The 1,015,067-nt window shown below is 40.0% G+C and overlaps 8 protein-coding genes and 2 long non-coding RNA genes across 34 annotated transcripts; 6 read left to right on the forward strand and 4 right to left on the reverse strand.

Annotated features, from left to right (window-relative positions):
* Positions 1 to 58,145: 58,145 nt before the first annotated feature.
* Positions 58,146 to 61,454, reverse strand: LOC308188015. Its single transcript, XR_013945066.1, has 2 exons — positions 60,869 to 61,454; positions 58,146 to 60,757 (listed from the first exon to the last, which is right to left on the reverse strand). It is a non-coding gene; the product is annotated as an uncharacterized lncRNA (long non-coding RNA).
* Positions 61,455 to 103,243: 41,789 nt separating this feature from the next.
* CELF2 (CUGBP Elav-like family member 2) lies at positions 103,244 to 670,928 on the forward strand. 17 transcript variants are annotated; one of them, XM_080580950.1, is made up of 16 exons: positions 103,244 to 103,524; positions 212,046 to 212,088; positions 212,808 to 212,843; positions 359,890 to 359,925; positions 535,025 to 535,221; positions 567,309 to 567,391; positions 590,091 to 590,139; positions 598,888 to 599,022; positions 609,563 to 609,642; positions 614,508 to 614,666; positions 616,080 to 616,143; positions 627,522 to 627,656; positions 647,480 to 647,599; positions 653,240 to 653,419; positions 656,170 to 656,313; positions 661,646 to 670,928. In XM_080580950.1, the coding sequence occupies exons 5-16, from the start codon at positions 535,044 to 535,046 to the stop codon at positions 661,771 to 661,773; spliced, it is 1,455 nt and encodes a 484-aa protein (XP_080437076.1). In that variant the 5' UTR covers positions 103,244 to 103,524; positions 212,046 to 212,088; positions 212,808 to 212,843; positions 359,890 to 359,925; positions 535,025 to 535,043; the 3' UTR covers positions 661,774 to 670,928. The 17 variants fall into 17 exon arrangements, with proteins under 17 accessions (XP_080437076.1, XP_080437084.1, XP_080437082.1 ...); XM_080580958.1 differs by lacking the exons at positions 103,244 to 103,524; positions 212,046 to 212,088; positions 212,808 to 212,843 and adding an exon at positions 295,326 to 295,641 and having other exon boundaries at positions 647,480 to 647,611; positions 661,646 to 661,817; positions 663,104 to 670,928; XM_080580956.1 differs by lacking the exons at positions 103,244 to 103,524; positions 212,046 to 212,088; positions 212,808 to 212,843 and adding an exon at positions 295,326 to 295,641 and having other exon boundaries at positions 653,222 to 653,419; positions 661,646 to 661,817; positions 663,104 to 670,928.
* On the forward strand, positions 359,932 to 388,223 carry LOC308190172. Its single transcript, XR_013946969.1, has 2 exons — positions 359,932 to 368,904; positions 368,943 to 388,223. It is a non-coding gene; the product is annotated as an uncharacterized lncRNA (long non-coding RNA).
* A 55,117-nt stretch (positions 670,929 to 726,045) lies between the features above and the next one.
* Positions 726,046 to 844,201, reverse strand: USP6NL (USP6 N-terminal like). 6 transcript variants are annotated; one of them, XM_080580894.1, is made up of 16 exons: positions 844,041 to 844,201; positions 838,797 to 838,886; positions 793,069 to 802,105; positions 786,073 to 786,146; positions 784,958 to 785,040; positions 767,579 to 767,618; positions 762,611 to 762,691; positions 753,877 to 753,984; positions 751,169 to 751,278; positions 748,457 to 748,505; positions 746,495 to 746,615; positions 743,247 to 743,341; positions 742,092 to 742,157; positions 741,900 to 741,999; positions 739,579 to 739,731; positions 726,046 to 729,682 (listed from the first exon to the last, which is right to left on the reverse strand). In XM_080580894.1, exons 3-16 carry the CDS (start codon positions 793,124 to 793,126, stop codon positions 728,241 to 728,243), a joined length of 2,580 nt encoding a protein of 859 aa, XP_080437020.1. In that variant the 5' UTR covers positions 793,127 to 802,105; positions 838,797 to 838,886; positions 844,041 to 844,201; the 3' UTR covers positions 726,046 to 728,240. The 6 variants fall into 6 exon arrangements, with proteins under 6 accessions (XP_080437020.1, XP_080437019.1, XP_080437021.1 ...); XM_080580893.1 differs by lacking the exon at positions 793,069 to 802,105 and adding an exon at positions 818,541 to 818,777; XM_080580895.1 differs by lacking the exon at positions 793,069 to 802,105.
* Positions 844,202 to 866,054: 21,853 nt separating this feature from the next.
* On the forward strand, positions 866,055 to 874,101 carry ECHDC3 (enoyl-CoA hydratase domain containing 3). Its single transcript, XM_080581115.1, has 5 exons — positions 866,055 to 866,495; positions 866,741 to 866,862; positions 869,072 to 869,169; positions 871,837 to 872,037; positions 873,601 to 874,101. Exons 1-5 carry the CDS (start codon positions 866,368 to 866,370, stop codon positions 873,928 to 873,930), a joined length of 879 nt encoding a protein of 292 aa, XP_080437241.1. The 5' UTR covers positions 866,055 to 866,367; the 3' UTR covers positions 873,931 to 874,101.
* A 138-nt stretch (positions 874,102 to 874,239) lies between these two features.
* LOC308190142 (uncharacterized protein) lies at positions 874,240 to 901,489 on the reverse strand. The gene is made up of 8 exons (XM_080581134.1): positions 893,746 to 901,489; positions 890,841 to 891,219; positions 886,131 to 888,503; positions 885,669 to 885,772; positions 884,023 to 884,259; positions 883,881 to 883,944; positions 880,454 to 880,515; positions 874,240 to 874,788 (listed from the first exon to the last, which is right to left on the reverse strand). The coding sequence occupies exons 3-7, from the start codon at positions 886,189 to 886,191 to the stop codon at positions 880,487 to 880,489; spliced, it is 495 nt and encodes a 164-aa protein (XP_080437260.1). The 5' UTR covers positions 886,192 to 888,503; positions 890,841 to 891,219; positions 893,746 to 901,489; the 3' UTR covers positions 874,240 to 874,788; positions 880,454 to 880,486.
* Positions 893,300 to 901,668, forward strand: LOC308187857 (uncharacterized protein; the record flags this gene model as incomplete). The annotated part of the gene is made up of 2 exons (XM_080576218.1): positions 893,300 to 893,666; positions 901,496 to 901,668. Exons 1-2 carry the CDS (start codon positions 893,345 to 893,347, stop codon positions 901,666 to 901,668), a joined length of 495 nt encoding a protein of 164 aa, XP_080432344.1. The 5' UTR covers positions 893,300 to 893,344.
* Positions 901,669 to 903,578: 1,910 nt separating this feature from the next.
* PROSER2 (proline and serine rich 2) lies at positions 903,579 to 919,350 on the forward strand (the record flags this gene model as incomplete). Its single annotated transcript, XM_080581094.1, is given in 4 exon segments — positions 903,579 to 903,611; positions 903,613 to 903,759; positions 914,539 to 914,791; positions 915,620 to 919,350. Coding segments are annotated over 4 exon segments (1,413 nt in total). The 3' UTR covers positions 916,600 to 919,350.
* Positions 919,351 to 926,058: 6,708 nt separating this feature from the next.
* On the reverse strand, positions 926,059 to 989,094 carry UPF2 (UPF2 regulator of nonsense mediated mRNA decay; the record flags this gene model as incomplete). 4 transcript variants are annotated; one of them, XM_080580856.1, is made up of 23 exons in its annotated part: positions 988,771 to 989,094; positions 983,214 to 983,593; positions 981,408 to 982,187; positions 976,550 to 976,710; positions 975,378 to 975,575; positions 973,399 to 973,548; positions 971,282 to 971,344; positions 968,658 to 968,761; positions 968,035 to 968,120; positions 962,329 to 962,437; positions 960,969 to 961,082; positions 959,684 to 959,800; positions 954,309 to 954,494; positions 953,573 to 953,776; positions 952,760 to 953,035; positions 951,449 to 951,632; positions 947,551 to 947,690; positions 946,084 to 946,188; positions 944,640 to 944,738; positions 943,742 to 943,909; positions 938,946 to 939,087; positions 935,045 to 935,165; positions 926,059 to 927,369 (listed from the first exon to the last, which is right to left on the reverse strand). In XM_080580856.1, exons 2-23 carry the CDS (start codon positions 983,573 to 983,575, stop codon positions 927,360 to 927,362), a joined length of 3,879 nt encoding a protein of 1,292 aa, XP_080436982.1. In that variant the 5' UTR covers positions 983,576 to 983,593; positions 988,771 to 989,094. The 4 variants fall into 4 exon arrangements, with proteins under 4 accessions (XP_080436982.1, XP_080436981.1, XP_080436983.1 ...); XM_080580855.1 differs by having other exon boundaries at positions 988,774 to 989,093; XM_080580857.1 differs by lacking the exon at positions 971,282 to 971,344 and having other exon boundaries at positions 988,774 to 989,093.
* Positions 989,095 to 993,783: 4,689 nt separating this feature from the next.
* Positions 993,784 to 1,011,682, forward strand: DHTKD1 (dehydrogenase E1 and transketolase domain containing 1). The gene is made up of 17 exons (XM_080575267.1): positions 993,784 to 993,985; positions 995,876 to 996,031; positions 996,784 to 996,995; positions 998,797 to 998,991; positions 999,313 to 999,582; positions 1,000,469 to 1,000,640; positions 1,002,199 to 1,002,397; positions 1,003,267 to 1,003,579; positions 1,004,596 to 1,004,680; positions 1,005,321 to 1,005,460; positions 1,005,921 to 1,006,071; positions 1,007,295 to 1,007,401; positions 1,008,466 to 1,008,630; positions 1,008,986 to 1,009,068; positions 1,009,870 to 1,010,039; positions 1,010,557 to 1,010,642; positions 1,011,138 to 1,011,682. The coding sequence occupies exons 1-17, from the start codon at positions 993,820 to 993,822 to the stop codon at positions 1,011,237 to 1,011,239; spliced, it is 2,772 nt and encodes a 923-aa protein (XP_080431393.1). The 5' UTR covers positions 993,784 to 993,819; the 3' UTR covers positions 1,011,240 to 1,011,682.
* Positions 1,011,683 to 1,015,067: the final 3,385 nt, after the last annotated feature.

The following is a 1,015,067-nucleotide window of genomic DNA, read 5'->3' on the forward strand; positions in this document are numbered from 1 at the left end:
GTCCCCCCTTTTCTCTGAAAATGGCCTGGGATGAAAACAGGAACTGGATGATACAGGTTTAGTTACTTAAACCTACTACACGTAGATAAACATCAGGACATACAGCAGGAAAACTTCTCAGGATTGTATTTAACTCCAGCAGAGTTCCAGCTGCTGGGATCCTGTGATCTGGCAGCTCTCCAGAGGTGGGGAAGGTGGAAAATCCACAGTGGAAGTCATGGATGAATGAAGTGTGCCGCTTCCTCACTCAGCTTGTTCACCCATTGTGGCCTTCTGAGATATTTTAAATGAGTGAAAAGGTAGTGAAAATAAGCATGTGTCTGGGTACTTCAGGACTGTCTTAAACAGGGATGTAACCCAGATACAAAGGTTTAAGGAACTGAAGTAGGAATCTGCCTGTGCAAACAGTCCTTATTGCTTAATATGCATCCATACTTGCTCTCAGTCTCTAGATACGTGCTCTGGCTGCTTCCAGGTCCTCACTGGTATGCAGGTTTCATTATTTCTCCCCTTAGCTTTGGGTTGTCTTAGTGTAAAGGATTCATGAAAACCTTTGCCTTTGTGCTGTTAGGAATTAACACGTTGGGAAATGAATTATACCACCCGCCAGCTAAATAAAAACACAGACTGATCTAAGAAAGCCATTTATTGATCGTTCTTTTGTTAAAGTAGATTTCAGGGTGCAAAATACTAACTCAGTTAAATCAATATCCCTTTCGCTACCAAGTTTGTCTTTAAGATTATGGGCTGTTCTAAAGAGTGGAGTTTAATTTCAAGACATGTCCCTCACAGACATTGCCTCAGTTAAGGCTACGGGACATGTATTGGGCAAACGTGGATAGGGGATTCTAACTAACAGTGATGTGTGGATCTTCCACAACCGATTCATTAAGATCTCAATGACCTCTGAAGGCAGAGATATTGCTGAAAGCTGAAAGTGTTTCTAAGTACAAAGCAATTTTGAAATCCTTATTAAAGAGTGTAGTTACAAATTCCAGTTCATAATTTTTCCTGATCTAGATACTTAACTGGTATATAGCAACATAGCTTCACTGAATTTAGTTGGGTGTCATTAGAAATCTGTCCCTCTTTTTATACAGCAAGGAAATATTTCTAAACATATCTGTGTATAAACTGACAGCTAGATGTTAATTTATACAAGGTTTGCATTTTTAAATACTATTTTATAGGAATCTAAAAAAAAAAAACTTAGAGAATCATATATATGTAAACATTATTTTAGCTATGTTAAGGAACTGCTAGATATCAGCTGTGACTCATAACTTACAGTAATGGGCAAGACTGTAAAGCATAAAGTAATAATGCAGTATATAGCTGGAAAACAGCCCAACTAAAGAGAGGGGAATCAGGAGGTAATGTGTGGGGTTTTTGGCTTTTTTTTTTTCCCAGAAATTATCCTACTTTACCTAGCAGGATTAAGAGCAATCTAATAAACCTTTCTATTCTTTCCTACTCCACAATTTTAAAATTCTCTGCTTTTTCTGCTTTTTTATTTTTTTCTCTTCTTCCCTGCAAGGAAAGTTTAATGAGGCATATTTGCTTGTTTCCATGGTATTTCAAAGAAAGATTACTAGCTGAAGGCAAAGAAATATATAGAATAAAGCAGGGAACAAACGTCTGTTCTTTAGTAACAGATATAAACCTTACTTTCAGAATTCATTATATGGAAATATTTTTCTATACTTGTAATAAGTGAAACCATCTCGGTCATTTTTTACTTTGATGTAAGGTCTGATGTTTAACAGAAAAAAATATATATATATATATATTTGTTACACAGTATTTCTAAGTTCTTAAGTCAGGAAAACATACACAGCACTAAATAGCCATTAAAAACATCCTTTGCTGTTGAAATACTTCATAGCTAAGTGACAAACAGGATTCAGTTTGCACTGTTCATATAGTACAACACTGTTGATGGAATTTGAATTTATGTCTGTGAATAACACCCAAGAAAGGCAAGAGCATTGTTGCACCTCCCAAGTGTAATTCATTGTGTGCTCACTAATTTTCTGTGCCCAGTACAACAAAGTTTGCACAAATGCAGACAGGAAAATGCTATTACCATCAAACTCAAGCTTCATTAAAATCAGAGACAAAAGTTCATGAAGCTCAGGGGATCGTGAATATTGCTCTCATTCATGGTCAGAAAATAATTATCCTTCATTACTTTTATAGTATTGAATTCCTTATTAAAGAGCATTGTTACAAATTCCAGTCCATAATTTTTCCAGATCTAGGTCCTTAACTGGTATATAACAACTAACTATAGCAACTGGTATATATCAATTATGTGACTTATTTTTAAGCACACAGAATTTAAGATGAGGAGTAGGATGCACCTGCTGAACTTGAAGTCAGTGCTAGAATACCTATTATTTATTTTTTATTTATTTTATTTTTATTATATATTTATTATATATTATACTATATATATATTTAAATATATTTATTATTTATTTATTTATTTATTTATTTTTATACTTTATTTATTTTAATACCTATTTATTTCATTTCTCCAGGTTCAAACACAAGTTGACTATTGAAATTAAATAAAAACAACACCAAAAGAGCTCTAAGCAAGCATTACATTTAATGCAACATCTAAGGAAAAATATAGATAGGTAATGCATGAATAAAAGATAGAGGTTCATCAAGAACCTATGACCTGTATAACCGTGAGCAAACCACTAAAGATTGGATCTGTCATTTAAAGTGACGTACCTGAGGTAGGAACCCTGGCTTTCACTCTGGTCAACAGAAAAATATCAGCTGCTTCAGAGGACAATTTAATTCACCTAAGACATGAACCTGCCTCAAGACCAGGAGTTTAATTTAAGTGCCTAGAGCTAGGTGGGTGAACCAGGAAGAGCAAATAGACAAAATAAATAGTAGTAGCAGTTGGGACAAAACTGCTGAGGGCTTTGCAAATCCTCTTCAAATCTAATGTGTCATATGTCTTACCTTCCAATCTAGTTGCAGTTACTTCAGCTTCTCTGGGGATTTGTTAATGTGACAAGTTTTGTTCACATAAAGCAAAGACGTCCTCTATTCAATGAAGGTTTTTTTAAATTTTTATTTTATTTTATTTTAATATTTTATTTTATTTTATTTATTTTATTTTATTTCCCATACAGTCTAAAGAATAGTATTATCCAAAGCTCTGGTTTTTTTTTGTGGTTTTGTTAAACCTCACAAAAGTCTCTTTGAGCTACATGAACTCATACTTACTGGTACCTGCTTTGTTTGATTTTCGGTGGGAGATCTGGCTGTCTTTGTGCAGATACCAGCTCCAGTCAGTAATTACCCAGCAACAATAGAAACTGTTAATTCTACTCAATCTCTGTTGATCAACTAGATCTAATCTTCAGTCATTTTAATAGAATAATTCTGAATCAGCCAAGAAGACCTGCCTGGAACTTCAGCATGAGAGTCTTTCTACACTAATAAAGACCTGTAGGGCATAATTTTATCAACCTAAGCATCCCATTTTGTGAAGAATTGTTATTTCAATATACACAAATTAAAAATAAGGGCTATCTATCTGGCAGGGTGATGAATATATACACTTTTCTTGTTAACTATGTTTAAGAAACAGTTCTTGCACCTGCCATTTTTTTTAATCTCCTTCCACAAACTTATGATAAAAACACTACTTTTTTTTTTTTTTTTTTTTTTATCCCTAGCACTTCTACCTAGCAGACAAGAAGGATTTTTTATCTTTAGTTTGTACATGGGTAATTATTGTCCAGAAAAAATAATATTTTTTTTTCTCAAGTGTAGAGAGTTGAGTTCTCTGAATTCCTCCCTACTGCTCCACAGCTCAGTTATGAATATTCTCTCTTGCGCCTTGCAAATATCTGCATTTTGCAGATCTGTATGTCAGTGTGTTTGACAATGGACAATGCGAACATGAGAGTGTCACTAGGGCAATACTCACCCCTATGTGGAGGCTGCTCATACAGACAACCACATATTAGAAAACGTTTTATTTTTCAGCAGACTAAATAAATCCCTATCACTAGTTTCAGCCTCCTGGAGAATAACAGAAAATTCAGTTCTTAAGTCTCCAATGATGAGGTTTAAATCAACTTCGATAATTAATCTAGAATTTAGGAACTTGTGCATAAACAAACACAGTAAAATAACAAGAGCAGAGATCATATGCCATTCTTTGATTCACCACGTTTTCTGAATAGGATTCCCTTAATTTTTCTTTAAGAAAAAAATAAAAAGTCTCTTTTCAACTAAAGTGTTAAAATATTATCCTATATATACTTCCAGCAAGCAACTTCTCGGCATGGGTTAGACTCTACTTCGAAAACTATTGTCATCCAGGAGACAACCTGTAGTTTTAAATGACTAGCCTGTCAGTTTTTTAGCTCTATGCACTTGCTTTTTCTGCTTTAGTGAATAGTAACAATTACACGACAAACAGCATGTTATTTCCAACTGTGTTTTTTTGACAGAAATCTTTGTGATACAAATATTGCAAACTTACATTCATTTGCACGATTAATTTTTATGCAGATTTTTAAAGCCTGAAGAAGCTTTTTATAAAACCCTGCAGTCTTTAGACTTGGGAAGACAACTAAGCAGTCTTTTGAAAAAGATTTTTATTAAAATGAACTGCTTTTCATAGTGCAGATTTCTGATTTTTTTTTAACCAATTTTGCTAGATTTGTGATGAGATTTGCAAACAGTGTATTTCATATTGTGAAAAGAGAGTCAACAATAAAAATGAATTATAAAGTAATTCTACCCCTGAAAATGATTACAAATTATGTGGGTTTTTTTGTTTGTTTGTTTTGTTTTTTTCTCTATATGCCAATGAGCATGTAATGTTACACCTAGTAAATAAGCATGGAAATATTACAATTGAGTAAAGCTCACATATCATTCACGAAGACTGCTATCAGCTACAGACCCTGCTCTGGTTTGGCAGAAACTGTTCTTAAAATTTACCTTAAGCATTTAATTTTTGATGGGCAAGTAGGGATTCAAATCACTCATCAGTGTCAGATTTAAATGATGTGTACTTGTATTCCTTTTCTCCCTGTTATGCTTTTTCTCCCAACTGGAGCATAAGATGTATTTCAGGTACCATTTTCTCCCAGTCCATTGACAAAGCTGTAACCCCCATGTAACCAAGTAGGAGCTTCCATCAGCTAAGGTGCTGCTACCAGAACAATGATCCAAAGATCTCCTCATCCCCAAAGGTTTGTGACATTCTAATTTTCTTATTATTTCAATAGTTTAAACAACTAAGGACTTAGGGTAACATGAGGATTTCTGTGGGGCTGTGAATTTTGATAAAGATGAGATTGTGACCTTAGCATGGGGATGTATCACTCACCCATAAATTCAAACCTCAGAATAATTTTGTAATCTTGCTCAATTTTTATTGTATCTGTCCATCTTTCTCTCACTATGCTTATACTCTAGCATACGTGAGAATTCAACCTAATCCATTATTATTATTATTTTTTCAATATCAATATTCTCTTTCCGAAGTCCAAAGTTTTCCAAATAGGAAGTTTGGGTCTTTATATGTGTGTCAAAATCTGCAAGTGCACTTTTTATGAAATGAATTATTTTATCTTGTGTTTTTATACCTTTAGTGAAAAGATCTTATGACAACATAATTAATGTATGTCATAGCCAGCAGAATGAACTTTGCATACAGTGTTAGGTTCCTTATTAATAATTGTGTGCTTTTACAGATATATTTTAAGCAATAAAGAGAATTCCTTGTGCCTGCTGAGGTTGTTTGATTTCCACTGAAAATTTAACCTGATCCCGCTTTTTCAGGCATATACTTTTACATCAACAGACACCTGATATCTTTATATATTACCTGTTAAACATGCACACTAATTAACATTTTTATTTAAAATAAAACTTCTTTTTGTCCTGCCAGTTTTAGTGATGGTCTCCTAGCAACTAAACCTTCTCAAATGATGGCCCTTATAAGATGCCCTTTATTATTGAAGATACCAATTTTATGTATGTTTTCTAAAATTTATTAAATTCCTTTATTTGTATGACTATACTTCTGTAAGGGGTTTTATTAATTTTGTGAAAACCTTTGCAATAGTAAAATGAGAAATTCAGAAAAGTATCCTAAAAATAAACATAAACTCAGCTACAAAAATAAAAAGAAGATATCGCACTCTGATAAATAAGTCAACAGTTGGAGGTAGTATCGTCTTTTTTAATTCCATATTGTATGAAAAAAAAATAAATCTATCATTGTATTTAATGTAAAATGATTTTTTTTAGTCTAAAATATCACTTGAGATTAATGTTCACATCACAAAATGTACTTTGAGTTATTCAGGGTTTTAACTGAAAAATTAAAAACTATAGCTTTCTCTTAAAAAAAATCAAAAAGTTTCAAATGTCATTGAGCTTCAATTTCAGCTTAAGCATGGCAATATTTTAACTACCTGGAATTTTCAGGTTATGGATGTTATTTTCTCCATTTCCTTCTGTTGTTACCTCTTTCTTTACCAAAAACAAAAGCAAAAGCAAAAAAACACTTGGGAAAAGATAAAGAATGTACATCTGTAAAGAAAATTTTTTTTCCTTTTTTTTTTTTTTTGTACAAGAGGTCAGTTTTTTCGCTGTTAGAGGAAATCGCTGAGCAAAAGAGGGAAAGAGATAGAGAAAAAAGAAAAGAAATAAAAAAGAGAGAAGGAATGGAATATATATATAATCCTAAACTGTATTCAAAAATTTGAAATGGCTTCTAGTTTTGATTAAGTAATTTAATGATAAAGCCAGCAGTTGTATTCTGCACTTTAAAAATTTACTATCCTTAACTGCTAGATACAATATCCATCCCCTTGGCTGGGACAGAGGGTTTAAGTGATACCATTTTACTTGAATTGGGCTAGGAGCATGCTCAGTTCCATGTGAGGTGAGTCCACTGAGACACCTGCCTTGCAACCCCCTAGCATGTTGTCTGTTACTGCATTAGTACTGTGGGGATAACTTATTAACACATTAACACAATTGTGAAGCAGTCATCGAGCCATATCTTCAGTCACAAGCTTTATTTCAAAATGTCATTTGAGCTGTAACAAGTGAAACGGGGAAAGGGATCATTTCAGAGGAAATCAGAAAATTTAACAGTCACAGTCACTGTAAAAAAAAAAAATTGTCTGGTGAATTTGTCAAGGGAAAAAAATCAGACAGCTGTAGTCTGATGTTAGCAGGATGACTGTTTCTCAAACACTACTATTCCTTCTTCTATGCAGCATTGCAAATACCTTCTTTTATTTGTATGAATTCAGCTAAAAACATAGCAAAAAACCCTTCTTCAAACAGCTTCCAGTAGACAAAGTGGAAATAGGAGTATTTAGGACTGATTAAAGAAAAAAAATTCATTGCATTCATAGAGATAACAGCTCCTGCACAAAGATTTTATATTTCTGCACAGGCAGAGCAAGACATAGTACAAATCTCCTATTTGTGAGGTCAGAAATAGATTGGAGGCACTGTGCAACAAGAACCCATAGGATCCCAAGGAAAACTGTGGGTAAGGGCAGGAGGGCTTCATCTTCTGCCCACAGCTCGGAGGGGACTAACACGGGATAATGCCTTACAGAGAATACTAAAGCTTGAAAAACTGCTTGCACCAATAAAAACTCTTAAAGGCACTGATTGCCAAGACTTGTGGCAGATGTCAGTGGGAAGATATATTTCATTGTCTCCACTCACAGCCCCCAAGTGCACTGTAGCGTCTGTTCATTCTTTTTCTCCCCCATTTGAAACTCCATTCTGTAAACAGGGAAGTAAGCAAAGAACTGAAGTCTCTTCTTCAGGTTTATACTGCAGAGACATGGTCCAGACTGTTCACTAGACCACAGCCTGGCTTCTCAGATCTGAAGGTTTCAACTAATGAGCTCTAGCTAGTTGGGAGAATTTGGGTGCCTTATTTTAACACTGAATATTTGTGTCACTGTCTAAACCCTTCTGTATTGTACCAGTCTGTTATTCTTTTGCATTTTTATCTTTAGCAAAAGGACACATAGAGCATTAGATATTTCAGATCTTAATTAATGAAAATGCCCTTATTTTGCATAATCAAGCTGCTAAGTTAAATCAAATAAATGGACCCTATTTGAAGGCAGAGCAGAGATCAAGAGATCAAGAAACCAGATTAGAGCAGAAAAAAAATGATTCATCAATTATCAGTTACTAAAACTAACTTTGTCAAATGTCAATATGAAGCTTTTCCCCCCTTGAAAACTGGTGCTATTGAAACAGACTTATACAATTAATCATCTTTGAATACTTTTTTGTTGTTACTGCTGTATAAATTACTAGTTCATTCTTCTATACATTAGAGGAAGTTTAACTCCAGCAGATTGTTCAGTAAAACAGATGCTATTTATCACTTTTGCTTCTTTTTCCAAGCTGCTGTTGGTTTCACAGTCAATGAGGAACATTACTTTAAAAAGCTTAAAACCTTCATCAAATAATTGTGGTTAAGAGGACACCAGAACTTTGCAGGAGTATATCAAAGTGCATTCATTCATTGGCTCATACTCTTGACTCTTACTGTAGAGATCTATATTTATGCATGTTCCCTGTTTGCTTACTTAGAAATCTATAAATTATATCCATATCTGTCAGTCTGACAAATGCTTTCGCCAATATACCAAAGGAAAATTTGACCAGTAGGAGTTTAATGGTGAGTAGGTATTGAAATACACAGCAAGAAATGCATTAACCATTTCTTTTTAATATTGACAACTATTCTAAACAACATACAGTACTACAAGTGAAAGGACACAGTTAGTATCTTCCTTTATAATTACATGCTATTCACAAAGAAATATAGAATTAGGAAACTGAAGACACCAATGGTTGCTTCTACAATTAACTATGTCATTTTGAGGACTTTCACATTCAGAGTCCCTAAATCGAGTATTAACATCCACAATAACATGTACAGAGAGTAATATTTTATCTCCTAAAATGGCTGTAATTCTGTGTGTCTGAACATAGAATCATTGCACTTGAGTGTTCAGTGCCAATTGTAGTGAATGAGCATCAAAAAAAAAAAAAGAAAAGAAAAAAATTTCTTGTGGCATAGACAGATTATGCCAGAACAAGAAAAAGAAAATTCCATGTACAAATTATCTTCTCAGGGGTATGGTTGCCTGGCTGGAGTCACACATGGATGTTATAGGCATTTTTTCAGCTTGGAGGAATAGGTAGGACCTTAAAATATAATAGCTAAAATACACAAACAATGAATACAAGAAAAATCAGTAATAAACATCTACCAATGGTAGATCACAATCAGATCTAAAAGCTAAAAGATATGTCTATACACAATAAAATGAAGGAGCAACTGTAGTACAGAGAGCCAGCCACTGTTGGTTAATCAGATAATTAACCATTTGTTTAATTGTTAGCTAACTGGATAAATGCAGCAGAGAAAATGCAGCTGCCTGGGTTTCAGAGTAGGCATGGATCACAACACGAGTCTCTGGGCTGTTAGTCTACTAAGAAAGAGGATAATGCGACGTTAAATTATATATTTTTCACAAGGTAATCTAGAGTAAAGCTAGAAAAGATATGCCTGTATGTGGTGCAATCAAGCTCTTTTGCCATCTACACCTTAAGTGATGGTTAACCAATTAACATACCAGCTACCACAGTTTAAAGCAAAGGAAAATCCTAAATGAATTTTAAGATCTGGAACATGGTAATTTATAAAATTCTGTTCAATATCATGAATGTATCTCACCCTTTCTAAAATGCAGCACAGCAAAATTCTCCAGGATGTAATGCCAAATGTAAGAATGGTTATGGATTTGCAGATGATTGCCTCTGACAGCAAGTTGGCTCTATCAAAGCCACCCACTCTCCCGCCAACACTATTGTTCAATTCATCCACTAAAGTTTGCTGAGCATTTTGCAGAACAAATAAATAGTTTTTGGCCTGAGGATCTTGTCAAATAATTTTATCAGTGATGTAATGAGTGACAGCAAGGTGCAGTAGAAGAGAAAGAAAGGACTGAGCTCAGGTCTTAAAAGTATACCTGTGATTATCTAGTCTGAGCTGTACTTACAAACTGAGTGATGTGCAATATGTTTAATTTTTTTTTCCTTTTTACAAGAGAAGGCAGAACTCTGAACAGTAGTTTTTCTAAGCTTTTGCTACTGAGATTTTCATAGCTCTCTCAATAAAAATCAGCTAGTTAGCATATACAACATAAAGAAATACCATATGAGTGCCAGATTTTCAAAGTATATTCAAGAAAACTACCAAAAAGGAAACCATAGAAACATCTGAGTGTTTAACATTCAAATGAATGACCATAAATAACTGCTAAGAAGAAAAAAAATAATATTTTTTTTAGAAAGACTTAAATATTGAGTAATCTATTTTTCCAAATTAACAGCTGTATGCACTCTTTTAGGCTACTTTCCTTCACATGTTGTCTTGTTAATGCAATGACTTTCTGTTTGAGATAATATTCAGTATCCACATAGTATTGAAACATGCAGAGCGCAGGGGGGAGCCTATGTAGAGAAATAAATGCTCACTGAGGATATGAAGTTGTATCAAAGTAGTCACTCTGCACCAATTCTTAATGCAGACAGTGGCCTTTGCTAAATCTCTATGTACCTGAGGGAATTAAATTAGAAACAGGATTGTCTTAATTTACCCGTGTGGCAAATGGGTAGAAAGAAGTGTGTCCAGAAGGAGAGCCAGATGTTAAATGGACTGTAGTGTGCTGTTAAGATGGTTTTATCTCTCCACTGCTTTTACAGGGAGAAACTAAACTGAACCTATTTCAAATAAACATGCTATCATTATAAAGGGGATAAATGACTCTTTTTTTTTTTTTTTTTCCCCAAGTAAATTCTGCCAAAAGGGTGAGATGAATCTCACCTGCCTATAGGTAATTGGAAGTTGGGTTTGATACAGACTTCATGACACCAAAGACAGTACATTTTCAATCAGACTTTGTCCTGTTATTATTTAATTCCAATGGTACCGGGGTCTGATGTCACAGCGTACATTCTCCACACATAATTACTAAAGAACTTGCCTTTGAATTTTGAATTTTCTGTTGGCCTCAGCCATACATGAGCACGCAGGTCCCTTGTATGATAGCTTTACTGTATCTGTTTCCTAATGTTGCTTTGCACACTTCTATTACATCCTTACAGGTTGCCTCAACTTAGAATGGGCTTTATCTCATTTAATCTAATCATCTAAAATTTAGACATGCAGTCAAGAGGTAGCCTCTGTATCTGATAAAGGCAGGCAGAATGAATCCTGATATCACACAATATTTTAGGCAGAGGTGAGCTCTACAGTTCATCTAGTCCACCCACCACCACCTGTGCACAACAGAGAGTTAATTTCAACATTAGATAAGGTTGCTTAGAGTGTTTTTCATAAAAGTTATGAAAATTTCCAAGGATGGAGATTCCATAAACACATCTAACTTGTTCCAATTAATAGTTATTCTTACAATGGTTTTTTTTCTCCATATGTCCAAACACTTCACTTATTTTTTTTATATCATTTGCCCCTGTCTTTTAGCATGGAGAGTTGCTTTTGTTCCAAGGGACTCTGTGAAAGATCAGCACTCACATCTTGCTTTAGCAGAGTCAAGGTGATTTGCCAGTGAGCTGTGAAGATTTTCTTTTTCTCTCCTTCACTTGGGCTAACATGACTATTGTGGTTTGTCATGAGTGTCTAGATTGTGGTTAGATGTGGAAATACAGTAATAGATGCTTTCACGCAAAGATGGAAGGTTGTGACACTAGTGTCAAACCAACTATTTCAGCATTCCCCAGTGATGCATCAAAATGTCAAAACAGTGACAGAAGTTGAAAAGCATCTCTAACAGGGGAGGACCCCGAACACACCTTCCAAAGAAAGAAAAAGCCAAGGCAGTTTCAGTTGTATTCTGAAACAGAGAGTGTCCCCTTAATGATATGGCACTGGTTCTGGTAATGTCTAGTTTAGAAGGGCAATCAACTGGGCATGCAGCCATGCGTAAACTGCACATTTCTTTGTGGACAAATAATCAGCAGATGCAAAATGTTTGTGATAATTAACAATTATATAATTTAAGCAAAATGGAAGAGGGTTGGTTATGGAAGTACCAAATATTCTGGCAGAACAAAATAGAATTAAGTATCTGGCAGAAAGAAGTAGAATTAAGAATCAAGAGTACTTGCTAATTTTTATTCTTCTTTGGGGGACCTAAAGTACCTGTAATTTTACTTTTCTTTGTTTATACTGTGGTAGCACAGTTATGGCCCAATGTGCCAGATGAAAAGCACATAATAATAATTAATCCCTGCACCACAGAATTTGCAATACAATTAGCTGTGATGAATGAATAATGGAAGTCTTGCTTTGGGGATATGTAATCTTACTTGGGACTAAAACAAGACTTAGTCCCGGTTACATTTACAGTCATTAAGACACAGAGGATCAAACAACCTGCTCAGTTTTGCAGAACAACAAATGCAGCAATTCCAGGAACTGAGCATATATTTCTCAGTGCTATAATGGGCTTCAAACTGACTGTCATTTCCTATTTCTTCTTTTAATGACTGCATTCTTAGTGCAGGGCAAGAAGATGGATTTTCTTTCTGTTAAATATTCAGATGGAAAGAAGAAACTTGAAGTCTTGAGATTCCTGCTCCCTGAGGAGATGTTTCCTACCCAGACTGATACCACAATGCATGTCTGGAGAAAAGAGGATGACAAGAAATGCATTCACTTTTTAGGTGATAACCCATCACCAAAATCATTTCAAGTATGTTCCAGGGATCTAAATCCCAAGGTTAATCCAAATTTAAGCCCATATTATATATCAGTTTAGATGAGGGTCTGAATAGTACCTCTTAGCTTTATTATGTTTGCTTCAGATGAATCATGCCAAAATCAGTATAGAAATCAGACTCATTTAAGCAGAAATAAAGTCGATTTCTTCATTGCTGAAATCCAAATAGTTTTTTATCTTGTTTAGCTTAATTTTTTTTGGCAGAAACAGCAACCTGGGAAAAGCTGCAAAGGTGATAACTCTATTAATAGTGCCATTTTTAATTTATTTAACATGCTGTTTTAAAAGAATTTCTTAATACTATTTTCCAATATATTAAGATGTCAATTATGTTAGTTACAGCAATTAGTTCCATCAAACTTACATCATCACTTACTTATATTGAACACTGGAAGAGTTATATTATTATAATAATACTACAGTTCACAGCTGACCAAAGGCAACTCTATCAAACAATTAAAAACTATTTCAATAGAATTATCACATCTTCATTTTCCATTTTAACTGATAAAAAAGCTTCATAACTGCTGTGCTGTTAGCAGGATGATTACTAGCCCAAGTCATCACTGTAATTCACTTATGTCAAGCAAGTTTCTTAGACCTATACTTTTCCTATGCATATTTTTGCAAAACTGAAATACTTCAGTAAGATGTACTGACTTTCTCAAAATAGTCTTGTCAATTTAATTGCAAAAATCCCATTATGTTCAGTGAAGGAAAGATGTTTTGGAAGGTACCAAAACTAATCTGATATCTCAAACATCAGGAAGGTACCCATACGTACCTGTTTCCTACAAGAACAAAGCTAAACATGGAACAGAGTTTTCATTGCTGGAGTATTTGAAATTCAGTAACCTTTATTTTTTGAGATGTAAGGCTGCCCAGTTCTGTATTGACATATTCCATATCTAAAATGTAAGTGTTTCTGGATGTTGTTATTTGTATTACACTGGATATTTGACTTATCCAGCCACACAGGAGAGGAATCAAACACTTTCTTTTCATCATATGAGCAAAACTCTGTTGGATACATCAGAGGATGATTCACTGTGCAACCGTCTTCCACTACTGAAAATATCAAAGGTCTATTTTAGAATAGGCCAAAGTGCTTTGTCTATTTCACAGCCAAAAAATACTGTGAGACTAATTTTCTTCCATAAAGGTATAAAGTTCAAGTTGCTAAAATTAGCAATTGTTTCACCTGAGGCTCTTCTCTATAGTCCTATTCAAAGCAGTATTGTTTAGTGTTTCAGTGCCTGCTGCTTAAACTGTAATGTTCCCCCTTTAATGTGTCAAAAAGCTATAGCTAATTATTCTCATAGCAAGGATAATCGTACCAATTATGATTCTTTAAAAAGAATGGTGGAAACAAAGAAGTAAAGATAAGGTTTAACAATGACAAGACAAATGGGGGAGGCAGGGAAATCTCAAAATTTGAAAACCTACAGTGCCTTCTTTTAAAAGAGAAGAAAGAAATACAGCTTTATGAAAAATGCATGTTAACACTGTTCAATCTGCGGAATTATGGAATATTGTGATAAATTCATGTTGGTTTGGAATGGAGTTCATAGCTGTCCCTCGGGCCTCAAAATCTTATGCTGTAGAATATGACATTAAGCAAGATCTAATGTTTGGACCATACCTACCTTAGTCTGTTAGGTGACTGAATTTCAGCTACATAGTCCTGAAGGCACCAGTTCACCCTTCCCAAAAGAAACAACTAATTTCTCAGGATGGTTTACGCAGAGAGGTGGACAGCCATAGGATTATCTGGTCTTCTTGAGTCTGTTGATTACCCCAGGAACACAAACATTTCTAAATGACAATTCCAAACATCTAGGTTAGATCTCTATTCCTTTTTATTAGTGTACAGGGTGTACAGGCTTTTCCATCAAGCTGAGACAGACGCTGCATACTCGTCTTTTAAGACAAAATACCAAAAAGAGTAGATCTGAAGCTTGCTGAGAAGAAAAACAGCAGCAACAATGAGACTTACATGCCAGCAAAGGTAAATAACCAAAAAGTGGGAGATCTAAGTTATCAGCCTAAAGGGTGAAGAGCTCTTCTCTCTCACATCAAAAAGTCCACAATAGGATATAGGACACTGCCAAAGAGAAACACTCAGTGATCCTGCTGAAAATGACTCTTTATAGTCGTAGAAAACCAAAGATCAAGGGGAATCAAGTCAGGAATTTTGTCCCTTCTGCCTCTCTGCCAGACCGAATCGAAAATCTACTGGCTTTTCAACACGGTCAGTGGTCCGCTCCTGCAGCTATTACCCAAGGAGTAGATAGCAGGCCTGAAAGTAATGACTTTTATCACTTACTTGTGGGTGTTGTTAATCACTTTAAATGGTTTTCGTGCACATTTGTATTTCTATGAAAGTAGTCATAACTTTGGACAGAAAATCACAAAGCCTTTGGTTCTGATCCAGATCACACAGACAGTTTGAACATACCTACTGTCATTTATAAAATGAAAAATAGCATTGCACAATTGTCCTCTTATACCTAACAAATTCAAAGCCACAGATTGAGTTCAAACAACTGTTGCCTGTTCTGCAAGCGCTGATAATAAAAAGACCATGAAAGTCCTTGGCACAAAGGAAAACAAGTCAATATACACATCAGGATATGACAACAGATACTATTTAGCTTTATTATAGGCAGATATTCGAGTACCCTTAGTGAAATTGAATCTGACTGCTACCATCTCTATCATGCTTGCTATAAGCTGTTCTCTCATTCAGCTCTCTGACTGATTATCAAACAGAAAACATTGTCTGGGTGTTAAGAAGACATTTTGCCATCAGGCTGTAGTGTGGCCCTCTGTGAGAGGTGTTACAGTGAAATCAGCTCTCTTCCTCCCTTTTTCAAAATCTGAAATGTATTCTCTGCTGCTACCAGGCAACTTTTATATTAAGAAGTGAAAATTATATGAGAAGTAGAGAAAGGAGTGGATGGAATGAAAAGAAAATGTAAACATAAAGGTTGCTGTGACATTTAGAAAAACCTTGGAGAGACCACTAACTAGAAAGCTGGATTTATGCTTAGCAAGATTTAAATGAAACTTAGTTGTGTGCGACCACTTTGGCTTTAGAAAGACTGTGATTTTTCCCATAGCACAGTGGGATGAAAACCTACTTAGCAAACTGCCCTGGGCTGTTAATTGCTGTGGGGATTATTCCACATTCCCACTTCCAATCAGTGGTATTATTTCATTCCTGAAAGATCATGAAATTCAAGTAGACTGTCAATAGTGTTTGAACTCCATAACCAAAATATAGGTGTCTGCTTCCTGAGCTAGACCTACAGACTGTGGAGCAACAACAAGACTAGGTCATGATGAAAAATGTGTAGCTGAGAGTTGTCTTTTATATTGAGAGAATCAATGAATGGCTTAGCATTGAGTTCTGGATATTTAAAGATATTCAAAAATATCTTAGATTCCAGGATTCTTTCCTGTATAACCTCACAAATATACAACTTTTTTTTTTTCCATTATAAAATCAATGTGTTTTTCAAACATTATATAAATGTAAAATGCATTTATAGTGTGAAATATCTGTTTGCCTGGAATTTCCTTAAGATAGCTCTGTAAATCAGAAAGGAACTTTCATGGCCTTGATGTAAGTTCTGAGGACTTATGAGTGAGTTTCTTCTCATTTTATATAACCTATGTAGAAGCTATGTGTCTTGTCTGTGCCAATTGTCTGTGGTCTGTCTTTAGGAAATGGAACAGGGTAAGTACTTCCAGAGGGCAAATGCTGTTGCTCATCCTGAACACTTATTTCAGACTAATACATGTACTCTCTCTCTCTCTCCATGAATTACAAAAGGGAGCTTGGACCAAATGTTTCCCTACTGGATGACTAAATTCAAGCTCCTGATGCAGCTAAATTTAATAAGAACATTGTGAGACTAAACCTAAGAGCATTTTTTTGTACTACAGCTGTTAAACAGGCTACCTGACAGCAAGGTTACATACAGGTTAAAGACACTTCCTTTTAACTTTTTTTTTTTTTAAAGCATCGTTTTCTGTATCCCCTATAGTACAGCTCAAACTATCACAAGACATCATGTACACAACAGACCAGAAAGCTGGGTAGTTTTGAATGGTTCAGTCCCTGTTAGCTCTATGAATCTTACTAAAAGGTCTTTTCAGGATCCAGGAATATCACTTTAGCCAGTTCTGCCAACAATAAGTCTCATGTTCTGCCAGTAATATGCTTATTATGACTATGTTAATAGCTTTGATGAATTACCTTAGGCTTGCTTTTGCATATTATCCTTTTGGGGTCTGATCTAACATCCAAGGGGAAATTAGGTAACTGGTGAGTGAAGTATTCAGTGATGTCATGGTGGGGACATGGTTCTGCAGGGACAACAGCCCTAATGGCCTTGTGAGAGTGTTCAGAGATTCTCCTTGAGATCTTCAGAGTTTAAATCAGAGTGGAGGCAAAGCCTTGACATTTAGTACAGCAGAACTTAATGAGGCTCAACAAGTCTAACTGCAAGGTGCTGCACTTGAGTTGGGGCAATCCCAGACGTGAGGATAGACTGGGAGAAGAACTCAGGGAAAGCAGCCTTGCTGAGAAGGATCTGGGGGTTCTGGTGGGTGAAAAGCTTGACATGAGCTGGTAATGGGTGCTTGCAGCCCAAAAGGTGAACTGCATCCTGGGCTGCATCAACAGAGGAGGGGCCAGCAGGGTGAGGGAGGGGATTGTGCCCCTCTTCTCTGTCCTTATGAGGTCCCACTTGGAGTACTGCATCCAGGTTTGGGGCCCCCAGCACAAGAAGGATGTGGGTCTGTTAGAACGGGTCCAGAGGAGGGCCACAAATATGATCAGAGGGCTGGCGCACCTCTCCTACAAAGAAAGGCTGAGAGAGCTGGGGCTGTTCAGCCTGAAGAAGAGAAGGCTTTGGGAAGACATCAATGCAACATTCCAGTACTTAAAGAGGGCTTATAAATAAGACGGAACACAACTTTTTACATGGGCAGATAACATGAAAAGGGGGGGAAGGGGTGGTGGTGTGTGTGTGTGTGTGGGGGGGGGGTTAAAGTAAAAGAATGACAATTTAGATTGTATGTTAGGAGGAAATTATTTACTATGAGGGTGGTGAGGCCCTGGCACAGGCTGCCCAGAGAAGCTGTGGATGCCCCATCTTTCCAGGTGTTCGAGGTCAGGTTGGATGAAACTCTGGAAAATCTGATCTAGTGGGTGGCACCTAGGGGGGATGGAACTGGATGGGCTTTAATTTCCCTTCCAACCCAAGCGTTCTATGATTCTATGATATGATGAAAATAATTTGTTTTCCCTTCCATTCCCTAAATGAAAAGCAGCTGTCCATTCCCAATGCTCCCTTACAAATGGCAAAGTATGAAGAACTGCTGAGGTGTGAGACGGAAGTTTCAGGTCATTATTAATCTGGTTGACATGCAAAGTGCTGAGGTAGACATTGAAAACCCCATTGCACATCCCAACCCCCTGAGACATTCAGTCTCCCAGGAATCATTATTTCCTCTGTACAAACTATAGTTTCATAAAGAATATCATGTTTCAGCAGAAAAGTCAAACGTGTCCTCTCATAACTCCATGTGGCTGTTAGCTTACTGCTGAGTTAATACTTTGCCACATAAATAAAACTGTATGAAAAAGAGAGAGCAGACTTGCAAAGAAACATGGGGAAAAATATAATTCATTGGCGCTCAGGGCTGAAAAGCTGGTGAGTTTCTTTCCTTTCCTTTTTTCTTCCCTTTACCCTTACAAGTTGATGTGTATCCAAACAGCTTGAAAAGTACTTTGAAATACAACTTTAGTCAGCTATGATGAAGACATAAGACGAGCTGATTTTTCCTTTGTGATGCTTTGTTTTTGTCTCTCTTTTATTCAGTGTTCACTACAGCAATGGCTGCAGGAGAGAAGCCAAGTATTTTTTCCTGGAACTTTTTTTTTTTTTTGGTGCAGTTAAAGATGTATTTCTTGAGTGACACTAAGCAATAGTCACTACCTATTGCTATTAACCCAAGCTCAGAGACTGAGCTAATGCAGGGCTTTATCTAAACTGCAAGATTTCTCAAAGCAGGGATACCATAGTATTTTGCCTAAAACCTCTGTACTCAGGTTAAAATATGCTCTTCTTTTCTAGAAAGAGGTCAAATTATTTTGATTACATGGAGTAATAAGTAATAGTATATTTATTTATTTTTCTTTTAGATGAAAACTGTGCTGAAAAAAAATCAATTTGACAACTTTTCTTAGGTACCATGTATGAGCTTTTTCATCAAATTGAGAATGAGTCATTATTCCCAATGAGAGCAGGGCTTCCACTCAGAGGGATCTAGGCAGTTTGGAGGACAAGGCCACCAGGATATTCATTAAATTCACCAGGGGAAAAATTGCAAAATTCTGCACTCTAGAAGGACTACCTCTGCATAGATAGGGAGCAGCTCTGCTGAAAATGCTTTAGAGATTCTGGTGAGCAGCAACCTGAGTATGAGCCAGCAGCATGACCTGGCAGCAAAAAGCAGCAGTATTCCAGGTTGCTAATGCAGGAACAGAGTCAGGAGATGGAGGGAAAATATTATTTCCCTCAAATCAGCAGTAATTAGACCACAACTGGAATATTGCATCCAGTTTTCAGCCACACAAAACAGAAAGAAATTGAGAAATTGACATGAGCTCAGTGATAGGCCACCAATGAGGGGGGATGGAGCACTTGCTCTTTGACAGGGTAATGAGGGACCTGGCCTTGTTTGAACTGGAGAAAAAATGTCTTCAGGAGGGTGTGACAGCATCCTGCCAATACGTACAAGGAGGGCATCAGGAAGACAGCCAGATTCATAAAAGTGGAGCATGGTGGGATGACAAGAGACCACAGGTGTAAGACAAAGAGAGTCAGAACAAATATACAGAAAAATGACAACAGCCAGACACTGAGAAGGGTTCTTCTTGGAGCTTTTCAAGACCATCTGAGCCATCTTGATCAGATCTCATAGCTATGAAGGAACAGGGTTAATACCAGAAACCTTTTGACATTCCTCCCAACCTGTATCATTCTAAAATCATACAAACTTTCTGCTTTCTATTCCCACATCCTTTGTCAGCAGATTTGAAAATGTCATCCATTAGCTTGCTATTCTGCTAGTGATAAGGTATTTTTTGGAAAAAATAAATAAATAAATAAATAATCAGAAGAGCACAGAAAATACTAGTGCTTTTTAACACAGCTTTAGTAGACATTGAGTTTCCTCATAATTAAAGTTAAAATTAAAGTCCTAATTCAGCAAAAAGAACTTAAATTCACATTTAAATTTAAGCATATCCTTATTTCCTATTTGTTATAGTGTTACTAATAAATTTAGATATATAATTTAGATATATATGTCTTATTTATTCTCATGTCTTTAATGGACTCACATACTTGTATCTTTTAAATAGATTGCAAACACCTACTTAAAGATGGACAAATACTTAACATCCTTCCTGTGCTGAGATGTTTTGCAATATTAAAATGTGATTATCATTCATCCAATTTGTGGGTTAGGTGTTATTTCATTTAATTTTTATGGTTATATGCAGTATTAGCCACCATTATTTTGTAAGTAAGATATGATTACATTATACAGCCATAGCATAAAATGCAATGGCACCAAAATTATGAGTTTTAAATCCGAAAAATTTTTTTTAAAGTAAAGGATCCAGCATTATGACGTTCCTTTGGCAGGGTGAATGTTTTGATATGGGGTACAGTGGGTGCAATCCACAGTGCTGTGCATTGCACACACTCTGGCCATGAGAACTCCCTTCTGACTGAGACACAGACATGCACCATTTTTGTACCTTATCATTTAGGTTACAGCTGACTCCATGTGAGTATATACTAGCACATGTTACAGTTTCCTTCCTGCCCCTTCAGTCTGGTGGGTGCTGGTGGAAACCTATGCATGCAGCTTCTCTGGAGGAAACCCCACAGTCTGACATGGCTTTCTGTCCAGGATGGTGTCAAACCACAGGAAGGAAAAACAGCTGAAAACAATTTGAATTATCCTCAGCCTGTATAACAAAGGAAAGGGTAATGAGGACAGAAGACATTCCAAAGCCTTGGTTGAAGCTGTTATCTCATGCACAGCTGAGAATAAATAATTGTCAAGCTAAAACAGAGGTAGAAGGTCCTCCTGGCCTTAGCCTAGGTGTCCAACAACTAGCAGACTTTTGTTTTTAAAGCATGAGTAGCCAGGAGTGACTCATTCTTTAATGATTCAGGGTGCTGTATTCTTAGGAAGAATTTCTTCATAGAGAGGGTGGTCAGGCTTTGGAATGGGCTGCCAAGGGAAGTTTCCAAGGTAAAGCCTGTGTCTTTGGGGGTATCTAACAGATGTGTGAACATGGCTTTAAGGAACAAGATTTAGTGATGGGGCTCAGTAGCCCAGACTGATAGTTGGACTTGATGATCTGAAGGTCTTTCCCAACCTAAGTGATTCCGTGATTTTATGATTCTATGTTCTGACCAGATTGTTATAACACTTCATTTGAAGACCAAACAACAGCACAGTAAGCCATAGTATAGGTCAATTATAAAAAAAAAAAAAAAAAAAAAAAAAACAAGTAGAAGATCCCTGTGCCAGTGCATGATTCCCTCATCATGGTAAAATAACCCCACAGGACAAAACAGTCCTTTGGAACACAAAGAATAACATTGAAAACGTTATTTTCACAAGAATGTATTCTGTACTTGCAAAGAAAAAAGATTAGATAAAGCTTAGTTTCACACTCTGGAGGGAATAGATGCAGTCCAGAGGGACCTTGACAGGCTTGAGAGGTGAGCCCACATGAACAACATGTGGCTCATCAAGGCCAAGTGCAAGGTCCTACATCAGGGTCAGGAAAATCCTAAAAATCCTAAACATGAATATAGATTGGGCAACAAGTGAATAGAGAGAAGTGCTGTGGAGAAGGACTTGAGCATACTGGTGGATGAAAAGCTGAACATGAGCCAAAAATGTACACCTGCAGCCCAGAAAGCCAACCATATTCCAGTACAGCATCAAAAGAAGTGTAGCTAGCAGGTCAACAGACGTGATTGCCCCCTCTACTTTGCTCTCATGAGACCCCACCTGGAGCATTGCATTCAGCTCTGGGGCCTGCATTATAAGACATAAACTTGATAGAGTGAGTTCAGAGGAGGGCCATGAAGATGATCAGAGTGCTGGAGCACCTGTTCTATGAAGATAGGCTGAGAGAGTTGGAGTTCAGCCTAGGGAAGAGAGTACTCCAGGGAGACCTTATAGAAACCTTCCGGTACCTAAAGGGGACCTACAGGAAAGCTGGCGAGTAACTCTGTCAGGGAGTGTAGAGATAGGACAAGGGGGTATGTTTTTAAACTAAAGGAGGGTAGATTAAGAGTAGACATTAGGAAGCAATTTTTTACACTGAGGGTGGTGAGGCCCTGGCACAGGTTGCCCAGAGAAGTTGTGGATGCCCATCCCTGGAAGTGTTCAAGGCCAGGCTGGATGGGACTGTGGGCAGCCTGGGCTGGTGGGAGGTGTCTCTGCCCATGGCAGGGGGGTTGGAATTAGATGATCTCTTAGGTTCCTTCTAATCCAACCTATTCTATGATTCTATGATTATAAAATAAATAAGATAAATAAATATAAATATCTAGCCAGATTCTCAGTAGTGACAGTTCTGAAATGACAAAGGAAACCAGTAACACTATATAACTTTACAATATCTGAGAATCTTAAACTGTTTTCTTAGGATAATCCAAAACCAAACAAACAAAAAACCTCTTAATTTTAAGGAAAACAGAATGGTGTATATTAGTCCTGGAGTACCTAAAAAATTATATCCAGCATTAATACACATTCATATGACAAGAAAATGTGTTTTTGTTGTTGGTGGTATTGGTTGGTTGGTTGGTTTCGAATATTAGTTCAGTGCTCAACACTGAACAGTGTGTGTTAATATTAACTGCTATTTTCACTATTACTCTTTTGATGTTCTAGGAAAGATCAAGTGAAAGACTACCAAAATTTTTTACCTTGCACTGATAAGTAAATTGATTTTCTATATAACATCATGCATTTGAATGTGGTAAACATCCTTTATGCTTCTTCCATCAAAGAAAGAAACAATACAGAGACTTTGAGCTACCCATTCCAAATCTGTGACCCATTTCAAGCTTTCTGAATGAAGTATACACAGTGAAACTCTTAACTGCATATTGTATAAAGAGTGATACTGGGGTTTGTTGCTGTTTTCTATCTTATTTTTAGTTTCTTTGTTTGTTTGTAGTTTTTCCTTAAAAAAAAAAAAAAAAAAAAAGAGTTCCTAATAATACCATTTACTTTTTGACCATCACTAACAACTGAGCCAACACTTTCATAAATTGTAACTGTAATTTCAGGATCACATTCCTCAATGACAACAACTACTTCCAACATTGTATATGGAAGAGTTAGGACTATTTTTTCATTAAATCAGTTAACATATACTCTTATTAAGTTTCATTTCTCTATTCATTACCTGATGATTATCATACATTGTCCATTGCATGTATCATATTGCTGAAATGTACTGAGGTGTAGAGCTGGAGGTTGAGGCTTTCATTTTCAAAAGCAAGGCTTTCATTTAGTTGTTAGGCTGTTTCTCAGCATTCAGACCTTAGACTTCCCATAGATCTTCTCTGTGAACCATTTTCCTGTGTGATTTTCCTTAACAAAAACTAGAGTATCAGAACTTCAGTACCTCTGGAACTGAACGCTTAATTCTTTATGTCTGTGTTCTCCATGTATGAAAACAAATATTCTACACACTTTTCTCTTGGAGACCAGAGTCTGTAAGGAAAAAAATATTTAAGTTTTTAGGCAACTCAGGTAGGATTCAACTCACCCAATTTTAAATGTCTACAAAGCAATTCATAGAATCATAGAACCATTAAGGTTGGAAGAGACCTTCAAGATCATCTGATCCAACTACCCTTCTACCAATATCATCCACTGAACTAGGGTAGGTTTATTTTGTCTCTTCAACACCAGGGAGAAACAGGCAATTACAGAATCATAGAATCATAGAATATCCTGAGTTGGAAGGGACCCGTAAGGATTATCAAGTCCAACTACTGGCACCGCACAGGTCTGCCCAAAAGTTTAGACTATGTGAGTAAGTGCACAGTCCAATCGCTTCTTAAATTCAGACAGGCTTGGTGCAGGCTTGGTGCAGCCTGTTCCAGTGTGCAACCACCCTCTCGGTGAAGAACCTCTTCCTGATGTCTAGCCTAAACCTCCCCTACCTCAGCTTAACACCGTTCCCGTGGGTCCTATCACTGGTGATTACAGAGAACAGGTCAGAGCCTGCGCCTCTACTCCCCCTCGCAAGGAAGTTGTAGACTGTGATGAGGTCTCCCCTCAGCCTCCTCTTCTCCAGGCCAGAATCTCTCAGAATCTGAGATTAATCTCATCCTGAGGAAATCCAGAAGAGGTCAGATAAAACATCCAACTTAAGCACCTATTCTCTCTATGACTATAAAAGTTCAGATGCATACAAGACAGTACAGCTCACATGTAGACATCTACACTGCTGAATAATAGTTACACATACTGAGATGAGATTGACATCCTGAGTGCACAGTGATGATTCTTGTTTCAGCTCCTACATAGATATCTATTGAAAAGTTTATGCAACATGTATGTCTTTGGGCTACAATCTAATAAATATTTTAATAACTACACATTTCACAGTTAGAAAGTGAAAACTCCTTGTTTCATACCCAAGGTAATGGATAGGAAAATACAGTTTCAGTGTTTTTGAGTATTAAACTTTTCAGGTAGAGCAAATGGCAATAAAAGAATAATCTTAATAAGAAGATATTTTATGTTTACAAAAAGAAAGGGTGATAGAATCCTGTCTGGCCTTTATGAAGGACAGTACCATACCTTTGCCACTGTTTTTGGTACAGCTAACTGAACAGTGAAGTCATCTGCCTTTACTTCTGATACACGTGACCACACTTTAGAAGTCAATCTTTCATGGCAAAAGTCTGCTAAACTCTGTTGAGCATCAAAAAGTTATCTTCAAGAAGGGTTCAAGGAATCTTCTAACTGTTGTAAAAGGTAGTATCATAATAGTTCAGTAAATAATTTTCCCTTGGTCTGGAGGTTGAAATGACACAACTTGTGTTCAATCTCTATACTAGCAGGGTGAGAAAAATAGCTCTCATGTATCCTGCCTGTTCTTAGGATGAAATTTAGTTCTGGTAATAGCAAAAGGCAGTATTCTTGGAAAATGAGAAATGATCATTTCATTCAAAATAAAAACATTAAAAAAAAAAAAACTAAATCATGGGGGGATGATTTCATAAATGCATCAATCTTTAGCAGATAAAAAAATGTAGGGCTCAGGTTCAATGCATAAAGAGAACTGTAGGTGAGAAAAACACAGAATCCTCTTTAACAATGGGTGATGATGAATTGAACAGAAAACAACAATGAATCATATCCTAGCGGATACCTTCATACTACCTAAAAATGTTAGAAGCATTAATGTCTAAAAGAAAGTTTTTGCATTTTTACTTACTTAGTATCAAACATTGTCATCTCCCTGTGCCTGAAGGGCTATCCACGACAATGTCTCATTACTCTTCAGGCCATGGGACAGTTTTCTGAGACTCCCCCACTGCATATGCATTCAGCCAGTTAGAATGTATAATTTAAGCCCTCGTGGAAAAGACAACAGTCTTAAAGACATGCAGTTGCTAAATGGAAACTAGGAAGAAAGAGAAATTGATTAATAACTGTGATTATGCTTCACCATTTCCCCTTTTGAAAACACGGTCCAGCAGTTTAGGAAAGCAAGGCTGATGCCTTTACAACTATTTATATTTAAAAGTATTAACCTACACACGGGTACAAAACTTTTCTATAGGAATTTAATGTTTATGGACAAATTCAAGTTAGTGCCCCTGAAGCTGAAGCATTCTGTAAAAACCCACAAGGCATGGATAACAAAAGTTTCAGTGTAAACTTAGCTGAAGTAAACATTGGCAGAGCACAACTGCCTTGCAGTGCCTTGCTTCCCACTTGCAAAGGCAACTTTGAGAGATGAGGCTGCCTGTTTCCCATGACTGTACAGTCTCAGTCTTTCTCTGATTAGCCTTCCACTTCTTGCTCATTTGGGGTAGTAAAATGCCTGACTATGGATGGATTTAAACCCATTTCATGTACACCATTGGAAAGCCATCAGAAAGGAAGATTTGATGTCACAACCACCTTGGATGTGTCATCCTCTCTGACTCTCTTAGCCATGCAGCTACTCCAGAGTTCTTGCTGCCTCTTGAAGGATGTTTCTTTGGAGTGGAAGGAATCAAGTATGTTATATTATTTCCAGCTAAAAGGAATCATCTGTGATGGTAAGATTTTTATCTTTTGGGATATGGGTCTTGGCAACCAAATTGCTTGAGGATATCAGAGGGAAAAAAAAAAAAAAAGGGGGGGGGGGGGGAGGGGAAGAATAGACCAAGGAGGAAGGGGAGGAAGCAGGTATGACTACCGTGAGTGTCCTGACTTTAATTATGTCTCAGTCGTATTGGTGTAGCTCATGGGGAAGAATATGTGTGAACCTGTGGGAGCCAAATAATGCTGAATGGCATGTTATATAACTGGGTCAGTTGCAAAGGGAAAAAAAGTTTCAGTTTTTTGCTTTCCATTTTATTCCTTGATGTTGCCTTCAGCGATTTTTTGAATCTCAATACTCTTCAGTTAATGACTTCTAAATATATATATATATATAATTTTTGATAATAGGAGTGATTATTGTTTAGTAGTTGTCTACAATTTAAGAAGAAGGCAACAAGTTATTTTTAAATATCTTTTGACCGACTTTTAATTTATACTCACTCCTGGTATGGTGTTCTTGTAATGTCCTTACAAGTAGTATTAACAATTGCCTTCAAAGTGTTGGCTTCTTTAAAGATAAAATGAAAGACTTCCAACTTATATTAGTTGTCACATACTATGGGCTGATAATATTTTAGATTGGCTGAGCCTCTAATATTAACATTTTCTATAGACACTACAAATTTTTCATGACTTGATTTTTACTTATATGGAGAAACCTTAAGGGGCCTAAAGTAAGGGGACTAGGGGCCGCTTTTAGCAGCCTGATTTAACAATGGAAAGCAGAAAGTCTTCCACATTCTGGAAACTACATAGATTTAAAATGTTTTTGTTTTGTTTTGTTTTGTTTTGTTTTAATTTGAACATGCATAACATACAGGCATGCACTTTTTTTGTTTTTAACAAGGTTAAAAAAATCTTTGTATCAACAAGGATTTTTAAAGACTGCAGTTAAAAATCATTTCTAAAATAAACTTGTTTTCACTTTTTTGTTGTTATTGTACCTACTAAGAGAGTTTGAGATATTAGATTAGAACTTACTGTTTTTATATTATTATATTTTTCTTTATTTCTTAAGTGAAAGGAATATCAAAAGGGAGAGCAGAAGGGAGCAGAAATATAAGATCAGGTCTCCACCTAGCAAATATCATCTCTACTCATATTCATACAAGACAACGAGATGACCCCTGTGTCACTTTCCTTCGAAGTTGAAAGGGGGGGATACATTTTTGCACACTTAAAATAAATGTCTGCTTTCTGTAAAGAAAAAAAAAAAAAAAAAGGTGTTGCTCAAGGGAAACTATCGGTACTTGAGAGAACCATAATCCCCACCATCTGCTACCACAGAGACAGAACAACTATTCACAGCTTTTGTTGCAGTCCTCAGGCTGCAATTGTACTGCAACTGAGGGTGGTCACAGTAGACCTGAGCAATTTCATGTCTTTACTGCTTATTCCCCTGCCTACTGCCACCTCTCTTCCTCCCTGCTCTGCCCTTTTTTTTTACTGTAATAGGCAAAATGAGGGCAGGAAAGGGACTGTATCTTTCTGATCTTTAGACCACCTGCTGCCACCAACAGAAACATGAAATATGTATTGTATTTTGGGCCTGTAGGAGATGCCCCCCAGGCTGAGATTCATTTCATTTAATTATAGTCATCTAAAAAGTACCCAGTCTAAGCTAACTATCAAGGCTCCTCGTATAGACAATAAAGAAGAAGCAGTTCTAAAGGGTGATTCATCCTATCCAACAGTTGGTATTAATCCTAAAACAAGTGCTGTGAAAAACGAATCATCCTATCAGCTACAAAAGAAACTTATTCTCCAATTTAAAGCAGATACCTGGGATGGACTTTGGCTGAGCAAATGAAGATACCTCCAATGAAGATGTCTGTATCTGATCTGATCATTTAGACTTCTTTTATAGCCAATGGGAAAAAACCAGGAACTTCTGATTCCTCTCTCCTAATGCAGGTACATAAGGACTGAAATATCTATCATAAACATTCCTCTCCACCAATGCCAATGGTCAGTTTTGATGTAAACATTCTTGTACAGATTTATAACGTTAGAAGAAGTGACTTGAATTCCTGTTTTCCAGATGACTAAAATTACCTGAGATGAGTCTGGGCTTTACTGACTGACCCATACAATGAGAAATCATGCTTTGCAAGCAATGCCACTGCCTTCAAAATATTAGACCTCTTGGACAGACAGCCACAGACCCATACAATCACTTTCCGTTTCTGGACTATGCAGCTTTTCATGTACTCTCCAGAATGAGCCAAAGCAATAAGCCGAAGACTGATGATCACTCCTTCTTCTATCACATCAATAGAAAGACTCAACAATTCCTCCAAAGTCTCTGAGTTATGGAAAGAGAAGTGAGTAGAATTTAATGATAGAGGTAAAATGTGTGTAAGTTACCTGAACGGTTACCTGCAAGTGTTCGTAGATTGTCCATGGAAATAATTTTCACAGATTCATTGGCTTATGGTAAATATATTATATGAGCTATACATTTATAAGAATGCTTATTCACCACAGTGTGTGTTTAAACAAGTACCAGTTCATGATAACCTTTAAAACACAAGCATCTTTACTTCATTGGCATTTAAGTGTTGGATTGAATTTTATCTCAATGAGCTCATTAGAGGGAGTTGAATGTATGGGAGGATAGTTCTTCAGCCTTATTTCATTACAAGTTTTATAGTTAATTACTGGGACAAAACACTAAATAACAACAAAAACAGTATTACAAGTTAAAATGGAAGGTTCAGTGGCAGATACAGCTTTATAAAAAAGCATAAGTTAAATACTAAGAACTCATTGATAATAAAAAGCAATTTCCCATGTATTATGTGCTATCTCCATCATGGTGAAACATCATAAATTAGCAGTGCACATTCCTATTCCAATGTCTTGTGTTCTTCAGTATTCTTAAAAATCAGTGGAATCAAAAGTCCGCTAGCGCTTCAATGGAAGTAATAGAAGACAATTTAATTGACAGAAATGTGTTTTAGATAATACTCCTTATCTTCAGGCAACACATTTTATTACCTAAAACTTCATTACTGTGCAGAAAAAAGGAGAAAGAGAAACATATGTTTACTTGTTGTGAATCATACATTTAAAATGATAACAGAATTGATTTCTTCCTGCATTTGTATCCTTCCTGTACACATCAAGACCTATATATTGAAATAAGAAAACCTAGAAATTTCTGGTACACTTCTACATTTTTCTAGCAAAAGAATAAAAATGTTCTCACAAGAGTGATGCTTTTGCACAGTTATAATGTGTATTGTTTTCCTAAGATCAAGTCTAAAAGGAAAGAGGCTCCCATATCATCTACTGCAGTGCTTCTCTCAGTCTGTTAGTTATATGTGCTAAACAAAGATAGTTCAGAGTTTCGGTGGGATTCCCTGTCCCCGTCCCCACTCCCCCACCACCACCACCCCCCCCCAAAAAAAAAAAAAAGTAAGAAAGTAACAATGTTGTTTTCTATATGCAAGTCTTGTGTGTGAAGTCTACTTTAAAGAATAACAGAGTGACAGCAGCCTATATGATCGGAGTGGAACAAAATAAAATATCTGAAGCCTGTATGATCACTGTGGAACAAAATAAAATATCTGAGCCCACTGCCAATGAGCATCTGCAGACTTTTGTCTTCTGCTTTCAGAATCAACAAAATGATATCCAGTTTCTTTTACTCCCAGTTATAAAACAGCCTTTTAGTGCTCCATAGCACTATAGTTTAATAGGGATTAAATGACATGCTAATGATCAAAAAGACTGGAAGAAAAGCAAACAAACAAACAAACAAACAATATCTCCACAATCTAAAATCAACTCTTTTCAGGTTGCTGCTTACAGTCCAGTAGTTCTGGAAAAATGCTTATCATTTTTTCAGAGTATTTCAGCTGGGTAAATCATGATCTCCACAAGACATCAGAAAATGTTGAGTACAAAATCAGTAGTCCACTTACTAAAACTATGAGGCAATTAAAATCTATTTGGTGTCTATGACCTGAAGCTTTAGTATACTGGTTGAAATCTCCAATTCATAGATGGAATCAGGAGTCTTTATCCCCCTGGAATCAATATAAGTTATATTCTTCTTATCAGACCCTCTGTGGATCTAGATCTAAGTTTTTACAATCAACGTACAAGAGGATCACTCACAGTCATAAAGGTGTTAAGTAACTTTGACTGAGAATTATGAACAATTGTATTACCATGATGAATACAACATATGTGAATTGTAAATAAAATGTAATCAAATTACGAACTACTTAGTATGGAAAAAGAAAGAAACCATCACAGATAAAGTTTACTGATGCACAGAAGACAGAGAAGTGACCTAGATTGCTTGGAGAGCTAGGCAGAAGCAAACAAAATGGATAACAGCATGAACACTTATCTATGACAAAGTATAAAGCTTCTACATAACTATTGAATCCTGTAGTGGGAAGCAATGACACTGGGAACACAGCAGATCATCATCTGTGAGGAAGCCTTGGCTGTGTTATTGTAGTTAAAAGATCAGTACAGTCCACAAACTGATAGAAAGAAATGCAGAATAAAAATAGAGGGATAATATTTCTTCTATTCAGGACGGTTGCAAACTCCACTGGAGTGAGCAATTCTAGAAACCATACAGAGAAAAAAAAAAATGAAAATTTATAAAAGATTTAGAGAAGAAAAAATGACAATGAAAAGACTGAAAAATAATGAAAATTTAAATTTCTATATTTATGCTGTATTTATTTATGTACAATTTTTGAGCTAGCTGATTCCAGAAGCAATCTGAAGACCAGTATGCTCCTGAGACACAATTATATGCATTATTAAACATGTTGGCAATTTAAGTTGGATTCAGGTTGCTTACAAGCACTGTCTGTTTCTGTGTGATTGCAGGGCAATCTATCTGGCTGACATCAACCATGGGACATTGCCACAACTGTTCAGGCACAACACTGAGAAGCACATGAAAGCCGGAAGAGTACTCAACATTTTCCGTTTGAGTTTCCCTCCAGGTTCTATCTCTGTGTGGCTCAAATGCACTCTTATGAATAAGCACTGAGAACTATTTAGCCATTTGATCTTGAGCTTCATCTTAAGGACCTCTCCAAACACATATCTCTAAGGGAAACGGGTTTAATGGGCCCACAGAGTGCCTGCTTCCATTGGCCTAGAGGACTAATGTAGGCTGGAGAGTGAACCTGCAGACAACACAGTTAGGAGAAAAGAACCCTACTTAGAGTGACTAGTTCCATTTAATTTATTTATTTTTTCAGGTTAATATTCTTATTTTACAATCTTTAATTTCTACAATTAATTCTTCCTTAGCTTTTTTATTTGTTTTTTTGTTTGTTTGTTTGTTTGTTTGTGTTTTACATTAAGGGTGTTTAAGCTAAGGGAAAATAAAATAATCTGTAAGACTTTTGTTTTAAGATCTGAAATACATTTTATAATCTGTTTTTCCTTTCTCCTAATGCATTTATGCAAATGCTTGGAAACTGTCTTCCTATCCCTAAGATGCATTACTAGTCCATTCTTACTCCCTCTGTCTTGATTTCATCCTCTTCAAAGAAATGTACTATTTGTACAGTATTATTACAAGGATGAAAGAATAACATAGGTTGATAGATAAACAAATAAGTAACAGTAAAATGCTAGCCTTGCAAAGCACTGTACAAACATCAATTAATTCTCTTTGCAGCAGTCTTAGGCAGCTGTTAAATTCCCATTCTGCAGATGGGTGTGCTAAGGCAAAAAGTGGCAAAGTAATTTATACTGTGCTGGGACATTGATTCAGCCAGAGTTCTGAGGCAGCTCTGCTTGACTCTTCCCTTAGAGCGCTTTTCCAAAAGCACCAGAAGTTTCTGTATGCTCTGGAAAGACTTTTATATTATGACAGAAACTAAATGCAGGACTTTCTTTCTTTCTTTCTTTCTTTCTTTCTTTCTTTCTTTCTTTCTTTCTTTCTTTCTTTCTTTCTTTCTTTCTTTCTTTCTTTCTTTCTTTCTTTCTTTCTTTCTTTCTTTCTTTCTTTCATTTTCTCCCTCATAAAGAAAATTCAGATTGAGAAAGAATAGAAATACATGAGTTTACAAATAAATCTTTCCCTGTCATTTCTGTCCATACGGAAGAAGTTCTTTGTTTCAGAGTCTTTAGCATCTGAGATGAAACAGATGCTACCCTGTCCCTTTTAGATCCCCAAGAATTCTTCTCTCCAGTATGTTCACCTTCACTACAAAGGTTTCCTTGGTGGTGTGCACCTTCTTTCTCCCAGTAGTTAACACTCAAACAAACCCTGCATCTTCCCATGACCTAATAAGCATTTCTCCCCATCCCATGAAACTTCCTTTCCTTGAAGTGCCCAATTTTCCCCTTGAGGCTCCTGTCTACAGCCAGGATGAAGCCAAGAGGCAGCTTTCCTTCTTGCTGCTTTGCTGCAACCTTTTAAAAGAACATAATGTCCAATGTACAAGCGGCTGCAAGCAGACAAATAACCCAGACACCATCCATCATGCACGACCACAGAGTTACTCTCTTAATTCTGCTAGTCAAGCTCACCTTGGGAGACAGAAATAAGGGAGATTGTTCCTCAGAAAGCCTGTAAGCTTTTATTTGATGTAAGCTGGGAATGTTTTACTGTTGCTCATAAATGTAGCCTTACATAGGCATCTACACTGAATTTGTTTTCTATATGTGCAGCTTATTACTGATGGAATCATTCACAGTGACTTGTTTAATTTAGTGAATTAAAACAAATCATGCCTTTCTTTCCAGAAATAAATATCTAGTCTTGTCAAAGCACAGATGCCTTTTAATTGGTCTCATGTATCTGGTGGTGTTAAAACTTACTGCGTGGTTGCTTCCCCTTCCTTCTCTTCTGTATTTTTCCCATTAAAACACAAACTGGATTTCCTTCTCAGTGGAATCACAGCTCCCTGAGGACAGGGGTAGAAGCAACACTAGCCCAGGGTGTAACAGCAGCCATGCTGAACACAGAAGGGACAAGCAAGTCCTGGGCTCCCAAAACATGACCCTCAAACTGAAAATCTCCCTGGAAACACCCAGACTTAATCTACGTGTGTTAAAACACTTAAAGGAGTCAAGGAGAATTTAAGAACACTGGCATAATATGTAAACCAATATTTATTTTTATAAAAAGAAAACATTCAAAACCTTTTTCTTCTTTTCTTTTTTCTTTTCTTTTTCTTTTCTTTTTCTTTTTCTTTTTCTTTTTCTTTTTCTTTTTCTTTTTCTTTTTCTTTTTCTTTTTCTTTTTCTTTTTCTTTTTCTTTTTCTTTTTCTTTTTCTTTTTCTTTTTCTTTTTCTTTTTCTTTTTCTTTTTCTTTTTCTTTTTCTTTTTCTTTTTCTTTTTCTTTTTCTTTTTCTTTTTCTTTTTCTTTTTCTTTCTTTTTCTTTCTTTTTCTTTTTCTTTTTCTTTTTCTTTTTCTTTTTTTTTCTTTTTCTTTTTCTTTTTCTTTTTCTTTTTCTTTTTCTTTTTCTTTTTCTTTTTCTTTTTCTTTTTCTTTTTCTTTTTCTTTTTCTTTTTCTTTTTCTTTTTCTTTTTCTTTTTCTTTTTCCTTTTCTTTTTCTTTTTCTTTTTCTTTTTCTTTTTCTTTTTCCTTTTCTTTTTCTTTTTCTTTTTCTTTTTCTCTTTTTCCTTTTCCTTTTCCTTTTCCTTTTCCTTTTCCTTTTCCTTTTCCTTTTCCTTTTCCTTTTCCTTTTCCTTTTCCTTTTCCTTTTCCTTTTCCTTTTCCTTTTCCTTTTCCTTTTCCTTTTCCTTTTCCTTTTCCTTTTCCTTTTCCTTTTCCTTTTCCTTTCTCTTTTCCTTTTCCTTTCTCTTTTCCTTTCTTTTTCTCCTTTTCCTTTTTTCTTTTTTTTCTTTTTTTTTTCTTTTTCTGCTTTCAAGTCTAAGTATGAAGATTCCCTGCTTGTACCTTTACACTATGCTGTCAAAATGAGTCAGTCAAATACCTAATTTTCTTACAGATCACTGTTCAAGCACTCTTTGTTCGACTTGAGATACATCCTGTGCCATCCTGTGCAGCAAGTGCTCCACTTCTAGTTTTAGGGAGCTGGGAAGCAGCTCAGCACAGAGAAGGATTGAAGCCCAGTCTTTCTGAAACAACCTCCTTCCTGTTTCACACTTGATACATGACTGACTTAAACTGACATTCAGCTACAACTAAAACGAAAAGTGAAGAGACACTTTTAGAAAGAAGAAGTTTCAAAATGAAGCTGAAATTCTGCTTAGAGAAAAACTTTGGTTTCTTCAGTCTTTGCATATACCCAGTATTTGTATGTATTTTCAAAATATTTGATTTTAAGATGTATCCATTTATATGAGTATTTTTAAGAGGGTTAAGAGGATTTCTGTGATTATGCTATGCTCATTTTACATATCTATCTGTATCTCTATAACTAATTATTTAGAAATTCGCCACATAAAATCTACAGCCCAGGCAGATCCATCACACTGGCAGCCAATCAGAGGGCTTGGTAATGCATACTTAATTATTTCCCAAAGTTAATGTTTCTGTCGATTTTATATATTATATTATTTATTTATTTATTTATTTTTATATTTAGATACCAAAACTACCCATTTATACAAGCACAAAGACTTATACAGGCACATATAATTGTTAAATGGTCAATTGTACTAAAAAAAAAAATTAATAGAAAACAAACAATCAAACAGACAAAGACTTTAGTGAAACAAATCAGCTTAGAAAACAGAAATTTTCCAAGAAGCAACTTGGCTGACATGGGCTAAGCACAAAATGTTGAGCTTTGGGGGTCCACCAGGCTCTTCTTCATATAATTATCAGAGAACCTGGGGACTGAACTAAGCTGTAGGTTTAGTAGGTCCGTCTCCTTTGGAAAGTAGTCTTGTTTGAACATTGTAACCCAATGTACAATCACCTCTAACTCCCAATATGTACTTCACCATCTGCTTTAAATGTCAATCAAGATTCACGGGGGTCCTCAGAAAAATAACTCTCCTATGAACTTTGCAACAGGTCTTTGTTCCCTAGTTCATCTGATGTTAACTTTAAGCATTAAATGGATGTACCCATATGCCGGGAATTTCATTACTAGATTTTCCTTTTCTTTTCAGACTGAGGATATATTCTTCATTAGGGAGTGATTCAGATTTCATGGGGCTCGGATCAGACCTTGGAAAAGCCATTCCCTACATGAACCTTACAGGAGGCCTAAGTCTGCTAAACTCTTAAATCAGGTCCCTCAGTTGTAGTCCTTTGTAGTCCTTAAATTAAATGGAATAAATCAGACAGATTTATTTTTTTAAAAAACTAGTCTCCTCCATAATAAATAGTTCAAGCTTTTTGTTTATTTATTTATTTATTTTTAAAAGCCCATAAACTATCCATCGTTACAAGCTGGATTCTGCAACTTTTACCCTAATGAGAAAATATTATTTAAAGTAATATATTACACACAAAGGAGGATTGGGACCTACATACAAAGGCGTAAATTTGCAGGAGGATGAATTCATTCAAGAACAGCTACTCCCCATGTGCTTGTTGCATTTGAGATCTCAAGGACAGTACCTAATATTTTCCCTTCAGATTTGTCATAAAGAAATGAACTGGGGAGAAACTAGATAACTGGTTCACGCAATTGTTGAAACACTGTAACTGATGAAAAATATGTAGCAATAGAATTCTGACAAATATCTTCAGCTTACAGCTGGCAATGTCACTAAGCCTGAACTGAGTGGCAAAATTATAAGTATTTATTTCTCGTTAAGTTAATATGACCTAAATTTTTGAAGAAAAACACCCGCCTCTTGAGTCAGAATGTCAAGACATCACAGAACACAAAGGCATGCTTTTGAGGTTGGATTGAAGTGGTTTAAGACAACATTGACCCTATTAGAGAGGTACAGCTCAAATGTCCTGTTTAAAACAGGGTGTTATTTGGAAACAAAGCAGCACAGCCTGAATTGTCTGAATTGCTGCTGCATCCAAGTCCCTGTGATCTTAAACAGATCATGTCCTCTACATCTATTAATTACATTGCAAATTCCCCTGATTGTGTGACTCTTTAACATATTCAGTGTCGTGGCTTTAAATTCTGTTAATTAAAATTGAACCAGATGAGTGACAGAAAAGGGAACAAACTCCAAATTTTTGTAAAAATTTAGAAGAAAAGAAATGCCATCCTGTTTTTCACGTAGCAAATGCTGAGCCAGATCCTGGTTTATGTAAACTGACCAGCTCTTTTGCTGGTTTTTGACTGATTAATACCAGCTGAAGATATGACCTAGTGTTAAATGAACAGACGATTCATACAGTTTTTGTATTAAACATAAGAAATGATGTTCTCTAACATAGTTTAATAGGTACTTATTGAGTGCCAAGTTTCCATTGCTGCTTTATAAGTACTCTGACTAATAATAACTAACTGATCTTCTTGGAAAGCAGTAATTTTCATATTTTCCCCCCACAATATTTTTAACTCTTAACGTAAGGGAAGTTATAACTGTTGCTGTAGATGGATCTGAAGTCCTTAGTTTTTGTCTGCCCCCCAACACCTCCCCATCCCAGTATGGCAAAGAAATGATCATAAGAGCTTCTAGTTTCCATCACAGGGGATGAAAAGCCCCTTGGGGAATTTCCCAGGACTGACTGCAGGAGTGACTTCCTCAGGTAAAGCAACCCATGGCTGTTGCTAAAGCAAGCTGAAAAATGTGTTGGCAATTCAGACCATGGTATTTCTTGACTTTTTTTTTTTCTGTTTACTCATTTTGTCTTCTGCAATCACGGAAATCAATGTGATTTCCCTTCAAAAGTAATGCACTGTTTCAGAGTGTGTACGGCCCCAGAAGCACAGAGGGTTTTTCTCACCATGTTGAGATCCCTAGGCTGGCACTCATTGATTCTGTGCAGCCTGGCAAAGAGATGGTATATAAACCTGCAAATAATAACCATAGATAGTTATTTGCATTGTACTGAACATGGGAGTAAATCCCTCTGGACCACAGCAGGAACCTCTTATAAATGGGTTGCGTACTTGGGCATCACCCTTGCTAGTCCTGCAGTATCCAAGCACACACAGGAATTTTTCTCACCTTGAGTAATTCCTGACAGTGCAAGTATAAAGGGAAGTAGATCCTATTTATTTATTTCTTTATTTGTTTGTTTGTTTGTTTGTAAAGGAAAGAAGGCAGTAAAAAATCAGTCCAGGGTCTCAATGATACTGACTCATACAGAGAGAACTCTACAAGCTCTGCTGATACTGATATTTCACTTTCCCTCAATAATTCTGAAAGGAAAAATCCCAAAATAATACCTTTTTTTTTTTTTTGTGGTTTTGTGGTTTTGGTTTTGTTTTGTATGTGTATGTGTGTATTTTTTCTTTGCTTATTTGTTGATTTCTGTTTGGTTGGTTTTGGGTTTTATGCCTGCTAGTGGGAAGTCCTGATTGTCCAGCCTTTCCTGTGAACAATACAAATGAATGCCTTAGAACCATACAGTTATTGGTGCCTTTATCCTTTGTGGGCTGCAAATGCAGCAGAATTGTGCATATTTAGTGTCTGTGAGGTGCCTTAGATAATGATCTTTCTCTGATGCAGTATTATTGCTGTTTCTGGCAGACCGTAGAAGTGCAGGCTAATTGCACGGTGTCAGATGGTAGGTATGTTATTGGTTAAAACTGTAATAGGCACATCAGCAGAGCTTTTTACAATATAATAGGCACTGATTAGCCAGCCATGTAATATGGCAGGAAAAGTTTCGCCGCTCAGTGTTTGCGTTAAGTTCAGAAGAAGTCTGAATGAAAACCACGAATAAAATGGAGATTTTTATTATGGGAGTGAGGGATTAAGAAATTACACTACTTGAACGGTCTGCCTTCCTCAATTCATTCACCTCTGTGCCACATTTACCCATTTCAACACTCATTCCTTAGAAAATACAGCTTATTTTTTAGCTTTTCACAAGCTGGTGATACGTAGGAATCTTTACAATCCCATCAGAACCATCTGCAATGTAAAATATTCTTGATAAAATTAGGGATTGATCTTGCAAGATATAATATATTCACTTATGTAGACTGTGGAAGGATGTGGCTCCTGTTTTTTAAAAGTCCTATTGCAAAACTATGTCAATGATGCTTGCAGAGGTAGCATTCAGATGACAAGAAAAAATCTTAGATCCCAACTTACTCGCTTGAATTGAGTCTAGAGCTCTCTCTGTCCAGAAGCCAAGAGATTGATGCTCCAAAAATCCCCAAAAGGCATTTCACTGTTAATGCTGAATACATGAGGGAGGTGCTCAGATACTAGATGGCAGTATAAAACCTTAATAAAATTCTTTTTAATAATGAAATCCCAAATAATCATGCAGAACATTATTGATATACTCACAAGGTTAGTGGAGAAATGAATTTCATTTCACTGTCATTCAGTATATTGCAGACACTGAAGGTTTCTTTTACAACAGCAATACTAATTTTTCAGTAATATTCAGATATTAATGAAACCTCCAGACAGACTCCACCTTCTCCCTAAATTTAGTCATTTCTGTCAACGGAGCAAAGATAAAGAAAAATAGAGTAGTACTTTGTATATATATGTAACAACAATTTTCCCTACAGTCAGGAAAATGTTGTTACTGGTAAAACCAAACTCTAAATACAAAACATTTGAATGATTGCCTTCTCAAAAGTGCTTTCTACTACAAACTTAAAGTCATTTCTATTTTTACCTATTTCAACCTGCATTGCCATTGTGAATAAAATTGTCATAGAGAATAATTTGCCCCAGAAAATCTGATACTAAAATACGGTTTATTGGCAATTATTAATCTTATATGTTGTTTCTCATTTTTGCCAATCAATTTTTATTTCTCCAATTTGGGAAATACATCACAAATCCAAGACCATTGTGTAGAAATTCAAAACAGAGAGATGTATAGAATTCAACATTTATTTTTTTTTAAGTTAGATGATAGATCAAAGTGTCCTGTTAAAGAGATTCATGGTCTGCTTTTTACTTTTCATTCTAGGGGGATGTTGGTATTCTCCATTTAAGTTCATAAGCCTTTTTCGTGACAATATCCATAGTGCATAGATTAATTCTGAAAGCATTGTTACGTTTATCTAATCCCACCTCCTACATAACACAGGTCAGAGCATTTCATTAAGTGTTTCTCACACCTAGAAAGATACTTTTATAGCAGCTATCAGAGCAACTGTAAACTGCCAACACCTTTCTATCAATTTATGCTCTGTTACAGTGAACTCTCATTGCCCCAGCCCAAAGTGCTACACACTGCCATTTACTCTCAACAGTTTGTGGTTGCACTTTCACTTTCCCAGGCTGCTGGTTCTTTAGATTTATCAGCTAAAACCGTGTAAAAGGGCAGAAATAAAATGTGCATGATGCTAAGTTCAGATGAACATAGAGAAAGCAGGAGTAAAAAATGGTATATTGAGTAAGAAATATAGGACCTGCAAGCAGCAGTTGAAGGGCTCTTGAGCATTTTGCTAGGAAAGGTCCTTTAATCTTTGTGCATTGTGTATTATGCATTTCAATTGGATGTCAAAGCCATCTGGACACATAGCTCAGCTGAGCACAAAATAGAACCTACTTCAAAATTACGTGAAAATAAGTACTACTTATTAGTAGCATTGTGGTTTTTGTCTTTTTTTTTTCCAGTGCAACAAAACTCTTCCTATCATTTTTATTCCACAAATAACAGCAAGTTCATTTTTACTTGACAATGTGGTTTCAGACATGTAATGCAAGGAAATGAGTCAAGGCATATATCTCCCTCCCTCTCTTCCTCTCCTCTTTCTTTCCTGTCTATAGGAAAATGAGCTGTGAAATTACCATTTTGTTGTTGGTGTTGGTGGTTGGGTTGGAGGTTTGGGGGTGTGGTTTTTATTTATTTATTTATATTTTATCACACAGCTCTTTATTCACCTACAAGTACTTGCAATTTTTTTATCTTAACTTGGAAATTTAGCATTAATACATGTCAATATGTCAATACATTTTCTTACATAAATGGAGCAAACTCATCCCAGAATTATGAAGGTTGCAGTCTCTACTTTCTTCTTCTAAGGTTTTGCTTTCCAAGCTAGCCTGAGCAAAACTGATATCTGTTGTAAAGTTTTGCTGACATGGTAGGGCCACGCAGTTTTGCAGAAAGATCTGTTAGATCTGTTGCTCCATGGTAACCAGACTGAAGGGAGAAAAGTCTCGCCTAAAAGCTGCTTTTACACCTTGATTTTGGTTTTGGTTTTGTTTCTGTTTTTGTTTTTGCTTTTTTTTTTTTTAATGACATTGTTAGCATGCCAGATCTGTGAAAGCAATGGAGCCTACCATATTAGCGTAGCAGGATCTTCAAACTGAGAACTGCAAACATTGTAGCCCCACAATATATGCCTGTTTGCAGAAGCCAGTACAAACCCGCACACTTTTAAGCACAGTAAACATGGCCTATACAGACTACTGACAGCCATCGTGCTGCTGTGTCTGCTGTAGCCAGCCTACAAAAAGGATCACAGAGTCATGGCAGGGACTGAGGGTAACATGTGCCCCAGATGGGCTCCAAGATCCCTTTCGGCAGCTTTGATCATGGTCTCTACTTGCCTTATTAAACATTATGATTTTGCTGTTCTTTTTTATTTTTCGATGTTTTCCAAATCCACCAGTTGTCTTTCATCTTTAAACCAGGGAACAAACTTTTTTAAGGGAGGCACAGTTTTGCCATTACTCTGCTTGAAGCTTCCACACAGTGGATCTCTTATCATAATATCTAGATGTTATTGCGGTGCAAATAATAAATGACAAAATTTATTTCACAAAGATTATTGTAGTGGATGACTCCAGATTCTGTCTCTCTTCCCAGAGCTGGCCACTGTAATATCTGAGCTTCTCAAAAGCATCCATCTGATATCAGCATGAAGAAGAAATGTATTTTATTTTTCTGCAAATGATCAAAGGTGTCAAAAAGTAGTAGATTTCTCTCTGAAGTCTCTTAAAGATATTAAATTAATGCTGATGTCTCCTTCAACTCCTTTCACTTGTACATAAATCTAGAATGACCCAACACATTTTTCACTGTGCTCAGTTAAGTTTATCCTCTTATTTTAGACTCATTGTGAGGAGGTGGAAAGAAATAATTGCCTTTACTTTTTCAGTTACATGCCATTGAACTTACCACGTCAATGCATTCTCTTTTAGTTTGTTCAGGAAAAGGTAATTAACATAAAGCCCAAATGTTAAATGTGCAATCGAGGCATATTTTTAATTGCTTTTAGTTAAAAAAAAAAAAGGGAACCCGGCATTTTCCTCCAGTTCCTTGTCTAATCAGATTTCAGATTCCCAACACAAATTATAGTCTGTTTGTAAGCAATTTTGGCTTTCCTTTCTAAGCCAGCTGGGCCTGACACTGTTGTCTGTGGGTGGCTGAGTAGGCCACCCTTCATGCTGTATCTGATTTTCAGCCCCAAGTGAGGAACAGAAAAGGACCAAACACCCTGTTTTCCAGTACTTCTCACCAACAGGTAGCCTTTGGTCACAATGGCAAAAGTGATATCCTAAGCCCGTGCACAAAAATTGTCTGTTCATAGACCAGGCAAAGAAAATTGTGCTTCCAAAAATCAGTGCTATAGGGACAGCCTTGACTATATGAATTTCTATAGATACAAATTAAACCTAATACTTGAGGCACAGCAAAATCCCAGGGCTAGAGGTAGAAGCAAGACAAAGGTAACAGAGAAAGGGCAGGATTTTAACAATAAAGCTTATTAACCATCAAAATGGCTACATATGAAAAGTGCTGGCTTTCCCTCCATTTGAAGAATTTAAGATCAAACATTGCTATCTTTCTGAAGAATCTTCTCTAGCTCAGCCAGAAGTCATTGTTTAGGTTTAACACAGGAATTACTGTGTATAATTTTGTGTTATGCAGACAATCAGAGGAACCAAGAGGATTTTTAGACCATAAGATGTAATTTGAGAATGGTGGTGCCAAAGTTTGATATAATACATTTAACCAGATATCTTAGAGCAGTGGATGTGATATGGGAGTGAAATCTAATCTTTGCATAAAATGATTTAACATTGCACTGGCCTTAAAACATGAGAAACCTAAGCCATGGGCTCTGGAGATTGGCTGTGCTCCCAACAGCCTATGTTAGTGTGGAGACTTTGAGCCCTAAACCTTACCACTTTTTCACCCAGGGCTGACCAGAATGATGTCTCTTCTGTACCTTCAGCATGGTTTCTCTGATGCTTGTCTGTTAAATTGTGCAATTAGGTGCTACAAAGAGAGCCTCATACAGCATACAGTCGCAAGCTGCTAATAGCTGCTGTTATTTCCTTCTGCAGAAATATAAATTAAAGAGGAAAAGATATCAGGCTCCTGCTGAGATTTAGAAGTCCTCTGTGTGGGTGCACGAAGAGGGAAAGGGAAGGAAGAATAAGAGGGGTGATAAAGAACTCTTCAAAATTAGGGTTATCCAAACGAAAAAGGTTTCCTGGATCAGTCTTGGGAAAGCAAACTGTCCATCTGACACTCTGTCCTGCTTTTTGCCACTGAAAATAATTCCCCTGATGGCAGATACCATATGATATTATCTGTTTGATTCTAAATCTCATCCCTAGCTTACTGGAAATCTATATTTGTTGCAAATTGTCTGCTTTGTGCTCTTTTATAAAGAGCAGTTTTTTCAAAAGGCTCAACTCCCCCTGATGTCCATGGGACATTTAGCATTTGACTATAATGCGAGCAAAATTGGACCAATGCTGAGAAGAATCTTTCTCCCATATGCCATAATGAAAGCCCCCCTTGTGTTTATGTGCTTTTTAAAGCATGTTAAGTGATTATGATGGGGCAGACACTTTTAATATATAAATCTGTAGAAAATGGCAGAACATTTCAGAAACCTCCCGAGTGGGTAGGAATCCTGAACCAACTGTTATTTCATATTTTATCCCATTCCCTTTCTCCCCAGAAGTAGACAATCCTGATTAGGCTCTGCTTTTTAATAAAATAACAAATGCAAATAACAAATGCACATACAGTAGTGTGCTCCATATAAAATTTTCATTAGAGCTTTTCTGAGAAAAGCTTTAATACTGTGTTTGAAGTCATTTTATTTTTACAGAGTGCTGCTTGTTAAAAGTTGTAAACCCATTTCTGTGTTGCCAAGGCTGTGTCTAGCTCTCAGTTAAATGGAAATGTATAATCCAGCTCACTCATTTGATTGGCTTCTGGTGCTCTCTCTGGGATCGGTCCTGGAAAGTGCTGGGTCCTCCCCCATTACCTGAACCACAACAAGTCCTTCCTCCTTATCTAGGTTATATTTCACTTTCCTGAATGAAAGCCATCCTTTTTCTCCACCTTATCACATCATGCCTTTTTGTAAAAACGGGGCAGACCTATGTTTCCAGTCCTCCTGCTGAGCAGCAGTGATGAAGCAGTGGGAGAAGTTGTGTGGTGCAAATGGCACATCTCCTCTAGGTTCCAAGAGGACCCCAAGGCAAACTAGGGCTTGGAGGACCACAATCTCCTTCACAGCCTCTTCTCTCCCAGAGACTGGGCCAAGGGATGTGCCTAAAATGAGCCTCAAGTCTATGTTTCAAAGATATTTTAGTAGCTTGTTATCGCTGTGGGAATTTGGTGCATAGCTACTTCAAATCCCCAGACCAGGGCCTGAAAATTAGCAGCAACTAGAACCTCCCGTTATTTGTCCCTGTAAATTTCTACTGCAAAAAATAGAGGAATAATTAAAAACAGAATAAAAGCACAAGAGGAAGGTGACTCATTCCTTACTTGTCAAGTCACTGGAGATGCTGAAGGTCTCCTATAGTCAGAAATTTCAGCCTCCTGGAGGTCTTGCCTGTCTTGAACATTGCCAGGCTAGTGCTGAGGCTTTGGAAATGAGAACAAACTGACCCAAAATCCACAGCTGGAGCCACAGCCCTTAAAGGGATCTTCTTTGTGCTTCTGAAAGGATCAGCTTCTCTTCCAGCTGTATTTTGTCTGAACTGCAGACAGAGTAAGATGGCTTTTATCCTGAGAGTTCTAGGGTAATGTGACAGATGCCAGAAGTCTGATTAGACTCTTGTCTGAATTTCCAAAAAAAAAAATAATCAAAACTCCTTTAAAACATGCCCTCCTTGCTCAATAGAACCAAACATCTTTGTTTTCCTCCTTCAGGTCTTTTTTTTTTTAATGTAAATTAATTCAAGGTTATCATATCCCTTCAGCATCCCCCACTTCACCGGAATTACTCTTAATTTACTTTGATGAAACATACAGTATTATTCTTAATTAGAAGCCTTAAGGACAGACGAGTGCAGGCTCATGACACAGACACCTTGCAGTTTTGTTGGAGCCTCTCTTGTTTGCAATTTGGTATCCAGGATTTTGTCTCTCAGCAAATGATAACTCTGATATTTTCCAGCTTTACCGATCAGTTAAGTAGTCAATGACTTCACAGAGATTTCTGGATAGACTGACTTACACTTAAAAGCATTTGTTTTGGAGGAAATGAAGCCCATACAACCATCTTATACATGCATTGCATATCTACAAGTAAAACAAATAGTTAACTAAAAACTGAACAGAACTAGTCACTGAGTGACATGAAGAATAAAGCTGACCCTGAAATCATCTTTTTTCTCTCTCTTTAGGGTATATTGCATGAGAAAAAGAGAAGACGGGTCTGCTTGACAGGCTGCCTTTGCTGCTGTTGAGCACAAGCATGTGACTTCCTACTTGGCAACAGTTACAAATCTGTTGGTTTCCTTCCAAAAACTAGAGTAGAAAACTGTTTTGCATTCAATTTGATGCAGTGAAATTTCACAGTATTCCATTATCTTTGGAGAACACAAGAGTATACATATATATAGTTTTGCTTTATTTTATATATTTTTTTTTTCCTGTATGTGTATGTATCAATTTCAAAAGATATGGAAAGAGGCAATGGTCACATACGAATGGCACAAATGTTACTTGTAAGACCAGGTTATCCTCTTTTTTGAGAAAATTAAAACGCTGCAGTTGTTCATCTCACCGTTGCTTTTCAGTGAGGTAAAAAATATAATAAGCTGCTCTCTCCTTCTACAGTAAGCTAAAGAATGTTTAAATTGATCCTTCTACACCTCTCCCCCTATAGCTAACACTCACATAGCCATGAATATCAAGCTCCAGATGTTTGAGATCTTGGCAGCCGTGCCCTACTCCTGAACCTTTGCCACCAGCTGTAGCAAATGGCTGTTACCAGAGCAGTTGTTGACCTAAACGCTTTCTGACAGCAGCTCCAGCCTGCTCCCATGATTGACATTTCCCAGAAAGCTGATGTGTCTGATGGGCTGTATCAGCTTCAGTACTTCATGTTTCAGATTCAGTAGCTGGTAAAATGAGTTCAGTCCTCACTGTGCATTATTCACTAAATTCTGCATCAACTTTAGCATGTTCTGCATTTAATTTATTAGCAGAAGAGTTATATTTTGTACACACAGATTGATTGTTATTTTACTAGGTGATGTGTTTCAATCAGCAGGTGATGTATGTCATTTACTATATTAGACTCTTTCAGTCATTGATGATATATGGTTTAAAGAGAGATACTTGATTTAGCAACATTTTCTAATGCATTTTGATGTGTTTTTCATTCAGTAGCATATACAGTTTTTATTACCAATTGAGTATGTTTGTAAGATTTCTTTTTTTTTTCTTTAAATGTGTGATTTATGGATTTTTCTCTTCAATTAGAGTATATTTAACTTTTGTACCCTACTCTCATTCTGTCTTGTTTATTTATATGACAGAAATGTTTATGCATTAAAGCTTTTATACAGGCAAGCCTCTATGTACAGAATAAAATTAAGAAATTCATAGAGACGTGGACTATAAAATGGTTATAATGGGTGGGACCTTAGGACACTGGTCAAACACCACTGAATTCATAATTACTTGTACGTGTTCACAACTTTTCTCATTGTGAGTTGTGACTTGCAATTTTTCTTTATGTGAGTATAAGTAGAAAAACTGTGCTATGTTTTGCAGACCCAAGTAACTCCATGTATTCTTGCAAAGAGCTCACAGTCTTGACATGCACATTTAGGAAATGACTTGATTTCTGTTTGTGCTGGAGCAAGTTTTTCTAAATCTTGAAGGTGACAACGGTTCTACTGGTTACAAACAAATAGTGTTGGAGAGGACAAGAGCTTTTTTTTTTTTTTTTTGTAAAAAAATGGCCCTTATTTTTCAATATGTATTGATATGCATATGGTGGTAGGCAATGGATGAATATTTTCTTTGAAGAACAATGAAGCACCAGATTAAGCTGCAGCTTCACATAACATATTGCAGCTAGAGGTTCAAATGAGATTCAGACAACTTCAGTTCTGCCTTTTGTCATTCTGGAGTGATACTATGAGACAGAGACATGTCACTTGAATCATGAAGTTCATCAACCTATATTCCAGCACATTAGCTTCACAAAACACCTCACAGACAATAGCAAGTCCTTAAAACAACTTCCTTAACAAGCAAGAATGTTAGTATTCCACGCAGTTGTTAAAGACCCCTTGACATTCTCAATCATTTAGTCCAGAAATAAGAACAAAGTTTTGTCTCACCTTTGTATTCTTCAAGCCTTGCACTCCGATCATTCAAATAACAGCTGCAATTCAGAATATTCTTTAATGGTTTTGCTCTGAATGATTTTGCTATCATAGGGCACTTAAACTACATTTCTCCTCTGAACTGCTCTCTGGAGAAGGATTTCTCACACCTATAATCACAAAGGGAGCCAAAGTATACAAATCTCCTAACTTAGGTACCTACTTTCTAAATACCCTCTGAGGGACTGTTGCTACAGAATGTAGCATTAAGACGTGTTGCAATACCTAGAAGAATTACTTACATGTTGTCACAGGCAGGCAGCCACGTATCATTTTCCTGTCACTGAACACCTTTAGAGCATTAAAAATATTCTAAGTGCTCAAGCTATGTGTGAAGTAAATCCATTTAAAACCAAGCCAGGTAACATATAAACACTAAAATGTTTGGCTTGTGGATTGTTTCTTTTTTTTTTTTTTTCTTATTTTCCCCACACCAGAAAATAAGCATTTGCAAAACTATAAAATGTTGGAACAATAAAAGCAATTTTACAAAATGTTTTAACAGTTTGAAAAATGTTCTGTTCAGAGGATGAGGAGTATACATATATATATATATGTGCAGTTTTTTGTTTTTCTTTTTCTTTTTCACACTGATTTTCTGACTCACAAAATGCTTGAGTTCATTGAATTTGTTACAGGAAAATTGTGTGTCGATGTTTGTGATGCCGTGATTGCCTGAATTTATCTCTTGAGAACTGTGGGGCAGAAGAAATCTGTATGCTTTATTTTTGCAATGTCATCTCAGGAGGCAGATCCAGAATATAGACTTCAAGGGACCCACCTAAATTTTATTGAAATCAATAGAAAGACTGACCACAGTGATGATATATGTTACTAGCCACAGTTTGGGAAAATTCTTAAGCAACAGCTTTATACTGCAATGAGATTTGATTAAGCACTTTGATGCGTTGAGATTACATCCTGGAACTTGGGTTTATATACCTGCATTTATCAAACACGGTGGGTATATGTGCTTGCAGGTGCACATGCATTTGCCCAAACGAGCAATACATTTAGAGCTAGTATGCCTCTCGTACGCAGACAAGCTATCTGGAAATGTATCAGTCAGATAGGGAAATAGAGACTTGCAAAAGCTCACTGGTTCTTTCAGCTGCATCCTTCCGGCTGTCTCAGGGAGCTTGCTGTGTTGTCACATTTGCCAAGCTGTTACTGGCTATTTCTCCCATACAGGGAGATCCTGACACCAGTAATCAATTTATCACATCTAACCTGTGTTGTGCTGAACACTCACATATGATTTTTGAAGCTATGTAGTTCTATGATCTGCATAAGACCCATTAGATGAGAGCAGGGTCTGTAAGTAAATTTATGTCATGCAGTGAACGGAATTACAGAAACCAGATTATTTTTATGTCAAAATGGATAACTTTAAAGTTTGCTTGTGTTTGCTTTAGACCCCTAAGTTTCAGGGAGACTTGAACTGATGTCCATGAAGTAAGGACATAAATAAAACAAAACAAAACAAAACAAAACAAAATAAAATAAAATAAATAAAAAGGAAAAATCATCTCACCAGGTTTTGGCAATGGAGGAGTTCTGGTAAATGTATAACAAAAGGCTATCAGTGCCTATAAATGTGAGAGATGCCAAAGCATGTCAGTCTTAAGCAAAAGAAGAAGAGAAAGCGTGAGAAGCTAGGTCCAAGATCTTTTTCATGTGAATTTGTTATGTTGTTTTGGAACTGCAAAAGCTCTTGACAGTGATAATGGGGATAAAAATGTTATTTTACTCTGGAGAGTGTTTTGAGGTAGTGTTACTTTGGAGTTTATTTTGTGCTTTAGTTGTCCACTGTATTAGTAGTGGTGTGGGGTTTTGTTTTGGTGTTTGCTTTTGTTTGTTTGTTTGTTGTTGTTTTTTGTTGTTGTTGTTGTTGTTTTTGTTAGCTTTTGTGGCTGTTCTGTGCTAAATTACTGTAGTACAAAAATTTTCTATCTCAATTCTCCCAGATTCCTTTCCATCTTTCAAAAAATGTTACTTCAATAACCAGCTGAAGATAACTTCTTCTATTTCTGAATCATTTTGCACTAAACAGTTTTCGGTTAAAAGCAGGTTTATGGTAAAAAAATAAGCAAATCCTAATTTGGTGACGTATAAATGTTTCCAGTGGCTGTGGCACCATATTAATCTTAAATAATTTTTCTGAGATATTAACTGTTCAAGAAACTACACTTAAATAAAACAGTATTTGCCTGGAAATCATGTGAAACTCTAAGAGGATAGGAGTGTATTTTACAGATTAATAGGAATGATAGACAAACCCCAATGTTTATCTACGCATGTCCAGATGGTAGAGTTTCATGATCTGGCTTAGAATGTATGAGGAAAACTGGTGATTTCTAATCTTGGGTCTAACACTACTTCCTTCTGTGGCCTAAGGCAAACCACTTAACTTCTCCATGCCTCAGTTCACCACTTGCCTCTAACTTTGAGTCTATAATAGCAGCTGTTTTCACTTTCTTTGGTAATTAGGCAAGCAGTCTCTTGCTTGAGGCCTGGCATTAAAAGCTACCCCCCTGCATAAAGAATAGAGGAGATTTTTGACATTGGTCACACTCTCTTTTTCTGGTTTCCAATACTTTTTAAAGGTTTCTTTTGACATATCTTGCATACAGCAATGCAACTGAGATATTTAGGTTCCTGTAGATGTTATAGCTGAGCAGCACATACTCACTGGTGCATTACATCTGCCACTCTTCCAGCCCTATGCAAAGTGAGGAAATGCAGGAGAGGATCTGAGGTACATCATCATGACTTTGCTGTCTGTGATGACAACCACTGGAATTTGTGGTACTGTCTACATAACTGAAAAAAAACAGGAAAGGGACCATTCCCTGCTATCAAGACCAAGCATGCTCATACAGATGGACAATTTTCTCCCCACAGTGGTTACATCCAAACAGTTTATGGGGATTGGTCCCTTTCATATACTGTCCTTTCGACAACTGGGAAAACAGTAGTTGGCACAGGTCAAAACCAGGTGAGGGACAAACCTGAGGGCTGCGTAATAGCTGCAGGCCATTCTCAAGCCACAAACCTGATTCGTTTGCCTGGATGGACATGGACATATCCCAGGGTAGTATCCTGACTGCTAGACAAGAAGTAAGTTTAAGAAATAAAGCCTTTAAAATGTTATAGTGAATTCTCTGGAGATAACTGAGATACTCGCAGTTCTAGTAAAAGTAATAATACCTAAGAGGCTACCTTTCAGCAGTGAATTTCCAAAATTTGTTTAGGTAATAATATATCATTATCTCCACTTCGCAAATGGGAAATCACGATCAAAAGGGAATAACTTATCCATAGTCATCCAGTAAGCCTATAAGAGAGACAAGACAGATTCAAGGCTCCTGAGACCTGTTGGGTGTTCTGTACTGTAGTAAACAGGGCTTCCCAAAATCAAAACATGGTTAGTTTTTTTATATATGTTTATATTGCATAGTAAATTCTGCAACAGTTTTACAAGAGAAATAACTATTACTATTATTACAACAGTTATTAAAAAAAAAAAAATGGTTTAGAATGAGCTAGGAAGTCCCAGGATAATTAGGGACTCGACTCAATTACTCAAGAAATTTTTCCCAGACCTGAATTTCCTCAGATTTCTACACTGCTCCTGTAATTGTGAAGTATATGTGAACTATATTTCTTCTTTCTGAGATATGAGAAGGCTGCTGAAGTCTCAGCAGTGCCTTGTTCAGTAGCATCTCTAACAAATGTTCAAGTAGCTTTCTGTTTGTTTTTTTTTTTTTTTGGCCACATCAACTCACAACCTTGTCATCAACTAGTATATCCAACAAAATACTTCTCCTCCTTGGTCATTTCTAACTGAGCACTGTATTTATGGAAGAATTTTTGTTATTGGTCCCCAGATGCATGCACTTGCCCTCTGCACTATTGAATTTCATCCAATTTCTATCAGACCAGTTTTCAGACTCATCCAGTTGCTGTTAGCAGATGCTCTGAACCTCTCTGTATCACCAGCAAGCTTTATTAATGTACTCTCACTTTCCATGCCAGGATTGTTAGTGAAAGTATTAAGTAGAATAGCTCCCAAGGCTCCTCTATCAGCCTTCCTCCAGGCTGATAGCTTCCAGTCTCAGCAGTACCTGTTGCAGTCCCATTGGCTGATTGATCTGTGGGCAACCCCACAGTTCTCTGTCCTCATCCCACTTTAACATTCCTGTTTTATACTTCACTGTTCTGCTGAATTTCACGTTCCTTTGCTGGAAAACATATTTTTTTGTTGTTTTGTTTTGTTTTAGCAATGAAAACCAATCAAATTACTCCAGTAATATCTATTTTTGGTCTCCCAAATAATGTTTTACCTGTATCTTTTTTTTTTTTTTTGAATATTTTTAATTTTTCTTTTCCTTTGAGAATTGTTTTAAAGCTTTGATACTGTTCGGGTAGGACTAACATGTCTATAGTAAGTTAGATCATTTTCCTCTCCACTTTCTGAAAATAATCCCTACAGCTTTAGCTAGCTGTGCCTTAGAGATTTAGTGCTCTGCAGCTTCTTGTTCTTTTGTAATTCAGGCATATGAGGTCACCCTGACTTCTCTTAAACCCTCTGAGTTTTTCTTCTTAATAATTTCTATTTCCATATATTGGAGTATATTAGTCATTCTGCATTTTCTGCTGTGTTCTGCATTGCTGTTTGTATTGACTTCAGTACCAGTATATAAAACAGGACTTTGGAAGAAGCTCCAAAATAACCGTCTATACCATCTTGTATGGGGATACTCTTCAGTCCACTTTTGACCCATGCACACTAACACTGACAGAGAATGCCCATGCCCAGCTCAGGGACAGATCCCAGTAAGCAATCTGGATGGGAACACTTTGCTTTGGAAAGTGTAAAGAGTTTAATCATATTGATACTAGCACATTCTCCACTCACATTGAAGATTTTAGGTCCATTTTATTGATAAGCTACTCAGTAGCATATCTGTATCCATTGAAAATAAGGTACAGCATTCATTTAGATGAGTTTTTTATCTTTCTTTTCTCCACCACTACACTCTACTTTGCACCAAATATATATATATATATATTTTAAATGAAGACAGAGGTACTCAGTAACCCAGTAAATCCTTTACAGTCCCCAAAACAGGGTAAAATCAAACAGGGCTAAAAATGCATAGGATAGATTTCTATATGCCTTTATAGATCACTTTGTTTGCCAAAGCTCTGGCTGTTAAGCACCTCCCTGCTTGAGGCTTTTTTATTCTCTCTCTGTTTTGATTTTATCTATTTTCTTTTCTCTTTCAGACAATAGGTTATTTAACTTCTCCCCACCCTTTCTCCTCCCCATTCTGTTGGCTCTGTTGTCTTTTTATAGCTTTGTTTTGCTGATTTGGGTTTGCACAATTTCTCACTCTAATAACCTCTTCCTGCAAGGGTGACAGGGAAGGTGCCATGGAGGGTGGAAAACTCCTTCTTCTTTGTTGTTGTCTCCTGTGTGATCTGACAGGCTGTGAGAGGAACACAAAAGTGGGAGGGATGGAAATGGGAGGCACCGCAGCTGCCAGAATCCCCCCTTTTAGTGTTTCTGCCAGGTTTTCTGGAAATGACAGGTTCTTCCACCCTTTTGTTCAAGACTTTCAAGAGGAGAGGGTGGGACTGAGAGGCAATAGCATGAAAGGGTGGTTGGAGAAATAAAATAGCTGTAGACTCAATGGGTTTGCAAAGGCTTCACCTCAGGTGAGTTTCTTTTCACGCGCTCCAAATTAGCTGTGGTTCAAATATAGGCACCATTTAATTCAGAATTACTTATTCTAGGGAAATGGGGTGAGAGGAGGGCTCATATGGCTTTTCTGGTTTATGGTCTATTTGCTCTCAGCAAGGAGGGAAAGACTCCAAGAAAGGACAAAAAGGAATGAAATAAGACTAATGTTCGGTCTTCTGCATCTAAGAAGATTCTGAGCTATTACATCAATTAACACAGCCAAACCCTGTCAGTTTTCTCTCTTTATTTCATGCCAAGCACAGAGCAGCTAGAGACCAATGGCCAGTTCAACTACTTTATAGCAGCTTTGTTTCACCTCCACACTGAAAAAGAAAGCAGAACCTTCATTTTCTTAATTTTTATCACATATTTTTACTCATTTCCCACCTCAGATCTCCTACCCCTCCATCCACTTGCTTTAATATTGCAGTTTCTTACCCCATGATAAAAAACTTTTTCCACCACCTTCACGGTGCTGCTTTTCAGATACATTTGCCATAGTTTTTCATCACATTTTTTCCTTAGAAGATAGCAAAAAAATATTGGGGATCAGCAGAGCACTTGCCAGACTGGCTACCTTGTCTCATTTTTCATGGGACTGAGTTTATATTTCTCTGAGTAAGAAGGTCTGTTTTCAAAATTACTTTAAAACTCAGCATTCTTAGTAAGAATAAACCTAGATCACATTTAGGATTAAAAGAGAGAAAGAGAGAAAGAGAGAAAGAGAGAAAGAGAGAGAGAAAGAGAGAGAGAGAGAAAGAAAGAAAGAAAGAAAGAAAGAAAGAAAGAGAAAGAAAGAAAGAAAGAAAGACAACAACAAAAAAAGCCAACACTGTGTGGCATCAGAGTTGCTTAAAATGAAGACTTTATTCTGAATTTATATGTTATGATGTATATGTGATATATATGATATGAATTTTATATCACCAAAAAGATTTTTTTCTGTTACCATCCCAAATCTGTTCCCACAGCTCTGTTCTTAGGAACAATGCCATCCTCACTCCATTCCCCTCTTTTATTTATTATTTTATTTATTGATTGTTTGTTGGTTGTTGTTGTTGTTGTTGTTTTCATAGCAGTTAATTATTCAGAATTCAGTTTATCACAACTCAGACCAAGCATTGTTTTAGCAGTGGTCAGTAAGTCTGTCAGGAGTGGTTCTGGTCTGGCTACTGAGAATCACTTCTCTCTCTCCATCATTGCTGCTCTCTCGAACTCTAGTGACTCTTCGCAATCCTGTTTCTATTTCATTTTCAGGGTCTTTCTCTGCACTTATTCCTTCATTCCTTCATTACTTGGACTTGGACCATTTCCTGGCACAGTGCTTCAGGGGCTGAACTGGGGATGCTGGTGGCTCAAGTAGCTCATGGGAGAAAGGAAAAATTGCCCTCCTGAAACTGCAAGGTACCACTCTGCATGCCGACTGCACCTCAAAGGCATCAAAGCTGGCTATAAAACGGTTTCAGTGTGCATCTTTATCAGTTCTTTTGCAATCTAAAAGCTCGTTCTTCCTTCAACCACAAGTGGAAAGAAACCGGGAAAAAATATACTTTTTTGAAAAACAACTTTTTTACTTCAAACTTTAAATGCTGATTTTGTAAGAACAAACTACGGATCTCTTCAGGATCCCAAAGACTTAATCAGAAACATTCTAAATTTCATTATATATTTTTTTTTGCCAGACATTTTAATAAGTGTATTTGGAATGTCTCATTCCACTTTTGAATCCATAATTCCCTAATGCTTTGAAGTCCTTTCTATCAAGCTGCAGACCATTATCAATTATAGCAATTTCTAGAATACTCTGCTTATTACATACAGCTTTAATTCTGTCTGTGACTTGATTTGATGACAGTTTCTTCAATAATACAACCTCACGTTAGTGGGAATAGTAACTCAGTATTAAAGGATAGTTTGCCAGTCCATACTAAGTCTGGCAAAACCCCTACAGGCTCTTCCCCTGCATTGAAGCTGCCTACCCCAAGACAGTAAGCCATCATTCTGCAGGACGATCCAGAAGGTGCTCCTGTTGATTTGTGATGGGTGTCACCTCCAGACTATGTGCTTGATGTTTTCTGGGGACAGCCCTGGGAGCAGAGGTAAGTGGACCTTTCTCTGAATAACTTACTGGGGTTCTCTGCCAGCCCTGGTGCCTCAAGGCTCCTTAGTGCTTGTAGGGATGAACCTTCAATCCCATAACCTAGCAATACATAGCTTATCATATCACTTTGTCTTTTACATTTTTCTGTTAACATAAATCATTTAAAGGTGTCGTATTTTGGAGCAAGTGGTCCAGTACCTCTAAGTGCTACATCATCAGTTACAGAAAACTCTCATGTGAATAAGTAAGATTCTGTGGATATATTTCATAATTCCCATGCGATCTTACACCAAGTCTTACAAATTTTCTACAGTGTCTCATCCATTGCTGCAGTCCCTGCAAATTTAATCCACATTGTTTCTGAGACCGGATAATTGTTTCTTATATTTACATTACATTTTCTAGGTTTCTTCGATCTTTACACTCTCTGAATTCAACCTGGACTAAACATGTTTTTAAACCCAATATTGCCTTTTTATTCCTGTAACTCCTAGAAACTCAATCAGTTCCAGTTCAACTTCAGATCAGAATACTTTATTCAGAACTAGTTTCATGCAAAGTGTTCTCAAATTACGCTTCTTTCCTCTATGTATTTGCATTTTTCATTCACTTCTTTTTATCAGAGATCTATGTTTAGTTTATAATTTATAAGTATTTCATTTTTTTTTTTATTTTTAAAAAAATCATTCTTTGTTTCAGCATCATTCAGGCAATCCCCATGAAGAACTCCTCCATGTTGCTGTCTGCTGTATCCCCTAGAAGAAGACCTGGTGTGCATGACAGCTTGACTATTTTTCTGACTGTCTAAGCCAGCCCTTTGAAAAGTCTACTACCTGTCCCTGCAAACCCTGTCACTCTGCTCTCCTGATCAACGAGTCGTGAGATGTTCTTTTTTGCTCCTGTTACTCTGGGCTGAAAACTCTTGCAAAACGGTTGTGTTTATTTCTAAATGCTGGATGTTTTCTGGGTCTGTGCATGTTCCCACTTCTCAATCACTTTTTTTCTTTGACATTTTCTTCCTGTTTATTCTACAGCATCTCTTCCAAATCTCTCACTTTGCTGTGACCTCCTGCTTCCCAGTTTCCTCTCCTGCTGGTCAGTCTGTCAAGAGTAGCTGCAACTTGATTTCGTTTTAACTTTTTCATTCTGCCTTGAGTATTTCTGCAGCTTGGCACATCCTGATAGCATTTTCCCTAAGTCTAAATCTGTATCTTCCGGCAGTCCTTTCTCACAGCTTTGGAACTTTGATACCGGTCACTATCTGATCTCTTTTCATGCAGCCTGACAAAGTACTATATTTACACATCTTACTCATGAGCTTAAGATCAGTCAAAAAATAAATAAATAACTTTTTTTCACTTACCAATCAATTCTCTCTTTTACAAAGTATCATTTTTCTTGGGAGAGCAGTAATCATCAAATTTATGAAGCTTACTCATTTTTTTCCAGCTTCACTACACATTACTCGAACCAAAATATTTTTCAGGTCCCACTGTATCTCACAATTCCTTTTCTCCCACTCTTTGTCAATATTTCTTTGAACAGTTACTCTCTTCCATGGTCCATTCTTGGTACCCTGCAGTGGTCAGACTCCTTGAGTAAGATTTACAGTAGAAAGTTTTATTGTGAATACGGTATTAAACAGAAATATTTGTACTCCCATACAGACTTCTTCATCTGCCCCTTCTCTTTGACTCATAAAAAATCTTCATATTCGGGTTTCTAAAGGTGGTGCTGTGTTCCATATTGGGCCATCATATGGTAGGTATAAATGCTCTGGATTCAATTCATTATGAACTAAATATAATTGACAGCAAAGTCTTAGTAGCTGACACAAAAAAAAAGAAGAAGAAAAAAAGTAAAAGAGTAAAAGAGTACTGCTGTAATCTTTTTCACAGCTCGTTTGAAAATAACCAAATATTATGGTACTTGGGGAAAACAGATCTATCTGTTTTCCTGTTTTTGAAAATTGTGACAGATAAAATGGTTATATTTGACCAGGTTCTTATCTGAAGATTTCTCTTTTTAGGGTAAATCCTTTGAAACCTGTGTTGCAAACCAGGCAGCTGGAACAACAACAAAAAATAAACAAACAAACAAAAAAGGCAAAAAAATGAAATAAATGAAATTAAATATAAAACAGAACAAAACAATCAAACAATCAAACAACCAAAAATAGTAATTAAAAAAAAAGGTTAATCTCCCAAACAGTAGGTTAAAAAGACATTAAAAACAAACAAACAAACAAACACAGAGACTGCTGTTCTTATACAGTCTTTTGACTCCAACTTAGTTTAAGGTCAGCAGTGGGACCCATGCTTTGCTTAAATGTGATGCCAATTAACCATGGGAAATACTTATTAGTTAAATACCTGTGATAAATCATTTCTATGTTTGAATATTTATTCAGTGAAAGATTCCCAGTATATAAGGTCTCCATCTTTGAAGGTAATGTTGCGTGAAGTAATCAAACACGAAGTGCAGAAAGCCTGCTTCAGCCATGTTATGTTATGAACTGTGCTGGGGATCAGTTAGGACTCTGCAAAATTGTGACAATAATTTAGTCTGACTGAACTTCTTGTATCAAAACTGATAATTCTTAAGTCCTCAGACTAGATCTGGACTGTCCTTAAAGAGCTAAAAATGCTGCAAAAAATTGCTTTCCATGCTATTTCCATGCTTTCATTTTCTAATTCCAAACAAGATTGTGTTGTGAAGTGAAAATACAGAGACATAGCACAGATGAGCAATTCTTGGAAGGATTCAGGTTTGTTTAGTAATTTTCATAATTTTTTTTTCTTTTTCACAATGTTATCTAAGCAGAGGAATAATTCTTTGAAATACAAACCATCATTAAAAGAGGTATAAAAAGTATTTAAGACATCATTTTAAATACAGAGTATGTTGCTAACAAAATTAAGCATTCTTTATCAATTAAAAATCTGTGCTTTAATTTATTTATTATTTGCGTTTAGATTAAATTTAAAGGCAGGTTTTTAAAACAGTCACACTTTAAAAAAAAAAGATTGCATTCTTTAATTAATATTGAGACACCTTTCTAGGGGGAAAAACACATTTAAAATTTAATTTGTGTGTGATTACTTCAAACATATCCTTATTAGTAGCTATCTAGATGCTTGTGGTCCTTCATGCATTCATGTTTATTTCCCAATTATTCACAGTTTGTTAATTGGTGTGATAAGGGATGAATATTGATCATGCAGTCTGTGAATGATTTCCATACCAAAGGAGCTGCATAGTTACTGTCCATACTACACAACAATATATATATATATAAATGTTAAAGTGTTCCCAACAGATCAAGCTTTGAAATTCATCAAACACCCTCCCTTTTATTTTGTTCGTTATGTTTTCCCTGTGTTCTGTACATTGGCTCATTGCACAGCTAGTCTTGCAACATGCATGATAAAATAAAATTAAATAATAATAAAACAAAATGACTAAGTTCAATTGTCTAATTTGTATAAATTTACTGAAAATATCTGGACCCACTAGGTGATTATTGTAGGTGTAGCAGTGATATGACTTGGTGTTTCTAAACAGAGGAGGGCCGATGTGTGGAGTTAGCCATCAGATTTACCTCTAGACAAAGATTACTGCTTTCTGTGTAGAAAAAAAAGTCTTATGAATTCTGAGTTGTGTCAGATTTTTCCCAAAGTCAAGTGTTAATATTCTATTTTGAGCTCACTTGTGCACCTGTACAAAACGTGGCATGGTCATGAGCCAAAGTGATTCAGAAGGGAGGTGAAACACCCCAGAGAAATGGTGGGGAGGAAAAAAAAAAAAAAAAGACTTTCACCTTCACTAGTTTCAAAGCTTTATTTTGTTTTATTTTATTTTCCATGGGGTAGAGCATATTTGAACAAAGGGATGTGTAACAAAGTAATGGATCAAGATGGAGATTCTGAAAGAGATGAGAATATTAACTGTGAGAAATTCTCTCTGAGGAGCCAGGAGAGAAACTCAAACATCTTAAAGGAAATCTGAGATACTCTCTCAATGTCATTAACTTGACTGTATGTTCTAAAGTGGTGCTTAACATATGGATACAACCAGAAAAATGCCCTTATGATGGAACTAAATGCAAGAGGTGAACAGGATGGAGGATCTCAACAAGAGATAATAGATTTAAAGGAGAGCAAGACTTAGCATGACACAAAGCCCCATATCAGATCTGCAAAGTTTTTCATAACTAGAGAGAAAATGGAGTTTCCAAAAGAAAAAGAATATAACCTTCTGCAGAGAACAGTGATCATGGGATGGCTTGGGTTGGAAGGGACCTTAAAGATCATCAAGTTCCAACCCCCTGACATGGGCAGGGACACCTCCCACTAGATCAGGTTGGCCATGGCCCCATCCAACCTGGCCTTGAACACCTCCAGTTATGGGGCATCCACAACCTCTCTGGGCAACCTGTCCCAGTGCCTCACTACCCTCTGAGTGAAGAATTTCCTCCTAACATCAAATCTAAATCTTCCATTTTTTAGTTAAAACCATTCCTCCTTGTTCTATCATTATCTGAATGAGCAAAATATTAGTTCATTAACGTGTTCCACCCTAACGTGTTCTTCACCCTGCCCACGGTGTGCTGAATGCAATATAAACCAAAATATACAAACACACAGTATTTAATGGATTTTATTGTTTTTTGAAATTGTTAAACTTGTCTTAGAAATGTAAAATATATATATATATATATCAACTCTGTAACTCTTCAGAAAACCAAGTCAGGAAAAGTAAAAAAAAAAATAAAATAAGAAATAATAAAAAAATAATGTTTATCTTGCATTTGAAATTATCTTCAATTTTTAAAGGATATAATAAAATTAAAAACAAATAAAAATAGTGAATTTATGACATTCTGAATTATCTTTTTTTTTCATAAGACAGAGAACACTTTTGCACAGTATACTTTTCACTAAAAATTGCAGTTTTAGGACAGTACAGATAGTCCAAAAATTCAGTTTAGTTTGGCTGACTTCTTTTCATTCCAAATAAATTTGAAAAAAAAAAAAAGAAATACATAAAATAATAAATTATTTGACTTGTTCAAGATGTGTTTTTTTTTTTCCTTTCTTTTAAAGAAAATATGTTAATTAAAACACTTATTTTTTCCTCAGACAAAGTTTTTTTTAGGTTAGAGAAAATACTCTGTTCTTAATGAAGTGGTTTTTTTTCAGCTTTTAATTTTTTTTTCTCACCAGTCAGAGAAAATGGCTGATGACTCAGGGAAAAGGACAGTAAAATTTCAAGTTCTTCATACTGCTACCAGAAGTACAAAGCAATAAACTATTTATTCAAGGTATTTCTGTACTGCAGAAAGAGAGGTGTGCTGGCTGTATCTATATAGCCAGTGAACTGAACAGGGGAGGGCACAAGACACAAGTACTTGTATTTCAGTCATGCTCACCATCAAGCTGCCAGCAAAGTCACCGGCATAATTTTGACCTGATCCAAATCATATTCTGCACATTGATTCTCAGGCTTGGAATGGGGTCTAGCTTAGGCAGGAATAATTTTCATCAGGCAGTTTTCACACATACATCCAGTTGCAACTAGTAAAAGTTCAGCTAAATACATAGAAAACATTCCCTAGGCCATTTAATTTTCTATTAAAGGCATAGCCTCCAAGGCTACATTTGAGATCAGCTGCAGTCTCCATATAGGCACCAGGCACACAAGCCTGGCCCCAGGCACAGCTGAAGGCTGCCTTCCACAGCAGACAGGATCCCACCGGCAAATTTAAAGTGTTTAATGAAGAGGAATGTGTTCAAAATGTAGGTGGTTAGTGATGTAGTCATATGGAGCCTACACCTGTTCTTGCACGCAGACATCAAGTGGAAGCATCCCATCTCAAAAGAGCTTCATTTAAAGTCTTTCCAAAACATTCCACATTGAAAGAAGGCCAAGTAAACCCATCTTCAGGATGTTTTTATCTGAGGCAGATTAGTAATGTTAAAGGGGGAGAAAATATAAACAACCAGGCATGAAGGAGACAACAAAACTAGGACAAGAACATGGCTTAAAAGCAAGAAACAAATCCATACCTTGCTGTAGCAGCTTGAATGATGTTAAGGGAGGACTTATTCCACTAGAAAATCTAGGGTTAAATTCTGCACTCACCATAGTCAATTGAAAACATCCACTGACTTCAAGAGCAGCTTTTATTCACCCTTCATTTCTTTCTGCATTTTGCTTTCTCAGGCATTCCTTCTCACCTTTCCCTTTTGCACCTGCCTCCACTTAATATGTGTTCAGGTATCAGGGTCAGGCTGCTAACCCTTCACATCTCCCTACCATGTTTCCCATGTTGCATCTACCAATAGAAGGAGACAGAGAGTGGGAAATACTTATTCCTGAAACACAGAGAGCTTGTTACAAAGTCCACAGAGCTTCCCATATAACAGCAGATTTCTTATGGGTTTTAGTGCAGAAATGAATTTCTTTTCAGTCCTAACAATCTCTAAGAAGACAAATAGACTTGCCAAGTATATGTGCACAAACGTACTTAGGCTTGCAAGTCTCAAAACTATCAAGCACGTCACATTTTATTTGTTTCACCTGTTTATGGTGTGTAGACACCTGTGACTTATTGGCAGTACATCCTGGTAGCAATGGAGAATTTCAGGTATAAGAATTAGCTTTGTACTCCTTCAGCTTCATGCATCTATTTTGGATTTCCTCTTGAACATCTGGCAGTTGTTTGAAGTAATTCTGTATGTTTAAAATAATAAAACTTAAAGACATATACATCTTTTTTTAGAATCTAAATAAACCTACATACAGGAAAGCAAATGAAACCCCAAAATAGGTCTTAAAAATAAATAAATAAATAAATAATAGTTTCACTTGTGACAAGTGGAATCAGGAATCATCAGTGTGCAAACTGAACAACAGTTGTTATTAGGCAGTAAGAGTTACTAAGCAAAAGAGCTCCAGTAGCAGTTGCTAGGTAGTGCAGTAACAAATTCTGGTAGCAGATGTTACTAGGTATTTGAGGCATTTATGCTCCTCTGATTATCTGTTGCTCAGGCTCCACTCTTTCCCATGGCTCAGAGCTGAAAACATTTGGAGTTTTGTGCTTTGCTGATGGTTTTAGGTGAAGTCCAAGGGTTTCAGAAAGGCAGTCATCAGTACCAAAGCCACCTTACCTGAGGACCATGCAGGAGCAGTTTTCATGAACAGATTTTGAAAGTAAATTTTGGAAGGTTTGTTAATAAAATGTGTATCAGTGTTGCAAGCATAGACTTTTATTTTTTCTATGAACAAATATAAAACTTATCCAGAGATTTGAATGTCTACTTAAAATAAATAAATAAATAATAATGTTGCAGAGGTGTTTTTTTTTTTTTAATTGAGGCCCTTTTTTTTGTGTGTGTCATATTTTCTGTTCCCAGCACATTTTAGCATTTAATTTTACAAAATGCAACAAATTAGATTGACAAAACTGGCAACTGGTGTATGATAATGCAAAGGCAGAGCGGCCAAAGCATTTGGTAGCTGTAGGAGGTATCACCTCCCATCTCTTCTTGTGGATTTTATAGGGTTTCACACCTGTATCTCCAACATCTCCAGCACAGTAGTGCTGGGAGGTACTTTGAGGTACTGGGAACATACTTACTGAAAATTTCATTTCCTGGGTATGTACTTACTGAAAATTTCATTTAATTTAAGTATTTAAACCTTTAATGGATTAAAAACTGGAATCCAACTTGTGGTTCAATGTTCTAATCATTAAGCTACAATCTTATTTTTTATTGTTTAAAGAACTACTAAAAAAACTACTAAAAGTGTTTTATACAGTGCAAAAGGGCTCCAATGAGGACAGAAAAGATAGCATCATCACCAAAAAAAAAAAAAAAATCCAAATCTGATATTTCAGACAATATTCTGAGTTGCAAGAAATGACAGTATGATAAATTTTAATCTGAATATTGTTTTCCCTCCTTCTGGACATTTATTCCAGCCACAGACAGATCTATAGACAAAAGGAGACTGACCACCCTTTCCCAGGACTGACCTCTGAACTTAGGTCAAATTGATATGTCCCACCCAAACAGACAGGGCAAGTTCAGCCTGAATTTGGAAAAAGGGTTTGTGAAAAGCAGCTGCGTTCATCAGCTCTTCTTCCAGGATGATGGCACAAATATCCTAAGACATAGTATCTTTCTGCAGCAACACAAAGGACAGTTTTGAGACATGATTGGATTTTTGGCTCAGATCCATACATTGGTGATCATTAGCAAAACAGGTTAGAAGGCATGTAATTGCTTAAATAAGTGACAGAAGGCTAGGAATCTTGGCCTGTAAATGTAATTACAGAGCCTGTCAATAACCATTGATTTCTTTAGATGGATCACTTGAAAGTATTCAGAAATCTGGGAATAAAATGGAGGAATGCTAGAGAGCCTGTAGCAACCAAAAGGAGTGAATAGCTTTTTTCCATCTCTTCCTGCTTTCCTGTACTTACATGGTGGAAGTGTGATAGCTCCTTCAGAAGCATCTTTTGCATCTTTGGGAGAAGACAGCATTCCTCCTATTCTGTGTGTGTGATGATTTTTGTGCATTCCACTGAACTTTGGCTTTAAAAAAACTGACTAAATTCTCTAACATTAAATGATTACTAATCTCTAACTTTTCTGTTCTCATCAGTCCATCTGCCCCCTCTTGACTGACTGTTTTCTCATTATTATCTAATCTTTCTTCATATTATCATCTTTTAAATTATCTTGTTATGAACTAAAAATTTACTCATGCAAAATTGCTGTGCCTTCTCAAACCTTGTGTCTGAACTTTTTGATAGGAGGGTATTTAAATACCAAATCCAGAAGCTTTTCTCTGGATTCTTGGATTTTGCCGCAAGGTCTATTAAGTGGCACTGGAAATATCAAACAAAGCTGAACCGTAGTTGAGGAGAAGAGAAAGAAATATAAATTCATTGTGAAAGTCACCTGTCACGTAGATTCAAAGAGTAGCCTGGAGAAAAAAAAATATATAAAAAAATTAGTGACAGTAAATAACAACCTCTTTTCTGTGCAAGAATTGATAGAGATCCAGACAAACAGCTGGAAATCAAAACTGGGTGTCATAGACAATTGCTACTCTGTAGATCACACTGCTCTTCCATCATCTTATTTCTAAACATTTTCTTCATTCCTTTAACAAATGCCACCTTCCCCATGTCATTATTTCTAGGCAAGGGTATAACTTGTATTCCATCTACTTGGTGCTACTGAAATATGACAACATGGCTGAATTTCAGACAGAACTAACCAGGAGGAAATTATTTTCCTGTAGAAGCTTTTTTCTGTTGACACAGGGCTGCTGTGAGCTGCTCTGCTCTCCTGCAGTACAAGGAGTTTGGAGGGCAGGATGAAAGGGCAGATGGTACAACAGATTCTGCCAGCACTATATGGCTTCTCTTCTCAGTGGATGAATTAAAGTAGACCTAGGACTGTAGTAATTTTTGCTAGATGAAGTTTTAGGGAGAGTTAATAATGCAGTCATACAGCTCAGAAATTGTAGCTTGACCCAGTCCCATCCCTTCCTGAGGACTAACTAACTATCAGTGTAAGTAAAGTTGTGCTTCTACAGTCAAGAACCCAGAAACTGCCTCATCCTGAGAAATCAATGGAATCCCTCTCTCAGATAGTTCAATGATGTGTTCTGAGCTGGGCTTAGAGACCTTCCAAGATTCTGGTCTCCTGTGTTTATCATGTGTTCCATGTTCCTCTGCTTTGAAGAAGTTTCTGCTAGCAAGTCAGGGCTAGAGGAAGAAAAGCAGAGCAAATGCTGAAATTTCAGCCCCTGCTATCAAGCAGAATCCAGCACAGAAATTTTATTCTTCAGATTTACAGAAAAAAAACATGAAGTTGTCTGGTCTTCCTTACTTATCTGGGGCAAAATGGAAATTACCACTATATATTGACTGTAGAACCACAATTGCTTTAAAAAAAAAAAAATCTGGAAAAGATCTTGGCAGCACAATTGCTAGAGGTGGAGATAAGACAAGAAACTAGATGTGATCAAAAGGTGAGTATGGACATTCCTTTATTTCAATAACTTCAGTGAGACAAACATCTAGGGTAAACAAGAGGATAAACAAGATGGAAATAGCCAAGAAAATATCAAGACCCTCCCACTGCTTGCAGAGATGAGAAGGAGTTATTCCAGGGTGTCAGGAGCTCTGAAAGTCTGGCCCTTTGTGGGCAAGTTCTTTGGAGCAGAAAAGTTGTCATCTTTAGGATTTGTGAAGTCCTCTGCCATAACAGGCATGCAGAAAGCAGTAGAAAACAACAATCTGCTGAACGTGGCACCCATATCTGAGAACATGACAACCAGAGAAAATTAAAAGTATGCGTACAAATAAAAAGCAATGCAAATAAAGTGAATTCACTTTAAATCCTTTAAAAACTCTCTTGCAAATCCCTGTAGTCATGGATCCTACATGGTCATGGATTTTTCTGTAGAATTCTGCAGACTTTGCAACCACTTTAGGATGATGCAAGGAGCAGGTGTTTTCTAGCTGTCATCAGTGCAGTGTAGTTAACCAGTGGTGTGTTTTTTTCTCAGTATCTTTAATATTTTTCATTCACTTTATCATTTTCCCTTAACTTTTATTAAGCTCATCATGGGCTTGCAGTTACCAGCCTGATGGACTTGGAGAAGTGGATGTTAAGTAAAGCAAGCTTATCCCTTGAGAGATTCTCTCACAGTCAGATAACAATTCCAATAATAATAACAGTGATATGGGGAGGGGAGGAAAACAATAATTTGGGCAATAGAATATCATGTTCATTATGTTAATTCATTCCAAAGAATTTACACAGTGTTACTTGGCACTAGAAAATGAAATTCAACCAGTCCCATTCATGTAAGGAATATGCTAACATCATGTGAACCGTTCAGGGTTTCATTTAGGGCACGCAGGAAAACAGTGGAGTGGTTTAATCCCTTAACACATAATACCTACATTCAAAACCTTGCATGTTGCAAGTGAAAATGAGGATATTTTTTTTCCATCAAGCAGCCCCATTTGGTTATTCACTTACTGTACAAACTGCTGGCAATTATTACTTGATGTGGTTAGCTACTTTCAGTAAAGAGAGGTCCGGGGCTAGAAATGAAGATAAGGATGAAGATAAAGCATGTTAAAACTGAAGTGATTTGACAGAGATGTGTGAAAACACTTTGGTGGTTGTGATTTGCCCTTTGACTCTTGGATGTTTTGTGTATCGCTTATCTGACCTTCCCTGGTGGAGATTCTGCTCTGTCAGTAATCACCAGCATCCAAGACCACTGGACAATTTCTGGATAACTCTCTCTTTTTTTTTTTTCTTTTTTTTTTTTTTTTTATGGGACTATCTCAGAAGACATCAGGAGGTGAGAGTTCATTTCTTTTTTAACTTCTTGGAAACATCCAGATTTATCCTCTGTATAGGTACTGTTATACAGTGTAAAGGCTCAACAGTACAAGGGTGTAAGCCATCCATTGGAATAAAGAGATTCTCCTCAAAGTGGTGGGTTTGTAAAGAAGGGTTGCAACAGATATGCAGGTTAAATGCCGGAGTTACTTGAGGGTCTCCAGGTATGAAGAAATTCCATTAAAAGTTGAGTATTCTCAGTCAGCGAGAGGGAACAGTTTACTCCAGGGCTGGCCTCACCTCCTTCTCTTATGATTTTACAGCATTTTGGGCCTTGAAGTGAAGTTCTGGTTGTACAGAGTGCCAGGGTATGGTGGAGGTAGTGAACAACTAAATCTCACTCTTACATGGTGCCGGATCCCATTCCACAATGCTACACTAGTGTTTTCTTTGTGGGGGCTTGGGAGAGAATGCATGACTACTAGCCCTGCCCCATGGTCCTTTTCAGGCAGATGCACCTTACTGAAGAAATAAGTTCTGGATATTTCATCCAAATTCTAGGCAGGCAAAAGAAAAGGAAGGAAGGAAGGAAGGAAGGAAGGAAGGAAGGAAGGAAGGAAGGAAGGAAGGAAGGAAGGAAGGAAGGAAGGAAGGAAGGAAGGAAGGAAGGAAGGAAGGAAGGAAGGAAGGAAGGAAGGAAGGAAGGGAAAATAGGTGTCTTCTCTCCATCTCCTTGCTTCCCTCTATCTGTTTCCAAGCAGGAACTGAACAGAATCCTAATTCCATTGAAATCAGCCTAAATCAGTTGTGCTACCATTGACTGCAATAAGAAAAACTCAGATAATACATATATATATAATGTGTAATACAGATAATCTTTTTTTTTTTTCCTATTCTCAGAATTTGGAGAGGAGGAATAAAAATAATCTAAATGTGACATAATGTAAGGACAAAGAGGAAACTGTCTACTTAACTAAAAGAAAAAATATATTTTGCTTCCTAAAAAAAAAAAAGCAAGCAAACAAACAAACAAACAAAAAAACACTTTCTGGATATATACCTGCTCATTAGACATTAGAAAGAAGTTCTTCGCTCAGAGGTGAGTTCTTTACTCATTTACCTTAATGGTGAGGCACTGGAACAGTTTGCCCATAGAAGTTGTGGATGCCCTATCCCTGGAAGTGTTCAAGGACAGGCTGGATGGGGTTTTGAGCAACCTGGTCTAATGGGAGGTGTCCCTGTCTTTGGCAGTGGGGTTGTAATTATATGATCTTTAAGGTCCTTTCCAACCCAAAATACTCTGTGTGATTTTGTGATTCATTCTCTATAGCACTTACTTTAAAATGCCTTACTCAGAGGTTAGACCTCAGGAGCTTGCAATTCAGGCTATAAAGTATTGACTTGATCATGGAGTTGAGTAGCTGCATGGACTTTTGGTTTGCTCTGAGCTGTGTAATGCCACAGCTCCACTGCACCTGAGCTGGCTAATTGAAAGCAAAGCCAAGCTTGTCTGTGAGTGTTACAATTGTTTCTGTTCCTTGCACCACATCTGCTCACAGGGGAAAACCACATAGCCGAGCACAGGGAGCCGCACACTGAGGGAAGACAAATTCTTGATGAAGATCTCTATGGTGGTACTTGTTGGGTTGCATGGTCAGAGGTGCCATGCACACTGCCAGGTACAGCCTCTGCCCCAAAGTAGCTGCTAGCTGTTAGTAAAGGTCAGCCACCGCTGGATAGGAAAATGGCAATGCAGGATGCAAAGGCACAAAAACTGCAAAATGTGAAAAAGAGATTTCTGAAATTAATTTCTCTGCTGAAATTTTGGTGAAATTTTTAAAATCTTGAAGTGTAATTGTGAGCAAAACTAAATTCTTATTTTCTTTATATATTATACTATATTGAACATATGCTATGGGTGTGACAACATGTGTGTGCAACTGTGTGGACTCATATATATTTAATATTCATATACTTAAGCAATGATTTCCTGCACAATTTCAGTTATATTTCCCCACTGACAGTCTTCCATTACAAAAAAAAAATAAAATAAAATAAAATAAAATAATAATAATCTCTTCTAGAACCCTAAGAAATGAATGTTAGGGTATCTGATCTGTTTAATGCCTTTTCAATCCTTGAACATTTTTTTTTTCTAAGTAGAACATTGCCACTGAAGTTATTTTCAGAACATCATATGGATTTTTCTTTGAAACATCTGTGTTAACTTTTATCATCCTTGCTCTGCTTTGTAATTTTGGAAACAGATATAAAGAATGAGCAACCCAGAGCACAGTAATATAGTGGGAAGCATCCTTCATAAGTCAATTGAGGAATTTAATAATCTCTTTAGAAATAAGCTCTGCAGCTATGAGAAAAATGTGTGGGTTAAAGGCCTTCCAATTAAGAAAGGTTTCTCTGTGGATTTATAGGCTGGTGGTTAGCTCTTCCTGTTCGTGTTTCCATGGCAACTGTCAGGTAGATTTTCTGCTACTTGCTAGGAAGTTGGAAATGTTGAGTCTGGTTGAGCCTTTCAATTCACTGAAGCTTAAATGAAATTCTTTGCAAGGAACTGGCATTTAGCCTGGGTCATTTATTCATATCTAGAAGAGAAATCAATTATAGTAATCAAATGTGCAATTTTTTATTTTTTTTTTGAATTATTTTGGGTACACAATTTTTTATTATTATTGTGCCACAGTCTATTTTTAATGCCAGGGTAGGAAAGGTTTGAAATGCTGCAGCTGGCCTCTTTGCTACTGATGGCTTATGGCTTTAATTACAGCCCAAGACACACACAGGCACGTCTCTTTCTGGTCTGCTTTTACAAGCTATAATCACTCCCGGTGATATTCATGATACCAGCTCGAATCCTGTAGACTCATTAGTGTTGAGACACCTGTACTGCAGGAAACATAGCTTACCACCTTTTCTCCTTTCAATTTTCTTGTCTTGTTGATTTGTTTGAATTAGGCTCTAGGAAAGTAAATAATTTTTATGCTGTTATTCAGACTTTCTGAGTACATCGTGTTTTAATTCCACATCAGAATCTCTGTGTGTTTGCACATTTCTTTGTGCTCCTTATACTTCCCATCCCACACTGACTACTGTTTGACAGCTCCATGCAAGCTTCATTCTTTTAATTCTCTAACATCAGATACGTAGGCGTATATGGTGTGTACCTATACTTTCAGCCTTTCTGTAAATGCGTAATCTGTACCGCCCAACAAACTGTGTCCTGCAGGCTTCATGTGAATAATACCATGTAGACTTCATTGACTTTTCTTGCAAGAATAAGGCAGCATAGCTTGGCCCAAAGATCACGGATTATCTAAACAGAGGCGGTATGGTCTTCTGGATAGAGCAGTATTTAAGAGCTTGGAAAACCTGGGGACTGACTTCCCTGCTCTGTCCTCAGCTTCCAGGGAAAAGGAAGATTTATTCAGTGGCAGATCCTAAACTGCCACAGCTCTACTGAAGTCCTCTCATACCGGAGTTAATGGAGCTGTGACAATTTATGCCAGCTAAGAATCTGCTCCATTACCCGAGCCTCACTCCAGCTGTATAATAGAAATAATAGCACTGCCCTGCCTCGGAGAGGTGTCGTGAGGATAAACAGTTAGACGGGAAAGTGTTATGATACTATGATAATGAGGACTAGAAAAATACCTGCGATAGACAGAAATCAGCATAACTGATCTGACATTTACTTTTATTCTTTCAGTCCTTATGCCACATAGAGACAGTAATAGCTTGACAAGGGAAAAGAAATGCCCAGCCTCCATCTCTCCCCTTGCTTTGCTTTGCTTGCTTGCTTTCATTCTTTCTTTCTTAGGATTTTCACTAACTTTCCTTAAAAGCTTTTAAAAATGAATTGACAAGTATTTTATTTCATTTTCACCCTCACCTTTCCACAGTATATTTAATTTTTCCCTCCTGAGCTATTCTGCTTATCTTCATTTTTGTGGATTAAGTCCAAGTCCAAAAGCTGCACAAACAGAAATCCAGACAGATTTAGTTAACTCTAAACACAAAATTAGTTCATTTGGCATTGATAAAACAGCCAGAATCCTGGTGCTGTAACCAGCAGTCACTTCCAGAGAAAGTAGTTTTCTCAGAGAAAGAGAACTGATGTGGGCCCATGGAAGCATAGCGCTTGTACTAGGATACCCTATGTAAGATATTAAAGTTATAGTTGGACTGTAGATTTTGCATGTGACTAAGCTGGTGACTAGGAGTGGTGTAGGAAGGGCAACATGGGTGTCTGTTTTTCATGACTGATCATTTTTCCCAAGCAGATTTGGCCCTCCAGACTAATCTCCTAGGTTTTATATTGCTATATGATGTAAAGTGCTTTAAAGAGTAACTCTTTCTAAAATTTCAGTGTGTCTCTCTCCTTTTTCTTTGGGTCTGCCAAAGAGCTGTCATGAGCCTTTTTATGTGTTCTCAGAGAAGTTTACGTCACCCTGAACACCAGTGTGAGTTTATGGGTTGGTATGATCAGAAACACACCAGGGAGGTGAGTGACTAGATGAACTAGTGAATACATGGGTGGAAGGAACAGCTTCTATCACACACACTGCAGAGACTGCTGAATGAATGGCTGGTTCTTACAGTCAGCAGGACATTTGGGTAAACCACTTTGACCTTCTGCACTGGTTATGGATGTATACTTCACCAGGACATGGAGCTGAGCCTAATGCCTAAAGCAGATTATAAACCACATCAATCCTAAAGAGACTAAATTGTTTTGCACCACAGGAATATAAGAGGAAACCAAAGTACTGCCAGTGTCACCAGGACATACTGACAGTTCTGCTGTGAAGTCTGTATTGACTGTCCTTGTTTTCTGGTTTTTGATATTAGTTTTAAACAGATAAGGGAGGAACAGCTGTGCCTGTTTAGGGGCTGGGCCTCCAAGGTTCTGACCTTACTACTCTCCTGCAACAAACACACCTGGAATTGGCAGAATTGTTTTTCATGGTCTCTGTAGAAGACAGCTTATGTGACCGTAATTTTGGAAAGATTTGAAAATTCCCCCTTGTTGTCACTTGACAATTAACAATGCTAAGCAGACAAAAGACAGGGTCTCCCCATTACAGTTTGGCAAATTTCAATACACTGCAGATTACAATCCCAAGAATTAGGTTGCAACTTGGATTTCCTCTGCATTATTATTTTTTTCCCTGTGGCTATTCAAGCACTGGGTTAAGGCACACAATAAAAGAAGCCAAGTGCCTACTTAACCTCAGTCTAGCACAGCACATGGGCAAGAAGAGGCTGGGGAATAGCTCTACTTCACTGCTCACTAAGTAGTGCAGCTGACCCAAGAAGTGATGAGTTGGCAAGTTAAGGGTAGTATTGCTGTGCTGGAAACTTCATTTCACCTTGCTGTGGTGCAAATCAGCAAGGAAACAGGGAGAACAGAGATTGCAAAGTATAATGTGTCTGGGGTGGTTATATTTATGCACCAGCCTTTGCTAACTATGTATAAAGTATTTTTTAAGTAACCTCTATAAAAACATGCAGAATATCTGACTCTAAAACAATGCTGTGTATAAACTGCAAGTGTCAAAGCGGTAAAGGGCTGGACGGCACCGATGCTTGTTACATAAAAGCAGTACATTTCTTCACTGCTCTATATAGCCACAACTGTTTTAAATGTAAAGGTTGCTGTTGCAGGTGACCTTATATACTTTCAACCATTAGAGTATGTTAGCAAGTGTGTTTTAGAAAGGTTAAAAAAGATGTCTTTTTTTTTCTTTTCTTTTTTTTTTTTCCCAGAAGATATTAGTTGGATACAAGAAGAATATTTCAGACACATGGTGTTATTACAGGAAATCATGGGGATCACTTCAGATTCAGTAAATAACTTGTTCTTGCTAGCACTAAATAACTGTGACAACTAATTAAAGACTATACTTCTCCATCATAACCCCAAGACAGAATTGTACTTCCACTTATACTTGTGCTCAAAGGATTATCCATATAGAGTTACTCTCTGGTTGTTCTCAACAGTTCTGTTACAGGGTAAGAAACAGTTTTACCGAGTCACTCTCTTTCCCAGCAAACAAAACAACAGAATGAAAAATAAAAATGAGCTTTCATTTAGTTGCATTGCTTGAACTTCTTTGAGGAATGAGGGCTGCCAGCAAAAGACAGGATCTATTTGACTAAGGGAGGTGAGAACAACCCAGCCAAATATCTTGCCAAACTCCTGGGGAGGGTTTTAAGCTGGGTATGGAAGCAGACAATAATAGCAACTTTAATTTGAGCTAACAGGGACATGGGGGAGGATTCCTTCTAAAATAATTACATTTACAAAAATTACCTTTCAATTCTCCTATTTAGACTAGTGTAAGGCTAGAATAACCTCATGGAGACCAATGCAGTGATCCAAGTTAGATTGCTTTTATTGTTGTGTGGTTCGAGAGCTTTATTGAATGAAGACTTAGAAAGATGGTTGTGCAACAGATGAATCTAGATACACTGTATATTTTCTATATAGGTATAGCCACCTTTCCAACCCAGAGAACATCTTTTGATTTATTTTTTTTTACCTCATTTAAAAGCTGTATTGGCACTGAAGGGCTACGTTTTCTTACTTCTGTATATGGGATCTACATACTCCCTTTCCAACTCTCCTGCTTCACATCAGCAGAAATGGGCCCATGTCATGTAATCCCCCGTCTGACAGAGAACAAAAAGGTACAGCTCAGCCAAGTCACACAGATGACTGTTGCTTATCTTATACCGTTACAAATATTAGCAAGCACGCATCATCAAGAAGATCTTTACACTGCATAATCTAAATCTGTGAGAGATTTTATTTATTTATTTTATTAATGTTTCAGCCACTACTGATTGTTCTTATTATTAAAAAAAAAAAAAAAAGAGACAGAGCTAGTCTTAATTGTTGCTATGGTAACTAACACATCTGCCAGGATATGTTGCAGTGGGAAAAGAGTGTGAATTCTGTGAACATTTCCTGTTGTCATTCCATGGAAAGACTTAGAGCAGGGCTCCTCAGTGGCAACTTTACAAACTCAGCTAGAAGGCACTGTGAAATTGAAAGACAAGCAGTGTGAAATGAACGGAAAGGAGCACTCTTGTTTAAGTAAACAAGAAAAAAAGAGTATGATTGGCCAGTAGAACTCATTGCATTGTTGGGAAAAAAAAAAAAAAAAAAAAGGATTTATAGAGTTTTAAATCCTGTCAGGCATTTTATATAGATGGTAACATCCGGACTTGGGAAGAATTCAAATACCTTTGTTTTCAACAGACTCCACAGAATTACCCTTTTTTGTTCAAGCCAACTCATTATTATGGAAGGAAGGAAGGAAGGAAGGGAGAGAAGGAAGAAGTTCCAATTCTTTTGAGTTCCCATCATCCAAACGTGGCCTTACACGGAACGAGTGAGGAATGCTTGTTTGGATGTATGCATATTCCATGTTCTACAGAATAAAAATAAACAGAATATTTCTCAAGCTTTTATCTCTCATTGTCAGCAAGGTGACCTGAACCTTCTCTTTCTCACCCTGCCCGCTTACCCACATTTTTGTGCTTCATTCTGAAAGAATTTGATGCACCGCTCATCTATTTATATCTCAAACAATTCAGCTTCAAGGCAGGTGGTTTCATTGAAAGATAAACAAACTTCTAATAAAACCCTACTGATTCGTAAGTGACCAACTCTGCTGACACTGCAGGCTGCAGGGGACTTAAACTACCCTGGGAAGTTAGCCATTTACTGTACTACAGAGGAAGAGCCCCTGTTGTTTCTTTGGCCAGGGAACAGCTGCTGATTTTTTTTTTTTTCTGACAAATAAAAAATCAATTTCTGTATTGTTTTGTAAAATGATTGAAGTTTAAGATTTTATTGCTTTTTTAATGTAATATATAAAACACCATAACTTCCACTGAATCCTTTGTCTGACATACTTATCGATTTCAAATTGTTTTTTGGGGGGAGATTTTTAGCATTTTTTTTTCCTTTTAAAATATATTTCTGAATCTAATGGTTTATTCCCTCATGTTCAGGACTTTTGACCTTTAGCGCTGGGATTCCTTGTCTTCATCTTGTTCTTGTTGAAGCCTCTTTCTCCTTGGATTAAATCGTTTCTATCCCATTGGCATTTTTTTCTATACCAAAGAGTTGGTAAGACATACATTTTGTGTATCTATCTGCTTTTAAACTCAGTGGGTTTCTGGTTGACAAATAAACCTGTCTGTGTAATATTTCAAAGGTAAAATAAGCATTTTTCAAACACTACAGTTGCATTTTTTTTCAGTCTTCTTTTATGGAAATGACCTAATATTGATTAGGTAGTGTAAGTGTAGCCCCTTAGAGAAACCAAAGAGAGGAAATGACTGCACACATATTCAAACTTTCTAAGCATCAGGGCTACTTTCAGTGCAGATGTGGGCAATATCTTGACTTTTCCTCACTCCCGGAGTGTATTCATTTCCTTTATTAAATTCACACAAATTGATCACAACTGGAGATATGATTGATTCTTCCAGCAAAGACATTTGTAGCAGATCTCTGCATCTGAGTCTCCTTCATTGTAGGGATGACTCAAGTCTAGTATTATCAAGAGAAAGGCATCTTTTCTGCAGTCTTTAAAGGAGAAAAGTAAATAAATAAATAAATAAATAAATAAATAAATAAATAAATAAAGGCCCAGAAAAGCAAAGATCAGCAATTTTCAGGGCAGATAGTTACAGAAATATTCTCTAGTTGTCAGTGAGCTCAACAAGATTAGCTACACAAACATCTCCTCCTCCCACACTACATCCACATGGAAAGTCATTTGGTCCTGGGAGAAACACCTGACCTTTGTCTAAGTATCACACAGACACATGGACCAAGATTTCAAGCCTTTCCACCTCCAGAACCTTCTCAGTCTGCATGTCTTCTGGGGAAATAGTAGAAGATTCGTGGCCTTAAGAATTTTTATTGATTTGTTTGTGAGACGTTATGTTTTCTCAGTTCTGAATGCCTGAAATAATGAAACAACCGTGTCATGGTGTATCAGAGAGGTGTTTCTGTAAATGACCCAAGAAGTATGTGTTGCATTGACTTGAATGTGGCATGACAGCAGTAAGAGAAGTACAAATCTGATAAAGTAGTAGGCTCCCCAGAGAGGGGAGACAAATAAGGTGTGATTTCATCTATGTTTCCTATAGGGGACAGTCTTTGGAGACACCTGATACTATATATCCAGGTGTAAGCCATGAGACATGTGGCTAGTTCCCTCCAAAGGAGAAACCCACAATGTATGGATGTAGAATGACTTGGGGACCAAGACCAGAACGCAATGTAGGTACGACTTTGCTCTACCAACTTTTGTATCCTTTTTTCTAATTTGATGTCCTCTCAAAGGACTTTGCAGGAAAAACTATTTGGGAAACCAAAGATGAAGAGGAAGGCTGGCCCAAACATAATATTTTTGGTGGATTTTTGGTGTACTGCTTGTTAATGAAGACACATTTAAGGAAAAAGTGTGATTTTTACAACTTCTTTGACTGTGTGGGAGAACTGCTGAAATCCATCTCTGGACCAGAGCATATTATACTTGATTCCATATAACAGAACTCATTAAAAAAGAAAAGGAACTGGTAAAAGTACTTTTACTCTTTTTTTCTTTTCCATTTTTTGAAAAAGTCTGAGGTGTCTGTGTTTTGTTAAAAGTAGTTAAGACATCAGATTTTTAAATGAGAAATTGCAATTTAATTCAAAAGAAATTCTTTCATTTTAACTTATTTTCCTTGATAAGGAAATAAAAATAAAAATAAATTTTAAACAGATAAAAAAGTCAACATTTAAAGATCTGTTGGATAATACTGGTTTTTACACCTACTTAAACTTTTGGCCACATCTTTTCCAAAAGGTGATTCCAAATTATGTCAGCTTTTTTATCTTCAATGCCTTTTAAACTATATGATTATTTTAAAAATGAGAAAAACAAGTAAACAAACAAAAACCCAACCAACCAACCAAACAAAAAACAGAGAAACAGAACAGATTGAAAAGAGGAAATTGTCTTTAAATTTCTGGGTGTCATATTTAACATCCCACTCTATGCATGGCAGTACCACAGAAGCTAGCAAAGGCAAAGAAATTAGATCATCCAGTCTTTCTTTCTTAAAATGCAGGATTCCATTTGCTTTGATATCAAATTAAAAGGAAAATGAAATGGAGCTATATGTAAAAAATAAGCTAAATGATTTTGGCTTTAGAATACAAGTTGCTTTACTATTTTATATTTCATACCTCTAAGAGAAAATTTTCTGAAAATACAAATGGGAGTTGGGTGCCTGAGTCAATGGAGATCAGACACCTGATTCCTATTTGTGTCTTTGAAAAATTTCCTTTTATAAATCATTGTGGAATTCCTACACTGTGATAGAAAGTAAAAAGGGAGAGAGGACTTGGAAGTAATGCTTGAACTTCTCCAAGGACTACAAGGATAGCCTTTCTATTTCCTTGTCTTTGAAAGTAATATTTTTGGTTAAGTCACTATTTAAATACAGCTGTTCTTTTGCAGAGAATTACAGTTTGCAAATTATGATAACCAGCTTTCCTGCTGCTGGCCATTCAAAATACTGCTGTATGATCTTTCCAAAAAAAAATGTACTATTGTTTGCACCCATCTTTTACTAATAGTCTGAACTACTGAATCTCTGAGAAGCACAGGGAGATGAAAGCGTTCTGTAGCTCATTGGGCAACAGATTACTATAATTATTACAACACTTCTAAGTTACTTTTGTTGCTTTCGTTTTTTTTTTTTTTTCTATTTTGAGTCTTTCTGACCAGCTATTACACTACTCTAACAAGAAAGTACAGAAAATCAATGAACTGAAAAGTTCAACATACTGTAATATGACTTAACTTGGAAATATTGTACAATGTGGTATTACTAACACTCTAATCCTGCCCAAGTTTTTTCTTTGTTGCAACAATCCTTCTTAATGCTTCATAGACCTGATAAAGTGTAACTGTTCCTTCAAAGTAAAATAATTTCTATAGGGTATAGGGTAACTAACATGGAGATATATTCTTATTTCCCATCAATATTTTTTTCCATCTCACTGAAACCCAAGAGAAACTCCATTCTGTCTCATTTGTAAGAAGGTTTTGAAGGTTTGTTTGTATTCTCCCCAAGATAAAATTTTCAAGGTCTTAAAACCAGACTGGAATTCATTCAGAAACAGCCAATTGTTTAGGGGAATGAAAGATATTATGACGGAATATGAAATTCAGTTTGAGGAATATTAAACATTTCTGAATTCATTAAGAATTGACGAGTACATAAAATAATACCTAATGGATATACTACTTTTTATACCAACTGGCTTGGACAACTGGCATGTTATTGTTTTTTAAAAGATACTCAATGAAATATGAATTGCTAAGACATTCTTTATAGATCCTGAAATAAAAGAAAAACCTCTGACATCTGAAAAAAAATACTAATGTGAATATATTCAGAAAGGACATGCAGAATCATGTGGTAAGCTTCAGGGTTGTCAAAGTGACATGAAGATATGGAAAATATGTAAAAAAGAAAGAGGAATTAACTTGATGGAAATTCAAAGAATTAAATATCAGCCAGTACTAATTTATGCAAAAAAATATCTTTTACAAATTTTAATGTCATCTTTGATGAGATTATGCATTTGGTAAGGATAATTGAGATGAAACATATTACTTTGAGCATGCAAATTAGGTATTACAATGCCTAAAATGACCTCACATGGTGATTTACAACACCTGCCTAATATAACACTTCAGATGGGTTTAGGTGGTGTGTAAATACTTGGTCCAAGAGAGCTGTATAAGAGCTGTATAAGCTGCTACCAAAGGGTACAGGCAGACGGGATCTCTAAATCAGTCTGACAGGTTTTTTTTTGTTTTTGAAAGAGGCAGTACGGACCTGCGTTTCCCTCTCTTTTCTTTCCCACCTTTTTCTGTTTCAAGCCATTCCCTTCTGCTGTTTGTGGTTCTTATCTGACCCCTGGTGATCTAACTCAGCTTGCAAACTCTATTTGAATTTATTCATTATTTTACTGGGCTAATTTTCTTCTCCTTTAATGAGTGGAATTGGCTCATCAAGAACTCAGACAAATGTCAGAACCTGCATATGGAACACAGTTGGAGCATGTGGACAGGAGCCAGCTAGGAGAGATAGAAAGACAGGAAAGTCAGAATGCCTTCTTTTGGCAAGAGGGAGCTGCTGAGTCAGCCCTGGCCAAACCATCTAGCCATACTCTGCATCTGCTTCTCCCCAACACCCTCAATGATATGATGCCTCCATTTGGAGCACAAAGTTCACTTGATGCATGATCTGGAGCATCTCCAAAGAAGCCCCATCATCTGAAATGTCCAGATCAGTTCTGAGCTTCTACCTACGCTCTATCATGACTGAGAGAAGGAGAAGGAAGTCTAAAATCTACCCTGGAAATCTACCTTCATGCTTAGAGATCAGTCTCAGATGATGAAAACATTATTTAGTCACTAGGATCATACCTAGAAAACAGGAGGCAGGAAGATCTTCTTGATCACATTTATTATTTTAGAAAATAACAGGATGAAGCATTGCTCTGTATTAAAAATAAATAAATGAATTAATAACTGTATCCTAGGAGAAAGAAATGGAAGTGTTAGTTTGTGATCCATTGGTCTTGAATAGCAGGCTGAGTGGCTGTCTTGCTCTCACGTGCCTGAACTCTGACCAAGTCCATACTGGGTATTCAAAAGGGCATATAAATGAAAATTATCTTTTGCTGCAATCAAAGAATAGCTTCCAAGAAAATCACTAAAACACTGAAGATTTAACTGGACATCAGAAAAAAATACTTACTGGCAATGTTTTGCTCTATGAAAGTATTTCTAGTAGGATTCTGCTGGAATCTATATTAGGGCTGAGACAATTCAGTGTTTCCATAGTGATGTAGAAGTAAACACGATATGGCTGCCAAAAAATGTGTAATTATTGGCAGAATGATAGATAATGAAAGTGACAAGGAAATCCTGAAGAACAATCTGACAAGCAGGGTCCATTCAAAGAAAAACGCCTACAGATATTTGCGTCTATCTATCTAGCTGTACACATAAAAGTAAGGAACATTACAGAATTAGGGATTGCATCCTGGTAAACCACTAACCTTAAAATTATATAGTGTTGCACTGTAATAAGAACCAAATATAAAGTCCTAGCAGGTTTTTGGTGAAGAAGGACACTTGTAACTTGGAGGAGCAACAAAAAATTGATGCTAAACACTTACACGACATTAGGGAGCCACATTATTTTGCTTGGCCTTGTTTTTATTTTTTTATTTAAAAAGAAAACGGACACAATAGAGGCAAAATTACAATGATTATTTAAACGCTATAAAAACAGATTTATTTTCCAATTTAAAGATCTTTAAGTGTGTCTTTTCTCTAAGTCCACACACACACTCATCCAGCAGAAGTTTGCTTGCCATGAGAAAAAGGTTGTGACTGCAGGACACAACTCCTTGAACAGTGGGAAATCTATTCTTACCAAGAAAATATTATGTTGTTTTCAACTGAAGGTACTTTCCTCCAGAGGTGAGATAGTTTTTTTCCTAGGACATCTTCCCAGGTTAATTTGTGCATGGCTGTCCTATCTCAATTAACTCCGTGCTCTTCCTTGGAGCAACTCCACATGCACAGCCACAGCCCGAAGGCAGGTTGAGAGGTGACTTGATAAGTACCTTCAGGAGCAGAAAATCAGAGGTTGTAAATGACTCTTTAATCTAGCAGAGAAAGCTGCAATAGTGAAACCAAACTAAGCCAAATGTAAACTGTAAAGTAGGTATCTGCTACATGCCTCTTGATGTCTTCATGTCAAGTACAGATGCCTTTGTGGTATTCAAACAACAGAAATTTCTTTCAATTCAGGCAAAGTTAAATGGCTTCTAATATACAGGTCAGAGTAACTGAGCTGAGGGTTTTATCTGCCTTCATCTTCAAGACTGTCTGAGTAAAAGAACAACATTAAGGGATTACTACATGGCTAATATATAAATATTTTAAATATATTTGTAATTTATTTACATTATGCATTTGCAATGTATATATTTATATATATATATATGATGCAATGATATAATATATATATTAGTGTAAATTATTGCAGAGCTGATTAAATATTACTGTTAAGTCCAGTTGTTTCTGGTTTTCGTTTTTGCTTTACTTTATGGTCCAATTTGTGGGATTTCAGGTTTCCCCAGAGAAGCTAATGAAGATATGGGGATCACAGCATTTTGCAGGACTAAATATGTTTTCCTTCTCTTTGTAATGCATGTGGTACATGTGTAAATGTCAACTTCAGTCATTTTTCCGATAAAAACAAAGTATTAACACCTGTTCTCATAAAAGCAGCAACAAAACTAATATTTGCATCCTCTGAGATTATAATCCAATTTAAGAACAGAGAGAATATTTTAAAAAGAATCCAGATGTGCAGCTAGTCACTTAATTCATATGAGAATTCCCCGATTTTTTTTTTTTTTTGCAGAAAAGGGTGAATGAAGAGTCAATAATAAATTAGAGAACAGCAAATATATACTCATTCAAACATTTATGCTTGACACTTTCAGGATTCATAAGCATTTTGATAAAACATCTGGCTCACTAAATATTCAAATAACATGACCCCTCTAGAAGCAGTGGGTTGATTAACAGTGTTTGTTTATGAAAATGTTCTTGACTAAGGTTGTTGGTTTTTTTTTTGTGTTTTTTTTTTCCTAAACTCAAGCATCTCTAATAACAAGAGTGTCAAGCAAGATCTTAATTAAAACATGATGGTAAGATCAAATGGTTTTAATTAGAGTAGGGTAATATGCCATGTGTAATGGAAGTGATTTACAATGTGGTTAGTTTGGTCTAGACATCTTTCAAATTGAATCTTCTATCTTTTTCTCTAAAATTTACCCAAATCCTGATGAATTTTAAAGCAGTTGAGAGTCTTGAGATCTTCTGAAAATCTGTGCATGTCACTGAATGTGTGTGCTTAACAAAGTGCTTAAATGTGATTTTGAGAAGAAATTTCTTTAGGGTTAGTCAATTAAATATGCCTTTCTCAGATGTCCAGTGAAATAGCAGGTTTGTGAAAACAGCTATTTACTGCTTGAATTAAACTGTGATTTGATATTCAAAAGCACAGGTAATCATCAGGAAATCATTACCTATAGAGACACCTCCAAGAAGTCATGGAGTGACTTGGGTGGGTTTTGTTGGTTTGTTTTGTTTGTTTTTTTTAGTTGGCTGGTTTTGTTGTTGTTTTTTCTTTTGTACTTGTCTGAGTCATTTTAAAAAGATTAATAATTTGATCCTTTTTGATTACAACGTGTAATTGAAACACTTACATGTCAATTAAAGCAGAGCGGCATAAAACCATAGGGTGTTAGAAGCTTACACACGGGGCATCATTTACTGCCATTTTGATGATCTGTAAGACTTTGCCTTATATCAATTATAAATAACTCATTTGAAAGTAGATATAAGTGAAATTTACTAAATTGATACCATTTTCTTTTTGTGATCTGAAAATATATGCATAAATGGCAAGAAAATGTAATTGACCTTAACCTTTTCTGTGATAAGTCTCTTCAGTAATGTAGTAATACTTTGCACGTATATAGTATAGTACCTCTTATCTAAACATCTCAAAGAGCTTTAGAAAAATTAATTAAATTTCACAGCACTTCTTCGAAGTAGGCATATGAAGTATTAAATAGGTGATTAAACTGTGAAAATAAGAGGCAAAAGCCAACATTTTCAAAACAGGACACCTAATGTTAAGAATGAGACCATAAAGCTGTTTATTTTGGTGCATTATTTTCATTAAAACCACAAGTTCCACTGACCTTAGGCCTCTAATGACACATAAGCACAGAGCTTTTGACCCACAAGGTCTTTGATGTAGGAACTTGATTACATTGTCCTTTATAATGCAGAGCAAATCACAGGTCAGGTAGCACACTGGCTGCTGATTGGGGGGGGGGGGGGGGTGGGGAAGGGGGGGGGGGAAGAGAGAGAGAGAGATCCCTCCATCATTAACACCATCTGATTCTGCTAGTTCACTACGCAAGAAAATTTATCTTAGATACATGTCATGGCTTTAAACACTACCACCTTTCAAGATACTGGGATGTGTTGCCTCCTGGAGGTGCCTCTCCCTCTCTCCAACAACAGTAGAAATAAACCAGTAACTAGCTAACAGAGACGTTAATTTTTTAGACAGATAATATAATATAAGATTAATTTCACCCTAGTTAGGGAAAATTATACTTGTGTGGACCTGATTAACAGAGCAATGTTATAATTCAGTTTCTAAGAAAGAACTTTGAATAGGTAATGCTAACAGACATCTTTTAAATAGAACACTTTGAATCATGTATTTCTTTTCTGCTTTGAGACTAAAGACGTAAAGGCAGAATAAACTTTATCATTATTACTCTATATTCTTGTTAACATATGTTGCAGTCTGGATAATGATAAAAACTTCCTGCCTAAACAAGGTTTACACTCACAAAGCTTGGGAATGCAAGGTGTTTTCAAGCAAGGTGTAACTACATATTTTAAAAGATTAACATGATGGTGCATGCATATATGGCACCTTATTTCTAAGATTTCTTGCCTGAGGAAGCACACAATCAATTCAAAGAGAGGTACCTGTAAAGGATGGGCTGTCTCTCTTGCATTTAACTCATTCATGATGAATTTGAGGAGGAAGTCTTCTTGTCAACAGCCAAGCACACCCCCTTGGAATTAATCAGGATTATAAACAGGGGTGAATATTTCGTATAATCATAGAATCACAGATTTGTTTGGGTTGAAAGGGACCTTAAATCCTATCTAATTCCAACCCCCTTGCCATGGGCAGGACACCTCCAACCAGACCAGAATGCTCAAAACCTCATCCAAGCTGGCCGTAAACACTTCCAGGGATGGAGCATCCACAACTTATCTGGACAACCTGTTCCAGGGCCTCACCACCTTCAGAGTAAATAATTTTTTTATAATATCTAATCTAAATCTAAAAAATAAAAATAAAAAAATAGAGGCTGGACACACATAGGTACTCCCACAACCAAGAGAAGACAGGCAGTAATTTATCTTCTGTATCTCAGTCCTCAAGTTCCCAGCAGTCTTCTCAGATGAGGTAAGAATATACTTGAATTCTAGGTGACAAGATCCCTATACCACGTACGTCCAAAATTAAGAACACTGATTCATAAGAAACAAACAAACAAACAACAACAACACCCCACACCCCCCCAGAAAAAAAAAAAAAAAAAAAAAAGGGACATAAGTTTTTAGAGACACATAGATACTCTATTTTCACGAGTCACTGTATATAGATTCATGCCATTACAGTCCTTGGAAGATTTCTAGCTTATTTACTTTTATCTCCTATATCTCCACCACCTGCCAGTCTTGTTGGTTTTGTTTTTCCTTTACTGTAATCTTGAATATAAGTCACCCAGACTAAAGCAAAAGCATGCAATTCATATCTGGACACCACTAACCAAAATATAATCATTTGACATTCAGTCTCAAAAGTACTTTGCAGGAGTTGGCTGCCTTTATTTGTGTCACATAGTGCATCAATGAGAAACTGCAAGAGATAAGAACAAGACCCAGCTTCACTTGCAAGCAATGGAGCTATCTCAGCTTATTTTGTTTCGTGGGGCTCTAGAACTACTGTGTGACCTTGTTGTATCCAATAAAAAATGAAACTATCAAATTTTAAAAAGTTTCATGTGTTTGTGGGTGAAGGTCACTGTAGTGAAACTCTCTTCAAAGAATCAAATGTATTTCCAAATAATTTATTAAAATAACAGAAGACAAGCTCAGAAAACACATTTGTGTTCCTGTCACTGTGAAATCCTTGAACTGGAGTATTTCTGGCAGAACAGAACCAGCTGGAGCTATTGAGCATAATTCTGGTAGTAGCTTACATTTTTCTAGCTCTGGGGGCCAGTAGTGTACAAGGCAAATTTGGCACCACAAAAGACAATATTAAGTTTTGATGCCAATCTTTGTTTAAAAAAAAAAAAATGTATTTCTGTTCAGTACATAGAAAGCAGATGCTTTTTCTAGGTGTCTCCAGGTACACAAGCGTGATGAATACATTCCACATTTTTCAATTACACAACTGACATATTTACAAAAATGGCGCATTGAGAATTTCCATATAAGCTTGGAGCTTGTCCCTGAAATAGCTTAAAGAAAAGAAAAAAACAGAGAGTGAGAAAAGATACAGAGCCAAACCACCTATAGTCTTCTGTCCGCAGACTACTTTGCCTTTTCTTGTTCTAGCAGTAAGGATAGAGTTGGGCTGTGTCAGCAAGTTGTGGAATTAAGCTTTTGCATTACCTATCAGTTTTTCTTGAAGGGTGCCTTTAAAGTTAGACAGCTCTTCAAATGGATCAAAGCAAAGTTTATGTACCACACAAGAACATCCTAAGTGCAGCCAAAAGATTATTTTCAATTGAACTTCGCATTCCCTTTGAAAAAGGATCTTATGCAATGCCATCCGCTGTCCAGATGCCAATTAATAGTTGAGAAGAAAAACAGCTGCTAGTTTGGTTATTTAGAAAAGTTTATTTACAAGTATGACCACTGAGAAAGTTGAAATCCTAGGTGTAGTTTATGTTTTCAGCGATGTTTTGCGTTGTCCATCCTGTTATCTTACAAATAATTCACTATCACTATCTGTGCTGAAACAATGTAAGATACACATCTGAGCACTTAAAAATCAGAAAATGCTGCATATTGAAGTGGAACTTCTCCCGACTCTCTTCTGGCGGCTGTCGGCAAACTACGCAGAGTCCCGTTGGTCAGCACCTATCTGCAGCAGCAACCTTTTCTGCACTGCAAGTGGTTCTATTTCTGGTTGGCTCCGAATACCTGCACAACTCATCTATTTGTCCTGCTTGTGTGGGCCTGATTGGCATAGTAGCAGAGTGGCTTGCAAACCACATCTGTTACCTAATGAAACTGCCTGCTGACACATTCATATATCTTTTAGGGAGTTTTTTCTACCTCTGCTCACAGCTGCTTCTAGTTCCTTTCTGGTCCTATTCACCTTGAATTTTGCATAGCAGGGTGAGTCTCTCCACAGTTTGGATCCTAATTCTTATTTCTCTGTCTTTCTGTGTGAATTGTACTTGCTTCAGATTCAATTTGCTTGAGCTGGTGCTTCAAGATTTAAATGATAAGGAGCTAATTGTAAGGGATTTTTAGCACAACACAAAGCAACTTTTTTTCTGCCTCCTGCCCAGCCAAACAATTTTCAGCTCATATGGGGCCAGTCCTCAGCTGACATAAACAACCCTACAGACATCAGCACAGCTTGGCAGACTTACATCAGCTAAGGAGCTGGCTTTCCAAGGTATGCCAAAGGCCCCTCTTCTCACACAGGCTTTTGCTTTTCAGATTGTCAGAAAGACACTGGACTTAACCTTCACTGTTGACTTGACCTTTAAAGCCTAGTCCCAAGTGCCGCTTCTCCCCTCCTGAAATGAAGAGTCTGCTCAAGCTCCCTCATTCTGAGAAGGGCTGGCAGGACATCTCCCTTGGTGCCTGAGCTTTGGCATACACCCTGGGTCAGGGATAACTGAGGCAGCTGCAGATCTCTTCTGTGTCCAAAGGCATCCAGGGAGGGTGTCTTGACTTGAAATGCGGTTTATGTAGCTGGAATTCTTTTTTCTCATTGTTGCAACACGAGAGCTTGCTGCTGCTAGTTTTAGGTGTAGGTATGGAGGTATACTTAAGCAACTGTAAGGGCACCTGAAGCTCAGGGAAAGACTACAAATATGAACGGTTTTGATTGCTCTGAGCTTAATTGTCCGGTCTTGGAGCAATTTTGTGATCACCCATGGTCTCACTTAGCAAATAAAGCTGAACACACAAAACTGAGATACACCCCACAGTAACTAAAAACACTGATCATTTTCTCTAATATTTTGTCTGGTGCTGTTTTTTAAACTACTTTGTGTATCATAATTGATGACCTGTGTTTTAACTTGTTTAATGTGACCATTCTGAGTGTTCTAGTGCTTAGACACTGAGCAATGCATCACAGAAACCTGGAACCAAATGAAGAGGAACATTATTCTGTGTACTGCTTGCTAGGCTGTACTTGCAGTAACAGTAAACTGAATCACTGAAAATGGTCCCATACGGTTTTAGGCAACCTTGCCAAATAATCCCATTCATAAATCCCATTCTTATTCCACTTCCTGTATTTCATATACTGTGCCAGATTTCTCTGATCATAATAACCTTGTATATCTTCTTCGTCTAAATTTATTCATGATTCCTACATTATATTCACACATAGTTTGCAATGTCCAATATTGCAAAGTAGTAGCAACAAGCATCTTTTGACCTGCTTCACAAAGTTCATAATTAAATCTAAGAGACACAAATCACATTCTGCAGCAAGGTGGGCTTTCTATGTGCCTTTAGAGCATGTAAGGAAATATCTGTTTATGCAGCACAGTGGATAAAGAGAATCTAAATTCATACCAATTGCAGAGAGAAACTTGTTAAAGTATATGGCACTAAGCACAATCACAGAATGCAAGAATATTTTGCATAATTTCTGTTTCTAAATAGCATGTTCTGAATATTTCCCATGTTGCCAACTCAAGCTTCAGTAGAGATCTATGAACAGGTTCCTAAATTCCAGCAAAGACTTACAACTAAAGCCCTTGGCTGGGCTTTCTGAAGCATGTTTACAGCCATAGTCAGGTAAAATTTCCTAGTGATCTATGAAAAGCTAAAGTTTAAACAGTATCATTTAGCTGCAACCACCTGTTTCAATTAATTCTCTTACATGTTTCATGCCCTGAAAGCTTTCTTCTTTCTCTTTAAGTCACTCTGTCAAAGACCACAGATGTCTTATTTTTGTTATAGCCCTATTATGCTTTCAGTAATTACAAGAGGTGAATTAAATAAATCTGCAAAATACAGCATACATAGGCATCAATCATCACCTGCAAAATAATGTAGGCATAGTTGTCAGGTAAGAGAAACAATCCTAAAAGACTTAGAAAGACAACAACCAACCTTGTGCTTTATTTGCTGAATATCACTTTTAGTTATAAGCTTAGGGAAGGAAATGCAGTCTCATAAATGGGCCACTAGACAGGGAACTGAACTGCTGGTTATAATCCTCGTTCTCCTGCTGGCCTGGCAGGCAGTATTTTACCTTCCACTCCATCTTGTGAATTTATGCTGAGATCTCTCTTTTCTTAATGTGTGGGGCATCACCTTCTGCAAGAGTCTTTCAGTATAATACTGATATGGACAGTAATCTTTATAACACCAAAAAATCATACATGTTTTTTCACATTCTTAACAAAAACAGAGGTACAATAGCAAGCAGTGTGTAGCTAGCAATACTCAGCATAAAACTAAGCGGATACCTAGCTGAAACGCAAAGAAGGATGGTCTCAAATATTTTCAAAATACTCAGCTTTTTTTCTTACCTATCACTTTCATATAATATGTAGACATCCTTCACCTGACACCATCCTTCCAGTGTAGGTTCTGAGGTTCTGCCACAGGTAATCAGTGCTTCTCTAAGACCTGCAGTTCCTTGAATGTGTATCAAAAGTATATTCTTTGATTGCAAAATATTTGATAAAACTGCATTCTAATAGCTATGAAGAGAGAGAGAGAGGGGGGAAAGAAAGAAGAAAAGGAAGGAAGGAAGGAAGGAAGGAAGGAAGGAAGGAAGGAAGGAAGGAAGGAAGGAAGGAAGGAAGGAAGGAAGGGAGGGAGGGAGGGAGGGAGGGAGGGAGGGAGGGAGGAGGGAAGGAAGGAAGGAAGAGATGTGACATGTCACATATCGGACACTATGCAAACATATGACTTCAATATGGGGCATTGGAGAGAAAGATCTTAGAATAGTGTTCTATTCTGTGGGCAGAGTTGGAGGCATAAGTGAAAGCACTGCAAAAATAAAATAATTATTTCCAAATACGGACAGGATAACATTTTAAACAGGTAAAATGTTATTTTGAAACAATGATAGGGAAGAATCAAGCAGGGTAAACCCTGAGAAACTGATATTCTCCAACCAAATTTTCAGATTTAAGAGCTCTGTGTGTGGAAAACATTTCCTGGAATTGCCTGTCTATTGACAGACCAAGGTTTTCATTATTCTTCTTGTCATCCTGTATCAAGGTGCTGCGATTATACTGTAGGTATCTCTAGATTTTTAATTCAGCATGAGATTTTTTCAGAAGTCTTTGCCAAACTCAGCTCAAGATCACATATAAGGAAGCTTTAGTGTTGATTATACTAGAAACAGATAGACCAATGCTTCTCAACATCTTGTTCCAAATGGGCAATGACAGGATAAATCACTGGGTCTGAAAGTCTCTTGGCTGTAGCATGAAACTGGATTGAAGATGAACATTAGATCTACATGAGCATTATTAACCTTTCCCTCTGCTGCTAAAATTCTGGTGCTTTGGGAGAAGGTTTCAGCGTTTAAAATTGCGAAGCTCTGAGCAAGTACTTTGCAAATGCCATAAATTACTTCATTTAAAATATGCTGAGATCCTAGCAAAGTAACAAGATTTGCCTAGAAAACATTAATGGTGCATCCAAAGCTTTAGATCAAGGCTTAGATCCTTTTATTTAAAGTAGGTTGAAGATGTTGGTTTAAAGTCTCCTAATATGACTGCAGAAGTTACCAAGGAGAGAAAGAAGATTGAGGGGAAAAAAAATCCTTTTTTCTTTCTTTTTCTTTTTTTTCTTTTTTCTTTTTTCTTTTTTTTCTTTTTTCCTTTTTTCTTTTTTTTCTCTCCTTCATTTTAGGGAAATAGGCAAAGCATCTTGAAAAAGAAGTGTCACAAAGCTACAGGGACCACTACTGATATCACAAGAGCAATTAGTACTACTTTCCTTTGAACAAAATTATACACAGCTGCAGATTTCCAGGCATACAACACAACGGAAGGATTACTTATTGGAAAGCTTAGATGTAGACTTCAGTTACTCATTTTAAGTCCAGGTCCCCATTTATTACTTTTACACTTTTTTTTCCACATAATTCTCTTCGGCTCCAGCCAACCATAACAGCAGCTGTCCTTGTAGAAATAGATATATGGAACATGGCACATGGAGAAACCAACAGGCATCCAAGGAAATAATTCTAAGTGTCTTCTGATGTATGTGTTTCTATCTACATCACAATCCAGAGGTGGGTGGCTATCCCGTGTAGATATATCCAAATTAACATCAGTCTAGCTGTGTCTCCATGGTAGCAAGGACTTCCTTTGAGATGTACAATCCAGCAAGATATAAGATGTGTATGCAGGAAGAGCTGTACCTCCTGTGTTTCACAGCTGTCACATTAAAGCTCACTTGGAAATGTCTATGCAAGATGCCATCATACATCAGGACCATGAGAGTTTGGGGTGTATTTGTTTGTTGTTGAACACTATCGAAAGAGGGCTAGGTCACTTCTGAGTTGTTGATTCAAACCTTTACAGCTTCAAGAGGGAATGAAATCTGGAGTGCTTAACCATTTGGGGCAAAAACAGAAGAGCTTTTACCACTTCTGACTTTCAAACAAGGTCTCTGTCGAGACACAGACACCTGTAACCCTGTTTAAGGTCCCTAATTTCTAAAGAGTTCATTCTAAAGCCCAATGTTTTCTTGTAGATTGGTCTGCTCAATGTACAGGGGTTTTAAGCTTTGTTCTTCTAAGTCATTTATGTCTTCAAATTCATTGCATGGCAAATCTACATATCTAACTCCTAATTTGGGGTTTTACTTCATAAATGCATTACATCCAAACATAGATATTGCAACACTTAGAAATGCAGGCACTGAAATTTTATTCTACCAAGTCCTCAGACCCTTAAGTTTTCCCATGCAGCTCATCCTCAAACACAGATAGATCTATTTCATTGTATTCATGCGATTTCTCTCCTCTATTCTGAACTCAGTCTGAATTAACTCATATCCAGGCCTCTAACTATCTGCAAAGACTAGAAAGAGTGAGATTAGCTCTTGGAAAAGTTTCCAGATTGAGGATAATATAGATATTTCATGTGTCACTCTCTTATCCTTATCACAGACATCTATATAAATGAGTTTCTGACATTACCCTACTTATCTGTTACACAGCATTACAGATTTGTAAGGTTATGCTTTCTCTGGGCTCTGAGATTCCCTCTTGAATCCAGACGTTCAGCATTGTTTTCATCACACTTGGACTTTGTTCCACTTTTAGTAGCAGCATGATGTCAGTCACATTTAAATCAGATGAAAACCTGAATTTTTCATATTAATTAAAGTTCAATGGATTCCTTATAAAAAATAGATGAAAGGAGCAGCAGTGACAGGGGAGTCATGTAGGCCGGATTTTCTGCAGATTAGCTAAAGCTGGTATGAACTTCCTCCCTAGCTTTCTGGAATGTTTCCTGATTTTTTGAAGAGATTGACAAATAAGGTTTTGCATAATAGCACAGGAGCAATTTCCTCATCATTTCCACAATATAAAGAGGAGACAGAAAGAGAAAAAAAAGCATGCTTTCTCTCCAAAGCATTGTTTCTTGAATTGCTGTTAAACACACAGGGGCTAAACTCACCTCAATTACTATTCTCCTGGGTTACATCTCTGATGAATTTGGCTTTGATGTGTTTAGGTGTGGTGCCCTGGAAAAAGCACAAGTAGAGGCTCTTAGAATTGTCAGTTTTTGGAGACTGCTCATAATTGTTATTTACAAAGGAAACCCTCGACATTACTTTGTTCCACATCCTCACTCCACAGCTAGCCCCTCAAAGGACAGCATCTCATAGCACTGATGGCATTTGATCATCTAGAAACCTCCCAATATTCCTTTAGCAGTAAGGACAGTTCCCTCACCTCCCCAGGATGACTCTGAAGCTGGGAAACCCAATTCTGGGCTACCAGGGCCCTGAGCTACTTCAGGTAGCTCCATGGGCTGCTGCCTAACATATCCGTTGGGTCAAGCCAGGAAGCACTGGTGTACCTGGGTGGGACAGGAGAAGAAACCCCACCCACCACAGCCTCTACAGAAGGCCCCAGAACGACTTTTTCAGTACTGTAGAAATACTGGATCCAATCAAAGAAGGCCACCTAAACACATTGCTCCATCTAAGCAAATACAAACCAAAAATTAGATCAAATACTGCACATTCAGGCAAGTTACTTGAAGGAATAATGTCAGGCAACCATCCCTCTCCCTTTTAAAGAAGTGGTGTGGTTTAAGCTGGCAGGCAGCTAAGTACTACATAGCCTCTCACTCACTCTCCCCAGATGGAACTGGGGAGAGAATTGGAAAGGTAAAAGTGCAAGAACTTATGGCTTAAGATCAAGATAGATTACTAGGTAAAGCAAAAGCCACTTATGCAAGCAAAGAAAAACAAGGAATTCATCTGTTTCTTCCTATCAGCAGGCAGGTGTCAGCCTCTTCCAGGAAAGCAGGGCTTATCATGTGTAAGAGTTTTTTGGGAAGACAAACACTATTACTCTGAGTGTCCTCCCATTCTTCTTTCTTTATCCCAGTTTTTAATGTTGAACATGACACCACGTGGTACGGAATATCCCTTTGGTAAGCCTGGGCCAGCTGTCCTGCCTGTGTCCCCTCCCAGCTCCTTGTTCACCCCCAGCCTCCTCCCTGGCAGGGCAGCACAAGAAGCAGAAGAGTCCTTGGCTCTGTGCAAGCACTGCTCTGCAGCAACTAATTTAAGTCACTTAGAGACTCTACCCTACTACTTCAGTCTGTACAGCTACCTGGTATATATTCCAGCGTGACAACTTTTAATATATTAAAAAGGAACCCAGACTGTTAGCCAAGCAATGAGCAAAGCAGTGATGTTTCTAAGTAGATTAACTTCTTTCTCCATCTCTGCCAAAGCCACATGCACTTTGCCTTTTTACAAATAGCAATGCTAGACTGAACATACAGATACGGTGATTCTTAACTAGTATTTCTGCAAAGGAACTGGAGAGATAACATCCACTAGAACATGGTTTTAACATTTACTACTACCTTTTCATTAAAGCTTTCCATGAGAGAGTCAGCAGCAAGGTCTAAATGCTTTAGTATTATGGGGAGCATGAAGAGAAATTCTCAGCAGGAGGCTAATGTCATGCTCCATTGACCCTCCCTTGTTCCCATCTAGATTCCCCCAAATTGCCTTTTAGATCAAGGGTCTGTTTTAAGGAAGTAACTTGTCATTTCATAAAGACTTATAGACTGTGACTAGCTTAGGATTCTGATCTAGCTCTGTAAGTAAGCCATCTTGCCTTGCATTCCCCTCTGACATCAGGGAAAAGTACCTGCAACCTAGGTCATGGTTTTCAGGTAAGTCCATGTTTCCCAGAATGGAAGAGTTGGCTTGCTTTTGGGGATATGCAGTTCCACAAGGGCACAGAACTGATGTACAAAGTTGGAGAAAATGTTGGAAAACCATGTCAGACCCAAACAGTAGCTCTCTCAGGCATGTGATCTTCAAAATCGACTGTAAGGACATATTACAGAGCACTATGAGAGTCAGGTGCTCCCTACACGCCTACCTCATTCTTCTGATGAGATAATCATGACATTGCCACATGCACTCCAATGGCAATATAACATGAACCATTGGGAGTTTACTTATTCTGTCTCTTGGAGGAAGGCCCAGAACCTCAAGAAACATTCAAGCAACTTCCTTCTAATTTGAGATACAGGTCCAGGGGCTCCCATAACTCTTTCTACAACACAAAAATTGAAATGATCCTTCAGCTACATGGTAAACACCAACTTTCTGCATTGTTATCTACTAAAATTTTATTCACAGATGCTGTAATGAAGCAGCAGTATAACATATTTCAGAACAATTTGATAAAAACTTGGATTATGTTCATTTTCTAGCCAGAAAGAGGATTACTACTTAGACGTTTGTTTTTTTAACAATCAAAGCAATATATATACCAGTGAGCTATGCAGAGAGAAAGTCTACTGACTATTTTATTAGGGTTTGATGAGTTTTAGTTTTACTTACCATTATTTATAGTAGATATTCTAAGTATGGAGAAACATCTTTATATTGTCACTCACATTGAAAACTTCTAGAGTGTTCTAAATGATGGGTAATGAAAAACGAAGTTGAAAGTTGTTGGAAAGTGTCTAGCAGGTACTCTTGGAGTCAGGTCAAGCCTTAATGTCTTCATTTTGGTCCAAGGGAAAAGAGTAAATAGAATACTAGTGAAAGTTGCAGATGGCACTAAAATCGGTAAAGGTTATCAACCCCAGTGAAATAATGCAAGAGGACCTGAATAGGTTAGAAATATGGGCTTAAAGCAAAATTATGTTTAGCGTGGAAAATTGCAAGCTAATCCCAATAGAGAAAAGTAATTAATGCTGAGTAGCAAAGGAACAAAGGTAAAAAGAACCTGAAAAGCAGGTTTATTGAAAGAAATACGGGGTAAAAGAAAACTTAGAGATAAATTTGCAACGTGAAGCAGGAAAAAAAATACTTTTGATATAAAGGCTTAGGAAAAAATCACATGCCATAAAACGTGATGAAACATTGTAGCTGTGTGCATGGCAATATCTGACAGACCATCTGCAAATTAAAGCATCTCTGTACCAGAGAGCAACATGTAGGATGAGAAGACTTTTTTTTTCTTTCTTTCTAGGAATAATTGATTTATAAGAATACAAAGCAGAAGTTCGTGAAGAAGTAATGTGAAAGTGGGCACACCCACCCAAAAATAAATATTTTCCTCTTCTACCGATATTTTCATTATAGTTGGCCAATGAGCATGAGATGAAATTAAAGAGATCAAAATCAAGATCAGTAGCAACAGCCACATATAGAGAAGACATAAGTTTTAGCACTCCAGGCATTTGAAGTAAAGATCAGGAAACTTTAGAGTTGTGCAATAATGAACTTTGGTAAAATTGGAAATTAAACTGCTAAACACAGCAGATCTTTCACACTTGTAACCTGTGCTACTTCCTGTCCCACCTGATAAAATGTGATTTATAGCAAAGCATGTCTCAAATTCATTAGGTCTCCTGAAGGGACTCGCTTCAGCGTTTTCTTGTGGGGTAGAATATTTTGTTTCTTTCTCTCAGGAAAATATTCTTCATTAAGAAGGTGTTTGGGCACTGGCACAGGCTCCCCAGGGCAGTGGTCATGGCACTGAACCTGCTGGAGTTCAAGAAGTGCTTGGACAACACTCCCAACGTAAGGTTTGCTTTTGGGGTGGTTCTGTGTGGACCCAGGAGTCAGACTCCATGATCCTTGTGGGTCCCTTCCAGTTCAGGATATTTTGTTATACTGTGATTGTTTGTTTGGTTTGTTCAGTATTGTTTTGCTGTTGTTGTTGTTTCGCTTTGTTGGTTTTTTTTTTTGTTTTTTTTTTTGCCAGGTCTGACAAGTCTAATTAATAGGACAAATATTGCAGATCAGCCCTAGTACCTAGTTAATTACTATTTCATCTAAACCACTTTGGAAATGAAACAGTAGCAGTATGTTCCAAGTGATTGCACTCTGTGTTCAGAGATTGGCCTTTCTTCCTGTCCTCGACTTTCTCTGTATCTGTGGGGATGTTCTATCTTTTAAACTTATCTTATATATTGACTGCATGGAGATAGTAGTGCACATTTTCATAAATTGCTCTCAGTATATGGAATTTCCTCTATCAGTGCGGTTTTATGTCATGAAATATTTTCTATGTATATACTGATATTGTTTTATAAATTAACTCTATTGTTTTTCTCAATTAAACTACTGAAATTTGTTTCCAAAAGCTCTTAATTTTGAATATTTTTTTTATTAAATCCTTTATAGTCCAGAAGACTTTCCTCAGTAAACAGTAATTTTCAGATTGATCTAATTTATATGACTTTTTTATTTCTTCTGATATATCCTGTTTCTGTGATTGCAGTGAGAGATTCCTATTTTATGTACAATACTTAAGAATGATTAATGAGTTTCATTGTTAGGAACAAAACTTTAATAAAATCTATCTTAATTTCTGCTGTAAATAATAACTGCTTCCATTGAATTACCCGAAGTCAATTGAATTGAAACAAATATAGTTTACATGGAAAAAAAAAAAAAAAAAACATTTGCTGCTGCATTGTTTATGCAAGGTGCAACATTCAAATTCCTAATTTTGCACTGGCAACCTAAACAATTTACCATAGAACAATAACGCAATTATACCTAGGAATATCTGTGCTTAAGGTCATTGTTTTTTCTACTTCATGTCAAATGATCATTTAATGTCCTATTAAAGGAACAGAGATTTCTGACAATATAGGCATGAAGCAGACAGATTGCTCTTTTGCACACTTGTCCTTGGGAAAATCCAATCCTGCTCCTGCCTCATTAGACAACAAAGGAATCCAGAAGGGGAGTTCAGCTGCAATCTTGGGATGAATATAGAGAAAGTTTTTCAGACAGACAGTAGGGGTTTGACACATATTTTGACCCCTAGGCCTCTCTCCAGGTCTGTACAGGAGACCATCACAGCACTGTTGGAGTACAATTCTTCGAGCAAGCCACACACATGAGCTCTGGCTTTGGGAACGTGCCTGAAGCGTAGGATCCAGCAGCAAGGCAGAGATGTACTGCAGCCTGTAAAGTGACAGCTAGGGTGCACTGATACATAAGTGCCTGGAAACTGCTCTGATTTATTGCAGTGGCTGTTATGGCTCTCTGTGAAGCCTAAAATAATCTATGAATGTTTCACATTTTAATAGTATTCATGTTGAGGGCCTCTGTGTGACTGCAGCTATATGATAACATATGCCCCAATTGGATCCACCCTTTGTGTGCATGACACAATTTGTACATAGTTAGCCATGAGGGAGACAGAGATTACCTGTTTCCAGTGCTGGGAGACCCATTGCTGGGTCTCCCAGCCACTCATATATACCAGAAAGAGGGAAGTATTCTTCTTAAGAGCATTTACACCCTCAGAGCTCAACAGATGGGATGTTCTTGCCCTTCAAGGCAAAGCTCTGCTGTCAGAACAGACAAATGAAGGAAAAAAATAAGTAACAAGCAAAGAAACTAGTTAAGATTTTAATGAGATTTGACTGGTTATTACATTGCCATTAATTATTATTAACTTAAATGTTCAATAACACCATGGACCTCAAGCAAGGGTAAGAGTACATTAAGAGTACAAACTGTTCCTAGCAAAGCAAGAAGCTGTTCCAGAACGTCACTGTTAATAGAAGTTGAGCACTTAAAAAGTTAGGAAAGCTATGGTTAAGACCACTCACAATATTCATCCCTTCCCCTGAAGCCCATGTTATATGATCGGAGTAGCTGAGGGACCTGGGGTTGTTTAGTCTGGAGAAGAGGAGGCTCAGGGGAGACCTTATTGCTCTCTACAACTACCTGAAAGGAAGGTTTGGGGAGCTGGAGGTCAGCCTCTTCTCATAGGTAACTAGTGATAGGACTAGAGGGAATGGCCTCAAGTTGCACTGGGGAGGTTTAGGTTGCAAATGAGGAGAGATTTCTTCTCAGAAAGAGCAGTCAGGCATTGGAATGGGTTGCCCAGGGAGGTGGTAGAGTCGCCATTTCTGGGGGTGTTTAAGGAAAGGTTGGACATGGTGCTTAGGGACATGGTTTAGTGGGTGACATTGGTGGCAGGGGGATGGTTGGACCAGATGATCTGGAGGTCTTTTCCAACCGTAATGATTCTATGATTCTGTGATGCTAAGCAATTTTCATTATACATCTCTTTACCCATCCAGCCTATTTCCAACAGCACTTCTTCAGTCTCCATCTCTGAAACAATTCCACTGGCTGCATGCTCCCTCCTTACTTCCAGGCAAGAAGTCCTGCACAGACAACCCATACTGCTCTCCAGCAGCACCTCAGTTTTAGTCCTCTTTTTTTCCAGGCATATTCTGACCTTTCTTTCTCTGACATATTCCTTCCTATCCAGCTCTTGCTTTGCTCATCTTCAGATTCAAAGTATTCCTACCAACAGTTCAAGTGCTCAGCACTTACAGTAATGGCCATATCTACACTATTAAGTGAAGTAGGCTACAGCCTTGAGAGCAAAAGGCACTGCACTGCTAAAATCCATATGCCCAAGCCTTCCATTCTGAACGTTCTCCTCGAAAATCAGGATGGTGTGATCTTGTCATCCCAGTCATGCTGCGCCATCTCCTAAGCCATGCAGGATATAGCTTGGGCATCCTGTGTTTCTCTCCAGCTTCTCCAGAAGTGCATTTATTTGTATAACTTTCTTTATGGATTTTTTGTTTGTTTATTTGCTTGACATAAATGCCACCCTTCTGGACAAATTTGAAGTCTCTGCAGGAAATCTGGCAGAAACACAATAGCTGCAGATCTGAAAGAAAAGCCTACTGACATCTTAAGATGCTTTTCCCACAGCCTGGCTCTCAGCAAAGACTGGGTTGATTTGGCTGAAATTTTCCAACAGTCAAAGGCAGACCCCTAGCAGAGAAAATTTAATCCCAAAATGTTGTGTGGTAAAAAGCCATAAGCAACTGAAAATAGGCTTATATAAAGAAAAACATTGGGAAACTTTGAAAAGTGCTTCTCCTAGTCCTATTAATAATACCTTTTTGACTGGTCTGATGTTCCTTGATCCTCCTATAACGATTGCAAAAGATAAAGAAGATTTTACAGACAGGCTCAATAAATGCCAATTCATGGCTTTGACTGTATATTTGCATACTTCTCACCTGTTAAGTTTTAAGCTGGAAGGCAATAAAGATATTGTTGGTTCAGGAGCCACCAACCTGCACTTTCTGAATTCATGTTGGATACCTCCTAGATTTACACATTTAAGAGTGAACTCAAAATTCAAATATCAGGGTCATTGCTACATACATGGATGCCTTTTTACTCAGGAGCCCACAGAGCACGCTTTTATGGTATGTGTCAGGATTTACTGAGCACACTCAGGGAAGCTGCCAAAGTGTTTGGAGTGCTTTGGCAGCAGAAGAAACAGCTGGTCCCATCAAAGTGATCACATTCTTGGGCATTAATTTAGAGTCCAAGAGGATGGAGTGATGTTTGCCAGGGAATAAGCTTCATAATCGTAAAGGGTTCGTGACTCAGAAATCACAGACTAATAAAGGTATGGTTAAAGCAGTTGCTTTGTTAACTAGTCATTTGAACCTTGAAGAAAAGGGTATTTAGGCAGCATGTAGTCTCTGATCTGACCAGTTCTTTCAATGGCAGAAGCTATAGATGGATTAATGTTGTAAGAGCAATTGACTCTGAGTACTGGAAGCTGTTCTATGCAGTCTCAGTATATCAGCAAATAATAAGTCAGTGCTAGTGGAAGAATGAATTATTCATAACTATGTATTGTGAAAATACATTTGAATGTGCCTGGAAGGTTTGCTTCTGAGGAACACATGCTGGAGTTATGCAGAGATGTGTATCAGAAAAAAAAATGTTAAATAAATAACATCTGTATTTAGATTAGATATAAGAAATTCTTCACTGTGAAGGTGGTGAGGCACTGGAACAGGCTGCCCAGAGAGGTTGTGGATGCCCCATCCCTGTAGGTGTTCAAGGCCAGGTTGGATGGGACTTTGAGCAACCTAGTCTAGTGGAAGGTGTCCCTGCCCATAGCAGAGGGGTTGGAATTAGATGATCCTTAGGATCCCTTCCAACCCAAACCATTTTATGATTCTTGTTATGGACACTTAAACTTGATATATGTCTGATTGTTTTCTTTCCTTCTGCTACTTACACCAGCACAGAAAACATCCTCTTCCAGCTTGGAGCCAAGGCTACCATTGCACCATTACAAAATTGTTGCCTAATTTTCTTTCTCTTTTTAACTATTCCAGCAGCTGGAGTTTTCCACCAAATGATCGGTTAACAACACATTGAATGCAAACAATCATCAAAACAAACCCCAAACTCTTAATGAATAGCGGTGGCATGCTTATCTTTCACATTATACTTCTTGTGAAAAAAGAGGGAACATACACAGCCTCTATATCTCTCTCTCACGTCTTAGGGTTTTATTTCCATGCTGCAAGCTATCTTAAGACATGAACATTGGGAAGGATAACACTCAAAAAATGACTTGATTTATAAAAACACCAAATTCTGTAGAGGTTTTTTGTTGTTGTTGTGTTTATCCCCCTTTGAGGAGACAACAGAATGTACCGAGCATACAGCAACATAGGTATGAGCAATGAATTCAACCACGGGTGAGGCAACTGGAAAGGTCTAGGATGTGTAACAGTCATTTATTAAACCACATAAACTACAGAATTTTTTTTTTCTCCATAAGAGATTTTGGTAAACACATTACAAGATGTGTTTTAATGGAAACTAACAAACACGTAAATTTTTTCTTCTGGGAAAAAAGAAAAAAAAAAAGTGTTTATTAACCACACAGCAATCAGAAGTTTACAACCTTACTTTTCACTTTATCAAACCCTTTTTATGGGGTGCACTTTGCTGAGGGAAGGTGAGAGCTTCTGTTGTTACCCCATGTCATCGTCGTCCCCTCCCCCCCCCCCCCCGGCCACACGCAGCACAGAGTAATTAAACTTATATAGGTCAGCATATCAGATATAGAGATCCTCTAAGAAGACACCACTTCTGAAATAATGCACTGGATTCAAAAACTATAAAGAACTGTAGAGAAAGTGCACTGCTAACAGCAGGTGCTGTACAAAAATATATATATATATATTTAAAAGAGCTTTTAATTACTGTATATCTTTGTTTAGAAGCCACCTTCAACCACCTTTTCCTTGTGAGCTGCAGGGGAAAGCAATTAAATGTATGATAAAGCCACCCTTAATTTAAAGCTGCAGGAGGAAGCAATTAGTGTAACAGAAGTGTTAGCTTGTACACAAAGAAATACGGTACATGGAATCACTGGAGGTTGGCTATCACTTCAACATAATTAATACAGATGGTAATTCTTAAAATGTGTGAGACCACTGAAAGGTGAAAGTCATAGCTGGTCCATGTTTATTTCCAAGTCTCCTTATGACAAAGGACTTCACTCTTTACACAAAAACACATTGATACCTATTGGACATATAATTCACACCTTCTCTATATTCCCTTTACATATGTAAACCAACTCCAAATATTTTATGATTCTATGATTCTGTGAGCTCATTTATTTCTAAGGGGCAGAAAGGCACAATGGAATGGAATGGAATGGAATGGAATGGAATGGAATGGAATGGAATGGAATGGAATGGAATGGAATGGAAATTCCCAAAATGGTTTCAGTGTTTTTAGGACCCAATCCTTGGTCAACAATGACATGTAAACTGAAAAAATCCCTGTCAATATTAACTCCACTGAATTTAAAGGCAAAAATATTACTCAAACAAGATCAGAAAATGTTTCACTCAATGGTGTTTTGTAAAGGATACACAGGTTAATTTGACACTTTCTGTTGCATTAGATGGTATGAAACTTCAATTAATTACTATTTCTTTAATTTAACTGGTTCATTAAGAACTGATTGTAGAACCACAAAGCAAGTATTACTTCTTTCTTAGTACCTGACTTGGCTTACTTCTACAGTCCAAAGTATATGATCCTTAATCAAAATTAGATTTTAACAAAGACATTAAATGGTTAATAGTAACACACAGCACCACTAAAACTCTGAAGTAAATGAAGCTTTCACAGCTTTCAATCATACTGTTCTCTAAATACCTCAGTGTTAGTCCTTGTGTTTTCTGGTGTCCTTTATTATTAGCAGCTTACTTTACTACTAGTTTTATTTGAAGTTAACAGCACAAGTAAGATGTTTCTATAAATGTTTGATTTTATGAGCTCTTGTGCATTTTTCTCAACCAATTAGTCAAATTGCCTTCTTGACTGTATCTCCTTGCTAAATCTAGCTTTTTTAGTTTTTGTTATTTAGTGCACTACCTTATTCCATTAAAGACAAAGTTCAATTATTTGTCTTTTGAAGCTCTGAGTGCCTTGTTTAAAATGCCAAGTGCATTAAAAACAGGCCACCCTTGACTTTTGCAAGGAGATATAGAAGGGTAATAACTTAGTTTAATTTAATGGAATTTTGAAATTGAGCAAGTGTATGTATGTGTGCATGCGTATATGCATGAAAATATCAAAATAGAGATGAAATGTTGTCAAGTCATCAAGAACACTTTTTTTTTGTCTTTTTGCCAATTTTTTAATCTTAAAAAGTAGCAAGAAAGAAGGAAATTCTTGTGGCTAAAACAAAGGACAGAGAGGCAAGGGACATTGGACTTGGAGAAAAATGTATACTAGAACATCTTGCTAGCATTAAAATAGAGCTTCATTGCCACAGAAGTGTAAACGAGCACAACATTCTAGCAGAGAAGAGCTGCGTTTTTGCTGACTACTTGGGGAATCTGCCATTGTACCTCTTCCAAATCCTGTTCACTGTCCTTATCTATTTACATTTCCATTTTGAAGACAACTCTCTATGCTGTCTTTTGCCTCCACACTGACACTGAGCCCAAAAATGATAGCAAAACATACTTGTGTATAGCCTGAGACTGTGAAGAAAGCTTGGTAAACTTTGCAGAGAAATGGATCTTGGCTACACCAATTTAAGACCTAGGGTGAGAGATCTCTACCATTTGTAGAAAAAGCTTGAGATGGTAATGTGTTAAAGGGGTCTGGAGGTTTTAAAAGTGGAGAAAGCAACTTAAAAGGTGAATGTGGCACCAACATAATATAGCAGTCACTTAATGAACAGGAGCCTCATGTGAGCTGTAGGGCAGACCCTACACATTGAGCCCTGTTGTGCAGCTTTTGGTGGCAGGAGTCATCCAGTTGGAGCTACTTTGATGAATAAAGGCAGCAGAAGGGGTGCAGCTACAGTAGCAATTAGTTTCTGCAGAGTTTTTACAAATCTGTTTAGAAGCCAATTGTCTATGGCAGGCATGTTCAGCGTACATGTATCTCTTCCTGTGTAAATGGCAAACTTCGAGTAAAACAGAGATTAATTTAATTAAGTTTAAACATTTCAGCTTTTTTATTTTATGGTTACACACATAAGTAGAGCAATCACTGAATACAAATGTTGCATATTTACCGTGGCATGATCCAGGCAATTACTACTAAAGTATTAAGGAAAAGCATCATTTCACTCTTTTAATTTTATTTTATAATTAGGTGGGAACCATATTTTGGTGAATACATTTATAGTTAGAAGTTATAGATTATGTCTCTCTTTGTTTTGGAAGGATGATTTTAGCCCTGTTGCTAAAAGCCTGTTAGCAACAATAAAAATAGCTATAAAAAGGCATTTATAGCTCTTGTACTTGATTTTCTTGTTGGTTTTCATCAAATATTTCACACTCATATGATGTATGCAATCTACTAATAGTAACACAGACCTTCAAGAGTGATTTTAAACATCTGGTTTAAAACAGCTTTTTATGTACTCAGATTTTTTGTTCGTTCATTTACATGAGTGTTTTGCCAGTTGTTCATTATGCCTCTGACTTCTGTCAGTTTTTGTTCTTAAAAAATTATTTGAAAAAGTTTAGAAGGAAAAACTAAAAGCATAGCAAAGAAAAAACTACTGGCATCTCTTTTGTGTGCCGGAGTTTTAACCACTTTGTATTGAAAGACTTTCCTGACTTCCCTTTCAAGCAAACATTTTTGTACATAGTATTACAGAAAGGGCTGAATGCAGTCTACTAAACACAACAAGGTAAATGTCTGCATGTATTCTACATATACCATACTATTAAAATCAATCTGTTCGGGTTAGTTTCCATTTTGAGGAGAGCTGAGAAACACAACCACCAGTTTCTGTCACGTGCTGCATCATATCAATTAAAATTAAATTAAATTTCATGCAAAGAACACAACTTAGAAAATTCCAGCAAACAAAAACAGAACCTTTCCACTAATGATTTTCAGTCATCAGAAGTGGAGAGAGACTCAGACAGCAGACAGCATGGTCCCAGCATGCTTTTTGCCTTTTTTTTTGTTTGCACAGTAGCTGTCAGTTGCAGCCCTGCAGGTAGTAGAACCCAGTGGGAAGAGGGGCGGGACAGAGCGATGCTGCCTGAACTGACAGCAAATTTAAATTACTGAGCTTTCTTTTTCTTTTTTTTTTTTTCTTTCTTTGCTTTTTTTTTTCTGTATTTTTCTACTCTGTGACAAACTGCAAAGATTCTAGTACACGCTAATTTAACTACCCTGCTTCGTCTTCTTTTTTTTTTCTTTTTTTTCCCCTTTCTGCTTCCAGGATAATTAAAAGAGAAACCTGTAAAGGCAACATTCCTTTAAGCAAGTTGGTGCTGCAACGTGCTGGTAAGGCGAATTTAATTTTTTTGTTCTCTTCCCCATCTTTTCTTTTCCTTTTTTGGAGCTGAAAGCTTTTGTATATCTAACGCAGTCATAAGTGTTGTTCCCCTGCTGTGGAGGGTTAGGTTGTAATGAAAAGGTGTAACTGCTTGATATGTGACCTTCTCCTATTACTTAAAATGGATAATAACAGCTTTCGTGTCTGTCCTCATGATGCTTTTCTCCCTGTGAATTGACTATTTGCTCAACAGAAGCAGTGCTGTGATTGTCGCACTATGACAATGAGGACTTGATTGTTTTTTGGGTGCTGTTCCATGCTCCTATCAGAAAAGATACTTGAGTTGGGGGGTTTGTGTGTGTGATTTTTTTTCAAACGCTGCCTGAAGCACTGATACGACGGGGGTGGAGATGGGGGTGGAGGAGATGGTCTTGGGTATCATTCTGCCTGTTCAGCTGTTTACTAGGTAGAGAAGTGCAACACTGAAACTTTTTAAAAAATAAATAAATATTTTTCAGCTTGCATTGAGTGAGATCACCGTCTCCGGGATTTATTGTATATTGGGTAAAGTTCTTGCTCTCCCTTGCATTGTTCTTCTGGAGAAAGGGGGGAGGGATATTCTACTTCATACCTTGTCATAGCTCTTTAGCAGCTAATTGCAAGGAAGTGACAAACTTTGAGATGAAATACCTGCCATTGTTTTTGCAAAGAATGGGTTTGATGCTCTGGATAGCTTCCTATGAATGCAAGCCTGCCAGATATAATCAGACCTGTATTATAAATGTTGCAATTCCTGCCTTACAAATCCCTTGATTTTTTGAGATCTGCTTTCTAGTCTTTTCCTGACAATAATACATTTTTTTCAGGAAATTAGAGATGTACTGGCTTTTCTTTGTTTCAACCCTTATGAAACTTGTAAGGCGACTTGTTTTTGTTTTGTTTTGTTTTTATTCTCAGACTTTCTACATATGATTCTGACAGGTATTAAATGCTACAACACCTACTAAAATCAAGAGAAAGGCTGAGCTTGTCCTGTATTTAAGAGGAAATTGATGAGTACTCCCAGGACTGAATCTTACGATTGCTGAAATCTCTTCCTTTTTATAACTGCAATTAATTGCCATTATACTTAAGAAGTGATCCTGCAGGTTTTTACTGAAATATTTAGAGTAAACTACGTAAATAAATACTACTCTTACAGTTAAATACTCACAGGTTTGTGGCTGTACTGAGGAAAACTTTTTGAACGTAGGATACGATTTTTCAGAGAAAGATAGTGGTGCTGGAAATCCAGTGTGATTCAGTCCTCTAACTTCTTGAAAGCTATTTTCCTTAATATTTAAAATGACGTGTCTCAAAAGCAATCATCCACAGAGTGATACTTTGAGGTTTCCAAATGTAAAGGTCTATTTTGCTAAATGCATACCATGATTATAGGGGTGAAGTTGTGCAGGGAGAAGGGAGATGAGTATCAGGGACTGAACACAGGCTTCCTTTCATGTCCCTGGAGAGAAGAGAAGGACGTGTCAATGCCATATGGAAAGTCACATTCTTTCACAGGAACTTGTTAGGGCACAGGGTTAAAGGGTGCTGCACTTGCAGAGGTTTGTCTCTCCCTATTTCAGCCTTGATTTCAAGCACTGTGATACTTTTTCTGAAGATTTACTTTGCTTGTTCATAAAATGCTGGTATCTTGGGAAATGAGGTCATTGTAGATCTCACACCTTACTTTTGCCCTGATAACTTGCAACCCCTCCTTCCCAACACCAAGGCCCAGAAAATTAGGCTTTGTCCCTTGTAATCCTAAACTCTCATCCATTTATAACAGCAGAAGAAAAGGATTGAATTCAGTGTTCTTGTTATGGAAATAAGTTTTTATTCACTCTGTATCAACTGACAGTTAGAAGCGTATCTGATGTAATATGAATAAACTGTAGGCAGTTGACAGTAAATTATGCAGCTATAGTCTCACATTCTCTTAGAAACAGTGCTTTTACAATGTTCAAGTGGCTTAATGGATTGAAACAACTGCCAATAGGCTCATTTGAGTTTGGTGATCACCCAAAGCCATGAGAAGTCCACAGTGGTTGATACCCACTGCCCATGGCTGGCACCACAGTAGTGGAAAAGGCTGCAAGAAGTAGGGCTTGGGCATAGCCAGGTGTACTCTGTCATAGAGGCGATGCCAAAGTTACTGTTATGAGGCAACGGGACAGCAAAGTACAGCCAAGTTTAGATGTTGAACTTGGTGAAAAGACTTTGTTCCTAAAGCATTAAAGGAAAAAAAAAAAAAAGTCAGCTGTATCTTTAAGAAATAATAAACTACGAGTCTACTTGCTATTTGAATTCAGTCTTTATTTTTTAACTAATCTTATTTTTTTTAACTATCCTGTGCACTTGAAATTCTTGTTGGCTTCTAGCAATACTCTCCTCTGTCCAGCATCTGGAAATTTCTTGCTGAATGGAATTGCTTTCAATACAACAAAAAAAAAAAAAAGCAAGGCAGAAACCTTGCTGTAATTTCCTGTCAGTATCACAGAAATAAGAAAACACTAGGCTAATAAAAATGATAATCTGAGTTTACAACTGTTAACAAGATTCCTGAATAGAAATGGTGCTATTATGTGCAAAGAACTTTTATCATCAGCAGAGGAATGTAGTATAAAATTATGAGTTTTATTATTAGGGCCCTGTCACCCAATCAGAAGTCAACCCATAATCTTAATTTGTGAAATGCCATAAGTTTTGGCATCTTCCCTCCCCTCCTATTAATAAAATATTAAAGATATTTTATAATTAGAAATTTTGATAACATAGCTATGAATTTTCTTTACAGGAAAAAAGCTGGCATAATTCAGTATTTCTTCCATATCTCCAGCTCTCCATACAAAATCACTGCAAGTCTGAGTTACATGCAGCAGATGGAACTGGGGTAAATCCCAAAGTTGCTATGGGCAGTAATGATGGGATTTCATGGACTTCCTTCTGAGAGAGACCAGATTCTCAGGCTTTCTCAGGATGCTGCAGAAGAATTTATGAATATGTAATGGCACCTCTTTCATAGAACAATTTGGGTTGGAAGAGATCTTAGCGAGCACCTAATTCCAACCCTCCTGGGGCTGGAACACCTCCCACAAGACAAGGTTGCCCAAAGCCCCATCCAACCAGGTCTTGAACAATTCCAGAGACGGGGCATCCACAGCTTCTCTGGGCAGCCTGTACCACTGCCTCATCACCCTCAGAGTGAAGAATTCCTCCTTTTCTAAATCTAATTTCCTCCTTAACCTAAATCCACCCTCTTTCAGTTTAAAGCCATTACAATTTGTCCTACAACTACGCTCCCTGCCAGAGAGTCCCTCACCAGCTTTTCTGTAGCCCCCTTTAGGTACTGGAAGGCCTCTGTGAGGTCTCCCTGGAGCCTTCTCTTCTCTAGACTGAACAACACCAACTCCCTCAGCCTGTGTTTCCATTTGCTTTAATGAATTAGCCATGGTCTTCTTTCAGTAAGAACCACTGTGGTAGCTCTACATCACCAAGAGAAGCAAGACAGCTGTAGCTTTGCTCAGTGGCTCCAGTCTCTGGTCCTCCCCCATTATCTGATTGATAACAGATTGGGCCAACACTTGCCAAGATACACTCCTTCCACAGGCCTGGCAGCCAGTCATACATCCTTCATCTCCTGGTGCTGTGTGCATGGTTCACTGTAGACTCCTTGGAACTCCTGAACCTGTGCAGGGTATATGAAACACTAAAAATAATCTAATATTTCCTAATTACTTTCATCATCCCCTAGGCAATACAGCAGTAGTTATCAGGTCACTAGATATGAATTAAGAATATAAATAAATATTTTATTCTATTAAGGTAAAAAGTAAAATGTTAGCGAGAATGAAACAAAGCTAAAAGAGAAGCAGAGCTCCAGAAAGTGCAGTTCTAGACTATAATTATCACACAAAGTCTCCCTTGGCTGCTATGTGTCTCCGACGGCCTGCAAGGTTTATAACTTAGCTCCCATCCTAAGGGTGATGTGCTCCAAGAACTCTTAGAGCTAAGTCTTTCCTACGCCTGTTGTTAAAGACACTGTCACTTCCATGCGGAAGGTAACAAAGGGGCAGCAAGCCAGAAGTGCTGCATACACTTTTTTTTTTCTGTTTTTCTTCCCAAACAGAAATTGTCAGCCACCTGCATATCTCTCATCTAAATGTCTGCTCTCTGCTCATGGTGGTTAGACACCAGAGGTAGGATTCATCTCACCCAAATTTATATATTTATGCTGTATACACCTACATCTGAGCTAACCACCTCAGGGTCCTGTTACAGTCAAATAAAACAAACAGGCACTTTCAGGGAGTGATTTATCTGACCTATTTTAAATGACTTTTTTCTTTGAATCCCACTGTAGGACATCACATCCAAGACTCAGATCATTTAACCTCCTCTCCTCCTCAAATTTTCTTAATTAACTGTATTGTTGCATTGCTTAATTTAGACGTCTTCTCATCATCTGCTTAGAGTCTCTTGTAACTACTTCATGAACACACAGTGCTTAAAACTCTGTAAATTATATACCTTGAAAAACAGTCATAGTACTATTGACTTACCAAGCCTCATATACCTGGCAGTGGACTTAAAACAAGGCTAATCATAGTGAAATTAGGACTGGATTGCATAGCAGGGTAATGTTGTTCATGTATATCATTAGTCCTCAAGCGCTGCTGGGGGGATGCTGTCACAAGTGCATTCCAGGCAGCATGTTTAATGTACAATTAATCTTGTTCCTCATGGTTACTTTTATTAGGCTGAACTGATCTAGTGAAAGGAGCTGTTGTGATCGTTTTATTTGTTCTACTTTGCAGACCAGTGGCATTTAAAAGCTACGCTGCAATGCTTTAACATATGTGAGAGTCAGGAGACACCATGAGTACACTGAAGTCCACCTGATTTAGGCACCTGCATTTTAATGAGCTGATGTTCCTGGTATAAGTTCCCTTACCCAAAGGAAGCTCAGTGCATTTGAAGGCTTCCAAACAGAGATCGTGCCTTCCTAAGTTTGTACAGTTAAGGCTCCATTTACACCACTAAAAATATCTGCTACCCTGGCTCCCTGGTATCACAGCATAGCTCACCATGTCTCATGCAACCATCTGTGGAGGGGCTTCTTGTGTCATCTGGGTCCTGTGTGGGCCCCAGGTGTTTGCTTTTGTGCCCCAGTACATGGCATGAATATTTGTGGGTGATGTTGGCAGGCTCACAGACCACTTGAACAGAGGGATATAAAGGAAAAAGGACTGGAGCAACCTTGTTCATAAAGCCTAGAGAGTGTGAACCCTACAGATGACCATAGCCAGCATCACAATCAGGTTTTTCTACAATGAGAATTTTATTAATTCCAAAATTACATGTGTCAGTACAGAAATACATATTCATATGTATATAAATATACAATATAGCTGTCAGAGACATGAGAACACGCTAGATAAGTCATTCCACAGTACAGACACACTATACGTCAGACAAATATGGTGTTCCTTAGGATTCATTTCTCTTTTCACTTAAGTAATCTTCAGTGTCCTAAAGATTGGTTTAAGTTAGAAAAAAAAAAAAATGAATTCTACCATTCATTTGAAAAAAAAAAATAATAATAATAAAAAAAAAGGTTGATCATCAGGCATGAATGAGGTAAGTCTATGCTGAACCGGAGTTGGGGTCTGCAGTGTTTTTCAGAAACAGTCTTCAGTAAGGCAAGAACAGTGGCCTGTTTTTGAAACATGAAGAAAATGTGACAATAATCAATAGAACTGCTTGCAAAAATAAGAGCTCGCAACACAAGATTTTATGTATTATACTTTTGCTATTTTCAGTGATTAATTTATAGGTACTGTGCAAACCACTGACACAGTAAGTAATCCAGAAAGCCTGTTGTCTGTGTTTTGGACAACAAGAGGCAGAAGTATAGATTAATAGTGGCTCTTAATCTATCTGATGCAGTCAATGTTTTCCATAGGCACTCCATTAATAAGCTGCTCAGCTAAAGCCTTTCTTTTGCCTTATGTTAAGTCACCGACAATTATGAAGGACATATGCATACTAAATGAAGCTTTCGCGCTTGAGTGAAGAACAATAGCAGCATATCCAGTGTCACACAGCAAGAGAGACCACATTCACAGGACATTAAAAGCTGGGTACTCTTGCTGAACAGGTTTACACATTTAAGCCTTGATCCTGCCAGGACTTACACACATGCTTAACCTTACACACTGCGAATGAAATCCTGGGCCTCTCAAAATCAATGACAAAACTCCACTAACTTCAAAGGGCCACTCTGTGAATAGCCTTTTTGGCTTCAGTGCAGCCACACAGAGTGTAGAAGCGTGTGAGCTGATCTCCCCAACCTTGTTGCTTGCATGAAGCCTTAAGAGATTGAGGGAGCTGCTAAGTGTAACTTCCAAAACACCTCTTCTGTCTCACAACAAGCCACAAGCTTTCAAAGATGTTTTCTTGTTTGATCTGTGTTCTTTAGGGGTTTTGCCCGAACCCCATAGTAAAACCTGCAGGAGCGGTTTCTGCAGGAGAAATCTGTGATCAATCCTTTCCCTGGCTAACATTGCACTCTGAGAGGGTTGTTTTCTTTACTTTCCAGAAGATCCAGTCTCTGGAGTGAAGTAGTTATGATTAAATTACATCTTTATTTAATTTATATATGTATGTATATCTATATATTATGTATCATGTGATTTAACAGGAAATCTGGGAAATTTCTACTGAAATAACTTACAGGTCAGAAAAAAAATAATAGATTAATTTTTGCAGGATTAAAATGCAGCTTTTTGTCTGCTTGCTGTTGGCAATTGAGAAGAACTAACGGTTTGGTGACAAGCTGGGGAAGAGGGACAGTGGTGTTGGTCCCATCTTCAGCATGGATTTTTGTGCACAGCCAGCCGGGTCAATTCTCTGACTCCCTACATAGTCCCGATGGGTCTACGTGTGATGTAACGCTCACCCAGCCCTCACATCGGCTGAGCCACTGATGTTAAGGAGTCTTTGGCAGCCCCGAATAACACTAAGGTGTCTCCTAGCTCCAACAGCAAAGTTTGTGGTTGTAAATCCAGATCTCCCAGGCTTCAACAAAATGTTTAAACTCTGGTGTGGGGATTGCAAATTGTGCTAGGAAATAGGAGAGTCTTGGCCACCATCTCCCTAAAACGGACAAAAAGATTAGAGAGGATGGTTATCCCAGAATAAGCATAGTGTAATAGGGAGGAAGCATTCTTTGGAAAAGAGATTTATAAAGTTTTGCATCCCAGTTATGCTTTAGGATAAGACCATCTTATTATTTGTGTAAACCAAATGATCACTTCTCCACTAAATCAGTGGCATTCACTTGAAAAGAAGACTACTGTGGGTAATCCCAGCAAAGATTTTTGTTTCCATTTCAGCATTTTTCTCTGACACATTTCATTGCTCAAGCAATGAAAAATTCCACAGACTTTACTCTTTTTGGCTTTTACTGTAAAGGTATTTTAATTTTATCTTCATCATGCTTCTGTACAAATGGGCTTTACATATTCCCAGCAAACTCCTGTATGAAATTCTTAACCATAGAGATTACAGAAATTTACTGCTTCATTGGCATGGTCAAGTTGCCACAAAATTGCATTTGTTAATGTAGCTGTGAAAACACATGACACCTGCCATCTCTTAGTATAAGGACTTTAAATACGGCTGGGAAGAATTTAAGAATGCCTATAAAATGGGGTTTGCCCATGTCAGTTCAGCTTTAGAAAGGAGACTGTGCTATAAAATCTTCACCCATAATTGGACACAAGTGACAGCTTTACTTAACTAGTGTTCACAAATGAACGAGCAGTGAAAATGCTCTGCCTTTCTCACCCCCGAAGAATGACCATGGCAGATGTTAACACCATTGAGAACAGCTTTATTGTAACTACAGGTGAGACAAATGGGAGATTTATTAGTCTGGGCATGGAGGGACGGGGAGGGAGAGTAAAAGTTGTATCCAGTGCTGTTCCAAAGAAATGTAATGCACATTACCAAACACATTGCATGCCACACACAGTGCTCTAAAACAGGGACTATTCTGTGCCTATGAATTCATGAGCATGACGGCATTCTTGTTTGCTTTTCAAATACCCAGAATCACAAATACACATGATTCTGCTTTCTCTTTTTTCATGCACTATCCTGTACCCGTTTAAATTTGATGGAAAATCTCTAACTTCATTGATGATACAATACAATCAATGACTCCAAGGCTGGGAACTCAGTGACTTGCAAAACAGTAAACAACAGACAATGAGGCTTCTCTGATGGAAGTCCTGAGATGAGACCGGATCCAACGTAAGCAGGATCCTTCCTATTCATTTTAATGAGCTAACAATTGGTCCCTAACGTAATATGCATTCAACAGAAATCTGCAGTGGTTGTTCAGGCAGTGATCCAGTAAAGCCCTTAATTATGTGCTTAAGAATATGGTATGGGAATAGTCCCAAAAGAAGCCACTGCAACCACAAAAATGTTTTAAGTTCACCAAGTAAGTAAATGTTTAGTTGCTGCAGTATGATGCTTGTTTTTTTTTCTTTTTTTTTCTTTTTTTTTAAGTCAATGCCCCCTGCCAAGCAAACTAACAGGTTTTCTTCAAATCCAACACATTGAGATGCCATAAATGTGTTGATACTCAGATTTGTACCCAAATTTTGTTGTTGCTTTATACTCCTTTCTGCCCAGAGATAGCAAAACACTTTGCTGCAATTGTGATATGGATATAAATAGGAATATTTACAACTTGAAATTCAAAGCTCCCTTCCTTTTTAGATTCAGGGTACACTTGCATGTGGTGCTGCTGTCTGCTCATCAGTAGAATAACTAGAATAAAATAGAATATCAGTAGAATCAGTAGAATAAGTAGGATAAAATTGTATTTAAAAAATGTTTGCAGTATAGGCAGGAAAATATTATATTCTATAGTTCAAGTAAATTCTGTTTGCCCCAAACTCTTGAAGCAGATGCTCACTTAGAAGAGCTGCTTAAAGGCAGTTTGAACTTTTGTGCCATGTGGAGCACATACAGCTTAACTGCTTCACTTCAGCTCATCTCATTTAACTAGGGGGTACTATATCTCTGTATTATTTTGCTTTCATGAAACCTGTGATATTCACCAGGTTTTTCAGGTAATACTGTTTACAGCAAACACTGCCTATGGTGTTTCCAAAAGTTTCCTGCTGTCAGAAGCGTGAGGGCCAAATTGAAAATATTGGTTTGGGAGAATGTAATCTTTTCAGTACAGACTTTGGTATTCAGTGTAAGTGCCCAGTAGTAATGATGTCCAGGCATAGGGCCAAATGTTAAAACTGCCCCCAGAGTGGATATACTCATACTCTGCAAGAGAAGCAGTAAAGTGTGCTTGTATTCTGGCCAGCAGCATCCAAAAGCACAGCTCCCCATGAGCATAATTCTTGCCAGGAGTATGAATAAGCTGCATCGAGGCTATGCATTATGGCAAGTGCTGCATCAGGGATTGCTAAGTAACTCATAAATAAGCAGCCTCTGCTGCCCCCAATTCCTGTATCAAGCTTCAGAAGGCACTTATATAGCTCCAAGTATGAAAGGCTTGTATAGTGGTCTCAGTGGGCTTCAAGAAGCGCCAAAACCAAGGTGGCTACTTTCCATCTCCTGCCCCTTCGACTGGCCATAATTTTTCTGGCAAGCACATACATGCAGCGCCTAGAAGAATTTGGCTTCTATTCTTCAGCTCATATTCATCATTTGGGTTGCTTCAGTGAAGTTATGAATCCAGGATCTCCTGTTATGGTAGGATAAAGACTCCACCATAGATGAAATCTTTATTAATAAAAAAATTATGAATAAAATAATAAGAAAAAAAAAAGTCACACTTTAGTAAGCCCACCAACAATTTTGCTTTGGGCATACAAGTGTATTTATGCCCACATCAGAACTACTTTTTTTATATAAGTGCTCATTTCACAGAATCACAGAATCACAGAATTTTAGGGGTTGGAAGGGACCTCCAGAGATCATCGGGTCCAATCCTGCTGCCAAAGCAGGTTCCTTAAAGTAGGCTGCCCAGCTAGGCGTCCAGACAGGCCTTGAATATCTCCAGAGAAGGAGACTCCACAGCCTCCCTGGGCAGCCTGTCCCAGGGCTCCGTCACCCTCACCTTGAAGAAGTTCTTTCACATGTTGGTGCAGAACTTCCTGTGCTCTATCTTGTGGCCATTGCCCCTTGTCCTGTCCCCACAAACCACTGAAAAGAGGTTGGCCAAATCCCTCTGTCTCCCACACCTCAGGTATTTATACACATTGATAAGATCCCCTCTCAGTCTTCTTTTCTCCAGGCTGAACAGACCCAGGTCTCCCAGCCTTTCTTCATAGGGAAGATGCTCCAGGCCCCGTATCATCTTTATGGCCCTCCACTGGACTCTTTCCAGGAGATCCCTGTCTTTTTTGTACCGGGGAGCCCAGAACTGGACACAGTACTCCAGGTGAGGCCTGACCAGGGCAGAGTAGAGGGGGAGGATCGCCTCCCTTGACATGCTGGCCACACTCTTTTTAATGCACGCCAGGATCCCATTGGCCCTCTTGGCCACCAGGGCACACTGCTGGCTCATGGTTAACCTGTCGTCCACCAAGACCCCCAGGTCCTTCTCCTCAGAGCTCCTCTCCAGCAGGTCGTCCCCCACCCTGTACTGATACGTGCGGTTGTTAAACTTGAGACTATGATACTTTCAGCTCATAAAAATCAGAGTAACCTCTTGAAGTTTGTTGAGCCTCTGCCCCAGAACTGCATATGATATTTCTAGAGCCTGACTAGTCTTTAAGGATGGTAGAAGTTACTGATCCAGCATGCACAACATTTGCATAACACAGACAAAACACTTTTAGCCAGGAATTTCTATATTAGGGCTAACCATATTCTATAAGATTGTAGTAAAAGTAAACTGTATTATTACAGCAAAGTATCCTTTCTTGTTTTAGAGGTTTCAAACTTCCTTATTTGGAAGCAGTAGTTCAGAGGAGAATATGAGTTCAGAAAAGAATATGAGCATCAGACCTCTATACTCTTCTAGAGTATCCCTATAGTAGAAGTTCTCCCAGTTCCAACTGCTAACCAGCAAAGATCCAGATGTTGCTTCTTTGCAGCAGAATCACAAATTATATGTTCAAATGAGCCAATAAAATGATTTCCTAGAAACACATATTCCATTTCTCCACTCCATCTATCCACATATTCCATTTCTTTAGATATATTTTTCTTGCCTTTCAGGACATTTTATAATCTACTGCACAGATGCCACCTTTTGGAAAATCATGGAAATATTGTCAGCTGATGCATTTATCTAAATAAAGAGCTGTATAATTCAGAGCAAGGATAATCAACCATTTCTGTATGTAAAAACAAGCTGACCACCATAAAACCAACCAATATTGTCATAGTTTAATTTTTTTGTCCTTTTCTTTCAATGGTAAATATATATATATACACTTTCGTGCTGCAACTACTTATCTTTCTTTGAATCTAAGAATATACAGAATATATACAGAAGCAGTTCTTTTTCTTGCTATTTCCAATCAACTTCATACTTCAAACTACTAAAAACCTCAGGCAAGTCTTTCTCATGAGGTCTGATTCAAATATTCCTATGAGTTAGTCTTCAAAGCTTTTACAAGAACAAATATGGTAATCCATGAATCCTACTAGTGGTTTATCTTATCTAAACTTGTATCTCTGCACAAGTTTCAGAAAATATGTTAGGAAAAATTAAATGACATTGAAGCAGGACACAAAACACTTCAAATGGAACTAATTTTCACACATTGCAAAACTAGTCTGAGGAACTCCCTATTTCAAAACATTCTCCATGCCTCAAAGTTTCTTTACACAGTTTCATTTGTTGTCTTAAAATTAATTTTCCTGGAAGGGAAAACTTGATCTCAGGACTGATAAGTGAAACAGAAGGTAATAAAACTGTTTCTGAATGTTCTGGTGATAGTGGTTTATGCCACAACATTGTCCATGCCTTACGTGTCGGTGTGCATCTACGATTATGTCAGTAGTATGGAATAAAACAGTCAAGGACAACCCTATAGTCCCAAGGCCCATTGGCACACCATAGCTCATATCCACCTGCATACACTCCCTGCAACCCCAGACAGACTGGTAACATCACAGAATCATAGAATGGCTCGGGTTGGAAGAGACCTTCTAGTTCCAACCCCCCTGCAAAAGGCAGGGATGTCACCTACTTGATCAGGTTGCCCATGGCCTCATCTAACCTGGTCTTGAACACCACCAGAGATGGGGCATCCACAGCCTCACTGGGCAACCTGTTCCAGTGCTTCACCACCCGCATGGTGAAGAATTTTCTCCTGTTCCATCCAGACTCACTGTTGGGAACAGCCCCAATACCTGCTGTCCCTCAAGCCAGGTTTGGGCATTTTGAAGGAGTTAGTTGGTGCAACCCAAAGCTCTGCAGGGGAGCACATCATCAATTAAACATTTACAAATGATCCGGCAATAGTACTTGAGCCACAACCCTGGCCTGTTTTTTTATATTAGTACATAGTTAGTACAAACACAGAACAAAGGGACTCTCCTCTCCAAAGAACTCATCTTCTCTGATTTAACTTCAGGTGGGTGCATTTTCACTTCTTGTTAACCACGTTATTAGGGAATTTGAAAAGAGGAGAAGGAAGTAATTAGTAGTGGGTAACTGTACAGAGTAAGTAGGGCATTTTCAAATATAAAAGTACATCCCTAACTTGTGTAACAAAAAATAGAGCATCCTCAGGACATCCTTGAACCACAAAGTTTTGGAAGATAGGAAAATGTTGCTTTGCTCTTGCATCCTGCTTTAGACATACACTTTTGGCCTCTGATGGAGACAGGACAGTGGGTTGGATAGACATCTGGTATACCCTGCAGCAACCGTGGTGCAGAATCCTTTTGTTACATGAAGGGGTGTGGGCAGAGGCAAGGAAACTTTTCTCCTTCTTTGAGCTGTCTATTGGTACTAAGCCACTGAGACCTGATGAGGACTGCTGGAGCCAAACTGGCTTTCAGACCAAACAAAATTGCACATCTGTATCTATCTAAATAAACACACCAGGTACTCATCAATACACCCTTGTCTAGGAGCAAATTGGATTCTGAACAAGCATCCAAAGATATAAAAGTGCAAATACACTAATGCTGTCCCTTTGGAAAAGTCATCTGCATACATTTAACAGAGCAGGGGGAAAGGGGGTATAATTCAACTCACTTGAAATGTCACTTTAGATAATTTTTCTAATTGAGTCTTAATATTTCACTGCTTCCCATATCTCTCAAAATGATTATTAACAAATAAACAGATCTTTCTCAGTTGTCTCTGAAATAATAATGGCAAAGGTTTCATTGCATATGCAGGAGCTTCAATTTACATGAAAATTATTTCTGGCAATACAGCATGCAGCATCATGCAGACATATCTACTAACAATGCCACTTCTTTCAGTATGTATTATGCAAGCATCTATGGCAGGGCATGTTACAGGCCTGATTCTATCAAATCAACAACACACACTGCCAGTGAGTGCCATGTCAGTGGAAAATAAAATCATACACTATGTATGCAATATGATGATGTAAAAATGCATGTAGAGACCACATCCATTGTGTTTCCCTTCTGCAGGGTTTTGGCAGGCTTACTCTGTAGCTGGCCAGTTTAGAATTAACAGGGTCAGAAGAGATGTCCCAGAATTTAATATAATTTGGATTTATCAATGCCAGACTCCTCTGGGGAAAAATAAGTCATTTTTCCACAGCATAGATAAGTCTTCCCAGAATATTTCCCCAGACAGATTCTCTCTTCTGCATCCCTTTGCCAACTGGAACCTTTTGATCTCAACATCCTTAGTGCCAAATTCTTTAATGGTGTAAATGAGTGAAACTCCACCTAAGGCAGTGGAGCAGATCCCATTTACACCTGCAGAGAACTTGGCTTTGATTCTGTAGCCAAGGAGAGATTAAAACCATTGGTTCTAGCAGATTTGTAAGCCTGTAAAAAATGCTCTTCATCTCCTGTTGCAGATACTTCTCATATCCAGCCCAAATTTGACAGGGAAAAGCAACAGAAAATGCTCTTGAGGGGCTGAATCTTGGTCTGAGAGGGTGAAACATTGGAGAATTTAACTGAATTTTTGTGATCTTTATCATATAATCGAGTATACATTGTTATCATTTTGATTCCGATCTCTTCACTTGTTCTCTGTGCCACTTTTTTCCAGATCTAATATGAATCACTTATTCCAGATTGCTCTTTGAAGAAGGCCTCCACTGATATATCTGAGATTAAATGAGTCACTCATGATGGATTGTGCTTCATGGCTTTATATACCACAGAAAATTATGCATTTTGCACTACCTTGTAAAATAACCATTTATCTAAGTAAACATATTGACTCCTTTTGGGTTCATATGTAAACTATCCTGGGTTGTGAATCTTAATTTAGCAAGCTCTTGACAGGCAGGAAAAAAGACAGCTAACAAAGATGGAGAAGAATCAGTTACTTGAATGTCAATAGAGGGAGTTTAAAAAATGAGCTCAAAGTAACAGATCAATTTGTTCTCAAGTGTCCAGTCAGAGACAGAGGCTAGACAACTTCCATCACCTTTATATGCTGATATGCTGATATGGAGTCAATTCAAATACAACAACAGAATGTGTTAGAGAAAGAAATGAGGCTAAATGTTTAGAACAAAAAGGAACTGTTGGATATCGTTTTCCAGGGATCCAATCTCTTTTCTTTCCACACTTGCTGTAGGTAACAAAGCAAGATAGCTCATTTCCTAAACACATCAGTTGGCATATCTGTAATATGGAAATTATACTTCTGTGACAGATTCGTTTTAGGGTTGTTCCATGTAGATAATGTTGTTCCATGTGCCATAATGATTAGACATCAGAATCTTTGGTAAAATTGGATTAGCATAAATGCCTCCCAGTTCCTTTTCTGACTTGACGCTGTCAGAAGGCAAAAGTATTGTGCAAGCATGAAGGTTCAAGAATGGGGTATAATAGCCTTGTTCCACAGTCTTGTTCCAGACCCTTTGGAAAGCCCTGTATTTGTCTGCCTAGGGAGCAAGAGTACAAGTTAGCACTAAAGAAGTCTCACTCAGCTTTCAAAAAATAACAGGTTGGATTTGTTTATACCTGACCATTTCTATTTGCAAACCCACATAGCACTTAATTGGTGCACCTTCCTGATTTCTGTCGTCTTCACATCCTTCTCCTGCAAAGTATTTGCACCCTTCTCACTCATGATAGGGTCTAAGATGCTGAATGCAGCATTGACTTCAGCAAGTTCTGGATCAGACCTGTAATCACTTAAAACCTCTGACTAGCTGGCTCTAAGTATTTAGGATAAATTATCTCAGAGACAAAGAAGAATATCAGAGCAAAGTGTTATCTTATATATTGCTGCTTCCCCAACGGTTTACTCTTCAAAAACTCCATTGTCCTATATGTAGTGTAAAATAATTCACCATGGAGCAAAACATTGTATCATGATACAGATCTGGGCAGTGATTGAAATAATAACAGACTGTTTAATTGCTAAATTACAGTGGTGATATTATGAAATAACATATTATATCCGCATTTATAATAAATTAATCCATCATGATTAAAGGTCTCTCAATGAATACCAAATGAATTAATACATGATTGGCCTTTATAAGTATAAGCCTTTAAAATTATGCAGTATTCTGCAAGCAGCTAACAGCCCACAGAATAAAGTTGCAATGAGAAAATGTGTCACAGAAAACTTTCCTACATTTCATGTGAAACACCTTTCCTTTCAGAACATTTTTGCATTGAATTTGTTAGCAATTATGACAGATAGCTTTTTAACAGGAGAAAAAATATCCATAATCACAAAATGTTTGGGGGAGAAGGGAAAATTGCCACAATATGACTAATTTTATGAAAGACATCTGTCATTTTCTACTGTTGCAATACAAGCTGTTTAGCAAGTAAATTTAATTAAACAGATTTCTCCTTTTAAAAAGGAAAGAAAGAAAAAAAAAAAAAAAGAAAAAGAAAAAGCTTTTACAGCATTCCAGGAGCATATCCCTTGAATATAGTTTGTTTAATGTGTCCAATTAGACTGAATCATCAAATTTTCTGAACCTTAAATATCTCAAATTAATTTGTTTCCACATTGTTTTGCTATATACCATTTTGCAGCCATTTGTACAGTGAAGTAGATATTGTTTATTGTTGATACTATCATTTTGGAGCCTCTGCTTAGAACTGACACTTTTGTGGGTGCAGCATTGTACATAAAGAAAAAAATCTCTACAAAAAGTTCCCCATTGAAAAAAAGACATACAAAAAAGTGAAAAGGGTTCTTCCAGAGAAGAAAGGCAGAGAGCAGGTGTGTCTGTCCTAGGTCATAAATAATTCAGTGCAACATCTGAGTCCTGGTCTAGTGTTCTATCAACTACTAGACCATACCATCTTCTTGGCTTATAAAAAGATACACTTGTGAATTAACAGTAAATTCCCACCTAGAAATGTGAAATTCCCTTTGTAACTCAAAATAGTTGCAGGTTTGGTAAGGGTAAGCTGGTCTTTTTTTTATTATTATTATTATTATTTTTAATGAGGATAATATGGTGCATGTTACACAAAATGTGTTTTGTCCCTACTTTGTGGAGCTGAGACCATAAATAAGGATGGTCTGTAAAGGGGCTTTTATTGGTAATATAAATATTGGTATTTATGTTGCATTTTTCCAACGACAAGAAACAAAATAAACACAAGCAAACATACAAAATATTCTGACGTTACTGGTGTCAGTGTACAGCCTGGGATAGTTCCACCAAATGTAATTTAAAGTAACTAAGATCAAAATCCAACCAGAAAGCTTCATAAGCTTCATCCTTAATTAAAACATAAATAATATTAAAATACTTGCTCGTAACATAATATCATTTGCTTAAACTGTTCTCAGGAATGCTTAAGCTGGTAGAAGCTACTCACTTCCAAAACAAATTCTCTTGGTGCATTTCTGATGTTAGTGCGCCTTCTGAATTCTGCTCCTAAAAATATGAACAATCTGAAAATTAATATTTGCTGCTCTTGTACACAGGGGAAACAGGGGAAGACTTCCTCCCTATAAAGAAAAAAACAATCCTTGCAAAAAATGTCCATGTCCATCGCTGACCTGTACAGAATTTCACTGAAGAATTATGTCTCTCTTTTTTTTTTTTTCTTTTTCATTTCATTTAGAAACATTTACATAGGTTATGAATGGAAAGCACAACATTAATCTGGCAATTTTTTATTACCCTAACCTCACAGTAGATTTAGGAAGTTAATGGTACATAATATGTTTCTGGCATTTAGAAAGCATCACTCAATTATTAGTGTGAATACAGTTACTGAATTTGGGGAATAAGTCAGTCTAGAAGATAATAGATTGCTTACTGGGGTGGAATAACCGTGCAGAAAAGTGGATTGGGAAAACTGAAGGACTTTGGTTGTTCTCATCTATACCCACATGTTGTAAATCTGCTAGATATGGAACCTTAAACTCAGCATCTAGTTCTTTAGACTGGGGGTTTCTTACACATTGGATTGCAGAAGAGTAGACTGATCATTCCAGCAAATGCCCCCTGTGTGCTACATGGGGCTTTTAGGTGAGCTGCCATGGGGAAGGGTCAGAAAGTCAGCAGAACAGTACCAGGCTAAGAGCTGATATGCGAATTTAAGTATTTTTCTTTTTGGCTGTGGTGTTTTTACCCTGCTGGGCAGCTAAATTCCACCACCCTCTCACTCCCCCTTCTCAAAGAGAGAGGGGAAGAAAATACGATGGAAAGGGCTCAAGGGTTGAGATAAGAACAGGGAGATCACTCACCAATTACTGTGATGGGCAAAACAGACTCAGCATAGGGAGATTAATATAATTTATTGCCTATTACTAAAAGACTACAGCAGTGAGAAACTAAAATCAAATGAAAAACACCTTCCCCCCATCCACCTTCTTCTATATCCTCCCCCCGAGCTATGCAGGGGGAGAGAATGGGGAGAATGGGGGCTGCGGTCAGTCCCTGAAGCTTGGTCTCTGCCACTCCTTCATGGTCCCTCTCTGCCCCTGCTCCACGTGGGGTCCCTCCCACGGGATGCGTCCTTCCCAAACTGAGCCTGTGGGGGCTGCCCACAGGCAGCAGCTCTTCAAGAACTGCTCCCACACACGGGGTCCATCCCCCAGGAGCAAACTGCTCCAGCACGGGTCCCCCACGGGCGGCAGCTCCCCCCAGCCCCCCTGCTCCTGCGTGGGCTCCTCTCCACGGGCTGCAGCTCCGGCCCGGGGCCTGCTCCTGCGGGGGCTCTCCATGGGCCGCAGCCTCCTCCAGGCCACCTCCACCTGCTCCACCGGGGGCTCCTCCACGGGCTGCAGCGTGGAGATCTGCTCCGTGTGGGACCCATGGGCTGCAGGGGGACAGCCTGCTCCGCCAGGGGCCTCTCCACAGGCCGCAGGGGAACTTCGGCTGCGTGCCTGGAGCACCTCCTGCCCTCCCTCTGCACTGACCTTGGGGGCTGCAGGGCTATTTTGCACTCCTCTCTCTCCTAGCTGATGTTTCACAGCAGGTTTTGTTATTGTTGTTGTTGTTTGTTTTTTCACCCATTCTTAAATCTGCCCAACCAGCGTCACGCACTGGCTCAGCTCTGGCCAGTGGCAGGTCCCTTTTGGAGCCAGCTGGAGCTGGCTAGCTGGCTCTTATCTAACATGGGGCAGCTTCCGGACTGTTCTCGCAGAGGCCACCCCTGCAGCCCCCCCTGATACCAAACCCTTGCCACATAAACCCGATACATTGGCAGAGACTCACTGTGTCACTGTTATCAAGACACTCAGGACTACAGTCAGGCTAGCATGAAGAACCCATATCTGTTCAGGGGAGAGAGCTGGATGCTTATGAATAACTATGGTGATGCCTTCATAAGGCAGCATCCAAAGCCGTGGTTACAATCCAGGCCAATTGAATATGACCCTTACATTCCCTTTGCTTTAATTCCTCATCTATGAAAGAGCGCTTTCTAAATGTTCTGGACACATAAACACAATGGAGGTTAGTATGAGAGGACATACGAATGCCTGTGCTATGCAGATAGAAGAAATAAGTGCATTCAGACATGAAACAAATCCATCCCTGAAAGGTCAGCAGCAGAAGAGGAGTTAGAAGCTCAGGAGAATTTTATCTCAACAAAAGCAATAGGATCTGAACAGCTTTTAAGTGAGCATAGACAATCCTGCAATTAATGGAGACATATCTACTCAGTATTACAGTACAGCCGACCTGCATCCTTGGCTTATTAATTTCTCCCTCTAGTACAAGTAGGTTGACGTCTTCTAAATTAAAAACAGTTCCGCCTTAGGAAGAATTGCCAAAGAATTTGTACGTTGAAAGTCTCAGGAGATGCAACACTTGCATGCTGCCTTCGCTGGGAAAGAGTACATGCTTATCCTTCAGGAAGTGTCATCTGCCAATTATGACAGCTACACATTTGTATTCAGTTATGAATTCAAAATTTACAACTGTGGCTATTTAACACAACAATTCCCTGGAAAATCTTTGGACTCTGTGCTTGCATAATAAGAAAAAAACGTTCAAGAACAGCTCTTCTCCTTCCTCCTTTCTTGTTATTATTGTTTTGTACCCAAATAATTCTACACAAGAATAATTTAGGACAGCGCTTGGCAGGGTTGTTCTGGCCTCTGTGCACATAGGAAACTTGTGAATCTCTTGCCATAGAGGACAACATTTCTAAATGGCTGCATTCTGGAGAGTTGATTTTATTACTCCGTAGAGTGAAAGAGTAGTCTGTCACCTGGGCAAGTATGACAGCTAACTGGAGCGGAACTCCAGATACTGAACCTCTCTGTTCCTCACTCAACTGCAGATGTCCTGAGTGACCCTAAATAAATAACTTAATCTAGCTGGTCCTTCAGATTTGTATAATGGCAAAATAGGACTAATATTTTTTCTTCTCCCATGCACACTGTGACCCAAGCTGTCCGTAACTGAGGTGTTTAGATACCTCAGTGTCAACTCCGTCATGTATTTGGTCTGTAAATATGTATTGCTTCCTGAAGGTGAGCCACAGCATATGGGAGTCCACTGAGGCTCTTGGCTCTGCTGCTTCCAGGTGCATTCCCTTGTGACAGCTGAGGTGATGGTGGCCACCATCAATGTTACCTCATTGAGTTTTTAGGTCAAGAGACTGAGAAGGAAACAAGAGGCTGTAAAACTCTCTCAAGACAAAATAAAATATTATATACGAAAAATACCTGTGATGGAGACGCAAAAATCAGCTTCTAATTTTTCTAATTTTGGACTATTTCAGTTGATTTCAACAACTGTATTTAAATATCTATATACTCAGATCAGAAGTTGATCCAAAGAAGATATTTGTGTAAGTCAGATTTATTTTTCTTTCTTGGCTTCTCTGTTCATTGGTGATGGGTGTTGAGGGAGAGGAAGAGAGTTTTGATTTGGATGGGAGTAGGGATTATTTTAATAGAATATTTGCCTTCGAGAAGTACAGTAAAACAAATGAAAGAGATCTGTCGATAGACTTGTACCTCGGAGAAGGTGAAGCAACATGGTGCTTACTGCATGTGTAATAATGGGAGATTTATGAGGTTATAAGAATAGAACACATTAATCTTCTGCTTCTCATTAATCTCCCAGTAATAAAATGCAATGGTCAAATAAAAAATAAAAAATAAAAAAAAATCCTCTAGGCTGGTTTCACCATAATTTGACAAAGTTCTTAAAGAGTTTCCCAGAAAAGAGACTTTTTGCTTCTTTTTCTCTGAAGTTCCTGTGCTATCCTATATGGGATGCAGAATACATCTAGCCAAGCTATAGGTTCACAGTAGCATTCCTCATCATCATAACTTTGTTTCACTTCTAGTTAGAAGTCAGCGTCCATTCCTAGTGAGCTGGCTCCCACCTTCCTTTCTTCTCTCCCCTCTCCATAGCTAATGAGATATGAGTAACAGAACTGTATTTTTTGATTGTTATCTGCTGATTAGCCTGAACACCATGGGTAAGTGAATTTGCATTTATAACATTGAAATGAAGCCAGTTGCAGGAATAAGTGTGAACATCAAAAATAAAAATAAAAATAAAAATAATAATTAAAAAAAAAATGGTGAGATAAGCCTCCTTTAACAATATACATGAAATAAAATTCAGCAAAAATCTGAACTCTCTTTGTAACATGTAAAGATTGCAGAGGTGCTGTGTGATGCTGAAACCATCCGCATAGCTTGGCAGTATCTTAGTAGAATAGATTGGGCTTACCATTAGCCACTGAATTTTGTTTTTTGCCTGAATTTCTCCACTTTCGTATACTGCTATTCGGTAAATCTGCTATTTTATGATTTTCAGTTACCTTTTAAAATATCTTTACAGTACTGGAGACTCTGACCAGAAAGAGATCACAGACTCCGTGGAGTGATTTTTCTTCACAGAGTAGTAGAAGTAGCACTGTCACAACAGCAAAATTGTATTCTATCCAGGGAGTAAATATATTGATCACTTACTTAGCAGAACTAGCATACAGTGCACATTACACCTATTTTCAGCACCTTGCACTGACTTCCAATTTGCTTTCGGATGTTGGGTGTGATGTATAAAGCCATGTTTTCTGTGCCTGTGATTGTTTTTCTTCTTATTCTCTCCTTCCTGTGTCCTGCCACTAGAGATCAGTTGGGATCCATCTGCTAACAGACCCCATTAACTCAGAGGAACCCAAGCTTCTGCTATACAAAGTACTATATCCTGCTGCCCCAGTACCTGATATAAAGAGTATTTGCTCAGATGTTTGCCTGGTAAATGAATGAATACTGAGTTGGGAATCACAGACTGGTTGAGGTTGGAAGGGACTTTGGGAGGTCATCTGGTCCAACCCCACTGCTCAAGCAGGGCAGGTTGCCCAGGACCATGTCCAGGTGGCTTTTGAAGCTTGGTCAACCACAAAGTAAAGTGTTTCTTGATGTTTAAATGAAATCTCCTGTATTCCAGTTTGTACCCATTGCTTCTTGTCCTGGCACTGGGCACCACTGAAAAGAGCCTGGCTTCACCTTCATTGCATCCCCTCTTCAGGTACTTACAGACTTTGATGATATCCACCGGAGCCTTCTCTTCTCTAAGCCCAAAAGTCACTCTCAGCCTTTACTCATTGGAGAGTTGCTCCAGCCCCTTAATCATATTTAGATATATATAGGAATTCTCTATTTGACATCATTCAGTCTGTTTTGCAATCATCTTTCTTGTTGGTCATCTGTCTGTGACCAGACATTTGTATCATTGTAGATTTTTATTTCCCAAAATGAATCAAATATGATGGGGTTTTAAGTTATCAGATCAACTTGAATTTATGTTAGCAGTGACCACATGCTGTCCAGATATATGGTTCCTCAGTTGCTGCAGTGAAAAGATTGAAGTTCTCAACCTAAAACCAGCATCAGTGAAGACTTCTCTGGCTGGTGGTATGAGTAAAGCATTCCCAGATCTGAATTCAAGAGAAATCCTTCATTTAAACAGTCTTTGCACCAAGGCATTGGACAGTCGCTTTGGGGAGCCTTGCAGCTCTTCTGCAAAAATTGCTTGTGCTCTTGAGGGAAATGTAGAGCCTCAAATACTCTGTGCTATCAGCTGAGCTTCTCACCAGCACACACGTTTTTAAATGCAGCTGAGTGGATCAGCAAATGAATGTTTGACTAAGCAACTTACACTTGAAGTTTCATTAGTTTTGCTTTGCCTTTGAGAGTTTTGTTCACTCTAGCCATGGTTTCCCTCATGAACCAAGATGCCTATGATATGGGATTGCTAATCAGTATCTCCGTGGAATTTAACACACACGGATAAAGAAATCCTGCCTGGATACAAGGTTTGGTACTGTATTTCTGGTAATACACTGATTGTGCTAGTTAGCAAATGGTGGGTAGCACCATGTAGCACCCACCCAGCTCTGCTCATTTGACTAATTCTGACGAGTTGACATCCACACTGCACTGAAGCACCACTTCAGCCTGTTAGCTTCAAAGTAGCTTTTGAAGTCAACATTTTAGAGGCTTTATTTTCTTAATATTTAATTGGTTCCTAGATGGACACAGCTTGTGTTTCCGTGGCTTCCCTGTAGGTTACAGTAAAGCCAAAATGTGTGCACCCCCTCACTGCAGCCACTGTGTGAACCCACCTTCAGCCCATGAGATAGCTGGAAAAATTTCAACTGTGACAGTTTGCAATAGGAGATACTGCATTGAAAAAATGATCTCTTTTTAAGGCAGTATAGTGATTTTGACAGAAATTTTACTCAAAATATCTCATGTGAGTAAAAATTGGTCACCTAGAAATAAAAAATAAAAATAAACAAATAAGTGGCTGGTTACTGTGATACTCATCTAGGTTGTTGGAAACAAGAGAGTTTCAGAGTAGAAAGTAAGCTCAGGTCTCCCTCAGCAGGAAAAGCTCTGTCTGGTTACATTTTCACCCTAAAGAAAGCAATAATAATCCCACATATTTTCTGAAATTCTGAAATGAGCAAGCGGTTCCCTATCTAGCTATTCCACAGATTACGAATGTTTGTGTAAAGTCAAAAAAATAAAAATAAAAAATAAAAATAAAAAACTTTACTGTTGCGCCCATTCCCTCCAGAAAAAGATTGTATTTTTGTCTTGCAGACAGAGATAACCTTTATCTTGGTCTTCTTAGAAAACAGGGCTTATGTGATAACAGTGCTTGTCCTCCAGGCCACCCTTACTAATAACTTCTGAGCCCACGAGCAGACTTCAGCCAAGTTTTCCAGCCACTCTATATTTTACACTATCAATTGGTTCTGCACACATGAAAGCCAGGACTGGTCGCAGATTATGATGTCTCTTGCCTTCTGAGATTTCATGGGGAAGACTAGTTTGGACAAACCCCAGGGACAACAGGGATGCAAACCAGCAGGATGTTGGGCTTCATTAATTCTGTATTTTGCACAACAGTTTGGGGGTGAGGATGTGAATTGGCAAGAAGGGATTAGATTTCTTGCATTTGGAGGACCCCTTGAAATGGCATACAAAGCAAATCCTCCTCTGCTCTGCAGAGTTTATTGGGAAATGACTGCCTCAGTCTTCATCACAGCTTATCTCCTGTGCGGTGTCCTTTTAGAGCTTGCACACCCAGTCCAATCAGACCACCGAGCTGCTGCGTTATCGCGACCAAAAGCCCTCTCCTCCTCACTCTGCAAGAACAGATAAATGGGAATCAGGTGTGTTGTATCCTGCATGTTAACTGAGTAAGTGCTCCCCAAATCTGCTTCTTCAGCTCTTGCTTTTATCTTGTCTTTAACACCAAGCAGCCACCGCTGATAACAAGCAGATTAAAAACACTATCAGATTAACATTTTTATATAATAAATGGTCAAGAACCTCACATTAAAAGAGTATCTTTCCTGGCATTAAGCATCCTTCACTCACCCAGGAAGCCTTTATCAGCTTGAACCTGCTCTGCTCGTTGCATAATAAATCTCTGAACCCTGATTTCATCATAAGGAAATTCTTCACGAGGACAGCAGGGAGCTAAATGGATGACTGTGTTTGAAAGGAAAATCAAGCTAAAAGATTAAAGAGCTGGTCTTCTTTAGTTTAAAACTAACTCTCTGTACTAAATCTTTTAGCTGGGGGATTGCTTAGTTTGGATATTTCATAGCGTGACACAATTTTTTGCTTTTTTTCAGGGCAGTTCGATTTTGATCAGGTCAGATTTACTCCAGATAGCCTTTTTTTAATTAAAATCCTCCAACCCACCCCCCTTTTTTTTTAACTTCAGAAAAAAAGCTTACTTCCACTCTCCCTCTCCAAAATGCCAGTACTACTATTAACACTTACGCGTTTTTCTCACATTTTACTCATTTTATATTTGAAAGAGTTTTCTGGCTTCCTTTGTTTAATAACAAAGTACATCTCAGGCCAAAAACTGGACTTCTAAAAAAGTAGAAAATCTCAAAAACTACCTTGATAAACATGGCCATGGTAAATGTTCCACAGAAAATCCTGTGGAAAATGAGCAAAGACCATTTCGAACCCTGTCAAATGGAAACACGCTTGCAACTTAGCTTGGGCAGCGGTAGTCATAGAAGTAAATGTACTGAGAACATTAATCCTTTTTTTTCCAGGTTAAGCCCTGAAAAAAAACCATCACAGCTGTTGCCACTAACTTGCATTATTCTGGTTGCAAGGGGAGCAAGACTGGGGGTGAAGAGATCTATTTGAAAAAGACTATAAGCACAGCGCCAAGGAGTGAGGGCAAGGAGTGATGTGAAGGACTAATGTGAAACTGCTGCACTTTTTGCGGGCAAACAAAGCTTCTGAAATTCTGCTACCTTTAGACAAGAACCAAAGCCACTCAATGAAAAATAAAAAAGAAAAATCATTCTGGTCAACTGAATAAATACAAAATTGTCTTGCACAGGCACATTGCTTTTTGCATAGCATATCCATGTTAAAATATGATTACTTAATGAGGTTTTCAAGAGCTGCTGTCCCAGAAACAGTTTTATATTCATTCAGTGTTCTGTTGCTCTTCAATATCTTCCTTGAAGATAATCTTCAGTCTACTTTAGCTGTACTTTAAAATAAACTAGCTGGCAGAGTCCCAAGTTGCTTGACTAGTGTTGCCTGATAGATTTGATTTTCAATCCTGAGATTATTTTTGAAAAACATATAGTGCCTGAAGGAATGTGAACTGAGCTTTCTCTTCAGGATACTGGACAGCTTCTATCTTTTATTACAGAGCTGTACAATACTCAGACTTGATCATTAATAACTTTCCTATACACTGCTCTTAAAACTGCATGTAGACTCCAGTACATTGCCATTTAATAAAAACTATTTTTTTTTTTCCAACTCAAATGTTCAAAGCCACCTTTGGGAGAAGAATAAATCCTCATCTGTGAAGATATCTCTTTTTCCATTTGGTTGAAAACTTATCCAAGAATCCCTGGAGGAAGCGCTGTTTTCAGTCATATCCCAGATGCAATCAGGGCAGGTGCCCTAACCTTTACAGTAAAAAAAAAAAAAAAAAGAAAAAAAAAAAAGGTTTGTTTGTTTGTTTTTGTGTTTGTTTTTTACTAAGGTTACCTTTCAGATTTTTTATCCAAACTAGCAAATCTCCCACAAGCACATAGATATAAAATGGGTAGGGATGGGTAGGGAACCCAACAAAAAGTTGTTCTGACATTTTAATAAAAGATAGTCTGCCTTCAGTTATTGACAAGTAAATCCTACAGCAATGCTTCTAGGGCTAGATTTTGTAGCCTATATTCACACCATTTAAAATGTGTCTTAAGCTAAAATCTACATCTGTCATATCAATGGAAACTTTGCCTTTGATTTCAGTGGAAGCAAGAGGGCTGCAAATATTTCCCGATGAGTGAGCATCATTTTAGAGGAGGAAGAAATTATTAAGTAATGATTGCTAATACCTGTTAGAAGTTCATTTTTAGCAAAGAAATAACATCTGATGCACTTGACAGTACTTTAACCCCCTAGCATTTCAGAATAAAATGGTAAGGAGCTAAGCTTTTGTTTGCAGAGCACCTTTCATATAACCAGATTCTGAAGTATTGTGCAAACGTAACTGATTGCATGAACAATGCCATGATTCACTGCAGCCAAGAGTAAAGTTCAGCAACAGCTGAGGCTGAACAAAGCAGCCGCATAGAAAAAAAAATCCAAACAAAAGGGCATGAGGCAATAATGTTTCTACAGAGTAGATTCTTTTATTTTTAGTGTGAAAGGATATTGGGGATGGAATAGAAAGGTTAGCCATGGAGATTCCAGCAAGTAGGAACATAAGAGGCTACACGACCAGGCAGAAAGCAATGATTGGGCAGGAAGACCAAACAATAGAAGTGCTCTCAGCACCAGATGCCAATTTCCAATAAATTCAAGCATCACATAGGGTTTTAGCCACATGACTCCTATTGACTTTAATAGGAGTCATGCAGCTAAAAACCCTCATTGCTTGGAAAGTTGCTTATTAAAAAGTGAATACGAAAAATTAATTCAAGACAAATGGGCTATTCTGAAAGACCTGGCTTGGAAATACTATGAGTTATGCCAGCAGAGAATTTGGCCTGATAGTTGCATTATTACCCCGGACACCTTTTTCCACTTCATATTGTACTTGTGCCTTCTCCAGCATTAGTTACTGGATAAAGAGGAATGTGAGCTCTGTTGATGCTTTGGTCGACTGCCAAATAGAACTTAATAGAGTTAATAGACACTAATCCTGATTTACAATTTTTTAGGATTTGTTCCATAAATTACTGTGGCCACTGTATGCTTAAATACCAGTTTTCAAGAGGAAGATATAAAAGTGTGGTACAGACAGCTGAGTGCACCCAAGGTTACACTGTTCCCTGTAACTTGTATGTCTGAAATCTATTTAGAAGATGTTCTGTATTTTTGTGCTGTTTTACCAGTAGCTGTCATCCACCAAGTGTTGTCCCATAGAAAAGATACCCTGAACACAAATTTGCAGATATTTTAATCTCTGTTTGCACTCCCACCTTGTTTATCAAGACACACAGGAAAAATGGAGTGGTTTGAGCTCAAGATCAGTTAAACACTTTCATCTGAAAGGTTAGATGATAAAAAGCCCACAAAACAATTAAAGGGACAGCAATTCTTCAAAGGTGCAATAAAGAATCTATAGTTTTCCATCAAGCCATCCTTAAAGTACCTGGTTTGGAAGATCCTCATGATGAAAATTAGTTGAGGTCATTCTTGAAGTTATGATTATCATATGTGAAACTACCTTTTCCAAAGCTTGTTCTTGATAAGCTGAGAAGAGGAATATATCTGGACTCAGATATCTTTTGTCTCCAAAATTCCCAAGTGCATGAGCCCATTTTTCCTGCAAGCAACTTTCCACAGATATAGTAGTCCAATGCAACCTCAGCTGTTTAACATGCAGGTCTCTTATCTGAACTGCTGCCTAATCATTTTCTTGAGGAGAGTATTATACATCAGGTGCAAAACTATGATTGCAAAAAGCAGTTGAATTTTCCCATATTAATCCATCCATGCCATGTCAGACAGAGCAGTCTTTTTAAGGGATCAACCTTATGCTAAATGTTACCTTTTATAAATACAAATCAGGAATGATAGAGGAAAGCTGAATTCTAACATCTGTGCCTCAGTAGAGCTAACAAGTCCTCCCCCTATTCAAATTATATCCATTCCAAAATATAACAGGTTTCTGTATTGAAACAAAAAGTTCTTAATTTTTCTCTCTTTAAACGTATTCACCTGCTCACCTCCTTCTCTATAGCAGGGAAAGGTCAATGCAAATTTTTCATCTTAGAATATTCAACATTTAAGACAACTTTCAACTACAACGGATTAGGAAGACTACAGTAATTCAAGAAGGAGGACTTCATACTTTCTCCATCAAGTTTCAATTTCTTGAATATTTTTATGAAGCATCTAGGACCATATTGGTTAAGGATATAACCTGAGAGTGAAAAAAGTAGGACAATTGCCATGATTCCTTTCCTTAGACATACCATAACCCCAAGGAAGTCAGCTGAGTGACAAAAGAATTAAAGGACATATACGTGTGTGAGAGAGCATGAAACGTAGTCTCAGATGATGCCAATATTAAAAATCTGAGACAAGGAGCTTCAAAAGGAATATAGAAATGAGTCTGACTGGTATTACCATGTCCAACAAATGGATGATGCACTTATCTGCCAGGACATACTGACATTTCTAGCAGCATAAACAGTCTTTCAGTATGGGATGTAGGAAGTCTGTGAGGTAACAGCAGACTGAGAGGAAAAAACTACACCACCTGTTTATATTCCTGAGACACCACATATGAAGAAGATTTTAAGAACACGCCTGTGCATCTACATTTGTTCTGCTGGTCATGCTTTACAGCAACATTGTTGACCTGAGCTGTCCCATTTCAAAGCCACCTGGGGTTCAAAAACAGGTATATCCATGCCTGAGTCCAAGGCACAGTGAGCAGACTACAAGGTGAGACCACACCTGACTAATTTAACCATCATTGAATTCAGCAATAGTGGAATGGACATTTTTCTCCGTGCATTGCCTAGACATTAAAACACTTTCCCTAAAATCTGAGCAGAAAATGTCCAGCTGTTGGCTGTCAGGTTGTTTTGGTTCACAGTTCCTACTCTTTGTCCCCTCCATTGAAAGTGAGCCAGTATCTATGAAAAGGAAAAAATTAAGGGTCCAAAAAAAAAAAAAAAGGATGAGAAGTAGCCTCATTGTGCAGTACAGAAATCAGAACAACCATGAGAGGCAAGTTCTGAATTTCCTTGAACTATTTTTGCTCTCATACAAAACTAACTATGTATTACATACTATTTTGCATGGAATGGGCTTACTATTTCTTCTTCTTACTGTTTCTACCTCATTTCAAGCATCACCATGAGCCTCATCGCTGTGCAAACAGCCTCACATCCATATTTTAGCCCAATCTGAGGAAAGAAATAATGACCTGTAGCAATTCTGTCCAGACCTCAGCTATTCTCTCCACTCTTCCCACTGTTGTGAATATAAGAAATAGGAAGGCACTACAGAAGAAGGCTTTAAGCTGCTTTTCCCTGCTTCCTAGCCTTGCAAGTCAAGGCAGAAGCCCCACTACAATACCATTGCACTCTCTATCTTTTGTAATGATAACAGAGGTAACCAAAGAACAAAGAGGTCACAGAAGGCAGGAGGCAAGAGGAAGGAGGTGAGGTCAGAGGATTTCATTAAACTTTGCTGTATTGGATTCTGTTGGGATGGTTTCAGTAGTTCAGCTCCATGCAAAGCACCTTGTCACTTATGGTACACACACAAAAACTTGCTATATTTTGTCACTAAATGCAGGCTGCAGAAAGTCCCTCAGGTAGATGAGCGAAGATGGTGTGTAAGTGCTTATTTTTCAATTCGCAGTTGTGATGAGAAGCCTGAAATGTTTTGATTCTTCATTTAAGATGCTCTCCCGAAGAGATTTCAAGGTCCTCAACATAAAGATAAATGTGTTCTTTAAAAATATAGGAAAAGAAGAAAATATCCTAATATGCCATCCCTTGGCAGTCGAATGCAGCAGAATACTTTGCTGTCCTAAGACATCTTTCTTTGTGTCAGTAAAAATGTAACCCTTAAAAAAATAAAAATAAAAAAATAAAACACAAAAAAAAAGGAGGAAAGAAATCAAACCAGATAAACAAAATACTGATTCTCCAGGGTCAATAGACAGAAAGATATCTGATGTCCAGGAATATGTTAATTGCAAATCAAAGAAGAAACATAATGCAATGAAGCACTGATCCTCTGCAGATTTCAGCTGACACCTGCATTTAGTTTTCTTGTGTTTTTTTCCACCTTAATGAACATATGGAGACTGCTCTATAAAGGGAGCAACATGTCTTTGTAAGTAGTTTTGCACAGTTGCTGAAATGAAACAGAATAAGCGGCTGTGTAAACACCTTTCATTAATCACCCAAATTCTGCTATGACACTTAAGTTAGCAGTTTGATTATTAAAAGCCCATGTTACTGATTTTCATGTTCATGCAAATGTTATGCTATTCTAATAAAATATTAGGAAAATAATGTGTCAAAAGGAAATTAATCAGTCACCAGTGGCTGGCTTGTTTTTCTATTATTTTTTCCCTTTATTTATTTATTTTTTTTTAATGGAGAAATATTTTTAAAAGCTCAAGCCATCATATCCAAATATGTGCCTAAAATCAAATAAAGGAATAGAAATATGGATGTCCGTGTTTACTATGCACAACAGTATGGAGATTCTGAGGGATTTTGTGAAGATGAGGTGCCCCAGAATTGTGGACCTTGAAGCTCACCTTGGTATTTCTAGGATTCCAGCTCTATTAAAGACCCATAAAATTTGAAAACTACCACTTGGTGTGATAATGAGGCTAAAAGATAAGATGATAAAAGAGCAGGTTGTGATAAAAGAGCAGGAAAGCTTCTGGAACTCAGGAGTTTTGTATTGTCCAGCTTACATAAACCCTCTGAACCTCCGTTATTCTTGACTACCTTCATCATATCCCAGAAACAACTCTCAAGGTCTTAAGCTGTTTGCAGGGGGATTTCTCAATTGCCAGAATTCTGGAATTTCCTGGGAAGTTCAGAAACTTTTAAAACCCTGAGTTTCTCTAGATTCCTTGTTCCTACTGAAGCCCACATGTCTGGACTCTACCGAAGCTGAACAGAAAGCCCTTTCAACAACACCTTTGCTTTGAAGCCCCCCAACAGCTTTGCTTTGAAGGCATTTAATGCACAGAGGCTTCCCAGACCCTCTGAAGATCCAGACTTCTATCAGATAAGCTGACAGAAGGCCAAGATCATTTCTGATAGAAACCTGCTTTAGTATAATTTTGAGAATTTAAAAAGAGGGAGATTTTCTCAGAGCACCTTATTTAAGAATTGGCATTTTTCCACAGAACTCTGCCTTGCCAGAAAATTCACAGCTGCAACAAACTATTTGAAAAAGTGGATGAGACCAAAATGTCAGAACACAATTAACAGTCTAGCAGTCAAAAAAGAAATTTCCATTTAATGGGATGGAAAAGAAAAAGAAGAAAAGAAAGAAAGAAAGAAAGAAAGAAAGAAAGAAAGAAAGAAAGAAAGAAAGAAAGAAAGAAAGAAAGAAAGAAAGAAAGAAAGAAAGAAAAAGAGAAGGAAGGAAGGAAGGAAGGAAGGAAGGAAGGAAGGAAGGAAGGAAGGAAGGAAGGAAGGAAGGAAGGAAGGAAGGAAGGAAGGAAGGAAGGAAGGAAGGAAGGAAGGAAGGAAGGAAAGAGAAAAAGAAAAGAAAGAAAGAGAAAGAAAGACGAAACTCACAGTTACTTTGCTTATATTAAATTATTAGTAATTCTACTGAAAATGACAGATCTAATAAATGGATTACATAATATCACTGAAAAAAAAAATAAAAAAGAAACTCCTTATTACAGTTGCATATATTTGTGTTCTTCAGAAAAGGTCCATATTAGATAAGTCCAGAGTACTTAATGTTACCTTGGTCATCTCTAAAACGTTCTTGTTTTTTCTGCACCTATGACTTTTGCTCCCTTTCCACATACCTAAAACATCAACAATATCCCAATCTGCTGTGTTATCTAGACAGTTAAGAGAACTGACAGCAATAGTTCAAAACTAGATTACTGCCTCTTGAGTTTTTTCCAAAGAAAATGAAGACTACGTTGTGGTTATGATAGGGAAATATCTGATTCCAGCAAAGATGCGTAGTTAGCAAAGAATTACACCTCTTCTTGTTGAACAAATGTCACAAGACAGAAAACCTGTTCTAGATTAATGTCTTGGAGCAGTTTTAATGTACACATTCCCGTGACAGGTAATTGTGTGCAGCAATATGAGGTTTGTCTTAGAAGTCAAGGTGGGTTGAGTCTGACTGCTGATAGGCAAATCTGTACCTGCTGTATGTAAGCAGTTGGGGAATATTCCCTGTAGTCTACTAGGTAAACTGACCGTTTTACTACTTGACAAAGGATCTGCTCACCTATGCTTGGAGTATATCTCTGACTATTTGCTTATGCAAGACTAATTTATGCAGAGTTGTACAGATAATCTCTCTCGTTCCTCAAGCTCAAAGCAGTTTTCTGGTTTTATTAATTTTATTTAATTTTTATTATCCAATATATAACTCTTTCATACCATATCTCAGTGGCCCCACTATTAGAGAGAGAATGCACCTTCACAATATGACTCCTGGATTACCACATGCACTGTGGACTTCCTTGCTTACTTTCACACTGACAAACCTGTCCTGGGGCAATCTGGAGATGACATTCTGGCAAACCTTGTGAATGATAGTTTTTATGTATCACTGCTCAAATATGTTGAGTCTATGGCAAATATTTTGAAGGCAGACTACAATGAGTATGTATCTCTACTCTTCCTCAGTGCCAATGAGATCCACAGAAGATAAGAGTTTGTCCTTTTCCCATTTATAGTTTTTGCTTTTTAGTTCAAGCTGTAATTTGTATTTTAGGGTTTAACTTTGCTGGTTTAAGCATTTCTAGGCAGTTAAGCTAGCACCTCTGAAGGCCTTTTTGTTACCTGTGTTTTGTGAACCCCAGAGCAGACAGGTGACTTTGACTTTCAGAAATTACTTTCACTCTAACTCCAGGTCAAATACATGTAGATTTAAGTTGTTAGGACATTAACCAATCAGACCTTAGCTGTTTCAATACTGCACCTCATGGATTTTTTTGAGGCTGCTCACCTACATATACAGAAGATCACACATAGAGACATAGGAAGAGCCAGGCACACCAGATTCAAAGCTACAACTGACGATATAAGATTATCACTCCTTACCTTAGAGACTCAAAATCAATTTAATTGTAGTCTATATAATTCAATCTACAAGTTCATACTTCTAAAATGACTTACATGATTTACTTTCCTGTGACATACCAATGGTCCATATTTCCATTAACAAGACCTATATACATACATTGGAGGTAATATATATCTAAACTCAGTGTTTTAAAGCATTGCCTCCTATCCATCCATGTGATTTGTCTTTAATTCATATGGAAAAAGAAATACTATGAGACAGTTGAAAGTCATTTTATAAATTCAAACAGAGTCATTACTGATTTATGTCATCTAGACTGCTTACAATAAAATAGGAAAAAATGGCTATGACATTCAGCAGACACTGCTTGGCTTTCTATCTTTCCTTGTTAATACAATTAACTCCCACACAATCCCTGGTAACACTCCCATTAACCCTGTCCAAACAAGAAGAATAATATAAGCTTAACCTTCCCATCCTCTCTTTCTAGCAAAACCCTGAGATATACTGGCACCCATTTAAAATCAACCCTAAAGCCATTCGTTTCTAATGATTCAAAACTGACAGATTTATTCATATACTTCACCATACATGCTTAGCCCTGGAGGGCCATGGAGCATTTTCTTCCTAGATCCTCAGGGAATTTATGTAAATTGGAAGTTCTCTACTTAAGAGAGTTTCAGGAGTGGAATAACAAGGATAGTGTAGCTCAGGACTGAGGAACTGCAATGCAGGGGAAGATTGCATAACACCTGCCAGTATTAAAACTGGATCTCGCCATTATAATGAGCACCCACCTTTATGACAGTAAATTTGCACTAGAGAGCTTTTAGGGTTAGGTTATGTCAGTCCTCTTCAGACTCGCTGCTGAAGGCAGAATAACTGTCCTTCTTGTCAACACCAGGGCTGGGCATATCATACTCAGAGAAATAGTTTACTCTATGCAATACAGCATTTTACCCTGATTTTTGTTAAAAAGACTACATATTTCATGGTGGTGTTTTTTTTCAGGTATTCACTCCCAAGCTTAATTGATTAAAATCAGAATTTTGTAAAAAATTAAAGGGAACAAAAACGGGTCTACTAATGTGGGTGGTAAGTTTGTATTCCAGTTCGGTACAATCAGATGTTTCTTTTTATCTTCCTCAGAGCACTTTCCTTCTTTGTGAACTGGATATTCTTTTAAAGGCAATGCTTTGAGAAGTTGTTCCCAAGGAAAACTTGGTTGGAAATTGTGAGTAAGAATATGCCAGACATCCAGAATGATGGAGAACTGAGACGGAGAAGGATGAAAAATTTCTAACACACTTGGTGATTTAATTCTGGAAAGAGGTTCTCTAAAATGCTCCCTGGATATCAAGCAAGACAGAATAAGGTCAACCAATTGGAAGTATCGGTTGTGATCTGGAGAAAAATAGGGAAAAAACTTGCAATTGGAAATAGATCTGAAAAAATGTGATAGTCCAGAATTAGTGAGGAAGAAAGATCTCACATAGATAATGGAAGATATAGAAGTCATGGTAGAGAAGATAATTTAGAAGAACCCTGAAAGATTTAGAGGAGGAAGAAATCATAAAATATTTGAAGTCAGTCCTCACATTATTTCTATAGTTAGAACAAATACATCAGTGATCACAGATAAAGCATAATCTGAGACAGGCAGAAAATCTGACTTCTCTTAGGGAGGACAGAAGATGCAAGTATTTCAGGACATACCACAGAAAGCTTTAAAGAAAAAGCAGGTATTAAAACCTTTCCTAAAACAGGAAATATACAATACAGGTGGGTTTTCCCTTTTACATTTATTTTTTAGATCATGAATGATGGAATATCATAAATTCAAACAAAGATTGAATTTAAATCCACCATTGTCTGAACTTATTAGAAAACACAGGCACCCACAGTAAGGTTTATCTCACCCAGATTTAGAGTACTACAATGTAGATGTCTCCATTCAAGCTATTCACACCAGGTTCCTCTTTATACTCAGTAGAGAAAATCAAACATTTTTAGGTCATAATCTATTTTAATATCTACTGCAAGATGAGATTAATTGGTCCCCAGAAGCACCTTCTTGTGACTAAACTGAGAGTCTAGACTGCTGGTTCAGGTTAGATGTCTGTGCTATAGATATCTACATTCATTTGAATGAATCTCATGCAAAGAGTCAGCATTTTACTCCAGAATACAGTTCTGTTCAAGACAAACAGCGTTTTTGCTTTCAAATTGTTGAGTCTAGTGATTAATGACCTATGTCTTTCCTGCTTCTTCAAGGCTGTTTATATAGGACCAGTAGTTTCACTTCCTTTGACTGTCTTGAGGAGGGAAAGAGGTAATTGCTATAAAAATGCCTATCTTTAGGCTACTTTTGCGGAGCTTTGCCAGACAGAAATCTATTTCAATCCACTGGAGAGAGAGACCAAATTTCTACACACTTAGGAAAGCTAGGGGGGGTCCAATTGTAAAAGTCTCTTGAGGATTCACAAGTTTGGGAAAGTGGTCTGTGGAAATCATAAGGCAAAGCTCAAGAACAAACATCCAAACTAGACAGGCTGGTTTAAACTTCATTTTATATCTAGAATGTACAAATTGATACAGGGCAACCAACAGAAGCAATCTAGGTGTAGAAAGTATCTTAGAAAATAACCTAGCTTTCTTTTTTTTTTTTCTCTCTTTTATCATGATATACTTTCTATAGGAAATTTTAATCAATGTATTTGGTATTCCCAGTGAATATACTCAACAATATAGTGAGTATTGAATTTGGCAGGAAAGGAAATATATTCTAAATCAAAACAAAACAAATAAAGGATGTAAGTATACAGACTAGAGCTCAAGGTATCTTATTCTCTCTTGAAATTAAATCAAACCAAACAAAAACTTTCGTTGAAGACATCATGACAATACATAAGCACTGCAGTCAACATCTGAAGTTTAGAATTTAATCTGGACACTTACATTTGTGCTCTGTACAGTTATCCTTAAGCTTTTTCAATAGGAGACCTTCTTCAGACAGGTTATGATGGGGAGATCAAGGTCTGACCACAGCAGTAGGGCAAGTGCTCTGGGTTCATGTTGCATTGCTGTCACCATACATGAGCAGAGTCCTCAGATCAAAAGGAACAAAGGATGAACAAGGGGGAGAACACAATGCTGTTCTTCATATACATGATGTATAGCTTCTCAAACAAGACCCACTTTAGGCCTCTGAAAAAAAGTCAAATGGAAAAGGTAGAGTGGGTTTCATTGCCGTATATAAAATTAGTTAAGGTAAATCCAAGTGTTACCTGGTTTACAACTGATTTCCTAATACTGTAGAATTCTTCCTAACTGTAACTGGTTAAATTGTTCAATAGTATATTTGTGTTAACCTTACATAAAACCAAGAAAAGCTTTTAAAAGTTAATTATATATCACTCTGGACTAAAATAACATACCTTTTAGAATGGGAAGAAATGGGAAGCTCTCAGAAAAGCAAAATGGCTATTATTAAAATGAATAAATTCCGAAGATATGCCATCTACATATATAAATGAGACAATATTTTATGGATTTGACTAATTGTTTTAATGAAGATAAGTGCTATATGAGTTTTCTAAGAGGGGATATCTCAAAGCTGCCAACATATTGATATGCTGTCAGCTCATTCAAGTGTTATTAACTGGCAAGAATGAAGACATTCATAAGATATTGATTCATGTAGAACTAGAATGGTGGAAGAAATGTATTTCTCAGGTAGATCACTTTCTTCAAGGTACCTTGAAATCCCCAGTTCCATATGAAAAGACTTATCCTCTTGCGTCTCCCACATGAAGTTTAACAAAAACAAGTGCCAGATTCTACACCTGGGTCAGGATAATCCTGACTATACGTACAGACTGGGGGAGCGGAGGGGCAAGCGCTGAGCTCTGCTCTCTGGGGACAGAGACAAGACACGAGGGAATGGCATGGAGCTGGGACAGGGGAGGGTCAGGCTGGGTGTTAGGAAAACATTCTTCACCGACAGGGTGCTCAAGCACTGGGACAAGATCCCCAGAGCCATGGTCAGAGCACTGAGCCTGCTAGAGTTCAAGAAGTGTTTGGACAACTCTCTCATATATACGGTCTGATTTTTGGGTGGTCCTGTGCAGAGCCAGGAGCTGGAGTCAATGATCCTTATGGGACTCTTCCAACTTATGATATTCTATCATACTATGATTCATTCTACCAACTCACTTTGTTAAAATAAGAAAATCATGACTTCTGTCTATGAAACATATAGCTCAATTTCTGTCAGTATATATTCATGTTGCCAATTAACACATCTCTTTTCAGAGGAGGAACTGAAATCTTGACAACAAATTTGAAGTTGCCAAAATGTGATTAAACTCACTCTTTCCTAATATTCACAAAACAAAAATTTTATAATAAATATTAATCAGAAAAATTCTTATTAGTATTTTTATCCCTCCTAACTATATGGTATACAGAAGATAAGAAAGCAAATTTCTAAAATATATATGATTTAAATTAAAAAGGAGATGTAAGACAAGCAAATGAAAGGTTGAGAAAGGCTGAAGAACGCAGTATGATCTGGAGCAATGGAATAACAGAGATAAAGTGACTGTCAATCTATATATTTTTTGTGGATTGTTTTAAATAAATGCCCCACAAATGGCATCTGACTTCAGCTAACATCCATCTTAGGAGTGATGCATTATGGCAGAAATGTTGTAAAAGTCAGAGTACCCAATAACCTTTCGGATTCACCTAATGTTTTAATATTTTGTCCATTAAATGGTCTTTATAGAGAGGTTCACCTTGTGTAGATTCAGTGAGATTTGTTTTTATTGTTCTAAGTCAAAATCCAATCAAACCTACCATGTTTTCTCCTTATTAAGAATGGAGATCAAAGGTAGTAGGGTAAAGTGACCCGTCCTCAGATCCACTCTGCTATGAGTATTTTCACTTCCACAACAATCTCACATCTCTGGCAGATGATGAAGTGAGCCCTGCCATAGCCAGTCACCTAATCAGACTTGTGTGCTTAAACATATTTGTGCCCCTGCATTTCTTTACCCATCCTTCCCTCAGTTGGTCTAGGAGTCAACAGCACTAAGAAAATTAGCAAAAATCAAGTTCCAACAGCCAAATTAAATTTGTCACCCTTTCTCTTCGGGACTTTGATATTAAAGATATATGAAAAAAATCTCAAAATATGCGAAATAATAATAATAATAATAATAAAATTACTAAATGAGATTTTTAAACAGGTTCACTTGTTTGATTTGATTTGTTTCCTTTGACACCTTCATCCCCCTCTTCCCCTCTCCCAGCCCCTTCACTCACACAAATCAAATATAAAAGTTTGCCATTAAAAAGAAAAACACAAATCAAAACCAGGACTTGTTCCCAGTTAACTTTCCTGTTAGTCCAAAATCTCCCTCCCATGCTGCCTCTACTCAAAATAACTCAACTCCTGTCTTTGAAGCATAAAAATTTGTTATTAAATAAAAAGCATCTGTGATTTTAAGCTCTAACTCATGTCAAAACTTAAAACATGCTAATATTTAACTCCGAGTTCAGCAAATTTTATTTTATGGTTGCTAATCAATGCAAAATACTTTTATTCATCGCTACCTGTTTCTACAAAGATTTACATTTATGCTTCATTGTAACCACAAGAATTATCCCACTGAATCAATGCAATTGGTCTTATGCTTAACTTTATATGAATATTTGTGAGGTTTGCATCTTAAAGAAGGGTTATAGCAACAGCACCAGACATTTATTACCATGTCTGTATGAGAAGAAGTTGAATTGAGGACTAAAGGTTGTTTTTTTGTTTGTTTGCTTGTTTTTGTTTTTGACATTGTAGGATTTTTTTCCTTTAGCAGTGTTTGCCCTTAGAACTTAGCTCAGCTTTTTTTCCTGTTGCACTCATTCAGGGCAGCTATTATATCATAGCCAGGAAAGATAATTGAATGAAGAATTGATTTTTATTGCCTGTAATAAAAAGCAGTTCTTATTACTTTTACAAATTACTCATAATTACAATTGTCTAGAGAATGTCTTATCACCCTGAGCGGAGCTGAAATAAGCTGGATGCACAATAGTACTTCTGTGTCGGTGATTTAAAACTTGTGTTCTCATTAATGGCAATGTAAATTAGCACTATGGCAAATTTACTTCATATCATTTTACTGGACAGATTCTAATACTGTTGGGGAAGAATCTTAAGCAGACATGCAATTTATTTCTGAGTTGCATCATTTCTGTTGGAGCATGTGCACTGAGTCTGAGAAGTTTCTTTAATTATTAAGGAAGCAGAATTGTGCAAGTTACACTTCAGGAAACATTTTGATTATGTCTTTTAGAGCCCAGGTGCTGGAAACTCTGAAGTGTTATAACCAGGTATCAGACTTGTTACATTGCAGACATGCAAAGCTATTTCAGCATTAAGATTGCACTGATTAGGTTCAGCAGATATATATTGAATGGCCTTTCTTAAAGTCTTGTCTTTAAATTTCACACAAAAGTAAGAGTAAGATTGCATCTGTCACATCTGAATGCTTTTTTTCTTGTTCATCATGCGGTAAGGCTAATGTATCTGGCTTTTCTTCTTTCTTCTTCCTCTTCTTTTTTTTTTTTTTTTTTTTTTTTTTTTTTAAGTAAAACAGGTAATTCTGGGTCACTTTCATATACCTGTTCTGTTACAGGACAGAGAAGGAAAAGCTAGAATTAATCACAACCTCTCTCACCTCCCTAAAGAAAAATGAATTGTTAAAAATCCCCTGGGCAATCAGTCTTCATTAACTTCTATTACAGAGTTTTGTGCCTTGTTTAAATGTGTCATTCTGATAAATCAAGGTATTGATCTCACTTGATTATATAGAAAGTGTCTTCTAAGAAGAATGAGAACCAGTTTTGGGAGGAGAAGTTGATTTTTCTTCTGTGACAACCTGTTGTATGGCTGAGATAACATATGGTCTTCTTATATACAGCATGTGCATAGATGAGGGTTAATTTTCTAAGAAATGTTTTAATGCTAAATTAAATTTGTTAATTTTGTTCATGTTATACTTGATATTTCATGTGCATTAACTCACTCATTTAAAACTTACTACCTGTAAGGCAAATATTTACGCTTACACAAACTGTGCAAACTAGGATTCATGATTATTTTTACTACTTAACAAGTACTATTAATTCACTAAAACCTGCCTAAGGATGTAATCAGCAATTTAAAGAACAGTTCATACATTAAGCTTGCATACCAGATATCTAGACATAACCTAACCACACCATGCTACACAAGCCAGCAGTTTATGTAGGCACGTGCTGGGCTTCTGCAGTTATTCAACAGCACAATTAAATTATCAAGCTGTTTATTAATGTATATGGTATTTCTAATGCTCTTTGCCTGAAGCTTTTGTATGAATAAGAACCTTTCATTTCCTGCATTTCCCAGGAAAAAACAGCCCCAGTTTAAAGCATCAAAATTATTCACATCTGTATATATACACATAAAAAAATAAAATAAAATAAAATAAAATAAAATAAAATAAAATAAAATAAAATAAAATAAAATAAAATAAAATAAAATAAAATAAAATAAAATAAAATAAAATAAAATAAAATAAAATAAAATAAATAAAAAACATTTCTAAGGCTACTTTCAGGCCATCCTACCTAAAATTTCAGTGAAGAAATATATATTTAGACTTACTTAATAAAATCTTGAAATGTCATTCTACACTCAACAGGAGAATTTTTGGCTGCTAATGTTAAGAAAAACAAAACGAACTATAATCTCGGAAAGGAGAGCTCTTCCAGTCCACTTAGTCCTGGGAACCTTGGAGAAGATAAACTGCTCCTTTGCTGGATTCAGCAGACTGCTATGGACTCTGCAGCTTCTTCTGAGGTTTCCCATGGCTTCCTCCCGCTCTTCATCCCTGCCACATAGAATATCTGAGCAGACAACCCTTTCTTGTTTCTCATGGACATGTGCCAGCAGGCTCTCAAGTAAAATAAATCATTTATACGCCATCATATATATTTAGATTTCAATCTACACTACAGTCCAGACTCCCCAGTTGCTTGCCCTCCAGCTTGAGCCCAAAGTGGTCTAGGTAGGCAAGCTGGTAAGTTCTTCATGGTGTGGTCTGTGTGCTCAAGATCTGTCTTTACTCGTCCTGTAGATGTAGGTAACTTCTCTTGTCCTGTCAGTTGTCCCATCCCAAGACTACCTACTTTCAGCAGACCTCTACAAAAGAACCATAATTATGAATGTTGTTCTGTCCCCTCCCAACTTCTTGTGCACCCCAGCCTCATCTCTGGCAGGGCAGTATGAGAAGCTGAACAGTCCTTGACTTAGTGTGAGCACAGCTCTGCAACAACTAAACCATCAGCATGTTATCAGCATTATTCTCATCCTAAATCCAAAACACAGCACCATACCAGATACTAGGAGGAAAATTAACTCTATCCCAGCTGAAACAAGGACAGTGAAGTAACTCTTCACTCACTGTTACTACTACCACAGCTCACAAGGAAGGACTGACGCTGGCCCTTAGATGAAACCGTGGGGTATAGGTTAATGTCTGAGAAGACCTATGGAAAAACTCGCTCGGAACTAAAAACCCCTTTGAGAAGCCAAGGTGAGTCTGAGGCTTGTGTCAACAGAGCAGCACTAAGTTTGGAAACAAAAGATGAAGAGAAAGTCATTACCTATGAGAAATGACTGAGCTTATTAGGGTTGTGAGATGCACTTTTCCTTTTTAAGATGATTTTCACAAGAAAATTGGATGGCTGGTCACCAGGGAGTGACTCTTGTCATCAGGGCAAGGCTGAGTGTGTAATGGAAGTTCCAGCACCATCTCTGCAAGGGCTTCTCACCACCCCTCAGATGCAGCCCACTTCCAAACTCAGACCTGGCGGTATCCTCCAGTATATGATCTTTCCAGACCTCTTCCACAGTCAAAGAGCTGGCCTCTGGTGAGTAAATTTCTGGTGGAGGGGACATGGTGTGGGAGCATGCATCTGGGAGGCACATGGTTCCTGCTAAGGGACCAGACTATGCATGTGGCACTCTAGGCATCACAACTGCAGGAATGTCATGTCAGGTTTTTTTTTGTTTGTTTGGTTTTCTTTAACTCCCCTCCATCAATTCAGTAACTGATGCCCTCTCCAAATTGGTCTGGACCTCTAGGCACATAAATAAAGAAACTGACTGTAATAAGACAGCAGAGTAGCTAGCTGGAAATTCTCCAAACAAGCAGTTGTGTCATGACAAGAAATATTATTGCCTGACTTTGCCAGCCCCATGCACTTAAGAGTTTGCACCTCTAAAAAGTCTGGCCATCTCTGGCCTGAATAGATGACTCCAGCCTCCAGTGTCTTCCTGTTTCTCCCCCTCTCAACAGCAAAAGTTTGTCTGAGATGACCCACCTGGTTCTGCCTGTCAGAGCTCTTAAGAGACAGAAACCTATGATCCAAAAGACCACAAAATCAATTAGTCATAGAATTACATCGTTATCCAGTGATACCTAGCAGCATCAGCTTTTTTTCACCCCATTTTCTCACTTGCCTGTCTAGACTCCAGTCATGTACCACAGAGTCACCCAGCCCATCAAATTCCATTTTCTGCTGATGTTCCCAGGCCTGATAGTAAACAAAGTCCATTAGGAGCTCATCCTGTGTCAGATCACAATCCTGCGTATTGTCTCCTTGGCAGGATCTTGATTATTTCTGAAATCTGGGGCTACTTCTACATATCCCCTACACTGGGCAGTGGTTTTACTAAGCAACTGAACAGTGGCACGGTAACAGCATAGTATGTCAAGAATGGGACATCACTCTCTTTCACCCACCTCTTTCATGGATTCTTCCTGAAACAGTATATTCCTACAGCAAAAGCAGGTCAGCTCCATCATTCTCTGCTCCATCCCCAAGAGCATAAATAACAGATTACAAAAATGCTAAAGGTACTCAACCACTTCTACTAGACTCCCAGACATTTGCTCACAGTTTTCTGACATCCTGCTCTTTGTATGATCTCCAAGGTAACACAATCAGGTTTGCGCTCCAGATGCAAAGCTACAAAATCTGACCTGCAGGTAGTTGTCTGAGTTGTCCATGTCTAGTTATTTATGCAGTGTATTATCTTCTGTCATCCTGATCATGAAAGAGAAAGACATGGCTGGTTTTTTTTGTTTGTTTTGTTTCGGTTTTGTATTTTTTGTATTTTTTTTTCCTTCTCACAGACATATCTAAAGAAAAGATATTGATCCTGGAGATCTTCACCATGGAAATTCCAAAGAAATTTTGTCTGTTCAAATGAACAAAGAACTAATGTCATGGCATAGAAGCTGCAAGAAAATTAGAAGACTTAAATGAGAGGCTGGGCCCAGAAGGTCTGTGAAGATTCAGCTAAAGTCAGCTGACAGCAAGCTGGCCTATGAATCGAAGGGAGGAAGGAAGGAAGGAAGGAAAGAAGGAAGGAAGGAAGGAAGGAAGAGAGGGAGGGAGGGAGGGAGTGTCAGAGTTACTTTACTTTAAGTGCCAGACAGTGGCAGAGCTACTACCAGCACACTGTGTTAAGGGAATCAGTCCAATGCGTGGCCCTGTATGATTTTTCTCCACTGAATTTTTTTGCACTGCATGTTTTGGGCTACACTTTCAGTCACTAGAAAACTGGGGGTAGTCTGACTTCTCCTTCAATGACTGTGGTAGGTAGGGACCACATGCACATTCTCTGAAACATGCCATGTGACTTGTTATTTTTCCCTCAATGATGTAATAATACCTCTGTGAGCATAATCATTCCTTGTTTTTAATGTTCTCATAACTGAGCAACATCTACTGTTTATGAAAAAATAAATGTGTTTCAGCTGTTTAAGTTGTCTGCAGAGTCTTCAATTTCTGTTTTTTACTGTGACCTACTGAATTTTCATTCCCTTTGGGCCTGCTTGCTAATAAGCATCTGTCCTACTTCAGTGGACAAGAGGAAATGCAGTTTTCACAATCTATTCAAGACATAACATTATAGAATCCTAGAATATTCTGCGTTGGAAAGGACCCACAAGGATCATGAAGTCCAGCTGCTGGGTCCACACAGAACCACTCAAAATCACACCCCATGTTTGACAGCGTTGTCCAAACACTTCTTGAACTCCAGCAGGCTCAGTGCCATGACCACTGCCCTGGGGAGCCTATACCAGTGCCCAACCACCTCTCAGTGAAGAACATATTCACAGAATCAGAGAATTGTGGGGGTTGGAAGGGACCTCAAGAGATCATTGGGTCCACCCCCACCACCACCACCCCCTGCCAAAACAGGTTCCCTAGAGCAGGCTGCCCAGGTAGGCGTCCAGACGGGCCTTGAATATCTCCAGAGAAGGAGACTCCACAACCTCCCTGGGCAGCCTGTTCCAGTGCTCCGTCACCCTCGCTGTGAAGTTCTTTCGTATGTTGGGGCAGAACTTCCTGTGCTCCATTTTGTGGCCATTGCCCCTTGTCCTGTCCCCACAAACCACTGAAAAGAGGTTGGCCATATCCCTTTGAAAATATTTTCCTGATAAGCAACCTGAACCTCCCCTGTCACAGCCTTATGCCATTATATACATACTTTATATATCTTTACATACTTTTGCATCCTATATAAATTTTATATTTTTGCATTTTGAGGAAAGCACATAATCATTGTGAAATCTCAGTAATGAAACTAGAAACGGTTTTCAGATTTTCAGTCTCTTTTCCTCAATAAAGGATATTCAGTCTTCCACAGATTAAGTTTCATCTTCTTTCTCTTTTCCTCTACTCCAGACCTTCATTTTTTTTCTCCCTAACAAAACTGAGTTCTTGGTGACACTTGGTGACACTTCTTTGACACTTATTACTGCCCACTCAATGGACTGCTCCCTCCTCAGTGTGAACTCTGACTGTGCTAATTCATCCATACTCCTATTCACTCATAGTTAACCTGTACTGTGGCAAATACAGCTGGTTGAGAACTAAAGTCTACACTTTTTCAGCCTTTATGCAAAGTAGGGTAGGTAGTACCTCACAGTTTCCCACTTCCACCGGTGACAACACTGTCTTGCATAAAATGGGACTGCACAGAATTCAAGGGAACGAGAAATCCCCATTCTTTTTTATTTTTTATAAATGTCTTTAAAAAACGGAAATATTAAATTAGGCTGGTACCTTATTCCTTAATATCATGAAAAGTTAATCTTGTAAAAATTGCCATCTGCTTTCTCTATTCACAAAATTTCTTCTCTACCCCTAACCAGCAAGGTAAGAGTGATACTATACCTCATTTTGTGTAAATTATTTATTCTTGCACGATAAAGAGGTAGGATGTTGCAAGTAGATATCATTTTTTAAAATAGGCTGAACCAGCTGTAAACAGAAATAAAAATTAAAATTTAAGAATTATTGTGTCAAAATATTTATATTGTTTATTCTTTTCTTCATCCTCACTGACCCCTTGAAGGAAAAGTTCATAAAAAACTCACCTAATGCATATCCAGTTATTTCTCAAATACTGTTCTGGAATGTATTTCATGTTCAGTTGTGGTTAGTGTTTTAATTAAACTTTTGCAGTGTATCTGCATGAAAATTTAGCCAGTGAGACAGGCATACTTGTTCTATGCGAGCTGATTGACAGAAAGAAACAGATTGACTTGGCATGTTAGTAAGACTCATTAATCTTCTTCAAGTACATACTGGGAAAATATGGAGTTCTCTCAACAAGCTGTTACCAAAACAGAATTTCTGTTTGAACAGTTGGAAAACTAACAGTACAAGTGGAAGTTATAGGCAAAGTGTAAGATGCTTTTGTGTGATAAAGCACTGCAGGTTGGAGGGTCTGCCACTGTGTGTAATGTACTTTAATATTTAGCACAGGGTGATGCTTGTTAGAAAATAATCCGTTATCACTTAGGTCTGAAGTGTTATACTCTGAGTACAAAGCTAGAACCTAGCCATTAAAATCATGCTATGAGAATTGATCTATAGGTTATTATATTTGTTTCATATCGGACATATTAAGTTCTTAAAGGTATAGATAATGTGTTAATGTGATAAAAATATGGAAATGTAGATGCCTTAGATGTAGTGTAATAGAATCTGCAGGTATCTGAATGTATTTCTGGAGAATTAAATTAATTAGGAGTGCAAGAAATAATATTTTCATTTTGTACTTTCTGATCAGCTTCTCATGTAGACAGACTTTTAACACCCCTCATATGCTACTTGTATTGAGACAACTTTTTGTGTTCTGTAGACTGAAAAATTATCAGGAAAGGCTGAACTTTCAGACTTCTTAAATTAGTGAATAGATATTTTAGCTATAGACTGCAACAGACAATTCCCTGCAATCTATTCTTATCATTTTATTAGATCTACTAACAACAAATATGTCATCTGAAAAGGAAAAAAAAAAAAAAAAGGCTTTTTTTCTGTTTTTTGTTTGTTTGTTTGTTTGTTTTAACACAGATTGCAGAAAGTTATTCCAGCCAGGGTATATTGAGTGGAGCAGTGTATTGAGGTATTCTGGGGCAGATACATACACAGGTACACGTATATTTATGATGTGCCCCTGAAATTCATCTCTGATCCAGATGCAATCAGTGTAAAGATCCTAATCTTTCTTACTCCCTCTAAACTCAACAGGATGTTTGGTACATGACAGAATTCCCTCAAGACAGAATAATACTCAAGAGCCCAGACAGGAGTGGCTATAAAGAGGAAATGAGGTTAAAGTTCTTTCCAAAGGTCTCCTTCACACTTTATAAATTTAATTTATGTACATCACAAGTTGAAAAGCTAAGATGATCTGAAAAGGTGATTACAAGTGGTCTGTGGACTTGCTTTTTTTTTGCTTTTTTTTCTCTTTTTTTTTTCCCCCATTGCATTTCTCTGGAAATATGAAGGGGACTGAACTTACAGAATTCCTTGCTATTTCAAATATATTACTTAGTTCTTTGATTTATTTTTCCATTTGTAAAATGAAGGACACTTTTTACTGATGCTGTAAATAGTACAGGCAAATTAGATGCTGTCAAAATCCCCATGAAACATTCAGGGCAGCATCAGCATCTACTTTGCATACAATATACTGTAAAAAAGAAGTTTCCACTGCTTTCTCACAGGAGAGATTTTTATGTACATCCTTTGTATTTGCAGAGCTTTCTTTTCCAATGCAATGTCAATTGAATGGTTATACACTATAAATCTTAGCAGGCATACAAACATACAGAGAAATAATACAGACTCCAGTACACTTAAGCATGGGATACATATACTGGAGCAAAATTGGACATCCTTAATAGAAGTTTCCTGGTAACAGAACTGCTGTAATATGAATTTTTAGTCACATTGGTTTAGCAGGCATGCTCAGGGTGTCATGCTCAGTTCTGAAATGTAAAGCTGACAGCAAGATACAATGCACAATAACACTGCGTATTTCCAAGGGAGAACTCTGCCGCATCCTCCTTGGTCCTCTATTAGCATAGCTGTCTGCAGTTCTTTACACTTTCAAATTTAAGCTCATGAACATACCTTCCACCCAAGATGGGTAAATGTCATTCATATGAAATTTATAAATCAGAAGAAAGACACAGCTATTTTTAGTGATGTGCATCAACACTGGCTACATCTTTTTGGGACATTCAGTTGGGTTATTATATCTTGAACTTTCAAAGACCATCAAGGGTCTTCAGCCACCTGGAATCAGCAGGACCATGAAGGTCATTACTTTGGGAAATCAAGTCCATGGCTTCAGCTGAGCATAAACTCATATATATTTGACAGGTGCAATTCAGGCTTGCTTGCCAATGAGAAATGGGTGATATCAAAGGAGTCCCTTTACAGATTTGATTAGAACTTTTTGGACAATATTTGGAAAAATGCTCAATTTAATTGATCCTAAATCTTTCCAGAAATGCATCTGTTAAGTTTTTGTTAGACAGGTTTTATAAATTTGCAATACTTAAGAGGAAAAAAGAGAAACTAAATTAAAGTAAAAAAAGGCTTTTATTTCACAGACAATGGGAGAGCAAAATGTAGTTCATAGTTGCTCAGAAATGTCTATGAGGATACTCGTTTTATGGCACCTTACTAGACAGATAGTAATTGATGCATATTTTGTTGATATCACAGCTTGGATGAAGTTTTGGAAAGAAAATTAGTCAGTTTTCAGTACCAGTTCTGCCTGATTTGGAAGGTGGTTTTTTTTATATTTTTATTTATTTGTTTATTTATTTATTTATTTATTTCACATCTCATGCCAATGCCTAATCCTCTACATGACACACAAATACCAAAATCAGAGTTGTTAAGAAACTGGTCATTGTCATTCAGGAAGGTTTGCCACAACTGGTCAACTAAACAGTGTTGAATGTATCTTCTCTGGCCCATGCCAGCATCCAGTCTTAAGCCCAGTGTTTTTGTCTGGGTTTTGCCTTGGCCCCTGTCATTCATTTATTGTGATGCATGTTGGATCATTCTCTTCCTACCTTCCCCTTTTTCCCACATGCCCTTTTCCTCCTTTGATAATTCAATGTTAGTGTCTAGACCTCTCCACCACGAAGCAAAGTTTTAAATTTATTGTGTGACAACCATTCAATCCTTTCAATGACAAATCATACAGCAAAAGAGTCCTACTGAAACACAAGATTAAGAGATAAGGATTGGTGCCTTTCTACAGATCTGAGGTATAGAAATTTGGAAACTCTCCCTGAGGCCCTTTCATATGCACCCAAATAACAGAGGAATTCTGTGTTGTTAAAACAAACAGTTTCAGCTAAGTACAGTGCAGCCCGAGCTGGAGTACAAAAGGAGAGTTGGAAAAAAAATTAAAAAAAAAAAAATCTGAAAATGGCTGTATTCGTAACCCAGGGACGTTTCAGGGGTCAGTAAAGATATGTCTTTATAGAATTAGAGGCTTCATTTAAACATATTTAAGAGGTAATTTGGCTGGGACCTTAGTTCAGTTTTTGCCACTTGTCATTTCTTGTGCAATTTCTATCCAAGGTTTCAGACCAGTGTTCTGTCCTTATCCCTTGTTCACCTCCCTGATCTTCCATATATCCTGGGAAGCATAGACAGGAGCACAGGAAATGGAACAAATGTTTATGTTAACCCATTAATCCACATTCAAACTAAAAAAGGGTGGAAGAAAAGAACAAAAAATACTTCTAATTTGGTAGCGTGATGAAAGCCATATAAGCTCAAAGGTTAAGACCACCAGAGAAAGAAACCCTTGAGTATTTCATACTAAGACTATTTCATTACTTAAGAATCTAAGGTAAAAGGGTATAAGACAGCAGAAGAGGTGCATTATTTTCCCAACATTTCAAGGAAGTTAAATGTGAAGCTTTAGGCACAAGTACTGTAAATCAAACCCTTCGGGAAAGAGGTTGACACTAATACCAATCAGAGAAAAAAAAAGATATTTAAAACAATAATAATAATAAAAAATAATAAAAACTTTAAAATAATATCCATATCTAGGGTACTTAGTATTGTTAACATAGCCAAAATATTTTCAGAAGCATCAAAGCTCCATACGCAATAACAGTTACCTGAGAAACCGCTGTTGAGTTCCTATAACATTTTCATAGATTGACGGTAGAGGCTGTTATGTTAATTCAGAGAGTGCACAGTAATGGTTTAGTTATTACGAAATAATTCCTGTATTGCTAATTACATGAAGCATTTTGGATAAATTATTCATACACAATTTAACGTTTCTAAAACAAATGTTTTTAATCTGTTTTTTATCTGTTGTATGCAGCCTCCATTTTGTTCAAGTGCATGATCCCAGAGTAAATAATACTGATGCTAGTAACTAACATGGGGTATTTTGGGAGAAGGATATTTCAGCTATCCATGTTTTCCCTATTTAGGGGCATCTGGTCTGCTAAATTGTAGCACAGACTATGCAGTAAGTAGATTCAGCAATAAAACCAAGAGTAAATTAACCAAATGTTGTCTTTGTCACCGTGATGGATCATGTACAGTCAAAGATCTGACACATATTACAAGTTAGAATGAACTATTCCTCCACCCTACTTTCTCTATTTCTCTGTTTTTCAAAGCTCATATGCCAATTGGTCTAGAAAATCTCTAAACTGTTAGCTAGTAGACTTTGTAAGTCTGTTTTCACTTGACATTTGAATTGTAGTTGAGGTATTATGAAAAGCTGCCTAACTGTCTAGGTGCTGAGCACTTTTGCAGCACAGTATAAATTATCTTTTGGATTACCAATGATTTATATGTGCTTTTCCTAGTCTTTGGAGTTTTGCTGCAATTAGAATTTCAGTTATTATTTATTTCCACATCTCTGCAAAGATAAAAAGTGCATTATTTATTTCTGTGTCATAGACTCATATGGTTAGGAGGGATCTCAGAGGCCTTTTCATCTATCCCCCTGCCCTAAGTGGCATCAGCAGAAGATACATTAGTCCTGACAGATGCTTGTTTAAGGTCTTTCTCATAGATTTCCGGTGATGGAGTCATCACAACTTCCCAGAAAGCCTGTTCAATGTTTCACTGTCCTCACTCTTCAAAAGGTGTTGTTTTTTTTTTTCCTAATGTCTATACATGAATTCTCCTTGCTTTAGTCTAAATCCATTTTTTCTAATCCTTTCCAGAACTGGCCTGAAGAATAAATTTCTTTTATGCCCCTTTCTGACTGTAGCAGTCATTTCTGTAGCTGATGACTGCTAGCATTCTAATACTACGTTATTGCTTCATTTCATTCACTCTTTTCTCATAGACCATATTTTCTCTATTTCTCTAGACCTTGCTCCAGTGTCTGATGGCACAAAACACTTCTACAAGTCACATGCAAAAAGGTGGAGGGTTACAGAAAGCCTATGGAGATCAGGACACCCAAGCTCATTCACTGTTTCAGGTCTTGGACAAATCTCTTTATCTGTTTATCTGTGTTTCTTTTTCTATCTCCATCCTATAAGATCTCTGGGACAGAGATTGTCTCTATGTCTACATTTCAGTCTCTGCTGGGACTTCTAAGTGGTATTTGAAACAAATTAATAATTAATAGCTTAATATTATTAATAATAATATTAATAATAGCTTATATTTATAATAAAGCTGACATTTACAGAGATAAGTTATTCCTATTTTGTTGTGGAAGCATGCTAGATATAAGGCCAACTATATCCTACACCAGGATTACTTTTAACCAGAGGGAGAATTTCTGGCCTATTAAAGAAAATGTGTTTTTGGGTTTTTCTACCAAGATTTTAACTGAAATCTACTATTACACTCAAAAAGAGCAAACTGTGATGGCAAGGTGCAAAATAACATGTTTTTTATAATACAGCTGCAGACTTAGATACAGAGGGGACCTTTGTTAGGTTTTAGAGGATTTTTTAATGGATTGTTCCTCTGACTGAGTTGGCAGTATAGTATCTGATTCTTATAAGTTTAGAGTTCATCATATATCATTACTTATGTCTGCCTATGCTAGACCTAACTGCCAGGAAACATTCTCTGATATTCAGTTTGCATGTGGTTTGTTTTTTGTTGTTGTTGTTGTTTTCCTTTATTCATAGAAATGCTCCATTAGAGCTTCATTTTAAAGGATTCCCTATTGCATAGAAACTAATGCACTTTTCTTTTTCTCGCATTTGGTATTAAATGCAGATAGCAATCTTTGCATTTTTGGGAGAAAAGGTTATTATTTCTCTTTCTATCACATGTATATTTGTAAGTAACATAAAAATTATCTCTTCTCTTGTAAGATTGTAGACACATAGTGCTTTGCTGCAAAGCTCTGTAATTTTCATGTGTTTTTTGTTGTTGTTGTTTGTTTGGTTGGTGTGTTTCTTTTTAATACCCTGCATTTAAAGTTTCACATCTGCAGATCTGAAAAGGAGGATGTAAAATAAAAAGCACACAATGTTCTCAGGAAAACAAAAGAGGAGTGGGTGGCTTTAGATAAAACGATTGCCTTGTACCTCTGACACTTATTATTTTGTTTGGTGGTGCTTAAGGCTCTAAAGGAGAGAGTCCATTCGGGAGAGACATCCACACACTGAAATTGCCCTGTACAATGGGCTACAGGTTAGTCTTTGGCTGAAGAAAGAATTAAGATAAATTCAGATAGAAATGAATGTTCAGTGTTAAGCAATGAATACTGCATTCCTGAAAGGATATTAAACAATGTGTCATGCAGCTCTAAAGCATACCCTTTAAAATGAAAAGATAGTATTGCCTCCATGTCCTGCTCGCTTATTCTCACTGAAGCATCAGTGACAAAATATGGATTTTTTCTCTGATTCTTTCCAAAACAAGGCTTTGATTATCCTGAGCTGCCAGGCAAACTAAACCCCAGGTATTATCACAAGGCAGACATATTTTCAACAAGAGACAACATTTACACTGAATGCATGGTCAAAACATGTATAGTTGACCTGGGCATAGGCAGAATCAAAACCCAGGCATCCAGGATATTTTTCAAAAATATTCAATTTTCAATTCACATTTTCAATTTATTTATTTTTTGCATATTTCAATATAGACCTCAAAAGGCACATTTTCTACAAAACTTACAAGGATTTCTCAAGGAAGAGCTGGTCATTTGTGTGTGGAAATGAGGAATTATAATATTTCACTATCGTAAACATAAAAGGGATTGCATTTTTTCTTACAGGTCAGTGAAAACAAGGTTAGTAGAACTTCTTGTTGAATAATGGAAAAATAATATACATCCACATAAATCTTGACTGATTCAATATTTGCTTTAATTAGGCTTGTTGCAGTGCTTACAAGGGCTAGTGATCCCTTCAGAGATTAGGATTCCACTGAAAGACTTTCTGTACTTGTCAATTAAAAGAAAAAAAAATCCCCCACCTTCTTCTCCCTTTTCTCTTTCTTGCACAGAAAACAAAACAAAACAAAAAAGCACATTTTAAGTATTAAAATAATATTTTCTCATTGAGTACTACTGAAAAATAATTCAAAGTATTGTATTCTGCATTTTTTCACAAGGCTAATCTAATGGACAGAGAGGTTAAATGATTTAATCCAGATAATGTGGCATATTAAAGGGAGGATCAGGACTGCAATGTAAAAAAAAATTGCTTTTTTAGATCCTGGGAATATAGATAATTACCTTATATTTAAGAATAGCATGAGAACTATCTGCTGCTGCAGGTTTTTTTGTTGTTGTTGTTTTGTTTTGTTTTCTTTTTCTTATAGTTGGAAATGGGTGGTGTTAAGGATAATTTAGATGAAAAGCAATGCTACCAATCCATGGGGGAAACAAAATTTTTTTTTTTTTTTTTTCATGAAAGACTGAATTGGTCTGAAAATGTTTTATGCCAAAATTTTCTACAGAGTAGACACTCTCAAGAGGGATTGAAATTGGCAGTCTGGCTACATGCATTTCTACTGTGATATCATGTTTACAGAGCTGCAGGATGGATTTCATAAGCTGTCTGGTTTTAGGGCAAATCACTCAGGAAGACTGTCCCAGAAGTGAGGACCTCATATCTCCAAGGTGTCAGGTTTTAAGTACTATTCTGGCTCACAGCTAAACCAGAGTTGGAGGTGTCCCACAGAGGGCTGAGGCATCTGATTTCTTTTTGTTAACTTTGCCTAAAAATTTCAAATCATTGTTAGCATTAAGGATAGTAGAAACCTTCTGTTTTCCTCTTCTTCGGTTTAGGATGATTACTGAATAAGCATTGAAAATATCCATTAAGCTGCCTTACAAAGATTCATTACCCTATGAAATAGCCTTCAGATGTCACAGCTTTAAATAACACAATAAAAACTTCACCATGATGATTTTTTTTTCATACCATTGCTGGGATAAGGACTTTTAACATTCATAATTTCAATATCAGGCAACACAATAAAATCGATAGATGCTTTTTTTTCTAATGTTTCCAGAGCATTCCCCAGGAAATATATATACTGCTACATAATTATCTATGCTTCTTTTGGGTGAGTAAAGATTCTGCTTTGGAATTAAAATCCTTGCCCCTCTAGATATGTAGATATTTACAGGTCTGACATTGAAAAGTATCCTTCTGGTACATTGCTCTTTGCATTCCACTTTCGAAACACACTGTGTCAGAAATACCAAGGGATTGGGATTTCTTCTAGTGGTCTTAAGCAAAGAAAATATCGTAGACATTGTTTGTCCATTCCTTGTCACTCTAGATGTATAGCAGAATTCGGGCAAAACAATGGAGATAGAAACAAAATTGGAAAGATAAGAAAAGGAGAAAGGAAAAAAGAGTCTGAATGAAAGCCAAAGATGTAGAAAAACACAACAACAAGGAAAAAAATACATAAATAAAAAGGAAATACACTAATAGAAACAGAGATAACAGCTCAAAATGAGAAGAGAAAGAAGAATGCTGCTTATTTTCAATGTGTTAAAGGAATGGTAAACTTAAAGTGTAAAAGTTCAGAAAAATACTTGAAAGAAGAAAAAAGAAGCCATAAAATGATGGGAAAAAATAAAACCAAGAATTGCTGTAATAATTCCAAGCATCGTATTTACAGGAAAGTGTTTGTAAATATGCCTTCCATATGCTTATAAATATTAATGTTACATATCAAACATATAATAAAAAGGCAAGCAAGGAAAATGATCTAGCTTTAATGTGATTGTGGTTTTCTAAGCTGTGACACTTTTAACATTGACATAATACACCAGGAACCTAACTGAGCATGAAACTTAAGCATATGATGAAATTTAAACATTTCAAGAATCCCATTCACTGCAGTAGGTGATTAAACCATGTATATGCTTAAATACATTGCTGGATTAAGGTTTCTGGGGACTGGTTAACTTGCAGCGCCTACAAAAGAAGATAATGTTTTAAACAGCATCAAGTTCTCTCATTCAAAGTCTTTCTATGACAGCATAGGTCTCTATGTAGATATTTGGGATTGCTTTTCAATAGTTTCTCTTCCCATATTGGTTCATTTAACTGAAAATGAAAACCAGCTTTTCAGGATAGACTTTTTTAAACTGTGATGCATCTTATGGTCCCACTGTCATTCTGTTCACAAAATTTTTAATTAAGAAAAAAAAGATTTACAAGAGAAAACTGCTTTAGACAAGGAACATTTTCAGCACTACACACTGAAAATTAATGAGAATGCAATGCTGAATTGAAGGGATGGGGCTTGGAAAATGTAGAGCAAAATTGTACATACATAGGATTATTACTTCAGTACATCCACTAATTAATCATAAAAACAAGGTGATAGCAAATACCAGATTTCCTTGTATATGTTCTTGTTTGCTGGCAGATAACTCCTTAAATTTTGCTTATATTATGACTTCTTTGACACAGCATTCAAATGGGGATATATCAGCTGCATCAGTGCCAAATTACACAATTAATCTAAGGTGACCTGAGTAATTCAGCTAAATGAGGCATGATCTGAATATGACAAGGTAGAAGACATGCAGGAAAAAAAGAGAGCAGAGCACGATAGGAGAGGGTCTTAACTCAAAACAAGATGCAAAGATTCCAATTCACTATTTCCCTGCACTTTTTGTATTTATTTGCATCTCTGTGCAAAGTGGATGTTACATGATACAAAAGAACAAGTAAATGAAAATGCCTCTCAGTGGTACTGTTCAATGGTAAAGTAGGACAGGGCTGTAATTTCACACACAGGGACAAGGCTATGTTAAAAAGCAGCCAAAAAACTGCACTTTTAGCAGCTCTATCTCTGCTCTCTCAGACCTCTTCACTGTAACTTCAAGCCTCACTCTCACAGATTTGTATAAAGATGACAGTCAATTGAATTTCCCTTTCAACAGCCCTAATAGCTCGTCATTTTTTTTCTGTCTGATTCATTTGTGTCGTTCCATGGTACATTTTCTCCTGCTGAAAAACCTGCATAAGACTTTCTTACCCCATCATGCCCCGGGCACCTCCAGCCCATGTCTCACCAGAATAATTCAATACCTCTGTTCTAGCAATGCAGCTTTTTCAGAGCTGCACTATAACTCAGATTTTTGAAATGAGCTGAGTTAAAAAAATAAAAATAGTTTAAAAAAAAGTCCAATTGCGTAGAAAGAAATGTGACATGTGGGAAGGAATAAGGAATAAGGAATTTGAGGAAAACTAGGAGAAAGCTAAAAATCTTCAAACTTTTGTGAAACCACAACCTGAGAGGATGACATAAAGGCCAAATAGCAAAAGACAAAACAGTGCTGAATGACAAGCAACTACTCAAGGTAGAGAGTTTAGTAAGCTGTCTAAAAATAGTAAAGAAATAGAAAAGTCCTATTTTGTGAATCACAGTGCCCTAATCAAAAATCATTATTCTTCCTTCTACTGATGTGGTGTTCACAGGAATGGATAATTCCTCAGGTTTTCTGCAATAGGAGCAGGCATGCCCTAAAGCGACAATATTAAATACCTTTGATGATGCTGGGACATCTTTCAGTTGTCTGTCTCTATTCATACTGTTGTTATTAGGATAACAGTTTAATTAAGAGCAATTTTAAAGTTATCTCCTTACATCTCTTCAATAAATCTTATCTCCTTTTTTGGGGGAGAGCAGGGGGGTGGAGATGTTTGTTTTATGATCCAAGGTAAAATTTACAGGTTACAGTCCATCCACTGCTGGAAACATGCCTTTTTTCACATTCATTTCAGTAAAACCTTTTTTTTTTCAATTTTTTATTTTATGATGAGAGCTCTTGCAGTCCATTATAAGCTGCTACCAGAATCCATTAAACATGGCACAGTAAAACTGCAGAACAAAGGGCAGAATCTTTGCAAGATACAGTATGTTCAATTAATTATTCCAATGTGAATTAGAGGCAATTAAGATTGAAATCTTTTTCATTGATTTGTGCTAGTTTATCTGTGATTGAGCCAGTAGATGAATTGCATAAAAAGGCATGGGGAAGAAGTGAAACTACTTTTAAGAAACATTTAGCTTATTTTAATTCTCTTAAGGTCAGAAACTGTACAAAACTTTTCTCGTACTTGAGAACTGGAGAAGAGTTTGGGAATGACTGAGGTGAAGAAGACTAGCTCTTAAATATAGAAATTCATTGTATGTGACATGAATGGGCTTTGGCCAAATATGAAGTGGTTTTGGTGGAGCTTTGCACTGTTCTGGAGACCATGAGGGTCATAAATATTGCCTGTAAACAATCCATATGTAGAGAACATCTAGGCTTTTAAAATTCATATTCCTATGCAGTATTAAATGCCTTCAAGAAGGTTATGATAGAAGCAGCTCGTCTGCAAGTCAACTAGGAATTTTTGTTTTCAAAGTGAAAATCAGGTGCCTAAATCACTGAGCTGTGAGGAAAGATACCATAAGACCTACATTAGAAAAGGTTAATAATAGGCTGGGAGTGGAGCTAACACACACTAACTTGTTTTTTCTGCCAGTAACACACTGTTTCTCAGCTACTTATCTGACCTCTTCACAAATCTGCCAGCTATACATTTCCTGAAGGGACAATTTTTCCGTCATATACTTTCCTTTTGGTGGACTGTAATTTATTCAACTATCCCGACCCAGCTCCTGAGCTGCAACTAGAAAGCAAGATCATGATGCTGCACTTGACAAAAACACGTGCACAAAGGTAGTCCTCAAGAGATTTTACGTACAATGGGTAAAGTACCCATAATAAAATGCCATTATCAGGCTTTTTGTGGACTGTGAAATGTTTTGAATGCAAAGGGAATTACAATATTTCCAAACACTGGAATGACCTCAGTTTTTCACTCTCTGAGAAGTCACTAATGCCAAACAAGCAAATATTTAAAAAATATTAGTTACTTACAAGATGCCATATTTATGAATGCAGGAGGAAACAGGCTACTCAAAAAAATTGATACTTGGCCCTCAACAGCTATGAATCAGTCAGAAGTTGTAACTATCCAGTGGATGTTTAAGAAAGTAAGTGAAATAGTCCACATCCCTTTAGGCAGTAAAATAACGTGTTAATAACCATGCTGTAGCCTCTGCTGTTATTTCTGCTGCCATTCTCAACACTCAAGAATGGAAATGGCCTTAATTTTCTCACATTGAGGCCAAGTCTTCAGATCAAGGGTGAGCTGCCTTGACATGTCAATGTGGAGAACTGTGCACTTGCCATGATATACATGGCTTTCAGAGCAAAGCAAAGATTTCAGACTCCAGAAGTTAGCAGCATATGATGTTCTACCATCACTAACAGTGCATACAATAGAATCTCATCTTTATGGATGTAAAGTGCATTTATATATAGCTATCTGTTCAAGATAGAGATTTCGCATGGAAGGATCTTAAATAATCTCTGCAACTGTTTCTTCACTTGCTTATTTTTCTTCCTCTCCACCTCCTAATGTGTTAGCTGCACTTCTCTGAAAGTAATGGGCGTGGGTATAACATAGGTGCCAGGGTAGGAAAGCACAGATGGATCCATTAGAGCTTGAGTGCACAAACCTACCCAGAGCTGCTGAGTTATGTAACTACTTCTCTGCACACACACATTTTCGGACCACATCTGTAGTAAAAGCATTGTTCCTTTATTAACATTTTAAGTGCAAAAGGCAGTGCTGTCTTGCTGAAGGACCAAAGTGGGAGCATAATGAATAGCACTAAGCTGATATATTACTGTTCCTTTATGCTTTGGTAGAGATGATTTTCTTTTATGGTAGCTTTTCACAACTCATAACAATACTTACAAATAGTTATACCTACTATACATGCACCTATCTCTTTTTAAATACATAGTCATATATCTGCATATTCAAATATAAATATGATTATTATATATGGTATGCCTACATAGTACATAGATCAAGATATAAGAAATAAGTGGTATGGTGCCCTAGATGAAAATAAATTGTTGTACATTCACTAATTTTCTTTTATGTATTTAATTTTATATATTTGTTAGCAAATAACATTGCAATTGCAGAATATATTTTAGGATAAGTAATGTATCATTTCATAGACACACTATAATAATCAAACTAAGAGTAAAGGGTAGGATTTAGGACATTTTCATCATTAGCCTTTTAATATACATTGGTGTGGCTACAACTTCTACAATGTAAATAGAACATAATATAGTAAAGCAGAGTAGAATAGAATAGTTCATTTGGAAGGAACCTACAAAGAGTCCAAAAAAGAGTCCAACATCCTCATGACTTCAGGGCTAACAGAGTTAAAGAATATTATTAAGTGCATTATCTAAATACCTCTTGAATGCTGACAGGTATGGGGCATCAACCACCTTGTTAGGAAGACTCTTCCAGTGTTTGACCACCCTCACGGCAAATAAATTTTTACTAATGTCCAGTCTGAACCTCCCTGGCACAGCTTTGTGCCTTTCCCTCATCTTCTATATGTCGTTTCCAGGGAGAAGAGATCAGTGTCCCCCTCTCCATTTCCCCTCCTCTGGAAGCTGTAGAGAGCAATGAGGTCACCTCTTGGCCTCCTTTTCTCCAAACTAGACAAAGCAAGCCTCTCCTCATAGTGCATGCCTCACAGCCCTTTTATGCCAAGCTCTCACCAGAGCTGCCAGAGACAAAAAGAGGTGTCTAAGCTCTTCTGTTGGTTTAGGCCCTGGAGGAAAGAATGGCCCAAGAAGTCTGGTTAATATTCAGGATCACCTCCTCCAAGCTCAAGAAAGGTTCATCCCAACAAAGAGGAAGAAGAAAAATGCCAGCAGGCCCACATGGATGAATGAGTAGTTCCTGGCCTAAGTCAAATGCAAAAAGGAGGCATACAGAGGGTGGAAATAAGGAGAGGTAACCTGAGAGGAGCACAGAGACATTGTTCACGCATCCAAGATGCAGTTCAGACTGGGCTAAAGCCCAGTCTGGCCAGGCACGTCAAAGACAACGAGAAGGGCTTCTATAGGTATATCAGTAGCAAATGAAAGATTAGGAAAAATGTGGGCACACTGATAAATAAAATAGGGAACTTTGTTACACAGGCCGCGAAAAAGCACCTAATGTCTTTTTGTCTGTCTTTACCAGCAAGACTGGCCTTCAGGAATCTCAAGTCCCAGAGGCCAGGGGAAAGTTTGGATCAAGCAGATGTACCCTAGATGGAAGAGAATCGGGTCAAGGATAAAATTATAAAAAGGTTGTCAAAGAAATTAAACAAGTGAAAAAATGCATTTAGAAATTCAACAAGTGAAAAATACATTTACATATAGTTTTTTGGTTTGATTGGTTGGTTGGTTGGTTGGTTTTTTATTTTTGTTTTGTTTTGTTTTGTTTTGTTTTGTTTTGTGGGGAGTCCAGTCCTGGCAATGTCAGTTAAAAACACTCTCCATGAACCTACCAGCCTGGACAACTGGAGGAGCTGAAGCACTGACCAATTACCTTACATGGAATTTAGACAATGAATTGCTATTAAGACCACAGCAAATAACAGTACATGGTGTTTCTGGATTAATTTATAGGGAGAATTAAGAAATCCCCTCAGCAAAATAACTTTCTGCAGATAGTGGGTTTAGGCACCTTTAGAAGTAGACAGCCACTGAACTATGAAATACTAGAACCTAAATTTTACCCACTCCTCAGGTTAGTTGCCAAATGCCTTCTCTGAATCTTAACCCGCATGCCCACATAAATGTCTTGTTTGGGGTGTGAGAATTGAATATTGGAAGATGTGCATCAACTCTACATATTTTCTATTATCTGACTGTGTAAGTTAAACAAAATACATACTGTGTGTAAAAGTATATTACATATTGTTTTGCATCATTTTGTATTGTTTTTGTGTCATTTCACAAAATAAAAAATAATGGAAATCAATTATTTCTCTAAACTTTGCTTTTAAAATTATGTGGAAAATGGTTCCAGAAAAATAATGTCTGTTTTAAATCAGTTCCCCTGCAAGGGCTATAGATCTCTGGCATCTCAATGACAGTCTTGTGCCTTCAGTTAATCCTTTGCTTAAATGCAGCGTGTTTGGGTCTTCTTTCATTTCACTGGAGGGAGCTAATCATTCTGCAGCAGGAAATGCAGCCTACCATTTTCAAGTGTTCTCACTATAAATCTCAGAAATCTTGTTTTGAAGCATCTTATGGTCATTTTAATCGTGGTCACTCATTCCATAGCACAATGGCCCCACAGAGTGTATGTGTTTTATTAGATCATTCCTTCAAGCTCTGACTGGAGCTCCCAAAAAGTGCTTGTAGTCTGAAAAGTGACAGTAAAAATGACATTGTAGGTTCCTATATGTCTTCTCCCTATGTATTCCAGATCCAATTTTCTCACTTTATGAGTGAAAAGATGCTTATTTTCTTTTCTTCTACTTGCAAACACAGCCTGTGATCTGAAAACCAAGCAGGGTTCTTTTTGCCTCTTGCCTCATTATCAGTAATAAAGATTCTGCAAGCAGAGTTCTACCTTTGTAATGATGAGAATACATTCTAATTTGGTCTTCATTCCTGTCTTTTTTCTTCTAATTTTACCGAGTCTTTTCCCTGTCAACAGGATAAACATAGTAAAGGACAATGTGTGAATAAGAAGAGGTCATTTTTACAAAGTTATATGTCACAGTACAACAGCATTTCATAGAGATTTTTTAAAGTGTCAAGATAAAATTGATATTTGGACGGCTTCGAAGTTTGTTTTTGAATTTCTTGGCTTTAAAGATCAATTTGAAATAGCATGAGAGCAAGACTCTAATGCCAGGAGGAGACCCACTAGTTATATGATTATAAGGAAACAAAGATCTAGAAGAAAAGATAATATTTTATTTCACTTTTTTTTTTTTTTTTTTTAAGAACGGGATAGTACTATGTTTGGCTTTAAAATGTTGATGGTTTTGATGGCATCATTTTTATTGAATCACTCATCATTTATCCCCCTATTTTTGATGAACTAGTGTGGAGAGCAAGTGCTTCCCTTAGGGCAGTGCAGGGTAGCCAACCAGGATCACTCTAATGGGATTACAAGTGACATTTCACTGGCCCTCATTCCAGGTGGATGTTTCTGCATCAGCAGGCTCTTTTCAGTCCCTCTCTCGTCTCTCAGAAAGCTGAGAAGCTGTTTCCAACAATTACCTTGACCACATCTGAGGAGGCCAAACTGTAGTCAGTTCATATTACCTTGTCATCTTGCCACTAGAGTTGGGTGAAAACCGGATTTGAGAGCAATAGAGGAGAGAATGCAAAAATTAATATATCACATTATTATTAACAATAAAACATCACACAAATATAGTGATCATAAAATAGTCACAAACTAATAACAAGGGGGTGTAATACGAATCCTCTAATCTTCTTGCTTCACATCACACTTGTATTTTATGGTAGATTGCACAACATGCTCTTTGTGCTCCTGCAGTTGCAAGATTTTTTATTTTTAATGTGTATATTGCTGTTAACCTTAATGTCTCTACAAAGTCTCATAGTTCTTTGCAAAATGCAGTGTAATGCACTTCACCATTCAGATTAGATATGGGTGATTATAACACAATAATCGTGTGCATGTGCTATACATCTATACGATCGAGTCATTCTTTTTTAAATATTAAATGGCCTCTTGGGGCAAAAAGTAGGTTAATCAAAATAATACTGTCAAGTAGAGAGTACAGACCTTTTTATAAAAGAAAATTAAGTAGAACTGGTAATTATAACTAGTGTACAACCTTTCAATGTAGTCAATAAGAAAGTCAATTTGCTTAAAATAATGAGGTATTCTGGCATGAACAATCTGTTCATACTTTGTTCCCAAGAGCCTCCAGAGGGAATCAGAGCCCTAGCTGACATTTGATACTTTCTGTCAATTCATCAGCTCTGTGTCAGTCTGAGTTTGTAAGATGGTGGTAGGAGGATGCTTGGGGACTGATACAAAACTAGGAAAGCACAGTTGGTTTCTAGCGCCTGATCTTGTCCTTATTAAAAATAAATAAACCCCTCATATTTCCATCCACCCTCTTTCCAAAATTGACTTAGGATATTTAGTTATGGTATTAAACTAACAAGAATAACTGGGGTAATAATAATAAAATATGCTTGCTATATTTGGAAGAGACAATGAGATCTTAAACTTCAGGCTTCACTAATGGAGTTTTGTTTGCAAACTAATAAGTATGGCAGAAAGCAAACTACCTCTCATTCACCAGTTAGCAGGTCATTCCTATGCTACCAGGAAAGGTGTCAAGTGCAAGTCTTAGCAAGTCAAGGTACTGGATGGTCAATTTGCTGGCCAGTTCAGAACAGCATTTTCTATATTCAGCAGTTTCTATGGATTTAAGCCCAAACCACGGAGGCTGCAGTTCCTTTCTGATGCCTTCCCTCCTTCGATATTCACTTTAGGAAGCTCTTCTTGGAGGATGGAAACAAACAGCTAAGTAATATGGGGAAGGCTCAGGGTCATAAAAGGTCACAGTTATGACAATTTTTTCTTCTGTTTTTGACACACTGCTGACACACAATGCGTGGAAATTCAGACACCCCCCACAAATCAATGGTGCTCCATCACAAAACAGTATTATTAAGAGAGTAGTCTGGAAAACAGATATCTGTACATATGTCACATAAGGGTCACAGCGAATTAATGGCTTGTAGTTAATGAGAATTCATAATGATTCATGAAAATACTTACTGGTTCATTAAGATGTTGGGTTGGCTGTTCAGAGTTTACAGAATCATCATCTAACTATAGCCAGTCTTCAGATCACCAAAATCAACTTCTCAGATGATGAGTGGCAATTCTCTGTTTTTTGCCGAGACTGCTAAAGCAGCCCACCAGAATAATTGTCATTACTACTGAGCAAGACAAATAGCTAAAGGAAGGGCAGTAGGTGGTCCACAATCTTACGTCCTGCTCAGTTAGGGCCACGTGAGAATGTCCAATTATCCTGTGCTGAGAAAGCTCACAGTAGAGACAAGAAAAGTCATTGCCACCACCAATTTTTAAAAATGACCTCTGATGCCATGCCTATAAGACCAAACAGGTAATGCTGCATTTCTTCAGTAATGTCAATATTTAAAAAAAAAAAAAACAAACAAACAACAACAACAACAAAAACTTCAGTATTGGTGGTCATACTGCCTTTTTCTTGAAGTATCAAAAAGCAGACAGACCTCACCTATGGAAAAAAAAAAGAAAAAAAAAAAAAAAGCTGAAAGGACAGTAAGGTCATTACTCATTTCAAAGGCTGTCTAGTTAGTTGAGCAATTCAAGTGTCTTTTACAGAAGGGCTTGTGCACATTTGTAAACAGTTCAGGGAGAAGTCACAGATAGCAGGTACTCAGGAGTAAGCTAATTAGATTTTGGGCTTCTTGCACACAGCCTTGCCCAGATATCCCAGCTGTCACCAGCTTGCATGGAGCCCAGTTCAGGACAAAGGACCTGGGGAACAAGCAAAATCCTTGTTTTCACTAGTTCTCTGTCAAAACTGTAAAAAAAGCTGCCCGATTTCCCTTGGCCTCTGATAAGCTGCAAATAGATTTGCTTATCCTGGCAGGGCAGAAAGTAAAAGAATTTATTTGTTTTCCCAGGGTTCCCCACAGGCAAAGTGGGAAGGCTCAGTACATGCCAACATTCCCAGGAATATGTAGAGCCATGCAAAATTGTGCTGCATCTTACCTTTTCTGCATGGATGAATATACTCTCTGTAAGATATCCCTTCATGAAATCACAGCCTTCCTCAGAGACATTTCTATGTATGTCCTGGGCACAAATATGGATGCAATGTGTTCATTGAAATGGAAGTGCTCTGCACAGTCACTGCACCCAGAAATGTCCCTCAAGGAAGCTTTAAATACACCTGATCCCTGGCATCATCTAGCTTACTTTGAAGGGAAATGTTTGCTTTAGAGAAGGGTTTTTAATGTCTCTCAGGGGTGACTGTCAATCCAATCAAGGCCTCTAGCACTGCCTTTGGTTTGGTTAGCTCTTTCCAAGTTCTTTGCAACTTTATTTTGCAAGTTCTCTCCAAGAACACTCTTCAAGAACATCGCAGCTGGTGTAGTAAGTAGCAATAGCTATGGGACAAAGAGCTTCCTTTAAATAAAGGAGCCAAAAAGTTCAAGAATGGTTAGAGCGTAGAAACTTTTATTACTATCTACTGTAAACAAGAAACAAGGAGAATCATAGAATCATTAAGGTTGGAAAAGACCTCCAAGATCTGGTCCAGCCATCCCCATACCACCAATGTCACCCACTAAAGCATGTCCCTAAGCGCCAGGTCCAACCTTTCCTTAAACATCCCCACAGACAGTGACTCTACCACCTCCCTGAGCTACCCATTCCAATGCCTAACTACTCTTTCTGAGAAGAAATTTCTCCTAATTTCCAACCTGAACCTTCCCTGGAGAACTTCCCTACCACAAGGTTTTACAAAAACACACCTGACTCCTTTTCAAATAAAGAAATGTTTGTAGGCTGTGTACTTTCCTATAGTAAAGTAAAAGAAATAAAAACTTTAAAGTGTTATGTTTTTTTCTGTTAGCATTCTAACATTTCTTTCTGGAGTGACCCAACGCAGAAGGGATCAGTTAGCAACTTCTTACATAACTGCAAATATGAAAATGTAAAAATACCTGATTTGTCAGACGATCCTTTTAAAGCTTTCCACATGAGAGAACGAGGTAATATTAAAACATAAAATGACTTAAGGTGGCTAACAGAAATTTCTGATGCTGCCAACAGCGTACATTGCTTCCACTGGAGCACAGAGAGCCAGTTATTTGTCTGTGTCACATTGTCCCAACAACGACAGCAGTCTGACCATCTCCTATGAAAACATGCTATCAACCTACAGCAAGTCACGCACCCTCTCCTAATTAATTCCAAGGAGAGGCTGAAGTTTGACAGGAATTGATGCGATAGTGGGAAATATTTCCTATGTTCACTACCATGGGAGGATTAAAAGGGAAAAGGTTAAACCTTCTCACTATTCTCACATGTCAAACACAAACCTCGAGTCCTTAAAAATGCAGAGTAAGTGATGGAATTATTTTCTACAAACACTTGTTCAGTTATTTTTAAGATTAACCCCATCTCTTGCTATGAAATTTCAAAGAGAAAGAAATGTTTTGGTTACATGAAATTGAAGTTACAGGGGAACTCTTCATGCAGTATACAACTGGTAGTGGATTCAGATTCCAGCAACTAATTTCGTGGTATATTTATACTTGTAAGAGAGTTTATGTGCAAACCTAGAAGGGATTTGAAGACTTCTGGATAGCTTTTACCTCTATTTGCACATACATATATAGCTGCTGATTGGGGGTTCTTTGATTCTGGAAAACTTGCTGAAAATGCCTTTAATGTGTTTGGTTCTTAACAGGCTATGGGTCTCCACTCATTGACACTTGGGCCCCATTTAAGTTTCTCAGCTTGAGTACTGTAAATACTAATTGAAAAGTACAAGCTGCTCTTGAAAATGTTTACAGTGTAATCTATAAGAAAGAAAAGCAAAGAGTTTTTGTCTTTCATTATGTCAGCACAGCACAGAGTGGATTTTCTCTGACCACACAAGTGTTTCTGGATGTGCACAGACACAGGTAAAATATTGGTTTTAGCACGACCAAGTAAACTCCTTTTGTAGAGAGACAGTCAATATTTCCAAGAGTCTTAGCTTATTTTAGACAACTACATTTCATGAGATAAGTCTCCATCTCATCTCCACTGACTCTCATGAAGCCTGGATTCTCATAGCTCTAACACCTCAGCTCAGACATACATATTCACCTTTAGTTAGAGGAACACCAATTCATGTTTCTGACCTGATATTTTTCTAAGCTGTAAGATTAAAAAAAAATCTATTTTTTTCCTCTTGCTAAAATTAGAATTTATTCTGTTCCCTTTGGGTGAGGGTTCTCTAGTCCTAAGGAAAAACACAGTTCAACCTGTTCACCTTACAAGGGAATTCTTCATGCTGCTAGGTGTAACTGATTATGGACACACCAATCCTAGTGTGTTTTCAGGTCTTATCCACACAGCAAAATTGCCCCTTTGTAGCAAGCAGGCTGATTTCAGCCTTCTACTACTTCCCTACTCTTTCCTCTCCCTCCTTTTTCCATTCCCAATATGTAACATTCTATGCAATTACCTGTATGGAATTGTGACACTAGCTTACAAACTTCAATGTCTGTTCATCCAGCTTTGTTGTTAATAACAGGTTAAGTGATTTCACTTGTTCACTTTGTGAGTCAGTACCAGAAAGCCCACATACTTCCATTCTCCATCTTATGCTTCTGACAGCCAGTGAACTCTGCCTCTTTGTGGCATGATGAACACATGCATTCAGTACTAAAAATCATTAACTACATCCACAATCCTCTCAATGAATGTCTTTCACTCTGCTAGATTTCATTGCTCAATTATAGTCCAGTCACTTATATTTTGCTGTACATCATCAGAGGCTTCTTATCATATGTGGCATTTGCTTATTAAGGTTGAGATGTTATTCCCAGGATTCAGGCAAGGGTTAACATCAGTAGGAGTTGCATCCTCATCCTGAAGAAATTTCTTTCTGAAGCATGACTAAAATGATTATCTCCTGTTAGAAACTTGCTTCTTGAAGAAATTAAAGTAATTGTCAAATAAAAATGAAAACTTCCTAAATTTCCAGTTAAACTAACATACCAGGCATGCATTAAACCAGGTAGCTGTAAAGCTAACTAAATCAAACTGTTTCACTTTTCTTTTTTATAAAGAACACAAAGACTCCCCTTTGCATTTTCTATGTAGCCTGAATATTTAGTGTAGTCAAAATGCTGAAATACCCAGTGACTGATTTGTGAAACTGAAGATAGTATGTAAAAAAAGTTTGAGCACGTTTATTGCATGTTGTCTTGAAATATCTCTTATAGATTTGTCAGTCATCATTGCTTCAAAGACACATTCACATTTACTACATTTCTTGTGGGACTTAACACCGTGCTGTGTGGAGGAACTTTGACTTGTGTTGGACCACTGTAAAAATCAATATCAAAGCGCTGAACGTACTGCAATGGGAAATGCTTATTAATGTGCAGTTGAGGGGAGAAGTGAAAATGACCCATCTTAATGCTGTTGACAGCACATTTGTCTTGGTGTCTTATTGGTTTTAATTTGTCATCTGATAAATGTCCATTTATGTAATGGAGAGTTAAGTGCTCATTAGTTTACATTTAGCTTTGTGTCTAGAGTCAGGTCAGGCTGCTGAAACTGATGTTACATGAAAGCTATTAATAGTCACAAAAGGTTATTTCAATAAAAATAACTGAAAGAAAATATTGTATTTGTAACTGTTTAAATAAATTCGTCATTTGGATGCTTGATTGACTTTAATGTCAACACTATATTTTTTCTTATTGTTTTTTTGGAAGAAGTCAGATTTCACCCTTTAATTTCCAAGATTTTTTACATAAAATGTTGATCAAATCAATTTTTAGAAATATGAAGGGAAATCTATAACCTTTATTACAGGCGAGCATAGTGGGTGCTGAAAAACATATATGTAAAATTATCAATTTATTGTGGTGTTGTATGGTCTCTAGTGCAAAGCCACCTATCTTCTGCCTCTTGTCATCTCAATTATTATTTGTGTTTGCTCAGTATTTCAGTGGAGTTATCATTGCTATTTACCATGAATAAGTTACAATAGAAGTTATTATTCTTAGGGCTTTTATCTGAGACCTGTCATATCTGATGAATAGCAATAGATGCATAGACATCTGGGATAATCTAAATTCATTCTTTGAGGTTCAGTAGATCTAGGGAGAATTTCCCTTCTGAAATGTTTGTAACTGTGAGTACTTTGCTTTCTTTCCCTAAATATCTTAATGAAATACACTCAGCTATTCTCACATGTTTTAGCATTGGTTAAGAAAGGGCATAAGATTAAATTATATATACAACCGTAGCCTGGGCAGACATAGAGATGTTTCTAAACCAGCCCTGCCAAGCACATCAGTTCTATACTCACCTATTAAAGCCACCAAATCTGTTAAGATCCAGTAAAATACTTTTGCCAGCATCTCCTTGTAAATTTTGGCTTCTTCCACCTTGCAACAAGTTATTACTTTGCCGTACATGTGAACTCTGACTTCTGCAGCTGAAGTTAAAATAACTTTAGTCGCAAAGCCTTTTAAACACAGGAAGATATGGGAGAGCTTAGTGTGTGATGCACAATGTTACTGACACCTTAAAACAATACGTGTTATGCTTTAAAAGCAATCTTAGGCCAAGCTACACACTGACTTCGAAACCATTCTGCAGCTGTGTTAATCATATAGAAAAAGCCAAGATGCTTTTGTACAGCTTTGAAAGGTGAAAAATGAACAACAGGGACAATGAACTGCAGGGAGAATTATTTTCCATGTATTTTTGAAAATCTAAGAAAGAGGTTTCATCCAAATGACCACTCCAGTTAGTACCATACTGCTGAAGTCCTAACCTCAGTTTTCCCTTTTATTGAACACGGTTGACATCTTTCATAAAGTACCTTGGTTTTCACTGATGAAAAACAGTGTAATAGCTACATGGCGGTATTTTATATCCCACAGGTCAGTGAGTGCAATTTGTGTCTTATGCTACTATGCCACGCCTAATGAGTATCTGTATTAGCTTTCAGATCCGGCCCTTTGACTTAATTTCTCTAGTAGGGAGGTCTCATTTTAGTTCCATGAGAAGCCAAAACTTCAAAAACATGGAGGGAAGTCACAGGATGGTTATTAAGGACAGGGGGAAATATGAGAAATCAATAATCAATTCTTATGTTCCAGCTCTGTGCATTACTTGATCTTGATTGTTAGGCTGAAATAAGAGGGCTTGTTGTTTCTGTTTCTGTTTCTGTTTCTGTGGGTTTTTTGTCTTTTGTTTTCTTTCAAAAGGTGGTATCTATTATGTTTTTTCTTCATCTCTTCCTTCCTATTGGCCCTATAATAAGACCTTAATGGTCTTATCACATTTCATTCCTTCATTTTACTCAAAATTGTTCATATCAGTTTTCAAATATTTCAATACATTTTAATCACTTCCTAAAACTGAAAAGGGTGTGATAGGAAACAGCTTTAATTTCAGTTACAGCCTTAAACACATCAATTTCTAGCTGGCATCTGCAGCCTATTCATATATGCTTGCAGAAAGGAATGTTTTTATTACTACCTTTGAGAAAGCAATGGAAAAACTGGAGCTCACAAATTTTCATAAGTCCAAAGAGTTGAGATTTGAAGACAAGACTTCTGTCTGTTTTCTAGAGCAAGACTCCTCAGGCTCTCACCTGCTGAGCTGAACCTCTAAGTGCACAATATTCCTCAGAGAAACAACCCATGTCACCTCACCTGTTATCAAGTTTTAATCTTTCAGTAATACTCACAATTTCATGGGAAGTCAGGACTTCTTCAGAGAAAGTGGGGGGATCAGGTGAGGTTATTTTGTTTGCTGAAACCAAAATGCAAAGCCACATTTTTCAATGAATGAAATCCTTGTCCATTTCTTTATAGCCAAAGTACTTAACATCAATTCTTTGTTATGGATTTACCTCTGATAGTTATATGATATCATAAATGTAAGATATAATATGAGATTTTTATAATTTTAAGACTGTATTGTTTACCTTGCAGTACTGTTATGTTTCTTTCTTAGTGTCATTTAAGTGCATGTCATTTAAGGTATCCACACCACCACCAAAGATTGTAAAAATGTCATCTGGATAATCTGCACATAATTAAATGGAATCGACCTGCACATAGTTATATGTAAAACTAGTAAACAACAAGTACACTGTAGTATTTGCAAACATCTTAAGGTTTATTTATTTTCAGAGACCTATAAACAAACCTCACCCAGTCCATTAATTATATGTTGGGAAAATAAATTTGCTTCTGCATCTCAAGTTCTTCTGACAAATATCAAAGAGTAACTAAACACTTGAGATACAACCTCCAACATCAAATAATGACTGTCTATAGCAGAGTTTTCTGTATTATATAATATATGAACTGGGCAGTTAGCTGGAAGTAAATAGTCATTCTCATTTTCCATGAACATGCAAACAGGGTGGTATCTCTTAAAACAAAAACTATTATTCCCAGCTGCAAAACATAAAATATTTTTAAGGAGCAGTTGAAAATGAAAGAAGTGTCTCCAATAGTGAAGATGATCTTCTTAGAACACAAGTGCTTTCAGACTGAAAATTCTCCACATTATGGGTAGCAATAAAATACAGATCATATATAAATTTCAGATATTTGAATTAATATAAAAATAAGTAAAGCATCTGATAGAAGAGGATACTCAGAAGGAGCAGAAAGTGATAACAAACAGTGAGGACTCTTACAGTAATAACACATTGACTGCTGCAACATGGAAAATAGTCTCATGTAAAAACTAGAGATTGTAGCACAAAGGCAAGGCTAGACAAAGAAAGCAATTATGTTCTTATCTGCTGACAATTGCAAAAGGAGAAGTCAAGTGTAATATCATGAATTAGAAGGCAAAGTACCAAACATGAGGCCACAGCCATAATTTTTATTTCAGATGTGTAATTACATGAAGTTGTAAGACAACACACAAAAAAAAGTCCTTCCCACCACCCCACCCACTTCCCCTGTCCTTTTTTTTTTTTTTTTTTCCAGCTTTGTGATTAGTTATTGTTAAATCACTGTGTTTCTTTGGGTTCAATTCTGGATGGAAATAAGTTTAATCAACATATATGTTTCTTAGCTTTGCTCTGTAGAGGTCTGGTGGATTGATTAGCTTTCCCCTTATCCATGCAACAAATCAAAGAAAAGCAGAGAGCGATTCAAGTAAGAAAGATTCAGTCACTTTGAGTGGGATATAAGTTACTTCTTTTAGAATGAGAATTCCAGTGATCTTTATTGGTAAAACAGGTTGCATAAATAGCTAATATGAGTTTAGTAAAAGCTTGTTATAGATTTTATTGTTCGTTATTCTATTCTCTTTTCTGAATAAGAAAGCTCCAGCCATAAAATAATCCATTTATCTTAAACTGAACTGATATCATGATGAATTAGCACCTTAATGGCTGGCAACAATTAATATTTTGCCAATTACAATTGCTACCTTCAACTGTGATTGTTGAAGGACAATTCACATCCCAAAAAGAAAGCTAAGTTAATCTTCAGAAAGCAATCCTAATAAAAAATATTGTACAATGTGATCTTTTTTTTCATACTTCCTGCCTGGAAATGAAGTACTTACTTCCTCCTCCAAGCTTCCTGTTGCTTGCTAATCTGAGAGTTCCCATACAAATAACAGGTTTTCATTTAATATAGCAGTTTACATAGGTATCAAAAATTTCCTTGACCAATTCTCAAGGTATCTCTGACAGCTTCTTAAAGACTGATAAACAATCTGACATATGTAGTCTTCTAAAATTATGTAGAAGAACAAAATAATTATAAGTTATTAGAAAATATTAAGTTTTTAGTAAAGTTTTTTAGCAAAGTATTCGTAATAGTGGATCAGGATAAACATTTTAATTACTTCAGCATGGATTGAATTCAAAGACAGGATTTTAGAGGAAACTTGCATAAGGTGGTGACTGTAAACATGTAAAATAACCAAGAAATAACAGGAAAATTACATCCATTCAGATAAAGTTGGGATTCAGGCCCCCATCTGTGGGTACAAACAACACCAGTGAAAAGGACGGTTTCTTAATCACACAAGGTACCTGAATCAACACTGAACATATTGAGACCATACAATGCCACTGCACAAAATACAGTAACACCAAGGCCTTCCATTCTATAAAATAGCAAGGAAGTCTTTTGTGTGTGTGTTACTGTATTAATCCAGAGGCCAGTGACAAGGACAAGACCCCAAAACACTAGTCTCAATACAAACATAGAAGATAGAGACTTCCTGGGTCAGGAGTTTACAATCTAAATATAGCTCTTGATTCCTGGAGGGCAGGGTAAAATTGTCTGCAGCTCAGTCTGGCCAGCAGCGGTTTAGCATGTGCATCACATTCTTTTTTTTTCCATTCTGCTTTCCTAGACCAATCAGAAAGGATCAACTAAGAAGCACAGTTCAGGCAGAATAGACTATTTTCATTTTCTTCTACATAAATAATGCAATGTTATTATGGAAAGAAATAGAAAAAGATTATCCTCTTTTTAGTTCCAGTCCCTGGATAAAGGCTGAAAAATATATTATTGTATTTTGCAATGTTACACTTGCAGAGAGAATTTGAATATCAATAAGCAGCGAGATTTTTAAATGGATATTTACATATAATATCACTGTATGTTTACATTTAATATCACATTGGATTTAATTTTATTATGTTCAAGAAAGCAGTTGGGTGAAGAATAAACACTATGGGATGGTATCTCATTGAAATGCAGAATCAATATGATAATCAAGTTGCTGATATAAACTCATAAGAAAAAGCTTCTGACATTTCATCTAGGAACCCTAATTTTATATTTACAATGTGGTGTGAAACTATATACTGCAGTCTTATTGTTTAATTATGAAGATTACTCTTGTAGTTTTTTTTTTTTTTTTCTAATTACTTTTACTCTCCTTTCAAATGATGGAAGACTAATACTGGCTTCTACCAAAAAGTCATGAAGCCTTTTTTTTTTAAAAAAAAAAGAAGAAGTTTGAATTAATAACTATAATGTGAATATGTAAAATAAAAGATCATCCAAAACCTATGCCATAATCCTTGTATGAAGCATGTTTGTCTTTATGAGTTACAGCAGTTAGCATGTATTTCCAATGTCCTAAACAAGTGTAAACTAGTGAAAGAAATCAGATTCAGTATACTTCATTTTCTTAGCAAAAATATATTCAGGCATAGTGACTAGTAAGTATAAGTTCAATGCTGTATTTTAGAAAAGTCATTCCTCTTTCCTATTTTCGCTATCATTTGACTCATTTATTTAACAAGTATGATAAGTCTTTTCCATGTCTATGGCCAAATAAGCCTCCAACATTTTAGGGGGTGGCATGGTATAACATGTTTACATTATCCTCTATCAACCATAATGAACGTGGAAATCTTTCACCTTTATGCTGCTTAAGATGAAGCCATAGACCATATTTACCTAACTGATCATGTTTTGCCATTTTGTAAGATGTCCAGTATATAGGGTGCTATTTCCGTTACATTGCTCATTACCACTGCAGTAATAAATCTGACATATTAGGTCTGGCTGATGGTTAACATATGTAGTCATATCACAAATTCCTTCCCATGACTGGGACAAGCTTCTTCACAATACCACTGAGTGTTTCCATGCAATCTAGTACTTCAATTGAGTTTTGAAACCTCACTTCACTAACAGAATGACCACAGCACATAGATAACTGTTCCTCAGAAACTGTTCCTCAGAAACTCCACAAAATGGATTTCCCTAAAGTTCACAACCAGCACCCATGGGTAGATTTATTGCATGACCTTTATAAGAGTGTAAGCATCATCCTTCAACATGCAGAGCCAACCAGTGGTGCTTGTGTGGGCAAAGTACCAGAGCTGGGAACCTGCTGAGGCTTTGGGGCAGGGGGATTGCACACAGTGAGCCTGGTAAATAGTCTGCTGTGGCAGGAGATGCTTTGTGCCCTTAAAGGTCTGAGCACTGGCAGGACTATGAACCAAATGCTCTTATGTACTTACAGAATCACACTGGCTGAGGCTGGAAGGGACCTCTGGAGCCCATCTGGTCCAACCCTTGCTCAAGCAGGGCCACCCAGAGCAGGGTGCCAAGCATCATGTCCAGGTGGCTCGTGTAGATCTCCAGAGAGGAGATTCCACCACCTCTCTGGGCAACCTGTACCACTGCTCCATTACCCACACAGCACAGAAGTGCTTTCTGATGTTCAGACGGAACCTCTTGTGTTCCAGTTTGTGTCCATTACCTCTTGTCCTGGAACTGGGCACCACTGAAAAGAGCCTGGCTCCATCTTCTTTGCAGCCTCCCTTCAGGTGCTTATAGACACAGATGAGATCCCCCTGAACCTCTAGTTCTCCAGGCTAAACAGTTCCAGCTCCCTCAGCCTCTCCTCATAAAAAAGATGCTCCAGTCCTTTGACCATCTTGGTGGCCCTCCACTGGAGTACTTGCAGTACGTCCAGCTGTCTCTTGTATTGGGGAGCCCAGAACTGGATACAATACTCTAGGTGTGGCCTCACCAATGCTGAGAACCAACTTTGACCTGCCTGTGAATGTTCTAAGCAAATAGTTCACTCTCCTTCTGAATAATCCCATGGGGCATTATTACACACAGGGCAGAAGTTTAACCCTGCTACAGACCAAGGAAAGATGACAGTGACAAACTGCCTTTCACATGTCCTCAGAGATGTGAGGACACCTCACGAAATATATTTCCCTGTCTGAATTAAACAAGCTTATCCTTTTGCAAACTGTTCTATAAAAAGTTATGAGTCGAATGTCTCTAAAACTGATATATCATTAAAGCCTCTACAACATTCCTGGCATTGCCACTAGTAATTTTGTGAGTTAGGATTGATTGGGTCTCTAGTCAAGAATAAAAAACGAGTGGTGTGCCAAGAATGTTGACAAGGAGCGATATGAATCCAGTCTTTTCTCGGTGTTACTGCTCTTGCCAGTCACTACCTTACTATTAAGATAAAGCAAGTTACCCTGGTGTGTAAGCTACTGATTGAAGGCTGGATAATGATTTCTGGATTTCTCACTGCAGCTGCAATATTGGAGAGAGTCTGGAAGAAGATGGATTGGCAAATTGGAAATTCACATTTTAGGATGTGCACATAAAAAGCAATTTAATGAATTTATATACCTGTTCATATATGTTCGTCTCCCTGTCTTTCATTGGCACAAATAAATGGCATATACTCTTCATAAATAGATGTTCATAAACATGCCATCTCTGCTTGTTTGTATGGCATTTGAGGCATGCAGAAATATTTAAACATAAAAAAGACATTACTTCTATTCTGAATTGTTCTGTTAGAGTGATATATATATCAATATTTGGGAAACATTGGTGTAGCTTACATATTGTATATCTCTAAACACTGTCTGCATATATGTGAAATTTATATGTGGACGATCCAATCCTTTAAAATATTTTGTTCTTGTAAGCGACATTTGGATCAGTCCTGGTGTATATTTCTTCTCTAGATATAACAGAATTTATTACATTTTTTCTTCCCTTGTTGGCTGTCTGATGAGTTCTGGTTACTAGAAGCAGGAGCTGTGCAGGGGGAAAAGAGGTTATGAGATTCCAGAAATTTATGTGTTCCAAGTGAGGATGAAACTAACACTGTAAAGATTTTCTGAGAGAGAGAGAGACAGACAGACAGTCTTCATAGGAGAATAACAGGGAATTCTAGTAGGGTGCTAAAATCTGATTCCTTTTATACTTAATTCAGACCAGGAGTCTGAAGCTCAGTTTCCACATTTCAGGTTCACTCCCTAAGCACCAAGCTATTGACAGTTTTGGAGTGACATTTGCTTTTACTTCTGTGAAAGCTTCTTTCCTATCAAAACTGCTATGTGCTTCAACAACTCAACATTTTTTTTCAGGAAAACTCCACAAGACTGCTTTTTCTTCAGTTGGATGTCTCCCAGGTTACTTCAGCTTCATCCTACAAGCTACCTGGTGGAACAAGGATGTTTTCGGTGTCCCATGTGCCTTTACAAAAACTATCAAACACAACAGAGCATGGACTGAGTTAATATTTCTTGTCTCAACATAATACTTTAAAACATGCAGACCTTGTCACTGTTGCTGTCCCTTTGTATTTAATGGTCAGCAATAAGCACTTTAATGGACTAATTCATATAAACTCTTTTGCTTGGATAGAATTAATCCTCTCCACAGAATCACAGAATGGTTCTTCTACAGAGAATTCTGGGGGAAACATAGGACCATAGGAACAGTATTCCCTAAAACCCTCCCACAATTCTTGCAGGATTCTTAACCCTTTGCAGCTATTTTTCCTGTTTTTCTTCTTATTGTCCTACACATGTATATGTTGGGATATTTTCTCAGACTTTATAGACAATAAAAATTATAACATATTCACTCAGAGAAAAAGCCTACATATAAATGTTTTCAATGTTAAGCATATACTGAGTTAAAAAAAAAATGTGCACACAGTTTGTATCTACATTAGATAATTGCATCACACTATTCTGTAGAACTTCTTAAAAAAAATAATAAAAAATAACACAAAGCATAGAAACACAGCTGTTTATCCTCCTACTTTATTATTTCAGGTAGAAACTGTTGCTCTTATTTTAAATTAAAGAGACTATTGCTTTTATTTTTTTTCATTTTGTTATTTCATGAGCTTATACCCTGAATTCCATAAAAATGGAGTGTGGATTTTGTTGTTGCTGTTATTGTTTTTCAATATTATCACACAACAATGAAATTAACACTGATTTTCTTATTAGTCTTGCACTAGGTAGGTGACAGAATAGTTCCTTCAGCTTTGTTCAACCTATCTGCAATAGGCTTTAGTGTCAGAGTCCACTTCTTAAAGCAGAGATAAAAAAGTGAATATACAATATCAAATGAAAACAGAAATAACTAATACATTGTTGTCAACTTTGATCATTATGACAGCTTTTGGATTTATTTTATTAATTGATTGAATTAAAAGACTCTCCACTCTAAATTTTTCCCAGTTTTTAATTACTGTTTAATAGACTTCAGTCAAAACAATATTTTAAATTGTACTGCCAGAAATTTATAGTTTGATGTGAAATTCAGAATGGTAAATTAATACACTGTTTCCCTGTCATGTTTGGGTCTGCATTTCATAAAGTCTTATGTAGGCTCTGTTTACATTATATATAGCGTACTTATATAAACCGGCATCCTCTACAGACCTCAAAATCCCTTGTAGACTATATACAAGTAGTATTATCTCCGTTTTTTACACTTGGAAATTTAGGCATAGAGGCTAATCTGAAGTTCTATTTAGCATAAAAGCTTTTCATCCAGGGTTTTGTATTAGCCACATGTCTCTAGTGTGTTAGTATATCTAAAGAATAATACATACATTACACACAGAACAGAAGAATTTTTTTTCCTTTGTCGTATACATAAAGACTGAGGAATAAGGAAGAAAAGTGAGTTTGTTAAAGCTGGGCAGATGACGTGTGGCAGAATGTACACACAGCATCTTAAATGGCTGCTTCTCATCTAGTATGGAATCCTGGATTTATTCTTACCCTCTTGCTTAAACCAAGTGCGTCCCATTTACTTGTTAAATGCTGACAGATATCTTCAGATCTAAAAATCATTTTTGTTGTGAGGAGCTTATTGTCTGAATAGACAGTGTGAAATGGAATGCCCAAATCCCCATTCCACCTAAATTGGGACTAAGGCTTCAAAACCTTAAATCCCACTCAATGATCCAGTCTGCCTCATTTCCAGGAGAGGATAGCAGTAAAGATATACACATTCATTAGACTTCTCCTTACTTAGTACCTAACTTCAGTTACCCAAATTTTCTCAGAAATACTTGCTGTGTGGATTTGGAAAACACCTCTCACTGTAGTTTTCATCTTATTCCTGTTTAGTCAATCACGTAGGCTGTGCTAACACACCCAGAGAAACCTCAAGGCTGGAAATGGACCAGTCCACGATAGTGTGAGAGCTACACAGCTTTGCATAATATTTGGATATGAAGCATTGTGGATGAGAATACCTTCTATTCCTCCAGTTACATTCTCACTCAGAATACTCCAAAATCTCCAAACTGACCATTCAAGGCTGGACCGAACTCTGCATTTTATGAAGAAACCATCTCTCCCCACACATTGGGTAGTAACTTAACTGAATTCATTTTCTCCTCTTCTCCACTTCCTTTTCTCCCCAGGTTGAGATTCTCAAATTTCAGTAAGACAATGTTAATATTTTACAGTGAAATCCTACTTTCAAATACCCATCATGAGACTCATGTTCCATCATCCGCGATTTTCTATTTTTTTCTCCACTGACATTTCCTAATTTAATGATTTTGGAATAGCTGTTTTTAAAGATTTCTACCCAAGAGCCTTGAGTAAAATTTTGAAGGTGAGAGTGTGGTTAAGCATTCTCATCCTGAGGGATTTTGAACCTATACCACAGAATACCCTAATTAGTCAGTTTTGGATTATTCTAAGGAATGAAATATCAAAATGGGAAATGATGAGAAAGCAAATCTCTTAGGCAGAGCTAGGAAATGCTAATAAGAAAGGACAAGAGGGACACAAACAGCTCAGAATTTGAAGGGGAAGAGCCCAAACTTGAAGCCAAGAGAGACACTGAAAGGAGGAGGATCCCTGTTATCCAGTTCAGATTCCATTGATGTCTTCTGCTTATTTTGCTCCTTCTGACTTCAGAAGGAATATAATATACAAATATTTTACAACACTGTTAATTTTCTGCTCAAACTACAACCTTCTCTTTTCAAATGTGCCATATCAACTTATAAACTAGTGATCATGAAATTGTGGCAAATAAAATGTTAATGCAAAGTTTTATCTGCTTTTACACCGATTTTTATTAATCTAATATACTCATGTGCTGATGCCAAATAATAAAATATGTCAGTTTTTTATTGATTTACAGTGTGAATTACAAAATGTCACAACTTAAGTTTCTTCAGGGTGTGCAATAGTGTTTGAACTCAGTTTCATCATTCAGGATTAGTCATTAAGTTACTGAGATAATGTTAAAATTCCAGTCCCCCATATGTGCTGAACAACTTGTATAGAGTAATGTGTGGTGTAAATGAGGTAAAATCAGACCAAAGGCTGTAAATCTTCAGGAGTTTAGTATGCAGTTAGCAGCACGTAGGTCCATGAATGTGATTAACAGTCTCATGCAAGAAAGGCAGCTCCTCTAGCTGTCAAGACTTTCACAAAGCAAAACCCAATTACACATAAACAGATCTTGAATTCTCCCTCTGGGCTTGTGTTTCTCTTAGCTATAGATTTTCATTCTTTCTTTTTTTTTTTCTTTTTTTTTTCTTTTTTTTTTTTCAGATGTAATATTTAATACACCTAAAGGTTGCTATTTTATTGAGGAATTCAAACAGTGTAATCCCCTGGGTGGATTTCTTTGATCATATGTGGTACATTTTAAATTGAATATATTGACAGCCTATTATAACATGCTTTCTCTTGTAAATTAATTTTCAGTTACTTTTTAATGTATGTCAAATACAGATTGTAATCACTTCTTGTGTTTGTGCTTTAATATCATGACTGCATGAAAGGACAAAAACCTTCTATAAACAGCTTAGGGCTACCTTCAAGTAAAGCATGTCATTTTATCTCAAAGGGCATGAGTGTTAGGTCACTTGGGACAGAAATCATGTGTCTTAACTTGGCCATCTAAAAATTGCTTCTCTAAATCTGAACTAGACTTGTTCCCTGCGTAGGCTACAGGAAGAAATGATTACCTCTAAAGAGCTATTAATTTTCTGCAAAATAGTTAATTTTGCTAGGAAAGATGAATAATAATTATATAATATATATATATATAATAATCATAATTTTGCTAGGAGAGATGTCCAGTGACAGGACCTGCAGGAATGCTGTCAAGCTGAGGCAGGGGAGGTTTAGGCTAGAAATCAGGAAGAGGTTCTTCACTGAGAGGGTTGTCGCACACTGGAACAGGCTCCCCAGGGAAGTAGTCACTGCACCAAGCCTGTTGGAGTTTAAGAAGCATTTGGACTGTCCACTTAGTCACATGGTCTGAATTTTTGGGTAGACCTGTGTGGGGCCAGGAGTTGGACTCGATGATCCTTATGGGTCCCAACTCGAGATATTCTATGATTCTATGATTCTATGAATTATCATCTGAAGGCGCCTATTTTTCTCTAGGAACTCCGGAGAAAGCCTGTAGTCTAGTTCAGACGTGAACAACTCACATTTTATACATGTAGGATAGAATTCAGTTGCTTAAAATAGACTTACAGAGTCATTTGAGAAGCCCTCTAGTATCCAAGGCATGCACACGGGGTAGCAGATATTACACGGGGTTTACAATAGGCCCAAGACCTTACACAGTAGCAGCTAGAGACCAAGCAAGATAATCCACAAAATGTAATTATTGCTACACATCTACAGGAGGAGCTGAATCTTATCCTTAATTTTAGGTGACATGTATTCCACCTCAAGAGACTCTAGCAAATGGATGATGGAGTAAAGGATAACATTCACTCTCCACTGCTAATTTAAGGTTAAAATGCTCTCTTTCAGTAGGACTGAGATTAAGATGTTGAAATTTAAATTTGACATATAGTTGTGTATCTGTGAGTTGGGTGGCTAAACAAGCCCTCAAGACCACCAGTTGTAAACCAGTTGTTCACACTTACACACCTTTTGCAGATGGCGATGTTCAAGTGTACCTTAGCCATTCACACATACTGGTGGCTACAACACAGGACCTGTGACAGCTATGAGAGACTTGTGCCCACCTGTGCTGGTAGCTGAAGAGCAGACAACACACTTGTGATATCTCCAGTAACCCTGATGCCAACACAAACACACAGGAATCAAGGCCCTCTTGATACTGCTGGTGGAGTCTAGATCATCATAGGGTAAATCCCACAAGAAACAGCTGCATGTTGGCAGGTGAATCACACCTTAGATAACTGATTTTATTAACTAGATCTCAATTGACTGTCTTGAAGGGTCTGGTCTGGTAACTAACACACATTTAGTTGCCTCACTCCAGAACTGAATCACACCCAATATCAAAACCTGATTGAACTTTGCTTTGTGTGATACAGGCTACTTCTCATCTGATACTCTCTAGACAAGTATCCACATTTCTAAATGTGTTTTGTTTTTATCCACTGTCAATAATAGAAAAAAGGAGAAGAAAGATGAAGGATTTCTGTTTTGGTTGATAGTCATTGTGATACCTCTGCTGAAAGCTGTAGGTCTAATCTCACTGTCTTCAAAAAGTTTACTAAATGAGGCAGCGTTCTGTCCCTAAAATAGCTTTTTGGCTGCAGAATGACTCAGAAAAAACCACTTATCTCCATAGCACCTAAGAAACTAGTTCAATTCTGGCAACAACTTTAAAGGAATTCTCTATTTAGCTGCTCAAGTGAACAGATTTAAAAGTAACTTAAATCACAGCCTCTATTTACACAAGTACTTACACTGAGTCTGGAGGGGCCTTTAAACTAGCAGACAGAGGCAGGATAAGGTCTAATAATTGCAGGCTGAAATAAAAAAAAAGTTCAAACTAGAAATAGAAGGAAACTCATTTATTTCTTAATTGTATAATGAGCTAACTTACTGGGACAAATTATTAAGTGTCACTGTAGTTCTTAAATCAAGATCAGATGTCCTTGTAAAACATACATCTTAGTTTAACAACATATAGCTGAGCTTGAGGCAGAAATCCCTGGATGAAGTATGGCCTGTGCAAAGAAGGAATTTAGACAGAGGTTGAACTAATTAATCATAATGGTCTTCTCTGGCTTTAATATCTATGAGCATATTAATTTCAAGAAATAGGCAAAATGTTCACATGAACCTTAATTTCCTTACGGTCTTTAACCTCAGCTTTTCTTTGTACACTAATTTCTACCCCTATTTTCTTTGTAAGAGACTATAGAATTTTAACAAATAAAGCCAGAGTTTAACTTATCTCTTACTTGAAGTACTAGCATTTATATTCATTTGAAATAGTAACCAAGCAGAAGAGCAGTCACTTTCACATTTGCTTTCCTTAATATTTCATGGCAGAAAACTGAACTGCTGTGTTCAATGAGACAAGTTCTGTTTAGGTCTAGCTAATACCGAAGTAGCATTGTAGAAAGGAACTTTGTTTCACACCATCAATAGGGTCCTGCTTCTCAAGGTTTAGGTGACAAAATAATATCTAGACAGCCCTGGAGACTTGTAACTATCCCACCCTCACCATACAGAGAAGTATTATATTTGTAGGACAAAAAGTCTGCCAAAGGCTCAACTAACCATAAAAATATTACACATAAAATGAGAGTACCCTTTAAAATGGAAGTGGTTAGGCATTTTAGCAGTTCTGGCCTCACTAGCTATGTTATTGTCTGAAAGAGTGAATTTGTCTTTAATCAGCAGTATCTTAGTGCCAGTGATCTAATGGCCATAAGGAAAATAATATTAAAATGCATATATAATGGACATTACTATTCTGTGGATTCTAAAGATGTCTGTCAACAAACTTCAACATTGACTTATAACAGAACAGTGAGTGGTGATGTATACAGAGGACAAAAATCACATGACAAGAACTGGAAACCTGAAGAATAATCTATAGGTCTCTTTTTATGTGAGTTCTACATTGGAAAAGAGAAAATTATGCAAAAAAACCATAGACACTGCCATTAGCAATGTAAAAAGCTCTTACCAATGTATCAGTTTGGATAAGTTGTGATCAGAAAGAAGAAAATTATCTTTTTTTTTTCTTCTTCTTCTTTCAGGCACCCCACAATCTGGTCCATTTCTGTATGTATTTTCTGTCAGCATCAGTAGACAGCATTTTGAAGTGTGGATGCATCGTCAAATCACTATGCATTATATTCATGGTTTTGGATACAGTACTTTTGAATTTGTGACTCTTGTGCTGCAGAATACTCAAGAATGACACTTTTCTATAATGGAAATGGGAATCTAAAAAGAGGTCTTTTTCAATACATGTCTTTGATCTTAAAAATACGTATATGAAGGAGTGGGAGAGTGCATTTGTCACTATAACTGCTTTTTATTTTCTGGTGAAAACATGGATGTGAAGACAGTGCTTCATTTCCTGTTAATGTCAGTGGTCATTCTAACTATGTAAAAACAGGAACACACCAATTTTCATTGTGAACAGGACTAGAGTGGGAAGAGAGCAATTATAATAACCTAAATTCTAATATTCAATTTCTTACAAAAATAAAACCCAAATTCTTTACTTTCTTTTCCTGTAATTGTTGCCAGAAATATGTATCTTTGTGTCTCCCTCGATTTGACCCACTGATATTGTACCCCATTCAGAGTAATTGGTAGCAGGCTTGTACCAGTAGAAATATGCAACATCTAGGATTTTGGGGGGCAGTAATAAGCTGAACCATTCTTTACACATTTTAGCTTCCTTCTGTTAAGTCTTAAGTTCTTTTGGGGAGAGAATTTTTATTCTTTTTGTTCATTACAGACACTATGCAATCACCAATTTGCCACTCTGCTGATTTCCCATATGCAGTTCTGGTCACCCAGATGTCTTCATGGTGGATGATCATGCAGAAATTAATGTTATCATGTGCAGTAGGCCTAAAATGAGATAAGTCAGATTTATCTGCTTCAGACTTTCCTTTGCTGACAAATATCTTTATATTCAGTTGTTCTGTGGATTATTTCACATTATAAGGGCCCATCATTTAGAAACTACAAGGAGATCATGGAGAAGTAGCATCAGCATATAATAACTTTGCCTTAGTTTCCTTATGGTCTCTGAAATACACCTATACAAATATTATTGACCAGATAGGTGCATTTAACCATTCATTTTGCAATTATGCCTGTGTATAACTTAGTAGTTTATGGAAAGGATCTCGGGGGATAGACGGTAATTTCGTGCTAAACCTCCCCTTGCGGGTTAAGGTGAATTAGACTCCAAAATTGTCCCGGCACAGATGAACATTTTAGTCCTAACCAACGCATTTGTAATCTGATGTCTAGCAAAGCTTTCAAGCCCGAATTCATACAAGTGTTTGGAGTCATAAGTCCCATGGAAATCAATGGGAACTAGTCTAAATGCCTTATGGTTTTAGGTTTTATGAGCATACAGCTTTCAGCTTGTTTAGTTATCATTAACCCCCCTAGACTTTATTTTTGTGCTTATAGCTGGGCAAATGGTAACATTCTTTGCCTTAAACCAATATTTTTTTCTGCCCATTGCTTTTAATTTCTTTTTAATTGTTCCCTGTCAGTTATCACTACCCTTAAATTAAATATGGGTGGAAAAATATTTATAAAGAACACCATCCATCATCAGAAAGACAGTTTTTAAAGGTAAGTCCACATGGTTTGCTGTGATACAGACCTAATAACTGGCTTTTTCAACCTGCAATAAATATTCTTTTGCCTGTCCTCTTCAGATTGCTCCATAATTAACACTTGGGAGTCACAGATTTAACTATCTGACAGATATTTATTTAAAATACCTTCTGCTGCATTTATTAACATTTCTTTATCTACTTTTTTAAAGCAGCTTTGAGTTTTGCAATAAAATCAGATCCAGAGTTTGGTTATGTTAATAGCCTTGCATGGCGGTGGTATAGATCAATTTGGAAAAAGAGATGAATCAGTCATCTGCAATATAATTGTATGTGTTTACACTGTAGGAAAGTTTTTAGCATAAAAACACAATAGAAACATATGACTCACATTAATATCACTTAAGCTGGATAAATTGTGTAAGGAAGTTTGGTGGAAATGAGGATTTAATGCTCTCCACATACAAGTACTGATAGCATATATTTATGAATTAGCTATGTCTTTCTCCTTAACCTCTATAAAAAGGTAGAACTGAAAATAATTACTACATATTCAACTCCCTGGTCAATGAGTGCAACTCAGCCACTCAAAAAGAAGACCTAAGTGACCACTTATGAGGTCAGTTTTATCACTTGCTCTGGCTATCTGAAGCATCTCTCTACTAAAAGTCCAAAAACAGTTGATAGAGTAGAATTTTCAGTCTCCCTTCCCTTCCCTTCCCTTCCCTTCCCTTCCCTTCCCTTCCCTTCCCTTCCCTTCCCTTCCCTTCCCTTCCCTTCCCTTCCCTTCCCTTCCCTTCCCTTCCCTTCCCTTCCCTTCCCTTCCCTTCCCTTCCCTTCCCTTCCCTTCCCTTCCCTTCCCTTCCCACTTTATGTCAGGATTCTCCTTTCATGGCTAACCCTACTGCTGTTTTGCTCTCTATTTATTGCCTTGCAAATACCAAATAGCTAGTCGTGACCACAAATAGATGTACAGACATGTGAAAACAGCTTTATTTAGCTATTGAAAGGTCCATGTAGACTTATCTTTATGCACAACTGACACTAAAGCTGTGTGATTGACAGTGCACCTTACAACTGTAACTTTGGGGATACCTGGCAAAGGCACAGTTTGAAAATAAAGCATGAAATTCACCAATGATATTTTGGAAGGCAGCTAGTGGATGCCACCACAACACTACTATTAATGTCAATAAAGTTTTTGCAGTAACATTGCCCAAGCAGCTCTGAGCACTTCAAGCCGTGGCTGGCTGAGCAATCTGGGGTACAGGTACCCCACTGGGATGGCTACTGAGGTCAGCACATGGGTGCCTGCTAGATGCACCCAATGCATCACAGGGCTCAGGAAATAAAGGAATAAAGGAAATGGGCTCAGGAAATAAAGGAAATGTGTAAATATTTGTACTGTTCATGCTTGCTAAGGGGTGTGATGCTGAGAGGCTGTAAACCCAGCCTAGATGTGCCTACATAACTACAGGTTAATGCTACACAAAAACTTTTGTTATTGGGCAGCAAAGGTATCAGGACAGTGACACCATTCTTTCTTTCATATCTGTCATATAGTGAATCTGTTAGTGGGGCTGTAGGAGCCAAAATCACAACAGAACATAGATGAACCAGATAGAGAAAATACAAGTTACTGATCTGTCAAGGTGCACAAAACCTAATCTTGCTGATTCTGGTAATTTTGCCACTATCTGTAGTGTAGTTAACTGGAAACTTAGCAATGGGTTTTATCTGTCCTTCATGAAAAAAATCTTCCTGAACATGAGTTAGAAAGATGTCAAAGATTAAACACTTTTTTTGCCAGAAAATTCTTTGTGTATATTCTTTGTGAGCATACAAGCGTAGGTGCATCTAGAATGGAAGCATCTCTTACACAGATATTCTAATGCTATTTTCATCACAACAGTATCTGGGGACTTTCAAATCAGGCCTTAAGATCTGTGATGGAGATCTGCAATTCATAGCTCAACTTTTCCCAGGGAAGAACAGAGTGTGAACTAGAGTGCATTGTTTTGAGAGGGTTTTATTTTGTTTGGGGTTTATTTTCAACATATAGGCTGAGGTCTGACAAGATGAACACTGTTTTCAAAAATAGCAAAGTTGCACATGGAGGAAATGATTTGTTTATGGTATTCTCTATCAGAGAAGTGTCACAGATAGATGGGTTTTAGTCAAATATTAGAGCTTGCAACCAGTTCTCTGATTTAGCTGGGTAATAAGTGTATTCAGGCAACAAGACAGCTTGCTGTTTGCTGCATATATCATGCTCAAAAGTACAGAGGAATCTCAACAAAGCCACTTGTAATTTACACTCTCTAAATTGGATACAGATCCACCTTTTTTTCCAGCAGTATCCTAGAAATAACAAAGGTTTTGGGACAAATGCCTGGTTTTGGTTGAACATTTCTTGTTGTTGGCTATCTGCCACCACAAACACAGAGGGGATATAATAACAGTCATTTGGAGCTCTGTAAACCTTGTCATCTGAGGACCTCAGGATGCATTACAAGTGTTAATTAAAGCCTCACAACATCCATGTACCCATGCATAGCAGATTTCAGCTTGCTAGACTCTCCCTGTGACCACACCGGCTCACTAACTCTATTGGTCTTGGGAGACTTCAGACCCTTTCACACCAGAGACACAAGATGCATCACAGCTGCTGCACTGCCTACCCAAACACTAACACTGTGGTTTCCACCCTAACTCTTTCAAAGCAAAATTAGGCAACATTTTCAGAGAAACAGAACCCCAAGACTGTAATTACAGCAGAGCTTTAAAACATGTTAACCTGTGTTTTTGGGATAATGTTTTATTAGCAGCTTCAGAAACAGCAGCTTATAAAATCACTAAGGTCAGTACAGAAAGAAACAGTTCCTAAGTTCTGAAAAAGCATACAATACCTCTCCATGCTGCTGACTCCAAACAATAAAAAATCATGACTTCACTCCAAGAAGTTCTTTTAATAGTCTTTTGGTCTGTGAGCTTTCTGCTTCCTGCCCAGTTCCTGAGACATTAGAGTTCTAAAGTTCTTTGGGGTGGGAAAAGGTTTTTCCCACAGCCATAAAGAAAGGAAAACAGATATTCTTTTCAAGTCACACAAGTCATTAAGCTAGGGAAAAAATAAATAAACAAATAAATAAATAAATAAATATTGCAAGACTTGGTAAAATCCTTGAGAATTAGCAGTGTTGCTTGTTTATGTCTTTAGTATTATATTATTTTCTTTTAACAGTTTGGAAAATGCAATCAATGCCAAACTCTGTGTAGAAAGAGCTTTTTGTCTTATTGCATTCTTATAGGCATCTTGCAATATGTCTCAATATACCTCACATGATGATCTCAAACTAAATTCCATCTGAATGCAGTTTTCATTTTTTCCCTCTTGTGCGTATTTGTTTAATCAACTGAGTGCATGTAAATAAGTCCTACACTAAACTCTAGAGAGCTGTAAGAGTGAGGATGTGGCACAGTAGACAGGGAGCTTTGCCTTGTTACCTCCTGTTGGCGCAGTTCTCGGTTCTGATCATCAGTACAAATCCCAGTGAATCACCCATTGGTACAAGTATCACATGCCGACAACAGTAAATATTCTCCAGATAGCCTTCTAGAAGTGTTTCTTCACCTTGAAATATCAATGAAATATCAATGTACAGTGCTTTATGTCACCAACAGTACACCCTGAAAGACTGTTAACTCCCATCTACCTTGTGATTGCAACAGAAATCACACAGTGCTCTTAGTGCAGACCGCCATTTAGCACAGATACATAAGAGGTAGCTTTACAATGATTATTTGGATGCCATAACAACCCCACCATGGTAGCCTGGAGCTTGTCTGCCCTGCTAAGAGATCTCTTCAAGCCATATTGCACATGTAAATCATAGCAATATTTCTTCTGTGCTCAGAAGTCTGTGCAACCTAAGGGTGGTCTGAAATGGTTAGCTAGCATGCTTTATAATTCAAGACATACAAATAACAAACAGGATTTTCAGAAATTGGTTCCTCTGACATTGTTATGATGAATATATTTCAATAGTGCTACAAAAGAAAACTTTTTATTTTATAATTAGCCATAAACCACTAAAAATTGTATTGTCTAGGAGCAAATATTGCTTTTTTGTGTTATCTCTTGGTGATTGGCATGAAAGTTATGAAAGTCTCACTGGGTAACAAAACATAATACCTAAATATCTTGATTTGTTTTTAATGGCTAATATAATTTTCAACTCATGACATTTTGTATTTTTAATTATGACAGGGAGGAGGCCTTCCAAACAGTCTTTGTCAAGGTTGCAAAAAAACTTTAGTTGACAATTTTTTTCCCTGGGAAGATTTATTTGGAAATGAGATTTAAACCACTCTTCTATTCCATATGTCTGTTACATCACACCTAACATAATATTTGAAAGTCTCCCAGCCACATATCCAATAATATTATTAACTTTTGTTACGTATTTTGCGTTCAACACTCCCCTGAATTAAAGGTATATGCAGTAGAATGTTCGCTTTGCACCATAAGCATTCAGATATTTTATATGATACATTTGTTAAAGGAAGCAAATTCAAAGAGACATGTTCTGCACATGGAATTGTTCTTGCTCCTGTGGAATTGTGATTCACAAGTTTTAGACAGTACCTGGAACTCCACATACTTCACGTAGTCACCAACCATAGCTTTTCAGACTTACTTCAGTACTGGTAATCACAGTCTTTCTTTTAGCATATTCTTTGTTGCTCACTACCTTTCATATAATGTTTTTCAGGAAAACTAAGCAACTTCTAATTTCTTCTCCTAAATTGGCTCCAGTTGTGCTTTTCATCATCATTTTCCCTACCCACTTTATCACAGGTCAATGGTAAATCCTCTTGCTGCTCTCACTCTGATCTCACCCTTCCTTATTTCTTTTTCTCCTCCTGAACACTTTGAAGGAGCTACAAGACTCAGCTGTTGAAGACAACACCTACAATATTTCAGACATTGCTATATTTTAGGAAATATTTAATGTAAACACACCTATCTAGGTAGTTTAAAATGTCAAACTAATTTTACCAAACACAATTTGTGTGAAAAAATATATACATACTGCCCTATAAAATATATTTATACTGGAGTGGGAAGGTCTGGGGACAGAAGGAAAGCATCTGAAAACTGTCCATTTGACTTTTTAGTACAAATGAATTTTTTTGCAGTTTTTGACATTGTCTTTCATGATGTTCTCACAAGGAAAATCGGAAGAGAGAAAGTGCAAAACTGTCTGAGTAACTCATCAACAGTGGTTTGTTATCAAATAAGGAGGAGGTAGCAAGCAGAGTTTCCAGGAAGTTCAGCTCTTACAGATTGTGAGAGTCTCCACTGAAACCTCAACAAGGTACTAAAGATTACATTCACTGAAACTGCAGACATCTCAAATCCCAGAGGGACAGAAAGCACACCAAAAGACAGTATAATACCTCAAAAAGTCACGGTTCTTTGGCGAGTTTTAGATCTGGAAAGATCCCAAAGAATGGTAATGATAATGTCTAAAAAGTTTGACCTGTGAGGACAGTTTATGAGGTGTGGGTTTATTTAGCCTAAATGTTTGAAGCAGAAGAGGAGTAACATTTTTCCTGCTAATGCAAAGGACACAACGAGGTATCACAGGCTTACACTAGATTACAACAAGAATCTTACAACAAGATTCATATTAGACATTGGAAGCAGCAAAACATTGGAACAGGTTAGCAAGGAAGGGGGTAGACCCTCCACCAGATTAGACAAGTATCTACCATGAAACATGTAAAGTGAAGGTGGTCCCAACTCAGAGAAATGTCCCACTCACTTCTATGTTTCATTGTCTCCAGTTCTTTAGAGTTTGAGTTTCTATGAAGCCTATACTGCATTTATTCTCATAGAAAGCCCATTAGGTAGGGAAATAAATGTTATTACTTCATTTTTTGAAATGAAATAAATGAAATTAAATGTATCTTTAACAGAGGCACAAAGAAGCTACGGAGGCCCAGACCTAAAAGGTACTTCTGAATCTCACTCTTGTTGACTTGCTTATGACCTCCTGTAAGTCAAGATCAGAAGCAAGAATTTGCAAATGGACTGAATCATTGTCCTGTGTTACATTTCATGTCCCAAGAGGAAAAATAAGCCAATTCCTCTCCTCTTGACCTAACACACTAGCTCACAGGTTAGAAACACCATATATGAAACAATAGATTTATTAAGTACAGTCTGTAAACCAATATATAGGTCTCTTGGTAACTTTACAGTGCATTTTAGCTTTGATCATAATTTAAAAGATGTCACCTCTATCATGACTGCTCTCCTTTCAAAGTCTTGTTTCTCCAGAAAAATGGGATAAAATGTCTTTGAAGCTAACAGCCATCAGGATACTACATTGATGCCATATTGACTCAGCCCTTCATCATTCCAAGGCATATAAATTGAGTTCCATGAAGGCAGGTATGTTTTCAGACCTTTCAAGGGAGATATCTGTGTGCTCATTATCATCACTATTACTCCATGTTTCCCAGAAAGGCATCATTGTGGGACAAAGCACAGAAATATGAGACTTGGAAAATCAGACTGATGTTCCTGTCATGACCTTGGGCATGTAATTTTCCCTACCTGTGCCTCAATTTCTGCTTTTAGAAAATCAGAATAATGATACTTTGCACAGTATATTAAGATCTGCAGATGAAAAACACTGCCTGAGGGACAGCTATTACTGTTGTTATTATCTATGTTTTACTTAGGCAAAATATTTTCCACCTTTAAATACCAAGAGCTTACATCTTAAAACAGGTAACATAGTAGAAGTGGGAAACAGAAATCTTTAATTCCCATTCTAGGGAAATAGAGACACACAAATCAACCACGATAGCTAGATCAGGGATCCAATTTGCAAGTCAGTGACTTGAGCACAGGCTTTTCCAGGTGTTCTCCCTGGACATTAAAAATTCAGTGGCAGTTTTTATGAGAGAGATGATCTATGCCAATATCCATGGCTAGAATTTTTCCCTTCCTCTCAAATTATGTGGAAAATAGTTTGCTGATAGTTGGCTGGCCTGCCTGACACCCCAAAGAAGACCATATAGCAGTAAAGTTGCACAGATTGTACATACCCTTTCATCCTATGAAATAGCAACTTTTTTTTCCTTCAGTTTTTCCAGGCATTTAGTTGCAGCAGAAGGATAGACAGTACTAGCTGCAAGGTGTCAGGGGTTTGGAAAAGTCCCAGAGGCAAAGTACGCCGATTCTGAAGAGAAGAATTAATCGAATGTTGAAACTGGTTCAACATACTGGGACATAAATACTCCCTGTTCTGCACTGCACTTCCCTTCCATTATCACTCTCTACACAGAGACCAAGGGGCAAATCTGGCATAATGTAGTAATTGACAGTTTAACTGCCGTTACTACATTACACACTAGACAAATCTTTTTTGTTTGGTTCCTCTTACTTCTCATCAACCCTTTCTTTCTACATTCCTTGCTTCTGAATTTCTTTTTCTCAAAATTTCATTCACTGGGACTACTCTTCCTTTGACACACAGTGAGTTTCAGTACTATTACGAAGCCCCATTCTATCCACCAAAATGACCAGTGATAAAATATTATCATTGACATTGATGTATCAAGATACATTTTTCACTTCAAGAGATTAATTAAAGATTGTGACATTCAGTTTTCCAGTTCACTGTTTCAGGCTGTTCATATTTCTTAACGTATAACAGTTTAAATATTCTATACTTGCCTTGTGTAGAAGGCTACACTTTTCTTTGAATGCTTAGATCTTAGAGGACATATAAACATAATATAACATTGGATCTTGTCCAGGAAATTCAGATGGTTCTATCTATGCTCGTAAAATATTTTATGAATGTTCTTACTAGACGAAGGTGTGAATTAGACTATATTTTCAATAGCATTTCCTGTGCACATGATCCATCAAAGGTTTTCAGTTTCAACTGCCGTAGTAGTCAAAGACTCCTTAGCATAATCCCCTTCTACTATCCAAGAGTCAATGTCAAGTAGCAACTCCAATGTCAAGAAACAACTCCAATGGTTTCCTGCATTAGCCCAGCTCTGCCCTCCCCAGTACAAGGCAGACATGGGCATACTGGTGTGAACCCAACAATAGGTCATGAAGATGATTAAGTGACTGGATAATCTCTCATATGAGGAGAAAGCTGGGACTGTTCAGCCTGGAGAGAAGGTTCAGAAGAATCTCATCAATGTTTATAAATACCTGATGGAAAGCAGTAAAGAGGGAGCTATGCGCTTCTCTGTTCTACCCAGTGACAAGAGAAGAGTCAATGGGCACAATCTGAAATATAGGAAATTCAGTTTAAGGATAAGAATTTTATTTTTTTTTTTTACAGTGAATGTCACAAAACACTGGAACAGGCTGCCCAGAGAGTTGTGGTATCTCCATCCTTACAGATAGTCAGACCCCAAATGGATATGGTCCTGAACAACTGCTGTAGGTGACCATGCTTTGAACAGGAAGGTTAGATGAGATAATCTTCAGCAGTCCCTTCCAGCCTCAACCATCCTATGATTCAGTGACTCTGTGAAATAAGATGTTTTAGTGTGGGGAAAAATAAGATTTACTTTAACTATCTCCCCTGGGAACCACTGTACATTACCATATCATACAGAAGTAGTGGAGAAACAGAGACTTACAGGCTCTGAACACCATAGGAAACTAGTACCATGAGACCAGTGTCTGAAAGATACATCCTGAGAAGTAGAGTTCAGCCCCTCATTATTTCAGGTCATTGTGATAGATAATGCCTTTTCTAAGTGTCTTTGTTGCAAACTAGATTCAAGCCTACCTATGAAGTCCAGATACTTCCAAGCTGAAAATGGGAACCCACTGGGGACACTTAGAGTTATAGGCCAGATTCCCCATCTTCACAAAAATGTCTCTGAAGCAGGATGGCTTCCCATGTACATTCTGGTTGGGAGTGTACAGTGTGAGGAAGATTTCTTTACAGAATACCAGGTCAAACTGAAAAGAACAGCCTCTTTCTTGTGATAGATGGAACAAGTATTCAGGCCACAGGACAGAAACTGGCATTTCACTGTAAAATGTTGTATGGACATCCAATGTAATTTCTTTCAGGTCCACTAAATAAATAAATAAAATTTGAAGTTAGAAAAAGAACAGGAAGGGGTAAAGAGATTTAAAGGTCGTTAATAACACAATGCTGCAATTTAGACTTCCTTTACAAAATTGTGCCCAGTATCTACTGTCTCATGATAAATAGAAGCGGTATCGTGTGACACTTGTGAACAATGGGTGAAATGGATATTAGAAAAATCTCATTTATCTTCTGCTTTATTTCTTGATAGAGGTCCTTGTCACCATGGCTATTATGTGACTAGCCCTAGAAAGGCCACCTCATTAGTTTTCTTTATCAAGATAACAAGGTCTCCTTTAAAGGGGAAGCACTTATATTTTTGATTCAAATAGAAAATAGACTATTGTGTGAATGTGTTTCTACCTCTGTTTTCAATGTTTAAATATGTAGGTTATTTCTATAGCTATAATTCAGATAAAATTAACACCCCTGTGGTGAAGAAGGTATCCCTGGAACTGAAATATAAAAGTGAAATTTTATGTGTGTATGCATGCATATGCCTCTTCCATTTATTTCATGCATGTGACATTTCTAAAATAAATCTATACTAAGAAAAAAAATAAAAATAAAAATAAAAATAAAAATAAAAATAAAAATAAAAATAAAAATAAAAATAATAAAGCAACTTTCTGTAAATTCTGTAAATGTGTTTTCCCCTTTGTCTCTTCCACTCACAAATACATCTTCCTCTTGTCTGACAACCACTTTGAAAATTTTCCTCTGTTGCCACCAAAGCAACCATGTGAGTGTCAACAAACCAGTAATGATTTAGAATACGTCAAAAGAAATTCAACTTTTTTGTCTCATTTCAAAAATCTTAATGACAGGTAGATAAAGTTGGACAACACCATCTCTACTGGCTTTCTCTGAGTTTTGATGTGTATTTTTCACAGAATAAAAGAGCTTGCTTCCCTTCTGCAGCAGGCAAGGCAGGGGAAGAGTAGCATTATTGCTGCAAGACCTGATAGTGCCAAATAGTTGCATTAGCCATGTCTAGCTCTATGCATAATTAAGAATATTTGGGATTTGGGGGGTATAAAAGATCAATGATTACAAAATGTTATTTTTTAATCTGGTCTGAATTATGATATAATAGTAATTAACTCTCAGAATACACTGCTAGCTTTAAATAGGTGATTAAACGTACTCTCATTTGATAATTTACTAAAGAGCCTTAGAGGTAAGAGGACACCGAATGGATCTGACAATACTATTAGCTTACTGTATAAATCACAGTGACTCATTTCACTGCATTTTAAATGAAGATAAAATATTAAAGTGCAAAGAAAAAAAAAAGCAATTACAACATTAAATTTAGGAATTTTAAGGCATAAGATCAGAAAATAGAAAGCTAAGGCTCTTTTAGTAGTAATGTATATCAGATGTATGTTTTCAGTGACCCACCTGAGTGATAGATGTTGTATGTGAACCCATTAAAAATATCCTAAAATTATGGGCCAACTACATTTGCTAGACACATGGAGTCAGAAATTTCTGTTTGTATTACATTTAAAGTTTTGAATAAGACCGAATAGTAATGAGAGTTTTGGGTTTTCCTTGAGATTGTTGCATTACTGACTGCAAGTTTTCTGTGAGTAGTTTCTCCATGTGTTATGTCCACTAAAGAAATGGAGCAGTTGTGTTCCAGAAGCTCTCTGTGAAAGCACTAACAAGAAAGTATAGATTCCACTTCAAACAATTTGCTAGTACATTGTTTGAGTTAAGAGATGCAGAAAGAGTTCAGCAAAAGATAAAATATACCATTATGTTGGATGAATGGTCATTGATATTATGCATCTCTCCTGCTTGAAGAGAACAACCCCTAAAGAAAGATAGATTTAAACTGATTGAATAAACCACCAATGCAGCATTCCTTGATGAGTTACTTTCATCTGGATTGAACTTGTGTTCCTTTAATGTTGGTGTTTTCACTCCTCTGTTATCAGTGATTTTCTTCTTGGAATTTCTCAGTGCTTAGGAAATAAAGGTGACTGAGTAATGGAAAATGAACACTCTCTATCACTTATTTTCTCAGTCTGTTCCTACCATTCTAATTGTTCACATTTCTTCTTTAGGAGCTCCTTTTATTTTAGGGTCCTTGAAAATTACATTCCTATTCCATTGGAGCACAATCTTCCCACTCCTGAATAAGCTTTGTGTCATAAAGAACTCTATTACATCACTAATATGTGTAACATTGGTTATTATATTGTGTAGGTCAGCATGTCATTAATAAAGGATGCATTTGAGCTAAAAAAAATCAAAGAAGCACCTGAACTTACAATATTTTTTCTTTCCTAAACGAAATAGCCTACTGGGACTCTGAACTCTAGTGTTCAGGCCAAAGTCACAACAGCAGAGAAAGATGAGAGATAGTGCACGTCTGCTGAAGCTTTGTCTAAATGGACAAAGCAAAGTGGGGGAAAAAAGCTGGGAAAATGCAATACAGATGTGGGAAAATAGCCTAAATGTGCATAGAGTACAGCTACACGGTGACAAAGCTAGGAATAGCTCAGCTCCACAGAGTCCCAGTTCTGGGCATAATCTAGCAAGTTTGGTGGGTGCTCATACTGGGAACCAATCCAATTTGTTGATCTTTCATAAACCAGTCAAGAATTAAATATAAATAAATACAATTCTGGGTTTAAAAGACAGTTGTTTGAAATAATAATGTGCTTGGAGAGGAGGAAGATATTTTAAATGTTGTTACCTAGTGTTGCATATATTGATCACCCCCATTGGTCTGGGCAATGATCACACAGAGATAAACCTGGGAGATAAACCATAGCCACTCATTACATAACAAATCTTTATCTGTTTACCTCTCAGAACATTAGATCGATCTGCTCTGAACTTTGGTCTTTTCACAATCATAAGTATGATTGTTTCCCATTCATAGCAACTGCAGAAATAGCAGGGATACTGCTGATGGAAAGACCATGACCTTACTTATTACACCACCTGTGTACTCTTGAGAACCCTATAATTGAAACATTATATGTTGACTCACCTTTTTCTTATGATGTATTGTAACTTCTCAAGGCTAGAGTTTTCAATCGTGGATTTTCAGAGTTGTATCAGTGAAACAGATTTTAAATCTATTCTACTCTGAGAGAAGCTGATCCTCCTCAAGAAACTCTCCATCTTTACCAGATATTTTAGTCTATTAAAACCAGAGTTCTAAATAATTCCTTTCTGTCTTATAGTCCAGCTTATTCTCGAATCACATTTTACTACAAGGCTTTCAATTAGCCATTAGGGAAGGATTCAAAAGTGTAGGTGGGCCATTCTAGAATATCAACACTGCAATCTTTGTTCAAAGGGATTCAAAACTCCCTCAAAGGCCACTCTACCTTTCTCACAGCACAGATAGATATAAACATATCCTCCCACTACTATTGCATCTTGCAAATGTTATCCCCTCTGTTTCACTTCTCCCGTGCAAAACATCTCATGTAGCAGCTACCTTCATCTCTTCTATGCAACTCTCTCCCCAAAACAGGGAATTAAGAAAGGGTCTAAAATTGCTCATCTGCCAGTGGACATACACTTGTAGAGATAATCTGTGCCACTTATGTCCCCAGGAGATACCTCCTGACAGGAGGCAGTCATCATATGTAGATTGTCCAGAACATTCACCCATTGATTTAATGTGAATGACAGAGCTGGAACTGTGGCCTAATAAAACCTATTAATCCTGTGGTGTGAAATCAGTATGGAGAGCAAATTTGTTTCCAGCTTGACTAACATGCTTGCCTAAATATATTTTTGAGTTTTGGCCCTTGTTCTACCAGATGTTTGAAGGAGGCCAATGAAGACATTTCTCCCAGTGAACTCCACAAATGTTTCCAATTTATTGGGGCTTGCTGTAGTCTCATATATGCAGCTGGGAAGTAAAGGAGTATTGAGTATGGCTCATCTATCTCCAACAGCTTCCCACTCTCAGGGGAAATGAGCTCTCTTTGCTAGCAGAAAACTCAGTGATTAATGCATTTTCATCCTTAGCCCTTTCAACTGTAGCCAAAAGGTGGAAGGTGTTTTAAAGGACAGTTGTTTCTCTAGCTGTAGAAAACATATTCCCTCTAAACTGATACATAAAATAGTCCCAGTGATAACCAAGTGATGTTTTAGAGCTTCTGATCACCCTGGACTTTTTTTTTTTTTTCTCATCACTTTATGCTAGTTAATTACTTGCAAACTCTGCTAAAAAGCACACCACCTCCTGTAGGAATAGCTGAGGAAAATATGTTATAGGAAATTATGGAGAAAGCTACTTACAGGTTAGAAAACACAGCTGAAATATTCCCAGATTTTGGAAAGCTTGTTCACCTGCTAACTGGAGGTTTAGAAAAATGAATCATTGAAAACTGAGCATCTGGAAGCACTAGTGTTTCTAGGCTGATGTGATTTTTGTCCTGTCCTCCCTTACACAAAATCTCCCCATTGCAAATATAGCACCTTCTGGATTTTTTGTGGTCGGTACTGTTGAAGGTTTCTAGAGGCTTTCCAAAGACTTTTCAATGAGAGACTAATCAATGTAAAATGCTGTGGAAGAACTGAACCCAATTCTTGGCTCTAACAACTCCCGAACAGGTAAATGGGCACAAGTTCTACTTCCTCAAATATACTTAGGTACCTAGCATCTACTAGTTCCACAACTAGTTATTCAAGAATCTAACTTCAAGGACTGCACTCTAGATCTCTTTATGACAAATGCTATGCTGTTATAGATCTTAAACTCTACTACTACTAAGGTAGTAGTAAGGATTTATTATTGACAATGGTTCTGAGTGACAATGGTTCAATTTCAATAATTCTTTGAAGAACTCATTTATTTTTAAGAGGCAACATCTCCTCCCTTACCTAAAATTCCTGGCATTGTTTCCAGCTTCTTTTCTCTTCATAGAAAGCTGTTCCAGAACACTGCCTCCATATTGTAGGTATTTTAAATAATGTCTTCTGAAAGAATGAATGAAAATTATGTTTTGCTTTGGTTACTAGAGAAGTTAAGCTACTTAGATTACTATTATAAAAATGTTATTCAAATGTTTTTATTTATGTAAGTCTATACTGAGAGCTTGATCATGAATGGCTTTTGTTCTTCAAGTTCTTCTTGACCTCATAATCCTTTGGTTTAAATTCTTAAGGGGAAATAAAAGCGCATTAAATAAATCACACTCTGTATACAAATAATTTTTCATTTTTTGCATAATGAAAGACTAGGCTTCCTGTTATGCACTGCTTGCTTCTTTCACCGAAACATTTCTTCACATCCAAAAAAATATAAAGCCTTGAATCTGGAAGGTCTAAAGTCTGACAATGTGTTAAAATACTTCCACTGGACTAACTTAAAATAGGATGTACGAATTACTACTTATTCTTTCAACCAGATTGTAAAAGAATTGCAAAGGGTAAAACCCACCCTGCATCTTTTGCTGGTCTATGTGTAATTGCCTATTTGGTTTCTACTTTAAATAAATAAATAAATAAATAGATACTAAGAATAAGAGAAGTCCCAGAAAGTACCAGAGAAATCCACTCTCTACTGAAAAGACAGCAAAGAATTTCAAATTTTGAACAATACTCTGCCACCACAGTAGCAAAACCTGACTCAGGAAAAGGAATCTAGCATAGTACCATGGAATTGCAAATGTAGCTCACCCTACCACAGTGTGGCTCATTTTGTCCTCTAGAGTTTAACCAAGTTACCAAGTAAAGTAAACAAGTTGCTGTTATTGGTGAAGTTAATAGTGCTGGTGTTACTAGTTAATCAGTAGAGAACCCTGTTTTCAGCTAACCTAGTGTTCATTCTCACAGATGATTATACTCAGGAGTATTATGGTCTGCAGTCATCAACTGGTGGTAATTATGGAAGAAATATTTTAGATGAAAGAGAGATGGAGATTAAACGGATTGAGTAAGGTCACTGAAGTGATTTGGGAATTACATTACCCAATTCCCATCTCATCTCCAAAACATACTCATCTGCATAGTGTATTCTTCCTTTGAAGACACAAGCCACAAATATTACTGTGAAACTTTTCTTTTACTATGGGAGTGTGGTGGTGTACTGCTACCCTCTGCTGGAACAGACGTGGACCAAGCAATTTCTCCACTTCCCCCATGTTTGTTTCAAAAGAACACTATGAATTGCATCATATTTTTTTTGTCAGGTATATGAAAAAATAAGGCATGTGAATGTTAATTTAATATCATACTTTTTTAAAAAAAATAAAATGGAAGTTTTCTTGTCTGTCATAAATTTTATTATAAAACTAATAGAATTGTCAAAGGAGAATTTTCCTGGAGTGAGATTAGAGAGTTTTGGTGTTATTGGTTGCAGAGTGGTGGACATCTGGGAATTCCTTGGTTGCTTCAAATTTTTCAAGTATTGTGAGGGCACTTCATCAAGCTTCAAATTATGACTTTTTTCAACACATCTAAACCCCACCAAAGAGCAGCTAACAGCAGAAAGAGACACTAGGCCAGCAACTGTTCTTTCTTTACATTAGCCAAGTTCTACTTGGTATTACCCACACAATACAACAGAATTTTCTGCTTTGTTACAGTTGAATCAAAGTATTTTGAATTATAAAAGCAAACAAACGATATGGAAAAAAAATTGGACAGTGATAAATCATTTAAAAAAGATCAAGAGATCAAGAATATTGCCTATATGCTTGTTCTAAACAGGAACAATAAGTTCAATGCTTACAAATGTAAATAATCAAACTGGGTGCCTCTATTTCTGCTTTCCCTGTTTGATGGTTTAAATGGGACTGCTTTCAGGGAAATTATGCTCGTTCCTTTCTGACTACCAGGCTCCTCCAAAATTTTTAAACCTAATACCAATGGACTGAAAATATCCAGTCCCCTCTGAAAACTTGGGTTTATTTTTCCATCATCACTAACGCACAGAATGAGTTCATATTCTATGAGGAGAAAAAAAATAAATAAGGAGCTATTAAGATGGAATTCTGACCATATGGGAGTTACAAGAAGGTCTCAGAGCAGGAATATTCTATCATGTTAATTGATTACTGCAATATGTTGCACATGAAGAGAAGGAAGGAAAAAGAATGTTATGAAGATGTTCCAGCAGGTCTCGTCTTTGAGTAATGCAGATCACTGAGGATTTATTGCCCAAGAATTTACTGCTTTTATTCACATTTGGCTCTGATTTAAGGATCTGATCCAGACTCTCCAAGCAAATGGTAGACAAAACCTTGACTGTACTTGAGAGAGTTTCTTTACAAAATGAAGTTAACTATTACAAACAATACTTGGTTTATCCAGGAAAATCAGGTCTTTGCATCTAGCAGTCTGCAGCTGTTGCATAGCACTGATATAAATGATAGCCTGATATGCACTGTGACAGTTTCATGATCATAGCCCAAATAAGACCACCAAAGTTTTCTTAATGACAATATCTGATAACTTGGATTTGTATTAGATAAGCAAAAATAGAGGACGTTAGCATGGGTGATCACCTACTCATAATGTATCATTCACATTTATTCCTAATCCAGACAGTGTCCATCGTTATTTCTGTTCAAAAAATCAAAATAAATAAAAACCTTCATTCTCTGTATTTGATCTTTAGCTGTACACATCCAAAAATATCAAAATGAAAATAACTATAGTGTAAGCAAAGGCAGAGCATAATAGTTTGGGCAAGAAGTTGTAGCACAAGGTGAAAGATGGGTTAAAGTTGAGGCTTGGTATTTCATCATCTTCTCTAATAATTTGGAATTTAAAGTCAGTTCAAATTACTATCATGAGACAGTTTTCAATAAAATCAGGGTGACTGGACTTATGAGCCATCTGTGCCATATAATGAAGCTTAACTGAATTGCTGTGGTCAAAGTACTGAATTAAAGGGAGTCAGGAGGGGGACAAGCAAGGAGAGAAGTATAGCCTCTAAAACCTCTATAAATCTAGCCTCCCTCCTTCCTGCTGCCATCATTAGATTCCTACTCTGCCACTGAATAATCTCAGGTAGGGCTTTAGCATTTGACAAATGAAGGCAATTTGAGGATTTTATACTTGTGGATACATTGTAGGACTTACTGTGTGACTTAAAAGCATTTTTCTTGTAAATCAAATATTACCTTGGAAAATAACAATACTGGGAAATGAAACCAGTGAGGTGCCACTCAAGACTACAGTTCTGCTTTAATCATGTTGCTCTCTGAGAATTTAAAGCTTTTAATCATGCTAGGCTGCCACGTTTTGGGTTAAAATTCATGGGAATTTACAGATATTATTTTGGCCACTGGAGAGATCACTTACTAATACAACAGGGACCCTATTGAAGTCATGGAAATTTTTTGCATTATTATTTTTTGAATGGAATACAATGACTGCCATGTTCAGAACTACCTGAATCTATGCACGACAATGTTAATGAAAAATAGGTTTAATTTACAATGATTTTGACTCTTTTGTTCTTCTGAATTTTGTTTGTGTGCTATGCATTCACAACTGACTCAGAATAAAAACAGCATACTTTGAATGCTGGGTATCTTCATAGTAACAGCCTGTGTCAATTTTTGAATTCATATTCTAACTTTGAATTAATAACTATATAAATGAATTCTTACATCTATGTTTCTTTCAGTATCTGATCAAGACCAGTGTGGTCTTATGATAGGACACAGAACAACGTTTAACTACTTAGAGTTTCATTCTATTCTTTTTCTTTCAGATGAATTATCAGATAAACACCTATGAGATAGCAGTCCAAAATATAAATCATGAGAAACTAGTCTTTTTTTGTTTTTCTCCTAGGTTTAAGGAAAAACCTAAGGCTGGCAACACACATCAAGGATAATTTCTGTCTCCCTTCCCTTCTATGCATGTATGCAGTTACATAGTATTCAGAAGGTTCAGAAACCTATAAGGGCAGATAATATATATAGCAAAACATTATAGGTACGAAACCAAACAAGCTTCAAAAATTGTATCTACTAGTTGCTAGTTCAAATAAACACTGAGAAGATGTGCTTTAATTTTATGATCATGTAAGTCTGATTTTATGGAATACATTGCATGAAATTCTAAGCTTTTGCATATTCTTTCAGCAGTAATATTCCTCCTGTTGACAAATCTTTTAAACACCTTATGCAAACATCACTTTATGCAAATTAGATTTTCAGAGGTGCCATGTGAGAACACATGCACTAGATCCAAATCCACAAGAATGCCAGGGATAAATGCACGTTGCCAAGTCATGGGCAGATCAGAACAGTTTTTTAAAAATCAATCTTTCTAGAATGTAGATTCATTTCTTTATAACATCACTTTCCAGACAGATTTATTTCATGAGTATCATGTTTTGAGTTCATCCTAGTTTGTATTTCTGAATCCAACACTGTCAGATAGGTATTTGAAAAGCCATCTTATTTCCCAGACACTTAAACTAACCTATTCATGGATATGCACGGCTTGTAAAGCTACTTCCATATACCAGTCTTAATGAGATTTTGCTCTCCAGCCTTCTAGTTATGGGCAAAACAATCCGATTTTGTGAATCCAGTGTGTATGCTTTTAATCTGAGATATACTTGAGCATTTCTGTCTCTCACTTTTGCATCTGAGAAATAATTTGTATTTTTTACAGAAAAACAAAAACTTAATAATAAAAATACTTTAACATTACTTAATTTTCTGAACCTCGTGTGTTTTCACTTGAGTGAGCATAAACATCTTACTAAACTTCCAGTCAAGCAAACAGAGCTTTCCAGAAAAAAAAAAAAATACTTAAACGTTAACAGCAGATGCATCCAAAACATACCCCAATTAATATGAAGCAGAGGATATATAAGCTGTTTCTGGTGCCAGCACAATGCCAAACAACACAGCACATTTTATTTTTCTCTCAAGGTGTTGAAATTGTTAAATTAACCAAATTCAATTAGTTAAGTAAAGTATAAAGTACTATATCACCATAGTTGTAGTTGCTTAACCTTTAACTGCTATCAATTTTTAGCACTATAATGTTGCTTATATATAGCCTAAGAGCTCATCTTCAGACTCCCTAGGTGTGTGTTATAGATGTGCTTACACAACTGCAAGTGCTTCAGCAACTACAGTCAGCTGACACACATCTTGTCAGCTGACACATATTATAAGACCTTCGGCAAGCTTCACTCTTATTCCATTTGTAAACCAGAGCAAATAGTCTTGAATCAACACTGGGATCATTTAACACATTTTACTTTGTGTTTACAAGAGGTGAGGAATGTGCTTAGTGTTGCAGTCAGTGGAAGTTTATCAAAGAACTGTCATTTACAGTGAACAACAACATATGAGCACCAGACTAGATGACTTCCAGAGGTTCCTCCCATCCTATTTTTTTTTTCTGGGATTCTGTGAATTATGTGATTTAATGACTGAAATGCATTAAAGATTTGCAAATAGTGAACTCTAACATCTAAAGAAAGTAACCAGAAAAGCTCAGGTGGAATAACCACTGTGTTGATGTAATGATGCCTCTCACATGTAGGAACTCTTATTTGAAAGGAAAGGGATTTCATTTACTAATGAATATTAGTATACATAATATTGAATTACTAATTAATAAGGTGCCCACACCAAAGCATTATAAGAAAATATCTGTAGCCCAGGCTCGCTAACCAGTTATGTCTTTGAACTGCACGTAGCTTTTAGTGCTGCTAAAGAAAGACTTACTTAAAATTTACCTGAAGCAAAAATAGATTGTTGAAGAAGGTGTGGGAATGGAAATATTACAAAATTCACTGGTATGGTAGAGGCTATAGGGAGGTACATTATAGCCCCAAGCTTTATAGCTTTAAAGCTCCTGATTTGTTATTGGAAAATTTATATTTTATAATAACATGCTTTTTCCACCCAAACTGTTGGCCTCATCCAGTTCTGAGCAAAAGCTTGACCTTTCCTGAACTATGACAGGCTAACCAAAAGTTGGATTTTCTAGTTATAGAAATAGTAGTAAGCCACAAAAAGACAAACCAGGAAACCAAATGATTCAGAGGATTTAGTCTCAGACCTGTAATACTTGCTTGTCTCACATTTATTCAGAATTACAAATACACACATTTTACAAAGTTAAGCCAAAATAAAATGGTTTAAATTTTGATTTAAAAGAGTCTAAAACTTCAGATTCACATGGAGAAAACTCACAGTGTGAGTTACAAATTTAATTCATTTTTTTTCAAAGAAAACTCTCTATCCAGGAAAAGGAAATCAATTTTTGTTGAGTGTGTAGTAAGCAGGCAGGTCAATTTACAGTAGAGGTGTTGTTCTAAAGAATTTAAGAGCCCTGTATTGTCCAGGGTTGTTTGTTTGTTTGTGCATATATATATATATGAATATATATATATACGTATGTGTGTATATATATAATATAGTAGCTATATAATATATACAACAAATATATATTTAGTTTATAAAATGATGCAAGTTTTTAAATAATGTAAATGATGTTTTCATCTAATTTCTGATGTGAGTCTGTCAAAAACATGTACTATGCCAAAAAAGAAGCTTTTTTTTCTTTTTTCTTTTTTCTTACGTGTGTTTTGTTTTTATTTTATTTTATTTTATTTTATTTTATTTTATTTTATTTTATTTTATTTTATTTAGCTCAGTTTAACTTCCATTAAGGTGGTACTGAAGTGCCCATTTGATGATCTGGTTCTCTATAGGCAGGTAATGAAGGGGATGGATCTTAGGTGACAGGACATACCAGACAGAGATCATAGAATCATAGAATCATTAAGGCTGGAACAGATCTCCAAGGTCATCTGGTCCAAACATCCCCCTACCACCAGTATCACCTACTAAACCATGTCCCTAAGCACCACGCCCAACCTTTCCTAAAACACCACCAAGAACAGTGACTCTACCACCTGTGTAGGCAAGCTGTTCCAATGCAAAACCACTCTTTCTGAGAAGAAATTTTTCCTAATTTATGATGAGGCAAATGGGAATGTTCAGAATTGAATATACACAAAGTGAACAGCCTCTGGGAATAGAAAAATGGTTTTTTTGATCCATGGTTTGCCTAATTAATAAAGGAAGAAACAACTCACTGGCATCACACCAAAAGTGACTTACCTTCTCACTTCTTTGTAGCCTTGTGTGAGATGAGTAAGAATTGCCTTTATTCCCAACATATCTTTATATTTTACCTAAATACATACTGTGATGGGTGGGTGGGTTTTACATAAGTGTTCCCCTGACCAAATGCAAATGGAACTTGAGCAGTAATGACAGAAGATGGAACCAGGAGAGTTAACAGCATTAAATTTGTTACAAGGTCACGATCCCAGATACAAATCAAACTACTAATGTCAAAGGGAATAAGAAGCTTGAGAACTTTAATGTCAACATATCTAATTTCATTTTATGAACCTTTCAAGACACAACAGTGCATATCCAGAAAAAAAGCAGTAATTTTAAGCCAGTCTAAGAAATATTATAGGCCAATAATTTTGAGGTTAATATTACCTATTCTGTATTTTTCATCCAAGTATTGGGTTTCAAATAAGCTAAACTTCTTTTAGTGCTTATATGGTCTTTTCCTTCCAGATTCAGTCTGCAAAAAGTGGAAACAACTGGTTTAGGCCAATCTCATGCTGTATGTATTCTAAGAAGAACCAGAGTACTAGAAATCTCCCAAGAAAATCCTTAGTACTTCTACTTTAGTTTTTTACTGTTTTCAGGCTGGATCATTTTATCTCAAATAACTAAACTCCAGACATTTGTGCAACTGTTCAAAGTTTACTTTGTCCACATCTTGGGGCTTCTTATCACTATCACTTAGCTGAATGTATATTCAGGTAGGATTATGCTCTTGTCCTGAATCAGAAACCCATAGCTTATGACTGGGACAGCCTGAGAAACCGCACATCACTATCAAACTCCTTTCTCCTCCGATATGAATCTAGAGAGCAGGTGCAGTGTTACTTTGCATTTAAGTTAAAAAAGAAAATAATCCATTTTAAATACTGTGTATTCACTGGACAACAGTGATTTTCAGTGTCATTCCTATCCAAATGCTATTCGTTCTCCACATTATGGAGGAAATACTCTTCGAATGTATATATATATATATGTATCCATTGTCTCGGGTTTAATCAGGACTCCGACTCTCAGGCTCATTTTCTGCGATGAGGCATCAACCAAGTCACCACAGAGATAGCAACAGTACAAATCACTGAGTATATCAATACTTTTTATTCCATGCAGCTTGCACAGGCAAGGCCTGCTTAGTACCTGAATTACAGCTATGGTCCTCGGTAGCAACATATACATCAGTGAATGAAAGAAATAAAACCCAAGTCCTGTCATTTTACATTGCCTTTTTGAATCTTGCAATATTGGCGGCATGTTAAAATTTTGCTTCCTAAATTTGGAGTAGAAACATTGAGTGAGTACTAAATTGCATTTTGAAACTGCTGATTTCATATTGCTGACTTATAAGCCTGGTTTGGAGCATGCATATAGATCCTTTGAAAATGTTGAGAAAAAATATGTGTTACACTGTACATATGCTTTAACACTGTGCTTTATGGAAGTGCTAAGAATTTTTTTCTTGACCATTTTTTAATGACTATTCCACCATTTCCTATGCACACACTTCCTTTTACTGACACACCTATGTGGATAATTTGGCATTTCACTCCCATCTTTGATGAGTTGGGTGTGTATTGCTTTAATCTCTCATATTCCAAGCCAATTTAGTCTTTGGTGATTACCTTCATCATTCTCCCTCTACTATAGTTCAGTATACAAACCGATTAAAGTGTACAATAAACTAGATAAGAACTGCATCCTTTTAATCTCAAATTGTTATCACTTCAGACCACAAACATGTAATTGAAGGATCAAAGGCTGACTTTTTATCATAAATACAACTCAAAAACAAAGAAAACTTGAATGATTTTCAGATAAATAAAATCAGGCTAAATCAGTGTAAATCTATAACCATTTCTCTCACATAATACAGAGTATTACAATTTATTTTGTACTTTTCTTTGTCAGGTCTACAAATAGAAAGATCTCAAGGCGTTAACCAGCTGAACAGGTAAGAGTCAAATTTTACCTTTTTTCAAATTATTTTATTTTTCTACTTTTTAAAATATACGATTATAATAAAATTATAAGATTATAATTTAATTATTAGATCTTGTTTCCAATTTCTATAATCTTCTTTACTCTGATATTGCTCATTCTTTGCTATGTGTTTTTTCTTCTTTCAGAAAATTATTGAATTACTAATTCCTTTTAGTTATTTCTAATGTGTTTAATACTTGTTGTTTTTCATGCTTTAGCTAAAAAGCAAATTTATCAATAATATATTAGTTAACCAAAAGAAAAATAATAGGAAAAAAATCCTAGATTTATGTGAAGTTAAATATTGGGAAACAATAAAATTCATGGGATAGATCAACAGTATAAATATACAAAATGTGTTTTCCAGAGTTTTAAAAAATACTTTCTGCATTCTCTCTCCTTCACCTAAACATGCACAAATGCATGCAATGAGGTAATGCACACAACTTTAGTATAGACTTCCTGTGATCACAAGAATTTTGTCAACACAATTTAATCAATAACTGAAATGGAATAGTGGACACCCAAACTGGAGTTAAATTATACCTTTTCTTTCTATTAAAAATATATTTATGTATATGTTTAATTACTGTTTACAAGGGCTGAAAAGCTAAAAGATAAATGACAGCTAGTTAAATATTTATTTGACTATCACTTAGTAAATACATAAATCTTTTCTTCTTTTCTTAGATATTCAGCTCTTTTTAACTGAAAAACAAGGAGTAGGTAAGTTACAATGATAAATGATTCTTTCCAGTTGCATATTCTATTTATAATCTTTTCATTCATTAGAGTTTTTAATTTGTTTTGGGTTTGTTGGTTTTCATGCTCACATGTATTTTTAAATAAATAATTTATTACAGTTCATATTTCTTTCTTTTCAAAATTATAATCCAATTACTTTCTCAGTAAACAAGAATACCTCCTTTTTATGTGAAATGAACTACCAGCAAATGTGGTTTCTGATTAGACAAGCTAATTTTGAAGGGACAGATGGAATCAAGCAATGAACTGGATAAAAATAATAATGGAGCATACCTTGTTAGATAACAAATGGAACAGACTTTAGAGACGATTAATGCAGGAGATACTTAATGCTGAGATATATTGAAGAAGCTTTGTTTTGTTTATTTGTTGCTATAAATCACAGTTAATTTCCTTAGATAGCTTAATGCCACCTAGCTAAAAATATGACATTTCTGTAAATGCCTGCCATTGTAAGTCTTTTTGTTTTCTCCTGCTTTGTCTGCAAATCCCGGCACCCATTCTAAGAGTTTGTTAGGGAACTGATAACACTTTGTGGCCCAAATTCAGTCACTTAACTTTCATATGAGTCCCAAATGTGGCAGTATTATTACCCCAGACTCCCAATGAGTAATAACACTGAGGAGGGACCCCCAGAAGCCACTGTGGTTGCACTGAGAAGCTCCACAACTGCTTCCATCAAACACTTAATATAAGAAAAACTCTCACTTCCATAGTCTGAAAGAAAATAAAATGAAGTGTTGCACAAAAGTCCGAAAAACAATACCATGTTAGTCGTTACAGAATCACAGATTGGTTGAGGTGGGAAGGGACCTCTGGAGGTCACCCGGTCCAAGGCTCTTGCTCCAGCAGGGCCACCTAGAGTAGGTTGCCCAAGACCATGTCCAGATATCTTTTGAATGAATAAGTCCATTCCTTTCCACTTGTATTTTTGTTCCATGTATACAAAATCCTCCATGGATGGAGGTCAGCATCAATATTTTCTCTCAGACTACATGTATTTATGTACGTGCTTGAGCATATGCTTCTTTTCAGAGTTGCATGAGATAATAGTGTAACATGTCAATCTCAACTACAGTCAAACAGGGGTGCAGAAATTTGTCTGCAGCCCTGTGATTTCAACATACATTAGCACAGCAGTCTGTGTCAAAGCACCTGATTTGAGGATTATGACTTCAGTTATTAACTGTTGCTAACAGCAGCACAGGACAAAATAAACTCTGGGAAAGTTTTGCCACTTCTATTGCTTAGGAATTGTACCCTGAATGTATATTAGATATGTTTTTGACTATCAAACTATCAAATTCTGCATATTTTTCCTATCTTTTTATATTTGTTTTACCAATTATATCTTCATAGCCTATATGCCAAGTGTGCAGCTGTGCATAACTTTACTTCCACTGCTCTGGGAAATCCACATCTAGCTATATTGCTAGGTGAGGGGTCTGGAGAACAACTCTTACGAGGCGCGGCTGAGGGAGCTGGGGTTGTTTAGCCTCGAGAAGAGGAGGCTCAGGGGAGACCTCATCGCTCTCTACAGGTACTTTAAAGGAGGCTGTAGAGAGGTGGGGGTTGGTCTGTTCTCCCACGTGCCTGGTGACAGGATGAGGGGGAATGGGCTAAAGTTGTGCTAGGGGAGGTTTAGGTTGGATGTTAGGAAGAACTTCTTTACTGAAAGGGTTGTTAGGCATTGGAATGGGCTGCCCAGGGAAGTGGTTGAGTCACCATCCCTGGAGGTCTTTAAAAGATGTTTAGATGTAGCCCTTAGTGATATGGTTTAGTGGAGGACTTCTTAGTGTTAGGACAGAGGTTGGACTAGATGATCTTGGAGGTCTCTTCCAACCTAGACGATTCTGTGATTCTGTGATTCTGTGATTCTATGATTCTATTGCTAGAAACTAGTAAAGACAGAATAACTCTGTAGAATGGTTTCAAAATCAAGGTAATTCTGATTTGTGGTTCTTTTTTTTTTTTTTCTCTTCATAACGTGATAAGGTCAGGTTTCTACATGTGTAACTGAGATTAGGAGAGAATAAAACACCAATTCAGAAGCTATAAGGCAAGGAAATTTTCATATACTTATATAAATATCCTTATATATATATATCATATATATCATATAGTTATATATCATATATACATATATTACATATATATCATATACTTATATAAATATATATAAATATAAAAAAAGTATGGGAAACTGGTCTAAAAACATTCAGGACAGATATTGCAGGAAAGTGTTTGGTAATTTCATCCTATATATAAGCATCATTTCCTAGCATGATTTTTTTTGCACCGGCTTTCTGAAAAAGTGAATTATGCACAGGTTACTAAGCCTCAATTTGCTAGGCTTGACTTGGTTTCAATTCTTAACACCAAAGCAACACTTTTTGGGGGGGCTGTTGGAAAAATTGTATCAGAGCTAAATCAGGTGGTGTCTGGGATGTTTTTCTGTTGCTGGATATTGTCTGTTTGCTGGAAATAGTGAAGTTCTGTTTTTAAGATGTATAAGCAATGTCATTTTTTAATAAAAACTTTCTGAAGTAGCAGACGTCTGAGGGGAAAAATGCTTATTACTCTTATCCTTTTATGTTCTTGAAATGAGCATCTCTGTACATACTTCTAAAGAAGAAAGTTTGTAGTAAAAGTGTCCTTGGCCCATATTAATGGCTTTCCCCCAGAAAAAACAATCTTGTAAAGTCAAATTTTGCTTAACTCCATAAGTCAAGGGTCAAAAATATCGGTTGTCATAAATTTAAAAGGTGTGCAATATAATCAAAATGACATTTAAAAATCTTTTGTACAGATATCCATACTGTATATGTTCAGCTTTTTATTCAGAAGTGATGCAATTGGCAATTTAGTTAGGAAGGAAAGTTTGTAGTTACATATCCCTGTACAGTGTGTCTCATGTTATTTTTTGTTTTATCTGAAGCAAGAGAAATTGTATGTAAGACCTATTTGTCTTACCTTCAAGAAATAGAAATGCATTTTTTTTTATCTTTGCTTAGTAGTAGCTTATACTTCCTGGGCATTTTTCAAGACTGTTTTCAAAAAATAGAAAAATATTATGTGCAACTATTAAGAAATCAGTTTGACATAATTCTTTTTCAGTATATTGTATAATTTCATTTGGTATCAAACAGCAAAGCTTACTGCTGTGAAATATTCAGTTATAACACTATTTCTTCATCAGTTGCCAATGTACTGGAAGGTCACCAAAGCTACAAGATGATACACAGTAGTGTAGGAACTGTATTGTCACTATGCATTTGATTCCTGTTGACTGGGAGCCGAGACGTATTTTGTTTAAACTCATGGCTATGAACTGTGTAGGAAAGGCTTCCTTTTCTCTGGAAATGTAAGGGCCTAAGTGGAGAATTTTATATGTTTTGGGGAACAAATGGCACAAAGGAGTCAACACAGGATTTCAGGAGATGACCTAGGCACAATGGATGTTTAAGGATACGGTCCTCAGTGGTATCTATGGTCCCAATCCAATGTTTATTGTAATTTACTCCATCATCCTCTTTCTGTGTCTTTGTTGGAATCGTGCAAGAACTGTGACTCTTCCACTTTGTCTTGTGATCTGTGAATGTCTCAGCATCACATGGGAAAACAACACTATAAAAAACTTTCAGCATTTCCACAGGGAGGATTATGTCCTCTTGGCACCATTTCAGGTTCTTTTTCTCTTCCGTGGAACCAGGAAAAATGGAAATAAAGTTGCCCACATAGCCACCTTATTTTTTGGTAGCCATGTCCTTCTTTACAATGAGTGACCTCTTTACAATGAGGAGAGTTGTTTTGGAGAGAGATAATGCCGTCTCAGTGTCCTCCTTTTAAATCCGTCCTATCGTCCTGAGTCTGAGCAGCAGCTCTCCACAACTCAATTGCAATAGCATGATGGTGTGATCACTTATAAATATGAGTAAGAATGTTCCCCCACTAGAATATTATCCAATCCTAATTTAAGAGTCATCAGAAAAACAACTTTAAAGGCCAGCTGATTTTTAAAGACATAAATAGAAACATAGCAAACAGCACCAGCCAACCATTCGACTTGAAGAAGGGAAGGGAATGAAGGGTCCTTATCTCTTTCTAATAAATATTGTAAATACAATTGCTTTGTACACAAAACAGGGATCTCACAGGACTGTAATCCCTGTGGAGGGCCCACATGCTATTACAGTATGTGGAATATCAGAATCACAGAATGGTTGAGGTTGGAAGGGATCTTCAGAGATCATCTAGTCCAACCTCCCTGCCCAAGCAGGGTCACCTAGATCATATTACACAGGATCACATCCAGATGGGTTTTAAATATCTCCAAAGAAGGAGACTCCACAACCTCTCTGGACAGCCTGTTCCAGTGCTCTGTCACCCGAACCGTAAATGTTCTTCCTCATATGGCTATGCAACTTCCTGTGGTTCAGTTTATAACCATTACCCCTTGTCCTGTCACTGGCCACCACTGAGAATAGTTTGGCCCCATCCACTTTACATTTATTTATAAATAAAGTATTTATAGAGGTATTTATAAAGGTTGATAAGATCCCCTCTCAGTCTCCTCTTCTCTAGGTTAAACAGGCCCAACTCGCTTAGTCTTTCCTCATAGGACAGATGCTCCCATCCCTTAATCATCTTCGTGACTCTATGCTGGACCCTCTCTAGAACTTCTATGTCCCTCTTGTACTAGGGAGCCCAGAACTGAACACAATATTCCAGGTGTGGTCTCACCAGTGCTGAGTAGAGGGGGAGGATCACCTCTCTCAACCTGCTGTCCACACTCAATGCAGGCTAGGAACATAATTCTCCCGTGCTCTCAAAATTTGTATGAACCCAGCCCTTCCACATCTATTTGTGCTGTAAACTTCAGCTTTACACAATGTTTCAATATGGAAAAACATCATTGCTATTTCACATTGTGAAATTTCTGATTGTTTTTATTACAAAAATACTGCCTTTATTTTTAGCACATCAGTCATGTGGATGTTATTTTTTCTTGGTAACTGGTAACTTATTTCTAAGGACTACATACACTAAAACTTTGTTATTGACTTCCAGACACTTCCTCTTATTCACTTCCCTTCAAAGATTATACTGTCAAATCCCTCTTATCTCTCATGTCTGTATCTGAAAATCATCTCTAACTGCTTTCTCTCGCTTACTAAGGCAAATTGCACCTTAGTACTGATCCAGTCAAACTTCAGAGTTTCAACATCTGAAATCTCCATCTGTGCCTTTTTGTATCTTCCAGTCATCAAATCCACTGTTTCCAGGTTGCTGTTTCTAAAGTTAAAGTTCAGGTTGGATGGGGCTTTGAGCAACTTGGCCTAGTGGGAGGTGTCCCTGCTCATGGCAGGGGGATTGGAACTAGATGATCTGTAAGGTCCTTTCCAATCCAAAGGATTCTATGATTCTATGATTTTATACTAATGTTAATTATGGCCATTCTCATTTTTCTAGTTTCCTCCTCTAGTACATCAGTTTCCCTTTTGTCATGGCTTCTGAATTAAAGTTGCTAGAGGAGTACAAAATATACAGGATGATGCTGGGAGGTAAAGCCTAACCTGAAATATGAATCTTATATTACTTCAACACGTCATGAGATAGAGTTTGTAATATGTGTGATGTCAAGATTTTTGGGTAGTGCTGAATAGCACCAACATTCTTTGCTTATGAACTGTTACCTAATTTTGTGCTATTTCTCATCACCTCTACTCTCAGTTTTCCAGTAAGGACCTCCCTTTGAGCTCTCGAGATCTCCTTACTTACAAGAAAGATGCCTCCAAAGTTGTTTCCTTTCTGGCCTCCTTACTTAATAGCGGACCTTTTATATATATATATTAGAGTCCTTCTGCATTTCAGATCTCCTTAAAACATCAGAGAACCACAGTACAAATGCAGCTACTATTGAGTGCTGCATACGTAGTAAATATTGTCTGAATCTCGTCTGTCTGTTCCTGTTCGCTCTTATTTTATATATATATGAATATAATATTATATTCATATATAATATATATTCATTATATTATTATATATTATAATATATAACTATGTATATATATGAATATATATATATTCAGTAAAGAACAAAAGTGAAAGGCTGAATAGTAACCTAGGCTTGGGGTAAGACAGGTTTCAGTCAAGATAGTTGTTGCATAATTCTTCATGTTTTATTTGTAAAACATATTTCCATTTCTCACAGGAGTTGTTGCCTTGAAAAAGATTTTTGCCCTGTCATTTCTGAGAATCAGATTCTTAAAGCAGCTAGTACATGGGTCATATGTGATACAATTTAGTAGTTGCGGTAATATTGCCTTTGATTTGAACGCTGCTTTTGGCATAAGGTTATGAGTAGGCCAGAGATTCATGCTACCATAGAGAAAAAGATTTAGCGCATAGGTTTTTTAAGTTTCAGCTGTCTGAGGACAATAGAAACAAAGTATATAGGAATATTGAGAGGCAAGATTTGGAGCAGAGTGCTTGGACAGATTGGATATTCTCATGGAAACAGGAAGAGTGATGTTTTGTGGTTTTAGCCTGAATGAGTAGGAGAGAAAAGGGTGGAAAGACATCTGAGTACATGACACACAGTGATGGGAGAGTAAATACCATCCTGAGAAGGGAAAAGAGTGCCAGAGGGAGGCTGTAGCAGGAACCAGCTGTTATTTCAATCACTCATTGAATCAAACGTCCACCAGCATAGGCCTGTGATGGTGCTCAGGGACAAGGGAGGTCTCTGAGGAATGGCAGTGAATGATCAAGCCAGGCGACAGTGAAGATTTTAAGGCTCATCTGTATTTCATTAGCAAGTTGAGCAAAATCAACACATTTCCTGGAAAATAGTTCTGTATTGATGAATCAGCATTTTCCACAAGAAGACAAATATTCTGTTTACTGTTTTGACCAGCTTTATTTTCAGCATCAAGGGATCTTGTGCTTCTCCTCTCTGTCATATCTACTCTGGTCCTTGATGCGGGAATTGTCATCTTTAGTTATATTTGCACATTGCCTGAAACAATAGCTGGAGGCCGTAAACTACAGCACAAATTGGCATAGAAATCAAAAGATGCCTGATGTGTTTTCATTTCTATGCCTATCTAATTGATTGCCTAATCTAATTGATAGGCTGGACCAATGGGCTGAGGTCAACTGTGTGAAGTTCAACAAGGCCAAGTGCCAGGTCCTGCATGTGGGGCATAACAACCCCAAGCAGCGCTACAGGCTGGGAGATGAGTGGTTGGAAAGCTGCCTGGCAGAGAAGGACCTGGGAGTACTGGTTGATAGTTGGCTGAATATGAGCCAGCAGTGTGCTCAGGTGGCCAAGAAGGCCAACAGCATCCTGGCTTGTATAAGAAGCGGTGTGGCCAGCAGGTCTAAGGAAGTGATTGTCCCCCTGTACTCGGCTCTGGTGAGGCCGCACCTCGAGTACTGTGTTCAGTTTTGGGCCCCTTGCTACAAGAAGGACATGGAGGTGCTCAAGAGAGTCCAGAGAAGGGCGACGAGGCTGGTGTGGGGTCTGGAGAACAACTCTTACGAGGAGCGGCTGAGGGAGTTGGGATTGTTTAGCCTCGAGAAGAGGAGGCTCAGGGGAGACCTTATTGCTCTCTACAGGTACCTTAAAGGAGGCTGTAGTGAGGTAGGGGTTGGTCTATTCTCCCCCGTGCCTGGTGACAGGGCAAGGGGGAATGGGCTAAAGTTGTGCCAGGGGAGGTTTAGGTTGGATATTAGGAAGAACTTCTTTACTGAAAGGGTTGTTAGGCATTGGAATGGGCTGCCCAGGGAAGTGGTTGAGTCACTATCCCTGGAGGTCTTTAAGAGACGTTTAGATGTTGAGCTTAGTGATATGGTTTAGTGGAGGACTTGTTAGTGTTAGGACAGAGGTTGGACTGGGTGATCTTGGAGGTCTCTTCCAACCTAGATGTTTCTGTGATTCTGTGATTCTGTGATTCTGCCTCTCTAACTTATGCTGCCATAGATTGATACTGTCACATCACAGATCAGCCCCAAATGAGTGAACCATATGCAACATTTCAGATTATTTTTGGCATTGCTGGCACGGAAATATACTGTAGCAAACCTCAGGTTACCATATGCAGATAGTTTGTACCCAAGCAAAGTGTAATCACAAGCAGTGACACTGCTTTCCTCTCTTTTATGGTGAAGCTGATTTAAATTTAAGTTTAGTTCACTTTAATTTATTTCTCATTTTAATTTCCTCTTTTCATATAGGGGAAATTATGATCCTATGAAGCTGACATTAAATGATCAAACAATATTGAACAACCTAATGAAAATCTTAAGCAAAAGTCGTTGTGAATTAGGTATTTGCTAAACTGACAACACAAGCCTTTGTAAACTTGATATTGTTCTTATGTAAACTCATGAATGGAGACTTTCTCAAATAAATTACTTAATAACTTCAGAGAGTCATTGGCTGTGTAAATATATCCCAGGGGCGCATACTAAGATTCCTGAATTTAAATGTTCAATAGAACTTCATATTTGTAACCTTTACTAACGAATTTTTCCTTATGAAATCATTATTACCATGAAAAAGTGAAATTTTGTATCTAATTTCTTGAATTAATGTGGTTTGAAGACCCTAAGGGTTTGAAAGTTCTGTCACTGGAATGCATCATTTACATAATTTTCATAGCCCCAACCCTTTGCTCTCAACTATGCATGCACATTGTGATTTTTTTACACTTTAAGGCAGCAACTTCTATTTTTCTCTGCACAAAACAATTAACAGAAGAATAACAGGTAATAAACATTTTTAATCCTTAATATTACATCAGCAGCAAAGGGCCATATTTCATGCCTTCACAACAATGCTGCCGGTTGAATGATGCCTTTCTCGTTCCTCACTATGAGCATATTTGATTAGAAAAGGAAAAACAATAGAGTTATTTGAGGTCAGTGGAGCTTTCCATCATTTCTTGCTTGATATACTTGCAAGCACACAGCAGCATGGACGGATTTTTAAGCAGACTAGACAGTATTTTCTGAACTCTGTATTATCATAGTTCAGCTATGATCCATGAATGGGTTGTTTTATTGATATATTTATTTTTGTTGTTAACGTAGCTTATTAAATAGGAATTTTATTCTTCTCATAAGCCCAGACTTTGGATACCAATGCAACACAAATTTCAACCAAAATATCTCTTGGTGTTAACTTTTACTCTGCCTACTTTTACTAATAATCATTTTTTTTACTGTAGGTCTTTGCAAACTCAGGGTCATAGATATATTGTAGGCATAAAACAAAGATGTACAACAGACCCAAACATGAAAACCATTATCAAAATAGTGACAAAGATAGGCCTAACATATGAGTGCCTTGGAGTTAGCATAACAATCACAGTGGAAACATAACTGTTCAGATAGTGTTTTGAACAGAAAACTGAACTTAGTTCCATGCAAAGGCAAAGTGTGTTTGACAACAACTGCTTCCACCAGTGGTTTGCTACAGACCACAAATCAATTTCACATTGTAGACACATCTACTGTTCCCCAGATTAACAATGTGCAATATATTTTTATTATTATTATTATTGTTCCTATCTGTGCACAGTGAAAAGACTAAAACGATGTAATCCGTTTTGTGGCAAGGTTTTGATTATGATTCAATGTGAGATTAAGATTCCATTTTTAATTATATAATTTGCATCCAGTTACTAGTAACTAAAAGCTGTTGCACCCGGGTAAGAGTCAGTAATTCTACTGATTGCCTCTTCCTTGGCTGCAGTGAGAACCTACACACCTAATGCACCAATTACTTCTGTATTTTCAACATTTAAGGTGTAAGCAGCTCAGTATAACCTTTTGAGGCTGATTTATTTGCCCATATGTTCATGACTAGTGTTACCTGAGAAGCCATAAGTTGACCAAAGCATTCTCATGGGATCAGCATAGATGCTGCAGGACATAGGGGAGTCCCATGGCTTTTAGAGTGGCCACCAAATGCAGGGCCCTATTGGAGCTTACATGGTGCTATGCAAGTAATTAAAGTAACTTAATTAAGCCCTTGTGTCTCAAGTGTTATGTTCTTATATAATAAAGAATTAACACCACCCTTTTACACCAGCCACTGAAAGCAGTTTATTCTACCACAATTCAAAACGGAGGCACAACCTCATAAACTTTTAACCAAGCACAATTTATCTTGAACTGCTAAATACAGTAAGGTGAATGCTGATCTTTTCTTAAGCCAGCTTATTGTGTCTCTGATTTTTCCAATCTTTTTCAAATCTTCTGTAAACACACACTCTTGTTTTTTTCTGTAGATGGAAAATCACATCTCTGTTTTTTTCTTTCTAGTCATAAAATGTCTAGAAAGACCTCATAACTGCATTATCTAGATTTCTGGTATTTTTCCAACAGAAGTTTCAGGTGTCATGTTATGTGTTAATGCTCTTCCTACCCAGGACCCAAAGAGTCTCAAGGAAGGAAACAAAGATGAACAATTTTGAAAATATTGTTGATTTTTGAAAATATTGTAATTGAAAATTAAATCCAAAAGTTACAATTTTTAGTGATTGGTGCTTAATGTTAAAAAGGGCTTAACTCAAATACAGAAACAGAATGAACCATTTCAGTATATCTTCTAACCAGCAGCAGTTTTCTTGCAAACTTAGTCCCACATTTTCTCCCTACACAAATCACTCTGCTTGACATAATAGAGAAAGCCCACTGTGTGTGATCAACAGAGTACAGTTTTAAATTTCCTACAGATCATGTTAGCTGCTAGATGTTATGTGCAACTGTAGGAATTAGCCATACTAAAGTTATTCATTTTGCACTCCAAACAACCTCAGAACAGCTTGCTGGAAGGTCTGGCACTTACAAACAAATTTCCTGATGACTTCCAATGTAGATGTCGAAACAAGGTCAGCCATTTGAGGTTGTTCACTACCAGCCTTGCCTTTCCACTAGCCAAATCACTACCCAGATGCTCGTAGAGGCTTGTTATTACCATAATGCCAACATGTTATCCAGGTTAAAATGTGTTTTGCTATTGATCCAAACATACACTAACCCAATGGAAAACTTTATTAAGGAGTGTTATGTTGTTCGTGAATGCCAAAATTTGACTGGCTCAGGAATGTAATGGATTTTGAGACATTTGCTGCATGCTAAATCACTATGCTATAAATTCTGGTTTATAAGAGATTAAACGAATCCAGATGTTTTATTTTTCCCCTTGCTTTTGCATGGCCATTTCCAATAGCCAAAACCCCAAACCAACACTTACCAAAGACTCCTGCTGATTTCTGTGGGTTCTGGATGCAGCCATTGGAAAACCTTCACATGACATCCATCACCATGCTGAGATGTGAGTTGATGTTCTCACCCAGCTCTGATGTGCTCTTCAGACATAACAGTTTGTCTCTGATTTGCAGTATCTCTTAGTAACCTAGGCACTCTTCTTCCTGAGTCATTTCTGTGACAGTGGAGACAAATTGAAAAGAAAAACTCATACAACTCAAATTAAAACATGTAACTCAAATCTTTATGCCATATCAAGGTTTGACTGGTTATAAATTAACTATCTGGACTGATTTTAGGACTTTATGAAAATACATTGTTGCCCTGTAAACTAAAGCTCTGAAAAATATGACTAATAGTACCAGGACAACAGGAACTACATATTCTATCTGTTTATCTGTTCTTGCCTGCATAACACTGGGATATGTATTATTTCATGACTGTTAGGGCACTAATTTTATGTTTCTGGACCTAAGCATCATCTATCTATGCATCAAAAGATCTTGAAGGTATGCCAAACTTTTGTTATGCTGAATCTTGCTTCTATTCTCAGTTGGTTTTTGTTTCTTTGTTTCTTTTTTTTTAATTTTTATTTATTTATTTATTTATCTTTATGTTAGATGTAAAACTGGAAACAATACATTAGCATTTCTCTTACTATTGTGATTTTATTTTTTTCAACTCCAGTGTCTCTTGCTTCTGATAAATATGCAATCCGTAGGTATATCCTTTGCCTAGAATTGTGTCCTAACTTGGAAAAGAACATTTATGAACAGAAAACCATTTTGTTTTTTCTGTGTTGTCTGCCTGTAACTTTGAGTTTCTTTTTCTTAGATTGTGTACATAGTAAACTTTTCCATGTCATTTCTTGTCACTATTGTGATTTCTGTTGTATGACATATATTTTCTATTTCTGTTATTCAGGAAAAAAAAAAATAATAAGGTGGACTGTCAGGAAGGATTCCTTTTGTTCTTACACTGCTGCATTTTGATAGCGTGGAAGTTGATCTTGGAGGTTTGGTGTTTTTTTGTTTTTTGTTTTGTTGTTCTTGTTTTGGAAATTTGAATCAATGTAACAGGTGCTTAGTGCATAGAATGAGCTTGTACATTAATTAAAGTGGGAGAATCTCAAGGTATTTAACCCATTAAAGAGAAGTTAAGAACTGACTTGATCAGTCTAATACTTGCAGAAAGAAGATTTTCTCATAATCATTGACTAATTTAGCAGAAGACATAAAATCTAGACAATGGAAGATGAAGGCTGACAAATTCAGAGGTAAAAATGAGATACTCAAAGTGTAATTAACCATCACAACTCACCTACAGATGTGTTAGATTCTTTACTACTTGTGGTTTTGATGTCTTAAAAGTCTTCTTACAAATTCACTATATTCAAGCATAATGCACTGCCTTGTTGCAATGCTAGGCTGAGTTCCTGATGTGTATTATGTAAAAGAACAAGTAGCTTTACAACAATCCTTGCTGGATATCACCTATGTGTATAGCAGAATGCTGTCACGCCCTCGGTTGTCTCCATCACATCTTCCATGTGGTAGAGCTTCAGTCTTCTGCTTTGTATGCAAGACCTCCATCAAAGTTCCAGTTTGTATCACTAAAGGAGGCAAATGATACAGAATCAATAATAATATCTAGTAGGTTAAATAGCCTGTAAAGTACAGGTAACTGATGCTGTGAGGTGATTTTATCACTGTCAAAACGTAACCTCTGTTCCAAGGGGTTGATTAAAATTACACCATGAATGTGTATTTGACTCCTAAATGGAAGGGCCTTAGTAATAACAACTTCTACTCTTGACAAAAGCAGTGGGGTGTTTGCAACATGCGCTTTAAGAGTGGGATTCAGACCAGTGGATTAGATATCTAATTTATGCCTGTTTCAGACACCTTTGGAAACAATGCTCTACTTATGCGAAAATATTCTTCACACTGTCTAACAGAGAAGGGCTTACAGACAGAGATACTGTTTATTTAAGCTTAGGTTTTATACTGAAGTCCTGGTCCCAAAACAGCTCCTGAAACAACCTTTTTCTCTTCTTAAACTCTGCAATGATTCAAAGAGATTAACTCCCTAATTTATGTAACTAATTAGGTTTCAGGAAGACACTTTATAGTAGACTTCAGATGGCTCATTACTCCCTAATGACTTGTGGGTGCTGTCCAGCCCCAACACCTGATAGACCTTCTTTTTCCCTCTCTAAGCTCAGATCCCTCTTAGGCAAGGTGGTTGTTTCAAAAAAAATCTTGGAGGGATTCGTGAGGCTAATTGTAGGCCTTTTGAAACTACCATCCTCAATTCTCTTTAGGAGAATAATAGTTTATAAGGCATTATTCATCTCCTGTAATGCTCCACTATGAATTATATATTGGAATTGTATTCTAATGATACTTATTTTCCCTATTGCCACAAAGTCAGCCTAAGGAAATTAGGGTTTTAGATACTGTCAGTATCTGAAGTTAGGTCAGATAAACTTTCCACATCTTTATCTTAAGATCAACATGCCAAGCTTCTTCATCTGGTCAAATTAATGAGGGATGAACAGAACCAGATGTAACCCAGTAATATTTCAGAAGACATCCCAGAAGAGTAGTAAATGAATTGTGTACTGTATTGCTTGCATTTTCATTTATCACCTTAATACAGGACAGAAAGCTTGTGTTGCACAGTAGCAAAACAAAAATAAATAAATAAATAAATAAATAAACAAACGTGCAGGTAGATAAATAAATAAATAAAGGAACTAACATTTGAAAACACTGTACAAAATATTTCTCCTGAATAAACCTTCAATATGAAAATAACGTTGTATATGAAGTGCCATCAGTATTTTTGGTGCTCAGAACAAGAATATGTCGTTAATGCTTTGGAGTGCACACATGGCATTTGGGTACCTAGCTGACATTTTAAGTGATTGAATGTTAGGAACCTGCATCCCACCCCTGTTGCTGAAAATGTGCTCCCTGGGTTCACACCCTGGAAAAGCCCTAGCTCATAGGTAGAACAGCAAATAGATGAGGAAAAAGGGCAAAGATGTTATCCATAAGGTCATACAGCTTCTTTTCATTATGAGAGAATAGTTTTTTTAAAGTCAGCAAAGGATTTGGAAGAGAATGTCAAACTTTTCAAGGCACAGATTTCTCTCTCAATAGGGAGCCAGAGTAGGGAAAAGTGGAGGTATCAAACAGTGTTAGGTTTAGAGCCACAGGCATTGAAACTATAGTTGATACTGTGATACAACCAAGAGAAAGAGAAGGATGCTGGATGATGAAGAGGAAACAGTAGTAGGAGAAACATTATTATTCATTGTCTTGCATCACAAAAGAGGTTAGAGCAAATTATAACAGTCCCAAATGCCTCCAGATTCTCACCAAAAGAAAAACAGAATTGCATAGTCATTCTTGATCTAAATACAGTTTTGTTCTTTTTCCAGAACATCATATGCTGCCCTATATGGTCTACTTTGTTCCAAAAGTCAGTGGGCTTAAAGGGGTACGGGTGAGAGTGGTGTCAGATGTATGAGGAGTAGTGAGGTCAATACCTCAATAGCAACTGTAGCAAGCTCTTTCCCATTGTGAAACTGTAATGCAAGTAGATACAATTCCTTCAAAGTATGACTGACTCATTATATTGAAACTTTAAGATCTTTCCCTACTTACGTCTTGAAAGCAAATGAATTTCATTCAACTCAGCAATTCTGATTGGGTTATCAGGAGTTAGAAGCTTTGAATTTTAATCTCTATACAGTTGCACAGGAAAAACTTCCTAGGGGTTGCTTCTACTAAGTAAACACAACATGAAATCCAGCTGTGAGTTTCTCTGTAGGTTTGGCTGTTTTTCGAAAATATCTTTTGAAGTTCTCAGATACATACCCCATCACACTAAAAAGTAACACTAGGTAGCATCTCCTGGCAATGTTCGTGTACTTGCTAATAAGAACTCCAGTGCACTTGCTAATAAGGACTCCTGGAAACTGTAAAGTTGCTAGATAAAATTCTCAAATTGTGGAACTCTAAGGTAACTATTTGCATTTTATTTCTACTACTGATTCACACTGTTAATATAAGATTACATTTATATCTAAGATGGTTGAATTTTTGTCCAAAACAGAAATAGAAAATAAAACATTTCTTACCATGAATCCTGTCATGACAATTTGCAATTGGCCCATTTCTAGGTTTTATTTTGCATTTCTTAGAATGCATCAGAGCTACCAGACTGGGACATATGAAAATGTAATTGAGCTTGAAATGTCATCTTGATAGCAAGTGATACAGTTAATTTTGTTGGTAAACGTTGTGCAGTGCTAATTGCTAAGTCTAAATTTAACAATTAGTTTAGAAAATCTGCAGTGTAATTTATAATGGGTTATAAGCTGCAGGTTTCAGCTTGTGCTGACTTTTTTATTATTATTACTTGCATCAGTTTACAAAGATACAGCTAAAGAATTTTAACCAAGAATCAAGACTCATGCCTAATTTAACTTCAACTAAATTTGACTATATACCTACTAAATTTCCTATCACTGCAAAATATATTCTAACAAATTAAACTTGTCTTTTGTTTTCTTTATTTTGTAAACAAAACAAAAACAAACAAAAAAAGTAAACTGATATTGTCATCTTAGCCTTCATTAAATTCTTCAAAAGTTTCATCAATGTTGTTTATCAAAGAAGTCATTTGGTACTGGCCTGTGTGTTTCCTATACTTTTAAAAAGGAATACTGCTATATTTCACCATATGGGATTTTTAAATTAGTCACGCAGATTTTACTTTGGACATTCTGCAATACAAAAATTTTTAAGGTAACAAAACATTAGCAAAAAGGAATAAACCGGAGATAAAAGATACTGTTAAATCTAATTTAAATTTAAATAATTAAATTCCTCACACTAAAATATTTTGTATTGCAGAATCACAGGGTAGTTGAAGTTGGAAGGTACCTCTGTATCTCAATGAGTTCAAACCCCTTGCTTGAAGTAGAGTCAATTACAACAGCTTCTCCAAGAATATATGCAGTCTGATTTTGACTTCCTCAGAGGATGGAGACTCCACAGCTTTCCAGCACAGCCTGTTCCAGTGTTTGGTCACCCATACAATGAAAGGCTTAAAATGGAACATCCTGTATTTCAGTGTGAGTCCATGGCTACTTGTTCTGTCACTGAACACCACTAAGAAGAGCCTGGCTCCTCCCCATCAAGTTTTATGCACACTGATGACACACATCCTGAATCTTCTCTTCCAGCCTAAACAACCCCAGGTCTCTCAGGCTCTTCTTGTGTGACATACACTGACCTCTTAGTCGTCTTCACAGACCTTTGCTGGACTTGCTTTAGTATGTCCATGCCTGGGGAACCCAGCACTGGGCACAGTACTCTAGATGTGTACAGCCAGTTGTGAGCAAAGGGGAAGATTCACCTCCCTGGACCTGCTGGACAAACTCTGCCTAATGTAGGATGGCCTTGTTTGCCACAAGGTTGCATCACTGGTTCACAGTCAATTTAGTGTCACCCAGGGGTCCCCCTAGGTCCCTCTTTTCCAAGCTGCTTTCCAACCAGTGGAGCTCAGCATGTACTGTTTTATGGAATTGTTCCTCTCCATGTGCAAGATTTTGCATTTCCCTTTGTTACCTTCATGAGGTTCTTGCTGGCTCCTTCCTCCAGCTTACTGAGGTTCCTCTGAACGGCAGCACAACCATCTGGTGTATCTGTCATTCCTCCCATTTCTATAGTATTTGCAAACTTATTGAGAATGCACTCTGCCCCATCATCCAGGTCATTAATTAAACTGTTACACAGCACTGAGGTACACCCCTGGGGTGCTCCGCAAGTGACTAGCCTCCAGCTGAACTTTGTGCTTCTGGTCATAACCCTTTCACCCTTTAAGACAGTTCATCAAGTTTTCAGTCCACTCACTGTCCATTTAACTAGACATAGTTAAGTAACTAGTCAGGTAAAGTTAAGTTAACTAGTCAGGTAAACAGGAGCTACCATGACAGCCAGGAACTTTGGCTTCCAAAAATGTTTTAGTTATCAGTTTAAAAGAAAACTTAATGAAACATACTGTGTTACACTTAAACTTCAGTTGTACCTGCGTTCTTCTATATTCATGTTGATGTGTGTGTTTTAGTAAACTCAGTGTTTTCCAAAAATCTTTGCTCTATTGTCTGTTTCAAAACCAGCACTGAAAGTAATGTGTTGGTTTTGTATCTTTAGAACTCATTAAGTCTACAAACTTTATGTATACTGATGCAGGGAAAAAGGCTTTAAAGTAATTGAAGTTATAGTCAAGATTCAGCTATGTCTCTGGAGCACTGCTAACTTAAGAAAATAATAAAAATTATGAAAGTTTTTGCTCCTTCAGTAGAACAATATGCAAGATGTACTTAAGTTTTCATTCCAGACTTGGTTTTGTTTTGCTTTGTTCCACTTATGCTTTATCTCTTCTGATTTCTATCTCCTTCGTGTACGTTAGTCCATGGTTAGTCACCGTTTTCTGTTCTGTTTTGTTCAGATCCTTAGATATGGTATTTGTAGAAATACTTCAGTATAAACTGCCTTGTTTCACTGAAGTGTGTCATGCCAGATTTGCATCGGCTGAATATTTGGCTCCAAAAACTCCTTTTGAAGTGGGTGAACTTCTTATTGTCATCCCTGTGGAATGTGGAATATTACACCAGTGCCTCAATCTTTTACGTAGAGCTGAGATGAGAATTTTCCTCACCAAGGTATTACAGAACAGAGAGAACTTGTTAACTGCTTTTTAAGCTATATAATATTGTTACACAAAATTCACTGCATCTCCCTAACATGAAGGAAAATAATGATGGAAAGAATGATCATAAAGTAAATAAATTTCAGCCCACTGAAAGATCATTCTTGTTCTCACAACAGTCCAAATGTAAAACAAAAGCTTGAGACTTATAATGATAGCTTGATTTCTTCTGCGTTGCCCCAGCATAGGAAGTGCAATTTTCCCATCATATAAAGATATCTGAATGACAACAAAGAAATACTGTAGTTTAGCACCCTGCTTAGGATTGACCTTAGGTACAAATTGCCCATTCAGTACTGTGAGGAGCCAGTTATATGAATTCTCTCCTACTTAACCTTTCTTTCCCTGAAACAATTCTGATTCCCTGTGCTTTCCACCAGTCCTGAGCACAGTATGCAGAGCATCACAAAAACTCAAGTGACATTAATGACTACTGCCCTAGGTTATCAGGGGGTGGGAAGGGGTTGCAATGAACTGAAGTGTGGATCATACAGTCACAATGGCAATGGCAGAAATAGGAGAGGGTTTTCTCCTTTTTAGTTACAGGAAGTGATTAATGAGTTGAACATTTTTTAAACCAATACATATAGCAACTTGTCTAGGCCTGTATAGTTTTTTCTTTCAATAGTAGGTTTGCAATCTGACATTTCTTTTTATAAAAGAAAAATAATAGGTTAAATAGGTCAAAATATTACTCTGCCAAAGATGAAGAGACTTGCATTTGTTATAACGCCTCTTTCACAGCAGTCTTGTGCAAGATTGCTGTAGCATTAACAGTATCAAACTGCAAATAATACTTATCTCTTATGCTTTTGTTGTAGAAATAGTGACACCTTGCCAAACCTTTGTATCATACGCCAGGCAAATGAAATAAGCCTAAAAGCAATAAACTATATATTTTACCCTCTAATCATTTAAATGAACAAGATTATATTTCCAGTTATTTTCAGAGATTAAGGTTAGCTCCAAGCATTAAGTATGACTTTTAGTGTTCTCTACATACTGTACCAAAGGCACAATAAATTAGCTAAGTTACTACGGTCCATAAAATCATTGTAAATGTAATACATCTCAGTGGAAATAGATGAACTCAGTTAAGATTTTATATAACAAAGATGAGGCTTTAAATGATGAGTAATGTTTCTGCCATTTATGAGTTGAACTAAAGAAGGTTTTAGCTTGCATTTGTGAAGACAGAGTTGAGACCCAGCTTTCAGGGAACTCATCAAATGGATTTAGAAGCTTTTGCATCAAAAAGACGAGGGAGGCAAATAGTCATCAGAGTTCATCAGACAAATTTTGTAAAGGTTACAGAGAACATTTGTGTCCATAAAGCTTTAGCATTGGACATTAGAAATAGAAAATTTTATATAAGAAGTCCTCAACAATAGTTTTAATTTTTGGCGTATAGAAGAAGGGACATAAAAATGTTGAAGATATAGCTACAAAACAGGTAGGTGGCAAGGAGTGAAGGTAGACACAACTGCCAGCTTCTGAGCAGTTTACATGTATAAGAAAATACTAAAACCATTTTTCACATTTTATCCTTCAAACCCAATGCAATATTAAAAGAATGTGTTCAATAAAACCAGAGAGAAATCACAACGAATAATGTACAGTTTGTCCAGGCCCTGGTATGAATCCTGTCACTTCTAGTTGCAAAGCTCTTGTGCTTCTATGTATTCTTATTGCTTTTTAAAGCAATCTGGACTTGAAAGCAATCCAAAGCTACATTCTTACATTGTAAATTGATGTACATCAGTGTTAAACCGGTCATTACTGTGAAGGGAACCAGGAGAAGACAGGGAAGATATAAATTATTCAGTATACAGGGAAACCATTTTTCCATATGCTTCTATTTTTTAATCTAAAAGATAAACTTGTGCACACATACACATATACACATATATAGATACTTTCTTTGAACCCTTCAAGCCTGAGTATCTTTAACAGAAGTATCATATAAATATAATCCAAATGCTTAGCCCAATTTTCTGCACAATGGCATTATAGTAAATAGTAAATCTTTTGTCCTGAGTGTCTGGAGGAACAGAAAAATATGCTAAGTCTGGCTGTGACTAAAAGGTACCTATGGTGACATTTTCAAAATCTCTCACATTTTGATCTGTTGATTTTATTAAGAACAAAATTTGTCTAAAATGAATTATTGTTCACAATTTTAGCCATCATACATGAGCAACATGTATGTAAGAGCATACATATGCATAAGAGCAACAATATGTAAGAGCAACAGACCCCATCTGTGTCCATACCTTTTATGTTTTCTAATAGTTTTCTTAGATATTAAACAAATACTTGGCAATCTAACAGAGAAATTAGTTCTGGAGCTGGTAACTAGTCTTAATATAACCTGGCATAGAACAGGAAAATACCAAAACTATATCTTTTAAAATGGATGTCTGATAATCTTATGTTGTAGCAAAGAAAAGAAAAGAAAAAAAAAAAAAAAGAAAAAAGAAAAAAAAAAGTCTCTTCCATGTTAAAGGAATAGAAATCATAATTCTTTTAAATCTAGTTTTCTTTTACTATTTTACCTGCATTTAATGTACAAGAAGCATTGAGTTAAAACCTAAGTCAAACTAGGCAGTGCTGTTTCTTGATTTTTAGTCAATAGTAGAAAATTTTTGCATGTATTTTTGGTGATAGAATGGAACATTTATGAAACTCTGCCTGTACACTTCTATTTGCATGAAATATATGTCGTCCTACTATGAGTCACAAACCTCAGAACTTAAATTTGCAACAAATGCTTCTTAATAGCCTCCCTTTAATAATGTATCTGAGTTCCTAATCAATGTGAGTGAAACGTTTTCATAATTTAATAATAATAGTGGGTACATTCAGAATTTTGAACAGGTGAGGATAAATCATGTTTGCCTGTGAATAACAGCTTTTATCATTTACTCAGTGGGATCATAATGTATTCTTTCAATCTCCACCAAAGGTAGTAGCAGGAAGCTATTTTATAGATTTCTTGGTAATCTGAGCTGATGTTATACCTGTTACAGGACACTTCCAATAAAATAGAAACACAGCAGGATAAAAAAAGATACAAATGGTGTTTTTATACTAGTCAATAAAAGCATGACTCTGTAGTAATAGAAAATTTGTTCATGAATTGTGAAGTAACAGTGGCTCAGTTGGTAAGGTATTAAAATAATCCATGTCCTGCCATTGTAACTTTTTCTTACTATTGCACCTTTAATTTGCTGTCTCATTTTCATTGTCAGTGAGAAAAAGTAAGTCAAGTATTTTTATGGACCATAATATTATAAAGCAGTTTATTGGGATGAGTTTTTATATCATAGATAATGCCCTGTAAGAAGAAGGAAGTCTAGTACATATATGAACTTATTTCTAATGACTCCAGTTCATCTTTTATAAGCCGTACTTTAATGAGGCAAAAATTGTTTCCATTGAGATTCCAGGTCTACTTAACCAGCGCCACAGAACCATTTCCAAAAACTTGAAAAGTCTAGGATGCAATCTGCACTTTAATGCATGTCAACATCTACTTTTCTCCTTTTCGCCTAAATTCTGCAGATTTCAGGGGTACTCCCAGTAGACATAAGTGTTGCCAGTTGGGCTCAATTTGCAGAACAGAGACAGTAATACAGAAAAGAGAGATACAGTTATTGAAGTTAATTGGGGGCACCAGATTCTGATCTCAGTCACACTGCTTAAACTGGGAGTCATCCCAGAATGAGTAGAAATTACTCCAGTTTATGGTTATTGTCCATAATCTGTGATTCTCATTGGTGTGGGTCTTGCATTTCTTTACAGTCAGGAAATAAAAATTGAAGACATTGAAGAGAAATAAGAGTAACCATATGCATCTGAAATATGGGCATGGGGAATTGTGATTCTTATAAACAAGTACTGTTAAAACACATGATGCTAAGCACACTCAGTGTATAGGAGAATGTTCTTTCTACCTTCTATGGGGAAAAAAATATGAGTGATATAAATTTTGCATCTTAGATCTCATTTCCTCTTTAGAATATAAATCTTGTGCAAAGGAAATATAATCTCTATTATCTCTTAAAGATGAAACAGCTTCTAATATGGATAGTCTGCATTCCCTCTATCGTGTTCCTGGGGGATAGGTTAATAAATAATGAACTAAATGTCATATTTTGAAGTCTCTTAGTTCATGGTGATGCAGTTTTCTTACATGTTTATTAAATTTCAATCTTCATTAGACAGGGTTAGTGGAGAAATTAGGTCCCTCTTGTATTAGTTTAGTAATGCAGAGTTAAAAAAGAAATAAAAAGCAGATAGCTTTTCACATTTTTATCATTTGTTGGTCTTTCCTTGATCCTGACTGTACTAGGTAAGGTGTCTATGGCTGAATCAGCTGAAGCATTTGTCAAAATTATTCCAACACAGTCCATTTCACAGATTAAAAAGTAAATAAATAAATAAAGATTGAGATTACATGCAGTATTAGAACAACACTGACCAGCCTAAGAAGTTGCCAGACAAATCTGGTAAACCTATTTATAAAAGCTGAATTTTGCACAAATTACCCAGGACCTTCAGATCTGTTTGAGTCCCATACACAGAAAAGTCTGCAAATGCTGTCCCTGTCACCATCTCTCTTCACCTCTAAACTCGGCTGAATTGTTGTGGTCATCTTTTTTTTTTTAATTTCTCTGTCCAGGGTCTAAATAAAATTCAACTGGAAGAACTCATGTTAATTTGATGTTTGCTTCCCACCTTTCCCAGAAGTAGTTTAACAACACCTTTCCCAGAAGTAGTTTAACAATCTAACATAACTGTATGCGAAGTTTTTTGGGAGTGCGGAACTGATTTAGTAAATGACTAATCTCATGTGTTGTTTGTCCTGCAAGTTGATAGGTTTGAGTTGAAAGGCTGAGCAGAGCTTGGATTTCTGGGCACTATCTCCAAAAGTAATAGCAAAACCTTTACTGTGAGTTGAGATCTTGCAATCCAACTCTGTGGGCACTAAGACAACTGTTTATGATGGTCTTCACATATTTTGTACTCTCCAGGAGTTTAAGCAAAACCTTTCCTTCTGCTCCTATTTGTTGGAAGTTCCCATTTGTAGTTCATCTCCCCAGAGAAACAAAAGTGCTTGATAGTTAGCACACACCCCCCCCCCCAAAAAAAAAAAAAAAAGTATACTTTGCCTTGAAAACATCCTAGAATAATTCAGGTGGGAAAGGACCTTGGGGGTCTCCAGCCCAACCTCCTACTCAATGTAGTATTAGCCAATTAGCCATGAGATTGCTTAGAGCTGTGTCAGGTATTGAAGTTGAATACAGGGGCGAATAAAACCTGGCTGATGGAAATAATGACCTAAAACTTGATATTGTCACATATATAAAAGTTAAGAAACAAATCCCTGACTGGGAGGGGCCATTTGGTTATAATTACTAACACAGAACTCTAATAGTACCAACAAGTACAATCACACATGAGAAACTTGCAAAGCCAGGTGAGTACCATATAGTTAGACACCAGATATAATTAACCCAATAATTAAGAAATGGATCTTGGAAAATTCTAAATTTGAGATGATTTAATACTTCAGAGCCTATTTTGTAGAAAATAATAACCACCTCTGAGATATACACCTCTGAAAATACTATATAAATATGGCATTCTCCATGGTAAGATAATTCATTGTCTAGTTAAGAGAAATTTGGAATTTACTAAACTATTTTTTCTTGTAATGTATGGAAAAATATTTCTCTTGGGGAAAAAAAAAAAAGGTGGGAATTAATACAGAAATTGTAAGGAAGGTCAGCTAGAATGGGACAAAGTGCCATTCAGAGAACAAACAAGGGGAATGGAAAGATGTCACAAGTGGATCACAGGATTATTGGAGTGGTTGGATGCAACCATGAAAAAGGATGTGAGGAGTATTTCTGTTATTTGTACCATTTGGTAAAGATACTGCTAAGACCTAATAGGGTGTAGTGCTGATCACTTCTACATCAGGAACGTGCTTTCAGACATGAGCAGACACAAGCAGAGGCTGCTAGGATGAGCACAGAAACAGTGTTTCGCTTGCAGAAGGACACAAAGAGAGTTTGGCTTGTTTAGCCTTGCAAAACACAGAAAAAGACAGAATGTGATTGTTCTCTATAAACTTGTAAAGTGGGTAAACACCAGGGAGAAGAACTGCTTAAACTAAAGAACAATGCTGGTTCAAGAACAAATTGCCCATGAATAAATTTAAGCTGGAAATTAGATAAAGTTTTCTAATCATCTGGGGAGTAAGGTTCTGAAACAGTCTTCCAGTAAGAATAATAAAGGAAATGTGGAAACAAGTTGGTTTTTAGAAGGGCTTTAAATAGTTTTTGAAAGGGATTATATGGTGTGGGTGTCTGTGATGAGCAGATTGGATTCGGAGGCCCAGTGGGCTGTTTCCCTTTTTATAACTAGATATTCTGGTCAAACTGATTCTACTGCATTATATCTAACTCTTTGCTCATGGGTATAATGTTTGAGTGGATAGTCACACAACTGTTGGAGTCCTCCCTCATGGCCCTAAAACAGAATTAATAATTTATCTTTCTGACATATATTATGTGAACTTGAAGGTAAAAGGCAGCAGAAAATTAAAACAAATAGGACATTCAAAACAGGCCACTTGCTGTACAAAGCAAAACACAAAGAGAACAAAAAAGACATTTGATGCCCCCAAGAAAATGTGCAATTTAAAATAAGAAAATAGTCAACAGATAGTGGAATATGAGGAAACAAAAAAGCAGTATTGGTCAGCGTGATGGATAGCAGTGTTAGCACGTGCCAAGTTGTAAATATGTTAAAGGAGAGTTTTGAGAAGGAAAATGAGGTAACTGAGTATTTATGTGAGCCTGATTTAAAGCTTGTATGGCAGTGCAAGTGGAAGGGCAGAAGAGGGTGCTTATATGTCAGTGACGGAGTTCAAAGACAAAAGTCAACTTTGCAACAGAGATATGATATATAGCAAGACTGTGAGTGGTTGAGTTGAAGTATCATGAAAGTAAAGGGAGTGGTTCCTATCTGATACAAGTTAGAAGATAAAGCCAAGGAAGGGAACAAGTATGGAGAATAAGTTAGTGAGCAAAATAACAAAATTAGAAAGTGGTGTCTGCAGTAGCATTCCAAGTGGCTATAGCAAGTTAAAATTGTGTGTGTTAAAAAACCTGGTATCACAGAAACAGAGATGCAAATGAAAGATACAGCTTTACTGGTGGGAAATAAAACCAGCATGTTAGAATTGTGCAAAATCAACCTATAAATTCTGAATGAAAGTGAAACTTATGCCCAAAAATGAGACTTTAGCATAAAGATAATGCATATATAGGAAATTCAGGAATTCAGATGGGACATATAAACTGTCTAAAGATGGGCATCACAGAAAATTACAGCCTCTTTTATTCCCAGTGAGACTCCAGCTCTCTGAGAACTCATGTTGGTGTTTCTAAAAATACTGTAATCTCTTAAACGCAAATGTAGAAATTGTCTTTAATAGAAGATAAGACATTTCAAGGATAAATAAGTATTTGTTTAGTTTTATTTCTTCTGCACTTATAGAGGAAACAGATTAGTGTAAGACCTATCATTTAATTTTTCACTTTAAGTCTTTACATCCATTTTGAAATTTGCAGAATTATTTTCTTTAATAAATATGCTCTGACTCTTGAGTATGGGCTTCATGTGCTCAATCTACTCCTTTTTTTCTTCCAAGTGATATTTAGCAATTATTGTTATTTAGTTCCTGCATGAAAAATTACAGGGCTCTGCTCTGTAATTATCAATGACCTTTCAGTGTAGAAAAATGCAGCTGATCAGATGCAATGGGACTGTCACAGGCAGCTTAAGTATTTGGACAGATAGGAAGAATGGCTTACCTCCACAGGAACCATCATCCATCTTTTGTTGAAGGCCATTGGAGATGTAAGATACAGTTTTGAAAAAATGTTCATACTCTGAAAAACCCTAGAACAGAGACTAGCAAAGCCAAAATCATTAAGGCTCCCGATGGGAGCTTCCATCCCTGCTGTTTCTGCAGGTGAATCCACATGGAGCCACCTGGATCAGTGGATCTCAGAGATCACCTTTGGTGCAACAACTAGACAGAATGAACAGGAGATATCTTCTATGGGTCTCCCCAGCTGTTGCAAAACAGAGATTCACCCTTCCTGGGACAAGTCTTGCCCACTGTTCATAGGGTGAACATCACATCACAATACTTTTCTGAGCTTTGGAACAGAAACAAAGTGAGTTGGGCCATGTGTGTTTACAGAGCAAGTATTCCTCAATTTATTCATTCAAATTTCTGAATAGGCACTTTCTACTCATCTCCATGACTGTTACTGTATTCCGAGTGATATACTTTAAAAAATGGTCCAAGTACTTCAGATATTTTTTGTTACTTTTGATTATGTCTAATCCAATGGGAACTGAGCTTAAAAAGTGTTCACTTGTCTAGTGTAGACTAAGTTTTGCTCAGGCTGTGTATTATACTGATGCACATTTTTTACAGGAGCCTACCACTGAAAGCCAAGCCTACAACTGCCAATTTTTCATTGGTTACTTAGACCTTAACAGCTTTTATTTGTGAATTATCTGCCTTATTAAGTACTACACTCACTATTATTAATGAACATTGCGTTGCAGAACCACTGTACTGAAGCATTATCTACAATTACCTGCAAGTATGTATATATAGGTCAATCCAGGGTCATATGCATGTACAATTTTCGTACCTTTATGGCACTGTGAAAAACCAATGGTGCCTTAAAATCAGACAGAATCAAGAAATTGGGAGACATCCTTACAAAGCTGTGTGCCAGGGAGATTTATATATTTAAAGGATCTCTTCCATCCACTGAGCAACTGTAAATGATGGGAGCTGCTCAAAGCACACCATTTAGGACAGAAAGTGTAGGCAACTTCTGTCTCTGTAGTATATATCTAATTATCCTTTCGGAAATCAGCCAAGATCCTGTATCTAATATAGATACAGTATTCCATACTAAGCGATTCAGATTTTTAAGAACAGCATGTGGCCAACTTCCCATTATACTTCCTTTTCAAAGATATTTTCAGCAGCCTCTTGTCTCCTAACTTTACCTCAGGCTTTACAACAGAGAAACAGTGGCTACTAAATTTAGCAGTTCTGCTGCTTTATAGAGAGGACAGCCATGCACATACTGACCAAACTTTCTAGCCTACACCCTGCTAAGCCTGGAAGATCTCAGGAGATAACTCCTGATGTTGAGTGGTTGTGGGTGGTAGGATACTGTTGAATGTAAATGAGAAGAGAAATCTGAGCAACTAAATCTTAATTGTGAATCACCACCATATCCAAACAACACACTATATTAATTTATAATTAAATGTTAACTTTTTCCCTAGGGATACCTTAGTTTCTATACCAGTGCAATTCATTAGCTAGTCACTGTGGTTGATCCAGTTATCAGTATGCCTTTGATCACTTTCCATCTAACTGAGCATGTTAGAGTGGATACCAAAAACCTCTCTACTTTTTCATATTTGCAAGCAGAACGCTTACTTCCTATACAAGGAACAACATTTTCTCAGCCTCAGTCATTGCTTCTCATGACAGTCCTCTTATTTCATTAAAAGTGCTGAAATCTTCTCAAAATCTATGTTTTGTATCATGATGTTTCCTTCCGTGAGCAAGAAAAAACAGTCTCTTTTCCACAAGACTACCTAATGAATCTTAAAATGAGCAGATCTTGCTAGTGGAGATGAAAAACAGGTTAAAATAAATTTGGTTAAGATAACTTGTATATGCTACTGGTGTTCTAAATCTGAAAGTTCTGCAAATAATTATATTGCTTTGCTAAAATATAGTGCACAACAAAATTCTTATTCTGTACCAGACCTTTGAGGATAATGGTGTTTGTGTCTGTCAGAAGGTAATAAAGAAAACATGAAGCTTATGGGAAGCTTGACCAAATTTAAGTATCTAATTTCCAGTCCAGTTCCCTTTACCTTTGTGACCAATTGATCGAACTTTCTTACTCAAAACAGCAGGGCTTTTATTTCTTTACAACACATTCTCCTACTTTTACTTTTTAGTTTAAAAAAATAAAAAATAAATGTGTAGTACAAAAAGAAGAAAAAAACACACCAAATGCAGAGCTGCAAATACTTTTCAGTGACGTTGTCAACACTGATGATTTGTAGATGATATCTACCTTGTTAAAATATACCATCAACTTTATAAAACATCAAGTTCTCTCTTAAATTTCTCACAGCTTTTTCTACACTTAGCACCTAGGATTCCCATAACTGAAGGATTAATGTATTTTTAAACCTGTCTCTTTAATCTTTCAGTATTTCTTTGAGCATTTGTCAGAACTTTGTGCTTACATACCTTCATTAACTCCCTTGTACAGTCACTCAGTTAGGATTTGTTTAATCTAACTTCAGCCATCTAGAAGTCAGTATCTGGAGTAAACGAGCAATCTAAGCTTTCTGCAGAGACAGCTGATCCCTTGCTAGGATACTTGTCTGATATAGATGGAATTATTTTCTTCTGAAGTTGTTTATTTCTCTCCATTGACTATAGAGTAAGCCTAGGCAATTGCCTCAAAAGAAACACCAAATATTTTAACAGCTAAAATGACGAGATGAATTCCTCAGCCATCTCTTTGTGCATGTGTCTGTGGCTGAGCTATGGGAGAGCAAAGGACTGTTTTCATTTTTAACAGGATATCAGGAGCATAAATCTAACAGCAGAAGCAAAATTTAAAATTATGTTTGTCTCATATCTTGAAATTAACAGTAGCAGAAAATATATCCCTCCTCAGTTCATGCATATCACTGGAAAGTGTGTCTGTAAGTGTGTTTTCTGCGTCTTGGATACAACTGCTGTGTTACTGAGCTAAGAGGTAATTAAGGTATTTGCCCACTGCTATCTCTCAGTGTGGCTTGATATTATAACTAATCTGGGGTGGTCACCAAAAGGGACCATCCCTCCTTCCAGTCCCTAGTCCTTCACAAGTATTGCCTCCCTCTTCCTCGCCTAAAGCTCATTCGGAGAGGAGAATCAATGCAAAACTTTTCTTTCAGGGTTAGTTGCGTTTAAAATCTACTCCCTGAGCTGGTCCACCGAGTGGCAGGCCAGCAGTGGGAATGCATAACTTGGGTCAGCTATGGGAGGAAGAATCAGGTTGTCCCCACTTGCAGCCTTCAGTGATTCTAGATAAATGGCAAATCACACCCTTCATGATGTTATTCTCATGGCATGCATTATTTTGAACTTGTATGGGAGATGTATATAGAAATCTAAGTATAAGATTCAGACAAACAATCTTTGCCTTACATCTTAAGAGGGATGAAATATTTTGTACTAACATCTTCTTAATTTTAAAATATTCAGAAGTGTGCATTGACCAAGCTTCACACCCCTGAAAAGAGGTACTACTTAGTCTGGACCATGACAACTGACCAATGCAAATAGCACAACAGGCTGCTGTCCTGTCCTGGGTGTTATGACTCAGCTAGGTTTGCAGGATGAAAACCCAATCTTTCTTTATAAATACTGGGGACACAGAAGGGGGAGTGTGACACATAATCAAACAATGGTAAGATGTCTCAAATTGTAACCAAACAAAACATGGCCTATGCTTGTTTGTGCAATATTTTGAAGACATCTTTTACTACTTATACAGGATTTTATATCATTAATGATCTATCTTGTTCTTATATGACTTTTTATGGCTTCCATTCATTTCACATTGTGTTTTTCCTGATTTATTAAAGGCCCGGTCTCAAATCCTAGACACTCCGCAAATTTAAATTGCTGTATAGAAAATAAAAATGCCAAAATCAGGCTGTGCTTGCCAAGTCATAACTCAGTAATATCTACTATCTATGAAAATAAAGTCCATAAATACCCCTTAATATCAACATTAGCTTCATAGATCATAATCTGTAAATGCTGTAACCACTCCCTCCTCCGATGCATAAGGTTGCTTAATACAGATGCTAGAAGTATTTCTTTTTTATAAGCTTTAGTACAAAAGTGCTGATCAAAGTAAATCTTCAAAGCTTCCACACATCGAAGTATTTGCTGGATCCTGACTGATCTGCATATAATCTTGACACTATACTTCAGACTGTTTACGTGTCGAACTTCACCTTGAATGTATAAACAACACTGGATTGCTCTGAGCGCCCTGAGCAAATGCTGCAGCATGAAGAGTGCTTTCACCTCTGGGCTGCGTGACACCAGTATGAGGTTGGGAAGCTTTTCATAAAATCAGAAGGAATTATTAGATGACTAATTGATTTAGAAAGATGGAAAAGGGTAAGAATAAATCTGATGAATTTGACTGACCAGTATCTCAGTTTTATGAATAAATTGTTCCAGCAAGTCACTTTTAAACCTTTGTCCCTTATCAGCAGGCATACAACCAATTTTCATTATGAGTTATAGGGCACCCATAGATAAAATGCATGCAATAGTGTCTTTCTTTCTTATGTATATGCAGGTAAATATATTATTTATCACATGCTTTTTCCTATTCATTTAGAAGACAGCAGAATATTTTGCAACATATTCTAAGGGGATATATAGAAAACATTTATGTCTTGGTATGTAGTAGCCTAACATTGGTTTGAGAGTTTACTTTGCACAGTAAATATGAAGAATAATGTATATGAATTATAATATAAAATGACTGTTCAGTTCAAGAGACATAGAATCATGGAATCGGTTGGAAGGAACCTTAAAGATCATCTAGTTCCAACCCCCCTGCCGTGGGCAGGGATGCCACCCACTAGATCATGTTGCTAGGGCCCCATCCAATGCATTTTAGGTTTTAGATAACTGCCAATAAATATAATATGTATGAGATTTGTAAGTATATCCATATTTTGAGCAGGAGAACCTGACATCAGGGATACAGGGATACAGGGATTTCAGTATTACAAGGAATAACACTAGATTTCCTTAGCATAACCTACAGGTATAAGTCTATCTTGATGTTCAAGATATCTTTTCATTTTACTGTAAAATTAAGGGCATCAATCAAGTTTAGTAAATGAGCATTTCTATCTGTAGAAAACAATTTCTCTATGTGTTTCAATGAATACTACATGTGAGGAAAATAAGTCAAAGAAGCATTGGGTGGTCTTTAAGTAAAAGCTGCTAGGATCTTTTACTCCCATCTTTTACAACCATTTCCCACCTACTGTGGCTTCCCCTCTTCCTCACCCCTTCCACATGGATTCATCCTAGAAGGTGGCTCAGGCTTGACCAGCTTGGGTGATTCTGTCTGCACAACAAGATTCTCTCCCAGATTTGACTGCAATCCCTGTGGGACTTGAAAGGCTACGTATAATATTATTAACTGTCACGCGGAGGACTTTACAGCCAGAGGGGAGGAACCCATGTGCAGCAGGCGTGTGTGGAGAACCCATACACAACTTATATGCAGTTTTCTTCCTTCACAGTGGGACCTTCTGCCTAATTGCAGCTCATTCTTTACCCAAGGTATATTGCAACTGGAAAGAGAAATTCCAGGAGGTTTCTTTCTGCATGCTGTAGGTATGGATATATGTTGTGGTTTCTGCTCACATCCCTCTGCTCTCACTGAGCTCTGCTGCCCTTTAGCAAAGTACCTATTGACCAAAAGCAGTATGTCAAGATGCTGATGCTGTCAGCTTCCTTTTCATCTGAGTGTTGATTTCTGCAGTTTTTTGGACTGCAGTTCATCTGCAGACAAAGTTTCCCTTCCATAAGAACCAACACAGTCATCTCTGTTTCTTCAGAAGGAACATAAAGCTGTCCTTGCTGTGGATTACTGCTCCACCCAGAGCAGGGCCAAAACTGAGGTCAGAGAGGACTTGGCACTTCAACGCACATAGCCACAGCTGCAGGATGAAACAGCTTTTCACTGTGTGAGGAACAGACATGCAAAGGAGTTATTTCTGTTCTGGCTGTGGAAAGAATTGAGGCATTTCATCTAAAATGAGTGCTTTTCTGGAATCTGAATGTAGGTGCAATGCACCTCATAAATAACTAATAAATGCACATAATGCACCAATTAATGTAAGATAAGCAGATGAAGTCTAATCTGGTCTTTCTTGTATTATCCTACTGCTACTGCTGGAGATGGGACAGTGAAACAGCTAGAACATAAATCTAATCTGTTAAAGACACCCCTGTTGGATCTCAATTTTAAGGGTTTTGTATTATCTCAGAGAGCACAAGGGAATAATCTAAAAAAAAAAAAAAAACACTTAATATGAAAACTGACATCCTTCCTGACACTTGGAAATGATATAAAACAAAGCTTTTATTCAGAAGGATTTAGGCAGACCTAAAATGTTCATAACTATTAAAATATTAATTATTTGTTTTTTTGTTTGTAGTTAATTGACATCAAGATAACCTGGAAGTTAAAAGCAGTCTATACACAAGCACCAAATACTCAAAAGTTTAGGAAAAAGTAAATGTTATATACATACATATATATAACATACTTACATGTTTGTATATATACATACAAAAATATCTCAGACCTGCTATTTGCAGACTTTGATTCATGTTTTTGTGCCAAAGTTTGAAATTAAAACAGTACCCTATAATGATTTGTCTTCTCCTTTTAAGCATACTACACAAATTTTTGATGCCTGTCAGAGCTTTTTGATAACCTAGAAAGGAACTCTTCCTTTTTAGGAAGACAAAAGATTACATGGAAATGGTATGTACAGGTAAATTATTAGAATTCTGCTGCTAGTGTGAAAGTCTTATTACAGCCAGGTTAAAGCAGTAGAGAAACTACTCCAATTAACACCGGAGGACAAAGAGGCCAAATGAGTAGACAAGTGAAAAGCTATTTTTGTGTCCCTCTTTGTGCAAGGAGAGCTTTGCATCCAAAGATCTTTATAGATCTCTTTAAGAAAGCTTCTTTGTAAGAGCTTGCAATTTAAAACATATACCCAGCCACGGGCAGGGACAAACACCGAATGTATTCCTAATGCTGAAATGTCAGCTGGATGTTGAAACTCCATTTATAGCTTCAAATGATCTGCAGAAAAATTGCACATGCAAATATAAGACTCAGTCCTGAAACAGAAGGGCTCAATTAGACATTCTCCTCTCCTATTGTACTTCTTCACACCAGCCAGGAATGAGTAAGGGGAAAAATGTAAGAATAACAAATTCTCAAACATTCTACATCTTTTTTGAATTGCTCCACTTATTCTTGCTAGGCTCTTATCTAAAACTGATCTGGTCTCAGATGAATTTAGCTGGAAGGACTTGGTAAAGCAAAGTTCAAGTTGATCTGACTACAGATTTCCAGTTAAAAGCAATCAGATTATATGATTGGAACTAAACATTAAACAAGAATTTGGCTAAAAAATCAAAGAAAAAATTCAGTTTGTTTAGTTACATTTTTTAATGAAAACATGCTTTGTCTGAAATGTTTCATGGAAGATGGCAGTCTTTAAAAAAGTCCAACCAATACACATTTTGCTGACAGCAACATTTGTGTGCCACGAGACCTTTGGATGAAAGTTATCCATACAGATATTAGCCTTTAGTATTCCCATTATAAAAAATACGAAAAATTGGCAAAGCTCTTGGAACTGGAAGAATCTGTGAGCTAGAATTCTAGCTCTATCATAGAAAAATTTTGAGCAGTGAAAGGCCGTGTAGATTTATTACTAGCGTCCTGCCAGTGTTTTTAAGGGAATTCCACACAAAACGCTCACATGCATACACGGAATATCTCAAAACTGCGATAAACCTATGATGCAAATGCACCATTTGCCAAGCAGATGAAATCCATGCACTTCAACTTTGTCTATTTTGTATCTCAGTAAAACATGTTGCTTAAGTCTTTAATGCACTTTGAAATTAGGGTAGGAAGTGAAATCTTTCTCTGTGGTATGGCTATTCCAACGGCAAAAAAAAAAAAAAAAAAAAAAAAAAAAGCTCTTCAGAAGTATTTTTCAGAACCCCAAGGATAAGTCTTCATAAGTGTTCTCGAGCAAAGAGCTATGTAGACAAAGAGGGGGTGGACTCCATCAGGCAGAAAAATCACACCAACTCTTGAGGTGGAGGAGGATTTCTTAAGTCAGGGCTCCCAAGAGCCCCCTCTAGCACTCCATTAAGGGAACTCTTTGAAGATCTGTGCTGGAAACTTGGAGCCATATTCTTCAAAGTGTAATGAATAGATATCCTGTTTAGACAACTTCAGCAAATAAACAGTAAGCCTATTAAAGATTCTTTCTCCTTCACTTAAAAACTATGTTCCGTGAGAGTTTAAACAAGGGGTTCCACTGACAGGCGATGGGGTTTGTGGCTTTGAAATCTAGCACACAAAGAAGAGGCAGTGATATTATCTGATGTGGATGAGATGAGAGAATCTGCTGACCATAATATCCTGGAAGAGGTTGAATGTTCAGGAACACACCCAACAGAAAATGATTGCGCTACAGGAGGCCTTCAGCTGTTTTATTTAAATGTGAACATTTCTGGGTACAGTTGCCCTTCTACTTTACAAAATAAATATCTGTGACATGATAAAAGGAAGATTCAGGATGTTTACTATTGTAAGATCAGTATGGAGCTGTTAAAGCCAAAGGCAAGCAGAAATTTATCAGTTGGCCAAATAAAAGATTACCTCTCTGCATGCCTTGCCTTAATTCTGTCTCCAGATCCTCATGGCTGCAAAAAGCTACTGATACTTCACAGAAATGCCCACACACTTTTAGAGCTGGATGCTGGACACTTTTCCCAAACTGTTTTCACCAAGCCTGAACACATCTTTGCATGAAAACAACAGCTCAGTCCCTAGATCCTTTTTCTTCTCTATTTAGGTTGCAAATTTTGATATTTTTGAGATGGGGAAAGCTGTCTGCTAAAACTCATGGTAAGTGCATTGAATTTATTTTACACAGAACTCACTGACAGGTTTCAGGTAGAAATGCATCCTGTTCATTATCAAGCCAAAATTTTAATTGGTTGTCTTGGAGTAAAAGGCTTTTCTACAGAAAATGTTAATCTGTCTCCTATTGCAGTGTTTGGTCTGCTGTACAAATCAGGGATTTTCCAAGAGAATTTAGTGCACCACAGATGGATTACAGTGCCTGACACAATGTCTTCAAAAAATAACATGCTTTCACACTCTTAAAATAACACGTTTTCATAGTTTTGCTGCCCTTCTAGCTGAAACAAGGAGAAAGGAGTTTCTATTTTTCTTATACAAGCAATAGCACCCAGCTTGTGAGATTAGGTGAGATTAGTTGCTAGACTTTCAATTAAACAGAATCTAAGAGAAGGAGGCCCACAGATCCCAAAGAAATTTTAAATACCACTCAATATCATTCAAAATGGAGAAACCGAGGCAATTTACCTACTGTAATCCCATACCAGTGCTTTTCTGTTTTGCTGTAGATTACGCTGTCCATTCAACTACACTGTCAGCTATCTGTTATATCCAACTTCATATCTGATAACGAATAAACATCCATGTTTCTCATGCTTACCTTTGACCCTTTTAATTAAATCATCACTTTTTACCAGGTATCAGGTTATATTTTAGCACTTCGTTAATAAAGAGTTATAGGCTGCATGCTAATGAAACAGTATGTATGCTAATACAAAGACAAAGTCACTTCAACCTCACCTATGTTTGAATTTGAGAAAAACAGCAATGCCATTGAGAAGTTGTGATCTTATTAATGTAATCAAGTTACTAATACTGCAGCATGCCATGTCTCAACGAAAGACTTAGCCCTGATTATTGGGGGCTAAGATTTAAAACATATAGGAACCCAAATAGAAAAAGTTTTCTCTTTTGAACAAGTACTTTTATTCTTTTCTGAATTAGGTAAATTGGGAGAAAAATGTTCTGCTCCCAAAGGCCTCATCTTTACTAAGGAAAAAAGAGATTCTTTACTGCAAAAATATGAGATTAATGTATGAAGAGAAAGGCTGTACATACAAGTTAGCAGACTGATGTGTTCAGTGTGAAATCACTAGCTGCCTTGCCTCAAAGTTTTCTGTTTTGTTTTAGCTAAAATGGAGTAAAATGGAGTAAAATCCCCCTTACATTAACACAGTTAATGTCATTTATTCGGGTCTGATAAAATGCTTCTTTTCAGAGTCAGTATAAAAAGAAATCTGTGATTTATACTAGCATGGGTAGATTGCTCTTCATAAAAAGGACAGCTATAGTATATATACAGTTGGCTCTCTATCCTCTAGAAATAATTAAAAAAATAAAAATAAATTGAAAAAATTGAAAAAGAAAAGAAAGTTTCAAAATGTAATGATCAAATGTACTTGAAAACTGATTAGAAAGATTAAAGTTTGAAAACCTATATCTGGAGAAATATTCCCCTGATATATGTGCTATTAGTCCATTCAAATGCAATTGCTAAGATCTGAAAAATCTTAGAAATAAAACTTATTATTCCAGATGGTGAATGAAGCATAGTCCCGTCTATTCCACTTAATAACAACATACTTGTTGTGAAAAACATAGACATAAGTGAAAAACACAGCCATAGAGCAAAAGCTTTCATAAATATATAAAGACATTTGCACCTATAAAGTATATTTCAACATTGATCCTTACGAAATCCCTTGAAGGGAATTTGGATGTAGTAAATCAACAGAAAAATTCTTTTGTTGTGACTATTTTTTTGTACCTGTGACCACAGGGTGAGTGGGATGGTCGAGAGCAAAACAGGACTCTCAGTCCTCCATTCTCAATCCTTGACCTGTGGATAAAAGTGATCCACAGAGGTCAAGCATGTTCACAACATGAACATAACATCTTTGTTGATGAGAGTCCTGACTCAGACCTCTTCTCAGACCTCTACACTGAAATAATTGCTCTCTCTGGCTATTTTTAATGTGGATTCCTATTTCAAAATCAAAACAAGGCTTAACTTCCTGTTTATTATTATTCCCTTTCTTTACATTCTTCAGAAGAGATCTGTGCCTTTTTTACTTAATTGAATTATAGGCTTCAGTGAGTTTTGTAGTGATTTTTAAAGTATTTGTAAAATGCTTTTGCAAAAACTGAACTGAGATTCTGGTTTAAAGTTTCAGGCTGAAATCACTAAACTCTGTTTTACCGGATCAAAATGCGATCAGTTTGTAAACACTTCAGGGAAAGACCCTACAACAGTACAGATGGTAAAGCATTCAAGTAGCTCTGGAGTCTATAAAAATGATTCGTTTTTATTACTCAGCTATTTCACAAGTAATATGAAAATAGGTCTGTTTCTTGATGATTATATTAAGGATACTTGGAAGAAAGTAATAGGGCATCTTCTCATTATTGTTCATGAACTGATGTTCCTCAATTATATTCTTTTTATGTGAATGTCTTATTTTTCCCCCTTTTTAAGGGTGTAATTTCATCTTCAAGTGTCTTTTCCAAAGGGAATTAACACATATCATGCTTTTAGACAATGTACTGTCGCATAATTCATTGCTGCACTATCCTTTACTAGCAACCCAAAGTAGGAAATATATGCAGCCAAAGTGTAAAGCTTAACAGCTAGCAGGTTTCTATATTTACAAGAATCAAAGCAGTTAAATGACTCAGCTGGCTCCTAATGTGGGTTATATTTGAATTTGGGGAGGGTGTAGGGAAGAATGGGACATTATTGCTTTAACAAGGTTTACTGCTAAACTGAACATATGTTGCTCATAATGTCACTTTCTAAATCAATGAAATTATCATTATAGAACATGTCGACAAATTAGACATGTAAAGTGCAGGCTGTATGTGGGAGAGATGTAATTTGGCTCTATAAAAAGAAATTAAACAATAAAATATCAATGACAGATGTAGTTAGCTAAAGGTTTTGAGGTTTAAATACCAATTTGTGAAAAAAAATTATGCAGACCCAATCAGGGTACGAGATAAAAATACCAGCCTTCATGCAACAAGATGATAAAGTATTTGGACCAGATGTTCGGAGACCTTAGCTGTGCCCTTTATTTAACTGGCAAGCATGCTGGCAAGTTCTTAAATTTGTAAAATCCAAGTAATGAAGGTTAGCTCAGATGGAAGTAATAAAACAATCAAATATCAGGAGTCATTCATGTCTGTGCACAATAGATCATGCTACAGTTCTGAACTCCACATTTTAATATAACATCATAGGTTTTACAGAAATAGGCTTTTTGCATTATCTTTAAGAAACTTACCAAAGTATTTTTTTCTGTTCCAACTTTCAGTTCTCAAAGCAAATGCAGGAATTGAATGCATCTGATACATTTTAGATCTTTTTCCCACATGTTTGTAGATTTTACAGCTCTCGAGTCTCAGCTAAAAATCTGTGTCATAACTCCTGGGTTATAGCTTTGTCTCACAGCTGGTGTAAGGTTGTGGGCAAGGTGTTTAATACTAAACAATAAAACGTCTGTACATTCAAAGATTGTCTTGCAGGTTAGGAGTTGACTTCTGTTTTAGATTCTTCTATTGACTTTGTGAGGTGATCAATCATTTTGTGCCTTGTTTTTTCCTATTCACAAGTAGTGTGACACAAACTAGTCTTTTATCTTATTTTGTTTGTTGGGCGTAGACACATTTTTAACTACATTGGAGCTGCCGTGCACACCCCTGTTGTGGCAGATCAATGTCGTTACCCTCAGTCATGTGTATGGAGTCCTGGCTGGACCATGTTACAGCTTCTATGTGACCCTTGCACCAAACTTTCTTTTCTATAGGAAACAAGGGAGTAGATGTGGGGAAAGGCATTCACACATGTACAGGTCTTACCAGAGTCTGAACTGAGGACATATCCCGAACTCAGAAATATTGGATACTTGCCTTTGATGCAGCCACTTTGCTTGGACAGTGCCTAGCAGACATGGCCCTGATCTTGTTTAAGCCTTCAAGACATTGCCATAATATAATCAGCGGCAATTCTGGGGGCATAAATAAAAGATAACATTTATAAGGTTTTCAGAGGGATGACAGTGTGTGCATAAAACATTTGAATACCACAGACGGAGCAGATGAAAAGGGATTGAGCTGTAAAGAAAAATCATGCCTTGATGGGCTGATGTAGTTTGGCAGTAGAGGATTGGATGCATCTGATCAATGTATGATTCTACAGCATACAGAAAGCATGTGAGCTATCCATCCCTACTCTTCACCACCGTAATAGACAATAAAGAAAAAGATGCTTTTCAGGCACACTTTCTCACTTCTGAAAATAAATCTTTAAAACAGGTTAATATTAGCTGCAACCTAAAAAGCCTGTTCCTCACCATTAACACTGGAGAGAGCCTATGGTGATGTGGACATCTGCTGGGTAAACATGAAAAGGCAAATGAAATGTATCCCAGCCACAGTGACCATCAGTCGGTAGCATTTCAGCCTGCCTTGGTACTAAAAACCCCACCTCAGGAAGCATTAAAAACAGTCAGAATGTTAGAGAAATAAATAAAAATAAAGAAGAATATTACTAACATGAAAAATCTCCTGTTTCTTATCAGAATCGTGGTTTGATCTTCCCCACAACTTAGGAAATTAAATCCAGCAATATGAGTAGGAGAATATGCTCTTGTGTACCCTGTTGCTCTTGTGTAATGTTCTTTGAAATATGGGTTTCAGCACTTCTGTTACCATGGTGTCACTTTGAAAACACTTGTAAGGCTGCTAGGGACATCAGAACTTGATTAATTAATCTCTACAGAACGCTTTGAGTTTCCCTCGGTGAAAGATACTCAGGGTTACTTTCTTTGGCCTTCTCTCATGAGGAGCAGTACCTTCAAAAAAATGAGCAAAGGTACGTGAAAATTATTATTTGCCTGGAGGCAAGTAAAGTCGTCCTAAAAAAAATGAGTTTTTGTAAACTCACTTTGACCCTACTTTTTTTCCAATTGCCCTTTAAAGGGCAGATCCCAGCCCTATTCAAATGACTGTCCTCACTGATTACTCTTTAGTGCAAATTCTTACTCATTCTGGGCAAGCAGAGGACAGGGCTTTCATTATTTAAAAGCACTTGAATGAACTGAAATACCTTCTTTTAAGTGATTGAGTGTAGAAGAGAGACAGGACTTGCGGGTAGAAGCAATGTCTTTTCCTAGACAACCCGATAGATGTGAAAAGAAACGGACATGCTTTCAGGGGCTTTTGTCCTGGAAGGATTGTCGTTTTGTTGTTTTTTTGTTGGTGGTGATGGTGTTTTTTTTCCCAACACTATCAGTTATTTTCATAAAAGATATTACCTCTCCCTATAAACCTTGCCTCTCTCCTCCTTGTGTTTTTATACTAATCATCCTTTTTTTCTTGTTTTCGAAGCTATATGGATTTTGAAAGAGTCCATATCCATCTTATGCAGTTTCCAAGTGCTTAAAATGCTCTGCCTGTAGAATTTATACTGTATATGGAGAGCTCTCAAAGAGCGGCACTTGCATAACTGCTCGATTGAATATCTTGTTTTCCACATGTAAGCCCAACAGGCTGGAAATCGGGACCGCAGAGAAATACCTGCTTTCTGAAAATCATGAGCCTTTTTTTCCCCTCCCTAATTAATTGCTTTGCACCACTAGGGAGTTGTGCTAGAGATGACAAGTTGCACCAAAGTATATCAGTACAGCTGAAGGTGGATCATGCTCTGCTGAAACCTGGGCTTGTCTTGGGGTTTATTGAGATCCCACGCTCGCTGCTAGCAAGGATATTTGTGAGCTTGGCATATTTTTATTCCCAAAATTGTGCTGGAAGTATATTTAATTGTTTTTGTTCTTCCCTGGACATGATTAGAAGAATGTTCACTTTTGTCTCTAAGATGACACAAAAAGAAGAAAGCTTCCGGTTATTCATACTGAACTTTCCAATCACTCTGTTTGGCTACACAAACTGAAAATTAGCTACAGTTCTTTAGAAGAAGGCAAAACTACCTTGCCTATTGAACTGATTGAAAATAGCACCTGTCTTGTTTTACCCAACTTGAACTATGTTTTTACCTGATAATTGAGGTTAGTTCTACTGTGCCCTTTCCCAAACTGTCAGGGCACTGCTTCACCAAACCAATTTGACCAATCTGCGGCAGAAAGATTATGCCTAGAAGGCAACTACTCCCCAGAATTGACTGAGTCTGATAGTCTTAGTCCAGAGGAAAAATAAGCAGAGAGATATCTGCCATCACGTCTTGGAAGCTATCCAATTAGAGATGAAATATGTTTTCAAGCTATATGAAATCTCAAGACATCACATCTGGCTCACTGAAACAGTAAACTCTGGTGTCTGGAAGGTGTTCTGCCATTCTATCATCTCCTTTTTTCATCTCTGGGCACTGACTGCTGGCTTCTGGACAGACCTTTGGTTGGAGCCAGCATGCTTTTAACATCTGACCAAAGAACTTCAGCAGAAAGCACCAATTTCTTACTACATCTCCACGGCACTTTTTTTCAGTCAGAGAATATGTTTTGTAGACACTAATGGCAGAATAGATAAACTTCTCTTTTCACTGAGGCCTACCTAATATTTTAGGTTCTTGAGAAGGACTACAGCATGCAAGTGTCCAGTAATGTAATTTTCTGCAGCTATAAAACAATATTTTTTAGAATAAATCTGGGAGTGGAGTTCAATTAGAACTATTAAAACTTTTTGAAACTTTTTTTTTCAATGGAAAGCTATTTCTAGTAGATTTTTTCTAGCTAGAGATGGAATGTACCTCTTTGGTAAAATTGCAAGGTTTGGCTGCATGGAAGAAAATCAGTTTTGTTTGTTTTGTTTTGTAGCTATGAACTGTAAAATACAGAAAAACTTCCCAAAATACTTTAATTTCTGTGATTATTTTTCCTCAAGGCAAACAAAATTATTTTCTGGCCAGCTTTCCTTATGCTATGTATTTTGCTTAATAGATTGTACCAGACCTTTCTCCCATAAGCTACATAAGAAAATGTAATCTGCTGGCAAAAATTTAGGCAGCTGGCCTCAGTGGGACATCTTCCTTGGTCATGCCTTTGAATCTAAACACTGTTGACAAAAGGCAGCGGTGAATAAGTCACCCTTTTCACATTGGGCTCCAGTTACATCTGTTGCTTTTTGAGGGAGGGCGTTTGAATTTTGCAGACAGTCCTTGGGCAGCTGTTAAGTTTGTAGCCATATCTGAGTCTGAATTCTCATGAATTGGAAATGCTTAAACTCCGCTATGATTCCCATATCCCGCATCTATGGGAACCATGAGAAAACTTAGACTGATTGATTAGACTCTGTGAGTCACCTTGCTTCTGTCAGGGATGTGAATCTGGAGATCCAAAATAAGCTTCCTTCAGATAGGGGTTCACAAGAGAATTTTCTATGGTGTTTAATAATATGACTGTGCCCAAAGAAAACCAGGAAATCACACACTTTCTCTTGTCTGACATTAATAAAATTAGTTTGCCTTCAGAGTAATAATGAAATGTTTCTCAAAGGAAACTAATTTTACATGTATTTTTTTAATTTCTTCTTTTGAGTAGACTATTTTCTGCATATTCCACTGATTATATTTATAAATGTTACACTGTTTTGAAATCTAAAATTAAATGGTTTTCAGGCATAAAAATGCAAAATCTGATAATAGCATCTTGTTCCATTTTTCTCTCCTTCATCCTTAGTCCCATGAAACCAGAATGTTAGGAGTTATTAATTCCCTGTTATTTATTGGTTATCTAAAAGCTCCATCCTTCTTGTGATATCTTAATATATTAAGTGTTTTCTATGGAAATGATTTAAGTATTACAGGCAGAAGATTGTGATACTGCTCAAGCAGTTCCAAAACATGTGATCTCCAAGGAAACAGAGATCCTATTACCAGACCTGTTCCTACAGAAATTATCAACAGAACAAGATGCCATTGACTTCAGTAGGACTATTTCTAACATGTAAAGTTCACTATGTGAATTATGCCTAATTGTCTTATTTTTAAGCATATTAAACCATATACAAATTTACCACAGCAACATGAATCTTGGGCTTTTTAAATTCTCAAGAGAGCTAGCAATATGACAAAAATACAGTTTTACAGTGGAAGATCAGTTTCAGGTGCAAAAGCATCTATGGACTCTGAATGTGACCTGTCCAGGCATTGCAGGGGTAAACTGGTTTTGGTTAGCTTCGTGATTTGTGTCTGAGTCCACCTTTGTCCCAAAGAAACGTCAGAGACTCTCCAAAGGTAAGGTAATAAACACATTTCAGCAAGCATTTTTACTATAGTAAGGAGGGAAATGCAAAATAAATGATGAATTCTACAACCCTCTTTGACCTTATGGACAAACTTCTTAGTTAAATATGTGGATTGTTATTCATATTTCCATTGAGTATACACAAGCTTGGTTGCTGCTGTAACAAGTGCCCCTTGCCCCTTCACAGGAGGTCTGGAACAGTACAAGAATGTGCAGGCAGGTCCTCAAGGGCTATGGTAGTGCTATAGCTATAGGACATCTTTGCAAAATCATCAGCGGGAGGAGAGGGGCATAATTTTCCAGTGCTTAGCTGAACTGGGACCTGTATGAGCTTGTTTCCAGGTGTTTTTTTTTCTTAGTTTCTCTCACATGCTACAGTATATTGGCTTTCCAAAATCCTGTTGTATTAGAAGTATTGCAAATGATGTCTTAAATATCACTGATGGCTCCCTGAGGTATATTCTCTGTTAAAATGTTCAGTCTGATTTAAATGACCAAAGCTATAGAGCTCCTGCCAGCTCCCAGAGGAAAGCTCTTCAGACTCTAACAGATCTCACCTAGCAGTCAGCAAGCCTCTCTTTTAATTTTGTCCTTCTTTTACTTGCAGCCACTCTTGCACCCTAAGCATGCCATTTGCACTTTCTCTGTGTTGTGATATGGCTTAGGATACAAATGACTTTCCATTGGTTTTGTCTAGCCTTTTGTTCAGAAAACATGAGGATAGAAAACATGGCAGAAAAAATGTTATAGTTTTTATAGCTAAGCTTTAGAGGTATTCCCTAAATCTTCTTCCTTACTCTATTTTTACTATTTCCTGTTTTAATTGTCTTAACATGGATAGCCAAAGACAAGTACTAATCCTATCAATTACACACTGTAAATCCTACTACCATTGCTCAGGTCAAATTTGAAGTCTTGGTTAGAGATTGCCTTTAAAGACCTTTTAATGAACCATATCAAAGGCTAGAAGCTCTTAATTTCTGAAAGTTGAATTGAAAATTGAGGGAAGAATTCTAAAATCTGTTGTTGCTGGATTTTTGTGATTTTTATATATATTTTTTAAGGTAATTCTTCTGGCACTGTGATTTTATAAACGGGCTGGGAGATTTAGAAGCTTAAGTTTATAAAAGCATTTAATGAAGGCAGCTTTACATTAAAACGAGACTATTTGCTCTGGAAGAAAAAATTTAAGTCATACATCTATTTTATGATATTTTAAGTGAGTCAGTTTTGATACTATAGGCTTTGGATAGACTGAAATTAAATTGTAAGCAAGAGAATATGAAAAATACAACTGTGGGTCTTGAGAATATTGGCTGTGGATTTCTAGGCTATCTTTACCTTTTACGGGACTTTTGTGGTTACAAAAGCATAGGCAGTAAGAGTTTAAGCATCCATGCAAGAGCAAAACATCTTAATCACACGCATATTTTAGATATCTAAGATGACATTCAAGTTTGTATCAACCCACATTAAGATAAGGAACAAGGTTTGGCTTTGCTGGTCTGAAGAAGGCAATCTACATCCAAAGATCTGCCATCAGCATAAAATGGGAGTCATCCAATATTGAGTTTATATATTTTTCTCCTGGCTCTGATCTGTCTTTCCTACGTCAGCTGTAAACTTCAATGAAAGGGTTCTATTTGAATGTGTGTGCCTGGCACAAGTTATTTCTCATTTTGGACAGCACTTTTGGATGCTAACATAATGCATTAATGACTCACCTTCAAATGGAAAATGTTCTGCTTCAGAAAGCACGGTTGATTACAACGCATACTATACTGATCCCGGACAAGTCTTGCCTCTCTCTAAATAGGGTTCAGATAAAGTAAAGATGAAAAATCCCAATGGTAGAGGAGGAAAACAGCATTTGACAGAGAACATAAGGCTGTACGCACCTCCCGTATAGCACCAATAATATGATGACGCCAACATTTTTTCCTTAGTATTTCTCAGCCCTGAGAGCTAATCCTGCAGGAAGTTAACACCTTGATTTTAACCATGCTTAGTGCCTTAAAAGATGAGGCACATTTGAATAAGATTTAAACACCCTTATAAAACAGTGTAAATGTAATCGTTGCATGTGACAATCAGTCATGATAAAATAAACAGAAGAGATTTATTCTTTAAAGAGAAGAGATTTTTCCTGTTACATTCAGCTTTAATACATTCAGTCAGCATTTCCACCTCAAGTCTTTGTACTTTTATTTCAGTTATGAAATAGCTGCTGTTTCAAGAACATACGCTTCAGCAAAACATACAGTCAGAATAACTTTCATGCAGTAAAACCAATTTGACTTGTATGGAACTGAAATGCAAATAGGTAATGGTAGCATTAGTCAGGATGTTTGTCTATGCATGACAGTTGCATTGTAGCCCCTGTGATGAAGTGAAAGAGCATGGCATTGTCACCTGCCTGTTTCTTCATCCATCATTAGTTAGGCTAAAATTGGTTAAGGTGTCATATATGCTGACTGATGTAGAAGGATGCTGTTCAGAGTTGGTTGCTATGGGTCCCAGAGTCACTAAATCCCTTTTTATTCCTATTCATACTCAGGGTCTATAAGAGGTGCCTTATCCCTTTGTTAAAAACTACATGCTGGTGCCAAAACCTACAGAAATGACAGAAATCATGTCTCTGAATAACTGTAGGAATCTCAGATATGTATTCTGCAGTACTTTAAAAATAAATAAATAAATAAATAAATAAATAAGGAAAAACTAGTATTTCCTCTCCTTTTTAGAGAATATACAGAATGTAGTGGGATTAAGAACACAGTTTCTGTGTGATATACCTCACAAGATTTACTAGTGACTGTAAGCTTTCAGTAACTATTATACCTCCGTAGTACTCTATACAAAGCTCTCATAAATCAAAAGGAGTCTTTGAGATTTAAGACTGGTTAGCTTAAAAAGAATGGTTCAGAAGAAACACTTCAGTAAGGAATTGTGAGACAAAGTTAAACTACTGTAAGGGGTTCAGTTTCTAATGAAATACTCTAATATGTATACAATTACTGTCTATAGTAAAATCATGCTGTTGGTCTTTGAGACAGAGACAATGGTATTTCTTTTCTCCAGCTTCTCATAGTACCTAAATGAGATCCATCTTTTATTTGAAGCTTATTTTTGTTGGGAATTTTCTGTTTTCCTTATTTTTTGATTTGGGGGTGGAAATCTGGGTGCATATGTACATTTTAAGGAAATAAAGAACAAGCTGTTTTATTTACTTTACTGATATTTGGCCTTTTCTATGGTTTCTGTTACATGCTCTTGCTTAAGATCAGAATTTTCAAGTATCATTAAAATCGGTATGTGCTTGTTATACAAAGCATAGTGTGTGTTCAGAATATAATGCTTTTGCAACTCTAATTTGTCCTGTGCAACCACTACAGTGCAACAGTCTTCACAATCTCCACATGCCAGATATCAAAGTTCATTTGACTTGCCATAGAGTAAGATGTTGGAGGGCAACAAAGCTGGTAAATGGCTGGAAGGCATGTCCTGTTGAGGAGAATCTGAGAACACCTGGGCTCTCTAGTTTGGAGAAAAGGAGGCCAAATGCAACCTCACTGTTCTCTGCAACTTCCTGGGGAGGGGAAATGGAGAGGGAGGCACTGACCTCTTCACTGTGGCCACCAATGACAAAACATGTGGGAATGGCATAAAGCTGCACCAGGGGAGGTTCAGACTGGATATTAGGAAAAATTTCTTTACTGTGAGGGTGGTTGGAACTGGAACAGGCTTCCTTGTGAGGTGGTTGATGCCCCATGCCTGTCAGTGTTCAGGAGGCATTTGGATAATGTCATTAATAACACAGTTTAACTCTTGTTTAGCTCTGAAGTGGTTAGGCTGTTTGACGAGATGATCTTTGTATGTCCCTTCCAACTGAAATATTCTATTCTGTTCTGTTCTGTTCTGTTCTATTCTATTCTATTCTATTCTATTCTATTCTATTCTATTCTATTCTATTTTATTCTATTCTAAACTGGAATCAAAAGGAGAAGTAATAAACCTGCAGACAGGAGAAACTGGTATTCTTTTTGTATAGAAACCATCTCTTTTCAATATTGTTACTGTTCTTATTGTTTTCATTACTATCTCAACATGTTCTTCAGGGCATTACAACTAAGAATTTCATAACATATATAATGCTGTATGTGAAGTATTACAGTGAAGAGTTATACCACATCAAACATTTCTGAATCTATTTCTTACAGGCATCATTTTAAATTTATAGTTCCATTACTTCCAACTGGGTTTGCAGATTGACTACTGGTTTATGAAGTATTAATTCTTGTTTTATTTTAAAAAATACTGCTTTCTTAGTTAAAAAATCAATATATACAATAACAAACATTTCCCACTGGGTTACAAGCAATTAGAATCCACCAAGAGAAAAGTCATCTGTCAATTGCAAACATTGTACTTAAAAACAAATCCTCAGTGCTGTCTGACTAAGCCAATGTTTAAGCAAACAAATATATTCAAATATTCAAAGATATAGTTGATGTAGTAACACTTTTTGCTGAGCTTATTTCAAAAATCGTTGCAGTGTAGTAAACAGAACACCCCCTAAAACAGAGATTAAAACAAGTGATGATAGAACTGCATGTAAATGACAAAATAACCACAGGTATATGAGTCTTTATTTCTGAAAGAGACCATATTGCACAGTAAACACAAGAAGTGGAGGTCAGGTAGCAGAAGAAAAAAAAAAAAAAGTTTAAATAAAAAATAACAGGATGTTGCCAGTCTGCAGTATGGTCACAGTGTTTGACAACACTCAGATCATGCACCAGTCCAATAATACCTCCCTCTTACAAAAATATTGTATATTATAGATGTATATTATATACAGACATGATGTTATGCATTTGGCTGCATATTATTGATCAGAAGAGTTAAGGACAAACCATAAGATTTACTTTTTTGTTGTTTTTTTCGAGTCTATAAGGCACAACTGAGTCACATTTTCATGGTTTTCTTCAAAGCCTTATGGACCTGAAAATTCATAGTTTTAATAAATGATGAGTTTCTCTCTGTTTTCATGTGACTCACATTTAAATCACAGGACTTGGCAAGATTGCTACAAATTTATAGGCATGAGTAATAAAGATCAGAAGGAAGGTCCCTAAATTTGTTGTTTTGAAAATGTCTTGGCCTTTAAATGTATACACTTTTATTTAGGAATCCCAGAACTAAGACTTTTTTTTTTTTTTTAATCAAACTGTCAAACCCAAGGATCCCAGTCTCTGAAATGGTGCTAAATGCCCAGCACTGAAGTCTGTACTGAATGGTCAAAGGCAAACCTGCTTGGCATAATCTGTATGCACTGCTGCTGCTCAATTGGCACTGGCAAAGAGAGGTTACATTGCCCGCTGTTTGGTTTAATTGGAGTTAAGTAGATCTATTATGTCAGTGTGCCCCATACACTAGCTGTTTATTTTGATTAATGCATGCATTTCTGTGAGTGAAATGTGTGTGTGAGAGAACAAAACTTTTAGAAGACATAAGTGAACAGTAAGAAGATGTTATATAGACTAAACTTTCCCAAGAGTTCAGTGTATTTTAATGTCTCTCCCTGGACGGGGTATCCAATTTCAGACTCCTTGATAGATTTGCTGCTCAGGATGAGAAGTACTCAGAAAATTGATATTTCATAAGATGGGTTCCTAGGATCTGAGGCACTCAAAATCACCAGTCTGGCTTAAATTTTTTTACTTCTAATTTGGGACAAAAATAATAGTGAATAATCTACGGGTGGGCATTTGACCAAGAGGGATGTAAGGAATTGAATTGGGCAGTTTAATAGAATAAGATTTGAAATAAGGCAGGGAAAGAAGCAGCTGGGAAGAACTTTCTTGAATTTGCTCAGAGGGATATACAGGCTGCAGGGGGTATTGTGATGGGGGAAAGAATAAAGGTTAGGGCAGAAAAAGGAGGAGAAAGACGCTTTCTTCTGCAAGTATCAGATTAGCAGATAGTGATGTAGTTTCAGAGCTGTCATCTTCTGGACTGTAACAAAAAAGGGGGGTTGCTTTGATAGTCTCACAGGGGTAGAAACAACTCTCCTGGAGAACACAAGGAGTAGATGAACGTAATTGAAAGGAAAATGTAAGAACCAGGACAAAGGCTTTCCAGGCAAACTCCATGAAGGTCAGGTAAATTCAAGTCCTTTCCAGTGCCAGCTTATTCTTCCTGGCAGTTACAAAGAGAACCTAGATGACTCGTTTATGCTAAATGCTTAAAACCAAGGCATCAACCCTACACCATCTGTGAATGTTACTGACCATGTGTGCTGCAGGAAATGGTTGCACTGTGGCCTCAGACTGAAGGCTATTTAGAGAAAGTCCTTTTGTGATCTTACTGCACTGAAAATCTCAGGGAAATGTCATGCCCTCAGCAGCCAGGATCCGCTCAGAACTTCATACAGCCACACCAACCACATCTTCTGATGAGAAACAACGCCACAGGGATTACCTCGGGGAGGTTGTTCAGGAGGTTAGGACAAAAAGAGGCAAGTGCTTATTAGAAAATAAGAATAACAACCCAAGTTGGGATAATGGCTCATAAGCTTTCAAAGTTTCTAAATGCTTATCCTAATGAAAATTGAACCTCTGAACCTTCTGAGGTTAACTTGTCTCCACTTATAACATCATTAGGAGATAATGTCAATGAAATGGAACATTGTCACAGGACAGCAGTTTCCCATTGCTAAATAAATGCTGAGCCAAGGCCAAGATATTCATTTTCAAAGTGGGAGATATTTACCCTGTAAACATGTTCTGTTCCAGTGATTTTATGTCTGTTACACCAAATTGCTAACGAGGTAGCTGCTGCCTGATGCATGTGGTTAAGCTAATAAGAGTTTATCCATGTCCTCCTATTGAAAATATGTATTTTTATTGGATTAGAGAATATATTAGTTCAATATATCAGCCAATATGAAAAGGTTGATGCATTCCTCTGCAGTTTCTGGTATACAACCTACTTAAGTGATTCCTCAGTGTAAACAGTTGGAAAGCCCTGGTGTCATTCAACAGCTATAGAGCTATAAATGACTTGTCTTGCAAAGCTAAAAACTTGACATTTGTGATGCAGCACTAGTACTGAAGACAGAAAACAAAACTAGACAATCATGTTAATTTCAACGAGACTTGTAGAATGGTGCCAAAGGAATACGAACAGGTTTTTGGCAATACAGTGAAGGGGAAAGGATGTCTGGGCCAAGGAGCTGCACTTTGTGTGGATCCAAAATTTCCAGGTATGAACCTGAGCAGATACAGGAATTTGCAGAAGGGCACATCTCGTCAAAAAAGCATGGGCAGCATGTATCCCAGGAGAAGGGCATGGATGCAAGTGCAATTGTAGATAGTTTTAATAACTACACCTATTAAAACAAATCTGTATCAGAGCCATAGACTGATTTCTCTCCTGCTTTGATAATCACAGCGCTTGATTGTGGACCACCTGGAGAAAATACAAAAACTATCTGTTTGCTATAAAAATTTCTCTGTGTTTTTGTTTTTGTTGTTGTGGTGGTGGTAGTGGTGGTTTTTTGTTTGTTTGTTTGATTGTTTGTTTAATTGTGTTCATGTTCAAAGAAATCAAACCTTAAATTAGGAAGTTCTAAAATTTGACATTCCTCCTTTCTGGCCATATACTGAGAAAAGCCCTAAAATTATCACCTGGAAAATAATTTTTAGAGAGAAAAAATCCCATATAAGATGCTCACTTTCCCAAAGGCACTGAGATTTTAAGTTACATTGAAGTTAAATATTTGTTATTTCAAGGGTTAAAGTGTCCTTAATAATTCTGTGGATCTGGAACCTCATGCCTTAAACTTATCAAATCACGGTTTCTTCAATACTTAGAGCATATTACACAGGCTTGAACTGGAAATTGTGAAAAATGCTGACTGTTATGGAATGCTTATATACTGCAGTAAAGCATCTCTTATTACTTACACCTATCTTCCACGCTATTTTTACAATAAGGGCTTTTCCTTGGGCCAGAAATTTGTATAAAATAACCTAATAAAACCATTAACATATTGTGTAGAATTTATAGCACGATATTCCAGGTTTTTCTGCTGGGAACCCCTTCTCTACTCTTTAGAGAAACTAGGATATTTTAGTGCTTCGGAAATAAGGCAGTTTTGCGAGCACTAACCACAAAGGCACGCTGTTATGACTTACTGCATTTTGTTTTCCCGCTTTTGTTTTGAAGTTTCTCAGTGCTTTATTCTGTTCTGAAAATGCTAAAAATAAAGGGAGAAGGAAATAATAATAATAATAATAATAATAATAATAATAATAATAATAATAATAAAAGCATTTTCCAAGAGCAATGCTAAGCAATGCTAAAGGGAGTCTATATTCTGAGAAGCCTTGCTTTTCAGCATATAGCCTTAGCTGCATGACAGTCCTTCCTTAGACCACATATGTTGATGATGATAAGCTCTACAGTTTCCTCCATATTCAGGCTACCTCAGCCTGCTGTTTCTGTAGGTTTATTTCAATTCATTTTTATATAGCCTTGGAGCAGATGTCATCAGGATCCAATAATCACAGTTTATTGGGTGGACAGAAAGCAGGCAGTGAAGTCTCTATTGGGATCTTCAGCATCAATTTATGAGGTGCATTGCAAAACTAAAATCCATCTGATATCCATCAGCTTAGCTATAAATGTAGACATAATGATTCTGTCCACTTATTTTCAAATCAATTTAACATAACTATCTCCCAGAATTAGGAGACATGGATCACTGAACACTTTAGGCACTAATATAGTGGTTTCTACTCACCAATGTCCAATTGCCCTGATTATTTTAGTGTCCCACTCCTGTATTCACTCCACGTCATTAACAACTATCAGAAAGTGTAGATTTTTGCTGTTCAGGTTTCACTAAACAATCCATGCAATTTAAAGAGCGAAAAATACAAAATATTTTATTATAAACCATTGCAATTGATAAGAGCTTAATGCACCAGAATGCTTAAAATGGTTTGGTGCTTTGAGGAGAAAAATGTCAGTAATTTAAATTTTGGAAATTTAGACTGATATGTTCATGGAAATTTTTGACTGAATATAATGTAAATTTCATAAGCAGAATTGAACCCTGTTTTGATTACATTTTCTTTTAGTTTTCACCTATGTCTCATCGGCTTTGCTAGAATATAAGTGGTTTGCATCAAAATGGTTATGTTGATGGTTGAAATGGGGACAAATCTTAAGTTAGGCAATGTATTAGTGGAATTTATTTCAGAATATAAATATGCATAGCAACATTTCGGTGTACACATTATTCCAGGGAAAAACTCAATCCACAACATGTAAGGAAACAATTGAGATATTAAGCTGGATGCATTTTAACACAGAAGTTTAATCTGTATTTTCTATGTTTATTTATTGGGAAGGCTTTAGTATGAATAAGATGTTCATCTGATCAAATGCAATGATGCAATTAAATTGCTTCTTGTTGAAACAGGTTTTATAGTGCTTATTAAAAATAAATATAAATAAATGTTTGAAGAAATGTGTTCAGAAATGCCTTTTGATATTAGATGGAAATATTTTAGTGCATGAAATGCATTAACTCTTTAAATATGGCACATGAGTGTGTTTAGCACGCCACAACAGATTATTATAAACGCAAGTTACATAGCTCATTTGGCTTTTTCAGAGTTTTTGTCCGAAACCTCATGAATATATATATATTCGATATATATTCATACATATTCTATATATATATGTAATAATATTATATATATATATATATATATATTCATGAGCTTTATCAGAAATATCAAAAATATCCAGGTCAGAGACAGAATCCAGATATGGTATGAGCATATACTGTTATACAATCAGGCAGTCCAAGAAGAATAAGCAAAGACTTGTTTTGCTACCAAATGGAGTGGGAAAGCTATGGACAGAAACAGCAGAACAAGCCACAGTGCCCAATGCTTGTTTAGTTTCTGTCTTCACTAAAATATTGATGTGATCAAATGGCATGATTAAAGGGATGAACATAGGAGAAAAACTAGGGCTAAGCAAGGAAAGTACTTCTCTTAGTTGTATATTTCCATGGCCACTGGGCCTCACGGTATCCACCAGAAGGTGAGTACTATCAAAGAAAGAGAGCTGTCAAGACAATCTCAGAGATGTTACTGGTTATCTTGGAAAGCTTATGGGGAGGTTCCAGAATACTAGAAAGTGCAATTATTGTGCCTATCTTTTAAAAAGTGGGAAAAGGAGGATAGATTTGTCAGCTTAGCTTCAATTCCTAGAAAAATCCTGGAGCAAATAACCAAGCAAACAATTTGTAAGCCCCTAGAAGATAACAAAAAGATGAGTGACAGCCAACATGGATTTGTCAGAAACAAATCTTGTCAAATCAACTTCATTTCCTCCTATGACAGGGTAACAGGCTTTGTATATAGGGCAAAAGCAGTAGATGCTATATGTCTTGACTTCGGGGAGGTTTTTGACAACGTCTCACCTGACACTGTCATAGTAAGGAAGGGAAATATTGGCTAGAATGAACTACTGTAAGATGGGCAGAGAAATGTCTGGGAATGTGTACTGAAGGACTATAGAGGAAAATAAAGTGTAATTATTAAGATAGAAGATGCCAAGTAACTGAAAAGAGTTCTAACTGCTTGGGATGGTGAGAATTCAGAATGAGCTTCACAATGTGTAAAAACAGGGTGAAACATCTCATATGACTTAAGGGAACTAACCAGCAGCTCTGCTGGAAAAGAACAATGATGGTGAATATGATCAGAGTGGATCCCTGAAATGAATACGATCAGCAAAGTGACACTTTTGCAGAAAAGCCAAATGCTATTCTGGAATGTACAAGCAGGAATAATATCTTTAAGATACATGACATAATCTTTCTGCTCTATTTGGTATAAATGAGGCCATAGTTGAAGCTCACTGTACCCTCTGCAGATCACATTTCAAGAAAGATTTGGGTCAGCTAAAGACAGAGCAGAGTGATTAGGGGTGTAGAAACATGAACTATTAGAAATAAAAGAGCTGAGATTGCTTGTTCAAGAGAGGACTGAGTAGAGAAAGGAAAAGTAGTCTTCAAACACAGAAAATATTGCTGAAAAGAAGGAAAGATCGAATTGTTCCACATACCTATTTTGTATGTGACAAAAAGTAATGAGATCTAAATTGCAGAAAAGGATATTTATGTTAGACACTGGAAGAAATTTTTAATGGTAAGAACAATTAAGCACAGAAATAGATTGCCTGAGAAGGCTGTGAATCTCCATCACTGGAGACTTTAAAAGCAGTTTAGATAAACATATGTTAGGAATAGTTCAGAAAAAGCTGATGATGCCTGGGGCAAAAAAATGACCCCTTGATTTTCTTTACACCCACTCTTTCTTTAATTCTCTGAAACATTAATATCATGGTAGACAAAGGTTTGTTATTCAGAGTTGCAAGGATGAATGCATTTGTTAATGATGAGCACGATGGATAAGCAGGACATTGGCAGATGACAGGATTTTCTCTAGTTAAAGTTTAATCAGAGAAACTTTTGACAGTATTAAAGGGGAAGAATAATAACAAATATAATTCAAAATACTTATAGACACTCCTGGATAAGTTAGCGAACAAACCAAAACTAGGTGACTTTGCAAACAAGACAGGAAAGACCTGTTCAGCCCTCCTCAATGGTGAAAATAAGCATGAAAGAAAGGAATCCACTCTAACACTTATAATGCTATTAGGTAAAGACAAAGGATTTTACTGATTTTTTTTAAACATGGATTGTTAGATGAATTTGAGACATTCCTTAGTAGAAATACAGAATTCCAAATTTATATTATTTTCCAATTACATAGGAACTGAATGACTAGATTGGTTAGAGATGAGAGGGGAATATTAAAAAGCTAACAAAAATAATGGTATACCAGAAGTGTGCTCTGCTTTAGAATTCAAGATCACATAAGCACACAACATCATTTTTGTGGTCTAAAATGATGACAGAAACAAAGCCCTAGAATATCCTTAATTGGAAATTTTTGAGGTTACCTGTCATCTCAAGTAGTCTGGCTTGGAGACAGGTGTACAGTCATCAGAAGAGCAATAGAGAACCACTCGGAAATAGGTAGTGTGTTTGGAACTCTAGAAGACCTTTCCAGTTCTCTGTACAATAAAAGCTTCTATTCTGGTAAAGGGTTTCCTTCTCCTCCATTAGTAACTGTGCACCATTATCAACCATCAGAGCCTACAGTGGGAAATTATTCCCTTCCAGCCATATGATTGATTTTAATCTGCTTACTAGTCATTAACAACTGTTTCCTGAAGCATGTTTATATAGGCAGGTTTCACCTAGTGACATCAGGTTCTACTTTTCAGGGAAACTCATAGCATCAGATATGAATTTATCGTAATTTCTGAGTTAACCAAGGTGTTATTTGGAGACTTTGCCATGATGTCAAACCAAAGAAAACCTATGTGCACTGAGATGCCAGTGATTTCATGTAAAGAATACTGTCTTCCAAATCAACAAAGAATGAATCTGTTCTCCTAATTTCACAAAACATTATACAACACTGCTAGTATTGCTTGTTTGTTTAAGATGAGGAAGCAAGACCTTCCTACATGCCTAGAGTGTCAAGGAAAGAAGCATCACTGTTTATATTTCTTATCAAAATACATTTGTCTTGTGTCAATACAAAAGGATTGTTGCATTTCCCCCAGTTGCAGTTGTCTTCACTAAGTGGATAATTGTGCCTCAGAGTCTCTACACGGTGTTGCTGTTCTTCAGTATATAAACTGGTACACAGATAACTAAAAGATTATCTACTTTCATGGCTTAGGTTTAATCATAAAGGAAAGAAATTGCTTGCACAATATTTTGAGGAGGAAAAGTTATTAACAGAGTTTAAAGGTGTGACTTGTTGAAATACAACAATGCAGCCTCGACAATTTTAAATCACTCGAAGTGTCACTAAATAAAGTAACAGGGTCAAATCTCTTGTGTGTCTGAACTGGTACAGGTCCATGGAGTTCCTGTGCTAATTACATCAGCAGAGAATTTGCCCTGTAGTTTCCTAAGGCCTGTCACATACAAAAATGTTTTGCACACAGACATTTATTCTCCATTTGATATCCTTGTAAGTGCTTGTTTGTGTTTATATAGATGCAGAGAGTGATGGGGGGATAGCTCTGTGCAGTTCGCTAGCTCTGGCATGCCTACCAGCAATCTGTGAGTTTTCATTTTGAACTCTGGCACCTTAAAATAAGCTGGAGTAGAACTAATAACTCTGCCTGGTGTCTCCGGTTCTAGAGAGATCTGAAATGCTTTTATTGATAGACGATGAACTCTGTTTGTGACAGAGGAGTGTGGGAAGGGTTGGGGGAGGGAGGGGGGTCCACTGCTCAAAAATATAACTATTGAACTACTTCTATTGAGGAAAGGGAAAAAGCAAGCAAACAAAACAACTCCATGCACTGTGTATTAGGTCTGAATTCACCTTAGGCCCTTTATCTACTTTTTTCATCCTGTTTTCTCTCTGCTTTATTCCCTGTTCCAGCCTATAAGGGTTTGGCAGTACTGTTGCCCTTTAGCAATGCTTGCTCTACATGGGAGGGCAGCAAAATATTAGCTAGTTTAATGACACTCTCTGGCTTCCTAGAAGAGCAACATTCATCATCATCATTTAAGGAAACACCTTATCTCAAGTAGACAAGCTCATGCAGGTTATTGCGTCTACATCTATTACAAGGTTGCAGCATCTACACTGAGGTTACCAAGAGTCAACACACATTTTACTACTACTTCACAGAGAATTAATGTATTGAACCACAGTGCTAGCTAATTATCCATATCATTGACCCCGACACCTTAATGGAATATATTGTTTGCCCATTGCACAGCAGCTCACACAGAATCAGTGTTGCATTGAACATATTACAATTAAGGACTGAAAGCACCTAAATGGTTAGAGAGAAAGAGGCCAACCAATGTATTTTGCTAGGCAAGCATCGGTCTATCTCACACCCTTTCTTCTTTTTTTAGTTCAGGTGCAACTTTTAGTGAGCTCTCAGTTCATTTATGCATGTTGCAACCTTTATCCCACAGAGATGTCCAAGCAGGTTTTATCTTGGGATACTCAGATCATAGGACTTCATCTAGTCCAACCTCCTGCTAACAGCAGGGTCAGTGACAAGGGCCAACCAGGGTGGTCAGGGTTTTAATAGCTTTGGGTAACAGAACGAAAGCAGAGGTGTGACAAGAATGCTCCATCTCTCCACTGGATCGTTCCCACCGGTCACTGAACGTGAGGTCACCGCACTGCTCTGAGTACCACAGCTTTTTGCTTCCCTAGCAGAGTGCTAACTCCAACATGTAGAGCACTTCATTTGCTCTGCTGATTTCCTTTTCATTGTACTCCTCACTAACACCCCATCACTTTCTCACCATACTCATAACATTGAGGCAAGTACCAGAAAGTAATTCTAAATATATGATTATTGTGGTTTCCCAATCACCATCTATTTTCTAGTCCATTTGTTTGTTTGTTTTCCATTATTCATTTGCTTCTTCTTTGCTTACTAGACAGTTTTCTTAAATATTTTTTTTTAATCTCCATAGTGTCTAATGAAAAGGGATTAGGCTGCTGTGTTCTTAGACTTAATCTTGCAGTTATCTACTTCATATTGTTTATCACTGTGTCCAGGCTCTCTCTTTAGCAAGTTTATTTGGCCTGAGTAAATACCTTCAAGGTTTGAAGATTCAGTTTCAATACAGTTTACAGAGACCTTGCTCTTTACCAACATCACAAAAACTTTGGAAGTCTCCAGTGTGACTTTAAAAATTTAGTGACATAGTGTCTTCCTGGGACTCATAAGAGTACTCTTGCCTAGGAGTTAGCAAAACTGTAGTAACTATGTTTTCTGTATTTTGATTCTCCTTTACCAACCTCAGAAACTGGATATAAGGGTATAAAGATACGGAAAGTGTTAAGAACATGAAAATCTATGCGTAGGACTGAAAAGAGGAGATCCAAGGATGACATGTCATATTCCTGGTAGCTGTTATTCATTCACTAAAGGCTTGTTGCTCTGAACTTCATTTTTTGATGTGGTAGCATCTCAGTCTTTAAGTAGATTCAGGCAACTGTCACTTTCAAAAGTGTTCACAGTTTTGAAATGATTAATAACTGAGTTCCTAATCCTACTTTGAAATGGGGGGGGGGGGGGAGGGGGGGCAGAAACTACCTTTTTTCTGGCAAAACTTTCATGAAACAGTCAGACACAATAATGGCTTCAGAAGCTGAGACCCCCAAGAAAACATGCCATCATTTCAAAGCACGAATGCACATATTTGCACAGGACGCAGCTGGTTGTTGAGAGCAAGGACATCTTCCCAGTTATGAACCTCTAACCAAGTATCAATATGATAATTTAGGCACCAAAACCTAAATGCGTGTGGAAAAGTAAACCACTGCAGGCTTTGCTTTGTGCAGGAGGTTGAGCTATGTGATCTCCTAAGATTTCTTCCTGTTTGAACTCTCGTATGATCCTATAGTCCTGTAAACATGACTAAGAGTAATTTTTCAGGGTATATTCTTATATTTAATTGTCAGCTTTGTTACTGTTGGTTTAAGACTGTAGGAATTTTCTAAAGAAATGGACTGAAAAACCAACAGCAGCAAAGAAGCTATAAAATTAAATTCAACATCACTCTTTAATATCTAGGACAGGAGATACAAAGTTTGTAAGGCAAATAGAGTAAATCTATGTACATATTTTAATGGATTAGATGTATAATACACGTGGATGACTGTCTTATGCTATGTTTTATTTGCTACACTAAATGCATCGTATCTTACAGACCACAGAGAATTGTGCTGCTGTATTAATTACATTTTTAAGTGATTTTCTAATCTTTGGACCATTTTAATATCTAACTGTTGCAGAGAGAGTGCATTAAAATTTCACACAGCACTGCTACTTGAAAGAATTTAAATAGTAAGCAAAAGCTCTCAATTTTTTGTGTTCTTTCAGCCATTTATTTCTATTAGTATCAAAGTGCTTGCTTTACATTATGCAAACATTCATTGCAAAAGCAAGTTGGATAGTAGATTGACTCTTAGAGAAGAAATATATGCTCTGATAACATTACCCAGTGTGGATGTGTTACACTTAAGACGTTAACTTCAGTATAAATCATCCTTCATATGAAATAAAAGTGCTTTATTGCATTACAGAAAGATCCTAAAACACAGTAGATGGATGTAGTAGGATGTATTTTGGGTGTTGGCAGTCAATTGCTGCTCTTTTTAAAGTAAAGGATGAAATTGTAGACAATGATATCCAAAAGAACGTAAAATTCTGATGTATACCCACAAAATCAATGACTATTTAGAATGAAGCTTGAAAACTTGGTATAAAACACTATCTTTATCTCATCAAGCTAGGCCTACAACTTGTCCCATTGAGGGGATTTATGGAGGCAGTACTGCAGTATCATTAAATGAATGTGAATTCCCTTGCGCCTTCAGGTCTAAAGCACACAGTGGAATGTTATGACCTGTTGAGATTTTTCTGAGCAGCAGCAAAGGTAATAACAGCTTCACTTACAGGGATATGGGAAATCAACCAGTCATTCCTTTCAGGTTTGTCTTTGCTTGTGAATAATATAACCATATTCTAGAAGTATGCTCAGCAAAACAAGGAATTAATCTGTTATCAGATTTTTCTGGAAATTTTCCATCGATGTTCTTTCAGTGAAAAAAAATAAAATGATGCTGAGAATTTTTTCTTTCTGGAAATGTCATTTTTCTGAGAAAGACTTTTTTTTCTGTCTTAAAAAATGGGGTATGTATTTGGTCTGAAAAGCATATTTACTGTTCTCTCTCACTCTTTTTTTTTTTCCCAAGAATTTCCTCTCCATGCTACTAACTAATCCTTAAGTAGCAGTTTTCATCAGTAGCTTTCAAATCAGAACAAAAGAGAAAAATGTCATTGTTCCTCCTGAACCTAAGGCACAGCAAGGGGGAGTAAGGAGATGTTAAGTGGCTTGCATTAATCACCCAGCATGTTAGTGCAGCAAAACCCACCTCCTAGACCCTAGGACAATTTCCTACCTACTTTTGCACAATTCTCCATAACTTTCCTTGGGTGTCCACATTTTTGGCAAAAATTCCAATTAAATCCTCAGTCTAAAATACCTTTAAGTATGGTCAGATATAGATTTAAACTTCACATTTGAGTGGTTCATTAGCTGAATGAGGAACTTGAGGTTCAGTTAGAAAAAAAAGAAAAAAAAATCCTTCCTTCTCATTTCATCAGCTTCCAAGTACAGGGAGCCAAACTACAAGAATTTTTGTGCTTCAAAATGTTTATTGTTTTACTTTGTAGCTCTGTAGACAGGGAAGAAGAGAGCAGGTGTGGAAGGCAGGGAAGAACAGTGGGACTCCTTCAAGACAGGAAAAAATTCTCTCAGTCACGGGGAGAAAAAGAAAGAATAACTTGCTTTGTGCTACCGATGCCTAGAGTGGAGGAGCTAAACTACATTCCCAACAGCAGTTCTGTGTCTTTCTCCATGCACCTCATTTTTCCCCTAATAAGAAAAAGTGATACTTTGTCATGATGTATTAAAGATTATTATCTCCTGCAGCCCTTATGATTTTTTATGGTTGTATAGTGAACCCAGCTACAGCCCTTGATATTTGCACGGCAATTGGTTCTTACTCAAAGAAGAAAGTTTTTGTTTGTTCGTGAAGTACTCCTTATTGATCCAGATGTTGCCTTTGATTGCTGGTCATTGAGTCAGCAATAGCATGGCCAGATTCAAGATCTTTGAAGGGCTGTGGTCAACCCTTCGACTAGTATGTATTCTTGAAAGACTCTGAAAAAAGTCCACATGGCTGTCAGACATCTGGGGTCTGTTTCCCTATTAGACAACAAGTCAGTGACCCACACCATGAACCATCAGGGCATAAGAGGCTACAAAGATCCACGGAAGTTTTACTGATTTTCATGTAGCTGTGGCGGTGGGAAAAAAGCTTGCATATACTGGGGCTTGATCTACTGATGGTAGCTTCTCTTCTAGTGGAGAGTCCTTTGTAGGACAACCAATACCTGAAGATTTCCAGGGGACATGCTCTGGAGGTCCTAGAGGTCTTTATATTCACAAATCCTGGAAATTCTTACCAACATCTTTTAGAATAGCACAGTGCTCTTCATGTCCTCTGATACAGCTTAATGAATGGCTTACAGAGAAAAGTGAGTCACAAACATGAATGGAGTCCAACTAAATGAAAACCACACCAATAAAAGAGATTTCTTGAATGAGAGCAAGAGCTAGCTGTACATCTACCACTGAATACAATACACCTATCCATCAATATCATAGGGAAGCCTACAGAATCCAGACAGTATTTGAACACCCAAGGCTCTCAGATTCATTAAAGGATTTACAGATTGGGAAATATAAACTCTCATGCTCCAGCGTTTAAGCACACAAAGGCTTGGCTTTGTCCACAAGCCAACACCAATGTCCTCTTTGTCTCAAGGATTTCTTTCTCAGACTTGCAGGAGGACAGGGTCACACACTAGGGAAGTGTGACCAACATATAGTTTTACCTTATGGTAATATCTATAAACATTGGCTGAAATTATTGTGTCACTGTGCTAGGCACTGTACCAGCACTATAAGAGACAATAGGAGTCTCAAGCTGGCTTTCATTTAAATAGATGACAGAATGGGAGAATGTAAATATTATCGTTCCCATTGAGCAAACAAAGGGCTGATATCACTCAGGGGGGTCAGGCAGATTAGGAAAGGAAACCCAGGTCTCCCAACTCCCAGGCCAATGTCTGAACCAAACAATCACCCTTCCACCCTTGACAGAGCTGTTCTCTCTAGTTTTTTATCAGCATATATTGCTTCCAGCAGTTACCTTTCTGATTTCCATATCCCTATTAATTTTCCTATAGATGATGTAAAAGGCCAGTTTGCATATGCAAACGTGTCAAGAAAAATGCCATCCCTTTCTGAAGGCTTATTGTTAAATAAATAAATAAAATAGTATTAAAGAATGGAAAAATTACCAAGGGAGTCATAAAAAGTCAGCTTTAGGCCAGAAAAATGTTGCTTTTCATTTCTATATAGTACATGAGGATATTTTGTGGACTAACAGTGCATGAATAATGTTTTATTAAAATGTATATCTTTACAGCTTTATTTTATCAGGTCCTTCAAGGCTCGGCATAAAAAAGGTTTAACAAGTTTGACACATGCTGATTTAGCATTTATACCACAAACTGAATCTGCTGCTTTGTAAGGGAAAATAGGCCAGCTTTCAAAATACAAACACTGTGAAGTATTCAAAGTGAAACAAAACAAAAGGGAGAAGTGGGAAGAAAAAAAAAATGAGAAGGAGAAAAATGCAAACCTGCAAACCACAATTATTTCAAACCCACTGGGGAAAGGTTTTGGACTAACTTCAAAATTATATTGCTTTAAAAGTTGCAGCACTGATGGTCTTAACATGCAAGTTTCTTAATACATATGTAAGCCTGATCTATAGGATTCCACCGATGTAGTTGAAGTTTTTTCTCTTTTCAGTAAGCATTTGACCAGGCCCTTCCTGAGCAACTTTAACACTTTCAACTACTAAATATATTAGCCAAAATAGAACATTTCTGAGAATGCAATGGAGTGTTAAAATTTTAAATTATGGTCACATCACCAGTTGTAGAAATAGGTATTTTGGAAGTCTTGTTCAGCTGTAGTCACCACCCCAGAAGAAAGGCGCCCTAATGTTAATGTTAGTGAACCCTAATTGGGGCTGTTATTTTCAAGTTGGTTTACAAGGCAGTAACTTATGTATTGCTGTAAGCCCCAGCATTTAGGAGAAAACAGGCTTTTCCTACACTTTGCTAAACTGTGACCTAGATTCCTGCCATGTGGAAGATTTTAGTCAAAGCTCAGCTGAACTCTTAGCTAACCTGTCTTGTGCAGGAAACTGTTCAATGGTTTTAACCAGAATTTTTCGTTTTGTACAAATCCTGGATAGCCAGCACATTTTGTAACTTTGCATTTCCATTATTAAAATTGCCAGATGGAGACAAGTTAAAATGTTTTTTTGTTTCTGTTACTTTGATATTTTTGTACTTCTGCTTTTAAAGTAACCAGATGGGGGTTAGCTAAATCCTCTGAGCTCCTTGTTTATCCAAATGGGCTGTAGAGACAAATATTTAAATCTGTGCACTAAGTTTGCTTGAATTGCTACAGCACTGCAATAGGCAGAGGACAGGTAACATACCCTTTTTGTTATCAGGGCCTCATTTTTACAGAGCTAATCAATAAACTAAGATTTGGAATTGTACCATTGCCCAACTTCACTGTGGGGCTTTCAAGCTCTATTGACATCTCTTCCACATTTCCTATACTTCTGCCAAATTAAAAAAAAAAAAAAAATGCCTCTATCATGACACATATTTGGACTTCTATTTCTTGATATTTTGAACAACAGGAACCCACTCCACTTGGTAATTCAACATGGGTGTTAGAAGAAAAGCTAGCTATATGTGATTCCCCTAATGTTGTGTCTTTGATAAACACATTTTTATGACACTAAATATAATTTTCCCAGTCTATGTATTCACTTTATTCTAAAACTTCCAAACTTTCTAGTATCTTAAAATCCTTTCAATAACAATCATTTCAGAGGTAATTAAAATATTTTTAATTTGTATGCAATTTTCCTGCCATTAAAATGTAAATATCAAGAGATTCAAAAGTTACTTGTACTTTCATTTTCTATCAACACAGACACTTTCTGCAGCAATTCATGAGAAGGAACTGGTTGATGATGGTTGTCACATCCCATTGAAGCTTCCACAAAGTATACATTATATAAAACCTGAGCCTCAAAAAGTAAAATTAACAAAGCTGGTCTCATTAAGTATACATCATTATTTTGAAGAATCAACGGTCCTTTATTTAAATTCATCTATTTGGAAAAAACGAATATAGGAAGCATAAACCAAAAAATCTGTAATTTATTTTTAAGCTTTGTGAAAGCATCTTTGTTCTTTTAGGGAGTGAATGCTTTGTAGTTTTAGCCAGCAGTTTTTGTCTTAACTCTGTCAGCTACTATAAATCTTCCCTTAACGGTATCCATAGGCAATACAATAGTAGAAGATGAGAGAATATGCCAGTTTTGGGGGTAGCATGTGTGATAACACAAACAGAAATTTTAAGCCATTTTTTGTCTTTTAATGGTATATTTAGTATAAGACAGATTCATACATTCCTGAATAGATAACTTAACTATATATAACAATTGCAAATTTCTCTCCATTGTGTGTTTTATTGCCAGGTGATTCAAAACCAATAAAATGCTGAAATGGTCCTAGGGAAAAAAAATATTTATATTTATATTTATATTTATATTTATATTTATATTTATATTTATATTTATATTTATATTTATATTTATATTTATATTTATATTTATATTTATATTTATATTTATATTTATATTTATATTTATATTTATATTTATATTTTTATATATACGTAGTTAGATTGGGTAATGTGGCTAATGGAAAATAATAACTGGGGAATCTATAAAAGTTGGGAAATTTCTAGTATAATAATAAAGGAAAAACTCCTAATTTTGCCTGCTTTGTAATAATTTGTTCAAGGGAAGATTTGTATAGCAAGAAAAATCTCATCAGTGAAGAAATTTTCTTGAGATTTTCATTAAAAATCAATAACTCTGTAAATCTACATTTTCCAGTCACATATTACCTTGTTTGTTCAGTTGCCTGCCCTATGAATTTTCATTTTAAGTTTAACTTCTAAACATTTTGTGAATATAGTAAGGTAGAGTGACCTCTCTAGAACACTTTGAATCCTTACAGAAGTTTCTAAGCAGTGCTGTGTAAAATGTCAGTGTGGCGCTGTCTCTGAAACATTCTCACAGATTTAATGTACTGTCATCCTCTTCACAACGAACCTTCTCCACAATGTAATCACCTTCATAACATCCCCTTCTTTAATTTAATTTTCTTTCCCATTTGGAGAGTGGAAATAAGGGGTAAGCATTGCAAACACTCATTGATATAAAATCAGCTGATAGCTGTTGATGAGCATGTTCTAGGAAGACTGCAGAGCAAGATGTTTTGCTTTGTTTTCTGCTAGGCATTGCGGGCGGCCCAATCCTCTCTGCAGGCCTCCGCTCCCACAGAGCTGTCCAGATGGTCTGGCTCCGACCCTCTTCCCTTTCATGTGAGGTGGGGAGGTGGTGGGGGAAAGTCTGTGTCTGGCTTAAATGACTCATCCCCTCAGATCCCCAGGCCTCAGCTGTTGTACAATCCTCAGAAGAGCACAACACGTGCCTTACACAACTGGTTTTTTTCTATAATCCCATCACCACCTCTTGCTCCTTGATCCTGAGAAGGATGCAGGGGAGCAGATGTTGCCCCCCTGTTAGCCCTATTTCATAAGGCAAGCTGGAGAGTGAAAAGCAGAGCACATTGAGGGGGCTCTGGCTGGCTACAGCAAAAGTACAGCAGAAACTTTAGTGGTTTTTTTTTGTTGTTGTTGTTGGAGAAATGCCAGTTTTCTAGAACTGTGGAAGCCACAAACTGACTGAGACATATGGGAGGTCGGTCTCGCCGCATTCCCGAATGGCCGTACCTGTGCTCCAGGCTGGCTGAAAGCTGTCTGTGCTTAGCACAGCCTGACCCTCAGCTGATAAGCCATACAGCACAATACTAACTTTTCAGTTGAATAGTTGATGGAGCAGCCAAGAGGGCTTAAACCAGTTTATGTAGTATGGTATTATGAAGGCCACACAGTCCAAACTGAAAATTAATGATAAAAAAATGAACCTGTGCATCAATTAATGTGAAATATATACATTGTCTTATTTTTCACTTGTGAGTGCTAGATCTGTGAATTAAAATCAAAGGAAATTAGGAATTTAGGTAGAAAAAAACTGATACGGTTATCTTGCTGAAAAACTGTTGATTTGAATAATCAGGCATAATATCTCTACTAATAAGCATTTATAAATGGCGTATTGAAAAAAAAAAAAGTGAATGGAAAGGAATATATTTTAGGATCATACTTGACTGAAGTTGGAAAGCTCTCTAGTAGGAGCTCTCTAGTCACACCTCCTGCTCAAAGCCAGGTCACACCAGGTTGCTCAAAAAGAAGAGCCTGAAAAAATCAATCTATGTAAAACACAAAATACTCTTTCTAGAGAGAGAATTCTTGAAATGGACATAATTTGTGGAATTAATGGATAGATAGGAGTTTCCCAGGGTCAGGTACTGTGGAGTTCTGTGCACAGGATCATAGACCATAGGGATCATAGGAGAGGCACTGCTCTGTACTGTAACCACTGTTTGAATCTGTTTTAGCGGGACTGAAAGGACACACCAATCAATGATAGAACTAACAGTGCTATAAAGGCAGCTCCACTCAATTATTTCAAACGAAAGACACGAATCTAACCTTAGAACCAGATGCATTATTCCATAAGCACCGATCAGTAATGTGTGAAGAAGAAACGTGGTGTGGTGGAGACTTCAATTCCAGAGACATTACTGTATCTGTGTAGTTGGTAGCAAAATATCAATGACCGTTTCTCTGTTTGTTTGTTTTTTAAAAGAAAGTAGTTTCAAACATAACAATATTGTGCTCAATGCAAACAAAGTCTGGTTTGGACTTCATTATGTTGGATAAAGATGAATTTTTCACTAGACTGGAAGCTACCGGTTGCCTAAGGAGGAATGATCATGACATGATTACATTCAGTGCGGCAAACTGAATACATCCCTGCTAATCACACTCATACTGGTGCTTTAAAAGAGAAAACTTCCCAAAAGAAAAAAAATCATGAATGAAACTGATTGGAAAATAGAAAGTTCTTTTTTAACAGTTTATTAGATTATCAACGTTCCACTGTCAGGAAAGAGGACACCTTTGGCTAAAAGCTTATGCCATTTCAGTGGTATGGACAGTAATTATAGATATGTAGAAATATAGCAATGAAAAAAGAAGAAAGAGAGAGAGAGAGAATTAGATGATGAAAAGATATAAAATACATAAGATTTTCATAGAGAAGCTAAAAGCATGGCAGAGGGTGCCTGTCAGGACTCCAAACAAGTGGAAGAAACTGAAGGTGTGCCAGGAGAAAACAGCAGTGCTATAGCTCAGGGGACTCTGAACATTTATTGCCACGTACTGGTACTGTTGCTGGTAAGGCAGTAACAGTTTGGCTCTGGGACAGACCATTTACTTGAAAGTGGTTCTTATATCACTCTTTAATTTGGGAATTCCTGCCTGTAGGAGCCCTTTTCTTGAATTATTGAAAATGATATAATTTCTAAAAATCCAATGCATTTTTCATTCACTAGGTTATTTTCTTAATTATATTTACTGAAGATAGTTTCAGTTGCAGTTTTGTTCACCTTCAATTTATGTTCTTATTTCTAAAGCCTTTGGCAGTCTTTCAAAGAGTATCCATACACACTGAATTTCATCTCTCATCTCTAGATGATAGCTCCCAATAAATCCACAAGCAGTGCTTGCAGAGGCTAGAGCACCTTCCCTTTTCTCCTCCCCTGAGCCGAGCTCCAGAATAAATCATGATCCTCAACACTTCATTGATCTTGGTAAAGCTCTCCTTTCTGCCAAATTCAAAGGCCGATGAAGTTGCAGCTACTATTTCTCCAGTTCTGTGCCAGGTTTTACAGCAGTTTCTGGAGCAGAAATTAAAAAATAAAATAAAATAAAATAAATATAAAAATAAAATAAAATAAAATAAAATAAAATAAAATAAAATAAATAAAATAAAATAAAATAAAATAAAATAAAATAAAATAAAATAAAATAATAAAATAAAATAAAAATAAAAATGTAGTATATTAATGCTTAAGTCTAGCTTTTTAATTCTGGGTATCCAAAAGCTGTCTTTCTGCCCAGGTCAAGACAGATTTCCATAACAGAATCATAGAATCATAGAATATCCTGAGTTGGAAGGGACCCATAAGGATCATCAAGTCCAACTCCTGGCATCACACAGGTCTACCCAAAAGTTTAGACCATGTGACTAAGTGCGTAGTCCAATTGCTTCTTAAATTCAGACAGGCTTGGTGCAGTGACTGCTTCACTGGGGAGCCTGTTCCAGGGTGCAACCACCCTCTCGGTGAAGAACCTCTTCCTGATGTCCAGCCTAAACCTCCCCTGCCTCAGCTTGACACCATTGCCGCGGGTTCTATCACTGGTGATTAAAGAGAATAGGTCGGCGCTTGCCCCTCCACTCCCCCTCCTGAGGAAGCTGTAGACCGCAATGAGGTCCCCCCTCAGCCTCCTCTTCTCCAGGCTGAACAGGACAAGTGACCTCAGCCGCTCCTCATACGTCTTCCCCTCTAGGCCCTTCACCATCTTCGTCGCCCTCCTCTGGACACTCTCCAACAGTTTAATGTCCTTGTTGTACTGTGGCGCCCAGAACTGCACACAGTACTCGAGGTGAGGCCGCAGCAGCGCAGAGTAGAGCGGGACAATAACTTCCCTCGACCGATTAGCGATGCTGTGCTTGATGCACCCCAGGATACAGTTGGCCCTCCTGGCTGCCAGGGCACACTGCTGGCTCATATTCGACTTGCTGTTAACCACAACCCCCAGATCCCTCTCTGCGGGGCTGCTCTCCAGTGTCTCATTGCCCAGTCTGTACGTACAGCCAAGGTGGTCCCGTCCCAGGTGCAGGACCTGGCACTTGCTTTTGTTAAACCTCATGTGGCTGGTGATCTCCCAGCTCTCCAATCTGTCCAGATCTCTCTGCAAGGCCTTTCCACCCTCATCTGAGTGCGCAACTCCTCCAAGTTTGGTGTCGTTGGCAAATTTGCTCAAAACACCTTCTAGTCCTACATCCAAATCATTTATAAAAACATTGAAGAGGACTGGCCCTAAAATGGAGCCTTGGGGGACCCCAATAGTGACCATTCGCCAGCCAGATGTGGCCCCATTTACCACAACCCTTTGAGCCCTGCCCGTCAGCCAATTGCTCACCCATCGTATGATGTTTTTGTTAAGTTGTATGCTGCACATTTTGTCCAGTAGGATCCTATGGGAAACCATGTCAAAAGCTTTGCTGAACTGTGTCAAAAAAATCACATCAGCTGGTTTCCCTTAATCGACTAGATGGGTGATCTTATCATAAAAGGAAATCAAATTTGTTAGGCAGGACCTACCCCTCATGAACCCATGTTGGCTGGGACCAATGACTGCATTGTCCCCCAGGTGTGCTTCAATAACTTCAAGGATCATCCTCTCCATAATTTTACCAGGCACTGACGTGAGACTGACAGGCCTATAATTGCTAGGGTCTTCTTTCTTACCCTTCTTGAAAATTGGCACAACATTTCCCAGCTTCCAGTCCACTGGGACCTCTCCAGATTCCTAAGATTGTTGAAAAATAATTGAGAGAGGTCCTTCAATGACGTCATCCAGCTCTTTAAGCACCCTGGGATGAATTCCATCCGGACCTATGGACTTGTATGGATCCAGGTGGAGCAGCAAATCCCGCACACGTTCAGGGTCGGTTGCGAGTTTGTCATTTCCACCGTCATGGTCCTCCAGCTCAGGGCCCCCTGGGTCCTGAAGCCCATCATCAGTGTTGAAGACAGAGGCGAAGAAGGCATTACATGTCTCTGCTTTGCCTATGTCATTGTCTGTGAGGAGACCTCCCCCATCAAGTAGTGGACCTATGTTTTCTTTAGTTCTTTTTCTGTTCACATATCTAAAAACACTTTTTTATTGTCTCTCAAAGACATGGCCAGCTTCAACTCTAGTTGGGCTTTGGCCACGTGAATTTTCTCCCTACAAACACGAGCAGCATCCCTGTATTCCTTCCTCGTCGCCTGACCCTCCTTCCAGCAGCCGTACACTTCCTTTTTTCGCCTAAGCTCCAGTAGAAGATCCCTGGTCAGCCAGGCCGGCCTTCTGCCCCGCCTGCCTGACTTCTGGTATTTTGGAATCACCTGATCTTGCGCTTTTAGGAGGCAGTACTTAAAGATTGACCAGCACAGATGGACACCAATGCCTTCAAAAGCAGTTTCCCAGGGGACCTTGCTGACTAGTTCCCTGAGCAGCCTGAAGTCTGCTTTCCCCATATCCAGGGCTGAAGTTTTGGTGGCAGTTTTCCTTCTGTCACCATAAATTCTAAACTCAACCACTTCATGGTCAGTATGACTGAGACAGCCACCAATTGCCACGTCTCCCACAAGACCCTCTCTGTTCTCCAGCAACATATCTAGGAGGGCACCTTTCCTAGTTGGTTCCCTTAGCACCTGCACCAAGAAGTTATCATCTAGGTGCTTTATGAACCTCCTGGACTTGCTCATGTCAGCCGTGTGGTGATCCCAGTTGACGTCTGGCAAGTTGAAATCTCCCATAAGGACAAGGGGAGTTGATCTCGAGGCATCATAGATTCCCACAACGACATCCCCTTTATTTGTTCATCCCTTAATCCTTACCCTAATCTCAACTTTGCCATCGCCAACTTGAAGTTCCACACAGTCCAGCCCATGCTTCACATATATCACCACCCCGCCACCTCGCCTACCCTGCCTGTCCCTCCTGAAGGGCCTGTAACCATCTATTGCAACACACCAGCCACAGGACTCATCCCGCTAGGTTTTGCTTATGCCGATGATGTCGTAGCTGTGGGACTGGGCTAAGATTTCTAGCTCATCTATTTTATTCCTCATACTGCATGCATTTGTGTAGAAGCACTTCAAATGCGCCTCCCTACACGCAGCACCTTGTGTAGCTGACCAAAGGGCCTCACTAGCACACAGTCCCTCTGATTCTAGCGCACCATCCCTTAGCTCATCACCGGCGTGCCTGGTTTTATCCCCTTCCCCCTTTGACTCTAGTTTAAAGCCCTATCTATCAGCCCTGCCAACTCCTGAGCAAAAATCCTCACCCCTCTCTGAGAGAGGCGCATCCCATGTGATGCCAGCAGGCCCGGTGTCGCGTAGACCTTCCCGTGATCAAAAAACCCAACGTTCTGCCGGCTGCACCAGTCCCAAAGCCACATGTTAATGTGATGAGTCTGCTTGTCAGCATCAATCCCCCCTATCAGAAGGACAGAGGTAAACACAGCCCGTGCCCCTGATCCTTTTAGTCGCCCCAAAGTCCTAAAGTCCCTTCTGATTACCCTCGGACTTCTCATTGCTACCTCATCATTACCAGCCTGAAAGACCAGTAGCAGGTAGTAGTCGGTGGGCCATACCAGGCGCTTGACTTTCTTAGCAGACTTTCTCTCACCTGAGCCCCAGGGAAGCAACAGACTTTCCTGCAGGTTGGGTCTGGTCGGTATATCAGGCCCTCTGTCCCTTTTCTAAAGGGAGTCCCCCATGACAATAACCCTTCTTTTTTTTTGACAGATGATGTAGCAATGTGGGGGGTAGGTTGCCTTGCTTTAGGCACCCTCTCCAACTGGGATGGGCTTTCGTCTACTTCGTTGTTCTGACTGACTTTTGTGTTCTAGACCCTCATACCTGTTATATAACGGTAGATGGGAAGGTGAGGTGGGCAGGGACAGGGCTCACCTACCCCCCCGAACAAGAACCTGCCTCCATTCCCCCCCTTGGCTTAGGTCCCCTCCTGCTGCCTGGCGGGATGAGGGAACTTTTGTCTTCTGCTTAGCAGGAGACACCTGTGCTGTGGCAGGCTCGTGAATCTGTGTCAGAGAGGGCAGAGTACACCGCCACCAGTCAATTTCCCTCTCTGACTCCCTGATGCTCCTGAGCCTGCTCACCTCCTCCCGAAGCTCCACTACCTGGCTGAGCAGCTCTTCAATCTGGGCACACCTCGCACAGGCATAACCCTCGCTGCTGCTGTCGGATACCGACGGAAGACTCGGGCACACGCTGCAGCCCAAGACCTGGACGGCGGTGTGTTTCCCCGAGCCCTCCGTCTGAGTAGCCACATCGGTGACTGCGGCTGGAGAGGCCGCAAGAGATGCACAGGCCATGGTTTTCTGCCTGGTTGATACCACGGCCAGGTTGCTCGCAAGCAGGTTACAAGTACCGAAGGGAAAGACCGCAGCAAAAGAGCGGCGAGGGGCCCTCCCTGCTCGCCCTGCCTGCACGAGCTGCCTGCGCAAACTGCCGTGCCATGCCCTTCAGACGTGCCATGCCCTTCAGACGTGCCATGCCCTTCTGACGCGCCATGCCCTTCTGACGCGCCATGCCCCGTTTGCCCGCCCTGGTCACCGCGCTCCTGGTCGCTCGCGCTCCCTTGGGGCTGCTTTTGAACGGCCGGGGAGGGGGCACTGCTGGCTCTGCCTACGCCTCGTCAGCCTCCCTCGCGAGGGCTGCCGGGTCCTGGCAGCTCCCTCGGCTGCTTCGAGTGGCCTCGATGCTAGAAAAAAGCCCTGCCTGTCTCAATCCCCCGCTCCGCTGCAGAACGTGTCTGCCCCGGAGATGATCACCTCAGCAAGTGGCGAAGTTTTGGTCAGACATGAGATTGAACTGTGACACACATATCAGTTCAGGTGGTTTCACTAAAATGGTTCTGACCTCTGACAGCTGGGGAGAGCAGCCAGATGGGAACTGGGAAGGAGGAATTCGCTTCAGCAAGAGCTGGCAAACTTTCGGCACATACGGGTGGGGATATAAAATGGCATCACTCGTGTGTGCTGGGCTGAGCACTCTTTTAAAGCACTTTCCAGACCAACAGTGTTATTAGTACCATCTGGATGTAAACTCCTGGTATAGGTCATTAATAACTAAAGTCACTAATGGCAGTTCAGAAAAGATAGAGGTGGACAATAGTTTTTTCTAGCCCATAGGTGATAAATACATAGATTCTATATTTGAAACGTAGAAGGATAATCTGCTCATATCATCTAAGGATGACATTTGTTTCAAATGTACTAAAAAATAAGGTTGCTAGAAACATCTCAGAGGAATAGATCATTTTAAATGTGTAGACCAAGTTAATCTGCACTGAAAGGGAGATATTGTTTACCAGACTGTGGTCATGTTAATGTTATTTAGATTCAAGAAGGGCAGGTGTGCTGCCCCCCATACCCACAGGCTTCTAAATCTGTCATCAAAGGGAAAATACAAAAAAGATACAGAACATTTGGCTGAAAAAACTTTGATTAATGTAATTCATGAAAACCAGGAATTCCATCAAAAATATCCATTTCGTTCTTTTATGAAACTACAAGGAAAAAATAACAACACAGCTTTGGTACTCCTAGGTTCTACTGTTCGTGCGCCTTGGCAATCTAGGGAAGATTATGACTCTTCATTACCAGCAAAACACAATTTAATGGATTGAGCACAGGCCAATTAACATCTCAAAGCAGGCCTCAGCTGGAAGATTGCATTTTTGAAGATGTATTAGGCTCAGTTTTGTCATCAATAATGTCAACGTGAAGCCTGAACCCACTACTGACATCATAAAACTAACATGAATTTTAGATGCAGCATCTGATTTTGAAAATAGGGTTGTCTGGAAACATCCTCTGAGTGAGAAAAAAATATATCAAATAGTAAAGAACATTTTCTTTAAGTTAGCAATATAGAATTCAGTCTGTTTGGGAAGATTTCAACCTTTTTTTCATTTCTGGAGCCACATAAATATTCCATTGGAGACTAAAAAAAAACCAACATTCCACAGAAAAATTAGGTCTGTTCACGATTAGTTCAATTAATCTTTACTTTCTAAGAATCTGATATCAAAAAGAAAAAAAAAAAAAAAAGTTTTCAGAATCTGAAAGTAGCCTGGAAAGTGTCTAGGTACCTGTTTCTGCAAGAGGAAAATACTGACTCCTCAAAAGCTGTTTCAAACTACTGGATAAGGAATAATTAGCAACAGCTAGAATTTGTCATTTATAGACAAGCTGCAAAACAAATAAATACAAAGTATTTGAACAAATTGTTATGAAAAACAGCAGTATCTTCCCCTCCTGATCTCAGATGGAGACTATCTTCCTGACTGATGTGGAACAGATGAACATGATTTGCAATTTGGTCCTCTTCAAGTTCTGTCAGACAGGGAAACAGTGAAATCTAAGGAACTGTACATGATGATCCACTGCTATCTTCTGGCCTGACACACCAGGAACCTGTGATGTGAATTTCCCAAGGGAACCCCAAGAGCTGCCCGACACAGGCATTGGGACCTCATCCATGTTTAGTTCCTGCAACTTCCAGGGAAGTACTGGTTTGCTGAGGCTATACCAATTGCCAGATGAGAATACAAGGATATTTTCCTTTTTTCTCTATGTGTCAAACCATAAAAAATGCAATTTTCAAGACATCCACTATCTAGAGGGCAGTGTAGCATTCTAGAAAGTTGTTTCTGTTAATCTAACTGTTTTTGTAGTCTTTATTGGTTGGATTTTTTCAGATGAAGAAATGAATGTTTATGCCTGAGGTTTAAAAAGTAATAAAAATGCTTTATTTTCAACATGGGAACCAGTGCTTGTCTTTATTGGAATCACAGCCCAGATCTTGTCTAGTAGAAAAATCACTACCGTGACTTCTGAAGATGAGGTCAGAAAGAAAAATGTGACATGAGATTTTGAATATTTTTGAACAGAAGAAAAGGATATTTTGTAAACAAACTACGTGTGAATATGGGCTGTACATATAAATGATTTAATTTGGGCTACCCTAGTTATTAATGCTTTGAAGATATAAAACTTGCATGAAGAGATTAAGGGAGTAATGGAATAGTCAGCATGGGAATGAATGAGCATTTATGTGACACGTTATTTAAAAAGTGAAGTCTTCAGAAATAGAAAGAAAAAAAAAACATAGTACTTTTTTTCCATATATATTTTTTTATGTGATAAGAGAAAATAATTGGAGAAGAGAGAGGAAAGGAGAAGAGAGGAGAGGAGAGAAGAGGAGAGCTTTCTCTGTTTACCTCTTCATTAGGAAAATAACTTTCTAGTAACTTTTTTAATGGATAAATTGCATTTTAGACCTGAATTTAATTCCAACCCTCTAGTGATGAAATAACACTGCTATGAAACTCTCTCTTGCACTGCTTTCACAAGGATAGCATGTTGAGTATTTTTCGTAGGGAAAGCAAAAGATTATTTTAGTGTGCTCCACGGTGCTCTGTGTGGGTATATGACACACCTGTACATGGATTCGTAGATGCTTGTATGTATGCACACAGATAAACATCTTTATGCAAAAGCTCCATTAGAGTTACATGCCCAGACTCAGGACATTTAATTAGTTTTTGTGCAGAGAAAAATCTCCTGACAGCTGTTATGACAAAAAGTGGTCTTTCCCTTTTTGACCTATCTCCCTGCTTTTGTAATAGGAAGGGAAGATGAAACTCTGTCATCTCTAGTGAATCCAGAAAATCTTGAATCCTGGCCAACATCAGATACAATCTCAGCCTGAGCTGATGCAGTTCATACACAGGCAAAAAGGATGCTCTTCCATGCCTTCATATGAAATATGCATATGATTGCTCAGGCATCTAAAGCATTTTCTCTTTCCCTACTTGCATGTCACCATCTTTAGGTCAATAACAAAGCATACAATCACTGGGGATGTCCCCTCTCCCTCCCTCGCTTCCCCCTCCCCCCCCCCCCCCTGTTTAAAGGATAGACGCTCTATGTACAAGGTAGGAGTTTGTGGTTGGTACTTTCAAAATTACATGCCTGACTGTCATTTCATAAGGATGAAATTTCAAAAATGAAAGATTTATTTTAACATTTTCTTAATTTCATCATTATTCCCTTTCATTATTTTCCACTTATTTCCCTCTAGGACTTAGGAGCTTTGAAATTATTTTTTATTTGTAAAGGCTATGGTATAGGTGACCATTATTTAAAGCTTCAGTGGTTTCTAGCTTAGCTACAGCAACTCTTAAATTTTTGAGGTAGTAGAAACCATCTGTCTCAACAGATCATGTTCTTTTACACTGAATGACGAACTAGTATTTCAGCTGATTTAGACTTAAAACAATCTTGGAAAGGAGGGGATTTCATAAAGCTGCCAATTTTTCTGTCTTCTACTAAGTTCCTAATGTTCTGCTCTGTGAATTGCTAGGGTGGTATCTGTCCCTCCCAGATGGGAAAGTAGGACACATGTAAAAAAAATAGTTTTCTCAGTGTCAGGAAGACTAAGTGGAATTAGCTAAATATCTCCATCTAGTCCCTTACCAATAACTTTCCTTTTCTCTGGACTCCTGTAATGGATAGAAAACCAGAGGTAAATGTTTAAAGAGTCTATTCAAAATACATGGATATGGGAGCACTAGTTGTCCTTTTTGTCTTTGGAAATCCTCCCCTAAACATTTTACAGTATGTATTCGGCATAATTAAATTACTCTGAGATTTATACTTCAACGCTGCATGAGATGGAATTCAGTCTGTATAAATGCAGCTGTGGTCCATGTGAAAACATGGCCTTCATAACAAAGCACTTATTAAGGTCATTACCGAAGTTTTTATTTTCTGGACTGTGTTATGGAGGCAGCCTGAACAATAACCTTTTGACAAGGATTCATAATTACCTCTTGGTGCTGCTCACTGTATGACCTGACACCAAAAGAATGGAAATGAATAGAGAGACAATGTCAGCTTTGCCATTTCAGGCTACTGTGGTACCAGAAGGGTTAACGGCTGCTATTTTCCTCTGTACCAAATTTGACCCATGACTCCCCCGAATGGAATGAAAGGAGCAGATTGGGGTGTGCAAGTAGCTCTTTTTGAAAATGTCTGGCAAGTACAAGGATCTTTTCTTTTCTTTCATTCTTTCCTTTGGGTTAGGAAGGGCAACCCCTGCCTTGGACTACAGAAGTGTTCTTGCTCTGCCTATGAATCTGCAGAATGAAGAAACTCTCCTGCTAGCCAATAAAGAGAAATTTAGCACAGGACATAAATGTTTGGCTCATATACTGTTTAAAGTAAACTACAAACACCTTAAAAACAATTAGGATGACGGGAGTTTGGGGAAGGCTGTCTTTTCAGAGAGGCTGGAAAGCATTTCTCCCATAATAAAGTATGCCGTAATAGTCATTTTCTGCTGGGTGAATAAGCACAAAACACATCTTTGTTCATAAGGCTTTTTATTGTAGTACTTGTCATGAGCAAAACCTGAAAGTACTTGAAAATCCATTAAAATCACAATCCATATAAAAAAAAAAACTCTGGAAAGTTTGTCTCTGTAGACTTTGTAAAAGTGAGAAGTCGATAAGTATGAGACACATTTATGTAATTTAAGATTAATGATTAACTGTTAAAGCGCAGGCTTTGTACAATCAAGCCTGCTGTTCAGCAAAGAAACAAACCCCTTAAATCTCTGCAGCTGCTGGAGGAAGCCAACTTCTAAGTTGCTCTGTGTGATAAGATGCCCTGAATCCCAGACTCTGGCCATTGACTGGCTGTGAATCAGCGATTACTGACTGTCTCCGGGGTGTTTCGGTTACAGTACTCTTTCCCAAAGGGCAATTGTCATTTGGATTTATGCCTGCTTGTAACTGCTTTTTCTCTGGTTGTGTTCAAGCACTGGTGCATGACTTTGTGCATTTCTTAAACTTAAGACTTACAATTTCTTGTCTCCCAGATCATGTATTTCACCAGGGGAGAATAGACTCGCTTTAAAGATTTGTAATACTTGGATTTACTCATACCGGTTCTAGCAGTGGGACTTTTTTTTTTTCTTTCCAACAGAATTATTAAATTCAGACAGATTTTTTCACACATCCAGGCCATGAACAAGTGCCTGAGTTACCAAGTTTAAACAACATCTTGGCAACTTTAAAACATTTGGCTGGTCAGCAGGAAAGGAAAAGCTGCTTGTAAAGCACTGGAATGCATTTTCAATTAGTCACTACATTGCTTAAAAGGCCAGGCATTAGGCGCTGGGAGGAGAGGCAGGGGGGTGGCAGTGCTGGCGGGAGGGACAGCATGAGACAGTCTGGAGAAGAGCCTTTATCAGTCCAGAACAGCAGCCCTGAAGTTTGAGGCCACTCTTTAAAAGATAAGCTTTTGTTTAACAACAGCCTCCCCAGGGACAGTGAGGTTTTCCTGGTACAAGACCAGTGTTTCTTTCAAATAATGTAATATTGCTTTTTATGAAAGAGCAATGGAGATGAGATGATGAGCAATGGAAAATATGTGTTGGGAAGATGTTAGCAGTTATTTAGTTCCCTATTATTTCCTGATAACCCGACTGTTGGGTATCTTGACCAAAAAGTTGTGCTTTGGCAGACCTTCCTTGGCTCCTAAAATATTTTTGAATGAGATAACACCCTTGAAAGAGGATTAAATAACCAGCCTAAACTGCTTACTACACTTGGTTTATTTTCCTGCGCTACTCTATGAAGTCCTCAGCCCAATAAGTTTGTAATAAAGAAACAGCTAAAAAAGAAATCTCGTGACATAAAAGCATCTTTCTAATGCTCAGTAGCCATCATTGCTCATGCTTTTTTAAATGCTTTGTCCTGTACTTGACCTTCAAATGTTTGTAGCTGGCTGATCTGGAACTTTTTTGGCTCCACAGCTGTCTAAACTAAGGGTGATGACATTGCTTAGATATCCCTTTGTGTATGTGCGTGTATATACGAATACCATTTTCAAAAGTATACATATATTTACTTTAACATGACTCAAGATCTTGAAAAGCTTGTACTTTATCATATAAACCGAGAACTGCAAAACTCTCACTGGTGGGACTTGTTATGGCATGAAAGACCTAAGTTATACAATAGGCTGGATTTCAGCAGGTAGAGGAAATTTTCAGAGCTGTTGCCTTCTGGCTAACTGTAATAAATTTGCCTAAGTAATATTTCACAGATGTGCTGCCTGTTTCTTGGCAAACAAGCTAAAGATCACAGGAAATTTCTTCACTTAAAGAATAAAATAAAAGTTTTGAAGACAAAGTCCTTAACCACAACAGAAAAAACATTTAGCTAAAAGATGGGAGGGAGTACTGCAATCCAAGCACAAGAGTTAAAATAATTCTAGAGTGAGTTTCTGTTTCTGTTTTATTTGTTTTCTCCTACTATAGCTACATGCTCTATGAAATACGTGAGGCTGTTTTGGAAAATCCATTGCCTGACACAAGTTTCTCTGTGCTAAACTTAATCTTCTAGTTTTATTTTTAGAAAGCTTATGGTTGCTTTCTTCAATGTTGTAGAAAGTCTGGCAAAATGCCAGCCAGGTCCAGCAAAATGGAGACATGGCATTCCTTCCAAGGATGAAAAATTTAAGTTGAAAACAATAAAAATAACCATAAATAATTGCAAATGGTAAAGCAATAAGAATCTTTATCGCTAATTTATTGTTTTCATAGAGATACATTGGAAGAAAATAATGAAGGGTTTTCTGTGGGATGTCAGTGAAAGGTAAGAAAATGGAAAGTATAAGATATGTTAGAGAGAAAATTCTTGAAGTGGAGATAGTTCTTTGAGCTTCTGGGTGAACAGGATAAGAAACATTGCATCTCAGTGGAGTTCTGGACAGGTTTGGCACTGGCCTGAAGTGTGTGACAGGGGACAAGATGTTTCCCTTGGCCTTTTTTCCACCTACACAAGGAGAAACTGTGGTCCTCTAACTTGTGTCTCACCTCGTGTCTACTCCTTGAAGGCTATGGGTGTAGAATCATCCAACCTTGATGTAAAGGCCTCTTACCCTTGCAGCTCACACCTACTCCAGTACAGAAACTGAAACCATTGTATCCCTAAGTGGGTATAAAGGTAGAACACCATTGCTCCCATCTCATCTTGATGTGCAACAGCAACCAGATAAGACGCGACAAGGACCCAAACCAAACTTCCCAAGGGGACGTGATAGAACAGGGAATTTTTTGTTGTTGTTGTTGTTTGTTTGTTTGTTTGTAGACTGCTTGGAGACTTTGCTACTTTGAGCCTGGTGCCTGGTCATTGACAGAAAACATTCAATAACAAGTGTATATGGGAAAATACATGGCCCTAAAACAACCAAATGGGAAAGAAAGTTTGTTGGACTTGATGATCTCTCAAGGTCCCTTCCAACCCCTACAATTCTGTGATTCTGTGAAAGGCATTGAAGAAGGAGAAGAGGCAAGGTACTATAACCAGTTACATCCTCCACAGCCTCAAGTAAGGGTTAACCTGTGTAATGATGGCTTACAAACTTTGGGAAGAAAGGGGGAAACACTGGGAAATCTGTTTTAATTGTTTCCCAAGCTGAAAATGAAGGTTTCAGCAGTTCCACAAAGAAACATATGACAAGTGGCAACTGAATTTCACTTTCCATGGCAAACATCTAACCCGCCTGCTGTAGGTAAATAAATATATGGCCCCATAGTGTTGAAAGGTTTATCCTTGAAGAAGTGGACCAAATCACCTTGTGCCAAACTGCTGTTAAGAGAGAGGTGGAACATCTGTAAACTCTCCTCCACCCTCCCACCCCCAGATCTGTACCTGCAATCTCTCCATCAGCAGTCCCTGATGTCCTTATCCTTATCACACTCCTCCAAGACACAGCAAAGCTGTTGCCCAGGGGAGGATATAAAATCCGTATGTCTGAACCTGGGACCTCACTTGCTAAATCAATCTGCTGATATGGTCTCATATGCTTAGCAAGGGACTTCACCAGAGGAAAAGAGGCAGGAGGGGACTCAATGCACGTTCCTCCTAAAGAAAGGGCCGTTGATGCATTGACTTTTGAACAAAGGAGGCATTTTCTAAGTAGTTTAAAATGATCATTTCTATCTAACCACTATCTCCTGGCTACTGCCTGGCAGACAAAATGGTCACAAGGCATTTTGGAGGAGTGTCACCTTCTGTGCTGCCTTTGTACCGTGGGGAGACCAGCAAGAGGAGGTTCAGGCTGCCAAAACCAGCATACAGCAGCAGCAAAGGGAGCCCTGAAAGCACAGCGCAAGTTCTAGCACACCAAAAGGAGATGGTGGTGGGAGACTTAATGCAGTCTCCAAAGCTTATTATGTTTTGTTATGCACTTTGTTATGTTTCCCTGAGTGTGTGATGTCACACACTACCAGATTTTTATGTGACCATCATATAACTGCTTCGTTTTAGCATACAAGGGCTGCTTTTAACTTCTGTTTTTTTGTTGTTGTTGTTTTGTTTTGTTTTGTTTTAAAAAAAAAAAGAACCTATGGCAGGGAGGAACTAGGAGCATATGCCTGTGCTATAAATAGCAAAGTGGAAGTATCTGTCGTTTGGGGTAGTTTGGTTCTGACTGAACACTTTGTAAGACACTGTTTTGCCCTTTTTTTTTTTTTCTTGAATTTTAATTTAGGAATTTCTAGAAATCCCACAAAATTAGTCGAGCTCAAGGAGAGGATGCAGTCATTCACAGGATGAATGGAAAATATTTAGAGGGAAAAATGCAGAAGAGAAATATTCAAAAGCAGGGAAATCAATGTCAAAAACTGTTATAATAACACAAAAGAAGCCAATCATGTAGATTTTTCTAAATAAACAGACACTAGCAGAGCAGTTACACAACTTTTCAGATCACTATGGTGATCTGGAGGGTGCTTTACTATTTATTTTTTAAGTAGCAACAAAAAGAAGAAATGGATTTAATGGAATTTTATAGACACCTTCTCTTTCAAACATCCTAAGGTTATATCTGTCTTTGCGTTATTAGGCTTTTTATTATTCTACCATAATAGCACTCTTGCTGTAAATTAGACTGCTTTCAGTCACAGCTTCAGCTTACAAATCCATCAAGTCTATTAGATTTGAAAGACAGAGAGAGAGAGGGAGGGAAAGATGATGCTGTATTCATAGGGTTGTGAACTGCTTTTTCGGGAGGCGGGGGAAAGGGGGTGTGTATAGATTGGGGTGAAGTCAAGGGGAGGAGGGAAGGGTGGGAGAGGAGTTGCAATTCGAAAGTCCCTCCTTTAAAAGTGTCAAACTCCAACCTGCACAGAATGGGGAAAGGGAGACCCCCAGCAACTTCCAGAAAATAATATAAAAGCAAACCTCAGAGGTGGAAGAAATACCCAAAAGGAGAAGACTGCAGCTTGCAGTAATCTGTAAATGATTGCTGGCAAAGACTGGAGGCTTCAAGCTTGAGCTGTGTTTGTTCCAAAAGAAAGCCAAGAAGGACGGTGTTAATAAAGAGAGATTTAACTGAGGGCTGTGCTTGGAATAAAGTGGGCTACAAAAAGGTCACATTTGATCAGTTGGAGCAGATTACAAGGGCTTTAAAAGGTAGTGGTGGAGAAATGAAACTGGGACTGTGAAGCAATATAGCACAAGATTGATTTTGGGGGTGGAGAGAAGCTGGGACAAGTGCTTATCAGCTTGAGAAGGAGGAAGAGCTGTGCTGGGTTTGTTGTCATTCCCACACTGAGTAGAGTACTTGCTGCTTTTGTGGTTAGGCTGCCCTGCCGTTTTCTTTTTTTTATTATTATTATTATTTTTATTGTTATTATTAATACAATGGTGTCTATAATCTCTGACTTGGATCCTCTGAAAGGCTGGAAAGTTTTAAGGTAGGCCTATGTTTTCTTCTGTTTGGTACAGGCGTTTTTTGGTTTAGTCCTAAATTAACTGGAGCTTGAGTTATAATCGAAATGTGAGCCCTGGGCTTAAGTAAGAGAGGAGTTTCTGGTAATTAGAGCCCTTTTAAGATACAGCAAACCTTTAAGCAGATGTTTAGAGAGACCCGAGGGAGATTTTAAAAATATACTTCTCGGTGTTACAGTGCAGTGAGGAAGTGTGGACTTGTTTTTTTTTTTTTTTCAAGATTGCTCTGTAAATTCAAGTTAATAGTAAAGGCTCGCACCAGTTGAAACTGCAGGATTAACTCTCTGCTTTCCTCGCTGTACTTTGCAGGGGAATGGGTGGGAAACTTTAGGGGAGCAAAAACCAGCGTGAAAGTTGGGGAGACCAGGCTTGTGAGGGTATAAAAATCAAAATTTTTTAAAAAGTGCTCGTTTCATTTTGGGTTTGAAACTTCCAATTTGTTGTCCCTTTAAGGCATGTATTTGATACTGAAAAGTTGTTACTGATTTTTCCCCTCAGTACTACTATTTGTTCTTTGAACAGTGAAGAACAGTAACGCGAAATGCTAAAAATGATAAGGGGAGGGGAGGAAAGGGGGGGAACCCACTGTTACTGCCTGCTGGAGATATGAAAACTCTACAGTGTCAAATGTCCGTGTTTTATGCTGTTCTAATTGCATGGCTTTGCCTATTGAGAATCTCGACATGTAAAAAGTTTGCAGATGGTTTACAGAAACTTCACTGAAACATTGGAAACATCTGTGGTGAATGTAGTTGGTTAAATTATAAAATTAGTTAAATATAAAGCTTATTTCCCTCAACTGTTATACAAAACATGAAGCTGCACCTAATAAAGTTTTTTGTTTTTTTTTTTTTTAAGCGAATAATTGCAAGGATTTTGAAGAGGTGTGTGAATTGTTTTGTTGTTTTTTATAATATATAAAATGTTAAAGTATATGTGAGCTTCTTGCAGCAACATTTTTAATAGCTTAATGTGTCATGAGCTGAAAAACAACCCCTCAAAAGTCAAACCATAAAGTCTACTTACGAGTTTTTTTCCTCATATTTGCAGAGTGCTGAACTTTCTTTTCTCATAAGTTGAAATTTCATCTTCAGAGAGCCTGTGCATAGCAATGTGGACTAAAATCCTTAATGCTTGTCTGTGGTGTGAGAATTGGCTAAAGCAGTTTTACTGCAAGTTTAGTTCTTGATTTTTTTTTTAATTTTATTTTTATTTTTTATTGTTGTTAAGTCACTTAGGACTGTCAGCTCATGGTGACTAGATTCTGTTTGACTTCCTAAACTTCAGCATAGAGGCTAGCGTGCTGCAGGCTCAGCGGTCTGAGTGTCATCAGGGAAGGGTGGTCATATTAGGGTGATCTGAGCTGGAGTGACTCCTGTGAGTCATCCCGAGCGAATGCCAGGGAAGTGCTTTTGCAGAGCGCCATATGTGTCGTCTGCTGCATGTGTGCGCCAGAAAAAGCTATTCTAGGAATTCTTTGTAAAGTTTATCCCGTTCTGAGACAACTTCTGATTCCTCTGCCGATCTAGTCAGGTGATACCAGGTTTTTGCTGAGTGGAGCGATGACATGGAGGACTTGAAAGTTGAGATGATTTGAGGAGAGACTGTTGCCCTCTCAAAGAATTCTGTTTTCTTAGAAAAATGACATGTTTATATGACTGTACCAGAAATATCTCCCTGGTGCTCTTTCCTACAGCATGACAGAAATTTCCTAACTTTGTGTGTGAACCTGGAGATTAGAGCTTTACAGACACAGGGTAGGTCAGGGATGTGATTAAATTGATTTACTGGACACTTCTTTATGTAGTTACTGTGCATGACTGCAGCAGCAACTCTGTACAGATCAGCTGCAGGATGCAGAGTGTTAAAAGGTGGGAAGAGGCACTATTCAGTATAAGTAAAATGATAGTGATAGTTTAAAAAAAAATTAGTTGGAAGTCAACATGCAGCTCGTGGCTTGTGATTTATTAAATTGTAAAGCCAATTCTACTTTTCCTTATAAATTTTAGCTTCTTTACAAGAAAGTAAAGGTGTGTTCCGCTCAGGTGACATGAAGTAATTCCGTAAGATCCAAATGAAATGCAGCAGCAAATGCTGCAATCAGCTTGAGAGTAGTATCCCATGGTGGCAAATTCCCCGTTTTGTTTGTCTTGTGCACCCCCTGTAATTTATTCTGTGACTCACTCACAATTTGAGACCTGCTTAGCTGGAAGGCAGATCTCGTGGCTGGGGGTAAAATAATTTTACTGGGAGAGCTGGCAGAGGTATTAAAACAAATAAATGGTTGCATGGTGTGTATATAATATTACATCAGGCCTCCCTCTTCTGTTGTTTCTGTCTGGGGTAGGATGGTAAGAGGTACAATACTTTCCAGAAAGTCTTGGCACCCACTGGATTCATGTTAGGGCCTCTGAATGCCAGTTAATGTACAGAGCAAAACAACAAAACCCACTTCAGAAAATATTTTTTTTTTCACTGGGTTTCTTCTCAGTGATCTGAATATTAAAGTTATTGGAAAGTAAATCTCTGAGAGCTCAGATCTTTTTTTTTTTTTTTCCCCGTCGTGTTTCTTTTCAAATAAACTCCCAGCATAACACCTATGCTTTGACATTAACACACTTCTGCCGGATCTTCCCTCATAGATGCCTTGTCACTCTCTGTAGTGTAACCAGAATAAGTGGTGTCTGTTGCAGTCAGGAGAGGCTGGCAAAACTTCAGGCCTTTTTGAGACACTTCAGAGCCATACCAACAAATGGTCTGTGCTCACCAGCCCTCCATGGACACAAAAACCCCATTTACCTGGCTCTGAAGGGTTACAGAAGGTGGGATCTAGCCCCCTGAGGGCACAGGAGAGACAGAGAACAGCTGTTCTAACCCCTGTCCCAAATCCTCCCTGTACTTCTGTGGCATGATTTTTATCCTCATATGTGACAGGGATGGCTTTGGTTGCTGCTTCAGAAGCCAGTGCCTGTGCTATGAACCTCAGCAGCAGCTAGAGTAGAGCAGTAACCTGGCAAGGAGAAGCACAAAAAGAAAATCCCTCAAGGCCATGTCTCCTCTGTTGTTTCTATCCCTTAATTTGGCTCCAACAAGACTAACTACAGTGCCCATAAATCATGAGTTACCTACACAGGGAAGACCTTACACCCATTTGCATTCCTCCCTGAAGAAGTATGTGACCTTTCTATGGCTCATTGCTGGGGCTGGGGGGGCTGAAGGGGGATAGTTTTTAACTTGACTTCTCAACCTCATAGTGAAATCCGAAAAGTAGAAGTTTTCACTCAAATGAGTGGAGAAGTTAAAGCCTGCGAAGCAGCAAAGTCTTGCTGTACTGCTCTGCATGCAGGTGACCTAAATTTCACAAGTCCTACTGAGCAGGAATATATAGCTTGGCTAACGAAGATGGGAACATGTCCTGTGTAGGATGGATGTACTAATTCAAAATTTCTCTCCAAAATGCCATTTCCTACCACACACACCACCCCAAAAGGACAGAAGTGCCTTCCATGCTTAGGAAGTCAGTGCAGGAGGTGTAATTTCAGCCTTGTTGTGTTGGTATTATAAGCTAGTTGGGGTAAAAAGTCCTTATCCAACACCCCTCTCCTCTGATTATTTGTGAATTAAGGTGGGTTAAATGGCTTCAAGGGGTTCAAACTTGGAAAAGAGGGCAGAAATGTCTCAGATTTGCAGAATGGCAAAGAAGTGGCTCAGAAATGCAATGGCTCACATTTAATTGTTGGCATAGAACAGTAAACAGAGAGAACTGTAGCATTGCAAATCCTATTACTGCTTCGGCTCCTGGCTTTCCAGCTCAGCAAAACTTGAGATACGGTAAGGCATCCTCGGTTGTATTCAGTACTGGAGCAAACTGGTTTAGTACATGCCCCCCCCAGCAGCAAACTGCTGTTCAGAAAGGGGGAAAAATGGTTTCACATATGCTTTACTCTGAGGACCTGAACAATATTGTCTCCACCCACTCCTCAGAAACAAAACCAAAAGAGCCCCGAAGGTTTGGCCCAGGGACATAATGCTGGACTCCGTCACCACCACGAAATACAGATAATGGAATTTTGGATGTCAATGGAGAATACTAATTGCTCCATAATTGCCACAATATGCTTGCTTAAAAAAAAAAAGGCGCAAAAAGAGGGCGTGTGGATCTCGTCATAACTAAAAACATATTTAAGAAATAGTTTTCCAGCTAACCGCTCTGCAAATATAGGTCATGTACGAGATAGCACTGAAAGGGATGTTAGTGAGGGTCAGGTAAGTCCCAAGTTATTACATGGATGAGAATCACCAGGAGGATGCAAGTTGTGACTAAGCTCTAATATATAAAATATGACCAGCAAAATGTAGTTGGGATTCCCCTGCTTTCAGTTTGAATGTGCAACTCTTCAGTAATAGTGGGATAAAAAATGAGAGCCAGCTATATCGAAGTATGTGTTTTTAATCACTTTTTCATCTCTGGTATCCGTGCTTTCTCTGCACTTTGCAGAGGACAATACTGGCAGTTTTTCTTGGTTTGGTTTTCTATTTTTTTCTTCGTCTTCGTAGAAAGGCATCATATATGGGGTGATTGAAAAAGTAAAAATAACAGAAAATAGCAGATTAAGATGTAGCACACTTCAGCATTTATTGTTGATGGCTGAGAAAGTCATCTAGTCCTTCTCTAAGTCTGTGCTGATTTATTCTTTCATCTTTATTTTTCCCTTGATTAAAATTCAATATTGCTCTTTTCAATAAGAGGTTATTCTCCACTGTTTTACTAAAAACAATCCACTTTTCATATCAAGCCTGTATACAAGCTCATTACATCTTGTTCATTTGGACATGAGTTGTTAAATCTTCCAGGTGCTTCACGGAGGATTTAACCATCCAATTCAAATGAATGTTCTTTCAGAAAGAGGTTTACTTATCACTGCCTCTGTATTCCTTTGCCTAACTGTTTAAATTGCCCTAACCCCTAACACATGCAATATAAAATTACCATGCCAGTAATGCAGGTGCTTAGCGAGAGTGTAGGATGCCAAGTGTGCAGTTGTATTCTCCCAGCCACCAGTAATTTGCAGTTCAGGGACTTCCTATGCCAGCAGTGATGACTTTTCTTGATGAATGATTCCTCCGTGAATTTATCTCACTGGTTTTGCATTTTTAACTTTGAACCCATGACAACTTGAAGCAAAGAAATTTTGCAGCTTGACCCACTGGTTGCATCTACATTAACAAAGCAATGTGTTGGAAGGGCTCTTTTATAAGTGTAAATTTGTCTTGCTTCTATGTTTTGGGACACATGGTAGCTTCTTGAAGTGTTTTCACAGAATCCTGACATGGCTGAGGTTGGAAGGGACTTCTGGGTCCATCTGGTCCAAGTCAAAACAAGCAGGACCTTGAGATGCTGAGTTCAGGTTTATTTCTCTGGAGGGTGGGGAGGTCATGTTTTTTCTGCATCTATTGTACTGCAAAATTAAATTCCTGCCTGGTGATTAGTGACACACGGTTACAAGGATGTACGTTTTGCAGGATGTAGATAAAAGTAGGATGCTCCTTTCCTACATACATTACTTAGTCATATCGACTTCCATCTACCATTTCATCATCTTCACCTCACAAGTCAATGAGAGTTCTAACGTGCAGGTCTCCATAAGTCATTTACAACTAACCCATTGCACATTTTAAGCTTGTCTGGTTCTGCATTCAGTGGAACTAAAATAAGGAGGAAATCACCTGTAGATCGCAAAGGACAGTGGAGATGTTAGATTGTGCTTTGAGAGATAAGGCTGTAATTTCAAGCTTTCCTAGACTCTGAGTCAGTTTGGATGAGTTACTTAATCTCTGTGTGCCTCAGTTCCCACCAGTAAAATGGAGTTATTAATACCTGTCTTATCTATATTTTTTTTGTGGCTCTAGAGACGTACAGTTCTGTCCATAGAGAGCCTACAGCAATGAGGGATCGCTCTTGGGCTGGGCTCTTTAGTGCCTGCCTTCATAAAACATTATTTTCTTAAATGAAACTAGAACTTAACTCTTTTGAGAGCAAGTAATTTCATGCTCACTTACTAAAACCCTTTTCTCAGTATTTCTGCCTTCACAAGGCAGCTTCACAGTCACACAAATTTCCTCCATGCACCAGCTTTTTATTTTTCCAATAAATTGCTAGGCTGAAGCTGGCTGAAGTCTGGAAACCAGAACTGAATGCTCTGTCTGAGGTTCACCCAATGACAAATTAGTTTTGTTGTTTTATTTACTTTTTTTAAACACTTTTGTTCCAGTAACCCTTTATAACAATTTGTAAGCTCAGTTGCTGTTCTGCTTTATTAATGTGCCTGCCCCCACCCGAAGTTTCATCCCTTCTTTGATATGTGGCTCCTCTGCAGAACTGCTCTTTTTTTCTGCTCTCACTGCTACACAGGTAAATAAGTTTTCACAGATTCATTCTTTTCTCTCCTTAATTTTTCTTTCTTTCTCTTCCCCCCCCCCCCCCCCCCCCCCCCCTTCTCCAGTGTAAATGCACTTTTATACACCTGTGGTTCATCACCTTTGTTCAGAGGTACACAGATCACATGGCACTTTCCCAGTGTTTGGTAGCATACCCCACTGTCTTCTGTGTCCACGTCAGGTGTAATCACAGCAGTGAACCTCTTTAGCAGTTATTACAGCATTGTCTAAATAATGGGCTTCGGTCTGTTGCAGAGAGGTCTGTTAAGGATCTCCTGCACCTATGGCTAATCATGAGGCGCTGTACCAACTATGGACCAGAACAGGGAGAAACTAGGGAGATTTGCAGTCTCCCTTGCTGGGTCCCTGCATCAAGATCCAGGAGATTTTGTTTGTTTGTTTCTTGCTTGACCTAAGAAAGATCAGATTTTCTTGTCTGTAAGGAAACTTCTCTAACTGTTCCCTGTGGATGCTGTCTGATGTGTATCAGCGTCTCCCAAGGAAGATGTTTTGACTTCAGGAGCTCAACTACTTCTGAAGGATGTTTTCTGGCACTAAAAAAAATTCTTAGTGTAACCTAAATGTTAGCATCCAACCTCTTAACATGCTTCTAATGATTACATGCTAAATTTGTTTAAAAAAAAAAAAAAAACTTCACACAAATTGTGTTAATATGTAACTTTCTCAGATTATTTTTCCTTGATTGTGTGTGTTTCCCAATTTCTCAGCAGAAGAGGCTTTTTATTATTTTTATTATTATTTTTATTATTATTCTTCATCTGAGAAACTTCACGCAGCCCTTGTGCACAGAGTTTGTTCTGACAATTCATTCTGGGGCACTTGTTCTTGAATCGGTCCCTAGCTGATGTTAGCAGACCATTGTTCTTACTGGACTCCTGTTGATCAGCAGGTACTGATTTTTATTTATTTTTTTATTTTTAAACTGAGATTTAAAAGTGAAGATTTTCTAAACAAAGTAATATTGGGAGGCTCCAGTGATTCTCGTAATTGTACCGTTTCTCTTTCATTGAATGTGTATATTTCAGATTATTGGAAAAATCTGTCTTGTTGTGCTAGATTTTTTTTTTTAAATAGATGTCAAGTTAAATTGTCTGTGGTTGGTTATGCTTTATAAAGACCAATTATTTGGACTTGTTAGAACATTAAGTTCCTTGTTCAGGTTATTTTACAAGAGTCTTCAGTAGTGGAAGACTGATTCTCAGCTGGAGATACATGAACTGCAGACTACATTCTTACTACATCAGCAGGTTGGTAATCTTATCTATAGACTTTTGTGGCAAGACATTCTCTTGAACAGCTTCATTAAGTATATTCCACACAAGAGTTTGTAAGGTACTAGGGAAAGGCTGGAGTAAACTTTTGCTTTAAAGTTAAAGAGGAGGGAGTTTAGGTTTTGAGTTTTTTTTAATTTTAAATAGGGTTCTCTGTTTCCTGGTCCCAAAGAAAACAGATGTGCTATAGAAAGGTCTCTAAGCGAGTGTTTTAAAGCTGTGGATATTCCATTTCTGAAAAATGTGTGGACCTAACAGTCTTTCTCCACGCCAAATTAAAGTAGGTTGTAAATATACAAGTGAGTTAATGTACAATTGTCATCCCAACACTGTACCTCCCATTAGACTCATTCTGAATCAGGAGACGTCAGCAGATTTCAATCTGAAACTGTCTGGTTCTGCAAATAGTAACTAAATTTGCCTTCAAGCATTTGTCAGCTGGACATAACTTCACTTCTCAACCTCTAAGATTGTAATTAATCTTTGCTCGAAGCAAGCAAGGTTTTAGTGCATGTTAACCAGAAGTGGTTTCTAGTCCTTGGGAGGTTTGCTCGGCTTTCCATGTGAATTCCTTCAAGAAGGAATGTGTGATCTATGTTATGTATTTGAGCCTCCATTTACGTACCCCATCAGCAGAGCTGCTGGACATGTTTGCTAATGTGGCCCTTCAGCTGGCCATCCTTTCTACCCTTCTGTGGTTTTAAGGAAGAATTTCAGTCCTGCCAGCAGCTGTCATTGTGGAGACTGGTGGTGTCCCCACAGCCCTTGGACTTCCCCGTGTTGGAAAAGCTGGTCTTGGCAAGAGTTGCAGAATGCTGCTGACCGGGGTCAAGTTTTGGTTGGACATGCCAAAATAAAGGGTTTATGTAGCCAGAGCCCTGGGAAGAATTACAGGCTTGGAAGGGGGAGAAAGGTATGAAAGGCCTCAAGTATTTAAACACTGATGTAAACTCTCATTGAATCCAACAGGAATTAATTGGCATGGTCTTTTATGTGACTTTTGGGGTTAGATTTCCAGCTGACATGAACTGACAAAGCTCCTTTGAGCAAGATGTACTGGCTTAGACTAACTGAGAATTGGGACCCATGTGTTTTGCAGAAGACTTGACATCTTTCTTATACGGAAAATTTCTAGATCTAATGGGAGAAAAAATGTTGTGGTCAGAGCCGTATCTGTATGAATTGCTTCCAGCCTGTTGATGCCCAGTTTTACGCTGTCTGAATTCTGGACTCTGAAAAGCTCTTGGGAATAAGATTACGTTATGTTTTAATTTTCTAGTTATTTTCCCCATGTTTTATTTAAAAGAAATAGACGACCTGCTTCTTTGCTCTTTCAATTAGCATTCAAGTAGACTAAGAAATTTAGCATAATCTATTAATAAGTTTAAACCTATAACATCCTAGTTTGCACACAAGCTGTGTAAACTTACTATATAAGTTGCATACCAACTTTAAATCACTGAAAAGTGGTGGTAGGGGAAACCAAACTTGCTGTATCATAGAGTAGTATTTCTGTGATACCCTTTTGAGCTAAAGGTTTCATGATTTTTTTTTTTTATTTCTGAAAAAGCAGTTTGCATTTTTAACCCAGAGCAACATGGCTCCTTCACAGAGCTCTGGGACTGCTGTTTCAATGAGTTCAGACCTCCCAGTTGTTTGCTGAGCACTGCAGCTACATCTGCGGTCAGTAACTTGTTCTCTTTGCTGAGATTCATATAAGCTGTGGTTAATGAGAGTTTACACTGCGTACACAGGTCTTAGAAGTGCAGCTCCAGAATCTCGTTATGTGATGCCTCAAAGCTGGCTAGATCTATTTTACGTGGACTTTGAGGTCTTTACTTGCATCTTATGAGAAAAAGTCTATGTGATATAAATAGAATTTAAAAGAGGTCTCAGTTCTTCACCCCCTCAGCCCAGAGAAAAACAAGTTACTGTTCTGCTAAGAGATCCCCCTAACTTAAATGTACCCTCTCTAGCAATATTTCCTATAGTAAAATATAATCCAAATTTTCCTAACAGTATGTGGCTGGGATGTGGTTATTCCACTTTACATCATTTCTTCTCTCTCTCATCTGTGAATACTGCATAGCCATAGATGGGAGAGTGTTCAACAATAAGAATAAATAATTATTCTTACACCGACAAAATAGAAAAACAGTCTTTGATTCACTGCAAAGAAAATTCATGTTGTTCACATTGGTGCGGTAGAGTTGAGGAAATGAGGAGAATGAGCATGGATGAAGTTGCAGGTCCAGTTCTAGGAGGCACAACTTTATCTTATTATAGGCAGATAAGAAGTTACAGTTGACAGAATTGTTTTTGCTACAGTTAAAGATATTTACTGTCTTGGCATCATAGGAGAAAAATCCTAGGAGAAAAAAAAAAAAAACATTTAACTTATGGAAAAAACATCATAGTCACCCTTTAAGAAAATGTCCTGTAATGTATAGAAACCTAGCTTGAAAGTACTGTGTGCCCGTATTAATCTGACAGTAATAATCGTTGCCTTGTTTTCCTATTAAACTCTCTGCAACTTATTACAGGGTTATTTGTTCCTTGTGTATTGGCAATTCGGGTTATGGATTAAATTTAAGCAGATATGAAAATGCGTGCTAGAACAACAGCAGGAAAATACAATCTCCGTTGATGAAAGCAAGCTATGTACACAGAAAGCTCGTGATTTGGACATGGAAAAAATGCTGGATTCCAGGTTGCAACATCACAAAACATGACAATTTGGAGGAAAAAATGAGTTCTGCATTTTTCTTTTTTTTCCCCCCATTTGTTCATACAATACACAACAGCAGTCAGACCACACAAGAAGTTTGCACAAATCTACATGGTGAAAGTGGGATGGGAAAGCAGAATTAGTTCAGCAGCAAAGCCCTGGGCATTTTTTATTTCTTCAGCAGCTGGAAGCCTGGTGTAACACTATGGAATAAAATCAGCTTTGCAGGGAGGAAGCTGTATAATCAGTATGTATGATGCTTTCTTAAGATGTGATGATCTGGAACAGAGTAGTTACCTATATATGGTAGCTTTGCATCTACTCAGAAGTAGCAGCCAATTCTGAATTCCTCGAGGAAGATGATAAAAATATGCTTTAACTGAGGGGTTCCAGCAATAGTTAGCTAATAATTTCAAACCTAGAAGGACTTCCTTATGAGGAGCGTTTAATTACAGAGGCAAAGAGTTACACAGAATAATAAGCACTTCTCAGAAATGGTGATTTAGGCTTTTGTTGTTTGAATTTTGTTCTAACACAAAAGGCTGGGGGGGGGGGGGGAATCTTGTGAGATATTTGAAACCAATAACCCATGTGACAATTAGCTTGTAGGATACTGTGCCAGTGGATACCATGGAGGCCAGATGCTTAGAAATGGGAGGAGGAAAATAAAATGACTTTAATGGGTGATGAGAGCATCTACACTTAGATAGGATTAAAATGGATGGGAAAGGATCTAAGTCCCCACGCTTTGGCCAACTATTATCTGAAGTTGAGAAGAATCTTTCCTTATTTGGGAACATATCCCTATCCATGTGGGCTTTTTGTACCCCTTAGGGATAGAAGGTCATATAAAACAAACTCCTGTCTGATCCCATGAGACAGTTCCTGTGTTACACAAGAGTGTTAAAATCCTACTAATTGAATTTTCTTTCCTAATGCTGGATTCTAACAGTATTTACTTTACTGATGCAATGCACCAATCAAAAAGGCTTGAAAATTTTATTCTGTCTTGTGTTACTGAAGAATATAGTTTTATCTAGCAGCAGTATTATATGTGATATCTTAACCACTTTCTGTACCGATGAGTTCTACAGGGTAATTTTGGATTGCATTAAAATAATTATCCATCACTGTTTGAACTTCGTGTACTCTCAGATAGGTAAATTGTATACTTTTGCAAGCCAGCATGCATTCTGAAATTGTTATGGGAAAGATTTGCATTAGGAAAATGTAGATTTCCTCCCCCTCCTTCACATGATAAAAAATCTCCGTACACAATAGCATTACTGCCACATGTCATAGGGACACTGTGTAAATTACAGTGTTACAAATTTGTCAGCCTAACCAAATGTCTGAAAGAATAATGTCATATTAGTTGTATTTCAGCTGTAAGTCTGGTCTGTTTTAACCTTGATTTGTGTGGCAGCTAGCCATACCAACAGCTTGTGCATGGTTGATTATAAACAACTGTTTTAATGTAACAAGATTCTCATTTAATTCCTGGGAGCTTGATGCACTGATGATCAAAGATAAATTCAGGCATAGCACTGAGGTAAAGCATTAGATTAGGCTGGCCAGAAAAGACAGGGTCCTGAAGATTTCAAGATTGTAAGATCTTTTGTATGTTGCAATGCAAACTTTCTCAAGTTGGATAGTGCACTTGAAAATACAGAAACAGTAAACAGCATTATGTGCACAGCTGGCCTTGGTATAACTTGGACCTATTCTGATTTTCATTTAATTCTACTTTTGTGTGGCAAGATCCGTAAGTTCAACCAAGATATTTTCTTAAATAGAAAAACTTTATTACTTTGAAATTCTAGTTTTTTTTTACTCTATGTCCTTTCCATTTTAAGGATGAAAAATTATTGTGGAAAAATAGAAACCATTGGAATCCCTTTTTCTTTTTTAATTTTGTGGTGTGTGCATGTTGTTTCTGTTTGTTCGTTTTGCTTACTTTTTTTAAATGTGCACCTTAGTTGAATACTCTTTTCTTGAATCAGATGTGGGATCAGACTTACAAAGGTTTTCCTGGTTAATTCTTTTTCCTGTATTTCTGGTGATTTCAGTTTTTTTGTGTTTGTTTGGTTTGTATCATTAATTTCATTTGCTATGGGGTGGATTTTATTTTGTTTGGGGTTCTTGAGGATGAAAAGCATCCTTTTCTGAAGCAGCACCCCTAATAGGCTCTCTGTCTTTAGCTTACTGCCTATTGCCATGAAGCTTGGAAAAGCAGTTAGTATTTTTGAGACTGCCACCTCTACCAGCTGTCTCTGAAGCTGGCCAAGAAGCTCAAAAGAGGTGGGAGGGGTTAAGATAATGCGTATGTGACTACATTTACACATCTACTCCATAAGGAGGGTGGGGAAGGACCATGATGTTCATTCCTTCTAGTACCTAAAGAGGGCTGCACGAAAGCTGGAAAAGGACTCTTGGTCAGTGACTGTAGTGGTAGAACAAGGGGGAATGGCTAAAAGAGGCTAGGTTTAGATTAGATATAAGGAAGAAAATCTTCACTGTGAGGGTGGTGAGGCCCTGGCCCAGGCTGCCCAGAGGAGCTGTGGGTGCCCCATCCCTGGCAGTGCCCAAGTCCAGGCCGAATGGGGCTTTGGGCAGCCTGGGCTGGTGGGAGGTGTCCCTGCTCATGGCAGGGGGTTGGAACTAGATGATTGTTACAGTCCCTTCCAACCCAAAACTTTTTTTTTTTTTAATCAATAATAGTCAACTTAGCTCGACAAATGTTAGGCGTTCGGTTACATGAGCATCAAAACTAGAGTTGAACCTTTGAGTGTTTTTTACACTTGTGGTAAATTGAATCTAATCTGAGGAATGATCCTTAACTTAATTACCCCAATAAATTCTTGCTTCTTTGCAGCTTTACATTCTCTTTGCCAAATAGCTGATTTTGAACGTTCCCTCTTTCCCTTCCTTGGAAAAAATACAAAGTTTCTGGCATCAAATAAAATCCAACCTGCACATAAACATGGCTGTTAAGATTGGAAAATAGTTTATTTTTGTCTTTCCTCTCCCCCCCCCCCCTTTTTTTTTGGGGGGGGGGGGGGGGGGGGCACAATTCTCCTTTTCTCCATTTTGTTTTTAAGAGAGGAACAATACAAGCTATGAAACCTCATATTGTTTGTTCTGTGTGGTGGTGCTGAGGGGGGGACGGGGCAGAGAGGAAGAATAATCTTTGTTAAGAGTTTGATATTTGTATCATGGGGAAATACAGTGTTGACCATCATCCCAGTATGGGGGAATCCTTAGGAGCAAAGGTAATGAATGAATCCAGTATTGTCAGTTTTCATAGTTATAAAATTCCTTGGATTCTGGAAAAAAATGCTTATGTGAGTGGGGATTTCTAGTCTATAAAAATTCATGGAAAGGCACAGATGCTCATTTGTACACCAAGACATTTAAAGTCAATAAACTTTTCAGTCAGAACATCAAAATGTACAAATTTGCTAGTAGTATTTTCCTTTAATATAGAAAACCACATGGTGGGGCTTTCTTTATTTCCACCCTAAGATTATTGCAGAATCTTAGGACTTACTTTGAGATCTACATTTCTTTTGAAGTTGTCAGCCCACAAGTTTCTGGAACAGGAACTTTTCTGACCTCGCAAAGTAACAGAAAAAACCTCTCTGAATTCCCCGTGAACTTCAGACCAAATGTTGACTTCTGCTTCAACTGTGATACTGTATTTTCAAATCAGTCTAAAGTACTTGTGATACAAGTAGTTCTTGTTTCCTGACTTCAAGCAGAAGCATCTGTCCTGTCTCTGGGCAAAATTTTCATGTCCTTTAATGCGTATTAAAGAAACTGCTGCCCAGCTTTCACGGAAGACATCAGCTTGTGAAGATTTCCAACAGGACACTTCAGGAAAACACTGGGAAAAGATTTTATATTCTCATGCTTATGGCTTGCAGTTCTTACTTTTAAGACCTCATACCAGGAGTAATCAATCTTAGTTGCATGTCCCCAGATTGTGTGAAGACAATCCACTTATGTCCAAGAAGACTTAGCCAAACCAAAGGCTTTATAGTCAGAGTGCTGGGTGGGGATCTTTTTTGTTTTGCTGTGTTTGTCCTGGAGATTGTTAGGCTGAACTATTTGTTTAAAAGAAACAAAATGAAAATGAGAGGTCTATAGCCAAGTTTTCAATGATCCTCTTGCTCACTGGCACTCACTGAGACAGGAAAAATGATGGCTAGTGCTTCAAAAATTTTTCATGCTCTCATTTTTTGGAATTTGAACTCCTAAGAGAGCCTTCTGGCAGCATCCTGAGACTAGCCCAAGCACTGGCTTTTTTTTTTTCAGAGCTGCACAGTCTAAAATTGAGACATCGGTTGGGAATGTTTTAAGCCAGTTCTTGTTGCAGGCATCTCCTTTGTGGTACTAGCTGCATTTAACCGTCCTCGACTCAGAAGCCTGTCAGTTACAGGATTCCATGCTTGTGTATCAAATATTTGGAAACAGAACCCCAGTTTGGAGACATGCTTTGATTAGGTTATTGAACCTCTCTCAGCATTTCTTTTCTGTGAATCTTAATTGTTTCTAATACTGTGTTTAACTTTGTTGTGAAGTTTTGTTTGGCAAAGGAACATATTTGCTTTTTTGGGGCAGGCTGAATTTTACTGCTTCGCTTGAATTTCCTGGTGTTCTCCAAAATCACAGTGGTTTACCTGGGAATCATGCCAGTGTTTTAGACTTCAAATAGTGATAGTAAGAGTTGTGTGCTCATTTGAAGCTTACATAAGGCTAAAGCTAATATTTGTGGGCATGATTAAATGTGTTTGGTATTTTGGGGGGAGGGATGTATCTAGCTTATGAGTTATGCTTGCTGCCTTGTGGAGATTCTTATGAAATGTAGCAGCAACTCAAGTTATCTAGCAGAGGGAGAGTTGATACAAGTGCTGATACGCATAAATCAATAGACTAATGCCTGCTCTACACCTCTTAACAAAAATAAGAGAGTCATATCCTTATCAGTAAACAAGTGTTCTATCCATATACAAAATAGATTTTGTCTTTTCCTTTGCTTCAAACCATGTGACTTTGCAATGAGGTGCTTGCAGGAGATGAGTTAATACGTCTGACAACTGTTGCGGGGGAAAAAAAGACAACAAAAAATTGGGATGGGGGCAGTACGAATGTCCACATTTGAGCTTTTCTGTCAAACAGAAGCCTGGTACTTCCTATCTGCAACTGGTACAGGCTGGTTGTAAATTTTGTCAACAGCTGAACTAAACCAAAGTGGCATGTCCTAAATCCTGTTGTTAACAGAGAGATGTAACTCTGGTGCACCAATTAGCAGGCTGGTCATATGACTATTTTGATTGGTAAATGGGCACTTTTGAGGGCCTAGAAAGAAGAGGAGGCTGAGAAGACAGGTTCCCAGAAAGAAGTAGTCTTGGAGAGCAAGAGAGGACTCTGAAAGGAGAAAATGATCACAACTGGAGGAAAGACGTGGGATGTGGGTCAAGTTTGGGTTATGAGGGAGAGGGGTGGCAATGAATGTTGGGAGATGCCTCAAGACAGTGGCTGGCATTGTGGTTTAACCTGGCAGGCAGCTTAGCCCCACGCAGCCACTCATTCCCTCTCCCCGGGGGGGATGGAGGAGAGAATCAGAAAGGTAAAAGTGCAAGATCTTGTGGGTTGAGGCAAAGACAGTTTACTGGGTAAAGCGAAAGCTGTGCATACAAGCAAAGCAAAACAAAGAATTATTTCACTGCTCATCAGCAGGAAGGTGTTCAGCCAAAAACTTCCTGTTCAGGAAAGCAGGGCTCATTACACTTAATGGTTTCTTGGGAAGACAAACACCATCACTCTGAACATCCTCCTCTCTCTTTACCCAGCTTTTATCAATAGACATGACACCACATGGTACAGGACATGCCTTTGGTCAGCCTGGGCCAGCTGTCCTGGCTGTGTCCCCTCCCAGCTCCTGGTGCACCCCCAGCTTCCTCGCTGGCAGGGCAGCACGAGAAGCAGAAGAGTCTTTGGCTCTGTGTAAGCACTGCTCTGCACACCTAAAACATGAGGGTGTTATCACCTCTATTTCCATCAAAAATCCAAAACACAGCATCATACAAATCTCTACAAAGAGAATTTACTCTATCCCAGCCAAAACGATGACAGATGGTTATGGCCAAGATGAGTTACTGTGAGCAGTGGCACAGCATGGCCAACACAGCATCTTGCCCAGCCTTCCCAGACCAGCAGCAGCCTCCCTGTAGGGGACATTAACATTTTGCAACCAAAGGGTGAATGTGGTGTGTGAGGTGATCCAGTAGAGTAAAACTGAATGTTCTTAGTTCCTAAATAACACCTTGTACCCCTGTAAATGGTCTGCTGCAATGTTAGCAGATATTTAAGCCTGTATATGTAAGGACACTCCCTAAGTGGTGATATGGAATGCTTTTCAAAGTACAAAACAAATTCTGGCTTCTAAATGTTATAGCCTTAAACATGTCATGCGTACATATGCATGCACATGCTATACAGGCACAAAGATGATGTGGAATTATAGTAATTCTTTAAATAGTATTTATAGTAGGTTGCAGGACTGTAAGCAACAACATAATCATAAGTATATTCCAGAGATTGTGGTTGTCATTCCAATGCTAGTCAACTTCCCAACAACGTAAATAAAATATGTAATATCTTGAATTAAACGGTACTCTGTAAAGAGTGGGTAGGATTTATTACACACCTTTTGTGCATTTTCTAATTAGTTTTTTGAACATGAATGAGTTTATATGGTATTAAATAGCAAACTTTGTTTTGAACTCAAAGCTTACTTTAATCATCTAGCTTTCTTTGGTACTCTTTGGCACAAATTACAGCACCACCACCCCATTTTCCTCAAATAATCTGTTAAAGATTGTCAGCTATGGGAAGAGAGCCCTTGGAGAAGGGGAGCAAGCCTGTGACATAAGTGGTTTCTCTCAAAAATGTGTATAAATGAAGATAGTTGCATCCATTAGTGAGTACGGAGATGAACTTTCCACACTGTCTTTTGATACAGATTATTTGTGTACACATTTTGCAGCTAACACATTTTAAGGACAAATTTGAATATATGTGATGTTCTGCTCTTTCTAAAAAGTGAACCGCTCTTAAAAAGCGGGAAAAATGATAAAGTATTTTAAGTGGCTTAACTTTGCACAGGAAAGACACAGCAAAGTAGGTGTAAAACCATAGTCTGTATCTTGAAGCTGGAATAAGGAGTGACAGGCATAGTTGGTCTTGGAATCTTACTACAGAAAGTTAAGAAACCATTTTCCACAGTTTTCTCAAGGCTTTGGAATTCCTCCTGACAGGTGCGCTCTGAGTCGCACCAAGTTCATTGTGTAGTCGTCGTCTGTAGGCGTTGAATTGATGGGGAACCCATAAGACACAGAAACAAACTCTTAACTTCCACTGTTTTTCCTTTGTAAAGAGGGGACGTTAAGTGAAGAAAATATTTATGAAGAATCTCATTGGGTTGATGAGGTCATGGAAAACAGCAACAGATATTGTATGGGTTAATGTGCCTAAAGCATGTTGTTAAAAAATGACTATTTCACACATGCATGTCTAGGATATCAAACATACATTCGAGAGGATACTTGTAACCACCTACCCCACTGTGCACTCTCTCCCAAACCCCTTATTGCCCTGGGCTATGCCCTGCTGTTGAGTTGAAGCCTTTTTTCATTACATCTTGATTAATACTAGGTGCTAAAATCAAATTGGTGATAACTGCTGGTCATGACAGCTATTGTGCAAGCTCTTGCCAATGGCAATGCTAGTTCTTTCCTGTTCTTACCTGCAGCAGCCTTCGTATTTTAATCATAGGCCCCAAGCAGAAATTGTCAATTAGATTGAGCCTTGTGGTTGTCTTTGAATAAATGTTCTTTAGTAGATAGATTTAGTGCCTTGCTACTCTATTCCCCTGGTTTCTATGTGCAGTATACCTTCCATATACACTAAAATGAAGTATCTTCCTGGGGAAAAAAAATCTATCCAATCACACACCAGATAAAGTGGCTACTCTGCTGAACTCCAGAAAGAAATGAGAGGGCTTGATGAATGCCTTGAGGCCAAAACAATGATTCTCTTGCTGCTTTCTCTTGGAAAAAAAAAATGTAAGATGGAAAATGTGAGTTATTTCAATTTAAACAGTACAGAGGATCGTGGTGAAAGAGGCAGAGTCGCTTCTTTTATCGCATCTACATTTGATCAATGTTTCTTGAGCAGTTTTGTCCCAAGTGGGATAAGGAAAACTGGGATCCTCTGTGTAGCTGGCTACAAGTTATTGATAAATGGGGCAGGACCTGTGAGGGTGAGTTGTACCACCAATTTACGAATGCTCTGGAGGGATGCTGGATGCCAAAACATCTCAGCTGTGCTTCAAAGGGTGATTGCATAGTAAGGGACTCTCACATCTGAAAAATCACAGACAATTGGCACATAATTGTATAATTGTATCTGTTGGACTTGAGTTTGATTATGCCTTAGAAAAGTCAGGGAGGGACAGAACATCGCCTTGCATCAAACTTCAGATTGTTTTGAGTTTCTGATATATATATATTTTTGCCAAGTTTGCTATGTAGTTGATTCCACTGTAAAAGATACGCAGGATGCTCATGCACTATAGCAAGTGAATGAAGGAAATCATCCCACTTGAAGGGAGTGTGCAGGGCAACGAGGTGTGTCCGGAATCCCACAGTACTATGGTGCTGGGCCTAGATACGGCCATGTCAGCCACAGGAGAGGCAGGGAGACCTGCTGCTGTCTACATAAGAGGTGGACTCCAGAGCTGAGATTAGTTACTGAATGCTGTAGCTGAAATTTTCTCAAGAATGGTTTGTGTTTTGGGGGTTATTTTTCTTTTATGTTTGGGGGAGAGGGAGTGTCTTTTTTTTTTTTTCATTCAAAAAGAAAGGAGAAAAATGAATAAAGCAACAAAAAACAGGAAGAAGTTTATTTGACACATATTTCAGTAATTGTCCTTTGCTGGCCAGAAGCACACAGGCAGATGTAAGTTGCTGACCACAGCAATGTGACATTGGGGCTTGGAGGTGAACGATGGGATTTGTTGCGCTTGGCAGCATATGTACACCCTCTTACACACACTCCTTCTCTGCTAGCATATGGCTGGAGGAGGCAGAAGAGAAAGACAATAGTTGTTACTGTGATATGAATGGGTATAATTAGGTGCCTTGCCCAAAGTGACATGGAAATCCTCTGTCAAAAATGAAAACGGTAATCCAGGTCTCATGGAGTAAAGCCTGCTGCAATAAACGCAGTGTTATCCTTCCTCCTCTAGCTGATGCTTTTCAGCTAAACCCTCTCCTCCAGGGCCCTGGCCTCTGGAGTGGGCTTTGGTTTTTACCTCTAGTAACATAATGATTGAAAAAAAAGGTGCTCAGGCAAAAAGGATTAGTGTCTGTAAGCTTCTGACCACAGGAGTGCATAGAACAAATGTCTCTTACTGGCAAGTAGTTCAAAGGTCCATCTTAGGTTGTGGGGTTGTTTTGTGTGTTTTTATTTTATCTTTTTTAATTAATATTTGAACTTCTTTGGTTTGGAAAAGACTCCTGTGCAATGCAAACTCCAGCAATTTTACACAGACTAAAATGGAGGCAGCGTTTGCCTGTGTTTCCCCTGCAATTACAAAGCAACTCTCTTGTTTTGTTTGAATTTCCTTTGTCGTTATGAAACACAATAGGCTGACGGCTTGATATTAAAAGCAATTGTGTTTCCATTCATGCAGATGCCAGCCTGTTTAGGTGAATTTACTAAGTCCCTAGACATACATTTTTATATTATTGCTGTCTCTAGGCCGTGCTGAGCATTTTAATCCTCTGAAAATAACCTCTGTTTTCCTTTCATCTCTTCATTAGCTCTTTCATCATGAGGACGTGAATTTAAAAATATATATATCTTAAAATTGTATGTAATAAAGATGTTTTTATCATTCCAATTTGTTGAGCTGTTCTTTTAAAGTTGCATGGCTTTCAGAACCATAAAGTGGCACAATTATTTTTGTGTTGTATTGCTTTGTACCCTGAGGTTCCATTTAAAGCAAAGCAGAGAGACGTGTTTATAGGCAGTATTGAAAGCAACATATATGGATCCTGATGTCAAGCATATTTTATTGAAGTAAGATTAGAAAGGGATCTGACAACAAATTATGTACTATGGAAGTGAAATCAGAATGAGGTTTTGTGCCAAGCTGCACATGGGTATTTAATTTTAACAAGCCACGTTGTTATTTCTGTGAATTTTTTGGTAACGTCTTTTAAAGATGAACTTTATGGCCAACTGTGAGTTTTTAAAAGTAAATATTCAGCGCTTTTTGGACACATTGGTACGCTATAGCACACCCTCCTGCTGCACCAGCTAAGCCTTGGGATTGATATAGGTGTATCAGATACCTGAAGACAGCATTTTCCTGACATACATTTATATATAGTATGATTGGATTAAACCTTTGTGAGTAAATCTCATTTCCTTTCCATGTAAAATTTCCTTGTTAAATGCATTTCAGGTGTGTGTTTGTTTTTGTCTTCACCTATTTTGTTAACATCATGAAAACAATGTTGCCTTTTTTTTTTTCCCCCAAGAGGTATAGACTTGAATTCAATCTGTTTGTTTTGTTGTTTTTTTTTTAACCCAAACGCCTGGGGTTGACACTACTTTATATCTCAGTGCACAAAGAAAAATAGTACGAGAAAAGAGTATTTTCTCTTTGTGTACAGTTCTGAATTTTGCTGGGAGGGTCTCCCATAGGAAAAGGGTTTGCTTTCAAATTTTCATTTTGGATGAACAGAGGTGATTCCCAACTGCAAACCTGACCAGACTATTTATGCTTAAGGATGTGAAGGATTCACCTCTTAAAAGATGGCCAAGTTAAATATCTTGCTTCAAAACTTTATGATGAGTTGCTCTGTGGGAACACCTTGTGCACACACTAAATTTTCAGTGATGTTACTGTATTATTGTCCAGAAACTGTAGTTACTTGAGGTTCTTTGAAAAATGAAGCTGTGAAATAGCATGACTCAAACATCTCACTGGGATACTGCAAGAAATTGAGTACATAAGGGAACACCAGGTTCCTGTTTTAACTGGGACCTAAGCATGTTCAGCCTGGGCTCTGAATATCAAACTGGATTTCTCTATTTTTTTTTTTAAATCATCACTGGTGTTATTATGTGTCTTTCCTTTTCATAAGACAACAGTCTTAGCAATATATGATCTAATAAATAAGGATGATTTAAAATCGTAGGTGCCTTTGCTCCATCTAGGCGTGGTTCTCCCACTGCCTGATACGTGGCACATAGCAAGTGTGTTCACCTTTCTGTTTTGGCTGTTGGCCCTCTTCCAGATTTTTGCTTCCTTTCCATTTAAATTGCAAAGGATAGAGACTCTTCTAGTGTTTTATGCAGCATTCAACACAGTCAGATCTGGTACCCATTTTAGACCAGTAGATATTGGCGTTCCAAAAATATTCCTACTTTCTCTTATTATTTATTTAACATGTGGAGTTTTGTAGCTCAGTCCCAGACTCCCTTCACCCTGCAGGGTGAACAATATGGAGCTACTGTGCAATATGCACTCCTTAGATCAGGTGGGATTTCTGGTTCCAAAACTTTTTTTTTATTCATTGAGCGAAAGAAAACATGATTCTAAATAATAACAAGATCTGTTGTACAGATATGTGATTTTTGCCTGTGCCGTGGCAATCAGTGCTTAATGCACTGAAAGACCTTGGATTTGTTTTTGTTCTGTTTTAATATTAGCAAAATCTATCTACAGATTAAATTATATCTGTAGTACTACTGCAAGGTGAGGACTAGTAGTATCTAAAAGCAAATTTCCTAAGAACATGTTTATCTGGAGAGAGGAAGGAAGAAAAGTTGCTTTAATTTAGTTTTACATTTCCAGTCATTTGGGTGGCACAGCAAAAAGGTCTTCTGCCAAGCTCAGGAGGAGAAGATAGTAAATGACTTATTGTTTTAAATTTTTGGCAGTTGTGGCTTGAATATCTTAAGCCCACAGATTACTAGTTAATTTGGGGAATTTTTCCTTTTGTTCTGTTTTTCATGAAGAAACTTGATATGTGGAGAAACTAAGGAATTTACCACCCAGCAAAGAACCAAGCTGAATGTATTGGTTAATACCAGCCCCTGGAGTTGGCTTGTCTGTTTTTAAAGTGACACATACTGCTTGGGATTGGAAAATGAGTCAAAAGAAGAGACCAGGATGATATATTTTCGGTAAAACATTGCAGACAGTCATGTTTCTGAAAGTTTGCTCAAATGGGCAAAACTGTGGAACCCACAGCAATGACCTTCTCTGTGTAAAAGGCACCACAACTGTGCTGCTCAATGTTAATAAAAGCCTAGGTATTTGGGAAGTTACCGAACTACAAATAATGAATGTTTGTGAGCAGGGGTGGGGGAGAACGAGCAGGACACTTTCTGAAATCAAATTACCAGCTGTAGCAGAGTTGTCTGTCACCTACTGCAGGTGACACGGTGAAAGATGTCTTGAGGGAAATGATGCTCTCAGTTTTTGGTTGCCACTCTTCTGACAATGATATGGAAGCAAACAGGCTTTCTAAATGCTGGGGGCTTCTGGCTTCTCACTTGCTTTCTGGTGCCAGGTGACCCCTACCTTTGATGCTCTGAGTGCTGTTCTCAGTCAGGCATGCAAGTGCAATATGTGTCAGCAATTGCACGGCACACACACATGTATATATTTTTATTTATCCTTGGGACATGCACAGCGAAAGACTTCTCGAGCTCCTGCTGTAATGCAGCGTGTCAATTTGGCAGCCCTGCTAATAGAGGAACTCGGCCTCTTCCTTTTCCTCACCCATTCAAATGCTCCGTTTTGGCACATGTGTCAACAAGTGTGATCAGGTGTAAAGAGGCATGCGGCACAGAAGTGACGTAGCTGTCACATAAGATGGACTTCCCGCAGCCGAGATAGCACCTCCTGTGGTATTGCACAGGCTGCCCACACATGGCCCCTTGGCACCCGTGCCCATGGGCTCACCAGCTAGGAAGGAGCATTTATGGAAATATTCAGAAATCTCTTAGGAAATATCTGTGGCTTGCCCCCAGTGTTGCACCGCTGCATTAGCTCAGCACCTTCTTTACTCTTCTCGGCAATGCGCGGTCGTTCATCCTGCTCATATTTTAGAGTGATTTGGAAGCCAGCCAGCTGAAGGTGACTTGATTCCAGTTGTCAGAGCCAAAATCTGAAGAGAATGAGAGATATCCCTTTTTTATTGGTTGCTGCCACGAAATCGTCCTGGTAGAACAAACCCTGAAAGTAATTTAAGGGGACTGCTACATTTCAGGCTGCTTAGAGGGCTCCACTGAAGACAGTGGTTAAAGAGAGACTTCATGAAACGCTGAGCAAAGTTAACTGCGGTAGGTGTTGTATGTTGTATTTGCCTTCCCAGCAAGTGAGGAAGCAGTGCAAGTGCTAAATGGTGGAAGTTATCAGAGATAGGTGGAAACAGAGTTTGGTCAGTACGAGTTATCAAACATTTGGTTTCAAATCATTAGCAGAAATTTCAAAAAGTAGTATACACTTGTACTTTGGGGTGTTTGGGGAGATTGATTGCAAAAAAAAAAGCATTTAAATTCAACCATCCTGCTTTGAATCAAGCACAAGCAGCACTGGCAGGAGGGGTTTAGCCATCAGACGTTTCATAAACTGATGGATCTGGGACAACTTTCCAGAGGCTGGGTGGTGAGATCCCAACCTGGAAGTAATAGGTTTTATCAAACATGTTCTGTCCTGGGGGTTGATAATCACAAAAAAAAAAAAAAAGCCTCTGCACCTCAGAAGATGGACCAAGGATGGGTTACTCCAAAAGCTGGTGTTTTAGCTGCTTGTGTTAGAACCAGTGTTTCTCTGCAGCCTGCCTGTGATGTACCAACGAAGGACTCCATCAGTAACTTCCAGCTGTAGAGCTGTCAGTCGTTTACTAGCTCAAATTCAACTTCAAAACAAAGCCAGGGCTTTTCCGTAGCTATGCAGGCTATTTTTTATGTCTTCTACCACAGCTGAAAAGCAGGCAGGTGTCTATGCTGTTTTTCAGGGGCTGGGACAAAGCTTTGTGAGTGATATGGAAGAAGGAAATGAAGAGAGGTCACGAGGGTCAAACTTTGCTGGGCTTGTCTATCCCATTTTAGAAGTTACCCTCCCTGTGCCAAACACAATTCTTTCTGACTTCCATGAAGTTATAAGTGATTATGGGTAGGAACCCTGAAATCCCAGAGCGTGAGAGCTCAAAGCGTTCAGATCAGACAGGGCACGGTAACAAAAATGTAGGCAAAGGACGCAGAGCAAAATTCCAACTGTAATTGCTGTATCAAACTTTTTTTTTCAGACAATGAACAGTTGAAAAGCTATTCACATCACATTTGCTTAGCCTTGTAGCTAGCATGTCACTTTGGCTATTGTTAGGTGGCAAGCAAAAGCAGTGAACAGTCTCTGCTACTTGGGAAGAATTTAAAAATGTGGATAAATGAAAAGATCTTTCTTGGATGCCTCTTACTACCCTAAGTGAGACATGGAAGGGTTAGGTAAACCTGACTTGTCCTCTGCAAGTTGCTCTGTCTCTCTGCAGCATATCTGGAAAGCTGAGGAAGAAAAATTAGAAAGGGTGTATCTGTTACTAGGTTTTATTTTATTATTTTTTTCCCCACAATGGAAGGTGAATAAATGAGATTCAGGCATGCCAAAACTAAGGTACAAGGAGACATCTCATGACAGGAGTGTCTGCTTTTTTGGGAGATGTTTTCCTAACATGGATACAATTCTTTTATTTCCAACCTTGGATGCAACTGAAAGTTATATATATATATATGTATATAATACACACACACACATATTCCATACCTGTCTGAAGCCTGAACAAGAACTAAATCAAACTTCTCTAATCTAAAGATTTGAATCTGGTTCAAATATTGGCTTTGAACTTTGTTTCTTCTTCTTCTATGGAAGCTATTAGCACTTCCCAAGGTCTGACCTGGGGCTTCCAAAATCAGAGGGGGTTTTCTCATTCTTTGGATTGCTGGCAGCAATTGCTCTGAACTGTTATGTTTAAAAGCAAAACAAACAAACAAAACCCCACCTACAACAACAAAAACATGCTGATGTCTAAAGTCTATACTACAGCCAGGTGATGGATTATAGCTTTGTGAAGCAGTTTAAGAGAATCCAACTATGCATGAAAAAACTTAATTTAGCCACTGAGACTTGCAAGGTTATCAGGAAATAAATAAATAAAATTAATATCAATCTGTGCCAGTGCTATTGTTTGGTTTTAACATTTCACTCTGTGCAGAACAAGCAAATAAAAGAAACCTGTTTATGATCAAGAAAAGTCTCCGAAATGCTCTAGTCAAGAAGAATCATGCCTGTTTGCCCAAATTCTTGAGATGCAGCATACTTTGCATACTTTGTGATTTATTTTTTAGATTGATTTATGTGTTTTTGCTGAGTGAAAATCAGGTGATGCCATGCTTTTGGTATGAATGCTAAGGAGCCCTTCTATATTTATTAACACGTGGCCTGACACAAGGGTTAGCACAGGAGAAGGGGTTGTCCCAAGTATTTTTACTGTTTCCAGCATTCATGAGTCTTCTAGTAGTAAATGAAAAGGGTTGGTTAGGTTGATTGCAGCAAGCTGAATGCAATTTAAAAAAATAAAATAAAATTTAAGGACCAGAGCCTAGTTGCTTATCTGCCTAATAAGACAACATATTTAATAAATAGAGGAAACAGGGTAAAGACATAGGAGTTGGGGATTCCACCCCAGGCTGATAGAATCATCTCACATGATCTTGGAAGAGTTGTTTAATATCTAGATGCTTCTGTTCAGTGTTAGAAAAATGGATGATCATAATTTAGGTATTATGAGAATATGATCCATTTGCACTTTCATGGGGCTTGGGCATGGCAGAGAGGAAAGCAGATTCTTGATGTGGTACTAACTTCACTGCTAGAGTGAATTCAGTCAGAATACAGTCTGTTTTCCAAAATATTACTGAGTCCAGTTCTCTGAGTGCTTTAACCACAAGAATAGACCGGGGGTGCTTTATGTTTTTATTTCTATCTACAGCTTACGTTGTTTCCATTGACGAGGTAGAAGCAAAGCGTTTTGGAAATGAGGGAAAATGTACTTGGATTGAAACACGGTGTATCATACAAGCTAAATAACTTTGTACGAATAACTAACACGATTATGTTTTTATATTAAAAACAGTAATTCACAGTCACAAAAAGCTACTCCCTGAAGACAGCTTAATACAAAAAGGCTGATTTGGCAGTTGTGTATTCTGCCAAACTGTTATTTAAATTAGATATTTATTTTGTGATTTTTTTTTTCTTTTTCTTCATGGCACTTCAGAAAAACAGCAGAGAAAATATGCAAACTGTCTCATTCTATAAATTCCTGTGTAAACAGCTAGATTCAGAAAACCCAGATAGACCCATCTGCCACTGTGCTATGCTCTGTACAAAAACAGCTAAATTCAGACCATATAACAATTTAATTAAAATAAACTGCAATGAGTATAAGGAAATCATTGAAAAGCGAAGGGTGAGAGTCTTTGGAGATTAATCATGTTTGTCACTTAGGAGCGCTTCCAGCATAAGTACGCAGTTTGGTGTCTTTAAAATAAGTAAATCTGTGGAGGTTAGGAAGCTGCCAACATCTTCCTATTAAGAAATGATAGTTCCTATGTCAGAAGTGGTTTTTCAGGAGGGATTTTTGTAGCCAGAAGGAGTTTTCTAAGAATGTGTGTTGGGTATAAAAAGAGCCCAGTTTCTCTGTTACAGGTGGTTATGTCCCTTCCCGGAGGGCTAATTTGAGACAGATACTCCATTTTGAAGTAGGAAGGTGCTGTGATACCTACGTGCGAAGTACATGAACAGGCAGTGAACACCACTCCTGATGGAGCAAAGAACGTATATGATGCTTGAAAATGAAAGTGTGGACTAGGGTTGGGCTTCTGTGGTTATACTCTGAATAAGCACAGGATTTTAATATTAAGAAATAGTTTTCATTTCCTGAACTGAAGAGCTCACCATTCAGTTACAAAAATCCATTATTTCATAATATTTTGTTTATGTTCTTCAGGATTTTCTAATTATAAATAAAATATTCTTTTTTTTTTCTCTCAGGAGGATTTAGAAGGGATAGTACTTTCATGCAGAACTCTTTAATAGCACCCTTTTTTGCTTTTTACCTGCTGCTTGCTTTCCATCTGAAAAGGAATTTGTACTTGTGTATGTTTAAAGAAAGGAAATTAAATTTCTTAATTTTTTTTTTCTTTTGGGGTCTAATCTAATCAATGTTGATATATTGGAAAAGTTAAGTTTGAAAATCTTAAGCTACTTCTTAATGGATATGCAGCCTCTGTTTATCAAGGCTGTGTAATTATGTTTATAACAATGAGCATCTATGATCAAGCCACAGAGGAAATGATTTAAAATGTCTTGCATTTTGAGAAGCATCACCTTCTTCACCGCTCTGAACGCGAACTGAAGCAGTAAGTTCCAGACAAACTGGAAGACAAGTTTTATTCTTTTTCTCTAAACTTCTCATTTTTCGTGGACTCGATTGAAACATTCATTTCTGTGATGGGTTTTGGAGGCTCAAAGTAGTAAGTCTGTCCTAGAAGAGAACATTATCACTGTTGTCTAAGCAAGACAGAAGCTGGAGAGGAATCTAAGTCATCCAGATAATCTCAAGCCCTGTCATCTAAGTTTAGTATTTCAGGGAGTGGAGAGGGGTGCACAGATCTACTTACTCCAACATTAGATCAGCCAAAAACGGCACACGTAACTTGAGACTTGAGCCCGTGGAAACAATTTGGAATGAAAATGTAGGAGGAAACTGCTTCCTTAATCATCCTCTTTCCACATCTTCACTGAAAAATAAAAGTCAAATAAAAGCAATTTACATGATGTTTTTCATGCATGCAGTAAAAAAAAAAATATGTTTAAAGACACATGATAGATTGCCAGTGGCTAGTTTAACACCTGTAAGTCCACCCCGCTCTTAACCAAGTCCTGTGAATCCAGGCAAATAAAGCAATCTTATTTCAACAGTAGTCATTTCAAATCTAGTGGCTGCACATAGACTTCCATGCCCAATCCATTACTGTTTTCATCACTTATTTCCAGTATCATACCTAAATAGTCTGAATTGAGATTTCTCACTATAGAGAACCTTGCGAGAGTAGTGGGAATATCTTATTAAGTGAGATACATTCTTTTTATCAGTGTACAGCGTAGCTTAAATACTTTTTGTTTATCGTATACTGAAGAAAAAAAGGTATTATGATACCTGTTTTTAATGACTCATTTCATAAACTGTTGCATGATTTTAGTTTTTCTAAATAATGCCCCTCAAGGGCATTAGATGCTTTAACTTAATATTGTTAATATTGAGGGAAGAGGAAAAGGGAGAAATTGTGGGTTTTACATTGAAGCCTTCACACCTTTTAGTTATGTTTTTAGTTTTTATCCACCATGTTTCTGGGATAAGAGTGAATATTATTATCATGTAAAACTGCTTGTTTTCCTTTTCCAGGGCTGCAAAGTTTGAATTCATAACTTGGATTCCTACAAAAAGAGTTGGCTTAACCAAGAAGCGTTACTATAAACTCAAACAGCTGGAGTTCAGCAAACTTGCAAGCAGTTGGTCATGATGGGAGCTGCTTAGGGACCCCAACTGCAGTTAGTTTTGAGATACTGTACCAGGATGTTCATTAAAACTCATGGCCTGTTGTCAAATCAAATGCTGGTGTCAGAAAGATTTTTCTTTTGGTGGGAGAGAAAAGTTCATGTGACATAAGGGATTTACCAAAGGAAACGAAAATAGAGTACATTTAGTAATTGTAATACTACTTCAAAATTTGTAACCCACCCTGGATGTCACTAACATATCTAGAAAATCCAGGCTCATGAGAATTTAGGTATGTAAAGGTGTGGTGCTGCAGAAAAGGTGATGCTTCCTCCATGGTCAGCAAGAGCAGGGGACTTATCCCACCCTGGAAACTCTTGAAACCTTTTCTCAAACAGTAAACTAATAATTTCTTGCCAGTGGTAATTTTCTCTGAACGGCAAATAAACCCTCCAAGAAAGGAAACACAGAAAAGTGAAAGCCCTCTGCACAACTTCATCTAGCAATAAGAAAATATTATCTGGAAGTGGAAGAAAAATGAACTTTGGGAACTTTGTTTAACAATCATTTCTCTTCCTGATTGAAATAAATGAGCCCAAAGATTTAGCCCCATGTTCACTCTTCAGAGAAAGGGCTTTTACATTGATTTCTTTCAATGAGCATATTTTTTTATTTTGATGTGCAATTAGGGCAAATTCAACTTATTTTTTTTCAGCTCTTACTTTCACACAATTCCCCTTAATTAAATGCATTATACAGAGACGGCAGGTGACTCAACGTGCAGGGCTGAGACTGCTGTGATCAAAACTAGAGCCACAGTTCACAGTAGCTAGCAGCACTTTTAGGAGTATAAAGCTGCAAATTTGCAGGTAAGAAAGCCAAAGTCCGTAATGGCTTGTTTCAGAGCTAGCTGGTGAAAGCCAAACATGAGCTAGCCCTTGGCAGTATATGCAAGGCGGTGGTTATAGCATGGTGTTGACTGCCTAGTGGTCATGTAGAGCAAAGGATACATCTTATTAGCAAAGTCCAAAGCCATGTCTGGACTCCTAATGTGCTTGCAACTTGCTGTTCAAATTAAGCAATAGTTGCTCCCGTTCGTCAGCAAGGGCTGTGCTAATCGTGTTTAGAGCGATTCGGTTCCCTGCCCTGGATCCTGGGCTTAGAGCCAGCCGAGACCTTCAGCTCCTCCTGTGGCTTTGGGTATTCTCAGTTTCCTTTGCCCTAATATGTGAGTAATTCTTGTGTTCCATACCAGCATGTTAATTCTTCAAAGCACTTTGCAAATCCCTGTGTGGCCAGTTCCAGCTGGCCGCTGTAGAGGCGCAGTGGCTTGGATGTGTGCATGTGGACATCCACCGGACTTAGCAAAGCTATAACAGCTGGATTTGACATGTTTCATGCAAACTGTGTCCCAGAGTATTTTCTGGTGATAAATACTGTTATAGAGCAAAGCAGGTGTGGGAAAGTATGGACGATATAAGGCAAAAACTGATTTTTCTACTGTGCTTTAGAGAAGGTTGAAAACGGAGAAGGCAAGTGGCCAAGGAACCTCATCCAGCTGATGAAAGGACAATCCTTCAAATGACTTCAGCCAGTTTCTTTCAGACTCCTAACATTCCTGACGTGGTCAGGATTTCAGTTTCTTTCTACTGCATAAAGCCATGTCTCTTGACACTTAAGAAAACATTCAGAAGCTAAATGGAGATCAGTGTCAGGGGAAGGACAGACTGGGGAGGTAAACTGAGTCCATGAAAACAGGCTTTAGGAATAAAGCTGGGCAAATTTAAATTCTGAGATCAGTTGGTATTCCAGTGATAACCTGTTTTCAGATGTTTTGCTAAATATATGACAAGGATAGCTGTGAGGGGACTTGAGGAGCCTTGGAGAAAAATGTAGTTAGAAAGACTTTTGGGTTTGCAGAACTTTTTTTTTTCCCCGCTCTTTAATATATCCTGACTGCCACAGTCCATATTTTCTTTGTTCGAAACTGTACAGTAGCTGTCTACAAACTGCTGTAAAGTGCAGTTACCTGTTATTGCCCTGTAAATAATTGAATAACCTCTTCCAGGCAACATGGTCAAGATGCAGATTTAATTTACTTACAGGCCAGGAGTAAAGATGGTTGAATCCATGTGGTTCACTGTCTGTGTCTGGAGGTGTTGCGAATGGGTACATAAATAGTTTACTGAACCTGTCAAATTCTCTGCCAGGAATGAGCATGCCCTCTGGTCTGCTACATGTGCTTATATGAAACAGTTCCCCTTCAGTTCTCAAGCAGTAGGGAGTAATATATTTTCCAATACTCTTGTGGAAGTAGGTAAAAGACAAAATGAATCATAAATATTGTAGCAGAAGTCAACACAGGATATTTTTTTTTTTTTTGGTGGTGGTTGGCTTTTGTTGTGTGTTTCTCTTTTTTTTTCTGGCTTTGAGGGAGGGGGGTGTTATGAGAAAAATGTTACTTTCTCCCCCATGTGCTCTTGTAAAATGATATAACTAATTGGAAAGGTGATGTGTAATTGTTTCTGCCAAAATTTTGAAGGGAGGGATCCCACTTCTCCTCATTGCAGATAACAGTGGTTTGGATAGAAAATAGGGCCCCTAATGCAATGTTCAGGTCAAGAGCAGGAGAACTAAATCTCAAATTAGTCACCATAAACACGCAGTCAGACGCATGTGGCCTGCAGTGCTGGTGCTGGAGACCAGCTGGGCACCTGGTACCAAAGTCAGGATTTCAAACGTGCTCAAGGTGCTGCTCTGCAGAACCAGACCCGGGTCACCAAGGCATAGGGTTGGCACATAGCTGCTGAGGATGTCACAACAATATTACTTCTGGAGAATTAGTACTGTGATAGGGAGTGTGATTAAAACAAGAGACCAGCTTATATTTTATTTAAAGCCAAGATCCAAAGTCAGTAATGTCCCTTGAGTAGTTTACCTGAGCCTTTCAAAAGCTTTCATCTCTGATTTTCAAAGTTCTTATATTGCTTTCTGCTTAAAGAGAAAGAAAATGCTTTCGACTCTGATCTGCACTCATTAAATAAAACTTTAATTTATATAATTTTCTCCTCAGGTTAGTATGTTTTGAAATCTTTAGTCTGATTTTTTTTTTAAATGACAGATGAAGAGAAAAGAGATTTTTTTTAGGGGTGGGAGATGTTGGCGTGAGGAGAGAGAAGAGGAAACCTTCCTTTTTTGAAGAGAGTCTTAAATGAGGTATCATCATCTGCAGATGTCCCATCTTCTAAATTGCTTTTTCAGTATAATTAACAAAACCTGGATGCCACTATTTCTCCATTAACACTACCCCTTTGGAACTGTAGATGCTAAAATCATGTTGACAACACAACTTTTTCAATTGTTGCCATTAAAAGAGGCCAAGATAATGGAATCAAGAACACTCCATTCACCCGTCAGTCTCCGAGATGTGAATGCTTTAACGCCTGATCACATGTAATCAGTAAAATTCCTTTCTGTTTTGGTAAGATGGTGGGTGTCTAACACACTGAGACACGCACACATATGCACTTGCAATTTCCTGGCAATGTTCCAGAATGGATAATAATTCTCCTATCACTGATCCCAGTGGATCTGCAGAATCCGCAGTTTGGATTAGTTACAGTATTTTTCTACTCTTGCTTGTTGTAAACTGTACATACAGCGTGGCTGCACACTGCTAAACATCTGCTACCTTCCTTTCTAGAGGTGGATGCACTAAGCCATTCTATTTGCAGAAATACTTTCGGTGACTTCTAATGAAAAATGTTGAGGTGTAAAGCCACTGTCTAAAATGATGATATTTGTTTGGAAATTGCCCCTCTTTGAAGGCCATTGAAGATATTTTGTTGTTATGAATGGGGGGGGCCCATGGTCTTTCAGCTGTCCGTATGTCCTTTTTATGATCATCCTCCAACCAAGGACAGCACAGTGCCTTTGTGAAATGTGACCAAAAGGTGCGTATCTCCAGCCTGTAACCAGATGTGTAGTCATCAGTAGTTTAAGACAATTCTGATTTAAAAAATAAAACAAAATACACTATTTTATATATATACATGCACACACTATTTATATATATATATATATGTACACACTATTCTATGTATATATATATATATATATAGTAGTAGACAAGGCAAAGTGAAGCCCGGAGCTAGCATCACAGAGATGACGTACCCAGTGGCAATATCAGTACCCAATGACTGCTTCTGCATGACCTGTGAGTTGCAGAAGGAGTTGTTATTGCTGTATTGAAAGGCCTGAAGCCTGTTAGTTTTTAAAAGAACCTTCCTGTACAGGTAGATATAAGTAAAGGCATTGTATCAGTATATAATAGTGTGCAGCTAGTATTTATAGAAGTGCTCTATGCTGCTTAATAGTTTGTCACTTTTGTTGCAAGCTTACATAAAATCTATGGCTGCTCTAGGGCAAAGGTATAAAACTTTCATGAGTAATATAAAATATACAAAATGTTGTTGTTAATATTTAATACAATTTGCAGCAGTCAATGAGCACAATCAATGTTTATTAATTAAGATGTTCAGTTGCAATAGCAATTTCTTCTTTTTGGTGTATGTGTGTCTTCGGGGAGGATTTAGCAAGCTTTTTTGACCTTTTGAAAAAAAATTGGCATGTTTAACAGTATTGTTGGCAACATTTTACGTTACTTGTTTTCCTTTCCTTCAGCAAGTAAACATAACTCTTTCAGTGACATATTTAAACACACTACATGATAAGAGAACTGGGTTTTGGCCAAGGTATTTAATGAGATGTGTCGCAATTCAGGCTCTTTGTAGCAGCCATACTGACGCACTGCAGATAATCTGGCATTTGGGGGAGGCATTTGTGTGGTGGTTTTTTCTTGTTTTGTTTTGTTTTTCAACAGTTTTCTATATGTTATGGGGGATGCAGATAGCAGTATGCAGGGTAGGAGGTGAATTTACTCAGCTGATAACTATAGATCTTATGATAGCTTGATGTGCGTCTTGCTCTACCTGTTGAATCAAGTCAGGTACTGAATGGTCCCAAAGAAGCACTTCGGCCCCAGGTGCAGACATGCCCACGTTGGGGATGTTTCCTCTGGAGCCTCCTGCACCATGGGGTACAGCCTGTGCACAGCTCCCCCTGAAATCACAGGCATTGCTCCCAGCAAATGCTCTTGCAAAGTTGAGCTGGTTAACAGCAGTATTTTAACTAACCCATTCAGACCTGTCTGGTTTATCAAGATAGTGTGAATTCCATTAGCTTTGAGGTTTTTGTAGGTTGAAGTGACCAGATGTGGAGAGCCACCAAAGGCTAGGGCAGTTTCGGCAGTGGATGTAGCGTTTGATTCAGGTGGAGCTGGGAGAGTCTTTCTGTCACCTGAAGTAGGCATTTAATCTCCCACCACAGTTTTAATCACTTTCTTCTGTTTTTCAGCATTATGTTTCTCTTACCTTAAAACTTCTAAGTTTTATTTATCTTCTTGTGGTCTTGTGGTATTGATGGACTCTATCAATAAAAGTTTGTGATCGTGCTTAACATCATTGCCAAAACAATGTGTAGCCTGAAAGATCCATCTTCTCATTTTTGTCCTTGTGCTCTACCAGTTGAGAGTTGCTCAAGTTCATTTTATTTTTATTGTTTCCCTCAAACATTATTGAATTAGCCAACTACATTAGAACTGCAGCACTTAATGGTTTGTTGTTTGGCTTCTTTGCAAGTAAAAACAGTTTACAGGATAGACTCAAGGAGTACGTGAAGTGTTCTGCAGCAGCCAGGAAGTGGTTAAGTCAAATTAATGTATTTGTCTAAAATCATCCCTAAAGTAAACATAAAAGCCACGATACTTTATTTAATTTGTTCTCAGGACTAAAAATGACTTGAGATTGCCAATGATCTTAGTTGTAATAACTTTATATATATATATATATATATATATAAATGTGCCACATTATTTTGAACTGTACTGCTAGGGGTTTATTGAAATATATCAACCTTATTGCTAATATTTCACAGACGGTTCTTCATTTCAGCAATATAGAATTCAATTTAGCAGAAATGTGATATTCCTTCTGAAATTTTAAATTCCCAGCAGATGTATAATTCAATTAAGTCCAGAAGATTAAAAAAAAAAAAAAGAAAGAAACTGGAGTCATTCTCTATACATACACTCTTTCTGCTCAGTTCCAAAATAATGAAAAACTACAGCTGTTCAGTTTTGGTTCATCTATCGCTTTGTACAATTTTTATGGGTTTTATGTGTAATCACATTTGCAGAGAGAATTTTTATACAGTCTGCTCCATTTTGCACAGTTATTATCTTTCCACATTAAAAACAGATTGTAAAAACTGATACACAAGCCTTGGGCCCACTCCTTAAGGAAAGTAAAACACGGTCATTAATCATGGGAGGGTACAGGGGTTCGGGGGGGAGAGGAGCTTGTAAAACTTAATTGTTCCGTTTCCTTGTGTTACAGGATGGCCTTTGTCTCCTCTTCTTCCTTCCATCAACACACTTTTTTATGTTAAACTCTTTGCAGTTCGTATATGTGGAACTAAAATGGTCATTTATTTGTGCGTAACCAACCTTGGCATAAATTGGACACGCACTTCTACCTGAAACAGCGGTTCTGCCCTGAAGGTGAAGGGGTCCCTTCGTGTAAGCTTGCATGCTGAGAGCCTTACCAAACCCTTCTTAAATTCTTGGCTCATGTTCCTAGGCCAGAACACAAGGTCAGGTTTCCATGTTAAATGGTACAAGAGTGTCTGTGATCTGTGCAGAATCGTTTCATTCCCTGGGCCTTAATTTGTCTGGCTTAGAAAGTGGCTGCAGCCCAGAACTGTTTGAGGGTGCTACTTGCACCCAAGTAATAGTGCAATTTGTTAAACTGGGATGCCTACACCCTTGCAGCTCCATAGGGATATGTCAGGTAAAACTTGAATATATTCGTATAAAAATATGCGTCAGAGTTTGTGCTCTTCTTTTTTTTTCTAATTAAATCAGTCTATTAAAATATTACCTTGCTCTGTCCATCTGAATTCCCAGTCCTGAAGGGAATGAAAATATATTTCATTTAGGCATTTCAAATATAAAATAGATATGAAACATTTTCATTCTAAGTTCAAAGTGTAGGGCATCAGGAGGGTATTAAAAAAAAAAAAGGGGGGGGGGGGGGGAGGAAGGGGAGGAAAAAAAAAATAGCCTTTGATTCTTTCCAACAAGAGAGCATTTGCAGTTCTCTACCTAAGCAGTCACTCAAAGGTAAATAGCTTAAGCATCAGTGATCACCACTGCATCTAATCAACTACCTGATAGCCCAGACAAATCCTACACTGCTGAGTATTGACCCTGTGAAGTAAAAATTGATTCACTGACCTGTCACTAGATTGTTTTCCAGAAAGTGTAAGGGACTTACCCATGCTTTTTCGTGTTGGAGGTGGTGCTTATCTGTAAGGTGTCTTGCCTTTCGCAGATGACAGCAGTTTTTTTCTCTCCTCCTTCCTCAGAAAAACTGGAATGTGCAGCAGTTGAAACAGGAGAACCAAATTATTTTTCTTTTGTTTCTGTTTTAGTTAAAGGAGATCTGGCTTTGGGATAAATAAATCAGCTGAGGAAAAATAGCTGGAAAAAAATAATGTTAGTGGGAGGAGAAGTACTGGATGGAAGCGTGAACAGTCACGCTAGGTGGGATATGATGTAGGTATTTGCCATAGCACATGTAATAACACAGCTGTCCTATTCATGGCTACTACTTGAGCAGCTGTGAAAGAGTTTTTCAGATCATAGACTCTGTATTCATCTGTGTTACTAGTGGTAATCAGACCACCTTGATAATTATGGGGGTAAGCTATGGAAGAAGAAGAATACTTGCCGTTGACCTGTGGTTCTTATGCATGTTGCAGCATGTTAAGATCTCAGCCATCATTTAGGTAATATTCCCAAATGGAGATTCATCTTCCTTCTCCTTTTCCTCTTAATCAGTATTTTGCAATTTGCTCTTGCAGTTTAGTAGAGATCCAGCTACCATGCATGTTAATTTTCTCAGCGGTGTGGTGGATGTGACCTTTTTGCAAATCCGTATGAGAACTTCAGGGAAAACGCCTACGCCCTGATGAAGCAAAATGTATTTAGTACCTACTGTAACTTTTCAACTCTTTCTGAACCATGATCTATAAAACATGAAAATCTTTGAGCTACAGCTGAGTAATGACTAATTCTCTTCCTCATGCAGTTTGTTGGTATCTTGGATACCTCCCTACACATACTAAGCCACCAAACTTAACTGCTATCTCCTTCTGATGCTGCTATTCCTATTTCATAGTACAGCAGCCTTTCCTAGTGCTGTAGTATTTCAGTTCATCCTTGGTACATACAGGTCATAGCGTCTGAAACTTGGACAATCCTTGTTGCTCTTTTGGGCTCTCTAGTTGGCTCACAATTTTATCATTATGTGTTGCCCAGAACTCAGCAGCACTGGGTAGAACACGTTGCTGTAACAGTTACTAGTGTGGAACAAAAATTCTTAGGTCTCGCTGGAATGTGTAAATGTGGTGACAATGACTTTCTGTTTATCTTTCCAGAACAAGGTTTTCTCATTCTTCATTTTGTATCTCTGCATGTTCCTCTCAAAACAAAGCACCCTCTTCCTACCACGTCCCCGTATACTGGTACACCAGGACTTAGCTTCCTGAAGAAAAAAAATTGCTTCAGCCTGGCCAGTCTAAACTGTTACAAAAACAAATCATCATCCAACTGGACAATAATTATCTTTCATGTTTTCTTGTTGTATTTGCTGTATTGAAAAACTTTGAGTCATGTGCCTGTAATGGAATCTGATCCTTTTGATGCAGGAAAGGCTCAAGAAGCGCAGAACAGAAGATGTTGAGAGATTCTATCCATCTGGCTGACTCATGAGACAATAAAATAAGTTTTTTCTCCTTTTATTTTTTTCCTGTTACCCAATCTGTTCTCGGATATTATCTGCATATCCAGACACATTGTCTTTTTCCCAGGAACTCTCCATGTGAAAACGTTTTCACAGTTCTCCCATTGCCCTGAAACTTTGTTGTCCAGTAGATGGATGTTTGTACTGAGATGCTCTTTCTATTCATTTAAGGAAATCATCACATATAAATAAAGCTTGTCAGTAAATACTTCTGCATTTTTATGCAAAATTTGTGTTTTCTTCACAAAGGGGTCTCCTTCATGTAAATGGCATAACAGCCATTTAGATTTGCCACTTAACTTGATTGGAGGACAGGTTATACGACTGGAGCCAGGAAATGGAACTGGGTTTCTTACCTTACCAGCCTTTCAGTCTTGATTTTTTTTAATACAGAGAGCATGTTTCAGTGTCAGCTCATACAGCTTTTCATGGCTAATGCCCCAAAACAGTTCCTGTTATTTACAATTTATCGGGACCCTAATTTAATTTCTTTTGTAAAAAGTAGATAAAAGTTTTTTAAAAGCTTGTGAACTTCTCATTTAGTGGATGCAGGCAACAGCCTTCACACAGCCTTTGTGAGCTGCCAGTGAGCAAGAGACAGGGCTGGGGTCTGGGGTGTTATTTTGTGACTTCCTGTGGTTAAAAGGGACTCTGAAAATGATGGGCACCTTCAGACAGATTCAAGAACATAATCCAAAATTAGTAACCGAGATCACCACAGCTAGTAAAAATTCCTCCTTTGTTTTATAAAGTTAAATCTTTTATCTCTAGTAACTGGAGAGAAGGAGACAGGCCAAAGTGTGCTGCTACAGGCTTGGGGTTTTTGTCTTTATTTATACTGCTGGGTGCACATTAGGCTTTCAATTACTTTCTTGTTTACATCAAGAGAGGAAAACAATGCTGATTGTACCTACAGGTGGTCAGCCTTTAGGTAATCAAATGACAGCAATTAATTCCTTCCATGCACAGCAATGCACTTCCTCCTAATGGAAAATAAATACTGTCACTTCCCGTAAGGTGGTTGAAGAGGGGAGGAAGGACCTATGGACATGGACATGGGGCTCTCCTAGCTGCCACGCAGCCTTCCTTCCTCCCTGAGAGGGTGCAGAATGGAGCAGGGAGGATCTCTGGATAGGTTTTAAATTCCACGACTACTGTTTTTGGGGGAAAACAGAGAAATGTGCAAATCCCTGTTGTGGAAAACATTGGAGTCGTTGACATCCAGTAAGCTCTGAGGAATTAGTGTTTTAAGGTGCAGGTAGTGATTTATTGCACTACAGAACTCTTAAGGAAACAGCAAATAGGTGGTGGAAGTGGCTGAATTCCTGCAAGCATCACCTGTTCTGCACTGTGCTGGGGTCTGGGTACCACATGGCTCAGGTCCAGGGCGGGTGGTTCCACAGCCAGAGGTGTTTTCATGAGCCCTGGGATGCTGTTGCATTGAAAACCAGCTGCTGTCTTTCCTTCCACATCCACGACGAGAACACCTTTTTATCCCCCAAAAAATGACACCACGAAAATGAAGGTAAGAAAAGCAGGCATTATCAGGATGACAGCACGACTTCATTCATCCCAACACTGGTGACCAGGTATTGAAGAGATTACTATCAATACGTTATGACTTAGGCCCTTAGAAAAAAAAAAAAATGGAAAAATGGTGTTTCAGATATTTGAAGGTATACAAAGCTGTTAAGTTTGGGGTTTTGTTTTTCCCTCTCCATTAATGTGAGGTATAGAAAGTTATTTGTCAAATAAACAAAAAAAGCATTCTGCTAAGTGCTACTGTGGGACTTGCAATGAAAGTGAAGGAACTGATAACCCTGTATCCCATCTTTCCAAGGATTTGAGATATATTTGAAAATTTTATGACTTTGATCTGGGTAAGCTTGAAGTCTTATTCACTCCTAGCTTGAAACCCTTTATTTTGTTTTGTTTTTGCTTTTGAATTGCAGTGTGGGTGAGCTGACAGTTTAAATTTAGATTTACTTAATTGATTTAGGATGGAGGTTTTTTGGACTATTTTGAAATTAAAATGTCTTGTACACTACTATTTTCAAAGATCCTGAATGTGTTTTCTTAGAAGCTTAAAATTTTATTTTAATAAAATTCTTGGTTAGTCTATTTGTATGCATAAATGGTCAGAGTGATACTCATAAGAGATGTCAGCCTAAGCGTGTCCTAAAAAAAATATATATATATATCAGCAATGGACAGGGTAGGGTTTTATTTTATTTGGGCTTGATGTGTTTTTTTTTTTTTTCTGATTAACTTATTTTGTTTTTCTTCATTTGATGCAGGACCAGTGCTAGAAGGAAGACGTTGTAAGGGACATGAATGTAATATTATCCCCAGTTTAGCAGACAACTTGACTTAATGCATTGGTTTTTTTTTTAATATAATAACTCCTCAAAAGAAAAGAAAAACGATAAGGAGAAGAACAGGCAGCAAGCACAGTTCTATGAATTTCAGATTTCCCTTTCTGTGCTGTGGCAAGTTTAGTCATATATGCCTTCCTACGCAATATAAACAAACTTGAGTACAGTGTGCTTGTTAATGCAAAGAATATTAGTGTTAATCACTTAGTAGCTTGTGTACTCTCTGTCACGTTTATCTTTGTCACATACATCAGATTAAAGTTTACCATTTTTTCCTTAACCTCTCAACCTTTAATCTCTGTATCTGGACATGTGAACCTCCATGCCCCCTGCCCCCAGCACATTTCACCATAACAAATATCAGCATTCAGCAGCCTGTTCACCCTGTGTCTATCCCCAACAAGCTCAAGACAATAAGTTGATTTTCCATGCAGCTGTCACAGAGGCTGCATGGAACTTCACCTATCTTGTGCTTAGTTTAGTGTAAAGAGCAAAATTATTTTTGTGCTACAAGTGCAGCTAGGAGTGACCAAAGTCTTTAAGTCTTTTTCTCTTTAGTGGAAAGACCGCTGCGGTTTGTGCACATCAGCTTTGGCTGCTGCTATCTAATGCAAGAGTTGTAAATGTGAAGTGTCATGACTCCTTCAAGTGGCTCAAGTGCTGGGAAACTGCCTTGAAAGCTGTCAAACCAGCCAAAGCGTTGCTCCTCAGACATGATCTGTCAGTAAAAAAATCCTTTCAGCCAGATGTTGGCTCAAATAGCAAACTGCTACCTGGGCTATCTGACCAATTTCTATTCATACGATGGGAGAAGAGGGATGTAGAACACTAGGAAAATTACTTGCTGGTAATTTTTTTGTTGTATCCTCTTCTTCTCCCAGACTGCTTCTCCTCTTTCTCCCCTGTCTGGGATGTTGCCTGACAGATGTTTCCTCCTTATCTCACTCTTTCTTTATTGCTCTGCCAGTAGTATCTGATTGATTGAAAGTGGGCAGGCTGCTACTTACAATACCATCCCTGGCTGATAACTCTTTTGCCACCTTTTCTAGGAGAGTTGGAGTCATTGCCCCGTTTTGACAGATTTCTGCTAATAGGGAAAAAGAAAGTAGGATAAATTGCGCTCTGGTGATCATTCTTCTTATTTTGCATGGAATTTTAGTATATCCTGAAAAAATTTTGAGCAAACCCTTGAGTTTTTTGAGTCTTGAGTGACCTGTTTTACTTTAAAAATTGGGTTTGACTGAGACCTGGATTAAGGTCAGATAACAGTGTAGAAAGATTCTGGGAAAAGTCTAAGATGTTCTGTCATCTCTATAAACAAGATCCACTGACCAAATCGCTAGTCATGTTGGACGTGTCACTCATTTGCGTGGCTGCTGTTTTGTGTTCATACGAGCACTCAGCCCAGCAAAATATGTGCTGGGTATTTCTGGTCCTGGTTGTAATTCAATAAAAAATCATGCAAATCAACAGCACAATTCATGTGATGTAGGAAGATTAATGGGGATATGGGGGAGACCCAATTGTCCTCCTAGACATAGGAGAGAAGCATATTTGCTGTTTCATTGCAATTTAGTAGACAGTATTTGTCTTGATGGCTCTTCAAACTACCTAGATAGCACCAAAAGTACTTATATGGGGAAGTTTTGCCAAGTGAAAGACGGAGACTGGTTCAGATTGCCGTGGTACCTAATGCATTGGGAGTGAATCCTGTGAGGATTTTTGTAATTGTATTTCTCTTTTATCACTTTATTTGTTATACGTCATTGCCAATACACCTTATTCATCAGTGATTAATAGGATAATTTCATTCTTGACTTAACTGGGACTCTGCATAGTAAGAAAAATGTGGTGGTTGTATTGCTTTATGTGATAAGAGTTGTGTCATGTAAGCAATTGGGGGAACGGTCTGACTGCATGTGTTCATTACGGTGCAGTACTTTGTAAAGTCCATTTGAATTGAACAAAGCTTTTGAACTATTGATTTAGCTGGCACTTTGTGCATTGAGAATAATAAACAGTTATACTACGTAGGCAGCAGTCTATAATAGGCAGGGGTCTTTCTGCTGGTGTATGTAACACAACAAATGGTGTCAGCTGCACTGATGGAGGATAGGAATGCATACACCAAAGCATAAATTAAAATAAAAAAAAAAAAAGAGAGAGAGAAAAAATAAAATAAAATAAAAGCTTAACTTCAAACTGCCTAAGCAGGAACATACGGGGAACATTTTGTCTTGAGGCCAGCTTTAAGTATACAGGAAATCCCATAATGTGGTTTGTAACGATGTATACTTTGCTGAAATAATTTGCACTGTTCAAATAGAGTTAGAGATTGATCTAGAAGGAGAATACCGTATGTATTTGTATTGGGTAGACATATGCTTGTATGGGCTCACCTTCTCCTTCTGAGAGGTTTACCTTGAAATAAAGAAGTACAAAATATAGTCTGGAATTTTTTTAGATGTCTTAAGTGTTTGTAGGTTATTTATGGAGTTAGCATCATAGTCATAGACAGGCACAATTTAAATCTTTCTTTCTATTAACATATCTGAATTGATGTTTCTCCTCTACCAGTGAGTGGAAGAGAGGGGTGAATCCCCTCAAATGAAGTAAATACAGGAGATGGTAATACAAAGCTCATGTGATGCTGGGTCACCAGCACTGTGGAGTAATGGGGACAATCCTTTTGTCTCTGGGAACTCTGATGGCTAATGAATGCACATCAAGTCCTCAGTGCTGCATTCACTTTACTGTTTTTTCCTTTATTGTTTTATCTCATCTACCTGCCCAAAACCATATCCATTAGAAGCACAGGTGCCAGCTTTGAGGAGGACGATGGGCCTCACCATGCTGCCACTTTGGAGGCAGAGCTCCCATGGACACTGCGAGCACTGCTGGAAGCCAGCTGTCGCTCCTCAGCCAACTGAGGCGTACGAAGCCAAATTGAGGCTGTTCAGCAAATTATTTAAAATTGGGATGGATTCTTGCGGTTTTCAGTGATCTAGCCTGGATTTCAAATAGCGCGATTTTCTTTTTCTTTTTTTTCTCAATTCTGTAGCAGCAGCAAAGCTTTTACAAAGTCCTGTTGATCTGCTGTGACCACAAAATGGTGCTTGAGTCTCACTGTTCAGCTTTGTTGCTGCTGGGAGGATTTGTGCAGCACCATGTGTGCAGCGTGGGTCCTCTGCTCAAGTCCGCAGCAGGTGGAAAGAGTAATGCATTAGCCCATTGCACGTGTACATTTATATGTGTTTAAATGTAATGGTTTATATCCATCCCAGCTGTATGTTAAAATTTGAAGTAACCAATTCTATGTTTATGGACAAGCTCAGAATTAACACTATTTTTTTTTCTTCCTTAAATATTTTTTCTTCCCTTCAATGACATTATGAACTTTTAAGTATGTAAACATCTTTCATTTTCTCCCTTCATTTGGGTTTGACATGCTTAAATTTAACCACGTGCTTGAGAGCTTTCCTGAATAAGAAGTAGGATTGGGATCTGGCAAGGCTGACTGTCAGTTCTAATAGAAGTGAACAGAAATTAAAGGTTCCTGGTGGGTTTTGGTAGCTGAGGTGATCTGTGGCTCTGAGTCCAGAGAAAAAGTAGTTGGACCATCCTGGGTGTGTAGAGTTCACAGTTAACCTGTAGTAACTGCTTTAAAAATATATTTGATTATATATTCTGTATAGATGATTATATGGTCTCCATCATTTGATGATACAGTCTTTATTTGTCCCTTTCTGTCAGTTTTGGGCCCTCATTTCAAGAAGGATATTGAGTTGTTCAAGCACATGGAGAAAGAGCAATGAAGCTGGTGAAGTGACTAGAAAATGAGTTATGAGGCGTGACTGAGGGAATTGAGGTTGTTTAGTCTGGAGGAGAGGTTGAGGGGAGACCTCATCACTCTCTACAGCTACTCGAAAGGAGGTTGCAGCGAGGAGGGTGTCAGTCTCTTCTCAGGTGACAAGTGATACAAGGAAATGGCCTCAGGTTGTGCCAGGGGAGGTTTAGATTAGACATCAGGAAGAATTTCTTCATAGAGAGGATGGTCAAGTATTGGAACAGGCTGCTGAGGGAGGCGGTGGAGTCCCCATCCCTGGAGGTATTTAAGAGAGGTGTGGATGTGGCGCTAAGGGATGTGGGTACTCAGTAGGTCAGGTTGATGGTTGGACTTGATGATCTTGAAGGTCTTTTCCAACATAAATGATTTCATGATTCTGTAATAGTCAGCCTGAAACTTTAATTGTAGACTGGCCTCCCCTTTGATCCGAATCGTATCAGCCAAGGCTGAGTTTTGGGTTTTCCTGTGGAATTTGAAAACTGGTTTTGGTTTACTTCAATTCCTCTTCTTGTATTTGGGTTGGGTTTGCTTCCCTCTCTCACTGTAAAATCTACAGCATCCTTCGACCCTCGCAGTGAAAGGTTTGCATGTAAATGACCAAACATGATTAATGTGGTGTGCAGTTTTTTGTGTCATGTTGTGGGACCCAGGTTTTGAGTTGCATTTTTTTTTCTTTCTTCCCACCTATCTTTTTCCCTGAAGAAGCAAGGATTACAGAGTTGAATTGTCTGACAGACCCCATTTTTTTCTTCTGTTGTCTCTGTGGTTTTTTTTTGTTTGTTTGTTTGTTTTTAATACCAGTGAATATATTTTAACCAAATTTAACAGGCACAGAGGTCTCAGATATATTAATTTTCTACCAGTATCTTGAAATCAGTGGGCATTACATAAGAGAAGCACTCTCTACAAGCGTAGGTCAGAAGACCCACCTGTATTTGCTATTCAGACATCTATGCAGGAGGGAATTTGAGACATAAATCAATAGGAAATGAGACCACTTTGGGTCTGCTGCTCACCAGCCTGCTCATCTTCCTTCTGCCTCTACGTTCAGATGGATTGTTAGCAGCAGGAAGGGGACAATTCTCTACCTGAGCACACCATAGGGGTGACAAGAGGTGGATGTGAGCTGTGGGAGTCTTACACTGAACACGGGTGGCAGTTGGGGAAACTCAGTGCACTTCGGATACACTTATTATTTCTGGACCAACTTTGAAGCAGGGGAGGACAGGGAAGTGTCCCTGCTTAAATGGGCTGTGCTGCTGCTTCCGCGTGTGTGTGCACGCTGATTAATTGCATTTCTTTGTAGCTTGGTAGTCACTTCATCCAGGGGACATGGAAGGATATGCAGTTAAATAACACTCGGTGTGTCTCTCTAATTTCTGGAGCTGCCTGTGAATGCTAATACTGTTATTCAACAATCTGTTTCTCAGCTCTTATAGCAGAACTGGAAGTTTTGTGAACTTGTAGGTGATTTGCCCAGTGAAACCACAGCAGGCTGGTAAGGGCATGATCTGGTTTTGTGCATCTCTTGGAACAATCTCCATTTATTTGCGAGGAATTAATATGTCAAAGGATGATCTACAGCTTGATTTAAAAAAAAAAAAAGTCCAAAGGTATATATTTTTCATGTATGTGAGTTCAACACTAAAAAGAAATCTAAGGCAAGGAGATTTTTCAGTTTGAAATCTGTGGATTTGCTTTTTTGTTGTTCTCTGCTTCTGGCTGCCATTCTGTGAGATAGAGCCTGTTTGGAGGTGCTAATCTATATGTAACGAAATTTCAGAGAGCTCACTTTCTATAATTGTAGCGCTCCAACTGTTCTTTGAGATCCCTGTGAATGTATCACACATAATAATCAAAGAAAATAGCAGAAAGTCTGCAATTAGAAACCTAACAAGTAGTGCTTATATGGTGATAGCTAAAAAAGTTACAATTCACACGTGTTTGTTTTCTTTATACAATTCAGTAAGACATATCCATGCCTTTGCTAGGGTAGAAAACACTTTAAAACAGTACAGGAATTTATGATGTGCATGGATCACTTTGAAAACCAATCTTTTTCTTTTTTTTTTTCTTTCCCGACTGAAAGCTGTTTTGAAGGTGGAAGACCTGTTATACTAGCCAGCTTAATTTATTTTTCTTCCCTATTTAAGTCAGTAAAGTAGGAACCTTTCAAGTGAACAACACTGAAAGATTAGTACCATTAAAGGCCTAGCTAATACCTGTGTTGAGTCAATAATGGAGCACCTTACATGAAGCTACTGACCATTCCTTGTGGACCAGCTCTATGCTTATTCTAATTGTCTGGGATGCTGTGCGCTTGTCCCTTGCCAAAAAGGAGGGAAGGTGCAGTCTAGGCACAAACTACCATGTACCCAGCACTCTGTGGCATGTAGACGTAACTGTATTAACAAGTAATTGAAGTGGCAATTGACTATAGCTTAATATTGCAATATACAGGTAACTTGTGCGCTGGGTTGTTACATATTCCTCAGATTAACTATTCCAAGTGATTTGGGGGAAAGTTTGACTTTTTGAAACAGTATGATGCAGTAAAAAATAAAATAAAATAATAAAATAAAACAGTACAATGGATAAAATACTGTAGTGAATTTGAGTTATTGATGGTAAAGGAGGTGAAAATAAGAGACTGGAGGCAAAGGTATATAGGCAGATCCAAATTGCCAGACCAAAGCAATCAGGGGCAGAAGAAGGTGATGTAAAAGGGGACTGAAAAGCAAGAAGTGATTGTGAACTGAATACTGGCTGTAGACTGGATTAGAAGTGATTTTAAAATAGCAGTTAAAAAGACACATTACTGGCAGTGATTTCTGATCACCGGGATTTCTGCCAGCAAAAGACATAGAGGTGTGGATCAGCCATGAAAAGGGAAAACCAAGAACGTCAGCTGGGTTTTGCCTTTATTTTTTTGAAAGTATGTGTAAAACCTTGTGCATGTTGATGGTATTGGAGCTTGAGGGGAGAACTTCAGTAGCTGGCAGATGATAATGTAACTGTCACTGTTGTGTGTGGGGGAAACGTCACCAGAGTTTGTAAAAGTGTTTTTAATTTCTATTCCTTCCTATTTAAAATACAAAGCTTTTAGGATCCTAATAGCCTCAGCATTGCTGCGGAGTGTGGATTTGGCATTAACTCAAGGAGCATTACTTAGTTGAGTCACCATTAAGAGCTTTCTGAAGCATCTGGGGTTCCCTCAGAGGTGTCTCCCATGGTCCCGGTCAGACCTGGCCTTGTTTTGCTTATGAGACTTGACGAGATCATAGCCCAGGGTGGGAATGGCTGCTGCAAAGAGCTCCATAGATTCGGGAAATAGGATGGATTGGGGTCAGGCTGATAAGATTTAAGTTGACACGCATTCTGTGAGATGAAAAGGTCATGTTGCAATGGCAGGGGTTTGGTTGCTGTGGGTTTTTTTGTGTTTTTTTGGTTTTGGGTTGGTCTTTTTTGGTTGGATGTTTGGTGGGTTTTTTTGTTTGTTTTTTGTTTGTTTGTTTTTGTTGCTGTTGTTTTGGGTGTTTGTCTTTTGACTTGAACTTCACTGATGGTAATCTGGTTCACAAAAGTAAGGGAATGTGGCCACCCTTGGGTATCAGGGCTTTTCTAATGATTTCAGGTGGTGACAACTCATTCCTCTGATATGGCCCAATTGTTCAGATAATGCCAGTCCACTCCACACTTCCCATATCCTCCATATTTCAGGAGCCTTTCCCATGGCATCAATAAACCAATATCCAGAAAACCATTGAGCCTCACGATGGGATGGCTGAGCTGCTCTGATACCACTCCCTTTTCGAGGGATTCGACTGGAGGAAATGTAGAGATCTACACCTGGCTAAGAAAATCTCCTTTTGTCCCTGCTATAAAATCTTAAACCTAAAGAAGAAAGGATTTTCAATAGGGTAGAACTTCTATGAAGATATATATATATATATATTTTTATATATATATATAAAATATTTGTATCAAAGCATTACTGTTTTTTTTCATTGAAAAAAAATTACACTATTGCCACCAAGTCCTACCTGTGCTCTGTGCTGTCTGTAAATGAAACAAAAAAGTATCTTCTAGCTCAAAGAGAACATAATGTATGTGTGTATATATATTTGTGTGTGTGTTTATATATAAAATTATGATTATAATGTAAGTAGAGAGAGTTATTACTTATACTCTTTACTGTGGTCAGGTGGGTTGGAGCTTTCTATTTTCTGTGTTTGAGACTCCTTTTAAAGCAGTGATAGCTATTTTTATATTTCTCAGAATTTTTCTCTTTGGCATTGATTTGTTTACAGCTCTTGTACTTGCACCCAATTTCCACCTGTCATGGAGGTGTGATGACTTAAGTCAAATCTCATACATAAGAGTCCCTTACACCCGTTTGAAATACAGTATACTCCCCCTAGAGCGTGGGTATTTGAAACCCTAACACTTCTATTCACCGTTGCTACTTTTTTGCTTGTGAAATTGGTATGGTTGCTCTGAGCACCAGAAAGATAAATCTTCAATTTTCCTAAAAACACCTGCATTATGATGCTGTTGGAAGCTGTGTAACCAAATGGTATTATTGACCAACATGGCAGTATATATATCCACCTGTACTGCTGTATTTTTCCCTAGAGGAGAATATAGCTTTCTCCTTTTTTGCCTTCTTTAATCCGAGCAAACAGCATATCTAGATCTTCTAAAGCTGAGAATATTCCCACTCGGGTAAATGCGATAGCAACAGATAGCCACTCAATGAGCAAATGAGTTGTGCCAGGCATTTTAACAACAAGGTAGGTTAGCCAGGTTATAATTGTCTTTAATTGGCACTTGCAGAAGCTGTAACATTTACCTGAACCTGATTGGCACTGGGAAAAGTGGAAAATTCTGTTGCTCCTTTGAAAAGAATCAAAGAAATAACTTCAGATCTCGAATTTGAAACAGAATATCCTGCTGATTGACCACGCATATTGGTATCAGTAGGATTTTTTGATCCAAAAAGCTGAATGATCACTGCAAGCAGTGAAGACAAAAAAAAATCAGCTCCATGGCAGAGAGCATGTAGTTTTGCTTTTATATTTTTTTCCCTTCTTTTCCAAGAGCATTTCAGAAGGCTCAGCCCTTTTCCCTGCTGAATGCATGTTGAATTCTTGCTTCTTCTGTTGTCCTCAGAGATTTTGAAGTATTTGTAAGTAAGGTTAACTAGATTTTTGTCTAGTTTAGTGATTTTTAATAATGGAAAGAAGATGCTGTCTTTCCCATCCCACCCACCGTTGCACCTTTTTACTGTAAAAATCTGATTTTGTTCATGAGTAAGAAATGGGTGAAGAACACATTTACCATAGGCCTGTGCCCCAGTCCTGCACTTCTCATGAACTTGTAAAGCAGGGTTGTATTTTCTTATTCCGTTGTGTCCTGCAAACTTCCCCTCTTTTTTTTTTCTTTCTTTTTTTTCAGGAAATACCCACAGGCTTTAATTTCATACTTACTGCTGCATTTTTCAGTTATTTTTCAACTTCTGCAGTGAATGGCTTTTGCTTTCAGTGTTTCTGTTCTGTAGGAGGAAACTGTGGGTGGTTACAGCTGTAACATGTGCTCCATAATCTCAGAGCATTTGTTCAAAAATTTCCCGTTTGCTCTGTTTCAATTTTTAACTAGTTGAGTGGCGTGTCCTGGTGCCCCAAGGGAGCCTTACTGCTCCAGCACTGTGGGCTGTATTGTGTCCCACCAACCTTTTGAACACTTGGCAACAGCGACAAGACCCTACAAGACCAACAGCCTCTAAAGAGACAATGAGGGATGAAGGTTGTGTTGTAAGCCCAGCAATCACTGCAGATGGGAATTGAGGGGAGAGGCTCTCTAGGTTTTGTTTTATGCTTGGGTTAACTTTGTCCCCTAAGCTTCTGGCCAGCCCATCCGCAACCCACATTTCTGCTGAAGCCCCTGGGGCAAGGCAGGTGTCCTTTTGAGGCTGTATTAGGGAGCAGTGGGAGTCTTCATGTTGGTAGCCAACAGCAGAAAGGCCAAAATATTGATTGGGAAATGTGGAACAAAAGGATACTGTTTCCTAAGAGGAAGCAGAAGGCATGAGCAGCAGGCAGTTTGGATAGAAAGAGGGACTTTGGAGTAGGAGCAAAGACAAAAGAGACCAGAGCTTGCCCTGGTTTATATCCATCCTATTTGAGAGCATGTGGGTATTATGTCCTCATGTTAATGCTCTCTGCAAGACTTTTTTTTTTTTCCCTCCTACTTGTTTTGATGATGTGGTATTTGCATTGCAAGTTTCCTTGATACTGTTGTTATAGAGACGTTTCTCCTCTCCTCGTGCCAACTATTAAGAGCCATCATGTGCAATACCATTTGAGCTTATTCTTCTCCTGGCATTAGCAGAGAGATTTCTTCTCTTTGTAAATGTTGAAATGTTTTGCAGCTTAGTTATAAATATAGCAAAATCATGTTGCTTTAGTTCCAGCATCTGGTAGGATCACTTTAAAATATAATTGAGTAAAAATTAGACTTTAAACAGCAATTTTGTCCCTATTTTGCTACTTTAAAGCCCCAAAATCCAACTTTTTTGTCTTGATATCTATAAACAAATCTCTTCTTTCTTTCACGAAACTAAAAATAACTACAAATGCAGTCTCTTTCCAAATTGCTTGCAATTTATATTAGCAGTGGCTTCAAGACTTGAAGCATGGATCTGCCTATTGAGTAGTCCCTGAACAGAGGGATGCGGGCTTTGTCAGGGAGACAGCCAGATATGAAACTGTGGTTGCCTCCTGTTTACTATTGATAATGTCCACTTATGATAATTCGGTACGGAAATGAAAGCCAGGTGAAACACGTATGAATCTTGTTGCTGTACGTACGGGTTCCTGCTATATAGGGTGTGCACCTGGGATGTGAGCACCCATTCTCTACACTGCTAAAATTCAACACCCTTCTTGGGGAAGTATACAGCAGGTCTGTGGTGGAGTCCGAAATTGAAATAAAGGATCTATTTATTCTCTCTCCATTTCTGTTCCTTTTTTTTTTTTTGCCTTTTCTCCTTTTTTTTCTTTCTTTTTTTTTTTTTTCATTATCTTGTTTATTGGAGGAAGCGTTTGGACCAGAAGGCTTTTGAAATTCTGTCCCAGGTTTTCAAGTCTGCTCTCAGTTTTGGTGCAGAAGCTTTGCTCAGTGCTTACAACAGGTACATATCTCTGTTTAGGAGACGAGGCTGCTTGGAAGGAGGTTGTGAGCCTTGCATTTTTCAGACCACTTCCATAAACCCGTTTTGAGTTTAGTATCTCAGTTTAACCTTCTTCTGAACAACTAGTTGCAGTCATCTTTATGAGGTAATTCAAGGTTCTAGATTTCCTATGTATATTAAATCAGTTAATGATACTTCTGCGATTCTCTGCAAGGAAGAGTTTATTTATACATAGAGAGCTGAAGAAGGGAAATGCCCCTCTTGCTGTCTCAGAGCTCCTCATTCATGAAGCTCATCTTCGCAAGAGTGAAATAGCTCTCTTTTGTAATTTGTATTTCTTCATAAAACTATTAAGAAAGACCATTGCTAGGCAAAATATCTGAGTCTTTAGTAATTTCTCTTTTTTATTTTTCTTTCTGATGATGATGACTTGAGGAAGATTGAAAGCATATGTACGTGTATGGGAGATCTGTGGCTGTGCTTCGAAATGTGCTTCTTTAGTCCCGGTTGGTAGTTCAGAAACTTTGGGGAAGACTCTTCTTGGCAAACAGTGTCTGTGCTATAAAAAGATTTGTGGCTGTAGTCAGAAACCTGTTACATCTGTTAAAAAACAAGTAAAACATGAACCCTGCCACAAAAGCTTCCTCTAAACTTAATTTAAAAGCAGATAAAGTGGGCAAAGGATGGATAAGGAAACAGCTTGGCTGTGATCCCAGTACAGGTTTCCCAATTCCCAGGGTTTAGATTACACTGCTTGTAATCTACCCAAAGACTTCAGACCTTGGTAGACACAGGCAGCAGAAAAATAAAACTAACGTGACTTAGTGGCAGCAGTTCGCTATCTTTTCGCATCACAACACTTATTTTGCAGCATTCGGAAAAGATGCGTTACACGGAGATTTTTACATGCCATATCTTCATTTAAGAGCTGTGGCACACATTAAATTTAATTACTCTCCTTCTATAGCTTAAATTGAGGGCAGCTTCAAAAATGAGGGTGGCTTCTATTAAACTTAATTACTTTTCCCTGCAGTCTGCATGGTTAGTAATCATGGGTAGATTCTAAACAAAGATACAGCAGAGAGATTCTTTTATGAGAATAGGGTTGGAAAGTAGCCTATAAAATATAGAGAGATGCCAAATACCTTTTATACCCAGCTTTAATTTATTATTGTTATAGTTAGCTAACGTAATAATAATAATAACAATAATAATAATGTTTCAGTGTGATTAAGAAGGGATTGTTGGGGAAGGGGTGTTAGTTGAATTTGGCCTTTAAACGTTTAAGCAATGAATTCTTCAATTTCTTCAAGTTCCTTTGCAGATTTATGAGGTGAAAAAAGGTTAATGATAGAATATTTTATAATGTCTTCTATTGACTATAGATGGCAGATCTGACAGTTAAAATGAAAATTGTTCCAGAAGAAACTTGAGTCAAACTAATTATTGGAGATGTTATAGGGATGTATAATTATATTCACCTTTAAAAAAAGAGAGAGAGAGAGGAAAAAGTTTTATTACAACTGTGCTTTTTAAAGAACAAGTGGAGAAATAAAAGCTGTAATTGTTCTTAATTATAGCTAACTGTAATTGCACACGACTGCAATATGCAGCACATCAGCAGCGGATTAAGAGATCCTGGCATATGTGTAGTGTACAGAACAACTTTGAACAGAGGTGTAGTTTTATGAATATAGTTACGTATAATTTAGGTCTCTTATTTTGGATTCCATCCGTGTTGATTTTGTTTTATTTTTATGGCTATTGTAGCGAGATAATTGTCACTGGGAAGGTGCTTCTGCACTGATACATCTGCTTCAAATGAGTCAAAAACCCTCAAAAGAAAAACTTGTTTTCTTTTACACCAATGATCTGATGTGACCAGGAGAGATTTTCTCAAATGCCCTTGTGTATATACTGATGCAGATAGATGGCTGGTGGAATTTTTTTTTATGCATCTCAACATAACAAGCACCAAACTCCCAAGGATTTTGCAGCGTGGTTGAAAATCTTTGTTAGCTATCTATCTGCAAGTTTTTAGATTCAAACCCCTCAAAAATGTAACCCAAGAGTTTTTAGCCCATGTGAAAATGCTGCTTTGAACAAAATCTAGGGATGTGGATGCCTGAAGGTAGGCTCTGATTTCATCTCTTTGCACCTGATTTACAACTTAACTTTTTCCAGACACGTGCACACAGCTCCTGGTTTTGGCTGCAGTTTTACCTGTAAAACATTTAGTTATCGTTAGGTGCTGAACTAAAGAGGGAATGCAGACGCCTAAAGGAGGCTGCTGAGCTTCAAGACTGCTGGTTATATTTTGTGTTGCAAAAGAGATCATTGCTGAAAGAGTGAGGGTCAATGTGCATCGTATTATTGACAAATGCGTGCATGTTCTTGTGATGGTAATTTCTGCATCTCTTGAGTACTTCAGATGCTTTCAGTTTTGTCTCGATTTGCCAGGATCCTCTTTGATGTTCCCAACCTGTTTTAAGCTGTTCCTTTTACCCAAAAATAAATAAAACCCATCTGTCACTGAATGCCTTCCTTCCAAAACATAGTTTTGCAAAATGTTTCAGTCTTGGGCCAGCAGCAGGTTTCAGAGTTAATTCAGCCTAACCTTTGTGGACCAGAAGGGATCTTTTAGGCTGTTGGGATAGGGTTGGGTTTTGCCCCGGCTTGCACAAACTGCAGCACTGGATGTGAATGAAGTTTGGTCAGCCTTGTACTTTGGAAAAAGTATATATGTCTATCCCAAAGGAGAAGGCTTTGCAAAAGTACTGTGTGCTTTAAAATAGGGGTTTCTCCAAGAAGATCAGGGATGAATGAGAAGTGAGAGGCAGATTTCTGAGTAAAAAGCAGCATCAAGAAATCAGGTGAAATGGGTAATTTAGATTACAATGTAAAGAAGAGGTAAAATGGATTGCTAGATGCACAAGCAAGCATGTGAAGATGTAGGTATACTAGAAGTTAAACTCTTTCTTGCAGGTATCTGTAAGAAATCAAAACTTGTTTCAAAAGCTTTAATGTACGGAGAATCTCCTGATAACTGCCATGTTCTATATAAAGCACTCACTTCAAATGGCAGCACTGCAGCAAAAATGTATCTATTACAGGGCTGCTAATAAGCAAATGTGAGCAATATTTCTTGACAGAAGGCTGTGGGTGTTTTTTAATAAATCTGTGTTAAGTAGCAAAGGGATAAGAGCTGAAACCCAAATAGCAATCCACTTCGGCTACTGTTTTCTCAATTGAAGTATAGATGGATGCATTGACCCTGATTGGAAATTCTTGAAGGACAATTCTGGTTAGTAGAAGCTAATGTGGAATTAAATGTGTATACATTTGTGTATGTATTCCCAGAAAAGCTAATGATACAATTCTGAATGCTGAACATGTTCCCCGCTCCTCTTTGTTAATACAGTGTTGCTTGTGCACTGCAATAAACTATTATTTCCGTGCTACTTCTGTAATTACATTTAATAATCAGCTCTCACAGTCCAATAGTATTAAACGTAGGAGTCTTTTCAACAAACTATGATAAATAGCTCCTTGCAGAACTGTTGTACTTGAGGAAGCTTTATGGCTCTCTTTGTAAGATTTGTCATTTTCTTAATGCTGCTTCAAAAAGCTTCTGAGCTTCACTCTGGACCATCACTGTATTTTCCCTTCCCCCTCTGCCTGCGAGTGTATCTGGGTAAATGAAGCTTAATGTGCCATTTCCAAGCACTGTGACACTCCTCCAGGGCTGGTTACATTTACCATTGCTAAAGTCTAAATAAGTGAGTTTTAATGAGCAGGAATGCTTGCTAATAGCTGATTCAGGTACTTAGTAGTCCATGTTATTTAACTGTGGTGGAATTACAGAACATAAATGGTCTGATGATTAATAGATGTACCTGCTATATATTTGCAGCCTAATAGTTTGTGCCATTAAAGAACAACCTTTACATCTTCTGGTTTGGATGTGGTTATGGAGAAAAGGACTTGCTTGTACATTTATTTCATTGCTAGCATACACCTTAAAACATTTGAAATAATAATTTTACGATACCGTCGATATTTTGTTCGGTAACATTACCAAACTTGTTGGAGAACACTGGTGCATGTGTACGTCGGCTTCCCAAAGTGGTCAGCTCTGCAGCTTTGCTCTCTGCTTAGGGCTGTCAAAAATAAATTCAAGTTGTCCTTTTAAGGTCAGAAATAAGGCAGCGGATTAGATCTTATCTCCTTACTCCTCCTGTACCATTAATTTGGGGCAGTAGTAGAGGGACCAACAAGAGCAGAGCTTGACCGTATTTTTTTTGAACACTTCTGATCTGCGTACGGGCAAGTGGCAAGGGGAAAAAGGCAAAAACTAACAGATGAACAACAAATGAACAAGCATGAAGAAATGATAGCATCCAACATCTGTTGTGGTTTGCGCTGAGATACTCCAGAAGATTCTGCAGTATTTATGGAAATAGTGTAAGGGCTGTTTTGAACTGCAGCTAATAGGACACAGGCTGCTGTCTGGCAGGCTTGTTCACAGAGTCTTTTCTATGTTTTCCTATTCCATCCCATGTTTCAACCTGACGTTGTTGGTTTATGGATCACGGGGAGGAGATGTCAGGAGAGAAAGGAGCAACTGTTAGTCCTTGCCGAACCAGCAGAGAGAAAGGCAGTAACTATATCAGCAGGTGGATTAAAAGACAATACGGGCAGATGTCTGAAGGAGATGTTGGCAGTGCTGGCAGCACTGGTGTTCCAGGTACAGATGAGCTGCTTTCAGTAGCTTCCGAATCCAGTGAAACCTCTGTTAAAGATAAGCATCCAAAACGTAGGCAGGCTTTTCCAGAGTTGTCAGATGCTGCCTCGGAGCTGGGGTAAGGCAGCTGCAGCATTTTTCGAAGCTGGTTTCTATTTCCGTAGCTGGGAGCGTAGGCAGAGGAGCTTGCATCTGCCCCTGGCACAGCATGTGGCCATGCCCCAAATCCCTGCTTCTGTGAGACTCTTCAGCTAGGACTAACCTTGTGAGATATCTGACACTTGATGCTGCCTTGTGAGTGAAAAAATAGCGAGAGGTGTCTGCTCTCAAAACTGGAAGTCAGAAGCTCCTGGAAAGTTGTGGTTTTCTTTTTTATTTTTATTTTTGTTTGTTTGTTTGTTTTTGTTTCTGGTAGCTGCCAATGCAGATCCTGTAGAAACCATGTTGTCTGCTAATTAAACTGAGAAAGCAAGCCTACCCTCTTTCTGAATGTTCGTTCTTCTAAGATGCCTGTATTTTAGCATCTCATTTTGTACCAAAAGTCCTTCAGCTTCATAAAACTTCAGATACTCCCCAAAACATGTCTTCCCAGTCCTGCACTGGGTAAGATGAATAAGTACTTGAATACTTAGTAGCTGAAGTATCCAAGTTGTTCTAATTCAGTAAAGTATTTGGAGACCAGGATGAGATGCCATTTTCAAGCTTGGCATCTTCTCTGGGTTACTTCTCTGAAATAACTTTAAATAAAGCCTCCAAATTCCTTGAATGGCTTCACGTCTGTGTTTATTAGTGACAACATGCAATATCAGGAAATCCTGAAGTTTTGAGCTGCTAACATGTGAAATTTGGAGAGAGAGGCTGAGGTGTGGGAGATGGAAAACAGTTGTTAGGGTGTGTCTTTCTTTTTGTCATTCATCATTAAAGTGAAGAGATCAACATTTGACCCAACCAACAGCTGCTGCATGATAGAAGCCACTTATGTAAATGGCACATTGAACTGTTCCCCACGCCCTGCACAAATATGAGAAAGTCTTAAATATCAGAAGGCATTTACTGCAGCCCTGTACAACAGTTTAGAAATTAAGGAAGGAATCTAGGCCACCTCCATCTGTAGTTTTCAAATAATTTGTATCTTTCTTCATATATCTCATGCATTTTTGTGAAAATACGACTTCTGCAGAATTAACACGCAGTCCAGACTCCTCCTTCAGTTCTACATCTGTACAACTGAGTACGACTGCAAATTACCGCTGAGATTTCAGGTGTGATTCCCCTCCCTTCCTCTCTGTACAGCGGAGATGAGATGGTGGCAAAGTATAACATTGCAGAGAGTGGAAGCTGTAACATGAACTACAGGTCAGCCAAATGCCCAGTGTGCAAAATTTTCTACCCGGCCAGGTCACATTAAGTTTAATGAGCATACGGGGAGGAACATCTGCTGTTTTAGATGGTCTTCTCATTTTATTGAGAGTGAGGGTATATTCCTCCCACTAAGCTGTTACAGCTCCCTGAGGCAGGAGCCTGTGCATCTCTTCTTTCTCTCCCTGTACTAACAGGGCGAGGATGTAGGAGTCGGTTATCACGGCAGATTTCTCCTGCTCGTTCCTCCTGCTGCTTGCCATGCCCCAGAGAGCCAAATTCTGCACCCGTGGTGCCTCCTCCCTTCATTTCCATGTCATCAACTTTCAAAATGCAGTGCTTCCCTGAGAAAACACACAGCAACAGCAGGCCCTGTGCTGCGACAGAGATCTGCACATCCCTGATGGCAGGATCTGACCTTGGAGCAAAGCACCAAAATGGGATCTTTCTTCTTCTCTTTGCCCTGGCATTTTTCCCCCTCATGCCCCGGCTAAATTGTATCCTATCTGTGTCCCTATCACCAATCTATAAAATGAGCATACTGCTGCGTTTCTTCTACATATCAGTTTTTGTCTGGCTCTTTAACATCGGAGCAGAAGTTGTGCGAGGGGGACACTCGTCTGCTGTCCTTGGTGTGTACTTAGCCAAGCGGCCAAGATCTTAGCTGGCTTTTGTAAGTGAATTGTAACGAGTGACAATATGATCCAAATTATTCTTTAATTTGCAAGTTAAAATATTGCTGTCCTCATAGATGTTTGGGCAAGGGTATGTTTAAGTGAAACCTAAATTTTTATGAAACATATAAAACAGTCACAACGAAGAGGGCATGTTCTATTTGAGGTGTGATTTGTGTGTTGAATGTACCATGGAATTCCATTGTTTTGGTGACAGGATCTCATCACTGAAAACACAGAGCTTTCTATCCTTACCTAAGGAGGAATGAAAAATTCAGAAGTAGCAAATTTAGAATAGTGAAAAATGCTGCTTTTAAAAATAAGCATGGGAGAAAACAACAAGCATGTTTGCTCATGTCCTTTATCTCACTCAGCTAATCTTGCAGAATGTCAGCTTGTATAGAAACAGATTTTTACATATGAACTTGTTACATCACTTCCTAAAAAAAGAGTATTTAGCTTGTACTTAAATAGCACATTCAGAGACTGTTTATGCAGTATTTCTGCTGCAAATGTATACTTGTTAGCTTGCTAAACTCTGTGTGAAGTTTTAAAACTGCAGTGTACTTATTTGTTGTGCATTGTGTAAGAGAGTAGCATACTTTTTTTTTTTGAATATTTTAATTTTTCCTAAATATGAAACTTTCTCAAACATTTTGATCCTCCCTGGTCATAGGGTACGGTTCTTTAAAAAAATAAAAAATAAAAAAATGCTAAAAGCATATTATGTAAAGAAAACAAAACAAAACTACATTCAAAATTTCAGAACATTAAACCCCATGTTTTATCCAAACAGAGCTTGTTTATTTTGATGCACTCCTAACAATGCTGAGAGACTATCCAATTTAAGATGGGTGAAATATCTTGTGTCTCATAATGGTATTTCAATATGCACTATTAATTCTTCCAAGTCTGCTTGGACACAGTTCCCCCATGTGATTTGGGGAAGAGCAGAGACAACAATGTGCCTTTGGAGGTGCCATTTTTCAGCTGAAATGTGAAATCAATGTCCTGACCATTTGTGGTCATTAAAAATCTCATGGCAGTTTTCTGCAAGAGTAGAGGCATTGACTCCCAAGTCTTGGTGAAATTCCAGCTAAGTAATTATATTCCTCCTGATACAACTTTCCTTTTAAAGCTAATTTAATGTTCCTCTTCAGCTGTTCTCCCCTGTTTTAAGTGGAAAATCTTTCATTTCCCTTTGTAAACCTTTCTTTAGTTCTGCTTTATACTGACAATTAGTAGCCATCCTTCCTCTTGCTGCATCACTGAGGCATGTCTATGCAGCAGCAGCGTGCATGCAGACACATACCCATACAATTTAAAAAGCTCTTTATTGATGGTCTGGTTAAAAGCCATTGAAATTAATGGGATGCAACCCTTTGAGCTGGTGGTCATAGGAGTCGTCAACACTAGCTGAGCTGTGTGTTGTGGAGCCCTCTCTAAGCCTGCTTTTCTTGCCCCGCTGAGGGTTGAGTTGACAGGCTGTTGGTGCTACAGTGTCTGCTCCCCATCGGGGTGTAGACACTCAGGAAAGAGTGGTCAAAACCACCAGGTGTGTGGTTTGCTCTGGCGAATTGGATTTACCTGTGGGGCAACACAAAGAAGAGCTCCATGGTTAAGCAACATTTGGAAATAATTCAAGGTAGAACTTCTTAGTTATTAACATTATTGCAATTTGTTACATGCACCTTACCAGCGCACATGGCTTATCTAGCCACGTCCACAGTGGAAAATTCCTGGGGAAAACACACAAATTCTCAAGTCATCTTCTAGAATACCTTATTCCTCTTCAACTTGTACTTATTTTTGTTCACCAATATATCCCCTCTGGTATGGTTAATGCTTGTGCAACTTGTTTCACCCAAACCACAGATATCAGCTTAAACTATGTTTTTTGTTTTGTTGTTGTTGTTTTGTTTTGGTGGGTGGATGAGTGTTTTTTTGTTGTTGGTTTGGTTTGGTTTCGTGCTTCATCGAAAAATAGTGTAAGTGGAAGAAATAACTTCTGCAGCACATGCCAGAGAATAAAATGTGCTGTGGTCACTCGTTCCTGAGGAGACGGGACCTTCTTACCCTCTGGGTTCAAACAGTGACTGCAGGCTTGGATGCCTACAGCCATGACCACAGGACGTGGACACTTCTCTTCACAAGTGGGAAGACTCCCATATTCTGCATCTGTTTTTTTTCTGCTTGCATTTGTGCTGCTTTCTTTATTGCACACGATACAGATCCCTTCTTCAGCTTTGCTCTTATCCTTATGTCCTTATCCTCATATGCCTCATGTGCTGTAGGCGGGCTTTATCCTCTCCCCAAAGTGTGAGATGGAGAAAGGAAGAACATTGACACAATCGGAGGGATGTGTTGCTGCCTTTCTATTTGCATCCTCCCTAGCACCCTGATGCGTTGCTTGGCTTGAATTTTTATGCCTTTCTTTCCAGAACAGAAACCATTCTCGATGGAGAACTAAGGCTTTCCAAAGCACTAAGGGCCATGATTCTGAGGAAGCAAAAATTATTTCTAAGCATAGTCCTGACTCATATCAGTTGAACTCAAGCTTTCTGGTATGCATCTAGCAGAATACACAAGAGATTTTCCCAGCCGCCTTTTAAGCCCCCTCCCCTGTCTCTGGTGCCTCAGTTTACATCTCTGCAGAAGCACTGCACAGAGCATTAAATCAGACAAAAATGTTGTACTGTGAAAACTACCAAGCTGTGTTGTGCCAAACCCTGCATGTAGGTGGGTAACAACAGCTGCCAGTCAGCTTCTGAGAGAAGAGCACCATATGATTTCTCAGAGAACAAAACATTTAATACAAACACAACACTTTCCAAATATTCTGAAGAGTTCTCCTGAGCAACTTTCTCTCAACAAGACTATTAGGCAGTAAAGTCTGTTTGCTGATCTTTATGCAGATCTTCCCACTTCCACTTCAGTATAAGGTTTTGACTAAAATATTTATACTTTTCTGCTTTGGTACACATCCTACTTGGATCCTACGGGAAGGATTTCTCAGCCTGTGGAGAGAAATGACAAAATGTGCGTGTGTGTGCGCACAGTATTTGGTTCGCCCACCCTGGCTTACTGGTTTTTGAGAACAGCTATGTGTAGCCCTCTCCGGAGGGTGCAGGGCATCTTCAATAAGTCAAAGCTCATTGCAGATCTAGTGAACAATTTGAAAATGTGCAGTTTGATTTCTGGAAGGCCATATGCAATGGGGCAGCATATTGGGGTGCAGACCTCCCACGTGGCATCCTCCTGGCTTCAACAACATCTTTACCTTCCATATGTCTGGACCATTCTGCCCCCGATCTGTCCTATGTAGCTGTATGCATAATGCTGAAAAATCGAAAATGACCTTCCTGGAAATGCTCTGACTGTGCTTCATGATGTCACCATCTACCTAACAGCTTTTCCAGGCTCTTTAGCCTTGTCCTCTCTTGTCCTTAGCACTGTTGTGCATTAGCTCATCCCATTTACATTGGCACTGATTTCAGTGGGATTTGGAGCAGTCCTGATGAAATATTTAGGTTTCCATTTTCACTCTTTAAAGGTTGTCCTTGTACGTCATAGGCAATATATGAAAATACGTGGTCTTATATCAAGTTGTTTTTTTCACTTGTGTTCCTTGTATGTGTCACTTAGAAGTAGTGGGAATCTGAGCATTAGTTGTATAAGTCTAGCTTCAGTTTCTTGAAATGTTGCAGAATGAGTATCCATTATCTTTAAATAAACTTTAAGGGTATTCTTGATGACTAATTTGCTCCATAAGATTTTCTTTTTTAAACTCCCATGAAATATATTTATAGAGCAGTGTTGCTGCTATTCCTGATATTTATGGTACACTAACAGTGGACATTAACCATCTTCAGCAGTCAGCGTACGATTTATTTCCAGTGAGGTTGCAAAGATAATTGGGTATGTTTTCTAGGAAAATAATATTTTTAGCTTATTATTGTAAAGTTGTGGGGTTTTTTTATGGTTTAAATGTTGGTGAGTTGATGAGAAACAGTAAAAAGTTTAGATAGCTGGGAAGTAATCAGACTTCTCTTTTATTTGTGAGTTACAGAGTTTTATTTGAGTTAGATCTGTATTTCAAAAAATCGTTACCTTACATATTTTTGTTTAAAATTGGAATTTGATCTGCCGAAATGTGAAACTGGCAACACAATTAATTACATTAAAAATGTATATGCTAAAGGTCTGCAACATCTTTGTTTAAGATTCTGATCACATTCCCATTTTTACCACCATATCGACTATTTAATAATTGTTTTCATAAGGCTGGCATCTGTTGTGGAGTGGGTTATTTAACAAAAATGAAAATCTTTAGAAATTTAGATGCACCAATCACTCACTGCTCTGCTCAGAAGCTGGCAGTGCAGTTTCAGTTTAACGTCCTCTTTTGAACATACATTCTTCTGCTTCTTGCCACTACTCGTGATTCGTATGGATGTCTCTTTAAGCTGGATGAGCAACTGCTCTTTCATAAAATGCGGTCCCGTACCCTGGAGCAGTAAGGTTTGTGCTATTCTGTTATTTGAGTGATAATAGGTGGCTAAAGGCTAGGGAGTCCCTTCAGAAGAAGAAACAAAGAAATGCTTAGCCTTACTTTTTAGTCCGGGTTCTTTCCTCCCCAAAAAACCTTTGAATTAAAGGAGATGGTACCTGTGATTAGAGGTGGACAGGAAAAAATTCCTGACTGTCGGAACCATTTAGTGATACAGTTCATTGATAGCTTCCAGAAAATGTTACATTAATTTTTTTCAATGCCTAACTTATAAGTAGGGCTTGGAAAATAAAGTGATCTGATGCCAATGTGCAGGACAGTTAAATGAAAAAATACCTGAAATGTATGGCTGCATCAAAATGCCCTGTAGAAACCAAGGCTGTATTGCTCCACTCTAATTTCATTTTCTTCCTCTTTCCATTCTCTTCCTTTTCCTTCCAGCTCTCATCTTTAATGTTATTCACATCATGGACTTTGTCCATTCCTGGCACCTGTTAAATACTGACCTGGCAGCCCTTGCTGGGTGGGAGCTGGCACTTCTGAAAGGGCTCATATATGTGTTGGTCTGCTGCTGAACTGGGTGTGCAAGAAAAGGGCGTGAGAGGTCTTTTTATTTTCTGTTTATTGCTCTGAGCGCACCCGCAGAGCACCACTGTGATCTGTGCTTTTTGAAGCAAAACTCTCGGCAGGTCAGGTTGATAGTTGGATTTTATGATCTTGAAGGTCTTTTCCAACCATGATAATTCCATGATTCTGTGTTTAGAGGGACCACAAGGACATACATTGGTGGTAGATCTAGGATGTGTTTTAAGGACTGTGTACATAGGTAACAATAACGTTTAATTGTGCTTTAACTTGATGTATCAGTTACATGAGCCCACTTCAGTATCTCACACTTTGTTCCCCCCCAGACATATTGCACATCCACAAAATATATTCAAACAAGTAAAATGGATCAAAAAACACATGTATGGAAAATAACTATTGCCTAAAACCCAAGATAAGAAAGTTTAACACTAATGTAGCATTTTCTCAGTGCACGACATCATTATAAATGTCTTATGCCTCATTGCTGCAGAACTGAAAAAGGGAACTTTTTCAACTGGAAAATTGGCCCAGTGCTGCATTTTAGCTATGCAGGATCATGCAGTGCTGGTATTTGAAGGAATGATAATTTTACACTTAAAAAATGAGTAATTGAGAACATTATTCTGAGGAAATCCTTAGATCACACACCATCATCTGTTTTTCACATTCTTGTATATATGATCATGCAGACATTGCATCCACAAATGACACATTTGTGTATAAAATTGTGTGTATGTGCCTGCACTCCTATAAAATATAAGTAGTATAAAAGTACTTTTAAAAATTTGTAGCTTCTTTAAGAACCAACTTATTTTTCCTTGCTTTTTGTCTTTCAGAGAGACTTCCACAGAGTTGTCTGGAGCATTACCAAGGTAAGCAAGTTGCTCTGAACTGACTGTGGGTATCAGTGGCTGGCAGCTGCTGGAAGATGCGTGACCTTTTGAGCCAGAACATGATCCTTTTCCTAAAGAAAACTGCTGGGATGCTGAGAACTGTGGATGCCGGGAGGAGAACACGTAATGCATGCCATAGAGAGAAATATGACCATGAAATATTGGAGCAACCAAAACTCCACAGCTTACGGCAGCAACACATTGAAGTTGTTTTGAGGCTTAGCTCCGTTGTGTACCTGAGAAAGAAAAATCCCAGCTGTGGCTTTCTGCCAGCTGTGCAATGATACCCACTGCAGGTGGCATGGCTTTTGCTTTAAATTTCACCAGAGGGGTGAGGAAGGGAAACTTGGAGGTTGGAGAAAAAAGTACTGTGATCTTAAGGCATTTTCATTCGGAAAGCAGAAGAACAGCTTAGATCAAATTCTTCTATGCTGGGAAAGCTTTTCATAAAATAATAGAACTAGACGTGACTCCCAGGCTGTGACAGAGGTTTTTGAAGAGAGACCTGCCTACATATTGTCAGAGGGTGTGCTAAAATGCTGTTATTATGCAGATAAAGAAAAGGGTGGAGAGAAGGGAAAAAAAAAAACTGATATGGTACCCTGTCACGTAACAGAGATGCCTGGTGAGCAAGAAGAAATGGTTCTCTCATTCCTCTTGCATCTTCTGCCACCAGTTTTGCTCTGCGAGGTGCAGGAGGGTTTTAATGAGGTAATGGTTTGGGGTGGTTTTTTATCCTTTGATAAATAGCAATGTTGTAGTTCATGTAAATGTTAAAGGAATAATTCAGATAAAAGTCAGTTCTCTTTAAGCATAGTAATACATGTGACTTATTTCTGCTTCCAAGACAGAAAAAAATGGCTACCTTTACAGTGTGTGGGGTTCATTAGTTAAATCATAGAATCACAGAATGGTTTTGGTGGGAAGGGCCCTCAAAGCCCCCCCAGTGCCACCCCCTGCCATGGGCAGGGACACCTCCCCCCAGCCCAGGCTGCCCAAAGCCCCATCCAGCCTGGCCTTGGGCACTGCCAGGGATGGGGCAGCCACAGCTCCTCTGGGCAGCCTGCGCCAGGGCCTCACCGCCCTCAGAGTGAAGAATTTCTTCCTTATAGCTAATTTAAATCTACCCTCTTTTAGTTTAAAGCTATTCCACCTTGTCCTAGCCCTACATTCCCTCACAAAAAGTCCCTCCCCAGCTTTCCTACAGCCGCCTTCAGGCCCTGGCAGGCCGCTGGGAGGTCTCCCCGGAGCCTTCTCTTCTCCAGGCTGAACACCCCCAGCTCCCTCAGCCTGGCTCCACAGCAGAGGGGCTGCAGCCTCTGATAATCCTCGTTGCCTCCTCTGGACTCGCTCTGATACATCCCTGTCCTTGTGCTGGGCCCCAGAGCTGAACGCAGGCTCCAGGTGGGGTCTGACGAGAGCAGAGCAGAGGGGGACAATCCCCTCCCTGCCCTGCTGCCCACGCTGTGTTGGTGCAGCCCAGCACACGGTTGGCTTGCTGGGCTGCAGGCGCACATTGCTGGCTTGTGTTGAGCTTCTCGTTAACCCCCAGGTCCTTCTCCTCTGGGCTACTCTCCATCCATTCTCCACCCAGCCTGGATTTGTGCTTGGCATTGCCCCGGCCCAGGTGCAGGGCCTTGCACTTGGCCTTGTTGAACCTCATGAGGTTTGCATGGCATTGACTCATCTGTATTGATAAGCTGCATAAATGCAGATTTCCACTGAATGTGACGTTTATCCCACTCCCTGTAATGTATTACCTTGTTCTGTGACTACAAACTTGTTTGATTTATATCGGTTGTTCACTCATTAGATTCTTTTTATTACTTACCATCATTTGATTGTGCAAGCAAAAATATGATTGTGAAGTTTTGCCAAGCATTTGAAGTGCTGACCAATTGCCAAGCCTACCTAAAACAAGATTTTATTCATTTTCTGTGCAAAAGAATCACAATTCTTCAAATACAAAGAAAAAGGAAATAGAGATTCAACAGAGTAGCCGTTCCTTGATCTGTCTCCTTGATCTGGAATGTTTTTTACTGGTTTTAGTGCTAAAATATTTCCAGTTTGACTACATGCCCCTAATTGGTTAGGTATTATATGACTAATACACTGGAAACATGCAGTCCTTGTACTGCTGAAATGAATTCCACTTTAAATTAAAGTTAAAATGAGAGATCCAGGTGCTAGAATAAACATCCAGTTTCATACTTGCCATTAATGATTGCCTAAATGTGTTTTTTGAATTATTACCACAAGGCTTTAATTTCAACTGTGGCAAGATGTCGCAAGTAAAAATCAGATTGTACAAACACTGTGCACAAGGCAATGTAATTATGTTATAAATATTAAAACCAATGATCTTGTCTAGATTTAAAATAAATGTTTACAGCTGTGTGCAGGTTGGCTGGTCCTCAGCTCTTCTCTGGGATTCACCTGGGATTCACCTTAGAGAAATTCACATTTCTCTAAGAAAGCCGTTCACTACGGCTTTTAATCTTCTCTTATGATGTATTAATATAATATTTTATGTTCTTCATTGAAACTTTAAGTGAACCATTTTGTTGTTATTAATTTGTAACTGTGAAACTGTCTAATATTCCCTACCATGCCACAACTTCCCTACCACACCCCTACTCTGAAGCTACTTTATATCATATAAAATCTTAGTTGCTGCACCTTGAAATGATGAAATTAATAACCACTTTTCCAGAGTTACTCTGCTAGTTGTATTTGGTCCAATGGGGCAAAAAAAAAAAAAAAATTGTATTTCTAGAAATCCAGCTCTCACTTATGCAGCCAAACATGATGCCTTTTCTCAGGGCGGTAATGGCTCATGGATATATTTATGTCCCAAGATTGATCAAACACATTTCAAACATTTGTAAACCTGGTGAAAGGGTCTTCATATTGGAAGCCATGTGTGAGCAGTTGCGTCTGTACTTGGAGTATTTTGTCTGCCAGCCAGAGAGATTTAGGCACTGGTGAAATTACTTTGTTGTTGTTGCCATTAAAAAGGGGGGGGGGGGGGGGGGGGGGGGGGGCAGAAAATCAAAGTTCTGAATTTTACATAGTTGTTTTACTAAAGAGAAGTTAAGGGGTTGTAACCAGAAAGCTATGTAAGTAGTCAGAATTTACAGGCAAAGATTTCTCTTGTATAGTAACCAAGATTAGGGTCTTTATGTGCTTTTAAAAAATAAAAATAAAAAAGCAAATATAACAAAGTGTCTTGGAAAACGCTATATTATATTTTTAGTGTAGCCATTTTCCATGAAATACTGCTGATTGGTTTCTAATGATTTTATCTAAAAGCAAGAAGAAATTATCTTACTTTTTGCAGCTGAAGAACGTGTTTCATTCATAGGAAGAAGTGGAAAAATTTGAGTTAGTGGGCATCATTTAGAAGGAAACCTAATAGATTAACTTTGCCTATAGAAAGATATAACAATATTCTCTACAATTATATTGTGTCAGTTCTAATTTACCAGTTATTTCTGATGATTTTAAGAAGCTCTGACTAGAGAAGGAATTGAAAATTTAAACTTTAAATATGATAAAGAAGCCTTACAATTTTTATATTAAATGACAGTATTATATCTGTGAATGTATACTGTTTTTTCGAAGAAAGGCTTTCTGTGTGCAACAGCACATCAAAGAAAGGATCTTCACAAGGAAAACTTTATAATAATATTAAGTTGTTCATTGCATGACCTATTTAGAGTACTCAGATATTTCTTGTTGTAGACTACATAATTAAATTTTAAATGGAACATGATAAAGAAATTATACTGGTGATCTCTAGAGATTTGAATACCCTATTTGGATCTTTACAAGAGTGTAGCGAAGGCATACTTTAAAATTTAATAAAGGTCTGGCCTATTTTTTTTTTTCTTTTAGATGTTCTATAGCTGCTATGGCAGTCTTATTTCAAACTGTATTTGCTCTCCACGTTATATACTCAGCACATGCAATAGGAGACCAAACTGAGATTATTAAAAGTATATATACCTTAAATTGAGAAAAAAACCATTATGCATGATGCAGAACAATTAATGAATGAAGATAAGCTCCTAAAGACTTGTTATAACCAAGCTAGCAACCACCCCTTCATAGACCAGTGTTTGAGCCAAGCCAGTGAGAGGAGCGGTACAATGTCCGGGGAGATGTAATATAGTGAGGTGGAGTGCTCATGCACAGTGCAAAGCCCTGCGGGCACAAGGGAGATGATGTTTGGAGCTTAAATGAGAAAACGCTCTGCTTCAATATCAAAGGAATGATTTCAGTCTCTAGCCTCTTCTGTTTGTTTCTGTGAAAGGTACTTTATATTTAAAGAAGAACAAATATTTTAAATATAGAATAACCACATGGATTATTTATTTACTTAATACTAGGTTAGTAATGATAACAGAAGTAAAATTTGTTTTACTTTTCGTTTTTTATGTAGCTGTTCAATTTTGCATTTTACTCAGGGGGATTAAAGTTTAAATGGTCACTTCCTCTTCCAGGCTTTTCTTATTTACTGATTAAAAAATAAAAAAATCAACAAATAATTTGCATAGATATTTTTCTTAGGAAGAAAAAAAGATCATCTATGCAGCCCCTGCTTAAATCTTGAGCATAACTCAGTAAAACTTGGATTTTGAGGTAAAGGCCATTTAGAATTGTTATTGATTTTTTTTTTTTTTGGAAGGGTGGGAGGAAATCTGCAATAGAATATAACAGCGAGGATAAATTGATGTGCCAAAAAGTTACATTCAGCGTGGAAATTTAAATCGTTAGCTTCTCTTATAATAATTTGTAGTCTTCATATATTTTAAGGCAGCGGTCTGGAGTAGGGTACAAACTTTAAGCCCTCTTGATTTGATGCTTGATTCTTAACTCTTCCATAGATTTGTTTAATGGTGTCTAAGTTTCATTTACTGTAGAGACATGTTCCTGCATGTCTACAGCGTTTTCAAAATAGAATTTGAGTACTGAAGTCACTTTGGTACTTCTGAAAAATGTTAACCTGCAACTTCACCATTATTTAAATCTAATGCAACTAAGCTTTTACCTAAAGGGAAAAAGAAGAATTGACAACCCACCATATGACAAGCAAAATGAAATCTCTTGATCACTAACTGTCAGCAGTCTTTCTAATACTATTGTGTTAGGGAATGATATGTCTTCCAAGGAGCTAAGTACACAAGGTTTTGAATCATTTCTGTCTTGACAGCCTAACCCAAGTAACTACTTGTAAGTGCTTGGATGAATTATAAAATCTATGTGGCTCTGTAGAGTGAGTTAATAAAACATCCATGAGCATTTTAATTACTATGAAATGAAAAGGATTTTTTTTTTTCTGACAGTAATAGGGGTATGGACTAAATCCAGATCGGTTGCTGTCTTCACGAGTACTGCAGGGACAAAGGAGCTGGGGTTAGTTTCTGTCTGGTCTTTTGTTCCCCTTCTGGTTGAGCTCTTCTGCCTAGCAATTTCTCTCACTCTGAGAACATGAGGTTATACCTTTTTCTTCTTGTGCTTCGTATATGATGGATGTCCGCTCATGTCACCAGTGCTGCTTTGCTAGTGATGTCAGGCTTGAACACCCATCCACTGACACTATACGTCTCTCTCTCCTGGTCTACAACAGAATTTTCCTTACATTGATACAAGATTTGCTAAAGTTTTATTCATCTTTATATAAAGCAGGGATTTGGTGTAGTCCATTTGTGACCCCCTCTGCAAATGGAGACATTCTGCTTTCTACTTCCAAATCCCTTCTCAAAACTCAATTTAATTTAAAGGCATATAAATAATAGGTCAAGAAAATGTTGCTCATCCCAGGTGGCAGGCAGTGGTAGCTGATAACATTAAAATCTCTTGAATGTCAAACTGTATGCTGCTAACCAGAGTTAGTCTTTGGAAATTATATCATCTTGTATCTTTTCTGAAACCACATCATTAAAAAGAAAAGAAAAAGATTCCAACCCTCAATATTTAATGTTCTGGAGTCAACTGTCTCAAAGAGCAGTTTTTTCATAATTTCGAAGCCTGCCACTTTCTGAAGAAAATCATTATTTTAAATTGAGACTCAAATGTAACTAATCACTAAAAAATCTTACATTTGACCTTTTTCTATGCCTCAGATGCTTATTTATAAATAATACTTTCATCCAACCTTTGAGTTGTTTTTCTGTACTGCAGGCAGGACTGCCTATTATACATGTTGTATAGGAATGCCCTGATGCTGTTTGGTCCTTCTGAGGTGCAGTAATATAAACAACAGTAATTATTTGGGATAGTAACAGGTTTGATATTATTATAAGTGAATCTGCTTTTCTGAAAGAATAATATAAGTGTTGTCTCTTTACTATTCTGATTTTTGTTTTTAAGTAAAGCTTTAATATAATGAAAATGTGACATGGAGTTATTGCTTCTGGTAGCTGTCGGCATTTTTGTTGTCGTTTTACTTCCCTTTTGAAATATATATATATATTTTTTACAGCCGATGTTAATCTTAATATGCACTTATGTGCAATCTGATCCCTTTCTGAAGAGATATTTTTAAAATCTTAAGAGGAGTCTAAGGAGCATAGAGGTGATTATCCATATGTGCTTACTGATGACTTGCATTCAAAAATTATGAAGGTACTAACTGTAAGATTCACATTGCCTAAATTTAGCGATCATAAGCGTCCTCAGTCTAAAGAACCAGGGGAGAAATGAAGAGATATAGGTGCGTTATCTCAGGACAGGGTGAGTAACCTTGGGGAATTGTTTTTCTTTCTCTGCTGTCTGAAAGCAGAGCCTGGGGGAATAGCGTAGACTAGATGTTTCACCTGATGATAGCTTTAATTTAAGGTGAGTCCTAGCAGACTGAGTTTTAGAAGTGTTAAAGCGGCAAATGACATAAACTGATGCCTACTGGAGTTTTGAGGACATTGGCATCCTTAACCTCAAAAACTTTCAATATTTGGTACTTAAGTCCTAAATATAGACCCTGGGAAGGAGGGGGAAAGTCAGAAAAAGTGATTATTGGACTTGATACAGCTCTGACCCAGAAGGCAGGTAGCTGTTTTCGGTGTGCAGAGCCTTCAGAAATCACTGCTTACAGTGTTGAAATGGCTCCTAATTATACATAGCTTTTTCATCTTAAAATGAGTGTGATTTTACTCAATGACCTGGCTTTTGAACCCACCACCATTTTTCACCAGCAATCGTTAGCATCTCTCACAAACATTAATGAATTTGACAAATTTGACAGCAGATCTTTATCTTAAAAGTCAGGTAGGGCTTTTATTTTTAATCCCTATTGTCCCTATTGTAAAATTCTGAAACTAGACACACATTCACTTTTTTTTTTTACTTTTTTTTTCTGTTATTCACCTTTACCAGACTTCCAAGCTTCTTTTTAACTTGTCTTACAAAGCCTTGCCATCCATACGTGCCCAATGAGGATAATGTGCAGCAGAAATGAAGGGACTCAGATCTCTTCATTTCCATTCCTGAAGGTGAATTCCAAGATCGTGATTATTTTTATTTATATAGTGCCTAAAGAGTGCTAAATACTTTATGGAACAAATAAAAGACCTCTTGTAAAAAGCACGCATTCCTATAATCTAATTTTAGTCTCAAATCAGGCAGTATGAATGCTAAGCAGCAGGGCTTGAAGAAAAACGGAAGGTATATGAGGGCTACACTAATAAGATTGAGCAGTTATTTAGGTTCATTATCTGTTCCACTTAATAGCGCTGCAATATCTTACTGGTTTAAGTTAAATTTACATTGGTGTGGGGAGAAGATTTGACTGACACAGGAATAGTATTTCTTGGGTTTGCTCAAAAAATGAGACTTTGAATGGCAACTTGAATGAAGATAGAGAAAGGGACCGGTATGGATGGGTTTTGAGAGGTCAATCCGATGTAAGAAACAGCAAAAGGGACAACCTTAAAAATACAAATCCTTCCCCCAGCTTCATTTTCTACTCAAAATACTCATTCACCAAGTTAGTCATTTGTGTGTACCCTTCGTTTGAGTGATGTTTAAGCACTTAAGATCATCAGAATAACATTATTTACAAAGTCAGTGGAAAGGACGAAACTTGTTAGGAATAGGTTGAGACGTAAATATACATTTGGGGAAAAAAGAAAAAAATGTGTATACACATCTGCTTCTGGAGAAACAGCCCAGCAACAGAGGTTTAGGAGTGTTTTGTTGACATGGAGGAGCTTTCTCTTAGTATTTTTGCTACAGCGTAGGTTAGGCATGTGACTGATCTGGTGTTTTATCACAGAATGGTTAAGGGTGGAAGGGACCTCTGGGACCACATCCAGGAGGCTTCTGGAGATCTCCAAGGAGGAGACCCCACAGCCTCTCTGGGCAGCCTGTGCCAGGGCTCCGTCACCCACACAGGAAAGCTGTGCCTCCTGATGTTTGGATGTCAGACCAAACCTCTTGTGTTCCAGTTTGTGCCCATTGCCTCTTATCCTGGCAATAGCCTGACATCATCTTCTTTGCATCTTCCCTTCAGGCATTCATAGACATTGATAAGATCCCCCTGATCTTCCTCTTCTCCAGGCTGAACAGTGCCAGCTCCCTCAGCCTCTCCTCATAGCGAGGTGCTACAGTCCCTTGATCATCTTGGTGGCCTGCCACTGGACTGTTTCCAGTATGTACAAGTGTTTCTTTTACTGGGATCCCAGAACTGGACACAGCACTCCAGGTGTGGCCTCACCAAAGGGGAAGGATCACCTCTCTTGACCTGCTGTCAGTACTTTGCCTAATGCAGCCAAAAATACTCTTAGCCTTCTTAACAGCAAGGGCACATTGCTGACTCATGGTCAACTTGGGCTCTACCAGGACCCCAAATCCTCTTCTGCAGAGCTGTTTCCAGCTGGGTACCCCCAGCATGTCCTGGTGCCTGTGGTTGTTCCTCCCCAGGTTCAGGACTTTGCACTTCTTGTTGAATTTTATGAGGTTCCTGTCAGCCCTCCTCACCAGGGGAACTTCATGAGGTTCCTGTCAGCCCTCCTCACCAGCCTGTCAGGGTCCCTCTGGATGGCAGCGTGGTCCTCTGGTGAGTCAGCTGCTCCCCCCAGTTTGTCTGCGTATTTACCTTTATATCATACATCTAGTAAAGAGTTAGAAACGAACTGCTGATACACAGGATTTTTGTGTGTGTGATCATTAGCGTTGGTCCCCAAAGGGCAGTAGTAAGACACATTGATCGGACAATGTCAGGAAACCTGCACCAATAGTCCTAGGACAGCAAAGACACTGTTTAAGTTCTCTCTTCAACATTCTCTGCCTTCCAAGCATCACTTCTGCTTATGAAATAATATATATTGTATCATTTACAAAAATTGGAAATATTTGAATGATTCCAAAAGATTTGCTATGTTAGTAACACTTAGACAATCCTTACTAAAGTATTTAGGTGTAAAAAATAAAACACCAAAACCCTAGCACATTTCCCCAGTGTTCAAGGTTAACAGTTTATACTTCATCTACATTATATTAAAAACATTTTTACTGGAGTCCATAAATGTTAAACATTTTTAAAAGGCAATGATCGCAGTGGGACTAGATACATTACATAAAACCAGACACAAGACCTGCAAGCAGTAATTGGTGACTGTTTTTTATTTTTGGAGGGTGCTGACTTGAGATTCCTCCCATGAGGCGATGCAGATTTTTACATCTGGACCTTGCCATTATAACCAGGCGGTCCCTAAAGCTCTTGTGGTCAGCAGAAGACAACTGTGAGCCCTGATCTCAGGTGTTCAGAGCAATCTCATAGTGGGGCTGTGATACTGTTACTAGCAATGATGTTTTGCCAGTTCAGAGCCACTGAGGACCTACCCCACTTTCTTTATATGTTCTCCTGATGTATTTTGCAAGTTGTGCTCTGCGCAGCACTTCTACAACAGCGAAGTGCCAGCGCGGCATTTCTCTTAGCTGGGCTATAATGGAACATATTTTTCATTCCGACCCTTGGAATTTTAAGGCTTTTGCACTGTTTCCTGCAGGGAACACTTAAGCTTCAGCAAAGCCATGATATTGTAGAGGGGATGCAAATCATGTCTGTTTGCCATAATCTGTTCTTAATGAATGGGCATGGAGAAAGGAGGGGAGAAAACAAGGTGCCAGGCTTCACCTAGCACAAAAGAATGTAGAACTGTCCTTCAGCCTTTTCTGAGTATTTGCCTTCTGGACTTTAAGATACTCATCTCACAACTGTTCATGTGCTACATTTTGGAGAATAGTCCCACAGATATCAATGTGATTGCACAAGTCATTGCAAAGTTAACATGAATATTGTTGCCCATTCACTGCTGGAAAATGACTATCATCTGATTTGAGCCCAACTTTGTCAATAAAACTGTAGGCAGCTCTACCTGATTAAGAAAAAATTACATGCTGTAAACTCAGTTTTGGTGGCACTCTCTTGAAACATATGAACTGAGATTCATCTTAAACTGGAAACCTAAAATAAAATAATAATAATAAAAAGTCCTTTATATCTCTTAAAACTATTTAGATAGATGGTTTAGGTTAATCAAACATACTGGACAGCTGCAGGTGTCACAGACTTAGATTCAAATGGCAAGTCCATATTTCTGATGCAGGCTATTAATTCATGCTCTTAAAAGGCAGTTGTGGCAGTTAGGAAATCTGCTAGGGCCTGGAGCTCAGGAGCCCATCTTTTACCTAGAAGCTCAAAAATTATTTTCCTCATTAAGGTTTTCTGTTGGGGGGTGCAGATGCACCTGCACTGATACATCTGTGGACGCCAAAGAGATTGTAGCTTCCCGTGTCTCAGGTGCTGTGAGCTTTCATTCCAGGATCACATGGGGAAGTAAGCAGAAGTTCCTGCGACTAAAAACTTTTATTTAACGAAAATGAAATATTATTATTCATGTCATGAGTAATTGAATCCCCAGATGTTCTCATTCTGTATCAATGGCTGGGGACAATATGACTCTAGATAGACTGTGACAACATGAATTGATTTCTTCTTTTTCTTTTTTCTTTCTTTTTTTTTTTTTTTTAAACCTGCAAAGTGACTATAGGGTTTTTTATTAGCTGATTGCTTGAAGCTGACATTACAGGCTGTGCAGCTGTAAAAAAGACCTTCTCATTTTCATTGAGAATAAACAAAATAAAGTATTGAATAAATAAAATAAAGTATTGCAGAAATAGCTTTGCTTTTCCCTGGCCCTGCCTTTGCAGAAATAAACAGAGATAACTTGGATAAAGCAATTGAATTTGGAAAGGCATTCACAAGAAGAGATGGTTGCTGCTAACACTGAATATTTAGAACGTAATAATAAAACTAATCACGTTACCAAAAAGCCACCTGTTACTTTCTTCAGTTTTTCTCTAAAACATAAAGTTCACTTTGTTGTTTCTGAATTTATAGCAGAGATCAGAAATCCAGCTCTTATAAACCTTATTAAACGCAAGGTAGTAATTCCTTATTAAAGTTGAGTAGAAAAAGAAACCTTGCCCACTAACATTTCTAAAGCTGTTAAAGATAGATGTTTCCACGAAGGAACAGAAGCAGAAAAACTTTAAAGTGCTTGTTAAGGCACACACACACAGTGCATACAAGCAATAAGTCTGTTCTGCTGAACTGTGAAATTGCACTGAGTAATTTCTCTAATAACAGCACAGATATTGCACCTCTGACCCCAGCGGAGCTGCGGGCTCGCTGCAGCAGCTGGTCTCGGCGTCAGCAGAAACTTGGCGACTGAAGCGCAGGCTGCGGTGCTGAGCGGTGGGAAGATGAAGAGAAAGGTGGCAATCAAAGAAATGTGACACGCAGCTTGCAAGTGTTCCGGCTGATTTAAAAAAAAAAAAAAAAATCAGAAAATGATAGCAGTGAAAGTACTTCATATATTGATTGATTGATTTTTCTTTTAGCCCCCACCCCATGACCTGTTTTTCAAAGGAGTCCAGAGCTGTGTGTTCAACAGCTGCCCCCAACTTGCAAAGAAAGTATTCAAACCACTGTGAGTGCATAGCAGCAGAAACTTCTAATTGGCATTTCATTGTGGCTTTTTCTTACAGAAAGGATGCAGTGCTGATGGTTTTTTCTCTGTGTTACAGAGAATGCCTGTAGAAATATCAGTTCAGGAGTTGAAGCTGGGATTAAAAAAATAGTATCCCTTGGGAAAATATTGTGCATGTAGAAATGGGAGAAGAAATCATATAAGAAAAACATCCAGTTAAAGCAGTGCCTTATATCTTCTATTTCAAAACTTGCAAGGTGAGATGTGGTTTAAAGTGGATATGATTTGACAGAGCTATGCATGAACTCATGCCACAACCCCAGACTGTCTCTGAACATCGTAGAATTAATTCAGAGTTTATAAATTGAAAATTTAGATTTTCCTTGAAGTTTTTCTGTAAAAATAGTGAGTCCGATGCACGACAAGTAAAATTAAAAAAAAATAATAAAAAGTTTCTTTAATGACTGAGAAAAATTTTGTCAGTTCTACTTTCTTTTGGTGCTATTTAGTTTAGAGCAAGTCAGTGAGAGATTCTGCCTTGTTTCTTCTACCTTCCATTTTGTCTTGTGAGTGACTGACTTTCTTCAGCAGTTCCATCAGGTAGTGAATGTGACATAACGGGAAATAAATTCCCATCATGAGTTTCTCTCACAGCAGCAGGAACGTAACAGACATTTTAGATATTAACCCATTTGAAAAATTCAGAGCTCAGGCAAGTGCTGAAATAGTGGCAGTCAGGTTTGGCTTGCTATTCTAATGCAGACTTTTGAATTTTGGTCTTTAGCAGGTGATGTTTTTTTAAGTTCAGGAATGCTGTACAGCCTTGGTAGTGGGTGTTGGACAATAAAAAATATGTGGCAGAAGCTGTGCATCTTTATAGCAGCATGAGAGTTGTTGTTCAGGAGGAAGCCCATGGTTCATCTGGCATTATTCACTAGCTGCTTTGACAGACAAGCTGACAAAGTTTAGAAGAGACAGATCTGGAAATAAATATCTGCAAGAAAATCCTCACTTCCCCTATGCAAACCTCTTTTCGTAGCAGTAAGTAGATGCTTTATAGCCTCTTTTTCTAGGGTTTTCAAAACTTCTATGACTTCTGATATTCTGCTCTTTTGAGAGATATAGATGTTCAGTTTTCTTCCAAATTTCAGCTGTCACGATTTCTTCTGATGAACCAAAACCCAAAACAGGTTTTGGATCAACTCCATTCTGGAAGACAAGACACAGCTTTAAAGAACTATGGCGAGAGTTCACAAAACTGATTACTGATAAATAACAGCAACAACAAAATCTTTTTTCCCCTTATTTCCTTCATTCTGCATGCATCAAAACCAGTTTCATGTGACTCTCTAAAGGCTTATGAGATTCATAGTCTCCGTAAATCTTATGTTGAAGCATCAGCTCTAAGATGAGAGAAATCAGAATGTCCAAAGCAAAACCAAAACCAAACAAACCTCCACCAAGCCCACCCTTAATATTATTCTTCCAGTGTAAGAACCTCTCAGAGTAACCAGAGGCAATTCTCTTGGTTGATGATTTGCCCGTATCCAGTACTGCCCGTGTAGTGCTCACTGGTGGGCTGCTGCTCTCAGGCACATGATGCATCAGTCATCTTTTGCCTCTCTCACCATCTTTTCTAGTCCTTACATTCAGAAATTCTCAAAATGTGCCTTTCCAAAAACTCTACTCCAATCACCAGTGTCTCTTACTGGACCCGTACGTGTTTTATGATTCTGAGTCTGGATAACTGAGATACGATTTTATAATGAAAAAAACCCTGAGGGAAGCATGGAGATGTACTGTGGAAAGATACAGACGTTTTGTGTTTTATTTGTAGGAACAATGCTCCCTTTCTTTTTAACAGAAAGGAATACTAAATTAAAGAATAGACTTGTGTCTCTTGTGAAGCTCCTGAAGATATGCCAGTTGTGGCTGGACTAAGTACATGTGTTAAAATTGATATGATGTATCAAGCTAAAATTTGGAAAAGATACCTGATCCCTGATAATATCGCTGTCTCCTTTCTTTCAGCTAAATCTGCAGTCTTTTGAATTCAAAGTGAATGCTGCAGCTAGGGAAATTCAGGAAGACACAAGTAATGGGGGCTATTGATGGCACACTCCATACTGGAAAGCTGTCTTGTTATTGAATGCAAATGTGGCTTAGATATGTAAATTATATTCAAGATTTCATCAGTAAGGCTTTAATGTATCTGGAAGCTATCTTAAAACATTTAAATAAAATGTTAATTGAAAGTATAGAATAGTATTAGCAAGCTCTTTCAAAGAAAGCTTCAATTCCAGGCACGTAACAAGGAAGCAAGAGCTCTGATCTAGTCAAACAGAACCTCCCATGGTAAAAACCTATAATTGTTTTAAAGTTCTCTAAAAACCTACATCTCTGTTCTCATCTCATCCCACACACTGTGATATTCCTTATGTTCCACACTCTCTCCTCTGAGCTGACTTTCTTTGTAGCCTTCTCCCACTCCCAGCGTACTGCCTTCTCTCACCTCCTACGCATGGAGCTGCCTCCTGCTGCCCATACAACAAGCACTTTTCTACACATCCCAGCCCTTTCCTTGAGCTCATCTGTGCCAAATTCCCCATGAAGCCATCAGGGTCTTGCCCTGCATCAAAATCCAGAGGGTAAACTTTGTTTCCAAGCTCAGGAAAACTTAGTAATAAGCCAGGCAGTGAATTTAGATCTTTAGAGACATCATCAGATGGTGCAAAGGACTGTTCTTTATATTAAAAAAATAAAATTAAACTAATTTTAAAGAGTCAAGAGAGTGGTTGAACTAGGCTGTATCATTCTTGGGCTTATGTAAATGCTTTCACAAACTGCAGGGCAGTTCTCAGCAACATAGTCCTGGGAACTGTTGACTTCAACCAACCCAGGTCCAATTTATCAACGAGTCTTTGAAATTAGTCCTAAGAGCTAGCAGTGAGGGAACAGACAAGCAGGAGCATCTCTTGCTGCTGCTCAGGTTTTTATTGTGCCTCCTTACCTGCTCATTAAGCAGAGGGATTTTGGAGGTATTCACAAAGTTGCTTTCCTATCTGCAGATGGTCTGCAACAGTGACAGCAGCTGTTCCAAAAGCGAGCATGAAGGGAGGTATTATCATTGCTTAGCTATGTTTACAAATTTGTAACAAGTCTACTATTTAAAGTATGTTCTTTTGTGACTGCATGCAGTATGTTGTCATCTAAATGTTGCTGGATTGATGGAGGGTATCAAAGGCACAGAGAGTTTTCTCTGCTTTTTAGTGGTTTTCTTCTTGCAGAACTTGTGTGGATTTGTAGGTTTAGGCAGAGGTTGCATGGATTAATACCATAGCTTGTGACTTGTGCTCCCATGACTGGGGAAGAGAGCAGGACAGCCACACGATAGCATTCAGCTGACAGGAGTTTACTGGGTAAAGCTGGAGAAGTGTTTGAGCTCAGGCATAGTGCTGCACTGAAAAACAAACAAACAAAAAAAACATGTACAGAAAGAACACTTTGGTTTTGTATTTTGAATGCCCTTTTGATGATAGGGGAAAATGGTTGGCTAGGAAAGATTTTTATGGTCTTTTTTCACAAAACACTATACTCATTGACCAAAGGAACTCGGTCAAATGTTACGGCGCAGGGACACCTTTGGAGGACCAGGATGCTCTCACATGGCTCCCAACCAGCTCTGCAAGGAGCAGCAGCTCAGACATGCTTCAACCACTATGCCCTGTGGGCACAATCAAAGCACACAACCCATGCAGGACCCAGCTCTTGGAGCTGTCAAGACCATATCAACCCAAACCATTCAAGAGGGGTGACAGCTGAGGTTCTGACCGTGCTCCTCTAGCAGAAGTTTCTCAGTTTCGGTGCAACCTTTCTGTAGCGATTTACATAAAATGGTTGCCATTGAGGATGCGTTTTTTGCTTTGCAGAGCATCCATGAATGGAGGATTTCTGACTGTATTTTTCTATGGGGAGTGTTCACAGGGAAAAAAAAAAAAAAAAAAAAAGGAGAAATGCATGTAATCAAAAATTTAAATATAAATTCTAAACTTTTTAGTAAGGAAGTGAAAAATCCAAACTTCCTCATTTCCCTTGGAGATAAGTTGTGTTTCCATGTGGTTCCCTGCTCGTGTGACTCATCACTGATTTTTGTTATTCCAACTTTGCTTTGAAAGTGTTCCTCACCCTCCCAGGTGAAGGGATCCATCCCACAGTCCTTTACAGCTCCATATTGGAGTGAGATGAATCATTCTCCCAAACTGTCTGTTTTCGCTGTTGACTTGAAGGGTGCCTACGCAACAGGGTTCCCATGTAAAAGTCCATGCTGCAGACAGGGGAAGTTGAGGGGGATAAGACTCACTGTTGTCTCTGCCATCGTTTTAGGGAGCCTGGGGTTACTTTTCTCACTTTTTGGAAATAACACACAGAGGGGAAAGTGTAGTGATGTACAGGTCCCAATATGTGGTAGCATTTGGCAAGCTGCAGAAGTGAGGCTGATGTAGTGAAGACTATGGTAAGGTGAGAATTGTTGTGTGGTTTTGAGCATTAGACATTAATGAATATTTTGGTCAGTGAAAGATATTTAGTTATCTTTCTGGGAGTAAGATATTGTCATTTCTTGATATGGCTTGCAAATTGGGAAGCAAAACTAGAAAAATGCATTTAAAAAATGCACCCAGCAGAACTGGTTTCATTAGAGTCTTTTATCAGAGAAAAAGAGGTGGTGTAGGTGTTTAGAGTTTGTTTCGGTTGGGTGTGAGTATTTACAGAAAGCTCTAAAATGTAGGGCTGAAGGTTATACGTGGGTCTGATCAAACCAGAAGGTATATGCTGTGGCTGTTGCCTGTTGCGGGGCAGAAAAAAAGATCCTCATTTTCTGCCAGGACAAAAAGCCAGAATTTGCAAGTCTGTCTCTGCGTGTGTTGTAGCCTACAGCTGCTCAGGGTAAGTTTTCCTGTGCTCAAGCTTGCTATTATCCACCTAACCTTTGAATACACATGTGAAATCCAATCAGAAAGTAAAAATCTATCATTTACTTCCCTAATACCCTGGGACAGATTGCTGTCTCATTAGAAAGATTCAGCAAAGTAATTCAAGACCTGTAAGGTGCTAATAAGGCCCTGTCTTTAAAAATGGATTGGCTGAGTGGGAAGTCTGGCAGGTCCCCAGGATGGATATCTGGCCACGGGCTGGAATTATTTCTGTGCTGATCCACTCAGTGTGTTCGGAGGATCTACTTCCACCTTGCAGAGCAGGAGGTTTGGAGGCTGTTGACCCATGAAGGTCTGTGGATCCTGTTTGCTGCACTGATTTTCGGAGAGAGGCAGAAAAGCCTACTGTGTTTTGCAGCCACAGTCCATGGGCCAGGGCATAGCCTATGAAATGAGGCATATTCCTATTATGCTCAGCCCTACACTGTAGTTATATTTCACTAGGGTGCCGTATAGGCTTTAGGTAGTTTGCTGTGCTGAAGAGAGCTGTCTGAGCTTATCACGGTAAATATCTTATTTTCTATGCATACTTGGGAAAGGAAGCTTTCAATTTTAGAAAGGGAAGGGCAGAGAGATGACAAAATCAGAAACTGTGCACTGAAAAGTGACTGGGCGCAGCTCTTTAAAATATGGGATTTGCAGTTGTACAGAGTTGATGTGAAAGAGATGCAAATTCCATTCAGGCTAAATTCACATTTAGATTTAAAATGCTACTCATGTGGACTAGCCCATCTCAGGCCAGAGATAAGCTAATACACCAGCCAAATTCACTCCATTATTAAGTTAAGAGACTATCAGATGACCCCAATGCAGTGTATTTACATAATGTCGATAATGAGTCTTTTTATAGGAAGGTGTTGAGGAAATGCAAGCAGAGTTTGTAATACGGTACCACGCTTCCAGTCTGGCTTGTTTCTCATTTCACAAAGCTTTATGTGATGGATCCATCTGTTCCTAGGAGATGGGAGTGTGCTGATGCCATTTCCATGGGAGACTTTGTTTCTAGGTTGAAGCTTTCTGAAATCTCTGGAAGTTACCTTAGACTTGGAATTCATTGCCTGGGGCTCGCTATCACCAAAACCCTCAGCATAGCTAGCAGGGATTGTCTTCAGTGGCTGGGTGGGGGCTTTACTTAATTTGATCAAGGCTCATTAAGGCTTCAAATCTCTGAATGCACATTCAAAATTGAGTGACAGGAACTTCTGGGAAAGTTTTGTTGAAAAGCCTGGCATAACCGAGTAATTAGAATATAGCAGTACTTCATATGCAAGTTGATTGTCACAGCCTGTGTCAAGAGAACTCATAATTTCTGAAGGATAAGACCATATGTTCCAAAAAGAGCTTTCAGAATGTGGGATACTTGTTTTGCAAGTTATTTTTTCCTCTCCCTGAAAAAAAAAAAAAAAAAAAAAAAAAAAGCACCAACAAAGTGTTATGAAATGAGATTTTAAAATCCCTCATACTTAATTAAATTGATTCTCCAAGAAGAGGTCCCAAACCTGTTGGATAAACATGTTCTAATAGCTGCGGTTTCTGATTTACTTCTGGATGTAGCTGAAATAAAATGTTGCAAGGATAGCTGAAAGGACACTGTTATCCTAAATATAAATCTAACAATGTTTAGGATTTTTTTTAATTTTTTTCCCCCTTTATATAGTGTAATGCACTAGTTAAGGACCTCATCGTGTACAATGGCAATCACGATGCTGGTTATAATTGGCCCCTGAAACAAAGTATGGCCAGGATAGTACACCAAATGTCCAGATAGATTTCTGTGTAGCAACTGGAAATGTTACATACTGTGGTTTACATCAGCAGTGAATATAAATGTAGATGACTTCATCTTCTTCCATTTTAAGCTGTATCTAAATCACCTGTATTGTCCTAAAAACTTCTTGCTTCTTGAATGTAATGTGAAAAAGTAGCTTGGGCTACTTAGTAGTTCTGCCGAAACGTCAGAGCTGAACCTGAGCTGACATTTCTGAGGGCAGAAGAATTCTGCTCTAACAGGAAAGAATAATATTGACTAACAAGATTTCAGTCTGCTCTTGGAGACCCTGAATGTATGCTGTAGTTATATTTTTAGAATTTAGATTTTGTTTTCATTAGCAATAATATTCTAATAATGGGGTGGTGAAAACTGACCAGAGTTAGGTTGACGGGTTGGGATATTTTTATTCCCCATAAGGGACAAGCACACAAGAAGATATGATTATTGCCCCAACAGACTATAATGTCCACAGTCACAAGCACAACTTTGTCTGCTAATTCAGGATATCCCCCTAAGATTTCTTAATAGATTTTTCTTCTGTATTAGATATTGAAGAAAAGTGCCACATACAACCAATCTTTGCTTGCCTTGCTAAGAAGTTTCACTTATACTGTTGTGATAAAATGGGGTGAAATCACTCTCAGAAATATTTTTTATTTAATATTACCCAGAATAAGTAATAAATACCTCCACTGGAAAGGCTGTGTGTAGATTTGGCGTTTGTTGAGCTTGTAACATTTGCTCGTCCATGTTTCCCATGGAATATTTATTGAGACATTAGATTAAACCTAAACAACGCATTCTAATTGCATAGTGATATCAACTCTGCAAATGCCCTCATCTGGGCTGGCTGTTCTACATTTCCTTTAAGGTCAGCAGAGAAAAGCAGGAAGTTTTTCAAATAACTTTTTCCAAGGTAGATATTTAAAATAGGTTAGATGGATTGCTTACTCCTCAATGGGGAGAAATGGACATTGCTACGGGGTGAGGGGGGGAGTTGGTTGTTCGGGTTTGGACACGTTCTTTGAAGAGGTTTAAAATCATATAAAATAGATTGTACATATTTGTCCTTTGACTCCTTATGGGAAGAAAATAAAATCCTTCCCTTCATTCTTTCCATTATGCTGTGTCACAGAATAAATTCTCATGGACTGAGAGATGCTAAAAAGATCACCCATTTCCATGATCTATCAAGTTAATTAGGCAGATTTTGCCCAGATTCTCTTTATGTTCCAAATCCTAATGATTTGGTTGCCTGAGTTTTGGCTGGCCAATTTGCAATGTCTGCAGCAAACCATCTTGTCTGTACAGGCTTCACTGGTGTTAAGAAAAAAACTAATTCTGCGGAGTATAGCTTCCATCAGGCAGCTCTGTGGTAAATGCTAATGAGTAAGTAGCGAGAGGTGTTCCAGAAGTGATGTGAGCTGCCTCCACTTAAGAAAATATCCACCTTTTTCCTAGTTTTAGCTTGTCCCAGTCCTCATTTCCTAATCCAGGCAAACCACAAGAGAACTGTTTAGCTAATGAATGATTGAAAAGTATGAACACCGAATTCAATAAGTCAAGAAGAAAACAAACATAAAACCCCACAGAGATAACAAAATGTATGCTTAAATGCATCATTCAATTACTCTGCTCACTCTTTGCTTCCCATTACACTCTCCTTTGTCAGTACACAGTGTATCTAAATGGCAATCTCTTTGTGACAAGAAGCTTTTCTTCCTGCCTTTACCTGCTGGTGCAGAACACTGATGGTACTTTGGAAATATCAAACAATAAAAAGAATTGATTGCAAGCAACATGTGAATTGTCTGATAGTGAAGCTTCCCAGAATTTTCCCTACTCGGTACTAAGGTGGTCACCAAAGTTTGCAGATTTGGACTGCGCTGGACTTTATGAATGAGAAAGGCAGTTTCAGGTCAACTAGTACTAGATGATTTTAGTTCCTTAAGTCACCAAGGGCCATCCAAGCCACGGAAGGATGGCGATCAATACAGCATTATTCTTTGTTTTTACTTTCAGACAGGAAGTCAGACAGGAATCATATTGCTATTACCCGCTTAAACTTGTTTGTCCCTGAGGATGCAAGCTGTATCACGTGCTGTCCTCGGGCTTTTCTTCCTTGAATGTTCCTAGAAAGCTGGTTCATCAGCCTGGCACAAATGGAGCAAACCAGCTTTTCTGCTCAGGCCACGCTGCTTGCAGAACACAGAAGTTCCCTTGCATCAAAGAACAGAGCCAACTGCCTTGCCTTACACTGCTTTTAGCAGGGCTTTTTAAATGCCTGTAATGTGAATAAGTCAAAGACAGAACTAATGTTTGTATTATTAGGCTACGTGCCATTAATGTTTCTTGGGATCTCAAAATCCTTATTTTCGGTGTACTAGCATCTGAAAACGATTGTACGATTCTCCAGAGACTTTCCTTGTATATTACTAGCAGATGTTAGGAAAAATAAAATCTGAAAATGGATAATGGTATTGATGAATCCCATCATAAAAAATAAAATAAAATAAAGATGCCATTACCTTTGCATTGCTGTGTAGCTTGTGATGATGAAATGCAGCAGTTATTATGGAAGAAATGGACTTTTTGCATCCTCCAGCTATAATCTATTGCACATGATTAACACTGAGAATCTTTGCTAATTAGCTTTTATGGTCAAACAGATTTCATGAAGTTGGTTTCAAAAAAATCAAAATTAAACTCCTTATAGCTCTGAAAGATAGAATTATGGAATATGAACACATAGATAATCTTTACAAGCTAGAGGAAAATGATCATTGAGCAATGAAAACTACATAAAAAGACCCAGTGATATCTCAGGTATTGCAATGCAGTTTGTCTGGGAAGTGGTGAAGCTAGGATTTTATGACTAATATTGAAGTAGCATGTGGGAAACCCACGGTTATCTTTCATCTCATAATATGCAGTGGTGGAACTTCATGTGTTGATGCTGTGAATGCAAGAGGCCTACAGTAAATCAGAATAGGATGCAAAACTTTTTTTCCCCTTTGTTTCTCCTTGTAAAATTTAAAAAAAAAAAAAAAAGAATGGGATGTGGGATGTAATGGGCTAAATTTATCTCATGAGAAGAAACACTGCCAATCAAAACGAATAATTCCTGCCCTTTCCCCTTAGTGGTTCTGTTCATTGGTTTCCCTTTGCACTGTTTTTGTTAGTTCATCACATCTTCAGAACAAAACACTACTTCCACTGACTTTATCCCACAGTATTGCACTGCATTTAGGGGGCCCTCACCCCAATCGCGACCAACAGATTTCAGCCTCTCAGAAGATTTAGCAACCCAAGTGCTTTTGAAAACTCTGTTTTGCTCAGTGAATCTTGGATGTCACTCACAACCATTTAATTATTTTATGGAAAAAAAGGGGAGGTCTTAACTTTTTTTAGATTTTTTTTGACTACCTCCTAAAATCAAGACCTTTGCAGCAGACAGTGTACCACTGGGGACTAAAACATACAGCACCAAAAGTTGTCATAACTGCTGTCATGAGACCTGACATTTTTCTGTATCATTGATCCCTGCAAGCAGTGATAACTTTATGTCCAATAGATCCTTAAACAATTATTAGACATTAACTTCAGACATACACAAGAGAAGAAGATCTCATAGGCTGGCTTTTTTTCAGGGTGGTTTCATATGAAGGCTTTATTCTTTTAGTTGTATTTTAAAGCCCTACAACAGAGATTTTTGCAGTTCTGGCATGTTTTACATATTTGAGATTCCCCAGATGCTGCTTTCTTTGGTCCCATTGTTAATGTTTGCCTAATTAAATAACAGGGTGAAGCAGAAGATGATTCTGCCCTAGGCTAGATTATTCCAGCTCTGAGAATCTGCAAAAATGTAGTGCTTTCCTGAAACAGTGCAGAATGACCATGAGATCCTTACATTTGAATCTTATTCTTTCATGCCAGGAATGTGGGGTTTTAATATTTTTGATTGATTTTTTTTTCACTACAGATGTACCTGGTCATACACATTCCCAGTAACATCATTCAAAAATAAATATATGTATAATGGTAGAATCTTACCTGTTCAGAGAAGCACCAGATTGAAGGCATTTGGAGGCAGTAAGGTGTATATAGGTGATCTGTGTTTTCTAAGTGGGATACCGACCCAATTTCAGACTAGATGGGACAGTGTCTTAGGACAAGGCAATCTCTACAGCCTCCTGATCTCTTGGTTTGTTTTTTGACATTGCTAATGTATGCCTAATGAATGTAAAACTTTTCTTAATTTTGAGATGCACCCTCTAAAGTATAAAGACAAGATATTTAAAATACACTGATGACTCTCACTTTCTAAGTGAGACAACACTACATGGTAATAAACACATACAGTACAACACCGTATTGAGAGATGTGAGGCCTTGGAAATACAACAAGGGGTTAAATTATGAAGTGACCCAGATGCACTCCATTAGTAAAAGAAAAAGCCTTATTTCAAGTGGTGGGAAAAGTTTCTCTAGTGCCTGTAAAATAGGTTCCATTGCTCAGGAGAATTAATACAAGAAAAGGAACTGGCCCCGTTATATCATTAAGAAAATCCACCTTATTTACACGATAGGATTAATTTTTACCGAGGCTTAAATGCTATAAACCCCTGTTGAGTGTCAGGGACTGTGACATTCTGTTACAGGTTAATTTCTTTCCTTGCAAATTAGAAAATAGTGTGACTTGCAAAACAGGGGAGAGAAAGGGGAAATATGCCAGGAGCTCTGCTTAGACTTCTTTTTGCCTTTTGGCTTCTTCTTTCATTTTCTAGTCTGCTGCATTTCTTTTTTCAGTGATCTGGTTGCTGGATGCCAATTTAAATTTCCAGTGCATTTAACGTCCTACAACGCCAAGGGATTGAAAGGAGAATTAAGAATGCATACAGCATTCTTAAAAAAAAAAAAAAAAAAAGAAAGAAAAAAAAAGAGAAAAAATTGTTCTATTTTTGTCCACAATCCTTTCTATCTTTTCACCTCTCTGTGATCACAGTGATAGCAGCATCCAGTAAACTACAGCCACAGAAACCCAGTAGCATGTTTATCTGGCAAAGGTGCATTTCTAACAGGAACTAGACGGGGCTCGCTCATCACTTACGATCTGTAGAGGGCTCTTTCACAGATCAACAGAGTATAAGATTGCTTTCCTGGATATGAGCCACTGATGGACCCACACAGGCTAGTAACAGTCATGTAAGTCTTTTATCCTGTCTCAGCAGGGACGTCTTCCCCATGGGCATCACAAGGGAGTGTTTTCCTAGCAGCGGATTTAATGGTGGGGGGAAAGGGGATGGAAAGAAGATTAATGTTTCTGCCAGTTCCCCACAAGTTCACAGAAAATATTGGCTGGAGCAGCAGTGGCCCAACTCCGTCATCTTCCAGCCTTTTCTGTGTACTTAGAGTGGCATGTTTTTAATCAAATGTGAAATACAGCTTTAGCAGGTCGAATGGATTAGCCTTCCCTGTAAGTAACTCTGCCTGCTTTAGTCAAGAGTGCAACTTTTTTTTTTTTTTTTAATGTTTCACACTTAAGGTTGTCGTCTTTCACTTTATCAATTTAATGGGTCTTTGGATTTTTGATTGTTAAAGGTGGGAACTGTTTAATAACCATACCCAGCGGTGCTTCAAAGGGCACGTAGATGGAATGGGAAGCTAAGAAACTTCTCATCCAGTCTGTCATGAAAGCTTGGGAAGGCTTGAGATGAGCAGGGAGTCATCTTTTTTTTTTAAATATCAGGATTACAGCACTTGTAAATACTTGAGTTTTCCGTGGTTTGGGCTTTCAAATCTGCTTTCATTTAGAATGTTAATATCCGTGTATGAAAAAGCTAGAAAATCTGCTCATGACAATGTACAGGACCCATTTCCTTCCGCTAACACTAGTTGTTACTTATCGGCATCTCATCAGCCTCCTGCTTCTATACAGCACTGAAGTTATCCAAGAACTGGGGGGGGGATTTTCAGTTGCCTTATTTCTGTGCCTCTGAATCAGCTGAGCCTCTAATAAAGTTAGGCTGTTCATATCAAACCATCCTTTAAAGTAATGCGCTTTGAAAGCTGTTCTATCTGGTTAAATCCAAATGAAATAATAGACCTCGTACGGGTCACATCCTCAGGCTGTTGCAGAATGTTGCTCCACTGAAATAAATAGTTCAAGTGATTTCCGTGTGCCAAGATATTGATGTAAGTATTAGAAATAATTTTTAAAATAGTCTGATTTTCAGAGCAACTGAACGCTTTTTGATGTATTAATCACTGCTTTATTTCAGTGCAAGACATGGTTTGAAAGTGCTCTCAGTTCTTCTTGTAACACAGACTGCGAGAACATTTTTTTTCTTTTTGGTACTATTTGTACATTAGCTTTTACATTTCTTACCCGTGTTTTAATTTGTTTAGACAAGTTTCTAGGGGCTTGTTCATTTTGCTAAGTAAGATTATTAAAAAGGTTTAAAAACAAACAAATTAATAAACAAACTGAAGGGGAAAAAATAGACAACACATTTAAAGCTGTTTTTACATGAATTCAGGGGATTTGAAGACTAAGGAGACACAGCAAAAGAAAAATATATCCAAAGATTGATGGGCGAGATCAGGTCTCTGCAATGCTCTTAAGGCCAATTTAATTCTGTTTGCATTCAAGTAGATGGGAAATTTTAACTTTCTGGTCAGTAGAAACCAACATTGACTTCTTTGAAGACCCCATCTCATTCAACCATCTTCTCATCATTGCTATTGTTCTGTTGGAAGTCCTCCTCGCAAGCTGTAGCAGTCAGCAATATTAGTGCAGACAGCAAATCCCCAGCAGTCGAGATACTCTGTGCAACTTCGGGCACTGGAGAACTGGATAACATGGTAGTCAGACCACACACCATTTGATTAAAAAATGTAAGATATAGTCCTTTGGTTTCTGCAAGGATCATCCTCTAGTCATTGTAGTGTGACAGAGTTCATTACTTACCATAATAGATTTAGATACCTTTTTTTTTTTTTTAAATAAGCAGGGCCCAGTAGTATCACAAAAGATGTTGGCAACAGATCTCTGAATCGTATTCCCAACGCCTTGCTCGTTCCCATCCCGTTCCTTTTCTATTCCTGCGCCTGCCTGTCCATTAAGTAGGAATAAAACTCAAAGGGTGCCTGGTGTCTTCTGTACTTTTTTTTTTTCTTTTTTTTTTTTTTTTAATTTGAATGTTGGTTCAAGGCCATGTTTCAGCAAAGCATGTCAGCATTTGTTTAAGTCTCGCTAACTTTAGAGACGAGTGCAGTGTTTTGAGAAACCAAGGCCTCTGAAGTTATGAGAGCACAGTATAAATAATATCTCTTGTTTTATCTGATTAGTGATGGGCTATTGCTTTTTAAAGCAAGTCCCTTCATTTATCACCATCTGAGGACCGATTTGGATAGTCAGTGGACAGAAAACAAGGCAGGAATCTGTTGGAAAAATCATTTGGCTCATGTAGTCCTTTCTAAATATACCTCTCTGATCAAAGCGTGAAGTCGCTTTTGTAAGTCCTATCCAAAACAGATACTAGATGAAGAATATACTGAAACCTTCAGATTTCTGACTGTGCCTTTTCAAAGGCATGCCATCCTGAATGTAGCATCATGCGATGCTGTTTGAACTGAGCAAACATTTTTGCCTTCAACTTCTTTCTCTTACATTTGTGCCACTCTACAAAAATAATTGCATATACAGCTTAAAAAAAATAAAAAAAAAAAGCATCTTCAATTAAAATACTGAGGATTTTTGAAGGCTGCTGGAGAAAAGTGGTTGCATGTCTTAGAAGTATTTTTTATTTATTTATAGCAACTTCTGGGCATAAATAAACATAAATTGTTTCAGGGTTTTGTAGTACATTCATAAACATAAGGGTCCTTGTAAGACCTAGCAGCTGAAATGGTATCCTTCTAAAATGACAGCTAATAAAAGCTATTTTTGATTTAGGTACTAACTGGTTTATATCGTAACAATGTCTTTCAGGTGACTCCTACTGTCTTGGGGAGAGAGGCAGGCATAGGCACGGGAAGAATATGACCAAAAGCTGGTGAATCTTCCCCAGCCTGTTAATTGAACATTCAAATTTCATTGCATTGCTCTTCCACTGTTGTGGCTTTCTAAAACAAACTTGCTTGCTGCTCTGAGGATGCAGACAGAAGGGGAGGGCTGTGCAGAGGCATGGGGCTTGCCCATGCATGGTGTAAGAGAGGGGCCAGGGAAGCTGGAGCTCCAGCAGCACTAAATAATGTGCTAATTTGCAAAGGGATGGGGGGGGGGGGGCTTATAGAGACAGAATTAATTATTCAAATCTCTTTCTTCAAAACACTACCTGTTTCAAAGATGCTTTGTATGATTATGACGTGAAGCTGCCCGACAAAGAAGTCACAGATCTGAGACCTGAGTCAGGCACATACGTTATTAGCAGCTTGACCATGGGCATGTGCGCTCACCTGGTGGAATTTGGGAGCCTGTTTTTTAGAGATGCTGTCAGGACCGTAGCCTGGAGAGTCCAACATAGTGCATGAAGTCAGCATGCACGGGGGAAAGTAAAACTTGACTGAGTCAGGTATAATGTAGGGAACTGCTCCCTTACTAGCTAGTTTTTAAAATATGAAATGTAGGGATTTTGTAAGCTATAGGAACTTCATTGTACTATTTTTATCAGAATGCAGAGATTTAGTGAACAAATGCAGCTGATTTTCACAGAATCAGAGAGTGGCTGAGCTTGGAAGGGACCTCTGGAAGTTATCTGGTCCAAGCCCATTGCTCAAGCAGGGCCACCTCGAGCATGTCCATTTTGCTGGAACTCTATCAGGGCTGGATTTACTCCTAAACTACTACCTCCAATAATCTGCAGTAACTATTCTCTGGTGTGGGTTTTCTTTTTCCTTTTTTGCAGCTCTTTAATTGGGGTTCATGCTTCAGAGACCTATTTTTAGAGCTATAGTGAACATCAGACCTTGCAGTAGAGATGGGTTTGTAACAGACCAAAGGCCAAATTGTTATTTCTAATGCTGGCTTTAGTCTTCGCCCTGCACAGTGATGCTCCTCATGTCTGGAGCACAGATAAAAATGAGATATTGATGACTTTCAGACTCCAAAACCCTTTTGCTTGTCTAGAATGCAATTATATAAGTGGCAGTAAGTGATGCCTGAATGAGATTAATATGGGCTGCCTTGCTCCTCATTGCTACAGGTTGGATGAAAAGATCTGAGGAATGACTATTGAAAATATTAAGTAATTAGGATGGGTAGCAAAAAGAGGAGACTGACTAGATTTTTTTTCTTTAACTTCATGAAAATCCGAAGTAATGAGTAGTTTCATTATATAAACCATCAGGTGTGATGATGCGTTATAAATACTATTCTTATTTCATTTAAGAATAGCTTCAAAATGTAATGCGTGTTCTTGATCTGATTTTAAGTAATCAGAGAATATTTAGTGATACAGATTTACAGCCTAAATGTTTAGGTTCAGCTAAATTAGTAAAACTGAAAAAAAAAAAAAAAGAGTTTGTGCAATTTGAAAGCAATGTAATCTACAAAATAACAATAGTGTACAGAAAGCAGCTCAGCCTTTGCTGATAGGATCATGGTTTTGTACTGGTTAGGTTTTGGGGCAGGATCTATTCTCCATCTTACACCTCTATAAACTGACAGTGATTTCATTAGTGCCATTATACTTAATCTGCGTAATTCAAATAAGAATTGAGACCCCAGAGGTTGAGAAGCACAATGTCAAATTGCAATAACTATGAAGTCAATCACTGTATAATTTCCCTTAGGTTTCATGGATAGTGAAGTCTCTGGATACCTGGGGAAACTTTGAAGTATTGGGGGAACATAAATTCAAGGGGTTGTGTTCAGGACCTGAGGTTTTAGGGAGGGAGGTGAGGTTTTGCTTGTTAGTTCATTTTTTATTTTTCCGGAGAAGGTGAAAAGATTACATCGATTACATTGCTGTAATTGATGTGTGGCAGCCCATTTACTGCCAAATAAAACACGTCAGAAGAAAAAGACCTGCTCCTTTCTTGCAAGTATAATATTAAAATCTATTGAACTTAAATAAATCCATTGAATTTCATTGCGGAAGAATCACTTGTTTGAAAAGTTACCTAAGCTGACACTAACTGTGTGCTGGGAAATGAAGCAACAGAACCACATTCTGATCTCATTTATACTGATGTAATTAAGGAAGATTGTGGGCCCTTTGGTCTTTGAGGTGATTCTTGTGCATGAGTAGGGCCAATGGGGGCTGCACTAATAAAACTAATATATCCCAGATAACTGCTGACACTGGTGTAAAGCTGCTGCATGGTAAGAGTAAAGCTGATCAACACATAAAGCATCCAGTACACATTTTTCTCAGGAGGTTGTTCACATGCACTTGTAATACACACGTGAGTGTGGGAATGAGAGGGGTGATTATCTTTTGCATTAAAGTCTTTTTATCTCTCCCTGGAATATAAAGCAGCTGGAGGAAGGAATTTACACCTATGTTCAGTTCCCTGCATACTGTGTATGCGGCACAGAGGGCAGATGTGTATGAGTGGGAACAGGGCCCGTATATAATATATCTCAATGTTGACAAGGGTTTTCTGCTTTGCCATGCTCAAACACTCATAGGAAAGCCTGAGCACAGGACTTTGCCATATGACCCCAAATTGCGCTGGTGCCCTTCCTAGGAGTAAGCTCATTCAAGCCAACATGAAATATAGCCCAGTAACCTCGCCCCTGCTGCAGATGGAGCAGAGAAGGTGGCCTCCCTTTCTTCTTGCAAGCTATTCAGCTCTGCAAAGAGGAATCTGGGGTGTTGTGCTGCCAGCTGCTCCTGCCGCAGGTGCAGCCAAGGATGCTGCGGGGGAAGGACTCCGAATGGGGCCAGAGAGAGAGAATCAGGAGAAATATCTGCGGGGTGTGCCATGTGGGGCAGCTGGTGTCACCGGTCCCTTTTTGCTTTTATGCCCCTTGGGGCTCCATAAGAAATCCAATCTATTATATTTAAAAATAAAAATAAAAACTCAGTATTTGTCTGTGGTTCTTCTATCCGGCGCAGCATTCTGATAGCCACTTCATCCCTGACTTCTCTATTGAGGCTAAAGCCGTTTCCCCTTTTCTTAATAATAATAACCGTAACAATAACAACAACAATAAAAAAGTAATATGATCATTTAAATTATTAAAAGATTTAAATAGTTTTGATTAAAGCATGGCAACACGGCACACAGTTCCTGCGAAACCCTTTTGAAATGCCCAGTAATTCAGAAGTAGCCACTAACTACGGCTGCCCAATTTGGTCCTGATTTTTCAGATCTTCTGAGTGATTGCTGCTTTCATTGATCTTTAACAGGAGTGGACAGTCAGAGCATCTGAAAATCTGTGAGGCAGGCAGACGAATGTTGATGAACCAGAGGGAGAGTGTGGGAAGAAAATGCTTTGTTTGATATTGCTAATTGTTTTGTTTTGGCAATTAAGTATTTTTTGAAGCAAGTGATTGATTTGGTGGGAGATGAAAAGGGATTAAGTGTGACCCACTGAAACTCATTTCTAGCCCTAGCTGCTTATTACGAAATTAGTTTTTGTTTCAGAATAAAACACACAGACAGACTTGGTGGTATGGAAACTATCAATTAGCTGAATATACAGAGAAGTCCCTTTCTGTAAGATGTCATCTTCTTATGTGACAATCTTCTAAATATATTCTTTTGAGAGATTTAATTATTTGGTGATGTTTTTAAAGTAGCACAGATAAGGAAAATAAATGAATTGTAATGAAACACAACTGAAAATATTTGTTTACTCATTCATTTTCCCCAAACATATCCTGAATTACTTCTTTTGGCAATTTTAAAATACTGCTGCTGATTTGGCCAAGGGGTGTGTAATATTCTGTCAAGAATTGTTTAATACTGTTACCATGAAGTATAGATTTGAGTTAAAATAATAATAATACCATATTGTTTGCTTCATGTTTTCCCCAACTGACGAGCAATTACTATGAAATTAGGTGGTAGACAGACTCAAGCAGCGAAGTCTTTGTGTTACTGTGATCATCACGTGGACAGCATGAACTTAAGAACACTTTGGGTATTATTTTGTGCATCTTCTTTCCAGGCCTTTTCTGCAGTATATGCCAGGATGAAATACTGCCTGATATACCTCCAAAAATATGGGCTTAATTTTCCACACAAAACAAAATTTACCAAAAAAATCCATGGGAATGATGGTGTATCCCAAATACCTAGATGATTAAAAAAAAAAAAAAAGATATATATAAAAAGATACATATATAAAGTGTATATAAAGTATATAAGTATATATGTGTATATAAAAGATATAAAGTGTATCTCAAATACCTAGATGATTAAAAAAAAAAATACTTAGGATCCAAAAATTTTGGATCTATTCTTTAAAATCATTTCACAAATGTATTTCACGGAGGGTTCAGCAGGGTGGGTGTTGCCCCATACACCAGGTAGATCCCCAGCTCTATCTCCAGAGCTTTGTAGAGGATCTTTCCTTGTAGCTGCAGCTCTCAATGCAGAGAGGAACAGCTGAAAAGCACATACAGGAGGAGGCAATGAAGAAAGAATAGAGAGGAAGGGAACAGGGCTCTTAACAGTACAGCATGATTTGATGTTTTGCCTGAATCTGCAGAAGTGTAAATATTTGACTGCAGTTTTGGTGCTTTTTTTTATTCCCCTTCAGGTAGAGTATTTGTTTACACAGCATTGAATTTCCTCCTTCCTCTCTACTGTGCCTTCACTCTACGAGTCAAAAACTGCAGCTTTTTGGCAAGGGCTTAAGGATGAAAACAGGAGTAAGTGGAAACTCTGGTTGCTCTTGAAATTGCATAAATCCTTCCCTTTTACTAAAGGCTCCTGTAGGAAGCGGCATTTGAGCTTTGACCCCCTTTTTTTTGCAGCCTCACCCCAGCAAGAGTCCAAATGAGTCTGGGAAGTTTAGTTAACAAAACCATCAGATTTTAAATATGAACATCCAGGTTTCAGATTCTCGCTCAGGTGAGACCAGCCATACAATGTGGCAATTCAGGAGCTAATGCTCCTGTCTTGTGCTTGACTGCTGGACTCCATTCTTCTGAGCTGATGAACGGTTCGCACAAGAGTCAACACAAGGGGCTTATTTCCCCTGAAAAACGTGACTGTGTCCCTACATGTAGGAATCATGTTCACGATTTACTGTTTAAGCCAGGCAGAATTGCCTCCAGCATATGCCATTATGCATGCACATGGCAAGACTGTTTAAATGCAGGAGAGTTTACTTCATATTGGAAGTTCTTTGGAAAAATAAGAGAGTGAAACCATAGGCTTCTATTTATGTTTTTTGTTTATAGGGCTGCAGCAAACAACCAAACATATGTTCTTTCAGATGTGTATACATAAAGACATTTGGTTATGAAGATTGTCTGATGCTATATGGTTGTTTTTAAATGCCACATAAGCAAAAAAAAAAAAAAAAAAAAAAGGCTTAAAAGTTCATAAGCAAGAACACGTGTTTACATTTGGTTCATACCCTATTTCTGGGATCTGGTGCAACAAAATAGTCACAAAGGAGATTTAACACTGTAGCATCTCTGGCATTAAAAATCTCCCTCTTTTGACTGACTTTGCTGAATTAAAGTATTTAGTTGTAAGATTTAAGAGTAGCTTAATTTAAGCATATTGAAACCCGATGATTGAGTGAAACAGCTTTTCCTAATGAGTACCTTGTTCCCAAGATATAGGAGACAACTTACAATTTTTTTCTTAATGAAAATGGAATAGCAAGGAATTAGGTTTCATCGGCACTTCTGTTTCAAAAGTATTAATGCAAGAAGCGAATCAGTAACGAAAGTACAGATTTTCTTGTCATGTAGAAAAAACTTGCTGAACCCTTAACAACTGACAGTGGCTGATTTTCACATTGCTAACAGTTTTCTCAGTGTATTTTATTATGAAATTATTTGACACTTAAACACCTTAATAAAATTATCAGGTTTAAAAGACCAGCATGGGAGACTGTGGAAGATGTCATGCTGTCATCTGTGCTTGTTTCCCTTAAAAGATTTAATCTTATTTATATTGATTTATGAGAAAAGAAAGAAGGTCTTTTCTAGAAAAGCCTGCAAACACCTGGCAAGTAGTTGTTCACACTCATGGCATCTCCAGGGTGGTAGGTACCATCTTGGTTAATGATATGTTGCTTGACTTACGCCACAACAAATGATTCAAGACAGTAATATGCCTTTAAATGACACAAGACTGGCAAAATCCACTCATTTAGGTGGCAGGAAGAAGGTTTGTGTTGAAGAGCATAGTAGAGCAATGGAAACAAATGGAAATTATTTGGGGATGGAATTTCTGGCACCCAAAAATATTTTCTTGAGATTAACTGTAGACATCTCAAATTTTAGGAGGATTTGTTAAGTTATATTTGGCTTTGTTGTCATAGGGTCAACTATCCATGAAACAAAATTCTCCATCTGTGGAAACAGCAATCTTCGAAAACCGTATTTAATGGCCCTTGGTTTTTCAGACTGAATTAATCCTTTGGGCAGTAATGTCATTCTCCTTTCTGTTCACGCATCTCGATCCTTGGGAATGATTTCAGACCATTTGAAGAACTGAATCCAACTTCTCTAACATTGACATATTTGATACTGCATGATGTTATGTAAGTGCTGCCTGGAAAATAGTATGTAGCTAGACTGAAATATGGACAGTGTGGGTTCCTGCTAGCTGGAATACCTAAACAATTTGTTATATTTAGAATTTTGTTCCCTTATGCTTAATAGAGCTCCACTTTAAGTTAGGGAAAATTGGTTTCATTTTCTCTTGCTACCATTAATAGCTATTAGAGTTGAAAAAAGGCTTTAAACATATCATTAAAGTACACTTAAGTAACTTGCAATTGACAATTAACTCAGCATGGTAATACATTATCATAACATTTTCCTTTGATAGATTTGTCTCCTAAAAGTTACAATGAAAGACAAAGGATGCTTTTGTAAGACCCATGTTGAAGTCATTTCTGTTCTAATTGTTTACATCTTCCGTATTTTGTCAGCAAATGTGTTTCATCATATCAATTCAAAAAACATATATTGGTGTTTTACAGGGGCCAGTTGTGATGAATTGTGTTGAGGGGTGCCTGGGTTTTGTTGGTTGGTTTCCAAATTCAGATCCTGATTCAAGCAATGTGTGGCTTTCACCTTTTATTAAAATCCTCTTCAGCAGAAGGCGTGATAAGTTCTGGGAGACAACCTTTGATTACCAACATTTCAGCATAACCTACCACATCTGTCTTTCAAGGCAACAGTAAAATACAGTCCTGCACTTAACCTGCAAGCACAGCGTGTCCTGTCTTTTAAGAGAGAATTAACAGTGAGCGCGTGTGCGTGCAGCTTCTCGGCACGGTGACCAACGACTGCCACCTCCCAAAGCCGGGTCTGAACGTTACTATGACAATAGCAACACCGATGACATTCTCTGTTCTTTGCACAGCCAATGGGCATTGACCTTATCCTGTCAAAGCATGTAAAAAGCAATGTGTGCAACACTGGCGTTGTGAAAATTGGACACATTTATCTAGGACGTTTCACCACATTATCATATATTGAGTTGTGGAAGTGTAGCTAAAATAGCTGCCATATTGTAAGTTTTTGCAGTGAAGCTAGAAATGCAACAAAGGCAACTGCAGTCTGAGCGAATGTTCTCCTAATGCTTTAAAAGCAAAACCACCAGTGCCAGGCATGCAAAATCCCATCAGTTCTATGCCCCAGATCTTTTCCTCTCCTGTTTTCTTGTAAATCCACTCTCAAACATATTGGTTTGGAAATTGTACATCTTAGGGCTCTGTAGCCTGGCACTCCGAGCAATTTGTTTTATTTTGAACACGTTTTTGCCATGCTTAAATCTGCAGAACTTAAAGAAATCAAACTGTTTGCATGCATTCTGCTGAAGTCAATAGCAGGGTAGCATTCAAGCATAGTATTTCCTAGCTCCCTCTCTTCCCTGTCCTCCTCAATCATTTCTTGAAAATTCCTTCATAATAACCTTATCCAAGCCATAAATATGAAAGTCAAATAAGCCCAAAGGAGATTTATCATCCTCTGACTCGGCACTCCTTTTATGATTAATAATGACATTGATTCCTTTAGAAATGAAACAAAAATTAATTTAAAGGTTCTGATTGGTTTTAGTATTAGGTAAACTTAACATATTGAATGAGCGTAAAACAATTATCAGTCTTATTAACAAAATTAGCTACAGCAAATTTACCAGAAGGAAACTGTTGCTATTTAGCTCCCTAATTATGTCAGTATTCTTTGTGACCAAATGATATAATGAAAATAATTTGATCTACTGGTGCTGCATAGAGAATTTCCTAAGAGCAGCTGAATATCATAATCTGTTTTGAACGTATGTTTTCGTGCTATTCTGTTTCAGAAAGTAGAGGTCAAGGGCTTCAAAGAACTTTTTAGTGAAGTGAAGTTGAACTATACCGGGCAGAATATGAAATAGATTCTTTACTATTATAAAATGTTAGATAACCCTTTCCTTGAGGCCAGAATCCCTTGACTTCTCCAACTGATTTGTGGTGTCTGAATTGCAGGCTCTGGTAAAGTAAGGGATGTCTTTTATTCTGTCTGGCATGGAGGCCAAGAACTGAGCTTTCGGTGCTTTCTATTGCCTGCATATTTCCTTGCACTGTGCTCCAGCCCAGGCACATAAACTTGGCAACTTTTTCTTCTCAGCACTGAGAGTTCATGCAGCAGAGAGCAGTTGAATGCCCCCTAGCCATGGGTATTTTAGCCCGGAGGGACAGCCACTGGGACAGCCTTGAATGTCACCCAAGCACTGGAGTTAGGCAAAACTTGGGTTTGTAGTGCTAGCTTTCATCTATTCTGCATATCATGGTCATAGGTTATCAGTGCAGTTGGGTAGAAGCAATGAGAGCTGATGAAACAAATGAGAGAAATAGTATGTGGTCTTGGAAAACTTCTTGTCACTACTGGTATTGCTGTACTTCCATCCCAGCAAACATTTAAATGATGGGGTCTCAGAGTATTTCCTTCCCACCAGACCTATCACTCCTTGGCTGCATCCTGACTTTGTCAGGATACAACCCTCATGTTAAGTGTTCTCATTTCTTTCTTCCATTTACCATCTCTCTTCCCTGGGTCGCCGTCAGTGGGCAACTTGGGATTAGACACATTTCCTAGCACAGTATCTGTAACTGCTGTTTGGGGAAAACAGCACCATTCGTAGGTAGGATCTTTCCCTCTCTCCCTCCTGGTGTAGCTTTATGAACTGGAAATAAGAAGATAAAGACATTTTGGTACAGTAAGAAATCTGGAGAGCTTGGATGACCTGTATATTGTAATGTTGTCTTAGATTGTAACAATGAACTTCAACATGATCAGCTGTAATATTAAAGTACATCAAGGAGTGAATGGTAAAGCTCCTGTGGAACAGAACCCCTCTGAGCACATCCCCTGGCTGCTTGATTAACTCCTAAGAAGATGCTCTGAACTACACAACTAGCTTTCTACACACACTCTACAACTTTCCATCTTTACGCTTTGTGTCCTCTGGGGAACATTTTTACTTTTGTTTCATTATTTAAAGCAAACCTAATATTAATGATGGGGCTGCTGTGCATTAAAGCACTGTGCTACCAATTCACATCAGCTCATATCTTTTGGTGAGGCTTTCTGCATAATTTATGTCCAACGGAGCGTATGCTGACAAGAATTTGAGGATTTAACCATGTTTACTGCTGCTTGCAATAATTAGATCACTTCACACTGAAACTACTAAACAAGTATACCAAGGTGGGCCTCTGAGTAACTGTTAAATTTACAGTCTTCTTTGTAACTGGTCAAACATAAAGAACTTGGAATATGTTCCATAGCCTGTTCTTTATATAGCATCTACAGAAATCCTAAATGCTTTAAATAAGATACATGGGTGCCATCAGATGGACCAAGACAAGAACTAGCAAGGAAAAATCATGTCCAAATCACAGGGTTTGCCCAATCGTGCCTGTATCTCTTGAGTGTGTAAAACTTTCTATGGTGTTTCTCAAAAGAGTTGTATAAGAGACGTGTTGGACCCCTGAAGAAGTTCCAGACATCAGGAGATCACAATTCGTTGACAATTTTAACACTTCTAAACATGACTGGAATAGAAAAGGCTTTAAATGAGAAATCAAACCCACACATGTGTGCTTCTGTTAACCTCTGGTTTGGCACATTTCAGATCGCTACACGCATTTCTATGTGCTGTTCCTTCAGCCATGCTCTGGCACCTGGATGAAAGCATATACCAATTTATATGGCTCAACTGCCGAAGAAATAAATATATGGCATGCATGGTGTCAATAGAGAACAACCCAGAAGGCACCTGCTCCAAATGCAGTGTAGAAAAACGATTAGAGGGGAAAAAATCAACAAAAAAACCTCACATGTACATATTTCCTAAAATCTAGTATTGTAAGTGAAAAAGAAAGACATTTTTTTCATCGTAATGGATTATGTTAGAATGATAAGAAAGATAAGAAATTCAGACTCATGCAGACATCCAAAGAGAGCTCACAGACAGCAGCAGTAAAATCTTCAACTTCTTGCACAGATAAACCATAGAAACACTCCGTCCTCTGCTTTGAAAAGCATTTTCCAACAGTCACTTGTTCTTGTGGCTCCTTCTCACCTTCAGGTTCTGTCATCTAATGTTTGATATCTCAGCCAAAGTGGAAGGCTTTTACATTCAGAGTGGCTCCATCCATTCTTTGACAGCACTAAAGGTTTCAGGTAGCAGAATGTGACCCTTCATATAGTTTATATTCCAAGGACACAATTACTGTGAGAGGTTATGTTTTCCATCTAATTGAGTTCTGTAGCTGGGGGTGTGGAGAAGGACAATCAAGCACAGCAAAAATTTGTCTTCTTCACAAGTTGGGAAGAGTCAAACTGGATCAAGTGACCCCACGTCATCAAGTCAGGCCATTTTGAGAGATGTGGTTGCTAACCTCTGCCACACAGACGAGACTTTAAATTACTATTCCCTACAGATCCAAGGGGAGGAAGAGTTTCCCAGACAATTGAAGCATTAAGTCTGGGTGCTCTTTTGCCACATGCCAGAGAGCATTTCTGATTCACTGGTTGTCACTTGTTTCTTTCCTGAATTTGACAATACCTACTTTTGTTTTGGCAGCATTCGTAGCAGCTCACCTTATTCCACTTCAGATATTTTAAAATAGCGTGTGGGAGGTGGACACTTGCTAAGGTGCCCTTTTACATGGGAATGTGTGTTGGGTTGTCCCTGAGGTGACAAAAGAGGTGTAACCTTCTCCTAGATATCAGGCTGCTTGATTTTGGATGCCATTTCTGAAAGACGGATGTTCACTGTTATATACTACAGATTTCGGAAAAGGCATCCAAAACCAAGCAATCTGTTGTATATACCAGTGAACATCCATCTTTCACTTGCATCAGAGTATGGAGCCTGCAAGGGAAGCCATGATTTGGTTTTGCATCACTGATGCAAAGTGATTAAGAAGAACATAGTTCCTGCATATGTTACTCCTGCACTTCATTTCCTCAGTCATATCTACAAGTGAAATGCATTCAAATGCCAAAAATATGTAGCACTTCTGAAGCTGATTGTTATTAATATTGTTCTGTTTGGGGTTTCTTAGCTGTAAACCTTTTTGAAGTGCCTAGTGAACAGCCAGAGGAGCAGCTTGGGGGGGGGGGGGAGGGGGAAGACAACTTTGAAATACACAGAGCAGAAGCTTTAATCTCGAGTTGTGACTGACATCAAACAAAAGTGCAAAAATCTGCCTTTGTTCTTGAGCACAAAGGGTGTGTTTGTTGTTTGTTCAGGGTAAGTGAAAGGCCGCCATGAAGTCCCACTGAAGATGTTTAATGAATCTGGCAGCCTCCAAGCTCTCTCTCCTACAGAGTAATCCTAACGACAGACCCATCACATGTAATTTAACAGCATGTGACACAACAGTCTCCGCTCAGGAGAGACTTTGGAAGGATAATACTTTTATTACTCAACAGCACAAGCCCCTTAGGGTCAGTGTTGTGGAGCAGAGCTCGTGGTGGTGGTGGTCACATTTTCATCTTGGAATTGAGGAATTTACATTGTCAGGTATCTGTTATAAAGCTTTGTTAAGATAGACTTTGAACTTGTGTTTAAAACTGGGTGAATTGTGCTGTCATGATTATGTAGTGTGGGTGGCCTGGATTTTGGCAGCCTCAGTTTGTAGTAGAAGTCAAAGTCAAGTATATCTAAGAAAGGAGGTATGCTACCAAAATCAGGCCAAACAGGGTCATGGCTGTTACAGAAGGAAGGGAGAAATAGCATCAATTAATAGTAGAATGATAAAGGAAAAGACTATTAAAAACAAAAGAAAGAAAAAAAAAATCACTTCTTAGGAATTAGGTCATCTTAGGCTTGCCATATCTGTATACGTCATTTTTTATCAGTTCATCCTACTTGTTCAGTCTTTGGATGACTAGAATAGGAATGACAATGGTGAGAGTCTTCAGCCTCCTTGTCCTTTCTACAGTCTAACCCTTACGGCCTTTTGCATTGTGGATGTTGGACTGTTTGTTGTCGGATCTCATGTTCTGTTGCTGGGGTTAGGACATTTTGGGTGGCTGGGGGCATGTGGAGTAGCTGGTTTGTGCCTTTTTGGTCTGAGCATCTATTGCCCATGAATGGGGCAGAAAAATCCTCTCCAAACTTGATCGCTCGGCTGGGAGTGCTATCTGAGTGCATTGCTCTTCTCTCAGCTAAATCTGTTTTCAGCTCTGCCTCATGCCACATGCATAATTTTGATTAATTCATGTTTCTGTGTGACAGATTTTTCTGTAAAATGGGCATAATTTTCTTTACCTACTTTGGGATAAAGTATGGAGGGGAATATGACTACTTACTTCAGCAGCCTCTCCAGGGACTGCTGAAGAGCTGAGCACTACCTGCTGTTGCATTTGATCCCCGTGCCAAGTGCCAAACAGAGCTCCAGTAAACCATCATACATCAGGTATGATGGCTGGGATTCAGCTTCGGTGCCCAAACACCGATACCCTGGAACACAGTACACAGCCCCTTTCCATGAGCTTCTCTGCAAGGTATCACAGTTTGAAATAATTCCTTGTTCTCTTTTGAATTGCAAGAATATTGTAGGATCTATCTAAAATAGCAGTCCCTGTTTCCCTCCCTACCTCCCCCACCCTTTATCAAGTCAGACGTCCAAAATCAAGTGCCTGTGTACTCTGCTGACAAGCACAAGGGGATTAGGGAGTGACGGGTTTAACAAAACTGGCTCAAGGTTTTGTAAAATGCATCTTGGAGCTTGAGCTCCGAACGAGCCATAAAATTCCTCCCACGAGGTCGAAGTGAGGTTTCTGCAAGACTGGATCAGAACATAATAATGCTTTTTTAGGTTATTTTTTCTTGCTTTCTATAAGGTGCTACAAAAAACATGTGATTTTTGAAGATGCCGCAAGACTAACAATGACTTAATGCAACCATTGTGTAAAAATCACAAATGTGTTTTACCACCAGCAAAAAGAACTGATTTCTGGGCTGCATGCAAACCATTTGGGGCAATTAGCATGTAATTTAATTTGCATTAATCAGCACAAGGTCAGCAAGAAATTAACTTTGGGTGTAGATTTTACGTATAACAGCATATGAGAAGAAGGGAGGAACTGCTTTTACAGGGTGTTAATTTGGAGTTAAGTGCACTCAGCAAATTTTGCAGGGGTTGGCCTTGCAGAAGACAGATGAATGATGTGGATTTGAGAACACCGAAAGTACAGAACGATGCGGAGAGTTACCAAGCGTTTAATGTCACAATATGTAAACGCTTTAGCAGATTTCTTCACACTTGTAAGCATCAGAGCGCAGGTTTTGCTGAAGTGTCTAGCACATTGCTCGTGCTGAAGGGCTGTGTCCAGCTGAATGTGGATGGGGTCCCACAAGGCTGTGGGCACTGACCATGCATTGCACCAAACAATTCAGGAACACAGGAAGATTTCCCAAAAGCATGGGCCTCTGTGCAGCTCCACGGTGTCACCTCACTGAGTTCTGAAATGGGAGGAATCTGCAAATGACTTATTTCCTTGTGCACCCCTTTCACTCTCCAGCTTTTGCCTCTACTGCCTTTTCATTTCAATAAGCCTTCTGGGGCTTCAGGGACCTTTGTTTGGTGCTAGCAACATGGCAAGCATCGCAAGAAATCCACTGCTGGAGACTAAGAAACTGCTTTTGGCAATTGGTATCTGATCATCTAGTTGTGGAAAATGAGAAGCTGAGGAGTCTGCTGGTGTTTGGTTGTGGGGAAGAGAGAGATAAATAATATGTGGTTGCTCTCATGCTTTTTTATTTGAATTAAACCATTTATCAGTTGTAGGGCATGGAAATCGTTTGAAAGAGAGTCTTTTCTGTTACCTGGTTTTCTCCAGGGGTAACATCAAGGCACTTTGGAGGTGCCACATGTGCATCTTTGCCACACCAAAGTTAGAAAGAAGTGTGAGCAGTACTGCACAACCCTTTTCCAGAGAGAACATCATTGCCAGGCCTGCACCCATAACCCAAATATTCTTGTGGAAGCATCTGTGGACAAGATAGACATGGAGACCTGTCATCCAGTTATTGATGGTGCTTAACTGAGATGCAGAGGTTGACACTAGTTCACCTGCACTTCCCATGTAGTCAAAGGGAGCTCCTTGGTGAGCTGGACTGGAAATATTAGGGGGAAACATGCATCTTTTTCTGCTCACTGTGGAGGAAGCCAAGAGTGACTACTCTCTCGGGCTTCTCTGTTAAGTTTCCAAAGTTAAGTAGGATTAATCAGGCCAAAGCATGTCTGGAGGAACCAGCTATATGAAGAGTTTGGTCATGCAAAGTGTGCTCACCTTGGGACTCAGAATTAGGATCCAGTTTGTTCATGTTCGTGAGCTGGGATCATACCTTTATCAGACAGCTTGGTTTAGCTTAAGCCTTCCTCCCTCTGTGGCTTAGGATATACATGTATCTTCCACTAAAACATTCAAGCTGGTGGAAACAGTCTGCCTTCCACAGGAGAGAGCTTTTTGCAAGTAGATCTATGCCACTTCTTATGCTGCCTCCATTAATTTAGAAAGATTTTGGTTTTAAGCAATGCTTTCCCCGGTTAGGTATCTCACTACTAAAATATATGTATTTCATTTTAAATGTGTATGTCAGACTAATAAAAGCAAATTCAAACTTGATACCTTTCGAGGAATTTTAGAGGAATCGTTTAGCCCAGAACCTCAGTTTGGCCAGGTTTTACATCAGGGAGTTTCAAATGCCTCCATCCACAGGCTGTTTTCATGGGTTCTGATTTATTTCTTCCTTCCCACAAATTAATGTCCTAACTCTGAACCACAGACCCTATAAAACTATGAATCTGGGGACTAGAATCACTAAAAAATCACTAACCATTTTTTAACATCTTGCACAAAGTTGTCATGTGTTGGATGACATGAGAAAGGTCAAAAAATGTATTCTGTAGTAAATCTAACTGAAGATTTATATTCCAGCTCTTTCCTTTTAATCAATGCTAATAGACTTTTAAAGAAAAAAAAAAAAAAGAGAGAGAGAGAGAAGAAAAGAGCATCTTCTGTATATAAAATATTAGGTAGTGAATTTAAAGTATTAAAGAAGTGACATGATTTTTTTATCATGCAATAAAGTTAATTAGGAAGGGTGAAAGCTTCTGAAATAACTGTTTATACTAATTTATTTATAAAATAATAAAAATATTTTGTAGCTATTCATTTTATTTTTATGGCAACTGTATAGAAATTGATCCATTTCCTTCTCTTTGGAGAGTATATAAAAGGAAATATGTTATCTGTAAATACTCTTTCTTCAAAGTCTAACTCAGCATTATTAGGTAACGAATCAAGAGTTCTCAGCCAATATTTGCAGCTAAAGATCACTTCACCTAATTCAAACTATAATACTTGCAGTGGCTCTCCCTTCCATATAGGACAATGCTACATTAGCTATCTCTATAGGCAAATTCATGGATGCTGAGTTGTTCTAATAAGCCTACATTTCACGTCGGACCGTACTGGAGTAAAGTCCACTTATCACATCACACACATTCTACTCTTGGTAGATGCATCCACTCATCTGGATACAAAATCCAAGACGTTAAACCTCCACTTCATTTTCACTTGTACATCAGTTTCTCCTGAACATTGTTCTGTCTTCTGATACCTTGTTTTTAAATATCCACAATCATTCCTAATGTTCATAGTTACGTGAAACAATCCTTCTGCATAGACCACCATAAGATCATTTTAAAATAGGCTTGATAGAATTTTTAAATGTGATTTTTTTTTAGTTGTAATTTGAGAGGATGAATACCCATTAAATTCTCATCTGTAATTATTAACATTGTTTGCATTCATTCATGCATGTTCATATACACAGCTTATACATTTGTATATGTTGTGAAAGTTCACTTTCTTTAGATTGTGCCCATAAGAACACAAAGTCTTTGATTTTCCACATGACACATCTAAAAGTGATTATCTCGGCATTGCTGAAAGTCTGAAATAAAAATATTCTTGTTTAGACAGAGCAGGTTCTACTTATACCTTAAATAGACTTTAAATTAAAGCAGAAAATAAATGATTCTATAAGCAGCTGTGTTCGTTCTCTCTTTCTCTCAGATCTGCTGCTCTGTTGCCTCCCCTGTTTCTCTTTGCTCTTTTGATCAGCTTTCTCCTCCTTCCCCTTAGTTGCCGGCCAGATGTTCTTATGACATGTAGATCTTTCCAACTAAATTATTTGCTTTGTAGAGTAGCCATGTCTGCAGTCACAACCTGGCCAGTTGTAAGTTGTTTCAAGTGATGTATTGTCTTAAAAAACAAACAAAACAAAACAAAAAAACCCCTCTGATGTGTGTTTATGTGTTAGAATCTGTGATTTGCATATGCTGCAATTTTTGCCCCTTCCTTGTTGAGGGTGGGGGAAGCACCAGAGCATGTAATTTAAGTAAATAGGGGATTTTGTTCCTTCTGGTTCCCCTGTCTTCCAGATGCTGAGATGCTCTGAGTCAGCACTGTTGAATGCTAGAGGGAGGCAGCACACACCTTTTCTAACGGAGAGAGGCAGTGGATACCAGTCTCGCTTACGCTTTAAAGAGGAAACTTTTTATTTCGCTGCTGCCCAAATATTAATCTTCAGCATTTACGCAACATTTTGAACTTATGTGGTTTCTGTCTGTGATATTTTATTTTCATGATGCTCCTTGGATGCTCCCAGGTGGAAAAAGTAACACTAGAAAAGACCTTTTGCATCATCCAGACTGACCTGCATTTTGTAGGTCTGTAAGTAATTGCTACCCCCATGACTCAGAAAGGAAAGCTAGGTATATAATCTAAAAGATCTGCCAAAACAGACAAAAGAAGGTGCTAGCAAATGTTAGACTGTTTTTATTGCATGTCTTAAAAAAAAAAAAAAGAGACAAAAAAAAAACACTATGATTTGCTGCATCTTTACTATATGAGCTTGAAAATAATTTTCCTTTTCCTGCACGCCATGATGACACCCCCAGATAGTGTGGCTATGATTAACACACACAATGCATAAAGTTAGTATTTGTCTTGAAGACATCATGGAGTGCACACGTGCAGCTGCCCCTACAACTGATCAATATGGTATTACCATGAAATTGTATTAAGATACATACTGGTGAGAAATGGTGTCTCTGTATCTTGGGTTATCATATTCTCAAACAGTGAAGAAACATATCGACCTGGGTGTACATGCAGAGTACAACTAGCAAGTGCAGGACTCCAGTGCCATGTGATTAGTGATCTGATAAAATGTCAAATTGCTGAAGTCTGCAACCAAATTTTATCTCCCGTATACAGCTATCTTAAAGGCTGTGTAAACAAACAAGAAGTCAAAAGAGGAAACTGAGACAAACACATGATAATTTGTTCTAGATTAAAACAAGCAATAACCTCAAGAGCAGAGGTGATGCCTAATGAGACATAACCCATGGAGTTATAGCCCCTTTCTTGCTACTCACATTCACCAGTGAAACTGTCCAGTTACGTTTAGAGATTTCTAACAACCTAAGAGCTGCAGGTGATGAGTTGCTCATTTTGCTAGGAGATTTTAAGAGGAGACACCTAAACGAACTGTCTGCTCTCCCAAAGCACACTGGAAAGACCCCATGTGTTCCACTTCTGAAGCTGAGGGTGATTTTCTTTTTGCTTCAGACTTTACATGGGTGTAGCATATAGGTCTGCTTCAGACCTGGAAGTCCTGCTTAGCTTCAGCTTGAGCATTGGAGGTGTCCTGAAGGCAGGGTACATCCACATCTAGAAGTGGCAGATGTGCTTAGGGCACCAGGGTGGTCCCAGCACAACGCATGTGTCCTGCCTGGTGATGCTGAAGCAGAAACATGAGAATTCTCGCCTTCGTTTTTGGCATGTAAGTGGAATTCATCTTGCCTAATGTATGTATTTAAAAGTTGGGTATCTCCTCCCCTTGTAGTCAATGGAGAGAGTTGTTAATACTCTTTAGGATAACTAATATCTTTGCACTGACAATAGAGAAACCCTAGATGACTAGCTTAGACTAATTGCTCAGCTTCAACGGTAGGATTTAACCATCTAGAACAGTAAAATGCTATCAGATTAGAAGAGTAGCTTTTCATACAAAACAACTGATTTGAGCGTAAATAACCACACAGAACGACAGATAACCAGGACATAGACTCCTCCTGTGAGAAGTATTTGTGTGACTCCCAACAATACACTGTTTTAAATAGCTCTTAGTGTTACGTATATTTATTGTCACGGTGCTCTATGCAATTCATTGGGTTTTTCCATTTTAAGGATGTAGATATGAGCAAGAGGTTAATTGGCTTGCATAAGATCTGACACGGGAACGTGGTAAAATGGGAAAATGAATCACGGCTTTCTATTGCTCTCACGATTGCATTCATGATTTTTGGGCATTCATGATTTTTGGGCAGTTGTCCTGGACTTTTGTCCACCATTTTTCTGCCATGAAATATAGTTTGTTGCTTGGCTGGCAGTATTGCTTGCGTAGTATAGGAAAAAAAATACTATGTTTAGGACTTCTGAATACTTTAAAAATTTTGTAGACAAACTAAAGTGTCAAAGAATACTCTAAAGTAGAAGAAGAGAGCAGAAGACAGTTTTTTAATTGATATAAATCATTAATATTACTACTGGTTGCCACATAAGTTTTGATCATTTTCTCTCTAAATGGTTGGTATTCCTGGGGCCTTTAAAGGTTTTGCAGTCCTGCATAATTAGTTCAGCAATTCATACACCCTGTGTACAGGGCTTGGGTTTACTTTAAATACAAGGCAACAAAACTATTAAACTTCCAATGTCCACCACTGCATGTAAGTTGTGTAGAATATTCTGCAATACATACATACCAGTTATGAATCTACAATCAATTTTAGTGTTAAATGCTGAATTTAAACTCCACAGCTGGACTTTCATCTTGAAAGAAGCCAGATAGCCCTGTGCATCTGGTTTAATCTTCCCTTAAGCCATATTATTTTAAAGGCACTCCTGCTTAGTACATCTTACAATTGAAAAATAATACTCATATTCCTTCTCATCCTCAGCAGCTCTGATCCCTCTGCAGATGTTGCTCTGTCAGACGTTTCATTATGTGTGATAGAAAACATAGGTTCTTTTTGTCTGTCTGTGTTACCGCTCTGTGGATTTTATTTTCTTTTTCTTTATTTATTCCTTTGGCCGTAGATGAGTCCTTCCTTAATACTTCACTTTATTTCCTATTGCTGCTGCTCCGCCGTCTTTCTAAGTACAGAAACGATGGAGAACTTGCATTTGCATGGAGCTGCCCAACAGAAGCCCATTGATTCCCCACCAAAGGGCTCTGTGGGAGCCATTCTACTCCAGCCTGAAAAGAAATCTTTGTTCCCTCAGCTGGTAGTGTCTTAAGATGCCGATACTTGCCATATTTTTGGAAAACTGTAGCAGTTTATCAGACTGTTTGACACTTCCCATTCAGATGTGTATTCTTGAGCATACTCTGGTATTTGCCTCCGCTCATACATCAGTCTCACGAGCATGAGACAGGTCTGGAGCAGCCCAGGCGTCACGGTGAGTTACGCCGCTCAAAAGTCATTCGAAGACAAACGGCGAAGGAGGAGGAATCTGGAGTGCTGGTGCCCATGCCTGAAATGGTAGTAATGGATTTAGTATTTGGGGCAGGAGGTATGGGATTTGTCATGTTGGTTTAGTATTTTCCTGGCCGCCTTCCATGACTGTTCAGATATTTTTAGCATGAAGTACAAGCTATGTTGTCTTAGTTGACCTTGGAACATGACATTTTAACATGGCATTGGTTTGAATTGCTAATCATTAAAATGATTTATTATTTTTTATTACAAGAGCAACTAGAATCCCAGTCATGTTTTGCAGATGAAAAGGGAAGCAAACTGAAACCCGTCTTCTCTTGACTTGCAGTCCTTCATGATATCCATGTTTCCCCAACTACTGTCTTCATCTCTTTCTCTCTACATCATTACAAGTAGATTAGACCTAGTTTTGTTTTTGTCACTTGTCTTTTGGTCATTTGATAAATATTATACCAGAATGACTGAAACTAATCCCAAGGTCTCACAGTGCTAAATGAGAAGCATAGAACAAAAGGATCGTTTCTGCTGCAATTTATGACCTTAATAGACGTTTACAGCTGCTATCTGGAAGGCAAGAAGTTGCTATCAGTATATTTATACTGGTGATTGCTCCCTCTTTGCCTTCATTCCCAGGCTCAAGTTTACCAGAAAGATCAAGCCCCTAAATGCGAAGTTCTGTTCAGGAAATAGAAGCGTTAGCACTGCATCAGGATATCACAGCAGTATATTTTAAGACACTGGCATATAATGTAGGAAAGAAGTTCAGACCAACCACAGATATAGCTGGAAGTCTACGAAAGTTTGGATTCAAAATTTGAGGTCCAGATCTATTTCAAGCTTAGTGTATTTGACTCCTACTGGGCTCTTTGAGTAGCTTTCATTTTTCGATGACTGTGTTCATTGAGTTTTGCATGTGCCTACGTGAACAGGACCTCAGAGAAAATGACAATCATTGTTAAGATGTATTTTACTGCGTCAGTGATGCAGAGAAGCCTTTGGCTGAAAAAAGCGTCAAGGTCTTGTTGACATTTTAAGCACCAACTCAAGCATCTGATGTAGATTTAAAACAAACAAAAATGAAAGAAAGCAAATAAACAAAAAGGAAAAAAAAAAAGAAAAAAAAAGAAAAAAGAAAACACCAGCTATCTTCCTGCCCCCAAAGTAGCTGCATTCACCGCCAGAAGCCGAAACCAAGATGTGAAAATAAACCTCTCTTTGACTACCCTGGCAACTGGGAAGCCCACGACCAATTTCTACAAATCACATGGCGGATCTCTGAATTAGGGCCCAAAAGACTGTTTCCTTGAAATCAGAGTCATGCTATAGTTCCTTTCATACATCGGAAGTGAGTAAATCATTGAATAATGCAGCCCCTTTCCTGTCTGTGAGAACTCTGCCAAACCAAGCGCATGGGACTGGGTTCAAACAAACTCAGTGCCTTGATAAAGCAACGTAGAGGATTTGTGTTTTGGAGGGGTTAAAATTGCCCAGATAAGCGGAAAACTTGCAGAAGATCCCCAGGTGCCTGCATTAATACTCCCCAGTCACTCTGATGTGAGCTGGCAGGTCCCATAAAGCCACTCAGCCTTGAACGGGGAAGGGAAGGAGGCAGGGAACAAGAGCTCCAGCTGCGACTCCAAAGCCCCAGAAAGAGCCTCTAACCCAATTCCCTTCAAGTGCACAAGCCTTGCGAGCCGCAGCATCTGTTTGCCACTGTATTCACCGAGTTCACAGGGCAAACAAAAGATCCATATCAAGCATGCATCCTTCCAGGGGGGGAAAAGCCTCCCCTCCTTCACCCGTATATTTTTCCCTGTTGTCTTTCAGTTATTTTTTTTTTTGGGGGGGGGGGGGAGAGGGGGGGAAGATGTCACTAATTTTTTTATTTTTTTTTTTCTTGATGGTAATTAAGAGAGCTAACACCAGCTAGGCTAGAGTGAACGCAAACAAGACCCCTATAGGCAGCACAGTGCATTAATGTAAAATATGCCCAGACAACATAACTTGTCAGAGAGGATTATTTCTGCTTAGTGAATCTGCAGGGGCCCCTTTGCTCCACCACTCAGCGTCTGCCTAGAGAGAGAAAGAGAGAAAGAGTAGCCATTAGTGAGTAGCTACTGTGGCATTGATGTTTGAGCGCACTTCTGAACTGGCTTTTGTTGAGAATATCGGTGCAGAAAGCATGCGCTGTCCCAAATCCGCTGTTACTATGAGAAATGAGGAGCTGCTTTTAAGGTATGTTGTCTCCTTTGTTTTAACGCGTGCTTTCGAGTTGCCTGGGCCCGCTGCAACTATAACCGTGCTGGGTATTAAGTAGTTTCCCTATTTAAAGGAAAAGACAGGCATTGCTGCGTGCAAGGAGCGTTTCACTAGTTAGAATCGCACATTTCACGTCTGACGACAAATGTACGGAGAGGGCAAGAAGACAAAAAAAAATAATATATCTGTTTTTCCTAAATGAGAGCTGGTATTTCTTTTATCACCTCCTTTGCAATGTTTCTGCCTGCTTCATTATTATGCACTGGGCATGGAATAAGCATGGAAAAAGCTCAGGGAGACTCCATATTAGAGCTAGTGCCCTAAATACCACTTTAATTTTCACTTAGCCTATGTAAATAGTTATTAATGCTCTACCTCGTCCTCGCCACTTGAAGATGTTTTAAAAATATGTAAATACTCCCATATGTGGGATTACACATATATTCTTAATGTTCCAAGGTTTAGCGGGGGGCCAGCATCGACTACTCTTTTCAGAGACACACACACACGCAGACACACGCACACACGCACACACACACACACTCGGAATTATGCTGGAATTGGCACCCTGCTTTGAAAAATGTAGTCTTTTGTTTATTTGCTAGCAGACATCATAGCACTGAATACATCTTTTGGTCTGACAATGGGACAGCTGAACAATGGTGCTGTCAAACTAGCTTAATGTATGTCTGGCGGTGGGGTGGGTTTTGTTTTTGTTTTTGTTTTTGTTTTTGTTTTTTCTTTTCTCAGCCCCTTTGTCATTTCCCTTAATCTTTTTGTATATGCGGTAGAATATGAAGTCCATCACCTAATTTGTGAAGGTTGTTTCATTTGAGATCCGCTGCTAATAGTGCAGGGAGGGGGAGGTTTGCATCTTACAATTATGTCCATTGCATTAAGTTGGAGATTTATTGCTAGCAACCTCTCCTTTAACTGTGGAGAGAAAACTTATTGATTCTGAAAGCTTACAATACTGCTGTCAATCTGGCAAATACACAGTTGCCAAATGTGCCCTTGCATGATTTTATGCCTGATCATATCAACTTTAACTGCTGTTTTGAAGATACTGTTTCTAATTTTGTTTAGGTAATGAAAATGCAATAAAAATGATAAATCAGATCTCAAAGTGGGAGCCCATGCTACTTTCCCTTTTTATAATCCAGCTATTAGCATATTTTAAGGTCAGGCAGAATAATTTACCTGGATGATTCCTATTCCTATCCCAAAATCTAACAAATTATTCATATGACATTTCATGAATTATCTATCTATTTAGACAGCCATAGTTTAGGATTAGAACAGTTAACAATTTTTGTTTTGCATTTGGAAAAACGCTCACGTACATTATGCATTATGAAAAGAAACTGTTACAAAGCTATTTGAAATTTTTGAGTTGTTTCTTGGACAACAGCTTATGTCTTAAATAAAATGAATTGTCATCAGTCTTGTGGAGTTTCTGAAGCTGCTTGAAGTCTTTACGTAGTTTACACGTTAAGTAAATACATCACTTTTAGCAATAATTGTAATAATTTTCTGAGAGAACAGGTGGATAGTTATCAGAGTGGTTTATTTTTTGCTTGGGTCAATTAATTTTAAGGGTTTCATGATTTTTTTTTTTCCAACTGGATTCCAGTGCTTGATTTATACAGGTTCAGGGAGCTATAAGACCCCTTAATTTAAAAAAAAAAAAAAAAAGTGAAGATTTATTGGTGGGGTTCAGAGCTTTCTAAAGCATGTATTTTCAACAAAAAAATGTTTTATGGGGAGACTCTTGAATACTTGCTATTTTTTTTGCATTTTTTTCTATTGTTGTCTCATCTCCCCTTGTGTGTTGAGATGGTATAAATCAATACAAAAGAGTTTACATGAACAAAAAGGTAATATCGCATAAAATACTCTTGAAGCCTAGAGGTTATGGATTATCAGGTAGTGCTTGCATGCTGTGTGTTGTGCATAAACAAGAAGAGAGAAAGGTTGGTGTTTAATATAATGGGACCGTGCAATAATTCACTTTCTTGGGAGAACTTCTCAGGAGCCAAACATTAACTAGTTCACAACGGCTCTTGGCTGCCAGAACTGGGGTGTGTTATGCTTTACCAAGTTATCCGCCTGTAGCCCGTGCTTTCTAGCAGACGCTGCCCTTTGTGAGTGGCAGCCAAGTGAATACCTCGCTCCCGCTGACATGGAAATGCCCCGTTGGTGGCTGCCCAGAGCAGGGTGGGTGCCACTCCTGTAGCAGACACCCAGAGCCACCTGGGCAGCACAGCCACCCTCCACTTGTAAGGACTATTCAATACTAAAACTCTTTCCTAAGCGCTCTTCTCACAGGTGAGTTCATACTAAACTTATAGTAGCTCCTATGTTTTCAGATGAAATGCTGCATAAAATACATACAAGACAGGTTTGTGTCTTGGATTGTCAATTACTTTGTTCTTTTCCAAGGGTATTTTCTGACATGCCATTCACATCAAAGACTAATTTTTTGAATTATTCTGGGTGAACCCTCCTCCAAAAAAAAAAAAAAATCTTTCTATGCATATTTACTGAAATATTGCTTTTTGAGCCATAACAATTATTATTAACATCAAAGAGGGTGAAGCAAATCTGTAACATAAGCTATTCCGTAGCATGCTTGAACAAAAGTGCCAGCTTTTGAGAGGCTATAGGTTCAGAGCTCTCGTGCATTAACATCACAGGTGTCCTTAGCGTTACCTGTGCTGAATCTCACCCAGTCACAAAGCAATGTGGTGCCTAGCAGTTGTCAAACTTGGCAACATCTGTTTCCATAACAGTGCTAAGAGAGCTCATTCGGACCGTGCATGAGTTGTTATTTGTTCTTGCAGTGAGCAGGTGTAATGCCAAAAAGAAATACTGTCCTCGGTTGTACCTGGCAGAGCAAGGTGTTAACCTGGGACCCGGCTTCCCATTCTGCCATAGGAAATGGGAGTGAACTATATTTATTAGCCTGGAGTCTTTGTCTGTATTTTTTTCCAGATTCATGGAGCACAATCTCTAACATCAACATGTTAATATTCTCTTTGTTAAATGAGAATAAAACTGAAGTGTTTCTGTTATCAAATTTAAGTATATAAGATTGCAAACTATACCTTTGGGGCTGAAAAACAAAGGAGAGCATTCAATTAATATTCATATCTAGAAGTTTTACTGCAAGTGTAGATTGTGCTTGAATACTTAAGAAGTCATTCAGGAGTGAATCAATACTAATTATTGTAATCAGGAGGGTTAATTAGCTGAAGATGCCGCTGATGGAAAGTTCACTGCTTACAGCCCTGAAAACACCTAAGTTGATGAAATCTGAAAGCAAGATGTCGAGGAGGACTTTATATAGAGAGAAAGGCTTGGCTTTCCTTTGGCAGTTGAAGAGCTAGTTGTTCCAAAGGGGAAGCATGGCTTCTACTTTGTGTTTTGCATGATATTAATTTGGGGAGTATTAGATGATGCAACTAAATCTGTCTTGATGATATTTTGTGGTAGTTTCTCATTAAATGCAAGTACCATTTTGGATAACCTGTACTGTCTCTGCAGCATTCATTTACAGATTACCATAAATTAATATGGATAGTCTTATGCATTTGAAATCTTGTTCCAGTAGTGCTATTGGAAAGAGTTTTTATTTTTTTATTTTTAACCATTTGTGTGCAGGCATGGGGTCTTTGCATGTTCTGTGTACGTAGTCTGTCGAATATGCAGGTATCCATCTGTGTGTATCCCTTATGTGTGCATGTAAGTTTAAACATTTGTTCATTGTGGCTGTTTATTTCTATAGCCCTGTGCCCCCAGAACTCCCACTCAGTTTCTATCTACAAAAAAAAAGTGTTCAACTACATATAATTCAGAAACCAGTTATTGAACAAGCAGTTCATGAAATTTAAGGCAGATTGTAAGGGATAAAGACTGAAAAGATACAACAGAAGAAAACCATTTTCTTCTCCCTTAATTAGAGCAGTTGTGCTTCTTAAAGTGAGCGTTACTGAATTCAGGAAAATCTAGCTATGTCAAATCTTTTCTCACAAGTGAATTGTGGCAAGCTTTCTTTCATGCTGGCTAGTTGTTTTTGTATTTTTTCTGTCTTTTTTCCCCCTTTCCCTCTAGTTATATCTATTTAGGTTATAACCAAGATGAATGTCTGGATGTTTATTTCAGCACACTGTAGAAAAAAAAAAAAAGAATAAATCTCTCTCTCTTTCACACACACGCTCATGTAAAGCCCCTGAAGTAAAGTGATGTTTTTAGAAGAAAGAAATTCTGTTTCAAAACATATCCTTCTTCACTCTCTAATGACATTAGAGATTATCACGTGCAGGTGCTATTTATCTTTGCAACTGCTTCCCTATGACTGTTTTACTGCTTCCAACACATTTACTTGTATGTCAGCCGTATAAAAGGTAACTGAAAATGGCAGCTGTTGAGAAAGCATGTCGCCATGCCTGGAATGACATGCATTATCAGGGCAGCAGGAGTTGCTGGCTCCACAGCCCATTTCGACTTGACCTGCCGAATGATTGGCTGCCTGGGATAGTGATGAATCGCTGGAGTTTATGAAACAGGACTGCTGGCATCCTCACAGAGGAAATAAAAACTGGATTTTTCCTCTAACACTCTCGTCGTGGCAAAAATACAGCTTTTTTGTTGTTGTTGTTTGTTTTGCTTTTGTGTTTTTTCGCCCTGCAGCGGAAGCAAATACGGCAATTTAATTCGCTTTAATACTGGGCTTGGCAAGTTAATGATGCACTGAAGGTTAACTCTCTTTATGGGATAGAAGGGGGCAGGAGTGAATGTCTAGGCAGGAGTTTTTGCAAATTTGGGGTAAATTTTGATCTGGACCTTAATTTTTTCATCTTTCACTCTGGGCTTGAGACTCACGTAATGTGAGTAGTAACGAGCTCGAGCAGGATGCAAAAAGGATTTTAGCTGTTCTCACTCACAACTTTATTCTCTCTACTGTCCTAAGGATCAGTGACCATTTCATGAGCTAATATCAGCCAGATACATCTTCAGGGTTTCTCAAATAATGGCTAAATTGACATTTCTGGAAAGCATCGACTCTCAAATTTGCACTCACTTTCTAGGTGGTTCATGAAATTATATTATGCATTAAGACCACATTACTGGATTAGGCTCTTAGGAGTCAGTGCTTGTAGGAAAGTATCGTGGTCTGTAAACCTGCCAGTGCACTGACAAGACTGACACAGTGTGGATCACAAGCTGCCCTGCAAAATGCAGCCAAGTAAAAATGATCCTCGTATTTCAATTAAAACACTCAACATTGTGTTGGGAGGGTGGGGAGCAGAGAAAATTACTTGCTTCTCTGTCCATGCAGTGAAGTTGGCGGCTGATGTGCTAGCCTGTGTCCCCTCTTCTGGTAGAATAACCTAATTTTAGGTTAACTCTCTCTGATTCAGAGGAATAGGATTATCAATGAAATTGCTTAGGAAGTTTTAAATGTGGCACTTATATAAAGATAATGCTTTCTGCCATTACGTTAGAGAGGGTTTTTCTTGAGTCTTACGCTTTGCTGCCTAAGCTTTTCCCCACTAGTTCTGAAAAGCAATTTGCATGCTCACATTCGCTATTAGACTTCTTCACCTTCCTCCGAATAATTCAGCAGTGGCTGCTGCTAGGCGCCGGATGCCGGAGGGGCTGCCTCACTCTTGTTATTTAAGGCACAGCCTTCTGATGTCCCTGCAAGGTTTCTGAAACGGAGGGCAAACTTTTGCCGCGTGGGGAGAGGTGGTGTTGGGAACTGTTGCACGTGCCCTTGGGTGCGCGAGGGGGAAATGCTGTCCTTGCTCTGGAGTTCCCATGGCAGCAAATCAGCAGGTCATCTTCAAGAGCAGCCTTTGAGGATGCCAGACAAAAGTCTGTCACGGGCAGAGGGCTGGAGGGGAAAAAAAAATGATAGAAAATCAGAGAGAGGATGTGGGAATTTACTATCCCTTTTAGACAAATAGAGGAGTGAAGAGAAAAGCAAGGGCACCCTGACGTAGATCATCTGGAAATTGAACCTTGCAAGTGTAGATAGCTGCGGATGATGTGATAGCTGTGCTGTGGAGTGAATTTAAGATTCAAATCCTGCACCTGCTCTCCCCTGGAAGCTGCAGGTCAGCATCTGAAGAATTGAGGCCCTCTAGAAAGGAAATGGTGAATTATCAGAAAACTTAAATTCTTGGAGACCCTATTTTCAACTGTAATAATCTCTTGCTTTCATTTTCCTTTTCTTCTGCCTAAAAAAATTACCTATTTTCAGCTAAAATGTGAGGAAGAAGCTCACTCTAAAGCTTGAGAATTTGTCTGCATCATTTCAGCCCACATTTAATTTTAATGAGAGGGTTATATAACCCCCTTTAAAAATAACAAAACACTAACAGAACTGCATCGGCAACATCAGGTGTTCTGCAGTGCTGCTCAGATGAATCATACGGAGATTTGTCTGTGTACGGCTCATGAACATACATTTAACTTAGTTAACCCCCATGCCTGAACATAGCAATTCAGAGTGACCAAATTTTTTTCTGAAGAGGCATTTCCACAAAAGGATGCCAAACTTGTTGCCTGCCCTAGGAACCTCATGGTTTGCTCATTTTTGTGTATTAAATAGATGTAAAAGTTCCAGATGAATTATTGTGACTCTACTGAAGGGAATCATTTTATGTTAAAAACTGAGCTGGTTTTAATGTCTTGCTTCAGAACAGGAAGCCAATGTTCCTATTTGTTGCACTGAGCCCCAAATCTCTGAAATTGTTAAGAACATCCCATTTAACAGGCAGCTCTGGGAGTAATAAACATTTGACTTTATAAATGTTCCTTTTGGAGAGGGAACTCAGCGAGGAAAAATTGAATCAGTGATTGTGAACCTGAACGTCTTGGTTTGGATTCAGTCTTTGACTTTGCTGTGTCCCCGAGCCAGTGGTTGCTGGAAGATGGAAAGGGTGACAGTACACTTGCCCTACTCATACTCTTTCTCTTTGCACCCATTACAAGCCATTATCAGAGATGGGAGCATGGACTACATGGACTTCCTGATCTCACCTATGTGGCAATATTCATAGTGTGTATTATGAAAAAACAACAACAAAACAAACAAACAAACAAAACAGGCATGTGGAGTTTTCTGCATGTCTGAATGCCCTACAGTTGCTGTAGGAGCCTTTTCTTTCCTTCCTTCGCGTCTGAGGTTTAATGGGTTCTGTCTGCAGGAAATAATGATGTCAAACAAAGCCAGTTACTTTACATATTATCAGGACAATTGTTTGTTATTTCTGAGGACTGAGATGTGTGCTAGGCACTTCACGAACAAATGAAAAAAAAGACCTTAAAGATGTTGCAAATTGAGCGTAAGGTGAGAGCCAATTGTTGGCAGTGAAAAGGGAGGTAAAACACGTGGCAGAAGAGAATGAGAAGGAAGACAGAGTTTAATGTTACAAAGATCGTGCAGTTAGTCAAAAGTGTGATGCAGCAGGTTAATTTAGATACTGTAATAAACCTCTCAGATATGTTCACATTTTGTTTTAAAAATAACTCTACTTTTGGCTTCATGTCCCTTTTGATGTTCCTTATCCATCCTCTTGCCTTGCTGGTGCCCTGTTATAATTTCACACCTGCATTTGCCCATCTCTTTTGGAGTGGGTGCTGCCCCTAGCATTGCCTCCTGATCCAGCCTTTTGCTGTACCCAGCCCGTGCTCACCACCTGCTTCCCTGATCCCGCATCTCTCACAACAACCAGCCCCATGAGCTGGGCCAAACCCTCCAGGAATCTCAACGTGATGATAAAATGAGAGTATTTTTATCTCTCCTAGTGTGGATTTGGGCTGGGGTAAGAGGTTTTTGGTTATGGTGGGCTTTTTCCCCTGCCCTGTGAAAGCATTAGTAGGGCTTTTGAGCATCGTGAGGATGGAGCTCCACACATATGAGCACCAGATGTGTGATCCCTCCTATCCCGTCATACAAGATTATAGTTCATCACGTGAAGATGCTATAATAGCCAAATCCAATAATATTAAGTTCCCTTAACTGTAGGTTGTTCTTCTAGGGTTATCTGGAAAGGTGGCTTTTTTGGCCATAGTGTGAGATCAAAATCAGATCGGCCCCAAGCATGCAGAACCTCTATTTCTTTCCTTGTTCATTTGTGGTTGGTGCTGGAATCAGTCATCAGGTGAGAAGATAAACTAGTTCATAAAATATAAAAGAAAAAAAAAAGAAAAAAAAAGAAAGGAAAAAAGTCAATACTTGTTGTCAAGTTGCAACTGGGCTGAAAAAAGCCTTGGTCTTGTGTACATACGCAAAAGGCGCTACACAAAGGCAACACCTACGGATCAATAGCGATGCTCTTCTATAGGGCTGTAAATAAATAACAGGACGACGAGGCTCGGTCCTGCAGATATTTACTTGTTGCTATTTACACGTGTGCCACGGAGAGCCTGACTGGAGCAAATGGTACCAACCAGCTGCTGCTGGCATCAACACTGCTCAGCATGAGCACTGAGTAGGATCGGGCCCCGGTGGCATGTTTGACCAACGCAAGTATTTGCATGTGGTTAACAAAGTCAGCTGTTCCTCCAAACTTTTTTAAAAGCCCTCTGTAACACAGAGTGTCTGCCTTGTGCCACAAAATCCAGCCTAATTGTTTCAGGAACGATTTGAGTTATTACCCGCAAAATGGAACAAAGGCCTCATACCCACAGTATGATGAAATCACCTCTTCAGTGGGATAAAATAGCAAAAAAGAAAAAAGAAAAAGTGAGTGGGAAGTTTTACTATAGCAACCAAGTTTACATAATATCAGTGTGCTTCAAGTGAAGGCTCTAGAAATGCTTAATTTGAGGTGCCTTTCTACAGGGCTAATTTGAAATGACGTTTATTTCTGAAAATTACTGATTAGTTGCAAGAGCCTGTAGAGCTGGGGGGAAACCTCACAAGCAACTAAGATTTCTGTACTTAACATTCATTGATAAGTTCTAGCCAATAATTTAATTTTTCCTTTTAAAAGGCTTTTGATTATTTGCAAATTGTTGTGTTTCTCAAACCATGCTGAAGGGAAGGCTGTCGTGTTTGGTTTTGTTTCAGGTGAGAACATAAGGCAAATAAAAATTCCTTACTGAAAGGTTAAGGCTTCATAATGCAAAACTTCATTCCAATGCCAGACCTAATTGGCAAAGATGGACTTGTTACAAATAATCAAAATCTTCACAAATAGTAAAATAGTGCAGAATTGGGTCCATTTCTTTGGCCACTCAAAGAAATTTCTGCTTTTTGCTTTAATTGCTTTCTGCTTTTACACCATTGTGCAGTTCTGCCCGGAAACTTTGTGCAGCTTGTACTCATGCGCTTTTCTTTTCTTTTTCTCCCCCTTTCTTGACCCTGCAGAAGTTAAGCTGATAGGCTTCCCGGCTTACTGCTGGGCAGGTAGGCTCACGTCCCACCACACAAAACAAGATGCTCTATTTTCTGCTATTAGCCATGGTACTCCTTTCCAGCTCATGGTTTGCCTGGAAGATTATTTCTTTGTGAAAGATAGCGAACACCTCATTTGCATTCACCAGCGCTATCTGGACCAGATTTCTTTTTCCCCCTTCACATTAGTGCAAGATCCTGAGTGATTCTACCGGAGTCATTTGAGCCTGCTCCAAATTTACACCACCGCCGCCGAGCTCTGATTCTGCCTCCTCTGCGAGAAACTTGCTTTGATGCCAGAGATAAGCTGAATCCAGAGCATGTTCATTGGCTTAGGGGGGAATAAAGCAGAGGATTTGAACTCTCTTCGTGCTGCCTTGCAGGCTCGGTGGAGAGTGAAGTCACTCGGAAACTTTCCCTTGAAGTGATTCCAACAGCAGCATTTCCTTGGTGCAATACTGGGAGGCATGCTGATTAAAAGAATGGCAATTAAGGAAGGGGTGAAGAGCGGGTCCGGAGAAGGCAGGAGAGGTGAGCTGGCTTTGGCTGCGGTACCTGCAAGTGAGGGGGTGCCTGCTTTGTCACTCGCTGGATGAGAAGGGTAGGCAGTGATGTCAGGGTGCTCATACGCTTTGGAGTGACCTGGCGTAGCCTTTCTCTTTCTCCAGCCCTACCTTTTTCGCATGGGCTTTTCTGCTCTGAGGAGGTGTTTGTTTTCAAAGACTGGGTTGTTTGGAGAACTGCATCTAGTGCTGTGGGTTTGAAAAGCTGCTTGAACGGTGACTAATCTGTAAATAGGAGGTGGAAATGCTTTGTCTGCCTTGTTAGACGCATGGAGAAACTGAGGCACTGAGAGTAAACTGTGCAACCATGGGACAAGTGGGGTCTGGGCCTCTGAAATGAGGGGAGGTTGGCAAGGAGGCGACATTTATAGCTGGAATAGGATTAAACCCCCAAAACTGCTGATTCCAAATTCCAGGTTCCTTCCTCAGAACTGCCATATGCTCCACCAGCTGAAGGTGCTTAATATTGGTGGACAGTGGTAGCACAGCAATAATGCAGCTCCACTAAGTTCCTGTTTACCTCTACTGTCTGATTTATGCTGTGAAAATTAATGCGGCTTCATTTGCTATTCCCCCTCCCCATTTCCCTCTGTACTGTAGTAACGGACCAAAGCTTTCATTTTTTACCTCAGCAGTGTTCCTTCATTTTTAATAAAAGTTGCTATTTTGTGCCGGTCAGGAAACTGGCATTACCATTACAAATAACAGAGCCACGACTGTAACAGTGTGCGAAACATGCAAATTTTTTTTTGTTTTTGTTTTTCACTGCTTGCCCTCTGCATTCAAGAGTTAATTCATATGTAGGCACTACATAATTTATGTTTGAGAACCATATTATTTGAATGCAGTTTCTCCCTATAAACTTTCCTCGAGTCATATCTCAGTATCTTTTATAGGCTGGGTTCCTTTTTGCATTTGACCCTGTTCCTGCCTCTAACTTTTAAATGGCAAAAGCAAATGTGCTTTGAAAAGTGTGTTACACTGTAGTTGTTAAATAAAGCAATAACCTATGCACTTGTAATGCTTTCTCTATGACCTACTTACATACTACTTCACCCTCCTTATAGTATGATTAAAAGCTGCTTTGAATCCACTATTCCCTCAAGGGATTTGAGGCTAGAATTTAACAAACTGCTGAGAAGGCTTAAGTCAGTAAGAGGGCTTCCCTACAGCTTCTTCCAGCTAATTCACATGTAATTAAAAGGAAAATAAATATTTCAAGAGAACATACGTTTTAATGAAGCATTTTTAAGCACTTACACCTTGTGAAATGGAGCAAATTTATAAAGATCTCACAATCTCATACTCGGATTTTTAGCAAAATTATTTGTGATGCTCCCTGCCCCCCAGTCGGTTCCATCCTATGCAAAGTGTGAATTTACTTTTCAGTCAGGAGCAGTGGGACTTGAAAAGTGGCTGGTGAAACTGAAGTGCTTCAGATTTAGCGCGTACCAAGGAAATGATGATGGAGAGGTATGGATCCAGCCACGCGGGGTGAAGTGAGGGTGGAGACTTCTTGCTTGCGGGAATATCCTCATCCTCAGTGAGCTGCCTGCATTTCTTCTGAGCTAAAACCTGCCCCTTCTGCAGTGGCAAGATTTCGAAATTGAAAGTTAATCCAACTCTGCTCTGGGCTGGATTAACCACCATGGAGGCCTCAGATCAAAACCCAGGTGGCTGAATCCAGCTGGAGAAAGTTGTGCTGGTCTCTCCTTTTATTTCCAATTTGCACTTTTTTTTTTTTTTATCCTCTGTGTAGGCCTACACTGCGGCGGATGGCTGGCGGAGAAGAATCACGATCAATTTAGTAAAGGGGAGTCATAGCTTTGTTTTGTACATCTCTACAGAGATGTTTAGGTGCCGTGGTGATGAGGACAGTATGTGAACATATAGAACGGAGCAGATAAATAACACTATAGATATCTGTGCAGGACTGCAGCTGTCCTATGGGGATTACACTGAGGGCCAAGTGAACCTTCTCTTTCTTTAGACTTGCAAAGTAGGCAAAAATTTTAGCAGCCTGAGGGGTTTTTCTTCCTTTTAACTGTTTAAAATGGAAAAGTATCTTGAACAGAGCAGTAAACTGGACTCTGAAAACTCACCTAGCCTGTATTTTTATTATCAAATCAATGTTGGTCAAAATTTAAAACTTGTGATTTATAGCATATTTATGCCTTGGTCGCGTTATTTTTTTTTTCGGAATACTATTTGAAAAGCTTAAGTGTCATAGTGTTTAATTAGTGTTTGTTGCTTTTTTTGAGCATTGATTATCTGGAGCAAATGAATTATGAAATGTGGAGAGAGATTCAGAAGGAGAAGCAAATACAATGCAGATAAACATTTTGTCTGTCTAGACTGCTCAGATCATCCAGTAATCTTTGCAAATATGTTAATATTCTTTTGCCTGGAGCTGCTTTCTATTGAAGCAAGGAGGTTTTGGAGATGCAGAGGAAAATTTATACAGATTTTCAGGGGGCGGTAGCGTGGGGGGGCTGCCTCAGCTGTTTGTATGTGTGGAATTTTGTGTACGTCTTGGTGTTGTCGCTCCTGTGCCTTCACTGCGGACAACCCCAAGCGCAGCACGGTTGGGAACGGGCATTTGGCAGGTTATAGACGTGCTGGTTTTCCACCGATACCTATTTAAATCCCTTTTTTTTTTTTTTTTTTTTTTTGGATCAGGCAGGGATATAGTCACTACGCCATCTCTCATGAGCCAGTACAGCCAGTTTGGGTGTCTGGTAGGTGCCGAGGTCTGAACGTAGGGGTTCGGACAGAAAGCTCCTCACGCCTTCCCCATGCCCTCAGCGTGGCGAGGCGGCTGCGCCTTCCACCCGCCAAACCTGCCCACGGTGACGAGGGTGTACGTACAAACCAACCGCACGGGGCTGGTTTGGGGGTTTTATTTAGGAATTTAGGAAGAGGGCTTTAATAGGAAGAGGGCTTTCCCTCAGTGTGCACCTCCAATTCCACCAGGGCAAGGCTTGCTGTGGCAGCAACCCCTCAAACCCGGGGTGGGGGGGATAAGAGGGCAGCGTCCCTGAGGCGCCGGGCAGCTCCTGCTCCACCGTCCCCTCCTAAACTTTGCCCGTGGGCACAGGGGGAGCCCCAGGAGACCCCCGGGGACCCCGGTCAGGGCGGTGGGGCTCCGCTAGGCCTGTCCCCGGGGCTGCGGGCCCCGCCGGGGCCTCGGGGGTTAACCGGGGAGCTGCGGCGGGGAGGTGGCTCCGCCTCCCCGCTCAGCACCTGGCGCTCCACCGACACTTGCCTCAGCAGTCGATTTCGGAGGGGATTGGCGGAAAAAAAAAAAAAAAAAAAAAAAAAAAAAAAAGGCACCGAGAGAGGGGGAGAGAAATGTGACAACTGCCGGGGCTGGCGGCTGCCGCGGGGAGGCCTCCGCACCTGTGCCTGCCTCTCCGCCGCCCGGCGCAGTTGTGGGATCCGGCGAGCCCCCGCCACATCCTTCCCTCCACGACCGCCGCGGCGAGCCCCGGAGCCCAGCATGACTTCTTCGTTCAAGCTGGATTTCCTTCCGGAGATGATGGTCGACGGCCGCTTGCTGGTCTCTGACAGAATGTAAGTGGCGGCGGGGGGCTGCCGCCGCCGCCGGGGACTCCCCCCCCCTCAATGCTCCGTCCCCCTCTCCGCATCCCCTCCCGAGTCCCTCGCAGTTTCTTTGCGATCTCCCCCCCCGCCCCCCCCGGTGGATCCCGACAGCGTTACGAGTCGCGATAGGGGCGGGCAGGTCGCGACCGAGGAGCCAAGTGTCGGATGCAACGGGGTGGGGGGTGGGAGAGGCGATCGGCGACCCCCTGCGCCCTGCCCTCCCCGGCGGAATAAAAACCTCTTGACCACGTTGAGATGGACCGGCGTCAGCTGGAAGTCAGGGCAGGCAGAAATCAGGGCGCTTTTTTCCTTTTTTTTTTTTTTTTTAAACCTCCCCCCCCTCCCCCCCCCCCCCCCCGTCCGGTGCGGAGAGTGTTAATTAACATGAGGCCGGCTGCTTGACGTGCACTTGGACCGCTGATCAGATTTATCGGGAGGCGCCGAGCGCAGGAATTTCGGAAAATAAATAAATAAATAAAAAAAATAAAAGTATTCCCCCTGGCCTGCCTCTGCTCCGTTAATCTCCATCTGAAAGTTTCTGTTATCATTCTCCTGGGCATTGCCAATTGAGAGGGGTTTTCAGGTAACCTAAGCCTCGTATGAAAAATAACAGCTAGGGAGAGGGGGGGGAAAGGCTCGCTGGCTGAAACGTACGAAGGCTGAGCGCTGCTGCGCTGCGTTTTAGCAGTGCCCGGGCTGTCTTTTATTTTGTTGCTTTTGCTTCTTTCGTCGGGATGACAAACGTGGTTTGGGTTGCGTGAGAAGGAAGCGAGGAGGCTCTGGCGCTGGAGCTGTTCCGGCCGAGGCAGTGCCTAAGTTGCGAGTGTAAATAAAACCCTGCGTGCAGCGGAGACCGTCACCTGCGAGCCCCGATCTGAGACGGTTCTGACTTTTTTTTTTTTATTACCTCCCTGACTGGCAGCAAACTTTCTGCTCAGGTGGGATGCTTCCCTCAGCTCCAGCAGCGCTCTGAGCAGAGGCGTTCAGCAGCGGCCGGTTGTTCAGGCAGCTGAGGTTTAGGAAGCGTGGCAGAGAGGGAGAAGAGGCAGGGGGAGAACCCACTTACTGTGGATGTCTTAAATTTTTTTTGCAGTCCTTGGAGGACAGCGGAGTGTTTGTGTAGATGCTGCCCGTTGTCTCTGTTTAGTGACCCCAGGATTTCAATGAGTTCTCTGCTGGTTTCCCCCCTCCCATAAGATCTGCGCTTTTTATTGGCACCGGTCAATTAGGTTTAGTTGGAAAAGGTGCTGCGTCTCCCCCCCTTTTGCTTAAAAATAACGTAGGTTTGAATGCTGGGGTGCAAAGTTGCTGCTGAACGTTCAGATCGCTTGGTTTGCAGCCCTCTGTAGGGACGTGCCACAGCCAAGCTTTCCCTTGCCTTCATCTTCTCGGCTCTGATTAGACTTTTCTACCTGCTGTCCTTCCAGGCAGTCAGAAAAGATACTGCTAACAAACATCTCCGAGCTCAGAGGCATTATTAACTGCATCTGATGATGCCCTGTTGTCACTTAGGCTTACATAACTTTATCTCCAACTTGCCCCTCGAGGGGGGAGTACCATGTCAAACTCTTGCTCCTGCATGCTGTTTCTGCGCTCCTCTTCTTTGCGAGGCATCCATAATACAGTTTAACACAGCTTGAAATGCAGTCAGTGTTCATCAGGCACAGGTCTTAATGTGTGTCCAAAGAAACAAAAATTTCTCTAGATATATGTCAGCTTCTAAGCGGATCTCTAAATACCGAGTGGAATAATGAAACTAGGGGGTATTGCTTCCACATGCACATCCTTGTAGGATTTGATGCTGGTTTCTCTTTTTTTTTTTTTTTTTTTTTTTGCCGGGGGGGGACTTTGTAATTTCTTGAAGGAAAAAAAAAAACTTTACCTCCTGCGTCTTCAGTGGTCGTGTTGTGATGTTCTGGAAATGCTGCTTCCTTGCATTAACAAAGCTTTGCTTTGCTGCTGATCTAAGTAATTGTGAAGATGTATGATTTCAAGGGATCATGTGTCATGCATACAAATTAATATCAAGGCTAAATTGCTATTAACCAGCAGCGCATCCATCCCTAAAAAATCTTAAAACTAAATGCTCTCAGTGGAAGCGTTCCTCGCCACCTTTCTAAAACTGTGTAATTCACTGTTTAAAACATGATTTCGTCCCTCTAGCCAAGTGGCAACGTGCATTTATTTGCCGGTCCCCAGCTCTCTGGACTAATCAGTGCTGAAGAGAATGCAGTTTGATTACGCATAAGGGGTCAGGGGCACGTCCGCACCGTACCCTTTCGCTGGCCCACCCCAGACGTGCAGCCAGACATCAGCAGCGCTCTGCGGTGTGAGAGTGCATCCGAGAGCATGCTCCAAGTTATGATGATGCACAAAACTTTTAACCTCGCCATCTGGTCCAGCCACACAGTATAGTGTGGTTCAGCCTTTAGCAGAAAGGAATTTCCTATTTTAGAGTGAGGCAATTAGCAAGATGCATGTAGAAATCACCTCTTCTGTTTTACAGTGAATATTTGCGGAACTAGATATTTTTTTATTTTTTTTTTTTTAATGCCAGTGGCGTATCAGATGTTTTAGGAAATTGGTACCATGCAGTATCACGTTTCCCATTGTTTGTACATTCCAAAGTTGTTTGTAAAGGGAGTTATTTTCAATATCGTCCATTCTTTGAACAACCAACAGGGAATGAGAAATCTCAGTTTTCCTACCTATTTTGAAAGTTAACTGCTAGCTTGATAATTGTCAAAGTTAAAATACTCTCAGCTCTGGTAGACAGCTAATTGCTCTCAAATGCTGCTGCCTTCCTTGCTTTGCTGCTGCTGTCTAGATGAATATAAGTAAAACAGACCATCAGGTACTTTGAGCATGGTTATTCAGTGTAAGTAAACTATACGCTTGGTGTTAATATAGCCGGTTAGTAACCGATTGGCAATTTTACTAATAAAAATTATTTCTGGAATGGCATTGGAAAATAGACGCTCTAGGATATGAAATGTAAACTTTCGCTCTTGAGGGCAGGTGGCAAGCTGGATGCTCAAACCGTCACAAATGCTTGCAAAGAGACCGCTTGGTTAGTGCTCTGGTTGAAAGATCAGAAATTGCTTAATGTTATTCATAGCTTGCATGTGTTATTGGTGTGCAAGAACCACATATGAAGAAAAGATGGAAGTGGAAGTGTATGTGTGTGTATTTGGGCAGGGCAGGAGAGGGTTAACGATTCCTAAGGACAGTTACAAAACGCGAGCTCATCGTAATTTGCTTAGTAATTTTACCGAGTTACCTGTACATGCCAAGGGGATGGTTGTAAAGTGGTCGCTTTGAGGATTAAACACTCACCATAGTAACCCCCTGCATTGATTTCTGCAATACCACCAAAGGCTTTCGGTTTTGTGATGCACATTCCAGTGCCTGGGATTATCTTTAATGTTAAGGAGAAGCAGTGTTTTTTCCTACCAAGACAAACTCAAATTTCACTTTAATAGTTCCTATATGGGCATAATGTCAATAAATTCTGTGGTACGTTTGTCAGAGGGCTTAAAGCAGTCCGCATACAACTGCTTGGGTTCTGTGGTAATTATGCATAAAAAGTCCTTGGTCTTTGAATTCCTCTCTCTTTTCTCCAAGATGAGTCAAAATCAGATATATGTGCAATATGCTGATTAAAAAGGCAGCGAAAATCAATCTTCAGTGCTCTTTGTATGCATTGTTTAATAAAGAAGGGATGTCATCGTTAACGGGTCATTCTTGCACTTGAAACAAACAAACAAGCCTTTCCTTTCCCCCACTAACCCTGCAAAATAGAGCCTTTACAGCATGAAGTGGAGGTAATAAAATTAACTTTTTTTTTTTTTTTTTAAACTTCACTGCAGGGAAAACTCAACATACTGTCAAAAATAATTTATCAGCTATCTGTTTCTTTGTATGTAGAATGTCAAACCCTGATTTGCTAAGTGAAAATGGGTATCTAGCTATCAGCTGTTTTCTGAGCCCATAGCCTCACCCTTGTACTGGCGTTTTATTCTAACTTTGATTTAGCAGTAGCTTTATGTTAAGTATTATGACTTGTTAGTTCACTTAGCGGACAGAGATTCCTGGGGTCACTATTGAGAAAAAGCAAAGCCGAAGGAGAGGAAATTTCTCGACTGTTGACAAAGAGCTTCAGAAGGGAAAACAGATCTTCAGCTGTCAACTAAACAGTTATGTTTTCAGGGGTCCTTCTCCCCATCATCTTTCCTGGTAGCTGACTAGAGTCGCACTGAGTATTTAACCCACAATAACTCTTAGCACATTAATATTTAAATATATCTTCCACTTCCTATGATGTGATCTCACAGGTTTTTTAAGCCTCCCCCACACGTATTCATCATCCAAATTAATCATCAGTTATGATTGCTTTAAAAACTTTGACAAGTCTAAATATTTCATTGGCATTTTAGGATGTTTGATATCTTATGAGCATTTGGACTATTCAGATTTCATAATTAATTCATAGATTAATATAAAAATATTTCACCCAACTAATATAGGGGAAAGGTGTACAAAATTTTTGTAGTTTTTAAAAACTCCTGGAATATAAGGAGTACATCTTGCAAGACACAGCCCTCTAGAGAAAAGTCATTGTCTTATAACTTTAGCATAAAAAAAGCCTTCCTTCTGAAGCAGGGAGGTGATTATTTTTTTTTTCTTTTCATTTCTACAAACTGTGTTTCCTATAGTGGATTGTTTCTTGTGTGTTCATATAATTGCAAAGCATATTGCATCTTCTGACATGGCTCCCCTTGATTAAAACAAACTGGTGGCAGGGCGAGGTTAACCAGAGGCTAAAGTCACAATATACAAAACGCACAGATAGAGTGAGGCTGAGCTTTCCTTAGCGAAGAGGTGGGAAAACAGGAAAAAAGCCTTCGTAGGTGCAAGAAAAATGCAAGAACTAGAATGCCTATTTGGAAAATAAAAACTAATTAGAGCAATAAATGTAATGTTCTCAAGTAATTGTGAAATAATTATTCCCCTTTAGAATCATCATACTTTAATTGCTTTCGCCCGCATTCCTGCATTCTGCATTCCTATGTAAAGGAATAGAAGCACTTGTGTTCCCTCCAGGATTTCATTTTTCATTTGCAGTAAGCTGCTGGCTTTCTCATAAAGGTTTTCAGAAATATGTTGCCTTAAACGGTGTTGTGTTCTTCCATATGGCGTTAAATATTATAGGTGAATGGCAGATGCTGAAGCGATAAATTCTCTCTTCTCGTCCAGATAAAGCACCTTGAGATTTAGTTGTGCAGTTTATCCATCCTCTGTATCACAGATTTATAATCAATTCCTCATTTTCATTGAGATTGTATTACATAAATAGGACACACTTCAGCAGTGTATTCTCTTTGCTCACAGCTTGATCCTTGAAAAATCAGCTGACAATAGTTTAAAATTATAATATTAATAAAGAGAAGATCATCTGGCCTTCAAAATGACATCTGAAAGCAGCTTCTGTTTTGTGTTAAATCTTAATTACTGTATTTAAATGAATGCCTAAATGAGCCAATTCACAAAGGAGTTGCCTACTGTACCAATAGCGCCTGTTTGGTGATTTTTTTTTCCTTTGGATTTACGCAAATTAAAAAAAAAAAAAAAAACAATTGAAGAGAACAGCTCTATTTTCTCATGTCGTATAACTCAGATGAAGATTGAGTATCTCGGGTCTGGCCCCTGCTATGGGACAGCTTCTCTCGTTTGGCTCCCCTCGCCTATAAAGCGGTGCCAGCGCTTGAAGCCAAGTTCAAAGGCGATGCTTCAAAAGCCTTGGTGCAAGATGGGTGTGAGGGACCCTGGCCTCCTGGGCGTTGTGTTGTGACCTCGCCCATTGCTTGCTAGAAGGGGCAGCACCTTGTCCCACCCCAGGGGAAGGGATTGTGGCTCAGGACCATCCAGAGACACACACCAGCCCTGCAGGATTCCTCACCCTGGGAGGAGGCAGTCGTCGGGTCCAGCTGTTCCCAGCTCATCCTTCTCCACGCTGCCACCGGGGATGCTCCATCTGTGAAGAGGTATGCGGGGGATTCACCTCCTTTCTTCCCCACCCCCGTCGTGCTGCACAAGTTGAGCCACTTCGCTTCGCCCGAAGAGGAACAGTGGCCTGAGTGTTTAGTTTTATTGTTTCCGTGTCCCTGTTCGTTTCTCGAATTGTTCTGCGGATCTTACTCTGGGGTTTTAAAGTTTACAGTCACAGTTGTTTCAGAAATGCGCCGACTGATCTTTTGTGAAAATGTATTAAATAAAAAAAATCAGATGACTTATTTTTTTCCTTTTTCAGCGTAGGCTGTCACGCTAAAGCAAATACAGTTCTGGGGGGAAGGCCTAACTCTGACCATCTCCCAGCAGTGCTGGTAGTTCAGTGCAACACTAATCTACAGCTTTTGCAGTTTCTTGCCATCCAGATGTAATGGCCTGTAGACACTGGGGTGGATGTATGGGTTAGACCTACCCCTCTAGCCCATGTGTGTAGCTGGTTACCTCCCCGGCAGGAGGAGGAGCTGTTCCTGCCGAAGCAACACCATGAGCCTTTCTGCCCTGTGCTATAGCAGGCTTTTATTGTGCTCTGTTACCACATCGATGTCCTTTGAAGCAGTTCCAGACTGATCGCAAGTCACAGCTGACAAGAGCTATCTTTTGTTTCATAACCCTGAAAAATAATGAAGATCCTTCATCCTCTTAATCCAGAGGCGTGACGCTGTCGCCTTGTTTGATACACACTCGCTTTTCCCATTTCTTGCTTCTCCGTGGCTTTGCACCACTGACTCGCTCAGAGATGCAAAAAATGAAAAATAAAATCTAAAGTCTGCAGCTTGCTTGACCCACCACTTGTTGTGCCATTGACTGGAGACCTCGCTGACACTCGGTCCAGTGGTACTGGGTGGCCTGGCGTACGATAAGTGCACTTCATTTGCCTGAAACAGGCCCAGGTAATTGAAAGTTATTAACTTATGGCAGAGGATAACTCTACAGAAAAAATCTACAGGAAAATCTACAAAATCAAGTAATCTATTCTGTTCTTCTCTTTAATTTATTTTTTTTCTGGCTCATTCAGTTGCCTGGATCTCTCAGCTTTTGTCTGCAATTCATTGTTAGCGAGAGAGACATCTGGCTATGCCCTTTATCAATAAATGCTTTTATTTTTATTTTTTTTAATATTTTACCAGAGATGGATTGTAGAACAAGCACTAGGAGTCTGAAACGTTGTCAAACATGCTGCATGCCCGGTGGCTATGTCTTAAAGAAAAGGCTGTTTGGTAACTGTTATTCATACAAAGCAATTCCAAGTTGATGGCTGCCTGTTTATGTAATTTCTCTGTGCTTTTTAGTAAACTTGATTGCCTCATCACATCTTTCAGGGGAAAAAAATATCATTTTTTCTGCAGTTTCTGTACGAACACACAGAAAAACTGATAATTTCATTAACCAGTAAATGAACTTTTAATTTCTTAAAATTCAGTTTAAACTTACTCTTCCAAAATCTTGCTTGGAAACCTTTTTTTTCATACTTTAGCTGTCTTATCCAAACTACTTTTATCTTCTGCTGTCCAAAAAAAAAAAAGAGAAAGTTCAGGAGATTATAGTGACTATTACTTTGAGTTTTGTTGTGAAAATCCATAGTTCTTTTGGATAATTTAGTCTTTAAAACTGATTCTTGACAGTGTCCTGATTGGAGCCTATTTCAAAGATTTTTACTGCAAAACCTAAATGCCTAATTAAGGGATAGCCGCAAATCTAGATGATCTCTCCAGGGGGAATAATGCAAATATCGTTCCCCTTGTCCTAAACTGACACGTGTAATGCAACTTCTTCCTTCAAGCAGGGCAATTTTAGGATTGCCACGTGAGCACTGGCTGTGCGTTCCCTGGCAGGTTTAGAGTTGCCAGCTCTTTCTGGAGATGTGTATTGAGTGGGAGGCAACCAGGGGGAAGAAGAAGAAATACAATTAGTCTTAATTTTGCAGGACGTGGAAACATATATGGACAAGTGAAGCAGTTCTTAGAAAGAGAACAACGTCTCTGGACACGGAAAGCAACATTATCTGATATTTTATTACAGACTATAGCCTGCAGTCCGTGTTCAAGCCAAACTTCCAATGGCTTTACAGGAGCTTGGCTTAAGTGAGGAATGCATAATGTTCTGCTTTGCTTCCAGTGCCAGCCTGGCCAGCTCTGAACTATGAATTGTGATAGTATAAATGTGTTTGTTTTTTTGCAGTCTTTTTCCCGTTGCTCACGTCAGACTGAGCTTCAACGCAGAAACAAGAGGCAACCAACTTTTTTAGATACCGTCCTACCTTGCTAGCCCAGTGAGTTGCTATCATGTTGGAAGGTAGTCAATTTTAATTCATTTGAGGGATGCTCACACCTCTCAGGTCGGGTGTGGGGGGTTTCTTTTGTTCTTGACGAGCCTTTTCCCCTTTGCCAGAGAGGAGGATTCATATCGGTGCCTGAGGGGCTCCCAATTTTCACTGACATACATCTCTATCATTTGGCTGCAGAAGACAGAATACAACTTTTCCTTTTAAGTTGGTTCGCTGCCTGTGGAGAAAAAAAAAAAAAAAAAAAAAGAACACTAAATGCAGCAGCTTCGTAGCTAGGCTCAGATATAGTAGAAGGAAGCCCAACAGTGTATTACTGACTTTTAAAACAATTGTCTTTGCCTGATTTCATTACTGCTTAAGTGTAGCTTAGTATCTCACATGCTAGACCGCATTTATTTATCATCAAGTCAAGGCAGGGGAGAATAAGTCCTCGGCCTTTTAATATCTTCTCCTTACCATGCTCATGTCTGTGCTGTTCCTGCAGTGTTTTACTGGAGTTGAATGAAGCTTTACATGCCTTACTCTACTGTTGGAGAGCATAAAGTTGTTGGGGCAGTTTCTGTGTGTTTCTGAGCCTTTCTCTGCAATGGCTGTTAGGACAGACATATAGACATTGACTTAGGGTTCTTGGGTATCACAGTGACGTGAGGCAGAAGCAACTCTTCAACTCGTTCTGCAAACCCTTCCTTTGGAGCAAACATGCAGTAATTCATAGAGGACTGAGGACTGTTTTCCAGCCAGAAATCTGGCTTAGTTTGGCCTGAGCAGCGTTCAGAAGCACTGACTGCTGTCTGTGTTTTCAAAGCGTTAGTCCAGGCTCTTTTAGGTCAGTTCTTTTTCCCTTGTGCGTACAGTTTATTGGATTTGGGAAGAGGTCCTTTAGCATCACTGTTGCCTGTGCATCTTTGTTCAGGAACAGCAGGCTACTCGTAGTGAGAGATACACGCAGGGATTCAGAAAGGAACAATTTTCAGCTTGCAAAGATGCCCGTATTGGTACCTGGAAGCTCTGCAGGAGCTGGAGACTTCTTGGCTGTTTCTGTGCCTCTTTGCTCCCTCCGTCCTCACCTCCACATCAGGGGATACTTAGACTTTTTTCCTTCACTGGCCTTCGAAGGATTTGAAGGTCTCTCAGCATCCCCAGGCTGTTGGTTTCTATGCGAGTGGGAAAGGAAACGGAGGGGACTGCAGCTGACTGCGGTCTGTCAGGTCTCTGATTTTCCTGTCGGATTTGAAGGCATAGGTACAGAGTGAATTTGGAGCTGAGAGATGCCAGGCCCCCAGGCAGCAAATGAGGAGAGAAGGATATGTTTTTAGGCAGATTTTCGTAAAAGATGCAAACAAACTCAGGGTAACTTAGCAGAGAAAATCATTATTTAAAATTAATGTTATTTTTAGAAAGTGGAGCATCATTTGTCTTAACAGGAATAGAGATTTTATTTTTAAGCCCAGCAAAGCCTCAAATCCCAGAAAATGCAAAATTGCTGCTGATAATTTTTGAATGTGAACCTGGAAGGCTTCATGGAAACTTAGAAGGAAATAAATCAACTCCCCTATCCTTCCCCAAAACTCTTTGGGCAAAAAAATCTGTAAATATTTAACAGCAAATAATCACATCGCCAAGAACCAGCAAACAAAGCCCTTTTATCCAATCCTATAATATGCTGTAAATAATGAAAAAACCTCATAGATCTAACTGAAAAACTTTTTTTTTTTTTTTAATCAGTGAAGAAGCTTAGCATCTAGCACTTGAAAAAATCCATCAACATAGCTAAAACTCTTTTGCAGCCTCTTACCACCTCGTCATATTTTTTTCTGTCCTTGACACTTGCAATTTGCCCTGCTGGTATCTGCTTAAAATGCTGGGAGCCTTCAGCATCCTCTGCTTCACGTTGCATGCCTGCATGAAGCCTTCCTTCCCCTTTTTCTGCCTTGCAAGGTAAGAACCACCCTGCTCTGCTATCTCCACATAGCCACCACTGAAAGGTTGCTGTGACCAGTGGGTCACCCTGTTATCACCACCTATTAAATACTCAAACAAACACCTCTGTGCTTCTTCCCCAGCTGCTCTGGTGGAATAAGTTCCTATAAAAATCTGCAAAGCAGGTACTTTATTTTCCTTCTTCTTTGATAAGAGGGGTAGGACGAACCTATTGAACTTGGAGAACCACTTATAATTTATAACAGAACTGCTTAATAATTTTATGTTCTTAGTTTCCAGCTAGTGGCTCGTGTCTTGAAACTCCCTGGAAGTATGGCCGTCCTTTTTGGGTAGCGCTCCCTGACCCAACATGCTGGAATTATCAGCCCTAACTATGATTTTCCAGGTCTTCTGGGAGTATAGACATATATGATGTCAAAGCAACATTTTCATTAGACAAAGTATGTTTTCTTGCGTTTTTATAGTGGGTCTTTTGTTAGCAGGCTCTCACAGCACATTTTTTTTTAAAGCAGTCTCACGCAACTGTTGTCAACCAACCCCTGTATCATCATGTGTTTTTTCTCACAACCACAAGTTGCCCTACTTACTCAATGCAAATCGCTGGATCTACGTGATGTGCCTTTCTCAAGGGCATCTGTTAATTCCACATGATAAGCTGAGAGTTTCAGCCAGCAATTCGGAGCGTTGAAAGAAGACCTGGTTAAACTCAGTAGGACTTCAGTGTAATCACGTTTTAAGGAATTCTCCCAAATTATAGCCGTGACAGACTTCTGTGTTATTAGTTGCTTCAATGGTGAGGTGTTTGTGAAACCTTTATCACTAGAGGGAACGGTATTCTGTGCAATGAATGCATGCAGCTGGAAGTCAGATGATGCATCAGGAGGTTATATAGAGGCTTTAGTAGATCATGGCCCTTTCTTTAAGATCTTGACTCTGTTTGCAGTGAAACTGGTGGTAAAACTCAGCTAGCATGAGTGGAATCAGGTCAGAGAGTGTGATTCCAGAAAGACTGGTTCTTAGGCATAAATTAAGGACCGAAGCCAAGGCTTGCTGGAGTCGATGGGTAGGCTCCCTTTGGTTTTCAAGCGCTCTGTGTCTGTGATCCAAATGCACCATGTACGAATAAAGACAAAGAATTCGTGTTGATTGGGCATATTCAGTGTGACAAGAGCTTAAGTTTGATTCTCCTCCTTGCTTACGAAACGCAAGTGTATGCTTCTCCCCGGGCTTTCTGGAAGACAAACATTTTGGTAGCTGCATGCTAGGACTCCCAGTTAGTGCAAGTGCTGGCTCCTGCTGCTAAGAATCACGACCCTTTATGAAATGGAGAGAAAGTTATGGTTGACAGTTATATAATTTGGGGTTCTCCTGGTTGGCCTTGCGGTTTTTAAGGCATTCATCCCCCACACATGCTTTTTTTTTTTTCAATTAAAAGTTTAAAAGTCATCTCGATCTACTATGTCAATAAGTTTAATGGCATTAAAAGACTTGCAGGGGAAGTGTGGGCTCTCAGCTGAGGTTCTCTGCTTGCTGACCACCCTCCGTTGTTCCTACGCTGGCTGAGGAATCCTTTGCAGCATCGAGCTTGGCGTCTGCCTGCCCCCTCCTGCCTCGTGCCTCTGAGATTTTGGGATACTGCGTGGGTTCTTTGTTTTGATGTGCAAATTTGCATCTTCTGTGTGTGTGTAAAGCTCTTGTTTTCTTTAGAAAGCAGGTTAATTGTCTTAGTCAAGGAGCTCAATGCGCTCTAAGGGATGAATATGTTGAAAGTAGCACCAAAGCGGCATCAAGATCACTTATGCCTCAGGCTTATTCCGATTTACTACCGAGGCAGAAGAGTAGTTACTCTGAATGTAGAAGAACAAGTCAGTGTTACTTTGGGATGCAGTTACCTTGCATGATGCAGAACTCTTCTTATCAGGATTTTTTTTTTTCATATCAGATATCTGTAGTTTATCACAAAGTAATTTGCTTGATTTTTCTTTCTGAAATCCATCAAAAGAGCTGGTTGTGTTGGCTATGAAGCAGTCTTCAATCCCACTTCTAACCCAAACCTGGTTAGTTTATCTCAAAGCGACCTCCCCTCTTGCAACATTGCTATCTTTTCACTTGCTATCTTTTTGATTTGAACTTGATTCAGTTTTGCAACTGCAAAATGCATGATCATTGGAACAAGGTGTGCTGATATACCTCTATGTTCTTAGTTAAAGATTTTAAATTTTTTATAGACAGCAGATTTTCAGAGAAACTCCAATTAATCTTTGTTCCGGTTTATGTAGATGCCCTATACAAAGAGTAGAATAATGGAAAAAAAGTAAAAGCAGAGTGTATGTATGGGCTAGTATAAAACAATCCTTTTCATACTGAACATTAGCTTGTTGAAATGCCTCTACTCTTGGCAGAAGACAAGCTTCGTAACCTAAGAGGATGTGATTTGAGTGGAGTTTTCATGCCCCATGTGCTCATTGTGTTCTTGCCACTGATGCAAACATTATCTATAATTACATTTTCAAGAGACTGAAAATTGCAGTCTTTGTGGAACAAAAATGCAGCTGAAGAATGGAATGTATATCCTCTCCACCCTCATTATAAGGCTTATAAAAATCAAACTATATGGCCCAGTACTGTAGCCTTCAAATACAGGAAACCAGCACTGTTAGCCTGTGTTAGAGCTTTTCTTCACTAAAAATTCTGACCTTTCCATGTTCAAGCTAGTGCTGTTACTTCCAGTAGCGTGCAGTTGAAACTAGTCAAATTAAAATTTGTAATTGAGATAAATATAAATAAAGTCAGAGTCTGTTAATTGCTTGTTTATAATACTATTTTCATGGATTTGAAACTTTATTCATGGTTGGTGGTGAGGTTTATTAAATAAGTCATATCATAGGTGTTGTAACTTCCTACCACACCATGCTGCGGAACAGCTAGAGTTTTCAGGAGGAGAAAAATGGCACTGAAAAGGCAGTTTTTCATGTTTTTCTCCTGCACACACAGGATTTCTAGCGTTGCAACTTAATCTTTGCGCAAGTAAACTAATGTACCTCTTCCCCATATCAAAATGTTACCATTTTGCATTTCAATAGCTGAAGAAACAGGAGCTATAACGTGGTGGAGAGGAGATAGATAGCCTTGATTTCCTAATTATGTAAAGCAGGCACTGGAAGCTTGAACAAAAACTTTTAGGACAAAATCCTGAATATGCTTTTTGGAGCAGCAATTCATAGAAGCATCGTATATCAGTTGCCTGTTAATAACACCCACACATTCTTTTTCCTCTAATGAGTTTTAGTTTGAGTGGTTTTGGGTCATGTCCCCCCCCCCAACAAACTGGGCATTTGAATCCTCTCTGAAAGTGGGATTTGTCTCGGAGGAGATGACCACAGGCTGCTTTTGACTAGAAAGTCACATACAGTTATGGGCTCTGTGATTTACCGCATTGACGAGTGCGGGTAGAGATGTTTAATGATCACATGAATGCTAATAAATAAGTAAGGGACAATCCTTAATGCCTATACATCCATGAGCAAGTAATGAGTGCATGCATGTAGATCGATGAATTTATTGCCAGTAGCACAAACAGTCTGGACTGAAATTAGTGTGTTCCCACTGCTATCCTTTGGTTCTGGCTGGTTTTTATTATCCTAAGGAAAGTGATAATTTGGATGTTCTGCATAGCCTTTTTAGGTTCCCCTTTTTTTTTTTTAAGCTATTTTAAAAATCATTTGAACAAAATAATACCAGTCTCAATACACACCTGTTTATGGCCATCTACCCTTCTGTGGAAGGGGCTCTAGGCAATTTCACATCACAGCCAGGTGACAATAAGGGCATTTAGATCCACGTGCTTTGGGCACTTGCTGCCCAAGGTGATAATTCTGCCTCCAAGTTCTGCTGCCTGATTGCAGCAAGCTCTGCCCAGGAACACCACGGTGATTGAGTGCTGGAGTTCCCAGGACAGCTTCTATTCTTAGTGGTCCAGCAAAACTTATTAAGAAAAGTAATTAGAACAAAGCTCAAGTACATTACCCTCCTTAATGCTCCTGAATTCTCAGAGCTATCTTCAACATTGGCAGAGGCTGTTTCCAGTAGAGAAATTGAAGGAACTTTCTTTGTTGAAGTTAAACCCACTTTGGTCTTGGCATCGTGACGGAAGTATCTTTTTATATAATAGTATCGAGACCTGGGTAGATGAAAGGGTGATGGTGTGCTAACTAGTGAAAGTAATCCACCTTTGATATTATTTTATGATCATTTTCTGTGGAGGTTCAAGGTTCTATGTTTCTGCCCACTTGTGCATGGTGTGCTTCTGTGCCGTGTCACCTCACACCTTTTCATCAACTCCTGAGGCTCAAAAACTAGAAAGTAACTATAAAACTATTCTTCGTTTTCAAGAATCCTTTTTTTCTTCCTTTTTTTCCTTCCTCGTTTGTTACCTCTGGCAGGCTAGAAAAGTATTTCTTTCTCTGCTTGCTACACCACCCAGTGTTACACTTGCTCAGCAGAGAGTCTCCACCATCCTACTGAAGATTACTTTCCCTGTTGGAATCCAGAAAGCAGTCTCAAAACTGTTCAGTCTTTCTTGTCTGATGAATCACAATTTTGTCTCCTCAAGTCTTCAGGAAGTCTTAGAGGGAGATTTCTTTGGTCTTTGAACTACTTCAGAAATGTGGGTGGCTGTCTTCCTGAGACAGGAACATTCAGTGGAGTTGAAGACCTTCAACAGAGAGAGAAACGTGCTGTATTGAACAGGCTACAGGAGAGCTGTTCTTGAATTTTCTTATCATATCCCATATTCATTCAGCTTGCGTGCTGATCTCCTTCCCTAGGTATCGCTCTCTCTCCTAGAGCTGATATAGGTGGACGAGATTTAACAAAGTGCCCTTTGGATTGTAGGATGCTCAGTTAGGTAGGTTTGTAGAGTTCAAACCCGGCAGGAAAATGGGTTTCTACATTTTACAGGTCCCAAACGACTCACATTCAGTTACTGAACAAACAGTTTTTTTCATATAAAAGGAACTACAAGCCATTTTTCTTTCCTTAAGCCAATTAGTAGCAATTTTAGGCCTTCTCTTCTGCCACACTTGGATTCTTTGTCTTTGTTCTTCAGTTGCCGTAGAGAGGTCTTGCGACGCTCTCTGTACTGTTGCTCCGTAGGTCAGATAGTCGTGTCTAGTGTCAGTCCTGGCAACACGCAATCTGTAGAGTAGATTTAATCGAATAACACACATTTGTTCTTCTTTAAACACGTTTCTCATTCAGTGGAAGCTGCTGAATACCAAGGGCAGCTTGTGTTTCTCTGGGCACTAGGAGGATGGGAGGGAAGACCTGTCACTGTGCCCCCACCAGTGCTCTGGGTTTGGTTTCCCTTCTCGGCTGCCTTTAGCCCTATGGGGGAGTGAAATACTGTTTTGGTTTGTCCCTGTACTGAATGAAATGTGTCTCATTTCAAATCTTTGCCACTACATTTTTGATGGCACTGAAAATATCACCTTTGTTAATTTTCGAAGATTTTCACCAACACTTTCCCAAAGATGGAGAGGAATCATGTCCCGTAACTCCCGGGGCAGGCTGACTTTTACCCGGTACTGCAGACGTGAAGATTCCTGTTAGTTTCACAACCAACTTTTTAATATAATACATGGTGTGAATCTAAATACTACAGCAGTCAGAAAAGAATCTGCTGGTACCTGCCTTAAAGTGACTGCTTCCCCACGCTGAGGAGCTGAACTCCAATCCTCAGGCTATTTTATTCTGTAATTCTAATAGCACTAATACAGTATCATTGTGTTTGAGGCTTCAAAGATACTATACAAGCGTTTTCTTATGATTCCCTGATCTTTGCATTTATACCCAGCTGTTTGTTATTCAGTTCAGCCATCAGCATCTAAGTCTCAATGGACCATGTAATATGCAGCTGTAGCCAGATGTAATGCTTCCTATTCCTAAATGTTTCTGTTAGAAGCTAAGAGTGGCAGGCTAAAGACTACTGATAACAGTGTTGCTTGCATTAATTTAAACTCTAGAGCTACACTGATTCTGTCTGGCAAATTTATTCCATGGCCAACAAGCAGAGCAATATTTCCAATCTCCATCGTTGCTAGCAATGTTGACATTAAATACATCGAGTATGTCTGCACTGATACAGAATGTACTTATAGTGCTAATTCAAACAGGAGAAGGATGTCCAATCTGCATAAACAAATATATTTTCAGATACAGTTCTATTTAAGAGAGATAAAGACAGAAAGGAGCCTGTTCTAAACAATGACTCCCAATAATTTAGAACAGCTCAACAAATCCTCACCCTCTTTAATTTCTCGTTTTCTCTGGATAGCTGCAAAGCCGTTGCGATGTCTTGCTCAAGCTGCAGGCAGGGCTTGCTCAGCTCAGCCTTTCTGGCACAGGTGCTGGTGCAGAAGGGAGTCACAGTGTTCGATTTTTCTGCCGTGGTTCTCTCCGAAGCATTTGGCAAGGTGCTGCAGCGGGTGACAGGCATTGCACACAGGTTCGGGGAGCCTTGGTGAAGCCCACGTGGTTGGAGACCTCTGAGAAACTTTGGACGGGATTGTTCTTCCCAAATGCAAAACGCCCCGACTGTGGGGACTCGGCGTACATCAAAATCTTTATGAAAATGAACTTTTCTCTAGAGTTTTTCATTTTTCATCAGCAGTGAATCTTTAAAGCACATGGTTTAGGTTCTGCTGTGTCGTTTACAGGTATATGGCTTACCTCAATGTAAGAATGTAAATAAAATACGGTGTATAGTGGTGGCTCCTTGTTTCTTCCCTTGCTCAGCCCCAGCCCCTACCCCAGCCCATATTTCTGTGCTGCCTACAGCTCGGCACACGCAGGTAATCCTCCTAATCCAGCAAGGCTGCTCAGGTTAAGAGCAGCGCCTTGATTTCGGCGCAGTGCGTGCCCGAGGTGTTCGTGCCACACAGCAGCAGGCTTCAGACCCACGTGGCGGGCGATACGTGCTCGTGTTGGGATTGCACAAAGGGTTTGGTGCGGTTGTGATGAATTGCACAGGGGAAATGCGTGCTGGAAATCAACTCCATTAACTTGGAGCACAAACCATTGCAAAGTCAACAGTGTTTTTCTGAGTGGCCACCGCCAACCATCTCTTTTGAAAACACTAATGGGCTGTTTAATTAGGTGATGAAAATTGTTTACAGTTGGTGATCCCAAGTTTTGTCATTTTAATAATGGTTAAATTCGATCTCTTCTTTGATTCTTGGCAGCTCTCTCACTGTTTCATAACCTGCTTACGTCTAATTTAATTCATTTGCGTGTATTAAAACTGAACCTCTCTCCTGCAGCAGGGCTGTTTACTTTACTGCACCATCTCATTGTTATAGGTGGAGAATACACAGTGGTGGATGTTAAACAAGTATAGCATTGCAAGAGAATATTTATATTTGTGGAAGATGAATATTCAGCTCGAAAGGAAGTAACTATATGAGACTTAAAGAAAATCTTGCCAATAGCATCTGAATTTCGACTGTTCCTGTGCATCTATTGCTCCTGGGTTGTTCTAGCTTCTCTTTAGCTCCTGGCTTAATAATATCTGTCACTTTGAGAATCTGAGAACGGACAACTTGCAGAAACATCCTTACGTGCTTGGTTTGGGCTACAGCAGTTGCTGTACAGTCATGGCCAAGAGCAGAAGTTTTCTTTTCCTTTTAATTTTCTGAAGCTTATCCTTGGAGAGCGGGAACTGGAACACTTGGAGGCACTGAGCTGACTTGAATGTTGACAGCCAAACCATGCCTGTGGGCTCCTTTTCCTCTGTACCTTGTCGAAGGGTACTGTAAAGACCTATGAATTCCTGTCCTAACAAGCATACAGGCTAAGGAACAGCCAAAAAAAAGAAGGTTGGAAAGGAAAAACTGAACTGGAAGCACACCTGAATTGTGCCTCTAGACTCAGTGGTATTGGTGGAGGCCAGGAGATGGCTGGTTCCCTCTCCTCTGAGCCTGCACTCTCTCAGATGGACTCATTTTGCTTTGGTTCGTGATCACAATAGCTATTTGCCACATATTTTTTCAGATACTTTCTGCCAAGCACAGGCAGATAAACAAGCTGGCAGAGGCTGCAGGAGGGAATGTCTTTTAGGGTTGGGTTTGGGTTTGTGTTGTGTTGTTGTTGTTGTTTTTTCTCTTTCCATTTAAAACTGTGTCATACATGGGTCTTCGAGTTTAGAAGGGGCAGCAGCCTTTCAGATGAGGTTCAGGTGCCACCAGAAAGGAAACAGAGTGTTTTTTTGAGGAGGTGGTGATTTGTATTTTCCAAAATCACGATGTTGTTAGGTTGATACTGTGACATAAATACCTACAGTTTTTCTGAACCTCTGTGCACCTCCCATTTTTGTGCTGCAGATGTAAAGGCATTGTTAATATAAGCATGCGACATGCTGCATGGATAATTAAAGCATTCTTGCATGGCTTTCCCTTGCAAAGTGGTACAGAAATTAACAGCCATGTGTGACCATAGATAGATAAAGGCTGTGCTTCCCAGAGGTCAGAAACCAACTAGGAGACCCAACCCCATTTTCGAACAGCACTTCAGGGCTTCTAAGTCCCAGTTACTTTCAGCAAGTCCTAGTTTCTTAACATGCTTTCCAAAAAAATACTCCTGCAGCTCAGCTGCGCAGGTGTACTTTATCCCTAAAAGCCCACAAAAAGGGAGAAACTTCAGCTATAATTTTAAAGCAGATGCTACTATGGCAGTTGTGTCTGAGTGACCAGCGAAGCGTACAAAAACCAGAGCAGTAAGAAGGTTGTGCACAACGGGGTAGGCATTTGCAAGCATGACAGTACTCGTTGAGGGTGTTTTCCACTGCCATCGTGTGTACTTAGTTTTCTGAAATCCAGGTAAATAGGCAAGCTGTGAATTGTTGTATTCTTGTGTCTCTGATGTTCCTGGACGCCTGGAAAGAAAGTATTGTGATGCTGGTGCAATTTAACAGGTGGTCTACTGTATAAATAAAAACAGGTAAAGAAGAAAGTGTTTATGTTCAAGGAGTAGGATCACATAAATAATTCGAAGGAAATGTGCGTTCTTCCGTTTTCCGGCTGCTATATTCTTGAGAAGTTGTCTAAATATGCATAGAAAGTGCAAGCAAAATAGTTTTTTGTTTTTTTTTTTTTTAATTTCTAATTGCATTTGTAGTTTTCTCCCTAGGGAGCAAACAGATGAACCAAAGTAAATAAGGCTTATTCTACAGCTTTAGCGATAAAGACGCTTGACTTGAATAACAGTGGAAAGTAAAGAATGCAAAAGTTTGCAAGATTCTGTCACATATCTTTATTATGTAATCAATGAAAAATAGTTGGGAATGTGTTCAAGTAGCAATGGCATACCCTACTAAAAAGTTACAGTTCAATGTAAAAGCAGTTTCAAGAGTACCGCTCAAACTCACCGTAGTAAGGATGCTCTTAACAACCTTATCCCCTTTCCCTTGTGCTGTAGTTACACATTCAGAAAAGTCTCTCCTTGCTTAAAAGGTTGTATACCAAACTGCATGAGAAGGCAGTTACTTTGTAAAGTTTAGTTGTTGTGGGTTATTTTTGGCCAAAGTAGTATTAGTTTTGCTATTTTCAAAGCTAGAAAGCAAAGGATTGAACAGAGACTTTGTATTTCTCTATTCCCAAACCAACATTTAAATTGAAACATAATTTTATAAACATTACATCTAAATAGCATTCCGCTTTACAGGCTGTTTTACCTCTGGGACACTGGCTTGGGTCAGTGTTTTTTTCCCCTTGCAACAGCTGTTCAGTGCATGAAATAAGCTAGTGGATGTGGTCCAGTTTGTAGTGGGAAAGTGTCCATGTCAAAACCACCATCTCAATTGGCACTGAGTAACATCCTTGTCTCAGCAAAACGGCCAGAAATTGAATGAGCATGAATAATGAACCCTTTGCGATTGTCCAGGTCAGGTTGACAGCAATTTTGCCTCTGTGTATTGATAAACTTGGCAAAGGCTCTGCATTTCCAGGAGTGCAGAGGCCTTTCTTAATGTTTAATTCTCGAAAACAAAATGCGCCGAGCTTAAAGTTGCTTCAGTTCCTACCGCTGATGAATCCGATGATGCAGTTTTGAGAACATGTTAATAGAGAGATCTGCTTCTTACCCTGAACAGTTTTCATTTCAACATCCCAAATAGAGGAACAATAAAGGGTGGCTTTGTGTTTCAGTAATCCAGGATATGAGATTTAAATAGTAGAGATTGTCACATGACCTACATTTTCAATTTTGGGTGTCTAAAGTTAGACACTGAAAATCAGGCCAATTATTTTAGTCTCCCTACCCATTTTTGCAAGCACAGAAATACATTGTAAAGCCTCGTGTTCATTTTCTATAGAAGTAATGACAGTTTAGTTTTAACTTAGTGCTTTTTCTCTGAGGAGCTCGTAACGTTTTTATGAAGTGTGTCAATGTCTTGGTAAAGTAAGAAAATTTGATCTTGAGACAAAGTAAAGTTGAATCTCTGTTCCCATCTTAATGCATAACAATCTTTTCAACCCAGCCTGGAGTCTTTGGAGGTATTTAAGAAAAAGATTATTTGCCTTGGCTTCCTCTATGAGCTGTGGAGAATGAGAAGCTCCAGTTCTGAGGTGTCCTGTTGGAACCGAATGTTGATGCTCTGTATCACCTGAAGAGCTTTTTCTCTGGCGTCTATAGAGAGAACCTAGGGCACTGCATTCCTGTGCCTATAACCAGCTTTGTCTAACGGAGTATAAGAGAACTCTTCTGTGGTTGCCACCTGGAAGACTTTCATTTCCTGTTCTCTTTTCCCTTGGGAAATCACTGGATCAAACTCTATAAAATCCCCAATCTCGATCTTGTCAGGTATTTATTTACTAAGGACTAAACCTTTCCCTTTGAAGGGCCTGGTAGGAGATGCTTCCATCGCAGAAAAACAAGACCAGATTTTTCCATCAGGTTTGTCTTTGTGTAGTCCGTCTCGATGTGAGTCAAGTTAGGTGAAGAATGCCTTGTTATTTGGCTGGTCCCGTATGACCCCTTTGTCCAGGCTGAGCCCTAGAGTTGCTTTCAGCAACTCCATCCAAGCCAACGAGCTGAAAGCAATAGGATCAGAGAAAGCTAAAGCGGCATCCCGAATATAAGCCTGTCTCAGAAACTCTTAATCAAAAGCTGAAAGCGAGGATGGAGATTTAGCTTTATGTGGTTTGGGGAACTTCAGGTGAAAATCCTTTTCTTTGCAAAATGTCAAGTCTTTGTTATCTCGGTTGGTTTAATAGAAGTACAGCAGATTTCTATCAAGGAATAGTCCTTCATTCAGCAGTGGAAACGGGTAAAACGGAGACTGATCGGGATGAACTGGCAAGCTACTAAGTGGGCCTCTGTGTACAATGACCTGATTTGAGTGAGGAACTTGAACCCTGGTGGTTTTATATCAACAAAATTCCCCACCTGACAACTTGTTTGTTGATTTCCTGTGCCATGATGAAACGAGCTGGTCCTTCCTTCTCTCCCTTTTTGAAACCCCTGAACTTAAGACTCACAAGGACAGTGCGAGATAAATCTGATTTTCTAAATTAAATGCTTTCCGGCCTGTAGAGCCCACGTTAATTCTTTTTAGTTTGTAAACCTCATCCCCTGTTGTTCCCATCCACTCCCGCCCCAAAATATCAACTGTCGTAGGGCATCCAACTGATCTGTACACATCTTTGCTAACTTAAAGCAACTACTCTTCCTTTAGAGGCAGCCTGTAGATCGAGTTCTGCACTTCTCTGGTGATTAGTAGAGTTATCTTACTAGTTATTAACATGCTACACAGTTCAAAGGCTGCTTTGCAGTGCACAAGCACAGTCATAGAAGATGGTCCACAGACCAACTGCTTACAGTCAAGAGCTTGGCTCTGTCCTGAACTCCTTTTACTGAATAAATTTGCTTCTCATTTCAGACTCATTTTAGACCTTAGACTGTGCAAGGTCTTTAGAGAAAAGACCATTTCCTTGTACTGTGTTTATACAAAACCTAATTCTGGGGACCCTGATCCATGAAAGATCTAAGCAGCTCCTACAGTGCAAATAATCATTTGGGAAATATAGGCTTAACCCCTGCAAAAACAAAAGTATTTGCTGGTTGTTGAAGGGCAGAACGAAAAAAATAAAAAAGTGTGCATAAAGAAAATGGTATCTGCTAGGCTGCTGGAAAATGGACCGGTCTATTAGGAATTAGTGCTAACAGGCCTCTAAGTTTCTTCCATCAAAATTACTGCAGTCAAAAAAAAAAATACCACTTCACATTTGTGCTTAATTTCACCTCTGTTTATTCTCCCCTCCTGTTCCCTGAAGAATGTAGATGAGGTTTAAGTTAGTCTTAATAGTAATAGGTTTGGAATCTAGCACACTTTCACAAAATTAACTTTGCTTCTGTTGATCTGGGAATTAAAATGCTTCATTAATTTAGCAAGTCCTGGTTTGACAGCCAAATAATGCATTTTGTGACTTGTACTCTTAAGTCTACAATTCTTATCTGCGGCTCTCCCTGGATGTGTCTGACATTTGGGGCAGCTTGGAGAGCTGGAAGGCGTGCGTGTGAGTGTATAGGTACAAGCAGCGTGATAGTTTAGTGTGGGTGACTGTGCTGTGTCCAAGCACGTCTTTAGAACTCTGTGAGTAGGAAACCATCAAGAATCCTTTGTTTCTCCCCGTCTTTACAATGTATGCTTGTTTTTTCCCCTCCTCCTTTACCAATGCAACTCAACAAGGGCAATTTCCCTTTTTGGTGAAGGGAAAAAGGCTTCGAGGCATGATGGATTGCTGCAGTGTACACTGGTGGAGGGGGAGGGAGGAGAAATCCAGATCAAGTTATTTGTCATCTCTCTTCTTCATACTGGACATGATGTGGTACCAACTCCTGGGAAAGCCAGGAGATAATACGGTGCTCTGCAACTGTATACTTGAGAACTTACTTGGTGACTATTTAGAGTGTTCTCGTGTTGTTTGCAAGATGCTCTGTGTTGTTATCCTGTAGACACTTCACTCTAAAATCTTCCAGGAGCTATACAAACCGTGCTATGGTTATATGGTAGGCTTGCAGACTGTGCAGTTCCATGATACAGACCTGCAGAGGACTAGCGTGGTGCTTGGAGTTTTAGAAAAACCTCTTCTTCACATCTGTTGTTAATATATATGATGCCCTGAAATCAATTCTATTCATTTTGTGAAGTATCTCGTGAATTACTCTGGTTTGGGGCTATAAGACGGTGCACTCAAATTGCACGGGCACAACCTAGGCAAAAGGCTACTAAACACAACCACAAAAAGACCCCCAGATCCTCAGGGTTCCATAAAACTAATCGTAAAGAACAGAAATATAAAACAAGCTGAAATAGTTTGGTTTTATTGGCGTCTAAGAATGCTTTCTCCCCTTTTGTGTCGCCTCAAAACTGAGCAGTCCACCAATTTTACAAGGAAACAATATAAAAGGAGGTACTGGTTTCCCAGCATGAGGCATCCCTGGACTCTAGATTAGGAGCAAAAGGTGAAAAGGTTCAGCCAGTCCGCTGGATGAATATCCTTGAGCGTATTGTAAGTATGCCAGGAGTCCTGTAATATGCCAAAAACTAGCACAGTAGATTCAGATTAATTTGCACTTTGTTTTTCTGCAAACTCTGTTATTTGTAATGTCATCCCAGTGCCTACTGAAATGTCACGCAAAGCTGAGGAGCTGCAGAATTCTGTTTGTGTGCCCGGCTGAAAAAGCGGGGATTTTTACCCACGCTAAATGAGTGAGATTTTTTGAATTTCTCTTCTCTGCTCTAATTATCGTAAGTAAAGACGAGTCTGTAGATTCCGTAGCTGAGGCTAATTGTATTTTGTTTTGGAAAGGACATGGAGTGAAAGGCAAGGTATGTTCTCATGACATAGCAGCGTGGCACATTTTTTTTGCCATACATTTTTTAAGCTGTAGCTCTTCCTTAATATGATTCCGATAGCAAAATTCAATATCACCGCCTCTGTTTTGGGAGGGGTGGGGGAAGAGTTAATTTTGCTCTTCTGTTGTCTAGGAAACAGTGGTAGTACTTATTTCCCTTTTGAAAATAGATAGTGAATTCCACATTCAGGGAGCAACGAATAAGATAAAAAGGCACAGATTAGAAGCTTGAATTAGACACCATTTGAGAGAGCAAAGATAAGTTAGCGTTCAGCGGAAACTTTCAGGTTGCACCGAAGTGAATAAGAGTGGGGCTAAGATCAGTTTTTAAAGACGGGACTCAGGGCCTTACGGCTTTGGGCAGGTAGGCATCGATTCAACAAAGCATTTCACTGTATGCCCGATTTAATGATACAAGTACTGCTTCCACAGCTGAGGACATGGTCCAGCTGGCACATTGAATACTTTGTCTCTCACCACTTGGAGAATTCAGCCCTATGCCTATGGTGCTTAAAAAGAGGAGAGGGAGAGACACCAGCAAGTGCAGTTTGGGTGCCTGTGCTGAAAAGAAGCCATCCATCCAGCTCTCAGGGCTATAAATACCGAAACTGGAGGCAGAGTTAATGACTGGGAACAATGCAACAGGATAAAAAAAAGTGTCGTCAGTTGATGTGATGGGCAGTAAATGACAAGTGCATCTCAGTGCAAGCTTAAGATGATTATAGTTGGGATAAGGAACTAAAACATCAGGCAAGGGCTGTATGCAACACTGCACGTTCAACTGGAAATGTAGGTTATGTACTTGGTGCTAATTCATGTCCCAGCGACCAGAAAAAAAAATCTCTCTTCAATTCAGATGGGACCTGGGCTGGAGATTTTTTCTGACTAAAAAGCTCTGGATAATTCTTTTCTTATGTATTATTAATAGTTCTATTACATTAAATCTTAGGTGCTCAGAACGATCCTCTGGAGGTGTTCCTCCCTCCCTCTCTCTCCTTTGTTCCCAGCTGAAGCCTGGGATGGCTGCGCTCCCGGGTAGGTGAATCGGAGAACAGGCACGCAGAGGCACAGGAGGAGATGCACAATTCATGGGAGCCGTTCAGCAGGTGTGTTTGCAGGAAGGATTTTAGATCAGTCAAGGAGGTGCTGCCCTCCAAAAGGAACGGTTTGAGGAATCCCAGAGTCCTGGAAAAGAAATACTAAAGCAAGTGAGTGGAAAGGGAGGGAGTGACTGGAAAAGAAATACTAAAACAAGTGAGTGGAAGGGGAGGGAGTGATAGAAAAGGAACTTCTTGGAAGTGATTAAGCACAAAGAATGTGCCAAGAAGACAAGAACGGGTGTTCTGGATGTGTTTGAGGGTGCAAGAAAGGGCAGGGTCAGAGACAGTAATGCAGATGAGGAAATAAATCTCCTGTCAGGGTTTGTGATAGCTATGTCGTGATTAAAAAAGAAGAGCTCCCAAATTAAAGACAAAAAAAAAAAAAAGTAGAAAATCCCCATGGCCATTCTTTCTTATTGCTGTTCACAAGTAGACCCTTGTGAAAGTGGGCAGTACTATACAAATATGCATGCCATGCTTCTGCCTAGCAAATTCCAGCTCATCTTCAGAGAGGTTCTGGAAAAATAAATGCAAAGTCAAAAATAAAAGTAAAAAAAAAATGAGAAGGAATATGAAAAGTGGAGAGAGCTCAAGAGGATTTGTGATGGGTTTGCAGAATGGAAAGAGAATGCAAACTCCTAAGTTGGGAGAGTTTTGTGAAATGGCAGTCAATTAAAATGATAAGTGATAGGGGATTGACAGTCTGCATGTTTTCAAATGATCGAGCTACAGCTTGGAGTGCAGTGCTGAGGTACAGCACTTATTTGGATGTCCTCCTATGGTAGTCGTTAGCCACCTTTTCCCTTCCCGGAGCAGGGAGAGCCCTAATGACAACAGATATAATGATGCCTTCAGGGATGCTTAAGGAGCAACACAGCTCCTACAGCAAGGTGCAGCCTGCTTCCCTTCATCTCCTTCATTTCACCCATGTGCAGAGGAGCCAAGGACATGTCTCAGAGGGGCTGTCAGCCTCCCCCATCACTCATCCTCCCCCCTCTGCTTCCCAGAGCTGATGGATGATCAGCGGCTGCTTTCTGGGTAAGGCAAGGGGTCGAAAGGGAGCCCCATCACCTTGCACAGGGCCAGCAGCCACTTGCCTGTAGAGAAACGAGAAATGTGAGCTACCCTTCAGCATCATCTGGACATTTCCCTGCACAGGGTTATGGAGCAGGTCCTCTGCAACAGGCATCCGTGCTTCATGATGAGCTTTCCTACTGCTGCTCTTGCCTCATCTCTCTCTGATGTCAACTTTCCTGGGCTGCTGCAGCCCTTATGTAACTGCCCCAGCTCCCCCAGCAGTCTTTTTTTGGGGGGAAAGCTGCAGCTTTGGATGCTCACCTCTTCTGGGCAGAGCTGGGGAAAGGTAAAGAGAGGGGAAAAAGTTGGAGCCTGAGGGAAGTCACACTGCAGCATCCGTGTTTCTGCCTCTGCCTTAGAGGGTAGAGGTTTTCCTGCAGGGAAAAGAAAAGACAAGCCTGATGGATGGCTGTGTTTGCAAGAGGATGGAAAACAAAGCGGGTGGTACTGACACTTAATGGATGCGGGGCTGTCCGTGCTGGTTTTGGAGGTGCATCTCCAGCATGGGTGTACATGCAGACTTTCCTCCTGGCTGCCACAGGTCGTGCGAACAAAAAAGGCAGGAGGGCAGAGACTGCGGGCTGACCTGCCCACGTACGAGGTGCCAGCAGGGCAGTGAGTGATGCTAAATACCAATATTGTCACCTGTTTGCTAATGTGGTTGATATCGTGGTGATAATTAGCAGAGCTAAGCGCCCTGTTAGTGCGCCTTTCCAGCCAAAACACCATCTCCCTACAGTAGCAGCCGACTCAGGAATCTGGGGTTGCACCCTTGGGTGCTTCTGTTCCCCTCGGGGTTGGGGGGGGAGAAGGGGACACCCACAAGGGCTGTCCAGCTCCTTGCAAACCAAACCAACGTCCCTGACGTGCCCATTTCTGGTCCTTGATATCAGAGGGAGCCTGCGGTGAGACTTGCACAGTCTGGGGCATCAGGACTTCAGGCGTCTGAGATGGGACGAGGTGATGTGATGCTGCTCACTTTTCCAGTGCCGTGAGTAGAAACCAGAAAAGAGAGGCAGTTCTAAAATGTTCTGTTTTAATGAAAGATTTCAAAGGAAAGCAAAATTGAAGTTCCTGCATAAGGTGATCCATGAAGATGTCGGATTTCAAAAGCTTAAAAGGAGGAGATGCATGGTTTTCTGCATACAAAATGCACAGCATATAGAAGTATATGTATTTGAAAGACTTTTAAAAATTCAGAAATCAGAGTCGAGAAGGAAAGAGAAGGAGAAAAGAGAAGGTGGGTTGAGAAGGAACAAAGGGACATCAGGGTTTTCTTTGTTGTTTCAGTTTTGGTTTTGTACTGATGGTCAAAGCCTCCTGCAGGAGCCCTCCGTCAGCTGGCTCGAAGGCACCGTCCCATGGAGTGCTTTATCTCACAGGGATGAGCTGTTTGTTGCGAGCATGCTAATTTCTGATAATAGTTCTGAAAGTGTGTTTTCTTTCCTTGCTGATAGAGACCGTATTAGCCAATAAAAATAATTAAATTTATATTATCTAGATGTAATTGGTGATTATGCCCTCTAGGTGGGAAAAAATGCTTTCAGATGAGCAGAAGCCTATATCTTCTGTTCAAATGACTGAACTTCTTTAATTTCCACAAAAGTGGACTATGGGGAGAGCAGTATCTACCGAGCCTGCACAGAGAGGGCATTAGCAGCCTTTTCCCAGAGTAATTTATAATATGGTTCTCTGTCTTTTGCCAACTCTAACAAACTCTTCTCCTCTTCGGCTAGAGTGGCTGTAATTCCTGCTGCTATACTGGGAATTTAGCCCTTGGAAAGCTAAGTGATTGATAAATTTTTAAGAAGTGCTGCATACACCTAATCTAAAGGACAATGGGCTCTTTCAGCCTGTGCACCTGCTGTCTGGGAGGGGACAGCACTGCGTCACAGCTAGCTCACGATTCCTCTGCCAAAACGGGAAAAATCTGACAATCTCTCAGGGCGGATCGTTTTAAGTTAGTGTTGATGAAAGATCATCACCCTGACAGCCTATAGGTCTTGATTTACCCAAAAATGTTGAAAGCAAAGACAAGGATTTTGCAGAAGTGCTTAGCATTGGCCTGTAAATCTGAGGGTCCCGAGTCCTGGCTCCTTTTCTTTCTGCGAAAGTAAAGGTCTGTCTGCAAACGGGTGCGGAGTTTGTTCTGGAGCCCCAGTGGCTTGTAGCTGTGTCAAATCTGTGAGTCGCCCTATCCTCGCATCCCTCCCCAGCATGCTTTCGGTGTGGAAAACAAAGTCTTTTTAGGAAACAATCTGCGAACAGCCTCTTCCCTTCCAGCTGGGACTGCTGGGCGGCCGGGAAAAGAAGCGTGGTGCGAGGCAGGGAGCCGGGGGTGGAACGCTGCTGGGTGCCTTCGTCCCGCGGGAGCCTGGGATTTCGATAGGCGAGGAGAGGATATTGATGTCTGAAAGGGTACAGTAGCTCATGAGATGGTGGGATTGCCTCAGAAAGACTTCGTCTATGGAGACCAGTGACAGGAAGGTACTCTTCAAAACATGGATTAAAAGAATTTCCCACTAATCCATTTACCCTTAGTCCTTGCCAAGGTCCAGGTCGGGAGCTGTGCATTGTTCCCACTTCCCTGGCACAGATAGCACCTGAAGCAGTAGAGGGATTGAGGAGAAGCTGCTCTCTGCCCTGCTTCAGTTGTGAGTGTGTCATTGTTGCCACAGAAACACAAAACCTTGGACTGGGATTCTGGCAGAATAAAAGTCTTTCAATTCATATTTGATCACATTTAAAGGAGGGAGAAGGAGGGACCTTGTAAAAACCCTGTTCATCCACTAGAGAGCATATAGGCAGTGCTTCTCCTTGGAGAAAATAAAAATGTCAAGCTCTTATTATGCACAATAATGCAATGCAGTTTAAATGTTTACTGCAGTTCTACCCTTTGTGGTCACATATGGAGAACAGAGCATGTGAAAACCGGGAGACATCTCTGCAAATAATATAACTTCCATGTTCAGAAGCCTCTTATCTCCTTGTTAGTGTTTAATATCTTCTTGTTCTTAAAGAGCGTTCCTATTCTCCCCATGGGAATGCTAAATTATTTACAAAGTTTCTGAGAAATCCAGGAGTGGACTCGGGAAGGTGCAGAGCAGATCTCTGTAAGGGCATTTTATGGCTTTGAAAGAATTCAAGGGTTTCGTTTTGAGCTGATGTGGTTGGGAAGAAGCTCCTGCAAACAACCTGGTGCGAGTGCTCGCTCTGCAGATGATCAGCGCAAGAAGCTGGTGCTGAGAAGGTGATACCGTTCGAAGTCTAATGATATTAATGTTGACTCGTAAATATTTCAGAGCTGTTACTCTTTTTGTAGTGATTTTAGTGCTCGAGTTATGGAACACACTTTTTTTTCCCCAATATATTTTTGATTTTTACCCTCTAAACTGCTGGCTTATGTGTATATACGACACATGCATGTAACTTTAAATATAAACCTTAGGATTGTGCACACATGAAATGAAGGATGGTAGACCCCACTAATTAATTAAACCTCCCCCTCCACTCCCCCCCCACCATGGATATCAAATTTACCCTTTCCAAAGGAAATACTACTGTTTATTAATGCAATGCATGTTATAGGCTCTTTCTTCCAGTGGAATAAGCCACTGACTTTTCCCTGTTGCCCTGGTTAACCTTATTCCAGTTATAGATCATTCTGCTTACACTTGTAACCTGCTGTGAGGGCTAGGCATGAAAAACAGTGTATAACGACCAGGTAACTCTTGTGATACATACATTTTCCTCTGGTTTCTTGCTCTGTGCATGTCTTATTATGTGGGTGGTAAAATCCTTTGTAGCATAGTTTTGGTGCGGCACAGAAGGAGGTTCATTACTTGGCCTTTCCTAGCGCCTGGTGAAATGGTACTTTTTTACTTCTCGCAGACCACAAATCTGAGCTAACAGTTGGCAACTTGTTCGGGTAGCATTTAGACACTGAATGGATGTCCCCTGAAAATAATGGGCAGCCTGGTCAGGATTTTATAGATGTGGTTTGCCCTCAGCAGCAAGCAAAACTTTCTTTTTGTTGCCTTTTGCAAGTGATCAATTGATCCACTTACATTATAACCTGGAGTTAGGAGCAGAATTGTTTGTTAATATCTCTCATTGCAATAGAATGACTGTTAAAGTACGTTCCTTTTCTGGGGGAAGAAAAAATGGGATGTATTTAATTTCAGCTGCCTCAGTAGTGTGCTGGTGCATATATAAATCCTGATGAATGAAATCAAACAATTAGGATTGGAAATGAATAGCACGAGGCATCCAGTCATTTCAGAGAGTTTGCATTTTGATTCTGATTGATTTTTCTAATATTTGCTAAGTGCATATATACCAGGAAAGGCTCTATATCTATATGTCGTATTTTTAAACTGCTATCATGTTGACTGCTCGGGATATAGAGCTGTTATTTGACAGCATATTCTGGTTAAATTTCACTTATCTGAAAAACTGCACCATCAAAATAGCTTTAATTTAAGCATATCTGGTCATTGTTCTTTTCTTTCCAAGGTTTTAAAATTCTACTTGATTCCTGACACTGATTAGTCAGTTTACATTCAGGCACAGTTATTTTCCTTTTTGGATGACAGTGAGTATTTTGTATGAGTGCATGTGAGTGTGACATGAAAATATGAAGATATCTGCCTTATAGTGTTTTTTTTTTAAATATGTTTTTAGTTGATATTTAAATGATATAAAGCAAGCCACGGCCATACGATAATAAAGTTGACCAACTTTCCCAGCTGGATGTCATATTTTACAAAGTATGTAACCAGAGAAACTGTGAATTATGTAAACTGCTAAATAGGATTCTGGGTGTAACTTATTACGGGCCGGCTGGAAGATACTGCTCGTTACTTGCACTTTCTGAAACAACATTATTCTGGCTGTTTCTCAGAAGTGCTAAACTTTGTTATCGGGAAAAAAAAAAATACGCAGAGTGTCGTACTCCTTTTTTCCTATGGTCAAGGAGTGGGAGGTTGCAGAAGGCTGAAAGGCAGGGGTATCGAGCACAACGAGGAGGTGGGTGCCATACCTTGCATGTGCCTACTCCGCTTTCTTTAGGTACAGACGGGGGGAAAGGGACGTCCCAAGGGCTGCCAGCGAGGACTGATGCTGTTGTCTGGGTCTGCTGAGATAGGCATGCAGCAGGCCAGCTTGGGGTGGTGCTTTTTGCTTTATATTCTTCGTTGCCGCACCAAGGAATGTTTTATTTGCTTGTTAGTCGTGTCCCTTTGCATTCGCCTGCCTGTCTCTTTCAATTAAACTAAATCACATTGTTCATTTTTACATGCAGTTCTTGAAATACACCTTTCCTGACATCATGTGTTAAACCTAACGCGTAAATATAATGCGACTTCACTGAAACAGACATCCTAAATTCTACCTTCAATATAAAACTTGCTACTTTTTTTTTTTCCTGCTTTTCCTGCTGCATCTCCTGCTCAGGGTCCCTGGCTGTGCTGTTGGACCATGTTCAACGCGTGGTTATTTATCAGCCACCATACATAAGGTCTTTTTTGCAGGCAGCCAAGTTTTCTGCAGTAGCATTCAAGCTGAGTCAAGAGGTTGTGTCCATCCGAGGGTGTGCATGTTGATTTAGTTTTGGGAGAAAAGCCTCTTCGAAAGGACCAGACCTGGGGAAAAGCTCCGCTCCTGTTCTCGATGTGTTGCTGCACATTAGGCTGGGTTTGCACAAAACTCCCTACTCGGAGCAGATGGGTTGGAGTCAGCGTGAGATTAGTATTTGTGGAAGGTATGCAAGTCAGAAAAACCTTCATCTCCATACGTTTTAGGTAGGGTTTTTTAGTTGTTTGTTTGTTAAGATGAGGCAAAATTAACTGCTGATGTGAGCTAGTCTTCTTATTCAAAGGCACCTTTTAACTCAGGGCTACAGCTCGAATGAAGGGCAGCCAAAGACGGCAGAGTGCAGGGGAGCAGGACACGCTGAAGCACGTGGAACTCACTGGATTTTATCGTGGGTGTTTTCCCCTTCGAGAGGCTTGGTGTGTCAGGCCGAATGCCACCTTCTGAGCAACCCCCCACAGCTTTTCCGTTGCTGTTTCACCTCGCTTCTCAGTTAGGGTGCAGGCTATGGGGAAAAAATTTGGTAAAGAGGCAGCAGGGTCTGGCCCTGGAGGCAGGGGACAGTCCAGGGGACTTGCCGGCTGTCCCTCTGCGGGCAGTTCGACTTGCCTGGCTCTCCATTAACTGGAGGGGACACAAGTTGGTAAGATGAGTGATGCTTTAAATATTAAAGCCCTCACCTTTGAGTTTTAAAATAAAGACATTCACCGTTCTTCCCATTTCCCTCTGTTTCTGCGCTTTGGTTTTCTTTTTTTCCTGCTTTTTGAGTCTCTTTCAAATTGGCGGTGCCATGCAATGAGAGGTGACAGTTCTCTTCAATCCTTTCCAGCATTTCTTCCCAGGATGTGGTTTCCCACACTTTTGTATGCTTACGGTAAGGAAGGTACAGGGAGAGGCAGCCTTGCTCGTGCCTTGACCTCAGTGAATGGCAAACCTCCTCTTTCCTAAAGAGCAAGCCAGAGACTTTCTTGCAGCTAGCCAAAGGCATTCTCTTTTTCAAAATCCCATTGAAAGAACAGGAAAATACCAAGAACTAGAAAACACCTGCTCCGTCCTCTCTCACAAGACCTTCCCAGCTTGCTGACAGATGAAGGCAAGACCTGGTGCATGCCTCCAGAAAGTTTTAGTTTTCAACCTATTAGTATTTTCCTGGGTAAAACCTTGCTCCAAACATGTCTTATCAGCTTACAGGTTAGGCCTACTAGGTACTGTAAATTGGGAACTGCTCTTCCCCATAAACCTAAGGTTTCAGGAGCAAAAAGGTGAGTGCTATCATGGTGTGGAGTCAGGAGAGTCTCGTGCTGCTGCATGCCTTTGCATAGGAAACTCCGTTACAGCATGGACATCAACTGCACCATGTCACAGGTGTTTGCAACTGCGTGCGTGTTCTGATTTTAAGCTGTAAGGTCTGCAGAGCTTGGCAAAAATGGCAAGAGAAGATTGGGTTAGATTACTACAGGCAGGAGGTCTTCTTTTTTGCAGAAACTCTGCAAAATGGCAAATTTTTGCATCCAAATCTTGGGAACCTGAAAACTTGTGAACAGCTTGTCCTTCCCCATCCCTCCCAGAAATCTTCTATTTTTGTTTACAATGCAACTTTTCTCCTGATCATACAGCTATTTACGGTTACAATTCTATCATTTTAATTCCCATGAGAACCTAAGTCTTGCTTTAATATAATAGCATTTAGGCAACATGCCCAAGTGTTTGAAAATTGAGAAGTTTAACAACTCGAATTGGAACTCGTGTTCACCTCTCAGTATTCAGGCAGCATGGAGTACCAGTCATTGTATACCAGGAATTACAGGACAATGAAAAGCCACCAGGCTTATCAGTGCGGTATTAAAAATACAATCAAATTGAATTTTCAGTTACTTTCATGTTTTTGAGTTTTTAGCTTCAAAGTCCAGTATGAGCGTAAATCTTCCTGTTTAAGTCTCATCATTTAAAACTCTTTTTACAAATATGTGTTTCCATTTACTTATTTTACTATGTGATCGTACATCTTAAAAGTAGCAGGTAGGAGAGATGAGGGGAAAAAAGTGATGGTGGTATGTCCTGTCAGGTGTGTATTCAGTTCACATGCATAAACACCTTGAAGAAGAAATGTAGTTTTGCCTTTTTAATTAATATTCAAATGTCTTGGCCTGAAAACTGGACGATTTTATAGACTTCAGGGCTCTTTATTCAAGTTCTACCTTTAAAATCTTGAAGTAAGATTTTTTTTAAACCACTCTACTAATTTCCAATAGATTTCCAATCTCAGATAAAACATTTTAATCAGTTTTTCCTTTTGTTAATCTTTTCCTTTTATTGTAGTTGATCTTTGTGTTCTGTATGTGATTTGTCAGTCATGGGGAAGAATTAGCAGTATCATTATGTACAAATTCAGTTAATATCTCTGCGCTTCACAAAATGTCTTAGGCTGAATGCCGTGTTAAAAGTCTACAATATTTTTTCAATTTTCATACTTTTGAAAGTATTGTAGCTTTTTAAATCTGAAGTGGTGGTGTCCAACCAGAGAAGTGCAGGTCCAGCAAGCTCTCAGCGAGTGCTCCAGCAGGCTCAGCATCTCAGGTGACTTCACCAAAGTTGTGAGGCAGCAAGTGACCAGTGCTTGACCTCCTCTCAGGCTCGGACCTTCTTAAAAATTTGATTCTGCTGTGTTGCTCCACTGCTGTCCTTGATGTGATATTCAGTAATCTCATTTTTACCCCCCCCAAAAAGTATTGTCTTGCAGTCCTCATGCTACCTCCAGTTTCCACTCTGAATTTTAAGTCCAAGAGATTTTTGCGTGTTTCCAGAACTGGGTCTGAATCAAAATTCAGCCTTCTCAGCTTTTCCAGATTTCTTTTCCCAGCTGTGTTCTGCTGTGAGCTCAGTCCCACTTTTCCAGATTTGTTAACCTTTTGCCCTATAAATATTCATTGATGGAAATTTTTGCTGTTTGGCTTAGGTTTCTGATCATCAGCAAATCGAGGCTGATAACGAAACCCCACTGCCAGCGTGCAGAGGAAAGCATTAAATCACAGCTGTGCTCCGCGCTGCTCCTGCCTTTACCTGCCCCTACCGCATGCCATTACACTTGATTTCTCCGATGTAACGTGATCCTTGTACAAAGCCAAACTAGGTTGTCGTAAGACCTTTCATTCTCATGCCTTTCTTATCTCTTTTCCAGCTGCCTTTTCCCCAATTCGAAGTAACTAAGATGCAAAACTCAGAGTAAAAGGAGCCAGGGCTAAATATGGGCAAGCTGGCTTTGGATGGGATAAATGTGGATAATTTTGTTTTATCCTCCTTCCTGTTAGACTCTTGTTTTCTGTTTTTCTTTATGTAATATGAGCTATCTTGGTTATCTCAACATTGGAGAAAGCCAGTAGTGAGAGTCAGGGCTGTATGTAGTCTATCCATTTCTTGATCATTACGCAAGTGCTCTGGGACCCTGCCGACAGCATCTCAGGCTTTCCTTTGGGGGCATCTCGGGGGCAATTCTACATTTCCTTGAAGCTGATTATTTAACAGCTAGGCAAAGTAATCTGGGCAAAATATGCAATTTTTAGTAACTCCCACTAGAACACTTTCCTTCTCTTAAATTTTAGCGTAAAACAGCTATTATCACTAATCTTTGTGTTGGATTAAGTTTACAGTGAGTTATGCAAGGAAAATTTTCACATTTTCCAGTGAATTAAAACATTCAGCGGTGATAGAGTAAAGTAAGGTGCAAAACTGGAAGGTGCTGCTAAGTTCAGGTCATTAAAAATAATATTGTGCATGTAAGAGTCTTTATATTTACTGGAAAAAAATAGGATTTTTGTGAAATAGCAGAACCTAAAACCCCAACCAGATACATATTTATTTGTCTTGAGATTCATAAACCTTTAGGATATTTATTTCAAGTTTTAATTATTTTAGTTGCTGTTGCCACATGGACTGAACACTTTCTGTTTCTATTTTTCTGTTTAAGTAAAACCCGAGGATTCTTTGCATTCAGCCTGGTTGTGTTCTTTCAGTTTTGATTTTGTTTTTAGTGGGTTTTTTGGCTGTAACAAAATCATGACTTGCAGTTAGAGTGTGAGTGTCCTTGTCAACACTGCAGTAAGCAGAGGTCAACCCAGAATATGAGAACATAACTTACATATTCATAATTGCATAAATTGTCCAAAAAGAAGGTCTCTTATTATATATTGTCCATTTGAATGCTTATTTAATAGCTTAGTGGGCAGTGTGAAGATGGCAGCTGCTTTTTTTTTTTTTTCCCCGACAGAAATCTTAGTGTAATCTCTTTCCGTGCGACAGGGACATGGATTCAATGCCTAAAGAAGGAATAGTGACATCATATATCAGTTGAAAAGGAAGAAATCCTTGAAATATTCCATTTACCTGTGCAGATATGCTGACTAGGGACTCAGCCCTCCAACCACAGGTGCAACTTTATTTTATCATCTGTAAGTCTCGGAGCACCTTCCTCTGAGGAAGGGGAGGGGGAGCTGGCAGAAAAGAGAAAGTTAATAAAGTTTCAGAAGAGATTGGGGAGGTTTTTGAAAAGATGAAACAGCTCTAAGCAGTTAGTCTACTGAAGGTAGGTTTTATAATGGTATGGAGAAAGGAAATGGGGCAGGCAAATCATGTGAAAGTAAACTTTAATAAAAACTGATGTGGTTTCCTTGAACAGCTTAGAGGGTTACAGAAAAGGATTTGGGGAAAAGCAATATAGTGAAGCAAAAATCAATGGTAGGGAAGTCTAACTTAGTTTAACTAGATGATCTTTAAGGTCCCTTCAAACCTGATCCATTCTAAGTCCACAGATGGAGCCATCTGAAGACGAGGAAAATAAGGTGTGATCCACTCTTTTGTCAGCCCAGTTTTCAATGCGACCTTTGTCACGGCTGGTTGTGCTGTAGGAACGTTTGGGAATCTTGGCTTGGATCGCTCCAGACTGCCCTGAGCACAGTGGTAAAAATACTCTGAATGGCTTAGTCTAAATACAGCAAAGCTCAGCCGGATGGATGCAACGGTGCAATGGTCCATGCCCGAGAAGAGATGAAAGTTGCAGGGAAGACAAAATTTCAAGGGTGGAACTAAGTCCTACCGTGATTACTGGTGGAAGCAGAGCCTTTAGCTTGGTTTCTCCTCTTCGCTAGGATAGGGTTCAGCAAAATTGCTCGACCTCTGCCGCCACGTGCCTGCAGAGGTGTTGAGCCCCAGCTGCACCGCAGCACTTGTAAACAGCCGAGCTGCACCGAGCATGGTATCATCTGCACAGCAGACGATACGCCATAGCTCTGGGGGGGAAAAAAAATCAATCCAAGAGGCAGCATGTAACTACCACGAAACACAGGGCCTATGCCAGACCCCTGCGGCCCCGTGAGGGCAAAGAAAATGGGTCAAATGCAAATACACTCATAGGAAACAAGAGGAGAGCACTGAAAGAGGAGAAAGAGGAAAAAAAGAATGAGGAAGGGCTGCAGCAAAGCCCCGCCAGGGCCGTGTCCTTGGGTGGCTGAGCATCTCAAATCCGCCCTCCTGTGACGGTGGCTCCTTCCCCTCAGCGCAATCCCTTGCCAAAGGGAACTGTAATTTTTATGAATGCCTTGAATTGCAGCCAGGTAATTACCTTCAGGAAACTTTCATTTTGCTAAATGTTAATTCCACAGAGAGAAAGGAAGAGAAGGGGAAAAAAAAAACCAACACAACTACACACACAACCAAGTTTAATAGCATGATAAGCAACCGTCTCGATTTAGAAGCCTTATAAAGGAAGTTCTAGGTGTGATCTTCAGAGAAATACTCCATTTCTGTAAGTGCTAATCCTAGGAGAATACTTTGCCTTTAGAGGATACACACAGTGTCCACATACGAGATCCAGCACACTGAATTCTGTTCCTGCACGGCCCAAAATTAGCTCTGAGCAGCATCGGCTTACTATAACAGTGCTGATTGCCAGATCATTGCTTGTGTCTTTTGAAGAATCAAAAAATAACATCTCTGCTGAAGAGGCTGTTTCCTCAAGCTTACTTTAGATTTGTTTTTACTTCTGCTATTAATTTATTTTCTGCATTTCATTTAAAGTGGCATTTACAGGTCAGGGAGCGTTAGAAAGGTTCCATTTGGAAAAGAATAAAAACAAAACAACAACAACACAACAACAACAGCAAACATCTCTCTGCCTTTGTTTATTGAGCACTTTCCCAAAGATTTACATTCTTCACATCTGTTGACTTGCCGTTATAGTTTTGATCTTGCATGCAAAATTGATACAGCAAGACAAACATTCTCCCAATGGCTGGAGTAAGAGAGCTTATTAACAGCTCTGTTGTTTTTTTTGTTTTGTTTTGTTTTTTTGTTTTTCCAAAAGAATACTAAAACAGCGTTTATTTTTATGATGTCACAACTAGTGGTGAGTTTGACATTATCACATTAACTGCTAATGTATAAATGCAAAACTAATGTACTAGAATTAAAACACTGTATAATGACCTTCCCTTGGTTCAGCCATTAAAAATACATTATTTCCCTTTCTTGCAAGTTGAACCTGATGCAATTTATTCATCAATAACCAGTTTATGTGTTTTTGGATGAATATCTGTGTTTATGTTCTGGAAAATTATTCTGACTTTGTCTTTTGCAAAGTAAAAGGCGTCGGCACCTCGGGCACACTTATGCAGCCTTTATTTTGTTCAGAAGAGCAGTAGCCAGACCAAGGAAGCGGAGTGTCCCTCATTCTAGCTCGTATTCAAGTACTTGTGCTGGCCAGCTTTATCCAGTGTTGTGTGGTTCAACATACCCATTTGTAAAATTAGTATATTACCCATCTCACATGCAAATCGAGACTTAATTAACAGATGTTTGTAACTGCTTTCACATCCTCCTAAGAATCACGCTACGTGAGTGCGAAGCGGTTGTTGCTGGGAGATGAGAACAACACTGGAGCAAAGGCTTTATTGGAGACGGGAAGGGTGTTAGGTAGGGTTTTCTGGTGCTTTTTATTTTTTTAGTTACTTCGGTACTTTTAAAAAACTCTTTGTTTTGAAGTTGGTGGGGCATAAGATGGCAAAAAGCTATCTCCCATATAACAGTTTCTGCGTCTCACCTCCCTTTCTTCACCCCCCATGCACCAACGTTTTAAAGCCTTAAAAAGCAAGCTTGGAGCTGAACAAAAAGACTGCTAGAACAGCAAGAGGCATGTCGCAGCACACTTGAAGACAGCAGCTGTCAGGACACGGGAGCTGAAAATGCAACCAGTACACAGGCTACAGGAAAACTTCGCCTTGGGCATTTTGCTTTCACTTCCCTAGTTGTAACCCTTCGCGTCCTGCAAACGATTTTTAAAGTCGAGGGAGCACAAAGGGAAGAGAAAATCCTTCGTGAATTGTTTCTGAGAATTGAAAACAGAAAAGCAACTAGTAAATAGCTGTGTGGGTCACGGGTGTGACGTACAGGCAGTACCGCTTTTAGACAGCTTGGCTTTTATCTGATTGTGAGCCCCACGTTTCCTCATACGGGAACGGCTGCCGACCCAATTTTAATCAGTTGCAATTTTGCCTTTACATCTAAATTAGAATAACTTGGATTGAACAGGAAATGAAATGAAGTCTCTGATCAAAAGTGTTTCTGTAACGTGGTAAATCTCTTGCTTTAGTTTCCTGGAGCATCTCCAGTCTGATACTCCTCATTTTACCCAAATGTTGCTGGAGATGTAACTCGAATGTATTTTACATCAGTCTCCTGATTGCGAAGTTGAATAAACAGTTCATGAATCATATAGGGAAGTCTCCCCAAAGACTTCTCTCTTTAAAATGTGTAAGTACAAGTATTACTGAGGAAACTGACGCTGAGTGGGAACTTTCACTTCCATTGTCTCAAATCCACCTTGACTTGGGAGCAACCAAAAATATTCCTTCCCGATGGCTGGGCAGTGGCCTGCATGAAAGGAGCTGGTGGTATCAGTTACTGCAAGTAAGCAGATACGTATTTGGCACATGCCTCAGCAGGGACCAATATACCTCCCGGCCACGCCGAGGTACGTTAGCAGGACAGCACTTGATTTGTGGCTAAAATCTGATCTGCGACCCAGCAAAGCCTCTCCCCAGCGAGCTGTTGCTCCCACACTTTCCACCTGTACTAAATCCAGTTGAAACGAAAACAACTGTCTACGAGCTTCTGCTAACATCTGTTTCCATGCTTGTTGTCTGAAACAAAGGCTAATTACCACAGCTCCTTTCTTCAATATTTTCTTCTGCCTTCGCCAGTTGTCTACAGTCTTGATATCTAGAGCATAAATGCCAAGGCTGAAACGTGCATTCAATTAGAAGATGACTCTTGACTGACCTACATAACAGTTCATTCATGAGATAATGTGACCTGCAGTCATAGAGATAAAAGTCAGTTGATTGAGCTGGGCTGGCTGTGTACACTGCAAGCTCTCCAGTGATTGAGGAATCAGCTAAAATTAGACTTACGCTCTACGTTATCGAGAGCCTTTCAGATCCGACTCTGTTTCGGTAATATTTCTTTTATGAGATGGGCGTATAATTTGTCACATTGTAATCCTTTAATGCTTAACTTTATTAGCATGAAGTACTCGGGTATCAAATAAAATGAGCAATTAAGTGATTTATATTTAAGGTCTGCTCTCAGTTCAGGGCTTAGGTAGGCAGCCTCCCATGAAGAAGGGAGATCGAGCACAGCATTTACCACTTCCTTTCGGAGAGCTACAAAATGGTGCTTTCGTAGCTGAACCTCCTTGTGCATGTCAATCCCAACCGACTGTTACAGTGCCACAAGTTCACGTCTGTATTTGTATTAAGGGTTATTGTCTGTCTGTAGTGAACAACAGGATTTTTTTTCCCCAGTTTTTGCCTATTAGATTTACAAAAGGGTGAGCTCGCTGCAGAAAAAAAGTTCGCCAACAAACGAATGGTTTACGCGTAACGATTAGGCGACGCTTTTTGTATTACTAAGCCACAAAGGAAGCTCAGATAAAGGTTGTAGGTCTGACAGAAACCTTCACGAGCATGCTCATAAAGTAAGACGGTTCAAGAGAGGGTGCAGCTGTCTCTTCCAGACCGAAGGACTGCGAGGTATTTCAATAATTTTCTTATCCTATCCATCGGATTGTCTTAAAGATCCATTAACAGAATAATGTGAAATTATCTGCTGTCCTCAGGGGCAGAAGTTCCTCTTTGTTTTTTTTTTTCCCCTCTGTAAGTGAGCTGGGAGAAGCCTGCGCTCTGTCACACCGAGCCCTCAGTTCCTCTCAGATGAAGGCACTTCAGGGCTGCTGGGTGCGTGCTGTAGGAAGGAAGAGGGGACATTTTGTACAGGAGACCGTGTGCTCTTACAAAGCCGGTTAGAGCATAACACTATAGTTTTTTGAGGTTTTCTCTATTGTCTCCTGTGTTTTTTTACACTTGCCTTTAAAAAACACATGGCCGTTACGGGCCGTTTTCTTTCCTTCTCTTCAATGTGCTTTTGTTTGGTTTTTAACTTCATACTGCCACCATTCTGATCCTCTCTCGGGGTAGGTAAAATTAATCAAAAAGCAGAGGAACATGCTGTCTGTCCGTCCTTCAGGAGGATTGCTGAGAATCTTTTGTGAGTTGGTTTCTTTGTTTTGGATGCTTTTTGCTTTAAATGGTATAACAAAAAAATAAGGAAGTGACTACATGGACAAGAGTAAAAAGGCTTTTAATTTAAATTTTCACTGTGCACATCCTGCAGTGCTTTTGTACGATCCAGTTCTTTCTGCTACATACATGTGGTTTGCCTTTGATTAGTAAAGAAATCATTGGGTAGGCTGGCAGAGGAGAGTTGATTTTTGTCCCTTATTTTTGCAGGAGTTTTGGTGGTTGAGGCAGACCACTCGATGTAAGATGAGGCTGAAATTGCACAGGGCCCAATTAGTGTCCGTTACCTTTGCTGTTTGCACTTGATTGGTTGAAGAGTCAGAGGTTTAATTAAGCAGAAATGGGGAAGTAGAGTTAATGTTCATTATAACTAAAATCAAAACAGCTGTTTACCTTGCCGAAGCCTTGCGAGCTAACGTCTACAAATCTTACCCTGAGGAACACCATCTCTGTAAAACATGCCTTTCCTGCTATCCTCTGATATCATTTTACATACTCATTTTCACAACATTTCCTAATAAGATTAATTAACACATTAGGGTATAATTCTTATTGTCTACAGAAATTACTTCAATTAAAACTATTAACATATTATCATGATTGTTGTATTATTACATCTCGCTTTGTTACTACTCAAAAACTACCCTAGCAAACCCAAATGTTTGAAATTAGCATGAAATTGTCATGTCTACAGTTTTCATCTTAACTGGGGGATAAGGTAATGTTAAACTTTTTTAATAATCTGTATTTCTGTGCTCGGGTTCCTGCTATGAGAACAGACGAGAGGGACTGTCCCACATGATGAGGCTAAAAAGAGTTTGTCTTGATTAGGTTCTGCCATGCCCAACAGGAACATGACCACTGTGCAGGGACATAGGAAAGCATCGAAAGCACAGAGGAGCACAAGACAGTAATGCATATAAATTGGATGTATTCATGCTGAAAATTAGTAAGGGTTTTTTTAGGGGGAAGGGGGGAATGCGAGTTCTTGAAATGGCTGTCTAGTGGGAGGAGTGAAAGCAAAAGGCATAATGTTGAACTTCATTACTCTCAAAATCTTCTTACAGGCTAGGTGAAATGTGCCATCTGTGTAAAAACGAGAAAAATATTGTTAATGTAATTGGAATCTTAACACTGTAATCAAAGAATTATAACTAGTCTAGGTCTACTTATTGAGAGAAAAAAAAGAATACCGTTACGGGGGAATAAAGCTTCAATGCTGATACATTTAAAATTGATATACACACGTTTCCAAGTATCTGCTCCTCTCTGGGGTGTTCTGTTCACCCTTCCCCCTTGGGTAGGGGACTTAATTTTTGGAGGTGGGCAGCAGTTATAGCAGGTGGTCAGGGCTTCTTCCTCCATCCCATGAGCAGCGTGATGCTGATGTCAATGGTTTCTTCTTCCTCAATCCAGGCTCTACTTCAGGCTGGTTTTATTTTCTTTTTTTGTGTTTTTACAACTTGCACTCTTCTTTGGATTGCAACACCGCATTAGCCCTGAATACAGTATGTATGCAAAGCCTTCCATACCTTTTCTTTCTGCAGGCTTGCATTTCTTCAGCTAACTGTGGGTGATTTTTTTATGGTCCTGAGTGTCACTCTGTGCCTCACCTGATACTAGCCTGTGCCTCTGCTCCTCTGCACTGTGTCATGTCACCTCTTCTGAGGCTGTTACACCATGTCTGTGCTCCTCTTTACCGAGTCATTATTCTGGCATCGTAAATATTTCATACTATACCGCGTGACTACTTGTTACTACTGTCTGCATAAAAGTTGCAGTGAACCCACAGGATTATGTGGAGATAAGCAAAAGTAAAATAAATTAGGCACTAACCACCTGGTCATTAAGGAAAACCGCTGCTACAGCTAACACAGCTAAAACAAAGCTCGAGGCTGGGCTACACAAGTGCAGACAAGCCTGGCGTGCCTCGGTTCCAAGGCTGTGCAGGCTCAGCACAAAGCCTGTGGCAATACAGTGTTTACTGAGCTACAGGCCTTGAACGTGATGAATGAGATCATTATTTGGGTTTATCCGTACTGGCCAGGGACCAATCTTGGTGACACAGGATGTCCTATCTGGTCTTCGGTTCCTATCAACACCTTAAACAGCTGAAACGGAAAAGGAACGCTTCACCTTTACAAACAGTTGTATATTGGCTTACTTTTAGCAGACAGGTTGAACAGAAAACAAGAAAGTTGATCTAACTGAGGTAAATAATTGCTGCCATTCTTCTAAGCCATATGCATTCTATTTGTCTCCATGATATTGCTGTGAAAAAGCTGTTATCCTCCTTTACAGATAGATAGTATTTATCTACCGTTGCCCTAGGATGCCTCTGTAGCCAATGGAGAGACATTGCTACCTCCATTTTAGTCCACCTGAAGTCTGAATTGCCCCCTAAATTGATTATTTCTCTTCACAGACTAAATAGGAAATCCTGGACACACAGATTTAATAAATCTGAGCCAAAGAGATTAGAGATTTGTCTACAGCAGATGAGTTTCAGAGCTCTTGCTTTCACAGCTGTTACCGGTAACTAGCTTAGCTTAAATTTGTTTCATGTATGGTCTATACAGGCAACCGACGTCATTTAGACCGTACAGTTATTATACCCCAAATGAGGCATGTCCACAGGAAGTCTATGGCTGAGCATGGAATTCGTCTCTCATATTTCAGATGAGAAGATAATGCCCTAATCAGTTCTCGTCCATGTAATGTGATGTCACTGGCACTACTAAATTCTTTTCAATTCGGCTATCACTCCAAACTGTTAAACCATCTGCTGGTGGCAGCCGAAAAGATGACGATATAATAAATTACTAGAAAAAGTTAAGATGCCTAACATCTGCTCTCCACCAAGCTTGAGCATCTTCCCCATATCGATGTTCTGTCATTTCATGACACAGTCAGAGAAGATGCCTGCTCTGAAGATCTTACACATTTAAATCATTTGCAGCTGGACCTGCGTTCCAGGCATCCATCCTCTTTTGTAAATTTTTGGCTGAAATGGGCAATAACAATGGAAAAGGGAGAAGGCAGGGGGAGAAAAACAAATAGTTTCTTAAAATAGCTTTAAAAAGTTCCCGGCCTAGGTAACAGTTTGTATCTACTCAGTCTTCATTATGATTGATGAAGAAATATTTAATGATGGCAAGGAGGATTTTGCAAGACAGAAATAGAGACTGCTGCCTCTTCAGAGCTGCATGACTGTGTGTCCTGGAATTATGTGCTGCATAATATTTTAATCAAATAATAGTTTGCTTAGTAGTGTGGACCACACTGGTAGTGCAAACAATATGTAAAAATATTCTAGATAAGATTATGCAGCTCTGAAGGTAATGGTAGGCAGACACTGTTGAGAAAATATACACATAATATTTACTTAAAACATTCCTGGAGCCTCCTTTGGTGTTATTAGTCAGTCATGAAAATCTGCAAACACACACTTATCAAAAACTTACGGCAAAACACAAGGCGTTTAGTGAAGTCAAATACAGAGTGGTAGATGCCATAGCAGAACACAGTTAATGGTTGAGCAGTGACTTAACTTACATTCAAGAGCAAACATAATTAAAGCGGAAAAAGTCCTGAACCAAACATAGGAGATGTGTCCTGCATGGAATGCAAAGACAAGTCTGGATCCCATCCTACTGCTCCTGTCTCCTGAAGCAAAATTGCAGGAGGCAGAAGCTCAGAGCAAAATCCAGCTAAAAAAGCATAGTGAACTACCACAGTGTGGGTTGGTAATGTTCTCCTCGTTACTGTGATATGAACCTGCACAAAATGCTGTGCTCTAAGAGAAAAGACTGATGGCCTGGAAGGCTCGTGAAGGTTGGTATGGCAGTAATCTGGGGGATTTTCCTCACATTAGGTAAGCAACATCAGGTGATTCCTTGCTTCCTTTTCTGTTTGTTCTAATCTAAAAAATCTCTCCCCTCCTCTTTTAAGATATGATTTATCCACATATAATAATTGATTTTTTCTAAGTTCCTAACTGCTCTCCCATAAGATGCTAGGGCCATGAGGACGGGAGAGGGATGAGCACTCGGTGCACATCCCTCCGTAGCAGACCTCTCATGATTTTAAGCCAGTTCAGTGAAATTCCTCTGGAGCAGAATCTACTTCCTTATACTGAGCAGAAGGATGATCCTTGTAAGTAAATAGGAAATAATGTAATTTAGTTACAATTATTTAATAAAAGAATGCAAACATAAATAATGTAAACACTTAAATACTACAGTAGCTATCGCTGTATAGAAAACCAGCTGGGTTTGATCCTGGTGATACCCGACTGGAATGTATTCCTACGAGTTCTGTGCCACCACAGATCTCTCATCTATCCATCCATGAAAATATGTTCTTGCAGGTCTAGAATTAGAAGATGTTTTCCCCTGGTTTTTCCCTTTAGCAGTAGTGTGCAACTTTTGCTCTGCTACTTCTTCTTACCATTTTCTACCTTGTCAGCAGACCTGTGGGTCTGCTGGTTTGTATTTCCTAAGTCCAGCAAGTCACCAAGCTATATTTTAGTTTGTGATTTCGGCAAACACCAGCTGAGACATGGTGGCAGTAGAAATCGGGAGCCAGTAGGCTGGCAGTGAGAATGTAAAGATATAGAGAGCACCGCAGGCTGTGGTTAACCTGGGATTCCTGCCATCAGTGGTGAAGTGTTACTGCACCAGCCTGGAGGAATGCTGGGGGGTTGCTCAGATGACCTGGTGCATTTTGTATGGACCAGTGCTATCTGGCAAAGGTGGGAGGGTGAAAGCCCCTATACAGACCTGACTGATGCATCAAACCCGATGGGCTACAAATGCAGAGAATGAAGTCGAACCCGCAGCTGTCACTGTCTCATCCCTTCGTAGTGGCCAGCTGTGACTGCTTGGTTTTAAAGGGCTGTTAGTTTTCACACAGAATCACTGAATTGTAGGGGTTGGAAGGGACCTCCAGAGATCATCGGGTCCAACCCCCCTGCCAAAGCAGGTTCCCCAGAGCAGGCTGCCCAGGTAGGCGTCCAGACGGGCCTTGAATATCTCCAGAGGAGACTCCACAACCTCCCTGGGCAGCCTGTCCCAGGGCTCCATCACCCTCACCGTGAAGAAGTTCTTTCGCATGTTGGGGCGGAACTTCCTGGGCTCCATTTTGTGGCCATTGCCCCTTGTCCTGTCCCCACAAACCACTGAAAAGAGGTTGGCCAAATCCCTCTGTCTCCCACACTTCAGGTATTTGCACACGTTGGTAAGATTTCCCCCTCAGTCTTCTCTTCTCCAGGCTGAACAGACCCAGGTCTCTCAGCCTTTCCTCATAGAGAAGATGCTCCAGGCCTGGTATCACCTTTGTGGCCCTCCGCTGGACTCTTTCCAGGAGATCCCTGTCTTTTTGTACCGGGGAGCCCAGAACTGGACACAGTACTCCAGGTGAGAGTAGAGTCCTTTCCTTTTTAAAGGTATTCGTGGTAGCATATCTTTTAGAAGAGGGTGTGAGGCTGGTGTATTTGGCAGACAGCGACATCAGTATGTACATCTACTACACAGGAGAGGTGATGTTTCTAATCATGCTGAGGCAGAACGGACCTCCCAAGACAAGCAGGGTGAGGTTTCTGAACAACTTAAAGGATTTTCTTCAGAACAGTCATTAATCAGTCATTAGAAAGTGATTGCAAATGCCATTACTTTCTGTCCATCTCTAGTGTTTCTCCAGCGTGCCCCTGAAAGCCAGGCACCAGTCTGCAGGTTGAGCAGTAATTTGAATGCAACAAATTGTACCTGCAAAGCACAGATGTTGAAAGCTGAAAATCTGAAGGTGCCGTATGTTTCCTGTAATTGAAAGCAGGTGCCCTGAAGGAAGCAGAGATTCTGTTTCACTTTATGAAGTATCTAGTTGGCAGAGCTGGCAAAAAAAAATACCCTCTAAAGCTTCATTCACTAGGACTGGATAAAGCAGATTAAAGCTGTTGTTTTCCAGTAGCTCTAAGGGGCTCCAACAAAGGATTGAGGTCCTATTGTGTTGGGCACCATAGACAAAAGGAATAAAGTCCCTATCTGCAGAGTTCAGAGCGCTGAATAAATTGAACTGCGTGTGTTTAAAGGATGGGATGAGGGGGAAGAGCATGATAACCCTGCTTTATACAGCACTGAAAGCTGGGACCAGCATTTCCAGCACGTTGGGCCTATTCCACCTCACCCCAGGACAGATGCTCTGTCTCCGGTGTGCTGAAGTGGATGCAGGGTGAAGTTGTCCCAATTCTGAGTACTTCTGTCATTATTTCAGAGATTGCTTGATGTGATAGGCTAGCTATCAGCTGCAATCTTTTGCCTTGGTCATTGCATACAAAGACCCCACGCCTAAAAATGAATAAATGCTATGCAAGTTTCTCTTTCCAAGGATGACCCTTTGGGAAGCTGCCTGTGATCTGGAGCCTGCAGGAAGATGAAGGGTAGAGAACTGCCTGGTGTGTCCAAACTGCAGCTCCGTCTGCGGATTTCACAAGGCTTTAGAGAGGGCTTTTATAGTTTTAAATCCATGCCTCAGTTTACCGATGGACGGAGGTAAAAGCCCCGAGGGTCCTCCATAGAGTGTTGCGTTGATGTTTGTGGGTTTTGTTGTACTTCTAAGACAAGTAAGAAATGTTATTACTCTGCTGAATTCAAGCTGAGCACAGCCTGTGGGTGTAGGTTGTATTTTACTTAAGCCAAAAAGAAGGAAAAAAAAAAAAGGAGAAAAAAAAAGACAGGAAAGCACCCCAAACCATCAAAATTTATTACTGCTTCCAGCCAATTTCGTAGTGCTTCTGGTTTGAGAAGCCAGAATAATTTCCGCTCGCAGTCTGCACTTCAGTAGCTGTAGCAAGTGCAGATAGAGGAAACAACTACAACTTTGATCAAAATATTTTTCAGCTCTTTCTCTAACGAAACAGCCAGAGCCTGGCACGGTGTCGTTGTGCAGTTATTTCATCTCCCCAGAAAAACCTGTGTCAGGTTCTGAAAGTGCTGACTGACCTGTGTGCACCAGGCTCAAAGCTCTCGCTCTGAATCTTCAGCCACCCTTTAAGGCTCTGCCACACTTCTGCAGTGTTCTTTTTCTCTTTGGATTGTCCACTTTTTTTTTTTTTTTTACTTTTTTTTTTCTTCCTTTGGTAGTAGGCAGACATTTTCTAGGAATTTTTCTTCTTTGCCTCTCGAGCCACCTGAAAGAAAGAAGAAACGTCTTTTGTCCACATGGTGACAGAGATCATAAATTTTGCTGGGAAAATTGAGAATTATGTTTACTGCCTTTAAATAATGGGCAAGATCAGATAAAAAAAAAATTGTTCCTCCAACAACTGAAACAAAAGACATGATTTCCAATAGGTATTTTTTCTTTTTTTTGTTTTTGACTATCTTATTTAGCTGACTTAATATGGGATCTCAGTCCTAGCCATGATTTTAAAAACTAGGGATTTAATGTGTACTAAAATGACTGTCCCACCGTTTCTCTCTGTATAGCTTCCTATACATAAAAGGTCAAAAATGTCAGTCAGACCGTACCATTTGGCATGAAGATGAATACAGAAGCTAAAGAGGATTTAAAAAATACATGATCTGGCATTTGAAACAGGGGACGGGGCGATGAGTCCCGATTTTATTCCTTTATCTGCCAGTGACCTAGCACTTTGTCTCTTACGGGGTGTATTTACAGATTTTATAGTCATTTTGTCGCAGTGTGTGTCAGTGGAGAAAGTCCTGCAAGGACAAAGTCAGATTTTTCAGCAGGCGGAAGAACTGTCTGGGTGATGCCACCACTCTTCCCAGTGGCATCTGTGCGCATCAAGGGCAGGAAATAGGGTTAGTGCTCTCCATGCCTCATGGACCCTGAAAGAGGAGTCTGTTGACCCTAAAATCCTCTAATGTCAAAGGAAAGGGAGGCGTCCTTGGCAGGGCAGTCTGGTCTCCTTTTTCTCTTCACTGACTGTAGAAGGAAGGGAGGGTGGCTGGGTTACTAATGGGGCACTTGCTGAGGTCTAGGTGAAATCAGTCTGAGCTTTACTGCCTCCATTTTTCTGTCCGTGAAACGTAGGTGATGTCACACAGAGGAATTGTGGTCGTACTACTGTGTTCAAAATGCCTGGAGAAAAAAGGCAAAGTCAAAAGAGAAAGCAGTATCCTGAGCCGTGTAGTGTTTAAAAAGTGCAATGTACAGCCTGAAAGTAGGGCACAAACAAATACGTAGACATACACAGCATGCAAGTGGAGCACAAAAAAATAAATGAGTACTAGATGTCTTATGAACCATGTTTCTCTGTGAAATAATGCTTTTAGGTAATGTTCTTAGGCATGTCTGGAAAGTAGTTAAATAATTCCAGTTTGTCTTGGATATATCCATTTTAATATATGCAGAAAAGGTAAGGAGACCTTTATTTAGGATGTGACTATTTGCCAGCAACTGGGCTGTGTGCATAGTCCCTCTGCATCTGTTGGCTCTCTATTCTCTGGTTTTATCTGCTTGCTTTTGCTTTTTGCATTAAACTGTAAGATATATATATATATGTATGTATACGACTTCATTAAGCACTATGAAACAGTAAGCAGATATCAGCAGTTAGCCAGCCTGCAGAATTAACCATCAGTTGTTCTTATAAACATTATAACAAATGACAAATTTCCGAACTTCAGAGCTTAGTATGAAAAGAAGCCTGTTTGAATAACCCATGAGCATAACATGAATAATCTTCAAGTCAGCTATTTGTCTTTTTCTGGAATCGCACAAAACTCCCTTCTGACAAGTGCAGACTTTCTACGCTTTCGGTGCCATGTGTTTTACATTTTCCTTTGTCCATCTTGCCAGTTGTGCAGCCCCGTCATTGGGTATGAATTGTAGGGAAAGTATTAAAGTAGTCAAAAAGATGGAGGCTGTCACGGTGATTAGGTTTTGGGGAAATCTCATTGAGAAAATCCAAAAAATATTTCTTTTTAATGCTGTTGACTCATGGCTTGGAGAAGATTTGTAATTTTGAGGTATTCACTGATAGTTCTTGGATTTTGAAGCACATCATTATATCAGTTGTCTTGTGGTGTCTGACCATTTTACCAGGTTTTTAAGGTGCTGAAAAGGTGGAATTGAGCCTTTGGAATTAAACAGGCAAACAGCTGCATGTTATTAACTTTTCTTCCAGGTTTTTTATAATTTAGACTCCATATTTGGATGGGAAGTAGTTCCCAGCTACACATTTAACATTCACTCGTGGAGTTTTTCTTTGTCTGCAATAACTTCCCTTACAGAAGCAGAACTAAGAGGTCTGCAAATGGTTGACTTCAGTGGTGCTCACAGATCCTGCACTGAACTTGTAGAGGACTTTAGGGGTCTGTTAAATGTTCTGTCCACTGCTATGGCGTGTATATTTGATTGCATATCCTACAGAGTGGAGAGTGCTACTGTGTAGGAACTTTTCAAATGCATATTACCTTCTCTTTATGGTCTTTATTGTGCATATTTAATATAAGCTGTTATAGTAAACAGAAATAATTTCTGTGTGTTTAAATTATGAGATGAGTTTGCAATTAGGTATAACTGATATAGAGATTTTTCTTTCATTTTCTGGTACGAAGAAATCAAGTATCTACTTTCTAAGGATGCCTACATCATCAGCCATGATAAACTGCCCATCATTCATTTCTACATCCAGTATGTTGCCATATCCAGAGAGCAAAATTCTCAATCCCTAACTGCTGCAGATCATCATTTGTAGTGAAGCGGGACAGGTTTTCTCAGTGACATCTCAGATGTTCTGGTGATATTTTGCCTCTGCGTGTAGATGGTTCATAATTTATCGCAACCTAAGGACTTAGATACTCTCTGTCCTGTCACATAAGACTGATCGGCTGCTGTGCTGCATGAGATAAGGTTGTACTGCCCCAGAATTCACTTTTTACATACGCTCTGATATTTCAGTGTCTTCCCGTCATGATGTCAGTTCAGGTCTCCATTGTCAGTTCTCATTTATGTAAAGTATTGCTAAGTGCTCCTGCTGTTGGTGGCAATAGGATCATGTGCTAACTCCAGTTGGAAGATCCCCTGGGAGGTCTCTAGCCTAACGGCTGCTCAGAGCTGGGTCAGCTGTGAGATGGGATCACATTGCTCAGGGCTCGATGCAGTCAGGTCTTGAAAACCTCCGAAGATGGAGACTGTAGAGTCTTTCTGGACAGCCTGCTTCAATGGCTGACTGACTGTCCTCACAGGGAAAAGTTTTTACCTTCTAGCCAGCAAAATACACTTCTTTTAACTTACACATATTGCTCGTTGTCTACCCACTGTTGTGCCGTGCAAGGGACCTGGCCTTTTGCAGCCCGCAGAAGAGAATCATAGAATCATAGAATATCCCGAGTTGGAAGGGACCCATAAGGATCATCAAGTCCAACTCCTGGCACCACACAGGCCTACCCAGAAGTTTAGACCATGTGACTAAGTGCACAGTCCAATCGCTTCTTAAATTCAGACAGGCTTGGTGCAGTGACTGCTTCCCTGGGGAGCCTGTTCCAGTGTGCAACCACCCTCTTGGTGAAGAACCTCTTCCTGATGTCCAGCCTAAACTTCCCCTGCCTCAGCTTAACACCGTTCCCGCGGGTCCTATCTCTGGTGATAACGGAGAATAGGTCACCTGCCTCTCACTCCCCCTCGTGAGGAAGTTGTAGACTGCGATGAGGTCCCCCCACAGCTTCCTCTTCTCCAGGCTGAACAGGCCAAGTGACCTCAGCCGCTCCTCATATGTCTTCCCCTCTAGGCCCTTCACCATCTTCGTCGCCCTCCTCTGGACACTCTCCAACAGTTTCATGTCCTTTTTGTACTGTGGTGCCCAGAACTGCACACAGTACTCGAGGTGAGGCCGCAGCAGCGCAGAGTAGAGCGGGACAATCGCTTCCCTCGACCGACTAGCAATGCCGTGCTTGATGCACCCCAGGATACAGTTGGCCCTCCTGGCTGCCAGGGCACACTGCTGGCTCATATTCAACTTGCTGTCAACCACAACCCCGAGATCCCTCTCTGCGGGGCTGCTCTCCAGCGTCTCGTCGCCCAGTCTGTACGTACAGCCAGGGTTGCCCCATCCCAGGTGCAGGACCCGGCACGTGCTTTTGTTAAACCTCATGTGGTTGGTGATCGCCCAGATCTCCAATCTGTCCAGATCTCTCTGCAAGGCCTTTCCACCCTCATCCGAGTCCACAGCTCCTCCAAGTTTAGTGTCATCGGCAAATTTGCTCAAAACACCTTCTAGTCCTACATCCAAATCATTTATAAAAACATTGAAGAGGACTGGCCCTAAAATGGAGCCTTGGGGGACCCCACTAGTGACCATCCGCCAGCCAGATGTGGCCCCATTTACCACAACCCTTTGAGCCCTGCCCGTCAGCCAATTGCTCAGCCATCGTATGATGTTTTTGTTAAGTTGTATGCTGCACATTTTGTCCAGTAGGATCCTACGGGAAACTGTGTCAAAAGCTTTGCTGAAGCGTGTCAAAAAAATCACATCAGCTGGTTTCCCTTAATCGACTAGATGGGTGATCTTATCATAAAAGGAAATCAAATTTGTTAGGCAGGACCTACCCCTCATGAACCCATGTTGGCTGGGACCAATGACTGCATTGTCCCCCAGGTGTGCTTCAATAACTTCAAGGATCACCTTCTCCATAATTTTACCAGGCACTGACGTGAGACTGACAGGCCTGTAATTGCTAGGGTCTTCTTTCTTACCCTTCTTGAAAATTGGCACAACATTTCCCAGCTTCCAGTCCACTGGGACCTCTCCAGATTCCCAAGATTGTTGAAAAATAATTGAGAGAGGTCCTTCAATGATGTCATCCAGCTCTTTAAGCACCCTGGGATGAATTCCATCCGGACCTATGGACTTGTATGGATCCAGGTGGAGCAGCAAATCCTGCACACGTTCAGGGTCGGTTGCGAGTTTGTCATTCCCACCGTCATGGTCCTCCAGCTCAGGGCACCCTGGGTCCCGAAGCCCATCTTCAGTGTTGAAGACAGAGGCGAAGAAGGCATTAAACGTCTCTGCTTTGCCTATGTCATTGTCTGTGAGGAGACCTTCCCCATCAAGTAGTGGACCTATGTTTTCTTTAGTTCTCCTTTTTCTGTTCACATATCTAAAAAAAACTTTTTTATTGTCTCTCAAAGACATGGCCAGCTTCAACTCTAGTTGGGCTTTGGCCACGTGAATTTTCTCCCTACAAACACGAGCAGCATCCCTGTATTCCTTCCTCGTCGCCTGACCCTCCTTCCAGCAGCCGTACACTTCCTTTTTTCACCTAAGCTCCAGTAGAAGATCCCTGGTCAGCCAGGCCGGCCTTCTGCCCTGCCTGCCTGACTTCCAGTATTTTGGAATTGCCTGGGGCTTCAGAGGAACCTTCAGAAGGCTTCAGAGGAACCTTCACACGCCTACTTGAAGCTATTGAGAAGACAAAAACAAGCTCGTTCAGTATATATTCCCTTACCATTTTATCAAGGAAGCTTGGTCTGGAATTACCTAGTTGTTCACTCTGTAAAAGCCTTTGAAAGAAGATGTTTTAAAGAAGAGTGTGGGAATTTACGGGATTCTTGCTCTCCTTCTAGCCTTTGACTTGGGGTATCTGTTCGGCCTTGCTGACATCTTGTCCTTTCAGTGATGCCTCTCTTGTGACTGAAGTCTTTTGAGCATCCACAGTCCACTGGCAATCTGCTAATGCATGGAGTGAGACTTGCTAGGCTTCAGTTTTCCTTAACAAATACAACAGATTTTCCCTTGAATTGCTAACACACGTGCAAAAATAAGAATTGATTGTCTCTGTTTTTGCATGTGTCTGAATTTTCTCTCCAATAGCCATGTCACATTAACTTATTCTCTAAAGTTGTAAGGATTACTGCTACAAATGGTTGACACTTAGGAAAATGGGGAAATTGTTGTTCAGACAGTACCTATCAGTCTGGGTGGCGGGTATACGAAAACTTGTTGCATTGTAAAGCAGAGGAACACCAAAAGGCAAAGAATTGCATCACTATTCTCCAGCTGTTTAATAACATATTTCCTTGTTTTGTTTTGCTTAAGAAAAAAAAAAATCTGCCAATAAATACCCATCTCTTTTGAGCTGACTTTTTAAAAAACATTTGGGACTATGCTATTATTTCCTTGTTGTATATCTCCGGGTTTTGCATTTTTTCCGTAATGTTAAGAGAGGAATAAAACCAGGTTACTAGTCAGGATTGAATCTCTAATTTGGATTTCTAAATCCAACACAGCTCCATTCCCTCAGGAATAGCAAATTATTTAGGTACAAACCGCAGACCTAAATGAAACAAACTTCTGTATTTGATTTCTCATCAGAGGAAAAACAGGTGCAATAGTAAATAACTATTTAATGAGAAAGATATCCTGTTCAGTCCTTTCAAAGGACTTGCTACATTTCTCATTTTTGGGTGGTTGTTACTATTGCTAATACTACTGTAGTGCCTCAGAAACATACTTTACTCTGCCTTTGTAAAGTCTGTAACTTCTCATCCAAAAAAAAGTTTGTCTTCTGAATATGGAGTCAGGAAGGTAAGGAGTGGGGAACAGAGAGAGAGGAAAGGATTTGAGTTTTTATGGCAAATTATTTTCAAGGTAAGAGACAGCAGGTTTCTATTCTAAGAGCAGAGCTGACTAGACAAACTATGATCCGTTATAACTTAAGATATGACTAAAAAAGAGGATTAAATATTTTTTTAAGCTGTTCAAACTTTCAGGCTGGATATGTAAAGGCATATGAACAGCTTAAGAGGACCAGACTAAATATCCACCTAACCTAGTAGCCTGTCTTCATCAGAAGCCCATAAAAATATATAAGTAAAAATAAACAAAAGAATGATGAAAGAACTCGGGATCTTTTTCTTCTGTAGGCTTCCCAGATTTTGGTGAACTCTAACATGGTGACTTCTGACCCTGAAGTTGTACCCAATTTGCCTTAAATAATAACTTTTTAATTGTTTCTTTTCCATTGAGGAAGGATTTGGCAGATCATTCCAGGTCCTCACATACTGTGCTACTTTGAGAGGGAAGAGCTCAATGTATTTGGATGCTATCACTGTTTGCTGCTATGTTATTATCATTATTATACCCTCCTGTACATTAATAGAGCTGAGCTATTAGCATCATCCCACACGTTCTGTGTTTATGCCAGCATGGTGAATCAGAAAAACATCTGCCTGGGAGGTAGAAATGTGTTTTTATATATGAATACGTAAACATGAAAGCTCTACAACTTCTGGCCTGAACTCACACCGGAGAGCATGAAAGAAACCTGTGAGTGTCTGCAGCTAGGAACTGGCCCTTGTGCAAATCCCCTGGGAGAAGGTTTGACGAGATAAGGTGTCGGTCCACATCAGTATAAATGAAGCAAGCTGGCACAGCCATCGTTTCCTGCAAGAGTAAAGCCCCAGAATCGGTGGCACTGAGATACACAGTATTTCACTGGAATCCACAAACTACATTGTCATTAATTTAGGTCAGTGTTGCATTGCTTGAACTCCATATTCAGCACGGGGAATATTTAAGGTAACATCGGTACACCCCCTGTGTGTGGGTGTGTGTTTGTTTTCCAAAAGCTTTTCTTGGATTTCTGAAATTATTTAATATTATCCATTCGGGATGAACGGTGTATGCTAAACGTGGCGATGCCTGATAGATATTCAGCTTGAAGAAATTGATGAAGAGATCCCATACAGGAAAAAGAACACATTGAGCTGTTATTAAATAACTTAATAGGCTCAGGGGTCGCTGATCCTCCTGTTGATACCACGGAGTTTGCTGGCAGCTGACACCTCCCTGGAAAAACAGGAATGCCAGCTGGTGAAACAGCATTAGCATCCTGACAGATGTGTGTTATAATGGCATCCTTAGACAAATCTGAAAGCAAAATAGAGCTCACGTTTCCTGAGAAATGTATTTTATGCCACAGTTACTGGAGGTTTAAAAGTCTAGTTCTGTAAAATGTACCTATGATAAAATTTGACCTTCCAGACTTGGCTGCTGGAAAAGCCCAGGGATCTGTCACTTCCACCCAGAGCTTGCCTTCTTAAGAGTAAGATGGACACAGAGTTCCCTTTCCTCTTTAATCCCTCCATCCCCACTTATCTTCCTATACATTAAAATCACTTGCGTTGTATGCCAAGATAGGAAATTCACCAGAAACGTGGCAGATAAGAAATTGTACAGCCAGTGAAGCTGCTGGAGAAACAGCAGAGTTGCAAGCATTTAGTAACATCACAGCAGCCTTGTTCCACATTTGCAATTAATACACGTCTGTGTTTGCATTTGTTACAGGACTCTTGACAGCACCAACATAACAAGAAAAACGAACAACCTGAGTAATAAATCTCTGGAGGCATTCAGCAAGTGCCATAGGGCTCATTAATCTTGATTATTCCCCATAATAGATAACTTCACAAATCATCTATTCTCCCCAATCATGCACATAAGGATAATGTATATATAATAGCCTCCTGTACTGTAAAACCCCAAATAGAATTTCATTTTTTAAATATAATTCTTGACAAATGCAAGACAAATATTTATAGAAAAGGGATGGGTATGAATAACAATGAACTGGACTGAAACGAGTGGGACAGAGATTTGTGAAAAGAAGGTGACATCTTTTCTGGGTTTGCTTTTTTTCTTTTTTTTGCTTTTTATTTTTTTGGTTTCCAGTGTTATGATGTCTCTATTTGAATCAAGGAATTCATTTATTTATAGCCTGAAGTAGATGGGATTTTCTTCCTGAGAGTTTTGGCCAGGGAGATAAAGGAGGCTGCAGCTGCAGCCTTCATGCATGCTCTTTAAGGAATGTAGACAGGGGAAAATAGAAGCAGCTGAGAAATATCCTGAATCCCAAACAATTTAGTATTCATAATTTATACTACTGATTCCCTCTTTTTCTTGTGCTCTTCCCAAAGCTTTCCTTTGAAAAGTGCCAAAATCATCAAAGGAAACCACAGCTCTGATCTGATCTGTTTATCATTTTTTCCTCAACTGCACCTTAAATACGCCAGCGCATCGTAATGGATCTGAGAAAGACATCGTATTTAGAATAACGATGTGTATGATCCTTTTGGTAAGAATAGCAGAGCTGCTCTAATAGTTGATCCTGTACTGCAGGCTGTGCTTCAGCTTGCTGATCGAAGTGTGATGGTTGTCTTCAAGCTAATGGTGCAAAGGGGGAAAAAAAAAGAGACATACTAACTGTAAAAAATATGTAAAATATCCTGGTTTGAATGCAATTGATATTAGAAAAGGATAAACAGGGTTACCGGAGGGAAAAGAAGAACATCTTTCCATAGAAGAAGACTAGTACCTTTTATATGTTCGTAATGATAGTGACCCGAACCTGCTGTTTAAGAGTAAGTTCTGCTGACTGAAGTTTCAGAAGCGTGAAGCTGTACTCACAGGTGAGCCTTCCTCTCATCCAGTATAAAGCGTGAGATCTGATTGCCCTCATCTTTGCCTGCAACCCCATTTCGCCTCCTTTCTTTTCTCTCCCCCCGTGTGTCCAAATTCTCTCAAAAACCCAGGATTTTGTTCTGTGACCTGGGGCACCAAAACAGCAATTTCATGTGAGCAGAAAGAATTTAAAAGACTAACAACTGAACTGCTTTAGGGTGGGTTTTCTCTTCGTGTTCACGTCCCCCCTTCGCCCAGTGTAAAAAGTTCTGAAGATGTATTTTCCTTCAAATCTAAAAGAAAAGAGAACATGTGTCATCTTCCAGAGTTAAAAACAAGAACGACCTGAGCTTTGGATCTACTTCTCTTTCCAAGATCTGCTTTGCACGTCGCTCAATTCTGTTTCTTTAATTCCTTTGCATGTGAATGCAGTACGTACCTATAAGTGTCACAGGCCTTTAACAGACTACCTTGCACTCCAGTGCAGTCTCTCTGTTCCTAAATACATACACACTGATAATACCCACAGGCAACGTACCTTGCACAGACATGAAGAATGAGTTTTACCCCCAGGAAGTTTTAGTAAAAAAAAAAAATTGAAAATGTTCAACATCTTTTAAGTTTGATTAGATGGATCCAGGATCTTGTAGGCTTGGCGTTTGTGTTTAGATACATTTGTCTTCAGAGCTCTCCAAAGAACTCTCTACGTGTCAAATAGCAGTGAATTTTGGCTTGAAAATGTTCTTTGATATCTGCGCACTTGGGTAGTTTGCAGCACGGTTTTGGAATAACTGAGGATAACTGAGCTATTCCTAGCTGTCTGACAGACATTCAAGTAACTCCCTTAATCTCCCTTGGCCTCAGTTTCTCCCTGTATAAAACTATACTATTAATACTTCACCGTCTTTGTAAAATGTTCCACAGTCTTTTGATGAAAGGAATTATTTTAAGTTCAAAGTGTTTCTCTTAATTAAAGAATGAACTTGCTTGTTCTTGAAGCCATACATTATATAAACATCAAAGAGCTGTTTGCACCAAGTGGTTGTCGGCCATGAGGTGCCTCCGTGTCTCAGTGAGCGATGTTTTCCCTTTTACCTCTCCACGAAAAGGAACGTGCTGGCGATTTGGATGCCGTACGGTACAATTCCAGTAATGCCAATGTGTGCAGCAGAACTACCCACACTGATGGGCATCGGACATAATTTCTTATTGTGTCTGAAAACTAGCATGCAGATGGACACAAAGTGATGTGCAGGCACTTGGGGTTGATCTTCTGCCCTGCCCGGCTGGTGGGCTGATTTCTCCAAGGAGTGAGGAGTTGATGGTGGAGAGCAGCTTGAGTTCGTGACCTAAAGGGTGCCTGCCTGGTTTTCTTGCTTGGACCAATCTTTAGGTAGTGCCGCTTCCAATTACCTCCAAAAGTGGGAGCATCCTGATCTTCTGTTGGGGAAATTATCAAAATGCAGGAATTGTTTCTTAGAATAGAATCCCAAAATGGTTTGGGTTGGAAGGGACCTCGAAGCCCCCCCAGTGCCACCCCGTGCCATGGGCAGGGACACCTCCCCCCAGCCCAGGCTGCCCAAAGCCCCATCCAGCCTGGCCTTGGGCACTGCCAGGGATGGGGCAGCCACAGCTCCTCTGGGCAGCCTGGGCCAGGGCCTCACAACTCTCTGAATGAAGAATTTTCCCCTAATATCTAATCTAAATCTATTTTCTTTTAGTTTAAAGCCATTACACCTTGTTCTATCACTACATGCCCTTATAGTAATTCCCTTCTTCAGGAGTTAATGCAAAAAGCCACCTTTCCTCATGATCACCTGATCATTGATGTGGTAGTCGGCCACCAACAAAAAGACCTTAACCAGGTGGAAAATATGATATACCCTTAAATGGCTTAAGAGACATTTTGATACTGTTCCTGTTTCCATCTTTCTACCTCTTGCTAGTCTCAGCTCTGAGCTACATGAACTTGGTTACTTCTCTGTCTCTCTTCTCTATAATAAACTGCAGAGTGGCAATGGTCTGTCCACTTCCTGCACTTAGACAGTGCAGCAAGCTGCAAGTGAATGCCTCTTCTCAAACAAGTGCTTTTTTAGGAAGCGGTTGGAGGAAGTGGTGAGATCTTCTGAGACCCCACTTGGAGCCTGCGTTCAGCTCTGGGGCCCAGCACAAGGACAGGGATGTATCAGAGCGAGTCCAGAGGAGGCCACGAGGATGATCAGAGGCTGGAGCCCCTCTGCTGTGGAGCCAGGCCGAGGGAGCTGGGGGTGTTCAGCCTGGAGAAGAGAAGGCTCCGGGGAGACCTCCCAGCGGCCTGCCAGGGCCTGAAGGGGCTGCAGGAAAGCTGGGGAGGGACTCTTTGCAGGGAGCACAACGACTGACTCCCAGGTTTGCTTCTGCGAGATCAAGTGACCAAAACCTGTTCCCAGTGTAAACAGAAAAATACATTAACTGGTTTATTTTTAAGATGTTTGGAAACTTGACAAGTGAAAGCAGCCCTAAATGACATCCAGATTCAAAAATGTTACTTTGAGTATCTGAAATAGAAGTTGTAGTTGTGACAGACTCCCAGTGCTCACATCTCCGGAGCTCAAGAGATGAGAAACACATGTTTAAACTTAGTTGCCCAATTTAGAAATAAATGCATATAGTCTCTCAATCTCTAGACTAGGACCTGTGTTACGGAAAAAAAGTTTATGTAATGCTGTTTCCATTATAAATAGAGACTAATTTTCTCAAAAAGACTCTTAATACTAAGCAAACAAGTAAGTTTAGTACTAAAAACATTCTCAGTGCTTCATTGCCTTGGGTTTACAATATCATTTGCACGTCAAATTATATTTCATCTTATGATTTAGTAATGCCAGAAGAATAGATCTAATTCTGTGTCTCATGATACCCTTAAAGATGGAAGATTGCTTTCCATGGAGTGTAAAACTCAATTTGTAGTCATGTGTATAAAACATGACTTTATGGCAGATTAGCTTGCTGTAGATTTAGTTCTCTCTGACAGTGAACTGAAAAATATTAGCATTTCACTGAACACAATATTAATGGCAAGAAGAGAGTATTATTGTAACGTAGAAAGTAGAATAGGATTGTTGGAAGTAGAACCAATAAGCAGAAGAAAATGTATTTAGAGATTTGCGAGAAATTTAGATAGATTTGGTGTAACTTTTTTTCTTTCCTTCCCGTGTTTCCTCCCTGCCCCCACCCCCTGTGAGTCATTTTAAGAAACCGTAGAGTATTTGCAGTTGTCAAACTGACCTCCCCATGATTTTCAAGAAAGCAGCAACTGCAATACTGAAAGAGGCATCTGGACCATGCATAGTTCAGATGACTGTAGGAAACAGGAGTTTTTAATTTTTTTTGTTTAAGGCTTCCATTTTTGATTTGCAAATGTGCTGCTTTGTGGTCAGATGTGTTGTTTGGCTTTTCTAGTGCAATGTGAGGTTATGAGCAGGATATCAGAGCGATGCTATGCTGTTCGTTATTTACATGCTGTGATGGTCTTGTGGGTTTGCTGAAGTGATCTCTTTTGGTGCACGTCGCCTCCTGGGTTGGTCGAGGCTGTCCCTTGATGTGCTTAGTACTCGGTTAGAAAGGGGCCCGAGCCAATGACATCCTGCTAAACCAGAGCATCCCTGTGTCACACGGAGGGCTTTGGTAGAACAGGTGAAAGAAGGAAGGAAATTGAAAAGGAAAACAAGCAGACACTATAATTGAATAATGTTTTCCTTATTGGAGAGTCTTCGTACTGTGTTGTATCCCGCACTTGAATTTTTGCAGCCTGTCTTCTACGTATCTGCCAGAGTGATCCAGCGTGTTTGTACAGAGTCTGCTTTTACAATGTGACCGGTAATAATGTGACTCTTTGTGCCTAGCTCAAAGTTAATATATTCAAGATACAAATGATATATGAGGGCACAGAAAGTACTGCAACAAGTTACCTGCAGTTGCAGAAAAGTACCCCATGTTTCTGTTTTAAATGGATACTTTTTATTTATTAATTATGTTCATTTTAATTCCCTAGAGAGTCAAATAATGATATGTGAAAACAGCGTAATTATGCTTTGATATTTCTGCAAAAGTAATAACAGAATTTGATATGCTTTTGATCTTTCAAGTTATTCATTGCATCTATCCCTTACTCCTATAGTTATCCTTTTTTTCTCCTTGGGTTCTCTTTGATTAACAGGCAATGTGGGGCTCCCTGCTTGCTTAGGTCAGGCACAAGCTCTGCTTTCTTTTAAAACAGATCTCAGTGTGACTGCTGTCCCTTTGTTTCTATTTAGGAAAGCATTTAAGGTTGCAAGTGATGTGCTCAATTTTCCCATTCTCTATAGAGCGTTTTCCACGTTTTCTGGAGGCTGAAAATTATGACAGCAAGTTTGTTCTTAATTATGCATGCTTATATATTAATTCATATTTTCACTAATTTTCTTTCACTTGTAGCTATGGCTTAAACTGCATGGACCCAGTCCTACAAATATGCATACAATCAGTTTTGCTCACCAGCATGGTTTTTGTGGCTGTTGCTTTTTGCAGTCTCTGTAGGACCCGCGTTGTGACATATATTACACACAACAGCATGGGATGAAGCTTGGCTTACGGTCAGAATAGGGCATTAAAGGAAGACAAGGGGAACTGGCTGCCTCCCACCCACATCGCCCGGTTTGTAGCTGGCCGGTTGGGAAGAGCAGGTGGGTGACAAGGGCCAGCACAGATGGTGAAGCTCTCTCCGGAGGCTGAGGAGATGCTGCTTTGCTTATCCGTGAGTAGCTGTTGAGCTCGGAGGAACCAGAAGCATACTGCCAGTGATCCCTGAGCTCCCTGGTGTAAACCAGCCCCGTGGCTGGGTAGCTTCAGAGAGCAAAGTGAGTTGAAGGGGGAAGACAGCAGGGGCACATGACAGCTTCCCAGGCTCTCCCGTGGTGATGCTTGTTTTACAAGCTGTTGTTAAAGATACTCCTAATCTATAGGAGGTGAGTTATGAAGTTATTTAGTCTCATGGTGCTCTTTTTCTCTTTGGTGGTAGTGCAGGAGGATAAGTAGGTTTACTCTAGGAGCCAGCATCTATCTAGACTGAGAATCTGGCCCTAAAATTGTGTCGTTAAAATAGGTGCTTTTTTGGCAACCAGTAGGAGACTTTTCATTCACTATTGCAATGATGCAGAAATTCAAGAGAGCTGACAAAAACTCAGGGTCTTGTCTAGTGTAACTTATTTCCTCTGTCCCCACTTCGGTCCCCAACAGCTTCTCCTCTGTTTCCTCAGAAATAGAGAAGACCCGTTGTACAGTTTGGCATGCAAGTTGCACACAGCTGGGTGCATGCCCCAGGCCTGGGGTCGCTGTCGGGCTCCATGACCCAAATGCAGCAAGTACCATCCCATCGCAGCCTTCAAAACCAGCCTGCCTGACAGCGTGTTTCCCAGCTGGGGTTTGTCACCTCATCTTCATGCCCAGCACAGCCTCTCCCTTTGCAAGGATTTATGCAGTGCTGTATACTGTGACAGTGGTAAAAAATAAAAAATAAAATGAAATAAAAATAGATAAAAAGCATTGCTAGAAAAGGGCCCAAAAAAAAGATGGTTTTGCTATTAAAAAAAAAAAATAGAGTAAGGAAGTCAAGACTTAATGACATCTTATCCTGGATGGGACCATAGTGATACTTGTTGTTAAAATTCTCAAGCAAAGTACTTATTGAAATGTTAGATGGGAGGAGGTTGTAAGTTGAGCAGGCCAGGACAAATACTGAGGGTTGCCCATGGCTTAGAGATGTGATAAAACTGCATCAGGCAAACCTACCCTAGGACTGTTGTTGGGTGGATAGTCTTCAAAACTACATCTTACACCAGCGGTGTCCTTATCCCTCAGCTTTACATCAGAAAAGCTTATGCCACTAAATACATTGCTCTGCGTTGCATGCCCAGAAAAGAAGTCTTCAGTTTATGAACTGTGCTCTGCGGTAGAGGAAACGAGTATCAGAAATGGTTTGTCTGCCTGCCCAGAGCAAGGAAGCCACTCTTAGCCACACAGTCCTAATAATAACGGCTTAGGTGTTGTTACTGCGCTCTGCAACTCAGCTGTTGCTGCTGTGTAGTGCAACAGTAATTTGTTTCTTTGAAAAAATTGATCCTTGCATGCACAATACATATTTATAAATACATGCACACGTGGATGTTAAGGGCTCTTAACATGCCTGACACCAACACCTTTCGTCCTGATAATTAATGAAATTTTGGCCTTTTTGTTAAGCACCTACAGATCCCTTGAGGCTTGAAAGGTTCTTCATAAGAATTGCGAGAGGCATTCCAAATACTTATACAAAATAAAATAAAAAAAGACACAGAATTTAAATAGTTAATGAACACACATCATTTACCTAAACAGTGTTTTTACAGATCTTTGCAAATATGACATTAATTAAGAAAAGTAACTAAAGCTGAAGTGCCACAGAATGTTAATCTTCAGCATCAGTAATTAGTCGTGGATGAGGATTTTTAAAAATGTTTCCAGTTTGCATCATTTTGTTTGGGAAGAAACACAACTATGCGTGTTGAATCCCTGAGAAAACAGATGAGCCCTGAAAAACTCTCACAGAGTGGACAAATGTGTGTGTGCAATTGCACCGAGCCTTTGCTGGTCCATGGCTCTATTGCCTCTGTGATAGAAAATAAATCCGAGGTAACCCCACCGTGTCCCCTTGGCACTTTTTCCCTCCCTCAGCCCACGCACGGTGTGTGCTCCGTGCCCTTTGCTCGTCACCAGGAGAAGGGGATCGATCGGCTGGGCCAGTTGCAGAGGATTGCGTTGAATCCTTGTGTTTGCCCCTGGCCAGCAAGAGCAGGTAATGCAGGCAGCTACTCCGTCATTAGCTTGATTGTGTTTTTAACACTAGTAAAGGTGGCTCTTTGAATCCATCCCTCCTGCACGCCCTGATAATTGTTTTGTTTATCAGCACAATTTTGCTCTCTGTGGCGGGCAGTGGAAAGTCTGCCTGTGTTGTTTGTCTTCCTAAGTTGTTAAATGAAATGACTCAGAAGATTCAGGAAATTAATTTTTGTAGTCTAGATTTATGGGGAAAAAGAAAGCTTTGAAGTGGTGATGTCAGTGTAGCCACTCTGAAATTCATGAATGAGCCTTCACAAGATTTTCAGACGCTTAGAAATTGAGAATTTTTTTTAATAGTGGCATCCTTTTTAGTTACTTATTGATATCTGAACCTGAACAATTCATGTCTTCAAGCTTTATTCAACAGGCATTTTGTATGAAAATGAAAGCCAAAGATGTCCATATAAATGTGACTTCAAGAATCAGAGCTTTTAAAATAAAGCATAGGCTTATTACTAGACTCATATTAAAAGTGTGATAATAGCCACTGTTACCTATTCTTTTCTCTCTTTTTTAGGATGGTTAATTTAACAGCTACTATTGAAATAGCCATAAACAATTTAATAAACCTGGTAAAACTTCAGATGCTTCTTTATTATGCATTCAAATAGGATTCTCTGCCTCTTGAGTCCTACTCTACACCCTTGAATGCTGCTAAGTAGTGCCATTAAAACAGCAATGCTAGGAGACCATTCTCATTTATGGAGATTGTAAAATAGGGACAAGATGCTGGTTTTGATTCTGTTCAAGACATATTTCCACAACAAATGCTAGATAAAGTATATAATAAAGTATAGTGTCTTGTGATACCAAAAGGTTTGCTTTGCCCTGTTGACGTGTGAAAATACTGTAGCTGAATTTCCGATGGTAAGCTTGAATATAGTTTAACAGTAAAAAATGGATCTTCCTACCTAGAAGACAATCGGAATTTCAGCTAAAGAATGGTTTTGTCTTGTGAAATATCATTAATTTTTTAGAGGTTAATTTCTATCAAGATTACTGTTTTTTTTTTTTTAGTTGAGGATGTTTTTGGGGGGAAGGTTAACACTGATATTTTGTACTGTGTGGTTATGAAGGAAGGCTTACTTGAAAATAGTTTCTTGAGGCGTTTTCTAGAATACTTTCTCTAATCTCTGGAAATGCGGGTCTTAAACACATTCCAGTGGTTGAAACGCATTATGCAAATCCTTACGTATTTTGTTCTCACTTTCTGTGATATATATTTTACAGGTAGTAACTCAGTCTGTGTGACAACTAGATGAAGTATGTGCTGGTGGTTTTCTCCCCAGGTTAAAAAAAAATGAAGTTGAAGCAGCAAGTCTTCACTTTCATGGTTTTTTGAACTTATAGATACGGGTGCATCACGCAGAAGTACAGTCAGGAGTCTTCTTTGCAGCTGTAGATATGCAAGAATTGCACAGAAAGTGTTCCATAGCTGAACTCTGTAAGGACTCTTCTTTGGGGATGAAGGGCAGAGACTACCGTTGAAGGGCAAGCAGACAGTCTAGCACATTGCTTTTGCCTCCAAGAAATTGCTTTGACACCGCTGGTGTTGCTTTGCATTTTGCAGGGTTTTTTTCACTTTAGCGATGCAACTGGACAACAGACTTTGTAATCAGCAAGTGTAATGCAGCCATTGGCTTTCTACTTCTGAATAAGAAGGCAGTGAGTTGCTTAGGTCTTCAGCTATTCAGTTGAGAAGGTAGATTTTCAGAGACGGTTCCAGTATGGTATTTGTCTCTCTAAAAGTCCCCTCCTTTGCTTACGAAATGTGGTGTTCTACACAGTGACAAGTTGATTAAGAGAAATTTTCTAGAGGGGAAATATAGCTACCTACTACTGTAGGTGACGGAGAAGAGAAAATATTAGGCTCTTGTGTGTATGTTGTTATATCAGTGGTTGTGCTCCAGTAATTAAATTCTGACAAATAGATGAACAAACAATCTCCAGGGGTAATGAGGCTCAGTCAATGAACCACAAGTGTTCACAAGTACTAACAATAAGAGAAAACACGATTGAAAGCCCTGCATATGTGTTACTCAAAAGCAAGTAAGACCTAATTAAAGGGATTTGTGATACCTCTCCATGCTCTGCATTTAGAAGTAGATTTTCAGAACATATTCTCCAAATTACAGGATTTTTACATATAAGCATGAGAGTAGGTTTTATACTTGTTTATTTTAAAAAAGGAAATTTAATAAATGTAATGACCCCCTTGACAAAAAGTTGTCCCCAGCATTATGGGCTTCTTTTCAATGAACCTAAAAACCAGAGAAGTGAAATCCCTGAACTGCAATGTGCTCACCCTTTGCTTAGAGTGCGTGAAATGCAGACTCCTGAAAATGTGGTCATAGAAATTGAATATATTTCCTTCTAACTTCAATGACAGCATATTTCACAGGCCTAAATGTAAGTACCTTTCCTGCTCTTCAGCAAAAATGGTAACAGGTGCTGTCACCTTAACTGTGCAACAAAGTAACTCAGAATGGTCATGTGTATATAAAACTGCTTTGTGTCGTATGATATAAATATCTAGATTTTTAAATGTCCTTTTCTTATAACCTATGACAGAGGCCTGTCCTCCCCACCATCAGAATTGATTTTTCCTTCTGGAGTATTGTTTCTCGCTTCTTCAAAATATTTTTGCCCAGCAAAAAAAGAAAGATTGGCAAAACAACAATTTCATATGACAAGTACAGATGGGAAGTTGACAGTAAATAGAATATCAGCTTCCCCTTTTGCTGCTGCTGCTGGGCTGAGAGAGTTAATCCCATCAATAATGACAGTCATGTTAGTTTTATTGATATTTTGTAATCTGTCTTTCCTTGGTCTCCTTGGTTCGCTGCAATTCCTTCTTGGTTAGTGACCTGCCACACGTTCCATGGTATCTAATTGCCTGCATGCATTACTTTTTCATTTAAAATTGTGCTTTTAAGGATCAGCTGAAGTAACTTGATGAACACTGTCAGCTGGTTAGATTTTTTTTCCCTCTCCTTCAGTGGATCCTGTATTTAAACTCTGTTCATCGTGCTGCTCTCTGGCTTCTGTAAATGATGGGAATCAGCTGGTGCTTGCAGTTGCTCCAAAGCAATGGACAGAAAATCTTTTGGAGAGATACTGCAATCTGTAGCCACGTAGGAAATCATGGTAACCCTCTATCACCAACAAGGCATCTATAATGGCTATAATGTGCAGCTTTTTTAAATTTTATTTATTCCTCTTTATGTCAGAGTTGGCCATACCAAGTACCGAGGTCTTTAGCATGATGAGGGAAAGTCCTAATGACTCAAAAACAAGAGCCAAATTGAGGTTGATAAGCAAAATGTTGAATGCAGTTCTGACATCCCAGTCCAGAAAAAGATTTCCATCTAGTGTTTAGTTTTGTGCTTTTTCTCTCTCTCTGTAAACAGGAAAAGTAACTTGAAAGCAAAGGCAGGCTGCATGAAGGTTAGCCTCTGTGCGCAGTGGCGCATGGAACTGTACACCACAACTGGGGTAAAGAAGGGTCTTGGTCTCTTTTTTTGATCAATCTCTGTGCCAAAATGAAATGTCCACCAGCCTTGGATGGAAGATGGAAAATATTATATTAATCTTTCATCCTCAGCTTCTTGAAGACAGCCATGCTCTCTTTAGTGCCGTGGGAGCTTTTGGAAGCCTCTTTCTGTTGGGGTGACTCTGACTTTGGCAAATACAAGGGGCTGAGGGACAGTATGATCAGGATGTTGGTGTTTCCTCTTCTGGCATCCAAAAAAGCGCAGCACAATAGAAGAGAAAAATTTAGAGCTTCTTAAATGAGACTTTTTTGTTCTCTCTCCATTTTAGATCTTTTTTTTTTTTCTATATGTATATGGAAGGGGACAAAATCAGACTAATTTTTATAGGTGGTCCATTTACACATGAATTTTTACAATTTATGCAATATTGGGTAATGAGATGGCTCTATATACCAATGTGACCACTGATGATGGTGTGTGTTACATCTTTAATACGGTGCTATTCCTAATCATAGTTTTAAATGCTCTGACTGCATTGTGGGATGTGAATTCAGGGAACGGTCAGAGAGACTCATATGGTAAGGCACGGAGATTTCAGAAATGCAGAACACATTTAGGAATCTAGTGTTCATTGATCCAGTTGCTTTAAATTTCATCTTGTCTTGAGGCTTTCTGCAGCATGGAACATTGCCAGAAAATGAATTTTTAGGAGCAGTGTATAACTGGTAGTAATGGCCTGAAATCTGACAAACTGATTTAGTACATTTTAATAAAACCTTGCATTTTAAAAGAGCTCACTAGAGTAATTTGTAAACTTAGCAATGGATATCTTTTGAGTAAACTATAGCAACTACAGTTGCATGAAGTGCGTAGTTTAGCTATATAAAATCATTCTTTAATTAGTTTTAATAATACGAGTTGCTATTGTGATGTTGTTCATACAAGAATGTCAACCCCTTCATTAAATATTAACTAAACCTCAAAAATTCCCTTATGTGGTTCTCTAGTCATTTTTCATGTTGTTTTGTTGTGGCACAGGGAAATGAAGTAATTTTCCATTCCTAAGAGCCAGAAATAGGATCAGGATTCTCCAGCCACCGACCACTTTACTGACTCTGTGTTCATCAACTAAAATATGATTGTATATTGCCTTTGTATATTCTAAATGTTTTAAGTTTCTTCTGAACTGCTTGCTCTCTAAGGATTTAATTTTCTGGTGCATAGTACGGTTATGAGTATTTCTTGACCTGTAGAGTTCTTCTTTCCCTTTCATTTATTTGTACTTCCTTTTTACATTGTCCCCTTTTCTGCCCCTCATTTCCCAAAGAAGTTTCTAAAAATAAATAATGTCCATATGTTTGTCCTCTTCACCTATGTACAAGGATGCTGTGGAATTAGTATTTTAATTTTGTAGAATTAATTAAAAAATAAGTATTTTCATGACTTCTCCTTGCTACAAAGGCTGTCCTCTAACCTGCACCTTTTATCTTCCCTTGGAAAAAGTGGACCCAACAGATAATTATCTGAAGTCTGTATGCTATATACACTATTTTGGACAGCTAGAGAAAAAGTCTGACTGTAGTTGAGAGGTTATTTATGTACAAGCACACCCCTCTCCTCTCGTCTGTGCCTGCAGGCGCGTGGGCACCCGCTTCTTTACCCTCCCATCCTCCCACTGCATTCTTCCCTTGAAGAGCTCTCTGTAGCTGAGAAATTAAGCCTCATTACCATATCTAGCTCCAGTCAGTCCTGTTATCATTAAGCTCTTGTTGTGGGATGCCTAAGCGAACTAACTTGTGTATAGCGTGCTGTTTTCCCAGCCTTAAACAGTCCCCATTTGTGTGGTTTTTTTCTGTCTTGGAGCCATAGCCAAAAAGACGAACCTCCCTCCCGCAGAACAAGAACAAAGCATCGTTTCCTATTTGCCTGAAATTATTTTTCTTGAGATGGTCCTACAGGGACCAAAGCCACTTTGCCGTTACCCCTTAGTGCTACTTTATGTGGGATTTATAATGAAATTGCTTTGACAATTTGGATAATGACGGAGCAACACAATAACTGATGAAACACTTTGGGGTAGAACAATTTCCTTTGGGAGACATCGACTTTTGTGTTAAAATTATAGCCCTAATGTAATACACTGAAACTTTAAATAATAATAATTAAAAAAATAAAATGAAAGAGTCTTTGACTGCATTACTTAGTGTCTCTTGCTGATTTTAGTTTCTGATAGTACTTAAAGGAAGATTGAAAATTGCTCTTGATCAGAAAAAAACACATAGTGACAGAATTTTCTTTCACCTTGTCGAACAATCAAGGAATTACCTTGTTTATGTTGCTTCCAAGATGGACATTAATAACACGACTAATAGTTTTCTGGGATTTTTCACTAAGCCAAATAAATGAGCTTAGTGAGAGACTTTTACATTGTTCTAACAGGGAGGGAGAAAGCTTGGGTTTGTTTTTTTTTAATAATTTCCGCCAAATTCTTACTTTAAGGCTTATTCCCTAAGATATTAATGCTTTATAATGTCTATATATGTTTTTATTGTCCATTTACTGCCTTTTATTTAAAGATCTCAAAACATTGAACTTCAGTTCCTTTATTAACGGTTAGTCTCACAAAACACTAAATGTAGGTCAGTCATACACATACAGCTTCTGGAATATGGTTTCATTCATTTGTAGATCCAAAGGACCTAATGCGAGTGGGTTGTCCTTCATAGCCCCGCTTTGCAAACAGGAAAAGGGAAATTCAGAGAGCTCAACTGCATCAGCCAAGACCATAAAACAAGCCAGGAACCTGATACACACACATTATATACCTTAAAGCCCCTCCGAGTACTTGATTTTGTTTAGTAGAACAACCTATCTCTTTTACTTACAAACGTAGGTCTATTTGCATGGATGGATTTTTTTTCCCTGCTAGTTTCTAACACTTACATTCTTTAAGATAAAGCAGTCCGATCAATTACTAGGAAAACTTGTTTTCTTAGAAAAAAAAAAAATACAGCTCAGCTGTGAATTCCTGGAAGGGAAAACAGTCCCTGGAAGTACAGCTCCACAGCCCAGGAGAACTCCTCAGGAGCGCTGCTTTGGGCAGCTTTATCCTCAAATCACAGCAGTTTGGCCACAAATGCTTGAAAAAGCCTGAACTTCAGATGTACTTCTGACACTGTAGGAAAAGAGATGTTGAGTTAAAAAACGTGACATTACACCAAACAGATATGTTAAAAATTGTGCTTAAAGGTTAATATAATAAAAATGTAGTTCCTGCGAGAGTGATAGAAATATTGATCATAAAAATAAATAGTGGCCCAGAAATTCAGCTGAAAAAGAGGAAAAAAACTAGTTGATATATGAAGAATTTGAGTTGTGACACTAAGATCAATGGCTGTATTTTCACCCAGTGAAGCATGAGAGCTTCAGATAAGGGCAGTTAGTCAGTGAAATACTGACTGACATACCCTTTTACTGTTGGCATTTGGTCTCCAATATTGATCTCGCCTGTCACTGCCAACAAAGTATACTGAGGCTATACTTATGTTCAGATAATGTTGTGTTCCTTTTTTTTTTATGAATGATGGTTAAAATCTCAAGGTGTATAAGGCGTTAATCCCAGCATCTGCCCTCATTTGTTTGATTGCATCTTTTATGTTGCTGCAATCCATTATAACCTTTTGCCAATCAGTCAGAAAACAGGTAACATGCTATAATCTGCCCAGCCTCTTTAAATCCCAAGATTTCCCATTCTTCTACTGATCAGCGGTGTACAGTAAACAACAATTATATAGCACACTCATTTTCTGACCATCAACAGTGGGAATGCTGTTCTGGAGTGTACGCGAGGTATTAACTAAACTCGGTGAAGAATAAATCTTTAAGAGGAATGCCATTATTTTTTCTGCCAATTTTGGTGGGGCTGGAAGAGTTAAATTCACAGCTTTTTGGAAATAATAGTGATGTTACCACAAAACATGTTTACTCAGAGACATGCATCTAAAGGCTTTCACACTTTATTTTCCTTTATCTTTTTCTGCTAGTTCCAGTATTATGTGAACATAATCTTTACTTTTGTTCTTGTAAAATTAACAGTTTGGCCTTGAGCCCAAAAGGCTGAGGGAACGGGGGGGGGGCTTGCTTGCCAGGCGTGGTGGCTCACAGCTTTGCTTCAGCCACTTTGACCAGGCCAAGGGTGAAGCTCTTGTTCCACTGCAGTCAGGAGCATTTTCACGTTATGAGTTAGTTGCTCGCCGCTTCAAAGAGAAAGTGGAACAAACTATCTAGAGAAGAGTATATCAATCCAAATTACACCATCTTTTTTTCTGTCTTTCTTACAGCATCATCCACGGAGTTGTAATTTCTGGTATACTTTTCTTGAGGTTGGTCATACCTACAGGATTCCCTGTGGTTATCGTAGCTAGCAGACCCAACACATATTTTTGTTTTAGCTTGGCAAAGCTTAAACTTCAAGCAGAGGCAAGGAACAAGAGTAGGGCCCAAACAAGAGGTTCCCTGACTGCAGTAAGAGTATGGTGTGCCCTGCTCCAATGCAGATTGGGGTGGATGAGGTGGCTCTATCTATGCAATGGACACTTATTTCTGGAGAAATACTTGGATAAAATTGAGGTTTGTCATTTACTCAAGACAGCTTACGTCAGTTGACTGCTCATTCAAGTTCAGTTGCTCTCTTCTAGCCAAACAACTCTCCAGGATAGTCCTAGCCAGTAGAAGAAACATTACAAGAACAAGTAAGAGATTTTGAGACCAGAGTCGTGGGACTGCTATCAGGAGTAAACTGGGAAATTGCTTCAGGTTTTAAGGAGAATGATCGGTTATCGTGACAATAATCTAGGAACGTAACGATCAGAGCAAGCAATTTGCGTGCAAAATTCTGCGGCAGAAGTAGATAATACTGGCAAATCACTAAATCCACCTCTGCTGCCTCCGATACTGGTCATGAAGCAGTGGTTATACCACTAACTGGCAGCCAGCCAGCTTCACTTCTTTCTCCACAGCCAGTTAGAAAGAACCTATAATTTGAAAAATAGAAATTTGATGTCTTTTCTACTTGTCTTTCCTTCAGATTTTGTCTTCTACATCCCATCCAATTTTGTGCTGAATACCAGCTAGTGTCATCACCGGTGGTGAATTTTGTGATGAGGGCTTCTGAGCAGCATGCAAAGACTGCCTGTTTTTTGAGTTATGGCTGGGTGTTTCTCTGATGGGATCTTTGAAGTTATGGCAGTGCTTCTTCTGCTTTGAAACTCCGGAGTTATACTGTATATTTCAATCCTAGAGATGCTGAAACTACTAAAAGCATAGCAATCATTTTGTCTAAGTAGAGTGAGGAACCACAGTTAAGATACAGCTGTGCAGTATTAATGGGCTTCTCAGAGTGGAGTGTGATGGCAGCTAAGTGAATATGGATGTTCTTCCCAGGACTAATGAAGATAGCTAACCTTTGAGCTTGAAGATGGTGAATGAACATGGTTATGAAATGTAATGCAACGTATTGCAGAGGTGAAGCTTTCCTAGGCATCGGATGAAACCAGCTGATGTTCTTTTTGCATTCCCAACTCAGGGATGCTGATAAGAAGGTTAAAACAGGGAGTTGTGGTGCTTTACTCATTAGGGCTTTTACAGTTATAAATGAGTATGGGGTTAGAAGGGGTGTCTTCTGGACCATCAAAAGCAATTCTTAGCATTTTGAAATTTCACCGCTTCCTGAAATGAGGAAATCATTTATGCATATTACCAGTTGCTTCCTAAAAGGCAAAGTATTTTTCTGCAATAGGCTTGAAAAATGAGACCTTTTCAAACTTTTTGTTTCAGTCAATCAGCTTTGATTTTAAATCATGAAATTGCTTAGATATGGGTGAGCAAAACCAAACACCTGTGAAATACATCTGTCGGTGGCAGCCAATAGACACGTAGTGAGTTCAGTGCTGAGTTAATGCCTCTCTGATTTGAGCCCACGTCAATCAGGATCTGCTGGTTATCTGTTTAAAGCAAACATTCCAAGAACTTTGAATTTTATATCGGAAAAAAAAAAGATATATATGTGTTTGGTGTTTTTTAATGGTATAAGCGAACAAGATGGACTCAAAACCAAATGGGGCTATAAATCAAGCTCCACTCTACGCCATGAGTCTTGCAGGTTGGGTTCTTTCAGTCAACAGGTTGTAGCTTTCTGGGTTGCTGGAAAATTAATATTTCCAACATTTCTGTAGCCTGCTCTTCCCAACAGTCCTCTCTTTTCTTCGTTGCCCTGGCTGTCATGCTCTCGCCAATATGGCCGAGAGCATCTCTCCCAGACGTGCTCCTTCTCTCCCAGGGAGCTCCGTCTCCCTGTTTGCAGGAGCACAGAAGCAGACAGAGTGCAGTGGTGTAGCCTGGTGCAGACACGAACCAGTGCTGGGAATTGGCCTCCTTGGCTCCCTGAACATGGCAGGAGCTTCAGCCACACCACAACATCCAGGGACTCGGTAGCCAGTGATCACCCTTGGACTTGACTTTTTCTTTCTTCGTGGGTGAAACTTTGAGCCTTTGCAGCAGTCTGTAAAACCTGTAAATCACAGGGAACCCCATTACTCTGTTTTCAGAGACAGAAAAGGGGAGCAAGGAGGTATTTATTGTGGCTTTGGTTGGCATCATTTTTGCAGTAAGGGCCCTTTGCCTAGCTTCTCTTTGACACTCTTCCAGGCTCCGATGCAGCAGGTGTGTCTTTGGACTTCGTTTCATTCTCCCTCAATCTGTCTTTGTCATGATTTACAAAAAGAACAAAGGTGGTCATGGGTGAATGAAACCAGGCATCCAAAAAGAATAAAGGTACAGCACGCTTCGGTAGCGGTTTACGATGATATGATCAAACAAGCTCATACACTACTACTGACATTACCATGATGACAATTTAAGAGCATTAATGATCTGTATCAGCATTTCCATCAGCCTGCTGAAAAAGAGCCAAAAGCAAATATTAACTAGCTTGTTACGGGCTGAGTTCTTTTCGTGTTTGGCTTTATTTTGGCATTCTGTGTATCCTACCTACTACGACCGTTTGCCTCATCACCATCATTGTACTAACTCCATTTAAACTTTAATTTTTGTTAAATGTTGCTCCAGAAAGGATAATTCTATTCAACTTTTGGAGGATTTAAGGGTTGTTTCCAGTTTCTAAGGTAGGTCAAGCTAGCACTGTAGCCAGCTCTAATGACTTTTTATCCTTTTTTTTTCTTTTTCTTAAGATCTTTCTGACAGATTTTGATGACTGTCATTTTAGAGAATGATTTTATTGTCCAAATTTAGAAACTGGGTTCTGATGTGAATATACATAAGTACACATGTGTAATGTATATGTATTTGTATATATATATGCATATATGAATGTACATTGAGTTCAGAGCCCATCACTTCCATTCTCCTAGGCACTGTATAAATCATTAAGCTAAGTAAAATGATAAATTATTTGCTGTTGTTTAAAGACAGAGTAGCTTTTTAATATTGGACTCATCTATGTTGCTTACTGAGCAATGTTGCCTCCTATCAGAAGGGTCGTGATTTCAAAAGACTCTAATGTAGCGAGTCAGATTATGTGTGTGTATTAGAGTGTAGCAAAAAGCCTTTGTTCATTTTGACTGCAGTGAAACTGACTTAATGCCCTGTTTTGCAGCTGTTCTCCAACTACCACTCACTCTAGTAGTTTTTCCTTGCAAAGACCAATTTTGTCCATGCCATGGGTTGGTTCAAGAATGTTTGCAGTAACATCTTTGGAGGTCTTGCTAGCCTGTGGCACACCTAATGAAACAACTGGATATTCGCCAGTATTTTGCTAACTGAGGAATACTTTCTGCACATGAATTTAAGAGAACAGCAGTAGTTTTACATAGGGGTTTGATAGATTGGATTATCTGTGCAAATCAGCCCTCAAGGTGCTTAGAGTGCAGAAGCATTCATGAGTTTGGTCTTTGCATCTTGAGCTCCCTTGTTACAACTAAAGAAATGTCAAATCATTTCTCTGTGGGTTAAGGAACGAGACTCAAAGGCTTCAACTTCAAAAGAGCCTGTCATTTGATAGTTTGCATTTAGGCATCTAAATAAGCAACTTCGAACTGCAGACTCGATTGATCTTGTCGAGATTGTTTGCGGGTGAACGCTCCTGATAACCTGATTGCATCTTTCAGATAACTGGGAGCTGAGCACTCTGGATCTAGCCCGGGCTGGGTGTGCTTATCACCACTGAAACCCCATTCCAGGATCCCTGTTTTGCAAATGCAGCTTGTTGGTGCTCCTGTCAGCATGCCTGGCAGGCTTCTAGGCTTTGCACATCGTCCCGTTCACCATCAGCTTGCTCAGCGGGTAGCCCTTGCTCAGGAACTGATAGCAGAGGCTAAAGGTGAAAATATGCTGAGACCTTCTCCTCCTCCCTCTTCATATGCTAAGCAAAGCTGAGTATAAGCAGCTGGCAAGGAATCTATCATTTGTCCTGGGTCTGAAGCCTATAAATAGCCAGATCATTAAAGGTGTCACTTACAATAAGCCTTTGTCCCAGAAGCTATTTGTGGTGTGGACTTTGGCTCTGCGCAGTTTTCTAGGATTGCCAGAAGCAATGTTAATCTACCTGTGGCAGTGAGGCTGGCAGAGCTGGTAGCTGTTACCTCTTCTTCTTTTGTGCGTTGCTGAATCTGGGTCAAATTTTCTGAAACCTGTGGGGTTGTTATGAATTCATCTGGGTATAAAGGAGACTAAAATCTGGCCTCACAGCTTTATCACCAAATAGAAAATAAATTAATTAATAAAGAAGAAAAAAAACTTGAAAAACATTGACAAAAATATTTTAGACATGGAAGTAAAAATATTCTTTGAATCATTAGGGTTCTTAAGAGAAAGAAAGTGTACTTTTTATTTTAAAGACTTCATTGGGCTCCTGCTTACTCTCTGGGGAAAGGAGAAAGCCACAGTCCAAAGCTGAATATATGCACTGCAGATGAGCTCTAATAGAAAGATATGGGGTCAGAGTGTTCAGTGGTTACAGGGCTATTAAGAGACTCAGCAGACACAGATTAATTCCCCTCCTCTGCCACGGACCTACTTTATTACCTTGGTCAGGTCACTCTCTGTAAAAGGAGAATTACGCTTGCTAAGGGGAACATCAAGATAAATGAATCAAGCTTATGAGTCACCCCAGTCCTGTGCTAATGAAGGCCATTTAGTATGGATGTGCACAAACGTTTGGGGGATGTACGCACCAAAGGAAAAAGAAGTAACGGAGAAGAAAATGTAGGGCAAATGTCTTTAAGAGTGAGTGCTGCGGGTCTTTTAGGGATAGCGTTCCAAGTGGGGAAGCCCCCAGATATGCTGGAATCCTTCAGCTTGCACTCAGAAGATCGTGGATAAGGGGCTGCTCTTATTTCCCTATCTACCGTCTGTAATTCCACTGTGAACTGCAAGCATGATTTGATTTCGCATCAGCCGAGGTTCTTTCCCATTAGCCAAAGCCAGTTAAATTGTGAAGATTTTCTCTTTTAAAAAACCACAGAAACAAATGTTACTCAAATCAATTATTACCGAAAAAAATGCCTTGCTAATTGAGTTAGGACAGACTCTGCCCATTCCATTGTTTCGGTGATTCATTGAAGATGACAGACTGGTTTGACTGAAGTCGGCCTGTGTGTGTGTGTGTGTGCGCCCGCGTGTGTGCAGAGCACAGCTGATGCTTGCTGAAAGCTTCTGTGCGGTGAACCGTGACATATTAATAGTGAAATCAAGGTTCGCTAGCTGACAGACATCAATTTGCCAAGGGCCTTCCCTCTTCTCCACCCTCCCTGGCACATTTGGGTGCTCACACACACATGTACATATATAATATCTGCTGTTTTCTGGCAGATCCTATGGATACTTGGAATCTCCGTTCTCAAGAAATTTGCCAGCCAGCCTCTCATTCATAATGTCTTGTATGCGTTCCTGCAGGCTGGAAAAAGAAGTGAGAAGAATTACAGATGATTCAATTAAACTGATATTGTGCACAACAAAACTGAGAGCAAATGCAATTTGGGTCCTGTTCATGTGACTTAATTATCTCTTACCTCCCCACTCCACCCCCTTTTTTAGAATTTAAAAACAATTATGATATAATTGCCAATCTGGAGATCCCTAGATATGCAGTAAATACCCTTTGTCTCGTCAAATGCTCTTTTCCTAGATTCAGAAATGGGACCGTATTAAAAACGCACACATTCAAAAAGAATTGCAAAAAGTCATCAAGTGACCTTCAGGAAATAAAATTGTAATGCTGCATACCCAGGAAAGACAGACCTGTGTATTAAGTGCTCGAATCAGCTGAAGCCATTGAAGATAATTAGCTGTGTGCATTTATAAGATGCGCACACTTTCAACACTCGAGGCAAATCCCTAGAAGTCAATTGAGACCTTCGCTGATAGAGGCTTGGAGGTGCATTTGAAGACCAAACATGCCTTTTTTGCTGGAATTAGTAACATGTTTCAAAATTTACTAACAGCTTTTTAATGTGTAATCAGCTTGACTTAATGGGGAAGAAAAAAATCACAACCATTAAGAAGCCCATACTGAGCATATATATTCACACAGTGGGAAAGCGCCTCGCAATATACAGTAGTTTGGAGTAAGTAGGATCCATTACCCATATCTACTGAAGTGCTGTCAGATACGAAGTAAATTTACAGACCTGCTTGTCCCCTCAGCTATTTGTCACTGCTGAGTGGCTCCAGCGGCAGCCCGCGGTATTTTTAGAGAGGAGAAGGATACAGAATTTCTTCATGTGCCGAACATTAGCTGATCCCATTACTCAGAGCTGCTCAGAAAGTCGCAGCTGACATTTCGGGTTGGTGGCAAAGAAGAGCAATTGGGTTAGAAGGCAAAACACAGAAGAGACGTCCGAGGAGAGCGCATCCGTGGGGACATTGCCCCGTCGTGTTCTGTCGGCCGCTGTGTTGTGTTGCTTGAAGTCAGTAGCAAACCATGAGATAATTTTTGAAATTTACATTTTCTCAGGATTCAGTGCAGTGTTGTTCAGGCATGCTTTCACATAACATATATAATAGATTGAGTAATAATAACAACAACTGTTTGTTAGCTGGGTAGAGCTAACATTTGAAAAAGGTTTGTCCTGAGCTTTGGGATATTTTCAAAATAATATGGGCAACTGCCTATGAATAGGCTATTTTGCAAACAACCAAAGTCATCTGTGTTATTATTTATCATTATTTCATCAAAGAAAATCCATTTAGTTTAATGTTCATTTGAATTGCTTCTCTTTAAGACCTCCAAATCCTAATAATGCATCGAACACACTCCAGAATGTCAAAATAGTAAATTGTATGTAATTTTCTTTGACAGTAAGTGGATGAGTCCTTGCCAGAATTGTTCCTCTTTACACCCATTGTCAAGTCATTGCTTTTTTTCATTAAGTGATATTTGACTTTTTAAAACCCACTAACAAGATCACCACTGACCTTCCTGTAACAAATTCAACCCAAGGTGAGCGGGACTGCGGAGCCAGGCAGCGGCCAGGCGTGTGCGGCTCTTCTGTGGCAGCCCCAGCTTCATGCCATCGAGAACCAAGGGTGGGCATTTGTGCCGAACACTTTAAAAAAATGGACAATTCTCTAAAGAATGTACTTTTTTGAATAGCTCTAGTACTGACCCCCAAGCACTGCGATACTGAACTTCCAAAGCTTTGGGCTTACAATGAATAGCATTCATCTTCGCTTCTGGTTCTGATCTTGTAAAAGCTAACTCATGCATGCACAACATGATAGACCATGTTACGCCTCAGAGCCTTTTTCAGAGCTATCATCTAATACATTTTTTATAAGCCAGAGTGCATTCATAGAATTCTGCCTCAAAAGGCATTCTGCTTTAATGGCTGCACTGAAATGTCTAGTCTCAGTGCTTGTGCTTTTTGGAACAAAAGGGTAATGAAAATGTTGAAAATTTTTTATAGTAGTCTTCAAATTTCAGGGTTTTTTTTATTAAAGGTATGATGTTTAAAGGTGGAAGGATGTCTAGAAAAAGGCTGCTTTCTGCTGGTCCTAAATGAAAAGGGTAAGAATTTTGGCTGCCAAGAATGCGTATGCTCTTTGTGGAAATGGCTGTTTGTGTATATTTTGTATATTTTATACCATGAGCACACACTTGCATATGTGTATCTGTGAACAGGCTGATCTTGAAACAAATTAGGTTAGGAAAAGTATTAGGAGTGGCTTTCTGTTGTATTCAGTCCTGAGACTTAGCTCAGGTAGCTGCTAACAACAGAAGTGAAAAGCAGCGATGGTTCATGGATTTAATTTTGTAACTTGAATCAAAGTACAAAAAAAATAAAATTCAACTGAGCAGGGGATATTTCAAAGTATATATTTATGCTTATTGGATTCATTAGTATGTAGGTAGTTTTTGTGCTCTCACTGATAGCTTGATTTCCTAAAGAAAATTTGTAATCTGATGTAAACAACTGTGCTCTTGATGTCTTCCAGTGCTTGCTGGCAGGATTCCATTCATTTGGCTTGCTTTGACACATTTTGACCATTTTTCTTCTGATCAGAATAGCAGCTAGGGTTACTCTTGGTTTTGTCTGTACCTGGAAAGTTTATCTTTAAAATGGGGAAGCAATTTGTCTGTAGTAGCAGAAAAATTGGGATTCTACATTGTAAAGCTTTCTTGGACTCCCAAAATAACAATTCTGTTGAACTATTTTAGGAAAAAAAAAAAAATTTAAACTTTGTCTCTTTTTTCTAAATAGTTTTGAAAGGCTTTAAGATAAAAATTCTGCTAATGGTTTGCTGGATATGAGTGAGTCATTGCAAAAACTGAGCTTGGATCTGTGTTTGTCCTTTGAAAATCGGAAAGATGGAGAGTGTGTCAGAATCTGGGCCTTTGATTCACTTTTGTGTAAGAGATGAAGAGTGTCTTGCTTTGTCTTAAAAAAAGAATAATTTGCTCTGATGCTATTGTCCTCGAGTGAAAGGAAAAAAATAGAGTTTATGTATTTCTGAGTCAAATTAGAGTTGAAGGCAAGATAATTGGATTGTGTCTGTTCTGTGTGAGGGTTGGGTATTTGGTGCAAAAAACGTTGTTGGTTTTGTTGTTGTTGTTTGCTTTTAATGACCTATAGACCTGTTTAGCTGCTGGTCTTGTTGCTTTGCTTTGATGCTAGCAGTGATTGCAGTTGGTCAAACCTTTTGTGCATGCATGTGCATCCATGGGACTTGAGTATCATTTGCTTTGCAGAAAAAAGCCCAGGGGAGGATCTTGCTGGGCAAAAAGTTGCATAGGAGTCAACAATGTTCCCCTACAGCAAAGAAGGGCAGCCACGTACTGAAGTGTGCTATCAAAAGGGTAGGCAACTGGCCAAGAGAAATGATTATTCTTCTGTTTGGTACCCGTGAGTCCACATGTAGACACTGTCCAGTTTTGGGTTCCCCAGTAAAAGACATCAGCATACTGGAAAGGTGTTCAGTGGAGGGCCACCAAGATGATTGGGGACTGATGCATGTGGTGTACAAGGAGAGGTTCAAAGAGCTGGGTTTGGTATCCTGGAAGAGAAGGTAAAGGGGAAATCTTAAAGCTGTTCTCAGCTACTTACTGAGAAGTTAGAAAGACATCTAGACAAGACTTGTTCAGAGATGCACAGAGGACATCAGAGGCAACGGACACAAGTTGTAAGGAGGTAAATGCAAATATACTTTAGATACAAAGAAAAAGATTTTCACCGTGGTGGTGGTCAAACACTATCGCAGGCACCCAGAGGGATTGTGAAGTCTCCATCCTTGGAGATACTGAAAAATCCGCACAGCCCTGAGTGCCGTGATCTAGTTGGCCCTGTTCTGAGGGTGGCTTGACCAGGTGACCTCAAGATGTCCCTTCCAACCAAAATTACTCTGTGAAGCTGTGCTGACACTGGCTCACTCTTTAACATTGCAGTCATGAAATTTTCATGCTGACAAAAGGGAAAAGGTCAGTTCCTCCTGCTTTAAGAACCATTCATCTGAAGTTTAAAGAAGGAAAAAAAAAGGAAAAAGAAAAGAAAAAAGCCCTTACTTATCAGTTGTTCAGTTTTACACAACTTGTGAGCAGAATGCGGCAAGCTAGAATATTTTATGTTACTTTCTGCAGATGCAGGAACTGCATGACTATGTTTTTGCAAGGACTGCAGTAGTAGTTCAGAGTTCCTGCAGCAAATAAGCATTTGTAGTCACCTCCATTGCACTCTGATTTTGTTGGAGAGTTGTTGGATATAGACAAGGAGGAACTGCTTGGATCCCATAAGGCATGGGATGAGCCAGGGGTGAAGTATGACTTCAGAATCAGCTAAATGTCCACCTCTTTTTCTGCTTTTTATGACTGTCAGGACATCTAGGAGCAGATTTAACATATCTAATCTTTTAAAGCTATAATTAGCATTAATTTCTATTGCAGTAGTATTCAGAGAGCTCAATCAAGGTCAGTTGCTAGATGAAGAAACACATAAGAGAGGCAGACTTCGCTTCACCTTCTTGAACAAAAACAATTAACTTAAATTTTATGCTGCCTGTGTGTCTCACGACAAGATCCACCCCACCTAATTGCAGCTCTCTCAAGTGTTCATCCACCATGGTCCTCTTGTAGCCTACGGGTAAAGAATGGGTCCTGCAGAAGATTGCCTCGGATATATTAGGGTCTACTAGGATACCACGTCTGCCAAACAACAACAACAGGACTTGTCAAAGACCAAATTTCTGGTATCGTGCCAAGGCCTCGAATAAGACGCAGGTCTTACGAGTCACAGTCCAGTGTGTGCATTATTTTTTATACTCTATCTGCCATGATATGGAGGATATCCCTCTACCTGAAACTTGACATGCTGTAGCATGGAATGTTATTTAGTCTGTCTTCACCAGAAAGTGTGTTTTGCACACCTGTATCACTTCTGAAACAGACGGTCTGTCATTCTAGACATTTTCAAAAGCAGCCTACAGCAGCCTTGCTCAACATTTCTGCAATAATGATGACAACCACTGCAATAATATAAACCACTTACTAATCAGTTTGTGAAGGCAGGACATCTGCTTTACACAATACAGAGGAAAATTAAGGAGGCTTTCACAGTAGTCTGAAATTGTGTGTTAGAGTTTAAAAAGAGAAAGAGAGAAAGAGAAAGAAACTAATGGTAAATAAATTGAACCATGGAGCTAGTTTTCATCCAGCTGTATGCTGCCCTAAAACAGCTATCTCAGAAAGGTGCCTATTATTTATTAATTCAAGATGACTCCAGAAAGCAATTCCTCCATACATTTCTTTCCAACTTTCTAATCTCGGTAAGTTGTTGGCAGAAGTTGTGCTGGGAGAATGTGTGATCAATCACGGTCTTCACTATTGTAATTCCAGAAGGCACTTACCTGTAGACACTTGGCTTTTTAAAGCTTGTGGTTTTGCATGCAGGCTGATCGTGTGTTTGGTGTTGAATCTGAACTACTCAATCCTACCCTGCATTGCAGAAGAAAGAGAAGGACTCTGTCATTCATGGCATCCCAGGTTTGATGGGTTTGGTCTGTATCTCTTTATCAAGGTTCCCAATTGTACGTGCTTTTCCATCATCCTCATGGTAGCAGCTCCAAAGCCAGTTTTCACTGCCTCTAAGAAGCTCTATACATCATCTCCTAGGCTAAAACAGTAATATTTTTCATGCATGGAAGGCTGTCAACTTTTGTTCTGAGATGTAATACCTGAGCAGGGGGGAGACTAACTCAGCTACCTTTGCGGATTAAGTGTAAGACAGGAGTAAGACAACTGGGCAAAGTTTAGATATAGATTTGATTTAGGATAGGCACTGAGCTTCAGCTTAGAAGCAGATCTCTCTATTTAATTTCCTTTCTTGGATGGGTATTTCAATAGATGGCTATATCTAGCAAGATTTAGAATGAATGTGGACAGAAATCCTAAGATTAATTCTGATCACTGTCAGGTCCATGACAAGGATGTGAGTTCGGTTTATTCCCTGTTCACTTGGAAGACTACTTGGTTTGGGATCTCAGGTTATGTTTCCAGCAGTTAGCCACATCCGTGCTGTTTGGTTAAGTGTATTCATTTAGAATTGGGAGAATGTAAGTCTGAACTACGTATGCCTGTGTGGAGAACCCCGTGGTGGAATATATCCAGTTCTGTGCTTTTGAATGTTTCAGATGGCACAACATGTAACCAAAATCTGACATTCCAGAGAAAATTGCTTCTTTTGGGAAATGCAGATGTTAAAGATCTGAACGCTTGCAACCTACAACTAGGAGAAAAATGCACTTTATCTTCATCAATATTTCATTTTTGAAGTGGGGAATGTACTCATTGGCAGAATTTCTGTAGAATTTGATGCTTGTGCTAATGCTAAGAGAAACGCTTCCTCACTTAAAAGAAAAGGGAAGTACTGAATTGTGGAACTTATGTACATTGTTCCTTTTACTTTTTCCTAGATATGCAAATCCCATACTCCTCCCAGAGCTGAAAAGAATAAAGCAAAATATAATAGCATTACAAACAATGTTTAAAGCTCTTCAGGAATTGTTTCTCATTGAAGCCTAAGTGATGATGAGCAGGTTTTCTTTCACGTAGTTATTTTTAAAGGTGATGAAATATTCAGTACAGTGTTACTGTTTTTTGCTTTCTAAATTAAGTGCTATAGAAACCCATCATCTTTCAACTGAAATAACACAACAACTAGTAATGAAGCAAAACTCCACTGCAATCTTTTTCTAAATCAAGCGTAAATACGTGCAGATTTGGGGGAGCTACTCAGTGTTTCTTCCAGATGATCCTTTCATCAAGGATGGCAGCAAAGACTGGTGGTCCTCTGAGAATCTGTGGCCTCCTCTGATATTCCTGAGTTTCCTCTGTCTGCTGGTAGCCCCTGATAATAAGGCTGCCCAAGACCAGAGCTCTTAGTACTGCTGTAGTGAAGCAAAAACAAGAGGTTTCCTCTCATTAATATAACAGTTCACTTGAGTGCTCTGTGGTCGCACGATTATTTTAACATTCGCTGAAAAATGTGGTTTCATTGGATCCATTCAGACTTGTTACTTGTATGAAATACCACTGGTCATGCATGATACTGGCTACAAGTGCCTTAGGACCCGCTGCGTAATTTAAGCTAATGATTTTTTTGTTTGTTTGTTTTGTGTAGCCCTCTCTTTCTGCTTGGAAGCAGAGCTACTGAAACACTGCAAGGGCATCTCTTAGTGTCACCATTCCTCCAAACTCTCATAGCATCCCTATTTTATGAACTCTTCGGTGCGCATTACAAGATCAATACTTATTTTTAGACTAGAGGTTCAGAGGAAGTCCCTAAAATAATATTTTCGTAGTAGTGCAGGACTGAACATTCTGTGGCTGGGATACACTAAGTTATTCTGAAGATGACAGCGATTTGTGCCTTCTGCAGAATGTTTCTCCAGCCTCAAAATGTCTTTCCCTCAGCAATTTAAAGGTTGCTGTTGGCTGTGACTTCAGGGGAAAAGACATTACTGTTTCTGTGAAGAAGTCAGTTGTAAACATTAAAAGAGCTTCAGTAATTGCTCTAGGGGAAGGCAACAAGCCTCATAAAAATATTGGCTGGGCTTATGCATAGATCTTCTGCACCTTGTTGGTTGTAAATAAAATCAAGGCATCCAGATTACATTTCATAGTAGAAGAGAGGTGACCTGAAAAATTTATAAAGGTAAGAGATAATTAAGAATGATAATTTTCAGTTAACATTTGAATGACATGGCTCCATTATAAGCCATTTAACGCCAGATGCAAATGAATGCATCTGAAAAGGGAACATTATATTTGTGGGTATAACGCAGTTGGGTACAGTAAGCATTTGAAGGAGCTGTTAGTAGAGAAGTGAAGGTATAAGGCTAAATATGAGTTTTCTGTTTGAAAACCCCAAAACTTTTTGATCAACTAGTGAAAACAGGCCCCTAAACAAACACAAATTATAGGAACATTGGGGTGCTACTGTAGGGACATTTGAAGCTGCAGGATCTTGGATAGTCAGGGATATTAAGGCAATGAGAAGACACCCCAAATTGTATTCATGCTATAAATGTTTGCTGTAGAAAGTCACAGTTCATTCCAGATCCGATATCTGCAGCACCCTCATATGGCAGCAAATTTCTTCTCCCATGAAGAAGTCCTGATGAAAAGGTGCCTCAAAATCCATTGGCACCCATTGGAGATGTCAACATCCCTTGTGGCCTAACCAACCAGAGGCCAAAACCAGACCCCCAGGTTGTCTTCCCAGAGGCTGCATACACCCTTTGTCGTGTTCGCTGAGAACAAATCAGCCTTGTTTGAAGGTCAGAAATGGCACCAATTGCATGCAGAGCTGCCGAGCTGACCAGTGAACCCAAAAACCTTGCAGAAGCGCCACCCGTAGCAGGTGAAATCAAAAGGAGCATTAGGAACAGTGACAGGCCAGAGCAACGGGTGAGGAGAAATCAGTTAATTAAGCTGATGAGTGCAGTTCAAAGGCAGAAACAGCGCTGTGTCCCCTGCTAGGTGAAGCTGGGAGATAAATATTGCCCTGCGATAAGTCTGTGTGAAGGCCTCTGTTGGCAGATCCAGCGAGAGTACTTCAAATACAAACATTTGTGGGGGTATATTTACATGCTGATGCTTTCCTCCTCTCTGGGAAAACACTGAAAATACCATTTTCTATCCCAGAGCCACTGAGCAGAAGTAAGCAGTAGCAATCTATTGATATTATATGTTAAAAGACAAAATCTGTATTGGGCAAACAACTCGAGATTTTAAGTTGGATATCAGTGAATGAACGGAAGTAAAAATACGTGAATGGATGCTTTGGTCTTTAATTTGTATTCAATTTTAATATCATTTAATTGATTCTGAAGGATTTTTGGAGCTTCCAAATTATTCGTAATGGTCTTTCAGAGCTTTAGATACAGCGCATCATATTTTCAATTAAAGAATCATTATTTAATTAATTTGGCTCAGTCAAGTAATGATAAATATGGGCACCATCAGAGTTATTTTTATTTCCTGATTCATTTCTCGAGCAGGACTGAGGAAACACTGCCTTGAACTGAGTCTTTAATGGTGAACTCATTTCCTGCTGAACAAATACACTGCAGAAAAGCGTCATTTGCATGTATTCTAAGGATTCCTTCACATGATACAGAGACTAATAATTTTACTATATTTATCCCCCTAAAACACCTGACTTGACTTTACTGATCTGCATAGACTACAGTAGAAAGTCCAACATTGAACAGAAATAGTAGCTATTATGTAAAAAGAAGGATAAGAAAAGAAAAAGAAGGTTTTTAGCTCTCTTTTGGCTGTGCTGCTGTCGTAGCCCCGAAACCAACGTTTGTTTCTACATGACTTGTATGCTGCTTGGCTATTAGCATTGCTGCCATTCAAGGCTCTCTCCCTTTCCTTCTCTCCTCCCCCCAGTCCCAGTACTTCATTTTTATACCTGTCATGAAATGGTTGAGGTCGAAAGTCAGCACGGAGTGCATCATTTGTACATTGTGTCTCTTTTCCTCATGTGCCTCTGCTGCCAGAGAAATTGAACTTTCGTCCATTAAAAATCCATTTATTGTGTCTTGACTTCACTGAACTAAAGAACAGGACATTTCATCAAACAGTACAGTTTAAAATCAAATTAAATTGTACTGGTGCCCAGAAAATGTGACAGGATAAAGACCCTAGTCATTTAAAAAATCTTTTTAAAGACCTCCCTGATTGCACTTATTGATACTTCCATGTGTCCTGTAAGGTCAAAACTGGTCAGTGATGTGAGGACTCAGCATGGAACAACTGAAAAGACCTTTTTTTTTTTTTCATAAAACAGGTGGTGGCACCTCTTCCAAATTCATGCTCGCTCAAGTTTGACCTCTGAAACTGAGCTGCAGGTCATCATTTGCTACTTTTCTAAGAGTTTGGGTGTAAGTGGTCCCCAGCTGTGATGGCCTTCCCCATCCTTCCAGATGAACCCTTTTGTTGAACATCACTGCTCCGGGGCACAGGTAGCACAGGGCTGCCATCTACAGTGATGACCTGTGCTGAAGTGTGTAGAACGTGTTTAAGTACACAACCCGGTAGCAAAACCCATGAAAATCAGGGGAAGCACGCTTGCCCAGTAATCTCGCCTCACGGCCTCTAAACTTGGATAAACGTGTCCCAGAAAAATGGGGTTTGAATCATATGTTCTTCTCTTGGCAGCCTGGTCCCTTTATTGCCCTATGTAGCCACAACATGCGGAGGAGAGCCTCGTTAAATGTTTCTCATCCTAGTTATAGTTTCCATAATGTTGATGTGCCACTGGAGTCAGAGAAGTTGGAGTTTCACAGATGGATTACAGAATTAAATTGTGCACTTACAGGGCTACATATGTGCAGAGTCTCTGGAAGTCCGGAAATGAAATGAAGGGCAGAGAAAAAACACTTCTTCCAAACCCAGTCGCATGGGCAACAGCTGGAATTTGCATGGCTCCTTATTCAATTAATATTCAGAAGCCGCTATTGCATTTTCCCGAGAGCGAAGAGACAGTAAAAGCAAGCTGCTACATCCAGCTCCACTATTTGTCCTCCCTCTTACACAATGTTGGCTTGTTTGGTTGGTTGTTGGTGGTGTTTTGTTTCTTATTTTAAACTCTTATAAATATGTGTTACATTTGGCAAAGAGACAGCTAGGGACCAAGAAGAGAAGAGCAAAGCGGTGTTCCAGAAGCCAAGAGAGATGCATCTTCAAAGTGAATTGCACCAGCCTTTTGTTCAGATGGCAGATATTTGTATTGCTTTTTGCTTGACTTGTTTCAGTGCATAGTAAACTGCTAAGATGCTCGTTTACAATTTAGGTCTTTGTAAGTTATTGTTTGGGTTTACGTGCTAACCAACAACAAGGGGAAGGATTACTACAGTAATAAATATTTATTTGGATATCGTGCTAACAAGGTTTCTAAAATTTATGCAACAGATTAAATGCAAATATGTTACCAGCACTGTTCTTTTTTTGAAAACTAAGGTATATCCTTCCCCTCTTGGAGTGTGCTTTATATTCTGAGTGGAACCAGACTACAAACTGATATTTGGAAAACACTTTTTGTAATGGCTTCTTTGTTTGTATATACATAAGAGGTGTCCATTTTGCTTGTGTGCGGAAGGAATGCAGCCAGTACGATGGTTTTCCTGGCTCCCAAGCTGCTCAAACAGAAGATCAGGCCAGGGAACATATTCCCTTATGGTGCTGTTTCTGGACTGAAGCATGGGCTGGCCCTTGAATCGCTTGTACTCCACAGGCTGCAGAAGTGTAGATTCTCTGGCAGCTTGTTGTTTTTCCTGCTCAAGGCCAACCCTAGAGAAAAAGAGGTGAAAGAGAGTTAATAAATTGCATAGGTCATTACTTGCTGGCTTCGAGGAATCTTTTCGCTCTAGAAATCATTCATCATTTCTTGTGAAGTATTGACAAGTAACCAAAAGCTAAAGGGAGGTTGAGAAAGTCAAGTTTTTAGTTTGCAATCAAAATGAGAGGCTTTGGGGATCTGGATTTCCTTTTTATCTGACCCACTGATTTCAGGGCAGCAAGGGCTAGCATTACAATATTCTGACATATACTTGTGTGTCTAATATGTTAGCTCAAATGCAACTTTTTTGATCATTGATTCCAACATATACTGAGGAGATGCCTGTGTTTAGGAGATTGATGGATTTGACTGGTGTTTGGTTTTTTGATTTCAGGATTTCCATGTGCATCTACTCAGTTGCATCATTTTGGTGGAAAACTACTCTTTTGGTAGCTCATCATAGTTTAAATAATTGATTCTCGTTTAATTTGTACCCTTTTTTCCATTTTGACAAATTACGATTATAGTGTACAGCTTCATCATTGTCTCATAAATGATATAACAACTGCTTGTGAATGCCCATAAGTTTTTATTGTTGTATGTGTATGTTAATAACAATATTGTGGAATGGCACAGAGATATTTTCAGCAGAATAATGTTTGCATTTTCACTAGTAAAACATAATACCACAGTACAGTTGCTGTATAATAAATCCACATAATCCCTTAGCGATGTATATCAAATTAAAAATACAAGTGTAGAGCTTCTGAACAGAAGTTGTATGTTACACCTGTGATATGGATAGATAGTTTGGGTCTGAAGAATTAGCGATGGGATGGAGAGAACATTCCTATTGCTACCTTTTGTGGATTGAGGAGCCAGGCCTTACTTATGCATAATGCCACCTCTAAGGGAATAAATGGTGTTGCGAAAAAAATTGGTATCAAGTCCTACTGAAAAAGGATGGGTAATGACTCTTAACTTGGTATTTCAGAGTTTTCTTCGAGGAGATGTAATATATTTCCTATAGCATTTTCTCCAAGTCCAGTAAATTTTCTTCTGGATGCTGATGTCCAGAGCAATAGAGGAGCGCTATGGTAAGTTTGGACCTCTGGGGTCATCTGCTCCAACCCCTCACCAGAAGCAGGTCCAATTAGATCAGGTTGCTCGGGGGCTTGTCATGCCCTTGCACACAAAACTCTAAGAGTGAAACACCAGCATAATTATTTTAAGTCCTTCTTCTTAGTGAAATGCTTCTGTCGTATTTCACTTTTTCATTTCAGTTTGAGAGGGTATTAATATGTGTCTGAATGGGATTAAACTCGTAAAAGCCTTGCAGTGACGAGTGTTTTAGGAAATAATAGTTGTTTTCTTCGGCTAGAAGGTTTGACTCATGTGAAATGTTCCTAGTATTTTTTGAAAGCTCAGTCAAAAGCTTAGAGCTAAAATCAGGGAGCAAAGTAGGTTTTACTAAAAATTTATCAAGCGTTGATTCCAGTCATTTTTTTAGAACACCAAACCTCAGTGAGGCACCTTACCAGAAGCCAGATAACCAGTTCAGGCACTTGATGTGTTTAAATTTGCTGCTTATTTTGCTGCAGGATGGCAGGCATGTGGGATGAATGGAAAGCCTTGAGTCGGAGCCAAACCTGGCTCGGGAGATGGGTGCAGTGGAAGGGCAGGAGCAAGACGTGTCCATCCCTGCAGGCTCTGCGTGGAGACCAGCCACAGCTTCCGTGCCTTTCACCTTCCCTCCCCTAGAAAGCAAGGGATGTGATAATGCAACCTGAAAAGCAAAGGCGTGGGTGACTGCACCCTGCCTGCCACCCGCAGACCTTTTTGCCTCTCTGGCCAGTTGCAGGTAGAACAGAGTTCCGTATCAGCGTGTTTTGTTGTGGTTTTTTGTTGTTTTTTTTGTTTTCTCCTAGGAAATCTCAGCAGTCAGTGAAACAATCTTAGCACTTTTAACACTAATGAAAGCTGAAGGCAGTAAACAAAATCATGGACTAAATCATCCAGTGCTGGTATGTCTTTTGGACAGCAAAGAGCCTTTCGCTCAAAGATGTGAAATAACATTTCTGTCATGTTTTTGCTAGTCTCCTAATTAGAAGTGATTTAGGATAGCAGTGAAGGTGCCTCTAATGGGCACCTTGTGAGTGTTAATAAAAGGAAGAATACATTAAATGTAGTGATTTGTGATTGGGCTGATGGGGTTAATATTTTCTTAGAATATAGCTGGCCGTTTTTCTCCCAAGTAACAGTGTAATGTAATTATAAGTACCTTAGTAGATGGACTCAATTGCTCGTATCATGAAAATTAATTTCGGGATCATGCTGAGGCTTTCTTTTCTTTATTTTCTACGCTGTGTGGGGGGAAGTAGACACATACAAATGAAATGAAATTATATTTGAACAGACCTACTCAGAGAGGCCTGTCTGATTGCTATGAATTACTTAAATTGAAATCTAGGGGAAAGGACTGCATTTCTTGCTGCATTCCTGCACAGCTTCTGTACCTGCACCACTCACAATCCTCTCACATGCTATTTTAAAGCACTTGACAGAGATAAACAGATATCTCCAATTTATAGGAGGGAACAGTAAAATAGCTGATTTTGCCCAAAATGCTTCCCAAAAGTTAACCAAGATACGATTAGAGCTTTTCCAAGGAAGTTTTGTAAAGGTTTCTAATTAAGCCACCTCTTCAGCACAGGTCAGTGTGCTTGATGTAGTATTTGTAAGCAATGAAATAAGTATTTAAGAGCTGTTGTGTTTTCCATTTTTTAATGTATGTCAACATACAAAAGCCCAGAAGTCTCAGTATATTCATTCCTAATTTTATTTTTTTTTTGTGATAAATGAAAATCTATTATACAAAACCGTTGCAAAGGTTTTCAAAGAATAAAAGACAAAAATCTGACATGAAAAATCTATGTTTAGTGATATTTTGAACTCTTGCCAGTAAATTTAGCCTTGAAGATCTTAATGGAATTAAATCAAACAGGACACTCAGAAATTGCTCTGAACACATACACAAATTCAGAGAGAGATCAGCAACATGAAAGTGTTGGATTGCTGCTGTGTGGTTTGAAACCGTAATTACCAATACTCATTAGCAGATATACATCTGACCTATGCTGATTTAAACCAGCTAAAGTAAGTCCTAAACCCAGGAAAGAAGAGGAATGTGTAACAGAATGAAGTAGCAAGCCCTGGTCTCTTTGAAAGCAATTTGTGCATGCAGACATGCACAGGATTTGGGTTTATAGGTATGAAATTGGGTCCCGATGATGTAAGTCCATATTCAACTTACAATTTGAATTTGAATTTGGCAGAATTTTACTGCAGGATTTGTACGAGTTGTTGACCTTACAATTCAGGGAATCAGCTGTTGTGTGCGGCTGTGCTTCCGAACCTGCTTTGTGTTAATATTCCTTCTTGCTCATAGCACAGGCTAGAAGGAGTTAAAGCAAGAAGAAGAAAGGCTGGAAATTCCTTCCCGGGGAATCCTGTGCTTGGGGAAGGGGGAGAAACACAAACGTAGTTGCAAGTCCAAGCAGAACTATGCTGTAGTTCATCACTCTTTTTCCCTCCGTTTTCTGGAGAGGTACTTAATGGTGTTTGAATATGACTGCATACTCCCATTAATGTAACAATTTTCATTGGTACAGTGCAACGCCAGAAAGATAATCTCTGTGTTAAGTACTTTTCCTTGCTAACCCCTGGAGAGTCAGAACTCTAAAAGCAAATATTGTATTTACCATAGACTGCAAAAGGGAATAAATTAGGTTAAAATGCAAAGCAGTGAAGATAAAATAGACTTCCTTTTGGATGTCTGCAATGGTGCTGTGAATATATGCACGATGTTGTGCTTTTTATATTATCTCTAATTTGAAATAAACAACATGATTACAGATTAGATCAATCATGGCTTCAGCATTTCTGGCCAAAGCAAGAAAAGACTTGATGTGCCAGCTAACCACGTAATTGAAGCAGAGATTGTTTCACTGCTGGTGATTTGTTTAAGGATTTTAATTTACAGTAATGGGTATTCTTCACTGCACTGTAACCTGGCTCCCCGTGTCTGCCTTTGGAAAACAGTCACTGCTTGCATATACCACTGAAATGATGATGCAAGGCACACTAAACACCAAAATGGAGCAGCTGAATGCTGCTGCGTGACATCTCTTTTCCAGACTGTAGCAGAGGGAGAAAATTGATGCCTATCTGCTCGGTGTTTGATTTGCACAGGAGCTCTGCTGGGAGCTCAGCCACTGTTGGGGACTGGAGGAAATGGCAGCGGAGTGTCTCTCAGAAATCATCCAGTGAGCAGATAACCAGTGCACCCCAGAGGACAGCTCTGCCTTGGCTACTGGAAGGGCTAAGGATGAGTTTTTCCTCCACCTTTGTGTGTTCTTTATAAGTTAAGCATGCAAGGAACAAGCAGCGGTGGCTGTAGAATATCACAGGTGCTTGAAAGCACTTTGACAAAAACAGTAAAGAGAAAAAGAAGTCAGCGGTGTACAACACATTTGTTCTTGTGGACTGGAAGAGAACTGTTGGGAATCTGAACTGCTGGAAAATGATAGAAGATGATGCTAAGAGTCCTGTGTTCAAACACTTTGAAGTTGCCGTTGCTTACTCTGTTTTTCAGAATACTGTCCAGGAAAAAACAGTAATGAGGGCCAGTTACCTTGGCAGCTTTCCTTGTTTGTATATGTTTGATATATTTTTGGTGGAATAATGAGTTTAGTCAAGAGCAAATAAACTAAGCATGAAGAAAAAGTGTCTTAAGGACAAAGGAAAAAAGGAGTGGTAGGAAAAAGACCAAGTACAAAGGGAAGTAGAGGAATAGGGTATACAATGAAGGAGAAGAAAATTTGGCCAAGGTTATCAAAAGTTATTTGAATGTCTAGAAAACATAAGTTTGATTGCCTGTTTCAGATGGACAAATGATGCCTTTTCCCTTGAATTCTGCCTACGGATCCGGCCTGTCCTTTCCATGTACATGTAAGGAGCACTTGGGACTCTCTTCGGGATTCTTGGCAGCTTCAGCCATATGTCAGGGTCCTCTTTCTGGTGGGCAGCTCAGTCAATATAGAGGGTAAAAATCTGTTCTTCAAATAAAGCTAACGGCATTGTTCCTTTAATCCAAAACTGGAGATTTTGGTCTGAGTTCAGGAACTCAGGCAATCAACAGGATTTAAGTTTTTTTCAGGAGGCTTTTCCTTAGACCACTACTACTGGAAACCCATCCTTAGTTTGATCACTGGTGGTTCAACAGTAATTGTATTTACGGTTCATTTTGTTTGGATCCTGGTGACTAATCTTTTTGTGCTGTCAGTGGTACAATTCAGCTCCGACATACGGGTTCACCATCCTGCTGGCTGGATAATCCCACTGAGGGTATAATTTCTGTCATCTGGACAAGAGTTAGGAGGAAGCATGTTCTGGATGTGCGGTGGAAAAAGAACAGGTGGTATGAGGTAGAAATGCAGGTTGTGACCAAATCCTCACCTTGTCCATTCTGTAGCTGTAACTTAAATGTCCATCTATATAATGGAAACATTCATCATAGTGTGTTCATCTACTTGCTCGAGGATCAGAGGTATTGGTTACCAAAATCAATGCCAGCATTGTGCAGTACTGGGCAGTGTAATAAATGACACAGAAAATTGAAATCTTCAGGGAAATCCAAGTTGCTGCAATGTTATGTCCTCACCTTTAAATTTTAAATGAGACACTTGGAATGACTTCTTTAACAAATGCCCAGGCCAAGGATTTTCTTAGAAAGTATCGTGGAACAATCTTCTGTTTCACAGAAGTTTGCACCGAGCAGGAATACTAGTTGGCTACTCTGTGGGAAGTAGGGCAGATGGATGAAATCTTCATTTACTTTCTGTTGAGCCTCAGCAATTGAACCTTAAGGCTTTTTAATTACATTCCTTACCTGGCTAGTGAGAGGCGCCGTATTAAGCCCCAAATACCTTAACATCTGGGGCTCATTTGCTCCAAAATGAACACCATCTCCCTTAATTCCCTATTTGTCTCTCCCTGCTCTTACAATATTTGCCTTGTCCTGATTCCCCTTGCTAATTGCAACCCATCCAGCACTGTATGCGAAAAAAAGCCATTTTACTTGCATGATCTAATGCTTTTAAGTCATCGTGGCTTTGCTGACTCATTGGTCAACCTTGAAAAATCAGAACAGTGCAAACACTGCAATGCCATCAGAGGGCTAGCAGGTTGCGCCGGGGACTCTGTTACTGATTAGTGTCATTTTTTTCCGAGTTGAAAGAGCTATTGTGTTTAAGGCCATGAGATTTAGAATTAGGAGTAATTAAAAACCAAGGCTGCTGCCTTTATATTTTTTTAAATATGAAGGGCCCCAGGAGTCTCTGTAGTCATTAGAAAATCCTATTCTCGTGCTAAGCTTGTCCTTATAAGCAGTTGTTGGCTTTCCTGAATGTAAAGCAGGATCTTGTTCAGAGTGGATGCTGAGAGGGGGGAAAATATCAGAAAGGCAGGGGAGAAGAAAAGTGTGTGTGTTTGGGGCGGGGAGATATTTAGTGGTTGTGTGGGGGCTTTGTAATGTGTCCTTAGCAACTGGCTTTCTACTCTAATGGGAAAAAGAGATGGTGGGAAAGCATTCAAGGAAAGTGGGTCACATTTGATCCATGACCTAAAAGGAAAAGTGGGGGGAGGGAATAATCAGCTCAGATCATTAATGAGGTGAAACCGTATCCCTATAAGGCTCATTCATCAAACTGGGAAAAACTGCTCTTCTGGTGTCATGGTTATGTGCTAGAAAGTGCAGCTCCTGCTCTCTCAAACACTACAATTGCTCCATGGCTTTTGTTTTTTAAAGGGAAAAAAAAAAAAGGTTGTTTGTTTTAAACACGCTCAAGCAACACAATGATTAGACATGACAGTTTGGCTGTGGGGCCTTCCTTTCAGTTCAGGAAAATATAGAACATAGCTGAGCTGTCCTTTCCTGGTAGAAATGAGGTCATTTGTAAAGCTTTGTGTACATTTCTGCAGCACTCGTAGAACTGAGCTAGTAAAGCGGATCTCCGAAAGTCGAAATCTTACTTGCACCAATATTCCCGTCTTTAAGAAATACAGACCCATTGACCGTGTAAGATTAGGAATCGCAAGCTGTGATTTAGACTTAATGACTCCTCGAGGATGCATAGTTTTGATGTAGCTGTCAGTGGCACGTCCACTGCTGTCATAAGTGCGCTGCCTTTGCTGACTCTGAGCTTCTTACAGCTCCATGTGGATAAGGGAAAGCTTGTAATCGCTTTCCTTTTCCATGTGGGCTGCGTATCTGTTCTGAAATATGCAAAAGTACACTGTCAAGGTTGATTTTTCTGTTTATTAAATACAGAAATGTATACATTATATTTGTTAATCCCCATTGTTTGTAAAAATCCCTCGGGCAATTAGAATTTATTAAATAATTTATTTTATGTAAAAACTGATAGCAATTTTCATATCCAAACTATTTTTCTTACACCGATCAGATGTTATATAGCTGCTAATACTTCAAGGTAGTTTTAATTAGCGTCTCAGCCTAATGCAACTCTGCTCCAGAATGCATCTTTGAAATAAATAGAATCTTAAGAGTATCTGAGTTGGAAGGGACCCACAAGCATCATCAAGTCCAACTCCTGGATCCCCAAAGGACCACCTAAATAAGTAAAAATCAGGCCATGTGTCTGAGAGCATTGTCCAAACACTTCTTGAACTCCGGCAGGCTCAGTGCTGTGACAACTTCCCTGGGGAAGTGGAATAGCAAAGGATAACAGAAGGTGTACTGGATAAGTGACTGACAAATGTGGAGTGATGTCAGATGTGAACTGGCACATCAGATTCGCGTTCCATCCATCTTGAAACTTCATGGAACATATACCCATTGTGACAGAAAACTCTAGATGGTAACCCCCAGATTGTCTGACAATTTTTAATAAAGCATGAACTACTTCAGTCAGCTGTCTTGGCATTCAGTCCAATCACGGAGAGATGGAAACACAGGAAAGTAAAGAAGCATTCAAGATGTTGGGCTGCTTAACGAAGATACTTGGTAGAAAACAATAGATTAAATATTCCTGACTTTGTAGGATAAGTGAATTTAGACGTGCCGTGTCTCCTTCTCCTCTTTTTTTTCTTAACCACCTATTAAAGTCCTCTGGGAGTGCATCATGTTTCCTAACATATGAAAATAGTGGGAAAACATCTGGGCTTACTAATAAAATTAGGTCTGCTACTTAAAAAGCAGCCAGCATTGTTTGGGGCCTCAGAGATGCTCATGCAACGCAAATAATAATAGTAGGCTTTGAAAAGTACTTCACTTCTGCCGTGTTGCATAATTTTCAAATACTGCTTTTAAAAGACAAATTAGAATTGCATGAAGTTAAAAAAAAAAAAAGCATATCATGAAAGGTTTCGGGTTTGTTTATTTGTCTTTAATAATATAACAGTTCAGTGTTCATGTAGTGATTTCCTCTGAATGTTTCAGGGTACTTCACTGGGATGGGAACATAATGCTCCTCTTCTAGGGTGAGGGAAATGAGCACAGCAAAGGGAAGAGACTTACAAGAGCGTGGCTGAGAAACCAGTTTCTTTGTTATGTTGCCCTCTGCTTTTTCCCATTAGCAACACTTCCCAGTTTGGTTATTCTGTAGGCTTTTGTCTTCTCTGTAGGATGGTTATAGCATGAGGATGGATATGCCTTATAGTAAGCAGTTAGTAGTACCCTTCTTGATGAATTTGAAGTTGCTCGACTAAACTCCACGTTTGGTGTCCACAGCTGACAGCCCCCCTGGACACGAGGCACAGACATCCCTGTCTGCGCTACACCAAAGTAAGAAAACCTTCAATCTTCAGTTTTTTTCTCTATTTTTCTCACTTAGAAACCCAGCAGGTTCAGACCTCAGATCATTAAAACAAATGGCCCTATACTAAAATGCCATCTCTGCCCGTTGGATTCCCCCGTGTTTCCCCTATCAAGCAAATGACACCTGCGAGCTTCGGTTCTGTGTTCTCCCATCGGCAGTGTCCAGGTGCCTCCGCCTGCCCCGGGGCAGGTTTCTTCCTTTTTCCATCTGCTGAGAGAAGGTGACGATGTCCGTACAGAGAGGGGTTGTATGGAAAAACAGTTGGAAAAGGGCTAGAGATCTTGGGGAACCACATGGTGTTACTAATCCTCTGGCTTTCCAAAGACTTGTCATCACAAATAAGAGTTTTCCACTTTCAGGGGGAGGAGGGAAAAAGAAAAAAGAAGGAAAGAAATTAACCTGTGGTGTGATGACAGAGATTTCTATAAATCACACCGCGTTTCCCACTGGTGCTAACGGCCAGCCAGACCTGAGATGGCCAAGTTTCTGCAGGTCGAGTACGTTACAGGGAGCTTAAAAATACATCCACAAGTCTTTAGCTGCCTTTGCTGGTGCATGAGGCTTTTGAAGTTAAGAAGTTTTGTACGTCACGGGATGGCCAATGGGGAGGGGATGTTATTCCCATTTTTCCCATTTCTTTCCCATTTCTTCTGGAAGGGTGCCAGCCAGCCCCCAAAACCTGGATTCATTTTGCATTTGTGAGTAAAACCTCCATGGGAATAAATAACCTACTAGAACAAGCTTCTGTCCAAAACATCCAATTAAGAAGTTATCCTTTCAAATTTCTCCTGTGGCAAGTATTTGCTATGACCTTAAAAAACACAGTTTTCAACAACGTTTCACGATGTGTTTGCCTTTCGGTTTGGCAAGAGGCTTCAGAGCCGCTCGGATGGTTTTCCACTGCTCAGCTTGTGCAGAGAAGATGAAGGTCTGCCTTTGAAGTCAGCAGTGTCCCCATAAATGACTCCCACATGATTTCGGAAGTGTGTTAGGGTGTGGTGATGTTGGGATTTTTCATGGTATGTTTATTAGGAAAATTTAAACCAGTTTTTCTGAGGTTTTTCATTTCTTTGAATGATGCTCTTAAAAGGGGAGTTGCTCCTTTCCTAATTACATGTCATTGTTTATTTTCTTGTAAGTCTTAAAAGAATATTGTAGCCATGTAATGCAGGGGAGCAAAATAAATTATTTGTAATATTAGGGTAAATATAAGAAACTGAATAATATTTTGTACTTTAACTAAGATTTACCTTAGAGCTCATGTTCTCTGTTGACTAATTGTGTGTCAGTGCATTTACATAACCGCTCTCTCTGTAAAGTATAAATGTTGGCAGCCAAAAATACAAAGGAAAAAGAATCCTGTTTTGAAGAGCGTAGTGTACATATTGCAGTGGGATGTAGAAGTTTCAACAGGGGCGAAATGGAGACAGCGTGGCCCATTTTGCCCTGTGTACAAAGCTATGCTTTCCACCCAGCACACACAGTGTGTTTTTTCCATTAAAAATTGCTTAGTATTCTGGGTTCGGAGCCAGTTTCCTCTTCTGTAATCCACATATCACCGTTGCATGTGTTGGTAGTGGTACATCTGGTGCGACCTGGTTTTACCAACGTTCAACGCTAGCAGTAGTATATAAGATTTTCCCAGCTGCAGTTGAAGTCAAGCTCCTCGTTATTTCATTATTCTCTCTTCCATGAAGTTGGTATGAGTATTCATGGTGTAACATAGAATCAACAACCAGTAGAAAGAGAGTTTTTTTGTTTTTTGTTTTTTTTCCCAAAAAGCACTAGAGAGAGTTATAAGTATGTTGGAAATCATTGGGGAAAATCACTTTCTAACTATTGACATTTCAGTAGCAATCTAATGAGGTTCTTAGGTTTTTCTAGTATGTAATATAGAGGAGTGATTAAAAAAGATTCAGAAACAGGGAAGTTGGTGTTTTTTTTTTTAACTTCCCTGCAATATGACTTGAAAGAAATATGTATCCCTGTTGACTTCGTGGTTGTCCAGCAATCTGATCAGAGCTGAGCTCTGCTCTACAGAAAGGCTGGGTACTTTTCCCACTCCCTTTTCTGCCCCCCATACCTAACCAAAGATTTCCATACACCACTCTGAAGAACGGGGAAGCATTTCCCAGACAGCATTCATGGTCTCCTTTACTAAACAGGCAGAATTTAGAAGAAGTGGGAGGAACAGAGGAGTTCCGTGGAGAGGAAAGGAAAAAGAGCAAAGCCATCTGCCCCTGACCCCACACCCCTGCTTTATTTTCCATGTAAATGGCAAAGTCATCCTGCCTCCTGCTCTGCATGTAGATGTTCAGTCGAGCTATATTTTCATAAGATTATTCATCCCAGTAATGTTTGAAAGCTTTCCCACAATACACAAAGTTTTGCCTGCCCACATACTTTATTCTCAAGCCTTGGGAGGGATAAAGATTTTCTTCTTCGTTTGCTTGTAGGTTTAAGATTTCGCCCTTCTCTGCCACTAAACCAAGCTTGATTCTGATTTTCAGTGTCATCATTTTGTCTGTAACCTAACACTCAGCTAATACCAGAACCCAGATTTCCAAGACTCTTCACTCTTACAACAAGATTGGCTCCACCTTGAGGAGTTAAAAAGGCCAGATAGTGGGATGAGAAGAGATGGGAACAACCTCTAGCACCTCTTGGCTCTCCAGCCAGCAGAAACACCTCTTAGTGGATAGGCAGCGAATATCTTAGCACATCTCATCCATCTGCAAAAATTGTCCTAGAAACTTCCGAGACAGGATTGCTGTACTTCTGCCCTGCTCCTCCTGACTCCTGGTGAATTGCCTAAATTAAACCTGAAGTGCTGCAGTGGTCAGGCTCCTTCCCCGGCCAGTTGTGGAAGTTCCTAACCTGCTCAGTGCTCTGTGTTTCCCTCCGTGCTGCAGAAAACAGCTTTGTCACCTCTTTGACCTCCAGCTCGGTGAAACCTTTCCATGTGAGGAAAGCAAAAAGTCGGGTACAGTCCTTCATAGACAGTCGACAGCTTCTCCATATGATTTCTCCTGGCTCAGTTGGTGCAGAGGTAGGAGGCGAGCCCACCAAGTCACCCCAGCAGCATCCCATTAATCCCAGCACGCAGCCAGATGCGGAGGGCTGACCACCCTGCCCTGAGCATGCCCAGCACCCAAGAGCTGTGTTTGTGTAGATGCTGGTTGTGTTTCCACTGCGGTCTGCATCTTTCCACCAGCTCGCTGCAGCTGTATTTGGGAACTGGAAAATTGCGTGATCCAAAGTGCCTGGTGAAGCAGATCCTTCCAGCCTCGCGTTGTAGGGAAACAAGTGTCACACCATGCAGAAGTGCCTCTGCGCATGTCAGCCGAGCGCTTTTTTCAGCGTGATGGCAGAGTGCAGAAATTTCAAAAGGAATCAGGCAATTAAATTTCGAACCAACATCTCTTCTGTTTGTTAGGAATTCATCATTTCACATAGATGCAATGTTTCATTGTGTGTTGCATGTCTTATATATAAACAGTTTCATTTTAATTTTTTAATATTGTCTTTCCCAGTTGTTGGGATTTTTTTTCTTCCTTTTCTGGACAGGTTATACATATGCTAATAGAAATATGCCTATTATTTGAAGCATAGTTCTGCTTGTCAATGAAGCTTCATTAACACCGTTATCACTGCCTGACATTTATCTTATAATTTTCCAGAGTTGACTGTTACATCTCCATGGAAACCCAAATTGCAATTGAAACAAGTGAGATAATAAAGGCATCCATAGAGGATTGACAGTATGCAAGCCCACAGTGTTTGCAGGCTACATTTGTTTATAGTTCCTTAGATAAATCTATTGCAGTGGAGATTTTTATTACCTGTCTCCTGTCTTTCTATGCTGCTTATTGCAAGGTTTAGAGCAACAGTTTTTTATTTTGCTTTTTAATTAGAGCAATAAATTATTGGGCTCATCAAGGAAGGTCAGAGCATTGAAGATATAAATTCTGGTGCGGTTTTTGGGGGGCGAAATATGGAGGTTTTTATAGATGATTTTGGCATTATGTAGACTGATGCATTCTGAGATTGATTTGGGAGTTTGTTTGAAGCAGCAAAAACTTACGATTGCGGACTCTTGATTTGCTGACTCTTTCAGTATGCAAGAAAGATTTTTTTTTCTATACCTAAGGACTTGAGCTCTCTAAGTTCATGACTCTAAATCAATTTAGATGGTGCCTCAAAGCATAGAGTCATGAAACTGGAGTGGGTCCAGAGTGAATTAATCTGAAATTAATTTGATTTTGAAAGGCTCCATCTGGCTGTGTTTGGAAAAGGCATTTAGACAGATATATAAACAAATGATCATCTGTATTCTATATGCCAGATGTGGTGTCAAAAAAAAAAATGAAGAAATGGTTTAAAAAAAAATCAGCTGAGGGGGATTTTGCTATAACGATGCTCAACTTGTTAAAATTACAATTGCATCATACTTTGGACAATAATCTTTTCATATATTCTGATTTGTAGAAGGGGGGAATAAGAGCAAGCCTGATAGGATATTTTGTTTTAAGTAAGAAAATTGAATGTCACAGCTTGCTTTAATTGTCTATTTCAGATCTCCCATATATAAGCCCAGCTAACTGAAATTGGCAGGATCCTTAACAAGAGCAGTGCTGTGATCTTCCATTCCCTTTTTAAGGGAGCTATTTAGGTAAAGCAGCCTTGTCAGCCACGAGCTGTTGGCCTCCCTCTCTTTTGACTTATGCTTTTGGGCCCTACAGAACCAGCTCTCTGTGCTCCGTGAAGCTCAGCAGCGAGCGGGTACAAGCGGGTACACACATGGGTGCCAGGCTGAAAATATGTCATGCTGTAAAGTACTTCCTGCAATAATCGTTTGGTTTTAGTACACTGAAACCTCTGCTGTGTTTCCAAACAAATGCCTGGAGGATTCCTTCCCATCTTCTCCATCCCTCCCCAGCTCCAGGACACGATTTGCCATGAAGTAGGCAAGTCCTTTCAAACCACACAAGAACTTGCAGGTAACTGCCAGCCTGCACATAAAGCCTGCTGAAATTGTCACGTCATTAATTACTACATAAAAATATATATTTTTTAAGCCTTCATTATTGCTTTTGATGTTTCTGGGGGCAAAAGAAAGGAGGAAGTTGAGTAGCAACTTAGTACATTTTGATTAGTAGGTGTGGAGAGAGAGACTGATGTTGTTGACAAGAAAACAGATGGTCCTACGTGTCCTGAATTTTAAAAGCCTGGTGCTATTCTAATGTGGTTGTTGGCATGTCACAAATATATAAGCATTTGGTTGTAATCAAATCCTTTTTTTTTTTTTAAAGTAGCATCAATAAATGTTTCTTTGTATTCTTCAAATAAGCAAATTCTTCAAATAGAAGTATTCTTCACTGCAAATATGCGTAAAGCAAAGCATTGATAATCCACACCATTAATATTGAGCAGTCAGCCACTTGAAACTCTACTTCATAGGAAAAATGGTGTCAGTCGGTGCCCCAAAACTGTAATTTCATTGTGCAAGTGCTTCAGTTCTCTCTCTGGCCCTGTCCAACTTACAGAAATGTGGAGAGGGCCCCTTTGCAATTTGAGTCCAATTTAAACGTAACATAGATTTTGCACAAAAGGACAACCTCTGCTCCAAGGAGATTACAGTGAGAAACATCAGTGTGGGGTACAGTAAAAGTGGAACAGAAAGTCACAGTCGCTGCTCATGAGCATCGTAGTTGGGATGAACTGCCACGGTTCTCATCATAACAGAGATTAATTTAGAGATGGAAAAATGATAAACAAGAAGCCTTTTTTAATGCTAACCTGTCCACGTCAAAGCCAGATGTGCAGACATCCACCTGTTAGTTGGCCAACAGAAAACAGATATTCAAACGTCACACCTTTGGTATTTATTGGTAATGTCCAAACTCTTGTGTTACTTTTTTTTTTCCTGCTGCGTGGAGTTAGAAATGCACCAACCTTACACCTGACGGAGACAGACCCAAGCTTGTTTACAGGTTTAATGTACAGAGAAAATTCTGCTCAGGAAGCAAAACTGACTTCTTGGGTGGTTGCCTAAGCTGAGCTGTCTAGCAGAATGGTGATGCCTGGAGGACCTCATCCAGCCTTGAATTAGTTAGTTCCCAAAGCCTGCAGGAAAGGCTGGAAGATAAAGGCTGGGCCTAATACACAGCCTGCCGGTGCAGATCTCCAAGCATTTTTCGTCATTCTTATCATGTGTCCTTAGAAATGAGTGATCCTCATCCCTCCACCTGAACAAGACGGGGGTCAAACCCAAGAAAGTAAGGGTTGGGGTGGGTTTGGCTTTCTTCAGCTGTTAAAGGGCAGCCATCCTTTACCAAGCATTGGGCTTCTAGTTTAAGTTCAGTAAAATCAACAGGCTAGCATAGGCAAATATTTAAATATGCTGAAAGTAGACCATTATAAGTTTTATCAGCATAAACAGAAAGATACTACCCAGTCCTGACCTGTACAGATGGCGCGTTTAATTGTTTGCTGCCACTATTGGATGAACTAGTAATGATATTTTAATTGGTTTCCAAAATAGAGGACTTGAAAAAACAGCTCTTCTTCTCTCTGTTTATCTTCCCTTCTGCACTCATTCTTTCCCTTGTCTCTGTGTATATACATGTGTGTAGTCTAAATATAAAATATATATTTTAATTTGTGTAAGTTCTGTCCATGTGGAGCACATGCATATCACTAAGCACTACTGCATGTTCCAAAAAATAATTTGCTGCTAAAACAGAGGTCCATACACTAGCGGTAAGAGTTGAGACAGCTTGAAGCCACTACACTGAATATAATTTTTTTTAAGATATCTGTGATTATGAGTTTTTTTTGTTTGTTTGTTTGTTTTTTTCTGAAGGTGTGATATAGCAGATGTGCAAAGCTTTTGCAGAGTTACTGCATCTTGACTCTGCGGTTCTAGGAAGCATTACCGCTGGTTTTAAACACATATGCAAAGGATGTTCACAATTCGGTTTGCAACCCCAGGCTCAAATCCAAGTGTTTTGGAATGGAGGTGGTGCAGCAACCAAGAGGCCAAGCACTGGAGCTGCCACTGGCCTCTAGAGGTAAATAGTTAGCAGTGAGCCTGGGGGAGGTTGTAGCCAGGTCAGGACAGACACGACCTCGTTAGCTTTGGTGAGCACAACTCAGGGCTAATTTTAGGAAGTCAACAAGCCTTGGCACAAAGGAGTGTCTGTGCTCTAATCTGCGCCACAAGTGCAGAAGGTAATTGCATTTTAACATAGCTATTATTATGATTTCCATACGTATCCTTGATTCCTTCCTGTAATACTAATGAGGAATCTCTGAAGAATAATGTGTTGTACCTCAGGTGTATTCAGCTCTCTCCTGATGCTGTATGTGTGTGGTTCAGTACTTTTCCCATGTCACTTTTAGCATCATGCATTCTGACCCAGCTGTTTGAGAGATGCCTTCCCTCTGCTTCTCCTTCTCCCAGCCGGAATGTGTTTCCCATCAAGAAAAATTTCAGTGTAGGAAAAGGGTTTTTTTTCCTCAGATTTTCACATCAGTCCTCCTCGGTGACAGGATGCTACTTCCTCACCCTACGGAAAATTTGCGTTTAAGGCATGAAAGGGATCACATGTACTAAATTTGGAATTGATCAGGACACAAGCAGTCCCTTCTAGGGGACCAACGTTTTACCACGGTTTGTATGAGGCAAAATACAGAGAGAGTTAGCAAACCTGAGCTACAGCTAAACACCGACTCCATCAGAAAAAAAATGACTGTGAAATTTAGATCACTTGTCAAGGCAGAAAAAAAAGACTCCATTGTCTTAAGCAACATTATGCTTTTACAGATAATTTCTGCAGACGTGGAGGCAATGGGAGAAAAAACATCTTTGCATTTACCATTCAGGGCTTACATGAGCACTTGAGTATTATTAGCTATTGACAAGAATAAAATCTCCGCATTGGATGCCAGGTATTAAAAGCCATGAGAATTGTTCGTGTGGTTCATGTGGTGTGTGCGTGCAAGTGCTGTTGCTCTCTGCTGGATGGATGAAGAATTACTCGGCTCTTTGTTCAGGCTTTATGGGTCTGTAAGACGGAGTAAGAGAGAATGTTGTCTGAGCTCAGAGTTTCGGTACCCCTCCTGAAATTGCAGTTGGCCTTCTAGCGTAGCAGAAACCCAGCTGAGCAAGTCATGCAGCCGCCAGAAGTTGTCACCCTGCCTCTGGGCGCGGGGAAACCTGGAGAAAATTACTTTGTAGGCATTGCTGCATGTGCGGGACTCGTCCCGCTGTGAGCTGCGGCATTAATCGGGCACGATGTCAGAGTCATTCAGCAGCTGCCGGTATGGATATGTGTAACTTAATAATTATTATTGTTATTCTTACTAGTGGTTTATAGTTGTGCCAAAACCTGTACAAGACACAGGAGCAGCTAACGATTTATGAAACTTCATCTTTCCTCTGAGCTGCTGTTGAGCTACTGCCCGGTGAAAACACTGATGGGCCAGAAAGCTTCTGGATATTAACTTTTTTTTCCCAAAAAACCACAGAGACCTGGTCATTTGTGGCTTAAAAATATAGAACGGCTTCTTTTTGTTTTCTCTCGTTTTGTTTTGTCAGAGGTTCTGGCCCTCATTTTGCTGGCCGAAATCCAATTTAGGTAATTACATTCTGTGTCTCTAAATCCCAACCCCCTGCAGTTTCCAATGGGGTATGGTATTGTTCTACCCTTCCTGGCTGAAATTGTTGTGCGATAATGCTCCATGTCATTAAACAGCTGCCGTCTGTCACCTTACGATGAAGCCATTCCTCTCTAAACAATGAGTTTATAAAGCCCTTTTGGGTCCTTCCGGATAAAATTTGCTCGTAAGCCAGCAGTTACGATTTTCAAGCACGGTAAGGTGATGGTCGTTGTCTCTTCTGCCAGCAGTTGGAGTCCGTCGGAGTGGTGGTGTCCCTTCGGTCAGCTCGTGCGGTACCCTGGCAGCTCGGATGGAAATATCTGTTGCTGTAAAACCTTGATGTTTCCGTGCTAGGTTGGATTTAGTGGGCTTTACACTTGCAGCCTGTTCCTTAGCATGTTGTCGTTGTCGTTTTGGTGCTTAGGAATGAAATGTTCTTCCAGGGATGTGCTGTTTGGTCGCGTACCATCGGACGAGAAAAAGGCAAATCTCCAACAAAACAGCAAAGCCATTAAAGTAGGGTGAGGACTGCGAGAGGAATTGACCAAAACAGAAGAACGGGAAGTGTTCTGGACAGGATTACAAAGGGATTGAAAACACGGGTGTGATGCAAACCCATTCAGTCCCAATAAAAACGGGTTTTCAGCACCTGGCTTGACACCTAGTTTGTGAACGGGAGTGAGTTGGGATTAATGCCAAAGATCTTAACAGTGATGAATTTAAGAGGGTCCCTCTTGATCCAGACTTTGTTTCTGAAGCCTGCCTCTCTCTCTCAGTAGCGGTCAGGTCACTTCAGCAGCTTGGCCGTAATTACAGACATGAATGGGAGAGGCAGAGAAGGCATCCAGTGGGTTTTGCCGGGGCCCCTGCTTAAGCAGCAGCGATATTAAAACAATCTCTGGCTCCTCAAGGAGTGGCCCTGTCAACTTGCTGAAATGATGGAATGGTAGTTAGGTTATTAGAAGGAAAATTGGCACAAATTGAGAGAGAGGATGCTCTGGCAGTGACCACAAGCAGCCAGCGACTCAGTGGCTTAATCTCTGCCCTCGGGCTGCTCTCTCCAATACAGATGACACCTTGTCAGCAAAGATGATGTGCTGGGTCACCCCAGAGTCCAATGGGCTAAATTGGCCACAGAGGGAAGGGTTGCTGCGGCGTAGAGACAGCAAGCCACATAATCTAATTCTTCTTTTTTTTTTTTTTCATATATATATGTCATCATTTGGGTACTGACAGTAATTGTCAAGGGATTCTCTTCTCATTAGTGTCCCCTAGCCGCAGCTAGCTCTGTGCTCGTGCTTTCAAGAAGTAGTCCTGAGCTTTTGCAAGGATTGCTTTGGCTCCTCTCGGAAAGTTTCACCCATCGTTTCTCTTCTGTGTTGTTACTTCCTGCGTAAAGCGAGAGGGGGAGATGGGGAAGGAAGGAGTTGCTTCCTCCGAGAGCACTGCGGTGGCAGGGAGAAGTAACAAAACCCCTACGGTTGCTGGCGACTAAGAGGTCGTAGTGCTGAGCAGCTCCTGCCAGCGGGTGAAGATGAAGGCTGGGGGAGGAGAAAGGAACTCATCTCTAGCAGAGACTGGTTGGGAGGGGATCAAAAATATTGATTGGTTGGATTTTGCACTCACTTGAAGAAGCTCGGTGACAGCTGAACCGTCAGGCAGGTGTGCTTAATGTTTGCTGTTCCTCGAGTACACTGCAGATCTGTAAAATATATAAAATAATCTGATTTTTTTTTCATTGTTATCTCCCTATTGTTTTATCCACTTATTTGGTTTGTCCAAGTGGGCTGTAGTCGTATAGCTACTGCCGGCGCTGGGTAAGGATGCTCCTGCAAGTGTCATTGGTGTGACAGCACTGTTGCACTCCTTAAAACCCCAATAGAGGTGGGAACCATTCCTCCGAGATGCTTGGTAGCCTTCGTTTGCACTGAAGTCAAAGGAAATGTAACGTAGCAAGGAGCCGGCTGTGCCCTCTCCACGGGTTCAACTTGTTTATCCCCCCCCACAAAACGTTGGCAGCTCAGCCCTGCGGTAGGAAAGAATTATAGAGAAAAGTCTTAAGTTATGCTTGCTTTTTCCTAAATCTGCAGGAGTTAGCGGATTGGCAGAGCTGTCAGAGGATGGTGGAATTAAAGCTGGAGAAGTTTTAATGACTTGCCCAAGTTCATTCAGGCAGTGAGTGACACAGCCTGTCCCCCGGAGCGTTGTGTCACTGCACACAGCAGCCTACACCTGCAGTCAGGGTGTTTAACCATCGTTACCCAATAAAACATTTCAGGAATATGATCAATGTAATTCCACTTCTGCCCCCCCGAAGTAAAGACAGTGCGTAAGCGTTGTGTTGAATTAGAAGAGATCTAACCCGTGCCTGAACCTCAAGCTCAAAGCAGGAACTTGATGGTAATGGGGCAATTAACCTGAGTAAACAGTTAGAAGTGTTAGGTTTTGTGGTTTCCTCCAAATTGTCTTGTTAGTGATGGAAATTGTAGTGCTCTCGGTGGTAAAGGTGCTGTGGGTAAAGGAATAAGCAAAGGAATAAACTTGTTCTTTATTAAATATGACCTCTGCTGTAATTTAGGGCTAACATAGTAATTATGTGTGGATTTCTTAAGGAAGAGATCCAACAGAGAGACTAGATGAAGGGCATAATTTGAAAAGGAACTCATTTCATTTTTTAATGTAAACAAAGCAGAGAATAAATGAAGCGAAAAGTGAAGCTGATTTCTGAAGGAAAATACTTGCCTGAGTACAGGACAAAGACAGTGGCTGCGCAGCTCAGCCTTGTCTTTGCAGGTCCAAAAGAGTGTATGAGCATTTTCCTTGGCTATTTTAAGCTATGGGGCTGCATTTTTACTTTTTCTTCCTGCTAGGAAGGTTGTTTAATGCACTGGGTTTTACATAAACAAGTAGGAAATCAAATGGCAGAGTGGTTTTTCCAGAGGTCTAAATGCCACATAGGTGCCTAGTACCCCCCAAAGTCTTGAACGTTGCTCCCATCGGGCATCACTCAAGTGAGTCAGGGGTTTTTTGTCTCTTGGAGTTTGGGGTGTGGGTTATTTTGGGATTTTTTTGTCTGTTAAGTATTAGGTGTGTGTGGAAAATAGAGCTTGTAATGCCTGGAGAAATCACGATGGCTGCATCGGTGTGCTTGGGACCTGTAGAGCATCTTCAAACAAAGAGCAAGCGTAAAACAAGCGAGGGCATTTGTGCATGAAACATAATAGAAAAGGCTGGGCCAAATCCTTCAGTCTCTTATTCAGGCAAGGCTCCCAGTAGGGTCAATAGGAATTTTGTCTAATAAATGAGTGTGATAAATCCCATTGTCTGTTGATCAGTGTTAAAGACACTTCAGAAGTGGCGATCCAGCTTCTTGTTGTTGGTTTAAAATCTGCCTTTAATATGATTTTCTCCTTCCTGCAGTGAGTAGGGAAAGTGCAAAAGTTTATATAGGCATATTAATATGTTCAGGTGTGTTGTTCTTTCAAGGAGATGAAGCATGGAAGACTAAATAATTTGTCTTTGCACGTTACAACTGTGATGACACAAAGATGTTTTTTTCTTGCCATTCTTATATTTCCTTTTTTCACGTGTGTAATATTATTTGGGTCTGGTCGTGCAGGTTTGGGGCTCTTCAAGCCCTCCTGTGGGCACTCGCCCTGACCAATTGTCAAATGGAGAACTTGTAATTAAAGCCAAGTTTTTTTCATAGTGGCAGGTGGCTCCGAGACGCCTGAAGTTTGGGATGAGCAGCGTTCAGCATTGCTGCACGCACGCCTTCTTACCCCTTTCCCCGGTGGGAAGATGGGAGGAGCACTCTGAAAGTCACATCTCATTAGCGTTCTTTCTTCAAATTTGAGCATCAAAAAACGATCATCATTACAGAATCTCTAGCCAAAGAATTAATTGCAATGGTTGCCCTTAATAATCAATAGCGGCACAAGGGTATTTTAATTTATTCTTTAATTCAGTGTTCCTGTTCAGTATTTAAAATGTTTTGTTTTCCTTAGAAAAGTACGACTCTTCCTAAATCATAGTATGTCATATGTCTCACAGAGCAGGGGTTTTTTGGTTAAGTGCTTTTCCCCAGCAAAAGTGTCGAGCTGTTTTGAACTTAGACGGACATCTGGAGATCAGATAGGGTAGAAATTTACGGGGTGTGAAAAATTTCAAACACTTAATGTCCTTTTCATGGAGAAAAACTTTCTGAAGCAGCATTTTAGTTCTCGGAGTGAAGTAGGCAATCTTGCCACTGCTTTCTCCTTTTGAATTGTGCATTTTTTGTGTGCCAGGGTGCAATAAACAATGTGCTTTGGACTGGCACTCTGCAGACTGCTTTTTCCTTTTTAAAGAGCGTAGGCAACTAATCGGCAGCGACCAGCCGCATAGCTGGAGTGTTTTCCATTCTAGGCAATATCATACTAATTTGATGCACACATGGATGCTTCACACAATCTGCAAATTCATCGCTGGCATCTTGCATTAGTCATCTGACAGATTGCCAAGTGTTTCATATTCCTTTCATGTGACTTTATTACAAAACACGCACACACACACCAGCACTGTCTTATTTCTGCCAGTAGCCAGTTTAGTGAGAATTCACTGCAGTTCTGTTTACAACAGCCATGGAGAGAAATCTGCGCTTCCTTGCAACTCTCCTCCACTTTAAAATGCAAAAGTACCAGTCTGCATTGTGCAGCTCTCTTCTTATATAATGACATTAAGCAGCAGCCTGCAGAGAAAACCAGACTCAATGAAAAATGTAATCGCGTTGTTTTTTGTTCATAATACTTATGCTATTAATTAAATAGCAATTTTTTTTTCTGCTGTGTGCCAATTGACATCATCTTCTGCATCTAGTGCACATGAAAACTGCGTAGTCTCCTAACTTGCCTTTTCTTTTCATCTCCTTTTCCACTTTCTAGTAACGGCACAGCTAACAAGATGAATGGAGCTTTGGATCATTCAGACCAACCAGACCCAGATGCCATTAAGATGTTTGTTGGACAGATTCCCCGTTCATGGTCGGAAAAAGAGTTAAAAGAACTTTTTGAGCCTTACGGAGCTGTCTACCAGATTAATGTTCTCCGAGACAGAAGTCAGAACCCTCCCCAAAGTAAAGGTACAGTAGTTGTACTTTGTTTACTTTCAGGGATTTTTTTTTCAATGCTCTCACTTTGTTTTAGGATTTCCAGAGAGGTTTGTATCTGGGCTGTTTTGAAGCATACTGTGTCGAGCTATGCAGCAGTCCTAAGAGGAGAGAACTCCTGAATACCTATCGATTACTGTCTTCCTCTTCTTCTTAAATTGCAGTTTAAATATCTGTTATCTGGAAGCGAGCATTCCAACTGTGCAAAAAATAACAAAAGATTGCCGTCCCTGTTTAAATTATTATTGCCAAGAGACATGGAAACCTGAACGGTCACTTTCCCAGGATTAGCTCATGAAAAATATAATTTTCTACTTCCTTTCGTTTCCTCTCTTTGCATCCCAGGTGGGAATAATTTTCAGGATACAGAAGGGGAGAAAGGGTAGCAGTGGGCTTTTGCTACATCATTGCTCCAGAAGCAATAAAAATTAAAAAACAGTCACCCTGCCCTTTTGTGAAAATTTGATTTTTTTTTTTTTTTTTTTGCAGTCATGTTAAAGGATTGATTTTTGGCACTAGTGTTTTTCTAAAAGAAAAGGCTTTTTTTTTTTCTTTCTGCAGTTTTTCGCTCACGTATAAAGTATTTGTCCTTTGCTTTCTTTAACTGTATGTCTGTGCATATTTAGGCATGTGACAATTCTGTGTACTATAGTTATGTAAGTATAGCATAGGCTTACACGTAAACTTAAAGTGAATATTTTGTTTCACACGATGCTTTTTCTCTCTACCTAGTATACTTCCATTTACACTTTGGGATTTTCAAGTTTCGTGTATTAAGTTATTGCTAGCATTGCAAATAATTAGCACAGCTCAGAGGTACAGCCAGCTGTGCGGGCGTTGTGAGATTACTCAGTAGTTATTCATTCTTAGTCCTCTCCTACCACTGCTTCTAAAAACCTTTATGGAGAATATCATAAAACGATTTTGTGGGCTAGCAGCTCGCTACCGGTGCAAAGCAGCACTCCTGAGGTTTCCAGTTCAGCAAGAGGCGATTGCTGTCGCATGCAGCACGCAGCACAGCTCGGGTGCTCCTGCGCTTTTGTGCAAAGCGCTGCCCAGACTCAGCATTTCCTCCTTGCCCCAGTACGTGGCTGAGGATCTTCTCGGTGGTCTCCTCTTTGCTGCCCCAATTTAAGGGTTCTCGTGCTTTGAGTGATGTTTGGTTTGCCTGTGTGTGTCACTTCTGGTTAAAGGGACGTCTTTTTTTTATCTTGGCTTCACACCAGCATCGGGGAAGGGCTTCATGTTACCATACCTTGCTGCTTACCAAGTTCCGTATCAGACTACTCTCTCACACCAGTACTACAGAAGCAGAAGGTATTTTGTGTTGCAGTGTTTCAATGCAGTTCTGCTTTCAGCTCCCTCCATTCCCTAGAATTGATGTAGCCAAGCATGCACACCCCTGCTACGTTAGCACAGCGCCCTCACCAAGTGTCTTTTTGTTGTAATGCTGGATAGAAGACGGTATTAAGAGGTCAGGCAACTGGATTTTCAGCAGTCCAGGCTGCTACGGATGAGCAAACTCCTACTTAGTTTAAACCACTAAAATGATGAACTTTGAGACTCGCCCATTTAGAGAGAACTGATTCCTGGGCCACAGAAATGCCTTCCCACTAAGCAGTAAATGAAGTGGGAATGATACTGTGGTTAGACAGAAGAAAGTCATTGATTGCCGTTTCTGTGGTGTTTCCCATTACGTTGTACCTGTCTGTCAGGCAGCTGGAAGGCATAAGGATTAAACACAGGTCATGCAAACCATTGTAGACTAATTACGAAGGCTTGTAGTCCCCATATTCTATATTCATTTTGAAAGGTGGGTATGGGTTGTTTTGTTGCTGTTTCGGTATTTTTTTGCTTAGACTCTTTTCAGCTACTCCGAGATGATGCTTTTATGTCAGTTCAGACATTATATGTTTTAATAAGCAAATGAAATTAATCCTCAAGAAAGACAGAATAACCTTCAGACTTATATTTCCCTGACACAGCAGCAAGCTCCTCCGGTGGTCAGCCTTTCCTGTGGAAGCTCTGGAGCAGTGTGTCTCCATGCTGGCTCTGTCCTTCCTCCTGGCTGAGGCTGCCAGCAAGGTTGCCAGATATAGAAACCTCTTGAGTTTCGTGTGGGTATCTCTTGACTAGGAACGATTTGTGTTTTCTTAATCCAGTAGCACAAAGGATTCTGTGTGAGAGATTAAGATTCCGTTATAAACCAAAAAAAAATGGCCTGAAAAATGTTTGATAGTCTTTTTGTTGTCACGGTGCATGAGAAATTCATCACCTATACCATGTAAAAGGGTTTTAAAATGAATCTGAGTTTTGATTTTTTTTAGGGGCTGTGGGTGAATTCCATGGCCTCCTTCTGTGCAAACAGCCACACGAAACAACCTTTCCTATTTTGCTTGAGGTGGGTGGATTGGGGTAATCCAAAGCAGCTTCCTGCGCCCTGTCTCTGCATCACCTCCAGCCGTGGAACAGTGTGTCAGGAGGACGCTGGGTCAGGGTGGCAGCGGAAAAGTCTTTCTCCCGTTTCATTGCGTGGCCATGGTTGTGTGTCATGCCGGACATTCACAGGCTGATATCACTCAGATATTTTTTTTTCTTAATATTCTCGAAGCCATGAATTACAACAATGAAAATGCAAGTTAGTGCTACTACGCCACGCGGGGCTGGTCCTTTTCTTTGAAGAAAGGCATTTTGATTTTCGAAAGATTTCTCTCGTACCAGATGAGGGCTGTGTATTTCTGTTACCTTGGCCAAGGGGGCTTCTCCAATTTGCACAGGCTTTTTCTCTGATGAGCTGTTTATGAAGCTGCAATCTGAGTCTCTCCCGATTCTGTCAAAAATAACCATCGGCTGCTTCTCTCTCTCCCGCTGTTATTAAGGCTGCCTTTCATACCCTCCAACGACAGACAGCCTACTTCATTTCTTTCCTACTTGTACTATTTGCCAGCTCCGCAAAGTTGAAGCTGGAGGAAGAGGAGGAAGAGAGGTAGAAAGCCAAGTTTTGCTCATTTTGGAAAAAAATAGAGAAAAGCCACACTACTTCCACAGAAATACCGCTGCTGTGCAGCTTCGTTAATTGGATCTTATACCACAGAAATGGCTGCATTTCAATGGGTGATGGTCAAATATCCTCCTTAAGTAAGAAACTCCTCTTGCTTTCCAGAGCCTGCAGTTCTCTGGTTCTTTTCGGATGTGTGAAAGAGCTCAGCAAAGTAATTTGACTTTACGTGTTTATCCCCTGTTGTTTTGTAAGACTTTTTCCTCTTTCTACAGCGAGAGAAATCCAGGGGATTAGGTAAACTAAATACACACACACAAAAAAAAATTGGCAGGAAATCTTGCAGCACTGAAATAAATGGCACTTTCAGCTTCTGAGGACTAAGGCGATTCAAAGTCTCGGCAGATCAGCTGTCTCTGTTCCCAGTCCAGCTTGCTCCCTTTGTATAATTTATTCTGGGTGGATAGATGACTTTTTCAGGGTAGTTATTAAAAAGAGCTTCTGTAAGACCTCAAATGCAGCAAGCTCGATGCGAAGGCAGAATCCAGTGCCACCAAGGTTTCTCCCCTTCCCCGCTGCTTTCATAAGCTGGAAACATTTCCCTTACTGCTTTTCTTTCGGAGTTGCAGTGCTGAAGCAGGCAGATGGCACAGGGCTCCTTTTCCCCTCTGAGATGCAGCAGAAGTGTCTCGGGTCAGAGCTGCGATGTCGTTTTTGTACCTTGCCTCTGTTTCCACACCTGTTAATTCTTGCAGGGATCGAGGCCCCCCGAACTAGCCGCATGAGGCCGAGCCTGCTCGTGCAGCAATCTCACGCCAGAAAGCAGGGGAAAGGCACCAAGAAACAACTGCCTCCCTCTTTCCTGGTAGCCCTTCACAGACCTTTTATCAGATTAGGGGGAGGATGCTGAGTGAACAAGGATGTGCTGTAGTTAAAGGCCAGTGTTTATTATTATCCTATTTAACATGGTAATTTAAGTCTACCGGGAAGCGAGCAGAGGAATCTGATAATGAGGCGTTCATCTGCTCCATCCAGGCGAGACAGGATGGGCAAGGCACATCAGAGGCAGAAGTCATCTGGCTGTTTTGGGTACCAGCTTGGCTACAGGTTAGCCCTTCAGAAATCCTCCTGCAAATGCAGGCAGGAGGAACAGCTCCCCAACTCCAACAGACCCCTGGCCCCTGTTCAGTGCCCTGTTCTCAGTTGGGGCAGGAGGAAACGGGGGGACTCGGGCAGTCCTGCATGGGACCAGAGCAGTGACACTCAGCTTGGCACACAAACCCGCCCTGACCATCCCAAATAGCAGCAAAGGCGTTAACCAACTGCTCCTTGCCTGCCCTTGCATCACCACTCAGCGGATTGCACTGTGTCTTTGCTCCGAGAAGTAATTTCAGTGCATTGTGTTTTGCAAAACTGTTTTAAAAGTTCCCTTCAGCCAGCACTGTGGGAGTCAGGGTTTTTCCACACATTTTCCACTGACTTGCTTTGAGTTTTTAATGCTCTTACAGGTCCCCATGATTGTTGTTTAGCTTTTGCAATCTGATGATTGTGTCCCAAGCACGTATGCTGTCAAAACTGCAGGACTGGGGCCTGCAGCCTTTATGCATGCATGTTTTTAGACTAAGTTTTAGTGATCACAGCTGAGCGACCTTCTGTTATAAACTTGGGCTTGAAGTCTTTCATGCACTAGATGAAAAAATGCTTTTTTTTAGCAGGTGCCATGTACGCCATATAAAGTATCACGCAACAAAGACTAGCAAAAGCCAGATGCTGCTGTTAGGTGCAAGTACAACAGGGAGGGAGAGCAAGTGATAAAGTGGAGCTTTCAACTTTTCAGTTTCTTACCTTGGGGTGTTGAAATTGAAACCTTAAAGAGACTTAATTCTAGAATTTTATATGGGTCATAAGTAGCATTATAAAATATGTTGTACGTGTGAGCTGATTTTTATAAAAAGTAATTTTTATTCGACAAATCTACCGGAGTTTTCAAGAGGTTTTTCTGAAAGTGGACAGGTGTGAAATTGTGTATATAATCAAGCTGGATTTCCCAGGGGCATTTCACACAGTGTCACACGGGAGACTAATACATACGGCTGCTGGTGAAGCAGGGAAGGGCCCATTTTCAAACGGAGAAAGGAGCTGGTTAGATGATCGAGGGCAGATTAGAATGGGGAAAGGTTACGGGCCAGGGGAAAAAAAGGGGCTGATGACTGGAGAACCACAGGGACTGGTATTGGAGATCGATACTTTTTCACTCTCTATGTAAATGGCTTTGACAGAGAGAACCACTAAGTTGTTATCCAACTTTTTGGATCATGCAGAAGGGGCTGGATGGTGGAGAAGCCACCTGATAACCTGGAGCAAACAATCCAATACAAAGGGACTCAGCCGGGTAAAACGAACCACGAGCAAGAGTAAATTTGAGTTTTGAGTGAACACGGGTGTTGAATGAGTCTATTTTTCAAAGATTCAAGAGCAGGAGAGGATTTGAAGAGTGCACATATCATAAAAGGACTAACATGATGTTTTGTATCCATGTGGTCAAAAAGGCACTGAAAATGCGAAGCTATATAAATGGGACCATTGAATACAGCTTTCAAGGAAATACCGTACCACTTAAAGAAGGATTTTTTTGATCATGTTTTAAACTACAGTTACCAATATTTAGCATCATTCTATAGAAAAGGGCAGAGGTCCAGAGAAGAGCAGCGTGATTTTGTATGAAGTCGGGAAGGGTTAAGCTACGGTGAAAGGTCTAAGAAGGTTAACTTGTAAAGGGCTTCAAGCATTGACTTACAAGAAAGCTAAAAGGAGAAAATCTGTGGAAGAATACAGGACTGTACCTTGGTTTGGAAAGAAAAAGTTATAAGGGGATATGATTGAAGTTTCTGCAGCGTGTTGAAGTGCATTCCGAAGGCAGGAATAGATCAGCTCTTTCAATTAATATTGAACCCCAGGACTGCACAGCATAGACTTAAGATTGAGAAACAGCAGGCCAAAAGGAAAAAAGAAAAAAAAAACTTCTTAAGTCAAGCTTTCTTCTTCCACATGCAGAGTGGAGAATGGTCTTCCAGAAGCAGCACTTACAAGGAAAGTTCCTGAAGAAACTTTTCCCTTTCTTGCTTCCATTTCGTATTTCGAAAGTGTGCCTGGAGCTGTATGGGACATGACTGCTCCCTACATCCCAGCACCGTTTCACCCCATAAGCAGGACAGGCTGCCTGGGCTGTGTGACAGTGGCTTATCTATGCCCAGCTGGAAGAGGGTCTGCGATTTCTGGTGACCCCTGGTATTTTTGGATGGCTTTGAATAGAGGGAGCAGATGAGGATAACGTCCCATGGCATGTTTGACCGCAAACCTGTTGTCCACATAAATCATTCTCACTGTGTGTTCCCATCATTGACTACAGCAAGAAGGTCTGCCACTTTTAGTACCAAAAGGTATCCCAGCAAAGCAAAGCCCATCTAGTCAGCCTGTGCAGAAGTACTGGAGGGTTTTTGTGCACATACTGTAACAGGACTGGGGAGGTTGTGCTTGCAAAACAGGAAAAGTAGAGGAAGTTGGGGGGATTGGGTACAGCGTGTGGTTTTGGTTGTGATATTTGAAGAGGGAGACAGAACATGAAACCTTCCTTACCCTTGTTTGTCAAGTTCCTATATACAGCATGTGAATGACTGGAGCCCTACAGAATTAAACTTTATTTTTAGGCATCATTTATCTTCCTGTTTTTGCAGTATTTATCACAGTAGGAGCTTGGTCCAGAAGTGAGGACTCTAGGTGTTGGTGTAAGAAATTAATAAAAATAACACATCTCTAAGGGATTAAAGTAGATTGCTTTGGGGCTCGTCGGTTGTACAGTTTTGTTGCAGCTTAACTATGATTTACAACTGTATATGAATTTTCAAAATTAAGTTAAAACTGCATAAACACACTGCTAATTAAATCTATGCTGAAAAAAGTGCATAAACCTGAATAAACTACATGAATCAGTTTAGTTAAATTGATAGAAAACCCATACGCAGATGAGCCCTTAGAAGAGTAGGACTTCATAATCAATTGTGGTTTTCTTAATAGATCTCTAATGTTCCTATCTGATAAACACTTGGGGAAAAGGCACGCTAAGTAAAAGGATGCTTGAGTTTCAATTCAAGCATGAAATAAATCCAAGCACTTTCCAGATACCTTTGAAAATGCCAGGAACACAGCTGAAAATGTGTGTTCAATTTTTCTGATTCTTCAGGATAAACAAAAAAAATAAAAGCTGAAAAGAAAGGTTGTGTCTGGTTGTCTTTTAATTATTTTTAAAAACAATTGAAGGCTAATGATTGAGAACTGAGGGGCTTAAATAATAGTGTCTGTTTTTAACACAAAGCTGGAAAATAATATATTATACAGTAGCTAGAACAGGCAGGCAAATCTTTGTTATAATGTTAACTTCTTTAGCACACCATACAGCATTTACATACAGAATATTTTAGAACTTCACAGAAAAATCCCAAATGTTTTTAAAATATAAATGGGTAATCTGTTTTTAGTAATGCCGTCATTACATCAGAAAGAACACATAGGGAGGCAGTAAAACAGCCTGAACTTTCAATAAAATTGAAAAAAACAGCTAATCAAATTTCATTGTTGAATCTGAATAATATGCCAAACCTCTCTCTCACAAATACATAATCTCAAAGGCAAAAATTGTAATGCATGGAGCAAATCTAAGTCAAGTCATGCACGTACTTGCACGCAGGAATTAATCAATGGATATAATACCCAGACATAAAATCACATACGTGTTTAAATATTTTCCAGATTGGTGCCTACATTTAAAATATGTACCTCTGCAATAATGCAAGACAATGTCAGGTTGCGATTTATGGTATCCAGTTTCTTCAGTTGCATATTAAAGCTCACATCCATGAGTTTCGGATCCTTTTATGACATTGTTGTGGCACTGAAATTCTTTCCCGTTCCAATTTTCTATTAAATGAATAAACATACAATATTTATCTGCTTACCACATGAAACATGATGTGTGTTTTGTTAAAGAACAATGCTTTCCAAAAAAAACCCTTCCCTTGTTTTAAATTGTTTCTAATTCTATACAATTCTAATGTTTGCACCATTTGCTCGTGACATAGTAGGAGGTTTTTGCAAAGGATTTGAGGATGAGTCTGAAATCTTCACACACTTTGGCATGGAGCTCAAAGGAAGAAAGCATCTGACAACTGAGCAGTGTTAAAAATGAAGTGTGATTGTGGAGTAGCCTTATGAGCATGCCTTTCAGCTGCACTGCAGCTTCCAAGTCTCTCATTTCCATCTCGTTGCTTTCTTATTCTGCTCCTGTCACCCCCCTAAAAGTCACACACAAGTGCACATCCACACGTATGCACAAATAAATAAAAACCTAAAATTTAAACCCACAATGTGAAAAGTTTTGCTCGTGAAAAGATGGAACGGCAGACTCTAGAACAGGAGGAATTCCTCTGTCACTGCTGAGATGGTGTGAGAGCCACTTAAATATTGCAATGATGGGTCACAATAAAAAGCTGAAGACCATGTAAAATGTTTTAGTATAAACATGCCATCAATTTTCCTCATCCTCTACATGAATTTCAAACCATAGGAGAGCCTTGAGAGGACATCTGTTATTCTTTATTATTTTGAAATGTGTTACAAAATGAATGTACGTGTAGAATTTGCAGTGTCAATTAAATTCTGGTTTATTACTCCCAAATTGACTGCACTGGACCTTGCCACCCTGCGCTTTCAGCTGGGGCAGGATGGAGAAAGGACAGTCCAGAGCTGGTGGGACCCATGACCTGCTTCGTGTCAGACTTTTGTGGCATGGATGCCAGGAAAGGCTGGGCAGTGCCAGCTGTAGTATTACTGGGTTTTTCAGACATCTGCCCATTCCATAGTGCACTGTAAGCGTCAGCATATTATTTCAAAAGGCTAGCAAATAAATCCCCAAGGATCAAGCCTGTTAGTGACTTGTAAACCAGGTCTGAGCTTAACTCAAGCCAGTGAGCTATGGGGGGAAGGCTGAATATGCCATATAAATCTCCTGCTCTGTCTACCTCAGTGAAAAAGGCATTTTCAGGAATCTGTGTCTTTCTAATTACTTATAAAAACACTCTGAGAAAAGCTAGTGAATAAATTAAATTTGAATGTTTCCAGTGGATCTTTTCAGGTTTTCACTGAACCTAATTACTGTCTAATCTAAGCCCATGAGTATGCAGTTTTAAGTGGGACGTTAGACTTTCACACTGCAGATTAAACTCTGTGGTGCATAAATTCGTTATTATTTTTGGAGGAAAAAAACTTCAGCGTCTACTACCTCGTGGTTTTCATTTAAAATAATGACTGTGTCCAAGTCGTGCATTCTTTCAGAAGAATAAGATGAGCTGTAAAGAGGTGGGAGATTTTTTTATAATAAACCGTGTCTCTTATTTGCCTAACTGAACTGGGCAAATTTATGTTTCAAGCAACAATTAAACCGTCCTAGTAGCTCAAGATGTCATGCTTTCAATTGCAATTTTAGGGAGCTGTACTGCAATAGGGAGTAGATTAATGTAAGGTACTGCCTGCAACTTCGTGGCTCTAAGGATGAGCACCTTAAGGAGCAGCACCGCTGCTTCAGCTGCACTTCTCGAGTGTTTTGCAAAGGGAGACAAATATCATCGCTCTGTTTTTACCAGCTGGCAAAAAAATAAGGTACAGAGGGCTGTGGGGACTTCTCCCCAAATTGTTGAGTGACTCGGAGCAGGCAGACAACAACATTCTGCTGTGCCTGAATCAAATCTGCCGCCTTCATTTTCAGTGCTCGAATCCCTGAGCTCTTTCGACGCAAAGATTTCGTTGTGTTAGCAGTGCCCAGGTGAGCTCTGCATTGGTTTGGTCACGTATTAAGCAGGTCTGGTGAGGACTGCTGTCAGAAAACGAGCGTGTAGCACACACACAGGCGCTGGCTCCCGCTCTTCCCACGTCCCCCTCAATTAAAACAATAGGCTTCCTTTTTTGTTTGCAGATCATGGGATATAAAATCATTGTAGATTAAAAATGGACTGTATTAACCTGAGTAATTCTGCTGGGGCTTCAGCTTCTATAGTGCAAAGTGGTGTGTTGTCTCCGGCTCAATTAGATATTTCTGGGTGTCAATTTTAATTCACTTCACCAGCATGGGGGGGGAGCTATCTGTGGAAGGGAAAATGTTGCTCCTGACTGAAAGCGTCCTCTATCCATGCTTGATTTACGAGTTTTCAAATACTTAGCTGTCCCATGTTCTCCCTTGACGTCAGCTGGTACGTGCCTAAGAGCTATACGAAATCCCGTGATGGTTCTTCATGCAGTAGGTGTTGGGTTGGAACAAGAGGATGGAAATGGGGAGAGTGAGATTATTCATTCCCTCTTTTTATGTAATACTGCATAAAGCAAGCTTTTGATGAGCCTTGATGACCAAATAGGCATGGTTATATCAAATGTCTCTTATCCTTACAAACATCCATGTGACCACACTTACAGAGGTGTAAAAGCTAAGCAGGGTTTCCTTTTGCAGTACCAGAACTTAGGCACAGAGCTCTTAAGAGGATGGTTTGTCGTAGAAAAGGGCCTGAAATTTTTACTGTGTATATGTGGGGCTTTCCAATATGCTTGCCTCCATCACACTCAGCAGTCTTCTCTTCCTCTCTCTGTACCTGTCCTTTGAATATTTCATTAAGCTCTCAAGACGGTATAGTTATGGATATTTGTGCACACTCAACTCTTGCTTTGCTTTAGAGTTGAGGGGTTTTTTTTGCTTTTTTTGGATTGTTTGGTTGTTTTATGGTGGTGTTTGTTGTTGTTTGTGTTGTGGTTTTTTTTTGGACTGACACCAGCTTCCAGCTTTGTCAGTCATTTCAGCTGCTTTCCAGTATATGAGGGGGAGTCATGCAGGAAAACACAGGTGAATATGAGGGGCAGACCTGCAGGAAAGCACATGGGAGTGCCACCAACCCCCCTAACTGTTGTTTTGGCAGTAGCTGGGTTCACATCAGGACCTGGTAGCTTCTTCTCTGGTTCAGACAGGACGAGGCACCACAGCACAATGCTGGTGTGCCCCAGAGCTCTTAGTAATACCATTTCTTGTGCAAGAGGTAAATACGAAATTATCTCAGTAACATACCCCTTTATCATTTTCAGAATTGAACAAAATGCCGTACTAAAATTCTGCTTTTAGAGTGTGTCATCTCTCAGCCCTTACATTCTCCACATTTCCAGGTGTTACCTTTCCTTTCCAGCCCTGAGCTGCTGGCGTGCCTTTCTGTGCTGTTAGTTGCTCGTTCTCACGCGGGTATTTATTGAGTTAAAAGGTGCCGTGTGAAAGTGGGGAATTATTATTATTATTATCATTATCATTATTATTTTAGATGCTGCAGTCTAAGTAGTTCAAAAAAATCTCACAACTAAAGGTCAGCACAGCTTATAGGTTTACACATGCACAGTACAAGTAACCTTCAGAAATTTCCTCATGACAAGATAAGTGCAGCAATTATATTTAAATGAGTGCAGGAGAAAATTTCACTGTAAACTACATTAGCTGGAGAGCGTATGCTGTAAGAGGATTTAATTGAATTAATGTTACTTGCTATCAAATGCTCCATCTAGTGTATTGCCAGGTCTCCTTATTACTAAGAATAATATTTGGTTCATAAAGACCCCTGTTCAACTAAGCACACAGCCCTGACGACTTCAGCAAGTGATTAAAGTTGAAGCATATTCTGCACTACATTGCTGAATAGGAATAAGCTTGAAGGTAAGTACAAATAGCGGTGTATGTATAGGACATGTAATCACCCAGCCTTTTAAGAGGGCTGTTTATGGAGATTCCTGTTACAGATGGTTTTCCAAGTGTCTTAATGAGGTGTGATTTTTGGCACGGGCAAGTGGCCTTGCCAGTTCAAGCATAGCTGGCGTGGATGACGGCTGCAGGAGTGACGACGAAAAGAAGCCCAGCATATATGTACATAAAAATAAGCCCATATGTGTATGTACAAAAGAAGCCCAGTGTATATGTACATCGGGAGTGGGTTGGGGTGGTCGACGTGGTCCCCCGCTAATGAGAGCAGGAACAGATCCGGATGGCGGAGGGGTTTTGTTCAGTAATGCTGCTGGTGTTTTTAATGCTGCCATTAACGCAGGATTCTCACTCCTGCATTATACAAAGATGCCACGGTGACATCCGGGAGGGTATTTTGTGTGACTTCCTACATAAAAGCAGAAATGCAAATAAGCCGTGTTAACATATTCACATTATATAAACGGGAAGCTCAGATGCATGGAAACACAGAGTGACATACCCAGAGAGGTGCTTCGAGCCAGTGATAAAGATATTCACAGATTTCCTACGCTGCTCTTATGTTTTAACCATTAAGGAGAAAACATGATATACTGGATATTTTTGCCAAATATTTTCTAATGGCACAAATGTTGAGGTATGCGTCTCCTTTATGTTTGATGTTATTTAATTTTCCTTTCATATGCACTCTAAAAAGTGAATACGTGAAATCTCAGAAAAAAAATCTTTTATTCTCTGCTCATTCAGCAAAAAGAATAAAAATAGTTTTGAACCACTCTTCCATGCAAATCGGGAAACTGTGGAACAGTTTCTAAAGCTACTTTATTTCTTGTTGGCCAAATCACATCGCAAAAGTCTTTATTAACCTACGCATCTTACATTCTACTGATGCACATTTCACTCCTGAACTTCACCCACCCCTGTTTATGCATGCAGTTGACATTCTGCTACAATCAGTAGGGCACATGCCATTCAAAGGAGTTACAATCTCCTCTTTGTTTTTGTGGGTTTTTTTTTGTGGTTTTTTTTTTTTGTGCGTGTGAAAAAAGTGTAATCGCCCATGTCAACTGATGTTCATTAAATGGAATTGTTTAGCTCTCTTAAAAAATCATTGATCTGTTTTTCCCCCATGAAAATATTCAACGTCTCAGTTCACAAAAGAGAAATCAGCATGTAAAGCAGGAGAATAACAATCTGTGCAGCAAGGAGTGCGAGTGCAATGTGTGGTGCATCAAATGTCAGAAGTACTTGCTGGCTTAAAAACAAAAGCATGATAAATATTTAGTACGGATGAGAAACATTATTACTGTTGTGGTCAGACGTGATTTTTGGGAACAATCTGTTTAGAAAAGAGAGTAGGGAATTTTCATACATTTCTGTGTAGCATTTATGATTGAGCGTTCATTAGGTAGCATCTGGCATGGACTATTCCTCTTTCCCCCTAAGTTTCATGGCTTCATTTTGCATCTAAGGAGGATAGTGCAAAAGGTAATTTGGCACCGTAGTGCCACTGGTGTGGTCATGGTTTTAAGTTTTGAATACCTTCCTTGAAATAGACTGCATTATGGTGGTTTTTTTTTAGGGAATTTTCACTATTTGACCATTTTGACAAAATTTGACTATTTTATTGGGAATTTTGACAGTATTTGGACTTTGATGAGAGTGCCCATGAGGCGTTGTATGCAAGTCAGAAGCTCAGCCTCCTCCACTGTGTGTCAGGGTCCATGCGCCACAGATAACAAAGAGACCCAAAACTGGGGGCTCCAGCCTCATCCACATGCTCTTAGTACCATTTCCTGTACATATTGCAGATGCACTTAACAGATTGTACAATATGCTCTGCAAACAGATTGTTAAAATGATCTTTGTCCTGAAACACTGACGGCACAAACGAACAAGATGGATGGAAAGCGTGCCTGCTGTGAAAGCTGCAGAGCGCAGACGCCGGAGTTTGGGACCTTTCTCCTCAACAAAAAGGGCTTTGTGCATCTTTATTGAAGCAAGGATCTGTTCTTGCTGATCTTACTGTTAAAGGCTGAAATTTTTAATAAGATTTCAAAGAAAATAGCACAAAGATCATTAGAGAATGAGTAGGAGAAGGGAATGTGCCTACTCGTGCCATTTTTTTCTCATCTAACAGCCCTTCTCCTACAGCTGCCAAATTGAGCATGTCAGAGGAGCAGACTTTCAAACTTCGGGTAGTTGATCACAGCATTGGAACAACTCCCTGAAAAAAAGTCCGGGGCGTGCAGTGCTGAGGCTTTGATGACCTGAATGTGGGATGCGCTGATCATGGAAACTCTGATGCTCTGGAAATGACAACTAGAGCAAGACTGAAAACTTGGCTCTCCTTCACTGGGCTACTCAACAGGAAAAATTCCAATACTTAATGTCTTTTTCGTCATCCAGGGCATGTAAAGAGATCATCCACTTAGGCCCTGGGTGGTTAAGAAAACCAAGAATTGCTCATCTTATTTATTGAAGTAGCTAATGTGCCTTTCGAAGCGCCTAGATCTTCACTTATGGGAGAAGAAGGAGTGCACATGAAGATTAATTTCAGTGAGACTGTTTTTGTAGGAATAGGTATCTCGGTGAATATAGATCATCTAAAGCTGGCATGATAAGCATATCAGCCTGTTTATATGTTTTATTAAATCAATAAAAGTATTACATGAAAATGGCAGTGTCTGGATTCTGCAAACAGCCCTTTCAGAGGAGCTCTGATTGGGGATGAGACAATTTTGCCCTTTTGAAACACTTCTGTTTCTCTTTCAAATGAAAGTGCTCTCTCATTAAAATTATTAAAGAAAACATTTTTCAACTCTGAAGTATTGCTGATATTTTGGCGGTGGCTATGGCCAGAAGTCCAAGTGATGGGAACTACTGAGCGCTCATAATTCAAACAACTTGCACTGACTTCATGGTATAAGAAATTTTATGCCTGGACAGGACATAAAACTTGGAAATACCTGTTTTACGAGGCCTCAGTGAAATGGGCATGGTTACAAAGTGAATTTCAGTAAGAGGATCACTGTGTCGAGGTAACCATGTCCCAGTGGCTGGAGATATGATGCTACCTGAATGTGCTGCAGCCTTAAGCCTTCCTGAACCAGGGCTCAGCCCTCTGACCCTCAGCCCCATCTGCTCGTGGCTGGGCTGCTACAGTCTTCGTCAAGAGAGTTGGCTTTCTAGATCAGGCAAAAGATCTTCTCTTCCAGGATGCAAAGGTCCCAGGTTTGGAAAGCTATCTGAATTGAAAAAAAGACCTTCTAGCTCATCCAGTCTCTTGTCTGCCAAATCCATAATTGTTCCGTTTAGTGCATTCCTAAATGTTTTGTCCAATTTTATTTGGAAGTGGACCATGGGATGCTGTTCCCATCCCTTCCCCCCCGCCAATAAAATCATGTTTTATTATTGTACTGTAAACACACGCAGTCCTAGCATTTTGGGGGTATTTTGGTCTCCCCTCTTTATTTATTTTCTGTTGGTTGTTTTATAATCCCTGTTCCGTGATAATTCTGATGAGTATGAGGGATGCATTTTCTGCCATGTAAAATAGTACTGGGGATAAACTCTGCCTAAGATTTTGGCTGACCCCATCATCAGGCTTAGCTCAAAAATTAATTTGTCATTACCCAGGTGCTACGCACTAAGCTTTATTGGCATAGAGGAGATCCACATACTGTATGTTCCTTGGAAGGAAAAAAAGTGGTCATGTAATCACTGAGACAGTAAACAGTCATTTCCAATCTAGTAATATTTTATGTGAACTGGCACTGTATGTTGTATATCATCCATCTTGCTAATCCTTGTTCCACATTGCCTCCCACTTGAGGCCAAGAACATTACGGCTGTGCCAGAGAGTGGGTGGAAAAATAGCCTTATTATTAACCTAAGTTGAAAACATAATGGCTTTTTGAATGTCTTCATTCACAGATGCAGTCATACTAAAATATTAATACCCTTAAGTATAGAGAAACAGAACTTTCATTTAAAATCCATTGTCCATGTGTGTTGCAAAAGTGAAAGCCTTAAAAGTCTTATGAATGCCCTGAATCTTTTGTTTTGTCTTTTATCCTCTAAGTTCCAGTATTCTGTGATAAAGGAGCCAAAACATCCTTCAGAGTAGGCTTTAAGCAATTTTTGCCATCACTAGTATTGTCTTGTAACTGAAAGCAGAGTTCCTCCAGTCTTCTGTGTCACTTAAAACACAGGTTATAATCAAATGGATATTGAAACGTGGGTGACTTTTTAGTACCACGATCAACCAGAGCTGCATTGTCAATGTCAGTGTTTGTTTAAATCTCAGCGCCAGTAGGATCAGGAGTAGTCAATATGCACATTTTGTAGGAATAACCATCATGAAGAATAAAGGAGAAAATTGCAAGCCGCACCTGAGTAATCTTCATAGCACCCCAGAATCCTTGATTTACCAGCAGAAATGAGGGACCTAGGAATGAAAACTTAGTAAATTGGTACCACGGTATGAATGAAAAGCCATGGAAAAAAAGAAATGATGCTGTTCTTTAGCTGTCTGTAGCCAGGGGTTTTGCCTTTGCTGGATCTGTAACTCACTTCTCTGTGTGTCTTGCCTTTTGAAATGTGAACCTTCCACAAACGTCTTTAGGAGGTGTAAGAGTTGCTCTTGAATATTATTCAGGAGAAAAAAAAATCTTGATGACACTAATTTAAGAGTAGCATGAAAAATACGTTCCCCCTTTTAAAAAGCAAAAGTATTGAAACCTACAGTGTATCAGGCCGTATGTTGTAAATCAGCCTAATTGTTTTAGAATTCAAAAGTGTTTCATCATTTTAAATTGGGCTTGTCTGATATTTAGTTCCACATTTTTGATAACTCCGCAGGACTAATCTGAAGCCTGCTGTTGCACATGAAAAGCTTTTTTTATCCTATCTTTTAAGACTGATGGAATGAGAGGAGGTTGACAAGTAATCGCTTAGTTATCTCTGTGTCAAAGCTTATGATATGCATTACAGCGAAAACTTGCAATATGCAGGTTCAGACATAATTTTGCTACACATTAAGGTTTATTCTTCTTGCATACAAAATGCAAGAGTGAGTAATGCTGCAGTCTGATCGAGGATTTTGAATTGCTTGGCAGTATCTTTAGATTTGCCTTAATAATGCTTACTAGGAGCCAACACATTACACAAGACACGGATCCTGATCTTACCAGGACTTCCCTCCAAGAATCTCCTTATTCCCCCATGCTCCATCTCATTCGGGGAAAGAAACTTCACATTTCTAGGACATAATTTTGCAGTTTCTCTGTTTGCAGTTTCTCTGTTATCCCCTCTGTTGAGGGGATAAATGCAAGCCAGCTATGGGTTAGGGTGTGTTTTCTTTGGAAACAGCAAGCAATGCTTGTTCCTGGTAAAAACTGGTAGTTGCAAAGCTCATTTGACAAGCTTACTTCTACCACACCCTTCCTCAGTTCTCCTTCAGATACTGTAAGAGATAATAACACGTTGAATGAAAGACAAGGGCATACTGTAACATTAAACAAAGGTTACTGCTACCAAAATATTATGATGATTTAGGTTGGTTTTCATGCAAAATGAGCACTGATTAAAAGAAAGAGCCTCTTGTCAGAGAAGGAGCAGAGGCTGAAGATGAAATACTGTACAAGGACCCCTTGGATTTTTTTTTTTTTTTAGTTTGTATTTTTTTAAGCTTTCAGATAAGACTGTGGGCTTTGCTCTAAAGCTCTATGAATTTTTGGTAGCAAAGCACCCTTAAGCTGCACATCTGTGATATTTCCTTGGACGTGTTTCTGTGGCTACCATGGTGACCTGTGGAGAACACTGTACAGAATCGTGCTACCCCAAACACGATTAGGTACATTCAGGCTCCGCACGCTATTGATGCCAAGGAACGCTGAATAGTTTCATCTACTTTGCAGACAAGCTTCAATGTAAGCTCTCCTGCCACTGCCTGCTCAAGGCCACCTTTGACAGCCGCAGGAGCCAACACATAGCTGTTTAGGAACTCCTTTTGTTCCTTTTTTCCACTTTTCTTTCTCCTTCTGATTAAGTTGCCAATCATTCTGCTCCTTTCTCTTCTTGTCTTGAGCAGTTGCCAATCATTTCATACAGCCTTTACCTTTCTAGCCAAGTACTTCTCTTGTCATAACTTGGAAACAGGCTGCTGGAGATTTATTTTAAATCTTGATCTGATTAAATGCTGCATCTGAGATATAGGTCTTTGGAGAGCCCTAGAGTCTATGTATCATGGTACCATCTTGTTCGGACTTCTCTGATGTGCTATTAATTAGAGGACTCAAGACATGACCCATGGGTCATCCACCACACTCAATATTCCCTTCCCTCGATAGATATTAAATATCGGTGAATAGATTTTTAACCAGTTTTCCAAATCATACATAACTGGTAGTATGGTTTCTGGGGGGATATCTTATTTATTTTACAACCCGTGGGTTTTGACTGTTTTGCTTGGTTGCTGAGTCATTTATACAAAGATTGCAAAGTAGTCATGTTGTTTAGGAAGGTTCAAGAAGTAAACAGCAAGGTGAAGCTAAGCAAGGGTGAGAGTGCTTACCACCAATAGTGCCTTTAAAATGAGCACTTGTGAGCTTGTGACATAGTCTTCTGGGAGAATTATGGGAATCCTGATTCTTGGAAGTGTACAGGTAGGACCAGAGACAACTTTGGAATAATTACATGTGGAAGCCTAAAACTGTCCTCTCTGAGACATGCCTTCCTAGATCTGTACGATAACACTTTTCCCCTTCGTTAGTTCATTTCCAGTACAAGAAAAGACTGTATGAATCATCGTAGCTTTTCTCTCTCATTTTGGAAGCATATGCATTACACACGTACTCTGCATCTCCCTTCATTGATTTCATGTTAGTTAATCATCAGACAAAAATAAATAATAACAACCATAAACTGGGATAACAACCCCTCTCACCACGAGTGCTTTTCTTGTTCCTATGAGGCTGCCTAGGCAAGATGAAGCAGTTATTCTTCTTCAGCATGCTTTTTATTTTTACACCATTAGTCCGTGCAAATCTAGGTGCCGCATCAGCCTCCGTGCTGTACAAGGAACAAACATGAGTCGGGCCAGGAGGCTGTTGCCAGATACCTCTTAAATGTCTTTGAGCTTGAGCTTTCCGAGCGTAGATACCCCACATGAAGTGTGTTCTTCGTTCTCATTGCTTGTGCTCATTAAGAGCTGTCATTTATTTTTGTGTGTCTGCACAAATATATGGCTTTATTACTAAAGTGGTTTGTTTATCTTTGCTGCTGCTGCATTTATTTTAGCACTCATCTAAACAATTAATTAGGGAAACACTTGAGTGCCGAATACACTTCTTCAGATACCACTCAGTTGTGTTTTTTTATTTATTTATTTCCAGGAGCATCAAGTATTTAAAAAAAAAAAGAAAAAAAAAACATATTTTGCAGTTTTTTCTAACCATGCCTTTTTCCCCTTGTTTGAAGCTTCCACAGGCAGAATATATTGCTTTGAAAGATCATGGACCCTGTTGAGAGTTCAAAGCCAAGTAAAGATGCTGCTTAAAGTTCAAAGGCTCTGTAGAGTTGCATCTTCATCTGCATAAAATTGTTTCAACCAACTAGAAAGACAGAAGAGTTGCCAGAAATTTCTTCTGTTTCTTTTCTTTTCTTGTTATTATATATATAAAAAAAAAATCTTAATTGGGGAATAAATGTGTCACTGCTAACAAGTTCAGGGAAAGTGAAGCTCCTTAGATGAAACGCTGCTTGAAGGTGTACACAATGCAGGAAAGATTTGACATGTGCTCTGACCCTGTGAGAGTGGAACTGTGAACGTCTGTGAATCAATACGAGATACGTAAGCGTTTATAAAGTTGAAGTCAAGAAAGAATTGCAAGCATCTTGGGCAAACAGCACAGGAAGTATGACTTACTCAGACAATGGATTATAACTTAACTGAGTTATAAAGACAGGGAAGAGTTGCACATTTTTAAGAAAACAGGTTTTCAAATTGATGAAAATTAGCTCCCTGAAAATAGTGTGTATATTATAACAAGTCATGACTCAGTGGAGGCTTTGGAAGTTTTTTGACCAGCAGAGATTGGAGCCTCTATTAGGTGTTTTGTGCAAATGCAGTAAGGTACAGAGTTAGGTGGTGTTGGGTGCTGGGGGAGAACAGGTCTCTGTTGAATGAAGCTCACTGTAGGGCAATATTTAAGCTAGAATTTCTTTCCAAACTGCTGAAGTTCCCCTTACGCCAACTTGACTGTCTTCTATTGATTTCTTACATTTCCTATAAGCAAACTTTTGGAGGAAGCATGCCAGACTGTAGCTGGTTAGTAGAAGCCGCACTTGCAAGCAGTGCTCTGCTGTTACTCTCATCATTGTTATTGCAGTATCTTTTCACCTCTTTTTTTTTTCTCTCTCTCTTTTTTATGGTTTCTTCACAGCATTTCTTTGAGCTCAGGACATTTTATTCTTTCCATTTTACAAGGAGAAGCTGGGGCACAGGGAGATTAAAGGCCAGATTGTTCAAAAGCATTTGAAGATTCAGATGGGCATTGAACGTTATTTTCAGAAGAACTTCAACACTCTCTTCCTAGAAATGAATTATCCAAGGTCAGGTTTAGATTCTGTTGCAAAAACGATAACCACAACTTCCAAATCCAAACAAGTGTTGAAACCAACCCATCCACCATCCTCTTAACAAGTTTCTGGGTAAAGAATAGGATTGATTATTTGTGTTGTTCCATTTTAAATGTTTTTTTCATTAAGTATCACCAATAATCTTTCTACTCCTTGTCTTCTTTTATAACTCTTTATCCCTGGACCATTTCTCTTTGTGTTGTTAGATTTGGCCTTACCTAAACCATCTTTAGAAGACAGAAGTGCAGGGTTTCAGAGCTGTCAGTGCTGTGGGTTAGGTGGTCTTGTAATAGTGAAGGCATTGAATTTAAAGAAAACTTCATGATGTAGCAGATACAACAGGACCGGATGAAATGTAACTTAAAAATGCATCTTAATGCTTCTGAACTCATACATTTCTTGTTATATTATTGAAAACAAGATGTGATAGTAGATGTTTTTACTGCCTTGTGTGTCTGTGGCAATAGGGACCATGCTGAGATTTGAATGTCTCTGGTTCTGTTTGTAAAGAAAAGAGTAGTTCCTGTGTTATTGCCATGAAAAAAACTTGTATGTGAAATTTGCTTGTGAATGAGAGCTAGTTCCCAACTGATGAGTACAACAATAAAACAGCAATTTAACTGATGTTGTTTGCTGAAGTTAAATAAGCCTGCAATATATTTCTGAAGGAGTTGTATTGTGTTAGTAGGGTATTGTGGAAAAGCCACTTAAATTCCTTCATTGCCATTTCACAGAATCACAGACAGGCAGAGGTCAGAAGGGACCTCTGGGCTTCATCTCATCCAACCCCCTTGTTCAAAGCAGGGTTGCCTACAGCAGGTTGCTCAGGGCCATATCCAGGCAGGTTTTGAATATCGCCAAGGATGGAGTCTCACAACCTCTCTGGGTAACCTGTGCCGGTTTTTGATCAACCTTAACATTAAAAAAGTTTATCCTTTTGTTTAAATGGAATTTCTTGCATTTGAATTTGTGCTTATGGCCTCTTGGCCTGTCATTGCGCACCACTAAGGAGATCCTGGCACCACCTTCTTTACTCGCCCCGTCATCTGTGTGTGCACATTGGTAAGATCCCCCTTCTCTTTCCCAGTTGGACAGTCCCAGCTTTCTCAGCCTGTCCTCATAGGAGAGGTGATCCACTCCATCATCTTCGTGGCCTCTCCCCAGTATGTCCATGTCTTCCTTGTACCCCAGCTGTGTCTCAGCACTACCGAGCAGATGACAAGGATCACCTCCCTCGACCGGCTGGCAATGTTCTGCCTAATGCAGCTCAGGATGTCATTGGCATTTAACCAGTGAAAATAATTTCAAATACACAGTGTAGGTTTTTGTAATAACAATGTAGTCTTATAAATTGCAATTAACTCTCTAGATAGTCAAAGGTTTGAAGATTTTAAAGGGATTGTTTGGTAAAGCTATGCTATTCTCAATATTTTCACCAGAGTTGCATCATAGCCGAACTAGTAGATGGATGGCTTCTCATGAGTCGCAGTAAAATTAGAGGTTAAATCACAGCATTGATCTGGAAGTCTTTTTGGGAAAACCACCCTTCAGTGATCTTTCTTGAGCATTCTAATTAAAGAAAACATACATGGAAATCCAGTGACAGTGGGATGTGCGCTATGAAGTTTGATTTCCTACTGGTGAATATCAGGGCCAGAGTGTAGGGCTTTTGAAATGTCATTTGAGAAAGATGTGTTCATGTCTACATTGATTTCTATAAACATGATCTTTGCAGAGTCTTTTTGAACTGAAATACAGTGTCACTCTAGATACCTGCTGTAAGAATGTATTAATAAAGGGAGGACATCTTAATTTTTAATTTCCAGTTTTTTTAGAATCTACACACTGAATCCTCTTTTTGTACTGTATCCAAAGATACGTTTAGCAGATAGACAAACTTAGGAGTTCACTTGCACAGTGGCTGAGGATGTTAATGCATTTCAAAGCCAGTAATTTTAAATCAATAGTTGTTACCTGGGGAAGGAGAAAAAGGAAACAGTGACCAGCTGCTGGGAAGAAATGAGTAAGGGTCTACATAAGTTGAGGAGAACGTGAACTTAACATTAAGGAGAATTAGTGTGACAATATGAAGGAAAAGAAGAAGAGGAGGTAAAGGGAAAACAAAAATAAGGCAGCATGAGAAATAAGTGATTGTGTTGTAGCTTCATGTAAATATCCCCCCCATTTTTCTTTGTAATACCTTATACACAGATATTGACAGGCCTTGTTTAGAATGATTTCCAATTAAAACAAAAATATTTCTTGTTTATCCTATGTGTATTGTTTTCTATACTGTACCAGTGGGGAGTACAGATTCCAAGGCAGACCCATCACAGAAATGGAGACTGGAGCGCCGTCTCCTTGGCCTCTCCCCTGCTGTCCTACTTACTTGAGATATTTTTTTTTTCAAAAAGCTCTAACAAGAAGTTTTTATTACAAGCAGATTTTTTTTTTTGTAAACAGTACGTACAGATGTATAAGATCCCAATTGTGTTCTATCTTCAAGATTTAGAAGTGTAAATAGACCAAATGTGAACTGGATAAAAGGCACTGAGCAATGGCTCAGATTTTCTGTGGTGTTGGCAGGCCTTCCTCCTCCTGGGACTGCGCAAGAAATGTCTCTCCAAGGGTTGCACACTGGCTGGGTGCTTGGAAGGGTGGCAGAGGAGGAAGAGTCCAGGCCAGGCTGGTGGTGCTTCCAGCACCCGGCTGTTTCACAGAGCAGATCGGGTCTTGATGCCATCCTGATGTGCGGGTACAATGCCACCGACTGCTCACCAATATCTCCACAGCATTTCCAGAGTTTATGTTTGGAAATCTCAGATCTGTTAGAGTGGGCCCAGAGGAGGACTACAAAGGTGGTCGGAGGGCTGGAGCACCTCTGCTATGAAGACCGGCTGAAGGAGTTGGGGTTATTTAGCTTAGAGAAGTGGAGGCTTCAGGGAGACCTCATAGTGGCTTTCCAGTACTCAAAGGTGTCCCACCGGAAAGCTGGGGAGGGACTCTTTGTCGGGGAGTATAATGACAGGACAAGTGGGAGTGGTTTTAAACTAAAAGAGGGGAGATTTAGATTAGGCATTAGGAAGAAATTCTTTACTCAGAGGGCGGTGAGGCCCTGGCGCAGGCTGCCCAGAGGAGCTGTGGCTGCCCCATCCCTGGCAGTGCCCAAGGCCAGGCTGGATGGGGCTGGGGGCAGCCTGGGCTGCTGGGAGGTGTCCCTGCCCATGGCAGGGGGTGGCACTGGGGGGGCTTTGAGGTCCCTTCCAAGCCAAACCATTCTGGGATTCATCTACTTGCAAGCTCAGACCATTACAGCTCAACTCACGTCCCAGCATGCAGGGCTGGTTTCTTTAGGGACACATTAGCTAGTAATGACATGAAATTGTCTTGATGCTATAAACCTGATTTGTATGCGTTTATTTACCCTGCCACAACATACATAATCCAATCCTGAAACCGCTTCCTCCCCCTCCTTTATCACTATCGACTACAAATTTGGAATGAGCATTCCCAAGCTGCAGATGTGGAAGTTGGCCCCGTCCTTCAGAAGGAAACCAGAGAGCCCCGACGTGCCGTGCCGGCGTGCTGGCCGCTCGCTTCCCAATCATTACGCAGGCAGCGAGAGAGCTCAGGAATTTGCTAACAGCTGTCGTTGTCCTATATGAAAAATAGACATTGAAATTCTTCCGATACTTTTACAGCTATTAGACACTTAAAACTGTTTAATATAAGTGGCTTATTTCAGAGAGCAAGAAAAGCAGATTCTGGCAATTTTGCCCGTGATATCTCTTCTATCTGTGTCGCACTTTAGTCAAAATTTACATAATAATGGGCAGGGAAGTGGTGTGGCACACGAACCGGTGCATATTAGTTCTTAGTTGCTTTCCCAAAAGGCTTGAAAATTCAGCAGATTTAATCTAGGTCAAAAAAAAAAAAAAAAGAAAAGAAAAGAAAAAAAAATACTTCCATTTTGTAGGCAGAGGACATTTATAGAGAGCATTTGTATTCACAAGGGTACGGGAATGACAGAGTGCGACTCCTCCAAAAGAGCTCCCCGGTGCAGCTGAAGGCTGACAGCAAACTAGGACTTGTGGCCAATTAACAGAAAGGCCGTCATAACTTGCGAGGCACGGGCTGAAAAAATTGAGCTCCGTGGGATCATTTTTCATTGGCCATTTACAGGGCTTCTCCAGGCCTGCAGCAGTTGTGCTATAATGCGACAGGGGCGGTTCGGGGCACGCTGGGGCTGCTCTATTGCCGCCCTGGATGTTATAACCAGGCGAAAAAATAGAGCCCGGGGTGGAATTTGGCATGTCCTGTTTGTGAATCCTTCTGGTATATGAGCCCCAGCCTACCTGCGGCTAACGTATTAATATTAGAAGTGGCATTGCTCTAATATGTGTTGTCATTAGAGTGGCATTTCGGGTTCCTGGCTGGTGACAGGATTGGTAATACAGTTTCCATCAGGGTGCCAATTATATCGAACTATTAGCAAACCTGAGCTAATTGGGAGGCGGCATCGTTAAAGGTTGATTTCTGCAGCGTATGGCAATTCTATCCGGGATTGCTTCAGGAGTGAAGCATTGCCATCGTGCTCTCAGGTGACTCCCTGTACAATAGAGCGAGAGGATGGTGCAGGTAGGAATCAAAAATGCCTCCCTCTGCCTTAGCCACCTTCTTTTCCTGTTCAGTGGAATTGCAGAAACAGTTAAGAGTTTTATTTCTGGAAAGGTTTTGCTTTCCTTTGTCAGGAATGTCTGTATTTGCTATTCAGCCAGCTCATCTTTTTCTCAGTTTTTGTATGGAGTCACCAAACCAGAATCTCTAAGGCTTGAAACACTTCTCCTAACAGTAGAATGGTGTCTTTCACTCCGGTTAGCTAATTGCACGAAAACCCCTAATATAGAATAAATACTGGACAAGGCTTCCATTGAGCTGCACCAAAATTAACGAATGTAAAGACTCTTGTTGCCCAACTGCACCTGAGCTCCTGCAGCAATAGGTCTTTTCAGTGGCTTTGGTGGACGAGGATTTTTGATGTCTCCGTCGCCTTTTGGAAAATGACAGTGTGGGTCATGGCGTGTTTGGCTGCACATCATGCTGCTCAGGCAGCTGCTTGTGATTTACCGAGCACGTCTTTCAGCGTTGGGGTGAACATCTGGAATGCAAGAGACCCTTTAGAAATGCACCCCTGTTAAATCGCGGTGTAATGTTTAAATTTTGGTCATGGAAGAGTAATGTGAAAATCAGGAAAGGAATATTTGGGGGGGGGGAAAGAAGAAAAAGAAATCCTCCTTAACTTAAACTAGCTTGAACTGTGCGGGATTGACAAGAAGCTACTGTCCCAATTGAGATTCCAAGCTTGTATGAAGCCAGCACCTGTTCTGCTTGCAAATGCACACACAAAAGTGAGCTTCATTCACAGAAAGAAAGAAACATAGCGGGACTTCACTCATTTAGCCTTCCAGGGCCTTCAGTCCCTTGATCTGTCAGCCCCTTAGAATTCAAACGCAGCCTTTAAAGGAATTTTCAATTCACAACATGATGACTTTGTTGATGTCCTGAATGTGAATGTATTTTGAATTGAATTTGTCTGCCAGGATTCCATTACGTGCTAAAAGAATACAGAGTTCAATCATCAGATAATCATTATAGCTGTTTTGAAGTGTTTATTTTATTAGTCTGGAAGGTAAAGCAAATTTCATACTTTTAAGTTGTCGCAGCCTTTGCAGACGCACTGATAAGCTCTTGTATTTCTATACCCTATGGTTAGGGTTCAGATACTGGCGGCAGGTGATAATATGCACAATGCAGCAGAGATCCAAACTGACAAATTTTGACAGTTGAAAACTATAAAAACTCATAAATCAGGCCAAAGAATATGAGTGGTGTTTTTTTTTTCACCTGTATCTTTTCTCTTTCAACTCCCCAAAGTTAAATTTTCAAGAAATTGCAGCAGGTTTTTCTTCAAGCAAATCAGAAGCACAGAGCACCGCGTGCAACGGCAGCTCTTAATTCCCGTCCACGGCTGAGGGTTATTTTCTCATATGGATGCACGCATATAATTGCTGGTAACTTTAAACTAGGAACCGTGTATTCAGTATTGGGAGCTGTAAGGAGCGTTTTCACACCCGAAGCAAGATGGAGGTTGCCGTATTCGTTCAAGCATGAAATCCTGGCTGAGAGATTAAGCCTCTTACACAGATTCCAGTGCCGTTAAAAGCCAGCAAGGAGCGCGCCCGCCACATCTCTGAGCGGAGGAGAGCTTCCTTTTGTTCACTGCTTAAAATTAGGGATGTAAACAGTTCTCGTGGAGTAATTAGTCTGTGCTTGAATTGGGAGAAAGCGATAAAAATACTGACGTGGATGAGCTCCTAGCGGTGTCTGCGCTGGAGCTTGCAACCTAACGAAGAGGAGAGGCTGTTTATCAGGGAGTACAGCGATAGGACAAGGGGAATGGCTTTAAACTAAAAGAGGGGAGATTTAGATTAGGCATTAGGAAGAAATTCTTCACTCTGAGGGTGCTGAGGCCCTGTCCCAGGCTGCCCAGAGGAGCTGTGGCTGCCCCATCCCTGGCAGTGCCCAAGGCCAGGCTGGATGGGGCTTTGGGCAGCCTGGGCTGGGGGGAGGTGTCCCTGCCATGGCAGGGGGTGGCACTGGGGGGGCTTTGAGGTCCCTTCCAAGCCAAACCATTCTGGGATTCATCTACTTGCAAGCCCAGACCATTACAGCTCAACTCACATCCCAGCATGCAGGGCTGGTTTCTTTAGGGACACATTAGCTAGTAATGACATGAAATTGTCTTGATGCTATAAACCTGATTTGTATGCGTTTATTTACCCTGCCACAACATATATAATCCAATCCTGAATGGAACTGGATGGGCTTTGAGGTCCCTTCCATCCCAAACCATTCTGGGATCCCATGAAGGCACTGACACAGCTCTGTGTGTCCATGCTGCTGGGTGGATGGGGATAAGTGTTTCACCAATGCCTAATTCAGTGAAGAAGTCGCACAGAAGGAGAAGTCCACTTGCAGGAGTTCACCAACTGCTCTCTGAAAAGAGCTCATAGGAGGACTGGCATTGTTTGAAGTTTCCTGGTGAAAACTCTGTGTTTTGTCATAATTCCACAATGTGCACAAACATCCTTCAGAAGCCCAGGTTCGCTGTCAGCAGAAAATCAAATGTGAATGTGGTGTTGTGAGTGTCCTTGCTGTTTGCCTTCTTTTTTCCATCCCTAACTTCTAAACAGTTGCTTTAGTGAAGCTGGGGCTGAACGATCCCCATGCAATCCGTTGGTGCCATCTTTGACAGTGACTCATGTAAAGCTGTTTCCAGCCATACGTGAGACTGTTTGCCCCCATTGGTGTCTTCCTAAACAGGTTTCTGTTGAAAAAAAAAAAAAAAAAAAATGGATATAAAATCTCCACCACTGGTGCTAATTGGTGCCTTTGGCAGCCTGAGCAGGGGCTTGTGAATTGGATGTGTCATGGAGAATTGAATGTGTCAACTCTCTCCCAGTGGCTGGGACCTCAAGGTCTTTTTCTGGCACTAAATTTCCTTTGGAAAAAAAAAAAAAGAGAAAAAAAGACAAAACAAGGTGAGATAAGAGATCTTTCTCCTTTTTTTTTTAATGAGGTGTTGAAGTTGAGCATTGCAGTGTCTACACTGCAGCATTTTATCACCAGAAGCGCTGAGAAGTAGGGCTGCTCGCCACCGTTGTTTCTCAGGCCCCCGTTTGCTGCTACCAGCTGCTGTACAGTGCAGGGTGGCAGCTTTCATTCAGTCTGTTCAAGCATCTGGCAGAATAGCCACGAAGTTGTTGCGGATGTCCTTAAGGGACTGTAGAGATCTGCATGATTCATTCAGTACTTTTTCTAGGTAGAGAGCGGAGATGTTGTATGCTGGAGTAAATACGGAGTAAAGTATGCTCGAGTAAATCCAACTCAAGCACAACCAGTGTACAAAAACAAAGGGAATTTGGTGCTTTGGAGGCATGAGCTCCCGTTTCTTCAGTCAAGAAGAAGCTAGTCCACACGAAGTTAAATCAGAGTTAAACTGGGCTGACTGAGAATAGGCAGAACCATGTCCACAAGTCAATCCGCCTTATAAGTAGTCCTGAATAGGAGGGGAGAAGGTTATCACTGTCAGGCTTTTGGGTATTTGGATGTCAGAAAGGTTTAGCTGGGGTTCAAGCTGCTGTTGTGTCTGCTGATGATGAAACCATGATTATGTGTGCAGGGGGCTGGAAAGAGGGTTGTGTTTTGTTGTTTTTTTTTTCTTTTCTCATAGGAAATATACTTTTATTTTCCAGTGCTGTCACAGATTTGTCTATGGTAATATTGCATTTTCTTGGGGTAAGTGGAAGAATCCTAGTCGTCCTTCAGCAGGGCCCAGCTACCAGCCCAACAGCACACATGAACCCTGTGTTTTCACACAGCAGTCTTCCCTTCCAGGATTTCTGCAGAAACAACTGAACTCGGTATTTTCTCCTGTGGCACGTGGTACTGAGCCAAAGGGATTTTACACTTAAGGCATCTTCAAAGCTGGCTTTTTGGAGCTGCAGCGGTGTGTGTACCTTGGCAGAGAGCACCTCCATAGGCTAAGCTCTAGCATTTCCTCTGGGACTGTGCGCATGTTCACCTCTCCTGGTCTGGATTTTCGTATTTTCTTTTTTTTTCAGTCCAACCCCAACCTCTTTGTCGGAGAGCTTCAGAATCAAGTGTCCACAGATCGCATCCATGCTCTCCCCAAAGCACGGCAAACCATTGTTTTATTGTATTTGTTTAATAAGATGCAAGCAAAACGAGTACAGGTAATGATTTTATCCGTGTGCATCTTCAGGTGTGTCGATCTGTGGGCTTAAAAGGCACCATAACAGGCTGCTGACCTGCTGGAAACATCTGTGTGTTTCCTGCTGTTTTCTCCCAGTCTTCATTCCCAGAGACATTTTTCTCTCTTACACAATTGCTCCCCAAACATGACTAGTTAAAGGGTATTTCATGGGGTATTCATCTTTCAACTGCAGTTCTTTCAAGTGGTGCCAAGAATGATGAACCCAAAGCTTCCAAACATCCTGTGAGAATAAGCCCACAGAGCCCAAATCCAAAATAAAACTCTTCAGACCCATGGTAAGGACATCACAATTGCAAGGTCACGACTACTACTTGGTATTTTTTCCTCAAAATCCTCTCTCCTGGTTAAAAAACTGTATACTAAACAGCTAATAAAACAAATACAGAGGCAGTAGTAGAAGATGGTAGACTTTGGAACCAGCTGGCAGGACAGAAGTATGCCATGCTGTTTTCTCAAAGTTGTGCTATTTAATGTCGCAAACTCTGATTTGTTTCCCATTTTAACTCTGGATTCGAATAATTAAAATGTGCAGAGTTTACCAGTGGAATAGAAGATTCAGAAGCACTCACAGGAAGCACAAACCCTTACAGGCTGTGGCTGTCTGTAATAGCCATCCCTATCGAACAATGTTCAGCTCACTGAAATAATTATCAAACCTTCTCTTTCGTGAACTGTGAAATTTTAAGGAATCTGTTGGCACCACGAGAAGCGTTTCTCCCAGCTGTGTTAAGTCAGCATTACCTTCCTGCCTGCGTATTGTGCTGCCTGCAAGTGCTTTTCTGTTAAGGGATAAACTCACCGTATTCCAGCTGGGAATACATGATTACCTTCGCTTGTTGTAAAGGTAATGGTCGTCACCGGCCCTGCTGCAAAGCCAGAGGGAGCGTTCACAGAGCAGTGCACAGCTGGAGCCGAGCAGGAGGCAGCGGAGGGGGGGTTCTGGATGGAGCCCTTCCACGGTGTGCTGTCAGCGCACTCCATGCGGCCACTAAAGACGCTTCCTCGCCCGTGTCCTCCTCTGCACGCTCTATCCTCGGTCCCCTTTGCTGCTATGGCAATGCTGAGAGGCTGAGGAAAAGCTGGCACGCCAGGGGTGACGTGGTGTTTCACCTTGATAAGCACTAGGGAGCCGCTGCCAGCAAAGGACAGAGTGTCCGACCCGTGTCACGCTCCAAGGGAGCAGGAAGGCCAGCGCCGAGGCTCGGGAGCTGAGGTTTCTTCCACTAACTGTTTGGTTTGGGCATTTCCCTGGAGCTGCAACAAATCTCTGTCAAGGATTAAGACAATAGGATTGTTTGCTGGTTCAGCAGTAAAATCACCATCGTTTCGTTTGCCGTGAAGTAGGTTTTTACCTCAGTATTTACTTCGGCCTCCCAGCAGTTTTTCCCTGTCCCCGTACCAGCTGGGTCACCAAGCCTCCTGACCGCAGAGCTCCAGGGGAGTTTGGGTGCCGCTTCTTAGGGTGACATAGCTCCAAAGCAGGAGCTGCCCACATCCACAGCACTGGGGCTGCATTCAGCCCCAGCCTCTTTCCCTTACGGACAGAGCAGCAGCGGGTTAGGCTTCGAGGGTGTGCCTATAACACTGACGCTGTGCTGGATGGGAGCTGTTTCAGGGGGAATTTCCCTTGTGTTACGCACCGAAGTGCTGTGGTGATGCTCTCAAGGTGTTTTCTCTCCAGCTGGAAGTCAGATTGAAGTTGCAAACTGGGTTATTGTGTGGAGGACCCCACCTGGAATAGGGATGCAAGGTCCTCCTGCAGAAAGCTCTCTCCGTGCCCCGTGCATGCCAAGGAGCAGCAACCTCACAGACTTCAGTGCTGGAAACCATGCAGTGGGACGTAGCCTGAGAGCCGTTACAGACTGCAGCAGCTCAGCTCCTTGTCCTTTTATTTTTGTCCCACACCATGATGTTATAGCTGTCCCTGAGTCCTGGCCTCACCCTGGGTGGATGTTGAGCTGCCTGGGCTGCGTGTGCTGCAGGAGTGCTTACTGGCTGCTTTTGCAACAGAGAGAGCAGCAACCTGTGTCCGATGCCACATGCTGCTCAGTTGGACTGTGCTGCCAAAGGGAAAAGGAGGGATTATGACAACTGAAGCTGCTGTACTGAAACTGAAGCTGGTTAGGCAGGAGCAGGGTGAGCAGAGCCTCTCGTCGTGCTGCCAGCCACCTCCGCTATCCCACCTGCAGCAAATTCTCCTGCAGCTTATTTTCCCTCTTGCGACTGAGATGGGCATCCTGCCTCCAGTCTTAGCAGGTTTCAGAAAGGGGGGAGCAAACCTTGGCTCCTTACATATAGGCAAAGCAAACCTTACACACAAGGCCCTTTAAATGAGGTCCTGCTTTAACCTGATTTTCTGCCTGGGATGCAAGAATGAATTCCTGCTGGTTTGAGCTTGCCATGTTGCTTATACTCAAAGTGTAACGGGGAGCCTTTAGAAAAATGTAACCTTATTTACACCGTACAAAGCCAATTGGATTTTAGTTAACTTAATTTCTAAGTGATTACAGTTCACTAACAATGTAGGTGTGCTATAGATGCAATGCACAGGGGGTGACTTTTTATTTTAAACCATACAAGCTTTCTTTTATTCATGTCATTCAGGCAGCCTCATGGTAATTCACATTTCCAGCTTTCATAATGTGTTGTTCAACCAGTTTTTTCTGCCTCCCTATTGTACTCTCACAAATCATACTCACTAATTTCTGAAAGCTTTTCATTTCTCTCTATAGGTTGTTGTTTCGTAACATTTTATACAAGAAAAGCTGCTCTTGAGGCACAGAATGCACTGCACAATATTAAAACTTTACCTGGGGTGAGTACATTTACTTTTCGATCCTAATTATTTCATTGCCAGAAAATAGCCCTTTTGCTTGAGATGCTGCTTCGTGCCCCAAATGACCTTGGTCTCTTGGGAGGGTGACAAGCCGGATGGCCTGTCCTGTAACAGTGCCAGTCCTGTAGCAATGGCATTATCTCCAAAGGCAGTTGCTCTTCTGTAGAAAGTCCCTTGGCTGGAAATAGTGCTGATTCCTGCTGACTAGAGGCAGTTACTGAAGTGCAAGGTAGATCCAATTTTATTTTTTTTTTAAAGAAAAGGAGGTGGGGGGGGAACATATGGCAGAAAAACACTGCACCACTGGGGATTCTAGTTTCAAAAGGGAGAGAAGAGAAAGACAAAATACAGCCAACTTCATTAAACGCAGCCTTTGTAGACATGGTTTCTAAACAACTGCCTGCATTATCTTGGTGGCTGCACATCAGGGGACCGCAGAGCGCAGCACCACATCGCTGCCTGCACAGAGCCATCCTGCTTCCTGCCACCGCCGCTGCTCAGCACCCTGCTCCCACTGATACATCCCACTGGTGCTTAACACAGTTGTGCTTGTGTTACTGGGCTAATCCTACAAACTGTAGCTTGTTATCCTGCAGTAGTTCAGACTTGAGTTACAGGTCTGGAGCAAAGGATATCACTGGTAATTGCATGACTTAACTCTGAAGTCTTCTTGTTCTAATGTTTTAATTTGTTCTGCTGGTTGCAACCAAATACTTTGGGGATTGAAATGGAAAAATATAAGGGATAGGGATGTATTCCCTCTTGATGTAGGCCAAATGTTCCACTATATGTATGGCTTGTATGGTTACACACAAAAAAATAAAGTATACATCATTGTTATAAATAAGTAGAATAATGGTTGGACTGACAGTTATATGGCCAATATCTTCTTTAGCTCCTACATGCTGTATGTGAAATTGGTCACTACCTGTTCGAAAAAGTCATGTCTGGCTGGCCCACTTTATGCAACTGCTATTAGGAAAGTCACCTCATCTGTCATGGAAATGAGGAGAAGTATGTTGGATAGTTCCCCATGAGCCCTGCTCATTCGCAGAGGTAGAATGGGATTCCTCCGTCATTTGCAAGTGGAAATGCTGGACGGGGTGAGAGGAAATCTGCAGAGACCAGCCAGCTTAGAGGAAAATCAAAGAACAATTGTGCAACTTCAGATTTGAGTAAATTTTTCCAGTATCTGGCTCTTGCAAGGGTCAATTGACATTCACATTGCCACTTGCAGTGGCAGGCTCAGCTTTTAAAGGTGTTTGGGATGATGTGCTATCCTCACAGAGAAAGAAAGGTGCTGAGGGACCCCTCAGGAAAAGTGCCTTTGAGACCCCTCTGGAGCTCAGGTTGAATCACAGCATCCTTTGGTTCTGCAGCTCCACTTGTTGGTTCCCATCCCCACTGCTAGAAAATGCCAAGCCCTTGGATGAACGCTCTCAAACCTAATTCAGCTAACGTTGAAGTTAACCCAACTCATTGTATATCTGCCCTCCAAACACAACACGTTGTATAACCGCTCTCCAAACCCAAGTCATCTCCAACAGGCTTTCAGTCAAGTGGCTGTGCAGGCTGGCTGGGTGGGATGGACACTCCAGCGGAGGTGGTCCTGAGCTGCTGGTGCTCCTCTCTTCTTCCCTGAGCCCCACAAGCTGGCAGCTCTGTTTTTTGAGGTCTTGGATAAACCCATAGGTGACTCAGAGGGGCAGCCTCCTTCCCTGAGCTCCCCATGTACAGGTGGCAAAGCTGGCTCAGCTCTGCACAGCTTCTTACTTGAGCAGGGCATCATTTTCTCCTCTGCTTCTTTATAGCTAAGGAGCATGCAGCAGTTAAAGAGGTTACTGCACCTTTTATTTATTTTTTTTTAATAAAGCTCAAAAATATAACCTTTTTTTTCCAATGCTGCCTCTAACTCTTTGTCATTTAAAATGTTTCTTTTCAAGCTCTGTTTTTCCATACTGAACATGAGGCTGCAAACTTTTCTTTTAAGGAAATGTGAAAATTGCATTCCCATGACTTTGGGGCCTGGCCTTTAAAAATACTCCTGATACTGCCAGGGATGTTAAGATTTTACTTGGAGATAAATTTTTATACTTTCTTCTTAAAGACACATCTCTAATAAAGAGAACCAACTCAAATACAGATCCATTACTTCAGGAACAATTCAGCATGTGTTATATAACAGATTCTGTATTTTGCACGTGCTGTATGCTGACATTCAGCATATATTGGGATACTGTTATGCTGCATCAGTATATTCCCAAAATAACTTCATTTATGCGTGCTATGAAGTTGTGGCACACATGCTGAAAACACTTGACTTGAGCAGGATTCTCCTTCTATGAATTTTAGCAATTTCCATGCTGTTAGATCTGGCCCACTAAGCAGCTTTCCCTGAGCTAGCAGGGATTGGTAGCGGATAGCCCGTGTGTGAAACAGTCTCTTTCAGAGCAAATGGAAGCAATTGTCTGTTGGGGTTACAAGGGGTGAATTTGGATCAGGTTTATTCAGGCATCATCTTGCTTCCAGTAAACAAGATAAGCTATGTGGGAGGTACAGTAAGAAGGTGTATCTGGAAACAGAAGAATATGTGCCTTCCACTTTTGCTGGTATACAACCATAAGTCAGATAAGAAGCATCCCTGAATAGACCAGGAAAAAAAAAAATCAGGGGCACAAGCAGGTGGTTTACTGGTTTGAGGTACAGAATTAGGGCAGGGATGCCACAGCAGCTGCACCTTGCCTGCACGTAGGTATCACCCATCCTGCAGGCCTGGGGACAGGGATACCTCTGGCCCAGCACTGTGTGCGTTAAATGATTGCAGCCAGGTTCTCTCCGGTCTTTGCCTCTCCATTTCTTAAATGCAGACCTGCTCCGTGTTGCTCAGTAAGCAGGTTGGGGATCGATACTCACGAAGCCAAAAAAGTGCTTTTGTAGAGTGAAACCTATCCCCCTTCTGCATGTTCAGCTTAATTTAGGTGGGTAGTTGAGCAAAGCCTGCAGTGCGCTGTTTCTGTATCTGCTTTCTGCGTGGACCTCATCCGTAACAGAGACATGAAAGCACGAGCGCTTTATCTGCTCCTTTGAGCTGCACCCTTTTAGTGGACATGAAGAAAATAAGACCAGACATAAAATGATTAATGCAGAATCTTGGAAAAAAATATTGCAGGGTGCCTTGCTGTTTGATTACAAGCCTTGGAATTAGTCAACATTTCCATAATTCTAAACCAATATACACCTGTTTTCCCACTGTGATGTGAAGGCACAACTTAATTTAACAGAAACCCTGCTGTGCTAAATCTCTCATTAAATACCAAGCTAGTTCTGTAATTTAAAGTTGCAGCACCACTATTTTAACTGAATTGCCTTTGTATTATGAAATTAATAAGAAGTTAATGATGCACTTTGCTGTATTCTCTCAGATTTTTTTCACAGCAACAACAACAAAAAAGGAAAATAAAGAAGAAAAACATGTCACCAGCTGACATCTCAAGGCTTTTCTTGTTTTAATCATTTTCTTGAGGATAAAATTCATTTAAAAGATTTTTTTTATAAATTTTAAAAACTTTCAGCATAAGCAGGATCAAACATCTTCTTTTCACTCATGATTATTATAATCTCTCTGTTAGTCATAATATTCCTTGTCATATAATGGAACTTTTATCTTTCCCCAAAAGTGTATTTAGATATCACTTGTTACAGTAGCATTGCTACTAGGCAGAGAAAAAGATAGGCAGTGTTAGAGAAATGCACGCATATTGATATATATGATACATATCAGTGAAATAGGGACAGTTCTCTTCTGTTTACTTGGTACTGGCATCACAAGTGGCTTTTATGTCTTGTAAATGAACAACACGAATTTTCAGATGTGTCTTTTCAAATAAAGCATGCAAGCGCATAGCTCATACCCTAGCTCATAGGGATGCGGTTTGTGTTATTCAAGTTACAGTTGCCTTCTTACGGTGTGAAAGTTGGTGTGGATTTTGTTTTAAAAGGCAGAGGGGAGAAAAGGGGAAAATTCAATTTGATTATAATAATTGGGATGAGGAGAACCAAGACTTAACTAGTCTCATCTTCATTAAGAATCTCATGGCTTTGCTAGAGATGTGTAGCTTCTATTCCCTGAAAAAAATAGTCCAATAAATTCTTCGCATCTAAATTTATTCTGTCTTTAGTTAGATGTAATAATTTTAGTCCCCCTATGCTCTAATATGCTGCTTAGTGAAAATTGGCTTTTATGGAGAGGGCAAACCTTGATGAGCTGTATGCAGGGACTGCTCTCAGAGGTGTTTGTGACACTGACATTTTTTGGTTTGGTTTTAATGTACATACTAGATTAAAAACAGAATCCGCTCTATTTGGCTAACTAGTGCATTGGGTAGGATTTCCTGGAAAGGGCTAAATGCCGATACGTAACAAAAGTACTATATGTTGGTCGGGTTCTTGAAGCCCGACAGCTGAATAAATGGACCTTGAACGAATCTGTTCAGTACCAGGAATCTACTGGAATCCTTTTCTAAAATCAAGACCTAAGTCTCTTTGGAGTCTGTTTTGCATTTGCAGTTAGTTTCACCTGACATGACAAAGATCATTTGTTGTCTCTATATTGTTGCCTATATCCTCATAGCAGAGGTTATCACAAAAATAATTAACAGCCTGCGCTGATTTAGGTGTCAGCACTCCTGTGCATTTAACAGACTAATAGTTTACGTGGCTCTTATTTCAAGTGGGATGTACATATTCCAAATAGCAGCAAGCCCTTTGTATTGAAGTTCTGGCATGAAATAAGAACGTTAGCTGTATGAATCAATTTAATTAAGGATGTAACAATGGAGAAATACAGTTTTGAGAAAGCTCTTTAAATTTTAACAGCAAGGTGGAGTTTGTAGGATCTAACTGTCTTGTAAAATATTAATGGCCTCCTTTTTGCCAGATGTTGTCAAGGAAAAGACTTTCATTTTTTACATTATAAGAATCACTACTGACTTTATAAAATGCCCTTTACGTGCTAAGGAAACAGGACTGCCTTAGAGGGAACTTCTCCCTAAGCATCGTGTGCTAGCTGAAAGAAACCTCGGGGTCCATTTAGGGGCGCAAAACAAGTGAAACTATATTTTAAAGAGGAATTTAGGCCATTGGCCAGTTCAGGTGCCCTTTCACAAGAGGCTTCCCCCTGCCCTGCTGCAGGCTGACCGTCCATCGGCAGGATGCCAGCCTCCGTGGGGCTTCCCCTCGCCTCTGCAGGGCAGCTCACATTTCTCGTTGGGTGTAAAGCTCAGGCTGTCTTCTTGTTTGCCCTGCTGTCGGTATCCTGTAGATGGGCAAAGGCAATACCATGCCCCCTCCATGTGCATTTGGCGTAAGGGGTTGTAAAATGGAAGAGGAATCTCTATCGGGTTATCAGGTTATTTAACCTTCAGCATAATCAGAATAATCCATTCCAAAATGCAGGCATCCGTAACGGCTTTGTTTGGATCCACATTCACCTGCTGATAAAACAAGTGAATTGTCTAGCAAAAAAAGAAACCCGTATATTTCTGATTTTCATTTTCCTTCATGAGTTCTGCTCATTTCTAATGAATATTATTGCACACTCCTTTCTGGAATAGCGTTTTAATAACCAGTCTGCTTCTCTGCTTTAGGCCTTATGAGTTGTCAGTACTGTATGAACATTATGTAAAAATTACCTGTAATAAAAAGGTAATCATCCAATACAACTTGAATAATAGCCTGAATATGAGATATCAGTGACTTTGAGAGATTTTGACAAACAGAAAGGGAATTCAGAGAGTAATTAAGTTAGTTAAGGGTTTGGAGTGATTGATTTATGATGACAAATTAAACTAATTCAGTACCCATATAGCATGGCCAAATGCTGTTTAATGAAGGATCTGAAAAGTGTAGAAGCGTTTAAATGATAAAAATAAGCAGATGGGAAAGTGGAGAATTCCCAGGGAGCGTCTATTTCGAGGAACTGGGCTATAAGACACCACTGAATGATGTTGAGAAAGTGAATCTGGCCTGTTTCTTCCTTTAAAATACTACCCAAACGATACTTAATTTTTGTTCAGCTCAGAAGTTATTTTTATTATGCAAATACATCACTGCCACCTCTGTCCCCCAAAGATAAGTTGCACCGACTTTGCCATTTAAATGAAAAATCACTATTTACACTAAATTCAAACACCTGAGTGGAAATGTTGGGTTTGCGCCTACCATTGTTGTGAAACAGGACATAGCACCAGCCCTGCATTCAGTTTTGCCTAAAATGGTAAAAACTGACAAATTGACGGGAGCATAATGAAATCCCTGTAAGTAGCTGACCTTGCAGCTGAATGGCCAAATGATAGGTGTTGTGCGGGCACAGGGAGAGGTGCGTGTTGGCTAAGTGAGAACAGCTTCTCTAAATCGAGCAGACCGTTTCATTCATAATTATAGCCCCTTGTTCTCAGTGAAGGATGGGGGCCAGATTCACCTTCTCTCACAGCCTGATCATTAGGATACCTTTCTGGCATGCAGGAGAATGCAGTGCACATCCACTCTGGCTTACTTGTTGTAAGGATTTAACTTTAAATGACCTAACAGAACCATCACCACTGGACTCAGCTGAGATTGGAGGTCACCATCCCTCCTGTTGAAGCCGTTTCACTGTGCATGAAAGTATTAAAATCTCATGGGACTGAGAGGAAGCAAGTAAAAGCGCTTGGTTGCCTAGTACTGAGAGTAGTGACTCAAGAATTGTGATGTCTGGATATGAGTTCATGCTCTAATAAGGATTTTTATTATTTGGAAAAGCTTCCAAGGTTTGGAAGACACTTGCCCTGAATAGGGAAGTGTGTCAAGTAATAATCTGGCAGGAATGTCCGTCGACCTGAAGTACAGGGGGAAGGCATCTAAATTGTGGGGTGATGCCCCGATGTAGCCCTTGGGGTACGTCAGGAGGATGAAGAGCTGCACAGTGAGATACTTCAGATCCTGGACATTCAAATCAGATGGTCGCATTTTCCTGGTGTAGCAGATCTGCTGGGAAGCAAGAGCACATTAGCCCAGCTGCAAATGCAGTTAGATGCAACCTAGCTTTTTTAGATAGCTGTTTTGGAGTAGTTTGGGCTTTTTTTTTTTTTTTTTTCAGCTTTGCAGTATAATACTGTTGGGATGGAAACGAAGTAACTCATAATGCTGGCTTAACCTCAGCAAGTTTCCCTGATGTGAAGCCCATCCCTAAAAGGCCGACTTGCTCTGACATGTGGCACTACTTTACCTCTAATTTCCATAACTCCGGACAGTTGAAGTCAACACTTCGCAATACCTCTGGATTTTAATGGCCAACTTAGAACATCTTAACCTGCTTTTCAGTGAGGCTGGAGTATCTATTCACAGGATATCAGTTTCAAGCTGGGTTCCCAAAAACCAGCGACTGGAGAACCTTTTGCTGTGCGCTTGGGAATGGAAAACTCTGAATGAAATTGAGAGGCCATCACCAGCATACTCCAGAGTATTGCAAAGCTCACCGGGATTTAGGTGGGGTGCTTGGCTGAGGATAATAGCCCAGAATCTCTCTTAAACAGTTATTTACCCTACTGCTAGTGCTAGCTGTTTTCTGTTATCCAAAACAGAAAGTACAGGTGCTTCAGTCAGCCTCATTAGCACCATGACACAAGCCATTAAAATTGTCTTTGTAATGAAAAAATAGTTCAGGGAGCCTTCCTAGCTGTCTGACTACTCCTACAAGAATGAAATTAGAAAGGCAAATCATAAACAATGTTGCAGGCGTCAGGAAGTAACATCATTAGAGATGCCCTTGGATGCCATTTACCTGCCTTGATAGCAATGTTTGGTGCCCACGGATCTGAATTATGTTATGACTAAAGAGACAGAGCTTCATGGCGTGTTTATAACAGCAAGATTGTTTGTTCAGCATCCTTTCTGCTGTTGGATCCAACCCCGTGAGCTGTGCTGCTTCTTTCAAAGACCTGTGCTGCGTGGTCTGTGGCTCCATGCATTGGGTTGAAATGTTTTCTCGTTTAGTGCTGTAATCCCATGGAGGTACCAGGAGCTAAGGCTTCCTTATCTAGTTTTCTTCCATATTAGTTGGGTAACTAACCATGCAGTTTAGATGCACCATGCTCTTGTATGTGCCAAACATGGAACAAGAGGGAAAAATATAGGTTCTGTCTTCTTTGTGGTCGTAGGAACCCTATAATACTTCCTGGGAAAGCAAGTGAAACAGGGTAGCTTGACTGAGCCTCCCGCTCATTGCATACTTTGGGCAATTAAATTCTGCCTAACTAAAAATACTCTTTGCAGACCCAGAAAGATAACTGATTTTTTGCTCATTCTCCTAAAGAAATTATTATCTTCATCTTCTTAGCTGGAAGAGCCACTGCTTTGTCTGCTGTTAGCCTGTGGTGTGCAGAGCAATCCTTTCTCCTTTTTCCAGTCTAGAAAGCACACAGGGATTCTTTTGGGTGCAGGCACCTCTTCGTTATGCAGACATGCTCAGCTGATTGTGGTGGTAGGCATCCAAAACCTTGAGGTACACTAAAATATGCTGTGAATTCATACCCTGAAAAGTTCGGAGGGAAACTACCCCAACTGCAGAGCCTGTATTTCAGGCTGTCGGTGCATGGAGCAAGTCATCAGCACCCTCTGAAACAGAGAGCAAATATCATTAGTGTTATATAGCTTTCCAATGCAAAAGCAGTAGAAGACTGGGCAAGGCTAATGTTTGGCTTACTTTCGGAACAGTACATCCTTTTACCTGCAGCTTTGCTGAAATCAGTAATGGCTTTGCTCTTAGAATATAGCCCGAATACCTTCAGAGGCAAGGAGAAGCAGTCATTGAAAAATATGCCACCGAACTCCAGTTATTAACAAAAGCCTATCGCTGTTGCATTGTGCCAGCAAAGTTAAAAAGGCAAAAACTGCAAAAGAAAAAAAACATTGGACTAAACAGAGTCTTAAGCAGTGGTAAACAAAATGTAGTTTCCTTTGTGGTTGATTTTTATCCAGCTGCAGCTAAATATCAAAGTAATATCAAAGGAAAGCTACCCATTAATTAATTCAGACTGACTTCACAAAGCAAGCCGGAGCTTTTGCTGATATCTGATTCTGACAACTTCCTAATCTTCACAAGTTGTCATTAAGAGTGGCATTAAAGCAGTCTGCAGTCAATCCCCGCTCTCGCCCTATTGTAACTCAGAGATGGGCTATCTCCCGTCGCAGGAGGGGGGCAGGATACGCAAGCGAGGGTTAGAATAAGCAACTTTGCTTCTTTGCAAATGGAATTTGCAATGTATCAGGGAATCTCATGAATACATTGACTCTGTCATTCATGCTAGGAACACTCGCCCAGTTCCACTTGCAACCATTACAAGAATCTGTTGCAATGAGTGGAAATTTTCTCTTCTGAAGGAGAAACACGGGGAAAAAAAAAAGAAAGAAAGAAAAGAAAGGAGCTCATGTTTGAAAGGGATAATTGGAAGTCTGTAACGATCTTTTAAAAAGTATAAGTAGAGCCTTATCATTGATTTCAAGATAGAGAACATAGTGAGTTGTAGAAAATAAGATTGGGGAAAATAAGACAGTAATCAGAGAATAAGATTAGTTTTTAACTAAGAACTGAAAAACAGGTACCTCCATAAGAGAAGCTTGTAATTCCACCGTGAAAATAAACAAAACACTCTAGTGTTCTTTACCGATGCCAGCATCTCTCCGTGGGATTACAGCCTCCTGTAGAGAATGGAGGTACGTGATACCTTTGTATTTCCATTCAGCCGTGAATGGCTCAAATGATTGAACGTAGTTTGTGTGGTAGACCATCACTTGAGCAAGTATCCACCAGACAGCGACTAATATTATTTTGTGGCAGATTCATGACAATACCTTAGAGGAAAATGTGCAGTGTTATTATACAGTATGTTCATTTCAAATATTGCAAGAAAAACACAGAGGATAAATGCTGTTGGGGAGTACCTTGCCAAGCATCCCCGGCAGCATGGATGTAGCTGGTGCATTTATTTCCTTCAGGGCCAAGTGTGTGTACTGCCCAAATGCCGATGACAAATGGGAATTATTGTTGATTGTACACAGAATTGAGGATTTACAGTCATAAGAGGTGAAATAAAACTTAGATCAAGTATCGGGAAAAGCAGTATCTCTCCAATTAGAATAATCTTCTAAATGAAACAAAGTTAAATCCTAGTCCTTAGAGGCATTTGGGGTAGGAAAGAATTAGAAAATATATGATAGGCAATAATCCTCTACTGACATTAAGTCATTCCAGATGAGTTACTGAATTTTTTTCATCTCTCATTTCTGCATTTGCTAAGAAGTGAAAGAAATTGCTATGCTTGTCTTAACATAGAATCCCCCTGTTTGTACAAAAACGTATGATTAACCAAAAAGAAAGCTACTAGTAAGTAATAACTACAGTCAGTCTAAATGCTGTGCTTATATGTTCATGTCTGGAGGACTCTGTAAGGTTGCTCAAGCAAGCATGCCCCTTGCCTCTAGTGACCCCATCCATTTTGCAAAGAAAACATGGATTTATCCCAGTTTAAAAGGGGCATGATAACTAACAGCTCTCGTATCTGGCACTCGTCTTCTTCCTTGTTGACATGAGAGCCAGAAATAGAGGGTGTGACTTGGTGGATGTTTGTTTTTTCTGCATCCATGCCGTCCTTCCCTGTGCTTTCATTACCCCCTGCTAGGCTCACCAAGTCACAACAGCCCTCAGGATGAATTAACCCCATTCAGAAAAACATAGCATACACCCAGAAACCGGGAGTTCAAGACTTCCCAGTAGCTGAAAATGCTACCTTTGGAGCAGGTAGGATGCATGATGTAAGAGCTTTTAGCTCGGCTGGTTTTACCAGAGGACCTTCCTGATAGCTGTCCTTGGCTTCCAGCTGTTCCACCCGAAGCCATCTCCGCGAAGAGATTTCGTTGACCTTTAGGCAAGTTGTGCATGAAGATGTTACTCCTGGGGCATAAGGCAGAGAAAGCTTCTAATTGAGTAGAAAGGCAGTATAAAGAATAAGCTTTTCACGTACTGGCATTTATAGTCACTAGGTGAAGCACACTGTTGTGTTTTTTGTGTGTTTTTTTTCCTAGGGAATCAGGGGCCCAATTTCTAGAAAATGCATTAAGGGTCATATATAGGGTCAGATGCTAATACAGAGCTTTGCAAATGGGTGGAGGCAGGTTGATTTTGGCCTTATTGTTCCTGATACTGTCCCTTTTACTAATGAGAGCATAATCATAGCTCTGTCCAAATACCACAGCCAGCTGGAACTGACTCATTCTTCAAAAATATATGTTGCTGCTAATGTTGCCCATTTAATTTTTTGTTTATTTAACTTCCCAAGCACCTATTGAGAGAAATATTTAAATACACTATAATTCCTTAGGATTAGCATTATGAATGTGTACTACATGCTTAATATGAGTTAAAAATATTTTCTTTACCCTGAAGAAAGCACTGGCAAAGTACCTTAGCTGTATAGATGCTGAAAAACTGAAGAGAATGAGTTCATGCAAAGGGTGGTTCAAAATTACATGGTTACTGAACAGGGTATTCTTACTGCAGTTTGTAATTGTGTATATATACACAACTGGATATTCATATTTTCATATGGACAGTGTGTGTGCGTGCTTGCTGCTGGAGGCTGCAGCAATGTTGTTTTCATAGGAGGATCAAATATCGAGCTATCTCTTTCAGTCTATCTCCACAGCCAGATTATTTCACCACTGCAGAGTATTGGCATAACATTGAGAGCTTTTATTTGGATGCTGATACTGGATAGTTGTGGAAAATTCCTGTAACTTCAGCTCATGGACAGCTGAAATAGAATTTATGAGCCATGTCCTCATTTGGCGTAAAATATTATGGCTCCACTGGTTTAACAATAAAGCTGTAATGTTTACCCCAGCTGATCTCAGTCAGGAAAGGAGGATTTTTGACATCTTCATTCAAAATCACTTTTCTACCTGAATGCTTTGGCTATTTTCTGCCATATTTAAATAGGTGTGCATGTTATCAAGTAGTTTAGGGCTCATATCTGATCTTTGAAGAATTCTGGATTAGTTTGTGCTCGGTAACAGGGAGAAATTTGACCAACTGACTGACTGCGGGAGAGGTGGAAATTGTGAATAAAGAGTATTCTGGACTCAGAACTATTCTGTGCCTTTTCTAAGTGAAAACTGCAGCAGCCCCACATCATTGGTGCCAACTCTCTCTATAAATTGTACCCTTTGCTTTAATTTAAAAGGTAGTATTTCAATAGAAGTTATAATTTGGATGCTTTTGGGGCTTATTTTAGACTTACCTCATTCATACTTTTTAACTATAAGATGTTCTTGCTGTTACATTGTAATGCAAATATGAAAGCTTTCCAGCAAGAACTTTAAAAAAGCTTTGCATAAAAAAATCCCATAGCCTAGAATTTGAGTATTGTACCAAATAATAGACTCTAGTTTCTGTCAGAAGAGGAGACCAAGCATGTTGTTGGATCAAGGTGACCTTATATGCTGCAGAAAGAGTCAGGCAGAAGATACACTTGGTAAACGAACAGAAAAATCTGTGATGTGAAACTGAGGGAGTGGTTGAAGCTGGTTTCTCTCCTATTGAATGAAAGCCAAAAATGGAGAAGATAACTGGGAATGAGATAATGTTGTAAAAGAAATGGAGGAGCCCCTGACTTTGCTTTCTTGCCTTTCTGCGACTCTGCTATCCCTGGTCATTCCCTTTAAAGGGTTATTTCCTGAATTTCATCTTGGCAAAGGTAGAGGATATTGCTGAGCATAATCACATGGTGTTTTCCCAGAGCATAGTTCACAGAGGAGACAGTACATGCAAGCACAGAACAGCATAAATCTTAAAATAAAAGTTCTGCAAAACAAGCATTTCATACCCTGGCAGCCATGCCCTCAGTCACAGCTGAGTTTGTTTTGCATTACAAAAGACATTGCATGTTTTTAAAAACCTTTCATTTAAACTAAATTTCCTCATGGTCATCAGTAGCCTAAAAGATAATTTATTTCATTTTGATTTTGTTTGGGATTGTTTTCTGGATAGGAGGAGAAGGGGGTGGAGAATTGCTTTCTTTTCTGGGTAAGTTTCTAAATGTCATCCTCAGTGCTTATGTGGAATCAGTGGGATTTATGGGGAAAGGGAGGGTTTTCATGTGGACCAAACTCAAACATTAGCACCCTAAAATAGTGTCCACAGCCTGAGCTACTTGAAGGTATCCATGCGGCAGCAGGAGAGGTTTTTTAAGATCGAAATTTAGAAAGTCGAAATTGAAAGCCTGCAGCAACATCATCTTGAGTCTTCAAAGGTACTGGAGTCATAACTGAGAAGGGCAAAAGTCCCCGAGCAATGAGAGCCAGTGCATTCTAAGCAGAGGATTTGACTTGTGCTAGGAGAAGAAAAGTGAAATGTGTCTCTCCAGACCACTCAAGTAAGCACAGCTTCTGCTGTGCTGCCTCCCCACCTGGGGCAATTTAGGGGCCTCTGCTTCATTCCCATTCAGAAGCTGGGAGGTGGGAAGACCTCTCATAGACGGTGAGCTAATAGGTACCATGTCTGGGCTTTGCTCTGTTTCTGTTTTCCAAATATTAATATCGGGGGTGGAGGTGTGTTGCTCTTAGTTTTTAAGGAAAAGTACTCCTTTTTAAGTCTCAACCCTCTGTTGACTTCTGGAAAGCATTCCAAAGCCTGAGTAGGGAGATGGAAGAAAGTACGACTTCAGAACACTTGAGTCATGTCCAGTGAGACGTTGACTTTAAGGTTTGTGTCATTCTGGGAACTGAGTCCTGGCATCTTAAGTCATGTTGGGCAAATCCACACAATGCAGTGCAAGGCAGTGTTAGTTATTAGCTCTGATCCTCAGACCACGAAAGCCTGGCTGGTATTTGGTTCCCCCAGCTATACTGGATCACTGCTTCAGGTTCTTATGTTACTTTTTGGGTAGGATATCTAGGGAGTACCGTAAAAATAAAAAGCTTGATGGAGTACACCCCCTCGTTATTGCCTTACCTATACCTGGTGATAAAACCACAAGATTTTGGCTTGAGAGATTTAGCTTAAGTTGCAGAATAACTGTAGATGAATCACATATAGCCTCTGTGGTGTGTTTTTTTTTTTTTCTCCCATCATCTTCCTTTCTGCTAGAAAGAGATAGCAGCAGCAAGCACCTCGCCGTTGTGTTAGGAGGAGAAATCAATTACAGCATGAGGAGCTCGGGCTCTGCTGCAGTGAGGCCAGCACGGCTGCCTCCCTTCATTCCGGTCCACACCGTGTTGCGCTGCGTGACTCCGGGTGGATCGCCGCTTCACCGCGCTTCATTTTCTGCTCAGAAACGTGGACAGTAATTTGGCTTCTCGCAGCTACCTTCAATGGGTGTTAAAACTCAGTCAATTAATGTCATGGAGACACTTTGTTATCTTTCTATGCCTTATCGGTTTAATGCAAAGGAAAAAAAAAAACCACGCTGGCATGCAAACTTCAATTGGCAAAATGTCAACAAAAGTTATTGCTGCTACAGATGAGATGGATAACTCTTGCTGTTAAAATAATATCTGGTGTTTTGCTCAGATGTCTAATGGGTTTGCTTTTTAAGCATGGATGATACAAAATATCCCCAAGGCATTATTCCCAACAAGATATAGAATCCCACTTAATGTCTATTTTTAGGATTGAATAGGTTCTGTAAAGGCTCATTTGTTTGAAGAAAAGATAGTTAATCACTTTGGTTTCCATGTGATTTTTGAAGGGAGAAATTTTGTCATACCTCCCCTTCCTTATCTCCACTCTGCTTGGCTCGCATGTGTCCTGGAATCGTTGCCATTTGTGTGGGTGGTAAGAACTGAAGGAATTAAATAAATGGAGTAGAACTGCTAACAGAGCAAGAGTAGTTATTTGTACATTATGAAGTGAAGTTGTCACTTTTAAGACTGCCAACTTTTTCATTTCTATAAGAGGGTACAGCTTTTAAAGAAGACAGAGTGTTACAGGCTAATTAGTAAACGGACGGAAGGAGCAGCAGGATGTGGGGGTGACTATGGAAGGAATTGTTAGAATATTATATTTATTTTAAAGTGTACCATTGTTTTTAGTCAATGTCAGCTAATGTTCGATTTAACTTGCATTTAAGATATGGAATGTGGTGGATTGCAAAATGACTGGCTTGGAAAACTTCCAAAAGTCATTGAATTTCAGCAGTTTCACTGTTCTCCTGTAAAAGAAACAACTTGTTTTAAGCAAGCTATATGCTTCTTTCTGTGCTCTAAATAGAAAATAATGATGTTATGCATTACCGCATGAACTATATTTGGCACTCACCAGCAATATTCATTTTCTTCTGCTTCTCTCTCTCCCTCTCTTCCTCCCTCTCTCCCTCTCTCTCCAAAATACACATATATATATGTCTGACAGTAATCTAGGAGGCCAAGTAACAGACCACATTCTTCTACTACTAAAATCATATAAATACCTAACATGGTTTAAATCCCTTAAATTGGGATTTATGAAAGAATGACAGCAAACAATCTTCTGTCTACACCATCGCTCAGGCAGTTACAGCTACTGCTTTGCTTTTATTTGTTAGACTACATGATGGATCCACATTTAATCTCCTTTTACCCATGAATAAACTAAGGCAAATGACTTAAACCAGTACTGGGAATCTAAAGCTCTGTCTGTTCTAGTAAAGCAAGCATACCATGGCATTGGTCTCAGAGACAGTTAATACTTTCCCCGCTAATGTGTGGTCATGTTTGTGGGAATAAGGTGGGATGGGCACTATTCCCACTAGGCAGTGTGGACAAAGACATCCTACTTTGAGAGGAAGGAGAAGTATAGCTGTGCAAAAGCAAGCTGTGCCACACAACTTCTCTTAAGAGTCAGAGATCAATCCCTTGCCTCTTCTATTCAGTAGTATTTATTTGGCCTAAGAGACTGTCCCTGGTTCCCGGAGAAGCCCCTGAAGCTGTAGCCAGATATTGACTGTATAATTCACAGTAGTCTGACCCCAGAGAAGTCATTCTAAACAGTTCTCCGTGATAGGAAAATACACCTCTTTCACTTCTGGGAAACTTGCATTACTTGTGAGTCACAAGGCTTTAAAAAAGCAAAACAAGTTGCTGTTGAAGTGATTTAAGAAATATGCTCAAGAGCTCCTCCAAAAGGACCCTACTGAAAAACTTGGGAGCCGAGAGCTGAAATGGGGGGCTGGGAGGCAGAGGTGTCTGCACATAATAATCCAGAAAAATAATGATCTCTGAAGACACTGACAATTGTTTAATTCTCTGGTGCTTGTGAACCATTTCCTCTTCTTCCCCCACAGTCTTTTGGTTGTTCAATACTTTCCTTCCTGACTTCCAGACTCAGTGAAGGTGCTCAGGAACCTGTCAGGTAGAGGTTTGGCTTCTTAGTTTCCTTGCACTATTGGTCTAATTCAGCTTCATTCACTGATTGGATCAGTAGCATGGAGAAGACTTTAAATTCATTCTCAGACTAGGGTTAGGCAAAGCACGTACATTTTCCCCACTCTCTCAGTGCCGGTGCCTCTTTAGGCACTTTTCTTTCTCTGTGCTCTTAGCCTGCTCCTGCTGCTCCTTAATATTTTCTTCAGCTTTCGTTTTCCTGTTGGTTCCCAAAAGTCCATAGATTTATAGTAAGAAGAATATTAGGGTCCTGTTAAGGACCTTCTCCTCTCTTCCACAATCTCTCCTACCACTCTTTAACTCTGAGATGTATAAAATGTGAAGAAAGTCCCCTTTGGCTTCAACAATGATTGATGCTAGCAAAAAGCAAGTCCCAAAGTGCTAAAAATGACAAGATGCATGCAAGTTGTCATCATTTAATGCTATTGCAGTTTGTTTGGTTTGGATGTTATCCGAGGAGCCCAAGTTCTTCAGATTTACCCTTTGCGTGGGAGAAGGTTGAGCTTGTGTTGTGTTTCCCTATGATGTGGTCTGTGAGGGTGACAGGTAAGGGACAAACTGAGCTGGGGCACAGCTAGATACATATAGCCATGGCAGATGACAGAGAAGAGAAGAAGGAAACAGGTCTGAAGAGGCCTAAGAGCCCTAGCAATCTGCAGGCTGCTTTAAAGGATTGTAGAAAGATGATGAGAGGAATTTTAAGACAACCCCTGTGAGGAGTCATGGATGACATCCTCCCCACACGCTCCCTAAGCTCCCTTGGTGTTCAGAGGACTTTTAGGCAACAGATTCTGACTGACATGCTAAGCTGGGTGAAGGCACGAGCAGATTTATATACATTCAGAGTCTTTTCTTGACCAAGGGTTTACTTCCCTTGAGGCAGGAGGAGCGATGTGAGTGCACTGAGGCCTGTGCAGTCTGCAATAGCAGGAATGGGGAATCAAAGCTGCTAACAGATGTAGTAATTGTGCATGAAGGTGGTGTTGTAATGGATCATAAAATAATGATTTTTCATAGTCTAATTACATGGCCAGAGTTTCTGAGGGGCTGAGGGCACCCAAATTTTAGACTCAACACAGCTGCAGCAAATTGGGCCCATCAGCTCCTTTGCTTTCACTGAAAGGCATTTCCTGCTTTTTAATCACCACAGTGCTCTGTAAGACAACCACATTCATATATATAACAAAATACCTCCTCTTGCAGCAACTGATACAGTTCATTTAAAGTGCTGACTGCTTCAGTCTACAAACCTTGCCTCCCTCGTTGAAATTTCTGCTCGCAGGTAGTCTTTAGCCTACCTAGAATATCTGAGCGCCCATTTCCCCTTAGAAAATGAGTGGAAAGCAGGTGCCCATCCTTCCACCAAGCATGCTGACAACTGAGAAATGAGATTTAGGCAATCTTTGGTAAGGCCATGGTGACTCAGCCCGTGCTGGTCCTGTGAGCAGCCATGCCTAGGGCAGAAATCTTCTCTGCTCACCCCTAGCGCTCACTGCTTAAGATTGCACCTGATTTTCAGCATCCCCTGAATAAATAAAAGAAGCTGTAAGCTGATGTTGTTGCGCAACGTGAAAGCACACAATAGTAATCACAGCTAATGACTCTGCTAAATGCTAGGCTGCACACACCTCCTTGTTTGGTGTTTGTTTTGTATACAGAAGGTAACATCGGCTGAATAACGAGGATGCCAAGTTACAGATGGGGTTGTGGAATCGTATTTGACAGCCGATTAGAGTAATCTGACAGAAATGATGACTTAATCACCACGACAGACTCCAAATTCCCAGACAGAATTCCACCCAGGTTAATCTAATTTCCTTGCAATATTTTTGCCAGAAATAGACTCTTAGCCGGCTTGTTTTCTCCCATGCAGATGTCACATGGTTTTGACAAGAATGTAAATAGGTAGCATTATTATTGTTCAAAAGATGACTGTGAGGCTCTAAAGCTGGAGAGGATCTGTGCCTTTGAGAGGTTTGTTTTTTTTGTGTGTTGTTTTTTTTTTTTCTCTGATGAAGTTATATTTGCGTACAGTGGGGTGTACTCAGGAAAAAGAGGGGAAAAAAAGGCATAACTAGTCAATTGTAGTCATAGGCCATGTCTTGGTCCCACTGCTACCCTGAACATAGCTAGTAGATGGATTCCCTTTGATTTCAGGGGGATTCAGGATTTCGTGTTTTACAACCGTTTCTTTCCCATTGAGATTTTTGTTATCCTGTGGACCACATCAACACCTCTGTTTGGGGTGAGCCCAAAGAGCAGCAGAGATGTACTGGGCCTCAGGTTTTCTGCGGCCTCCATTACTGCACAGGCCTCACATGGAGCCTCTGTGGCTACCGGCACTGCCGCAAGGCACTGCCAGCCTTGGGCAGCAGACATCTGCCTGCTCTTCATTGTGAAACAAGGGTGAGGAAAGCTCAGTCGGGCTGTTACGGGCTGTACAACTGCATCCAGTGGAGCTCTCTAAAATGTTGCCAAGGAGGGATCGTTCCTCACAGCCCGTTCTCCAGTCCGGTTGCAATAGTCCCATGCACGTTGCTTGCTAGAGAGGCTGCCCACCCTCAGAAACAACTTGTCTGAGAGCTGTGCTCTTCTCTTGTACTATAGGTCCAAGTGCAGGATGATAATGTCTGTAAATTATTTGCTGCAGTTACTTTTCTCACTTTTTCCTATTTATTAATTGCAAATGCGCAGTCATAAATACTGTATTTTTATAGGCAGAGCTTTCTTCAAGCACAGAAAAAAAGCGTTTCCTGTTTTTCTGTATGACATGACATACTAAGAAATCACTTACCTTGAGATCCATAAGTGTACGGCTTTGTGATGTATAGCTACAATAACAGCTTTCTGATAAGACATGAAATCCTTCATTTCAGTAGATGACATGATTCTAGTGGGTGGCATCTAATTTGAAACAGGTTTATATCATCTATAATCTTTTGGAGGGCCTCAGAAAGCACAGCTATTTTATTATTTTATAGCCTACAGTTATACAAGCAAGATATAAAACACAGAGATTATTTTCTCTTTTGCTTGTTGTGGAGTGAAAGGATAGTACCTACTTAGCCTTTGTCTCTGTCCCTTTAATTTTCTTACTTACTTCACTCCTTATAATTCATCTTTTTTTCCTTTTTCCTTTCCTTTTTCCTTTCCTTTTTCCTTTCCTTTTTCCTTTCCTTTTTCCTTTCCTTTTTCCTTTCCTTTTTCCTTTCCTTTTTCCTTTCCTTTTTCCTTTCCTTTTTCCTTCCTTTCTTTTTACACCTACTTCTAAATATTTTATGGGTAGAGAGCTTATAATATGTATTGTCACGGCAGTTGTCTCTAGAGGTCAGCAATGAGTTTAATAATGAGATGCGAACCAGTGACTCTGTAAAACCCATTTCAGGTTATAAATGGCATGTTTTATTGAATCTAGTGTTAAAGGTTGTTAACGTATCAATTGGTGATGGTCAGGGTTAAACAAGCTTCAACACGAGCCCTCTCATGTTAGGGAACTGTCAGTAATGTATTTTTCCACCATCCTCTTTGCCGAAGCCATGTTTGTGTATCACATCCATTTTGCCATGGCTATTCTGTGGTTTAAACCCTTCAGGCCTGATCTGAATCTTTTATTAGTTTTGCACTGCTATAATTCTGTTAAGCACGGTGGCATTCCTCCTGACTTAGACTTGCTGGTGAGAAGGGAATTTGGACCCTGGGTTTTCAGCAGAAACCTTTGAAATCAAGTCAACACCTAGTTGGAACATCTTGTTAAATCATGCCTCTTTCTTTGCAAGCATAACAGATTACTGACTTAATGAACTTGAGGTAATTATGCAAAACAGAAGAGGATAATTTCTGATGTGGTAACTGTGTTTACCAGGTAACCCTGATCTTTACACGGTGACTGTGGTACTGCAAAAATAACTTCTTTACATGAGTTTGGTCCAGAGGTCTCTAGTTCAAGAGGTTTGTAAAGTGAAAGGTTTTTAGCATTGTTAAAATTGCATTTATTCAAAGTATATCCAATTAGGGACATAAAATGGAGCTAGGCGGAGTGATAGATTCGTTGTCTATATAAGGCCTGGATTCGGGTTGGTTTTCTATAACTTGCATATTTGCAAATTTACAGTGAACTGAGAAGTGATGCTTCTAGTAGTCATCAGAAATTATCCTACATCCTCCTGGGCCTCTAGTATTAGGAGATATGTCTGCCTACCTCAGTTTTTCTTTGTTTGCACCCTCTTACAATGCATCCAAACAACTCAATTTTGTTTTCTTTATTTCTTCACCTTCCTGTGGCTCTGCTGAGATGCCAGTACCTGCAGTGGACTGCTCATTGGAGCAAGTTGCACCTTTTTTCCTTGTTCAGCTTTTGTTTGCTGAGTGGACAATGCTGCATCCCATTCGCATGAATTTAAAGTCTCCTGCAGTGCCCAGTGTATTGTTGATGCCAGGATAAATGTTAAGCACTAGGTAAAGAAGATAGAGTACAATATAAGGTCTCTTTTTTTTATATAAATTAGATCAAATAAGAGTGGTGGCAGACAAGTGCAGGGCTCTTTAAGTCTGTCTTGGAAACAAATGATTCAAAGAGAACAGAACTGTTAAAACTGAAGCAAATTTATGCATCCTGGTGACTACATCAACCTTGTGGCTTTGCCTTTTCCTTAGGGCACAGTAGGGAATTTTGCAAGCAGCACAAGGAATACATTGATTTGTAGGGCCAGAGTGCATTCTGGACTTTGAGTAAATCTTACAGAAATATTCACAGCAATATTGTATATTCAGTAAAGAATCTAGCAGCTACGTCCCTGGAGGTTAAGTGACTCCACCAAAAACAGTGCAGATTTGGTTTTCTGTGCTGCTTTGAAAGTGCATTTGATATGAGTGCATGGATATTCTCTCCTGCTCAGCTGTTTTTGTTTTCCAACATCATGTTTGTCATAATAGTCTTTTATAAAAAAACATGAAATTGCTGCTGACATTTTCAGCCAATACTCAGCTTTGCTGCACTGATAGATGTTACAAAAGCAGAAAGAACACAGATTTTTACATGTTCATGTGAAATGGAGAAGAATTGCTGAAGAGAGTAAAGGCAGTGGCCCTGCTGCTACCTTAAGGTTTGTGCAGTCAAATCCCAGCAGTTCTGCAGAGCCCAATGGTAAAAAAATAAGAGTTGGGTTTCTGGTTTTTTTGTTTGTTTGTTTTTGTTTTGGTTTTTGTTTTCAGGCTTAAGTATCTTCCCCATTGAAAAACAATGCAGGGCCCTTTCTGAGGGATTTTGAGAAGCTATAATAAAATTCCCCTGAATCCATCACAGGGGACCCATGGCTGACTATAACCAATGTCCAACAGAAGAAGCATGCACTCTCTAACCAAAGAGGACTCAGCTGTTGTGGTGTTTCTATTCCTGAAATAACAGAAAGCTGTTGGTGAAAATTTTGTTGGAATTTTCAACAATTGAAGGTGGGGGGAGCCTCATTTAGCAATGAAAGCCAAGGAAACGCCATTTCGGGTGTGCGAGGGTAAGATGCCATGAGATGTACAGCGTAGCACACTACACACGGTTTCTTTTGCAATAAGAAGGAGACAAATGGAGGAAGAGGTTGAAAAGGAAAAAGTGTTAGGAGCTTTTATGGCTTTTATGGAAGCCAGAATTGTACAGTGTTGTGATGAAAGCTTTATGAATGAATGTATAATGTATTGAAAAAAAAAAAAGATACTAAAGAGTTATAGGAAGCTATTATAGGAAGCACAAGTCTTCCTCTTCAGTCCTGAAAGAATCAGCACATGTTTTTTTAATTACAAGCAAAGTTCATTTGTCAAACTAAACTCCTTTGAGTATGTTTGAAATGCTTGCGAGCTCTTAAATTACTTGAAAATTCCATCTCAGTCTTGGCAGTGGTGGAGCTCAAGAAAAAAAGTTGGTAAAACAGAAACCAAGCATGCCATAAACTAATGAGGGCTGTAACTTTAGAGGTCTTCTGAAACTAGATATGGCAAATTAAAGTTTTATATGAGTCCTGTGGGCCCAATGATCTATTTTTTTAATCTTCCTGGTTATAAAATGCTCCTTTACCATTTTATATTTCTTAAAAGCCTATAATATGGTGTTATTTTGAAGTTATATCATTTCAACATGTTTAATATTGATCATGTATCCCTTTAGCCCCTCATTAAAAACATGATTCTTGATTTTTATGACTATCCAACCTGCCTTACTCTTTTTCATTTTTGTTTTTAGATGCATCATCCTATTCAGATGAAACCCGCAGATAGTGAAAAGTCCAATGGTATGTGTTTAATTTATTTTTACCTAATTGTGACTCTCTTTTCACGAAAGCAAACAAAACATTGTGAGAGTTTTTGCTTTACTCCTTGTGTGCTGAAAATTATACGAGGCAGTTTTCCTGTACCTGACAGGTCAGGAAAGATGTTGACCTGCTCTGAACTCCCATTTATCCTCAGCTTTAAAGAAGGAAGGGTATGTTCAGAAAAATGATCTTCCCTTGTATCTGCTGTATGTCATGGCCTACCTTGCTACAAATGTCTGTTCACTTGTGTTCACTCCTGGCAGTGAGGTGATCCAAGAGCACCCAATATTGATAAGATGGAGATTAAATTTTAATGGTGAAAAGGAAAAAAAAAAAAGAAACAAAAAACATTCCAATGTTATCAAACAGTGTAAGCAGCTGATGGGCCTTAAATATTTGCCTAAACGTCCGTTTTATAGAATGATGCTGTTCTGAATCTGAACCAAATTCAGGTTTTAATGATATGCCTAGTTCTGAACTGGGAAACCCACCTTGCATCTCTCTGTATACTTATTCCTCTCAACGATTGTAAAATGAATGCTATAATGACAGTAATATCCGCTCAGAATACTAGGTTACTGCCTAAGTGGATGTATATGACATGCAAAATAGACAGCATTCTCAATCTATTAAACATGCCAGGTTTGTATATTCAAGGAAATAAGATAATCGGATGGTAACGCAGCCTGGCTGTGTGTGATTCTTTAAAAATATATACATGTGTATATTTTGCCCCTTGATTTGTTCCTGTAATTTTCTAAAATATATGTTAAAGATATCATCTGCCTTCTTAGATTGCAAGAGCTTCTTTTTCCCATAAGGCCCACATAATCAGAGCTGGTTCCTCCAACAGGCATCTTTGCACCTCATTAATTAGTAATCAGGGCAGAAGCCGTGCACTTAGAGATCTACATACCTGCAAATGTAAATTATGATTGGGCTCTAAATCTCTCCGCAAGGCTTTTTTAAGGCTTCTTTTGTGCTAATTGTAGTGCATCCCATTTTCAGGCTTCTCCAAGGATTAAAAAGTTTGGAAGGAAGCTAAAACTTCACATTATGCTAGGTTTCCTATTATGACAACTTTCAAAACAAAACTGGCCAAAAGCATGGGAGATTTGAGCCATCACCCATTTGTAAGGGAGTGGTGTTTCCTCTCTTGGGATGTCAACAAACAGAGTTTTAGCAGCAATTTGTTGCTTTCTTCGAATGCTCAGAAGAGAGGCCAAGGAAATGAGCAGGAGGACCAAACTTTTCAGTCACGACTGTAGCACGTGAGAGCTGCTGCTGGAATCCAAATTTCACTCCCTAGTATTTATTGTGCTTGCAGTGGGCAAAGTTTTCCCTAAGATACAGGAAGACTGGCCTGGACCCTCTGAACTACTTAGCCTACACAGGTTCTTTTTTCAAGAATAAATTTCACCTCAAGTTCATTGGCAAATTAGAAATGTAAGAGCCAAGGGGCTGAAGTAAACTCCCAAGGAATTACTTAGTCATTCCTCATTTTTCTTCCTAAAGAAGATTGAACATATTGGCAAAGCACTATGGGGAATTGTGCAAACCCTGTCCTGCTCTGCAGCGCTTACAAAGCAGGGTAAATTAGCTCCTCGCTGCTGCTGTTAGACTGGGGTTATCTACATAATACTCCTGTCTGCACTGTGGGAATACTCTTATTAATCTTCAGAGTATTCTCTTGCGCCTATCTCTAGCATGAAAATCATGAGGGATTGGGTGTTTTCTTTTTTTTTTTCTTGACTTCTTTGTATTTTGAGAAAAACATGTCAACAAATGAAAGGCAATCATCATTGTCAAATTAAAACCCTTTTTAAATTTAGACTCCTGGAGAGTGTGTATGCTTCTGGTAGGCATGTTCAGAGGGTGGTGAACCCTTCGTTTCTAACGACTGGGGAAACAGAAGGCAAACTGACACCATGATGGTGGGAACAATAGCACAGCTCCTCAGAAGGACGGGGCGTAGGAGTAGGATCTGTGGAGGAGGCAAGAGTTTGCAAGCAGCCTGAAGAGCCAAAATAGAAAAAAAAACAGCAGCACGCGGGAGGTGGAGGCCTGTTTGGCATGTGTTTCCCATATGCTTCAGGCTATCCATCTGAGGAGGTATATTATTTGTGCCAATAGCAAAGTGTAAACTGTACCCCTTCAACCAGATTGGTAAGTTCAAAGGGGAAAAGAAAGAAGGCATGACAAGGAATCTTGGTTTTCATGATCCATGGTGTTTGAGCTTTTTTGGAATGCTCGAAACCCTTTGATTTCTGAGTAATGGGAGGATCCCACTACATTTTATAGGTGAAGTGGTGTTTCTCAAGTTTCAAAGAGGCTAAAGAAATTCTGTTATTCAGGATTTCCAAATAGCTTGTAGAAAGATATGTGGGAGAGGTTGAACACTCATTGCAGTTCTTCTGAGCTCGCACGCATTTGTGAAAGGCTGGAGAGACCTGTTCAGCTTTCAATGGCAGGAATCATAGAATCATAGAATGGCTTGGGTTGGAAGGGACCTTAAAGATCCCATAGACAAGGACACCACTCACTAAATCAGGTTGCTCAGGACCTCATCCAACCTGGCCTTGAACACCTCCAGGGATGGGGCATCCACAACCTCTCTGGGCAACCTGTTCCAGTGCCTCACCACCCTCTGAGCGAAGGGGATGTTGTCTCCTTCATCTTACAGGGGTTTTCAAAGAACAGTATTTTCTGTGTAATAAGATGCCTCCTCCCCATCCAAAGTCCCTTACTAAAAGATCTGAATGACCAACCAAGCCCAGCAGTGCTAGGATGGAATGCTCCTCATTCCTCATCACTGTTCCTGTCTTTATGCATCACTTTACAAACTTATACCTTAACACAAAAGGCCAAGCTCACCTCATGGGAAATGGGAGAAAGTTATGGAAGAGCCAGCTTCTGGGCATGTTTGACTAAGTGCCTGGGCACTTATGTGGTACTAGGACTTTATTAGCAACCTGAAGGTCTGTTTTCTTCTGGGTAGGAACTGGGTGGCTGATAGATCTATGTAATCATCTCCATTTCATCCCTGTGTACGGGGCTGAAGATGGAGAACAATAGCTCATGTGTCTGAGCCAACTCTTTGCTCGTGCAGGTGAAGCAAAGCTTAATCAGTTTCACTGAGCTTTTAGCAGCTAGAGTTGATGGAGAAAGACTTGCCTTTAGGTCTAATTAATTTGTCTACCCTGGAGGATTCTGAAAAAGGCTTTTGTTGTTGAGAAATGTACCACCCTGAAAGATTTTCAGATGATTAATTTTGTAGTGTGCCCTGTTCTAGTCATCTGTTAGGTCTACTCTGACCACTTTTATGTTGCTTGGTAGCTATTTTAACCTATCTACAAAGTTTCAGTTAAGGAATACCTGCCAGAAAAGCATGGCTTCAAGACTTCAAAGACTCCACCATTGCTCGATTCATCATAACTGTTATCACTCACAAAACTTGGCTGCTTAAGGCTGTTTTTCAATTTTCAAAAAAGAAGGGGCACCTGCACTCTAATGCAGAAAATCACAAACACGTTTGGCTCTAAGATGTCAGTGGCCATTAACGTGATGCAGTTAGCAAATACTTAAATGTTTCTTGGACCAGGATTTGAATACTGTCAATACTTTCAGGCACATATCCTGAGGACAGCATACTCTTAAATGGATCAAAGCTTCAACACTTCAGGGAAAATTACAAAATCCTCCATTAAAAAAAAAAGGGGGGGGGGGGGAGCAAGGGGTTATTTGTGTGATCCTATCATTTATTTTTATTTATTTGATTAGTGAAAACTTGAAGAAATAATTCTGAAATTCTATGTGGCACGACTTTGCCAATTTGGAGGGAGTAATTAAATGCCATATGTTAGCACTAACACATAGAAAAGTTGATAATTAATGCAGGCAGCTCCAGATCCAGGTGTGACTTTGACAGATTGTACGCAAGGGTTTTTCACAGCCTTACAAATAGGGATAAAAAGTCTGTTTTCCCCCCTTCCCTTTTGGATGAAAAAAAATTAATATATTACCATTTGTACATTAACTATTTCTTGATTTGCTCAAAAGAGAAGGCAACTTCTGGGTGGAAAGCACACTCTTTAACTGACTGGAGCCCTCAAAATATATAATAAAGGGAAATAACTGATTTTTCAGGACATAATTTTGGGGATTTAGGGTTAGAGAAAAGGAAAGTTTTTTGAGTCAGGCAGATTTCCCATTATTGTTACAAGTTTTAATTCTTTTCTAGCATGCAGGAAAAAATCCCTGCCCCTTTATTCTCCTGGGTTAGCACTACTGATCTAATACAGACTGCAAACTGACAAATGGGGGTATGCTCATGCAAAATGCTCATTAATGAAGCAAAATGAGTAAAGCTGAAATATTTGGAGCCTTCAGGATGTTATTCTGCAAGTTGAATGTAGTGCTGCCAGAAGGCAGGTGGCTCTGGTTTGAAAAGCCCCCACCAGCAGAAGCAGACTTCACCTCTGCCAGCTTCTGATGGCTGACACAGCTCTCTTCAAGCATGATACCGAGGCACCCTTGCAACTCATCTCAGAGATAGTCTTGATGGAGTTAAGAAAGCTCATTTTGCTATAAAACAGACGTCTGCTGCTCGTCACACAAAGTTTCTACATTCAGGCAGAAGAATCCCACCTCAAATCCAGCAGGTTCAGCACTGGATATGTCACACTAACTGCCTGGGCAGCAGAGCTGACCTGCATTTGTTACATGTTTGGAAGGATTAGAAGTGAATCCCACAATTATTTGCTCAGGATGCTGTGCAGTTTCACACCTTCCTTCACATAGCTAAAAATTCAGGCCTTGTTCGGTGTGACCTTCTGCCTTCTCCTGCTCCATCAGTGCGGAGCACTCAGCCATCTCATCCTGCTCGTTATTTGCAGCCAGTGGTATCTCCTTCAGGTCACCAGAGTGGTGCGAAACAGCCAGAAGTTACAAATAGGCCTACGAACAGAGTCAGAAAGCAATGATATCAAATGCTTGCCAAAAATTTTGCATTTAGTTTCAGGGTTCTGAATTATTGAAACCTAACCCTGGTGTGGGAGAGAGAATTGTCAAGCAGCAGTGAAACGTTTCTGAAATATGTGCACACAAATACCGTCCCCTGTGCCCTGCTGTCCTTCCCCCAGCTTTTTCCTTCCCCTGTTCTTATTGCCCAAAGCACTCGCAGCTTCCAGGCTTTCTCCACTCCCTCAGAGCTCACTTATTCCTCTCATCCCTGAGGCTGGAGCTGAGGACATCTGCATGTTAGGGTTGGGAGTTAGCTGGAAGATTACAGCCCCGTCTATTATTGTCCAAAGCAGGGAGGAGGCTCCCATGAAACAAGCTGTCCTGTCTTGCCAGGAGAGGTGATTTTTTTGAGGAGCTGACCTCTTGGCATTGGTAACAGCCAATAGATAACATTTTAGCTGGGACTAGGACTGGAAACGTCAATTTTAGACGAGTATAGTTGGGGGACATAGCTTCAGAAACTGCTGTCCCTTCTGAAGCCAGCAGTGGGTAGCACCTTTCCAGTCTCCACGCTTTGTTGGGTTGCATGGGCTTAATGTCGAGCTCCTCTTTTTACAGTTTGTGCACAGGCAAGGCAGCAGGCCTGGCTGATCGAACGGGGGGGCTGCTAACCTCTAAATACACTTGAGCCATACTTCTTGCAGTCCATTGTCTGTTCGATTCTCGCACCACATCTGCAAGGCAGGGAAGTATTCCTTTTAGAAAGGAGAGAAGTGGCTGACCAAAAATGCAGAAACAAATCCTGTCAGCCAGCCTTAAGCAAGTAGAAAAGCATTCCTTTCTCTGCGTGAGAATACATAGTTTAAAACTATTTCAGCCTAATAATATCAGATGTTCCATCAGACGGAGTGAAAACATGTCATTCTGAGCCTGACAATTGTCCCTTTAAATGTTTTTTATGCTGGGCCCCTGGCCAAAACAGAATAGAAATTTTCTTTAGCTTCAACGCTGATCAGCACTGACTAATAGCACTGAATGCAGGGCACGTCATCGTATCAATATGTTTTCTGTACTCTGAGCATTCTTTGTGAAATCTGCATTTTTAAGATGTACAGTACACGGGAGCTGGATGTTTAATTTACTATAAAATCACCCTCAAGCTGAAAACCTGCAAATCATCTTAGTTCAATTGCATATTTATAGGTTTACTAGCGAAACTGAAGGAGGCCGGTGGGGAGTTTGTCATCTGTTACTCTTTGGAAAATTAAAACAAAGACTTCCCATTTGCTTTGGAGGGGTAGAAAAGCGGCGGGGATCCTTGGCACCCTGATGGCTTCTGTTTGGTTTGTAGGGCAGGGTGAGGATCCCTGCATCAGTGAAAGATCTCTTTTTTTTTATTATTTTTTTTGAATCTCTGAATGAATTTCTTTGGTTTGAGTCGTTGTCCTTGCACCTAAGCAAGACCTTCAGCTCCTTATTCTGGAACTGCATGGTAGGCACTTGTCCAACAAGGCCAGCAGCTGTTTTTAAGAGAGAGCTGGGTCTGGTCACTCTTTGGGTAGCCTAAAATCAACTCACGTTTTAACTGCCTGGGTACTAGCTGACACGCAGGCAGAAGTTAAGAGGTGGCACCTGGGCTTGCCCCAGCTTGATCTCGGTTTGCAGCATGAGAAATCTTTACAAGTGCCTGGCAGCCCAGCTGAGTCCCTTGGTCATACCCTTTCGTGTGCCCTGGCCATAGTGTTTGGCTGTTGTTGAGGGAGCAGGCAGGCCACAGACCTTCCTCGAAGAGATTAGTCAAGGGGACGTAGGATTTTTAAGCAGCCAATTTACAGGTATCCTCTCACCAGCAGAGGTGAGTACCCACACACTCCTCATGGCTGTGAGCAAGCCAATTCAGTTTCACCATCCTTAAAATAATTATTTGCAGCACCAAAACCAATTGTGTATTATGAATCAGGTATAAAGTTTCATTGAAAGGCATTTATTTATATATAAATCCCGACTTGGAGCCTCATCTGCAATCCCACTGTTCAGCTGCTGATCTCTGTATACCTGGCTCATCCCATGCATTCGTCGTTTGTTAACCTTTCCTGAAGGGTTAACCTGCCAGCGGAACCCCAATATAAAGTGTGAATGAAAATGTTGAGACTTGAGGAATCTGCCGAGAAAAAACTTCTCCAGGGTGTTAAATTCACACCAATTTTCTTGCCAGCTTCTCGAGCAAGAAGCTGAGATTGTAGGGGCTGGTCTCTGGTTTGGATTCTGAAAAATGCCTGGTCTCGGTGTTTGCCTGTATAAAAGCTACAAATACTTTTTAAACTCTACAATTCTAAGGAAAAAATTACTTCAAATACCTCTCTTGTGATCAATAAACATGAACCTCTTCTTTTTATTGTTGAAATTATGAAATGCACTTAAAGTGTTGAAGTATAACACAAATAAAATCTTATGAAAATAGATGCAGTTTCTTATTCCTCAGCTGCAATTTTTTCCATTTGACAAACTTGTACTAATACAGGGAGAGAGGGTTGGAGAGCAACAGATTTTTTTTTTTGTAGGCCCAGAAATGAAAATACTTCGTTACAAAAATAATTTGCACAATAATAGAAATAAGTAAGTGCACTGCAGCCTCTCTGGAGTAAAGCTTTCCTTCTCTCTTTGCATCCCTGCAAACTCTGACAGTCTACTCATTAACAGTGAATTGGATTTACATGCCATTTCAAGAGAAGAAGAAAGCACTGGTGTATATACTGTATAATAAGCGCTTAGATTTGGGGTTTAATATAGATGGGATGGTGTGTTAACATTTCTAAGTCTTTCCAGAGAGCTTTAAGTTTGAACCTGTTTCATTTTTGACACGAGTCCGCAGTTTTAGACCTGTAAATTTGAGTTTGATTAGCAGGACCGCCTGAGTCCTGCTGCTGCAGTGTAGCTTTTGCTGATTTTGACGACAATACAGGCAAAAATTCTATCAATAAGTCAGGTAAAGCACCTTTTTCATGTTTTGGTTGTGGGTTGTTTTTTGTTGTTGTTGTTGGTTTTTTTGCAAACTCAGCATCATTGCAAATCAAAGGGTTTGGCTCTTGGAAAGCATTATGCAGCCCCCTTGTTAAAGTGCTGCCCTAGAATATGCCTTGTGTCCCCTTGGAGGGGAGAGGACTGGATCACTCCGAAAAAGGCAGGAAAATGTAATGTCTTCTTTTTCCAGAGCAGTGGGTTACACATCTGCCTTTTGAGTGCCATGCATTAAGCTGGTTGAAATTGAAAGCTAAGATAGGAGCCTCTCTCTCAAAGCATTTCTCAGGAATATTTTTCATTAGCTCATATCATTACGTGCACAATCCCCTCTTCACCTTCACCCCTGTCATGATTTCTTTCATACGTGAGGGAGGTGAGGGAATTTATCTGAATTAAAATCTATGCAAAGATATCTTTACTCTTTCTAACAGAGGATGCTTTTCTCTTAGAAGCTGTGATGGGGGAGACATACGCAGAATGACTAAGGCAGCCAATTAATATGTTATATAAACAGCAACCACCACTAAAAAAAAAGGCAGAGAGATAAAGAAAGCTGAGAGATTTTGGGTGGGGGTGGGAGGGGGGGGAAGGGAGGTTGTAAGTATAAAGTGTTTGCCTTAGGACTTGTCTTCAGTTACAGAGCCAGACTCACATGACTGGAGCTTGGTTTGATGTGGTAATGAAGCATTGATCACAGGAAAAAGATGAAATGGCCTTTGCTCATTCATTATTTTTATCTTCTAGCTGTGGAAGACAGAAAATTGTTCATAGGAATGGTTTCGAAGAAGTGTAATGAGAATGATATCAGGGTGATGTTTTCTCCGTTCGGCCAGATAGAAGAATGCCGAATCCTTCGGGGACCTGATGGGCTGAGCAGAGGTGAGTGTGCAGTCTGTAAAGTCTCTTTCCTTAAGCACTAATTGGGAGCTATATGTCACAGTCAGGGTAGGCATAGCCGCTGTCTGCAGCTAGAGGTTACGCCGTAATACGTCCCACGTGATGAAGGTATCCGCATGAACTTTTCACAGTGACTGAAATTATCACCTTTTATTTCCAGTGTCAGAAAGGTCTTGGTGCCAACATATTAACTTGTGTTATCGCACTGTTTGTCAGCTGGAAAGGTTCCTTTGCACCCTGAGAACACACCCTCAGTTTTCTGCTCTCACAAAATCAAAGATCCTTCCCTGACCCCATTTCTGCTTTGTACCATAAGGCCAAAAAAAAAAAAAAAAGGGACTGTAAATGACTGTTTGAAGACGTACACGGTCATGGGAACTGGCCCACTATCTCCTGAATTCCTGTGTTTTTTATAAACATATGCAAAACATAGGTCTGCTCTAACTCAGAAACAAAGAGGTTAGCTTGAACCTGAAAGCTTTACCTGGACCAAACTTTGTAAAAAGAGCTTCTTGAGCTTGTGCCTCTATCACAAACCGAAAACCAGGGGAGAGGTGCTAAGCGGCACCACCAAGAGTGGTCAAGCGGCTGACCTGAACTTTGAAAATGAAGTGCAGCACAGACTTCAATAGCTGGTGACCCTTTCTGAATGCAGAAGTGCCTTTTCAGGAAAGGCTCTCTGAAAACATATTGAAAAGAAAAATAAATGTATATTGATGACACAGACTGCATATTAACTCCATGGTACATGGATCTGAAATTATTCCTCGGACTGTGAACCTTCCCATAAACTCAGCGCTGGGTGGCACTGAGTAGAACAGGGCATCATGACAGCCCCATCTTTCAGTGGGAAAAGATTTTGGGGTACTAGCTGCTGTCATGTAATGGCATGGGGAGCAAAGTAATTTTAAGCGTGAAGCTATGAAGAACATCACTTCTATTTCAATAGAAATAAATTTAAAAAAAAAAAACATAGCACAGTTTATGCATTTTATTACATTTTCAAAAGGCACAGAAAAAAATAATTGTATCAATCTTACATATAGATATAGCTCTATTTATTTTTTTTACTTCTGGATCTATTTGTTTCCTGTAGGCTGTAGGATCCTCAGTGTTTTGTGCAACAATTTGTGCCTGGGGTTGAGAAACAGACGTTTTTGTTTTGTGTGCAGCCCAGCTCGTTTTAAAAGCCTATACATTTCAGCAGGGGAAGTTGCATGTATTGCTATATATTTCATAGCACTGCTTGAAACATATACTCTACTACTTCTGAATAATAAGGGCTTGTTGAGAAGTTATTCTGACAATAAATAGGAAGCCCAAAGAAGATTATGCTCTTACATTTATGAATGCTTAGATTGCAATCCCAAAACTTTGGGGGCTGGCATACAGCAGTCCCTTCAGGCAAGTAGAGCATCAGGATCATGGTTTTTGCCTTGGGGAAGACCAGGGGAAAGGTCTGAGGTTGGTTCCTGCAGCTCAGTAATGACTGTTAACTGATGAGTCCACCACTGTCATCTGCTAGACCCCACATTGAGGGAAAACGAATCTTTCTGATTTTTAGTGATTTCACTTTGTAAGCAGCACAGAGAAGGGGTGATGGAAGACACAATTGGGAAAAGAGCTAACTAACTGCTGAAATGATAACAAGATCTGGGCATCAGATGTTTTGAGCCCCGAAAGAATTAATTGACTCTTCAGCATCATCCAGCAAAGAAATGGACTTCACCTGGGATCTGTAGAAACCCTACTGCATTATTACCTTTATTCAATAGTCATTGGGTATACTACAAGCATAGAAAAGCTAACTATGAATTCAAATAGGGTAAATAAGGGTGGTGGGGTAGTTTTGTTCCTCCATAAATAGCAATATTAAAATCAGAAACTGGGATTTTGAAGCCATGTCGCTAATATATCAGGGAGAGCAGTGTCGTCTGCCAGCCAGCAAAGCCATAGAGTTAACGTGCTGCTCTCTCCTGCTGGAGGGTGAAGATCTTAGTCCATGTAGGTCACACACCAGTAGTCTTAGCAGAGCTGTATCCTCCCTGCTACTCGGGTTTATTTCGGTCACCATCATGACTGATATTCTGTCATGCCCTCATGCATCATGGCTTGTTAAACTTGAATTGCTTTCTACACACCCATGTTCACACTTGAAAATGAGTTCAGCTGTGCCAACCAGGTTTTCAGGCAGATGTTTATCAGCTTCACAAAATCACCACGCCATGAGAGAAGGCAAAGCGTTGGAAAAATGGTTGGTTTTGCAGAGCTGAAAAGAAAAGTGCTAAGGGAGATTTGCAGCAGAGAGAGCTCGGCTGAAAAAGCTCAGGGTGAAAAGCTGCTTCGCTAAAGCAAGAAGGAGAATTATAGAGTTAAATCTTAGTAATGAGTTCTGATACTTAATGAGTTTTAATTCATGTTACCGTTTCTCAAGATGCTAGTTCCCTTTGCCACAAATAATATTTGTTTTCCCAGCACCAGTTCAGATGTGCTTCCCTCCCGGACACAGAGGGGTGAATGAAAAATAGTCACTGTCTTAGGAAAACACTGTCCTCATGATGCCAGAGCCTTCGGGAACTCACAGTGCTCACAGCAGTGAGATGGAAATATGGTCCAATAAACTCTGTTTGGCATCTCTTTCCAATTGCATAACGAATGTGCATCATGGTATCATGGAAGAAAAGAGCTTGAAAAATATATTCATTGGTATTTATGCCAACTTTCGAGCTTCATTGAAGGATTCAGGCAAATAATCCTTATTACCAGCAGATAGTTGCAAGGAATAGCTCCAGGTTACACTGCTCAGTAGAATAATTTTAGTTTGTGCTGCTACTTTTTGTTATTGTCGTTCTTTTCTCTCATAATGAAGAGTAAAAAGCTTTCAGCTGACTTTTCTGTCACGTCTACACTACAACAGCATCCATGCTGCTAGCGTGGTAACAGTAAACCCATAGGGTTTTACTGTAGGGTTGTAGGGTACCACATGCTTCCAGTAGCAAGACAAAATCCCTTTCTGCAGCAGCAAGAGATATGTAACACTTGTGATGGGTGCAGTGTAAGTGTTAAGATAAAGAGAGAGGTTGAACTGGTTGTTCCTATTGTAGTTTCTAGCCAGGAGCTGACAGAACTTTATATTAAAGTCGCACCCCTTGCTGTCACTACTGATAATGTACCATCAGCATTTCCACTCCAAATTCCTATTGTCAGCTGTTTGAAACTCATCTGTAATACGAGACTAAAATGATGATACAAAGCTCCAGTGGTGGAGCGGTGTACTTTAAAGGAAGTGAGATTTTCTCCTTAACTCAAGTTTATAACTTGTTTTATTCTACCGGCTACAAGAAATAGGCAGCAACCAAAACACACTGCCTTCCAAAGGCTCTGGGATAGTCCCTGTGAAATTAGTTGGCTGGCAGAGAGTAATTCCTAGCTGCGAAGAGTATTAAAAAAATAAAACTACCCTGTTGGCTGTAGAGATAAAGAAGCCAGGGACTGAACAGACATGGAGGCTGGCCTCCGCTTTAGCAGGGTTCACGGGACTATCTAAAGAAGCTTGCAGCTGCCTGTACTATATTCATCATTCAAAGAGAAGGATTCAGCCTGCAGGGTTGTTTAATCCAGCACTTTTTCTGAAGAGCTAAGTATGCTTTACAAAAATTCATGATTGTGATATCATGTGCTAAGCTTCATTATCATGAAAAAGCAGAAGTGAACTGCCTCAGATGATTAAGATTTTAAATCACTTATTGTGAACGGCTTAAGGAAACTTTCAGACCTCCTGACTTCCAGCACATGTCTACATGACCACAGATGCCAACACAGACGGCCATGCCATGGTAGCTGGACTGTGCAAAACTAGCCAGAAATAACCAAGTTTGATTTGTAGCTGGGCTACTAATGTGCTATATGTCTGTAGGTGAGTTGATTTTTTCATCGTGTATTATCCCCTTCCTTAAAACAAGGATAGCAATGCTCCTCTAGCTTTATAAGATGCTTTTTTTTAGACCAGTGGATCAATATCTCTGTATCACTCTAGGAATTATTACCATCCATAACGATGATAAAAAAAAATCCTCTTATCCTTATCACAGGAACACCACGCAACAAATTATTTGGCTGTATTGCTAAGTGCAGATTTATATAAGAGATACCAGAAACAACTCGACTGGGTTAATAGCGTGCTCTGAAGAAAACCTGCTAATAACATGTACAGACAATTGGATGTACCACGGAAATTGGGGAAAAGCTCCAAATATATATTCCTACGCCTTCCAGGCTCCTAATTGTGTGTTGTGTTTTTTTTAACACCAGACACATGGGACAAGTGCACATTTCTAGACACATTGGTTACAGCAATATTTTTTTCTTTGTTTGCTTTAAAAGCAGGTTAGAAATGGCATGGAGAGTTATACCACGGTCAGGCAATTTAATTTCATGAAAATCCATTCATGACTTTCAGATTTGGGGGTTTTCTTGATGAATGAATAAGAGACAGTTAGCATTTGCATCGTAATTATTTGCAGTGTAGAGTAGGTGAGGATGTTTTATGCCTTTATGTCTGGTTGTTTTTCCTTATGGGTATTACTGCTCCTTTCTGAGCTCAAGTAAGGTGAAGTGCCACCATGGGAGCAGCCTGGATTAGGGGCCACCTTTTGACCTCTGCATCAGTAAGTGATGAGAAACAAGCACAGGGGAAGTTCAGTGTTTTTTCTTGCTCTTCAGAAGCATCTTCCTACCTTATTTCTTTTACTGTAATATGGTAACTTTTTAATTTTCCCAGTCATTGTGGCACATTTAATTTTCTTCTTCCCCTGGTGAAACGTTTCCAAAGGTGTGAAGGAGCGAACACATCAAGTGACCAGTGTCTCAACTGGCCTGTGGCCAGGCCAGCAACTCTATATCTCAGTTTCCATTTCTGCGCCTTGTCAGCAATCCCTGCTCAGAGGGAGGCCTGAAATGAAATAATATACACGAGTTTTTATGCCAGCAGGAGGGTCATCGAGGCACCGGTAGAGAATGTGGTCTTTGGAACCCGTTTGGTTGCATAAATTCCAGTTACTGAAGTCTGTACTTTGCCGGGTGGTTAATGGACTGCCCAATTAGAAACACTGCGAGGAAACCATGAATTTATCTAGAATTTGTCATCTGGTCAACAGTCGAGAAAAGTCAGTAAAGCCAAAGGGATAAGGCACGTTCACGATGTGCCTGTTGTTGGCTTTATGTGCCTGACATGCATAAACTAAAGAGCTTTACTGTGACTTCTTCAACAGACTTGACTTTGGGCAGAGTTGTTGCACTTGTTCCCAGACCTGCCATTGTATATCCTCAGCACTAGTTAATGACCCAATGTCTGTACAGTAAACTATTGGATGTCTTCATTTGGAGCTGAAATGTGTGTGACCCACTAAGACATATTTTTGTGTGATCTTTTTTTACTAGAAAGCTGTCTCCCAGGCTGGTCTTCCCTGCAGACTATGCTATAGTATCACAGTGTAGAAAAGGGAAAGTCTACTTTGCAATCTCAGCTAGAAATATTTTAGCACAGCTAGGACTTATTTTTATCACACTTAATTTCCATAGCTTTTTACTTGAGCCTTATCTTTTCCTTAAATAGAGACTTTCATCTCAGAGGATCCCAAATGCCTCTTGCAGGAGTATTTTTGCAGCTTTGCACTATTGTTTCTTCACAGAAAGTGAAGAAAAATCTCAATTACGGTAAACTGGGAAGCTGTAGCACAACCATTACACCACCAGCTGCGCAGCCTCCATGCATAATACTGCGATTGCTTGGATGCCTTGGAAAATCTCCTGAGCCGCCTTCTGTGTTGGAGGGGTCGCTGTATGGTTGTTGGTTTTTTTTTTGTTTTGTTTTGTTTTGTTTTTAATGGATTACATCTGCCCTTCTTTCATCTCCAGAACTTTAAAGGAGTGTTTTTTAAACTCCCATTTTTAACTCTAGGCCTGATTCCAAAATGTCTAGGGGTTTTGCATCTCCCTTTGTCTTCAGTGAAGATCTGGGGGTTTTAAACCTATGGTAGACAATGGTGGTTTTATCTGGGAGGTTTCTTGTGTAGATATGAAATCGGACCCCTTACCTTGAGGCTTCTGTGGTTAAAAATGTTCTACTTCACTGGCAGCTCGCTGGTATTGATGTTATGTTACTCTGTGCATGAACTGCCAACTGAACATTTCAAAACAGCGTATGAAAGCCTGAGATGAGAAGAACCGAGTGAAGCAGGAACTGAAATGGGGCAGCGCTGAGCATCTTCAAATATTTCAGATTAATTCGAGCAGCGAGCCCTAGTTATGGGGTGGCATGGTTCAAGGAGGAAGCTTTTCTAACTTTGCAGCCTTTTCAAAATTCTCTTTCAGTTCTAGGGGGGAAAGAAGACCAACCTGTGAGTTTGGACGTTACGTTAGCTGAGATGGCAGATGCAATAACATGCTTCAAAATCTCTGTGCTGGAGCTGGGTGCCCTCCTTCAATTCTGCCTGTAGCAGGAAATTATTTGGTGAAATCTTTCCCTAGTCAACCTATCTCTTGTAGGGGGTGAGAAGGCAGCCTTAGAGAAAGAACCAAAACTCTCAGCCTTCCTTTCTCCATCCCCTTTTGCTCCTGTTAGTAATCCCTGACATTTTGAAACCAGAGGTGATAAATAATTGCAAGGTGACTTTTAGATTAGTCATATTTACAAAAGATTTATATATATCTATAGATAGATAGATAGATAGATAGATAGATAGATATAAAAGGAAGTAATTTCAATACATTAGCTATAGAAATATGCCTTCTCTGGGTTTTTGCTCCCAATCTGAGCTCCGTAGCTCCAGTAACAGGGCAGTAATTGAAGTATCAGAACTTGGTACGGTAGAACAGAAACAGTTTGCTTGTAGCTGTTGGTGCAGAAGAGCTTGGCCCATGGCACTACAATTAATGCAGAATTTCATATGATGAGGTGAGAGGCCATGGAAATCTTTCTTGTTTCCTTGCACTACGAGGCATGAAATCTGATTAGTCTTGTCCTGTTATAATTGTGATTTACAATCCTAAAGCTACTGGCATGTTCCCAAAAGACCACCTATATCCATGAGATACAGAGTGGAGTATACTGAAAAGAGAGCATTTTCCCAACGCGTCAGAAACCAGGATGAGTACAGGATGGTTCAGGGCTGCCAGAACTCATCTAGCTTTAACAAGTAAAACCCAGTGTGCTCAGACACCGACTTTTGATGAAATTCTAGATGCCCAAGGAAAACATCCTCCTAAAGTGTATATGTTCCCCATATAGAAAATTAAAGGTGCTGCTGTCACCTGAGGCAGAAAATACAAGTATCTCAGAAGAACAACTTTTCTCAATACCTAACTTACACGTGCAAGTCTGGCGATGAAGTGGACTGAATCCTGTTATCTAGGTTTAGCTTCTCTCCAGTGTGACATAAAAGGAAAGGATCCCAAGTTTCACACATAAGAAAATATATAGGATCCAATGTTTCATACATAATAAAATACATGTGCATGCATAACATATACAAATACTGAGCATGTGTCCAACTTTGATAGCTGAAAAAATTGCCTTTAAATATGAATGCATGTAGCTTTTAGTCTGGAAAGGTGGTTTAATTATCTAGCATCTAATTGGGGTGCTTGATGGTAACAACTGAAAGTCTAGGTTATCAAGTAATTTAGAAATGAAGTTGTCTAGTGAATTTTTACCATGATTATTTAGGCAAATTAGGTATTTGCTGTGCAAATGGGCAGTCCATCGGTGGGAAATGGCTTGCTGACCAGAGATAACAAGGGGACCTAACCTTGTAGCCTCTGGCTGGCAAACCTCAATTAAAATGCAGTCCTGTCTTCTCCATGGAATGCTGTTTCCAAATGCTCATATTCAAGCCGCATAACCTCATTCATCAAGCATTCCCCTTGCCCAGAGAACAAGTTTCTTTTAAATAGGTAGCTTGCTATACAGCACTTTGCAGAGATCTGCTACGGAAGTCTTTTCACTCCACAACAAAGGAAAATGGGATCCAAGCAAATGAATTTGGGCTGGGCAATGAGGAGGGAGGTTTTGCTGTAGCAAAGTCCCCAACAGCTGAGCTTTGTGGTTAGAAAGAGAAAAAGCTTAAGGGAGGGAAGAGTGAGTCTGCTTTATCTTGAGAGGAGTACAGCTTTATTTCTCTGCTGATTCACATTTCTTTTGAGACCTGCTAATTGCAACATCTCTCAGTAAGTTACTTACAGCAGTACTGCTGGGTAGAAATTGTGATAAATGCATAAACTGTGTCTTACTGATTTTTGTTGACATTTTACATGCTTCTTATGCATTCTAAACCTCCATTCAGTAATTGTCACTATGGTACACACTCCTGGATAATGAGAGCGAAAGAATTGAATGAAGCAGTTTCTTGACCATTATGAACAATATTATTCAAGGCTCTATGGGGTTTCTTGCCTGCCCTCCAGTATCTCTCTATTTGTGCTCATCCCCTTATGAATTATCAAGACAAGAAATGAAAATCCTCTGTGTTATTTCCTCTGTTAATGATAATAACAGAAATGAGTTTTTTTTTAAAAGAGATTACTTTGATGGTAAATTTGGGCCTCTTTAATTTTAGTGCACAGCAGCAACATGGAAGCTAGCAGAGGTACTGTAGTTTATTTACCCTTCTACTGCACATTTGGTCTAGAATGCTGTACAGAAAGCTGTTCGTTACATCATTTTCTTTGACAGGACATTGATGCTGAATAGCAGTAGTATAGCAACATGTAGTGTGTCTAAACAGTAGTAAGACATCATCAGTTCTTACATTACCTGAGAAACATGTAATGTGTCATGACACTGCCGTGAAGTTTGCATAAAAGGATCCTGACTTCTGATTTTATAATGGTGCCCCATCAGCCAGAGGTTCGTAAGCCAGCTTAGGTTTTCTTGTACCAAGGGCCTTTACATTAAAGAGAAAAAACTACCGCATGATGCAAAAATGCATTGACTTTATTTTCATGACTAGATGTAGTGCTTTTGGGTAATGATCAGGCATTGCTTTCTCTTACTGTTGTTTGATTAAAATGTGAATACAGTCTTGACTTGATAATCTCACCAGGTACACACGGAGCAAAAAGAAAAGGTATTTTATGCCTCTAATTGATTTACATAAACCGAACAATCTGTTGCTTGTTGGATTGCAAAATGGTTTATTTTGCCCATTGGCCACAGGGGCAACAATATAATATTTTTGATGCCAGAATGTAGCTTTCATGCATTAGCTCTAAAATGACAATATGCTTTAGCCTCTCAGTGCTTAGATTTGCTTCATTTGGAAATCTTTTAAGTAGTAATAATAATAATGTTTTGAGGAAATTGAGTGGAACACTAAATTATTCTCTGAAACCTAAGTTCAAACTGTGCAAGGCTAAGGGAGCTGAAAATCAATGCACTTTTAAAGTCATTAGAGATCACAAGTGAAATAAGTCTGTGTTGCTTTAGCTAAGCTTTTAGTGTGCCATGGTATTATTACAAAATCAGCCTGAATCTGCATTAATTTCACAGTCTTTTTCTTTAAGATGCCCAAGGGTGCATGAAGAATAAAATGTAAATCTCAGAAGGCAGTGTTTTTATTAGTCAAAAGGGCAGTGAGTCATGCACTAAGAAAGTTGACCTGTACCATGCCTAGTATAGGTATGACTGACAACAGTAAAAGGGTGAAAAAATAGCCCAGGCATTCGCCTACTGGCTTTTCATTATGATTTAAAAGGCTATAAAGCGAGAAAAGTGATTTTTTAGTTATTCATGCACATAGCTTCAGAATTGTTCGAGTTGGTGGTAGCTTTCATAGATCAAAGAATTATACATGTACCTAGGACTCTGAGAAACAAGAAAATAGAGATTTTTATTTTAAATATGTTATTTTCTTAAATGTTGAGATTCCACCTACATTACTGAATTTTGTCTGAGTCTTTCCACACTTAGTTGCAGAGTATGCAGTGGAGTTTTTCTCATCCCTATTTGTATGGTTGTTCTTGGCACATCACAGAAATATGTAAGTGACATTATGGACTCCTTTAAATTCTCAGTTCAGCTGCTGGTGACGCCAGTTCTTTATTCACTATCCAAAATGTACCTACACAAAAGCCATAGCAAGCAACTATTAATGCATGGCCTGAAGAGACTAAACTACGCAATCCAAACTCTGCATAAAAGCCTTACTTATTTCAAACCCTGTGGCTAAAGAACAAAACGAAAACAAAACAAAACAAAAAGAACAAAGAAAAGAAAAAACAAATTAAAGAAAGAAACCCTTTCTCCTCACCCATCCCCACCTAATTTTTTTTCTTTCATCTATGGTCAGATTAGCAAGTCAGCACTGTCGATAAATAAACTAGAGAAGTTGTTTATTTTTATGTACTACTGAGAACAGTGTCGTCTTGTGGCCGTTCTCGTAGACTGTGTTGGTTTAACAAGCGTCCAACCCTTTTGTCTTGTTGTTTTTTGTCTTTCCTGCTCCCTGTCCCCTTGTTCCCACAGGCTGTGCGTTTGTCACATTTTCTACAAGGGCAATGGCACAGAATGCAATCAAAGCCATGCACCAGTCTCAGACCATGGAGGTACAGTACTGTATCATTTGCCCTTTCTTTGTTTTCTTTGTGCAAATGATTGCGAATGGTAAAGCCATGCTCTCCTGGACCAGATCAGACACATGACAATCACAGATTTAAACTTTTTACCAACTCACTCTGCCTCACCGTGTCAAGCTTATTTTCCTTAATGACCTGGAAATGCACAATAAGGTTGCCGTGTGGTATCCAACCACGGCTCTTTATCCTGTTTTCAGTGGCATTCAGCAGAAAATAAAAATGCTGTGAATACCACTCCTTACTCATACTCAGAGTATATCTAATGAGTAAATTACCTTTAATATTAACACCCCCTTACCTCCCCCCCAAAAAATTCTTAGTTTCCTTTAAATAGATTTTTAAGTGTTCTGGTTTGCGCTGCTCTGAGAAAAAGCTCAAGAGATTTAATGTGGCCACGCTGAGTTACTAGTGCATGTGTTTTTCGGCAAATAGAATCTCTTTTTAAGTTAATATAATTTCTCCTTCATATAGCCAATAAAAATGGTAATGATGACAGAGCATACCGAAGCTTCCTGCAGAGCACCGTCGTGGCTGGCCCCTCACAAGCAAGGGGCTCTGTCTCCTCCCACACTGCCTCTACGGCCTCGTATTTTATAATGATGAGCAACACAAAACTTTAAACCTGTTCACTTAATGTGAATATAGCTGCAGGCTAACGATCCGGTCATTGGAGTGGTGATCGAATGCCACAGCTTGTCTGGCAATCTCAAACTTTTGTCAGTCTGTGATTTTTGTCATGGTCTTTCAGAATTTTGCACAAAAAACCGCACAAGTATTAAGTCTTTACTTACTCTGGATCTTCTAGCTTATCATTGGAGAGTGCATGTTATACTGTATTATGTATACTGTATCTTCGTGTAGTGATGATTTTTCTCAGAGGTGGCATTGATGTTATGTGCACTTGTTTCTTTTTATTTATTTTTTCCACCAGGACCTTTCGATTTTTCTCAGTGACTTTTCTTTGCAATGCTCTAGTCTCCCACAGCATGCTGGGTGCTAAACAATCATTATTGCGTCATGTCGTTGAGCTGCTTTGTGTAACGAGCCAAGGGGGGAGAGCAGGGGTGGGAGGGTGGAGAGAGGAGGAGAAGGAAAAAAAAAAAGAAAAAAGAAAAAAGAAGGCAGTGCATGAAAATGTCACTAACTGTTTCCCGTATTCTACAAGTAATGATACTGGCATTGCAAAGCTATTGTCTTTCCAAACATCACGTTTGAATTTGGTTGAGCTTATTTTATAATCAATGTGGTTTTTTTTCAGTGCAATGCATTTTTAGACTCTAAACAGTTTTAGATGAGAATCTGCCAATGAGATGAGAATAATTGAAATTATCTTCACTAGAAAGCTGATGCTATACAATATATGTAGTCTGACATTATATTGTGAAAAAACTGCCACTTTGAGTCTTTGAAATAATACTCGTAGTAATTTGTCTGCCATGCACTGCTCCATTAATTCAGATCTATATATTTTGCTGGGTTTGATTCCAGGTAAAAAAAAAAAAAAAATGGTTTTTTTTTGGTAATATTGTGTTTTACCTCTATTTTTCTATGTGTTTTAATGTATTTTTCTGTCTAGCAAAATGAATTTTACACAGCTCTGCCTCAGAAGATGTTAACATTAAAGAGATAATACATCCCAGACAAATTCTCCCGTTCTTCTGTTAAATGCCGTACTCCAAGTGAGGCTGCATTTTGATATGATACTCCTGTTGACTTTAGTTCTGTAGAATAGTTACTCTTGAATCTCAACATCTTTAGAGTCATCATCAGTGAGATCCCCAAATTGGCAAGGCAAAACATTTTGCACTTTGAACATCTGGGTCTTTGTGCCAGTTGAGCTCAGGCTGAGAGTCCCTTGTTGGAGAGAAGCAGTACACCCTCCGCCTCCATGGGTGATGGACTGAACAGAGTCTGTACCTACTGTCTTGCCACCACAAAGAAAAATATGAAGGCAACACGAGATGTTGAGAAGAAAATGGCACTAAATGGGGTGCAGATGCCAAGCCACTGAATAAGGAGGGGAGGTGCACATTGTGTATGTACTGGGACATTCCTCTCAAGATAGAAAATGCAAAAGCATAAAGCAGAAGTCATTCTTTAAGCAAAACAATTTTGCTTTTTTTTGCCAATGCTCTCCTGGTAAAAGTTAACGTAGGTTACATAGTGTTAAATCTTGACTCTCAGCCTGAAACAGTGGTCCCTGGACACATTTATTTCACATTTAATGAAAAAAAGAAGTGGGCTGGGGGGAGAACGTGTATTACACAATCACATCTCAACTCAATTACTGCAGAATTTTTTTTCTGACTTCATTATTTTCTGTTTCTTGGCACGCATCATTGACCAAGATGTATTTTCAAAGTGGGCTAAGAAAGAACAACGGGGATGTTAATGTCCAGATGAAGACATCTCCTAAAATAATGAATTCTTTTACTACTTTTTGCATCTGACTTTGTGACCTGGTTAAATCAACTGATTTTTAAAACATAATTGCTGCTCTGGGTTTCTGCTCTTCTCTCTCATTTCTGTGGGTTTTGTTTGTTTGTTTAGGACATTCAAATGCAGCACCAGTGGAAGACACTAATTTGTTATCATGGAGTAAATTTGATGCAACAATAACCCTTTTCTCATATAGAGCCACTTGCTACATATAATTTCAGTCTTCAAAATGTTTGCTCTCTCAAAAATGATGAAGTGATGAAATATAGAGCAGACAGTGAAAAAATGAATTATAGATTCATAAATTGCAGAGATATTGTTTTTATATAATTTACTGACATTTAAGCATTCATAAATATGATGTCAGCTGTAGTGTTGACTTCTGAGCTGCTGAACTGAGAACTGAAATAGCCATAAAATATTTCTTCCTTTAAAATTCATTTCTATTTCTCTGGAAATAAATTTGATTCTCCTGTACACCTAGGTAGCAGTCAGTAAGTTCTGGTTGTTTTTAGCCCAATGCTACCAAAGTTCATATTAAATACAGGACAGCTTGCTTCTTTATTAGCTAAACCAGAAAATTTTCTCTCACACCCTTCAACCTCCAGATCCCTTTTTTTATTATTTTTTTAAGGGCCTTGTTTTTAATATTAGTATAAAAATCACTGAAGAGAGGTAATTGTGTAACAAGATGACTGCTTCATAATCTTTATTTGATTGCTGGAGTGGTATGTATCTCCTTTCTTCCTCCCTGAAACAGTGAAAGACAATTTTACGATGAAACACGCAGGGAAGGAGTTGGAGGTGGAATAATAAATCGCAAGCGATGATTTTCTAAGATAATTCTAAAGGAACAGTGTTGATGGGAGATCTTCATAAAAGAGATATTATTATTGTGGTTTATTTCATCATTTCATCTGTTGATTTTGAATGTTCTTATCATTTGTCCTGGTGTGAGGTTCTTCAAAGAAAAGGTACTCAGCTGCTCATTGTAGATAGTAGAGGACAGGAACTTTTCTCAAGATGTTCACAGTGTTGGGAGAGCGGACAGAGGTTAAGTAAAACCCCGCACCCCGTCCTACACAACACACTTTGGCTAAAATGCTGCTGTGTTTTTTGGACTTGAGTCATCTTTCACTCCTACCATTGTGTTCAGATTGAAGTTAGACAAGAAATTAGAATAACAAAGCAAGGTGGTGGAGGGAAGTTATTCATTGGCTCCTGTGTAGCTCGAAAACAGTGTGGAATGGATTGGCAGGTTCTGTGACTCACCAAATGCTTGAGTTAATTTGAAGAACTGAATCATTGCAGTTCGCTCCCTTGATTTGAGAAAAAAAAAAAAAAAACAGACTTGAAAGGTTAAAATGTGAAAACATTTGATAGCAGGGAAAAAAAGTAGCGGAGACATCATTCACATTCACGTCTCATTCTCACAGCGACTTTGCCGAGGACTATCCAACCTGGAGTCCAAGGTTGGACATTTAGGTTCCCTTGACAGTCCACCTAGTCCACAACCTCCTACTTCTTCTCATGAGTCCCTCAGACATGGGTGAGGAGTAGACTGCAGACCAGATCTCTGGTTCTTTCTTAAAACCTCCCTATTTCCTAAGGCATCTTGCAGCCCTCCCATATCATTAAACAAGAGGCTCATAGAAGCACTAGGAGAATCAGATAAGAAATAAAAGAATGGTGTCAATCAGGAATGGGCTGCTATCACCAGAACTAGTCGCTTTTGGTCTGCGTCCTGCCCTTTGTTCACATCTTAAGGGTGTTTGATACAAAGCGTGCCAGGGAGCAGACCGCAGGTGGGTGAATTGTCCAAGCAGCATCGCCCTTCGTGCTCACGCGAGGTCCTTGATATGAAAAGGACCAGTGACCCGTTGATAATGGGCTCTGCAGTAAATCTGGACCTATTTACTTAGGGTACAGGAGCCAGCTGCACCGAGCACGACCGCACAGTCAGCCCATGGTGGCAGGGCGGTGTTGGCTGTGTGGTCCCTGGCAGCAGGGAGGTTGGACACCTCTCCCGTTGGCGATGCCTTGAAAACAGACTGCAGACAAAGCATCATGTCCATCTCATCAGCTGTGAAGCTTAATTAAAGAGGACTGGTACACTCGCTGTCTCTGGCAGCAGTTTTGATAGCTGGAAGGAGAATAGAGCCTGAGGAAAGGTGCTTTTTTAAAAAGAACTAGGGAATCAATAATTCTCCGTGGCCTCTTTTCCTACGAAGCTGAAAATCTTAGTCCTTGCAGTCCTACATATGCCAATCACAAAGAGAAGGCGAACGGTCAGGTCGTGCCATCGCTGGTGGCCCTAGGGGACATGGCTGAGCTCACGATGCAGGGTTGACTCGGTGTGATTTAACTCCTCTGTTTCCCGATCTGTCTAACCACAGGGCTGCTCTTCGCCAATCGTGGTGAAGTTTGCTGACACCCAAAAGGACAAGGAGCAGCGGCGTTTGCAGCAGCAGTTGGCACAGCAGATGCAACAGCTCAATACTGCCACTTGGGGAAACCTCACAGGTCTTGGAGGACTCACACCACAATACCTAGCTGTAAGTTCATTTCAGAGGCGATGGCTATATAATGCTGTATTTATTTTAGAACCATGAAAACTAGCTAAAGTAAACTCCCTTCAATAACGTGCTGTGTCCTCCGGGACATGTAGCATGTCTTCTAAAAAAAACTCTGCATGTTTATTGCATGGTCTAAAAATAAATAACAAGGAACAGAATTTGAATAAACATTTCAATGTGTCACTGCTGTCCAAGGCAAGCACTTAAAGTTTACTCACGCTACAAAATAAAATTTGATTCCATTAGTTTTATGGTTCTTTTGAACGTTAGATTCTGTTTTTTATAGCAGGGATAAAAATTAAGTTATTCTTTAGGGAAGGACAGATAGGCATCTGAACACTGTACAGTCTGTATTTATATGGTGCGGCTTCTAAACTTGGATGTTCTGGTTCAGTCCTCTAATTTTACATATTTTCATCTGGAAATTACTTTTACTTTAATGCATGGTCCCATCAATGCTAAACATGCGTGATTCATACTATCTTTTACAGAAAGCGAAGATGGCAGAGGAAAGCAATTTGTCTCTCATAAATTTAAAATGATATTTCCTTTGATCCGTATGTAAGATGAAAAACAAGTGCTAGCTGCTGCCCCTGTTGGAGAAATCTGAAATGCATGGCCGTGTGTCTTAGGTCCTGGATTGCCAAGTCTCCCTTTGCAGCACAGCTGAGAGAGAGCCTCTGTTTTGGGAGGCTCTGCAGTTGCGTGCACTGGTTGAGAAGCTTTTTGATAATTTGGGGAGTTCCTGGTGATTCTGAGCTAGACGAATAGATGCATCCATATATGTACTGCATATGCATAATTACATAATTTGTATGCATACAATGCTTTGGTACAGTGATATAATGATAAACAGCAATTTACCTGGCAATTAAAAATATATATTAGTATTGAGGTAGGCTAATTAATACTGAGGTAGGCTAAATTGCTGTATACAAATACCAGTCTAATGAGTATCTGTGTGCTTGATTCATATAGATAATAAAGAAAAAAATTAATTCAAGAGGGTGGGGGAGAATGGACCGTGATTGACAGAGATGAGTTATAGTAACTACTAGACTACAGAGGGTTGTAATTAGTCACGCTATGTTGGTTTAAATAGATTTAACACCTGGTTGTTAAAAAGAATAAATTGATTAATTGTTTTAAAGCAGCAATGTTATTGAGTTTCCCTTGTGTCTGTGTGTTTCTTAATAGAGATTAGACATTAATATGGATTTACAGCGTTGACTCTAGGGATGTTCATTCCAACAATAGACGGAAGCAAGAGACTATATAAATGTAAAGGAAAGCATAAATACTCCAAATGTGAAATGATAGCTCATTTTAGTTTTATCTTCATTTGTTACATTAATGTCAGATAGATTGCTGTTTTGTGTTGTTAATTTGCAGCTTCTGCAGCAAGCAACTTCCTCCAGTAACTTGGGTGCCTTCAGCGGCATTCAGCAAATGGCCGGTAAGTTAAAAAGCATTTCATTTTGCTCCAGCTATGTTTTGTATTCTTAAGCTATTGAATTCTGTACCTCTAATAATCACATTGTCGGCTGGGGGGTTGTTGTGTATTAAATGTGGCAGATGTATTGGCAGGGGACAGCTCGCAGTTCAACGTCAATAGAAACACTTTCTCCCCTCTTTCAGAAACTGAAATTAAACCCACTGCTCCCAGGTTGTGCAAACAGTTTGTCTTGCATTAGTCACCTGCCATTTGTCCAAAGTAACCAATTGTAAATTGCAGGAGAGCTCTTAGTCCCTGCAGCTGTATCCTTCCCTATGAAAAGTGTCAGTAAAGCAACAGCAGGATTACATTCTAATTTCCAGTGAGATTTCTGTGTCCGGAAAAATCAAATTAATGGCAGCCCTCAAACATTTTAATAATAGGTGGTGAGTAAAAATGTTCTGACCTTTTTAATGAAACCCAAGATTACAGGCCTACCTTTAGTATGAATTTTCAGGCTCCTTTTATAATCATGGAAAATTAACTGTGTGCCTTTTTGACTTTGGAACCCTAGTTGACAAAATTACACAACAGAAGCTTTTATGTAAAGGTATAATCTTTAGTCTGGGGGAAAAAGAAAGGAAGAAAGAAAAAAAAAGAAAGAAAGAAAAGGAAAAAAAAATCAAAGCGTGAGCATATTTGAAAGCCAGCTAGTTGGAGGGTTTCTTAGTAATGAGCTGTGTGCCAGTAGTAACTGATGTGTAGTGATTAGCAAAAGGTCACTCCCACTGTGTGACCTACCATGCTGATACCCTAACTTAACATGATGCTAGAGAAGGCAGCATGTGCAGTAAATCAGAGCACAGATGCACATTATGCCTGCCGCGAGAAACTGTTAAAAAGCCTTTTTTCTTGTTAGAGGAGGGGAAAAAAAAGGAAACACAAAACCCCCAAATTGCTACATTAGTTTATTTTAATCATGAACCCACTGAATCAATGGCATACAACATTGTGCTTGCTTCATCATCACAAAACAAAGACTAAAATATTCAGAAGTCTTTATGAACAGCATTTTCTCACTTATCTTCTAATCCTGATCTTTTGCTTCTCTGGTTTGGCTTTGAATGAATCCTGAAATACTTTAACAAGTATAGATATACCGCACAGTATAGCTATACCCCACAGGTATTCTTTGCTCAATCGTTATATTATGCCATTATTGCAGTGACATCAGAGACTAATGTGAACCTGCTGTCTGACAATATAAATTGGCCTACAGATGACAATATCTCTGAATTATTCTCTCTTCCTCAGACCTGCTGGCAGTGCTTGCTGGTTCTATTATGTTACACTTGCAATCTAGCATTTTTTCATCAAAAAAATGTATCTTAATATGATAAACAGAACAGAGCGGTTCAGTAACAGTTTTATACTTGGCAGTTTTGGAAGTGGCTTTGAGCTCAGAGATTGTGTTTAATGTTTTCATATTTGGTTAGGTCTGCAAAATGAAAGAATTGAGACACTGAGGAAAAATAATGTGATATATATCGCATTATATGCACCTTAGAAGTTTTCTGTTGCCTGTTTCTCACTGTTAGTGTAGATTCAGCTTTGTCTCAAACTGTGTTGAAACTAAGAATTTTAGTCAAGTAATTTGAGGAGGGGCTCTCAATCCAGGATGGGATTTATTCTCTGAAAATCATATGGTCTTGAGAGTAATAAATCATCTTAAGAAATCGTAGCAGCATTGCTTTTACTTGAGCGATATAACTTCTTGACAAAATATTAGATTCCTAATGGGCTCATATAAGGGATAATTTATTGACTGACTGCCTCTCCTGGAAAATAAATATTTTTTTACCTTATATTCATGTTATCAAAACTGCTCTAAATTTACTCCGTTCTTTCGCCAAAACATGCCACTCTTCAACCTTAAAGTTGAAGGTCAAATTAGTGATACTAAATTTCTCTCCAAGCTAAAGCTGTACATGAAAGCACAAAAGACTAAGCACTATTTCATCATTAGGACCAAGAGTTCATGTCCTCTCCTCAGAAATCATAAATTATCCCAGACTTTATCTGCAGTACTGCTATGCTGTGCACCTTGTATTAAAGACTTGTATGTCACGTTTTACGAAAGGAGTAGAAAATTATCCTGTGTCTGCAGCAAGGTCTCACATTACCTGCAGAAGCCATCCCTAAATGTTTGTCCCTACAGTCCAGAAAGTAGCATAAAGGCCCAGAGTTTTTTTAACTTAATCTGTATACATTTCATTTTATGAAATGAGTCCAGTATGTATTTTTCATATTGTATGTGGCTTGCGTATTAATAGAACATGTCAAGATGAAGACTAAAGTCTAGACAAAATCGAGTAAGGTGCCTAAGAAGATCCATTATTACAGCTTGCACATTCTTTGAGCTAAAAAAATATGTTTACAGTTAAATATTTGTACTTGTTCTTGTGCTGAATTTACTGGGGAGGGTTAGGCATTCCTCAACATAAGCAATGACAGCATCTGCATGCTTGGGTGATTCTGCATGCAAGAATTTATTCAAACGTGCAGTGTGTTTGAGGGGTCAAACTTTTGTCTTTGAAGTCAGTGGGTATGCTTACCGCTGAATTCAGACACTAAAAGTTTGATCAGAAGCCACAGAAGCCATTGAGATTTCATTCTTACTTACATGTCAGGGCCCTAGCCCATGCCAGGGCTCTAGCACCTCTTCAGTGAGTAAGTCCCAATGAAGTCACGGTTTGCTAAATCAGGATGTTTCATTCACTTGTCCAAAACTGGGGACCTCCAGATCTGTAAGTATTTATTTGTACTACTAGAGTTCATGGTGTCCCTGAACAGAACAGAAGGGACACAGCACACAGCCTGCTGTGCAAGTGAAAAAAAAGATTTACTATGCAGTCCTCTGTGTTACTATTTCTTAAATCAAAGCAATTTTCTTTGCAAGCAGAGCAAAAACACTAGTCTTCAGTGTGAAGTTTTAAATTCCCTTTCCATTAATACCATGCCTCAGACTAGTTAAATTTTATGTGGCAAAACCAGGGATTCTTTGGTTTTATTGAAAGGCACATTTAGGTATTTTCAATTGAAGAGAACTGGAGTTTGTTTGGAAGATGGGGATCCAATCCAAAGAAACACAGGGATTAGTCTCAAGAACTCACTAACACAGAGACATTAAACACACAAAGCATGAGCTCCAGAAGTGAAAGTTGTTTTTGGTGTAGCAGCCCACTGGCACTACTGTATGTTCAGTGTTGCCTTTGCCCTATTTTCATAAATCATGTGTGAAGTCCAAGTAAATCATGAACCTGGCTTAACTACAATTTGTGATATTTAGATTTGAGAGGCAAAAAGTAGTAGCTTGCCATTTAGCTTTCCAAGCCTTAGGGTTCCACACTCAGTTCCCCAGCTTAGATTTTCTAATTTTTATTGAAAAATGAGATTTTCATAAAATCATTTTATTTCAGGAGTCAAGCTGAAAAAAAAAACAATTTAATATGTCAAGACTGGTAAAAATAAGTTGGCAGAGTTTGCAGGGCTGCTTTGTTATTATAATAATCCCCTCGTCTTGACTACAGGAGCTAACCCTACCTTGCCAAATGCTGCTTTATTGTTCTTTGTGGAACATGCAAGCACATGCCATCACTGAGCATATATTTTATAGTTTTTCCTCCCTGCCTACAGTATCTGCTAATGCTAATTTAAAGGCAATGTTTTCTCTCACATGTCTCTCAAGCTTCGGTGTCTAGCCCGTGCTTTGTCTTTGGGGAAGGCTAATAATGTGGACGAATTACATTATGTGATTTGATTGTCTTATTGTAAAAAGACAATGCAAGCTACATTCAGCACCAGCAAAACCATTTCAAGCAAAAATAAATAAAAAAGATTGCTTCCTCAAATACATACAAATTTACAAAATGCATGGAAGGCTTAGTTCAAAGGTGATTGATGTCATTTGAATATTTACATTAAATTTGACTCAGATCCAAAAAAAAATGGAAGCTATTCAAGCCAACCTGCCTGTTAAAGAAGAACCTGGAAAGTACTATACCAACAGTAAAAACAGGGAGGTTTAGGGAGGTTTTATACTCTGCTGGGTGGCTGTAAAAAAAAATAAAATGCCCAAAAGTATATTATCTATGAAGATTTTCTATTGCCTATTAATATGAAATGTTTTGACAGGAATAAATATTTGCTTATACAGGAATATTTCTATATACGTGACCAGTCAAGACACGTAAACATGTACAATACTCATAAAAGACACAAAAGGACTCTTTTCAGTGGACAGACAGTGTATTTTACTTCCTGAAGTCATGCAGGAGAAGAATTCATGCTTTTGGCTTTTCTTGCTTTGGATTTCAGACCTCTGAACCCTCTACAGCTGGGGCTTTTTATATTTTTCCAATGTATTTTTTTGTTCCAGTCCATTCCAAACTCTCTCACAGTTTGGTTGCATTTTGAGTTGAACTTCTGGCCCATTCGGAGTCCTTTTCAATTCATTTCACCCTTCTTCTGCTACCCAAGCCAGATTTCCTCCTGTTGCAGAGTCTGTGGGAGCAGATGGGTGAGAGAAACTCTGCGAGGTTCTGCTTTCTGAATATTTTCCTCTAATTGTTGGATTGGCTCAGTGGATCTGGAGGGACCAGTTGGAAGCCAGGGCCATCTGCACAAAAGCTCTATACTACTGCATTGGCCCAAGGATCTTTTATATCCTCTGACTCGGTGGTGGCTTCATTCCAGCAGAGCCATACTGAAGGAGGGCTTCTCCTGCTATGACCTCTTTAGGGATATCGTATTAAAAGTAAAGGTCAGTGAGAAACTCTTTCCAGCTCAAGGGAAATAGCTGTGTCTTAAAGATAACTACCAGTTTTGAAAATGTTCACCTAAGGGACTGAAAGCATTGAGCTTTTGTAACACTAATTCCATAGAAAGTCCTACTTAATTTAACCCATACAATTTGCATTTTTTTTTAAGATAATAAATTAACCAATTCCATTTATAACATTTTTTGGACAGCCAGAATTTGAAGCAAGTGAGTCTGTTCTCAATCCACACGTAGCTCCTGCTCACAGGAGAAGGAGAGGCACCTTGAGAGGAAAACCAAAGCCTGGTGGCTTACAAGACGTGCTTATTCAGATGGTAAAAGTACATGACATGGAGTTTGGCCAGGTCTGGGCACAAGATCTGTAGCTCTGGCTGGGCTTTCCACAAATGATGAAAGAAGAAAGAGATGCTTTTTGTTCCCTTGGCCCCTCTGCAGGTGAAAGTCATCTCACTGAACTTTAGCAGCTTGGAAATCAGGCACCCAGTCTCCCTAGAGGGCAATGAAGAGAAGTCATTCCTAGGTAGCAAGTCACCCTTCCAAGGGCTGGGGTTAATCTTACCTAGTTTAAGGTTGAATGAATCACCCATTCTGTCCTTCCTAACTATAGCAATAGCCTGAACAAGTAACTTTAATTCTCACAAAGTTAGTCCAGATGAATCTCTCCCACTAGGAGTGGGAAAATTTCAATTGAGAAAAGCACTTTGCTTGCCAGGAATGAGTTAAGAGTTTGTGTAGCTTGGAAATGGGCTGAAATCCTATGTGAATCAACTAGTAGTTCTTTCAGTCGGATTTAAGCATGTACTCTTAAATAACGTGATTATCAAGGCAGATCAAATGTGGACTTAAAAGTTATTTTAAGGGCTTTCCTAAATCACACACTACATGGTCAGGATACTTTAAGCACTGTTGAGGTAAGCAGCTTTTCTAAAGGTACGGGCAGAGCATATTTTATTGGAGGTAACAGTCTCCTGTCCATTTTAATTCTCTGAATATTGCTGGGGTAACATCCCACTTTCAGACACAGTCCAAGAAGAATTTATCCCCATTAAGCATCCAGAATGGCTGATATCAGTGTTAGCAACTGGTTACTTTTTGGCCCAGAGTTGATGAATTTTACTTTCTGTGAGAATTTTTTTAAGCTGCAGTCAGGATTTAATTCAGAATCTTAACAATTGGGACAGATAAAATTTCCAAAGAAAAGGTAGGCAACCGCAGACTTCAAGCCATTGAAAACTGCTTCTGAACTATTCAGATTTGTCTGTGATAATTACCACTGATTTTGAAATTCTCGGTGCATATCTTGTCTCTAAAATGTGGTCGGTGCTTTCCTATATTAGGCATTTTTTCAGAGAGCAAATTTGACTATTTCCTTATACAATTTTTTTGTGGTTTTGGAAACCCAGATCTGATGAGACCAAAGAAGTCTTCAGGACTGGTTTGTGATTCTGTCACCTCTTCTACAAATAACCAGTAATTCCAAATTTACAGTTATCACAGGAGAAAAACTGCGGTGACTGAAATGAGGCAAATTGCTTCATTGTATGAAAGTTTGCATCGGAGGCAGCACAAGAAGTTGTAAAATGTAAATCTTGTGCTCTCAAATTTCCCCGTGTTTTCACAGAACTGCATCTGTGACTGTGCAGCACTACAAAAATTTCCTGCGAATGTGCTAATAGGCCTTATGAGAATGTTCTATCACCATCCATCTGTCACTTTTTAACAGGCCTGATTGGCAAGCACTTGTAACAACTGACATCTGTTCTTGCTTATTGATATGTAGATTTATGGTAATTGCTCTGAACAATAAGACACAAAATTACCTAAGGTGAACATTAAATTAAATTTTCATGCCCCTATCCTTATAAATAATTTTTTTTAAATCTTAAGTTTCAAGCAAGGCATACTGTGCATCTGTTTTGTACATAATTTAATTGTTTTTTTTAATCTGCCAAATAACAAAATGAAAGTTGAATTTTGTTGCAATCTTGAATATTTGCCAAGCTGATAGCACATTGGTAAATACGTGTTATTAAAAATGGAATCAAACTGTATTGTGATTCTGTTTTTTTTTTAATCATTTTGCTTTAATTCCCAACATCATCTCTATCATGAAGATCAAGAGTTATTCCTTACCCAGAAGTTTTTTTTTCCCTACAGGGGGATTTTCATTTTTCATGTGCAGCACTGCCTATGAGGCTGTTCTTCAGCATTAAGCAATTTGCATTTCTTCAGAGAGAGGTGTATGTGCTGAGTGAGCAGCACTTTCAAATAAAAACAATCTACTCATTTTTGGTCCAGCTCTGTTGCGGGATTTGGGACTGTTTTGAAAAAGCTGTAGGATGGGAAATGTGTGAAGACAGTGTGTGAAAGAGAAGAGAATGAGAGAGCAGATTAGTCCCACAGAACTATACCTTGGCTGAAGTGCAATTGATCCAAACTCCTCATTTGAAGCAGAGTGCTTTTTGGGTCTGGGACTTGAGAGCGTTTGGTTTCTCTCCTCCAAGTTTGTCCTAGCAAGCGGGATGTTGATGCACTTGACAAGGTGGTGGGAAAAGCCAACGAAGAGGAAGCAGAGATGAAAAAATACCTAGGGAATGTGAAGCAGTGATGGCAGAACTTACTTTTTGTAAGTTTCAGCAAACAGAGGATCCTGGAGAGGATGCATATTAAGGATAAAGTGGCTAACACAGTCAGCTCTAGAGCACGCTGGATGACGGGCATGTGCTCTGAGCCCAGGCTGACGGCCACTTTTGGGTACAGCAGGGTTCTTTGGTGTCCTTCTCTGATGCGTGTGTGACAACAGCGAGCAGGTCTTTTTTGTTTGTTTGTTTTGTTTGTTTGTTTTTGTTTTTGTTTTGTTTTCCTAAAGGCTCTGTAGCGGACACTCCATAACATCTGCAGAGCTGGTTTGGGGCCAGTGTCTTTTAGTCACCTCTCCAGTCAAACAGACTGGGTGGGGAGACGACTTCGTCACCGCCTAGCTCTTGTTTGTTAATCTTTTTTTTGGCGTGGAAGCTCTTTCTTCAAGTTGTTAGATTCCTCTTTTGCTTCCAGAGGAAATGTCGCTCTATGAAAAAGTGTTTTTGTGGGATGAGGCAATGGTGGTGGTAGTTTTGCATCTATATAGGCGTGACAGCAGCTCGCAAGCCCAACGAGAGCGGTTGTTTGTTCCTCTGCCTGCTGGCCTTGTCTTGCCCGCTGTACTTGTGCTGAGCACCGTACGGTGTGCGTGGGCTGCCGTCCAGCTCCACATCCCTGTATGCTCGTAGGCTCTCTGCTGCTACAGCCTAACGCAGCTTTGCATGCATGCACAAAGCCATGCATTTCAAATGCAGTAGAAAAAGCAGTATTAAATTGCTTCAAAATCCATTTGCTTCTAAACTGAGGTTCGGAGAAAAGTCTATGCATTTTCCAGAAGGATGTGGGATTTCATTTGGCTGAAGCTCTTTTACACTCTCCTCCTGTACCATTCTGTATGTTTCGTTCACTATTATTTAATCTTGCCCTGCGTGCTGTTTAAAAGTTCAAAGTAGAAACGTCACCATAGAATAAATATAAGCTGATTATGACTGATCCTCCTGATGAACCACTTACCAGTGGGTGATAGAAAACCATGCTGCCATGGTGAAGAGCAACCCACTACTTTATCAAATGTCCATTACAGAAAGGCGTGAAAGGTGGCCTCTGTGAAGACCAGCAATGTTTGCGGGATATACTTTGCTGAATTACTTATACTTCTTATAAAAAAGGAAGGAAAAAGATCCATGAGGACCAAATATCAATGCAGGATGAAAATGGATTCCATGTCTCATTCTGGGGACCACTTTGTCTTGTGTTTTGTTGCTGTTGGTGGTGGTGGTGGTGGGTTTTTTTGGAAAGAGCTAGACACCTTTTAAGTTATCTTCATTCCTAAAAGGCTTATTCCTGAAGTTTGAAATAATCTGCAGAATCTTACTATCAAAGAAAGAGTTTTTTGTTGTTGTTGTTGTTGTTGTTGTTTTTGTTTGTTTTTTTATGAAAAAGGAGAATTTTACACACCAGGCTTCTTGCGTAGTCAACATGTGAGTGAGTCAGCTAAGCAATTTAAAAAAAAAAATGCTTGCAAAATATCTGAATTATACCTTTTCACTGAAAAGTGAATTGAAAACTCTTAAGTTCCATACCATCTTTGTCTTCAGAGATAAATTAACAAATGTTTGTTGATACATTGTTCCAAATATACCTCCTATATTAGATTTAGACTCACAGTAAAAATCAAAGGTTAAAAAAGTCAACTTCTTATGATTTTGAAGATGACTTCGTTCAAGATTTGAGATGTTTAAAGCAGTTTTATTCTATTAATTTGGGTATCAAATGCCTAATTCTTCGGTATTTATAAAATGTCCATGTAATTATTGTACCGTTTTGCCATTTCAGAGTCATCTTCATATTTTAAGCACTTACACTTTGTAAGAGCTGGGTTAGAAGACCGATCAACAGTGATTTAACACTGCAGTGATAAAACAGCAGTGATTTCCTGTGATCATATTATTTAGCAGTTACACCTAATTGTCTAGATTAGTAGTGACTTGTGACTAGGGTAGCTTTATTGTGCCTTGTAAAATATTTTGGGTTGGTAGTGTTTGCAAAAAAAATAAAAAATAAAAAATTATTATGGTCATTAGCTTCTAAAAGAAACCTGAAAGAGCATTTCTTTCACATAATTCCTCAAAGTGTGTTATGTAGACTGCAAAGTGGCAAGTCTTGAATGAACTGAAACCATACTCCTAGTGTTGTTGTTGTGCCATGTTTTCTAAAGTACAGACATCTGAGCTGATGCAAGGCAGTTGACTGAGGCACAGAAGTTAGAACCAGAGCAATGCTGCATGCTCATCTTGAACCTGACCTTCCTGTTGAAACAAGCTGTATTTAAATACACACTTTTATTTACAAATAGATGCTTAAATCAAGGTTCACCTCAGAGCTCCTAATGCCAGGACAATGAGAATACCTGTACATTCAGCTCTGTGGGGAGCTCATTTGTTGTACACAACCTGAGTCTCAGATGTATGCGTTTGAAAGTGTTGTCAGTCTCTGTTATTGCAGAAGTTCTCATTTCCTAGAAAATACCTCTCAATTTCATCTCTTTTTCTTCTCAAACGTGCTTACAAGATATTATATTTGACCTCTTTTTTTTTTTCCTTCTTCCCCAAGTTGTTATTAGGTTCCCCTGGTATGAAAAACAAAGTATGCAGAAAGAAGTAATATCTCTTGTTAGACAAGCTATAGTTCACAAAATAAAATAAAACAAAAAATTGGACAAGTTTTCAGGCACTCAAGCTCTTCTTTGAGTGTTTCCCAAAGCTCATGCAGTCATCCCAGCTCTGTCACTTGGTCTAAAAAAAGGTATTGCTCTTCCTACCAACTAACCTTTTGTATATACTTATATTATCTAGACTACAAGAACATTAGGAAACAGTTTTAGTGTTTTACGGTTTTTGCCTACTTACTTAATTCTACTGAGGGCTCAGAGAGCATGTGGAGATCTCTCTCAGGTCCAAACCAACATTATGAACTCTTGCTGCCGTCCAATCCCATTTTGGACAGTTGCATCTTATTCAGAGGATCCTGAGCAGGATCCAGTCTGGTTAACATTAGCCCCTAACTTGTGTCTGCATTTTAGTCTCGTACTGAAGCAGTCCTCTGTAGAATAAGGGCCTAAGTACTTTGTGTAGTCCAAGGTAAAAGGTAGGTACTTTTGAAGGGACCTCCATCTCTCTGATTTAAGTCAAATGAATGCCATTTGCTGTTCCTTATTCATCTTTTTTTTTCTGTTTCACATAAATTGCATTTATTGTTTGTCCTTTTTTACTTGCCATCTAAATTAAATCATTTGCTGTTAAAACGAAAGCTTTTCATGAAGGTCCTCACTGAAATGCGGGTGTACCTCCCCCACATCTTCTAAAATAATGAAGTAAGAGATGACTGAGTGGACTTGTTACCATAAGGCAGAGCTTATGGCCTAAATGTCCCCACTTCAGTGATGGCTCTGTCATCAGTCTGATATTAATTCGCTGCTCTTAGTTCCTATGTGTTTTTAGAAATGAACCATCAAAAGAAAAATCAGCACAACTGTTGGCTACTGCACAGTGTAGTCTTCGTAGATACTTTCAGAGGAGACACAGGAAACAAATTATATTCATCCCAATTATATGACCCAATCTTGAAGGTGTTTTAAATGTTAGTTATCTTCTTCATACCCCCTGTTGTGCTAGGGAATAGTATTGCCCCTGGGCTTCACACAGAGTTTAAATGACTTTTAATTCCACACTTGCCTTATAGAAGAGACACAAACCAGATTTAATTTCCCTGTACTGTAGGCTGGTGCCGTTGCCACATTCTCCCACTCCGAAGGCAGAAAGGTGAAAGATGCTATTTGGGAACTTTAAAAGGTGGTTAATCTCTTAGCAAGCTACACCCAAAGCTCCAAGTCCACTGAAAACAGCCTTTTTTTTCTTTTTTTTTTTTTTTTTTTTTTTGAATGGCACCTTTCAATTAACCCTATTGTTTCTCCATGCAGGCATGAACGCTTTACAATTACAGAACTTGGCAACTTTAGCAGCTGCAGCAGCCGCCGCCCAAACCTCAGCTACCACCACCAATGCAAATCCTCTCTCCACAACGACTGGTGCTCTGGGAGCCCTCACAAGTCCTGGTAAGAGCAGCGTGCTTGCTTTCAAAATACAAAAATGAGAGTAAATGGCAAGAAAATAGTTACAACTCTGATTCCACGCTGTGACTAAGTTCTGTGATCATATACATTTTGGACACCCTTTTAATAACTGAATACATTTTTATTGCTGTTATTTTTAAGGAAAGAATTTATTGTTCAAGATGTCCAACATGGCCACATTCTCTGTTCCAGGCTCATTTCAGGGGTCATTAAAGCCTAACAGACCCATCTTGCAAAACTCTACATGAAAATTGCAATTGCATGGGAAACTCAAGCTAATCTTAACTTTTCAGAAAGAATTCAGAACATGTGCTAATCCTTCCCATCCAACAGAAGATCAAATGAGATGGCACTTCTTAATCCCTAAGAGACTGATCTTTGAGCCCATCATGCAAATATTGCCTTCACCCAACATGAATTTTTGTGCAGTCCTCTCTTTTATCCTTCTCTTTTCTTTGCTGTAGCTGTAGAGCTTTCTGTAGAGATTTCTTCTGGTCCTGAAGGAGTGATATCAGATGTTCAAGAAGTCCGGAATCTGACTTCGTTACCCTAAACTGTATGGGGGAATGAGGGACAGGTTAAGAGATGGTGGTGCCTCCATTACCACTGTATAGGCATTCAGCCATGCACTTCCCATGTATGCATAACCCTTCCCACTAAGACAGGGCAGATCCAGGGCTCAGTACCACTTCAGTATCTCCAGAATCCATGGAGAGAGGTGTTGATTCAGTGTAGTTACTCTGGATTTACAGTGAAGAAGCTGAGTCAAGAATCTGGCCACTTATCTTTACATAAAGGCTGCAGGGTGTAATTATTTGCATCATGAAGTGTGTTTATTGCTGTTCTAAAAAACATTCGTATTATTTTAGACACCACTAAAGAACATTTGTGTTTAATCTTGTTTAAGTGTGTATTTATTTCCCATGAAAAAGTAATTCATGGCAGACGGTTTGAGCTCATCAGTAAGGAAAACAGTCTTCACTGCACAATAGAACTGGGACTGAGTGTGTTGCCGGGTGTTAAAGCTGGCCAATGCTTCCTGCTATATTACAGTTTTATTGTTCGTTTGGGGGTGAGGTTAAATGGAAGGCAGCTTGACTAAATAGTAAGTTTGTGCAGCATTTTCCTGTTTCTGGTGTGAGCTTCATATCGACCTAAAAATAATCAGCCACAACAGCTCTGAGGAGCAGGTTGGGTCAAAATGATTTTGTTTGGATGATTTATTTTTTTTTAAAAAAAATCAGCAAACTCTTCTCTCCATCCCAGAGCTGGGTCTTAACACATTGCAAAAGGGTAGTCTGAGTGTCAGTGCTTCTGCGCTGCTCCTGTCTAAATGTCACACATTTAGAGAAGCGGAAATGTTGCATTTCATGTGTACTGTGTAATATCTCTGCAGTTTAGCTGTTAAATGTCTGAGTAGCCTGTCCTCCCAAGGCATACACGGCATCTCTTGAGCTACACTGACAAGACTTCTCAGAACAACTAAACGTACTGCACTGCAGCACGGAGGGTCTGGAAGTGAACTTTCCTATCATCTACAGCAAAGGGGCACAAGATCCTCAGGCAGCAGCATGTTTCTGCAGTGCTCTTTGCTATGCCGTGTTAGCACAGGACTTGAATTCACAGTTAAGGTCCACGTTTTTTTCTCTCTCTCTCTCCAACACAATCTCCTTACCCAGCCTGGCTGTGTTGGTCTCCAGTCCCCTGAGTGCCTGGAAAGATGAGTGGTGTCAGGCAATGTCCAAGTCTGCAGAAGCACATGCTTAGGAAGGTGTTTTGGCTGGGCTGGGCAGATACTTGTTTGAGATAACAATAGCGTAGCAGTGCTCAGGGTGCCATCTTGGAACAGATATCAAGGTTTTTCCAAAGATATTAATGATTCTGGCTGACACATTGAAGATGCGGTATTTTCCAAAAAATCATGGATGGTTAGCCTCTGAAATAGTGTATTAAGAATGACAATTGCTTTTGAAAGTCTGATAGAGAGTTAGTAGCTGTACACAAAGGTTTTTAATATTAGATAGATTGGCATACCCAAGAGAAAGTCTGTATCTAATAGGTTCATTAACCTGTTTGTGTTGCACAGCCAGCCTAAAACCAATCCCTGTTAAAATGTCCTTCAGTTTAACCTTTCTTATCTTGTTCCACATTCTCCACCCCGTTAAATATTTTGTAAACCTGAATAACATCTTCAATGATTCTTCTCTGTTCTATGTAAACTGAGTTTAGTTCAATAAAGCTTTCAATAGTAGCTCAAAGTATTTCCATTAGAACTTGAAATATGTTGGCAGAAAACATTTAAATCTGCCTTTCAGTCTGTGGATGTTTGGAAGCCTTGTGGGTATTTTTTTGGTCTAGTTTTCTTTTAATAGAACACTTCAGTTTGTTGTGTTTCATAAGTGTAAATTATTTTGTCTGATTTCAAAGCCTTCACTAAGCCCAGGAAGAAATGCTTGTGTCTCTCCAGATAATGTATTAAATTAATATTTCTCAGTTCAGAAAGCTGCCCAAATTTAGGAGAGTGCAAAGGTACATGCTTAAATTTAATAATTTTCTTGATTCTGTTAAAGCCAAAATACTGCACTGAAAAGGGATAGGCATGAGCATGTATTTCTAATATGCCTTAAACTATGGCAGCCACATCACATAAATCACGTCCATGTTTTTACCCATATGTAACTGTATCACTCCTGAATATCCCTCCTGTATCTGTCTTTGGCCAAGAACTCTTGGTTTGTCCTTTGTAGACATCTGTCATAAGAGCCCCAACTTGTGGTGATGTCAGTTCAAATTCATCTGGCAGCTTAATTTTACATAGATAAGATTAGCAGCCTTCAATACATCAAACTACTAAGGGGAGGATGGATGTGAGACCAACTTTGGTGCATTGGCAACACAGAAAAACAGGCCAAGAGGTGAGAAACCAACATGGTATCTGATATTTGAGAATGTCAAGTTTTGCTGCTGGCTTCTAATGGCAATGTATCAACAAGGAAAAGAAAAATATTCAGTACCTAATAGTAACTGTTCAATTTGTATGAAACTCTTTCTTCAAGGTTCATACAGTCACATATCTCCAAACAAATTAAATGCCAATGATCTTTCTCTCATATGTTCTGTATACTTACTAAAGAGCTTTGACCGCCAGAGAGTCTAAGGACACTCATTCTCCTCCATGTGCTAAATACTTTCTCTTAAGCTTGAAACGCTATTCATTCAGAAAGAACAGAGACAATGCAATCCCCCAAACTATTAATTTTTTTATAATTGTAAATTTATAATTTCAATTTTGCATACCCATGGAAGTCTCTCCCTACAGCATTGTTAGAAATGATTTTTTAAAAGCCTTTGCTTAAAAAAACATGAAAGATTAAGCTTTCATTTTAGTAAAAATCCCCTCAGGCAATAAATAGGTTCTTTTGTCTCTTGGCCCTGGAAAAAAATTAAAATGGTTTAAATTGCCCATGGTTAAAGTAACTGTTTCTTGCAATTATCAGATGGTAGTGAATAAAAATGAAAATGAAATCATGAAAGAATAAAAACCAGGTAAAATGCATATTATGTCTTTCATGAGTTTCTCACGGGTCTTTTGAAGACTCATTTAATCATCTTCCTTGTCTTTTATTTTGATATGATAATTGTTTCTTTTATTTACTTTAATCACCTCTATTTAGTTAATTAATTCTTCAATTTCTTTTCGTTTCACTTACTTACAATACTTTCCTGTTTTAAAGGCATGTAGCTATAGTACTTCATAATGTAAGGGTTTGGCCTTGGGGTAGTTTTTACCCAACTCCATGCGGCCATGTACGTTGTCTGAGCCAGTTTGTCTCAACTCTGCCTTGGTTGGGTCTCAGAAGTTTGCATTTCCCAGTAACTCAGAAGGGAGTTTGGAGGAACTACCTCAGGTGTAGATATTAGCACTGTAAATTTCGTAATTTAGGCAGGACAAATCTCAGCTGAGTGTCAGGAACCTTGTCCTCTCCTCCAGATAACATCCTTTCCACATCCTGCAAACACATGGACTAGCACAGAGCCCACAGAGAGCCTGCTACTCCAGAGGTAGACATGAAGGGCGGACATATGAGCCCAGGATGAGGGTACCTGTCTCTAACAGTCTGACATTTCCTTTGCCCCAGTTGACCCATTACCCTAATTTTCCCACAGATAGTATTTTTTTCTGGTCTTCATGGGTAGTACAGCCTTGATACTTTCCTGATATCAAGAGCTATGAAGCTCCTGATCATTTTGCAAACTGATATTAAGCAACAGCAGAAAAACTTTTTGCACTCTAAAAAGGAATAAGAATATGGAAGTTGGGTTTTAGATACCAACTTACTTTGTCATCTTGTCCTTTTCCATCACTGCATAGATTTTTTCTTGTTTAATGCCATAACATGAGAGTCACAAAATCACGCAGGCTGGAAGAGTCTTTTCCCAAGGTCTCTACTTTGGGCTCCTGCTCAAGGCAGAAACACTTAGAGCAGGTTGGTGAACTCTACATTCAGTCAAGGACTGAACATCTCCAAGAATGGAGATTCCACTGCTTCTGTGGGCTTGTTTCAATTTTACTTCTTAAAATTCATGCATAAATGTTTTTTCAATAACCAGTAGGAAAGCTCTTCTATGTGCAAATGAAGAGACAAAACATCTAATTATACATCCAAATTTATCTGCATAAACATACTCAATGTAAATTCTGAGCTGTGGGGGGATAGAATTGCTAAACCAGAAGCTAATTCAGTTTCAGACTTAGGAGCCTTGGTTTTCCATGACATTTTCATGATTATTTGATTCTCTAAACTATTATTTATTCACACAGCTGAACTAGCTATTCATGCTTCGGTAACAAAGCTTTTCAGGTTTATCTGCTGTGTGAACCAAAAAGGAAATCTTTGTGCAAAAAATATGTACAGTGTAGAAAGTAAGACTTTTTTCTTTAACAGCCTCTTCAAATCAAGCCCAGTTTTGGCCATATTATATCAGAATTTACCCATTAACTCTTATGTTGAAAAAAGTCCTCCTAAGCACAAAAGTCTAAAAATACTCATTTTCAGACAGATGCTGACATTGGAGTATAACAGCCCCCCTAAATAAAAAGGAACTCTCTGAAGTATAGAATAAACTGAGAAAGAAAGAAAGAAAGAAAGAAAGAAAGAAAGAAAGAAAGAAAGAAAGAAAGAAAGAAAGAAAGAAAGAAAGAAAGAAAGAAAGAAAGAAAAAAAAGAAAAACTGATTACCATTAGTGTCTGTCCTGAAAGAATTAATTCATCCTTTCTGAACCCTGCTAAAAGCAGAGAATTATAACTTACAGTTAGCATCCGTGGTTCATTATTTTGTCTACCCCCTAATACATCATAAAAATTGTCTTTGTTAGTTGAAGGTATTCATGTTGTGAACACAATTGTTGAAATGTTAGAGATTTTATAGAATATACAACATGGTTCAGCTGAGAAGCAGTGGAGAATGTTCAAATAATCATTCTTAGAAGATTCTCTTTTTGTTCACTTCAGTACAATACGTTTTTCTCCAATCAGCAGTGCAAGTCTGCCACCGTGACATTTTGTTAGAGGCCAGTACACCCACTGAGATAGCTGTGATTTGCTTCCAGGATGATCCAAAAATAACCTTACCAGTAGGTGTGTAGGAAGGTCTGACAGTTTGCTAAAGAATGAATTGGACTAGATGTTTCATGTTAGAAAAGATCAGTTTAAAATGCAGAATGGCACTTTTTATACTGTAGTACAAATTGATTATTTTTGTACCATTTCATGTGGAATTAATGCAGGTTCTGTAATTATAAAATCATTTAAAATAAGCTTAATTTGTTTTTCAGTACATAGGAAATTTCCCTAGCATAATGTTAGTTATTTTTAGGATAAAAAAGTTGATAAATGTAGCACATATCTTAAATAAAGGTTTACATATACAGTGTACATACTAAATAGATGCCTCAGACAGATGGATGCTTAAACAACCCAAGTGTGTGATTTTCAATTTTACCCTTAAATCTAGTTATATTATTAGCATCATTATCTTAGTGCTCTGAGCACAGAGCAATCAAAGTCTTAACCCTGATCTCAACACCAGTTTTTTCAAACTAGGTGTTTGCAAGGAAGCCATGGAGGAAAATCTTGCCTTAGCACGCCCACCACCCAGTGCCTGACACTTAACTTCATAGGTCAGGAAGATTGCTGTCTGTGACGGAAAAGAGTGTGTTACTGAACTGTTGTGTGTCAGCCAGGCTTACCCACTTTGTGTTAAGTTTCTGAGTCTGTAGTTGGGCTTCTAAATAAATGAATTGATTGTGACTGCTCTTAGTGCCCAGAGATGATGCTGGAGAAATTTCCTGGAGAAATACGTTGGTGCTAAGCCCATCTTACAATTAGGTCACCTTTAAGTAGGCATCCAAGCGTACTTATTGGAGCCAAAACTAGGGGACTGGGCATGAATTTGACCTATATTTGTATTCTTAATAATGTTTCAAAATGTCTAAAATGCCTAAAGAGGAGTTGTGGCTAAAAGTCTACCAGAGCCCCAGTGCAGTGGAAGGAGAGGAGAGGGATGATGAATTCTCATGGAGCATCCCTGGAACAGCAGTGTCTCTCCCTGATCAGGTGGAAAAACGAACCTGAAGGATGCAGGTGGCAGCAGGCAGCCCACTGATTAACCACCAGAATTGCCCATTTGCACATTTGTCCCATAAAAAACAGGTCAATGTATATTCTCCTAGCAAGGAGTTTTCTGAGCGGGGGTATATTAATTCAGCCTAAAGGATCTTAGGGAAGGTTGGTTACTGAACAGCTGGGTTTAGAGTGGGCAGAACCTGTCAGTGGAGAAGTGTGAGGCTGCCCGACAACTGCAGGAAGACACATTTTTGAAAAGCTCCTTGCCTCTTCTTTGGAATAAACATTAACATCTGATGAATTTTTGGCACAGAAAAATACCTTTCTGTTTCCTTAGAATTGCATAATCACCGTGGTTGAAGGACAGAAATCTGTGCATATTTTTCAGTGAAGCATCACGCTGGTTAATTCTTTGGGTTGTTTTTTGTTGTTGTATTTTTTAGGAAACATTGTACAGTACTAAACCATGGATTAGTAGGATCTAATTCAACAGGCGACATGTTTGTTTTTTAAACATTAGTACATTATCATCATCCTAAAGTATTAAATCCATTGCCTTAGCACATTTCAGGATTTACTTTGCTTGCAGTATACAAATAACACTTTGTAACACATTATATTTTGAAAGTGTGTCTGTACCTGACTCCTAATCTCTGTTTTAGTCCACAAGAATCCCAATCTGTAAGAAGGCTGTTTTTCTCTTTTTGTTGGAAGTAGTATTTCAACCTCGTTCAGAGTTGTTTTCTACTAGAGAAACATGATACTATCAGCTTGGCTACGCAGGTAGATATGTGAGTTTATATGCTATATATCTGGCAGCAAATCCAAGCCAAGAAAATGCTGGAGCTCATAATATTTAGAAAACAATCCAAATCTTAGCAAAACTCAAGCACTTGAAGGAGCTTTCAACTATTTAACATTTACTACTGCCAGCACTGCTCCTGCAACCCTAGAGAATAGTGCTTGTGTCCATAGATACTCATAGTCTACTTTCCTGAGGCAGGATAGATTATGGAATATAGTGGGAATTTGAGTTTGTGAATGTTGTTGCAGCATTGTCTGAAAAGTTCTAGTTTACTGAATATGGAGCCATTGATTTATTTTATGCATTGGCCAAACACAAGTATCTCCAACAACTGCGTGAGTTTAAAACCAAATAAATGAAACCCTTGACTGCTTTACTGATGGCCTTTGCTGTTCACAGAGCAAAAATATGCAATATGAATTAAAATAACCAGTGCCACATTGAACTGCGTATGACTTTATGAATGGTCTGCAAAGGAGCTGGGAAAGTACTTTTGCATGAGACCAGGTAGTCCTCAAGTGCCATTGTTTACAAAGGTGAATGACTACCCACCGGGTCATGGTATTACAATGAGGTTGTGCTTGCACACCCCGCTAAAAATCCCTTCCTCCATGGAAATTATTATCCATGCATTTTCTGGACTTGTAACTCCTTTGTCTGTGTATTCTGAACTTTTCGAAATATCAATATATCAGTTTATCTCATGTCTATTCTAAGACAGCATGGATAGAACTCCTAAGTATCTGAACTAAACAAATCTTTTAGGCACATCCTGTAGCATTGGAAAGACAAACACCTCCAAAGGACTGTCTACCTGATCTTTAGACAGATGGATCAGAGAGGTGAAAATGAAGATGAATCAGGGTATCATCTCCCACATACTAGGATGGAAACTTGCCTGTGTGTGTGATTTGATTATTCTTACAACAAGAGCATGGCTTACCTCGAACTATAGGCCTGGGCTCTCCTGACACTAACTCTTTTTTATGGAGAGATGCTACAGGTTGTTGTTTGTTATTACGTAGTGGTGAAAGTATGTCAAAGATGTCACAGACCTGTTGGGAGCAGTGTCACAGAACCTGTACTGCAGGCAGGAGACCCTGGCCTCAGGTGGAGCGTCATTAATTCCAGATCAGAAATTCTTTGGAAAGGGATTGAGAACTGGTTGTACGCTGAAGTGGCTCTGCACGGAGGTCACTGCAGCACTGGGGTGTGAGCACCTAGACAATAGCTTACTCCAAAAAGTGCGAGATAGCAGGAACAAGCTTGAGAGCACAGCTGGATGTTCCCCACAGAAATGATAACATTCTGGTTTTGATGTGAAGTCAGTGGTACTTCAATGAAAACAGGCCATGGCCCTTGGCCCCACTGAGTAAAACAAAGTTGTAAATGCACAGTAATTAGTCTTCGTTTTCTTCGTATTGTGAGATTTCAGTTTGGTTTGATATCATTTAGTTACAGTTAGAGTTGTAAATATCTAACAGGCAGCTATGAAGTTTAACCCAAGCCAGTCCACTGTGCCCTGTTGTCTTCCCCTGCCTCTTTAATGTATTTCCCAACCAAAAGAGATTTATCATTGTGGTCTGCTGTCAAGAATGCACAATGTGTTTCAGGCACAGCACTGAAATGAGATGTATGACTTTCAGTTTACACAGGAGGTGGATAGTCTTCACCAAATAACGCATTTCAACAAAACAGAAGCTTCAGTGTGGAACTGGCCCAAAATATTAACTTGCTTTTTAGTCTCTCTTTCCATCTTCATATTTTCAAAGGAAAATATACTCTTAAACACAACAGCATAGATTCATGCAGGTATGTCCAATAAGTAATCCCTTGTTTCCTAAAATAATGGGCTTCTTTTGGATAGACAGGTTTGTAGAGAACTTGTGTAGCAGAAAAATAGAAGACAACAAAAGTAGCCAGCCGATAGCTTTGTCTACCATACCTTTAGTGCTTTTGTTTGCTCTGTGTTCTCCTCGTCCTCTGGGGAGCTGTGGAAGTTGCTTAGTGTAAACACTGTAATTTAAGGACAATCAGAAATGTGAAGCTAAGTGTTAGCATAAATGACATAGTGCTTAACGTAAGTGACCCTGATTTTCACTTGTCCCAAGCTCAGAGAGCTTCCTTAGCCTTCAGTGACCCATGCACTCCTGAAGAGTGGGTATTTAGGAGTCTAAATTAAGTCTCCAGTTCTTGGCAACCTTAGCAAAGTCTTTACAAAGAATTTGAATGACTTGGTTCACCTCTCTGTGTTTTGGGTTGGTTATGTTTGTTTGTTTGTTTCTTGTGTGTGAGCATGCACTCACAGGGCGCTGTGAAACATAAAGCAGTTTTCAGAAAGCCACCTTCAGCCAAAAGGATCACCATGGGGAAAGATTCTTCTTTTTCTCTCCTTATCCCCCTCTTTCTTGCTTAGTCTCAATTGCATGTGCATGTGCATGACACAGATGCAATCAGACATTGAGAGGCTGCTCTTCTCCCTTCTTCCATTCCTCAGTAGTGTTTCTCTTTTCCTGCACCCTGAGAAGACATGGGTAATCTTTCATAGGGATCGTTCACCTGTGAGTAATGAAGAAATAGAGGGACATTGACTTATTCAGGGAAGACTGTGATATTAGTATATGTCTCTCCATAATGTCATTCTCGTTTCCCCCGACTCTTTCTTGCTCTCTTGCTTTTTTGGTTCTCTTTCCCTGGAGAGCATCTGTCACTTTTATTTTATTCTTTCCAAGCACAGGCAGAGCGCTTAAACTTACTAGAATCTTCCTTTTTGACATGTCAGACAGCACTTCCCAGATACCAGAAAATGATCACGTTTTTACTCGTCTTTCCACACTGTGGCCATTGTGTTTGTCAGAGAACCTGATAGAGAATTAACCTCCCCGGAGCAGGAAAATCCACCTCTCCTTTGCCAAAAATAGCCCCGAGAAGCAGAACTGGTGCTGGGGCTATGTTAGCAACTGGCAGACCATCGGTTTGTATGAGGGTGAATGCTCAGATTGGCTCGAGATCACCGTAAAGGGCAGACAATTTAATGCCAATCACAGGCACTAGTTAAATTAGAATACTGATGAGCCCTTTTGAAAGGCCAACCGCATCTTCTTTCAGCAAAAATATTAAAATGCCCCCCTTTCCTCTACCTCCCTCCCCCCGATTCTCCATAAGAATAAATTAAAACTTGGAGGTGTGGTTATTATCACAGAATAATTAGACCCCATGGGATTAGAGACACTCAACGTTTGTTAATGCCCCTGGGTTGTGATTATCTAATAATGATGATGCCTCTGTCATCAGTTAATTATTCTTCCCCTTTAAAATGTTCCTTATGCAGTCAGAGCCTGTAGAGTGTGCTCATTTCAGACAGAAACACAACTGCAAATTCCTGAGAGCAATGTCACATGGGCGGTGTGATTGACTTGCCTGCTTCTCCCCCATACCCGTGTCTATGATGCTCATTTCATAAGCTCCATCATCCCTATGCTTGAATTGCTTCTCTTTTCCATAGGAGATAGTTAATTCATGTGTAGGAGTGAAGTTTATAGCCTCCATCTCCTTAAACCAACCAGTTATGGTTAATGCACCTTAGGTGACTGACCTTAAACATCTTAAACAAGACCAGGTCAGGCCAGAATCCTGCAGAACACCAGTCTACACCAGTCTGGTGATCCAGATTCACTGCTACACAAGAAACTCCTACAGCCGAGTGCCATTTTTCTCTGTTTAAGAGAGTACTACAACCAAAATAAGATGTTATAGATCAGAACAAAGTTGGAAGCTTTGCAAAGACAACACAACCAAACTTTGGCCAATATCCTTAGTCCTTTACTTGGGCCAGCAGGTGTTCATATTGTTTAGATGCAGTTTGCAAGACATCATTGCAAACATCATTGTTTTTTGCAACTAAAGCTTAGAAAGGAAACAGAAAACACAGCCTTAATCTGATTATCCTTAAATCCAGCCAGTGTTGTCTCTTAGCTTTATTATCCCTCTTGTACTAACAAAAGGGACAAAGAATATTCTGTTTACCCAAGAGATTTTGGGTAGTAAACAAAAAAAAAATTAAATTCAACTTGCTAAAATTAAAGATTTTTTCCTTAGAATTAGTATTTCTTTTCCATTTGTCCCCAGCTCTTACCATTACTTTCTTCTACATCACTGACTGGGGAGATGTTAGAAGTATTAACGTAATTTTGATTTTCTTCTCTTACTGTATGTATTCTCTTTTCATAATTTTTTAAAATCCTTTCTTTCTGTTCTGCTACAGTTTTATTTTCTGTTGCACATTGCCAAATCTAAAGGAAACTAACAGGAATCTAAAATCCAGAGGAATCGTGCAAGGTCAGGTCTTCCTTTAGTTAAATGTAGATCAAGCCCTGGACAGTTTACTCACAAAATACTTGGGGCAGACTAGAATCATAAGCACAGATGAGAGGTAAGTGGCATATTCAGAGTCATCCTCTATTCCTGTAAACAGAGCTGTAAACAGAAGCCAGATCTCTTGTTCAATTTTCTACCAACCCATATCCATTCTTCAGCTTTCTTTCATTCTGCCTCAGTGTTACCTGACTTTTTGTGCTTTTCTGCTACACCGTTCTACTTTTTGTAGATAATGGAGGTTGGAAGGTCCTTCAGGGTATCTGTAGTCCAGCCCCCTACTCAAAACAGGGTCAGTGTGAAGTCAGACCAGGCTGCTCAGAGCTTGATTCAGGCAGGTCTTAAAAATCTCCAAGGACACAGACTGGGCAACGTGAGTAATCTATTCCAATGCTTGACCAACTTCAGAGAGAAAGGGTTTTCCCTATATCCAGACTGAACCTCTCTTGTCTCAATTTACCTCTCATCCTCCTACCACACACTACTGTGAACAACACAGCTCAGTCTTCCTGATGACCTCCTTGCAGGTACTGAGGGGCTGCTGTTAGGACGCCCTGAAGCCATCTCTTCAGCCTGAACAAGGCCAACTCCCTCAACGTCTCCTTCCAGGATGAGTGCTTCAGCCACCTTGGTGTCCTTCCACTGAACTCTCTTCAGTTGATCAATGTTTTCCTTGCAATCAGGACCCCAAAACTAGATGTAGGACATAAATAAGACCTAGCAAGTGCTGAGTAACAGGAAAAATCAGCTGGATCTCCTCGCTCTGCTCCTGTCCATACAACCAAGAACACTGTTGGCTTTCCTAGCTGCCAGGGCATGCACCAGGACCCTTAGATCTTTTTCAGCAGAGCTCCTCCCCAGCCCATCCATCCCCAGCCTGTGTCATTGAAAGAGATTACTTTGGAGTCAGTGGGCTCAGGAAGGCAGCAGAGAATCAGAAACACACTGCAGTTCATGACAAGAAAGAAGACTCTGGACTCAGAAAACTGCCAATACAAATTTGACGGGAGTCTCTCCCAAAAGCTTGTTTTCTCTGCAGCTTCTCATGCTTAGAGTCATAGAGATGCTGAACCTTAAATTTTTGGGTAGTATTGATCCCTGGTGCACCACTGTATCATCTTAACCGGAGCAAAGTGCTTCCAACACTGAAATTATTTTAACTCTCCATTAAGTAAAACAACAAGAACAAAGTTGTGTTTCACAGCTGAGCAGTGCGCTTTGCTTTTTAACATATGCACATCTTCTACAACTGACTAAGCAGGATGTGACCAGAAAGCAGATAAGCAGGTAACTGATATCAAAGTAAATGTTGAGCTTCCTGTTGTGCCGTGCATTAGGTAGTGACAGGCAATTGTGGAGTGTAACCGAGAGCTGCCTAAAGGAAAGCTGTCAGCAGGGATGATATAGTTATTGTAGTGAATCTCTATTTGGAAAGTGCCAGCTTAGTTAAGCCAATCTTGGAGCTGCCCTGAAGCCCTGCAGCACCAGAAAGCTGATTCTGCTCCAGAAGCATTAGCTCTTCTCTTCACATGGATGGAGTGGGTGAAGGTCTACAGCAACCCTCCAAGCAGGCAGAGAGGAAGCTGCCCTTACTTTTCTTTGCCCATTCTCTCTTGTAGTCCTGCCCTAAAACCAACGCTTCCAAAAAGAAACCTCTCTTATAATCCTTGAAATGCCTCTCTGATATTTTTAATACCTTAATACCGGGCCAGCAGTGTGACTGTTTCATTTCCAGACAGTATGCTGGTGCTGAAAGAGGAGGAATGGAGCAGGACAAGGCAAAGAGGAATGGCAGGAGTGCACAGCCTACTGATATTACCACCCAGAAAGTAGCGCCAAGTTAGCGAACATAGTGTGGAGTTTCCAAGAAGCCCTTTTTTTTTTTTTCTGCGGAATATGGCTTTGCTGAGAAGTCATTGGAGTTCTTTATTATTCAGATATTTATCAAATAAATTAAGGAGAGAATGTGGTCTAACACACACTTTAAACCATCCTGCTACAAAATCATAGCAATAAACGTGTAATTTAAATAGGTCTTTTTATTCAGAGCAGCAGTGAGAGGGTGTGTTAATGTAGTATTTTGTCTCATCACCAAGTGCCCAGGCAGCCTTCCTGGGCCCTCCAGTTGGGCTCCTCTGTCAAGGAGTAGGATTTTATAAATTGGCCCAGTGACATGGCTGAGGGGGTGGGATATTTACCCAAGTCTCTACTACAAGTCTGTACTGCGTGAAGTCTGTACTACAGATGAACACAGGTCTTTGGGTTTTGTATTCATACTTAGGAGCCCTGTCAAGGATACTCCTTGGTCTTAAGCATAGGAAGTAAATAGGGATGATAAAAATATACCCGTGCCTCCAAGTTACAGCTTTCTAAGAGACAAGCCAGCAAATGGGAAGCAGCAGAATCAACCCTGTCATGCAACAAACATAGTGAATGCTTTATCCAAAGTAGCGCAAGAAGTTTGAGGCAGAACTGGGAAAGGCAGCAGCAGCACGCAGTAGCTCAGTGTGCGTGCTCTCGTGCAAGGCCATGCTACTTCATGTAACCTGTACCGTAGCACTGCATAAGTCTCTGCTGTCTAGCTCCTTTTTCGGGTCAGGTGGGTTTGCAGAAAAGTGCACATCCTTTGCATACTAGCTCAGGATTACCCAGCATCAGGCAATTCCATGAGCTCAGGATTTGAAGGAGGGGATTACACTGAAATTTCAGTGTTTGCGTAGTTTGGCATCAGTTCTGTATGCAGGACAAAAGCAGACCCCTCACCTAAAGATGACAGGTCTGTAACACAACATATGGCCAACAGGAAAGGCAGGATCCACCCCCCATCATGTTACATCTCTGTAGGGTCTATGTCCACCTATGTCTACCCGCGTTTAAGGTTGCCTCTACCATCTCAGTCAGTGGACTCAGGGGCACTTCCAGAGGGCAATTCAGCTCATCCTAAGAAAGAAAGCTAAAGGTAGAGCATTGAGGTTAGAGTTATCTTAACCTCAGAGACAGTCCAGAAGAATAGCTTTGACTAGAATAGGTCAAACTAACTATGAGACTGCCAACGATGGAGAAATTAATCCCATCCACAGTGTGCACAGCAAAGCCAAAGAAATATTTCCACATCATTGCCTTTCCTAGATGCTGAACCTGGTTTTCCAGCTGATGTAAATCCAGATGGTGTAAATCATTATGACTCTGTGGATTTAAGCTAGCCAACACAATGGCCAAAAGTTTATATGCTAATACTGGTTGTTTTTCTAGGTTGGCAGTTTGTAGGAATTGTGTTGAAATGCTGTTTATATAAAAAGGGAAACAGCTCATTGCTCATTTAGATTTCTTGAAATAAAAAAAAAAACAAAAAAAACTCTGACCTAAAAGGTGCTGTAACCTGTTACATGCAGAAATTAAAATGTTGAGGAAGAATAGATGAAAATCTATTTCCAGCCTTAAAAATCTCTATGAAAGCAACAGTGGTAGTTAAATATAAATATCTATCCTGTGTACAGCATCCACTCCAAATCAAAATACATTTCCTATATCAAAGAGAGATCTGTTAAAGAATATATTAACCAAAGGCCAAGTCTCATTATTCGTAATGAGTCTCGTAGCAAAAATTTCATCAATTAAAGGGAGGAAGCATGGGAAGATCAAATGGCTGGGATCAGGAGGGATTTGGGGTGTTAGGGAGGAGGGCTGTGGCATGCCCTCCTCCATTTCTCAGCTTCTCAATAACATTATTTATATTATTTGGGGATGTCTGGCTATTTATTAAAGTGAAGTTGAGTAGCTTGGAAGAAAAAAGAGGGAAGTAATTGTGAGACTGACACAGAAATGTGGGAATAGAGGAAACAGTGAAGAAGAAACTTTAGTCTCTAATAGTAAAATATACATTTTTAACCTTCTCACCTTTCACAGTTGAAAATGCTACCGTGTTCTGTAAAGTCTCTCTGTGTGTCCTGGCTGGAGAAGACAACAGGTGACCAGCACACAGCATATCTGCAGGAAACTGCATATTTTTCTACGGGTCACAGGACAACTCCTTACTATTACAGATCTAAACTGACTTCTTTTTCCAATCCTGTGATATTATTTTCACATATTAATAGAATTTAAGCGTCAGTGGGGAATATGATGAACATCTTGCCTGAACTCTCACAGTGGCCAAAGGATTCAACCCCGTAACTCCTTCATTAGGGCAAATAGTCTCTGATTGAGCAACAGTCAGGCTTTGAGAAAGCTGTTGGCTTATTCCAATGACTGATATTAAAGAGGAAAAAGTTTGTTTGAGCAGACAAAACACTATCCATCGTGTTCTGATGTTTATCCAGGGCTTAAAATTATGAGGGAGTGGTAGGTGCAACAGATAAAGAGCAGCTCTGTTCTTCTCTGACTATTGTATATTCAGCCAGAATTCATCAGGCTGGAGTCCACTCTGCTGAATCTCTCCCCCTAGCTTCAGTATCAGGTAATTCACTTAATGCTACCCCAGAAACGTATCAAGTCTCTGACATATATAGGTTTTAAGGAAGCAAGTATAAAATTTCCAACGTACAGAGAAAAATAATATACCAAATGTTGTGGGTTCAAGGTGTGCCATATGGAGTGACTCCAGAAGCCTAAGTCATTTGCACTTTTTTTTGTGTTTTCCTCCAAATGCTGGTGCACCAATAGCACAAAGAGGGTGATTCCTAGCAGCACTACGTGTCCACACGTCAAGCTGTCTACATACCTGGAGACAGATGTCTACTGTTTATTAAGCACCACTACGAAGTGATTCGATTCAGAACAACAATGTTCTGGTGTCGAGGATGGAGGGCGTTGTGAAATGTTTTCTTTTAATTTATATGGTGGCAGGGACCCTGGTAAAAACAATTCATAAATTCTGTAGGTATCCAATGTATTTTTGTCATCTGGTCAACTAAAAGCCATAAATATAGAATAACACTGTTCAGACAGTGTGTTATACTTCTTTGCCATTACTCCGAGCAGTTGTGGAGCCCAAGAGCTTTGCTGACATGAGAAAGATATCCAGGTTCCCCCAAAGTAGTGCAGTCATCTACTGTTACCACAAGGCATGTGATTTTTCTTTTTTTTCCCCTTTTCGTTCAGTATACATTACAACTTGTTAGTTGAAAGAAACTAGGAAAGAACAAAAGGCAGAGAAAACATAGTTCTTGTCTTCAGATGAATTTCAAAATATTCTGGGAGTTCATGAGGTAAAAACTTTCAGCTGTCTTAAGTCTCCACATGTGTCTTGTAAGACTTTCAAAGTCTTGAAGACTTCTTTTCATCTCCCTATAAGTTTCTGGGGGACAAGGAATACCATTGCTTCATCTATTGATTTTATGCAGCATTTTGTGACAGATTTTCATCTCTCTCTAAATCTTGGTCCTCTTATGGCTTCCTTCATGATAATGTTTTAGCTCATCACTGTCTTCATCTTCATTTTATATGCGGAGGATGCAGTCAAAGAGGAGAAGGTAACTGGTGTGGAATCTCTCAGGATACCTCATTCAGCAAGGTGCTGGATCCATCGCTTACAAGTGTCCTAATGAAAGGAGCTCCTTTCATTTCTGTTCAGCCCATGTTCAATAAGATAATGGAAACCACACAATTTGTTCAGTTTCTTTTTCCTCAAAGAAATAATAAGCCAAACAGGCAAAAACATTGTCCCAGTGGATCTGTGAGACAGATAGCTGCTAAGCAGAAGAAATAGCCGCAACAACAAAACTCTGATTTCTGAGGTTCTTCAGTTCTCCAACGAGTATTTTACATTGATTATGTGCCAAGTCATTATTTAGGGAAGCTAAATAATCTGCATTGCAACTTCAAATGGGAGAATCACTGAGGCACCTGCTCTGTGTTTGTCTGATGGAACAGAGAAACTTGAAAAGAATAAAAGAAAAAAAAAAAAAGAGATGTTGGCCCCAGATATTGGCCATCCCCAAAGCATGTGTTTGAGCAATGAGACCATGATAAGAGCCTCTGCGATGCGCTCTGTGGGCTGCGCAAGAGGGAAGGTTTTAATCAGATTTTTCTGCCTTCTCCAACAGATGTGTTGACAATCCATAAGCGTATGGCTCTCATTCACAGGAGTTATTTGCCCCCAAGAGCTTTAATGTAATTTTCAGGCAAACAATTTGCTAGCCCCCATTTCTCTCATTTCTTAAATATATGTGTTTCCTCAAGAGAAAAGGATAATAATCCTCTGAAACAGACATGGATGGGAGTCAGCCCAGTCATAACCAATCAGATCCTTCAGATTTGAGGTTTATGTACTTCATTTAAATGATCTGTTAATGAACTTGAACAGAAACACAGAGCCATGTTGGTCACAGGGAATTCACTGATATTCATTCCCTTTGATTTTTTTTCTGTCTTCTCTGCTGGTGTTCACATTATCTGACAAAAGTGGTTTTTTTACTTCTTTCTTGGATTACCTTTTTTTTTTTAACTAAAGACATTATTGGCTTATTGCCTTGCAGAGAGAGATTGAATAATCAAAGCTGCTTCTATCTGCAACATTTAAACTCAAGTTAACATTGCAGATGTGGTGGAAGTGGGGACAAGGAATCCTTCAGAGTCTGGAAATCTCTCCTCACCCACACCGAGAGAGTCCTTTGGACTTTGAGGCACAGTAAGAGGAAAGGCTTGTCTTTGGTGGGTCTTGAGGTTGTAAAGGTGGGTTCTTTGTAGATTAGGCCTTTGAAGTTTACCCACAGAGTTTTAAAAATTAGCTTTCTACTTTCCTTACTGGAAGCTGAACACTGTAGCGACTTCACTTTCTTGAGGGCATGCTGGGCAATCTGGTGTGTTCAACAGCCCAAAAGAACATCAAGATAAAGGTGGTCTTAACCATTTAACAGCTACATAATGGGTAGGAACAAAAAAACATGGTGTAGACATGACGTGCCTCCAGTAAATCATCAACAGAACACTGATTTTGAATGTTCACTTTTCAGTAGATAATGCATTTTTTTAAGGGAAAAGTAAGGAAGTCTTTATGATTGATACATTAAAGTAGGGCTCTGGAGACAAGCTAAATACCTAACTGCTTCCACAGCTTTTATGAGTATGATTCACATGGTATAACTTTACCAACCTGTAGGTTAAATTTTTAATCCACACTGGTTATTCAAAGCTCCTCTATGGGTGAAACACACAATTCTTATTCATCCAACCTATCCTAAATGCTAGGCATTTCTAAGGTGCCTTATTACTTTTCTATGACAAGAGAACAAGTGTCTTTCTCTTCCTAAGCGTACAGTTTTAGATGGATTCATCTCACCCACCCTCAGCAGTCCCTCCGCATCATAGCAGCAAAGACCTCTCATCCACCTGAGCTTCAGCACCCCTCTGGCAGAGCTTTTGGAGGTGCATACAATACCATTTGTGGGGTCATATACATGGCTAGTTGCGTACGTAGACCAGCCTAAAAGCCCACAATAAGTTGGGTAGTAGTTACATTTTGTGTTTGGCATGTAATTCTTCTTTTTGTAAGCTTCAGGCCTCTAAATAGTGTTCATATGGTGCCTTATAGCCATAACAGGAGGGTAGTATCTTACAGAATAATTCAAATTTCACTTGAGGGGCCTACAACAAAACGCTGATGTATGGCAGCAAAATTATTATGAATAATACTATATTTTCAAAGACGGTTATTAAAAGGTGGCAATATCTCAGCCGACTAGCTGATCACTCTGGAATGCTAGACTGATTGACAAACTTTTGAGAAAGTGACTGATCTCAATCTTACTGTTTCTGCATTATGTTTGCAAATAGCACAGTGCTAAGTTTTGTCATCCAGTCTTTTCCGTTCAAGGCTCATCAACACTTTCCATGAATTTTCCATACTAGTAATATTTTGAGCAAGGTTGGTCTATTGGTCTGATGTTTTTTTTCTTTCTTTCTTGCAAGTAGCCCTGTTGTTGCACTCAAAATTATTGTAAGTGTGTGGTTTTGTGATCAACTAAAATAACTAAAATATGGCCTTCTTTTTTTCCTTTTAGTGGCTGCATCAACTGCTAATTCCACAGCTGGTGCGGCCATGAATTCTTTGACTTCTCTGGGTACTCTCCAAGGACTTGCTGGAGCCACTGTTGGACTGAATAATATTAATGCACTAGCAGGTACCGTAAACAGTGAGTATTTATTGCTGTGGTGGACAGCCTTTCCCAATAATCATTTCACAAAAACTACCAATTGTAAAATGATGATACAATTATTTTTAATCTATATGCAAAATAAGGGGGTCAAGTTGATCTAGTTCCATTCATAGTACATATGCAGTCCTGGAGTCTTTAATAAAGTTTCACATAGTTTGCTCTGCAAAGTGAAGTCTTTTGGGTCCCTGCAAAAAGACTCCTATTCTTGCAGGGCAAATGGAAGGTAAAAGAAATGTCAGCAGGGTGTCTGGTTATCTATGTTATAGGAGAGGCTCCTTTTTCATTTTGGGAGTCTGAAAACAGGTATATCATCTCAACACACAAAACCTCATTCAGAAATGTCATGGTAAGACAGGCCTGTTTGCCACAGACATAGTTCTATTAAAATGTCTGTAGGAATTATCAAATTGACTTAAGAGCAGCATACTTGCTTTTAAAATGAAGGCAAGTCTTCGGCTTTTAATTTGCAAGTATAAGAGAATGGTGCGGTCAGTCAGCTGTAATACCAGAGCATGGGCATCTATCCTAATACATCTTGAACCCTGACATCCCCTAACTAAGTAGATGGCAATAGTTGATAGAACGTTATTCCTCATTCTCAGCCTTGGTCAAGATTTTCCTGAAGAAGAATTTATTTTTTATTGTTTTCTGTTATGATGACTTCACCTTTGCCTGAAATGGAAGAGATTGGTCCAGCTGCATTTTCCCCCTCCCTTTTTTTTTAGCTGCTGTTGTTCCTTGCATTTCCTTCAGCAATGCAAGGAATCTACTTAGTCATTGCCAGTCCATGACCCATCATAATGTACCCCCAGGAATGGATGTCCTCCTCAGTATCACTTGCTCACTCTGATGCTCTGCATGATGTCCTTTTTGTCACTGTTACTTGGCTGCTCACCCAATCTTTTTGTTCTGTGATCTCTGGTTGTCGTTGGGAGTTGGGAAGGAAGGGGGCTGATGGCTGTCCATGTAGCAATGATGAGTGGTTGCATGGGGCCTTGTGTAAAACAGGTCTTGCTTCTGGCAAGGACATGCATATTTCACACAAGCAAACAACCTCACAGTAAATATGACTTAAGAACAGTTCAAGAAAAGTAAGTACATTAGGCCCTAAAATGCCCAATGTTTCCTTTCTTATTCTAACTCATTAAAGCATGCCGCTGAAAAAGGCATGCATGAAAAACTAACTTATCTCCTCTCATGAGCTCTCTTAGTAAGAGGGCTACACTGCCATAAGTAAAAAACATTAAATGTCCTTCCCCTGATAAACAGTCATTATGCTTTACACGGTTTATAAGAGGTCACAATATCAACTGCGGCATATGGCATCCCACTGCTTCCCTCCCACAAGTACTAAGAACCCAGGCACACTGGAGCACTCCAAGATAACATTCCCTTCATCAACATCAAGAATGAATCACCTATGAACTCTTAACTTTGCGTGGGAATCCTTCTTTTGCGTTCCTTTTAACATTTATTGCTAGGCTGCAAGCAAAGAGTTTACATTTTCTCAAGAAGTATTTTCAGGTGTTGTTTGTGCAAACTTACCTGCATGTGCCATTTGAAGTATTAATGACATATTCACAACGTGATACCAAATTCAGGCTTGTTATAAGCCACCTTTACTTCCATGGACTTGTACTAACAATGGCTTCAGTTCCAAATCTTCTTCATGGATGTTTTTATGGATGCAGAGTGTGTATGTGCCTAGAATATCCCTATGTATATAGCACACATACTTAAAAATATATGTGGTTATGTCTATGTATATACGTAAGTATGTACATATATGAGAGAGGTCTAAAGAGCAAAAACTGCTTCCTCATATGCTGTGTTGTGGCACCTGTACCTCTCCAAAAGAGGACCCTGATTATCAATTTCAGTTGTTTGTGATGCTAATGATAGCAAAGCATTGTTCCAGTGCTAACAACCTCCCCTGTCTATTTTAATGATGAGCCAGTTCTTTTCCTAGTGACTATTTCTGATCCAGTTGTTCACACTCAGACCTCTCCAGGAGCCTGCCTTCAGTAAACCTCAAGTTCAATGGGTTTGATGTTTCACAGTATGCTGTGGTCACAAACGCTCCAGTAAAAGCATTCAAACATTGTTTTGTCATGAAAGTTCCTGGAGTAATTGTGCAGAAAAGCTGGAATTGAGTGACATGCTTCCAGCTGGGGAATTAACAAGAATGATCCAAAGCACCAGCCATGCTGAGCATCACCCCAAAATGTATCAGGAGGTGACACTGGGCTTAGGCATTGATTTACGCAGAGGTTTTGGAGGAGCTATTCTGTTGAAATCATGTCCAGGTATGTGAGATTCACAGGGAGAATGTCCTCCAGGCTGAGCTCACTAGGACACTTAGTCTGCTTTCTGGATCCTGGTTGTGTCTGGGAAAAATAAGCTGGGTTCTGGAAACTAATAGCATTCTCATTGTAGAGAGAAGCATTGTAGAAACATGTCTGGAGACCTTAAACTGCAAAGTGAAATATGGTAAGTCAACTGTCTCCAAGGGTTCGGCAGCAGTTGTACATGCTGGGATTCACCCAGTCATCTTTATTTGTGCTTGAAGCATCTAAGACCTTAAATGACAAAACATTACGCTGTCTCCATTGGGGCAAGTAAATTTAAATGAAGTAACTTACAAAAAGAATTGTGAATAATGAGGAAAAAATAATAAAGAGGGTAGAAGAGGTTCTTTGTAATTAAGAAAGAAAACCATGGATTTAGGATACCGGACAGCTATGACACAGTAGTTGTATGTGAAACCAGGGCAGTCACTTAGCCTTTCTACCCCCATATTTACATCTGTAAAACGGAGATAAAACTGTTCATGACAGATTTGAGGGTGCATGGAAGGCACTTTCAGAGACCTTTGGACTTGCCAAGCATCGTCTCTTCTGTATTATGTAACTCGGAAAAGTAGAAGGCCACAGATGAGAAACTCCAAACAATTATTTCACACAAGTGAGTAAAAGATCAAAGTTCAATATCAGACTGAGGTGCATTGGTTGAGAAAATACAGAGATGACAGAGATGTGTAACTGCAGCTGGATCTTGCGTATTTCATGAAAATATAAAAAGGGAGAAGAGTAGAAATGTTGACACCTTTCTGCAGATCTGTTTTGCTCAGGAGGGAGGCATATTTAGACACATGCTCTGTGGTAGCAGTAGCAGTGCCCTTCCCAGAGGCAGGGCGGTGAGCTGAGGCTATCTGTTGGCTGATCTGAAATCATTTGGTGGGAAGGGGCTATTGATTCTAGGTGAAAGAAGAGGGAGGATGCTGCCCACAGCAACACAAAGCGTGTTTATCTAATAGGCTGACGACTCACAAAAGATAACGTGTTATCCTAATACTTCCTCTATTATCAAGTTATTTCAACACTATAATAAAGGGAGAGATACAAGTTGTTTTATCAAGGGTCTTTACTTCAGTCAATGCTGTGTGTACACGTGCAAGCGATGACACAAACCTCAGTACAGAAACATCAGAGTAGGTTAGGGTCAGGCTCAGCATCAAATTACTGCTTTATCACTATTAGCTTGAATCTTCATTTTCAGAATGTCCTGTCCTTTAGCTATAAGATGCTTCACAAACTATACTGGTTTGCAGGTTTTGTTTTACATCTGGAACCATTATACAAGAAATAGCTGGCCCTGCTCTGACAGAGGTTTTTGTTCGAAGTCATGGCAGCCAGTATCTCCTATCAGGATACAGCAAAGTTCTGAAGTGGGGTGGAGGGGAAAGAGAAATCTTCAAAGTGCAAGACATTTTATTAAGCAAAGGCTAAGAATATCACATCTCTGTCAAGTGTTTAGTCACACAAATTACAGTAATATCAAAAGGTATAATTTATGCAGTACAGTTCTCTTAATTGGCGCAGACTCTGGTGGAGCTAGAAAGGTGCCACTTGAGCAATTGTCCTGATTATCAGAGACTCACAGGAATACACTTTCTGAATCTACATAAGAGATGGAAGAAAACTAGAGGTCAGCATCTTTATCCTCCTCTGTCAATGCGGGATAATTCCCTCCAGTATTCTTTCTACCACTAAATTACTCCTGTGGTAAGGTTTATGCCACTTTCCTTGAAGAAGACTGTTTCCCAGTCTAATAGATTCCATTGTTAATTCACTATAAAGTGTTCTCTGCTTAATTTCCTCACTTTTCTCCAGTTCCACATAACCCCTTTATTATTGGTCTGAAATTAAGCTCTCTCTTTTCAATATTCCTAGCTTTTTGGGGTTCCCATACAACTCTACCAGTCACTTCTTTACCCATCCTTTTGCCAACAGAAACTCTGCACAGGCAGTGTGTAAGAAATGGTCAGAGGTGGTTCCAGAGGCGCCCTTTTACCGGTGACTGCTTTAGTGTACCTTGAGGGGGCTGATTAAGCCCAATTAAGTTGTTTGTGAGCTGTTCACCTAAAAAATATGAGCACAGGATAGCTAGTTGGGCACAAAATGCGGCCTCTCAGTCCTGCTGAGCACTTACTCTCCATCTGACATTACTCAGAGGTGTGGGCGATGAACAGGTCTCTGAATCCTGCTACCCATGACCAGCAAGGTAACTGTAATGGGAAAATTCACTTTTTCTGGAATTTCTGGGGAAAAAAAAAAAGTATTAACATCGTTCACTTTAATGTGGCTCACTTATGAGCCATAAGGATGCACAGAAGTAATGGAGAGAGGCTGTACACAGTCCAGGAGTTTGTCAGAATTCTTTTGCAGACTGCACTGTTTGCATGGGTAAGGGATGCCATTTTATGCACAGCTAGCAAGCCAATCTGAAATTTCCTCCTTGGTGGTCATCCCAGTCAAATTAATCCGTTATTTATCAGGATGTAGAATTGCTTTAAAGAAAAAAAATTAAGCAACTCTGCTTCCAGTGAGGAGTAAATGAACACATTGCTAGAACCAAATGCTTTTGTTTCTTCATGAAAGATGCCTGGATTGGATGAAGCACTTGCAGTCACTCCAGATGTGCTGCTGTTTATCCGTTCATCCTCACAGGAGTAGCTGGAGGAGGAGGATGGAAACACGCAGCATCGCAGTCTATCTTCTAACCGCAAACCCAAGGGACAAAGCTCATCACTGTATGGAGGGTTATTCCAAAAAGCTGTTAATCAGGGTTCTCTGCTGACTCCACATAAGCAAAATACCCCTGATATGATGTGGTCATGTCCTGCTGATAAAGACCTGGCCAGAGAGAGTGGGATTTCTCACAGAATGCTTTCTCCCAAGTGTCCAGATTGCAAGGACGGAGGTCGGGGAGTCCTGCTCTCCCAGCCTTGGATATCCCCAGCAGAAGCACGGGTGTTGAGGACGGTGGGCAGAGAGGGTTTGGGGAGCACCGAGCTGTAGTACTTGCCAGTAGCAGGCTGCATGCGAGTCCGTTTGACTGTGCAACCGTTGTGCTAAAGTGATCCTGACGCCAGAGTCGTGTTTCTTTGTTTTCAGTCCCATTTGGTGACGCGCCGAGCTGCATGCACTGCCGTCGTTGTCAGTGTCAATATAATACCAACAACTTTCGGAAAGCACTAATGAACAAGTGCAATTTCTTTTCTCTATTGTTGGGTTTTTTGTAAAGTTGCTCAAATGCTCTCAGGTATGGCGGCCCTGAACGGAGGACTCGGCGCAACAGGCTTGACGAATGGTACGGCCGGCACGATGGACGCACTCACCCAGGCCTACTCAGGAATCCAGCAGTACGCTGCGGCCGCGCTGCCCACCTTGTACAGCCAGAGCTTGTTGCAGCAACAAAGCGCCGCGGGCAGCCAGAAGGAAGGTAAGCACTCGCCCTTCTCAGGATAAGCAATGCTTGGCCAAGCGAGAGCCGTGTCTTGGGTCTATTTCTTCACAGAGGCTCAGCGAAGGACCTCGAGTAGCCTCATCTTTGATGTTCACGTTTTCTCCTGCCCTGATTGGTGTTCTTCACTTTTTCAACCTCTACTGTAAATCATTTTTTTACGATCTCTCCTTCCAGCCCTACCTTCCTGACCGTTCTTTGTGGTATAAAAGCATCATTGAGCAAAAAAGCACCAGTAACAAAACGCATCCCGTTATGGGTGACCATCTTTCACACTCTCTAATGGTTTCCATTTTCCATGATGATGGAGTTAATCTGATTAGGTTTAAGTTTTTGAGTCAATGACAAGACCTGGCTTTGCACTGAGTGGTTCTTTGCTTAATTCTGGGTTTTGCAGGGGAACAACGAAGGGTTTGCCCCTCTCCCTGCACCAATAGGGCAAAACAAACCTCGGGAAGTTGCTGCTAAGAACAAATGAATGCTACTAAATATTTAGTAAAATGAGGTTACCCTTTTTCACCTCTCCCATTCCCTTGTACACTTCCCAGGCATTTTGGGGTGTCATTTCTGTTTTTACTGCTTTCCCTTCTCTCATCCTAAATTCCAGCTAATTCAAGGAGGACGGGAGAATATTGCATGCTTTCTAAGATTGTATCTGTGTTGTCACTACTCCTCTTGCCAGGGATGAGCTTTGGAAATAAACATAGTGTAATGTCCTCAAGAGAAAGATTTTTACCCTCTTTTAATATAGTATCATGCACTGCTATGGGATGTGGTGTTTCCTAGGAAGACAAATTTGGCATTCCCACAGCTGGCTATTATATGGGGACACTGTGGAGTTAAAATGTTTATTTTCTCTACATTTGTTACATCGTTTACTGCTAAAAGCTCAGATTATATTAAATGAAATGATTTTTTTAATCAACTTCTTTTTCAAATTTTGCTGTGTTCTCTGCTTTTGTCTTTCATCTCACTCACTCGGTCACTGACAATAGACTGGCACCAAAACCAAATTGTTTATCTGGTGTCATTGGTCACGGTGGATATTCAGTTTGATTTTTTTAACTATTTTTTTCAGTTCATATCAAGTGTAAACTTATTTTTTATTTTATAAATTGGCTGGGTCTTTTTTAAAAACACAGCCTGTTACATGTGTTGTTTCTGTAAATAAGGGGTTACGTTAAGGTGAATAAATTCCATCTTTAAATACTGACAACTATTTTTTGTTTCTTAACATGATTTCTGATGGCATGGTGAAGAGTCTGGAGTGGTTGAGGATAACCAAGTACCAAAGAAAAATACTATATCAATATTAAATGCTGAAGCTTAGTGAACTGCCTCATGCATATGCTGTAAACTATTGTTAAGTAAGTTTTGCTTACTATTTTAAGAAATTTTGTTTTCTGGAAAGGATAGTTTATTGGCGGTAAGAAGAAATAAGTTCCAGGTGATGATTTCTTTTCCTTTTTTTTTTTTCTCTCAAAAAATGTTTCTTCTAAAAACATTTTTTTTCCAAGCCATTTTTCCCCTGTGTTGGGCAAACATTGCAGCCCTTTCCTTCAGGCTGAGAGAGGGCAGCCAGCCTGGTTACAAGAGAGGTGAGGCTTTGTGACTCTTGCAGAAGGCATCCATAAATCTAGTGTGCTTTCCTCTCCGATCCAGAAAACCACAGACATCACATCTGAGACACACGTAGGTTCCTTTACGCAGGGGAATACTCAAGCATGTTACTCTAGATGTGTTTTTACCAGAAATTTTTGTTCTCTTTGTGTACTGCTTGTGCTTTTGCTGTCTGTGTGGGAAGGCCACACGTCTGGTTCCGTCATAGATCATATTCTTTCAGACATTCATGGCTTATTTCCAGTATGTTACTGCAAGGGAAAAATTGAGCTGAGATTAAAAAAAAAAATGCTATTATTGCTGGGGGGTGTGTTTAAGCAAATAGCCTTTGTAATGTGTATCCCAAATTTCGGCTGTAAGAAAAATATTCAAAGTAGCTTCAAGTTTACACCTTTCTTTTCAAACTCAAATTTATGTAAAGCCACTTTAATTTCAACCCAAAAACTTTATTTTGAACTTTTCAAAATGATTATTTTACAAAGTTTCTTCTGGGAGATAGAGCTTTCTCTGGGGAATTCACATTTAAAAATTGTAAGCATTCTCAAACGAGTCCACACAAATTTTGTTCTTAGTATCTTTCTCTCTCTGATTTTGCTAATTTCCAAGTTAAAAGGTTTGCTTTGTCTTACCCTTTTTATTCCCATCCCCACCAAGCTCCTGCCGTTTTATCTGTGATGCTCAAATCTGAGTTCAGCTTCCTGCATTTCTGTAAGTTCCTGCGACTATAATTAAACCAGCAAACCCATGCAGGTGTTTGAGGCAGCAGGGGGCTCTTTGGGCAGATCTTGGGGTATTGTGAGAGAGTAATACATTGTGTACCTGTTTTCCTAACCTTAATTATCCTGAAAGACACTTGTGTAAATTGAAGAAAGAGGCTGCAGTTTAACTTCTTTTGTAGAAGAGGTATCAAGTGAACACTTTGCGAGATAGGATACTCTAAAGAGCTGCATTTCAGCTCTGTTCCTTTGATGATCCATTTACTTTTCTTCCTTCAAAGTTGGAAAGTGAAATGCTTTCTGACCATCACCTTCAGTAAGTATTATGGGAAAATAGATTAAACGTAGCTCTTGTAATAGCTGTTTCCATACTTTTGTTTTGTTTTCCTAAAGGTCCAGAAGGGGCAAACCTCTTTATTTACCACCTCCCCCAGGAGTTCGGAGACCAGGACATTCTGCAGATGTTCATGCCTTTTGGAAATGTTATCTCTGCTAAAGTCTTCATTGACAAACAGACCAATCTGAGCAAGTGCTTTGGTATGTCAAATTTAATAAGTCAAATAGTAAAAACCACATGCACCACACTGAAAAGGGGTCAGGAAAGAAAATTAACAGCAGTGTGAGAAATGTCATACTGGAATCTCATTCCCAAAATAATGGACTCTTAATCCTCAAATGAGTGGAAGGATGCACAGGCAAACTAGTTCTAACTAAAAATTGGCTGTGAAAAAACAATAATAATCTTCCAGTCTGACATCTCGCATGAATGTGTCAAGTACATGAAACTAATTACACCCTATGTGGGGGAATGTCATTTAGTATACTATTAAGCTGCCTTATTATGGATACCTAATTATTCTCTATTGTATAGCTGAGCCACTTAAAAATGCTCTATGTTTAACCCATTACTTCTACATTACAGGAATTTCTTTCTTCTGAATTAAGTACAAGATTGTGCAATTAGTGTTTGAATGGTGTGTACATGTAGTTCAGAACGTTTTACAGACAGTTGATGTCTAGATATGCAGCTACAGCTGCTGCAGGCAGGCTCCAATGCATTATGAAAGGTAGAATCTCCCCTTACCTTAGGGTGGGGATGAAGGGAGCATCAATGTCAAGATTTCCTGGGAACGCTTTAGGCTGTCAGAAAACTAGATTGCAACAGAGGAGAAGATGATATTTTGGTATAAAAAAGTTCTAGGGTTGGTCAGGTAGGCTGATGTCCTTTAAATGACATAGGTGCACCAGTTCAGTGCCTCAACAGAGTGGAAAACAGAAGGTGACTGAGTGGCAACCTGTTAGACCGTTGGTCTAATGATTGTGGTCTTAATGCAAGACGTGAGAAGGGTCTGGGAGGACAAAATCTCTTAAAGAAAAGTTTTGTAAGGTTTGACCTAAAATACGGGGGCTTCCAGCGAAATGACAACTCTTTCCCAGAGTAGAGGAAAGCAGCTGTATTGTATGTATGACAAATTAGTAACCAGTCGAGACAATCCCTTTAGTTTCCAAAACTCCTTTGTACTGACAAACGTTGCTCTTTGCACAGCACCATCACTTAATTTTCAAGTGTCCCCATTAACCATAGTACATGTTTCTTAGCTTGCATATCATTACTTTTTTTTTTTTTAATCTAGGTTTTGTTAAAATGTGTCTGTCTCAGTGTTTGTCTACACAAGGTCCATTCAGGAACAGCTATTGGGCTTCAACCCATTTTGAAAGGGATGAATTTATCTAAACAGACAGTACCCAACCAAGAGCAGCATTTATCAGGCTACTCAGAAATACGTACTGGACAGGACTTCAAGCCATACCACAATCTGAGTGTATTGCACCTGAAGACAAGCCCTTAGTGCACCTGAAAAGTTAATTTACTTTACAGATAGCGTGTGATATACTTTCTGCATTTTTCTTTATTTTTTAGGCCCTGTTTAAGCTTTACAAAAAATTGTTCATATTTAGACTAATATAGTCCAGCGTGTTTCTGCAATGCGTTAAAACAGTCCCTGAGGCTGTAGCAAATTTGAAAACTGGAATTGAAAAGGACTCCCTATTGATCTGGAGCCAGTTCAGTTAGTGTGTTGGGGTGACAAAATCACTGTTGAGGTCTCCAGGAACCTTGATGAAATGTCAAATCAAGCTGTGTTAATCGAAATGCAGCAATTGTGATCGCTACTGAAAAAAATGTAGATTAGTTTGGGCAGGCGGCTCAATTCATCAACTCGCTTCCCACACTTGCTTTTTGTGGGTTTCCTTTTACTGCTTGATTACCTACCTACACATTTCTCTGGGTTTATGGGACACAAATACCTAACTTAGAATGATGAACTGAGGTTATCTTGTTTGAGGGGAAACAGAAGGGTCAACACCCAATGGCTGGAGGAGTCCTCTGTCTTTTTGGCATTAGTCAGGTTTCAGTAACATAGCAATTTCTCGTTCTTCCTCCCCAGGTATTCTGCCAGCAGTTGAGAGAGTTCTGCTTTAAAAACAAAAAGTACTGCAGTGGCAGAGGAAGTTGAGATTTTCTGATTCAGTAGGTGTGAACAGCACCTGTGTGATTCTGTTAATCACAGGCAAAGCCAGGATTAATCCTGCTAGTTTAACATACTGTATCCCTGCATGCATCACCTCAGCTTTATTGGCAAGAATCATCTATTTGTTGTTTCAGCCCCAAACTTGTGTTTCAAAAAGCTTTCTTTTTTTTTTTTTCTCTGTATTCCCACCCAAAAACTGAGACAATAGTGCATCTGAATTACCCATTTCTCACTGGTACCACTAATGCTCATTGCTCATGGTGCAATCTGGGTTTGTTTCTTAATTGTTGGATTGGGTTGGTTTGGGCTTTTTTGGGAGTCAAATTGCAGATGAAAAGAGATTGAACACTAGAAAGGTGAATAGAGTGTCCAATGCTGTCCACTGGCTGAATTGGGATGGGAAGGTTTGTTCCAAGTGAATCTCAGAGTAGTGATACACAGTGATGAGCTTTTATGTAACACTGCTTCTCAAAATGAAAAATTACTTTTATTTGCAGAAAATGAGCTTTGGTGTTATTTGCTTTCTTGTCCAGCTCAGTTGAATGCTCAAGAGATTAAATGGTAATGAGGATGACAGGACAGTCCATCTACCCGTGGAAATACTTTTTCATGAGCTCTTATGAGCTCTAGTTGATTCCACAGACAAAGGGTTTCACTCTTTAAGCTTCTCTCTTGCCTTTCATAAAACTTACAATAACAGAAATGAGAGAGTAAAGTAAGGCAGGGGAGGGGGAACCCAGTGACATCCCAGCGTAAATGCAGTCTGCCTCATAACAAATTTGCTACTCAAATGATGAAAAATATTTATCCTGGTTACAGAGGTACCAAGAGATTTAAAACAAAAATCAGAATCATCATGACAGGGGCTTTGCAAATTGATAAGAAACATCATCCCATCCCCATGTAACCTGTGGTTTAAATTTCAGACGAAAAAAAATGATGAATGGATGCAATCAGAAACAAATAAAGGGAGAGAATGTCATATTCCTTCACAAGCTTTGTAAGTGAAGGTTCTTGATAAGGGATAAGATGAAAGTGTAACAGGCTAATGTAGATAGAGCATTCTGTGCATAGAGACAAATTGTGAAGCAGGATAACAATTGAATGATAAAGGCTGATTCCACTGATGCAGCACAGAGGATGTATGTTTGAATTTGTGGCTGAGTCAAGGAAACTATTAAAGAGACATAGAATGAAGTGACTTATTACATCCCCCTGGAAGGTAAGCATAGCCTAAGCTAATTGTTCGTCTGTCAGCATGGGAGAGTCTGAGTTGGTGACATGAGAGGTGGGCGGAAAAGCCACCTCAGGGCGCGCTTGCTTCTCTTCATTCACCATTCACAGATGCCACCTGATGACTAGTTTAGATCAGTTGCTTAACTTTCAGGTCACCATGACTAGCTAAGATAAAAAGGAACTAAGATGATGAGACGTTCATAGCAGAAAACCATTCAGAATGCACTCAAGAGAACAATGTGAAGGTCAGGAAGGCTGTAGAGGAAACTACTGAATTGTCGAGGTAGGTAGGAGTAGCTTATAGAGTTTATGGAGTATCTGCCCGGAAAGTGCTACGGCTGCCTTCTAACTCATGGTAGGTTGTTTTTTCTTTCTGTCCCCGAGGAAATCTTACAGCTCAAGGCTGAGATCTGTGAGCTGATGGAAGTAGACAGGAGTGCAGTGCTAAGTCAGCGACTGGAGTTGTGTGAACAGATAAGATCTACAAGAAGACAGGGGAAGGAAAGGAAGAGAGTGATGAAGTTCCTCAGGATATGGCAATAATATTCAGAGGAAATGATCAAGTGAAGAAAGTGAGGAAGTGACAAGTTACTAAAATCAAGGAAGATATGGAGGAATATTTATTATCCCTTAAGGAGGTAATGAATAATCAACCACAGAAGAGCATGAATCAAGCATATTGGCTTTGGCCGGGAGAAGGTCTACAGAGATTTAAGTGAGAGGCTTTTTGAGTGGAAAGGAGCAGAACTGAGCCTGAATTGTCAGAGAAGAGTCTTAAGTAAATAGTTTGGTGAAGTCGATTTAAGGTGAACCATAGGGAAGGTCTGTGAAGGAGGGAGGGCAGACAGAGACCAAATGACTTGTTAAGAGGCTTTTTTCTTTACAATGGGCAAAGTGTATCATTCTGACACTGAAGAAGGAAGAGGGCAGCAGTGCGAGGTAAGCAAGAGCCATAAAAGAGCAGGTTAAAATGACAGCAAAAAGAGGTTATGAATCAGAAAGGGATGCAGGCACTAAGCACAAATGAAGAAAGCTGGTAGAAGACAGGAGCTGAGCAGCTCCCGTGTTAGTACTGAAAACAGTGTGGGGGAGCCGTGCTTTAACAGGGTGAAGGGATATGTGTTAAGTCAAATTCAAGTGGAAAGGAGAGGGAGCATTTCAAAGCCGATGCATAATAGCAGGCTGGAATGCAGTAGTAATTAGCCAGAGCAGAGGCAGAGCAGCAGTTAGGCGAGCTTTGCAATTACAAGTGGGAGGCCCAGATATGAAAATGAATTTTGAGCTTCCAGAATCAGGGAGATTTGAGTCCATTATGAGCAGAGCTTTTTTTGTCTCAGGGGGAAAAGAAAGCTGAGCCAGGCCAGCCATTCCGAATTACCCGAGCAAGCATTATCCCCCTAGTTAGTGCTCGCAGCTGAGGAGCAGAAGATCTGGAGTTCTCATCAAGCCCTGCCTTTGTCTTTATGATGTTGCTTAATTTCGATCCTTGCATACCCCTTTTGGGACCAAGAGGCTGAATTAATTAACATTTAATGTACCTTGAGATCTTGAACTGGAAGGAGCTGTAAAAATACAAAATATTAATATTGCAACTGTCCCGGTCTGGGCCCAAGGAGATGACTGCTTAATACCACCCAGGACCAGTGCACGTGAACTCACATTCAGATGTGCAAATGCATACAGGCATCCAAGTTTGGGTTCTGTTTCTGTAACCAGGTGTTCTGTTTCATCTTCACATGTACAGACTGGCCTCATAGTACTTCCTAATAGGCTGGGAGATATGTAGATATTACAGTGAAAAGTGTTACAGTAATAAATATCTACAGTCTCTAAGGTAGGTAGATAAAAAGCAGATTGGGAAACTGCATTGCACCAAAACTGGCCAACTGCATCCCAGCTAGGAAAGAAATATTATGAAGGTAAAAGGGAAGGCGAAGGGAAAGGGCGAGGAAATGGGCTATGGAGTGTGATCAAAGAAATAATTGAAAGAGAGGTAAATGTGTCAAATAAATAGTAATAATAAAATCCTAACAAAAAGCCTTCTGGAATTTGTTCTAACCTACAGTTCGCTTTCTCTCCCGCCTCCGTTCTGTGTCTCGTAGGTTTTGTTAGCTATGACAATCCAGTCTCTGCACAAGCTGCTATCCAGGCTATGAACGGCTTTCAGATTGGCATGAAACGCTTGAAGGTTCAGCTGAAACGCTCCAAAAATGACAGCAAACCTTACTGATCTTAACCCCAGATGCTTACTGCTCTTATTTTAGCTTTCTTAGGGTAAGTCCCATGAGCAAACCTGTCCTCTGCAGGGGGGTTAAGAGAGAACATATAGCCAACCTTCACCAAGAGACAGTTATTTTTACAGTTACCACTTCCATTTCCCCACTTGTCCTTACTACACTTGGCTCCCATTTCCTTGCCAAGTAATTACTGAGTTGTGTTACTGTATTTTGTTTTGCAGCATAATTTATCTCCTTTTTAACAAATAAACGTCTTGAAATTCAAAGCAACACACACACACAAAAAAAAAATGTGCAATTTAACTCTGTGAACCCTGGTGCCATTAGCACACAATAAAAGTTGTTTTCTATGGTTGGATCCTATTTTGCCAGGGTGGCACCAGCAGTTTATAGGTTAAAGAAAATGGCCTCATGCCAGTTGAAGCACTTATTTTGCAACAAGAAAATTGAAACAAGTCTTTCCACTACATCAACTTGTTTTTTGAGAAGATTTGTTTTTTTTTTCAGTTCAAAACAATGTGTTGTTATATATTAGTCTGATTTTACACTGGTCGTCTTTATATTTCACTTTTTTTTAAGTTCTTGTTTTTTTGGAAAGGATTAATGTAAAAAAGATTTAGAGATCTGTTTCTAAAGCTACAGGGTTTAAAATAAAAATAAAATAAAATAAAATGAGTGACAATACTTGATGTTTCTTGAGAGATAAATTTAATAATAATAAAAAAGAAAGCCACAGGCCTGTAAATTTTATTTGTAAAAAGCATTTCTATTTTTATACAAAATTTTTACTGCCTCAGAAATAATGGAAGTTATTTATTGCCTATTGTTAACTTATTGGATACCTAAAGAGCAGCTCTCTATGCTAGCTAGATCCTTTGAAGTAGTCTCTAGAGTAATTGTGCCAAGAATGGGCGCTTTTTCACTGTTGAACCCTACACCCTTTACAGTTCATGCTTTTATCCTCTTGTTTGTATTTGTCTGGTTATTTTGTTCGTAGTTTCCATTACCTAGTTTAAAGTTCAGTTGTCTGACCTTTTTTTCCCTCCCCGTACCTTTATGTTACATTTGTAGAAACTGGTTCTTTCCTCTCTTTTCTCCCCAAAGACGAATCCATTCTCTCTGACTCCTTTCAGATGGATTCTTTTGGGGTTCCATTGTGCTGTTGTTGACAAGTATTGTAAGTTAATGCAAATTGTGTGAACAGCTCATAGACTCTACTGACAAAAGATTTGCATTAGTTTTCTCCTGCACCCATAAAAGTGATTTTGTTTGTGCTGCATAGATTCTATGTAACTTTTTTCCTCTTCCTTGTTTTTTCCCTAGACATCTCCATGCCCGTTAGCCCATCGTTTGCCTAGCATGTCCCTGTGGCGTCTCAAAAAAAAAAAAAAAGTTTCATCGTCCCGTCATTGTTTCTGATGTCTTTCTGACCTCACATCATATTTGGTTCTCCTACTGACCTTTGATCTAGTTTGACCTTTGAAATTTGCATGTGACCTCATCTAGCTATGAATTCTGGGAAGTCAATGTGAAAAAACATTGCTGCATTCATGCAAGACTGAAATTTATTATTAGATAAATTAATGATAGGATTTAAAAACAACCTGTGGCAAAATGTTTTTTCTTTCTTTCCTTTTTTGTTTTTCTTTTTTCCTTTGTTCTATTTTTTTTTCATTTCGTAAAAAAAAAAATAAAAAAAAAAAACAGACTTGAAAGTATTATACAGGGATTGGCATTCTGCCTGGTCACTGGTGACAATAGCAATATGTGTCCAGAGGCACAGAATGTTGGTTTCTAACAGACTACTTCCAAAACAGTTTGAGAAATAAAACTGTCTGATTTTAAGTCTCTAGAGGTCTGTAATAGTTTTTACATTTTTCAGGCAGTGTAAAGTTTTTTGATAAGGCCATTTTAGGTGGCTCACTTTCTCATTAAAGTATATATATAGAACCACTTTTTGTAGATTAGTATAAGAAAATATTTACCCTGTTTTAGGGCAAATGCTACCTACTTGTGTCACCTTTTGCTGAACTGACTCACAGTTAGACAATCCATGGTTTAATGCACATGAAATTACCTATATTTTATACTGTTTCAATGTACAGAAGAAAGGTTACTGTAAAATGTGTTACGTTGGTGCTTCTGTGAATTAAGTTGTGGTTTCATCATGAGTCTTATGGTCTTAAGTGTTCTATGTTTATAAAGACAAGTTTAAAATTGGTTTACTTGAAGAACAAGAACAAAAACAAGATTCAAAAAAAAAAGAAAAAAAAAAGTTGTTTGCTTAAAAAAATGAATTTCATGTGAAAAATTAAAAAATATTCCAGAATAAGTTTGTGTTGGCTTGTGACGCATTGATGTCATTTTTTTATTGTGAACAATTTAGATGTGTTTGTGTTCAGCAAAATGTGATCGGTTTTTCTTTTAAAGAAAAAAAAATCAGTGAAACTATAGTGCCAAATTCCAAAGGTACTTTCTTCCTAGAGCTTCAGTGTGTTTCTTGTGTGAAGTAATTTGATAACATGGGTATTTTATTATGTGTTTTGTATAAATCCCTAATATTTAAAGAAAAAGAGGTTAAAAAGTTTGTTAACTTGCTATCCTGTGGTCTTGTTGCCTGAAATTGTTATTGTTTGTTATTTCTCTTTGATGTTTTTTGTAAAACATTGTATAAGTGCCCATGTTTCACTTTTTTAACCACTCTGCACACATCAATGCTGTGAAAGCAAACCTCACAATGTATTTTCTTCATATTGTATGGAAACCTCTAAGGTGAGAAAGTTTTGAACTTTTAACCCTTTCCACCCAGAGCTGTCTTGAGTGTTAATACCTTTTATACATTCACCATTTTGCTGTTTATTTTTATATATATATCTATATCTATAAATATATATATACTTAGTTTTTTGTGGTTTATTTAATACATGGTTGAAATCAGAACAATGCACAGGGCAGATCTGAAGGACAAAAATATTTTACTGCTGTCTAAATTTCTTCTGTATCTATAACTAAAATTATTTAAAACAGTAATTAACTTGTGGTTTTCCTTTTTAGATTTTGGGGATTTTGTCTTTTCTTAAAGAGCTTTTAATATGCTGCTGGAATATGCTATTCAGTATTAATAAAATAAAAGAAAAATAAAACAATTCTTTAATTATCTATTGTGTGAACCACTCCCAGAAAGGAGTGGTAAATCCACCATTTGAAAACCGTGAGGAGAAAAAAAAAATATTTTTGTAATTTAAATAAATGAACTTTTGCTTAAATCAGATGCACTAGATCTTCCTGGGTGAAAATTCAGCGTGCACTGCAGTTAAACTACTTTTTATGGATAAAGTTTACATACACTGTAATGTTTGGTGTTATCTGCCATTATCTGTAACGGCAATATATTGGCTTACTCCTGCAGACACTCGTATAGAGAGGAGTAACTTTACTCGTACAAGTAGTCCATGGGAATACGTATGTGACTGATGTGGGTGTTTGCTGGAGGAAGCTGTAAGGAACCAGAAAAGAGATGCTGGTAGCCCTTTCACTGCCTTGTAAGTCTGATTAGATCGCATTTCTACCGCACGTGTAGTGACCAACAACCAAATTTGGTTCTTTGCTACCGGTATAGCAAATTCATTGCCAATCCAATGCGTGTGAGCAGCAGTACCTGCTACTGATGATAAAGTGCCATACCTTCTTCCTATTTCTGATTATATTCGAAGCCACCTAAAATTAAAAACGAAGCCCTATATGAACAACATCAGCTGGTGCACTCTTGTCTCTCATCCCCAACTTAAATGCTTCTTTATGTAAAGCCCTGGGATGGAAAGGACTAGCCTCTAGTGATGCAAAAAAGTTTCCTTCTTATAGCACATGCACTTATAAATAAGTGATCTATACTTTTCTCACATTTTTACTACTGCTGGGGCCTTCCTACACCCTTTGAGGGCTATTTTGTACTACTTGCAGCAATTTTGCATATTCAAAGTATCATCTCACGTACGTTATATTATATATATGTACATATATATATAATATGAGATCATCATTTGGATTGTTTAGACTGTTTCACTAATTTATCCTCATTGTACCCACCGTATAAATTTCCAAAGCTTTTTTAAATGCCCTAGTGTGTCCTGCGGGTTTACCAGCCTAGTGAGAGTGGTGATGTCTTTGGTCATCGGGCAGTGTAATTTGGTATCGGCCGCAGACCCGGGTGGTTGCCCCAAATTACGCTACACGAGACAGTGGCTTAGCAGTGGAAGAGGAGGAACAGTTCAGGATTTCCAGGCAACTGAGATGGGTCCATCTTGAAATTTATTTATTTTTTAAATCAAATATAAAAATGAAAACCCAAACATACACCTCCTTGGAGACAAATTATCTACCAGTTCTCTTTCAAAATATTGAAAGGAAAAAGCTGCAAGGGTGCAAGGGCCTAATAAGAGAGGAAGAAAAACAAGGGAAATTGCTTTACAAAATTCTAATCAAAAGACTAGACTAGTTGCTTTTTTTCAAACAAATTAGCTAATTGTGATGAAATGGCAGTCCTCAAAGGAGTAACAAGTTCATCTTTCTTTCACCATAGGGGTTACAGTTCCTTGGCTTGTGCTACTCTGGAATCATTTTACTGTTTCTGTTTTTATTATCTTAAGTGCTAATTAACGAAAGGAAAAAATATCCTGTAGTTTCATTACCTTTTTGGATAATGTCATACAAAAAAAAAAAAAAAGAAAAAAAAACTATGTATTTGTGTTTTTTTTGTGCTGTGAGAATTGTTGTTTGTAGATTAATAATACTATCATTTTGTTTAGAATTACAAACTAGTTTTTAAGTATTGTCTGAGAAAAGCCAAAGTTAATGCAATCTAGTGGAAACTGTAAGACCATTTGAGTATTGTTTCTGTTTTATTGATGCATTTGGATTTTGTTGTTTGATGGAATTTGAGCCAAAAAAAAAAAAAAAGAACAAGAAAAAAAAAAAAAGCAGGCTTTCCTATTTCTACAACCTGACTGTACTTATGCATTTTGTACCAGTGGAACTTTTTATACTGGAGATTAAAAACAAATGGAAATTTTTGTGGCTTACTCTTGTGGGCCCCCTCGATCACGACTGATTTTCAAGTTTGATTTCTGGATGGTAGAAAGAGAGTTGGTTTTGTTTAGAGAATTAAAAACTTTGGCTTGATTTCTTTTTTTCCCTTTGCTTATAATCTAGTGTTTAGAATTTTGTCTTAACAAAAGCGGTAAGTTTCACTTTTTATTCTGTATCGTGCAGTTACACAATAAGGTAATTAGAATTAGGAGTACTCGGTCACTTTGCGTGGATAAATGTATTAGTTAAAACGTTAGGGGTTTGCTTTTTTGCTGTTTAGATCAGAGTTTTTTCTGATTCTTCTGTCCTCATTGTGAACATAACCGTGTAGTTGAAACAGTCAGACTTATTTTTGTAACGTATGTTATTGTGTGATGCAGTTTTTTGCTTCTGTCTCCAATATTAAACCATTTTCCTAATACTTGTCTCTCTACTTTGTGTCTTGTATTGTTGGTGGTCATTATGTGTTGGTAATACATCTACACACCTCACTGTTTCACGTTCCTGTTTTTTTTTTTTTCTCTATTTGTTGGTTGTGTACAAAAGATACAGTCGATTCCACCTAAGTGAATATCTGATTGGGGGGCAAAAGAGGATTTGTGCATTTTAGACATGTTATGGTTTCTTTGATATTTTTTTCTCTCTCCTTCCCCCTAGTCATGCCTTATCACTTGGATAATCTGTCTGAGCAGGAAGCATTTTAAATGAGTTTCCTGCAAAGTCATATGGAAGATAGCTTTTGTTAGTCTTCTAACTGCAAAAGCTTATGCACACAAACATACAGAGAAATCAGAAGCCATGTGAAAAGATTTTTGCTGACATTTCAGTCAGTCTGCAAAACACGGATTATGGTGATCAATTCTTCCTAGTCATTCAAAAAAATACTCTGCCGCTACTTCGCAGAAGCGTATGAAACATTCAAGAAAATATAGCCTTGGGATTTCTTCCAGACTGCACAGTAATCTGGTGGCATATGGCGTTAGTCAAACTCCTTAGAAACTAATCACAGCTTAACTAGGGCTATGAGAGCCTGCAAAAGCCTACCAGGTAAACGAGCTTGTTACGGGCAGTTATACATAAAATAATTTAAAAATAAAATCCAAGTAAGCACAGGGAGACCCTGTTTAAGCCAGTGGAAGAATTAAAAAAGAGAAAAAAAAAAAAAAAAGTAAAAAAATAAAAGAAAAGGAAACATGAAAAAAAAATCCCCTGTTGTTCAAATGGGTGATATTTTTGCTGTGGGTTTGCAAAGCAGATCGTTCTCAGCACTGGCTAATAGTATTACACAAATCTCAAAAGGGACAAAAGAAATACCATAGCACTTTTTTTTTTTCCTAGAGTTGGCTTTTAGCTTTTTTGTTTTATTTTTCCATTTCCTATAATATTTTTTTTCCTCACAAGAATCTCTCTGCTCTCCCCCATATCTACCACAATGAAATAAAAGCCGTGAAAGAAAAATATCTATGTTGTTCTGGTTTACAAAAGTCTCTTCTCTCCTCTGTCTGATCACAGATGCAAAGCTTACAATTTGGAGAGGGGAAAACAAAACCAACAAAGCCAAAAACCAAACAAACAGAAAAACAAACCCAAGGAGGAGAGAGAAGCACTGGCAAGTGCTCTCTGGAATTCAAGCCATATGCCCACTCCCCTTTCCTTTGTCCCACTTTCTGTGATGCTCAGGAATCGAAGACCACTTAAAAGTGCTCTTATGAGACCCAATGGACACTCCTCCCTCGTGTCTCCTCTCCCCTGGTCCTTCTGGCACTCTGGCTTTGGCTCACACACAGACACCACCCCAGGCGAGGGCTCGCGCAGCACGGGGGCACGGCGCGCGGGGTGTTTCCGTGTGGTTTCAGCCATGACGTTGGCTCCTGTGTTTGGAAGAGTTTTGAAATTTTCAGGTGGCTCGTGAGTTGTCCTGGTTGCTTATTTATTTATTTATTTAACCTTGGTGGTTTTTGTTTTTGTTTTTGTTTGTTCTAAACTTTTCCGGTTCCACGAAAGGCCAAATAGGTGACAAGTCTGGGATAGAATCCTAGAATCATCTAGGTAGGAAAAGACCTTCAAGATCATCAAGTCCAACCACCAGCCTGACCTACCGAGTCCCACCTCTAAACCATGTCCCTTAGTGCATCCCAAAGAAGCTCGAACATTGTCTTGTAGGGTCAGGGGTCCAAGCAAATGCCTTGCCTGCAACTCTTAAGTTTAACTGAAAACCACAGAAGCCTATAGAGGACAGCCCAGGCAGGGGAGCAGAACCCAATGGTCAGGCTGTGCCCTGGGTCTTTTACGCCTCTAGAGTTCATGATTCTGGTTCTGATTATGTTGACACCAGTGGATTCAGTTGAGTAAATCTGGACTTGCATGAACGATAAATCAGAGTTGATCTCTGGGATTTCTAGGTTCTTGTAGATGTCTTGATTTTATTTTTTCCCCAAACTCGGTCTTAGGAAAGAAACTGGAGCTTTGTGAGGGGTCTTTTCTTCCAAAAATATAACTGAGTAAAAGACTTATACTATAGTTGGGTTTCTTTTGAATACTCAGGGCTGAAAGAGACAGGTTTTTTTTTTCCTTTTTTTTTTTTTTTAAATTTCAACAATGGGGAAAAATGAGTTCCTTAAAGCAATGCAGCTGAACAGTTTGTCCTGCTTAAATGCATGCTTTTAATTTCAATTATGTAAGGCACCTTGCAGTGTTAGCAAAATGTCTCTTTGTTAGCTATATGTGTATCGCCATGGGAAATTACCAAACTGTCACAAGACTTGCTGATTAAAGAATAGCCTGCCAGAGTGTGTGTGCCTTTGCCCAGTGTGACTCTTAGGTATTAGGCTAAGGAAAACAGTTTAACAAAATGTAGTGTGAATCATTCCTGATAAGTGAATAAAGCATTGTGACCAAGCAATCAGATTATTCACTTATCAGGAATCGACTGTACTGAGAGTTTGCCTGATTGTTTTTGTTCCTCATCTCTGTTGTAGTTTCACTACTTTGCTGTGTTCTGTTTTTTCTCTCATGCTCTTAGCAAAATCACTGGGAATATCCCTTCGTGTGATCATGAAACTTGCTACTGAGTAACAAATAAAAAAATTTTTAAAATATAAAAAATGATATCTTAACAAAATCTATGCACTTGCTATCAGGAACACAATACTGGATGTGTCTTATATATATTGAACTATAATAGTATTCGATTTCTTAAATAAAGCTTAAGAAAGGATTCTGTTGTCTGTAAAATTTTATGAGCATTAAATGGAAAAAAAAATGTTTCTAGGGTTGGGCGCTTTTTTGTTATATGAAATCTTACTGGGTATACAGTCTTTAGCCATACCCAGGCAAATGTTGTATAATCCGCTTGATATTTCATTAATAACTGAGACCTTGAAAATTAGTCTGTGGGGAGAAAAAGTCTTACCATTCAGTGACTTGCAGCAAAAGACACTAAAATGCGGAAATTTTCTATCTTTTTCTAAACATGCTTGCTTTTGCACTAAAATGGTATGAAATAGCTAAAATATGTGAATCAGAAAATGTAATGAAACAATGCTATATTTCTTCCACAAACAATAATATACTTCTTTTTGGTATGTGACTTTTTTTCCTCCTGATTCTAGATAGGTTTAGATTAAAAAAATGAAACCTGGTATGCTCAAAATCACAGATTCAACATTCGAGGTCAAAGCACCTTTTTGTGGAAGATGAGTGGTTTACTGTATCCTGTATCTGAGCCTTCTTTTAGGAGAACATTTTCACATCAAAACCCATGAATTAAATGGGAGTCTAACAGCAAAAACTGTTGAGTACACTGAAAAATTTATTCCTTCAATGGCTGTACATTTGCCACAAAATTGTAGGTTTCGCACAATCAGATTTTTATGGAAATGCCTGGACTACTTGTATTTAGCAAACTTTCAATAATGTCAGCCTTTGGCAGAAAGATCCAGGAGAGTGGTTGGGGGGTTGCTTTCTTTTTTTCTTTTGAACTGCATTACTGCCTCACTTTTCATATGCCATTATATTATCTGAAAAAAAAAAAAAGAAAAAAAAATTAAATTGTGGAAATCTACCCTCTGCTTGTATCATTCTCCTCTCTTCATACATATTTAGCAACTGGTATTGAGCTGTACATGGGGTGGCCAGGTTTGTTAGAGGAGTAAGCCCAAAATACTGCTCCCCAGCAAAGCCCTGGGGAGGACTGACCAAGGTAGGCAGCAGGATGCTCCTTTCCATCCTGCATCTACACTGAGCTCGGATGGGGACCTGGGCTGGATTCACAGGGGCTGCTGGTGTATAACAAATATTAAGTAATAGCAGTGATTAGCTCATATTTGTATTGCCTCTGATTTTCCTTGTTAGCAGACTTTCTTTTTTGTCCATTAAAGGGAGGTGGGAAGTTGCAGTCATTTTCTGAATCATTCGTCCCTGTTGATAACCTAATTGTTTTACATGAATGCTAATATTTCCCTCTCACACATTTATATCTATCAGCTAAATCAGTAGTAAAGTAAAGTCTTCTGGGATACATTCCTATATCAATTAGCAAGGATTTATGCTCCGAAGCACCATTAGCATTAATGGGAGTGTGCTCTGTAGCATAAACAATTGGTGATAGGTCTGGTGGACCTTATTTCATAAACAAAGAAGCATTTGAATCCTAGTGAGTTGTTCCTGAAGGCAGTGCTTCAGGGAGCGACGTCCCCACCTCCCCGGCCTGCTCTGGGGATATCTCACTCACAGTACGTGCCTCAATTGCAAAAGGAAATATCGTTGGTTTGGAAGAGGGCTGACTTCTGGTACAAGCTTTGCTGGCCTTTTCCCTTCTGAAAACCTGACTGGAGACACACCAGGTAAAATCTTGAGCACTGGCTCATGTCCCTCCAACTGATGACTTCAAAATTTTACTCTTGGTTCACCCACGTTGCATGGTGCCACAGGAAGGAGATAACAGAGGTGCTGGAGGGAGGGAATTTTGGAAGGAGGCAGAAGGAAGACCAGAGGTGAAGTCCTGTCAACCCAGTAGTGGGTTTATTAGCTCCCTAAACCGTAGGTTTCACAGCTCCATGCCTTTTAGTAGTGAGTTAGAGCAGACCAACAAATAGAAACATAGAATCATTGAGGTGGGAAAAGACCCTTAAGAGCACAAAACCCAACCATCACCTAACACTACCAATTCAACCACTGAACCACACGTCTCTTAAACACCTCCAGGGATGGCAACTCCACCACTTCTTTGGGCAACCTGTTCCAATGCCTAACTACCCTTTCTGTGAAGAAATTCTTCCTGACATCCAACCTAAACCTCCCCTGGTGCAACTTGAGGCCATTCCCTCTGGTCCTATCACTAGTTACCTGTGAGAAGAGTCCGACCCCCAGCTCCCCACAGCTTCCTTTGAGGTAGTTGCAGAGAGCAATAAGGTCTGCCCTGAGCCTCCTCTTCTCCAGACTAAGGAACCCCAGTTCCCCCAGCTGCTCCCCATATGTCTCGTCTCACCAAGTCTCACCTTTCACATGTAGGACAACATATTTTCCCCCTCACCCTATACTTGATCAAGTCAACATGTACATAATCAAAAGGTTTCATCCTTAACCTGAATCCACTGAGAGTTGGGGCAAAAGTCCACAGCTTCCCAGAGGCACATGATCTTACAAATCCCTGTCCCTGCTTCTGCAAATGTTTTCTCTGTTGGTTCTGCCTCTGCTCAGCCCTGCTACATTAAAAAGCACTTTTGTATCTACTATTTTCCCCCAAAGGCACTCACACAGGTCTCGAGTTGCTTTTCAACCCTTCTTTTCAGAAAAGAAATGTATCATGTTCTTGAGTTATCTACATATAACAGTGGCTTTTTGGTCCCTGAATATTTTTTGTTGTTGTTTATTGCTGCAAATTTCTTTTTTTTCTTTTTTTTTTTTTTTTCTCATTTTTTTTCCCTGACATCCTTTCTAAATTTGAGATATCAGAGCTGGAGGCATTATTTCAATGAGGTGATGCAATATGCAGAAATTACAAATTTCATCCCTACTCGTCTGAATTACACAGTCAGAGATTGCATCAGACCTTGCAAAGAATAACATTCAAAAGCCACAAAATATCATCTTGGAAGAATTATTTTGGGTTGCTTCTTTAGCATGCCTAAATCTCTCAGATTTACTGTGTTCCAGGTTCCTGCATGTGTGGTCTGCTTGCTCGTTCTTGGACATAAAAGCTTGCTTACAACCATACCAAGAGCACTTTTGTATAACTCCTAGTCCTCTTCATTACTTTCCAATGTTATCAGCATTTTTAATATCTACTTTCAGGTCATTAGTGAAAATGTTCAATAACATTCAGACTTATTACTGATCCCTGCAGAACCCCCCCGAAAAGTAGTCTCATATAGTGATCCCCCTTTGACAGCTTCTTTGCTGACATGTCAGCCAGTTCTTAATCCATTTTATGTGCCTTGTATTGATAGGGTAGAATGCTAATTTTTTAATCAGGATCTGCTGCGCTGTCAAACATACAAAACTCAGAGTATATTCTGTCTTTTCAATTACTTTTATCAGCCAAAACCTACAATCACATCAAAGAGCGAAATTGAGTTTGACAACCTTTTCTCCCTAAAAAGCATGTTGATTGGCTTTAATTGTTTACCTCGTCTTTAATGCCTTCTATTCCTTTATACCCATATCAGCATTTCCATTATTTTGCCAAAGCGTAATGTCAGACTAGGCTGCCATGAGCTGGGTCATCCTGCTTGTCTTTTATGAATGTGAGCATGAGAACAGCACGTTCCTTGTTGATTGGGATGCTGCTGGTGTGCTTAAAAAGTCCTCAAGGTTTTTATGAACAAATCAGAGCACTCTGTCCCAGTCCAAGGTACCCAGGGCTACCTGCCTGAAAATATATTATCTTTAATAGCAGTTGTAGCTAAGTAGATGGTTACAGAGTTGGACCAGAAACCACTTTATCATTCTCCTGAAATGTAGGTATGTGAAAGAAGAATTTTTTTAATGCTTCCCCTTTTTCTGCATCATGACTAACAGTTTTCCCATACGCATAAACCTAAGTTCAATGCTAAAACGACTTAGCATACTGAAAGAAGTCCTGGGTCATTTTTTTTGCAATTGCCTTGTTCTTCTGAGCTTTCCCTGCAAACCATCCACACAGTTGACAGCGCAGTGGGGAAAGTCAGTAGGAGGCATGGATGAAAGTAAAAGACCTTTTCACTCATCCATCCATCCATCCATCCATCCATCCATCATGCTATGAGTAAATACAGTCACTCCTCACATGCGTCACTCAAAACCCTGTGGCTTTGCAGCAGACAGAGGCTAAGAGCCTGTACCACTTGGGGAACACCTGGATGCACAGCACCTATTGGAGAAGGGATCATGTGGAAATCAGAAGAAGCCTGATCTAGTCAAATTGACAAGATACCAGTCTTGCTATAGAGGCAGTATGATACAAATGGATGAGCAGCAGTAGAGGAGAAAGGCAATGTCTGTTTTAAGCTCTACCACAGGCAAAGGTGCTCTTTCAGGCCACAGTGATACCAGATCATGTCCCTGATCGTATCTCTTGGGTGTAGCCCGTAAAGGGGCTGAGATATCAGTATATCTGTTCAGGAACCACATCCTCAGGGCAGCATCAAAGCAGATGTGCCGCTGCTTAACCCTATAGATATCTCTGCTAGCCAGGGTAACACAAGTTCACCCTGAAGATAATTCATCCCATCCTATGTGACATGGCTAAGACCAGGGAGTGAAGGAGCTGTCTGGAGGTGCTGCTGATTTTCCATTGACTGTAAGAGGAGAACAGGAGCAAATTCAGTTTTCTTAGAACAGGCATAAGATAGCACTCCCAGTACCCAAGGACACCTTGCTGGACCCCTAGGTGCTGCAACAGAAGGGCATGGGTGTCCTCTAGGTCCTTTGTCACATCTGCCAGCCCCACGTGGGTGTCTCAGATGAGGTATCACAGCTGGCACTCGGCATCTCTTTTTGGCAATTCAGTCAAGCCCTACCTTAGCCTAGGGTTTGGAGACGGCTCACCCATTCAGAGACCCAGCCTGAGGTGTTTACAGGTGCACCAAGGGTTTAGCTTTCGTGTTGGGCAACAATAAACAGAATTATTCTGCTTGTCCTGAAGTAGACAACTATGGCTCAATTCATCAGTCAGACTGGAAGTGTCTCCAAAACATCCATGTTGAGCTTGCAGACACAATGCAGGATAAACAGAACATCTGCAGCTTCTGAAGTGGCATAGCCCAGGACATTTAAAGGTCTCTAAATAACATAAGCAACAGCAAATGAGTCTGGGACATCCTGATACCAGGCTAAGGATCCCTAAGCTTAGAAGGACGGGTCTGTGAGGTGACCTCCACCTTCAGGCTTTTATTCAGTTGCCTAAACCTGGCCATGTTGGATCCTCCAGGGCAACTCAAATGGCACAGATGCCTGCATTTAGAAAACAAAATTGGACTCTAGGGGTCTCATCTGTAGGTGGCTGAAGCTGAAATTCACTGATTCCTATTGTTAACAAACGAGCCCCAGGTGATGTGCAGAAAAAAAGACCAACTGCAATGCGACTGCTTTTCAAGGGACGGATTTATGCAGAATAGCGTCATGATAGAAGAGACAGAGCCCACAGAGTTGTACTTACATGATTTATAGTGCACCTCTGGCATTAGTTTCAACCTATTTGAACCTATTCTGATGCGGAGGATCCCCAGGAAGCACTCCCTTGCCCCAGAGTTAACCTAGGCTCAGGTGATCTGCTTTGCCACCTGGATGTGCCTCTTTGCCCACACAGGGACTGGAGGAAGCAGAGGTCTTCCCATCTCAGTGAAGGACCTAAAATTAAGTGGGACAAACTCCCTGGGTTAAGTTGCTGGAGTTTGTGTTGTTGTTTTTTTTCTTGTCTTTTTTTTTTTTTTTTTTTTTTGAAGAGTTACAAATTAGGCGGTTGGTCCAGAGCAAGCTTTCTACAGAGACTGGGGGCTGTCACCACGTCAGGCACACAGCTGCTGCCCCTCTCTGCTGCCTAGGTGATTGTCACAGACTATAAAAAACAAGGTGAAGAAATTAATATTAGTCAGGAAAAAGAAAAAGTCCATAAGGATAAGGGGACAGGAAGACGTATTCCTCGACCCCAACAGATATGGGTGTAGATGTGGCCAAACTATCACATATCTTGTACCACTTCAGTCTTGGTCCCTGAACCTCGTATCATTGTGCCAAACACTGGAGCATCCCCCAGCCCCAGATTACAAAAGAGAAACAAACCCTGGAACTTTCTGCTCAAAGAAATAATAAAATAAAAAGCAGAATATTTCACAGCCTTGCTGGGCAATTTGTTACACTCCTTGACTGTCCAGATGGTGACAATGTTTTCCTGCTATCTGGACTGAACCGCTCTTGTTTCAAATAAATTCCCTTGCTTCTCATCCTCCAGCCATGCACCACTGAATAAAGTCAGGCTATATTTTCTTGATAAGCTCCTCACAGATATTGGGGACTGCTGTTAGGTGCCTCTGAAGCCACCTCTGTTCAGCTCCAGGCTGAACAAGCCCAGTTCCTTCAGCCTCTTCTGGTAGGCTCCAGCCCCCCCGGCCATGCTGGTGGTCCTCTGCTGAGCTCCCTCCACTTGTTCCCAGCTTTCTGGCACTGAGGGACCCCAAATGGGTCTAGTGGAGCAGGGATAATCACTTCCCTTGATGTCCCGGCTCTATTTAAGCAGTGCAGGGTGCTGTTGGCTTTCTTTGCTTCCAGGGCACATTGCTGGCTAGCTCATGGTCACCTCACTGACCACCAGGACCCCCAGCTCCTTTTCAGGACCCACTCCCCACTCTGTCCATCTCCAGCCTGTGTCACTTCAATGAGTTTCTCCTACCTGGGTGCAGGTCTCTGCATTTGTCCCTCTTGAATTTCAGAGGGCTCCTGCTGGCCCTTTCCTCCATACTGTTGAGGTCCTTCTGAATGGCAGTCCTGCCCTTGGTGTCCCCCCTGAGTTTGGTGCAATCTGCGAACCTGACAAATAGGGTATGGAGCAGCATGAACTAAGGACATTGAAATTGCCTTGGCTTGTACTTGTCCTCCTACAGGTGGCTGACCCTGACACAAGTCCAGTTTGAGGCAACAGATTATGAAAATGGAAATAAAGTAAAGGACAAGGACTCTCCAGAAAGTGCCAAGAAAGGCAACAGAGTTTGTTCTCTAGCAGGTACAGCTTTTTGCCTGTTTGGCTTATTGGTTGCAACAGATAGAACAAGCTGACTAGAAGACCTTGACCAACATTTGTGCAGGGAAAGGAAGAGGCCATAACTGGCCCTTTCTCTTCCCCTTCCCATACTGCAGGTTCCTCTCTCAAACCATGGCTATCCATGGATGGAGGAGAAAAAAGCCAAGCAGATGACATTGCATAGGCAGGTCTGCTTTCAGTTATTCTTTTTTCCCCAGACACCATCTGCCAAGCCAGTGGATCCCACAGGCATCCTCATGGGCCTTACACAATCAAGTGCCACCACAACATTCCCATGTGAGAGGTCCCACTTCCCTGTCCCCTTCCTAGCACCTCCTTTGTGACCAGGGATGCTTACTAAACAGCTCGCATACGTACCAAAACGTGTTTCCCAACAAAAAGAAAACCCTAGCACTGTCCCATCCAGGCCCGTGTGCCTCCCTTTTAGTGTTTCTGCTATCCCACAAGTCACATCCAACTTCTGAACAACAGCAACAGGGCTGCAGGGTGGGCTGCGAGGCGTAAGTGTTTTCACAGCTACTGAAATTGTATCCACACTTACACCACAATTTGACTGTTTATGTCTTCAACATCTCAGCAGAATGCCTTGTCGATGGGTCAGAATGCAATTTCCTTACCATAAATCACCTCCGTGAGCCTGGCGCAGGGGCAGATGCCAGCCATAAATTTAATCTCGGTGGAGCAGAGCTCCTGGGGGAGAGGTCATGTTCCTAGGTGCAAATAAATAAAAAAAAAAATCACTCCTCACAGAAACACCACCAAGCAGCTGGATTGTATCCCTGCATGGAGGGCAATCAGGCTCAGCAGGAGGCATTCACTGTTCCTTCTTCTCCTCCAGCCTCCTTTTCCTCAGCCCATTTGGCCTTATTGTTTCCTATTACCAGTTAGCCATCTCCTTGCTCCACTTGATAACCATTCTTTTTTCCTTGGTACAGCAGAGAAGTGTTTCCCACCTACAGTCCCCAGGGCTGTGCAATTCAGCCTAGGGGACTGGTGCCAAATTGCCCACTTAGACATAGGACCTTTTGTGAGGCCAGTGCTTAGGCTCAGCGAACTGAGACACTTCATTGAGCATCCCTGTACACCTACTGGGAAAGCTGGAGAGCTACCGCCAGCTGGGGGCCAGACCTTGGCTTGAGCTTTAACCCATCTGAAGAAACTGCTTGTTCTCCATCAAATGAGGGTGAGGAAGGGATCTTGGCGCTGAGCCCCCTGACTTTGGCATCCTGATGGGTGTTCAGCTCCTGGTAACTGGACACAGTGTGCTGGAGCATGCCTTCTGCTGGGAAGGAGTCCTCGTACTCTAGGAATGCACTTCAGGGTTTGTCTTCAAAGTCTAAGGGAACAAAATACAGAGAGAACAAGGAAAAAAAATTCAAAATAGATTTTGTGCAGGAAAATCCATCCGTACCCCCTGACGGGCTCCTGGGAAAGCAAAGCAAGCTTGTGAGGAGCATTGCTATCAGTGCTGGAAGCTCTCTTGAGTCCTGCCTGTGTGCACAGGCAGAACTGCCTTCCCCTGAGCAGCTTTTGCCTGCCGAAGGCTTGCAGGGCATTTAAATGGCTGCAGGGCTCGTGTCTGGCGCGTTCACCACCGCCCCCATTTTACGTTCGGTTGCCCAGCCATGCCTGGGGACCCGGCTGCGTGCTGTTGGTGTTTCGGACTGACAGGCATCAAAGGATGCCTTCTTCTGAGCAGAACACTTTAGGACCCCATGAGGAGCTGTGTTTTGCCTTCCCAAATTAATATGCAAAAGTAAGCAGCATGAATCAGCCACAGGGCACCGTAGCGCTCCTGTATCCCTTTTACTCTTACCAGCAGCTTGGATTTTATGCTTGGAGCATCCTTTTTTCCCCACTTCTTGCCTCTCAACTGGTCCTCTCTCATCCAGTTCCCATTCCTTTACCTCCTCGGAGTAATTCTTGCTCTCTGCTCTGTATGCAACAAGTGTTTGAAATGAATGAAGGAGGTGATTAATTATTTAGGCTTTTACAAGGGAGTCTAACTAGGTGCAGTGGGAAGGAATTAAGCAAGTGAGACATAAAGGCTGAAGATCAGAAAAATATTTCCTTAGAGTGCAATGTAATAGAGGGCAAGCCTGCCTCTGGGGGAGCATGGGAAGTTTCTCCTCCTGTGGGATTTATGATTGCAAAGAGTAGAAAATGGTCTTTAAGAGTAACCCTTCTGGGACAAGGTTAGCTAGCCCAAGAGGCTGTATTTGTCTCTACCTTCTAGGCACGGTGGTGGGACACAGTGTGTGAGAAAGCACGAAATGAGAACACAAAGAGATTTATTCATGCTGGAAACTTAAAATGCAGTGGGCGACTTCACTTCAGTGCAAACAATTCTTTTTATAAACCTGTTTGAAGATTTTTTTTTATATGTCCGTGTTACTCAAGTAATTAATTTTCAGCAGCGACTGTGAGAGGACACTGCATTAGCACAGCAGGTAAATTTGGGACTGAAAAGGACGCACACTAGCCCTTAAAATGAGAGTTATTTGTAAAAACTACATCTAAGATTTCTAATATTACTCTGAGCAATATCAGGGTTTCTACTTTCATTTGCTGTGCTGTCTCCTTTCATTACAGAATGTCCTAGTACAAACCTATCATCTGCCACACTCTTGAATCCTTTTATCTCTTGTTAACTCTACTTTTTTTTTTCCATTGATCACTTCCTTCTCATGCAAAGACTGTTGATATGTTTAACCATCATAATCTTCTAGCTTTGCAGTCGCAGGCCCGTAATTACAGACTGTGTTTGAGGGCTCACCTAACAATAAATCAAATCGTGCTAATTGAACAAAAACTCGTTCAAAAACCTTCTCACTGAAGTGATCATTTTTCCTTTTTTTTTTTTAAGATTTTAGACATCAGAGATAGCACACAGATTTGTTGTTTACGTGAAGGCTCAGGATGATTTTGGCAACTCACAAAGCCCATTCTGGCTGCAGATGAAGTGGCGCTCTCAGCCAGACTGGGCTGTGGGCTGTGGGCTGTGGGCAACCAAGGAAACTAATGAGTGGCAAACGCTGACTTGGGTGAAGCCTGTTATTAGTGGACAATATTGTTACGTACACCAGTGCAATATTTTAGTGCTGCAGACATCTAATTGAGGGGAATGGGTGACAATAGGAAGAATTCTTTACTTAGAGATTGGTGAGGCCCTGGCCCAGGCTGCCCAGAGGAGCTGTGGCTGCCCCATCCCTGGCAGTGCCCAAGGCCAGGCTGGATGGGGCTTTGGGCAGCCTGGGCTGGGGGGAGGTGTCCCTGCCCATGGCAGGGGGTGGCACTGGGGGGGCTTTGAGGGCCCTTCTGACCCAAAGCATGCTGATTCCAACCTGTCTGAGGGCATTGCAACTTAGCTATTTTAGCAAAACGGCTAAAATTTTCCTTCCTCTTAATAACTTCATTAACTGTGTTCAAGGCGTAGAAGTACATCTGTGGGACACAGCACCATCTCTGGAGCAATTCCCACTCTGGTGCTGAATTAGTCACCTTGAGCCCTCGGAGGTGCTGGAGCATCACGTTTCTCGTGACCTAATTAGAAAGGCAGAGCACCAGATCCTCTCCTGCCGTGAACTGACACATCTGATCTGTTGGTGCACCCTCTGTGGAGAACACGTAACCTGCAGATGGGGGCTCATACACACAAGGTTCTTGTGAGTTCAAAGTGACCGAGCCACGTGCCAGCATCGGTGCAACCATCAGACATTTGTCTAAGTAGAGGCATCCATGGATTGGGGTGCCTGATGGCTGTGTGAGTTGATGGATATATCTGCTAGCACTGAAACTTTTCTTTTCTTTAATTTACCACTGCAGAAGTCAGGACCCCCTGCCTGAGGCAGCACCTTCAAACATTCAGCACTCCAAAGAGCTGACAGTGATTTCAGATTACTGAAAACACAAGCTGAGGAAGGAAGAAAAATAATGTTATACCAATTTTAAAGTACAGGACCTTGATGCTTCTGAGCTGTTCAAAGGGAAAAACCCAAGGGTGGAAAAATGGAGGAGTAACACAAGGGGGAGGTTTCTCATCGCTTACTTTTCTCCCTCCCTCTGGAGGATATTAGCTGTACATTGATGCCAAACAATATTGTGCGTGTTCTTTATTTTGGCAGAATACCTCCTGCCTTGCTCTTTATCTGATCTCCTGGATAAATCAGTCAACTCGTCTTGTAGATACTCAGCTGAAATTTCTCAGTGTACTGGTAAACAAAACAAAGATTGTTCATGTCCCAGTGGTTTCAGATTCCTTCCCTCTCGTTTAATTATTTTTTGTAGTAGTTAATGGCCAACAAGTCTGCTCTCTATCTCTCCCTGTAGGTTATGAGAGTCTCGCTTATAAATGATATTGGAAGGCATCAGGTAGAAGAGGAGGGGCTTTGCCAGTCTGGACCTCACCATTTTGTTTTCAGCTTTTGCTAAGTATTCATTTCAAGGCCAAATATTTCAGCAAACTGACACTCGTGGATGATACCCAAGTTAAAGGTTTTCCTGCACAGTGCTGTTTTTTGAGGAGTATTTTGAGCATGTTAGGCCAAATTTATTTTACTGGCTGCCGGGCCTGGGTCTCACACCTCTAACTCCCCCTTGACCATTGCATTGTGCAGCTCAGGCTATTGAATACTCTTGTGGCCAACCTGGTCTTGAGCAAACAGCCATAAGATGCAGAAACTGCCCATATTCTCTAGTGTCTCCACAGATGTCTGAATGACATTTTCCTTTGCAGAATATCAAGAAATAATGGTGGGTAAATATGTGCATCCTTGCAAAGACTTGTTGTTGCTGGTTAGTAAGCAAACTTGACGAGAAATGTCTATGTGCCTTGGATTAAAGAGAAACATTGGCAGAACCCCAGAAAGCTGTGATTTTGTCCATATAACATTTCAGTGAGCAAAGTTGTGCCAGGGGAAAGAAGAGGAAGAGGTTAGCAGAGGAAAAGCAGCATCTTTCAGTTGCATTAAAAAAGAGAAAGAAATAGATTCTGCAAAAAAAAAAAAATAAATTCCTTTTTACAGTGAGAAACCTGTAGTGAGTCTTTCCCATCTGTTTTGTAGGTTGTTTTTTTCATTTCTAAATAAGCGTATGATTATTTTTTAATGTTTTCTCCATAGGGTGTTAAAGTGTTACTAAGTGACGCTGGTTCCTGAGCCTCTATTTTTAAGACCCCACCATGATTGCTTTGCAGCAAAGATGTGCCAAGGCTTGTGTTTGACTCTGTAGTGCCCAAAGACTTCAAGTTCTCATTATCACTATGGCAACTATTAATCACTTGTTTGTTGTAACATGATAAATACATGCCCTCAACTAGAAAGCATGCTATAAATCACTTGAGTGCCCTCAAAGCTGTTCTGTGTAGCACTAAGTCACCCAAAGGAAAGCACAAGTACAATAGCAAGTACATGAAAGTGGAGCAGCAAACCTTGTGATTTGGATCATTTGAAGAGCAAGGTAATCAAGTTCTCAGATAGTTTTTATTTGATTTCTCAATAACAGCAAATGTTCTTAGTGCAAAGCCTTTACTCTGAAAGGCAGAAGCTTAGAAATGTGATGGCCATGCACATCTCTGCCATTCACTGTGACACGCACATTACCTCCAAGAAGTTGGATACAACATAGAAGGATGCAATTTCAGGTCTTGAAGGGAGTAGAGACTCATCTGCAAGGATCTCCATTCCCCAGACAAAAGCTGGTGAGACTTTTCTTGACCACAGAGCTCTACTGACATGGTTACAATATTAGTATTAAGCAAGACTCAAACATAACTCTCTTGGCCGTATTACTACATCACTGGACACAGCAAAGCGCCCTCATTTCACCTCCTCTCAGAAACTCGAGGCCAACTACCTCATATCCAAACTGATTGGGATAGCAGCCTGTAGAACAAGTGGGCCATTGTGCACAGCGGTCTGCATCTCAATCTAGTTTTCCAGTGTGGTGCCTTATGGCCCTCAAACGTTCGAGTGGAAGGGGTCGCCAGTGCATATTTCCCAAGCAGTTCCTGCTATACAACTACACAGCACAATGCTGAGGGTGCGTTGAGTGCCCTGGAGCAGGGAATAAAGGGATGTCTGAGGTGTAAAGCCTGGTAGAATTGCATTGAAGAACAGCCTGGTCTTGTTTCCTGAGCCTACACTGAATTAACATGGCAGCTATGCCCAAAAGCCTTCTCTAAGAGATTCCATTCAACAGTCAACATCCTACATCCTACAGTCAACATCCTACAGTCAACGAGCATGCTTGTAGCATCATGGAGTGAGCATAACCATAACAGGACCAGAACTGTAAGTGGCAGCAGGACTCCCAACTGCCCCAAACCACCTTGGCCCTCATCCTGACAGGCAACGATGAAGATTAAAAGCCACCACACAACTTCACTTAGTCTTTGGACCCGTTTTGAGACAACTACAGATTTTTGCCTGGATCGATATGAATTTTACACAGTGAGAACAGGCCTAAGGCCATCACTTCCACAGGCCACTGGCAGCAGCTTCAAAAGGCTCTGCAGTATCAATATGAGACATATCCCACCCAGAGCATCTCCTTTGTCCTACCAGCCCATCAGAGGAACTGATTACTCACTTACTTCATTCTTGTGAGGCCACAGTAGCTTTTGGGCACAGTACCAGTTTTTGGGCCACCAATGAAAGAGAGAAAGATCAGAGAACTGGAGTGAATCCATTGAGGTGACAGTCCAAGATGATGGGAAAGGCAGAGCACATGATGTGTGAGGTAAGGCTGAAGGGGTGGCTTTGTTCCTTCTGGAGAAGAGTTTGATTCAGGGGAAGGGGAAGAAGAACTTTATGTCCTTCTCAACTGCCTAACAGGTGGTATAAGAAAGACGGAGTCAGACGTTTGTCAAGGGCATACAACAAAAGGAAAAAGCTACATGGACAAAGTGGGCACAAGAATCTGCTGCAAAGACAATTCCAATTATATACAAGGAAGGAAAAGCTCATCCTGAAAGCAGCTACGTACTGGAACAGGGGTCCTGAGGGGAGGTAGAATCCTCATCCTTGGAGACATTCAAAATTTGACTGGCTATGGCCCTGAGCAACCTGATCTAACATTAAAGTTGGCCCAGACCATAGCAGCAGATTGGACCAGGACCTCTTGAGGTCCTTTCCAATTAAAACTGTACTACGATGCTGTGAGCTTTTAGGCAATTCCTACCTAGCATGCCACTGCAAAATATACGTTACTTAATCCACCACTCTTTGATCTTTAGGATTGGAGTCAGTGAGCCCAACTCTGGGGACATCTCGTCTCCAGAGATTTATGACATTCCTCTCTCCATTCCTACACAGAATTTTCTTTTCTTCTGTCATGCCCTCCACATCCCTGTGCCCAATGTAACAATTTTCTGTGCTGCACAGAATCCGAAGTAAAGAATTCAAGGATGTGTTACTGCCAGCCAAGAAAGGTTTTAGAATTAGCTTCTGTCTGGACAACTTACATTCAGATTGATCAGGGTAATAATCACACAAAATGTTAATAAATAGATGGATCTTGTGCTCCTAACAGAGGCTAAACTAACAAAAAATAAAAGAAAATCAAAGGATGGTTTACATATGAGAACAGCAGGCTTAGTGGATGGAGAAGGAAAATCTTCTCATGGTATTTCTATTCAAGTCTGGCCTCAGCATACGGTGATCACGTTATGTATTTAAAAATGAAAAACTCCCATTTTTCTGAAGGAAGATTTATCACAAGGATTATCTAGAAAGGCTGCACAGAAAGATGTCACAGCAAGGAATAATGCGCCAGTCTGGGTAAGAGCAGCAGTAAAGGGGCTCCGAGATGCCCGGCACAGGCAAGATACTGAGATAACAGCCTCTTTGTTCCATAAATGTTTTTCCATAACGTTCATTGCTGAGCCACCAGAGCACTTTCAAGTCATGCACTAGGCAATATGACTAACATCTGTCATGTTTTTTCCTTTCATCCAGTCCCCAGGGGCAGAAGCCTGTGCAGTCACGGGGAGGGGGAGTTAATTACACCATATACGTACATTTATACACACATGCACCCACGCACATGCGCACATATGTGCTGATGAAATCTCTTCCTTGCACACATGTTGATATGTTTTCCTTTTTGTCAGTAATGGGAAGAGCTAAGGGATGTACTTTCCACCACAGTAGAAGGAGGGGATATTTGCAACATGTTTAAAAGCCAACGGAGATGCTTTTCTTTGAAGTTCTGATATCCAAAGGTAGCATGGCCAAAATTACTCCCTAGAAGTAAAAGACAAAAATTATCTTCAAAACCATAAACATAATCTCCCCTCCTCCAAAAGCTCCAGACTTCCCTCCTGCCTTCCCTCTCCCCAAAACAAACAACTTGAATGGCTGCAAAAAAGTAATGTGGGACGTGGCAAGGCAAGAGCTCTAACAGTATTCTCTTCCAAAGCAAACACTCAATGCTTTTATTACAGTGAAAAACAATAATGGGAGACGGAGAGTACATGGTGTAAACACCTTTAATGCAATTCTAATTTTATTGTTGCTTCAAGATCACAGATTGTTATGGCAACTAAAGAGGGAAGGGGGGGAAACCTGATCGCAGCATTAATTTGATATCAGATTCATTTGTTCCACATTTGTGCTTCAATGCGTGCATAATAAACAATACAAGTTAAAGAAAAACAGCAATATTGAAGCTATAATAATGGCATAATGTAGTATCCACTCAACCCCCAAATCTTACAAAATAAAAATGAAATAAAAAAGCCTTATGAGTCTCTTACAGTTCCAGCTGCAATACAACTTGCATTATAACCAATAACACTTGAAAAGCAGAAAGGTAAGTTTTCACAAATGCAGTATGGCAAAGCACTGAAAATTGCTAGACTGACAACCACAGCAGTAGACCGATGTCCAGCTGTAAGCTCTGAGCAGGTGACTCAACAGCAGCAGAAGATAACACTGCACACCCTCAGATGGGATGTGGGCATTGCAGTACCAGTACTGCAGGGATGAATGCCTTGGGGCTGACATGCCTCCTCCCAGGGAAGGACAATTCAACCCTTGGTCACAGCTCTGCCTGCATGGGGAGGGGACATCTCTTGTGCATTTTCTAAGCCATGATATTTGAGTCTGGGATTTGGTTCTTATGTTCAAATAGTGCTTGAGAAAACTCACTGCAGATAGGTAGCCCCCAAATGTGTTTAGATCACTTGCCATGGATGTAACAGATTAGGCTCAAAATTCTGCATTGACCATTAAAGCCAGGAGCTTGAGCATAGAAAAGTATGCCACAGCAGGTCCTCATTCACCAGGATAGGGCAGAGCTCCACCTGTGACAGAAGAAAAGTCTTTTACATCAGCTGCAAATCTGACTGGTCTCAGGATATGCAGGGAGCAGGAGTAGTCACTGAAAATTCCAGGATGGATATGCAAGGCTTCTCCTAATGAGTTTTGGGTGCCACGAACTTTGCTCACAAGCACTGGTAGACATTTCATTACTTGGTCATTTTGTTAAATGACACCTACAATAGGTGTTTAAGGAGGCAGAAGACGTTAAAGTATTTTTGAGGAAAACTACATAGGACCCCACCTGAGCATGGGTTTTATTCCACACAGCTAAGTTATTCTGTTACCCACCATATATAAAGCTAGAATAGGTGGGAAGTCGAACTTGTATATTTACATGTACACATAATCACTCTCTCATCACGAAATTTTTCTGAAGTCCTCCTTTCATCCTTCCTAAGAACAAAAACTAAAGACCAAAACCTAAAATTTTCCACCAACCAGGAAATCCATCCTGTTCAGAAGATCAATAAGTATAAAGTGGAAAAGATTGAAGTTACTTAAAAGAGGAGTCTTAAGGGAAGTGTATCCATCTCTGATAAAGGAAAAAATACAAGTGGCATCAGAAAAATAGAAGACACAAGCTATTGCCCTCCAAGGAATGTGATGTCTGCAGCTTACCCAAACATAATTCCAGAGGCTTTGGGGCATGAAGTGTGGCTTCACTTTGAAAAGGACCCATTATTAATAGTGTCATGGGTTTCTGGGATTACTGTGTCTCAGTAGTTTATTGTATGTTCATTCACTCTGTTTACTAGTAAAATGTTTCTCCTCCAGATTCTCATCTTCCGAGGTTGTAAATGCAGCTTAGGATCTGAAAGTCAAGATGAGCTCTTCCAGGCTCATCCATCAAGAGTAATAAAGTGTCTCCTGGAGGTTACACATCGATAAGCAAGAGCACACTCTGACGGCAGTGGGATTATACTGTGTGTCCTACAATTAGAAATTAATGATCAATTCTTTTGGATGATGCAGAAGATAGAAAAGGATTAAGTTCTGCTAGTGCAGCAAGACTGATGGTAGGAAAACTGCATACTCTTCCCCAGCCAGAAACCATAACTCTTAACACCCAGGAAGTATCCAGGCTTACACAGGTAAGAACATGCTGGTCTTATGTCTGCCTTTTTTAAAGTAGAAGTATGTTTTACTCATACTTCATTCTTTGAAGAATCACTAAGGCAGGATGTGGCCCAAGGGTCAGAAATATGAACACACGGTTAATGCAGAGTGAATTAAAACATGAAAAATCTTTTCACACATTTGGCTAATAAATGTAGAAAGCAGAAATGTGTTCTGTTTCCAGCCAAGAGCTTGGTTCAAATATGACTCTGTAGTGCAGCATTCAGAAGCATCCTCCTGTGCCTGGGAGCAAGGTAAAACCATGCTTTAGACTAGTTGTTCCAGATGTGTCCATATTATACCTTTTGTGACAAAAGTAAAAGCAATAGATGTCTTTACAAAGGACTTCCGGAACCAGCAGCACTTGCATTTACATAACTGACAACACCCAGTCCAACAGAAGCAGAGTCATATAGCTACTGGCTTCTACTTGAGTGTTATTTAATTATTGTGAACATTGTTTCATTTTTTAAGCTTATTTCTGGCTATTCATAGATGACAAGGAAAATCAATGTCATAAACTAACCACATATTATGTTGACTGTCATTGGCACTTAGTGCATAAGGATGTGGCAGTAAATTCTTAATTAATCAGAGCTACAGACAGATCTTTTTGTCTCCTGTAATGAACTGTCAGCAGGCACTCCAAAGCACAGAGGCAAAGGCATTTAATATTCTTGATGACCCAGGGTGACTAACCTAGAATCTCTGAAAAGGCTTGGATCTTTATAGGACAGGCCACCACTGCCACGCTGAACACACAAAACCAGTGCTCAAGCTTACATCCTGGCACAGACACAATCTTTTAAGTTCTTCTGACTTACCAGTGTAATCTTTGTAAAGTGAAATGTCACGCCGAGCTCTAGGAATTCGTTTGCATGGTTGAACCAGTCATGATGGGAAGTTGAAACCTGACAAAGCCTCAAACAGGAAATAGGGTGGAAGCAATGGGATTCCTACAGAGGACATCAAATTAGATAAGACAGTGATCATTTCTGGACTTGTAGGCTTTTCTCTCTTTATTATTTTTTTTTTTGCATAAATAAACATACAATCAGTGTTTTGTTCATTCATGTCCTTCGATAAGGGCTTTTTTTTTTTTTGCACATAGACCGTCATCCAAGGCTAGCAAGGACAGGTTATTTGTGCAGAAATTGAAATATTTGTCCTTCATAGTTCATTTCTCATTTGGCATTCTTTATTCCTGATTGTTCTGCTTTAAAAGATAGAAGCATCCAGCCATGGAGAAACAATAATACCCAGTGACAGAGGAAGCCGATGACACAGCACAAACGTTGTATTTTGTGCTTGGTGCCTGGCACTCAGTGACGCCGCAGGATCTGAATCCAAAGTTTTTTGCACAAACCTATTTAGCAGATTCTTCAGAATAACAAACCCATTTAAGGGAGGATCAGCCAATAAATAAGGAGACAGGAATTAAAAAGAAAGGAAAAAAAAGACCCACCTGCACCCACTGGGATTTTACATTTATTGGGCCATGAATTTTGAGCACACAGTCTTGAAAGGAGACATTGAGCCTCCAGATATTGTCCTTCCTCTTCACCTAGAAAAAAGACAACTCAGCTCAGGAGTTCCCATCCTGCCTACAGATTCCTGTCTTCTTTCGGACAGATGGAAAATGCCCCTGTAATAAAAAGTTCAATGTGCAGGTGCATGAGTAAGAGGCATGACACATCCCCCTCCCAGGGCCAATGCAGCATAAAGGATCTATTTATTTGACTTACAAAGGATATTGTTTTTATACTGCTGTCTCCCATTATCCTATCACTGATCTTTTCCCAAGTACCCATTGTCACTCTGCAACTGGGAAGCACATGCTAAAGGAAAAATATTTCCAAGTATGGATTATCAGGCAATTTAGGAAAACTTAGTTTTTCCCCTGTGTCTTTGTTGATTTTCAAACTTCCCTCACACTGGCATTTTGCAGTATTGCTGCCCAGATCTGAAAATGTATATTTAGATGAGGGTTTGGATTTGGATTTGGTCAGTTTTGACTAGAGTGCAACTTTTGATGTCTTCATGGTAGTGTATCTTGGATTACATTGACTTGAATGAAGAGAGAGCAATGGAGCAAACACAGCAAGCCAAGACAGCCTGAATCTGTGCATCGTTTTCATCCATGAGATCCCAGTTGCAAGCAGCGTACAATAATTATACCTCCTGATTCTGAAGTTGATTTTTTTTACAGCAATTTTGAGTTTTTCCTGTTTAAGTTTGTAATGTTAAGAGTATTTGCTCTTTCAAGTGCTTTTCTGCCTATGATCTCTCAGCAACTTACAGTGATTAATGGAAGCTCCAGTATACTCTCATATGATAGAAGAGACAGAGGATTACTGCAGTTTCTTCTTCAAGAAACGAAAATTGCACTCTCTAAACCACTATAATAAGGTAACTGCTGATGAACGTTGACTTTAATGGCTACTGGGTATCTCTCACTCCACTACTAAAATTCAGCCACTTGCAGGATGAGAACACAACTGGCAACCAGCCACCCACTGCCAAAGCAAGCAGCAGTTCCTGGGTCAAAATACAACAGAAACAGTAGCAGAGTGGTGTTGAAACTCAACCAAGGCAATTTCCCTAACCTGAAATTATTTTTATACAAATGTAAAAAAAAAAAAAAAAAAAATTTACATGTGAAAAGCGATTTTAAAAGGACTGACCTCTTTCAATTAGAAAATGGTTCAAAGTAAAATTGTTTTGACCAAGTTAAAATTAAATATTTGAGGGGCTTATTATTTGAGGGAAGTGATTGTCCCGCCCTGCTCTGCACTGGTGCAGCCTCACCACGAGCACTGTGTGCAGTTTTGGGTGCCACAATATAAGGAAGACATAAACTATTGCAGAGTGGCCAAAGGAGGGCTATGAAGATGGTGAAGATGATGCAGGGTCTAGAGGGGAGGACGTATGAGGAGCGGCTGAGGGCCCTGGGTTTGTTCAGCCCCGAGCAGAGCAGGCCGAGGGGAGGCCTCATGGCGGCCTGCAGCTCCCTCACGAGGGGAGCGGAGGGGCAGGCGCTGAGCTCTGCTCTCTGGGGACAGCGACAGGACCCGAGGGAACGGCATGGAGCTGGGACAGGGGAGGGTCAGGCTTGGGGTTAGGGACAGGTTCTGCACCCAGGGGTGGTCGGGCACTGGGACAGGCTCCCCAGGGTGGTGGTCATGGCACCGAGCCTGACAGAGTTCAAGAAGTGTTTGGACAACGCACTCAGACACATGGCCTGATTTTTGGGTGGTCCTGTGTGGAGTCAGAAGTTGGATACAAAAATCCTTGTGGGTCCCTTCCAATTCAGCATATTCTGTGATTCACTGTGAAATACAGCAGTTTAGTTTTACAGTTGATCCATTTCAGAAAATATTCCCAGACTTGCAGTGTTTTCAGCGCAATGGAAATAATGCTTATAAGAGTAAGAGCCCCAAGACACTGTGTAAATGGATGGGGAGAGATACTCCGTATCCGAAACAAACTGGAGTCCAAATAAAAGAGTTGGGCAGAGTGGAAAGAACCAGCAAAGACCAAGATGGCCTGATTTTTCTCAAAGCTCTCAGGGGACCAGTGGCTAACCTAGTCCTCTCAAATCCTACCTTGTCTCTTTGATTGAATCCCAACTTTCTCATGGTGTTTCCACACTTTCTCTTGTGAAGGACTCTCAGCAGGTTGAGCTGTGCTTCCACCTAAGCTACCAGGCATGAAAGCAGGGCTTCATCTGATGTTTCGTTCTTGTTTATGATTATAATTGTCTCAGGCTTAGATAGAAAACAAATGAGAAAATGGTTCATAGTTTGTGTAGTTGGCATTCATTAGTTCACCCAAAAGGTAGCTAAGGAGAGTTTCCTGGCACATACAACCCGTTTTCTTTAAAGGTGTAAAAGCCATTATGCAAATCTGGAGCCAGAGGACTCATTTCTCCCTCAGCCTCACAGATACAGCCAGCTCCATAGAGTCCTCGACTCTGTGGGCTGCCTTGATATCATGCTGTTCATGCCTCAAACCAGCCAAAGCCATATGACCATGATAATGTAGCACAGATTAAAGACATCCTTTGCTAGGCAGCTTTCAGCCAGTGTGGCAGAGCTCATGTTGCCTGAAGACAACAGCAAAAACACCTTTAGTGACCCAGGCAATACCCGTCCACCCCATGGAATCTCATGTGCCATTGCCCAGGGAAAAGACCTCTTATCTGTGAACAGCGTGCACAGCCGGATCAGTTTTAAATATGCTAAGATCCCTCTTAACATAACTGAACATCACAGCTTGAACCCTTTGGCCAGGATTTCTAGGATCTTTAAACATCCAATTTGAGGCCTGTGAGGAGACAAACCTTACCCACCCGCCAGCCTTGAGCTTCTGCATGTTGCACAGGGGAACCCTCTGGAGAAACAGCACATCACCAGAACTGATAAAAACATCTTCTGCCCTTCGCCTAGCTGCTGCGTAGATCTGCAGAAACAACTGGTCTGCATAATCAATGAGTAAGAGTTGTTTGCCAGAACATGTCCCTGCTCTGTGCACATGAGAGCCTGAGCTGCGTGCAGTGGCTGTGGGGGGTCCCCAGGGTGGTTTTCTTCACAGAGGTTTGTATGATGCTGTATTTTGGACTTTTGATGGAAGTAGTGGTGATAACACACAAATGTTTCAGTTGTGCAGAGCAGTGCTTACACAGAGCCAAGGACTCTTCTGCTTCTCGTGCTGCCCTGCCAGCGAGGAGGCTGGGGGTGCACCAGGAGCTGGGAGGAGACACAGCCAGGACAGCCGGCCCAGGCTGACCAAAGGGACATCCCGTACCAAGTGGTGTCATGCCTAGCAATAAAAGCTGGGTAAAGAAGGAGGAAGGGGGAGGACATTGGGAGTGATGGCATTTGTCTCCCCAAGAAACCATTACATGTGATTGGCGCTGCTTTCCTGGAAGTGGCTGACACCTGCCTGCCGAAGGGAAGAAGTGAATGAATTCCTTGTTTTACTTTGCTTGCACACACAGCTTTTACTTTACCTAGTAATCTGTCTTTGTCTCAACCCATGAGTTCTTGCATTTTTACCTTTCCGATTCTCTCCCCCATCCCACCTCAGGAGAGGGAATGAGCAGCAGAGCTGCCTGCCAGGGTTACACAAGAGAAGGGCTCCTGTCCAGGCTCTCTGCCATATCACCCCGCAATGAAGCTTCAGCTGTTGAGTGCATGTGCAGGAAACACACTAAAAGGCATCGATTTTTATCCTCTGATGGAGCTTCATGTACAAAATCTCCTACAAAAGGGAACCAGTTGGGGCTAAAAGAGACCCCTCAACACGAGACACAAATGGCATTCCCATCTCCCTCTTCAGCTGAGCCCAAGTGGGGGTACAGCCACGCTAGTGCACCCAGCCCGGCAGGGGAAGCACCCCCATGGGATGCAACAGCCACAGGGAGGGAGGGAGCTGCCTTCACCCCGACTTTTGGGGCTGCTGAGCATTGCCATGATTTGCAGTAGGTTTTCTGATGGTATGAAGGTGCCCATCTCCTCTGTCCTGGAGAAGAGGTGGGCTCAGCTCCCAGGTCAGGGGAACGGCGAGAGGAGGGCAGAGGGTTGCCTAGCTGAAGTTTGTGTTTTAGATGTCTAAGGTAATCAGCAAACACAGACTTTATATTGAATTGGCTTTCTGGGGCAGAGTTTGGCTCTTAGGAGAGGCCAGCCTGACCGATGGAGGCCAAGAAAGGTTGGATTCTCCTTTTAGCTGTATCAGAATTAAAACAAAGAGGCAGAATGAACAGTTACGGTGGGTTTCACTTCTACACACACATACACATGCTGAAAGTAAACCAGCATGTCCCGGCCCTTTCAGCCCAGCCAGCAGGAACACAGGGTGGCCTTCAGTGCCCATCCGCCCGTCCTTGATCAGAAAATGCAAGGATGGGGCCTGATTATTTAGAGAAGACATGAAGTGCGATAGCATTGTGAGAACAGAGTCAGGATTTGGCAAACCAGGGCTAGCCAGGGCTGGCAAAATATCTCAGGAGAATGAGGGGAAAATGGTGGGGATCGAAGCAATGAATGTGCCTACAAGCAGGCTGGTGGGTAGGAACTGGTGGACAAGGTGATCTGAAGAACGGACAGCGCACCAGTCAATCAAAAAGGAAGGAGCCTGTGGTGAAGTGGAGGTGGGAACATTTAGGCAGCAGAAGCAGCAGGGAATTCGGTGTGAGCCAGCAGCTGACCTGTCAGGCAGGCAGCTGTGGCCCAGCAGGGAGAGGGAGGCATTTCCAGAGCACCTGTCTGCTGCTCCCCCTGGCATGTGTTCTCGTCCCTTTCCCCTTTGGTCAAATAACTCTCTTTTCATCCAGAAACCCCTCTTGCCTTTGTCACTGGAAGCCTCATAATTTATAACTTATTAACTACCTTTCCCTCACTGATATCAACTCTCCCATCTCATCTACAGTTCCCCAGAGCATCTCTTGCTTGTCTTGCATCTAAATAGTCTTGTCCCATCCCCATCCAAATTCTAGCCAGGGCTTCTGCAACCCCCCGTGCTCCAGCATTTATCCTCCCCCATGCTGCTCTGTGATGCTATAGAAACTGCAGCACCACTTGTCACATCACTAACAAGCTGTCGATGGATGGGACATATTCCCACAGCTCCCATGTCTTCAGGGAGGGTCAGGCTCCTGGAGAGGGCAACTCCGTGTAAGGACGGGTTATTTTAGCTGAATTTGTTTGTTTGTAATAACAAGTTCATTTGCAATGGGTACAGAAATAGCGACCTCTGAAGCACAAAGACCCAATTTTCTGTTCCTGCCAAAGTGAGAAACAGAATCATAGAATCATTTAAGTTGGAAAAGAACTCCAAGTTCATCAGGTCCAGCCATCAGCCTGACCTAACAATTCCCAACACTAAACTTAGTGCCGCATCCACACATCTCTTAAATACCTCCACCACTTCCCTGGGCAGCCCATTCCAATGCTTGATCATTGTCTCCATGAAGAAATGTCCAATCTAAACTTCCCCTGGCACAACTTGAGACCATTGCCTCATGTCCTGTCACTTGTTACCTGAGAAAAGAGACCAACACCCTCCTCACTGCAACCTCCTTTTCAGGTAGTTGTGGAGAGAAAACGTTCAGGGCAGCTCTAGCCCTTGTAGCCCAGGGCAAGGTTATGATGGCCTCTAGCAGGTTGCCTGGGGCACCTTGAGCTCCCTGTGGGTGCGGTTGACCCAAGCCAGCTTGGCATGAATTTTGTGTATGGGACCTGCATGGCCTCTGAGGCTCATTCCTTCCCTCCTCATTTAGGAAAATGCTGTTACATTTCCTGGTTGTAAAAAGCAGAACCCAGTGGCCAGATTTAAGCTAATCTTGGGTCAAAGGGAGCTGGGTATGGCAGGAAGAGCTTCAATATCCCCAGCCATTGCAATAGCAAATGAGAAACAGCTAGTGAATAAATAAATAAATATTTTTATATGACCTGTGACATTTGGGATAGCATGTTTCCTGACAGATGAAAAATGTCACCACCAGCTCTTCATACATCTGTGACAGATGAGTTGGCAACTGCTCTAGGTCACGGCCAACCTTTGCTGAACTCACGATGGCCCCGCAAACATGAACCCCCCGGCCCCAAATCCTTGCACGCATAACCCCCTCCATTCCCTCCGCCAGCCCACAAGCTTAGCAGGGACGGGTTGTTCCCCAGAAAGTTCAGCAGCAGGCAAAGCAATGACACTTTGCAGATTTGAGTCAAATCCATCAAAAAGGTTGGAATCAGAAAATACAATTTAAAAAAAAAAAAAAAAAGCAGAAGAGCATCCCCCATAGCTCAAAATAACTTAATGTTTCCTTTTCTGAGGTTTTCTGAATGCAACCTTTTAATTTTCTATTGTCATATGAAACATTAAGACCCCAGATTGAAGAATGCTGTCAGGTTGATAATAAAGCTTCTGTGTGATCTCAGACTCTGAGCAGGAACTGAGCTGGCCTTGCTAGGAAAGGTTGTTTGTTCTTGCTCAGGACAGACCTAGGAAGAACATAATTATGAATTATTGTTTGGCTTGGGCTTCAATACTAAAAACCGAGAGTCCTTTTCAGTGTGATTCACAACTGCGTTACAGGTTTTGGGATGAAAAGAAGGAAAAAATATGCAAATCTTTTCCTTCTGCCACATCTGCTTCTTGAGGAGAGTAACCACAGCAAAAACAGGACAGAAAAGGAGACTTGAAACAATTTGAATTTTTAAAAAGTTATAAAAATATTTTGCTTGTTTGTTTGTCTTTTTAATGGTAGATGTCATGGCTGCTTTTCCAAAACATGTTCTTGAAATGCCCTAAAAACATGTTTTCAATCACCCCAGGAGCCTGAAGAGCAGGGAAGAAACAGCTCTAGCTGGTAAACTCTTCTGCTGTGGAAATATGGTGTACCACAAAATACCACAATGTAGTATTTCAGCTCTGTTTTTGATGGTTTTCAATTAGTAAGGAATATTTTTAGTTCTCAGTACCTGAAAAAAACAATTTGATTTTTTTTTTTTTTAACAGAAAGATTGAAAATTTCAGCCTCTCTCCTTCATCTCGATGAAATTATGCTGGAAATGAGCATAGAAAGCCCAGTGAATGTGTTGAAAATTTTCCATGCGACTTTTTGGGATTGTAATTTGGTGGGTGGAGTGGTTAAAAGGGAAGTTTAAAAAATAAACTTGCCACCTGTCTGTTCAGCTTGTGGGTGTCCAGCTAATGAAAACATTAACAGCCATATCACAACCGCAGCCAAATTTAGAGCAAACATCATTTCTCATATGAACTAACCACATTATTGTGTAACTATTTAAAATGACAAATGATAGCTAGTGAAAGTAAATTATATTGAGACTTCATATGGCAGTGGTAGGAAAATGCATAGGCAAGCACACAACTTCAGCTTGCAAACTGCATGTGTTGAATAAAGACTAGAAAATATTTAAAGTGAAATAAGAGAAACAGAAAGAAAAAAAAGTTCCCTAGAACTCCAAGTTCAATTAGCCATTCACATATTGAGCTCCTAGAGATTTCAAATTTCATGTGTGTATGCACATACTATAAAAAAGTAACATTTAATTTTATAAAATAATGTAACTGTTTTATTATAATATATACATGCATATGCAAATTTATGTATGTAAATGCATAGATACACACATCTGTGAGTTTATTTGTTTATATATATATGAACATGCACAGACACACACATACACATATATGTTGGTGGAGGCCTGCCACTTGTGCTTGTATAACTGATCATAATTTGACATAACAGATTTGCGAAATAGAGTGGCAAAGACCTTAAAAAAATGAGCCCTGCTGCAAGGACAAATTAGCATATTGTGAGATCCCTGCAGAGGAAATCAGCATCTACACATTTCAGCCTACAATGTCCTGCAACAAAGAGATCTCTGCAGTTGCCTGCTGCCGTATTTTTAAAGATGAGCAACTAATTAACAACTTTATCAGCATATCTTTATCAAAATTTCCTTATCTTTCCCAGGTTGAAGATTGCTGCGCACAGGGAAAATGTTGATTGTAACAACATAATGAGAGGACATAGTTGGCTCTTGGTCAAATGATAATAGTAACAGACAACAACAATAATAACGAGATAAGATATTCCTTTTTGCATAGCGGTTGGCATATAACCAAGCCATGATTTTCCTCCTGGTTCTGTTTCCTTAAATATCTTCCAAATCAGCCCAGTTCAGCACCATGAGCGCTAGGAGTCGAGATGCAGGTTGAACCTGCATGGTTTCAAAGTAGCCTCTTTACTGCCTTGCTCCTTGTGGCATCCTTCCAGAAGAAGACAGCAAAACAGATGAAGGTACACAGCGTTTCTCACCAGTTCTAAGGGCTTTTTAAAAAAAACAATTAGCAACATGGTTCCCAGCCAGAGAAATTGCTTCTTAGGGTACATAGATGCCCCATCTGGTGCCCTTCACAGTCAGTGACAAATGTCAGGTACCTGAGACCATTCCCTATTCCTTTGGCCAGAAATACGAAGGTCCTGATTAACCCCATCCCAGTTTGGGGTGGAGCATGGGAAGATATCAGGTTGTGAGGTCTGATGGAAATAGAGGACCCAGTAGGACAAAGAAGGCCAGACTTGGTGGAGTCAAGAGAGGAGCTGAGAAGAGACCCCAGGAGTGAGCTACCTTCAGGGCTGCACACTGGGGAGGATGAGCAGGAACTAACTTACACTCAAAAAGTGGAGCAGCACTTCCCCTGCGGCCTGTGGAGAGGCCCCTGGTGGAGCAGGCTGTCCCCCTGCACCCACGGGTCCCACACGGAGCAGATCTCCACGCTGCAGCCCGTGGAGGAGCCCCCGGTGGAGCAGGTGGATGTGGCCTGGAGGAGGCTGCGGCCCATGGAGAGCCCCCGCAGGAGCAGGCCCCGGGCCGGAGCTGCAGCTCGTGGAGAGGAGCCCACGCAGGAGCAGGGGGGCTGGGGGGAGCTGCTGCCCGTGGGGGACCCGTGCTGGAGCAGTTTGCTCCTGGGGGATGGACCCCGTGTGTGGGAGCAGTTCTTGAAGAGCTGCTGCCTGTGGGCAGCCCCCGCAGGCTCAGTTTGGGAAGGACGGCATCCCGCGGGAGGGACCCCACGTGGAGCAGGGGCAGAGAGGGACCGTGAAGGAGTGGGGACGAAGCATCAGGGACTGACCGCAGCCCCCATTCTCCGTTCCCCTGCGCTGCTCGGGGGGAGGATGTAGAAGGGGTACATGGGGGGGAAGGTGGTTTTAGTTTGCTTTTAGTTTCTCACTGCTCTAGTCTGCTAACAGCGGGCAATAAATTATATTAATCTCCCTATGCTGAATCTGTTTTTCCTGCAATGATAACTGGTGAGTGATCTCCCTGTCCTTATCTCAACTCCTGAACCCTTTCCATCGTATTTTCTCCTCAATTTCCTTTGAGGAGGAGGGGGAGTGAGAGAGCAGTTGTGGTGGAGTTTAGCTGCCCAGCTGGGTAAAACCACCACACTTCCCCTCTCTTTTCACCATTACAAGTATGGCGGAGACTCCATACTCTGTCCATCAACAGCCCTTGCTCTCAGCAAGAGTCATCACAGACCTCTACAGCCCAGGTAGTTACTGCAAGAATTACTTCGACTAAATTTTCACGGCTGACCAAAGATTTTGCAATTATGTGTCATTATTCAGGCCACAGAAGTGTAAACAATGTTAACACAGTCAGAAAATCAACTGTTTTTATGCAGTTTGTGTTTGCTGCTCAGTGCTGTCAACTAGCATGAATTCACCAAGAAACTCAGTTAAATGTTGCTTTTCCTAAAAACCAACATTCCTGGACTTGTATGAATGTATTTTATGTATCAGCAAAACTTAAAAGTTTCAGGTCTATATATATCTCTACCTGAAAAGTGGTTTTGATTTTCTTTTTAATCTTCATTTTCAAGTCACTGTTGGGATTTACAGGAATGAAAAATGATGCTGAACGTGGTGCCACTGAGCACCCAATGACAGGTTTCCACTGTGGGTTTTAGGGTTTTACACAAGAATCCCACTCCCACACTGTGCACACCATGCAGTCAATGTATTCACTGCTGAAGGCTAAAGGGCCAAATTACCTCTGCTGGGATATTGTCCAGGGCGGTGTAGAGGCTTGAACCTGAGGCTCCAACAACTGGACTTGGGAAATGTCACAGAAGCCTGAAGAATCATAAAAAAGTGGAAATATCTCCCCAGGGAATGTGTGTCACTCGCTGCTCCTGTCAAGGAAACTGCAGAAAAATTTCAGCTGACAAACATGCATACCCCGGGAGCAGCACTACCACAGATGACAAACCCATCACACCGGGGAACAGTGATTGCTGTACCCCTTCAAACAGCATCCTCGTTGCCCTGGGGCAAAGCAACTTGTAGGAGAAAACCAACCCCCAGCCCATGCAAAATGCCACACTCCCTGCAATAATGCCCTTCCTAAAATCCCAAAATAAGGAACAGCCCTCTGCCCTGCCAGGAAGGAGAACCACATGCTCTTGCCCTTCACCTTCCACCCAATTTTCATCTTTAGAAAGGAACCAAAAAGCCCCAAGGAGTTTTTCCATCCAGAGAGTATAACAAAGCCGATACTATTTATTGACCAGTGCCCTGGACTTCTGGGTGTTGTGCCATCACTAAACTGAGTGAAACGGGTCTAGCAGGAGTTTGTACTGCCAAAAGTAATCGTAGCCCCTGTGGTGACTGCATTGCACACACACACACGAAAAACCTTTCCTCGGTTTCCTCAGGAGGCCACCAGTTAAAGCGAGCCCCCAGACTGCGGTGTGGCCACAGAAGGTTGCAGGGGCTGGAGCAAAATACACAGGTTTCTTTCATTCCTATGCCTTTGGCCTCGTATAGCAGCTCAGCGACTGGTCGAAAGCTGAGTCTGGAAACATGCCTGGCAGAGGGGCTGCTGTCAAAGCAGGACTATGAAAGTCACCAGAAACAAACGTAGCAGTATGTTGGACCTAAAATGTTTTCACTGTAGATTTAAGCAAAGCATTCTCCAAGCCCCATGTATTCGGGATGTATTATTTGAAAAACAAGGAAGGTGGTGGGTTGATGTCTGCAATGCCTCTCACCTCCGAGGCACCTGATTTGAGGGACATTGTGATTTTGGTGCCTGTGCTCCCATCCGATCCAGTGAAGACCATGAAGCAAGTCAGCACCACTGAAAGGTAAGGCTGGCACAGGGCTGGCAGATAGGATACAGGTCCTAAGGAAGGCCTCTGCTCTTCTGGACTGACACCTGCATTTGGTCAAAGAAACCAAACCCCGACTGCCTCATCTACTGTGCTGTTCTCTAGATTGACTTCATCTCTGCTGAAAATAGTGTGAGTGTAAAGACTTAACCATACACAAAGACACTTAAACATAGGTGTCACATAAGGGTGAATCCCTCCCCGAATGCTAGAAATCAAAAGGCAACTCGTTCTTAGTAACTCACTTGCTTCACATTGCAGACTTCCATTTTTCCCCTTCCCAGAGATAGGAGAGCAGCTGCAGGATGAAGACAGCCCTCAAAAGGGATGGCTGCAGTCCAGCAGCCTGGCAGGCATGACAGACAGACAGAAATTGTTCACGGCAGTTACCCCATGAGCTCAGCAACTCCTGAAGCTGGCCAGAGATTGTGGATGAGGACGAGACAAAGCTGTTGACTTCCTGATCCCAGAGGTGCCTTTTGGTGAGACCAGAGTATGCCCCTGTTGTGAGGAGCAGGCCCTGCTCAAGTGATTCACATGGCATGCAGGCTTTTCACTAGGGCCTATAGGGCCTGAGAGATTTACACTTCACCATTATCCCACTGCTCACCACAGAGCTCTGCAGTCTCGTGAGCAACCCAGGACCCACCAGCCACCACCTCAAAGGTTCAGCTCCAGCCCTTTGCAGAGCCTTCCAGTCGGGTGTTTGCCAGCAGGGTTATGAAGCCCTCGTACAAAAACAGTGATGTGGTCATTCTACCTGGAGAGTTCATGTTTCATACTCTGTGAAATGTGGTCATCTGCAATGCTTAAAACCCATTCATGAAAAAGCAGAGGGCCTGAGAGGTGCAGGAACATTGCTGAGCTCAAAAGGGCAGTGGTGAGGTCACTGCTGAGACACCACTCAAAACCTTCAGCACTCCCAGAAGGCCAGTCTGGTTAGAAAGAGAAAAGACAAATTTTTGCAAAGATAGGCAGATTTTCAGAGGTCTAGAAAATATGGTCTGTTGGACAAGCTGGAAAGCCCACGGCAGCAGGAACTGCTGATAGACAAGGCAACAGCCCTCTACTTGCAAAGAGCGCCATGAAAAGGCAAGGAACAATCTGTTCTCCAGTTCCTGGGCATATAGGACAAGAATAAAAGGGATTAAGTTAAAAAGGGGGAGATTCGGCTTAGATATTAATCAGTGAATCTCAGTGGTTGAGATAGCAGAGAACAGGAATCTCAGTGGTTAAGATAGCAGAGAAAAGGAATAGATTTTTCTTACAAGGTGGAATCTACATCATTGAAGGCAGGTTTTAAACACCTATTTGAAACAAGTTAGGAAAAAAGCAGCTCTTAAGAGTGATACTGGCATAGCAGGTTCTCTCTCATTCCTTCCAGCACGGAAGTCAGCATTCTGCAAGTCAATGTAAATATCTGTTAGAAATTATAAATGCTCTTTCAAAAGCCTGTTTTTAAAGATGGTGCAGAGGAAAAAAAAAAAGAGAAACTTGTATAAGAGAAGACTGCATAAGGAATACCAAGAGACTTATGGCACTATATAACTTTGGGGTTTTAGAATGATGTAGTCTGTGATATGTAACTATTTATAGTGTCGTAGTATTTACAAGACTTTATATATTCTAATAATGACTTACTAACAAGCTGCCTGGTTCTTTTGGAAGCTGTGAGCTACTAACATTTATTTATTAAAATACTGTGTAAAAGAATAACGCTTAAGTCTGAAAAAAACTTCTCTATGTCCCAAGAGGACCAAATTCTGGTCTGAGATTCAGCAAAAAATTTGCAACTTCTTCTGCATACCCTGTTTCAGCACGTAGCTGGTGTGAATTGCAGCAGCCCTGGGAATGGGGTGTACTTCAGCAACCCACTCATCCACCCCGCTGCCATCCTTCCCCTTGGTAAATCATTTCCCTTACATATAGGTACAGGCACACACATATGCACAGAGATATTTGAAGTCAACCCCAGTAAGTGGAAACAAAGAATGTTGTTTGAGATGGGCCTAACAGATTGAATTAAAAAAAAATAAATTAAAACAGCAACAAACAGCCCTCGAGTGCCCGCGTGCCAAGTTTAATCCCCTCGTTAATTAAAAACGGCCGAATTATAACCCCTTTCAAAGATTAGGTTTCCAGTGGAAATGCCAGCTGAACAGACCCTTCACTGTAACAGCCCTGCTGGCGCCCACAGAACACAATCGCAGAACAGCAAAACATATTGGCACCTCCTGTACGTGCAATTGAAATATTCACTCGGTGCCGTCTCTTCCTGTTAATTGCTGTGTGGGAAGTGGTCCCCGTACAACCTCTTTATCTATCTGCTTCAGAAGCGCTGCCTACCGCTACGGGCACTCCAGGGGCACGCTTGGCCGGGCTGTCGGGCTCGAGTGCCAAGCGCGGCGAAGTCGCCAAGTCCATCCCCCCCTCCCCTCCTCCTCCTCCTCCTCCTCCTTCCCCAAAAGTGGCAGCTGGAGCTGCGCTTGGCTCCCGGGCTGGCGCCTTGGCTCGCTCTGCTCTTGGCTGGTTGCGGGGCCGTGCAGCAGCTTGCACGCCTCCCTGGGCGGGATGCTCGCTGCTGCTCTCCTCCCCGCTCGCCCCCCGGCTCGTTAAAGCTTGCTTTCCAGGAGACGAGGGCTCCAGAGGTCCCCGCTTCAAGCACTGGTTTGTCTCCTTCCAATACCGGCAGCAGCTAAGCACTAACAACCTCACCGTCACTGAAAACCAGTTTGCTTTTCCATGCGTCGCGGCCTCTCCTGCCCGTTTTCTCTGTTTTCCATTTCAACTACATGCTCGATGCAGCAGGGTTGCTCTTAATTATGAGTTCCTTCAGTGCCTTGTAGGATGCTGCAGAGCCCTGATGTCAGCTGTAAGAACCCATCACGCTAACTAAACGCAGGCTGTAAAATGGCTTCGCCTTTAGCAGGCAGATTCCCTGTATGGCTTCAGGACCAGGGACCAGATCTCCTCTGGGGCCAGATCTCCACTGGGGCCATGCAGCCCTCCCCAGCTGTGAGCGTGGCCACAGAAGATCCCCTATTTCCACTGCACTCCAGCTCCTCGTCACAACTGTCAGCCAAAAGTCCCGCTGCAGAATATTTATTAGTGGTGACAAGACAAAAAACAGATGCATCAATACTTAGGCTGAGTTTTGCAGTCAGGAGGTAAAAAATAAAATAAAAATAAAAATAAAAATTACACTCTGTTCTTGTAAAGGGATTAAACAAGTTGGGAAAGATATAGAAAAAAAGAAAAAAAAAGAAAAAAACTTATGTGGGGCTTAGGGTGAGGTTTGCTTTTTGTTTAATGAAGGCTTGGCAAAGGACTTACACTGCATGAAACCTGACATCTCTCACTGATCCACAGATGGAATTGGGAAGCAGAGCAATCAGCGAAAGTATTGAAGTACTGGCATATCTGCAGTTCTGACCATGTGAAAGTTAGAAAGTTAAGCACTAAGGGCTGCTTTGTACTGAGAGACAGTGTAAGTCTGCATTTACATACTAGCTGTTGTCAAGGATCAACCGAAGTGTTTCCAATTCCTTTTTTTTTTTTTTTATTTTGCATTGGAAATTGAGGCACAGAGCCTGCAAGTCTTTGCAAAAAGGACAAGACAACTGAAACGAGCTGCAAGTGGAATTCAGGTGCTTACCTGCTCAGAAAACAACAGTAAAAACTCCCTGCTCTGCTGCTGTCTAGACTCAGAGATATCCAAGCACCCGAAGCACAACTGTTCGTTGCTTGAAAATTCCTCCCTTCCAAAGCACCCCAAACGTGTGGTTCTCACCAGTGGGCGCTGAGCCCCAGCTCCACCAAGCATGCCCCCCCACCATCCCACAGCACCTCCCCTCCCCGCCAAAATGGGGCTGAGCCCATGGCAAAAGATGAAGGATCTCCTGTGTCCTGCCCATGGACCGTGTCTGGCTGGAGGAGCTTCCCAGAGACCTCACTTTTGGGGAGAAAAAAGCAGTTCAGGTTGATCTGTGTGCTCGGATCTCCTGCCCTCAGCCCAGTAACCCCCAGCTGAATCATGGCATCGTCCCGTCCCCACCCAGAGCGTACCTAAATGCAGCTCCCTAAAGTCCCTAAATCCCCGTGCAGCCAACAGGGAATAGAGACCCTTGGGCTTCCTGCAGGGGAGACACGTTCCCAGGCACCCCATTTTGAATCCAGCCCCACACGATCTCCTTAGGGCTGTAGTAGAAGCACCCTGTGCTGGGTGCTCATTTCATCTGACTCCCTCTCCAGGCTGCTAATAAGCACTCCCTTGCCTAGGAAGCCACCATTTCAGAAAACAAAACCATCTCCTGCCAAACTGATTATATTTACTGTACAACGCGGAAGCAAATGAAATCTCTGATTGAGAGAGAAGGAGAAAGCTTTTAATCCTGCTCTGTGTTGCTTGCCAGATTGACAAGTCTAGAAATATAAATGGAAGAGTAATTATACAAGGCTCACTTATGTCGCTGTTCAGATTTATTTTTTCAAATGTAAGAAAGAGAAAGAGACAGAAAAGATCCGGCTTGTTTTATTGCTTTCCATAGCTGTTAGTGCAAATTGATCAGAAATCTATGCTCATGACGTACCAAACTACTCAAAAGATCGTCTCTTCTTAGCTGTGTTAGCTGTGGTACAATTCCACTGCTATGGACTGATACAAAACAAAGGGGGAAAAATAGGAATTTGGAACAACATCCTATTTTCATCGTTACAAGTCCTACATGGGAAATGTTTATGCTACCTGATCCCAATTATTTTAAAGTGATGGGGGAAATCTGTAAGAACAGCTGTTAAATCTGTGAATGAAAGTGATAGAGAGAACCAAACACAGAAGTGTCTGGTAACTTATAGGCACTAAATATTAGGCAAAGGTACCTCAGGGCTCTGGGTTAAACCTGAGCTAAGCACAAATGCGTTTCTTTGAGGGCCCCTGAGGACATTGTCCTCAGCTTTTTTGGGGGGCTTGTACTTCCAATCTGAGACCCGAGTATCCATCACATGTGGTATTTAAAAAAAAACAGAGCATAGATTCAGCAGGATTCATCTTGCCTAATTCAAGACATCCACACTGGAGACATCTGCAGCTTACTGAGCCTCCTCTCCTTCACAACCGCGAAGAGGAACAGGCACTTTTACAGCACGCTCATCTGACCTATTTTAGATATCAGCTTTAGGGCAAGATGAATCACGCCTTGAACGTGCCAATTTCTCTGGGGTGCCAAAGCAAGACTAGACAACGAGTTTATTTGCTCAGCTGAATCCCACGTGGCTGGGACTGATAGACTTGTGCTATGATCTGGCTGATCATGAGCTGGTCCCAAATCTGATATCATCCTGCAGAGAGTCCTGTGAGTTGTTGGATGTATCAGCCCGGAGAGTCACGCACTAATTCCATTATAAACCACTGGTAGCAGAGCTGCCTTGCATCTGGCCAGCTAAAAACTTAGGCGGAGGAAATCTGTATATACCTATCCATGAACATGTGAACATGCGGTGGTGCCTAGGTGCTTCCTTTGAAGAGCATCATCTGTCCCCAAATATTGTCGGTGCTACCACAATAGTGCTGGGTTGACAATTACCACGGTCTGCTAATAGATCTGGATGGTTTTATCTGAGAAACAAAGCACCCTAAGCTTTCAGGTTGTCCCTAGAGCTCTGATTTTATAAAACCTGAATCAAACAGTGGCAGGTTTGGCCTAATTCCAGCATTGTTGGTATGGATCTGTAGTAGGAATCATTTGCATTTTCAGATATTTTTTTCTTGGTGGATGTATATGCATGCCCCAGATAGACATATCAAGAAAATAATTTACATTCTAGTCTTTCCTCCTTTAGCAAGGACTTTCTCTGAAAGGTAGCTCTATCGGTAAAGATTCAGATTGCACAGGGACGTTGAATATTGAACAGGAGCTTTCCTTCCAAATTTTGTTTCCAGCAGGGCTTAAGAAAGATAACAAGAGTTTTATATGTCTGATTAAAAAGCCAACGCTCCAAACTGTGCGTGTGTAGGGTTTTGGCATGATTTCTGTTATGGTCATAATCAGCTGCTTGCCCATTCCAGCTGCTGAAGCACAGCAGAAAAGACTTGAATTCCAAATATTATTCTCATCACCATGGTATCCTGCGCGTGGATCCCCAAAGGTACTTAAAGACTTTTGAGGCTCTGACTTCGAAGGCCAGGTCCATAAACAATTTCAGCTCTCACAATTAGCTGATGTGTTTTGTTTTGAAGCTTTTGTACCACAGGGAGCGAATCCAGAATCTGCCTCACCTCCAACAGACAGAAGGAGTTCGGGACAATTCAGAGAGGGAATGGAAAGCATTCCCCAAAAACACACACACGCAGAGGAGAAAGTGACTTCAGGCCAAGCCAGTGGAAGATGTTGGACACAGGGACACGACTGTAGTCTCTCCTCTCTCGGAGGCTCCTCACCCACAACTGCACAGAAGCAGCTCCATCTCCTCAGGAATTTTGGCCAAGTCCTCCTTTCTTGAAGGCCGAGACTAACACCTGCATTAAACACAAACATGACCTGCACACAAACAACAGAAAAGTGTTTTTTGGTCACTGCCTCCTTCAGCTCCCAAGTTCCCAACAAGAGCCTTAACTGTAAGGTCTCAAAGCAAAGACCCTTTCCCACACTGACCCTTTGGATAAATGTTCCCATGAACATCCTAAATCCCATGCTATTCCCTAGACAGCAGCTCAGACAAAACCCAGCCTCTCTTCCAGGAGATGGCAGAGGAAGATCTGAATCCCTTAAGGATGAGGGAGATGAACCAGGCTGGTACACACTGGTTTTTTCAGAAAGGAGAGATCCCTTCAGAAAGAAGAGATGTATTTTTCCCTCAAGTTCCTTTCCATCCCCAACACCTTCCATCAGCCTGACGAAAAGCTGTTTGTAAGAGCCTCTTGAAATGAAGAATCTAATATTCAATCACAAAAAGATTAGCCTCTGACTGTACATCACTCCGTGCTACACCAATACAATCAGCATGGGAAATGTTATCCTGTAAGAGGTTAGGGAGAAGATGGAAGACCAGGTGGTGCCGGAGACCTGAATTACGGAGGTTTATTTTCCATGAAGCATGACTTTTATTTTCCTTTTAACTTTAGGAAGCACTGCTGAGTCACTGCCTGGGTAGCTTCCCTCATGCTAAGCTTGGATGGGCCTGTGACAAGGATACGGGAGAACTGGCATTTCTTTGGAGAACTTAATTCAAAACTAAAGCAGCCTGCCCATGCGGTGTCCCAGGCCTGGGCCCACTGAAGGCACAAGGAACCTAAGGAGAGCTGTGCAGAGTTCGGCCATTCACGTACAGGAGTGCAATCCACAAAACATTTATCACCTGAGGCTCCTGAAGGGACAGAAGCACATAATTTTTGCCTCTGTAATTACCCAGCTGTCTGGAGTTTTGCAACTGTGCTCAGAAACGCTGTCACCTCAGCAGGCCCGCGTGGGTTCGCATCGCTGTCATGTACGTGCCCGTTGGGATCCGCAAAGGAGGCTTTCTGTGCTTCAGCTCCCCGAGCAGCCTCAGCTTTTTCTGAGTTAGGAAGCAGAGGGCTAGAGGAGTTGTCCAGGTTTCCTCTCATGACCAAGAAGCTCAGATATCTCTTCTGGAGCAGGAGATAGGACACCACCTCTCCCACTTTCTGCTTCAGCATGGGGGGAACCCAGAGCTCGAGGCGGAGCGAGCAAAATCGTGCAGGCCACTGATAAATGCTCTGACCTGGCACAAAGGTTGTCCAGGTTTTCTAACAGGAATCAGATCCACATTTCACATTATTTTCAGTAAGTCATATACCAATTCTGCACGTTTGCTGCCTCAGCAGAAGAGAGGTGCGATTTCCCTCAGCGCAAACCGCCCCGGTAGGATGGGTACATCGTATTTGTGTGACTTGCACTGCCTCGTGCCCTCTCAAATCCAGGACACACCAGATTTCGTGTCCCTGGCAAGCAGAAATGACGAGCACCATCAGATCTCCCAGCAAATCCCACCCCTCCCCGAGATGCCCTCCCTGAAGCCACAGAGAAGGGCGCTCGCTGAGCATACGCGCCGCCAGGCCTCACGGCAGTGACCAAGCCAACAGGCCCATTGGGCTGACATGGCAGCCACGGGGCCTGACTTCGGGTTGCAGACAAAACAAATTAAAAGCTTCTCTTTATCACAGCATCGCTCCCTCACCCACGGCGTCGTCTTCGGCACAGCTGCGTGTATGCAAAGACGGAGAAAACTAAACACAGACGAGGAAAACTAACCCGCTGCTTGACGAGCTGTGCCTGGGCACATCAGCTCCTAAATCAAGGTACCAGACGTCAGTAAACTGGTCTAGCCACAACAGTGAAGCTCTGAATTTTTTGTGCCCACGTAGTCAATGACAGAGCTGTGTGGGAGCTTATCTTAAAAAATAAATAAATTATTAAAAAGACAACACAAAATTTGGGCTAAATTGAAGCCACTGGCATGCCCTCAGGGTGACCAACAGCCCGCAAGCAGAGGCTGCTCCCCTGAAGCGCCAGCCCAGCCCTCAGATAGGACTCCCCCCGTCCCCTTGTTAACTCAGAAGAGATTTACGGGTTTATAATACATGCCAGACCCCACGTTCACTCGTTACTGAGGCATAAACTTCAGGATGGATGGGCAGACCAAACCTGAGCCTGGCAGCTGAAGCAGCCCCTTTGTTAGGGGGCAAAGGGACAGACAGCAAACCCAGTGAGACAGGGGTCTGGGGTCGGGGTGCTGACAGAACCTGGAGATTCAATCTGTGAAATTTCCTGTGTTGGATTCCTCCTGGCCACCTAGGAACTGACTCTCTGTGCTCCTTATGGAAATAAATACAGCACCATCAAAGCCAGCAGTTCCCTAGGGTTTCTCTCCTGAGTCAACTTTGCAAACCTCTAAATCCATGGCCAAGCAGTTGGCTGAAAGCCGGCAGTAACGCACTTTGCAAAACCTCCTGCTTCCCACAGGGACAGTAGGGTCCCAGCACCCCACCTCTGAGGGCTGGGCAGCCCAAACAGACGAGGCATGGCGGAAATTCAGCACAGGTTAAAAGCACCCAGAGGTGTAAGGTAGCGTAGAGGATGGGGAGACAGCAGGGTAATGAGATGGGCAGGATGGGACGTCCGACCTGAAGACATCTGCCTGCAGAAGGGGGGAGGCTGCACATCAGAAGCAAGTGGGCAATGAAGGTCTGTGTGTGTGTGTAAACATTTTATATATTTAAAAATATAAATATATAAAGAGAGGTAGGAGCAGGTGCTGGATGTCCACAGATGCCAGGAAAGGCAGTGGGCCAAGGTTACACAGGAGGAAGGAGAAGCCACCAGGGGGGTGAGCACCTGAAACCTTCGGTCCCAGCTTCGTGTCCACAAAGATGTAATGCAGGTCAAGGTGGCTGGGACATGCAGGCAGATGATGTACATACAAATGGAGGATTTCTCCTCTTCCCTGAATTTTACAGTTGATTTTAGACCATGGATTAAGACAGCCAATTTAGGCATGCTTTCCATGGCACTTTAGCCTGTTCCATAATCACTGCAAGATAGAATTTGGCTTTAAACCCATCATTTTTCATCCCAGGGACAAAGCCTGTTTTCACCCAGTGTGCCAAGACAGTCTATGAGATTAAAATTATATCTTTTGCAAGATTGTCGAGATCCTGCCTTCAAGGGTCTCTTTTCTAATTGTTTTTGGAAACTGCCAGCCTCACAGGGAGCAGTGCTAACTTCAAAAGTAGAATAATCTTTAAAAAAATATATTTTTAAAATCAGAGAAAGAGAGGAGGCTACTTAATTCCATACAGAAAATCATTTCTTCTTCCTGCCAAGCAGCAGTGGGAGTGCAGGCCTTGGAGTTCACGGTTCAAGAGTGCAATCATTTGACATGCAGTCATTGCCAGGAGGGGAAGGGAGGGGAGGCCAACTTAAGCAGAGACTCTGCGACTCTGACCTTCCGAGAGAAAATCCCAATTTGCAGAGCTATTCTTCAAGGACCTGGCTCCGCAGACGTTCATTGCATTCGCTTTCACCTGGACAATCCAAAAATAATGATAACAAAAGTATAAGGTTGAGAAGTTTGGACTTAAGCTTATAAAGTTCAGGGAAGAAAAGAGGGACGTTCCTTCCCACCACTTCCCCTAGCCCAAAAAGCTCCCATCACTTGGATTTTGGAAGATTTAAAACTTTTATTTTTCAGTCTTAATATTTAATTAGGGTGCTTAAAAATGCAGAGGATCAAAATGACAACAATGAAACACACGCACACACTGGGATTAGGCTGACGCCTGGCATTGAAAAAGCCCCCAAATGACAGAACATACTGTGGTAATTCATGCTCGTGACATTACAGCGATTGGCTTTTAATGCACTCACCAATAAATTACCACTGTTCAAACAAAGCGCTCCGAGGAGACAGATGGACAGAGAGGAACATTCAAGGTTCTTGATTATTTATCAGTTGGCTGAAACATCGAGAGACCAAAGAGAGCGCGGCGTGTCCTACCCCATGAATCACCTTGCAGCGAACAAGTTTATGTCCGCATAAACGTTAAAGTGACATTTCCACGACAGGAGAGAGGGAAAGGATGAGCAAACAGAGCGACTTCGCCAAGGCGGCATTAAGGGGCCCCACGGTCTGGCTGTTAGAGAACACAGCAGACCTGGGACACAACATTTATCAGCTCCTCTGTGGATTTTGCTTGCACCTCAACTTTCTGCATAAAACCCTAAGTCAGAGAAGGTGTCCAATTTGAAAAGTCCCAAAAGCACCTGATTTCCACCAACGGCAATGGAAATCTAGCGTATGCTTAAAGCACTCCAAATCTGCATCCTGGATCCGCCAGTCCAGCTCATGAATCAACTTGTGTCAAGCCCCACCCAACACAAAAGCTTCAGCAACACAGGAAACAAACCCAGAAGTCACACCAAGGGTGCTTCATTAGAGGGAAGCTATCAGGCTGAATGCATTCCAAATTTCAGTGCCACCATCCTTAATTAAAATTAAGGGTATTTAAACCACCTAAATTATTCTTCCCTCCTTGCCCCGTACTTTTTCCGGGATGCTCCAGGTAGCCACCTAAGCAGCTTAAAGACTTGGCCTTTCATGAGCTCCCATTTTGGCTCTCCCACGCCGTACAAATGTTGAACCACGGAAATGTCACGCTGGAGACCAGCTGAACAGAACCTTGTCTCAGATGGCGTTTGAAACCATTCAGGAAACAGTGATTCCAACCAGGTATTTCCATTTTTTAAAAATTATAAATAAATAAATAGAATCACTCAGTGTTCCAAGTTCATCCATTAGTGGGTAATAATTGCAACGTGTAATGATCAGCTCGTGAGCGTGGTGTGATGGGCACCAGGCTGGTAGCAAGAGACACCGATAGGAGACAAAGAACCCAGCCAATGGTGCTAAGAAAAAAAACCTCAAAGGCTTGTAACCTTTTGCAATACTTACCTTTTCCCTCCATCATTCTTACATTCGTTGTGTATTACCGATTCATTGCTAAAGAACAATGTTAACTCCACAGAGACATTCTCAAATGCATTTCATTCAAGGTGAAAATGAAACCTAACAAAAATCAGAAGGCCCTGCTGACACCCACACTCGACAGCACCCTTCTCACCGATGCAAACGAGCTCAGGCTGTATTTGCTCTGCTCTCGATGATGATATATGCAATAGTTTCTGCGTGAGCAATGGGAGATAAGGACCCCTGGAGTTCTGAATTGCCACCACGCTGGACTGCATGGGAGTGATAATTTAGCACTAGTATTTTGAGACCGAAAATTATTGCTTATTTTACTTTTCTGAAACCTTCCCTTCATCTTCATCTGTCTTTCATATGATAATTTGAAATACTTCCCCTAGACTTTCTATCTTTTATTAAGATGAGAGAAAGCCTGAGACATCCTGTAAGCTTGGTAAATGTTTGCTGTGGATGCATTTTTAAATAAACATCTTATTCGAGGATCCCAGTACACAGTGTTAAAGTGGGATCCATCACGGTAATTCTGTGCATTTCTACCCAAATATCCCAGTACATCTGTGATGTTGCTGCGTCACCTAATGTTAGCGTGTGCGATTTATAGGCAAGAAATGGAGATAGAAAGCGCGTGCTGAAATAACTTGCCTATAGCAATACGCACAGGGAGCCGATGCCAGGGCTGGGAATTAGAGCTCAATTGATTTCTGGTATCCAGCCCCGTGCATAATTCACTAGGTCACAGTGGCATGATTTAAATATGGGATTAATTGTGTGTTCATATAGAAACTGCTGCTCTTTCGGTCCAGCTTGGTGCAAAGTTGGAGAAGGAGATGGGTATAGAGAAGAAACTCAGGTCCCTGGAGTAAAATCCAGGGCAGGGGATGAGAAATTAGGCAAAGAGCTGGGAGTGAATGCTGCTGGGGGCTTGGGGCTGGTTGCTGCTAGCCCAGAGCTGCTCAGCTGCCTTCAGCCCCAGGGCCACCTCCCCGGCGTGCAACCTGTGGTCTTCGTTGGGTTACAGGGAATAACAAGTAGGAACAGGTGAGATGATGACAAACATCTTATTAGGGTGAACGTCTCCAAAGGAAAATCCTCGCAAAGGTCTGAAAAACAAAAACAAGTGGGTCAGGGGAATTACAGCTCCCCCGTTTCGTGGGTAGCCTGTCCTGTCCAGCGCAAGATTCCTCCTCCTATTTAGCAGGTAGGTGCTCCTCATCCTACCTGCTGTTGCCTTCATCTGGCTCGTGGAGGGAGAGGCAGTGTTTTTGTGCTTGCTGGGAAGATGTTTCCCCTGAGCATGCGCAGCACGAGCAGCTTTTAGTACCTAACAAAGCTCCACTGAGCCACGTACACTTTGCTGCATGTGTAAGCACACAAACACTACAAATACTCCTACTTCTCCTGGAAAGTTGGGACCTGCCTTAGGCTCCAGAGGTCCCCTTCGCTCTGCTGGAACAGGAGAGGACTTGCAGTGCTAACCAACTTAACCACATGCCCCGTGGTTGGGCCCCCAAACAATTGCCCAGGTGTGATTAGCTTGTACACCACATCTGGAGTCACTGGGACGCTCAGAAAACGTTCTCCCAGCTATATTTCCCACCATAAGATCTGCAGCAACACCTGCTTTTCCTTCTACACCACAAATGCCCCTCATCTTCCATCTGCTCCCCTCTTTGGGACCTCCTCGGGTCTGGGCTGTCCACCAGATACATGAAAAGCAGCACAGGGCTGAAAGGTGACACACGTAAGGAGCTCGACTCAAAGCAACGAGGTTTGCTCTGCAAAGGAGGTCAGGACTTGCTATCGATTCCTAATGGTTCAGTTTTCCAGTAGCTCACTTATCACCTCATCTTCCTAAAAGAGCATCAAGACTAGCTGTCTCCAAAAATAAATAAATAAAATCCCTTTTATGGACTGCCCCATGGAAATATTTACCTTCGGAGTTCATTTAGGGATAAGTGCAAACCACGGTTGCTCCCATCAGCAGAGGTAAAGGCTCAGCTACAGGTGTGCAAATCCCATTCCAGGTCAGCAATCCCCCTTTAGAAGTCTTTGTTGAAGCTGGTCAATATTTAAGGTCAGGGTTAAAAATGAAAATCCTCTGAGTTTTTTCCTCCCTGCCCTCCCATAAAACCTCTCAGTAGCTCTAACCACAAGTACAAAAGAATATATATATACCAATTAAAAAAAAGTTTTTACCATTTGCTCTTGCGGCCCTAGGTTTAATTCATTTACCCAAATGCATACAAAACAAAATCATTTCAGAAACACTTCTGACCATGACCTTTTGTTGTTGTTGCTTTTAAAAAACAGAAAAGTATCCTCCAATGTTAGGAGGAGAGAGGAAGAGAACGCTTTGTGTCCATATTATATGTCACCACCACTTTGTGTCCTTATGATATGTCACCACATGGGTTTTTTCCTGTTTCCAGCCAGTCTGTACAGATTTCTGAACTGGTAACAAGGCTGGAAACCTTGGGTATGCTGGTGGGGACACCCTGTTCTTCCAGGTCCCTCGTGCTCGGGTGCTTTCTGTTCACAGAAATGGAAATCCCTTGGCTGGTCCGCGAGATGACTTACGGCAGATAACAAACTACTGACCAAAGTCATTACGAATCTTGCTCGTCTTCACAGGGTCATTTTGTGATGCACAGATAGGGCTTGCCTTTGGGCCGCGGCCAAAGCAATATTAATAATTATGAAAAATAACTTCTGCTTTGCACAACATTGCAAATCTGCAGCGCCACATCTGGAATTAGCCTTTTCGTGGTGACAAATTCTAAACAACAAGCATTCATAACACAAGCCCATGAACTATTGGCTGTAAGAGATAATAAATCCTTCAGCAATATGAGGAGGGTAGAAAAAGCTTCCTGGTACAAATATTGTTAACTCTGTCTGTGCATTAAAATGGCAAGCTAAGATCGCTCTGGTTAGCAAACACAATGAAACCTTTTACAGAAAGGGGTTTATAGAAAGGGAAAATACCAAACTATAATGCAGGGCATTTTGTGACAATGCGGAAAGGTCAAACACTCACAACCCACTCAGTGGAAACGCACAGAGGATTGTTCCCGGAGCCAGCCAAAGAAGAACAAGAGCCTACACCCAGACACGGGACTGGCGTTGGGTAGGGGCGACCAGAGCAGCGAGAGCGTTGAATGAGAGCTTTCAGCAGCGCTCGCCCAGAGGGCCGAACACCACCAAGGGCCCAGGGACACAGCTGGGCAGTGCACCAGTGGCTACAGCTTGCATTGAAACACTGATGAGGGTTAAAGTTCCTCCCTCCACGCACACACCCCCAGCGCTTTCATGCAAGGATGCTTCTAACGCCATTGTCTACAAGTGGTTTTACAGCTCCAGAGGAGGAGGAATAAGCCCAGCAATTATTATGCAAAATGTTTTGGATAAATGTTAGTTGAGCCATACATTCACATACTGTTTTAAAAATATTTGCATGTAATTAATTTTGTTTTTTTCTAATACCATATATAAGGCCCCCTAGCACACCACCAGCAAGAAGCCATCTTCTACTCACGTTCACAATCCTGGGTAGAGCAGAATATACAACCATTTTTATGCTGTTTGGCTCTCAAAATCATCATCAAGCGTTCATTCAGCTCTTTATGGGCAGGCGTCCACCTTCCAGCTCTGAGACATTCGGACTCAGACTCCGAGGCGCTGGAATACTACACGTTACAAGTACAAGACTAGCATCCTGTGGCCACCTAACAAAATTCAGAGCTTCTAGGGAAAAAAAAAAAAAAGAGAGAGAGAGAGAGAGAGAGAGAGAGAAGCAAAAAAGCTTCATGATGTGAAGTCAAGGGACAGCTCAATTGGATTAAATTCCCAGGGGTAAATCTTTTAGCAAGAAATTAGAATTGACCTCAGTTCTAGGGGCTGTGTGATTTAGTGCTGTTCACTCTGTGTGGCTAGGCATGCTGTTGACACATGGGTTGGGAATTTTTAAAGGACAGATTTTTTTCAAAGCACGAGGGAGTTGTTGGCATACCTTACTGGGAACATTACATTTGGAGTCAGAGGTGTTGATAAAAATGGTAAATTTTTCAACATCTTCCACCACAGCAAAACAAAACAAAACAAACAAACAAACAAAAAACCAGCGGGTATGTAAGAAGTTATGCTGTACAAAAAGCCAACTAGTTAAAAGGAACAAACACTTCAATACAGAGAAATGATAAAAAGTAAAGTAGGAAGCACAAAGAGTGCCAACCAGGGTTAAAATATAGACGATGGAATTTAACATGTAGACAATCGAATTCGATCAAAACTTTGTAAAAACTCCAAGAATTAAGCATTAAAAAAAAAAAAAAGTAACTTGAAAAAATAAAATCCCAGGTGTCAGATATAGCTTTATTGTTAGATGTTAATGTTAACATTGCAAGCAGTGATATAAAAAGGCAGCGCTATTTAAGAGCACCAGTGGGAGATATGAATCAGTGAGGCTTTTTTCTAGCAAATTCCCCCAGGGACTAACTCTTAGATCAATATTATTTAATGCCTTATCAATGTTGCGGATTTTCATAAAAGATCTCTGTAGGTGACATAGATTGGGTGGTAGCAAATAATAAGAATTTGCTTTTACAAAATAAAGGGTTTCTTTTTAAAGGATCACAGTACAATGAAATCAATTTGAACATAACCAAATGCAAGGAAATCCTTCTGTCGGAGGGGTCGCAGTTCAGTTTGGTTTGATCTTTCCTTGGAAAACAAGAGTTTCGTTTCCTGGGTGCCTAAAAAAAAAATAAGGGGGGGGGGGGGGGGGGGCAGGAGAAGGGGCAGATGTTTTAAACCGAAAGAAGGTAAATTTAGATGGGATATAAGGAAGAAGAAATTCTTCATGATGAGAGTAAGACACTGCAACAGGTCGCTCAGAGAAACTGGATGCCCCACCCCTGGAAGTGTTCAAAATCAGATTGGATGGGGCTTTGGGCAACCTGGTCTGGTGAAAGATGTCCCTGCCCATGGCAGAGGGGTGGACTAGGTGATCGTTAAGGTCCCTTCCAGCTCACACCGTTCTATTATTCTGAGATATGAACACCATTTTTGATCCAAAGGATTTGGGTTAGAGATAAAAAATAAAATAAAATACTGAAGACCTGTGATACGTTGCCCAGACTCGCCAGTCTAACAGTCATTGATTATAGAAATAGGACAGCAAATGGCCGGTATTTTCGACAGGGCCAAACACAAGGAAGATTGGGAACAACGGGAAGCATCCTCGGAGCATGCCCAGGTGAGAATCTGCGCAGAGCTGCTCCCGAGGAGCTCTACATGGGCACTCTATGCATATTTACAGTTTATTCTCTTCTAAAACATTCACACGCCAGCACGAAAAGCTCATACATCCTCAACTTTGCAAACCCTAAAACTAGGAACAATAAACTCATTGTTAAATCTCACAGTTAAAAGATACCACTTTCCTGTTCTTCTGTTTTAAAAAAGAAATAGGGTACCTATACTTACCTGCACGCCAGGAGCGGCTCTTTGGAAGTCGGTGCACTTGTAAATCCGTTCTCTACTCTGGAAATATATTTGCTTAGACAATATCTAAAAGCATTAGCTGTAACTTTTAAGATGAATCAATTAAAAGCAGACAACTGGAAGATGTATAAATTTTCTTGATTTTTTCCCCGTTTTTACAGTCGAATAATAGATCTATTCTTGAAAGTTGTCATTATTCATAATAGACATATTAAATACTGTTGAGAAAAAAAAAAAAACTGACATCCAAAGCAGGCCAATCACTTCTGTGTTTACATATATAACAGGTACACACAGCTGGACTCTGCCTGTGCAGTGGTGAGCTATGGCCTCAGCTGTCTGCCACAGCCTCAGACCATACCGTGTGTGACAGCTGCCCATGACTATGTTTAACTATCAATGAAGAAAGCCTTTCAGTCTCAGGGGCCAGAAACTCGTTCAGCCTTTGTGATCAGAGATGTTGCCGAGTGCTTTTTTTTTATTGTTATTATTGCTATTTCTCTGAAGGAAGCCTGAATGAAGAAGTGTCACTTTCATAGGTCTGGGTCCTCCATCTTCCACAAGTCTTTGTTGGCATCTTCGTCCTTGATTTCAATGCTCCTTTATATCTGAGACCTCTGAACCAAAGCTGTAAAGAACTTTCAGAGATATAATAAGTTTCCTGAAGTTTGCTAGAATTAATACAATTCATTTCCCTTCTGCTGCATCTTTGCATTGTGCTGTCACTTCAGACAGAGCCCACTTAGCTTCTTCTGGAAGACTTTAGATGTCAAGGCTATGAGGTTTTTGAGCCTCTTGGAGCGGTTACAACAGCAATCTCATTTCAAATAGATGCTTTTTAGACAACATCTTTACAAAGGAAAACTCCTAAAAGTGTTTTTCAGGGTGAATTAATAATTGAGTCACAGAGCAACAGGTTCATCTAGCTTGAAGAGACAAAAATATTTGGTATCAGGCACAGAAACTCAGAGAACCAACACTTAAGTCAGTGCTTCTGAACAGACATAAAAGCATCATCCCAGATCTGTGTATACAAAATAAATTAATAAGTCCCCCTTCCAAAAACAGCAAACCTGAATGCCATTAAAGATTAATGAAATATAACTTAAAAGAAAACCAGACACGAGAAGAGTTGTTTGTACAGTGCCAACCCTGCATGAAATGCATTAACAACAGATATGAAGACTTCTCCAAAGTTTTTAGTCTCAAGCACCAAGCATGCAAACGCTGATGGATTTTTTCACCTTGCTTATGAAAAATTCTCTCATACATAGTACAGCTTTGGCTCGACTCTTAGTGATAACTATTCCTGTTCTGCTGAGCTCAGTAGGCTCGTGCAATCATTACGTAGCCCTGGAGGACTGAAGATCTGCTGAAGAAGACTTTTTTTCTCCAGGCCAGAAAGGTTCCCCCCAGCCCCAGCCAAGCACAAGCTAACAAGGAGCAAAGGTTGAAGACATCAAACAAGAAGAGCCATCCAAAATGATACCAACCTTGACCATACGTCTGCGACTGATGGCTTCTGTTTGTCTGTTTAAGAAGGGAGTGAGCAGGGCAGGCAGCAAAAGGGGCTGGGGGTAAAAGCTCAGCAAGGAATGACTAGACAGGGGTGCAGAAAGAGTAAGAAAGCCTCTGAGAGGGGCAGGGAGCAGACATCCCATGGTGACGACTCTGAAGAGAGGAGGCTGCTCAGAGCTTGCAACAAGCCAGAGAAAGCGCAGGGTTGACGTAAGTCCTGGTGGAAAAGACCTGCACAGGAAGAGACATAACGGGCAAGGGCAGAGAGTGCATAAATGTTTAAGAATTCTCCTAGTCACTTTGAATTCTAATTAAAATAATTAAGCATTCTGGCTGACATTCCAGTAAAGCTTCTGAATTCAGAAAGGCATTCACGTTTTGTTATGCAAGCTCACCGCGGTGAGAGGTTCAGGTATTTCCACCTCAAAGCACCAACAGCTTCCTGAAAACTAATTCAGTTCCTAGCTGGTAGAGGAACAAAGCAGCCAGAGACCGAAAAAAACAATGCTTCAAGCCAAAAACAAGTCCAAAAGGTCAGACTAGACTTATCACAAAATGATCAGATAAAAATTATTTGAGAAATTCTGTGCAACTACAAAGATACCTTTGGAATTAAACGTTGCAAAACATGAGAGACAACTTTTAAGAGTCCTGTTAAGCTGGGAAGCATTTATTATTTTTTCCCAGCAAAAGCAAAAAAAGCAAAGAGGGAACTTCTCCTTAAGAGTCACCACCATTAACACACAGAGCTACAAATAAAAAGATAGCGGGGTTTTGGTCTAAACAATACCAGAAAATAAGCATCGGGCAGAAGATGCAGGCTGGGAAGGTTTTGTGAAGTGACTCATCTGCGGGCTAATGGCAAAACTGAGCACCTGTTAAATGCCAAGGATATAAAGATAGGATTTCTTCCTTGCCTTCGTAAGTAATTTGGACCTTGGCTCCTCAAATTCTATGAAGAACAGCAGGTGCTAAGTCACTTGAAAAGTTGGACACAAGCTCTTTGACCTGCTTCAGTCATTTAAAATAATTAGACCCAACTTCCTCAGAGGAGTACTGTCATGGAGAGTGCTCCTTCAGCGCTGCATAAGCGTTGAGTGTTTGCTTTATGGCTGGAAACAATTCCAACCCCATGACAATTGACTGCTACCGCATTGCTTACAGAGCGAGAGAAAAGAATTGCAAGACAGGAGTTCAGGCAGTTCACCTTCCTTACTCTGAATATAAAACCCTTAAAAAATTACTTATAGCCACCCAGTGACCTCCCCAGCTCACGGCTGAGGCTCGTAGATGGAAGCACAGTCTGAAGTTTACCTCTGGAGACGTCCACTGGGGCGGCCAACTTATCAACTAAGATTTGCTGAACCCCCCTCCAGCAAACGGTGCACACAAGGACAAATCCTTCTCCATAAGGGACTCAGAGGACTAGCTAGCAAAGGAAATTAAAAAAAAAAAAGTTCAGCTACTTTGTCAGTGGCTGACACGAAAGCGTTTTCAAAAGTACACCTAACTCTCCATCTTTGGATTGGTAGTTAGGCAATTTTCTTTTATTAATCCAATCTGATGATGATAATTAGAAGTCGGGGAAGCTTGGCTTCCCTCCTACAAGCCCCATTAGTCCAGCTGGAAAGGAAATTTGAGGTCTCTGCATAGGGTCATTCTAAATATCAGAACATGATTCACTTCTAAAGGGGGAGGCAGGCAAGGGAGTCTGCCTTTAGAGTTAATAATCAAGTAATTATCAAGGTGGCATGAAATGTTATTTCAGAACTTGAAGGCCTCGGTAAGGAACCACTTAAACAAAGAGGGAAAAATATCACCTGATCAACTCTACGGAGCGTAACAGGGGGGTTACAACAAAAGTGATCTGCTTATATGCCCAAAATCAGGAGTTCTGAAAGCATTTCAAAGCATTTCAGACATAACGTTTACAATGATAAATGCATGCCTAGAGTGACACCGTTCACTGAAATTGTGCTGCTTTTTTTTCCTTCATAATGGCATTTAAAGAGCAAAACTATTTTCTTCCCTGCTGAAAGTTATGCCATCGGGACTTTTCTCCGCGGGGAGCAGACAGACTGCACAACTTCCAGTGGGCTGACTGCAGATGCTTAAGCCGAAGAGAATTTACGCTCTTCCCCTCTTCATCAGTGTTTGGTATAACTTGGACAGAGCATGGAGAAGTGGGAGAGGAGGCAGTCGTGAAAACTCAACGCTTCCTTGAGCATCGCCCCAAAACCAAAAAGAAAACCCCACAGACATCACCCAGGAGGAGCCGTGAACACTCCCAGGACGCAAGGGGTGTGCTTCACCCGCTGTGAGCCTGGGCCAGCTCAGCAGAAACCAAGCACGTCAGAGAAACAACTGCCGGAGGCAGGCCGTGTGCTGCCAACTGGCTGCGTAACTGCGGGAAAGAGAACACCTAAGGTTAATGCTACGTTTTTTACACGTTACATAGCAAAATTACGATTTACGGCATCAAAAAGGTTGAGGCGCAGCTTTGAACAATGGGCGGATTGAAGCAGCTACGAAGGACTTTGGGTAGCTGTGATTCGCTAATTCTGTGATTGAGAGACTGCTCTTTCTTCCTTCAGTCGCTGTGTACGATTAAATATTTACAAAGAGCACTGAGCCCAGCCGACCAATAAAGGTTGGCTTGTTCCTATGTGTTGGCCAGCACAAAGCTCTCCAATGAGGGGCAAAAACTTCCAGGTTTTAAAAAAAAAATACAAAAAAATACACTATGTATTGCCTAGGGAAAAGCTCAGCGAGCTGCTTCACGTCCCAGTCCCTCAGATCAAGGAGATGCTGCTTTTTGTGACATGGGTGCTGCTTAGTGCAAAGCACAGCACAGCTACCAGATAGGCCTTCAAAAAGCATTTATGATTGGTTTTTATACTCATATGCAATAATTTTCCATTTTATAATCTCAAAATCGTTATTACTTTTTTTTAGTGTTTTCTTTGAAGCACTGCAACTTGAGAATAGACTTTGAGACGGACTGGAGAACACAATGAGTTGATACAGGGCAGGGAGCCCATGACGAGGTGACATAAGAATTGGAAAGAAAATTCATTCGCAGGAGTAGCACACAGGTGGACAGCTCTACTGGAACTGAAATAACTGCAAGGGAAACGATCTGACACGGTAAAACCTGAGGACAGAGCTGTGAAGGGTGTCAGGAGTTACGGACAAAAAGTTTGAACGAACAAAGGCTGTCTGATAGCAGGAGTATTAATTCACATCCAATAAAGATCATCTAACATGGCTACTTTCTTTGGAAGTTGACCGGTGCGTTGCCTCTAAGGAAGACCGAGGGCAACAGGTCTCTTTTATAGCCTTTTATTTTTTATTTTTCAAAAAATTTATTTTTCAAAAGATACCCAGTTCGTTCTAGGTTACTTTTACTGAGCACGTGTCCAGTAACTTGGGAACTGTTGACTTGCAGAGCAGACCAGCTCCTTCTCCCCTGAGAGTACGGGTTCTCCATGACACATTTCAGCCTGGACGTTGCTCGACTTTCAGAGGAAGAAAGCCCAGGGGCTATTAGCAAGGGGCTTTACACAGAAATCCAACACCATTCCCAAAAATGAAGGCAGCTAAGAATGCTTTTGAAAATCCAGCCCTTTTGCTTTAAAGCTTTGTGATTTTAAATAAAAAGAAACCACACGTTACTGCTGGACACAAGTAGATTCTTCAGGCAGCAAAGCTTTCCATTTGCCCATATCTCAAAACCCCAGTTTTCATATAGCTGGGTGCCAACCTGCCTAGAAATGCCCCACGACCTACCTGGTGGCGGTACTGCAGATCGCTGACTGATTTGGTGTCACTCCCAGGGATGCACAGCCCATGCTGTCAGAGTTATCTTTGGGGGAAATGTCTTGGAGCGGGCAGCCTTGAAATGAAGGTATAGATTGGACTGTATCATCTAACAGAGCTCTTTTCTCTGTTACGAAAAATAGCAGAGATCTGTTTTTTTCCTAATGGACAATCCTGCAGATGATTCCAGAAGATACTGTTGAACTGGAAAATGCTCCAAGTTTGGGTGGTTGGAACGAGGAAGTTTTACTTGCAGTCTTCCTAAGTGAGGATGGGAGCACGGACGCCCTGGTTCACAGCACCAGCTTCACCTCTCCGACTCATTTCAAGGAGAAAAATCTGACAAAAGCGATGCATTATCAGGAAACAAGGAGGCATTTACCTAACCAAACCAAGCATGTTGTAGCTACATCTGACCTGCTGCCAGTCTGAGCTGGCACGTTTTTGTGGCACGCTCCAGCATTGTGCAAAAACGCTTGATCGGTCCTGCGTGTAATATTGCCTTTGTTGCTTGATACTGAGCAGAAGCAACCTATGGCTTTGGATGGCCGAGACCGTACAAGTGCCTCTACACTACTGTGTCCTTCGCCAATTGCTAAATTACATTGCTTTCTGTCAGAAAAAAAAAAAAAAATCCTAGAGAATTTCTGACCAACTATAATATTGAGAAGATAACTGATTTGTTTTAATTTGCACATTGTCTAGAGAGAGGCAAAGCTGAAGAGGCAAACAGCAACCTCTGTTATTAACTGCTTTATCATGTTCCCGATGAACAGCAGCAAAAAGGCATCACAAAACCTCGGGAAAACAAGAGCTGGCACATTATCAGAGCAAGAAAAGAGACAGAAGAATTGAGTACAGCTCACCTTGACAAGGCTGACAATAAAATCCTCAGTAAAACAAACATACTCCCTCCCTGTCCCCCAGAAAAGAAAAGCCAGAAGAAGTTAGGTTCATTTTCAGATTATTGTGAACGCATCTTTCCCAGATCTTCTAAAATCGCCATTGATTTTCTGCTAGCATGTTACCTCTGTGAGCACCAAGGCAGGCGGCGTTCGCTGGGAGACTCACATTGCTCAGCAGAGGGATGCCGAAAGAAGTCCTCTTGGCACAAAGGACCAGAAAACGATGCTGTCTTCCCTTACACCACATCTGGCAGCCATTTAAAGGCTAAATCTACTGACCACAATTATACCCCCCAGGTTGCACCTGCTGGCCTACTCCTCCTCATTGCAACTCTGCCATTGAAAGCATCTGGATTGCCTCAAAATCCCCAAAAGGAAAAAAAAAATGAGCAGCAAACTATGCACTAACTTCACGTCATCTAAAGAGCAGCCTAACAGTACTTGGTTAAGTAACTGTTGAGCTATAACTATGCCTCATTTACAGAGCTCTGCAAAAAATGCAGTATTTGGAGGGCTACAAAAAAAGAAAAAGATTATATTTTCCTCTCACTGAAGTACCGACAGCAGAATGTACTCTGCTGGAGATGAAACGGTGGGCGTCTGATGGCATATTTTAACTGGTATTCCTCTTTGTGCACGCAATGTAATGCCACCCAAGGGGGAGATTAAAAAAAAAAAAGTCTGTAATTTGCAACTCCATTTCAAAGTCATATCGAGCATGATGTGAAATTCAGGATAGGATTCTTGAGAGAAATCTCCTTGGAAAATGCGTACGCACCTCGGGGAATCTTTGGATTTGCTTCTCCACACTGGAAGGCTGCGCTGTCTTTCAACATTTCCATGTTGTTTACTCTTTGCATCTAATTTTGGAGCTAGTGAGTGGTTTATTACAAAGGTGTATCTGACTAGCTGTAAGATAGTCCTTGTCTGCAACCTCCGAGATTTCTGAAATCCCTTAGTATTCGTATTGCAACCTCTAGTTGTAGTGAGGAATTACTTTCCGGTTAGGGATTAATCCTGCTGGCAGGTGTTATGGAGGCAAGCAACATTTACATGTGTGAAAGACCTTCCTTTATGGCCCTGGGGGGAATAAAAAAGAAAAAAGAAAAGAATTGCCTGCATTGATCTGATCATTCTCAAACAATTGCAAAGAATATCATGCTTTGAGGCTTTCGGTAATCATCAGCGGGGATTAGGAGGGAATACTCTCCTTAATAGACTTCTGGCTAAAGGAGTTTTCTCTTTCCTCTGTGTCACCTTCCCTGAAGCGGTACAGACAGGCCACAGCTGGATCTGGGGAGAGGGGAAGATTAAGATCATTTTCCCGAAGTCATATTCTCTTCCTCGGATGCCTGAGCGATGGTGATGCTTAGATCCAAATTCATCGCCGAAGCTGACGTCAGACAAGAATCTTCCCGCGGGTCCCAGCAGGAGCAGGAAGACTTCTGTCCTCGCTTGTAGCATGCGTGCTTTGATTAGAGAGAAGCGGTTTGATCACATAATCAAATCCCATTCATGGAAAAGGCTAGGAGTATCGGTGATAGCTGCAGTCCTTCCTGTCTTTTTCCCAGGGCCCCAACAATTTGAAGGATTTCAGTCCCCTGTACGCTCCAGCAGTGAAGTCTTCAGATTTAATCTAGTGTCAAAGGAAAAGCAAACACAGAAGTTCACAGCATACAACTGATGTGATTTCCTTTTGCTCTTATATTCTGATTAATCTCACTTATTTTTTGCCATGCAGAGGTTAGACATCTATCCTCATTTAGTCTTCTGTGTTCTTTGTGTTAGTGGAGAGAACTCTACAAACCGTCCCTGAAACTGTCTCGCTGACCGTAAGGAGAGCCATGACGGCTACCTGCCACAAGAAATCTGCAATTTGTACAGCTCAAAGCAGGCAAATTCTATAAAATTATTAGGAAGAAACCATGGGGAAAAAAAAAAAAAAGTATTTTATGTTGATACTTCCTGCTTGACTGTTTTCAGATCAAAGCAAGCAGTGACAGAAGAGCTCTTTGGAGGGCGTCTAATCCATTATGCCGGGTTGATTCCCTCCTCCAGCAAGACACCGGCACGGCTGTGTCTCGCTGCACCCCGCAGCGAGGGTGCTTCTTACAGGCATGACGGGCAGATTTCAGTCGGGCACTGCCTTGAGTTGGGTTTGTCCGGTTCGATGAAAACCAAAGCATGCTGTGCTCTGCAGACTTGGGGCACGAGGCTCTTTTTAAGGAACTGTACAGTACCAATCCTCTTCTTTTGAATCGGTACTGGGTGAGATTATTAGAATAAAACCAGAAAATCATCATCACAATTTATACACCCAGCTTTCACAAAGGATAGGCTCATGCTTAGCAGTGTGGTCAACTATAGTCAATAATCTTGCTACTTCTGTAATAATGCAAAGGCACTGTACAGATTGTATCCCTATTGCTTAGTCCCAAAATAAATATATATAAACAAATCAAATAGGACATGCAGATATATATAGACACAATTATGAACAACCATTTGTGCAGTTTTGAGCTAATTAGACAACGAAAAAATAAAGACAAAACAACAGAAGCTTAATTATTATTATTTTAACGTTAAAAATACAGTCACATCAAAATAGGATACACAGTTATAAAACTGTTGCAGATGACATAAGAAAATAATGTGTATATATTTTTTATATATAAAAATCTACAGTATTTACTAATGCTGATACATATTTTAGAGCTTCGTGTTGCTTGCACAAATGAATTGTACAGCGTTGTTACGAATTACAGAACCATCGTTAAACACTGCGATTATTACACTTAGCCACGATATTATATACATACATTTCTAAGCTGCTGTAAGCAATCAGAACTAAGGTAAGCCCAAGTCATATTTATCTTCACAATTTTAGAGTTTCAGTGTAGTGCTTTGCTACTGTTACTTCGCTGCAGTTTGCGACTCTTAAAATATAAAATTGCCCAGTTCATTAAAAATTACATCAGACACATCATATACACAAAAAAAAAAAAAGTTTTTGAAATATACTAAGTAAATGTTACTTCCATCTGTAAAAATTGTTTTACTTCTGTACCTTAAAACTTACAGAGCCAACCTGCAGCAATAATAGGCACTAAAGCTCATTCTTTAAAGGAAAATAAAATAAAATCCATTTCTATGTTTTCAGTTAACAAATGTTACAAAAGAGAACAGGACAACCTTCGAATCCATCCAGAACCGACGTTGCTACCGATGCTATGTACTTAAGGATTAGAAAATCTCTCTGTTAAGCACTCCAAGGACCTCTTCTGGCGAGATCCTTACCCGCCTCCGGTCCCCTTGGTTTCAAGGAGAGGTCAGTGCATCCCGCACTGCCTGCGTGGTCCCCGGCAGCTCACAAGGCTGCATCCTCCGCGTGCCACTTCAACCTGCGTTTTTGTCACCCCCAGTTCACAGTCAACGAAAAGAAAAGCAAACACAAAGTAAAAAAAAAAAAAAAAAGGCTGCAAACGCTAATTAAAAATACGTTACCGGGAGTCTAAGCTTCCTATTAACAGTCAGGATGGTTTTAGTGTAAAAAAAAAAAACAAAACAACAGTCTCTCAGCAGCCTGAAAGCACAGCAGCACATGCCCTATCACAGGCACGGACCTACCGGCTCTTTGGGGAAAAATAGGGCAAAACCAAAATGGAATTGACATGACAAAGCTTAAAAGAAGGGATAATGCATATGCGCATGGCTCAGGGAGTATCAAGTCACGACCAAGTCTCAGCCTCCTGCATGTACTTCTCAAAAGCATCAAGGAGCTGGTAGTTCTGATACCTGTGAGATTTGGCCTTGCAACCAATTTGTTTAGCTTGACAGCACGGCGTGGCAAAAAGTGAAGGGTGAAGCACCATTTCTGGATCTGGCCTCGCTCTCACCATGCCCCAGCATTTTGCAGATTTCAGACATTCTGATGGTAGGTTTGGGTGCAAAGGTAAAAACTCTCCGCTTTCATTCACCTAAGAAACTAGAGACTGCCCTGAATTTTCAGCACCATTTCTTAGCCAGATTATAAAGACATTTTTGGCTTTCTGCTTTTGCCTGCCTGCTCCTTCCTGCTGAGGAAAATGACAAACAGTAGTCAAAGGAGAGGAAATTAACTCTCACATAAATTTAAATTAATAATCCCAAAGTATCTCCCCTGCCCAGAACAGATACTGGGATACTGAGGCAGCTGTATAACAATGACAGAAAATCCCATTCAAAATGAATGGCTTCTCAAATAAATTATAAAGAAAAATTAATATGAAATAAAAGTACTTCACAAGCTTTGCCCAAAGTTAAATGCATTTACATTTAAACTCTTTAGCTCTTTTTCATATGCATTTGTGTATGTAAGTGCACACTCGCACACATGCACCCACACATCTATACAGTGCATTATCAATGTCAGTCAAAATAAAACCTGTAAATGTGTTAGGTTTTAGGCAGAAAGATCATAACACGAGTTATTTAAATTTGAGGGAAAATGACAGTATTAGCTATACTGTGTATATGATCTTATTGCTATTGCTACGACTATGTGCATCAGATCACTTTCGCGAGCTTCGATGCAAGTCTAAGAACTCAACTAGCCTTCAGTGAAAGCCTGAAACATCTTTGAAATAGTGTTGTTTTTGACCGAGTCATGTGAACTGTCCACATTTCATAGAGGAAATGAGGTGGACTACTGCTAACACAGTAACGCATAACTGAGTTTGGTTCTTGCCACTTTAGTAAGTACAGACAGATTCTCAGAGAAGCACAGACTCATGCATAGACAATCCATCGTTTCGATTTCGGTAGTGTTGGGCTTGAGCTGATGGACCTGAATATTGGTATTGTGGTGAACCATGCTCTTCAAAGTTTGGTGAAGTCCTGTATCTTATTGGACCATCCACAGAAACAGCGGGAAGACCGTGGTCTTGAAAAGGTGTTGCCTGAAAATGCTGGTATTTCTGGAAGCTATCCAAGTGACCCGTGTTAATGTCTTGGCTCCAGGGCTGCCTGTACGGTTCGTGTCTATAAATATACGCAGCATCTGGCCACTTTCTATCTTCTGGTAAATAGTCCACAGGAGGGATTATGAATTTGACACCTGGGGGGGACCTCAGGTTGCTGGTATAGGCATCAACAGGGGCTACTTCTATCCGAGCAGGGGCTGGGGAGAGAGGATTTTGGCGATTGGCAGGATAAGAGTTCACTTGTAATTTATCTGGAGAGTAATCTGCGGAAATAAAAGAACCATATGGCCTACCAGAAGGGCTGGTTCGATTCCCGTGGTAGTGCAGAGGTATGGAACTTGTATTGCCTATACTGGAAACATGCTTTGGAGAATTTCCATGATAAGTAGGTGGATTGTTATAAGATGGCAGTGGCTGTTTTACATTCAGTCCATGAGGTGGTCCATCAGATGGCAAGGAGTATTTTGGAGATCTGGGTTGGGAAGTGAAGGTGTAATTGTTGGATATTTTTAATGGAGCAGGTATTTTATCAGCTTGTTTTCTTGGACTATTCGAATATGCTACATGCCTTGGACTCTGTGGATGAGCTCTCTCAAGCATCTCTTCAACAACATTCTCGTTCTCAATATCAGCTTCCGGAACATTGTCGTACTGTGATGCATTAGACCCACGCTTACCTTCATCAGCATCCAAAACCCTCATCTTTTGCTTTACATTCAAAGGCTGTGTTTCTGCAGAACCTGGTGGTGAGCCTGAAACTGAATGATTTATTGGCCTTCCTTTCACCTCTGCAGTAAGTTTCATGGTCTTTTCAATTATTTTGATATCAGATGGTTTATTCCACTTAGGTACAAATTCCCTTCTTGTATTTGAAATAGCATTAGAATTTTGGTTAGCAGCTGCATTATCGTATTGCCTTGAGTTGTCTTGCCCCATGGGTTGAGGCTTTCTTCTAGCATCTACCTCAGTTTTGGACTGTATACTCTGTGTGTCTATCGGTCGAGACTTCTGCTGTTTTAAGGAAGGTTGTTTCTCCAGTGAATTAATTCTTTTTCGGTTATTTGGTGAATTTTCCAGTTCTTCTCCAGAGGATGGTCTCCTCTCTGTCCTTCTCGTTGTTTGTGTACCAGTGCTGTTCTGTCCATTAAGCATTGGAGTGGAATTAGGCATAGCAGGCTGAGGTCCTGATGGAATTTGCCCCAATGGCTTCTTTGGAAATTCATCTTCTTTACCTAAAGAAAGAACAGTAATAACAAATTCACATGTGTATAGATATCGTCTCTGATCTGTTGGTCATGCAAGCAAAAATAACTAACTCAATCATCCAAGCCTCTCTCTGGATAACCATGTTGTCAAAGACCTCAAAGGTTTTTCTGTATATTAACAAAGAATTTGTTTAGGCTCTCATCTCAACCAGTTACTCTAGTCTTCCTTTCTACAGCTGATACGATCTTGCCGAGCTTTTCCTCATTGACATCGCTGATGGACAGAAAAAAATAATCATTTTCCTAGATGATATTTTGGCTACCTTACCTACGCTGTACGTATCCCTCCTTGCACTGTCCTCATCACATTAAATAAACTACTTTCTCCACTTTAAAGATCCTTTCTGATATCCCTCTTCCAATCCGCCATCTTCCATTCAGTCATCTTTTACTGTTCACCTCTGGCAAGCTATGCTATCTACTCTGCCCTCACATGTTCAACCTCTCTAGCAGACATCTCTGAACTTTCTCTCACTTCTTTTTTGAGTGCTGTTTCCCATTAACATCTGCAGCCACGTCCTTGTTCTTCCTCAGCCCCTGTTTAGGGGATGTCATTCTCTGTATTAGAAAGTGACACCGTAATGAGAAGACGCTACACAGAATCATCATTTTTTCAGTTCAGCTTTCTATCAGCTATAGAACAACTTAAGTAGTTAATACTAAAATTGTCTATATCATGATTTCAAATGAGCGTTCAAGTTACAGAACTAGGATACAACTGGCAAGTTCTCCCATTCTGAGTTCAACACATCACAACAGCCAGGGGTAAACATCAATTAAATGGAGATTGAGAATAGCCCACAGTGCCACTACAGAAAGTATAAAGAAGTGTTTCATTGCTGGATTTTATTTACAGAAAAATTTATATCATATTTTCCACACCAGTCTCTCCTTAGCACTCTACGTCCTTCATGTTCTTAGCCAAAGTCTTTTACCACCGTCTTCTTGTAATTAAAATTCCCTGTAAGTATCTATGTGGGCTCACATGGTGAACACATATAAACATCTCTATCCCTGGTGTGAGTGCTGCAATGAGAAGAAAGCCATGTTCATTTTTACAGTCAATAGTACGAGTTCAATCTTTGATGACTGGCTCATGCTAGAGGTACACAGAGGAAAGCCAGCAGCCAAGGTCAGTGTTATTTATGACAACAGCGTAACAAACTACCATCACGGATCAGTTGCTATATAAACTAAATGAAAACTTACAGTTTGTGCCAGCTAGGACATAGCAAGAAGACAGCAGAGAGAAATACAACAGTGCTGTGTGTCATGACAAGATAACTAAATAAAAAGTACTTTAAAAAAACACATACACAGCCTGGTTTTGCCAAACAATTAAACTACCCTTTTCTTGATATTCAGTCTTCGCATGAGGCCAGAGGTCATATGGAAATGTACGCTTTCCTTTAGAAATGAACAACTTCAGAAACCTCAGTTTACATATATAATAAATCCAACCTACTCAAGTTTTCTGTAGAAAAGACCTTCCACTCATTTTCCCCTAGTCATCAGTTACGATCATACAATTATTTAGATATTTAAACCTTCTTACACTGAAAGTACTCATTGTCAACCTTACTATGCCTTGGCAAACTAAGTTACTCACGCTAAGTCCCGTTCCCAACTACCTGCCCCCAAGTGTGTGCTTCCACAAGTTACACCATCCTACAGGATTGTACACGCGGCATTCTCCACTCAGCGATGAAGAAGATATGCAGGACGATGCAGCAGGTTATGTAGTGGGGTAGGGCCTTACCACCAACGGGTGGGTCTTGGAATTAAAAGCATCGTGGTTTGTTCTCAGTCTCGGTGGGGTCCCATGATTCACAGACTAGGCTAAAATCTGGAGCACGGATTTGTAGACTTGTTTTTTATAAATCTGAATTTTATCCCTAACAAATACTGCCAATACTGAAACTGTATGTTACAGTGCTTTCAAACTTACTAATCCTTAATGTTAAAATAGCAAGAAGTCTGAATTAAAAAACAATACTCAAAGTAAATACCAAATATTTATCATCTGAATTAAACGGAATATAGCTTTTATATGTTGCTAATCATGAATCACGTATAACCTCCAGGTTATCGTGGTAGTTATGGGATGCTCTAAGAAAATGTCTCCTCAATATCTGTAAAGCATTTCTGTCCTTGTGTGTCATAAATGTTTTAGAAAAAAAATATTTTAATTCCATGCTTGTAATACAAGTATTCAAGCTATATGGGAAAAAAAAAATGAAGACAAGACCAGTTCCTCTAGTACCTGCGATGCTTCCTTCTTTGTTATAAAGACGTTAAACCCATGAATGGATTTCCTTTCCTCCAGCCTTAACTCTTTACAAAATGCACACAGAGCAATATGAGATCCTTTGAAATATACTTGGTCGTACAATAAAAGTGGGGTTTGTTGGAGTTTTTTGTTTCTTTAATTTCACACACTTAAGGTTTCTTAATTACCCTTAAGCTCTAATAAAACCCAAGTGAGAACAGTACAGACATTCTTATTGAATTCTACCTAGGCTGCTTTGAAGATTGCTTTCTGTCATCTTTCCTCCACATTTGAGGGTAAAAGAACACTACAACTCATGTGGTCCATGCTATTTAGACGATGTATTGCTATAACATGAATTACAGGTGTAAAATGAGTATCAGAGAAGTCTTGCCATGCCTGCTGTGAAACTGTTCCAACTTGGAATTAATTCATGTACTGAGCCATAAGCACAGAGCTCCAAGCCAACCATAGTTCATGTGGAAGCAAACCTTTGCATTCTAACAGCATCATACCAGGCCTCTAGATTTTTACAGGCTGGTAATATTGGAGCTTAGTGCTTTCACAGAAAGCAAAAATATGGAACAATGTGTATGTGTGGAAGGAGGGTCAGTGAGGAAAAGAAGAAATACGTCTCTAAATCTTAGCCACAAGGCTTCCACTGAATTTGTTTTAACTTGACCTTGGTCTGAAACAACTGACACAGCTTGCTTAATCAACCACATTTGCATCAAACTTTAGGAAATGCCACATTGCTAGAGATATTCATTTATTCATCAAAGCTACAAAGCACACGCCTACGTTCTGTTCCAAAAAATTCTTCATCTCTCATCACCTCCTGCCATAACAAACATTGGGAGGGAAGGAGTTGTAACAAGGATCCACAGTGCTGAGCACAAAGACATCCCCCCAAACTGGTCACCTCCTAGAGGAAAACCAATTTGTTTTAAACTGCAAAAAAACGTATTTAATTCCAATTTCAATATACACATACATACACAGACACATACACAGAGCTGTCACTTCCTGTGGAGCTACCAAAGTACTTTATTCTTTAAAAACAAATGAAAACTCCTAAAGTTCAAAGAAGTCCACAAAACTAAAGAGGTAGAGAATAACAAAAATCCATCAGCATGCACGTTAATACAAGGGGACGCTTCTCAAGTGCACAAAATAGCATGCAGACTATGCCTGTGAATGCTTCAAGCAGCCCGCTATTAGCAAGAATATGAAGAAAACCGTGATGTTGCATGCCGGCAAGAAAGAAAGAAAAAAAGAATAAAAGCAAGAAGCAAAGGAAAAGAAACCACAATTCAAAAGCAAACAGAAGAAACTAAATCACAACAAACATCTCTACTAGTAAGAGGTACATAAATAGCTTGCCAGAGAAGCATGCAAAAGCACTGATTCTTCTGACAAGCTGCGTATCTTTTATCTACCCATTTTCCACTCCAGCTCTGCCTAAAGCCTCTCATGCAGCTCTTAGCCATCATCTTTACTACATTAGCTCAACTCATTGGTCGAATTTCTCAGATCTGAGCATGCAGAAATTTTATTTGTATGTTTTCAAGGACACTGAATTGAACCTCTTCGTGCTGTTGGCCCTAGGTCTGAGCTACTTCACTTTCTGGGCATACCTTCCTGTCTGAAGAAATAAAAAGGGAGGAACTTCTGAATCCTACAGAAAGTATTTCTGGGACAAGTAATCTTCTGCACAATCTACGATGTTTACACACAAGGTTTAAAAGCACTTCCAACTAGGATATAAGACAAAGATGTTCAGTTCAGCTTGTGATTTTTTTGGCAGCAACCTCAACAATCGCCAAATGTGCCTTTGTCTTCCGAAGCTAACTGGGCAATCAGAAAATGCCCAACTGCATCTTCTCTCCCCATCTTCCTTCAACAAAACAGCATCCTAGACAGAGTTAAGGTACAGGCTTTCCCAAAGGACATATGTAATAGCTTATGTTAGAATATACAGAACTGGCACTACGAGATTTTATGTTTTTCATTTAAAAGAAAGGTAGCGATTTAGTTGATTGGATGCAATATTGTATAAAATAAGCAAACAACAAAGAAAATAGGGTAAAAACGGGGGAGAAAGGAGAGAAATGGAAGTAGAGTGAGAGAATTTAAATGAAAAAAAGAACAATTAGGTGCTCGTTTTCTGCTGATAAACATATTACCTGGCACGACAAGGAGCAAAGCAAATATCAGCAGATCTGACTGTTGACCAAAAGATAAAAAAATCAAGTGATATTAAGGAAAGTTTTAGTCTACTCACTTACTCCTGCTCTAGCAAGTCTTGGTCACCACCCAGTGGAAGTCGATCTCAACTACAAGACTTTTACAGATAATTGCTCCAGGAGGCACTAACAGCCTCATGCATTGAATAGCAGACATATAATTGGAGTAAAGTGCTTTAAGTGCTCTCTCTGGTGAATAACAGTCTAGTCCTTAATTTCAGGACCAGAATACATGCACTCTGACTGTTCTAACACAGTTTTCAAGGATGGTAATGGTCATAAAAACAACTCTTAAAATGACATCTTGATATTTTGTGTTTATTTTCCATCAGTGACTTCCCATCTTACTTGTTCCGTTTACAAGTCCAAGAGAATTTTAAAAAAATTTAAGTGCCTGCACTAGAAGCTCAAGCTGCTGCCTGAAAGTCACTCTCTCTTCCTCCTCCTTTATACGCCAGGGAGGAGATACTGAAATGAAGCCTTGCTTGACAACTTGATGATGGTAGAACAAAATACACTCCTTGTCTTTCTGCTGCTGTGTTACTTTTGTAATACTGACAATAACAAAACCTTACTTTATAAACATCTGCATTTAGTGAAACAATAGAAAAATATAAAAAACTTGCTCATCGGTCTGAAGCTACAGGTACCTAGCTATAAGTCTCTAAGTGGTCTTTATAAAAAAAATATATATATATATAAAATTAAACACTTCATTTCATATCCCTAATTCCACATTTCTTCCAGAATCAAGGTAACTATCTGGATCTTATTCAACAAAAGCATGCAAGTTTTAAACAGTAAAGATTTTGAAATGATGCAAAGCCAGTGTCTAAAACTGCTGAAAATAATATATATTAGTATAATTTCATATGCCAATTTCCTTCATAATCTTGTAAAAGTCATAACACACAAGAAACGAGGCAGAAAAATTAGTTGATTAAAATACAAAGCACATGGTATGAAATAGCTACTTGTGTATTCTTCAAGTACAAGTGAAAAATCCAAAGTTCCTCTGAAACAAAACACAACCAAAAGAGATACACCATCAGAAACAAAGTCAAGCTGACTTATATTTGCATTATTCTGGCCAACAAAAGATGTATTAAGAGCAGAAATCAGACATTATTTCAGTATCTATTAGTATTTAAAATAGATAAAGATTTGAATAAAAGATATTCATAAAAATTTACTAAAATATACCTCTAAAGAAAAATAGCAGGTATACATTTAAAAAATTATGACAAACAAAAATTCAAATGTTGCTAGTTATCCCTAAATACAGGAAAGACTGGGAGAACTAGAAGAACTGAGTCAGAGCTTAAAGGAGGTGTTACCATGCACTAAGATAGTTCAGAAGATCAAAAGGACAATGGCAGATTTGAAATTTGGCAATATTTATTTAAATCAGGTCTTGCACCTCAATGTTAAGGCCTTCTCCATTGCTGTAAGGTCTATTAAGCTTTCAGTTAAAAAATAAAAAATAAAAATCCCAGGATCTCTCTGTCCTTCAGGACATCTTAAATCAAAACGTGGGCAGGCATTTCAAGAACTTGGACAAGGAAAGTATCTGAACCAACAAAAAAAAAAGAGAGAAACAATGGCATCTACCAATGAAATTCTTTTTACTGTCCTGGAATTAAGGAATTAAGGAAGAGATTGGCCACTCTAGGTCAGATCTGCCTACTTGAGAAGATGTAAACAGGAGTCATACAGGTTTAAATGACTGTGCTGCTCAAGAGCCTGCTGTGGTGCCACCGTTCATAATGTTCCAGTCAACCTAGGAAATTTATTTGTTTTTTCTGCTAAATCTGCTTGAGGATATGTCAGAGGAGAAGTACCTTACAGGACTGTTTCTACTGTATAGCTGTCACTTCTTGGCCCTCTGAGGACTCGACAACAAGCAGCACGTTTATCCATACACCCTGCAGTTTCCATATAGTCACTGAAACATGGATGCCTACCTTGGGTTTTGAGAACAGCATTTAAGTTATGAGCCATCCTCTGAAGGTTGCAGTCGCTCGGTACAGGCTATTCTATTCTGGACAGCACCGAAACTAGAAATTACTACAGAAAGGCAGAAAAATCTGTGGTCTGGTTTATGCAAAATAGTCCTAGTACTGGCAAAGCCATTTAGCTGACATCCAAAATTAGCATCATCAATTCAGCTGTGCCCCTGGAACGTCAAATGTTCTGGCTGAGCATTTTGTTGGCTTTATCGGTGAGAAAGTGTTGAACAAAGTCCTTTCGCTCCACGGAAGAAGCAAGCCAGAGAAAGCTACATTAGACATAAGCAGACTTCCACTTTAAAGTAACAAAAATTATTACCTCTTAATATCCTACCACAGTTTACCCTACTAGGGCAGGAAAATCTATACAGCCTAACAAAGGATGCCAGATGGAAAATTCCGCAGAGCTCAATTAGCTCATTGCTATTCCTGGATGACTGATACTAATGCAACTGTAAGATGAAGATTTTTTTTTTCTAACATTAATTTTTACTTTAGTTCTTAATTATTAAAGGTGTAATTATTGCTCAGTGCAAAAAAGTACAAGATAGGAAGTAGTGTTCTGATTTCAGCTGAGAAAACTAAAATAAACATTATTTTCTCAAGCTACAGGGGATACTTAAATGAACAGTTTGATTTTTTTTGTGTGTATTACTTCATGATGTATAATGGTTTTATAAGTTTTATGTGAAACTAAAAGAAAAATAGTAAAGACACTCAAGGTAGAAGAGAGAGTAATTAGATGTACACGTAAGCAAAGCTGAAGCTGAATGTCTAGAGAATGCTGAGAACCTGCAGAAAAATATTACTGCCTGAAGACAGTGATTAGTAAAACCAAAATGAACAGTAAAAAAAAAAAATCAAAGGCTTGTAAAACTCATATGAAGAACAAATGAGACAGCCTCACTCAACTACAGATAACGGCAGACAAATCAGCTAGATTTCCAAGGATTAGGATAAAGGCATTCCATATTTATTTTGTGAAAGGTTAAGTAATGTTCCCACTTACCCCTGGCAAAAATATACCACACAGAGAGGCTTTCCCAGGCTACTTTGAAATGAAAAAGAAAAAGCCTCACTTCCTCATCCAGCACCAAAATATACTTTTCTTTGGCTTTGTTTTTCTTGTTTTTATTTTAATACTCAACCTTCCTCACTCATGTTGGAAAGGAAGGCATGTTTTGACACTGACATTGCTTTAGCTTTCTAAAAGAAAGAACTGATACGGATTAAAACAATTACTGTCTTGCCAGCTAGTCACATCAAGAGTCACTCTTAGACATACAAAATATGAAACCACGTAACTTGCACTCCATGTCAAGAAGATGCATTCACTAAATTCTGCTTTTTGTTTCCACAAGACAACTCCCTGTGTCTCACACTTTCTGTTACTGCATTGCAAGATAACCACTTTGTGGCTCTTAATGTCAGGTACTGCTTCCTTTAATTGTTTCAAGATCCAGGAGTACTCTCAAACAAAATTTCACTTGAAGGCTTTTTGCATTCTCTCACAAGAAAAGCCTTAAGACATGAGTCAGTTTGGAACTGCCTTCATCCTTTTCTTTCAAGAAAATTTACAGTAAATTCTGTATTTTCCACAGAAACTCTCAACACGAGTTGAATGTATGTGATTTTCCAGGGTGGAAAAAGAAAAAAAAAAAAAAAGCTTTAATTCATTCACACATATCAAACTACAAAATTCTTCCAGTACCACACTTTTTCCACTGTTCAAGAGGAAAATAAACTCCTCACTGGTAAAATTTGCTTTACCACATCCATGAAAAACCTACCCAACTACAAGTACATTGAGTTTCTGAAAGAGGGCAACAAATCTTCACACACAATCACGGATAATGCAGTATTTAAAATGTAACAGAGCACTCTGATGATCCTATCTTCTTCTCACATGATGGAGAGGAATTGATGCTAAAAGACAAAGTTGTCCATTAACATATTTACCCACATCCAGTCACCGTGATCAAGCATTGTCTGAGACAAGATGTCTGACAAAGCAGACAACTGAAGAGTGGCACTGAAAAGAGCAACTTGCTCTGAAGAATAAGAAAATGCTGCAACCCAGCTTGGGGAAAAAGGATGCAGAGAAGGCAGGATGGGAAGGCTGTGATTAGAAAGGGGAAGAAGCAGTACAAGCAGTAACACGGAGAAGAGCTGCCGACTAACTGAATATGGAGTATGTGGATTAGAAGGAACAAGAAAACTGAGCAGATGAGATAAGTGAGAACAAGACTTAGACCTATGGTGGGTGGGATACAGCGTGCTGTGAGAAATGTCAGAATGAGGGAAATCATGACAACGGGAACAAGAGAAACTGGGACAAGAAGCCAAGATGATGGGAAACAGACACACAAAGTGTCTGACTGCATGCCTGAGAGACAGGGCTGCTGAAGAACTAGAACAGGTACCTATTTGTGATGAGGAGCCCTGAAACAGCCCAATACTGCACACAATAAATAAGGTCTACAGGAAGAGAAAAATGAAGTTATGTAACGGAAGAGCTTCAAGATTACATTATCACAACAAGGCTACATAGGCAACCTTTATTCTGACATTTCTGAACTTCTGTAAGCTAACCATAACAACTTAATAAAGTTATGTTAAGGCCATTTTTGCCACATTTTTTAAAATGTTAAGGCATGTTTCTTTCTCACATACTATTTTACAAATTAGCGAGGATAAAAAAAGAACTAAGAATAATCACAAGAAAATTTAATTTAAATATTGTCAGGGCAGTAATAGAAAAGAATCTCTGAACAGGAAGAAGAGACCCTATAGACACTTCTTATGTAGTGTCCTGAGAAACAAGTCTCTGCTCTGCAACTGAAATGCATGAACACAAAGGCTGAGAAGAAATGAAGAAAATAATTCAGTTAAACACCAAGAGGGTTTATCACCTGCAAAGAAATTTAAAAAAAAATGGATTGGACCAATAGAAGAAACTATTTGGCCTGACAGTTGTTCCATAGCTACTATTCAAGCTACAAAACAATTTGTATTCTCAGACAACAGTGTTGCTTCAAACAGTTGGAAACCCTGGTATTTAATCTTCTATCTTACGGATATTTCCATTTTATAAAACCGAATTAATAAAATTATTAGAACCTGGTGTGTTTTAAAGTGCTTTGCCATTAGCAAAAAAAGCAAACTCATAAAATGAAGAGTGTTGATTTTAAACGGTAAAATATTTTGGAAGAAATAACTATGCAGTGATGAAGAGACCACCATTTCCATAGTCTTTAACAGCATGATTTAACATTTTAAAAAAGGACACTGTGTGAAAAGCTCCAAGTATCTAAAACTGTATGTGTACAAGTATCTTACCAGCTATGGGTAAATCCAGCTTCGCTCGTTTCAATTCTGATATAGAATTTTGGAGCTGCTCTATTACAAAGTCATCTTCATAGAAGAAATCCTTAGCTAGAGTCTCCTGCAGAAATTCTACAAGCTCTTCCATTTGTAATTTCATCAGATGCTCTACAAGAAGAAAGCAGTATTATGAATAAAAATATCTTGTGATTATGAGCATTAAACTTCAGAAATGTACGTACAATATCAGATGTTCTTGTTGTCAAAGTAGAATGAAAAAGGCTTATTAGTTAAGCAGGAAATAGAATTCTACATTAAAAGTCTATAGAATGCATCAGAAATTCACTTGCAACTTTATGTAAGTGATTTCTACTTACCATTCTCTACTAGGAACAATGTTTCCCAAAAAGGGGCATCTTCACACAATTAAATGCAAGTCACCTGCCTTCATCCCCTTATGTTATATCCAATAGTTTCAGGTCTTTATTTTTCAGCCTGCATCCCTGACTTACACAACACTGGCATAGACCTTTACAATATACATCATCTCTCTGTTTAAAAGTTTTGAAAGCAGTAAAACAGTTTAAAAATTGACATTTAAGGTATTCTGATTCACAACTGAATTAAACTTCGAATGAAATGATTGTGGCAGTTCACACTTTAGTACCAATGCTTCAGGCACTTTTTGCTGCTTCAATTAATTCAGGTTATATTTTGAAAGTCACTTTACAGTTATCAGATTTTTTCCCCTTTTTACATAGCTGTAAGGCCATGTTTCCCACGCAAACATATTTTGCTTGCAAGGCTGTAACCCCATACGCATACTGTTACTTTAAGCCTACATATGCCATCAAAAGTTCCAGGATACTCAACTTCTATACACAAACCATCAAAAATGCTTTTGCCACTGTAATAAAAATTCTCTTGACACGTATTACACGATGGAACTTGGATTGCACAGCTATACATTCAATGTTTTTAATGGTAGATAACAATACAAGTAAAGACTGGAAAATAAATCAGAATCCATCTTCTGTCAACTTCTCTGCCAGTCCTCTCATCTCTTCTCTGTTGCCATAAAACAACTCTTGGTGTTTTGATCATGGAGGAAGTTGCTACGTACTTGCTAAGAAAGCAAACCTCCACTCGGAAGTTTTCCTCAGGTTGTCCCATAAGAAGAATAGCGAATGCAAAAAAAAAAGTCAAGCAGATGTCTATTTGCAAATAAAGACAATAAATCAAAATGCTAAGCCTAACAATTTGCCTCCAAATGTTTAGCTGTTCTAAGTACAATTAAGAAACATAACATCTTTCAAAGCTGTTTATGAACAACCTAATGAACACGCTGCAGCGAGACAATGACCCAGCATTACTACGGTTTAAGGAGGATAAACTAGCAAACAAAACTCCAATTCTGCAAAGAGCTCCATGTTAACCTCCGAATTTACATGACTCTCTGTAAGATAAAAAAGCCAAAGTCCCACAGGAAGATGGTGTCAAACTGGAGCTACAAGGCATCATCCTGAGAAATGCCCAAGAATATTTAGAAGGTAACACGGATCTTCAAAATTGGAGCTTAATGTGCTAAACCACTGTGGGAAACCATGCAGGCATAAATGCTTTGGACAATTCTGTTCAAAAGTCCTATCTTATTTTCCCTGTGGGCAAGAGATGGAAGAAAAGGCCATCTAAACTACAGAAAAGCTGAATTTTAATGACATTCTTGGACAAACAACAGCATAAAAATGAGATATACACTGATGATTCTTCATTGCTGAATTGTTTGCTGATAGAGTTTCAGGTATTTAGGGGCATAAGACATCACCTTTTCTGGATTGTTTTAGCACTATTTTATTAAATGAAATCCTGTAGTGGCTAGCAAGCCATTTCTAAGCCATGGAACTAGATTTTTTTTCCCCCATTTTTTAATCAGCACCACAGCTCAACCTATGTTGATGCTTAATTAACTTTCTTTCTGTAATACATATTTTATTTCTGAGTTATTTGCATTCAAATACAAATACAGAAAAATATATAAGTTTTTAAAGTCCTATGTGCAACAGTACTTGTCTAATCATTTAACATAATTATGATTTTTAGGCAACTGTAACACCATCTAGAAGCCCACTGCCAAGATGGTACAATTTTTCATTGGCAATCACACACATCAATAAAGGAAAGATTTTGCTCTTTTTGTTCATGAGGAGAGAAAGACACTTGTAATAAATAGCATAAAGCAAACAGGAAACTAAGATTTCAACACAAAGGCTACACAAAATAAGAACAAAACCAGATAAATGTATGTTTAGCATTCTAATATGTGAGAGATTTCTTACTTCTGTGTAGCTTCATAATTGTGTACGACATAGCGGTGAGAACCCGCTCTCCTTCAAGTATGTAGATATCCCATAACCTGAGGCTTAATGTAAAGGGAGTCTGCAATGAAAGAATCAAGCAACAGTGTGAAAACAGTCTGTCCCAACCCAGAATTAGAAATAGAAGTTGTAGAAAATGGAAAGTATACTCACACGATCAAGGAAACATTGGAAAAACCATTTTGTTGTGTAAAAGCTTGTGGACATCTCCTGGGAGTCCTGTAAAAAACATAAAAGTTTTAAAAATATTCACAAACAAAAGTTCTCCTGTATTATTAAATGCAGTAATAAGGGATATACAAGCGATATACAAAACTGGATACTATGCCAGCCATAATCTATATCACCTCAATCACATCAAATTATTTTTGCATTTTCAGTTAGTATACAGGCCTTTCAGCATTCACATTACATTATCAACCAATCTTGAGATTGCTATATATTGTGTTTCTGAAATACAAAAACCTCAAAGATCAGAGTACTACAGCATTTCTTGACAAGAATCATCATCATGTGCTTTAAAAATTAAAATTACAACTTTCATTTCAGAGCCAAGTCAGTTACAGAACTGCTCTTTCTTGTTGTTGTTTTAAAATTTTTGCAAGGATTTGCTAAAGGATTTTTGCTTCTACAAAAAGTACAAGATTGTCTTCTATGACTAATTTTGGCTTGACCTCTTAACATATTTTTTTTAATCAGATCTGCCTAATTCCATGTCATGAGCTAGTTTTACAGCATGTTGTTAAAAAAGACATTAAATTCTAGTTTACAAGACATGAGGCACACATTAGATGCTATTCATCATTGCCAAGGTGCTAGGTTGCTCTCAATTTTTTTTTTCCTTAGGCAGATAAAAATATCAAAACAGAAAATAATACAGTCCTGGGAAGGCAATGTTTGTAAACAGCTCTCTTCAAAGTGATCTCTTTGAAGATGTTGCTGCGGCTGAGCAGCTCTTACACTACTGTTTAAGATATGGAGAAGGATTCTTGCAGACCTAACGAGACTGTAAAAGAAAATTCTTTGTGACTAATAGGAGGGCATTTTCTTCCCACTAGAAAAATAAAATATGGCTGTTATTCTTTGTTTAGAATAAATACAGCCAAAATTAATAAAAAATAAAGTGTTATTTCTTCTATAAGAGCACTAGAAGAGATGCTGTGCAACCTTTACCTTTGAGAAAATACTACTATGCCCAAATTTTAAAAGGACCATCAACTCCTCTTATAAGAACTTTTTAAATGGAGATTAAAAATAAGGTAGCAAGCTGTAAAATAGTATTCCATTTATTGTGCTATAAGTACGTACCAAATGCTGCTTAAGTTTGGACAAAAATTTTTTCAGTATTTTGTCATGATGTTCTTGAAACCTCAACAGTTTTGGAAAACCAGGAATAAAAAAACCTAAAAGAAGAATTTGAGCATGTAACAGGTTTATGTACTATAAAAATGACAGCAATATAAGACAAAAAAGAAAGTCAGAGCTCTGAGAACATTACTCTTCTATAGACCACTGGATCTGAACAGATATTCATAGCAATATTATTATGTCCATGTATGGATACACACATACTCCTGCCTAAGTGACCACAGTGAAACATCAACACCTTTGCTTAGTGACTATTATTAGATTAATAATGGTAGATGATTTCAGTTTGCTTCAATCCTACACTTGTCTATTTCATGTGGATTTGCAGAAACCAAAGTTATAATTATTTTTTAAGAAAACAGAAAACCCTAAAACTTCTAAAAGCACAACGACAGAAATCAGGAATATGCTCTGCACACTCATGATAGAAAAGCAAAGAATATAGGCAGCTACTAGAAATGCCTGCACAGAAGAAAAGGTCATAAAGACAGACAAGGAGTATTCTACCAAGGCAAATATCATGAATTTACAGCATAAAGTAAGGACAGCTTGCTAACACAAATGAAACTAAGGGCATATATAAAATCTTGAGTAGTTTTATGGATAATATACTAGAAAAGTAAAGCACTAAGATCCTCTTCAACTTGTTTTCAGAAAAGGTAAGAGAAAGGCTCAGATCAAAATCATAATACTACTCAGAAAACTTGAGAAATGTAAAACACAGCTACACCGCAGGATAAAAGACCATTCAAAGAAAATCTTTTGAAAAGTTGAAGTTACGTTCAACTCAGAAAAACAGAAATGATCAAACACCAGCAGCATAAAAACAAGTAAGCTTCCCTCCAAAAAGAACTTAGAAAAGGAAAAAAAAAAAAAAACCACTAATAAACCTATTTTCAAACACCTTGGAAGCAGAAAGCTTGACAGAGTACTGTAGGTTCAACAGTTTATTAAGACTTTTTGAAAGTGCCCGGAGACAATAAGGCCATACTAAACACAAGTTAAATTCCCGTATGGAAGACAGTGCTGGATGCCAGGAACTCTGAACAAAATAGGATGGCATGCGAAAGTCTTAAGCAGGGAAAAGGAACCAGAACCTGCTGGGAACGTTAAAAATCCCAAATTCTAGATATTCTTTTTTTTTTTTTCAAGCTCCCAAGAGATACAGCTTTCTGAATCCCTGTGTCATTAATGACAGATGCTGGAATTCCTAGAGTTGTTCTGTCCCTTTGGGCAGGCAATATGCACAGGTCATACTAAATTTCACATGGAAAGAGACAACAACCAATAACACAAAAGTAACAAGACGGTGAGAGCAGGAAATGCTGTGTGAGGCAAAGAGAAAACCAAGAAACTCGAGATTAATGCTCACAGCAGGAAACAAGCAGGAGGAGTTGGAAGCCACGGTGCAATTAGAAAACTGTGATCTAATTGCTACCACGGCACCGTGGTGTGATGAATCACACCGCTGGAACATTGCAGTGGAGGGCTGCAAGCTTCACAGGAGAGACAGGCAGGAAAGAAAGGGTGGGGGCATCGTCCTCTTTGTAAAGAAATGGATAGATTGTGAAGAGTTCCCTCCGAGAAACAGCTAAGAGGGGGATGAGAGCCTGTGGGTAAAAATGAAGGAGGACCAAAGGACACCTTGTGGTTGGGGTCTATTCCAGGCTGCCTGATCAAGGGGAGCCTGTGGATGAGGCCTTCTTGCTCCAGCTCCAGGAAGCATCGCGCTCACAGGCTCTTGTCCTCCCGGGGGATTTCAACCACCCAGATGTTTGCAGGGAAAGCCACACGGCAGGCCGTAAGCAATCCAGGTGACTCCTGGAGTGCGCTGAGGACAAATTCCTCATCCAGGTATTAGACAAACCAACCAGAGGAGAGGTGTTACTGGACCTGGTGCTGACCAGTGCAGAAGAGCTCATTAAAGAGGTTAAGACTGGAGGGAGCCTAAATTGCAGCGCTCACGCCCCGGTTGAGTTTGTGATCTCGAGGGATATGGGCCTGGCTAAGAGCAAAGTCATACCCTGAATTTTAGAAAAGTGAACTTCCAGCTGTTCAAAGAATTAGTGGATGAGATCCCATGGGACACGGTCCTTAGGGGCAGAGGATCTGATCAGAGCCGGCAACTCTTTAAGGATATTTTCCTTGGAGCACAAGAGCTCTCTATTGCCATATGTAATAAATTAAACCAGGAAGGTAGGAAACTGGCATGGCTGAACAAGGACCTGCTGGTCAAACTGAGGCAAAAGGAGGAAATGCACAGACGGTGGAAACAGGGCTGGGTGCCCTGAGAAGAGTACAGAAACGCTGTCTGGATGTGCAGGGATGGGATCAGGAAAGCCAACGCACTGACAGAACTGAACTTGGCGAGGGATGCAAAGAATAACAAGAAGGGGTTCTACAGGTACACTGGCTGCAAAAGGAAGGCTAGGGTGGTGCCTCTGACAGATGAAGATGGAGAACTGGTAAGAACAGACGTGGAGAAGGCTGAGGTACTTAAAAACTACTTTGCCTCAGTCTTCACTGGTGGTCTTAAACTAAAAGAGGACAGATTTACATTAGACATTAGGAAGAAATTCTTCACTGTAAGGGTGGTGAGGCACTGGCAGAGGTTGCCCAGAGAAGCTGTGGCTGCCCCATCCCTGGAGGTGTTCAAGGCCAGGTTGGATGGGGCTTTGGCCAACCTGATCTAGTGGGTGGCATCCCTGCCTAGGGCAGGGGGGTTGGAACCAGGTGATCTTTAAGGTCCCTTCCAATCCGAGCCATTCTATGATTCTATGATAGTGTTTACTTATATATATATATTAATCTACAGATTCCTGTCATGCCAAGTGATAGCACAGCCACAATGCTATTTAACACATTCTGCATTGGGTTTCTGCTAGTATTACATTGCTATACAGACATCTACGTAACCAGCTTTCAACTAGCTACATTTCCTTAAGAGATTAAGAAAGGCAACATCTGATTTTCATCAAGAACTCTTTGAAAGATACCCCATACAAAAGCAATTACTTAAAAGCATGAGTGAACTTCTGTAACATCCAGTGGCACCCCAGGATGAAGCGCCAGTTATGTCTTGTTTTGAACATATACCTAGGACTGCATAGTTCCATTTTCAAATAATTTACAATTTAAATAGGGTTGGTTGAAACCTAATATATACTAAGTGATGTGACACTCCGTACCATGCATAGCATGCTTCGGACCCGAGAGCAGTTTCACCAAGGCCCAGAAGGCATCTTCTTCATTCATGTACATAAGGAGTAAAGCTGTGATCTGGCTCATTCCCTGACAGTATCCAACTTCCTGAAAATTACAAAATGAGAAATATTAAAATCCTGAAAGCAAAAGCCCCCCCACCTATGAGCTGTTAAGTTTTCCTTCAGCTACGGTAGCAAAGAAACTGCCTGCCCTGATGGTATACATTCTCTAATCATGGTGCCAGCACAAACCTTTAACTTTTAAATATTTAAAATATTGATAGATAGAAGGGATGACATACAACCATCAATCTGAAAAGTAAACTCTATGTTTGGATTGGTCATTAGGACTCTTACTGATGCACAGAATCAGCTTTAATATTAATAATTTCAAGTAATTAGGTCATCTTACTCTCAGAATGGATGTAGTTTCCATTTAGTTGCAATTTGCCTCTGGAACAGAGGAAGTTGTTTTGGTTTGTTTACAGTCAGGGCACCATTTGATAACACAGGAGTTTTCTGGGGTGACCTATAACTATAAACCTGCTCAAGCATAGCAGCAACATGCTATTAAATGTGAAGAAAAAGAAATCTTGTTCCAAAGATAAATTTGAGCATCCCTTCTGCTATTAATTTTGACTCTTATGGCAGGAACCAATAGTCACTATCTTCCCACTGCTCAGATAGCCCCACTGATAAAATATTTGTAAGAAGAATGAATTAATAGTTGAATAAGGGTTTTCAAATTTAAATCTTCTTAAAAAGAACTTTGCTCTAGAGATAAAAGCAAAGCATAAGAACTGTGATACATTAAAAAAATGCAACATAAAAGCAAATTAAAAACTCATTGCATTATTCCCATCACCTATATTGTAACAGTTGATTTTAAGCAATATTTTTCATGCAATTTGAAGATATTAATCCAATGTTCCACCAAAGATATATAAAGGAAGTTCCTCCTTCCAGAGTTTTATTTCTCAGTGTTTGACACTTGCAATGAAAAGCTTAAGATAACTCAGTAAGTGAAAGACAACAAATTCTAGCAATGAAAATTCATTTATGGGCTAAGGAACTGTGAGGAAACAAACTGAAACAAGAAAGAAAAGCCACATTTCCTAGAACTTTGAAAAATGAAATTAAGTGGTATTTAATTAGTGCTTAACTTCACTTCCTTACTCTTAAGTTTATGTATTTTCACGTTGAATTGTAAAGAGTTGGTGATGGATGTAAAATGAAAGATGTACAAAAATGATCAAAATGGGCACAGTGAAGGCAGGAGGTGGTGCATAAAACACGGTTAAATGTGGACATGATTGCATTTCTCTTTCTTCTCTTTTTAGCATGCAGCCAAAAGACATTACAAAATACGTAAGTTTCTAACCCTTACGATATAGTCTAGAAACTCCACGTCAAGTAATCCACATTCAGGATTACAGCCAAGACCAAATTTAGTACCAGAATGTACTTTGACACATGCATTGGAGCATATCTAAAAGAGGGCTTAAGTAAAGAAGATGCAACCTTTAAATTTTCCATTTGTTAGAACCCTCCAGGCTATGAACTATGCCTGCTTACTCCAACCTTTCTGCACCGTGTTTTCCCTCCCATTATTCACATGATCTTAATTGGAGGCATATAATACAATGGGGGAAAATATCAGTAGTATAAAACCCCAGCACAAATTCATTTTTCTTATTAGACACAATACTTAATTGCAGTCAAAGTGCGTGCACTGTTCAGTCTGCCCAGTAAGATACTCATAATCAAGATGTTTTGTTTCATTTTAACTTCAGTAGCTCAAAACATGTCAACAGACAAATCACGTATTTTTCTGTACTTCCAAAGGTCTCTGAAATGTGGTTTTTTTTGAGGGAGAAAGAGGATACAGAATTGCAAATTATCTTACAGCATGTTCAGAGAAACCAAGTGTGAAAGTACACAACTTACCGTATTATATATGGAATACGCAGCTAAAACGTGGAATAAAGATTGTTGCCTGGAGAAATAAGTAGAAAAGGAAAATGCAATAATATTGTTTTTTGTAAAAACAGAAACACATAAAATCAGTGAACTATGTTTTGGAAACCCGTTTCTCCAATTTAACTCATCTAGCACTAAAGAGCAGGACAAAAACCAACCTTGAAGTGCTGTGTGCTTCTGATGGTAAACCAAACATTATATTTGGCACTTTCCTGATTTTTGCACGTTGAAAGATTTCAAAAATATACCTACGATACTTGGAGGAGACAATGGCATCAGACCATTATTTTTACAAATAGGGAAAAGTGAAACATAAGATGGGATTCAAATGGATTTATCCTGAATGACAAACTTTAAACACCCCACAGCTGATTTCTGTTTGCAGAACGCTAACAGCTGTTACTGATTGCAAACAGTTATGTACAACAATTGAAATGCACAAAGGTGTCTTAATCTTGGCACCCAAATTAAAAGCTGCTTTTGTGACTGCGTTCTGTCAAACTGAAGAAAAACAATTCCTACTCTGACTCTCCAGCCTATGGCTCAGTCCTCCAGAGCGTACTGATCTCTGTAATTCTGACTTTGAAGTATGTAAACAGCTTTGTATAGGTCTCTTGCTTTCTGTATAAACAGATAAAGTCATCTTGTACTAAATTGTTAGAGTAGTAGGACAAAAATAGATGAACTGCATTCGTCTCAAATTGAGACATCAGAGTAATGGTGAAGAATTCTTTTTTTTTCCCCCTTTTTTAAACTCACACCTACTTTCTGTGATTTGTTGTGAAGGGAACTTGGAAACGGGAATGCCTACTTTCAACTACGACTGATAAAATTTAACTGCTGAGTTTTGCACGCTGTCTTCTGTGCCCAGTGAAATTCCCTCTGCCTGTCACTGATCAAGTGCCTAGAAACAGAATCTAGCTGGTTGTAAAAGAGAAGCTTAAGCAAAAAGCTGAGTATTTTCCATTGGGAAAGAGGATGCACACTTGAAGAATTTTACCAAAATATCTAGATTAAGGCATTTTTGTTCACCCTCTTGCAGACACTGGAGGTTACCCAGTTTTCAGGAACCAAAGGAAAGTATAACCTAAAGTCCTAGATATTAAACTTGAGAATTATTTTACAAGAATAACATGAAAACTAATAGTTAGGTCCCAAACAGTACACAAATCTTCTGTCATCAGTTAAGGGAGTTTGGACCGTGTGAAATCAAATATAAGAGCACAATCTCATTCACAGTAAGATACATAAAATAATGGTAATTTCAGAAATATTTACACTAGATGATACCCCTAAAGACCTGCAAAAGAATGACCCTTCAAAATGTACAGTCTACCGAGAAGTCAGACAAGCTATTGATTTGCCTGGGAGACTTTATTTCATTGCTATATAGCAAGGCTTCTGAATTTTCATCGCCATCACTAGAAATGCATAATACATGTACAGTAATTCCAAGATCTATTCCAAGTGTGAAATTGCCTCATGCAGCCAAAGGCTTTTCTGTGGACTCTGAGGACACGCTTACAACACAGCCATAGGGACTGGAGCTGGCTCTGCCTCTGTTAACCCCAAACTGATGGGGTAGTGAGCTTCTGCTTGAACTTAAAATGTGTCCATAAAAACTAACTGAGGCCCAGAAGCAAGACAGCCATTTTTGCTTGTCATTGTGTCAGTGCTACTGAGAGGCAAGGCATGTCAGCTCAAGCATAGATAGCACTGCAGAAACATATCAGAACTACAGGGTCTGCACAGAACAGTGCTCTCAGCTTAGGAATTTCTGCTTTGTACTCCATCCTGTGCTGCAGCCATCGCAGAAATTTCCCATGCTTGCTTAGAATTTGTCTGCAAAATACCTGGAAGAATAATATAAGGAAATGTTTCTTTTATTATCACATTAAAGCCCATAACTCTTTGAGTATTGCTTTTTTGAAAATAGCAGACTACCGTAGAATGTGCCTCGGAAAGAAAAAGAGATTAAAGTGAACTAACACAGTCGCAGAAGGGAAAGAAATACCCTCTTCATCTCAGCAGGGTGCTGATGTGGCAAGCTAGCAACAATGCTGATGTTTGTATTGCTACTTATTTCACTATTAAGCATTTTTAGTGATGACAGCTGCATAATATTCCTCATCCAATGACAGTAGGAATAACAACATTTTGAAGACATTCGAAAGCATTAAGGCTTACATTTGTAAATAATTAAATGCTCGCATCTAAAATATTGCTCTATTTGGTTCTGAGTTAGAAAGTGGGAGAGAAGGAATATAAAATACAAAGGAAGGATAAAGACTCTGAGAAAAGATATCAGATGTAAAAAGTTATTTTGTTTTTGAAATACACAGTTTAATAAAATGCTTGTGTAATAAATCTGAATTTATTAGATTGGTATTTCCATGCTTTCTGACAGTTTTTTGTTTTGTTTTTCTTTTAATATGTAACAATCAGTTTAGAAATGGCTTTCTTTGGAATAATACTGACTGTTTCATAATACCAAAACACTGGTTGGTTGGAAGTGACCATCTGGTTTTGCAGTAATAATGGTGATTAGTTACATCATTGCACAGACAACTCTGCTTTGAAATTTTTGAGCTTACATTCAACATTCTTGGACAGATCAAAGAGGTTTGAGGCAGATCAGAAACCAACCGTAAGACAAAACAAAACATTTAATTTACTTACTTAACACCATATCTGTCTCGAAACATGATATGATCCCTGTATGTTCGATTTACATCAAGATCAATTTGCCTAATGTCTGGTGAAGACCCTCGTGCTTGACACTTCAATTCCTAGGAAAATGGTACAGAACAGAAGATTAAAATTGCAGGCTTTATAATAGCAGAAACCTACCTGACCGTACAGCTTTACTGAAGTATTCGTCATCTCATGATTTAAAATGTTTAATATAGAATGGCAACTCTGAAGACAACAATATCCAAAACACGCATATACATATATGAATTCTGTAGAGTCTATCACGTTCACACAGCATAGAAGTAGAACACTTCTCTAGTCATTCCCTCTGTCCTTATGTTCTAACTTAGTGGTAGAACAGCTCTACTCCAGCACTTGCTTTAATGTTTTTCAATTAAATCCAGTTTTGTAACTGAATACTTCAGGAAGCCTGCACAGGTTGGACTGTCATCTTATTTTTTTTTTACACCTATGATAATTTTCTTTTACATTCATTCATTCTCACTTCTGTACCCAAAAGTCAAGTTTGTGAGACATTTCTAACTCGATTCAACATGGTACGTTCAAAACATTATGTCAGAAAAGGCATTTTTACAGAATATCATGGATTATCATTCATAAGGCAGAACTCCACAGCTTCTAGTTGCAAGAAAACAAATGAAATTTAAAGACAAAAATAAGAAAAATAAAGGGACAAGCATACAACAATAACAGCCATTCAGTCTGCTGGATACAATCAGCAGCTTTAGGCAAACGAGGAATTAGTTGTAAATCAAGGAATCAATTGGTAGCAGCCATTAACAAACATAACACAAATCACAGTCTCAATTTCATGCACCTTTCAGTATAATTTAAAGCACTAACATCCAGAATGATTTGTCCCCCAGATAGAAAAGAAGTACAGAAGAGAAAATTTACAGTTTTAAGATGGTATAAAAACCCAGAGCCTACGATTTGTTGGAATTGCAGGAAAAGAAGCACCCTGAGTCCTTGCTGTGATGGGAGGCTCTAGTGTGGGCACCCAGAGTTTGAGAAACAGAAAGGGCAAAAAATTAAGAATTGGTAACTACCCTGCAGTGAGAACTCTAAAAAGCTGTCTGACCTACTGCAAAAGCGTGCATCTTCCTTCTAACTTTAAGGTGTGAAATTTGTATGTGAGAACTGTAACGAGGAGTGTTAATACCACTTAAGGAAATGGGAAAAACAGACAGCAGTTAAATGAGCTTATCACAAATAAACAAGCTAGGATAATGATGGAAGAAAGTCTACAAAGTCATTTTTGTTTTGCACTTAGCACTAAATGGCATTAATAACCTCTGAAGATGATTTAACATATTTTTAAATGCTTCTAGTTACATTTGCTATTCTTTCCCACAACTACATTACTCAGCGTGAACTCCATTTTATCCCTTTTATCCCTTTTTGCCTCTAGTCTTGCTTATGAAGTTGAACAAAATATAACAGTCAGAAAGAGCAGCCCATCAGACTAAGGAGTAAGAAATAATTCGAAAGGAAAATCACAGAGACCAAAATTTAGATAACATCGGTGCCAACATCAATCTTCTTTCATGACCTTACAAGATCCCTTGTATGCTCAGACCCAAAGCCTCAGCTCCTAAAGAGCGCTACAAAAAATTTCCAAGAAGCAAACCCAGTGATGCATTTCCTTGAAATTCTGGACATTTAATTTTTTTCCCCACTGGAATTTAAATGTTTGCTGACTTTTAAGAAACAAATGGTCTACGATACTAAATTACCTTGCTGTTTAGCTAATCTGCCTTCCTATAATCCCTTAGCACAGAGACAGACTGAGAGGAAAAGACAGAACATTTCAGATTCAGTTCCCCTTCTGCCTTACTACCCTACACACCAACCTCACTCTACAGTTTTGGGCCTGAAGCTTAGCTCAGATGGCAATCAGTTGTATATACACACACACAGAAAAAGTAGATATAATGGAGAAAAGTTTAGAGGAACATTACCAGAATAATTCAAAGGTGATTTTAACTGCAACTCAGTGTGAGGGTGGGGGCTGAGGGTTAACATATAGCTTTTTCTTCACATTTTAATTAGGAATAGGTTAGGCGGTCAATTTATGCCTGCAGCATTTGCTAGGGTTAACGTCCCGTCATCAGTCACAGCTCTGAGAATACACTGAACTAAACGGACGGTGCTTTTTAATGGCTATCCGTGCTTCACTTAGAGACGAGGTGGCAGAAAGGTAGACAGCTTGCTTTGTCAGAGGCCCTCCTGGCTCTGACAAGATGAAGAAGGCATCAACCCACACCCCCTTCAGGATACCACAACTCCTCTTCCTGATTGATATTCAGCAAAGGTGCTGCTTGCTTGATAGAAATTCCTCAAAGGAGAGCTGTAGTTTCAGAGGTTTGTACCTTCTTATTGGGAGCAAGATTTCGTCTTATTTTGTTTTGCTTTGCTTTTAGGAAGGCTTTTGCAAGGATTTGAGGACGGGAAAGGAAATGGAAAGAAAATCAAATAAATTACATGCAGTACAGAACCAAAAAATAAGCTGGTAAAGTGCTTTCCAATCCATGGCCTTTTTCCTAGCTAAAAAAAAAATGTGATTTTTTTTTAAACACTACATAATAACAAAAGTTTAATAAAACCTGTACGTATAGTACCAGATATTCTTTAATTAACTTGTATATTAAGTAGAAATTCTTTTAACTCACATTGTAGAAGTCTTTCATTTCTTTTTTCATTTTAGGGACATCAAGTAGTAAAGACCAAACTTGCCCTCTGAACTGCAACGGGATTCCTTTATAAATTCTCCTGTGGAACTGTAAAAAGAAAAAGAAAACATAAATGCAGCACAATCTACAAAGTTCCAAACAAAAGGAACAGTGACTCACAACATGCTAAAGAGAAAAAAGCAAATTAATGTCAGTTCTCCTGGCAAAGGGACAACCTGCTGGGAAGGAGACTGAAACAATTTTTTTTAGAGGCTGGAAGTGTGTAGTGACACCATCTGGGACCTCCGTTGATGGAATCGGCAGAGGAACAGGGAACAAAATGGATGCCAAAGCATCATTCCACACAGGTGATGCTTACAAGTCAGGACAGCACGTAGGCGGGTCTACCAAAACTGTATCACCTCTGCTGTGCTGAGCTTATTCTAAAAATATTGGAAAGACAACTGCAAATTTGGTAATTTACACTTTTCTTTTTCTTAGCAACACAAGGGTTTCAGGACAAGCCACAAATAACTCACTGTAATTATCATCTATAAATGGGAACGGTGAAAGGCAATCAGCAGTATCACAAAGCTTCAAAAATTAACAGTAAAAAAAAAAAAAACACATTACTGATTTTGAAATTCTTATAAAACCACAACAGTGTGCTGAAATGTATGCATGCGTGCCACCAACATGAGCTTGCTGGAAATACAGGAAGTGCAAGCTGAAGAGTTCAGACCATATTTCTAAGCTAATAAGTTTTTTTCTGAATGCATATTAAAACACATTAGCACCAAAAAAAAAAAAAAGAAAGATATACCAGCTATAGTTTTTAAGGCTACAGAAAAGACTACAGAATGACCTAACAACACCGCGCAGAACGAAGCTCTCGGCTGTGAAATGTAAAATTAAAATTTCCCCTTCCTGAGGGTCAGAAGGGGACGACTCGGTACCTGTGCAAAGCGGAGTAGTTATATAAACTATCTCGTGTCAGTCTTGCCTCTGACATGTCACTGCTCCTCTACTCTGATTCACTGGTTTGGTTCTCACTGGGCTTATCTGAAAAATCAGCAGCACTGACAACTGTCTTCCCTGCTTCTCCTCCAATTACAGTTCTTTTTGCTGCAGCATTGAGGAGCATGAAGATCCTCTAAACAGAGAAAGACAGGCTAGCTCTCTCAAGTCTTGGCTTCGTGCAGCCAGGAGAGACTCGAGGCAAGCAAAGCCTCGGACCAATCGGGCATTAGGAACTCTGAAAAAAATAAAAGGTTAGCATCTTTATCAAAAGGTGGCTGAGAAAAGGAAAACCAGACAACTCTAACAAAGGAAAAGAACCTTTCTGAAGCTCTGCTCTCGGCTTTTGCCATTATTTTTGTAACGGCACAGTGACAACCAGATTCTTTAAAAGGACAAAATACACACAACCCCTCCCCAAATTAACCATTCTTTTACTTAACCTACAAGTTAGAACTTAAATTTCAAACGACACAGCTATCGTGTCCTTAAAACGGTTCTAAAAGTTATGTTTGTAGCCTAAGAAATACTTTAAAAGACCCACCTCAAAGAACAGGTCTTTTTTTTTCTCTCTCATATTTCAAGTCTCCAGCTTGGGAAGATTAATGACCCACCCACTGCACTATGTGTATAACCCTCACGTTGTTTGAGATGTATCGGATCTTTGAAGGTGCCTTTAAGGCCAAAAAGGATCCGTGTCTGGATTTTAGAATGCCTCCCTCTTACACAAGTCTTTTGATGGTTCTCTAAGGGAAACACAACCTAGAAGGGTTACGACTGTTTTCTCCATCCCTTTCTTTATTGTAAAAGATGCTACAGCAATCCTGGAGGCCATCCACACGGAAAATGTTGCGAGGGATGAGCTTTTTGAGGAAGCTTTGACGCTTTATTGCTATTAAAATTGTTTAAGTAGCAGTTTCCTGCAAGGAAAAAGAATAAGCCCCAGCGCGACAAAGCACGCTTCTGGAGATGTATATCCAGACTTCATTGGGAATTTCAGCGTTTGTCAACCCAGACACAAGGATAACTGCCTGTGAGAGGATAATTCAGTCTTTTGAAAGCTCAGCAACACCAATTGCAGTGGTGTCATTCTGCAAAGAGATCAGCCTGTCTGCTGGAAACCAGAACGAGCCAAATTTGCCAACCTTATCTGCTAACTTGAAAGGAAACAGCAGCGTTACAAGTCCCCGACGACATTTAGCTGCGTTCCTCAGACCCACAGTACAACAATAGTGTATCTTGATAACAAGCATTTTCCCCAGTCCATTATCATCGTGTAACTCATTACCAAATGCCTCCAGCAACTGAGAGGCTGCTGGTGCACAGAATAGGATGAAAAGAAGAAATTCTCCGGATGACTCTTGTTCTAAATGAATATTTTTGGAGAAGGCTAGGTGGGCATTAGAGGCCAAATAGAAGCCGTGGTGACACTAGCTTCTTACTGAAATAGAGTTAAAACAAATTCAAACCACCCAAAATGTGGATTTTTTTTTTTTTTTCGGGAGACAAAGCTGAAGGAGAACAGTCAGTTTTTCAGATGACTTTATGGTTTTTCCATCTCCTGGACTTCTCAGACTGGAATGATCAAATGCTCAAAGAGTTCTTGAAGTAGCAAGTAAAAGCTGAGATAGAGAACTGTGGAAGTGCTTTTAAAAGAAAAGTTTGAAAAATTAGTTAGAAAAAGTAACTTTAAAAGGAGTGGAAAGCACACAGGCACCGGGAAGTTCAACATCCCAGTACAGGTCTGTGAACAATGAGAAAGCGAGGGAGGAAGCATTTTCAGTTGCTGGGGTCAGAACTAGCGCACCACCTGGTAGAATAAACCCAGATAACAATCAGAGCTTTTTACAAACCATTTCAGATCTGTATCCAGTTGACTCTGCTGTTCAATCTGTTCTTTTATTTAGGCAAAGCAGCAAGCTCTCAGTCAGCCCAAGACGCTACAAGACCCTGGCTGCAGGCTCAACAGCACGCCAGATCAGGAACTTTCACTGTCTGCCAGATGGACCAGAGAAATGTAACTCGAGAAAAGGCTCTTTCACGGCATAGGCTCCATTACACAAACAATAACGTAGAAAATTGTTAATGCTTGTTTCCATGGCGTGGCAAACGACCATGCGCTGCATCTCAGGGCTGGGGAGAACACATGCTTCAGAGCAAAATTCATTTCTGGTAACCATTCAGTCACCAAACAGTTAAAGAACATATAAATGAGCAACCTGATTATTAGCCAATTGAACTTCTTTACCATACGTACCATACTACTGCCCTCTGCTGTCTCTTATTTCCACATACAAGTTTAACTTAACGTTGAAAACTGCTGGGTTGGATTTGTATTCTTGCAGACCCCTAATCAATTCTTCTGCTCTCCCTAAAGTAACCATTAAAATAAGTAGAAAATTCAGCAAGTTACTTTCCTTAATCCCCACAGAAGAAAAAGTAACCAGTCAACCTTCAATGAATTCATTAAAATTAAGGCTTTCTTAAGATAGTAACTCAAAGGAAGATTAAAGCATACGAGCTTATAATTCAGATAACTGTGGTACGAAAATGGTGTCATCTGCAGAACGGTGTTATGCAATCTGGGATGTTTCCATCAGCATAGGACCTTACGGGGAAACAAGACATCCTCAGGAGATACAATTATATAAACACAACATAAAAATATAGGTTCAGATTCTGTGCCACGTTCAGCAAAAGAGAGTTGTTATAAACTCTTGCAATTATTACTAATGGTGCTGATTTTGTAGGGGACAGGATACACACACACGTGGAGGGAACCTATCACCTGCGAATTCAAAAGGAGTTTCTCATGCCAAAAGAAATTGGACCTCCTGCATATTGCATCTTCCCACGGTGAAATGAGCCTATATAGAATGAATTATGAAAAGCTTACAAAGGAGAAAAAAAAGTCCATTAGATGTGGAATAACCCAAATAAATCTCATCCACCTTCTCAAATACTGAGGTCTAAAACACCCAACATTCAAAGTGGCCTCTATGAAAAAAAATAAATAAAAAAAAGGGAAACTTACAACCTGCCCTTTCTTCCCCTGCCCCAATCTTCCAAGTTCATCCATGCACTTGGTTCCTGGCCAAGAAACGAGGCCACTATCACACAGCACAGGTCTAAGAACAGAAACTAGCACTCTAGCTGCTGCCAGTTACAACGCCAGCTTTCAAAAAGCAAGCTCGCAGTTATGTCAGGAAGAGCTGCATGTGACGCAGAGGGACTCTGCCACCTCAAAGAGAATCAGCGATGAGAAGCACGAGAATTAAAATCCGAAGTCCCACAAGAAAGTATATTTATAATGAAAAGAAAGTGTATTTATAAAGGCTGCTGCCTTTAGCGGTTCTTCAGCTTCTATGGACTGCATAAAAGGAAGAAGAAGTGCAAAGACAAGAGTTGCTAAATCTCATTCAAAAAAAATAATCTGAGGAGTGCGAAGAGGGTTCTTCATTACGGCTTGGTGTTCAGACTCCAAACTAAGTGGAGACTTGATTATTATATTCTGTGTGAATGCCAGAACAGCTGGAAATTGCCAGCTACCCTGATTGTTTCTCTTTTTCCTTTCCCTCTCAATTTAGGCAACTTCAGTCACAGCTAGATGAAGGTAGACAGTGAAAGACAGAAATACTTTGGTGGCAATACTCAGATGGGAATATAAGGGTTTTATTTAATCTTTCCTGAAAGTTATGATCATACTAAGACAGGAAAGATTCAATATCTGAGGTAGCTGATCGTGCCCTGGACTATTAAGCAGCAGAATACAAATAGGAAATAAAAGCATAAGCTAGAGAAACATGACACTGAGACACAAACTTTGCTGCTCTGTGACACTCCGTGCATGAGAAGTGACTGTCGGGGAGCAGCAAGCTGTGTGTGATTGGTATTTGTCAGAACAAAGACACGAGGACAGTGCCACCTTTCAGAGACTGGTGTCAGTAAGAATCAAGGTGACTGCACTGAAAAGATGCCTAAATAATCACGCAGGAATGAAGGAGCCTACACGGAGTTGTACTCGGGTTCATTTCCATTATGTTGGCTTTCATTACCTATAAATCATTATTCAAATAGGGGAGAGACTGGCATTTTCCTCATTCAGTCTTCTTCGGTTCCTCGTGGTCACACGTTGCTGCTCTTCCCCTAAGCACAGAAGTCCTAATGGGAAAGCAGGATGAAGCCCCCAGAGCCCCCACCTCTGCGTATTTAATATTCTTCTGCAATAAATATTAGGGGAAGATGTAAACTGAAGCATCTCGTGCACACACACATCAGTGTGTGAACATTCTCATAATTCTCCTTGCAAAGTTACGAAGGAAAAAATTAAGGAAGCAGCCCCTGGGCATCTCTGCAAGAGAAGAGAAAACTGCATTTTGCAATTAGGAATTCGACAGTTTGGCATAATATAATCAAATATACGGATTCATTTATGGTATATGTACAGTACAAACAGATTTCCTCAAGCCAAAGCTATTTTAGCTGCATGTTGTGAAGGGTCATTACAGACGGGCTCTCTGAAGTCCCGTACTTTGTAATACCTACTCCACCCATGACACCATCACTTTCTCTCCTTTTGCCTCTCTCAAGTATGACATTTTCCAAAACGAAGCCAGCACTACAGTTATAATCTCTAACCCTACAACATTATTTCTGTTGATTTTGTTGTTGCAGCAAAGCTCCCTTCAGTGCTGTTTCAAAACAACGCTGATTTCAGGAGCAGGCTGACCGCGCAGAGACCACAGGAGCACAAAGTGAAGTGAATCCTTTAAGACACAGGCTGTTCATTTTCTTTAGTAACTTGTTCCTCTAGCGTTAACCACCTTATCCTTCAAGTGACGCCAGAAAACAAGAGTCAGGAATTGTCCTTGCAACCTGTTTCCACTCTTCAAAAAGCGGGGCTGGGAAGCTGGTGCGTTCTTCCAGTCCATTTTCGGATGAAAACTGTCATCACTTGCTAATTTTGTTCAATCCTCAGAACATCACCTGGCCTTCCATAAAGAGCAGCAACAAATAATGTCCCATTTTCCACTTCATACTGAGGAAGAGGAGGGACATGATTCCTTATTTTCTGTATTCTGGTTCACTTACCACATAAGATGCAAGAAAGAATAACAAAAATACCCTTTTTTGAAGTCTCACATGCTCCATCAGAACTCAGCAATCAGACATTTTTTTTCCTAGCCTCCAGCAAGGTTCATCCCCTTTAGGAACGTATTGAATTATTCCTGCCACTATTTATATTTCAGTCTATAATTTGCTACACGAACTGAAGCCTCTTCTGCTCAGCTGACCTACTATACCTTCTGCATGCTCGGTGAACAGAGGATTATTCTGTTAAACCAGCGTACAATGGACGGACGTCACGAGCAGCTGAAAACGAAGGCTGCTGCTGCTTAGACAACGCATAGCTATTGTGTTACCTGAAAGGTCATATCTGACATACTCTCTACAAACTAAGTAGCTGATATACAGGGTTTTTTGACCATCGCTTTGATTTGTGAACATAAGAGATCTTCAGATCAGTCAATCACCCCAATAAAGAAAAAAAAAAAAAAACAGAAGTGTTATGACCTCTAGGTTTTTCTTCCAGGAATAGGAAGTAGCATTATACGAAAAACTTGGGGGGAAAAATATTACTTTTTCAGGCGTTTCATAATAAAAAAAAAAAAAAAAAAAAAAAAAAAGATGAATCCTCTAGCTTTTTAATAACATCCTGAAAAACATCAATAACTGCTTTTGGTATTTTTAAGAAAAGCAGTCTCAGAAACAAAGGCAGCATGCATACATCATCAGTGGGGAATGTTATGAAGTAGAGGAAGAACTTTCCTCAGTTTTAGTATCTAATTTCTCTGCTTATCAAGCCAACAAGTATTCTTGTCTCCATCTCTCCCTTCAAAGCTCTTCCACGTTGCACAGAACCATTTACTACCCTTCTCTTTCACTAAAGGAGCAAGCTAAGTCTGCAGGCCACTCATCCAGGCAGTGGCTGGGATGTGCCACAGCTGTCAGCAAAAGAGCAGCAGGAGCAGTGCTCTGCAAACCACAGCACCACCAGAAGTGTCAGAGTTCCAGTAGGAAATGTAAGTTTTAAGCCCTACTGAGGAGAAGAGGGAACTCGATTCTGGGAACCGCACGTCCCGTGCATTAACCACCAGACAGCCAGAGCAGGATTTGTTCTGAAAACCTCCTCAGAGCACAGTGCTGGGAGCACAGCCTCTCCAGAAAGATCTTCCCCAGCCAAAATTCTTCCATGCTTTCACTATTGAGCAGATTTAAGATGACGTTGAGTACATTTACAGCAAATAAACTATTCACGTGATAATCTCCACTTACTTTTCGAAGTGACTGAAAGCACTTGGCACTTAATGGCATACCCAACATAATCCAACTTCTGTCTTTACTCCCTGACCATTATTTGTAATCCAGTAGGTTAAAAGTAATTCTGGAACTAAAAACCCCAAAAGCAGTTTTAAGAGCATGAATGGGTAATTCATTTACTTACAAATTCACCTATAACTTCACATAGAAAGCAATTTTACTCCTTTCACGTTCTGTTGTTGTTATTGCTGTTGCCTTTTAATCCAGAAATGCTGTAGCACAACTGGGTATAGGTAAGGAGCTGCCAGCATCCTGAGGGATTTATCCCTGAACAGTTCTTCCATACTGATCTCAAAATCAAAGCCCATCAAGATAGAAAGCGTTCTATTGAAAAGCAGATCCCATTCATACCATCAAAAAAAAATCACTTCTCTTAAATATTATGAATGCTCTGTTGCATATGATTTACAGAAAAAACAGACTTTTTCCTCCTGTAAAGGATGATGAGGCACAGAATGGCTTCCTATACTTTTTACTTTAAAACTTACTCCATTAAACTCTCCTTTTAGCAATGGATATCTCGGGCTATCCTAAGATATCTCTGCTGGCAAGCACGAAAATGTAAACACCAAACTAAATGCCCCACATTATGAGTAATCAGTTTCCTTGGAGAGTTATTCAAGGCAGTTTTCACTAAACAGAAGCCATCCTAGGCTGTTCAGTAAACCTAGGTTGCAAAAAATAAATAAAAATGAAACCATAGAAGAAAATAAGTTTAATAATAAAAAACCTCTCAGATCTTAGTAAGATTCTTTCGAGGTACTGGTGGTATAACTTTAAATATTAATTACTACAATATCCAGCATACATATTAATTTTAAAAAAACACCCCCAAGTTAAAATTCATAACCATTGAAAGGGGGGTTTATGATTCCTGCAGAGTTCAGCTATTCCCATTTAAATGTATTCCCTCTTTTCAAGCTTACATAGATTTTTTTTTCCCCTCCTTCCCATTCTCAAAGTGTAATCAAATACAACTTCTGATGCACACCAACTAACTGCAAAACAAGACAAGGCTTCATCTGCTCCACAAATTATTCTGCAGTCCTGTGAATGCAGTACGCTGGGTGGTCCTAGTCCTGAACCCACAGCTCAAGCACAATGCAGTGCAACACACTATTACTGGGAATGATGAGCAGACGCAATGTTGTCCTTCAAAATTCCTTGCATTTGGCCACCAGGGTTTCTTGTTTGTTTTAATGTATGAATGCATTTTGGAAGGAAAACAAAAAATCTTTCCATGTGTATTTTTCTAATCAGAAAATAAGACATCCTAATTTAAGGTTACACATTCATTTGGAAGCGATAGCTAATGAAAAAGCAGGCGTAACTTTACCTTTTCACTATTCTTGTATTTCTCCCAGCTTTTCAGCATCTTAAGCCATTTTGTAGTTCTTTCAATTTCAAGGTGCTTTTGCTGAAACGAAATTAGCAAAAAAAGTATTCAGATGAATACATTTAAAATTATTTAATGCATTTCTAAAAATACTGAGAAAAAATTTATTACAATATCATCAACTTCTAGTCTGACAACAGAGGTTTCCGCTGGTCTTTGGCTGGCTGTTTTGGGGGATGATTTAAGTGCAAGATTTATCAAATTTTATTCTTTACACCTTTTTGACAAATACAAAAAAAAATACCACCACCAACAACAACAACAAAAAAAAACCTTCCTGTTATACTCAGTAATGTTTCAGGCTGGAATTTCTGCCGCAAGCATTTTAAGTTAGCTGGCTCTGAAACCAGAGCCTTCTTTAATCAGACTTGCCCACGACACAATTCGCTGTTTTCCAACAGTCACACAAACCATCTCTTCTTAAGAAGCACAAAGTTAGAAATGTACCAACCACGTTACCAGAAACTAATTAGCACATTTCAGATGATAAAACACGCCAATATATGTTGACCTCAGTAATCACTCTAAGCTTTAAATAAAGTACATGCATGAGTGGCAGTGCAGTAGCAGAAATGGGAATAAGTTCTGTTTCTGTACATGAAAAGCCAGGAAGCCTTGCTGTAATTCTCACCTGTCACATGGTATGTTTTTACCTAAATGACCCTATATCTTAAATCAGTGATTTCTTCTGCAGGTAAGAACTGCTTGCTTAAATTATAGGTTGCTGATAATAATGTTTACGTAACAAGGGATGAAAGAAAAATTCAGAACACAGCAAAACACTATCATCTTAAAATAAAGTTTTATTAAGTCATGTAACACAATAAATGTGAGTTCCTCAATGCTGCACTGCATATGGCTTTAAAAGCACACGACAACCCTGTTATCTTCAAGATTGCTGCACTTGCCACCAACTGTTTGAATTTGGGATCCCAACAAGCAATTAGCTATTTTAGTTCCTAGAGTTTCCTGGCACTTTGACTTTTCACAGTCAAAAATCCATACTTCGTTGGCCTGGATGATAAGAAGAGGTGGCATTTTTACAGCACAGTTTTACGTGCTGTAAAGAAGGCTGCATCTCCCTAATTACACTAGAAAGCTAACTATTAACTCTGATGTCTGTAGGGGGAGCAGGGTTGGTTTTTATGAAACTATTTCAACTGCCGCATGATGCTTTGGAGCTGAGGATTTTCCAGGAACACTGAAAAAGCTGAAGGAGAAAACTTGCCTGTGGTTACTGCTTTCTCGTCAAACCTGAATATTGAGGGTTTTGGTAAAGAATAGCTTCTTCACTTCCAACTTCAAATTCAAGTCTTGGTAAGACAGGAAGGATGTTCTGATTCATATGGTTAGTGATAAACCGTTGTAAGAATATTCAGAGTAATTTCTGCAGGACACTGGAAACCTATTAATACTTTATATCTGAAGCGTGGGGGATAATATAAATGAAAACTATCACTTATTGTCTCAACTGAATTCTAAATATACTTCTAGCTTTTACTCTCCATCAGATTTTAGGTATTCTTTCTTGTCTATCAACACAATAAAATGGGAAAGGAATGTTTAACCCAGGAGCCCAAAGCCTTCAACTAACAAATTGCAACTCAGTGACTGCTTAGATCCATCCCAACCCTGATTCAGTCCATAAAACATCTTGGAAATACAGGGGTTTTGGTTTTGGTTTGTCACTGTTGTTTGAAAAGTTATTTTTATTTCCACCTGTCCAACAGAAGTGTAAGTTATGTGGAAATAACTGCTTCTACCATCTCAACCTTACTTATCTAGCTCTTCATGTTGCAATCAACTGCTCACATTCTTGTTCAGGCTCCATGCTGTATTTAGTGATGTCTCAAACACTTTTTATTCTTTTAAATAGCACTTAAAGCCCTTTCTGAAGAGTTAGAAGAAAACCGTACAAAAACTACTGCTTCCCAGATTTGATAGGTTTCACGTTATTGCTTCTGATTCTCTTCCACACTCAGAACCTCTGTGAGAAATCAGAATTTTTAGCATATCAGAAGTAGATGGTCTCTAGGCATAGTTTCTACTGCTCGAATAACACTGCTGTCAAGTTAGAAAAAGTCTCTGCCCTCAACAGGTTGTTTAGATAATTGGTAAGAAAAATAAAAATCTACCTGCTCCTACAGTCTTTTTGTTTGCATGTTTGATCTACTTTCAAGATTTTCGGTCTTTTGAGCCAGAAACTCACTTCAATTGTATGTTTGTTCAAGCTTTTATGTCTTCTGTGTCAATTTATCCCAGTTCTCAAGCAATGCTGCCATACTCAAAATTATTTTTTCTGTGTTCGGTAGTTGAGAACTTTTAGCTATTTTTTTTAAAGTCTGAATTATGTTCACTTGCATGTCTAGCAGGTGCGACACCAAAAACATGGATAGATCTGAAGCAGCTCATTGCAGAACAGAGGGCTGCTGCGGCTGCTCTTTTAGGCAAGTTCCATGTAGTTGTCACCAAAAAAAAAAAAATCCATTTATCTGTCTTCTGAGTACATTATCCACTTTAAAGCATTCTTGCCAAAGGGAATAACAGAATCCCTAACTGAAAAAAAAAAAGGTTTCTCACTCTTGTGTCAGTAAATAATACACTAATGAGAACACGAAGCGTGAAGTTCTGCTGGCAAGCATCCATCTTTTGTGCAGCGCTCTTCCTTCTTCGATAGCAAGCGTGCTAGAGCTGAGCCTTACAGCAAGGCAGCAGCAGGAGCCCCAGACACAACCAGAACCCACTGGACCTGCTCTCTGATTTACAATCAAGTAAATCAAAGACAAAAAACCCACACCACTGAAAATGCCTTACAAAGCACTTCATAGCACTTCATAAACAGTCTGACACAGACTCCAGATTTCCTGAGGTCAGTTCCCTGTCCGCTTCTCTTCTGGTTCATCTTTCCTCCCGTAGCTTTAGCTCAGATGTGCTGTGTGATTCACATGAAGATTAGTTCATAAGGCAGGACAATGGCTTGACACATGTAAGTCATCAAATGCCCAGCGAGGCAAACAAAGCATCAAAGGTACTCCGCGTTCACAGCAGTAACGCCTATTCTAAAAGTATTACAGGCAAAAACATGAGCACAAACGTGTGTGCAACCCCAGTTTCAGCTTGACATTAGGGTGTGTATGAAGAATGGAGATTCAAAAGTCACACGGATATGCACAACCCTTTAGCTAAGCTGCAGATTAAATCAAAGCATAAATTAGGAACTGTTTTGTTGTTGTTTTGTTTGTTTGTTTTTGTTTTTTTTGGTGGTTTTTTTTTTTTAGTTCAGAGTTAAGGCAAAAAGGAAGCATAAATAACTCTGACTTTAAAAGATATTGCACAGAAAGCTTCTAGCGTTAGCTTCCATCTACATGACACATTCATTGTCCTGTGAATGGTATTTGAAAACAGCAAAGCCTCAACCACCACTGATACAAGACAGATAAGCCTCAAACCAGCAGAGGTCAGGATATCATCAGGAGTACAAGCAGGAGTCTAACACAGGAGCATTACTGCACAATTATAAAAAGAAACTAGGTTTGCAATTTAACATTGATTCAATAAATACAGTTTCTATGCTGACATTTTGTCTGAGACAGCATGAATAAAATATGGGACAAAGAACTGAGACACTGTTTTCACCCAATAATTTAAGGCTAACTACATAGTCACAGTGAAACAGAGCTTCAAAACACATGTACCACAGTAATTGCAAGCTGTCTAATGTTTATGCTCATAGGCTCACCACCCTGCTGTGTCCTGATGGAAATGAAATTATATATAGTCTTACTGTGTTATTAAATGTAATGGAACATGGCAGGAAAATGCAACTATTTCAGGCTGCGTATGCAGAAATACACTTGAACTGATGCAAAACGAAAGGGACTCAGAAGTTCACTTCTGAGAAACACTTCTTGCTAGCCCTGTACTGATCCCTTGCTGGCTTCTCCACAGAAACTCAAAGTAATTCACATATGGAAATGTTGCTCCAAGTCCTCAGAGCTGAGCTTCCTTAAGACAAGTCACTCCACCCCTCTTCCATACACTCTAATGGTTTGTGCAGCCAAGAGAGATAACTAAACTTACAGCTTTCAGTGTTTCACAATGAATTTTCTGATGATACAGATCAGTACGGATCTGATCAAGTCCTAGAGGTCAGAAGGGGACTGACAGAAAATGCCCACAGTATTGAAAGGAACACATCTAGGCCCAGATACTCAGCTCCCAATGATTTTAATAAAAGCTCAATAAAATCAAAAGGTCAGCTCCCAGACTTGTCCTCCAGCATCCTCCAACAGTAGGAGGCTTTTTGGACTGGGGCCTGCACTTACAACACACCTGGCTTGTCAACTCAGCATTACAAGGGAGCAATCACACTGCAGCGAGTGACATCCAGGTCACCCGTCACTGTTTCCATACTAGAAAAGCACGCTGCACGTGCCGGGGAAGGCAGCGAATGCCTCAGCACCAGAGGTGCCACCTCACTTGGCCAAACCACCCGGCCGGTGCAGCTGACGGCAGCTCGTGGCACCGCCATGACGCTTCTCACCCTGGACAAGCGCCTGCCAGCTGGGTCCCCGTCAGGGCAGGGCCGGGTGCGATTTGTCAAATAGCTCTATTTACATAAATAAATAACGTAAATAGCTCGATCACATGATGGGTGAGGAAAACCTACGTCTCACTGCAACTAGTAATGACAATATTGTGTGGGCCCCTAAGGGATCTGGGAGCTAGTTAACATGGCCTCAAGGGCCACAGTCCTTCTGGGACTTCCATTGTGTTTCTCTGGGAATGCAAATCACTAAAATGTTTCATCTCCTAATTTCACCACAATTTATATTTAAAAAAATAAATAAATCATAAATCTGTAAGATTTCACTTCCTGGTTAAAACACTGGAAGATGCTGAACTTACCTTTTCTATTGCTGCATCGTGGACAGGAAGCTCTTCTGGACTGAAAACAAAGACAAAATTCATATTAATCTACAAAAAAAAATATCATTTTGTCTAGGTCATTGCAAGTAATCTTCTATAGTAGCAATACGTAGTAACGAACGAGTAAACAAGAAGTCTCAACTTCAGACAGGTATGACATGGTACACAGGAACCCTTGGAATTTAGTTTTTAAACACAGTGAGATTCACATTTGAAGTAAAAAATAAAATTAATATTGAAACTTCTAAATCAGAACAGACTGCAAGGCTTCAAGAGACAATGACTTTACCAAAGCAATAATAATTTATCTGTTAAAGCACCCTGGGCTGTACTACTGACCTGAAACCAGAATTTTCTTTAAACATACACAGCAATTTTAAATTAAAGGTTGTTTTAATGAAAGTTTTTCAAACCCTTGTATATTTTGTGTACAGATTTATTTTTTAGAAAGCCAGCTATTCCCAAATGTGAGAATTTGAACTCCACTCCATGCCATAAACAGCTTCACTTACTTGATCACACAATTAAAATACCCCTGAAAAAGGTTTTCCTTCTTTTCTACTGCACCGTGAAAGCCACAGAGACTTTGCTTGACTTAGGAGAGTTAACCTTTTTTTTAAAAAAGTTTTAAAATTTCACTTTAATGATCAGGGAGAAGGTGACAAAAAAGTTTTATTAGTAGGTATCTAATTAATATTTTAAAATACATTTCTTTCACTTCTTAGCCTAACTAAAAAGACAGGTTATGAAGTAAAAACTTGAAAAGCAGCCTTTTATCAGATATTTTCTGGCTTTATATTATTTTAGTTTCGTTCTGAGGGCTTTAACTTACGTTTTTCTTATCAAAGGAACTTATGTTTTTCGTATCAAAAGTAACTAAACCACTTTGATGCCAAATGAGACTTCCTTCCTTTGTATGCATCGTCTGCAGCTCCTGAAAACATAGCAGCTCATCTAAGCTGCAAGGCTCCCCTTTTCTGCTCTACAGATCAGATAAATAACCAACAAAACCCACCTTAAAAGGGACAAAAGAAATCCTTCACAATAAGAACGAGATGAAAAAAAAGGAAGAGTACTTACTAAGTCTTAATATTTTGAAAGAATAACTACTCACATCATCAGAGCTGTCTATGGTGAGGACACTAAAACCCACCAGTTTAGGCCAGTGTTAAATCTCTGCAATGGTGAGAAAAAATCCTTTATGGGAAAAACTGCAGAAGTGGAGATGGAAACTGAAATCTGCCTTCCCTCCTATGTTGATGAAGCCAATATAAGAATAGTCCGACGCAAAACACTTAAGTTATATTTATATTTTACTTCATTTAAAGACTTAAGAGATGCAGTTTCAAATTCAGAAGTTATATTCGAATAATGAACTACATCTGAATTCTTCACCTAATGAAAAATCTTGCTCCAATCAACACATTTTTGGAGCCTACAAAAAACACATTTTGGAGTCCCTACAAGTCTACTTTTCTAGTCCACACCTTAGGAACTAATTTTAAAACCAGCAGAGCTTATCTTTTGACCAGCATAAAGCACAATTAGTTCGTTCTGAAGCACTTCTCAAGTATCTGAGAGTTTTCTTGAAGAGTAACACCAAAACCCAATATAATCTGATGAAAATCTCAGTGTTTAACGTGCTAGAAAAAGCCTACATCCAGTACCACCTGAAGATGTGATGTGTATCATTGTGTACATCCCCACATAATTAAACTAACAAACTGAAAGTAGGTTCTGTGTGTGTCAAATATCACCTAGAAATTTGAACAGAAGTTGAAAACACATTAATAATCATAAGCAAATGGGAAGAAAGAATATATTTGCTACTCTGCTTTAGTTTTTTGGTTTTAATTACAAAGATCTCTATGCCTTTCAAGCTTCACTCTGAATTTTCAGTTCTTTAGTGACCCCTTCTCCTCTTCCCATACCAAATTTCTGAGTGATCCCCGTGGCTGCATGCGCTAGCAGGTGGACTAAGCGATCTTCGAAGGTCCCTTCCAATTGAGCTACGATATTCTACCACCACCAGAAGAGTCAGGCTCACTGAGGCAGCAGGAGGAGCACAGTCACTGCATTCTTCGTGGCCCTGCAAGATCTCACAAGCAGCTGGCTGCCCGCACAAGAGACAATTTTTCTTCCCCGGTGCTGTCACCAGCATGTCGGGCACCGAGCTGATGGCTCCGGGTCCCCGCAGACCCGCACAGGACCCAGCTCCTGCTCTGCTGAGCTGGGACCACTGGACAGCTCAGCTGCCCATTTTCTAATCTGGCATGGAAAGTAATCACATGAAAAATTAGTCCAATCTCATTTTCTCACAAAGGAAAGGACAACCGACATAATTTATTATGAAAATGCTCTCTGCTAGCTTTTAAATAACTGCTGAGGGACAAACAGAAGGCATAGCTGGATGTACTTTGTCCCGGCAAGCAGATACCCTACTGCCTCACCAAATTCATCCAACAGCAAATTTATCATCGCATTGCTTGTGCGCTAATACCAGGCACCCATACGCTTTAGGCATCAAAATGCCACAGGAGCACGTTATGCCAGCCCTGATTTTCACTCCCCGAGATGCTGCCTCCAGCTGAGCAGGAGGACGACAGCAGGGAGCGGAGCAGCGCCTTGCCCGGGGCTGCTCCGTAACTCACGGGCCTGGAACGCGGGAGGGAGTTCCTGGAGATCTCATGCTCAATTAACGAGGCTGCACCGACGACACCCACGTAATATTCAAATCTGTCACGTAAGGACTTAAGGAAAGGCATAATGAGCAAACAAACTCTCTCAATCTGCTAAAGAAGTTTTAAATAAATGCAATTCCTTTTACTGTATTTATTTTCTATGCAGAAGCATCATTTTTTCCTCTAAAAAAAAGATTTTTTTGTGTCTCTTCGGACAAAAAAGTTCCAATCTTCCCCCTCCGTTTCATTTTTTATACCTTCAATTATTTAACATTGAATCTTCTCCCTCCTTCCACAGCCTTTTTAAACTTGCATTTTTCTATCTGTGCTCTTCACCAAGTACTAAGGTGAGTGGTGAACAGTACTACCATTAGCCTGGCCGGAGAGGACTGCTTCCCTTTAATAGCTCCAGTAATATTCATGCAGGGGATACAGGGAAGAAGAAAAGCAGCGCTGATTAACGTAATTAGCTCGGCACCATACAGTACCTGAAATCCAAAAGAGGAGTCACGGGGCAGATTTTCACTGAACTCATGTAAATAAGGTGTCATTTGGCAGAAACAGCCTTAGCACTGCAGGGAGCAGAGTAAAGGAAGATCCAAGCCGGGTAAACGCAGCGTAATCGGCCAGGAACCGAGAATCGTTACGGCTGGTCTGTGCCCTCACCCCAGGCACAAAGTAAGGTGGGAGCAGCTCCCTGACAAGCCAACACGTCTCACGGGCTTGGGTGGCCGTGCCAGCTGTCACTGCCGAAGATGCTGTCTACAGGCTTGGGAGCCACAAAATGCTGAGATTAAATCCTGGCTCCAACAGGGAGGACACCCCACAAGGAGGTGTGACGGTTTCCTACCAGAAGGCCCTTCAAAGACACCTCACGGATAGGGAACAGATTGCGGGGTCTCACCGGGATCGAGGCCCATACACTGGGGACTCACTGCTGGAAGTCCTCTTCCCGGCCTGCAGCCCGGACTCCCACTGCTTTCCTGGGCGAATTTCATGTGAAGAAAAAGCAGCCGAGAGTTCAAACAACCAGGATTTCATGCGGGCAAGTAAGGATTTGATTGAGAATGCTTGTTTTTTGTTTTGTTTAAATCAGCTTACAAATGATGGATGGATTTTACATCTCCGCCACAATGACTAATACAGGTTTTCACACATTGTTTCAAGGTAGCTCTTAAAAAGAAATATTAATCTAAATTGCTTACAGATCTGACACGTCAGAAAGCTGTATGTATGTTGTAATTAGCCTCCATGAGTAGCTGAAATACACTGAAAACAGTCTCAGACTTCACAGGCTCACAATCACCCACCTACTGCTGCCGTTTATATTGGCCTTCTTTAAATAGCACTGATATATTTGTTCAGCAGAAACAAAAGCAAAGACTTCCTCATATTAGTTCACTCACCAGATTTACTCTTCTCCTAAAATTGTTTGCAGTTACGTTCAAATTTCCTTATCAGCTGCATTTTCATTTCTCCTACCTCCTAGTTCAAAGCCCACCTCCCTCTTAACCCCTCTCCCTACCTGCTGTAGCCTTGCTTAGCCCAGAATTAGTCCGTGCCCTCTGAAGAACCTTGGGGTCCTTCAACCTGAAAGTGTTGCAAAACATTCATGTGTGCAAGTCATTCTCAGATTTAAAAGAAATAAAAAATAAATTTTGTCAATTAATTTCCATATTCCTATATTGCTTAATTCACTATCACATGTATATTAAAAGATGCAGATCTTCATAAAAATCCCAGAATGGTTTGTGCTGGAAGGGACCTCAAAGCCCCCCCAGTGCCACCCCCTGCCATGGGCAGGGACACCTCCCCCCAGCCCAGGCTGCCCAAAGCCCCATCCAGCCTGGCCTTGGGCACTGCCAGGGATGGGGCAGCCACAGCTCCTCTGGGCAGCCTGGGCCAGGGCCTCACCGCCCTCTGAGTGAAGAATTTCTTCCTAATATCTAATTTAAATCTATCTTCTTTTAGTTTAAGACCATTCCCCCTTGTCCTATCATTATCTACCTGAGTAAAGAGTCCCTCTCCATCCTTTTTATAAGACCCCATTAAGTACTGAAAGGACACAAAAAAGCAAAATAAAAGCTGTGCTGGAGCCCCTCCATAAAATAGCTTCTCACAGCATTTCCTGAGTATTTTCTCGAGCTATCCTCAACATATTACTAAGTGCAAAAGCATCACCTGGCATGCACATTTTAACTGAAAGGTATTATGAAACCATATTTGGCATCACATATTAAATACAACGTGGGAAATGTTTCTTGCAGAACACTTATCTTCAAGGTCTCATTACTCAATCACAAAGAAGTAGATGCAGTGGGTTCACTTTTTCAGTTGTGATGCAACATTAAGTGTTTAAAACCAAGAGAAAAACACATTTGCTACCAGCCAGAAGAATGAATTGGATGGAACTCCTGAAAAAAATCCAGCCTTGGGTTTTGTACCTTTTTGAAATTTCTTTGATCAAGGAATATGTGAGTGAAATATCTACCAAAAAAAAATAGTAAAGTATAGAACTGAAAACCAAGTCATCAAGTAAGTTTATGTAAAGTGAGAACAAAGGAAGAATTCAGTTGACATTTGAACAAGAAAAGTCTGAGTACAAATGGAAACGCTGTACAATATATAACTCAAATTTTTGGGCTACATGTTGCAACAACATTTCAGAACTTAAATGTATTAGGAAGAAGTAAATCTTCCCAAGCACGAACAATTATTAGGCTGTATAATAATTCATCAGGAGTGAGTTGTATGAGTCTATAGCATAGCATCACTGGACAAAAATTAGTGTCTTCATGCTGGGAAACCAATTCTACAACAGCAAACACACTGACTAGATGCTCGTTTAGGTCTGCCTCCCCTTCAGCTTATGACACAGGGCACACAAAACCATCAAACGAAATAATCATAGAATGGCCTGGGTTGGAAGGGACCTCAAAGATCATCTAGTTCCAACCCCCCTGCCATGGGCAGGGATGCCTATAAACAATAAATGATATTATGAATACATGAAGCTGTGCATTGCAACAGAATGCAGCCTTATTTTGTATATCTACATATCAGTTCCAGGTAGCTCTTCCTGCCTCATGTCATATCACATAGCTGCTGATCTCCGTTCAAAGCTTAGGTGCCAAGTGTTTCACAGTCACCTTACTGTAGGGAAGATAAATAAGACTGCGTAAACCACCAGACACATAACAATGCTACTTAGAATGATTATTTTCCTGTCTGCATTAAACTACTGCCACAATATGGACTATAAAGAAAACTGTCTTATGAAATCAGCTGAAAAAAACTAATTAATCCTTACAAGTAAAACCAAAACAGTATTTCAATTGCATGCCTTTCTTTAGACATAGGATTAAATTGTTCTACTCTTTAATGCACAAATCTAAAGCACAATCCAGACAACATTCAATTCACATCTTTTAGTCCAAACAAGTTAATTTTCAGAAAAATTCTGATTTTGATTAATTGATTTGATCTTCCAGCCTTTGAATGGAAATTAAAGGCAACAGTGTCACTTTCAAAACCAATAATATATGGAAAAGATTTCTGAGAATATTAAAAAGAAAGAAAGTTGGGTTTTAAACTAAATGATGGATTTTCTACAGATAGAACTCCATGGATCACTTCTTTCTTCTTCCCATTACCTATTTTATTTATATAACACAATTCTGATTGTGTGTCTATCAAAATAATTGGAGCCCCGCTACTGTTACCATCCACCCTAAATTTCACCAGCTAACCTTTGCACAGTATGGGGGTGGTGACTGCAGCAGATTAGAAAACAGCTTTCTGAAGTTTTGTTAGAATTAATAAGCAAGCCAAGGCAATTAATTAACATACAGGATAAGCCAACGTGATATCCCACAATATAATTATCAGGAAATATGCTGCAAGAAAGAATTTAGTGCTGGCAAAAGATTGGATCAGATGTGATTTCGTGACTAGATTTTAGTTACAATTATTATTTGTGGATTCTGTTGATGTCGCTGCCAACAAGCCCAGCACAATGCCATGAATATGTAGCCCCTGTCCAGAAGTCTGCAGCACTGCACACTCCCAGAGATAAACTAAAAGAGATAAACTAACATCAAATTCCATTAAAACTCCATCATTAGTGACAGGTACGTTCTATACATAAACTTGGAATCAGAAGACCTTTGAGAAAATCTATAATCCACATAATTGAGCAGAGCAGCATTTTTAGTTATTTGATGTCATTTTAATTGAACATATGCAAACACTGGGGTTAAAAAAGTCTTCTCAGAATCAAATTCCAAGTGTCTTTTAAAAAGAAAAAAAGTATAAAAAGGTAAAGCCACCTTACAGCCCTAAAGTGGCTAAAGACAAATGAAAAAGAATAAATCTCTTTGCCTTGCATTTGATTTATACTCAATATATAAACATATAAAAAAAGTTTTTTTCCCTTATATATGTAGATTGCTTTTAAGTATTGCTTGAAGGGTAGTTACTATGTAGATCTCTTACATTATGTATTAATAATAATCCAGGACTTGCATGTTGGCAGCTTCATCTGTACTAAAACTAATGTGCTATGCAAAGTATATTCTGACATCAATGAAATAAGACAGTAGTGTTCCAGCAGCATAAATTGTTTGCTGCTGAAATTCAATGCTTTATGTACCTGCACTTGCTTCTTCTATAAAACAATATTTCTGCAGTCTAAAGTTCTGTTTTGGTAGGTCTTTCACTTGGGTCAAGATCAGCAGCATCACTGCACTTCAAGAAAAAAAACATCCATCACCCAGACCTCATTCAGCACTCTTAATAATCACTGTCAATGAAACATATCCAGGCCATTCCCTACATCCTTTAGTCTTCTATAAATGCTAAATATAGCAGGAAATGTACATGGTAATAATGATTGTGTTAAATCTTTACATACTGCTTGAGCAGTAACTTCAAACCAAAGCACACTACTTTATATATTTTGTATAAATTATATCCTATATTATCATACTCACTGGCATTTTCGGGTGTGCTACCTATCACAGAATCACAGAATCACCTACTAGCTCTTCTCATAAAAAGAAGTGGTTCATGAATTCCCAGTACACCGTGGGTGATCTTTTACTCAAATCAAGAAATGGAAGATGTGAACAGAAGCACACTGTTTGTCCTTAGTTGGCAGACTTCTCCTGCAGCTTACTTGTGTTTGCAATTAGATCTGCAGGGCTGCAGTCACTTCGCTTCTTTCTGTATCTGCTGAGAATCGTGGAGGTGACAGCCTGTACTAACACACTGAAGGAAGGGATTTAAAATTCAAATTCCAGCTCCAGTCCTAAGAATAAACTAAAGAAAGGGGTTCATCTGTGATATAGTTTTGGAAAATAATCCACATTGCTCTGAATGAAAATAACAACAAAGCATCCCTTCCTGCCATGGGAAGAACCTACCTGCAGAGTAGCAGAACCAACCATACATTAGATTGCCATCACGATAACAGAAGAGGAAGAAAAAACTATTTTTAAACTTCTTTAAAATGACACAAATACACAAAAAAAAAACACCTTTCACTAAGATGAACAAAACTGAATTAAAGAGAAGAACATTTGAAATGCTTTTGTAAAGGAGCTGAAATAAGCAGTCCAAACAAGTCCTACACAAGGACCTGTTGGTAACGTCTAGATACAAAAATATATAAATGCTATTGCAGCCATGAAAGCACAACACATAGGGAAAGTTGTTTATTTTCCAGTGGAAGCCAAAATTAAACAGACACCAAAAATATGACTGAGAAAGCTGTACCCAAAATCCTACTACTGTCCTTTTGGGGCTACAAATACCAGTCCTGGAGTTGCAACTTTTAGAAATATGTTCAAATGCATCAGTGGAAAGAAAAAAGATCACAATGCAACCGTGAATGGACACAAATGTCCGCTTCCAAGTCCATGAAGGAGTGAGAATTGATAACAACTAAGCAAAACATACAGCAAGCTCAATACACTGTTTGGCTATTGGTTCTGTTGAAATAGGATTGCCCATTTTTACCCAGGTCTCTGCAAGTTCACCGTTTCACAGGCCCCATCACTTCACAGTTGAATATCAAGCAGAGATTCATTTCAATTTATCCACAACTAATAAATAGGATCTGGTCCCAAAATTTGTAAAGTCTCTTCATTAATGTTTAGTACATGTCTATCGCTATCATTTAGGCATTGGAATGGGCTGCCCAGGGAAGTGGTTGAGTCACCGTCCCTGGAGGTCTTTAAAAGACGTTTCGATGTAGAGCTCAGTGATATGGTTTAGTGAAGGACTTGTTAGTTAGGTCAGACTCGGGGATCGGTTGGACTCGGCGATCTTGGAGGTCTCTTCCAACCTAGATGATTCTGTGATTCTATGTTTTCAAACTAGGCTTCATCATACAAAGCACAATTAAAATTTTCTTTTAGTAGTTGTTTCCTGTGAAAGCATGCAAGAAAAAAAATATCGATTTTGTCTAATGCCAGGAAGATCAATCTAAGAAAGCATTCTGAATCTCAGTTACTAACCCAATACAACTTCCACTTCTCTCCTTAAATAAAAACAATCCTCAGTGTACATCGGGGCAAAAATGAAAGAAGATTATTTAGAGCTGAAATTTAATTATTTTTTTTAACAGCAGTTCCTCAATATCTTGATTAGCAATGAATATTTCAGAGCAAAATCAGTCCAGGGAAATGCAGCACATATATAGAGCAGAATCCATCAATGCAAGAGTATAATAGAAGTTTTCATAGTAAATCTTCACAACACACATGAAAAAAATCTACAGACAAAACAAGGTATATTCATCTATTTATTAGAAGAAAAGGAATTAAGAGAAACATAACTCTTCTCTAATATTGAGATCTGACTATTTGCATTTTATTTTTTGAATAGAAACTTGTCTTTGGCAGCTGAGGTAGGCTGAACTTTAATCTCCTCCCCAGCAGCGGGGAAAGTGATGCTGCTACCCCGAGAAGTGGGTCTGACTCCATCTCCTAAAGCCTGGGAGACAAGAAGGGACAGGACAATGGCAAGCCCCTAATGAATGGCCACAGCATATGAAATGTAATGACAGTTACATTTATAATTGAACCGTTAAGAAGGAACATTTCATTGCTCCTTTAGCACATCGTTGCATCACTTAATGAGTTTGGCAGTACTGTGCCTAGAGAACTAAGGACACTGGCTGCACGGCACTAGGAACATTAGCAGCTCAGCCTGCCTCATAACCTCAGCGTTCTTTCCTTAAGGTTTGATATACACCCTAAAAATTTGAAATTAAAATTACCTAAAAATCCCTATTTCTTGAATACTTGTCTCATTATTATCAAATTACAGCCACCACACTTCGCTCTCGAATTTCCATTACCCAGAGCATTTTGGCATCTCAGTAACTTCTTTTGCTGCAGAGAACCCTCAGTGGCCAGTCCTTGCATCTCTTATCTGAAGAGACTTCACCTGTGTACCCACCCAGGTCAGCTGGGTTAGCTGCATAACTAAGATTTATTGTTCTTGGACATGTAGTTCTAACCAGCATGTTGTAAAAAGTACTAAGGAATGCACGGAGAATATTTTAGTGATGAAGTACTGTTTCCCAGCAAAGCTCTGTATAAACTACCGAGAAATAGGAAGAAACTCTGAGATGTTAACTTGTTGCTCATCACATTGCTCCCGTTTAAAAAGTTATGGGCAAAAGTAAGAAACTAAAAAAAAAATATATTTGGAAACATTTAATGGAGTATCTCAATACTTGATTGAGCTCTCCATTTCTTTGCTCCACTACCTCTTTTTTTTTTAATGCAATGCATTTAAAGAGTAAAGTTTGATGGAGAAGAGCAGGTAGGCTACGTTACCTTAGGAAAAGACAGAATAATGAATTCTGTTATTTGAAACGTGCATCTGGCATCCCAGTAATCTCTAGCGTTAGCAAACTATTTTAAAATTACGTTCACCGCTTTAATAGAGTCATGATAAAGAGTCATGAATCAGATTCCCAGCTGCTGTAAATTGGTACAATTCTCCATGAAAGCCAGTGTGGAGCTACTCCAAGAGTAGCACAAGAATCTCACTCGAACTATTAAGATCGCTTTATGAACATTAAAAAAAAAAAAAGTTCATTTTCTACCATTATTACTTTATTTAACTTTATTCCTTTTACTAGGAAAAGAAAAACACTATGCAGAATAAGCCTCAAATCTACCCAACAACACGATTCTGGTCCTTGAATATTAATCCCCACTGCATTATCAGCCAGACCACGCGTACAGCCCCAGCTTCTATTTACTGAAGAGGTAGGAAGAGGAAAAACCTGTTTAAGTGAAATAAGTTATAGCAATAACCAATAAGAGGTTTTGTGGTCTAAGATGATTATTAATACAAGATAATTTGCTAGTAGCCAGTTAATACCTGAAAATAATTCATATTGTGTGAATTGAAGAAAAAGTCTTTAAAATAATTGTTTATTTTTTTTTAATTGTGTCATGGAAGCTTAAACTTTTCACAGCTTAGTATTAAACAGGACAACTCAGTTGATGCCAACCACCAATGAACGATGAAAAGTTTTTGAAAAGCTACAGGGACTAAAGTATATATTTTTTCCTGCTATTTCCATTTTGTGCCTTAAGACCTAAACAGTTATGTTTTCCACAATATGCTAGTCAGCTTGCTAGTCAGTCGTAATCTGTGCTTTCCAACTTAGGTTAAAAACTAAACACAGCCTTGAGGAGTATCTGCGCTAACTCCAAAAACCAATGACAATTTTTTTTTCTTACTAAGAAAAACATAACCGTAGTCTTAAAGAGCTTTCTTACAAAAGAAAATGGGTGATATACAGAGACGGAAACAGCACCAGCTACTGCATGAAGCTGCTGGTGACCTTTGGAGTTGCAAAATGCTGCTTTCAGCTTCTACCCTATTTTGGGAGCACGCACAAAGTTGAGGCTGTTTTGCAAACCCCCGTCAGTTAATTCTCACATGACCACTGAGATTAACATTATAAAAGGGGGTGAGAAAAAAAAGAAGAAATAAAGTTTCTTCATCCTTGTAGACAGCTGAAGAGTTCTGTTAAAAAATAAATAAAAAATAAATAAAAGGATATACTTACAAAAATGTATCTTTAAATATGTGCTTCCATGATCTTCAGTTAAAGCTTAAATTCTTATTTCTCTTCAAAATATTGACAGTCATTTGAATTTGTTGAATTCTTTGGTTGCTTGGAACCTTTAATATTTTTTTAAATATAAAAATAATTCAAATAATTGTCACTTAGATATATACAAATGGAGATACTTATCTCCATATTATGCAAGCCATGCCCTTTAATAATATGGATATATAGTATTAGCAAAGATATTTATATATGTATATATTTATACTTAAATGTTCCTAGGAGAAGCAGAGGAAGACTTGCCACTGCCCCAGGAGCACATATTAGTCCTCCCTGTTTTTTTAACCATCCCAAAGCAGTAACAAATCAACTGAAGAATTCAAGGGGCAAGGGTGAAATCCTGGATCCCAAAGCATTCCTGGAATGTCTGCTATGAGCTTCAAGACATGCAGAAATTCTTTTCAGTTCTTTACTGAAGCTATTCCCTTGTCAGGGACTGCTGCTAGAAAAAAAATGCAAATAGAAGAAGTATGCATACAGTAAAGATTCTGTGATGAACAGACCACAGTGAAAAGTTTAAGAACTCTTTAAAATTTAACAAGGCTTCAAGATAACAGAGAAAGGAATTACTTTTTTTTAGGTGCAGGGCATTTACAGCTTGGTTTTCTGGGGTTTTGGTTATGTTTCTGGGGTTTTGGTTTTTGTTTTTAATTGCAAAGCTCTGGTCCATTGATTTCATACCCAGAACACATAAAATTTTGCTTTTTATTAAATATGGAGGAACAAAAAAGAAGCATCTTGACACATGGTTGACCCAAAAAAACAACATATCCATGACAAAATTAAAATGAAAAAAACCAACCTTTTTCTACCACACACGTTCGATCTTTTCCATTTCTAAAAACAGGTGGAACAGTTCTTTGTTAAGACTGCCTGTGAAGACATCCAAGACATTTCTCTCATTCCTAAACTACTTGCTTGAAAAAGTCGTATATTAAAGACTAAGGTTTATCGGAGCACTGAGGTGGTTCCCTGGGATGGTAGGCTAGACTTGTACATCAGCTACAAAACAAAACAAATATCAGTCAGACTTGATTCAAGCACAAGTTTTCTAGAAGAGAATTCTCAATCCTACCAAAACACTAGCAGACTGTATATAGAAATGCTGGTGCTAGACTTCCTGGAGGAAAAAATGTTCCTTTAAAAAATGATTGGCATTTTTCACAACAGCCCTACTGTTCAGCATTCTGGCTCTGTAACGTAAAAACAGGAGTCCACAGGGATTTTTGTAGATGAATTTACGGAATGGGGATCATGGCCAATTTTTTGGGGTAGGGCTGTTGTCGCTTTTTTTTTTCTTTAAGGTACTTTTAGGATTACAGGTAACTGTAGAGCACCTGGAAGAAATGTACTGGTCTGTTATCTCAAGACTCCTGTGTTCAAGACTAAGATGATGTCCCTAGCAAGGCCTTCTGGAGACAAACATCATAGACTTGAAGAATAAAGTGTTAGTAGGCACTAATCCAAGTACACCAAATGACATTGAGGAATGCTGTAAGTACTCGATCAAAACCAGTCTTTACCAGTTAAGATGACCAATGCTATTGTAATTAATATGGAATTAAAAGGTATCAAGATGAACCAATGCTAGCTCACCAATGCTCAGAGATGACTGGGGACAGCCAGCAGGGCTTCACTAAGGGCAGATGGTGCCTGACAAACCTGGTGCCCTTCTACAATGGGGTTACAGCTCTGGGGGATAGGGAAGCATTTGACAATAGCCAAATCAGTAATAAAAAAAAAAAAAGTTATTCGGCAATAAATTAAATATATAAGTAAAAAAATTACCCAAGATGAGACCATTTCCCCCACCACGGTATATGGCTTAAATAAACTACGACCATTACCACTTCCTTGCAGTCTTGCAGCAACAGTAATCAATCAGGAAGGCAAAGTTTCCTACATTTTATCCAATAATGAGATTTTAACTCTTTCTGGTTCATACATGACTGTCATATATAATTTATTAACTACTGAAAACATTCCCAATGTAATTTAGTCAGTCCCACCAACAATACTTCTTATGAGTGCTTTAAAACAAAGCACAATCTTGTACAATCTCGTCTTTGGCGTCTTCAGAGACAGATGCCTTCAGCTCCCCATGGAGTCATTTCACAGCTTAGCATGTTTGCTGGAAACCTCTTTCCTCATATCCAGCTTCCCTCTAAAATTTCCCCTTATTCATTTCAAACGATCCACATTTATAATGATGCTTTTGTATGTTCCATTGAACTTTGTTTCTTCTTCCCTAAATTCACTGGGCACTAACTCAGTTTTGTTCTCTTTTGGTTTTAATACTTGTTTTAATACCCTGGCCATATCAATTTCCTATTACTATCTGAAGTCATTTGCAGAAGTACAAAATAAAAAATAGCACTACAGCAAACATTTTAAATTATGTTCCTAAGGCATCAGTTATTAAAAACTTACAACAAGGGATAGGTAAGGATGGTCCTAAATATTATAAATGATAAACACCACAACAACCATTAGAACTGACCAAAGTTGCCCACCAGAAATTTCAACTGTGGGTCTTAAATGAATGTTACCCTTAAGGTTAGATATTTCATATTCGTTTCCAATCACTGAGAATTTCTAAACTGTTAGATAAAAAGGCACCTTTTCTCTGCTACTCAGTAGGTTGTCAAAAGAAGATCTCAACAGTTTTACCCAATTCTACCAGTACCACAGGAAGACAAGGAAAGTGCAACTCTCTTCAGGTTCTCTAAGCTTACTAATTCAGAGTTTGACACATAAATAAGGACGCCAGGACAAAAGAGGAATCCTGGATCCAGACCAAAACTGCTCTTTAAAAGTCCCTCATCTTCATTTTCTCCCACCACCTTCTCTGGCTTTAACGTGGCACGTTACACGGGCAGCTTGAGCGCTTCATTCCAAAAACACCTTATCTTTTCTGCCCTGTCAGCAATGAGCTGAACTTTGGATGCACATTCAGAGACATGGAAAGCTGCAAACGGATCATACCAAGGAGAAAGAGGACCTTACAAACAACTCATGATAATCAGCGCCTGCTGCACTTGAGCAAGCAAGCCCTAATCTTCTGGTAGGTTCCCCATATTCAGCAACCTTCTGATGCAAGAGACATCTTTCAGGTACTTAGTATTTTAAAACATCAAGGTAAACAAGATTATCAGCACAGATTTCATCTTAACTAGATTATAAACAGGTTGATACTGTCCACAGATTTTCATTTTTCAACGTATATTAGATTTTCGTTAACTCACCCTGTAAGCACATGATAGCTAGGTTAGGAGGGATTAGAAGTCTTGATAGCTCAGTAAGGAACTGTCAGCAACACGCAGCAAGCGATCAGCAGAAGGTTTTTAACTTTGTCACTGATTGCTCCTTGCAGCGCTGATCTAGCACCTGCGAGGTTTCAGTGACTGGGATTCAATGATAAGCATGAAGCCACCTGTTTGAGGCTTTTGGTACATGCTGCATTCATGCTGCTTAGTTCCAAATTCTCCTAGAAACAGGGAGTTTCTTTCAGATGTGGTAAATTGCACAGGCTGAGTATTGCAGTATAAGAGAACCCAGGTCATAGTCCACAGCGCAATGTAAATTTCCCTGAAAAGACATTTAGTATGCCTATCCTAATAGTATTTCTCCTACCAGGAGATATTTTATTTCTCAGGAAAGTGAGTGCCATTTGCAATGAATTTCCTTTCAAGAATCATAACGCAGCCTTGAGAGCGCTCCCAGGTGAAACCTACCTTATAAAGAGACATAGATCAGCGTATGAGCAATGAATATCACAGAATTAGTGAAGATGCAGAATATCTACATACAGTGTTAATTTGTACAGTGCTCATGTATTATAAATCTTTCCAATTTCATCCCTTGCAGGTGGATATATAGAGAATGAATTAACTCTGCACAGGCTTCACATTAGTGACTAATGATTTTACCAGAAAGCAACTACAGTCTAATGACTAGGCTACATCTACTCTGCCACATCACCAAAATGACTGCAATACGAGGAAAAAGCGCATACTGTAGCTCAAAGGTACAGCTACAGCAGCCTGGAAATGGGCACGTTACTTTGCCAAGCACTCCCGTCACTGCGTCTCAGATATACTATGACACGAAGTCCAAGACTCCTGAAACGCAAGAGCAACCAACTGCGGCAGCAACCGCAGCAGACATTAACATTCTTCCACACTCCATTTATATATATATTTATATATATATGCACATATATATTTATAAAACGATATATATGTAAACACACACTAACAAATGGTATTGTACAACAATAGCAATGCAAGTAACAGGGGAAGTTCAGGAGTTCGCACGGATACCTAAATCAAGAATCCACTCGCAAATCTGAGGCTGTTTGACTCTGTTCCCATTGAGGTCGGTGGTGAAGGCAGCAGTGGCTTCTATTACTTTTGCACAAGAAATAATTCTGACATCCTTTCTCCACTAAGATTACCTACAATGACACCTACAATACCTGACATGCATTGGTGCAGCTGTAGTTTACCAACACAAAAACCTCTCTGTGTAAAGCAGAACTGTCTGGAAGTCACACAACAAATCCACTCACCCCGATGAAGTCGAGACTATCTACAGCAGAGGTGACTGTTTTAATTGACAACTTATGAAAGCAATGACATTACAAAACTGAAGAAAAAACCCTGAAAAAACAAACCACACGCACACCAAGTAAGTGCATACTTAGCAATTAAGTTTTCCACTCATCACTGTTTTTCCTGGAGAACCTTCACTGCACTTCATATATTCAAACAAATGTCAAATACCAAGAATGGCAAGGAGTTTTGACTGGATATTACCAGAAGTGGCAAGTCAGTTTGCATTCAGGTTCTGCAAGCTGGATATTTCCTTCTGCCAAACAAAAATTCTAACACAACCTAATGCTATCACCTTTATTTACCAAAAAGAGATTTTGAGTTACAAATAAGTACCTATAGGGAAATTCCATCTGGATTCTGGCATTTTCTAACTTCACTTAATGCAACATTAGGTCCCAAATTGACAGAGACTTCAGTAGGGTTTCTAAATATATCAAGTTAAATGAGATTCATTTTTGAAGGATGAGGATACACAGCTGTTCATATACAGCTATTATGTATTATTTTTTGTAAAGATCAACATTATAATAAAACTTAAAAATTTCTTGAAGCTTGAAGCTTGTTTATATATAACAAAATTATTTAAAAATAAAATTCAACTGCAATTTAATTCAGCTGGAAAAATCTTTTGGTAGACCACCAATTTTTATTCCCAAATAAAATACTCAAAATATTTCAGTCCCTACACAGGATCACATTACACAATACACAAAAAAAGCTAGAAATTGAATTGAAAAGCACAGCGAAAGATTATCCAAGATTTACACAGCAAACAGTTCCCAAAAGATCTATTAAAAGCCATAATAAATACTTTCCCCAGATAGGCAATACAAGAAAAAAACATGCATAGTAATGGCAACGAACTCTTAACCTCATTTTGTTTTCACTATAGCTTACTTACTGTAGAAACCCGAATCTATCTGTGACTTTGTAAAGACGATAGTCAGCGTCTTCCCATGGCTCAATCTGCGCACCGTCTCGTCCCTAATGGAGAAGGAAAAAAAAATAAGAAGGGCCAAATTAAGTTTGATGGCACAATAAGCTAAGACACAAAAAGCTCAGACACAAAGGCAGGCTTGAGCCACTCAAAGCATAATCTCTGGGACACTATGGTAGTAGAGAGGAGTAGGAGGAGAACACTAGGCCTAAACTGATGAACCAAAAATAGCAGAGTAGCACGCCTCCCTCGGCCACTGTGAACATTATCATCATCACAGGAAACCTCTTCTGGTCACTGCTGAACACAGGATAAATTTCCACTAGTGATCCCAAGCAAAGATTGGTAATATACATGTTACTGGGTGTGAAGAGAGGCCACCACTCAGTCATACACACATTTTTCCCTTATTAAAATACAAAGCTATTCATTCGACTACACCCTGTGCAAGATACCCCAATGTCTGATACCTGAAATGTTTCCAACTCTACAAACAAGTCTACTGCTCACTACTCCAATGGCAATTATAAAGCCCTCAAGTGTTAGAAGAATATGTGAACACAGTATAGGCATTCCAGGTATGTGCTGTGCTAGGCTTTTACTTGACAAGTAGTTTAAGGAAAAGGTAATGCCTGGTATTTCTTTAATCCCTTGCAGCAATCTGACAATAAATGCAGTTTACTTATCTTTTAAGTTCCCTGTAATGATTTAGGTGTTTCTACCACCGTAATAAAATTCAATGAAAAGTACAGTAAGCGTTCCTCTGATCTTACAGATATACTTAGCATCCTCAAACACCCTATTTTCATTACTTCTAAAAACATTACATTACTTAAAATAGCCCCAAAGCAACTTGCCGTGCACCTGAAAAATGAGTTGATTGAGTCATTATCCAGAACATCCCCTGCGGAGGGAGAATTTAGCTCACCCAGAAGCCAGTGCATCGTGAAACCCTCAGATCAGTACTACACAGAGTATTGTAAACAAAAGCTAGCAGGAAGCCATGATTCATTTTTTTAATAAAAATATTACAAAGATGAATTATAAGATGTCTTTAAATCATTATCAAGTTCACTTACTCTGTCATACTTGGCAACTATCTCTGCTCGTTCTTGGGCAAGTTTGACAGCAGCATCCTGCTCGGCATCTGCACCTGCGAAGGATTAAGATAACGCCGTTCAGATTCTCTCCCTTGTGAACAGAGAACTGCACTTAGATGCTTAGAAAATACATCTTAACTTCAGAGAGATTACTCAGATGAAGAAATGCCAAAACAATTATATCAAAGCAAAATATGACCACGGTACACCTCCTGAATACTGTTCAGAGTAAAATACAATTATTGGACAGTGCTCTAACTACTGAATATAGAATGTTCCCCGCTTTCTAATAAAATACCTATTAAATAAAGTTAAAAAAATACTATCACACAACCCAATAACTGAAAGACTGAAGAAAGTAGTAAAAGCTACCAGTTGTCAATTCCAGAAATGTTTACATAGTCAAAGAAAACTAAAACATACCCTACTATTTTCAAACTAATTTTGAACTATTTTCAGGATTTGTACAGAAGGATTAGAATACTGATAAACGCTCAAGAAATCATAGAAATCATAGAATCGTTTAAGTTGGAAAAGCCCATCAAGATCATCAAGTCTAACCATACAAACACAGGTATGGAGAAAATAATTCACCTTCTAAGCCAACACATTTTGAAATAAGATGCTACGGAAAAACATTTATGTAGAAACATATCTATTATCATAAAATCTCCGCTTCCAACTGCAACGAAGGCAAGAACAAACGCTTCTCCCAGGCAGCTGCAGCATCACTGAAAGCCCGGCACTTCTCTGCCTCCCTACCCCATCTCCTCCAGCACTTTGATTCAGAATGACTTCGTCTGAGAAACCGCCTAAAACTCATTTCTCAGAAAACAAGGAAGGAGATCGCTATGGCATCAGCCCTGCTACTTGTGCAACCCTGAGCTGAAAGAAGCATAAGACTAGGACAACAGAAAGACTGATGAGCAAGAAAAAACAGATGCACAGGTAAGCACTGGGCATCACTACACTGCAAGTGCAGCAGAGGTTACTACAAAGGTAGAGTTACAGTTTTGATAAATCTGGTTTTATTGAGGTTGCTCAGCACCATTCCCTTAGCAGAAGCCTTCTCTAGATCATGGATAGGAATGTACATGGGCACTGTGAGAGGGAAAGTCATTAAGATGCTTCTTGAATATTCAAGAACACAGTGCACAGCAACATTCCACGTTTTGAGGGGCAACGTTTGACTTGCCTCATTCATTTGATGTCCATCATAAGACTGAAAGATTCAAGAGCTGATTTGTTTCAATTCTAATTCCATTCTATCCCTATTTCAATTTTTCTATGATCAAAAAGCAATGAGTTACGGATAAAGCAAAATTTTAAAAAGCCTTGAAATAATTTTCAAACACTGTTATAGAAGTAAGTCCAGACGTATTTTTTAATTCACCGTTTAGTTCATGGCAACATCATATCTGTTGAGCATTAATTCTTCAGCAGATGTACTTATCAACCATCTGGACCACGAAATATGAGAACAGATCAGATATTATGGGTTTCTTCTTAGCATGTGACATTATTAACAGTTTTATTTGCTCAAAGCCAGTATTTCTTTAGTAAAGCCTACCTACACATTTCTCAGATATTTAGAGAAGTTGTGCCAAAGTGGCTTTCTATGCGGTATGACAGATTGTGCTTGTTCTCTACGTGTTTTCCCTCAAAGTTTCTTAAGGGGAATGCAGACAGAACCCAGCATGCCCCATCACAGACACGCTGTACAGGGAACGATGATGCTTGTTCCAAATTTGTCTAATGAAAAGTCTGACTTAATTTTTGGAGATTATAAGCAAAAGCTTTACAATTTTTTCTCCTCGTTCTATTCTCATTTATCAGTGAGGAAATCAGGTTTTGCTGTATTTTCCCCAACGTACACCAGAACCAGCACTCATGAATTTAAGCAGTTATTTAAAATTTAAGCTCTATTAAGCTCTATTTTTACTATTAAGCTCTCATCTGCTCTATTTTGAAGCTATGCACCCCTGTGCCACGACACTGATAAATAATTTCCTCCCTGTAAGGTGATCGGCGAGTTGGCTCATTTCATGTTGCCAGCCTTTGGTGCCACCCAAGCAGCGCGCTGCCCTCTGGCTCCTCTAGGTGCTGGATCCACCTTTAGCCATTCCTAAAGAGGACTGCAAGACACAAAACAGTTTGGCTTTGGGTTTGGTTTTGTCTGGCACCTTTTTAGTACCTGTGGGCCCGTTACCCCAGCCACCTGCCTGAACAGTGAGCAGGACCCAACTCCCAGAGGCCAGCCCCGACGCCGTTCTAGAATCTCCTCCCAGCACTGTCACCACACAAGGGCACAGGCCGAACTCTCCAAGCACATTTGAGAGCTACATGTTCCTGCTGCGATGATACCACTCCATTTTTTAATCCTTTATTAGCTGATGTACTACACCTACTGAACTGACAACGTCCTCTGAAAGCTCCCAAGCCGACGCTGACGAAGCCAAGCAGTCCTTTGCAACTGAGAAACTACAAGAACCATAATCAAAACTAAACTGCATCTTCTTTCGCAAGACACAAACAGATCTTCTTTATAGAAAACCAGTTATAAGTTTTTAAAAGTAAATTTATGCTTGCTAGGAAAGCCATTACTCCACGAGAAAATTCAAATAGGGAGCAACCCTAAGCTTTCCTTCTCCAATGGGCATATCTGGGGGAAGCCCGCTTGTTTGAGGTGTGACTGCTACTGAGGTGTGAGAAATGGGGAAAAAAACCCCAACACCACCTTCCCAGTAAAAGAGAGATGGGATCTGATTTGATAAAGCGTAGCTGAATAAGTAGGAGGTACTATATTTTTTATTAATTGAATTCAGAAATAGATTACTGCTTGTATTTAAAAATACCCTCAAAAGGGCACGCACAGCTCTTCAACAACACAGATGGATTAAATGGCACAAGTTGAAACAAAGTTTAAAGATACGATTAAAATAATGCAGACCTGTATCTGCAACAGAAACTGGGTCCTGATTTATGTTGAAAACGCACCCCTGGCTTACCTTCCTGTCCTGCATTAGTAACACATTAAGTCTGACATGTTCGATGCCTCGTGACTATTCAATTACATTTGGTGGGGAAATTATCATATTCGTTGCCTTTCCAGTAATCCTCTTCGCTTTCTGCCAAAATCATCTTAACCTTCTAGCTGCACCAAGATAGTTTAATGTTACATTAATCCAGCCATGCTGAAAACTCAAAAACAGCTTGAGACGGGGACACGAGGTTATATTGCAGGAGATGAGCATAAAATATGTTTCTTATAAGAAGAATTATTTAAATATCTTCAAGTTGGAACTTACACAATGATTCCTGAAAAAGTAAAAGCTAAATAGGGGAACGAATCATAAAACCACCTTCCTAGGCAGAAAAATACATCACTACGTTACACAAAATTAAAAATAAGACTTTAGAATATCAGTTGGTTATCAGTCTTACAGTCTTATCTCACTGAAAGATGTGAAACGAGTATGATTAATTTTCCTAACTAAAATTAGCATTATCGCTGATCAACACCACGTTATACAGCAAACAATACAATCTCATATGAGGCTGACATCAACATGTCGTCAACTGAGTAGTACGGAGAACCGATTTTGACTAAAACCTGGGGAAATATATCATCAGCAACCTACAAAATAAAAAGTAGAATCGATGGTGGTTAAAACAGCCCACGATGGCACAACAGACAGCACATGCAAGCCCCTAACACGACTGGTTGGCACTACAGGGTACAAGAAGAGCACCTGGCCAGCAGCAATGTCACGCACCTTGCTTTTGAAGGAGGTAAATCATAAAAAGGAAGGCCAGGACCAAAAACTCTGAACAGCTGGCCTGGTACACACAGCGTTTCCCATTATAGAGTATTTTCTCTTCAACAATTTCTGTCAACTGTTTCCTATATTTAGAAATATTACAAATTTGTAAATTTTGAAAGGCAACCTGCAAAGGATTTGAAGCATCATTACAGAAAAATTTGAACAGAAAATCCCAGTCCGTGATGACGTTAAAAAGGGCTGACATAACAGCCAGATTACTGCTTTTCTTTTACCTTGGAAATCAAATTATTTTACTTTTCAGCACTGCTGAGATGACTGGCAAAGAGCTGGATTTAAACTTTCAAAAGATTACTTAAGGCTGCAATGAGATTTGGGCTCATTTTGCAACTCATGAACTTTAAACTGATAGCGTCAGGACTGATAAATTAGACGTCTGTAGACTGCCATCAGCCCTATAAGCCAAGAAGAAAGCATTGCCTACAAGCTTTGTGCCTGCATCACTCCAACAAGTGTCTCCCTACCTCACCAGATATCCAAAGGACAGTGCCTTCAGGAACAGAGCAAGGGGATGCTATGTAAGAAGCATTAAGTGGCAAAGGCAAAAAAAAAATTAAGCTAGTCCTACCACAAGGACACAATCTTAGTTAGTCTTCAGGGTTTATCTTCTGTGAAAGGAGATCAGTGATCTGGAGATGCCAGCATTACTTAGAAGCAACAAATGTACAGGTGAATTACGGACGTGATCCTGGTAGCCACTACTAGGTGGCACGCATCACAACCCCATTTAAAGTAAAACCCCACATTTTGAAAGTTGGAGCTTCTTCAAAACTTCAGAACTCTTGTCCAGTTTGGTCTATTGGTATCAGAATTGAAAAATATTGCATTAAATTAAAATAAATTCCTAAGTTGATAACAAACAGGCTTCTTACACAAACTTAAAAATTACTAGAAACTCCCCATTCCTATTAAGCAACTGCAATTTTAAGTATCCCTAGCAAAAGACTTCTCCTATATTCCATATTCTTCCAACCCTAAGGAAGAAAGACAAGTACAGTAAAATTTAAGGGAAGAGAAAGTAATAATAAGAGACAAAATGCAAGGGAAAAAAACCATAATATTCTGCTCCCTGATGAATGCAAGACTAATTGTAATGGACCAAGCGCCATAGTAACTAAATAGCAAAACAACAGATCCAAGTAAAAATAAACACTATGTAAAGGAAAACAATAATGTACCCTACAAATGGATGTAAAAATTAAATTCTGACTATTAATCAACATTTTTCAAGGACAGAAAATGGTACAAGAAACCAGGTACTAATACAAAACTGCACTTCTGACAGTAACTAACCAACTCAAAAAGAAAAAATCCTGCCTTACTCTCTCCTTCATCCCATCTTCCCCCTCCCATTTCACAGGGAGAAATGTTAGCTGCTACATGTATACATCTGCAGGCAAGAGAACCTTAGATCCGAGGTCCCCTATTACCCACCCAAAATGTAGGTTTCTGTGGTTTTTTTGTTTGCTTGTTTTTGCTGGTGGTGCTTTTGTTTTGTTGTTTGTGAGTTTGTTTGCTTGGTTTGGGGGGGGATGAGGGGGGTTAAAAATCTGTAATAATGTATTTTTGTATTCATTTAAGTTACAAACCTGGACATTGAGGACCCTTCTTGCAGCCCCAGCAGTAACTCGGGTTTCCAGACTACAGGAGTGAGAACGAGCAGCGCTTTCCCTCGTGTTTCCAGCAGCCAAGGAACAGCCTGTGACAGCCCAACAGCAGCCCGGCTCCTCCTGGTCAGGGGCTGAACCCCAACAGCCCACACTTGCACCCAGCTCTCACCCAGCTCAGCTCCTTCAGGCTGTTGCAGCCGAGTGAGGAATCACCAGGAGACGGTAACGTTCTGTTCTTGCCCCGGAGAAGAAAGCTTCTGTTGTTGAAGTTTGACTAAGAACCTGTATTTTGGTCTGTTTGCCTAATCCTGCACGGCTTCCAGTCCTGCTCAGCTACAAAACTGGAAACCAGTAAGGCCCGGCGTGTTTGAAAGTGAAGTGTCCATCCGCAAGCCACTGAGCTTCCAGCCCATGCAAAAACAGTCCAACGACTCGGTGTGAATGACCTTCGGGCTGACTCAAACTCACTGGTTCGACTTTACCCTGAAACGACCCAAAAACGCCCATTTTGATGCAGCACCTCACCTGGGAAAGGTAAAAACCACCGAGCACCTGCTTCTCCGTCAGGGTGGTACAAAGCGCCACCGCTCAGAGCGTTCTTCACACGTCTCACAGGAACGTGTAGGTACAAGGTACGTCACAGCGCTTATGTCTTAGCACCAACACAGTAAGTTGCTGCTTACAGCTGTGCCACAAACCTCAGCAATGCCTCCTCCTGCGCAGAGGTTAGCATACCGTTACCATCCTCTGTAATCCTGAAAAGGAGCTTTCTCCCTGCTTTGCTCCTTGACCCACCATCACTGCCTCCTCGACTGCACAGTGATCTGAACCCCCAAAGACTTGGGGCACATTCATTTGTTTTCCATTGCTTCCCTCAAATTCTTGCTTGTTTGCACATCACGCGTTCCCCTGCACGAAGCGCTGCCCTGGCACAAATTGCTGTCCGCAGGCACTACCAACAGCTGCTGTGCATCGGCGCATTCAAGGCGCATATCAGAGCAATAAACAAAACATTTTTTAAGTCTCTCGTCATGTCAGAAAGCCCCTTTAATACCAATGCTGTTTATTTTCCTTCGAGTCCATTCGCACAAACAATGAAACAAAAGCCATGACATACGCTTAATAGTATTTTGTTGTGGGTAGATGTTTAAAGGGAAAGAAAAACTTGGTAAATACCCACGCACAGATATTAGACCTGCACCACACACACAAAAAAGATTAAACTTTTATTATACTTTATTTTTTTGAATGTTATTTTAGGCAGTGAAAACAGAGTTAAATGGTTGAAGTTAGAAAAGCAATCCCTTTTACACTGCAACTACTTCCCAGGAAAAAATACCACCGTTAGTTAACTGAGCTACACTTCTTCCACCATTAAACATAATCACATACCTTAAGCATCGCAGGTATTAAAAATGCAAAGTTATCACTAATCAGATGTTAAAGAGAAGTAAAATAGTACATGGTATCTTCAAAAAGTAAAACAATTAAAGACCAGTATATAAAATAAAAGGACATTTTACCAGTTTGTAGATCGTGATTTTCTGCCCAGTCCTTGTAAAAGTCAGTTTTAGTCTTCATGAAGCAAATCTGTTTGTTTCTAGATCATATTTGGAATCACTGCATCAGAAAGTAACTGGGGAAAGTTCTCCTCCTCCTCTTGGAGCGACCATCGCATGTAACCGAGCTACTCGGCATTCCCTCTCTCTTTTTTTCAAGGCATGGCCCCTCTGCAGCTACACAAACCGCAGCTACTCAAACAAAGCTGCCGTTTGTTAGCAAGAAGTGTCATGCAGGCGACATACTAGTGTTATCCACTGCAGCCTACAGCCTGGCATTCCAGCTAATAATAAACAAGGGGATTTGAACAAACAGCCTCACAGGCCGCTGCTCCTGTAACACATCACTGTTATGCTCCTGGGGAAGAATTCTCCCTGGTATTTACCAAGAGCCACGTGAAAAGCATCTTATTTAAATAACTTGCTAGAAATGGGACTTAAAGTATCCCGTTCTTGGCTTATTTCTTAAGAAACCACGAAATGAAACCTTGTAAAAACATAGTTTAGATTTCTGTAACTGTTTGGCATTCCCTGCTGAGCGGATGGAATCTGACTTTTTGTTTCTTTAGAACTAGTTTATTGTTAAAGATAACTTGGGGATCTGAAATATCGAGGACGTTAGGAGCAGCTAAGAATGTTTTCCTCGATGAAATTCAAGATTTAACATTGTCAGAATCGCTCTGCTTTCTGACAGCTGGTGTACAGTCAACATCCTCAACATCTGACAAACAAATCTCCGTGTCAAATATTCACACACATGAAGCCGCTCTCCTACGTAGTTTTTAGTCTTACACAGAGGCTCTCTCTCTCAAGCAAAACATCAGCTGCTATGCAGTGGTTGCAGCCAGGAACCTGCCTAGAACGTCCAATTTCATTCCTTAACCTAAGCAAGTCAAGAGCATACACTGCCAAACCTGGCTTGAAAGGCTTGTGTGGGCTTCCAGCTCTTCGTGAAGCCAGCAGAAAGACAATCTCTGGGGTTGTTTCGCCTAGAGAAGGCTCAGGGGGATCTTATCCCCTGAGATACCTGAAGGGAGGGTGCAAAGAAGATGGAGCCAGGCTCTCTTCAGTGGTGCCCAGTGCGAGGACAAGAGGCAGTGGGCACAAACTGGAACACAAGAGGATCCATCTGACCACCAGGCAGCACTTCTGTGCTGTGGGGGTGACGGAGCAGTGGCACAGGCTGCCCAGGGAGGCTGTGGGGTCTCCTCCTTCGACATCATGGACCCACCTGGACGTGGTGCTGGGCACCCTGCTCAGGGTGGCCCTGCTGGAGCAGGGGTGGGACCAGACGGACCCGGAGGTCCCTTCCCACCTCAGCCACCCTGGCACTCTGACTTCTTTGCACCCTGAAAAGCGTTAAAATGCCAGGAACAGAAGATCTGATCAACTGCATAAAACCATTCCTTTTTTTTTCCCAAGGGACTGGAAAAAAAAAAAAAGTTCCTTCAATTGTTTCAATCTTCTTCCTCACATTGCCTCGCAGAGCACTAAGCCTGGAAATGAGCAACAGCTCCTTTGTCCTTCATCACCATTTACCCCTTACAGACCCTACCCAAACCCGAGCATCAATAATTTAGGCTGCCGATACAGTGTGAGCGTAGGCCGAGCCACTGCCCTACCTCTAAGCACGTTTCCCTCTAATGTGACATTTTCTTGCTGTTGACATCCCTACACAGCGGTAATCTTCTTGCTATGTAAGAATTGTCTTCCATTTTTCTCGCAATACAAGTAACAAACTGGTGTTGTAAAACCAACTAATGGTTCCTTATCTGGGCGTACATTTGTGAGGAAGGTGAAACGAACTTACACGCAATGAACAGAAGTGCTCAATCCAGGCTAACTCAACAAATACCTTAAAACAATTTTATGGTTTTTTGTTTGTTTTGTTGTGTTTTTTTTTAACAGCACTGGGACTCTTCTACCACACAGGACCCTTGGGAAGCTATAGGTTCAGAGCTGTATATTCTGATATTTTTCTTAAATTTTTAATTGGTTTTCAAGTTGAGTATGTATATTTTTGTGGATGTTTGAAAGACTTCCAGAGAAAAAAAAAGGGAACATTTTGTCTAAAAAGTTTTTCTTCTATTCAGAGGGGGAAAAAATCTAAAGATGAAGTAAAACTGTTTGCAAATCAATATACACAGCAATGCTTTGTACACGTAGAAAATCCAATGACAAAGAGCATTCTCCCCTTCCCCCCTTAAAGGTCAGCATTTCTTCAGAGTCCAACCAGTTGCTGTAGTTACACTGCATGAGGAGTTACAGGTAGAAGATATGAATGTAAAGATCGAACTTGCCTGAAGAAACATTATTGAACTCTCACCTTAATAAAAAGTCACGTTTCCTTACAGCAGAATACTTGCAGGTCTGTAGGATCCCCTACAAGATGCAGCACAGTCACCGACGGAAAATGGGCACTTTGGAAATTAGCAGAGTTAACTGCCACTGAAAGCTACCTCAAAGCAATTTGAAAGCAATCCCCAAAGGACTCAAAGCAAGAGCAAGGAAACCAAGGCAGGCCTGCTAAGTAATATTCCACAGAGGATGCCCGTGTCAAAAAATGAAATTAGAATTTTGGAGTTTGGTACATAATGCAAGGAACTGAAACACCCACTCTACTATCTGCAGTCTTCAAGCAGCAAATGACTAAAGGACTTACAGGAATTCTACTAACTTTAATCAACTATTGCAATATGTCTAGGACCATATTTTTTTAATAATAATACAGCCTTACTAATACTTACTAGTTAATAAGAGCACTGACAGAACAACATTTAAAATAAACTGGCAAGAAAATTAAATAAGAATATAATCTCAGCCACATCTCAGCCAGCTTATTCACAATTATTTTTACGTGTTTCACATAAATAAACACACCTTAAAATTAAGTCATCGTCACCAGCCATGCCCACAACTAACCCAGCTGGATGTTTGAAGTTGGAAGGCTCGTGTTAGCACCTCGATAGTCCATCGTACGGACGTTATCGCGAGGGTTACAAAGTGGAGTAGCAGGAGCTGGCAGGGTTCTGCTGCAATTCCACTTCACCAAGTGCTGTGCATGCAGTCACAAGCCACAGGATGATTAATTTATGGGAGGTTAACAATCAGGTGCAAAGCCAGAAGAAAGCATAATCGCTAATTTCTGACAAGCTCCGCGGAGAAGAGTACGGCCAGTTTTGAATGATCCTCCCCTCTTGGAAGAGGGGTGGGAACAAAACCAACACCAGCCACACTCCTGCCCAGGACTCTTGCCAATACAATCCCAAATATTTTATGGCAGCTTTTAATAGACATCATTTTAAAGGCTTGGGCTGGGTATAATTTGGGGCTTGCCAGTATGTGAAGACTGGTCTGACCTGTGCAACAACTAGGTAACGTCTAATGGCTCTGCTTGAGTCAGCTTTTGTTCCTCTTCCCAAGGGTGTAGCTGGTGCCTGGCCTTTTCAGGAGTTTATTACTATTTTTCTCTTTCCTTGCTGCTATGAAAAGACAGCACTACGACCATTAAGAAGAGGTCAATCACTTATACATTATTCTTTAAGGAGATGCAACCACTGAAAAAGCAACTAGAAAGATCCCATCTTTGTGGAAAAACAGGAGGTTCACTACTACATAGAAGGCATTTTACAGACTTCCAAAGATTAAATTTCCTGGAACTCCTCCTGTGGCTCCAGCCGACAGTGCTAGAACATGTCAGCTGTTTCATCCGCAACCCGTGCACATTACGCCCACACTCCCCTTCAAATTCGTGACCTTTCCCAGCACCAGTCCAAGTCTTCATAATTAATGGCTAAATATAATATTCTGCAAATCAGCTGCTGTATTAGATGGTAAGATGAGACACACGACCACAGGAGCAGTATCGTTGGACAGGAAATCAGGAATATTTCAGGAATTTTACCTACTGCCCAATGTAAGTCAAGTCATCCTTTCCACACAAGCACTTTTTCGGGTACCAGTTATGACTTGGTAAGCAAATTCATCTGAAAATGACAATTTTGGGATCCCTCGCACCTTAAGATAGAAGTGTGTTATTAGTGTAGATATAAGTCTCCAATCCCCAGAGGTTTTGCAAACTAAAATCCCCCTTCTGCACACCGATGCTGTTCACAGTTCCTTCAACCCCTACAGGTTAGTAAATACAACAGCTAAATGATCTTTCAGCAAGATCAAATGGAACAGTTCCCCACAGTTTCCTCTTCATTTTCCCAATGCCATACATCAGGGTGACATGTAAAAGTCATTTTTTCCCAGTAACATAAATCAAAATAACATTTTTAAAAAATTAACTGAAATTTTCTGACAAATTCCAACATAATTTTGAATTTCCTGTACTGTACATTTCAATCAGTAGTAGACCGTGAACATTTTAACAGCGCTAAGATTTGCAGTATCAATTTAAAGAGAAAAATGGTCGTAATATTTTAGATTCTGACACAAGCCAGAACATTTCCCACAAAGAGTTATGCTTACCACATTAGCAGACTTAAATATAAGTAGTCAGATGCCATACTGCACTAATTATGTTGTCTCTTGATTAATCATTTTTATCTCAACATTAGTCAAAATTAATGGAGCAAACAAAAATGCTATTTTAAAATTCATCCTTAATGATGTGATGTCTATTCCCAGCTTAAAGCATCACCAAAGCCATGCTCAGGCGTGGAGTGGAAGAAATTTTCAGAAGCAGCTCTTTGTTTGCAGGGAAGCCGTGCTTCCTAGCTTTTGTAGAAGGCAGTGATCTATATTTGTATCATCTTGTCATCTAAAATGTAAAGTTTTGTTTGTCTACATAGAGAATCTTTGAATAGATTCAAGAAAGCTGAGAAGTTACAATATTACTGGTAGAATTGCGTCCCAGCTTCTACTTACCCAAGTGTACACATAAAGTCTTTTTCTCCCTTCTACTGGAGTGGAGATCAGAGGGTACCCAGTCATCAGCCTTTCTCCAAAAGGAGGTGATACCAAGCCTTCAGCCTCTGGCCACTCTTGAACTTCAGCCTCCTGCATACGGTTCATCTTTGAGCAGATAAACACTTCAACCATGGTAATACTCTACAGCTACAAACAGCATCCTCTGAGGAAATCCTACAAGAAGTCCAAACGGCACAAAGAAGCTTCTACGACATTAAACCTACTCTTAATGACTCAAAGATAAGTTTGAATAAGACTACAGAAGGACATCAAGTCAAATTTCACAGAATCACAGAATTGTAAGGGTTGGAAGAGACCTCAAGAGATCATCGGGTCCAACCCCTCACTTGATACCTGCTTGCTTACATCAGTCATGTCTACACAGCCCAAAGGAGACTTGGAAAAATCGGAGTGATCAGCTACTTAAAATATCTCTCATTTGCTTTATTAAATTTAAATTGCAACTTGGTAGAGAAAGGAAAAGACTAGAATGCCTTCTGAACATTTGAAATTACTTTAAGTAATGTGTTTGGTTGTGGGTTTTTATGTTTATAAGGTGGTATAGGAAGGACCAGAGGAATAAGAGGCAGTCAGGTGAAGGGTAAACTAGTTTGTTCAGCAGCAGCAGTAATTGGGGAAAAAAACACCAGCAAGTTTCTTCATCCCCACCATGAGAAAAGGAAGTCAGCGATGGGCAGCCAGTTTCTGTTGTTTTTAGTTTCACTTCTTCAGGACTGGTAAACAAAACAAACTAAACAGTCGTGGAATTTCCCATTCGAGACCAGAACGAAGGCTCGAAGGCTGCCTTGTACTCCCTGTCCCAGCCTCCAGCTCCGGGGAAACACAGCGGAGCAGTTGCAATAAAGCCCGAGCTGCACACCTACCAGATTTAAATCAGATTACATCGATATTTGACAACACTAGTACAAGTTTGTTTGGATCCATTTAGTTTGCATCAGCTAAAATATTTATTAAACCACTTCAGTTTAGTTAAATCAGCACTAAGGGAAAGAGATTAATCTCTCAAACTTTGTAGCTGTTTATCCACAAAATGTAGTGCCAGTAAAATAAACCTTCTGGATGCATCCCATCCATCACTTTTGTTTCAATTCAGTTTTGAGGCTTTTTTTGCTAGAGGCAACAACTGATTAGTTTTTATCTTGACTCTATCCCTGTACCTTAGCACAGCCTGGCAAAGCAGCGTTGGGTTTTTTTCCCCCCTCGGCATGGGGAGAGGGGACACGTCAGTTAAGCACAGACGATGGTGAGGTCCAATGTCACCGAGAGGCAAGCACAACGCTGCAGTAGTAGAGGAACACAAAACAGAAGTGAAAAGGCTCCTGTTTGAGTATTTGATTTTAAAGAACAACACAGGTTAATCTGAACAGAATTCTCCAGAGATTATAATCCTCACTCCTACTCCTTCAAGCAAGTACCACGGATCCCCGAGAGATGTACCACTTGGTTCGTTCTTCAGATGCTCTGAAAACAGTTTACAAACATCCTGTGTTCACTTCAGAAGTCAATTATTAATGTATTCTGCTGCAGCACAGAAACAATGACTTCAGTAACCAGAACACTAACAGGTATATGCTCATACCTTCCTACTAGTTTCTAGGAAGATAACTAACAGTGATGTACCTTAATGTCACTTGTAAACTTACCAACAACTTTTCAGTGCTACTTCTCTCAAAGTCAGCATTTTTATTTCAGGACTAATCCGAGATGAAGAGCTACAAACACGCTGCAAAGACCTTAAGAAGTTTGTGTTATAACTCAAAACCACATGAGATTAATTCTAGTCTGGGCCTTGCACACATTAAGCACAGAATCGATTTATCTGTTAATGCTCAAGTCAATGATGCAGTAAACCTACTAATGAAGATCCACTTCTTACCAGTATGCTCTGTTAAAAAAACAAGCACAAAAATGTGACCATTTGTCATAGCCTCTTGTAACTCAGAAGAAAGTTAAAAGGATTTTTGAACTCAGTACAGAGCAGAAAGCCTGCTTGGTGCAATCCCAGCACTGACACCAACAAACACCTGGGCAATACCTGCTGCAATTTGCAAGGATCAGTTCTGTGACAAGATATAAACAAAGCCTTCTGCAGCTTTCAGCCCTGCTCAGTAACCTACTTCATTCCAACCAGATTGTTCTCAACCTCAGCACATTTCATATCCATCACAGAACCAAAATCCACGGTAAATTCTTACCAGGCAAAATCCTCCCCAAGAAGGGCAGACACCAGCAATCGTCTCTGTTACAGATAAGGGGAGCAGTGTCTGTATTCAGTGGCTGAGGTCTAAGCACAGATCCATCCACTGTCTACACCATGCGTACGTGTACAAGCAGTTAGGATTATCCAGCACTTTAGGGAGGGTTCAACCTCTCGTTTATGCAGCCTGGAGAGATCACAAGAGGGCTGAGTGGTGACCTGGACGTCAGTGCAACTATATCCAAGAAGATAGCTGAGGTCTAACTACAGCCAGAAGCTGCAGATAAGAAAACAAATTGGTCGGACCACACTGTGTGCCTAAACTGCCTTTAAAGTTCCCATTTTGATGCACAGACTTAGCCGCAGAAGTCACACAGGGCCACCTCCCTCAGCCTTAACACTCATCCTAAAACTCACCAACTTCACACGAAAGTTCAAGTCTGCAATTTTCACTAGCAAAGTTAAATCTAAACCAACTTGTGGGTGCGTGGTTAAAAAATATATTCCTTCCAGATTTTGGTTCCCTCTTTCTTTACCACTAAAGGCACTTCTTCAGTACACGTTAAAATCCAACATTTGTTACTCTAAAGACAGGTGATGTACCCCCTTAAAACAGGGCACTGTGATACAAAAAGCCAAGGCATTAACACTGTAAAAGTATTCCCAAAAGATCTACATATAGGGTAGGAAACAAGGAGGCTGAATGTAACAAATGTTGTTTTCATTACAGAATTTTGGAAGGATTAAGAGTTGTCACTCCAGTGGCCTCAAACCTGATGCAAATCCAGTAGCTTTTCATCAACTGTTCCCTCTTCAGCAGAAGTACAGTTGTCATTTGCCATCACGTAAAGAAGTCAGAATGGGGGAAAATTACCCAATGTTTCAAAAAATATTCTAAAAGAGAAGAAATTGTTAAATCTAATGGCAAACTTTTTGCTATTATAGCAAGTTCCCAGAAGAATTTACAAAGAACGCAGCCTAACCTCAGGCTGGGAAGAGAGAGAAAAAAATTTTAACTTAAATTTATTTTAATAGAAACCACACGAAACATGACAACTTTTGGTGTGTGCTATTGACAAGCACCAACTTTATTTAGAGTTTCAAAATTTAGTTCAGTTTCTCCTTCTGTGTCTCCGTTTCTTCCCCGGCGTAGCAGAAAACCCTGCCCACTGCAGATACACCACACACACTCTATTTGCCAACAGGAGCTGTTTTGAAAGAGCACAAACCTAAAAATTGACACAAGGACCAACAGTTCCCATTATTTTGATACGTACTATAAAAATACAGAAATAATAAAAGCATCCAAGAACACTTTGTACCAAAAGGTACAAAAGGTTGGTTGATCCCAGGGTAACATCCAAGCCAGCTCACGCACTGTAGGCAGGTTTTTCTGAGAAATGAATCAGATGCTCGTCCTGGGGAAGTTCTCTCCTATTAAAGCAGCACCACAACCAGCTGGTGTTCTTCGGGTGCTCCTGAGCCCAGGTGGTGGCTCACCGGATCACAGACTCAAACACAAACTGAGCAATGTTTTTTTCAGGTAGGTAAACCTATCTTTTAGGACATGCCAGATGAGCGTGTGGATTTGTCACCTACTTAATCAGGTTTTAGTAAGTCAGAAGTCTGTGGTGGGAGCTTAATAAAACGCTACTACTGCTCTGAGCAGTCCAAATCTATTCCGAAGCTGCAGATGCAAGTGAAAGCTGTAAGACACAGCCAGAGCAGGCGGAATTTCAGGGCAGGGGGAAGCACAGGCTAACCGCTGCGGCTCAGCTCAGACACCACAACCTGCGCGCCGACCCAGAGCAGCCAGGCGATGATGACCCGTACAGCTGCTCTCCGGCAACGTAACACCTCTTGAGGCTGGAAAAGCGGAAGAGTGACAATGTCAAAGTCGTGCCTAATGAGAAGCACAAACGTGAACGCGACGACAGGAGGATGCGGAAGGGGTGGGGGAGGAAGCGTGACGCATGATTTAGGGAAGGGCAGTTCAAGAGGATGAGGTACAGAACGCGCTGAGCTGTCAAGCTGAGGTATGCAGGGGTCATCGTCACTAAGGGATAAGGGAATTAAGCTAACAGAAAGGGATTTTAAAACTATGCTGTGCATTGCAGGTATTTTAATGCACAAAACTACAGGTAAGCAACCCCAAAATTACATTAAATAAATGAACAAATTACAGAGTTGTTCCGAGTTTCTGCTACCTTGTTACACAAGGAATTCCATCCCATTTGAGTACCAATTTTCCTATTACCTTGCATTTGTTTTCCTCCTTCATATCTGTACATTAGATCAGCAGTGTCTTATAGCCCCCTGCTGAAAAGAGTGCTGAAATAGAAGAAAGAAATCAAAAGCCTAAAGGGAAACTCATTGAAATTTCCTTTCTGTGACTATAAAGGCAAAGTAACTGCACAGGTTTAGTAAAAAAGACATAGGACATGTGAGGTTGTTCCAGAAGCTGGTGCCAATGGGTCGATGTGGGAACAGCTTTCTGAATGACACAAGTCCCACAACAGCACAGAAAAGCAGAGCTGAAGCCCTCACAACTGAGACTGCAGTCACTTCAGGGCAAATTTAATATTCTTACACTTTAGAAGTAAATATTTCTCAGTGAAATTGGCATGCCATTACTACTTGAACACCACACAGTTCACTGATACACATCATTTAGCTATCAGTATTTGAAGTTCAACCCTAGATGTCCCAGCCATGTAAACAGAATCCCAAACAGAGGAAGCCTTTCCCACAGGCATCCAGGATTTAACACAAACTTTAACTGAAGCAGTTCTCAGATTTGTGTCATAATGAAGAATTATGAATGTCTCATAATGCTCTGGAAACACTCCTCTGCAGTTGTTTCAATTGTGGAAAAGATCACTCATATTAATACAAGAGAATAGAAATTATTTAAAATCATAGTAGCAACTCTGTAACATATTCATATTAAAATAAATTATTCTATTTGCCTTTTTTAAAATTTTAATTGGAAACAAATGTTTTCCTTCTAATAAGAAATCTATAAACTCAAGTGATGAAAGCTGTGTGACAGATAAAAGACAGGCAAAAAGAGGTAAAGGAGGGGAAGCTCATGCAAAACACTGCAGCAAAGTCGTACGAAATTAAGAGGGGATCAGAAACTGCCAAGAATGGCAGTTTAGTCAGAAATACAACACCCAAATCAAATAGCTATTAAATAACAACCCTACAGCAGGAGGATTGTTTAAGATATGTCAAATAAATATTGGTTCCCGTGTCCATCTGTGAGTGCTGCCCCCCACAAAAAACACAACACTACACATTGCAAGCGTATCTCCATTAATCCCTATTCAGCCATCTCTTCTGAAACCTTCCCACATCGTGTCCTTCCCATGGCTAGGATGCAATTGCATTGCAGTTGGATTTTCTTCATGTCGCTAATGACTTCAATATTCTACCACTTACCAGCTAAAATCGTTCAAGTATCAGCTGGCATGCCAATAAATACTATTCCCAACTACCATCCTGTAGCTGAAACGTTAAGAAGTTTGCTGGAAAAGCCTATTCATTTATTTAAATGTGAAAAGATTATATGGAGTAGAGCATTAAGGGAGCACAAAGGAAAATTTAGGAGGGCATCATTCAGGCATCCTGTCCTGTATTTACAGCACTTGTTGAACGTGTCATCGCTCTTCTTCTTCGGCTCTGCTGGAAGTTACTGCGCTGCGTTGTGGTGGTGAACAGGATCACGTGCATGCAGAGTGATCCACAAGAACAGAACTGGCAGAGGAGTTCACACCAGCATCCCGGGCAGTTTAATGGAACTTGGGCCAGAGAGACCTCGCAGGAACACATTTGCAGTGTTTGAGTTTGTCCACGTCCTCTGTGGGTTAACCTCGGTCGTTGCCAGACAGCCACCAAGTTGCTCTCTCACTCCCACTCAGCAGGACAGGGGAGAAAAGGAGATGAGGAAGCTCCTGGGTTGGGATAATGGGAGGTCGCTCACCAGCTGCAGTCACAGGTGAAACAGAATGAACTTGTGGAAGACTGATTTGATTTATTGCCAATTAAGAATAGAGTCAGATGGTAAGAAACAGAGAGAAAACTAGAACAGCTTGCACCAGCCTGCCTGTCTTCCAGGCTCAACTGCACTCCCTTGGCCTTCACTCTTCTGCCACCTCCTCCTTCCCCAGCACCCCAAGCAGAGCCGTGGGGATGGAGAAGGGAGGTTGTGGTCAGGCCGTAACAGTTCCTCTCTGCTGCTCCTTCCTCCTCACACCCTTCCCCTGCTCCAGCATGGGTCCTTCCCACAGGCAGCAGCTCTTCAAGAACTGCTCCCACACGGCTCCGTCCCACGGGGTCCATCCCCCAGGAGCAAACTGCTCCAGCACGGGTCCCCCACGGGCAGCAGCTCCCCCCAGCCCCCCTGCTCCTGCTTGGGCTCCTCCCCACGGGCTGCAGCTCCGGCCCGGGGCCTGCTCCTGCGGGGGCTCTCCGTGGGCCGCAGCCTCCTCCAGGCCACATCCACCTGCTCCACCGGGGGCTCCTCCACGGGCTGCAGCGTGGAGATCTGCTCCGTGTGGGACCCATGGGTGCAGGGGGACAGCCTGCTCCACCAGGGGCCTCTCCACAGGCCGCAGGGGAACTTGTGCTGCGTGCCTGGAGCACCTCCTGCCCTCCTGCTGCACTCACCTTTGTGAGACACAACCTTGTGGACACATTATTCTCACTCCTCTCTCAGCTGCCACACAGCTTTTTTTTTTTTTTTACCCTTTTCCTAAATACTTTACCACAGAGGCACCAACAGTGTTGCTGATGGACTCAGCTACATCAAGCATGGGACATGTTTTGGGGCTGGCTGAAGTTGGCCACATCTGACACAGGCCAGCCCCTGGTCTCTTCTCACAGAGGCCACCCTTGCAGACTGCCACTCTCAAAACCTTGCCACACAAACCCAGCTGGACATTTTCCCATGAATTTAGCACTTGAGAGTCAGAGAATATGCAACCATGAGTCATACACATCAGTCTTTAATATTTGAATGCACAATTTCTAGATCCCCTTTCTGCCTGTGAGACATCAGCCCTGTTAGAACTTCTGCGTATTCCTAAAACACTTGCTACAATAGTCTACCCAGTGTCAAGATCATAAATCTGGGGTAGAAGGCAACTTATGTTCCATGCAATTCACAGAATCACAGAATTGTAGGGGTTGGAAGGGACCTCGAGAGATCATCGGGTCCAACCCCCCTGCCAAAGCAGGTTCCCCAGAGCAGGCTGCCCAGGTAGGCGTCCAGACGGGCCTTGAACGTCTCCAGAGAAGGAGACTCCACAACCTCCCTGGGCAGCCTGTCCCAGGGCTCCGTCACCCTCACCGTGAAGAAGTTCTTTCGCATGTTGGGGCGGAACTTCCTGGGCTCCATTTTGTGGCCATTGCCCCTTGTCCTGTCCCCACAGACCACTGAAAAGAGGTTGGCCAAATCCCTCTGTCTCCCACAATTCTATAACTGAATTTTAGTTTAGGCCAGAAGGGTGCTTTTGGAGCAAACCTCCAGATCATCTCTGTCTTTATTTACTGTTCTTCAGTTTGGGCTGGGAAGCAACAAGGGAGCGTGCAAACTGGGCTTCTTCCAAACTAAACTAACCTGCAAGATGCACTCCTAACTCCACCTCACGCTGCGCCCAAGGAGCAAGGACAGGGTTTGCGCTGGCCAGGAAAAAGAAGCGAAACACAGTGGGGTGTCAGGCCACCGTCCCTTTTCTTTTCTAGGTCCATCAGCACTGGGCCGTGCCACTTGCTAACAAGGACACAGTCTGCAGGCCACTGTTGTGTTAAACACGCAGCCCGACCCCAGCACAGCCCCTCTCCCTTTGATTTGCCTAAGCGTATTTGCTCGTTTTTCCCTTTAGAGCCTATCTGGACTATTTATAGAAGGGCTTTACATTCTTATTAGTTCCCAGACAATGATTTTTAATACTTTCCATCACCATGAATATTCTTCTCTGAAGCTTAATACATAATGTAAAACAGGCAATTATCACGGCGCGGTTTAGAAGGTCATTGCCATGCCCATAAGCTAAATAGCAATGCAAACGTCAATCTGGGGAGCTTCTGCAAGTTTTGTGCATAGATGTGGCCGGCTCCAAACTAACATTCATTCCACCTGTTTTAAAACCTAACCACGGTACTAATTCATAGCACAGCAGTGACAGAAACAGCTTTAATGATCCACATTCCTTTGATTTGTAGAAAAGGCTCCACACAACTGTCTGCGAACGTTACATTTTCCTTTCACTGAGATGAGACACGGCAGCTCCAGGACTTGATGCAGCTGCAGCAGAGATGAGGAAGTTTTTCAATACACGTTGAAGTCTTTTCAATGTACAGCTGTCGTGACAAAAAGGGAAGAGTTGGTGGTTTTCTGTGTGGTTTTTTTTTTCCTGATTTTTGGGTTTTTCTTTTTGGAAGGAGAAAAATTAGGATGCAGAGCAACAGCACTGCCATTTTCCCTCTCACACAGAGGAATACAACACCTGAAACCAACAGCGCATCACACACCGGGGAGCCCTGGAAGCATCCCCAAAAAATGCCCAGCATTTGAAAAGCTCTTTCTAAATGATGAATTGTTTTGCCAACCCAAACAGCGATGGCTTCAAATGAAATAGAAAATATTTATCTATGAAAGATCACAGCATCTTCATGTTACCAAAGTCCTTTCGTTAGTACAAACAGTAATTCCTTTCTATCAAAAAAATAAGGTCTTGGATTGAGGCTACTCCTCAACATTCCACTTGAGACCTGTGAACTGTACTATAAATATTTCCTTCAGAATACTGCTTTTTGCAACCCAAATCCATGAATCCATGAATCAAAATTATTAAACTTAAAATTTTAAATGATATATTTCTTAAAAAAACAAGCCTGAAACTTAGCCTTAACCTCTGGAAAATACCACTGACAAAAGGGCACATAAAAATGGCACGGAAAAGAATGCCTTTTAGTCAAAATATTTTGGGGAACATCTAACACATAGCAGACAGAGTGAAATTTGCCTATTCATATGCTCAGGTCCCCCCCTCCTAGTGCTTACACATTAATTTTGCCTGGTACATTGGATGAGACTTTTATTTTTAAAAATAAATATAAGAACAATAAGGGGAAAAAACACATTCCTCCCTTGAATCTCCAGGGAGTAAAAATATTTGCCAGTCAATAAATGCAACAAATTTTGCGCAACCTGATTAATCTATAGGTTACGGGCCGCTATCACTTGCTTCCAAAGAAATTATGGAGAGAAAGATGCCATTTTAAGCACCTCATGTTCAGCTGTAACTGGTGGCTGCGTTAGTGCAAGGTGATAATGATATCACAGGTATCTCAGATATCACAGATATCTCTAAGATAAGAATGCTGAGGAAAAAACATTTGATTTTGATATTCTTAAATAGAAATCTATTTTACAATGAAGAATCAAAACAAAGAAATAGAGATTTCTTTTTCTACCATCCCATTTATATTTCATTAAAACATGCATTAGACTACTGTCACAGAGTGGAGATCCTCTGCTGATGTGCAGTAGGGATGGAGCATCTACATTTCAATAATGTAACTTCTGAAAGCAAAACGATGCCCTATGAAGAATGAGAAAGGGTTGTGGTTAAAAAACACAGTGGGAAGGGAAGGAGAAACACCCACTACTGCACAGAACTTTATCTCCCCAGGGACAACTGGTTTCAGCTTCCTGCATCATGATCATACCTCCTTTAAAAGCTGCACAACCCCCAAAGCCGACAAAATACTGTGAAGGCAAAATTTAATCCTATACAAGTCTGAAGTAACTCTTGTAAATTTATTGCTTAAGCTGCAAATTCATCAAAAAGCATACACTTGAGCCACTTCCAAGTGGCAGCAGAAAACACCTGCAATCCAGCGGAGATACTGCAGTAATATTTGGCAAACAGGAATATAGGAGGACTCTACAAGCTGAATATCAATGAGCTTCTCCATATGGACAGAGTCTGTTCACAAGGGCTGCAGTTAGCGAGCCCGTGCTCGTTTTAAAATGAAGCCCACGTGCGTGCAGGGAGCCCTCGTAGCTGACAGGCTGCAAGATTTATATTGCGCTCATCTCTGCGGCCTGCGGTGAGGAGTTAAGTGACCGTGACTAACAACTGTGCCATCTGATACGGGCGTCGCTCTTCTGGAAAGGACTGCGTGCAATCAAGTATGTGATTGTACTTACATGGCTCTCTTCTGTTTGTTTGAGTTTGTTGCCATACAATAATGCTACAGGAGATAACAGCAGCAAAGAGAAACTTGCATCACCTGGGACTTGACGCAGGAGGGGGTGGCATTTGTTCCTCGAGGAACTGGTCCCACCAAGGACTTCCTTCCTCCAGGTACTGCTAGAAACTGTTTTATTAGCTGCTTTATTAGCAGAGAGCAGCAGTCTTGGGCATCTGTGTACTTATTTTCTCATTTCCACCAAGAATTTAATTAACTGACATTAATTAAGTTTTCTGTTTGATCTGGAAATTCAGCTCACATTAACATTTTTATGGATAGTTTAATACTAACGCTGGCAGATAATTCCTGTTAGGAGAAGCTGCTTGTACATGCAATGAGAGGGACAAAACGAGGGAAGCTATTCCACTTGGAAACAAATATTTTTATTTGTTGTTAGATACAGCTTTAAAAAAGCTGGATATGTTATCTGAGTTGAGAAGTCTGGATGTTTTGCTTATAAGCTATACCTAAAGATCCAGAAGCTCAAGAGGACACAAAAATACCTCAGAGAAGCCAGATAAAATGTCCAGGAAATCTGTGAACTGTGGATATACACCAAAACATTATCTGAGCTACCAGACTGCCATCATTATCTGTTACAGAAAATGTCCAGCTGAGACCCTGTCACTTTGAAATATTCACCACATTTAAAGTTATTAAACAGGCAAACTGGTTAGCATCCGTCTCCGCGCTGTTGCTTATCCCTATCCATTGCAATTTGACAAACAGAACTGTCACCTTCTTAAGCTCTAAATGTATTAAATAAGTTCTGTGCAAGTTTTACAATCAATGAACATGAAAGCTAACATCTATATTTACCATTAGATTCCGAGTTTCATAAGTATGAGGATAAAATATTGGAAACTGAACAATTTAAGGCAAAAAAATAGGTCATTCCTCATTGCTTCAAGGGTGCTCATCTTCAGAGCACAAGTTTATGAAAAAAATATGCTTTTCAGCGTCAAATAAAGTTGACATTATACTTTAAGAGCCCAGAAGAAGAAAAAAGCTGTACACATTTTAAAATAACATATGCACGATTGCCACAATCTTACTAAAATCAAGGTCAGAAAAATCTGTTCCCCTGAAAATACAAGCAGGAATGAGGTTTGTTTTTCTAGATCCTCCATACAGAATAAATATCAGACCCAGGTTTCACAGCCCTTTCTCAAAAGTCTCCACAAATAGGATGTATGCACTTAGTTGTGAAATTCACATCACAGTAAATACAGAAGAGCTGCTACAGAAGGAAAGGTACACAAAAAGCCTTCCCCCGTGTTCAGGTCCAGGCTGAGCCCTTGTCTCTGCTCCGAACTTACTGGACAAACGCCTCAGGCAAACAGAGCTGCAGTCTCGCTTGCAGTATCACTAAAACAGAAAACCAAAAACATTCATCCCACCAGCTCAGGCTCAAAACTATGTAACCCATTAACCTTCCACAATGTTAAGCAAACACTTGGATACACCACTACCTCCCCACACACAGCTGTCCTCTTCTTTCGAGAAACCCAAGAAAGCCACCTTGTTTTCAGCTGGTCTCACTCCCAGCTGCCGCGTTTCCTCTGCTAGGGTAAAATCAGGCAGGAGAGTTTCCTCAAGCACTGCTGCTTCAGGTCAGCAGCTGCCCCGTGCTTTATGCCACCCAAGCCCAGATGGACTTAGCACACATCGGCATACTTCACTGGAAAAGATGAAAACTGGTCCTCAGTACCAGAATATTTCCAAGGGATTTAGTAGGAGGCTTTGTTTCCCTTCCCTGCAACTCAGGCACAGCAGCTAGGACCAAACCAATGGGTATCAACTGTAAAAAGCTCTGAAGGCCACAGAGGCATCCCACTGCCTGCATGATTTAAAACCACAAGACAGCCTATTCCCAGAAGAGGATAAACAGCAACTTACAACAATATATAATCGTGCAGCCTTAAAGCTTACAGGTTGCTTGCTTCTACTTTTTACTATTTTGTGTCAGTAAAAGCCTTAACCAAAACTATACTCACATTTGAGATTGACTTTAGCTGAAGAAAATAAGCTCATTTAGATTTGCAATATAAATCAAGACAGTCCAGGGCTTGCAACTCACCGTTGCTTTACATTTGACTACCCCAGATACGCTGCAGAACAACAGATTGGGGAAAAAAATATCACAGCAATCAGTAATTACAGCAAGTGAACCAAAAATCAAACTGACTATAGTTACAGGCAGACAACCCATATTCAGTTTTTATCACTGCTGAAAGTTGCTCCAAGATGAAGCGGTCAGTGCAACCAGAGAAGCGCAGCGCACGCCAAAAGAAGGCTGGAATCAAACAAGAAAGATTACAGCACTGCCTGTCAGGGAAATAGCAGAGGTTTTGTTGATGTTGTGTTTTGGTGGGGTTTTTTGTTGGTTTTGGTTGGTTGGTTTTATCCCCACCCACCCCTGTGGCCTTACAGCTACGGTAAGACTATTTTACTTCATGGGCATCAAAACTTGCGTGACTTCACCATCCTCAAACAGCCTTCGCACATCTTCGGGGGAGCAAAGGAAGAAAAGGGGACACAGCCATGCAGGCTGTGCAAACAGCAGCTTTAGCAAGCAGCTGAAGCCATGAACAATTATTTGTTCTGGTTCTAAAGCTTTCTAATGACAATGTCAAACATCTTGTCAGAAGCACTAAACTACAATTACTAACAGAGCTTTCTTTTTTTAAAACTCCCTTCTTTTTTTAACGTCCTATTTTATCTACAGGGTTACAATTGTGAACTCTCAGCCAGCTACAGGCACGCTCAAAAGAAACGATACTTTTTTTTCTTTTTTAAAAAGGAAAAAAAAAAGCACTGCAGCAAGGCAGATCAGCTTCTTGATGCCAACACAGCTGTGCTGATTTATACCAAACTGAACTTCTGTCCCATCTGGCAGAAACAACATCGTGAACCTGTTGTGTTTTTCTCATTGCGTTGCTTTACTGTTCTTTACTCAACAGGAGTATTAAGTTAAGCTCTTATATTTCCTATACTGCTACAGAAAGAGAGGTTGTACTTTTCAGTATTTGTAGTTTGTCAGTTGACCATTCATAGATTTAGGGACCTGCTCCCTCGTCCCATCCTCCCACCCCCCCAAAAAAAAAAACACTACAAATTGGAATAACAGATCACAGCACAAAACTGAGGAGCTGTTTCCTTTACTGCACTTTCCTTCTTGTAAGCCAGCTCATTTCAGTTAACTAACATTACTTCATAAAGGAACAAAAGCACCTCATTTTTCTGTAGTTCCTCTACAGCTAAATCAAACTCAAGCTATCTGAAGTGATTTTGCTAAGTCGTAGATCAATTCCCAAGACACAACATCTAAGTACGTTGTTAAACGGTGCTACCTACCTACCAATCAGAGCCCAAATCAGCAGACAGCAAAGTCAGCCATTAACAGCTACATATGGCTAAGCAGCACCGCGACCTTTCTTAATCACTGCATCTGGCACTACACAAATGAGGAAAAATATTTTTAAGTTGTTCAACAATCCAATTGTATTACTACTTGTGTATGCATCACCCTGAGGCAGAACAACTCGGACTCTTGCACTCACCCAGCAAACTTCAGCAGCTCTTTGTGCTGGCTCCGCCAGCAGTACCAGGAGGAAGCCCGGCCCCACGTTCAAGTGCTGTGTTCAGCTTTGGGCCCCTCACTACCAGAAGGACATCGAGGCCCTGGAGTGTGTCCAGAGAAGGGCTATGAAGCTGGTGAAGGGCCTGGAGCACAAGTCCTGTGAGGAGCAGCTGAGTGAACTGGGGTTGTTTGGTCTGGAGAAGAGGAGGCTCAGGGCAGACCTTATTGCTCTCTGCAACTACCTGAAAGGAAGCTGTGGGGAGCTGGGGGTCAGCCTCTTCTCACAGGTAACTAGTGATAGGACCAGAGGGAATGGCCTCAAGTTGTGCCAGGGGAGGTTCAGGTTGGAAATAAGGAGACATTTCTTCTCAGAAAGAGCAGTCAGGCACTGGGACGGGTTGCCCAGGGAGGTGGTGGGGTCACCGTCCCTGGGGGTGTTCAAGGAAAGGTTGGACGTGGTGCTTGGGGACATGGTTTAGTGGTGACATTGGTGGTAGGGGGTGGTTGGACCAGGTGATATTGGAGGGGCTTTTCCAACCTTAATGATTCTGTGATTTATTCACATGCCAGTGCTGTCTCCTCCTTGGCGCTGGCATGCATTGCAGTTTGGTAAAAGCAGATCAAGATTGAAACTACCTCCTCAAGAAATAAAATTAGAGTTTAGTTTGAATCAGTGTCCCGCTTTAAAATCACCATGTGACTATACAAGTGCTTGTGAAGCTGTAAGAGTGATTTGAATTGGGATGAGGGGACAAAACAAGCAGCTGAAGCAAGGCAGGACTGCATCTTTAAGAAGAGCCACTTACGCTACGGCTCTTATCCTAGAGCTAGTTACCTGTAAAACCACTGCCAAAAGGCCTAACTTTAACAAAAAAAACAATGTCAGTAGAGCCTGTTGAAATACAGCTCAATTTTATCACCCTAATACACCCTTAGCTATGGCAGGTAATGAATTAAAGCTGTATACGTACATATTGATGAGCCACATAATACAATCAATGATCCTGACTGATGTGACCATAATTTCTTCTTTAATGACAAAAAAAATTAACTGCCATTGAACAATTGCCAAGATCATTTTTATTCTAGAAAATAAATAAAGATCAGTACTTTCTCCCCTGTCCATTCCAGCTCTAAAAAGAAAAAAAACTGATTTAAAAAATAGGTGTACAGGTGAAGAAGAAAACCTTTACTTCTATACAGCGTTTCTCGGTTAAAATCCCCAACCTGGGTAATAACTGTTCTTTCAACAATAAGATACCTAACTGCACAGCTTTAATTCACGTGAACTGCGCTACCACTGGCTGTAAGGAGGAACTGCTTTTTAGGAGTCAGACTGCCTTCGAGCAAGAGGTCAAACTAGATTAAAGGATAGAGGAGACCACAGTAAGTGACTGACTTTTCACATCACCTTTTCAAGCACAGCACTGCTAGCTGGGTGAGGGGAGGGATTGTCCACTCTGCTCTGGTGTGGCCTCACTTTGAGTTCTGTGTGTGGTTTTGGGCGCCACAGTATAAAAAGGACATAAAACTATTAGAGGGTGTCCAAAGGACGGCTACAAAGATGGTGCAGGGTCTAGAGGGGAGGACGTATGAGAGGTGGCTGAGGGCCCTGGGTTTGTTCAGCCCAGAGCAGAGCAGGCCGAGGGGAGGCCTCATGGCGGCCTGCAGCTCCCTCACGAGGGGAGCGGAGGGGCAGGCGCTGAGCTCTGCTCTCTGGGGACAGCGACAGGACCCGAGGGAACGGCATGGAGCTGGGACAGGGGAGGGTCAGGCTGGGGGTTAGGGAAAGGTTCTGCACCCAGGGGATGTCGGGCACTGGGACAGGCTCCCCAGGGCAGTGACCATGGCCCTGAGCCTGCTGGAGATCAAGGAGTGTTTGGACACCGCTCTCGGACACATGGCCTGATTTTTGGGTGGTCCTGTGTGGAGCCAGGAATTGGACTCCATGATCCTTGCGGGTCCCTTCCAACTCAGCTTATTCTATGATTCCACGATTATCAACTCGATTGGAGGAATAGTTCCAGAAGGTCCACGTTGAGCTATGATAAACACCAAAAAAAGCATGAGAAGAAAAAAAACACACCAAGCTGAGCAGAAATGAAATGCTGGGCAACGATGATCAAATATTTGCCCCCAAAATTCCTCTAGAGCTGTTTAGGCTTTAGGCTGCACGCTGCATTCAATCAGCTCACGTGCATTCCTGTGGAAGGTGACTTGAAAGCAAACGCTAGCAATTTGCTGCAGGACCTTTAGATGCAAGACGGAGAAAATAAAATAATCAACCTATTGCATTTCAAAAGAAATACACCAGAAGAAGGACCACAGATTTCTTGCAAAGTCTGGAAGATAAGGTTCTCCCAGTGAACCATCTGCAAGCAAATTCAGGCAGTATCTTCACAAGTGTGAGCTACTACTGGGATATTTCCAGAATGAAAAATTATTTTTGAAACTGAAGATATTTATTAGCTTTGCCTGCAACCTAAATGGCTGAGATACGGTATGTACCCCAAAGAAACATAGGGGATTCCTGAAGGAGCGTTATTGTTGGCTTATAGCCCACAAAATGCAGTGGCCAAGCATATGCTCCCTCTTGCGATCTATAAAAACAACCTCAAACTTAAGTTTTCCGTTAGTTATCTTTTACACTGAAATTTGCACGCCTTTGTAATTTGGTGATTTTGATCTTGTTGTCTTAGCTGCTGAACGTATTTCAATGCAACGTCTCTTTTCTATTCTAACATCAAGGTGATGCTGCCAGTTATGCTCTGCTGTAGCCATCTGTAAAAAGAAGGGGGGGGAAAGAGGTAAACCAAGAATATTTTTTATTTTAAACAATTTTGATTTCTACCAGGATTTCAGTGATAGGAAAAAAAAAGGAAAATAGACCATAGATTTATACCCTACATTGATTTCTCCAGGAGAAATAACATTAGAACTATTTGTTTTAATACAGACAGGTTTCAGATCTTGTGAAATATATGGCCTTGAACGAGAACACTTATCAAGAGAATTTCATCCTGACATGATTTTGGACTTTATCCAAAGCCAAGGTTTCAAGGTTATATATATATATATATTTAAGTCTTACGAAGTAAAATAGTGACAACCTCTTTATTTATTTACAGCTTTATATTCACCTTCAAAGTTACAGAAAGTGGTAAAAAGCTAAAATGTTACTCTTGCTCCAATAAATGGACTAGAGACTTTTTTTTTTTTAAACTAATTTGATGTTATCTAAATACAATAAGGGTCTGGATTTTCCAATGAAAAACAAGCAAACAAAACACACACACAAAGCAACCACTACCACCCAAAAAAAAGCATACACACACAGCTTTCAGGGAAATTGGAAGACTGCTTAACACAATTAAATGGTTTTGGTTTTTAACTTTAAAAAATAAATACAACTCTTGGGATTCAAGTTCTAATCAGTGCATTACAAAAAGAATATGAAAACAGATGTCAGACATTATAAACCAAAACTTACTGGTTAGCTCATTACATCTATCACTAAGCAAGAACCTCACAGGGAAAAATATGGGGATGTGAGCCTTTTCAACAGGCAAAGAGTAAAGACAGAATCATAACTAAAGGACTTGCAACTGGGAGACGAGTACTCTATTTGCAGAAGTTAGCCTTGTATTTGTAAGCCATTTAATCACCCTCTTATGATATAGAAAGTGAAATCTAATTTAACTAGAGGCATGAGTCACAGCCACAATGAAAACAAACTCTGGCCTATAACAAACAATTAGACTCAGCAGCTTTGGCAGGCTGCTCAACTACCCGATTAAATTCGCATCTCAGCCCGTGAAACGTTAAGAATGGGTTCCTTTTAAACAACATTCTGCGAGACTCTCTTCGGCAGGGATTGAATTCTCCTCTCCACAGCAGCTACCGCAGGACTTATAATAAGCTTCTGTTGTTAAACCACAAATGCAAAGAAGACATGTTCTTGGCTAATAACAGTGTTTCTAGGTCTCAGCTGAAAATGAGCTTTGGGGAAGTTGAAGGCTGGGGGAATCCTTCCTCCCCATAACCTTGCAACCTATTTAGGAAAATAATTATAAAGTTAGGACATTCAATTTCAAAGACAGGGTTTTAAACTAGATGCAACACAAGAAATATGCAATTAATACATTATGCTACTTTGAAAATTCTCCCCAACGTCAGCTAAGGACCTACTGAGGGAGACACTCTTCCTCCGCTCCACACGCCCAGTGCTCCCTGCAAGTATCAGCCCAGATATTTGCAGTGTCAGTTTCCCAGGTTCCTGATTTTCATGACAAAGGACAGATTTTACAGTAAATTTTATTCACACAACATGAGACCGATGAACTTGAGACTCTACCCAAAAACGTATTTTAATGATAAACACTCTTTTTTAAGAGGAAGTAGAGGGCACACCTGTAGAATGCAATTAAAAACAGAAGAGGGCACACCTGAAGAATGCAATTAAAAACATCGAAGGTTTACCAACACTAATTTGAAAGCACATTTGTAAACCCTTCACACATCATCCCTCCTGTCTCAGTGAATTCACCTCAAATGCACACTGGGCTTCCTAGCAACTCTTCCTTTACAAATACATTTTTCCATTTACTGAAAACAATGCTGAGAATGAGTCATTTCTGTAGAATACAGTCCCTCACATACACCAGATGCCTAATGTTGCATGCTGTGAGGAAAAAAGACGAAGAAACTAATGTCTACTCAGATTGCTGTATTTATTACAGAAGTCTGCCAGCATTTTGCATCGTTTCCTTCAGAATGTTTTAGTTGTTTTTTTTTTTTAATGTTAAGATCTTAACATTACTCATAAAAAAAATGCTACCAAGTTCTCCAAGAGCTAACATGTAATTAGCTCAGCTGCTAGCACCCCGAGAACACTGCCCAAACAACGGCCAAAAAGGGTCTGAAACAAATGGGGGTGGCTGGTGGGGGGCATGGGGGAGGAATCAAAGCTTTGCAACTCAGATTCTGAGCATCTCCTGATGTTTTTCAAGGCTTGCACTTCCAATTCAGTTGAATCAGTTCCAATAAACAAATTTTTATATTTTTGGTGTTACCTTTTTAAGTACATATACTTCTTCTCTGAAATCCAAGCCTGACTAGCTAGCTACACTCCGAACAGACACGAAGTACCGTCCCCTTCGTTCTTCTCTCTAACAAATGGAGCGTAAGGAAACAAACCCAAACCTGAAGATGAACAGAGAACTGACACCAAGTAATTCACTGTGATGATATTATACAACTGCTGGGTGGGATGTTCAGCCAGTCATTACAAAATCTAAGGAATTAATTAAGAAGTTTGGTTTGATGAAATGCACGCCTTCCCCCCCCCCCCCCCAGAATAGAGATGATAGAAGTGGGTCCCAATTCTACCTCCACTCAAATTGTTTTCTTACGGTGGTGTTTTGTTAACTAATTCCTTAGAATTACAGCAGCCTGATATGATTAGATAAGTGCTCTGAATTAAAGATACTTGCCTTTAGCCACAGATTACATGTAATGGCAGAAGAGAACAATGACACAGTAACAGGCACACGCAGACGCTATAGGCTGTATATTATTCATGACCTATTCAGCAGGAAATAAAGTGCTCCCAGAAAATTAATTCTAGTAATAAAGGAGTGCAATTTTTAAGACAGCTTTATGAATTATTTTGTTCCTCTACAAACCATATATTCAGCAATTGCAAATAATTAAGATGTAAAAGTAACAATGAACAGTAGGAGGGGAAAAAAAAGTGTTTAATTAGTCCCTAATTAGATAAGTATGCCAGATAGCACAAAGGATGGAACTCGTTTCAAGGAGGAAAAAAAATAGAAACAAACATCCAACACACTGAAGAGAACAAAGAAAAAAGCATTTAACATCAATTAATTTCAAACAATAATTATTTCAAGTAATGTTTTGCACACTTGCAAGAGCCATTTCAGATTTTGAAGTTAGCTGAAGTCTAGAAATAATCTAATTTTGAAACCTAAACAGCAGTGCAGCTGTGTATGTTCAGTCTCTCTCATTTCCATAAGCACTGAAGAAGCCTATTTTTGCTCTTATTCTCATTTAGAATACTTAAGCTTCTAAAAACTATTCTGATGGGATTATATAGAATATAGTAGCTATTTTCACAGCCTAAGCTACCCAGAGAAGAAAAACATTTCTTTAGCCCAGAAAAATAAGGAAAAGATCTTCAGAACAACAGTAGCAGTTACAAACGCTGACAAACTCCATCTTCAGCATAATAAACGTCATCGGGATTCTCTTTGGGAAAGCTGCAGTTGCAAAGCGATAATAATTAGGCTTAAAATAGTTCAAAGCTAGATTACGGGAGCTGTACATGCCACAGAAAATTAAGTAAACATTTGACTATAACCAAGCTCCAACATATTTCAGATTTATAGTAAATTACTCGGAACACTGAATACAACCCAGTGCTGCTCTTACCTTTCTTAGCAGCATCTGTTCTCCGTCTTGCTGGCGACACCAGATCCTTTACAATCTGTAGCACTTGAATCATTGCTCCTTAGCAGGATCAAAAGAGACTAGATGCCCCTCCGAAATTCCAACAGGTTTCATTACTACGTAGTATTACATGGCTGTCTTCTGAATGCTCAGGCAAAACTGATGCAGGAAGAACTCAGCTACCTTCAGAGCAAGATTTCTGCCTGACGACTCTCCAGGCTGGGGTGATGGATTTAAAGTGACTTCAGCACAAGGAAATAAAAAAAACTGCAAGCAGTCCTAAATGTATTTCTGCAGAACATTTTAAAAATTACTTACTGAAGAGAGTGCATACTGATTTCTCTCAATAAAGTTCAAAGGAAACGTTCACACCAGGAAGTAAAGAAAACACTTCTTGAAACGAATGCCAGTTGCAGCAACGTCCTCCCCCAGGCATGCCCATTGAAGAAGTGGGTCTGCATCCTCTTTTTAAGTCTGAATCGATTCATGAAATTTCACATAATGTGTTAAGAGAGCTACTGGTGCAGGGTAGAGACAGTGTCAGACTTACTAACAGAACTAAAATTGAATCTAGCCTGCTAAACTCCAGCAGGCATAAGCAAGCACCTGCTAAAAAGAGTCACTTGGCTCCCCTTCCTCCCCCTGAACACACACCTCTGACACCCTCCTACGTGACTGGAATCCTTGCACACCAGGAAACACGCTGGAAATCCAGGGAGCATTTCAGGAGTTTTCTCTCTCACCACCAGAGGCCCAGAGAACAGTTGCAGCTCAGGTACTATCATTACTTTTGGCAGGTAATTTTAACCAGACAAATTGCAGTATGTGCCCCACAACATTTTTAATGCCGTTTGGAAAACGTACAAAGGCACTTCAGAAATCCTTTCTGCCAAGGATTTTACAGGGCTAAGAAAGAAAAGAATCATGAGAAATCGTGTTTTATACGGGTGCATTAAATAACTGTCAGCCCTGAAGAGCCTCTGTGAATGCTTTTGGAAACTGAATTCCTACACCGCATCGTAAGGCCTCATCTGCACAAAGAGAGCAATTTAGAAGGCCAACTGCATTTTCTGAAAACCATAACATCAGAACAAACACAGGCCACAACCAAGGCACAAGATGCATTCTCTGGCCTTTAGACCTTCTGTTCCCATTGCTTAAGTGTTACGAGTTGGGAGGAGAGGTCATCTCTTTCCATTTCCAGCTGCTGATCACACGCATGTCAGATTTAAGATTTGCTGGCATATTTACCCACACGCACGTTGGTCTGTTGAAACACGTACAGCGCAGGCACAACAAACTGTTCCTCTTCTGGTAGGCTCATCTACATTCTGCCCGTTAATCCACCCCTGCCAGAAGTAATAACATTCCCGAGAACTATCATATTTGGCTTGGCAAAACAAAGACAACTAAAATCATTATCTCTGACAAGCCATCCAATTTCTTTTCCCACCCTGCAAATATGTCCACTCAATAGGAAGCTTGGAGACTATTACTGTGCAACTAGAATTTATCTCTTCCCAAGAGAGGGCTCTTCAAGCTATCTGAAATGAAATGCCTAGCTCTTCATGTAAAGAATAATTTCTAACTCCTATACATAAACTTGAATTCCAGGTTTCAGACGAATTACTTTATACGTAGAGAGGGAAGGAAAAAAGAATATAAATAGATGTTTCCAGAAAACAAGTATAAATTCAAAACATATATTTAAAAGATGTAATATACAGGGTTGCCTGATAAAGTTTGCTTGTTAATAATACGGACCTCTACATTTCTGCTGTAAGAACTTTCCCACTGTTACATTTCCATGATGTGTTCGTTCTTAATTTAGTTGGGTTATCGACCTACTTGTCTTCAAGTTAAAGATATAAACTAAATGGAATATCATTGCTTACAGCTAAGTTACATTGTAAATGTACTCTGAGAAGCTGACCAAACTTATGGTTTGCGTAAGCATATAACTATCTTTCAGCACTATGATTTTTGGGGGGGTCTTTGATAGACCTATATTAAAGACAAAAAAGAAAAAACGAAGGGGAACACTTTACAATAAAATCCTCGGATAATATCTGAATAAATGTTTAACCAACTAACACATGAGTATACCTTACAGATCCTGAAGGTGATTTGTAACTGAACTAGACTAATCTACAGCAAGGTTCTGAAGCGTTGGATAAGCAAGAGAACGGTGGGCTGACAAAGAGCAACAGCAGAGAAGAGGGAATGTAGCAAGAGAGAAGGGAATAGAAGGTATGTTTTCTGCTTGCTTTCATGTCACCATTAGTTTCACAATTCAGGAAGTGAGCTACATCAATAGTAAAAAGAGAAATCAGAGCTACTGAAGTGCTGCATTTAACACCCAGAGAAGGATTAGAGCTGTTCCCTATCGGGAAAACAGAAGTTGCTCCATTTTCGTCAAAACCATTTCGTCTCCCAGGTGATTAATCGGAGAAGGTTTCTTAGATGATTTTCAGGTTTGTTGGACTATTACAGAAATACAAAACTAGTACCTACAAAAGTCTGCAGAACAGTCATGAGAAAGGCTTTTATCCCATGTTCTCTCTCCTGAAGGGAGGTTCACAAGCACTTCAGGACTAGAAATCATTTCCATATACACCTGCCTCCCTCAGCATGAAATAATCTGAAAGGAGTAGGAAACACGGTAGTTTCCTTCTTGTCCTATTTGAAAAAATGTAATTTATAACAAGAAAAAAAAAAGCTTTAAAATGAACTTAGGAAACTGTAATCAAGTTTACTAAACATCCTGTTTGCAAGAAGAGACAGATACACAAGATAAACCAAAACGAAACCAAGTGTCATAATCTTAGTGTTAGAATTTAAGCAGACTCTGTTTGAGGAAGAAAAGTAAAGTTACATACTCAGTGCACATCATGTGAATTTCCGCTAAGCACCTGCATTTTCATCAGCTAGTTAGCTGAGGAATATGGGCTTGTTAGTGTTCTTGCATTCTGCCTTTCTTCCTTAACTTCAAAACTTTAGGAAATAAAGGAATCACACACGTTATAACCCTGACAAAATACACTGGTATGAGAAGGAGCAGTTAACCAGGACTGGATTCTATGGATCACCACGTGTACCCCTTCCCCTCTCCTAACTATAAAGGAAAGAATGATCTGCATCCTGATTAGTTGGCTGCCATCACTCAAAATAAGAAATGCTTCTATTAACGTAACTATAGTTAGCTGGTCCTTGAAAGGAGTTTTTTCATAAAGCATACTGCCAGGAGCTAACATGTTTACAGCACAAAGGATGCTGCAAAATTATGGCTCAGTGGATATTTGTCAAACAACGCTCTTGGGGGGGGGGGGGGGGGGGGGGGGGGCGGGGGATCAGAATTTAAGTTTAAACAAAACTTAACTTTTTCCCCCCTTCACTCTTTTTATAATCTGGAGCTGTTATAAAGCCTAGACAGAATGTCATGAATAAACAAAAAAGAAAAACACACACACATCGTGAACCCTCAGGGTAATCCCACACAGCACTGCAGCCACACTACCCCAAAACGCACCCATTTGTTGTGCCCTCATTTGCAAAAAGGAAGATGTACAAGCTACTGAAAAAAAGCAACACCAACACCCACCACTAAAATGGCTTGAGGGAATTCATTCATATGAACAGTAGGCCTGTACGCATTTTTATTCGAGATGCAAAGTTATCTTGACCATTCTTTTTCCATTTCACATCAGTCTGACCTGGCTAGAATTCAGTTTACATGCCACATCTCCACAGAAACCTATGAAGTTCTGTCTTCGTAATCCTACCTTATGTTCCCCATGGAGTACACCAGAATTATCCATGTCTTTTTCTGTATCTGCTAGCCTCTAAACATGGTTAAGATACCTAAGGGCTGACAAACCCAAAGAAACAGACAGTTCATAACGCAATGGGCAGAGAGAAAATCGGGGGAAGCAGCCACGGCAAGGTATCAGCCTGAGATCCAGTCCTGTCGCTACCTGTTTCAACAAATACAGAACCAAGCTTTAAGTCTTGCCATCGTCATCTAGAAATCACATTATTGTATACATTTAAGATTTCATCCGATATCTCTTTAGTTCTGCAAAAAAAACAAAGCCTGATGTTATAGACAGTAGATGGGGATTTACAAGAGTCAAGGTCCATTTGCCTTTCGAACCCCTCTTTCTACATCTGTAAACAAACAAAAAAAAAAAAGCTTAAACACTTCAGAGTCAGTAGGCCTATTCATAACAAGGGCTATAAAAAGCCAAGTACCAGCAACAGCGAAGGCAGCTGTTCTTAATGACCAATTTGAATGTTTGCTTTCGAAGCTGCAGTTTCAGAAGCCACACAGGGCAGAACTGCTTCATCTTCCCTCCTATCTTGACAAAACAGCTTGGAAAATGAAGCAGATTTCTTACAGGGAGCAACAAAAAAATTTTTAAGCAGGGAAAAAGTTTCTCAACATTAGAGTAGCTTAAAAGGATTAAGGAAATATAAGTAAGGTAGTTGGAAAAAGATTCTTTAAATACTAGAAAAAAAGGAAAAACGTGTTCTAAAAATATTTGCATGGCAATTTCCCAGTACATAGTTTCTTGAGAAAAGTGATAAAATCAGGTACAACCTACCCAGGAGCTAAGTCCCAGCAACACCTCAAATATCAATAGAAACATTCTGGTTTTACAATACTCCTCTCTGACTTTCCCCGTCACAATTGGTCTTCAAATGAATATCTCAAAATAAATAAGCATCGAGCTCTAAGACAGGCAATACATCATGATACAAATTACTCCGAAAGCAGCTGTAAAGCAGGCTATCCATCCTTTCTCACTGATATTTTGAATTAATTTTCCAATCCATAAACTGAAGCCTACAGTTTTCATTTGTTAGGTATTCAATAGTCCGGTCCAGTTGGAAGAGGAGAATTCTGGAGTTCCACATCAATAACTAACCCCCACCCCCAACAAATCTCTGAATCTTCATTATTTTCTAAAGAGTATTCTTGGGCAGTAATAAAGGGAACCATGGAAAGGGAAGCAAAGAAAACCGAATGTTCTCAAGAAATCATTTCTGGCATTCCGGTAGCCCTTCCTGGGAAACTGTTTGCAAGAGTGACAGAAACCCTGCTTGTTATTCAAGGCGTTCATTTTTCAAAGATGACAGCTCTTGGCTATGCGTTTTGCATAAAAATATATAAAATATGCTCACGGTCTTCTGAAAGATAGAATCACCTAGGCTGGAAAAGACCTTCTACGTCACCAGTCCAACTGTCAACCTGACCTACTGAGTCCCACCGCTAAACCACCTCCCTTACTGCCACATCCACACGTGGGATCCCACACCCCCAAGGGATTTCGACTTCACTGCTTCCCTAGGCAGGCCGTTCCAGTACTCGACCACCCTCTCCATGAAGAAATTCTTCCTGGCATCCAATCTAAAACTCCCCTGGCACAACTTGAGGCCACTTCCTTGTGTCTTATCACTTGTCACCTGAGAAAAGAGACCAACACCTCCTCGCTGCAACCTCTTTTCAGGCAGCTGTAGAGAGTGGTGAGGTCTCCCCTCAGCCTTCTCTTCTCCAGTCCAAACAGCTCCAACTCCTTCACTCGCTCCTCACATCTCATTTTCTTGTCCCTTCACCAGCTTTGTTGCTCTCCACATCCTTGTTGTAGCAAGGGGCCCAAACCTGAACACAAGTGTGAACCCTTGAGGTGCACAAGGGGAAGATCACTTCCCTGGTCCTGTTGACCAGCGCCCCCAGGTCCTTTCCTGCCGGGCAGCTTTCCAGCCTCTCTTGCCCCAGCCTGCACCGCTGCCTGGGGGTGCTGTGCCCCAAGTGCAGCACCCAGCACTTGGCCTTGTTGAATGTCCTGTGGTTGGACCCAGCCCGTCGATCCAGCCTATCCAGATCCCTCTGCAAAGCCTTCCTACCCTCAAGCAGATCAATGTTCCTGCCTAGCAGATCAACAATTCTACCTCATTTGGTATGATTCTGCAGTCCTTAACTGCTTAATTCAATGGAATTTGCATTCACTTACATTTTTTTTTCCCTTTTTTGGCAATTCTGCCCCCATTTTCAAAGCATGAAAGCATGGCTACAGTTTTTAAACAAACTGATGTAGACATATGATCCTCTTTTACAAGAAGTCATCTTGGGAGCAGAAAGAAGCTTGGTCTAGATAGAGGCTGGAGAAGTAATAAATAATTGTAACAGTAAGCTGTAAGTGCATTCTGATTAACGAAGAGGCATTTGTTCACATCTTTTATGTCTTTTTCTTTTGACTTAAATATACAAGCAAACTGTTCATTACATTCAGAACTTTATTAAAGGGTCCAAGAAATTAATTCCACCTATTCCAGGCAAATATAAGTATATATACCTATATCAAACCCCCCAAAAAATAAGAAAAAATAATGAAAGTTAAGGAGGAGGAAGAAGTGTAAGCTAAGTTAGGCAGCCCTTATTGCACAGCTTGAAGTTTTAAGGGAAGAAACACATTGCAAAATCCTGCAACTGCACAATACCCTTACTGTTCTCCCTGTTACTCAATTTGTGTTCTTTTTACCCCGTAGCTCTTGCTACAACACTTTCTGCAAGTGGATCTAGACAGTATCAGGACAGACAGCAACTTTCCCAGAGCCACAATGGAGGGAAGGGCACTGCCTGCACAGATCACTTTTAGCATCACCCTGGCAAACAGACACCAGACACTAATGGAGAACAGCATCAGACCTTTGTGTTCAAGTATCTCTCAATGGACCGTTCCAAAAATATGAAAGCAGGTATAGTCTATTTTTTCCTCCTGACAGATGTGTTTTACACCTATCACCCCTACCAGCAAAATAAGGACACTGCTTAGTCTATGATCATGTATTTCCCATAAAAACCCTACTGTCACATCTAGACATACACGTGTGTTTAAGTACTTGCAACATCTTTATTGAACTAAGCTACACAGTTCAGCAAGAGTTTAATCCAAAAGCTCTTGGGTATTTAACCTGTTACATTTTTAACTTGTTAAAAAGGGTAGCGTACATTACAGCGCAGAACTCCTCAGATCCAAAATGAAGTGTTGCAACTACATGATTAGGACTGTGTTAAGCAAGTAACACAGACGTTATGATGAAGAGCAACCACAGAACCACAGATTCTTATTATGAACCTTCAAAACATTTGTCATATTTCTTTCTCCTCTTCCTCGTGCCCATGTCGTCCTTCAAAAGACGAAAGGCCACTTTGTAAGGTACGGTCATTGAGTAAATAAAGAAAGCGCCAACAAAGCAAGTGGTGCTTCTCCCCCAGCAAAAATTCTATCTAAGGAGCTCATTTCAATTATGTGATGGAATATTTTTTAAAATGGAGGAGGAGAAAAAAAAAGTCAGTACAAGCTCTCATCTCAGCAAATGTACACAGTCCACGGAATTTCTCAGTCTCCCTAATACTCTAGTCCTAATCTTTATACGTTTTTAGCTACATATTTATTTTGTGGACAAAATCCATGCGAGAGCTCTTAAATAGAAATCATACATATGTAAAATTGTAATTACAACAACAGAAACGTTTTAAAAGGATTTTTCCAAACAGAAGATACAGCACTTCCTCAAGTTTGCATTTCCTGGATTTGGGTCATAGCTGTAGTATCAACTGACATTTATCTTCAAGCTAAATAATGTTATTGAAATTATTCACCCAAACCTCAGCATATGGAAAGAGGCCACATTAATCATTAAGAGAGATATTTTTTCATTTTACAATAGTAACAATCAAAACTATTACTATCATACTGACTTCAGTATTGACACACGTAATAATTTAACCTGGTAAAAATTAAGGAAATTGAGTGTATGTTTAATTCAAGAGACACAAAAAAAGAAAAACTTTGCTTTTAATTTAAACCCCTTTCCAGTCTCCTGTTGAAAAAGATATGAATGAGATGAATAATCCCATCTCACTGAAGCAAAGAAATCCAACAAGCTCTGTGCATCACTTTGTTAGCAGGATTAAATCCTTACCAACATTTCCATGTTGGTATTTAATCTAAGAAATAAAAAAAACGCAGCTGTCTATGGCCACCAGGAAAAATATCAGACCTTATAAGTCCACTGCAAAGATACACAGTATTTTTATGAAGCCTGCATTTGCTTTGTGTAGCAAATATTCTACGGTAGGACTTGCTCTCTGTAATAAACTCAAACTTTTTACAAGTTTTTGAACGCTGTGCAATGGGCTAGTCTACCAATAACAAAATATCTATTCACATAAATATAGCTGTACTACTGATGAAAATACTGGTGTAAACAGAAACTGAAAGACTTCAGTACTTCAAAAGTAACTGAAGGAAATTATCCTGAAGGTCACACGTATCAGAAACAATCCACCCTCCGTAAGGAAGTGTGTCTGGATCTATTTGTTTACCGTAGCCGTGTGTTAATCTGCCTCCTGCTCTCCTCGTACATTCACTCAGAAAACACGTCTTTAAAATATACTTAACTAATGTATTTAAAAAGCCAGGCTTAGTAATTAGAGTTGAAAATGACAAGTATGTTAACCATGACTACTTAAAGCTAATCCTAGAGTTATGGCTGATATGTATGACAGTGGACAGCTGTGGCTATCTCTAGGGATCTCCCTGCTTTGCTCCTGCTCTTAGGAATGGAATTAACTTTGTAGAGCACTCTGAGTAGCATGTTACACTCGCTTTGAATCCCGTCCTATTTCCTGCAATTTACATACATGACAGCTATTACCAAAGAGTTCCTCTACTCCCCCACCAATGGGAAAACTTGGTGGAAACACCTGAGCTTCTCAGCCACACTGCTAGCAGACAAACTACACCGGTGCTAGGCAGAGGCAGGAAGCAGCAGTGTGAGACAGGCTTCTTAGTCCAGCTTTATTTTAAGACAAGCACGCTCTCCAGCTGATGAGCATCTTACCTACCTATTACAAGAGCAAAAGTAGAGGAACTGTACGGGCTGTAGAGCTTCAGTCCCAATTTTAGCGGACTGTAGTACATACACTATTCTCCGTGCTCTCTCCGTAGAGAATTTAAACTGATGCCAACAAGTTTCAGTCGAGCATTGTCCACGGTCTGAACGAGGGACAGAACTGCAACACTCTGCCCAGTGTTAGTCAGGCACTGTACGTCTGTACCAGCGCTAGAGGTACAGGAAAAGTAGTGCCATCATCCTCCCTGTGCTGTAGACTAGCCTTTAAGCTGCTCCGTTAGGTGTGCCTTGGCATATCACTTAGCAGGATCACTGAGTTTCAAGTATTGTACAAGGACATAAATTAGGAGTTAGTTCTCCAAAATGGATGTTACACTTTACGACTGATGCAATTTAAAAAAAAAAATGTCTCACAGCAAGTTTCACATAAATATTATTTCTTTTTGTTTATTTTAATGCATGGGGAATAAATAAATCTTGAAACGTCACTAGAAGTGACTCATTAGCCTTTGCTCTAAGAAATATTTTCCTACCACATAGCTAAAGGGAAATCTGTGGCCGTTTTTATCACTGTTCCTGGCATAGAAAGGAATATGGTAGGGGGAGGAAGCACAGGGAGAAATAAAAAGCAGAAGTGACACTTCTCAGCCTGCACCTCATCTTTTAAAGGCTAACTATAAACCTAATTTTTCCTCTCTCATCCCCCAAGACCAAGCCCTACTTCTTTCAAAAACTTTTATGGTAACTACGTTTAAAAAATAAAAAAAAAAAAAGAGAGACGCTAAAAGTTTATCTAGTTTTTACAACCAGATATAGAGAAATATAAAATATAACCTCTCCTACGAATGCAAGGCAATCAGGGTCTGTGGAGCAGCCTGGCTACAAAGTATGGCTATAGCAGCCATAGCACAGCATCCCTGATAAGAACAGAGTGCTGCAGCTGGCAAGCATCACTTCCAAAAAGTAAGTTTGGGTGAGGGCATGGAAGGAGGGCTGTGTCATTAGAGTGTTTGCACAATTCAGAATCAGGAGCGCCACAAAATAGCAGTCCTCATAAAAGGCTATAAAAAAAAAATTATGCTACAAAGTAAAGAGAAGGAAAAAGCTTCATACTGAATGCAGCAAAACACATCCTGGTAAGATTACTGGTTACTCCCCTACATCTCTAAAAATTCTGGGAAGTTAACTCCCGTTCCGAGAAAGAGCTCTGAGCGAGCCTTTCAGCACTCTGCCACGGAATTAGCCAGATTTTCAAAGAGCTTTTCAATGGTAAAAGAGAAAGACTGCATTCAAGAATACTCTCACATGGCAAAGCGAAGTGCTTTATTAAAACAAAGTGCCCTTTTATATTAATGTTCTATTAGATTAATGACTGCGTTGGCCAAAAGTACTGCAGATTTTATAGCACGCTGGTATGCTTTCTACCGCAGACAAGAATTGATTATGTTATGCAACATAAAATAGGGCCAGGGGGAGGGTGATTACTTTAGAAATCTTGAGCAGGATAGGTACAGGTATACCAAGAGCCTTGAAAAAAAATCCACTGCTATCTTGTTAGACTCCCACATAATTTTAAGAATGAAAATCTCTTAATTGTAGTAGGGTTCTTTTGCAACCAGAGATTAAACGAACCTTATAAACAGCTGCTTGATAGGGCATCACCTAAGCGCAGCTGCTTTGTTTACACAAACATTTGCAAATACCCTTTAACTGTTGAAGAGACAACAGATCGGACAGTTTAAGTAAAGAAAAAATCTTGAATTTAAACAAATACAGAGCTACTCGTGGAGCCAGTAACCCTGCTGGGATTACTTCTATTACCTAACTTATGATAACCCCAAGTATTTTCAATCCATGCCACAAATCAAAGTTGTTTCCTATCAGAAAGCGCATAAAGAATGTCAGAGTAGTTTTTCTTGAAATATTGTCGATTTATCTTAAAATAACCGCATGGCCTATAAATCAAGGATTTTTTTTTCCTTGAATATAGGAGAAATAGCACAAAGTGAGCCAACAGCTCACGTTTTTCTCAGCTGTGATAAAGTTACACTACTGAGCAGCAACGGCTTCATTTTTCCAACACGGCAGTGCATATTATTCCACCGATTGTATGGAAAGGGAAAACGCCGTGACTCACAACAGGCAAGGAAAGTCTTTTAAATACCTCTCAGCACTGCTGCTGGAAGAATTCCTTTCCAGCCTGTTTCAAACCCTTCATCTGACTAAGCTGTTCTTTTGCAAATCCTCTAATTCAATGGGAAATTACAACAGTGTGGTGCTTAATACGGGAGCCTCTGCAAAGTCCTCCCTGCAGCAACCAGGACAACGTTGTTCTGTGTCTACACGGTGCCTTGTGTGAGGGGTGGGTGCCTGCCCAGACAGCTCCAGCTCTCGGTTTTCGGCCGTATTTCAGCTGCGAGTTTCTGCATCCTTCCCTCTGGAATGGGCTTGACCACCACACTCAACTTATCGCAGGAATGAATAGGATCCGAGAAATATGAATTGCTTACATAGTGGCGGATACTTGATACTCACTCCAGAGAACAAGGTTACAGTGTTCGTTGCTACTCGCTCCTTCTGCTGCAGGAATACCAAAGATCCACAATAAGGGCATCATTGTGCAGTGCTCTATATAAAGGAGTACAGACATAGGTCCAAAGACTTAAGATTCAGATTTTAAAAAGGGAAAAAAAAGTAACAGAATAGTATTATCTTGCCAAAGGCATGTACTTCTGTGTACACCAATTTGTCATAAGTCTCAATTCAGTAGTCCTTACTGGCCATCAATGAAAACTGCAAGAGACAAATTTAGAAAAAAAGACACTCTTCCTTTATATATAGATATAAATAAAGGGAATTGTCTGTGTAATGTGATTTATAAATAGAAAATAATACAGAAGTATATTATATAAAATGTAATGAATGTTGTTAAACGTTTATATACATACATATTATAATTTGTCATCATGCATAAGTCATCTTTGCCATTATGGGGGTGCGCACACAAAAATAGTTACTTTTTTTAAGTAAATAATTTCTAAATAACCCAACCTTAGTTTTCCTTGCAACCACGACAAAGAATATATGTGAAGTGAAAGTATCCAAAAAGGGACCAGTAAGCGGGTGTACAATAAGTGGGCTATCTTCAAAAGTATTCACAATGGTAACTTTTCTGCCACAGCTCTCCTATCAGTTTAAAGCTAACAATAGCTTCCTGCTCCTGCCAACATCTTGGTTTACAAACAGAAATTGTGTTAGTTTAAACGTAGGTGTTATATTGCACTTACTAATTTAAACAAACCCCATCGACCATCAACTTAAACCCGCAGGGAGAAAGAGAGAGCCCAACTGAAAGAATATTGAAAGTTGTCTTTATGACAGACATATATAAATAAAATAACTGCTTTTAAACTTTAAGACTTTCAAAAAATATCGGAGATCTATGCAAAGGATTTTACAACAATTAGCTTTACAATACATTAATTTAAATAAAACAGTAAACACTAAGCAATAACTATTTGTTGACGAGGTCTTATAAAAAGCCAGATTACTGAACTTCAATATACCACCTGGAAGCACAGCTTCTGAATATAAATCTTTTGTTGCTGTTGTTGTTGGTTTTGGTAGCTGCAACCTCCTGCAAGGCTTAAGAAAAGAAAGTGACTTCACTCCAGTCTATGGAGATTGATGATTTATTTCATTCAGTTAAAAAAGAGACAGAACAAAAGAACCCCACAAACTCAAAAATGTTTGTCTTCCTATTCCAATCTAAAAATAAAGACTAAGTGCAAGGAAAGCCACAACTTAGCAGTCCTAAATACCCTGAAGTGATCAAAAATAAAAGGAAGGATTACGAAAAAGTTAATCTAAAAAGTCAGTTTAAAGGCAAGCAGATTTCAAAAACAGCTTTTTTTCCCCGTTTGTGTTCTGATTGTACAGTTATTTAAATCTATCAGCCAAAAAAAGTAACAGGGTCTCAAAAGTTACATAAATTGACATAACAATGCAACAAGAAATCCAACATCATAAAATGTTAATATTAAGAAAACAAGCAAGTTTTTACTAACATGCCTACATTTCCTTGGTGTGATGCATCGGTTCTGTGCATGTAAAGTACTGTGGTTTATATTTTATTCTGACTAACAAGCCCTCTGTATTTAGAGGAGAGGTTTAATTACAGCATTGGTGAGAAATTGGGTCATCTAGGATCTGATTAGCCCTCTGGAGATGCCTCTCCTCACTCAGCGTTGAGGAAGCCTGAGATGACTCCACGGTGGAACTGGAGTATTGCTCCACGTTACGACAGTTCCACGCACACAACGAGCACGGTAAAAACAGCGTTACACTGGAGAGAACCGTCTCACCCACTGACCTCTTACTCTCACCCCTGTGCTTTGCTCACTTAGCTGCATGAATGGTTTGTACTGCCGCAACCATGTAATAAACAGGTTAGGGAGCCCACCCAATTCAAATCAACCTCATGAATGCTTGCACAACAAGGAAGAATGCAGGAATTGAGACAGGGAAACGGCACCATCTCTACTGGCTATGGCAACATTGCAAGGGGGTCATGAAATCTTGAAGCCCCTCAGTTCAGTCCTGGCTCTCTCTCCAAGCCAGACCTTTCAAATGAAATCCAACTTCATCAGAAGTTTTCCTGCAAGTTCGCAGAAGTTTCTGTAACTCGTTAACCGTTACCTCTAAATCAATTTCAAGTCAGAAAACTCATCTCCTGCACGCTTGACAACGGCCTCCCTGAGGACTAGCTGCACAATAAGGAGTACAGCCAGCATACACACAGCATTAGCTACCAGTAATTGAAGAAAATAAAAGTGGAAAATATATAGATAGATAAAACAGAAGAGTATCAGTGAAGCAAGATCAAGAATGGTAAGCATTTCTCCTGACTGCTAGATTCAAGAGCTAGACACCTTCATACACATGTATTTTTCATGCATCATCCTCCGACTACACAAAAGACAAGTTATTAAACTACTGCTTCTTCCGATCCAAGAACTCACACATGTCGTTACAGTTATATAAACTGCCAAGTTACCCTGATAGCTTCAAGAAAACGCAGAGCAAATATAAGAAAAATAGCAATGTTATCAGTGAGGTTATTTTTAGGAGTCAGCAACATGCAAGAGATTCCTGGTTCACAAAAGTATTTTGTGAATTTCATTCTTTTCCAGGTACCAATAAAAAAGCCCTGCGATTCAACTGTTTAACTCTTAAAGTATTTTTTAAAGTGTCCCAAGTTTTCAAATTAAGCTTTTTGAAACCTGCGTTACGGCCCTTTATCATTCAGACCTCGAAAAGGTTTTTCATAAAGAACTACTACTTCAAATTTCAGTAAAGATGACCCAGGAGGCAATAGCTTCTTCGCTATTTCTCAAATGACAGTATTTCTAGAGATTAGAATTTAATTCCTCAGTAAATCAGAACAATTGATACAGAAAACACTTCACACTGCATCTTCAAGCTTATATTTTTAAAATGGGTGTTCAGAGTACTTGGTTCAAAAAAATAAAACAAAACCTTAGCTTGCAATATAAGAAAATAATCCGACATCCCTTAGCTATTCATTAGAAACATAGTTTAGCTTACTTTTGCATTTTCCTCCTCCAGCAGGCAATTTTGTCTGTGAATCACAAAGTCTTCTCCCTTCTTTCAATCTCGGCTTATTGAAAACAACTGATGACTAAAAAGCCTTGTAAGCTGCATGAATCAACCTTAACATTATTCGCAACAACTTTTCCAGACTACCCAAAATGTGCAACAACCTTACCCTTTGAGATACAGGTCATTGCCCATTTCTCAGCATTTATTTTATCAACTGTTTGACTTGCTCCTCAGTTCATTATCAATTCATTCTGGCATAAAAGGAGAACAGATTGAAAGGGGTGAGGGGGAAACTGAGGCAGCCTCAACCAGACAGACTCTTCTTAGCCTAGGAGTTTTTGCATAAATCCAAAAGACTCTTTTCTCAGTTGCAAAGAGATATAATAATGCATTACATCTTTAAGGTTGACCTGAACAGGTCACCTGTTTTAATTCCCAGATTTATTACTCACGAACACAGAAGCTGACAGCCAAATATATTTCTTTACGCATGCTACAGGAACTCAGAAAGGGAGGGAAATGTGGGTTTTGGTGTGTTTTTGTTTTTCAGAAATCACAAAAGCTAAGGTTTCTCCATAAACACACTAGAAAGCCAGCTGTAATGAGAGGTCAAGAAAATAAGGAACCATCAAAGAGAGGCAGTCTTTAATCACACCGTCATGGTCTTGATTTTAACTGGTAGAGCAAAAGGTTTCCCACCTCATTACCAGACCACACTGACCAATTCCAAAATATAAGGTTACACTGCACAGCGTCTCTCCAAACACACCAAACGCGCCCCTGTGCTCAGTCGGTCACAAAGAAAACCTAAACAGATTATACTGAAGCATGAAGAATAGCAGGTTCACTTCCCAACTGCACACAGTCTAAGTTTTTAGGGTGTGGGAAACAAAACTAGAAGAAAGAAAGTCAGGAAGGAATTATTCTGTAGAATTTATTATGACAGCAGAATTAAAAAAAAAAAGTTGGCACTGCATGCTGTACATTTAAGGGAAAAAAAATGAAGATGTCAGCAGCTTGTTGCAACAGTATATACTAACATTTAGTTTAATTGTTTGCAAACCAAATTCATTGCAGGCAGCTCAAGCAAGTTCATCGCGCTGACCTTTCTTCAAAGGAGAAAGCACAGGAAAACTCCCAAACATAAAGAGCACTGTTTATAAGCCTAAGAATTTTTATCATGACACTACACATTTTCTGGCAGCTAAATGTCAACAACTGGAGAAAACGTAAGAGATTAAACCAGCTCTGCCAGTGGTGTGACACTTCTGACAGGTTAGATACAGCCAGGGTTTCTCTGACAAGCTATCTTTAAGCATAAAATAAATCAAGATCTAGCCTGGGTACGCTGCATACCCACCCCTTTAAGCATCTGCGCCTCATAGGATAACGAGGTCACAACGCTACAGTGTAATTTGAAATATGGATTAATCTTCGCCTTATTTATGAAAGCAGACATTCATAAAAGCCTACCACAGAAATAAAAGCTTTAAGAGAGCCCGCCTGTCTTAGCACCTTTTCAGTTTCTTTGTATTGCCCACGAGCAAAAACCAGCTGCCGTGGATGCTGGACTTGGCAATTCTACCCGTACTCTTCTCCCATCCTGCAGATACAACAAATCAGGATCCAAGGCACTTACCCAGGCACCTGGTAACTGTTAGAAGTTATACAACAGCAAGTGTTCCCCCCCTCACTTTCTGCAAAATTTTAACCAGCCATTTGCTTAAAAATAAGCTGAAGTTGTATTTCTTAAGCACCAAGATATCACAGACTGCTTCTAGGAGCTGCTTCAATAAAATATTGTGCTTTTTTAACACACTGCTAGAACAACAAATTTGATGCAAGGTAGAAGCAGCTCTTCTAGCTAATGATTAAGATTGGCAGAAAATCAAATGGGTATGAACTGCCTGTGAATAAATTTAGGGCAGATAATACAGAAGTGATTTTTAGGATTCATTTTAGGACCGAGATTCTAGACCAGTCCTTCCCAAGCAGCAGTGGAAATATACATTGCATCAAGTGAAGGAAACGGGAGACCTGGTTACCGAGGACGTGGTGAAGGCTGAGGTACTCAGTGACTTTTTTTGCCTCAGTCTTACCAGCAAGAGCTCCAGCCACACAGCCCAAGCCCCAGAAGGGGAAGGCAGGGACTGGAAGAATGAAGGACTGCCCGGTGTGGGAGAAGATCAGGTTTGAGACCAGCTAAGGAACCTGAAGGTGCACGAGTCCATGGACCCTGATGAGATACATCGGTGGGTCCAGAGGGAACTGGCGGATATATTTGCTACACCACTCTCCATTGTGTTTGAGAAGTTGTGGCCGCCCGGTGAAGTTCCCACTGACTGGAAGAAGGGAAACAGAACCCCCATTTTTAAAAAGGGAAAAAGGAAGACCCAGGGAACTACAGGCCAGCCAGTCTCACCTCTGTGCCCAGCAGGATCATGGAGCAGATCCTCCTGGAAACGATGCTCAGGCACAGGGAAAATGAGGTTACTGGGAACAGCCAGCAGGGCTTCACTAAGGGCAGATGGTGCCTGACAAATCTGGTGCCCTTCTACAATGGGGTTACAGCACTGGGAGGCAGGGAAAGAGCAACCGACATCAGCTACCTGGACTTGTGCAAAGCATTTGACACTGTCCCTCACGATATCCTTGTCTCTAAATTGGAGAGACACGGATTTGATGGATGGACCACTTGGGGGGTAAGGAACTGGCTGCACGGTCACACTCAAAGAGCTGCAGTCAGTGGCTCCCTGTCCAAGTGGAGATCAGTGACGAGTGGTGTTCCTGCCTCAGGGGTCGGCATTGGGACCGGCGCTGTTTAACATCTCTGTTGGTGGCATGGACAGTGGGACTGAATGCATCCTTGGCAAGTCTGCCAACACCACCGAGCTGTGTGGTGTGGTCAACACACTGGAGGGAAGGGATGGCATCCAGAGGGACCTGGGCAGGCCTGAGAGGTTCAACAAGGCCAAGTGCAAGGCCCTGCACTTCGGCCAGGGCAATCCCAAGCACAAATCCAGGCTGGGCAGGATATGGATGGAGAACAGCCCCGAGGAAAAGGACCTGGGGGTTAACAAGAAACTCAACACAAGCCGGCAATGTGCACTTGCAGCCCAGAAAGCCAACCGTGTGCTGGGCTGCACCAACACAGCGTGGGCAGCAGGGCAGGGAGGGGATTGTCCCCCTCTGCTCTGCTCTCGTCAGACCCCGCCTGGAGCCTGCGTTCAGCTCTGGGGCCCAGCACAAGGACGGGGATGTATCAGAGCGAGTCCAGAGGAGGCCGCGAGGATGATCAGAGGCTGGAGCCCCTCTGCTGTGGAGCCAGGCTGAGGGAGCTGGGGGTGTTCAGCCTGGAGAAGAGAAGGCTCCGGGAAGACCTCCCAGCGGCCTTCCCATACCTAAAGGGGGCTGCGGGAAAGCTGGGGAGGGACTCTCTGTCAGGGGGTGCAGTGGTAGGAGAAGGTGAAATGGCTTGAAACTAAGAGGGTAAGGTATGTGGCTGCCCCATCCCTGGCAGTGCCCAAGGCCAGGCTGGATGAGGCTTTGGGCAGCCTGGGCTGGTGGGAGGTGTCCCTGCCCATAGCACGGGTGGCACTGGGGGGGCTTTGAGGTCCCTTCCGAACCAAACCAGTCCGGGATTCTACCACAAGAAAATAACAAGTAGTATTCTATAATGTAGTCTGTACATAACAGCAGTCCGAATTTTCTGACCAACACAACATTAAACTTCTTAAGTTTGACGTCCCTGCATTTTAGATTTTCCTTTTAGAAAGGTTTTCATTTTGAATTTCACTAGATGACGTTTGGCATACTGGAGTGCTAAAGACTCATCATTTCAACACTTCTAACTATTCTAGCTACCACGTATTTTGTGTATAAGCTTTCACATCCAGAAGCATGCAGATAAATGTATGTTCTTAAGATGATAAATATCTTGCGCAATAATGTATTTAGTGGAAAGAAGCACAAAGCTACACATACTGAGCTTATAGTTCAAGTTTCTCTGAAATAAACAGTAAGCTAAGAAGTCCAAGAACAGCCGAAAGTAAATATTGAATCTCTTCTAATTCAAATGTTTTAAAAAAGCGGCATTTTCAAGTAGTGTCCTTGAAGCCCATCACTCGGCGCAGACTTCAGCATCTCATCTAACGCAGGAACGCGGCACTCTTCCCGCAAACAGGAGACCGCGTTTTGCTTAACATTACTATTAACCACCACAAAAAGCGCTGCCAAAGCGTTACCTTCCGTTTAAATACAGGTATCCTTCCTAATAGAGAGCAAACCTTCCAGTGTAAAATCGTGTCGAGATCTTATCAAAATCAGTGGTGTTTTGCTCGAGTAATGACAGCATTTGTTATACTCAAACCAACATCACAGCAACACCGTGGTGAGTCACACAACACCGCAACTATAATTCAAAAGCTAAAAAGACAAATATATTTAAGACTATCCATTAGGCAATGACAGCACAAGATGCTCTAAAAATGAATGATGATTAATACAGCAGCGTCTGACAAGTCAGGATATTCAGGTACGTGAATTACTGCTCGTAAAGGTGTCATTTATGCCAAACTTCAAATACTTTAAACATCAGGAAATAAACAAGCGTGAACAGCAATACGAAGGAAAACAGATATAATTCTATTTAAGTACTAAAACAGTTCTATCTGCACTAAGCACAGACCCTGAAATTCAGCGCTTCTTTCAGTCATTTTTTGGTGCATTCTTTCTTTGCTGCAATTAGCAAACATTTCTTCCATCATTTTTTTTTCCAGATTTCATACTAAGAAAAACAAAGCTTGTTCTTGACAAGAAATTCAACCAACAATTTTCTTTTAGTCACTTCCTGCCAGAAAAATCAAACAGACTTTTTTTTACTAACATAGGATATAATTATCCTATGAATTAGATGCTTATTCTTTAACAGATTTGGTGTAGTTGTATCGAAACTAAGCTGTATTATAAACACAGTTCCTGTGCTTAGGAAGTTATATCGTTACTCCTGTGTGATGCAAGGCTAGGTAACGTTGCTGCCAACATTAATATTAAGTAGTCTCACATCTACAAAAACTTCTGAAAGACATTCACTCAAAACAGTTTGCTAAAAAGTGATTATCTTAACCATCAGCTACGGTCTGAAACAGAACTTCTGCTTTCATCGTTTTTTCTACCGAAACAGATCCTCAGTCACAGCTTTCTGTGGCTTCTATCTTCCTAACACATGCCAACATTCTTTTGGGACCAGACCTCTATACTGCCATTTGAGTAATATATTTATTTTCCCCATAAAATGAAGCCCATTCATTTTATTTTGGATTTTTACCAGCTATTTGAATTTACTGGACATTCACTTATGTTGGAGTTTTTGAGCAAGCCCAAGACATTTTCCCCTCACATTTGTGTATTTCGTTTACGCTGAAGAAAAAACAAAGGTCAGCTTGTTTCAGAACTCACCTTCTTGAAAACGACACCAGGCTACCAACACAGAAGCCTTACAGAGCACACATTGACCAAAACTTTGCAGGTTAAGAACAGTATCTGCCAATCTTGACGTCTATTATCGAAGGACTGAAGAGGCAGAACTCAGTAGAATATTCTGAAGGAAGGACCACCTTCCAAAGCTCATTACAGAAGAAAATTTCTTCTCAACTACAAGCAAAATGTTTGTTTTTAATAAAGGAATCTACTCACTCATGACTGGAAACTTCTTTGCATATAATCCAGGGCAGGTCTTGAAGCAAGGTATCTTGTTGGAGAAGGTTTCTCAGAGGTATACATGTCCTGATGATAGTAGGAAAATAAAGAAAGAAATAATTTTTCAGCTTTAAATAAGTAAATGTTATACATAAACTCCTATTATCTTTTCAATCTTCCTTGTAAAAAAAATAAAGAACACAAAAACGTATTTGTTATGAGTGAGGAACTTTACTGCTTACGGCTATATTTTGAAGTTTATCAACTCAAAATGTGTACTTTCTTCTAACGTTAATATTACAAACTTGTTTGCACGGATTAGTTCAGAAGCACTTACCATTCCCAACAGATAGCAAACATTCTCAAGAAATTAAAAGACTATGATACAGATATAGTAACTAAAAAAACCATCAAGTAGTATTTTCCTTCAACAACATCAGCTAACGAGAAGATGCAATAGAAGAGAGACTCTTTGAAACACAAGAGCTACAAAGAAATTTACTAAACAAACCTGGGTTGGCACTAGCATCCTGCACTTCCTCAGAAACAAAACCTGAAAAAGTTACAATTTCTAGTAACTGTAAACCATGGGATCATTCCGTCTAATTGAAAGGAGAAAAAGGCACCTAAGTAGGGCAGCTATGGATTCACTAACAATAGGCCTGGCTTCCCGTGGAGCGAAACATGCAGGACTTAATCTTCAACAACGACAGCACAGCAAGTACATTTTTTAAAAGAATATTGCATAATCTCCATCCTGCTGCTAAAAGCAATCCGATAGAACAGTTACACTGAAATAACTTCACCTCACAGTTGAGATCCGGGGAAAAAAAGACAAACATATCTATGAAACCATAAAGTTTTCCTCTAATACCTGCACAGAGTTCAGGCATAGTCTGATTTATTTCCTCTTTTCAAACCAACGAGAACTTGCTGAACCTGACCACCTGTGTTCGGCCAGCCAGATCGTATCTCGTGCTGACTCAGATTTCAAGTCTCAACACTCCTGATCTCCTAAGGCTTAAAAATAATAACAACAACAAGACAGATTTACAGCACGTGCCAAGAAGCTGACGACTTCTCATAGGCCTGGGCTGACATCACAAGAAGATGATATAGCAATTGCTAAAACCAGTTTAAAAAAAAAATGTTCTGACGGCCAAAAGGAAGCTGTCGGTTTCAGAACTCATTGAAACTTACAACCAACATTTTAAAAGTAATGGAGGGAAGAGGCTTAATAGGGGGAAGAAAACGGTATCGTGCTGCAGAAACATGTATGCAAACATTATAAAAAAGAGGAACACAAAGCCATTAGATGGTGCAATCACTGAAGAGCAACAGTTTGAATTGCAGGTCCCGTCAATTCTCCCTGAGCGGCTGCTAAATTAAACATTTAAGTACACGCAGCCTAATCGAAAATCAAGTGTCTGGTTAAACCGTACCATTAGAGCTGCAGTCTTGTCAGTTTTCTTTTGACTGCTGATGTCAAAATTAGCAAACATAACTCCCAGGACATTTAACCATTTACCAGACTAATTACAGTTATTATGTTAAGAACATCAAACGAGCCTTACAGACAGCACAACACCCAGGTCCAAAGCACTTTTGGTTGGAGCTCCACACTACTACTGTGCCCAAATTGTTCTTCAATCTTATGCAGAGTCAACTGGAAGACTGGTCTCTCCAATTCAACCCGATTTTCCTACGGTACAGCCTCACCTTATTTTGTCTCTGAGGCTAGGTCATACTTACATCGCATTAGGTGATGGTTTATTGTTTGTATGTACAGGAAAAGGCTACTCATAAGGAAAAAAAAACAAAGCACCAGTTCTGAAAATCGCTTCATGATAATAATAGCATAATTATCCATCATATCATAAAACCCAGTCACGTAAAACTAAGGAAACAAGTGGTGAAGAATATAGCAGCTATATGCTACCACAAACTGTGCCATAACTACGAGAACTGAATGTTTCAGTATACCGTGGTGACTTGATTTTAGACTTCCATGCATAAAGTGTTCTTGCAATCTTGCTTTCTGCATCTAAATATTTTGTTTAGCCATTGCTAATACCTGTTCGCTAGCCAATAAAAGTTTCCAGTTACATTTATTTTTTATTCTCTGAAATACCACTGCTTATGTGCTTCATGCTTCCCTTGTTCCTAACTCGAGCACTTTCCTGAAGGCTTTTTTCTTAGACTATTTGGAAAGCGCCCACTTCCCCAAAAAGGAAAGCTTCGTATTTTATCTGTAACTTGGAGCACAGCAAGCAGTACTGGAAAGTCAGGAAAAGTCAACGCTGCCAAGTACCAGAAAGTCTGTACCTTCTATTGCAATACAATATTGATGTTTTTCCTAAGGATGCGTGTTAGGAAACTAAACCGCTGTCACTTTGCTTTCTTAACCAACAACCTGATTGCTTTGAATGCTCCTGGTGTTCTCTCCTGTACACAAACACTACCAAATATTATGCAACAGGGGAAAGAAAGAATGTTCCCATTGCACGTCCTGCTTACAGATACCATCTTGAAAAATCGTATTTTTATTCAAGACAGTAGCTGACATCCTCTTGCCATTAACAAGCCTATAAAAAACCCACGCACAAACCTTTGAACCTTCTCTGTTCCTGAAGAGCAACCCTTGTGTCCAACCCAGTATTTCCCCTACTAACAACACATTTACTAGCCCTCGGTGATACTCAGCTTCAATAATTGCAAAACTACTGGCATTTTAACTAAGAGAGGAATGGGATATGGGAATTGGGAGAAGTTCTCTACAACTTCAAATTTGAGCATACTAATAACACATTCAATTATCTGTTTCCACAACTAATGCCAGGTCTCCTTTTTACCCAATATTCTGTCTCAGTATGACGAGTATAAACCAGAGTAGAAGGAAGTTACAGCATAAGTCCATGCATAGTGACTCTATCCAGAGAAAGAGATTCCCTTTAATTCGTCAGTGAAAGATTCTAGTCTAGTCCGTGTGTACATTACTGTAGCATCTATTTAACTTGGATACCACAGGAGTTAACACTAAAAATTTATATCCCCAATTCCCAAGACCCAGAAACCAAAGGAACAGCACACAACCGCACTGGTTTTACAGCACACGTGCAAGCACAAGAGACAAAACAGTCTAAATGGAGCCTGCCTGCACAAAGCAGTATTTTACTGTCATTTACTTTCTTCTTTAAACCAAAACGTTAGTGCCCCTCAAAGAAAACAGATCCAGAGATTTCAGAAGCACATGTTTTAAAGCTTTATAGCTGGCTGGCTGGCAAAACATTAAGTCCAAAATGATTGGTTTCTGTGCTTATACTCAGAGGGCAAATAAATGAACAGCTGGTTAAAAGGCAGTTCTGCTAAATACTTACTTTCCACTGCATCCAAGCCGAATTAATTTCAAAGTTATAATCAGTAACAAGAGAAGCTACAAAGAAGCAAGACTAAACCATTTAAGAGTACAGCTATTAGCAAAATAACACAATAAAAAAAATCTGATTATCGCACCTAGCTTCTGAACATCCTAGCTGAGTAAAATGCCCATTGCACTGAGAATGCAACATTCACAGCAAAGTCAGGCTGCTACTCTTTCAGAACCTTCACCAAATCATTGACTGGCCACAAATGAGGAAGCACATCGAAACACAAACGAAACAAGCACAAGGGCACACCCTCCTCTTTGTTCACTGCAGGAATTATTTACACTACAAAGCGTCCAAGCAAATTGCTTTTAGTTTCAGGCACTGCTGATTGGCCGCGGTGCCTAACACACACATGCCTGCGAGAGTTTGAGTTTCGACTGTCACACAGCAGCCCTAGGTTGCAGGCTCCGCATCAAACTGAGTAACCGCACAGCGAAATTAGTTAATGGAAGCGTTCTCGTTGAACTGAGCCCCCACAAAATACGCTGTGAGCAAGGCAGACTCATGCTTTTGTTCCACTTTGACTCAGTGAAAGCTAAAAATGAGCTTGGTACCAACAGACAGCTGTCTGCACAGCCCCCTGCGCCAAGCAGAAAGCTGCACGGAGAAAGTTACCCTCGGTGTGTACAGGCACGGGGCTGGTACAGGAGTTTGGCAGCAGCGTTGTAAGTCACCACCTGACTCTCGCTCCCATTGCCATTCAACGACTGCGGTGGTTTCCTGCAGGCAACCACCCACATCACCCAGAGACACCCAACATCTGATAATTTCCTCTTTCGCTGATAGCCCCGGCGCAGACCGAGGGTCACGGAGCCTGAAGCCCGTTGGGAAGCCGCTCACAGGGCTGCGGACCCTCCTGCACCGGACCGCGGCTCTGAGGCTGGTGCTCTTCCCCACATACCTGAGGCATTACGAAAAGCAGCCGAGGCAGCAGGTACAACGAGCAGCAGTGCCAAGAAGTCCCATTAAACCCAAACTTCGCCCACCCCAAACCTCCCTGCTCCCGCCTTGGGTGGCGGCACGGCCTCGCAGCGCACCCAGGCCCTGTCACCCTGACAGGACGGAGGCCCTCAGGGAGTCAGTGCCCGTGTGCTGACAGCCCCAGAGGGCTGCCCGACCCCATCGTGGTGCCCTCACACCCCTCAGGCTGCCCCCACACCCCTCAGGCTGCCCCCACACCCCTCAGGCTGCCCCCACACCCCTCAGGCTGCCCTCACAGCACCCCCCGACCCCACAGCAGCAGCTGAGGCGACCACCACAGCCCCTCACAGGGCTGCGCGCCCCTCACCAAGCTGGGGGGGTCACTTTAGGGGGTCTCCTCTCCCTCCACAGCCCCGGAGCCTCACTTAAAGCTCACAGAAAGCCCCCGGGACATCTCCAGGTGGGATTCCCTCAGCCACCCCCCGCACAGCTCCCCACACGCTGCCCCCCCCCGGCAGGAATAGTAGGGTCCTTCCCTCACACAGACACCCCCGCTTTGGGAATGGAACAGCCCGAAGCACCTCAGTACCCTACGGGAGCCAGCTCCCGCCTCTTCCAACTCCCGACCCCGCCGGGGGGGGGGGGGGGGGTGCGCGCAGCGCGGTGTCCCCCCCCCCCCCCCGGGAGGAGGATGGTAGTGCCCGCCTCCCCCACCCCCGAGCTCTCGAGGAACTTCTGTCCCACCCCGCTCGCCTCAACGGCGAGGTCCGCAGTTCCCCCCCCCCCCCCCCCGCCGCCCCCCGAATGGAAGCGTCCGCCCAGCGACCCCGCCGAGTCCACTTCGGGAAATAGGGGGGAGGGGGGGGGCCCGCAATGGCCGGCTCGCCCCTACCTTTGCTCGCCGCCTTCCTCCACCTCCTTCTCCTCCCGGGGGCCTCCGTCCTTGCCTCCTCCCTTCCCCGCTCCTCTGCCCCGGAGCTCGGCGGCCTCCGACCAGGAAGCGCCCCGGTGTGACACCGGGCGGCCGCCGCTATGGAAACCCTGCCCGCCCCCGCCCCTCCCCTCCCCGGCCGGCGCCGTCCCCTCAGGGCAGAGCCGGAGCCGCCGCCGCCATTTTGTGCTCGCAACGAGGCGCGGAGCCGCCCGGCCCCGGCCGCGCTCCCCGCTCCCTCCGCAGCCATTTTGGGCTCGTAGCGAGGCCCCCCTGGAGGCAGGGGGGTCGGGGAGGCCGGGCAGCGAGGGGGGGCGGCCCTCGGCCGGGCTCTGTGTGGGTTTCAGGGTGGGAAAGGCGGTGGGAATCGGGAGTTTGGCTTCAGGGCGAAGCCAGCACCCGCCTGGCTAACTGCTGCCTTGGTGTGGCACTGGGCGTGAGGAGGAGTCTCAGAAATAAAGGCGGAAAACACGAAGCAGGACTGTCCCTCTTCCAGCTTACCCATTAGGCTGTGCTGCCCAAGCTACCAAGACCCTCATTTTTCAAACTCCATCCCTTTTTTGGTTCTCTCTGATAAGCCACCACCATGGGATACTGATAGTAAATGCAGCTTAATGGGTGAACTCCGCAATCCTGTACATAAAAGTACATAAAAATGGATAACCTGACTGCCCATTCCACCTTGGATCAAAAGAGGGAGGGCTTTGGTGACAGAATCACAGAATCATTAAGGTTGGAAAAGCCCTCCAAGATCGCCTGGTCCAACCACCCCCTACCACCAATGTCACCCACTAAACCATGTCCCCAAGCACCACGTCCAACCTTTCCTTGAACACCCCCAGGGACGGTGACTCCACCACCTCCCTGGGCAACCCGTCCCAGTGCCTGACTGCTCTTTCTGAGAAGAAAGCTCCCAACCTACCCCTTCCTTGAGCAGCTTCCCATGCCGGAGTCCTCCCACTCACTGCGTGCAGGCACCATATGCGTATGCATGCCGTGCTTTGCATGGGGCACTGAACTGAGTTACAAACAAAACCCGACGGGAAGAAGCAGGGAAATGTGACAGCTGCTTTACGCTATGAGACATCTCAAATGCCACAGTGAAGTGGTTACCGGAAAGAGGCTAGTTTGGAGTCAAAAGAAAGCATTGCGGTGAAGAGGGAATTTGAAGTAGCAATAAAATATGATTTCACATTAGAAATAGAGATTAAATAAACAGTAATTAAAATGTAGTACTAAAAGACATCCAGTAATGGTACAAACAAAAGCAACTTTCAGTAAATATTTTGAGTGTTTTAAACAAACCAGTGTTCATGTAATAATTATATTTAAATGCTTTCTATTCAAATACTAACCAAGGAATTTAGCATAATCTACTGAAGATAAACTCTAAAATAAGCAGTTCCAGACAACTTGCACTATGAGTTGTGGGGCTGGCACCTTCTGACATTAATTTTTACTAAAATATGTAATACAAGAATATTTCATGACAAGTTGGAGAAAGCAGTGCTCCATTATTCCAAGGTAGATTAGATGAGCTGAAAAATTATTGACTGGCTAGCCTGAGATCAGTAAATCTTTTCCACAGATATTAACATTTTTAATAGACTTTCTGTCCTCAGAGTTCTGTCTCATTCTGGAGGAAAAATAGCCTGAACAATGAAAGTAGGATCCCCTGAAATGGCAAATACCCATGCCAACGCATCTCACAGTCTCTGAGAATCTAGCAAATGTACAGAGCTGTGTATGAGCATGGTTGCATTTGACATTCATGTTATGTGGAAGAAAATGTCTAAGAGTAGTAAGGCAGTAGTAAGACAGTAGCAGGTTGGATCACTTTTGTCTAAATGTTTCCTCTCTTCTTGTGCTGAGGAAGTGTAATAGTAGAAAATATGAATCATTTATTGCTTTGCAATACATTTCAGAAAGTAATAGCAATTAACTAGCCTGTCAGCATCCATAAATCCCAAGAGGGGTACTGTGGTTGGATATGAGTCCTTTCAATTTAAAGTCTTAATTGTCTTTTTTAAAACTTTAGGAGCTGTTAGAATATAAAAACATACTTAGCTTTCTTCAAGCTAGGGATTTGTTTCCTCCCAAAATGGCTAATTAGTTGAGATAAATGTCTTCCACAGGGAGCTCTCTGCTTCATCGAAACCATCTCATCTGTATTTCATACATTCTTAAACTATATATCATCGTTTTTGTTTCCCATATGCTCATTGTTTCCTGTTGTAATACTATAACTAGGCTGTGGAACTGTTCTAAAATCACAGCTTTCCAAGTGGCTGACAGTGATATCATACTTGTTTTATCACTACTCCTACGTACAAATCCTGCGATAGCATTTCCAGAAACACTCCATTTTTATTACAGTTCTCAGTCTGGAAAGGTATATGCAATCATTATTATTTATAATGCTTAAAAGTCTATGGGGCATTTCATGGACATGCAAGAGGCATTGCCTGTGTCTCTGCTGGCTTTGCAGGGCTGTGCCACAGGAAACAGGCGAAGTTCACCATGGTTTTTTACCAGTCCTTGACACCTGTTATGTCTACACTGTCCTCAAAAGTAGTCCTTTATGAAGCCTGCCAACCAGCCCCATACTGTGTGGGCTTCATGCAATTCCCTACTGCATTTGTCTTCCATGTCATGTAGGTAGGATGAGCAGCGTGGCTTACACGGTAGAAAACCTGCCTGGGTTGAGTCCATCTGCACTCTAAATGCGAAAGCTGCAATTTGCTTGCTAAGTGTGAACTTCAGTGGAAGGGACGTAAGGCACATTTGGGTTTCTGTTGGGCTCAGGCTCCCATCTATGATACAGTCTAGATGTCTCCGTTGAATTACATTCTGAGCTGGTATATCTGTTCGTGTCAGGGAACATCCAGTTACTTACCTGAAAAGATGACCTGGTCTGTGTTTAAGTTCAGATGCTGTACTAGCCACCTACATTTGTGACTGGAGTCACAGAAGTAAAGATACTCACAAATTACCCCACACAAATTAATGATTCGTCTTGTCAAGACCGCACTTAGGATATAGTGCGTAAGATGCCAAGTACTCTGCATGGCCACTGACATTATTTGGCAGTAATATCACAAAGCCATAGAGAAAAAAAAAATGAATAGTAGCATTCTATTTTAAAGTATCGTGTTCCGTGTAACATTGGAATCCTTCCTACTGAACTTCAAAGGAATACAAGAATTCATAATGTAAAAAATACGAGATTTTCATCAGCAATTATTTCTCAATGTACCGTGCCCTTTGTTTTTTTAGCTATGAAGCTTATGAAACCCATTCTCTTCAATAAAACACCATTTACAAAAATTAAGCGTAACACAAAGCATATGTGCAGGACGATAGGAACCAACTGCAACATCTCATTGAAATAAATTTGTCTCTCTGTTAGTTACGTTTGCAGTCTGCCTTTACCGTATCAATGGATTCCTGGCTAAATCAGCCTTGCGAGATTCGAATCTTGCCTTGGGACAAGGGAATGAATTTGATGACCCATCAAAATTCCTTCCTGGGCTTCACAAGTCGTCAGAACATGCTCGGCTCTGCAGGCAGTGTGCATATTGGTGCCACTTCAGGTGAAAAACTATTTAAGTTCTTGCAGTGTGTCTGGGTAGTGATCAGACTGCAGATAGCGCTACATCTTTTGCTGTCAACTGCCTCGACAAATCATTGATGGAGCTTTAATCCCCGACAGACCAAGTGTTCAGAATGCTGATGGCTTTGAAAATAAAGGCATAGACTTTGAATTGGTAACTGTGGTCTAAAAGTCCATGAAAGTTTTGGAACATAGTACTTTGCTATGATGGCCTGTCCCTGAACACCTCTGGGCTAAAGTTACACATTCATATAAGGATACAAGTGCTGCCCTGAAGAGAATGGCTTTTACTTTACAAAATTAGGTATTCTGCAGACTCAAAAGACAGCAGTTAGTAGATTGGTCCTAAAAATAATTTTAAAACCTGTTTTGGGACTGTTCCTTTCCAATTGGTGTTTGTGCTATACAGGTTTGGCTTAGCTTCTGTAGTGCAGGAATTCAACATATTTTCCGTGGCATATGGCATTTCCACTTCTGCCTACAGATCATTTTTAAGGCATGAGTTGATATTTTTTCTGTGTCAGTCAAAATATAAACCATTTATGCACAGCCACGTGCCCCAGCGAGTGAGTGGCTCAGAAGCTCCTGCAGGTATCCAAACAAACACAAACCTGTCTATTACTCTCAAATTCAAACAGTTCCCTGTTCAACCTTTGAGGCTTGTCATTTTTAAAACCTACTTTCATCATTACAAAGGATATCACTCAAAATATCTGATTTGATACGAAGTGTTTATAGGCCTATGAACAATAGGTGCCAGATGGCTATTCTTCCCAGTATCAGGCAGTAAAGTGCATCAATATTTTATAAGATTAAATGTACTCAGCTGTTCTGCCACCTGCTGCTTTCGCTTTTGTTTATTTTCCCCCAAATGAAAGTTGTGGTGTCTGTGCTGCAGGTGTTACTTTCGGTCCATCACTTGCTTGATCTTGTCATAGATGTTTACAGGAGCTTAGCACCAGCCCGCTCTGCAGAAGTGATGAGCGAGGCAGAGGTTTGTCTGTATGTGCGCGGCAGCATCAGCCCACCATCTTGGACTGAAAATCCTGAGATAGAGATGTATTAAAAACAGGGGCGGAAGTCTGATTTTAAGCAGGGAGGTTAGCCCGTTGTTGTAATTCTTCTGGCTGCCTAAACTACTGTTTTCCATTCCTTTTGGGTCTGGTTATTCACTTGCCCTCACCCAGTCCTATTGTCGCCCAGCTCTGATTTTGAGGATTTCATTGATTCGGGTCTCTCTTCCTGCTGCTGGTGGCTCCTGCCATGTGAATGAGGTTGGAAAGTACACAGTGCTTTCTGTCGCTGCCTGATGCAAGGGGCTATTTCCGTCCCCTCTGTCTGTCAGGACAGATTTTCTTCATCTCCTTCCTTTATTTCCCCCCCAATTTTCTGTCTCCAGTAGCATTTTATTGGCTTTTTCCATTAGCCTCCTTCTGTCTTATTCCTTCTGTTACTTCAATAATTGTCTCATTTCTTTCTCCTTTTAAACGTTGATTTAGCTTTCAGTATTCTTTTGTTAACTATGAAAAGTACACATAGAACAAAGTGTAATACATTGATACGCTTCATTTTAAAATGTCTCCTTAATACCAAGCAGTTTTTCAATGAACTGAAAAATGTCACAATACCAATAATACTACAAAAATGTCACTGACCTTGATATACCATGTAGTAGAACTCCCCTGAGATCCCTTTATGGATTGACTAGACAGATAGATAATGCAAGATGGCTGCACATAGAAAATACAAAAATTAGAAAACCTGGCTGAGGAAGATGTGTGTGGTTGTATGAAGAATGGAGCATAGGATGTCTTTGAACATGCAATTGGGGTGTTTTCCCAAATCAGAATTTTATATTCTTGCTAGCCAGATCTGAGCCTGCTCCCACAGCAGAAGGAGAAGAGATCTGGTGAAAGAGGAGAAAATCTATAATCAAATCATTTACCTTTCAAACCAAGGAAAGGTAGAATACAGTCAGAACAGAGAAGGAAAAGGAATAGATAACAAGACAGAAGATTTATTGGCAATGATGCACAACAGAACAAAACATTAGCTTAAATTTGTGTGTGCCTTAGTGTGGTTTTCCACACTAAGGACAGCAGTTGGAAGGCAATGAATAGAAGTTTATGCTTTTGTAAACCCTGGAGGTCTGATGTAGAGTTGCAGTAAGGAACCTGGAATTTCATGACACTTTTATAGAGACAGTTTTCAAAGCACAGTCACTATTAGAGTAAAACTTATTATCGTTCATCTATAACCGCCAGAATGTCAGAAGTAACCCAAAGTTAACAGAAATAGCATAACTTATTAGATACCAACAAATTCAAAAATTTCAAAGAGACACATTTTCATCAAGTTACAAGCAAATGAAAACAGGAGCATGTAATGCAATGTGAAGATGCTCTGAGCTGTAATAGTGGATCCTAAAGAAGGTGTAATTACTTGTCTAAGGTACTGCAAAAGTTAAATCTTTATGACCTTTTCCATTTGCTGCTGAAACTACCAGACAAAGAAGTGTAAATGACTGACGAAAAAGAAATACATTCAGTTTGTTCAGGTAAAGCTCTTTATAAAAGATGATTTTTTTTTCTTTTTTTTTTTTTTTTTTTTCCAGCAGCAGGGTATTTGCAGTCTTTTCCCAGGCTCCAAGTAATATGGAATTTATATAGCACAGCACGAAATGAGAGATGCAGGTTAGGCTTTGAAGCACATTCTTCCACTGTTGCCTTGAGCCACTCGGCACTCACTCGGTCTCCTGTTCAGGTTAAAGCAGCATGAGGCTTACCTATAAAGCTCTAACTGGAGAAAGAGCTTGCCAGGGAAAATGGAAGTCTTATCCATTTATCTTTTCCCAGACCAAGCCCATATGGCAACAGTAGAACAAAACAGGCTGACTACTGTCTGGCTGAGCTCTTGCAGGATGTTTCCCACCCGTAAGCAACTGAGCTCATTTCCAGTGGTAGGGCCATCACATGGTTGGCAGTAAGACTGCCCAAATTTGGGGACTGTTGGGTAACTCAGATTCCTGGCTGGTGAAGGAAATGCACTTACAGATCCTGCTGGGGCTGGTGTTTACACCGGGTCTTGCTAGGAACCGGTTGCCCAATTTCATCCTGTAAGGAAGCCGCAGGACCCTTTAGAGAGGGAGACTGTCGTTACTAAAGGCACCCCTCAGCTCTGGCAAACAAAGCCAGCTTCAGGCTGTAAAGCAGCTCAAATCTTCCCAAATGTTTGGCAAATACCCATGGAGCGTAAACAAGCTTTATCCCGTCACAAAATTATCATGCAAAGTAGAGTTTTAGGAAAGATGAAGCACCAAACACCAAAGATAATGCTTTTTTCCTCAAAGATTTCTTATAATCCAATAATTTCCTATCCCATTTGGAATTTTTTCTCCTTCCCTAACCTGAAAATAATACGTGGGGTTCAATATGACCATACTTCAGATCGATCAACATCATTAAAAGTGGATTTTCTTAAATACTGGGATGAGGGGAAAGTGAATTTGGGCAAGGACACACATACCTTGAGATACATGAGCCAATCAGCTTAAAATGTTGTTTTGCCCTGACCTGACAAGGCTTGCTGTCTCTGGCAACGCATAATCTCTTTCAATATACTACCAGGAAGGTGATAGCTCTTTGAAAATACTTCTAAACTGCAGTTTATCTTGAAGGCTGACACCTTAATAGAAACTATGCCATCTCTTTGGGACCCCTGTTACAAGCAGATATTAATAAGGGTTAGTGGTGATTCAGGGGAGAACCGGATAGGGAAAGACTCTGAATCAACTTGTTACAGGTTTTGTGCAGAAGCTTAAAAAAACATGTGTCAGGGATTTTAAAGCTTCTCTAAACAGACACTGCCAATGGAGATACCTACTTCATTTCATAAAGTCAAGAGGTTTTGTCCTACACATCAGTATATTTTCATAAGAGTGTGCTTCCCTTATCACCATCAGCACGATTTAAAGTTGTGCATTTAAGACTCGAGTAAGCTTCTTTGCAAACACTCTTGAGAATAGGATCAAAATGGGAAGAGATTACACGTAATCTAATTATGTTAGGTTCCATTGGAAACCCTTCGGTATAAAAATTAAAAGAATGTGACACAGCTTTATGATATGCTCTAGTTCATACAGAAATTATATGAGCGTGTATAAAGGAAGCAACATGGAGGAAAAGATCATGTGTTGAACAACAGTTGCTTTAAAGAATCTAAATCTGAAGACTAGGATGGTTTGGGGGACTAAAAATAAATTATAAGAACTTTACCTGCCATGTCATTAATGCGAAGCTAGCCTTTGTCTCTTATTATAAGCCACGGCTTATAAGAAAAAGCTGGCGATCAAAATATCTGCGTCAAAAAATCAACACCAAACATGACATTGGTCTGCAAGGTTTTGGCTGGAGCAGCACTGACACTGTAGATTAGTATCTGTTCATGGGACAGACAGTGAATTTCTCTTGCTAAATAGTTTGTGCATTTAGAGGACAACATTCATGTTACAGTAATGGCTGTAGGGAAATTCATAATCACTAGAGACTGTTTTGACTGTTTCTTCATTTTCTTGTGACAACAGCACACAAATGAATCAAATGAATTTTTGGTGTAGGGTAAGGAGAGGTAATTTCACTGGAATTGCACCACCTTAGGATCCACACTGCATCAGGTCTCAAATTACGTATTAAATGTCTGATATTCACATATGCATCAAATATGCTTGAAGGGAGAGCTAGAAAATCCTGTAGTCTTACTCACCTTGTGCATTAAGTGCTTCAAATGATCTGATGAGAAGTTCAGGTGCTGCACTTCCCCATCATATCACCAACAACACCCCTGGACAATACATGATTAAATTCAGAACTGTACCATGCTTAGTTTGTCACTTGGATTTTGGAATGGAAGCTATCTTACCCAGCACCACCCAACTTCCCACCCTGTTCTGTGGGACTCCTCAAAACTGGGATCACAGAAAGTTCATAAAAGCTTCTAGACCAGCTATATTTCCATTATGCTGAGTTACAACAAAGCTGGATTCAACAGTTTCCTTTCTCATTTTGAATTTGATCTATGAGCTTAAGAAGTTTCTATATTGTCCATTTGCATGGGATAAAGTTATATTTCTCTGCACATTTTTCTCTGATTTTAGAAAATGCCTCAAGCTGCAAAATTCAGACCTCGATTTCATACTCCACCACAGGACTCACATTCCAATTCACTATGGCACTACAGATCATTTTCCAAAGCTATTTGTAGCCCACTTCCAATAGTTTGGGAACATCTTGATCTAACGTTGCAGCATGGACCTCTCTGATCACAGAAGAGCAGTTAGGGAATCCTCGTATTATGTGCTCTACAACCAAAAGAAACACATACATTTAAAACAATGAAATAAGTCCCGTACCAGTTGCTAGCCAGATGGTATTGTGAATTGTTGTAATTCATCAGCAAAACAGAGGAAGGAAGTGTTTTAAAGCAAGATTATATTATTTTCCTTAAGCTCGTATTATGAAATCTTCCTGAAGCGCGTTTTCAAAACTTCAGAGGGAATGAATGGAACAGGGCAAACCGGAGACTCACTGGGGAGTTGCTAAAAACAAGGGAAAAGTATGGCATGCCACTCAAATAAAGGAAGAACCCATTACCAATTCTCAGTTTGGGGAGAGATACGAAGAACAAAACAAAAAAAAAGTAACATAAAAAAATAACTAGTACATTATAACATACGATGTTTGTATCTTCTTAGTAATTACAGGTTGGGAAGCACTTAGGTTCTTCCCTCACACTGGAGGGAAATAAGACTGAAACCTGAGAAAAAGATCAGACAAGCGGTGATATGTGCACTGTGTAGGGATACTGCAAGATTTAGCAAACTACTGCCAAAAAAGTGCCTTGAGATCCTTAAGAAAAAATGCTGAGAAAAATGCATCTTGTTTTCACTGTCTTTTAAGAGACAGAATGCATTTGAAAACCATGAGAAAAAAATATATCTTAAATGCAAATGACCCCTGACCACTAAGTTCACTCCAGTCAAATAAAATACATCCTGTTTTTGTAACTTTATAATACAAGGCAGAGCCTGGTCTGCATACACTCTTTCCAGCCAAAGATTTGACCCATAGTTGAATTTTAATTAGAAGCAGGGGAGGCGATGGGAAATACAAAGTGCTGCTCCCACTTAAGATAAAGGGTGAAACCTGCATTTGGGAAAACACAGAAAATTGAGTTAGTTCATTGTACTGTCTCTCCACTGAAATTAGTTGATAAAAAGTGCTTAGAAATATCCTCTGACAGGGCCAATGTACCCATTGTATCAGTTAATTGAATGACGCCCAATTTGACACTTAAAATACATCCTGGGTTTTCCATACAATCATGAAAATCTCACACAGGCTGCATCTTTTTTTTTTTTTTTTTGATAATTTAGTTCTAGAACATTTGCACTGAAGTGCAGAGGCTTAATAATGTTGTGCCCTGCATCAGTCACCCCCCAACTCCTTCCCATGGGAAGAAGGTATTGTTGTGGAGCCCCCCTTGCTGTGCAGACAGGAATCGTTTTTCTCCCTGTATAGAGTTTGTAGAGGAGCTTGGAAATGCCTGGTACGTGCAGAGTCTCTGGGTGAGCCATAGGTAAGTGGGGTCGCAACCACATTTTTGTGAGACTACTTAACTCAGTTCTACAGCCCGTTTCAAGCAGGAAGGCAGACGAGATGATCTGATCATTTCATAGCCACGTGGACCAGACTGATCACACAAATGTAAGTTTAGTCTGCAATGTATGTGCCTATATGCAAGCCAGGTGTCTAAGCTCCCATTAGAGTAGCTGGAGAGTTCGTCAAAGGAGTTCAGGTCATGATTCACCTCGTTATAAAACAGACATTTATATTTGATCAGATTAATCACACCCAAAGCTCTACTGACCATTTTTTCATTGATTATACTGGGAAGCCCCTTGATAAATACCTGCTCAGGTTTAGAGGTCTATTTTATAAATACCTGAGCTCAAGTTCGGTTTGCACCTTGAGACACCTGATAACACGTACCTTCACACAGGCATCTAGATGCTCAATGAATCTTGAGTGCTATTAAGCTAGTCAACTGCGGGTACCTCCACTGACTGCAACGGGAGCCGCAACAGCTACCTCGCACATAAACACCTACGTGCAGACACCTAAATTTAGGTGTCTTAATCTGCGGGCTGAGCCTAACCTTCACATTAGGGAAATGAATCTGCTCCCAGTCAAGTTTGTAGAAACACAGGTTTCAAATCCAGATTTGAATCACTTTGATGAACTAAAGAGAAGCAAAGGGTTTGGAAAACATAATCTCAACTGCACTGAGAACTGAATATAAATCAGTGTAAGAGCCAAACAGGAATCTGTTCTGTACGTCCGGTATCTTGTCTCCTGTTTTTTTTATATCTTTATATACATACCTCCTACTCAGCTGCTCAGAAGCCAGAACAGGATCTGCCTTTGTAGAAATAGATCAGGATCATTTGTCCTCTTCATGGTTATAAGCTGATTACCTGTTTTTGAGTAGATAAAACGTCTTTGTGATCATTTGTCCTTACTGAGAAGAAGATGTTTACCTTGTATTGAAATCTGCTGTGTGGTTGATACCTTAAATTAACAATTCATCTTAATGATTCTTAGTATTTCAGTTGCAAATGAAAATCAGGGATTTATAGATTCTAATGTTTTCAGGTGATGACACAGTGTGCCTGTGTGGGTTTAAATACTTAGCATTTAATGCACTGTAAAAAACATCAGCAGCACAATCTATTTTTACCAGAGATAGTCTATGTAACTAAATGTTTTCAGTGCTAATTAAGGCATTCTCATACAATGACGATGAGTGTTAGACAAATACCTTGTAATCAGGCAGCACTCCAAATCTGCTCCTGTGTTCACACTGGATATTGCTGATAATTATCCTCTTCCCAATCATATTATCATAGAAAACATAGCTGGAAGGGACACTGAGATGGGCTCATCTATGGCATTCTCCTACCCCCAGCTGGATCAGCTATACCTAAAGTTTCTAAGCAATTGGATCTTTTTTTTAAATATATTAAAATAATATCTTATTCCTTACAGTTTTCTTTGCAGGATCAGACATTGTTTTATTTCCTTTTGTGGGGCAGAAATTTTTTTGATCAAAGAAACAAGGAAAAAAAAATCCACTACCTTTGGTTTATTCTGCATCTTGGGCAAAATGCAGCTACAAATTACTTCTCCATACAAATAAAATAGATGAGCTCTTTTGTTCCAGCTGTCAAGTTCGGACATAACTGAAAGGGGAACTGTAGGCCTGAGGATATGAAGAGGAGAATTATTATTTTGTCAAAAGCCTGTGTCTTCCTACTGAGACTCCTAATCATAATAACAGGCATCCAAAATCTATAGAACTATTTCTGAGCAATATCAAGCTGGGCAGATCTAATAACCTGAACAGGACCAAACTGTCCTCTTGGATGCACGTCCGTCTGTTGGGAATGAGAAGAAGCGGTAGGTGTAAAGCTGAGCAGGATGTGGTTCACAGCCTGCAACATTTCTCATACTTGAACCCCTTACCATGGTGTGGAGCTATAAAAAGAAAATGGGGATTCCTCAAGATGAATTCTAATCCCTACTCTAGCAGATATGAGCAGATGGAAGAAACAAACAGACAGCTCAATGTGTTACATGAGAACTCCCACAGTGTAGGATAAATCCTGAGGTGGCATAGAGCTGATGTAGTGAAGAAACAAGGGGACATCAAAACGGCATCAAAACATCTCTTTTTTTTCTGTCACATTATCCATGAGGTTGTGAGCAGCCACATTTGATTTAACTAGCATTAGGTTTGCTCTAATTTAGCTTGTAAATACCTAACTTGGTTTCCTAAATTTAAAGATACGGGGCAATATTTTCAATATGGTACTGGAAATGCATTTAGTCAACTTAAAAAGAAACTTCGGAAAGAAAAAAAAAATAATACATATTCTGGCTTACATCTAAAATGACAGCAGACCCCATTTCTGGGGGAACCAAGTCTGAGAAGTGAAAAAAGCAACCGTTCAGAGCAGCTGCAGAGGCAGGAGTGACAGCCACCCCCAGAACCATTCTAGTTTTGGCTCAGTTTTCACCCATGCTCACTGGCTGTTGCTCCCCTCCTGATACTGTTACTCCAACAATCCTCCCTTCTTTCCATTTATATTCTCACAACTAGTCTCACATCACCAACATACTTACATAGCCTACATGTCTACTATTATCACATTGCTACCTTCACTTCGGGTATGTAAATCAAGCTGCTTTTCTCCAGCTCCGAGCTTTTTTAGAGCAGGGAGTACAGTGTCTTGTATGGGGGAGCCTATTCCTTTCTCAGCCTTATGCATTCATGTAATAAACATGATTTACCTTCCTAAGGTCCCTGTAATTTCACTTATATAGATTGATCCAGACCTAGACTACTGAGTAATGTTAATGTGCACTGAATGAAAGTACTGGGTCTTTTAGTATCAAAAAGATGTGCAATTATGTATTTACACCGCTCTGCAATTTTGGGAGCACTGGGGAGCAAAGATGCTGTCTGAATTCCATTTTGTACTGTTGTGGCCCTGAACCTGCACAGATTTATTAGAGCTGTCCATCCAAAAGCTGAAAGTGAAGTCTTCAGGGACTGTCGTGAGTTGCCACCAGTCTCAGTGCTTGAGAGTTGCTGTGCCAATGAAGTCAGTAAGAATCCAGCCATCAACTTCAAACAGGACTGAGATTAAGCTGGCTTGCAAGTCAGACTCTGCTACGTCCTCAGCAATTCAAATGAAACTTCATGCCACTGTCAACAGCCAAATTTGTATTTTCATGAAAAGCACGAAGAACCTGAAAAACTTCACAGCCACAATTAATTCATATAAACATATTTGTTTTACCTCAGATGTCCAAATATATGCTGTTCGCCTCCATGAAAGCTCTTGAGGTGCCCAGGTTCCTAGGACTGAATGTGTCAAGAATCTTAGCACGAAAGCCATGCACCAAGGTACTACTGAAACAAGAAAAAATAAAGAAAGTGGAATTTAAATAATATACTAGGTAGAAATGACTTTTTTTGTCTACCTCCAGAACTAAACGCATCAATATTGATGAAGGAGAGATGTGGGTAGCCATGTTTTAAAATAAGTGATATATTAAACTACAGTTTTTTAAAGGCACCTAACCAAACCCTCCGATTTTGCACATTGTACAGATCTCATTGGAAAAGTGATGTACCCAGATTTAAGTAAATTAATGTCAGTGGGATTAAGTAGGTTGTAAATCAGGAAAACATTTGATTTCCTTGCCTCTGATGAGAATAAAGGGGAAAATCAGTGTGCACACATTCTTTCCTGCTACCTTGCAAAACCCAAACAGAAGTTTCTCACACAAGCAGAATGAAAAAGTGAAAATGAAAGCAAAGATAAATTAGCCAGTTGGCTGTTTAAAATAAATGGAACTCTAAAAAATCACTAATGTGATTAGTTCATTACAATGGTCATTGATAATTGATAAGTCCGTTGCCATATTAAGAATCTTCCAGTACTAATAAGCTCAGCTCTCAATAAAACAGTTACCTCGTAATGAACATCACTAGTTTACTGCAGTGTTACTGTAGTGCAGGAGTTTTCATTCTTCACGAAAACAGAAGAATAATTTTAAACGTAGGAGACTGGCGTTACTGTGGAGGTTACTTTAGCCTGGTTTCATTTGGAAATCTGATCATACAATTTGTCTCCAGCTACGTTTGACAGCAGCTTAGGGTTCTCAGTGATCTTCAGTATCCACCTGTCTTAAGCGCACTGATGGCCAGATACAGACCCAAATTATCACCCCTAATAAGAGAAAAGCTGCAGAGTTCACTCAGCAATCATCTGCTGGGTTTGACCCGCCACCAGCCTGCACCCTTCACATCACGGCACATCTTGCTCAATTAATGGGCAGGCGATGGGGAGGCCTGGAGGGTTTGGGGGCAGTAAGAGGGTAGGTGACTCAAAGTGTTAGGGACATAGCCTCACAAGCTATTTCTTTGACAACAGAACAGGTGAAGATTGTTTTCTACAAACTGGAACTCAGTACCTCACTGTCCCAACAACACGAGTCTCCTCTTGGATAAAACGCCCTCTTTTAAAGTATTTGTATTTGACACATGAGAGGTAGGGCTGTGTCTAGCTCTGAGCTATGCTGATCAATTGGCACGTGCATGCTGGTGAATTGGCTGGTCCATCACATGGGGTAGACGGCCACCAAACTCACGCTGCTGCCTTTTCCTCGGAGCAAGTGTTAATTTCTGCCTTCTGTTCCACTCAGCAAAAATTTTCCTGAAACTTTTAAGTTTTTCTTTCCACCTCCTCGACAGATCTGGGCGACTGGCAGATAGCATAATTCCCTGAACCTTCTTTTTCCTTCAAAAATAAAACTGAAATAAGCTTTTATTATTAAATAAAAAAGTCCCTTTTAATTTTTGGGTTAGTATACTCTAAATACAGAATAATTTTCTTCCCTCATTATGTATTAATATTTCCTCTGCCTGGAAACAGGAACACGAGCACCTTGACACAGAGAGTTACAGGATGTTTCTCCACAATATCAGACAGCTGTTTTGTATCGAGCCGTCACCCCTTCCTTAGTGCCAGCGCACTGTGAATTTAACACGTGTGGCCTTGAAAAGATAAAATAGTGCAGCAGTTCCTGACCCTGACGGTACTAGAGCCAGCAGATTGGGCCATGTTACTCCGACTGGAGCTTGTCGGTTCTCAGATGCCAGATTCATACAGCTCTGGCTCCAGCTGGAGCTGTGTCTCAGCACTGTAGGCTGGTGGCCCCCATCCCCGTCCTCCCACAGCAGAGAGGGTGGTTTTTTTTTTACAGAATCACAGAATTGTAGGGGTTGGAAGGGACCTCCAGAGATCATCGGGTCCAACCCCCCTGCCAAAGCAGGTTCCCCAGAGCAGGCTGCCCAGGTAGGCGTCCAGATGGGCCTTGAATGTCTCCAGAGAAGGAGACTCCACAACCTCCCTGGGCTGCCTGTCCCAGGGCTCCGTCACCCTCACCATGAAGAAGTTCTTTCGCATGTTGGGGCGGAACTTCCTGGGCTCCATTTTGTGGCCATTGCCCCTTGTCCTGTCCCCACAAACCACTGAAAAGAGGTTGGCCAGGTCCCTCCGTCTCCCACACTTCAGGTATTTGTAAACATTGATAAGATCAAACATTGATAAGATCAATGGGTTACAGATTATGGGTTTCAGCAGGAGGAAGGGTTTTACGCTTTGCTGCTGCTGGGGTTGTGTCACCTGTGCCCAAAAGACCACGTATTGCAGTCCCCATCGGGACCTTGTGCTGATTTATGGTCTGAGCCCAAATTCCAGCCCATTGTTCCTCACACCCAAGGGAAGAAAAAGCACAAGCAGTCAGCGGCTTCTCTGGTGATTCCTTGTCCTGCCTCCTGGCTGACACATCAGACACGGCACAAAGATGTTCAACACGGAGATAGTTAAGTCGCCGACAACCCATTAGTGATCACTGCTCTGGATCAAGCCCCTGGCAAGAAATGCTTCACTTGAGGACCCCTTCCTCCTCCAGCCCCCACCTAGTGTTGACATGCCAGGCTTCAGCTTCTCACCAGATTAATTCTGTGACTGCACTAAATCTTCCAGCCAAGATGAATTTTACTGGTGTTATCCCCATGAAACTTTTGACTTTGCTGGTACTGCCCGTAGGAGCTGCTATCTATTAGGATTCTGCTGCTTCTCCCATTTCCCTATAAAAATCACACTCATTTGGAAGATTCTGGTATTCGTATCGGATAAAAATCCTACTTCACTGAAAACAAATGAATATCTTCCCCAGTTCTAATACAATATCTCTGGTGGTTGTTATCGGGTGACAAGAAAAGGAATGAAAGAATACACTGAGCTGAAAACTGGCCAAAGGACAGGAAACAGGTGAACCGGAAGAGCCCAGAAAATTGAGCGTATTTTGCAAAGGAAAGAAGCTACTATCAGAGGGGAGGGCAAGGTGGGTAGAGGGTGTAATTTTGTGGTGAGAATTGCTCTTTGCAGAACTTGGAAAAAAGCCCAGCAAGCATAAGTGGCTATTCCCAAGGAGGTTTTAGGCAAACTTTTGCTCTGGGCACCTACAAGCAGCTACGATTTACATCTTCTTTCACGGCGATGTTTCTAGCAGTAACCACGGCAGAGAGTCGCTGACATCTGGAAGCGAGCCCTGAGACGAGGTTAGAGGACAGCCGGGCTCAGAGGATTCTCCTGCTCCGTTCTTCCGCGAGGTACCTGGATGAGATCAGGATTTGTACCCTGTTGTGGGGGCGAGGGGAGCGTTGGCACCATCTGCCAGAGGCATCTGACTGCGTTCCCTTGGTTCCCTCCGCAATCGATAGAGAGAAGCAGGCAGCCTTGAGAGGCGTTTGGAGCAGGCATCTCGTGGAGATGCTCTGACCAGCCCTCCGGAGGAGCGCGCATCTCTATCGATTGTGTAGGCAGCCTTGCAAGGTTAAGTATCTAAATCGGGGACCTCAAGATACATACTCACAGGGCAGGAATGAATGCCTTCTTTATATCGTCTCTTATAGCATCCAGTGTTATTTCATAATGATGATCCTTGTTCACACCTTAAGAATCTCATAATTGGAAGGCACCTGAGAAAAATCCAATGTGAAAGCCGGGGAAATATGAATCACTTTAAAACCTCTGAGGACAATGAAGGATGAAAAACGAGTATGGGGAGGATAAGAGAAAACCAGCAAATAAAGATGAACAGGGAGACGTCTAGTAACAAAAGGGCTTTGATCATTCACCTGATCTCCAAGCTGAAGGGAAAGAGGCAGCATGCATTATGTGGAGCAGTGCTGCCACACAGTGACAGGGAAAAGGCTCGGAGCTTCGCAGCAGTAATGACACCGGGAGCTTTATGTTTAATGCCTGAGCCTAACAGGACACTGCCTCGTCTGCTGAAAGAATGCAAAATAGAATTACAGGAGGCAATGTTATAAATACCTAATCTGAGCCTGGCTGGAGTGACAGGTGTTGAGCTAGTCGCCCTGGTTCAGTTTATTACAAAATATCAATAGTAGTTACAGAGCTAAAACTGGATTCAAGCCCTTTCTTTTAGCAGAATAATCAATGACCAAAAAAAATCACTTTCTCTTAGAGTACAGACTAAGCTTTTATGATAGTAAGCTATACGTTAATTCTGTAACTGATTTTGAACCATTAGAAAGAAGCTAGTCCTCAGCTAGAGAATGAATATATGATATATGTTATATGAACATATGAACATATGTTTCTCACTAACATAATTTAGAATAATGCATTTTCAAAGGAAAAAAAAAAAGTCTAGGATCCAAGTAAGGTTAGGTAGTAATACCATATGAATTCCAGCAATGGGCAGAGGAAAGGCATCATGCCTTTAGAAAATCCCAGTCCAAGTGAGTACTGTCCTGAAGTTTCTGTACTGTTTCTGTCTTAATACCAATGTAGACAATTGTCTAAGAATACAGTAAAACATGTTTCATGGACAGCACCATCATGGAAGTCTCAGCTGGGAGACCTTTGGCTAAAAGGAACAAATATGCAAAATCTTTTTTCATCTTTTCTTTAGGTAGTCCCGGAGGGTTCCACATCAGAGAAACCATTATGCACTAATCTATCTCAGAATGCACAAAGCAGGAAAATAAATTATTTTCCTTGGCCTGGGTTTACGAACAGGGCCTTCCTCTCCCCGTTGTTGTGGAGCTGCTACACACCTGACCAGAATTTAAGCAGTCCTTGAGATTTAAAGGTGCTGAACTGGCTCCCAGTAGGATTTGAATGCCCTCAGAAGTGTTGAAAATCAGGTCACAGGATCCCCTGGGAATGGCAGGTTTGTACGTTTCAAGATAAATAATTTGCATGAAATTCAGCAGGGAACATGCCTGCCTTATGTTCCATAGACTAATCCCATTCTTTCATCACAGCACCCCAGTTAATAGGTAGACATGTCTTTATGTATGTATTTACTCCTGTTCATATATGTGTATGCATACTTGCTCGCATGCACATACAGCTTCCTTTTAGCAGTTTTACATTTCAGCCTCATCTCAACAAAGTCTGCCTTTACCCTGGGATGAGCTGCTATTTATACTGGCCACCACAGGCCATTGGGGTGAAGCAAGTAGTCCTAAAAGGTAGGTGTCACATCTGGGATCACTGAAAGCCAAGGAAATAAAAATATAAATAAATGATTGAGCCGCATAAAAAGGGGATTCTGTATGCTGTCTTTGTTGTCTGTGCATTTTACCTAACAACATTAGGATGGGGAGCCAAGAGTGCATTATGACAACCAAACACACTTGAATTTTGAAACGTCTTTTCCTAGCACCCTGTGAAACCCTGAAAAGTTTCTGTAATGATCTAAAAATAAAGTTGCTTTATGTCCCTTATCATCTCCCTTTTTATTTTATATGAAAGATCAATAAAGATAAAGGTTAGAAAAGCCCTGTCTGGTACTTGCAATCCTGGCTCCTAATTGTCTCCAGTTGGAAGTGTGAACTCAGCCAAAACCGCAATGCTGCTAGCAAATGCTATAAAAAGGAAAGCTGCCTGAAATTGGAAAAGTTTTTTCAACACTTTCTCCGAGAAGGCAGCAGCAGGTCTGTTTAATACATTGGAGAAGCTGCAGCCAAAAAAAAATCTGTGATGGAGGAGGGTGTGAAAGGAAACATGAGGCTGTCAATCAAAGTGAAAAAGAACAGAATTTCCAGGGAGCTGGAAATGCTATATTAAAAACAAGCTATTTTGAGAAGACCGAAAAATATATTTAATTGGAAATAGAGAGAACAACAAGATGTAGTAAGAGAGGGAACTGGAAGAAAAGAAAAAAAAAAAAGACTGCAACTCACAATACCAGCTTTGAAGACATAGGGATTGAAAGAGGTTGCTGGCCAGTGTTGCAGGGCAATGTGAACTCCTCCCAGAGCTGGAACATGTCATGTTCTCTGTGTGTTGGCCTTTGCCATGCCAAGCAAGGACTCTGAGAACTGCTGTGATCAATTTAGAATGATCTGGTGTTCTAAATGGGCATTTTTTGCCACAGATTCCTCACATATTAAAGTAAAATTTGGAAGAACTTTTCGGTGAATGATCATGAAGCACAAACCATATGAAAATGCTAATAGGCAAATGGGGAAAGTCAAGTCCAGACCTAGCTCTCAGATCTATCAGTGTCCTTCAACATTTATAAAATGTACATACCACTATTTCTATTACAGTAGAGCCACCAAGCCCATCAATGGGGAGATAAGGAAGCAGGAACACAGATTTACATTTACAGAGAACATCTGCTGGACATATATCTATTTTATTTTAGAGTACCTATGGCTCTGACAGAAAATGGAGCACAAACAATGAAGATTCACTTGTGCACAAAACATTTGAATTACTAATACCTTCCAGTAGCTTTTAGGAAAGGATACGTGATGAGAAGATGTGATAAGGAAGGACGACAAGGGAATCACAACTGGGGCACCCTGCATCTCCTTGAACAGCGCTGCTCAGTCCTCAAGCTTGTCAGCATCCCATGGCAGATGAGATTGTTTGCTAGCTGCCTCATCCACACAGCTGCTTCTTTCCCAGGAGGACTGCCTGAGCCAGGTGTGAAGAAAGAGAGGTCATCACTCCTGCGAGTAAACAGAGAACAGCAACATGAAAGAAATGTGAGAGGTTATATTGCAAAGCAACATTTTTTGGAACAACTATTTTAGGTAATCAGGGTCTGCAGGGAGTTGCACATTTCTCAGACTAGAAAGATTTACTATGCATAGCACTAAGAAGTGGCAAAGGAGAGCTTTGGGGTTCAGCAGAAAGACAGACAGAAAGGGGTCCACCTCCCCAAATCCATCTCTCTGGTAACCTAAGAAAGTGCATCCTAAAACCTTTTTCAGAAGCCTGCTGAGCTCCATCTTAGGGAAAAAAAATATATATATATATATATATCAATGTGTATCTATATATATATATATATATCAAAGCTGTAACTCTGCTCCTTAATTTCCAGCTCAAATATGTTCATGTTCAGTTTACAGCCACTTCCTATAGTGCCAGCATAGTTCTCCATCTTGCATAGCTTCTTGCCTTCTCAGATTGCAAAATGCCCACCCTGTGGAGAGAGCAGCCCTGTGTTCTTTCAGCTGTTTTGCTGGACTTAAAAAAAACCACTGTTTTCATACCTCATAACAGAGAGTCTCCATTTGACTCTATTCTCTCTGCACCTCCTTGTGTTTGGCTTCTTGAACATGGATGAGCAGAAGCATATGCAATAATCAAGACAAGCTGTGAATATACCTTTACCTATATGTCCCTAAAATGCTTTGAATCATCTTAAAATCTTATTTCCCTTTTTGTTTCTTGGATGCACCATACAGATTGCAGAATGACTGTGGAACCAATTAGGACACCTAAGTGCTTCTCCACAACCACTGAATGAAAGATGATACTAGTTCCCAAGTATATGACCCCAAACCCTGTAGCACTGAATTTCATCCCATGCCAATTACTTTAGGCCTCAAAGCAATCTCATTCTTTCCGTACAACACAATTGTCTTTTGTGTTAATGATATATCCCAAGTTAAGTGTCACAAGTTTTCTCGGCATAGTCCTAATCTTCATCCCGTGGCCATAAATGCAAATGTAGAAAATGTAGTGAAAATGCCAATATTTTCTAGTACCCCTGGCCCTCCAACACCCCCAACATACCCATTAATGAATGCCACCTTCCCACCCAGGTCTTCCAAGACAAGAGTGTCCAAGGAAGCCCCAGTGGTTTTATGACACATCGATAATCCCAGTCCCTTCTCAGTCCCATATCTGTCACTTCATTCAGAAGAATATATCTACTGGGTTATTCGAAATGAGGAGGTGGACCGTACTCCAGATTGTGTTAGTAATGTGCGGGCTAATCTTGGAGAAGATATTTCACTTGTCTTGCAGTCCTCAGTTTCAAAAAGGGAGTGATTAACATCTGCAGCACAGAAGAGCACAGTACAACGTATGTCTTCCAAATCTTTACATGAAAGATGCAGTGACGAACTGATGAGCTGTATATTGTAACGCACGTTAGTCTGGTCCTTGGTGGAACCATGGCATTTATTTGGTCCCTTTCACACACACTGCATTTAATTTCCCTTAATTTCCCACTTTTCTTTCTTGTTTTCCCCTTTTTATTCATCTGGGAGTCAACACATTGGGGAAATGTGTTTTTTCGGCTGGAGAACTGAATAGCTGAGGGCGGCGGGGGAAGGTGCACAGGGTTTTACTCTGTCCCCCCACGCCTCAGGAGGGAACACGGCTCATCCCTTCCTGAGCAGCCCTCAGCCTCCCTGCTCGGTGAAACCCCAAAGCAGGGCACATCTCCCCTTTTCTGAGGCTCCAGGGCGGACACATTCCAGTCAGACATTTCACTCATTATTCACCAGCCAGCCCGGCCAAGCCCAGCCCAGCGGGGTGGGGGGGGGAGCTCGCACCGAGCCGGGTCAAGCCGCTTCCCCGCGGGACAAGCGGCCAGGGCCGGCTTCCCCGAGCTGCCAGCCCGCCCTGAGGCCTCCGGGGCTCAGCCCCAGGCCGGGCAGGAGCCGGGCTAGGGGTCAGTAGCGAGCCGGGCAGCGATGGCGGCGGCCGCCAGGCTGTGGAGGCTGAGGCGGCGCCTGGCCGGGCCTGTGGCCGCAGCCTGCAGCAGCAGCAGCGCGGCCCCGCCGGAGCAGCTCACCCTGAGGCGGCAGGCCGAGGGGGTCCGGTGAGCTGGGGGGAGACGGAATCGGGAGAAAACGGGGGGGCTCTGAGAGCGGGTGGGTGGAAATTGGGGGGGCTCTGAGAGCGGGGCCTCGGGGGGAAGGCTGTGGTCGCAGCGCGGAGTCTCGCGGAGTTCCCGTGTGCACGCTTCGGCCATGCGGGGTTCGTCACTCGTTTTGAATGTTTGCTCGTTGTTCTGTGTTTGTTTCTGCCTTGCGGTAACCCTCTGTATTTAACGGCTTTTTGCAGAAACATTGTCTTGAACAACCCCAAGAAGAGGAACGCCCTGTCCCTCTCCATGCTGCAGGCGCTGAAGGAGGACCTGCTGCACGACATCAAAAGCAAAGAGCTCCGCGTTATCGTCATTTCAGGTACGGCACAGAAGAGAAGAAGTGGCTGAGAGAATAAGAAGAAACAGGATAACGTGGAGCTTAAAGCTCAGAATATCACTGAATTATAGAAAACGGGGCAGGAAGGAGCTTGCATACCGTTTTCTTACAGCCTGCCAGGAACGTAAACAGTATCACACATGAGCCTTCCCCACTCAGACCTCGCTGCCCTTTTATATTCATCCTGCTTTCCGCTTTCATATACTTAATTCCTCATTCCTGAAACCAGCCTTAATAATTGACTAGGTTCTGTTATATTTCTGTTGATAATTAACACATCTAAGGTTGTTGAAACAGTATTCGAAATGTTAGTATTTCAGTCAGGTTGCCTGGTGTGTTTACAGAGTTGATAAGCTTTCGTTTTCCTTTTGTAAAAGTAAGCAGTAAGTGAAATAATTGTTTTTAAAACTACATATGAACAGTAGCTCAAACAATAAATCCAGGTCCTGATAGTCATTACACTAAAGAACAAACACTCCTAGGTAATGGTTTTTGTGCAGAAACAGGCTGAGCGTGTATGACTTTTGTTGCCTTCAGTGGCAGGTACAGATTGTAGTAAGCGGGGTTCAAAGGGTTCCTTGTGCTCTGTTCCCCTGCTCTAAGCCAGGATCAGACTTTGTTATTTTTGCCACTGGTTTGTCAAAACCGTTTCTAAAACTCTCCAATGAAGAAGAGACTGTAATATTGATACTGCAGTCACCTGTAACCTGCAAATATAAAACTTTATCTCTCAGAGACTTTCTTCCATTTAGATATTAACCTGTACAGTTCTTAAAGATAATAAAAGTTGAGATGTTCTTAAGCCATTTTCTTTCCTCTGTCATTTTAAGATAATCTTCCCCTGTTCTCCTTCCAAACATCTTGGAGAAACAGGTTTAATAATTTTGAATGCTGAGATTTCCTGTACTGAGAGGAGAACGTTGCTCATGTATAAGTGTGCATGCACATGAGAGTAGAAATAAGTTAACTTGACAGGGGCGACAAATATATATATTCAATATTTCAAATAGCAGTTACAAATTTTGTAAGATGCTTCAGGTTACTTTTTGAGAATACAGTGCTCTGGGAGTTTGTGAGTACAGTTTGGTTATTTTTCTTGCCTGTTTGTTTTTCAGTTTAAAAATAAATTGCATGTTCCTGCTGATTTCCAATTCCGTTGCTGAAAGAAATGCAAAACAAGAAATCTCAAGGAAAAGACTAGTCAGGGGATGCTTTGAATCTTTAACACAGACTTTACAGTGGATTCCCCTTCAGTGAGGCGCAAATGCAGATGTGATTAAATTTCCGGATAATGTATTGCTGATCCAGTGAGCTGATTGCTGGTGTGTGGTTATTGCTAGACAGACTGTTAACAACAAGCTGATTCATAAGAAGCAAATGCATAGCTAAGGTGGTAGCTTCATAGCTGTAGATGGAAATATCACACCCATGCAAATATCTGAGGAGATGTGAAGGATTAAAAAGCTTCAGATTGGTTTATTTTTATGGCAGATGTCTCACGAGGAAGGAAAACTGTTGTAGAGATAGTGTATCAATAGAGCATGTTTTGATCTTAGCTGCGACTTGAGGAAAGCAAATCCAGAATTTAGACCTGCAGAATCTTGCTCTTATTCTACCCAAACCCTGGAGAAGCTTTTCGGGATTCCTTAGTTAGTGTTAGCAGCGGAGGAACAGAGGCCATAACAGCCCTTCTGGTTCTTCTCTAGCAGAACATTTTTTTCCATTGTTGCCTTAAATACCACAACACGAAATTCTTGTTGCTTATTTTGTAAAAGTTAATCATTAGTGTACAATAAATAGGGAATAACCATATTGTTAGTCTGAGAACAGAGCAGTCCATTGTCACTGCAGCCAACTAGTTTACGCTGTACCAAAGAGCAGTTCAGTACTATATCTTAAAAGAGACTGGGCTGAGAGGTGTAAAGAGCCTTATTTTTAACTGAGTTAACTCGGAGTGGAAGTAAAACAGCCTTTAAAATATTTATTGGCATTAGTGTGGTTAAATCATTTATTGCAGCAATTTAAAGGTATTACAAAGCTCAGAAGGCAATATTTAGGAACTGAGCATAAGACTCTCTCTCCAATCTACTTCTTTTTGATCACTGACACCTTTATACCTTTAAATGGGGTATTAATACACCACTTGGTTTCTTGATTAGCTCAGACTGACTTTTCATGAAATTCTTTGCAGCTGAAGGCCCTGTATTTTGTTCTGGCCATGATTTAAAGGAACTGTCAAGTGAAGATGATGTGAAGCATCACTCCCAAGTATTTGCAATATGTGCAGAGGTAAGCAGTTCTTCTTAAGTGCCACCCCCTTTTGCTTGGTTTTAAGAGCAAGCAGTGATACTGGTTTAAGTTAACACCTGATCCTGGTGAACTGATGTTTTCCCTGGGTTTCTCTATGTGCAAATAAAAATCCTAGAATGCCAGCGTGCAGGTTTCCTACTGGGTGAAATCATGGCGTGTTCCTTATTTTATCGAGTTCTCCTTGCAGCTGAATATTTGGGCAATATCTTTCCTAGAAATCCAGGGATAACCAACTTCATACCACGTGTGGTCAAAGGATCTTTCCCAGCATCTAGCTAATAACTGAAGACCAGCTTAAACATCAAGTAGACAAGGTGAAAGTAAGATCTGAATACATCTCTGACTCTGGTTGCCCAGTCAGCAGACCATACAAGATCTCATTCTTATTGCAGAAGCACAGACCTGAAGGTTGGGATGTTAAAGTGGCTCCTGGAGCCTTTAGAGGGAATGGCAAAAACCCCTTTGATTTTAATGGCATTAGAATTTGACCCCCTAATCCTGCGTAGTGTGACCACAAAAAAAAAAAAGAAACCTTTTGTTCTAGTTCCTCCAGAAGAAATAATGATCTCTAAACACATTGTCAAGCTAACATTACTAATATTTAATGCTGTAAAAGCCATGGAGTGAAGGTTACTTCTGAAGGCCCTTTGGTATAAGACATAGCAATCATCCTTGTAGCTTTGTCTGTATTTCATCTTGGTATGCTGTCTACAAAGAGCTAAGCACAAATATGACTCAATGACAAGTTAGTCCCTTCATCAGAAAGGAGTCAAGGTCCAATAGTTTAGGAACCAATAGTTTAATATTGATTTTGCAGTTGTGGGGCAGAATACCAGTATATTGTCAGTGGAAAACTGAACCATACAGCTTTTCAGTCACAGAATAGGAAGGATCAGATGAAAGAAAGAAAGAAAAAAAAACTTATTTCATGCATGTAGCATGAAATCAAGAGCTGATAAATTTCTCACTTCAAGGACCAGAAGAATTTAAATTGTCCTGTATGTATCTCTAGTTCTGGAGCTGTATATTCAGGATTTATGGTAAGTATAGCAAGCTAATCATTGTTTTTATAAAGAGAAAAAGCAAAATAAATATGACAGAATATCCAAGTATAGAGCTAAAAACATGCCTAGCTTTCTTTCTGACAATGGTGCCCTACTGTATAGTAAGTTTAGTAAGGGAGCATTATTACAAATACCTATTTCAGATAAATATTCCTGAGACCATGAAATCTGGAGACATGGAGCTATTCCAAATCTGTCTGGGTACTGCCCTGGACAGCCTGCTCTACCTGAGCAGGGAGGGATGGACTCGATGATCTCAAAAGGTTACTGCCAACGTAAATAATTCCGCGAAACTGGCAAAGCAAGTTCAGAAAGAAATGTAAGAGGTGAAATGTCATTTTGATGTAATCTGTTTTATGATGATAGTGATAATAGTACTTCACAACCTCTACCTGAGTATCTCAAAGGGATTTAAGTTTCTTATAAAACACAGCTCACTCGTATCCCCCTATGGGCTTGCTCGTAAACATTAATGGCATTTTATAAGCAAACAGAAATAGAGAAAGAAATTTAGTCTTTATTTGGGATCCTAAGTTAAGCAGAATGGATCCTACCCTAAATAACATGTTTACATCCTGCACTAGGGGGGGATCCAGAGCACTGGGCTGGTTTTCAGGAGCTTTGGCTTTGACATTTGTCTGTGACTGGTAACCATATGCACATCATTTCAGCTGCTGTGCCTCTGTTTCTCCATGCCCATAATACTGCATTATATAGTGTTGCTAGCTTTATCTGAGAACTGAGAACTCTCCACACAGGAGTGTGAGACGGCTAGAAACATCACTTCCTCAGAGGCTTTTCAGGTACAAAACCATAGGTACTGGGCTTTTATTTTTTTCAGGGAACCATTTGACTTTGAATTTTTATGACTAGAAAGAGTATTTTACTTGTTTCTCTGCACGCATGCACATACTGTTACTCTTTTGTTGTCTGCTTCTCAAAATGCACTGAAAATGTGTTTTTAAACAAAGAAAACGTGAGACAAAGACTGAAATTCAAAACTGAATTTAAGTAACTTCTCCTAAGTGACATAACATTTGCTAGGCTTCATCTACTGGAGAAATTGAAATAGAAAATTAAAATTTGTTATCTTGCTACGCTGTGCTAATGTGATAATTTTTAAAATCTAGATAATGACAGGAATTAGTTAAATAGCATTTTCTATCTGGAAGTATTAAAATTAGGTTAGTTTGATGATCCCTACTGTATTTAAGGAGAACCTGAGTTAGAAGAGCTAGACAAATATGTCTTTCTTAACTTCACCTGTCTAAAGCTGGATGTCCCACCTCTGAAAGCTACGAGAGTGAAAGCACAGGAGTGTTTACCCATCCTAAGTCTAACACAAATAGGAAAAATTGGCTACATAAACCTACGTAATTGGCTACATAGAGCTGAGCAGCGACTGGAACAGCAGTGGTTTTGTGCATTAAAGCACTAAAGCAGGTTGTGCAGAGAGGACTTAAACTCCAGTCTACGCAACTGGAAAGTGCACACCGTGATACCAGGCCTGTGAAGCACGTGCAAGTTCTAGAACAGCCATGATGTAACTTCAGGGACTAACCGACCACTTTCTCTTGTGCAGGTTATGACTTTAATCCAGAAACTTCCAGTACCGGTGATTGCCCAAGTGAATGGCTTGGCTACAGCAGCAGGCTGTCAGCTAGTGGCAAGCTGTGACATTGCGGTGGCGAGTGAGAAATCTCAATTTGCTACTCCTGGAGTAAACATTGGATTGTTTTGCTCCACACCAGCTGTGGCCTTGGGCAGATCTCTTCCAAGAAAGGTAGGCTTCCTTTGCAGGCACTCTTTTTAATTTTGCAATTAGTAGGTTCCCCTTGCTAGGAGTTTTAGTGCCATTGCCTTAACTTCATCTTCCTGCAGTACAACGTGCAAAATATTTCATTGCCAAAGACGTCTTCATAACACTTTGGACTGGGGGAAAAGTAATAACGGGACGACCTCTGTTTAGGGAAAGCAGCTTCCTACCAATCTGATTCCAATCAGCAGGGACTCATATCAGCAGCACGCCAGCTCAGTGAGCCCTCTGCTTTCCGACAGACAGCTCTGTGCTTTAGACAGTGATGTCCTCCCCCAATGAGAAACCCCTGCAAGTTCAGGATCTCAATTCCACTGAGGTATCAATTCTGGCCAGGCAGTGACATTTCACTACCAGCACGATCTGCCTGCATTTAGATCAAGATGCTTTAAATAGCGTCTAAAACCCTCCCGTACCTTCTTCCTGGTTTGTGTCCTACTGATTGTTACTATACATTTCTCACTGCATAAGCAGTAGTATGACTTGTAAAGCCTCCAGAACTGAGAAAATAAATGTTAAGTCGTGATCCCGTTAGATTCGTGTGGCTCTCCAAGCCCAGCAGGTTTCTGCTGAGATGTAAGGACAAGTCCAATTGCTGGATAAAATCTTCAAATTTAAATTTCCTATCTTGTATGACTATCAAGTTCAAATACAACTTGTGTGTTTTGTTGTTGTTTTTTAACTGTACTACAGTGTGCAGTTAAAACTGTTTCTAAATTAGTATTTATGACTTTTACAATTACCACTTTAAAATTTGTGGAACATAGTTTTCTCTGTGCCACTCTTCAAAGTAGCAGGTGTGTTCCCTACAGTGCTCAGGATCGCTGATTTTACCGTTTATCAAATGAAATGTTGCCATTGTTTGTAGCTACCAAAGCAAAGATACCAAAAGGATAATCAGCTCTTATGATTCTGGGTATCAGTCAATTGCATGAAGAGTCATGGAAAAAAAATCTCATAGATAAATAACACTGAATGGTCAGTGAGCACTTGGGAGATATTTTAATTTGAAACCTCAAGCACAAGATGCTGAGTGCAACAGGAGACTGAAGTAGATGGAGCTGTAAGAAGGACACACTTAAAAAACACCCAGACCAAACTTAAACTAAGGTATCTTCAGAAACTGCACATTGACTTACTAGGTGTTTGTTTATTTATTATTCCAAGCTCTGCTTAAAATACGGAGTTCAATTATTGTACTTTGTGGACCATCCACATCTCTCTTGATTCCTACTGCAATCACTAGAGATTCTGGGCTTTTGGGGAATAAAAAAAGGCAAAGAAACAACAGAAGCATTAAGCTAGGACAGCTGCAGTCAGTGGGCAGGTCTGAAAAAAGGCCAGCTCTAGACCCACTCGTTTTCTTGTAGAAACCTCTTAATATTTCCTTGGCAGTTTAAGGAGCCAGATTTAAATCTCAAATATGCCAAAAGAGTAACTCGTACTTGAAGGAGGAGACTGAAATTCCCCAGACAAACAAAAGCAATACAGCAGTGGAATTGACTTAACGTGGTATCTTTTCTTGTTCAGGTGGCATTAGAGATGCTTTTCACGGGTGAACCTCTTTCTGCCCACGAAGCCTTAATGCACGGGCTTGTCAGCAAGGTGGTACCAGAAGACAAGCTAGAAGAAGAGACCATGAGAATCTCTCGCAAGATATGCAAAAGCAGCAAATCCGTCCTGGCACTGGGGAAAGCCACCTTCTACAGACAGATGGCACAGGACCTTGATACTGCTTACAAAATAACCTCTCAGGTCATGGTAGACAATTTGACTTTGAGGGATGGGCAGGAAGGCATTGAAGCCTTTATTCAGAAACGTAAGCCTGTCTGGTCACATTCTCAGGATGAGAAGAAATGAGTACTGTTTCTAAGCTAAGCGTAGCTGTGCTTCGTGATTCTTCACACAATTGCCTTTGGGAACTATATTTCTGTTCTTTCTGAAAGTTATATTTCTTATCATACCTATGCCAAAGCCACAATAAATTATTTCTAAGTATATATAATAAATTTTAAGAAAAATCAAACCAAATATATATTTTTTTCAGCAATGAATCTTTTCTGTGGTTTCAGAAGGAATGCTGTGCTACAAAAATCAGTTCGATATGTCCCCGATTATGTATGGAATCACATGGACTGGGAGAGAACTCGGATCACCCCGTTTAGTACCTGTCTCCCTAGTTCTGGTTGTTATTAATAGAGAATTAAAGGGTTTGGACACATTCCAGAGGTGGTGGAGTACTTATATTCCAATGCAGTTCGATGTGTTACAGACAAAAGCCTGTAAGACTAGCCCATTCGTCGTTATGCATACACCTGCTTATGAACTGTGTGTGTTATTAGTCTGTCTCCCTCAGCAAATCCAGTTGTTTCACCATCAGTTCAAATTAGCGCTTGCCTCTTCCAGACCTAGCGGATTTTGCTGTTGGCTCCAGGGAGGCTAAGCCTGGCTTGGGGTGTTTGGTTTCCACAAAGGGCACACTGCAAAAACCACTGCCTGCAGGCTTCAGCAGAGACTCACCTGGCAGTGTTCCGACCCAGTCATAATTTTTAGGCTATGTGTCTTCAGTTTATCACAGAAGCTTGGGCACGTAAGGCTGACTTTGTGCTCGGAGCTGGTCTTTACCAACACCGGAAGAGGTCAGCCTTGGATTTAAGGTGTTGAAATCTTCCAACAACAGGGATTCAGCTGCTCTTCTACGTAGTCTGTGCAACGTTTCTGGTGAAAAAAAATAAAATCTTAACTCTGAGGCTCTGGTCTGAGCCTCAGAGCAGCACTTTTTCAGGCATTGCCGTGTTGCATTATCTGACATTACTAAGAAAACTTCATCATCTTTGTATGCCTCTTCAGGCAGTCACAGGCTGCCCTTAGATCACACTAGGCTCCTCTGTGCCTGACGTTTTGAACACGTCCAGCTTCCTCAGCTCTCCTTGTAGGTCACATTCTCTAGACAATCAACTCTCTGGTGGACGAGTTCCAGTTTCTCAACATCCCTTTTGCACTGGCTGTGCCAAAAGAGTACTGTATTCCAAATACGGCCTCACCGGTGCTGAGGAGAGGGGAATAAAACATTCCTTCCATCTGCTGGCCACTTTGAGCCAGTTGGTATTGCTCACCATGCATTTTGTCTCATTTGAGATGAGAGTGCACTGCTGGCTCATACTCAGCTGGGCATCCACGGTAAGCTGGGTTTCAGCAGACTGCTGCTCTGCCTGTCAGTCCCTAGCTGGCTCTGGTGCTTGGTGTCACTCTTCCCTGGGTGCAATTCTTCTCATCGTCACTCTGGATTGAAGATGAGCCACTCAATATGTCAGCTGTTTCCCCAGTTCAGGATCACCTGCAAATTTGCTGAGGGTGTGTTAGTGATGTGGGAGTATGAATCAACAGGGAGGTTGTTACGGTGTGTTTACTCCTATGTGCTGGGTTCCCTGTCTGTACACGTGTCAGTTCGTTTCTCAGTTCTCTGGAGCGAGTGACATAGCCAGTAAAGTTCTGGGATGGGTCTTTCCAGGGGCTGATCATTCCTCCTAGCCAGCACGGATGAGTCCACAGCAGCTTTGGCTGCCTCTGCCCTTCCCAATGCCCTGATGCTAACCCTGTAAGCCTTGCCCACCACTCCTGAGCATCCCCGGCATCAGGCTAAAAAACGTCCTCCTGGCAGGCCTGCCTGTTTCTCCAGGCGCTTTGAACTGAAACACTGCCACAATGGAAAGTCAGCAATTTGGGGTTTGGGCCGCAAAGTTGCCATATGGAGCTAGAGGAAACCCAGGTCAAGTGCTATACAATGTAGCTGTAGCCAGTCTGCTTCAAAATGACCTGAGCTGAGGATCTTCTTGCAAAGGCTGTTTTCGGTAGTGTCTCCTTGCTGAAGAGGCCTCATAGTTCAGCCAGTCTGCCTCCTGCAGAGCAGCAGCAGGCTATACTCATACCCTGCTGCTGGGATCTGTGAGTTGAATGACACTTTGCTTCCAAAGTAAGAGGCAAATTCTGTTAGCCCTTATTACTAGGAAACCGTACCTGGCTAGTTTGGTTACCAAAGATACCTCTTTTCTAACTGACTTACACATTTTAATTCAAACTAGTGATATAAATACTCATCGCTTCTGTGTATACACCCGCACAAAGCACTTCTCTCTTCTGTCCACAACGGATAGTCAGGATGAAAAGAAAGCAATTCCCAATTCTGCTGCTATTTTTAATTTGAGAAACTTAAAATTCAATTCACCATTACAAATAGTTTGCTTCTATGGGAATATGAAAAATGCAGATCGTTGGGAATAGCTGTTTTAAAAATATAAAATTCCATTGTAATCACTAAGAAAGTTGATATGTTTTATATAGACTTACAGTTTATATTGGTAAGAAAATGTTATGAGCGGTTGCCCTGGTTTCAGCACCCTGGTGTGGTGCTTAGCTGCCTGTTGCGATAAACCACAACAGTTAAGAGATAAAAGGGTTAAATCTGGAGCCCAGTAACCTTCATCATGTCCTTTTCAATACAGTAAGATGTTGCACTTAGACTGTGTTCCCCCACGCTGCTCTAAAAGCATTAGGAAAGAGTAAATTGTTTTTAAAAATATTTATATTTAATGGCTATCTTGCAACTACTCAGCAAATCTCTACTGGCTCTTTTGTTCCAGGCTTTTAGGAATAAGTACATTATCTGATTTTTGCAGAACAGTGCTCTCTTCAACTAAATGCAGTAATAAAATGGTTTCACTGGCCATCTTAAAACATGAATGACAGTTTAGATGAGCACATTCTCTCAGATATTTAGAAATTCTCCTGCAATCGATTGCCATCTACAAAAGGCAGGGTTTTCGTTACCGTTAATTGACGGTTATAAGTTTTGAGGAAAAATACTGCATTTTTAAAGAATAATTACTTTATTTGAAATATTTTTTACTGAAATGGAATTGAATCTGGTCTTGTTATTCCTGCGCATCGATTTGTTGGATTTGAATGGCCTCATGAGACTAGTGTTACAAAGGCATGTAGGTATCCTTAGCGTTATTCCAAGTGAGCAGTGCTATGTAAAGTTAAGAACAGGCATGCTTTAACAAGACAAAATGGTGATGGGAGAGAAATTAGCTATCAGAAATGGTGTACTGGTTATTTAGAGGATACGCAGAGGGTAGCAGAGTTACCTTATCATTGGCTTTCCATGTAAAATACCAAACAATGCCTCACGCTCCTCCACGAGCCAAATCCGTGGGAGCTGAGGAAGCACAGAGCTGTAGATGGCTGAGGTCAGGTCCTTAAGAATACTCCTTTTCTAGGGTCGTGGTCTTTTCCAGTCTAAGTCACTGGTATATCGTGAGATACAACAAATGGTTGTGTTGTACCTTCCTGATCTTTAAGGGAAAAATATTTATTAGTGCATTTTAACTCAGCTTCCACAGTATTCGTTTCTACTATTTTGTGCAATAACGTAATTAGGTAATTAGTGATCATCAGTTCCCAAAATGGTAGGAATATTTCCCTCTTGCTTGAACTGCTAGACAGAGAAGAGCTTCAGAAGGCTTTGGAACATTCCTGCACTGGCCCCTGTGGATTGACAGAGCAACATCATTTTTCATTTCTGACTTGTAATCTTTTTTCCCCACATCTGCCTTTACTGTTTAATTTAACAGATTTACAGGCCATTCCTGGGAAACCGAACGGTTCCAGAATTGTTAATTAAGTTCCATAGCCAAGAAACAACAAACCAAATGATAGATTGGGAGCCTTACCGCTGTGGCTATCTGCTGCCTTAGGGACAGTCTGTCCTGAAATAGCAAGGAGTCTAGCCCTTTTCACCCTCTCATTTTTATTAAAGAGTCTGCTCTGCAGCGGTCTGCCAGGTAATTAGCCTAGTTTCAAGTGACCCTAATAGCATGTGGCATGCACTCAGGCTTCTCTGTAAACTAAGTATGACTCCATCTGCGCAGAGCCTCTGGGATGCAGCTCATCCCTGCAAATGACAGAAAGGTACAGGTTTTCTGGGAGCAGCTAGTACAGAAATGTAGAAAAAATGCAAGCGAGGAATTGCCTGGATGAACGTAATGAACCATCCAGACACTGACCTCAAAGTGTCAGTGAAGCAGAGGCCTTATAAAAAGTCCTTTCAGTCTTTACATGGAAATTTTAGAAAAGATCCATAGGCAAAATCTGGAGGATGCGATCCTCTCATGAACAAGGCGGACAAGCCAGGGTGCAGAGATCGGTAGAATAAACACAGCACAAGGTTGTTCCTAATTCATGGACTAGTCAATATTGTCCCTCATGGCATCATTTCGGGGATATGTGCTGAAGAGGCAGTTGGGCAGAGGACTCAGGAGTTGGGCAAGGTGTTTATAACTTTCACGTTCAACAGAGCCAAAGAACAGAATGGGAGACAGTCTCATTTGGGAATTTTGCATGAGCTTCATGTGGTTTTCTCAAGGCAGCCCGGCCCAGAATTTGGCTGACTGAGAATTGGTTTGGTGTTGGTTTGAAGAAACCTTCTGTTCCTGTGGAGGAGAGAGCTTGAGAACGTGTACTACAAAGGCACAAAAACCTGGATGACTGACGCATTGGCAAAAGTCGGGATCATAGTTTTTGTGGTCCAGCTCATGATTTCTGAGCATTTGGATGGCAACACCGTGTCCTGTACAGAATTGCCTTTGGGTAATTCCTATACGGCGATTCCTGTACTCCAGATGGGGAAACTGACGCCAGACGTGCTCTGTTTGAGGTCTCACAGTAAGCCAGTGGCACTGGAACAATGGCATCCAGAACGTGAACAGCTGCTCCTTGTACTTCTTCAGCAACAAAGGTTTCAGTAAAATCAGCAGAAACGCGGCATGGTCACGTGCCCTGAAAAGCCTGCAAAGGCTTCTGAGCAGGAATTATGAGCTACTGTATCAAAGGCCCCACGCTTGACATTTATTGGCTTTTTGATGAATGTTGGGGTAATTTTACTGTCAACACTTTCTCATTAGGAGCCTGGCAGTGTTCTTTCTGACCATTATCTTGCTCAATATCACATCGGGTTGCTACAAAGAGCAGAGATTTTATGTAAAACCCATCTATCTCTGTAGCTGCAAAATGTTTTAATAATTCTACATTAAAATAATTTCATGGAAATGCTGGCTGCCTCCTCTAAGTTATAAGGAGAGTAGACAAATGGCTAGATTTCCATGAAGACCTCAAGCCATAGGACAAAACTCATACTGCAATGAGTAGGATTCATTTTTCTTGATTTGAATGGCATTGCACCTCGATCATACTAATTCTGAATTTAGCCACTGAGTAATGCGTCCCCATCCTGTTTTACACATTTTTGAAGGAGACTTAAAAAGGGTACAAAGGCATTAGAGCTATACCTTTCTCACTTTCCACTGACCTACTATTTCCTGGCTGTTTACTGTCAGTGTTAGGAGGCTTTTTTCTTTTTTTTTTCAATCCTATAGCTTTTATAAAAAGAAAACAGTAGATCTGTACCCCTAATACCACAGTGTATTTAGAAAGGGGAAAATCATCCCTGAACCAACTGTAATGATTTTCACTCTATGACTTTTAAAATGTGAATACCACTACTAAATATTTGGATTCTGAAGTCACGAAAATGGGAGCATCACAGGACTACTGTGGTTTTTTATTGATTATGGTTGTGATAGAGAAAAAATGGAAAACAAAACCAGATGATGAAATAGCAAATATCTACTACTAAAGTTTAAGCCAGCTTCATAGGTTTTGGAATCATGATTCATGACTTGTGCAGGCCAGCAACACAGACACCTGGATATTTTAACATAGTTTTGTTGTAGCTATTTAGTAAAAGGGAGCCTACCTTTTCCCCCTTAGGTAGGACAGAGTTTTCAGGCTGTCTAGACTGAAACTTTTAATGCCCTGGAGTTAACTGAAAATAAGAAACATTCCTGTAGCCTAGGTCAAATCACAACCAAACGTTTTAAACTAACTTCCACAGCAGTGCAAGTTAACGTGTTGTACTTAACACAGGTATAGGTATTGATCTCTTCCACCAGTTCTGTTGAAGGAAAGTCACCCCTGGAAAAGGCAGGACAGGTATGGATGGCAACACCTCAGATTATCTGCAGCTTGGCTTATTAGAGCCATATGTCAGTGAGGTCTGATGTAATGGGTCATGTTTAAGAGAACAGAAGCTCCAGCCACAGTCTGCTTTCTGAAGGAGTTTTTAAGGACAAATTAACTGCAATAGAAGACATTCAGGCTGCCTCAGCTGCTGATTACAGAGGAGGCGTTAGGTCTTCCAGAGTGGCAGTCAGGTTTTGTTCCAGACCTGTCCTCCTATAAACAATTACAGCAGATGAAATCATTTTTGGAAAGATGAGTGTTTTCTTTGTCTACTCTCCCCCATCAAGGATAATGTGCTATATACCTGCTCCGGTGTTCTCCCTTTCCTGGCCCAAAATCACTCGTTATGGACACTGAATGATACTTCTGTAAAGAAGCAATGAAGAATTGGTAAGAGATATAAAGAACATGGGGGAAAGGAGAAAGCAAATGAATACATGAAATCATTCTCCTTATGTGGCCTTCGGTCTAAATATGACTATTTTGATTCTTATACCTGTTTAATGAAACATACCTTTCATGACATTAAAAGTTTGTCATCTGTCGTTTAAGGGAGTCAAGCCCATAACAAAAGACTATTCTGAGCATCAGGATACAGTATAAACACAGTCATGGCCCATATTTATGGGTTAGTCTCCCTTCCTTCTCAAGACCTCACTAGATGAGATTAAAAATATTTTTAAATGAGTGTACTTTTTCTTGCTTTTTGTTTTTGAGTCCTTAGTGGAAACTCAAAACATTTTGTCCTTTTTTTTTCTCTCCCTCTTTAGCTGGGTAACTTTTTTAATGAATGCCAAGACTCTTATATAAGTACACGAATCTGGAAAGCTTTACAAAATACCATGTTTCACAGTTTAAGAATTGGTGGCAGTGCCATAAATACTGGAGTGGGGGAGTGGTTTTAATGGAAAATTGTAAAAAATGAAAGGTGTAACAAATGAAAGAGCAGAGTAACGAGAGAATTTGGCTCTCTGAAAGAAATCCATGCAGGAGAAATGCTGGGGGGCAGGGAAACGACTCTGGATTTCTACACCACAGAGTTTACTCAGCTGGAAAGATATGGTTGGTAAAAAAACATTTTTTTCCAACTCAAGCAATGGGCCAAGGCATGGGCTGTATTCACAGCACAGGCTCAGTCCGTTGGGATATATCTGCACAGTAAGGTACTCACCACATACTACCTGCCTATTCTCTCCTGTCTAGCACCAGCAAAGTTTTCCAAGCTTCATTGTGGATTTTTCCTAGTGTGGAGGGTGTACACAGCAAAACATAATGGCATTACTACATTAGACTTTGTTAATGACTAGATGGATTTATCACCTTCACTTCCTGGTGAATACTCTCTCTCACTTACCCTGCAGTGTGCCTCCACAGTACCTTTCTCTTCCTGTCTCCACTTCCCATTCCCAGAGGTTTTCCTTCCTATTATGTTTTCCCTAGCCCAATTCTTTTCCCACAGTCATCCTTCCATTTAAACAGGTGGTCCCTGCTACATTTCCCATTCAGTGCTGCCTGTAAGCTTTTCTACAGTGTCTTTTCTGTGCTATTTCCATATAATACCACTTATCCAGACCACCAATGCAGAGGACTGGAAAACTAACCTAGTTTACCCCTTTTTCAATGGGACCAGCAAGAATATTCAAGCAAGGACAATCAGCCCCTTGTTCATTGGCCTGATGTTACTATTAATTATTGTAACTATTATTGTTATTATCATCACTATTATTATTGCTATACTCTATAGTAACACCACTACAGTTCAGAAATTGAAATTTTAATGTTTTCTCTCCATACTTGGGCTTGGGAACTGTGGTCTTAATTGCTAAAATTAGAAGCCCCTCCAGTGTGAGTTAAGGAATAGCATTTGTCTGGCAGCAAGAGTAGACTTATCCTCTAACACAGACTGTAAAAACAAACAAACAAATAAACAATGTATTTAGTGTGGTAAAATGGAAGTTGTGGAAGATAACAGTCCTCTTTGTGTGCTGTCTGTGGAAAGCCGTGTGCTTTTAGTGGTTTTTCATGTCAGCATTTATTCAGAGTAGGCAATCCAGTAATATTTCAATGGACAGCCTGAAACCTGTCTGAGGCGCTTGATGGCTGAAATACAACACCAATTTATTCAGTTACCCACTCATAACTACCAAAGAAGCAAAATCCAAAGAGTAAATTTACCACAGCAAAAGTCCTGGTGAACAGCTCAGTAGCAATTCACAGGCTAAAGAAATCTTTTTTAAAAGTCAAAGATCTTTCTGCCCTGTTCATCACTATAACATTTAAATACATTTTTACAAGCCATTTGTTAGATGATTCTGAAACATAAAGAAGAGGAAAAAATGTTTTTACAGCCCTGGGCAAGAACAACAACAACAAAAAAGATTCACTTCCTGGCTTTCTCACAAAACTCCAATGTGACCTTCAGCAAGCTAATGCCCAAGAAATGTGACTGTCTGGTCCAACCTCCTATTTATTGCTTCTTGGCCTGCTTACCTCTAACTGGTACTTGACTGAATCGCGACTTTGGTTGAGCTAAGGAAATATCTAACCTTGTGAAGAGGGAAAAAATAAAAAAAAAAAAAAAGAAGAAGGAAAAAGGAAATAAATAAAAGAAAAAGAAAAAAAAAAAAGATGCCAACAGTGTGTGATCCATTCTCCTTGCAGTCAGAACTTGTAGTTTATTTGAATTCATCTGACAACAGCTTCCAAGCAGGGTAACAGAACTGCCCCTTTTCATGAGCTCAGCTAGATCTTTCAGTACCTCAGCAACTATACATAATGGGGCTGATCATTCTTTTTTTCCTGTCTTTTTCCTTTCTTGTCTCTGTAGACTGCAAGCTCTGCAGGGGAAAATTGGTTGTTGCTGTGAGCAGCCAGGGCCATGGCACAACTGCTCAGATTGGACTCACCTGTGATGAGGACTGAGTGATATGTACCCAGTTACAACAGTGAGAAGCCAAATATGAAACAATTAAATAATAGTAATAATAATTCTCTGTCCCAGAGAGGCTCCTTCAGTTTACTACAGGTTCTCGGAAATCTTTGCACCTTAGCAGAAAATAAAGTGCTGGCACTATATAGCAAACGGTCAGCAGAGGGCAATAACAGCTCAGATCTTGAAGCAATTCCTGGTTATTCTGTTACCAGTACTGCCAATGTCGTGTTTCTACTTGACTGCCCAAGGGGAAGGAGCCCTTGGTTCAATCACGCAGCTCTCTGAGTTGTAACACGTGTGAGAAAGCGCTCCCAAAGTCATGCCAGGCACGGCTCTAAATTCTCTTCTGTTCCACTTTCACTGCAGCCCCTGTCTTTGAACCCACATCGATTATGCTGGAGGACCAATTGCGATCTCACAGTCACGATGAGCTTCTTGATACCAAATTCTCAGATTTTTGGAAGCAAGAGGACACCTTGTTCTGCTCTAACGAAAACACCTGTGAGAGATACAGATGTGTTTGGGGACCTGGACCATTTGGCAGAGCACAGTTTCCGAAGGCCTGACTGTTCTGGCTTTCTGGACAGTTTTATTTTAGATCCAAACGAGGTTCTGTAGATTGTTAGGAGGTTCTGGAGAGAGCAAGAGACTTGCAAAGACCTCCCAGCAGACTGGACCTGCAAGCCAGGCAGACGAGGCAAGCAGAGTGTGAGCACCATACCCCAGATTTCAGTAAGAGGTAGCAATCAGAGCATGGGTCTCCCAGCCAGAGCTCAGCCAGCCAGCTTCTCCTTCTCACCTCTTCCACCCTGCTTAACAGGCGACCTACAGGACATCATCCCTCCGTGACTCAACTTCCCCACCTGTAAAGGAAGTTACGGACTGGTCTGTGACACGCTGGGAACAGTGGATGATAAAAACCAATCAGCTGTGTTACTCACGGCTCCGTGGTGAACTAAGAGGCTTGTCACACCGCTGGGCCAGGCTGCCAGGCAGAGAGGAGAACTGCTGAAGGTGTTAGTCCAGATGGACTGTGCACGCCGAGGCACAGCAGGAGCTGTTGAAAAGGAAAAATACTCCCTCAGGTCCTCTCCCAGCAGGAATAATATTCCGGTTGTAATGCAGATATCCTGCCGAGTTGTTCCACTCCTCAGGGCTGGTGAATGCTTTGCAAGAATCTGCAATGGCAATCATTCGACTGTAGTAAATATTAGAGAGTAGGAATGCCAAGTGTCTCTTTATCTGAGCTTTACTTTTACTTCTGGCTTCATGAAAAGCAAGAAAGCATGACCAACCATACCGATACCATTAATAATACTTGGAATTTCAGGGAACACTGGTTATCAGCATGAATTAACCAGTCCTCCCTCGATTCCCACACCATAGGAAAAGGATAGAGAACAATTACATTGTTCAAAGGCACCACAGTGAGGGAAGCCTGTAACTGCTTCAAGCACAAAACAGTGAGTGTCAGGCCATGCTGAACCTGCAGAGGAATTCAAATAAACAATATTGAATGATCAGCTGTGGAATGCAGTGAGCACAGCTAGGTCAACAAGCACACTGATAAGAGCACAGGGCGACAAGTGGGGTCCAACCCAGCCTAAACCTCCAGCAGCCAGAGGCAACCGGGTAGAGGTTACGTTAGCTTTGTGCCAGGCAGCTTCTGGATAGTTCTCAGCAGCAGACCAAGTGGAAGATGTAATTGAGATGCTGCTTCGTCACTTTTTTGCTGCCAAGACTCCACTCAGAGCGGAGTCATCTCTGCCAGTCGTGATTCAATGCCTTTTCCACTGGACAACCTTCAGCCCCGTCGTACAATTGTGCTTCTACCCAGCTGAGGCAGAATTGATCTGTGCCCTCTTTCGTTTTCCTCCCTGCCACTTCTGATCCTTCTCTGACTCAGCGTGGCAGCGTAAGCCGGGAAGAAACCATTTCAAATTATGGCAAGCTGTAACCACAGAAATTGAGCCACAGCCAGTAATAACACTAAAAGCAAGCAATTGAAACTTTGAAACAAAAACCCACAAATGTTATGTAAGAGTGATAAGCAGCTATAATAACCACACCTGGCTAGATAGTATTTTAAACCAAAAAGGTGTTAAATATTTTTGCAACCTTTTCAAAATCTTTTCTTCAAAGAAGGTAAAATTTAGGGTTTTTTTTTTTTGGAAAAGGGTACTGAACATCTGGTTTTAGCAGACTTTTTTTTCTTAAAAAACTTTCTTCTTTAAGGGTTTGTACAAAAGTGTACGCAAACATTCCCATATAGATTAAAAATATATTCTTTCATGTGGACAGAAAGTCCCCGTTAACGTGGTAGCTGCACAGAGGATACAAAAATAGCTGCTAGCAGAAGTATATAAGGGATACGATTAAGAAATCAGGTGCTAATGAGACTGCTTAGGACTGATTCACGAAGGGCCTGTGGCTATTCCATGCCAGCCCTTCCAGGAGGTGTCTCTCGCAGGCGTGAGTCAGTGCTTTGCCTCCGTGCAGCTCCTTCTGCAGGAAACTCCCTGCAGAAGAGCTGGCAGGTATGTCCTTAAAGGCAAAGCAACGTAAACAGGGGCTTCCTATGCCTTACCTCTTCCAGCTGCAAGAACAGACTACAGAGGCAGCTTGGAGCGAGCGCAGATAAAGCAGAACGGGGAGGCTCCGTACGCTGGCACAGGCAGGAACCGGTCAGTACTGTAAAGGTACAAAAGATGGCTGTAAGCCAGTTTGGGTCCTGCTGGTCCTTGAATTGATGTTAGCTCTGACGCTCTTGTGATCTTGAACATTCCTGCCTGGAGGACAGATTCTTTACTGCCTGAATTAAAATCCTGCCCTCAGCAAGGTTAATGACTATAATTTATTAAAAGGCGTGTAATAGTTTGTTAAATGATGTTGGGAATAGAAGGTTCGTGAAAACAAGTTACAAAGCGTCCAGACAAACAAAAAGTTTGCACTGTACTTCTCTTTAAATCGAACCAGTCACTAGAAGTCGTGCATTTGTCACCCCTTTTGGGCCAAGAGCAGTGCACAAGCTATATCCACGTGTATCTACCATGTGCACACCGCTTGTTGATGCTCCCAGGGACGCTGCACGGTGGCTTCCTTCCTGTCATCCGTGGATTTCACAATGGCACGTCCAGCAGAGTCTGTGTGGAAAGCAACAAGAGAACAACCTGTAATTTACCCCTTCCTTTGCTATTTTCCTCTAGAAATGTGATTTCAATGAAGAAGCATTCTTCCTTTTGAGAACTAGCAAAATATTCACAGACATGACCTCCCAGGAAGCAGGGCTGGCAGGAGAGGAAGGGATTGGTGCACAGGACCTCACCTGCTCTTCATATTAATCTTATTCACAAAACGCTTTTATAGCTATTAAAGAAAAACTCTATATTAAAGACTGGTAATGCTACTTCAGTATTGAGCATTTGCAAGAGACCCTGCGTTGCTGGAGTTCAAGAAAGCTTCAGAATTCAAATGTTTTTCTCCTGTTCCCAGTCACATTCTCTCAGTTGTCTATTGCAAATCTCCTGGTATCTGGTGTCTGGCCAAAAATGGAATCCAACCCCAGAGCTAAGGGTCTAAGTTCCTTCTGCAGTTCGTAAAGAGAAATAAAGAGAAATAAATACTTCATAAAGAGAAATAAATACTTCAAAAGAGTGAGCTAAAACACCTGAAGTGTTGGGAGGTGCCTAGCAGTAGCCAGTAGGGAAACGAAGTCTTTGCTGACCTTGGGAGTTGGGGTCTGATACCATAATCTGAGCACAGGGATATCTTCAAGAGTAGAACTGTGCTACTGCTTTTCTCTGAAAACACATAAAAGAGTTTAAAATACACTTTTTAAAATGTTATTTTGTGTTTATTTATGGTGACTGATACAGGCCCGAATATTGCACTCGTCTTGATGTGCTTACCTTTTTTTTTTTGGTCAGGAATGTCTCTCCCATTCCAGTGTTAGAAGTTCAAGTCACAGCAGTGTCCTGACCTTAGGAACTGAGCTGCTAGTGCAGGATCAGTTCCTAATGGTAAAACCACCGCTTCCATCTGTCCTTGCACAGCAACAAGGGGAAGAGGGTAGGGAAAAAAAAAAAAAGAAAAAAAAAGCAGTAACAAATGTTCTTTCTTTCCTCACTTTTAAGGGTGAGATTTCCCTTTTATGTGGAGCTCTCTCAGATTATTTACTATCAGAGCCAGGTATCTTTAAAGGTTCCTTCTTTTACCAAGAGAACAAATTATTCTGTAAAAAAGCCAGTTCTTTGCTTATTGCCACTGCCAGCTGCATGCAACTTCAAAATTACAAAGCACTCACTTAGATGAAGTGAATACTTCATTAAACAATTAAGCAATAAGGCAGAACAAAGGCTGTGGTTTCCAGGCCTTGTTCTGTAATTGTATCCTGCAGCATTAGGAGAACCAATGCTTCAGCATAGGGTTGTGTTTTAGGCTAGGATTATCCTCTAATAGCCTTGTCCCAAGGTATTAGAGGACTGCCACGATGGGGAATTTTTTTTATCTGTTGACGGTGATGTAAAATATACGATTTGTCCTTGAAGGTCTAGGGATGAGGATTTCCATCCTTCTTTCTTCCTTTCGTCTTACTGTAACATCTCGATTACAAGCTTTTATCTGTGCTCTCACTTTCTGACCCACGAAGGTTATCCACCAGCCTGATTTCTGTGGAGGTACAGTGTGTTGAAACCCCGTTCAGAAGTAAATAATACCACGTACCCCTCAACACATTTTGGGCACTTTGAGCCTGAGTTACGCGGAGGAGAAAAAATCTGCAAGCCATGATGTTGAACAAGGTGAAGTTTGTGCTGACATTTTCTGTTCACCTCAGACAGAATGTGCAACCAGCGAACTTTCAGATCAAACAGGCACCTACAGAGATAAGGCAGATGCAGGGCTAGTTGGCTGATAAGTAGAGATTGTTTGGATTGCAGAAGAAATTTAAATGTCTAAAGTCCACTTACATTCTGCTACAGAGATCTAAACCCTTTTCTTGATCCAGTAAAGGCCCGATTCAGTTCCTAATGAAATTACCAGGATTTGCTCCACTGACTTTAAAGTTGGCTCTGGGCAGAGCCCACAGCCCTACCAAAAAAAACCCAAAACAAACAAACAAACAAACAAAAAACAAAAAACAAACAGGCAGAATCCCTTTCCAGAACAGTTAGAGAACATCACAGATAACAATGACAAGCCCTTCTCTCAAACACAAGGCATCCCTCCATGCTGCCCTTCTCCACAAATCATTCAGTTCTGCTGAAACAGAAAATACAGCTCAAGTGCAAAACACAGCTCACCGTGCCACAGGACACTCTGTCCTTGGGAACTGGAATTAAGCTCGTCCAGACTCGTGTTATGGGCCAATGGAGGGCCATTAGGAGAATTAACTTGCAGTCTGAACAGGAATCAAAACAGAAATCTAAATAAATAAATAAATAAATAAATGTAGTTTTTGTTTTGTTTTGTTTTGTTTTTCTGAGTGTATGTATTTTATGCTCTTTTAGAATAAATCATTCTATGTCTTTAATTTTATTTGCATTCCTCCCCTTTGGAAATAATATGATTAATATTAAGCTCAGGTCCGTGGCGTATTCTTCCGTTCCCCACAGTAAATTGCATCCATTTCAGATCTGCTGACTCTGGAAAATATCTAGTTGTCTATGCTCATTGGGAGGTATGGGAGAACAAACTATCAGAAAACGTCAGAAAACAGATTTTTCATAGCAGAAATCAAAGAACAGCTGTTAGGATGTTCTACAGCATTAATGCTATAGAAGCCTATAGGAAAGGGAAGAATTTGCTCAAAGAGCAGGATCTGCTGAAGGGAAGGATTAACAACTAGACCAATAAAGGATTTAGGTGCCTAAATTAAAATTTAAGTGCAACCGAGGTACCGAACTCCCAAAACACCCCCCAGCTCCCCTTTCTCTCCCCTCCCACTGAACTACAAAAAACCCCCAAGGATGGCACAGCTCCCTGGGTAACTCCTTCCTCTGCAGACTTCTCCTCATACCTGCAAATCTTGTCTCGCCAGTGAGATGCACCAACATCAAAAGGAAGCTAAGGAAAGAAATTAAGTCCAACTTGCTAGACGACTTACTAGCGTGCCTATCAGATCAGGCTCAGTGTATTTGGAGCCAGCAGCATGGAAGAGGGACAAGAAGGGAACGGCTTGATGGAGCCGGAAGGCAGCACGGGGAGCTCTGGAGAAAAACAGCGGGTCAGGAAGCAGTGGGGGTGACATGGAGGAGGCAGAAGGAATGGCCTCTGGACAGAGATACAGCCTCAGCCACGCAGGAAAGGGATAAGGTACTGAAGAGAGAAGGAGGCAGGGGTGAATCTGGGGATCCTGGAGACGAAAAGAAGACAGCGAAGCTTGGCTGGAGAGAACCAAAGCTCTCGATGCCTCCAGTTCTGCTTCTGTGCAGGTACAGAAGTTGCACTGGCCACTGCACCTTCAGGGCTACTTTCCAGTTAAGCTAGAGCATCCCTCAAAAATCAGGTACTCTTCTGGCTTAATCCCAAATAGGACTAACTGCTAAAGGCATTCCTAGAGAATGCCTAATAAATGCTGACTGCCTCTGCTCTCACAGGTCCTATCTTGGCCATTTTTACAGCTAGTGATGGTATCTCAGATGCTTGTCTAGGAAGCGTCAGGTTAGGAGGCTCAGTTTTGTCCCTTAACCTTCAGACCATTCAAACTCATCTCTCACTTTCCACACGCATACCCCGATCGCCTGGGGAAGGAAAGGGAGTTGCCCTCTGCAGCTCAGAGAAGGATGGGATTTCAGACCTCCCATCTTTTGAGAAAGTTCATGCTTTTTAGTCCTTTTGCAGCCTGGATCACCATTTCTGGATTTCCACATTCCTGTCCCCATGGCAGAGGATCTGGCTTCAGAGGTTGCTATTTGTCTCCCCCAGCCCGAAGGGATTTTGTCCAATGATGCTCTAAACCAAACGCAAAATTATCTAATAAATAAATAAATAAAAAGATTCCATCCCTACAAATAAAAAATAAAAAATTTAATCTGGATCACTACCCAGACCTGACCACAAAAGTGCACAAAAGCCACTGAAGTGGCACAACTGAGGCAGCAGTGACATCTGGGCTGGGATGTCAGTCTGCTGCTGATTCACAGACAAATCCCCAAATTTACCACTGCAAGTTTATCTTGCCGTTTGGATTCCATCCTGGCAGCTAGGCACTGAAAAGGAAAGTGCACTGGGGCACCGAGTCCTGGCACTAGCCAGGAGTGCCTTGCCGAAAACAAGGACATGGACGATCTTTAGGAAAAGTTGTATAAAAGAGTTGTGAAACATATCTCCTGTGGGATCAGTGATTGCAAACATGAGTAACAATGAATGCTAACTAGATGGTATTTGTATTGTCACTCTGTATGATAAGCCACTATCTTGTCCTGAGGTTTCTAATTGCCAATCTGTACAAATAACAAATCACAATACCGCAGTTACCACAAACAGAAACTCAAATACAATGACCATAAAAGTAACTCAAACTTTAATTTGGCTAAAGCCATTTTCTTTCATAGTTATCTCATATCCCAGTACATATTTATTCCCTATTTTTTCTTTTTGTTGCCTCGCAGTCAAAATGTAAATTACCAGCTTTCTAAAGCAGGGATGTTTTTGACTTTATATGCCATGCCTAGCATAATGTGGCCCTGAATTTTAACTGCGGAGCTTTCTAAGTCTACTTAAATTCAAATAAATAACAAATAGTTTTCCATCTTTTTACCTTTTCTTTCTGACTCCTCAGTCCTGCTCCAGGTCATTTGTAGAGAAAACAAAGACCCAAGAGTAAAACTATTTGTGAAGGAAAACCAAAACAGGTGAATAAGATCCTCTTTGACCACAGTTCCTTAGTTCAGTGTCCAGTCTCAGCTATTTACAGTAATAAACATAACAAAGCACATTCTGTGTGAGAAAAAAAAAAAAACTTGAATTTTGATCTGTAACACAAGGAAAAGAAGTCCAATTGCCAAGAGGAGTTTTGCAAACATTGGCTTGATCCAGTGGCTCTGGTTCTGGCAACATTTCCAGACGGGCTGTCAAATGGGCTTCTCATACATAGGACTGTCCTGACACTGGCAGTTGGGTATGCTGTGCTGTTGATGCTGGAATAAGATATAATTTAGAAATGCACATGAAATACCGCCTTGCTTTATTAAGTAGCAACCAGAAATGTCAGTATCACATGTTAATTAATGATTAATGTCTGAGGAAGGAGATGCATACTTGACATATTTTTAAACTGGTATAACAAGTTTCTGTACTGCAGAGGAGGGAAGTTCTCCATAATACACAGTAATAGGCTGTGTACTTGGAACTGTGCACAATAAATTTCCCCACCTTCAGGACAGAATGTGTCAACACACAGCTGCTCTCCAGAATAAAGTTAATGCCAGGATTAGTAGTCAATAACGCTGAAGAACGAGGAAAGAAGAAAAAACATACAAATGATGATCAAAAGGACAAAAAAAAGTCTTTCGGACACTCCTGGGGTAGAAAAATGTAGACAGAGCACATTTTTAATGTGAGGCTAGACCTGCTATCAAAAGGTGCTGAGGGTAAATCAAGAAATGAAGAAAATAACATTGTGGAACGGACAAAGCTCTGGGACTAGACAATCTTCCTCAGGGTGATCTCCTACTCAGCAAAGAGAGCTTTAGCTCAGGCAGGGAGAGTTAGCATATACTTACACATAATGCTGTCAGAATAACACATTGACGTTATCTAACATCCCACACTGATGAATAGTAAAGCACTTTGCATCTGTTCATTGATGTTCCCACACAGGAAATCAGTAAAGTACATGCTTGCATTTAAGTATATTGTCCAATTAAATGTGTTTCCCAAACAAAGATGTTTTTCTTAACCGGGGTCTACATGCTATATGGAGTAGACACCACTCCCACATTGCTCCTTTATAAAATGAAGCACTTTCCTCCCCTGTCCTGTTGTGTAACAACTGTTGCAGGGGATAGTCATAGCCTATGATCCTATACCAAGTCATTGGCAGAATCAACCAAAGATAGAGCTGGGATTCATCTAACCTAACATTAGCAAGCTATAAAGTAGTCCTCTGGTCAAAAAGGACAGGTAGGACTTTGGTCAAGCTTTGCCATTACTCTGTCCACTGGAGATGTTTCCTCACAATGTGGTTTGTCCAACCTGTCTTAGGCCAGTGGAGACAACCCATCTCTCTTGACTGTAGAAAGAACAGACAGTTTAGATTAGAGGTGCCATCTTTAAAATAACCAAAATTACGTAAGGTAAATGTCTTTTTGGGATCCCAACCACCTGCTGTTCTCCCAGACACAGCTCCTGTGGCCCTGGAGGACACTCAATACAGAGCTGCAGACTGGCCATGGTGTCACTATTTCCCAACCCGCACTGCCCTAAATCACACAGCTCCCCCTTTCCAGTTCTGTCACACCACTTATTTTGGTTAGGGTCACCTCTTTTTGAAACATCTCCTTCTTACATACTTCAAAGGACTTTCTGCTCTAGAAATCATTCTGCCACCACAGCATGAGCAAGAAATAATGATTTCTGCAAGAGCTGTTCAAAGTCCCTTCCTGATAGTGGCTTGAATTTTTTACAATGGTGTGGAATGTGAATCGAATTGTTAATCTGATGGCTGTCGTGGCATTGCACAATGACTACCTTCTATAAATAAATTCCTGCCAGCGTGATGATATATTAGTAATAAGAGTACAGATAGACAGTATGTGTTATTGAGCTGTTATGGGTGGCACCGTGTAACATGGCACACAAAACCCTTCCCTCATTCAGGACAGAGGCTCAGGAAAGGAGTATGCAGCCAGATGAGGAGGCATGGGGTCAGGCCAGTAACTTTTGACTGTTTTCACCTCTTTTACCCTTAACGTTCCTCAGTAATTCAGTGGAGAGACAGCCCCACAGACACGAAGCCACTGCGAACTGAGCTCCTTCCCCATTCCCCCCACAAGCGCGGGTGCTGAGTGAAAAGTAGTTGGAGACCCCCAGAACCCTCCAGAGAACATAAGATATCTTTCCCAGTCCCGGACGCTCGGTCTGGGCAGGAATTTACCTCAGGATTTTCAGGAGAAGTAAGCCCCCCCTGCCCTCATCAGCGGGCGCTCATGGCGGCCCCACAGCGCTCCCCCCCCACCTCCCTCTCCGCCCTTTTCGCTCCCAGACCCCATCACACGGCGGCCTGCCGCACTTGGCCGTGTGGGAGGGAGGAGTATCGGCTCTATGCCCAGCCCAGCGGGCTCAGGACAAAGGCGGCTGCGTTTCTACCGCCACAGCCGTCCCGCCCGGGCGAGGCGGAGCCGTACCGGAGCGCCGCTCCCCACCCGGGACGAGCCGCCCCTGCCCGCCCGGCGCTTTAACCGCCCGCCGTGGGTGTTGGCCGGGCGCAGTGCGCATGAGAGCGGGGTCGGCTCCTCAGCAGAGCTCGCTTTAGGTTTGAGGTTACTCCAGGAACCGGCTGCCCTTCGTCTGGTGTCCTTCCCGCACCCCGCTTTGTCCCCTCGCTGCCCTAGCCAGGAGAGGCGCGGACTTCTGCCCGCAGCAGGTGAGCGCGGGGCTCCCCCTGAGGGAATCTCCCCTTCCCGGCTCTGCCCGTGGGGACCGGCTTTCTACGGGCTTTTTACCGGCTACCGTGGCGGATTTCCAGCGCTGTGTGGAGCTATGGGGCTCGGGAAGCGCCTGCAGTGGGCTTCCCGGGGGGGTTCTCCCCTGAGGGTGGCGAGCCCGGTTCAGCTTCGCCTGTCCCCGCTCCCTTTTCCTCAGCGACCCCCTCGGGGAGAAGCCCTGGGGCTCCCCTCATTCCTGTCAGCCCTCAGCCCTCGGTGGGAGCGATCCGGCGTGGGTCTTGTTACTCACTAATGGGATATTTCCCTTCTCACGTCAGCTGTTGCGGTTCCAAAAGCAGCACTTGGGACGGCGGCTGCTCCCTTGGGGTTTTGGCCCCTAAAGTTCCTCCAGGCAGGTTTGTGTGATGCTCTGAAAGCTGCCAAACGCGGCTCTGCTCTCGTATTTGCAGCATGTATAACGTTAGCAGCTAAGGAAAGAGACTTCAGAGCCCAGGAGAGGTGTTTCTGGGCTCCATGCAGTTTTGTGCCCGAAGGAGAGAAGGAAAAACTTCTTGCAAGCCTCTTTGCTACCTGATGTGAGGCTTAGCTGAGCTGTGTTAAGGGTTATTTTTCTTTCTTCTTTGGATTTTTCTTCTCCATCCCCTTCTGGTTAAAAATAACTTGCTCCTGCATGTAATAACAGGTAACTTCTGGGGAAAAAAAAAAAAAAAGGATGGGGGAAGAGTTTATAAAAGGTCTCATACCACTGTATTATTTGGCTTTGGATGTGTGGCGTTACTGACTAAGCGTGATGGTAAAGAGCTGCTTTTTTTCTTCTTCGTTGCTTCCTGACTCTCCACAATTTACTTTTATGCTTGGGGGGGGGGAAAAACTGTTGGCTTAAACAGTAGCAGATCCTAGCTCCAAATATTTTGCCTGCCTTCTGTCAGGTGCCTGTTCCATCTGGCGATGGTAAGTGTGAGATGGCTGCTGCTTCGTCAGATTGTGATCTCAGGTAGTTCAGGCGAGGTTCGGTGTGTGCAAGAAACCACAGCCCTTAAAACACTCTGGATTCTGGATTTTCAGTAATCGAGGCTCTTAAGGACACGTTTCCTGGATAGTTTTGGGTTTAGGATGGCAGCTGAAAACGGAGCTGTGTTGTGCTTGGTCCTGTACGTGGGTGTAGCAGGAGATGATGCCTGCTGTAAGAAGTATGCAGATGAAATAGGCAAGAAATTTGGAGGGAGGCTGTCCACCTTTTTCTTAATTGCAGGGATTTTAAACTCTAAATAATGAAGTACTATAAATGTAACAATTGTTTTCTTGTGCCCTTCCTTTTCTGAAGGGAACAGAAGGAAGACCTTCTTTCCAAACCCTAAAGCATGTCTTAAAAGCTTTTGCAATTTCTGGTTTAGGCTAACAAAAAGGTGTTATTTTAAGACTCTTCCGTGGGTCCTTTGACTAATGCAGCATTGCAGATGTACTTTATTGTACAGCTACCATAATACAGAACAATGATTGTGGTTTTTTTGCTTCCTTTGCAATGAATATCTCTGTATAAGGGAAAAGCTGGTGTTTAAGCACTAAAGAAAAACATTGATCACTCATATCTCAGAGAAATGGAGATACGAATTATTTCTCAGAAGTGAAATAGATTTTTTTCAGAGGTGTTTTTCTCACCAAGGGTTTGCTTAGACTACTTACAACAGTGAATAAATAAAACAAAGTTTTATCATGAAGTGCTAGTAGTGTTTGAAACAGAAAAGGAACAAGGGAGATGCTATGTTACATCTCTTTACTTTGTGAACAGTAAAACTCTTCTCCTGTCAGTCATAGTTGCTTTTCCTTGTTTATATGCATGCCTCTGAGAGAAATATTAACCCAGAGCATCGGTGGAGGGGCTTGCTGGTTGGATGTAGTAACTGCAGCGACTTCACTCCTTAGCAGTTGACAAGTCACGAGCTGGCTGACCTTCTAAAATACTGGAGCGTGAAAATAAATGATGATACGAATGTGGCTTTCAAAGCCAGCCAGACAGGCTGTGTCAAATACTGTTACCACTTCCCTCCCCTTCCTTAATTAAAAAATAAAAGCAAGGAATTTTAATTTCCAGTGTCGCTAGCTGCTTAAAGATCTCCCTCTCAGTTAGGTATGTATTGATTATTCCTGTGCCAATGGACGTACAGGGTAAGAATTTACTGCTCTGGTTTGCCTCTGCACTTTTCAGCTCAATTTGCCTCGGGCAGGCAGACCTTTATGTACTCACAGAGGAATGAAATGTGCACTAAATTAGCTCCATTTTAAAGTAAACGTCTCTGCTTTGTGCTTCAGATGTCTTCTGCCCTCTTCCCGATGCCATCGCAGCAGTCACAGGCAGATACAGGAAAGGAACTTGAAATCCCAGCGTGCGACGTGACACAGAAGCACTGGGGCTGAAAATTATCTTGTCCTCCTAAGTGCTCTGTAAAACAGGATTTGGTTCACCCTTGCTATGACTGTAGCAGTCGTTACAGGTGTAACATCGCTGGGGTTAGGGCACCATTATGTAACAAGAGAGAAGTTGACTAATTATAGAGGAGTCTGTGCCCAAAATTGTTTATGTAGATTTAATGTTTCCAAAGAGCTGGCTGTCATGGATAGCACCACCCTGATTTTAAGAGGGGAGACTAAAAAAGCAAGTAACTTTAAAAGAATCGGATGCTTTCTTTGCAGAAATTTGCATGAGAACATTTGAAGTCAGAGGAGACCTCAGCCATCACCTCGATGTGTTTAAAGCCCCAGATAATATTGCCCTACATAGCCATGGGTATCGTATGCAGTTCTCCCACTAAGCAGATAGTGATCATCAAATCTCAACCATAGGCTGCCAGTGAGAGCCTTATCCTCCTGTAAGACGTTAATCTAAAGAAAAGTAACTACCTGTCACTGACCAGAGTTTTATTTTTAGTTGGGGTGGAGGGACTGAGAGCACCTCAGGGATCTTCCTCCGGTAACTTAACCCGCAGTGTTATATCCAAACCTGTGCCAGTGGCTGCCTTACCTTTAGGCAACAGGATTCAGCTGGAGCTGCTGTTGATGTCATGTGCTGGGAACAAAGTTTACTAGCAAGGGATGAGGCAAAGATGGAGAGGAATCTGCTTTACAGTCTCCTCCCAGATAAATTCTGTCTTCAGGCTGAACAAATATGCATAGCATTGTCAGATCTCGTAGTGGTGTTCTGCTCTCTGTCTTAAAAGAAGTGGCACGTCCCAGACAGTGGAGAGAGAATGATGAGATGGGGATGATCTAGGCTTTTTCAAAAGGTTTCTTGTCTCACTTTGGCTTAGTTGTCTTCAGCAGGTAAGAAAATTTCTGAAGGATATTATTTCAAAAAACAAACAAACACAAAACCTACCCATTAGAAAGGCTGTTCTTGAATATCGAGAAGGACCAGGTAAGAATGAAGGACACTTATTGAACCCTCTCCTTCTGCTAACTTGAGGGTTGGATTAACATGGCCAAAGATGTGACCTCGTGCATTAAATTTTCCAAATCCTATTGTGCTCAGAAACAGTGTAATAATTGAATTATTGCTTAGGAGCTGATGAAAATGTTGGTCTGTGATCATTTTAAGCGGGCTGCTACATTCAGTTTGAGATCTGCTTTGGTGAACCACTTAAGTCCGTGATGAAATAGCTGGATTTCAGTTCTCTGAATTGGTGCCTTGCCCATCTAGTTCTTTCAAAACCTACGTACACAGGGTTAATTATTTCACTGCTGGCAGCTCTCGCAAATTCTAGTGCAAGTTGTATGAATGATGTTCAGTGTGTTTCTTGAGGCTCCAGCTTCCAGGTTCAGAGGACTGAGGGAATCTTTGTTTTCAGTTCTACAACTAACAGATTTTGTAGCTCTCAAAGCTAAGGAGGAAAGTTTGAAAGTTTGTTAGAGCGTGCTGTAGAAATGCAGGAAGCTTAAAAGGAAATATTTGGGTTACTTGCCTTGAAGTCCCTTCAGTTCTGGGAGTGTCACGTGCCTGTTAGCACTGAAATTATTTATGGGGGGGGAGTTGCACATGTCTCAGGCTGCTGCGCTACCATGAGAGCACCCCGAGTTCCCAGTTTGTGAAGGACATTCAAATTTATTCTCCACCTGCTCTGAAAATCGTCATCAGGACTGAGATCCAAGTAAGTGTCTTTCAAAGCACTTTTTCTCTGCCTCTTGTTTAGAGAGCCGTACTGCCCTGTTTAAGGATCAGCTTTTCTGTTTGGCCAGCTGTGCTATGATGACATACCCTCTCTAAACAAGGGCAGGAAACGTTGCTGGATGTGAAGCTGCTGTAACTCGGGTTTGGACAGCCAGGATTTTGTGTGCGCAGTTGAGGAGCGTGCATCGTAAGCATCTGTGCTTCTGAGCCGGAGAAGAAATCTGCGTTTAGCTGCGTTGGCCAGTTTCAGTTGACCTTGGCTCCTGAACGCTAGCCTTGTTGGTTGTTACTTCAGTTTTGCTGGCTCCTTCTGTGAGAAGGGCTTTTACATCTACTGCCTGATCCTAGGGCTTTTCTGTGCCAGCACAAAGGGCTAAGCGATGCCTCAGGCCATCCTGCGTGCTCCTAGCGAGCCAACTGGCCTGGGATGTTTGTCCTTTGTTGGCAGTACTGTCGCTTAGTCTTCCTCCACTCAGGAAGGTTAAAATGTACTGAATATCACAGAAGTAAGAAATAAATAACCTCTAGAACTCCAGAATTTGCTCTGTATTTCAGGTAGCGAAGGAGGACTCTGTTCATAAGGAGGAAATATATCCACCATAGCAGATCAGCCAATTCTGAGCAGTCTGTAACAACAGCGGCACAATGAAGACGTGTCGTGGGCCAGTCTGTTTTGTTTAGCTCTGATCTTGTACAGCTGGCTCAAAGGTATGTAGCAGGAGCACTCAATAGAGGGAAAACCTAATCAGGTTGTTAGATACCTGCTCTGGTTTTGGAAGGCCCTGACCACAATGTGCAGGAGACTGGCTGAGTTCCTACTGTTTGCCTTGTTTTATATGCTCTTCCCTCAGCATCTGGTGGCTGTCGTCAGAGGCTAATTGTGATACAGGGTCTCTGGTCTGCCCCTGCACCACCATTTTTTATAAAACCTATCCCGCAGTGGCTCTCTGAATGACCTCAGAGTACTTTCAGATGTTTTTTTAGATCTATGGCTTTCAGCTCAAGCAGTGCCACTTAGTAGGAGATGACATTGCACATTGTACACATTGTAAGCGTGTGTGTTCATACATCTGTGTACAGCGGGGGGATGAAACAAACCTTGAAGTTCACTGGCCAGTTGTGTTTCGCTTGCTGCCCTGTGAAATAACTGCTCAAACCCAGGCAAAGCGTGTGTGGTGCTGAGTCTAGGCTTAGGAATCTGGCTTTAGAAACTGTTCTCACGAAGCGTGTTCTAGAAATTGCACGTATGGTGAAGGGAGGAAAAGACTGATGCTGTGCCCTTCTAGAAACACGTGATAACTTCCTAAAATTGTTGGCTCTCCTTACCGTGAATGTGTGGTGCAGGAAATAGGATGCTGCTGTCTGCTTGCTGGCTTTCAGCTCCTGGCTGCTACGGCTGTTGACTTTTGGCCTCTTGGTGTCTTCCATTTTTGTGGAATTCATCTTTAGCTTATGAAGCTAGTCTTCAAACACGATTATTAACAAACATTTTTTTCAATCCCCTACTATAGAAGCAGTTCCTTCTAAATACTAGAACAGAACTTCAATCAGAAGTAATCTCAATCAGTAAAACTTAAAATATATATATATATATACACACACACACATATATATATATATATATTAAAAAAGGACAGACGGCACTTCATCTTTGGCAGCTTCATGCAGTCTCTCTGAACCATGTAGCTCTGTCAAAGCAAAATTAAATCTTTGGAGGCAAAACTCAATGTTAATTTCAATATATTTCTTTTTTTTTTCTTTCTACCCTCCGCAAAACATGCGTGATATGTGAAGTGTGTTCTTTTAAATTTCTTGTGAAAGCTAGTGCTAGTGTAACCGATCGTTTCCACTGGCAGAATCTCAGCTGCCCTAAGACGCCTTTTGTTTTAATATTTGGGGTTTTCTCCCCAAGCAGTACTGCTCCTGTCACGTTTCTGTACTCTTGTATCACAGTCTGATGATTTGATTTTTTAATCCATAGTAGTCCAGGGGTACACCTCAAAACCAAAGCAATAAGAAACTAGTATGTTGGATAGAGTACGAAACAAATCCTCTTGTGAGCTACTTTCCTTTTGCTGTGTTCCTGAAGGTCAGGAGGAACAGCTGCCTGTCGCCCTGCTGTTCTCACTTGCTCTGACGATGGCTACTGTATTATTTATTTATTTTTTTGAACCCTTGCTGGTTACCTTGGCAATCCTACTGAAACAAGCTATGGGGTCTCCTCGAAGTTCATTAGACTCTTGGCTCTATCCATCTTGAATCCATAGTTTTTCACCGAAGAGGGGGCATAAAAAGGGTGCAGAGTCTCCTGCATCAGCTGTGGTTAGGAAGGGAATTTGCCTGTAAAACACGTGTGTGTTTGCAGCAGTACGCGGCTGTAGCTGCACTAGGCATTGTACAAACACGTAGGAGTAGCTTCTCCCTTAAAGCACACAGCCATAAAGGGGAGAAGGAATAATGTTTGTGAGCAGCTTATGATCTTAATGACCTCTGATGTGTTAAAGATGATGTGAACGACTGAAGAAGGAAGCGTTTTTTCCTTTTGCTTCATGGTTTTGGCTCTTGTTTTTTCTCCATCACCCCCGTTCTGCAGGCTCGCAGCTCGGGAGCAGTGCAAGAGACTTTCTGAAAGGAGTGAAACCTCCGAAGACTTGCGACACAGCGGCAGAGCCAACCCTGTAATGCTTGCTGCTTGATCTTGTGGGGGAGGCTCTCTTAACCAGCTGCACTCGCTGCCTTTATTCATTGTTCAGGAGCTTTGTGAAACCTCAGAGCCTGAACTCCAGGATGAATAACAGGAGTATTTACAGCTTGTGGCTTTGACATTTATTTCTCTACTGACTCTGGCTACTTCTGTTGTGCTGGACACAGCCTGCTGCAAAGCTTGGACCCGTTTTTGCTAAGGTCTTGCCGTTGGAGGAAGCAGAACAGTGCTCCTAAATACTTCCTTTCCACAAAGTTTTGGCTGCCTAGTTGGTTTCTCAGTAACTTGGATGATTATTTTCATTACATTAGTCTTTAAATTTCAGTCTCAGTTATGCTATCTACAGTAGCCTGAGGCAGTGAGCTCTGACCTCGCCTGGTAGCCTAGTCTGTAAAAAGCTTACAAAGAGTTCTGAGTGTAACTCTAGAAATTTAGAAGTCGTCTGTAATGCCTCACCGAGGGATGGACCAGATGTGGCATGTCCAGCTTATACAGGGACACCGAGATCAAAGTTTGCACTGAGGAGGCGCAATGCCCACCTCATGTCAGTAGGAGATGCTGTGAGGTTCAGAGGGGTGAAGCGCCTTCTAAAAATTGTCTATTTTTCCTCTGTAGGCTGCGGGGTTTGTGTTGGAGGTGGAGCCTCTGTTGCAGGACATGTTTTAGTCTCAGGCTGTTCTTTTCAGGTTTTAGCTTTCTGCAGCGTAACTTCTTGGCACGTGGCAGCCGGAGGTGCAGCAGCTGCTGCAGGGCTCCCGTGTGCACCTGCCTCGTGTGATTCCAAAACCCAGGACCGAGAGCGTGCTTCTGCTTCTGCGGTATCACCAGCGGACCACGACCTTGAGGATGCACTGTGATGTGTTAACGGTATTAGTAAAGAGGAAAGGAAGAACGTGTAGGTGAAACCAAGGTTAAATCTCACCCTTTTTTTTGAACATCAGGGCTGCCAGTAACCACCCACTCGAGTTGTGGCAGTGCAGGGCTCTGCTTACCCTGCCCGTGCTTCCAAGACTCGCGGGGCTGCAGCCTAGGGACATGGTGTGGGCGCCTTCCCACGGGACACTCGTCGGTGCTGCGGAACAGAGGAGGGAGCGCTCGGCCGTACGTCTGGTAATGTCATAGCTCTCTCCCGAGAGGAAACGATCAGCGGGATGGAATTGTTGCTCGGTATTGGCAGATGTTATCTCACCGCCACGAGATGCTAATCGGTGTACCGCCAGGCTCTGGTTTCTCAGCTCGGGGCTGGCAGGGGTAGGGAGGCAGGAGAAGCAATCCAATTGAATTGGAAATGCGGACTGGGCTTTGCTTCTCGTGTCACCTCGCGAACCACAACAAAGGGAGAAGCACTCGGGAAGCAGGACCATCTCGGTACCCCGATATCACGCAACTGAAACGGTGTCTGGTTCCCAAGCGGCAGCGTGTAACGTGGTACCTCGGCACCAGCTGTTTTGAGGGATGCATCGCTGCTAATTCCTAGCCACCTGCTGGGTGGCTGGAAGGATGGGCTGGTGAAGAGCAAGGTGCCTTGATCTTCAGCACGATGCAGTTTCTTTTGTGGAGGTTGGTTTTAATGTACTGGAGAAAGATGACCTTGGTTTGTCTTTCCTTTCTGCCCCTTGCTTGTGCTATCAGTGCAAAAGGATGACTTCTGTCTTTGTGGTACTTTCAAAAATGAAGGAAGAAGTTCTGCTGGAGTGTTTTGGGAGGCAAAGCTAGAAAAGTGGGCCCACGTGAACCTAGTGAGGTTCAACAAGCCCGAGCGTGAGGCACTGCGTGGGGCAATCCCAGACATGAATGAGTGAAGAACTCCTTGAGAGCAGCCCTGCAGAGAAGGACCTGGGGGTTCTGGTGGGCAAAAAGCTCGACACGAGCCAGCACTGTGTGTTAGCAGCCCAGAAGGGCAACTGGGTCCTGGGCTGCATCAACAGGGGAGTGGGCAGCAGGGCAGGGAGGGGATTGTGCCCCTCTGCTCTGCCTTGTGAGGCCCCACCTGGAGCCTGCGTTCAGCTCTGGGGCCCAGCACAAGAAGGATGTTAACAGGTCCAGAGGAGGCCAAGAGGACGATCAGAGGCTGGAGCCAGGCTGAGGGAGCTGGGGGTGTTCAGCCTGGAGAAGAGAAGGCTGTGAGGAAACCTCATTGCAGCTTTTTAATACTTTAAGGGGTCTTATAAAAAGTCGCTCTCCATTTTTTTTTTTTTTGCCCAGGCAGATAATGATAGGACAAGGGGGAATGGTTTTAAACTAAAAGAGGGTAAGGTTTGTGGCTGCCCCATCCCTGGCAGTGCCCAAGGCCAGGCTGGATGGGGCTTTGGGCAGCCTGGGCTGGTGGGAGGTGTCCCTGACCATGGCAGGGAGTGGCACTAGGTGGGCTTTGAGGGCCCTTCCAGCCCAAACCGTCCTGGGATCCTATGATATAACAGAGAGGTATTACGGAATAGGATTCTAGAATGGTTTAAAGAGCAGTGGACTTTTTGCTCCAGTGGGTGCTGGTGTGTGTCTGTTCCAGTAAGCACCTTCCAAATGTGCAAGCACTGTTTCTTCATGGCTGAGTGAAGTAAAAGCCCTGTAAGCTTTAAAATGCAATTTTGCTTTGCAATGTGATGGTGTAAAAATGGTGCTATGTTCTCTTCATAGATCTTTAAATAGAAGTAGTCAGCATAAAGCAGCTTGAGTAACAAGTGAGTTAACTTCAACTGCGTTAGGAAATGAACTGGATTCTGTTTCTCTTATAAACAAACACTGTCTGATAAATTATTGTTTAAAAGCTTATAAAAGATGGTGTTTGAACTGGGTCTGTTGGTCTCAGCCTCTGCGATTTTATTACTGGTTTATCCTTTTTTTAAAAAAACATGACCATAGGTGGTAGTTGTGTTCCAGAGCATTAAAGATGAGCCTTATTTTAGCTCGTGTAGGATCTTCTTACTACTTATTCTCCTCCTTTTATTTGAAGAACAGGTTTAAATGCAACACACTGTTCTCTGTTTTCAGAAATGAACACAGCTAGCAACCCTACGTAACGTGCTGATGGCATCCTGCGCTGCACTGGGATCACTAAGTCCAGGAGGGTGTGATGCCTAGAAATCTCCTCTCAGATTTTCCTGAAGCGACATCCGAAATCTCTCCAAATCACGTGATTGGGAGCATGGAGAGGGGTGGCAGCGTGGAGAACCGTGGCAACCAAGCGAGGTGCAAAAATCTTGCTATGGTAAGTGCTTAATGAGCCTTCTGCTTAGTGATACGAATCACACGAGTAGCTTTGTTCACATCACAAGACTTTATTTTTTTTTTTTAAGCATTGATCTTTGCGAGTTCCAGCACTAAATGGCTGGTTGTGGTCTTGGTTGTTAACGAGCTGGAAGGCTAGAAGTGTTCTGGTCTGGTACAACAGCTTGCTATTCTGGTCTGATTGTCTCAGAGAGCCTGCAGAGTGCCTTTGCCCGGCCATCCCTTCCAGGGAACCGGGCACAGCATTTAGGATGTGCATTGCACTGGATAACTTGGTTCCACTGCCCGCATGTGGTGCGTGGTTCGATGTGTAGCTCCAGGAATGACTTAAAGCAAGGGTAAAGGAGCCTGGGGATGGTGCTGGGTTCAGTATGCTGTTTTTTGCTCAAGGTGTTTGTTGACACTACTGAACGAAGCTCTCGGCTTATTCCTTCGTATAATTAGGTGAGTAACAAAGAGCTCACCACAAACAAAGCTCTCTTCGCATTAGCGAATATGAGTGTGCGGCCATTTAAATAGTGCGTGAGTAATTGAGGGAGTAGGATGCAGTTCTGCATTTTTCTAATTAGCAGGATGATTCAGGCAGTGAACTCAGCAGGATGGTTTGTACCGTGCCATGCTAAGCCTCGAAAGCAGGTATGGTTCCCTGTGCGTTTTCTTCATTATCGCAGCCGTTTGGAAAGCGTCCGCTTTTAATTGAGGAGAGAGCACTCTGCTAAACGTGCTTTCCCTAAACGGGAACCGAAATTTCGGTCTTGCATTAAACATGAGATTAAGCTTTCCATATCTTCCCTTCTGCCCTCCCTGCCAGCTTCCTTTTAGGGAACTAGCTTGTTGTGAAAGACCAAGTTGGCAAGTCGGTACCTGCGTTTTTCTGTATAACTCAGAAATGCTCTGTTTTGTGCGCTTTCATGAGCTTGTTGGCAACTGGAGGTAACTCTAAAGGTGTTCGTTCTTGGTTGTTTCTAACAAAAATACCACAGGTTAGTTAATATTCTGCTTTGTCCTTCAGCTTGTATCGCTAGGAAAAAGGCAAAACAAATAGTGCTACATTTAGTCCTTTAACTGTTTCTGATCTGCTCTAGAAAAAAAATGGGAAGCATCAGGGCAAGGGAGGTGAGGCAAGAGCCACGTATGCCATTTGGGCTGGGATATTAAGAGTATGTTGCTTATTCTATGGAAACTGATTGGATCTTAGAGAATTACAGTAGGAGTTGTGCTTTAATAACGAATTACAAGTTAATTTTATGCAATAGTCTGACTGCATTTTTTCCCAGTGTGTCAACTGGTAGCCAGTCATGTTTCCATGGGTTTTGTTCTTGGCTGTGGCAGCAGGCACAAGACTGGTCGTTTGAGAAAATCAGTATTGAATAACGAGGCTATATATAAATCAGTGTGTTTGTACAGCCTCATCCTGAGTGTGCTGTGTCAGGAAATGACATAGATTACCTTAATCTAACTAGATCTTACCATGTGATAACCCATATGATGATGCATCAGCTGGAATTAGAATCCCTTCAGTCCGTACTGGAGTCATTTATAGACGGAGTACAATCTGACTGCGGGCTGAGGCAATTCCCATCAGACTCGTGCATCAGCTGAAGAAGTTCCTAAAGCCTCTAGTCCTTTACTTGGTATGAGCTTGTGCATGAAGAAAGTGAAGTATAGATTGATAGTTTAATTCTGGTGCTCTTCAGTGCTCCTCAGATCTTTATCTTTTTTTCTCTTTTATGATCTGATGTAAGAAAACAGTATTCTACTGTCTTGTACCTTGTGCATTTTCATCGCTGAAACAGGCTTTAGAAATCCTCAGGATAAAGAGTAGTATTCATCAGAATACTTCCTCTGTATTCTTGTGTAACTGTGTATTAAAAGCAAGATTTTTACGCTCCACTAAGTGGATCAGGGGATTCACATGCGGAAAAACTAGTTGCTGTGAAAATGCTCCAACGTTACCTTCTTCTTCCTGTAGCTTTGCTCTAAAGGTTCAGAAGGTGCGGAACTTCTGGGGGCCTAATGGGAAGGAGAGGATAGTGAACTTTGAAGATAAATAATTTCTTAGTGGACCAATCTCAAGAGAGGAAGGGAGGGTCAGACTTCCAGGCACACCGGACATTCTTAGCTCTGGAACAGAAGCAGCAGCAGACTTACTTGACTCTTCATTTATCTCTTTCCTGGATCTGTTCAACTGGGGACACAACACAGAAGTTCAGGGTTGACTTTGAATTCTTCTAATGGCCTCGCAAAAAAAGCGTAGCCTTGTTTTTACGACAGGGTTGTACAGGTTTCTTCGTACTTGATTACGAAAAAGAGGCTCTTAAGCTTCCCAGTGTCGAACCACATTAGTCACTAAACATAACCTTTGTGTTGCCTCTGTGGAATTCAAACAAACCTGGGGATGTGATAATGCAGACAGCCACCTGGGCCGGCTTTAGCCCATGCTGACAGCTTTGAGCTGGTTTGGCCGACTGTTGGCTGTCGTTGCACCCTGTGTGTCTGCGCTGGCGTTGCTTCTCGTGGAACCAGTTACCGCTTTAGGGACGGCTAGGAGATGGACACGAATTTCCAGGTGCCAAAATGTGCTTAAAACAAAGTCAGCGTGACTCTGAAGTCAGCTGTTGGCTGATGAGTTTAATTTCGACACATTTCTCACCCTCTTATCTACACAGTGGTGCACTGAGTTAATCTTTGACAATTGCAGTCCTTAAAATCACGTTTTTGAGTGGGAGAACAAGGTGTTGGTGTCTGTTCTGTCTTGATTGCAGTAGGACTTTCTGTATAAATCAGATGTTCAGGTCTGGATTTATGCTGTCGGATTTATCACAACAGTTGAAGACAAGTACAAGAGGTTACATTTAGATGGGTGGAATGTTTGCCTTGATATTTCCATGTCCCACCATCACCTAAACCTGTTTCCTACCACCAGCTTCTCTGCATCTTATAGCCATAAAAGCTATGAGGACCTGAATCTGCAGGTATATTCTGGCCTCTTTGTAATGAGGGTGGTGTAAAAACATATCCTTAGCAAAGGGATTTGACAGGTGTACCTCCTCGATGCGGGGGATCAGTTACCCTACCCAAGAGGGAGGGTGAACAAGCACATTCTGTTCTGCTCGGCAATTTTAAATCCCAAAAGCCATTCTTGAATAGGTGGTGTAAGAATTAACTTGCAATGAAATACGTCCTTAAAGTGCTGCAACTGTTTACTCTGGAGATAATACTAGGTCTTAGCTTTTTTTTTAAATAATTTCCCTTCTCTTAGATCAGATGAGTGCAGGCTGACTTCTTAAAGACAACCCTCTTTCACTGCTTCATTCCTGCAGTTGTGCTGTGTCTGTTCTCAGCCATGAGCAAGTGCTTTAGTTTCTAGGTGTGAATTACGTGCTAGGACAATGGTATCACCTGCTAAGATCATACCAGGAGGTGTTGGGTGTTCCTTAGGTGGCCTCTGCTGACCTGGAACTGCACTAGTAACAAACTGTACGGGTGTCTTGGATGTGTTGATGTGACTTCAGTACCTGTTGTATCCCAACGTGTCTTACTGAGTGCTAGGCTTGAGGGCTAGTGGGTTCCCAGTTACTCTCAATGGACCTTGCTCTGCTTTTTTTTTAATTTTCCCCTTTGTTTCAGACAGATCCCTGGTGAATGCCACAGTTAATCGCTGCTCTTTTGGGGCAGTGGTGACCTCCAGAACTCCATCAAGTGACTCTTTCTTCTGGTCGCTCATCAAGCGGCTTAAACTGGCAGGTGGTCATGATTCTTAAATATACCTTACTCTTTGTTATTTCTTTGAACAAGCTTCCTCTGTGGCTCCACAAAGATTTAATACCCAATCATCGAAGATCGTTTGTCACCGCAGATGCCTCGTATAGCGCAGGTGACGCTCTGCACACTGGTCGTGTGGATAAGAAGAGCAAGTATCTTGTGAGCGACAAGAGCTGCTTCAGCATCTGGTTCTACACGCTGCAGTCACTTAACTTGGGGCTGACCTGGCCAGTTTGTAGTTATGTCTCTTAGAGCCTAAAAGATATTCGCTGTGACCTTACCCTTTTTGCATCAGTACAGATCAGTCAAATGGAACAGACTTGGCAGATTTGGTTTTAGAAGTGCCCCAGCCTCTCTGAAGAGATCCTGGGATTCCAGTGTGCCTTTGGGAGGTCCCGGTAAAAGGTAGACTGTGTTTCCCCAACCCCCCTGGCTGCATTTGGGTGGGTGGCAGCTGTTCCTTGTGGGGCATGGAGAGCTGTGCTAAGCTTCATCTGCTTTAGGTTGATATTAGCGTGACTTGGAAGCAGTAGGCCTTGGGGAGGGGAAAAAAAAGACTCATTGTTCTTACCAGTAGGGTGAGCAGCTGGAGAGGAAGAGGAGCTTGAGAACTGCTTGCTTCAGACTGTGGGTGTAGAAGGAGGGTAAAGAGTGGCCTTGCTGTAAAATGTGCTGGGGAGAATGCCTCTCCTGGAGCGCACACAGTGCCTGTTACTTTCATGATCTATAAACTGCATCTTTCTGCTTCAAAACACAGAATCATTAGGGTTGGAAAAGCTCCTCCAAGATCACCTGGTCCAACCACCCCCTACCACCAATGTCACCCACTAAACCATGTCCCCAAGCACCACGTCCAACCTTTCCTTGAACACCCCCAGGGACGGTGACTCCACCACCTCCCTGGGCAACCCGTCCCAGTGCCTGACTGCTCTTTCTGAGAAGAAATGTCTCCTCATTTCCAACCTGAACCTCCCCTGGCACAACTTGAGGCCATTCCCTCTGGTCCTATCACTAGTTACCTGTGAGAAGAGGCCGAACCCCAGCTCCCCACAGCTTCCTTTCAGGTAGTTGCAGAGAGCAACAAGGTCTCCCCTGAGCCTCCTCTGCTCCAGACTAAAGCAGAACCTAGCTGATGATTACTCTGGCAGGTGGGTAGATCTGCTCTTTAACCCTCACTGATGGGCATTCCTGGACTTCCAGAGCAGTTTTTCTTGTACTCTATTACTTTCTCATTCAACGTTTACTTGAATTAAAGTTTCTGATATGTGAGAACTAATTTCCACGTCTTGCGTTCAGTGGATAGAGAAAAGATTTGTTGTAGTGATGTAATGTGGCCAACTTCTTACATGTTGGCATACGTACAGGGCTGTGTCTGCCTGCCTCCCACTCTTCAGTGTTTTAAAACCTAGCACGCTCCATTCTTCCAAGCTTCCTGTGCAGCGAAACTTTCGTCACTCCTGGCTTTGTTCTGGACCCAGTCCAGCTTGGCTGCATCCTTTTGAAAGTTCAGCGAGTGGATCTGAACTCCGTGTTCCGAGTGAGGATGTGCAGTTATTTCATCACCCTGGTTGTTATAGCCCAGGATGACACTTACATACCTGAGCAGCACTTTTTTTTTTTTTTTCTTCCCACTTCCTCTTTACAGCTCTCAGACTGACCCGCAGGTCCTTCTGTTATATATCACCACTTGTTCATCACTCTGTAATTGTGGTTTGTTTTTTTTCCCCAGTCAAAAATTCATCCTGGGGCCTCCTAGCACATTTGTATGGCTCACGAAGGTCTTCTTCTGTCCTGCCTGGTTCTTGCAGCTACATCTCGTATCAACAGATACCGAGCTAATGGTGTTCTGGTAGTGAACTATCAGATACCAGAGGTGTAGAGGAGCTTGCTCAGGACTTGTATCCCGAACTGCATACCGAAACAAGACATCATGCTGCTTCTCAAACATAATTCTCTCCCTGACCCCAGTTACAGAGGCACCTTCCACTAATTTGATCTAGGTTTCCTCGTTCATCTAGGATTCCTTATTCATCTATTGCTGTACTTTCCTGGCGCTTCGAATCGGTGTGTATCACATCTCGTGCTTATATTCCTTGGCCAAGTCAGTAGCCCTCTCAGGAGAAATTAGATCGGTGTGAAATGATTTGGTTGCTGTAAAAACAGTTAGTGGCTTTAGCCTGAAAGTTCCTCCAAACTTTCTCAATGGTGTTCTAAAACAAATTAAAGGGAAGAGGAAATTATAAGCTGATCAACCTATGTTTGATAACTAGAGATTGATCTTCAAAGTTGAAGTAGATATGTCATTGCTTTTCTAAAAGTGGGTTAGGTCTAACTTAGTAATCACAGAATCAGTCAGCTTGGAAGAGACCTCTCAGATCATCTAGTCCAACCTTTAACCTAGCGCTAGTTCATGATTTTATTTCATCTGGTTTATTTCTGTAACACTTCTGGATGGTTTGTTTCCCCACCTACAACCTGCTGACTACGCGCCTCGCTAACCATCGCGGTGCACGGGTACAATTACGTTAACAAGCTGCAGAAAACAACATTCGGGATTACAGTCCTTCACCAAATGGAATGGTACGATCAAAATAAGCAGCTGGCGGCTTGTAAAGGAAGTGCTTTTTTGACACAGCACCCAATTAAAGTGTGGAACTCACTGCCCCAGAATGCTGTGAATGTCGCTCGTTTAAACGAGCTTAAACAATAAGATGAATTTGGGCTAGAAAGGCTTATTATGGTCTGTTAAGCACGTAGGTGTGGGTGCAGCGGGGAACTCCTCGAGCTGCGTATTGCTGAAAACTGGGAGGATGTAGGGAGGAAAAAGATCACTCCATCCAGCGCACCCCAGTGCTGTTTTCCTCACCTTGTTCCCCTGTCCTGGGCATCAACAGGGGTGGCTCTGGGCAGGCTGCCGAGCTAAATGGACTTTTTGGTCTGATCCTGAATGGCAGTTCTTGTTCTTATCGGTAACTCACTCGCTTCCAGCCTAAACAGTGGAGCTGCACAACTCCTGCTTCCCCTTTCTATAAATACACCAGAAGTAATTTCCTCTTTCTTTTGCACTGAAGCTTTTGTACCTGTTCAGACGCTGTTCCTACACGCAGCGCTGTCTTATTTCCCCCATTTCTTTTTACTGGGAGACCTGTCTGCCGTGTTATTAGCAGGCTGGGGCTCAAGTGGTGCTACACGAGTCTCTTCCTACACGTGACAATAGTTTGCTCCCCTCTCCCTTCACGTTGTCTAAGAAGCACCCAGTCACTTCTCCCCCTCCCATGGAGCTGTGCCCATTCATTCTGTGGCACTGTGAAGTGACAGATAAGTCACTTGAATCCACCTTTGTGGTATTTTTCTGGTTTAAATGTAGTTCTTCGACATGGGTAATGCTGCTCGGTTCCCTAGCAGTTCCCAGAATAATTAATAGTTTAACCATTGCAGATGTCTTGGGATTTTCCCCTCTGTTTTCTGTTAAAGCTGTGCCAGTGATAGGCTCCTGGGCTCAGTGATGGATGGACTTCAGATTAATTGAGTGTGACCATCAGGCTGCTTCAGGATCTCCTGACTCTTCCTCCCCCAACGGAGCATCGGGGCTGAACCACCTCTTACTAAGCAAAACTCAGCGCAGCAGAGACAGCAAGTTGTACTGCGTGCACTTGGTAGGAGCAGCTGAATCGGTGTTGTGAAGCTTTCTGGGGCCCCTTGATATTCAGTGACTTTAATTGGCAGGTATGAAAGTGATCTTTTTTATGAAACGAGAGAAAAAAGCCATTCTCCTTCACAGCCTTTCTTGTTTGGCATGAAGAGGAAAAATTTGGCTGCACAGGACTCTAAAATATTAATGCCAGCTGAGCATACTTAGTCATTGCAGCTGTTTGCACCCTAAAATTCTTCTGGTCAAGCAGCCCTTTTAATCCCAGCTCAGGCACAATTTCCAGGTGTCAAACAGAGGCTGTCTTTTGTCAGTGGCTTTTAAGGTGGGCAGTGTTGTGCGTGTGCGAGGCTTGGTTTGGGAGGCGTATTTGTGTGTCGAGGAGAGTTGGTGGAAAGAAGGGAGTAGCTTGAGTAACTGAAGAGATTCCACTTGGACTGCTAAAAACCCAGATTCTTCAAAGAGAAATGATGCTGGAACACCATCCCAGTAGGAATAGGAACTGCTCTGATTAGTTCATTTTCCACATATTTCAAGTATTTGAAATAGGCTTGGTAACCTTAGCTGTAACTGGCACCGCTTAACCACAGCAAGATTCCTCACATCTTTCTGGGAGCTCCACTACAAGCGGTACGAGTGGGAGCTTTACAACACACCGCTCTTCTCAGAGCAGCGGGTGAATAACGCTGCTTTATAGCTGAGCCCCTTCGGTTGGACCAACCTGAGTATTCGCAGGTTTATCTCCACCCAGGTTTGTGGCATTGCTGCCCTGCCTCACAAACCAAAACTTGCCTTCCCGAGGGAGCTCCTAGCCAGGCTGGGCGCTTTGCATCCCAGCACAGTGACCTGCTGTAATGCTGCCCGCAATCTGGAGCTGCTGTCCTTTTTTTTTTTTTTGCTTTCACACAGAATCACAGAATGGAGAGGTGGGAAGGGACCTCTGGAGGTCACCTAGTCCAACCCCTGCCCGGCAGGGTCCCCTGGAGCACGTCTTTGAGGTGTGACGTTGCTCATCTGGAAAGGAAACGAGGAAGGAGACCGAAGAGCTAACTGAGCTGAGGTTCTCCTCTCAGACCCCGCTGTGCCGTTCACCCCAGGTGTATTTATGAAGGGGTGTTTACTCCTCTCAGATCCTCCGTGGAAAAAAGGAAGCTGCTCACTTCAGCAGGAGCAGCGAGGGGTGGTAACCTTGGCAGAGCTCTGACCGCACAAATCCGACCAGGCATGGAGAAGCGTTCAGTCCCATAGCACAGAGCTTCTGGAAGTCTTCTGGGCTTCTGGAAGCCTCTGCTTCAATTCACGTACCATTCTGCTCAGCCAAATGAGCAAAGCTCACGTGGGAGCAGCTCTTTTCAACGAAGAGTGTGGTGCAGTTACTGCAGGGCTGCTCGCTGGGTCTGCTGCCACCACGAAGCCCTTAAACAAAAAGCCCTTTCTCTGCCTGCGGAAGTCTGGTCCTTGCCATGAGCTCGCCCACAACAAAAGCTGCTTGGAGTCCTGTTCAGCCGGAGCAAGGACCTACCTCACAACAGCTCTTTTCCTGTCATTCTCTCCCTTACTAGACATAGCAGCCGAATGAGTATTTGGGTGGGGAAGGAAGGAGATTGCAACATCCATTAATGGGAAAAAAAGGAGGCTTGTCTGTCTCTCGCTTTTCAAGCGCAGCTGTAAAACGTTTCTCAGACTTTGAAAGCTGAGCTCTGCCGTGCGGTGGGTGCGAGCCGTGCAGTGCGTCAGCCTTTGAAGTCAGTGCTTTAAACAGGCAAGTGCAAATGGCATCCAACTCCAGGCTTTTGGAGCAGCCTTGCTGGAAGCTGGACTAAGTTACGTATTCTGACAGCGTATTTTGGGTGGCAAGATTTAAAACAAAAGTATCCCCACCTCTGTATTCGTCTCCCAGCCACCAAACCGCCTTCACCCTGAAGACAAGGAATGTGATCTCTAGAAATGAAGCTGCACCGTGAGCTGTTGAACCGACTTTGTATTTCCCTGGGAGATTTCCGTCTTCTGTTTTAACAGGGAACTGCCGGCTGTGGCTGAAGTCTGCAGCATCCACATAACTGCAGCCCCAAACCAGCAAGCCTGTCCTGGGGAGCGGGAGAGCTGAGAGGCTGCGTGATTCTCTTCTGTATTTTATCCGTAGATAAATGAATGAAACGTTCCCCTGACCACAAAGGGGAAGGCAACTAAGAGCCCTAAAGCGCAGATTTTTCTTGTCTGCAGTGTTTCGAAGTGCTTAGGCGCTAATTGCCACTTGGTACGAGGCAGTACTTCAGAATAGCAATCCGTAGGCATTGCTGTTCTGCGGAGGTCCACGGTAGGGGAGAAATTGAATCCAGAAAAGAGAAAACCTCACTTCTCGACAATGCTTAATTACATTCCAGAACTTACATAGCTCTCTTGGGAAACGTCCTTCCTGGATCCATTGTCTTAATGTAGTGCCTTTCCTAATCGTTCTTTGTCATCTCCCAGCTTCTGGAAAAGTGAGTGTTTCCCAGGGTGGAGGTGGAGGGAAAAGAGTTTGCACATTGCTGCCTAGGCTCTCACAGTGATGTTGTGCTAATCGAGTTAATCAAGAGCAGTGACTCACAGAAAATGAAGACTAGATGATCCCAGCGATTATTTATCACTCCTGTGCTCTACAGGAGCGTTTCCTGCCGGAGAAAATAGCCCAAGGCGTTTTCCTGCTAGGGAACACATCTGTGTGTGTGTTCTCAATCTTTTCTTTCCGTAACTCAGAGGTAACATTTTCAGAAACCTTTTTCCCCCTTATTATTCCTTTAACCTGTGATGGAATTCAGGCTCAGGGGGTTTGCGGAAACACAGGGAGCTGTATTTCAGTTCCAGCTCTGCCTTTCTGACAATGAAGTCCCCCTGTGGTCTAGAGCAGAAAGGGAACCAAGCCACCTGTTGGCCTGTCTTGAATACCCCCTGTCCCTCCTGTGCTGCTTGAAGAAGCTATCTCAGCACTTGTACAGGCACGGGGCCGTGGGGTGCCTTTTGTTGTTGGCTTTTTAATCTTTTTTTGTGGTCTTTTTAGCAATTTACTCCAATTCAAATGGACCTTGCTGAATTAAAGTTAAGTACTTCTAAGGATGATATAGCAGTTGCTGTGTCTCAGTCAAAACTAATGCGCTGTAAACTCCTGGCTTTTATTGTTTTGTAGTAAACGAATGCCTCTTTGGGCAGGTACGAAACAGCAAGGAGATGCTTCTGATGTGACTGCCGCCGGTTACATTGTGCTTCTTTCCCTCTTTAAAAAGAGGGTCCTGTGTTTGCTGTCCGTGTACTTCTCCGTAGTAATCTGTAGGGCGTTGATCTTTGTGGCTTTTTTCCCCCCCGTAGGATGATGAGAGTATGAAGTACTTAACCCACGAAGAGCAGGATGTTCTCATGTTCTTCGAGGAAACCATAGATGCCTTAGAAGACGACTTGGAGGAAGCCGTCCTACACGACAGTGGCATCCACTGTCAGTCTTCCAGGTCAACGGAAGAGAACGCGTCCAGCCATTCGGAGACCGAGGATATCATTGACTTAGTGCAGTCAACGCCCGAGAGCAGCGACCACGAAGGCCCTCCTAGCAAAGATGCAGAACCAGGTAGTAGTATTTCTTGAAAGCGCGGTTTTCCTTTTGACTCAGCCATGACAGCTAAAGAAATTCTGTGCCTGCCTTGCTACCCCAAGATCAATCTGTTACATATCAGGAGCCGTGAGGATCATGATTGTAACTTGATGTGTAATTGAGGGGTTGCTGAAATTGCTGTTCCTAAAGGGTTTTTTTTCTCATGATTAAGTTGTTGGACTGCTGTCTCAGTTCCTTAGTGTAATTAAATTGTACCAGAACTGAGTGTAACAGAGTCATCACGGCAAGGCAGACTGGTGCACAGCAGTGTGTTCACGTTCTGGTTCTCTGAGACCTCTTGAGGCTCTCCGAGAGTTTTAAGATAGCAAGTTGGTTATAGTATCACTTTGAGGGACCGAGGCACATGCTTCTAACAAAAGTTTGGGACAACACAGTGTACACAATTATTTCTTCACCCCATAGTTTGCTCTCCTTGCTTCTGGAGAACAGATTTATCACTAGTACACACGTTGTGATGTGACGTGTCCTCTCCTGTCTGTTGTAATCAAAAACAAGAATGTGCAAAACTTAGAGAAGCCTTTAAACATGGTAAAGCCAACGTACAGTTCGTGAATGAATGGCAGAAAGGGGACTGCTAGTGAATGTCTGGTAAATGTGGTGCTTTGAACTAGAGCACGCCCTCAAGATGTCATTGCTTGTTGTTAGTTATGGGCAAAAGTGGGCTGAGTTTGGGCTAGAAAGTTTTGGGGAGGGTAATACTGATGCTTGCTAATCCTAGGTGAAAGCCTTGTATTCTGCTCCGTGCAAAGACCTAATGAGGTTATTGTTGGTTTTTCTGTTTAGTGTTGGATGCTACCTGGCGAGCGGAGAGCCCTAAGCCAGCTGCACCTGCCGACCTTCCCTCGCATCCCTCGGAATCGCAGCCACTGCCCTGTGAGACTCCTCCTCTTCCTCCTCCGCCCCCTCCTGCCGTGCAGCATCCAAAATTGCTTCGCTCCATCCCCACCCCGCTCATCATGGCCCAGAAGATGTCCGAGCAGCAAATGGAGAGCAGGGTGCGCTTCCCCGGCGCCCTCAAGGAAGGGAGCTTGGACAGGAAGAAGACCCCTGTAGCCAACGGTGATTATTTTCCAAAGCACCCTCCTGCACCCGCCCCCAAACTGCACCGATTTCCCAGCAACATCAACATAACGAACGTCAGCGGCAAGGAATTCAACGAGACCATCTCCAAAGCGGCCGTTAACGTACAGGAGCGGAGAGCTCAGGTGCTGGCCAACATCAACGGCGGAGCCTTTCTGGCAGCCGAGCTGGAGGAGAAGCTGCACAAAAACGACTTCTTGTCGCGCAACAGGAGCTCTTCCTTAAGGGATCTCTCCTCCGAGCAAGCACGCTATGAGGCCCTGACGAAACTCGGTCTCGTTAAGGGAAAACCAGCTCAGGACCAAGTGGATCATGCCCCGAGTGCTCAGCGTCTGGATGCGCAGCCCAAGCAGGCAGACGCCGTTCCCAATGGGCATCAAAACATCCACGAGGTCTTAAAAAGCGAGCCCAGCCCTTTCCTTCCTACGGGCAAAACTGTAACAATCAAACCAGAGGGAGCTCTCGCTGCTAACAAGGTCGCTCAGCAGAACGCAGCAAAGGGCTTCAACGATTACAAGCAACCTAACCTCAGCCTGGATATGAGGAGGAGGTCGGGTTCGCTGCCCAGACCCTCGGGATTTCGCTCGCAAGGGATCACGGTCAAGTTCTCTGGACGTGGCTCAACAGAAGAAGCCAGGAGGGAGGCACTCCGCAAACTGGGACTGCTGAAAGAGACTGCGTAACGGGGGGGGGAGTGGTGTGGCATCGGAGGGGAATCCGAGCTTGGCTTTGCGCTAGAGCGATCCCAACAGGATTGGGATCGGACGGATTGGAAGAAGGAAGGGAAGTTCTCAGCTTCGGGCAAGCTCAGGAGGTACTGGGACTGGAATGACTGCTGGCGTTTAACTCTTGACTGGCAGCACGTAACGCCGAGTACGGGGGGGTGGTTTCAGCCCGCCGTCCTGCAGAGATGCTCGTCTGTTACTCCTTGTGACTGAGAACTGTATTTAAGTAGTGCTGGCCTGCAGCAGGGGGCACCGCGTTAGGGAAGTGCCTGGCGCAGTGCTGTTGTACGGAGCACGTTGAACGGAGGAGCTTCCTTTCGCTCTTTTTCTGAAGCCAAAACCGAGAGCTCTGTTTTGCACACGTGTCTGTCTGTCCAGGGGAGCTCGAGATGGGTCGGGCCTGAAGTTTCTGGCCCGGGTGACGCACTTCTGTGTCGTTTTGTTGTCTGTATTATCCGGCTTTGCTTTATTCCCTCCCCCGTGGTGAAGGCTGCTGCTTCCTTGCTCCGTGCCCGCTCGACGTCAGCCTGCACAGGGGGCGGTTTTGGTTCCGACCTTCTCCTCAGCAGAGCGACCCGAGCCCGGCGTTGTGGCTGCGTCGTTCTGCCCCTTACGGAGCCACCCGCTCCGTGGCCGTGCCCCAGGAAGCTCCACGTCCAGTGAGAGGCACCGGAGGGGCCTCGAGGGTGTGCGCGGCACGCCGGTCTCTGCGCTGACAGCCAAAGAGTCTCCTGACAATCTGAAACCCAGCTGGTCTGTACCGGGGGCGGGGGGGTGGAGCTCAGAAGCCATAGGAACAAGTCCGCTTTCTACCAAAGGGGAGAACCTTACTCGAAAGCCTTGCCTCTTACTGTAGTGTTCCCCTGAAGAAGCCGTTACTCCTCGAACAATCGCTGCGCTGCACTGACCAGGTCCAAGTTCTGTTACTTCTAAAAGCTCCTTTGGTCTCCTGCTTCGACAGAGCTCGTCATCCTCTGCTCAGAGCCGCCTTTGATCCTGCCCTGCCAATACCGAACAGGAGCTACAGCCAAAAGTCTCGCAGGCGAAGTGGAGTTGCAGGGGAGAGCAGTATGTACGGGCACGTCCTTCCCGAAGGCTCCCTGGTGGTGTACTGGCCTTTATTCAACAGACACGCTTTTAATGACAATCCCCAAACGTGTGTCTTGGTCTGATTTTTTTTTATTTTTGGTGTATGGCAAAGCTGCTCTTCTGCTGTAAAGCTCCCTCCCTTTCTGTACACCTGCCGCCATCAAGAACAGCCATCTTAGAACAAAATGCCAAAACCCAGCCCCTCCAAATTCCTCATTGTTACCCCTGCACATTTGAGAGTTCTCAGACTTTTTTTTTTTTTTCTAAAGAGAAAAATCTCCTTTATTCTCTGCACTTTCTAAAGCCTCGAGCAACCCCCTCGTTTCCCTAAGGAGCTGAGTAATAAACCTTGGCGGGGAGGAGGGGAGCGGCAATAATAGAAACTGCCCCACCCTTCAGAGAGGAGCTCTGACATAACTGTGATAAACAAGTTTGTATTCCTTGTGATAAAGTATTTCAAACTTGCTGAGCTGTACTTGTAAATGAAGCCGTCGTGAAGGAAAAATCTTTTCATAGCTGTTAACCTGCCTCATAAGTTAAAGGGTATTTTTTGTTTGTTCGTTTTTGTTTTTAAATTATCTGCTTGCTGCTTTAAATTTTTAATTGTGTTATGGTATCCGGCTTGTTCTGTTACGGAGTTATTCTTTTTCAGCCTTTTTCCTGGGTAAGCGATCATGTTCCTCCCTGCGACAGGCACACTACACACAAGCAACCAGTAATTAAAAATGCGGCCGTTCCTCGGTCTGGCAGAGCCCTTAAGCCTGCATAATCGAGTGTGAGAAGCGCTCCTGGAACAAAACAGGCTGCTTGTATGCCCAAAGTACATCAATCACAGCCTTATTTTGAGTCTGTAGCTCTAAATCAGAAAGAAAACGAAGCACATAAATACAGCGCAGCACCTGCCGTGGAGCCCCGCGCGTGGGTGACGTGGTGCCAATGCATCATGATTTATTAACTTAACTTGCTGAGGAAACCTAAATGTTTCATGGCCTCTGTGCTTTTAAAGCCTGGTAAAGAAAAATCTTACGTTAGAAATGCGATGTGCGCAGAGCCATCTTCGCAGCGACTCGCTTCTTGCCAGCTCTTCACCTGAGTTGTTGCCAGCTGAGCGTCCGCGCTAAGCAAGGAGGGGGACACCCGACACAAATTGTTTCGCTGAAATTCAGCCCCGTTTGCTGACTCTAATGTAACCCTAATAAATAATAATAATAAAGAACTGTAATATCCAAAGTATAAAGTTGCAGTACGCTGAATTAGCTGGATCCTGGTCTTTCACCCTTCGTGTAGGGCACTGTTCTCAGCTGCTGGGAAGGGAGACTTCGAGCTTCTTAAATTAACCCAATTCCTGCCCAGGGAGGACTCGGGCGAGGTATTTATTGTAGCCCTTCGTAATGGCAACTGTCCTGCTGGTGAGTTCTTCGCTGTGCCTAAAGTTGTAAGTAAAGCCGTGTACTACTCGACGTTAAGCGTCCAGCTGCTACCAGTCTGTACATAAACCTCGCTCTGGTTCGTGGCTCTCGTTCCGTGTGCCTGTGTTGCTGTGACTTTATTTTCCTCGGTTAGAAGTAACTGTCCTGCACAAAGCTGATCGGTCTTCTATTAAACTGGGATAAAACCAAAGAGGCGATGGCTGATGGGCAGCGGAATGTCGTTCTTTATCACCCAGTACCGCGCATCCCTCCTGGAGGAGGGAGGTGCCTTTCTGAATGGCTAATAGGGAATTTACTATGGGATTCAGTAACTTCTTGTAGCTGGGGATGTGCGGGCCAGAGCTCATCCTGTCTTGTTTCTAACAGGGAAGGGGCCGAGCCAAAACCAACACCTTTGGCCTTGGCCCTCACCAGAGGCCGGTCCCATTTAATCTTTTAACGCACGGCTTCTCCCCACGCCTTCACCTGCCTGGGGTCTTGCTTTCAAAGAATTCCTTCCCTCACGTAGGGCAGAGCATTTCCTTAGGAGTCACCTCCCAGACCATAAATATCTTTCCCCTGAGGTAAGGAGGGTCCTTAGACGGGATGGAGCCAAACCCTTTCCCCGGGAACGCCCTTCTCTTGGGCAGGTTTTGTTTTTTTATTTTACTTTTTCCCCCCAGACCAGGGCTTTTCTCTTGCCCTGCACCTCTCCTACATGAGGCAAGGCCTTGCTTGAAGAGCTGCTGCTGCAGCCACGACATCTCCGCTGGATACTCAGCTGCGACCAGGACCTTAAGGGAGATGGAAGGAAAGGGGGTTTGTCCATAGGGCCAGCCCTTACCTCGCAGCCTGCAGGTTTCCCAATGGGTCCCACCTACCTCCTGCTGCTTGCAACCAGTGACATAAAGACAAAAAGTCAGAGGAGGCTTTGGTAACTTCAGGACTCAACTGAACGGGTGTGGGGAGCACAAGGGAAAGGGGGTGGCAGGCGTGAAGGAGCTGCACAGCTTCGCCTTCCCTGTTGTGGGGGAGGCTTTGTGCCTTCCACTGAGCTTTAAGGGATGTTTCACAGAGCCCCAGGAATCGCCAGCTCATTTGGAGAGCTTATGGGCAGGATGCGGCACTGCACTGGGGCTGGATGGCACCTGGACGCATGCAGGAGGGGCAGCTCAAGAGCACGGGGAGCACTCCAGTGACCCAAGTGTTTCTTTTTATCTGTCATTAAAAACAAACTGACACCCTACAGTTCCTTTCCCAGATAACTTGAAAAAAACCTGGTGCGTATGTCAAAGGTTTGAAATTAAGAGTAACTAAATCCATGCCTTGCATCATGGACAGGGGCACGGTGACCTTCCACTGCCAGCCCCACGGCCTGCGGTGCCTGGGGAGCCCAGACTGCTCTCTCCCCCTTTCCCTGCTTTTTGGAGGTTACGGCAGAGTCAGTGAAGACGCATCGGCCTCAGAGCCCCCAGCTGCTACAGACGCACAGTGCGCTAATTGCTGACAGTGACCAGTGCAGTGCCCCGTCACCACCACCTGTGCCTTCCAGTCACTGCCCTGAGAGCGTGCGGGAGGTCACACTCACCAAACGCCCACGCCGTGTTTATTTTTCCCGTAACTTTGGCAGAAGCGCTCTCTGCTTCTGTTCCTACGAGCACCAGAGGACCGTGGGATTTTATCTCCTCCTCCGTGCTCATCCATCCCCACCAGCCCCAGGGCCAGGGCTGCGTTTCCCAGCTGGGAACTGAAGGCAGGGGCGGTGTTACGGCAAGAAAACGGGAGCAGGGATGGGCTCACCTTCCCCTTCCCGGACTCACGCGCTAACACCAAGTCCCTGTTCAGAGCTCTCCAAGTGCCCAGTGCCCCCCTCGAGATGGCCTCAGGTGTGTGATGAGGTGTTCAGGCTCTGACTAACGAAGCTACAACCCCCTTGCACCGATGCCCAGGGGCTGGAATGACACCCGAAGGAAAGCAGCATTCGTACAAGCTGGTAGGCAGCAGCAGGGCGATTATTTTTCATATTTAAGCCTCCATTAGGAAGCGGCTGTCACCGCGGCTCTGTTTCCAACGTACAAACCAGCGCAGGGGTAGAGAATCAACAGGGCCTTAAAGCTTCACGACCCAGACAGACTTCATTACTAGGGAACATTTCCTGCTTTCCTAAATGGATTTAGTGCGTCTGATTAGGTTTCATTTTTATTTACAACGTGATTTTTCTGGTGCGTTCAAGCCCAGGCACTAGGCGCTGTGTGCCCAGCGCATCCCATCGAACGTCCCCGCTCCCGCATCGTGAGCATTGCTGCTGTGAAATGCATGAACAGGAGTGCAGTAGGGGAGACTTTACCACGGCAGCCCTGAGGTGCTACCAAAAACACTGCAAAAAGTTAAGGGAAAAGCACAACAAAGTTCTCAAGCTCCCGGGCGACAAGCATTACTTCCAGAAGAAAAAGTCGCTCCCCTTTAATCTCACGCGCTTTGACAGGCAAATGTCAAAGAACAAATAAAGTTTGCAAAGCCTAAGTCTCCTCCTTTTTAAGTTCTACAGCCTTTTTGTTGGTTTTTACTTGCCTGAGTGCTCAGAGCCAGGAAATGGAGGGAAGGAAGGGAGAAAGGAGGGAAGGAAGGAAGGAAGGAGTCTTTTAACAGACCAGCGTTTGTTCTTCCAACGACGACCACGAGCGCCGCGTGTTTTACTGTCCCGATCACACCCCAACAATAACAACTTAAAAGCAGAGTTTATAATTCAAACAATACAAGTAAATGTTTTGACATTGACGCACTTGTTTGATTCTTGCCCAAATAGTTTCCTATTCGCAGCCCGCCTGGAACCACTTAGCTGCGGTTAGGAAGCCCTATTTATAGCTGGGGTCCGAGGCGCGGCAGCGAAGCGCCACCTCGGCCCAACGTCTTCAGCAGGGAGAACGGCAGGCGAGTGGAGGAAAAACGTCACTGGAGAAAAAACACCTTCTGGAGCTCAAAAGAAAAGGCAAAATGAGAGAGTCTTTCCCGAGGGCGAAAGCAGGCTTGCGGCAGTGGTGGCAGTGTGTTTGTTTTGGAAATTTTCACTTACCTGGCTGGGAGGTGGAGTCTTGAGACCGCAGTGTCACCTCTGGTGGGCAACAGTGAGGGATCAGCAAGCCCCTTTGCCAGCTTTTTCACTTATTTATACCTTTGGATAGAGGAGTACAATGACTGCAGGTAAGGACCGTGCCCGGGCAGTGCTGCTGCTTCCAGCGATCTCCGAGTCCAAACGAGCGCAGACCATTAATTGCTCGCCCTTGGCTGCCACCATTCTGTACCCATGCTGATGCTGGGCAGGGCTGGGAAACACCACGCCGCCAGCCCGCGAGGTCTGTCCTCCGAAACAAGCAGGCAGGTCAGCGCTTTGTCAGCGGCACCACATTTCCTCGAGGCAGATGCGCTCCCACCTGAACGCTGCGCCAGCAAGCTGCCAGAGCCTAAAGCAGCCGCTCCTCGTGACTCCCAGTGAGCTGCTGCCAAGTTCAGGGTTGCTGCTTCAAGGAAGGGGCCAAGCGCAATGAAAAAACCTGAAAACCCCAGCAAACCAGGCTGTCTTTGCAAGGCAGGACTAGTTTTCTAAGCCTTCCTATAGATAGAATCACCTTGTGCGCATCGGTGTACGTGCACGGATGCGTCTGCATGCAGTAATTCCCTTTACATGGCAAAAAAAACTGACTTCTTACTTGGAAGGACTGCACAGTTAATAAAATTGTAGCAAGTCCGAAAACTCAGCAATGCATCAAGAAGGATTTATACCATTTTTATCCCATTACTTCATTGCGAGGTAGAAAAAGAGGGCAGAAACCATCAGCTGAGGCTCAAGGTGCTGCCCGCATTTACGCTCCCGAGCAAACCTTGCACTTGCAGATTTTGGCTCCACTCGGGAGCCAGGAGTAACACAGCACCACGGCTCAAGCCGGCTTTGAGCCAGCGTGCCATAAATCATGCAGCACATTTTCTGCTTGTCAGCACGCCAGCTCAACGAGCCTGACCACAGTGAAGCCTCAGCTTCAAATGCCCGGACCTAAACGAGTCCAAATTCTTTCCAGAGACAGATAAGATAGCGGAGAAATCCCTTACGCAATCAAGGACGCGAAACGATTTCTCGCTCATCTACATGTGCTTTCCCGGATGGGAAAGTGCTCTGCGTTCAGCTACCTCCGAGCAGGTTAAGGAATGCTTTCTTAGAAATCCTCTTCACAGGGACGCCCGCAGCCAGTGTCCCTGGAGGAGCACTCCCAGAGGAATGTCTTCTCCCTAGTCACGCGACGCCAGGGCACGAATTTGTCATTGAGTCCTCGGTGACATCGCAGAGCCCCTTGAGGTCACTGTGCTGCAGGAAAAGAGGAGCGATTGTATTAGATGTGACCTTGTCCGTTAGAAATAACCAGCCTGCAATCCGGGCAAGGCACCAGTTACATAAGAGCACCGATCAAAACGCTCAGTTCTGAAGCGCTTTTTTGAGGTTCAGTTGTCTGTAGAGATACAGAGCCACTGCTGTGAGCTGTACTTGTTTCAGTAGAGTGGTGTCTAGAACAGAGTAAGCCAAACATCGGCTGCTGTAACCCGTGATTACTGAAAACACTATTAAGATACTCAGAAATTCACTATTAAGGTGCTCAGAAATTATTCTGTTTAATTGCAGTCTGCAGGCCCCTCCGAGCAGACCTCTGAGGAGCAGAGGAGCATCTTCGATCCCTATTACTTAACAGTTGAAGCAACTTGCTTTGTCCATTCCCCATACCGTTTCTGCTTTATGCCATAACCCTCAGCAAAAAGCAGTCGGTGCCTTGCCTCGTGCTGGGAGTTATGCAGCTCTGGCGTGGATACAAACCTGCTTTTCTGGACTTGGTTTGGGGCACAACCAGACCAGGTTACTGGTACAGGTTACTCCCCTGATCCCGTACCAAAAACAAACGGCACACCTGACTGTGGTGATTAGATAACCTGGAAAGGAAGACAAAGGAAGACAAACCCTTCTAATGGCATAGAATTAAAGGCAGCCTCACAATCCCTGCAGCAACCGCCCGCACGTGAACCTGGGAGCCAAACTTTCGCAAGAAGCAGGAAGTCAGCCTGGTGGATCAGCGGTGGAGGGCCAGGAAAGTGGAAAGCAAACAGCAAATAACATCCTCGCATCCTATGAGAACAAGTTCAACCCTGATTGTTTCACTTGCAGTGATTTCAATGGGAGATTTTTTTTTTCCCCCAGAACTACAGACTTTATTCTGAAACTCGTCTACAAAAGGTTTCATTGAGATGCTTTTGTTTTACTTCTTCATTTCAGCCTGAAGTCATGGAAACCTCCAGCTGACCTCACAATATTTTCAGCAAGTAATTTTAAAAAATATTGCCATCAGTCCAAAGAATCCAAGACATTAGAGTGATACACACACAATGAAGTTAACACATGAATTAATGTTTTATTTTCATGCAGTTATCCAATCTGGATTAATTAAATGACTTTGGAAGCAAGCAGTAAAGGAAGAAAGGGAAGTCAGCTTCAGTTTGAACCTGAGTTAGAAGCTTAGTTTACTGTTAGGAAGCGGTAGGCATTCTGCATCTGAGGAGTGGAAATTATCCACTGGGGTAATCTTTCTATGGCCATATTGCTGTTATAAATATGGTTAGCAAATGCACAAATATAAGTGCAAAAAACTGATATGAAAAGAGTTCCACATGCTCTTTTTACACCAAAATTGAAACCAAGACTCGGTCTCCCCGCAAGGTACTCCTCGCTCTGGGGCACTTCGCAACCCACAGCCACAACGTGGAAGTTACCTTCTCCAAGGGGAGAGACCACAGCAGCTGGAGACAGTTTTGAAAGGATTTTTGGGGGGTGACTGCACACATCCAGAATACGTGCCTGCACAGCAAATCAGATCTAAACCTGGCAGAAACCTAGAGAAACGCGTCTGTGTGGGATGCTCTGAAAACTTCAGGTGATGCTCCGCAAACTGGAAGCTGCCTAACAGCATCCTGTTATCCTGCCCAGCCAGGTCCTCAGGGAAATCGTGCACTGATCATTCCAGGGCTTCCCCGTCCCAAAATGCTGTTACAGCACATGCAGGCAAAGGAGGAGACCTAAAATTGCTCTGACAATTAGTTTTTTCCCCACTTTCAATGCTCAATTCTATGATTAAAGACTATTTAAGTAGGTATATTTTCAAAACCTTGAATTCTTCTCTCAGAAGCATCATCGGAAAGCTTACACGTTTTAAAACTCACTGAGCTACCGACATAACTAGGCAAAGCCGAAGGTGCTGTCTTTATTTCAGGCCCATCAGGTGATGGGAACAAACGCTATCAGTGCACAATTTCACCAACACTTTAAATCAATTTATCACCAAAAGTTCTGCTTCCCTCTTGTGTCAGTCCACGTACGGCCCACCAGCGTTTCACCCTGTCAGGGGCCAGCCCACGGACTGAGAACCGATGCAAGAAGCCAAGAGGGAACTCACCTTCCTCACAATCAGCCAAAACCACCTTGATCCAACACAGGTCAGTCTTCTGGTCTGGTTCACCATGGAGCTGCAGGACCCCAAGAGGGCAACAACCGGCTGCTGTAGGTGAGGCGGCGGTGGAGCCATCTCTTTCGAAGCCGCTGTCTGCGTATGACAACATAAGTTATGTTACAGAAGACCTCAGTTTCACAGCTCCTTGCTGAACAGCAAAAAAGTCCCGCGGCTCTTACCAAGCAGCGGGTCTGGTTCCTTACCAAGCAGACAAGTCTGTTTCAAGAATGTTTTTCGAGGCAGGAGTCCTCTTGTTTCGGTACGGTGCCAACTGTTGAGTTTCTCATATAAAGCATGGCCCGAGGTACAGCCCCAAGATATACCAGGAATTCCTCAAAACATTATTTTAGAAGAACAAAGGCAACGTAACGAGTCGGACACCAATTCTAAATTACAACACTTTATTGCAGCATTGGCAAAGGTCAGATTTCTGAAGCTGGTGAAGATCGGGCGGCATTTCTGTATGAAATGTTACAATTTTACAAGTCTCTCTTCCTACATGCAGAAACCAAAAACAGTGGTAAAAAGAATTTTAAAAGAGCTAGAAAAAAAAAGAATTAGTAACATACAGATGAGCTCCTTAACTGAATTAACTACCTCTACCTGAAAGCAAACAAAAATCTATGCTAATAAATAACAGATTGTCAGAAACAGACCAAGAAACCTCATTTCTACTTAGAAAAAAATAAAAATTCTACTTGTTTCCAGATGTATTTAAATTTTTTTTTTAAACTTTTTTGTTTGTTTGTTTCAATAGACACAGAGGCTTATCAACCCATGAAGATCAACAAAATATTTGGATCCGCTCCTTGACATCCCCCTGTTATGCTGACTGGCACATTTTGGTTTTCAATGATACATACAATGGGCTCAACTATATCCCTGTCCTTAGGCTGGTGTCAGGCTGTTCCAAGCAGTATGAGTCAACACCCTGTGTTAATCCACTTCACATCCTATTTAAAACCTTAACAGACATTTTACCTCCTTGGCTCTTAAGTGTTTTTTCGCCCCTTCCCGCTCCCCAACCCCTTCTTTCTCGCTTGTCTGGCAGCAGAAGGCTACTCCTTAACCAGCAGGTCGGGAGGAGCATCTGAGGGTTGAGACGTTCTCCCACGTGTCAGGGTTTTCTTTTCCATTTCACCATTTGCTCTACGTTTTCCTACTGTAGATTTGCAGCCCCCAACGAACACCCTTCCGACGCAAAGTGCTCGATCCAGAGATAACGCAGCCTGCGCCAAGCGTGCAGCTTTGCTTTCCCACGTACTGGGCGCCACCAAGACCTTTTCCACTCCAGTGGAATCCATCTGAATTTCAGGCTGATCTTTTGTTTTCTCCGAGCTGCTCCCCGGTCAAGTTAACCATCTCATTCCTTTGCTTCCGCTCGTATGAGAAGATTAACCCTCACATGGTTCCTGTTACAAAAAGCTTTTTGGTTTGGTTTTTTTTTTTTTTTTGGCAGGCCATGACTGGAAGCTTCCACTTGTTCTGTGCGGGTTTTGGGGGGGGAAGAGAGGAGGCTGCTGTTTCTGCCCCACGGCCCCAGCCTGTCCCAGGTTTCGGTTCTGAACGCTCTAGGCTGACATGCTGAGATGTGTCCACTGCTCTCATTTAATTGCTGGAGGACTCCACTATCCACAACATCAGAGATACAGGACCTAATGAAATGACACTTGCTGCTGGATCAACGTCTCCTACAAAAAGAAAGGGAAAGAAAAACAGTTCAGTAAGAAATATCCAATGCTCTCCAGGTCAGCAACCACCCGAAATCTGTTGATGGTGATTTTGATCTGCCTTTAGCCTCAGCACGTGGAGGTTACACGCTTCTATCAGCCGTGCACATTTTAAAGTGAGACCGTGCTGGACAACAGACAGCAGACCTCTGTATCAAGAAAAACAAGTCCCCTACATAAAAAATTGCAGCAGATCAATCTAAAATTGTTCAGAGAGAGCTGCCTTATCCTGCCAGGCAAGGTGCTAGGTCACTGAAGTGCAGAGACGACGTGTGAATTTACGTGCATGTTATTTTAGGCAGTTTTCATTTTTGTGCACAATTTCTTTACTTTTAGGAGTACTGCAGAAGCGTTAGAGAGGACTTCCCAGAGCCAGGTAGTTGTTTACAACATTTTTAGAGATAACGGCTGTATTGAAGCCTTTGGTCATCCCTTGGTGCTGAAAGACAGGTCCCTACCCAGAAAAGCCACGTTTTTCTCTCTTAAGAATGTAAAAATGCATTGAAAAAAATCACACGAATTTGCAGGAACGTGATCCATGACCAGGAAGTCTAGAAGTAGCACTTATCTTGTTTCCCTAACCCCGGATACCGGAGCTGACAGCTGCGCTCGTGTTTTTTGTTGATTTCTAGGCTATAAAATTTACTAGTGCAAAACAAAGTAAAAATTCGACAATATTTACAATCCCAAGGAAGTTCCCGGGCTCCACACCCAGGTCTTTTACCACGTAAATGAAACGGGTCATATTCTTTACGTTAACGCATAAACCTCAAGCATTTGCTAAACAGTAAGTTAATCTAAAACCAGCTTTTATTGGAAATCTTGCGAGAAAAATGTCGCAAGCACGTTAAACTAGCCATAGGACTTTCTGCATTTCTTGGAACAGAAGCTTCCACAGTAATTCAGTATTCTTATATACTGCGGTGCTTTATTTTTCAGTATCTCAGTTATTCAGCGTTCCTGTGTTTTGTTTAAATACACCATGTTTTTGTCAGGAGGTACTGAGCTGATGCACCTCTAGAACTTACTGTGCTTTTGGTTTTTTTTCTTTGTTTTAACCGCATTTTAGCATTAAATAACAGAATATTCCAACTCTTTTTGACACACTCAAATCATCAGCAACATCGGCTATGTGGCTGCAAAGCAAGGAACTTCAGTTTTAAGGAGATTCAACTTGATGAATGCTCCAACTGCGAAAAAATTTCAAGCGTCAGTGCATTGCAGGATCATGCTTTTACCTCCCCACCTCCCCTAAAAAACACAGTTATTTTCTGTTGATGCGGAGGGAGGGAAAAGCGTTACAACTATCTGCGTGCATCTAACCTAGCAGAAGTTACTTTCATCCCAAACAGCAGCTGCCATGGCATGCTGGTGGTAGATAAGGCAGAGCAAGCCGTGTGTCAAAGGATTAGGGCACGATGGTGCTGGTAAGTCTTAGCAGTATTTCTACAAACAGGTATTTCACAGGACACTTCCCTTCAAACCAGTAAACAGCACAAAACAGTTAAAAGTCCAGTTAAAAAAAAAACTAACAAGAATCATCAGGATAGACTTTTAAAGACAGAAAAACTATGCATTTGCCAAGTAATTTTGACAATAAGCAGAAAAATGACCCCTTCTTCTGTTCAAAAACCTTGATCCAGACCTATATTTGGCAAGGTCCGAGTCTGTACATTATTGTAATTAAAAACAGCTTGAACTGCAGGTTCAAAAATTTGATTTTGCACATACTTCCCCACCTCCCTTCCCTGCTACCAACACAGTTATCAGTTGGTATAACAACCCTACAGCCATCTTCTCAACTGCATCACGTAAGTATTAACACTGGCTACATCCTCCATAGGACAGAAAACCAGATGCATTTTACCTAACCACGCCTGGAGTAGAAAATGGGAACTTGTGAAAATGCTCGGAAACATTACACCATTTGTACAGGTGAGGAAATAACAAAGAATCCATTATGTGTGTAATTTAAGGGAGTATTTGCATCAGCATGACAGTGACGTGACTTAAATTGAAATGTGCCTGAGATAATACACGCATGACTTTGAAAACAAGCTCCTTCTGCACACTGACATCACAAGATGACATGCAAAAAAAATCTTACTACTTTTTAAGGTGTGAGGTCCTTGAGATTAAGCTGCACGCTACTCCCTAATCCCTTTATGTCCCCCAGCAACCCACACTGCTCTGTGTATTTCTGGAGTCACGTATTTCTTCACAGACTTCAGGCACCTTCCTTAGCCTCCAAACACCTCTCAAAACTCCCTTGCTGCTTTGCTTTCCATGCCCACTTTCGGCTTTGGTACTGCCTGGTTCCTTCTCCATCACATTAACCAAACCAAACAACATCAAATAAACCCAACGAACACCTGAAAATTACTTTTCCATTTTAAACAATGTTTTTTTCCAGGAACAGTTCTTTTCTTTGGGTGCCTTATTGTGCTGAACATGCTTTTTTTTTTTGTGTTTGGATGCACAAGCTTTAGCGGGGAGGATGCTTGTTTAAGGAGGAAAGGAGCACCTGAAGTTCACACTCCTGCTCCAAGCTGCCCCCCTGCATGGCAGCAGAGATGCCTTAAGACGACCGACGTTTGCTTTCAGCTCTCTGCCCCACAAAACTGGCCCTTGAGAATAAGCAGCACACATGGATTTCTGTGGCTGTGTATAGGAGAGAGAATACTGGAGACAGCCCTAACTTAAAACCTGGGAAACGTAAGTACCTGTCGCACCACAGCCCACTTCATTCCTGCCTCAGAGATCTAGGGACTTGAACAAGACATCACCTGTCTTCCACAGGGGATCATGCAAGACTGAGGGGACTTAATTCCAGGACAATTAATGCAGTAACAGATTACAGGTATCGTAGCTTAACGTGGAACAGAGAGAAATTTCAACAGATGTGTATTTGACCGAGTCCAAGCACATTACGATTGCCGGAAGGAGTAAGAGCTCTCAACAGCAAAATTGAAATGGCACAACGTAGAACGTTAACCTAGCCATGGTGTATTGAAAAATGGAGCACTGGATTTTAGATAGCTGCTATCAATTCACCTGTGCAAGAATATGCTCTCTGGACCAGTCCTCTTTCAGAGTGTGTGTTTCTGGACTACTAAGATCCTAAGGTGCCCCAGCCATTTCTTCGTAAATCTGAATTATCAGCTCCCATACTCTGAACGTTATCGATTCAAATAATCTGCAAAACCCAGACTCACTGAAGGAAGAGAATTTTAAGCTGTTCGAGTTACTTCGTATTTCCATCTCTTCAAACAATAAAATACTCCCATATAAAATCAAATCAAAGTCACGAAACTGAGGTGTTTGTTTTGAGGATTGGTAGGTTCCAGAAGTCCAAAAACTGTAGTTTTGAGGGTTTATTTATTTATAAGCAGTATGTCTTTTTTTTTTTTTAAATCAAAAGTCTTTAATAAGCGTGTATACTTGTAAATAAAATTTTGCCTTCCTTTCCTTCTAAGCTATGATTTTCATCGAGTCTCTTCACATCAAGCCTAGCCTACACACCAAACCCGTATTTGCAGAGCCCAGCAAGCACCGTATTGCCAAGACAGAGAAAAGCCAGGCCCTGAGGTGTTTATCCCTCATGTCCCAGTGCAGTTTGACAAAAGAAGCTCCAGGAATCAGGACGCAGCCTCCAACCTACCCTGGGCCGTCCTCCCTTAAGACAGCTAAAAAAGGAGGTCTGCATTTCTCTGGATGGCTTTCATGGAAGGTTACACTGGTGAGTGTACGTAGTAGGGAAAAGGATGTAATACAGGATTAAAAATGACAACTGAGAAAGGGACAAGACTAAACTGCTGGTGGAAAAAATGGCAAAGACCTGGGTGAACTGACCTAGCACGTAATTAAATAGAGCACTGAATATTTTATTTTTTTATGATACCTTGAATGTGAAGATGGGAACAATTTTACAGCAAAAAAAATCTGAACCTAGAGTAAAATACAACTGCTACAGTGATGATCTTCCCATGTTTTGAACACGAATATAAGAGACCATTGAAAAAGACAACTAAACAGCGTGATGAACCACGGGATACGTGTGTCAATTCTCAAGACAGTGACACACCAACACCAAGGGTTTGTCTAGTCCAAAAAAAATGACAGCTAGAGCGAGGCTAACAGAATATGAGCAATCGGATTTCGGCTGCCCATGATTCTGGTATTTCAGTACGTGAATTGAAAGCTTCAAAATGCAACACTGGTCAATACCTCAGCTACATGGTGGGTGATGCACGAAGTATTCTTGTGCAGCAGCTGAAACACGAAACCATAAAGTTCTATTCACATTTTTCCTTATTATCCATACTCTGATTTTTCAGCATTAATAAAATACTCTTATGAGAATATTTAGCTAATAAAATCCTAGCATCCTGTTATTACCTTCATGCTTCATATTTCTTCATTAAATGGGTTAAAGAGAAATAAGAGTCAGATGCAAATAGCCGAGCTGAAATTATCAACTAACTTAACCATGATTTAGTTTGTCAGCTTACGCACGCATCTCAGTGGGCCTTTTCACAGCAACAAGTCTTTTTTCTTTATTACCCTTTCAAAACAGCAGAGTTTTGAAGTTACTAGTTTTAATAAGACTAGACTTAACTAGTCTTATTAAAGTTAAAAACCTCCTTGGTAAAGCTTACTCCGTACACTCGAAGTTCTCAGTGTAATTCTTTTTTCCTTTCTTGGTAACGTATGCTTTCAAACAGATTTCATAAAATGTAATTATTTATATTCCATTTTATGAGCAAGTCATTTAATGGATCTCAATCCTCTTTAAAAGATAAGAAAGGCGCTTTCTAGTGAAGCGAGGGGCTGTTCTCCAAAACTGTAAGAGTATTTTCCTGATAACATCATCATAAAAAATTACTTTTGTAGATTTTGAGTTTCCTGAAGTCCCAGTTTAACAGTTTGATAACCAAAGTCTTCTTGTAAGGCTGAAGAACTGGAGGCAAGAATGAGAGTTGTTAAATTGTTGCCCATTGCGTTCTGCTTAAGCAAGTCAAGGAACTCTGCTTTTAAAGGTGTTAGAGTAAATTACCTTCAAGGCCAGTCAGCCTTAAAAGTTCAAGTCCTCCCCCAAAATCCTCTCCTTGTACGATTAGCAGGTCTTAACTTGAAGTTATACAAGCAGGTGATTACAAATAAAGAGCAAGAAACTAATTTTTGATGCAGCATTTTGCACACACTAACTAATAATACGAAATCTGACAACAGCTGGAAGTCTCATTGCATTTAATTCACCACAGAAACAGAACATTAATAAATAAGAGTAATGACTATAAAAGATTTCTCTCTTTAAGTGATTCATGCATTACAGCCACTGCCACTAATTCATTCTTCCATTTACTGTGGTGTTATCGCAGGTGAGAGTTGCCAAACGTGTGGGTGGAAGGTTGGTGTGAGTTACTCATCTATAATCTTTTAAATTATTTATTTAGGACCCTGCTAGACCAAAATAGAATCACAGAAAATTTTAGGTTCAAAGGGCCCCCTGGAGGTCACTTAGCCTGAACTCCTGCTACTATGATTCTATAAAAGTAGGGCTAACTGCAAAGCCAGATCCAGTTGTTTACGGCCAAAAACATACGAGAGAACCCAGCGATACCTTTGTTCATTTTTTAATCATCTAGTACCATAGGCAGATTTGGACCCAACTTTCTAATTGATATGTGAAATAAAAATACTGGTGCTTAGGGCACGTTCAGCAATACAAAAGTAAAGGTAAAACACCTGTCAGATCGTTGTTTAAAATGGAATCAACAAGGAGATTTGCTTGCTCCTATTACCCCCGACCTGAGGAAATTTTGAATAAAAAGTTGCATATCTTAAAGAAGGGAACAGACTCGATTATTTTCGGTAAGTTTAGAGTTACTGTTGCAAGAAAACAACTGATCTGTCTTCATACACAAAGAAACAACCAGAACTAGCTCACTCATCACGTAAACAAGTCTGTAGTTCATAGTTACTAAGGTTGGAAAAGACCTCAAAGATCATCCAGTCCAACCGTCCACCTACCACCAATATTACAGACTGTTACACAGATTGGTTCTAGCATACAAAAGAGTGAAGATTTCTTCAAACAGATGCTAAAATGAAAAGCTCAGTGTGAAAATTTTGCTCTGAACAAACAGCAAGATACTCTAGTGTCCTCACAGGAGCTGGTGGGGTAGCCTTGACTAGAAAGTGAGGGTAGTCTAGGCAGGAATACTGCAATTCACCTGTCAAAGTCAGAAGACAATTCTGAATATATCCCATAAATCTGAAGCTCTTAAATGTGTAAATGACACACAGCCTGTACTAGTGGTGGTAAGCCATGGCTAGACCCAGTCTTCCATAAATAAAAACTCTGCTTAAGCATCCTTCACTGCAGGTTAAAAAAAAAAAGTATTGTTTCCTTACTACAGGCTAGGATAGCTCAACTGATGCATGACTGCAAGCCTGAGCACTGCACTACGAAGCAAATAAAATATGCTCACTAAAACTAACTTCCTGGTCCCTGCTTTAAGGAGCTTATAGATTAAAGGGAACAAAGAGTAAGTTACATAAGACAAAACTATATCAGAATTGCAAGCACATGGCACAGACATTTGAACACGGAAACACTGCTTAAACTGTTCCCCGGACAATGCCTGACCTAGTTTACAGTGAAATCCTAAATTATGTTTTCCCTAAAACATTTGAAAACAGAAGCCTTTGAAAAGAACTACTGTCCTGGTAAATTTTAGATAGATAGATTAAAAAAATAGAAGTATCATATTTGATGATCTGGTCCCTATATTTAAAGAACAACTTCAGTGTGCTCGTCGTCACACAGGCTACAAGGTATTTGTGACAGATAACTGGAAGACCTGCAAGAGAAGACTGCATAGTTACTTGTAAAACACTTGCAGGTGCTACGGCAATTCAGTGTGACAATAGTTTTTATTTCTATGACAGTATTAGGCCACAGTGAAATGAAAAGCTAAATGGAGAACAATCATTCTATTGAATTACATTTAGTACTTCAAAAAAGTTAAAATGCAGTCCTTTTTCAAAAAAGAGGATTTTTTTATACAAGCTGTTTCTGTATAAGGGCTTGTTGGAACAAGAAACCAGAGAGCTATAAAAATACTTACAGAAATGTACCAGAAGGAGGTTGGCAATATTACTGTAACATAATACATTAACCTATTTCTAGTTTACAAAGGTAGACCACTTAGTAAACTTGTCCCTTCCCACTGTTGCTCTCATCTACCTACCTCCAAAATTAACTTTTACCAAGAGAAACACGAAAACACTGCATTTCACCTGAACTTCTGCCTATTCAAATCTGTGCTGCAACATTAGTTTGACAGTTTTTTTCTCAAGCTTAATCTGAGTGAGAGAAGGCACAGGGATATATTAAAGCTGTATAGTGACTACTGAACAAAATAATCCTCTGGCTTCCCAACCTCTGTCAAGGATATATTCACAGACACCACGTTAGAAGCACAAAACACTGCTCGGTATTTTAAGAGAATGCTTTAGAAAGGAAACCAACAAATCTACTCGCATTATGCAGATCATTATCTGCCTCAATTATGAAGGTAATTACTTGCCTAGAACCAGAAATACCACATTTAGAGGAAGATTGTCCTACCTCCCACCAGTTTTAAAGATTAGATCTGCATTAGGTGCTCCCTTCGGATGCTGGTAACGAGGACGCCGCTCGCGATTTGTATTTGCTGGAGCGGGACGCTGTGCCAGAGACTGCAACATTTCTGTAATTTCAAACAGAAAGAAAGTTAAATACATTTGTTATGTATCTTTTTAAAGAGGAATTTACACAATCACATTTCACAGCCACGAAGTAAAAAAAAAAAAAAAAGACATTATTTACTTTTTTTTTGCTTTAGGGTTAATATTTCTCATGTTATTCCAGAGCAGCTCATTTTATTATTATTATTTTTTAAATTACTGAAATTGCACAGACAGCTTTGACAAATCCACACTACCCCATAACGTGAACTTGCGTTTCCAGATGTTCTTACAGAAGGAACTGCCAGCCATGATTTTCATCACAGGTGCTTAAGAAGGGAGCCGTGACCTTTTCCTTCCGAATGCAGCCACCACCGACTGAATCAATGATGAGGAACAAAGGTTCACAGCACTGTGGGAAGCCTTAACATAAAACTGCCCTGAAATGGTAACAACTGGACAATCCTGCTGCCAAGCAGAGACACAGTGAGAAACTTGTCCGAAATTAGCATCCGTAAGTCAGGTATTTGTCTAAACTAGTCCTAATAGGATCCTTTTACAGAGGAGACAGACCTGAAGAGGGTGACTCAGCTGACCTACATTACACCAGCTGTCTTTGGGATGGAATTTTGCTCTACGTGATCAGAGGGAAGAAATAGATGGATGCTGAGAGCAGCCTGCAGTTACCAGTTTAGCCCTGGACACCCAGCTTTTGTTCAGTTTAAGTAGAAGCATGATGTGCTGACAGCTGGTAAAGCTTCACTTCATTTTTGTTGTGATAAAAAAATAGGTCTTTACTAGATTAAGTTAATGGTTATGAAGTATCTGATGTAATTACAAATACATCACAAGAACCTCCACATATCCTCTGTCTGTCCATCAGCACACCGGATGGCAAGTAGTTCTGACAGTCCACCTGTGCAAGAATCTACCCCGCTCAGCAAACAGATGGAATAGCTGAAGGGGAAAGGTGGAACGAGCTGCTAAACAGCTTGTCTTTGAAAGTCTGCTCTGTCTGGTTCTGTAATCTCTGCTAATCTCCAGGCTGGTATTGGAGACACATGCCCACCACCCGTTAGAAACAAACTTCCACCACTCTCGGGAAGACTTGCACAAGTCAGAACTGGAGACTGGTGAGATTTCTATCAACACTTACTGAAAGCTTTGCACGCACTTTGTAAGTTATCCATTCGATTTTTGGGAAACTGCAAACCTATGAATGATTTAATATACAATATTGGTGTCAACAGTTAATAAAGCGCGTATTCGTACGCTGCATGTCCCCTATCAACACCCAGAAAAGGCCAAGAAAACCATTGAATAGTTCGTAGTTGTAAACGTCAGGAAGTTACATCCTTCAGAAACAATTCTGTTTATCAGGACAGATCTCTAACAAGGCAATGTCAAGACCAGGAAGAAAACAGGAGATGATGGTACACTGCCAGACAGGCGCTAGAAGCAAGCACCGAACCGTCCAGCACGTGCGTACCTGTCTCTTCTGTTTTCCACACTGTAAGTAAAAGAAAATAGTGGAGCTTGTGACAAGTCAGTAACATGAGAAACTGAGTAATTGAGAAGATAACAGGAGGGAGAAAAGGCAAGGGAACACAACATATTAGCTAGGCTGAGCACGTCACCCATCTTTGGTTTTAGTGAAGAAAAAAAAGTACACAAAAATACTAGCCTGAGTTAGCATCACCCAGTTCCTAATGCTTCTTCGCATTAAAGTGTGTGTAATACTAATAAACATTAACTAATATTAAATAATTACTTAGTAATACTTTGAAGTGCTTTGCAGGTAAGTTTTCATTTATTACCTAACCTGTGTAGATGGAAAAAAAAACAACAAATGTACATGAAAAAGTTCGGACAACCTTGAGGCACTCTTCCAGGAATTATGACTTTCCCCCACCCTTGGTAACTTCAAAGCTTGAAACAAAGAAAGAGTTGGTTTTAAATGTCAGTGTGTTCGTATGTGTACCAACTTGTTACAAGCAAGCTGACTCCTCAACAGGAACCCTCAAAAGGAACCACGGGCTGCATGTTATTTATATTTATTTTATATGTAATTAAAAATAATGCCAAACAGGAATGTTATTTGGCCGGTGTAATCTGTTGAATTAAAGTGTCCTTTTTAGTTTGGTTTTACTTTGCATGTTACTCAGGTCTACAAAAGAAAATCAAGGTAAAAATGAATCAATTTTAAAACTGGTATTAGTTACAACAAAACCTATTTCTAGACTGTTGATATTTCCAATGAATTAATGTTTTACAGACAGCACCTAGAAAGAAAAATCTGAGAATGTAAAAAATTGCCTATTAATAGTTATTTAATATTATCGGTCGTCTGATTCATTTCACTATGACGAAATGAATGTGATCATCTTTTAGATATGAATCACAACTGCTCGCAATAAAATCCTACATTAAACAGGCTGATTTTTAAAGATACCCACAAATTCACATGACAGGCCCTAATAAACCAAATGCTCTGACCATCAGAAAAATATCAGAAGAGTCATTAATGAGGGAAACCCCATAAAAAGTCTGAAAAAAGCACTTCAGTGTCTAATTCTGAAGTCTACTGTTTCTCTTTTTTTTTCATCAATTGACATTACAAGAGGGAAGCATCTTGGAAAATAATTTTTAAGCAGAGTAAAACATTTAGTGCTAAGAATATATCGTACAACCTTTTCACAACTCTGTAGGCACTTACTTTGGAAAAACACTCCTTTTCAGGATTACAAGCTTAGTTCTTGTATTATCAAAATCCTGAATGAAGTGTTAGTTTCCATGGTGTGTTTTTTTTTTTTAATATATAATTAGATCTGCTGCTTTAATTTAAATTTCCCATTTCTTAATGAATAATGACCTTTCACTAAATAGCTTAAATGAGATTTCCTGATAATTAACTACTTATACTGTGATTACCACCAGACTGCAACATCTTCACAGCAAAAAAAATAGAGCAGGAACTTTGGAGATGTTAAATGGAAAAACTAACATGAGAACTGAATACCTGCAGTTTTATTTGTTTTGGCTTTGTTTACTAGTTCAGTAAGACAAGGAAAATAGTCTGGAAAAAAAAAAAGAAAAACATGTGCACTAGTTTAGGGACTACATATGATTTGTTGTATTAATTATTTCAATTTGTCCATGTTCCAAAATGCTTGGTTTATACATGATCTAATTTGCTTTTTAAAGCTATAATTTGTATGAAACTTTCATTTCATTAATGTATTCTTACATTTTCTATTTTTAGGGCTCCTGGAACACCTGAGTAACAGTCCTATTTCTCAGGCAAAGGTTACCAGTTAGTATTTGATGTTAGTATTTGATTGGTCTTAATGTGAAGACCCCAAATACCCTTGTGTATTTATACCTAAAAACCAGATTTTAAATTGCACAGAGTGAATACCTCTTGTATCCAACTCAATTCTCTTCCATTAATGGAGACAATGCCACAAACATCAGATTAATTTTGTGGTTTTTTTTTCCACATACAAAAAAATAGGCTTATTTTCAAGGAAACTGTGATCCCAGTTCATCCCCTTTCCCAAACTAAACAGAAATGCTTAGATTTATTGAGACCCACTTAAAAGCTCCCTTTCATGGGAGAGCTGTGAAAACATCTTTGAGCACAGAGTAAAGCGTGCATATAATGAAGAGCTGAAGTACAGGTTTTCCATGAAGTATTACAAAAATAATATTCAGAACTTCTACTGCTAATTATCACAGATATTTCTGCAGATCCATGAAAGTTCCTCTGAGGATGAAAATGAAGTACTCAGTTATTTTCTTACCCTGGTAGTCCTCTTGTTCTTGCCGCTCATTGATATCCAAAGTGAGCTTTTTCATCCGCATTCTCTCCTCCTGTTCAGCCTGCTGTTGGTTCCAGTGGTTTGCAGCAAGTTGGGAAGACATCGGTACATTTAAAATCTTAAACTGCAAGTGAAAACACGTTTAAGTGCCCATCAGAGAACAAAAAAAGGACAGAAGGGTAATGGTTATTTCTATATTATGATCAGTTACCTTCTGTAGAAGTTTCTACTGAAAAATATTTTTCCCTTTTTTTTTTTTTTAAGCTCTACTTTGCTTAATGACACATGAGAAAAATACAAGGTAGTTGGATGCTCTGAAGACATACACAACACACAAAAAAGGCTGATGCATTGCTAAGGCAATAGACAATTACACCAGTAATTGGAAAAAAATTCTCACCAGCAACACACAGCTATATGCTTTATTTCTTATTTTGATACAAGCCTTGTTACATAGACATCCCCGCAGTGAATTACACTGGTCTTGAGATAAAACCACCACAGCTGGCTCAAGAAAGCTGCATCTCCCTACGAAGTTCTCTTTCTTCCAAAAAAGAGATGAAACCCCTAAGCAGAAGTTCTACTACTAGCCCTTGTGATAACAGAGGAGAGAAGTTCTGAGGATTTCAGGTATCCTCCAGCATTCCTTGGCGAGTACTCCTCTTTTCTATGGATGATTCTAGCTCCTTAGTGCTAGGAAAACACATAGGGATGGGTACATTTTCTTTGTCCTCAGACTCAAAATTCACGCTCATATTGCCACAGGAAAATATTTTAGAGTAATCCCAAAAAGTAATTTTTAATCTGACTTCAAACTGAAACAATAGCTTTCAGAAACCCTTTAACGCTAAAGTTTATGAAAAGGTTCAGAAAAACTTCACTTCCCCTTTCAACTGCATCTCCATTAGAAATAAATATTGCCAAGCTATAAGTAGGATAATGCGTTTAAAGATAATCACACTCCATATTCCACGAACTACTCTGAATCCCGCTGCTTGTTCTCATCATCTATTTCCACAGAAATAGAAACAGGCAAATTTCAGCGTTCTCTTCTGCTACGCTGTCAAAACCGCAGACAAAATGGTACATTAACAAGACCTCTGTTGAGATGCTATGTAGTAAACAGTCTTCACTGCATGTACGTAGTATTTCACGCAGTAATTACTGAAAAAGCTCCAAGTACCTATTACGGAGCAGAGCCCCACTGGCAGCACATTAATGAGGAGTGTGAGAAGATATCAAGTGCTCTGATGTTACATTTGCAAATAAACTGTTTCAAGCAGTTAAGATAGACTCTTACAAAGAACTGAAAAAAAAATGGGTAAAATAAAACCCTATCAACAGAAGTGTTTACTTAGATGAGGCAAAAGATTTTTTTTTATTAAGCAAAGTATCAGTCATATTGAATGCCAATACAAGCTTGTTATTAAGGTTTATGTAGGAAATGAAAATGAAAGTTCCTGAAATTCCAAGAGAAAAGCTGTAGTTACTGAGCAGACTATGCAAGTTCCCAGGTATTCTCAAATGAGGTTTACACAACCTACAGAAGCAACTAACCAGTCCACTAGCAGCATCTCATGGTAATAATCATTTCCTAACTCCACCATGAAGCTCCTCAGCCATCTTAATGCATCCTTTGCTTTTTGTCTATTCTATGGATTTACCGTGTCTAAGTGGGTGGTAAATGTATCCAGACAGGATGCTCACAGTAGGAAAAAGAAAAGTGAAATATATAATGGGGGCAGATGAAAGAAACGGATCCAAAAAAACAACAGGCTGGTAATTAACAAAATATCACTGAGTCACTATCTCAAGGCAACCTGATGCTTGTCAGCTGAAATCATCAAGTCACTGACGACAATCACTAAAGGATGTGACTACTGAGCTAATGAAACATTTCCAATCTGCAAAGAGGTGTAGTGACAACCTCTTGTAAGATCTGTGAAATGGGGGACGGAATATAAAGAATTCAACTTCTGAGATGGCAAACTGAAGAATGAACTAAAAATGATCTCTCAGAAGACCAGATTAGATTACAGATTTGATAAAAACTTCACTGAGAAAAGAGAACATTCAAGGCCAGATGACCATCCTATGGATATTACCTTTTTATGCTATCTTGCTAAAAATCTTTCAAATGAAAGGAAATCTTACCTTAGGTACTAACCACATTTCTTGCTGTTAGGTGACTCTCTTTTTGACAGTCTAAATCTCCTCTGTGTTCACATCTACCTGGCATAAATCTTGGATGATTTCAAAAAGCATCCAATGGTATTATACCTTGGATCTCATCACTTATGATGCATTTCTTTACTTCCCTTTGTTCTCTCACTTTTTGTGGGTAACTCGTGATGCCACAGTCTGATTTCTAACATCCACGTTGAGTTCTACTGCTGCTACTTTTGTCAGTTTTGTCATGCAAGGATACTGTAGGTGACAGGTAAAAATAAGACCCTGGTCTACCTGATATTCTTCCTACCACCTGCTGCTGTTGATCGCAGTCTGACAGAGGAGAATAAATTATGATGTCCTTGCTGTTATCAGCCTGCAATGACTATTAATTCAGGTTATATGCTGCTGGTAAACAGCAATCAGTTGTGTTGTTTCAAACACCTGGTAGCCAACGTCCCACTAAAATCAGGCAGACCACTGGCATGTGAACTGAGCATTTAACAACTGGACATCAACTATCAAATATTAACCTCCAGAAGGAAGCTCAGTGCATTCCATTTTCATCAGCAAGTACTTCCTTTACAGCTGTGATTTCCAGTTTCTGCAGTGCCTTTGACAAAGAGCACAGATCGAGCCAACTGATAAGACAGGAAGTGATTAGTTGACATTACAGTGAGGTGGTGATGCTCACCATTTGATTGACTGTAAGGATAAGAAATTACTTACAGCCTTCCATGTTGTCTGCATAATCCTTTTGTCTGTTTTTAAAATGCTGAAAAGTTTACAGCTAAGTTACCAGTAAATTATACATCCAACACTTCAAAGTTCAGTACAAATTCTGCTCACAGATTTTAAAATACTTTAAGAAACTATTATTTTCTTTTAAACTCCACCTCTTCTTTCCTGCTTATTTTTCTATAAAAATGACTACTAAGACGTATTTTTTTCTGAATGCAAAATTATGGACAAAGAAGCCTTTCATTGACTCAAAAAAATGAAGTAGTGTATAGAGTGACTTTTTTTTAAAAAAAATAATTTCTAGAAACACTTAGAGGAGTCTTGGCAGGAAGAGCCTACTCCCAAAAGCAAATACTAGGGGGAAGGAGGAGGGAAATCTCCTGAACAAGTTGTGCTTTCTTTTTCAAGCCATAGAATGCCAGCAATATTTTCCCCTTGCTGAGAATATGCAGATCCTAAAATTCCTGGTCACTTTGGATATTCCCAGTAAGTTATCCTGAAAAAGCCAAACATTTTTTGAACAATGTTCTCTAAATCCCTTTCCTACTCAATGACAGCAGTTAGAATTCCTCACTTACAACTTTTGTAGAACTCTATACACAATGTTCAAGTTCCAGGACAACAGAATAACCAAACAAATGTAGTAAGAAAACCAGTTAATCATCACTGCTAAATACACACAGTACGTGCCTACTCAAACAGGTATCATTACTTACACTCTGAAAGCATGTACTTAGCACAGCGTTTTCTTAATAGAATAATGAAGCTTAAAAACAGATTTAAAATTACATTACTCCAGTGTTTTGTGATAACAGACCTTCTCGCTTTCTGCAGATTTTTAAAGTGTCTTTCATTTGAGAGGGAAAAAGAGATTGTTTCAGCCTATATACCTCTACTATTCTGCGCTACTGCAAAAATTCAGGTAACAGAAGTCAAAAATAAAGCAATGACAGATCTAAATAAAAAAGCTACAGATGAATGGACTGAAATAATGGATTCTTTTTGCTTTCCACAAGCTCACTAGAGTCATTCATTTTTACCATCAATTTACACAACTAAAAAAAGTCATCTGTAAATTTCTTGTCATGGTTTATATGTCCTTTATGTGGTTAAGTGTTAGGTATTTGTGTATTATGCATTTACTGATCCAGGAACATTCCAGCATATACTGAAGAAAAGAGCCAAGACAAATGTATAGCTTTGCTGCATGAAGCAAGGAGTGGTTTTTGTTGCTTGTTTGTTTTGCTTTTGTTTTAAGTTAACAGGATTTCCATTTAACTTTTGGAGACATTCACTCAGCTCATTCAGGAAGAATCCTCTTAAAAAGCCTTCAGACAATGACTGTTTTCCAAGTTGAACAAATTCAGCCAACTAGCAGTTACTTAGGAAATTGAATTTAGCAAACATATTTTGATTTAAAGCTGAATGTGTTTTCAGCAAAATCTGCAGAATCTCTGAGACTTCACAATATTCTTTCACCTTTTCTTTCCTGCTCCTTTGAACTTTCAGTGCCTGTTTGTCAACCACATGTGTTTTATCTACAACAGTATTTAAAAAAGAAAACATACCATTGTCCCTATAGGTTTACTCAGGGAACAAAAAATTAATAATGGTACAATTTAACCAAAGAATTGTTATACTTGATTTCTGTTAACCAGCAAGAATTCCAAGGAATTGCATTTGATATTTTCTATACTTCAAAATTAAGAGGTGTGCATCCTATTCTGAGAAAAATGAAGAAGTAAAAAAAAAATCTTTGACTTCCAAAGTCATATAGAGAGTGACTTTTAAAAAAGTGAAAGAGTATTCCCTGCTGCTCATTTTTTTTTTTTTTAAATGGAAAACCTATACCTTACATAAACTCTTACCTGCTGTTTGTTGCCTTTTCGTGTTAACATGACAAATGGCATTGTGTCTCCAGACTCTGACTCCCCTTCTCCACTTCCAAGCGGGGGACCCTTCTTCAGCTGACTTTTGAGATGCAGGGGAATAGCCACATCCAACTGATGTACTTTAACTGATTCGCCACTCCGTTGCTGTTAAAAGGATGTAAATTGTAAAAATAATACATGCTAAGAATGTCAGGAAGTCTAATAACATCCACATTTTAATGACTGAGAAAAAGCTTAACCTTCCAAGAAAGCAGAGTAATATATATATATATAAATATTCACTAAGCTTTATTACATTTTTCCTTGTTTTCCTTCCTTATGAAGAAGAAAGTTACAGTGACAGAACACTTCATGTTTTAAAGGAATTCTGGATAACCTAACCTTTTAAGGAAAGAAATCTAGAGAAGTGATTAGTGATACTTGAGAATGGAAATCATACATTCAGGATGTTTTTTATTGCATATGATTAATAAAGTCCTCATTCAGGGCTTGCAGTACTCAAGTATTTACCAGATGCAATTGAAAACCATACATAGCACTTAGAGGTAATGTAAATTTAAGTGCAGCTACACTTCAGACATGTTATAAGCTAAGCTTGGGTAGTCTACAATGAAGTCAGAAGTGTTGCCTAATATCCGATGCAATTATTATTTAACCAATAAAAGATGTCAGCATGTCGTATATTCTCACTGGCCAAGCTATTAATGTCTGAACGCTACTTATCTAAGCATGCCAATTGCAGAAGAAAGGCCATGAGAAAAAAAACAAAACATTTTTTAGTATGGTTAGCTATGCATTAATCATTTACTTATAAAATAAATAAATAAAGGTAGCTGCACAGCTAATTACATTACTTTAAGAAAAAGATTTATACCTGAAGATTTTCTAGCATCATTTTATCCAATGCCTGAATGAAGTCCTCATCTTCTGCACAAGGGACATGTTTAAGTCCTCCTCCTTTAATCATTACTTCCTATTACAATGAAAGAAAAAACCCTCCATTACATCAATTTCAGAAATACGAATATTCAGTCTAGAAGTAAAAAGAAATCTTCATTGCTTCCATGACATACATAATCAAAAGTTTCAAAAAAATTGGTAAAGAAAAATGTTTTTTGTCTGGATTATTTTCTTGAAGAAATATTTCTGATATTTACTGCATTATGAAGGCTGGTCACTCATAACATTCTGAACGTACTAGCATGTATGTACATATTCTAGGTACGACAGTCTAGGTATGACAGCATCACAAAGAAAAATCTCTATCCCTACTACACCCAGTCTAACTTTTCCTTGAAGCCCATAAAGTTAGATGGTGTTTTCAAGACAAATAACATCCTTCAGTATTTGGAAAGCACAACGTGACAACAAAACAGTACTTTAACGTACCTCTTGGTACACAGAGAGAGTTATTATTTTTCCAAATTTTTAAGCGGTGAACAAAGTATTTTCGTTTCAATTTTAAAGTGAACCAAAACATAATGCTAAACTGGTAGAGAAATGATTTTACTCATTGATACCTACAACTGTAAAGGAACTGGAATTCAGCCGGCAGCAGGATGCCATGAGCACAATTTGTAAGCACAAACTCCAGTGCCTTATAATTAAGGTAGCAGATCAGCACCAAGCAAACGCACCATCTAAATAGTGCTGGAACTGGAGACCATGCGACATAAGTTCTAGCTCCCAACCTCTCTCATTTTGGCTTTTGGCAACAATGCTGCTTGTTCCTCTGCTATAAGCAACGCTGAAATCTATTCTCTGAACAGTGATTTAACAGTTTAACAGCAGGGTTTAAAAAAAAGCTTTTATATGCTGCTTTTTAAAGTCAGTACCCCAACACATTGTTCTATTACAATCATTACTTTCTTTACTATGTAACTGCAATTAATTAAAAATTAAAAACAAGGCTTAATTACAATTTGCCATTCCAAAATCCATATTTTAGCTATTCTGCATTTTTGGTTTGTCTCCTTTTTGGTTTTGAGATATAGTAGAGAGTCCAGTTTACCTTGTACCAGTTTGCTACCATTGCTGGCATTGCAAAACTATCACTTACGCAACTTTTTCCAGTCTAGCTACCTGTGAAAATGCAGTCCTGTGAAAACGTGTAGTAAAGTTGATGGCATGAACAGTTTCAGAAGGCAATAGTGAGAGTCTGAAAATATAAGCTCTAAAATGTATTTGAAATAATAGCAGAAGGTGTTTTTGCTGTGTCTTCCCAATACATTATGAGCAGCACTGACTAAAAAAAACATTCAGTAAAGAAAACCAAAGCAGCATAAATCAATTTACTTATTTAGAGTAACAATACATACTGTATTCTCCTCATCAGTTTCATTTTCCTTATTGGAGTCTGTAAGATAATCAGTGTTTTCTTCTTCTTCTTCTTCACCTTCTTCTTCCTCATTGTCAGAACCCTCCTGAAACGTTCAACATTTATAGTTTGTGAATGAAATAAACTTAACTGTTTTAAAGATAAAAAGTTACGCTTGTTCACCAGTGGTATTCTGAGGAATACAAGGCTTTACACAACTGAATTATACATCTTCAGTGACAACATGCTGATGTCTGTTTCCGATGTTAAAAGCACCCCAACACTCCATTTCATTTGGAGAAAAAGCAAAAAGGCCACTTGCACTTGACTCCTCTCACACATTTTCTGCATCTTTCACACCCCAACCCCATGTGAACCTGTTTAGATTAGGTTTAGTAAATGTTTTTGGTGGTTTTTGTTTGTTTTAGCGTTTCACATCAAGTCTACAGTCTGAACTCAGCCAGCTTTATTTACCATTTTCACGAATATACAGAAAAACATGTTGAAAATTTTCATTTAAACATAAGGGTTAAGATATTGATTTTATTACTACAATGATTTTTAAACACTAGAACAGATCGCCTGGAGAGGCTGTGGAATCTCTATCCTTGGAGTTATTCAAACTGGACATTGTCCTGGTCAACCAGTTGTAGATAACAGGTAACCTTGCTTTGAGCTGGGTGGTTGGACAAGACCTCCAGAAGTCCATTTTCATGCCCTCAACCATTTATGATTCTAATCATCTTACTAATTTGTGGGTAAAGGCACAAAACCAGCCAAACTTCAGAAACTTTAATGCCGAGTCATGAGCTGAAACTAGGAACTAGATCCCTAGTAAACCAACCAACCCAAGCATAAGGAGAAAAAGTGTTTCCTATTTCCTTGATGAATTCTTTTTATCATAATACCAACATTACCATGTCAACTTTGCTGTATCATAGTGACAAGTTATAATTTTTATTTACATCTGCTTTTTTTTTTTTCTATTGGCTACACCACTTCTGATTCAAAAGATTACCGGCACAGTAAACAAGGAAGCTTATTATGCTCCATAAATCTTATTTGTTCACATTATGTAGGTATACTCTGAACACCTGTTATTTTTCATACATGACTGCTTTGACATCTAGTCAATGTTTGTCTCTATAACAGGTAAAGGCAATGATCTGCATGTGTTTATGTGCCACAAGAACTAACGGCATCTTTTGGTTGAAAAGCAGCATAAACCCTAAGTAAAGATGTAGGTTCAAGTTTATATCATAGTTTCTCTGGACTAACCCTCAGACACCATCGTATTCAGTTTTCCATATATATACCACTGGGACAGAAATATACCCCTCAGTGTACTGCCTTGGTTGTGCATACCCACATTTCACCGGCTAATTGTGACATACGAGGGCTTCAGAAAGCATCAAAATATTGATTGCTCATTCTTTTTATGCAAGGCAAGGTAAATGATTAAATTCACCTCTTCTTCTGGCTCATTTACTTCGCTTTCATTTCCGGATTGTTCCTCTGTCTCTGCTCCACCTTCTTCTTCTTCTTCATCCTCTTCCAGATTCTCTCCTTCTGTAATGGAATCTTTGGAATCTTTGTCATTCACAAGCCCTGTAGATTGGAGAAAGAATTAGAACAAAGAAAAGAGTTAGAATATTAGAAATTATATGTGTAGGATCACTTCAGAAGTCCATTGCTGCTGAATACGAAAACTTCCAATGGCTCATAATATTTTGTTTTTCAATAGAAGAATTTTCTATCTATGGTTACCTTGTTCATAAATAATCAGTGGCAAGGGTAACAACTTCCCCTCAAGAAAAGGAGGAAAACATTATGGAAAACGTTTAAAATCTTCCACAAAACATCAGTCAAGAAATTGCACAGTGCAAACAGCTGCCAAATAACTTCACACTAAACATACAACTTTACTGAAATATGAGCCCTAAGTCATGGATGCTCAACTGAAGTGGCAGAGCCCAGAAGACAAACCTCTGCAGCATTAGTTCCAGTATATCGTGCTACTTCAAGAGAATCTTCAAGTTCTTGAAGATTAGTCAAAAAGCATCCGATTAAATTTTCTTTAGCACGCTTTAAGTACTCAAATTTTTCCACTGTATTTTTGTTGACAGAGAAATAATAGGTGATGGTACTTCTATTTGTTACAGGTAAATTAAGAGTTTTGAAAGAAACATTTGCTCAGCCCATAACCAATCTTTCTGACTCTTTCTTTTCTAATGTTCTGAGGCTGCACTTGAACCTACAAGGACATAAGTACCTCCACAAAGTCTTTAGAAAATCAGAGCCTCTTCCAAAACTATTGGCTGATGTGCTCATCCTACTTTCAGACAGGACTGACAGTTCTCTCACTGAGTTTTAATTCATCTTGTGCTTTTCTGTACTGACCTACCTGCCACCTCTATTCCTCAAGCCATTTGAGCTTATTCTGCGTGCAAGGAATCAAGTGTAATTCCCCAGAAACTTTCTTTCAACAGTTGTTGAACAGATGTCTTTCAATGTAATATTCCTTACCTGTACCATTCCTACAGTAAGGAAGAGTAAATTTCAGTTTCTTTCAGAGCTTTGGTGTACAATTTAGTTTTGGATACAGATTTTTATTAGAATTTTTTTCAGAGAAAATATTTGAGAATTGAGCATGGTTCTGACATTCATGAAAAAGAGACTTCTTAGAAAACAGCTATTGCAAAAATCAAGCCATCCACTGAAAAACAGAACAAAGTTCTATCATACCCTATTCTGTTCATACATTCTATTAATTATTTTCATTAATCTACCAAGTCATTTAATCCTCCAGAGGATCACGGCTTGATGTAGCAGAAAGTGACGCTGATGTCAGCCTTCCACAACACTTTTTTTTTTTGTGCTAAGGCATCAATACTGTTACTATACGATTTACCATTCGTATTTTGAAATTATACTAGGGTTGACTATTAAAGTTTTTTGGCCAGCAAATGAACACATCAGTTCTGTGCTCATGGCATCCCTTATTTGCATCCTGCATATTGCAGAGAACAAGTGTTGCAACGTGCGATTCTTAGCCAGAAGTCTAGATTCTGAATAGACAAAAAGTTTGGTGCATACCAGACTTTTTTTTCTCTACCTCCAGATGCTTTCATGCATGTGCAATATGCATATGCACACAGCCAGGTTTCTTTACAGAACCTCAAAGTTTGACAGCTAAGCTCACAAAGGCCAGCTTTAGGAAGAAGTGAATCCTTACAGCCACGCTTAAATTAGACAAAACTGTGAAGTGAATAGCATTTATGGCTATAGGGTAGGTAGTGAGGATTTCAGTGCTGTGTGAACTCAGGTACACTTCCTTCTTCATATTCCAGAGGTTTCAATTTTTTTTTTCTGGTTTATACACACTGTGCTCTTCAAAATCTGCTCTGCTCCAGAATTATGCAAGACTTTCTTCAAAATCACTCTCAGTATTTTCTCACCCACACAAAGCCACCAGAGTGGCACAGGAACCAACAGTCCCCAGTTCAAGGTCTGCATGCAACAAACTACTCCTGCCTAGAATTACACTTCAAACAGACAAAAGCAAAGCACATCACGGTCTTCGGCACGATACATTCTCGGTACTGTTGTCCGTGGGCCATTGGACTGTGGGTACAAGTTGATCACGAACTGCAGTTTTACTAGAGTTCTTAAGGTATAAAGAAAACCATAATTCCCTTCAGATATGTTCACATCTATCATCACAGCCTTCACAGATCAGAAGAGGCAGATGACAATCTCCCTGAGACCAACTTCTAATAGTCCTAATAAGTAGGACTTGGAAATACCCCCACCCTATAACAGAGGTTTAATAGCAAGCAATTTTGGAAGAGCAACCGACTTAAGCAGAGGGAACTCCCTCATACTCAGTGAGCAACACTCCCCCCCCTTCCCAATTTTTAGCTACACTGAATTAAAGTGCTATAGCAGCAGCACTTTTTCAGAGAACAAAAGTTCTTACCAATCGTATGGAGGAAGTGCTCAGTATCTTGCAAAGAACATTACAATTTATACAATGAGTTATGAATTACTTCTTAGTTACCATTTTGAGAGCATAAAAGCTAGTAATTTAATTATACCATAAGGAAATTCTTCCCTGCATTTCAGTTACTACCTACATAATTCTAAGGCACATCAATTAAATGAACAACATATTAAAAATATAAATTCCTCTTAAAACATAAGTTGCAATGTTTTACCTGGCAATTACACATACTCATCCCACTGGATTAAAGGATTATTCTGAAAATTGAACTTGTCTACCTAGATGAAATGCTTACAAGGCTATAATTAACACCTAAAAATGTAAAATTTACATATAAAAGCTTGTCATGAAGAAGCTGATCTTCAAATAAAAACTGAAGATTAAAAAACTCTACATAATGAGAAATGAGCATAGTAGTTTCCAAAAACTATTAAAACTTTTTGTATATAGCCCTACTTAAGTGTGATGGTGCTTTTAGATAAACACTAAGCTTTTTTTTTTGTCAACTTTTTTTTGTGAGCTGTGCTTGCATGTCTATCATTTTGTCCTGAAATTAACTGATTGTAACATAGATACCTGAAGCAAGATTTATAAATAAATCTTTCATTATTTATAAATAAATCATCACTGTTGCTTGAGCAGGAACTACAAGGTAGATATTGTAAGGAAAAAGTAAGCTTAATAATCCAAAGTTCTAATTCATGAAAACTAAATTATCCTTTGATCTCTATTGAAATGTAAAGCCCATTCAAAATTATTCCAGAGAAAGTGTAAGGATCAAAATACATGACAGTATTTGGAGAGAAACATGTTCTCTCTTTTACCATAGTCTTATACTAATGCTTACTTTGACAACAGCAGCTGTAGTCAAGTTCAGAACTGGGGAAGGAACATAAGAGTTGCAAGCCACCAACCTACCAGAATGACTTAGCTGGTTTCCATCAGTGCTCACCAACCAACAGTAATTGAACGTGCAGATGCTCCTTGTTTTTTGTAGTAAAGCATGATTCCCAAATTTTTCAAGTAAAACGCATAGCTTTCTTCTTTATCATTTGCACTATTTTGTCTGCACCATACTACTACATACACACTCCAACAAATTTCTATCAACTTCTTTGTTGTGTTTTTTATTCTTATTTTTTTTTTAAAAACACCCCAACACTTAAGAGTTATGAAGATTCTATGAGCCCTATGGAGATCAGAAAAATGTAATCAAGCTACAAAAAAACCACTTTCATCACAAGAATAAAAAGATCCTATCATGAGAATAACGATAGTTACCCATCATTGTCATGCAAACAGTAACTTTAAGTAATACAGGAACCGCCAAAAAAGATTTAATTCCCCTTGCGCATTCTCTTACCTAATTTTATTAAGAATTCTCTTTCCAAGTCTTGAACCTGTCTGATAGCTTCTTCCAGAGAATTGCAGAGCTTTATCTTTGGTCTCAGGAGTTCCAGTGTATCACTGATCATATAGTCAATGTCTATAGGAAACGGGTGGTCTTTTGTCCAGACATCCAGACTTTTTTTCCACCAAACATACCGCTAGAAAGAAAAATATTCAAGTCAGTTGTATGCACACTGGCATTTATAAACTAAGTTTGTAATGCCTAGCCACATTTATACGGTAGGAAATGCAAGAAATTTCACATCACTACTCTATTTCATACAGTCAAGATATTTTGACACCACTGAACACTGTTTTAAAGAAGAAAGCAGAAAGAAATCTGGTCCAGAAACTTTTAGCATGATTTCCACGAACGGGATTTCCATATCCTCTCATGGGAACCCATCCTAGTGTGTGAAACTCCCACTGTGGAATCTTTTCTCCTTAAATCCATCCGGTCAGAACTTGCTGCATCTTGTGGCCATTACCGCTCATCCTCTCACTAAGCGTGCCTGAGAAGAACTTTACTCTTCCTTCTTCACAAACTCTGTTAGACAGCTGAAGACGGCAATCTAACCACCCCCATCTAACATTGTGTTCCACAAGCTGAGCAACCCCACAATGTGGGAACTGCAAGTCTTCTGATCATTTTAGTGACCCTCTCCACTAGACTCAGCTCAGTTCCAAGGCTCTCATCTACCAGGAAACCCTGACCTGGAAAAAACTCTCCAGATGTGGCCCTTAAGAGCCAAGTAGAAAGGAAAGAAAAAAAAAAATCACTTTCTTCAATCTGCTGGCTACACTCTCGCCAATGCAAGGTAGTATGCTGTTGGCCTTCATCACCACAGCGGTGCAGAACTGACTCTTGCTCTCGTGTTCACGTAGTCCAGGAGTTCTGGCTCTCTTTCTGCAGAGCTGCTTTCTAGGTAGGCAGTACCAGACTATGTTGTTCATGGAGCTATTCCATCCCAGCTGCAACACTTGATACTTACTTTCACTGCATTTCACAGGGTTTCCATAAGCCCATTTCTCCACTTGCTGAGACACCCTGATTGGCAGACCTAAACCTCCAGCAAATCAACTGCTACCCCAGTGTTCTGCAACTTGTTGGAGCAACAGTAACATCCACACCTCAACATACACTTCACTTTCACATAAAAACAGTTATTAGACAGAGAAGATTCTAAAAAATTGTAGCAGAGAACAATCAGAAATATATAAACAGACTGCCATACATTAGCTTGTTAAAGAAATCTGCAGAAGTATGACAAAAGTGTATTACTACCTGGAAGTATACAAGGAAGCAATCAAGTTTTCGTTTGCTGGATCCTCTGTCGAAATACTGCCCGCAGGTATCAAGGATCGTACAGACTAGTCTGATTCTGAAAAGATGCTCTGGGGGATCCAGTGGACTAGGACTACCATCAGGGTTCACACCAAATGATGTGAATGAATACAGAGTTCGAAATATTACAGCCGATTCCACCATTCGATAATTGTAAAGCTCCCCCAAAAACTTGGCACTGCTGATCCGCCGCTGGTTAAACTTTGGCTGGTTAACCTTTACAGGAAAAAAAAAAAGTCATTTTACCACGTAGACATAATAGAATCTTTGTGAAACTTTTTTTCCCTTTTAAGAAACAGAAAAGCAGTATAAATGCTTGACAGAATTAATTACAATAGACGGTTATATATAACCACATGCATTACACAAAATTAAAAAGTAGCGAAGGCAGTTATGAGAGCCAGTCAAGTAGCTACTGTAAGTGTTCAAATACATTTAACATGCTCTATCCAAAATCCATGATGATTTTTCACTACCCAGAGAACTATAATTATAGCCTCTATCAAAATATGGACTAATCTCCGGTGACATGAAGTTGCATGAATCTGACTACACTGTGCAAGAATAAATTGAGTCCAATTATTACAAAGGAGGAAAAAACCCTGTCCTAGGAATATTTGCAAACTTTTTTTTTTTTAAATGAACCTACACATAAAGGAAACAACTGAAAGATGGGTAGAAAAGTCAGAAAACATCCAGAATCTAAGGATTCTTTTCTTTAAACAGGATTATTTTATTGGTTTATTTTTTTACCTCCATTCCTAGTCGAATATCCTCTAGTACTCCATCCACAACATGAATTCCAACATCCTCCTGGTAAAGGACCAACCCCGCTAGGAGGTTGGCTACACAGTGAATACTATTATATTTCACATTCCAGATGTTGATCATGCAGCATATAACATAATCTTTTACTTCAGCATCCTGCCAAGGCAGCTTGCGCATCTGTCTCAGGACCTAAATGAAATTTTAAGACGAGTTTAACATTTTAGCAGGCAAAATATGAAGATATTCACAGTCATCACCTCTTCCACAGCTGGGATGAAATCCCTGTAAGCACCTAAAAAACAGCCTTGTTCTTTTCTTCAAACACCCTCTGCATCTGTAGCAGCTACAGAAAGCTTTATAAAAGTAACCCAAAAATGCTGTTGTCTAGCTACTAATCAAACTGCTCCAACCTGTTCCATGATTTTATTGTTCTTACTGTCTGTATTTAACTGTAGGCTTTTATCTCTCACTCTGAATGTGAGATACTTAGCACAAAGATGCTTATTTCATTCTCTGTTTGTTCAGCACTTAATGCTTTGGAGAATGCAACTCCATGACTGGATCACCTACACATTACAAGAAATAAAATCTTAACAACTGGGGATACAAAACTGATCCTTCTTCCTTACAATTAAAAAAATCTAACTGTCGCCAAACCCTTCAAAACTTAACACTACATCACTTCCAGCAACACTTGTAACACGACTTCAAAAGGATTTACCTTTTCTGTGGTGACCTTTGAGAGATCCTTGTAGAGAAGCTTACGAATATATTCCTGCAAGGGAGGACGTTTTTTCTTCACAGTTTTTTCAGCTGGAGGGGGATTACAGTAGTAGTAGGCATTTTCCACCATTGTAACATAGCGGGCATCAAGATGCATTGCTTGTTTCTTTCTCATCATTTGTTCCTGGAAATAAACGCAAACGATCAGCTAGAGATATTGTCATTTTCAAGATAAAACTTTTTATATTTAAGTCTGGGACAAAGGAAACATAAAAGGTTGCAAAAAAAGTTAAAACATTGGCTGAAGAAAGGAAAAAGCATATATATGGTTATGTGCTGCTATTTCCACGGTCATTTTTCTTTACAAGCTCTATTTTTATAAAGGATAACCACAAAAAAAAGTTTCTGGAAAGTTACTTAATGTCTGACTTGAAATCTAAATGCTGCTGTTTAGTTCAATAAGATATTTTGAACAGGGTGCCTTATCTCATTAACCACATCTAATGTAAAGTTGCTGAAATACTGATTTCTTGACACAGTGCATCAACAATAAAGTGCCAAACTACTTTATACAGCAATGTGCAACTCCAGAATTATATTCTTATATTCTATATTATTATATTGATGGTTTCACAGAAATCTTCAATGGTTTAGGCAATGGCATTTTTCTTATTACATGCTTCATTGTTACTGTTTACCAAAGCAGTATAGATTGCACAGAAAACAATACCTACCATAAAGGAACGTTTCAGAAAAAAACAATCATAAAAGTTAAAGCTTACTACATATGTCAACACTAATTACTGTGTTTAATTGTCAAGATTGCCCTCATTTTCCTCACTGAGTACCATCTTTTCTCTGTATTTCATTTTGGATACATACTTCAAGATCTATTTGGTGGGTTTTTAAAGGTTTCCTGGATCTAAGAATTCTGTACAAGAACAAGTGGTATTCAAAGCTGCTGATTTTTACAGCTAAAGATGTGAGCTTAATTTCATTACAAAACACTTTCATATACATGTGCATGCACAGATTTTTTATGTACATCAGCTGATATATTCTAAACCACTCCAACGTGGTTCAACAGGAAAAAAAGCTGCACGGACTTGGACTTTATTATTCAGTAGAGGTTGCTTATACAGTAATTCACAGCAAACGTAAGCCAAACTAAGGTGCAAATACTATTTATTACTGCATACAATTGCTTTATTGAATTGTATGAATTGATATAAAAACAATGTCAAGAATTTAAACCTTCTTTGACGAAGCAGCACGATTTGTCATGTTGGTGAACTTTCTACTGAGCTTGAATAAATTCAAACTTCTTTTACAAGGTAGTGACTCAGTTAAACTGAAATGCAAAGGTACTCAAACAGCTCCTTAGCCTTGAGTTTCAGCCAGTAGCTCAATGAGGAAGAATAACTTTGGGTAACACAGTAACACAACAAATAAGGTAATTTTCCTAGATTGCCTGCATCTGTTGCCTGGGAGGTCTCCATGTGACACAAACCCTAATGCACTTCATTTTTAACCTTTTCCATGACACAAATGGCCTCTCCTTTGATTCTCTGAGTGTTCCTTTCCAAATGGGAAATTCCTGTCAAGTAGTAGCAAATTTACCCATGTTTTGCTAAAGTGCTGTGCATCTACTATCGAGCAGGCAAATTGTTTTACGTGCTGTTTACACTTAGTAGGGAAAAAACAGTTACAGCAGAAAGTTCCAAAACCTTATTGCATCACGCTAGTATCATTTTGCAAATCTTTTTGGCCTTTTCTAGACGCATCAGGAGAAAACACGGCAAATGTTATAAAACAGCAAACCTATGTTGTACTACAAGCTGAACGCTGAAGTGGGGCTAAGTAAAGCATGAGAGAAGACAGCAAATGGGCTTGAAAGGAAGATTAAAAAAAAAAGAAATACATCATTCGTGTATTTTGTGTTATAAAGAGTTGTATGTTACATTGTAAATAAAAAGTTTTAATCAAAATGTCTATCCACAGGAGACACTATATATACACACTACCCCAAATCTTAAAAATCACTGTAATTTATTATTTTTTTGAGCAATCCCAATTCAAACTCTTAAGTGAATGGCATTACTCCTAGTCTCTATTAAAAGTCACCACCATTTTAATGAACTGTGTGTGTGCATTTTCATTTATGGCATCGAGTCGGATACAATAGGCAGTAACAATACTCCCTCTACAGCAACAAAAACCTTGACTCACTTCAGAAGAAAAAAGCTTGAACACTTAAGACTGTAGGTATTTGCTAATTAATTTTGGGTTTTCATTTCATTAGGATAAAATGAAATTTTAGCTACAGTACTGAAGCACTACTTTTGAAGATTTTTTTTCTCTTTTTCTTTTAATAAAAAGGGACAGATCACAAGCAGCGTTAAAATGCTCAAGGTAAAACAATAAAAGTTTTTATTTTCAGGGCTAGCCACAAAACATCCCTACATATTGCAGAATCATTCCCAAAAGAAAATCTGGCCAAAATCATGTTAATAGTCTTGCTCCTGCCCTCAAATAAAAATAAGATTAAGATTTTACATAGTGAAAAATAATTATTTTTTTTCCGTGCAACTCAAAAAACAAAAGAAGTCACCAAGTAAAACAAAACAAGCACAAAAAGCCCAATTCAGAGAAGTATTTCGGCACGACTGACAGTTAACCTTTCTGATTGTAACAAGTCGTGGAAACTGGTCAGCTCTTACCAGTACCACAAGCCTACAATCCAATCTGTAAAACAGTATTTAAGTCAAAGTTTCTGTCGTTTCTATAGCACCTTTCACACCTTAATTAGTAGGATTCCAAACATATTTGCCATCCTATCTTTTCCTGGTTCCTTGTGCATTAGAGACGGAAATTTACTGGAAACCTTATGAGGCTTTATACTTCCATTATTAAAACAGTAATTGCTGACTGTTGGCTGTGTTCGTATACCCCTGGATGTACACTACACATGACTTCGTTACGAAGACAAATAAAATTTTTATGGTGCATAAATTTTTTAAAAAGTCAATTAGGTGAAGAAGCTGTGGTAAAGATATTAATTCTTTCTAACTTCTAAAATTTTTATTAACTACAAAAATGCCAGCAAAAACTGAGGCATCTTTTGAAGATAACAGAACAGCGTTTCCATGGAATGAATACTTGGTTATGGAAAGAAATATATTTAACAATAAAACACAGCAGCTGGCAAATCTTTAGAAAATTGAAGCATTCAAGCCTCCTTTCAAGTACAAAGCACTCTACAGCAAAGACTTGCAGTTAATTTGTCCATCTCTTTCCTCTTATGACAGCACCACAGCAATAAACGGTATGACATTCAAAGAGGCTCAGAAAGAAACAGCACTCTTATGGAAAATAAATTGTATTGCAATATACCCAAGTACGCAACAATTGCTGCCCTATTAACTCCACAGAACAGGAAGGGAGGCTGCAGATTCAAGAAAAAGACCTACCACGTGTACGCCTGTGCTTTGGTAAGGATGGAGATGTGTACGGAAGACAGACAGTGATATTTCACAGCTTTTAAGAGCTGTACCTCTACAATGAGATTATGAACGCTTAAACCATTCATTTCCGTCACGGAATCACAGTGTGGCTGAGGTTGAAAGGGACCTCTGGAGATCATCTATGCCAACCCCCTGCTCAAGCAGGGTCACCTGAAGCACGTTGCCCAGCATCATGTCCAGGTGGGTTTTGAATCTCTCCAGAGAAGGAGACTCTGCAGCCTCTCTGGGCAGCCTGTGCCAGTGCTCTGTCACTCACCATAAAGAATTTTCTTGATATTTAGATAGAACTTCCTGTGTTTGTCTGTGCCCGTTGCCTCTCGTCCTGTCACTGGGCACCACACTGAAAGGAGTCTTGCCCTGTCATCTTGACGCCCTGCCTTAAAGATATTTATACACACTGATAAGATCCCCTCTCAGTCTTCTCTTCTCCAGTAAAACAGGCCCAGCTCCCTCAACCTCTCGTCATAAGAGAGAAGCTTGATCATCCTCGTAGCCCTCTGCAGGACTCTCTGCAGGAGCTCCAGGTCTCTCTTGTAGTAAGAAACCCAGAACTGGGCACAATGCTCCCCAGGTGTGGCCTCACCAGGGCTCAGGGGCAGGATCACCACACCATGAACCTGCTGGCAACACTCTTCCTAAAGCACCGCAGGATACCCCTGGTCTTCTCAGACACAAAGGCACACTGCTGACTCCCTTCCAGGAGCGCAAGCCGTGTCCACTGCCACTCCATACCCAGCAACTACTTTCCCTACTGAAGATACACGTCTATATTGTCACAAAGCACAGTTGTGAAGGTCAGAAGGGAACATTAAAACATCCAGTCAAGACTTCTAATAAAAAAGTGGTTTAGTAGCTGGCCTGCATCTGCTTAAGCTGCTTCTAACTGAATGCAATTTCCCATTACTAATACCTACCTCTGAAGCACTTCTTCAATCACATTTGACTCAGTATCTTACCTTGGACACAACATTTTAAGATCATCTGTCAAGCCAGGAAACATATTATTCAGGGCTCAAATTCATACACTGAGATACCCACAGCTAATTCCTATTTTTTTTAAATCTTTGCTAGGACTTATCTAGACAGAGATAACACTTCTGTTTTTGCTTTAATTACCATCAAACTCTATTTCTAAAATCCCTTCCCTCTAGAGTCTTCAGAAACTTTTTCTTCAAATTTAGAGCCCCCAATTGTTACTCAAGGCACAGAAACCAGCTGTTTCCACAACTGTCTTCATCTCCAGTTAAAGTATCTTCTCCTGTTCTATTTGTTAATACTATTCCCTCAAATATTATCAAACACGTTATTTGTAGTTCAAGCACAATAGCTTTTTCCTTTGGGAATGTAATCCTTTATTCACATTTTCTTGTAAGTCATGAACAGATTTACAGATCAACTGGAGTTCTCCAGAACACGCTCAGAAATCTGTTCTCACAGGAGGTGCAATCTGAGCTGAGGCAACACTGAACAGGCTATAAATAACAAAAGATACAAGCCCACAGGACTTACAAGGGCTGATACCACCAAAGCAGACTAGAAGATATGTTACACCAGTCCATCTCAATCCTATTCCACAAGGATACAAGATTTCAGAAAGACTGATTTATTTTCCTCTCATACTCAGCCCTGTTTTTATTAAAAGAGTTCAGGAAGCTATCCTCCTCAAGCAGTCAGGATAAAACTGAATTAAAGTTTTCACTTACTTGTACCCAAACACTGCAACTCACAACGAAGGTTAGTTGCAATCACTGTTAAGGTCAGACCACAGCACAAAGCCAGGAAAAAAGAATTGGTTTAATTCAGTACATGACAACCCTTCCGCCCATAAGACAACAGGTTTTTCTCTTACCAAAAGAACGCTGGTTCTCAAGTGAGATTCTGGTGACCTAAAGAGGAATCTGCCACAGGTTTCCAACAGAGTACATGCCATCTCAATGTGGTGATGAGAGAAGTCTGACAGGAGCATCTGGAATACATTTATATAAAACCACAAATGTTTAACATGTTTTTCAACTGCAGAAAACAGTAACTTAACTACCAGACTTTAGACTACAGTGGTGTTCCATTCTTTTCTTTTTTTAAAGAAAAATGCATATTAAATTTCACTGTTCATATGTCAACAAAACTAAAAAAATCACCTCATTAAAAAAGTATAATAAGAACAGTCAAGAGCCAAATTTTAGACTCGATTTATCTGAAAAATAGGATGTATCCTAAGCCTAGCACAAAAATACTACAATATTAAAACAAGCATTATGATCTCTTCCTTATCCCTTCCAACTGCTATATCTGCTCTGAAATTTGTGCCACCACACTGGAAAGTCACCAAATAATGTTGCACAGACACACAACAACATCAAAGCATGCCTAATTTTGTTTCACTGTTTAAGTTAAGCAACAACTAAAAATTAATGGAGATTTGCATTTTACAGTATTTTATAGATGAGAGAAAAAAATTATGAGTGAGCATAACTTTTAAGAATTCAGCTTGAATGCCTAATGGACTATGAATAGAAGCTATTTCCACAGGAAGTGATCTTAATACAAGTCTTCAACTACCTTCTATAAAAAGCCTTTTTATTTTTTTAATTTGGGACTTGACATTAAAAAGTAACTCGGAATATTTATTAGCGTACAATTTGAGATGACATTGCCTGGAGATTAATGTTTCCCAAAGGTTGATTTTGTTTCTCAATGAACAGAAGTAGTTGCTACACTGGCACCCTCTCCTTGCTATTCACCAAAACGTTTTCTGCCTCTCCCTTACTGTTTTGTCTGTAAAAACATTAGTTTAAATCAACTTAGTGAAAAGAAAAGCTCACTTCCAGCTTCATAACAGAGCAGATGTGAAAGAGGCAATGTTTATCATTAGTTTCTGAAGAAATTTATTAGCAATTTGGTTACATTCAATGGTGGAAGTATATTTTGAAGCGTCCCTGCCATCAGAAAATGAGAACGTTCCAATTTCTAGACTGGCTATAAAAGTGTGCTCATACACAGTAACAACAGACATCAAGGTTTAAAGCATCCTGTGCAATGAATTAACGCAGACCATCATCAGTAGATATCCAAAGTGAAATATGATAGGGATACGTTATCAGCATATACAGTAGTATGCAACTATCAACACCAACCTTTAAACAGTGGAGAGTATCATTTTTGGAGAACATCTTAAACTTGGTAAGCTCACCAATAAATCTCACAGTTTTATTCTTTGTTTCAATGTTGATCTGATCCTTTTTTCTTACCTAAAAGAAACAAACACAAGCATTTGATTTTAGGCTGTCAAAAATACCAACTTGTTATAAAGCAAGCATCCTTAATAAGCATGGGAATTTAGAAGTGTTTTATATTTGTTCAGTTTCTTATGCTCTATCTTCACCTATCCTTAGGCTCTCAGGTTTCCTAAAAGTCTCTCTACCTCTACAACATGTTTTTATGGCAAGTTTCGAATTTCTTACCCTGCAACACCCCCACAGTTCTTTAACATTCTAGTATTTATAGGCAGACAACAATGACATCTCCTCTGGGCATGGTGAAGTAGTGGTTAAGTATTCTAGATTCTATTACTTTTTGATTCAGCAAGTAGTCACCATACAAATAAGACCACTTGTATAAACCTCTAAGGAGATACTGAACACTGACAGCTTTTCCAAGTCTGTTTTAACAAAGAACAGACTTCTTTGTTGCTATTTTTCATTTGGTTGGTTGTTTTGCTTTTAATTAGATATCCAAAAACTTAATGAAAAGCACAAATTTATCCCTAGTTCTAAAAATAACCATACTGAGCAAGACACAAAATTATACCTCTCCACAACAAAAGTAACTTTTGCTAAGAACAAAAAGAGTTAGCTTCAAGTCTTTAAGAATTCGGTGAATAATTCATAGCTATTTTAATGAAAATATTAGGAAAATGTTGAAATCTGTGCCATAAAACTCAGAAAATAGTGAAAAACTCATCACTGTGCAACATAACTAATTCTATTACAAAACTCAGAACACAGTGAAAGGAACAACAATGAAGAATACGTCTGTGAGGAATGAAAGCTATGTTTGATAAAAACTGTAAAAATGAAAGCTTTAGAATTAAGCGCTATATTACAATAGTAACCTCATAATGGGGGCTTGTTAGAATTAGTCAGTTCTCATTCTCAAAGTTACTAATTTATAGTAAGCTAACACTTTCAGTTGGAACACAGTTTCTGATTTTTGCAATTTAATTGTTACACAGCTCATTTTTATCACTATTTAACACAGGAAATTAAGGATGACACTACAAGCAACACATATGTACAGACATTCGATAAGTCAAAAAAATTTAAAATATACAAATCTATCATTCAATATCAAATCTGTTCAGCTGACAGATAACTACTCTAAATTGAGTCAACTGAACTTCAGAATTATCATCTACATAGTATTAAGCATTTTTCCCCAAAAGATGATGATTAACATATTAATTTGAAAGCAAAAAACTAAGCCAACAAAACATACATGAAATCTGAAATCCCCTTTCAGCATGGAACAAAGATCCTCTGCTACATCTGACATACAGGGATGCAACGTGGCAACCAGCCTTGCATAGAACGGTAGCAAATCCAACCTGCAAACAAAGGTTACGCACAGAGTGAGATGATAAAATAGACAAAGCTGATTTATGTTAGAGAGAAAAAAGTGTGTCTACAAGTAGTGCTACCATTTTACTTGTGGAAAAGAATGAATGTGCATATCCTGATGGAATTGCATACAAGCAATTTTACTGGCTCACGCTTCAGATTGCAGAATCATTTAAAAATAATACAAAATGGTATACTACCACATCCCAATAGAAGACCTCAGAGTTGATTCACTTTCAAGATTATTGCCTTAAGTGAAATGGCAAACACCATCTTACCTGTGGAATTCAACCTATTGCCCTTAAGAAATTCTAGATACAAGGAATATTCAGATCCCTTTCAATATGCAAAATGACAAATTCTTACAAAATTCCTTTTGGGGGTGAAGGGGCAAGTAAGAATGCCTCTACTTTTAAGGTAGTGAACTAGTAAATTCCTGTAGTACAGTTATTACATAGAAGAAAGCTCAGAAGATGACGTGAAGTAGCAACCCTTCTCCAAAACCCTCAGCTAGGATTCCCACAGATGGCAATATTTCAGAGTTCAAGAACTTACTTTCTTTAATCCTTCCTTAATTATATTCCTTCATAACATGTTTCCCCTTAGGGAATTTTGGCATGCAACTTATGTTCTCCTAAGTTTGTATTTAGTCCGTGATGGGAAGAAGCAATCTATTTGCAAGAACGGGATATGTGCCCTTAAACCTAGTTCATGGCACTGCCAACAACAGTCAGAATATAAGAGCTGCTTCACATCTCTCTGCATATACTGCTTTTTACACACAGACAAGCCAAAGTCTTGTACTTTCATCACCTTATTTTCAGAACATAAGTTAACACTGTAAAGAGGAGATGAACTCTAGAACATGCCTTCTTTTATATAAGTGGAGAGAAACATCTTAACTTTGCATATTTAAAGAGAGAAATTGTCTGTAAAGAAAAAAATCAATCTTGAATTTATACTTTAATAAGTATTAAGGTTTTCCTTATTGCTGGGGAAAAGGAAAAAATGGTGCCAAGAAAACCTAAAAGCACAAGCAATACATAGATCTTGCCCTGTAACCAAGTGGAACTGGATTCAGGAAGAGCATCAAGACAAAAACCCAAGAGCAAAGCATACACAAAGGAGAAGCAAAGCAATGCCACTGGAGCACATTTCTCAGATGTTTAACATCCACAAACAGAAATAGGGATAGTTACATATTTAAGTTGTGGAACAGAAGCGTTAGCTTTGCATTTTTCAAGCAGTATATTCTAAGTGGCCTCCTGACAATGCATAAAAGTCCTGGTGAAACATTACAGGTATCCCAGTTACCTATTTAACAGTTTTATGCTCCTGTTAATCAATAACTGTACCAGTATTTACATTTGTCGAGCTTGTTGGAACATACAGTCAAGGATGACTAGCCACAGCAAATTACTACTGCTTTTAAGCATTTAGTCATTAACTCACAGAGAAGTGAAAGTCTCGTTATTTCATCCACATGCACGAGCTAAACTAAGAGGACTCTGGCTCATTTGAGGGAGTGTATTTTAATTGAGAGGATTTCTGTGTGACATCTCTTTAAAAAAAAAAAGAAGAGTAGAAGAAAGTTTTACTTTCATCTGAGCAAATACCTGCCTGCTGAGAGCTAATAACTTCACCTCTGTAAACTGAACATACCTGAGGGAAAATTAAGCCTTACAGTGCATTGTTGTTGTTCCATCACAGAACACAAAAGGTTTCTTCATGGTGAAGAATACTGAGACTGGGTATTTCTAAATAGGTGAAATATAATAAGGAAAAGCCTTGGGTCAACTACTGTGAAACCGGCTATCAGAGATTGAATCTGTTCACTTGCTCCTTCAGGAGACAAAAAAAAAAAAAGTCAGTGTTCAGAAGCAGAGACACTGCAATACCGGTGGCACCACCTACTGGTATCTGTATTTAGGTAACCTGTTTTCTGCAAAAGCATTTCTTTTCCTTGAGGAAGAGGCGCAGAAACTTCAAGAAAACAACCCAAACCAAAACCCACCACCAAGACCACAAAGCCCACAAACAGTATCACTTTCTCTTCTTGTTCTTCCACGTTATGAAGAGAGATCTAGCATCAGGAACGAGTTGCACCCTGACTATGAACTAACATAGGAGAAACTGCTACATTTATGACTGTTTTCATTTTTACTGCTTATCTTGACTGAATTCTAGTCAGCTCTGGCCCACAGGGCCACATGAAATCTATGAAATATCTAAGAGGTCATCTTTTTTGTAGAATGTCAAATGTAAATTTACGAACAACATAAAGACTTCATTCAATTAAAGCCTGTAATTACAATCTCTTTAAAACTGATGCCTCCAAAGTTTTACTAAAAAGGGTGACAGTAACATTTTGTACATTCGGTAATTGAGATTCTACTACAAAGCTTAAAGAACGAAGCAATAGTGCATGGCAGAACTCGTGCCTCGTAAGCACAATTGTAATGCCGTTAAATGACATGTACTTGTATGTCTTGAACAGCTACAAACTGCCTCCTGCACTACTCAGTGGGAAGAATGTGATGCTACTGGAATTTTCACACTATCAGATGAGCACTTTCTGATTTTGTTTTTTAGCCTTGGCATAAATTCCTTATCTTAAGCAGATCTCTCAGTTTTATCCTCAAATTAAAGAGGCCACTGAAGCACTGTTAAGCCAAAGTTCAATTGAACAAAAGAGGTCTTGTTAATGAAGATTCTCAAGATAAGAAGCTGAAAAGTTACATATAAAAGAGGTTTACATATTTGAGTTAAAATGCTCAGAACTATTTAACGCTCATGAAGCAGTTAAATTCTGAATTAAGAACAGCCAGTGACAATGCTACAAATTTCCATATGATGAACGGAGATGTTGGCTTAGTGGATGTTCAACATCCTAGGTCACCATATATAGGAATTAAATGGAAAAAATATAAAGACATTAGAAAACCTCCCTTACTTACTGTTTAGCATTGCCTAGAAGTGTTTAAAAGCTGATTTTAGGCTTTAAATTGTAAGCTTCGTATTGAGCTAAGAAAAATTTCAGTAAGACTGTAGTATACAATTATGTATATCTGTCCAGGAAAATAATTCAGATAAATAGCAAAGAACTACACACAAATCCCCTAAAACTGCAAACAGTATGGTCAAATCACTGTACTGTCACTTTAGTACAAGCCATATAGTCCTAAATTACAATATTAATATTTAGTAAAAATCAACCCTTCAATAAAAATCTGAAAAAAAATTTTATACTAGCATTGAAGAAAATCTTTATTAAAGGCTTTCTGTTCTGGCGGTTTAAGGAGTTCAAATTGCAGTTGAAAGTTGAAGTGTGATCCATTCATAAGCATTCAACAAAGCAGTGTAATGACGGTGTATTCTGACACTAATCTACAGATAGTTGAGGAAAAATTACCTTCCTTTTTTTGCCAAATTAAGTTTGCTGTCTTGAAGAACCCTGCATTTGTCCCAACCTACCCAAGCCTATGGGGAGCAAGAAAGCTACCTAGCAGAACTACATAATAATTAAACTTTAAAGAAGTATCTGCACTACTCCTCAAACATTCCCCTGCCAAAGTTTTGTAATTTCTTGATACAATAATCATGTCTGCATATTTCCTAAAACTACAATCTCTCAAGAGAACAAATGGAAGTTACTGAGCTATTGAAATATCTTATTATGGCTGCCAACATAATTGCCAGGTTTACACTATATTATTTAATATGCTTGTAGACTAAACAAATTTGGAAAACATACTGCTTTATCCATATTCTACAAGGACACTTTTCCTCTGAACCTTTTAAAAAAAATATCAAGAACTTCAATGCAACAAGCTTTCTGACATTGCTTCTCCAACATTATCCTGGAGGCATGTTACAGAAACTCCTGGAATTACTAAAAATTACTATGCAATGACAGAAGGTAAAGAGATGTCAGCATGACTCAGTGAAGAGCTACACAGACTGTTAATACGAACATTTGAAGCAGTATTACCTATTTTTTCTAAACTAATTTGTAGCATTTTACAGTAACCTGTACTGTATGTTATTAAGACAAACCTGGAGTTTTTTCACAAGGATTACAAACATTGATTTCAAGATAGAAAGCAGAACTGTTCCTTTATCGTGCACACTAATAAAGCTAACAAATATTAGGGTCAATTGCCCTTTAAAACTGGCTGCTACCAGTTCAGCTGGTATTTTCACTGCAACCGTTTGTGGTTCAAAACAAAAAGCTCAGTCAACATCCCGTCCCGTTCCTCCTGTTTAGTAGCCCAGAGATGGGCATCAATAACGCAGGCAAAAGAGCAGGGAGATGTATACAACTGGCCTGATCTTACAATGGGAGGCTGGACTACTTATTCATGTTATTCCTGCAGAGGGTCTCAAGAGCACACAGCAGAAAAAGGCATTAAAAGATAAGAAATTCACGTAAAATATTAATATTTCTTAACATTAATATTTATAATTTAAGAACAATGGCAAGATCAGCTGACCCAGTTGTTTCCATAACAGTCCCAGCTATTAGAGAACAAAACTGTCAAGAAGGTAACAGCTCTTGGAGCCAACCACGCCACCTTTACTCATCTATTGAGTTCCTACAATTTTTTATTTTTAATAATTACTTTCCAAATAAATTTGTGGGATAACAAAGCAACCACTGGTAAGACAATGAACGAACACTCAGTATGTTTTTGCCCCACAGTGTTAAAAGGGAATGGAATAAAAGTAGTGTGAAATATAACAGGAAATCCAAGACGATGACGAAACATTTGGAACTAAAGGCAGCATCAAAACAACCTCTGTAGAGAAACAGGACAAGGTGGAGCAAGAAAAGTGACTCCTCCATAATTGCACTTACGTAAGCTGCACCTATTTAAGGTAGAAGTTAAAAGTAAAGAAATATTATTCTAATGAATTTAACGATTTTATCTCAGTGTTTTCAGTGATTTCTGTGAGGATCTTCCTGCAAGCGCCTATCTTATACAAAGATACATCCAAGAAAAAAATGCCAAAATTCTTCATGGACAAATCTACATGGAGGGAAGAGGTCATTCACAAACTGTTTTGTTTGATTCCTCTAAGCTGGCTGGCTTCAAACCAAGTCTGTTCCAGAAGTTAAACGGCTATAATGGTTACGTATTATACCAGAATTAACAAATTACAAGAAATCTTCCTTCCTAAACTACTTTGTGTATTTTTATATAAGAGCCTGTCAATAATTAGAACACAAGTTCTCCAACACATCCTCCTCCTTTTGATAAGTTTCACTGTTACTTGCATGGTTAAAAAAACAAAAGTCATGAGAAGATCCACTATAAATGCACAAGCACCAAACAAGAGAAGCTATCTAAAAAAATTCTGTAATGATATGGCAAAATATTTTGGTGAATTGTTTATTAATCTTAAATATTTCTGTGGTGCTCTACCATAAAAATCACTCCAGAAGTGCACATCAGGAGTTAACATAGCCAAAAAATGACTTGGAATGTGCAATGGCCTTCATTAATTTAAACAGTTAAAAAAAAAATGTATTTATGTTAAGTAACTGAAGAGTGGATCCAGATTTCTTGCCTCCAGTTCTTACCTTTGCCTAGGAACTATGAAAAGGGCTCGCACTAGTTTTCTTCTGTTGGCTTTTGTATTCATATTCATGCAAAAATCCATGGCTGCCTATAAAGAGAAAAGTCAAAATAATACTTCACCTTTAAATAACGGGGTGGTCTTTTATATATATATATATATATGCATATATATATATATAGTATGCAATGTAGCATGCTTTTTCATTTACAGAACCATGCTTGTTACATGCAACTGTTTTAAAAACAAAGATAAACAAAAATCTCCATTTCTGTCTTGAACAGACATAGTTCGAAAACACGTATATTTACAAGAATACAGACCAATTCTTCAGATCAACACAAAGAAGCAGCTTCAGACAGAAGAGGAGTAATTTGTCAGGGAGTTAATGGAAGGAGAAAAACAAGACAGGTCTACCTCTTCTAGAGCAAATATAAGAGAATGGGCAGATGAAACCAATGATATTTAGGCAACAGCTTACTAAATGGGAGAAAAATATTTCCACCAGGTTAAAAATGAATTCAGCTACTGCTAGACTCCAAAGCTTCAGTTTTTATTACCAATCAATCTGATGTATCATTATATGATTTTAAGAGAAGAAAAAAAAAATGAAAACTATGACTATACCTTGTCTATGAGGTCTCTGTTGACACAGTTTGGAAGCTGCTGAAGAAAAGCATCTACTATAAGTTTTAAATGAGATCCAGTACTGGCTTCTTCATCTTCTTGTTCTAACAGAGTGAAATAAACAAGCAGGACGCATTTTTAAGCTACAAAATATAGTGATTTACTAACACATTCTCCAAGCTCAGTACATTTGTAATGGTCAATTGTTAAATATTTAACTACAGATTCCAAAAAATGAGACAAAGACAAACACAAGAATTAATTTTTAATGACCAAAATATAAATCCATTGACTGATACACTCGTTTATGCCAACAATTGTCCAAAAGATCACCTTTAAAACTTATCTTCCTATTGATGAATTCATAATAAATGAATAAATAATAAATCAAGTGTTCCCTACCTCCTAATTCATACTGTTGGGAGCAACAACAAGTACATATTCCTAGAAAACTAGGTAATTTCTTTAGGCAATAAAATGAAGACCATAAGAAGGCCTGGATGTGAGGGAAAACAGTACAGCAAAAACTTACTGCAGTCATGGATTTTACTTTTTATGCATGTTTCCCTGAATGAGAAATAGATTTTTTTTTTTGAGCAAGAAAAAAACATTAAGGCCATCTGAGACTGCAAAAGCTAGAGCAGGGCAACTTTATTCCTCTACCTATACAGAAACCAGAGTACAGAACCACAAAGTGCAAAGATGGAGGTTTGATCTTGCAGCAGTTGCAAGGCAAGCGACAACTTGTTTTTCAAACAAATGGCTCAGTGTATTTTGCAACAGGAAGCAGTGACAGTGATCTGTATCTACTGATCGAGTCAGGAACACTACTCAAGTAAAAGAACACAGGACAACTCTACCACTGAAATTCAGATTTTCTGACATCAACTGATCTCACCAGACCAATTCCCCTACAGCTACCCTCTAATTGCAGAAAAGTGGTATGCTTCAAAAAAAAAAAAATCCTGATTTTTACTGAAGTCGTAGGGAAGAGTCTAGTTTGCTCCTTAGCACAACATGAGCCAGAACAATGAGTTGGAACAAACCCTTGAAAGAACCCTTCCTTGGCCAAAGCAATGCAAAAGAACGCTGCTTTCTGAAAAAGGGAACACATGAATTTGTCTCCTTTCAGTTCAAGGACTTCCAGCAATAACAGGAGTGCCCAGGAGGTACTTCAAAGGAAAACACAGACAGTAAGACTTTAAAAAGCAGAGCATGGGTGGGGGGATAAATCGCATGCGAAAAAAAAAAAACCCTACAAAATACCCAATAAAGTTCTTTATCTTACTGTGTAGGCTGTAAAGATAAACTAGCAGAGACTGAAGCTCCTTTTTCAAGTTACTGAAAGGCAAAGAGAAAACTAAGATGCTGCGCTGTAAGATGTTTTTTCTTGTTTTTGGAAATGGATGGGAATTGAGCTTAGGTAGACAAAAAATAAGAATTGTTCCAAGGAATATTTTCAGCTACCCCATCTTAAAGATGCTAGAGATTAAAGCAGCTGCCATTGTCTCTTCTCTTCCACGGAGAATCAGAAGTTGCAAGAACAAGAGAAGGGTTCATTAAGAAAGGAGGGAAAAAAAGAAAAAAATGAAGATTTTCCAGATGCTCAGAGAAGAGGTCTCTCAAGTTTTAATGTTTAATGGAACTCTGACTCTCATGACACAGAGTTCACTAGGATGAATGCAGCAGAGTTCTTGATCCAGAAAAATTTTACTAGTAAATTTTTAAAGATATATATTTTTCCTTCTAGATATTTACAGCTATACCTCCCTGTCTCCTTTGAATGGTCCTATCTTCCCCTTCTCCCACTACTGCTGTTTGTTGCCTCATTTCACTTTTCTGTTCAAACTGACTCTGTGCTCTTAAAATAAAATAAGTCCTCACCCATCCAGTCATTTTTCAAGATAATCTTTCAGAAGGCCCTAATACCACAAATTTCAACATTTCCCAAATATATCTATTCCTTCACTAGTTTCCCCCCGACTGTAGAATCTACAAATATTCTCACATCATTTTTCTGCATTTCTTTCTCACTGCAGTACCTGTTTACATTCTAAGTGGAAAGGATCTCTTGTAGTACCTTAAGTATGACTTAAGACTGAAATAATAATAATCAAGAATTTGACAGCGATAGGAAAAGGTCAGGGCTTCCTTCTTTAGGGCAAACAACTATTCTAAGTATGCAATTAATGCAAAAAATGAGTTCTGCTCTTGTTTCTCACTTTGATCCTATGAGTTCCGGTCTCTCATTACCACATTTTAAGATTGTGCATAGAATGTAGTCTCACAAGTCATCCAGTTCCACAAGGTATTTTAATGAGTGTGTGTATATACATAATTTTAATTCCTGCTCTTCCGATAGGAGCTTTCCCAGCTCTCTTAACAGCGTAGCAAGTAACAGGGTCGAGAATTAGCACTCACCTTTCTACACGTTCTCTCTGTTGCTGACTAACCTTACAAAAACTGAAGCTAGATTCCATGTATTAACACCAGAGTGCCCCTGCTCCCAATACCCTTGACGTTTTCCACCCGGGCCATTCCTCACTTAACATCTTTGTCTCCATTCACACATCTTCATTTTTTCCCATTTTCTCTTCTCTTTTAAAAACAACCTCAAAACTCACTTCTTTCAGCTTGTTTTCCGTCACTACTGTCAGCTCCGGTGCTATCTGCTCCCTCTCTCTTGCCTGAGCATATTGAAAATAAGAAAATTAAGATTCACTCAAAGTTAACATAATAGAGAAACAAAATAAATTACCTGAATTCCTGGTAAACAATCCTCTTCAACTAGCAACATCAACTTTCCTCTTATATGTCATATCTTAAATTTATCTGACAATACACCCCAACTTTGTGGAAGTGCAGAAATAAGCATAGAAGTGCTGTGAAGGATGCTAGCCCAGGACAAATTTGCTTGGAAAATGCACGCTTTGGAAAAGCACCTCATCTCCCTCGTATTTGGGCATGGAAGATATGACTGAAGAGAAGCTAGCCACCAGAAGGAAACGCAGAAGTAACAAGACACACAGTATCAACTGACTGGACTGTCTACCTTACTTATCCTATTTTCCTTCATTTTTTCCCCTCTAATTTAGCTTATTGCCTTTGGCGATAAAACCCACACTCCCAGATCATCACAATTAGAGCCACTTTTCTTCATCTTAGACCTTTTATTTAAGATCCTGCTATACCTCGTATCATTTCTTTTTATACTGAAAGGCATAACTTCAGCCAAGAACACTTCTGTTTTTAAGTACCATAATACAACGGTTTCATTCTTTGCTGGCTTTGCGCAAAATATTACTAACTTACTCAAATATAGATGCACAAAATTCAGTAAATATGAAAATTTAGAGCTATATTTTGTAGCTGAAGGACACCTAGTTTTCCTTAATTTCAAACTTAAATAAATGTTACTCGGGAGAGATGGAACAAATCTACCTATTCACTAAATGGAAACATCAGAGCTTGAAACATCTAAGTTCAGATTTCTCTTAATTCTGCATATCTGGTGCTACCTACTAAGAGCATCAGAATGCCACAAAAAAAAACCAACACTGCTTCTTTACGTGTTTTGAGTAACAATATATGCTGCTAACTTTTCAGCCCAGTTTTCTAGCAGAAAAAGAATTCAGTGGTCACATTTATTTTCCTTTCCATCATTAACCTCTGAAGCCACCTGTCAGTGACAGAAATTTGACAAAGGTACAGGATTTGCCAAGAGACTTATTTTCCATGTTTCATGAAAGAAAACTAACGAGCAAAGACAATCATGAAGCAGCAGTTCTCCACTAAGAAAAAGCCTACATTGTGAGCCAAATGACTTTACTTTCACATGGAAGAAAGTAAAAGACTTTCTTCAAGGGTTGGCTGTTTAATGATAAAAATAAGTTTCACTCTAACACGTTTTGGATTAATCTTTCAGACGAGAGTATGCTTAATGCTCAATCAACTGCTTCCTTAAAAACAGGAACTAGTATTGATGGTTAATACTTCTAACATGACAAAATGTGTCAGCTTCCTTGTTACAATCAAAAGCATCATCAGTCCCTTCAGTGCCGCTGTGCATACTCAAACCAGCACTGCACCCCCTGGGAACTAGAACTATTAAAAGACTGCATCTTCTGTTTCTGACCCCACTTCCTGTTTTGCCTCCCTCACTTCTAGCATCTCGCTCTCACATACTTGGCTTTATCTTTACATTCGGGGTAGTCTTTATCCTCCTACCAAGTCAAGGCTTCCTTCAAAAATGACAAGATGGAAATATCCACATTCCTTTGTATGTCCACTGACTCAGTATTTTTGAGCTATCTAGCGAGCTATGAGCAATCGCGAATGAACTGCTTCTAAGAACACTGAACTGATTCCAAGAGACCATCTGTGTATCTCCTTTTAGGAAGCTGGAACCAAGGCTCCTAACTGTTTTGAGATCCTTGACCAGATCATAACTCACTAAAGGTGAAGGTCCTGCAGCTTATTACAAACTTAATATCTTAACCAGTTTAATAAGCTGATTGTGTAACTACTCAGAAGAGCAGAACAGAAGAGAAATTGATTCCAAAGAAGAGGGTATGGCTTAGGAAAACACTAAGAAAGTATTATACAGAATTACACTGACCATTTTTCTTCCAGGAGTTTGAAACAGTCCAACTCTAGAGCTGTTTTATCTCATTTCTTTGAACTTGTGAGGCTTCATAAACAAGGCAGGAAACAACAAAACACCTAAACCAATTATTTTTACCTTGTTCATCAAGAAGCTTTTTAGTAAGATCTTCCGCCTCATCTCCACAGTCTAATTCCAGGGGATCATCATTAATATCCAAGTTCTCCAGCTCCAATTCCAAATCCTCACTCCCAGGTGCATCCTTATTATCTTTGGCATCTTTGGAATCTATTTAAAAATAGAAATACTAAGTGATTAGATACATGTAGTCATGATTAGAATACAGGTAGCCTCATGTTGGTACTTTTTATGTTTCTTCACCCCATTCCTTTTAACGAGACTACCTACTTCTTGAGCCTATGCCATCTCAACAGCTAGGTATCAGTGCTTTGACATCCTTCATCTGGCTTTACCTGCATGCTTGAAGACTGCAATTATCTATCCAGAGTGGGCTCTGATAAGAACTGCCAGCAGTTTTACTGCTTTGATATGTTCTGAACTATACCTGAAACTTCAAAGGATGACACACACACATTCAAACAAAACAAGATGTTTGGAAATGTAGCCATCTAAATCCAAAAATTTTGGAAAAAGGTCAAACCATCAGATAGAAAATACAAGCAAAACAAACTTGCATGCTGGCAAGGTCAGACAGAAAGACGGTATTCATTCACTGGGTTTTTGGAGGATACAGTGCAAACATTATTCAAAAAGAGACAGGTACAAACTCTAACTTAGAGTTTGCACTGCATATTCTTCATACTGCACCTGATAACAAAATTGACAAAGTAAGGTAAGAGAGAAAGTGCTTTACGCAGCTCAACAAAAAGCAACTTAAAAGTGAATACAAAAATCAGAACTGCAAGAAGATACTTCAAAATGGATGTGCTATGTAGAAGACCAACTCATCTTACAATCACTACTCCTAGAGGGGAGAGTGGGGGAGGCGAGGGAAATCTGTGAATCTCTAGAAGAAGATTCAGAAAGGAATAGCTATTATTTTTCTTGGACAATAAAACTAGTCCAATCTTTTTCCAAACAACTGCTCTCTACAACATTTTGCAATCCTTTCAGGCCTCCTTCAGGCATCACTTGCAGATTATGCTTCATAAAAAGTATTTTTTAATGGTATTTACCTTGAAAATCTTTTCAAACAAAACTATGACAAATCTGAAATAACACAAAAGTGATACAAAAATAGACTCAAAGCAGGCATCCTATTTCAAATCACAGACTCAACTCACTTTTGAATAGGCCTCAAAGGTCTCTAGTTCAATCCTCTGCTCAAAGTTGGTTTGACTACAGCGTTCACCCAATTGTTCAGGGATTTTTTTTCTAGTTGTCTTGAAAATCTCTTGAAACAGATTTCCCATCTTCCTGGGCAACCTGCTCCAACAACTCTACCCTCACATGGAACTTTTAGAAAGCAGAAATTCCAAAGACGTTTGTGAGCTAGAAAGCTGAAGTTCCACTCCTACCCACTGACCTACCGTACATTTATCAGAAAACTATGTAGCCTGTGTCTTTGTTTAATTCCTCAGTGCCAAAGCAGTGCTCTTATCTAAATGTGCATCTTCTATTATGCTTTGAGCCAGTGATCACAAATATCACTTTTATCCCCTTATAAATGAAGTTTATCAATGCCTGGTTGTGAACCTAGGGTCTCATCAGAAGTGAGGAACCATCCAGTCCTTTTAATCCAACTTAATAATGAGACAGCCATCATTAACAATTTAGTGAAAGAACAAAGTGAACACTAACATTTTTCAAAGGTGGTGAACGTTCAGGTTTCACACGGAGTTAATATTTACTCACATTGGTTAATCAACAATGCTTTAAAACCTAGAATTCCATTAATTTTAAATTGCATTTACTTTTTTTCCCCCCTTTAAATTCAACTTGGATAATACCTATCCCACATATCCACTTCCCTAAAAACTCATCCAAACTGGTGGAATGTCCTGATGACCATAAATTTCATTACAGACTCATTACTTGCAGCAATTTTGCTCATCTGTTAGATGTGTTAAAACATATTCTGTAGTTAAGTACTCTACCTCTTGATTCGTCCTTGCTGGAATCCTTGCTCTGGGAACATTTTTCATTATCTTTAAACAAGATTGCAGGCACAAAAGCCTTCAAGTCGATGAGGTTCTCATAGAAGTTTCTAGCATCTTCATCTTCCCAAATACCCCCTTCCAGGTCATATTCTCCAGGCTTTCCTGGTGTGAAAATGTCAATACCGGGTCCATGTTCTGCAGAAATGTGAAACCGTAATAATGTTATTTATGCAATTTTCTCACCTTAGCAAGGGAGACACCTTTAAAGATCAAAAATACATTTAGAAACATGTTAGCCTGTTTATTACTACCATTATTTTCTCTTTAATATAGCAATGTATACTTTAAGGTGCTTTTAATAACCCAATCTGAATATATCAATAAGCTATCTTAATTTTTTTTTAATTTGGTATTGATAGAAAAAACAAAAGGCAATACCAGAGTGAAAGTTAAATGAAGTAAAGACAATAGACACATTATGTGGTATCAGAAAGGAAAATTAATAGACTTCAAGCAAATTAAAAAGGTAATTGCTCTGAGCATGATGAACCGTACCCAACTGTATTTGAAGAACAGAAAGTTTAAAAAGCTTGCTTTTAAAGTTAAAGGCGTTCAAGAAATACACCTTTTTAAAGCTCAAGATCACTTCTGAAAAAAGTTACACTCATGATATCAACATCATCTCTTAACCTAAAACTTGAAATTCATTAAGGTGTTGAATAGCTTTGTAAATTAGTTGTTGTTCTCAGGAAGTCAGAGAGCCACCTAGTGACTTACCTGGCATAACACTATGTTCCTGCTCATAACCTCATGACATAAAATATACTTCGAATTCATTTTAGAATATTGGATCATAAAATTAACATACAGAAATTTAAATATTTTTAAAAGCTTTATATTAAATGGAACAATTTTGATCTTCCATTTATTCCTGTATTACCTGAAACAATCTGGAGAAGTTACTGTGACTACACAGCATATACAAGTCACAGCTGCATGCTACTTTAATAAAAAACAATATTATTTCTTTCTTTACATCCTTAAGGGGGAAAACCTAAATCAAAATAAATGAAGGGGAAGAACTCATCAGTAAGAGGGTTTAGTTAGCTTTCCCACCACATCCAAGCCAGGTCCAGCATCTTGTTTACTTGCTTTAGAAGATGGCCTACCCTCAGGTGTTGGTTTGTCTTGGGGAAGGTCAGGCATATTTTCATCCAGAATATCGGCTAGAGACTGAGAATTGGCCAACAGCTTCTGATATGACATCGCAAATTCCTCATACTGCTTGTGCCGATCTTCACTCAGTTCTCCTTTGGAGTGAAGGATGCGCCTACAAAGATCAAAGTTACAGTAAGACAATCTTTTTTCTTAAAATCTACTCAATCTATGCTGAACCACTACCAATTTCTCTACTACACAAAGCTGACCTTCCTTCTGAGAGAACTGGGCATAGCCCAGATTAGACTGCCATAGCAAAAATTTGGTCAACGCTGTTTCTTCCCCCCAAACTATATTGAATTATTGAGTTTAATATAACTGAACGTAGTACAGTCACAGAAGTTCTACCTTCAGGTAGCCTTTTCTTTGGATACTGATAAAATATCCTTGTTTTTTTAAATATGATTATGCTGTAAGAGTACTACAAGGGTGCATAGTGCTGGAAAGTAAAGCATTCGACTAACACAAAAGCTGGAAAAAGTTGCTTTACATCTGTAACAATACAATTCCTTGCTGTTCAAATAATTAAGTGGAGGTTCATTGCAAGGAAGCTCAAAACAGTTGCATGTGAAAGCAAGCCCATAAGTTTCTCCAACAAACCAAGTTATTTCAAAGCTATCAGTCCAAATTAAGATGTTTATCACTTATTCTTTGATTTCTTTCATAAGAAGTGCCCCTACTAATTTTAAACTCTCATTTTTCAAATTGAAATCTGTTTTCAAAAGCAACTTGTGTTTGAAAGAGCGTAAGCGCTGCTTATGAACACACACTGAGGCAGCTCCAGGATGAGCTGCAGAATGGTACAATTTTAATTTCTTACCCATCTAACTACAGTTAATGCCCAACAATTTATCAACTCATATTACTCAACATCTTATACCTGCTTAAAAAATGGTTACATTTGTTTTTAAAGAATAGACAGTATAGTTCATAACTCTTGACTTTTTATTTTAATAAAAGAACATTATGCGCAAGTATTTACTTTTGTCTGCCTCTTTCTACGGCAGGTGGGTAGTGCATAAAATAAAACAAGTTCTCCTAAAGTTCCAAACGGTGTGTAACAACCGTACTTTAAGACTGTCACAAAGGCTATCTGCAGCTTTCTGAAACTAACAATTGTTTGTTTTCAATTAAGGAAACAGCTATTATTAAACATTCTTTATTATTTGACTTACAAACAACACCGAAAAGGCATTTGCCAATCTTAAAATCCTAAAAACCTCACAAAATCCACCTGACAAAGGGCAAGTCTTTGCCTCCACTTAAAAGGATTCCTTTTCACTCCCTATTGCATTTGGTTGCTCTGATTCACTTCAACTGCTGAACTGAGGACATGGGAATAACCTAAGTTTATCTATCATGTCGGAAAACACCAAAATCTGAAGTCAATTTTACCAACTTTTATAGAGAAGCACAGCCTTTCTCCACATGTATGTTCTTGTATTTTCTCATTTAATTCCTAACACAAAAGTTATTAAAACGTTTCCCCTTCAAGTTCCTTGGAAACTCATGGACTATAAAGCAACTTTGATAAGTATCAGTAAGTTACCGCCCATTTTATGTAATTTACTAAAAACAATCAAGAAGCACACTTGTGACTCCTGTAGTGAGTTACACAATTTCAAGAAAAAATACAAATAACAAGCCTCTTACAGAGTAGTGTCCCTAGAGAAGCTAGAAATTCCAAATATCCTAGATTTTAAACAAGAAATCGTCAGAACCTTCAAGAGTTTGAACCAAAAATACAGAACGAGGCAATCTCTGCTAGCACAAAGCTTGCCCCAGAAGGCCGATGACTACACTAGCATCAGTCTTTTATTAAGCAGTAAATACACAATAACATTCTTACCAACAGACCCAAACATTTTATAGTATAAAAACTGTCTAAAAGCCTAAGCAATGCGAATTCAGGGATATCTGTCTCGGGGTTTTTAGTACCAGGTTAAGAGTAAACAAAAGTCATTTGGGTACACAGCACATTCATAGTGTGAGCAAGAAAATCCCTTGTGCCCATTTGGGACTGTAACCTGACATAGATGTCTTGCTAGAGAACAAAAGGCAGTAACAGCAGCAGCAGTTCTATCTCCTGTCCCTCTTACAAAGGCACACTTCTAAAATATACATTACCTGTTTCTGTAAAAGAGAATAAAAAAATTAACAAGTTAAAATTAGCATAGACAATTTCTAAAGTGCAGTAGTTCAGTTTGGATTAATAAATGTGTTAAGTGCCAATACATAACCTTTCCACGGAGATAGCTATCCATTAGGTATATGCTTTAAATATACCAGTAGCCTCATAATCATGAGCAGCGAAACCCTGTGCTATTATAAAAACAAAAAAGCAAAGCACTGTAACAGCAGTAAAACTGCAGTCTAGTTTCCCACTCAGAAAACAAATGTTCAAAACAAATTCAAGCTAGAGCATATCAATTAGTCTTTAAAAAGCACAATTCATTTTTGCATACATATTACAGCAGAGGGGTAATTAATCTTATTCTACGTCTCTTTAGAATTTTGCAAAGTAGCACAAGGCAAGTTCACCAGATCTTTTGTCTAGGTTAAGCATGTTTTAAGAATCTTCTACCATGCCTAACAACAACTTGTGAAAACTCCCACTAGAGCTGGGCAATCAAGTTGGCTCCTTCCAATAATACAGCCTGCACAGATTTTGCTGCGCTGTTAGCTCTGAAACCAGACAACTGTCAGGTTCTATACTAAAGTGTACCTCAAAGCAGTTTTCCTAACTACCCATTCGCAGAAACCTTTGTGTGCAATAATGATTTAATTTAATTGATATATCGGACACGAGGTAGAATATTAATTCCCAATTAACGAGGTTGCACAGCTGGAATTATTTCACGGTGGCAGTTCCCCTCCTGACCGATGATGAATTCAGGAGATGCTCACCTGACAACACAGCATAACCTAAACCGACAGCTGGCTGCTGGGCACAAGAGGGAACAGCTCGCTCCCATTTCACTTCACCAGTTCTGGGTTAACAGCGGGATAAAAAGCTGTTGCTAGCGGCAAAGTGGATCAGGTTTCAAATACACAGAGGACTGTATTTTTCCCAATAGGATTATTGCCTCTTTAAAACAAGAAACAATCATTTTTCAAAAATCCAATTAATGAAGATTTCTATAGCATTCCCAGGATTCTTACCAGCCAAATTTCTCTCTTTGACCTCATGCCTTAAAAATCCATAGGATGCAAATGCCGAGCACGTTATACGCAATGTAAGGGAATAAAATGCAGCAGGAAAGCTTTTTTCCGTGTCTCATTTCTTAAAAACTTATTCCCCAACTTTTTTTTAAGCAGCTCAAATCAACATTTAAAACTTCAGAGACACAGAAATAATTTTCATCCAGTGATAAGTGATACTTCTTTGCATTCTTTCACCAAAGCAAAGCTTTGCACCTAAGTTTGTAGGGTAATTCAGGGTAGAAGGCACACGAAGAGGCCACTAGCCCAGCCTCCTTTTCAAAGCAGGATCAATGAGAGATCAGACCAGCCTGCCCAGGGCTCCATCCAGTCATTTTTATCGTCTTAACATCTCTTGGCATTTTTTTCCTACTTAAATTCCTTTCATAAAGCCTTTGCAACGCTCATTCATTGAAACCCTAGCCAGAACCAACGTGACCCAAACCAATCACAGTTGTGAAAGTATAAAAGTTCATACTGGTTATATTAAAAATAACAACGGCTAAGTAAATAATATCCTTCTAGTAAGGAACCTGGAGAAATAATGCTAGCTCAAAAATCAGTTTACGATCCTGTGAAATACAACACTGGGCTGTTACTGGACAGGACTGCAGCACAACACCTGTCAGCACAGAGGGACGAAGTTTAAAGCTTTGATTTGGGAATGTTTGAGCATATTCTAAATGGACGTTTGGCTCTGTGCTGATGATCAGCATTTTAACTGAAACCTGTGGAGACCCAGGTTTCGTTTCTTTCTACCTGGAATGCTCCCAGAAGGATGTAACTACTACCATGTTTAAAGACCAGCAATTGGCTTTAAGCTGGCTCCAGTAATGACATTTCATGATGCTTTAAAAAAAAATAAAGCAGGTAATTATTTTAAAAATATTTATGCTTGTAACAGAAATTATTCAGATCTTAAAGGTATGTATACTCACACTATTTAATATTTAACATTTAAATAACATATAAATATTAAATTGTAATGATGTTTAATAATTTAATGTAACAATATTTAAATATTTTGATGTTTAAATAATTTAATATTTATTTCATATACACATTTAAGAGGATTTGAATGAAATTGACTATATACCCTCAACATCTTAATATAGAATATTTGCACACAGAGCCTAAGCGACACCTTGTCAATCCAACCTTATCCTTCCTCCATACTCATTACCATTGACAACACTGGTACACTAAAAAAAGAGTAAACAAGCCAAAGACTTTGTGGCATATGCTCCGTTAAACACGCGTGGGTGGAAAGGGAGGAATCAGACTGTGCCAACTGGAAAAGACTGTACCAGCTGGTAAATAAGCATTACTCTCAAGCTGCTATGGGAGCATCACCAAAAAAAACAGATTTAAGAGAATTAAAGCTCAAGGTCAACATCTACCATCTTTAAAGATAGAGTCTGGTTTTTTTTGCTTGATGGTGCAAGCGTTCAGAGCAAGTTCAGACTTTAGGATATACAGCATAATACACTTATCTTCTACACACCACTAACAGACTTTTGTTTGGTGACAGATACCACAACAAGTCTAGGCATTTCATAAATGAACTATATTTTCCTCCGTAAATGAAAAGCAACATGTAAATGTCACCTGTTTTGTCTTTCAATATTCTGTAGCTCCCTGTGGTCCCTTTTCAGGTGTTTGGTCAAAGACGTAAAGTATTCCTTCAACAAATTCTGGAAGGGCTGTTGTTTCTCTGGGCTAATTATCTCACTAGGAGGAAAGCTCAAGTTAAACTTCTCTGCAACAGTTTTTACTTTCCTCGGTACCAAACCAGCAATGTCATCTCCACAGTGCCGACAAAAGCTGATAACCACAGAAACATGAGTGTGGGACTCTCGATCAGCGTTAATAATATTTTTAAGCTGCTCATAGATTAAAGACAAACCTTCCTTGTCAGTGAAAATCCCAACTATTGTCAACTCTGCAATGAAACGCAGATCAGTTCTCAACTTAGTAATGTTGGGAGTCTTCTCTTCTTTCCTTGCTTCAAAATGTTTTTTCCAAGCCTGAAGTAACGAGGGAGCAAAATCAGCATAGCGCTGGTGGAAGAGGGAACACAAGTGCACAGCGCAGTTCACATCCGAGATTTTCAGTTTGGCTTCCACAATAGAAGCTACTGCTTCTGCAATGTATTTGCTTAAATTCAGGCTGTTAAAATCATGGGACAAGGAGTCCCTTTGTTGCTCTGTAATGGTTTTTAGCTTCTTAACAAAAGCTGTGTTCTTCTTCAGACTGGAGTCTAGTCTGCTGAAGAAGTTTTCCTCGGGGCGATTGTCTGGTGCATTCTGGTTTTTGCTGCGAAGCTCTTTTCTTGCCTGATGGCGCTCCCAAGCCTCCTGATGGAGCTGATGTGCTTCCTCTTTTTCTCTAGGAGAAAGAAAAAGGAGTAACTTTTGTTAGAGCCTTTCTTTCAGGTTATCCAGTTCAAAATCTTCCAGTAGTGCTAAACTCATTTTCTTTTAAGACTGCCTTTTGGTATTTAACAAGTTAATCCTATGAAGCAGATGCTTTAGCTTTATGAACCACTGCTTATGTTTACTGCTCCAAGAAACAAGTCCCACATGTTACAAAATGGAATAGCTCTACGCAGAACACATTAATCCCACCAGACTTGCAAAATATAAACATAAAAGTCCATTTACTCCAGACTGAGTTAAAGCTATTACAGAAGAGGACAGAAAACTTTTAACAGCTTATTGTATATTGTTAAGGGGAATGTTTTCTTCCCAGACTATTGAAATTACACAGAGAATTTTAAGGAGGTGAAATACATCTGCCCCAACTAGGATTTGGCTATGACACTGTCCGCCGTCGTCAAAAGTGACGTATTTTACACAAGAGAACATCCAGAAACTTGTTTTTTTTCCTAAAGATGCTATCTTCAACGCTATAATACCTTTTGGTATCACACTGAGAAACATTATCTTGGTAAGATTGCATGTCGAAGTGCTAGGTTACATCTAGGTTACATTCTGTGTTTGCCATCCAGATATCAATCAACTACGATGAAGTAAAAAAAACTACAGCCACCACTCACAGCACATTTGCTCCTATTACAGTTTGTGGACTCTTAAAACCTGTATTCCGGATTTTATGACACTAACATGTCTCCATCTCTTTATTCTATCACACAGGTGCTTTTAAACGATCATTGCATGGAGAACACTATTAAAAACCAATAAGAAAGACCAAAGTAACAAAGGTTAGGAGGTGAAAACTCAAAACTACGTAAAAATCAGAGCATGCTCGCCCAGGCACATACAATTTATAACAACACACACAACTTATTGTAATTAACTCAAACAGTTCATCTTTTATAGTTCTGTCCCCAAACCTCATAGCAGGACTACAGCATTTGGCACAGTTAAGCCATTAAAAAAAAACACAGCTTACTTCAGCTGAGCAGCTGCTTCTTCTTGCTGACGTTTCACTTCCTCCTCTTGCTTCTTTTTCTCTTCCTCTTCAAGTTTCTTTTTTTCTTCCTCTTCTTTCTTCTTTTGCTCTTCTTCTGCCTTCACTTTATCATCATCTTTCTTCTTCCGCTCCTTGTCTTCTTTTTTTCTTTTATCCTCTTCCAGTTTTTTCTTTTTGTCTTCGGGAACCTTTAAAGTCTCTCTCTTCACGCCAACCTTGACATCTTCTTTTGGCTTCTCCCTGGTGCTCACTGGTCGCCTTTCACCAAATTCTTTTTCTTTATTATTTAACGAAGATTCTTTCTCATCCATGCTTGCTGACTTTTTGCGCTCAGCTGGCATTGTGTTACCCGGGCAAACCTGCAGAATCAAAGAAAATACGTACTTTTAACTTGCTGTTGATAAAGTAAAGCAACTTTCACAGCCTGCCCATGCCCATTTAATTCTTACAAAGGTGAGAATAAAATACATCAGAATAAATTACAGACTTCACCTAAGTTTTCTGGAACTATGGAACGCACCTAATGAAGGTAAAAACTAAGCATTTTATTACACTCTTCCAAATTATAAAGCTTATCTCAAGATAAGATGGAAAGCATAATGATAATTTCTGAATCTAAATTATGACAATGGTTATCTGAACATACTGTGAAGATTTTTTCAGGACGAACTGTGAAGTAAAAGCATTTGAAGTTTCTACAGCCTGAGAAATACATGATCTTGGAACATAAGAAGAAAAAAAAATCCCCCCAAAAAATCCAAAACTGATGAAAGAGAAGTACCCCGACTTTATAAATAAAAACACCTGATTCAGCAGCATGCACCTGCATCTCGCTGACATTTCCACATGCCTCCCAAGACCATTCTCTCATCCCAAACCTCTATTTAGGATCACAGGATAGCACGGGTCGGATGAGACCTGAAGAGGTCCAACCTCCTGCTCAAAGCAGGGGCACTTCTGAGGTCAGACAAGACTGCTCTAGGCTCTGTCCAGTACGGCCCTACAATCCACCGAGGAGGCCGCACTACCTTTCTGGACAACCTGCTCCAATGCTTGGCTGTCCTCGTGGTGAGAGGGCATCATCACATTACCCTCCTTCCTCGCTCCTCCCAAAATTTCCCCACTCATTGCAAGCTTCTGCACAGCACAAGTAGCAGCTGGAAGAGTGCTCTGCTGACTGAGCCTCGCTGCCAAGAAACCATAAGGAAATGGTAACAGAAAGGCTACAGTTATCAGGAGTTAGCAAAGGCTCAAATTTGTGTCTCTCATTTTTTTTCCCCCTAAATGATCTGAAGAAGCTTTATCATCTTTAGGGTTTCTTGCCCTTTAAGCTGTAGTTGCATTTGGCAAAGGATCCAAAACCCAACATACATGGAACAAGAAAGTACAGAGAATAATTTAGACTGGAAGGAAACTCCGGAGGTCACCTAGTTCAACTCCCTGCTCACAGGGGGTCAAGATCAGGGACGTGCCTTGTTAAGTCTGGAGCATCTCCAAGAACGGAGACGCCAACGGCCCCTCCGGGCCCCTGTTCCCGTACTGAACATCCACACTGAAAAAGCTTTTCTTAGTATCATCCTTGACTCTCCTATGCCCCAACTCATTCCCCCTTCTTCTCATCCTATCCCTGCACAGCTTTAAGAACCCGGCTCCATCTTCTCCATGCTGTCCCCCCAGGTAGCTGCGGACCGTAACAAGAGCTCCCCTTCTCTTCTTACGGACCCAGTTCTCCCCACGTGCTCCGGTCTCCTGCTGGTCCCGGTGGCTCACTGCAGCATCTCAATGTCTTTCGCGGCACAGAGAGCCCGCAGCTGGACGTGGTGCCCAGGTGCGGTCCCGCAAGGACCAAATACAAGGCCAAATACCAAATACAGAACCACGCCAGCCTGATTTACTTCGTGCTAAATTCCCATCTTCAAACTAAAATCTATCATCGGCTTTATTTTATTCGTCTTCATGCTCTCTGGCTTCAATCTGTTGATAAATCCTAAACCCTCGAATAATTTTGGGTCCTGAAGCACCGTGAGACCAGCCGTAAAATACTTGTGTACTAACAGAACTAGGGTCCCAGTTCTGCAAATATTTATTCATCGTTTTTATATATTCATGTGCCTCCATGTTAAATGCTTACACAGGCAGGAGTGCTGGGACAATGCCCAGTTACCGCCCTACCTTGACTTTTCCACATTTCAGTCAGGTTGGAAAAAGGGAATAAGGTGGATTCACATATTCCCTGCATCTACTCAACAAAATGAGTAACAAGACACTTGCATTTCAACCCAACTAAGTGTTTCTAATATTATTTTCAACTCCTTTGAAAGATAACGATCACTAAGCCACCGGACTGAAGGAAGTCTCTATTTCTACGTTCCCTCCCCCCCCACACACACGACGCAGTAACGCAGCAGGTTCATACACAGACTATCCCGCACGGAAACGTGGGTTACGTTTTCTCTGCTGTTTGTATGTGTCTTCTGAAGAAAAAATTGGTTGCAAAACCACATGATAGTCACGCGCAGGCAGCGACACCTCAGCAATAGAGAACCTGTTCAGGATTTGGCCTCTCTGACAGCAATTGGCAGCAGCGGCAGCGGAGAGCCATTTCTGAGGCTGATTTATGGAAGCAGGGCCGATCAAATCAGCACAGCTTACACAAGTACCAGCATATTTGGCTCCCGAATGCTTGTCTACAGCTAAGAGGTTACACAGCTCAACGTCTCTGAACAACTCCGGTTTCAAAAAAAAAAAAAACAAAAACCACTGATTGACTTAAAACAGTGTCATTAAGAAATCAATACTTAAAACGCCACGAAAAAAAAAAATTTAAAAACCCAAGCAGCACCCAAGACTCCCTCATATTAAAGGTCGGGACTAATTTTCCAGCTCTGTAGGCCAGTGAAATGGGAGCTATTCCTCACGGGTTGACCTGGGAGATGTGAATCCTCTACAGATCTCACATAAAGCAACAAGAGTTCATTACTGTTTTCTCACTACGAATCCACACTGGAAGTTCCCAACAGTTTAAAACAGCTAAACTATTTCTCCCACCACCAAAAAAAGAAAAGGAAGTTTTCAGCATTTAAACATTGCTGTAACATACTACTAGCAAGATTACACCCGTTACTACATTGCACGAAGACTCTTCAATAATTGTATTCAACTTTTTCACCAGGAAGACTACGAAACAACACACAAGAAGAGTAACACATTTTTTAAAGCAAGATAATAAATTGCGAGCTAAGTTTCAAACGAGAACAAAAGGGTTGTTTGATTAAAGAAATGTTGGAAAGGCACATTGTAACTTCAATGCTCCATTATCTTTGTCTCCCATCTGTTGGTAGTAGGGTAATTAAATTAAAATTTGGAGACGATCCCAAATATCCAGCTAGACACACATAAAAGTTTTCAACATCACGTCCACTCACCAAAATCATTACAGAACTTATCCTATTACTTTTAGGAAGTCAAAATTCTGTTTTAAAACACGTGTCCTGTTTGCTCATATAAAAGCAAGATAAAAAGCTGGGCTGAAAAGAAAAGGGACGGAGCGCTGTGATTTCACTAGGCGATAGGAAGCACTTTCACCCCCACAGGTGAACACCAATGACAAAAAAAACAGTTGGTTTATGACAGATTCCTGTCCTCTAACGCACAATACACACGTTGCAATCCTTCTCACTACCTGCTAGGTACAGCTCCTTATCTTGCAAACCCTTCTGGTCATACTGACACCTCATTTAAGCCTACCGATAATTAACTGCAGGAGGCAGGCAGTGCGACGGCTGCCTCCAAGCTATACGCAGACCGATTCACTGGTCAGCACACAGCACAGAAGCGTCCACAGAGCGCATGCTATAGCCCTTCCCTCAGCAAGAATGTTCATTTAGACTGAATTATTTTTCTCAGTCGCTGGTTCTAACAAAATCTGTAGAGAGGTTATACCTCCAGAGCTCCCAGTTTGGCTGAAAAAAGGTTCAAAAACTAGTGGAAGCAGAGAGAAATGGAAACGGCAGCAGGCTCGCCTAGGTCTCATTGCCACAGGAAGTCAGGCTGCGCGTAGTTTGGTCCAGATTAAAGGCACAGTAAGGCAACTCCGAGAGAAACTTAACGATTAAAACTTTTATTTAGTACCTAATACTTATGTGAACATACTGTTGGAAAGACAAGATAATGACACAAGCTTCAAAAGCCAGTAAATAGGAGGAACTGGCACTCACAGCTGAAAATTAGAAAGTACGGAAAGGACAGACAGGAGACAAGGGTTCCATACGCTTTTGGGCTTTCAGCAGTGCATTCCTGTAATGACATTTAAATTCTTTGGAACTAGCTTCTTGGTTCCATCACTTACAGATGCTATCTTCCCAGAAGAAACTACTAAGCCTCCTTTTTCACTATTTGATCTACATTAACTCACTCTAATCTTATTTAAGAGTTGCGGGTATTTTTTATTTTAGCTGAATTTCTACTTAAGCTTTTTTCACGCCAATCTTGGTATTTGATAAAGTGACAGAAGCAGCTCACAATACTCCAGGCTCAGAAGTTTAAATAAATAAAAGTTCAACAATAACAAAAGTTTTCCATTTATGCTTTCCCATAAACATTGCCCACCTAATTGCTTATCCTCAAGGAAACACAAGATTCACAAGAGATATTCAGCACTATTAACGTAGCCGCTATTCAGAATAAAAGGAACAACATCAACACCTTAGCCTGATGCTCTAGATCCTCTCAAATCGGTGAAAAGCCGTAGCCAAAGACCGCAGCACCACAAACTTAAATCTTTCTCAAGAATAGCGGGATGAAGACACAACTTTACTAAACTAACGAGGAACACTGAGCTTTTTCACACGCTTTTCATGCTGCTAGCGGGATTTAAATTGATCACAGACATTCCTCCGTTAGGTACGCTGTTAGGTAGGGGGGCTACACAACGCAGGCAACAAGTCCCGCTTCTGACACCGCGAAAAGCACCAGAGAACGAAGGAGCTGAGCAGGGTTAGCAACCCCATCGCTAGGGAATGGAAGTTTTGAGGAGCTGCGGTGCAAATCAGGGCAGGGGCCGGCGGGTTGACCAGCCGGCCGCTTTTACTTTCGCTTCCACGCCTCCCCCAGGAGCGTTGTGCTGGCGGAGCTGCCCGAGCTGCCCTGCCCTGGGGGGGGGGGGGGGGGGGGGGGGGGGGGGGGGGAAGGGGAGTGAAGGCAAATCGGTGCGCGTGGGACAACAGAACCGCTGCGGTGTTACACCCTCGGCTCCTCCTCCTCCTCCTCCCCGTCCCCCGAGGGCAGCCGTCCCCAAACCCCTTCGCTTCCCCCCCTTCCTCCCCTTCCCCTTTCAGCCCCCCCGGTGCCACCTCACGGCCCCGCCGCCCCCCTCAGCCCCCCACAGGCTCCCTCAGCGCCTCCCTCAGCCGCCGTCCCCGGTTCCCCCCCCCCCCCCATCTCCGGTTCCCCCCCGCCGTCCCCGGCCTCCCCCTCCCGCCCCCATCACCCTCCCTCCCCTCACGTCCCGGTGCTCCCCTCACGTCCCCGCCCCCGCCACCTCGGCCCGGTGCAGGCATCGCCCGGCCGCCGCCGCCGCCGCTCGAGGCCCCCTCTCCCCTCACGCCGCTCTCCGTGCCCGCGGCCGCCCTCCGCGCTGCCTGAGCCGAAGCGTCGCTCCCCGGGCCGAGCCCCGCCGCTCGCCTCCCGCCGCCCAACCGAGAAATTAAGGGTGAGGAGGCGGCTCGGTGCTCGCCGTTGTGGCCGCCCCGTAAGGCTCGGCGGAGGGAGGTTGGTGGCGGCAGGGAGGCAGGCAGCGCGCGGGGCAGCCCCTGGTGGGGGTCCTGAAGGAGGGCGGCCGTGCTCGGGTTACCGGCGGGGTGCGGAGGCGGAAGTGGCTGAGGGAAGGGGAGGGGGGGCGGGGGACGCGGTGTGGTGCCGCGTGACGTCACCGCCGTGACGTTTTTCGCCCGTGTAGCCTCGTGTCGCGTCACGCTGCTCGGGCCGACGTTAAACTCCGCCGTTCCCCGAGGCCATGAGTCCGCCTGCCCTCTGCCAGACGCAAATTTTGGGGGCAGAAAACCCCAAATTACCTCAGAGCACGCATCCCACACGGCGCTGGCCGTGAGGCAGCCCCAAATTAGCCCCACGTGAAAGGTCTGGCACGGTCCGGCCTCAATAAGTGGGTATTTCGGGGTTAAGATCCAGTTCCTTAAGCACTCAGGTGTTTATTTTCGTAGAATCACAGAATCATTAGGGTTGGAAAAGCCCTCCAAGGTCACCTGGTCCAACCACCCCCCTACCACCAATGTCACCCACTAAACCATGTCCCCAAGCACCACGTCCAACCTCTCCTTGAACACCCCCAGGGACGGTGACTCCACCACCTCCCTGGGCAACCCGTCCCAGTGCCTGACTGCTCTTTCTGAGAAGAAATGTCTCCTCATTTCCAACCTGAACCTCCCCTGGCACAACTTGAGGCCATTCCCTCTGGTCCTATCACTAGTTAACTGTGAGAAGAGGCTGACCCCCAGCTCCCCACACCTTCCTTTCAGGTAGCTGCAGAGAGCAATAAGGTCTGCCCTGAGCCTCCTCTTCTCCAGACCAAACAACCCCAGCTCCCTCAGCTGCTCCTCACAGGACTTGTGCTCCAGGCCCTTCACCAGCTTCGTAGCCCTGCTCTGGGCACGTTCCAGGGCCTCGATGTCCTTCTGATAGTGAGGGGCCCAAGCACTCGGGCTCCTGTAAGCTGTCACTTAGGTACAGCGAGGTATTTGTGCCCCTCCAGGCTTAGGGTGAGCACACAAACACCTGACTGCAACATCACGGCCAAGCCTCGAGGGGCAAAATGAGATTATTCTGCTGTTAAACCCACTTTAGTCACAGGGAAGAGGCAAAGAGGCAGTCCAAAACAGGATTTTTCCTCTGTTAAACCCACTTTTAGTCACAGGGAAGAGGCAGCCCGAATATGAGACTGCTTACCGACTTGGTTTTTGTGTACTCTGCCAGCTGGTACGGGGCTGGACAGGTTTTTTTCCAGGAAAGAGCCCTCCTCCTGCTGTTCATGCCTCATTTTGCAGACACATCTGAAAATCTCCGTCTGGAAAAGTTTATGAATATTTGAAGGGGTGAAGTCATGCTTCTTATTTACATCGATTGTTCAAGTGTCTTTGTGGCACGAAGACATCATTTGCCTCCCAAGATGGTTACTGGGTTGCTTAAATTGATTTGCTGGAATGGGGAAGATCCATGTGATGTGCTAAACAGAGAAAAGAGGGGTTAAAAGGGGAGGATATCTGCAAAGATACTGGTGTTTTTGGAAAAACACCAGTAATGTAGAGTGGATGCCTCTGAATGCAGCTTTTCTGTTATGGTTTAAAAAAGGCAGACTCAGCATTATATTAGGGCTAAATTGCAGGTTCAGTAGCCTTACATCAAGAAATATTGGCTTCTTTTATTTTGAAGAATGGTATTGCTACCTTTTCTAGCATGAATAAAATGCACCATCACTAAAAATCTGAAGCAGTAGTACTTTCTGTATTTACACCACATTCCCCACCAGCCACAGCTACAACTTCATTGGAACTCTCTTTGGTAAAGACGCTGTAAACAAATGCTGTTTTACCTTTGATAAATCAGAAAGCTTTTCCTTATAAAGCATCTGTTTCATCTGTGGCTGCTTAAATACTGATCAGGTTTTCCTACTAATTTACTAAAAAAAAAAAATCCAGGTGGATCTCATTACCTAAGTTTCCAATGTAAAGTGTGTCATTCAGTTTTTTAATTCTTGAAGCTCTTCCCAACTTTTTCAGTACGTTTCTTCAGTTACTAGCACCAAACATGCACACTGTTCAGAGAGTAATTGCACTCGTGCCAAGTACTGGCCTAATGTAGAATCTGTAGGTGAGCTCAGTATTTGCCTTGTAGCCAAATCCAGAAAATTATCTTTTTTTTTGCCAAGTGAGCTGATAGTCACATAACTTCTTCAGACCCATCTGTTTTATTCCTGTGATTTTTCGAGATTATTTATAGTCACTGTTTCCTGGAAAGGAGATACATTTTTGTGCATATACTTTTTCAAGGTGTACAAACATATGTCCAATCCTGTTAAATCACATTTGCTTACATCGATTCCAGCTTAGCATTCAGAGCCAAGATAACCGCTCTTCACCACTTAACTCCGGCTGACAAACCTTGTCAGGGTGTACTCTGTGGGAAGTTTTTGGGTTGATAGAAGTACTAAAGTGCCATGAACTACCAGTGCTTTAAAATGCACCCATCTGATGATGATTTTCTATTTAAAATGTTGCAAGTTTAATCTGCTAGGTAGTCAGCTCCATTTAGCACATTGGTTTTGAAATATTTCTAATTTTTGTAACCAAGACGTGAGGTAGAACTGAATCAGCCTCACACAGAAGCCTTCTCTCAGGCAGCCTCTCTGCCTCTGCTGGCTGAGTCAGGCCAGGACAGTCCCGTCGAGGAGCCGGAGCACGTGGACTTAGCAGTGGTGTTTCTGTTGGCATGGGTACCATCTCCTGACACTTAAGACATGAGCCAAAGTCAACAGAGCCTCTCTTTTATTACCCTAGATATAGTTACAGCAAGACTTTTCCCACAGGTAATCACGTCCCAGACAAGACGGTTATGCTGGCAAAAGTCTGCAAAGCACTTTACATCTGTAATTTCATTTTTTAATCACAAACAAACAGAACCAACAGAACTCACACTTAGACTTGATTAAGGCAGTAAGTGAATCCTTATATAAGCAAATATTTTATTCCTCCTCTGGGATCCAGACGGTGTGGCTGAACCACCTAATTTGGTCCTTTATAGCTTTGGAAGATGTTTAATGTTCAGCCCCATGCATATCGGTGTTAATTGAGAAATATTCAACTAGCTCTTTATCTGCTTCGACGCAAAACCACATTGATACCTGCTATTTGCTTAAGAACTGTGGAAAAGTATTTCATCATCTGTCTGCAACATTTGTGGGTTTTCCCTAGTGCAGAAAATTATTTAACTACATCAGCATTTTCTGCCTCTCTACAAAATCATGTAATATAGCAGCATTATTTTGATGGTTTCTTTATCCTAATGTACACTAAAAATCAATACTGAAAGCCATATTCTCACTATCCTTTGTTCTGTTGCGGCGTCATCTGTCTTTCTATGGCAGTAGCTTTTGGCTTTCTTTGCAGCATTAAATTTCGCTCCCTTTTTTGCCCTCCCAGAGTGGCTTTTACAAACCCGCACCAAACCAACCATCCCACCCGCAAGGAACACAAGCGGCCCCCATCCAGGAACTGTAAATAGCGTAAGATCCCCGGCCAGCTGTGGTGTCACGACCCATTCGGTTGCAAAATCCAGTTCCACCTGTTCCAACAGCACGTAGCCACTGTTTGATTTGAAGAAAGAAATGCTCTCTTCGATTTGATTTCCCCGTTGCGCAGGCAATCTACAAAGCAGGCTCGGTTATCTTATTTCCACAGGCACAGCCAAGCCGGCGCCGCTCCTGCCTCTGGCCTGCACTCACACAAAGCTTACACGAAGCTATTAGGTTTTGTTCAAACCTCGATTCTCCTCAGCTCTTGTACTTTTTGGTAGGTTTTCCAGAGGCGGTGAGGTTAATGTGTCTTTTACCAGTCTAATCACAATCCAGTGTAACAAATGCATGGGGTTAAACTTTGATACTGAAGCCGTCCTGGTCTTTTAACAGGGAATTCCAGGATACTGGGATGTGTTTCTGAAGTCACCTAAGGGGGCAGAAAGAGACTGAATACACAGAGATAGCCTAAGGAATCGGACTGAACACAGAGATCACCTGAGGAATCACACTGAACATACAGAGATCACCTCAGGAATCAGACAACGCACAAAGGAGAAAAGCTTCCTGCAGTACCTAAAATATGTAACGGGTGATTTTGGTCTTTTATTTCTCGTTTTTCACTTTACACGGTCTTACAAGTGCCGTAGTTAACATCTGGAAATCGATAACAGTCCTGGGATACTGACTGGAAGGACGAGGGGGAATGGGCTAAAGTTGTGCCAGTGGAGGTTTAGGTTGGATATTAGGAAGAACTTCTTTACTGGAAGGGTTGTTAGGCATTGGAATGGGCTGCCCAGGGAGGTGGTTGAGTCACCATCCCTGGAGGTCTTTAAAAGACATTTAGATGTAGAGCTCAGTGATATGGTTTAGTGGAGGACTTGTTAGTGTTAGGTCAGAGGTTGGACTGGGTGATCTTGGAGGTCTCTTCCAACCTAGATGATTCCGTGATTCTGTGACGCAAGCACGCCTGAAAAGCCTTGCAGCAACACGCTGAGCAGCTCAAACCTTCCACTCCAAGCCCCTCTTTGTGGCCACTGAAGTCAGCGGTGACCACAGCGTGCCTGTCCCCCAACCCACAGGGCAGAAACAGGGCGAAAAAACGCCCCCCTCCGCCGGCTGTAGATCGCCAGCCCCCGCTCCCTGCCTCTCCCCCAGCCCCCGGGCTCCCTCAGGGCTCGGGGCGGGCGGCTCCGGGCTCCTCCCCGCCGGGCCCGGGGGCGTTGGCGGCGGCGAGGCGGGCGGTTGGCTGCGGGCAGCCCGCTGGCGGCGGCGGCGGAGGCCATGGCGGCGGCGGGCCGGGCGGGCAGCGCTGTGTGGGGCTGGCCGTGGCGGGCCGGGCTGCGGCGCTGGTACCGCACGGAGCGCGGCGTGTACGGCTACAGGCCTCGGAAGGCGGCCGGGGAGAGCTCGGCGGAGCCGCGGCGTGCCGGGGAGAGCGGCGGAGCAGGTCCCGGGGGGGAGCCCGCAGCCGTCCCGCGGCACCGGGCTGGGCGGAGGGCGGCGGGCAGGGGGCTCGGGCGGTGCGGGGGGGGGACCGCGGCTGGGGGGGCCGGGGCGGGCTTGGCATGGTTTGTTTCGTTTTGTTTCATTATTTTTTATTTCATTTCGTTTCGTTTCATCATTTTTTATTTCATTTTATTATTTTTTTATTTCATTTTATTCGTTTTTTTATTTTGTTTCATGTTATTATTTCATTTAATTTCACTATTTTTATGCCATTTTGTTTCACTTTATTATTTTAATTTTTATTTTATCTCATTTTACCTCATTTTACCTCATTTTATTTCATTTTTATCCCATTTTATCTCATTTTACCTCATTTTATTTCATTTTTACCTCATTTTTTATTTTTTTTTTCACTTTTTCATCTTTTACTTCATTTCGTTATTTTTCATTTTATTTGATCATTTTTCACTTAATTTTATTTTATTATTTTATTTCCTTTTATTATTTTTCATTTCGTTCCATTCTTCTCGGCCTTGCCGAGCCGACACATCTCTCTGACAGCTTCAGGAGGCCCCGGGCTGTTTTTTCGTGTCCCGAGGCAGAGGTTCAGTTACCTGCCCTGCCGACAGCTGTCTGCGAGCAGCTCGAGTCCTTAGCGCAAAGTTGTTTTCTTCGGTGCCACGTGAAGCGTGCCGATACCTCGCCAAACTCCGTGGGCAGAAAAAACTGTGCTTGGGCTGCACGGGCTGCTGAAATCGCTGTAGTCGAGTAAATGTGCTCCCGGAGGGATTTTCCAGCTCATAAAAGTACCGGTGCCATGTGCCTTAAGTCTTTTATATTTATATATTTTTGGGCTTAAACTAGCTAGCTACAGGTAATTCTCTTCTACAGCACTGACTGTGATGCTTTTAGCTCACTTTTATAGCACAGAAAAATAATTTTGAGCAGAAAGCTGCTGTAGGAGCGTTGTCCCTCCTACGCTAAGCCTCCTCATTAAGGAAGGAAAGCGTTAATATATTTTTATGCCACGTTTTAAAGTTGCATCTAAATGTCTTTCTTGCCGTAAGTGTTGAGGGAGCAACCTGTTTGAGTGCCCCGACTGCAGGAGCGGAGTGGCTGAACCAGTGCCAGCAGCTGAAATACAGACAGCAAAGAAACAACTTTGTGAAATACTCCCATCCTGAAATTGCATGGTTTTGGAAAATGAAAAACTTCACGCCTGAATCCTGTCAGCACTGTGTCTTTATCAGGGAAAACAGACCATGCTAGAAACACATTATAAAAAATTATAATCCAGTATAAACTAATTTATTTGTAGCAGATTCTGCTTGCAATGTATTTTATTGAATATATATTTGAAAAGTATGTTCGCATATTTGAATGTCTAGTATGTCTGGCTCAGCATGGGCACATGCCGTTGGCTAGTGGTTCCTGCAGACACAGACTTTTTAAGTTTCAGGAGCTGAACTATTATTAAGACCCTATCTTCCCGTCCTCCCAGCAAGGAACAGGGTAGCACAAGTGTTACGATTGAGTCAGCTCAGGAAATAAGACTTTGCACGCTGGTACCTTACCTTTCTCGAGTTGGATGTACCCATTGCCATAAAGAGACTTGAAGCAAATTGAAGTAGCTTTGCATATGTGTACAGGAGCATGACTATAAGGGCAGCCACGAGGGAAATGTAAACTTGCTTGAAAATTTGATAAGTAAGCAGATATGGCAGTTTGATAGGAGCTCTTGTGGGGTGATATGGTTAAAAACTTGCTTAGAAAAAATCTTGAAAGCTCAAACCTCGATGGTTATCGATGGACAGAGTGCTCCTGTGGTGGTACTGTAAATGGACTAAATGTGAGCATGTGCTATACCATTCTGCTTTCTTTTTGTGTTTAGTTGACCATGCTCTTGCTCGGTTAATAACCGCGTACTCTGAACACGGCCACAAAGCAGCCAAAATAAACCCACTGTGTGCTGGCCAAGCTGTCATGAACATGGTACCTGAAATCCGCGAGTTGACAGAAGTTCTTCAAGGGCCTCTCATTACTACAGGTAAGTCTGCAGCCTTATCACAGCAAATTTTTCTCCTGGTTGGTTTATTGAGAGGCTGCGTACTTTGCAGACCAGCCAAATACTGAATAGCAGTTCAATCAGTAATGTATTGTTGGACAAAAGGCTGTTAACTTCAACCTACTTAATGTTTGCACAAATCGTTGTGTAATGAATGGCTACCTCCTAGCATCTTCAGTAACCATGAAAATTTTTAATTGTACTTAAAACTACTGAGGTTGTACATTAATTTCTGTAACGTTCTATGATTTAGCGTATTTTTGACACTGTAGTGAAGCTGTCATGGCGCTTGGGTAGAAGTCAAATTTGTCTTTCCTTGGATCTTTGACTCTTACTGTGGCCTTGACAAAATGAAGGTCTCTCTCCATGCTATATTTTCACCACCTACAAAACAGGCACTTATTACTTCTGATGCACATAGGATTGGAATTGATCTCTCTGAGCAACCAAACGAATGCTATACCAGTCACAAAAACAGTTACTCGGTGTCACCCACATTGAACTCATTCAGGACATTTTGAGCACCTTGCAAATAAGCCTGAGACCCTCCTGTTAATAACACTCAAGTGTGCTTTATAAATTTTTTCTTTAATTTTTAATTTAAATGAAGGAAAGGAAATCAGGACATGAATTTGTACTCTCAAAATCTTAATATAATTGCAAGATGTCAGCTTAGTTCTTAGTGTTTCCCCCCATCTCCCCACAAGTGACTGATAACATTTGTTTCTGACCAGGGCTTCTAAACATGGGAAAGGAAGAGGCCTCCCTGGAGGATGTATTGGCTTACCTTGACCATATATACTGCGGGCATATTTCCATAGAAACAAGCCAGCTTCCGACCTCGGAGGAGAGAAAATGGTTTGCTAAAAGGTTTGAAGAGTTAAAACAAGAAGCGTTTACAACTGAAGAGAAAAAGCACTTGTGCAAACTGATGTTGGAATCCCAGGTACCTTGTTAACTATTATTTGATGCTAACAGAGTTGCAGAATCTTTTTTCGATTCCCTGCTGCTCTGGACATTATCTGCTCAGAAAAGAAGAATCACTACCCTAAAAAGGTTTGACAGTATCCAAGAGGAAGAAGAGCAAGATTTTGCCCAAAAAAGTGCAATACGCAAATGCAGGAATCTTTACTGGGGGTCATTGCTGAATTTACTTAGCAGCCATTATTGAAACATAGAGCAATGCCTTTTGATTTGCATTGATTTATTTGGAAATTATTTGGAGGAAAACATTTCCAGCCAGATCCAAACTCCAAATGCTCTTAGAACTTACTAGAATGTATGTTACGTGATTATATATCTCACAAACAATATATATTCCTTGACATCTGGAGACACAAGTAATGACCCTGCAAACCTGTGAGTAATCAGTCTTAAAAAGTGATACTCTCTCGAACTAGTGATCTGGCAGTGTATATTACATGTTACTGGTTGGAACACAAGGTTGGGCACAGCACTATGAAGTTTTGTGCTCTGTGTTTTCCTTTCACCCTCACCCATATCCGTATCTGTTTTGCTAGCTTTAAAGCACAATGTTTGTCAAGAGTTTGGGAGAACAAAACAGTTGGACTGAGGGTTTAGCCCCATAGTTCTGCTAAGTTTGCTGCCTTTCAGCAGAGGAACATGCAACCAATGCATTCTGTAACGAAGATTTATGTACTTGCAAAGTGTGCAGAGACAAATATTTCTATACTGTGCAAAAGTTCAGTTTTCCCCTTCTTTCCCTATGTAATCTAGAGGGATGGAAAGGTGGAAGAGCAGGATCTGTGAAGGTGTCCCTGTTTCCAGTTTTCTGAGTGGAAGGAGTGTTAAAAGTAACATATACCGATGACTAAACAGAAGTATATGGCACATTGCATATTTTTCCTGCCTCTTTGGCAATTAAAAGAATTTGTTAGTGACACTGGAGGGTTAAAAGTGGCATCAGGACCTTGAGGAATCCTATATTTCCTTCAGGATGACTAGAAATGTACTTAAGAGTGTAGAATTTAACTGATGGAAAAAACATTTCTCTGTGTGATTAGTTTTGTGTATGTTCTTCTTTAGAATCAAATGTTGTTTAACTAGAAGGTGTTCAGGAGTTGGCTTGGATCTTTGGCTGTGACTCAGTCTTCCCTTCTCAGTTACAGTCTTCGTTTATTTTCAGTCTTCAGTTGCAAAACACTGCAGACACTTCCATTGCTTCCAAAACTTTGTCACTTAAGAGAGCTGTCTAGGAATCGTGAAGTGGGAGGAGTGAAAGGAAAATACAGTACATATAGATTCCTTTATTTTCCTTCTTTCAAGACTTCTTTTACTTATGTACTAAAGATTGAGTCTAACGTAATCAAAGTGAAATGCTGCTTCTCTAGCACTTGACATCTCAGATAGTAAAAGCTTCTGCTGTAAAATTACTTATTTTACCATTACTTTACCATAAAATTACTTATATTGCCATTCCTTAATTTTCACCTAAACCAGGTAAACTGTTAAGAAGTTGGTAAATTGCTCTCATGTAGTTCTGTATCCACCTCCTTCCGTGTTAGAGCCACTTCGGCCCTCAATCCACCATTTGTTCTACCTAAAAGGAGAAAAGCACATGTACGCATTGTGGCTTCTGGTCTTAGACTGGGGTGGTGGAGAATGAGCTGGGACTTTCAAGGGGTATGCTTAGGTTTGTCCGGGTACAAAAATAAATGATATTTCAATTTTATGAACACAGTACTCCTTAGAATAGCATAATACTGAAGTTCTTCTCTTTTTAACAGGAGTTTGATCGCTTCTTAGCCACGAAGTTTGCCACAGTGAAGCGATACGGTGGTGAAGGAGCAGAGAGTATGATGGGTTTCTTCCATGAGCTGTTCAAGATGTGTGCGTACAGTGGTGTGACAGACATCATCCTCGGAATGCCCCATCGCGGGAGACTTAACCTGCTCACGGGCTTACTTCAGCTTCCACCCGAGGTAGGAGACTTATTGGCAGTTGCTGTGTGCCTGGTTTATTTGCAGTGAATAAATAACCGAAAAATTTGTCTTGTTGTGAATGCTGGGGCAATCAAAGTTACCTTTGTGAGAGGGTTTTCTGCTCCTGTCAGTACCTCTGCCAGATCTCCCTGAGAGACTGGCAAAAGAACTGTATTAAAGTTCTTTTTTGTGCTGGTATCTTAAGCAAACGTGCTGTTTCAGGAGTAGGAAAGCATATGATTCTGGAAATGTTTTTCTTTTATTGCATCCGTGGATTGGAAAGGGGATTTAACCAAGTGTTGTTTTTTTTTTTCCATGCAGCTCATGTTCCGTAAGATGCGTGGTTTGAGTGAGTTTCCAGAGAATTCACCGGCCATTGGGGATGTGCTCTCCCACCTGACGTCTTCTGTGGATCTTGACTTCGGTTCACACAGGCCTGTGCATGTCACCCTGCTCCCTAACCCCTCGCATTTAGAAGCAATCAATCCGGTGGCCGTGGGCAAGACCCGAGGAAGGCAGCAGTCTCTGCTTGACGGAGATTACTCGCCAGAGAGCTCTGCTCAGCCTGGAGACAAAGTTATTTGCCTGCAGGTATTTTGCTCACAACTTGTAACTGACCTTTGTAAGGCTTCCTAGACAAGCATGTGAACAGAAATGGTGTGTATACAAATATCAAACAAAACTGAATTAATGTAGAATATGAAGAACTGGGATCCTCTTTATGAAGAAAGAGGAGAGAAAGGAAGATTTTTGGGTGACATACATGACAATATTGGCCTTAAACAATTCCACTTCTTAGCTTTCCAAAGAGCTGATTCAAATACCTTCCTTGATTTTTAATACCCTGCATTGAGAGCCATGAGTGTCTTTCCTCACAGACCACTTTTCCATTTAAACTACCACTGCTAGCCTTCTTTTAAATTAAATGGGCTTGGAAAAGCGCTATTAACAAAATTTATCAAAAAATATACAGGAAGATTTAGAATTTTGTTGTTTTATCATGGTACTATTGAAGTAAGTCGTTTTGTGCCTACTGGAATTGGTTCTTACTCTCTTTTTTTTCTAGTTTCTTTTCCTGAAGTGTCTGCTCTTGTCTCTGTTCGTTAAGGCAGGAGTAGGTGTAAGTCATGGCTCACCACTATTTAGCAAAGAGAGTAGCAAATCCTATGGTGCCTGGCTGGCTTTTGTTCAGTGGTGAGTGACTTGCTGCTTGCTGCTGCAGCTTTGCTGGAGCTGGGATACTTGCAGTCACCTAGACACTGGGGGGCCAAGTTAAGAAATTGGGGATGTGTTCCAAGTAGATTTCATGTACCAATCATGAAGACAGTCTGAAAGGGGTTGAGAACTGGACCCAACTAGGACTGTCTGTTCTATCTACTCAGTTTGATAGGTCTTGTGTAATGAGTTACTGTTTGTTGATTTTTCTATTCCACCGGTGTTCTCTAACGAGACTTTTCCGTCTTCTTCCCTAACGCAGGTTCATGGTGATGCTGCTTTCTCTGGGCAAGGGATTGTGCCTGAAACGCTGACCCTCTCTAATCTACCACATTTCAGAGTTGGGGGGAGCATCCATCTGATCGTTAATAACCAGCTGGGCTATACCACTCCTCCAGAGCGGGGAAGATCGTCACTCTACTGTAGTGATATTGGTATGTGTAGTTGAATCAGAAAGAAAATTGCCTGTTGTGTGAGGAAGGCTTTTTAACACCAGTGTGTTCCCTTGGCATGCTGTTGCAATGGGCTTTTCATAGCAAGTGCTATCAACCCCAGGGAATTACACTAATCTATGTCCCTTCTGATAATAGAGTATAAATTCAAATTATTATTGATTATTGCCTCCTACTAGCAAAAATTCAAGTGCTAAAAATGTGGCCTCCCCCATCTACTCAAGGGCAAAGACTAATCATCAAGGGAAAATCCTGTCACGCTTTTACAGGATGTTATAAAATAATTTCAAAACTTAGGTGAAGTCTTCGTAATTCATTTCATTTCTGCCATTTTGTTGGCAGCTTTTAAAAATGTATTGTGGTGAAATGTATAATAGATATATTTTCAATATCTTTTAAATATAATGAAAACCATTCCAATGATTTTTTCTGAGCAAGACTTATATTAGTCAGCTACTCCGTCATTTTCCTGGTTTGTTTGTTGTCAGGTGAAGTTGTTGAGCTTTTAATTGAAAGATGAGGCTCATGCCACTTCTGAGCTTAATCTTAGAAAGCCTTTTGCTTTGGACTGATCTTTCTTAGTGATAAACAGATAATGCAATCAGCAAAACCACAGACGTAGTAGTTATTTCCTTTGTGTAAGTCTCTTAGAATTGAAAATATCCCAGTGTATGTATATAAGGTTTAACATCATCTGTTTTTTCTTGTGGCTTCATCAAACTGAACAGGTAGATTTCAATGAATCTGTTAAGGTATACAGCATATATTATTACGACTTTTTCTGTGGGCTGATTTTGTGCAGAGTTTTTTTTTTTTTCCTCCATCCTTAGTTTTTCTTTCTTCTTACCTGGCCATTGAAGGCTGTTTTACCCATTTGGGATTCCGGATTTTGTTAGGGAGGAAATATAATATTGGTCAGAAGCGGTGGATTGACTGAAGCATCTTAATTTACTTGAATTTGGGCAGAGAAAATACAAGAGGAGCATTGCTGAGGATATTCGCATCCAGAATGTCATACAGGAAAGGGTGTTAAGGTGTGTGAATTCTGCGGAGTTCCTTTTAATGAGAGTTTTCTTTGTGCCTGGAGTAGCAATGGTTTGAATGACCAGTAACAAGCAAAAAGATTTTGTCTCACCTGTATGAGTTCATAGTAGTAGTTCATAGCTTAGGATAACAAGGAAATGAAACTGTTCTTGTTTGAAAGATGCAGTCAAATAGTTCTTTTCCATTTCCTGAATACTTCCATTCAGATTAAGAACAATTAAGGATTTTGTGTAGAAAATCTAATGGGAATTTAGTGCTGGTAAAGAAGTTGTGTTCAAACTGCGACAAATACAACAGGTTGAGCCAGTTGCACTTTCTTTCAGGGAAGACTCCTTATCCCAGCTGTCATCACAAAAAGTATCTCTTGTAGGTTTCTTTTTGTTAAGTACGCTACACAAGCTATCAGCTTGTAGGTTTCTGCTGATTATGTCTGTTTCCATTACTTTGGAAAGGGTTGGGTGTGACTGTTGTTACTACGTTTTGCATCCCTGGGTAGGTAAAATCGTTGGATGTGCAGTTATCCACGTAAACGGGGACGATCCTGAAGAAGTTGTCCGTGCCACACGGCTGGCAGTCGAGTACCAGCGCCAGTTCCGCCGGGATGTGATTGTGGACTTGCTGTGCTACAGGCAGTGGGGCCACAATGAACTCGATGAGCCGTTCTTCACCAACCCCAGCATGTACAAAATCATCAGGTAAGGGTACCACCACCTGATGGGGGAACCCCAAACGTGCTTTCTTTTACATCAGCTGTCTTGTTCACTACTGCAATAGTCTTTGTATAATGAAGATCCTTTGCCATACTGACAAGTCTTAAGATAAGTGTAGCTACGCTGTTGGCAGCCCCTGACTAAGGCCCGTGTATGATAATGGCACATGAATAAAGATAGCCACTGGTCTTGGGTCTCAAATATGCGGTTTGATGCCTCTTGGAGAACAATCTTGCATATAGCCCTTGAATTTCAGATTCACGATTGCTGGTAATCGGAAGGCAAAGTTGCCTACCATGTGCCAGAGAGAAGGGTAGATTATGTAGGAGAATGTGGAGGAAGCCTGTGCAAGGTGTGTTGTGTCCTTGCCTGGTCCAGCTGGTTCCGATGGAGCCTCATCTTTACAAGCATTTAAATATGGTCAGATTCCATCTTGATCCCCAAAGAAAAATACTGGCCAATGAATTCTGGTATTCTATGTGGAGCATTTATGGAATCAGGTGCCTTGGTTCTCAGGTAATTGTGAAATTCCACTGTCAGTTTGCCTAAAGACCAATATATAATAGCACGGAGCCAGTCTGAATGAGAGATTTTTTTTTTGGACTTACTTTTACCTGCAGCTGCCAAGTGTAGGCACTTCATTAAAGAAAGGACTGTAAAGTATGAATCCAAGAGAATTGTTATCTTTCTGGAAGTGCCAGGAAATAAAACTTGACCCAAATGAGTATAATACACTAGGTGATAATTTATTTTCGTTTTCCTTGGTACCTGACAGTAGTAGGGTGGTATTTCCCTGTTCTGTAGTGACACTTTTCAGGCTTAATGTCTCTGGGGTTTGATTCCCTCGCCCACAGATCCCGTAAGAGTATCCCAGACACGTATGCAGAACATCTAGTAGCTGCTGGGCTCATGACTGACGTTGAAGTATCTGAGATAAAGACGACCTACTACTCTAAACTGAGCGATCATCTTGCCAACATGACTTTGTATAGTCCACCTCCTACCAACCTGCAGGCTCACTGGAAAGGTTTGGTTGAGCCTTCTGCTAAAATCACCACCTGGGACACAGGTATGCCTGTACCACTTCTGCAGTTTATTGGAATCAAGTCTGTAGAGGTGCCGGAAGAACTCCAGATGCACAGCCATCTCCTGAAGACTTATGCACAGGTCAGTAGAGTGTAAGGATGCTTCTAGTCCCATTGCTTAAAGGTGTGACCTGTTACAGGGAAAAACTCAAAAAAAACCAGCAAGGCTGCCAGTTAGAGAATAGCCCAGTCTTCTCTAGGAAGAACAACTTGTTTTCTTTTTTGAGGCTATGATTATGCCATTTTTCTTCCAGGTTTGAAGAAAATTACGTTCTCCCTCATATCTGACCATATATTTAATTTGTTATTTCAACAATGTTTTGATACAACGAGGAAAAAACATGTAAAAAATACAGTTTGTTGTTCTCACAACGCCTATCATGTAAACTTCATAAGTACTTTGAAAGAGAATGAATCAGGAAAGTGGTAACAGTGTACGCAGTGTGTAAAGCCAGCGATGTGTGTGTGTTTATTTATATATAAACATACGTGTACACATGTGGCCAAGTTTGAAAGTCACTGTGTTTGATGAGTCATAAGATTCTGTGCAATAACTGGATTGGTTTGGGCTTGTGAGTGTTTCACTTTGATGAATGATGACCGTGGGCTGGTGTCTGGTCGACAGCTGTAGAGAAGCCACGAGCTGAATATTTCAGAAGGCTGATGTTCTTGCCTTCCCAGCCCCAGTGGGAAGTCTGGGTGTTATCATTCGTCTGCAGTTCTGCAGATAGAGAATTTTGGGGACTGAAATACTTACACCTGGTGTCTTTCAGTACTACACCAAAAGTCTGTCAAGAGCACGCTCTCTGCTGTGCTAAGACTATTAATATTTCAAGACGACGATCTAATCTCTTAATCCAGAATTTGTTGACTGGTTAGTGAACACATGGGTTATACATGGTTTTGTGGTCTGCAGGGCAGCCTCCTTCAGGATGTGCATGTATTCCAAACCAAACCAACCAAAATTAGCTCGTGGAAAAATAGTGTTTCTCTCTACAGCATTTTTTTCCTAAATTCTAATACTGATCTGTGCCACAACGATGCATAAAGATGGAAAAAGGCAAAATAGTAACCTTTCCTTCTTGTTTACTTTTTTAGTCAAGAGTTCAAAAAATGGAGGAAGGAAAAAAGCTGGACTGGGCAACAGCTGAAACTTTAGCATTTGGTTCCTTGCTGTGTCAAGGTAAGAGGTAACTAGACAGCAAAAATGAAATATTTTTTGCTTTGGTGTCTGTAAAGTATAAGGGTAGGCTTTTTAGATGTTTCTAAGTCCAAAGATTGATATGCTGCGTAAATTGGACAAATTGCATTTGCATGGTAGCAAGAGAACGTAAATTTGAGTCCTGTATGTCACTAATATTTGTAGATTGGCTACTAAATTTCTTCAAAGAATCATTGCTCTCTCCCATCCCCTGGAAAAGCTGGTGCTCAGTGCTGTGCACGTGAGCAACGCACGCGACATCAGTTGGGCCTCCCACACTTCTGTAGTGTTTCATGCTATGATTAATTTCCTTCTTCTCTAGTCTGAATTCATATTTCAGTTTACATGGGGTACAGGATGCACATATTTTGCAGTTTGCTTCAGCAAACTGTTAAGTTACAAACACTTAACCCAAAATAAATTTTGGCTGTGGAGAGGAGAACGGAGACATGTGAGCATCTCTGTGAGATGGAGCTGCTGCTGGTTAAGATTTGATAGTGCTGATGAGGGGAAATCCAGACTTAACAAGACAAGTGATATTTTACAAGTGGGAAGTTTCTGTCCTGCATGTTTTCTTATTGTATCATATATTAATCCAGTGTTTTGCTTATTGCTTGGCAAGGGTTTAACGTCAGACTAAGTGGACAGGACGTCGGCAGAGGAACCTTTAGCCAGCGACACGCGATGTTAGTTTGCCAAGAAACAGATGATACCTTCATTCCTCTGAATCACATGTCCCCAGACCAGAAGGGTTTCCTAGAGGTAGGTTCTGCGGTCGGTCCACAAGACGATCTTCTTCAAGTTGTGCTGAAAGAGTGCGTATTTTAAAACTACTACACTACTACTAAAACTACATTTGTATGTAGCCTGTATTTTCTGGCAAAGCCCGTATATGGAGGCATAAAACCCACCTGATTGTGGGTTAAGAAGAACCTGGCTAAAGGCAGATGAGTGATTTGTGCTTTCCTGTAGCAAGCTGATAGTTGTAGTGCATGGTTAGTTACCCTCTTTAACAAGGGGTTCTGCCTTTCCTTGAGAGATCACCTATTATTTTTCTTCCCTCAGTGCCTTCCTTCAAAAGCAAAAGAGAGGTGACGGTGAATTGCGTTTAGGAGTGCATGTCCTCAGTGTGCCTAGCACTGACGTGCCTGGTTCCAAAGGTTCTTAACCCTGGGTTGTCATCTCTCTCACCTGCCCCTCCCAACAATTTCCTTTCTGCTAGGTGAGTAACAGTCCCTTGTCTGAAGAAGCTGTGCTTGGTTTTGAATATGGAATGAGTATTGAGAGCCCTAAGTTACTGCCAATTTGGGAAGCTCAATTTGGAGACTTCTTTAATGGAGCCCAGATAATATTTGACACTTTCATCTCTGGAGGTGAGTGTACAAGGAGCTAATTAACATATTTACAATAAATCATTTGTAGTCAGTATAGTTTTAGAAAATCCTTTAGCTTTAAAGTAAAAGGGCAATGTGTTGAGAAAAAGAATTTTTCTCAAGAAGTCTTGTGAGCTTGCCTATTTGATCCCAACTTCTCTGCAGATTTTCTCTGAAGACAGTCCGTCTAAAATGAAAGAGACCTCATCCTCGACAGAAGACAGTTATTGTGAAAGCACAGTTGATTATGTTGACGGCCTTTCTTCTCCTCTCCCTCTATTTATTTTAGTGTGTGTATATATATTTAATATCTTCTTATGATGTACCTTTCATTCATGAGGTATCTGTAAAGTTCCTGAAACAATATAGAAGGAAAATAGTGATTATTTAAAAACAAACAGGAAAAAAAATACACAAAACAACACCTGTTAAAACTAACCTCTCAGTTTGACTCTGGCATGTTTTCCGAATGCTCAGATGTTGCAAAAAGACCTTTCAGGGCTGGAACAGGCTGAGGAAATGCTAAGATGGATTTCTAGAGGGAGATTCCTTGAGTGTAAGTGTGCAGAGTATTGGCATCTAGCCTCAGTTAGGCCTCTACGTTCACTCTGTAATCATAGATGGTAATTGCCAGAGGCCCTCTTACCCCACCCATCCTCATGAATTACCTCCTGGATTTGACTGTAATCTCTTAAATAGTGCAGGGGCTTTGACAGAGCCCAGGAGAGCTCACCTCTGGCTGGCATTGCTGCGTTAGGCAGGACTGGCTGACAGGCTGCTGCCTGCTTCACACCTGCACAGGACTAAATGACAAGGCATACAGAATACATGCAATGAATTACAGTTAGGAGTTGTCTTATTGAGGAGAGTTACTGTTGTGGACGCCTGTTAATAAGGAGAATAGTGCTATTAAGAGTTTTTTTCATAATGTAGTGATGTTTCCGAGTAAGTTCTAAAACTTTCACTGCTCGACATGAAGCCTTAAGAGCCCTGAAAGCCCCAAGTTACATGACAATTTCAGAACCTTCAGATCATCTTCTGCGTGCTGTTTCACAGTTGTGAATCTCCTGGCTAAATACAACAGCATGTTTCAGGGTTGTACTTAATGATGTGGAAATCAGCTATACGCTGTCTTCCTAAGTAGTTCGTGCAAAGTAATGACTGTTTGGGGGCTTTGTGTTCTGTTGAAATCATTTTTCTTTCTTTCTCATTGTGTGTTTTAGGTGAGGCCAAATGGCTCCTGCAAAGTGGGATAGTAATTCTTCTTCCCCATGGCTACGACGGTGCAGGCCCTGAGCACTCGTCCTGCCGGATGGAACGTTTCCTGCAGGTACCCCACCCCGCCTCCCTTCTCACACTCACATATTCCCCATCACAGCGCTGGCAAGCAGTGCTCTGGGAGTTCCGGTGCATCAGGAACGTGGTATTTTGCAACTGCTAGTGACTTAAGAAGCTTACCAGGATCTCACCGTAGGATTGGGCTGAGCTGAACGTGGAGGGAGAAAGGGGACTGTGAAGAGGAGGTGCAGGTCTGGAAGTGGTGAGGAAGCAGCTTTGGTTTAAACGCTGCCACAGCAGCTCTGGTGCAAGACTCTGGTTGAACTTTGTAATAAACGCTTGTTGTTCCTGTGAGATCTCTGTCACCTGCCCAACTGTGTGTGTGGTTAACATGAAATTTTGTAATGAGATTTGCACAGTGATTGCAAAGGCCCTGTGTCCTCTGCAGACATCCCTGGTGGGATGTGCTTCAGTACTGCCTGCTGTCTCTTTTCTGATTGCCACTCTTCAGCAATGTCCTGTACCACAGAATGAGTCCAGGAGCAAGACAGAATTGCGGTATTGCAAATAGCAGACCTTTAATGGGCACTTCTTAGAGAAAGCAGTGTGAGGTTGGCATTGTGAATGGGCAGCCGCCCTCCTGTGCAAGCCACTCTCAGTGTTCCCACTGTGAATAGACCGTGCAAGCAGAACACTGGGTGCTATTAAATAGCAGTAAGTAAAATTGTGGCACGTTTTTCCCCCAAAAGTAACCCGTTGTTGTGCCATTGCGACTGTAGTAAGTAAATGAAAGCCTTTTTGACTGAGTAATGGCGTAGGGAGGGGTTTGGGCATCTTTAGTGGTTCTGCCATTCTGTTGAAGTTGTCATGACTGTCCACTGTTAGAAGAACTGGCTTGCCTTGGTTATGATGCAGTTGAAGGAGGCATTCAGATAAAGTCTTACCACGTAAATGGTAAAGCCATTTCTCTGAAGTTGCTCTTCCCTTGCAATCAGCATCTGAATTGGGATATTTTTTCTCCTTCTGTTATACCAGTAACCATGCCTTGTGGCTTAAACTCCTGTATATTTGGCTCACTAACTCCTTGTTGACAAGTTATTGCTCTGTTCCCCATAGATGTGTGACAGCTCAGAAGAAGGAGTTGATGGGGACCAGGTGAACATGTCGATTGTGCATCCCACCACCCCAGCACAGTATTTCCATTTACTCCGGCGGCAAATGGTCCGAAACTTCAGGAAACCCCTCATTGTTGCCTCTCCAAAAGTGCTGCTCAGGCTCCCTGTAAGCCGGAAAACTTCCTTTTTCTTTTTTCCTCCTCTTCTGTGTTCTCTTCCCCTTTCTATTTGCTTTTCCTCTGTGTTCTTGTCTCTCAGTTTTGGGGTGAAATCAATGGGTTTTTGCCTGTTTGGGGCAGGGTAGGTTGAGGATTAAAGCTGAGTGGAGGCGAGCCTGAAGTAAGAGTGATTCTGGGTCCAGTGGTATTCTTCAGAATCTTATCGTTCTGTCTTTCATCTGTGGGAGTGGGATTGGGTGAGGAGAGGGAGTGTATCTTTTGTGCTTACCAAAACCCTGTCTCAGACAGGGCCTGAGAGGAAAGGCACTGAGATTTGGTAACTTCTAACTCTCCCCCATTTAGGCTGCTGTGTCAAGTTTTGAAGAAATGGCTCCAAGGACAACATTCAAACCTGTCATTGGTGACTCCTTGGTAGATCCTAAAAGGTAGCTCTATTTTCTTACAAGAGAAGCTCGGGAAGGAAGTCCTGTCCCTTTCTTCTACCTGATAGCTCAAGTCTGAGGTGATGTGAAAGATGTGACTTTTTTAGCCACTGACAGCCACTGGGAGCAGCTGCTACATGAAGAGATGAAGAATTTTTGTCCTGCTGTCAGGACACTTGAGCTGATGAAGTGAAGTTAGGGCAATAACAAATCTTTGTGCGTGCATTATCTTCCTCCCTTCAGATATGAATTTGGAGAATCCTGTTCACAAAAGGCAATTTATATTTTTCCCTCCTAATGTTCTTATCTGTTCCCTGTCCTAGCAGTGTAATCACAAGGCTGAAAGTATCTTAGCATTTTTGTTTTTTTAAGTGGGACGGTGAGGCGCAAATGGTGAGGTTTCTCTCCTTGCCTTTGTCCGTTAAGCTCAGACAACTAAGACAACAAATTGTCCTCTGGACGTACTTCTCTCCCGCTCTGGTTTATTCTCTACAGAGAGAGCACAGATGACTAGCTTTGACCAAGAGTTTAATTTTTAGATAGTTAAAAGGCTAAGTTATACCTGAAGAAACAGGACATTTGGGCCCTGGCCTGCTGTGCCCACAGGTTAGTTTGTCGGCTGTTGGGTGGGAGTGGGATGGAAGACAAAGAAAAGATGGTCTAGGGTAGCAGTTTAGCTTCGTAAAATTGTCTTTAAAGTTTGGCTGGTTGCTTTTATTAAAGGTGTGAAACTGTTCTGCATAGAGTTTCTGTGAAATACTAAACTTGGAAACACTTTTTGTTTGTTTTTTTGTGTTTTTTTAGTGTCACCCAAGTGGTGCTCTGTTCCGGTAAACATTACTATGCTTTGGTGAAGCAAAGGGAGACGCTAGGAGAGAAACAGCACAACACAGCTATTTTGAGACTTGAAGAACTGTGTCCTTTCCCCCTGGAAGCTCTACAGCAAGAGTTGAACAAATACAGCCGTGCCAAAGGTAAGCAAAATTTTTACTTTTTTCTTTCTGGCCCCTTTGAAATTCTAAGCTGAATCTGTTGCTTGCTTTTTAGGATGAAGAGCTGTAGTGGTGTTTTCCTCTTTGCTCTTCCCCCCATGTATCTGGTGTTTCTGGAGTGGGATAATACGGGTGTTCGCCACGTGTGCTAAAAGAGTTTGTCTCTGCTATTGTTAGCTTCTCTAAAGCACTACTGAAAATCAGAGTGAACCATTTGGGGCATTTTTGCATTGATCTTTTCTATCCAGTCCTTTAAGTATTTTTTGAAAATGATGGTAAAGTAGAAGAGTGTACCCACAGCATGCCCTAATGTTGGACGTACTTCGGGTTTGACTGCAGCAAGCTATGACTTGCAGTGAATTCAGTCTCACAAGACTTCATTTCAAAGACAGTACCAAGACAAAAAAGGCAGAGGTGCTACAACAGAAAAGCATAGTTTTCGTGAGCTACTGAAAAGATAAATATGTGCGCTTGTAATGTACCATTTTCCTTCCTGTAGTCTTCATCTGGAGTCAGGAAGAACCACAGAACATGGGTCCATGGTCCTTTGTGTCACCACGGTTTGAAAAGCAGCTGGGGGTTAAGGTAAGATGTCCCCATGGTGCTCTGGTCTTTAAAATGAACTTGGAAGTTATTCTTGACTGCTAAATTCTGTGATGCTTACATGTAAAACCTAGTGCATGAATCGTAACCTAGTGCCTAAACTGAATGTGTTCTAATTTTAGCCACTTACGCTTTTTGTTGCACCACTTACTCTCAGTGAGCAGGCCTGGAGCTTTCTTTTACCAGGTGTTTAGTCTAAGTAGACAGGGTGATGAAAGATCCCAGGTAGGAAACAACATGCTTAAGGTGCCACAGCGAGCAGGAGGAGAATCTGAAGCTGCTGTTTGCTGTGGCAGATCGAACACTATAATAGTCTTGGAACTGTAGTCGTAGGGAGAGGGAGGATAACTTCCTGCAGCACCTCCAGCTGGAACTGCCAGGTATCTGACAATAGGTATCACTGTGGCATCAGAGAACCTCAAGATGCGGTGCTATGTTTGTGCTTCATTAATCTTTTCCTCCTGACTCTAATTTCAGCTCGCTCTTGTGAGTAGACCTCCTTTACCAGCCCCAGCAGTTGGCATTGGAACCCTCCACCAGCAGCAGCAGGAAGACATTCTTACCAAGACGTTCATCTAAATTTTCAGCGGACAGCCTACTCGTGTAGTCAGTCGTGTTTGTTGCCTTCCTCCTGTGAAGAAGAACAAAAGCCAGATCCTTAGGACTCTTAATTTTCCAAAATGGGAAAAAGAATGGAACAAGTTCTGTATTGATGAAGCCATTTTTTCATATGGGGATGTACCTAAGGATGAAAGCTGATGCCTGTTACTCTAGATAGTTTTTTTTTCTGTTCTTTTGTAGCATTTTCTATGAGAGATCTCTTAAAAGTTTTTTAAAAAAAATGCAGTCCAGGGGGAAGATCAGCAAGGTGGGTATAAAATACCTTGTATCCGATCGCTTATCTGCATTTGTCAGTTCCCTGGGATGGTGTATGTGTGGAAACAGTTTCTCATTTCCGCAGAAGTGTTAGTGCTGTTCGGTTGAATAAATGCTTCCCGGTGCCTGGGAATGAGACATTTCTATAGCAGAGTGTTGTGGATTTTCTCATTTCTTTTCCTATGGACTTGCAATTAAACCTGTGCAATTGTTGGTACTCTTCTAGTGTGCACAGCTTGAAGGGATAAGGGTTGTTAAAGCAGGATTCCTGGGGGGACCAAGCAGGATGGCCCCTGAAGGCTTCGGGCACCGGTTTCTCTCACGAGGAGAAGCAGTGCTTTCACATCGAGCTTGTAGGGTGGGAGGTGTGCTGCAGTGAGGCTCATGCTATATTTTAGAACCCCGTTTTGTAGAAGCCGAGCCAGTTTGGTTACCAGTTTGGTACCCGAGACTACCCTGAAAAGTGATGCTTCCCCCTTTCCTGAAAATTCTTCTTAGTGTCCACTGTCTTATTTTTTGTTGTTGTTTTTGAGGGCTTGCCTCTATTCAGTGTATTCTTCTGTGGTTCCTATTCCTATACAAAATTTTGCTTATGTCCACTGTCTTATTTTTTGTTGTTGTTTTTGAGGGCTTGCCTCTATTCAGTGTATTCTTCTGTGGTTCCTATTCCTATACAAAATTTTGCTTATGCTGTAAGAAAGCTGAAGGTGTGACCAAGAGCAACGAAAAGAGTCCAAAACTGTGGCAAGCAAGACAGAAAAGTGAAATAAAGCAGGCTGTAAAGAGTTTGAGCGACCCTTGCTGAAAGCTGTAATAGTGAGGCCTGTTTCGAATACACCAGAAGCTTGAAGGGTGAGGGGTGGCAGAATTTGGAGGTCGAAGGGGCTTCTCAAAAAAAAAACCAAAAGCTGTAGCAAAAATATCTCATGGCTTATTTTGGTTTTGTTTTTAGTTTGGGCAAACTTCCCGTGTGGAGGCATGTTGTGAGGCTCCTGAGCAACAGCTTTTCTTTGCAGCGAAAAGCTGTGGTATCAAAACAGGTTATAGAAGGAAACAGGTTGAAGAAGAAATCAGTGACATGAATAGCAGCAAATGACAACAGGAGGTTAGTTAACCAGATTTTCTGAACGAGTTCAAACAGATACTGATGTTCAAGCCACATGAAGAAGTTCCCAAAATGCAGACAGCAGACAAAAGCTTTCTCTTTTTAATGCTGTGGCACATTTCAAAATTTTGTGAGAATATTGATTGGTTCCCAAATTTGTGTATTTTAAAAAGTATTATGTTTTATTACCTTTCGATCTATTTGTTACCTTTTTATTTTTTTAATGAAAAACTTCAGGGAACTGAAATAGAGAACCAGACTACGATCAGGTATTAAAATCGTGGTCTCCTATTTGCTGATTTGAAGCCTTCCCTATGAAGGAATAAAATAACCTTTGCTGGGGGTAGACCAATAGTTTAACATTTAAATGACTTACCATCCTGAATGTGCTTTACAAATAATGTCCATAACTTCTAAGGCAGAATTTCACTTTAATTTATGAAATGCTGCAACAGAAAAACTACACATTGAAGCTCTCTGGATCCCTGCCATTCAATGAAGGAAAAAAAACCATAGTCTTTGCATCTAATTCCCACTCTTTTCAGACTCCTTTTGTGTGTGGGCTTGGAAGCTATGCCTGAGTATGGTTGCCTTTTTTCCCCTTTTTCTGAAACAGCTGTTCTTATCCTTGGTAGTAAGTTTCCTAGAAGCATGGCTTTTCTCATGAGCAGCAGTCAACAGCTTGCCATTTTTTGGTATGCTGTTAAGAGTATATGAAATTGTAGCTCAACTTTTATTTAAATACACCATAGCAAAAACAAATGTTTGCATGTAGCACCCTCTTCTTCAGGGGGAAAATGGTCAGGATTTGGTTCCCACTTGAAGAATAGGTAGTTTGGTGGGACTCTTGCTGTAATCTCTCTCTATTCATAGAATCATTTAGGTTGGAAAAGACCTCTAAGATCATCTGGTCCAACCTTTAAACCCTGACATCTGAAGTGTTACAGCACTTGTGCATTGTGGTGTGCGGGATGAAATGTAGAAGTCACAGATGCATGCTCAGGATTGTCAGGTGGAATTGCAAGACTGAAAGAAAAGACATCGAAGGCAAGAGATGTTAGGTTGAGCAGTTCATTAAAGACAGCGGTAACTCAGTTAAAGATGAAAAAACATCAAGAAAATAAATACAATAAATATTTTAGTAAGTGATGTTATTTTAGATTTTAAATAAATACAGTCTGAATTTTGAACACCCCAGAAGTGTTCATTTGGAATGAGCAAAGAAAGCAAATTTGTATTTTTTTATTTTTTTTTTTAAAACTTCAGTCACTGGGAACCCGTTGTTGATGATGCCGTAAGATTCCTTCAGCACACCTGCAGTGGTGTCTCTGTGTTAGTACAGATTGAGGAAACCTCCTGGATCTTTTATCAATCATCAAAACAGGGGCCAGTGACTTACAGGTACAGAGGCTTGCTGTGAGGGAGGAAGCTGGGAGGACCTGTAGTTTGAGGAATGTGTCAGTATGGCTAAAAATCTGAACACAGGTTAACTGCAAGAAACTGCCTGGAGCTCAGCTATTAACCCGGGCATCTACAAGTAAGACACAAGGCCAATTAATGATGGGCACTTATTGGACTATTCAGGAACCTACAGAAAAAAAGTAGTTGTCACAGGGTAACTCAGTAATGTTTGTAAAAATATGACTGTGCAAACTGGGTAAAAAAGCCTTAGTAAATGATTTCAGTTGAGGGTGATTATCGAACAAAATTCCTTAAAGGTACTGTAGCAAGGTCTTGGTTAAGGGGATTTCTTCCTGGGGGATCCAATCTATGGATTCAAGGCTGGGGAAGGAGCCTTCATTCTCCACACAGGACCTGGCCCAAAACAGCAGCCATGCCCTGAGGAAGAACACAAACCCATGTGTAGGGCGAGTTAATTGTGAAGAGCAAATACTGTTTTAAATCACACACAAATCCTACAATAAATTCTAATAATATCATTTTATAGACCATCACCTATTATGACTGAAAGCCCTTTAGAAGGTCTGATACAGGTTTCTGTGATACCTATACCCACTCCAGATATTCTCATATGTTGGGGTCAGTTTACCCACATACCTGTGGTATTATCAAACCGGGACATACCCGTGATTTTATCAAACTGGGATGTGGGTGACTGGGGGCACCAGTCAGACACAGCAGGCACACGCCACTAATCTTTATTTCTTTTCAATAACCCGGCAGCGAGATGCAGCCAGGCTGGGCTGCAAGCAGCAGCCTCTCACTCCAGAAAACAAACCGCTGCATTTACCAGCTGGGCGTTGCTTTGACCCAGGAAATATGCCACCAAGGAAAGCAAAACCCCAAAACTCAGAAGAAACTGGCAAGAATAAACGAGCGCCAGAGCTTCCTCGCCTCAAGGGGCAGGCGGGTAGGGGCAACCGTGAGGCGCCGCCGCCTTAGCCCGGCCGCCGACGGGACCTGAA

Source organism: Anser brachyrhynchus (genome assembly GCF_964034855.1).
Source record: "Anser brachyrhynchus genome assembly, chromosome: 1".
Lineage (NCBI taxonomy): Eukaryota > Metazoa > Chordata > Aves > Anseriformes > Anatidae > Anser > Anser brachyrhynchus.

Coding starts and splice junctions, on each gene's coding strand:
- CELF2 (XM_080580945.1), top strand. CDS start 409,063: ATGTTTGAGCGCACTTCTGAACTGGCTTTTGTTGAGAATATCGGTGCA. Junction 616,144..627,521: donor CGGCATTCAGCAAATGGCCG/GTAAGTTAAAAA, acceptor TTCTCCATGCAG/GCATGAACGCTTTACAATTA. Junction 656,314..661,645: donor CAATCTGAGCAAGTGCTTTG/GTATGTCAAATT, acceptor TGTGTCTCGTAG/GTTTTGTTAGCTATGACAAT.
- USP6NL (XM_080580893.1), bottom strand. CDS start 818,613: ATGATTCAAGTGCTACAGATTGTAAAGGATCTGGTGTCGCCAGCAAGA. Junction 748,506..751,168: donor CGAGACAGATATGGTGTTAA/GTAAGTAAATTA, acceptor TTATTTCTCCAG/GCAACAATCTTTATTCCACG. Junction 743,342..746,494: donor TCCGAAGCATGCTATGCATG/GTACGGAGTGTC, acceptor TTCTTCTTTTAG/GTTTTTTTATTCCTGGTTTT.
- ECHDC3 (XM_080581115.1), top strand. CDS start 866,368: ATGGCGGCGGCCGCCAGGCTGTGGAGGCTGAGGCGGCGCCTGGCCGGG. Junction 866,863..869,071: donor CCGCGTTATCGTCATTTCAG/GTACGGCACAGA, acceptor AATTCTTTGCAG/CTGAAGGCCCTGTATTTTGT. Junction 872,038..873,600: donor GCAGATCTCTTCCAAGAAAG/GTAGGCTTCCTT, acceptor TTTCTTGTTCAG/GTGGCATTAGAGATGCTTTT.
- LOC308190142 (XM_080581134.1), bottom strand. CDS start 886,191: ATGACAGGAAGGAAGCCACCGTGCAGCGTCCCTGGGAGCATCAACAAG. Junction 884,260..885,668: donor TGTTCTTGCAGCTGGAAGAG/GTAAGGCATAGG, acceptor TTGCCATTGCAG/ATTCTTGCAAAGCATTCACC. Junction 883,945..884,022: donor TCTTAGTTCACCACGGAGCC/GTGAGTAACACA, acceptor CTTCCTTTACAG/GTGGGGAAGTTGAGTCACGG.
- DHTKD1 (XM_080575267.1), top strand. CDS start 993,820: ATGGCGGCGGCGGGCCGGGCGGGCAGCGCTGTGTGGGGCTGGCCGTGG. Junction 996,032..996,783: donor AGGGCCTCTCATTACTACAG/GTAAGTCTGCAG, acceptor GTTTCTGACCAG/GGCTTCTAAACATGGGAAAG. Junction 1,003,580..1,004,595: donor TCCTGAAGACTTATGCACAG/GTCAGTAGAGTG, acceptor TTACTTTTTTAG/TCAAGAGTTCAAAAAATGGA.